This window comes from Schistocerca cancellata, chromosome 8, assembly GCF_023864275.1.
Source record: "Schistocerca cancellata isolate TAMUIC-IGC-003103 chromosome 8, iqSchCanc2.1, whole genome shotgun sequence".
NCBI lineage: Eukaryota > Metazoa > Arthropoda > Insecta > Orthoptera > Acrididae > Schistocerca > Schistocerca cancellata.
The window spans coordinates 337,924,213-339,077,645 of NC_064633.1; the positions used below are offsets into that span (position 1 = coordinate 337,924,213).

The 1,153,433-nt window shown below is 44.0% G+C and overlaps 4 protein-coding genes, 2 non-coding genes and 3 pseudogenes across 6 annotated transcripts; 3 read left to right on the forward strand and 6 right to left on the reverse strand.

Annotated features, from left to right (window-relative positions):
* Nucleotides 1–61,206: 61,206 nt before the first annotated feature.
* On the forward strand, nt 61,207–61,281 carry Trnat-ugu (transfer RNA threonine (anticodon UGU)). The gene has a single exon. It is a non-coding gene; the product is annotated as a tRNA-Thr (tRNA).
* Nucleotides 61,282–124,622: 63,341 nt separating this feature from the next.
* Trnat-ugu (transfer RNA threonine (anticodon UGU)) lies at nt 124,623–124,696 on the reverse strand. The gene has a single exon. It is a non-coding gene; the product is annotated as a tRNA-Thr (tRNA).
* Nucleotides 124,697–125,397: 701 nt separating this feature from the next.
* On the reverse strand, nt 125,398–578,027 carry LOC126095556 (ankyrin repeat and SAM domain-containing protein 1A-like). Its single transcript, XM_049910334.1, has 10 exons — nt 577,895–578,027; nt 434,909–434,989; nt 373,143–373,299; nt 301,952–302,097; nt 298,631–298,747; nt 207,306–207,532; nt 196,257–196,515; nt 153,580–153,739; nt 125,767–126,126; nt 125,398–125,643 (listed from the first exon to the last, which is right to left on the reverse strand). Exons 1-10 carry the CDS (start codon nt 577,996–577,998, stop codon nt 125,398–125,400), a joined length of 1,857 nt encoding a protein of 618 aa, XP_049766291.1. The 5' UTR covers nt 577,999–578,027.
* A 152-nt stretch (nt 578,028–578,179) lies between these two features.
* On the forward strand, nt 578,180–583,127 carry LOC126095295 (transmembrane 7 superfamily member 3-like). The gene is made up of 8 exons (XM_049910078.1): nt 578,180–578,489; nt 578,686–579,030; nt 579,389–579,651; nt 579,796–579,967; nt 580,058–580,225; nt 580,303–580,455; nt 580,534–580,803; nt 582,152–583,127. Exons 1-8 carry the CDS (start codon nt 578,360–578,362, stop codon nt 582,421–582,423), a joined length of 1,773 nt encoding a protein of 590 aa, XP_049766035.1. The 5' UTR covers nt 578,180–578,359; the 3' UTR covers nt 582,424–583,127.
* A 3,660-nt stretch (nt 583,128–586,787) lies between these two features.
* On the reverse strand, nt 586,788–831,430 carry LOC126094751 (paired box protein Pax-6). The gene is made up of 8 exons (XM_049909301.1): nt 831,243–831,430; nt 826,648–826,828; nt 744,308–744,527; nt 664,327–664,482; nt 648,334–648,416; nt 628,535–628,716; nt 622,022–622,311; nt 586,788–586,892 (listed from the first exon to the last, which is right to left on the reverse strand). The coding sequence occupies exons 1-8, from the start codon at nt 831,428–831,430 to the stop codon at nt 586,804–586,806; spliced, it is 1,389 nt and encodes a 462-aa protein (XP_049765258.1). The 3' UTR covers nt 586,788–586,803.
* Nucleotides 632,078–632,195, forward strand: LOC126096171 (5S ribosomal RNA; annotated as a pseudogene).
* A 118,147-nt stretch (nt 831,431–949,577) lies between the features above and the next one.
* Nucleotides 949,578–949,695, reverse strand: LOC126095856 (5S ribosomal RNA; annotated as a pseudogene).
* An 86,562-nt stretch (nt 949,696–1,036,257) lies between these two features.
* On the reverse strand, nt 1,036,258–1,096,887 carry LOC126095557 (atherin-like). Its single transcript, XM_049910335.1, has 2 exons — nt 1,096,713–1,096,887; nt 1,036,258–1,036,673 (listed from the first exon to the last, which is right to left on the reverse strand). Exons 1-2 carry the CDS (start codon nt 1,096,885–1,096,887, stop codon nt 1,036,258–1,036,260), a joined length of 591 nt encoding a protein of 196 aa, XP_049766292.1.
* Nucleotides 1,037,875–1,037,992, reverse strand: LOC126096041 (5S ribosomal RNA; annotated as a pseudogene).
* Nucleotides 1,096,888–1,153,433: the final 56,546 nt, after the last annotated feature.

The window sequence follows — 1,153,433 nt, forward strand, 5'->3', positions numbered from 1 at the left end:
TTTGATCGTATCTTTTGGTTTTATATGCCGCATAGGACAAGATTCCTGGAAGGCCGCATCGAACCAGTCAGAAGACTGATGACTTAAAAAAACGATAACGGTGATGAATCCCAGCCAGCTGCCAAGTAAGCTGTTGTTGTTGTGGTCTTCAGTCCAAAGATTGGTTTGATGCAGCTCTCCATGCTACTCTATCCTGTGCAAGCTTCTTCATCTCCCAGTACCTACTGCAACCTACATCCTTCTGAATCTGCTTAGTGTATTCACCTCTTGGTCTCCCTCTACGATTTTTACCCTCCACGCTGCCCTCCAATACTAAATTGGTGATCCCTTGATGCCTCAGAACATGTCCTACCAACCGGTCCCATCTTCTTGTCAAGTTGTGCCACAAATTTCTCTTCTCTCCAATTCTATTCAGTACCTCCTCATTAGTTATGTGATCTACCCATCTAATCTTCAGCATTCTTCTGTAGCACCACATTTCGAAAGCTTCTATTCTATTCTTGTCTAAACTATTTATCGTCCACGTTTCACTTCCACACATGGCTACACTCCATACAAACACTTTCAGAAACGACTTCCTGACACTTAAGTCTATACTCAATGTTAACAAATTTCTCTTCTTCAGAAAAGTTATAGATCCGATAAATCAGTTTAGATACTTTTTTTTCACTGCACAAAGCAACATCCTGAATTCGATTAAGCCTGTAGAGACCAATTTGGTAATTACTTTTGTAACTATGTCTTCTACCAGCTACATGACTATGGAGCATCGACTCTCGTCTAACTATTCGTACGTATACTTTCCAGAATTATTGTCTTTTCCGCAACTTTTGTTGTGGGATTTCTGCCTAGTGTTCTATTTCTCACCACGAAAGTTGTGCTTTTTACAACAGTGAAATCATTGGCATCGCACCACATTACTAACGGCTCTTGGCTGTAGTTTAGGTGATGAGCCCCATCAGATTTTCCGCGTATGTAACGATTCCCCTCAAAGAGAGGTTCTATGGCCAGATCTCTAATGGTTGATTCACAGATCGACATCCGTTAGAGATTTCAATTGTCAGTTTATAGTTTTCCCCTTGTCACTCTACACCACAGATCACCCTTTACGTGGATAATGGCGCTAAGTCGTTTAGTTTTACAGCTAGGAAGCTCTAAAATGTAAATGCAACTACCAACTGCTGGAATGCCTGAAAAAATTTAACATTAATAAATGTGTCGCTATATTCTTCACATCCAAAATGATCTCTTCAAACCGTTAAACCTTCACTCACGCAACTAGATTTATAATGGCTGCGGGCAGTGTTTCTGAGGTACAGTCATTTGAGGTAGATGACTACCTCGTGAGGCCTCTGCCCCTAAGAAGCATAATAGTAAGAGTTATTGACACCACCTGCATTTACAAGGAGGGAACACACTAGTCATGCAGACCATCAGTTTACAAACTCGTACTGGAAAGTAGTAATCGTATGTGAGAAGGGTCTATCTTCAACCCATGAGCTCTTCGCTGAATAGCTTCGTGATACACCGATCCATCTATTAGAAGACCTGTTTCTGTGTGACAAATGCTCTTCATAAAGGTACGCAGTCATTCGGTCACCGTTACATCAGCTTCACATCCACTACGGCAGCGACTGAAGTCTGCCGAGCACAATCCAGCTGTCTATCCGTGCCACAAAGATTACTACATTCTACAAATCTATAATACTCGTAACAAAACTATACACTTACCCTGCGGTTGTATTGTCTTACCTGCGTTCCCTTTCGATCCTGGAGCTGTTCTGTTGATCACATAAAATTTTGCTCTGCAAGTCTCCTTAGAAGGCCGATTGTCTCTCATTTTGCTGCCATGATCAAAACTCTAATTGTATTTGGAAGAATGTCAAATACAGTTTGTTTCATCCTTAAACATACATTTTCGGAATATTAAGAGTAAGCTTAGGCGCAATACGCACTGCCTTGTACTTTCTCCTACTGTAGTTGATTGAGCAAATGTATGACGTTTTCGCACTGACTAAACAAATCAGTGACGAATATCCCCCACTCCCTACCCCCTCTCTCTCTCTGTCCTCTTACCTATTTGGTAACGGTCCCATATTGGCAAATAATGCAAATCAGGTGAGATGTTGTTAACATACTTTCGTAAATGGTGGTTAATTTCTAACGATTTTACATTTAATGCGTCAGAGAAAACTTCATGCTTCTGGGAGGCGTGGGATTTTTATATCAAATGAAACTATATGGTTCCAGAGACCTTTCCAAGTCTCATACATATATGATGTATACATGCTGATTCAAGCGACGAATGAAAATTTGTACGCACGCTGGGATTCAAACCCACGTCTCCTGCTCTCTAGGTAGATGTGCTAACCAGTATGCCATTCCGGCACAGCGGCTTAGCCCAACTGTACAGACTATCCTTGCACGCCCCGTCCCCAATCCAAATTCCCATTCATGTCTCAGCCCGATTCCCCCTAAACACGAACATGATTGTAGAGGCTGAAACTGAGGCATAGGTGCTTCAATCAGGCGCTGTTCCGATATAGCTGGAAAGCCTGTGCAATGGTGTTCGGGTTTATGGGAAAATACCAAGTCGAATGAGGTGTGAATAGGAATTTGTATTGAGAAGGGGAGCGTGCTAGCGTATTCCGTGCAATTTTGCAATGTCACTGAGGTAGGGTGGTGTAGTCGCTATCACATCTGCCTACTGAGCACGAAATCTGGGCACGAATCCCGAAAATGGTTCAAATGGCTCTAAGCACTATGGGACTTAACATCTGAGGTCATCAGTCCCCTAGACTTAGAACTACTTAAACCTAACTAAACTAAGGACATCACACACATCCATGCCCGAGGCAGGATTCGAACCAGCGACCGTAGCAGCAGCGCGGTTCCGGACTGAAGCGCCTAGAACCGCTCGGCCACAGCGGCCGGCGCGAATCTCGACCTTGATACAAATTTTCATTCGTCGCTTCAGTAAGCATGTACGTATCACAGATTTTTATGTGTTATTTGCCTGTAATTCACTAGTGGGCGTCTCTCAGTTAACATAAGCAAGCTTCGCCATTTACCTGTTTATAACTACAGCTGTTGTGCTGAAAAAATGGTTGATCTAGCTGTACTATAAAGAAATAGCTAATGAAGTGTTTGTGGTATTGCTGAACACCACAGAGAAAGCTGGAAATTCCTCTTCATTAATAATCACAGTATATTCTAAAAATATTCGGCATAAAATAAAAACAACCTCTTCACAAAAATTTTCTAATCAGTACTAAACTATTTATCACCTAGTATCTTTTAAGAACCCAAAAGCTATGAATGTTTCTTAAGCACAGCAAGATCAAGCAAATTCATTATATGTAAAGATCAGCGATGTGCTTGCCATAAAGTGGAAAATGTCAGTCTGTCCGTCCTAATTACGCTCGTTTCGATCAGTTCATGAAGTTCCATTTACAACGCGGCAGTACGCAGACGGTACGCAAGTATACGCATGAGGATGCAAGTTAATTTAAGTTAATTTAAGTGGCAGTTCCACAACGGGTCCACTCGAGAAATATATTCTACGACGTCCATCACAACTCGATCATATCCGAACGGAAAATGAAATACACTGTTTCCATTATTAGTATCCAATATACTTCCGACCTCGTCTGAACAGGTAAGTCGACTCAAAACCGTTAAGTGTACGGACTGGTGCAACGGACTGAGGAGCGAACAGTACTAGACCGCTACTCTGGTCACAGCCAATACTCGTGAAAATTACTCTAAATTCACATATAATTTAACTTAGCCCTCCCGCCTGGCTCTCTGTTACGATATAGTAAACAGTTTAAACCTAGAGGATTGCTTCCCAGCGAAGCCAGAGAAAGTGTATCACTCTGCTCCAAAACTCTGCTCTAAATAAAATAAAAACGGCGTGACTCAATAAATTTAACTTCCTAAAAGCATGCAGTAAAATTTCGCTGTAGCAAAAAAATTACTTTACATTGTTGTAAACGGATTCAGTTCCCTTAAAAACACAACACGGCAGGTGCTGGAAAGGCAGGTCGCATTTAACGGGTTGTTAATCGACCACATTTTTTTCATTTTTGGGGAAAGAACACAAATTTCAAAAATACAAGAGATATAAGAAAGCTGAAATCCGAACGTCTTTTTTATTCTAAGTCATGTGTTTTGTAGGTTTCAGATCTGTAACTAAGGTTTGTAGTAGTCTTTTACATTTCGAAATACAATAAATATCGAAAATTTCTTGGTATAAACTACTAGGACCACAAATTCTCTGCATTTAGATTAACCTGAATCAAGCATCATTGAAATACATACAGGACGCGTGTCGAACATTTTCTAGACAGGTGACTGCACAGTAACAACCGAATATGAGCGCAGCTCAAGAAAGCGCGAGATGGTACACAGGAGCGGGAAACAACGATCTCGGTATATGAATATATCAGCTTATTTCGTTGACACGTTGGAAGCACTGCTTGCTTTCTTGGAATGTGTGTGTGTAGCCACTCTAGCTGAAATTGGCGATCAACTACTGCGAACAGTCAGGATTTTTTAATATTTGAATCTGGAGCGATTTAAAGTATAACGATGCTAAACTGAGATTCATTAGGTAAATCTTAACGGAAAGAAATTCATCAAGGAAAGAAGTAGCTTAAAAAGCAGACTTTTGACTATTTCTTGAGAACTATTTTGTAGACTAGGATCCTAACCATGTAAGATTAATAAAGGAGTCAGAGCAGTGGGTTTAGTATTTGTTTAATTTAGTAAGTGCGAAAGCGTCACGGACTCATCCAACTCCAGTGTCAGAGGCTGCAACAGAGACCGTGTGTATCAAGGAGACGTTTATTGTCAAAATTACGAAAGCGTATCTAAATATCCATGGCGGCAAAATGAGAAACTTTTGCTTATAAGGAGTCTCCTGCATCCATTTGTGAAAGATATACGAAATAAAGATTTGTGTGTGTGTGTGTGTGTGTGTGTGTGTGTGTGTGTGTGTGTGTGTGTATTCTGATCTCAGTCTTTCCATACCATGTTTCCTCTCCACGACTCCCTCTAATACCATGGAAAGTACTCCTTTATACCTTGGCTCATGTCCAATTCTCCTGTTCCCTCTTCAGTTTGTGCTGATTCTGAAGAGAAGCTTCTGATTTTTTTTATCTTACCAGTGTATTTAATTAGTTTAATAGTGATACCGAAGGTACCCTCCCCCAGGCACTGTAAATTTAGATTTAGCTACAGCCGCAGGTGCAGAGAAGAAACGCTGTGCGACCATTGATGGAGAATCATAATAGATTGTAGACAATAATACAATCTGGGGAACGTTTTCATGACTTGTCTGGTACAGTTAGTCTATTTGGAAAACAGCTTTCACCCATTTCTTTGCAAATCTACCATTGGCGGTCATGTTCATCCTAAGCTGATGGTTGTAATTCCCTAAGAAGTATGAGATACTTGGGCATGTGCCCTACAAACATAGAGCATGATCTTTTCTTATCACCACATCCCTGGCAGCGGAAATCACTTCAGTGGATAAGTTGTACGTAGGCTGTTTAGGTTTTCTTAGCGCTCTGTATGAAAATCACTGGCTGTGCTGTGTGCAGTCTGTGGCTGGTTGGCATTGTTGTAATACTCGCCATTGTAGCGTTGGGCAGCTGGATGTTAAAAGCGCGTAGCGTTGCGCAGTTGGAGGTGAGCCGCCAGCAGTGGTGGATGTGGGGAGAGAAATGGCGGAGTTTTGAAATTTGTAAGACTGGATGTCATGAACTGCTATGTATATTATGATTTTTCAACACTATTAAGGTAAATACATTGTTTGTTCTCTATTAAAATCTTTCATTTGCTAACTATGCCTATCAGTAGTTAGTGCCTTCCGTAGTTTGAATCTTTTATTTAGCTGGCAGTAGTGGCGCTCGCTGTATTGCAGTAGTTCGATTAACCAAGATTTTTGTGAGGTAAGTGATTTGTGAAACGTATAGGTTAATGTTAGTCAGGGCCATTCTTTTGTAGGGATTTTTGAAAGTCAGATAGCGTTGCGCTAAAAATATTGTGTGTCAGTTTAAATACAGTCATGTGTAATTGTTCAAGGGGACGTTTCAAAGTCTGCTGTGCCCACCTCTACACTGCTGTGGGAAAAGGTGATAAGAGAATGGCTTTTGAATTCCCTAGGAGGAAAATCGGCTCGCAACTGTCGTGAGCCACTCCCAGCTCGTCTGGATGCAGCGTATGCTGTATACTACCAGATGGGTAAGACAGTACGTCCAGAACGTAGTATTGGTTCAGTCGTTGTGTAGATCACTCTTACACTTCATGAGAACAAAGAGAAAAGTTCCGACCCAGCTCAAATATGTAATGACTGATATTTTCATTTTCTACTTCTGATACTTGCCTTGCAATAGCGCCAGTCAAATGGCAATTTGATCGGCAAAACAATTCTGTATTAACGACTTTTTAAAGTAATGGATATGTATTTCGTTGAAATGGAGAAGATCTCATGCGAGTAAAGCATGAGAATACTGAAACATCACAGGTTCATCGTGAGACTCTGACGACATCTGGAAGGTTAATCCACCGAAGAAATCATACTCCCTGACGACAACGCACTGCGAATCGAACGAAGGGAAAATTCAAACTTTTTGGCTAGGATATTTTTCAAGATCCTCCGTGTAATCAGCCTGGATGGCTGATCAGCACTTCGCGACCGACAATGATCTCAGGTATACTGGTAACAATTGGCTGAAGCAAGATGTGGCCCCATTCTTTCACGAAAGGATAAAGGAGCTGGTATTACGGTATTATAGATATTTGAATTTGGATGGGCAATACGAGGAGAAATAATGTCAATATGTAAGTACAAACTGCATATTAAAAAAGAATTTTTTTTTCTAATACCCATTGGCAAGTTAACTTAGGAATAGCTCTCGTTATGTACGTAGATGTAGATATATATGATGACGATTGAAGATGAAAACTAATTGAAACTAGTAAAAATCATCAATATGTACATTTACAGTCATATTCCGAAATCCACTTGGAAGTGCATGCCAGAGTGTGCTTCTTATTGCACCAGTTGCTCGCGCTTCTTCCGCTCATTGCTGTATGGGCAGAACGACTGTTTAAATCCTCTGTGCAAATTTTAATTAATCTAATCTTGTCCTCAAGATCCCTACAGGAGCGAAACATAGTGAATTGCCGTATATTCCTAGATTATCAATTACAGCTAGGTTTTGAAATTTTGTAAGCAGATTTCTCGGGGTAGTTTGCGTCTTTCTTCCACTATTTGCCAGTTCGGTATCTTCAGCATATCTGTGACACTCCCCCACGGATAAAAAAAAAACCTGTGGTCATTCGTGCTGTCCTCCGCTGTATACATTCAGTATCCCACGCTAGTTCTATTTGGTACAGGTCCCACACATCTGAGCAATATTGTAGGATGAGTAGCACAAATGATTTGTTAGCAATCTTTTTTGCAGACATACTGCATTTCCCGAGTATCCTAATCGAAGTCTGCCACCCGCTTTACCTACAATTAAGTCTATGTTACAGTTCGATTTATTATCCGTACGAAGAGTTACAGCCATATACTTGTATGAGTTGACTAATTCCAATTGTAACTCGTTTCATCTGTACTCTTTGTAAAATGCGCTTTTACGTTTTATGAAGTGTACAACTCCACGTTTTTGAACATTTAAAGAACGTTAGCAATGCTTGCACAATTTCAAAATCTTATCGAGATGCGAGTGAATGTCTATGTAGCTTCATTACAAATAACTGCATCATCTGCGTAAAGTCTGAGGCCACTATTCATACTGCCTGCGACGTCGTTGATATACAACGTGAACAGGAAGGGTCGCAACACTTTTCCCTGGAGCATACCTAAACTTAGCAGGTGATCAAAAAGTCAGTATAAATTTGAAAACTTAATAAACCACGGAATAATGTAGATAGAGAGGTAAAAATTGACACACATGCTTGGAATGACATGGGGTCTTATTAGAACCAAAAAATAAAAAAAAAAAAAAACAAATTTCGCAAAATGTCCGACAGATGGCGCTGGAGAGCAAAACGTCAGTGACAGCGCATGACAATCGTGTATAAAAGGATCTGTAATGAGAGAGAGAATCATATGCCCAAGCCACCCCCACCAGTCCACCTTCTCCAGTATGCTGATGACACCACCTTCCTGGCTTCTATCCTACCCTTCAACAGTCTCAACGTACCCTCCAAATCCTTGAACGCCATGCGCTCCGCCTTGCCTTAAGTATCTGCCTTCCTTCCCCCATACGGCTCCTGTATGAACTGATCCCCTTCCCCCACCTCCTCCTGTTCATCCATCATCTCCGCATCCTTTACATTGTCCGCAGGCTTGATCCCCCCCACCCTCTGGTTTCCTCCTTCCTCTCCACCCCCAGCCCGTTGCCACGCCTCTATTGCTGTATCCATCCCTCTCTCCACCTCCACACCCTCCATCACCTTCATCAGGGCAATTTCCAACGCCTCCCCCTCCCGGATGACGAACTTCGCCGTGACATCTACCCTTCTTTCCAACTATAACCTGGCCTTGTCCCCCCCCCCCTCCATAGGGCCCCCTTTCTCCTCTTCCCTCCTTCTCCCAGAGCGGATTTTCCTCCTTCCTCCCCCCTCCCCTGAGACCCTGCACCCCATACTTGCCTCTTTCCTTCCCACATCCCTCCCTACCTGGCCCTCTTCAGCGCGCCCCCCGCTCATCTCCCCCATCTCTTCCCCTCCCTCCCTTCTTCCGGTCTCCCTCATCTCCTTGTGCCTGGGAGATCCTCTGTTTTGATCATCATCAGTGTGCCACATCAGTGTTGTGTTTAGTGCTGTTTCTCCTGTGCATCAAGAGGTGTGATTTTAATTGTGTACTGCCTTGAGGTTCGCCGTCAGTGTTTGTGGCATGGGCTACGCCATCCGTCGATACCTTTTATGCTCCAGTCATACTGTGCCTTGTGTTCTTTTAATTGTCGCAGTGTGTGGCTTTTTGTGTGTGCTACTTTTAAACAGTTTTAACAGTTTTTTATCTCCATTTTACAGTCACCCCGTTTTTTGTCTATTGCCTTCCATGATGTTCCCCCTTTTTTATCTATGTTCACCATATTCTCTCCTTTGTTATTTTTAAATGTCTTCTATTGTTTGTTCTATGTCTTTCGGCTGAAGAGCAGCGCATATGCTGCTGCCAGCCCGCCCCGATGGGGAATTGAAATACAATAAAGAAAAAAAAAAAGAGAGAGAGAATCAGATGAGCCAGCAGTCGCAGCATGTTGACGTTACCTGAAAAGGCGCTTTTAGTAAAGCTGTGTTATCAGAATGGGGAATGTGCTAGTTCAGCGTTCCGATCCTATCGCCATAGGAAGGGGATTCGAACGGATAAAGGTCCGTCGACAAATGCAGCTGTGGCGAGAATGATTTCGAAGTTCGAAGCCACGGATTGTTTAGACGATAGACCCCGTAGTGGCCGACCGAGCACAAGGCGTAATGCTGCTGAGACAGTTCAGGAAGAAATGGAGACTGAAGCGGGTTCGCCTATGCACGGGGAAGTCAGCGCTCGTGCAGTCGCACGTCGCACCGGCATTCCATACACTATTGTTTGGTTGGCACTTAGGCGTACACTCCGATGCTATCCGTACGAAATCCATCGGCATCATGAACTGCTACCTGGCGATTTAGTGAAACGGAGGGCATTTGCGGTATGGGCGTTTCAAAAGATGGTGGAAGATGACTGTTGGTTGAGTAACGTGTTGTGGACCGACGAAGCTCATTTCACGCTCCGAGGGTCTGTCAACGCCCACAACTGCGGAGTTTGGGCTACCGAAAATCCTAGAACTGTCGTGGAAACTCCATTGCACGACGAGAAAGTCACGGTATGGGTTGGATTTACCACATCTACCGTTATCGGGCCTTTTTTCTTCGAGGAAATGCGTGCTTCTGGTTTTGCAACTGCTACCGTGACGGGTGAGAGGTACGCCGGTATGTTACAGAAGCGCATCATCCCCAGCCTGGCTGATACACACCTGCTGCAACGTACGATGTTTATGCAGGATGGCGCTCCACCCCATATTGCTAGACGCGTGAAAGACGCCTGGTGATGATCGTGTGCTCAGCCGCCACTTTCGTCATGCTTGGCCTCCCAGGTCCCCAGACCTCAGTCCGTGCGATTATAGGCTTTGGGGTTACCTGAAGTCGCAAGTGTATCGTGATCGACCGACTTCTCTAGGGATGCTGAATGACAACATCCGACGCCTACGCCTCAGCATAACTCCGGACATGCTTTGCAGTGCTGTTCGACTACAGCTATTGTTGAGGAATGATGGTGGACATATTGAGCATTTCCTGTAAAGAACATCATCTTTGCTTTGTCTTACTTTGTTATGCTAAGTATTGCTATTCTGGTCAGATGAAGCGCCATCTGTCGGACATTTTTTGAACTTTTGTATTTTTTTTTTGTTCTAATAAAACCCCATGTCATTCTAAGCATGAGTGTCAATTTGTACCTCTCTATCTACATTATTCCGTGATTTATTCAGTTTTTAAATTTATACCGACTTTTTGATCACCTGGTACTTTTACATCTGTTGACGACTTTCCATCTAAGATAACACGCTGTGTCCTCCCTACAAAGAAATCCTCAATCGACCCTCAAATTTCACTTTATAGTCTATACGATCGTAGTTTCGATAATAATCGTAGGTGCGGTACTGGCAAGGAGAAGGCCTCAGACAAGGCCGACCAAATCAGCTCATATTTGGCAGATCGTTTGTGCGCAACCTAAAATGAAAAACTCTAAGATATTTTGGGTCAGGACCCGTCCGCTTTTGAGAAAACCACCACTTAAATTCACGACGGTTAATCGACTCAGGATTGGCTGGATGGATAGATAATTGAAAATTCGGCACTTTCACGATCACGTAAGCGGTCCGCAAACGCATATTCTCCTAGAAATCGAGGAAAAAACTCTTAAGACTGCCGCTTACTTATCCATAGGGTAAAAGCCGTTCAACGAAAGCTCCGGTCGTTTAGCGACCAAGGCATCTGGGGAGCAAAGAACATGTGATGGATTCTCAGATGCTTTCTGCAGTTTTTTATATTGTGTTCCGTGTCGAAATTAGTAGGAGTAGGAGGGTTAATAAAGTAATAACACGGTAGACAGAGAAATTTCTCAATTTTTTGGAAGTCGGACACATGTTCTTTGCTCCCCAGCCAAATGTCTTGTTCGCTACACCAGCAGCGCTATCGTTGGCCAGCGTTTACCTCATGCATACATAAGACAGTTTCTTGCTTCGATTTCTTGGAAAATATGCATTTGTGGCCGTTGTATATAATGATGAAAAACGCTCAGTTTTTGATTACCTATCGATGTCCTCATTTTTGAGACGATTGTGCTTATTGAACTTTAGGAATGGTTTTCTAAAAAATGGATGTGTGCTACCCTAAAATATCTTAGTCCTTGATTTTAGGTCATATCCAAGCGATCTGCAAAATATGAGCCGAATCGGATGGCCATGTCTGAAGCTTTCCCCTTGTGAGTCATATGTTTTTTTTTCAGAAATGGAGAAACAGCGCATGTACCTGACAGCCTTGATCCATGGTTTTGAGGAAATTATGTGAGAAAAATGCGAATTGGGTTTCATATGATCCCTATTTTCGTAATCGATGCTGGTCGCCATTCTGAGATATCTCTTTAAATTTGAGCTCAGAGTATATTCTCAAATACCACAACAAATGGACACCTCTTAATTTTGTCTGTTGCTTGCAATGTTTCTTCCGTGACTGTATTACTTCCGTAATAATAAAGAACAATCACCTTCAGCCACGAAAAGTGATTTTATTAAATTGCACGATGCATTTCGAGCTCATCTTCAGGTGCTTTGACAGTCTACATCAACTTTACATTTCGTTTAATTCTGGGCTGATTCTAGTAGTAGGTATATGGTTCTGGAGAAAGTTTATGTGCAAATACACATCTTGTATGAAACAGCACATTTGCAGAAACATTTTGACACAGCACATTTTCGAACACAATTCAAAACAGTTGTGTGTGCTGTGCCAAGGTTTTTGAAAATGTGCTGTTTAACGGAAAATGTGCATAAACATTCGCCAGAACCATACACCCACTACTATGAGGGTAGCCCAGAAAGTAATGCACCGCATTTTTTTCTTCAACAATTCTTTATTGAACATAATGAGAACTACACTCACGAAAGAATTGTGTTTTATCTACACACCCTATCTGTCCAAGTAATCTGCATCCCGTTCTATGGTCTTCCTCCAGAGCGAAACAAGGGCGCGTATGCGCTGTCGGTACCACTCCATGTCCTGGTGGCGGAGCCAGTAAATTTTGGAAATTTGTGGTCAGGTCTTGTGGGACCAAACTGCTGAGGTCATCGGTCCCTAAGCCTACACACTACTTAATCTAACTTAAGCTATGGACATCACATACACACCCATGCCCGTGAGAGGACTCGAACCTCTGACAGGGGAAGCCGCACGGACCGTGACAAAGCGCCTCAGACCAGGCGGTTAACCCGGAGCGGCGCGGACCCAGTACTCCGTTGTGTGAGTCACTTCTTCATCGTCCTCAAAATGTCATCCACGAATGGCATCCTTTAATGGCCCATACAAGTGGAAGTCCGAAGAGGCTATGTTCGGTGTGTCAAGTGTGATAGCCGTTGATGGTCTCCCCGACCGCTGCAAATCGTGGAGCTCCGTCGGACCGCCTTCTGATGACTTCACCCTCCGCGCGTACTTCTTTCGACAGCAGATGCTCCATAGACTCTGCACAAGCTTTTGTAAATATTCCCCATAGTTTCTTTCTCCGCAGTGAGAAATTCAATGAGGGCACGTTGCTTGTGATGTACATCACCTACAGACGCCATATTTAAACTGTCCTGCTGCTACGCTATCTAACGGAAGTGACGGAAACTTGGCGCGCTCACGGAGGAGATTTCAAATAATAGATACGTAACGCTTCGCATTGGTAGCATTGTTTTCGGCTGAGAAAAGAAATGCGATGCATTACTTTCTGGGCAACCCTCGTAGAAATAGTTCAGGATTAAATGAAATGTAAAGTTGATGTACACTCATGTTCATAAATTAAGGATAATGCTGATACATGGTGAAACAACGCTCTGGTGGGCGGTTCGCGGGTTTAAATCACCTCGGCGGATAATCGTGCGGTGCATTAGACCTGCGATCGTAGCACGGTGGTGCTGGCAGCAGGCTACATACGCAGAGGTGTCTTGATGCATGTCAGAGTACGGTGCAGCGAGTAAGTGTGCAGGCATTTCCAGACGTGCTAATGGTGACTGTGTGTTGAAAATGGCTCAAAGAACACATATTGATGACGTTATGAGGCGTAGAATACTAGGGTGACTGGAGGCTGGTCAAACACAGCAGGTTGTAGCACGGGCCCTCCGTGTGCCACAAAGGGTGATCTCAAGGTTATGGCAACGATTCCAGCAGACAGGAAACGTGTCCAGACGCTACAGTACGGGACGTCCACAGTGTACAACACCACAAGAAGACCAATATCTCACCATCAGTGCCCGCAGACGGCCACGGAGTAGTACAGGTAGCCTTGCTTGGACCGTACCGCAGCCACTGGAACAGTTGTCTCCAGACACACAGTCTACAGGCGACTGATCAGACATGGTTTATTCACCTGGAGACCTGAAAGGTGAATTCCACTGACCTCTGGTCACACGAGAGCCCGTAAAGCCTGGTGTCAAGAACACAGTACATGGTCATTGGAACAGTGGACCCATGCTATGTTCACGGACGAGTCCAGGTATAGTCTGAACAATGATTCTCGCCGGGCGAGAACCAGGGACCAGATACCAACCCCTTAATGTCCTTGAAAGGGACATGTATGGAGGTCGTGGTTTGATGGTGTGGGGTGGGATTATGATTGGTGCACGCACACCCCTGCATGTCTTTGACAGAGGAACTGTAACAGGTCAGGTGTATCGGGACGTCATTTTGCACCAGTATGTCCGCCTTTTCAGGGGTGCAGTGGGTCCTACCTTCCTCCTGAAGGATGATCACGCACGGCCCCACCGAGCTGCTATCGCGGAGGAGTAACTTGAAACAGAAGATATGAGGCGAATAGAGTGGCCTGCCTGTTCTCCAGACCTAAAACCCATCGAGCACGTCTGGGATGCTCTCTGTCGACGTATCGCTGCACGTCTTCAAACCCCTACGACACTTCAGGAGCTCCGACAGGCACTGGTGCAAGAATGGATGGCTACACCCCAGCAGCTGCTCGACCACCTGATCCAGAGTATGCCAACCCGTTGTGCGGCCTGTGTACGTGTGCATGGTGATCATATCCCAGCTGGCCGGTGTGGCCAAGCGGTTCTAGGCGCTTCAGTCTGGAACCGCGCGACCACTACGGTCGCAGTTTCGAATCCTGTCTCAGGCAAGGATGTGTGTGATGTCCTTAGGTTAGTTAGGTTTAAGTAGTTCTAAGTTCTAGGGGACTGATGACCTCAGATGTTAAGTCCCATAGTGCTCAGATCCATTTGAACGATTTGATCATATCCCATATTGATGTCGGGGTATATATGCAGGAAACAGTGGTGTTTTGTAGCACATGTGTTTCGAGGCGGTTTTCCCAGTTTACAACCAATACTGTGGACTTACAGATCTGTGTCGTGTGTGTTCCCTATGTGCCCATGCTATTAGCGGCAGTTTCGTGTAGTGACACGTTGTGTGGCAGGGTGAAAGGGTCCTGTAGCCACCTTTCATTAGTCCGGTAGCCCATTTTCACTAGCATTTCTCTTTCTTTTCCTTGTTTATCTTTTCTCATAACTCATAGAGGTGTGATTGAATGAATGTGGTTGTGTGTCAGGCTGCTAGACGGTGGCGTAGTCTGCTGCAGAAAGTTTGCGATAGTGATACAGATTCAGCAACAGTTTTACAGAATAGCCAACTCTCGTAGTGGTCAAGTAGGCAAAGAGGTTTGCGCTACTGGTGAGAAATCCACCTGCGTTAGATTGGTGGCGGAAATGGCATCCTTGGGTTTTCCGGGCCACGCGGAAGGTGGAGGAGGCTGGAGATGAAAAAGGGAGGCAGTCTGCCGCCAGCACGGGAAGCGTCCACAGCTGTGCTCCAGTCGAAGAAGGGTGAGTTAGACTGACCGGGTGGCGCGTTGTTACTTGGCGAGAGGAGAGCTGTTATCCTTATGGTCTCGCCTTTCAGTTCTGGAAGATTGCTTTGCCTTGTCGCAGCCAGAAATGCAAAACTTTGGCAGATTTTTCTTTTAGTAAATTTCTATAGCAGACTTGGATCCACCGGAAGAGCGTCATACAAAGGTGTCGATAAGAAGTGAGCACTCGCTTCTGGGTGAATGTCTGTTTGCATTCAGCTGTGCCTGTACAAGCTTTCATTTTTATAAATTTTAATAGCTTTGCCTTCTCGGAAATTTTCCTTGCGTTATGTATCTTTCGTCTGTGGGCCAACCACGTGGTTGAACATTAGAGTTTGTTGGTCTACCGTCATCACTAACTGTCCGTGCTCATGTTTGTTTTAAAGAATGTTAACTGTTCATGATTTTGTGATGTGATATTGTCGCATCTTGGCCACAATACCTAGAAATTGCGTCCCCTCAAACCACGTGTGCACGCGGGTGTACTGCGAAACGTGTACCGTTTCACGAGTTATTGTGATCAGTTATCAGGCAACAGCAGTTGTATGAATGGTTCACACCAATGATTTTAGGTGTAGATTATAACTGTGAATGTATCGACGATTTTCTTTAATGTTTTAGGAATTAATGTTATCAGGAATTGTGTACATACCTCACATCCTTATCTTAGGAATAAATGATTTTATCTACAATTTTCTCTTGTGTTCCGAGGTTACGTTTTTGCACCTAAGCCACTCACCTCGTAGCTTTCCCGTTAGCACATCCAACGCGTTTCCTTAAGCACAGATCCAGTGATTAGTTTCCCCTTGTATTTTATAACAAATGCTTTAGATTAAGTCTTATTTTCAGGTGTGTTGCTGGGAGCTGTTCTTATGCAGTGTTCATGCAATTTCTATTTTATTTTAAATGTTTCATTGTCGTGAACAGTGCACGGGCAATACTATTAATTACATCGTATCCCCTAAGAGCGACATTAGAACGTATGCAATTCTGTGAGTTTTTGGTCTGTGATCAAATTAATTTATTTTCCGACTCGACCAAACCTTTGTTTAGTTGTATGGTTAGAGTCGGTGGCGACCCTAATCTTCTCACGTTAATTTCACAATCAATAAGCATTTCCATTCCCACTCTTAACGTAATAACCCGTAGAAACAGGTTAGTTATAGGACCACATTCTGCAATTATCCTTAATTTATGAGCACGAGTGTATATTGTCGAAGCACCTGAAGATGAGACCCTAGGGGTCGAAACGCATCGTGCATTTTAATTAGAATGGACATCCTCTGTAAAAATACGTGTTTGTAGAGAGAAGTGTTTTTCGGTGAGTGGGAGAGAAATTTTGCTCTGGCTCTCGTAAAGGTAAGATGTACTTACCTCGGTGCGATGAATCAGGGAGCGAGGAGGGTCGTTCCGAGAGTAGCGAGCCGGAGCGCTGCCGGTACTTACCGGCGAAGGGCGCGTCGGCGAGGAACTCCTCGACGTTGTTGTCGGTGGAGACGCTCTTGTCGGAGAGCGAGACGCTGCTGGAGAGGCTGCCCGAGGAGGCGGCCAGAGACGGGCACAGCAGCAGCTCCTCCTCCGTCTCCGTCTCCATGTCGCGCGACCGCCGCTTGTACTCCTGCGGACAGCGCCGACACGACGCGGTGAGCGCGAGCCACGCCGGCGTCGACAGCGGCCAAGACGCCGCCGCCAGCAGCCGCATGGTTGGCCGGGGGGAGGGGGCGCTGCTCAGGGGAGGGGGTGCTCTGCTCTGGCTAGGCGCGGGACACCTCGAAACGAACTGGCCGCAGCGGGAGGAGGGTCAGACAACTGATTTGCTCTTGCACGAGACGGAGTATCCTGCAAATCTGGCAGTCCAACACACATAAGAAAGCCTAAGAAAACGCCAAATACTGTAACTTGTTTTTCAGTTGATTCCTCGTCCAATTGGGACGTTAATGGGCGGAGATATCAAATATACACCGAGAGTGCAACGGTTCTTAAAAACATTGTGAGGCGACTTACAAGGCGGCACAAGAACTGCAGCACTCGAGGAGGAGGAAGATACTGCAGCTTACAGTTCCGCTGCACTTCCAGAAGAGCATCCAGCAACTGGTTTTCCGTCCAGGACACCCAAAAACTAATGTAACAGTTCAACACCTATACGAAGCCGGAGAAACTACTAAAAGCTTTAGCGTATTTGTTCAGCAACTGGTTACATGAATCCACGTGCAATTAAGATGTTATTGGGTGAAAATATTGAATATAGGATGTGGGGGCACTGTCTGAGGCCTTAAAGCCAGTGTGAGGGAACTTACGCGGTGGCACAAAAGGGCAACACGCCAGGAGGAAAAGGAATCTGCAGCATGCAGTGGCACTCAGAGAAAAGCACGGAGCAACTGATGTCGTTTGCAGGACACATACAACTCTACCTATCTTACAATGCAACACATATACAACTGCCACAAAAATACCAACTGCAGCGTGCTTGTTCAGCAACTGGCCTCACGATTCTTCTGTCAATTCTGACGTTAACGAGCAGAATAAATGAAGCATACCGGTGTAAACTGAAACACTTTCCTCCAAAAGCCTCCACAGCCTCATTTACGCAGCCAGGAGATAAGTGGAGGGCGACTTTTTCATCGTACCTGCAGCGAAGAACGGTGTGCGAAGGTCGCTGGCGACAAGAGCACTGAATGTCTCAGACAGGGTTCCGCACTGGGTTCACGCGTTCCGGCGACACGCAAACAGGAAATCCTCTCGCAGTGCGGTTGACAGCTTCCTCAAAGACGTCGGTTATGCGAGGTCGGTAACATACTACCCACACCCGCAGAATACGCGGAAGTGTTACGCAACGGTGAGACCTAGCGTCGCAATACACCACAGTTTACTGAGACGGAAGCAGAGTCAGAGTCTGAAGAAACGAATAGAACCGCTTCCTTCCTGGGTTAATAAGACTTTTGTGTATCACATTACAATGTACAATAGCTCTGTGACAGCTGCTGCTATTGAGATCAGCATACGATGCAAGAAAGGTCAGCGTGTCTTGCTGGGCGGCCTTCTTCACGTTCGGACACCTGCAGCGGGGACAGGCGATTCCGCACCTAGCGGCTTCGTCCCAAGTGTAATAGGAGCTTCGGAAATTGAGATTTTGAACAAACTGGACTGACAAGAAAGTTTCTCCCCGTTGGAGTACGGACTACTGTTGTAAGATCTGCGGCTACTTATCTTGAAAGTCTTGTAACGCTGAGGACAGAGCACAGTCGTGAACCATCGCTAGCCATGGCTTCTGTCTGCCGCCTCCTAGATGCTCCTTCACGGCAGACGGGGACAATACTGACGTGCACGGGAGGCAGCAGGAGTTGGGACGACGGCTGGCATTTTTAAAATACCGCACGTGTCCCTTGGAAAGGCCATGCGCTGCCCGCCTGGCATTTAAGACCTCTGCCGACGTTGCGGCGGCCTTTCTGCAGGGGGCAAGTATCGGCACCGCTGCGGCCTTCGTGGCCTCGGGATAAAAGTAAAGCCGGCCGTGGTGGCCGAGAGGTTCTAGGCGCTTCAGTCCGGAACCGCGCGACTGCTACGGTCGCAGGTTAGAATCCTGCCTCGGGCATGGATGTGTGTGCTGTCCTTAGGTTAGTTAGCTTTAGTTCTAGGGGACTGATGACCTCCGATGTTGAGTCCCATAGTGCTCAGAGCCATTTGAACCATTTTTTGAACTGTGTGTGTACAATACAGATCAATAGAACCGTTCAATAAGGTTTTTGTTACAAAACGGGTGCTGAATTTTAAAATGAAGCCAGTTTTTGGCCATCTGTTTCATTTTTATTTGATATGCTACCCTCTACCTATCGAAATTCTTGAAAACGCCGCATATTTGGCTAATCTTCCGTGGTTTAAAATAAATTTGCCGCAGATGTCTTTGTTGAAAAATCATCGAAATATGTACGAATAATTACCATCAGTTCAGAAATCTAGCCCCAGGAAATAAAAGTGTTTTGGAAGCACTGCCAATGAGTCATGCTTCTCATGTTCTGTTTGTTTTCACTTGCATCTCAAATGGTTCTAATGGCTCTGAGCACTATGGGACTTAACTTCTAAGGTCATCAGTCACCTAGAACTTAGAACTACTCAAACCTAACTAACCTAAGGGCATCACACACACCCATGCCCGCGGCAGACGGTAGCGCCTAGAACCGCTCGGCCACACGGGCCGGCCACTTGCGTCTCAGGAACGAGAGTTTTGATAACTGTTAAAAGTCACTGCTTGCTGTTTTTAATTGCGTGAAGGTTTGTAGTACGTGCTTTGTGTCAATTTAGTAGAGGAAATGCCTCCTATAAGTGAAAATAGTGCAGCTTCTTTTTGTTATATCTGTGGAAGGTTAACTGTGGAATCGCAAAATTGAGGATTTAATCCTCTTGTAAACAAATGCTACGAACTTTATTTCCGATGGAGGGTGACGATCAGTACAAGAATTCCTCCTCCTCCCCCCCCCCCCCCCCCGATTTATCCTGTTAGCTGTTAGCACTGTACAACGCGCATGACAAGATGGTTAAAAGGATTATGTTTCATTTCCTTTGCTGTTCCCATGATTCGGCGGAACCCAACGCACAAGGCAATGGATTTTTTATTTTGTCTGAGAAAGATAGATGGAATCGTATCTACAACAAGGAAAACTTTGGAATCAAGTTACCTTCCTTTCGGAAAGTGATTGCACTCAGCGACTGTTACTTGGCTTATAAATTGTAGAGTGCAGCAATCAGTCGTCATTTTTATAGAGTTTATCATGCAAATCCAGATTTCGGCTAGTAGCTAGCCCTTCTCAACGCACTATTTTCTATTGTGAATGCACTTACATGCATTTGCGTGATAAAATCTAAAAAATGACGACTGAGTGCTACACTCTATAATCTATAAATAAAACTTTGGAATATCGTAATTAACCATCTGCTGTAATGCCTGTACATCACAGTGAAGAATTGCCGATATCAGTGTCTCCTGAGAGGTTACAGTGAGAGAAGACGAATACAGTGACGAACGCGCCAAAGACAGCGAAGAATCTGTGCATAACGAACCAAAATTTCAAAACCACACTCAATCAAAGAGCTACACTTCTCGTCCCAAGGGGATGTAAGCGATCTTGTCCGTGATTTAAAATACGTCTCAGTATTAGGCTGTGCTTTTAAATTCACGTGCATAAGGATAGAGTCTCTTTCTTCTTCGCGATATGGAAGTGTTTAACGTGAGCACCATGCTACATTTTCTTAATATTTCTCCAAGAAAGCTGACTGCTTTTTCATAATGATATTTGGTCTACCATGGAGACACTTGTCCATGACTTCAGAGTAAAAACTGGTGGTTGTTCTGTGACTCCAACAAATTTAGTCCGAAAGCAGTACTTCTCCACAATTGGGACAAATTCCTACCCATTCTGATTGTTCATGTAGTTCATCTAAAGAAGACATATGAGATTTTAAGCTGATACTCACACTTAACCAGTACGCGAAAACACTCTAAGACAAAAAAAAGGCGCCCCACGAAGGAGTTGTGCAAATTGGCCACAAATTGATATTCACATCGACGAAAAATGCAAAACTTTGGTGGCCAATGGATGAATGTGTGACGCTGCAGCGCAATTTCACCACCAAGTTGGCAAGGATAGTAAGCAGGGAACACGCCGACTCCACGGCATAAAGTCTTCGCATATTTCATTCCGTGTATTCAGCTGGACAGTTACTATGCCTCGCAGACAGACGCTTGAACAACATAAGCAGATGTCAGCATTTCAGACAGTACCATGTAGTTGTGCTACAAGTAAAAAGTTGGAGTAATCGCAAATCGCTCGAATTTTGAATAGAAGCGATGCCACTAACCGACGATGTTGGCGGGCATGGGTGAGCACCGGCCGACCGCAGCATCAAGAAGGAAAAAGTTGATGTAGACTCGACACAGGGAGACGACGGAACGTGAGGTCCGAGCAACCGTCAGAGACATCCTCAGAGCTCCGGATTCATCATTATCAATCGGAACCTTCAGCTGCCGACAGCTGTTGTCGATATACCTCAATGGGGACAGCTGAAAATGTGTGCCCCGACCACGACTCGAACCCGGGATCTCCTGCTTACATGGCAGACGCTCTTTCCATCTGAGCCACCGAGGACACAGATAAATAGCGCGACTGCAGGGACTTATCCCTTGCACGCTTCCCGTGAGACCCACATTTCCAACAGTCCACAAGATATTTGCCCATCTATTAGGAAATTTACGAATGTAGATTGTGGACAGTTGGGAAGGTGGGTCGCACGGGAAGCGTGCAAGGGATAAGTCCCTGCAGTTGCGCTATTCATCTGTGTCCTCGGTGGCTCAGATGGTTAGAGCGTCTGCCATGTAAGCAGGAGATCCCGGGTTCAAGTCCCCGGTCTGGGCACACATTTTCAGCTGTCCCCATTGAGGTATATCAACTACACCTGTCGGCAGCTGAGGGCTCCGATTAATTATCATTTATTCTAGAGAAGCTGCACGGTCATCAGTGGTATCTGTTCTTTCGATCCTACGTGCAACTGGTGCTTCAGTGACCACAAGGACCATGAAAAGGCGGCTCACAGAAAGGTTGCTGAGCTCACGATGCCCCTTGCGCCGAGTACGAACACCGACAAGCCCGTTGCAGTAATGTCGGGCAAATTCCACCTGGAACTCATCGACTGGTATAGAATTGTCTTCAGCGATGAGCCCCGTTTCGAACTGAGCCGCGATGACCAGGGAAGACGTGTCCGTAGACGCCAGGACAGCAGTGGGATACCAACCTGACTGTCGGCCGCCATACGGCCCAACAGCCAGGGGTGATGGTCTGGGGTGACTCTTCATTTCACAGCCGGACCCCTTTGGCTGCCATCCACGGCACTCTCATATCACAGCAGTACGTCGCCGATATTCCACGCCCCGTTTTGTTGCCCTTCATGGCATGGCATCCTGGGCTCACATTTTAGCAAGATAATGTCCGCCCGCACACGACGAGAGCTTCTACTGTTTGTCTTCGTGCTTGCCAACCCCTACCTTGGCCAGCAACGTCGCCGGATTTCTCCCCAATTTGGAACGTTGGAGCATTATGGGCAGGGCCCTCCAACCAGCTCAGGATTTTGACGATCTAACGCACCAGTTAGACAGAATATTGCACGATATCCGTCAGGATGACATCCAACAACTCTTATCAATCAATGCCAAGCCGAATACCCGCTCGCATAAGGGACAGATGCGGACCAACGCGTGTTGACCTCCTCAATTTGTAAAGCTCTTTCTCTTGAATAAATTAACCAATTTTCTTAAACTGTATTCATTTATTTGCCTGTGTATGTACGAGGCTGAGTCAAATGAAAACCTTAAATTTGTAAGAACAAATCGAAATTTCGCGCCGTTATCCTGTAAGTTGGTAAGCGTGCTACAAACAGCGTGCAGAATGGCCTGTAGGTGGCAGCATAGTGCAGATACACACGTACCGTCGCAACATCAGTTTAAAGATGGCCGCCCCACTTGCGACCTGCGCCAGGGAAGAACAGCATTCTGTTAGTCGGTTTCTGCGTAGTGAAGGTGTGAAACCTATTGAAATTCATCGACGAATGTAGGTTCAGTATGGTGATGCATGTTTGTCACAGCAACAAGTCTACGAATGGAGTAGGAAGTTCGCAAATGGTGTGACTTCAGTGGAAGATGCTCCTCGTCCAGGTCAGACACAACAAGCTTTGACTTCACAGAACCGCCGAGTGACACTGAATGACATTGCAGCATGTTTACAGATTAATCATGGGTCAGCACACCATATTGTGCATGATGTGCTCCAGTTTCACAAAGTGTCTGCAACATGGGTGCCACGGCAGATGACTCCTGAAATGAGAGAACGACGTGTTGATGCTTGGGAAGAATTTCTTCGGCGCTTTGAACGAGAAAGTGATGGCTTCCTTGCAAGAATCGTTACTGGGGACAAAACCTGGGTTCACTTCCACCAACCGGAAACGAAGAGAGCGTGCAAGGAATTGCGCCATTCCTCATCACCAAAACCAAAGAAGTTTCGAACAGAACCAGCAGCAGGGAAGGTTATGCTGACTCTCTTTTGGGACGAAAAAGGCGTCGTTTTGGAGCATTACATGCCTAGAGGGACCACTGTCACCAGTGCATCATACACAGATCTCCTAAAAAATCATCTGCTGCCTGCAATCAAATCAAAGCGACGTGAATTGTTGTCAGCAGGTGTCCTTTTTCAACTTGACAATGCGAGGCCCCACACTGCCCGTATAACAGTTGCAACAATCAAAGACCTGCATTTTGAGTGCCTTCCTCATCCACCATACTCACCAGACCGTGCCCCAAGTGATTTCCATGTGTTTAGACCACTCAAAGACGCAATGGGAGGAAAGAAGTTCCGCTCTGATGAAGAGGTACGCCACACGGTGCATGAGTGATTGCGCGGACTACCAAAAGAATTCTTTTCTAAAGGAATTTATGCACTTTGTAAGCGCTGGAGGACTTGCATTGAGCGTGGGGGAGATAATGTTGAAAAGTGATGCAGCTTTGTACCACTTATGCACAATAAATAATATTTTAAAAAATATTTAGGTTTTCATGTGACTCACCCTTGTACATCACTGCATCACATCAACCGATTTGGGTCCCATTCGGATAATTCTTTCGTGGCGCGGCGCTTTTTTTTTTTTTTCGGGAAATCCAAATGTCCCGAAGTAATAAATGTAGTGCGTCTGTGTAGCTGGCTCAAAGTTAGTCGAGTCGAAGCTTATGGATATACTGTGGTACTGATGTGGGCAACGTGTGAGACTATAGCTCGATTTCACGATTAGGTGAGTTCCTAAGAGACACTAAATACACGTGGGCGGAATGCTATGTGGTAAACAGACGTCGGTGTTTAATTCTGCGACTCAGGTTTCCAGGTTTAATTTTGTCCTCACTGGAACTGAACAAGTAATCACAGAAACACGTGACTGAGCAAATGCAGCCGGACCATCCAGTTCAAATAGAAAGCTAAGAGCGGCGTAAATTAACGTATTTAGCTTGCACGATGTATTCGTCCACCGCCTGAAGCGACTGTGTAGTCTAACCTGTTAAACGTTTAAGTGGCGATGGCACTTAGAGATTATTTTTATTTGTTTTATTAATATTCACTCCGATAACCAGGGAGAAGCCAGCCCTCGTAACACACCGAAGTACGAGTGTTTTGTGAAAAATAAATAAAATATTGTTGTTTCAAGCAAAACGCAGCACATCCCGACTTATTAATAAATTGAAACCCACCTAATGTTCGTTGATGCAAGGAAAGGAAAATAAGTGATTAAAGAAAGTAATAATTTTAATAAAAAGTATTACGAAAATAAATTAAAGAGGTTTGCCAAAACAGTCAGAAGCTTTAAAGCTTGTGGAATAAACAAAGATATTAAGAAGTGATTGTCATTTACGAACAGACTTAATTTACAAGTAAGAGTCTGAAAAGTAATATGAAATAGTTCTGAAGGAAAGATAAGGAATAATTTGAGTACTATGAAAAGCGAATAAGTTTTTGAACAGTTAATGTTATTAAGCATTTTGTAGTGTAAAGAAAGAGATTATCAACAATCAGTCTGACAAGGATTATATCGATCAGAGAAAAGATCTGTAGTCTTTAAACGAGAATATTTAACCTTGAACTGCAGTGTGACATTGAAATAAAAATATCGGGCTTGCTTATTTGAAGAGCATTACTTTAACGGTACAGGATTTTGTGAGTTTTTAATCCACGTATCGATAATTTTTATGAAGTGAGTCGACAGCGAGGTTTAAAAGTACGCGTCTGACCGCCACTTCAGCCTGACTTATATTGAATTACTAAAGGAAAGAATTATATCTAGCCCCAAGATGGGCTTTATATGTGATATTAATGTTATTAAGTCAACACAGTATCATGATCCTGACGACGGGAAATTACATTAAGAGATTACGTTATTGTCAAATTGTTATTTGATTTAGTTGGAAGATATAATTTTACGAGCAGTATTTCGCATAGTTTTTTGGTTATTGGTAACAAGACTAGCTAGGGCAGATTAATTTTTCACTTGTATCTACTGTTGTTGAATACTTCCGAAATCAGTAGATGAATTCTGTATCTTGAAAATGAAGCATAGAAAAGGCTAAAGTCAAAGTAGCCACGATCACTGAAATTGCTGGACTGCAGAAATGATCGCATGACAAGATCCTGTGATCTTGTAATAGTAAATCAGTACGAACCGAGTTAGCTTTTCGCTTTTACGAAAGTAGTATGAGCACGACCTACAACTGAAGTTTGCGCTGCTGATACTCAAGTGCACCATTGTGAGATTAACTCAGTTAACACAGTCTTGGAACGAATAACTTTATATCGACACGACGGCTTTTCTAGCTTATTCACTGTGATTAACATTGGTTTGCTTGCTTGGATGAAACGGAGTGATGTGAGTAATCCGAGGACTCCAAATTACGGAATTAATGTCTAATGAACGTATCTTGGGCTTATTGAGTGATACTGAAAGAATGGGATGGCTGTTTTACACAGTCGTGTGCAATAAAATTTTAGGCCACCACAGGACAGCGAGCATTGACGAAATTGAGAGCAAAAAAATGGTTCAAATGGCTCTGAGCACTATGGGACTAAACATCTGTGGTCATCAGTCCCCTAGAACTTAGAACTACTTAAACCTAACTAACCTAAGGACATCACACACATCCATGCCCGAGGCAGGATTCGAACCTGCGACCGTAGCAGACGCGCGGTTCCGGACTGAGCGCCTAGAACCGCTAGACCACCGCGGCCGGCTGCAGAGAGCATACAGACTGTTTAATGTAGCATACAGCCTGTGACTTAAGTTATGTTTCTTGATCGGTCATTTACATTTCTTCCCGAATAAGCTTGGCGCCGTTAGTAACGGACATGTACATTTCTCAAATGGTAAAGCGTTATCAGGGCAAATGGAACACAGCAGTGTTGTCCGACCGTTGCTAATCCTTACGACGAGACGACGTGCCCGAGGCAAAGTACTGCGGAAAATCGCGTAGGAAACAATTTCAGGTTCGATTCATTCATTTTCTTTACTTTTATGTTGCTCATTTCTTTGATTCGTTTTGTACTTTTTATTTATTTTTTGCATTTAGAAGTCTTATTGCGAGCCGGCCTGAGTGGCCGAGCTGTTCTAGGCGCTACAGTCTGGCACCGCGCGACCGCTCCGGTGGCAGGTTCGAATCCTGCCTCGGGCGTGGATGTGTGTGATGTCCTTAGGTTAGTTAGGTTTAAGTAGTTCTAAGTTCTAGGGGACTGATGATCTCAGAAGTTAAGTCCCATAGTGCTCAGAGCCATTTGAACCATTTTTTTCTTATTGCGAGAGCATATGATGATGTCTGATGTGTAGAGCACAAAGGCTGCTGTGAGTATTCGCAGAAATTATTATTACATGAAAACTGAGGCCGACAGAGAAATTCCCTTATTAGATCTGGATTCGGATGTAAATCATCTTCCAGACGCCGTGTACATTTTTCTTGCAACTGAAGAAAAAAGACAAGTGGCAACTGGACGACAGAAATGAACTCACCAAACAAATTATTTGTCGCCCCTCAAAAGAGCACATTGCTTACCTTGGAGTGGTGTAGGTCAGGTCAAGTGGCTCTCTACCACTGACTAAGCATGGCAACGAAGTGGTGTACATTGATCAGCCATAACATTGTGATCACCGACCTACTATCGATATAAACCTGTCCTGGCGAAGAATGACTGCTAGTCAAACACACGCACGGTGTATGTAGCAACAGTGAGCGTGCTGTCCATGTGTAGAATGGGGATGGGGCGCGATCTGAGTTTCACCGAGGGCATATTGTGATGGCCTGGAGGCTCGGCACGAGCAGTTCGGAAAGTGCACGATTTATCGTGTGTTCGAGGAGTGCTGTGGTGAGTATCTTCAACACGTGGGAAAGCCAAGGTGGAAGCACGTCCAAATGTCGTGGGTTGAAGTCGGACGCAGTAGGCTGGGCAGACTTGTAAAATAAGACAGGCGGCGAACTGTGAAGACACTAACATCAGACTATAATGCTGGGCAGAGTGCAAGTGTATCTGAACACACAGTGCACCGAACACTCCTAATGACGGGACTCCGCAGCCTATGTTCTATGCATGAGCCGATGTTAACACCACAACATCGGAAACTACGACTGAGATTGGCAGGTGACCATCGGCACTGGACGTTAGCGCAGTGGCGGAGCGTTGCATGGGCTAATAAATCCCAGTACCTTATTCATCATGACGATGAGATGGTGTGAATCCGTCGTCTTCCAGGGGAACAACTCCTTGACACCTGGGCTGAGACAAGCTGGCGGCTGCTCCGTTATGTTCTGGGAAAGATTCACGTGGGCATCCATGGGTCCAGTGGAGCTCGTGCAAGGCGCATTGAAGGGCAAGGAGTGTCGTACAGTGGTTGCACACCAATGACGATCGTGCTTCCCGACGGCAGTGGCATTTTTCAACAAGATAATGCACCGTGCCACAAGGCCACGAGTGAGATGGAGTGTTTCGAGGAACACAGTGGCGAGTTCCAGTTGATGTCCTGGTTTCCCAATTCACTAGATCTAAACCTGATTGAAAACGTCCGAGATGTGACTGAACTTAGTGTGAGAGGTCAACGCACCTCTTCCCGAAATTTACGGAAATCAGGTGACTTGTGTGTGCGGATGTGTTGCCAACTCCCTCCAGCGACTTACCAAGGCCTCGTTGCTTCCATGCCACGACGCGTCGCCGCTGTTGTTCGTGCCAATGGTAGACGTACCGCCTATTAGTAGATGGTCATAATGTTCTGTCTCGTCAATGTATATGTGCTAGTTGGTTACATGCTGGTGACGCCACGTAGCGCTCTGTATGAAAATCGCTGACTGCGCTGTGTGCAGTCTGTGGCAGGTTGGACTCATTGTTGGATTATTCGCTAGTGTAGTGTTGGGCAGTTGGATGTGAACAGCGCGCAGCGTTGGGCAGTTGGAGGTGAGCCGCCAGCAGTGGTGGATGTAGGGACAGAGATGCCAGAGTTTTGAGATGTTAATATCGGCGGACGATCTGGACGTGTGTCGGTCAGAAAAAGGAAATTTGTCAAAATAGATGTAAAGAATATCTATTAAGGTAAATACATTGTTTGTTCTCTATCAAAATCTTTCATTTGCTAACTATGCCAATCAGTAGTTAGAATCCTTTATTTAGCTGGCAGTATTGGTGCTTGCTGTATCGCAAGTAGTTCTAGTAACGAAGATTTTTGCGAGCAAAATGATTCATGAAGGATAGGTTATTCTTACAAGGGAACATCCCCATCGCACCCCCCTCAGATTTAGTTATAAGTTGGCACAGTGGATAGGCCTTGAAAAACTGAACACAGATCCATCGAGAAAACAGGAAGAAGTTGTGTGGAACTATGAAAAAACAAGCAAAATATACAAACTGGGTCGTCCATGCGTAAGATAGGCAATATTAAGGGCAGTTTGAGGCGAGGAGCTCCGTGGTCCCATGGTTAGAGTGAACAGCTGCGGAACGAGAGGTCCTTGGTTCAAATCTTCCCTCGACCGAAAATTTTAACTTTTTATTTTCAGTTTATGTGAAAAACTCTTATGTTTTCATCACTTTCTTGGGAGTGATTATCACATCTACAAGAAAACCTAAATCAGGCAAGGTAGAAGAATCTTTTTATCCATTCGCCAAGTGTACAGGTTAGGTGGGGCGACAACATATTCCTGTCATGTGACGCATATACCGTCACCAGTGTCGTATACAAAATATCAGACGTGTTTTCCTGTGGAGGAATCGGTTGACCTATGACCTTGCGATCAAATGTTTTCGGTTCCCATTGGAGAGGCACGTCCTTTCGTCAACTAATCACACGGTTTTGCGGTGTGGTCGCAAAACACAGACACTAAACTTATTACAGTGAACAGAGACGTCAATGAACGAACGGACAGATCATAACTTTGCGAAAATAAAGAAAGCAAAATTTTCAGTGGAGGGCAGATTTGAACCAAGGACCTCTCGTTCCGCAGCTGTTCACGCTAACCACGTACCCCACAAGGTTTGAACTCGTAACCCTTCACATAGCAGCCCAACACTTTAACCGTTACGCTAATGCACCTCGGACCACGGCGCTCCTCGCCTCACGTTCCCCTTAATATTGCCTATCTTACTCATGGACGACCCAGTTTGTATATTTTGCTTATTTTTTCATAGTTCCACACAACTTCTTCCTGTTTTCTCGATTGATCTGTGTTTAGTTTTTCAAGGCCTATCCATTGTGCCAACTTATAACTAAATCTGAGGGGGGTGCGATGGGGATGTTCCCTTGTTAGTCAGGGCTATTCTTTTGCAGGGATTATTAAAAGTCAGATTGCGTTGCGCTAAAGTATAGTGTGTCAGTTTAGAAATGATCAGAATAAGTAAAGAGAAGATTGTCTGAGTACGTTCAGTTTTACTCAGCTGTGTCTGTATCAAATAACGTAGAAGTTTACCAGCACAGTCTTTCTTTACATTCAAAGGGGAAGTTACATATTTCTTTACATTCAAAGGGGAAGTTTCACACGGAATCAGCGCCGTAGGTTGGCTCAGTGTGGATACGTGACAGAATGGCAGAAAAATAACCATCGCGTTTGCACCCCGCGCTCATGTCCACACCGTCCCAAGTTGTTGTTGTATTAACGCGGACTTCCCAATGTTTCTACGAGGAATGGCGTACCACTCGATGCAATACGAAGGCGGGGGGTGGTCCGATGCGTAGTAGAAGGAGCAGTCTGTCATGCAACACTCCAGCCAATAGCTTCATTCTGCCTCAGCCGTCGATAGCATGCGTATCGGAGTGCGTGCAGCACATTTAGCATTGACTTTAATGTTCAGGTACGGTATGCTTAACAAACCACTGTAACGTTCATTATCGATGACGTAATGCAAATTATGTAAACTAAAGGTGGATTGGATTGGATTGTTTGGGGGAAGAGACCAAACAGCGAGGTCCTCGGTCTCATCGGATTAGGGAAGGAAGTCGGCCATGCCCTTTCAAAGGAACTATCCCGGCATTTGCCTGGAGCGATTTAGAGAAATCACGGAAGACCTAAACCAGGATGGCCGGACGCGGGATTGAACCGTCGTTCTCCCGAATGCGAGTCCAGTGTACTAACCACTGCGTCATCTCGCTCGGTAAACTAAAGGTGGAGGGGACAGAAATGGAACAGATTTCTGATGTAAGCTGCATCGAGACTTCATGCGGAACCAGCGGCGACGAGCGAAAATATGTACTGCACCAGGATTCGAACCCGAGATCTCCCGAATACGAGGCAAATGCGTTAACCGTTGCGCCATCCGGACACGGCGTTAATCCCACCTACGCAGACTCCTTGGTACGCCCCTCGACTGATTCGCATTCCCACCTAGCGCCACATATCTGCAGTCGCTATTCATGTCCTCCGTGCTCGCTACACTGAGATTCCCACAGGAAGTCGGACGTAATTGTGCACTGGAGGTGGTGGAGTCACTGCTCATCGAAGCGAATCAATTATATGAATGCACTGTGTTTGTTCTATCGGGCATGCATGTATATAAATTTTCTCTTTCCCTCAGCAGACGCATGTGCATTGCACACGTGAACTGAAACCGTCGTAGAACGGAAACGGTACGTTTCCGGATATGGGTTCCTATTCAAAATATTACGAGTATGTAGTCACTCCCATCTACAAGTCCTAAAAATTGGTAACGGGAATTTCCGAATACCCTGTATGCTAGCTGGTTATTTGGAATCAGCACCATAAGAGAGGTCGACGCGGAAACGTGACAGAATGGCAGCAAGGAAACATCCCTACAGTCTGGTACCTTGCAAAACGGCACTGATCACAGCAGCACATGACGCTTTACGTCTTCAGTGGATCAAACAACACAGGAACTACACTACAGCTGACTGGAGAGGTGTGATGTAGTCCGACGAGTCGCGATTTCTCATCTCTTCAAATGGTGGAAGGCGTCGAGTCCAGTAACGCTGATGGAATGTCGTCTACTACCGAGGCCTCGTTCCGACTTAAGTCTTTCAGTGTGCTGTCAAATTCTTCTCGCAGTATGAAATCTCTCATTTCCTCTCCACCTACGTTCTCTTCCATTTCTATAATGTTGCCTGCAAGTCCATCTCCCTTGTATAGACCCTCGATATACTCCCTCCACCTTTCACCTTCCCCTTCTTTGCTAAAGACTAGTTTTCCATCTGATTCTTGGTATTCGTACAGCTGCTTCTCTTTTTTCTAAAGGTCTCTTTAATTTTCCTGTAGGCAGTATCTATGTTTCCCCTAGTGATACATGCTTCTAAATCCTTACTTTTGTCCGCCAGCCATTCCTGTTTAGCCATTTTGCACTTCCTGTCAATCTCATTTTTTGACGTTTGTACTCCCTTTCGTCTGCTTCATTTGCCGCAGTTTTATATTTTCACCTTTCCCCAATTAAATTCAATATCTCCTGTGTTATCCAAGGATTTCTACTAGATATTGTTACGTATTTGATCCTCGGCTGCCTTCGCTGTTTCATCTCTCGAAGCTAACCATTCATCTTCTACTGCAATCCTTTCCCTTGTACGAGTCAGTCGTTGCCCAACGCTCTGTATCTTTCAACTTATCCAGGTCCCATCTCCTTAATTTCCAACCATTTTGCAGTTCCTTAACTTTTAATCTGCATTTCATAAACAATAAATTGCGGGCAGAGTCCACATCTGTCCCGGGAAACAACTTAAAATCGGGTTCCGAAATCTCTATTTCACAATTATATAATCAGTCTGAAACCTTACGGAGTCTCGATGTCTCTTCCAAGTATACAATCTTCTCTCAAATTCTTAAACCAAGTGTCAGAGAAGATTAAATTGTGCTCTGCACAAAATTTTACTGGGCAGCTTCCTCTTTCATTCCTTTCTACCAGCCCACATTGACCTACAGTTTTTCCTTCTCTTCCTTTTCCGTGTCTACGTCGGCTAGGCAGATATGTAATAATTGACGCACGTTAACGAAATGACAGGGGTCTTTATTGAAACTAAAAAAGTACACAAAATCAGCAAAGGATTTCGCTTCGTATGATACAAAAGCAGTAACTAGCCTAACAATTGATATTTAACAAACAGGGTGTTTTTACAACAAATGCTCAACATATCGGCAGTTATTCTTCAACAATACCTATAATCGAGGGGCAATAATGTGAACATCTATTAGTACGTACGGTGAGCAGTTGCCGTCCGATTTAGTCTTTTAGCATTCCTAATGCGGACGGACGCACGCGGTAGACTTACTACTTTAGATAACCCCACAACAAATAATCGCACGGACTGACGTTTTGGGACCTGGGTGGCCAAGCATAACGTAGTGCATTTTCAAATGTTAACAGACTTTCAGCTGACCCTGTATATACTCGTATACGTCCGAGGAATCACGAATATGTGGTGAATGTGTGACATGTCCGAAAGAAAAAAATGGTTCAATGGACCTCTTCCCGAAATTTACGGATATTAGGTGACTTGTGTGTGCAAAGAATGGTTCAAATATCTCTAAGCACTATGGGACTTAACATCTTAGGTCATCAGTCCCCTAGAACTTAGAACTACTTAAACCTAACTAACCTAAGGACATCACACACATCCATGCCCAAGGCAGGATTCGAACCTGCGGCCGCAGCAGCAGCGCGGTTCCGGACTGAAGCGCCTAGAACCGCTCGGCCACAGCGGCCGGCCCGAAAGAACAGACACCATACATGTAACAGTGAAATCACATACTTTGTGTGTGTGTGTATGTGTGTGTGTGTGTGTGTGTGTGTGTGTGTGTGCGTGGACTGATAATACAGGCATGCAGAATAGGCTATCGCAGCCCGGCACGTCAATCCGGCAACGCGAAGCATAGCACAACAGCCGGTCGCGCTGGCCGAGCGGTTCTAGGCGCTACAGTCCGGAACCGCGCGATCGCTACGGTCGCAGGTTCGAATCCTGCCTCGGCATGGATGAATGTGATGTCCTTAGGTTAGTTAGGTTTAAGTAGTTCGAAGTTCTTGGGGACTGATGACCTCAGATGTTAAGTCCCATAGTGCTCAGAGCCATTTGAACCACTTTTTTTTAACCATAGCACAACAATTAAAAATTCACCGGTGTATTTGTTTCCTATTACGCCTAAGACACCACCACTATTCCAGCATTTATTTACAGTGCGATAAATACGAATCCAGGCTTCCCCTGAGGAAACGGCTTATCGCTTTAATTCTGATGCTTAATTTTTAAGTCAATCAGTAATGTAGTACGCCTGTTTTGAAACAATTTCATATCGTTCTCAACTGACTCGTTTTATTCTGGCACCTGTTTAAAGCAAATCCCACAGGCAGAAAAAATTTTCTCAGAGTCTCTTTTCTAACTTTGAAGTCCAGATCTCTCCAACAAAAGCTGTACAGGTATAGTCAAATTGATATTTCCTTGTATTGTTCATTATTCCATAAAAATCGTCGATTATTTACACATTTAGCATTACCATTTAGGGATACTATTGCGTGCACTTTGCTTCTTCTTTTTTTGAGTTAATAATTAAACGTCACTATACTCAGCATTGCACCCCCGAAGTTTTCATTTGCACACATCGACTTAGATAACTTCAACATGCTGCACGTTCCATTACTTTTTTTTGCCGGCCGCGGTGGTCTAGCGGTTCTAGGCGCTCAGTCCGGAACCGCGCGACTGCTACGGTCGCAGGTTCGAATCCTGCCTCGGGCATGGATGTGTGTGATGTCCTTAGGTTAGTTCGGTTTAAGTAGTTCTAAGTTCTAGGGAACTGATGACCACAGATGTTAAGTCCCATAGTGCTCAGAACCATTTGAACCATTACTTTTTTCGTCGACAAAATCACTCCTTACTCCTTTTCATTGTCCATAAATAAAAAGGAGTTAACAGCAAGTACCAGGAGCTGCGCGCAGAGGAATTTTCCCCGATCAATGTCCGCTTATACACTGCAAGGTAGCAACACGCATGACTTTGTACAGGCTCTGTTTAGTCATGCAACCCAAGTTAGCTCCCGCTACGTGCGGGGCTAAGGCCCGCTAGGCCGCGTAAATGAGTGCTGCGTTCACGGACCGAACAGGCCCTGATGAAGACTTCATCTACCTCGCAAGTACAAGGGTATGCACAAAGTTTTAATCACCACATCATAAATTAAAATTACGTAGTTAATTTTGTGTTTGTTTCCAACTACATGTTTAGGTACACCCACTGCCGAGGACACTGGAACAGCTCAGAGAACACATCAATACTGTGATGTCTATGTGATGTCTATGTGACAGGGTGTTGCAACGTAAGATATGGAACAAACTGAACTGCCGCTTGGACCTTTGAGGTGTATAAACAGAGCGGCACTCATAGGACATTTGTAGAGTGCAAATGGCAGACTTGGTGAGTTCTCGGTTCTCTTCATATAACAATCATATTTGTACATGTGATACTTCGAAAAACATACAACTCTGAAAACTAATGAATCATTTATAGCAGCACTGTATTGAAAATAGTGTCATGTACTTGAGACACTTTCAAGGTTAGTGCGACATTCAATAAAGGTGACTTGACCTGCCATAATAATATTTAACATCCTTTTGAAGTCCCCTCGGAGTAGCAATAACGTTGTACCAGTATCTGGCCGATCCAGATGACTTCGTTAGCCGCCTGATCACCGTGGGCTGGTGCTGGGTCTGTCATTATGGTTCAAATGGCTCTGAGCACTACGGGACTTAACATCTGAGGCCATCAGTCCCCTAGAACTTAGAACTACTTAAACCTAACTAACCTAAGGACATCACACACATCCATGCCCGAGGCAGGATTCGAACCTGCGACCGTAGCAGTCACGCGGTTCCGGACTGAAGCGCCTAGAACCGCTCGGCCACCGAGGTCGGCGAGTCTGTCATTATGACGCAGAGAAAAACGAGCGAGGTAAGCAGTGGGAACATGTGGATTCACCCTCGCCGAAAAATATGAAGACACAGTTACCATCGGGCAAGATGACTCTCAGCGTTTTTTCGGGACTGCTATGATGTGCTGCTCTAATATTAGTCTCCTAAGGAGATAATTGTCGCAGGAGCATACTACCGAACTCTCCCTTAACAAGGTTACGATGTTGTGCAAGATGAAGTTCATTCTGCATTCTGCACAGGACAGTCAAGCATGATGCTTCTTTGTGCTCCCTAATTTTATCTCACTACCTCCCTCTGCCCCATTCCAATTTCTTCTGAGATACCACCCCCTGACTTCCTCGTCTTTCTTCGCATTAAGAATGGCATACATTTCCAGAATGACGAAGAGGTGATTTTTCCAATCTGAACGTTTACCGACCAGCGAAAATAGACTTCTATTGGGATGGTGCATAAGTTCGTAGCGCCTTTCCATAAGTCTAATAAACACAACAGATTCACATAACAGAGACTTTAGTCGTCAATAATATACTCTCTTTCTCTGTTTTGCAAGTCTCTGCCAACGCTGAAGTAACTTTTTGATCCATAGTTCGTCGGGTAGCATCAATTCACGCAGTCTTCCTGGTCGTTGTTCTGGGACTGCGTCTGCAAGACATTTCATTTGTTGATAATAAATGTCAGCAATGATGGTTACACCTCGGGGAAGCGATTGATAGTACACCACACCTTCGCTGTTACCCCGGATGCATAACATTATCTTTTGTGGATGAGCACAGGTCTTTGTATGTAGAGTTATTGTTTTTTTGGGCTCAGCCATTCCTTTCTTTTCCTTATGGTAACATAAAGACGCCACTTCTCTGCACCACTAACGATACAGGACAGGAGTGATCGGTATTGTTCACGAGCCAATTGATGACGAACAAGCAGCGATGTACATACGGCCACCCGTTGATTTTTGTGTTTTCGGATTAGAGCATGCGGTACACATACACCCGATTTTTTAATCTTCCTCAGTTGCATACAAATGGCGCACGATGGTGGAATGATCTAAATTCACCACATTTGTTAGTTCTCGTGTACACTGGCGTTAATCATTGTGGATTAATGCTCTTAAACGACCTTCATCAAACTCTGAAGGTCTTACTGAGCGAGGAGAGTCATTAATGCCAAAACGAGGCTCCTTAAAAAGAAAAAAAAACATTTTCTTGTCGTGCTCTCGCCAATGCTACTGTCCCCATACACGGCTCAAATGTTTCTGATTGCCTCCGCTACTGTCACCATTCTACTGAACCCATACATAGGAATATGTCAGAAATGTTCCGACTTCTCTACTACGCAGCCCATTATCTAGCGTCTGCAAATGAAAAAATATGGCAGTTTTTAAGCAAAAGTGAACTACAAATAAAAAAGACAATTGATAAATACCCCCGCAGGAACCGGAATACCAACCTACAAAACAAAAATGCTACGAACTTATGGACCAGTCTAATACAACCAATGTCTCCATCAAGTCATCCCTCGTTGGTTAAAATGTGTCACACTCAGTGCTGTTTTTCTGGGGGAACACTGGGGGATGCGTACCGCTAAACTTTTTCGTCGTCAAAGCAATTTTTTTTCTTTTGTTGTTGGGAACTTGGAAGAGTGCGAAAGATTTATTTTACAGATTTAAATTTTTTTATTTCATTTTTTCGTTTTGGTAACTGTAATACGAACGATACCAGTGCAGCTTTTGGTGGGAAAAGCGATGTCACTGACTATTTCAAGCATTTAGAAGCTGCGGCGAGCGTTCTCGACAACTGAATCGCTGGCAGCCAGTTCGACAAGCATGTAGTGCCCTCGCCCGCTAATAGTGGGCGATGGTAATGCTAAACGGATGTGCGTACGCTCAAACGCCGAGCTACCGATAGATGTCCCTACAGTCCCGCTACCATGATCCTTCGCGATCCATTGCCATCTTAGTTTTGTTGTTCTTTATTCGTTTGCGTTTCCTGTTCCGTTCTTGTTGGTTGTGCAATGTTTTACACTGTGTCCTGTCTTTCATTGCAACTTGTAAGTTAGTTGGAGGTGAGAGATGAGCAGAAAACTAACAAACTATTTTACTTGTTCTCCTGCATCTAATAAAAAAACTGTCAATAATTCGTGTCCGTGTGAAAAGCCAGGAAGTTCAACATCAGTGGATGACGAAAGTGAAAGTGTAAACCTGAGAACTGAACCTATGTGTGTTGTGTGTACTGTAAGACCTTCTGTACACACACCATCAGATTATTTGACTTATCGCTCTAATGAAATAGGCGAGTGTCAGAAATATGTCTCGTGGTCTTATCGTGGCGTGTTTATCTTCTGCCATTAGGTCAGACGATAGAAATGCCACTTGCACGCTTAAAGTAGCAGATTGACGGTAGCCTACTTTAAACAGAACTTGATTAATTTTCACACACATTTATTAAAATAATAACAAGCATAAACATTACGTAACTTGATTCTGGATGCTATTTACAGCTGACAATCTGAAGTTCCTTTGGCCTTCGTATGTTAATCTTATTCTCACATATCTCTGATACTTGACAAAATGTCTATTCATTTATCTTCATGGCTATGTACAGGAATATGGTAATCTTATTAGGCGCAGACTGAAACTTGACTATAGACTGGTACAGACTAATGCAGACTGGTACAGACTGGTGCAGACAAATGCAGACTGACTAATCGGAGGTCTGTACACTCGTTATAATACCTCGCGCGTTCAGGTATCACTGTACGAGTGTGATCCGTGAGGAGAAAAGGTTCTACGTTAGCAGCAATCTCTTTGGCTGCGTTACATATTAATACGCGGATCGGCGGAAGCAGAATTTGGTCCGTGTCTAAGACAGCGCCATCTCTTAGTGCGGAGATGGACGAGCGTTGCGCCTGCGCTGTTGTGCTTAGCGCGGCGCGCTCTAGTGGGAAAGTTGTGTACACGCTGACTACGCAGAACTATGTACACAACACTATGTGTGAAAATGCAATGAACGAACGTGTGCATAATAGAAAAATAATTGATCGTCCAGACTGCAGGACTTTGGAACAAGAAACCGCATTTTGTGAGAAAAATGACTGGTTGATCGTTTCAAACAAAAGACACGGCAGTAGTAAAGTCAACTGAAGAGTCCGACACCAATTTTTTTTTTGTTGTTGTTAATGTTGATGACGTCTTGGCTAAAAGCAGATGGGTGGTATCCCATGCTTCAGTTATAAGTAACTTTCGTTGCATTATATCCAATGTCAGAGTACCCTCAAACTTTTGTTTAGAAAAAAAGCACTGGTCACACTGAAGGGTCAATACAAAGACAAGGACTTACATCATCATCAAATTTCATGATCACAACTTGATTTTGTTCGGGTTATAATTAAACGTTTGTGGCTACCCATCGTAGCAAGGAAGCTGTAGTAGCGGATCTGGTATCCAAAAAACTCCAGAACTGAGGCGGAAAAATAATTAGTTTCTCGCAGAGTGGACAGGAACAGAGACGCCGGAGCGGAAAACAGCAGCACCAGCGGTCGGCAGCGCCGTGAAGCGGAGCACGTTGTCGCCTGATTAGGGAAGACCGAAAGTCTTGCGCCGACAGGAAAACGCCGTTATCCGGAATTTGGGTGGAGTAAAGGGTTGAGGCGTCGGCGTCGGAGAGGCGCACGTTAAGCAGAGTAATTGAGGCGGCGACAGCGGCGATATCGGATTTGACGCAGCGGCGGCGCGCCGCCGGAGACGGCGCGTGCCAGGCTATCGGACTCCTTCCTTCCTTCCTGCGGCAGCGGCAGCGGGCAAATTACGCGTAATCGAATGGACGGCGGGAGCCGATATTCTGGATAATTAGGGAGGGGAAGCGGAATTCCTTTCTGACTAGTCCGGCGCGCCAGAGTGGGGGGCAATTAAACCCGCACAAAAAACAATTCGATTTGAGTGATCAAAAGCTGCGGTAATTGAGTCGATGATGAGCGCGCGGGGCTCTGCGTGTAAACGGATTGCGGGGGCGGCGGCGGCGGCGGCGGCGGCAGCGGCGGTGGGTGATTACCCAGACCGCGGTGAGTCAGCGCAAGTGTCGCCCCTCGCTGCCCCCCCCCCCCTCCCCCTCTCCCCGTTCTTGTCGCCGGCATCCTACACATCTGGGTCGCCGTCGCAGCTTCCTTGATAGCTATCTAAATCCCGCTTCCTCCTAATGCGAGGGCTATCAAGAAATTTTCATTTAGCAATGTGCGTAGTGTGTGTGTGAATTCCTAACGGACTAAACTCCCTAGACTTATACAATGCGTAAGCTAAATTATGCTAAAACAACACACACACACATGCCCGAGGGAGGCAGGAGAAGGGCGAGCGATCCGTGACATGGCGCCTCTAACCGCGCGGCCACTCCGCTCGGCTGTGCGTAGTGGGCAGGGCAGACCAAGTTCTACATCTAGGCGCGGAGTCAAGGTTCGATTCCGGTGAAAGTTACCGTTTGTTACTTTCCTCACCCTCTATCCCTCCCCTCGCTCACATACACACGACCTACCACGAAGGAAGTATGCAAATTGGTCACAAATTGATTTTCATGAAGGGACCAACGAAAAATGTATGAATGCAGCGCAATTTCAAGGCGTAGCGGGCAAGTATAGTAAACAGGGGACATGTCGATTCCACGGCACAAATTCTTTGCGAATTTCATTCCGTGTACTCAGCTGGACAGTAACTATGTCTTGCAGGCAGGCACATGAGTAGTATAGCAGATGTCAGCATTTCAGGGAGGGCGTGTAGTTGGGTTCAAAGAAGCCGGTTCGACAAATCGGAAAATCACTCGATATTTGAATAAGAACGATGCCATTACTCGACGATGATGGCAGGAATTGGTGAATCGTGACCGAACACAGCGGCAAGAACGAAGGGGTCGACCTAGACAGGCGACAGAACGTGTGGACCGAGCAATCCTCAGAATCCCTGAATCATCGTTACCATCATTCTTACGTGCAACTGATGCTTCAGCGTCCACGAGGACTATTAATAGGCGGTTTACAGAAAAGGGGCTGAGTTCAGGGCGCTTCTTGCGACGACTACCATTCACCTCTGTACACCAGCGAACCCATTTGTATTGGTGTTGGGCACATTCAGCCCTGGATCACATAGACTAGAATGGAGCCGTCTTCAGTGATGAATCCTGCTTGGAACAGACCGCAATGACCAGCGAAGAAGGTTTGGAGGCACCCCGGGCAGCGGTGGGATACCAATCTGTCTGTCGCATGCATTGCGGTCTGACAACCAGGACCAGTGGTCTGGGATGCTATTTCTTTTCTTGTCGCCGCGGCGCTGTAAGGCCTTATCGCAATTTGAGACGAGAATAGCACGTGCGAAGTGACGACCATCCCCAGATCAACGATGTTTCCGAAGCGGGGGAAAAATTTTAAACTGCCATTTGAATAGAACGCCAAAAATTTAAAAAAAAGGCTATTGAAAAATATGTTCATCGTGTAGCGCATATATTTCTGAAAAGTTTGATAGAGGAAATGTCAGAGGTGTTATTCGATCTTAAGGGGAGGTTTACTATCTTTTGGTTCAAAAATTGTTTTTTTTAATTGCATTTTTGGATCCATAAAAGTGTTTAGAATTCACCCCTAAAACAGTTTCTCCGAATGCGGAACGGAAATGTTTGTTATTCGCGGTTGAACAAAAGTATGCACCTGCCTGAAATCGGCCTTTTTCACGCACCAGTTTTTTTCTTTCGCAGGACGGGTTATTGTATCGGTGCTTGGGAGGAAACACACAAAACTCAAGTTTGAACGCGTGTGTTTGGAAGTTAGCCCCCAAGCATTTGCATTCTTGTGCGAAGACTGTGGAGATTGCGACTTTCCTGGCAGTGAGCAGCTTCAACGAAGGGTATTCAGCAATACTGAAGACCATGATAACGATGGACGTCACCCTGGGACTCTATTCGAAGCAATTCGCCAAGCATTCGGACGACCACCGGATTCCAGCAGCCGAAAACCGTTTGTCACCGGCCGTACGAGCGGCTCTGGAGCAGCGCAGGATGGCCCAAATCGAGCAGAACGCCCTCTATGAGGAAGAGGAAGGACTAGTTTATGGACCTGAAAAAGCAGATTGAACGTACGTTGCATAATATTGAATTTATATGTAGTCAAAACTTCAAACACGTTTTCCTCGAAATGACGTTTTTTTATCCCGCGGTATGGTATCTTCAAATCTACTGAACCGATTGGCATGATTCTTTGTTTCCCACGAAGCTAACTAAATTGTCTAGGAGTTGTACCACTTTTTTTCCTATCCATCAACTATAGACATTTTTACTTTGTCGACGAAGTCGAGAAATCGATGAAAAAAACCCTATTTTTTTCAAATGGCCACCATTTTGTTTCCTATGGTCCAAATAACTTAAGCGAGGTACAACTCCTATATAATCTTATATACTTCGCTAACGTCAACTCAATTTTGATTTCAGACGAGCAGGCTGACCTGTGACATACTGCGCGTGGAGGTCTACATCGAAATTTTGTTTCGTTCCAGCGGCACTTCCGCCTTTGCTCGACATTTCCGATCGAAAAAATTCCAGTTTGTAGAGGAAACATCAATAAATATTGTGACCAAATTTCACATTGATAACTATAACACATCCCGAGAAAAAAATTCTCAAAGAACATGCTATTTTCGAGCCAAAGATAGTAAACCTCCCCGTAAGTGTATCAAAGTGCAGGGCTAAGCGTCTTCACACAGAATTCTTCTGCCGGACATCACTGTATTTCGCTGTGTGGAATTCAAACATGTATATGGTTCAAATGGTTCAAATGGCTCTGAGCACTATGCGACTTAAAATCTGAGGTCATCAGTCCCCTAGAACTTAGAACTACTTAAACCTAACTAATCTAAGGACATCACACACATCCATGCCCGAGGCAGGATTCGAACCTGCGACCGTAGCAGTCGCGCGGTTCCAGACTGTAGCGCCTAGAATCGCTCGGCCACGTCGGCCGGCTCGTGTATACTTTGTAATGGAAGCCATTTCCTAGTATGTCCTGCGGTGCCTCTCCTGCTCCCAGTCGGCCGGTTTGACATCTTAAGCCGCTAAGGAAAGGACTCATAATTAATACTTCTTGGGATTATTTGTGACCGGGAGAATAATAACTCTTCAGAAATATTTCACTCTTAATTGTGTGTTAGCTAATAACTTTCTCTCTTGCGTGACATAAAATTAAATACAGGAAACATAAAGCCAGTAAAGGTAAGAGACAAGTAAGACGGTACACATTTCTTCAATCCTTAGCTTAGACCCTAGCATTTTTTTCTCTCTAATCTAGCTACAGCTTTGTACGGTGTGCTCTCCTTTCTGCGAAACAATCTATTACCTCAAGTTCGTCAAACACTATGTTACACGAAAAATCAAAATGTCGTTGTCTAATACCGAAAAAGCTATTAATACGAATAGTACCCAAACTGGTGTGGTATCTCGATTTGAATAAGTCTATTTTGTCACTGTCTGCTAGATAAAAAGAAATAGGCCTTTCTAATATTGGAGCAGTTGTAACACACGCCAAATAAGCGAGACTGTTTTGGCACAGATGGTCATTTTTATGTACCTAATTTACATAAAAAACACGACACAACATAATTCACAAAATACAAATATCAGACGCCTATTAGGCCTATTACGAGCAAAAAGTTTATGTTGGGAAATAGTTTCACATTTCATTCATACGCTCCATCTTTTCAGGCATGAGCTCGAAAAGTAGTAGTACGAAATTTTTATATAAATTTAGAATCGTCATATTCTTCCATATAATTTTTGTGTGATGTCCTCGTTTCTTCTGCTTTCTCGTTCTAACAAACAATCTTGTCATCACTAAATCTGTAACTATTCCTGCCATTGTCAAAACTTATTCTCCGGTTAACTTCACTAACCCTGGTAGAATCACAAGTTCAGTTATCCCGCGTTTATTCCCCGGTTAGGCGTTGTTATGTGTTCGTACGACGCGTTTTCCGCGCTGTTCCTAGAATAGCACTTACAGCGGCTGCTAATCGGGGATAACAGGTACTGTATCAATATGGCAAAATTTTTCTATCAAAATTTCATTTTCTTGGATACACCAAGAAGATAATATGTAATCTTTCTTGCATCTTTTTCCTATTAGTCGTTTATTTCCACTCTGGAAATCTGAATCTATGGATTCCGCTAATAATTGTAACAACGCTGGTCAACCACATAAACAAACATCAATTGGCATTCACCCTTTCGGTTTATTCGGCTCAGCTTGTATAGCCCCGTCCCCTTTTGTCTGCGGGGATGTTTTTTTATTTCTAGATGCGACGGGAATTCCCCTAGCAGAGATATCACGTACACTATGCACGCATCCAAAAATCAACTTAATGATTCGTTCAGAAATCAACTTAGAATGTTTCCAAAAATGTTAAAAAACCAACTGAGATGTGTGTCAAAATCACATAATCACATGAATAATCGCTAGAGCAATGTGCGCTGGACACTAGGTGCCTTGGATATAAGGTTTTCTTTTCCTTCAAGAATACGAATTTGGCGTCCCATGAAAATGCTGCCCGGAGCAGGTACCCCGGTTCGTGCCGCCACCCCCTCCCCCCCCAAATAGACCCGAGCCAATTGACATATTACAGCGCGACGCGCACGTTCCCCACGCGCTACGCAGGACCTGCGCATATTGAGACGCGTAAATATTCTTTGCTCGTACCGGTTGGCGACGCGGTGCTCTGACAGAATCGAGTCACTCATCCTATAAGCATTCTCAAGAGCTTTTACAAAAACCGTTCGGTAAAAATATTTGATTTTTACGTTACTTGTAGCTTTATATATCAGTTCCGTGGTGAAAAGCCCATCATCTCGCTAATGGTCATACTTGCTGTGTTATACGCATTTAAATAAAACACTACGCAAAACTCAAAAAGTTTGCAAAGAACATTAGGAGTCGCCATGATTTTGCTTTTGGTGCATATATGTTGCTGCGTATGAAATTTAGCTCAGATCTTCATTTTTTCTGTAGATCTGGAAGGAGGTCTCTGTCTCCCATCTCGACAAAATGGATCGTATGTAGCGCGTCCAATCCCAATCAAACGAGCGCGAGAGTGAAATATTCACAACATCCCCCACATCTCCTAAGCCGGTCGAGATATCCAAACAAGATTTTAGCAAAGATAACACGCAAAGAGGAGAGTATTTTGGCAAATCGTTAACACACGGGACTTTCTTAGCGACGGAAATATAGCAAAAGTCTTAGCCTTTATTTTATTTTGTTAATCCGGCACTGTAATTTTTTTGAGTCATCGACAGCTAGCGAAAAGAGAATTTCCTAGTATGAAATTATTTTCATGAAATTTCTTTTCTTATGTTACTGCACTCTGACGCAATGAGGTTTTCTGTAAGCCTCTCTCGTCGCCAGTTGCTTGTTTAATGAGAAACTCTGTTTCAGAATTTGTCGCAATAGCAAGGCAGGTTGTGCAAATTATACGGTGTTTTGGCAAAAGAAGAACAATTAAACCTTTCAAAAAGAGAAATGTAGCCGTTACTCATAAATGATACTGATTCTTTGAATGAGGAAAGGTTAACTCATACAAAAATAAATCACCGATTCTGTTGCAATTTTAGCAGAACCCCCTAACCCTTGTACTTTTATTAGTCAACGACTAAAATGGAAACTTACCAAAGGATATTCTTCCCGTTCTTCATCTGAGCAATATGTAAATGACCATCGTTCTCTTCAGGAGGAGTGACGCATATGCCAGACTCTTGTTACTTATCTACGGCTTGCCAAACTGACAATGTTATTCGCGAATAAAAAAGTTATTATTGACAATATAAACAAGTGATTCATCGCACAACACGAGAGTCAGTGTACTGTCGTCAGCTGAGAATAACGGGCACTACAGGAATGCGAAGGCTAGCAAGATGTGCCTTGTGGGAGGGGGGGACAGTTCACGTCATTCGAAAAACATTGTCAGAAATAAATTTCAGGAAATTAAATATATCAAATCATCATACTCTTTTAGGCTACTCATACTTTTGGAATAATGCCGACTACATTCTTCATTTGTGTAGCCTGTTGCCTAATCAGTTCATTGATGCTGATACGTTGCATGCAACCGCTGAAACGGTTTTTCTCGAAACAAGGCATTATCTTTTATGGGAATTTCTCGACTGTTTCCAGCTTACAGTGAAAATGTGATGTTCACACGCATCTAGTACAATGTCTCTTCTTACATCAATATCCGTGAAAAATCCCACTTTTTGAATTTTTGTAACAGATCGTAGAGATACGCCAACACAATAGGAAGCACACAGACAACTTTGTTTCAGTGTGTAATATTTAAAATTCCCTACCACTCTTCTCGATCACATCATTTTATCATTTTACTTCCTATTTCGCTACCCTCACGTCTCTTCTTGCAATCTGAAGACATTGTGGAGGCAGGATATATAATCGCAATTGCTAATGACTCACCAGTCACTGAATTGTGTTTTGTTCTTGAGAAAAGAAAAACAATAACGAAATAAAACAGCAAAACTATGTAGATTTTAGTTTCAGACAAGGCACAATTTAAAAATAATTTAACAGAATTTTTGCTGGCCAACTCCTTCTATTCCATCCATGCGTTTCTCAACAAGTGCAGTAGACCATTTTAATGAAAATTTATTATACTTTAATTTTTGACAATACTTGTTTGTAACAGTCTACTAACTACCTACTGTGTGAATGATGGATGTATGGAAAGCGATGTAAGTCTTAAGTATGTAAATAGTGGAAGTTTAATTTTAAATCTTGTACACAATCTGACTGTTCTTAACTGAGGATCACTGAAATGAATAATTTACTTTAATTTTTGACAATATTTGATTGTAATAGCCAACTTGTAAGTAGGCTGTTTATGTTTTCTTATTGGCAACGTTACGTAGCGCTCTGTATGAAAATCACTGGCTGTGCTGTGTGCAGTCTGTGGCTAGTTTGCATTGTTGTCTGCCAATGTAGTGTTGGGCAGCTGGATGTTAACAGCGCGTAGCGCTGCGCAGTTGGAGGTGAGCCGCCAGCAGTGGTGGATGTGGGGAGAGAAATGGCGTAGTTTTGAAATTTGTAAGACTGGATGTCATGAACTGCTATATATATTATGACTATTAAGGTAAATACATTGTTTGTTCTCTATTAAAATCTTTCAATTGCTAACTATGCCTATCAGTAGTTAGTGCCTTCTGTAGTTTGAATCTTTTATTTAGCTGGCAGTAGTGGCGCTCGCTGTATTGCAGTAGTTCGAGTAATGAAGATTTTTGTGAGGTAAGTGATTTGTGAAAGGTATAAGTTAATGTTAGTCAGGGCCATTCTTTTGTAGGGATTTTTGAAAGTCAGATTGCGTTGCGCTAAAAATATTGTGTGTCAGTTTAAGCACAGTCGTATATAATTTTTCAAAGGGGACGTTTCATATGTCGACCCTTAGCCGAGGATACCTCACTGGAATCTTCTGATTTTTTTTCTTGTAGTTTGTGCAATTAGTGGAGCCTTTGTTTATTGCTAGCGCTTAATTGTAGAGAGAATTTCCTTTGTAGTTGTAGTTTTCATTCTTGTACAGTAAAACAGTTGTGGGATGCATGTAGATTTGCAGCAAGTATTTCGCAGCTGCGCTTGCAATTAACTAGATATTATTTTCAGTGCTATGTTAATGTGTTCCCTTATTTTTGCTCTTCAAATTGTGTTTTTCTGTGTTGTCGTGTGAAATATTGTGACAATAATGGCGTGTGAAAAACGTAATACTAGGCTCCAAAGTAAACTGAGAAATGACAGTGAAGACGAAAGCAGTGTGTTAGTGCCACCGTGTAATGAATTAACTAATGTTCAACATAGTAATTTGGTAATTGTGCATAGGGAAATGGAGCGGGCGGCAAACAATGGCGTAGGCAGTGAAACAATTAGTGAACAGGGAAGCATTATCGATCGATCGCTCGGCAACAGCTCGCCTCAGGAATCCGAAATGACAGGACACAATTTTGCAAATACTTTAGATTCAGGTTTTGCGTCCTCACCGTTTTCTCAAATAAGTCAAGACACATTTTCCACTTGTCAAAATGTGAATGTTGCCGGTGCAAATGCACTGTCGAAAAGCGTAGAGGAACAGATTCCAGACACTAATGCATTGTTATTACAGCTAATGCAACAAATGGAACAAAATCAGAGACAAACACAGCAAAAGCTTCAAAAGTTACACACAATGGAACAACACCAGAGACAAACACAGCAACAGTTAGACACAATGGAACAAAATCTTCGGAAGTTAGACACCACACTTGAACAAACACGTGAAGATTTAACTACTGAGTTACATAACATTGAATCAAAATGTCAAAAAGTCTGTAATGACGTAAAAACACAAATTTGTGAGCATTTTCAACCTATTTTTTCGCGTCATGAAAATGCATTACAGAATCACGAAGCAGCCATAAAAGAACTGCAAACTACTGTTCACGAAAATCATGAGACCTTGCAAGCTAAAATTGGCTCAGTTGCATCTACCGATTCGGTTATGCAACTTGCAAAAACTCAGGAAAACTTAAAGGACACAGTAGATACGATTTCAACACAAATGGACACTCTGAAACTTGGTTCAGAAAAACACACAGAGGAAATAATTTCACTAACGGATAAAGTAGCCGAACTTTCAGATCAGTTCACTAACTTATCTACAAAGGTAGATGATGATCTGAATGACACAAGACCTGTAGCCATCACTGACACAGAAGAGTATGAACAAATTAAGAAATTCAAACAAAATCAGAATCAAATTAATACGCAACCCAAAAGAGAAATCCGGGGAGTACAAGATCAGTTGGCACAAGTAATACAAAAATTACATAGTTCAGAGGACACTCGCGCTCCAACATGGGAAGAGGGACTTAGAAATACGGAACAACCACAAAATAATAACACAAGACACTTCGGAAATTATGAAAGAAATTGGTAAGGCACACTGAATTTTGAGATGGAACCGCCGAAACGACGTAACAATGACCGACATGTGACTAGCCAACATGATGATTTTGACTATAAGCTGTTCATTACTACACGTAAAATCAAAACATTTAAGAATTCTGACAACGACATTCATACACAAGCATGGCTTCATCAATTCTCTCATTGTTTTCCTCCCAACTGGTCACTGGAACACAGGTTAGAATTTATGTGTGGCTACTTGGAGAATGAACCAGCTGTAAGCATGCGATCGGTCATTCACGATTGTCACAGTGAAGGAGAATTTTATCATGCCTTCCTCTCAGCGTATTGGTCTCAAGCTACACAAGACCGAGTAAAACATAGCATCATGATGATGAAACGTTTCGAACAATCTGAATTTTGCAGTCTTATGAAATATTTTGAAGACATGTTGCATAAGAATCAGTACCTGTCATATCCATACAGCCCCTGAGAACTCATCCGCATTTGCTTAATCAAATTACCTGAACATTTACGACATATTATTTTGGCAGGACGTTGCAAAGACGACATTGAATCTTTTCAGGGACTCTTACAAGAATTAGAAATTGACACAGACAGTTGCGGGATGCAAAAATAGGAAAACAGTCACTACAGGCCACATCCGTGACAATTCCGTGACGACAGAAATAATAACTGGACACGACAAGGCTGTTCTTACAACGCAAATCGTGAACAAAACAGACACCACCCCTATGACAACCACTGGCAGAGTAATAGTTACAGAGAAAGATCGCATTTCCGTAGTAATGAATATGACAGAGATTACCATAGAAACAGACAATATGGGAACAAAATCAATTATTATCACGGGAGACAGAATAACTTCAGACGCAGCGGTCCACCGTGCAGTGATAATTCAGGGAGAAATTCTCCACCACTTAACCGACAAGAAAGAAACTACAGGAACTACCGACATGACGACAGACGATATAATCATAACGACAGACCTGAATTTCATCAGAACTGGCGGGATTTAAACAGGGCTGGGCCCTCTGGGCAAGGTGAATTTGTAGAAGTTAGACCTACAAATCCCAATAACGACGCGCGCCAACAAAGAAACAGACAATGACTCGCACCGCAGGCAGCCACGTGCGCCGGCTGGCTCAGGGAAAAATTACATAGACGCTAACCTTGAGAAAAATTTTAGCATTCTTTACCGATGTACCATATACCACATGATAATTCCACTGAAGCGGAAACTCTGCGTACTAGGAAGAGTAAAGGTTTACACCACATTTCACATGTAAAACCGTTTATTGAAAGATAATCTACTTTTTAACTTTGTCTTTGCCATATAACTTTTCACTTTACATTACCAGTATGCTTTGTCAGACTTAGAATCTGTTAACATGCAACAATGTTTGAAGTTAAATATCCAGTCAAGAACCAAGAGAACTTATTTAAACATAAATTACGAATGCATTGTTATTGTGAACAGATGACACAGTGTTATTGTGTGTGTACATTCTTGCTTGTTAGTTGCACGATTACGTAACGACTATAAGGCTCACATACTTAGAACATTTACCAGTACTGCTAATGAGATTTTAATGCAACATTTTGGTTTACTTGAAAATACATTCTGGATTTAAAGTGTTTTCTGTGAGATACCAGATGACACAGTGGTTAGTTTATGTGACAGCTACACGATTTTATGATGACGCTACTAATGAGTGACAATTTACAATGTTGCTTTTGCGGTGTTTCTGTTTTATATCTGCACAGTTTTTCTGAATTTTTCTGGAAAGTAAAACATGTTTTAGTAGTAACTTTTGTGGTATAGCTACAATGAGACAGCCTCTTTCGTAGCACAACAATACGTTACATTATAGCACTTTCTTGATCACAGTAAGGTACGTAATAACTACGATATCTATACGCAAAGCATTTCACTTTCGTTTATGATGAGGTAAGTACATTGGCTTCTGCAGAACTTAGCTTTCGGAGGAAAATAACTACGACACTTCCACAGAGATTATCTTCCAACAAGACGCACAGTTTAGCGCTACAGTACACGTATTTGAGTGATTAATTTTGTACTTAAATCATTTATTTTTAAAGATATTTGAAGTACAATGATACAAAGGTTTTCCGTGATACATTTCATTCCATTGCTTTAATCTGTAGCACCTGAGGGTATAATTACATTAATCCTCAGGGGGGTACACGCTTACTTTGTGTACCATGTGTGTGGCAAGCACAAGGAGCCCTAGCTAATATGGTATTTGCTTATATAACTTTACACATCGGTACCATATTTCTCTAACACATAATTACACAGCTATCTGATCATTTAACTGAGAGAGACAAACATTTATTTTACTACACCAGTGACAGATGTTTACGTAATTGCACTGTTGGATAACTTCACACTTCCAAAATTGTATTTTGTCTGTACTTTGTGAACTGTTCATATTTTTTTGGAACCATTGTGATACTATGAGAGCTTTGAATGATGTATTTGGTAAGGGAGCATGATTTTAAAGTACGTTTGAGGTAGATGACATGCTTGAAATGAGCAGAGAATTTTTTTTAGGTTTTGACATTATTGCAGAAAGCTACGACGTTTTTGAGATTTGACTGAGGTGTTATGATGTTATTTTTACGACGACGATGTGTATTATGCTGTTGAGGTATGTTTATGATCAATAAGCTGATGTTATATGAGGAATCTGATTATGCTATGTAGTTATTATGATGAAATATTGAAGACGTGTTGATGAATATGAATATGTATATGTGTAATAAGGTAAGGAATAATGTATAGTGTCTAGGGACTCTGGTTTGTGAAAAAGGTTGTTGGAAACCAAGAATCATACTTTAAGAGTTATGAAATGTATGTAAATGCGTGAATGTATCACAATGCCGACAAAAATTTTTTGGACACTGTTATATCAATAGGATTTTGTTTCTACAGATTTGTAACGCAAATTCTTGACCTGTGAAATATTTTTATATGAGACTGTCACTGTAGCGGAAACTGCTGTCGTAAATATTTCCATAAGAAAGTTAAGTGACCACCTGCATGTAATGCGTCGTGGGCACCCAGCTGTGAGAGACGCCTGGAGAAAAAGCCATTAGTGTGTGCATTTTCAAAGGCACAGGTAGAAAAAAAAAGGGGAGGCCATTATCCTCGCTATTGACATTCCTTTGTAGAAAGCATCGCAATTACGACACGCTCAAACTTGAAAACATATGATTATACTGTAGAGCTCTTAATTTATGATATTTACTAAAATGCCTAATGAAACGATGAGAAACATTTCACGGCTATTGTCTTGCTAGTTGAGAACAATGCCATATGGCTTGCTTTATGTATTTATTTACTCGTTTTGTTTAATATCAAGTTTCTAGCTGCAGCAGCATTGGTTAAAATAAAATTTAATAGATGTACTAATATAAATATTTTATGCCTACAGATCCAGTAAATAATTTTATGATCTATTCAAAAAAATGAAGGAGCATAAAAAGACGTTTCCCTTCACAGGAATTGCATACGGAATTTTCTTTTCAACTACTTGGTAATTTTTTTGGTAGAATAACTTCTTGTGGTGCACCACTTTAATTACACAGACATTAAGATGTGAATATACATTTCCCTTGTCTGCATTGTTGTCTTTACTGTAATATTTTTTCTGCTTGAGCTTTGTCATGTTTGGGTATAAGTTATAGCATTTGCTGCTGCCGTTTGCCAGGCATAATGTTACTGAATTTGACTTTGTATTACGCTGTTAAGCCAGTTTTACTACGGATTTATTTTTCTTGTTTGCTGCACAGTGCCTTATATTAGTTGTAATATTGCAATTGCTTTGCCAATTTCCATTTTTTTTGTCATTGCTGTTTGTGTTAATTGTTTTGTGCTGCTGCATTGCCTTGTCCCTTAGTTTAGCATCTGAGCTCAGTAGATTTAAGTTAGCTTAAGAGGGGGTAGCCTATAAGAGAATGAGTTGCGATGAATTTGAAGAAATGCACTGAGAGGCTATACGAGAAAAGTACAGAAAGCAGGTATAGATAGGACTTTTGGAAGTAATGAAGAACGAAGGGAGATCTCCGAGAAGTAAAGAAAGTTTTGTTTGCAAAATACTGCAGTAAAACAAACCCTGTCCTTTCCTTGTATTATTCCGCTATATGAGTTTGTGTACCCTTGTGTATTTATGTTCTTCCTGTCTTTATGTGTTTATCTGATACGATTTGTGTTGTAGAATTTTTCTAATACTCAGCTACATTCACTGTGATGAGGAATACTGTTACCCTCAAATATAATTTGCATTAATAATATGTTATTTACTTTGTTAAGATGTTAGACATTATTAATTCTGTTCTGTTTTAATGCTCATGTGTGAAGTTGATGTTTCAATAATTATTCTGATCTTTTATGTATTTACTTATGTCATAATTCCAGTAACACTGATGTATATGTTTATTTCTATTCTTTTGTAAAGTCCATGTTACTACAAATGTTATCTGTACTGTTATGTTTTTAATGATGTATTTTGTACCTTTGTCATTGTATTCTCATGTTATAATATTGTAATTGACACCAGTTCAGCAAATTAAATAACTTGTAAGCATTCATTTCACTGCACACATTTCTGTTGGTCATAGTATATGGACAATATGTGAGAAGTAGGGACTGATAGTGTTTGCATGTGTGTTGATAATTCAGCAAGGGACTGGTTAACAGCATTGCTGATTCTAAGGATATTCCAAAAAGTTTTGTGAGTACACAAGTGGTGGTTTATGGACTTGCTATATTCTCTGCAAGACTCTTCGATGGTGGTTGTGCACATGCACAGTCGCAACATGTGGCTGCTTGCCGTCTCTACAAGGACTACAGTGGGTCTGCACCTTTGATGACCCACCAGTACCGTTATTTCTACAAGGACTGCAGTGGGTCTGCACCTCTGGTGGCCCACCAATACCATTATTTCGACAAGGACTGCACTGGGTCTGCACCTATGGTGGCCCGCCAATACCGTAATCTCTACCAGGACTACAGTGGGTCTACTCTGTGATGACCTACCTACCAATATTCTTCAAAACTTCGACTGACTCTGCAGTGGGTTTGCTCTGTTGTGGCCCATTACCTGTCTGCATGTCAAGAGTCAGCACTGTCTTTCCATTGGAAGGACAACACTACTTCTTCAAGACTGCATGGAAATCCACTACTTCTGTGTGCATTTTCTTTTACTGCTCAGACTTCGAGAAAAAAAAAACACTGCAATTTTACTGTGATGAATGATCAGGACTGTCTTTATGGACTGTGAGAAAATTTTAGCTTTTGACCAACATTGTACCAATAAGTGTGTGCATTTGATTTTTTTGTTAGTGTAATTATGAAAAATTTTTCAAATCTGTATTGGCCAGTGCCCAAAAGAATTCGTAAAATTTTTTGTGGGGAGCATGGGGGCTATGTAAGTAAGCTGTTTATGTTTTCTTATTGGCAACGTTACATAGCGCTCTGTATGAAAATCATTGGCTGTGCTGTGTGCAGTCTGTGGCTAGTTTGCATTGTTGTCTGCCATTGTAGTGCTGGGCAGCTGGATGTTAACAGCGCGTAGCGCTGCGCAGTTGGTGGTGAGCCGCCAGCAGTGGTGGATGTGGGGAGAGAAATGGCGCAGTTTTGAAATTTGTAAGACTGGATGTCATGAACTGCTATATATATTATGACTATTAAGGTAAATACATTGTTTGTTCTCTATTAAAATCTTTCAATTGCTAACTATGCCTATCAGTAGTTAGTGCCTTCCATAGTTTGAATCTTTTATTTAGCTGGCAGTAGTGGCGCTCGCTGTATTGCAGTAGTTCGAGTAATGAAGATTTTTGTGAGGTAAGTGATTTGTGAAAGGTATAGGTTAATGTTAGTCAGGGCCATTCTTTTGTAGGGATTTTTGAGTCAAATTGCGTTGCGCTAAAAATACTGTGTGTCAGTTTAAGCACAGTCGTATATAATTTTTCAAAGGGGACGTTTCAAACTGTGTGAATGATGGATTTAATGAAAGCAGATATAAATATTAAACCTGTAAATATTAGAAGTTTAATTTTTATTCATGTACACAATTTTACTGTTTATTGACTGAGGATCATTAAAATTAATGAAACTCAAGTTTTTCTAATTACATTTTTGTAATGTGTTTATCTGACATGTTCCACACCCATGAGAATTCCCTGTTTTATGGGTCTATGGGATGAATAATTAATCTAATGTAATATAAATAAATGAAAAATATAATGTAGTAACAGATAAAGACTTAGGAATAAACAGCGAAAATGACAACAAAGTTCAGTAGCAAGGCAATATTTTTCAGGCGGCCAGTGCTACCACTACCCACTGGCGTGATGCTGAAGGAAGTATGCGAGACGACTGCTTTCCCGCTCCCCGCCTCACCACTCCCGCTGTAGCATGGCGCGAGGAACTGTGCCCCAACCACAAGGCGACACAACCTGCCGCAGGCGCGTGTGCTTCGCCACTGCGTTGCGTCCCAGTTTGCGCGGTCGCACTTGAACCCAGTAAGTTACAAAATCGCGTTCTGCCCTGCGCCGCGCCACACGCGCTATGCGCTTCTCAATTTGCGCCTAACACAACAGTATGGCGTTACTTCAACGATATTCTACGCCTCGTTTTGTTGACCTTCATGACAAGCCATCCTCGGTTTACGTTTCAGCAAGACAATGCCCGCCCATACAAGGCGACAGTTTCTTGTGCTTATATACCGGGTGATCAAAAAGTCAGTATAAATTTGAAAACTGAATAAATCACGGAATAATGCAGATAGAGAGGTACAAATTGGCACACATGCTTGGTATGACATGGGGTTTTATCAGAACCAAAAAATGCAAAAGTTCACAAAACGTCCGACAGATGGCGCTTCATCTGATCAGAATAGCAATAATTAGCATAACAAAGTAAGACAAAACAAAGATGATGTTCTTTACAGGAAATGCTCAATATGTCCACCATCATTCCTCAACAATAGCTGTAGTCGAGGAATAATGTTGTGAACAGCACTGTAAAGCATGTCCGGAGTTATGGTGAGGCATTGGCGTCAGATGTTGTCTTTCAGCATCCCTAGACATGTCGGTCGATCATGATACACTTGCGGCTTCAGGTAACCCCAATGCTAACAATCGCATGGACTGAGGTCTGGGGACCTGGGAGGCCAAGCATGACGAAAGTGGCGGCTGAGCACACGATCATCACCAAACGACGCGCGCAAGAGATCTTTCACGCGTCTGGCAATATGGGGTGGTTCTAATAAAACGCCATGTCATTCCAAGCATATGTGTCAATTTTTACCTCTATCTACATTATTAAGTTTTCAAATTTATACTGAATTTTTGATCACCCGGTATTTATATGGATATGGTGTCTGTTTTTTCGGACATGTCCGAAATAACAGACACCATATCCATATATGTATATAGTTCCGGCGACACCGGCCATGACTACCCTCTTCTGTGCGGATGCACAGATATTACCCGAACTCTTACGGGTTTGGTAGGTATGTCTTCCACGAGCAATGAGTGTGTTGCGTAGGGACACTAAGAATGTAGTGTGTGGACATATAAGGTGAGAATGTGGGTCTCGCGGGAGGCGTGCGCGAGGTAGTTCCTGCAGTCGCACTATCCTCTCTGCCCTCGGTGGCTCAGATGCATAGAGCGTCTGCCATGTAAGCTGCAGGTCCCGGTCGGGGCACACATTTTCACCTGTCCCCGTTGATATATATCAACACCCGTCAGCAGCTGAAGGTATTAATACACTCCTGGAAATTGAAATAAGAACACCGTGAATTCATTGTCCCAGGAAGGGGAAACTTTATTGACACATTCCTGGGGTCAGATACATCACATGATCACACTGACAGAACCACAGGCACATAGACACAGGCAACAGAGCATGCACAATGTCGGCAATAGTACAGTGTACATCCACCTTTCGCAGCAATGCAGGCTGCTATTCCCCCATGGAGACGATCGTAGAGATGCTGGATGTAGTCCTGTGCAACGGCTTGCCATGCCATTTCCACCTGGCGCCTCAGTTGGACCAGCGTTCGTGCTGGACGTGCAGACCGCGTGAGACGACGCTTCATCCAGTCCCAAACATGCTCAATGGGGGACAGATCCGGAGATCTTGCTGGCCAGGGTAGTTGACTTAAACCTTCTAGAGCACGTTGGGTGGCACGGGATACATGCGGACGTGCATTTTCCTGTTGGAACAGCAAGTTCCCTTGCCGGTCTAGGAATGGTAGAACGATGGGTTCGATGACGGTTTGGATGTACCGTGCACTATTCAGTGTCCCCTCGACGATCACCAGTGGTGTACGGCCAGTGTAGGAGATCGCTCCCCACACCATGATGCCGGGTGTTGGCCCTGTGTGCCTCGGTCGTATGCAGTCCTGATTGTGGCGCTCACCTGCACGGCGCCAAACACGCATACGACCATCATTGGCACCAAGGCAGAAGCGACTCTCATCGCTGAAGACGACACGTCTCCATTCGTCCCTCCATTCACGCCTGTCGCGACACCACTGGAGGCGGGCTGCACGATGTTGGGGCGTGAGCGGAAGACGGCCTAACGGTGTGCGGGACCGTAGCCCAGCTTCATGGAGACGGTTGCGAATGGTCCTCGCCGATACCCCAGGAGCAACAGTGTCCCTAATTTGCTGGGAAGTGGCGGTGCGGTCCCCTACGGAACTGCGTAGGATCCTACGGTCTTGGCGTGCATCCGTGTGTCGCTGCGGTCCGGTTCCAGGTCGACGGGCACGTGCACCTTCCGCCGACCACTGGCGAGAACATCGATGTACTGTGGAGACCTCACGCCCCACGTGTTGAGCAATTCGGCGGTACGTCCACCCGGCCTCCCGCATGCCCACTATACGCCCTCGCTCAAAGTCCGTCAACTGCACATACGGTTCACGTCCACGCTGTCGCGGCATGCCACCAGTGTTAAAGACAGCGATGGAGCTCCGTATGCCACGGCAAGCTGGCTGATACTGACGGCGGCGGTGCACAAATGATGCGCAGCTAGCGCCATTCGACGGCCAACACCGCGGTTCCTGGTGTGTCCGCTGTGCCGTGCGTGTGATCATTGCTTGTACAGCCCTCTCGCAGTGTCCGGAGCAAGTATGGTGGGTCTGACACACCGGTGTCAATGTGTTCTTATTTCCATTTCCAGGAGTGTATATAATTCTAATTTTGTTTCTACTACTTGTCCTCGTGTTTGCCAAGCAAGGTCGCCGGATCTCTCCCCAACTGAGAATGTTTGGAGATTTATGGGCAGTACCGTCCAACCACCTCGTGATTTTGACGATCTATCGCACCAATTGGACAGTATTTGGCACGGTATTCCTCAGGAAGACATCCGACAACTCTATCGATCAGTGCCAAGCCGAATAACTGCTTGCATAACGACTAGATGTGGACCAACGCGTTATTGACTTGCTCTTTCTCTTGAATAAAACATCGAATTTTTCTGAAACTGTTATCATTTGTTTGTCTGTAAATGTACATCACGTCTACCAAATTTTGTCCCATTTGAATAATTCGTTCGTTGTACTTCGTTTCTTTTGTGTGTGTGTGTGTGTGTGTGTGTGTGTGTGTGTGTGTGCGTGTGCATGCGTGCGTGCTTGTGTATTGCAGTCTACCTTGCCATCGAACCCACTTTCAACGTATCACAGAAATCTAAGGTTTTACTAATAATAATAACAATAACAATGAAATGCATATGATGCTTCAATATCATAATATAACATTTAACTTCAGTAATGTGTATCAATTGTTGTAATGTAATAACGATATTTTGTTTGCAGCAGTGCTTAGTACATGGCATTCATCCTGAAATTTAGGAAGTCCATGTGCCATGCAATTAATTCAAGAACTATCAGAGCAACAACTTCTCACAACTTTGACAACGTTATAATTTACACTACGTAAAATCGAAGTGTGCAGTCACCGCTATCAGTATTTCACTATTGTGATGCCACTACGGGTCTGCAAACTATGTGTAAGCAAGCGTGTAAATGATGGGACTGCAGTTCCTTTCAACCATTTTCGCCTACGGTTGGGGGGTCAGTGTTTCTGGTACTTTTTTTATTTTTTAGAGGAAGGTACTTCCCTTTCAGTTTTTTTCTTAGTTGACTTCAGTTGTTTCTCCCCTTGGTACCCGCAATGGTCTTTAGCTGCAGCATGGGAGTTCGCAGTTTCAGGCACTTCAGTCTGGAAACGCGCTGCTGCTGCGGTCGCAGGTTCGAATCCTGCCTCGGGCATGGATGTGTGTGATGACCTTAGGTTAGTTAGGTTTAAGTAGTTCTAAGCTCTAGGGGACTGATGACCTCAGATATTAAGTCCCATAGTGCTTAGAGCCATTTGAACCATTTGAACCTCCCCAGTCAATTTGAAAAACAGGTTCAAGGTGCCATCTGTAGCTCTCATTGTCCCTCAGCCACATGCAATCATTTTATTAATACCCTAAGCATTGTGGTAAAACATCAATTTTAACTCCCCTGAAACTTACAAGGATAGGTCCCCTGCGATGAGATCGACTTTTTGTAATCATGTACATGGTGATGTTGGTTAAGGACCCAGATATCACACCCTGCAGCCATTCAACCTAGGGAGGGGCCTCCTTTTGCAAGCAACTGACGAAAGAAAGTTTCGGAATTTCGCCTGTTACTGTATAGCTTTAAAAAAGGAATAATGCGTAGACAGATTATGCACTGTAATAATTGACGTGCAAGACATTTTTGGGTTCGAATCTTGTCAGGTCCTTTGAAAATATTTAATCTTTATCGTAATGACTTTGGTCGTTATTTGTAATTGATTTAAATTATTTTTTACTTTCCACTTCTTTGTTACGTCATTTTAATCACCATATTAACTTTTCCAATTGCGCCCACTTTTTCTTTCTATCAATCATTTTCCACTTGTAAACTTTCTACATTTGAATTTAATTCTTTCTGTTAATCTATCACAATATTTAAAAATTCTAAAATGCCGATGTATTGGTTAAAATAAAAGCGAAATAATATATTTATACTGAACGTGTAATTGTGTCGAAAATCTATTTTTCGTTGCATGACGTACATTTTTTGCATAGCAAACATCATACAGACATTTAAAACATAAATTCTTGTTCTACCATGCACAAAATAACGCAGATGTACCTTTAAATGAAAAAAGGAATTATAAACAAAACGAAGTTCAAGCAATTGAGGAACAGAGGTAATGAATGCAATAACATGGTCAAAACTATAGCACGATAAAGCGCAAGAAATTAAATCTGTATTGTAACTTAAAAATAATTAAAATCACATGAACAGAGATTCGAAATGGGAATGAATGATAAGAACAAAAATTATAGCAATGAAAAAATTTAATACGATGATTAAAATGACACGACAAAGCAACAGAAATTTAGAAAACTCAATTTAAACCAGTTAATTGAATAAGAACAATGACCAAAGTCAATTCGATAAAAATTTAAAAACAACACTTTTGAAAGCAGCGAACAAAATTCAAACGTCACAGCCCTCTGCGTGTAAGAGTTATACGTTAACCACTACGCTACACATCCAGTCTGCACACTATCCTCTTTTACAGCTGTAGATCACTACGCGGAATTCCGAACTTTTTCATTTCGCAAATGAAGGCCCACCGGGATGAATGGCCTCAAGGTATGACAGTTGGGACCTTAACCTAAATCACAGTACAGATGGTTTCAGAAAGTCGATCACACCGTTGGGGACTTCTTGTTAGTACGTCTAATCATGTCGCATTGTGTTTCCTGTTGTACAGCAGTGGTTCCCAACCTTTTTGAGACCATTACGGATGAATGAAATTAGATACTTGGCAAAACCCCCATCCCTCCACCATTATCAACGTTAGTGCCTAACCTCCATTCCTCCACCATTATCAATAATAGCGCCTAACTAAACTTTAGAATGAAGAACAGAAGGAAGTTAAGAGTTTGATGTTCCGTCGACAGCGAGGTGATTAAAGACAGAGCACGAGCTCGAATTTTGAAAGGATAAGGAAGAAGCTCAGCCATGCCCTTTCGAAAGGAACCGTCCCGGTATTTGCCTAAGTTGTCGACGGAAATTACGGAAAATTTAAATCTGCATGGTCGGATGGTGATTTGAAACCTCGTCCAGTGTACTGACCACAGCGCCACCTCTCTCGGTTTTAGAACGAAAAAGAATTTTCTGTAAACAAATGTATTTTTAAAACAAGGAAAGATAAATTATATTTAGCTTTCGTAGGTTTTCATTAAACTACTAACAAAAGAGTCATTGAGATAGTTGGTACTGCTTATGAAATGATAATTAAATGGACACTCTAGCTGCAAGCAGGCCTTGATATACTTCATTGGCGACATGTTTAAAATGTGTGCCTCGACCGGGACTCGTACCCGGGATCTCCTGCTTACATGGCAGACGCTCTATCGATCTGAGCCAACGCGGGCACAGAGGATAGTGCGTCTGCAGGGACTTATCCCTTGCACGCTCCCCGTGAGATCCACATTCCCAACATGTCCACTCCACTACATTCGTAGTGCGCCTAATAGATGTTTGCCCATCATACGCATTACTCGTGGCAGATTAATCTACCAAGTCCCGTACGAGTTCGGGCATAGCGTGTGCGTTCGCACAAGAAGGTCAATGGCCGGGAAGCCATGTAAGCAGGAGATCACGGGTTCGAGTCCCGATCGAGGCACACATTTTCAACATGTCGCCAATGAAGTATATCAACGCCCGCTTGCAGCTAGGGTGTCCATTTAATTATCATTTCATTTCTAGCAAAGCTGCATGGTCATCCACGGTAACTGTTCTTTCGGGAACAGATACTACCGTCATATATAGTTAAAAATATGGCTTCCCGGCCATTGACCTTCTTGTGCGAACGCACACGCTATGCCCGAACTCGTACGGGACTTGGTAGATTAATCTGTCACGAGTAATGAGTATGATGGGCAAACATCTATTAGGCGCACTACGAATGTAGTGGTGTGGACATGTTGGGAATGTGGATCTCACGGGGAGCGTGCAAGGGATAAGTCCCTGCAGACGCACTATCCTCTGTGCCCGCGGTGGCTCAGATGGATAGAGCGTCTGCCATGTAAGCAGGAGATCCCGGGTTCGAGTCCCGGTCGAGGCACACATTTTCAACATGTCGCCAATGAAGTATATCAACGCCTGCTTGCAGCTAGGGTGTCCATTTAATTATCATTTCATTTCTAGCAAAGCTGCATGGTCATCCACAGTAACTGTTCTTTCGGGAACAGATACTACCGTCATATATAGGTATTGCTTATTTCTAACAACATGTTTTTTATAGAATGATGAAGCAATTCTTGGTGCTTCTCCAGTTCTACTTATAATGCCCTCTCAGAAAAGAAAGCTACTTTGAGGGAAGGAACTTGTTACAAAACATGTTTCTCCTACACGAATCTTCTCCCTGGCAATACTTGCCTCACCCGCACCCTGTACTTCAATTTAAAATCAATCAACTTAAAATGTATGCCCCAGACTTAATGTTTGTAAATCACTTGATTGCAGAACTCCTTACTTCTTAACTGTCATAAATTGGAAGGCTTCAGCCTACGAATGCTTTGTGTATGAACACTGCCCGTAATAATAATAATAATAATAATAATAATAATAATAATAACAAATATAAATGCAAAACTGAATTTCTAGATGAAACCTTTAAAGCTATGGAGGCAAAAACTGGTGTAAGGCAAGGAGGTTGATTGTCTCCATTGGTGTTCAATTGTGTACTAAGAAAGGTAATCGGGGAATGGAGGAAAAGACTATAAGAAGGAATTTAAAAATCACAATTGGGAGAAAAGAGGATAATCTGACTATTGACTGTTTGGCTTCTGTAGACTATCTTGTCATTTTAGCTGAATCGGTAGAAGACGCAACAATGCAGCTAAATCTCCCACAAGAGACAGCTTCGAAAGGAGGTATATTTACATCTTTTGGAAAAAGGACAGAGTATATGACAGATACAAAGGAGGCATCGAAATACGCGGAAACTGATTATGGAAGAATATTAAAGGCTACAAAATTTTAATATCTAGGTAAAACCATACAACCAAATGCTTTGGACAAAGAAGCTAATTTAGCAAGGCCAAGGAAAATGGAGGAGCTTTTCAGTTAACAAAAACTTGCGTAACAAAAAATTTTTTCCGTAAGTGCAAATCTTTGACTCTACAGCACCGTCATTAGACCAGAATGACTTTCTGCTTCAGAATGCTTTTCGTTAAATACAGGCAATTAGGTGAACTACGAAAGAAGGAAAGGAAAAATAACGAGGAGAATCTTAGAATAAAAATATGACAATGGGAAATGAAAACTAAAAAGTAATAAAGCAATTAATGAAATAATAAAATGAATATTAGGCACAATAAGGAAGAGAAGAGTAGTATTCTATGTACGCCTGCAAAGGCTAGAAGAAAAAAAATTAAAAAAAAATTTTTTTAATTTTTTTGAGAGATATCGAAAAAAACATTAATGACATCGATCAAAGAACTTAATGCGTGTTTGAGAGAAATGGAAATGACGGTAGAAGAAACAGGAGAAAGAGATAGGTTGAGAGCAAAAGTAAAAATTTTCAAGGCCTTCCAGGAGAAAACAAAGAAAAAGATAAGTGCATTATGCACAAAAGAAAGAAGAGAAAAACACAGGGAAAGAATGAAAAACTACTGGAAAGAAAGAAAGAGGAAAAGAAAGAAGACATAAATTGCGTCATCTCTGCTTTAGTAGGCCAAACCAATAAAAAGGGTAACGTATGAGACTTACAGTACTACAGTAGGCAGTACATAGTTACTGCTGTGGTTTGCTGCCATTTAGTTCTTTTATCTGTTGCGAAGTAAATAATAAAGCAACTTCTGGTCCGTTGTGGCAAATACCTACAGCTTGGAGAAGGAATTTTTATGAAATTTTAATTTTTGAATCTCTGCATGTTCATTAAATACACTAGGCACACTTCTTATGATTTCGTTAGTGTCTACATTAGAGTTTCGTAGTGCGTATCGATAGTCGTTTGTTTGCCTGTGTAGTGCAGTTTTCCAAAGTCTTTAGTACGGATGGGGACTGTGACTGCTTTGTGCGGATGTGAGCCGAGTTGGTGACATTACGCACTCAGCTCCAGGCTGTGGTGGCTTCGGTTATACAGCTTAATACTGCAGTAGATGGGCATCACTATTGTGGACTGGCAGTTGAGGATCCAACGAACGTCTAGCACGACCCACGGGTCTGCCGATCTGTCCACAATGGTGACTAGCCCAGTTATTGTTCGCATTGAGGTTGACACTTCACCTGTGGTAAAGTGGCATGTCGCCTCAGGGAGTGGCAAGCTCCAAAAGACTCCCCAGGGGTCCGAATGTACGACCTCCCCAGTCAATATGACAAACAGGTTCCAGGTGCCATCTGTAGTTCTCAATGTCCCTCAGCCAGATGCAATCGCTTGAGCTGTTTCAGAGGAATCTTCTCAGCCTGCAAGATCTGGGCAAACACAGAGGGTGGGATTTTTGGTAACTGGGGCCCCATAGGGACATGGCTACCGAGGAGGAGAATGAAGCCAATGTGGAGCCTGTGTGCATACCGGATGGAGTCTCTCCAGACGTGGAACGGGTCCTTCCGCATGCAATAAAGAGCACAGGGCACAGCCAGCTGGAGGTGGTGGCTGACGTTGGTACTAATGATGTATGTCGCTTTGGATCAGAAGAGATGCTCTCTGGTTTCGAGCAGCTATCAAAAGTGGGGGCAGCTGACAGTCTTGCTTGTAGAGCTCTTTATTTTCATCATAGTTGACAGGACCGATTGCGGACCTCTGGTACAGAGCCAAGTGGAGCATCTGAAGTAGAGGCTGAGACGGTTCGGCGACCTTGTACGCTGCAGATTCCTCGACTTGTGCTGTAGGCTGCTGGGGTTTCGGGTTGCGCTAAATAGGTCAAGAGTCCATTACATGCAGAAGGCGGCTACACGGGTAGGGTTGTGGGGGCTGTGTTACGTGGACTGGGCGGTTTTTTTCGGTTAGAGTGTTTCGGGGAAATAAAGTAAGGGCTGTCAAAGGGTGCAGGTCGAACAGAGGAACGACGTAGATCTAGGAACGATTGGTATAATGATTGTAAATTGTCGTAGCTGTGTTAGGAAAGTAGCAGAGCTCCAAGCGCTAAATAGAAAGCACTGACGCTCAAATCGTTGTAGACACTGAAAGCTAGCTAAAGGCGGAGATAAGCTTAGCCAAAATTTTTTGCGAAGAAACTAACGGTATTCAGAAAGGATAGGCTAAATACGGCTGGCAGTGGCGTGTTTGTTGCTGTTGGAAGTAGTTTATTTGCTGTATGAAGACGTTCATCTTGTAGAGAAATTGAGGCAGATAGTTCTTGTGAGTTAGTATGGGTAGAGACCATACTTCTAAACCGAAATAAAATAATAATTGGACCCTTTTACCGACCTTCCAACTCAGATGATACAGTTGCTGAAAGGTTCAAAGGAAACGTGAGTCTAATTTTGAGCACATACCCGACTCATAGAACTATAGTTGGTGGTGACTCCAATTTACCCTCGATATGTCGGCAAAAATACATGTTTACAGCGCAGTTAGCCAATCATCCGAAATTATACTAAACTCTTTCTCTGAACATTATTTCGAGCAGTTAGTTCATGAGCCCACTCGAATAGTAAACAGTTTTGAAAACACATTAGACCTCTTAGCAACAAATAATTCTGTGCTATTAACAAGCATCAAAACGGATACAAGGATTAGTAAACACAGGATTACCGTACCGAGACTGAATACTGTAACTGCCAAATCCACCAAAAATATACAAAAATATATCTTCTCATAGAGGCAGATAAAAATTCGCTTGACTTCTTCCTGAGAGACAATCTCCATTTCTTCCAAATTAACACTGCAAGTGTAGACCAGATGTGGCTTGAATTCAAAGAAATAATATCGACAGCAATTAAGAGACTTATACCAAATAAAGTAACAAATGACGGGGCTGAACCGCCATGGTACACAAAACAGGTCACAATACTGTTGCAGAAACAAGAAAAAAGCATACCAGATTTAAACAAACTCAAAACCGCCAAGACTTACGATTTTTATGGAAGCTCGAAATTTAGCGAGATTGTATACCAACTAGGCTCCTTTTAGAATAAACTGATGCAATATGGTGCGAAAATTGGCAATTGACCCTAAATAACGAAAAGTGAGGCATCCACATGAGTGCTAAAAGGAATCCGTTAAGCCGGCCTGGGTGGCCGAGCTGTTCTAGGCGCTACAGTCCGGAACCACGCGACCGCTACGGTCGCGGGTTCGAATCCTGCCTCGGGCATGGATGTGTGTGATGTCCATGGGTTAGTTAGATGTCCAAATGTGTGTGAAATCTTATGGGACTTAACTGCTAAGGTCATCAGTCCCTAAGCTTACACACTACTTAACCTAAATTATTCTAAGGACAAACACACACACCCATGCCCGAGGGAGGATTCGAACCTCCGCCGGGACCAGTCGCACAGTCCATAGGTTAGTTAGGTTTAAATAGTTCTAAGTTCTAGGGGACTGATAACCACTGCAGTTAAGTTCCATAGTGCTCAGAGCCATTTGAACCAAGAAATCCGTTTAACTTCAGTAACACGACAAATCAATCAAATCTAAAGGCCTTAGATTGAACTAAATACGTAGGAATTACAATTACGAACAACGTAGCCGGCCGCGGTGGTCTAGCAGTTCTGGCGCTGCAGTCCGGAACCGCGGGACTGCTACGGTCGCAGGTTCGAATCCTGCCTCGGGCATGGGTGTGTGTGATGTCCTTAGGTTTAAGTAGTTCTAAGTTCTAGGGGACTTATGACCTAAGATGTTGAGTCCCATAGTGCTCAGACCCATTTGAACCATTTGAACCAACAACTTAAGTCCCAAAGAACACTTAGAAAATGTTGTGGGGAAGGTGAACCAAAGACTTCGTTTTATTGGCAGAACACTTAGAAGATGCAAGAGATCTACTAAAGAGACTGCCTACACTACGCTTGTCTGTCCTCTTTTGGAGTACTGTTGCGCAGTGTGGGATCCCTACCACGTATGATTAACGGACTACTTTGAGAAAGTTCAAAGAAGGGCACTACGATTTTCGTCATCAGAAATAGGGGAGAGAGTGTCACGGACATGATACAGGATTTGGGGCGGACATCATTAAAACAAAGACTTTTCTCGTTAGGGTGGCATCTTATCACGAAATTTCAATCACCAACTTCCTGCTGCAAATGCGAAATTACTTTGTTGACCCCGACCTACATAGAGAGTAACGACCATCGTAATAAAATAAGGGAAATCAAAGATCGCACTGAAAGATATAGGTGTTGGTTTCCTCCGCACTGTTCGAGAGTGGAATAACAGAGAATTATTGTGAAGGTTGTTGGATGAACGCTCTGCCAGAAACTTAAATGTGATTTGCAGAGTAGCCACGTAGCTGTGTATGTAGAGGTAGCTTAATAGAGCTAACGTAGGAATCTTACGCGCTTCAATTTCTCTGAACAAACTTATTGTTCGTGTGCCAGAGAAAGCAGACAACTCCGCTGTAGAGCGCTGACAGCGCAAAATCACGTTAACCAGCTCGTCCTGTGTGCCGACGGCGCTGTGTCCCGTGCGCGTCGATGTTAGCTGCCTCTTCCCATGTGCCGACGGCTTAAGGATGAACAACCAAAATAAATTGGTTTTGCTTCCATTAATATTTGCTTATTAACAATTACTTTTCAGCTTTTAGATATCACCCTAGCATCCGTAAAAATTTTGAAACTAAACTGTACAGATTTTGGTCATGACATTAGGTATTCTTATACTCTTGCCCTCATTTACAATTCGAAGTCCATCTTCAGCCCACTAATATCACTGCACAAAAACTGTGCAAGACACACGATGGAAAAAAATAAATGTATTACGGCTGTGGGAGTGGGTATTGCCTCATCCACCATCCTCGCCCTGTGTTGCGCCCTCGGATTTCCATTTGTTCCGATCGCTAAAATATTCTCTAAGCGGCCAAAAATGTGAAAATGTGGATGATATCCAAAACGCCATCTCCAGATATTTTGCTCAGAAACAAATCTATTTCGATTGATTCGGCAATGAAAATGTGCACACTAGATGGCAAAACGTGTGCATACGTGTCGAAAGAAACAGACACTGCGGCGGCTCTTGGAATGTGTTCGTATTTGCGTATACGAACAACCATCAACTGTATAACGACAATGAAAATGTGTGCCGGGCCGCGACCCGAACCTGGATTTTCCGCTTTACCCGGGCGGCCGCTTTCACCGCTTTGGCTATCCGTGCATGACGCAGGCCCTGGCCCTAACTTCCATATGTCGTCGTTCCTACGTCACTACCTGTATTCGTATACACATTACGTATTTCTCATACAGGGGGGCGACATTTTAATGAAAGTCGTTGCCCGGACCGAAGGAACAATGCATCGTTCTTCTTAACAACACAGGCACTAAAATATCGTATTTACCGTCGATACCGGGCAAGCGCCTTTGAATTAAAAATCTCCCTTGTACGAGAATATACAGGGTGAGTCACCGAACATTACCGCTGGATACATTTCGTAAACCACATCAAATACTGACGAATCGATTGCACAGACTGAACGTGAGGAGAGGGGCTAGTGTAACTGGTTAATACAAACCATAAAAAAATGCAAGGAAGTCTGTTTTTTAACACAAACCTACGTTTTTTTAAATGGAACCCCGTTAGTTTTGTTAGCACATCTGAACATATAAACAAATACGTAATCAGTGCCGTTTGTTGCATTGTAAAATGTTAATTACATCTGGAGATATTGTAGCTTAAAGTTGACGCTTGAGTACCACTCCTCCGCTGTTCGATCGTGTGTATCGGAGAGCACCAAAATACGTAGGGATCCAAAAGGAACGGTGATGGACCTTAGGTACAGAAGAGACTGGAACAGCACATTACATCCACATGCTAACACCTTTTTATTGGTCTTTTTCACTGACGCACATGTACATTACCATGAGGGGTGAGGTACACGTACACACGTGGTTTCCGTTTTCAATTACGGAGTAGAATAGAGTGTGTCCCGACATGTCAGGCCAATAGATGTTCAATGTGGTGGCCATCATTTGCTGCACACAATTGCAATCTCTGGCGTAATGAATGTCGTACACGCCGCAGTACATCTGGCGTAATGTCGCCGCAGGCTGCCACAATACGTTGATTCATATCCTCTGGGGTTGTAGGCACATCACGGTACACATTCTCCTTTAACGTACCCCACAGAAAGAAGTCCAGAGGTGTAAGATCAGGAGAAAGGGCTGGCCAATTTATGCGTCCTCCACGTCCTATGAAACGCCCGTCGAACAACCTGTCAAGGGTCAGCCTAGTGTTAATTGCGGAATGTGCAGGTGCACCACCATGCTGATACCACATACGTCGACGCGTTTCCAGTGGGACATTTTCCAGCAACGTTGGTAGATCATTCTGTAGAAACGCGATGTATGTTGCAGCAGTTTGGGCCCCTGCAATGAAGTGAGGACCAATGAGGTGGTCGCCAATGATTCCGCACCATACATTTACAGTCCACCGTCGCTGTCGCTCTACCTGTCTGAGCCAGCGAGGATTGTCCACGGTCCAGTAATGCATGTTCCGTAGATTCACTGCCCCGTGGTTTGTGAAACCCGCTTCATCCGTAAACAGGTAGAATTGCAACGCATTCTCTGTTAATGCCAATTGACAGAATTGCACTCGATGATTAAAGTCATCACCATGTAATTGCTGATGTAGCGACACATGAAACGGGTGAAAGCGGTGATGATGCAGTATGCGCATGACACTACTTTGACCCAGTCCACCGGCTCTCGCAATGTCCTGTGTACTCATGTGTGGGTTCATAGCAATAGCAGCTAACACACCAACTGCACCCGCTTCACCGGGCCTGTTACGGACCCGTTTGCGTGCTACGACCATACCTGTTGCATACAGTTGGCGGTAGATGTTTTGCAATGTGCGGCACGTTGGAAGCTCTCTGTCCGGGTACCGTTCTGCATACACCCTGCAGGCTTCAGCTGCATTTCGTCGACACTCGCCATAGATGAGTATCATCTCCACCTTTTCAGAGTTCGAATACACCATGGTCACAGTTCCTACAGCACTACACTATCACAGACGTCTGGTAACACGGTGTACTACAGTTGGTCTGCGTGTGGAGACGAATGCAGAATGACAATAGCAGCAAGCGCTGCATGCGGACACTGCGACAGCTAGACCAAACCACAACAGTGCACAACAGCCACACTCGTAAACACGGTCGTCATCGTAAACATGTCCCTGCAGATACTTCTCAACGACCGTGGCCCGTGTTTGTTACAACACGCAACTGAACGTCGGAGGTTTCAAGCGTCAACTTTAGGTTACAATATCTCCGGATGTAATTAACATTTTACAATGCCACAAACGGCACTGATTACGTATTTGCTTATATGTTCAGATGTGCTAACAAAACTAACGTGGTTCCATTTAAAAAAAACGTAGGTTTGTGTTAAAAAACATACTTCCGTGCATTTTTGTATGGTTTGTATTAAACAATTACACTAGCCCCTCTCCTCACGTTCGGTCTGTGGAATCGGTTCGTCAGTATTTGATGTGGTATACGAAATATATCCAGCGGTAACGTTAGGTGACTCACCCTGTATATATAATGGATGTACGAGTAGAGGTTGTGACGTAGGAACGAAGACGAATGGAAGTTTGGGTCTGGCCTGAGTCGTGCACGGATAGCCAAAGCGATTAAGGAAACCGCTCGTGTAAAGCTCAAATCCTGGTTTGGGTCCCAGTCCAGCACAGATTTTCATTGCCGTCATTCCCTTATACAGCTGATGGTTAAAAGCTCAAATCCTGGTTTGGGTCCCAGTCCAGCACAGATTTTCATTGCCGTCATTCCCTTATACAGCTGATGGTTATCCTGCTGAGTGAAACCATTTACATGAAATTATGAGTATATTAAAACAGCACTTTAAATTTTTAAGTTAGATTAATAATGATACGAAATCCTGAAAATCGCATTTTGTTGTTCCTGTAAGCAATAATTTACAATGAACTTTACGGGGAAATACATATACTGTGCAACAGTAGCCAAAATGCCTCACCTCTTTAAACAGATGTCTAGGAGATGATAGTGAGTAAACAGATTTGTTACTCTTACGGTAAGTTTTTGAGCAAATAAAAGTTTCTTTCTTCACGATGAGTTTCCCCAGGGCACGTGACATTACTGAGTGAAAATACGCAAAACATGTTGAGTTACTGATTTGTCTCTATCCAAGATTTGCAATAAGTCAAAGTGCAGATATGGCTGAACTGACAAGGAGACCACTCAGCAAGCGTACATTTATTATAGGTGAAGTACAGAGCTCAAATATAAATCCTCCACAGCAGTTCGACGCAACTGTCAAAAATCCCCTGAAAAGCGACTGATAAGTTTTCCGAGTGTCTTTAATTCACTAAAGTTGGAACAATTTTTTGATGGGCCACGTGGCCCTGTTCTTGAATACTTACCTACCAGGTGGACTGCGAGGGTTCGATTTCTGGCAGACACAAGTTCTTAAACGAAGGTGCATGTTCTACGAGCATTTCCATGAAGCGTAAGGTACGTAAACATGAAAGAAAAGTCGGGAACCCTTGAGAGTCATAATCGCCGGCGAGTCTCGTTTCTGTCATAGTTTTTTTCATTCATGTAGAATACGTACGTAATTTAAATATAAAATTTATCAAATATATGCTAATTAACAAATATTTAATTATAGTTTTTTATGAAAATTGCGTGTGATTTGGGGGGAAATGTGACAGTAATACAGCATTTGTTTCATGTGCTCAGTGCCATGAAAACTGTTATCCGTGTTTGTCGGTTATCACTGGCTCGTGTGAAACCACATGTGTAGTAAAAAACATTACGAATGAAGAGCATTTGATTTTTCACTTTTGCTCCAAAAATTTAATTTCTCGTCTTACTTTTTTTAGTTTAGACAACCTGTGTGTGTGTGTTAATTAGCTCATGTTTGATTAACCGTATTTCTAAATGGAGCAGATATTAGGTCGAACGGAAAAACACGAGAAAAACTAAGGACCGAAACGAGACTCGAACCAGTGATCCAGCGATTACCGATAAAGAGTGCTACCGATTTTTTTCCTCATCCTTATGTATTTTGTGGTTCGGGCAAATGCTCGTACAACATACAGCTTTGTTTAAAATCTGGGAAGTGAACCCGTGCCAACAACGTCCTGCCACAGATCCACGCCACTAATCCAAAAATTGTCTTAATTTTAAGAGAATTATTGACACTCGGAAACTTCGAAATCGGTTTTGTCGAGAATTTGAGAGCTGTATCGAATTGCTTTGGGCATTTGACGTTTGAGTACTGTAGCTCATTAACATAAATACGAGGGGCGGTCAATAAGTAATGCAACACGTTTTGTCTCAGCCAATTTCGATTGAAAAAAATGCTAAATTTGCTGTGGAACATTGTGGAATATTGTCGCTTTAGCCCCTATAGTTCCATGAAGCTTCGATGGTTGGCGGCGCTATCTGTAGTCTTCAAAATGGCCTCTGTAAACGGAACTGTGTTCCAAGCAAAGAACTGTCATTAAGTTTCTTTTGGCAGAGCATGGAAAAGATACACAGGCGCTTGCAGAATGTCTGCGGAGACGTGGCAGTGAACAAAATCACGGTAAGTCGTTGGGCGAGGAGTCTGTCAACATTGTAGGAAGGTCGCCTAAACCTGTCCGATCCCCTGCGTGTCGTCCAGCCGCACACACCTGTGACTCCTCCAACATTGGAATGTGCGGACACTCTCATTCGAGGTGATCGACGAATCACAATCAAACGCCTCGCTGCCCCACTGGACGTCTTTTGTTGGTAATGCTGACACACTCGTCCACCAGTTAGGAGCTAAAAATATATTTTTTCCAGTGCACACAGGTGTATGATCGCGTGAAACATGAGCCATATCTGTGACCTGTTGGATGTACGCTTCCCTTGTCAGACGTAAGCACGACTCGCTAGCACAGTAGCCGCGTGAACAGAACTGGCCTGCACGGGTAGTACTAGCGTTTCGTGCGACGGCGACGCGGCGCGAAGAGCCACACGTATCGCGCATCGGGCAGCGTGCAGTGGCGGCCGGTGGCCCGTGGCGCCGGCAGGTGCTGACTGTACCGCACGGTACACAGGCCGTGCCACCTGATTGTTTGCGCAGGCCGCGCGCTGTTGACCGTGGCGGCCCGGAGCCGTCTTACGCGCGGCCGGCGCACCTGTTGCAGATCGACGTCGGCCGCGGCCGCGTGTTGCTCTTCCGGCCGGCGACTCGCGCGGTAAACACGGCCGCTCTGTTTGTCGCTGTCGCCCGGTTTCCGCGCTCCTGGCCGAAAGTCTGCGCTAATTGTCTTTGGGAACGCACCGGCGCGCACGTAATGCCGTGTTTTGGCGACGCGAGCTTCCGCATAATTTTCCTCTGAGGGCGCCCCCGCTCGACCTCGTGGCTGCGAACGGATTAAAAATTGAATAAACACCTCCTGTACGCTCCGCCAGTGTCCCGTTTGTCCGCAGAGCCAATGGTCTTGCCGCCACCTGCCTGGCAAACAACGGGCCCACTCTGTGTGCTTTACGCTCGCGTCACCGAGAACTGTCGCAAACACCGGCTGAACACCAGCTGTACACCGGCGCGTTCATTTCCACGCTGCTGCTTGCAAGAAGAGAATGAAGACTTGGCATAACATAATATAAAAGTGCTTCGAGTAGATTAGCGTTCCACCAGCCACTTGTTCGCATAACTTAACAAGAGTTTTCTGAGACGGACTGATAGTACAAATACGACAGTTACTCGGGCAGATAATTCTAACAGTAACGTCAGACCTCTGGCAGATAATGGAGTTACCTAAAGGGTGCTTCAAAACGGTACCGATAAATTTAGAGGGGAACAAATTCGGGATAGGAACCCGTGTGCAGAAACGTGCGGGCTTTCCAATAACTACGCACCCTCCGACTCGGCGTTGCAATATTAAAAGTTTTGGCTGGTTTCGTTGTCTAGGGGCTGAGATACGTAGTTGCCAGATTACAGGCCAAATACTGCTGACAAGGGAACCTCCCCATCGCACCCCCCTCAGATTTAGTTATAAGGTGGCACAGTGGATAGGCCTTGAAAAACTGAACACAGATCAATCGAGAAAACAGGAAGTTGTGTGGAACTATGAAAAAAATAAGCAAAATATACAGACTGAGTAGTCCATGCGCACGGTAGGCAACATTAAGGATAGTGTGATCTCAGGAGTGCCGTGCTCCCGTGGTTAGCGTGAGCAGCTGCGGAACGAGAGGTCCTTGGTTCAAGTCTTCCCTCGAGTGAAAAGTTTAATTTTTTATTTTCAGACAATTATCAAAGTTCAGGCACTCACACATAATCAACTTCGCTCTCCAAAATTCCAGGACATGTTCAGATTTGCTTGGACATATGCAGGATTTGACGGTCTACACACGGAAAAATTTGAAAACGTTAAAATTATATGTTTTGACAGAGTACAGGGAAAACCGTGCGACTGTGAAACTGTTGCATTCGTTTGTTGCAGTTTATGTGACTAACTCTTTTGTTTCCATCAATTTCTTGGGACTGATTATCACATCCACAAGAAAACCTAAATCGGGCAAGGTAGAAGAATCTTTTTACCCATTCGCCAAGTGTACAAGTTAGATGGGTCGACAACATACTCCTGTCAGGTGACGCACATGCCGTCACCAGTGTCGTATACAACAACATCAGACGTGTTTTCCTGTGGAGGAGTCGGTTGATCTATGACCTTGCGATCAAATGTTTTCGGTTCCCTCTGGAGAGGCACGTCCTTTCGTCTACTAATCGCACGGTTTTGCGGTGCGGTCGCAAAACACTGACACTAAACTTATTACAGTGAACAGAGGCGTCAATGAACGAATGGACAGATCATAATTTTGCGAAAATAAATAAAGTAAACTTTCAGCCGAGCTAAGACTTGAACCAAGGACATCTCGTTCCGCAGCTACTCACGCTAACCACCTGACCACGGCGCTCCTGAGCTCACACTATCCTTGATGTTGCCTATCGTGCGCATGGACTACTCAGTTTGTATATTTTGCTTATTTTTTTCATAGTTCCACACAAATTCCTCCTGTTTTCTCGATTGATCTGTGTTCAGTTTTTCAAGGCATATCCACTGTGCCAACTTGTAACTAAATCTGAGAGGGGTGCGATGGGGAGGTTCCCTTGTGAGTCTACAGTATACGATACGAATACACACATGAATCGAATGTTCGAAGCTTTCTATCACTCGGCAATTGCGAATTATGAAAGTAACATATAAATCTATAAATGAAAGATTGCGATTAAATAAAATCTGCAGGTACTATCATAACGACTTTAAATGATGAGTACGATAGTAGGAGTACTGTTGAGAATCCGGTATATGTCTGCAAAACACTTATTGGTGTCGATGGTCCAACAATTAAATAACATATAAGTTGAATAACAGGGAAACAATAGATTCCTACTTCACGTAATTAGTTATGAACAATAACATAGCTCACGAGACATTCACTACTGAACGCATACGACTTCACTGCAGAAGCCACGAAAATCACACATGTGCACAAGTGGGCACTACGAAGTATTTCTATCTGCCGCGACCACGCGCGAAACTCGCTCCACACTCCAAGACCCTCCGCCGACTGTGCGTCCCTCGCGCCATCGCGTCCAGCACTACCGCACTGCCAGAACTACCTGTGTAGTCTCCGGAAACTCGCTTCCATCCAGTCTCCCCATTCACGAGCGCTGTGATTGGCTAGAGCCCTCGCGCCATGTCTTCATGCCAATGCACAGTCACAAACATATTTAAACACATTCGAAATACCGGATTTACATTTAAATGACTTGAAATTAAATGAATATTCGTATGGCTGTACCATAAAAACGGTCTAACATACATTATTAAATACACAAACAATTAAATAAACATACACTCCTGGAAATTGAAATAAGAACACCGTGAATTCATTGTCCCAGGAAGCGGAAACTTTATTGACACATTCCTGGGGTCAGATAAATCACATGATCACACTGACAGAACCACAGGCACGTAGACACAGGCAACAGAGCATGCACAATGTCGGTACTAGTGCAGTGTATATCCACCTTTCGCAGCAATGCAGGCTGCTATTCTGCCATGGAGACGATCGTAGAGATGCTGGATGTAGTCCTGTGGAACGGCTTGCCATGCCATTTCAACCTGGCGCCTCAGTTGGACCAGCGTTCGTGCTGGACGTGCAGACCGCGTGAGACGACGCTTCATCCAGTCCCAAACATGCTCAATGGGGGACAGATCTGGAGATCTTGCTGGCCAGGGTAGTTGACTTACACCTTCTAGAGCACGTTGGGTGGCACGGGATACATGCGGACGTGCATTGTCCTGTTGGAACAGCAAGTTCCCTTGCCGGTCTAGGAATGGTAGAACGATGGGTTCGATGACGGTTTGGATGTACCGTGCACTATTCAGTGTCCCCTCGACGATCACCAGTGGTGTACGGCCAGTGTAGGAGATCGCTCCCCACACCATGATGCCGGGTGTTGGCCCTGTGTGCCTCGGTCGTATGCAGTCCTGATTGTGGCGCTCACCTGCACGGCGCCAAACACGCATACGACCATCACTGGCACCAAGGCAGAAGCGACTCTCATCGCTGAAGACGACACGTCTCCATTCGTCCCTCCATTCACGCCTGTCGCGACACCACTGGAGGCGGGCTGCACGATGTTGGGGCGTGAGCGGAAGACGGCCTAACGGTGTGCGGGACCGTAGCCCAGCTTCATGGAGACGGTTGCGAATGGTCCTCGCCGATACCCCAGGAGCAACAGTGTCCCTAATTTGCTGGGAAGTGGCGGTGCGGTCCCCTACGGCACTGCGTAGGATCCTACGGTCTTGGCGTGCATCCGTGCGTCGCTGCGGTCCGGTCCCAGGTCGACGGGCACGTGCACCTTCCGCCGACCACTGGCGACAACATCGATGTACTGTGGAGACCTCACGCCCCACGTGTTGAGCAATTCGGCGGTACGTCCACCCGGCCTCCCGCATGCCCACTATACGCCCTCGCTCAAAGTCCGTCAACTGCACATACGGTTCACGTCCACGCTGTCGCGGCATGCTACCAGTGTTAAAGACTGCGATGGAGCTCCGTATGCCACGGCAAACTGGCTGACACTGACGGCGGCGGTGCACAAATGCTGCGCAGCTAGCGCCATTCGACGGCCAACATCGCAGTTCCTGGTGTGTCCGCTGTGCCGTGCGTGTGATCATTGCTTGTACAGCCCTCTCGTAGTGTCCGGAGCAAGTGTGGTGGGTCTGACACACCGGTGTCAATGTGTTCTTTTTTCCATTTCCAGGAGTGTATATCAAAAGAAAAGTAGCAAAAGGTAGACCAGGAGCCGAATGTCTCTGTGCTTTCTAAAACACAGTAAATGTTTAACCAATTTCTTCATGAATAGTATATATCGGATATAAACAAAGGCATAGATGAATAAATATATTTATAAGCATGCTGCTACCGTTTTTACGTGTAACTGTGGAGCACTTATGGCCTGACGCGATCGATAGTAATCGGCCACTTTGACCTCCAATAACTCATGTACTATTCCAGTTACATGCCTGTAATTCATGCCAATTTAGGTTTACATTAATAGCTTTCTAAATACACGGCGATCGACAAAATCAGATGAAGCGTTTATATTTTGGGAATTCGTTGCTGGGTGTTACTTGTATAATTTACTGTCAGATACTAAACTTTAAACCAATAAAGATATTGAAAATCTTATTACACCATCAGAATCGTCGTGCAAATAATAGTAATGTCCATGTTTCTTTTTGAGGTTTTATGATTCATCTGGCGACTATTATTTTCTATACGAACTGTGAAATGTCTGCCATTAAGGTTTCACAAAGTCCACCATCTTTGGCACTCCCGGCATAGACATCTGGCACTCCCGGCATAGACATCTCCTTCATCGACACAAAGCACCGTCCTCGTCACAGCGGAATTGCCAGCCATACGGCTGGACCAAGCGCTGGGGCTACCCCTCTCGTGCGGCTAACGTTTGCCACCACGAGTTTGCTGCCAGTCCCCGGCTTTGACGAGCGTCCTGTGCGGTCGCCCCAGTTCCGAACATATAATATTCCCAGGGCGCCACAACTCGCCCGTTACCTCACAACCGTCATTCAACGACGCTACAAAGTGTCGACGTTATAGTCACTGGCGCCTGTCGCTAGGGCACCCGTTCGGCAGCAAACACGACTTTGTGCACGGGCACATCATAGGCGGAACGTCTCGCAATGTTGTTTGTAGTTCAGTGACTACGACTGATTGCCACGATCGCCAGTGGAAATGAGGAGATGGCAGCTGTGTAGACTGGCGTTCTCTCCTACACTGAGGTGACAGTTCAAAATGGTTCAAATGGCTCTGAGCACTATGGGACTTAACATCTGTGGTCATCAGTTCCCTAGAACTTAGAACTACTTAAACCTAACTATCCTAAGGACATCAAACACACCCATGCCGGAGGCAGGATTCGAACCTGCGACCGTAGCTGTCACGCGGTTCCAGACTGAAGCGCCTAGAACCGCACGGCCACACCGGCCGGCGATTGACAGGGACACCTCCTAATATAGTGTCAGACGTCTTTGCCTGGCGTAGCGCAGCAAAACAGCGTGGCATTGACTCAACAAGTCGCTGGAAGTCCCTTGCAGAAAAACTGAGCCATGCTGCCGCTATAACCGGCCATAAGCGCGAAAATATTGTCGGTGCAGGATTTTGCGCACGAATTGACGTCTCGATTATGTCCTCCAAATCGCCGACAGGATTTATGTCGGGCGATTTGGGAGGCCAAATCATCCTCTCGAATTGTCCAGAATGTCCCCCAAACGAAACACCAACAATTGTGGCCCGGTGACACGCCGCATTGTCATCCATAAATCTTCCATCGTTGTCCATGAATGTCTGCAGATGGTATCCAAGTAGACGAACGCAACCATTTCCGGTTAATAATCAGTTCAGGCGGTCCAGAGGTCCCAGTCCATTCCATGTAAACGAAGACCACACCATCATGGAGCCACCATCAGCTTGCACGTTGCCTTATTGACAACTTGGGTCCGTGGCTTCGTGGGGCTGTGCCACATCGAACCCTACCATCAGCTCTTACCATCAGAAATCGGGACTCATCTGACCCAGTCACGGTTTTGCAGTCACCTACAGTCCAACCGAATCCAGGAAAGGCGCTACAGGCGATGTCGTGCTGTTAGCAAACGCAACTCGCAGCCGTCGTCTGCTGCCATAGCCCATAAACACCAAATTTTGCCGCACTCTCCCAACGGATACGTTCGTCGTGTATCCCATTTAATTCACGCGGTTATTTCATGCATTGTTACTCGTCTGTTAGCTCTGAAAACTCTGCACAAATGCCGCTGCTCTCGGTCCTCAAGTGAAGGCCATCGGCCACTGCGTTGTCCGTGGTGAGAGGTAATGGCTGAAATTTGGTACCTCGGCACTCTCTCGACACTATGGATCGCGGAATACCGAATTTTCTAATGATTTCCGAAATAAAATGTACCACGTGTCTAGCTCCAACTACTATTCCACATTCAAAATATGTTAATTTCTGTCGTGCGGCAATAATCACGTCGGACACCTTTCCACATCAGTCGCCTGGGTACAAACGCAGCTCCGCCAATGCACTGCCTTTTACACCTTGCGTGCGCGTTATTACCGCCATCTGTATATGTGAATACCGCTATCCCCTGACTTTTGTCATTCAGTGTATGAATGAAATGCTCTGTAGCCTCTGTGAATGACTGTTCCCACACAGATTTCCATCCACAGTTTTTTTTTCTCCTGGAACCCTCCAAAATCTTCATTGTTTCTCGGTGTACAGGAGAATAATAAACTGCCGATGGAAACCCGAGTCCGAAACTGTCATGCACTGAGGCAACAAAGCATCACATTCGTAGGGGACTAGGCCCGTCTATGCAGCAGCTATCTCCATCTTCTCCATTGACGGTCGTCGCGATAAGTGAATAACAAACAACATTGCGAGACGTTTCGCCTACGGTCACGTTTGTTGCTGAAGGGGTGGCCTAGTACAGGCGCCGGTGCCTATAAAATCACTGCTCTCCACTGTAGTTAGATAACGTTTCCAGACGTGGGTTCCTGTCCTCAATTATTCCTCACGTCACACTCTACAACCCCTAGAAATCTGTTTCGGTATCATTTTGTTGCACCCTGTATATTAACTACTAAGCTACTACCTAGAATCCAGCACCATTTTCAGGTTGCCTATCTAACAGCTTCCAGGGGCACCAAAATATGATTTTCAACATTTCGAGTGATTATTGACTGAATGTTAAATTTCAGATTCCAGAAAAATCCACTCATTAATATAGGAAGACAAGTACATATTAGAGTTAGCAATAGTGTTTTTGCCCTGAGGCAGCATAACTGACTGTGTGCAAATACTCAGTTTTATTCATTCAGTATCTGAGAACGAGGGAGACTTAGAACAAACGATACACATAAGTCTAAACCTCTGCGAAACTTCTTGTCGCTGACACGCTCATCAAAATGAGGAAAGGAAGAAAGCTTATTCGCTTTGTAAGTTTTCGCTGTTCACGCAGTAAAGCTTCATCATCAGATATTGGTACGGACCGTTCGCCGGTTAGTTACGTTATTTAAGGAAACAGGAAGTGTTCAGCCACATGTGAAACGTCAACCAAGACCTGCAACAAATGATGATGACCAAGAAGGTGTTTTAGCTGCTGTCGCGGCTGATCCGCACATCAGTAGGAGACAAATATATATACAGTATGGTCCATTGATCGTGACCGGGCCAAATATCTCACGAAATAAGCATCAAACGAAAAAACTACAAAGAACGAAACTCGTCTAGCTTGAAGGGGGAAACCAGATGGCGCTATGGTTGGCCCGCTAGATGGCGCTGCCATGGGTCAAACGGATATCAACTGCGTTTTTTAAAAATAGGAACCCCCATTTTTTCTTACATATTCGTGTAGTACGTAAAAAAATATGAATGTTTTAGTGGGACCACTATTTTCGCTTTGTGATAGATGGCACTGTAATAGTCACAAACATATGGATCACAATTTTAGACGAACGCTTGGTAACAGGTAGGTTTTTTAAATTAAAATACAGAACGTAGATATGTTTGAACATTTTATTTCGGTTGTTCCAATGCGATACATGAACCTTTGTGAACTTATCATTTCTGAGAACGCATGCTGTTACAGCGTGATTACCTGTAAATACCACATTAATACAACAAATGCTCAAAATGATGTCCGTCAACCTCAATGCATTTGCAATACGTGTAACGACAGTCCTCTCAACGGTGAGTAGTTCGCCTTCCGTAATGTTCGCACATGCATTGACAATGCGCTGACGCATGTTGTCAGGCGTTGCCGGTGGATCACAATAGCAAATATCCTTCAACTTTCCCCACAGAAAGAAATCAGGGGATTTCAGATCCGGTGAACGTGCGGGCCATGGTATGGTGCTTCGACACGAATATGTAATAAAAAATGGGTGTTCCTAATTAAAAAAACGCAGTTGATATCCGTTTGACCTATCATAGGTTTGTCTGACTCACGGAGATGCTGAAAAACTCGACCTGCCAGACGCTTGAAGATAGAAGGAAATTATCCCGCGTTTTTCGATACAGTATTAAGTGAGGAATTAAGGAATGCCGCATAGCCTCCCAAGAATCTCTCACTTAGGGACTGAGTGGACAAGATTAGATTGGTTACAGCGTGCACAGAGGCATTTCGGCAGTCGTTCCTCCTGTGCTCCATATGCAAAATAGAATAGAAGGTACAAAAGGAACTACCATCTGCCAATCGCTTCAAGGATTTACCAAGTCTGGATTTAGACGTAGATATATCGGCCAGATTGCATAGCTTATTAATTTTATCGGGTTTTTAGTTTTTGTTGTTCCTCATACCCCTACTTCCACCTCAGAAACACGACATTTAAAATACAGACCATAAAACACGACCCGTACGTACGTAAAGTAACGAAATTCCGCTTCATCTTACGTAAATGAAAATGCGACGGCAGGAATCTCATTTGATTTGCTGTTGAATACAAGACAGGGAAACCAAAAAGCTTGTAACACCAGGAAACAGAGTGCAGCACCAGACCAGAATCACTATAGTATCTTGTATGCATCAAAGTGAACACCATGATACCAAAAGTTGTGTGTGGCTTATTAGAACGCTACTTACCAGCGACATGTCTAGGGTAACTTCGACTATGCACCTTACCCCCATCCCACCGTTCCACGCCCCGCCGCCACTCTCCCTCCCCCCCCCTTCTCTCCCTCTCCCCCCCCCTCTCTCTCTCTCTCTCTCTCTCTCTCTCTCTCTCACACACACACACACACACACACACACACACACACACACACACACACACACCAGCCCTCTAGCGATTTCTCTCCACTTTTTTGGTCCAATCCTAACCCTACCCCTTCTCCCATCCGCCCTTGTTAGTTTGACATATTTGACTAGGCCAATAAAACAAAATCGTAATGTATATACTTTTAATTACTTATTGAATCGAAACTTGCAACATGTTACAAACATGCCTGGCCGATGAGTAAATAATTATCATTAATTACAGGTTGTTACGGCCTGGTTCCAATAAATAGTTGATTTGTTATTGTGTTCTTTCACAATTAGAAACCTTAAAGTTAGTTCCTACAGAAAGAAAGGGCGGTAAGTTTCATTTTCAAAATCAATCAGTTTGATTTTGAGACAAATAATATACAGTAAGAGATTTAACGATTCCACGTGAAAGCCAAATCTGGATGACCAGACGGAAATCTGTACTCTGCCCCTCCTGAAAATAGTTACAGTGTCTTAAAATTGCAGCACATTGCTTGGGGAAGCAATTAGTGGAGAGCAGGCTACATGCTGAGGAAAGGTTTCGTTATTTGTCTTCTCTCTGTCACCGTCATCATCATCACGACACTTCATTGTGCCAGTCTTAATAACAGCCACCAACATGAAACAGGTACGCCACGAAAAAGACTCATATTCGCAAATAACCTGGTGAATAATAATGCAAATACTAATAATAATAGTAATAGTAGTAGTAGTATGAGTAAAAATGTGAATATTTTAATTGAGGTATATAGTGGAAGAGAAAGAAAACTGGCGTTCTACGGATCGGAGCGTGGAATGTCAGATCCCTTAATCGGGCAGGTAGGTTAGAAAATTTAAAAAGGCAAATGGATAGGTTAAAGTTAGATATAGTGGGAATTAGTGAAGTTCGGTGGAAGGAGGAACAAGACTTCTGGTCAGGTGAATACAGGGTTATAAACACAAAATCAAATAGGGATAATGCAGGAGTAGGTTTAATAATGAATAGGAAAATAGGAATGCGGGTAAGCTACTACAAACACCATAGTGAACGCATTATTGTGGCCAAGGTAGATACGAAGCCCACGCCTACTACAGTAGTACAAGTTTATATGCCAACTAGCTCTGCAGATGACGAAGAAATTGAAGAAATGTATGATGAAATAAAAGAAATTATTCAGATTGTGAAGGGAGACGAAAATTTAGTAGTCATGGGTGACTGGAATTCGGCAGTCGGAAAAGGGAGAGAAGGAAACGTAGTAGGTGAATATGGATTGGGGGTAAGAAATGAAAGAGGAAGCCGCCTGGTAGAATTTTGCACAGAGCACAACTTAATCATAGCTAACACTTGGTTCAAGAATCATAAAAGAAGGTTGTATACATGGAAGAAGCCTGGAGACACTGACAGGTTTCAGATAGATTATATAATGGTAAGACAGAGATTTAGGAACCAGGTTTTAAATTGTAAGACATTTCCAGGGGCAGATGTGGATTCTGACCACAATCTATTAGTTATGAACTGTAGATTAAAACTGAAGAAACTGCAAAAAGGTGGGAATTTAAGGAGATGGGACCTGGATAAACTGACTAAACCAGAAATTGTACAGAGTTTCAGGGAGAGCATAAGGGAACAATTGACAGGAATGGGGGAAAGAAATACAGTAGAAGAAGAATGGGTAGCTTTGAGGGATGAAGTAGTGAAGGCAGCAGAGGATCAAGTAGGTAAAAAGACGAGGGCTAGTAGAAATCCTTGGGTGACAGAAGAAATACTTAATTTAATTGATGAAAGGAGAAAATACAAAAATGCAGTAAGCGAAGCTGGCCAAAAGGAATACAAAGGTCACAAAATTGAGATCGACAGGAAGTGCAAAATGGCTAAGCAGGCATGGCTAGAGGACAAATGTAAGGATGTAGAGGCTTATCTCACTAGGGGTAAGATAGATACAGCCTACAGGAAAATTAAAGAGACGTTCAGAGAAAAGAGAACCACTTGTATGAATATCAAAAGCTCAGATGAAAACCCAGTTCTAAGCAAAGAAGGGAAAGCAGAAAGGTGGAAGGAGTATATAGAGGGTCTATACAAGGGCGATGTACTTGAGGACAATATTATGGAAATGGAAGAGGATGTAGATGAAGATGAAATGGGAGATATAATACTGCGCGAAGAGTTTGACAGAGCACTGAAAGACCTCAGTCGAAACAAGGTCCCGGGAGCAGACAACATTCCATTAGAACTACTGACAGCCTTGGGAGAGCCAGTACTGAGAAAACTCTACCATCTGGTGAGCAAGATGTATGAAACAGGCGAAATACCCTCATACTTCAAGAAGAATATAATAATTCCAATCCCAAAGAAAGCAGGTGTTGACAAATGTGAAAATTACCGAACTATCAGTTTAATAAGTCACACCTGCAAAATACTAACGCGGATTCTTTACAGACGAATGGAAAAACTAGTAGAAGCCGACCTCGGGGAAGATCAGTTTGGATTCCGTAGAAATATGGGGACATGTGAGGCAATACTGACCCTACGACTTATCTTAGAAGGTAGATTAAGGAAAGGCAAACCTATGTTTCCAGCATTTGTAGACCTAGAGAAAGCTTTTCACAATGTTGACTGGAATACGCTCTTTCAAATTCTGAAGGTGGCAGGGGTAAAATACAGGGAGCGAAAGGCTATTTTCAATTTGTACAGAAACCAGATGGCAGTTATAAGAGTCGAGGGACATGAAAGGGAAGCAGTGGTTGGGAAGGGAGTGAGACAGGGTTGTAGTCTCTCCCCGATGTTATTCAATTTGTATATTGAGTAAGCAGTATAGGAAACAAAAGAAAAATTCGGGAGTAGGTATTACAATCCATGGAGAAGAAATAAAAACTTTGAGGTTTGCCGATGACATCGTAATTCTGTCAGAGACAGCAAAGGACTTGGAAGAGCAGTTGATTGGAATGGACAGTGTCTTGAAAGGAGGGTATAAGATGAACATCAACAAAAGCAAAATGAGGATAATGGAATGTAGTTGAATTAAGTCGGGTGGTGCTGAGGGAATTAGATGAGGAAATGAGACACTTAAAGTAGTAAAGGAGTTCTGCTATTTGGGGAGCAAAATAACTGATGATGGCCGAAGTAGAGAGGATATAAAATGTAGACTGGCAATGGCAAGGAAAGCGTTTCTGAAGAAGAGGAATTTGTTAACATCGGGTATAGATTTAAGTGTCAGGAAGTCGATTCTGAGAGTATATGTATGGAGTGTAGCCGTGTATGGAAGTGAAACATGGACGATAACTAGTTTGGACAAGAAGAGAATAGTAGCTTTTGAAATGTGGTGCTACAGAAGAATGCTGAAGATTAGATGGGTAGATCACATAACTAATGAGGAGGTATTGAATAGAATTGGGGAGAAGAGGAGCTTGTGGCACAACTTAACTAGAAGAAGGGATCGGTTGGTAGGACATGTTCTGAGGCATCAAGGGATCACCAATTTAGTAATGGAGGGCAGCGTGGAGGGTAAAAATCGTAGAGGGAGACCAAGAGATGAATACACTAAGCAGATTCAGAAGGATGTAGGTTGCAGTAAGTACTGGGAGATGAAGAAGCTTGCACAGGATAGAGTAGCATGGAGAGCTGCATCAAACCAGAGACAGGACTGAAGACCACAACAACAACACATAGTGGAATTGTCCATATAAAATAGTCTTAACGTCAAGAGACAGGAAAATTCAAATGGAATTCCAGACCAGCAGGGACATATACGAAAAGGAAACTCTTTTCTATAAATTCAGAAATTCACTAATGTTGTACATCATCGGTCTAGTTCCTGCATATGATCTGAATGATTTGCCTTCTACAAAAAAAGACTAGAAATACATTTGAATGAAAAGAGATTGCGATGACACACTACTGTCTTGGTGGACACTCCAAAAATGAGATCTACATAACGCAGTCTAAACAGAACATACGAGTATACTTCAGAACAAAGGAGATGACAGACGCAATGCACAAACGCAGAGTCCGCTTACGTGGTCAAAAAGACGAATGGACAGAGCCCAGTGGACTAAAAGAATCTTCAATGTCTTTGATTTGAGAGATAAAAAAGCTTCCCTGATGCGAGAGTATCAAATAATGTCATGACGAAATTGGCAGAGACCAGAAGATGCACATGCCAGAGTCTTCGTCAGAGCCGTTGTCGTGACTTTTGGACTTCGCCAGATACAACTGGTGCGATGCAGACAGAAGAACACCGTGCTGCCCACAAATGAGTTCTCGAAAGTATACTGAGTTCAGAGAAATACGGACACGTGTTAAAATGGTAAATGACGAACTAGCTGGCCCAAATAATACAAATATTTTGTTTCAGTATAGACTATTACACTCCAAGAGTATTTCCTAGCCAACAATGCAACACACTTTTCTCTACAGGAGCCCACAAACCCACATATTTTAAGGGAAATCTTTACTTTCTTTTTCAAATAAATGAATCAGTTTCGGCTGGTATACCTGTGGCACAGTCCAAAAGTCCAATTTTTTCTTTTATGATCAAATTTGCGATGAAGGTTTCCCCACACAAGTAGAACAAATTTACTATATCAGGTTCAAAATGTAGAAAAAAGATTCTGGAAAAAATAATACGCAAAGAAGTGAGTAAGTTTCAGTGTTGAGAACACTTCTACTACTTTTATCCGTAGCGTTGCAGACGCAAGTCGTTGACTTCCCTTCGTATGGGACCTGGCGCTTTTTTAATTACCTTCATACGGTATGGAATATACAACTTACAACATGACGGTTGATAATATTTTCAGTGAATAAACGAAACCATATTAAATGTGCTAAATAGTGTGTTGGGAAAGTGCAAGATATAGATCGTCATACAGCAAATAATTCGACTAATTTGTGCTTGACCACAACTATTGAGATTAGTGCATGTGACACATTATTAATTTCACGGATACGATTTTTCCTAGCCAGTGGCAGTTTGGATGCATATGCGGAAGATTTGTGAGATCTGAAGGTACAACATGACCAACGAAGCATGTGGAGTGTAGCACAATGGTGCATTGTGGAATTAATTGAGGTTGTACGAAACCTGTAAATTTGTATCTATGTATAGTGAAGGCAGAATTATTCATTGAGTTTGCTACTCGTTATCTCTTTTATTGAAGTACATCGAATAGCAGACATAATAATATCTGATGCGCCACTGTTTGAGCTACTACCACGTCCGATATATCTTTGCTGCTGAACAGTGAGCGTTCTAGTAGTCTACTTGTTAACATAGAAATTTTGTTAACACAGTCTGAACTATCATTAGTCAAACTCTATGCTTGAAATCTACTAGTAATAATATATTTCTTACTACTAATACGGAAAGGGAAGAAGAAGTAGTGGAATATGAGATGAGAGATGTGATATGACAAATCACTGAAGACCTAAGCCAAAACGTGGCACCTGGAGTATAAACATTTCCTCAGCAACACTAGATCTCAGGGAGAACCAGCCATGACAATAGCATTCATCTCAAACTTAAACAGGATTGTAACAATCCCAAATCCAAAACAGGCACGAGTAAATGTTATTAAAACCATCAATTTAGTAACACATGGTTGCAAAATACTGACACGAAATATTTACAGAAGAATGGTAGAAACTGGCGCAGACAGCACAAACTTACATTTGCTGCATTTGTAGATTTAGAGAAAACTTTCAACTGCAATAGAGTCTTCCCAATTATGACATTATCAGCGTTAAAATATAATGAGTGTACGGTTCATTATAGGTTGTACAGTAACCAAACAGCATTTCTGAGAGTCATAAAGAGAGACAATAACTAAGAGAGGAGAGAGTTGTAATATATCACCCTAATTATTAAGCTTGTATTTAAATCAAGAAGTAAGGAAATCAAGGAAAAATTTTGAAAGGGAATCAAAGTTGAGAAAGGAGAAATAAATACTTCGTAGTTTACTAATGACATTGTATTACTGTGAGAAACAGCAAGGAATTTGGGAATCAATTGAACGGAACTGATAGCAGCTTTAAAAGAGTGACTTGTAGTGGGCAGTGACTAATAAGATGATCGTCAATAAAAATAAAACACAGCTAATGGAATACAGTCGTATTAAATCAGGTGCCGCTGGTGGTTTCGACTGGGAATCGAGACAGTTTGCTATTTGTTGTAGTCGTGAATTGCATTCAGCACTGGCAAACTTTCGCGTATGAATTGTGCTCAATAGCGTCTCGGTTTAACGAGCAATAATAGCTTCACAGTTGGCGACTTTGTCTGGACAAGATCCACGACAGAATAATATTGGAGTTGGTGTGGCTGCGAGGACAGGACGTTCTGTCTTATTTGGTTTTGTTCGTTCGCTGTGTTGAGGATACTGGGCTATGGCATGTTAGAAGCTATGCTTAAGACTCATCCGTACTGAATGTCAAGCATTGCTTCCCTTGGGTAGGATACAGATCACACTATTCTTCATCGGTAATAGGATGGAGAATCTCCAAAATAGTAAGTAGGTCTTTTTAGCATATCACCACTCAGTGAAGATGAAAAGACACACTATCTTCCACATCCGGGAACTGCTTTTTCCTGCAGCATTTTTTTTCAAGCTTCATGTATTATCAGTGTTCTTATAACAGAAACCATGAAGGATTTTCATGTATTACCCGCCAAAGTGAATGAAGATCAGCCTGGGGTGGCTCCACAATCGAGTTTAAGCCCGAGAAATCGGCCGAGGAGGTACATCGTCACTTCCATATTCAGCTACGCCGTACATACCTACACATCAGTGCCCTACATAGCACGATTCAACACCGACAGGCAATTTTGTACTACAATACTCCCCACACACTATCACTGCCATCATCATCATACACTAAACGCAACACATTGTTGGTGTAACATCCTTCTCTGTCCCTTGTCACCTTTACCAGCAATGAATTACTGTGATATCACTTCGTAATATGGAGGTTCTTCTGATTTCGTCTTGATTTTCTTTCGTTTAAGATGTTTTTCTGTGAAGCGGTTATGTCAAATTAAGTGCCCAATTAATTTAGTTTTCCTTCTCTGTATTACAGTAATCAATTTACTTTCTCCCTTCAGTCTCTTTTACTATGATTCATTAGATGTTCTTTCAGTTCAAGATGTTTTTGTGGCTTTTCTAAATATTGCCATTTCTATTGCTTCTACTTTTTTTCCCTTCTTTTCCCCCCGGGAGCATCCTTCACAACCATAGCTTAAAATGCTCCGAATACACTTTTTTATGAATTTCTTCCTTGTTTCTATATCCAAGTGGTTGTTTGTTAATCAGTTTCCCTTATTTCGAAAGCTTTTACAGTCACTGCAATACTTATTTTAGCACATATTATACCTCCTATCAGTTACTTCACTTTCCAGGTAGCAAAATTTATTTCCTTGCATCAGTATTTTAATTCCTGTCACTGTAAAAACGTATATTCACGAAGTAATATATATCAATCCATATTTAGTCTCAGTACACCACTGATCGCTTTATTTTTGATGTTTTGTTATCTTTGGAAGATGACGCTTTCATGCTGGAACCTTTTAAAACCAAATACCATAAACACCACGGTTTTCTCCAAATTTCCTTATTAATTGTGGAATTTCCTTAAAGTTGGTATTTCTCCGCATTGTTCCTGGCCTCACAAAAACTGCTGCGTAATAGCACATTTACTTATAACTAGCTTAGCACCCGCTGCTTCCCTCTCATGTACTGTATGCTCTGCACAGTTTTTTTGTTGCTTTTCTATGATTAGCTTCTTATGTTGTTCCCAAATTGCAACAATATCTAAACTTTTTCACGCTTTGAGGCCATAGAAGCATGGTATTTTCCGAATGTACTTCTGATTAAAAAATAAACTAGTAGCTGGAGTAGGTCTTTCTTAATCCCGCCTTTTGAGTTCTTGTGGCCATGCTTCCATAAAAAGTTTAATCCTCTAACACATATTTCTTTAGGAGTCAAATACCAATTTTCATAGATTTAGCTTCAAATATATTTTAAGATAACTAAAAATTTGCATAAAAGTTTTCATTCCCTATTTCACTCCTTTAAGGGTCGAATTTCCGCAAAACACTGAAACACGTATTTTTTCTATTAAATGAGAAGCCAAATTCAAATTTTTTTAGATTTGGTTTTAAAAATGCTTTAGTAGTTCCTTAATGATTTATATTAAAAAGTTTTCACGCACTATTTCAGCAACATAGGGATAAAATTTCCAAAAATTCTGACACACTGATTTCTTTATTTCTGACCGAGAAACCAAACACCAATTTTCGTAGTTGTTGGTTCAATATTGCCTTAATAGAGGTATATTTTCAAAACAAAAACTTTTCATCCACTATTTCACTCCCTTAGGGATGGTATTTCGAAAAATCCCTTCTTAAACGACGCCTACAGTGTAAGATCAACATATCCTCCAAAGTTTCTGCCATATAGTGGGTCAGTCAGTCAATACAAATAAACGATATCGAAGGAACATATATTGGATCCAGCTCTGTTCTGCATAGTGTCCCTTCTTCAATAGTTTCTACACCATCGACTTATATCAGCTTTAACGTTTTGCTTACACATTCCATCACAATTTCCGTCCGCACTATCACTCCTTTCGTCTTCCCATCGCCAATGAATTTAATGGCGCTGAAAGGCGGTCTGTTTGTCGTGAGCTGCTGTCATACGTCATGCACCCGCGTTATTCTTAAACCGCTTGTCGACTTACAGTAGAAAGGCAGTTATCGCTGAAACAACCGGCTTCCATTGATATAGTTTCTTTTCCACGCCTTAAAACTGATTTTTAAAACCTCTCGAAATAACCGGATTCTGAAATACCCAATTACCGATTTCTTATTCCTATTATTTGTTGTAATAAACGTAGAAATCGAACAAAGATTGAAAAATTTTGACTTACTCAGATTCAAGACACATAGAATCAAAATATTAAATTAAATAGGCAAATAAAAGAAATCGTAGTCGCACCACAGTTCACTGCTTTTCTGGAAAAGTGGTAAGTAAGTGGCTGAGAACAACAAAAAAATCACCAGTATTCTCCTATGGATTCTAATTATTTGAAACATTGCTTGAAAATCGTGTTGTAATCAGGGTTCATATCGCTAATTGGGCATTACGAGTAGACAGTGCTACATGGTGAATACTGATTGAACTACTCCATCTTTCGTGTTAATTTGTGCGTTTTCAAGAGCTACAACCAAATAATATGATATTATGTAGACACACACAGCAGATCTGCTACTTTCTATTTTTATTGTATACTACGAATGAATCGTGTTAAGTTTTTAATTTATTACTGTTACCATAAGTTCCTTCTTCTTTATTATTTTACATAAGTGGCAGACAAATCTCTAATCTTTTAAAGCAAATGAAGCATTGTACTCCACTGTTACGTTACTTCGTAAAAACATGTCCAGACTAAGGTTGGTGCCGTTCTGCAATACAACGGATGTCCGACGACGACTGTGAGAAACTACCGTATAGACCAGGTGGCCGGCCGGCCGAAGTGGCCGAGCGGTTCTAGGCGCTTCAGAACGGAACAGCGCTGCAGCTACGGTCGCAGGTTCGAATCCTGCCTCGGGCATGGCTCTGAGTACTATGGGACTTAACATCTATGGTCATCAGTCCCCTAGAACTTAGAACTACTTAAACCTAACTAACCTGAGGACATCACACAACACCCAGTCATCACGAGGCAGAGAAAATCCTTGACCCCGCCGGGAATCGAACCCGGGAACCCGGGCGCGGGAAGCGAGAACGCTACCGCACGACCACGAGCTGCGGAGTGCCTCGTGGATGGATGTGTGTGATGTTAGTTAGGTTTAAGTAGTTATAAGTCTAGGGAACTGACGACCTCAGATGTTAAGTCCCATAGTGCTCAGAGCCATGTTGAACCAGGTGGCAGAAAATATTGCACACTGCATGTACACGAATACATTACGCCACGACACTCGGCAACAGGGACGTTATTTTCTCACCGGTGCAGCACCAGTTCCTATGCAATGTGTTTGTTGCAAGTTTCTGTCGACATTGTTATTAAAATTGCACTGATTCGCTTTTCTTATTTTCTATAATAACGCAATATTTCAAACTAATAAATATTTTACGAATAACAATTAGTCCTTTTTAAAGAAAGATTCACGTAAAAGCGAAAAATTTTACCACTGCTGCTATGGCTAACTGATATTTCGGTTTGCTTACTTGGTCACTGGTAAAAAATGAGAAGCACCTGTTGTAACCGACGTCATACAAAAACTGAAAAGTACCTGTTATTCATAACTGATATAGCGGTAACGGTTTTAACCGGTCGGTTTTTTCCCGCACCTCCCTCACAGACCATCAATCATCGATCGTCCCTGTCCATAGGAGCAGTACGTCTTCGCCAAACAGGGAGGAGCAGGTGTCTCTTGCTGCAATGCCAGAGTTTTGATCGGTGCCGGCCAATCAGTGCGCTCGTCTCGAGCGGTCTGAAATGCAAAGCCTTTTCGCCTTGCCCCTCGACATGGGCGGCATGACTGGAGCAGAAGTATCTGATACCCTTATCTTGTGTCTTTGTTATAGGCGCATTCGACTAGAAATTTTAAACGAAGCACCAAGCAGCCAGCATTCGGGTTTCATTCTCATGACTGGAAAACGCGCGAGTGTTGAAATTCGGTAAAACCGTTTCCTTTCTGCGCTGCATTTCACATGTGGACTTGCTGTGATTAATGATCTACTTTGGTTGTCGTTTCCGATTGCAGCAGTAAACGTTGTGATAGGTATTCGTCTCTAAGTTAACCATCTGTAGATTCAAGTGACTTATCAACAGGTTCTCCCACTTGCAAGACTCTTTCTACACAATCTGTAAAATTATTTGTACATAAATTTTTGCAGTAACGTTCGGTAGAGATACTGAATGTACTGATTCGATTTTTGTCCCTATTCATAATGGCTAACTTCGAGTATCAGACATGTTCGTATACTTTACTGGATTTTTCATATGCACTGACAGAAAAAAATCGCTACACTAAAAAAAATCATTGATGTAGAGTAATGAAATTTCGCGATACATTTGTCTAGATGACATATTTAAGTGAAAGCATTGAAAGATCACAACTTAATAAGCAGGTGATAAAAAACTCCTCCCGAACAGGCCATGAAGGCCCAAAGGTACCGACCGGCCACCGTGTCATCCTCAGCCCACAGGCGTCACTGGATGCGGATATGGAGGAGCATGTAGTCAGCACATCGCTCCCCCGGCCCTATGTCAGTTTACGAGACCGGAGCCGCTACTTCTCAGTCAAGTAGCTCCTCAGTTTGCCTCACAAGGGCTGAATGCACCGCACTTGCCAACAGCGCTCAGCAGACCGGATGGTCACCCATCCAAGTGCTAGCCCAGCCCGACAGCGCTTAACTTCGGTGATCTGACGGGAAACGGTGTTACCACGGCGGCAACGCCGTTGGCAAGCTGGAGATAAGCTACTGCAAAAATGAAATGCTGGTACAGTAACAACCAGTGTAGCCGCCAGAATGTTGAGTGCAAGCATGGAAACGTGCATGTGTTGTGTTTTGCAGGTGCTGGACGTCAGTTCGTGGGATAGAGTTGCCTATTGCACTTCGTTGGTCAACACAGCGACGGCTAATGATGTTTGTGGATGCCGCTTGAATTGTCATCCGATGGTGTCCCATAGGTGGTCGATTGGAGACAGATCTGGTGATCGAGAAGGTCAAGGCAACATGTTGACACACTGTACTGCAAGCTTGGTTACAACAGCGGTATGTCGGCAAGCGTTATCCTGTTGGAAAGCACCCTCTGGAATTCTGTTCATGACTGGCAGCACAACAGGTCGTATCACCAGACTGACGTATAATTTTGCAGCCAGGGTGCGTGGGTAACAGTGACAGTGCTCCTGCTGTCATACGAGGTCGCGCTCCAGACCGTAACTCCAGGTGTGGACCCAGTGTGTCTAGCATACAGACAGGTTGGTTGCAAGCCCTCAACTGGCCTTCTCCTAACCAACTCACGGCCATCACTGGCACCGGGACTGAACCAACGTCCATCAGGAAACACAACAGACCCCACCCTGCTCTACCATGATCTGTCGCTTGACATCACTGAAGTCGCAAATGGAGGTGGTTTGGGATCACTGGAATCCTCTGTATAGGCCCTCTGCCTCGGAGCTATTCTTGAAGTAGCCGATTTGTTACAGTTCGTTATGCCACTGTGGCCCAACTGCTGCCCAAATTGCTGCTGCAGATGCACTACGATGCACCAGAGCCATACGCCGAATACGATGGTCTTCCCTCTCGGTACCGCCAAGTGGCCGTCCGGAGCCTGGATGCCTTGTAACCGTTCCTTTCGGTGACCTTCGCTGCAAGCAATCATGTACAGTGGCTACACTCCTGCCAAGTCTTTCTGTAATGTCGCCGAAAGAACGTCCAGTTTCTCGAGCCCATCTGCACGACTCCAGTCAAAGTCAGTGAGGTGTTGTGTGGTAATAGCGTCTTGTCGCCTTAAAGAGTTTTGATTAACATCAAGTCACAAAGTCCAGTCTCAAAGATAACTAACTATCACGACCGTTACAGCGTGCATTTAAAGCAAACCTGATTTGCATCCTCATAATTTCGCTACTAGTGTCACTCTTATGCGAGTGGTTCGAAATTTGAAGAGAGATCATCTCTCAGGTGTAGAAACACATCTAACAACCTTCTTTTAAGTCGGACAGATCCTTCTTGGTTCAATACAAACATAGTAAGAGTATCATATTGATAAACATTACTCACGAATGGGTGGAACAAGGGTCCTGTAAGCCACTCCCCCCGTGGATGCGTTACATTTCCGTTAGATTCTTCCTATGAATCTAAGTCTGGTATCCCATTTTCCCACTAATTGTATTGTATTATATTGTATTGTATTAAACTGGGGACCTAGAAACGACAGAGAGGCTTCGTCCCACCGCAACCTTTGGGGTTCAGAACCCCAAAACAGGCCGCAGCAGTCCACCTCTCCCACAGTTGCCTCACACTGAACCCAGGGTTATTGTGCGGTTCGGCCCCCAGTGAACGCCCCCACCTCCGGGAACGTCTCACACCAGACGAGTGTAGCCCCAAATGTTTGCGTGGTAGGGAAATTATGGTGTACGCGTACGTGGGAACAGTGTTTGCGCAGCAATCGCCTACGTAGTGTAACTGAGGCGGAATAAGGGGAACCAGCCCGCATTCGCCGAGGTAGATGGAAAACCACCTTAAAAACCATCCACAGACTGGCTGACACACCGGACCTCGATACCAATCTGCCGGGCGGATTCGTGCCGGGGACTTACACGCCTTCCCGCTCGGGAAGCGGCGCGTTAGACCGCATGGATAGCCGGGCGGGCTTCCCACTAATTGTTTTATGTGGTCATTCCACTTAAGGTCTCTTCTGGATATTTACTGCTAAGTGTTTTACGATAGATAGTTTTCTAGGACATTTTGAGACTGTGTAATATGAGGATACATTCAATTTTCAAATTCAATAATTGTGTTACTTCCTGTGGTATAACGTACCAGTACCACCACACAGGCGTCGCGAGGTTGACAACGGAATTGCAAGTTTCCGCCAGACGACGATAGTGATCGTGCGGGATCCGGCAGACCCAATGGTGCACGCCTTCTGGGCCACGCATCCAGTGGCTCTGGACTACGCGCCCCCTGCCGCCGCAATATAAGACGACCGCCGGCAGCCAGACGCCCGACTTCCACTTGGAGCCTCTTCGCTAAGAGACCATCGTTCGCGTTTAGTACAGCGATCCTCTTTCTTGTTGACACTGGGATACCGGGACTTTACTTCTTGCTGCAGTATCTCTAATGAGTCTTCTTTCGCTTGGAGAAATATAAGCAAATTAAATCTTATGTTTACTATGTTATCTTGTTCGCCAATCGTTTCTGCTCCTGTCCAACTTTCCTACGACGTCAGTTGTCGCACAACTCTGTAGTCCAATTCTTCTTACCGTTGTGTATGCAGTCGTACACAACACCTCCAAGAAACCCACCTTTCGCTTGCTTGACCATTGCCCTCTCTGAACTTAAACTTTGAAGACAGATCATGTCATTAATTGGTCATGTTTATTTCAAATGGCTCTGAGCACTTCTGAGCACTTCTGAGGTCATAAGTCCCCTAGAACTTAGAACTAATTAAACCTAACTAACCTAAGGACATCACACACATCCATGCCCGAGGCAGAATTCGAACCTGCGATCGTAGCGGTCGCGCGGTTCCAGAGTGTAGCGCCTAGAACCGCTCGGCCACACCGGCCGGTGGTCATGTTTAGTATCTGGGGGTATATTTCAATCTCGTTTCATAATCTTTTATGAACACTCGGGCAAGTTTCAAAAGGAATGGCAAGCTTACAACGTTAGTAAGAAGCCATCGTGCAAAGGCACTTTTCGTGGTCGCTTTGCAGGACAACACGCACTACGAACGGGAACGTAGCGCCACTTCGACACTTGAAGTTACTTCTTGCCATGGCGGGGGCCACGTTTGGCTTTGTCGAGTAAGATTAAAGTAATCAGGGAATTTGCAAAAGTAGCCATGACGAAATGATTGTCTGGTCATGCTCGCTGTTGTTCCAGCCGCGCGGTAAGATGTGTTGTAGCTCAATGGGCAACGGCGCGGCCACGTAGCTAAGAGACGCTGTCACCAGTCGCAGCTTGTTTACTCTGGCAGAGACGTAAACAGAGGTTGGTACACCTGCCACGGGATGAAATTGAATGCGCGATGCGCGCCGGCAAACAGCCTCGGGTCACAGTCGGCTATAACCTGCCGCGCGCCGCCTGTTGACAAGGCTCGTCTTGCTAGCGGTGCGCCGGTACCAAGGCGCAATCCGGTCCGCGAGAAACTCTCTCTGCGACCACCATCCGCCTTTGCAATTAAGTTTACATTACCACGCTTTGATGAGGAAGTATACAGTTTATTCACTCGTGCAGCTCGAAAGCGAACTGTGTCTGGCCTTTCTCATCCTGAGAAGCCGTGTTAAGCAAACTAGGTACTGCGTATCTGAGTGTGTATTGGGCGGTGGTGGGAGGGGGGAGAGGATGTGGAAGGCGTAAGACCTCTAAACACACGAGAGTAAATCGAAAAGCATCTCCAGAATATTTTTCTTATTTATTACAACAATACAGATGACACACACACACACACACACACACACACACACATTGGTCATTAAAATTGCTACACCACGAAGATGACGTGCTACAGACGCGAAATTTAACAGACAGGAAGAAGATGCTGTAATATGCAAATGATTAGCTTTTCAGAGCATTCACACAAGGTTGGCGCCAGTGGCGACACCTACAAAATTTTCAACCGATTTCTCATACACAAACAGCAGCTGACCGCCGTTATCTGGTGAAACGTTGTTGTGATGCCTCGTGTAAGGAGGAGAAACGCGTAACATCAAGTTTCCGACTTTGATAAAGGTCGGATTGTAGCCTATTGCGATTGCGGTTTATCGTATCGCGCCATTGCTGCTCGCGTTGGTCGAGATCCAATGACAGTTAGCAAAATATGGAATCGGTGGGTTCAGGAGGGTAATACGGAACGCCGTGCTGGATCCCAACGGCCTCGTATCACTAGCAGTCGAGATGACAGGCGCCTTATCCGCATGGTTATAACGGATCGTGCAGCCACGTCTCGATCCCTGAGTCAACAGATGGGGACGTTTCCAAGACAACAACCATCTGCACGAACAGTTCGACGACGTTTGCAGCAGCATGGACTACCAACTCGGAGACCATGGCTGCGGTTACCCTTAACGCTGCATCACGGATAGGAGCGCCTGCGATGGTGTACTCGACGACGAACCTGTGAGCACGAATGGCAAAACGTCATTTTTTCGATGAATCCAGGTTCTGTTTGCAGCATCATGATGGTCGCATCCGTGTTTGGCGACATCGCGATGAATGCACATTGGAAGCGTGTATTCGTCATCGCCATACTGGTGTATCACCCGGCGTGATGGTATGGGGTGCCATTGGTTACACGTCTCGGTCACCTCTTGTTCGCATTGACGGCACTTTGAACAGTGGACGTTACATTTCAGATGTGTTACGACCCGTGGCTCTACCCTTCATTCGATCCCTGCGAAACCTTACATTTCAGCAGGATAATGCACGATCGCATGTTGCAGGTCCTGTACGGGCCTTTCTGGATACAGAAAATGTTCTACTGCTGCCCTGGCCAGCACATTCTCCAGATCTCTCACCATTTGAAAACGTCTGGTCAATGGTGGCCGAGCAACTGGCTCGTCACAATACGCCAGTCACTATTCTTGATGAACTGTGGTATCGTTTTGAAGCTGCATGGGCAGCTGTGCCTGTACACGCCATCCAAGCTCTGTTTGACTCAATGCACAGGCGTATCATGGCCGTTATTACGGCCAGAGGTAGTTGTTCTGGGTACTGATTTCTCAGGATGTATGCACCCAAATTGCGTCAGTTTGGAACCGCGTGACCGCTACGGTCGCAGGTTCGAATCCTGCCTCGGGCATGGCTGTGTGTGATGTCCTTAGGTTAGTTAGGTTTAAGTAGTTCTAAGTTCTAGGGGACTGATGACCTAAGATGTTAAGTCCTATAGTGCTCAGAGCCATTTTGAACCCAAATTGCGTGAAAATGTAATCACATGTCAGTTCTAGTATAGTATATTTGTCCAATTAATACCCGTTTAACATCTGCATTCCTTCTTGGTGTAGCAGTTTTAATGGCCTACAGATCTCTGCTGTGAATGAGCATTATTTGAAAGCAATGGGGAAAGTTGAAAATTTATGCCAGACTGGGATTCGAATCTGGGTCTCCTGTTTACCATTGCTTTCAATCAATGCCCACTCCCAACCAAGGTCTGTAAGGTCTTTCTGTCTTAATTCATACTGGCTGCTGGGTCAAAGTTGTCCGAAAGAACAGACATCTTACCTATTAAAGCGATGTGACTAATGATCTCTTCAGGGGAGATGCACACCAGGCTCGAACTTTTACTGGAATCGGCGAAATGCCGCGACTAATGAGCATAATGGGTAAGGGGCACTATATTTGTAGTGTGCGGGTAATTTGAGAATTTGGGTTGGTTGGTTGGTTGTTTTGGGGAAGACCAGACAGCGAGGTCATCGGTCTCATCGGATTAGGGAAGGACAGGTAGGGAAGTCGGCCGTGCCCTTTGAAAGGAACCATCCCGGCATTTGCCTGGAGCGATTTAGGCAAATCACGGAAAACCTAAATCAGGATGGCCGGACGCGGGATTGAACCGTCGTCCTCCCGAATGCGAGTCCAGTGTCGAACCACTGCGCCATCTCGCTCGGTGAGAATTTGGGTACGACGGGCGGCGTGCTAGAGTGGTCCTTGCAGTCGTAATGACTGCTGTGTCCAGATGCCTCAATGCAGCCGGCACGGTAGCTCAGCGAGTTCGTCAAGAGGGTTAGCAGCCCTCTGTAATAAAAAACCTGAGTTAACCGATCAAAGATGAACTTAAACGGATGTCTTACGACGTCCGCCCCGAGCACAGACAACGAACGAAAACGAACAAAACGGAAATTAAAAAAAAATGCTCAGAGCAGCTGCATAGTAAGCAAAAAAACTGAGTTCGAATCTCGGTCGGGCAAAAATTTTTAACTTTCACCGTTGATTTCAATCAATGCCCATTCGCAGCCAAGGGCTGTTATGCCTTTGACTATAAACGACATTTTTTATCAATCATTCTGCTTTTCAAAGAACTTGCTGCATCGTCACGTATGCTTTCCACTACCCTCGTTAAATGTTGTACAGATGAGCAGCAAACTTCGCATACACCGCTCCCTTCTCCTCTCCATCGGAGGTGACTCGATGTCCTCTTAAACCATTTGTAAGTGGACCAATAAATGGAAATCAGACAGATCAGGAACGTGTGCAGGATGTTCCTACACATCGAAATTCTATTTCTGGAGAGTTTGAACAGGGTGACTGGCGATATAAGGACGCTTGTAGCCAAGTAAATAAAGTACATATTTTGACAACACAAAAAAAGGCTCTGAGCACTATGGGACTTAACTTCTGAGGTCATCAGTCCCCTAGAACTTAGAACTACTTAAACCTAACTAACCTAAGAACACCACACACATCCATGCCCGAGGCAGGATTCGAACCTGCGACCGTAGCGGTCTCGCGGTTCCAGATTGTAGCGCCTACAACCGCTCGTCCACTCCGGCCGGCTTGACAACACACCTCGGTGTTGATTTGCAATTGCAGCTATCAAGTCATTGCAGAGCATATCCCTGTAACAATAACTACCTTTCCAGGTAATGCACAAGAACTGGCCCTTGTACAATACGTATAAAGAGCAGTGAGCATCATCCTTCCTGAGGAGGAGTGACTCTTTAATTCCTTTTTGGTTTGAAATCAGGGGTGTTTCCAGTCCTTGATGTGCCATTTGCCGGCTGGTTCAGAGTGAAGAACCTATGTTTCATCTCCAGTGATGAACCGGTTTCCAAACAATTTCTGTTTAAACAATATGACAGACCATGGGCCTGTAGCTGCCGGCAGATTACCACACCACTGCGTTTGTGGTCTTCATTGAGCTTTTTTGGGACACATCTCGCACAGACTTTACGAAAAGTGAGCAATTTACTGAATATGTCAGATGTAAAACCGTCGTGCAGCAACAGCCGGCCGAGACGCAAGCAGCGACAGGGAAGTAACCGATTCTGTGACATTTTACGACTTCCAAACCAGGAGCGAATTATGTAGTTTCATGTGCGTGCTTTGGTGGTTTAGTTTTTGAATTTCATTTTAATAGACACAGTGCTCGCGTTTTCATTTGTATCGAAAAGTAACCGATTTTTTGATATTTTACAAGTTCGTAACCAGGCGTGAATTATTTAATGTCACCTGTATGCTTCGACAGTTTTCTAATTTATTAGAGACAGTTCCTACGTTTTCGTCAGTGTCTACATTAGAGTTTCGTACCGCATGTCGATAGTCGTTTGCTTTTCTGTATAGTGTAGTTTTCAACCGTCTTTGTATGGATAGGGGCTGTGTGCGGATGCGAAATGAGTTGGTAACACTTCACTGTAGCTGTTGCTGTCTCTTTCTGCATACTTGTTCCGCCTCCACAAATCGTATTTTATTTGTAGGGCGCAGAGCGCGCTTAATCTGCCATTCCGAATAATCGTTTTTTTGGACCGCTGTTCTGAGTTGGTCCAGTTCCTGGGGAAGACACACTGCATCTGAGATGTGTACTAACGTTCTGAGAGCCCCATTCCTCTGCGCAGGTTGGTGGCAGCTGTCCCCGTGCAAGCACAGGTCAGTGTGCATTTCTTGAGGTATGCACTGTGGCCCAAGGTACCATCCGCACTTCTCGTCTAACGTCCCGTAGACATCGAGGTCATTAGAACGCACTTCTCGTTACTATGGTGTCCAGGAATAGGTCTTCCCTCTGCCTCGGCCTCTATAATGAATCTCATATCTTGATATACAAAGTTTGTCTCTTCCATTGGGTCAGATGATGAACATGGCGTCCATGTAACTAGGTAATTAAGTTTCCATCTGGGGGTCGTCCATTGCGACTCCCTCCGTGTGTTGATAGCGTTCTCCATTAAACAGAAAATACGTTGTCACGACATGCCTATGAAGGTCTGTATTCTCCGGGTCAAATTTCTGACAAATTAGTTCTATTGATTCTTGTGGGGGCACCCTGGTGAATAGCGAAACGTCACCATATCTAACCACGATGTCTGAATGCTTCAGCCTGAATTTGTTGAGTCGCTTCACAAAATCCACAGAATAGCGGACATTACGACAGCATTTATCCACATAAAGGCCTGACATGTCTTTCAGGTATTTTTCCAGCAATTATGTACGAGCCCTGGTGTAGCTGACAGTAATACGTAACAGCACATCCTCTTTGCTGGATAGATATTTGTGGTAAAAGTTTCTGGATAACTCTTTCGGGTAAATCCGTGTCCTTGAGAACTTCGTTGGTCTTGTTCTCCAAATTCTTGGTACATCTACATCTACATTTATAGTTCACAAGCCACCCAACGGTGTGTGGCGGAGGGCACTTTACGTGACACTGTCATTACCTCCCTTTCCTGTTCCAGTCGCGTATGGTTCGCGTGAAGAACGGCTGCCGGAAAGCCTCCGTGCGCGCTCGAATCTCTCTAATTTTACATTCGTGATCTCCTCGGGAGGTATAAGTAGGGGGAAGCAATATATTCGATACCTCATCCAGAAACGAACCCTCTCGAAACCTGGACAGCAAGCTACACCGCGATGCAGAGCGGCGCCTCTCTTGCAGAGTCTGCCACTTCAGTTTGCTAAACACCTCCGTAACGCTATCACGCTTACCAAATAACCCTGTGACGAAACGCGCCGCTCTTCTTTGGACCTTCTCTATCTCCTCCGTCAACCCGACCTGGTACGGATCCCACACGGATCAGCAATACTCAAGTTGGTACGGACAGCATCAATTTTTCTGAAGGAGCCATCATCACCTGGCAGACCCTGCCTCTTCTCAGTGTAGTAATTAGGACAATCGTTGCTTTGCCTGCCTTTATCAGCAGCTAAGACAACAATGTCAGGGCACTCTCTCAAGTCCCGAATGGCCAACCTCTCTGCTGCTGATATTTTCGTTGTATGTTTCGGTCTTGTCAAATCACGACAAGTTTGGCGACCAACTACTTCAGCTGCTTCGCGCCCCGGGAGGCGACTTAAGTCGGCCGTACACCCCGCGTTGGTCAGCTCGTCAGCGCATCTGACAATGGGGACATGTCTGACTGCAGAGATATTGTGCCCGCTGGACACATTGAACCCACAGTACACGCGTGGACTGTTCGATGAACTAATACGCGAGGAGAGACTGAAGAATTACTATCACAAACAGTCTCATCACGCTCGTCTAAGGTTCGGATGGGAATTTTTCAGATCCACAGTGTTCTTGCGCAAAAAAGGAGATGAGACAAAGGTCTTGGCATAGCGGTTACGATGTATGTTAACAAGTGTAACCGCTGCCACCGATACTGCCGCTATACTGAAATAGTATATGGAATATATGTTATGAAAATCAATAAAAACGCATTTTTAAAAAATCATTAACTTCGAAAGAGGTGGGTGATACAGCGTTAACGCTATCATATTAGGATTTAGCAAACTAAAAGAACACAATAATAAACCACCTCCGTTAAATAAGTTTTATATTGATTAACCATATAATAGAATGGTTCTACTGACCGCCAGTATCGACTAGGAAAATTGTGTCATGTATCGGTAGCAATGGCAGTCAGACTTGCAAAGTGATGTTGAATACATAGTCCGGCAACTAAATTGAAAAAGTCGTCTCTCTCTCTCTCTCTCTCTCTCTCTCTCTCTCTCTCACACACACACACACACACACACACACACACACACACACACAAAATGAATTAGACCTCCTGGCTGCAAATAGATCCGATGTTTCCAGGAGTGTCACAAAGTAAGGTAAGGATTAATGACTCTGATACTACACTCCTGGAAATGGAAAAAAGAACACATTGACACTGGTGTGTCAGACCCACCATACTTGCTCCGGACACTGCGAGAGGGCTGTACAAGCAATGATCACACGCACGGCACAGCGGACACACCAGGAACCGCGGTGTTGGCCGTCGAATGGCGCTAGCTGCGCAGCATTTGTGCACCGCCGCCGTCAGTGTCAGCCAGTTTGCCGTGGCATACGGAGCTCCATCGCAGTCTTTAACACTGGTAGCATGCCGCGACAGCGTGGACGTGAACCGTATGTGCAGTTGACGGACTTTGAGCGAGGGCGTATAGTGGGCATGCGGGAGGCCGGGTGGACGTACCGCCGAATTGCTCAACACGTGGGGCGTGAGGTCTCCACAGTACATCGATGTTGTCGCCAGTGGTCGGCGGAAGGTGCACGTACCCGTCGACCTGGGACCGGACCGCAGCGACGCACGGATGCACGCCAAGACCGTAGGATCCTACGCAGTGCCGTAGGGGACCGCACCGCCACTTCCCAGCAAATTAGGGACACTGTTGCTCCTGGGGTATCGGCGAGGACCATTCGCAACCGTCTCCATGTAGCTGGGCTACGGCCCCGCACACCGTTAGGCCGTCTTCCGCTCACGACCCAACATCGTGCAGCCCGCCTCCAGTGGTGTCGCGACAGGCGTGAATGGAGGGACGAATGGAGACGTGTCGTCTTCAGCAATGAGAGTCGCTTCTGCCTTGGTGCCAATGATGGTCGTATGCGTGTTTGGCGCCGTGCAGGTGAGCGCCACAATCAGGACTGCATACGACCGAGGCACACAGGGCCAACACCCGGCATCATGGTGTGGGGAGCGATCTCCTACACTGGCCGTACACCACTGGTGATCGTCGAGGGGACACTGAATAGTGCACGGTACATCCAAACCGTCATCGAACCCATCGTTCTACCATTCCTAGACCGGCAAGGGAACTTGCTGTTCCAACAGGACAATGCACGTCCGCATGTATCCCGTGCCACCCAACGTGCTCTAGAAGGTGTAAGTCAACTACCCTAGCCAGCAAGATCTCCGGATCTGTCCCCCATTGAGCATGTTTGGGACTGGATGAAGCGTCGTCTCACGCGGTCTGCACGTCCAGCACGAACGCTGGTCCAACTGAGGCGCCAGGTGGAAATGGCATGGCAAGCCGTTCCACAGGACTACATCCAGCATCTCTACGATCGTCTCCATGGGAGAATAGCAGCCTGCATTGCTGCGAAAGGTGGATATACACTGTACTAGTGCCGACATTGTGCATGCTCTGTTGCCTGTGTCTATGTGCCTGTGGTTCTGTCAGTGTGATCATGTGATGTATCTGACGCCAGGAATGTGTCAATAAAGTTTCCCCTTCCTGAGACAATGAATTCACGGTGTTCTTATTTCAATTTCCAGGAGTGTATTACAGGAGTGATGATCACCAGGGCAAAGAACGTCATCAAGAAAGCTATGAAATTATTTATGTTTGGTCGGACTATCAATTTACTTAAAGATGAGTTGAGAACGTTTAGTTTATATTCTGGGAACGAACAACGATTGTCGTTAAAGCTGATTCAAATGGTTCAAATGGCTCTGAGCACTATGCGACTCAACTGCTGTGGTCATAAGTCCCCTAGAACTTAGAACTACTTAAACCTAACTAACCTAAGGACATCACACACATCCATGCCCGAGGCAGGATTCGAACCTGCGTCCGTAGCGGTCGTGCGGTTCCAGACTGTAGCGCCTTTAACCGCACGGCCTCTCCGGCCGGCTCGTTAAAGCTGAAAGACGTTATATATCGTCCAGATAACTACATCCCAAGTAAAGTAAAGAAGTGCGGCAATGACCCCTCTAAATTTACAAGTACCTTTCGAAATACACTGATAAGCCAAAACATTATGACCACTGCCCACCGCGATATTGGATGCAGACTGGTTGCGTAAAGTGTGTAAGCAGAGTTGACGAGCTGACACGGACGGGAAGGGAAACGGGGGGGGGGGGGGGGGGAGAGATCATCTTATGGAAGGTATAGGCTGCAAACGGGGAAATCCATTGAGATAACTGAGTCTGACAAAGGGTAGATTATTGTTACGCAGATCAGATCCTGTGAACGAGTATCTCGAAAACGGCGAACTGATCGAATGTTCACGAACTACTGTCGTGAGCATCTACAGAAAGAGGTAGGACAGTGAAACTACCACTAGGCCCTAAATGGTTGGACGTCCACGGCTCTTCACATAACGTAGGGTTCGGAGGCATGTCTGTTCTGCAAAGTAGGACAGATGGTGATCTGTAGCATCTTTTCCGAAAGAGCACAATGCTGATGCACGCATAAGGGTTTCGGACCACACCGTTCATCGTACACTGTTGAACATGGAGCTCCGCAGCAGTCCACCTTAATTTGTTCACACGATGACCTAACGACATCGTAAATTATTATTGCAGTGGGCACGGACCATCGGCATTTGACCGTCGATCAATGGAAAGGTGTAGGCTCTTCACGTCAATCATATTTTTACTACACTAGGTCGATGGTCCTGTCCACAAACGCCGTCATCAAGGTGAAGAGCGACTCGAAAAGTGCAACGCGCCACGGACGCAGGCTGCTGGGAGCAGTGTTATGCTATGGGAGACATTCCCCTGCGCTTGCATGGGACCTGTGGAACGATGTCATCTCTCACCAGTATAATTGTCCGTATCTCTTAGCCAGAACCGTGCTACAGAGGTTTGGGAAGCATTATAGTGAACTGAAGTTGATGTCCCGGCGACCAGATTCGCCTGATGTAAATCCTATGTAAGCCATCTGCGTCCCCATCGGGCGTCATCACCGCGTACACAAATCAGTGGCTCGTTATTTACGCGAATTACATGACCTGTGCGTAGACATCTAATACCACATACCTCCACAAACCTGCCAACAAACTGTCTGATCCCTGTTACGCTGAATCAGTGACGTATTTCTTTCCAAACAAGCTATTAAGTAGGTGGTCATAATGCTTTGGCTCATTAATGTACGTTGCGAAAACAGACGGCTACATTGCCGCGACAAATGAGACGGCAGGAAAACTGATAGAGAAAACTTAAGTAGCCTAGAATAATTTTCAGTTAGATCTTGGCAAAAGCTGTATCAGGAGAGTTACTGATATATGTAAAAGTCAATGAACGAGTCGAAACCTTTTCTCGTGGCTCCAAATAGTGTTGAAGTTGAAGAGTACAGACAGAATGCTGAAATACAAAAACCCACAGTTAAAAACGTACTTACTCTGAGGATACTGCTATATCAATGTTTGACCTCTGTAGAGCCTCACAAACATGACATTTTGATATAAAAATCCCCAATGTTGAATAACAAAACCAATTAAGATTACTTACAGCGAACCAGCCACAAGAAACTGATGGAATTCCAATAAGACTTTACATTGAATACCTACAGAATTAGCCATTTTCGTAGATCACATTTATTAATAATCTCTTGGCCAGCGTGTAGTCCGGTATTTGTGGGAAAGAGCGGAGATCATTACTGTTGATAAAAATTGTAAAAGATGGTATGCAAAGAGTTACATACCAATAGCGATGACGTACGACTATTGCAGGATCCTAGAATATATTCTAAGCTCAAACTTTATTATATTTCTGGAGGAAAAGATGTCCCTCTCACCAATTACGCACAGATTTGGGGAAAACCACTCATGTGAAACACAGTTTGCTTTACTCACACACGACATACTGCAAAACGTACATGCAGCTGAAGATATATGTTCTATTTCCTAGACTCCCGAATGGCGTTCGACACTGTACCACATCTTCGACTGTTAATCTGGATACAATCACAAGCGATTCATTTCGGATATATATACGTCTGGTTCATTGAATATTTCACTAACAGAGCCTTGTATGTTATAATGGATAGTGAAGATACCATCCGCAATATCACTTACATAAACGATTTATCTGAGAGGAGCTGCCACATTATAAGATTGATCGCTGACAATGCAGTTGTCTACGGTAAAGTTTACCGTTAGGCGATCTTAAGGAATTGCTAAAGAATTTTGCCTAAATTTTCACTTGCTGTAATAAATGACAGCTCTCTTATAGTACGGATAAATGCAAAATAATACCTGTAATATAGCGAAAGAACTGCACAGCATTCGATTGTACGGGAAGTGGTGAACATCTCGAGCGCGTCATAACGCATAAGTTCAAAGCCATACCTCAGAAGTCTCCTTTCAAGTTATTAATTTTTACGTTAGTTGTTCATTGCTAGAGTAGTTCCAGGGCATTCTATACCCAGGTTCTCGATCACCATGCATCCTACAACCTTTGGCTGATGAAGTGAAGGTATATCTGTAGTCCATGCCTGTGGAAGTCTGCGCAGCAGCTTTCCGTGGAAGCGTGCTCCTATAAATGCTAGACAGAGGGCATACCGTTTCTTGTTTGTGGTCGCGCTGGACCTGTACACGTTTCAGGGTTGGCTTGAGGTCGCTATGTGCACTACGCTCATTTTACATCGCAATGGTCATTCCAGTGCTGTAACCTACAATTACTGTGAGATTGTTGCTTTGCTAGCGTAGCTTGGCGAAATATTTTGTTTGCAACGTTTTTAGGGCTACAGATCTACCTTTGGTCGTGTACAGACTTAATAACCGTTGTTTGAGGAAAGAGCTCCTGTTGCATGTTCACGAAACCATATCGGTATTTCGAGCGCCCATCCGTAATATCTGAGTATTGCATTCATTACTTTTCTGCCATTTTGATATTGTTCCGATATTCTAGCGTATGGGGTCTCCTTTTTTTCTCTTGCTCATGTTATGTGGAATTTTACCGCAGTTAGTCTACAACGAGACAAATGAAATCTTGTTGTTAATAATAAATAGTGGATTAAGTACTTTCGATTTATTCACATCCCGTCATGCAGATACTCACTCAAGTTCTATGCTGTTTCCATGTGTTGTTATATTCTTACGTGAGGCAGTATTTGATCTGAGGACAAGTTATCACATATATTCCGCCTTCAGCGGAATAATAATAATAATTATTATTTAAAAAAAGGAGACACCGAGCTCCCGTCAGAAGAAATATGCTGAATTCTTTGCATGCAGATTACAACCAATAAGGTAAGTCAGTGCTGGCGAGATTTCGAGACTTCATGTTTTCTGAGATTATTTTCGTTGTGACTATTTCATGTTCCTTTTGTGAATAGGTGTTAGGCTTTCAAGGTGAGCTTTTGCATCCCCACTGCACATGATCTGGCTACAAGAGAGGTCACAAACATAGTTATAGTGTTAATGATTATTCTTGGGTGGAAATCCTGAACAAAAAAATAGTAAAAAGATATATATATATATATATCTGTTGGGTACTTTGCCTAAAGTTATGTCTCTTATGTGCTCAATTTAAATTTGAAACAGAATTAGGAGGCTTTCAAAGTGATTAAGGATAATACTACAAAGCGCTATGATATAGTACCAATGCGTATAATCAGTATTAGGAAACTGCACACATCTGGAGTCTTTATCATGTATGCATGAAAACAGTCATCAATCAAATTTAGAAACATGTTGCTAGGATCATAAGAGGTCAGAACAGCCCATATAAATGTGACACAAAGATGCCTGAGAATTTAAGTGGTGGTCGTCAAAATAAAGGCAATGAGGTACATGCTGAACCTTAATTGGAAAATTCCAGAGCCATTATACTGAGGGGCCTTTCTGTTGCCATCATCAGTACAATTCTCATACGGATTGTCCGCCTGCTTAGCTGGATGGCAACATGGTTGCCACCCATGCACTGGGCCCAGGTTCGATTCCTGGCGGGTCGGAGATTTTCTCTGCTAGTGGCCTTGGTGTTGTGTTGTCCTCATCATTATTTCATCCTCATCATTGGCCACAAGTTGTTAAATGTGGCGCCAAATGAAATAAGACTTGCACTTGGCAGCTGAACCTGAATGGGACATCCTGGCCAACAATGCCATATGATCATTTCATTTCATACGGATCTTGAGAAGAACATGAGAGGGATTAGGCCATTTAAAGAGCCATGTGGTCCATCACTTTTTTCTCATTTAATAAGTGAATGGGATCAGGCATAAAAGAATGATTAAGGTTTAACATCCTGTTCATGGTGATGTTATTACATACGGAGCACAAGCTCAGATTGGGGAAAGGTGTTTGTTGTGATTTTCCGAAGGAACCATTCTGGCATTTGCCTTTATCAATCATGGAAAATCACAGATAATCTAAATCTTCATGGATATGAACAATCATCCTTTCGAAATCTAGCCCAGTGCCTTACCACTGTTCCACCTATTCGCTTCTGCCATGGACTGCACAGTGGCTTTTGGAGCACATAATTATTTTAATTCTTTAAATGTGGAAGTTCAGAATCCTCTACGGTTTCCCTCTATTATTTTGTATTAACTTGGATTTATTTTTTACCTACTAATAACATCACTTTTTCACTTTATTATGGGATGATGATCTTGATTTTGACAGTGGGGAATGTCTGGACAATGTTGTACTTACCTGCAATAATATTCACTTGGTACTCTAGGATTGGCATTTCTTACCCATGACATTTTACTCACTTTTGGGATTAATTTCATTATTTTCCATCTGTAAGCTGGTTTTATAATTAAACATAACTTTGAAACAAATAATCCAGTAAACAGGAAGTTATTGCTAATCTAATATCACACTTCCGTTTATAATTAATGATGATGTGCAAGGCGTAGGTATTAGATTAGAACTGACTTGATCAGGAATCTTATCGAGACTGAGCCACTAACATTGCTCTTTATTTAGTGGTACCATTTATTTGCTGTAAATATGGTTAGATATTTGCCTTCCTTTAATCATGGGTAAAGTACTGCCGTTTCATTTATTGGCACATACATAGAGCAATTCGGAGTGACTTGACATAAATCATAGTTACTTCATATCCTAGTACCCTTATAAAATATTTGTATTGCCATATATCTTCTGCTGTGTGTCTAACAATGAATTTGAAATTTTCTTACCAGAAACTTACAACGTATTCTTGCAGATTAGATAAAGTATTACTTAAAGTTCTGGTTGCCCTTACTGCCTACAAGTGATAAGCTCCTGCCGAAAGGGAACAGATCACCATGGCCTGCATTCCTGCGCCGGTTGGCAGAGAGGAAACATTACAACAGTTTTGTCACAAGAGTTTGTGTATCTTAAATTGATCCTGAAGATCCAAACTACAAGTTACAGTTATAAAGCAAAAAAGTGCCAAACAAATCATAGTAGCAGGAGGAGGAGAGAACAACAGTGTATTGTTTCAAATAAAATGTTAAAATAAAATACATGCCATACATATCTGTGCACACATGGCTTATAGACTTTCATAGGTTAGCTTTGCTTGAAACTGTGGTCCAGACCAAGAACCCTTAATTGAATGGTGAAATCACAGTAGTCTTTGGTAAACCTGTCTGATAAGTGAGAATTACATGATCAGTTTCATGTTTGTAAATGCTAAGACTGTATATGACTGACTTAACTTGAACTGTGTAATGTCTTGAATGTAAAAATATTATGCCTTTTGCCAGGATTAGGCCAAACTGAAACCATCGTTAACACATAATGTCTACATAACTACATAATCCACAGTGTAAATCAATTGGCTTCAGGCATTAATAGAGGGCTCTTTACGGAGGAGATGGTCAAATTTGCTTTTAACTTCTGTCTGCATCCTGTTTTTAAATTTTTATTTAGCTACAAAAAGTAGCTGCAAACAGTGCACTAATATTCCCCACACTGAAGTTCATGGTACTTGCCCATAAGGTCGCCATTTTATATGAGTAACAAATTGTGTTCTAAAAGGTGACTTACATCATTAGACCATGTTTGTATAAGGAACTCGTGTCTGCTAATTTATGGTTTGGACGTAAAATTAAACTTGAAGTAAAGTTCACTTTCAAATTTCCTACTTCTTGGCACACACACAATGGGGACAATGAGTCGTGGCCTCTGGGTTCTACAAGATTTCATGATATGGGCACTGTTTCGAGTTCTTGTCATAGGGTTCTCCTCTACATGTCAAATGATGTCCTCTTCAAAGTTGACAATATTGTGTGTCCATGACAACCCTCCTAGTTGTGAATGTACGTGTTTCTTGCAGTCATCATAATAGTCAAATGAAAAGTCTATGTGGTGTCATAATTACAACTAGCACTGAAGATGGTACCCTCTCCTCAATACATCTGCAAGTGATTCAATCTTCTAATTATTTTATATTCAAATCGTACATTTCTTAATATAGATTCCTTATCTAAGCTTCACTTACTAACAAGGAGAGATCCCCAGAGGTGGAATCAACTTTTTGAAACCAAATACACAGTGATGTAGGTTAAGATACTAGGTATTACACCCTGCAGCCATTCACCCTGGTAGGCACTCATTTGTAACTAACAAAAAAAATTTTGGAACTTTGGGTGATACTGAATACCATTAAAACAGTCATATTTCACTGTCCGACTGCATGGTGTAATGGGTAGGTTATCAGCTTCACATGCAGGAAGCTGTGGGTTTGAATCTTGTCAGGTACTTTCACTATTTTTTATTTTTAAATCTTTATCAAAATGACTTTGATCATTATTTTTATTCAGTTAATAGGTTTCAATGAAATGTTCTATTTCTATTCCTGTCCCACATCACACACCATTTTAATCACCATATGAACGTTTTCATTTTTCTTTGTATCATATTTTTTCCAGTCAGATTTTTGTGAATGTGAATTTAATTATATTTACTTATTATAATATTCAATTATTTGAAAATTCTGATCTACCATTAAAGAAAACAAAAGATAAAATAACAACAATCTAGGGAAAGATAAATTGCTACTTACTGTAAGGAAGACACATTGAGTTGCAGACAGGCACAATTAAAAGCTTACATAAAGCTTTCGGCAACAGCCTTCACCATCAAAAGAGAAACACACCAATCGCTCATTCACTCACTCACTCACTCACTCACACAAGCAAGCCCATGCATTCTGGACCTGAGCTGCCCAAGTTGGCAGTTTTATGTGTGTGAGGTGTGCTTGCTTTATGAGTCAGTGGTGTCTGTTCCACTTTTGCTGGTGAAGACTGTGCCAAAAAGCTTTGTGTAAATGTCTTTTAATTATGCCTGTCTGCAACTTAATGTGTCTTCTTTATGGTAAGTGGCAATCTATCCTTTCCCAGATTGTTCAGTTCCTACCTGGAGTTTCCATTGTTTGATAAAGACGAAATAATCTATTTACATTGACTGTGCAATGGTGTGAAAATGTATTTTTCTTTACCAGATGTGCAATTTGTTTTGCATGGTAACTGTCATACAAATATTTAAAACACAGTCTAAGTTTCTATTGCAATATGGACAAAATAACGCAGGTGAAGATTTCAGTGAAAGAAGGGTTTGTAATTAAAATGAAATTCAAGCAAAATGAGAAATAGAAGTAATGACCACAATAACATAGACGAAAAAACAGAATGATAAAATGGAAGAGATGGAATCGAAACTAATACACAAAATTAATTAAAAACTTATGAACGAAGATTTCAAGTGGAAAAAGAATGATAGGAGGAAAAATGAGAGCAAATGAAGGAGTTGTTATTATGATTAAAATGATGTGACAAAGGAATGGAAATACAAAAATTACATTTAAATCAATTAAAGGAATAAATATGATGATCAAAGTCATTTCATTAAAGATTAAAAATAAAAAATAATATTGTGCCTAAAAGGACTCGAACCCATGACCTTGTATACATGAAGCTATAATCCTACCTATTACACCACATACTAGGCAACATAATGCAACTTTTTTAACAGTACTGAGGTTCACACAAAAGACCAAACATTTTGTTCCACTTATTACTTGCAAATGAGGGTCCACCAGGGTGAATGGCTGCAGGTCGATAAACCTGTAATAAGAATTGTGAAATGTCCTTTATACACAAGGTATTTCTATTTTAATGTTTTGTTGCTGTTTTACTGTTATTATCACCATCCACACGAAACATAACGGATCACATGAAACATAACGGATTTGTCCAGCTCCTGCCTCTGTCTTGAAAATCAGAAACATTAACCTATTGCAGTATTGAATTCAGTATATAGCAATTCATTCATTTGCATTTTGCAAGAAATTTACTTAAGTTTCGATTTCTGAGGTGCTGAATGTAACGATGACTAATTTTTATGCAGTGAAGAAAAAATCTTGAAGGCATCTTTGAAATTTTGTATGAAATACAAATTACTTATCACTGAAGATACTGTTAAATGTGTGAAACACTATACCAAAAACAATCTTTCACTGTAGAATACATGAGTCTGTTTGTCCCGTAAGCAAAAATAAAGTAATAATCAATTATGCCAAACAGGAAAGTTGCAGTCGTCATCTATGTTACTACATCAGCAAATGTAAACAAACTAAAGCTATTCTGAAAAACTGAAACATGATGCACCCACTCTTTCCTATTTTTGATTATCTAGCTCACAAATGTACAAAAAAACATTCTTATCTTCAGTAATGGTTATGTTCGGGGATAGGACTGAATCATAAAATATGAAAAAATATAATACTGTTTATTAATTATAACTGTTAACATTTTAACAAACAGTCAACAAAAAATGCAAAACAGTACATGCAGACAAGCAATTCTCATGCTATAAACCATCATTTGAGCATTCTGAAAACATTTTAGATTATAAAAATTTTAAAAACAGGAACTCAAGAAAAGTAATCTTAAAATTAGATAACAATTACACAGTGCAAAACAAAACACAAGGTTTAAAGCTATAAAACTAATAATTTGAACTAAATACAATATCTCAAGTGTACTGACTAAGAAACTGGTACTTCTGACTGCAATACATTGATCAAAGTTACACAAAACGTGCAAAAAAAAAAAAAAATGAAAGATACAAACACACATACTTCATTTATACATAGAACATCAGCAACAAAGCAAGTGACTCAAGATTTCTACTACAAATCACACAATTAATAGCTGTAGTTCACAATCGTTAAAAAAATGTTGGAAATGTTTCTTAATTTTAGCATAAAGAAGGTAAGGTGACAGGATAAGAACACTGGCAGACTGTATCAATCCTGTTACTGATAAGCAGATAAAAATCCTCATGTAACTGTCATTAATTATAAAAAAAATTGTATCACAAGTTCTGCAAGTTCCGTTTTAGTCTGCAGATGCAATGCTTAGATGAATGTAAATAAAATTAGTAATGTCACTTGGAAGCACAAAAAAGGCACTTCAAATCAACTTTTCATCTGACAACATACAGGCATAAAGAACGTGTAACGACATAATGAAATGACTTGGACTCCATAAATAAAATCTGAATTTTGTGATGGGAGCTGTCTCGAATTGTCGTCTGAATCGGAATGCGGAAATATGTAACCCCAAATGCACATTAGGCTACGAGACTTGAAATATCTCACGTGCGTATGAAACTCGGCCATGAATGATGCCTTATGGAAAGCGACGCTTCAAATAAATATGCATGTGAAGTGCCTGACTGATACCATTTATTGCCTTTGTTACTCTGTATTGTAAACAGTTGTGGAACTTATCCGCCTAATACGCCACACGGGCTTAAATATTCTCATGCACTGTTTTCGTTCACGATGAGTGCCAATTTGTGAAACGAATCGCCAAATGAAATATACGAGTATCACCGTTTCTTGCCTCTTCTACGGTTAACGAAGATTAAGTAGAACATGTGTGAACAACAGAGCAGACCCCCAGTTACACGACAGAGGGGTGTGCATGAACTTAGGAATCTCGTCACTGACCGATTCATCGACGTTTAGCTGTATTAGTTTAGACGATTTGCCGCCAACTAAAACGTCAATCGTTCGAATTCTGAAGCTAATCTGGGTGCGTCCATGTCGTAGCCTACTCTGTTTTTGCCTTCGGTGGAAAATTAAGGTACTGACTAAGTTAGTGATTCAGCGGTTAGCGTTCACAGCTACTGAAGTGGTGAGGTTTGATTCTGTGAGACCACCACAGAGGGCTTTTGTGGGAAGGTGTAGAAAGAGTCCTCTCCAGCTCCACATTCCAAACGAAAGTCTGCCAAATGAAATAAACACTAAAGGTCACCGCAAGGTGAGGAAGTGGCATCAAATCGAAAGGCTTGCACCAATCTGAGAGCCACACGACTAAAGGGAAGGTTAGGGTCTAACGTCCTGTCGACGACTAGGTTATCAGAGCTGAAGTTCTGAGTGGGGAAGGAAATAGAAAGTGTCCTTTTCAAAGAAGCCATTTCGGGTCCTATCCTGATCAATTTAGGGAAGTCACGAAAGAGGTGAATATGGATGGATGGATGGATGGATGGATGGATGGATGGATGGAAACTGAAGCTGCTGCCCTCCTGAACGCAAGTCCAGGCATCCTTGTCGCTTAGAACGTTGTAGTTGGAGTCACGGACGATGGCGGTCGAGTTTAGGCTCGATCTGTGCACCTACGTCACGCCTTCCCGACAGCCAATGAGCGTTCAGAAGTGTTCTGAGCACTCTGCTCTGAATACCGTCGCTAATGCGAGCATTAAACGTGATCGTAGCGAGTTGTTTAGTGAATTACATATTTTGCGAGTTGTCATCGCTGATGGTGGCTATAGGTAATATATTCCGCATTAGCAAGCGAGAGACATAATTTGCAGGATATACACTTTCTTCAAGCGGAAAGAACGTGCATGCGCGTATCACAACTTTCGCTTGGAATCGTCAACAGTACAATACTAGTCTGTGCCTCGACATGTGCGAACCGCCATCGTTCATGGAACGATGTATCTTGCGAGAGGTAGCGCGAAATTGTAAAACATCCCGCACAAATCAACGGTAACACGTAATATGCGGTTTATGGTGTTCAAGCTTAACATCGAGTCGATCGAAAGTGCCTTCATTGAGTAAAACAAAGCATTTCATGCAGATTAGGACCATTCGTGTACCGATACAAATTACAGCAAATAAACAGAATAGAATAGCGTGCCAAATTATTAGTAAAATTTCATAACCCCACTGTACAAGCGAAAAGAAATGAAAGCATGCGAAGTAAGAAATCTGTACACTAATGATGTGCGCAGGTGCTGAAATCCGAGACGTGGAAACCTCTTCACGAAGGAAAAGGAAATATTACCTAAAGTAGTTGCATTAACGGTACAAGATTTTATCTTCTTCGGGTTAATTGGGAAATGATTATTTGCTCCTTCTACTACTTCGTTTAGTTAGCTACCGCTTATTGTAGTCTTAAGTAATGGCGACGAATATACACTAATGAAGCGAATTTGGGGGAAGGAAAAATTTATGCGTTAGTGTGGACAACGGTGTAAGGCTTTCCTTACAGTGGACGGGGAACCAGGTTAACGTTACCTTCATTGTTTGGGTTTGTAATTACATCGAAACAGTAGAAAACAGTTTGTGTCGAAATTCCACAATCTCGACACTACATCGATTTCTCGAAAGGTAGAAAGAAAGAAGAAATATGTCATCGACGTTTTCTCTTTTCAGTGAAATACAGTCATCAGTTATGAAATATGAGAAAACAGTGTTTTGTAATAAATTGATGCCGCGATATTTGAATCTACGCGACAAGTCTAACAATAACCACAACTTCTGAGCATACTACCGTACAAGAAACGGCAAATAAAATTCATGCCAGCGTATATTTTAAGTTATGCCCTGATTAGTATTGCTGTCTCGAATAAACCCTAAAATATCATACAAGTGAAATTAATATGTCGCAGGTACATTAATTTGATAAACTGCTATTTTTCCAGTACCTCTTCCCGAGAGTCACGAAGTGATTACCAACAATTTTTCTTCTTGCTTCAGGTACTCCTACATTTACTTGCCCTCCTATTCCTTCTAGAATGGATTTTACATTTTGTCCAGGATAATCGTCCTGTGTTCAGCTGTCTATATACTAAAAACATATTTTTCTTCCATAAAGCACATTAAGTGTCGCATACTCATGTTAAACTCTCTGAAATGGACATTAATCAACATAGATTTAAGTTGGCTTTCCTAAAGAAACATTATCGTTCACGATGATTTAACGGAGCAAAGAAAGAAGTAGTCTTCTGCACAACACGGTATTTCGTTTTATTCCAAAAGCACCTTTTCAGGTTTGGGTCACCTTCCGCTGCATTTTCTAAGTTACACCGATTATTTTGTTACACTTTATAAGAGTTAATAAGGAGCCCGAAGGCTGTTTGTTATATGCAAAAATACGCCTTTATTTTTGGTGTTTTTAGTGGTTGGCTACTGAGATGATGGTAGTTATCGAAACTGGTTAGCAAGCACCTTTTTAGCAAAACAGCGATTCAATAAATATTGTAGCTTGGGTTGTCTTTTGGTGTTTCTAACAATCTACTTTGTTATTCAAAAGTAACCTGATACTTAAAAGAGACAAAGAGAATAGATTCCTCAACTGCGTATTGGTCTGCTAGTGACAGTAATCAGTAAGCAAAGTATCTTACAGGATGTAGTGACTTAAGTAAGTAAATCTCTTTTAGCCTTGGTAGCTACTAAATTACAGACAGACAGACGACGGTTTGTCGCATGTCTGTGGCAACTGCCTGACGAACAGTTAAGAATAGCAGCTTGCTGCACAAACCAGTTCGCTTGTATCTCAGCTGCCGATGACATTCTACCATGCTAACGAAACTGCCTAAAATTTAAAACTACATCCGAAACATATTTCTCGTCTGCTTGACAACGGCTGAGGAGCGGTGTCGGACGCGGTGATCAGATCGACAGCCTTCGAAAATCATGCTGTCTTTTGGGATCCAAATTATGAACTTCTTCATCACTGTTATATGTTTTCTGAAAAAATCGCAAGACCGGAGTTAGTTTTTCTATGCTCCTACATTCTAGAAACATGATAGTTCCACAAGAAAATTACTTGTCACAGAAGTTAAATTAAACAGAAGAAACGTTACAAATTTCTTAGAGTAATTACAGAAGACCACTTGTCAACTTTAGCAGGTTTTCGTTAGTAATCACGCTCTGTAGTTAAGGCAGAAAAGATCTGTTAGTCGGTAGAGGAGCGAAGGTAGGAAAAGATAAAGGCTACGGTTTATCGTCTCGTCCACATTGAGTTCGACGGTGACGTCCGGATAGGACAAATAATGGGGGAAGGAAGGGAGGGGAGAAACAGTAGGGCAAGGATGCGGGAAGGATGGGAGGAAGGTGAAGGAGAATGGGGCGAGTGAGGCGAGGAGGATGGGGGACGGCGTGCAACTGTGGCCTGGCCTCGTCAAAAAAAGTGACCGGGAGAAACCACGGAAGGACTGAATCTGTGGCTGCACTGTGGATTGAATCCCAATTATTGTGAAGAAGACTGCAGGAATTAGATATTAACGAGCTTCCAGACGACTGTTCCTTGGCAGTTGTCAAGTGGTGACTTGAGGGTGGAGCCACAGCATTCAATCATCCGAAAGCTCGTTTAAATTTAACCAAATGACGTGGCTCTAAGCTGGAGAAATTTTCATTAATTTATATCGTTATGAGACAATGCATTCATAAACCACTATTATCATAACCATTTCACAGCCACACTCGCTGACACAGAAAAGAGTTACAAATTTAGTATTTTTTCAGTTTGGCGTTAAATTTGATGGTTAATTAAATGGCTTGTCGAAGTATGTGGGTACAATTTCAATTTTTACCATTGCTGCTGCTGAATCACGCTCAAGAACATCCACAAAATGTCAAACGAAAATCTGCCTTGAGACAATGTAATTTTAGTTTGCGGCACATTTAGAAGTCATAAAGCTACTTTCGGACACCTTATTGTGCCACAAAGAAGACAATTATGAAACGTGTGTGTTCAATGTCAGCATACCAACAACGCAGATCCGTCGAACGTAGAATGTAAACATCATGGAGACAAGAGCCGCTACGTTATCATAGAATTTAATACTGAGTGTTAACAACTGTAGTGAAAAATCATGTTTCATTCACATGCACTGCTATTCACTGAACAACGTAGTTGAAACTTACGACTGATTTTCAATTTAAATTTTAATAATACCCAATAAGCATGGCAGGCAATAGTGATAGCGCTAGGCTCCATATGAAAGATCGTATCGGTACTGACGGCGTTTTTGACGGATTACTTCTGCTGGGATTTGAAAGACTGTTTCCAGAGTAAGTTCAGACTCCAACAACGCAATTCGCCGTTGACTGTCTCGTCTTTGTCAGCCTTGGCGTTCTATCGCTGTGCAATGTTCGTGTATACTTTTTACGTCCAAGCAGCCTAAGATTTTTGCTGAAGTTGGGTTGCTATTTCATTTACTTTACATCTAGCTTCCTGACGAGTATTCCTCATCAATATCCCTTTCTCTAATATTACAGAGCCTAATGACTAACATAATTTCTGCACACGAGCTTAGTGGATAGATGCTAGGCCAAGATGGCTTCTTAAAACAAGACTGTTACAGAGAAACAAAGATTAGCATTAGGACTAATAAGATCTTCGTTAAATTATGAGCCATAACTTCAAGATAACTAGAGGAAGGTCAAGAAACAATACCTCGTAATTTGCTATATTCCATCAGTATGTTTATTAAGGGCGATAAATAAGTGCATAACTGAGAATGAATGACACTGCGGCACCTGTCACACACCTGTGGACACTTGCTGATTGCTTACGGTAACAAAATAATGAATGCACGCACTTGATGTTAGTTTGAAGAAATGACGGAGAATTGGTGCATTCAGTGCAGAGCCGTTATTTCACGAAGAGAAAGGCGTCTCTCAACTCTTCAGCGCAAATCAGCTACGAATTGTTTATGAAGCTTAAGACCAATGCCAGTGCATTGCTGTGCAAAGGGAGTGTCACAAAAGAGAAATGTGGTGCTGACTTTATGAACACTATTTGCAGGATTCATTTTTTAAACAGATAAACAGTGCGTTAAACGGTTAAAAATTATGTTCTGAATAATGTTTGGTACTCGTGTTCTTGCATCGGTCTCAGGTTATCTTGGCAGACACCAAGAGGTATGGGCTGACTTCTATCCACCAGTGACGTGAGTAACATAGTCGATGCTGAAATACCAAAAGAATGTAGCTCAGAGGGAGAAAATAAAAAAAAATCGACGCGAAAAGGTCGAGTCATGATGTCGCCTGATATTGCTGGTTTCACTATCTCCGTATAAGATTCTTTTGCAGAATATTTCAGCGAGTAGACTACTTGTCCTCGACAAGTGCAGAAGCTAAGATCTCTAACGTGCTGAAAGCCCATCTGGCCAGCGTACATGAAACGAGAACTTTCAACGCCCTAGTACGCAGCCTCTGACAAAGACGAGTCTACTCTTTGAAACATTGTCCACGAATATGGAACTATTAGCTTGTTGCACACAAAAAATGGGAAAACGTAGGTTTCTCACCCGTTATAGATGATGTTAAATGTTTTTGGGTCCTGCTACCGCACAATTCTTGCTGACTCTTCCGGTCCTGCCTTCTTGTTGAGGTCTTATTTCAAGAACCGGTCGCACAATTGGCGTGCTGTAAAACTTACGCCAACTGATGGTCAATATTTCACGCCCTCCAGCCACTTGGATACCGCTGATTGCTTCCACCAATCACGTGGAAGTAATTCAATAGGTGATGATCGACATCTATGCCGATAAACGCGGAAAATACTGTCCTCAAATTAGCGAAATTTTGACTGTGTGGCAAAGTGTGCAGCCATTGCTGGAAGAAGGCCTCAGGAAGACGGCCGGATCAGAAGATTTTACAAGAATGAAGCGGTACTACTAAAGCAATTTCAGCATCGTCAAATAAATAGACTTCGTATCTAAAACGCCGGGAAAAAGTCCAGAAGTCATACGGAGATCACAATCAATATCAGGCGAAATGTTGTCTTCTATTGTCAGCGACGATGAATCTAGTCTTCTTTGATGGTGGGGGAATGTGTTTTCCATTGTGCATTTCTTTCTTTCGTTTCTGAGCCGTAATAGTGAACCAAACATTTGTCCACTGTGATCAGACAGGTGAAAAACTCTTTCTTCTTCGTCCTTCACATTTTCAACATTCCGCCGCAAATTTTTGGCATTAACAAACGAGCGACACCAGAAATGAAACCTTGGTGGGGATTCAGCCCGAAACGATAGAAATCAATGATCTGCATCCCCTACATGAGCGAATTATAGCGTTAGATGAGTCAGGAGGTACCTGAGAAGCAACATGAAAGTTTTTTATTTAATATTTTGGTCTCAGGTGACGGTATCATTATAGGTTTCGACTTATTAGCAAATCATTATAAGGCGATCCGTGTATCAAGATATAAAAGATGAACTGTAAAAAGAACTACAAAGCAGACAAGCGTATGTAAATTCCTCAACCTAAGAGTGGCCCATAACATAATGGAGTATCGTAGTAGTTTACAATCCCTCCTTTTCTTTCTTTTTTAACAGACAATCTGATGGTAACATGGTAGTAAGTCGAAACCGATTATGATATTTTTGTGACCTAAGGACGAAATATATGTAAAAAAAAAAACTTCTAACACCAATATTTGTTTCTTTGGAACCTGTTTCTGGCTTATTGGACCATTGACAGGAAACAACTGACCAGCGTTCACAAGGGACACTAGAGCGTAGAAAATCAAACATTAGAAACAAAGATATTGTCAAGACACAGAGTATTTGGTCAAGAAATTACGTGAGAAATGTCAAATCGATAGCTCGTCGCTCCTCTTATGCACCATGCATTTTAAATTACTATTTGCATGATGGGTAATGTGAAACACAGAGCATAATGTACACAAAAAATTAAAAGACACATTGTATGAATGTAAGACTAAGGTTGTAAGTGCCCGCCCGGCTAGCCGCGCGGTTTAACGCGCTGCCTCCCGAGCAGGTAGGCGTGCCGGTCCACAGCACGAACCCGTGCGGCGGATTAGTGTCGAGGTCCGGTGTGCCGGCCAGCCTGTGGATGGTTCTTAAGGCGGTTTTCCATCTGCCTCGGGGAATGCGAGCTGGTTCCCCTTATTCCGCCTCAGATACACTATATCGGCGATTGCTGCGCAAACACTGTCTTCATGTTCGCGTACACCATAATTACTCTACCATGCAAACATTTGGGGTTACACTCATCTGGTATGAGACGTTCCCAGGGGTGGAGGCGTCCACTGGGGGCCGATCCGCACAATAATCCTGGGTTCGTTGTGGGGCAGCGTTGAGGTGGGTAGACTACTGTGGCCTGTTGTAGGATTGTCAACCACTGAGGGCTACGGTGGGAAGAAGCCTCTCCGTCGTTTCTAGGTCCCCGGTCCAATACACACAGTACAGAAGGCTGTAAGTTCAAGGATCACATTCATCTCCACATACGTGAACCACAATAGAATTGTCATTATACCTTACTTTGTTTTCTTTACAATCCCTTGAATGGTGTGTCTGTAAGAGGAAGAGCGAGCAGCCCTTGTGGAAGAAAAATGGTCGTTCCCAGAAGAGCCTACAACTGACGTGCAGGATCTCTAAGAATCAGTTTGCCTTCTAATATTGCAGTGCAGCGTTTGGTGACTTATGGAAAATAAATACTCTCCAGCCATGTCTGTGCACTGGGTCGCCACTGGTTTGGAAGGGGCGCTCCGGAAGGTCAGTATAGCCTTTGGAAATAGAGTGTAGTTCGCTCCTTGTGATATAGTGTGGTAGGGGAAGTGTGGGGAGTCGACTGTTCACACTTCAGTTAGCAGACAGACTATATAACATCGATACAAGTCGTGTGTTTTAATTTTGCATGGTTTCTTTAGTTACGATATTTGTTTTTACTCGTATTATAAACTGCAATTAAACTTCCTGGCAGATTAAAACTATGTGCAACGGGGTCTCGAACCTGGGGCCTTTGCCTCTCGCGGGAAAATGCTCTGCTGACTCCGCCATTCAAGGCACAACTAATGACTATCGGGGTATTGGAGGAATTAAAGCTGTGGGGTAGGTCGTGAGTTGTGCTTAGTTAGCTCAGAGCTCAGTGGATTCAGCACTTGTACGTGAAAGGCAAAGCTCCCAAGTGAAGCGTCCCTGTCCTGGACACAGTTTTAATCTGTCAACGTTCAAATCAGAGCACACTCCGCTGCTGAGTGAATATTCACTCTGTAATTTAACAGTTAGGTGCATGATGCAAGTGAGCTATCGATTTGAGATTCCACACGTAATGGCATGACCACAGATTCTGTGAGTTGACAGCATCTTTAATATTTGGTGTCCTTCACACTTGTGTCTCTAGTTGATGCTAGTCAGTTGCTTCCTGACGACGGTCCAGTCGGCCGAAATGCGAAGTGAAACCAAAACGCGGTTACTTCGTTTTGCAACCTGAAATATGAAATTGTTCTACGAGGGGACTCCAAAAAGAAGGTTACACACGTCGTTGCACAATAAGACCACTGGGCAACGAGAGTGACACATTATCGGAAGAGTGTCGTGTTCTGCGTTTCCTGCACACGCAGTTCTGCTGTGGTACTGATAACAGGTGCATCAGAGTGTGCGGCAACTAGAAATGTATACATGAGCGGTGTGTGTTCTGTAGGACAAGTCCGACATGACAGACACCACTCAAATCTATAATACTATGGGCGCGACGGCTGCTTGATGAGCAAGTTTCAGTGTGAATGCACAACCAACGCCTGAACTCCTACGGGAATCAGAAATCTGGAAGTAGGGGCTAATGGAAAGAGGTCGTTGCAATGTGGCGAGCAGTAAGTTGGGAATTTTGGTGTGACGGAAAGCGTGTTCGGATGGCCGATGCGGTTAAGACAACTGTTTTGGGGACAAATTTTTCAGTCTTGCCGTTGCATTGGCACAATTCACTGTGCGGTTGGAGGTCATTATTTCCTTCCTTTCTCTTCCCCATTCCGTTTTCTTTCCATTCGTTTCACCCCCCCCCCCCCCCCTTATTCATGCAGCCGGAAACGTACTCCAAAGTTGAAGTACGCGGAACAATACGATTGCTGAGGGCTAAACGTCGGAATACCACGTGAAATCACCACGAAATTATGGCGGGACCAATTGGAACATCTAGTCTAGTCGTAGTGGCAAGGTGCCAACAATTTGACCAAGCCCAATACAAAAGTGAACTGGCAGACTCTTGAAGATGGACTGAAACTATCCCGAGAAATTCTACTAACAATGTTTCAAGAGCAGGATTTAAATGATGGCTCTAGGAATATATTACAATCCTCACATATAGCCCCCACAGAGATCGTGAGGATAAGATTAGATTTATTACAGCAGGCACAGTAGCATTTAAACAATCATTTTTCTCGCGTTCAATACCCTATGCCACATACTTCACAGTGGTTGGTAGAGAATAGATGTAGATATAGATGTAGAAATGGCCGATGATGATCGGGAAGGAAGGCCATCGGCTTCGAACACAAATGATATTACAATGAAATGAACACCCTTAGCTGCTTACAAGCGTTGACATACGACAACGGGGAGAGATGAAAATGTGTGCCCCGACCGGGACTCGAACCCGGGATCTCCTGCTTACATGGCAGAAGCTCTATCCATCTGAGCCACCGAGACCACAGAGGATAGCGCGACTGCAGGGATTTATCTCTGGCACGCCTCCCGCGAAACCCACATTCTCAACGTATTGTCCCGCACTACATTCGTAGTGCCCCGCCCATTATACTCATTACTCGCGGCGCGTTGCCGATTCCCGTAAGAGTTCGGGCACTGTTTGTGCATTCGCACAGAAGAAGATGGCCAAGTGGCCGGTGAGCCTTAACTATATATATATATATATATATATATATATATATATATATATATATATATATATATATATATATATATAACAAATGATATAGTCAAGGCATCGCGGAGCTTATTCGCAGCAGTTACAGATTTTTCGACCAGGAGGACGTCCAAATAGCTCGAATGACAGAGACCGACCGACTTTCACAGAGACTTTGTGACTATGCTGAAAAATAGTATTACGTATCCGTGTCACTTTGAAGTGCAGTGCAGCATTCAATGAAGATTACTTGGCTTGCCATAATAATGTGTAACTTAATATTTGTAGTTCCCTCGTAGCAATACGCGAGGAAAGAATCCATAAACACATTAAAGTAACTTTACAAGACGGTCACTGTGTTTCCTTAAGGTAGTGTGAAGTACTCGGTTTCGCCAGCACGTTACTTTACAGCAGTATGGTAAGGAACAGTTGGGTGGCTATGGCGCCTAGGAGAATGTGGATAGTGCGGGGCGGACAGAAGGGGTCGTCAGACGTCGCAGAGGAACTCGAGCGATACCTGGGAGAGCGGCCGGATGCGTTCGTGTATGCTGCGTTCGGCCTGCAGCGCCGATGGCGGCGGGTGGTCGGGCGTGGGCGGCTGCTGGTAGTGCGTGGGGCTGAGCGGCGTCTGCAGGGGCCGCGCGCCAGCCGCCTCCGCCCCCGCGTCCGCCAGGCTCTCCTGCGACGGCCGCAGCGTGATGTACGCGTTGGACACGAACGTGGAGCCGGCCGGCTCGTGGGCACCCGCGGCCGCGTCCTCGGCGTCGGCCAGGCTGCCGTCCTCCGCCTCGCGGTCCCGCGCCGCCGCCGCCGCCGCGGCCAGCCGCCCCCGGCCGCCGCCCGCGTACACGGTGACGGGCGCGGCGGCGGCCGCGGCCGCGGGCGGCTCGTAGTTCTCGTAGTGGTGGCTGCGGCGCAGCTTGCGGCGCGGGTTCTGGGCGCGCAGCAGCGGCAGCCCGCCGGCGCCCGCCTCGTGCGCCGAGGTGGCGAGCAGCGCCACCGGCGGCCGCATGTCGACGTACTGGTCGGCCGAGCGGCCGCGCCGCAGGTCGCCGTGGCTGCGGCCGCTGCGCGCCAGGTACAGGTACTCGTAGTTGTGGCCCTGCGGCGCGCGGCACCCGCCGCTGTCCGCAGACAGGCTCATCAGCGCCGGCGGTGTCGCGTGCGTCGGCGACACCGACAGGTTGCGCCGCGGCGGCTTCTTCGGGGGCGTCGGCTGCGGATCACGAAACACGTGACAGCCGTATTGTAGCAAACAGTACACTGCTCAGTGTTCCCGACGGAGATCGATTTTCAGACGTAAAAGTACCGTCGGGTTCACGGGTAAAGGCTAAGACTGCTCATAATACAGAGTGTCCTCTTCAACCCTCCCACATTTCAAAGACCCAGACAAAAATGCAGAGGATATGATGATGAAATTACATGATATGCTAGAGCATGCCAAAGTCTGTTACATACAAGGTGGTCCAGTAATAGTCACCGGGCCAAATATCTCACGAAATAAGCATCAAAAGAAAAACCTGCAAAGAACGAAACTCGTCTAGCTTGAAGGAGGAAACCAGATGGCGCTATGGTTGGCCCGCTAGATGGCGCTGCCATAGGTCAAACGGATATCAACTGCGTTTTTTTAAATAGGAACCCCCATTTTTTATTACATATTCGTGTAGTACGTAAAGAAATATCAATGTTTTAGTTGGACCACTTTTTTTGCTATGTGATAGATGGTTCTGTAATAGTCACAAACGTGTAAGTACGTGGTATCACGTAACATTCCGCCAGTGCGGACAGTATTTGCTTCGTGATACATTACCCGTGTTAAAATGGACCGGTAACCATTTGAGGAAAAGGTCGATATCGTGTTGATGTATGGCTATTGTTATCAAGATGTCCAACGAGCGTGTGCTATGTATGCTATTCGGTATCCTGGACGACACCATCCAAGTGTCCGGACCGTTCGCCGGATAGTTACGTTATTTAAGGAAACAGGACGTGTTCAGCCATATGTGAAACGTCAACCACGACCTTCAACAAATGATTATGCCCAAGTAGGTGTTTTAGCTGCTGTCGCGGCTAATCCGCACATCAGTAGCAGACAAATCACGCGAGAATCACGAATCTCAAAAATGTCGGTGTCGAGAACGCTGCATCAACATCGATTGCATCCGTATCATATTTCTATGCACCAGGAATTGCATGGCGACGACTTTGAACGTCGTGCGCAGTTCTACCACTGGGCACAAGAGAAATGACGGGACGATGACAGATTTTTGCACGCGTTCTATTTAACGACGAAGCTTCATTCACCAACAGCGGTAACGTAAACGGGCATAATATGCACTACTGGGCAACGGGAAATCCACGATGGCTGCGACGAGTGGAACATCAGCGACCTTGGCGGGTTAATGTATGGTGCGGCATTATGGGAGGAAGGATAATTGGCTCCTATTTTATCGATGGCAATCTAAATAGTGCATCCTGCGTAACGTTCTACCGATGTTTCTACAAGATGTTTCACTGCATGACAGAATGGCGATGTACTTCCAACATGATGGATGTCCGGCACATTCCTCGCGTGCGGTTGAAGCGGTATTGAACAGCATATTTCATGACAGGGGGATTGGTCGTCGAACCACCATACCATGGCCTGCACGTTCACCGGATCTGACGTCCCCGGATTTCTTTCTGTGGGGAAAGTTGAAGGATATTTGCTATCGTGATCCACCGACAACGCCTGACAACATGCGTCAGCGCATTGTCAATGCATGTGCGAACAGTACGGAAGGCGAACTACTCGCTGTTGAGAGGAATGTCGTTACACGTATTGCCAAATGCACTGAGGTTGACGGACATCATTTTGACTATTTATTGCATTAATGAGGTATTTACAAGTAATCACGCTGTAACAGCATGCGGTTCTCGGAAATGGTAAGTTCATAAAGGTACATGTATCACACTGGAACAACCGAAATAAAATGTTCAAACGTACCTACGTTCTGTATTTTAATTTAAAAAACCTACCTGTTACCAACTGTTCGTCTAAAATTGTGAGCCATATGTTTGTGACTATTACAGCGCCATCTGTCACAAAGAAAAAAAGTGGTCCAACTAAAAAATTCATATTGCTTTACGTACTACACGAATATGTAATAAAATGTGGGTTCCTATTGAAAAAAACGCAGATGATATCCGTTTGACCTATGGCAGCGCCATCTAGCGGGCCAACCATAGCGCTATCTGGTTTCCCCCTTCAATCTAGACAAGTTTTGTTCTTTGTAGTTTTTCGTTTGACGCTTATTTCGTGAGTTATTTGGCCCGGTCACTATCAATGGACCACCCTGCACACAGAGTGGTTCTCATTAACGTTTAAAAACCTCCAAAGAGGCATAGATGACGCTTAGCCAAGTAATTTAATATCAGACACGTGGGGTCGAAAAGGTCGGGAAATGCCCTAAAAGTGGATTTCAAATGTTGAAAATGTTACGCCACCATATGTCGTACCTCGTCGTATGTAACAGCAGTTGGGCTTGTCGATCCTATTTTCGCTAGTAGGGGGCAGTGCTACACATCGCTCCACTGGGCTACTCTCTTTTCGTAAATGTAAACCATTTCATCATAGAATTGTATTACCACTACTGCGAGCACTACTGCATCACTTTGGATAATGCAAGAATGAAAACAGAGTACTCTACTGCAACAATGTCTAGCACTGCCCCCTATAGGCGAGAACAGGGACGACAGTGAGATACGGGATCTGGTCTTGTCACACACTCAACATTTGTCATCCACTTTAGGGGTATTTCCTGACATTTGCAACCCCTGTGTCTTGAATTACTTGTCCCAGCGTCATCTTACATCGTTTTGGAGGTTTTTAAATGACAATAAGTATAAAGCAGAGTGTATGCGTGTACACTGAGGATCTCCCCCCAAACCTCTGTATCGATTTCAGCCACATCTGGTACAGAAACAGCAGGCCTCACGAGTATCAGCACTGCAAGGTTTATAACCTCCTATTTCCAATAGGAGCAGCGACATGGGCAAAATCGTGTATTTCCAGCCCCTGGCATAGAGGCAGGCATGTTATGTGGGAACAATATTACCCTGCCAAACCAAACTGCTCTGCAGGGCAGCCTATATGTCATGGGCATGAAACGGTTTTTGAGGCCCGAAATGTAGGCTGCCCTGTTGGTATAGTATTTGCCTGCTTTAGTGATCTGCTTCCAGTGGCAGCCCGTACATCATGCGCAAATAAATTATTTTCGTGTCACTGATGTCTAGCCTGCCCTGCATAACAGGTGTGTTGTGGGAGTAGTATTGGCCTGATTTACTGCACTGTTTTGTAGGGGCTACATGTGCCAATGAGCATGGCTGGGGCCAGGTTGAGATCGATAGAGCAGGGAATGGAGAGAGAGAGAGAGAGAGAGAGAGAGAGAGAGAGAGAGAGAGAGACAAGGGGTTTACGCATGAGGCACGCATATACACAGGTAAGGCTATGAGGAAAATGCTAGTTTATTTACTAATAATCAGTACACCTCTGCCTGTGAACCATTTGTAATATGAAGTATATCGAGTCTGTATTTAATTTCATGCCATGTTCTTCATAACATGTCATCTGTCACTGTTGCAATGGCATCAGTGGCGTAATGTTTTAACACAAGAATATTATCCACTTTGGTGGTATTCACACAGTCCTTCATGACTCCCCACAAGAAGCAATCCAGTGGATTAATGTCAGGGTATTATGGAGGCCAGGCACTGGGTCCTCTGCATCTGAAGTGGCAATTGGGGAATTTCATATCCAGGATCTCATGAACAGTTGTCCAACCCAGTGGACCTCCAACTTGTTAACAGATGATGTCAAGTGCAAGTCTTGCATCTGAGGATAAAAAAAAAACTTCTCCAACATGTCGAGACACAACGAACCATTTACTGTGTTTTCTGGAAAGAACAGTTAGTCCACACCAGACATTCAGTTTAGGGCTATCATGAACATGTTCAATGATAGCATGCAGATGTTGTGAGCCCAAAATCCGAACATTATGCGGATTAACCTTTCCTGAAACATGACAGGTTGCCGCATCTGATAATAAACATCATTCCAGGAAGCTGACAGCTATGTCAAATGCTGCACCATATCCACAGCAAATTGTTGTTCGCATGGGTTGACATTCAGGATTAGGTGTTGCAGAATTTGCACTTTGTAAGTATACACACGAAGACACTGGTATACTATACAATGCAACGTTGCTGGGGTACATTAAGTTGCCTAATTGTCTGCAGAATTGGCTTACGTGGGCTACTGAGAAACGCTTGTCTGATGTCCTCCACTGTCTCTTCCGAAACACTATGACGTGCACCCCAGAATGTTTCAGAAAACCTACGATAATTTCTTTGCTCAGTAATCGGCGATTTTGTTTCTGCAAACCATACTACTACTCGCGCTCACTGTTGTGAAGTTGCCATCTTCACTTCATATCATCATCCTGCTTTCTGGCGACAATAGGACGCACGTTTGACGTGGGAATATAAATTTTTTGGGACACTAACATTATTTATATCTCAGAGCGTCATTTACAGGAGATGAAGTACCTAAGCTTCCCGTGGAGGGGTACAACTTACCTGGTTTTTAGCACGAAGTTCGTTGCAGAAGGGAGGAGTGGCCATTTCTGCCAACTGTGATGTCTCATCTGAGAGAGTTGAAAGATCAAAACACTGTAATGATCAAATATCTGTAGATTGTGCAGAAGATTTTTGATTTCCGGGGAAAAAACGTTTTATTGGGGGGCCTCTACAGATCCCCCAGTACAGGGGGCAGGCCCTTCCTCTCCAGACTTAACAATATGCTACGCTCGGTTCTTAAGATAGACAAGAGGTTGATTTTGTGTAGGAACTTCAATATAAACTGCATGACTAATTCCCCAGACAAAAGGATGTTAATGGATTTACTTGAATCTTACAGCCTGGTACAGAAAGTATTCTTTCCAACTAATTCATGGAAACAGCAGCATGATCATAAACTATATCAGCATAGATTCTTCTCTATTGCTATTTATTCTTTTATGTATGAGGTACTAGCACGCCTGAACGATAGGCTGATGAATGTAAGTATTTTCTTCGATTTAATAGAGTCATTTGACTGGGTGGACCATAGAATACTTCTCGGTAAATTGGAACATTATGGGACTAAGGAAGAGCTCCACAATGGTTCACTTCACATATGGAAATTGGGAAGCAAAAGATTGCTCTCCAGTCTCAACAAACAGGGAAGAGGTCGCAATCTTACTAGGGTCATGCGAGGAAAGGGGGATTGGGGAGGGGAAATACCATAAGGCCCTGTGCTGGATCATTGCTTTTCCTGAATATTTCAATGAGCTACCACTAAACATGGCAGATGACACACAGAATTTTCGCTTTGCAGACGACAAGTGTTATCGCGAAACACGAACAATGTAATAGCACTGATGTAGCTAATAGGATAGTCAATAGTAACAGTACACGGCTTTCAAAGAGCAGAATAACAATTAACTGTAACTAAACGCAATGCACACAGTTCCTGACGGTCAACAGTTGTAAAAGCGAAATTTTACTGCCCCTAGGTTGGGCTACATATCTTGCGAAACGCCAATGAAGATAAAATCACAGAGATTTGAGCCGGCACGGAGGCTTACCAGCAATCATTCTTCCCGCGACCCATACGCTAGCGGAACAGGAAAGGATGAGAGTGGCGGTGGTACACGATGTACCCTCCGCCACACATCGCAAGGTGTCTTGCTGAGTAGTATACATGCAGATATAGATTTAGAAATCAGCGGTATCTTGTCCAACAGCTGATGTATCACGAAACGCCGATTTATCGTGAAAAACGAATTAAAAATACACAAATAATTATTTTAGAGCAAACAGAATCCAGCAAGTGGTTTTTGACGCAGAGAAGTCTTTAGGCAAGGTAGCGATGGGCTTACACTAAGGAACTGTTGTTGAGCAGATATTGCTAACAAATTACAGGATGGAGGAAAACAAATTGATATTACGGTCAGAGCAGGTTAGAGGGCGTCGAATCCAGAAAAATAGCCGCAAGTCTCAGATGCACCGTTGTGGATATACGGCCATAAAACAGCCAACGGTGATGTGTGCAATTGAACGAACTTCCCTCAACTAAGACGTGTTATGCTGAAGAGCACAGTTACTAAATAAATGCCAGCCTCGGTGGCCGAGCGGTTCTAGGCGCTTCAGTCCGGAACCGCGCAGCTGCTACGGTCGCAGGTTCGACTCCTGCCTCGGGCATGGATGTGTGTGATGTCCTTGGGTTAGTTAGGTTTAAGTAGTGCTAAGTTCTAGGGGACTGATGACCTCAGATGTTAAGTCCCATAGTGCTCAGAGCCATATGAACCATATGTTAAGTCCCATAGTGCTCAGAGCCATTTGAACCATTTTTTACTAAATATATCAGCAGAAGATACTGTGAACAGTCAAAGCTAAGTAAATTTCAAATTGCACTACTGCAGAACATTGCCTTAACGCATGCCATCCTAACCTTACAAGTAGAGCTCGTAGTTTTTGTTTATCTCTCTCTCTCTCTCTCTCTCTCTCTCTCTCTCTCTCTCTCTCTCTGTGTGTGTGTGTGTGTGTGTGTGTGTGTGTGTGTGTGTGTGTGTTCCTGATCCTTGTGGAGTTTCTCTGAAAACCGAGGTTTGAAATTATCTTGCACAGCGCTTACGTGCTGTGGTTTTGCGTGAAAATGTCACGGTGTGCTCATGGAGGAGGAGGAGATTGGTCTTTAACGTCCCAGCCGGCCGGGGTGGCCGAGCGGTTCTAGGCGCTGCAGTCTGGAACCGCGCGACCGCTACGGTCGCAGGTTCGAATCCTGACTCGGGAACGGATGTGTGTGATGTCCTTACGTTACTTAGGTTTAAGTAGTTCTAAGTTCTAGGGGACTGATGACCTCAGAAGTCCCATAGTGCTCACAGCCATTTGAACCATTTAACGTCTCGTCGATAATGAGGTCATAGAGGCGAAGCACAAGCTCCGATCAGGGAAGGATGGAGAAGGAAATTGTCCATGCCCTTTCAAAGGATCCATCGCGTCGTTTGCCTTAAGCGATTTAAGAAAATCACGGAAAATTTAAATCTGGACGCCGGACGCGGGTTTAAACCGTCGTCCTCGAGAACAGGAGTCAGTGTGCTAACCACTGTGCTACCTCGCTCGGTAAGGGTGTGCTTCTGTCAAAGTATTGGCGGTGGTCGACTACGTCACTCGGCTGCATTCCCGTAAGTTATTTTGAACATTTAATTCCAATCCATCACTGGCCAAGTTTTTGTGTTTTGTCTGCTGGTACAGCTTGACTATTAAATCGAATGGTCTAGAAACACCTTAATGCCATTAATTTGTCAAGATAATACGCTGTACTGCAGGAACAGCGTTACAGTAAGATAGTCGGCATACTGTATTCTTAGGTAGAATATTGTAAATGTAAAGGCCACAGTATCAGTTTTTGTTAATGTACAGAAAACATGAATAAACTTTTTCGAATAAAAGTACAGGAGATCAGTAAGTGTGCATTAAGACAACGTTGAAGAAGAAGAAGAAGAAGAAAAGAGCAATTAAGATTTTAAACCACCTTTCCTCTCAAGTAACATTTTCTTACAGAAAATCCTCAAAATTCCTGCCTTCAACATCAATTTTGACGTTGAGGAAGAAGTGAATGGCACACTCTCTTGAAAATTCCTGACGTCTTGTGAATGATTGACGATGTCTCAAAACACTTTCGCTTACCAGATAAATTTCTACGCGCTACATCCACATCTACATGACCACTCTGCAATTCACATTTAAGTGCCTGGCAATGGGTTCATCGAACCACCTTCAGACTGTTCCTGTACTGTTCCACTCTAGAACAGCGCGTGGGAAAAACGAACAATTAAATCTTACCGCCCGAACTCTGCTTTATACTATTTTATTACGATGATAATTTCTCCCTATAGAGGTTGGCGTCAACGAAGTGTTTTTGCATTCGGAGGAGAGCATTGGTGATCGAAAATTCGTGAAAAGATTTCGCCTTTGTTTTAATGATTGCCACACCAATTCGCCTATCACTTCGGTGACACTCTCTTCTATATTTCGCGATAATAAAAAACGAGTTGCACTTCTTCGAACTTTTTCGATGCCCTCCGTCAGTCCTATCTAATGCAGATCCCAAGTCGCACAGCAATACACCAGCAGAGGACAAACAAGCGTAGTATTGTAGTCTCTTTAGTACACCAGTTGCATCTTTTAATTGTTCTTCCAACAAAACACAGTCTTCGGTTTGTCTTCCCCCATAACATTATCTATGTGATGGTTCCAATTTTAGTTGTTCGTCATTGTAAGTCCAAGGTATTTAGCTGAACTGACAGCCTTTAGATTTGTGTGATTATGATGTAACTTAAATTAACGGATTTCTTGCCGCGCGGATTAGCCACGCGGTTTGAGGCGCCATGTCACGGATTGCGCGGCCCCTCCTGGCGGCGGTTCGAGTCCTCCCTGGGACATGGGTGTGTGTGTGTTGTTCTTAGCATAAGTTAGTTTAAGTAGTGTGCAAGTCTGCGGACCGATGACCTCAGCAGTTTTGTCCCTTGGGAATTCACATTTGAACACTTAACGGATTTCTTTTTGGTACCTCACTTTCTTTATTTAGCGTCAATTGCCACTTTTCGCATCTTACAGATAACTTGTCTAAATCATTTTGAAGTTGGTTTGGTTTTGATTTGCTGATGATTTTACTGGGCGGTAAATGAAAGCATCACCCGCACACAATCTAAGATGGCTGCTCAGATTATCTCCTAAATCATTCATATAGATTAGAAACAGCACTGGTCACATAACACTACCTTGGGGAAAGCGAAATATCACTTATGTTTTACTGGATGACTTTTAGTCAGTTACCGCGGACTGTACGTCTGATAAAAAACCACAAATCCAGTCCCACAACTGACGCAGTATCCCATAGGCACGCTGTCTGATTAGAAGTTTGCCGCTTCAGAGGAAAGGTATCGAAAGCCTTCCGGAAATCTAGAAATATGGAATCAATTTGAGATCTCCAGTCGATAGCACCAACTACTTCGCAAGAATAAATAGCAACTTGTGTTTCACACGAACGACATTTTGTGAATCCTTGCTGTCTATGTGTCAGCAGATCGTTGTCTTAGAGGTAATTTATATGTTAAAACACAGCATATGTACCGAAATACTACTGCAAACCGACGTCAGTAAACAGGGTCTATTGTTCGTCGGACTGTTCTTGTTTCCTATCTTGATTATTTCTGTGACCTGTGCAACTTTCCAGTCTTTAGAGGTACGCACCTTTCGTCAAACGAGCTGTTGTATACGATTGTTAAGTACGGAGCTATTATATCAGCATGCTCTAAAAGCGATCTAACAGGTAGGCCTATATGATCTATACGCAATGCCTAGTCTTTATTTAGTAATATAAGCTGCTTTGCTACACCGATGATATCTCCTCTTAAGTAAATGATGTTGGCAGTATCTTGGTTCGAATTATGTAATATTTACTTCGTCTTCTTTGATGGTGGAAGATGACTGGCTGTGTTTTTTTGGCTGTAGCTCCATAACGCTGCATTTCAGACCTATGGTTATTTTTACCCTACCCTACTCTGATCTTATCACGCTTTTTTTCTCCAGCCTGTATACTATCGAAATAGTGGAGAACGTCGTAATTCCGATGAATCTGTTCGCGGATGTTGCTATTGGTAATATAAAAGCGACAACGGTAGCACATTGTAGAGAAATGCAGCAGACGGAGCTTTATGCAGATGTTGTCAGTAGACCCTCAATATTAACAAATACGATGTACTGCGCTAAGCAGACGGAAAGACCCGTTATTGTATGATTACATGATTCCAGAATAATTACTGGAAGCAGTTGCATCCATTAAATATTTGGACGTATGCATACAGTTCCACTGAAAGTAGAATGGACACACAAAACTAACCGCAGAGGAGGATGACGCCGGATTGAGATTGCCTTTCTAGAATACTGGTGTGACCTATGCAACTTTACAGTCTTTGGGTACGGATCTTTCGTTGGGCGAGCACTTTTATATGATTGTTAAGTAGAGCTCTTGCATCAGCATACTCTGAAAGGAACCTAACTGGTATGTGCAGGAGAGGATCGTGCGAGAGAGATTCACTGAAGGAATTCACTCTTTTTAAAATTTATAGAGACGACACCATCAGAAATTTAAAAGAAAGAAGGCCGTAAATGATCCATATAGGCCATAATAAATATATAATATACTATTATTGACTGATTACATTTTAATGGCAAATTCTGACGACGATCTACGAAAATCAATCCATCTTTTACTCTTATTTGGAAAGGATTATAAGATAGCAATAAATGTAACGAGAACGCCACACGGTAATTGGATTTCGTGTTTTTTATACGTATTTGTGGTATGTGAAGTTCAGAACTCAAATATAAATATCCCCAAGCAGTTCGCTGCAGCTCTCAAAAAGTCTCGAGAAAATCGACATTGAAGATTTATGAGCGTCTTCAGAACCCTAAAACAAACTCTTTTCTTCACCGTGCTCCGTGGCTCTACGGTGAAATGTCTGTCTACAACGTGGGAGACCTGGGTTGAATTACCGGTTGCAGTAGTAGTCTTTGAAACAAAGGTGCATGTTCCATGATCATTTCCTTGACGCATAAAACACCTAAGACTGAAAAAATTAATTGGTACTAATTTTTATGTTAAACAACCTTCACTAACAGTCTCTGATAAAATATCGGTAATTAAGAATTTATATCTGCATATGAAATTGGAATTTTGTGTGAAACGCGTAATTAGAAAAACGAAGCGAGCTTTTTTCTTAAAAAGACAATTAGATATATGGCAATTAGCTTCTATTTGATGAATTTTATTATACTTTAGGTATTCGAACTAAACGGAAAAAAGGAATGATGGAAACGAGACTTAAACCCAGCGATCCAGCAATTAACAGTCTCAGTCAGTACTGACTTCTTTCCATCTTCGTGTATTTTCCGCTTGACGGAAATGATGGTAAAAAAATCCTTTGTTTAAAAATTAGAATCGGCTAGGAATCGAAACCAGGATCCGTATGTGGTGGATAAGCACTCTACCATGGGGTCGCATGCCTGTCGAAGTAATTGGTCTTTCCTTGGAATATACAGGACTGTTGGAAAACTCCAACTTCGATATTCTCAACGATTTATCAGCTTCATGATTTGCTTCGGGTGGGTGATATTTGTTTTCTGAACTTCACGTACCATGAATACAAAAAATTACAAAAATCTGATTGCCGTATGAATTATTCGGCGTTGCATAAGAAATGCCCAGTAAGAAACAAAACTGTAATTGACTATCAGATTTGGAAACAGGTCAATTACCTAGGGAGCTACATTACTTTTAACGAAGATAAGAATGCAGATTTTAAATTACTGAGAAATAGGCACCAGAGTATACGTGGCACTACAACAGAAAATTAAAAAGTACACGAAGAGAGACAAAAATTAAATTCCATCAGGTGATCGTTGCGCCTGTTCTACTGCATGGAAGTGAATTCTGGGTTGCGAAGAGGCGAGATTTTTGCCCCGTTCAGGCAGCTGAAATGAAATTTTTACGGGCAGTCAAATGTTACACCAAGTTGTACAGGAAAATATTAGATAAGAACTGAATATTTTTGCCGTAAATGACAATTTCCGGCAAATTCAACCATATCACTGCTGCATACGAACAACACTAAGTGTCGACAAGAGTAGACACTAATATACCCTGTGTGTGCTTTATCGACTTCTCGATCATTGCACCTCCGTATTGTTTACCTTCAACCATTTTTACTATCTCAACAGCAGAAATACTTGCTCTCAAAAAAGTAAAATCCTCTCTCTACCGCTACACAAAACTGCTACGTTCTCTAAACAACTTTCTGTAACAGGTACCCGACCTTGGTACAATCTTCTTCAAAAGAATGGAGAAATTATATTCCTTTAAAACTTCAAAATACAGTTAATGGCCCAACTTTCGTCACAGTACGAGTAGTTATATCTTTACGATTCTTGTCTGCAGTTCACTCTCATCAATACTCGCTCCCTTCACACTCCCCCCCCCCCCCTTTGCCTACACGAGTCCTTTATGGAAATTCTGTTATTTCCAAACACCCACTGTCACCTTCATTTCAATACTCTCCTGTTTCTTACAATACCAAACAAGGCTTCACATGGGCCAAACTAATCAATATCCTTCTTAATGCCTCTACTATATTACTTTTATCAGCGTTACTATTATTACTAACATATATTACTTTTTAATAATGCAAATTATTGTTAATGTGATTGTTATATAATTTTTTTGGTATGTGTTAAATGTTCAAATATGTGTGAAAATTTATGGGACTTAACTGCCAAGGTCATCAGTCCCTAAGCTTATACACTACTTAACCTAAATTGTCCTAAGGACAAACACACACACACCCATGTCCGAGGGAGGACTCGAACCTCCGCCGGGACCAGCCGCACAGTCCATGACTGCAGCGCCTCAGACCGCTCGGCTAATCCCGCGCGGCGGTATGTGTTACTTCTGGTCACATGCGACAAAAGTCTTTACAGCCCTAACCTGGTGATGCTAAATACGCAGTAAGTAAATAAAAACATAACATGATCTACACAATCAAACGTGTTGGAAAGATCACAAAAAATTATAAACTGGCAATCTTTTATGATTTAAAGCTTGTAATATTTGGTGGGTGAATGTGTAAATAGCATTCTCTGTTGAGTAATCCTAACTGTGATATCCTGAGTAAACAGTTTCTACTTACATGTTAGTCTACTGTTGAGCACGTTACTTTTTCGAATGTTTTTGAAAAAAGATGTCAGTAAACAAATTGGAAAATAATTTAACACTTTCTTGCCAGCTTCCTTACAAGAAGCTTTAACAACTGCATATTTTAAACTGTCTGAAAAAATTCCCGTGCCAGTGATGCATTACGTATGTCACTACGGACAATATTTGTTGCTTTAATTTCACCACCCTCTAATTAAAAATATGTACATCTTTTTGCATTTTTGCAACAGCTCTGTGGAAAACATCCAGTTACGAGGTTAATGTCACCATTCATAACAAATTACCATCAACATAACAATGTCACACTCTTTCGTCCCTAGAGTCTCTGTGGAGTGCTTTCGAATTTTACCCCGGCGCTGTTGCATAATATGGTGATCAGCAACAACGCAGCATACCAATGGCGTTTGAGCACCTACGAAGACACTGAGCGTCTGTTATCGACCTTGACTACACATACCCGCTGAAACATGTGGTACCACCGTTTGTGAAAACTACAAACAAACAACATCGAATTGTCAGATCTGTATCTAACTGAAAGGAAATATACCGTAAACTGATTAAAACGAGTGTATCCCCAGTGGTGCATCGAACCTCTCATGTACTTATCATTTGCGCTACTTAAGAATGTACGTTCTATTTCCATTCGCAAACATGTAATAGCTTCGCAAATGTGGAAGGGTTCAGTGCGAAGAAATTGAGTCTGACATTTTCTTAAAAACATGCAATGGAAACTGAAATACGGAAAATGATGAACAGTTGTTCACAAAACCATTCCCTAAGGTAGTAAAGGTAACGACAGTATTAACGAGCTACGGCCTGCAGCAGAAGGCGCATAATTTCCTAATATGTTCGGAATTTGGAATGCACTAATGAACACTATTACTCCTTTTAAATTTTGAAACAAACTGAAACTGGAATTCGCATATTCAGATACCGCCGGCCGCTGTGACCGAGCGGTACTAGGCGCTTCAGTCCGGAACCGCGCAGCTGCTACGGTCGCAGGTTCGAATCCTGCATCGGGCATGGATGTGTGTGATGTCCTTAGGTTAGTTAGGTTTAAGTAGTTCTAAGTCTTGGGGACTAATGACCTCAGATGTTAAGCCCCATAGTGCTCAGAGTCATTTGAACCATTTTTGTTCAGTTACCCAAAAGGTGTCCAGCTCGCGTGACCATGGTCGATAAGTTGCCTTTTAGATACAGGTGACAAAAATAAATATTACTATTCCTGAAAGAAACGGAGAAAGAGGAAGGTACCGAAGCTATAAGGTAACACGCTTTCGTGTCATTAGTTATTTTCGCGATACTGATGTGGTTCATTATTTTATTAGACGGACAATACAATTTTAGGGAGTACAATAAAAGGCAACGTCATTCCTTCTAAACTCGAATACAACTACGTCATACAGTTCACGGGCAGTTTCACAAAATTCCGTTTGGATGTCAATCAGTATACGTATAGTCGAACAGCAACACACAGAAGTAGGCTTCAAATGAAGTGAGTATCTGAACGTGTGTATTAGCACTGGCAGTGCAGTTTCCGTTTCTGTTATTGGTGCTATTATTTTGGAGTAGCTGTAGCGGAAAGAAGCAAGATGGCTGCAGTGGTGAGTAACGTGGTGGCACGTGCAGTGATTCGTCACTTGAATTTGCAAGGAAAAGCGGAGAAGGAAATTCGCGATGAAATTGTGACTGTGTATCGGTATAATGCGTCAGCATACGAAATTCTGAATGCAGGAAAGGTTGTCTGGAAGTCTCACTAAGGAGTGGCAGACCACTTCTGACGGACGAACCAACGACGATAGCTAGTCTTCATACTGTCATTTATTAATTAAGGAAACAAATTTTCTGCATGAGTGTGCGATCACTGTAAATAAAAGCATCTAGATCGCTTAATATATGTGTTTATTTATAAAACCGTTTCGGTTACTTCTCTCATCAGATGAAACTTTGGAACTTGTAAAACACGGTTCGGCATCAGTATCAGTAATACCTATCAGTTTTATTGGTACTGACACCTAATCTTCTTTCACAAGCTCTAAGGTTTCGTCTGATTATGTTAGGAGCCGAAACGGCATTATAAATACATACATTAAGATATTTACATAGTTTTATTCACAAAAGGAACAGAAACGAAAGTTACAAGCAACGAATGAAAACCTACAAAATCACCTCTGGTAACGGAGGCAAGGACGCAGTCCTCTTCTGAGAAGGTATGCTATCTATCTTTTCGGACTGTCACGGAATCGGTTGACTATACAAAAAATTGCCTCACAATTATGGCGCAGTACTACGGAATGTTCTACTTAATTAGCGGCTTGATAAAAAGCAGAAGAGGCGAAGAGTGACTGCGGAAGTTCTAACTCCAGGAGGGAAATGCGCACTTTTCCACCGCTCATGGAATTATGGCTTATTGTCAGGCGAAGCTATGAAATCTTCCCATGACCACCTTATTCATAACATTTGGCACTAGAGGATTTCTTCCTCTTCCGAAAACTGAAGGCAGCCCTGCGAGAACAACAATTCCTCAGTGATGGCGAAGTGATTGCTGCAGTGGAAAGCTATAACGCGAGCCTCACAAACCTGGATACTTAATTAAGTCTCAACATTTGAACCAATAATGGGACACATTCGCAATTCTGGGAAGTGACAATACACAATCGGAAGATTACGCGCGCGCGCGCACACACGCACACGCACACACACACACACACACACACACACACACACACACACACACACGAGTCCGCACAGGAAATTTGGAAGTCGCCTCTACCAACAACAACGCACAGCTGTACTGTTTCACGATATTCCTGAAGTGTATCCTCGCTAATGTTGCTAATTTCGTGTGTAATGACCTCCTGGAGCTTTACACTTGTCCTTGGTCTATTCTTGTACACTCAGCTTTTAAGATACCCTCACAAGAAAATAACCCGAGGGTGTTATGTCAGATGATCGCGGGGATAGGGGCACAAATTTTTTGAGATTATTCGGAAACTTGTTACAAGTTGCATGGAAGCGTTAGAGGTGCGACAAGTTGCTGCTTGTTGGATATAACCTTGTAGTTATTTGGCATCAGCCAGCTGCTCCAGAAATGTTTGAAGGCCCCCGTATACATTGTAGTGTCTACGGATGTACGACAGAAACTGGGGCCAACAATCCCGGAAGCTGACACCGCGCACCACACTCCAAACTTTTCATCATGCAGTGGTGTTACGTGGTGGTTTACATCTTAGTATCTGCTGTTTTGTGTGTTGATGTAACCTGACAAATGGAACAATGCCTCACTTGGAAATCAAGTTATAGGGAGAATGTCTGGGCGTTGAATAAAAAACCTCTGATACCATCGACAGTAACGAGTTCTTTTCTCATTAACTGTTTCTTGCAACATGTGCGCTCTGTATGGTTGTAATATCGATTTCTTCGCAGCTCTCTGACATGTGCCATATGAAGTGCCGTCTCATGGCTCAACCGACGCAACGATTTCCCTGGAGAGATCGCCCAGCGTCTTCGAACATTATTAACAACCAGTGCGCTCACTCATGGTCTATGCTTACCACTGTCACAGTTGTCCCCAGCTTCCTTACAATCGATAAAATTGTTGCCTGTTGGAACATTGCGCACACTGAATTCTTTCCGGAACGCCTACTGTGTTGTAACCAATGAGTCTGTCTTCCAATATGTTTTCACGATGAAAACCGACTCTCGCAGTGTGTACTATTTGTTTCTGTCAGCTAAAGACTGTGAACCAATCACTAATTTGTTCGCTATTGTCACGCGGCCCCAACTACACACTAAGACTTTACAGACCGCGACAGACGAGACAACGAACGAATTAACACGAGCCGAGCAAGCGCGGCATTATATCGAACAAAGTAAGTACCTCATTCTGATTTCTCCAGAGCTAGTGAGGCCATTAAAACTACTTTCCCGTTTCTACGAGCTTTCGGAGGGGAATTATGCCCCACTGAAGTAGTTCAGGCTTATATGAATCGCCCTGTACTTCTAAAAATTCAGCACTTCTCTCATCGTGGAACATAACACGTTCTACATCATTGGAAATACGATATGTTATTTGCAGGGTTTTACAAACGTTCCGACTAATAGCTTTTTGTTCACACGAAAGCTACCCTGAAGCATGATGTCGTTCCTGGAGGAAAGGAACTTTCTCTCAAAAAAATGTGCACGGATTTAGGAAAGAAGTCTATGTGAAAACAGCTCGCTTCAGTGATAAAACGACGTCTTGCAACGATAAATTAAGGTAAATTCTATTTTCCCAGATTTCCAAAAGGCGTCCGACACCGTCAACTAATAATCGAAATACGATCATATGAAGTATTTCCGCGAATATTTAATTGGCACGACACATACAGGGTGGTCATCCATTTCAAAAAACTAATGGATCATTTACATAACACATCATCATAATCAATTTCTGTGATACAGTGGGCCTATTATTTTTCGGAATAATCAATAAGAATACTTACGATATCAGGAAGTGCGGCTTTTGTTTGTGAGCGATTGCATGATTATTTTGTTATATGGAGGTGCAGCAGGAGTCAACTGGGAAATTTCAAACGCTAGCACCAACAAGAGAAAACATCTTGTTACTTGTCAATAAGATCCAAAGAATTGGAAACGTTGCCGACCAATCACGCGCAGGAGAACCACCTATTCCACAAGAGGCTGTTCAACTAATCAGAAAAGCGATCGAAATGGTCTTGACTGCATCAATTCGTCGTTTTACCAAGTCTGACGACCCGAAATCAACGATTATTAAGTCTTACACTGTACACAAAAGAAAAGTGTACCACACTCAAGTGCTTCACAAATTAGACCACGCAGATTTCATACCTCGGCAAGCTGCATGTTATGATCTGATAGGAGCTGCACACAACGAACACCTCATGCATCACATTTTGTATACTGATGAAGCCACGGAAAAGTTAAGAAACATAACTTCTCCATATGCAGTAATCAGACACCTCATGATGATCCTGAGTGTCAAAGAGCAATTCTTGGAACCACAGCTTCAGCAAGAAGGTGTTGACACTTCTGTGTTCCATCAAGATGAATGTCCCTTCATTTTGACCCTCATAGTAAAAGAATACCTCAATCGAAAATTCGCCAAGAGATTGGCAGCAGACGTTCAGCAAAAGGTGACTATTGCATTCACCTAATTCAACACCCTTGGATTTTTTTGCGTGCGGGGACACAAAGTCAACGGCGTAGAAACCAAAAGTATACGAATTTCATGTTCTAAGTGCTCCAATCGAGGATGCAGCGTCGGCTATTTCACAAATTATGCTTGAGAACGTATTCAGGTCTGCTCTTCAACGATGCGAGTAATGCTTCGAAATGGTCGGAGACAATGCTGAAGTGCGATGAAAATATATACATCGACAATAAAATATACGTGTGCATCATACAAATGCTTCCATTATTCTTTGAAAATGGCTTGGGACTTGATGACTACGCTGCATCTGACTAATAGAAGACGCTGCATTATACCAGATGGCGAATGTTCAACATAAATGAAATTACTATCGCGTTTTCTCCAAGCAAGCGTAAGAGGACCTCTAATTTTCCCAATATACAGAAATTACTTAGTAGATTGGATCTCAAGCACTACTAAATTGTTTCCTGAAGTCGTTGTTTCTTGCAAGAAAGCGGCGTCATGGGCGATCGTATGGGAGTGAAAGAAGATTTGGAAAACATTCCATTTGTTGTACTGAATGACAGCTCTCTTTCAATGTGGATAAAAGCAAGATAATGCCTATAATAAAGAGACTGTAACAGACCGTGTCTGATTACAAAATTTGTGTTTAACGTCTTGAGCATGTCACAACATACACGTATATTGGGCAATACTAAGGAACAATATGATATAAGATTTTTTTTTAATCTCATTTTGTTCGCTTTTGTTCGTTGGATCTGCTCGGGGCGGACGTCGTAAGACATCCGTTTAAGTTCGTTGTTGATCGATTAGCTCAGTTTTTTTTATTACAGAGGGCTGCTAACCCTCTGACCGAACACGCTGAGCTACCGTGCCGGCTGTGTTAGGTAAAAGCAGTCATTTGGGAAGGAGGGTACAATACACAGGTTTTTTTGGAAATGTTCTACCAAAAAGCAATGCATCTGTTCAGAAATCGATAACAAAATGCTGGTGCGATCTATTCTAGAGCTCTGATCCAGTGTTGAAGTTCTTATCTAGTAGGAATGACAACAGACATGGAACGAATTCAAGGCGCGCTATTAGGATCGTAATAGGTCGGTATAGCAGATACGAACGTGTAACAGATATGCTCGGTTAGTTTCTAATTCCTAACCACCATATTTTAGACATTCCAGTAATAGAAATTCTTCTATGGAATAGAAGGAGTTGTCAAGGAGAAACTTCTTCAGTTTATTTTCAAATTTCACATTGCTGTTTATCAGACATTTTACATCGCCGGTTAATTGCAGCACTGTGCGCCCCTTTTTGTCTTTAGCACAATCTTAATGCGGAATAATGAATGTCATTTTTCCTTCTGGTATTGTAATTACGTACATCTATGTTTCTTTTGAACTGCGGTGGATTATTTACAACAAACTTCATGAAGGAGTAAATATACTATGAGGCAGTGGTCAGAACTACCAATGCCTTAAACAAATATCTAAAAATGATCGTGGGTGAGCAACACATGTTATTCTTAAAGCACGTTTTTGCACAATGCAGACTATCTTTGTTAAATATAAGTTACCTCAGAACATCATTCCATATGACATTAGTGAATGAAAATATGCAAAACGTATCAATATCCTGATATGTCTCTCTCCAAGATTTTCAAAGATTGTAAGCGCAAATGTGGTCGAACTAAGTTGTTTTAGGAATTACAATATGTCCTGTTTCCAATTCAAACTCTTATAAATATGAATATATAAGTTTGAAGTCGTTTATTTCCTCACCATGTCTTACACTGATTACTGGTGTAGTATCTCCACAAATGCAGTACTGAATTTGTTGTGTCTTTTTAAAACTGAGGGTGAGACCATTCGCAGAAAACAGTCAATGATACTTTTAAGAATACAGTTTACCATGCTTGGATTGATTACAATATAGTGTACTGGAAGAAGACTATGACCATTCCGCTGCCACCACTGCATAAGTATATACTACGTAGGTATCATGAAAATTAATTAACAAAGATTACGGCGCGGACAGAGGCACATGGACAGTAATTTTTCCGTATGTCAACACGCGAATGGAATGGAAAAGGGAATCGACAATACTGGCAGGATGTACCCTCCGCCTTTGATCGTACAGTGGCTTGTGGAGTATGTAAGTAGATATAGAAGCAGATCTTCAAGAACGCCCCTCGCAGTGTGCAAGTAGTTTTGGAATTTTTAGAACACCGTAGACGACGCCGTGTGACGATCGGTTTTGAGGCATTGTTTACTCGTAATGTGACTCCACAGTTATGCAAGCAGTTAAAGAGATAAAAGGATTTTTTGTCTTTTTATAGTTTAATGAAAGACGAATTTGTACTCAATGCAGCAACTGCATTCGTGGATTGCCTCTTGTGCGTAAATGGCTGCTAACGACTGAGCTGCCGAGAGCGGTGGAGTTTCGCTACTACGTAATCCATAGGGGGATGAGATCTAGGAACCGTGCCGAGAATCCGTGAACATAATGTTCCATATCAAGCAGCAGAAAAGATAGACGAAAAAAAAAATCATCAATCTTGAGAGTCGCGATTAGTGTTCATGCACAAATATATTGTAACGATATTAATCGCCATTCATTTGTCTTAAGTTGTGATACATTTTCGTTCTTCAGCGCTATGTTCAGATAGATGGAGGTGCTAATTAGCTATTCTTGGGAGACTTGGATTTTGGAACATAGCTTAACAAAGAAGAACGGTAATAATCTACCATTACTCCTGTGGATGTAATTCTTGCGAACTCACTGAAAGGTAATGTAACATCTTTCCTGAAATACTGCAGTTTTACACCACTGTTGACAAATACCTGGAAACAGTAATTACCGCAAAATACACTACGGCAAAATAAACGACGCACCACGATGGAATTATCTGGATGTGACGGAAATCGTTAATGTGACGTATACGTACTGACAAACAAATGATTACAGTTTCAGAGAAACAGGATGATTTAGTCAAGAGAAAGGCCTTCATAAATTGAGCAAGTCAATAACGCGTTGGCCCACCTTAGGCCCTTACGCAAACACTGAGTGACAGAGTTTTTGTCCTACTGAGGGATATGTCAAATTCTGTCCAACTGGCGCGGTAGATCATCAAAATCCCGAGCTAGTTGGAGGGCAGGTGCCGATAATGGTTCAAGCGTTCTAGATTGGGGAGAGACCTGGCGACCTTGCTGGCCAACGTAGAGCAACCACGAATACAAGCAGTAGAAACTAATGTAAGCCCTGCATAGCTTGCCTCTAAGGGAACAAAAACGGGGCGCAGGACACCGTCGACTTATCGCTGTACTGTAAGGGTGCTGCGGATGACAACCGAAGAGGTCCTGCTATGAACTGAAATGGGCCCTAGAGCGTCAATCCTCGTTATCGCGCCGTATGGCGGCCGACAGGTCTGTTTCCCACCGGTATGGGCAGTGTCTTTAGACACGTTTTCCCTGTTCGTCGGGGCTCATTTCGAAGAGGGCCTCATCACTGAACACAATTCTACTCCAGTCAATGAGATTCTAGGTCCTAATGACCAGCGAAGACATGTCTGGGGATGCCTCGGACAGTGGTGGGATATTTACCCGACTTTCACCATACTTACAATCCAACAACCAGGAGCGAAGGTCTGGGATGCCATTTCATTGCATACGAGGACCGCTTTGGTTGTCATCCGCTGCACCCTTACAGCACAGTGGGACGAAGACGATATTCTACGCCCCGTTTTGTTGCCTTCACGGCAAGCTATTCCAGGCTTACATTCCAGCAAGCTAACACCCGCCACCATACAACGAGAATTTCTACTGCTTGTCTTCGTGTTTGCCAAACCTATCTTGGCCAGCAAGGTCGGCAGGTCTCTCCCCAACTGAGAACGTTTGAGGCACAAAGGGCAAGCCTTCCAACGAGCTGGGGATTCTGACGATCTAATGCGCCAAACGGATGGGATTTGGCACGATATCCCTCAGGAGAATATCCAACAACTCTATCAATCAATGACAAGCCGAATAACTGCTTCCATAAGGGCCAGTAGTGGACCAACGTGTTACCGATTCGATTAATTTATGAAGCTCGTTCTCATGAATAAATTTTCTGAAACTGTAATCCTTTGTTTGACTTTACACGTAAGTCACATCTGTCGATTTCCGTCCCATTCGGATAGTTCCACCGTGGTGTGTCTTTTCATTTTGTCTTAGAGTGTCTCAACGAACAACCATCATGAGCGACTTAAAGTGGAATGACGACATAAACTAGAACGACGAAAAGCAGATGAGAGGCTGAGTTTCGTAGGAAGAATATTAAGGAAATGTACCGTAATTCATACAAGAAAGATGCGACTTACAAAATACTTGTTCGACCGTTTCTTGGGTCTTCCTCATTAGATTTGGATCCTTAACACACTGGATTAATAGAAGAGAAAGACTATATCCGAAGATCAGCGGCGTGTTTCGTCACAGGGTTGTGTAGCCGGCGCGAGTGCATTATGGAGATGTTCAACGAACTCCACGGGCGGACGCTACAAGATAGTCGTTGTACAACACGGAGAGGTTTGCTATTGGAATCACGAGTGATTAACTTCTGGGAAGAGTTGGGGGTATATGTTACTTTCGTCCACATACATTTCGCAAAATAACAGTAGCGCGAAAATGCGAAGCCGGCCACAGTGGCCTTGCGGTTCTAGGCGCATCAGTCTGGAACCGCGCAACCGCTACGGTCGCAGGTTCGAATCCTGCCTCGGGCATGGATGTGTGTGATGTCCTTAGGTTAGTTAGGTTTAATTAGTTCTAAGTTCTAGGGGACTGATGACCTCAGATGTTAAGTCCCATAGTGCTCAGAGCCATTTGAACCATCTGAAAATGCGAACGGGTACCGACGATCACTCCTCCCACGCACCATTCTTGAACGGAACGGGAAAGCAGAAGTACCTTCCGCCATACGTCGTAAGGTACAGATGTAGACGACTGATCTCGTCTACGGGTAAGCCTAGTCACGGGTGTTAATGTTGCTGGTAACAGTAGCAAACGACTGCAGAGGGTACAAAATTTATTATTTTATACGGTAGGACAAAAGTGGTGACCGCAGTTAGGACGTTATGTGAATTTTTAATGAGCTAGGATAGATTGTTGGTTCAAAATACAGGAATAATAAATTGAATCAAATATTGATTGTACTATGACAGATAGGCACTGTGTGTTTTTCTCTAAAATAAATCTCAGCCTTGGCCTTACTTAGTTCAGAAATCCAGATTTAATTATAAGTATTTGAAAATTGAAATTTGTGGTGAGGACTATGGGACCAAACTGCTGAGGTCATCCATCCGTAGGCTTACACACTACTTAATCTAACGTACACTAAGGACAACACAAACTCCCAAGCCCGAGGGAGGACTCGAACTTCCGACGGGGGGAGCTGCGCGAACCTTGACAAGACGTCTTAGACCGCACGGCTACCCAGCGCAACGGCTATAAATATTTATATGTGATGACGAACCATTGTTCCAAATAGTGAAACTTATTCCTGACATTTAGATTACCGGTAATAGGTAAGGACCTACTACTGTAATGGTACATGTTGCTATAAAGCATAGCAACGTGTCTCACTTTCCTTTTATTAGACCTATGAAAGATATGCGTGTGAAAAACGTAACTTTAATTGGTAGTACAGTAAAGAGCAGCTACTGTGCATTGATTTGTTGGAATTTATGTGCAGAAACGAGAAAGAAAAATTCGGGCACAGCGCAGAATGCGACAGCGGATGCGTAAATTGGACTGGCCATTGAGGGGTGGCCTGTGCTTTGGAGTACTGCTTTGGGACTTCTGTGGACTCCAAAGAAGAAAGTGTAATGATGGCAATGGTCAAGCACTAAAGAATAATGAATGGTGTTATACAGATCCTACATCTGGCTAACTTACGGCTTTGGTGAAGTACTGAAGCACCATGTATGAACATGTCTGAAAAGTTTTGTTAATTATCAGTTGTTGAGAAGGGATAATTTATTTAAAAATAAGAGAATTATGGAAACAATGCTTTGTGATTTCGTAGTGAATTATTTGAAGATAGAAGCTCTCTTATAGCCACGCCCCTCTGCAATCAGAAACGAAATCGGCGGTTAAATACGCGGTACTGCATAGCAGGACCACATCATCATGAGAAAACAAGAGGGCGACCGGGAAATCCGGAAAAACAGGTACTGTTATTACGTGGGAACGAGTATGGACCTGGCATCTCGCAAGATATCGATCAGTTAAAAGTCAGCCCACAACAAGAGAAACACCACACTACCTAAAGCGACATACGAAAATTTGTGCCTAAATGGTAAGACGACCGCTCGCGATAAGCGGAAAATCCGGGTTCGAGTCCTAGCCAGGCACATGTTTTCATAAATCGCCTGTAGCTATTATAGTTAAGTTGAATTTCAAGAATAAATTTTAATTACAAATATTTACTGGTCGAACGTCTGTGGTATATGAAAAGGGGTAAGCACACCACTGCACCAATAGACGTGTCTTCATGTTGGCCATTTGCCTCCCCGATCCAAATCAACTTTGGGGATCGGCAACGTAATAGTATACTCTTGTTTGACTGGAACTGAGTTAATATTGCTGGTACGACAAAGGAATTGTACATCCATACTCTGCAGATCACTGAAGTGCAAGACAGATGATACTTCCCATTTTATCACTTATCAGGGCTTCTTCCCGTTCCCGTTCCACGAACGACTGTTTAAACGCCTCTGTGTGGTCTGTATGAGACAAGTCCAGAAAGTAAATTACTCTGGCTACAACGAGCCCGTCGTCTGCAGTGGATGAAATTTCTGCGACATTTCCACAACTCTCCAGAACTCTCTTACACAAGACTATCACAGAAACGCTGGGATACCGGAAACTGTGCACAAGATAGGATTGAAAACAGCCGATAGAGCAACACGCGAAAAATCTGGTCAGTAGCATCCAGGAGTTTCTTGAGCGACTTGAATTGGAAGATGAGGGTTTTCTGGGGTCTACGTACGGTGACAGGTGATGAAACGTGGGCGCCTCATTATACACCTGATGCAAAACGACAGACGTCACAGTGGCGTCACACAATTCCCTATCTGCCGAAATATTCAAAACCACAATTTCGGGCAAAAAATCTGGACCTTAGTGTTTTGGATCGGCAAAGACATCATTTTGGTCGAATTTCTGCCTCAGGGGGAGATCATCAGTGCACATCCATATTGTAAGACCCTAAAAAAATCAAAAGAAGCATTCAAAACAAAATGAGGGGAATGCTGACCACAGGAGCGTGCTTTTTGCACAGCCTTAGCCAAGGAGGAGTTTATGGACTCATTTGGTTGTGATGTTTTGAATCCCCTTCCCGTACTCACCCAACTTGGCGCCTTAACATTATCATCTTTGCGCCTCCCTGAAGGCACACAATGGTGGAATTAAATTTACAACCGACGAGCAGAAGCAGACAATGGTTCAGAAGTGGGGGAAGGAGCTGGCGGTAGAGTTCTTCGAGGAGGACATAAAGAAGTTTGTGCCACAGCTCACTACTTGCAGTGAACGGGATGGAGATATGTGGAAAAACCGTAAACAACTGTATCAACAATACCCTGTAATTTTTTTTTCTAGTACACTTTCTCTAGACAAATATGGAAATCTAGTAATCATAATTCCTGAACATGCGTCGTATTTAATCTAACCATATCATAGCGATCCCTACCGGAGCGATACGTAGGGAATTGTAGTATACTGTTAGATTCAATACTTAAGTTGGTTCCTGAAACTTACTAAGCAGGTTTTTAAGGGATAGTTTGTGTATATCATACAGCTTTTATTAGTTCCGTCCTTCCGGCAACTCCGTGACGCTCTACCACGGATCAAACAAACATGTGACCATTCGGAATGTTTTGTAAGCAATCTCCTTTGTACACTGATTCAATTTCCCTAGTTTTCTGCCAATGAACCGAGGCTGCCATCTGCTTTATCTCCTACTGAGCCTATGTGATCGCTCCATTTCATATCACGATAAATTGTTATAACCTGATGTTTGTAAGAACTGAGCGACTGTAACTGTCATTTGCCCATACTGGAATCGGAGGGTACCACGTTTATTCTATTTTTGCGAAGTAGAAAATTTTGCATTTTTGAAAGAAATGTAAGTTGAAATCTTTGCACCACTTTGAAATCTTACGAAGAGCTGTCTGAATGTTTGTACTTCATTATAGGAAACTCAACTGCTGCTATTTATACTAGGGATTTCAATAAGTAATACAGAACTTTTTTCTGAAAACAGGTTGGTTAAATTCACGATTCCAGTACACCATATTATCCCCCACTCTTTTGTTTACGAAATCCTATTTAGCAACATAATCTCCGTTCAATGCGACGCCCTTACACCACCTTACTCGGAGGGCCTGTATACCCACATGGTACCACTCTACTGGTCGATGTCGGAGCCAACGTCTTGCTGCATCAATAACCTCCCCATCATCCACGTGTTGCTTCCCATGGATTGGTACCCTTCGTTAGGCAAACGGAAGTAGGCGAGATGCGAGATACGGAAGTAGGCGAGGTGCGAGATACGGGCTGTAGGGTGGATGAGGAAGAACCGTCCAATGAAGTTTTGTGAGCTCTTCCCGGGTGTGCAGACTTGTGTGAGGCCTTGCATCGTCATGGAAAAGGAGAAGTTCGTTTGCAATTTTGCGGCGACGAACACGCTGAAGCCCTTTCTTCAATTTCCTGAGGTAGCACAATACGCATCAGAGTTGATCGTTGCACCATGAGGGAGAACATCAAACAGAATAACCCATTCAGAGTCGCAGAAGACTGTCCCCATGATTTTACCGGTTGAGGGTGCATCTTTGAACTTTCTCTTCGGGTGTGATGTGGAGGTACTCCATGTACAGCCGTTTTGTTACCGGTTGGAAGCGATCACACCATTTTTCATAATCTGTGACGATGTTCGACAAAAATTAGTCGCGATCAGTCACGTAATGCGCAAGCAATTCCGTACAGATGGTCCTTCGTTGCTCTTCATAGTCTTCTGTTAGGTGCCGAGTAACCCAGTGGGCACAAACCTTTGATAACCGCAAGTAGTGGAGGAATGAGTCAACACTACTATGTCCTGTTGTGCAGCGAGATGTTTGTGACCCTTTAATCACCTCGAATGAGACTGTCCGCACGTTCCAACACTGTAAAAGTCACAGCTGCGTGCGGCCGGTCGGCACGCGCGAGATCGGACAGGTTTTCGCGACCCTGTTGCGATGATGACAGACGCCTCGCCTAACAACTCACCGTGTTTTCTTTCACTGCCATATCTCCGTAGACATTGCAAACGCCTACGAATATCTGCGATGCTCTCTGCTTGGAAAGCAGCACCATTAAAGGTGGTATTTTTAAGGTTACATATAGCGCCATCACATATCGAAACTTCATGGAACTATAGGGGCTAAAGCGCGAATATTCCACGGTGTCCCACAAAAGATTTTTTCAACCCAAACTGCACGGAAAAAAGTTTTGCATCAGTTATTGAACTTCCCCTCGTAAAATAAACACCATCTGTGTCTTAACACACTTCGTCCATGACTCCTAAAATTCATGGCATCAGTTTGACGTAACGCGAAATGTGCCGCTGCAGCCGGTACTCACCGAGACCTTGGCGTGTCCGCCGCCGGAGCCGCACATGGGCATGTAGAGGCTGCTGGACGAAGACACGCTGATCCGGTCGCCCTCCTCAGCAGACAGGAAGCTGTCCGGCAGCGACTTGGGCGGCGGTGGCGGCGTCTGGTACATCCCCCCGTCGCTGGCCCTACAACACGAGTGATACCTCTAACTTCATAACTATTCATTTAATGTCACAGTTCTCAAATGACGATGTACTTTGGTGTAAGCACTGTCGCCTGTTCCCTCGTTATTGTGCATAATTGTGTGGTTAACTTTCGTTCGGTTCTACTTTTGAATTGCTTGCAGTAGTTGTACACTCTTTCACATTAGTTCTGTACTTAAAGTTTTGTCGTTACTTGTAACGATGATGATCCCACAGTTGACTATCATACTTGAAAACGGCCAAATACTACGTTTACATGTTTACTCTCGTCGTGGAGTGGCTCTGCCTAGGCAGCTTTTTTTTTTTTTTTTTACGCAGCAAGCCGTGTCTCCTCGTCATAATTACACCAAGCGGTCGGCAGAATTTTTACGATCAGTGTTCTTTGATTTGGTCTTTAACATTACATGCGGCAACCAGACCATTTATATGTTGACTTAAGCAGGGCTCAATGAGGTAAGGATGTAATCAGTGTAAGTGTTTAAGACGCCGTAGCTTTAGCACACTTTCCTGTTCTGTTTAACTCAGGTAACCTGAAGATGTTCAAAGAAACGAAACCGGTCGTGTCACAATGAATGTATAATAATTCAGCTGGTTTTCACTAATAATTAATACCTCTTACTGTTAACGGCGTGACAAAAACTATACCACGCTCTATACATGGACGGAAATACGAGGGTGAGTCAAATGAAAACCTTAATTTTTTAAAATATTATTTATTGTGCACAAGTGGTACAAAGCTGTATCACTTTTCAGTGTCCCCCACGCTCAATGCAAGTCCTCCAGTGCTTACAAAGTGCATAAATTCCTTTAGAAAAAAAATTCTTTTGGTAGTCCGCGCAACCACTCACGCACCACGTGGCGTACGGAAGATCTTTCCTCCCATTGCGTCTTTCAGTGGTCCAAACATATGGTAATCACTTGGGGCAAGGTCTGGTGAGTATGGTGGATGAGGCAGACACTCAAAATGCAGGTCTGTTTGCAAAAGGACACCTGCTGACAGCAATCCATGTCGCTTTAATTTGATTGCAGGCCGCAGATGATTTTTTAGGAGATCTCTGTATGATGCACTGGTGACAATGGTCCCTCTAAGCAGGTAATGATCCAAAACGACGCCTTTTCCTTCCCAAAAGAGAGTCAGCATAGCCTTCCCTGCTGATAGTTCTGTTCGAAACTTCTTTGGTTTTGGTGATGAGAAACGGCGCCATTCCTTGCTCGCTCTCTTTCTTTCCGGTTGGTGGAAGTGAACCCAGGTTTGTCCCCCGGTAACGATTCTTGCAAGAATGCCATCACCTTCTCGTTCAAAGCGCCGAAGAAGCATCAACACGTCGTTCTCTCATTTCAGGAGTCAGCTATCGTGGCACCCATCTTGCAGACACTTTGTGAAACTGGAGCACACCATGCACAATGTGGTGTGCTGATCCGTGACTAATCTGTAAACATGCTGCAATGTCATTCAGTGTCACTCGGCGGTTTTCCTTCACTTTGGCTTCATCTGCTGCAATGTTCTGTGGAGTCACAACTCGTTGTGCCTGACATGGACGAGGAGCATCTTCCACTGAAGTCACACATTTCCGAACTTCCTACTCCATTCGTAGACTCGCTGCAGTGACAAACATGCATCATCGTACTGAATCTTCATTCGTCGATGAATTTCAATAGGTTTCACACCTTCACTACGCAAAAACCGAATAACAGAACGCTGTTCTTCCCTGGTGCAAGTCGCAAGTGTGGCGGTGATCTTTATATTGATACTGCGACGGTATGTGTGCATCTGCACTATGCTGCCACCTACAGGCCATTCTGCACGCTGTTTGTAGCACGCTTACCAACTTACAGGATAACGGCGCGAAATTTCGATTTGTTATTACAAATTTAAGGTTTTCATTTGACTCACTCTCGTAACATACTGTCAGTTTCCGGAAGACGTTTGATAGAAGCTCGCGAAACATCTGGCCAAATTCGTCATTATATTTAGGAGTACTTGGCAAATGGAACGCAGCATATTATTCTTAGTGAAGACGAAGCTTTGTACCTAAGCTCCCTTCGGACATAGCCCCAAGAGTATTTTATGACCGTTACGGTTCTGAATATGTATACGAATGACATAGTGGACAATATTTGAAGCTCTATAAGCTTGTTCGAAGATGATGCTGTTGTGTGCGGAGAAGTTGTAACGCTCAGTAATAGTGCACTATGGCGTCACGCAGGAAGACCTGCAGAGAATCGACATCTGGTGCAGGGATTGGCACCTGACCGTCAACCAAGACAAATATAACATTTGTGCATTAACAGTTGCAAAGCTTGTTATTCCTTTGATTACTGAAAAACAGCTGGAAACAGTCGCTCATTAAATATCCGAGCGTGTATGCGCGGAGAAAAATAAAATGGAACGACTACATTCATTCCAAGGATCCTCAGGAAGTGTAGTCCACCCAAGAAAAAGCTGTCTCTTTAAAAAAAAAAAAAAAAAACACTTCATTCGGCCGATACTTGTTTGTCGCACCTCAGCCTTGTCCCGGAACCACGTAGGACTGATCAAGGCAATAGAGAGAGAAAAAAAAAAGCAGAGCGTTTTGTCACGTTCTCACGTTCTCTTTTAGTAAACGCGTAAGCGTCGCTATGGTAATCACTCGCCCAACTCAAGAGGCAGACGCTACAGGAGAGGCATACTTAAGAAGTGGTTTACTGCTGCAGTTCCGAGAGCGTACGTTCCTGGGCGAGACCACTAACGTATTGCTTCCTCCTGCATATATCTCGCGGAAAGACCGTGAAAGTAACATTACAGATTCGAGTTCACACGGAGGCTTGTTCCCGTGCACCATTCGCGACTGGAACAGGAAAGGAGGGGAAGTACATCCACGAAGTAACCAACCACCGTACAAATATTTATTGCCGAACACTCACAAAGCGTTCTAGAACAATGCCTATATTCAGGGGCCTCGGGCCTGGTGGTCTAGTTGTTGCCAAGTTGGTAAACGGCGTGCCTGGGATCCGAGAGGTCGCGGGATCGAATTTCGGTAGGGCCACGCAGATTTTCAGTCTGCCTTTAACGTAGCCTACATCTCTCAACGATGGGAAGAGTCGCTAAGAACGACAGATGGTTCGAACTCCACATTAAACAGTAGATCCCCTTTCTCCGGTTGGATAGCTCAGGAAGGTTAGGGACACACAAGTCGCCGAAGCTGCGTCCAGTTGAAAAGACTCGCACCAGGCCACCAAGTCACATGAAATTATTATTGTCGTTAACAGCAACAGAATTTAAAAAAAAACTGTGGACGATCACGACGATTAAACTGTATCAGATTTGTGTGTACCATATACACATATAAGAATGAACATTATCAGTTTTTAACAAACGAACGTTTAGTTTTTTCCAACCACACGAGTTTCACCTATTCGTACTGGGTAACATCAGTGAAGTATGAAACAAGATAATTGGTTAACGGTATATATTTTGTTATGGGACATGCACTGTTTCTGGGTATAATATTTAGATTTTCCTTCTATGGACAATGATACTGTATCAAACTGACGAGGAGAACATAGCAAGTGCCATAACCTGATTTCCCAGAAACTTCGCCCAGTGGAAGATGAGCCAGAATAAGCAAAGAAGTATCTCAGCTTATCCGTAATTACTCCAACGTTTCTGAGAAGACGATGGTCAAAGATATCGACGTACTTTCACGCCTTTTAGCTTGCGATATTCCCAATCGAAACGAAGGCATATTGGCTAGCGTCGCAACTTCTCACTTTAGCACCCCGCGATCGAAGCCCGATTATTATTTTTATTTTTCACATATCTACCCACGTCTGTAGAATATTACTGCACGAATGTTTTCCAATGTATACTGAAATAACGTTTTCCTTATTGGTCTAAAAATTTGTATCTGCTGAATTAATTTTTAAAAAAAGATAGTAAATGAATAAGAAAATATCAGAAATTGTTTTCGGTGAAATTCTTGTAGTTATCTTGATTAATAATCAATTGCAAGCGCCTGTTTTTGGTAAAATGATACTTTATGCATGGTTTTCCGCGAAATTACTGTCAACTCATGAAATCTTCAGCAATATTGACGACGTTTCTTTCTAAGAGTGAGATTCATACGAAGAGATATCACTGTGGCAAACCTGGCTTCGCGTGATTCCGGTGGTCTTACGAATTCCTATGTTTCGATTGTTTCTACGATCGGTACCATCCAAGGAATGCACTGAAACGTCCTGGAGAATAAGTAAAGGATTAATATAGGACCTGGGATATGAATGAACTATAAGTATATGGGAATTTAAAAAGATTTTAATCTATGGAAATACCATACAGACATATATTACATAATAAATGTATGACACTTACAGTGAAACCCGGCTGTAATTTTAGAATTAATATATCACCCTAGTAACCCGTAACTTGATAAGAAACATTCGTGTAGCAACCTCCAACGGACGTGGGTAGAAAAAGAAATAAAAATAAAGTAAAATAAAATAATAAAACATTACCGGGTTATGAACACAGGCTCAAAAGTGAGAGGCCGTGATGCTATCCACTGTGCCACAATTTCGACTGAGAATATCACGCGCTGAAAGGCATATAAAGTAAGTCGAAAACTTCGACCGTCGTTTTCTCAGAAAGGATCAAGTATCTACGGATCAGCCGAGACACGAGTTCGCTTATTTTGGCTCCTCTTCCATTGAGCGAAATTTCTGGGAAATCGGGTTATGGCACTTGCCGTGTTCTACTCGTAAGTGATAAATCATAATCCTATAGCTGTTGCCCGCATCTCGTGGTCGTGCGGTAGCGTTCTCGCTTCCCACGCCCGGGTTCCCGGGTTCGATTCCCGGCGGGGTCGGGGATTTTCTCTGCCTCGTGATGGCTGGGTGTTGTGTGCTGTCCTTAGGTTAGTTAGGTTTAAATAGTTCTAAGTTCTAGGGGACTGATGACCATAGATGTTAAGTCCCATAGTGCTCAGAGCCATTTGAACCATTTTCCTATAGCTGTTAACAGTGAGCTAACCTACACGTGTTGCCAGGAAACTGTATATGTCTAATAACTAATAATGTATAGTTAAACAATGCCTGTTTGTTTTACGGATCTTTAATTATCTCTAATACAATCACAGATGAAATGTTTAGATGACTGCAAGATATACATTCAGCTGCTTAAATAGAAAATATTTATTCTTATCTACATGATTAACATGGTGTAGAAACTGAGACAGAATGGCTGCAAATGTTGTTCTCATCATCTCATATTTGTTCCGTCTCCAAATATTTTGCTCTGTACTTCGTTTCTTTGGGAGACCCCCCCCCCTCCGATTTTGTTGATACTGTGACAGCGACTTCCTTGTTCTGGGTTCTTGCATTCTTGTTACAAGCTCTTCCCCTTTGTTGCAGAACTTCACTAACTCTCAGGCCAGATTACATACGTTTACTTCTTCCCTGATATCTTCACTTCTCTTCCTATAAAGTAATGTGTAGGCAGTGACACTTCTCAGGGATATCAGCACTGTACTTTCTACCCTTTCGATAACTCGTGTCCGTCATTCAGATTCATACAACAAGTTTGGTACTACCATTAGTTTACACAGTTTAAGCAATGTATCTCTTCCGCTATTTTCCACATGACGTTTGATTGTGCCACACAGATGCTAAAGTTTCTGTAGTTTGTACTTACACCATTATTCCATGAGAGAGTAATATCATAGCTCCAACACCAAGGAATTTGATAATTCGCTCCATTGCCTCATTTTTAATGATTATTTTGGCTCTAACTGATTTACATCCTGCAAATGCCACCACTTTCACTTTTATGTGGACATATTTATGAGTAAAATGCTACCGCCTATGTTCGACGTCGACATGCGATAACCACTCGCACACAGCAGGTGGCAGTACTAGCAGTGGTGGGTATATAAAGCTTGCCGGGAGACGGGAAAATACATTTTCTACTTGCACAAGCAAGTAAAGCCTAGGTTGTAGATCATCATTTGTTCCAGCTAGAACGACTGTGTCTTCCCTTATATCTTCACTTCTCTTCCTATCAAGTGATGTGTAGGCAGTTACACATCTCAGCGATTTGAGCTCTGTACTTTCTAGGTCGTGTCCATCATTCCGATTCATACAACAGGTTTGGTACTACCATTACTTTATACAATAGTAGCGTTATTTATTGAAAAATGTTTTGTCATTAGTTTCGCCACTTATGACATGAATGACCATGGTTACTAACATAATAACCACGCAAGAAAATGGGCCTTGACTTTTGGAATTCGATAGATCTAAAGACTCATGAAAGTATTTTCTATGAATTCTATCTCCCTCCTTAGTGATACATACTGTTGGCACAGGGAACTGCGTCACTATCTCTAGCGTGTAACGGTAGCGTGTATCGTGCGAAGGGGCGTATCACGCTCCTTTGATAACAGAAACCCACTCGTCAGAACCGTACAAAGATACTGCATGAGCCTCTCCCTCAAGGGATCCCACATCAACTTTACAGCTGCGAAACGTAACCGTATGGGCACGTTTTACAAAACCAACCATTTATTCATTTGGAAATTAATTTAGTAATTTTAGTACCTATTAAGTGTATGGTTCATGCCGCAACTGTATGCTATTTGTTTTTCCTCGGCACGATGACATATACCAGCACTACAACGAAACGTGCCACACAGCTCAGAGTGCACGTGTGCGGTTCGAAGAGCACCAGCAAGAGTTTAAAGTATTCCCATGACCACCAACCTCCCCGGATTTAAACCTAACCAAAACTATGGGACCACCTCGATCGGGCTGTTGGCGCCATGGGTCCTCAACCGAGAAACCTAGCGCAGCTGACCACGGCACTGAAGTCGGCATGGCTCCAGATCCCTTTCGGAACCTCCAGAGTTTCACTGACCCTCTTCCTTCACGTTTCACAGCTGTTCGCGCCGCAAAAAGTGGTTATCCAGGCTTTTGATAGGGGGTCACAGCAATTTGACTGGACAGTGTACAATCGGCCACTGAATTTTATAGCATTCGCTATTGTATAATATGCATACCAAAAGCAAGTGAGAGTTTTTCTTGTAAATATCGCGTCGATTACCAACCAGTGTTCCCTCAAATAGTCCTGGAAAAAAAATTCTCTAAGAAAATCAGAGCTTTTGACAGTAAACACCATTGCCTATCTCAGGAAATCGAGTCAGCTGCAAGCAAATCAAGATGCTTGCCTCACGTAAAAAATACTGTCCAAAGCTCGGATTTTCATAGAGAATTTGTGCGACACGTGCACCGACAATAATTTGTACAACGGATCTGCCGTGAAAAACTTTGTTGGTACGTGATAGTGAACTTTCCACGTTCAAAGAGCATAGGGGTATCATGTAGAAGCAAGTTATTCCTAAAGCGATAAGCGACATGGTCCAATAACCATGCTAATATCACCATGTGAAAAATCGTATATGTACTGGCAGTAACTCATTGTGGGAACAAATACACAGAAGTGACAAAAGTGACTGGATAGCGATATGCACTTATAGAGATGTCATTTGTACTCATGTGATTCATGTGAAAAGGTTTTTGACGTGATTACTACCGCACGACGGCAGTTAATACATTATGAACGCGGAGTGGTAGTTGGATCTAGAAGCATGGGACACTCCACTTCCGAAATAATTGTGAATTCAATATTCCGAGGTCCACAGTATCAAGAGTGTGCCGAGAATACCACATACCAGGAATTATCTTTCACCAGGGACAACGCAGTGGCCGACGATCTTCACTTAACGGCCGAGAGCGGCGGCGTTTGCATAGAATTGTCAGTGCTAACTGAAAGGAGGATATAAGATGAACATCAACAAAAGCAAAACGAGGATTAAGTCGGGTGATGATGAGGGTATTAGATTAGGAAATGAGACACAAAGTAGTAAAGGAGTTTTGCTATTTGGGGAGCAAAATAACTGATGATGGTCGAAGTAGAGAGGATATAAAATGTAGACTGGCAATGGCAAGGAAAGCGTTTCTGAAGAAGAGAAATTTGTTAACATCGAGTATAGATTTAAGTGTCAGGAAGTCATTTCTGAAAGTATTTGTATGGAGTGTAGCCATGTATGGAAGTGAAACATGGACGGTAAATAGTTTGGACAAGAAGAGAATAGAAGCTTTCGAAATGTGGTGCTACAGAAGAATGCTGAAGATAAGATGGGTAGTTCACGTAACTAATGAGGAAGTATTGAATAGGATTGGGGAGAAGTTTATGGCACAACTTGACCAGAAGAAGGGATCGGTTGGTAGGACATGTTCTGAGGCATCAAGGGATCACCAATTTAGTATTGGAGGGCAGCGTGGAGGGTAAAAATGGTAGAGGGAGACCAAGAGATGAATACACTAAGCAGATTCAGAAGGATGTACGAGGGCAGTTCAATAAGTAATGCAACACATTTTTTTTCTCGGCCAATTTTGGTTGAAAAAACCGGAAATTTCTTGTGGAATATTTTCAAACATTCCCGCTTCGTCTCGTATAGTTTCATTTACTTCCGACAGGTGGCAGCGCTGTACGGAGCTGTTAAAATGGCGTCTGTAACGGATGTGCGTTGTAAACAACGGGCAGTGATCGAGTTTCTTTTGGCGGAAAACCAGGGCATCTCAGATATTCATAGGCGCTTGCAGACTGTCTACGGTGATCTGGCAGTGGACAAAAGCACGGTGAGTCATTGGGCAAAGCGTGTGTCATCATCGCCGCAAGGTGAAGCAAGACTGTCTGATCTCCCGCGTGCGGGCCGGCCGTGCACAGCTGTGACTCCTGCAATGGCGGAGCGTGCGAACACACTCGTTCGAGATGATCGACGGATCACGATCAAACAACTCAGTGCTCAACTTGACATCTCTGTTGGTAGTGCTGTCACAATTGTTCACCAGTTGGGATATTCAAAGGTTTGTTCCCGCTGGGTCCCTCGTTGTCTAACCGAACACCATAAAGAGCAAAGGAGAACCATCTGTGCGGAATTGCTTGCTCGTCATGTGGCTGAGGGTGACAATTTCTTGTCAAAGATTGTTACGGGCGATGAAACATGGGTTCATCACTTCGAACCTGAAACAAAACGGCAATCAATGGAGTTGGCTCCGACATCGACCAGTGGAATGGTACCGTGCAGGCATACAGGCCCTCATTTCAAGGTGGCGTGAGGCCGTAGCATTGAATGGAGATTACGTTGAAAAATAGTGTTGTGTTGCTAAAAGATTGGGGAATAACCTGGTGTATTTCAATGCTGAATAAAACAACCCCTGTTTCAGAAAAAAAATGTGTTGCATTACTTATTGAACTGCCCTCGTAGGTTGCAGTAGGTACTGGGAGATGAAGCTTGCACAGGATAGAGCAGCATGGAGAGCTGCATCAAACCAGTCTCAGGACTGAAGACCACAACAACAACTGAGAAGCACCATTCCTCGAAATAACTGCAGAAATCAGTGTCAGATGCACGACAAATCTATCCACTAGAGCAGTGCGACGAAATCTGGCCCGTTAATGGGCTATGGCAGCAGATGATCGAGGCGAGTGGCTTTGCTAACTATTTGTGTTAAGTTCCTATGGGACCAAACTGCTAAGGTCTTCGGTCCCTAACCTCACACATTACTTCATCTAACTTAAACTAACTTAGGCTAAGGACAACACACACACACTCATGCCCGAGGGAGGACTCGAACCTCCGACGGGGGTAGCCACGCTAGCCATGTCAAGGCGCCTGAGACCGCACGGCTACCCCGCGCGGCCCTTTGCTAACAGCACGACATCGCCTGCAGCGCCTCTCCTGGGCTCGTGAGCACATCGGTTGGCACCTAGATGACTGGAAAGCCGTGGTCTCGTCAGATGAGTCCCGACTTCAATCGGTAGCAGCTGTGATGGTAGAGTTCAAGAGTGACAAAGTCCCTGCAAAGCCCTACATCCAAGTTGGAAGCAAGCACTATGCAAGCTGGTGGTGGCTCCATAATGGCGCGGGCTGTGTTTACATTGAATGGACTGATGGACTGGGTCCTCTGGTCCAACAGAACTGATCATTGCCTAGAAATGGTTACATTCGGCTACTTGGGGAGACCATTTGCAGCTATTCAGGGACTTCATGTTCCCATACAACGATGGAAGTTTTATAGATGACAATGCGCCTTGTCACAACTGTTCACGATTGGTTTGAAGAACATTTTGGACAATTCGAGCGAATGATATGGCTATACATCGTCCGGCATTAATGTCATCGAACATTTATGGGGCATAATCTTGGGGCGAGTTCGTGCACTAAATACTGCGCCGACAACACTTTCGCGATTATAAGCGACTACAAAGGTAACATGGCTCACTACTTCTGCAGGGGACACCTCCAACGACAATTCCACGTCTAGTTGCCGCACTACGCTGGGCAAAAGGAGGTCGGACACAATACTGGAAGGTATCCCATGACCTTTGTCAGTTCGGTGTACCTCGTAACATGTTTCAGTTACACCTGGCCTGCTGTACACAAGGTTGTCGAGACGTTGTTGTTAAAGCACGTCCCACACTTCCACGGCGGTCCTCTTGACGTCATCCTGTCTAGGACGAGGGTTCCTGCGACGACACACTGCAAGTTGCAGCTGGTTTTAAGGTTGCTCAGTCGGGTTTATATCAAAGGTTAGCGCAGAGATGTCCATTCGGATGATTCCTGCCAGCTGGAGTAAGCCGTTTGCGAGGTGGGTATGTTGTGCTGGTGCACTAGCATGCTGACAGACGAAACAGTCGCCCAAATGTTTATTGTAGAACTGAAGAAAAGGTAGCAGTAGTGATGAGAGGCTTCAGAGAAGAGGACCAAAACCTGACGGACCTACTACCTCCCTGCTGAACCGACGGATCTGCTGCTTGAGATGTGCATTGGTACCTGGACAATAAAGATCATCGGAAGTTAGACAAACGGTGCTCTCGACGGTGAAGAGAACGCGACACCATTGATCAGAGTTTCTTTCCAAGTATTCCTTGGCCCAACTTTCTCACGCTCAACGATGCTGAGAGGTTTGTGTTGTTGTACGGGCGCCGAAAGGAAAAACTGATGACGCAGGAGCGGTTGCACACTGCTTGAGTTAACACATACATCCCAGATGCCTCCAAAAAGGCAGTGCGCAGTTCTGTTGCATTCTCTTCGGGATACGTACGAGCCATTACTCGTAGATCGCGGTCGTCAACTGGTGCTGTTGAGTGCGGGCGACTCCTTAAGAGGAAGCTCTTCAGTGTTGTGTGTCTCATAATAGAGGTTAAACGTTGGAATAACGTCACTTCGGTGTACACAAATTCGCTGGACCACTTCCCGATCTGACAACCCTACGTGGCATCTTCACAGACCGAACAGTGTTAACAAGTCGCTTTGTTCCGCTCACGATCGAAAATACTGCGCGATCTACTCACAAAAGCAAATTTTTCAAACCGAGAGGGTGATACAAATTTTTTTATGGATTATGTACTGCAATTGACAGCTCTTTGCAATATTTCTATAGGGTATAGACTCTTTGCCAAACACTCAAAAGTACTTGTTCTACTATTGATCCCGTTATGTTTTAAATGTAATTTTTCCACATTAAAGCAAACCTTCATATTTGCGGATATGCCACTATTATTAGAACAAAACTTCAGTTAACGCAACGTATAGGTAGGCTTGCTGTTCTTCTCTCTACACTTTACTGGGCTGATCGCCGCATGTAAGTGATATGGACATGAAATACCTGAAGAAACTTGCAACACTCACAGCATGCATCCCACAGTAGCAAATTCCTATTTGTAAATACTTTTTTCAGTCTGCCTTAAAGATCACTCCTCGCGAAGTAAGGAAATAAGATTTGAGGCACAGTTTGGACACCGCATAAAGAGAATGCAAAATGGACGATTTCGAAGGGGGAGAGGATACAGCCAAAACGTTGAATGAATTTCGATGACACTTCTGGGCCACGGACGACGTTTTTGAAATACATAAAAGCATTTGCAATAGTGTGAATTTTAAAAAACAAAGTCAGCAATGATATGGATGTCAGGAATGCTTATCGTCTACATGGGAGATAAACGTAAATATTGCAACAAAATTTCGTTATGGGTTGTTTCGTTGTCAAGTATAGAAAAATGTCCGCCTGTCACTAAGAGGGAAGTCGTCCTCCATCAGAAAAGTCCAACACTAAAAAATTGAAACGATAAGCAGGAACACCTGCGGAGGATCGACGCATGCTGCAGGGGTTGGTAACCAGTCCTCAACATGAACTAATGTAACATACTGATCATTAATTATCGAAGACGCCTCCTATTTTCTGAGGTCACAATTGCCGAACAATCGTTCGAAACAGTCGTATCCATGAGTTACAAGAGCAATTCGGAGAGTAAGGTCCGATAGATCGCGAGATGGCAACCGCAGTGAAAATCCGATGAAGCTTCGCACAGATGTGTTGACAGTGTCTCTAGTATGCTCCTCGATCGCATCACTCTTTTCAGTTCTGAGTGCACTATCATCATGTAAAGATACCTGGCTACCAGTGGCGAAGCGTGGCATATACTGTAGGGTAGGCTGGGAATTACGAATTTCGAAAAAAGAAAAAAACTTTAAAACAAAAACACGTAAACTTACCGTTACATCTATTTACACATTAGTTTTATCCTTCCTTCCTTTTTCTTGATGTAAACACTGACAACATGAAATATGAACTCCTGCCGTTTCGATGAAGATTTCACAGTTCCCTTCTCTATAACCAAAATCAAATTTGATAGTCATCTGTCACTGTGTTGCGAAGGTAGGTTTTAACGTTTTTTAATGTATTCAATCTTCTTTCGCAAAACGCGGTGGTTGCTAGAATGGCAAGAACCAACGACAAAATAATTTCACTCACTAAGAGAAGACGTCTTTTACATCGTTGTTTGTAATGGATTTAAGGAGGGACAGAGCTTTGTCTTTTATGATCACTGCTGTAAATAAACACAAGTTCTCCTTCCAGTTTTCCACTGTCAAAGAAAGGATATATCTTATGTGGTTTTTCTTTACATATCGGGAAAGTGTTGGCCTACTGTAGCCTGAGAACTTTTCTCGTTTACGAGCTCTGTAAAATCTGTTTCGTGAAAGTCCTGGAATCTAGTTTTCATTTACTACCAATGTGTCAGCTATTTCGAATGCCAGTCCTCTCAATTTTCGAGTACTTCCTTCTGTTTCTGATGGCTGGGTGTTGTGTGCTGTCCTTAGGTTAGTTAGGTTTAATTAGTTCTAAGTTCTAGGCGACTGATGACCTCAGCAGTTGAGTCGCATTGTGCTCAGAGCCATTTGAACCATTTGAACCTTCTGTTTCGTTAAAATCAATTTCAGATACTCCGCTGAATTTATAAGGCTCTCGGCTTCCACTATGTATTTCAGAATGATTTCCTCTCGTCTTAGTCTTTCAACAGCCTTATGTACACCATTTAGCCCAATTACTTGATGTACGGAATTATCATCCCGCCCTTCGATGTTTGTCACATCATTAACTGCCGCTCTCAGTTCTGTAGAGTGAAGAATAATGGTTTGTCCAACGAGTGAATGAAAATTCTACTTTGCTTCACAAGAACTTGTTAGATTAAATCCTCTTTCCCTCAGAAGTTCACTTCTTTTACCGAAACGGCTAAAAATGCATGAAATCCTGATAGATTTGCCACAAAAAAAATTACATACGGTACGTAAGTTTTTTTACAAGCATAGAGGAGAACTAGGTTCAACTGATGTGCGTAGCAATGTATAAAGAGAGCACGAGGATATGCTTGTTTCCCAATGCACACCATAATATTTCCCTGCCACTGCACTGCAGCCGTCGTATGTTTGCTGTACTAGTTTCTTTTCATCAATATTCCTACTGCTTAGGACATGCAACAAAATAGCGGCTATGCCTTGTGCACTTCGGTCTTTGGGTGCGTCATAAATGGACTGTGCGGCTGGTCCCGGCGGAGGTTCGAGTCCTCCCTCGGGCATGGGTGTGTGTGTTTGTCCTTAGGATAATTTAGGTTAAGTAGTGTGTAAGCTTAGGGACTGATAACCTTAGCAGTTAAGTCCCATAAGATTTCACACCCAACTGAACATTTTTTGCATCATAAAACCCTACGAATCTCTCTTATATTTCTCCTGATTCGTTATTTGCAGAACGAAAAAGTTGCAACTCATTTGACTTCTAGTTGATACATATGTTTCGTCGGCTTTTGCTGACATAAAAGGACTATTTTTAACTTCACATGAAATTTGCTCCTTAACAACATCCGTAATACGAGTTATTAATTAACTGTGTGTGTCAGAGGAAGTGCCTTTAAGTACTCAATAGTATGATAAATGATCTTTCACGTATGGTTCTTCTCTGGCCACCAAATCTATGGTTCTTCTCTGGCCACCAAATCCGAACGTTCTAAATAATTTCCTTTATTTGCTGACCCTTCAAATTCGTCATGACCCAGAAGAGCTGATTCTTGCCGTGCTAAAAAGCAGACAGTCTAAGTCTCTTCATTTCTCTACTTTGTCGAACAACCTTCTCGTTAGGTTTCAAAGCTTACAGGCGTGTTGCTTCTGAAAAAATATGATCAATACTTACTGTACCTAGCTGATTGCATTTAACAGCTGATTTGATATGTGAAATGGAACATTTATGCTTTTTAGCTTTCGAAAGGAAATTTTGAAGACACTCTGCGCCTACTCCCCACTTACGCCATTCAAAACCGTCATTACCCATTCCAAATAGCACACAGAAAAAACAAAAAAGTTTGTTCTTACGCTGCCGCTTAACCACGGTTTTGAACGGTACCATTCTGTTTGGAAATGTCTAACAAATTTTCCATATGATATTTTTTAATAGACAATACACAGATTGGGCGTCGACTTCCGTTCTTTCACCAGGAGTTTATTTTAAAAAGATCGAGGGAAGAACGCAGAGTTTTCAGTTAAAAATTTCAGTGGACCTTGTAATGAAATAAACGCGTCCATGGCAGTTTGAGGTAGTCAGCAATACCTCGTGTTGCAAGACAATGATTTGAATATTAGACAACTCACAGTTTACCTTTCTAAAACACAATGACTTGACAAATTGACAATGAGACTTCACATGTGACAGAGCACACCGAAATATACTTCACTTATCAGTTAATCACTACCACAACTTATTACATTTCAACTACAAAATTCATATTCCAGGTTTCACCATAAGCACATCTAGTACTGTTCATATGAAAACCTACAGACACGCTACGGAACTACCAACGTTTGAAATACGTAAGTAAGGCTACGAAATTTTAATCTGAGAAACAATGAAAATACATAGGTCCCGGCGGAGGTTCGAGTCCTTCCTCGGGCAATGGTGTGTGTGTGTTTGTCCTTAGGATAATTTAGGTTAAGTAGTGTGTAAGCTTAGGGACTGATGACCTTAGCAGTTAAGTCCCATAAGTTTTCACACACATTTGAACATTTTTTGAAAATACATATGCTATTTTTCCCTATCATCTTGTAACAACATCCAGTGACGCATTCACATTTATTTTCTATGAATTATGAATGTCTTCTAGTTCTTTGTGTTTTAAACAAACACTTAAATTGAGAGTTAACGATTTATCATTCTGCCCAGCTTGCTGCTAACCTATTAGACGACGCGGAGTAGCGTCATGTGTTAGGGAACTGCTGAATGATTTATTAATCCACTTAGATGTGTATCCACCTGTTGGCAAGAAGCAGAAACAAATCAAACGCCAACTTTTAAAAGCCGTATCCACTCTGCAGAAAACAGTCAGGCAAGTGAAAGAAATAGGCTTACTGTGCATGCTCGTAACAAACACGGAATTCCGAGTAGCTACTGGTTGCAAACCGAGAGGAGTGATGCATTATACTGGTGCGTGCATATACTAAGTTCAAACGTAAAATATTTGAAAACATTTAGGAGATTACGTGATCAGATCGGATTGAATTATTTTGGGAATTTTTGGGTAGGCTCAGCCTTAGATCCTTAATGTACGCTTCCCCACTGCTGGCTACGAAGACAACATTTTGGAACAGACTATAAGTTGCAGATCAAGGTAGAGAATTGGCGGTAAGCACAGACGGCTGCCTTTTATGACGATCATGTTGGCAAGTTGGTACAATGCTACGACAAATGTCTCAGTTGGAGCGGTGACTATGCAGAGAAGTAGCTGGAAGTTGTATTCCAAATAATTTTTTTTTTTTTTTTCACTGTAGTTTCCATTTCGCGACCTATCGGACGTTACTTTTCAAATAGCCCTCGTATCTTGCGTACCCAGCGAATTATAATAGAACGACAACATAAAACTAGCGACAGGAAAGGGACATTCCAGGCATATTCATGGAAAGAATGCTCAGGAATTGTGGTCCCTCCCACGGAGCAGGTAGCTCGCAAAACCATCGTTGAACGGATACTCGTATTTCATTGAAGGACACGGTAATGGTCCCACCTCTGCAGCTGCTTACTTAACAAGTATATACTTTGTTACATTTCATACGACCGGCCTATTTGGAGTTAACAGGCCATTCCCAAGGGCCACCAAGGTGATTACATGAAGTGCCAACGGATTCGCTGATGACCGTTACTGCATTCAGCAAATATTCTATTTTAATCTTGACGCTTGCTCGCGTATTTTCTCGCTTTCTGAAATGCCATGTCCGCAGCTAGCAGTCGAACATATACGTCATGTTGTTGGCACCCTAGAATGGCCGGTAAGGTCGTAGTTGCCCAATGGTGCGAAACATAATAAAGCAAATACTTGTTAATTAAGCAACAGCCAAGGCGAAATCATTACAATGGTGTTCAACAAATTTACGGCTGCGGTACCCTACATGAAGCAAATGAGAGATATATTTGATTGCTGCTCTTCGTTCTAAGAGCTTCACTAAGTAGGAGTGATACATCAAACCGATAACACTGAAAGAGCAGCGCGTTTCGTCAAGGGTTTGCTTAATACGCACGAAAACCTACTGAAAGTGTTGGAAATGGAAATATGCCGTGTAGCTAGGGCCTCCCGTCGGGTAGACCGTTCGCGTGGTGCGAGTCTTTCGAATTGACGCCACTTCGGCGACTTTTATTTTCAACATTTGACCCATCAACTAACATCTTCAATTTATCATTAAATTGAACTAGAACATTTGCGTTCGACTGGAATGACATGATGATGATGATTAGGACAACAAAACACCCAGTCCCTGAGCGGATAAAATCTCCGACCCAGCCGGGAATCGAACCCGGGCCGTTAGGTATGACACTCAATCGCGCTGACTACTCAGCTGCCAGGGACGGACACCGAAGGTGTTTATCCCACTCCAGTGGGAAACGCTATAGAAGAGAAGTTGTGTACCACGGTGTGAATTACTGTCAAAACTTGGAGAGTATACGATCTTAATCCTTTACTTGGCACACGCAGAAATACTGTGAAGGAAAAATATTAAGTTACTTAAATCATATGCATACGATCAAGTGAACAATTTCACACACATTTTTTGAAAATATAGTGTTTTGGCTGTAAGTATCATCGACCATAAAAGACGCACTGACACTATAACGTAAATGCTTCAATGTTGTCTACAGCTGCAAAAATCGTTGCATTTTGCAGCATTTCATGTGAAATGTCTTAAAACAATTCGTTTTTGGTACAAAGCACAGATTGATTCCACGTTTTCCACATTTCACAATCCAATGCCCCTGAGGGCGAAGCCTACACCACCCCTTTTAGCCGTTACTCTGGCCAGTTACCGAAACTGTCACCGTACATTTTCTCTGGATCAGGAGGTGTTGTTTCCTTCTGATTCAGGTCCTGCTGTCTCATCCGGTACTCAAGCCCGGTTCCCTATTTCCAACAAAGATCAGTCCATTTGTAATGTCCCAGGTAAGAAATCGCTAACATTAGTATAATATAACTCACCTTCAAGACTTTCGTTTACAAGCAGTTTTCGTTGCATTAGAAAAGAATGAGAGCCACAAAATAGGAAGACACTAATACACCGGTAACTGACGCTTACATAGTCTTGCACGGCGTCTGCTAAAGTTGCACAATATCAGCAACTTTTCATCAAATACTACAAAATACCGCTCTACATGCGTGCTTAACTGTTGCCTGCGAGCACCACTGCCAATCCAAAGACGGCACTTAAGACATTTTGCAGAAAACAAACTGAGGCTCTGATGTAGTTTGAGGGCAACATAGCCAAATAAGGGGTTGATATCGCTTTCTTTTTATGTACAGGGAGACAATTATTGAACTATATGAAAAAAAACGTAAATTAATTGTAAACTACGGTGTGCACACACTTTATTCAACATATAAACGTTACTAGAGATATTCGGATTTAGCTTCTGTCATGTTCGATATCCGTGCCACCACTGACGATGATATGGCGCAGACGAGCAGCGAAATTCTGCATGACCCGCTGAAGTGTCGGAAGATCGATGCTGTCGATGACCTCCTGAGTTGCTGTTTTCAACTCAGCAATGATTTTGGGGTTATTGTTGTACACCTTGTCTTTAATACAGCCCTACAAAACGCAGTCGCATGCATTCAGATCGGGAGAATATGGCGGCCAATTGAAGCCCACAACAGTGGCCTCTGGGTACCCCATAACCAGAATGTGGTCTCCAAAGTGCTTCTCCAGGACATCACTCTCCTGCTTCCCATTTTGCATGAACCACACATTTTTTCGAAATCAGGGTCACGCTGTATAATGGGCATAAAATCATCTTCCAAACCCTTCACGTACCGATCGGTAGTCAACGTGCCATCAAGGAATATCGCACCGATTATCCGTGAGTGGACACTGCACATCACAAAGTGACTGGTTGAAGATGAAGAGACTTCTCGGTCGCGAAACGCCGATTCTCACAAGGGAACCTCCCCATCGCACCCCCCTCAGATTTAGTTATAAGTTGGCACAGTGGATAGGCCTTGAAAAACTGAACACAGATCAATCGAGAAAACAGGAGGAATTTGTGTGGAACTATGAAAAAAATAAGCGAAATATACAAACTGAGTAGTCCATGCGCACGATAGGCAACATCAAGGATAGTGTGAGCTCAGGAGCGCCGTGGTCACGTGGTTAGCGTGAGCAGCTGCGGAACGAGAGGTCCTTGGTTCAAGTCTTAGCTCGGGTGAAAGTTTACTTTCTTTATTTTCGCAAAATTATGATCTGTCCATTCGTTCATTGACGTCTCTGTTCACTGTAATAAGTTTAGTGTCAGTGTTTTGCGACCGCACCGCAAAACCGTGCGATTAGTAGACGAAAGGACGTGCCTCTCCAATGGGAACCGAAAACATTTGATCGCAAGATCATAGGTCAACCGATTCCTCAACAAGAAAACACGTCTGATACATTCTATACGACACTGGCGACGCCATGTGCGTCACATGACAGTAATACGTTGTCGACCCACTTAACTTGTACACTTGGCGAATGGGTAAAAAGATTCTTCTACCTTGCCCGATACTACGGCGCAGTTTACCTCGCATCGTACGGACGGACGGACAGATAATAATTGTCTGAAAATAAAAAATTAAAATCTTCCCTCGAAGGAAGACTAGAACCAAGGACCTCTCATTCCGCAGCTGCTCACGCTAACCACGGGACCACGGCGCTCCTGAGCTCGTACTATCCTTGATGTTGCCTATGATGCGCATGGACTACTCAGTTTGTATATTTTGCTTATTTTTTTCATAGTTCCACACAACTTCTTCCTATTTTCTCGATTGATCTGTGTTCAGTTTTTCAAAGCCTATCCACTGTGCCAACTTATAACTAAATCTGAGGGGGGTGCGATGGGGAGGTTCCCTTGTCAGTCCCTCAAATGCGCCAATTTTGTTTATTGACGAACCCATTCAAATGAATGTGGACTTTGTCCCTAAACCAAACAACAAGGCGCGTACTAATTCCCATCGTGATCCACGGCCAACCGTGCAGTTTGAACGTCCTAATGCAAAGCGTTCATAAGTTATGACGATTTTATTTCATATAGGTCAATAACTGTCACCCTGTATGATTCACGCAAGGAACATGAAAGTAGAGTAAGATTTGAGTTTCTACGGAGGTTTTCCAACAGTCGTTATTCTGGTTCACCACTCGTGTGATTGGAACACGAAAGAAAGTGAAGTGGTCTGCGCAGTTTAAGCAACAAAGTTTGTGCGCAGATCTCGTGTTGACCGCGTAGTACTCGGAAGTAAATCAGTTTCCTAGCAGACTGACGCAACAGAGCTAGCAGGCAGATGGCGCTAAGGCAGCGCGGCACAGCGGGCGCAGTTGTCAGTCGCGGAGCCACTGTCTCTGCACGGCCACACGTCGTCACTCTTAAAAAGGTCGACGCATGCGCTCGGAAAACCAAACACTTTGGGCTGCTCGCTGGCTGGCTGGCTGGCTAGCTGCCGAGGAAGGTCACTCCACTTAATTTACTGTTGTTTGCACCCGTCAACGCGCTCGCTGAACTTCGCAAAACATTTGAATAACTTACCAGTTTGCAGTCTCCTGTAACGGGAGGACAGGCGTATTAACGGCTGCCTCCGGGTACTCCACGTTAACAAGCTACGCCGACGAGGCAAGAATATATTAGTTCTGCCGGACGGCTACAGTTTGTAGTTCGTTCACGGAGCTTTCGGCTCGAAAGGTGAAAGACAATATTTGCCAGGTGTTCCGGAATCGCTAGGGTGTATTGTTTGAATTGTGAACGGCAGGTCACCAACTTGAAGATTAAGTCACCATGCAGAGAGGGGGAGAAACTTTGTAGCTCGCTGCGATTATAAAAAAAAGTGTGGGGGGGGGGGGGGACAGAAGAAAAAATGGTATAAATCGAGAGGAGGTTTACTAACGAACCCCCGACATCAACAAAAGCAGACACTTGTACTCTTTTGTTCGTAAGAACCTAGCCTCCTTGCTTTGCTCCAGACGCCTCAAATTAATAAGGGGGGCGTCGGCGGCGGTTGAAAACGACATCCGTGAGAGGGCGTCCCTTAGCGGGCCGGCCCCGAATGAGAAATCTTACTTTGCATTTTTAATTACATACTAATCTGGCGGCGCGCCGGCATTCACGGGACGGCTACATTCACTGGGGGTGCCCTTTCAGCGCCGGCCGCTAAAGAAACCTTATTCACGGACGGCCCACCTCCCGCTACCTCTTCTGTAATCTAAAGTCAATGTTTGCCCATCTTAAACTGGAGGCGCACTCATTAAAAAATTGCTCAGGAAGCAAACTTTTTCCACCTTGGTTAGTTAAGAATCGCGAGATCCGCCGGGTATATTTTTTAAATATCCTTGCGGCGCGCCTGAGTAGCTCGTATTTACTCCTTAATGCCGCGTGGCCCGCGGACGTCAGAAAGGCCGCCGCTGCCGGCTCCTAGGCGGGCGGGCGGGCGGGCGGCAGCGCCCAGAACGTAAATATTCTGCCGCGTTAACCTGCGCGCGCGCGCATTTGTACAACTTATTTCTCGTCTGGGTAACCTTTCGAGCGGAGGCGTGTTGGCTCGAGGGCGCGCCGGGTTATGTCAGCGGTTTGTGAATAATTAGTTAAATATTGCCGCAGGCGGCGGCGGCAGCGGCGGCGGCGGCGCCGAACGGAACGGCTCGGAGCGAGCAGTTTTCTTTCTGTGTGAGTTGTCCGCCCGCCGGCGCAAGGCGCTCGTTATAACAGCTTTCCGCCGAGTGGCGCCTGTCCTGTCCCCGAGGCGCAGTTCAATTACCGAGCCGCGACTATCGGGCCGGAACGCGGTTAGTCGCACTGCTCTGCTAGCTCATCTTAATTTTAATCAAACTACACCCAACACCAGTCCGTTCGCTGCACCGATGACAGCGATTCCCTCCCAGGCGCTGTAACGTGTCATTTGTTGCTGGCCGCATCTGTGTCCTCGCCCTGTTCGCAATTTTGGACACCAGAGCCACTTTCGGTATTTTGAGAATAGGGCTCATTCATCAGCCTATAAGTGATGGCCTGTCTTTCTCTGCTACTTCTAAATGGTTTGTGATCCGACATACTAAACTGGCTTAGTGACTTGTGGCTTTCTACTACGGCTGGTGTCATGCAGCACCTGATGAAAGCGGGAGGTGGTCAATTAAGATGTCTACATTACGTTCCTGAGTGTGAAAGGTTAAATGTCGAACAATTTAATGACGCGGTTTCGAATTAGGGATATCCGGGAATCGGCCAGAAGCTCTCGAGCGGGGTCGAAATCTTATTTGCTCTGGGCCAGTGATGGTGGTGTTCTCGTTGTATAATTCTGAAGTCGGGAGTAAGTGGACCTCCGTTGTTTCTTGTAGTACAGAAAACTGAAGAGATCTGAAAATGCGCTCCCGGGCGTGGGAATGAATTTATGGTTGTTTTCCAGATTTCTATGTGAGTGTTCCCGTCCTCTGTAAGCAGAGCCGAAACAGTTCGCCGAGTTAGTAGCTTGTAGCTAATTGGGCGGACCGGGGGAGGATGGGGGGGGGCGGGAGGGGGGGGGGGGAACGAGGCTGATGAAGTGAGGGACCTGGCACGTTTGACTGTAAAGAGAGAGGAAAACAAACATTTGTTTCAGTATAAAATTTAAGCGTAGTGTATTTGTGTGACTTTTCCCATTTTACTTTGGATTATATTTCTGGGACCGGACGGAGTGGCCGTGCAGTTCTAGGCGCGACCGCCTGGAACCGCGCGACCGCTACGGTCGCAGGTTCGAATCCTGCCTCGGGCATGGATGTGTGTGATGTTCTTAGGTTAGTTAGATTTAAGTAGTTGTAAGTCTAGGGAACTGATGACCTCAGAAGTTAAGTCCCATAGAGCCATTTCAACCATTTTATATTTCTTTTTTTTTCGTTTAATTGCCATGATTATCGATTGAAGTAGTATGAGTCAGCTGAAGGCGATGTATGAACTATTAGCAATGCGCACTTCGCTGTCCAGCTGTCGGATCCCAGAATCTTTACAGAAGTACATGTGTTGACACAAATATGGAACCACCAAAAATAACACACATTACCAATTCTCATACAATGTAGCAATAACGTCGTATTCCAGTCGTCTCGAAATGGATAAAAACAATTCATATATGGTTTTCAAGTGAATTTTTTACCATTCTTCCTTTAAATTAGTGGTAAATACGGGTAACGATGATGGAAGTGGACAGCGATCACGCACCCTTCTCTCCGAAGTAGATCAGAAAGGCTCAAAAATTGAGATCTAGTGACTGAGGTGGTCAGAGGAGGTGCGATAATTCACCCTCGAAGTCACAAAACCTGTCGTGGAACACGCGAGCTGTGTGAACAGTGGCTCTCTCGTCTTGGAACACAGCATCACCACTGGAGAACAAACGCTGTATCATGGCATTGACTTGATCAGCCAGAATTACATAATTCCTGGTGGTAATGCGACCTTGCAGAGTAACGTGGGGCCATGGAATACCACAATATGGCTGCCCAAATCATCATCGAATCCCCGATATGTTTTACTCTTGGGACGTAAATTCGGCCAGCAGTTGGAAACAATACGAAACAAGACTCATCCCACCAAACGACTTTCTTCTATTGCCTCGTAGTCCAGGCTTTACGACTTCGGCACAATGTTTTCCTCTTATGAGCATTTGCATCACCGATGAGTCGTTTTGGAAACTCAGCTCGCCCTGCAGTTCCCTGATTATGAAGCTCCCTTCGTGTTGTATTGGTGCTGACAGTTTCGCAAATGCGACGTTCAGTTCTGCAGTGACTTTTGCAGCTGTCGTCCTCTTACTTTTCGTCACAATACTCCTCAATAACCGACTGTCACAGCCACTCAATACCCACTTCCGTCCGCTTTGTAACTTAGCGGATGACGTTTTTCCGTTTTCTCTGTAAAACTGCGGAGCTGTACTTTGCTTGACGTCACAGAAGCTCCGAGGACGCACGAAAGGGTAGTTTACACGCTACGAAATGTGCCTGAAACTTGTCAGATTTGACAAATGGGACGTGGGGTAGTTTTACCGCCTTCGTGTGTGTGTGTGTGTGTGTGTGTGTGTGTGTGTGTGTGTGTGTGTGTGATTACAGACGGATCATGATATCGGACTGGGGGGAGGATGGGGAAGGAACTCGGCAATGTCCTTTACGAAGGAGCCACTCAGGAATTCCCCTTGACTGATTTAGGCAGTGGTCTCACAGGGATCTGAAATGCCGTCATCCTGTATTTTATCTTAATCATTGTGCCACCTCCCACGTTGTTGACAATCGAGCCCACCCCTGTAGAACAACGATACAGTGAAAAGGGAGGAGGGGGTGGGGGGTTGGTGGTGATGTGGAAGAATCCTTGGCAGCGAAGGACTGAATTCTGCGTATGCAGTGTATTCCAGAGAAGTTAAGCTCTATAGTGTTTAGATCCAGAGAACTAAATGATTTCACCAGCGACAAATCCATCCATCACAGCAGTTCCGTTTGGGAGGGCATTATCGTCCACGAAGAAGTAGTCTGGACAAATTACAAACCCGAGAGGACTGATCTGTCGAGGCAGTACTTCTGGGCGATAACATTATCTGTTCGTTCACCAACGCATATTAGACGCTTTGAGGGTGCATCCAACCCGATGCCTTCAGCACCACGATCCCCCCTTCCCATCGCCAATGTCTATTTGATAACCGTTTCTACAAAAGTTACTGATGGAAGGAAAATGGAACTTTTTGGGCACTTATTTAGACACAACAAATTTTTAATTAACATACTGAGAGAAAAACTGAGTACAAAAGCCAGGGGGAAGCCAAAAAATAAAAGAGAAGAAGATATGCTGGAGGGAACAATATGCCAAAATCATCAAGAAATTACGAGGACAGCCCAAAACATAGAACGATTAAAGGCACAACGCATTCCTTTTAGAAGCTGATCACTGATGATAATTGACGTACATGCGTTTTTATGTATGTATGTATGTATGTATATAAGTACGTATCCACTGACCAGTTTCTGCCAAGGCACACGCGTAACGACAAAGAGCATAAAAATTAACTACGCGATTCACACAATGAAATATTCAGTTATGTAATACTTAATCAGCAACACCAAAAAACCAGCAACAATGCAACTAAAACGTACTCGTCGGCTATAGAACAAGACAAAAATCCCCGCTATTAACAGATCACACATTAAGAAAGTGAATCATGTGTACAAATTATAACTGTGTTTAAATTACTGCACTGACATTTTAATGTTGTTGATTTTTAAACGTATCTGGCAGGGACCTGTGGTTTAGGACTGGAGTAGTTTAAGTACTAAACCAGCATTTCCCAACCTAGGGGTAATTGACACCCGAAGGATAAAATTTAATTTTCTGGGGGTAAAAACAAAACTGTTGAATTGTGATTCGGTCACGAAACTAAATTATTTTTAAAATATCATTACCATTATTAAAATGTCGTAGCGCTGCAATACTGACAGTACTGACGAGTAATTACGCTTTTTTCATAAGCTAGCACAATCGCACGACAATGCTGTAGCGGGTTACAAGCTTGTGAAACGAATTTATGAACATACTTTTTCTCCCACTGTCCACTGCACACATACTTTGTACTTTATACCCCACATTTATGACAGTAAAGTTGAAACATAGCTCATGGAAATGCCTCCTTCGAGTTGTTGACACTTGACCGGGAAATGTTTCAGTATTCATTTCGCAACAATAAACGAACTATAACTGACATCACAACAATAACTATGTAATGGCTACTACACTGCTTAGGGCCTACTCATTAATAATAATAGTAATAATAATAATAATAATAATAATAATAATAATAATTACTATTATTATTATTATTATTATTATCTGCGCCGAGACCCTGTAGGGTCACGTATTGCATCCTGCTTCATTTGAACACTATTTATGATCTTCCATGATTTTCTCATTTTTGTTCTTCGCGGAGTCTCTATCTTCAGCCCACTTTGTCCCGTGGTTTCTTCTGGACTTCGTTCTCTGGCCTCACATTTCTCCTTTGCATCTTGTCTCTGCATACGTCTCTGTCTTCAGTTTCTATTAGATCAATTTGTGCTTTTCTAGGTAAAGTTTCAGTTATGTGATCATGGTGATGTTACTTGGCCCCTTGAAGTTATGTCAAAATTATGTCGGTGCTTCTTTTTCGTGGTAGCCTCTCCATGTGCTACTAGGACCTTGACTTTTTTCTGACATTGCTGCTAGATCTGACATCTTCTCTATGGGTTCCTAGAGTGTAATCTGCATCATTCTGTCTTCAGCTTTGGGTCGAGAATTTCTCTCACAATTTTGCGTTCTTCCTTCAATACGCTTCCCATGGCGCTTTTCGTATGGAGTGTTAATGTCTCATTTTCGTACAGCATTTCAGGTTTGATTACTTGTTGCAGTGTCTTGAAGTTTGTGAGAATGTGCAGGTATTTGTTATAATATTATTCCTGTGTTTTGCCGTACGTTCTCCTCATTTTTTGTACTCGAATCATCGTGTTTATAGTGCCGTATTTTGAGTGTAACTTTTGTCTGTTTAATTTTGAATAGAAAAATTCAGAGTTTTCGAAAGAGAGATAAAGTCATTCTGAGCATTATTTTAGTCTTTCTATTCGTTTGGATGTTGTTGCTGAGAGTATCACCAGGTCGTCTGAAAGATCTAGGTTTGGGATTTCTACTTTGTGCCGGGATCGTCCTAGTCGTGTTGGTTTCCAGTGTCCTTGGACTTTCAGTTCCTTTTCCCAGGACCTCAATATCTTGTCAGGACTAGGTAGAACAATGGTGTGGATAATCTGTCGCTTTACTGTAATTCAGTTTTGATCATGAAGGGATCAGAGATTTCACCCCTGAATTTAGCTCTTCGATCTTGTCAGCCAGTTCAGATGGTTCAAATGGCTCTGAGCACTATGGGACGTAACTTCTGAGGTCATCATTTCCCTAGAACTTAGAACTACTTAAACCTAACTATCCTAAGGACATCACACACATCCATGCCCGAGGCAGCAGGATTCGAACCTGTGACCGTAGCGGTCACACGGTTCCAGACTGAAGAGCCTAGAACCGCTCGGCCACTCCGGCCGGCAGTAATAATATTCATACAGTCCAGAACTGTCGTGGTGCCTTCTACTACTATCATAAGTCCCATAGATGCAATGTCCCTCAAAGCTTAACACTGTCCCGTTTGCATTGATTCATGATCCAACCTTGATAACCCCGCGCTCACTGCATTCATAACTGACGATGTCGTCGGGTCAACACATAGGTGTCGCCTGCTGCGGAGCTGAACGGTGTGCTACGGAACACTTGTGCCTGCATCAGCACTGTACTCTATCGTCAAATCTGCCACAGACAGTCGCCTGTTCTATTATACTGAGAGGGTACGTTACTAATTGTTCAAATTAATTTTCGGAGAAAGCATTTAGTACAGTTTCTGACGATGCTTTATACCTTAGCACCGTATAATTCTTATTGCAACTAACGTTTCTGAGTAGAAGAGTGAATGTGCTCACTTCGCAAGTTCACTGGTTCCGCCGCGAGATGTCAGCTGCTTCGCTTGTGACTCGAGGAATCATACGTAACATGCCTACAACGACACACGAACGCATTCATTCATTCAATGAACATATATGAAGGAACAAAGTATGTGAGTTTAACAAACTTACCTCATCGTGCAACAGTTGTCAGTTACTTTAGACAGTTTCAGGTAGATTCCGATGTTTCTAAGGACTTCAGCTTCTTCCGAATTTGTTTAATGCACGCGAAAAACCGACATTTCATGTAATGAAGAATCCGCTTAAGAACGATGTCCATTATAACAGCTTCGCAGCATCCTATTCTGGAAATTTCAACACTAATTTGATCCCAACTGTATATACATTCATTTGTGTGTCATGCCATCTAAATGGCATGACACACAAATTCCAACGCCAAAGGCACAAACATTTAGCACATTCTGGAACTATTCTTACTTTATGTTCCACAACATTCCATACATCATATGAACGATTCTCTTATCCAAATGATGTGAAATGAGCCAGCTCACAAGACTGTAAACCAAACATTTCCTTGGTGAGTCGTTTTCAAGAAATTCCCACATATATTGTAAATCGGACTGTGCTTCTATGGAGACAATGTGCAACACAGCGCGTTCTTCGTTATATTTTCCTGAACTCTGTTCTTTTGTACCAAATGTTGTGTCCGCATTTGGCTATTATGTCCACGAAAATTACCATCGGAAGTTAATTACAGTTTTGCAGTAATGCAAGTCTACTGTTCCAAGTCCAAGCCGAGGAAGTCTATTACTAATGAACGATTTACGATGTCGAAATGATCTGATCCTGATTAAATTTTGCTGAATCCTTTTTTCCACAAATATTCACATATTCGTAAGGTACTTGCAATAATTACTTTTACGGAGTGGTCAGTTCTATCAGAAGCAAAGGTGTTACTTGCATCAGCAAGAATGTTTCACCATTTCATTAACGTTTTTAAACAAAATACCATCATGAAAAAACGATTTAACGCATCTACGAAGTTGTTCATAATCTTTGTGAATAATTTCGCTGAATCACTAAAATTTTCTTGAACTTCGTCAAAAATCAGAACACCTAAAATTATGTAGTGGTCTTATAGTTGCCTCATGTGCACTACAGACCTTGCTAACGATGTTTTTGCGAGGAAAGTGGCAACAGTCCATGGTTCAAACCGTGTCTGTATCCTTTGGTCGATGTAATTTTTAGGAGGAGCAACTCGTTGTCATACCACATTCCCTAGTTATTTTTCAACTGGCATCTGTTTAACATTGTTTTCAGTTATTTTGTTCCTTATTGGGCTTAGAATGGTTTAGGACATCTAAATGCGTCATCTTACTCATTTCATCTGCAAGCTGCTTTTTCATTAGATTTATTTCGCCACTGGCTATTCTCGGTTTATTTCGTAATCGTACAACATCTAGTTTCTCGCATTTCAATGGTCTTTCTAATGAAATTATTACTGTTTCTGGTGCAGATTTGTTACGTACTTTTCCTTGAACAGATGAAACACTGGCTGAGATAGCAGCTTCATTTGGTTGTCCCTTTTCTCTGCCACAAATTCTCTTTTTGTAACGGTTTACTGACAATTTTTTCAATAATATTAATATTACGAATAGAAATATCAGTAAACAAAAAAAAACAGGAACAGCTTTTGTTCTTAGTTATCAGCTTTATCTTGTAATATCAATTCGTTTACCATCGACGATAAACAAATCTACTTTTGTTGTAAGTTGTCCTACGGAACGTCAGTCACATACAAGAACAGTTATAAGTTAGAGAGCTGTCTTTTCAGTGAATTCCTCCTATCCCTTTTAGAAATTCTACTTCGGTTTTGGGATGGTTAAGAAATGTTTAGCCTTACTTTCTGCTTAGCAGGACGCTGGAACGAAACACTTCAGTATTTCTTCTTCTTTTTCTGTTTTTGGCTGCGCGAAACGAGAAGTCCTAGCACTCTTTCTCACCGAAGTCTTCACCTCTTCAAACATTAAGGATAACATTCCAAGCAAAAGCACGAAATAAGCACAGAACACTGCAACCCATCATCTAGACTCTAGAGTCTCGAGCATTAACAGCGCTACTAACATTACGTAAGGACGCCCCTGTCCCACGCTATCTGTATTACAAAACACGATGAGACAGTGCACCACCTACCTCAGAACTGGCTATGATTGTGGTTTAGACATTTCAATACCAATAAATTAATTCACAGGGTCAGAAATTTTACAGCGTATAAAGTGAAGATATTTGTGACTCAGCGCTACATTTCTTGTGCTCTTTCTACTGATGAAATATTAGCACGGAGTCCTTTGCTATTTCGAATACTGATATATTAAAACTACAATCTGTACTTTTACAGTATCAAACCACTTAACAAAGCATTGGCATTATTTCAAATTATATTAGCTGTCGAACATAAAAGAAAATAAAATTACTCCATTATTTAATAAAGGTATAGAAACCCATATATTAAAAGGAGGGACTTCAAAAAGAAATACAAGAGAGGAAACAATTAGGTGTTACATGACGTGCGTATTCATTCAAGAAAAAGTATCGTTCAGTATCTAAGGGGCGTTCAAAAAGAAACGAGCCGGAGGCATAATTACAGAAACCAGTACCTGTTTGGTAGAAGTACTGACCCTGGCTGCTGAGACACTTGTCCCACTGTGACACAAGGCGGTGAATGGCTGTCTCATAAAATTCCCGCGGCTGCGATGTTAACCAGTTCGGCACGTGCAGCTGGACGTCGACGTCAGAGGTGAATCGTTTGCCCCTCAGAGCCTTTTAAGGGGACCAAAACCGGCTTAATCACAGGGAGAGAGGTCCGGACTGTATGGATGGTGGCCGAGTACCTCCCATTTGAATTTCTGCAGGAGTGCCGCCACTGTGTTGGCCGTATGAGGCTTTGCATTGTGTTGGAGAGAATGACCCCACGGGTGAGACTGCCTGGTCGTTTTGATTTGATAACTTGGCGAAAGGTGGTCAAGGTTTGCGAGTAGCGCTGGGCATTCACTGTGTCCCGTGCTTCAGGAAGTGTATCAGAAGAGGGCCCCTTAAAAAGGCTCTGAGGGGCAAACTCTTCACCTCGGACGGCGACGACGACGTCCAGGTGTACGTGCGCAACTGATTAACATCGCAGACCCGGGAATTTTATGAGACAGCCATTCATCGCCTTGTGTCACAGTGAAACAAGTGTCTCAACAGCCAGGGTCAATAATACTAACATACATCTACTGGTTTCCGTAATTATGCCTCCGGCTCGTTTGTATTTGAACGCCCCTTATATGCCTTATTCGTACGTCTTATATAAAAAAAAAAACGTTCTCTCGCAGCAGTAAAACAGACACAAATTTTTGCGCATTGTCAGCAACAACTAGTGAATATGCTAATTGTTAAATATCATTTCAAATTGCATTAAATCAGTAGCGGATTTGCGGCAACAAGGTGTTGGCGATGGGCCGCTATTGGGAAACGACGAGTCAGAAGCATACCTGTGCCTCGTGACTATACAACTTCTCATTCTGCACTGTGCACTGCAGCTGACGAAACCTTGGCGCCTTGCGCGTCAGACACTAATTCGCACCTGTGCTGTTGCGTTATGTGGTTGCATAACGAGCCCAGTGTTCAAACAGTTTCGCTCGCTCATCTACTCCAGGTGTTAAGCAGGTCGCTCTAATCCGATTAGTAAGGAGCCATGCAGCGCGGCCATTCATTTTTTCATAATGGTACAAAGCTTCTGAACTCAAAAGGAGAACCATACCGTCGGGCACACTTAACACATTCTCTCCCCGTTAACAGAGGCATACGTCTGCGCGTGGTCCTCAATTGTAGGCTACGCTGACAACAACATTTTTGGTTGGTGTATAAGTTCGTAGCGTTTTCCCGTACATTTGATAAACATAACACATACACGTAACAGAGACTTTAGTCATAAATAACATATTCTCCTTCACTATTTACAACAGTCTGCCAACGCTGGAGCACAAAGACACAATTTCTCGTCTCCAGTAACGATACAGGGTAGAAATGGTCGATGTTGATAACGAACCTATCGAGGACGAGCAAGCAGAACTGCACATATGGCCACCTGCTGATTTTTATGACGTTGACTTAAAGAACGCGGCAGCCACACATCCGATTTCTGAGCCTTCCCTATTGCAAGCAAATGTTGCACGACGATGGAATGATTGCAGTCCATCATGTTTGCCAGTTCTTCAGTTCAAACACCGAAGGAACATGGAAGGTCACTAATGTCAAAACAATCCTTAAAACGAGAGAACCATTTCCTTTCCCTATTCTGTCCAATGACATTATACCCATACAGGGCGTAAATGTGTCAGGCTTTTCGGCTGCTTTCACACATCTATTGAATTCAAACAGAAGGATAGGTCGCAAATGTTCCGATTTCTCCACTTGGCACTGTATTTTCTAGCGGCCACAGCTGCACTCACTATCTCCAAATGAGAATACGCAAACTGACGTATCAGCAGTGAACTACAAATAAAAAACGACAATTATTAAACCCATAGGAACCGACATACCAACAGGCAATGAAAAATGTTAGAAACTTGTACACCAGTCTAATACCTATACACGGATGAGCCAAAATATCATGAGCATCTCCTTAACAGCGATTCTTCGTGGCATGGATTCGACATGTCCTTCGTAGGTTTCTAGAGGTATGTGGCACCAGTCTTGCGTACACGTCACACCATTTCATAAATAACGAGCCGATAATTTGCAGTCTCCGAACTGGTGCCCGATATCGTTCCTGATGTGTTCCATTGGCTCATATCAGGCGCATATGGTGATAAAGACATCAAAGAAGTTGACTATCATGCTCCTGAAGCACTATAGCACGATTCTTGCCTTGTGACACTGTTATCCTGCTGGAAGGTGCCGTCACCTTCCGGTACGACATCAAGCATGAAAGGATGCAGTTGGTGAGTAATAATGTTCAAAAAATGGCTCAAATGGCTCTGAGCACTATGGGACTTAACATCTGAGGTCATCAGTCCCCTAGAACTTAGAACTACTTAAACCTAACTAACCTAAGGACATCAAACACATCCATGCCCGAGGCAGGATTCGAACCTCCGACCGTAGCGGTCGCGCGGTTCCAGACTGAAGCGCCTAGAACCGCTCGGCCACTCCGGCCGGCAGTAAAAGAAGTTGACATACAGTCCACAACTGTCGTGGTGCCTTCTACTACTATCGTAAGTCCCACAGATGCAATGTCCCTCAAAGCTTAACACTGTCCCGTTTGCATTGATTCATGATCCAACCTTGATAACCCCGCGCTCACTGCATTCATAACTGACGATGTCGTCGGGTCAACACATAGGTTCTGCCTGCGGCGGAGCTGAACGGTGTGCTACGGAACACTTGTGCCTGCATCAGCACTGTACTCTATCGTCAAATCTGCCACAGACAGTCGCCTGTTCTATTATACTGAGAGGGTACGTCTACGACTTCAGCGTTCTCTAATGTAGCGTGGACGTCCAGTACCTTGTCGTCTATACGCTTCTGTACCGTCCTTCAACGTCACGACAGTAGCACCAACAAAAACAGCCAACTGCTGACGAGATGCTCGTTTGTTGGCGCCTGACCGCAACACACTAGCCCAGCCAACGAAGACCAAAAATGTCGACTGAGAGGAAAAATACGTGTAGTCGCAAATTTCTGTCCACTGGTAGTGTGGAGTGTCATGAACAACGTACTGAAAATCATAACTGGTGGGGTGTGAGCGTGGAGAGGGTCACCTTTTTCGGCTTTTCTTGAGTGTCTCAAAAACTACGGCATGTAACGAAAATGTTTCTCAGAATAAAATTAATCTACATTAAATGTTCTACAAAAGTGATCCTACTTATATTTCCTCTAGCACTAATAGCTTCGCGTTGCTGGGGCTGGAAAAATAGCAGGTTATTAAAGATATATTTCCATGGTATGTAACACATGTCTATTATTAATTGAAGTGTTTCAAGAACACACATTAAATATGTGTACCACATCTTAGTGCAGCAGGACCACATTAAGAGACAAGTTGTGTTCTGGTGGTGTAACAGGGAGGAAAGGCGGGGGTGGAGGTTAGGAGCGTGAGGAATAAACTAATAAACTTAATAAACTAAAAACTTAATAAACTAAAAACTTAATAAACTAAAAACTTAATAAACTAAAAACTTAATAAACTAAAAACTTAATAAACTAAAAACTTAATAAACTAAAAACTTAATAAACTAAAAACTTAATAAACTAAAAATAACTCCCACTACACCAACACGACCTCAGTGACGTTATTTTGCCTTCTTAAATAAGAGAACTCGACAGAAGATGCTGGGGAGGAATAACCTGTTTGCAAAATGAAAAGTGAGCAGCACTCAAAGTGGGGGAAGTAGCCTTTTCCGAAAGAAAGCCATACAGGATAACTAAGAATGAATTTCCCCTCAATCAGTGTGGAACAGTGAGCATATATTTACGTTCATTCTGTCCATATGTGTTTGGTGTGTCACTATTATTAGTAGCTCCTATCTGTATGTCATGCAGTGTTAACAAACTTCGTGGAAAAGAAACACCCCCTGCGCACTGTGCCGCCTGTGATTCACAAGGCGCGCTGCGGAAGGTTGGAACAACTTTGTGGAACACCCTGAAGTTGCTTCTCGTGGCTCAAATGGCTCTGAGCACTATGGGACTTAACATCTATGGTCATCAGTCCCCTAGAACTTAGAACTACTTAAACCTAACTAACCTAAGGACAGCACACAACACCCAGCCATCACGAGGCAGAGAAAATCCCTGACCCCGCCGGGAATCGAACCCGGGAACCCGGGCGTGGGAAGCGAGAACGCTACCGCACGACCACGAGATGCGGGCATTCTCGTGGCATGACGAGGTACACAGAGAGGAGCATCACCTGATCGGTGTTCAGTTTACAGAACCGCATAACCAAAATCCGGCCACGTACCTTCTCTCGCGATTCTTCACACCGTCCCCACCCCCTTTACCCTGTTATACCACCATAACGCAATATAATCTTTATTTTTTACGGCTCTACCGCACTTAGACGTGTACATCCATTTAATACTTATTATTAACCCAATTCATTTAACATTAAACATTAATGTTATACCATTAAAACACTATTTTTAACAATCTGCGATTTTTCCATGCCCTACAATGCAGAAACTATTAATTCTAGAAAAAAAATTAATTGGGCCATTTCCGTAGGAAATTTAACATTGTTTAATTTTGTTCCAATGATCATTTCCACATTCAAGAGAAACATAAGAATGGCCTTTAAACGCTCATAACACCCCTCCCAGCACCCCCCACACCCTCATCCCATTGGAGAAGATTTTTATTACATTATTCAGGTCCCTCTCTCTTACCACTCTACAAATTTTTTTACTCCTATTCAACCTTTTTGAGTCTTCGTCGACTGCGCACTGGGAGTGTGCGTACTGCCTCAGCAGGATTCATAAGGCGAGCTACAGAGGGATCGTATGCCTCTGTAAAATACTTGTAGTTGCTCTTTGTGACGTAATGTAGTAGAGAGAATGAGAAACTGCTTGCTCGGCAGGACTATGAAGGACGGAAATGCAAGACCACAATCCGAAGACCCATCTTCCCTCACGCTTTTAACCTCCATCTCTGCCTTTCCAACCTGTTACGCCACCAGAACAAAATTTATCCGTTAGTACGGTTGTACTGCACTTTGATGTGGTAAACACATTTAATATTTGAAACTTCCTGGTAGATTAAATCTGTGTGCCGGACCGAGACTCGAACTCGGGACCTTTGCCTTTCGCGGGCAAGTGCTTGGTAGAGCGCTTGCCCGCGAAAGGCAGAGGTCCCGAGTTCGAGTCTCGGTCCGGCACATAGTTTTAATCTGCCAGGAAGTTTCATATCACCGCACACTCCGCTGCAGAGTGAAAATCTCATTCTGGAAACATTTAATATTAGTTCTTAACCCGCCTCATGTAACGACAAACATCAATTTTATTCCATTAAAACACTATTTTGAAATTCTGTTATTTTTCCAGCCACTGCAAACAGAAACTGTTAGTCCTTAAGGAGAAATGAGTCAGAATTATTCGTAGGAAATTTAATGTAGATTAAATTTATAATGAGAAACATTTTCGCGAGATATCACGGTTTTCGAGATATTCAAGAGAAACCTAAAAAATTGAACTGCACCCCCTAACCCTGCGTCAGGATTTTTATTGCTGTTCATGACACGCCCCATTACCACTGTACAAAAAATTTCCGACTATACGAATTTTCTCTTCAACTTCTCCTTCGTTGGCTGTATCACTCTGTCCACTGTCAAAGTCCCTTATGTCCACATTTACATACATACCCCGCAAGCCACCGTACGGTGCATGGCATGTACCCCTACCAGTTATTTCCCTTCCTGTTCCACTTGAAAATATACCGAGGTAAAAACGACTATCTGTATGCCTCCATATGAGCCCTAATTTCACGTATCTTATCTTCGCGGCCCTTATGCGAAATGTCTGTTGCACTGTTCCCCGAAAAGAATGTCGCCTTCTCTCCAGGGAGAGAGTTCCCGAATCATGTCCGTAATATTTGCGTGCTCTTCGACCTACCGGCAACAAATCCGGCAGCCTGCTTCTGGACTGCTTCGATTTCTTACTGTGATGCGACATGATCCGGATCCCAAACACACCAGTAGTACTCAAGAATAGGTCGCACTATCGTCCTATAAGCGATGTCCTTTGCATATAAACCACACTTTCCTAAAATTCTCCCAATAAACCGAAGTCGACCATTCGCCTTCCCTAGAACTATCCGCACATTCTCGTTCCGTTTCATACTCCTTTGCAGCGTTACAACCAGATATTTAAATGACTTGACTGCGTCAAGAAGAACACTTCTGCTGTGTTCGAACATTAACAGGTGTATTTTTCCTACTCATCCGCATTATCTTACATTTAGAGCTACCTGCCATTCAGCACACAAACTAGAAATTTTGTGTCCTCCCGTATTCCACTTCGAACCCCTCCCGTATCAACAACAGTAATCAGCAAACAACCGCAGATTGCTCCAGTCAATGAGATTCCGTAAAGGCACCAGAGAGGCAGTTCTGACTCTGCGACTTATAATTGAAGCCAGAGTGAAGAAAAAAGGAGACACGTTCATAGGATTTGTCGATCTGGAAAAGCGTATGACAATGTCAAAAGGTGTTCGAAATCCTGAGAAAAACAGTGGTAAGATATAGGAAAAAAATGGAACGTTAAGAATGTAAGACCAAGAATGAAGTGCCCGGATTAAGGGTCTAAGACAGGTATGTAATCTTTCGCTACTGCTGCTCAATCTATGCGTAGAAGAAGCAATGACAAAAATAAAAGAATGGATCAAGAATAGAATAAAAATGCAGGGCGAAAGGATTACAAAGTTAAGATTCGCTTATGACATTGCTATCCTCAGAGAAAGCGAAGAACAATTACAGGATCTGCTGAACAGAATGAACAGTCTACTGCTTACAGAGTATGGACTAAGAATAAATGGAAGAATGACGAAAGTAGTGAGATGTAGGAGAATGAGAAAAGCGAGAAACTTAACATCATCATAACTGGCGATCACGAAGTGGAAGAAGTGAAGGAATTCTGTTACAGGGGCAGCAAAATAAGAAGTGATGGACAGAGCAAAGGGGGCATAAAAAGCAGATTAGCATTGGCATAAAGAGCATTCCTGGCCAAGAAAAGTTTACTAATATCAAAAATAGGCTTTAATTTGAGGAAGAAATGTCTGAGAATGTACATTTGGAGCACAGCAATGAGACATGGAGTGTGGGAAAACTGGAACAGAAGAGAATAGAAACATTTGAGATGTGGTGCTACATAAGAGTGCTGAAAATTAGATGGACTGATACGATAAGTAATGAGGAGATTCTTCGCAGAATCGTCGAGGAAACGAATATGTGGAAAACACTGACAAGAAGAACAGGCAGGATGATAGAACACCTTTTAGGATATCAGGTAATACCTTTCATGGCACTAAATGGAGCGGAGGAGGGTAAAAAGTATAGAGTAAAACAGAAACTGCTATATATCCAGCAAATAATTGAGGATGTAGGTTGCAAGCGCTACTCTGAGACGAAAAGGCTGGCACAGGGAGAACAAAAAAGAAAAGAAAAGAAGAGTTCGTGGCGGGCTGTATCAAACCAATCAGAAAACTGATGATTCAAACAAGAAAAGAAAAGAAATCCTCCAGCACGTACATCTGAATTAGCATTCCATGGGGAGGGAGGGGGGGAGGGAGAGGGATGTAGGGGAGAGAGAGAGAGAGAGAGAGAGAGAGAGAGAGAGAGAGAGAGAGAGCGTGCTTTGTGCGGAAGGAACAGGCAGTGTTCAGATTCTAGTTCAGCACAAGGCTTTATTATTTCCGCAGGATACACACCACTGCAAAGTGGAAACCTTCCTTTCTGTACCCTAAGTTTTGCAACCAGCTAGCAAGTTGTTCTGTTTACGGAAGGCTGGTGACATGTGTGTGAACAAGCAAAGATTGTGCCTGGAACACCGACAGTGGGCTATCTTTTCCTCAAGATAAGAGTGTTGACTCAACAGAAAAACAAATATCTATAGTTGTCTTCTGAAACGCTCGCACGTGCTCTCTGGCAAATACTTTTGTTTATCTGGAGCTGTCAGAGGTAAAGGGCAGCAACTGCGCTCGCTCGCATGTTTTAGAACCTCTGTACAGTAAAGGTAGAAGATCACCATGTGCAGATGCGCCAGAAGAGAACTTAAATAAAACAAGCATTCCGAATTAATGCCGGCTGGAGGCACAGTTCTCGCTCCTATCAGGATGCGAAGAGATTCTGGAGGAGTCGCGCCGTAGTCCAATCAGTTTAAATCTGCAGGGGGGGGGGGGGGGGGAAGAATCACAAGAAACTAAATGAATATGCGAATGACAAATTGTACTGGTGAAATTAACAGCAAGTTTTATCAGCAGCAAGACACAGGACAAGAACAAACACTCTAAAAGATACGCCACCACGCCTGAGAAAAGGCGTGAGTAAAGAGAATACATGTTCCAGTACTGGTTCTACGATGAACCGCACATACCTTATAAACACACCAAGTGGTTGTAATCAGAGAGTAGCTACTCACGAAGGTCCACCGTGGGCTGTCATTATCATAAGGCAGCGAAACTTTGTAGATACCCTAATACGTTATTGGGGAATCGACGTACGCTGAAAAAAAATTAGTTCCAATTTTGGCCACCAGGTGCAAATCTGGGGATGTACACTGTTTGTATAAAGGTATGACATCCCCACTGTCTTTTTACACGCAATAACGGTTAATAATAAAATCAACATTATGCCTTTTTCACTTTTTTTTTACTTCTCTGTCTGCGTACCGATCCTTACACATTACATATGGCAACGTTTCCACATGTCTTTCTTGCATTCACAGCGCCGAAAGTGTGTCTGGTGGCCAAATCTGCAACTAATGTTTATCCAGGGTAAACTGGTTCCGCATTAAAGGATTAGCATATCTATCAAGTTTCGCCGCCATGCGATAATTACGGCCCACACTGGACCTCTGTGAGTTGCTGCACTTTAATTATAACCACCCAGTACATATGGGTGCATCTGTACAACAATATATGGCCGCACATCAGCTAGCACATAGGACTGCGTAGTGTGGTTAAGTATGGTGGTCGAATTTTAAAAGATAAAGGAGATCGATAATGAGTAGTTAGGAGGGAGACTTACGACCATTTGAAGCGAGAAGCAGCCAACATTTATATAGTCTCTTTTCTCTGGGCAAGTACCACTAATCTAAAAAAAAAAAAAAAAAAAAAACCTCCTTCCGAACAAGCCACGAAGGCCCAACGGCACCGACAGGCCGCAGTGTCATCCTCAGCCCATAGACCTCACTGGATGCGGATATGGAGGAGCATGTGGTCAGCACACCGCTCTCCCGGCCGTATGTCAGTTTCCGAGACCGAAGCCGCTACTTTTAAATCAAGTAGTTCCAGTTTGCCTCACAAGGACTGAGTACACCCCGCTTGCCAACACCGCTCGGCAGACCGGACGGTCATCCATCCAAGTGCTAGTCCAGTCCACTAGCGGTTAACTTCGGTGATCTGACGGGAAGCGGTGTTATCACTGCGGCAAGGCCGTTGGCCTTGGGCAAGTACCACAGCCCAAATTGCCCAATAGTAGAAAACATATAATAATTATAGTCGAAAGTGAAAACAATGATGTCTTTTCAGAAATATGTATCGTTAGCTGGCAACTGGAGATGAACCGCGTCACGTGTGTCGTATATGACACTCTGCTCAGTCGCAAAGCAGATGCCCTGCACACGAGAAGTTTTATACGATAAATAAACGTCTACTCTGCAACAGAAGAGCGAGAACTCGACCGGGTTCTCCAGACAACTAAGGTAGTTCAATCACTTTCTGCTGTTGTAGTCAAGTTCTTTTGTTGCCTGATCGAAACGATATCAGGTAGAGCGGAGGTACCTCTATACTCCACGATGCGGACAAGAAGTGTGAATTAACATACCAGCGCTGATTCCCTTGAAGGAGCTGGTCCAGCGAAACTTCTATCGGGATGGCATTCACAAATAGACCTCCTGGTGTTACGAGACCCTTGTCCTCGAGGGCAGCAAAGTCTAGGGGAGCAAAGGCAGCATTTAGGTTTCCACTCCCGTGTTGGTTTGGCGCACGGAAAGACCCGTTGCTTACGAGACTTCTCGCTGATTGATGTTTAACTAATAGACAACGGCAGCCTCCGGATAACTGTTGCTGCTGTACTGATAACACTATTACACAAAAGCAGGGCATTATAATCATGTGGAAAATTACAGCAATATTCTCTAGTTCCTATCGACGTACGTGTTATTTTTTTACCCTCTCCTGCAAGGGAACTACGTTAAATCACACCTGATACAAAGACTGATTCGTACTGTAACTACGTGAAGTTCAAGTTTTCAACTAACTAATTCCCTATCTATAAAACGATATAACATTTATGAAATTAAGCAATGTCGCACTGTGTTGCTGAACTTCTTTAGCGCCCAACCACAGTAAACGGTAAGACACTCTAGAAAAGTGCCTTACAATTCTATATTTTACTCAGATCTTCACTTTGTAATGTCAGGGACGGAGACATACCACAGAGCAGTTGACGCTTCATTTCTTTTATTTTATTTTCTTTGCAGTGCTCAACAGGCAATATACTTGCAACTTTATATGGACTTTTACTTATTTCTGTTACGCATTGCCCTCCTGGGATTTGGTATGAAGACTACTACTAAAACGCACATTTCGCATTGTAGGGCGCGACTCAAAATGCTGTGGCTTTAACAATCACTAAACAACTTAGGTTTGACATCTTGGGTTGTCGGGTGTTCTGCCGGATATCAGCGTCGTACTTGCACGATATTTCGGTCACGTAGCTCGAGACCTTCATCAGGTGCGACCTGAGACTGCTCCTCGAGTGGACCTGGTCCAGTATTTATGCCTATGGCCTTCCCCCTCCACCAACGGCTGCAGGCGCTTCCTCTGTGGTCCGCGCCCATTCCCTGCGACCTGTTGGAGCGTTGCTGCTCCGTTTTCCGTCCGCTGCGGTTCTAGGTGTTCCCTCTGCGGTCCGCGCCCACTAAACACGCTCCTGGGGCTTTCATCTGCGGTCTGGAGTACCAAGCGTTCCCCCTGCGGTCCGCGCCCGCTCACCACGACCTGTTGGAGCGTTGCCGCTCCGTTTTTCGTCCGCTGCGGCTCTGGATGTTCCCTCTGCGGTCCGCGCCCACCAGTCCCACTTCCGGGTGTTCCATCTTCGGTCGCCTGGCATTCCGTCAGGGGCTTGTTTACCATCTCCATCTCTCTGGTTCTTCTGTAGAAGGTAGGCTTGAGCTATGCCATACACATTCTGTACATAAGGAAACATCACAAGTGGGTTTCTGCTACAGAAATTGCATTTCAATGTTCGTTGTATGCGGGAAGATCGTGTTATGCCTCACGTAAGAAAGGGAAGCATGTACCAGCGTATGTAGTAATTCGACAGCGACAGGATTATCTCTGTAGAAACTGTGGTTTATTTTTCCGCGATATTGCTGCTCTCGTTGGCTGCGACCCCACGACTGTGATGCGACAATCGAATCGACAGCTATAGGATGGGTATACTCAACGCTATACATGGTCTGAATGGCATCACGTGACTAGCGCCCGAGAGGTGGGACACCTTGTACGCTTAACTGTGCAGGATATTACAACCATGTCACGCAATGTAAACCAGATACGAGGCTTGTTTCAGCAGGTCAAGTTTGCACATGGACAGGGTATGCAGTCAGGAGAACCACAGACTGGCAGAATACGAGATCTGTTGTGGCCTTCCTCGACGCGACATTTGGTACAGGATTGCACCACGTCGTCTTTTCAGACAAGACTCAGTTCTGTGCACAGTATCATAATGGTCGTACTTGTGTGAGGCTGTGAGGAGAACGAAAGTTGCCAGAATGCATTCGTCATTTCATATGTAGCTACCACATGACGTGATGATATGGGTTGGCAATGAATAGACAACACCATCACGTCCGGTTCGCGAAGCCGGTAACTTAGACAGTAGCCGTTACGCTTCTGATGTGTTCAGACCGATGTATTTTCAGTGACATTATATTTCAACAAGATAACGCAACACCCGCTTGTTGCCCCTGCTGTCCTGACCTACGTCGATACAGAGGGTGTTTGATTGTTGCCATGGTCAGCACGTTCTCCAGAACTCTCACTACTGAAACTATCTAATCGTGTGTTGGCGAGAGATTGACAAGGCACCAACTGTAAGCCAAAACGACTGATAAACTCTGGCGCTGGATGACGTACCTGTATGTACCACGTGTGGTATCTCTTTGTACTAAACCTGTAATCCTCATCATCATCTACAAATTTTAACGTGTATTCACCCTGTTACTCTGTATACACACAATAAATATTTCGTCACCTTCTTGGAATTGCAATTACATTGGCCAGCACTGTAAGTAAGTGTGTCAGGGAGCAGAACGGCTCCCGTACGCAAGCTCGGGCTGATCAGCTATACTCACGCGGAGGCGCTGGACAGGCCGGAGACGCGGCGCTCGCGCTCCGGGGGCGCGCCGTCGGCGTCGCGGTAGTAGTGCCAGTGCGTGGGCGACGTGCCGGGAGAGGAGGCGGGCGACTGCCCCCGCAGGCCGCCCCCACCGCCGCCTCCTCCGCGGCCCGGCGTGCGCACGTTCTCGTAGGGACTCCCCAGCGACGTGTCCGGCACAGGGATGGGCGGCAGGTCGTCGCTGCCCGATCTACCGCCCCCGGTCTCGCGGTGTCCTGTCGCACAACAACAGCACACAAGCGGAGTAACGTCGTGTTAGGGAAAAACAAGACGCTGCTCAGCATTAAAAAGTAGATTCTGAAATGAGGAATGAAGGTTTCTGCCAAGGCTGGGTTTCGAAGCCGGGTCTCCTGGTCACTAGGCAGATGCGCTAACCACTACGCCGCCCTGGCACAGTGGTTTTTCCCACCTGCACGGACTACCCACGCACACCTCCTTTCTCATTAGAAATTCTCATTCATGACTCGGCCCACACGGTAGTCCCCCTAACCTCTAACACCATTGCAGAGGCTCTCCAACTGTACTGGAACAGCATTTCAGCATCGAACGAAACGTGGGATCCTGCATGAAACCCAGGCATAGATGCTTTAATCAAACGAAACTCCACTCATGTTCGGAATATACAGAATACTGTGAACGACTAAAGATAGGATGTTCGTATTCACAGGACATGTACCTTAGTATGTTCTGTAGGAATAGTTACTATTAAAATCAGTCTTGATCACAAATTTATTTATTTTGGTAACCGATTTCGACCACGCCTGTGGTCATCCTCAGACCAAAATGCTGTAGGAGCAGGAGCCTCCTTCTGGTGGTAAATCACTGCTGTGATCAAGACTGATTTTAATAGTAACTGTTAGTAATAACATTGATCACTGTCTGCTCCCACGATGTATTCAAAAGTAATTCTGCAAAAATGATTAGCATTTGAACTATGTCGACCCGCAGGTTCGAGGTTAAGATCGATACCGCGGCACAACACCGCCTATCGGTAAAATGTGGCTGCGGTTCTCGTTGTCGCTACAAACCGAAGGTAATGAATCTATTTGCTTGAGCAGACGTGCAGGATGCCTCGCAGACGTATTCGCGAAGCTTGCCATCAAATTAGTGACTTTGAAAAAGGGTGCATTATTGGCATGAGAGAGTGTGATACATCCATCCTGGAAATTACTGCTCGTGTGGAACGAAGTGTTCGGCAGCGCAACGGGTGTGTGCCAAATGGTTCACGGAGGGCAGTACAAACACGACGAGATGGGTCAGGTCGCAACCCCCCCCCCCCCCCTCCCGAGAAGATCGACACTTCATCCGAAAAACATTGAAGGACAGATATGCGCCCTCCTCGGATCTGGAGCAAGAGTGGAAAATTGTAACGCACTATACAGTATCATAGGTGACAAAGGGTCACCGTTTATTACGGCATGAGGTACATGAGTGTCATCTACTTCTCTGCCTACCTTTGACGAATATGCAGAAACATGCCAGACGGCAACGGCGTATGGAACTAACTCACTGCGGACAGGAATGACAACAGATAGTATTTTCGGACGAATCCAGGCTCTGTTTGTTTGAAAATGTGGCAACAGTTTGGTTCGCTGGAGACAGGAGGAGCTGCATCACAGTGACTGCATTCGCAAAAGACTTACAGTGCCAACTCAAGGCCTTATGGTGTAGGGTGCTATTGTGTACAACCATTAATCACTGCCGATGCGTGCCCAGGACAATCTGTGAACAGTGTGGCCTACGTGAATGACATCCTGCGACCTGTAGCCATACCGTTTCTGCACAACACTCCAGAATCATTTTTCAGCAAGCCAAATGCACGACCGCATGTTGCTGCAAGAACATGTGCCTTCTTGGTGTCACAGGTTGTCAGCCTTTTGCCCTGGCCCGTCAGATCACCAGACATGCCGCCAATCGAAAATTAATTGGATATGGTGAAACAAACGACGTGTGCAGCGCAGTAAACAACACCAACCACCACAGACGAACTTTGGAACCAGCTGAATGCAACAGGGATGGCTATACCACAGCCCGCCATTCGCGCCTTATATGCGTAGATGCCATCACGCATGGAACAATTTATCAGGGCCCACGGAGGACCGTGTGTCTACTTGACAACAGGACACATGCTGAACCGAGCTGAAATGCTAATCATTTCTGCAGGACATAGTAATGTACATTTCCCGTGAATATGAACGTCCTTTCTCTAGTAGTTCAAGGTGGTACGTTTTTTCTGAGCAAGAGTGTATGTGGTTCAATAGACTTTTTCAAGTCACAAACATCTATGATTTATGTATGCAAACTGAAGCGACGAATAAAAGACCCGCGTTCAAATGCCGGCCTTGGTACAAAATTTCATTCGTCGCTACAGTTTGCATAGTTATACGAGCATAAGGTCATAGATGTTTGACACTCTAAAGGTCTCTTGAACCATATAGTTTCACTTGAAGTGCAGCATTTTTAAAATGGAGTCAGATAATTAACCGTTTCAGTTGCAAATAGTTTTGTTGGTTCAAAATCAAGACCGATTTCCAGTAGTTATCTGTGAGGCGCGTGGCCGCCGCACACACTGCACATGAAGCCGAGCTGTGGTATTATTTACGAATGAAGCGGTTACTTATCTGACTCTACTATGAAGATCAGCTGCTAATGTCCTTCAAACAAAATCTTTTTAAACTATCAAAGAAGCGACAAAATACAGACGCACGGCTTCCACATTAGAGAACGAAGGAATTTTCGATACTACACTGCCGTCCCACGCACGGGACCGATATGAGCATCCATTTCGCAAGTTACTTACAAATCTGTAACTGCAAATTACCGCTCAAAACGGGGGAGGGATCTGACGGGTTTCGACAGCACTGTGAGTGATGACAGGCTTCAGAATCCAGAGGCAGGGGTTAGATATTTGTCTCATTGAACTTTGTCCAATTATAATTAGTGTTGACAAAAACTGAAACAAAAAATGTAGGTCATCCATATTGATCGAGGAAATGGAGGTAGTCGACCATCTGCTCCAACAGTTCTTGAGCAGCTACTGACTGTAGTATAAAGAGAACTACAGGGATACGTCGGCTCTTTTAAGGAGTACGAGTCTGAATGAAATTGCCTTCATTACAAATCATATGCTTTCTGCTGACATCTATATCGTATTAAAATATTTGACATTTCCATTGCGTAAATTGTAAGATTTGTTCTCATGTTTAGGGGAAAATTTAAGAGTCTACTAACGGATATTACGGTTGTAGATCACAGTGTCGTGTAGCCGAAGTCTCTACTGTTCGACTCTATGATCTGTCGACGGTAGGCGACGCAACGCTGAACACTGACAGAGAGCCATCTTAATTCGAGATAAATACTCATTTTACTTGCGCTTATACCCTCTGGGCAACTGGATACAACAAATTTTTACTACAGTAGTTAAGGGGTCTCCTGGAAATTGTGTAAAAAATGTACGTATACAATATTCTAGCGTCTTTAGAGGAGACAGAAATGTCAGATGTGCACCGTTTCTCCCCTAGCAGACCTTGACGAGTTTATCGCCTGACTTCCCTTAGGGCAAAATTCACTGTTCTTTCCATTGCTTCGCATGCAACCCGCTGACATTGAAATATGATGTGCAACATAATTACATCTTATTTCTACAAAGGGTAAGCTTTCATTACTGATAACAGTGTGGCCGTTCCTGGATGGGCAGTATCTTTTGCGTACCACGCTCGGTGGAGGAAATTATCGAATTTTTCTCCGTGAAGTACTGCCAGACATGTTGAAACAAGTCTTGATAGCAATCAGGCAACGATAATGATTGCAACGTGACAGGGCCGCGCCAAACCGTGCCGTTGATGTCAGAAAACATTTGGACAGCGTTTTCGTCAATTGTCGGAATGGTAGGGTTGGTCCAGTACCATAGTGAAATGGCTCTGAGCACTATTGGACTTAACTTATGAGGCCATCAGTCCCCTAGAACATAGAACTAATTAAACCTAACTAACCTAAGGACATCACACACATCAATGCCCGAGGCAGGATTCGAACCTGCGACCGTAACGGTCGCGCGGTTCCAGACTATAGCGCCGGCAGTACCATAGTCACTACGTTCACCTCACTGCTGAGGATTTCATTCTGTGGTGGGAAATTGAAGCTTTTTGTACACGAGAAACCGACAGACGCTCCAGAAGAGCAGGTTGGCCGTTTAGCTGAAGCTGCAGCCATTATTCGTGAGACACCTGGTTGTTATGAGCGTATTGGACAGTCATCAGCACGCAATGGCCAGTTGTGTATTAATATAAACGGACGACATTCACAGCAACGTCTATAAAACAATATTCGTCACGCAACAGCTTTAACAACGTGTCTGAAAATAAGCAGCGTCAAAACTTTCACGAATCCCTAGCGCGGAAACGGTGCTTCTGTGAAATTTGTGTCACATGAAAGAAGTGATTTTATTTATATTCCCCATCGACGCGCAGGTCGCCGAAGTGGCGTCAAATCAAAAGACCTGCACCAGGCGAACGGTCTACCCGCGGGAGGCCCTAGCCACACGACATTTCCATTTATATTCCCTCTAAACACCCTATAATTTTGGGTACGTAGTTTTTTTTACACGCTCTACACAGAGGTAACATTAATAAGGCCGACAAACCGGAGGAACGGTTTCCTGACTGGAAATGGAGGTAAAAAGGTCATACGAACATGTGACCGGAAATGCGTCGTTGCCACAGTAGATGGCGCTGACGAATGACAGTTGTTCTGACCACGTGCCGTGTCTTCCTTGTGTGTTTCAGGCTGTGTGATTGACGCAGCTTACTGTAAGCAGCAGAATGGTCCGGTATTCACGTCGGAAACAAGCCAAGATGGTGTTTGTGAACGGCCAAACAGATGGAAACGCTCGAGAGGTAGCACGTAAGTACCAAAACAAGTGGCCTTACAGACACCAATCATATCACAGAATATTTCAAGTCCTTTCTGGGCGCTTGTATAATCAAGGGTCCTTTCAGGCAGAACAACATGCAGAGAGGCTGCGGATTGTGCGTACATCAGATTTGGAGGACCAGGTTCGACAGCATATAGGGACGATCCCTAGTAGAAGCTCCAGGAAGGTGGCCCGCAAACATGGTGGAAGCCAAAGTACGATTATGTGGGCCCTAATGACATTGCGTCCCATGGAGGCCACTCTGAACCCTGTCGTGACGCAGATGCGCTCCAGCACTGTGCTGTGTTCGGGGACAATTTGTTGTCGTTGAACGCACACCGTCCATTTCCAGATAATGTTCGTAGGACTTTTTCTCCTCCAGGTCCAGTCAGGAATCCGCCCCTGGAGTTTTTCGGTTTTATTAATGTTCACCCTGTATTCAACCCATGTTCCTCTCTCAAGCCCATACAATGACTTACTCGTATTTTGTCGTAACAGTTATGGAATGGAATTCTTTTTATCAGAACGATTATGAAGTGTTCCATCATACATCTGGAGTTTCCAACTTCGCATTACCAGCCGCCTGTTCTTCACAACGCAGCGATAATCTTCTAGGGTCAACTTGGTTCTGAACCTGCCCAGTAATCTTATGAATTCAATTTGGTGTTGCTGACGATGATGTTCGTAAGGGGAGGGTGGGGGAAAATCTTCTTCTGAAATGTGTCTTGGTGGCTATAAAGAGCTCAGAAGTATCTGCTATACACAAGAGTTGAGGTTAACACCGAATTCTCCAAGATGAAATAATATAAGTGTAGACTCCAAGCGAAGCTGGAGACTCTTATTTAGGTTGTTTTGATAATGTGGGGGGTTGGTCAATAAATGTTCCAAATTAAATCCGAGGAGAGCCGCCCTTGAGTGTGATATCGCGCGACCTACGGAAGCTTCGAGGCACGGACGAAACGTTTCAATATTCAGAGCCCTTTCCTATGGACACGTAACTGCTTCCAATTAGGCAGTAGAACCTACCCCTCAGAGTTTCCCTGTAAACCAATTTTCCTTACTTTATTTTATTTGGCGACAAAAGAGAAAAAGATAACGGATTAACACTGTATCGACGACTGGGGCATTCGATCGCAAACTCGGACTGGTGAAGAATGGCGAAGGAAATCTGCCTTATCCGTTTCAAGGAAACCAAGTCAGCATTTACTATTTACTGCGACAGATTTAGGGGAATCACAAAGAATGTAAATCTGGGTGGTCTGACAGGGGATACGAGACGCCGTCCTTCCAAATCGACTCCACTATCTCAATCACGGCGCCTCTTTGCGGCGTAAGAAATACAGTGGTCTAGAGAGGGGAGTGAAGGACGAAATCAACAGGAGTGTGGAGTGTGAGGGGACAGTTAAGATGTTTGAGGCACTATTACAGCCATGGACCCATATTTCGGTTCTGTTATTGTCTCTCTCCCCCACACAACAAACAAATTACCGTCACGTCCACTTTTAAACTACACTTACATAAGTTCTTAGTACATTGCTTTATCATTACGTCCAAGAAATATGACGTTTTAAAGGCATTCTTCCGAGAATCTGAGAAGGATATATATGACGTAATTTATTTAAGAAATATATTGGTGAGCAAAACTTAAGGATGAAAGTAATTTTGGGTGAACTGTCACTGCCAACTAATATAACTCGATGAAATTTGGGCCATACATAGAAAGAACAGCTAGAGTATAATACAGAAGATAAATGAAAGAAATACGCAATGAGACGAACAAAAATGACACTTTTACCCGAAGACATTTTTTGTTTTCTGGGGTAGCAGTGCAAAATATGTCTTGTAGCGACATGATAATGATCATTATCGTAATTAAAGACAATAATTACACTGAAATCACAGCGATTCATGACAGTCCCTTAAACATTACAAAAAAGGGTACATGGTCCTTAATATAGTGTGTGATCCAACACGGACGCAGTACATCCTCTGCAACGGACTTGCATGCTAGCCACGAAGTTGGTAAGCGGCTCTTGTAGTATCGCGTTCCAGTCCACGAGGATCATGTTCGACCATGTTCCCCGGTGCATTAAGTGTTCCTTATTCTCGCCATATGGCGGTACGTCGTGAACGTGGTCGTTTTGGTAGTCCAGGTGTTACGGTGTACGGAACCAAAATGTTGCATGGACGTACTGAACAGAATTTTTGTACACGGTATACTCAGCAGTGAAAGTTACTGTGAGGGTGTAATCCTTCCATATGAGAGTCTTTTCAGGGGGTGCATTCGGCCCAGCCTTCATTTTTTATGGTTGACAATTCGCGACCGCATCGACATGTGTAGGTGTAGGAGCTCTTGGAACGAGGGGGTATTCGGCGAATGGACTGGGCTGCCTTTCCCTCGACTTCAGATCCACCGAGAACGTGTGGGATGCGTTAGAGAGACGTATTGCAGAAGATAAACAGGCAGCAACGACCGACAAGCAGTTGCCAACCGCGCTCGTGGAGAAATGCAACGCCTACCACGAGAGCTCCATTCCAACCTTGTAGCGAGCGTGGGACCACGTTGCAGAGAATGCATTGTCGTCCGTGGCGATCACACGCTCTATTAAGAACCACGCCCTGCCTTTTCTAACGTCCAGGCGACGATCATGAATACCACTTTAATCATGTCCTTCAATAAAACTATCATGATTATTTCTATGTATAGTCGAAGTTTCATCGAACTATGTTAATTGGCAGTGAACATCATGCGAATGTTACTTTCGTTCTTACGTTCGGCATATTACTGTAGCACAAAGACTTACAGCTGTGACAACGTCATAATTCACACAATATAAAATCGAAGCTGGACTTATCATTTTCAGCATTTCACTAAGCACTACGATTATCATCACTGGTCTGCAAACTGTTCTTATGCAAAGGTTTACGTGAGCGAAATGCTGTTTCTTTCCGTCGTTTCGTCTATTTTTTAGAAGTCTGTGTTTGTGTTTGTTTTTCTTCTTTTTGGTGGAGTGTCTCACCCCCATATTCCCTCATTCAACTTCCTGTGGTTTGCCGGTTCTACGTGCGGGCTATTGCATCGTGTCGGATTTATGTAGACAGCAGGTACCTTCAGTCTGTGAAAGTGCGTCCTCCCTGGCTGAATGTATTATTGGTCAGGGCTGGCCCTCAGTCAAGTAACTGCGAAGTATGCTGCGTCAAATGTACGAGGGTCACTCCAAAAGAAATGCAATTTTTTTTTAATCCATCTTTTATTCTACATGTTTGAAAGTTTTACAGTGTGTAAATACATCCTTTAGGAACAATATTTTCATTTCTCCACATAATTTCCATCCCTCTCAACTGCCTTACGCCATCTTGGAACCAGCGCCTGTATACTCGCACGGTAAAATTCTGGACCGACCTGTTGAAGCCACTGTTTGGCAGCGTGCACAAGGGAGTAATCATCTTCAAACCTTGTTCCACGAAGAGAGTCTTTCAGTTTCCCAGAGAGATGATAGTCACATGGAACCAGGGCAGGACTATAAGGCGGGGTTTCAGTGTTGTTCATCCGAGTTTTGTGATCGCTTCCATGGTTTTTTGACTGATATGTGGCCGCGCATTGTCGTGCAACAGCAAAACATCCTGCTTTTGCCGATGTGGTCAAACACGGCTCAGTCGAGCTTCCAGTTTCTGCAGTGTCGTCACATATGCATCAAAATTTATGGTGGTTCCACTTGGCATGATGTCCACAAGCAAGAGTCCTTCGGAATCGAAAAACACCGTAGCCATAACTTTTCCAGCAGAAGGTGTGGTTTTGAATTTTTTTTCCTTCGGTGAATTTGCATGATGCCACTCCAATGATTGCCTCTTCGTCTTTGGTGAAATATGATGGAGCCATGTTTCATCACCTGTCACAATTCTTCCAAGAAATTCATCTCTACCATTCTCGTACTGTTCCAAAAGTTCGCTGCATACCGTTTTTCTTGTTTCTTTGTGAGCCACTGTCAACATCCTGGGAACCCACCTGGCACAAACCTTTTTTAACGCCAACACTTTCAGTATTCTGCAAACACTTCCTTCCCCTATCCCAACGCAGCGTGACAATTCGTTCACTGTGATGCGCCTGCATGCGGTCACCAATTCGTTAATTCTCTACACATTGTCTGCAATCCTCAATACTGCCGTGCCCGCTTTCATCACGTAATCTACTTGCCGACTGACTAACTGTACTGCGATCGACAGCAGCATCTCCATGCACATTTTTCAACCTCTTTTGGATGTTTCCCACTGTCTCTTTTTCAGAGCACAGGAATTCTATGACAGCACGTTGCTTCTGACGAACGTCAAGTGTAGCAGCCATCATGAAGACATGCTGTAAAGGGGCCACTCACGGGAACACGTTGAACTAAGTTTGAAAACAAGCGGGAAGGATGTATCTACACACTGTAAAACTTTCACACATGGAGAATGAAAACAGTATTTTTACAAAAATAGTGTGCATTTCTTTTGGAGTGACCCTCGTAGCTTTTAATTTCTAGAATTCTTTTCTATTTTCAAGCTAACTTCCTGTGAAATCTGGAAATTTACATAAATTACTTGATCAAAAGTATCCGGACGCCCCTATGTTATCCGGAATCAATCACAACATGTGACGAGAGTCGGGCACACCAGTATTAAAAAAGAGACCCAGCAACACGGGAATAGGTGGGGACCATGAAAGCTCGTTGATTTATAACGTTTCACGTGAGTCTATCAGGGTACACAAGCCCTTCTAAAGCTGCCCATATCGGCTGTTCATGATATGACTGTGAACAGAAAACGCATAGAAGCATCTACATCTGAACCAAGATCAGATGGCCTCAAGTACTGACGGGCAGGGGTCGTGGAGATTGCGATCGATGGTTGCAAAACATCGCATGAAGTGGCGGAAGAAATCACTTGCGAGCTGCGATTTTCTACCAACAATCCAACTAGCATAATGACTGTGCGTAAGGAATCAAGAAGGATAAAGCACAAAGATTGAGCAGATTCTCACGAGCCTCCCATTTCTGTTCTCACTGCTAAGCGACGCTGGAGTTGGTGTAAAGAGCGGCGCTGATGGGCAGTGTATGACTGAAATGAGTGATTTGGAGGCAGGAATCACGCTATACCCGACTGATGGGTTTGCTTTTGGCACATGCTTGAAGAACGCTACCTTTCACCATGTGCAGTGGCAATAGCGAAATACTAAGGAGATGGTGTCACGGTATAGGGGTGTTTTCGGTGTGGTAGGTATGAACATATTTAGCAGCATTTTCTACCGCATACATTAGGGGAACTGTGCGGCTAGGATGAACGATTGTATCATCACGACAATTTACCCAACCATAAAGGAGCGTCTGTGAGGTAATGATTTGCGGAAAACATTCCTGAAATAGACTGCCCTCTTAAGAGTCCCGACTTGATTCCAATGGAAAACCTTTGAGATGAGTTTGAATGTCGTCTTCGCTCCACACTCCAGCGTTCAACATCACTACCTTCTCTGTTTTCGGCTGCCGGTTCTTCAGGAAGAATGAGATTGCTATTCCACCACAGACATTCAGACACGTCACTGAAAGCGTCCCCTGCAGGGCTCAAGCCTTCATCAAGGTGAAAGGTGGACACATTCCACTAACAGGTGTCCGAATACTTTTTCACATTTGGCGTATATAAACATATAAATGTAAAATGTAAACATATACATGTAAAATGTAAGCTTCCATGCCGGGAATTGTCACAATTAATAAAATATTCCGGGCTATTATACCGTGGCCGAAGGGAATCACTTTAAAACACGACGTTCCGTCCCCATCTGCGGAGGACGTTTTCAAGGGGGATCGTAGCTTTGATGAATGTCCGTTTCACACCATGGGTCGCTAGCGAAATGTCCTCCGCACGTGGGAACGAAACGTCGGGTTTTAAAGTGAATCCCCTCGGCCATGACATAATAGCTCGGAATATTTTAGTAATTGAAACATACAAATGCTTCTACTAAAATGATGTTTGGTGGAGGGGTCATGAACCGCCTCCCCCCCCCCCCACCTCCCTTGGATCCGCACCCGGGAAATAAAAAACACACACAGAGAGACTCACGGCTGATGATGGCGGCGATGTCGTGCGTGACGTGCGCGGGGAACTGTCCCAGCAGCTCCATGACGGTGTGGCGGCGCTGGTCGCGGGCGCAGACGTCGACTCCGGCGGCGAGCAGCGCGCGCACCACCTCCAGCTTGCCGTACATGGCGGCCTCGTGCAGCGCCGTGCCCGCCGCGGTGCGCGCGTTCACCGCCATGCCCGCCGCCAGCAGCACGCCCACCACCGCCCTGCACACCACACCGGCACCCGTCGCCTCGCTACAGCACACCACACCGTACCATTCCACCAGCAGCAGCAGCTCGCATCTACAAGCGGCTAACACCGCGCCTCCGACGAAAAGCGGCAGCAATTGCACTTTTGTCGCCTCCCTAAGACTACAAAAATACTTACTCAAAAACAGGGGTTTTAAAAGTTCCTGGCTTTGACGCCTTCGAATTAAAACTGAAAAAAGGAGTACGAGTACCTAATATCTTGCTATGTATCCAGGACAAATATATACCGGCTGTAGAAGTATGAAACAGGAATTTAGTTGCAACAATTACACGTCTGTTGTTTCAAACTGATAAACAATATTTCATTCAAAATGATCTCCATTGCTGTTTCTACATTTCTCCCGCCTCGCCGGCAGTCTATGAATGAAAAAAAAATCAGTTCTTCTTTTAAAGCGAACCAGTCAGCGAGCCATTTTCGTACATTTTCATACCAATTGAACCGTTGTTCAGCGACAACGTGCAAATATATGATAATCGGACGGGCCATGTCTGGACAATAAGTCGCATTCCCTAGTATTTCTCAACAGAACGCCTCGATCATTTACCTGACCGTTTTGCTGTGTGTGATGGGGCGTTGCCACGGAGCAATATGATTGTGTTTCCTTTTTCCATATTCTGGTAAAATTTCAGGTAATGCTCGATTTAAATCGATCATTTGATGTTGGTAGCGATCAGTGTTGAAGGTTTCACCAGGTTTTAGCAGCTCATAATAGATGACACCCTTCTGATCCCACCAGACACAGAACACTGTCTTCTTTCTAAAGCGATTTCGTCTTGCAGTGGATGTCAATGGTTTGCCTGCATTCACCCATGATTTCGGACGCTTAGTATTCTCAAAATATATTCATTTTTCATCGCCTGTCACTATTCGATGGAGAAACGACTTTCTTTTGTATCTGAAGAGCAGCATTTCACAAGTTGTCTTTCGATTTGCTTGCCGCCTTTCACTCAGTTCAGGCGGAACCCATTTTCCCTCTTTCTGAATCTTTCCCATAGCTTTCAACCGAAGAGAAATGGCTTTCTGCGTCACATTCAAATGTTCCACTAGTTCCTGTTAAATTCGAGTGTCATCTTCATCCAATAGCGCCTGCATTTCGTTGTCTTAGAATTTTTAGGATATTCCCACGCTCATCGTTACTCACGTAAAAATCACCTCTTTTAAATTTTTTGAACCAGTCGAAACACTGTGATTCCAAAAGAGCATGTTCGCCGAAAGCTTCGATACTCATTTGATGCGATTCTGCAGCAGTTTCCTTCAAATGATAACAGTAAACCAACGCAAATCGTAGTACGTAGGCAAAAAACTCTAAATGTTTACGGGTTTAAAAAGTCGTTACAGAAGCAGATGGCGCTGCTGACGCGGTCTCATGAGCCCTACACTGACGGCTAGCACCATCTATAGGGAAATTTCGGTTTCATACTTCTACACATAAATTATCTCCGATTGCCTATTACAAATGAACAAATGCTGTTAACCTTCATGTTCGTTCTTGCCCAGCTGAAAAAAAAGACACTTTGAACGTGACATTGCCTCAATCAGGCGATAAGAAAAATGTCAGTAACTACCGACCAGCATCACTGCTGACGTCGTTTTCCAAACTTTTTGAGAAGCTTATGTATTCTACAACAGTATCTCGCCTTAGCAACAATCATATCCTTAGCAAATCACAGTCTGGGTTTTAGAAGGTTGAGAAGGTTGCTCTACGGACAATGCCATTGACATGCTCACTCAACAGACTTTACATTCATTAAATAAGAAAACAGTGCCATATTGACGAGAATTTAAACTGGAAAAAACACATTTTCGAACTCCTAAAACAACACAGCTCAGCCACATTTGCACTTAAAACCACTGCAAATCTTGAGGGGATACAAATCAGTTGGTCGACGTATTTTGCATACTTTCGTTCAGTAATGTGTTATGGAAAAATGCTCTGGGGTAACAATCATTAAGAAAGCAAGTTTTCATGGCGCAAAAACGTGCTGTAAGAATAATATGTGGTGCACCTTCGATCATCTTGTACACATATGTTTACGGAGTTGGCCATTGTGACTATTGCTTCATAGTATATTTACTCTCTCACAAAGTTTGTTGTAAATATTCCATTATAGTTCAAAAAGAACACTGATGCACATAATCACAATACCAGAAGGAAAAATGACATTGATTACTCCACAGTAAGATTGTCTTTAATACAGAAAGGATGCACTATGGCGCAACAAAAATTTTTGATTACTTACCCAGTGACATAAAATCAGGAAGACAGCAAAGTAAAGTAAAATTTGAAAACAAACTGACGAAATTTCTTCTTAACAACTTCTTATATATATATATATATATATATTAGAAAAAAAAGAAACTTTAGAAATGTTCAGAATGTAACCATATCTCCACAAATTAATTTGCAATGTGAGTCTAAAATCTTTCTTTTCACATCATTATGATCTAGCGTGCAAAATGATACATGGAATATGAATCTAACTAACTATCTGACTTGAGTGCTCATCTCTGTGTAAGCAGCAAGCGAATGAAATGGACGAATTAATTGTTTCTCTTGCCAGTTACAAGATACATTGTGTAAATCGCCTCCTGCAAGCAGGAGTCAACTCCGCCGACATTCAAAGTCGATTATATCGTGTGTTTGCGGATGAGGTTATGAGCGATGGTGCTGCGAGGGAATAATGCACAAAATTCAAGGCTAGTCGCACAAATGTGCGTAATGAAAGTGGCATAGGAAGACATTCAAATGTGACTGTTAAATATGTACGACATGCTGACAAAATTGTGCGTGCGAGAGTTATGTTCACAATTTCCGAACTTCATGAAAATGTTCCTAAGATTTAAGGAGAAACCTTTTTAACACTGACACAAAGAGATTAGGTTGCCATAAATTTTATACATAGTGGATATCTAAATGTCTAATCAATGTTCACAAAACAGAAAGATTGAGCTCGGCCTTCACATTCCTTCAGCACTACATGAAGAAAAAGAGGAATTTCTGAACATAACGGTGCCTGAGTGTGAGTTGTGGGTGCAGTACGTGAATACCGCATCTAATGAACAACTCAAACAGTGGATGTATAATCATTCTCCCAATAAGGCCAAAACATTCAAGCGGATGCCGTCAAACATCAGAATGATGGTTACCATTTGTTGGGGTCGCAAAATTTAGACAACAGAAATGATGAGAGTAACCCGGGAAATAATCATCTTGCAGGCTCCTGCTGACGTTTGTTTCCCGTGTTTGAGAATTAGTTTTTTTTTTTTTTAAACTCCGCCTTCTGAAAAACACTATGTATTTCTTTTTGTATGTATTCGAACACGTTTCGGCACCTAAAGCAGAAAACAACATGAACATTGTATGCCATTATACGGAAATAAACCGTTTTCCAAGGACATGCACACTGAGAGACCACGAACACTGCCTCCAGATCTAGAGCTATAGTCCTCGAGTCACCTAACGGTGAGTAGCGATGTTACTTCTGGTACCGCTATTGTTTTCCTCCTCCTCCTCCTCCTCCTCCTCCTCCTCCTCTGTACCATTCTAGAATGATGCATGGAAAGAATGAGTGCCGAAAAAATTCTGTATGAGCTCTAATTTTTCTGATTTTGCCCTCGTCGTCATGTCATAATATGCATACTGGAGGAAGTAATCTGTTGCCCGACTCTTCTTGGAACGCACGCTTTCGGAATTTCATCACTGAACCATGCCGAAATTAACTACACCTCTCTGCCACCGGATTTTGTTGGACGTTTCCGAAACGCTCTCGCACTTACTGAACGAACGCCAGACGACACGCGCCGCTCTTCGTTTTCACTTACTGGCTTTCGGGACGTGCCTATTCATCCAACTCAATAATAGAATGTCAATTATGACGATATGAACGTAAGGAAAGCACATCACCAAGTCGCCGATCAGAGAAAATCTCCGACACGGCCGGGAATCGTACTCAGGCCCCTCCGCTTGGCAATCCGCCGCGCTGACAGCGAAGCTACCAGGCGAACCCTAGTTTGTCTGAAATGGTCATTCCGCTTCACATCACTCTGGATTGTTAGTCGCCTGTTTATGTACAATACTTTACATTTATTTAAGTGTAGAGTTAACAGCTACAGTCATCCGGCACTGGAGCCTCCTTCTAGAGAACAGCATCGTTTAGAACAACCTCATGCATCATTTACATACAGTGAGAGCAGTAATGTTGTTGTAGCACTCCACATGGATACTCTGGAAACTAAACACACATCTTTCGATTTCGTCCTATTACGAATACCAGGGGAAAACCTGTCAAAACCTGGGTGTCCAGTTTAAAGAGTGTGTGCTTCACTGTTGGAGATGAACCCAGAAACAGGCGGCCAGCAACGTAAGCAGTCCCGTCACGAAGCGATGATGTCGGTAAGCTGACTTTTGGCCGGCGAATATCTTTCAAAAAGATAGCCGAGATAATGGACACAATCCACGGGCGTGTTGATTTCATTGTTAAACGAAATGAGTGTCGAAAAACTGAACAGTGAAGAGATGAACGCAACAGATGAAACATGCAGAACTGTTTTGACTTCTTTTGATGTTACAAGGAACTTCCTGCTTCTAAGGCTGTGAATGAAACCCGACTCATCATTAATGATCTTGAGTCCACGGAGCAGTACCAGGAATGGCGCCACAAAGTGTTTCCGTCCCTGAAGAAATTCCGCGTCCAGAAATCAGCCCAACAATTAAAGGCAACTGTTTTTTGTGACAAAGACCTTACGCTATTGGTGGACTATGTTGGGGCTGTAGCATAATAGGTGACGATTATCCCATGCTCCTCGACCACCTCAACAAAGTAATTAACATGAAACGCAGTGGAAAGTTGATCCAAGCGTATGCTTTGAGATAAGAAACTGATTGTCGTAAATAAATAGCTTTTTATTTAGAGATTTTAGCTCCTATAGCAGAAATAGAAGCTCACATCAACTGTCCAAAGTGACCATATATCTTCACACAAATCGCAAGAAGAGTCTGGAAAATTGAAAACCATGTCTTCAGTTACACAACGATCTTTCCTGTTCCCTTGATATGGGCGCTTTAGTTTAGCAGCTCTATCACAACGTGAAGGGTCATCATTTTGACGATATTAAAGAAGTGAAACATATTGCGAGAGCTGGTTTGATTCTAAGAAACACATGATCATCTCTTTGAATAAAAAAGATAAGTTGCAACAACGATGTAATATGTGCATCAATCTGGCAGCCTCAGACTATTCTTTCTGTCAAAAACTGGGAGTTAGTCATCTCTCTGTAAAGTTAGAGCCGACATTCGCTCTAACTTTTACTGTTCTCTTCAGGACACTGAATCATCTGATTCTGAGCGAGGGGGCTTCTCTACCAGATGTCCCAAACCTTTAGGATTATAATTACACAGATGGCAGATGATTCTAGACTGTGTGCTTTGAAATAAGGAACTGATGGTCGTAAATAAATAACTTTTTATTTACAGAGATTTTAGCTCCTATAGCAGGAACAGAAGCTCACAGCAACTGTCCAAAGTGACAACAGCCAGACGCAAAATATTCATTACAACATAATCCATTGACAGAACTCAAATTTAGTTCAAAGCATCTGGCCACATCGTTTGCACACATGATGATACGCGTTTGATTGCTCATCCACTGTCCTTTCCACACTGTATTCTTTAAAAGACGAATTTCGCAGGCAAGTTTATGGATGATCATTGGTGAATCTTCTGCGACAGCACACACCATTATCTCCTAAAATTCTGTTTTACATACAGTTCTGTGTTGAGTACACTGGCAACATTTTTTGTCTTGAATGACACTGTTTCTCGTAACTTACTATCCCTAAAACTTTTCTCTGTAATCAGTACAGTTTTCGCACACTGCATGATGATGCTCCATACGTTAGAGGCAAGACTGCAATGCTCTCTAACAAGTAATGCTCCTTCTTCGACAACGAGTCATGAATTGTATACAATGGTAAACTCAACATTTGACACAAGAAAAACGACTACGTATGTTTCTCAAAGTAGTGCCACCAACGGTGATACAGAGGATGTTGATTGTTGTAAAACAAACAGTTTACAAACACATACCTCACACGCCGAGCTCATTCAAGTCCTTTTCCTGCCTGAAATATTTATATACGAGTAGGACTTCTGGTTCCTTATCTCAAAACGGATCGTCTATCGTCTGCATAATTTTTATCGAACAGGTTTGATACATCCTGTACATAAACTCTTGAGTAAGATAATTATGACCACCTCCGAGGTGTGACAGGTGTGACAGTGCTTACCTCATGGCCTACGTAAATATCACGTGATGTGAACCGTTGAGGTAAGGTCCTAAGTGGGACCAACACGCTAATTAAATTTCGCACGCTGCCGTCATCGGTGTAGCAAACAATTTAGTTGAACTGCAAATAAAGGATAATATACCGAGAAAAGTTCGCAATAAGTTTAGCTCCCTTAACTCTCTGAACTAAAAAAATCGCTTGTGGATTACTGGGTCCACCGTTAAAACAGTTGTAAGTTCTGGGCCCCATGGTAGCTCTCTTTTGTGCCATCAGGACATGCAGGTCCCGCTTGTGATCGACTTGGTTGCAAGTTCATACTCGGAGGGCACGTTCACTCGAATGCGACGATTGTCTTCCATGGGGATGATTATGTCGTCCAGCGATTTATGAAAAGACTATGACATGATAATACGCTGTCTCCCCATTCCCATTTTAACCTAACTGAACACATGCGAGAATCGTCGTGTTCGTCGGTTAATCCTGCGCTACGCGGTCATCAACATCTAATGCCACTTGTGCAGATAGCTTAATGCTATAAATCCAGAAAGGCATATCAGCACCTGACTGACAGACTTACGGCTCCTCAAGCAACAAAGGTTGTTTACAGTGAATACTAGGTGGTGACAGTAAAAATGTGAATCAGCTATATGTGGTGGGCCTTTTCAGTTTCACGTAACAACTGAAATCAAAGTTCTAAGACAGCATAGGCATGACTAACAGGCACAACGAACCGGCACCCGCTACCACGAGCAAAGCTTTCCTACTAGTCTATTTTCCTTCAGTATGTATCGGTGATCCACAAAACAGAATTATATTCAAGTTGAGAGGGGTAACGTAAGTCTGCGTTCTTTCAGCCACTACGGATTCAGTCAGTGGTTTTCAGCGTGCAATACAACTGAAGTCTGCTTCAAACGGAACAGCGTAGGACGTTGTCACTTGAAGAACATTACATACAGGACTTACGCGAAAATCGTTCAGGCAGGAAACTCTTACAACAAAACTTATATTTACTACATATAAGGAAAGTACTGATCGGTTTAAAACTGTAAGTCGTTTACATAGAAGAAGTGAACCACTTCAGAAACATCATTTGCAGCATATGTAGTAGATTGTATAGATGACAAAGCAATTATGCGGAATATTTGTAGCACGTGTGGGAACGCAGTCTGTGATTAAAAAAACATGAGGACGACAGGTTAAAATCTTGTGGTGAACAGAGACTGAAGCACGCCTTATGAACCTACGTACTGTTTCGACCTGCAAGACCAGTGAGCAAGATTAGGAAAGGAAGGAAAATCAGATTTGTCAAGCAGCGATCATTACTACGCCAACTCCCCGTTTCATGTTAGTCTAAACTTTACAATGGGCCGTCCTCGCATCACGCTTCTTCGGAGTACAGCGTAAATGTTGGCAAAGCACCTCCGTGATGAGCTCGAGGTAGCCAATTGGTTCTGAAAAATCCGTGTGCCCACAAAGCAGAGGCCTTCATTAAGTGTGATTGTTGCTCTGCAAATTTGTGTTTCGCTTGCTTCTACGACAAATACGATCCGGAATTCTATTCTAGCGCAGGAAGCGGTGCATGCGATAGCGAGCAGCCGATTCCGGCTCTGAGCACTATGGGACTTAACATCTATGGTCATCAGTCCCCTAGAACTTAGAACTACTTAAACCTAACTAACCTAAGGACAGCACACAACACCCAGCCATCACGAGGCAGAGAAAATCCCTGACCCCGCCGGGAATCGAACCCGAAAACCCGGGCGTGGGAAGCGAGAACGCTACCGCACGACCACGAGATCAGCCGATTCCGTAATCTATTTTGTAACAAAAGGATTACATATTCGAAGAAATTTTGCTGTAATGATTGGTTTATTACCGAAATCACTGTGGGGAAAATGACTATTTTTGAATAATTTTTCATGACAATTTAATGATATTCTGTCAAAAAAGGAAAGAAAGAAAGAACGTACACGGACAGTCCTTCAGATGATTAAAGAGGGGTCAAATTTAATTCATTTGTTTTCTGAGAGGTTTTATTTTGTAATATCGTGAAGCTGGTTTTGGAAATACGACAGAGGGAAAATACCGGGTTATGTGAATCAAAATACGAAGCTGTTGGCTACTGTGTTATTCGGCCGCCGACCGGAGTGGCCGTGCGGTTCTAGGCGCTGCAGTCTGGAACCGAGCGACCGCTACGGTCGTAGGTTCGAATCCTGCCTTGGGCATGGATGTGTGTGATGTCCTTAGGTTAGTTAGGTTTAATTAGTTCTAAGTTCTAGGCGACTGATGACCTCAGAAGTTAAGTTGCATAGTGCTCAGAGCCATTTTTTGTTATTCGGCCAATGAGTGAAGAGGTATTTCGCACGCTTGGGACTGGGAGAGGAATTTCGTAAGTCGAAAGGAGACAGCGGTCAGCTTTTGTGACGAGAAGTCACGTATCCTGGAGCTTTACGTCAAGACTGAGTAATATTTGTTTTTGAATAATTTGGTTATTTGGTAGAAGTTCATGACCAATCATGGACGACATCTACGGAAATTTTGTACGTTTTAGTGAAAATTGAAATTTTCTTCCAGTGCAGACGTAGCAGTGAACATTCAAAGTCCAAATGTGCATGGTGGTTGAGCGAGCGTTCTAAACTATAAGTTTGTTTATACAAACTGCTTATTGGCTGATGGAAAGTGCGGTTGTATCAGTAACAGGTCTCAATTAAACCTTAAGGTGGCTACTAGAACGACAGATTCGCTGTAATGTGAAAGGATTAACACAAACTGTTTGTTTTCGTACTTCCTTTTCTGGGATTGTGTGCTCAACGGACTTGGTAGAAAAGCACGAAATGGTAATGCACAAAATATATTTTAAGAAGCAGCTTTCTTCATGGCGAAGTTACAGCCCGCCCCGATAACGTAAACTCACTTTACCGCTATAATACAGATTCATATCACGTCAGGTAGGGTAGTATTTTCGAGGAACTTAATAAAGTGAGTACCTTCTGTATCAGCAACAAAGTAGAATATATTTTGCGCTGCCAAAAGAGGTCTGTTATGTCGTTCATGTACGAAAACGACTACAAACCACGTAGAGAGCAGTTTCAATTTATAAAACTCATTTCTCTCTCACATATTACCGAAAGACAATTAACAGACATAATATCGTATTCACAGTAAGACGGAAGTAAGGCATACAGACTGGAAGTGTAGCAACAACAGGTACCACGTCCTGTTCGCTAGGCAACTGATGCCACAGAACATCCCTGTCCGTGTGTCCTCTGCGTCGCTTCTGTGAATCTTATCAGGAGAGTCAAAGTTTTAACAGTAAAATTTAAACAATAAAGTTATGTAACTAACATTTTGTTCATCTGAAAAATATGGCGCAGCTCATCTTCATCTTTTCTACGTGATAATCCAATAATCCCAAGTGTACCACCACCCAAACAATACAACACTGTAATGTAAAACTCACATAGACGTAACTGTGCTCAATATATAACCGTTTTGACCTTAGTAACAGCTTTCGTACTCTTGCACTAATTTCACATATATGATGAACGTAATTTTCCCTTTTGGCTGCAGTTTTAAAACTGTGTCAAAATGACAGTTGAAAATCCCTGTCTTGTTACATTATCAACTATATTTTGTTAATATAAATGTATATGGGTAGCGTAGCTCAACACACGTTTTACTGATTGCTCACGAAATTGTGCATAATACATGTAATTAATTTTAGCATATGATGAACAGCGGGCACTTCATGCCAACACATGTTCTATGAGATGAAACTTCTACTAGTGATATGGAGCACAATGAATGATTAATTTATGGTATCAATTAAAATTTTGAGCGAAACATTAGAACCTACTCAAAACTGGTCTTTGGACATCTGCCTAGGCACTCCGTTGCTGGGTAACTCGATAATCGATTTCGTTGGAGGGAGCATCGTCTCTTGGCAAACTGACATACGTAACACTTAATCAGACAAAGCTAATCTTTCTTGGCTATCTCAAGTCATAATGCTACAAGGAAAGACGCTGCGAAGGCAGAAATGAAGGCACAAGAGTCAGACCCAAGGTACCTTCTCTGCGATCACCAGCCCGCTAGCCAAGACACAGCATACATCATGCAATTTCTTACGAAGAACACCACCTCTGAAATCAAGTCTCCAGGAAACAGTGTTGACAATTGGAGTACCATCACCCTCATAAGAAGAGAGTAACTGCAATGGTGACCGTCTTCTATTTCCAATGTCAACATCTTAAGGTGTCCAAATGAACGACCAACTCAGAGACATGAAGAAGGGAACATTTTATTAAGAGAAACAGATACGTACTACCCGCCCCACAATACCTGCTGACGGGTATAAAAAGAGGCGATACTTAAAATCTGGCTGGATTCCGCGCAAGCCATAATAGGAAGCATGTTATTTTCAGCTGCAACATATATTACAAAACTTCCTGGCAGATTAAAACTGTGAGTCGGACCAGAAATCGGCCTCTGAACCTTTGACTACCGCGAGCAAATGAGCTACCTACGGAGCTATCCGGATACGACTAAGAAACCACCCTTACGGCTTTACTTTCGCCAGTGTCTCTCTCTCTCACTTTTCAAATATCAAAGAAGTTCTCTTGCATGCCTCATGGAATTAATGATGTTGTTGAGAAATGACTTAGCCATAGACTGGGCATTGTTTCCAGAATGAATTATCATTTAAGTCTGGAAAGCAGAAGAGACGTACTAGCGGCAGTAAAACTGAGAAGTCCCGTACATTTCAGTTGGTAGAAAATTTGCCCTCTGAGAACAAAATTTGCAGGCCTGCCAGGAAATCTCAACTTGGTACCCACTCCGTTGCAGAGAGGAAACTCATTCTGGATAGCAATTAGTAAGGTTGAGGAGCTTCTCGAGAACGATTTTATTTCGGGTTACGTATCCACTGAGGAACACACTTGGGAGACCCCGTAGTAAGTCTGTCATACACTTTAGAAAACCGAAACGAAATGGTCAATTGTGATTTGGGCAGGGCCACTATCGTACTTGCGACTTCAGAAATAAAAAAAATAAAATATTTTGTTAGGCGTGCGCATAATTCGATACACACAGATTGAAGCCCGACCACAGGTATCAGCTGACGTGTATGTTTTGTTAGGAGGAAGCAGTTACATTCCTGGCATGAGTTTTTAAAATTTTGTTTATGTGGGCGTCCACAGCCTCAACAAATTTTGATAAAGAAAACGTGGTCCAAGTACACTATTCTTTTTATTATCTGTGCAACTGGCCAATTTCCATCGTGTGTCATTTTCAAGCATGTATTTTTAGCCATCACGCTTCCTTTCACACTCTAATACATTGCTGGTACATGTGGGCAGGTATAAATTGTATTTCTGTGCGAATTTGGCACAAAAATAAAACAACACTTCACATGATTACGTCCATTAGACGACGTATTGGTACTATGATATGGCAGATTGCTGTTACTGTCGGCTAATCGCCATAATCATATTCACTATTGTTTATTTTTATGCCACGTAAGCACAGAAATACGATGTCCACATGCACCAACGATGTATTAGCATGTGAAATGAAACGTGAAGTTTAAAATATGTGCCTGAAAATGACTCGCGGTTGAAACTGGTCATTGCACAGATAATAAAAAGTACCCAGTCCACCTGAACCGTGTTCTGATTCCCAGAATACGGCAAGAGTAGCTAACGCGCGCCCGCAAGTCGAGTGACTGCCCGTGTTCGTTTACCCTCCTGCTGGTGACGGTGTGTGGGAAGCCAATTTCCATCAGCCATCCCGTTAATCATTTCCTCAATGTGTACCTTGGGCTGACACGGTCAACTGCTGCCGTTAAACAGCTCACGAGATTGCTTTTTCCCCGAATGGCAGTACCTGCGGCAATTGGCTGGCTGATGCTACAAGTAAAGCTTAATACCCGTGCATAACACGTCATGCTGAACTTCAAAGGCTTCGCTGCGAAAATGTCATTCGTGTAAGCTTCTAGACAAATCCGGACACCAAACAAATAACAAGCGTTTTTCGTATTACTATTCGTGAATGTCTACATAATTTCCTATGATCTTGTGCGAAAGCAGAACGTTATCAATGCGTGACACAAAAATAAAAATTCCGACGAGGCTCAAAAAACACAAAATCTTCTTCTCTTCAGCTATTAGACTGGAATTGCCTGTTACGGTTCCCGTCTCTGTCAGGGTCTTCCTCTGTCTGTTCTCCCGTGGCACTTATAATTTCTTGCCTTTAAGGTAAGTCTCTCACTCTCCATCCTTTGTAGATGTTCGTTCCATTTTCTTCTGTAATCTCAAATTTTATCATTGAGGCTAAAGATTTGCAGTTCTCCTCTAGTATCTTGATTTCTTACCCTGTCTTCTCTCGCGCAACCTTTAACACCTCTAAGGAATTGCATTTATTGTGCCTGAATTCGGCTTTCTTGCTTCTGGGTAATCACCCAGGTCTCACTTTCATAGAGCACTGTGGGAACAGCAACAGATTTGTAAAATTTAATTTGTCTTTCCTGGTTTTGTTTTTTAGGATTCTGTTAATTTTTCCGCATACCTGGCTGAATTTACTAAGCTTAATTTTAATATCTCTGCTGTAGTCATATGTCATTTCACATTCGAGGTTAATGAAATGGTTTACTTGCTCTAAAATCTTCTGATCTATCAATATTTTGGTTCTGATTGGTTGTTTCCCCATGAAGGCCATCGTCTTTGTTTTTTATTTTGAAATTTAAATGTTAAATTTTGCACTTATTTGTTTTAGTACGTAGATTCCCTTCTGAAGGTCATCTTCCTTATCTGCTAGGATCACTGAACCATCAGAATATAGTAAATTATTTAAAAGAATGTTCTGTCTAGGTAGATGCCTTTCTGAAATTCTGATATCCATACATGTATTATTTCATTAATGTAGATGTTGAACAAAGTTGGAGAGATGCACCAGCCTTGTCGTACACCTTTGTTAGTTGGTATCTCATTAGCTGTTTTACCATTGAGATCTAGAGTGATATTTGTGTCTTGATATAAACTTTTTATCGCATTTACTAAACGCTTTGGATATCTGCATTTCCTCATTATTTCCCAAAGTTTGTCTATTGACAATGTCAAAAGCTTTTTTAAGTCAATAAAAGCAATGTGTGTTTCTTTATTATACTCTCTCCGATTTTCTGTTATTTGCTGTAGAATAAAAACTGCATCTATTGTGGAGCATCCTTTCCTAAAACCCATTTGTTCCTCATGCAGTACCACTTCTGCTACGTTTTTAAGTCTTGTATTTATAATCTTAGCACACACTTTGCACGCTAAGTCCAGTAAACTTATTCCTTAGTAATTAGTGCACAGGCTTTTACCTCCTTTTTTTAAAAAACTGATATCACTCTAGCTGTTTTCCCGTATTTGGGAATACTCTTCTTCTTCCAACATTCGTTGAAGAGATGTAGCAGTCGCTGGTTTAGCATCATTTCTCCAAATTTTAATAATTAAGCATTAATGCCGTCTTTTCCTGCTGCTTTCCTGTTCTTAAGTGATGTTAGTGCAGACGTTAATTCGTCAGACTGTATTTCATCAGATCCTTTCTCGTCTAGTTGTTCAATTTCAGTTTTTTGTGCTGTATGATCATACCACAATTCGCTGTAATGATTTATCCACTGTTCTTCTTCAGTACTATTTATTTGTATCTCCTCTCTTTATGTGGTGTTTAAAGTTTTTAAAACCTTATATGCCATTTGTTGTCTTCCGTGGATATCATGATCGATATTATAAATAAACCTATCTCAGTGTTCCTGATGTGCTTTCCTTACTACGCATTTAGCGTTGTATCTATCTCCTTGTAGTGTTGTTTGTTCTCAATAGTGGGGTTGCTTAAGTATTTTATATATGCATCCTGTTTCTCTTTGAGAGTTTTCATTATATCCTCAATCAACATTTTTAGGCCATTTCTTTTCCGTTTTTTTTCCGAGAGCTTCTCCTGCTACTCTGCATTCAGTATTCTTCAGAGTTTGCCATTCATCTTCTGTATTGTCTCTAGTTTGTAAGTTTGCTAGTTCTTCATTAAACCTCCTTTGGTACAGGTGTCTGATACTGTCCTCTTCAAGCAAGCATACCTTATAAGCGCTTTGATCTTATTGGTTTGTAACTTGTTTAGTTATTTTCTTCCGTTTTGTAAAAAGGTCTATTCTAGAGATTTGTATGAAATGATCTGATCCTATATCTTGTCCTCTATAAACTCTTGTATCCCTTACTCGGCCCGCTAGCTTATCATTTACTAAGATGTAGTCAATTACTGATCTAAGACCTCTGCCGGCCCAAGTATACTTGTGGATATCCTTTTTCTTAAAAAGTGAATTTGCGATTTTTAAATTGTTGTAAGTGGCAAAATCCCTAAGTAATTTTCCATTTTCATTACATATTGGTTCTCCAAACGGATCAATAGCGTTTGTTACTGGGATATTTCCTATTCTGGCATTGAAATCTCCCATCATAATAATCTGGTCAGTAACACTGCATTTACCCAGAGTCTTCTGTAGTTCTTCATAGAAGCTTTCAGACTCACCTTTTTTCCCTTCTTCAGGTGCATATACACTTACAAAGGTGGCATACCCCCTTATCAGTTTCAGCCTAAGTACTCTTTCACTTACGTATGTACAACCTTGAATGTTTTTTTCCTATTTTTTATGCAGGAGTAGTGCTACACCTTTGCTTGCTCTTTTATGTTGTTCAACACCACTATAGAACATAACGTAATCCCCTACAATTTATTTCCTCTTAATTTCTGTTCAGTTTCTGTGAACGCTACCTACACAAACACAAAAAAATGTGAATAAAAAATTGAAGGACAGAAACTGGCTTACAGTACTACAAAGACCAAATTAAAGACTTCGGAGTTCTAAATCTGTATTTACACAACGCAAGTCATCTTAAGCGGTGTAGGTGAGCGTCGTAGTGAACCACTGTCACTCCTTTTTTTTGTTCCAATCGCAAAAGATGTGCGGGAAAAACGACAGTTGCTGCGATCTCGTATCTTGTATTCATATCTATTCAAGAATATACATACGCGGAATCAAGATACTGACTGACTCATCTATGAATATATGTTCTCGGAACTTTAACAGTAAACCACATCTGATGCGCAGTGTCTTTCTTTTAACGTCTGTCACTGAAACTGAGTGAGAATCTCCGCGACACATTCACGCTTGATCAATATTTTGTGGTACGGATTCCAGACTCATGAGCAATGTTCAAGTACTGGTAGAGCGAGATTTTTGTAGCTATCTCCTTCGTGGGTGGGCTACACGTCACGCGTATTCTTCACATGAATCTGTCTGGCATCTGCCTTTTCTGCGATTGGTTTCATGCGAGAGTTCTACACGCATACTCTTAAATATCTACTTGATGTGACTGTCTCCTATGATTGTTCGGCAACCTTACTGCCAGCCCCTGCACCAAGCGTCGATTCTCTGCTGGTTTTCCTGCATTTCGTTACAACTTGATAGCGTTGCAACTTCTCTATATGCAACGACCAACTTATGGGACTTCCGACGTTATCTACTGTGTCTCATTTGTAATTATGAAGCTGTTCTGCCAAGCAGAAACGGAAAACTCACGCAAATGCCGGAAGTTACTTTTATGCTTCGCAAACACTGTTTCCACGTACGCGTACACCATAATTACTGTACCACGCAAACATTTGAGGTTATGCTCGTCTGGTGTGAGACTTTCCCGGGGGTGCGGGCGTCTACTGGTGGCCGAACCGCACAGTATCCCTGGGTTCGGCGTGGGGCGGCGGTGAGGTGGGTGGACTACTGTGGGATTGTCAACCACTGAGAGCTACGGCGGGACGAAGCCTCTCCGTCGTTTTTAGGATACCAGTTCAATACAAGGTATATATATATATATATATATATATATATATATATATATATATATATATATATATATATATATATATATATTGAGAGGCCAATGTCAAAATACATAGATTCGTGAACAGGGGTCGACAAGACGGTGAACTTACACCACTTATTGCCCGAACCGCCCGTTTGTGAGCCAAAAATATCCTTTTAGAATGGGTTACCCAAATTGTATTATTGTATTCTGTGTTCTGTTTGCAAGAAATTCCTTAGTCCAATAACAAAGAAGATCTTATTAAATACCTAGAGAAAACATGTACAGTAAATTAACATGCAAAAAGAGATGTAGTAAAACGAAGTACGGTACGGAAAGTCCAGGTGAGCGAAACAGAGTTCTGAAAAGTTATTCTTCTCCTAGTGGTGGTGGCGGCGAGTACATCTGCACTTTTACCACGTAAGCCAACGTATTGTGTGTGTGGCGGAGGATTCACAGTACCATTCGCGGACACTACTTGTTAAGTTATACCGCCAGTACCTTTATTAGTTCAGCGAGATATAGACTACACGATCAAAAGTATCCGGGCAGTTATTAGTGGACAGTATACTTAATCTGATAAAACGTTTTTGGCAAGTTTCCTGCTTACATATTCGCTAAAAGAGTAAGAAACGTTGTATCACATCGATGCTGTTACCCAGTCGATAACATATAAACATTTAATCAGTGAATTTCGCCGAAGAAAGAAAAAAAAAGGCACGTAGTTAAAACTTTTACGCTAATCTTTCAAACGTATTTTCATGCTTAATTCTCTTCTTGTTCTAAGTGTTGCACTAGTATGTCGTAAGAAGTTAGCTGATCCACGACTTTCAATACATTTTCCACATCTATTAGCCCTGCAACTCAGTATCTAATGTTCATGTATAGAAAAGAAGGAATAAAGTAGGCCCTTTCTAATGACTTCCGCTACTCCGAAATGATTAATGTTTCATAGTCATTATCATGGCTTTTCAAATGGTTCAAATGGCTCTGAGCACTAAGAGACTTAACTGCTGTGGTCATGAGTCCCCTAGAACTTAGAACTACTTAAACCTAACTATCCTAAGGACATCACACACATCCATGCCCGAGGCAGGATTCGAACCTGCGACCTTAGCGGTCGCGCGGTTCCAGACTGACGCACCTAGAACCGCTCTGCCCCTCGGCCGGCGTCATGGCTTTTCTTCGTAAGTTTTAGTTTATGCTCAACAGTAGATTGCATAATTGTGAGACAGTAATTCTAACAACATGAAAATACAATGCCCGAAATAATGTCGCAAAACTGCTGTCTCAGAAACATAATCAATAAATTTATCGGGAGCAAGTGATTGAGACTAAAATGGCACAATATTCCAGAAGGAATCTGTTGCAGGACTGCACGCTGTTTTGACACTTCCTGACGATTTGTAACTGTTTGCCAGACAGGGACTAGAACCCGAAACGTAGCCTGTTCACGTGAAATTTTCATACAGACTGAGCTTATTATGCACGACTCACGATCTGCCATCACAAATTCAGTTCTGCCACTACCTCCGATCTACTTCTCAAAATACGCAGAAATATCACGCACAGAAGAAACATATCATCATAGTAACCATCACCAACAACACCGACAACGTCATCATAGCCAAAGTTATAATCTTGAGGGAGAGCAAGGCGTGAGCAGCAGGTTCAAATGGATGCAGTTTGCAGTGATTATGCAGAGATGAACAGGCCTGCAAGAAATAGAGGCCCGTGGACAGTTACGTCAAACCAGTCTCCGTGTTGAAGATCACCACCACCACCACCACCACCACCACAGCCACTGCTGCCGCCACCACAACGTAGACGACAACGACAACAACAACAACAACAAAAACTGGAACACAAGCCTCTCCATCTTCTTTGAACCCACCATCTCTCTGCTGCTACTCTAGCCCAGTTCTGTTCTCAATTACAAGGAGAAGTCTCCAGCGGTGGAATAGACTTTTTGAAATAATCTATACGGTGATGTAAGATAAGATCCCTGGTACCATAACCTGTAGTCACTCACATTGATAGGGCCTCGTTTGGAGGGGGAAAAAAACGGGATTTTGCGTGATACTCAATAGCGTTAAAAAAAGTAGTATTGTATAGGATGGCTGCGTCGTGTAATAGGTAGGGTAAGGTCTTCACATGTGGAATCTTGAGAGTTCGAGACTTGGATGCTTTAGATTTAGTTTTAAATCTTTGTCGAAATGACTTTGATCATTATTTTTATTCAATTAACTGGTTTAATTATTTTTTTATTTCTACTCCTTTGTCCTATCATTTTAATCACTGAATGAACTTTTTCGTTTGTTCTCATTTTTTTCTTTATACTATTATTTTCCCATTCGGAATTTTTATGAATGTGAATTAAATGATACTTTTTCTATTATTATATTAAATTGGTTGATAATACCAATCGATCAGCTGAAAAACAGAAAGACGAAATAATCTATTTCTATTAAATGCGCAATGGTGTCAAAAATGTATTTTTCGTTACAAAATGTGCATTTTTTATGGCAATCGTCATACAAACATTTAATTCATAGTCTAAAATCCTAATGCACTATGGACAAAATAACGCAGAATGAAATAAGGGATTACAAGTAAATCGAAATTCAAGCAAAATGAGGAATAAAAATAATGAATGCAATAACATGGACGAAAAAATAACACGATTAAAGGAAAGATATTAAATGGAAATTAATGCATGAAATTAATTAAAATCACGCGAGAAAAATTTAAACCTAAAAAGTCTGAAGGAGGAAAATGGGAGGAAACGAAGTTGGCATGATTATTGAAGTGATTTATCGAGGGAACAAAAATAAAAAATTACATATAACCTAATTTATTGACTGAAATTAATGATAAAAGTCATTTCGATAAAGATTTAAAAATTAAAAAATGTAACGCAACTGACAAGAGTCGAACCCACAACCTTCCACATGCAAGGTCTTTATCTTATCCATTATGCCACACGGCCTGCACAAACAATACTACCTTTGTAACGCTATTGAGCGTCACGCATCCATTACCGGCGAACCACGGCCCACCAGAGAAAATCGCTGGGATCCAAACCTACATGGTTTTAAAAAGTCGATCACACCGCTGCGGATCTCTCCTTGTTTGAATGGTTTCTTTCACTCCTTTTAGCTACTTTTCTATTGGCCTTCCCTTGGTTTCTTGGTGTCTATCTTCATCTCGTACATCTTCCTACACACTCACTTCTCACCCGTTCTCTTCACATACCCCTTTTATTTTAATGTTTTTTCCTTAATCTTTTGTTGTAAGGGTTTCTCGTGTGTTATCTCCCTAACACTTCCATTTCTCGTTCTTTCCCTTTTTTTTTTTTGTTACATCATTCGACCTCTTGAAAACATCGTTTCACATAGAATGAGATTTTCACTCCGCAGCAGAGTGTGCGCTGGTATGAAACTTCCTGGCAGATTAAAACTGTGTCCCGGACCGATACTCGAACTCGGGACCTTTGCCTTTCGCGGGCAAGTGCTCTACCATATGAACTACCCAAGCACAACTCCTCACACCTTTACTTCTGCCAGTACCTCGTCTCCTACCTTCCAAACTTCACAGAAGCTCTTCTGCGAACCTTGCAGAACTAGCACTCCCGGAAGAAAGGATATAGTGGAAACATAAGTTAGCCACAACCTGGGGGTTTAATCTGCCAGGAAGTTTCATTTGTTCGCGCCTTATTTGTTTTCTTTAATTCATGAACGACGTTTCGTCAGCGAACAACACAACTTATATAGAGTATTTATGGTATATCACGTTCTCAGTTTTCTGGTGGTGTTATTTGTTCCATATCACCACTCTCACTTACCTCCCAGTCATTTCTTCCACTTTCCTGTCTTACAAAGCTCAGATAGTTGAAACTTTCCGCAGTTTCACGTTGCTTCTCAGCCAGTGTCATGTTTACTACAAATTGGTGTAACAATCAATTCAACTAGAACAACTTGAAAGCTGGTAGAATAGAATCTGTGAGGCAGTATCGAAAATCGTGGCTGGACAGCTCATTCGGTTACCGTTTCACCCGTGAAAGCCGAGGTTCCGTGTTCAGTCTTGGTCCAGAATGCAGTTCTAAGTTGTCAGAAGTTTTGTGAACATGGCGTTTGTTCCCATTGGCGGAGGATTAAAAAAGGCGCCCCAGTATCAGATTCTTTTCCTACTGCAGGCTTATTTCGCCTTGGTCTCTCGCCTGATCATAGCAACATTGACCAAGCACTAAAATTAAAGAGGGAATAGCACAATATAAATAATACGAGTTTCAGTTAAACATTTACATTCTTTAATACATACATAAAGACAATCATACGAAGGGTCACCCATTTCATTATTTAGAAATCACTGAAATTAGTGGCAAAAGTGCTGTTACTGTGGAGAATCAATGGTTCATGGGCTAGAAGACAGTGCTCTGTCAGTAGAGAAACATCGCACACGGAAACTCAAGGAACACTTAAGAACACATTAATTAAACATGAAAATGAGGGGTCCGCAGCTCGTGGTCGTGCGGTAGCGTTCTCGCTTCCCGCGCCCGGGTTCGATTCCCGGCGGGGTCAGGGATTTTCTCTGCCTCGTGATGACTGGGTGTTGTGTGATGTCCTTAGGTTAGTTACGTTTAAGTAGTTCTAAGTTCTAGGGTACTGATGACCATAGATGTTAAGTCCCATAGTGCTCAGAGCCATTTGAACCTTTTTTTTTTTTTTTTTAATGAGGGAGGGCGAGCGAGAGAGAGAGAGAGAGAGAGAGAGAGAGAGAGAGAGAGAGAGAGAGAGAGAGAGAGACGGTGTAACATTGGTACGGTACACTGCAGTAGACGGTGAAGATCACCTTCACGGTGGCACAGAGGCGCCTGTGCTCCGGATATGGCCGTTGTCTTGTGACAGCGAGAGCGAGAGCACCAGCAGCAGCACAGTACTGTTTGTATAAAGCGTTTATTTTGCATTTTGTTTACGACCTTCCACTAAGGAAGGGATTCTATTTGTGTTTATCTGCTCTGCATAGTAACTAACAGTTCTTGATAAAACTTTACGTAGTTTTCGTGTTAGATTTCTTAGTGTTTTCTTGATCGTTTAGAACAGAAAGCGCCCTAAAACCGTCATTTGTTTATTTCGCGGCCGTTAGCCACTAGTCACTTGAATCAGCAGTTGTCTTGTGACAGCGAGAGCGAGAGCACCAGCAGCAGCACAGTACTGTTTGTATAAAGCGTTTATTTTGCATTTTGTTTACGACCTTCCACTAAGGAAGGGATTCTATTTGTGTTTATCTGCTCTGCATAGTAACTAACAGTTCTTGATAAAACTTTACGTAGTTTTCGTGTTAGATTTCTTAGTGTTTTCTTGATCGTTTAGAACAGAAAGCGCCCTAAAACCGTCATTTGTTTGTTTCGCGGCCGTTAGCCACTAGTCACTTGAATCAGCAGTTGTCTTGTGACAGCGAGAGCGAGAGCACCAGCAGCAGCACAGTACTGTTTGTATAAAGCGTTTATTTTGCATTTTGTTTACGACCTTCCACTAAGGAAGGGATTCTATTTGTGTTTATCTGCTCTGCATAGTAACTAACAGTTCTTGATAAAACTTTACGTAGTTTTCGTGTTAGATTTCTTAGTGTTTTCTTGATCGTTTAGAACAGAAAGCGCCCTAAAACCGTCATTTGTTTGTTTCGCGGCCGTTAGCCACTAGTCACTTGAATCAGCAGTTGTCTTGTGACAGCGAGAGCGAGAGCACCAGCAGCAGCACAGTACTGTTTGTATAAAGCGTTTTTGTACTTATTTGCTGCGCTTAGCTTTTAAATAGTTTTTCTGGGAAAACCTAGCGTAGTTTTCGCGTCTCGTATTTCAGTGAGTGTTTCTTGATTATCAGAGTAGCTCATCAGAAGATTATCTTGGGAATTTGTCACCGTATAGGGTAGGGTAAACATAGTCATGTGTAGGGACTGTGGTTGTTGTGAGCGGACGCAAGGAGAATTGGCCACTCTTCGGGGGCAGGTGGAGGCTTTGTCTGTTAGGCTCATCGAGCTCGAGGCGCAGGCGTCGGCTCGTAGTGGCGTTGGGGCAACTGTGGTGAGACCTATGCCTACTTCGGTGGCCTTGGAATCACATGGAACCCCTGATGTCGCTGCGTCTTCCGGCAGTGAGCATCTTACCGGTCAGCCATCACTCCAGGGTGAATGGCGGACAGTGGTGGGCTCTCGCGTGCCTGGCCGAAAGGCGAAGGTGGGATCTGGCCGCGTGGCAGCTGCCTTACCCCTTTCCAACAGGTACGGGGTGCTTCCTAGTGGTGATGACATCGTTTCCGAGCCACCACAGGATGCCTCGCCTGTTGGGCCAGTGGCCGATTCTCCGGCAAGGTCCCGACAGTCACAGAGGGCGGGCCTATTAGTTATAGGGAGCTCCAACGTTAGGCGGGTTATGGAGCCCCTCAGGAAAATAGCGGGTAGGTCGGGGAAGAATGCCAGTGTGCACTCGGTGTGCTTGCCGGGGGGTCTCGTCCGTAATGTGGAGGAGGCCCTTCCGGCAGCTATTGAACGCACTGGGTGTGACCGGCTGCAGATAGTAGCACATGTCGGAACGAATGACGCCTGCCGCTTGGGTTCTGAGGCCATCCTTGGTTCCTTCCGGCGGCTGGCTGATTTGGTGAAGACAACCAGCATCGCACGCGGAGTGCAAGCTGAGCTTAATATCTGCAGCATAGTGCCCAGAGTCGATCGCGGTCCTCTGGTTTGGAGCCGTGTGGAGGGTCTAAACCAGAGGCTCAGACGACTCTGCGACTATAATGGTTGCAAATTCATCGACCTCCGTTATTGGGTGGAGAACTGTAGGGCCCCCCTAGACAGGTCAGGCGTGCACTACACACCGGAAGCAGCTACTAGGGTAGCAGAGTACGTGTGGCGTGCACACGGGGGTTTTTTAGGTTAGAGGGACCCCCCCTTGGGCGAAACGATAAAATACCTGACGGCTTACCAGAGAGGACATTATCATCGTTGATAAAGAACGTCCGTCCTCAGAGACCAAAAACAGGAAAAGTTAACGTAATATTGGTAAACTGCAGGAGTATCCAGGGCAAGGTTCCTGAATTAGTATCTCTTATTGAAGGAAATAGTGCGCATATAGTATTAGGAACGGAAAGTTGGTTAAAACCGGAAGTGAACAGTAACGAAATCCTAGACACAGAATGGAATATATACCGCAAGGATAGGATAAACGCAAATGGTGGAGGAGTATTTATAGCAGTAAAGAATTCAATAATATCCAGTGAAGTTATTACCGAATGCGAATGTGAAATAATCTGGGTTAAGCTAAGTATCAAAGGTGGGTCAGATATGATAGTCGGATGCTTCTATAGACCACCTGCATCAGCAACCGTAGTAGTTGAGCGCCTCAGAGAGAACCTGCAGAACGTCGTGAAGAAGTTTCGTGATCATACTATTGTAATAGGGGGAGACTTCAATCTACCAGGTATAGAATGGGATAGTCACACAATCAGAACTGGAGCCAGGGACAGAGACTCTTGTGACATTATCCTGACTGCCTCGTCCGAGAATTACTTCGAGCAGATAGTTAGAGAACCAACTCGTGAAGCTAACGTTTTAGACCTCATAGCAACAAATAGACCGGAACTTTTCGACTCCGTGAATGTAGAAGAGGGTATCAGTGATCATAAGTCAGTGGTTGCATCAATGACTACAAGTGTAATAAGAAATGCCAAGAAAGGAAGGAAAATATATTTGCTTAACAAGAGTGATAGGGCACAAATCGCAGAATATCTGAGTGACCACCATCAAACGTTCATTTCTGAGGAAGAGGATGTGGAACAAAAATGGAAAAAATTCAGAAACATCGTCCAGTACGCCTTAGATAAGTTCGTACCGACTAAGGTCCAAAGCGAGGGGAAAGATCCACCGTGGTATAACAATCATGTACGAAAGGTACTACGGAAACAAAGAAAGCTTCATCATAGGTTTAAGAGTAGTCGAATCATAGCTGATAAGGAAAAGCTGAACGAAGCGAAAAAGAGCGTAAAGAGAGCAATGAGAGAAGCATTCAACGAATTCGAACATAAAACATTGGCAAACAATCTAAACAAGAACCCTAAAAAGTTTTGGTCATATGTAAAATCGGTAAGCGGATCTAAATCCCCTATTCAGTCACTCGTTGACCACGATGGCACCGAAACAGAGGACGACCGAAGAAAGGCAGAAATACTGAATTCAGTGTTCCGAAACTGTTTCACTGCGGAAAATCGTAACACGGTCCCTGACTTCAGCCGTCGCACGGACGCCGAAATGGAAAATATTGAAATAAACGATATCGGAATTGAAAAACAACTGCTATCACTTAGTAGCGGAAAAGCATCCGGACCAGACGAGATACCCTTAAGATTCTACAGTGATTATGCTAAAGAACTTGCCCCCTTTCTATCAGCAATTTATCGTAGATCGCTGGAAGAACGTAAAGTACCTAGCGACTGGAAGAAAGCGCAGGTCGTTCCCATTTTCAAGAAGGGTCATAAATCAGATGCGAATAATTATAGGCCTATTTCGCTTACGTCAATCTGTTGTAGAATAATGGAACATGTTTTGTGTTCTCGTATTATGACGTTCTTAGATAATACAAATCTCCTTCATCATAACCAACATGGATTCCGCAAACAGAGATCATGTGAAACTCAGCTCGCCCTATTTGCCCAAGAAATTCACAGTGCCGTAGACACTGGCGAGCAGATTGATGCCGTATTCCTGGACTTCAGGAAGGCATTTGATACGGTTCCGCACTTACGTTTAATGAAAAAAATACGAGCTTACGGAATATCGGACCAGGTTTGTGATTGGATTCAGGATTTCCTAGAAGAAAGAACACAACATGTCATTCTTAACGGTTCAAAATCTGCAGATGTAGAGGTAATTTCGGGAGTACCGCAAGGAAGCGTGATAGGACCTTTATTGTTTACAATATACATAAATGACTTAGTTGACAACATCGGTAGCTCCGTGAGGCTATTTGCAGATGACACGGTTGTCTACAAGAAAGTAGCAACATCAGAAGACTCGTACGTACTCCAGGAAGACCTGCAGAGGATTAATGCATGGTGCGACAGCTGGCAGCTTTCCCTAAACGTAGATAAATGTAATATAATGCGCATACATAGGGGCAGAAATCCATTCCAGTACGATTATGCCATAGGTGGTAAATCATTGGAAGCGGTAACGACCGTAAAATACTTAGGAGTTACTATCCGGAGCGATCTGAAGTGGAATGATCACATAAAACAAATAGTGGGAAAAGCAGGCGCCAGGTTGAGATTCATAGGAAGAATTCTAAGAAAATGTGACTCATCGACGAAAGAAGTAGCTTACAAAATGCTTGTTCGTCCGATTCTTGAGTATTGCTCATCAGTATGGGACCCTTACCAGGTTGGATTAATAGAAGAGATAGACATGATCCAGCGAAAAGCAGCGCGATTCGTCATGGGGACATTTAGTCAGCGCGAGAGCGTTACGGAGATGCTGAACAAGCTCCAGTGGCGGACACTTCAAGAAAGGCGTTACGCAATACGGAGAGGTTTATTATCGAAATTACGAGAGAGCACATTCCGGGAAGAGATGGGCAACATATTACTACCGCTCACATATATCTCGCGTAATGATCACAACGAAAAGATCCGAGAAATTAGAGCAAATACGGAGACTTACAAGCAGTCGTTCTTCCCACGCACAATTCGTGAATGGAACAGGGAAGGGGGGATCAGATAGTGGTACAATAAGTACCCTCCGCCACACACCGTAAGGTGGCTCGCGGAGTATAGATGTAGATGTAGATGTAATTGCGGGTTACCATCATAATTCCGATGTAAGTAATCGCCGCGGCTAGCGGAGAACAAGACAGTGAACTGCTTTGTTCGACAAAACGGGCGGCCTTTTCCGAAATTCTGAGACCTTAAGCTTAGGCACTCACGTACAGAACTGAAGGCTAGCGTCCAAGCTATAAGTCTATGTGACCTCGAGTCTGCCTGTACTAGCCGCGGAGAAATTAAGCCTATATTGCCTGCAAGTGAAACCGGCAGATGAGGTCTCCGCACTCAATGAAAACTGTCAACCGTCTATAGAAATGTTACTTTTACAGCCAGCCCAACTGTGTCGATTTTCACAGCTTTGCAAAAGGCTGCTCGGATCCGTTACGTTGCCATACACTGACGTCTCTGGAAATACAGGTAGCTTGAAATAGTCTCAGGTGTATCCCTGGGCGAGGCATCGTCCAAGTCCCCACAAGGGTTTGTTTTTAACGGAAATAGCCATCTGCTGAAAATTACAAACTTCTTAACAGAAAGGAATAATCGATCCGCAAAAATTATGGAAAAATAACTCTATACTTACGTATCACCACCAGCTATTTAGTATTTATCATCTGCCCTTTGACATGCAGCCAGCTCCCATAAAGACTGAATTGAGAACAGGTAGATGAGGACGTTTTCGAGCTTTTATTTTGCGCTTTGAATTAATTTGGAGAGGAGTACATTCAAATAACAATTGCAGATAACCACAGCGGTGTTGTCTCGAGGATGATTTCTTCTGTTAACCATGCTCCGGATTTTTATCAGCTGCTTGAATAATGCGTAATCTTCCGTTTTAGCTATTTATTCAGTACAAAAAATATCACTTCGCATACTTCGACACAGACGATATATTCCGTTTTCATCATAAGAACAATGGAATCAAACTTTCTTCTGTATAATACAAATAACCAACAACTATCCACAGCCGATAATCAGCTATTCCAGAGTTACAAGCACTGTAACACAGCTTCCTGCTCACACTCCATTATATACATACCGGATTGGCCATGCTTCCCAAAACCAAAGACACACAATTGCCACAGATATGCTTCCCTAACGTTATATTGTTACGAAAATATACTGACTGTGACAATTTTTGTACATCAAAAAGTAGAAATTTATGCGTTATTTCTAAATATGATTTGTGTTAATATATTAAATTATGGTTCTTATTTAAATCCGCTTTAAATCAAATGTAACGTTCCTGGATGTCTATTCTTCTCGCAGCGACAGCATTTACGTATTATGGATATATATAAAAGAAATACTTACATAAGTTTTAAATAAGAAAAGAATCTCCGAGTAACAGAGTCGAGCAGAAATAATGGGCTCCCATGCCAAAGTTAAACGACGCGTAAGTTCACAAAAAGCGGTACCGGAGTCTTCGCTTTAGAAATCAGGCATCGATAGGTTCAATAATGACCACAGGACATCTGCCTAGGATCGTTATACCTCGCATCACAAACAAAATCAGTGACAAGAATTAACCTCCAATTAACAAATAGAAAATTCTATGATATTTATGGCCCCAAAAGCTTTCCATGCTTTAGTTACACTAACGATTATATGATTATTTTACTGATTAAATGCCGTCACAGTTCCTGTTACGTTAAGGTAACAAAAATGCATTGAGGGATTTTTAGTACGGCTTAAACGTGTCACTGACAAGGAGAGATCCCCAGCCGTGGGGTCGACTTTCTGAAATGATCTGTACAATAATACAGGTTAATGTCCCAGGTATCAAACCCTGCTACCATTCACCACAGAGGGCCCTAACTTGCGAGTAATCGACGAAAAAAAATTTCAGAATTTCGCAACATGCTGTTCAGTTTTAAAACAGAGGTGTTCAACAAAAGGTTGTGAAGTGTAATGGTTGAGGCATAGGCTTCATGTTCGAGAGCTTGTGGGTTCAAACCTCGGGAGTTGCTTTATTTTTAAATCTTTTTCGAAATGATTTTGATCCATATTCACATTCGAGTAAATGAATTAAATGCATTTTTTATTTATACAGGGTGTTTAAAAAGGGCTTTACAACTTTAAAAAACATATAAATTTATTGAAAGGAGATATAGATCTGGGTTTAGGGTTATTTTGTAGGGAAACACATCAAGTTTTGTAAAAATCTTAAACTAAAGATGTTGTATGAGTCTTCCGTTGGTTATCCTGCACACATCCCATCAGAAAATGTTCGTCCCAAACTCGCTGTAGCATTGTAGGTGTAACTTGCTCTGTGGCGGCGTAAATTCTTGCTTCAATTCAGATACAGAAGCCGGCACAAGAGGTACCAAAAAAAACTGGAGTGGTGTCACATCTGGGGAACGTGGGGGCGACGCAATTGGCTCATCACGGCCAATCCACTGACCTGGAAAGCGGTTACTGAGAAAATTTCGGACGTCAACCAGGTAGTGGGGTGGTGCACATCTTGCATGAAGTAAACAATTCGTCCTTGGTCATCCTCATCAATCTTTGGCATCAAAAATTATCGTAACATATGCAGGTATCCCGTCGATGGTTCTCTCAGAGAAAAAACGGGGCGGTACACTTTGCTCTTGCTCAATGCACAAAAAATGGTCAGTTTAGGGCTATCACGAACATGTTGCAATGTTTGATGTGGATTTTCACTGCCCCAAATCCTACAGTTGTGTGTGCTAACCTTGACACTTAAGGGAAATGTCGACAAGTTAGAAAAGATGATTTTGTTCAAGAAATTTTCATCCTCATTTAATGGATTTAACATATTCGCACAGAAATTCTTGTGAGCAATTTCATCAGTGTCTTATCGCTTGTACGATCGTCAATCAGAGCAGTTTCAAACGCAAATGGTTTCTCAACGCACACCAAGCAGTCGTATGTGGGATTTGCAGTTCACGGGTCAGTTTCGTAAAGCTGTTGACAAAACGTTGTCTCACTCGCTCAACGACAGACGTCGTCAGATGGGCTTGGACGACCTGATGATATTTCCCATGTCTTACCGAGCACCCTGTTTCTACAGAACATTTATGCCACTCAAATTCTAGGCCTACCAGTAGGTTCTTTATGTTCTTGTCAAGGACATTACGCTGAACTGTCGTCGCCAACTTCGATTCATCAATCCAAAACACACGGCTAGCACGCTCCGGTCCAGTGAAGGCAGCCATCTTTAATGCAACTGCTGCTAGCGCTCCTTACGGTGCGAATCGGCACTATGGAACTACGTAACTTGATATATGTTCCTACAAATTGAAACTATAACCACCTCTGTAGGTACTATGGATTAATTTATATGAATATTCAAATTTGTAGTCATTTTTGAAACACCCTGTATTGCTTTGTAACGTCATGGTAATGAACGTATTAACTTACATAATTGCTCTCTTTTTTTCTATCATTCATTTTCCACTTGGGGTCTTTGTTCATGTAGATTTAATTATTTTTATTTATCTATCATAATATTTAAACATTTGAAACTGCTGTTGTATCAGTTGAAAACCAAACCAGGCAATAATCTATTTACGTTGACTGAGCAGTTGTGTCAAAAATGTATTTCTCGTTACAAGATGTACATTTTTTCGATGGTTAACGTCAATAAAACATTTAAAACATTAATTCTTATTCTAGTATGGACAAAGTAACGCACGAGAGATTTAAATGAAGGAAAGGATTATAAATAAAACGAAATTCCAAAAAATTAGGAACGAAAGTAATGAATGAAATAACACGGGCAAAAATATGAAATGGTAAATCGGAAGGAATTAAACTGAAGTTAGAACATAAAAATAATTTAAATCACAGGCACAAAGATCTCATGTGAAAAAATAAGGATAGGAAGAAACAATGACAGCATTATGAAAATGGTAATACGTTGGTTAAAATAATGTGACAAAGCAATAAAAATAAAAAAACTACATTTAACCCAAATAAGAGAATAAAAATAATGACTAAAGTCATTTCGATAAAGATTTAAAAACAAAAAAAAATTGAAAGAACCTAACGAAATTCGAACCCACAACCTCTTGTACGTAAGCATCGTACCTTAATCGTTAGAATGTGCAACCAATCTATTTAACGTTCCTTTTTTTTTAAGCAGAAGAGCATCACGCGAGATTCAAAAAAATTTTTCGTAGATTACTCGCAAATGAGGGCCCACCAGGATGGGTGGCCGCAGTGTGTGTGAAACTTGGGACCTTAAGCTGCATCACCGTATAGACGATTTCAAAAAGTAGATCCCAGTGCTGGGAACCTCTCCTTGTGAAATGCTAAATGCAGCTTCAGTGTGTTTAAATCACAGACTTTTGGAACTGTGCCGCTGTTCTAGCTGATGATCGAGTTTGAACCGCTCATGCTAGCTGGGGAGCTCAGGCACCTGTACTGCGGCTCGCGTGAGAGGTCCGCACAATGCGACTGCACATCGCCAGTTCAGAAAGACATTGAGCCAACAATGAGGTTTCCCTTTCCCAGTGGCCAAACCAGCGTGCTTTGAAGAGAGCGCCGTGGCGTGCCGCAGCGGAAGAGTACACGCGCGGCTAAATACGAAAACAGGCGCGGCCGCGCTACCTCGGGGGGTCGCCAACGGTCCCGCGCGGGCACATGCCGTGTTGACAAGCTATAGCCCTCCAGTTCCGAACACAGAAAGCGCTACTGTTACGTGCGATTTAATTGTACGCTCCAATGTCTTGCCAACTAACAGCCAGAAATCGCATGGCTAGACTGCCGAATGCCGCTGCTTACTGACGACTAAATGACGGAAAACTGTACTCGCGGACGACACGGACAGATGTCATGCTAGCCCGTCAGCAATGGCAGCCTCGGCTGCTGAATATACCATAATGTAACACAACGAAAACTAAATGAAACAAGAGCTAAACCGAGGAAAAATAAAACGTGTTAGCTTTAGATTGGGGGTATTCTTTCCCTCAGTTGGGTTAAAAGCACCTATCCAAAATCTCTATTTCACATGTAAGTAACACCCTTCATAAAAATTTAACAATGAAAGCCCAAATGGTCGTTTGCTTGTCCATACATAGAGTCAGGGTCGGACCTAGGAGGCGGCGGAAGAGTGCAACCGTATGAAAGCCGACAGCGGCAGGTTTTTAAATTTTAGCATTGTTCCAAAAGGATGAATTACATAAGACAATAAAAGTTTTGCGTAAATGAAAAAGTGTGAGAGTAGCTTGGAAATACAAATCATACTTTAAATCTTATGTCTTACTAGAAATTATCTACGATACTATTAAACAGCTGACACAGCGCTGGAGTTGCCCAGTGCGCCTTTCAAAAGAGCATCCCTTGCTAATTGCAATGTTGGCAACTCTATTTCTGCCACGTGCCTACACAATACTTCAAATGTATCTACGTCAGCTTGAAAGCCCTTACAGGAGTCAAAATCTTTGTAGTTAAGAAATAAAGCTACAGAATGAAATTTTCACTCTACAGCGGAATGTGCGCTGATATGAAACTTCCTAGCAGATTAAAACTGTGTGCCGGACCGAGACTCGAACTCGGGGCCTTTGCCTTTCACGGGCAAGTGCTCCACCAACTGAGCTACCCAAGCACGACTCACGTCCCGTCCTCACAGCTTTAATTCCGCCAGTACCTCGCCTCCTACCTTCCGAACTTTACAGAAGCTCTCCTGCGAACCTTACAGAACTAGTACTCCTGGAAGAAAGGATATTGCGGAGACATGGCTTAGCCACAGCCTGGGGGATGTTTCTAGAATGAATTTTTCACTCTACAGCGGAGTGTGCGCTGATATAAAACTTCCTAGCAGATTAAAACTGTGTGCCGGACCGAGACTCGAACTCGGGGCCTTGGCCTTTCGCGGGCAAGTGAAAATTGCATTCTAGAAACATGCACCAGGCTTCATACCGTTTTTGTTTTGCGTGTTGGTATTCTGACTGCTAAGTGTTTATTTATCGATTGTCATTTTTACTTGTAGATTACTGTTGCTATTTGAGTTTACATACTGTCGTTTTGTCATTTGCAGATACTGAGAGGAGCTGTGGACGCCAGAAAATGGCGTATCAAGTGGATAAATCGAACATATCCGACATAATATTCTGTCTGAGTTGAAAATAAAATGATCGTATGGCATAACTGGCCGGGATGTACCATTCGGGTTCGGCCGCCAAGTGCAAGTCTAATTTCATTCGGCGCCACACTGGCCGACATACGGCCGATGATGAGGATGAAAGATGATGAGAACAACGCAACACCCAGTCCACGAGCGGAGAAAATCTCCGACCCGGCCGGGAATCGAACCCGGGCCCAGTGCATGGAAGGAAAGCAATTTACCACCCAATTAAGCAGGCAGAACTGGTTGAGTTCAACAGACGTGCGACAGCAGCGGAGGCAGCCAGAAACATTTGCGCCATTGGACAGAACACGTCAAGAAAATGGTTTTCTCGTTTTGACGAGGATTGTTTTGACTTTACCGACCCCCCACGATCAGGAAGACCTTAAGGGTTTAATGAAGATCATTTAAACACATTAATCCACCACGACCCACGTACGTGTTCTCGATAACTGCTAAATGTAATCAAATGTGATCATTCCACCATCGTGCAAAACTTGCAAGCAATGAGGAAAGTTCAAAAGTCGAGTGTGGCATGCTCTATGCCAAAATCACAAAAATCAGTGAGGCCATATGAGCACCTCCGCTAGCAAATTATCAACTGATTCGTGAAAGACACCGACCGTTCCTATTATGTATCGTTAACTAGTTACAAGAAATTGTGTCTTCATACTGACGTAAGGAAAAGAAAGGAATGGTTCAGCCTAAACAAAGCAGAACCTCCCGTACAAAGACCTGCGCATATCCATAAAAGATAACGTTATTTATGCATCTGGAGCAACAGCGGCGGTATAGTGTACTACGAATTGCTTCCTCGAGGTATAACCATCACTGTTTCATCAGTTGTGACGTCTTGCACACGCAATCCAAGAACAAGATCCAGGAAGACTGCGTGAATTGCTGCTGCTCCACGATAACGCACGCCCGACTGACAAAAAAACACTATACAGGAGTTGGTTTGGGATATCATTCCACGTCCACCTTTTCACCTGATCTTTCGCCCTCAGATTTCCATCTTTTCCACTGTCTATCGTCTGTCGATCAACTCTCAAGGAACTTCCTTTCCGGATGAAAATGTGCTCCAAACATGGCCCGTCGAGTTCTTCGCCTCAAAACCACATGAATGACAGTCGCGGAATCGAAAATTACCCCAGCGTTGACAAGCCTGTTGTAAATAGTGAAGGAGAAAATATTATTGATGACTAGTCTCTGTTTTGTGTCTCTCTTGTTTTGATTAAACTTATGGAAAAACGCTACGGCCGGCCAGAGTGGCCGTGCGGTTCTGGGTGCTACAGTCTGGAACCGAGCGACCGCTACGGTCGCAGGTTCGAATCCTGCCTCGGGCACGGATGTGTGTGATGTCCTTAGGTTAGTTAGGTTTAATTAGTTCTAAGTTCTAGGCGACTGATAACCTCAGAAGTTAAGTCGCATAGTGCTCAGAGCCATTTGAGCCATCCAAAAACGCTACGAACTTTGAACCAACACAATATTATCGGCATACACCAAAAACCGAAGAGTCGAGTGAAATACAACCAGAATCAGTAAGAGAAACTATCAGTTCCGAACAAACCCCTGATACGGTAAAAGACTGGTTGTTGTTGTTGTCTTCAGTCCTGAGACTGGTTTTATGCAGCTCTCCATGCTACTCTATCCTGTGCAAGCTTCTTCATCTCCCAGTACCTACTGCAACCTACATCCTTCTGAATCTGCTTAGTGTATTCATCTCTTGGTCTCCCCCTACGATTTTTACCCTCCACGCTGCCCTCCAATACTAAATTGGTGATCCCTTGATGCCTCAGAACATGTCCTACCAACCGATCCCTTCTTCTGGTCAAGTTGTGCCACAAACTTCTCTTCTCCCCAATCCTATTCAATACTTCCTCAGTAGTTATGTGATCTACCCATCTAATCTTCAGCATTCTTCTGTAGCACCACATTTCAAAAGCTTCTATTCTCTTCTTGTCCAAACTATTTATCGTCCATGTTTCACTTCCATACATGGCTACACTCCATACAAATACTTTCATAAATGACTTCCTGACACTTAAATCTATACTCGATGTTAACAAATTTCTCTTCTTCAGAAACGCATTCCTTGCCATTGCCAGTCTACATTTTATATCCTCTCTACTTCGACCATCATCAGTTATTTTGCTCCCCAAATAGCAAAACTCCTTTACTACTTTAAGTGTCTCATTTCCTAATCTAATACCCTCAGCATCACCCGACTTAATTCGACTACATTCCATTATCCTCGTTTTGCTTTTGTTGATGTTCATCTTATATCCTCCCTTCAAGACACCATCCATTCCGTTCAACTGCTCTTCCAAGTCCTTTGCTGTCTCTGACAGAATTACAATGTCATCGGCGAACCTCAAAGTTTTTATTTCTTCTCCATGGATTTTAATACCTACTCCAAATTTTTCTTTTGTTTCCTTTACTGCTTGCTCAATATACAGATTGAATAACATCGGGGAGAGGCTACAACCCTGTCTTACTCCCTTCCCAACCACTGCTTCCCTTTCATGCCCCTCGACTCTTATAACTGCCATCTGGTTTCTGTACAAATTATAGACTTTCGCTCCCTGTATTTTACCCCTGCCACCTTTAGAATTTGAAAGAGAGTATTCCAGTCAACATTGTCAAAAGCTTCCTCTAAGTCTACAAATGCTAGAAACGTAGGTTTGCCTTTCCTTAATCTTTCTTCTAAGATAAGTAATAAGGTCATTATTGCCTCACGTGTTCCAGTATTTCTACGGAATCCAAACTGATCTTCCCCGAGGTCGGCTTCTACTAGTTTTTCCATTCGTCTGTAAAGAATTCGTGTTAGTATTTTGCAGCTGTGGCTTATTAAACTGATTGTTCGGTAATTTTCACATCTGTCAACACCTGCTTTCTTTGGGATTGGAATGATTATATTCTTCTTGAAGTCTGAGGGTATTTCACCTGTTTCATACATCTTGCTCACCAGATGGTAGAGTTTTGTCAGGACTGGCTCTCCCAAGGCCGTCAGTAGTTCTAATGGAATGTTGTCTACTCCGGGGGCCTTGTTTCGACTCAGGTCTTTCAGTGCTCTGTCAAACTCTTCACGCAGTATCGTATCTCCCATTTCATCTTCATCTACATCTTCTTCCATTTCCATAATATTATCCTCAAGCACATCGCCCTTGTATAGACCCTCTATATACTCCTTCCACCTTTCTGCTTTCCCTTCTTTGCTTAGAACTGGGTTTCCATCTGAGCTCTTGATGTTCATACAAGTGGTTCTCTTATCTCCAAAGGTCTCTCTAATTTTCCTGTAGGCAGTATCTATCTTACCCCTAGTGAGATAAGCCTCTACATCCTTACATTTGTCCTCTAGCCATGCCTGCTTAGCCATTCTGCACTTCCTGTCAATCTCATTTTTGAGACGTTTGTATTCCTTTTTGCCTGCTTCATTTACTGCATTTTTATATTTTCTCCTTTCATCAATTAAATTCAATATTTTTTCTGTTACCCAAGGATTTCTACTAGCCCTCGTCTTTTTACCTACTTGATTCTCTGCTGCCTTCACTACTTCATCCCTCAAAGCTACCCATTCTTCTTCTACTGTATTTCTTTCTCCCATTCCTGTCAATTGTTCCCTTATGCTCTCCCTGAAACTCTGTACAACCTCTGGTTCTTTCAGTTTATCCAGGTCCCATCTCCTTAAATTCCCACCTTTTTGCAGTTTCTTCAGTTTTAATCTACAGGTCATAACCAATAGATTGTGGTCAGAGTCCACATCTGCCCCTGGAAATGTCTTACAATTTAAAACCTGGTTCCTAAATCTCTGTCTTACCATTATATAATCTATCTGATACCTTTTAGTATCTCCAGGGTTCTTCCATGTATACAACCTTCTATCATGATTTTTAAACCAAGTGTTAGCTATGATTAAGTTGTGCTCTGTGCAAAATTCTACCAGGCGGCTTCCTCTTTCATTTCTTAGCCCCAATCCATATTCACCTATTACGTTTCCTTCTCTCCCTTTTCCTACACTCGAATTCCAGTCACCCATGACTATTAAATTTTCGTCTCCCTTCACTATCTGAATAATTTCTTTTATTTCATCATACATTTCTTCAATTTCTTCGTCATCTGCAGAGCTAGTTGGCATATAAACTTGTACTACTGTAGTGGGTGAGGGCTTCGTATCTATCTTGGCCACAATAATGCGTTCACTATGCTGTTTGTAGTAGCTTACCCGCATTCCTATTTTCCTATTCATTATTAAACCTACTCCTGCATTACCCCTATTCGACTTTGTGTTTATAGCCCTGTAGTCACCTGACCAGAAGTCTTGTTCCTCCTGCCACCGAACTTCACTAATTCCCACTATATCTAACTTTAACCTATCCATTTCCCTTTTTAAATTTTCTAACCTACCTGCCCGATTAAGGGATCTGACATTCCACGCTCCGATCCGTAGAATGCCAGTTTTCTTTCTCCTGATAGCGACATCCTCTTGAGTAGTCCCCGCCCGGAGATCCGAATGGGGGACTATTTTACCTCTGGAATATTTTACCCAAGAAGACGCTATCATCATTTAATCATACAGTAAAGCTGCATGCCCTCGGGAAAAATTACGGCCGTAGTTTCCCCTTGGAAGACTGGTAAAAGCGTGAAATCACTTGCCAAAGAGCCTCCTAAGCAAGGTTCTAATAGCAAGTTAGATACAGTTTCCAGTTCGTTGGGAGCACAAAATACTTAATTATTTAAGTGCATTTTAATAAAGAATGCAGAGAAATGTTATATTTGGAAAGTATTAATCAGAACAAAATGTATACAGTTTTTATGTTGATTTCTGGTGCTGTTGTCTCATGGCTGTGAATCGTTTTCATTTCTACTTCGCTTGTTCCTTGGTGCTGAACGTGTTTTCAACCACTCCATACTTTAAGTGATGTATATTATGTCGATAATCTTTCCGAAGATTTCCCAGATGTTTTTGTTGCAACTGGGTCAGTTTCTTTGAGATGTGGCAAATTTAGGAAAATTCTAGTAAGAAAATGGGAGAGTGTTAGCCTATCCAAAGGTCTTGGGACCGATCGCCAATCAAACCTAGGATTTTTAACTGTCATTTATAGCTTCTTTCACCTATGGCTCTATATCTTAAAGCGAAAAAGGCTGAGATGCAACGTGGTTTGGATTGCAAGTTAAATGTAGGTCCCCATATAATGGGCCGAGTAATGTTAGTTGAAAGGTTAGATGAAGGCAACGGTATACCAGCTCCAATAGAACTCAGTTCCTAGCAACGCACTGTGGTGTTCAAAACAACACTGCAGTTGTTGACAATTTTATCTTTTTTTTGCCAGCATTCAGACCTGTGCAGTAGGGACTCTAGTAATAAGAAATGAGAGCTCAGATTTTCATTACTAGTATAGTGTATTTGCGTGTCGTAGTTTCTTTTGCCATCAACGGCGCATTTTCACATCACTAACCAACAGACGGGTAAAGTTTTTTAAAAGAACTCATCTTGCCATATTTATCTCTTCAGCTGCGTTACACATTCTTTAAGATACAAGACATATTCATTCACACAGATCTTCTGATTCTTTTTCTTCGACTTGACGTTTTTTGCAAAGTAAAGTGTTAGGAAACCAGACATACTGATGACTGAAACGATGTGTATGCAATTCCATCTCAGTGTGAACGAAACGCTGCATGCACATACATCAACAAACAGTTGCACGATTGTGCGTTGGCACCTCTTCTCTGATACAGCCATTCCAATCCTGGTGCCCGTAGAAATTTTCACTACCTCTGCTTGGCCGGCAAGAGGGGAAGACGCGGTGGCTTAAAGTTCCTGATCACCAGAATTAAGCCGGCCGGTGTGGCCAAGCGGTTCTAGGCGCTTCAGTCTGGACCCGCGCGACCGCTACGGTCGCAGGTTCGAATCCTGCCTCGGGCATGGATGTGTGTAATGTCCTTAGGTTAGTTAGGTTTAAGTAGTTATAAGTTCTAGGGGACTGATAACCTCAGAAGTTAAGTCCCATAGCGCTCAGAGCCATTTGAACCAACCAGAATTAAATTCCAAATGTGTTAACGGTGTCTCTTTGAATATATTATGTATCTGGATGTGAGCCTCTCCCTTCCTAAGAGGCGAGATGGAAATATGCACCGCGACTGCCTGCACCTGTCTCCACAAAAATACCGCAAATGCCTAGATAATTGTGCGAACACGTAATTTTCAATAAATAAAATACAACGCACACCGAAGTCTTTGTGCGTCGAGCGGCCCTTTTGTCTTACGCAACCAGAGAATCACTCTATACTCTGTTCGTCATACGAATAACCCTGATGCAAACAATCACAAACGCGATGATTGGTCAGAAGCAATAACAGACCTACAGTAGTGTTGTTACGCTCTTGGAAGTAGGTCCTATTTCTGTGTTAGATATCTTATTACCGCCCGCATCTCGCGGTCGCGCGGTAGCGTTTTCGCTTCCCACGCCCGGGTTCCCGGGTTCGATTCCCGGCGGGGTCAGGGATTTTCTCTGCCTCGTGATGGCTTGGTGTTGTGTGCTGTCCTTAGGTTAGTTAGGTTTAAGTAGTTCTAAGTTCTAGGGGACTGATGACCATAGATGTTAAGTCCCTTAGTGCTCAGAGCCATATCTTATTACTAAGTTACATTAAACGAAACTTCAAGATATTATAATGTATTAACTGCCATCAACATTTTTATTAATCACGATTTAGTTACGTAGTTTTTATTTCAAAAATCGTGTACAGTCACAGTCTCTGTACTGTTGCACTGTTAATACGCAGTATGAAAATATCTGAGGCTGCTTCTTGCTGCGTAGTTAAGCACGCACGTACAACACGGTTAAAAAGTGCCGAGAAATAGATTGTTCTTAATGTTTTCCATAAATGGACAGAAAAAATCGGCTTTGAAGTTTTACGATGGCCTGTATTTGGTACAGTTGAGATTCAAATAAACAGTGCATGTATAGCGGAATCGGTGGCGTAGTAGACAGATAAGCTGGTGCATTCATGGATCTCTGGCTTACTCCAAATACTCTTTATTTGGATACCACAGATGTAGTCTCACACGAACAAGAGTGATAAGTGTCGTAGAAACATCAAAAACAATCGTTTCCATAGCGTCGAGCATGCCGTACAAATGCTGAATTTTGACATTTGCCACTGTACCATTAAAATATGAACCCAACAGAACTGATCTGTCGCGAGAAATATCAAGACTGTTAAGCTTCCAGTCGTACTGGAACTGACGCACGCAGCTTTTTCACGTCACTGTCGAGCGCTGGCGGGGTATAGAACGGCACGTCATAAAAGAAAAGGAGAAAATGCGGCGCCTGAGTGGCTTCCTGCATTCTGTTGTTAATCGGCTCCTCTTCAACGTATCAGATGACAGTTCCAGAACTGAAATTTATTTCTTGGATTTGGGTAAGGAAGGACTTAAGAGATTACCAGGCGACTAATTAATACCTTCAGTGGCTTCAGTATTCAATTAGATGGTGAAATCCTTGCAGTATGCTTTTGTATTACTCATAGCTCGCTCCGGAAAATTATCCTGTGTTTAAGTTAGGAATTTTCATCACTCTTGTTTGTAATTAGATTGCTATGTTAGGTGAGAACGAGCGCTTTTTATGCTTTGCGTCTGGTCACCTAAGAAGTGTGTGATAGTGCAGGAGTTTTGCCGTATATTATTTCATTTTCCTTCAAAAATTAAAGTCTTTCGAAGCTAAATTACTCCCCTGCTCGTCTCTTTTTACGTCTGAACCGCAACTGCTCACTTCATTGCAGGTTAGTTTGACCAGCTGGCTGGCCAGTGCTGTCCACGATAAATGCGCCGGTAAAGCTGTTGTCCCGCATTATCGCTCGGCCTATGTGTGTGTAACATAGCATGAAACGTATCCTTATAATCGTACTTTAATGTACTGGATACAGCTCGGCTTCGCTCCACGTGAAACGAAACCTTATGGGATTCAAGCAAACGCGGAAGAATACATGGTGTAATGTTTACATCAGGTTTATTCTTATGATGAAGACAGTGTAGGAGGTGGACAGCAAGCGCCTGTTACGGCTGTGGCCGTGGGCGACAACATCGTTTGGCGGCCAGCGCTGTCGCTGCGTTGGAAGCGGCGGACGCGCGTGCAGCTCATCTCCGGAGGAGGGTGAGGGGGTACTGTCGCAGCGGCCAATGAATCCGCAACAACGAGCGGGGCCTGAAGGCTTGGAGCGACGGTTAGTTGCTGCACGGTGTTAATCTGTTTACGTATGTGAGACTTACTGTGCAGAGTTTTTAACGTTGAATTTTCATCAATAGTATGAGGGACAGACGATGCATTGGTTCAAATGGCTCAAATAGCTCTGAGCACTATGCGACTTAACTTCTGAGGTAATCAGTCCCCTAGAACTTAGAGCTACTTAAACCTAATTAACCTAAGGACATCACATACATCCATGCCCGAGGCAGGATTCGAACCTGCGACCGTAGCGGTCACGCGGTTCCAGGCTGAAGCGCCTAGAACCGCACGGTCACACCGGACGGCTAGACGATGCATTCTTGGGCAATATATATTATTTACGAAAGGCATGTCTCCATGTATTTCTTAAGTAACTGGAATCCTTGTGTAACCTACCTCGGTATTTGAGAAAATCGCAAGGGTCGGCGATTGAATGGACGGTAGTCAGAACATGCAACCAAACTGTATTCGGTTGAAGAAGTACATAGATTTTCTACGAAATTTACCTCCTTACAACACCTATGATCCGCTTCTCAAAGGACTGTGTAAAAATACCTTACTCTTTCTTGCTATCTTCCTACGTAATGAAAGCTGTGAGTCCGATTCACGACTGAAAATCATGGCTACAATTATATATGACAGCTATGAGGGCCACGAAGAGGTTCACAGAAGATCTATGTAAGTTATCTGCATGAAGGTAGCATTCTATTCTATTAACATCCATCAAGTTAACACACTATATAATTACAACTAAAATCATAGACTGAACAGCTATTTAAACATCAATAAGCATCGAGCAGCACGATTTTTCCCGAAGTAAATTGTTCTTATAATAATTGCAGAAACCATTATGATAATTTTAGTTTCTAGAGGGAGACCACTTGCCACACGCACACACCCATACGAAATTAGGATGGCTATCTAAATATCAGCATTCAACTTTCTTTGAAGGCGAAAATACATACCCTTAACATTTGTGTGTCACGCTAAAATAAAACGGCTAATACTGGCGTACAAGCTTGAAGAAGGCTTCTCTATGAGCCATCTATGGGGCGTGGTCACTGTATTGACACAAACAACCAAATGAAGCGGTTGGTGTCTCTTCCCGTGCCAGAGGCCGGCGATTCCAGCGGACGCAGAGAAAAGGGGCTTCCGCATTTCAAACGGACCGCTACTGAAGTGTTTTAGTAGATGACGACTGCATCTTGGCGGTTGAGTAATCCAACGCAATGTACAGTGCAGACTACAACCGGGGCACTGAGTGTACTCATTAACAAGTAGTATTACGCACGGTAAGTCCGTTGTTACAGTGCGATGTGTTACGGCAAGCGCGGCGTGCAAATATGTTCCCCAACGGTGAGAGACATTTGGATCTTGTTAATTACAAGCAGCGAGCATGGCTGACCTGCATGTTTTGTTGAAAGGAGGTGATAGCGTTTTTATTAATTCGTGAGCGTAGGTGATTTGGTTTATGCCATTTGTACAAAGAAAGTTAAGCGTTGTTTGTGTCAATTCCTCAGGGACCAAACTGCTTAGGTCATCGGTCCCTAGACTGACACACTACTTTAACTAACTTATGCTAAGAACAAAACACACACCCATGCCCGAGGGAGGAGTCGAACCTCCGACGGGAGGGACCGCGCAGTCCGTGATATAACGCCTCAAACCGCGCGGCCACTCCGGAAAGTCAGCGTATTATTTGTCCTGTGAAAGTGATTCATTCACATTGCACAGAAGCTTCTACCGAGATATACGCGTAGGTAGCCCGGTACATTGTTGACAGTAGCTTTTCGTAGATGGGCGTAGCCGTAGACTAATGTTTACTGCACTGGCAATAGAGAAGGCGGTGACTACTTTTGTTGACTGGCGCGTATATATGGCCGCTGCAACGCCACTTATTTATGTCATTCGTCAGTTTTCATCATTTCTTACTTTCCAGCGATGTCTGAAGTAAGTAATTCGTCTTATTATTAATTTAATAATCTTTTTTAGTACAAATACAGTGTGGAATATACTTCTCAGCGACTATACTATCTTATAATCGAAATAACACATGTATCCCAGCAGACATTATTTGTAAAGTTATTTAACGGTTTGAAATATAATGCAATGCTGTTTTATTCCTTTTGACACTGAAAATAATACAGTTAAAGCTTGCTATTAATGAATTATCATTACTATTTTGCAGATACTAAAAGACAATGAGATTCTCCATTATCTTTTCTCGCTGCCAGATGATCCTGAGGATTCGGAAGCTGAAGCTGAATATCTTGAAGAGGACAATACTTCCGATGCAGAGTCATCTAGAATTGGTATGCCACATGAGGTATCAGAAAATCGAACAGCAGGTGGCAGTTCAGACATTTCACAAATAACAGTGACAGTAGAATTGCAAATGTCTTTCCTGATATTTTCGCTGATGAGAACTCTTATGAAACGGCTGAACATAATGCATGTGTTATAAACACTGAAGAGATAAGAGATCAAGATATAAGTGATTCTGACAGTGACAGGGGTGATGATACTACATGTTTTGAAAACACTGTGATTCTGTGTAAGGAGCCAAAATCGAAAGTAGATTTCAGTGTAACAGGCAGTGAATGTGTTTATTCTGAGAAACTTTTTTTGCAAAATTTGAAACAAATTTCTATGCTGCTCAGAAGAACAGTATCAAATGGAAAGAAATAACTGTTCCTGAACTGAAGGCATTCATAGGCATGCTCATAATAATGGGTTTTTCCAAGTTTCATGGCATGTATAAAGTTTTATAAGTATTGATCATGCATCAAGAAAACTGAAATGTAATGAATATTTTTTACACTGGCTCTACACAAATAAAAAGATTACATGCATGTATAATCTGTAGTTATTTTATTCTCTGCAAAATCCTGTTAATGGCTAAAAAATTAAAATTACAAAATCAGTCAGTCAGCAGAAAAGGTATCTCGCGTTGGTTCATGGGACATATGTGTCCCACTTCCTGTTGTGAAAAAATGGAGAACTTAAAAAATATTTTGGTGGTGAAAATATAATAATGGAACTGAAAAGAAACCGTTATCACCTTAAGTTTTAAAAACCTGTAAAAATGAAATTTGTCCATGAAAGGGTTAATTAAGTCTTAGAATTGTCTTAGTAGCCTGTAGTTAGTTGCAGAAGCTATAAAGCTCTATTTATTGTCTTTTCCCGTGTGTGGCCAAGGGCCAACTATTGTAATTCTGTGTGCTGAATGATTTTAATTCTCACTAAATTCTGTTTCATTATAATGGAGACATTTTAATTGTTATTCTCTTGGTTCAGCCCTGCTTTGTAGAATTACTTTGGGCTGGAAGTTTATTTCTCTTTAGCTGTTACTTTTCTGCTGTCAAGAAAATTTTATGTTTAATAATTTCGTTCTTAAATAGAGACAACGCCTGCACAACCCCAGGACGAACTCAACCCACACCCTATGCTACAATCATACGATATTTTCACATATTATGAAATTATGGCTACTGTTTGTACTATATGTAGTGTGTCATAATTAAGAGCGAAAACCAACACAAATAAATGTACACGACGACATAAACCTGAGTACTCATTGGTATATAGTGGACCAGAAGAAAGAACAGGCCAACTTGGAACAGGGTTTATAATAACTAGGGAAATTAGGAAAAGCCTTCTAGAATTTGAACCTATAAATGAAAGGATGTGCAGACTCAGACTAAAAGGTAAATTTAGGAATATATCAATAGTTAATGCACATGCACCAACAGAGGAAAAAGAGGATATAATTAAAGAACAATTCTACGAAGACTTGGAAAAAGTATGCTGTGCAGTACCTAAATATGACCTGATGCTAGTAATAGGAGATTTTAATGCAAAAATAGGGAGGAATGAACATCCGTATGGAGTTTCTGGAAAATATTCACTACATGAAGAAAACAATGAGAATGGAGACTTACTATGCCAATTCGCAGCAAGGAATAATATGATTATTAAAAGTACCTGCTTTCCACATAAAAGGATCCATCTGGGTACTTGGAAGTCTGCAGCCAATGGAGTAGTCAATCAGATTGACCATATTTTAGTGATTGCACGCCACTCCACGTCAGTTACGGATGTACGGAGCTGCAGAGGACCAAACTGTGATTCAGACCACTTTTTGATAAAATCAGTCTTGAGAGAGAAACTGTCACTAACAAAGGGCAACAGAATGGGAAAGATGATGAAATGGAATACAGACAAACTGAACATCCCTGATGAAGTAAAAAAATACCAAGTAACACTAAGCAGAAAGCTGAGCAATGAAGAGACCACAGTAGGAGTAGATGAAAGGTGAAACAGGTTTGAAAAAGCCATTAAGGATGCTGCAGAGGAAATAATAGGCCTAAGAAGGAACAGAAGAACCCAGGAGTGGTTTGATGAAGATTGCAGGTCAGCAATAGAGGAAAAGAACAGGGCAAGAACAAAAGTGCTACAGAGAGAAACCAGAAATAATGTGGAACAATATAGAGAATTAAGGAGAAGAGCTAACAGACTGTGCAAGAGAAAGAAAAGAGAGTGGAATAAGAAGAAATTTCAAGAACTAGAAGAACTACAGGAACAGAGTGAAATAAGAAAGTTCTATCATGCCATAGGCAAAATGAAGAATAGATTCCAACCAAAAATAACGGCCTGTTCCAGTAAAGATGGGAAAATGATAAGGGAGGAAGAACAGATAGTGGGAAGATGGGCAGAGTATTTCAAAGATACACTAAGCACCAGCCTAGAAGATGAAGAGACAGCTGCACAGGAGGGAAGAGTGGAGCTGGAAGTAGACAATGAAACCAATGAGGCAAGAAAGCCAACACTACAAGAGGTCTCCCAGGCTGTGCACAAGTCAAAAAACAATCGAGCCCCTGGGGAAGACAGCATAATTGCTGAATTAATAAAAACTGGTGGTGAGGCTGTAATAAAGGAACTGCACACATTAATATCAGATATATGGGAAACAGAAACTATTCCAGATAATTGGAAAATTGGAATAATAGTCCCCATTTATAAGAAAGGGGACAGAACAGCATGTGAAAACTATAGAGGTGTAAAACTCCTAAGTACAGCTTATAAGATCTTCACAAGTATATTAAACGAAAGGATACAGAAGTGTGCAGAAGGCATACTAGGGGAATATCAGTGTGGCTTTCGACCAGGCAGAGGAACAACTGATCAAATATTTGTGATAAGGCAAATGATGGAAAAGTTCTATGAATACGATATAGATCTGCATTTCTTAATCATCGATTTCAAACAAGCCTTTGACAGCATAAATCGGCAAGAACTATATAGAGTACTGAAAGAAGTTGGTATATGTGCTAAATTAATAAGACTAATCAGAATGACAATGACAGAGACAAGAGCAAAAGTAAAGGCCCTTAGCAGAACAAGTGATAGCTTTGACTTTAATAAAGGTGTGAAGCAAGGGGATAGTCTCTCCACTGTCCTATTCAACATAGCCCTGCATAGTGCAGTAAATAAAATCAACAAAAGAAAGAGGCACCATATTTATGAAAACTAGCCAGATATGTGCATACGCTGATGACATTGCTATAGTAGGAAGAAATACCAATACACTCCTAGAAACATACCGGGCAATGGAAACAGAAGCCTTAAAAATTGGCCTCATAGTAAATGAAAACAAAACAAAATATATGGTAATGTCACAATCTGAGGCCAGAAGAACCCCTAAAAACCTAAACATCAATGGGAAATGCTTCAATGGAGTGTCCTCTTTTAACTACTTGGGAGCCCTAATAACAAATGATAACAGTATTGGAAAGGCTATAAGGGAAAGAATACAAGCAGGAAACAGAGCTTACTTTGCAAATATGCAGCTCTTCAAAAATAGCCTTGTTACAAGAAAAACTAAACTGCTAATATATAATTCCCTAGTCCGCCCAGTTATCACATACGGCTCAGAGGTATGGACGTTGACAGAACACGATAAAAATGCTCTAAGAAGCATTGAGCGGAAAATACTACGCAAAATCTATGGGCCAATAAGGGAGGAAGAAGGCTGGAGAATACGCTACAATGCCGAATTACAAGAGTTAATACAAGGCAGGAACATAGTAAAATTTGTGAAATCACAGCGAATACGATGGCTAGGACACTTGGAGAGAATGGCAGAGGATAGAATTCCAAAGAAAATGATGAAAGGTATGATCCATTCAGTTAGGCGAAAAGGGAGACCTAGAAGAAGATGGATCGATGAGGTAATAATGGATATCAGCAATATGGGAGTCCGGGGGTGGAAAAGAGCAGCAAATAACCGAGAAGTGTGGAGGAAGATTGTTGAAGAAGCCAAGGCTCACCAAGGGCTGTAGAGCTACTGAAGAAGAAGAAGAATTTCATTCTTACATAGAGACAACGCCTGCACAACCCCAGGACGAACTCAACCCACACCCTATGCTACAATCATACGATATTTTCACATATTATGAAATTATGGCTACTGTTTGTACTATATGTAGTGTGTCATAATTAAGAGCGAAAACCAACACAAATAAATGTACACGACGACATAACATTAACGTTCCAGTAAACATGCCCCACAAACGGACCGTTTGCGAGTTAATTACTGATGTGTGGTTACCAGGCAGTACTGACTCCAGTATGAAACATCATCCCAGACAGAACAAATGAACTTCAAAAATAAACTGATCGAATAAATCATCACGTAACTGACTAGACTTTCACTCACAGTCCACAGTCGTGCAACAAAGTATTTGTATGATGGGACCCAAAGGCACATTCGGATGAAGATGAAAGACGACATCTAAAGGTCTAAGATTAGGTTGAGCAGGAATTGTACCTTGGCTTCCCTACTGCTTGTCTTCGTGCTTGCCAAACACTACCCTGGCCAGCAACGTCCCCGGTCACTCACTACCCGATTTGAACGTTTGGAGCATTATGGGCAGGGGACCAAACCAGCTACAGATTTAGACAATCTAACATGGCAAATGATCAGAATTTGGCACCATATCTCTCACAGGACATGTTACAACTCTATCAATCATCAACGTCAAGCCGAATGACTGCTTGCATAAAGGCCAGAGGAGAACCATCGTGTTATTGACTTGCCCACTTTGTGAAGCTTTTTCATTTGAATAAGTACCTAATTTTTTCTGAAATTGCAATCGTTTGTTTGTCTGTACATGTACATCACATTTGCCGATTTCCGTACCATTCAGTTAATTCGTCCGTGGTGAGCCTTTTTTTTCTTTTGTCTTATCGTGTATATCAGAGCTTTTATATGTTAACTGTTAATCTCTACAAACTCAGCAGTGAAGAAATTCGCAGTTTTAAGAACCCGACGTTAGCGTTACACAGAAGCGTTATGAGGCTATGGGGCCCTGTATCCCAAAAGGGCCGAAGACTAAGTGATGGTTTAAGGACGTAAGTGGACGCCGTTCCAGATTTCTTATTCACGACTGTCGAATTAGAACAAGATACGGCACTGCCGTGATACTGACTTCGCGGACTGCAGCGTATTAATAGCCACTTTCAGTTACTGGGTCGGCCACCGAATTATGACGTATGATCAAAAGCATACTATAGCAAGCCAAGGGACCTATATATAGTACAAATTATAAAACTCGTTGGCTGTGGTATCTGCCAATTCATTTCCCGTTATTCAAAAGTAGCCTGCAACCAAGGAAAATGATGCAAAGCTTATCCTTCCGTAGTGACCAGAGGAGCACACGCAGAAAATAAAATTTTATTTAACAGTCAATATACGGTGAAGGAAGTGGTAAAAGGAAACACATTTAATTTCCTTCAAACTGCTGGTGTTTCTCTGTTAACTCGTACATATGCCTTTTTCTTTTTATCGTCGTGTCTTGCATTGCGCGCGTGAGCAGAAGGAAGGCGATGTGTTTTATTATTCATATGCGAGTGATACGAAGTAACAATGTTTGCATTTTCCTTTTTCATTGTGCGTCACGCGACTGGCAGAGAGAAAGCTGGCGGAAATATTTGCTCTTCCGTCGTTGCGGCCTTGCGCCGCTCTCCGAACGTGGAGAATGAGAACACGTGTTTGCGTTAGCACACGATGAATCACATTAATATAAATGCTGTTGGTGAAACGTAAGGGGGAGGCCAGTGAGAGCCAGAGATGTAGGGGGTAACGAGCCTGCGGCAAGTCGGAGATTGGCTGCAATAACAGCGTGCGCCACGACTAGCGGTGAAGTGTGGTACCAACAGCAGATGATCCGCGCGTAAGTGAAATTTTCTCCTTCATGCTTACGAGCAGTGTGTTTCACTTATTTACATGTAAAACCAACTGCCATTCCATACACAATTATTTTGCATGTCTTCATTGATTTCTTCAGAGTTCTACTGCAATGATACTGTCCTAAGTGTCAACATGGCTGCACATAATCAGCGTGTTGCACAATACGAGGGGTGATCAAAAAGTGTCTACAATTTTTGTTATTCTAATAGAATCTTGATTTATTCATCAACATCAACTTCGTCCACTTTAAAATCATCCCCCTACCCCTCCAGATACAACACATTAGTGTCAACGCTTTTGCTAATCTTGGAAGCAATTCTGGAACTCACTTTTCGTTATGGTGTTCCGCCCCTTCAGCGATTCTGTCTTTATCCCATCAATGCTGGCAAAAGGACGTCCTTTTACGTTTTTCTTCAGCCTTGGGCATAGAAAGAAGTCGCAGGGACCATGCCTGGCGGATACGGTGATTGACTGTTTTGTTTTGTTTTAGGTCGCATAAACAACTAAGATCATACGCGCCCATGTCAGGACCTTAGAACACCAATACGAAAAAGGTGTTAAAATGACTACACGGCTACGGTAGCTCAGACAACATACCGGTCTTGTTTTTCTTTTCTTTTTTTTCCTGAAAAATCACGAACAAGCATTGAGGTGTGAGCGGGAGCATTATCGCGATGCAATTTCCAGGAGTGGTTTTGCCACAATTCTGGCAGTTTTCTTTGAACTACTTCACAGTAAGGCGCGTAACTTCCAGCTAATATTCCTTACTGATCGTAGGTCTGTAAGACAGGAGCTCATGAAGCACTATCTCGTTTCAGACGAAGAAAACAATGAGAAGAACCTTGACACTGATTGAACTTGTCGAATTTTTATCTGTCTTCGCTTTTCAGGCAGTTTCCATTGGGACGATTTGGCGTTGGTTTTTACGTCACACCAATATAACCATGTTTCGTCTCCAGTTTTAACCTTCTTCAGGAGTTCTGGATCATTGGCAGCTTCATTCAGCAATTCCTGGGCGATGTCTACGCGACGTCCTTTATCGCCGAAATTAACAATTTCGGGACAAATTTGGCTGCTACATGTTTCACGCCAAAAACGTCCGGAAAAAAAAAAATTGCTTGACATGAGCCAAAGCATATGCCGACATCATTAGCAACCTCTCTGATGATGATTCGGCGATTCTCTGGACCCACTTTCTTTACTTCTTCCACATTGTCGTCAGTAATTGATGTGCAAGGGCGTCCAAAGGCAGCCGTCGTCTTCTCGACCCTTTTTGAAGCGTGTATACTACTTTTCAACTCTTCTCTTATACATAGTACATTCTCCAAAACGCACAGTCAATATTTCGAATGCATTGCTGCACATCATCCCATTTTTCAAGCAGAATTTAATTCACTTTGTTTGATCCATGTTTTTCGAAAGTAAAAATTCGTCGAGCACTCGAAAACACTTATAACCTATTCGAGTGTCAACAATAAATATTTCAAACAAATGAAAATGCAAACATACATCAGGAACTCGTAGTCCTCAGTAGTCATTTACCGAGTAATTGTATTTTCCGAGACACGGATGAGAGACGTCTACTGAAAGTTCCTCGCACACCTTCCCGGAAGTTGGTCAGCCGATGATTCGTATGTGTAAGTTGCTCCCTCACGAAGTGGCAACCTATATTCTAACCATGTGATGTGACGAGACACTTGCAGTACTGCTAGGCTGGTCACTACAGAATACTAAGCCGACAGATCTTGTTTGAATCCACGTACGGAATGCAGTGCGAATCTCTAGATGCCACTCGCGTGGAGGTGGCTGAAAACTTGTCGCCGAGCGCATACAACGCGAGCAGTTAAAAAAAAAAAAATGGTTCAAATGGCTCTGAGCACTATGGGACTCAACTGCTGTGGTCATAAGTCCCCTAGAACTTAGAACTACTTAAACCTAACTAACCTAAGGATATCACACACATCCATGCCCGAGGCAGGATTCGAACCTGCGACCGTAGCGGTCGTGCGGTTCCAGACTGTAGCGCCTTTAACCGCTCAGCCACTCCGGCCGGCGCGAGCAGTCCACCTATAGTTCAATTCTTTTATCTTGGCGGTTCGCGCTTGCCCGCCCAGACGCGGGAGATTGCTGCGATGCCAGTTGTACGCGCCAAGAGAAGCAGCGCCATAGTATAGTCACAGTCTAATATAAGACTGTGGTATAGTTCGCAAACTTACGTTTAGGGGGGAGCGCGCAGTTTATGAAGTAAGGCCACCATGGCCACATTAAGCCTTTCGCTGCTACAGACACGTGCTCCCCGCATTCCGCGCAGTGCGTGATTTTTGTCATCACTGCACTGCTCACCTGTGCAGACACATGGTGTTTCGACTGCTCTGACGCACTTTATCATTCGATTTCACAAAAACTATTTGTCCTAAAAATTTGATTTTTACACATCTTCTTGACTGATACCTTCTCCCCCCCCCCCCCCCCCCATAAATGACTTAATTTTGTTTTGATGTTCAAAGCAGTTATTGTGCAGCATTAGATGTAGTAAACCATTGCACGAAATTTTGAAGAGTTTGCAGAAGTAAAAGTCCATAGCGTATACTATGGTCGATTTTAGTTGCCACTAGAAATTTCAAAAAATTTCATTCAAATGAATAAACTTCATGAAGTAAGACACTCCGATATTGTTTTTAAATAAAGAAAACATTAAGCACCGAACAAGGTTTGAACTCAGAACCGTTCGCTTAGCAGCCATATACTTTAACCATTACGCTAACGCAACTTTTTTTTTTTTAATATTGCCCTCGCTTTCGTTCGTTGTATCTGCTCAGGGCGGATTCGTTGTTGATCGATTAGCTCAGTTTTTTTGCTACAGAGGGCAGCTAACCCTCCGACCGAACACGCTGGGTTATCGTGCCGGCAACGCAACTCGTCACTCAATAGATCTCCCGGCGGAGGACTTTTAAATATCACGCAAAATACCGTCAATGTTGGTATGACTATGAATTACGTTTCGTCGAAGTACAATAGGAAATAAACAATTACCGCTGTTCTTTATTGCGAAAAAGCAGTTAATGAGAATGATAAAAAAAACATCTTTCCTTGCTATCGCCTGACTTAGGAGGCTTATTGCTTATTTGGTTTAATTGGTTCAAATGGCTCTGAGCACTATGGGACTTAACTTCTAAGGTCATCAGTCCCCTAGAACTTAGAACTAATTAAACCTAACTAATCTAAAAAACATCACACACATCCATGCCCGAGGCAGGATTCGAACCTGCGACCGTAGTGGTCGCGCGGTTCCAGACTGTTGCGTCTAGAATCGCTCGCCACCCTGGCCGGCCCGGTTTAAATAATTAATAGAATATGAAGCAATTGGTATAAAGAATGCTTTTTCCAAACTTTCTATAAAAGAAAGTCTGCTATCAAGACATTGCTTTTGTTCAATTACTTTATTTATGACTGAACGTTTCTAAAACTGAAGACATTCATCCGTGCTCTGCACTGCAGTCGAGCTCTGGCAACGTCGTTCTCTGTTCATTGGCTGACTGTGTTTTGTGACGTCAGATGCGCAGAACGAACCTAAACTCGGCCGCACTTTAGTAACGTAGCAATAGTGTTCAACAACAGAAACGCTACTGGGAAACACTGTAAAAAGAGTATTTTTTTATTGGTTATTTGAATCACATGGTTAGTTTCTTGGAAGTTTTAGTTCCCTCTTCCTGCGTATATCCACAGATACATACACATTCTGTATTTCGCTGTACAATGCACTGCACAGGGCACGTCGTACCATAATTAACGAGTTATTGTCCTATTCCATTTGTGTATCGAGCGAAGAAAAAAGTACTATTAGTAAGCTTCTCTACACGGCCTAAGATTTTAACTCTGGATAGCTGATGCCAGTAGGAATCAAAATTACTAATGTTGTGGGGTCGACAACGCACCATTGTTGAACTACGCAAACTTGGCGCCATGCGCTCCGACTGACTCTGGAATTGCCCTGTTGCCGTTCGTCGGTTGACGGGCAGCGCCATGGTTGTCAGTTCACACATAAAAACGTCCCTCACCCCGTCCCTGACCCAACGAGATACCCATACGTGTCGTGTAAGTCTTGCTGTTTGTCTCCACCTCACGTCAGACGCATTCACACGTAAGCTTCGCTTCGGTGCACACACACGTCACCTGCGATTTAGTCTTAGAGTATGCATGGCAGCAAAGTATTCGTTTGAAGAACAACGAGATATGGTTTTTGTTTATGGACCAGCCAACGGTAATACACATGAAGCTCGAGGATTGTATGAGGAACAGTATCCAGCAAGACGCCATCCACACCAGCAAACGTTTACAGCAATTCACTGGCGACTTGACGAACATGCTAGTTAGCGGGATATCACGGTGATGTTGGTTGCTAGTTAGCGGGATATCACGGTGATGTTGGAAGATATCTAACACGACGGGATGCTGCATTTGAAGAGACTGTTCTCGAGCGCTTCGAGAAAGCACCTACTACAAGTACTTCAGCGGTTGCACACGACATGGGCGTCACTCATCGGTTAGTCGGGGAGGTTTTGAGGGATGACGGTCAGCATCCATTTAGTTTCCACCCTGTCCAAGACCTAAATACTGTAGCGGACTATGAGCACAGGCTATGGTTTTGCTGGTGGTTTCTGCGACGTGTTGCACGAGATCCCGACTTCCCCGGCATCGTGTTGTTTACCGACGTGTGCACCTTCCATCAGGATGGCCTCTACAACACTCGAATGGGTCTAAGGAAATCCTCACGTCACGTACGTACACGGACACCAGGAGCGATTTTCGCTCAACATTTAAGAAGGCATAGTGGGAGCCATCTGATGGGGCCGGTCCGCCTACCTCCTCGACTTACCAGGACAAATTGCCTTCACTTTTTGCAAGAAACTGTTCCCGGCCGGATGGAAGATGTTCCCCTATACGCTAACAGCTATTGACGGGTTTGCTCCTGGCACTTCTTATCATGAAACTACAATGGATGTGTCGGGAGCTCGGCGGATTCGGCCCCAGTGTGAAGGACTGGCGCGCCACCACCAAGCGGCGGGCCGCCCTGGATACATCGCGATCTCCGGTATGCAAAGCATTCGCAACCATGCGCTGTCCAGAGCATCCGGAACATGGCAATCCAGCGACCAATCGGAGCGTGTGGCGCCAAGTTTCCATAGTTTAAAAATGGTGCGTTGTCGACCCCACAACATTAGTAATTTTGGTTCATACTGGCATCAGTTACGTAGGGTTAAAATTTCGTTGCACAACGTCTTGCCCTGATTATAACAATTTATTACAGAATAACCGTTTGACATAATAAGTTACATTTTATGCCGTTACATAGGTTAGAGTTACTTTTTTTTTTTTTACGTTAGCAAACCTCAACGTGTGCTCCCTTCGTAGCTCGGACAATGTCGAGGAGGTATTCCAGTTCCCGCCAGGTGTTTCGTAACATGTGTTCTGTCACGGTACCCACAGCAGCTTGTATCCTAGCCTTCAGTTCGTCGACGTCAGCAACTGGTGTGACGAAGACTCTGTCCTTGACATAGTCCCAGAAAAGAAAGTCAAGGGGCGTAATGTCTGGAGAGCGGGGTAGCCAGGGTGTTGGACCGTTCCTTCCAATCCACCGATCCGGACATTACTCCCCTCTCCAGACATTACGCCCCTTGACCTTTTCTTCTGGGGCTATATCAAGGACAGAGTCTTCATCACATTAGTTGCTGACGACGACGAACTGGCGAAAACAGCGGTCCAACTAAAACATTCATATTTCTTTACGTACTACACGAATATGTAATACAAAATGGGGGTTCCTATTTAAAAAAAACGCAGTTGATATCCGTTTGACCTATGGCAGCGCCATCTAGCGGGCCAACCATAGCGCCATATGGTTTCCCCCTTCAAGCTAGACGAGTTTCGTTCTTTGTAGTTTTTTCGTTTGACGCTTATTTCGTGAGATATTTGGCCCGGTCACGATCAATGGACCACCCTGTATAGTAGACAGAACAATACCCAGTTAGTCACTGAATTGGTGAATAATAATCATTAGGGTTAACCGCTGTGGATGTGGCAGCAATTTAACGAGTCCTCGGTTAAGCTTGCGAACTCTCAAACTCGCTCTCCTTTCTACAAAGTGGGTGTAATTAAACTTCCGTTATTTGAGCCAATGTAGACGGAGAACTATTTACCGCATCGATACCCATCTTTATAGGAATGATGTTCACACTGTGCGCTACAGGATTTGCGTTTTGGTAATGTTAATGCTATGACTTGCTGTTAGGCGCTGGTATTGGTATAGCTAGGTAGGGTTGACACATAAGCATGAGTATGCATTACAGTTTCAGACAATCAATATGAGTGTGGACAAAATGAGCACGGCTTTAAACGTTAAGCTGCTTTATCAAAACAACTGCAACAGCATTGCTGCTCTTCGCGGGTACGACGTATTAAAGGAATAGGAAGAGGTCCTCTTTCCGCACAGGGGTTGAAGAGCGCGACTCGAAAGTGCGTGTGATGTGTCGTACTATCACTCGTTTTTCATGGGGGCCGTCTTTTGATTGGTGCCCTCTCAAGTACTGAACGTAACCATCACGTGCACTGTTGCAGACGGCCTATACAGACAGTAGAGTCAAGTGACAAGTTTTCAGTTGAATGTGTAGTGGCGAAGACTGGTGAATCAAATGTCCGTGGCGTACGGAGACCGCGAGTTCGGGAATGACGTCACAGGACCTGCTTTCGTTTATTCAGACTTCATTTCTGGTCTCTTAATTCTGAATGTCATGCTTACTTGCTCACGACTGCAAATGCTGCAACAATAGCCTACAGTAGAACAGGTCGTACCAGCGTCGTGTATGCAGTTTGCTTTACACATGAAGTGCACTTCCCCAGGGCCCTTTCAATAAGTCCAAGTCTTCTATTCTCCATTCCTACTACTGAAAACACGTTCGCCCAATTTAGTATTACTAAATACTTACACGATGTAACGTGCTGCAGGTGTTCGCCACTAACCTTGCGATCAGAGACATTATCTTTTATTTCTCCACATTTAAAGAGAGTCCTCTTTATTGCGTCAACAGAAAATTTTGTTCAAGTCTTTCTGCATTTCTTTACGATTGTCCAATGATCATACACTACTGGCCATTAAAATTGCTAACCACGAAGATGATGTGCTACAGACGCGAAATTTAACCGACAGGAAGAAGAGGCTGTGATATGCAAATGACTAGCTTTTCAGAGCATTCACACAAGGTTTGCGCCGGTGACTACACCTACAACGTGATGACATGACGAAAGTTCCCAACCGATTTCTCATACACAAACAGCAGTTGACCGGCGTTGCCTGGTGAAACGTTTTTGTGATGCCTCGTGTAAGGAGGAGAAATGCGTAGAATCACGTTTCCGACTTTGATAAAGGTCGGATTGTAGCCTATCGCGATTGCGGTTTATCGTAACGTGACATTGCTGCTCGCGTTGGTCGAGATCCGATGAGTGTTAGCAGAACATGGAATCGGTGGGTGCAGGAGGGTAATACGGAACGCCGTGCTCGATTCCAACGACCTCGTATCACTAGCAGTCGAGATGACAGGCATCTTAGCCGCATGGCTGTAACGGATCGTAAAGCCACGGTCGATCCCTGAGTCAACAGATGAAGACGTTTGCAAGACAACAACCATCTGCACGAACAGTTCGACGACGTTTGCAGCAGCATGGACTATCAGCTCGGAGACCATGGCTGCGGTTACCCTTGACGCTGCATCACAGACAGGAGCGCCTGCGATAGTGTACTCAACGACGAACCTGGGTGCACGAATGACAAAACGTCATTTTTTCGGATGAATCCAGGTTCTGTTTACAGCATCATGATGGTCGCATTCGTGTTTGGAGACATCGCGGTGAACGCACATTGGAAGCGTGTATTCGTCACCCGGCGTCATGGTATTGGGTACAATTGGTTACACCTCTTGTTCGCATTGACGGCACTTTGAACAGTGGACGTTACATTTCAGATGTGTTACGACCCGTGGCTCTAACCTTCATTCGATCCCTGCAAAACCCTACATTTCAGCAGGATAATGCACGACAGCATGTTGCAAGTCCTGTACGGGCCTTTCTGGATACAGAAAATGTTCGACTGCTGCCCTGGCCAGCACATTCTCCAGATCTCTCACCAACTGAAAACGTCTGGTCAATAGTGGCCGAGCAACTGGCTCGTCAGAATACGCCAATCACTACTCTCGATGAACTGTTGAAGCTGCATGGGCAGGTATAAATGTACACGCCATCCAAGCTCTGTTTGCCGGCCAGAGTGGCCGAGCGGTTCTAGGTGCTACAGTCCGGAACCGCGCGACCGTTACGGTCGCAGGATCGAATCCTGTCTCGGGCATGGATGTGTGTGATGTCCTTATGTTAGTTAGGTTTAAGTAGTTCTAAGTTCTACGGGACTAATGACCTCAGAAGTTAAGTCCCATAGAGATTAGAGCCATTTGAACCAAGCTCTGTTTGACTCAATGTCCAGGCGTATCAAGGCATTACAACGGCCAGAGGTGGTTGTGCTGGGTACTGATTTCTCAGGATCTATGCACCAAAATTGCGTGGAAATGTTCTCACATGTCAGTTCTAGTATAATATATTTGTCCAATGAATTCCCGTTTATCATCTGCATTTCTTCTTGGCGTGGCAATTTTAATGGCCAGTAGCGTACTTTGACGATATTACATAGAGCAGAACGTGATGAATACGACGTCGAGAGTTTGCAAAGCCACTGCTGGTATTACTGAGGCATTATCTGTCGTGACTTATTAATCCGCGACCGTGTTTCTGCCGTGTCTGCCGGTGTCAGCAGGCGAAAGAAGGCGGGGCTCCTGCGCTAACTCGAAGCAGTGTTCATTGGGAAACACTCCGAGCACTGGAAGGAACGAAAGCAGACGTGGACACCACCGGGTGCTATTTCGAAAGCTATACACAGACTTGGTAAATACACAGATTTGCAGCGTTAGTCTCCTTTCAGTGGTGTCGAGCCCAGCACGCAACATTTCTGACACATCACAAGAACGTGTAGGTAGCTAACTACCCATCCACTGCAACAGAGGTGAAGGATTTTGAAGAATGTGCTACAGCGTAAGGGCACACTTCAGTGACCAAAAACAAACAGAAACATGTTGCCCAATAGGTCCATAGTAAGGCGAGCAATCGTTTCTTTTTTATCGTGCAGTTTTGTCACGTTTAAACGTTTAAGGCAACAACATCAAATTAGGCAGTGAGATACAGTTGGGGGGCGTCGGTTCTGCTTAACAAAGAATGGAACGAACATGCCTGCAACACATCTGAAAAGTTTATCGACAGAGTTCATATCCACGGCGTACGTTGAGGGCACTAAGGTCTATCACACTGCCTGGAACCACGCCGTTTGTATTGATGAGTAGGCGCGTCGAGCACAAATAATGTACTCCATACACCCAGAATTCGTCGAGAGAACAACATATTTGGCGATATAGGCTATGGTCGTGTCTTCTCTATCCGGCAAAGGTATCTGATAATGTTACCAACTTCTGAGAACGTAGGATATATAAGCTGCCAAAATACCCTTGTAGTAACAATGCGAAACTTTGAGCTACGCTAACAGTCGTTTCATATTCATATGTATTTTATAAGGACACTAATTTCACGGTAGGCATCGAACATTTGTACTGTAATTGTTTCTATACGCTATAGTTTCATTTCTTAACTCTGACGTTCTATCTTTGTCAAAAGACCCTGTAAAATTTTACACAACGTGTCAAATACCTTCATTAAACGTGTATTTGTATATTTATGTCAGGGTCACAAAACTATAGTTAATCAGTAAAATTGTTATATTGTTCATGTACCTTTTCCCTTAAATCAACGAAATCTGTTGTTCAATATTTCACCTACATGACATGAATAGCAGGTTTGCCAGGCCTCTGATACATTTGGATTTGAATATTCTCATATTATGTCACCAATTGGCATTTTTGTACTGTATGTCTATTACCTTCTCGTCGGTTAAACGGCCGTTAGATGCCAAAGGTAAAATTAAAAAAAAAAAGAAGGTAAGAAAGATACAGTAGGAGTATGCACTCTTCCAAATGGGTTGGTCGACGATTTGCAAAACATCGTGTACGACTGGAGATAAAATGCATGTGGCATGAGTGAAGCTTTGAAAATCAATTCTAACTTACGGATACTTATTTCATTTTTCAGAAAATGTAGCTATCTAATTCATTTTGGTGTCGTTTTTACGATTTTAGACCACTGAGACACTCACGGATAACGAGGCTTGGACAGGACATAATTGCGTGGAAAACTGCATGAACCAGTCTTCGAACTGAAAAGAACAACAACAAAAACAACAACTGTTCTCAAAAAGTACGTCATGGGTTGCATACGGGCGCCCCATTCAATAATAAATGAACGCAGTTTTTATGCAAGGAAAAACCGAACTATAAATGTGGCATTGTAGAAGTAATGCAGAAACACACTGTTTTTTTGTAATTAGGCCAACCAGCAGGCGAGATACCAGATAAAACAAAGTACAGAGAAAGTTTGTAGAGAAATGGCAGAGGAAGTAAAAATTCCGCTGGGTAATGGTAGGTGTCACCTCCACCAGTTTTTCATTAGAGCCTATTGAGCATTCCACAGAAACTGACGAAAAATGTATCTGCATCTTTCATATTTCCATGTTCTACAAAAAACCAAGTCAAAAAAACATTTTGCATAATATTCGGTAACTGACTTATCCAGGCTGTCAAAATTTGTTGGCTCTGAGCACTATGGGACTTAACTGCTGTGGTCATCAGTCCCGTAGAACTTAGAACTAGTTAAACCTAACTAACCTAAGGACATCACACACATCCATGCCCGAGGCAGGATTCGAACCTGCGACCGTAGCGGTCGCGCGGTTCCAGACTGTAGCGCCTAGAACCGCTCAAAATTTGTGCCAATCACTTTACACACTGAGGTGACAGAAGTCACGGGATAGCGATATTCACATATACAGATGGCAATAGGAGCGCGTAGACAAGATACACTCCTGGAAATGGAAAAAAGAACACATTGACACCGGTGTGTCAGACCCACCATACTTGCTCCGGACACTGCGAGAGGGCTGTACAAGCAATGATCACACACACGGCACAGCGGACACACCAGGAACCGCGGTGTTGGCCGTCGAATGGCGCTAGCTGCGCAGCATTTGTGCACCGCCGCCGTCAGTGTCAGCCAGTTTGCCGTGGCATACGGAGCTCCATCGCAGTCTTTAACACTGGTAGCATGCCGCGACAGCGTGGACGTGAACCGTATGTGCAGTTGACGGACTTTGAGCGAGGGCGTATAGTGGGCATGCGGGAGGCCGGGTGGACGTACCGCCGAATTGCTCAACACGTGGGGCGTGAGGTCTCCACAGTACATCGATGTTGTCGCCAGTGGTCGGCGGAAGGTGCACGTGCCCGTCGACCTGGGACCGGACCGCAGCGACGCACGGATGCACGCCAAGACCGTAGGATCCTACGCAGTGCCGTAGGGGACCGCACCGCCACTTCCCAGCAAATTAGGGACACTGTTGCTCCTGGGGTATCGGCGAGGACCATTCGCAACCGTCTCCATGAAGCTGGGCTACGGTCCCGCACACCGTTAGGCCGTCTTCCGCTCACGCCCCAACATCGTGCAGCCCGCCTCCAGTGGTGTCGCGACAGGCGTGAATGGAGGCACGAATGGAGACGTGTCGTCTTCAGCGATGAGCGTCGCTTCTGCCTTGGTGCCAATGATGGTCGTATGCGTGTTTGGCGCCGTGCAGGTGAGCGCCACAATCAGGACTGCATACGACCGAGGCACACAGGGCCAACACCCGGCATCATGGTGTGGGGAGCGATCTCCTACACTGGCCGTACACCACTGGTGATCGTCGAGGGGACACTGAATAGTGCACGGTACATTCAAACCGTCATCGAACCCATCGTTCTACCATTCCTAGACCGGCAAGGGAACTTGCTGTTCCAACAGGACAATTCACGTCCGCATGTATCCCGTGCCACCCAACGTGCTCTAGAAGGTGTAAGTCAACTACCCTGGCCAGCAAGATCTCCGGATCTGTCCCCCATTGAGCATGTTTGGGACTGTATGAAGCGTCGTCTCACGCGGTCTGCACGTCCAGCACGAACGCTGGTCCAACTGAGGCGCCAGGTGGAAATGGCATGGCAAGCCGTTCCACAGGACTACATCCAGCATCTCTACGATCGTCTCCATGGGAGAATAGCAGCCTGCATTGCTGCGAAAGGTGGATATACACTGTACTAGTGCCGACATTGTGCATGCTCTGTTGCCTGTGTCTATGTGCCTGTGGTTCTGTCAGTGTGATCATGTGATGTATCTGACCCCAGGAATGTGTCAATAAAGTTTCCCCTTCCTGGGACAATGAATTCACGGTGTTCTTATTTCAATTTCCAGGAGTGTATAAACGGGCACTGCATCGGCGGAACTGTCATTTGACACTCTGGTTATTGATGTGAAAAGGTTTTCGACGTGATTATGGTCGCACGACGGGGATTAACTGACTTTGAACGGGGAATGGTAGTTGGAGCTAGACGCATGGGACATTTTATTTCGGAAATTGTCAGGGAATTCATATTCCGAGACCCACAGTGTTAAGAACGCGCCGAGAATACCAAATTTCAGGCATTACTCCTCACCGGACAATGCACTGGCTGACGGCCTTCACTTAATGACCGAAAGCAGCGGCGTTTGCGTATAAATGTCAGTGTAACCTCCAACAACAATGCGTGATATAATCGCAGAAATCAATGTGGGACATACGACGAACGAATCCGTTAGGGCAGTGCGGGGAAGTTTGGCGTTAATTGGCTACGGCAGCAGACGACCGACGCGAGTGCATTTGCTAACAGCACGACATCGCGTCCAGTGCCTGTCCTGGACTCGTGTGGACCCTGGACGACTGGAAACCCTTGGCCTGCTCAGATGGGTCCAGATTTCAGTTGGTAAGAGCTGATGGTAGGATTCGGATGTGGCGCGGACCCCACGAAGCCATGGATCGAAGCCATCAACAAAGCACTGTGCAAGCTGGCGGTGGCTCCATAATGATGTGGGTCGTCTGGTCCAAGTGAACCGATCACTGACTGGAAATGGTTATGTTAGGCTACTTGGAGACCATTTGCAGCCATTCATGGCCTTCATGCTCCCAAGCAAGGATGTCATGTCACCAAACCACAACTGTTCGCGGTAGATCTGAGGAATATACTGGACAATCCGACCGAATGATTTGACTACCCCGATGGCACGACAAGAATCACATCGAACATTCATGGGACATAATCGAGAGGTCAGTATGTACACAACATCCTGCACCTCCAACACTTTCGCCATTGTGGACGGCTATAGCGGCAGCATGGACCAGCATTTCTGAAGGAGACTTCGCACGACTTCTTGAGTCCCTGCAACGTCCAATTTCTGCGCTACGCCAGGCAAAAGGAGGTCCGATAAGGTATTACCAGGTACCCCATGACTTATGTCACCTGAGTATACACTGCAACAGTCACTGAATTCAGTATTGTGAACGTTAAACGTGTTGCGTACCCCTACAGAAACGTTTTGACAGTAGGTATGTTGATAGACCGCTGATTATGGATGATCTGAGTGAGGTAGCCGCTGAAAGGGAACCTTCCGTAGGAAGAGCCTAGTTACAATCCTCGTGCACACTATGAAATGCGCCGCTGTCCGGTGTACGACGACAGACAAAGCGAGATCCGAAGGAAGCGAGCAACAGTGCTGTTTCGCGAGTCAGCGGGCACGCCTTGAGGACGGCAGGCGGGCGCGCCCGGCTCGTTACGCGCGGCAGGTGAGTCGAGCGGTCCCGCAGGGTGGCACTTTGTCGGCGTCGGGATGCGAGTCGCGACCCGTGCGCTGCGGGATTAAAGCGCGAGCAAGTCGGCACGGCGGCGGCGGCCGCGGCGTATGTGCCCGCCGATTTAGTGCCGGTCGAATGAATCGTGATGAGCTCATGCGAATTACAGGGCCTCTATGTATATAAGCAGCAGCCGGGCCCGGCCGGGAGGGACGCCGGGCCGCCGTCACCGCCCCGAGTATATGGATATTGCTGCAAGGTTTCTGTGTTATGTCTGGTATACAAGCACATCCATCCGTGATTGCATGCATGCACGGTCACATGTATTAACAGACACACACACACGCGCTCGGACACAGAGAGAGAGAGGGAGACAGGGATAGGCGGTCGCGACGCGCGCAGGAGCCGGCGCCCTCCGGGGCTGCGTGCGTGCGCGCGCGCGTGCGTGCGTGCGTGTGCGCGCGCTCGTGTGCGTGCGTGGGAGGGCCTGGGGATGGCCCGAATCGCGGCCCCTATTGGACAGAGGGTGGCCGGCGATAGGAGGCAGGGGTGGGGGCGAGGGTAGGGGGAGAACGCAGGGTTGGGGGCGGGGGGGGGGGGGGGGGCACGCAGCGCAGCGCCGCGCCAGCCGCCGATATATCGACTCGTGATCGGTCGCGGAGGAGCCCGGCTGCCTGTCAGCGGTGGCGCCGGTAGTGTGTCTGCGTGTAGTGGCGCTGTTGAAATCTCCACTCTGTGGGATGCCTCCCCTAAAGATATTTCACACACTCGCGCTAACTTCTAACCCCGCACCAAACAAATTTAGTGGATGAAAATTTGTCAAACAAGATACGCAAAATCCCGAATTATGGACTTATATATTTCCTTAATAAGGTCGTACTACGTTTCCGTTTCCCCGCTGCGCACATCCACGTACATGCTATGTTGTTGTCTTCAATCCGATGTCTGGTGTAAAGCAACACTCCAAGCTGGTCTATCCTCTACAATTACTTGAAAAAATGCTGTAACCAACCACTTTCTATACAATTTTATTTACGCAAAGACGCATTTTGTGCTTTCAGCTTGCCATTAACACGTTACATTTTCATCACTGCTACCCTTTCCTGTCAACTGCATTTTGAACGTTGCTCTGTGCAAAATAGCAATTCTACCATCTTTCCCGAATTCTGAGTTTACCTCTAACTACTACGTTGCTGCATAAAAAAAAAGGCTCTGTGTACTTTGGGACTTAACTTATGAGGTCATCAGTCCCCTAGAACGTAGAACTACTTAAACCTAACTAACCTAAGGACATCACACACAGCCATCCCCGACGCAGGATTCGAACCTGCGACCGTAGCGCTCTCGCGGTTCCAGACTGTAGCGCCTAGAAACCCTCGGCCACTCCGGCCGGCCGTTGCTGGATCAGTTCGTAGCGCTTTTGTTCATCATGTTGGAATTTCGGTTGCTATCGATTGTCATTTTTTATTTGTAATTCACCGTTCCTACTTGAGTTTATGTATTGTCCTTTGGTCATGTGGAGATACTGGGTGGAATTATCGACGCTACAAAATGGAGTGCCAAGTAGAAAAATGGGAACATTTCCGAAATAGTCTTAGGTTTGAGTTGAATAGGGAGGTGTCAGCAGCGGAGACAGACAGAAACAGTAGCACTGTGTATGGGGATAACGCCGTTGGACCGAGCACGGTAAGAAAATAGTTTTCTTGTTTTAAGGAGAATCGATTTGAAATCAGCGACTCTCCACGTTCAGGGAGACCTCCAGGGGTTTATGAAGATCATTTAACCGCATTAATCTACAATGATCCAAGTCAATGCACTCGAGAACAGGCAAAGGCGAAGAACTGTGATCTGGCGTATGGGTACCGCATGCACTACGCCAAAATCACAAAAACCAGCAGGCAGCTGTATGTGCATCTCTGCTTGCGCGTCGTCAGTTGGTTCGTGAACAACAACGACCATTCCTATCCTGAGTCGTTACTGGTGACGAGAAATGGTGTCTTTGTGCTAACATAAAGAAAAGAAAGGAAAGGAACTGTCCAGCCCAAACGAAACTGCAACTCCCAGTACAAAGACCTGCATTTATCCAAAGTAGATTATGTTATGCATCCGGTCGAACAGCGACCGTGGTGTATTACGAATTGCTTCCTCGGGGTTTAACCATCACAGCTGACATTTATTGGCGACAACTGAGTCGTCTTGCAGACGCAAACCACGAGCGACGACTAGACTGCGTGAAGTGATGCTACTCAATGAAAACGCCCGCCTGCATTCTGCTAGACTGACAAAAAGCACTTTACAGGAGTTGCGTTGGGATGTCATTCCGCATCCACCTTATTCACCTGATCTTACCCCCTCAGATTTTCACGTTCTCTCTTTCGAACAACCTCCTTTCCGGACGAAAATCCGCTCCGAACATGGCTTGACGAGTCCTTCCTTTCAGCAACACGTGATTTCTACAGTCGTCGAATCGAAAGTTGCCCAAGCATTGGCAGGCCCTTGTACACAGTGAAGAATATATTAAAGATGACTACAGACTGTTTCGTGTACCTGTTACGGGAAAACGCGGCGAACATATGCACCAATCCAATAATCGGTGCACTTACTTTTATTCTACAACTTCTAGCACCTTTCCGCATTTACGTGCATAGCACATACACTTTTACATTCACTGACGTACTGACGTAACGCAGCACTCCGCTCGTGGCTGACTGACGCGCTTTTGTCAGTAATTACATTTACAGTGAAGAAACAAACGCTGAAGTCGTGCACATGGCGAATGTGGTGCTTCATCAGGACCTCAGCGAAACCAAGGGAGCTACAAGTCACAGAACAAAAGTAACCACCCCTAAACCATTATTTAGACGTAAATACATAATTCGGAAAAGATTATATTGTTATTCATTTATTCTTCATAAATTACAGCCAATTCTCTGAGAAACGATACAGGCCATACAACTTATATTTTTTGTGGATAATAATAAACGTATATATTAATTATTTATTCCTGATAGTTACTAGCATTTCCATTTTTTTTATAAAACTACAAAAATGCTAATATTACATATAGTTTCTACCAGTACAGAATTAGCAGAAAATCCCTTAAATGATTACCCAACTACTAATTCTGTTCTAGAATGAAATTTTCACTCTACAGCGGAGTGTGCGCTGATATGAAACTTGCTGGCAGATTAAAACGATGTGCCGGACCGAAACTCGAACTCGGGACCTTTGCCTTTCGCGGGCAAGTGCTCTACCAACTGAACTACCCAAGCACGACTCACGCCCCGTCCTCACAGCTTTACTTCTGCCTGTACCTCGTCTCCTACCTTACAAACTTTACAGAAGGAAGGAGACGAGGTACTGGCAGAAGTAAAGCTGTGAGGACGGGGTGTGAGTCGTGCTTGGGTACCTCAGCCGGTAGAGCAGTTGCCCGCCAAAGGCAAAGGTCCCGAGTTCGAGTCTCGGTCCGGCACACAGTTTTAATCTGCCAGCAAGTTTCATATTCTGTTCTGTTTTTGTTCATTTGTTAGGGTGCATGTAAACTGTAGAAGGGTGTTTCCGGTACTCGATTCGCCCTCATAATACGCCGTCAACAGTCATTATCTGTTAGATTCCTTGAGGACGGGGTAGCACGCTCAGAACAGTTTTTACTGTAACAAGCGATTTCACAATTCACTGTAACGTCATCAAATCCACACATCCTTTAGCACTCGCATCAGCGCAATGTAAATTCTTGAAAAACCATTTAATTCACTGGTCGCCGACCTCAGTTGCCTTCTCTCGAGATATTGTCTATTGTCTAACAGGAATGGCAGCATGCTGAGCCGTGGTTGAAAGACTACTGATGTCTTACTCGGCGTTCCAGGATACTGTGGCTGCACTATCGTCAGAGATGCAGCAGGTTGACTTGTTCCTCACAGCGTCTTTGGAGTCCAGTATCCCTAATGCCTGATGGTGATTACTCGCTGCGTCTTCGTAGAGTCTGCAGTCCCACAATGTGTGCTCTGGTGTGCGCATGCCGTCGTAGGCGCAACTATCATTCATCTGTCTTGATTTTGTACACAGAGGTAGCATACGATCCATGACCTGTCAGGTAACGTATCAGTCCATTCGACGGGTTCAGAAATCTCGTTTTTAGTCTCTCCCTAGTGTTAAGGAGAAATATGTACGCTCTCGTTTATGTACCTGAAGTGCCCCATTCACTCTGCCACACTTGTAATAAACGATCTTACCAATTTTTCATGTTGAGCTCAAAGCAAAATTCGTACTTACATTTGTTTTTCTTTAACCAATGAAGGGACCGCCTTCTCGTGGTTTCCAAGTCCAATGGGCATATTCATATAACTACTAACAATTCAATTCATAATTCAGGTAGTGAGTAAGCGATCGTTAATCTTAGTGGTACTCCTCACAGACCTCTTTGAGTAATGAAGCTGTCTTCACAAGCTGCCGTCTATGAACTCACACTCTCGCACCTTATTACAGCTTATGCTAATATAGATTGGTGGCACTATGATTGTTTTCAAGGGAATTCGAAATTGCATATCTGTGACGGTTATAATTTTGTTTATTACGTTGTTATCTTTTTGCACGCCTGTTCAATATGATATACAAAATTACGATGTTCGCCCAGGAATACTCCTAGGTATCTCCCGACTACGCTGCTTCTGATCGTTACATCATTTAATTTTACTCTAGTGTTCCTTGCAAGGATCACTTTTAACAGGAGCTACGTAGTTTTGTGCGGTGCTGGAGACAATGTGACACTTTGATACCATCCTTCAAGTTCATGGAGCCCTGCATTAATTTGTCTTTGATAATTCTTCTGGTGTCACCACTTACGGCGAATAACACATCTGCAAATGCTAACAGTCCTCTTTCGTCATCGCTGCCAAGTAATTTCTGTAGTATAGGCTCCACTGCCACGTCTCAAAACAATGGACCACACACTGATCCTTGCAGACCGCTTTTTGATATGCTCTTCGTCATTTCCTTTCCTGCGTGCATTAAACACGCACTTCTCCCGCGGCGAAAGTGTCTCAGGCAGTTTAATAGCACATCTGGACACTACAACTCCCTGCGGCAACAAAAGAGAGACGGCCACCATGGGTTATCGAAAGCGACAGTAATATCGCTATCATCGCTGGAGTGTACGTAGAATGCGTGTCTGTCGCTAATGAGATTCCCTTACTAATTACGTCCTGAGCTGACCTGCCTCTACTAAACCCTCGTCCCTTGTAGCAGTCTATGACTTTGTAATCTGCTGCATAACAGTTCAGTTATCTTACCAAGAACGTTCGGTGTGTAGGATTTGGGTATCATTGGACTCTTGTCTTCAACTTTGTTAATAATCAGCACCTCCGCTCTCTTCACGCTGCAGAGGCCCTTCCTTACAAAACACGCCCGTACAGTCCACACAAGCAGATATCTCATTAGTCACATGCGGCCTGTATTATTTCAGTCTTTTTTTTTCAGTCTTACAATTATTTGCCTCATTTCTTCTTGTGCGAAGGGATACACAAGTTTATTATTTCTATAGTCTTTCCAAACCACAGTTTGTAATCTATGGCGACCTTTCGTCTCGGCTTCTTTGCCATCAGGGAGCAGTGTTCCCATTAGCACGACAGCTGACTGTTTCCAACCTTCTGTTACCGTCAAATAATTTCTTTTCAACGTGGACAAGGTGGTTGGTGATTGTATTTTCTCGCACTCTATATATGGTGTTCCCCACGGATCCGTTTCTAAGCTAGTCTCCAAAAATTACTTCCATCGATCCACTTTTATTGTCCATAGCTCTTCCTTAAAATGCTTTGTACCTATGCAGCCTTCGGTTTCTTTCTTCCTAGGTTATGCTGCTGTGATACTGCTTCCCGGTTCCTCTTAATTTCTGCAGCGTCTCGGTCCGGCTGCAAGGTACTCCTCTAGAACGATCTCTACTGACAGATATCGACGCCTCCAGTGCTCTATGTACAGCAATTTCGTACGGTCACCCAGCGACGAACTTCCCGTACAATGAAACACCTCAGTTCGTCCCTGTTGGCCTCCTTAGTGCTGTATTTAGGTATTTTGCGTACGTTTTCTGTAATGTCTTGGTTTTCCCTTCCAGTGTTGATATAGTGTATGATACTGCGGTCACCTGATCTCATTCCAGTCTCAAACTTCCGGCGAACCGCTGCAATTTTTGCTAAAGGCACGTCTATATTTGACGTTGCTCCGACCCTCCCTTCGTGGGTTGGCGGATTACAAGCTGTGTTCAATAACTGTAAGCTGAGTTCCTTGGAGGCTTCTTCTAGATGCCTTCCACGATCATCAGTTCGGTGGCTGTGCCACAATACTGACTTCGCGTTTGCATCAATGGAGCATACAAGATGCTTAATTCGTCCTATGTGACCAATATCCTGTAGCGTTAGCACATACTGGTCGATGCTATCACTAAACTGAAAATACATGGAACCGAGTGTCCAAGAGTCCTTTTTGGTTGAGATTTCTACATAGATTACGTGTTCTGAACAATAGAGTAATATTTTTCTCACAGTTACAGTCTTATCAAATACGGTAAGTGCTTCCATAGGATGTTGCCCTTTGGTGACTATCTGGGCAGATACTTTCTGCTTTAGAATATGGTTCTTTGACCGCATTACATGTAACTTCAACTGTTCTGCCACACTTCTAGCCCAGTATTTCTCGTGGCTTGAAGCTGACCGATCCATCAATTAGGGATTATGGGTACATGAGACAGTGTGGGCATTCTCGTCTGTAGTCCCATATAAGACTCTGCGCTATCACAAAGTGCTTGTAGAACGTATCTAAGAAAAATAATTCATTTTTTCTGGCAGGAACGTGCTTCAATAAATTCTCTAGTTTTTCTACTTATGTTGTCAAATTGCTCATTCTGAACTGGTATCTACCTACGAAATCAGGAATAGGAAACGTAATATGCTCACCTTTTGGGTGCCTATTCCTTACCAAATTTCTAAATGCTGTAGCAAGCGTAATGAACTATTCTAGCTATATGATTTTATAAACCTGTCGCGGATCTATTCTAGGCTGCGCTCTACTCTTTACTTCTCTGTAAAACGTCTTTGTTTCCTATACGAACTGTCTCAGAGTCTCATACCGTTTTTGTTGTAGATTCATACTCTGCACTGACGAATCTTCTTTTGCTTCTGAAGGCTGTGCAGTAAAATCCTCGATTGTCGTCTGTAGCATTCTGCATAAAGCATTTTCTGTCACCAAAACCTGCTTCACTACTACGTAATGTTTCACTAAAACCGAACGAAATTCGCAATATACGTTTTGTCGCTTCACCAGAGCGGTTGCAACCACACTGCTCACTTCAACAACTTGAAGGGCCACCTTCCTTCCCATTGGTATTCTCCTAAATCGCGCTATGAAGTCGCTTTCGTAGTTTTCCTCAGTTACTTGATCGGTTAGTCTGAAAATTCCATGAGGTGACAGCAGCAGAGGTGGAAGGAGAATATAGAGGGTCTACACAAGGGCGATCTACTTGAGGACAATATTATGGAAATGGAAGAGGATGTAGATGAAATAGGAGATACGATACTGCGTGAAGAGTTTGACAGAGCACTGAAAGACCTGAGTCGAAACAAGGCCCCGGGAGGAGATAACATTCCATTAGAACTACTGACGGCCTTGGGAGAGCCAGTCCTGACAAAACTCTACCATCTGGTGAGCAAGATGTATGAGACAAGAGAAATATCCTCAGACTTCAAGAAGAACATAATAATTCCAATCCCAAAGAAAGCAGATGTTGACAGATGTGAAAATTACCGAACTATCAGTTTAATAAGTCACACTTGCAAAATACTAACGCGAATTCTTTACAGACGAATGGAGAAACTGGTAGAAGCCGACCTCGGGGAAGATCAGTTTGGATTCCGTACAAATGTCGGAACACGTGAGGCAATACTGACCCTACGACTTATCTTAGAAAATAGATTAAGGAAAGGCAAACCTACGTTTCTAGCATTTGTAGACTTAGAGAAAGCTTTTGACAATGTTGACTGGAATACTCTCTTTCAAATTCAAAAAGGTGACAGGGGTAAAATACAGGGAGCGAAAGGCTATTTACAATTTGTACAGAAACCAGATGGCAGTTATAAGAGTCGAGGGCCATGAAAGGGAAGCAGTGGTTGGGAAGGGAGTGAGACAGGGTTGCAGTCTCTCCCCGATGTTATTCAATCTGTATATTGAGCAAGCAGTAAAGGAAATAAAAGAAAAATTCGGAGTAGGTATTAAAATCCATGGAGAAGAAATAAAAACTTTGTGGTTCGCCGATGACATTATAATTCTGTCAGAGGCAGCAAAGGACTTGGAAGAGCAGTTGAACGGAATGGACAGTGTCTTCAAAGGATATAAGATAAACATCAACAAAAGCAAAACGAGGATAATGGAATGTAGTCTAAGTCGGGTGATGCTGAGGGAATTATATTAGGAAATGAGACGCTTAAAATAGTAAAGGAGTTTTGCTATTTGGGGAGCAAAATAACTGATGATGGTCGAAGTAGAGAGGATATTAAATGTATATTGGCGATGGCAAGGAAAGCGTTTCTGAAGAAGGGAAGTTGGTTAATATCGAGTACAGATTTAAGTGTCAGGAAGTAGTTTCTGAAAGTATTTGCATGGAGTGAAACGTGGACGATAACTAGTTTGGACAAGAAGAGATTTGAAGCTTTCGAAATGTGGTGCTACAGAAGAATGCTGAAGATTACATGGGTAGGTCACATAACTAATGAGAAGGTATTGAACAGAATTGGGGAGAAGAGGAGTTTGTGGCACAACTTGACAAGAAGAAGGGACCGGTTGGTACGACATGTTTTGAGGCATCAAGGGATCACTAATTTAGTATTGGAGGGCAGCGTGGAGGGTAAAAATCGTAGAGGGAGACCAAGAGATGAATACACTAAGCAAACTCATAAGGATGTAGGTTGCAGTAAGTACTGAGAGATGTAGAAGCTTGCACAGGATAGAGTAGCATGGAGAGCTGTATCAAACCAGTCTTAGGACTGAAGAGCACTACGAACGACATCAGCGCGATCATTCCAAATGGTTGTTTCTCTAATTTAATATGTAAGACATAATACATCTCGGCTCGAGAAGGTAAGTGATGTTACAACGTAGACTACAAAATCGGGTCAAATTTGCAAAGAACTTGGCAGTACGAAATTGCCTGCTTTTGGCCAGGATGCATGCACTGATTCGGATGGGAACAGTGTCATAAAGTTGTTGTATCCTCTCCCAATGCAAGATGGTCCGTAATTGTTGTGACTGGTCCTTGACATCCTGGATACTGGCACTGGGGTGGAGTTGACGTCAGAGCTGTTCCCATACATGTTCTATCGGGGATAAATCTTGGCTACCTTGCTGGCCGGGAGTACCTCAACATTACGCAGACAGTTCATATACACACATGTCATGAATGGATGAGCAGTGTCCTACTGAAAGATGGATGAGCATTGTTCGATTGAAAGATAGCGCCACGACACTGTCGCATGACAGATAACACATGAAAAACAGAACGGAGTCCTGACGTACCATTGTGCCGCCTGGATTCCCTCAACCACCACCTGCCATAACCTCAAGTCATATGCGATGAGCTCCCCACACCATGGAGCCAGAAATAAAGCTGCTGTGACCCTCCAAAACATTGGAAGAACGATGGTCATCCAGGGTAGTGCAGCAGCGCGATTCAACGCTGAACGCAATACGACACCCTCTATCAGCAGCCCATCTTCCCGGTCACGGTACCATTGCGAACGCAGCTATTTGTGTTGTGAAGTTAAGGAGAACATACGCCTATGACGATAATTCTCTAGTCTGGTTGCTGCTAGTCTCGATTGAATGGTGCAAGATGACGCAAATGTTGCAGGCAGTCCTCGACGCGATCTCGGATGGCAGCTGCGGATGTGAACGGGTTACGATGCGATTGGTGCACTATATGGCAATCCTCTTTTTGAATGCTGGTATTTAGCTCGATTGGCTCGGGTTTGGTCTGGGAAACAACATGCATCGCTTATGATGAACAATTTGGTTGTGTGTGCGACGGAGTTAATCGATATTTGAAACAGACAATATGGACTTTTTAAGTATGTCATATCACGAATAATTTTGTGTAATATAGGTAGGAGTAATAGTGGGTAAAGTCGTGAAAACTTTGTATGTGCTGTTCACTTCAACAGGAAACTCGGATACCTTGAACAGGTATCAATCAATGGCAGCCCATCATTATTAACAGCCGACGCCATTGCCGCAATGGTAATACCGGTTCCCTTGGAATCACCGAAGTTAAACACTGCCGGGCTTGGGTAGCTCTGGGATGTGTGGCCGTCCGGGTCTGGCGAGTGCCGTTGACAAGCGGGATGCATTCAGCCTCTTTGACGCAATTGAGGAACTAATTGACTCAGAAGTAGCGACGCCGGCCACGAAAATTAACAAAGGCAGGGAAAGCGGTGTGCTGACCACATGTCCCTCCATATCCGCATCTACTGACGTCTAACGGCTGTGGACGACACAGGAGTCGTTCGGTACCATTGGGCCTTCCGAGGCCAGTTCGGACCGAGTTTTATTCTTCAAGACGACTGCGCCACAATGCACTATACTCTGTACTCTGAAAGAAGAGACCTGACAAAATGGTTCAAATGGCTCTGAGCAATGTGGGACTTAACATCTTAGGTCATCAGTCCCCTAGAACTTAGAAATACTTAAACCTACCTAACCTAAGGACATCACACACATCCATGTCCGAGGCGGTCGCGCGGTTCCAGACTGTAACGCCTAGAATCGCTCGGCCACTCCGGCCGGCAAGAGACCTGAAGGTGGCAGCGGTGTTGCCAGATTTCATCTGTGATGTGCAAACAATTGCCGATGAAAACATAGTCTTTTGTAAAGCCGAGACACCTATGAGACGTTGTCTTCGAGACGTAAACAAGATCACGTGGCACACGCGTGAAACAGCCGTGCCAAGTCCACTTTGACTATCGGGGCTTTTCTTTCACCGTTCGGTCTATAGTCATATTGTCCAAAACATCCACGTAAAGTTATTTCCAGCCAGTAAGCGTAACATCTGCAACGAACAAGAAGTTGAATACGAAGGGGTAAGTATTTCAACGATACCAGTCGGCACTGGCTCATTGAACAGTACACGGAAGATGCACGTTGCAACACCAACTTCCTCTGTGACATATCTGAAAGAGATGTTCTGGAGTGGGGCCGATACAGGCTATGGATAACGCGGTACAGGGCAGTTTGGAGGTGCCGTGAAGTAAAAAATAAGTAACCGCGCAATGCCGGGTGAAAAGTAAGCAAGCTACTTCATCATCAGTATCTCTCGCGAAAGTTGTTACAGATGTACCTTTGTCCAGGATTTGCCAGCAAATAACGATGGAAAATATCGCGCGTGCACGACATTAAATATTCCGAATCAAGACCTCGCGTGGCGGCTGCAAACAAATGCGATATAGAGATTACGGTAGAGCACGAGGGCACCAGCTGGAACATTTTTTCGGCCACTCAGACAGGTCGTAAACATGGCCGAGCAGCGAATGTCTGGCGGCCGAGCGAGCGTTAAACTGCGTTTCACGGGGCGCCGGCTGCTCGCCGCGCGTCCGTATTAGCATTAACTGTTTTCCGCATGTTTCCCGGTCGCTCGCTCCCTCGTCCTCCACCCGATTGCCGCATAAAAGCCCGCGCCCGCTAAGCCGCGCGCGTTTTTAAATATGGCCAGCGCGCTCTGCTTAAAAATTAGCCAGATTACCGGCCGTGGCTGCACACCGAGCATCTGATTAGCGGCGCAGATTTCCCGGGGATTCTCTGCCGCTGGAAGCGCGCCATTCCAGTTGGACTCTCTTCGTTCTCTGTTATCAGGATTATCTCTCAGGAGCGATCCTGAAATCTACATTTTCTTAAACCCAAGCGAGATAAGTGTACTAAATACCGTACAACGTAACTTAATAATAATAAAACACGTAAATCAAGCTGGAATCTTGGAGTAAGCTAAAATAAACTAGTGGACATAACTTAAATGCTGACTGAGGTAATACTGATCCCTAGCTTAACATGCTTCAAATGGCTCTGAGCGCTATGGGACTTAACATCTGAGGTCATCAGTCCCCTAGAACTTAGAACTACTTAAACCTAGCACACCTAAGGACGTCACACACATCCATGCCCTAGGCAGGATGCTAACCTGCCTAATAGATCTAACAGAGGCCGCACGTGATCAGGTCTTGAGGACAAAGAACTGAAAATGTTTTAATGAAAATAACTCAATGACAACAGACGTCCCCTTCGTGTAGTCCACTCTGAAAGGACGATACACAGACTCGTAATGTCACGCTGTTCTATCTTGGCGGATAATGGATAGCTCAAGAGGCAGAATAACGTATGATAATACCTTCATTAACAAAGATGAAGAGCTCTAGGACTGACTACCAGACCTCTCCTAACAAACGGTACGACCACACACCTAAGGCGCTCTCGACAGCTGGATGTAACACTATCTTGTACAACAAAAAATACATAGCGGCCGAACGGTTGCAGCTGTGAAGTCTGACATTGTCGTACAACAGCCAGAGAAAATATTGCGCTTCTTAATCTTCTTTCCTTTTCTTTTTGTATATTTGGCAGCTGAACAGGACTCATTCAGCCACCCTCATATACATAAGGCTAAAGACACTGTATCGAAAACGTATCTAATTGATGTATCAGTCCCGTGTGATGCAAACTTTAATGATAAGGCGGCTCAAAAGAAATTTAAATATATGCACCCGAGCATCCAGGTCAGTCCAATGTGGAATGTAAATCCCATACATCAATGGTGCACTGTGACCAGTATCACATAACTTGGCGAGCCCGCTGTCTAGAATCACAGGGCGTAGTAAAACAGTGAAATAAAAGATATAGTACCATTCGGAAACGCCCGTATCTTTCGTAAAGTATTAGCACTTCACTAAATCCTGATGAAGCTGGAAGTGCGGTATCCAGCAATGTAATTTCTGCTAATAATAATAATAATAATAATAATAATAATAATAATTTTATACGACGCTACATGCTCAAATACCCACACAATGTATTTATAAAATAATGTTTACATTTGAAAGGCAGCGTGCAGCACACGCTGGCACTATAGTCACGACTTTCAGGTAGCAAAAATGCTTCGAATGAGTTGGTCTCCACAACAAGTTATCTGTTCCTTCGCAACAGAGCAACATAAGCCTCTTTCAAATGAATCCTACTTCTTCAAACTGTTGCCGTATCTCCTTTATCCCGTTCGGATCCCGTTAAGCCTCGACAATTCACCACGAGGAAAATCAATCCTTGTGATCTTCTTCGTTGTATTTTTAATTAGGTAAGTGTTCTGAGATAGAAGCTCATTCCTGCTTTCTTTCCACACCTTGATGACATCGAAAATGTCTGTTACACTTGAGAACTACCCAAGGTTTTTGTGAGAATGCCAGAGCAGCTGGTAGATTCTGGAAAGCGCTCTTCAGAACTGGGTTTTAACGATCACTGCATACTGAGGAAACATGTAAAAGCATGTAAACATGCATTAAACCACATTCACTAAAATGAAACTGTCACTACCTTTTGTAAACAAGCAGGTGCCAAAAGATTTCAATTCTTTATGGTGTGGAGGGCAAGAAAGAAAATCCTCAGAGTTTAAAGTACCGTCGTCGACGAGGGCATAAAGAGCGGGGGTAGCAAAACTAGATGCCACGGAGAAATAAGAAAATCGACCGTGGATTTAGTTACGGAACCAAACCAGTATGACTGTTACTCAGGCGAATTCAAAGAATCCTAAGCCAGGATCGTCGAACAACGATTTGAGCACCGATCCACCGGGATGCCTGTTCGCTAATTGAATCAGTGCCTCGCTTTCTGTATCTGTATCTATATTCTCTGATTCTTAAAAGCGTATCGTATAGGGCAATTTTCAGTACTTCTTGATGTTCCACTCACGGGCAGAGCATGGCAAGAACGACTGCTTTTAAATCGCTATGCTAGTTGTTATTAGTATAATTTCGTCTTAAGTAGCTCTACGGGATCGATAGGCGCCGGTCTGGAAAATATTCTTAGTATCTACACTGCTAAACTGGTTTTCCGCGATATATATGCCTTTATTAGAGTGATTTTCAATTACATATCCGCAGCTCGAGATCTTGCGGTAGCGTTGTTGCTTCCCGCACACGGGGTCCCGGGTTCGATTCCCGGCGGGGTCAGGGATTTTCTCTGACTCGTGATGACTGGGTGTTGTGTGTTCTTCATCATCATTTCATCATCACTGACGCACGCAAGTCGCCGAAGTGGCGTCAACTAAAAAGAATCTGCAATACGGCGGCCGAACTTCCCCGCATGGGGCCTCCCGGCCAACAATGCCATACGATCATTTCATTTTTCATTTCAATTAACATGTTTTGGGGATATTTACTTTGCTAAATTTTTGTTGTGGTCTATAGTCGCACTTTTTCTTTATTCAAGCCTGCTGCGTAACTGTTTCGGTACACGGTTCCATCTTCTTGTTATCCTGCTTACTTCCCAAGCCAGCAAGTCGACTATGTGCCAGTGAAAGGAACGAGGATCAGTGGACAAAAATAAAATGTGAGACTACGGGCAATAACAAATATTTTTTTCTGATATACTTGTAGCTATTCCAACCGGCAGTACGTCGATAATATGTAATTTACTGCACTCTTCAGTCAGCCCAATAAACCTGCGATAATTCGCGCCGTATTTATTTGGGCATGTGCGGCGTCCCTTGTTAGTACAATACGCTTCGACGATATAAAGGTCTATGCCAAACAATTTTTAATAGGCAATTTCTCTCACGACAAACAGCACTTTTGCAGCTGCTGCGAATAAACCGATGCTTTTGGAGTTCCATGCTGTTTGTCAGGTGGTCCACACAGAGCGAAATTTGCCGCAGCGGCAGTGGAGCTTGAAGACTCTGGCATGCCACACCGAAATACCCTCTGCAGTCGGTCGTTACCATACATCGTCTCACAAAGAACGGAGTCTCCTGTTACAATGTTCTACAGCATTTTTGTCACAAAGAATGTGGATAACATTTGTTAGCGGAGTTCAGTTCGGAAATGCGTCTCCAGAAATTGATGGAGTTTGAGAAACATTGATAATCAGACATGTTCAAATGCTACGTACATAGCACATTTTTTAATTTTTTTTTACAACTGTGGAGAGCCGAATCTCCAAGGAAAAACATCCTCCTCTCCTCCTCCCCCCCCCCCCTCCTATATATACGGTGTTGGCCACGTTACACGATGACTGGCTGTTTAAAAGGATCACGTCACACATTCTTTGCTTATTCCACGATTTGGAGAAAACCATTGGATCTCACTATAAATTATCTCCGCCTCACAAAAAGATTTTCGTCCACGTCAAAAACAAATAAACAAAAAATCATTGTAATATCCTGATTTTACAATGAAATGAATACCCCTAACTGCATACAGGCGTTGATATAAGTCATCCGGGATCTCCTGCTTACATGGCAGACGCTCTATCCGTCTGAGCCAACGAGGACACAGGGGATAGTGCGACTGCAGGGACTTATCTCTGGCACGCCTCCCGTGAGACCCACATTCCCAACTTATTGTCCCGCACTATATTCATAGTGCCCCTGCCCATTATACTCATTGCTCGCGGCTTTTCTGCCGATTCCAGTAAGAGTACGGGCACTGTCTGTGCATCCTTAGTGCAGCCTTAAGGCTCACCGGCCATCTGACCATTTTCTTCTGTGCGGATGCACAAATAGTGCTCGAACTCTTACGGGAATCGGCAAAAAAGCCGCGAGTAATGAGCATAATGGGCAGGGACACTATGAATATAGTGCGGGACAATAAGTTGGGAATTTGGATCTCAGGGAGGTGTGCCAGAGATAAGTCTCTGCAGTCGCATTACCCTCTCTGTCCTCGGTGGCTCAGATGGATAGAGCGTCTGCCATGTAAGCAGGAGATCCCGGATGACTTATATCAACGCCTGTATGTAGTTAGGCGTATTCATTTCATTGTAATTTCATTCTAAAGAGCTGCATGGTCACCGATGGTATGTGTTCTTTCGGACATGTCTGAAAGAACAGATACCATCTTCATATATATGTCCTGATTTCCCATTCGCTGTCAGGTTAGTCTCAGTGAAGCACATGTGGCACCCGTGAATCCTGAAACATGACAGTGAGTGAAGCTGAACTCAGTGAGGAAAACGCAGACGGCAGATACGGATATATGCGTGCTCACCTTACATTTGAAGATCCCAGCTATCAGTAGAGACAAAGAAGACCACGACTGTAGTGGAAAACTGCTGCGCGGACGTAAGAATTAAGATTATTAACTGGAGAAGAAGTCGGAGGAAGGAAGAGAGATGGATTCGTAGGTGTGAAAGATGCTTAGGCTTCAGATCAAACTGTAAATTTGTGGTAAGTTCTATGGGATCAAACTGCTGAGGTCGTCGGTCCCTAGGCTTACGCACAACTTAATCTAAGTTAACGTAACTTACGCTAAGGACAACACACACCCAGGCCCGAGGGAGGACTCGAACCTCTGACGGCGGGAGCCGCGCGGACTGTACAAAGGTGGCTCAGATCAGAAACAGTAGCAGCAAACTTAAGTGTTATCAATTAATATTGAATATGTGAATATTTTTGCAGGGATAGAAGCTGCCGGGTGAACGACATAAATTATTAAAGACACCTCTACTAAAAATACACGTTCATGCCACAGGTTCATCTAGATTAAGACAGTTTTGAGTTTACTTCAGAATGGCTTGGAATTATTTTACTTCGATTCAGAATCACGTTAATCACATTGTAAACGGAATACGAACTACCGTGAATCGTTAGTGCCTGCCCCACTCAGTGGTGTACACACCACTTTTAACCAGCTCATGCCTCCTTCCGCGTTGTCAACAGAAAAAGGCCGGCTGCTATTCTACCATCCAAGCCAAGCTAAGCCCAATCAAAGCACGCTAAAGGAGTCTTGTTTGCCGGCCCGTCTTCCCGCTGAGCAACGATGCGTAGCAGTTTATTCTGTATGCTTTCATTGAAGTGTTATGAGGGGGGCTCAGAAGTTGATAAAAAGACTTGCCGCCCTCCCCCCCCCCCCCCCCCCACCACTCCCCTGAGTATCACAGCACGAATATTACTGAAATATACATTCATTTTGGGTCACAGTAGGTCAGAAAATTGTGAATTTTATTTGCTCTTTTCCCGTTAGGCGTATTTCGGGCTTACATATTTACTTCGATATGAGCGGGTTTCTTCGGAACTTCATGCATTTTCGACCAGCACTGACTATTCTCAATTTGAACCATCATCACTTTACTTCTAATATGTGTTGTCTGTGGTGAGCAGAGCCGTCTCTGAAAGTTGAGATCCTTTTCACCTAAGAATCTGAAGATGTCTATTACACCGGAATGCCAATTAGAACAAAGTTTTGGAACTCTAGTTCCTGTACTCTTAATGTGTGCTAGCCAAATATGACTTCATTACGCCAATTATCATTACTTTTTCTAGGGTGTGTATAGTGGTTTCACGGGGTTCATTCTAAGCAGCCAAAATAGTTCATTCTAAATTCCCCAAACGCATTTTAGCAAACACAAAGTTCGTTACTCATACTATGTTAATATGAAAAGGTCATATCCGAAAGAAGCAGCTGTCCTTTCATACTAAAATTTCTTCGCATTACGTTGCGAGCTATCAGAGTCTTGCTTTTAGCCATTTTTTTTTCCTACGTCAGTCAATGTTTGCTCTAAACTGAGAAAGCCCACATACTTCTCAATGCCCTGATGTCCTTAGTAAACATTTCCACACTTGTCAGCCACTAAGTCTTCTTCAAAATATTTAGGGAGTGAGGAAACTGCTGGTCAAATTTACCAACATGTCTTAACATAGCCGAGATTCCTGAATGAGGGTTTATTAACTTTTTTCACAATTTCCATTGCGAGACACCTACCGGTTTATCTGAACCCTACTGGACATGGGCTCTGTTTTGTGACTGGTATCTATCCCACAATTCTTAAATTCTCCTGTATCGTGTTTATGTCAGGGTTTTTCATTTCGCTGCTCCTATAGTTATGATGAATGAGATGCAGGAAATCTACACTATTTGATCAGAAGTATCCGGACACCTGGCTGGAAATGGCTTACAAGTTCGTGGCGCCCTCCATCGGTAATGCTGGTTGGTTGGTTGGTTGTTTCGGGGAAGGAGACCAGACAGCGAGGTCATCGGTCTCATCGGATTAGGGAAGGACGGGGAAGGAAGTCGGCCGTGCCCTTTGAAAGGAACCATCCCGGCATTTGCCTGGAGCGATTTAGGGAAATCACGGAAAACCTAAATCAGGATGGCCGGACGCGGGATTGAACCGTCGTCCTCCCGAATGCGAGTCCAGTGTCTAACCACTGCGCCACCTCGCTCGGTGGTAATGCTGGAATTCAATATGGTGTTGGCACACTCTTAGACTTGAATACAGCTTCCACTCTCGCAGGTATACGTTAAAACATGTTCTGGAAGGTTTCTTGGGAAATGGCAGCACATCCTTCTCGGAGTGCTGCGCTGAGGAGAGGTATCGATGTCAGTCGGTGACGCCTGGCACGAAGTCTACGTTCCGAAACATCCCAAACGTGTTCTATAAGATTCAGGTAAGTGTGCAGGCCAGTCCATCACAGCGGTGTTATTGCCGTGTAAGCACTCCGCCACAGGCCGTGCAATAGGAACAGGTGCTCGATCGTGTTGAAAGATGCAATCGCCATGCCCGAATCGCTCTTCAACACTGGGAAGCAAGAAGGTGCTTAAAACATCAATGGAGGCCTGTGCTGAGATAGTGCCACGCAAAACAACAAGGGGTGCTAGCCACCACCATGAAAAACACGACCACACCATAACACCACCGTCTCCGAATTTTACTGCTGGCGCTACACACACTGGCAGATGACGTTCATCGAGCATCCGCCATACCCACACCCTGACATCGGATCGCCACATTGTGTACCGTGATTCGTCACTCCACAAAACGTTTTCCAGTGTTCAATCTTCCAATGTTTACGCTCCGTACACCGAGCGAGGCGTCGTTTGGCATTTGCCGACGTGATGTGTGGCTTATGAGCAGCCGCTCGACCATGAAATCCACGTTTTCTCACCTCACGTCTGTCATAGTACTTGCAGAGGATCCTGATACAGTCTGGAATTCCTGTGTGATGGTCTGGATAGACGTCTGCCTATTACACATTAAGACCGTCTTCAACTGTCGGCGGCCTCTATCAGTCAACAGAAGAGATCGACCTGTACGCTTTTGTGCTGTACGTGTTCCTTCACGTTTCCACTTCATTATCACATCGGAAACAGTGGACCTAGTGATGTTTAGGAGTGTGGAAATCTCGCTTACAGACGTATGACACAAGTGACACCCAGTCACCTGACCATGTTCGAAGTCCATGAGTTTCGCAGAGCGCCCCTTTCCTCTCTCTCACGATGTGTAATGACTACTGAGATCGCTGATATGGAGCACCTGGGAGTAGGTGACAGCACAATGCGCCTAATATGTGAAACGTATGTTTCTGTGGTGTCCGGATACTTTTGATGACATGGTGTACGTACGCACACATACACTCAGCTAGTCACGCTGGATTGACAGCACAACCTGCTGCCACGCGCAGCAGGCTGAAAGTGTCCCGTGAATCTTGTCAGACTTGCAGAAATTCAAAGTGGCCTGCTTTAACCACTGAGCTTCAGTACAAATATACTTTTTTGGCGCTGCGGCAGAATGAGCTGCTTACATAGTGGAGGCGGAGATTGGGGGCAGGCAAATTGGAAACAGAATTTGTACACCTCTGCCCCCACTTCCTCCCTCTCCACCCTAAACAATCCCACAAAAACAGCTCCTTTATCGTAATACTTAACTTCTATTCCATCACTTAGTCGCAAACTGACAGATGCTACATAAACGACGTAAATTACTTACTTTTAAAATTACTTTCACCTTTCAGATTAGATTGCATGTATTGAACATTTTTAAACTCGTCAGTGCAGACAACAAAATGAAATAAGTATGTGATAGACAAATGTAGAACGGGATATACACGGTGATCACCACCTATGTTCGACGGTTCGACGTCAATGTGCAATCACTACTCATAGATGGCGACCGGCAGCACAAGCAATGGGGATATATAAAGATTGTCGGGGGGAAGCGGAAAACAGTGGAGTTGTCGTATTGCGGAAGCTGAGTGATTTATCTGACGTTAACGGGCATGATCATTGGCTCTCAGGCCGAGGGTGGAAACACTTCCGAAACGGCAAGTTTGTACACTGTTCGCATAGCGCCTTGGTTAAATATACTGTGCATGGCACAATGGCGCTATCCACTACTGGCGCCGAGGCAACTGTGGAGCACCACGGACTATAGGTGACAGGTGAACGACGGCTGCAGAGAGGTGTACAGGCGAATAGATGTGCAACTGACGTTTGCGTCCACCGGGCACAATATTTCGGCGGGCGGGGAGGTTCTTTTTTTTTTTTTTTTTTTTAAGGCGCTCAACTGCTAAGGTCATTAGCGCCCAGTCACAAACGTTAGTGAACTAATAGCGTAGAAAAACGCAAGGGGGCAACATCACAAAGTACTTACAAAGACGCAGAGAAACAAAATAAAAGAGTTAGATCTTTTTGGACAAGTCCGTCAGTGTAATAAAACGAAGGACACGAGCAGCTGCTCGAGCGTTATCAGCTAAAAGTTCCTGTAAAGTAGACGGTAGACATAGGACAACACGAGAGTGAATAAAACGGGGACAGGACAATAAAACATGGCGCACCGTCAATGGATGACCACAGGGGCACTGCGGGGCGGGGTCACCGGACAACAGGTAACGGTGGCTAAATCGGCAATGCCCAATCCGCAACCTGGACAAATTGACCTCTTCTCACCGGGAAGGGCGTGAGGAGGACGTCCAAGCCGTCAGGATCGGTTTGATGGCCCTAAGCTTATTTTCATGGAGAGAGGACCAAGCCTCATGCCACAATGATGAAACGCGCCGGCAAAGAACCCTACAAACATCTGTTGATGGGACACAAAAGGAAGCTGTCCGAGGCAGGAGGATAGCAGCCTTGGCCGCAGCATCAGCAGCTTCGTTCCCAGGCACACCAACATGGCCAGGAATCCACAATAAAAGGACACGAGCGCCGGTGTCAGGTAGCGACTGAAGGGACCGTTGAATACGTTGCAAGAGATGGTGGTCCGAATATGAGTCACGGAGACTGAATGGCGCTCAAAGAATCAGAGCGGATGGCATAGGGAGAATGACGATGGCGGCGGATATACTGAACAGCCTGATAGAGAGCAAAAAGCTCAGCTGCAAAGCTTGAACACTGGTCAAGGAGCCGGTATTGAAAGGTATCATCTCCAACGACAAAGGCACATCCGACGCCAGCAGTAGCCTTGGAACCATCTGTGTAAATAAAGACGTTATGAGCGAGCCTCGAACGAAGTTCGACAAACCTCGAGCGGTATATCGAATCCGCGGTCCTCTCCTTTGGGAGCGAGTTGAGTTCAAGGTGAACGCGAACCTGAGCCTGGAGCCAAGGTGGCGTCGGGCTCTCACCCACTCTAAAAGTCGTAGGGAGGGTAAAATCAAGTTGCTGAAGCAGGTGACGAAAGCGAACTCCAGGAGGTAACAGGGCAGAGACATACAGCCCGTACTGGCGGTCGAGAGAGTCGTCAAAGAAGGAGAAATACGACGAGTGGTCGGGCATTGACATCAGTCGGCAGGCGTACCGACAAAGCAACATAACGCGCCGGTAGTTTAGCGGTAATTTGGCAGCTTCGGCATACAGACTCTCAACAGGGCTGGTGTAGAATGCTCCAGTCGCTAGACGTAACCCCCGATGGTGGATAGAGTTTAGACGGCGTAAGATGGACGGCCGGGCAGAAGAGTAGACAAAGCTCCCATAATCCAGCTTTGATCGGACAATGGACCGATATAAGCGAAGCAGGACCATTCGATCGGCTCCCCATGACGTACCGCTGAGAACACTGAGGACATTTAGGGAACGGGTACAACGAGCAGCCAAGTAAGACATGTGGAGACCAACGAAGTTTCCTGTCAAATGTAAGACCTAAAAATTTTGTTGTCTCCACGAATGGAAGAGCAACGGGACCGAGGTGTACGGATGGTGGAAGAAACTGTTTGTAACGCCAGAAGTTCATACAGACCGTTTTCTCACGAGAAAAACGGAAATCTTTAGCGACACTCCAGGAATATAGACGGTCTAGACAACGCTGAAGACAGCGCTCCAGGAAACATGTTCTCTGAGCGCTGCATTAGATCGTGAAGTCGTCCACGAAAAAGGAGACTGTAACGTCAGCTGGAAGACAATCCATTATTGGATTGATAGCTATGGCAAAAAGCGCCACGCTCAAAACGGAGCCCTGGGGCACCCCATTCTCCTGGCGAAAGGCATCTGACAAAACAGAACCCACACGTACCCTGAACATTCGATCCATTAAAAATGCATTAATAAAAAGAGGGAGGCGTCCACGAAAGCCCCAAGTGTGCATGGTGCGGAGAATGCCCGCCCTCCAACAGGTGTCGTAAGCCTTCTCCAAATCGAAGAACACAGCCACCGTCTGACGCTTACGCAAAAAAGTTGTTCATAATGAAGGTCGACAAGGTAACTAGGTGGTCAACAGCAGAGCGGCGCCTACGAAAGCCACTTGGACATTGGTAAGGAGGCGCCGAGATTCAAGGAGCCAAACCAATCGAGAATTTACCATGCGCTCCATCACCTTGCAGACGCAGCTGGTAAGGGAGATGGGGCGATAACTGGAAGGAAGGTGTTTGTCCTTTTCTGGTTTGGATATGGGAACAACAATTGCTTCGCGCCAGCGTGTGGGAACATGACCTTCAGTCCAGATGCGATTATATTCACGAAGAAGAAAGCCTTTACCTGCGGGAGAAAGGTTCATTAGCATCTGAATATGGATACCATCGGGACCTGGAGCAGAGGATCGGGACCGGGCGAGTGCACTTTCGAGTTCTCGCATGGTGAAGGTGGCATTGTAACTTTCACGATTCAAAGACTGGAAAAAAAGGTGGCGTGCCTCCTCTGCTTGTTTTCGGGGGAGGAAGGCAGGGTGGTAATGGGCAGAGCTCGAGACCTCCGCGAAAAAGCAGCCGAAGGCATTTGAGACATCCTCAGGGTCCACAAGGACTTCATTCGCTACAGTCAGGCCAGAAATCGGGGAGTGGACCTTGGTGCCAGATAGCCGGCGCACGCCACCCCAGACAACCGAAGAAGGAGTAAAACTGTTGAATGAGTTGGTGAAAGCCACCCAGCAAGCCTTTTTGCTTTCTTTGATAACACGACGACACTGTGCACGGAGTCGTTTGTAACTGATACAGTTCGCCATCGTAGGGTGGCGTTGGAAGGTGCGTAAAGCACGTCGCCGAGCACGAATAGCGTCGCTACATGCCGTAGTCCACCAGGGGACTGGGACTCGATGGGGAGAAAAGGAAGTACGAGGGATGGAATATTCAGCAGCAGTGAGAATAACGTCCGTGAGGTAGGCCACCTGACTGTCGCAGCTGGAGAAGTCTTGATCATGAAAGGTCGCCAGGGAGGTGAAAAGCCCCCCGTCGGCTTTGGAGATGTTGCAGTTAGTGGAACGTGGAGAAGGGGTGTGATGCAGGAGATGGAATATGCAGGGGAAATGGTCGCTCGAGTATGTGTCAGACAGAGCATAACACTCGAACCGAACGTGCAAGTTGGAGGGAGGGAAGGAGAGAGAGGAATTGGTCGCGAACTTATTGAAGTGACAATCCTGCCTTTCGTCTGAAGTGATTTCGACGAAACAGCAGCGTCTGCTGAGAAGCTCCCAATCACTCGTACCGCCACCTACAATTTGGGTGAACAAAGGTTACTCAAAGATTTCAAGTCCCGGGACAGATTGCTGCGTGAAGGATCAACTTAGTTTTTGCAGCAGTCTCATTTCTACATTTGTAGTGAACTAACTGACTTGGTAACAACGGTCAACGATAACAGCTGTTATATAGGGTGGGAAAATTAAAACTGGATCGGAAAATAGTTTCGGCTTTTATTCGTTGCAGAGCCCGTTTCGCGCCATTTTGGCACTGACTTCGTTGAGGTTGTGTCAGAACACTTGCAGGGTTAAACTCTTGCGCAGCACGTCCGCAAGTTTTCCACAAATTCTGCTTCACGTAACTCTCGACAACGAACACGCGTTGTTTTATAGCGAGCAGCACTTTGAGTTGCCTTCAACTGGTCACTAAACAAGTTAGCTCCTCTCACTCAATCAAACGAAATGACGCAGTGAAGTACTCGGGACAGAGCATGCTGGAGATTCACAGATATGTGACGACAATCGATTAGTGTATCGAAACCACGATTTCCACCATTTTCAGTGATGGACACTTATCCTGTTCTTTACGAAGAGTCTGTTGACTGCAAGGCCTTTCAGGGAAGGCCGATCGGTTGCGCGGAGCCGTCCAAGGTAAACGGAGTGGCGAAAAAGAGCAACGGAATAGCACCAGGCCACCTCGCCAGCCGTTCCGGTTGTCAGTGTGTTCCAACATAAAGCAAGTTGCTCTAGCAACTGGCTGGTTTGAAAATTACGACTACGAGTTGCAGGAAACACGACTCGCGTGAAATCAAGCGAACCACTTCATACCATTAACGGTGTACTTACAACTACTCCACTCTCACTCTTTCGTTCTCTTTCGCTAGTTAAATCACATTACAGGTTAGCAACATTAATAACGCGCTCAAGCATATTCATAGATGGGAGGGTTTCTTTCTTTTACGTTCATTACTACTGAGCAACCGCTTGATTTCATTCTGATTCCTGAACCATGAAGCAACGTAAAGGAAGATTAGAGTTTAACGACACGTGGGTGATGAGGGCTATATCCTCGTATTGAGGGAGGGTAGAGAAACCCGCATGCGCATCCACCGTTTTATAGCCCTCGGTTCATGCAGCAATTTTGAGAAAGTTACTCGTCATCATATCATCTTACCTGAATACTGAAGCCACGCCACGGACCATGTCTTTTGTCCATCAAACTGACAAAATTCTACTCGTACCAGACGTCAGCTTCTTAAGACGCGATGTATAGAAGATTGAATGGACGAAGAAGTTCCAGTTTCCCGGAACGGAAAGGTGTGATGCCGTACTCATCGACATTGCAGCTCTAATGATAATGCCTCGTTCTTACAGCAGACTTCTACATTTATTTAATGTACGGTTGGAAAGAATTTCAGTCTTTTACGTGAAATTTTGTTATGTAGTTTCCATTTAGCATGAAGTCTCACTCAATGTATTTTTTTCCAAAAAGTCATTTATTTGGCACTACAAGGGATAAACATGTCTCATACACAATACGTGTTACAAAAAGAAAAAATGAAAATAATTTGAAAGTTCTATATCAGGTTTTCTTTAGTCAACCGATACATAAGAACAAACTGTGCAAGTCCCTTACACCACTAGAAGGTTATTGTAGGTATATTGCATTTGAATAGTTGCTGCTTAGATCGGACGCCACTACTATGATATACTAGATCCATATGTAACCTAGTCTGGCACTCACTCAGTGACACACTCAGGTTGTTTCTAGAGAGCACAGACTTCTGTGTCACTCGTTTAATCACAAATCTAGATGTGTTCCGGAATTTCAGTTCTTAATTCTGGTATATTAGACTGAAATATCAGGTATGCAAAGATCGCTTGTGGATTTACAAACGATCTTCACAAACCTGATATTTCAGAATAATATAACAATTCAGATTGCATGTCAAACATATATCTTACCAGAATGAGATTTTCACTCTGCAGCGGAGCGTGCGCTGATATGAAACTTCCTGGCAGATTAAAACTGTGTGCCCGACCGAGACTCGAACTCGGGACCTTTGCCTTTCGCGGGCAAGTGCTCTACCAACTGAGCTACCGAAGCACGACTCACGCCTGGTACTCACAGCTTTACTTCTGCCAGTATCTCGTCTCCTACCTTCCAAGCTTTACAGAAGCTCTCCTGCGAACCTTGCAGAACTAGCACTCCTGAAAGAAAGGATACTGCGGAGACATGGCTTAGCCACAGCCTGTATTGGCATGAGTTCGACCCAACAGTCGATTGATGTCCTACACGCACCTATCACGAGTACTGTGGTATCGTACAGAGATTGTGCTGTCGAACCAAAGTTGGCAACGCGAATCGATACCAAAGACATTAACGAGGGCTCGCTGCAATCCGCAACGACATATGGGAGGCGCTCCTGAAGACCCGCCTCCCCTCTCAGCAGCAGCAGCAGCAGCAGCAGCGTCGTCGTCACACTGAGGTCAATGTAGTGTCGAGAGCATGCAAGCGTTCTGGCCAGTTTGACAGCTCACCTACAGCAGTCGGTATCAAGTAGGACAGTGACAGTTAAAAGTTTCTGATGACATGTACTTCGTAAATATATGTTGTACTGCAAGAGAAAGGTTTGTTAAAGTGATTCTTTGCTAGTCCATTAATAGTGTAGCAAAGAAGTGTGATAAAGTTAAGTAAATCTTTTATTCATTTATGTGATAAAGTGAACTAATATTTCATGTGTTCTAGTTTGTTGAGCCTTCTCCCAGAGCAATCCAAGAACCCACGGGAGCAATTCAAGAACCCACGGTTGTGGCCACATGGAAGTACGAGGGTCACTCCAAAAGAAATGCACACTATTTTTTTTAAAAAATCCATCTTTTATTCTACATGTTTGAAAGTTTTACAGTGTGTAGATACATCCTTTAGGAACAATATTTTCATTTCTCCACATAATTCCCATCCCTCTCAACTGCCTTACGCCATCTTGGAAACAGCGCCTGTATACCAGCATGGTAAAATTCTGGACCAACCTGTTGGCGCCACTATTTGGCAGCGTTCACAAGGGAGTCATCATCTGCAAACCTTGTTCCACGAAGAGAGTCTTTCAGTTTCCCAAAGAGATGATAGTCACAAGGAGCCAGGTCAGGACTGTAAGGCGGGTGTTTCAGTGTTGTCCATCCGAGTTTTGTGATCGCTTCCATGATTTTTTGACTGACATGTGGTCGTGCATTGTCGTGCAACAGCAAAAAATCCTGCTTTTGCCGATGTGGTCGAGACTCAGTCGAGCTTGAAGTTCCTTCAGTGTCAGAATTTATGGTGGTTCCACTTGGCATGATGTCCACAAGCAAGAGTCCTTCGGAATCGAAAAACACTGTAGCCATAACTTTTCCAGCAGAAGGTGTGGTTTTGAATTTTTTTCTTGGGTGAATTTGCATGATGCCACTCCATTGATTGCCTCTTCGTCTTTGGTGAAAAATGGTGGAGCCATGTTTCATCACCTGTCACAATTCTTCCAAGAAATTCATCTCCCATTCTCGTACTGTTCCAAAAGTTCGCTGCATACCGTTTTTCTTGTTTCTTTGTGAGCCACTGTCAACATCCTGGGAACCCACCTGGCACAAACCTTTTTTAACACCAACACTTTCTGTGGTGTCACCGCCAGACACCACACTTGCTAGGTGGTAGCCTTTAAATCGGCCGCGGTCCGTTAATATACGTCGGACCCGTGTGTCGCCACTATCAGTGATTGCAGACCGAGCGCCGCCACACGGCAGGTCTAGTCTAGAGAGACTCCCTATACGCTCTCATTTGCAGAGACGACAGTTTAGCATAGCCTTCAGCTACGTCATTTGCTACGACCTAACAAGGCGCCATATTCAGTTACTATGAATGTATTCTGAACGGATCATATTGTGAATCATGTACCGTCAAGAGCGACGTTCATCATTAATGGATTAAAGTTAAGTATCAAACTAATTACGTCCGCTTCCTGAATTCTAATTCCTTATCATGTTCCAGGCCTCACGTCAGTACAGTTCTTCCCTCCTCACGCCAGCCTGCGTGAGCTAAAACGCGCGCATTTCGGCCTCCACTAGTAACACGGTGTTGGCTCTTCGGCCAACATAACACTTTCAGTATTCTGCTAACATTTCCTTCCCCTATCCCAACGTAGTGTGACAGTTCGTTCACTGTGTTGCGTCTGTCAGCAGTCACCAATTCGTTAACACTCTGCACATTGTCTGGAGTGTGTGCACTACGAGGCCTGCCGCTGCGAGGACAGTCCTCAATATTGCCGTGCCCGCTTTCATCACGTAACCTGCTTGTTCACTGACTACCTGTACTGCTATCGACAGCAGCATCTCCATACTTCTTTTTCAACCTCTTGTGAATGTCTCCCTCTGTCTCGTTTTCACAGCACAGGAATTCTGTGATAGCTTCTGACGAACGTCAAGTGTAGCAGCCATCTTGAAGACATGCTGCGACGGCGCCACTCACGGGAACAGGTTGAACTAAGTTTGAAAACAAGCGGGAACGATGTATCTACACACTGTAAAACTTTCACATATGCAGAATGAAAACTGTATTTTTACAGAAATAGTGTGCATTTCTTTTGATAAGTACCAAGTAGTTTAGCGAAGTGGTAAGCAACACTTTAGGGGAGAAAAGCCATAAGCATGGGCATGAAAACTACGAATAAGCGTAACCAAGCCTTGGCAAGTAAACGCCGGCTCACCTGTGGCCGTTCCTGCTGGCGAGGTGGAGCGGCGTGTGTGGGAACACGGCGCCTGGACACGTGTACGGCTGGATCAGCTCCGGGTGCGTCCTCACCAGCAGCTCCACAGTCTCCAGTCTGCAAACACGTATGTCACGTGTGTATACTGGATAAATGGATGACTGGGTAAGCTCCTAGTGCGACCGCCGCAACATCTCACAGCCTGTAACCACAAATATTAACTGTTTTGGAGAAGTGTAAAGCTGTACTCTTATGTCACACCATCGTCTCCAACCTGCGAACACATGTCATGCAATGTCTGAACATTTACACGGCTGAATCAGACGTGGATAGGTTGGCAGCAGTAGCTCCTTTATCCAGTTTGCAAACACATATGTCATATGAGGGACAGGAACCCAGTCCAGCAGACAGTTTTAATATGCAAGGACGTTTCACAACAGCGCACGCCTAGTAGCAAAGTGAGACTCATTCTGGAAACATACGCCGTTGCTTCAGAATGAGATTTTCACTCTGCAGCGGAGGTGCGCTGATATGAAACTTCCTGGCAGATTAAAACTGTGTGCTGGACCAAGACTCGAACTCGGGACCTTTGCCTTTCGCGGGCAAGTGCTCTTCCAGATCAGCGCATCCTCCGCTGCAGTGTGAAAATTCTCATTCTGGAAACATCCCCTAGGCTGTGGCTGAGCCATGTCTCCGCAATATCCTTTCTTCCAGGAGTGCTAGTTCTGCAAGGTTCGCAGGAGAGCATCTGTAAAGTTTGGAAAGTAGGAGACGAGGTACTGACAGAAGTAAAGCTGTGAGGACGGGGCGTGAGTCGTGCTTGGGTATCTCAGATGGAAGAGCACTTGCCCGCCAAAGGTAAAGGTCCCGAGTTCGAGTCTCGGTCCGGCACACAGTTTTAATCTGCCAGGAAGTTTCATACGCCGTCACTATTTTGTCCACCTACATGGCTACATCTACTCTGGGTGGGTCCCCCCCAGTAACCCCACTTTCTTCTACAACCTGCAAAGACATACGCCATGTACTCTACTGAAGGTGTATATGGTTAGATCAATTACCGGTGGGTCGTCACCAGCTTCTAAACAAGTACGCCTTGTTCTGTACTGGTTCAGTGTAAATCTTTATCACCTGAGTACAGAGGTATGCTGAATTCCATTGATCGCCGTACTGAGAGTCCAGGTAGAATGAACTGCATTGTCTGCCTTGTTAATGGGACTGACACGTCGACGTGAACTGCTTGTCGCGCTGAGTGTCCAGATAATTTGAATTCAGTTGCCTGCCATAATTACAAGGGAAACTCCCTATCGCACCCCCCCCCCCCCCAATATTTAATGGTAATATGGCCCAGTGGATAGCCCGTCGAAAACTGAACACAGATCAAGCGTGAAAACAGGAAGAAGGTGTACCGAACAGTGAAAAAAAGCAAAATAGAAACAGTGAAACGGTCCAAGGACAGGAAGTTCAATATATAGCAGCCTGAAAGACAAAGGGTATGGTGGTTAAGTGGCTGGCACGGTAGCTTAGCGTGTTCGGTTAGACGGTTAGCTGCCCTCTGTAATAAAAAACTGAGTTAACCGATCAACGACGAACATAACCGCGTGTCTGACGACGTCCGGCCCGAGAAGGTGCAACGAACGAAAGCGAACAAAATGAGGTTAAAAAAGAAGTGGTCATGCTGTTGGACGGTGAAGCGTGCGAGCCGAGTTCAAAACTACCTCGTGTCTTTTTTTTCCCACAACATTAGGAGCCGTCCTTCCGGTAATTGGAATGTTTGTTCTCTGTTTGTAGTCTTGGCAGCTGTCATACTATAGATTGGTTACAGAATGTGAGTCAATTGGTAAGAATACGGTACCGTAGCGAGCAAACGTGATGAATGGTGAGAATAGGCTAGGTACCACACAGACTTTTCACAGAAATGAAAACAATAAATAAACGGATGTGAACTATGTTACAACAAAGGAATGAAAAACTCAAAACTTCCAAAAGGGAAAACAACTTCAAAAATTTTAAAAACAAATGTTCTGACACAGCACAGAGAAACTGTGTGATTGTGAAACTGTTGTGTTCGTTTGTTGCAGCTTATGTGACAAACTAACATGTTTTCATCATTTCCTTGGGAGTGTTCACATTTACATGTACACCTCAATCGGGCAAGTCGGCATATCTCATTCACTTACCAGGCGTACAAATTAGGTGAGTCAGTAAGAGATTAGTATCATATGACACACGTACTGTCGCTAATGCTGACACACCAGACGTGTTTCCCGGTGGAGGATTCGGTTGACTTGTTATCAAAATTTTGCGGTTGCCATTCGAATGCAACTTCCTTTCAGCTGCTAATAGTGTGTCACAGGTCCCTTCCTTACACGTTGTTGCAAACGGACGTTACACAACACCACAGAGACAAATTTAAATACAGTGAACAACGGAGGAGAAAAAAAAAATGGCACGAAGGAAGTCTGAACACGACTCGCCCGCTTGGCAGTCCAAAACCGTGACCAGTGGACCATGACGCCATTGGTCTTTACGGCTGCTATTTGTTACACAACCTGTCCTTGAACCGTTACCTGTTTCTATTGTTTTTTCTTTTTTACGATTCAGTACACATTTTTCCTGTTTTCATGCTTGATTTGTGTTCAGTTTTTTACCTGCTGTCCACGGGGGCCTCTTACCAATAAATCTGATGGGGATGCTGTGGGTAGTTTCCCTTGTTAGTGTACAAATAAACCTGCAGTCTTGACTATCCAGGTACCGTTGATGTATTGCCTGCGGTGCTGAGAGCACAGGTACGTTGAAACGTTTTGCCAGCAGCGATGAGGGTACAGGATTGTATTGTATGCTAACCGGGGACCTAGAACGACGGAGAGGCTCCGTCCCCACCGCAGCCGCAGTGGTCCACAACCCCACGACGACTACCGCAGTCCACTTCACCCCTCCGCCGCCCCACACCGAACCCAGGGAACGTCTCACACCAGACGAGTGTAGCCCCTATGTTTGCGTGGTAGAGTAATGGTGGTGTACGCGTAAGTGGAGAACTTGTTTGCGCAGCAATCGCTGACATCGTGTAACTGAGGCGGAATAAGGGGAACCAACCCGCATTCGCCGACGCAGATGGAAAACCGCCTAAAAACCATCCACAGACTGGCCGGTTCACCGGACCTCGACACAAATCCGCCGGGCGGATTCGTGCCGGGGACCAGGCGCTCCTTCCCGCCTTGAAAGCCGCGCGTTAGACCGCACGGCCAACCGGGCGGGCGAGGGTACAGGATAGTCGAAAGGCGCTGCCTGCGGCGGCGAGCACACAGGTAGGTGGTATATTACCTGCCGTACTGCGCGGCCAAGTCGAGTGCGGTCTCCTCGCGGCTGTTCCGGATGGCGGGGTCACAGCCGTGCTCCAGTAGCTGCCCAACGACCGCCGTGTGCCCGTACTGCGCCGCGCAGTGCAACGCCGTCTCGTTGTCCTTCGTCTGCAACAAAAGGGCAATTCTCGTTCATCTCTCCCATAAACAAAACCATATGCTGAAAAACAGTAAACTATAAACCATCTGATCAAAAGAATCCAGTCACATTAATACAGAGTTGTCCACCCTCCGCCTTTATAAACGCATGAAATCTGCAGAAGACACTTTCAGTGAGAGTCTGAATGTGGAGGAATGGCAGCTCATTCTCCCTCAAGAGCCGAAACCAGAGAAGGGATGTTGGATGCTGGGGTCTGGAGAGAAACAGACATTCTAACTTATTCCAAGGTGTTCCACTGGGTTCAGGTCGGGACGTTGGGCAGATCAGTCCAGTTCAGGAATGTTGTTGGCCACAAAACACTGCCTCCCGGATGCTGCTTTATGACAAGATGCAGTGTCATGCTGATACAAATAATATTCGTGATAGAACCGACCCTCTATTGCATGCAACACACAATCCTGTAAAATGAGTTCATATTTTTCTGCATTTAACGTTTTCTTAAGTGCATTAAGGTTACCACACAGTAACCACAAAAAACCTCCACGGCGTAACACTACCCACTCCATATTTCACTGTTGGCACTACACTAGATGACAGGCAATGCTCTGCAGGCATTTGCCAAACCCAAACACTTCCATCGGATTGCCACTCACGACGGACACTTGTGTTTCCGTTACATGCTGATGACGTGGACGACAACTACATCAGCCAGGTGTTAACCAGAGCTGAGGAAGCTCGGCAGTTAGCTCGACTCCGCACGCTGCAGGCTCAAGAAAACGATCGCCTAAGGTATGACGCGAGCCACCGCCCTGTTGTCTACCAGCCTGGTGACCTCGTCTGGATCTTCACTCCTGTTCGGAAGGCTGGTCTCTCTGAGAAGCTCCTGTAAGACAGTTGTCTGATGTTACTTATGAAGTTGAAGATTTCGACACCGATACCGACAGAACACGACGAAAGATCACAGATACGGTCCACGTCCATTGAATGAAGCCCTATAGGGATCCTGCAACCCAGGGTAAATTCGAAGCTCCAGCGACTGCCAACAAGCGGAAAGGTGACGAAGAGCAAAGCGGAAAACGAATTTCTAAGAAGTTCACCGCCAGGGCGAGAATCACTCATCGGGAGTCGGAGTATGCAGGACCGATGAATCGTTCACGGACTAGGAGGACGTAACATCGAGACGCTGTTCTCTTAAGGAGGGAGCGTGGCGCAGAACAAGCTGAGTAGCACTATGGTGTAGTGGTGATGATAATAAACTGTTGCATGGAGGGTCGTGAGTTCAAAACTCACCTGGACTGTACAATTTTGATTTCTATATTCGGTTCGAGTACATTCTAGAAGTATCCACAAATGTGAAGAATCATTGTACTGGAATGTTCTGTAGCTGTATATATACTGTATGTGTTCTGGCCGGGAGCAGTTCGCTCCTCGCTCTTGTATGTGCACGTACCGAATAAACTTTCGTTAAGTGAAGTTAGTGTATGTCATTCATCGAATTACACCTTCTACGTGACAATATCTTCATCACTTCCGACCCTGTACAAGCAAAAGAACCTTAGAAAATGTTGTTTTACGTTCACGTAATTTGTTAAGGTCGCAGGTAAAAATAGACATTAATCCACAAGGTTATCTTTCACAAAACACCAAAAATTTTCTTTCCATCCTGAGGATGACGTAGCATAAGCACACTCGTTAGGGTGGGATTGTGGTTGTAGAGAGAGGGAGGGGAGGGGGGATGGAAGATGGAGGACTGAGAAAGGGAGGGAGGACGAGGAGCATGAAGATGAAGGAGCAAAAAATGGGGGGGGGGGTGGTCATGTGGGTAACACGGCAAGTATATATTGTCAGTAGTAATAAACGAAAATTACTGAAATTGGACCGAAAAAACTATGTCTTTTTTTAATATAATCAAACAAATAAGAACTACTATATTCAACAGAGAAACCATATGTTACTCAGGAATAATCGTACAGATAATAATGCAATCAAAAAGGAATCGAAACAAATTTTAGTATGTGATCATGTGCAACTTTCTTTTATCCTTTTTGAAAATGCGAGTTACCTCCGCACTTTCCTGGTGACACATTACCTGTATTTCGGCAAACCTAGAACACGACACTAGTAACAGCGTCGAAAAACGCAGGCAAATCAGAAAAACGAGCCTTTATAGCTGATCATGTAGGACCACCACATTTGTAACAGTTACTGACAGAGGGCCGAGTCAATGCAATGATTCACATCACAGTGCTGTCGTCGAAATACATACGGCGTACTACGCCAAGAAAATACAAAACTCAACGACTTATATTTGGTTTGATGGAAGTCTGGCCATTTCGTTCGTGCACTGCAGTGCGTAGTTTGTAGACAAGTGCTGAATAGATTGCAGACTTTCAAAAACATCATTCAGAAGCAGCTACCGGACTTTTAGCGAGGTCATATTGAGCCTCTATGGGAGGATGGCTGTTTTACCGAAGAATTTCCCTACATGTAGGGCTTTATGGACCAGAAGTATATCAATGCTGGTCCCGGTGGTTAGCGAGAGCTGCATATACTCCTTAACGTGTTGAAAGATTAGGGTTTAACGTCCCACTTACGACGAAGTTTTTGGAGACAAGACTACAAGCTGGGAAGATGGGCGCGGAGATCTGCCGTATCCGTTTCAAAGGAACTATTGGCGAGAAACCTAAATTCGCACAGCCAGAAGGAAATGTCAATTTCCGTCCTGCCGAAAGCGAGGACTGTGTTTCGTGACCTCTGATACAAGTAACTTATGCGACGCTATCCGCTTCATCTGCTTGACAGACACGGAGCAGTCTTCTATACTTTATGCGCTTCTGGGAGGCATGAAAATGAAGGAAAATTGGAGATAATTACGCTCCCCACCGCTTATTGGCTAAGTTTAGTTAAAGCTACGACATAATGTGCAACCAAAACTATCATAAAAGCAGCATTCAGACTGCACACGGGGACTGGATGTGATGGACTACCCCGCGCTTTTTAGCCAGCTCATGCCGCCACGCCGTCGAGGTGTTCACACCACGCGCCGGTCCGACGGGTGTAACGAGTACTGTTATCTTTGATATCATAACATATCGGTATTGTACTCCTTATCAAATCGCTGGCTTCTGCAAGTTTGGGATCCGAGCGCGCCTTTTCTCTGTGAAAGCATAGTATTGCCATGCAATGACAATAATGCCTTTGTGCTAGTGGTCACGCGCCATCTTTGCTAGGAAGAAGGGCATAGCTGCCAAGCGTAGGGACGTGTCCCTACGCATAGGGACTTCTGGCTCTGTTTTGCAAAATGTAGGGACGTAGGGAAGGATTTCAGATCCCTCTGAAAAACATAGGGATTATTTGTCCAACAAAGAAAAATAACAAAATAAGAAAATTTAAAAAAATAGCCAAACTGTACAAATTTTAGACACTTTGTTCCGGTACGCCACGTAACGTGAAAAAATAACATTGAAGAACTTCGCAAATATAACAAAACTGACGTCGTAACGAAATAAATATTATCGCAGAAAAATCGAAAAGACTGTAATCAACTAATATGATCTGTGATTGTTATTGTAATCTCTGTTCCTTTTGGAAAAGGATGGACACACTTCGCTTTTGTTTCTTGGTTGTGTAAGAAGCCATTTTGCGACGTGGCACGAAAACCTGTAAATTTCATGTAATATTTAGTGTAAGTATAACCAAATATTACATAAAAGTGTCGCTAATGTTTTACTGTAACAACTCCTATATTCATTACGTGAATTACTTGATTAATTTTTGCATATTTTAAAGAAGAACATTGGCGCAGAGGTCAACGTCATTCTGCTAAATGACAACAGCCCAGAGTCGTAATAAATGTGTTAATATTTGCTAATTTTGACAAATAATAAAATAAATGTTAATGTAGGAGATTACTCTTGATTATTGGTTCTTATTTTGAGACAGTGATAGTAGTCAGTTTTTCAAATATTGAAGCATATTCATATCTCTTGATTTCAGTAATTTTTTTTTTATCCCCGCTTAACTGTTGCATACCAATGGGGGAGGGTGGGGGGGGGGGGTTCAGTAACTGACCTCAACGAAGTTTTGGTTTTAGGCTAAACCTCCTGTCGTGTTTAGTAGTTTATTTAATAAATACATGACATTTATCGTAATTATAATTGAAACTTCCTGGCAGATCAAAACCGTGTGCCCGACCGAGACTCGAACTCGGGACCTTTGCCTTTCGCGGGCAAGTGCTCTACCATCTGAGCTACCGAAGCACGACTCACGCCCGGTACTCACAGCTTTACTTCTGCCAGTACCTCGTCTCATTCTGGAAACATCCCCCAGGCTGTGGCTAAGCCATGTCTCCGCAATATCCTTTCTTTCAGGAGTGCTAGTTCTGCATGGTTCGCAGGAGAGCTTCTGTAAAGTTTGGAAGGTAGGAGACGAGGTACTGGCAGAAGTAAAGCTGTGAGTACCGGGCGTGAGACGTGCTTCGGTAGCTCAGATGGTAGAGCACTTGCCCGCGAAAGGCAAAGGTCCCGAGTTCGAGTCTCGGTCGGGCACACGGTTTTGATCTGCCAGGAAGTTTCATATCAGCGCACACTCCGCTGCAGAGTGAAAATCTCATTCTGTAATTATAATTGCTACAATCGACAATAAGAACAGCTATTGGTTTACACTCATTGTTGAGTTTTAGCCATTGTTATAACTGAAGGTGTAGCAGGTCAACAATCACCACTCGCAGTCAATCGGTAAACAGTGTGTTGAGTGGAAGGTAACATCTTTGTGGCATTTGACAGAATGTACAAAAAGATGAAATTGACAGATGACGAAATTAGAAATCTGCTTGAGAGTTCAGACAATGAATTTAGTGGTGAATTAGCCGTAAGCTCAAGCAGTGAAACTGAAGATGTAGTCATGGAATTCCAGTTTAAGTAGTTTCTGACAGCAGCGAGTTGAATGAAACTGAACAGGGTAAGTATTGATTTTTATTACTTTTTGCAGATACTTTGGAGTATATTAGGATGTGTGTCTCGGTAGAGTGCTTAGTTTGTTGGTGTTCGGTTCTGTTTTCGTATTTTTACAGATATTCAACCAACAAGAAGACGACCCACGCCGAAAGCACAAACTGATCAACTAGAAAAAGTCATGGTGACCCTGTCAAGTAAGATAGGGAGGAGAAGCCCTTACGTAAACCAAAGGAGGTCTGATGCTTACCCCGACAGGAACTAAGCCACGGATAAAATCTGATACATCAGGTAAAGCTTTTCTCATGTACTTCGATGATAACATCCTGGATAACATTTTGATGTGTACCAATAAAAAGCTTGGAAATATTAAGGAATCATCTGAAGATATTTTCATAAAAAATTCGAAAGCATTTGAAAGGGAAGAAATTGTGTAAGCAATTGGAATTCTATTGAACTGTGGAGTCCATAGACAGAACAACAGGGTGTCTACGACCCGGGACAACCGGGAGATCCGGGAAAACCCCGGGATTTTTTTCATCCGGGAGAAAACCGGGAAAAACCCGGGATATTTTTAGAATTCCGGGAATTTTTCATTGTTTTACTTTTCAGTTAAATTTTTGTAATTTTGACTAGTAAGAACCGACACACTAACGAAGGATATTACTGTATCCCGCTACTGCAGAATAATACTTCAACAACAAAACATAAACGAGAGAAAAAAACGAAAATAACTTAAACTGCAAAGGAAATGCGCCATATACAACGACGACACAAGTGCTCATGCAAGCGTCTGCCGATTGAAAATATGTCAAAGGCTTTAGGAAGACTATGCAGTGCTTCATAACAACAAATTGCCTCCAATGAGCGTGAAGTCGCAACTGTTTACATTCGATTTGTTTTAGCAGTTAACGCGCGGGCTCCTCCGCATGCGCAGTAGAGTCACGTTTGAGTAGTAGATTCTCCCGCTTCTGTCAACAGGAATGTGGCTGTTGGCTGTGCAAGCAGTCGCAGCAAGCAGCTAGATACTTCCGGGAGATGGGGGCGCCTAATTCATATTCTTGAGGGAAAAAAACTTGGTTCACAAAGCACCTAGCATCCAGCGCACGTTTGCCTATCAATTAGTCATATGATTTTGAAACGCTTCTCTGTTGGTTTTTGAACACACATTTTAAGTTGATTTCTGAATGAATCATAAGCTGACTTTTGAATGCATGCATAGTGTACGTGATGTCTCTGTCAGGAGAATCCTCGTCGCATCTACAAATAAACTTTCCACAGACAAAAGGGGACGGGGCTATACGAGCTGAGTGGAGTAAAGCCGAATGGATGAATGGCAATCGCTGTCTGATTATGTGGCTGATTGGGTGTGCGAATGATCAGCGTTATTATAATTACTAGCGAAATACATAGATTCATACTATCAGAATGGAAATAAACGACTGACAGGAATAACAGGTGAGAAAGATTATGTATTATCTTCTCGGCGTGTCCAAGAAAATGAAGTTTTGACAGAAAATGTTTGGCCAGATCGCTACACTAGTAAGGACCAGTAGTACAGTCCCCGGCTACCAGCCGCTTTAAGTTCTATTATGGAAGTAACACGGAAAACGTGTTGTACGAACACGTAACAACGCCTAACCGGAGAATAATTGCGGGAGAACTAAACCAGTGATTCTGGCAGGGTTAGTGAAGTTATTCGGCGAACAAATTTTAACAGTGGCAGCAATAGCTACAGAATTGGTGACGACAGGATTGTTTGTTAGAACGAGGACGGAGAAGAAACGCGGACATCACACAAATTATGGAAGAATAAGCCGATTTCAAATTTATATAAAAATTTCGTAATACTAGTTTTCGATCTCATGCTAGAGAAGCTGGTGCATATGAATGAAACGTGAAACTATTTCCTAACATAAAGGTTTTTGCTTGTAGTAGGCCTAATAGGCATTTGATATTGATACTTATTGGATTATATTCTGTCGTGTTATAAAAATGACCATTTGTGCCAAAACAGTCTCGTTTATTTGGTGTGTTGTAAAATTGCTGCAGTATTAGAAAGGCCTATTTTGTTTTATCTAGCAGACAGTGACAAAGTAGACGTAATCAGATCGAGAAACCACATCAGTCTTGGGTATTATTTGTATTAACAGCTTTTTCAGTATTAGATAACTACATTTCGATTTTCCATGTAGCAAAACGTTTGACAAACTTTGATGAGGTAGAAGATTCTTTCACAGAAAGGAAAACACGCCATGTAAAGCTGTAGCAAGATTAGAGAGAAAAAAATGCTAGGAGCTAAGGTTTGAAGAAAAGTGTAATTTCTTGCTTATCTCTTGTCAGTACTGGTTTTATATATCCTATATTTAATTTTATGACACACAAAACAGCAAGTTATTAACTAATGGGCAATGAAGAGTTCAGATTTTCCGAAGAGTTCTTGTTCTCTCGATTACAAATAATCCCATCCGCTATTAATTGCAAGATTTTTTTTAGAGAGAGGCAGGCTGCCAAACCGGCCGACTGGGAGCAGGAGAGGCACCACAGGACATTTCAATTTCCACTCTCCTGAATATAGTTTGGACGTGCAGTAGAGAAATGCTTTATGAAGAGGCATGGAACTGCACTTGGGCATACTTAAGACCAAATAATATGTCTTACATTTCCTCGAATACATACGTTTTATGTTTCAGACTTTTCAGAAAGATGTGCGCTACAAGATGAACATATTTTGAAGATTCGATTTTTTTTTAGTATTGACCCGGTTCGCAAATGTCGAAGATCCGGGGCTGATGTTCAGAGCAATCTGAGCTATAGTGGGTAGTCTCCACGTGACCCGTGTTTACATTCAGTGATTTTGCTGTTCCCCCTTCGTTTACTCTCACGTCAAATGAAAACAAAACGGATATCCGTGGCCGGGAGCTATCAAGTGAATTAAAACACATTCACATAATTACTAAAGACTGAAGTATGTCATTAGTTTCAGATTTTATTTTATTTCCACCTTTCTGACAGTCAAGCATTAATCGCCTTGCGGAACAATGAAGTTATTTTTGTCTGTTTGCTAAAGAAATTTGACTTTTGCTAATCTTTTCCGCAGAGGCAGTCAATGTGTTTGAAACGAAATGTTTAATTCCACAGTACTGGGTAGTTTCAACTGTTCGCTGCATTTCAAGTGCACGTTTTCATTTTCTAGCACGTGTGGCATTATGCCATAATAAAGAACCAAACATGATATAATACAGTACTGGTGCTCCAAGAAAATTTACATCCTGAAAACCACACTTAAAAGCTTAATATCAGGTCGGGGTCTACGGTACTTCATTGGAAATCTGGACATACGAGTGTGCCTTTAAGTATGCATTTTAAATGTGCACATTTTAATATGGTTCACGAAATTCCGATGCTCTTGCAGTATCATCTTTCATTGATGATCTTTTACACATACGTACATACGGGCTTCCTACGTCATGATATCTACCCAAGCGCGGTGTCGCCTGTTACCTGAGCTCTCTGGCAACTGCTGAAACGAACCTATTTCTAACAGGTCGCGGGAAAATATTACGAATGGTGGTTTGAAAAGCGTTACTTTCAAAGTAAATATCCTTTTACTTAAGTTGAACTACGTACAAGAATGGACCGTGAATTTATTAAATCACAAAGCGTTTAACTCTCATTTAAAAATCAGGTGTCTGGTGACGAGCCATTTAGAAGCATTTCGAACCCTCGAACCTTGAAGATCAGACATTTATGTCATTATTAAAAATTTTACAGGCACATTTGTATGATATCTCTTAAAGTGTAACACGCGCAAAAAAGATCAACAGTATATGCGAAAGCTTAGCTTCTCTTGCAGCTTGAGACCAATATTTTATGTGAAAGCTTTGCTTTTCTTGTAACAACACTATGTATATTAATTTAAACTATTAACTTTCCCTGTTTGGCGCGCTACTTAACACTGATGTTGCTATTGGCTGACTACATCACGTGTCCTATGCTCTGAATATCCTCTCTCATCGGCTGGCGAGATCACGTGACACGAGTTACGAATGGCTTACAAAAGCGCATCGAAATCTCGGTTTCAATGGTTCGGAAAGTAACATGCGGTGTTTGGTGGATTTCCAATGTATGTTTTCGTAATACGAAAATACGCAGCGTACATGTTGCTGTACATCAAAGATATTTCCAAAACGTGTCTTTTTCTCTGAGTTTCGTTTTCTAAAGTGCCGGGAAATTGTACGCTCGTGTACAAAACCATAACCATTCAAAGGAGTGAAAGGGGAAAATATATTGTCATCCGGGAGAATGTGGGTTTTTAACCGGGAAATCCGGGAAAAATCCGGGAATTTTTTTTCCCTTGTCCACGTAGACACCCTGAACAAGGACAGTTTACGTGATATAGTTAGTAAAGAAAACTTTCCGATGTACCTAGATTCAATTTCGGAGCATAGACTGAGGCTCTTACTGAAGTGCTTGCGTTTTGATGCTGCTCTAACTCGAGCAGCTAGAAAGCAGACCGACAAATTTTCTCCTATCGGGGATATATGGAACATGATAGTTAGTAAATTTCCTGAGTTTTATAATCCTAGTGAGTCAGTCACAGTAGATGAACTTGTGACCTTCCATGGGCGATGCCCATTCAGGCTATATATTCCAACAAAACCAGGAAAATATGGAATAGAGGTGAGCCTGTTATGTGATTCAGATACGAAATATTGCTTCGCTGCGGATCCCTACGCTGGAAAGCACGCTAATGAGAAGAACCATAACAGTGGTCCTGACATAGAAGATTGATTGAAATGTGTAACTTGAAACAATCTGGAAGAAATGCTACCATGGACAGAAAGTTCACTACCGTTCGACTCGCATCTGATCTTTTGAAAGAGAAAATAACTACAGTTGGTACTATTCGAAGTGACAAACGCGATGTTCCTACAGAACTCCGTCCTGTTTCTCTAAAAAAAGCTACACGGGGAACAATCCAATTTGCCTTTAGTGATGATGCCACTTTAGTCAGTACGTGCCTAAGAAAGGAAAGGTTGTTACAGTATTTTCAACCCAACATCATGAATGTGGCGGAAGAGACATCATCCTATTCTACAATTGTACAAAGTCAGGAGTGGATACATTCGATAAGTGTGTAAGAACGTACAGCTGCCGTCAAGCAACGCGTCGATGGCCAATGGGGGTGTTTTTCAACTTTATTGACATTGCAGCATACAATTCATATGTTGTATTTCAAGATACACACAAGGAATGGACAAAGAATTACCCGACAAAGAGTTCTGGAAGAACGAAGTACCTGAAAGATCTTGTTCGTGAACTTTGTCACCTCAACATGAAAAGACGCGCTCAAAATACTGTAGGCCTAGACTCAAAATAAACTACAGCGTTATCAACTTTTGGGTATGAGTGTCATCAAAATCAAGGTGCCTTGAGCAGAGGAAACAGCGTTACGGAACCGCGACGGAAAGTAACACGTGCAGCTGTGCACAATCTGCCAAAGAAAGGACGCTGTTACTTAAGCGCCAGAAGCAAAGACCGTAAGTACATGAAGGCTACCACTTCTTGCAGGAAGTATGTCTGCCTTGCACACACCAAGACAGAAGTAGTAGTTCGTATTGTAAAGTGTTCTGAATGTGAATCTGAGTAATCCTTGTCATTGTGAAATTAATAAAAATAAATGTAAAAAAACTATTTATTTGTTTACTAAAATGTCCCAGAAACCCTTTCCCAGTAATAATAATCAACATTTTAATCATCTAATCTGCCAAAATGATGGAAATACATGAGTAACGTGATTTATCCTAGATAGAGAATGTGTAATGGTTGTGTGGTCAGTCGCTGACCCCTCCCATTGGCGTTGGCCAGTGCAACATACAGCATTGGTATGCAACTATTAACGGACATTGCGAGGATCTCGTCAGCACTGCAACTTAACGAAAGTAATTATGCAGCTGTATATCTGGAATATTGTGTGTTGATGGTGTCTTTTGATATAAACAGAGCTTGTCGGGCAAACTAACTGTACCATAACACAGTCAACAACGTAAATAATTTTTCAGTTGTGAAGCAGGCAGAATAATACTAACTGCAACTTTACATAAGAAACAAATACCAACAATACATACGTAAAAAGAACCACCACAACTTTATACTTCTGTAACCATTCCGTACAGTAAGCTTGCCTATAAAGGCCTACGATGAGCTGCTGCCTGAAACGTACAAATATCGCACGGATGTAACACAGGTTGGAGAATGCGCATTACGAGACAATCATTTTCAAATACGGTACTTATTTATAGCAAATAACGTAAATTAAACTAACGTTGCTGTAATACTGCGCAAAGATTAGAAGAAAAACGGTCACGCTTGAGGAACCCCTGACGCTAGCAACAATCACGAAGTGCTCCGAATATGACCGCCATGCGACGACCGATACGAGGAGCCCATCGGGCAACTTTTAGCTCATCTACTGTAATCTCTGTACCATCGTTACTTCTACAGTTACATTCACAACTTCCGCGGCGACTGTGTTTCTGACTTTGTCGTGTGTTCACTTGCTGGAAATAAAGGAAAAATAGCTCGCGTAGATGAGTTTCTTTAGCCTTAACATAAGCTTCTGAAGTTTGTTTTCTTGGGATGTGTAAGGAAAGAGTTACAAACGACTGATAGTCAAAGACGAAAAACAGAAATTTAGGGAAGTGTGGTAAGAGGAGGAACAGTTAGGAGGGTTTGTTAACCGCAGACAACAATTATCGTGCTCATGCAGGGCGTGTGCTAGAAGAAGCGAACTTTTGAAACACGCAACTCGCGATTCGCACAAAAGTCTAGTGTCACAGTTAAATAAAGAAGTAGATGCTTTCATAGTGGGTGCCACAAAACCGATGAAATAAGATTAGCATTTGCTGAGCAGTCGCTGTCCTTGTGAACAGTTGATCACAGAGATGAGCTCATAAAAGCCATTTTCGTCGGTTCCAAAATTCCCCAAAACAATAACAGCAGCAGCAAGAAAAATTTGGAAATTTGTGGTAAGGACTATGGGACCAAACTGCTGAGGGCATCGGTCCCTAAGCTTACGGACTACTTAATCTAACTTACGACAAGGACAACACACACACCTATGCCCGAGGGAGGACTCGAACCTCTGACGGGAAGAGCCGCGAGAACCGTGACAAGACGCCCTAGACCGCACGGCTACTCCCCGCGGCACAGCAGCAAGATTCCCAAATAACATTGTGAATATTTTGTTTGAAAACAGTGACCGTTCATTGTACAAAATTGTTAATAAAGGGAAAATGTTAATACCCAACACGTGATCTCTTTTTTCTGTCGTCGGTCTGCGATTTTTTTGCGTCCATAGAGACTTCGTAGGTGAAGATAGACTTTTCACACGTCGTGTACAGACATGGTCGAAAATGAGTTGGCAACACTGGTCAAGGTTCGGTGTTGAGCTTCCATACAGAGCGGTTGCGCACTGCTTAGCAGAAAGTGGAATAATCAAAAGTATTACGTCGGTTAATAGAAGAAAAATATTACAGTTATTTCACGGGAAGACGCGTGGGATTAATTAAGAGATTTATGGTTGATGCAGTGTCGTGTTTGAGAATAATTACTTATCGCGGAGCAGCACTGACAGTAAAATGTTAATACATAATGCTTCCGTGATCAGAGGATACCTGTTTAATTAATGTGGAAACGCAATGTAGCAATGGTTACTATAGTGTGAATGTAAAACAATCGTATGTGTTAAACGAGACTGGATGAGCGCAGACATTGGCAGAGCAATGTGTTCCGTGCAAAAGGAACAATAAGCCAAATTAATTTGACTTGTTCTGTTATTATTTAAAACTGACGTTTTTTCATTCTTCAATTAAAGAACTCCAGTATTCGCAACGTATAAGAGAAACGTATTCGTATTAGGCGCATGGTCTGGTCGTTTTCGTAACGAAGCGTGATCTTTATGTTAAGCTACCATACTTTAGTCCGATAGCCGCAAAAAGATAAACTTCAAAAGACATTAATAAAGAGGACTGAGGAGCCTTACACGGGAAAATATGCTTTTCCTATTTTCACGCTTAAAAATCACTTGAAGATATGTAAGACACAGGCAAATTATTTAATGTACTCAATTTTTCTTCAAAATATTTACTTTCCTTGTAAAAAAAAAGTTGATTTCATTTAGCGCAAGTTTTTAGTTTCGTAATGTTTCTCAATAAATATTGAAGAAATTACCCTCTATCGAGCATCATGGCGCCAAGACCACTATCGCAAGCCGACGGAGTTCGCGCGAGCTTGGCGTGTCAAACACTGCAGAATAGAAAATCGAATTACTAGCGGGCAGACGAAGTCTAGTATCGGATCCTCGTGTGCTTTTAATCATCCATGTTCAGAAAACAGATACAAAAAGAATTTTTTCGGCCGATTACACTGGGCAGTCATCTGCTATTGTGTTGTAGTAGTCCACACGTTACATCATAAATGGCAAGCAATCAATTCTTGTCTGTATCTTATTATTATGTAGTACGTACATTTCGTATCTGAATCTAGAAAACGAGATTTAAGTAATATAAGAAGACATTTTGCTGTGCATCGTCTATAATAAAATCTTGCGATATTCTGTTTAACTGCTTTCTAGTTAAACGGCGAACGCTAGAAAACATAGGTACGTCCATGGATTTTTCTACGTCTAACATGGTTGGAACACAAAATGTTCCTGTTTGAAATTTTATCTGTAGTATTTCTGGAAATGTTTAGTACCAGAAGCTGTAAACAATTACCGTACCACCTCTTTCAAAAAATTGTGCACAGCTCTTAGGAATAAGATTTATTTTAGGAAATATCAGTAATGAAACCAAAGTCAAGTGGAACTCCTTTTCAATGGATTTTTCCTTGGGTCACCTGACCTAAGTATGACAATTTTTAAATTCTTCTCTCTGGCTCTAAGATGTTTCAATTTCTATTCTTCTGAAAAGTAACGGCTAGTTTCAGCATAGACTCAAAGACTGCAGGGTAGGTAAACGAATTACTTTCATCCGAAGCAGACATATGTTGTATCCTTGTGCAGTTCAAACCAGTTTCAACCACGAGGAGATCGTGGTTCTTTTCTTCTTTTCTGGCTGCTCGGCACCGGCAAAAGAATTCCAACTCTTCGACAGTTGACATACAAGGTCTTAGTTACACAGGTGCAAGAACCAGTTGCTCACCTCCAGCCAGAATGAAACATCTTGTAAAACAATAGCTTCACTGTTTTATTCGTATTGTTTTCACAGTACAATGACACGTGAGAGTTTGAAGCACAGAGGAAATAGGTTATGGACTAGTCCCATGAACATCGACCGGAAATTAAGAATTTTTTTCTCACTTTACCTTTTTGAGAAAGGTTATTCATATTAAAGAATGAAACTTAGCAGACTTTAGTATCCGCTGCAGAACATTCAAAAACAATTTCTAAACAAACGATCAATTAAATTAGTGCACAATCACAGAATGAAAACTTTGCACAGAATTTACTATATCCAATTCATTATATAAACGCATCTGTATTTTAACTTTTCTGAACATTTGCCTGTGAAGAAGATATTTATTGCACTCCTGAGACTACTCAGGAAGTAGTAAGAGTTGTCATCTTGGATGGCTTCTAAGTGTGTCTTCATCAAAGCCTATTTGTCTTTTTCGACCTGCAAAACTGATGCGATGCTTAGCAGTGCCGATGGCTCATCGCCTGGAGCTAATGACGACCTCTCATAACGACCTTCATCTTGTGACAGAGACAAATTGAAAAGTGATAATTCTTGAGCTAATTCCATTTAGCTCGCTGATTCTGTTTCTACTGACAAGGAACTGTGAGTAGAGCTTGAAATCAGAATATCTCCTCATGATTTTGTGTGTTGAAACCAAGACCAAATGGAACTGCGTTTCGATGGACTTTCCCCTTGATCACCTAACCTCACTTTGCCAAGTTTTTTAAGTTCTTCTCTGTAACTGTCTCTTAAGGTTTTTCCATTTCGATTTCACCGTGTCAACGGACAGAATAATAAAATGATGTAGAAAACATAGTACCCTACTGCTACCGAAATATGAAAATAGAGGGACTAAATAAATGTCTGTTGTACTAACAAAACTGAAAAAAAACTTGCACGTCTCCCTGTTGAAATAGCATCTCCAACAATTCTTTATTCGGGTATCTGTCTACTGTCATAGCCTATTATTACGCAGTAGCAACATCATTTAAAATAGAAGGTCGACTATATCATTGGTGATAAATGAATTTGTTTGGCTATTTGGAATTCAGTTGCTCCAATCCATTTATCAACGTCGTCTGCTTCTCAAATTGAGGAAATTACCAATGAAATGCGTGCAAGAGGCGGTTTCCCCAACTGTAAAGGATGTATAGACAGACGGAAAGCATCCACACATCCAGTGTCCTGAAACCCCGGGAGCACGTTCTAAAATTACCAGCAGTAGTATCCTGTTGTACTCCAAGCAGCTGCCAACAACATATTTGCTCTCATTGATGTTGGTGTCTATAGATAAAAATCTGATGGGCTGCTCAAACGAAGTGCGTTTTACAAGAAACTGGTAACTACCAATACAATTACAAGGAATGTATCAGTTTGGGGGATGAAGTTCATGCCTTGTTAGAGAATCTGATGAGACCTTTTTTTCAGGTTTTTGGACAACGTGAAGAGTCTCTACAATGCTAAGCATTCCAGAGCAAGAACATTTGTTGAATAGGCATTTTGTGTAATGACGAATAAATGAAAACTACTGAGGAAGGAAAGGGAAACAGTCACTGACATGCCTGGTCAAATAGTTAAGTCCATTTGCCTTCTTCTTAATACTCTCAACGACAAGTGTGGCGGTTCTCGACACACAGTCGTTGAAGCGAGCGGTTGGGATCTTTGACTCCGTGTGGAAGCGCTCCCTGGAGAGAGGCCGAAGCGGGCCTAAGGCAGTCAGGTGTGAACCTACGAAAAGGAAGGTAGCCTGGAGTGGTAATAAACTGACTGCTGGAGTTAGCACAGTGAGCTCCGTGTGCTATTGCAATGTATGAGAACGGCGGTGTGCGTAGTGCCGTCACTGTTTGCGGTGGCATCTGTAGCATATCGTCGATTTTCATCTGTCCTGGAATTCGGTGAGCGCCTGGCGCTGTGGATGTACGGAACCAAGCTTCTCAACGAAGCCTTGGCGCATCTGTTTGAGAATAGTTGGATTTCCAGGAGGGAATATGTTTTGAATATGTGCACTCCATTCAACGAAATATAAAACGCAAGTAGTACGTTCTGACTTATCTACAAAGGGGTGTTTAACTGTAGATTGTGTTACAGGTGTATCCTCTCTCCCTATTGCTTATGGACTTGGAACTGCCAGTGCGGTTCAGAAGCTTATTTTCCAGACTCGTGGTGTTTTACAATGTACACGTGGCTTAGAACAGAGCTCGCATGCGGCGCCACTCTGGATTGGTTACAGTCAATACGGATGCAGCTCGTTAGGCACTGGGGCAGCGCTGAAGGAGCTTGTTGCCACGGTTGGTGTTGTGCATGAATGCTATATGGCTCATTTTAAAGAGGTGTTATACAGACCAAAGATTCATGCTGTGCTTGCTGTATTAAACTTACTTAAAATTCTGAACCACGGGGTAGGTCATGAAGTATTAACGTAACTCGTAAGTATTTAATTCAAACAAACACTACGAAGCTGAACAGTTTTGTAACAATGCTGATACGCAAACAGCTTGTACGACATTCAACAGCAATTCCAAATTACAGCGGAAAACTGTCAGAAATCCTTCTCTTGAATGTATAATTACACACTCAAATTATAAAATATTCAATAAACTTTCAAAATAGTTATAAAATTCAAGATACGTAACCATTTATCACACTATACTGTAAATAATAATAATAATAATAATAATACTAATATTCACGCTTACATCTGCACCATACTACTTTGCCGCTTTATTTCACACTCTGGAAACTGCATCACGGTTTTTAAGCGAACCTCTGATCCCAAATAGGTGGACACAGCTGAATTGGATTTATGAACCGTCGCATATCCTTGCGGACAAAAACAGTGTGAAGGTATCTCACAAACAACAGCTGACATTTACTTGTCTGGCTCTCTAACGCATTGACATCTGGAGGGTGATGCTTACCCCTACACCACTCCCTGACACACGCTTGGGCGAAGGCCTAACCACCACACACACACACACACACACACACACAGGCGCGCGCCCGCGCGCGCACACTAACGACTTAAGGCCTGGCCAGACAGAACGCGGCCTGGCCGTCCGGCCTGTGGCCTTGAACCGCAGCCGGCAGGCCGCACTGTTGAATCTCTCGTTATTGTATGGCGGCGGTCACACAGAGTGCGGCTCTGACGCACCGGCATGCGGCCTGGCGCACCGGCCGCCGCCGGGTTGTCACAGATTACAGATTCGCCGCAAGCCGGAGCGGCTGTTTGCATCCGTTGGCGCATTCAACTGCTCTGCGGTCACGCTGGAAGCAGCGGCGCGAGGCGGTTTTCGTCTTGCAGCTCGTGTGCACGCATCATGGACACAGAAAGACTTATAGAGGAGGTGAGGGAATACAACTTTTTGTATGATACACGCGATCCTGATTTGGAGGTAGAATACTTTTGCCCTCGATATACTGTTGATAGAAAGCTGAATTCTCAGAAATAGTGTTGTCACTGTGACGTCCATTAACTTCCAACATCAACTACTGTAAACTCGGTAGTATGGATCAACGATCGCCAGGAGAACCAGCTAAAAGAATTGCTTGTAACAGAAGAGCTGGGATCCACTATTCTTCGGGCATTTTAACCTGATAGGCTTTCCGTGTATGCTTCCAAGGCAGTCCGCAAACCCCCAAAGTTCTACAAATCCTTCTTCAGAATTCTTCAACATCTCTGTTGTAGGAGTAGGTAAATACTTGAGCTGTAGAACAGTCCATATTGCCTGGCAGGTGACTGTCGCCTGTAGTCAAGTATCTCGAAAAGATTAAAATTAATTATGCCGATAGAACGAATAGATAAGTTAACGACCAAAGACATGTTTGTTTAAATTCAATGACAATGTTATGAATACAATGAAACAAAACAATCTATTAAGTACAAAGTTCTCTCTAGCGGGACATACGGAACTAGATCTTACTATCGTTTGCTGTATTCGTAAACACTGCAGATAAATTTATCACTGCACTCTTAACTACGTTGTGGGATAGCACTTTCTTCCGCCGAACCTTTCATATGATACAGCAAAACTAAAATGGAATAATTTATATGACTTCTATTTGAACACAAAGAGGCTACAAACGGTAAAACTTATCTCAAACAAACGGCTAGTCTGTGCCTTGTATCAATTGGCTTTCTCCAGTTCCTTCTGCACTTCTCGGTGCTACCTTTTTATCAGGCGATGCATTTCAAATGGTTCAAATGGCTCTGAGCACTATGGGACTTAACATCTATGGTCATCAGTCCCCTAGAACTTAGAACTACTTAAACCTAACTAACCTAAGGACATCACACAACACCCAGTCATCACGAGGCAGAGAAAATCCCCGACCCCGCCGGGATGATGCATTTCCTCGAAACATTCTCGCGACATACGAAAATATTTGAAGAACCTATCTTCGTCAGACTCTAGATCAATACACAGACGATGGTATTCTCCTAAGCTTTCTCTCTTGCTATTAATGTCGTGCACCCAACATCTTCTCTTCTTGGTGCCATTTCGTATCGCTAGAGCGAACTACTCATTTCTCAATTTAAAAAAAAAAAAAAAAGATCTCCCACAAAGATAACGTGTCCCGCGTGAAGATTCCAAATCTTCTAACGCCAAGACAATCGCGCTACGCATGCAAGCTTAATAATGGGGTTCGGCCCTTTCCACAGTGTAACAGCTGACGCATCAAGAGTCGCTGTGGCCGGACGGCTGGCCGTTGCCTGTGTGGCGTCCCTGGCCGCTGACTGGCCCGGCCTGCCGCTGCTCCGTCCGTCGCAGCGGCAGGCCGGATTCTGTCTGGCCAGGCCTTTTAGGAAGGCCCAAGTATGACAGCAGTTTGTTATCGCATTTGATAAAAAGTAAGGACTCCGGCAGAATTACGAGTCTGCAACAGGGAGAACTGGAATAATAAAAATTGAAACTTTCACAATTCCACCTAGCTGTAAGTCTTCATAGTGACTGGTTGTTTGTTGCTGCGACCGACAATGGAAACGAGTAAGCAAAGTTCACCACCGCCAGTTAAATAACGTGCATCCAGTGAATTTTTGACATCACAACATGTTGCTCCACTTGATAATCAAAAATGTAAGCTATTCTTGTAACAAGTATATTGACTTTATGAGGCTCAATTGCGATACAAAAACATCCACACCGGACCACATTAGTCACTCCAGCACACCAAGCTAATGCCGCCTCTGGTTGAAAGGGCTCAACTCGCCGAGGAAAATTATCCACGAGTTTCTTTAGGTATGACACATCCTGATAAAGCCACTGATTTTTATTATGCCTCGTAGAGATACCGAACTGAGGGGGATGTGGACTATTATGATTCACCTGCTGTCCAAAATAGTTCCAGACATTATCTATGGGGCTGAGATCAGGTAATTTAGCGGGACGGTCGAGGTGCGATAGCGTGGCTGAATGTTCCTCAAACCAGGTTCCCATAGATACAGCCTTATGAACACTGGCTGTTTTCATCGTGGTTCAAAAAATGGTTCAAATGGCTCTGAGCACTATGGGACTTAACTTCTGAGGTCATCAATCCCCTAGACATAGAACTACTTAAACCTAACTAACCTAAGGACATCACACACATCCATGCCCGAGGTAGGATTCGAACCTGCAACCGTAGCGGTCGCGGGGTTCCAGACTGTAGCCACTCCGGCAGGCCTGTCACCGTGGAAGCGGGGGAGGATGTGTACACGGCATACTTATCATGAAGATGTAGACGAGGTGGCACCATCTGGCCACCAACAATATTCAAATTAATGGTGTGCATAACACCTTCAAAACATCACGGAACAAACTTCAGCCGGAAACACACTGCGGATTGAAGGGCGCGTTAGGTTTTCGATTGTATCGTTTTAAAAGAGTCAAAATCACGTCTCGTCGGAGCACACTACGCGCCTCCAGCCAGCTAATGTCCAGTTCCTGTGTTGTTTGGCCCGCTGAAGATTTGCGGGTTGGTGTCTTTTGCAAAATACTCGCCTGCAAATAACGACTGCGTGTAATTCCATTCCCAGTGTTTGGTCGGAAGCTGCTAGTGATAGAAGGGAATAAAATGAGAGCAGCTATTCCTCTCCAGTTTCAACCAACTGTCAATGACAAGATGTGACACTCATCTCTACTCGCTGTTGGTTAGGATCTTATCTACATGGTTACGAGTGGTACACGTTGGACCGTCCGTGTTGATACACCACAAATCGGACAAGTTCGTTCATCGTGTGGTCCAAACACGGTGGGTCCTTTGCCATTCTGTCATGTGTTAACGTTGATCCATCTTACAACTAGGGATGGGAAAAACCTGTCGGATAAAATCGATATCGGTATTTTAGTTTTCATAACCGGTATTTTTCGGTACGTCTTTGGTTTCGGTTATAACAGTCTTTTTTCACCTTTAGTGTTCAGTGCATCAGTCGGTAAAAATGGAATCCATATAGCACCGTTTTGTTGTTCGTGTGTCTGTCCCACTGTTGGCCGATCGTTGTAGCCGAGCCGTTCTAGGCGTTTCAGTCTGGAACCGAGAGACCGCTACGGTCGCAGGTTTGAATCCTGCTTCGGGCATGGATGTGTGTGATGTCCTTAGGTTAGTTAGGTTTAAGTAGTTCTACGTTCTATGGGAGTGATGACCTCAGATGTTAAGTCCCACAGTGCTCAGAGCCATTTGAACCATTTCCTCTGTCCCACTGTTAAAAAATCCTTTTTCTAAGGAACAGGGAGACGAATCAGCTTGATGTTTATGGCAGATACTGAGGTCTATGGTTCCTTGGCGGTGTAAAAAATTGAAGCGTCTCAGTCAATCAGAAGATACCGCCATTTATGTTACATATTTTAATAATCGCAAACTCACTCATCAAAACCTCTGCCGTACTTCCTGTTAGCTTAGAATCATGAAATTTGGAAAACGGAAGATTACACAGTACAACAAAGGAAAAATCAGAAAACGGTTAATTATATCACATAAGAAAAAGTTTTTTGTCACTTCTTATCTGTCTACTCGTCCGTCTGTTAAGACGACTTTTTTCTCCGGAATGGGTTGACGTATCAAGTTGCAACGTATGTCACATACGTAGGCCTTTGGCGGTGTAATAAAAAAAAAGCTTCTCAGTCAATGCAACGAAAAGCTACGGCATTTAGGTCACATATACACTACGTGATCAAAAATATTCGGACACTCCCTGAAACATACGTTTTTCATATTAGGTGCATTGTGCTGCCACCTACTGCCAGGTACTCCATATTAGCGACCTCAGTACTCATTAGACATCGTGAGAGAGCAGAATGGGGCGCTCCTTGAAACGCACGGACTTCGAACGTGGTCATGTGATTGCCTGTCACTTGTGTTGTACGTGTGTACGCGAGGTTTCCACTCAGAAACATCCCTAGGTCCACTGTTCCCGATGTGATAGGCAAGTGGTAACGTGAAGGGACACGTACAGCACAAAAGCGTACAGGCCGACCTCGTCTGTTGACTGACATAGACCGCCGACAGTTGAATGTGTAATAGGCAGACATCTATCCAGACTATCACACAGGAATTCGAAACTGTATCACTATCCACTGCAAGTACTACGACAGTTAGGCGGGAGGTAAGAAACCTTTTATTTCATGGTCGAGCGGCTGCTCATAAGCCACACATCACGCCGGTAAATGTCAAATGATGCCTCGCTGGTGTAAGGCGCGTAAACATTGGACGATTGAACAGTGGAAAAAAAGTTGTGTGGACTGACGCATCACAGTGCACAATGTGGCAATTCAATGGCAGGTTGTGGGTATGGCGAATGCCCGGTGAACGTCATCTGCCAGCGTGTGTAGTGCCAACAGTAAAATTCGGAGTCGGTGGTGTTATGGTTTGGTCGTGTTTTTCATGGAGGGGGCTTGCACCCCTTGTTACACTAGTACAGCACAGGTCTACATTGATGTTTTAAGCACCTTCTTGCTTCCCATTGTTGAAGGGCAATTAGTTGATGGCGATTGCATTTTTGAAGACGATCGAGCACCTGTTCATAATGCACGGCCTGTAGCGGAATGGCTACACGACAATAACATCCCTGTGACGGACTGGTCTGTACTGAGTCCTGACCTGAGTCCTACAGAACACCTTTGGGATGTTTTGGAACGCCGACTTCGTGCCAGACCTCACCGACCGGCATCGATTCCTCTCCTCAGTGCAGCACTCCGCGAAGAATGGGCTGCCATTCCCCAAGAAACCTTCCAGCGCCTGATTGAACGTATGCCTGCGAGAGTGGAAGCTGTCATCAAGGCTAAGGGTGGGCCAACACCATATTGAATTCCAGCATTACCGATGGAAGGCGCAACGAACTTTTAAGTCATTTTCAGCCAAGTGTCCGGATACTTTTGATCACACTCATCAAAACCTGTGGGGTACTTCCCATTGGCCCAGAATCGTAAAATTTGGCAAGAAGCGAAGTTTCACATTACAAGTAAAAGAAAAAGGTCCGATAACTTTTAATTTATAATTGTATCACACGAAGAATAATTCATTGGTCACTTGCTATCCCACATCGAACTTGAAATTAAAACAACCAGTAGTTCCCAATTCAGGCTGACTAGCTCGCAACGGTAAAAGTCAAACATCAGGGAAGGAATGACTTTACTACTCACACGATGCGTTACGGAATGTATCGATCATCATTCTAGGCTGCGAATGTTTATTTCACATACAACCTGAAATGCCATATCTACGTGCAGTAACACTCCTGGATATCTGATGATGGCTAAATTCCGAAACACGTCTTATGAGCTATCACGTCGCTCCTTGCCTAATGTTTGATTCTTATCATAGCGACCCAGTCAGCCTAAATGCAGAGCTGCTTATTGTAGTTATAAAGGTCCCCTGCCTCCTGCATTATTTTATGTCTCATTTATATTATTGAAATTAAAACTACCTCTTGGGACTGATATCTTGCCAGTATCAATGTCGATAATAGGCAACAATGATCGACATTTTCGATTCCCTGAATGGATGAACTATCTTACATACATAATTAAGTTTGTACGGGAAAGCTTTTGACATTGTCGACTAGAATACTCTCTTTGAAATTCTTAAGGTAGCGGGGGTAAAATACAGGGAGTGAAAGGCTATTTACAAGTTTCACAGAAACCAGACGCCAGTTACAAGAGTCGAGGGGCATGAAAGAGAAACTATGGTTGAGAAGGGAGTAAACAGGATTGTGGCCTATCCCCTGTGTTATTCAATCTGTACACTGAACAAGCAGTGAAGGATACAGAAGAAAAATTTGAAGTTGCAGTTAAAGTTCAGGGAGAAGAAATAAAATCTTTGAGGTTTGCCGACACACTGTAGTTGCGTCAGAGACAGCAGAGGACTTGGAACAGCAGTTGAACGGAATGGATAGTGTCTTGACAGGATGATATAAGATGAACATCAACAAAAACAAAACAAGAATAATGAGATGTAGTTGAATTAAATCAGGAGATGCTAAGGGAATTAGATTAGGAAACAAGACATTTAACGTAGCGCATGAATTTTGCTATTTGAGCAGCAAAATAACTGATGGTGCCCCATGTAGAGAAGATACAAAATGTAGACTGGCAAACGGCGAGAAAAGTATTTCTGGATAAGAGAAATATGTTAACATCAAAAACAGATTTAACTGTTAGGATGTCTTTTCTGAAGGTATCTGGATGTAGCCATGTATGGAAGTGAAACATGGACGGTAAGCAGTTTACACAAGAAGAGAATAGAAGCTTTCGGAATGTGGTCTAGAACAGAACATTGAATATTAGACTGGTACATCAAGTAAAGAAGGGATCGGCTGATAGGTCACATTCTGAAACATAAAGGGATCACCCATTTAGTTTTGGAGAAAAATGTGGTGGGTAAAAATCGTAGAGGGAGACCAAGAGATGAATACAGTACGCAGATTCGGAAGGATGTAGGTTCCAGTAGTTATTCGGAGATGAAGAGGCTTGCACAGGGCAGAGTAGCACGTATAGGTGCATCAAGTAAGTCTTCTGACTGAAAACCCCAAGAACACGGAACCCGTACTGAGCGAGTCTTACATGCACGTGACCAAATTTTTTACTTACTAGTAACCGGGTACAAATTCGCCCTATCAATTTTCCGTACCAGCAGTTCTAAAATTTTTGTTTTTAGATCAATTTTTTTAAAAATGAGTAATGTTCATTCGTAAAGTTTCCCTTGCTTTGAAACGTTGGGTTGCCATATAAAATGGGGAAAGCAATCAGTGCTGTTTTAATAACAAAGACAAAAGGAGAAACGAACATACAACATACGAATACGTACAGCACTATTGAGGCAATAATGTACATTTCGCCGTGTGGCGTGGCCTTTAGACGGTCTACATGCACATGCAATGTGCAACAGTTGCCCACTTCTGGTCTGTGAAGTAGTTTTTTACTGTAGTCCTCTGACATCGGTTGTATTCCAGAATGGCGTCATCCCTAGTTTGGAAGTACTTTACTAAGTGTGGTAGGAATCAAGTATAATGTTCCATTTTCTTTAAAAGATTAAAAACGGTGGGAGGCACAACAAACTTGCGACATCATACAAGGAGCAAACATCCACAATGTTCCTTGGAAGAGAGGGTACATTTCGCTGGTATAACTACTATAATTTTACCAACGTACTATAAACCTGCGATAATAACTGAACCCTATCTTTGTGGTTGCTTCAGGGCGAAAAATTTATTCCATCCAAAAGTGACGATGGAGGAAAGTCGTCAGCTTGTGACCTTTCACTCTCGCTGTCGCGGCGTCCGTATCCCTGACCTTCGCCATCTTTTCTGGAGACGCTGCGACCTATTTCTGCCCCCGCCCCATATCGATCGAGATCTCCTACTCTTCAACTTTCATTAGAATATTTTAATTCTTTTTTCAAATTACGTTCATTGCTGTAAATAAAGCAATCAGAAAACAACAACCGGTTGCGTCAAAAATCGGATATTTTGAGCGGTTTTATAAGTCAGGTTAAACTGGAGACGAAAAAAAAAACGGTACAACAGTAAACCGGTTATTTCAGCAACAATTGCCATCGCTACAAACAACACTGACTACATAGAAACGGCCTGCATATACAGATCACTTCACTGTCGTGCCTTACGTCAGCCGTGTAAGGTCACATGTCCGCTTAGTACCGGTTCTACAACACATACAGTGGTCCTAAGAGACCAGACTGCTCTTCGAAGAGGGGTGACCAATATTTTGTCCGGTGAGCTTATAGTCGACAATATTTGTTATCTACGACTTCCGCAACAGTCGTGATGATGATGTGATCCGTGCGAACCACGTCAACATTCTATAGCGAATTGTTCTCAACTTACAAACATCACAAGACTAGATGGGTCACGGTAGTATTTTTCATAACTATTAAAGGATTTCATATCGCTGGATTGCTCGTGTGTTCCCGCCTGAAATATCACAAGTCGAAACGTCGTAAGCTTCTGTTTTGTTACGAAACGTTTTCACTGAAAAAAAAAAATTACTATATGGAACATCGAGACAGATACAGTAACAAACAGTTAAATACGATGCCAATGGCTAGAATCTTATTTTGTGTCAGGTGCGCAGGCTGCAGATGATGACAGTTTACAACGCACCACACTGGTGTCGAGGAAGTCGGGACGAACATTTCGATGTAGGACACTTGTGGGCAAACTACATCAAATAGGCCTACAAAAAATCACTTACGCTACAGTGTATACGAGTCACGTGAGATTTTCAATATTCTCTCGTTCTCTTTGCGCAAACTGTTAGTTCTATATAAAAATTAATTGGACATTTTTCGTAAGAAATTTAATGTAGTTTAATTTTGCACTGGGATACGTTTCCGCTAGAGACCGAAGTTTTCGAATTATTCACGGAAAATGTACGAAAGTAGCTTTCAAACACTACTCCAACCCCCCCCCCCCTCCCGCGGGTCAGGATTCTTATTATGTTGTCCATGGCACTCCCCCATGAAGTTGTACAAATAACCTTATGCCGTTCATGTTGGACTAAGAGTAGGGAACTGTGACTATGACAATAAAAAATAAATTGAGACATCTACAATTTTCTCCCACGACGCGTTTCGAGTGCTTAAAACCTCATCCTCAGGTGGATCAGGGCGTTAGCATGTCAGAAGGAACTTTGCATCGTTAATTCGAAATCATACAGGTACTGCAATATCGCAAAATAAAAAAATGATTCACACAGGTAACTTTTTTAATTTGTCTTTTGCTGTACAAGTATTTGCGAGTACACAGATTATGTCCCACATTCGACCTCTTGTGGTCTTCACTGAGCGGGTTAAAGTCAACAACAATTAGTTTTGTTTGTCTAAATGGTTCAAATGGCTCTTAGCACTATGGGACTTAACATCTGTGGTCATCAGTCCCCTAGAACTTAGAACTACTTACACCTAACTAACCTAAGGACATCACACACATCCATGCCCAATGCAGGATTCGAACCTGCGACCGTAGCAGTCGCGCGGTTCCAGACTTTAGCGCCTAGAACCGCTCGGCCACCCCGGCCGGCGAATATATTCTCAGTCCGAAAATAATAAATATTATTGAGACCCAGAAACTTATGTCCATGAATCAGCTCGATTTTAGAAAGCATCGCTCGTGCGAAACTGAACTTGCCCTTTTCCCACATCATATACAACAAACTATGGATGAAGGGCAACAGGCAGACTTCACTTTTCTAGACTTTCGGGAAGCGCTTGAAACAGTGCCACAACGCAGGCTGTTAACGAAAGTACGAGCATATGAAATAGGTTCACAGCTATGAGAGTGGCTCGAAGACTGTTGAAGTTATAGAACACAGCATGTTGTCTTCAACGGCGAGTGTTCCTCAGAGACAAGGGTACCGTCAGGAGTGCTCCAGGGATGTATGATAAGACAGCTGCTGATCTCTATACACATAAATGATCTGGCGGACAGGGTGGGCACCAATCTGCGGTCGTTTGCTGATGATACAGTGGTGTACTGAAAGTGTCGAAGTTGAGTGACTGTATGAAGACAGAAGACAACTTAGGCAAAAATTTCGAGTTGGTGTGATGAATGGCAGCTAGCGCTAAATGTAGAAAAGTGTAAGTTAATGCGAATGAGTAGGAAAAAAAAACCCGTAATGTTCGGATACAGCATGGTAGTGTCCTGCTTACATTGTCACGTCCTTTAAATTTCTGAGTGTAACGTTGCAGAACGAAATGAAATGGATTGGGGACGTGAGGAATATGGTAGAGAGGGTGAATGGTCGATTTCGGTTTATTGGGAGAATTTAAGAAAGTGTGTTTCATGTGTATAGGAGACAGCATGAAGGACGCTGGGGCGACCTATTCTTGAGTTCTGCTGGAGCGTTTGGGATCAGTACCATGTAGGATTAAAGGAAGATATAGGAGTAATTGAGAGGCGGGCTGCTAGATTTGTTGGCGGTAGACTCGAACAACACGTAAGTGTTATGGAGAGGCTTGGGAACTCAACTGGGAATCCCTGGAAATAAGGTGACGTTCTTTTCGAGGAGCACGATTGAAAAAATTTAGAGAACCGGTATTTGAAGTGACTGCCGAACGATTCTACTGCCGCCAACATGTACTGCGCGAAGGAACACGAAGGTAAGATATGAGAAATTACGGCTCATACGGAAGCATATAGACAGTCATTTTTCCCTCGCTCTATTTGCATGTGAAGCTGGAAAGGATGCGACTAGTATTGGTACAGGGTACCCTCCGCTACGCACCATACGGTGGCTTGTGGAGTATCGATGGAGATGAACGTATGTCAGTGCGTGAGAAACAGCTTGGTATAATCGAATTCCAAATTCGAAGAGTTCGTCCACCTATGAAGCACCCTATCCTTCACCATGACAATACCATACCAAACACGAGCACCTCAACGTCTGTAAGAATTCGACGCCTTGGGTTCACTGTCATCGATCATCGTCGATGCGGTCCCAACAAGGCCCCGTCCGATTTTCATCTGTTTCCAGAACTTAAAGAATACCTTCGTCGGCTTTGCTTAGAAGTCTGTTCAAAAAATTACGAAACATTCGTAATTTCGCGCCAATGGAGTGTTGGAGCGTAATACGGTTCGGATCCCTGCTCACGCCTGTGTTTAATGTGTAAATGCTGGGAATTTTGTTGTTACATGCCTGTTAGTTACTGTTTAGTGCTGTATTAAGTACAACGTTGTGTCGCACAGTTTGCGAATTTCCAAATGGTAAAATTAGAGGAGCGACGCGTCTGCATTAAAGCTTATGTGAACCTCAACAAAACCTTTCGACACACACCGAATGATGCAAGAAGCCTACGGTGATGATTTCTTAAGTTGTACCGGTGTTACGAATGGTTCATACGGTTTAAAAATGCCCGTGCGGAAGTTAAAGATAACCTTCGTTCATGACGCCCTTCGACTCTATCGACGCACTCATGTCAGGAAGTCAACGAAACTGTGCATACCAATCGAAGACTTGACTGTCCGAGAGATTGCAGAAGAATATAACATTACAGTTGAACCATGTCATGAAATCCTGAGACGGCATCTTGGAATAGATCATGTTGCCGCCAAATTCGTCCCACGGCTCATGAGTCATGACCAGAAAGACATTCGCCTCGTCATCTATAAAAAGCTTTTGGATCGCGCAAATGAGAACGAGGTGTTCCTTAAGAGAATCATAATTGGCGATGAGACGTGTGTCTAAGGTTATGAATGTTGAGATCAAAGTTCAATCTTCATAATGGATCGGGAAAAAGCTCATCTTGTCAGTTCAAATCTCAAAACCATGCTGATAGTTTTCTTTGACTTTGAAGAATTAGGTCACCATGAATATGTGCCACAGGGACAACTGTTAAGCGATGGTCCTATACGGACGTGTTGCGGCGCCCGCGAGAAAATGTGAGAAGAGAACGGCCTGAAATGTGGCGAGACAATTCATGGCTCTTGCGTCATTCATCCCAGTTGGTGCGTGACTATTGCACAAAAAACGAAATCACTGTGCTGTCTCATCCCCCGTACTCTCCAGATTTGGCCACTGCGGACTTCTTTTTTCTTATTTCCACAGTGGAGAACACCGTTGTAAGGACGAAGATTTGTAATGGTAGACGAGATAAAAGAAAATTCGCAGACGGGGCTTCGAGCGATCCAGCAACAGGCGTACGAAGACTGCTTCCGGAAGTGGCAATGGCGTTGGGAGCGGTGTATCAGTTGTGGAGGAGAGATTACGAAGGAGGTCATGCACAATAAGTAATAGATAAGAGTAGAAAAATTTTGTGGACACAGTTCCGGAATATTTTGAACAGACCTCGTAGGTAGTGCTGAAGCGGTGCAAGTAGAGGTGTGTACGATTGTGGCTCCGTAAACAAAAGTCACTGTGCAGTTGCGGGATCAACAAATACGTCTCTAAATGTGTCCGTCGCCAGGGTGACTACTCTGAGAAATAAATGTGTGAACATGGAGAATAAATATGCAGAATATTAATACAGTTTGTTTCATTTAAAAAGCTTTAAGAATTTTCACATAAAAAGTTCGGAGACATTACTTTTCAGTACGCCTTCGTACATTTAATTTCCTAAAAAGAAGGTCCTCTTCATGTTTTCTCTTGGACCAATAGTTAGCGCGAAGAGAGTGCGAGAATATTTAAAATTCACGCGACGTGTATGCGCTGTAGTTTGAAGGTCAGTGCGAGGTAGTCTGCCCCGCAAGTGTCCTATATCAAAGTGTTGGCCGCCAATTCCTCCACACCACTGTAGCACATGATAATTAGCGTCTTCATCCTCAAAAAGGTCTTTTCTGTTCCAGAATATGAAATAAACTCAGTTTGCTACACAGAATTATTCTGCCTCTGAGTGCGCAGCTAAGGATAATTCTAAGCTCAGACAGACCGTCTTGCCATTTGACGCATTGCCACTGTCGGCCTTACAGAGAAATTGAAGCAGTACAGAAACGTATCTAGCTTGAAGTTCTAACACGGCGGCCGACTATTTCTGGTTTTTCCTTGAACTGAAGCATTACTGCCGCGAGCTACTCCATGATACCAATTACGAAAATCAAACAGTCGGCAGAATGTTGTTGCGAAACTGGACTGGAGATACCTCTTTGTCAGTTTAGTTAACGTAGCTCTGAAGCGAATTTACTTACCTGGTCACTGCTGAAAACCTAAGGTATTTTATTAGAGAGGAAATTTACTGCAAAATTTGTGCGTTTCAGTTACCAAATTATTTATATCCAGTCACACGTTACGTACAGAAGCAATACTTAGTTAACTCCTATAAAATGAGTAAATTTTACTATTTTAGACTTCTCTTCTTTCGGCACTAGGTTCCTCTATGAGTACCATCTGACGATCTGAGTAGTCAGTCCATTCTCCTCAAGCAGCGGTGTCTTTCTACCATTTTTAAAAGAACATCCTCTTTTTTTTCGTGACTGTGGTACCTTTAGGTTTTTCCTCTACGACCACATGCCGAAAATCTCGAACAACTTATTTCTGAATTGTTCTAATTAAGCCACATAATGGAATGTCACCAAATTCGTGCGGTAATATCTCACATTCACGCTAACATGCTGCCTTTAAAATGCTTTCTATGTTCACGTTATTTTACTTTGTATATGTTGTACATTTGACATTCGATTTCACAGAAGTAGGTAAAACCAGTCATCTGCAATCTTCTTCCTCCGTCACACGATACTGCAGAAATATGTGCCGCATTGCGAATGAGTTATATATACATTTTTTCCGATGATATATTCTTCACCTAGCTTTGCATTCAGTGTACCAACTGCCATATATTCGAAGTCGTTTGCAACGGAATCTTCATAACTGACGTCTTTAACATGCGATTTACGCCTGTCTATTTTGTAAATCCATACATGTATATGTGTATGTGTGTGTGTGTGTGTGTGTGTGTGTGTGTGTATTCCACATTTACTCCTGAACCATTGGACCGATTTCAACCAAACTTGGCATACGCATCCCTTACAGTCAGGCAACAATCGGTGGTGGGGGTGGGGGTAAGAACCACACACCTATCATAGTTCAGGAGATATGACGGCATAAACAATGGGATGCGTGAAAAACTGTTGCAGCACATATGACGTTTAAACGTACACCGAAGAGCCAAAGAAACGGTACACCTGCCTCATATCGTGTAGGGCCACTCGAGCACGCAGAAGTGCCGCAACACGACATGGCATGAACTCGACTAATGTCTGAGGTTGTGGAGGAGAGAACTGACGCCACGAATCCTGCACGGCTGTCCATAAAACCGTATGAGTACGAGGGGATGGAGATCTCTTCTGAGTAGCACGTTGCAAGGCATCCCAGATATGCTCAATAATGCTCATGTCTGAGGAGTTTGGTGGCCAGCAGAAGTGTTTAAGCTCAGAAGAATGTTCCTGGAGCCACACTGTACCAGTTCTGGACGTACGGGGTGGCGCACTGTCCTGCTGGAATTGCTGAAGTCCGTCGGAATGCACAATGGACATGGATGGATGCAGTTGATCACACAGGACGCTTACGTACGTGTCAACTGTCAGAGTCGTATCTAGACATACCAGGGGTTCCATATCACTCCAACTACACACGTCCCAAACCATTACATAGCCTCCACCAGCATGAACAGTTCCCTGCTGACATGCAGGGTCCATGGATTCAAGATGTCTCCATATCCGTACATGTCCATCCGCACGTTACAATTTGAAACGAGACTCGTCCGACCAGGCAACATGTTTCCAGTCATCAAGTGCCCAATGTCGATGTTGACGGGCCCAGGCGTGGAGCAAAGCTTTGTGTCGTGCAGTCATCAAGGGCTCCGAAAGCCCATATCGATGATGTTTCGTTGAATGGTTCGCACGCTGACACTTGTTGATGGCCCAGCACTGATATCTGCAGCAATCAGCGGGAGGGTTGAACTCCCGTCATGTTGAACGATTCTCTTCAGTTGTCGTTGGTCCCGTTCTTGCAGGGCCGTAGTGATATCGGAGATTTGATGTTTTAGCGGATTCCTGATATTCACGGTACATGGTCGTATAGGGAAAATCCCCACTTCATTGGTACCTCGAAGATGCTGTGTTCCATCGCTCGTGCGCGCCCGACTATAGCACCGTGTTAAAACTCACTCAAATCTCGATAACCTGCCATTGTAGCAGCAGTAACCGATCTAACAACTGCGCCACACACTTGTTTTATATACGCGTTGCTGGCCGCAGCGCCCCATTCTGCCCATTTACATATCTCTCTATTTGGACACGTGTGCCTACACCAGTTTCTTTAGCGGTTCACTGTATTAGTTCTGTGCTAATAACTGTATTCACAATAAATTTCGCAGGCAGTATCCACAAATGCCGCAAAAGTCATCTACAGAAGTATATCATTGTACCACACACATTTTAGGAGACGTGACATTTTTAACACTGAGATGGGGGAACAAATGGAGCGTTATGCATGACGTTTAAATTTATTCCTTCTTTGCTACTAACTCTGTTCACAACATTTTTCGCTGACAGTATCAACATATGTACCTACAGAAATGTATCATTGTACGATGCAAAGGTCAAGAGATACGACGTCATAAACACTGACATACGATGCATAAACTTTTAATACATTTATTGTTTACTACTAGCGTAAGACGCTCCTGGTGTCGTACCAACTTAAGGAAATCTTTCCTACCCGCAGCGCTTTTGACAACTTTGACCTGCGAAGCGCAAGCGGCTGTAGTCGAAAACGATAGTTGTCCACAGAGGTACGTTTACGAAATCGCGCTGTAGACATGCAAAGCAGCTGCTCCCAGCGTACAGAAACTGTAGGATGATGTTTCTTAATATGGGTTCTGTACTTATTATACATTTGTGCAATATGCATATTTCTTTGTACGACTGTTTCATAATTTCAAATGTGCTCTCATGAATATATGGAAATGAAATTTTTTCGATACTTCACTATAAAAACAGTTCATTTTCTGTTTTCCTTTCTTATAGAAAATTGGCGAAATGAAAATCCGGTAAACACCGGGTCTGTCAGCTGGTACGGAATATTAGAGGGCCTAAGTTATATCTGTATCTTACATCTTTCAAAATCTTGATGTGTACCCTTCCCTGAACTACGAGATCTTCGTGGAGCTACAGTATTATTTCTATAGTCCTTAAGCTAATAACCAATTTTCACAATTTTGTTGCTAGTTCACGCTGTCAAAATCCTTTCCGATGCTTTTTAAGTTTTCTGAAATCTTTCATCGTATGTCAAAGATCGCTATATGATTGCTTATGGAAACTGTAAACACACTCACTTTTCTCGATTTGAGAATGAGAATTGTTTCATCAGTTTCAATCCGTTGGTAAGTTTCAATGCTGCTTACACTCCAATGCAGGAAGAGACTTTCACCCTGGAAACAACCCATATTCTAAGACTTCTCCGGCAAGTCAGTTCCACTGCAAGTGCTAGTCTACCGAGGTATGTAAACGAGATTGGAGTGGAACATTGTCATATCTTGAACTAAGTCGTGTTGCGAGAAGTATTCGAATTAATCGACTGGTTAGAGCGCTGCTCGCAAAAAACGAAGGCCTGAGTTCGGGTCTGGGATCCGTCCACAACTCTAATCTTAATTCTTCTAGCGTTTCTTTGGAGCTTACGCCTGTAGTTCATCACGATGTTTTATCTGAAAGGCATACAAACTAAATACAAGCGCGCGAAGTAATCTGTCTTCACTACATTTACATGTTCTTGTTTTATTTACTCAAAGCTCACGCATCGCAGATAAAAATGCAAGGAGGTGCAAAGCACAGCAGACGTTTAGAAAGACAGCTACTGACGCCGCCTTCAGAATGGAGTAATAACAACAAGAGCTTTTAATGCTGTTGAAATAAAACACGCGAGGGAAGGTGATATAACACGCCACACACACGAACCAGCTGCGCCCAGTACGTCAGTAGACACATCGCATCCAGGAAAACAATTTGCCGTCACGCCGATGAAGTGCTTTCGAACAACTGTCATTCGATAATGGAAGTGATAGGATAGGCTCGGAGTGTACAGAAATTAACACTGAAAAAATATTGACTTTACGTTCCAGCACTTTAACGGTTTTTTATCGCAGTACGCGAAAGTGAAACAACTGATCACATTTACTGAGGAAAAAAAGTCTGTGCATGTTAAATGTTATTGTTTGTCGGTCAGTACACAGGTGCAACGCGGGAAAACATGCCGAAAGTTATACACGAATTAGTAGCGTGGCGCAGGTTAAAAGCCCCGTTTGCCGCGGACAAACAAGTCTGCGTCGGTTAGCACATTTCTCGCTCCGGATCATAAAACAAGCGGTGTATGCACGCAAATCGCGGGCTCTAATATTTATTCAGGAGAGGCGGCAACCGATCGCCTGGAACAGTCGAAGCGGGCTGCCGCTAACCTCAGAGCAGCCGAGGTACAGAGGGGTGACACCGCTTAACGTGGAGAGCCACCGAGCCCACTTAAGAGGCTGGTCTGAAAAGTTCTCTGCGTGGTAGTGAAAGTAACAATTATGCTTTCAAATATGTTTCATTTTTTTAACGCAATCTCCTTTAATATCAATAAAGTTCGTCCAGCGGAGTTCCAATGTCATTACCCTCTCCCTGTGGTCTCCCTCCGTAAGTGCTGCAAAGCTGCACTTGGCTTCTTGACTGGAAGAACAGTGCTGACCAGCGACTAATTTATTCACTTCTGAGAATAAATTGAACTCCAAGGGAGCCAAATTTGGGAACAGGGTAAATGTTCCAGCACTTCATATTGCAAATCCCTCAATTTCCACAATATTTTTGTTGCCAGGTTCATTGTCCTGATTAAAGATGATTTTTTTTCTTCTTTAAGCTGCGGTCTGTTTCCATGAAAGCTTGCGTCCAGTTACATGTTGAGAGAAGTATTATTCAATATGGTTTCACCTTTTTCATGACAGTCAATACACAAAATTCATTTCGCATCCCAAAACAACAACCCATCGTTCCCGCCAATGGCAGTGTCCCTGCCTGCTTTGGATTCAGGTATGCAGTGATAACGTAAGTTTCATCCACTGACACGTATCGACGCAAAATTCACTTTTTTTTTAATGCACCAAACAGTTTTTGGAAAGTATCGTGCGAATGTGTTGGTGATCCGCAGTGAACTCACTGACACCCATCTTGCACAAGGCTTTCTCATGTTCAGTTCCTCGGGCAAGATGTGACCACCACGTTCCTTTAATATTCCTGGAGCATTAGAAATTTCACTTACCTTTACACGACGATCTTCCAAAATCATATCGCGCAGTCAGTGCTTGCACTCTTTGGACGTCCTTCGCGTGCACCACTTTTGAACTCGGTTGCCCATTTCTACACGGTGGAAAATGAAGATCACGAGCCGCTGTACACATTTACAAGCCGAAAATTAATCTCGGTCGGTGTTAAACATTCTTTTACGAAGAATTTAATCACTGGTCGATGTTTTTCCGATTTACACAACACGGCCATCACAACTGCTTCAATCGACTATCTATAGTCAACTGCTGCCTGCTACGGTCGCAGGTCTAAATCCTGCCTCGGGCATGGATGTGTGTGATTTCCTTAGGTTAGTTGGGTTTAAGTAGTTCTAAGTTCTAGGGCCTCCCATGAACCATGGACCTTGCCGTTGATGGGGAGACTTGCGTGCCTCAGCAATACAGATGGCCGTACCGAAGGTGCAACCACAGCGGAGGGGTATCTGTCACGAGGCGAGACAAACATGTGGTTCCTGAAGAGGGGCAGCAGCCTTTTCAGTAGTTGAAGGGGCAACAGTCTAGATGATTGATTGATCTGGCCTTGTAGCACTAACACTGTTCTGGTACTGCGAACGGCTGAAAGCAAGGGGAAACTACAGCCGTAATTTTTCCCGAGGGCATGCAGCTTTACTGTATGGTTAAATGATGATGGCGTCCTCTTGGGTAAAATATTCCGGAGGTAAAATAGTCCCCCATTCGGATCTCCGGGCGGGGAGTACTCAGGAGGACATCGTTATCAGGAGAAAGAAAACTGGCGTTCTACGGATCGGAGCGTGGAATGTCAGATCCCTTAATAGGGCAGGAAGGTTAGAAAATTTAAAAAGAGAAATGGATAGGTTAAAGTTAGATATAGTGGGAATTAGTGAAGTTCAGTGGCACGAGGAACAAGACTTTTGGTCAGGTGAATACAGGGCTATAAATACAAAATCAAATACGGTTAATGCAGGGGTAGGTTTAATAATGAATAAAAAAATAGGAGTGCGGGTAAGCTACTACAAACACCATAGTGAACGCATTATTGTGGCCAAGATAGATACGAAGCCCACGCCTACTACAGTAGTACAAGTTTATATGCCAACTAGCTCTGCAGATGATGAAGAAACTGGTGAAATGTATGATGAGATAAAAGAAATTATTCAGGTAGTGAAGGGAGACGAAAATTTAATTGTCATGGGTGACTGGAATTCGAGAGTAGGAAAACGGAGAGAAGGAAACATAGCAGGAGAATATGGATTGGGGGTAAGAAATGAAAGAGGAAGCCGTCTGGTAGAATTTTGCACAGATCATAACTTAATCATAGCTAACACTTGGTTCAAGAATCATAAAAGAAGGTTGTATACATGGAAGAAGCCTGGAGATACTGACAGATTTCAGATAGATTATATAATGGAAAGACAGAGATTTAGGAACCAGGTTTTAAATTGTAAGACATTTCCAGGGGCAGATGTGGACTCTGACCACAATCTATTGGTTATGAAGTGTAGATTAAAACTGAAGAAACTGCAAAAAGGTGGGAATTTAAGGAGATGGGACCTGGATAAACTGACTAAACCAGAGGTTTTACAGAGTTTCAGGGAGAGCATACGGGAAGAATTGACAGGAATGGGGGAAAGAAATACAGTAGAAGAAGAATGGGTAGCTTTTAGGGACGAAGTAGTGAAGGCAGCAGGGGATCAAGTAGGTAAAAAGACGAGGGCTACTAGAAATCCTTCGGTAACGAAGAAATATTGAATTTAATTGATGAAAGGAGAAAATATAAAAATGCAGTAAATGAAGCAGGAAAAAAAGAATACAAACGTCTCAAAAATGAGATCGACAGGAAGTGCAAAATGGCTAAGCAGGGATGGCTAGAGGACAAATGTAAGGATGTAGAGGCTTATCTCACTAGGGGTAAGATAGATACTGCCTACAGGAAAATTAAAGAGACCTTCAGAGAAAAGAGAACCACTTGTATGAATATCAAAAGCTCAGATGAAAACCCAGTTCTAAGCAAAGAAGAGAAAGCAGAAAAGTGGAAGGAGTATATAGAGGGTCTATACAAGGGCGATGTACTTGAGGACAATATTATGGAAATGGAAGAGGAGGTAGATGAAGATGAAATGGGAGATATGATACTGCGCGAAGAGTTTGACAGAGCACTGAAAGGCCTAAGTCGAAACAAGGCCCCGGGAGTAGACAACATTCCATTAGAACTACTGACGGCCTTGGGAGAGCCAGTCCTGACAAAACTCTACCATCTGGTGAGCAAGATGTATGAGACAGGCGAAATTCCCTCAGACTTCAAGAAAAACATAATAATTCCAATCCCAAAGAAAGCAGGTGTTGACAGATGTGAAAATTACCGAACTATCAGTTTAATAAGTCACAGCTGCAAAATACTAAAGAGAATTCTTTACAGACGAATGGAAAAACTGGTAGAAGCCGACCTCGGGAAAGATCAGTTTGGATTCCGAAGAAATGCTGGAACACGTGAGGCAATACTGACCTTACGACTTGTTTTAGAAGAAAGATTAATGAAAGGCAAACCTACGTTTCTAGCATTTGTAGACTTAGAGAAAGCTTTTGACAATGTTGAATGGAATACACTCTTTCAAATTCTAAAGGTGGCAGGGGTAAAATACAGGGAGCGAAAGGCTATTTACAATTTTACAGAAACCAGATGACAGTTATAAGAGTCGAGGGGCACGAAAAGGAAGCAGTGGTTGGGAAGGGTGTGAGATACGGTTGTAGACTCTCCCCGATGTTATTCAATCTGTATATTGAGGAAGCAGTAAAGGAAACAAAAGAAAAATTCGGGGTAGGTATTAAAATCCATGGAGAAGAAATAAAAACTTTGAGGTTTGCCGATGACATTGTAATTCTGTCAGAGACAGCAAAGGACTTGGAAGAGCAGTTGAACGGATTGGACAGTGTCTTGAAAGTTGGATATAAGATGAGCATCAACAAAAGCAAAACGAGGATAATGAAATGTAGTCGAATTAAGTTGGGTGATGCTGAGGGAATTAGATTAGGAAATGAGACACGTAAAGTAGTAGAGTAGTTTTGCTATTTGGGGAGCAAAATAACAAATGATGGTCGAAGACTGAAGACCACAACAACAACAACAACAACAACAACAACAACACGTTCTAGGGGACTGATAACCTCAGATGTTAGGTCCCATAGTGCTCAGAGCCATTTGAACCATTAGTACCTTCTAACTCTTCAACTGCTTGCGAAAGTAAATCACGGGTAAGACCGAGCAAGCAATTTAAAGAAAAAAAGAAATTTAGAGCTGTAGAAAGACGAATTAGGGAAAGGACATATCACATGTGAGGAAAGGGGGCACCTACCCGATGAAAAGTGGTGCATAAGAATACTTTACAAGATACGGAAATGATATCAGCAGAGATGTGTAGATAATATCCTGTCTGCAGACGGGAACGAATATGTTAACCAGAAGGGGGCAGAAGATCATTTCCACAGGTTACAATGGTGCACTACCATCTGATATAAAAACAGCACAGCTGTTACAACGATGTACGTTTATCTATCATACGAATGTACTGCTACTACTTTGTCAGAAGTAAGAAGTAATATTCGAAACCACAGTAAAAAAAAATCATTCTATAACATAAGAGCTAGGTAGACAATATCCCCTACGAATTTTATAAAACTTTCTGATCAGGCATCACGAAAGGATTCATTGCTGTAGTGAGGAAGAAACAACACTGCGACTGCAGGCATTCTGGAAGAGGAATCTGGAATGATCGTACTCGTTTCCCCAAGTAAAAAAATAACGAATTTCTGATCTATAACACTGTTATAAGCACACTAGAAAATCGTGGCGGCCATATTAAATCAAACCCTTCCAGACACCCAATAACTAAAACAGACGTGTACTGTACCCAACAAAAGCATTATACATTTGTGATTTATTCAGGGGTTTCTTCCCATAACAGCGTCAGGCACAAACGATAGGACTACTGAACATCGATTTAGAGAAAGTCCTCAGTACTTAACAAGTCTGTTGCTCGAATCATAAATAATAGTCTGTATTATTCTTACAAAACTAAAGAATTTATTTGAGTTATTGCTAACGAATGTAATGCTGGTCCGAAACACTCTTCCACTTTACGCTTATACGTATGCCACGTGAACATGACATCACTTCCGGTTATGACACCAGAATTTTAGAACAACTACGGAAATTCTGGAAATTTGTGGTAAGTTCCAATGGGCCAAACTGCTGAGGTCATCGGCACCTTGGCTTACACACTACTTAACCTAACTTATGCTAAGGTTAACACACACACTCATGCCCGAGAGAGGACTCGAACGAACGACTACGTCTTCAGCTACATGTCTGCCGGTGTGGCCGAGCGGTTCTAGGCGCTTCAGTCTGAAACCGCGCGAGCGCTACGGTCGCAGGTTCGAATCCTGCCTCGGGCATGGATGTGTGTGATGTCCTTAGGTTAGCTAGGTTTAAGTAGTTCTAAGTTCTAGGGGACTGATGACCTCAGATGTTAAGTCCCATAGTGCTCAGAGCCATTTGAACCATTTCAGCTACATACATACTCCGCAACCTGTCGTATTGTGCATGGCAGGGGATACCTATGACCACTCCCACACTCGAGCGAAGCAACGGAAAACCGACTGTCTACATGAGTCCGTGCTAACCATATTTTCTGTTTAGTCTTCGCAGTCCTTATACGAAATGTACGTTGGCGGCATTGGAATCATTCTGCAGTCAGCTGCCAGATTTACAAGTGCGTTTTTCCTGGTGTGTTACGCGTCAAATACAGCAGCTTAGGAGTAAGTAGGCGCACTGAAAATGATGGTGCATTAAACCATGCAATTGCATGGTAGGGGGAGGGTTCTGCATTTATCAGGTATGCGTACGAAGCTTCTGGCAGTTACAGGCAGCCAGTGCGAATGAATGAAGGTCTGCCAGACACTCCGGCAGTGCTTCCCCGGGATTCCAAGTACGACAAGGCTGTGCCTCCTGTATGAACGGACCAGGCCGTCGGCTCTCCGAACTGAGTCGGCAGTGGTGGCCAAGCACCTGTCGCCTCGATGTTGATGATGATTGTATTGTAGGGCGCTCAACTGCGCGGTCATCAGCCCCCGCTGTCGCCTCGAAATACGCCTGCAGTGCTTCCCCTGGCTTCCACCTGTGGAGAGGCTGTGCCTCTTGTATGGAGGGACGCGACCATGATGGTGACAGCAGGGGAGCACCACCCTAAGCTGGGTTGCAGCTCTCCGAACTGAGACGACGGCGGCAGCCATGCACTGATCACCTCCAAATACAGTGGCAGCACTTCCCCTGGCTTCCAACTGTGGGTAGGCTGTGCCTCCTGTATGGAGGGACGGGACCATCGCGGTAGCAGCAAGGGGAGCAGCAAGCTGAGCTGGTGTTACAAGCTCACCGCACTGAGTTGAGGGCAGCGGCTAAGCACTGGTCACCTCCTGATATACAGTGGTTCTCCTGGCTTCCAACTGTGGGGAGGCTTTGCATACTGTATGGGAGGACGGAACCATCACGGTGGCATCAGGGGAGCGGCGCACTCAGCTGGCATCGTAGGCTCTCCGAAATGAGTCAACAGTGGCGGCTGAACACTGTTGCAGACCCTCTATCGACACACGGTAGCCGGTAGCATGTTATAGACTGGGGCAGGTAGCTGCATGCCCAGAACCTAACTCTCAACCTATGGTTACAGAGCAGTGCCTGGCAGTTGGCGAATACCACGGATGATGAACAGCGCCTCAGAGCTGGCGGCAGAATTTTGGGAGCAAAGTTCGGGCCGTCAGGCAGCGGTCCTTGGGTCGCGGTTTGGATGCGACACTGGGGGCAGTGACCGTGGCTGCCTTTGGCAGTACTACACACTGTGCTGATTATGTGCAGAGTGGAGCGTGAGCACTGGGATGGTTACACTTCGTTCTCCTCAACGAATTTTTTGTTTGATTTCAGATAAAATGCATTTCCTATACCATTCCTATCCTATGGTGAGGAAAATTGTTTAACTTGGTACATTAGTGTACTCGTTAAAATATAATGATGTGCTAATTGTTTATTTTGGTTCATCGGTATATTTTGTTTAAATAGAGCACTGCACTGGTTGTTAAACATTTAAAATCACGCATTTAGATATACGTCTCGTAACAGAAGAGTGGTTATTTGGGAAAAATTGGTAAAACTGTCGAACAAAAGCAATCGAAGGTGGGAGTGCTTGCAGTAAATGTCGTGACGTCATTAACTTACAGGAATTCACTCACATACTGTGCTGTCAAAGCAAATTATCTAATAAATTACATAACCGAAATTTTCTAAGTAGGATAACTGTTGTTGCTGATGATCCTTCCTCTCACTACAGAGTACAAATGACACTCTAGAGAGAGAGAGAGAGAGAGAGAGAGAGAGAGAGAATTATTGTGGCCCAGGGAGAAAAAGTGGGGAGTGGAGGGGTTTCCCACCATCCTATGACCTCGACATGCGTCACTTTCATTTTGCCGCCAATTTTAGTCGCGGGCGTTAAGGGGGTTGGGGACGGCTTGTGAACAACTCATCTTTCCACCAATTTTAGGAGTCACCTCGCCACATGCCGGGGAGGGGTGCGAGGGTGCCGGCTGCCGGAACTCTTGTCAGTGACCTTACGATAAGATTGGTAGGTGTCCTCGTATGCCCACTGATATCCAACTTGTAAGGTGTTCCCTTCCATCGTATCCTTCCATCCTACCCTTAAGTTCCGTAGTACATTCATTTGAGTTGCAGCGACATATGTCTTATGTCTCCCTTGTGCAGTTCGGTCATCAAGCCCTTTCTTCAAATTGTGACTGCAATCTGTCTTCTATAGCTTATCATTATAAGCTTATAAAGCTTATAAAGACAAAGCGTATTCACAACAATCGTGTCAATAGCTCTCGTACGCAAGCACTAGTACCATTTCTTTCCCCTTATTACAACAATATTTTTTCTGGGAGCCAGTCCTCAAGGTCGACCACTGATACGTACTTATTGCATTTATGAAAGCTTGCTGGTTACTCAATTTAAACCACTTCTTTTTCTTGCGAAATCCTTTAACTTTTACTGTAGGTTGAATATCGTCAGAATTTGTGTCCAATGGAAGATACCCGTCGTCATTAACTTGACAATGGCAATTTCATTCTCCTTGTTAAATTTATTTTCCTGTCAGCCACTTTCCCGCTATAATTACTCTTTCTTTGGCTTCACAGGATACTTTCCGGTCTATTTCTCCGTTACTGTTCCTTTAGCTCTGAAACCACTCTTTTTCAACACCTTCAGCAAGAACCCGCTTGTAAAAAAGTTGTCGAAGAGTGCGATACGATTTGATGGAGACTGTAACTAAACTACCAAGCACAACTTGTTGAACTACAGGAATATCTTCTAAAACGTAAGACATATTTTGTTTCCCGCATTAAAGGGAGACGCTGCACTAATAACAGTCAGTTCCACAGTAACGCCAAAGTTTAAATTCAAAACGTATGAGCTATCCTTTTACGAACTGCTTTTGGCTGCGAGACCAATAATACCTTACTACCGTTTCGTCTATAGTTAAGGTACCATGCAATTTATCCCACAGTTTGAAATTTTCGTTTACCTTATCAAATAACGGACTGATTCTGAAATACTTGTCATGAGTGTTGTCTTTTACTTTCTTGTCATTTTAAAAACAGATTACCGGCTTCAGTTCAAAACAACAGTTTATGCTTACAGCAGTTTTAAGCAATTATATTTCCAGGTCATCTTCTTCCATTGATCTTCCCGGCGTGGTGAAGTGTAATATCCACTTGAAATTAGAAAACCGATGGGAACTTTTATTTCATCAGGCGTTAAAGTAAAGGCGTATTTTGTTCCAGATTCTTTTGCTTAAGGCACTTTTTCCTCGTTTTACGATTATTAACGTTATCTGTGAACAAATTTTCCAACAATCCTTAGAATAAAATATTCTGATTTCGTTTCTCTTTCTTTGGTTCCTTGTTAAAGGACGTTCTATCAGTGGGCCAATCTGGAACATCCATCTGTTTTCTTTTGAAGCTGTTCACTGGATTGAATTTCTAAACACTCATGTTTTTTATAATTTTTATCCACGTGTCTTTGTATTTCAAAAGCACCTGCAATATCCCGAAAGAGATGTATTTCAGTCTATTTACCACCAAACCCTTCTCATCGGCTGGGTGGTCTACATCGGGTTGTAGTGCTAGTTTGTAACCATCAGTTTACCCCCGGACACGAGATATTCTGATGCTTCTTCTAAACTGATCATTTCTCTACTTCCTTTCCCTATCCACCGATGTTGTTGTTGTTGTGGTCTTCAGTCCTGAGACTGGTTTGATGCAGCTCTCCATGCTACTCTATCCTGTGCAAGCTTCTTCATCTCCCAGTACCTACTGCAACCTACATCCTTCTGAATCTGCTTAGTGTATTCATCTCTCGGTCTCCCCCTACGATTTTTACCCTCCACGCTGCCCTCCATTACTAAATTGGTGATCCCTTGATGCCTCAGAACATGTCCTACCAACCGATCCCTTCTTCTGGTCAAGTTGTGCCACAAACTTCTCTTCTCCCCAATCCTATTCAAAACTTCCTCATTAGTTACGTGATCTACCCATCTAATCTTCAGCATTCTTCTGTAGCACCACATTTCAAAAGCTTCTATTCTCTTCTTGTCCAAACTATTTACCGTCCATGTTTCACTTCCATACATGGCTACACTCCATACAAATACTTTCAGAAATGACTTCCTGACACTTAAATCTATACTCGATGTTAACAAATTTCTCTTCTTCAGAAACGCTTTCCTTGCCATTGCCAGTCTACATTTAATATCCTCTCTACTTCGACCATCATCAGTTATTTTGCTCCCCAAATAGCAAAACTCCTTTACTACTTTAAGTGTCTCATTTTCTAATCTAATTCCCTCAGCATCACCCGACTTAATTCGACTACATTCCATTATCCTCGTTTTGCTTTTGTTGATGTTCATCTTATATCCTCCCTTCAAGACACCATCCATTCCGTTCAACTGCTCTTCCAAGTCCTTTGCTGTCTCTGACAGAATTACAATGTCATCGGCGAACCTCAAAGTTTTTATTTCTTCTCCATGGATTTTAATACCTACTCCAAATTTTTCTTTTGTTTCCTTTACTGCTTGCTCAATATACTGATTGAATAACATCGGGGAGAGGCTACAACCCTGTCTTACTCCCTTCTTAACCACTGCTTCACTTTCATGTCCCTCGACTCTTATAACTGCCATCTGGTTTCTGTACAAATTGTATATAGCCTTTCGCTCCCTGTATTTTACCCCTGTCACCTTTAGAATTTGAAAGAGAGTATTCCAGTCAACATTGTCAAAAGCTTTCTCTAAGTCTACAAATGCTAGAAACGTAGGTTTGCCTTTCCTTAATCTTTCTTCTAAGATTAGTCGTAAGGTCAGTATTGCCTCACGTGTTCCAGTATTTCTACGGAATCCAAACTGATCTTCCCCGAGGTTGGCTTCTACTAGTTTTTCCATTCGTCTGTAAAGAATCCGTGTTAGTACTTTGCAGCTGTGGCTTATTAAGCTGATTGTCCGGTAATTTTCACATCTGTCAACACCTGCTTTCTTTGGGATTGGAATTATTATATTCTTCTTGAAGTCTGAGGGTATTTCGCCTGTTTCATACATCTTGCTCACCAGATGGTAGAGTTTTGTCAGGACTGGCTCTCCCAAGGCCGTCAGTAGTTCCAATGGAATGTTGTCTACTCCGGGGGCCTTGTTTCGACTCAGGTCTTTCAGTGCTCTGTCAAACTCTTCACGCAGTATCTTATCTCCCATTTCGTCTTCATCTACATCCTCTTCGATTTCCATAATATTGTCCTCAAGTACATCGCCCTTGTATAAACCCTCTATATACTCCTTCCACCTTTCTGCCTTCCCTTCTTTGCTTAGAACTGGGTTTCCATCTGAGCTCTTGATGTTCATACAAGTGGTTCTCTTATCTCCAAAGGTCTCTTTAATTTTCCTGTAGGCAGTATCTATCTTACCCCTAGTGAGATAAGCCTCTACATCCTTACATTTGTCCTCTAGCCATCCCTGCTTAGCCATTTTACACTTCCTGTCGATCTCATTTTTGAGACGTTTGTATTCTTTTTTTCCTGCTTCATTTACTGCATTTTTATATTTTCTCCTTTCATCAATTAAATTCAATATTTCTTCTGTTACCCAAGGATTTCTACTAGCCCTCGTCTTTTTACCTACTTGATCCTCTGCTGCCTTCACTACTTCATCCCTCAAAGCTACCCATTCTTCTTCTACTGTATTTCTTTCCCCCATTCCTGTCAATTGTTCCCTTATGCTCTCCCTGAAACTCTGTACAACCTCTGGTTCTTTCAGTTTATCCAGGTCCCATCTCCTTGTATCCACCGATACAACTAAACTATTCGCGCACCTTCAAATTTTAAAAAATATATCCAAGTATAGACTTATTTTCAAGGGCGCAAACTGTTAAACCATGTCCCAGAAAGCTTATTCGAGGGCACTGTTTAGAAATTGCTGCTGTGAGTAGAAAAAAAATCCAACTTAAAAAAATCAAACAATGGAGAATCCAGGATCGAATGTAACAATATTATGAAAAGCAAAGTTGCTACTCACCACGTAGCGGAGATGCTGAGTCGCAGATAGGCACAACGAAAAGACTGTCACAAATAAATGAAGCTTTCGGCCCTTACGGCCTTCGTAAACACACACACACACACACACACACACACACACACACACACACACACACACACAAACCTGTGAGTTGCGTTTGCGTGTGTGTGTTGTTGATTAAGGTCTTATTGGCCTAAAGCTTGATCTATTGATGACAGTATTTTTGTTGAGCCTATCTGCGACTTAACAACTAAAAAATTACATCTGTTTAAGTTTATATTATAATTTTACATAGAATTACGATATTTACCAATACGTATAAAAGACCAATAAAATTAAATGATACCGAAACTATTTTTCAGACCATATTCGATTTGAATGTTATTGGCATAACTTTTCATTGCTGTTGACTCATTCATGGAGGAATGTAAGAGTCCGAAACTGATTGTCGTAACACTAAAAATCTGCTGTCCTCAAATGAGGACGGTTGGAATTAATTATCGTAATCAGCAACCTTTGACATTGCTGTTCTTGTGTATGAGGGTCAACTGTAGATTAGTAATGTTCTCAAACTGCACACTATTAAGCCATGTAACTCCTGCCTAAATGTTCACATAAGGAACGCACAGCTCATCGCGAGCAGCTTTTTTCTCAAAGCACGCACAAGAAGCAGAGCCTCGGTACTTTCTGTTATGCCCACTGCGCTCTATCTTGGCGCCTTTGAGATGAGCCAGCTGAGAGGGGCCTACATCGTGAAACCGCTGGGGAACAATTGGGCGGCGCAGCGCAGCTTGCCGCACGCCCACGCTCCGGTGCGACATCCTGCGCAGAGCCCTCCAGTAAGCGCTCGGATGCCGCCGCCGTCGCTGCTGCCGGGCTTTTCTCATTGCTAGCACGACCAAGCGTCAGCGGAAAAAAAGCTGAAGGCATCCGCCGCTACACGCCGGCCGCGTCCGAGTGGGCGGGTTTTTAAAATGCATAACAGTATTTTTCCTGCGGCATTTTTCAGTCGCCTGTATTAGATTAGCCGCAAATAAGAGATCAGTGCTAAACGAACCGCGCTTTTCGGTTAGCTAACGACAGGGAATCCTGTTAGCGGCGCCACAGTCCTCTACAACTTAACAGGCGGCGCGCTCCTTTTGAGCGCGCTCCGCGGGGACGGTCACGGCTTTTTGTTCTCCTCCCCCCACCCCGACCCCTCCCCTCCTTTCAGCAACCAACCCTCAACGCCATCGCTTTCCACGGCTGCCGCGCACCTCCGCTGGTGATATTTCCGACGAGCGAAAAAGAGCCGGAGATCCTCTTGCGACGACGACAATGTACACGTATAGGCATTTAAAACCCCATCCTCGTGCGGCGCGGGCTTCCTTTTAAATATACTTTTGTTTCTTTTTCCGGCGGCAAATCTCGTTAGCAGCTCGCGGGAGGGCGCCCACCTTGACGCTGCAGCTCGCTCGCTCCATCCCTCCCGCCCCCGCAGGCTTTTTCCTGCCGCCTACACCCCCACCCACCCCGCCCCCTTTTTCCTGACAGCCTCTCTGCCGCCCCCCGTGTGTGTCGCCGCATAATGGGTAATCCGTTAATGCCGTTGCCGCGCCGCGCTGCGCTGCGAGGAAGAGCTGAGCATCAGCATGTGGAATGGTTGTCTAAAGTTAATCACATAAGCGCGCGCGCTGGCTGGTCATGCGTTACGCGTCGCCATGGGGACCGCCAATGCCATCATAACGCACCGCTAGTTCGCAATCCGCGGCGCGGCCGAGCGCCCGCGAACGCGGCCGAACGTTGCCGAACGCCGCGCGCCGCCTTGACCTGCAGCGGCTGGCCGTTGCAGCGGAAAGCCCTCCATCCATGCGTATAGTTATCCTTCTCTGTAGCATTCGGCGCATCAAACAGCGGCGGTATCTACATACGTATACACTTCCTATTTACTTTGGATAAAACTTTTCGCAATCTTAACCAGAACACGTTCTTCAAAATCCTGAATGAACAAAAATGTAGGGCGTCAAAGGTTACATACAACTAGTACAGAAACCATACTACAGTTGTAACTAGTCTCAAAGGACATGAAACGAAAGCAGTGGCTGGAACGGCGACAGTGTTATAGCCTATGCCCAATGTTGGTATATTCAACATACTGTGAAGAACATCTATTCTCTATTCATCATAACAATAAACCTGATGTAAACGAACACAAACGCGATGATTGGTCAGCAGCCGTAGAACACGTTAACACTGGTGTTGCTACGCTCTTGGAGATAGATTCTGCTTATGTATTAGATATCTTATTACTACGTAACGCTAAATGAAGCTTTAGAATATTCTAATGTATTAACAGCCATCAACGTTTTTCTTATTATGTATTAGATATCTTATTACTACGTAACGCTAAATGAAGCTTTAGAATATTCTAATGTATTAACAGCCATCAACGTTTTTCTTATTATGTATTAGATATCTTATTACTACGTAACGCTAAATGAAGCTTTAGAATATTCTAATGTATTAACAGCCATCAACGTTTTTCTTAATCACACCTTAGCTATGTAGTTTTTATTTCAAAAAATGTTTACAGTCTCTGTCACTGCACTGTTGCGCTCTGATTGTCGCGCTGTTAATACGTAATGTGAAAATGACTGACACCACTTCCTGCTCAGTAGTGAAACACGTGCATGGAACACCGTTAAAAAGTGGCGAGGGTCAGGTTGTTCTTAATGTTTTTCACGAGTTTACAAAGAAAAATCAGCTTTGATGTTTTCCGACTAACTGTATTTGCTAAAGTTATGGCTCCGTGGCAACGGGATGCATAGCTGAATCGGTAAATGGTAAAGCGGTACAAACCATGGATCGATGGTTCAACTCTACAGCTGAATCTGTAGGTAGTAGAATGATACAAATCATGGCGCGATGGTTCAAATCTCTCTTGGTATTTCTTTTTTTTCGTTCATTTCGGAATTCCAACATCTTTTAAATGTAAAACGGATTAAATATATGTTAATGAACTCGTACCAAATACTTTTTATTTGTACTGTCTCCATTTTTTTTACACCACAGATGTTGTCACGCACAAGCCACAGTGATATACGTGGTGGAAACATGAAAACAATTTTCACGGCATTAAGCACGCCATACAAACGATGTATTTTTACAGTTGCCAACGAACCATCGCAATATGAACGCGACACTGATCTGGAGCCAAGTTAAGGTATTTGTCGCGATAAATAACAAGCCATTTACGCTGGCGTAATACAGAAGGATACGCCAGAAAAGAGAAAATGTGGCGCGTGGATGGCTTCGAGGATTCTGTTGTTTATCCATTCGTTATCAATGTAGCTGACAACAGTTCCAGTACTGAAATTTTTTACTCGAATTCTGATACGAAAAGAGTTCGGAGATTACCAGACGGCTGCGTGTAAGTAATATCTTCGTTGGCTTCAGTATTTAACTATACGGTGAAATCCCTGTAATACTCTTTGGGTCACATGTATCTCGCGCAGAAAAATTACCCTGTGTTTAAGTTAGGAAGTTTCGCACTCTTGTTTTTAATTACAATTCTATGTTAACTAAGGACGAGAGCATGTCATGCTTTCCGTCTGGTCCCCTAAGAAGCATGCTTTATAGCTGCAGTTTCGCCGAATATTATTTCATTCTGTTTACAAGTTACATCATTGCAGATTTGTTGGACCAGCTGTCTGGCCATGCATCGGTGGAGCTATTTACCCGTTTTACTGCTCAGTCGATACGTGCGAAACGCACAGCATAGAACGTATCCTCATTATCGTACTTGTCTGTACACCAGACAGCTTGGCTTCCGCTCCACGTGAAACGAAATCCAATGAGATACCAGCCGACGCGGAAGAACACATGGTTTAATGTTTAGATCAGGTTCATTCTTATGATGAACACAGCATAGGAGCAGGTTTGACAAGTTTTTCTTAACCGAAACCGAAGTTGGGATTTATTTATTTATTTATTTATTTATTTTTGCCGAATGTGAGACTCTTAAAACACAATCGGGATTTTTAAAGCACACCTTTCACGTCAGTTCCGCAGTTTCGGCTCAGTGAGACATGCTAAACTAGGAGAGGCATACTAATACGGTGAGCGCTATAGCTAATCATCTACACCTTTGTGAAGCCATAAGTAAACTTACATCATTCGTCACTGAAATTTGTTTTCAGTTTCACTTTTTGCTTCTTTTTCAATACTGGTACTTCATCAGTTTCGCTGACGGCCAGTCCAATGTAGTAAAAATGCTTCCACTAGTAGTAACAGTAACCAGCTGTTTCGATCGATTTGTGACTCACTAAGTTCGATGTAACTTAGCCTACTGCGAGCCCCGACCCCCCCGCCCCCTCCCCGACAACATTCACAGCCACCGTGCGGGGTGAACAAGACACATCTGCTTCTGCAAGCAAAAGTCAGAGGAAAAAATCGATTAAATGATGTTCGCAACCGAAACTGATTTCGTCATATGTATTGAAATTTTTAATAAGCGTCGGAACTACAACTTTTACGTACACTTATCACAAGGAAAGGAAACACTAGAAGTAGAATGAAGGACAACGCACAGTAACAAAACAGACAATGGCTATCTCACACAGTACTGTTAAGTATATAGGTAACGTTGGCTGCTGCCAAAAACAAATGACTGTCGGCCGAAGCCTATCGACTTCTACCGATTGAGGGCCTTTTTTCCCCGAAATTGGCTTGTGACAATCGTCACAAGCGATACAGTGCTAGGGAGCTGATTGTCCAACTTAAAGTTGAGACTCTGTACGGCGGCAGAGCGCAAGTCCTTTAGGACTAAGAGCTGCAATTTGATGTTCAGTTACTTTTACAACATTATTAACTCGTATAATGAACATTATCCATTCTGGTGCTACCGCGATTTTTGTGTGCCCCGACAAGGTTTAACCTGTAGTCGGGTTTTCAGCAGAAACTTCGGGACAATCCAGCCTATAACGGGGTATTCTGGCAAGCCTGCATAGAACAAATTTGAAAAGTTCAGAGAGAAGTAAAAGTCTAAGGTTTGCCAAAGACAGTGTAATTCTATCAGTTGGAAAATAGCTTGGAAGATGTGCTGAACAGCATAGGCAGTGTCTTCAAAAGAGGAGGTAAGATGAACATCAACGAAAGTAAAACAAGGCTAACTTAATGTGTTCGAATTCAATCAGGTGACGCTGAATTAGATTAGGATACGAGATAGGGGAAATTGGGCAATAATCGAGTTTGGATTGAAACTGTGAACCCTCATATTTCTCTTTACGAATTGATAACTTCTTTTTTTTTTCTTTTTGCCGGCAACTTCTGTACCGCCATCAGGCTTAGTAGAGTCTGGCGCGTTGTTTCTGAGAAAAATAATTTATTAGTCTTTTGTGGTTGTGTGCCTTATTTTGTGATATCTCGTGTTCAATAAGGAACTTACACCGTCGTATTACAAGCGGAAACTACTGATACAATGAATAATACTTTTAAAAGGCTTTATGAACACGTGCCATATTAAACGCTTCTACAGATTCGGTACACTATGGGTGAAGCCGGAACTACCTGATATTACCTCATGAGTTCGTTACATATAACTTATACGCTCTTAACGGTACACTACTTGTGTATACACCTTCTAATAACTACAATTTAATAATTACATATGAGATTTACAATTATTTAACGCCAATTTTCTCACTATTTTTGTTACTAATAATTTTATTAATTATCCCCTATTGAAGGGGTGTATTTTCATTTGAAATGGAAACGTTAAGTATTTTATACAGTCAGTAAATTAAGACATGGCTTAACGGTCATCAGAAAAGAGTGACAACCCAGTACCAAGTAGCTCAGTTGTTCGGACTTGCATATACTAGAACTGCAAGAAAGCACGGGTATTTTTCCGCTTAATGCAAATGCATATGGGGAAAAATAATTTTCACCTTTAGATAGAAAGAATAATGCCAGATTCCCGGAATAAAACACAGTCAGTTGCTGCTTCTTCACATCTTGGTCTGTCGACTGCTGTGTAAACACTATCTTCATTCAGTGTATCACCAGAAAAAGGAAACCCAATTTCTCATTACAAGAGACAGTCGTCGAGCAGATGAAGAGAAAATGCGCCGTGATCAGGGAGTCTCCCTGCAAAAATGAACTCCATGCAAGGAAAGCATTTTCCCAGCAGATTAAATAAATTACTGAAGGACTCCAGGTCCAGACCATACAAACATAGTCGAAAGAGTCTGAAGATCTGTGAGTCAAGCAGCCCTTTTGAAAATGAGAACTTAACACCTTGTCTTCTTTGTAAAAAGAGACCTTCTCGTCAACAAGAAAATTAGGTGACTGGGTAAAATACTTAAAGTGTGAGAAGTGAGACTACGAGGACAGTGCAGGGTGGAATGAGGATAACTTGTATGAGTGTTGGTGTGTCCCACGCCTCAGATGGAAAATATATCAATGCCCTTTGTGCCTCACAGGTATGGGGTATAATGAATATTTCACAGTGCTGAGTCATACAAAATATAATTTAAACTATCAAAATCAAGTCTTCATAGTTCATATCTGCTGTTCATGCATCATTTATCTTCCACTGAAATAAATTTGAAGTCCCAAAAATGAAAATTGTCAGTGTTTAGTAGCTTTCTCCATAGCTGCCCCGATTAAACCACTACTTCCCGTACTAATAGTAGTACGTGTGTTTTGCTATGTAGGCAGCAAAATTACTGACAATGGCCAAAGTAGGGACTATATATTATGCAGACTGGCAGTGGCAAAACAAGCATTTTTGAAGAAAAGATATACTTTTTGGAAGCATTTGCCAGAAGTGTAGTCTTGTACGGAATGAAACGTGGGCGATTTACATTGGACATAAGAAGACATTAGCTTCTGAAATGTAGCAATACAAAAGAATACTGAGGATTAGATGATAAAACGTTAAATAAGGAGAGAGAAGAGCCTTGTGGCACAAACTGACTAAAAGAACGGTCAGAATGATATTACACAGTCCGAGCCAATAAAGAATGGAGAGAAATACACGCATTAAAAAAAATTGCATCACCCCAGTTTCCAGAACTCCTGAAGATAGACGTAGACTGTGGATATTGTATCACAGACAGAGTCCCTTTGACTGTTCAGAGATGTCACTAAACCCGCCCAAAGATGTAAACAACCATGCATGAGCAGCGCCTATTAGACGGAGGTGGTCCGACAGCCGATCAGTTCCAGTCAAATGGTTCAAATGGCTCTGAGCACTATGGGACTTTACTTCTGAGGTCATCAGTCCCTATAACTTAGAACTACTTAAACCTAACTAACCTAAAGACATCACACACATCCATGCCCGAGGCAGGATTCGAACCTGCGACTGTAGCGGTCGCACGGTTCCAGACTGTAGCGCCTAGAACCGCTCGGCCACTCCGGCCGGCTCAGTTCCAGTCATTCCACCAGAAAGGAGGTACACGGCTCGTGTTGTCTGTCGTTCAACCGTGCCTAGATGGTCAATACCGTCGTTCGATGGCGTCCGCATTGTTACTTTGTAGCAGGAAGGGCTGTCAACGAGGGAAGTGTCCAAGCGTCTCGGGGTGAAGCAAAGCGATGTTTTTTCCGACATGGAGGAGATACAGAGAGACAGGAACTGTCGATGACATGCCTCGCTCAGGCCGCCCAAGGGCTAGTGCTGCAGTGGATGACGTCTACTTACGGATTATGTCTCGAAGGAAACCTGACAGCAACGCCACCACAATGAATAATGCTTTTCGTGCAGCCACAGGACGTCGTGTTACGACTGAAACTGTGCACAGTAGGCTGCATGATGCGCAACTTCACTCCCGACGTGCATGGTGAGGTCAATCTTTGCAACCACGAAACCATCCTACCATGACCATATCTAATAAAATTTACTAGCGCATTATAATATTAACTTGTTGCAGGTTCTGAAGAAGACGTTATTACTAACGTTGAAACCTAGGTAAAAGAAAAGTTAACCTGCAACTGTAGGCTGTATATTCTTATATAAACAATATCAGTTGCTGTCGCTGCATAAAAATGTTAAAAACTGGAGAAAGATCTGGTGATCGAGCAGGCCAAGGCAACATGTCGACACTCTGCAGTGGAAAACACTCCGTGGAATGCTGTCCATGAATGGCAGCACAACAGGCCGAATAACCAGACTGACGCACAGATTTGCTGTCAAGGTGCGTGAGATAACCAGTAGAGTGCTCTAGCTGTCATAGGAAAACTCACACCAGATCATACCTCCAGGTGTAGGTCCAGCGTGTCCAGCACGCGGACAGGTTGGTTGCAGGCTCTCACCGGCCTCCTCCTAATCAACACACGGCCATCAGTGGCACCGGGGCGGAAACAGCTTTCATCAGAAAACACAATACACCTCCACCTTGTCCTCCACTGAGCTCTCGCTTGACACCACTGAAGTTGCAAGTAGCGGTGGTTTCGGGTCGTTTGGTTTGGGGTCGTTGGAATGCACGCTAAAGGGCGTCTGAGTCGGAGGTGTCCAAGTAACCTATTTCGCTGTAGTGCCAACTGCTGCTGCAAATGCAGTCGATGCGTCAGAGCCGTACGCCGAACACGATGGTTTCCCCCCTTCCACATGGCCGTCCGGAGCCCGATCTACTTGCGACCGTACAATCTCGTAATCGGCGCTACCAGCAATCATGTATAGTGGCTAAAATCCTCCCAACTCTTTGTGCAATGTCGCAGAAGGAACATTCAGCTTCTCGTAGGCCTATTACACAACCTCGCTCAAACTCTGGGGGCTGTTGATAACGGCTTCCTTGTCGTCTTAAAGGCATTCACGCCGAACATCAACTCACGTCGAATCTAGAAGGTAACTAATTAACGTTCACGACCATTACAGCGTATATTTAAAACAAACCTGATTTGCATCTCACTGTTGCGCTACTAGCTCCACTCTTAGCCGACTGGCGCGAAAAATGAATACACATCATCTTTCAGGTGTAGAAACAAGCCTACCAACTTTCGTTTGTATCCCACAACTACTCCTTGCCGTTGCGATTTTTTCCGTCGGTGTATTTCAACTATATCGTAAAGGCACTAAAACAGTGCCCTTGTGTTTCACGGAAAACGTTCTTTTCCACTGCACTATCGACGTAAGCCTTACGTTGTGGCTCAAAGATTCTATCTGCCATTATCTCTCTTTTGCATTGGCCGCAAAATGCAAGGGTTGGGGTTCAAGAGAACGTTCCGGCACACTGGCAGGAAGATGCAACAAGTGGTCTTTCGATGATAAGATTGCTCCTACTGTAACCAAGGAAGGCAAAAGTAGTGGCTGATATTTTACAATAAGGCGGCTACTGTAAACAGAAAAATGGTTAAAATGGCTCTAAGCACTATGGGACTTAACATCTGAGGTCATCAGTACCCTAGACTGAAAATTACACAAACCTAACTAACCTAAGGACATAACACACATCCATGCCCGAGGCAGGATTCGAACCTGCAACCGTAGCACCAGCGCGGTTCCGGACTGAAGCGCCTAGAACCGGTTGGCCACAGCGGACGGCTGTAAACTGAAGTATTCCACTGTAAAGGAAATACTGCCCGGAAGACGTGCATTCATAATTTGCAAAAAATCGGGTTCCGACGGTTAGTTCTCGTATCATAATAGCCTTCCAGCACACAGCGAAAAATTCACGCTGACTTATTAATCGCAGAGTGCATCAAAGGCCCTTAACACCTTCTCCATTAACTTGGCATGGTTTAGCATGCCTTTACCCAGCATCTGCAAGTTAGGACTCGACTAAAATACGTCAGTTTGCCTCCGATAAAAAAAAAAAAAAAAACAACTTGTAGATGTGAACCTATTACAATGACCTTAGTACGATAATGGTTATGTATAATGAAGGTGCATGAAGTGTGACGGAAATATGTGAAACAATACTAAAATATTACAAACGTATTGCATACATTTCGTAGTGCGTTTTGTGCAATGGAAAACAAAGGATCGAATGGCTTAGTACAGGTGTACTGACACAGAATGAAGCTGCGTGCAATATCGGACGTCGCTGTAACCCTTTTACAAATTCAAAGATGACATGCTGACAACACCTTCTCTGTCTTCGGATCGTTACATCTCACTTGTTCTGTTTCGTCCACCTCGAAAACTGACCATCATTCACCACATCATACTTTACAAAAATGTTCAATCCTCGCTGTTGAATACAGTACCATACACACACATTAGTACCTAGACAGTGTTCTACACAGCAACATTAGAATTTTTCAAGTTATTGGATGGAATTTAAACCTGGATGAAAAACTCGCAAAAAAGAAAAATGCGAAAAGCACTCTTCTGGTGCTGCAGGTCATGTCCCGTGTTTTTTCGGGCGATGTACATTCAACAGACTCTGTTGTGGCTCACAACGACCGTTAAAAGTTTACGTTGATAGTAGAATGTGAAAAACTCTTTAAGAATACAATGATCGTAAGTCACCGGAACAGCCACTTCGTAGTTAGACGAACTGTCAAACAACTACCGATAAAAAAGCCAGATACAATGAAGAATTATTCGGATTAAACAGAAAAAAACCGTGTACTTAAAAATACGGAGCAGAGAAGACACTTTCAGGTACGAACCTTCTTGTAGGTCTGCCGGGTGGGTTTTAGTTCCTGGACCAGCCATATTTGGAAAAGTATGACAGAGAGTAACTGTAGTTGTACAGCGATGTTTTTCGTTTTTTCGTGAGACATTCTCGGATGACTCTGTTGGTGGAACATCACTCGCGAAAGTCAAAGACAGGAGTTCGAAATCAGGTATAGTAGAGAGTGTTACCCAATCTGAAAGGCAGATCAGACTTGTAAGATTCATCGTAAAGATTTTCGCGGTCGGTTGTCTAATTGCCCTATGGCCAACCAGATATAATTTAGATGTTAGGAAGAAATCCTCTTACGGCTAGTATAATTATTGTTTATTAAAACGCAACCCGTTTCGTGGCTTAAAGCCGTATCATCAGGTGCAACAACGTTAAAAAAATCATAGGCATACCCATCGCTCCGGTAAATTTTGACTAGGAGCGATGGGTATGCCTTTGATTTTTTAACGTTGTTACACCGAAACCAGTTGTGTTTTAATAAACAGTAATTATACCAGTTCTAAGTGGAGTTCTTGCTAACATCATGCCTTTCATCAGCTGCGCTTGATCGGAGTGTTTCTAACACTAATTCCTAAATGAGATAGGCTGCGTCACTGTCTCCCTTCCACGGTTCGATTGCACTGCCCACAGAAATATTTCAGGCGAGGACTAACATCAGCTATTGACGTCTGTTTCATTGTGACGTGCTCAGTCCATTCACACTTTGGAATACAAGCTTGGTTTTGTGTTTCACGCCACCGATACTCAACGGGTCTTCAAACTGCTCATTATACGACCTCTGTCACAGTAATTACTATACATTTGGCATACATTAACTAGACATTTCGAACAGCATGGAATATCACTGAGCTGCTTTCTGGCACAGTGGTGGTCTATGCAGGCAGCAAGGTTACATTGATGGCAGAAACAAAGCTGACATCGAAATTCGCAAGAAACCTGTCCTCAAGATGTCATATGTGATATTACTTAACGTCAAAAATAGCCCTTTCAATGAATCTCGTCGGGCTTTCGGAAATATGGCACTACGACGAGTGCTCTTATAAAAGGGACTGACGATCTGCAACAAGCTATGGAAAAAAAAGGGGCGACTATTACGTGCTTTTGTGATTTCAGCAAAGCTGTCGACTTTGAAATTCTACTTATTGAACTCACAAGTCAAGATTTCTCTCCATTGGCTATACTATGGTTCCACTCGTACCTTACATTCCGCCAAGTGTGTAATAATCGGAACAAATACGTTGCAATGGAAGACTGCAGTACCAGGCGTCCCACAAGGATTAGCAGGATCCTTCACGTTTCTCTTACACTCGATTATTCTTTCCAAATGCAAATATCACTTATACGGTGATAACTTTCAGTTATACCTGAATGCATGGTCAATAAGCCCGTTCACTGTCATCTACAATGTAAATTCTGACTGACTTGTTTTATCAGAATGGACACAGATCATAGGATTGAAATTTACGCCACCTAAAACGCAAGCAAACCTCGTCGCTGACAAAAGACTTATTAGCCTTCGGGTGACAGTATCTCTTCCACTCTTTAATTACAAACAGCACAGAAATAACCTTTGCTCCGTCTGCAAAGTAACTGGGGATAATTCTGAACCATCACTTAGACTGGATTGAACCCATAACTTCAATCTTCAATAAGGTGTCAGCGTCACTTCATTTACAACAGAAATATGAAAAATACTTCCTCTCAGGCTTAAAAGGAAGCTCGTAGAATCACCAATACTCCCAAAGATCTCCTAGAACTTTCGTACGATGGCTCACGCCAGCTGGAACTAGCGATGAATGCTTGTGAACAAAATATTTGTGACGTACACTATTCCGATTATACCACTGCTGCATACGAACAATTATCACGGGTACTTGTCCATGTGGGTAGAAATTATCGTGCTTTGCGTCTGTTCTAACGTCTTCTCAATCACTACACTCCCTCTTATTTGTCTTCACCTCTTATACTACTATCTGAAGAACACAGCAGGAGTTTTCGTTCCCAACAAAGTAAAATCCTCTCCGCATCACTACATAACACTGTCATGTTCTCTAAATCCGACTTCCGAATAATCTTCCTCAAAATATCAAGAGAAATTAACTCCTTTCAAATTTGAAAAGACTGCTAATGGTCCACCTTCTGACACAATAGCTACCTCTCCCATATTCTCGATAGGAGCTCACTCTCGTCAACCCTCCTTGCCCGCCATTCTTCCTTCTTTCGTAATAGCTTTTGTCACGTTCATTTCAATATTCTCTTTCATTATTCCTTCCAAATCTGATAATATTAAAGACAGCGTCGGCCGTTCTACACTAATCCATATCATAATGACTAATTATTACTATTGTGAATGTTTTGTACCAGTTCTGGTATGCGTTGTTTCCGGCTAGATGTAAGAGAGGCGCTTAAGACTCTAATACGTTCAGGCTAAATAAGCAATCGTATGTATCATTTCTCAATGGTTTTTTTTGTCGGTACGCCATATCTCCCTTATTACTTAATCAAAAACAGTGATTGATACGTCATTTTTAAGATTTCGTTCAGCACTAACGACGAAAAATACATACATACATACACAGTCCGCCAGAAAAATGTAACACTCTTTGACAGGCTCTATCGAGATATCGAAATTGTCATTGGATTTGAGTTATGAGTGTGTTGTAGTATCGTCTTTGGTCAACAGATGTTAGTACTTTCACCCCGGTAGTGAGAAAACAAGATGGCTGGAGCACGCTTTACATTCGAGCAACGAAAATACATTGTGGTTTTTCAAGTTTGATAACGCTGTTGAAGTGCAACGTCTGTGGATTCGTGCGTTTGAAACAGAACCGCCAACCAGCCTAACAATTAAACGCTTCATTGACAAGTCTGAATTGCATTGAACTATTTGTGATATTCACAATGGAATATCAGAAAGACAGCGTACAGCTACTAGACCTGTTTCGTCGGCTATCGTGTTGGAAACGTTTCTTAATTCTCCAGAGAAGTCTGATACGTAATGTGCACCTGAAGTGGGGGTTAGCAGTACAAGTGTACGAAGAATTCTGAAAGCTGTTAAGTGGAAAGTTCACATTCTACGATTACTGCACGCGATTAATACTGACGATCCTGATCGCCGAATGCAATTTTGAGAATGTTGTCAGCAAATGGTAACTGATGACGAACAATTTGTGACGAAGGTTGCGTGGAGTAACAAGGTACAGTCTAAAATTAATGGAACCGTGAATCGGCGTAACCGTATGTACTGGGCACCAGAAAATCGGCATGTTTATGTGGATAAAGCGGTCAATATACCCGGTGTGGACTATCATCTAGGGGCTTAAAAATAGGACCGTTTTTCTTTGATGCTACTGTCACTGGAGAAGTGTACCTGGAAATGTTATCCACATCGGTTTTGCCAGGTATATGTGCGGTTTATGGAGCTGATGATGAGGTCTTATACCAACAGGACACGGCGCCACCACACTACCACCTAGCCATACGAGCTTTCCTGTACGACAATTTCCCGGGCCACTGGATTGGACGAAGAGGGCCCAATGAGTTCCTCCACGGTCGCCAGATCTAACACCTATGAACGTTTACTTCTGGGGAACCGTGAAAGATAACGTCTACCGACATAAACAAAGCACGCTGGAGAAACTTCGCCATGAGATTACAGCGACATGTACGGCGACCTCCACTGTAACATTGACTGATGTAGTTGCGGCGACCGCTCGTCGTTCCGTTATGCGTATAGCCGCCAACGATGAACATTTTGAACATTTAAAGAAACCATGTGCTAAACTGAAGCTTGTACAACATGTGTGATCAATTATTAAATGTAAAATAGACACATAAGTAATACTTTTCGTTCTTTAAAGTGTGTATACATTTTTCTGGCGGACTCTGTAGTTTAAAATTATTGTCTTTGTTGAAAAATCTTATTTTGAAAGTATTATAGCTTTTCACTATCTGGAAGTTCCATTCTTCTGCCAATATACCTGAGTTGTCCACAACATTTCAGGTCACACTTTCACAAGATTTTCAGAGACAGCACGCGCCAACCTAAGCCTACAATCTCACACCGCTAGAATGAGAGAAAGTTTCTAATGTCATTCCAAATTTTGCCAAAAAGTCAACCTGTCGCCCCCCTGTTCGTGGCACACCGCATAACAGAAGCCTACAAAGTAGAAGAAGAACGTAAGAACAGCAAGACAGCTTGCTAGAAGCTAAATAAAGAACAGAAAGCAATAACTGAGGAAGTCTTACATTCAGTGAGAAATCAGATTTCCAATTTTTACTTCACTGGCGGGCCCAGAGGCTCCGGTAAACCATTTGTCTACAAGTGTTACAGTTTACGAGGTGAAAACAAGTTTGTTTGAACAGCTGCATGGATAGGCATTGCTGCGAAGCTCCTACCAGGGTGAGTTATGTCACATTTGACTTTCAAACTACCTGTACCCATCTTGAATACAAACGTCTCTTCTATTCGCACTCACATGAAGGATGCACCGCTTTCCTGAGATTCTGATCTCATCATTTGGGACGAGATTTCAGTTGTTCCCAAAGACGCGCTAGTAACTGTCGATCGATTTTTAAGGGACATCATGAATAATAATCTCCCTTATTGAGGCTAAATTATTCTGTTGGCGCAGCTTTCCATTAAGTATTACTTACGGTTGGACATGCAAATAGTAGTGCCACTGTCTAAGCTACAGTCAAACAATCATCCTTATGGTCCCATGTTATAATTTGTCAAGTGAACTCAAAATATGAGGGCAAATGGAGATCCCATTTCCCCCGTACAGTTACTTAAACAGGATAATGTCGACGCACAAATTGAAACAGATTATTTCAATGAGGAGATCAAAATTCCTAAACATTGCTATCGTAGTTACGATAGTTTTGTTATCACCACATTCAGTGCCACAGAAATCTATGAACAAAATGTTTCGCAAATCTGTCCAGCGGAGATCCTATGCCCAAAAAATTATGGTTGTACGTACAAAAATTAACGAATATGTCATTTCCATTTGTTACCTGCAGAGGCAAAACTTTACCTCATTTCTGATTCTGTCCAACTTGAAAAAGTGAACAACTTTCAATTGTACCCCATAGAATTTTTGAACTCCGTTAAAACTGTGCTCTTACCCGGCAATACCTTCTGATTCAACCACGCCATTCCAAATGACAACGAAACAGTACCCAATAAAAGTAGTCTTCGCTCTGACCATTAATAAAGCACAAGGTCAGACGGTTCAAAGGGCAGGACTGTATTTACCAGAACCCATTTTTCGCATGGACATTTATGTGCGACTTTTTCACGAGTTGGCAAAAGCAGTGATATTTCTGTTTGTTCTAAAGACACACACAGCCAAAGAGCAAACGACGACCACATTACAACTGTTAACGATGTTTTCGAAGAAGTTTTATAAGGTACAGAATTTTTAAAAAATAAATTAATCCGACAAAAACAATATCTGCTTCTATATGTTTTTCAGTTAAACATACTGTACATAATGACATCGATTTTTTTACAATGAGACTAATATATGTTACCATATTCAAAATATAATACCTTTTATTAACAAATACTTGCATTTCCTTATTTCCTCATTACCATGTTACCTATTGGTGACATAAGCACAGAGTGCGAATTGTCCGCACGGGTCAGCTAGTAAATAAATAAATGTCGATATGGAGCAGAGTAAAAGTTTCTGAAAAAATACGTTTGGAGTTTAAGATAGTGGTAGCGAACCTGAACTGCACATCAGTAGAAAAGAGGAAATTTCAAGGATTTTAATATGCGATGGTTCAGAAGTTTGTTATCAATAAGGAGGTGACTAAAATACGAAATGAAGAGGTAAAAAGAACATATTTCTAATAAAATCACTCATCAGAAAAATGAGTACACGGTAATGGTATATATTCTTAGACAGGGACAGTTAACTTAGCTTTTGAAGAAACAGTGGAGAGAAAAGTTACGCATGATAAATGAAAAGACTGGCACAACGTAAGAAGAAATAACACAGTACGAAGAAACATAACTACGAAAGCATATAACCAACGGCATAGAAGTTGTCAGACATTTCAATTGGTCCACTGGCTACAGTGCCGAAACTGAAGTTTGGTGCGTAGCAATTAACATGACTAAAAGGAACGCCCAACATTTTAGCTCCCATGAGCCACACTGGAAGAAGACGAGCATTTCTGGGCCGTACATAATATAGCTAACATTAACAATACGACATGAGCAAATTTAAAAATAAAAAATAAATGGACGAGTGAGAGAATAGCATCGTATTGCCGGAGTTTGAAACAGAAAATATTCAATTTATCGTAACTTTACAAAAACGGAATTTTATGGAGCGTTTTATTTACCGATCGCTTGATGGTTGCTCACTTCTTGGGTCGCATTGGTGCTTGCTTTGAGCAGCATGCGCGCCGCAGGTTGGACACACCTGCTCTAGAACACGTACACGTTCACAGTATATTATGACTTCCACACCGTCAACGCATGTTAGATGGAACAGAGGTCCAGACTAACCATCGTGGCAGAGTTCAGCTAGTCTATCTCCATTTAAATTCTAATTTCTTCGTTTAGCAAGCAATAGGTCACTAAAAACTACTCTCCGCATTCTGCTGTGATGCATTTAACGGCGGGGTATGTACATTGCGCTCAAATTCCAAACTACCCTAGATTCACGTTGCTAAACATTTCACACAATCAGGTAAACAGCGGCTGTATGAAATGAAAGCTGTTGTACGCGTGCCCCTGCCGAACCGCAAACAACAGATCAGAGTAACAACATCAAACAAAAAGAAGTCCTTTCAGGAAACAGAAAAATGAAAAAGAATCATTACCAGAAAGAATGAACCCGAAGTGTATTGCTTGCTAGCTAGTTAACTGTACCGTTTCCAAACAAATGAAATTTAGGTTGACTGTTTTTTTCCTTTTTATCGTTGTAGAAATTGCACAGTAGGCATCACAAAGCTAATTGTTAACCACACTATGAAATTCGCAAAGAAAGCCTGAGCAGAAAAGGACCATTACGTTACACTGTCCAGTTTTTAATGCCCCACAAACAAACGAATATAATATAGCTTACAACGACCAATGACAAAATGAATACAGAACAATGTTATGGCATAAAATGCAGTAGGAAAGTTGTTAACGCGGTGCATGCTACAACGTAAACAAAAACCGTACCAAGGCGATTAAACGAAACTTCTGCCCAACTACGGAAGCAAAATGATTCATTAACTACGCAAAAAATTCGGTAGTCTCTATTTCAATCACGAAAGATCGAGAGAGCAACTTCCTACGGACTCAAAAGCGAGTACAATTGATAGATAAGATCTTTACATGAACCGTCATTATACCCCTAGCTATAAGGCAATCACTCTCTTTCATTAAGCCTAGCTCTCTCTCTCTCTCTCTCTCTCTCTCTCTCTCTCAGTATTACTTTTCATTCATGTTGCTGTAGCGTTTTGTCACGGAGGGTGGGAGGGCGGGAGGGGAGCATAATCGCCCAACAAATAAACCGTCATTAATATATTCGGAAATATTTTCGCTGCTAATATGTGATAATTAAAATATACAACACTTTTTACAAATTATCGGCGCTTACCTCGACGGCACTTCAATTAAACACCGCAGTTTAAAAATACAGCAGTAATACACAACCTGTTTGGATATGTACTGACACTGGGATACCATATAAGAAGGAAGCTGGAGCTATGTTACAAACCTTTTGAGTCAAATTGGAACAGGTCACAATGGGGCCACAACCGATTATATTGAGATAGGGGACCAATGGTAAGAAATGCACATTTGTTGTATTATGAACAAACACGGAATATACCGCATAAAAACGTAATCACAGCAACTGTTCAAACTGACGACTGCCAGTCTCAGTGCATTCATGGCAATGATGCATGGCGTCTGTTGTACTAGGAGACAGGCAGCATGGATCCTGGCAAGCAGGTCTCCATCCGTTACTACGGATATTTTATACGCCAACGTCTTGACGTAACCCCAGAGGAAGAAAGGCCAGAGCGATCCCGCTGGCCATAGGACAGGATCTACTCTTTGAATTCAACGATGAGGATACGTGTTGTTTATGTGCTCACGGACATTAACGATGTAGGGGGCTGGTGCACTGTTGCCTTGAAACCGCATCATTTCGCAGACAACAAGGAGTAAAGTCTCCAAGAACTATGGCAGCACATCTCACACGAACACCACGTAAATTGGTCCGGGCAAAGGGGGGAGGGAGTGGGGGGCAAATAGGTCCTATTAGGTGACCTTGGACAATGCCCGCCCATACGCTGAGAGAGAACCATTGCTGGCGGCCACCGATGTGGATGTCGTGGGGATTGTCCTCACTCCAGAAATGCCTGTTGCGGCTCTTTATTACTCGTTGTTTGTTCCTTTGTACAAAAGACACCCGAGACTTGTGCGGCAGAACTGCATGCGCCGTTGCGACACATTCACTGATACTGGCGGACTTCGCTTTGAACAATTATGATGAGCTACGTTGCACACTGCGTATGCGGTGTACACTGTGTGTGTCCATAACACAATACATTTGCACTTCTGACAACTGTTTCCTTATCTCAATATAAACGGTTGTGAATCCACTGTCACCTGCTTCGATTTCACCCGAAAGGTTTGAGACGACCCATATAAAAGACATCAGCAGCTCGCCTGCAGAATCTCACTATACCAATTATGCATTTTAGATGCTTAAGAAAGGCGACAGTCAGACCAAACCAATTATTTTTTTTACGAGATTAAGTACCTCCTAAAACAAAATTACAAGTCGTCTAACGTCTATGAAAACTACTCTATACTAAAAGAATAGCCCGAAATAATACACGGATATTTAGAACAGTCTACCAGCTGTACTTGTGGACTTTAATTCTACATGCTAGTCAATCCAGTGCAAGTGCCTTCCTTTCTGCATAGCTACTACGTTCTATGTATCTTCCACCTTGTTAACGTAGTCAAGCCTTGGTCACCATCAACAGTTTTTACCACTCACACTTTACTCCATTACCAAATTAATTATTCGGTTATGCCTCATAAGTGTCCTGTCAAGACGACTCTGTGGGCCATTTCAAGCTTACAAAGGGACCGCACCTAACCACCAACATCAATTTCGCACAAACTTGTGGTGTATGCAGGGCTTGGTCAGAAATGAAAGTCGTAGACGTGGGAGCTCCAGATGCCTGATCGTTTAGAAGCAACAGCATTCTCGGCGCGGGTCGGCCGAGGCCAGACGCATTTATGTTGCCGTAGATTCAAAGCAGTTCTTGGCGCAGTGGAAAGTGTACAGAACAGTAATACGAGAGTAATACTCCCTACGCGAAACATCTTTTATTTTCAATTTTTACGTTATTTAAACTCCAAATAAACCGAAATAATAGTGAATATACTGTACTTCTTAATATTTTCGTAAGAGTCATGAAATGAATCGCAAAAGAAAATTTGGGATTGCAATTAATTTCCAAGAAAGGATTGTGCTGAAGTGTCCATGAGACACTCTGCAAATAACTTTCCGAGAACAGCCTGTAATTAAAGCGTACAGGAATTCGTATCGCCTTAGTTTTACATTGACCTTCGAGCAGTCCTCGGCAGCTGCGCGCGAACAATAGGTTCCCCTGTTTTTATGATGAGTATCAATCCAGTATGTGTAAATCATCAACTGTAAAATAATTAATTTTATACACGAAATTCTCGTGTATGCCTTACAACCTCTTTTGCGAAATTTATTTCTAGTTCGAATCTTCCCTTTTCACACCCTTTACGAAAATATTAATTAATACAGTACAATATACTGAGCATTATTTAAGTGTATTTGGAGTATAAGTAACATAAAAACTAAAACAGTTTCCTCATAGGGACTCGACCCTATAACCCTCAGATAATCGTTCTGTATTTAGTCCGCTAAGCCAACAACTGCCTGGAGACTGCGCCAATTTAAATGACTCGTGTCTCACCCGATCCACTTAAGAATGCTACTTTTTCTACACGCTTGGCCGTCTGGTGTTGCCACTTTTATCACTTTCATTTCTGACAAAAGCCCCCACAAACCAAAAATTTGGAAGAAATGACGGATAGTAACAGTCCCTTTGTTCGGCTGTGCGACTTCTGTGGTTAGAAGGGCTGTCAATACGGCAAATTTCCTGCTGAATTTAGTACACTACAGCCACGACCTTCGAACATTCAACCACTTCCGTGATACACAAAAAACGGAAGGTCTGCCTTCTTGTGGTCGCTGTGGTCAAAAAACAAGATGATGCTCACTAACTCCTAGCTACCTTCAATACAATGCAACAGAATTGCACGCTGCCGCTTTGGAGACAACTTGGGCGGCTATGTGGACTCACAGAGTGTTTCTTAGTAACAATTTCGTCTCCAGACTTCCACTACGATAAAAAGTACACGCCCTCCAACAGGATGATTCACGGAGAAGGTTGGCAAGGTAACACGTGGAGTGGAACAAGTTTCAGTGACGTCGGATATTCTTCGCCAGTCAGTGCAAGATATGTCTATCATCTAATATCATACAAAAATGTGGAGAACGAGATACCAATGCATATGTTGTGCGTGCGTACCACGGAGACTTTTCGGAGGCACAGAACGCCAGCGGCGAAGCCGCAACCGCTGTCCAGTGTAATCCCCACCACAAAGAGAAAGAGGTGATTGAAAATAATTTTGCAATATCAATTATAAATTCGAGTGCTTGCAAAAGTCCGAGTTCACTGATTGCAATCATGTACCAGACTGTCATTTAATTAAAAAAGTCAACCATTTTATATAATAAGTTTAATTTCCTCTGACGAACAGATACCACCAATGGCTCGCCTGTATAGAGACCCATCGATTGGCGGAAGAGAAGTAATTTTCACATTCACTATTTAAGTAATTTATAAAGCACAAACGATGACAAAAATCTACAAAATTCAGGGCCATTATGTCGGAGCCACGCTGACGTGCAGAGGCACTAATTCCTCCCGCGCCAGGCGCCAAGACTTGTCTCCCAACCTGTGCACCACGAAGCCGAGCCGCCCCACCAGTCTGAGGCATCAGCAACATTTCATCCTCCGCTCCCTCATGTTGTCCAAGGGAAACTATTCGTGTCCATGAATGCACACTATGATGTGGTGTCCGAGTTTACAAAAGTACAGAAACAACACTGCCCCACCCTATTCCGTTGCAGATCCTGGATGTCTTCACACTGTAAATAGTAGTAATGCAGAAGTTACCTACATTTTGATACAAAAGCGTTGTCTGTTCCGTAATTTTGTGACTTCCTTTCCCGTTTAATTTTCAGACTGTATCTAAGCATGTCCAAGAATTCTGGAAATCAGTAAAGTTCATCTCACTTGCAACTCAGAAGGTCTCTAGTCTTGCATGTGTTTCTCGCTAACGGTGCAGCTGTAAATCTTGAACAGTTTTTTTTTTTTTTTTTTTTTTTTTTTTTTTTACAGTTAATGAGTTTCATTTCGGCGCGTATTTAGTACTGCGTGTAAATCTTTCTTATATTTATACAATTCCTGTTCAGATTTTACGAAACGAAACCGGCTTTGCAGGCAATGTAACTTTAAGTGTATTCTCCTCCTTTGTTTAACTAAAAAATTTACAGGCCTTCCTTTTTCACTGAAAGCTATTACTCTGCATGTGTTCTGTGAGCTAGAAAGCTATTATATTTTTGCTCTGTACTCTGATTAGTACAACAATCGTTGATCGAGCCACAATTCACGGAATCGTCCGAGTTGCTTCCTCTTCATATAATGTTTCTGTAATTTCTAACAAAATGTCGACATCATTCAAATGAATATCGAAGAAATTAATAAGAAATAACACACATGTACGTGTTCAGGAGATGTAGGTGACTTCAATTGCATAGCATGTTCTAGATATTTTATCTTTGCGAGGTTGAAAACATTCATTGGATCCCACATTACTGTGAAACTCTGGAACATGCTCAGAGACGGATGCTGTTCGCAAGGATAACCGATAAAAAAAAAATCAGTTTCACATTCACTGCTAAAATTTGAGCGATACCGCAGAAGCAATAGCTAATTACTATGACATTAGACGAGATACAAATTCGAGTGAATAGTAACTGCGAACAACAGTGAAAATATCAATGGAAACGGAAATTCGCTTGACAAATTACAACCGTGTTGTGCCGAATTACCTGTTTACCGATGTGTCGTCAGTGAAGGATATGCGTTTTCCGTGTTGCGCGTGTCCTGCATGCTACAGCTACGGTAGCGGTACACATTGCTCCAGCCGCCTAGCGAGCTATGAATTTGGCAATTTTCAACATTTTTTTAAATACTTGCAGTGTGTCTTAGCAACGAAAATTTTTACTTTTTTTTCTCTCTGTGTGTTCTTCCTGTACAAAACATTTTAGGGCGGGTTCCGACATGTCGGATTGGAGCAATCTTTTTTAAGCATACTTGAGATCGGTTGAGGCTTGCAATGTATCTTCGCAGGAAGCCTCCTCATACACTGTATAGGACCGGGGCAGCTGTTAAAGAGTGGACAGGCTTGAGGATCCGTCTCAGCCAGTGGACAGCATGCTATGAACGATCCAAGTTTATAATACACGGTGTGGAGCAACACCAACATAATTATATTTTAGTGTAAAGTTACGATTTTTCTGATTTTCCCGCGTTAATGGTGGTTAAGCTCTGTTGGTATAAATCCAATTCCTGGGCTGCTGTGCTGCCTCAAGTAATTACTGTCTTTTTTTTAAATATAGCTTGTTATTTCATTTGCTGTTACCCTTGAATCGAAACCCTCGCACCTTCGCAGATATGGATGTGCAAAACTGTTCTTGAGAAGTTCATGATTGGAGATGTCAGCTTCACCAAAAAGAGCGAATCCTTATCCGAAACTCAACTCCGTAAAATACTAAGTACCAGTCAGCTCCCCAAGTTTCTGTTTTTCCACTGCCCAAACACAGTGTTCCCGTATCAACTGGCATCTTAACCCTAGGACGCCTAAGGGGGGGGGGGGGGGGGGTTCGTTGAACCCACAATTTTTTTTATGTCCCCTGCTTTTGCCCAAGTAACTTTCATACTACATATTCCCTTTGAGTTATTGTTTGTTGGCTATTTTATGAAACGTTAGTGTCAATATATTTTATAGAAAATTCCTGCTTTGAAAGAAAAAAATAAATAAACTTATTATGGGTCCAACAACCCCCCCCCCCCCCTTAGGCTTCCATGCTATAGAAAATTTCCCTTAGTAGGATTTCGTATTTCTCATCTCTACAACAATGCAAGTTTGTTTATTGTTGGTTGGTGTTCTTGATATTCACAACAATCGGTTTACTTTCAGAGGAGGTGATTGTTGATGTCAGTCAGCTGTTATTTATCTTGTAAACTTGCAGTGAGTTAGTGCAGTTCCCAACACGTAGGCCTCCAGTAACTTTGGTGTCCTACACAGCAAAAACGAAACCAAGTAAAAACTTACTGATGTTGTCAACAATGCACCAAGATAAAGGCACTGTTGGAGGAGAGCAGATTAAAATCGAGATAAATGCATATTATAATTCCACTAAAGGTGGAATTGATACCATTGATCAAATGGCGCGTATGTTCACCTGCAAGAGGGGAACAAAGAGATGGCCTCTATCAGTATTTTACTCTCTCATCGACATTTGTGCTATCAATGCAACCACCATATTCATCCAGCAACATCCAAGATGGAATGAGAAGAAACAAAAGAAACGGAAACTTTATCTTCTGTAAGCTGGGATGGAACTAGTGAAATTGCAGGTAGAAGAAAGAAGTGCCAATGCAAGAGGGTTATCTAACCAAATTGTTCAATCAATGGAGACTATTCTACAAAAGAAAATCAAAGAAGTGACAACAGAAGCACGTCAGCCTCCTGCAGGGAAAGGTCGGTGCCATATTTGTGTAAGAAAAGCTAAAACAAAGAAGCAGAAGTACAACAATCTAAGTAAACCAAAACAGTATTGTGGACAGTGTCATAAACATGTGTGTAACACATATTCAGAAAAAATTGTGAAGTGTGTCTCTTGCCTTGAAGTTGAGGACTCAGAGTAGTCTATTGTATATGAACACATCTGAATTTTGTATTGTAATATGTCAATTTTTTATTCACCCAATCCAATATTCATAACAATTAACAACATTTATAAGCCGATGTCTTAGTTAAAATACATAAACCATTTTGAAAGTTGTAATTTTTCGTCAGTAAACTTATTTAATACCTGTGGGCTCGCCGACAGCCCCCCCCCCTTAGGCATCCAAGTTAGAAAAAAAGGCTTGAGCGTCCTAGGATTAAGTGAAGAGGCGTGGGTGGCCAGTTGTACAAGTGCAGTTCGCCTGGCCTGGCGACAGCGGGTGGTACTCACGGTGAGGTTAACGTTGGGCACGGACGGCCCGTGGCAGAGCAGCAGCCGCACGATGTCCACGTTGCCCGCCCACGCGGCCAGGTGCAGCGGCGACGAGCCCTTGCCGTCCACGATGTTGGTCGACGCCTCGTGCGCCAGAAGCAGCTGCACCACCTCTCTGCAACAGGTGAACACGTCTCCACCTGTAGACACACACTTCAGGCATCTTCCTGTTCGAAAGAAACACTTTGATTACCGTAATCACTGTGGGGGTATTTAGCTCTACATCCCGACTCCGTGCTTGCTGTTTAAAAACCACAAAGTTCTTTTTTTTTAAGATCGTGACTCTGCAAATCGTAAAATGAAGAAAGGACTGTTGGCGATGACGTTTGCAAATCCCGAAAATGCAAAGAAATGGAAGGAAATACAGGATTATGCATACGCATCTCCACTGTCTCAAGAACTACCGCACGATAAGTGCAAGGTTTACAGAAAATAGACATATCAGTGGATAGTGCATCTCTCAAAGTTCTTAATCCATATTTCAGGTGTTCAATATTGACACCGTTTTTGTGGCGCGGCTCACTTACGGAAAACTGATTACTGGATTGCAACCTGCAGGTGCGAAATATTTCGATGCCACAGTGCGATAAATGGTTCAAATGGCTCTGAGCACTATGGGACTTAACATCTATGGTCGTCAGTCCCTTAGAACTTAGAACTACTTAAACCTAACTAACCTAAGGACATCACACACATCCATGCCCGAGGCAGGATTCGAACCTGCGACCGTAGCAGTCACGCGACTCCGGACTGAGCGCCTAGAACCGCTAGACCACCGCGGCCGGCTACCACAGTGCGACAAGTATTCACGCCATGTGTTAGTACTGCAGTTGCTATGGGTTCATTTCTCAAGTGCCATTTTCATTCTGAAGTTAAGTTTGTACAGTTCTTCAGTTTACAAAACTGAACTCTTTAACAGTTACTGGGATTTTTCTGCCGATTGTCCTTCACTGCTTTAGGGGAGAAGTTCATAAAAAATACACACTATTTAAAAGATGCAGCTGATCCACAATTTTGAAGGTACGACAATGAAATTTTGCGCCATGTTTTACATGGAATTAACACATTTACTGCTATGTTTCTTGGACTATACCTCTTTTTTATGGAATTCAAAAATTTTATTTTCAAAAAAATAACATATGTCCCTTTTTCTCAGAAACTATCCAAGAAATTTCTACAACTTTTTCACTGTTTAATCTCTATGCATATAGTAAGCTTCTCTCATGAGGTTTTCTTGATACAGTGAATAGGAGAATTTACTATTTTCAACTATAATTCTGTAAATACAATATAAAATTCATGCAAAATTCCAAGGACTTTGCTCCATATCTCAGCTTACACAAATTTCAAAATCTACTCTTGAGACAAAATTTAATGGTTTTATAGAAACATGTGTACGAAATTTCATAATTCCAGCCTTCATAGTCTCTGAGAAAAAGGTACATATAATTTAAAAAAATATAATTTTTCAGGAAATGCAATTTAAAGTTCAATTTAAAGTTCAGCCTAACGTTTTTTCTTATGTCAGCTCTTCAGAACACCCTATGTTTGTACTCAGGATTGTCTGTCCTTTCAAGGCTTCTCTTCTGCTTTCTTATTTTCTACAGTCTTTCCTTTGTCAGGTCTTCAGCGGACTTTTGAACTGCAGAGAGGAACTGCAGGCTACATCTATTTTTCTCAAGCTGTCTTCCGAGAAATTTCCTATCTTAATGCCCGTCCTCTCCAATACCTTCATCCTCCCTACGTTCCAATCATTAAATTCAAGACGACCTGCAGCATAAGCTGCAATTCTGACCATTGTAGCAGATGAAAGTGTGTTTTTTTTTTAGTATGATTTGTATATGAGTAAATTCAGAGACTCATTTGGATTCCAGTTTTTGCTATGAACACACTTCCTTAGAAGTTCAGTATTGGCCGAAAACCTGTAAGTGGGCTTGACAACATGAGGAGCAAATAACCATCATCCTATCAACTTAAAATAAGACACGAAAATCATGGGTACATATAATCATAACAAATGCCTTATGGCAATGCAGGAAAACTAAACACCCAGAAACCCAGAGCATACTAAACCACACATACTAAAAAAATACAAATGCACGTACCCACAGATCACTGGGATCACAAACATAAATTCGATAGCTGGCAATGACATGCAACAGCTGGCAACAACATTCAAAACATAAGGTGAAGTAAGATGGGCTGTTCATTGTTAGTACTGTGCAAATGAAATTTCGAATGGCAGTAAGCCGATGAACAGCCCCAACACCGGAACAACAATACACGTAAAGGGGCGTCAACGAATTACGTAAGTAGAAATTTAAACTATCATTACGCCAAGAAAATCTGTACTTGCCAAAAGTACTTATAACCTCAATTTACAGTGTCAAACACGTAAAATAAAATCGTATGGACACGTACGTATATGTTTAACGCCGCTGTGGCGCCTTTCAAATAATTAGGGAACGTGTTCCCATGTAAACCCTTTCCTTTTTGATTACAGATAAAAACTGTAATTAAGAAAGAAATTCCCACATCAGCACTTTTCAATTGTATACAAAATTCTGTTTCACATAAAAACATGTTTTTTCAATATTTTATGTAAATAAATATTTTAAATTATTTTGCTAAAAACGCATAATTTGTCATTTTCTTTGTTGTAATTTTCAAGTTTAACAAAAAATTTCGTGCACTGTCATATTACGAGACCGCGATTTGAATGAACATTATTCGTAGACGTATTGCTATTTGAAAGGGGAATCCCTTATCTACGACGTTGACGGCTGATGCAATGTACACAAGTCTTTAATCATTGCCCTCGTATTTTCTTTTTGCATGTAAAGAAGTATCAGCATCGAATAATAGTACAATCGATCGTGTATTCAACGAATCTCTGGAGTTTTTATGGCTGAATGGGGTGAAATTTGATACTGTTTTACTTCTAGTAACGTGTGGTGTTTCATATATGTAGAAGGCGACCGCACGCCTTTCTGTAAGCATCCCGCACATGACACACGTAACATGTATAGTACATGTTTTACAAAGAGCACATGAGCACAGGCGTATATTGTATAGTAAAAGTGGACATATTAATTTCAAATGGGGAAAGATGATGTGGAGACGCCAAGAAGAAATGATTTGTACATAGCGAAAAATTTAGATCTTCCACTTCCATCTAGACCCACTGTTACTCGTTGCGGGACACAGTTGAAAGCAATAGTATATTACGTACACAATGTCGCAAATTTTAAATTGGTGACTGATGAACATAATAAAGATGACGCTTCTTCAATTTAAATTCTTCAGGGCTTAACGACACTATACTAAAAAATGAATTGTCTTACATATCTGCACTTTTGAGTTTTTTCTTTTACACTATCAAAGAATTAGAAACATCAACCAGCTTGTAAACTGAGAAAGTTAATGAAGGGCATAACATTAATAAAAAATTAATTCACTCAAAGGTAAACAAAAATTCAGAAGTGTGTTCGAAAAAAAATAGTGGATTTCATATCAGGTGTAAAATTGCCTAGGTTTTGGAAGTGGAAGTTCGCAAAACTGAAAATGTGTGTGCCAGTGACATTCTTTTGATGAAATGCGCAAGACTATCACCACGTGAGATTGGAAGGTCCTTCTCCCGCTCTCGTGTCTTGTTTCGAGACAAGTCATATCGTTTTGTGTTGGAAAGATTGGAGAAAGTTTTTTTGTTCACTGCAACAGCGAATTGTTTCAATCCATCAATGCTTCAGCATTATTGGTTGGCGATTTTTTAACATAGGTGTTTACAGTTTTGTAATACTGAAACAAAATATTTTCGCATTTTTCATGCGTATTTTTTATATTTTTCCTACATAAAAATAAAATATTTTAAAGTTCTTTAGCACATAAAAATCCATTGCCTACAAAAAATAAGAGGGAAACGCGAATAGTACGTAAAATTCGTTTTAAACAGTTGATAATTATCTATTATGTTCCGCCTGTTTACAACATCGTAGCATGTTTTTGTTAATCTTCTGCGCTTCTTGGTGAGAGATATTACCGGAGGATAAATAATATATTATTCGCCATAATGCCACCAGTAATTCAGTAACAATTTCAAACATTGTTCGTCAACAGAGCGTTGAAGTAAGTTTCTTTCCTTGTACAACACCCTGCTTGTTGTACCGAAGTGTGAGCAAGTATATGCACTTAATGCAATACAGAGAAACGGAGATCGCAAGTACATTATTCCGTTTAAACCATTAAAAATCCTCAGCAGGAAATACGCTATCAGTGAAATAACACATGCCAAAACCAGCCCAATAAAAGTGTATTAATGCACAGAAACTGACTGCAGAATATATTTATATGGCGCATTTCACCAAACAGTCATCGACAATAGTCACAAAAATATTCAAAACAAACATACTGATTTAGTGTTGGCGCCTACAATTGCGAGTAAAAAAACACTACTTCGGGCCTACTTCTTGTTGGAGAAGGAAGGAACGGGTATTAAAGATTAATGTTCGGCCGACAGTGACATCATTAGATTCAGAGCAAAAGCTCATCTTGGAAGAACCAACCTGCCGTGACCTTTTAAAACGAATTCTTGGGGATCTGGCAGGTCGAACAGGCGTTTCGGCCCCGTTCCTTTTGAACCTGAGTGCAATGTAACCGCTGATACCACTGGAAAATTAATTCTGTCACCGTTTTAAGATTACAAAAAATTCGCCAGCGCAGGGAGAACTCGCGCTCTGAGGGTTCCCTACAAACTTCATTGTGTGTATAGCCTGCTCAGCCTTCCCGGGAACATAGAACCTCGGCGATTTTTGCCTGTTATCAACATTGATTAAAAAAAAATGGTTCAAATGGCTCTGAGCACTATGGGACTCAACTTCTGAGGTCATTAGTCCCCTAGAACTTAGAACTAGTTAAACCTAACTAACCTAAGGACATCACAAACATCCATGCCCGAGGCAGGATTCGAACCTGCGACCGTAGCGGTCTTGCGGTTCCAGATTGCAGCGCCTTTAACCGCACGGCCACTTCGGCCGGCAACATTGATTCAAATGGTTCAAATGGCTCTGAGCACTATGGGACTCAACATCTGTGGTCATAAGTCCCCTAGAACTTAGAACTACTTAAACCTAACTAACCTAAGGACATCACACACATCCATGCCCGAGGCAGGATTCGAACCTGCGACCGTAGCGGTCACGCGGTTCCAGACTGAAGCGCCTTTAACCGCACGGCCACACCGGCCGGCCATCAACATTGACAATGGCAGGATATGGTCCCGATAATTCCAAGACTTCGGAGAATATTTTAAGTCTGAAGTCGGATAACAAACGACAATAGAAATATTTTTTTCGAGTGGCTTTTTTTGTGTCACCAGTCTCCTGACTGGTTTGATGCGGCCCGCCACGGGTTCCTCCCCTGTGCCATCCTTGTCACCTCACAGTATCGACTGCAACCTACTTCCTCAATTAGTTGCCGCATGTAGTCCAACCTCTCTCTTCCTCTACAGTTCTTACCATCTACTGCTCCCTCTAGTACCATGGAAGTTATTTCGTTATGTCTTAACGGTTGTCCAACCATGCTCTCCCTTCTTCTTGTCTGTGTTTTCCACGTATTCCTTTTCTCGCCAATTCTCAGGAGAGCCTCATCATATGTTACCTTATCAGTCCATCTAATTTTCAACATTCTTCTGTTGCACCACATCTCAAATTCTTCGATTCTCCTCTGTTCCGATTTTCCCACAGTTGATGTCTCACTGTGCATCACACGTACATTCTCAGAAATTTTTCCTCAAATTAAGGCTTTTTTTTATACTAGTATAACTGTCTGTCAGGAATGCCCTTTCTGCCAGTGCTAGTCCACTCTTTATGTCCTTCTTGTTCCGTCCAACATGGGTTATTTTGCTGCCTAGGTAGCAGAATTCCTTAACTTCGTCTACTTCGTGATGCCCAGTACTGACAATTTTCTCGATGGTCCCATTTCTGCGACTTCTCATTACTTTCGTCTTTCTTCGATGTACTCCCAATCTATATTCTGTACTCAACAGAATGTTCATTCCATTCCGCAGATCCTGTAATTCTTCTTCACTTTCAACGAGGAGAGCAATGTCATCAGCGAATCTTATCGCTGATATCCTTTCACAGTGAATTTCAACCCCACTATTCTATCTGTCTTCTTTCCTTCACTGCTTCTTGATGTATAGATTGAAGACTACATCCCTGTCTTATACTGTTTTTAATCCGAGTACTTCGTTCTTGGTCTTGCAGTCTTATTATTTCCTCTTGGTTCTTGTACATATTGTATAGTACTCGTCTTTCCCTACAGCTTAGCCCTATCTTTCTCAGAATTTCGAACATCTTGCAGCATTTTACACTGTCGAACGCTTGTTCCAGGTCGACAAATTCAACTGGCGTTTCTCGATTTTTCTTCAGTCTTGCTTCCATTATCAACCGCAACGTTAGAACTGCCTCCCTGGTGCCTTTACCTTTCCTAACGCCAAAATAATCGTCTTCTAAGGGATCCTCAATTTTCTTTTCCATTCTTCTCTATATTGTTCTTGTCAGAAACATGGATGCACGAGCTGTTAAGCTGACTGAGCGACAATTGTCACACTTGTCGGCTCTTGCTATCTTCCGAATTGTGTGGATGATGTTCTTCCGAAATTCTAATGGTATATCTCCAGTCTCATTTACGTTCTACACACCAACGTGAGTAGTCGTTTTGTTGCCACTTCCCCGAATGATTTTAGAAATTTCATGCAACTATCTACCCCTTACGCCTTAGTTGATCTAAAGTCCTCCAAAGCTCTCTTAAATTCTGGTTCTAATACTGGATCCCGCATCTCTTCCCTGTTTCTTCTTCTATCACATCATCACACAAGTCTTTTCCCCTCACAGAGGATATCAATGTACTTTTTCCAACTATCCGCTCTCTCCTCTGCATTTAGCAGTTGGATGCCAATTGCATACTTAATGTTACCGTACTTGCGTGAGCCATTTTTTTCCCTATTTCAATCAATGTTTCCCTAAATTTAGAAAGCATATATACTGCTGATTAGTCTCAAGTCGTTAGCACACATTTCCACACACTTGTCAGACACTTTGTCCTCTTTCAAAAAATTTATTAGTGAGGGAAATTGCTGGTCAAATTTAGAAACATGTAACATCTCGAAGTTACCTAATCACTGTGTAGTAACTTTTTACACAGTTCGCATTGCGAGATACCTACCGAGTTATTTCAAACTGCCCGATAAACACATGAACACTTTTACCCTGCTGGACTTTGGCTCTGTTTCGAGAATGGTATATATTACGCAATTCTTAATTTATCCTTCCCCCCCATGAACCATGGACCTTGCCGTTGGTGGGGAGGCTTGCGTGCCTCAGCGATACAGATGGCCGTACCGTAGGTACAACCACAACGGAGGGGTTTCTGTTTAGAGGCCAGACAAACGTGTGGTTCCTGAAGAGGGGCAGCAGCCTTTTCAGTAGTTGCAAGGGCAACAGTCTGGATGATTGACTGATCTGGCCTTGTAACAATAACCAAAACGGCCTTGCTGTGCTGGTACTGCGAACGGCTGAAAGCAAGGGGAAACTACGGCCGTAATTTTTCCCGAGGGCATGCAGCTTTACTGTATGATTAAATGATGATGGCGTCCTCTTGGGTAAAATATTCTGGAAGTAAAATAGTCCCCCATTCGGATCTCCGGGCGGGGACTACTCAAGAGGATGTCGTTATCAGAAGAAAGAAGAAGCTTGCACAGGATAGAGTAGCATGGAGAGCTGCATCAAACCAGTCTCAGGACTGAAGACCACAACAACAACAATTTATCCTTGATCTCGCCATGTGGCCGCGCGGATAGAGGCGCCATGTCACGGATTCCGCGGCTCCTCCCGCCGGAAGTTCGAGTCCTCCCTCGGGCATGAGTTGTGTGTTGTTCTTAGAATAAGTTAGTTTCAGCAGCGTGTAGGTCTAGGGACCGATGACCTCAGCAGTTTGGTCCCTTAGTAGGAATTCACACACATTTGACTTTTTTTTTTTTCATCGATCTCGTTTAACTTTGGTTTGTTCATTTTGCTGCTCCCACCTTTATGATAAATGAGCTGCATTGAAACTACCTACGCAAACATATACCTGACTAGTGATGTTGCAGTAACACCGAAACCTGTTGTCTGGTGCAGCAAGCTCAACGTGTCCCGTGAAGCTCGCCAGGTTTGCAGAAGTCCATGCTGGCCTGCTTTAACCACTGTGCTTCAGTATACATATACTCCTGTGTCCCAGTTGCAGCAAGTTGATCTGCTTTAATCATTGCGGCGGAGATAGGGCTAGGCAGGTTAGAATGAAAATTTGTACACCTCTGGGTAAAACACATTCATAAATGAATAAACGATGGAAACATGTGTATATGCGCTGACCATTAGTAGTTGTATTGCGCTGGACAAGTGTACGTGCATATGTGCGTGTGTGTGTGTGTGTGTGTGTGTGTGTGTGTGTGTGGAGTGCCAGGCCAGCTCTACAGAAGGGACCGCGCCTTACGTAAGCAACACGAGCCGCCCGGCGGCCGACTTCCCCTGGAATGCTGCTCCGAGTTCTGCTCCGCTGTTTTCGCCACGCCTGACCACCTGCCCGTTCAAGCGTTATGCGCGTGCTGTCTACTCTCTCTTGCGCCGTTGATAAGCAACACGGGTTTCCGCTGGTTTCTACCAATCGGGGCACTAGTGGCAGGGTAGAAAGATCTTTACAACGGCAGGAAAAATGTAAGAACATATTTACAAAACGGGGACAAAATTCTGCCGAATAATTAGCGCCAAAAAAGACAATTTCCTTTTTCTGTAGCTGGAAAGGCGTACATACTAGACTCTCAGCTGCTGCCCCCTCTAGCTAAGTAATCTGTCGTCGCCTCTCCCTCCCCCATGGTCTCTCTCTCTCTCTCTCTCTCTCTCTCTCTCTCTCTCTCTCTCTCTCTCCCTCCCTCATGCGCGCGCGCTCGTGTGTGTGTGTGTGTGTGTGTGTGTGTGTGTGTGTGTGTGTGTGTGTGTGTGTGTCACTCAATCACTTTCCTCTAAAGCTCTCGTTTCCGTTCTGAGACACGATTAAAATTACCGTTATCTGTGTTTTTATAAGCGACATCCACATCATGTATTGATCATTAAATTCGGTAAACCAGATATATTTGTGAAGTACTATCGAGTAAATAGGCTTGGCGAGATCAGTTCATAGATCGACGTTACGTAAACACTGCTAAGGCTGAAAACACGGCTTTCCTCAAGGTGAGCATCATCCAGGATATACGTAATGCGCTTGACCTCCAACGTCTGGTCTGAAAGCGGCACTTTCTTACAAAGTATAGCGTCTGTTACGTAAACTGCCAAATTACAACGCAAACCACACACGATCTCTACGGTTTCTACCTATTTAAATCTCAAGCAAACGGGAGCACCGATGACTGTATTATTTCCCTGCACTGCTGACAGAAAGCCACATCGATCATAGACCGTTCCTGGAACGTAGCCCAGGTAACTCTAGAACTTAATGGTGACAAAGACCAACGCCACCTTTTAATTTGAAAGTAAGACAGTATACCAGCTGAACTGTAGAGCACGCGAGGCAGTACTGACTCTACGACTTACCTTAGAAGATAGGCTGTAGAAAGGCAAATCTGCGTTTATAGTATTTGTAGGTTTGGAGAAATGTTTTTGAAAGTGTTGACTGGACTACACTCTCTGAAATTTTGCCGTTAGTAGGAATAAAGTTCATAGAGCGAAAGGTTTTTACAACTTGTAGAGACATCAGACTGCAGTTATGACCCGAAAGACATGAAAGGGAAGCAGCGGTTGAGAAAGGAGTTAGACACAGTTGTATCATATCCCCGATGTCATTGAAACTCTACATCGAGCAAACTGTGAAGGAAACAAGGAGACATTTGGATAGGGAATGAAAGTTCAGCGAGAAGAAATAAAGATTTCGAAATTTGCTGATGACCTTGTAAAAAATGTTTCAAATGGCTCGGAGCGCTATGCGACTTAACTTCTGAGGTCATCAGTCACCTAGAACTTAGAACTACTGAAACATAACTACCCTAAGGGCATCACACACATCCACGCCCGAGGCAGGATTCGAACCTGCGACCGTAGCGGTCGCGCGGTTCCAGACTGTAGCGCCTAGAACCGCTCTGCCATCAAAGCCGGATGATGACATTGTAATTCTGTAGAGACGGATAAGGAGTTGGAGGAGCAACTGAGTGGAATACATAGTTTCTCGAAAATAGGTTATAAAATGATAAAAGTAAAACAAGGGTAATGGGATGTAATCGAATTAAATCGGGCGATGCTTAGGGAATGAGGTTCGGAAATGGGATGCTAATAGTAGTAGACGATCTTTGCTATTTGGGCAGCGAAATAACTAACGATGACCGAAGTAGGAAACATTTGAAATGCATACTTCCAATAGCAAGAAAAGCTTTTGTGAAAATGAGGAATTTGCTAAGATTTGATGTGAATTCAAGTATTAAAGTCTTTTCTGAAGGCCTGGAGTACTGCCTTATATTGAAGCGAAACGTGGACAACAGGGATTTTAGACAAGAAGATTACACAAGGATCTAAAATGTGATGTCACAGAAGAATGCTGAAGATCAGATGCACACATCGAACAACAGATGAGGTGGTACTGAATCAAACTGAGGAAAAAGGAAATTTTTGGTAGAACTTGACTAAAAGAAGGGATTGGTTCAATAGGACACAGCCTCAGGCATAAAGGAATTGTCAATTTGATGACATAAGGAAGTGTGGGAGGGAGGGGGCGAGGGTTAAAATCGTGGAGGGAGATCAAGACTTGAATACAGTAAGCAGGATGAAGACCACATCAAGAACCAGCCGTACCTTTAGCTAGAAAGCTTGGGTAAGTAATGCTGTGGACGCTACTCGATATTAAGAATTGCATGACAGTCCGTGTAGTAGGAATAGTTATTGAGTGGCCATTCAGATGCGCGGAACTGAACTTTTGTCGTCAACATACATAGACTCCATTGCAAGGCGTACCGTCTGCCAGCATCCACCCTGCGTTTTTTTAAATTGTCATTACATTCTTAATGCAGACTGATACAGTCCTAATGCAGGCGAGAGGGGCTAAGGAACGCGTCTCCAGCGCAATAAACGTGGGCTCTATTGATGATGTGATGGAAAAGGTCCTATAGAAAGTATGCTCCTCAGGGTGGCGAATTATATAAGGAGGTTACATATCTCAGCCAGGCGAAACTCATCCAGCTCATAAATTCCATAGTAGTCTCAGTATTTGTGGTTCCTAGATGACAAGCTACTCATGGAAAATGGAAAGAGAGTTCGTCTAGCCTCTTTAACTATTTGCCGTCAACATAAACAGTTTTGTACAGCCTTCCTCATAGGTTCTCAATCAGGTCAAGATTGCAGACAACTGTTTGCCTATTACATGCAATTTCTGAAGAACCCACTCCTTAATGAACCTGATGGCGCGGATGACTGCAGTGCTTACTTCACTATTCACGGATCGGTTGCAATATTCTCAGCAGATGGCACACGCTAGTGGGGAAATATTTTTCGTAGTCGGTTGAATTCATGCATCCTATGAATGACACCCTGGTAGGTACAACTTGAATCTTCACAGCCGTATTTCCTGTTATTCCTTTCAATAGGCCATCTTTTCTTTTAGAAAGTTGCGTCTTCAAGAAAGACAAACCATTACCACAATTAGGTCACGCTGTTGTTCCTCATTAATGACAATGACACGATTCCAGGTACTATATCGGCAGACACCCGCTTCCTTAGTCGCAGAAACAATTTTTGTTTGTGCTATTGCAGCAAACAGGCGAGCCTCTTTAGTATCTCCTTCTCGGTTGTAATGGTGTAGACCAGAGGTCCCCAAACTTTGTCTCTTAGACCACACACCAATTTTTTTCTATTATGGGTATGCGGTATCGGCCGTGATCAAGTCGGCCGCACTTTCAAATACGCGCGCCGCAAGTTACACCGCCACGTTACCTGCAGCCGCCAACACGGCACGAAAGCGCTGCCACAGAAGATTACGCAGCTGCCAATGAGATGCAAGCAATCCCTCTCCGAAGCTCCAACGTTCAAACGTTCAAACTTTCATGCACTGGCCCGATTTTGCTAGTCTGTCAGATGAATAACATTTACAGGCTTTCGCAGTGGTCATGGCTCGACGTCTTGTGAATAGAATTGAATTGAGGAGTGACAAATTTATTTATCTCTTGTATCTGTATATATTTCTACATTCAAATCTACTGTTAGAAACTGAAGCTGCTGTTATTTTTACTATTTGATCTTAGATGAAGGATAAATTAATATCAGAATTTTCTGTTCATGAACAGCATCTGTCTCTCGATGCTGTATCCACCGAAGGACCGCACAGCGTGCAAACGAAGACATAAAAAGCAAGACCCCTTGTCTTCCATATACTAGATTTTTACAAATTCGTTACTTCAGACGTGTTTCTGATAGCTAATACAGAATTGTTCACCATGGTAAGCTGAGCTGTAGAAATGAACAGTTAAAAACTTTTAAAAAATCATGTAGAATACTATATATTTATTAATTTAAACAACACAAAATGCCGTCACGTAAAATTATATAAATACTTTTAATGGGAGGTATGGGCCAGACGACTTACTAGCAGATTTTCCAATCTTCTCTTTCTTTTTTTCCCCTTTTTTTCTTCTAAGAAGTTTGGGAACCGCACTGAAACTCCTTTTGCACGGTATATGAAGACGCAAAAGCTATCAAAAACTTTCTCACGATAGTCCATAAAACAGGAATAGTAAAAGGTATGCCTTTTTGAAGCCAGAAATCCTTCTAATATGTACCTTAAATTAGGATCAGTTCTTCTTGTAATAAGACATCCGTTTCTTCAGTTTCACAGTATGGACTGATAATCCAAAGTGGTATTTCCATAGCTAAAACATCATCAAATCTAGTTTCAAACTCTTTCTGAAGGACAGTTAAATGTTGAACGTAGGCTGAAACGTCATAATCCAGACCTTTGTCTGTGACTGAATGGGACACCGGGAAAATTCGTGCCGTCCGATGTTTTGCTTCATTAGTTTAATTCTGGCAAGAAAAGCTTCGTTTTTACCAAATATAGACTGTTATCTTGTAAGTCAAAGTTAAACTCATTAAATTTTGAAAAAAAACTGTTAAATAAGCAACGTTCGATTTCCAACTGATAAAATTATCTTTCAGATTTGGATGCTTGGCATCCACAATCTCTAAAACAGTCTCAAAGAGTAACAAAAATCTTGTCAAACATACGCCTTTTGATAGCCAGCGTACTTCAATATGTAGGAGTAACCGATCGAAGTTCTCGTCATTTTTTTCGTATTGCTGCGTAAATATGCTAGAACTGGACGCTTTGCTTCGAATTTTTTTTCTGTGTTAACGACAAATTGAAGAGATTCATGCAATCTACCCTTCAGACTTTTAGCAGCTCAATGTTTGTCGATGGATGACGCAGTGTAGTGCAAATATACCCGATATACTCTGAGAACGGAAACGACGAACCAACAAACAAATGATTACAGTTTGAGAAAAATTGGATGATATATCAAGACAAAGAGCTTCACAAATTGAGCAAGACAATAATGCGTTGGTTCACCTTTGGCCCTTAAACAAGTAGTTATTCGGCTTAGCGTTGATCGGTAGAGTTATTGGATGTCCTTCAGGGGGATATCATACCAAATTTTGCCCAATTTGCGCATTATATCGTTAAAATCCCATGACGGTTGGAGGGCCCTGCCTATAATTCTCCAAACGTTCTCAAGTGGGGAGAGATCCGACGAGGCAAGCACGACATGCAGTAGAAATTTCCTGTGTGCAGGCCGGCATTGTCTTGCCGAAATATACGCCCAAGATGGCTTGCCATGAAGGACAACAAATCGGGGCCTAGAATATGGTCAACGTACCGCTGTGCTATACGTGTGCCGCGGATGACAACTACATGGGTCCTACTGTGAAAAGAAAGCCACCCTAGACCATCACTTCCGGTTGTCGAGCCGTATGACGGGTGACAGTCGGGTTGGTATACCATCGCTGTCCTGGTTGTCTCCAGACGGGTCTTCGCTTGTCATCGAGGCTCAGTTCGAAGCGAGACTCATCAATGAAGACAGCTCTACATCAGTCAATGAGATTCCAGGCCAAAGACGTGTCTAGAGACGACCCGGACAGCGGTGGGATACCAGCCTGACTGTTGCCCGCCATACAGACCGACGATCAGGAATGAAGGTCTAGGATGTCATTTCTTTTCATAGCAGGACCGCTTCGGTTGTCATCCGCGGAACACTTAATAGCACAGCGGTACGTCGACAATTTTTTACGCCCCGTTTTGTTGTCCTTGATGGAAAGCCATCCTGAGCTTACGTTTCAGCAAGATAATGCCCGCCGGCACATGACGAGAGTTTCTACTACTTGTCTTCGTGTTTATCAAAGACTACTTAAGTCAGCAATGTCGCCGGATCTCTCCCCAAGTTTGGAAAATTATGGACACGGTCCTCTTACCAGATTGGGATTTAATTATCTAACGCGTCAGTAGGGCAGAATTTAGCACAATATCCCTCCGAAGGACATCCCACAACTCTGTCAATCAATGACAGCCGAATAACTGCTTTCGTACGGGAAAGAGGTGGACCACCGCGTTGTTGACTTGCTCAAATTTGTGAAGCTCTATCTCTTGAATAAATCATACATTTTTTCTGAAATTGTAATCATTTGTTTGTCTGTGCATGCACATCACATCTACTGATTTTTTTTTTTTTTTTATAATTCGGATAATTTCTTCGTAGTGCGTCTTTTTTTCCCTTATAGTGTATAAATCCACGGTAGCGTCCGTACATAGCAGGTACTGCCGCTGATGATATATTTGATAATGGGTTCACTTTTCTCATGAAATAATCTTCCAGAACATTAAGTATTGATTCACCTTTAGTATCTGTTATCACAGTTCTTGCAAACAGCCGTTCTTCATGGATTTCTTGGTAGACAACAAAACGTACGTAGGCCAATAACAACGCTTCATTACCAGTGTAACGCAGCAAGTTATTACGAATGACATTCGTTGCAGTAAGGCGCGGAGCCGTCTACTAAGGTGGCTGCAGGATGGCCATGGGTTTTTTTTCCGCTTTGTACACAGCACAGCTGACGCTGGCTGCCGTAAGAACTGCATAGCCTAACATTCAGTCGATACGAAGATTCATACGCTCTACGAATCTAAATAATCCATATTTGTTATTATCCGATTTCTTTCAAATTTGGTAAACAGCCTTTTGTTGTTAATGGAATGTTGCTGTCAAAATTTCAGATTTTTATTTATTATAGTTCTGGAGATAAAGAGAATTACCCGAAAGTCCTAAAACCTACGCTTGATTTTTAAAAGCAAGTTAGGAATAATAACAGATTGACTATCATTATCATTTGAAGCCGTTCCGAAGTTATCAGTGCATAAAATCAATTACTTAGAAATTTCTTTTTAAAACTTTAGTCACTGTGCCTTACGTAATACAAAATCGGTCAAAACTATTATTTGATTATATTTGGCCGTATGAGTGCGTGAGAACGATTGAAGAATATGTGGGACATACGTTAAAATTTAATATTTCATTTTACGTAAAACCTTGTACAAACGAACCGTGGGAAAGTTATGTTGCAACCACGATTCAGGTTACGTATGTCGGTATGTGCTAGCTTTTGAATAAAAGTAGCCAGAATGGAAGTTACAGGCGGAATAAGTTTATTTATCAAATTGAAGAATATTTCGCGCTTAGTTTATTTTGATTAAACAAAATACAAAAAAAATTAAGTTTTGTTGACATTAATTAATTTAAAATTGGTGACTGCATAAAACAAGATTTGCCGCGAGAATGAACTGGAATGAACGTTCTGATTGGTCGTTTAGATCAACAGCCAATCACAATTAAGCTGTTCCCACGCGAAAAGAGGAGTGGGCATAGAGGAGAGTACCTCGAGAGGACTCGCTTGCTAGCCGGTCTACGAATAACACGATGTTAGATCGCTCCTTGAAAATACTCTCTAAGATGGGGAAATTGTGAGCTAATTTCAATTCGAACATATCGTGACTGAAAAGACTGGAGTTAACAAAAATTTTATTGAATTTAAATTAAATAGTTTGAGATATGAGTGTGTGAACCTTCTGGTCGTAGTAACAACTCCGCGTGGCGTGTTTCGTGCTCTGTACGGAATATTTGGGTGAGCACCTTTCACGAAGAAGACCAATGAAACGACCGAATGTTTAACTCTGAATAGTTGTGGGTCTGTGACTGGCAGAACGTGAAAATTAGTCGGGTCGGACTTACTAAAATTCTGGCTGCTTTTCGAGTGAATATTTGTTACACAGACAGTGAACTTGGAATGATAATGTTTTACCATACTAAATACGGACTTGATAGCCATTTCATATGTTTCAATATGAATAAAATGCAGAGTTCATCTGATTTCAAACGCTCTCCTGCAAGTAGACTGAAGATCCCGAACCCCCGATTTTTTAATCATGAACTTTCAGGAACTGACTTTCAGCTAGCCTCTGTGTGGTAGGTATTAGATGGCGGTTTCATCAACGCTGCTTCACACTGTCTAGCACGTATCTGCTACCACAGAGTGAAAGGACATCGGTAAGAATCCTATCGAGGCAGGTGAACTGAACGAAACCGTTAACAAAAATGCAGCACTAGGTTAAGCAGACTTATCGCGTTGCACGAGGAAATGTGTCATTTGCAGATAATTACACAACATGCTTTCAATACCATAGCTTATTTCATCATTATTTCTTTGAAGTATGTTGTTGGTCAAAGAAATTCTTTTGAGTATATCATAAGCAGGTTTGTGTAGAATTGTTTTAAAAACCAGTTCGACCGCGCGGTTTGAGCCGTCATCTCGGGCTGCACAGCCCCTCCCGCCGGTTGTTCAAGTCCTCCCTCGGGCATGGGTGTGTGTGTGTTGTTCTTAGCATAAGTTAGTTTAAGTAGTGTGTGAGTCTAGGGACTGGTGACCTACGCAGTTTGGTCCCTTAGGAAATCACACACATTTGAACATTTAAAACCTGTTCAATGGATGGCAAAATTAAATGTTCCCCGATAAAATGCGGTTTTGGCAAGATATTTTAAAGCCGCCTGCAAACCATCATCATCCTTTCCTCACGTCGAAGCAAAAATACTGTCCACCGTGGGCCTCTTTTGAAGTTTTCCTTTATGTACTGGAAGTATTTCAACTGTCTACCTTTCTCCAGGGCGACACCTTCTCAAATGATGCTCCATCTTGGACGATTTCATAGCGTCACTGGCTAATACTTTGTTTCGGCCTAGGACCCAATTTGATGGACCCTCATTTACATTTAATGCGTCCCCAATTCTGTTTTTTCGCTCACATGGAACAGTTGCAGGTTGGAGTTGACCCTTGGGAGTCGACATAGACCACTTTGGGAATCAATTGTGTAGACTAACTGTATGGTCAAACACTAGATCTCGTCTTTCTGTTTATTTTTCTCAGCAGTTGTTCTGCACGCGACTTACTGACACGACAGGCCTACTTACTTCCCTGCCTCTGGCACTTGTACAGGACACATGATGGTCCACTGAGACGTCAAGCTGCTCCCCTACAAATAAACCACATTACAAAACACATGAAAGTTCGAGAAGGTTTCGTTCAGTCATAGTGCCGCGATACTTTCTTTATTTGTCGGGCCGCTATCTTTTCTTTCTCGACTACATTCAGATACAGCTTTCTGTCAATCGCCGATCACCTTATCACTTGTTAGACAAGAGATGCGAAGTTCATCCATTGTCTCTTCATCTGTCAAAAACGTTTTTATTTGTTGTATGGGGTACTGTCAGACCGTGTGACCAAAATCTACTAGGTCATTGAGTCAATAATAGTGTACAGAACGCTGATTAGAAAATTTATAAACAATAGAACTAAAAAATTAATAAAGCAAAAATAAAATTTACTTTTATATTACGTTCCACATCTCTCACAATAATACATACGTCACATGTAAAGAGAACTTTTTTTACTTATGTCATATTTAGAGACAGATCATTGCTATACATCAAGAACAGCAACAGACCCAAAATAGAACTCTGCAGCTCCAGTTTACATTGTTCCAGTCAGATTCTGATCTATTTCGTGTTCGCTTCCTATTTTTCAGAACAATAGTGTGCCATTGATGAGCTTGTTCTCATAATCTCATAATGTTCCCAGTTACGCAAGAATATTACATAGCCCACGCAATCAAATCAAGGAAATATGTTTGGTCCTATTAGTGCCTCACGCACACAAGAAATAAGCTGCATTTTTGTGGATAATCATTTCTTGAAGCCAAACGACGAACCTGGCAGAACACTGTGTGTACTGAGTTGTGTCATTACTCTGTTATACATTGCTTTCTCAAAAACTTTCGAAGACACCGGCAGAAAAGAACTGGCCTGTATCTGTCGCAAGTATCTCTTTCTTTCGTGTAACAAAACATTCTGCGGTACCTTCCACGTTTCTAATCTCCACGAGCAATGGATCTTATCACTATAGAGTGGCTTACTGGATAACCGTACCGTAGGCGCAACCATACCTGTAGAGTATCTATGGAGACGCCAGACTAAGATATGGTTCCTGATGAGGAGTAGCAGCCTTTTCAGTAGTTGCAAGGGAAATAGTTTGGACGGTTGACTGATGTGGCCTCGTAAGATTAGCCAACATGGCCTTACTATGTTGGTGCTGCGAAAGGCTAAAAGCAAGGGGAGCACAGTGGACTCGCATTCGGGAGGGCGACGGTTTAAATCCGCGCCCAACCATGCAGATTTAAGTTTTCCGTAAGTTCCCTGCATTGGTACAGGAAAGCCAGGATGGTTCCTTTGAAAAGGACACGACTGATTTCCTTCTCCAGCCTTCAAGTAATCCGAGTTTGTGCGATGTGTCTAATGATCTCGCATTCGACGGGACTTTAACGCCTTGTCTTCCTTCCTGTTTCCTGAGAGCAGAGAGTTCTACCATACAACATAATAATTATGATGATGGTATCATTTTGGAAGTAAAATAGTCTGCCATTCGGGTCTCCGAGAGGCAGTTATTTACAAGGGAAATCCCCATCGCACCACCCTCTTATTTAGTGTTAAGATAGCCCAATGGCTAGTCTGTCAAAAATTGAACACGGATCTAGCATGAATACAGGGTGGAAGTGTACTGTTGTGTGAAAAAAGAAGCAAAATAGAAACAGCGAACGGTCAAGCTTGAGAGACGCTACATCGAGAGAATCTGAGTAGCCACGGCGTCGTCGTTACGTGTTCACGCTGTAGGACTGCGAAGGGGGAGTTGTTCTTTCATCACAATTCAGTGCACGTTCTTCCTGTTTTCATGCTTGACCTGTGTTTAGTTTCTGACGGGCTATCCACTGGGTCAGTTTACCATTAAATCTGAGGCGGGCGCGATGCGTAGTTTCCCCTGTCAGGACGATGTTGTCATCAGCAAAAACAAATTCGACACGAACAAAACCACATTTTCCCAGCTTAAGTAACCTGTCATGACTACTTATGTTCCTATTATGTACGGGACACAAGGTATTAATTCTATCGATGAACAAAAGTTAATGGTCAACAATTTCCATTATTATGTTCACAATAATTTTTGAATACAATTTTTTAGAGCCTAAAGAACATCCTTGGCACAAAAATCCAATTGAAAACTTTAGGTTCAAGAACACAATGCTTATTAAACGTAAACATGTGACTTTTGTAAAATCATTTATTAGGAGCTACGAATAAGAACTTGGCTGGGGCGATCTAAATTGCTGCTGTGGCGGCCTTATGTAGCCCATAAACGGCTTGTGATTGGTCGGCTAAGAGGATATAAGCTTATCGGTGCTTAGAAGTGAGCTCTTGATGCACAGAAGGAGCAGAGATTTTCATCGCATGTTCACGCGACTAAGGGAGCGATGCCGCCACTAGCGCAGACGTTGAAAACATCAGCGACAGCATTACGTAATTACTGACCAATCATGAGCCGTCTGTGAACTGTATAAGGCCGCCACACCAGCAGGTCACACAATCAGTTCCTCCTGGCGAAGGCGACAGAGGTGATGGTCGGAGCACGAGGTTTTACCCTGAATAGACGCGGCAAGCAGTCCGAGAACGTTTGATACAACAGTGCTGTCGCGACAGACTTTGTTCATAATAAATTTTAATTACTTTTTCAGTCTGTCTCGTTTTCATTTGACTGCCCCTTATACACAGGGGACGGAAGCGAACTCAGTCAAAATTCAGTGGTAATTATTCAGGGAATATTCTGTTCATCAAACATGCGGAATCCGGCTTACTGCTGCTGAGTACTTACATTCATTCAGCAAAATCTATTACTGAGAGATAAAGCTGTAGCATATCATACGTGTACATACAACTGAGTATCGAGTATTCTACGTGACACTAAGTATGGTATCGTTACTCCCAGAAACAATTCGTTTTTCCCAGATGTTACCGTCGGCGTGCTAAACACCACCGAGGCAATAGTGGACTCAGCCTCCTACTGGTGGAAGAACAAGGCTCTGTCGTTGCATATGTCTTGAAAGTGACAGAAGTCAGCTGCCTGCATTCTTCTTAAGTTGCTTGAACAGTAACAGAGTAAGCTATTTTAACATTTTATACGCCAGGAGAAACTCTGGCGTTCCTTGACAGTCGTTACCCCAGCAAGTGTTGTTACCTATGGCAAAGAAATAAAGGTATTGTGTTGTAGGTGCTTGAGACTGAAGATAATAAAACTCCAACTGACTTCCGTGAATGCTTTGCGTTTAAAAATTCGGATACAGGCGCCGAGCCTTCTTAATGTCGTACTTTTATGACACAGTGGCGGTGTTTTAACGACGTCGTTTCAGGTCGTGCTCGCTCTTTCTGTTCCTACCGCAACTTGCAAAAAACGCAGTAACTAAGGTAGAGCCTTCCTCCGCACACGATATAGGATCTACGCTATTCCTCCCTTTGTGATTTGCTAATAGATCAAACTCATTTGTGAGTGTTCATTCTCCGTCATTTATCAGAAAAATGCAAGGACTAAGTACAGCTACAACGCTCGGTGAAGAGACAGCATCAACAACACAATTTGAGCTTTTTGTGTCTACGTGCATTTGAAACGGTTATCATTTTGTGTGACACCACATCGCTTAAATTCTGAAGTGGATGCGCAGATCTAAAATTTATGAAACTAAAATGTTTTATTGTTAAAGGGCGCAGGACCGTTGTAAAGTACGAGAGACATGCTAAAATTCTAGAGAGTTACGTTTATTTTGAACTTTTGAAAGTAGTGCGTCTAATCGAAGTAGACTCCCCGTCGTTCCGTGCTTGCATCACCCGTTCGAACAGCAGGGTTCAGGCTAGGTTTCACGGTACATTTCGTACGCAGTGTCGACCGTTTCTGGAGAATGACATTTCTTTCACTTTGGGGAACACGAAGAAAATTGACGGAGCTTCATTGGTGCAATTAAGTGGATAAGAATGTCTCTGGAACTGCTGGATGCAAATGATGAAGCGAATGGAGTTGGGGCTTACGCTGATGGTATCTTAGTGGTGGTCTCTGGAGATTCCAGATGGAAGCCTGAAGAAATTGCAGATCACGTGCTCTCAAAGATGCAGCGGTGGTGCAGGAGCAACAAATTAACAATAGCTGAAAATAAAACTAATAACATATTTATTAAGGGCAAATTACCCTTAAACCTTTGGTTTACATAACAGCTCAATTACGAGAAGGTGGTGATGGTTAGTGTTTAACGTCCCGTCGACAACGAGGTCATTAGAGACGGAGCGCAAGCTCGGGTTAGGGAAGGACTGGGAAGGAAATCGGCCGTGCCCTTTGAAAGGAACCATCCCGGCATTTGCCTGAAACGATTTAGGGAAATCACGGAAAACCTAAATCGAGATGGCTGGAGGCGGGATTGAACCGTCGTCCTCCCGAATGGGAGTCCAGTGTGCTAACCACTGCGCCACCTCGCTCGGTCAATTACGAGAAGTACTGCATTGCATGTATTTAAGAATTTTCTTTAACGACAAACGAAACTTCTCAGCTCAAGTAGATAGGGTCTTCCTAAAAGCTGCCAAAGTATACAAAAAATTGCAAGCGCCAGCACTGCCAACTTGCACTTCGTGAACACTGTAATACCACAAACGTCACGGAAATTTTAGGCTCTTCTGTTTATGTAAAAGGATTTACTTACTTATTTTCCAAATACACCAACTGTTGTTATATTCCAGTGCATGTGTCACTCGTTTGAGTTACAACAGTACTGCCGAGACGTATACCCGTTAAAAAAGTATTATCGTTACTTTTGATTATGGCTGTCATTACTGATGGAGTCATCAAACATATATGATTTTCCGAACCTAACAAGTTTTAGGTATTACCGTGCTACAGAATGGCACATTTACCTAGGTCGTGCGTCTATGTAGTGTCTGTTCTTTAAGACACCATTTTGATCCCACGGGCACTATGAATGAAGACAAAAGGTAATTAAAGACATTAGCTACCAGTGAACAGTGTTTTACATAAAGGGGCCAAATGAAAATTTATGCCGGTCAGGAATTCGAACCTAGGTCTCCTGCTTACTACACAAATGCGCTGACCACAACACTGTCCGGAAACAGTGGTCACCACAATCGCACGCACTACCTCAGCAAGCCCCCCACCAGACACGAATTCTCATCTTACACCACACAGTTCTGATGCAGTGCTCCTACTCATTAGCCTCATTACTCGTGGCATCTCGCCGATTTCCGTCAGAGTTCCAGTTTGATGTGCATCTACACCGAGAGATCATTGGCTGTCATCGTCATAGTTATACTGGTGTCCAATATTAAAGCAACAAACCGCTATTTCCCCGTTCTGTGTCTAATTCACGATATAATCATACAAACTATCAACAGAAGTCTGTACGATCGTGTTCTGCACGGAAGATGGCAATCCGGTCAACGGACGACCATGCTAACTATGACGTCAGGGCATGTATCAAACAGGATAGTGTTTGCCTGGTAGTCCCACACCCGCTATCGTTGTATATTCTGTCACTGACGGTGCAGTATGGGACAGGGAAGCCACGTACGAGGCGCTCTGTAATGGATGGCCAGAGGAAGAATGGAAATAGGACAGTCGCAAACTGATGTGGTCCGAAGGCTTGATGCGGATCGTTCTGTTGTTTCTCGGATGTTGCCACATTTTACAGAAACCGAAGCTGTGTCCCGAAAAGGCCAGGGCAGGGCCAACCACGTCTGACATCAGAAAAAGAGGACCGTTCTTGGCCGCCAGGGCACGACGGTACCGCCGTAGTACTTCAAGGCAACTGGCATCTGACCGCAGCATCCACTGAACATGCTCTATCGATGCAAATGGTGTACAAAACTTCGGCAGAGTGGTCTTCGTTGTCGGAGACCTGCTGTTTGTGTATGTCTAACGCGTCTTCACAGAAGGGAACGTCTAGAGTGGAGTTGACACTATGCCACTCCCGTTTCGTCTGCAGAGTGATTCTCGACGGTTTCACAGCTCAAGGAACTCGATTTCGTGACCCAAATATTGTGGAAAGAGAACGACATCGAGGAGGATCCCTAAAGGTGTGGGCAGGGATTCTGTTGACAGCTCGTAACACCTCTTCGTAAAATTGTACGGGTAAGGTTTAACTGCAGTCGGCTAAGGTTGTCACATGGTGCTGCGGGCCCAGACTTTGTACTGATGGACGATAATGTTCGGCCTCATAGAGCACAGGTGGTTGATGTTTTCTTGGAAACGGAAGATGCTGCACGCGTGGCGTGGCCTGCTCGCTCTCCCAATTTGGATACCATAGAGCATGTCTGGGACGCATTAAGGAGACGCGTTCCATCACGTAATCATTCACCAACCATTATCTCCAACCATTATCTATGACTACCGAGCAGCTCTGCAGGAAGGATGGGCGTTATTGCCTCAACATGAGACTAATGACATCATTCACAGTATGCCACGTCGTCGTCAAGCCTGTGCTGCTGCCAGAGGTGGTCACAACCCATACTGAGCACATTCACCAGTTGTCACAATCTGTATAGAAATCCGTGAAGTTGGAGAAAAATGAAGAACGTTTTTGTCTAGCGTTTTGCATGTTGAGCGTTGCTTACATTCTGTATTCCTTACACTGTTTATACTGTACTATCACATGTCTGTACTGTTCTGTTCAAAATGGTTCAATTGGCTCTGAGCACTATGGGACTTAACGTCTGTGGTCATCAGTCCCCTAGAACTTAGAACTACTTAAACCTAACTAACCTAAGGACATGACACACATCCATGCCCGAGGCAGGATTCGAACCTTCGACCGTATCAGTCGCGCGTTTACGGACTGAGCGCCTAAAACCGCTAGACCACAGCGGCCGGATACTGTTCTGTGGCAGAATAAACGCGACCTTGCAAAATTTCCGATTGTTGCTTTAATTTTGGCCACCAATGTATGTATGTATGTATGTATGTATGTATGTATGTATGTGGTACCTGTTGTCTCTCCTGCACAGGTTTTCCTCTTCTACATACTGATGAACAGTCACCACGATCGTAGTGGCATTAATGGTAGCAGCTTAAGGGGAGATGTAATGGGGTTTGGTGCAAAAAATCGATTTTTCAAAAATATTTTCTTGATCTACACAGTTTAATTTGTGTTGTGTTTGGATTTTATCGTGATAGCAGATTTAGAAATGCCTTTAAATTGTTAAACTGATTAACTCTGCACTGGCGGCCACTCCCACCTTTTCCGACATTTGCGATGCTGCTTGCTTCAGCGGCATTTTTATCAGTGTGAAGGCTATTTTCTTTCGATATCTTTGGCTGACACCTATATCTTTGCCTGAAAACTGTCTTTCATGTGGTTTATTTACGTTTTCAAGTGTACTTTGGTGCAACTTCATCTGTCCATTCATGAAAACTACGTCGAGTATTTCAAAACTTATGCTCACTGAATAATTACGTACATCTTCACAACATTTGTTAACTTTTGTTAAGGAAGGTAACTGATTTTTCAGTTCAGTAAAATCGGATACTCGGATTCATCGTAGCACTTGTGATACGACCCCGCCTAGGTAAACGACTAAGGATAAAATACGATGGCTCAACACAAACCTTACAGAACATAAAATTACTATCGAAAACGAAATCACGTAACTGGTTAATGCAGTTATACAGTAGTCAACTAATAATTTGAGATGAAGATGGTGGCAGCGTCGATCTCCTGTGCAATTAAAATAAAAATAAAAAAGGCAGGAGAAAGCAGCCGTGTCTCTTCCTGTGTAACTAGCCCTGAAAATTCTCTTCTTAGCGTCAGATTTTCATAGTGCAAAGCTAACCAAAGTATGCCACGAATAATAAGCCGAATTACTTCCGCATCCGAGACTATATTGCTGTTCTCGCCTCTCTCAGTTCACAAGATGCGCGTCTTTTACCTGTTACCCACCGACTGACTCATGAAACAAAGGAGTTTTCACTACGCGTGAACCAGTACTGCAATCAAATGTTTAGCTTTTACATTCTTTTGCAGCACTTTACTTTCATATCCATAAATTAATTACAACAACATAAATTATCATAAATACTGAATAAAATATTTACATCCATGTTTCATCAAAGAGCATGGTTATACAAATGTCACATTAAGTAAAAACAGACAAAGAAGTTAGAGAAGACCATTATAGGTAACATCGATAATAGTGTCACAGCTTGAACGGTGACATGATGTATTCGGTATTCCATATCACTCACGAACTAGTCAGCTGAGACCAATAAACTGGAGGAACACGAAATCTACGTAGTTGGTGCGAACGTGCGAGAAAGAAGACAGGTGAGTAATGAAACGTTTCCGTTACTTGGGGTGCCGCTGGGGGTAACGAACTGAAGGAAAACGGATACTACCCATACGATCCGACTCGGGCATTAGCTACGTGCTGGGGGGAAAACATGCGAAGGTTTCAGGAAGTAACGAAACCGTACTTAAGAGTCTCGTAGAAATTCGGTACTCAGTAATGAACAAGTGCGATTTGCAACAGCTTTATCTCTCAGTAATAGGTTTTACTGATTGAATTTAAGTAGCTGAAACAATGATAAGCCGGAGTCCATAAGTCTGATGAAGTGAATATTCCCTGAATAACTACCAGTGAATTTCGATAGTGTTTGCTTCCATCCACTGCGTACAAGGGGCAGTCAAATGAAAACGAGACAGCTGGCAAAAACTAAGTCACCTTTCTTCAGAACGAATTCTTTCCCGAGGGCACTGTCTCGGACCCCTTGCCACGTCAGTTCAGAGTACGATTACCTTCGTCGTCTTCAACAGGAGCAACTGACTGTCTAAACTGCTTTTTTTTCTTCGTTGTTATTTAAATTCCTCACAACTGGGGCGGGCTGGTAGCGGATAAAAAACACTCTTCAGCCAAATGTCTAAACTGCTGCTGTGGCGACCTTATACAGCCCACAGACGGCCCATGATTGGTGGGTAATTGCGTAACGATCCTGCAGATGGTGTCAACGTCTGCGCTGGTCGTGCAACCGCTCCCGTAGTCGCGTAAACATTGTGTGCCTCTCTTATCTGCATAGAGGGCTCGTTTCTATGCAACGATAAGATTATATCCGCTTAGCCGATCAGTCATAAACTATCTATGGGCTATATAAGGTCGCGACAGCAACAGTTTGGAGCGCCCCACCCAAGTTCTGTTAAGTTCCTCCAGATCCTAGAACGCTGTATACTCCCCCTTGCTTTCCGCATCCATGTATCTTCCTCCACAAGGATCCTTTACCGACTTATCTAATTCCCACCTCTCCTCACTCAAATTGAAAACCTCTGAACAATCAACACCGTCTGCAGACTGGATTCCAATAATCCTATAGTTTCCCCTCTAGTTGCCAATCATCATCCGCTACCGCGCCTTTACCAACACATCCCATCAACCCTACGCCTAAAGATCCCACCCTCCACACACACTCGCAGAGGAACTTCAACCATCTCTCCCTCCCACGTCATGAATTCAGACACAACATTCACATATCCTACCAGCTATAAGTTAACTCTACCCATTCCACCTCATCATGGCTACCTTTCCCTCCCCTCCCCACATTTACTTACCCACTCCTTTCTTCGCCGTCTGCCGTTCTTTCTCCACCCCTTTTTCCCCAACGACTATTAGCCTCACCAATACCCCCCGACACCCCTCTATTCCACCCCTCTTCTGTCCCATCAGCCACTTCTAGCCCAACGATAACATGCTCCAGTCGTCCATCCTCATTACCACCACATTCCAACCGTCCTCACTGATCAACATTTTCCCATTCAGCAATACACTCCCTATGTCATGGAAGGGCCCTTAAGTTTTAGTGCCAGGAAACTGCTTCTTTTAAATATCAATGTTCGGCACCATGTTTCAAATTTCTAAAATATGCTCTTATTTTGTTTCGTTATACCTTTTACTATTACTGTTTTTTTACTATAAGTGCAAGAAGTCATACCTCTCGTATACATCAAAACTTCCATTTTATTTCACTTTTTAAAAGTCTTAAATTCATTGTAAATATCCCCCTTTATTTTTTTTGTTTCATTTAGTTTTTCTTGTCAGTTGGCTGAAGACTGGAACGACTGTACCGCTGAAAGCCCCCCACCCATATGGGGAGCGGGGGAATGACATAACAATAAAGAAAAAAATAGCAGTTTAGACAGAGTCGACGGAAGTAATCATCGATAGGTCGAGGTTTTACCGTGAACTGATGCGGCAAGAAGTCGAGAATGTATTATACAACAGTGCCGTCGCGAAGGGCTTCGTTCTCAATAAAGTTTACTTACTTTTCCTCCATCTCTTTCTTTCCATTTGACTGTTCCTTATATCTGTGGGAAAGAGAATGCCAAAAATAATAAGAGTATTAAAGGGGATTTCCCAATAAACCGTAAATATTAACGCTATTCATTACTTCCGTCAAAAAAGTTCAAATGTGTGTGAGTTCCTAAGGAACCAAACTGCTTAGGTCATCAATCCCTAGGCTCACACACTACTTAAGCTAACTTACGCTATGGGCAACACACACACCCATGCCCGATGGAGGACTCGAACCTCCGGCGGGAGGAGCCGCGCAGTCCGTGACATGACGCCTCAAATCACACGGCCACTCCGCGCGGCTTCCTTCCGTCTCTCCGATAGCTTCTCTGTTAACTGGACGCTGAATCCTGTCCGCGAAGAAAGAGGAGGATTTATCTTCCACTTTGCTCTGAATAGCGGCAATTTTTTATCGTTCAGAAGGCGACGTGCAGCAAAACCGATTGCTCCAGTGCGTCGAGCCAGGGCGCCTCGTTTCACAATAGATGTCCATCACGGCGAGCGCCCTGATGCTGCAACTCGCCGACAGGCCGTGCAACAATGCCAACAATGAATACAAAGTGGCGTGAATATCGGCAGCGCGCGGACGCAAATTAATGGCATTATTTGTTAAACAAATCATCTATTAAACGGATTATAAACTAGGATAACTTTCACTAGGAAACAATGACATGATAATTTGATTATACAAGCGGCATTAATATTCATGACGGCGCCCTCTGCCACTGACGATCGCACTATGAAAGCGTCATTTAGATGCAAACGCTAGCATTCCGGCTCGGTTCGCTGCTCGCCGAGCGCGGCAGAAAATTATTCTGCTACACGTCAGGGCGTAACAGGTACCTTGAAGTGGCTACTTTTTCTTCTAGTAGACGTGAATATGTTTTGAAGTGGCGCTTCTACAAGTATCGGTGGAACGCCTCTATTCTAATCCTGTCGTTGCCTACTGGATACACGGCTAATTCCATTTACTTTACTTCATTTTTCTTTTCGTGGGGTCATACGTTTGGATCCCTAGGTTCAGGCTGGATGTCTCTTCGGCGGTTCACGCTTGATGTCTCTTTGGTGGCTCCAGAGTCCGACCTATTGAATTTAACCTAAAGCTAGAAGAAAGACCATCAATGTTGTATAGAACTGCAGTGACGAAATTCCGAGAAACCATGTTTCAACAAGAGTCTGTTGAAACTGCTCTACATTAAAAGACTGAGCTGCGCGGGTTTCTAGACTCTTGTTGAAACATGGGTTTTTCTTCTCCGCTTCAACAGAATGTGATCTCCACCCACATCACTACTCTGCAATTTACGCGTGTTTGCCATAGGATTCGTGGAACACATTCAGACTCTTTCCTAGTGTCCCACTCTCGAATAGCACGTGGAAAAAATCTTATCGTCGATCTCTGATTTCTTTCACGTTACCACGATGGTCATTTCTCTCTCCAAAGGCGGGAGTTGCCGGTATCACGTTAACTTCGGTTCTTCAACACAACCTTCTTTAGTTTGCTGTCGTATTGGTTTGGCATCAGACTCTTGAGACGGGGGTGTCCTGTATCTTTACTCCCAAGTCACACTTATCACGGTAAAAAAAGTTTCTAACGGCATGCCTCAGTGACTCATGCCCTATCAAACTGCTGCTCTCACTGCGTAACTTATTCGATATACAACTAATTCAGTAACGCGAAAAATGAGTAGAAAAGTCTCTTGAAACCAAAACAGTTTGTACTAGATACTGCATTTATTACACTTTAACCCAGAACTAGTATGACAAAGCTTTCGTTGCACTGCTGGTTTGTTGAGGTCATCAGGACCCCAGTTTTTTTCATTTCAAAACTAGGAGAATCAAAATAAAACAAACTGTTATCACATTACTCTTAGTAGTTATTAATACTTTAAGGTGAATATACTTAAAACGTTAATGAAATGAATAGGAAGCATTTTATTGTTAGATAAATATTTTAAAGTAACAAAAATTCAGTATACAAATAATGGATGTATTTTACCATCACAAAGCTGTTGACATTCAGAAATTATTAATGGATTCTAACAACAGAAACCTTAGCAATGAAATCACACAAGTTGACGCAGGAAAGAAAACCACGACGTAGAGTTTTGTACACACTAATTACAAATACGTTTTCCATTGTCCCTGCATATTGGTGTGCTGCATGTATTACAACGAACTTTTGTTTTCCTGTCTTTTCATCGAGCTGCTTCTAAAACCTCTTCATCTTCAACCTCATTTTCGTTTTCCTCTTCCTCACCTGTCATGTTAACTTCTACGGCCTGGATCAAGATCTGAGTCATCGCTGCAGCTGAACTCACTCTACACCTCATCAAGGATTGACTGTACCCGCCCGTGGGATTTATGCTCACTTACTTTCATTAAATTACGAGAAGATAACGCCATTCAGTCTAAAATACCAGAAAATACTTGGTTAGAAAAATCTCGTCCTCGGTATGGTGCGGATAGCCTGATCCCAATTGAAAAAAAAAGAAAAAATCTGCGGTTACAAATTTACCTGCTGTAAACACAACCACTCTGTTCAATAGCCAAGAGAACACTGAACAGTACTGAGACCTGCAGCGCTGCACTGTTACAAACATTCAAACCACATAAAAACAACGGTTGCTGGAGTAAGTATGGCCCCACTATATCACGGACAGAAGCTTCTATTAAACACCCCTAAGATGTCTGAAGTCCAGTCACAGTACATTACCGTTCATGCAAATTCACAACTACGCTCGAATTGTTACTTATTTTCTGATTCGGTCCGATCGCCGTAAAATACTAAAGTATATGCCGATAAAATTCTCTCGGGCTTCCAGCCGCGTCAAGTGGTTTAAAATCCACGAGCTTTAGGCCAAGTGCTCCTCGGCCATTGTCAAGTGGTGACCGTCGAATGCTGGGTGCTGCCGTCCTTATGTAGCCGTGGTGCCTTCAGTGACGACACGGGTGTTCGGTCCAGCGTCACATACGGTAATGGTTTCGTTGCACACTTGCCGCGCCCCTTCAACCTTCCGATGATGATGGTGATGATGTTTGGTTTATGGAGCGATCAACTGCGCGGTCATCAGCGCCCGTACAAAGTCCCAAAGTTTACACAGTCCATTTTTTACGCAATCCAATCTCGCCATCGTCACGAATAATCATGATGATGATGATGATGATGATGACACGAACACCCAATCCCCGGGCAGAGAAAAATCGTCACCCGGTCGGGAATCGAACGCGGAACCCCGTGATCCGGAGGCAGCAACGCTAGCCACTAGACCACGAGCTGCAGACAAACAACCTTCCGATGACCGGGCTCCAGGCTGCACTTAGCTGCAGGCAGCCGTATTTATTGAGAAAGTTGCCACAAATTTTTATCTCGACTGCTTCTTTTGTGACGCTGTTCCACCAAATATTAGTCCGCGCTATAACAAATGTCTCGGCAAATTCAATACGGTGTCCGTTGTCTATAGCACGTTCCGCTACCGCTTGGGTCTTCAGGGCACCATCTAAAATCCGACAACTAATGAAGCCTTTGAAAGACGATATAGGTCCCAGAATGCAAAGAGTATATAAAACACCGTATGGGTGCGGACAATTTTATGTGGGACAGACTGGACGTATTACCGAACAGCGCCGTGTAGAGCACGAGAGATGCTTTCAAGTACGGTTATCTCAGAAATAAGCGGCAGTTGAACATGCTCTAGAAAATGGGCACAACATTGCATTTGCCGAGACATCTGTTATTACACGGAATATGGGACAGCGACACAAAAGAAGCAATCGAGATAAAAATTTGTGAGAGCGTCAACGCATCGTCCGTCCAGACGCGATTAATGTACGAAGGAGACAGCGCTTGCCATCAAGAGATAGGCGCTCCAACAACTTGTGAACATAGTCCGGATCAGGAGCGGAGGATCGTGACGACGTGAGAGCATGTTCGAGCTCCCTCCTCATAGTAAAAACAGTATTGTGGCAGTCAGTCATGCTTCTGAGGAGAGATGGGGGGGGGGGGGGGGGGGCGGATATTTCCCGAGCCGCCTACGTTCGTTTCCGAGGTAGGTAGGCGGGATGGTAATGGACGGGTCTCGAGACTCTGCAAAGTATCCACCTAAGATGGATACAAGCATCCACCTATAGGGGACACAATCACAACTTCCACTACTGTCAGACCAGGAATCGGGATATGTACCTTGTTTCCAGAAATCCGACTTAGGTTACTCCAAACAACACAAGAGGGAATAAAACGGTTAAAAGAATTAGTAAGAGAGATCCAACTAGCTTCTTTTACCGTCTCTGATAATGCGACAACACTTGGCACAACTGTTTATAACTAACACAGTGGGATGGCATCCAAAGATATGGAGAGCAAATCCTCGCACGCGAATCACCTCACGACAGTCCACTAGGGGTCTGGGAGACATCGCAGTATGGAAGAGGTTCCAGAGATGGAACATTCTGTGGCAGTAAGGAGAACATTCCTAAAGGACTCTACCTGATCATGACTGCTGTGGAAATGTTGTTCGTCGAAGGTTGCCAGTGAACAGCAGAGACTCCAGACAGCTTTAGAAAGCTGCCAGTTGGTCTTGCACACAGATGGGACATGAGTTAGCAGAAGAATTACGCAAGGGAAATGGTCGCTCAAATACGTGTCCGCGAGAGCGGACCAACCGAGACAAGCTGTGCACTACAAAACGAGAGATCAACATGCGAGTAAGTGTGTGTGGAATCTGAAAGAAATGTGGGTTCACCAATGCTGAGAGAAATGAGACCAAGCAGGCTGACAATATCTGCCTGAACAGAGCCTCTCGGGCAGGTTCTCAAGAGAGCCCCAAAAGGTATGGTGGGCGTTGACGTCGCTGAGTAACAACAGGGGTTGAGGGAGCTGAACGGTAAGCTGCAGTATGTCTGATGTCTGCCCTGGTTAGATCAGATGATAGGGGTATGTAGATACATTACAAAGAAAAAAACCTATAATCGCTGGTGGGGGGGGGGGGGGGGGGGGGGAAGATGGACAAGCATCAGCGTGTAGCTGGGTGTTCAATGCAATGGTCTGGCTAGATGTCGTCCCAAATGAGCGTCAAGATTGTACCATGAGCTGGAGTTCCTTCCTGGGAAGGACAGTCGAGACATACTGGAGTGAAGTGTAAGAGGTCAAAGTGGTCTTGTGGTCGTAATATAGTTTCTTAGAGGCATAAAACAACCGCTAACTGGGATCGCAACAGCAGCTGTACGTCTGTACTGTGTGATTAGATCCCACGAATGTTCCACTGAAGTACAGCCACATTAGCTTATAGGAGATATTTCTCTTATTAGGGGCAATTACTTCGGTGGCTGCTACGTGCCAGATTTTGGCTGCATACTACTAAAGGGTTCTGAGGCTAGAGGATCCTGTTCTATTGTATCTTCAGATGTATCAATAATCACCCTGCGTCAGTCAGCTACCTCCAGGGTGGAGAAACGGTTGGTGATTCGCATTGGTGAAATGGAGGTCGGCCGGACAGAGATGACGCACGTTGTCATTGTTGCAGGATCTCCGAGTTGGAGGAGGGAAAGCTTGTTTGTCATGTTAACTGAACCGTTGGTTCTTGGTATAGCAACATTATTATACACTCCTGGAAATGGAAAAAAGAACACATTGACACCGGTGTGTCAGACCCACCATACTTGCTCCGGACACTGCGAGAGGGCTGTACAAGCAATGATCACACGCACGGCACAGCGGACACACCAGGAACCGCGGTGTTGGCCGTCGAATGGCGCTAGCTGCGCAGCATTTGTGCACCGCCGCCGTCAGTGTCAGCCAGTTTGCCGTGGCATATGGAGCTCCATCGCAGTCTTTAACACTGGTAGCATGCCGCGACAGCGTGGACGTGAACCGTATGTGCAGTTGACGGACTTTGAGCGAGGGCGTATAGTGGGCATGCGGGAGGCCGGGTGGACGTACCGCCGAATTGCTCAACACGTGGGGCGTGAGGTCTCCACAGTACATCGATGTTGTCGCCAGTGGTCGGCGGAAGGTGCACGTGCCCGTCGACCTGGGACCGGACCGCAGCGACGCACGGATGCACACCAAGACCGTAGGATCCTACGCAGTGCCGTAGGGGACTGCACCGCCACTTCCCAGCAAATTAGGGACACTGTTGCTCCTGGGGTATCGGCGAGGACCATTCGCAACCGTCTCCATGAAGCTGGGCTACGGTCCCGCACACCGTTAGGCCGTCTTCCGCTCACGCCCCAACATCGTGCAGCCCGCCTCCAGTGGTGTTGCGACAGGCGTGAATGGAGGGACGAATGGAGACGTGTCGTCTTCAGCGATGAGAGTCGCTTCTGCCTTGGTGACAATGATAGTCGTATGCGTGTTTGGCGCCGTGCAGGTGAGCGCCACAATCAGGACTGCATACGACCGAGGCACACAGGGCCAACACCCGGCATCATGGTGTGGGGAGCGATCTCCTACACTGGCCGTACACCACTGGTGATCGTCGAGGGGACACTGAATAGTGCACGGTACATCCAAACCGTCGTCGAACCCATCGTTCTACCATTCCTAGACCGGCAAGGGAACTTGCTGTTCCAACAGGACAATGCACGTCCGCATGTATCCCGTGCCACCCAACGTGCTCTAGAAGGTGTAAGTCAACTACCCTGGCCAGCAAGATCTCCGGATCAGTCCCCCATTGAGCATGTTTGGGACTGGATGAAGCGTCGTCTCACGCGGTCTGCACGTCCAGCACGAACGCTGGTCCAACTGAGGCGCCAGGTGGAAATGGCATGGCAAGCCGTTCCACAGGACTACATCCAGCATCTCTACGATCGTCTCCATGGGAGAATAGCAGCCTGCATTGCTGCGAAAGGTGGATATACACTGTACTAGTGCCGACATTGTGCATGCTCTGTTGCCTGTGTCTATGTGCCTGTGGTTCTGTCAGTGTGATCATGTGATGTATCTGACCCCAGGAATGTGTCAATAAAGTTTCCCCTTCCTGGGACAATGAATTCACGGTGTTCTTATTTCAATTTCCAGGAGTGTATATGAAAAGCGCTAGTTTGCTTTTGTTCTACAGTATTACTTTTATTGTGTTAACAGGCTTTCGGCTTACAAGGCCATCTTCAGGCATTTATTGACTATTGTCGCCAAAGAAGTTACAACGTTTGTAAACAATCTTTTCACCTCCTGAAGTAGCCTTGGCTGTTCACTCCACTTACGTTTATTTTCTGTTCATCTTCTTAGTTTTTACACTGCATTACCACCACACTGTCAACGATGTCATTTACTGCACGTTTCTGCTTCAACCTATATGTGTAATTTCTTTTCCAGTGTCGTTTACAAACATTGTAACTTCTTTGGCGACAATACTCAGTAAATGTCTGAAGATGGCCTTCTAAGCCGAAAGCCTGTTAACACAATAAAAGTAATACAGTAGAACAAAAGCAAACTAGCGCTTTTCATTCACTGATGTTAGTCTTTGGTCGACTTCTTAGTACCTTTACGTTTACAAACTTGGAACCAGACGTTTGCTGACTTCAGGTGCACAATAAGTCAGCTCGGAAGTATTCCTTTTTAAAATTTCCGTTTTTCTGGTTGTGTCGCAAGTGACTTACAGTGTGGGCAAAGGTTTTTTGGTGTGTAGAGCAACTGTAGTGGGCGCAGGTGAGAACATCACCTTAGCACTACATAATTTCACAACGGTAGCAACTGCAGATAGCAGGTCTGCGTGGTCCTATATTTTGTGGGTCGTGACATAGAAACAACGGTTCTGGAACTGCCGGATAGTGGTACATGCAAGACTTTCGGCTAGCTAATATTTGTGAGCAACACTGAGGGGGTTCCCTTTCCTGCACCCAGATTTCCTGAAGAGTTCGCTCACTGAAGTACACAGGGCATTCGCGGGATGAAGCAGCATGGCTTCCAGAGCAGTTGATGCAGCAGCGAGAAGAAGGTGGTCAATCTCCCTCATGAACACCCTTGCCACAAGTTACACATTTGGCTGCATTTTTACAGGACGTGCGAGTGTGGTTATAACCCTGACATTGGCAGCAACGCATTGGGTTCAATATGTAGGGTCTAATGTTGATCTTCAACAGGAGCTCCACTCGATAAAACGTTTAAAAAAGGGTACGGGTAGGCACTAAATCTGCATCAATCCTCTTCATAAACTGATAGACTGTGGTTACACCCTGATCGGAGAGATAATGTTGTAGATCTCCGTCAGTCTACCATCAAGCAGCAGAGTTTATACGACACCACGCGAAGAATTCAGTGTTTAATGATCCTCTAAACGAATACGGTGTACGTGGAGGAGTGTAGTGTTAAGCACTTTTTGGGCTTGAAAGACACTGTCTGCCTCTAGAAGCAAAAATCCATTGGTAAGCGAGTGCTGGACTTTAGTGGGCCTGCAATTGTATGCACATCTCTCTGAATGATAAACGGGTTCACTGTAGAAAAGTTCTGACCTCCTCGCACGAGGTAGTGGGATGCAACTGGAAGATTTGTCGCCTCTTTGGTCTCATTACATTTCCGTTTATTTGGCGGAGGTTACATCGATGAAGCTTTATATACTTATCACAGGGGAATCCCCCATGACTGCCAGCGTCTCCGATGGCTCGCTCCTGCCTTCTGGGGGCTCCCAAAGGAGTTGGGGAGGCGGGGAGAGCATAACTGCCTCAGGTGATTGTTTACACCTCAAGTCAAACCTCCTGAACTCCAGACAGTCGGACCAACCGGCACTTCGGAAGGTAGAAGCTCAGGCAATCATCCCTCCCTGGGTCTGGCGTTTACGACGGGATACACGCGAGCCCTACCTTTCGACTCGGGTGCTGGGAGTTACGCATTACCCAGTAGCCCTTTACACATCAAACATAAGAGCTCCTCTTCCGGCGCACACAAGTAGGAAGAAAGACAAAAAGGGAGACCTCAAACGTCAAAGCAGAGGAAGGACACGAGAAGTCAGAACAAGAAAGGAGAGAAAAACAAAAATGAAATCCACCTAAGCCAGCCGACACTTGCACCAGTTTTGGTTTCCCCATTATACCCAAGTCATGGTCCCCAAAGGAGGTGTGAAAGACTAGTCGGGGTATAGATATTCAGCAGGAAAGGAAGGAGTACGGCAGAGGCAGGGGGCCCATATGTGCGAAGCAAGTACTCACAAGAGAGTTCGGAGTCCTCTGGTGGGCCAGGGAAGTATGACAAAACAGAAGTAAGATTACAGTTTAAAGTCCCGTCGACAGCGCCGTCTTCAGAGAGGGAGAGCAAGCTCAGATCAATAAAGGATGGGGAAGGAAATCGGCCACGGACTTTTCTAAGGAACCACCCCAGCATTTGCCCGGAACAATTTAGGGAAATCACGGACAACCTACATCTGGATAGTTTTGTATCCCGCCTGGGAGTCGGCGCGAGGGTAAGGAACAGGAACAGGAAAAGGTACTACTCTCTCGGTACTGCAGATACAGTTAAGCACCTTTACTAGTGGATAAACATATGCAAACATATTACATAACTTGCAAGGTGGTGCGAAGTTGAAGCGAAGTGTCCTGGCTGTCTGCACCTGATAAAAAATGGAAATGTCGTGTGGCTAGGGCCTCCCGTCGGGTAGACCGTTCGCCTGGTGCAGGTCTTTCGATTTGACGCCACTTCGGCGACCTGCGCGTCGATGGGGATGAAATGATGATGATTAGGACTGATGAAAAGGGCTCAAGCAGCCTCGGAGCTCGTAGACCTCGACAGCACCGGCTAGAGGGCGCTGGCGTCAGTCTCTCTCGTAGTGCCAACCTAGCAGAGCGGAACTACGTTGTGGCATCGTAGCTATCGATACCACAGATAGCCTGAAGAGGAACTGAACCGTTGTCCTCCTGAATGAGAGTCCAGCATGCAAACCACTGTGCCAACTCGCTCGGCTGGAGATTTGACAGGATCGCTCTTAACTATTTGACGGATAGGGAGAGCAGCAACCAGCGACTGTCTGCTGCTGACGTTGCAGTGTACGGGAAAGTGTCGTCTTTGAGGGAATGTAGCACGATAAAGGATTTTTCTTTAATCATTTAGCTTTGTCTAAATGTGGAAAAATGTAAGTTGATGTAGATCAGTAGGAAAAGCAATGCTGTAATGTTCGAATACAGTATTAGTGGTGTACTGTTGACGTAGCACGTCGATTACATAGCTCGGTGTAGCTTTGCAAAGCGATACGAAATGGAACGAGCACTTAAGGACGATAGTAGGGAAATCGAATGGTCAACTTCGGTTTTCTGGGAAAGTTTTACGAAAGCTTAGTTCATTTATAAAGCAGACAGCGTATAGAACACTAGAGCGACCCATTCCTGAGAACTGCCCGAGTATTTAAGATCACCACCAAGTCAGACTAAGGGAAGAAATGGAAGCAATTCAAAGGTATGTTGTTGGTTTCGTTACTGAAAGATTTGATCAACGCACGAGTATTAAGGAATTACTCAGTAAACTCATATGAGCGTACCTGAGCAAAGACGACGTTCTTTCTGTGATGAATTATTTAAAAAATTTAGATAAGCGACATTTGCGGCTGACTGCAGAACGATTCTACAGCCGCCAACGTACAATTCGCTGAAGAACTGTGAAGGCAAGAGTAATAAGAATGTAGATTTGGAGCAAGTCGATTTGACGGGCAGCCAGTTGTTGCAGACGAGTTGTGGCTTATTCTTCCAGTTAATCTTACACTCACATCCTGTAACCTGCATGTGTCCCAACACTACAAGACTGTAGATGCAGCACACACTTCAAGGCAAAGTCGGCGGGATTATTCCGAACGACTGTCACGCACCAGGCGCCGTTCCCCTTCTTCCAGCATAGTGTGTAATACCTGCTGCATTCAGTAACAAGTGGTTTGAAAATCGCGGTAACAAATTTGTTTCTCGGCATTTAAAATTTATACTGTTCATCAGATCCTATTTCCCCATCTCCTGTAACGAGTTCCTATGCCACGCCTAACGTTTTCGCTCGTCGCCCGTCTCATTATGTTACACTGACGGAAATAAAAAGTCTTACACCATGAACACCTTAACTATTACGAAGATATTTCAGCATTTTCATAACTGTGGGATATGTTTATTAAAATTTCATCCTTATGCGAGTTTATTATCAATAGAGAAAAACGCCATTCCTACAGATGAACAATGATGAGTGTACACGATGGCTCTTGGGCGCGTGTTGAACGGTATTTCAACTTTTCACAGGCGACCGTAACAAAGCATGCCCGAAGGACGTTCGCGTACAGTTTATCGCCATTACTGACATGACGGTCATGGGAATATCACATCGGCATGTCGCATACAGTCTGCTGTCGTCCACCCATTTCAGAAAAAGCGGCGGCGAGATGGACTTACGAAAAAGTGTGATGATAAAGCACGGATTCTTGCAGAAGGATTTCGCCACGAGAACGTCGTAGGTCCGTTCGACTGGCTCTCATGTATAGACGAATGACAACAGCCCGTCGGGAACAGGTAACAGGAATTTAGGTTGAGATTTCAAGTTTATTGTTGAGACCACACAGCAGAAGGAAGAGACTTGCATGGTGAGTCAGTCAACTAACACAGAATGACCCTCAGTGATATTCAGTACTGAGTCTCGCTTCTGTTTATGGCGACTGGGATCAATGACACCGTGTTCGTAGACGACCTGGTGAAACGTCACAGACCTATACCTATTAAGTTCCTGAAATCATGGTACGGGCAGCTACTCGATATGACCACAAGACTGATTTTTAATTGTTGAAGGGGGGCTGAACATTCGCCAGTATGTAGCAAGAACGGCAAACCCTCATGTCAGATCCTTCATGACCATGGTATCAAAGGCATATTCCAGCAGAACAATATACGGCCCCAAAAGCAGTTCACATCACAAGCGCCACGGAGAATGTGTGGATTCTTGACTGATCTGCCTAATCCCCACAAAAAATGTATTGTATGCGATGACAAGACTTTACTATCACACAAGCCTCCAGGGAGTAATCTTCGAGTACTGACACAGCATATGTTTCAGGCATGGCAACAAACTCCACCACTCATCGTAAAGCGGCTTGCGGAGTACAGATGTGGGTGTGGAGCACGGTATGTGCCTCTTAGAGCGCCTCTGGTGCGAGGTATGGAGAACCCGTGCATCACCCAATTACACGGGACACGACCCGGATGCAATACAGCTAGAAGAGGAATTAACGGCGGTGGAAGGCAGCGGCAACAGGGGCGCAGCAAGCGCCGTAATTTCATTCACAAACCGGAATCCGGGCCACAATCGACTTCCCGTTTTCACGGTATCGCAATACGCCGATCGCCATGAGCTGAACGCGCCAATGCATCCGCCCAATAGCACGCGTCCGTAAAACCAATGTAATTTTGTACAGCGGAACCCAATACAGCGCTTCCGGCGTACGAAAAGAAGGCAAAAACAGTGGACCGTGTCGGCGGGACCAACATATCGCCATCGTGAAACGAGATCTGTTGACCTCCGGCCGCAATGAACGCGCCACACCAGGCCGCGTCACTTCACGTCACGTCACCTGCAGCGGAACTGCAGCAACTGCTGTGTTTGCCACACGCCCAACAGCGCCGCATGACATTCGCTCCGGCCGAAGCGATAATAGTAGCAAAGATGAAAAACAAAAAAAGAATGTAAGCTACTGCTTTCTCTTAAACGTACTCGACGTACACTGACGAAAAAAAATTGCAACACCAAGAACGAGCTTTGCGAGATCAATGAAAGGTGAAAGGTGGTACTCGTGTTTCTGCATCCGAAAAGTGACGTCTATTCAAATTTCACGCCAGTAGCTTAAGAGTGGCGCTAGTAGCGCATCTATGGGGAGGCAAGTCAGGTTAGCTTTAAATACACGCTGTAATAGCCGTGAACGTTAGTTACCTTCCACACTGGACGTAGTGAGTCGATGTTAGTCAAGAATGCCTTTAAGACAACGAAGACGCCATTACCAACAGCTCACTGAGTTTGAACGAGGTCGTTTAATGGAGCTGCGAGAAGCTGCACATTACTTCCGTAATACTGCAGAAAGACTTCACAGGAATGTAGCCACTGTAGATGACTGCTAGCTGCGGTGGTCACGGAAAGGTACGGTCTCACGAAGACCGGCTCCGGACGGTCGTGTGGCGCTACAAGAAAGAAGACCGTAGTTTTTGGCGTACGGCTGTGGTGAATCGTGTTGCTCGTATTGCGTCTGCAGTAGCAATTCGAGCACGAACTGGCACAAGAGCGACACAACGACGAACCGTTAAACATTGGTTACTTCAAGGACAGCTCTGAGCTCGACTCCCTATAGCGTCCTTTCCACTGACCCCAATACACCGCCTTTTGCTACTTCACTGGTGTCAACCGACAGCTCATTGGAGCATGGATTGGAAGTCTGCTACGTTTTTTAATGAAAGCCCATTCTGCCTCGGTAACAGTGACGGCCGTGTGTTTGTTAGGGCGAAGCCAGGTAAGCGTCTGAAACCAACCTGTCTGTGCCACAGACACACTCGACCTACACCTGGAGTTATGATCTGGGGTGGAATTTCGTATGACAGCAGGAGCACTTTCGTGGTTATCCCACGCACGCTGACTGCAAATCTGGACGTCATTCTGGTGATTCGCTCTGTTGTGCTGTCATTCACGTCCCAGAGGGTGTTCCCAACAGGATAACTTTCGCACACATATAGCTGTTGTAATTCAACATACACTAAAGAGTGTCGACATGTTGCCTTGGCCTGTTCCATCACCAGATCTGTCTCCAATCGAGCATGTATGGGACATCATCGGACGACAACTCTGTACTGACCGACTAAGTGCAACAAGCGTGGAACTCCAACCCACAAACTGGCATCTAACACCTGTAGCACTCAATGCTTGAATGTTTGCATGCTTGCATTCAACTCTCTGGCTGTTATACCGATTATTAATGTATAAGCATGTAACATCTGCAATTATCTTTCTCGCGCTTACATTAACCTGTCATCATGCAACGTTTATCACTTCAATATGTTACTCAAGACAAATGTAGTCCCGAAATTTCATTACTCTCCATCGATTAATACCTGGTGTTTTGATTTTTTTCCGTCAGTATGCAGGGTGTAAATTTTAAGTTGATAAACCAGAATAACTCGAAAAATAAGCTTCACGCGAAAAAATGTGTAGATTCCAAAGTTGATCATTTTCAAGGGGGACATCTGCTGGTACTAAAATTAGCCCGCCACCCTAGCCCCCTGGGGGTGGGGCGGGATTCAACTTTAAAATTTCAAATGGGCCCCCCCCCATTTTTTATTGCAGAACTAGATTCTACATAAAATCTTCGTACATTTTGTCTTAAACATTTGTTTTGATGCTTGGTAGTTGGCGCTGCAATTCAAGAAAACCCATGTTCTCATTTTTGCGTGGAAAATGGTTACGGATAAATAAAAAATACTTACTTACTTCGTAAACTTTGATTCACTAAAACTAAAGCATCAAAAGAAATGTTTAAGACAAAATGTACGTAGACTTTTATGCAATAAAAATGGGGGTTGCCATTTGAAATTTTAAAGTTGCCTCCCGCCCTACCCCCAGGGGGATGGGGTGACGGGCTAATTGTAGCATCAGCAGATGCCTCCCTCGAAAATAATCAACTTTGGATTCTACACATTTTTTCGGGTGAAGCTTATTTTTCGAGTTATTCTGGTTTGTCGACTTAAAATTTACACCATGTATATTCCCAACAGTGAAAATACCGGTTCAGAGGTTACAATAATCCCTATCCTTCCCTCCATAGACACGGCAAGGCGGTCGCAGCTTGCTGGGTACCTGCGCATTTGGGAATCCATGCGATTTAGCAAGCTGACAGAAGAGCCAACGTTGCGCGCATGTAAGACACCGTGGCGCAGTTCACTGTTCCCATTAATTTACAACTACACATGACAATGTTTAGTCTTGTTACTATAGGGCGGGTTTGTGCCTATGTGGATGCATGTCACGTATAAGTTTTTATTGCATATTTATTATTCACTCGATTTGGGGATCGTAGTATACGCCAGAACATTGTGATCACCAACCTACTAAGGATATAAACCCGTCCAGGCGATAGCAGCATGACCTAGCGAGGAATGACTGACAGTCAAACACACGCACAATGCATGTGGTATCAGCGAGCTTGCTGTCCGTATGTAGAATAGGGAAGGCGCGCGACATATCTGAGTCTGACCGAGGGCAGGTTGTGATGGCCTGGAGGCTCGTCACGAGCATTTCGGAAACTGGATGACTCGTCAGGCGTTCGAAGAGTGCTGTGGTAAGTTTCCTCAACAAGTGGCGAAACCAAGATGAAACCACGTCCAGATGTTGGGTTGGGCAGCCACCTCTCATTACAGATGTCTGACGTCGTAGGCTGGGCAGACTGGTAAAAGAAGACAGGCGGGGAACTGTAGCGGAACTAACATCGGACTTTAATGCTGCGCAGAGCACAAGTGTGTCTGAACACACAGTGCACCGGACATTCCTAATAATCGGCCTACCCAGTCTACGACCCGTGCTTACGCCAATGTTAATACCGCGATATCGGCAACTACGACATAAATGGTCTAATGAATCTCGATACATTCATCATGCCGATTGACGTCTGTACTGCGGGATGGAAACAAGCTGGCGGCGTCGGCGGCTCCATTATTCTCTAGGGAACATTAACGAGAGCACCATGGGTCCAGTGGACCTCGTGCAAAGAACTGTGACGGCAAAAAGTATCGTACGCCGATTGTACACCACGTACATCTATTCATGACGATTATGTTTCCCGAAGGTACTGGCATTTTTCAACAAGTTAACGCGCCATGTCACAAGGCCAGGAGTGTGATGGAGTGGTTTGAGGAACACAGTGGCGAGTTCCAATTGATGTGTTGGCCCCCCAACTCGCCACATCTGTCGAACACATATGGAACGTGATTGAACGTGGGGTCAGAGCTCACCCCCCGCTCTCCCCCCGCTTCAATAGAAATTTACTGGAGGCTGGTTTTTTCCGACAAATTTCAATTTAGTCACAGTCTTGCTGTTTCCGAACTTTTCACCATGTCCCTCCAGTTCTCTCGCTTAGTTTTCTCTGGAGATACGGTCTAAAACTTCCTTTAAAAACGTATCTCTTCAGAATTTCATCTACTGATCTTTAGCACCAATCTGCGGCAACAGTAGGACTCACCATGAAGAGCGGATTCGGCCAATTCGGGTTTACGCCACAATCGTCAAACTACAACCGAGTATCGGTCTCATCGACGTCAGCATCGACGGCCAATCTGTGCGGCCGCTAGTCGACTCAGCCGCTTCTTTTCCTGTTATGTAGTACGCTTATATTTGCTAGTTAAATAAAACTATTTTTCGTTATATGAAAGCGCTTATACTAAAGGTCTCAAATGGGAAATACGACCAGGCGACAGGGACATGTATCAATGACAAAATTTCGCCGTTCAATCTTCATCAGTTTCAGATAACTTTTGATATCTTGTAGTTAGTTGCATCAGTCAGACTCTTTTCGATTCACCTGTTTAAATATTCTTTAGCACATCCTTTTTTCACTCATTGCATAAGATCGTGACTACTTAGGGTACTACAATTTCTGTGCTCGTTATGTTACGAGATATGAGTTTCGTGCGCTAACGCAGAGACGAAACAGCGATCATTTATGTGGATTCGTATTTCATAGTCCAACAAACCAAGAAAAGCGTGTCAAATTCTGACAGTCAAGAACACTACGGCAACGTTTTTTGGAACATTAAGCGAATCTCGTTATAGATTTTATGGAAAACGTAAAGATAATAAATTCTGAAACCTAATGTGAGACCTTAAGAAGACTCGTTTAAAACAAGCACGCAATCTTTTGACTACGACAGTCATATTTTTGTACAAATCTGGGCCACTCTGCCAGATAACCAAATGCGCGTTGTGACAGTTCAGTTCAAACTGGACAATTTTTAAGCTCGACCTCACACTTCAGACTTGGTTCCAACTGATTTCCAGCTCTTCATGTACATTAAAAAATGGTCTGGAACTCAATACTGACTTCATCAATGAACTTAAACTCCTAGTGCCAACTTCAATGCAAGATGCTTTTAATAGTTGCCACAACGAGACTGTCTCAAAATTTGGTAGAAAATCCAAACACATTCCGGTCGTATGTAAACTACACCAGCGGCAAGACGCAATCAACACCTTCGCTGCGCGATGTCAGTACAGCAGAGTTACTAAACACGGATTTCCGAAATTCCAGCACCAAATAAGACGAAGTAGATATTCCAGAATTCAAATCAAGAACAACTGTCAACATGAGTAACTGACACGTAGATGTCCTGTGTCACTAAGTAGCTTAAATCACTTAAAGGCAATCACCCCGCTCCTAATTTTACACCCGTTAGGTTCCTTTTACTGTATGCTGGTACAACAGCTCCATACTTACAAATAATATAGAACCGTTCACGCGGCGAAAGATCCGTATCTGAAGACTCGAAAGTTGTACGATCGAGGAATGAAAATAGAAATAATCCAATGACTTACTGAAACACATCATCACTGACGTCGACCTGTACTACAATTTGAGAACACATACTGTGTCCGAACATTATGTATTACCTCGAAGAAAACGGTCAATTAACACAGAGCACGGATTCAGATAATATCGTTCTTGTGAAACAGAATTAGCTCCTTATTCTGATGAAGTAATGAGTGCTATCGACAGGGGATGTCAAACTCATTCCATATTTTTAGGTTACCAGAAGCCTGTGACAACGTTCCTCACAAGCAACTTTTAATCAAATTGCTTCCCTTCCGAGTTTCGTCTCAGTTGTAAGACTGGATTCTTTATTTCTAATAATGAATGTCACAGTTAGTAGTAACTGACGGAAGTCATCGAGTAAAACAAAGGTAATATCTGGCGTTGCCCAAGCACATGTTGTAGGCCCTCTGCTGTTCCTGGTAAACACAAGAGATTTAGCAGCCATCTTAGATTGTTTGCAGATGAAGGTGTGATCTACCGTCTTGTAAAGTCATCAAATGACAAAAATGAATTGCAAAATGGTTCTAGGCAAGATATCTGTGTGTTGCGAAGAGTGGCATTTGACTGAAAACAACGAGAAATATGAAGTCATTCACATCACTATTAACACAAATCCGTTAAATTTCGGTTACACGATACGTCACACAAATCTAAAGGCTGCCAATTCAGCTAAAGACTTAGGGATCACTAAAACTTGGAACGATCGCACAGATAATGTTGAGGGGAAAACGACCCAAAGACTGCAATTTACTAGCAGAACACTTAAATAATCAACATGTCTACTAAAGAGACTTTCTATGCTACGCTTGTCCGCCCTCTTTTGGAGTACTGCTACGGGGTGTGGCATTCTCATCAGAGAGAGCTGACGGAGGACATCGGGAAAGTTCATGGAAGAGCAGCTCGTTTTGTATTATCGCAAAATAGTGTGCGACGGATATGATGCACGAATTAGGGTGGCAATCATTAAAACAAAGCCGTTTTCGTTGCGGCAGGATCTTCTCGTGAAGTATCAGTCGTTAACTTTCTCCTCCGAATGCGAACATATTTTGTTGGCGCCCACTTATACAGGGTCAAATGACGATCATAATAAAATAGAGAAATCAGAGCTCGCACGAAAACATTTAAGCGTTCGTTTTTACCGCGCTTTGTTCATGAGTGAGATGGTAGAGAAAGAGCTCGGTTCGGTGAACCATCTGCCAGGCACTTAAATGTGAACTATAGAGTAATCACATAATTTTGGATGAAGATGCTGTCACAGTGGGGTTGTAGGTGGCACAGTGTTATACGGAGGGAATTCATCAACTCGTTAAGAGAGATGATGAACACTTAAATCTGAATGGCGATTACACGGAGAAGTATTTAAAAGATGTGCATTAAGATTAATCTAATCTATAACCTTAACTAATCCAGCGTTTATAGTCTTACAGACGGTACCGTTCGAAAGGCCCTCCTGTTTTAATAATCTGAAGTTTGTAACACCGACATTTAACCTGTTTTGCAACTGTATCGATATTTCTATGTCAATTTGTAGTACTGATTATGTATAATGTTGTATCTGTAATGAAAATTCTTTGACTATGTATACATGTTTCAGTTACGTGAAACAAACTATATTGTTTAAATTATGCTTGTGGATTTAAATAACTACTGAAATGACTTGGTCCATAGTTAGAGAACGTAGTGTTGAACGTAAAAGATGTGGGGGAGCCCCGCAGCTACGGAAGTAGCCTGGCGGAGTGGAAAAGGTGTGGTTAGAGCGCAAGTGGCAACTCGTCCTTTGTGACGGGTAAGGGGTCTGGACTGAGCAGTGCTGTGGTGTGGTTAACCCCTCGCTAGCAGTAGCATATCATTCTGGCTCATATTCCTGGAGTTTTGAGGCCAGAAGAGCTTAAGGGCAATATTTATGGGCCTCGGATGCTGCACCTGTTGATACCATTATCATGGCATGATTTTTGGCCCTACAAAAGGATAATTCCAACGCCAAGAAGATATGTAACAGGGCGAGGCCAACAGTACTGCTATGACTGCATCGGCGCCAGGTTAATAGCCGCTGCAAACGGCGCCACCAGTGCCACCAGCCTTCGACTAAATTGTTTATATTTGGCACTCTGTAAATGGACCAGGAATTTGTGGAATTTGGTTGATTTTAAAATAATAATTGTGGTGTTGCTAAAAACTCTATCTTACACCCGTGATTACCCCAAGTCGCAAACCTGGACAGGAATCCTATCCTAGTGAATTTAATTCCGAGTGTCCTAATTTATCATGAGAAAGTGGTTTAGCTTGAATTTAATGTTGTGTTGTGATTTACTTTTGAGTAGGTCAAAAAACTTCTTATGAAAGCACATTTGCTATTTAAAGAATTATAGTTTGTTGTGCTACACTTCATTAATAATTAATGTAGAAATACTTACAATTTCTCATACATACTGGTGTAATTTTGTTAATGAGCATGGATCTTCAAACCATGTCAGTTTAAGGGTCCTCATGTACTAGGCTAGTTAGTTAATGAAGCAATGCAAAGGCTCCTTCAGTGCCAGTGTAGTTAGATTTGCATTCTGTTTAGTTGCTTCAAACCGAGTTTAAGAAACAACTGTTTACTGTGTTATCTCTTCTACTGAAAGTTGGTTAGTGCACAGGCATAGAGACCCTGTACTAAACAATGTAGTTATGTATTATAATCATTATCAGACCCCCCTGATTTAAATTCAAAATCATTTCAAGCTTTTTCCTGATCAGTATTGCTACTAGTTTCATGTGTGTCGGTAATTGGTTTTATAAACTGTTACACTTAGTTCATTTAAGGTACGTGTTGTTGAGAGGCATATGTTACTGTTTACGACCTCATTGACCATTTGTTTGTTAGTAGTACATTTATCTGCAAGCTAAGGTTACTGTGTTGTAGTATGAACAGATATAAGGAAATAGTTTGGTGTTGGTGTGTGTGTGTGTGTGTGTGTGTGTGTGTGTGTGTGTGTGTGTGTGTCATAGAAGGTTAGGCCAGTCTAGCACTGCCTTCTGCTTTATCATTTTGCTTGACGCAAGAATGCCTAATTAGGCTGGCGATTGGTTTTAATATGTAATGTTACAACTTGCTTTTGTGCTGGGAGAACGTCTGTTCCTGATCCACCTGTTTACTGTTGTTTATACTCTGCTAGAGTGTTTCGGAAACGAATCCTAGTTTGATTCTTCTGTTTCCATGAGGTTATCTCACGGTCACAACTACTAAAAATTTCCTCGCAGAAGGATAACGTTAGACTCGATTGCCGTTTAAAGGTGGTCGTTGGTACCGCTACAAGTTCAACCCTAGTGTAAACAAAGGCTAGCTAAGCACCCAGCGTTTAACGCAGGGCGTAGTGCAAGTGCACCGACAGCAGATGATGCAATGCCATCGGAAATAGGCTCTACTGATGTACCAGTTATTTAGTTGTTATTCTAGCCTGAATGCCAAAATGCAGCACGCATAAACATTGAAAGTCTTCATTTTTTTTTTCAACAGTTACCGAGGTTACATGTCTGTAACGTTTAGTTCTTGTTTCAAATCTCAGCTGACAGACGCTTTCTCTGCCCGTCAGCTGAGAACACGTCGCCTTGTTCGTATGCTCTGGTAAAATGTGAGAAGTTTCGTGTTCTGTGGCGAAACCGAGGAGAGAGACCGTTAAAAAGCAGAGATAAACGAGCAGTCATTAATGTCTTCGAGAAGTTTTTGTTTCCTGAAATCGTTACTAGTACAGCAGATTTCAGAAAAACGAAATTTTACCATATATTATTTCAGTGTTCTTAAAATAAAATTGAAAAATAAGGCTATGTAAGATCATATAAGGGCAGATGGGTTGCAAAATCCTTTTATACATTTGATCCATGTTTTACAGTTGCGGAGGTGACTGTACTATATAGCACAATGAAATATAAATATTAATATGATACGATACGAGATTGCAGTTCATGTGTTGCTCAGGAGTAGGATGCTATGGTCCTTCGACTTCGCAGTTGCTAGTATTGTGAATCACCAGCTGTATAATGGATGACGACAGTGAAAATTTGTGCAGGATCAGAACTCGAATCCAGACTTCCACTTATCGCGAGCTGTCGCCTTAGCATTAGGCTATAGAGCAAGCTTCACGGCAGACGAACTCTTCCATGTGTCGTCAACAATGTGTCAACAACATGCAATCCGACACCGGACAATCGACTTTCAATTAAAATGTCTTCAAGTGTACTGGAATATACATATTGGATGAACAAGTGCAGGTTGTAGACACATGGGTGACGACATATGGAAGTTTCGGTCTGGTCGTGATGCTTGCTCGATAGCCTAATGGTAAGGCGACGACTCGCGATAAGCGGGAAATCCGGGTTCAAGTCGCAGTCCGGCACACATTTTCATTATAAAGCTAAATGTTCTCCACATACGCAACTGCGAATATATTATATTTCTTTATTTATGGCGTAGAAGTTGTTTAGTATACATTCAGTGTAAAAATCCTTTTGCTCTTAGTAGGAACGGAGCCACCGATTGTCATTGGCAGTTTGCTCAGATCTCGGAAAAAAAGAGAGAGAGAGAGAGACAGACCGTAGTCTTCAGCATCGGACGAAAATGAGGAAAAAAGGAGCGACATCATAGTTTTTCGAAACGCATATGTCAAACTCAAACGAAACAAAAACAATTTGGAACTATTCAAGAGCCTGTAAGTAAAATTCCCACCTCGCAGCGAGCCCCTGTCGGAATACCGAAACAGGCACCAGCAGCAGATAATGCGGAAATGGACGCATTAACTGGCGCGGCGGTAGGAGTTGGAATTGCCCACCTATCTAGATTAGGCGAAATTTAATTCACTACATGTACACAGTTCATGTGAGTCGGAATATGTAATCGGCAAAACCAACACCATTACATGTTTACGGCTAAAATTCCACTCCCAGACTAAAACTAAATAGCTTCACGCATCACTACGATCCAAATGTCATTTCTCTCACAGTAATCCAAATGGACCGCCATTACAAGGGCAGGCCGCACGCGGCGCCCTAACAGCGGTTTCCAATTGTGAAATGTTGACACAAAAATTTGATTCGCCGCGCGCTGGCGCGGCCGCGGGCCCAGCCGCTCCGCGCCGAGCGTACGCGAACAGCCCGCGGGCTGTGACTTGCTCTGCAAACCCCACCCACACAGTCCGGTTAAATGGCTGACGGCCGGGGGAAGGAGACAGAAAAGATGAAAAACTAAGAAAAGCGAGGTTGATGTTCCATGGAGGTAACTCTTCTCGGGTGGAATACCTAAAATTACGTAAAAATCAGGTCAAAGATTATGTTTACAGTAATAAATACAGTGTGGTTATAATTAACCTTTCTCTAGTTGAGAGGATAGTATTATTATTATTATTATTATTATTATTATTATTATTTTATACACTTGACCGCCAAAGAAACTGGTACAGGCATGCGTATTCAAACACAGAGATACGTAAACAGGCAGAAGACGGCGCTGCCGTTCGCACCGCCTATATACGAGGGTTGTTTTTTTAAGTAAGGGCCGTTTTTATTTTTAAAAAAAGATACAGATACTTTTGTAAAAAAACTTATTTTCTGATTCTACACACTTTTACCTATTTTTCTACATAGTTGCCTTGTTTATTTAAGCACTTATCATACCGTAAAACTAAGTTTTTAATTCCCTCTTCAAAGAATTGGGCCGCCTGCTCCGACAGCCAAGATTTCACGGCCGCTTTCAGTTCATCGTCGTCATTGAAGCGCTGCCCGCCAAGATGGTGTTTCAGGTACCCGAAAAGGTGAAAATCGCTAGCAGCAAGTTCGGGGCTGTATGGTGCATGGTCCAAAACTTCCCAGCCAAAAGAATCAATCAAATCCTGAGTCTTTTGAGAGGTGTGAGGCCTAGCGTTATCGTGCAGGAGCAAAACTCCTTTTGTCAGCATGCCGCGCCTTTTGTTTTGAATTGCTCTGCGGAGCTTCTTTAGAGTTGCACAGTAGGCATCTGAGTTGATTGTCGTTCCTCGTGGCATAAAGGCCACTAGCAAAACACCGCGCCGGTCCCAGAACACAGTTGCCATAATCTTGCGCTTTGACAGCGTCTGTTTGGCTTTGACCTTGACGGGTGAGGTTGTGTGTCGCCATTCCATCGATTGTCGCTTGCTTTCGGAAGTGATATGGGATACCCATGTTTCATCTCCAGTGACAATTTGACTCAACATGCCATCCCCTTCTTCCTCGTAACGAATCAAAAAGTCCAATGAAGTGGCAAATCTCTTCCCTTTGTGGTCCTCTGTGAGTAGTCTGGGTACCCACCGAGAACACAGTTTCTTAAAGTTTAGGTTTTCAGACACAATTTTGTACAAAACCGATCTTGAAACTTGCGGAAATTCCAAAGAAAGAGTGGAAATTGTGAATCTTCTGTCCTCACGAATCTTTGTTTCGACTGCAGCCACCAAATCATCAGTGATCACAGAGGGCCGGCCTGAGCGTTCTTCGTCATGGACGTTTTGACGGCCATTTTTAAACTCTCTAACCCATTGACGCACTTTACCTTCACTCATTGCATTCAAGCCATAAACTTCTGTTAACTGACGATGAATTTCTGCAGCTGATAGGCTTCTCGCGGTCAAAAAACGTATCACTGACCGTATCTCACACGCGGCGGGCGATTCGATAATCGTAAACATTATAAAGTAGCACAGCGATGCGTACACGTCAGCTACAGAGCTGTAACTTGCATCAGTGTGAACGGGAAGGATGCCGGCAAGTGGCGCGGTGGCTTGTTGCGGCGTCCGCGCGAACTACGGGACTATACGCGCGAACGGCCCATACTTCAAAAACAACCCTCGTAAAACAACAGGTGTCTGGCGCAGTTGTGACATCGGTTACCACTGCTAAAACGGCAGGTTATCAATATTTAAGTGAGTTTGAACGATATGTTACAGTTGGCGCACGAGCGATGGGACACAGCATCTCCGAGGTAGCTAAGAAGTGGGGATTTTCCTTTACGACCATTTCACGAGTGTACCGCGAATATGAGGAATCCGGTAAAACATCAAATCTCCGATATCGCTGCGGCCGGAAAAAGATCCTGTAAGAACAGGACCAACGACGATTGAATAGAACCGTTCGACGTGACAGAAGTGCAAACCTTCCGCAAACTTTTGCAAATTTCAATGCTGGGTCATTAACAAGTGTCAGCATGAAAAACCATTCAACGAAACATCATGGATATAGGCTTTCGGAACCGAAGGCCCACTCGTGTACTCTTGATGACTGCACAACACAAAGCTTTACGTCTCACCTGGGTCCATCAACACCAACATTGGACTGCTGATCACTGGAAACATGTTGCCACATCGGACGATTCTCATTTTAAATTGTATCAAGCGGATGGGAGGGTATGGGTATGGGTATGGAGACAACTACATGAATCCATGGAGCCTGCATGTCAGCAGGGGAATGTTCAAGCTGGTGGAGACACTGTAACTGTGTGGGGCGTGTGCAGTTGGAGTGATGTGGGGCCCCTAATACGCCTAGAAATGACTCTGACACGTACGTAAGAATTCTGTCTTATCACTAGCATCAATTCATTGTGCATTCCGACGGACTTAGGCATTTCCAGCAGGACAATGCGACACCCCACAGACCAGATTTGCTAGAGTGGCTCCAGGAACACTCTACTGAGCTTGAACACTTCCGCTGGCCACCAAACTGCCCGAAGATGAGCATTACTGAGCATATCTGAGATGTCTTGCAACGTGCTGTTAAGAAGAGATCTCCCACCACCTCGTGCTCTCACGAATTTATGGACAGCCCAACAGGATTCATGATGTCATTTCTCTCCAGTACTACTTCAGACGTTAGTCGAGTCCATGCCAAGTCGTGTTGCAGAATTTCTGCGTGCTTGTGGAGGCCTACACGACAGTAGGCAGGTGTACCAGTTTCTTCGGTTCTTCCGTGTATATAAAGTGTACCTAAAATTTATTGTCAATGGTGGCTTAGCAGCCAAAGAAGGTTACACTTCAAAGTAATTCGGCAGTTTGAATTCACGTCAAATGCCTCATTTTTACAACTTTAAGCACTTTCACTGATCTGCAGTTTAAAAAGAAACAGTGTTTTAATTTGGCCAACGGCCTTGCCGCAGTAGTGACACCGGTTCCCGTCAGATCACCGCAGTAAAGCACTGTCGGGCTTGGCTATCCATGGACGGGTAACCGTCCGGATCTGCCGAGCGCTCTAGTCAAGTGGGGTGCACTCAGCCCTTGCGAGGCCAACTGATCAGCTACTTGACTGAGAAGTAGCGGCGCCGGTTACAAAAGCTGACAACGGTGTGTCTGACTACATTCCCCCCCATATCCGCATCCAGTGATGCCTATCGGCTGAGGATAACATGGCGGTCTGTTTTGGTACCGTTGGGCTTTCCGAGGCTTGTTCGGACGGAGTTCATTTTTAGTTTAGTAATTTTATGTAAGTCGAATCCTAGAACTGCTTTCTAATGTAGAGGCAGATAGTAAATCGAACAGAGTGGTACGAAAGACGTTAATCATCAGCTACTTAACAAATTCGCCAAACTCATTACATTTTACACGTTATAAAAGAACAGTCTAGTCTAAAAGATGTGCAGGGTGTTTCAGAAGCAACAATAAATATTTCAGGCGATGGTAGTGTAGGTTAATTCGAACGGAACATTAAATATGTTTCCCATTTTAATTTCTTACAGAGATGTAGGTGGTTACAGAAACAACCTTTTCTTTGAAGATCAAGTTGTGAAGTTACGCTTGAGAGAATATAATTGAAATTTTGAACTGTCATTATGGTTTGTTGGCCAGTTCGACTGCTCTCTTTCAAGAATGCTGCACGCATTCGAAAATGTTGTGTATGCCCATATGGTATATGTGTACGAGTTTTGTAATGGAAATTCTGCTGCTGCTGCTACTTGTAGAAAGGGGAGTGAACGATTGTCCAACCGAAGATTATCACATTCAAGAGTGCTTTCACTAAACCGCGTGAGACTGCTGTAATGTCCAGCAATACTGTTTCACTTGAACGTGAAAATAAAGAGTTTGTAGATGAATAAGGGGACATAATTCAGTTGGTATAACGACAAAACTGTCCAACGAGCACATGCAAATTTCTAGTCTCATCCGTGTTCCATATACACCCTTTAAAAGAGAGAGAGAGAGAGAGAGAGAGATAGAGATAGAGATATATATATATATATATATATATATATAGAGAGAGAGAGAGAGAGAGACCACGAAGGAATTATCCGAATGGGACGGAAATCGGTAGATATGATGCACATGTCCAGACAAACAAATGATTACAATTTCAGAAAAAAATTGATGATTTATTCAAGAGAAAGAGCATCACATGAGGATAACGCGTTGGTCCACCTCTGGCCCTTATCCAAGCAGTTATTCGGCTTTGCATTGATTGACAGTTTTTGGATGTCCTCCTGCGGAATACCGTGCCAAATTTTGTCCATTTGGTGCAGTAGATCATCAAAATCTAGGGCTGGTTGGTGGGCGCTGCCAATCCTGCTGGTCAAGGTACAGTTTCGCAAACGCGAAGACAAGCAGTAGAAATTCTCGCCGAGTGCGGGGGGCATTATCTTGCCAAAATGTGAAACCAGGACGGCTTACCATGAATATCAATAACAGGGGGTGTAGAGGGGAATCGTCGACGTACCGCGGTGTTTTAAGGGCGAGGCAGATGATAACCAAAGTTGTTCTGCTATGGAAAAAAAAAATTGCACTCCAGACCTTCATACCTGGTTATAGGGTCGTATGGCGGGCGACAGCCAAGTTGGTATCCCACCGCTGTCTGGGGCGTCTCGAGACACGTCATCGGCCTAGAGTCTCATCGACTGGAATAGATTTGTCTTCAGTGATTAGTTTCGCTTCGAACTGAGCCCCAGTGACCAGCGAAGACTTAACATGAGATGCCCCAGACTGCAGTGGGATGCCAAACTGATTGTCGCCCCGCACCCCCCTAGGGCCCGATAACTAGGAGTGATGACCTGTGCTGCCATTTTATATAATAGCAGGAACCCTAGGGTTGTCATCCGCGGCACCGTTACAGCACAGCGGTACGTCGGCGATTTTGTTGCCCTTCATGGCAAGCCATCCATGGCTTACAATTAAGCAAGATAAAAGCCGCTCGCTCACGGCGAGAGTTTCTACTGTTTGTCGTTGTGGTTGACGAGCCCTACCCTGGCCAGCAAGATCGCCGGATATCTTCCCAGTTGCGAACGCTTGACTTGCACTTCTGTCACGCTGAACGTCGTCGTTGGTCCCTTTCGTGCAGGATCTTTTTCCGGCCGCAGCCATGTCGGAGATTTGATGTTTTAACGGATTCCTTGTATTATCGGTACACTCGTGAATGGTCTAACGGGAAGATCCCAATTCATCGCAACCTCAGAGATGCTGTGTCTCATCGCCCGTGCGCCGACTATAACACAACGTTCAAACGCACTTAAATATTGATAACCTGCCACTGTAGCAGCAGTAACCGATCTAACAACTGCGCCACACACTTGCTGTCTTATATAGACGTTACCGACCGCAGCGCCGTATTCTGCCTGTTTACATACCTCTCTGTTTGAATACGCATGCCTATACCAGTTTCTTTGGCGCTTCAGTGTACTACTACATTCTTAAAAGGATATTGTGCAACTGACAAATGCTTGTAAGACAGTGCATTTCGCTTGGCAGCTATTGCCAATAAATCTAAAGGTAGCGCCGGCCGTTGTGACCGAGCGGTTCTAGGCGCTTCAGTCTGGAATCGCGCGACCGCTACGGTCGCAGGTTCGAATCCTGCCTCGGGCATGGATGTGTCTGATGTACTTAGGTTAGTTAGGTTTAAGCAGTTCTAAGTTCTAGGGCACTGATGATCTGAGATGTTAAGTCCCATAGTGCTCAGAGCCATTTGAACCATCTAAAGGTAACGTTTTTCCTCCTCCTTTGAAATGGGTAACTGGTGTCTTTGAACTATAGTCGAACGCTCAAAAATCTAGTAGATGTAATTAGTCTTTTATATACATCCATTCGCTCATTCCGGAATGGTTGTTACCGCAACTCGTAGACGAAAGTAATACGTTCTCTGAGGAAACAGCTGACTATTGCAGCCGTTGTGGAGGACACAGAAAAGAAAGGTTATCACAGTGGCAATACAATAGAGTACAATGTGAAATGGAGAACTAAAATTTTCCAAACTGTTGTAACAACACGAGTCTAAGAAGATGGGATGGATACCGTAAAGCTGGCCACTTACGGCAATACCAACAACCAGCCTTGCGCCACCGCGCTCACCGGGCGTCGTGAACCGCCTGCCGGCCAGTTACTGTCACCAGGGACACTTCGGCGTACGTGACTCCCGCAATCGCAAAAGCACAACAAACCCGTTTTAGTGTGTATGCGATAAGTCTGGTAAATTTCCAAGAAACAACGAAGAATTTTTGTTGGGCCCTCACGGTTTGTTTGGACGACATTCACGTGGGCTCTCCACCAGCATTGAGGACCATTTAATTTTGGATTAATGAATTTAAACGTGGTCGGACAAACACCGAAGACGAAGTGCGCTCCAACCGTCCAGTTCAGGTTACCACGATGGAAACCACTGACAAATTCCAAGATGTCAGATTGCTGAGACTGAAGGCGTCGCAACTGAGGGGGTGCATAACATTCTGCATGGAGAATTGGCTGTGAAGAAGCTGTGTGCGAGATGGGTGGCGCGATTGCTCAGTCGTCCAGACGTGCATCTGGCACATCATTTCAACACAATGTCTGGCGATGTTTAGTCGAATACGCAATATCTTCTGAACCGATTTGTGACTTTTGATGTAATCTGGATTGATCATTCCACACGAGTCAAAACAGTAGTCAAAACAACTGACAAAGGCTGCTGAAAGTGCAGCTGAGACGCAAAAGACCATTTTGTCGACTGGTAAGGTGATGACATTTTTAGGAGGATTCCCAAGGAAACATTCTCATAAATTACTCGGAAAAACGCAAAACCATAACTGGACCCTCTCGTGCTTGATAGTGGGATCGTCTGGAAGTTGCACACAAAAAAAGTGCTCTTTCACCAGGATAATGCATCATGCCGGCCATTAAGCCGTAACAACTACGAAACTTTATGAACTGGGCTCTGAAGTGGTTTCTCATTCACTCTGTTCACCAGACCTAGCCCCAAGTGAGTTCTCCCTGTTGCCTAACTTGAGAATTTGGCTCACTGGAAAGAAATCTCCGTCAAATGAGGAAGTGACAGTTGCAGTCAATGCGTATTTTGCAACGTTAGTCAGAATCTATTCTTCTGATGGCATGAAAAGCCTGGAGGATGACTGGACCAAGTGTTTATCCCTCAAAGAATCCTATTTCGAGTATTAAGGGGAGTTGTTTACCAAAGAAAGAGTTTTTCTTGCTTTTTTAACAGATTTATCAAATCACCCTCGTGAATACAGGTTGTCCGGTCAGGCTGCGCACGCATCGAAGCACCGAATCGTCGGTTCTTCAGCCGTTCTGCCGTCTACCGTCACCCAGACAGGACCACCTGCCTAGGGTATGCAGTCGCCGCCTGATGGACCGAAGGTCTGACTGAGGCCCTCCCAGCAACCGAGCCACAGGGGGCGCTCGTCAGCACCAGTCACTACGAACCAGCCGCCCGCCCGGGGTTCGCTTCCTGAACATCTGCGCTCGTCAGTTACCACAGCCGGCGGGAACCAGCGTTCCACACTCAGTGGGCCGTGTCAGCCATGACGTTGCTCGGTCACGGCCGGGACCGTTCACTATACAAGGTCGCGCAACGCCTTGGCCGCGCCAAGTGTGTTTGTACCTGTGCGACTTTCCTTGCGCACTAGGCGCAAGCAGCTGTTGCGCGAACAGGCGCATCCACCGACACAAAGTCGCGCATGCCTCTGTATTGTGCGCACGGCGGCGCTGTAGTCTCCCCACACAGGAGGAGAGAGACGTGCCTCTACGTGGGTGTGGAGCAAGCACAACCGCACCACGACTAGCCGCAAGGTGAACAGGTGTAAACTCACGCTAAGCACAACAGCACTAGGACCCTTCAACAACACTTCGTTGCCGGTATCCGGGGGTTAAGGTCCTCCGCCTAATGAGTGCTCGAGTTGTACTGCGAACTACTGGTTGTAATAAAATAAATATACAGCTTCCGAAGAGCTTCTGAGTCACCCCGACCGACCATTCTCCACCATAACATACGAACACCTTCTGTATTTTGGTTTGGGATTTATGAATAACTGAAAACAGTAAGAGAGATGACGTTTACAACCTAGAGATAGTTCGGATCTAGTATTACGTAATCGTCATTGGAAGATACCGAATTATGAGAATAAATGTGTGCGGTACATACAAAATGACATCGCGTCTCGTACATTAGGTGACGTGGGTTCTGTCAGTCAAGTCAGAGATGATATTCTGACCAGTCAACCATTTGTGCACAACAGATTTCCTTCCATTACTTCAGCCAAGTACGACGATAACGAAACTTTAATGCCATTGCGTGAAACATGTTACGAAGTGTCAGATGAAGATACATAAAACACAGTCGTCTATTCTAATAACACCGAAGAATTTGGCGTAACACGACCATCTGGAGAGCGATGGTCATGTACATAGTTATTATTTGTCCGGCAGTACCGATTTTTGAACAGAATTATTGATTTCGGCTATGCAATAGCCATCTTCGTACTCTAGAACATTACTAAAAGAATACAATGCTAGGTAATACATTGCGAAATTAGAAACACATGATAGAAGCTACAACAAAAACATGATATACCTTTCATTCCGCTGCACGCCAACACGTCATAAAACGTAAAATAACACGTACCAAAATTGCATGTATGCTTCAACCAGTCATATACAGGATGCAACGCCATCCTAGAGGTCGTTGAAGTATACATAATGTACAAATAAATACAAAAACTAACAAAAAGAGAGTTTATTTAAAATATTTTCAGTTGTAATAAGAAAGCAAATTTTTTTAAAAATGTATTCGTCTTCGGATAGTTTAAACTGGTTAGAATTTAACAAAATAGTAAAAAAAATAAAACGTGGTTACAGAATTCATTCCAAAATTGAGTGAGGGCTCGAAGATCAGTCTTATAAAGGAAGAAGACAGAATGAACTTCGAGAACATGCATAATGTCCGGTTTCTTACACTCTAGTTTATATTTTGATTACGACAGTATGTAACAAAAATGAACATGAAATGGGAAAGGATGTAGAGTAACGGAAAAAAGTAAATTACAAAACTGTTTCAACAAGATAAATAACAGATGGCATACTTTACAGTGGCAGAGTGTAGTGAAGTGCAGCGGTCGCCGCTATGACGGTACAGGTTACTCGTAGTTGCATGTTACTTTCTCTTGGGTACAGTTCCTGTTGTAAGACTGGAGGTGTCAGACGTTTCTGCAACGAACTTTTAAATAAATTACCTTTTAATCGCTTTGTTTATTTATTTGTACGATAGGCACGCATCAACGTCTTTTATGATCACTTTGCATCCTATGAATGACTGGTTGAAGACTGCAGGACAGTTTTGATGCGTGTTGTTGTACATGTTATGACTTGTTCCAGTGCCGCAGAATGAGAGGTTCAAATGGGTCAAATGGCTCTGAGCACTATGGGACTTAACTACTGAGGTCATCAGTCCCCTAGAACTTAGAACTACTTAAACCTAACTAACCTAAGGACATCACACACATCCATGCCCGAGGCGGGATTCGAACCTGCGACCGTAGCGGTCACGCGGTTCCAAACTGACGCGCTGAGAACCGCACGGCCACACCGGCCGGCTAGAATGAGAGGTATATTGCGTTTTTGTTATACCTTTGTCATTTATTTCAAATCTCTTAATGTAGTACTTAGTAATGCACTTTCTTTTACTTCTATTCTAGAGTCTAGAAATGGTTAATGCACAGCCGAAACTGGTCTTCTATTCAAAAAGCAGTGCGGTTAAGACATTAAAATAAAAACTAGCAATACCAGTGTGGGCATCAAAACGCCGATCGACTTCCAGCAAACAAGAGCGTATCAACAGAACGTCGATGTTTCCTTGAATATCATAAAAGATTGCACTGTTATAAACTGGATTCTGAGCTCAAATAAACCAACTGAAACGAATAACGTAAACGGAAAAGATGAAAGACAAATAATGCGAATTCTTAATTTTGTGAGATGTGTGACGTTTTTCGGCGCGATTAATTAATAATGTGATTCCGGGTGTTCTGCCGAATTCTTGTTTCCATTTTATGAACATTATTTCGGAGACCAACACATCCGTCGTCTTCAGGAGCTGCGAGTTTTGCCGTAACGTGTACTCTCTGGCTGGACTGGTTGGAGTGGAGTGGAGCGCACTTCTGCGCTTTCGTGAGGAGCATTTATGCTGGGAGAAGTTTTTCGGCGGTAGCTTTGGAGTTTTTCAGAGTTCAGACATGATGCGGTTGTCTCTTGGCCAGTTTCAGTGTTGTCTAAGTGTTACAGACCTTGTTCGCTGGCTGCCGTACTTAGAACTATTCATAGAATACGAATCGCGATTAATAATAATGAATCGGAGCAGTCCATTCAGTGATTTTTACCATTGGCTTGCAGTGCTGCTATAACTGGGATGTGTCTCAAACAAGAATAAATGCAAGTTTAAGCTTTAATATTTAAGTGTAGACCATCTCACAGGTGGTTTCTCAAGCCATCTCATACGCAGACTAGTTGTCGGTGTAGTATATGGACACAGCAGCTGACGACAGTCCAGTATGTTTCAAGTGAAGAAGTGTCTACACTCCCCCTAAACAGCGAAATACAATCGAAGAATCACGAGGGACTGTAGGCCTACGTATTTGGAATCTATCTTGGGTAAGCACAAGCATCGCGTGTAATGTGTCGTTTGGAGCTTGGGAGCAGTTTTAGCAGCAAGAAGGGGGAGAAACGCCGTACGTTCGGGAATGTGGAATAATGCAAGGCTTAATCTGTCGTAAAAGATGGATAATACACGATATGTACAAGAACCAAAAGGGAACAATAAGAACGGAAGACGAAGAACGAAGTATTATGATTAGAAATGGTACAAGACAGGAATGTAGTCTTCGCTCTTGTAATTTTTGATTACATCTTGTCATTTCATGTAACATAAACGTGTAAACCATCGTAATTTTTTCTCGAACAAGTGATAAACAACAGTCTTGTGTTGAAGACGCCAATAATTGGCAACTGTCTGGAACTCGTAATGAGTTTCATGGGGGTTCATCATTAGAACGCTGTTATTTAACACCGGGAAGCTGTGACGATAACGCAGCCGCGCGAGAGAAGAGAGCAGTACAGCACGTGACGTACCTGTGTCCGTTGAGGGCGGCGTGGTGCAACGCCGAGTAACCGCTGGCATCCTGTACGTTGGCGCCTGGCCCCCTCCGCAGGCTGTAACACAACGGATAACAAGCTGTCAGAACCGTCAATTCGTCTACGAACCGAGAAATATACTGACGGAAAAAAATCGCAACACCAAAATGTAATTAACGTCGAAAATGAAATACAACTGTCTAGGTAACATATTTAATTGATTAACACTGCAGGATCCAGGTTAATGTAAACGCGACATAAGCCATTGCAAATGTGAAATGTTGGTACATCACCATTCTTGCGGTTAAACCGTTTATTGAATGCAAGCATGCAAACGTGTATGCATTACGTTGTACAAGTGCTGGATGTCAGTTTGTGGGATGGAGTTCCATGCCTCTTGCACTTGATCGGTCAATACAACGACGGTTAATGCTGGTCGTGGATGACGTTGGAGTTGTCGTCCGATGATGTGTCATATGTGCTCGATTAAGGACGATCTGGTGATGAAGCACGCCAAAGCAACACGTCGACACTCTGAAGAGGATGTTGGGTTACAATAGCGGTTTGTGGGCGAAGCTTATCCTCTTGAAAAATGCCCAATGGAATTATGTTCACAAATGGCAGCACAACTCAAATCACCGAACTGACGTACAATTTTGCAGTCCTGGTGCTTGTCATACCCACGAGAGTGCTCCTGCTGTCCTCCCAAATCATACTCCAGACCATAACTCCAAGTGGAGGTCCAGCGTGTCTAGTACCCACACAGGTTGGTTGCAGGTCCTCAACTGGCCTCCTCCTAACCAACACACGACCATCACTGGCACCGAGAGAGAACCAGATTTCATCAGAAAACACAAAAGACCTCCACCCTGCCCGTCAATGAGCTCTCACTTGGCACCACTTAAGTTGCAAATGGTGGTGGTCTGGGGTCAGTGGAATGCACGCTACAGGGCGTCTGGCTCGGAGCTATATGAAGTAACCCATTTGTAACAGTTCGTTGTGTCACTATGGTGCCAACTGCTGCTTAAATTGCTGCTGCAGATGCAGTATGATGCGCCAGAGGCATAAGCCGAACATGATGGTCTTTCCTCTCGGTAGTGCCACAAGGCCGTCAGGAGCCTGGTTGTCTTGTGACCATCGCTGCAAGCAATTATGTACAGTGGCTACATTCCTGCCAAGTCTTTCTGCAATATCGGAGAAGGAACATTTAGCTTGTCGTAACCCTACTAAACGTCCCCACTCAAACTCGATGAGATGTTGATACTGGCGACTTTATCGCCTTAAAAGCGTTACTCACTAATATCAGCTCACCACAACCAATCTCAAAGGTACCTAACGCTCACGACCGTTACAGCGTGTATTTAAAGCAAACCCTATCTGCATTTTCATAGCGGCGCTATTAGCGATATTCTTATGAGACTGGCGCGAAATTCGAATAATCATAATTATTCAAATGTAGAAAAACGCATACCGATAGTCGTTTATGTCGCAGGAGTTCTTCTTGGTCCTGCTATTTCTTGCATCCGTATATTTACATTGGTAACTGCGGAATCAGTATGGGGCTACACAATAAAATTGTAACTACTCACTTTCTCTGTGTTACCTCCTGCGCGTCAAATCTGATGGCAAGTTTTCAAGATCTAGCGGAAGGCGGAGAATTCTCTATACTACAAAGAGCGTTCAAAAGGTTTTGCACAGTTGTATCTAATTTTTTTTTTTTTTTTTTTTTTTTGGCAGGAGAATGAAATTTTTTGTGAACATACTTAGAACATTTAGCTATAAGTTGATGTATAAAAGTATTTTCTTTTATTTACAGGTGAGCCATAAATGATCGTGAAGTAGAAGACAGGTTGCGACAACGGTCGGTGATGGAGATGACTCTGCCAATCGATTCACAGGAAGTTGTTCCCTGTTTAGTGGAGGACGCAGTGGTTCGCAGCAGCATCCAGCAGTGGTTGCAGAGGTTTAAAGAAGGTGATTTCTCCCTACTGGACAATCCACGATGCGGCAGACCATCATCGGCAGTGAGTGACGTGGATAAGGGGACCATAGATCAAATCATCCAAAATGACAGATGTGTGACGACACGACAGCTTGCTGCGACGTGCCATCAACAGACCACAGCTTCAGAGTAGGCTCATCAGACTACACCACGACAATGCCAGACCTCATACAGCCCTTATGACGCAGGAGAAAATCAGGAAAATAGGTTGGAAATTTGTTCCTCATCCTCCCTACAGTCCGGACTTGGCTCCGTCTGATTTTTACATCTTTGGTCGTCTGAAGGCCCACCTGCACGGTAAAACATTTGATATTGAGAAAGACCTCATTTCCTGTATCAAGCGATAGTGTAAAAGTCAATCCTTAGAATTTTACGAAAGTGCATTTACATCATGGAAAGAACGTTGGGCCAGATGCGTCACAGCTGATGGAGACTACATTGTGTAGAGTCAATGTATAGCTAAATGTCCCAAGTATGTTCACAAAAAATTTCATTCTTGTCCTGCAAAAAATAAAAAAAATTACAGGCGACTGTGCAAAACTTTCTGAATGCCCTTCGTACATTTCGTAGCACATACGATTTTCTTTTGATATTGGCCACCTGAATACACTTAAGATGCTCCTGCACAATTAATTCATTTTATTAATACAGTAAATGAATTTCCTGTATGAGGTTGCGATCACTACGAGTATTCTGTGAATAAAACTTTCTAGGTCGCATATTAAAATTTATTTATTTATTACGACGTGTCGACTACTACCATTATCAGTTATCAGAAAGCTTACAACTCATAAGGTTCAGTATCAGAGGCACTGTTTTCACTACTGTCACAGAACCTTCGTTTATAAGTTCTAACCTTTGGATACTTGAGGACAATAGTCGAAAAGACGTAATAAATAAAGAAATTCTGATAAACGATGTAGACAGTTTTATTCCAGAAAAATTTAAATTAGGAGATATAAAAATAATCGAAGGAGGACAACTCTGAAGCAAAGCAGCTCGACGACTTGACGCCGAGATGAAAATCCGTCCACAGCTACTACGCAGTGAACTGTCGCAAAGGATGGTCTACTAGTCTGAAGCTAACTATTCTAACAGTAATAGCAAGAAGCTACCTAAAAAGTTGACTGGTAGCAAAAGAACACTAATTTCACCAAGAAACAAGAGAATTACGGTACAACAATCATATAAAAATGAAATTAAAAGAAGGAAGCTTTTAGCAATGAAAATGTAATTACGTACACACATGCAATCGTCCGAACGGCATGAAGTATACATCTCTTTTCACGCTTTTAGCGTAAAATCCACTCGTTGACAAGGGAAAAAAATGTGCTGCAATGTTTCATTTATCAACGTTAATTAACTTTTATTTTTTCGACAGGAAATTAACCCTTTTAATCTGAATGGTCTGCGTATACGTCCTTCCAAGAGGTACGTAAAAATGTGAGTCTTGTTTCTTCAACACTTTTCGCTGCAACCAGCGGCGCCAGTGATTCCGTTCGTGAGAACTGTGGTATATGTGCAGCTTGCGCTCACATACACAAACTTTTACTTTGATTAAATTCAAAAACAAAACGGATCTATGCCAGACCATAACGATCGTTACCGCAAGCTGCCTTTTCAAAGTGACTTTAACGATGTATTTACCAGCGCTAAAGTCTTTGTTAGAATTTTAATTTCTTGAACATAGGTACCATCAGGTACATTTCCAATAAATCAGTGCTTAAGTGTGGATTATTAAAGTTTGTGGTACTTTGCAACATTATTATTATTATTATTATTATTATTACTCCAGCAGAGTAAAACATCACATGTGTGGCTAATCCAATTACTAAGATGGGGCCGTCTCACTACGCTGTACAACTGTACACCTCCTTGATGTTCCCTTTGCAGTCGTGTAAGTGCTGTGTCATTTAGTCGTTTAGCTTGTGGAATGCCTGGTTTGTAACAGCCGATTCGCAGGGCTTTATTTGCTCTTGTTGGTGAAGAACACACAGATGCTCCCACAACCACTTCAATGACAGCAACTCCGAAACTAAAAATCATTATTTCTTCTACATTAATTTCGCTGATTATGCTGGCATTGTCAACAGACAAATAAAGAAAACGCCGCACTACGCAGTATCACCATTTTACATTCACCGACACTGTCGGAGTTTTCTGACATCTGGTCACTCGGCAATTCTGTAGCTGATGTAGTAGGTCAATGGTCTGGTTAGAAGCAAACGAAGTCCATTGTTAGACTGCTGAGAAGAAGAGATAATTCGACCCATACTTGTCAATGGTTACAGACTGAAACCACACTATCTTGTGTAGTATGAAAGTTGACCCTTACTAATGACTTGCTGCACACAAAGCTTTGTTTTGGTTCAAATGGCTCTGAGCACTATGGGACTTAACAGCTATGGTCATCAGTCCCCTAGAACTTAGAACTACTTAAACCTAACTAACCTAAGGACATCACACAACACCCAGTAATCACGTGGCAGAGAAAATCCCTGACCCCGCCGGGAATCGAACCCGGGAACCCGGGCGCGGGAAGCGAGAACGCTACCGCACGACCACGAGCTGCGAACAAAATGTTTCTATGCATTCGTAAATTAGAGACCAGATTCGAGTTTCTTCGATCGCAGCCAGCTGATTGAATCTTCGTACTTCGAAACAGCCTAGGACACTAAATAGGGAAGTAATGTTATATATTTTTTTACTAATGTTGTATAAACATTTTTTTCAGATCCTTAAAATGCGAAAACGAAGAAGGAATCTGAACCATCTTCGATTAGCACATCACATTACACTGTTAGGTTCTGGTGCAAACAAGCAATATTGCACGGAAGAATACAGTAAAGAAGGTTTGAAAATAGACCTGTAAATTACCTACGACAAAACCAAAGTAATGTATAATTAATATACCGACAATAAAACGGTATAATTTAACAATGAAGCCATCGACTAAGTTCTTTAGTTGTGTTTTTGGGTCAAATGGTTCAAATGGCTCTGAGCACTATGGGACTTACCATCTATGGTCATCAGTCCCCTAGAACTTAGAACTACTTAAACCTAACTAACCTAAGGACAGCACACAACACCCAGCCATCACGAGGCAGAGAAAATCCCTGACCTCGCCGGGAATCGAACCCGGGAACCCGGGGTTTTTGGGTCACTTTAAGACTAAATGGGCTGCAAAAGACATAAAACGACGAATAAAACTTACCTCGAAAGCTTATGGTATACTAAATAGTTTTTTTTTCAAAACTTCCTATATCTCTGAAAAGTAAAGTTAAAAATCAATGTGTGTTATCAAAAAAGACTTAAGCGAAAGAAATACACCTTCGGAATTGCTGGCAGAGACAGGAAAAACAACAATGCATCAGGGAACAGACTGGAGCAGAGGACGTAATTCAGACCATAGCGAAAACGAAATGGTAGTGGGTGGGACATGAAGAAAACAAACATATGGCAAATGTATCAAGAAATTTCATTGCTGAGTTTGAAGAGAGAGGGAAAGACCGCGGCGCTAACCAAATGAAAGGTTGGTAGTCAACACTGGAAAACATGCATGGCACAGTGGAAGCATATGGCTAAATACTAAATCCATTATCTAGACTACACGAAGCCTTCATCCAACGTCAAAAGGTTAAAGATGCAGGTTCTCGGCTCCTCGATCTTACGATCTGACTCCACTGTGCTTCAGTGCATTGAGGTTTATCAAGGACATTGTTTACATAACAACGGTTCGAGATTTGGTAGATTTAAGTTCAAAAATCTTTAATGTTCCAAACATACGCAGTGTATCCGGGCTATAGGTACACACAACTCGACATTTTATGCTGTTACGTAAATACGCAGTCATAGAGACTCTCCAAGGTGTTATCTTCATATTTTCATGAACAGCACCGACTTGCATGGAGCATGCGAGACAGTGACAGAGCAGACCTGTCTCGACATGCTCACGAACTATGCAGTTCCACACATGCCCCGCGACGTCGTTTTCCAGCAGGATTGTGCCCGTTTCTCACCCGGACCCCCCTCTCGGGAGGTTACCACATTTCTCCATAAGACGCTTCCTGACCGTTTGACCGGAAGGGAGGCTCCACTGCCTGGCCTCCCCGGTCTCTCGATATGACTGCGCTGGATTTCAGTGCATCTGGGTCTATTAGGGACATAGGGACATTGTTCACAGAAAAAAGGTTCGAGATCTGTTAGATTTGATACAAAGGACTACGGCTGCAGCAGAGGCTTATGAACATGCGGCGAGAAGTTGAGTACTGTTTCGAAACCCGTCGAGCTATCCAATTTGAACTGTACCAATATACATAAAAATGTCTGAGCTTTGTTGAACTAACTTTTAAGGTTTATAAGGTCTGAAATACAGAGAAATAGAACTGTACGCCTCTAGCCAGCATACACTGTACTGTGAATTCCAACTGAATCTGAAGTTCCTCAAGAAACAGGCACAATCTTGAGATCCGGTGCTGTATTCAATGTACGCAACGGAATTACTGACACTTCAATTTCTTGGCTGTAACAATGAATCTGAAGGTGAGGAACTGACATAATATTTATCATTTATAACGGAACCTGTTGTGATAATTAACTCAAGATTTAAGTAGCACTACGATTTTTTATAAAAGAAACGTGAATTATAATGCAACATGACATAGTTAAGTGGACAAGAACTTTACAAAGATGTACCTCACCATGAGAACTGAAAACTAAAGCTCTGAGTTGGCAAAGATACTAAAGGAGGTGGAGTTGCATAAAATCTCAGATCTAATTCTGTGATATACGTTAAGTATCCCGACTAAGACGATCACAGCGACTTTTTGTGTGGCACCAACACTCAAGGATCTTAAAGATCTGAGGAAACGCTGACTTTTCCGCAAAGGGTCACTTGGAACGTCAGAGGGAATTCCACTGCTTTATGCATTTCGAACGCGCAAGCATATGCGTCCCCAAAAGACGCTCGAGTATAGTGGCGCCAGTAGTAGTTACTGTGTTTCGTTGTCTGGGGCATTGGCGTCGTGAGTTCCCTCGCTAACCCCCCCCCCCCCCCCCACACACACACACACTCACGCTTCCGAACAGTAATAAGTCACTTACGAACAATGATGCCTTCCCTGGCACACACGTCGTCAACACCAAGAGCGACAGCCACTCGACGGAATAACACTGGTTAATTACAATCTACTGTTGCCTGTAGCGCAGCATATAATGACATTACTACGTAAGATTACATCTTTCACATGCACTTTTACTAAATGAACTAACTTCGTGTGCAGCGTTGGCAAGTGCTCTCGCCTTTGGATGAATTTTCTCAATCAGGAATGGATTCCATTTTGCTATGGACTCTTTTTTCTAAACTATCTGCCACCAGCTCGAGTCTCTAATTAAACATCACACTACAAGCCATTTGTCACTCTTGACAGCCGTTTCGCAGATGAAGCTTTTCCGCGCCAAAAAATTATCCAGGTGAGGAATAACGTACATGTCGTTTAGCGAGAACCTGAAACGTTTCGTAACTACCTTCACGTGTGTTTACACAGAATAGCGGCCAGTACTTGTCTCTCCAGTTCTTACGACGGCTTGAACTTGTCTGTAACAAAAATCAAGGCCAGACATGCAACTTGGCAGCCATTTAATTTCGCCAGTTACGGTATTACTCAGTAGCTCAATGGTGGGTAAGACGACGCTAAAGGCTCAAGCACGTACGAAAGATAAGACTGAAAATTTCTGTTCGATGCTGTTTCTGTAGGAATCTTTCGCAGAAACACCAAAGGTGAAAACATCAAAATCTACAAAATGATTACTTCTGGCTTGGATACTCATGAAGAGTAACCTAACGCAGATACAGAAGTGCCACACCTGAAGAGTGACAATGAAGATGTCAGTCAAATGAAAGAAGTTGAATTAACTCCATTTCCACGATTAATAGAGAAATTAGAATTATATTTTAATACCTTCAGCTGCTGCCGGGCGTTGATGTATATTAACGGGGACAGGTGAAAATGTGTGCCCCGAGCGGGACTCGAACTTACATGGCAGACGTTCTATCCATCTGAGCCTCCGTTACTCGTGGAAGACATTCTTACTAAGTCCCGTAAGAGTTCGGGGAATATGTGTGCATCCGCACAGAAGAAGGAGGTCATGGCCGGTGTTGCCTGAACTATGTACTTATACGGACATGGTGTCTGTTTTACGGGACTTGGTAAGATTGTCTTCCACGAGTAATGAGTGTGTTGGGGTGGGGCACTACGAATGTAGTGTGTGGACATACAAGGTGAGAATGTAGGTCTCGCGGGAGGCGTGCGCGAGATAGTCCCTGCAGTGCCCTCGGTGGCTCAGATAGATAGAGCGTCTGCCATGTAAGCAGGAGATCCCGGGTTCGAGTTCCGATCGGGGCATACATTTTCACCTGTCCCCGTTGATATACATCAACGCCCGGTAGCAGCTGAAGGTATTAAAGTATAATTCTAATTTCTTTCTAGACGGCTGCAGGTTATCAATGGTGTCTGTTCCTTCGAACATGTCCCAAAGAACAGACACCATATCCGTATAAGTAAATAATAGACAAGGTGGTTTACAAGTCTTTATTCCATCAAAGATAAAACTCCCTACTGTAATTACAAATCTAATTACATATGTCTTCTCGCTATAATTGAATTACCTAGGAAACAAGTTTATTACTCTTTAATTTAATACTGATTGAGCAGTTACTGAATAGTGCATTTGTAAAAGTAAGTAATTTGAATAAAAAGACGGCAAGCTTCAAATGGTAAAGACTCAGCGTTCTACCCTTAACTGATCCTAGGCATTTTTTTCTGCCCCCAGTTATTTTACGTCTGGCAATGATTTGCGTATGTAACGAATGCTGAGATGCGCCGTGGATCGGAGCCCACGCTACATTTTACGTCCCCCTACAACTGACAGCTAAGACAGTTCGAAGGTTGGGTATAGGCAATGGATAACACCTCAAACAGGAATATGTGTTGTAAAATATCGCAGTATTCATGCCAACTTTCGGCTTGAGAGCAGCTGGACACCGATTACCACAAATTAAAAAAAGGGTCTACAGCTAATTTCATACTGCAGTAAAAAAAAAAAAAACTTAGCTTAAATTAGATAGTTTAGTTGTTCTCATGTTTCGTAAACCATAAATTTGACATCTCACTACCTTGTGAAAGGAGTCAGTACTACAATTATGTAATGATGTCCAAAATTAAAGCAACAAACGGAAATCTTGTAAGGTTGCGTTGATTTTGCCATAAAACAGTGTCAACAGAATACAGAACCAAAACATATGGAACATACATGAACAAAAATGTTGTTCTTTTTTTCCAACTTAACGGATTTGCACATACATTCCGACAACAGGTTAATGTACTCAGCACAGGATATTACCACCTCTGGCAGCAATACAGGACTGACAACGACGGGGCGTGCTGTGATTGATATCAGTTTCATGTTGACATAATAAAGCCCATTCTTCCTGCAAAGCTGCTCGCAGGTCTTGGAAAGTTTGGTGGATGCAGACGTGATGCAACTTAACTACCTAGCGTATTCCATACATGCTCCATTGGATTCAAATCGGGAGAGCGAACACCCATGCCATGAATGCAGTATCTTCCGTTTCCAAGAAAACATCAACCACCCGTGCTCTATGAGGTTGAGCATTATCGTTCCTCAATATGAAGTGTGGGCCCACCTCGCAACAACCGCACATGAGGCCCCAAGATCTCGTCTCGATACCTGAGAGCAGTTACAACTTGCCGATTCACCTGTACACTTTCATGAAGAGGTGTTCGAATGGTCAATACAATCCCTGCCCACACCATTAACGATCCTCCTCGATATCCGTCTCTCCCCACAACGTTTGGATTTCGAAATTGTGTTTCACAGTCCTTCCAGAAGCGAATCCATCGAGAATCACTCTCCAGACCAAATCGGTACTCATCTGAGAAAAGAACATTGGCCCACTGTTCGACCGTCCACATGGCATGTTGACGACTCCACTAGACGTTCCCTTCAGTGAAGACGCATCAGAGGTACACATGCAGAATGTCTCCGCCAATAAACGCAACTCTGCCGAAGCCTTATGTACACCGTCTCTATACAACACGCCCAGTTCATGCTGCGAGGTCAAATGCCAGTTGCCGTGCAGTAATAAGTTGTACCGTCTTGTCTTTACGGCCAAATAAGGGTCCTCTCTTTCTGATATCACACACAGTCGGCCCTGCTCTAGTCTCGGGATACGGTTTCGGTCTCTATAAATTGTCGCTACATCCGAGAAACCAAAGAACGATTCACTTTAAGCCATCGGGCAACATCAGCTTGCGACTGTCCTGTTTCCATTTTTCCAATGGCCTTTCACCACAGAGAGTCTGGTAGGCAGCTTATCTGTGGCGTACTGCACCGTGTGTGACTGTATACAAAGCGACTGTGGATATGGCACCAACCGGCGAACACTACTCCGTTTAATAGGTGCCCTGACGTCATCGTTGACGTGGTTGTCCATTCACCGGAATGCCATCTTCTGTGCAAGACACGATTGTACTAACATCTGTTCACACACACACACACACACACACACACACACACACACACACACACACAAACACACACACGTGCACGCGTTAGCGCGCCCAAGCCAAATTCTTCTATGGAGTAGTACAAGGAACGATCAACCAGATACGATTTATGTTTGTGTTTGAAATTAATTTCATTGTCTATTAAATTACTTACATCAGTGTTTAGGTAGTCAAAGATCTTTATGGGTGAACACTTCACTTCTCCCTCTCGTACACTAAAGCTGTGTAAAGGACAGTGTAGGCCATTCCTGTTTCTAGTGTAACATTTATGAATGCTCCTATTATTTACACTGTTTTAACAAAAAACGTACGTAAGAGTTTTCGAACTTGAAATGATCATCATTAGGCGCAGTAAAAGTGTTTTATACGGCGTCTTCAAAATTTCCTTTTTGACAGTTGCACATGGATTCATGTCAGCAGTTTAGTGGAACAGTGTTCAAAGTTTGGTGCAGTAACAACACCCTTAGAAAAAACTGTGACGTTGCTCAGAATATTTAATCTGGCATTCCTATGCTCCCTACTGCACAGTGTGAAAAACGAAAACAAAAACCAGATATTTCATTGTTCCAGTGCAGACGTGCGAGGGCTGATCAACAAAGCCCTAGACTCACCATTTCCTGTAGCTTCGTTGATTGTTTCCTATATGTAATATTTTAAAAGAGCGCGTTTTTATGTATAATGCCTGTAGGCGACAACACTCTATTATCGGTAGGATGGTAGTAATTTTTCATTTTGTAGACGCGAGAGGAGTAATATGGCGCAATAAAATTCTGTGTTCGTTTAAACCATACAGCTACAGAAATTTACGAAAAGCTGCAGCAAGCTACGGTGAGGATCGGCGGATAACTACGTAACCTCAGTGGAGTGTTGAAGAGTTCCATATGGCAATGTCTTTATGATTATGCATGTTCATCTCAATACGTCCCGTGTTTGTGCCCGCTGCATGCAAGCCTGTTGATTCCCGAACAAAAAAGGCTGTGCGAATATAGACAAAATTTCTTTGCTGACGGAGGGAATGCGTTTCTTGAATCGATTATCACCGGTGATAAGTAATGGCTGCATTCTTATGATCCTCAAGGAAAACGAGCCAACACAGCGTGGAAATCTCCAGGTCCTCCAACAACAAAGAAAGGTGAAAGTTGTTGCAGGGGAAGTGCTGGTGATTACATTTTTGGACTGACATAGAAAGATTTACCAGCACGCAGTTCTCCCTCACACTACTGTTACAGCAGCATACTACACGTCAGTACGTGGTAAAGTGAGGAACACGTTGCGAGGAAACGACCTTTCTCGGAATGGATGGCGACTTCATCAAGACAAAGCGCAGCAACAACTTTCAAATCAAGTCATGCAATTTCTGGTTTAGTTCAACACATTACCGCATCTGCCTTACAGCGCCGATCTTGCACCCTGTGATTTGTTTTTATTCCCATCACTAAAGGCAACGCTTCCGAGCATTCGATTTGAAAACTCTGAAGCAGTGCTGAAGATAAGTGAGACGATTGGGTGGGGTTATTTGGGAGAGGAGACCACACTGAGAGGTCATCTGTCTCATCGGATTACGGAAGAGTGGGGAAGGAAGTCGGCCGTGTCCTTTCGAAGGAACCATCCTGGCATTTGCCTGGAGCGATTTAGGGAAATCACGGAAAGCCTAAATCAGGATGGCCGCACGCAGGATTGAACCGTCGTCCTCCCGAGGGCGAGTCCAGTGTGTTAACCACTGTGCCACCTCGTTCGGTCGAGACGATTGTCAAGGACCTAACAAAGAATGGAGGACTGCCAGAGACGCTATGAACAGTGCATTCAAGTAGGACGGCAGTACTTTGAAAAAGATCATGCAAAGGAGTAATAAACATAAGAAAAGAAGAAAAAAATACAATCTTTGATGATCAGCCCTCGTACGTCACGGCAGCAGATCATGACGATAATTATAATAATTAAATGACATGCATAAAATCCTCATATTATTGATGAGCACACCAGACAAAGAAGTAGTCATCCTCTTCGAGACATTACGCTAATACCGTGTAATGCCGCCACTATCATCAATTTGGCGAGGGGGAGAGGGTACATTTTTTTTCCGATGTGCCCTAGCTGCCAGCCGAAGCCACTCGACGATGACTAAATCCCATAAAGCTACAAAACTGCAGAGCCATTGATTGTCACATTTTACCCGCTATTACAATACCAATACCAGAGTGGCCCATTGAAGGCATGCAGGTTTGTGTGCCACTGTGGGCAATGTTGTCAAAAAATAGCATGCTACGCAGGCAGTTGCCATTCTTTAACTGTCACACATTTAACTGCACGCTTCCAGTAGCCGACAAGAATTAAAACTGCATCTCTCTTTTTGATCTTGGATGCTTACATAGTATTTTATCCAATATGTATTTTATGCAGCTACAGGCTTGGTCATGCGTGTTTTGTACATAGTCTCATTCAAGCCTAAAAATTAAATGGCAACTACTTGCTTAGTATTTCACTTTTTAGCCACACGTGATTTGTAGCAATGTAGATATGCAAATAGGATGGGAGTTCTTCATTTAAGGATCCACAGTCATGTTTTAGGCATGAATTTTGACAGGTGTGTGTGTGTGTGTGTGTGTGTGTGTGTGTGTGTGTTTGCGTGTGCGTGTGCGTGTGCGTGTGTGTGCGCGTGTGCGTGTGCGTGTGCGTGCGTGTGTGTGTGTGTGTGTGTTTTTTTTTTTTTTTTTTTTTTCTGACGACAAAGGTTATGTATTTTAAACGTAAAAATGATGGACGTTACATGCTTTATATAATTATTTTTATAAATAATTTTGATCGTTCTGATACTTTTGAACACAGAATTTTTGCCAACGAGACAGAGTTGTTGTCGGCGAGGCAGAGTTTTTGCCAGCGATGCAGAATTTCTGCTGAAGCTGTGTATGATTTTACAGCTGACTCAGTATATTGCCCTGTATAATCTTCAGCTGACGGTTCGAGATCAAAGTACTCTGTAGACCATAGCTATACTACTCCCACAACACAAATACACATTGTCCTTATCTACATGAACTCTGATATCCGTAACACTTTATGAGATACGGAAGATGGTGTGCTACTACTTTCCACCAATCAAATGAAACTACAGAGTACTGTAAGAAGTCACATTTATAATACTTTCCATAGAAGTTTCAGATGATTTTTACCTCCGTCGTCTAGTGCATTTATGTTAATCAATAATCTATAAATGTATGATTAGTGGGTTATCTGTGTCAATGTCTGGCAGCAGCACGCAACAATTTCAGTACAAAACTCAAAGTTGTGTGGATGTTTTGATTGCATGTATGAACAGCAGTATATATATATATATATATATATATATATATATATATATATATATATCGCAACACCAAGGTGTTCTGCGACATGAACGAATGGTTAGCTTTAAATACACGCGGCAACGTTCGTGATTTAGTCAGGATGCTTTTAAGGCCACAAAGACGCTATTATCAACAGTTCACTGACTTTGAACGAGGTTGTACCGTAGGGCTACGAGAAGTTGGATGTTTCTTCTGCGATATTGCAGATAGACTTGGCGGGAATGTAGCCACTGTACTGATTACTCGTAGCGGTGGACACGAAAATGTACGGTCTCAAGAATACCGAGCGCCGGACGGCCGCCACGTGGCACTACCGAGAGGGAAAACCATCGTTTTTTGTGTATGGCCCTGGCGCGTTGTACTGCATCTGCAACAGGAATTTGAGAAGCAGCTCGCAGCACAGTGACACAACGAACTGTCACAGCTCCGAGTCAGACGCCCTGTAGAGTGCGTCCCACTGACTCCCAACCACAGCCATTTGAATCTTCATTAGTGTCAGACGAGAGCTCACTGAAAGACAGGGTGGACGTCTGTTGCCTGTTCTGCTGAAAACCGGCCGTGCCTCGATGGCAGCGATGGCCGTGTGTTTGCTGATGGCCTACAACCAAAGTGACTGCGTGCTAGAGGCACTGGACCTACATCTGGACTTAGGTTAGAGCAAAGTCTACAAAGAAGCCATGGATTACTCGAGGAATAGAGGTATCTTGTAAAACAAAAAGAAAACTGTATCTGTCAATCCGAAACATTTCCAATGTTGATGCTATAGCACATTATAAGAAATACTGCAAAATATTAAAGACTGTAATACGGATGTCAAAGCAAATATATTACAAGGAAAAGATAGTCATATCAGATAACAAAATAAAGACAATATGGGATATAGTGAAGGAGGAGACCGGTAGAACCAGACATGAAGAGGAACAAATAGAGTAAATGATACATTGGCGACATGTGTATAGTGTTGCAGAGCTTTTTAACAAAAATTTTATAACTGTTACTGAAAAGATGGGGTTGTCAGGTTCGGTAGATGCTGCTATGGATTACCTTAGACCATACATTTCAAGTAACTTCCATAATATGAATTTGACCCTCACTACCCCAACAGAAATAATGTCCATCATAAAATCTTTAAAATCAAAAACATCTAGTGGATATGATGAAATATCAACAAGGTTAATTAAAGAATGTGATTCTGAGCTAAGTAACATCTGTGTAACCAGTCGTTTATCAGTGGAATATTTCCTGAATGGCTGAAATATGCTGAAGTTAAGCCACTGTTTAAGGGGCTCCGGAAAGGCTCAAAATCATGAAAAGTTCAATTTTTACTTTTTTGCGTTTTCTAAATCTGCAGACTATTACCTTTTAATAGATATATAATTTATTCAATTCCGAAGACTACAACTATTTTTAAATTTTTTTTTGAAATGTGTTCTACATGGGCGTGACCCACTGTGGCGCTGTTAAACTGCTGTCAAATGGTGTTATTATTAACGTCCGTGTTCATCAGGTACATTTTAGTGATGTGAGATAAAGTATGTGTTGTGGCTAACCTGTGATGGTTCAATATATATCGCTGGTGTGATTGTCGATTGTTTCATGTTTATTTACTCTGTCGTTATCTCGAAAATATTCGTAATTAATTCTGTTTCTTGAGTCTCTGTTTTGTTGAAGTATAATAATGAGTAAAAGTACAGTTATTAGAAATCCTCTGAAGGCTTTTAAGAAAAGGAGAAATGCTGGAAAGCCAAAGGTATGTGTTATTACTGTAAACAATAAAGACGATAACCAAGTGAGTGAACCTAACCTCTCAAGTACACCTGCCCATAGCAGTCAAAGTGGGAAAGAAAATACTTCACAGAAGAAGCTTGGTTCAATGATGAAAACTATGAATGTTTTATGGGCGAATCGGATGTGAATGAAATATTTGATATGTCGGTTCTCAAAGTAATTTTTTCAAACTGTGTAAGATGTATTCATTGTAGTGAAGTTGGTCTGGAACTCTCCATAATAAAGCACGTAGGACTTGCTAGTGAAATACAACTGAAATGTGATAAGTGTTCATACATGACCACCTTTTGGAACAGTGTTGCAGTTACTGCAACTGAAGAAAATGGTAGCAAAATCTACGAACACAACATTAGATTTGTTTATTCCTTGCGTTCAGTTGTTAAGGGTGCTACTGCAGGTGCAATTTTCTGTGGCATCATGAATCTTCCAAAGCCCCCAACCAAGTTTACGACCTATAATAAATTAATAGGGTCTAAAGTAGAAGATGTCTGTATAGAATCTATGAAGAACGCTGTGGAAGAGGCAGTAATGGAAGATAATGGTAACAGATATTTGACTGCAGCGTTCGATGGTACCTGGCATAAACGGGGACACACATCTCTTCATGGTGTAGTATCTGCCACCAGTATGTATACAGGGAAAGTTTTACATGTAGCAGTAATATCAAAGTATTGTAGATGTCCACAAAAATATAAAGGTACACATGAAAATAATTGCAAAGCTAACTATAGTGGCAGTAGTGGAGGAATGGAAGTGGCTGGTGTTGCCAGTATATTCCAGCGTTCTGAGGCGTGTGATAAAGTGCGATATGTTAATTACCTTGGTGACGGTGATTCTAAAAGTTTCAAACATGTTCAAGGACTGAAGCCCTATGGTGATGATGTTGTAGTGCAGAAATCTGAGTGTATTCGACACGTACAGAAGCGAATGGGAACAAGACTTCGGCGACTGAAAGCTTCGTACAAAAAACAAAAACTCAGTGATGGTAAAGGGTTGGATGGGAAGGGAAGGTTAACTGACAGTGTAATTGACAAAATACAGAACTATTATGGAATGGCTATTAGGCAAAATACACAAAGTGTCGACGAAATGAAGAAGGCTGTTTGGGCTCTTTTTTTTCATACTTCTTCAACCGATGAAAATCCCCAACATAGCTTGTGTCCCAAACAAGAAGACAGTTGGTGTAAATATAACAAAGGATTGCTAACTGGTGAGGTGTACACTCATAAGCATAGTCTGCCTCATGCAATAATGGAGGTGATAAAACCTATTTTCAGAGACTTAGCAGCACCTGAACTGTTGAAAAAGTGTATTCACGGAAAAACTCAAAAAACCCCAATGAAAGTGTAAATAGTGTTATATGGTCGAGAATCCCCAAGACTGTATTTGTTGGAATAGAAACACTTCACTTTGGTGTGTATGATGCTGTTGCGACTTTCAATGATGGCAACATTGTAAGGTGCAAGGTATTTAGAAATATGGGAATGAAGATAGGTTCTAACATGGTACGAGCGATGCTTGCTTTAGACAAGGAACGCCTTCGGGCTGCAGACAGGGCTGTAAACAGTCTAGAAATACAAGTAAGAGTAAACAGGAGGAGGAACAAGAGGAAGCTGGAGGAGGAGTTTGCAGAGGATGAAAATAATCCATCCTATGGACCTGGAATGCACTAGAAAGTTAATCCAATCTTTGTCGCTCGATTCCCAAAACTTTTATTTTCTCATACTAATTACATGTTTTCTAAGGATCTTCCAAACATATTTGTTTCAAACTTTCAGTAAATGTTACACGGTACCTTCTGCATAATTTAACACAGCCTTTTTCCAAAAAACTGTATATTTTTGAATATATAAATAAAAAATTGCAAAAAAAATGTTGTGAATTTTCATTACAATTGAAAAAAAATCATCTTTAATAACTGAACTAAAATTTTGTAAAATCCCTGTGTTAAGTTGTAGCCCATATTCCAATAAATAATCTGTAAAACGTTCAACTTCCTACCTCAAATACTTTGTGAAGAAAGATGTAATTTATAAGCGTTATTTTAACATTGCAAGTATACGGCGTTCCGGAGCCTTTTAAGAAGGGAGATAAAGAAATAGCATCAAATTTCCGTCCAATTTCACTGTTGCCAGCATTCTCAAAAATTTTCGAAAACGTAATGTACAGTCGTCTTTATAACCATCTTATCTCAAATAACATACTGTCAAAGTCACAGTTTGGATTTCTAAAAGGTTCTGATATTGAGAAGGCTATCTACACTTACAGTGAAAATGTGCTTAATTCATTAGACAAAAAATTGCAGGCAACTGGTATATTTTGTGATCTGTCAAAGGCATTTGACTGTGTAAATCACAATATCCTTTTAAGTAAATTAGAATATTATAGTGTAACAGGAAATGCTGCAAAATGGTTCAAATCTTATATCTCTGTCAGGAAACAAAGGGTGTTATTAGGAAAGAGACATGTATCAAGCTATCAGGCATCATCCAACTGGGAACTAATTACATGTGGGGTCCCACAAGGTTCCATTTTGGGGCCCTTACTTTTTCTTGTGTATATCAATGACCTTTCATCAGTAACATTACCAGATGCCAAGTTTGTTTTGTTTGCTGATGATACAAACATTGCAATAAATAGCAAATCAAAAGTCGTCTTAGAAAGATCAACAATAAAATATTTGTGGACATTAATCACTGGTTCCTAGCCAATTCTTTGTCACTAAACTTTGAAAAAACACACTACATGCAGTTCAGAACTTTTAAGGGGTGTCCCAAGAGCATATGTTGTAAGTAGGCTGTTTATGTTTTCTTTATGTAAGTAGGCTGTTTAGATTTTTATATTGGTAATGCCACGTAGCGCTCTGTATGAAAATCACTGGCTGTGCTGTGTGCAGTCTGTGGCTAGTTTGCATTGTTCAGCGGCAGCTGGATGTGAACAGCGCGTAGCGTTGCGCAGTTAGAGGTGAGCCGCCAGCAGTGGTGGATGTGAGGAGAGAGATGGCGGAGTTTTGAAATTACATATATTATGACTTTTGATGATATTAAGGTAAATACAGTGTTTGTTCTCTATTAATATCTTTCATTTGCTAACTATCCTTATCAGTAGTTAGTGCCTTCAGTAGTTTGAATCTTTTATTTAGCTGGCAGTAGTGGCGCTCGCTGTATTGCAGTAGTTCGAGTAACGAAGATTTTTGTGAGGCAAGTGATTTGTGAAAGATATAGGTTAATGTTAGTCAGGGCCATTCTTTTGTAGGGATTTTTGAAAGTCAGATTGCGTTGCGCTAAATAATATTGTATGTCAGTTTAAGCACAGTCGTGTATAATTGTTCTAAGGGGACGTTTCATAATGTCTAACATACGATGACAAGAAGATAGAAGAAGTGGACAGTGTTAAATCCTTGGGATTACAGCTTGATAATAAATTCAACTGGGAGAAGCACACCACAGAACTGCTGAAGCGTCTTAACAAATCTCTGTTTGCAATACGAATTTTGTCAGACATAGGGGATATAAAAATGAAAAAGCTGGCATACTATGCTTACTTTCATTCCATAATGCCATATGGGATTATTTTTTGGGGTAATTCATCAAGCCAAGCTAAAGTTTTCCGAGCACAAAAACGTGCAGTAAGAGTTATATGTGGTGTGAACTCAAGAACATCCTGCAGAAGCCTGTTTAGGGAACTAGGGATATTAACTACTACTTCCCAATATATTTATTCCTTAATGAAATTTGTCATTAAAAATATATCACTTTTTCAAACCAACAGCTCAATTCATGGAATCAATACTAGAAATAAGAATAACCTTCACAAGGATTTAAAGTCACTTAGTCTTGTACAAAAAGGTGTGCATTACTCAGGAACACACATTTTCAATAACTTGCCAGCAGCCATAAAAAGCTTAACAACCAATGAAATTCAGTTTAAGAGAAGCCTAAAGGATTTATTGGTGGCCAACTCCTTCTACTCCATTGCTGAATTTCTTAGTAAAACCAACTGATTTGTATATAAGTACAACATAACTTCTGCACCATTTCAGTGCAGTAATGTGTTCATTGTAAATAAGTATTACAGTAGTTGTATTACATGTTTATTACCTTATAAATAAATAAAAAACTTTTTTATTTTAAATTCAGTGCATTAGTATTTCTAAAATGACTTAGTGTTCATTAAAAAATGACGATCATTCCACTTGGGACCTGTGGAATGGTACATTAGCTTATTTGTTTTAGTTGTAAATATTTGTCATGTATTGTTGTTTTTCTGACATGTTCCACATCCTGGAGGACCTCCTCACTACGGATCAATTGGAATGAAAGTAAATCTAATCTAATCTAATCTGTTGTGGGATGCGATTTCGTAAGACAGAAGAATCACACTTGTGGTTACCCCACTAACTCTGACTGGAAATTTGTGTGTCAGTCTGGTGATTCGACTTATTGTTCTGCCACTAATGAACAGTATTCCAAGGGATGTTTTCCAACAGGATAATACTCGGCCACACACCACTCTCCAGAGTGTCGACATGTTGCCTTGGCCTGGTCGATCATCGCATTGGTTTCCAATCCAGCTCATATGGGACATCATAGGACGACATCATCATCCTCCTCCACAACCAGCATTGTATTGACCGACCAAGTGCGACAGGCATGGAACTCCCACAAACTGACATCCGACACCTATAAAACACAGTGTATGCACATTTACATGCCTGCATTCAACATTCTGGCGGTAGGTTAACCTGTGATCTTGCAATGTCACCAAGGCAAATGTATTCCCAAAATTCCATTACTCTACATTAATTCTTTTGGTGTTGCGATTTTTTTTATTTTGTCAGTGTATAGCTATATCGCTGTTCATCTAAGGAATCAAAACATTTTTCTTCATCCAGAAATTGAATAGCTTACCTATAGGTTGTACAGGCAATACATCCATCTTATGATGGTGGTGTAATCCTCCAAAGTCCGCAGTAGAAAGTATAATAAATGGGACTGGATATATTTGTAGTTTCAAGTCATATTTACAACGCTCATGGTCAAGCTTAGCCTAAAATGAGCGCATTTAAAACTGCTTCAACCAGTTAATCAAACTCCCTTACTAGTTGTAGATGGGCCTACGCTTTGACGTCTAAAATAATCGTGGTATTCCCATGTTGTGGATTTTCTGTTGTCGATCTGTTACAAAATTATTTTTTATTTGCACACAAAATTAATTTTCCTCAAATAATACTGATTGTTACAAACTGGTTTTCAGTTTCTTACAGTATTTCAAGTGATGACTTACTGCAGTTGAATTGTTAACATTCAATGTTTAAGAGCTTTACTCAGTTTTTAAGCTTTAGAGCAAACACTAACCGCATTTCTCAAAATGCGCAGCAGTGATGACATAATGCATGAAATGAGACACATCTCAATATTGGTATAGCTGTTAGAAACTGTTTATGGTCTAAACAAGGAAGAAGTTTTACAAAAAAAAAAAAAATAATTAGTCTGTCAACAAACTGAAGCGTGAGCATTTAAGTCCTCATTCTGTCCACCCACCTGAGTCACAAAGAGCGCCCATAGGCTGTTCCACAAATTTATACCAGCCAGCAATTATTTTCCGCTAAATGCTTGCACGCTATACAAAATACATACTGAGACCGCCTTCTTTGAAAGCACAATCATAATCCTTACTTAATATAATTTTATGCATGCCCTACATACGTATGTAGAACACAATGGCTGTCCTTCAGACCATTATCTCCTCCTAAACGGATGGGTGTATTTCGTTATAATTTTGAAGCCTCTTTCCTGGAGTTTACCCTGATGAATGGGTTCCACTGCTTCTCTTTACTTGGCAGAATCACAATTTTAACTACCGTATTTTACAGACTATAAGATGCACCTTACTTTTCAAGCAATTGTTTTAAAAAATAACATTTTTACCATTTTCATTATTAGGCTGCAAAGACAGACCAAGAAACTTCGTTGTTTATAAAACCGAACCGACCTTTAAAATCCTTGAAAATCGTCATCTGAACTACTACTTCCGATTCGTCGTCATCGTTGTCCTCTTCATATATATGAGATGGTCTTCACTGCCATCGAGGACGTTACCCCGCACTTCTTAAAAGATTTCACAATAATGTCTTCTCTCACTCCAGACGACTGTTTTATCCACTGACACGCTTGACTGTAGGTCGTTTTAAATGTTCCTTCGGTGTGGATTTCCGTCGGGTTTCATCCGTTTGTTCCATATCTCTCTCATATACACTTCGAATGGTTTAAGGCGTTTATCGAGACATCAAGAGGTTGCAATTGTGAAGTAAGCTCTCCCGGATAACAGCCAGCCTCAGTTTCTCTTTCACACAATTTTCCAAATGACTACTAAACTGATCTAGCACAAGAAGAGAACTCTTCTTCAATAAAGCGTCTTTGCTTTTCTCCCACATTCTGTTAATCCATTATTTCATACCAGCCTCGTCCATCCAACTCTTGTCACGTACGTGAACACCACTTGGCGGTATTTCAGAAGCTTTTGCCATTGTTTTGCGCTTAAAAATGTTCACTGGATTAAGTTTAGTACCGTCATAACAACATGAAAGGACAACAATCTCGTGTATTTTTTCCATGTCCACTTGTTTTTATAGTTACAGTTTATCAGCTTATTCTTGAGAATTAGTACCTTTCACTCAGTTAATACTCGGCAGAAATCCAATCTGCATTTGGATCGGACTTCCTTCACTCTTCTGCAGAAACGTGTGCAGTATAGTGCTGCATCCATTATCATTAAGCTACCACAAAAATTCAAAAATCTTAGCAGTAATCCACGCGCTTTCAAATCGAAACTGGAGAGTTTTCATCATGGGTCACTCCTTGTATACTGTTGAGGAGTTCCTTGAAAAAACTTTCGAGATTCGCTCCTCAATTTGGTCATAAGGAGCTAGACCTGCAACTAAAAAATAAATAAGCACTTTTCATGGCAACAGTTATGTTACTCGGCACATCAGATGCCAGAGGAGTTGCTTCCATGTTCGCTATTTGGTTTTATTATACACTGGTTTTCTTCCATGCTGAATAATAAAGAGACGGAAAGATATTTTCTCTTCATACTCTTGTGGCATTTTCTGAGATATTCCGCTTTTGGTTCGCATGGTAAGTCCATGACGCTTCATAAACCTGTAGCAACAACCAACACCCTTGAAGTCTGATAAGTTTCCTGTAGGGATAGCTTACGAGGACGTATTTGAATCATTTTGGTATTAATTCCAATGGCATTTTGACGGTTTCATTTCACCTCTAGTTTGGGCAATTTTGCATTCAGTCCTCTTATTTGCACATACAGTCTAGCCTCATTTTTTTCAGTTCTTCTTTACTAACTCGCCAACCACGAATGTTTTCTGTTTGTGGAAGGCCGAAATGCTGCTCAGTTGCTCTGATTCCATGTTCTTCTGCGTGTAGTATTACTCTCAACTTGCAGCCCTCATCATATGAATAACTTTTATTTTTCTTCCATTACGAAACTAGCTACCAACAAAATTATTGTACTGTTACCGATTCAGATTCACTAGCACCTTAGACTGCAATGATGCATCATAGGCTACACAGTGTTCTGGGTTTGTGATGACATGGTTGCGGAGTATCGATGTGGATGTAGATGTAAACAGTGATAGCAAGCTTATGAATCGCCGCTACTGATATTCGTCGCATATCGGTGCACTGCTGCTGCCAGTTGAATCCAGTATTGCCCGACAGTGAGAGGTCTCCAGCGGCATCGAATGTATGGCGGGAATTTTAAATCATATACTGGACATTTTTACATTAATTTCGAGTATAAGACGCAACTGAATTTTGGAGGCAATTTTTCAAAGAAAAAAGTGCATCTCATAGTTCGTAAAATACGGTATGTGGCTGGATGCTTTCTCATCGCCACAATAGCCAGCTAAACGAAAGATATTCGTGTCCGCTATCTTCAGTGAATTGCATAAACCTCGTTCTGTGTGTTCTCGTCTTTTAACTATTTACATATTGTTTTCTACTGAGGAAATCAGGGTCAAGATTTTTAACACCTGATACTGATTTAACTCCGAAATACGGTGTTCCTTATTTTTCTTAAAAAAAAATCAGTTGTCAAAGAGATGTGACTGGACGCACTGCATAAGATGCAAAGTAACTATTCTCCCAGCGTCTCTTACTTACCGCAGTTCAAAATAACGCCTTATACACTGAAGAGTCTTGAAACTGGTACATCTGTCTAATATCGTGTAAGACCCCCGCGAGCATGCATAACTGCCGCAACACAACGTGACATGGACTCAACTAATGTCTGAAGTAGTGCTGGAGGGAACTGACACCATAAATCCCGCAGGGCTGTCCATAAATCCGTTAGAGTACGAAGCGATGCAGATCTCTTTTGAATAGCACGTTGCAAGGCATCCCAGATACGCTCAATAATGTCCATGTATGGGAAGTTTGGTGGCCAACGAAGGTGATTAAACTCAGAAAAGTGTTCACGGAGCCATTATTTAGCAATTCTGAACATGTGGGGTGTCGCACTGTCCTGCTGGAATTATCAAAGTCCGTATGAATGCACAATGGACTCGAATGGATGCACGTGATCAGACAGGATGCTTACGTACGTGTCACCTGTCAGAGTCGTATCTAGACGTATCAGGAGGCCCATATCACTCGAACTGCACGCGCCCCACACCATTACAGAGCCTCCATCACCTCAAACAGTCCCCTGCTGACATTCAGGGTCCGTGAATTCATGGGGTTGTCTTCATACCCGTGCACGTCCATCCACTACATAAAATTTGAAACGTTACTCGTCGGACCAGGCAACATGTTTCCAGTAACGAACAGTCCAATGTCGGTGTTGACGGGCACAGGCGAGGCGTAAAGCTTTGTGTCGAGCAGTCACCAATGGTAGACCAGTGGGCCTTTGGCTCCGAAAGCCCATATCGATGACGTTTCGTTGAATGGTTCGCACACTGACTCTTATTGATGGCCGAACACTGAAATCTGCAGCAATTTGCGCAAGGGTTGCACTTCCGTCACGTTGACCGATTCTCTTCAGTCGTTGTTGGTCCCATTCTTGCAGGAACTTTTTCCGGCCGAAGCGATGTCGCAGATTTGATTTTTTACCGGATTCCTGATATTCACGGTACACTCGTGATATGGTCGTACGGAAAAATTCCCGCTTCATCGCTACCTCGGAGATGCTGTGTCCCATCGATCGTGCGCCGACTATAGCACCACGTTCAAACTCACTTAAATCTTACCAACCTAATATTGTAGCTGCGGTAACCGATGAAACAACTGTGCCATACACTAGCTGTCTTATATAGATGTTGCCGACCGTAACCCCATATTTTGCCTGTTCACATATCTCTGTATTTGAGAAGGCATATCTATACCAGTTTCTTTGGAGCTTCAGTGTATTCCATAAGCAGCAAAGATTTTACATGGGAAAAGCATAGTCTTCAAGGTGAACTGTAACTGCACCAACAAGATTTCTGAAGTTGTGCAGGGATATTTTCCGATTGTTCTCCTGTACGGGAGCTCGTTACGAAGTAATAAAGCAATTATGATTTGTTCGGTTTGTTGGCTCAAATTATTACAGCTGGCAAAACTGACCGGTAGAGGGGGATCCCCTGATTGGATCGAGCATCGCAGGAATGTGGTAGTATGTAAGCTCACGCTGCAGTGTCGAGTTGCATGAAGATGTCGGTAAGAAATACCACCAAGTGCAAGACGGCTGTTGTGGTCCGCTTCCTATTTGGGGAATTTTTTCGTGAATCAAAACGGCTCACGCCAAAGGTGTTACGAACAGAACGAGTGTGGGTAACTGGTGTAGGGATTTTAGTTGGTTGGTTGGTTGGTTGTTTCGGGAAAGGAGACCAGATAGCGAGGTCATCGGTCTCATCGGATTAGGGAAGGACGGGGAAGGAAGTCGGCCGTGCCCTTTGAAAGGGACCATCCTGCCTGGAGCGATTTAGGGAAATCACGGAAAACCTAAATCAGGATGGCCGGACGCGGGATTGAACCGTCGTCCTCCCGAATGCGAGTCCAGTGTCTAACCACTGCGCCACCTCGCTCGGTGGGGATTTTAGTGGAGGCAGAACAACAGAGGAGTGGAAGACCTCCTATTTGGCTTACGACTTGGTGCAAAGCAGCGAAGAAACTGTTCGTGAAGATCGCCGATTGACAATGAATGAAATTTCCGCGATGTTTCCACAACTCTCCAAAATTATCTACTACGAGAGACTCAAAGAGCCGCTACGATACCGAAAACTGTGCGCAAGATGGGTCGCAAAATAGCTGGAGCAGCACAAGAAAAATCGGGGTCAATAGGGCCCGCGAGTTTCTTGGGCCATTTCAATTGGAAGGTGCGGATTTTCTGAGCTCTAAGGTACTTGGAGATGAAACGTGAGTAGGTCTTTACACGTCTGAGACAAAAAGACAGTCGTCACAATAGCGTCACGCCAATTCCCCGTCCGTCAAAATAATTCTAAACCAACATTTCGGGCAAAACAAAAAGACAAAAAACATGGCTCCAGTGTTTTGGGACAGAAAAGGCATCATTTTGGTCGAATTTCTGCCTCAGGAGGACACCATCAATGGACAACAATATTGTGAGACCCTAAAAAAAACTTAAAATGACCATTGACAGCAAAAGGAGGGGAATGCTGACGAAAGGAGTGTGCCTGTTGCACATAGTCTTAGCCAACAAGGCGCTCGTGTAGTCATTTGGTTGTGATATTTTGAACCACCTGATTTAGCGCCTTCAGATTATCATCTTTTCACGTCGCTGAAGGCACAAATGAGTGGACTTAAATTGTCAACCGACGAGCGGGTGCAGAAAGACGTTCTGAAGTGGGGGAAGGAGCTGGAGGAAGAGTTCTTCGAGGAGGCTATAAAGAAGCCTGTGAAACGGGTCACTACTTGCACTGAACGGGATGGCGATTGTGTGGAATGATAGTAAACGATTATATCAACAATATCCCGTAACTTTTTTCCAAGTACACTTTTTCTAAAAAAATATAAAATCTAACATTTTCTCAAAATGAATCGTAAATGTTCGCCTGAACATAATGCTGTTGCCGAAACGCTTAGTGAGAAGTAAATATTGCTATTAAAAATGACTGGAGCACCAGAGTGTTGTTTATAAAATAAAATACAATGGTGTCCCCGACCATCTCCGAGGTTTCATTAAGCAGTGTTTGGTACTCGTTGAAAGGGCAAGCTGTAAAGGATGCCCTACATGCAGAGGTGGAGCAGGTAAGGAGCGGGCGGAGACATAGAGGCTGGGAAGGCGAGCCTGGCAGGTGGGTGGGCGGGGGCGTCAGAGTAGGCCCGCCGGCGCCATTAGCAGCACAAGGGCCGGCCAGACAATTAGGAGCAGCGCCCGCTTAGCTGCTGCTGCTGCCGCGCCGCCTCAGCGCACGTCAATGTCTCGCGAGCCAGCCAGCCTCTGAGGCCCAAACGCACCTCACCTTGCCTTACAACAGCAACTCTTCTTCGTGGAACAGCGGCAGAAATACTCCGCAGCGCATGAACACTGGAAACCTACACAGCTCACACTCTGAGTACCTGCTGGCTACCGGCAAGACAAGCATTCTAGGGCACCTATTATTACATTCGAAGACAAAGAAAAAGACACACCACGAAGGAATTATCCGAATGGAACGAAAATCGGTAGATGTGATGTACATGTACAGCCAAACAAATGATTATTTCGAAAAAAATAATTGGAATATGTATTCAAGAGAAAAATCCTCACAAATTGGGCAAGTCAGTAACGCGTTGGTCCACCTCTGGCCCTTATACAAACAGTTACTCGGTTTGGCATTGATGTTGTTGAGTTGTTGGATTTCCTTGTAAGTGATATCGTGCCAAATTCTGTCCAACTTGTGCATTATATCGTCAAAAAACAGAGATAGTTGGAGAGTCCTACACGTAACGCTCAAAACATTCTCAACTGGAGAGAGATCCGGCGACCTTGCAGGCCAAGGAAGGATTTGACAAGCACGAAAACAAGCAGAAGGAACTTTTGCTGCATGCGGGCGAGCATTATCTTGCTGAAACGTACACTGAGGTACCAAAACTCATGGGATAGCGATATGCACGAATACATATGGCAGCACTATCGCGTAAAATAGCCTAAAAGAGCAGCGCACTGGTGAATCTGTCATTTCTACTCAGGTGACTTGAGTTTCCGACGTGATTGTGGCCATACGACGGCAATCAACAGGCTCTGAACGCGGAATGGTAGTTGAAGCTACACGCATGGGACATTCCATTTCGGAAATCGTTAGGGAATTCAATATTCCGAGATCCACAGCAGCAAATGTGCCGAGAATAGCAGATTTCAACCATTACCCCTCATCACTGGCCAACGGTCTTCACACGAATGATAGCAGCGAAGTTTGCGTAAAACTGCCAGTGGTAAGCGGCCGGAGTGGTGACCGGTTCTAGGCGCTACAGTCTCGAACCGCGCGACCGCTACGGTCGCAGGTTCGAATCCTGCCTCGGGAATGGATGTGTGTGATGTCCTTAGGTTAGTTAGGTTTAAGTAGTTCTAAGTTCTAGGGGGCTGATGACCTCAGAAGTTAAGTCCCATAGTGCTCAGAGCCATTTTCACCTTTTTCTTTGTTTTTGCCAGTGGTAACAGACAAGCAATGCTGCTGAAATAACCACACAAATCAATGTGGGACGTACTACGAACGTATCCGTTAGGACACTGCGGCAAACTTGGGCGTTAATGGGCTATGGCAGCAGACGACTGACACGATTGCCGTTGCTAACAGCGCGACATCAGCGCCTCTCCTGGGCTCGGGAACATATTGGTTGGACCCTAGACGACTGGAAAACCGCTTCCTGGTTTGATCAGTTCAGATTTCAGTTGGCAAGAGCTGATAGTAGAGTTTGAGTATGGCGCAGATCCTACGAAGCCATGGATCCAAGTTGTCAACACGGCACTATGCAAGCTAATGATGGTTCCATAATGGTGTGGGCTGCGTTCACATGGAATGGAATGTCCTCTGGTCCAACTGTACCGATCATTAAATGTAAATAATTATATTCGACTAATTGGATACCATTTGCAGCCATTGCCATTCATTCATGGACTTCATAATCACAAACAACGATGGAATTTTTATGAATGACAACGCGCCATGTCACCAGGTCATAAGACTGTTCGCAATTGGTTTGAAAAACATTCTGGACAGTTCCAGCAAACGATTTGGCCACCAGATCGCCCGACATGAATCCCACCTCACGTTTATGGGACATAATTGAGATGTCAGTTGTGCACAAAATCCTGCAACGGCAACACATTCGCAAATGTGGAGAGCTATAGAGGCAGCAACGGCAACACATTCGCAAATATGGAGAGCTATAGAGGCAGCACAGTGGCTCAATATTTCCACAGGAGACTTCCAACGACTTGTTCAGTCCATGCCACGTCGAGATGCTGCACTGCGCTGGGCTAATGCAGGTCCAGCACCATATTAGGAGAGATCCCACGAGTTTTGTCACCTCAGTGCAAGTCCAATATGGCATGGCACGAAGGGCAACAATTCGTCTTCGGCCTGGACTCTCACTCACTGGAGTAGAATTGTCTTGAGCCACGACGACCAGCGAAGATGTCTCTAGAGGTGCCGAGAACATCAGTGGGATATCAACCAGACTGTTGTCCACTATACGGCATGACAATCAGGATTGATGGTCTGGAGTGCCATTTCATTTCATAGCAGGACTCCTTTGGTTCTCATACGTGGGACCCTTACAGCACAACGATAAGTCGACACCCTGTTTTGTTGCTCTTCATGGCAAGCCATCCTGGGCTTACATTTCAGCAAAAGAACGTTTGGAGCAGTACGGATAGGGCCCTCCAACCAGCTCGGTATTTTGACGATCTAACGCGCCAGTCCGATGGAATCTGACACTATATCCCTCAGGACATCCAACAACTCTTTCAATAAGAGAGAAGCCGAATAACTGCTCGCACAAGAACCAGAGATAGACCATCACGTTACTGACTTGCTCAATTTGTGAAGCTTTTTCTCTTCAATAGATCCTCCAATTTTTAGGGTTCCGTGGCCCAGACTGTAAAAACGATCGCTTTGTTATATGTCTGTCCAACGATTAAGAACCCTTTTTCTTAGAAATGGATAGTCTATCAAGCTCAATTTTTGGCATACTTATATGTCTATGGTCCCTTGGCGTTGTAAAAAATAAATTTATAAGACAATGTAATCAAAAGATCCGGTCATTTATGTCACATATTTTGATAATTGAAAATTAACTCATCAAAATCTTGTTTTGCTTTACGGCACACAAACAACCAGGGTCACATGTGACCATGTCAGAAGCGTAGAACACGAAGACAAAAAGAGTTAAAAATGAGTAATGTTAAGCCTAATCGACGGGAGGAAATAGATCTAAGACCAGAGACTTGGGGAAAGGTCCACAAAATACGCCATAGAGACAACGGAGGTGCTGAACTAAAGATTAAATATCCTTCGTCATATTGCTAAGACTGATAAAAAGTAAAACGCTGTCGACAGTCCGCGCGCCGTTTGCTAAAAACAGCCGATACCTCAGACTGCAAACATAAATGCGAACGTAAGTGGTTAAAGAAAAGTGCATTCCGTCAGGAAATGGCGAACCGTCAAAGCTTGAGGGCAATGATTACAAAGTGGTGGGGGAGCACCACGTGACAAATGGCGATGGCTAAAAAGACACTGCCCAAGGCGCAACCTGGCTAAAATGATCTACTCATGGCGAGAGAGCCGAGAGGAGTTCAGCCAATCCGGTGGGAGAGGCATAATTCGCCGGAGCTTGAATCCCTGAAGGGCGGACCAGTGGTGACGCCAAAGTGACACTATCTGCTGACAGACGGCAACACAGAGATCGTATGAGGGAATGGAAGAACTAGCCGGCCGAGTCTTGGTAGCAACGACGGCGTCCTCGTTTCCCGTCAGATGGACGGTGTACAGCACACACAGGCTCTGAAGGGCGCTGAGAGAATCGGAGCAGATGACGTAATTGTAAAGCCTGAGTCTCCGGATGTACTTCATGACCTGATACAGGACGAAGAGCTCTGCTGCAAATACTGAACAGTGTTCCGGAAACCGATACCGAAAATCGCCGGTGGGAATGACAAAGGCAAACTCGATACTACAGTCAGTCCGAGAGCCATCAGTGTACATAGGTACTTTCACTAAGTTTCGTGCGAAGGTCGTGAAACTTACGGCGACAGAGCGAGGCTGGAGTAGGGTTTTTAGGAAGCGCATGGGCTGCCGCACGAAACCAAGGTGGTGAAGGTTTCACATTCATTGAGAAAGTGGCAGTCAGTTTTAAATTCAGCTGCCGGAGCAAGAGCCGAAAGCGATATCCAGGAGGTAACAGAGGCAGAGAAGAGGGACGCGCCCCATGCTGGCAATCAAAGGAGTCATTGAAGAAGGAAGCATAGGATGGATGGCCAGGCATGGCAGACAAACGGCATGCGTACCCGCTGAGGAGAAAGTCATGGCGGTATGACAGTGGTACCTCGGCAGCTTCTGCATACAGACGCTCAACCGGGCTAGTGTAAAAGGCGTCAGTGGTCAAACGGATACCACGATGGTGGATAGCACTGAGATGGCGTAAGAGGGACGCACATGCATATGCATAAACGAAACACCCATAGTCTAGTTTTTAACGGACAAAGGACTGACACAAACAGAGGAGGGTGGTCCCATTCGCTCCTCAGGAAGTACTGCTGAGGACACGTAGGATAATGAGGGAGCGCATACAGCGGATGGCCAGGTAAGACATGTGGGAGGACATAAAAAAAAAGCGAAATCCATTGTCTATGCTCGATGCGTGAAGACGATCAAGACATCGTTCACGACGCCGCTCATTCCACGACGTTAATTCCGTACTCCGGTAGCTGCTAGTCTTCGACCAATGGCGCGGGACGACACAGAATCTTGCAAGCAGTCTCTTACCCGTTACCGGATGGCACAAATGGCTGAAGGCAAAAATTAGTGAACTTAAATTTTCAACCAACGAGCAGGTGCAGAAAGACGTTCTGAAGTGGGGGAAGGAATTGGAGGGAGAGTTCTTCGAGGAGGCTATAAAGAAGTTTGTGAATCGGCTCACTACTTGCTCTGAACGGGATGGCGATTATGGCAGGCGCAGATGTGAAGGGGCTAAAATGTGCTTGGTGCACAATATCTCGACCGTCCCTTGTTGCAGTCGGAAGTGGTCCACTGGAACCTTGCCGACGACTTTGCCTGCCTTCAAGTTCCCATGCACTGCAACATGGTGTCATTGTCACAACCGAATGCCCCATAAATCTAGATATTGCACGATCTGACCAGCTGGCCAAACCTACACGCAAAATGAAACCCCTTTCAAACTGTTTCAAATGCTGATACGCAGCATGACACGAGTACGCGGCATCTCCGTATACTTTACAGTGATCATTCAACATCTGATACTGTTCCCGACCCTCATATACCCTACCAGACCTGTAACTAAATTAAACACGAAATATACTAATATCCCCTGGTGGTCGTTCTACACGTCACAAGAGAATTGTAACTCGAATCATTTAAATACCGGTGAAGGTGCATACATATACGAATTACATTAATATCCAACCTTGTCTTCTGTGTGCTTCAAATTTTTTGCCAGGCAGTTTATATGCTCACATAGTCTTAGTCTGCAGACACGTGTTGAAAATCTTAGAGCTAACTGAGAAACTGATAATGGTGTGTCACACTAGGGTTTTATACTATATGAATTAAGTTATGAACGTTTATTTCTATTACAGTTATTAAACAATTGCAAGATGAAGGAACTTCTCAAATTTTTGGACAGAAGATTTTCACATGAAGTCTTATTTATCTGAATTACAGTTTCTTGAAAGTTATGTACTAAGCACTGATTTAGACAACGTATACATAACGTGAACAAAAGTATCCGGACAACTGGCTAAAAATGACTTACAAGTTGGTGGTGCCCTCCGTCGGTAATGCTCGAATTCAATTTGGTGTTGGCCCACCCTTAGCCTTCATGATAGCTTCCACTCTCGCAGGCATACGTTCAATCACATGCTAAAAGCCCATTGCAGCCCATTCTTCACGGAGTGCTGCACTGAAGAGAGGTATCGATGTCGGTCGTGAAGTCAGCATTCTAAAACATCCCAAAGGTATTCTGTAGGACTCAGGTCAGGACTTTGTGCAGGTCGGTCCATTTCAGGGATGTTATTGTCGTGTAATCACTCCGCCACAGGCCGTGCATTATGAACAGGTGCTCGATCATGTTGGAAGATGCAATCGCTATCCCCGAATTGTTCTTCAACAGTGGGAAGCAAGAAGGTGTTTAAAACATCAATGTAGGCTTGTGCTGTCATAGTGCCACGCAAATTAACAAGGGGTTCGAGCCCCATCCACACAATACCACCACCGCCTCCGAATTTTACTGTTGGCTCTACACACGCTGGCAGATGACGTTCACCGGGAATTCGCCATATCCACACTCTGCCATCGGATCGCCACATGGTGTACCGTGATTCGTCACTCCACTCAACGTTCAATCGTCCAGTGTTTACGCTCATTACACCAAGCGAAGCGTTATTTGGCATTTAGCGGCCTGATGTGTGACCTATGAGCAGCCGCTCGACCATGAAACCCAAGTTTTCTCACCTCCCACCTAACTGTCATAGCACCTGCAGTGGATCCTGATGCAGTTTGGAATTCCTGTGTGATGGTCTGGATAGATGTCTACCTATTACACATTACGACCCTCTCGGCAGTCTCTGTCAGTAAACAGAAGAGGTCAGCCTGTAAGCTTTTGTGCTGCACGCTAGAGTGCTGCAACGCTCCATGTTTGACCGGTCACGGCTCGCCTGTTGACGGGGGGACCGAGCAGCTCGTGTCTCCCTCTTTTAATACAAAAGTAACGTTTCCAAGAACGGGTACGTTACACAGCTAAATTCATAGAGCACTTTCTTTTATAATATTTACTCCCGTCTTCCTAACGTCCAGTAATTTTGTTGTAAATAAAACATTGATCACAAGAGACCAATCTGTGTTAATGTAATGAAATGTAAGCGTCAAATAGTGCACCTGATTATGCGAATCAGTCCACATATCAACTGTCGCAGCACATGTTTTATTAATAACTTCCGCAATAACAGAAGGCATTATACTGTTTCGTATTGCATCAGCTTGTTCTTTGACATGTCTGCTTATAGTAGAGGAATGTGGCATGGCATCTGCCACGTTCACTTTTCCATAATGCGCACCAGATGTATTAATTCTTGGCCTAGTTCTCTGAAACCTTCACCGCAAACAGCATTAAAAGATCTCATATCTTTAGCACACATTGCAACACACTTTGCTGTAATACTATTTTTTATTACTGCCGGTATTCCTGAAGGAGCTGTATCTTTGTGAGATTTCTTGCAACTGTGTTTCTTTAAAAGAGTGGTTCGCGATTGGAAACACAATAATGTGGAGCAGTTTATGCACGATACGTACCCAGTAGACGCACTGTTTTCGTCTACAACCACCAAAAATATGCTCCGTACTTGGCTTTTTAGACCTTCCCGTCTCTTCAACGTGTAAACATTGATTTCAATCTTACGTCTTACTGCACTGGTTTCCTCGCACTGCATGATTGGAGAGAGAGAGAGAGAGAGACCACAAGTGAGAAGCCCGTACTGGCTGCCGTCTCACACGGATAATGACACGTGTAATGTGTTTGAAGTTGCGTGCTACGTGTTCGGTCACGGCTTCTATGCTCGGTCACTAGAACTAGTGCGGGCAGCCTATCCAGTTAGGGTGTGCTCGCCCCATCTCGTATTTTGTGCTCGCTTACTCGGTCATGCAGGACTCTACTGCACGCTTCCACTTTGGCGCATGGAAATCACGCGTACAAACGTATGACGCAAGTGACACCCAATCACCTGAGCACGTTCGAAGTCCCACAGTTCCGCGGAGCGCCCCATTCTGGTCTCTTACGATGTCTAATGACTAGGGCCCGGATTTTAATTACCTAAAAAACAGTGCAATATGCAAGCATTTATGACCTAAAACTTACATAAATATGACGTTAAGAAATAAAATATGGCTGAATAGAAGTTAATTTAAAGCATTCTTGTTTGTTTATTAATTTTTTATTCGCCATGAAGTCATACAAAATTCACTTCTCAAAATATTGTAAGTGTAGTTCTTTCTTTCTGTAGGGTTTGTGGCTAATTTGCACCTATTTTTTGAATGTCTGAATGTTTTATTTGCTAAACACAAATTACAATGAAAAGATTATCTATCGAAACAGTAAAACAATGTTTTTATTTCTACATAGTATTTAAAGCGTTTAGCATTATTTAATACCGTATGTCAATCTTCAGTATCTGTAAAGCTGCACTGGAGCACAAGGTGCAGTTTCAGGTTTTCCATTGTCAAAGTTCTACGGTTGTCGCTGAGGATAGTTTTGTACCTAGAAATGCTCCTCTCCACTTCACAAGACGTCACTGGAGCGTATTTCAAGGCAGCCAGGTCACTGGAGTTCAGCTTTGTTTCAGTATCTTCAAATGTTGCGGCATTTCCTGGAAGACTGTTACTAATTTTGCACAGTGTTGAATATCCAGAATTGCGTTGGAGAACACTTTGCAATTTGGTTTTCACATTGTCAGCCACATGACCACGATCTCGACCCAACTCACTCTGCACATGTTGCACAATACTCAGGGCCTCACATTGCTGAGGTCCAACATCTTCCAGTCGTTTGATGGCTTTTGATATCACTGAAAAATTGGCGTTGATGTATGCCAAGTTTCGAGACAATGTATCTGTAAAAACTTCTTTCACAATTTTGATAGCACTTTATTCATCGCTATCCAGCTCACAGAAGATTGTCTTTATTTGGGTGTAGTTGGTGCAGTAATACTCAACAGCATTAAGCCAAGAACCCCATCGTGTAAGAACAGGTTTAGGTGGGAGGGGCGTTGAAGGTGTTCGTTCCTTTAATTTCTGCCCCCGTAGCGGAGCCTTCACATAGATTTTCTTGCCATAGGAAATTAATTTGTCCACGTCAGGGTAATCTGATCGCACCTCTTCGGCAACTCTGTGCAACGCATATGCAAGGCAAGTGGCGTACACCATACTGAGGTAGAGAATCTGAAGCCTTTTGGCTGCTTTAGCCATATATGAAGCACCATCTGTTACAAGCAGCAAAACGTTGTCTCTTTTCACACCATCTGGCCACAGTAGCTTCAGAGAGTTGTCAAACAAAATAGCAATCGTCGAACTGTTTACTCTATCGAGAGCTTCACACGTTAGTAGGAACATATCTCCAGGGCCATCAACTTTTAGAACACCAACAACAACATTTGCAATATATCGCCCACTAATATCCGTAGCTTCATCTATCGACAGCCAGATCTTTTGCTCAGCAATAGTAATTCGCATTTTGTTGAGCACATCATTGTAGCATATGGATACAAAATTCATTCTCAGTGTAGATTCATCTGGAACTGGATGTGTTGTGTACTTCTCCGAGAACCGTCTGAAGCATGGATTCCTCAGCTTTTCCAATGGGATGTTGCAGCACACCATCATCTCACAGAAATCCCTGCAGAATGATTACACGGTTGACGATTGACCTGTCTGTTCAAATAACAGCGTGTTCCTGTTATTTTCAGCACTTCGTTTCACACAGCTGCTGTGTTGAGCGGTATTACAGTGTTATTGCACATTAAAGCGCTTTTCTGCAATAACTTTAACTTCACACAGTTTACAAAATAATATTTTCCCATCAGCACTAAAGAACTTCTCTCCAAATTCTCGAACATATCCTCGCAACTTCGCGCTGTCGGAGCACTCTGATTTAGGCATGTTGAACAAGGAAAAGGCTGTACTCAAACTGGTTACTGAGAACACCTGTGCGACTGCAATGATTATTACAGCAGAGGCCGCCTTTGTTGGCTCTGAGAGCGTATTGTCGGTTCTGCGCAACAACGTTTTATGTTCGTGAAACGACTGTTGTGGTACACCGATTTTCTGCTACAGTCCTGAGAAATAAAGCTGCGCACTAATTTATCTGTTTATCTTTCATAATAGCACGTTAAATATTGTCTCGTGAGCAACATATTCATTTTCTTATTCGTGTGTACCCGTAAGATACGAGAAAAACGGTATATGCATTTTTGGCAAAAGTTGAAGGAAATATGACCTTTTATATTAAAAGTTAGCCGCAATATGACCTATTACGAAAATTCGTTGAAATATGACTTTATATGCACAATCAAAACACATTTTTCGACACTAAAATGCCTAGATTTGTGTATACATTGTTATAAAATTCACCCTATAGTTCAGAAAAAATATGACTTGTCATTAAAATCCGGGCCCTACTAATGACTACAGGGGTCGCTGATGTGGAGTACCTGGCACTAGGTGGCAGCACAGTGCACCTAATATGAAAAACTTATGTTTTTGGGTGTGTCCGGATAGATTTAATGACATAGTGTATAACATCTTTTAATACAAAAACAACAACATTGCTATTTTTTAAAATCTTAGGCATATGTGGCTCGTCAAGAGCGAGGCTGACGGCAATTTCTATTTGTAGCATGTGAACAAACTGTGAGCCAGATACCATGGACAGAACAAGCACCTCAGCTGATGCAATCAACATCACTGAACAGGCCTAAAGAGTTACTCAAGTCTCAGGCGGAAATATACTTCTGTACATGTTGAACACTGTACTCCAAGAGAATAGCTTGTTAAGTAGCTCATCAAGTAATGATTTAACAGTCAGTGTCAGTTTTAAATTATCAAGCACTCCTATGGCAAAGGGTGTTATCGAGATAAGTAAATCATTTTTATTCTTTTATGTAACTAAGGGAACTAATATTTCCAAAGTTGTAGTTCTGGTAGCCGTCTCCCAGAGCAATAAAAGAGCCCACAATTATAGCCGGACGACTATAGTTTCGCCTGGTCATGTCAGAACCCAGCTTGAAAGAAAGGTAAACAGAGTAAGCCTTCTGTTACGCTACTCAAGCCAATTTATCAGCCTGACTGAGTGAACCACGGCAAGGTAAAACAAAGCGGATAACCATGAACGCAGTGGATCAAATATAGTAGACGGTATTAGAACCCGACGGGACTGGCGTCTGAGAAGAAGAAACTATGAGTCCATCTGTCAACATCCAAAGTATGGAGGAGAACGAGTACCAATGTAAGACGAAAGAGAAGTTCATGCTTAATAGTTCACTTATTAATTAAAACGTGTGAGATCTGAAAATGACACTGGACTTGCATTCGGGAGGACGACGGTTCAACCCCGCGTCCGGCCATTCTGATTTGGGTTTTACGTGATGTCCCTAAATCGCTACAGGAAAATGCCGAGATGGTTCCTTTGCAAGGGCACGGCTGACTTCCTTCCCTGTCCTTCCCTAATCCGATGAGACCGATGACCTCGCTGTCTGGTCTCCTCCTTCAAACAACCCAATCTAAAAATGATAGCCAACTTATTATACGTCCCTTGACACGTTAATTGGTCATTAATTAGCTGGCCACGAGATCGTGAATACAGGAAATTAAAATCAAGCCAACGGAAAAATAAAGTTCAAGGAAAGAATCGTAACTTTTTTCTTCCTGGAAGAAATATCACATCTTTTAGTATTTCTGGCTTTGCAGCCGTCAAATTCAGGTACAAGAAACTCTTGTTAAAAAAGTTGAGAAGGCAGCAGTGGCAAGGTGATGTAATGTGGTGTGAGGTACCGATGACAGATGGTTCTTCTCTTCGATTAGCTGCTGCATTCGGAAGTTGCGAGCAAAATGATAATCTTCTGTTATTAATGAAACTTCCTGGCAGATTAAAACTGTGTGCCCGACCGAGACTCGAACTCGGGACCTTTGCCTTTCGTGGGCAAGTGCTCCACCAACTGAGCTACCGAAGCACGACTCACGCCCGGCACTCACAGCTTTACTTCTGCCAGTACCTCGTCTCCTACCTTCCAAACTTTACAGAAGCTCTCCTGCGAACCCTGCAGAACTAGCACTCCTGAAAGAAAGGGTATTGCGGAGACATGGCTTAGCCACAGCCTGGGGGATGTTTCCAGAATGAGATTTTCACTCTGCAGCGGAGTGTGCGCTGATATGAAACTTCCTGGCAGATTAAAACTGTGTGCCCGACCGAGACTCGAACTCGGGACCTTTGCCTTTCGCGGGCAAGTGCTCCACCAACTGAGCTACCGAAGCACGACTCACGCCCGGCACTCACAGCTTTACTTCTGCCAGTACCTCGTCTCCTACCTTCCAAACTTTACAGAAGCTCTCCTGCGAACCCTGCAGAACTAGCACTCCTGAAAGAAAGGATATTGCGGAGACATGGCTTAGCCACAGCCACAGTGCCGGGCGTGAGTCGTGCTTCGGTAGCTCAGTTGGTGGAGCACTTGCCCGCGAAAGGCAAAGGTCCCGAGTTCGAGTCTCGGTCGGGCACACAGTTTTAATCTGCCAGGAAGTTTCAGATCAGCGCACACTCCGCTGCAGAGTGAAAATCTCATTCTGGAAACATCCCCCAGGCTGTGGCTAAGCCATGTCTCCGCAATATCCTTTCTTTCAGGAGTGCTAGTTCTGCAGGGTTCGCAGGAGAGCTTCTGTAAAGTTTGGAAGGTAGGAGACGAGGTACTGGCAGAAGTAAAGCTGTGAGTGCCGGGCGTGAGTCGTGCTTCGGTAGCTCAGTTGGTGGAGCACTTGCCCGCGAAAGGCAAAGGTCCCGAGTTCGAGTCTCGGTCGGGCACACAGTTTTAATCTGCCAGGAAGTTTCATATCAGCGCACACTCCGCTGCAGAGTGAAAATCTCATTCTGTTATTAATATTAGAAAAACTAAACAGTGTATTTACTTGGATTTCATATTAAAGCATCTCACAACAGCGTGCTATCGTTCCATTATTTCACAACTATCAATAGCCAGAAGAATAATAAACTAACCGCTAAACGAAAAGGCAGACGAAGCACTTCGGTGATCTTCGGATCGTGCCTAACTTGGATGCGGGCGACGTGGTTCGGCTATAACATCATAGCTGGTTCGGCAGTCTCTGAGGACAGGCACGTTGTCTGCCGCGGTCGGTGTCAGTTAAGACTATATTAACAGTTTCTGGTTATTTGGGCATGTAGCTGAGAACGGTGTGGTAGTAATTACGGAAATACACAGTTCATTATTTTGCTCAAGAATAGAAATTATCTGCGACTCTAAATTGGAATGTAGTTGTGCAGTGTCTTGTTTTCTGTTAATAAAAGGCGAGTGGCATCCCATATAAACGAAGTAATTGGAAATTTAATTATTCACATAATATCAATTCCTCGCTCAGAGTTTCTTACAGCCTCAGGATAACGAATTCACGACCTATGAGCTGTTTTCTTCACAAGGGGCAACAACTATAGAAGACTGCGGTTTGGTGAACATTTATTAGAACTTAGGCAGTCCACTCAGGGGATGTTCAAGTGTCGTGACACACCACGCGCACTGCCTGATGATCGGGAATTGCGCGCAGTGTTGTCCGCCATAGCAACCGCGATTTCATCAACCACCTGCGGAGGAAACGGTCGTCGGCCTCTTCCCGGAGCGACGCCCAGCTCTCCAGTTGATTCAAACTTTTTAATCATGCTCCGCACAGCAGGTCGAGAAAGAGGACGCTTCCGTAAACGTTCAGCCGGCGATATTCTCGAAGTGCAACTGCTGCATTACTGTTGTTTTGATATTACAGCTTCACCAATAATGCCCTGCTCCTTTTGTCCAAGCCCAAGTTGACACGTCTACACGAGCACAGCGACTGGTCAGTTGTGAGAGACTATGAATCACGATGACATATCACGGCACCTGGTGGGGCTGTGACGCATGGAAACCATGCATCTTATATTCTGGACATTAATGCCACCAAGTTTGGTACTCGGACGGTAATTAGTTTCCGCGTTATAAAGAGTTAAATATGGGAAGTTTGATTATAAGCACCCAGTAGTGAAACGTATTCAGTGATACAGCAGTGAATTTGTATTTGCGAGGACAGTGATTCAAATCCCCGATTCGGTATCCAGATTTACGTTTCCTGTAATCTCCCTAAACCCCACAGCCAAACGCTGACATGGTCATTTTCAAAAGAAGACTCCCAATTTCCTTCACATACATCCGAAAACCTAGCATACACTTCGTCTCTAATGTCCTTGCTCCCGACGAGATTTTAAAAACTGATCTTCTTTCTTTTTTCAGTTAAGCGTTGTCGCTTTCGGAACTCAATCCGGGGGATAGTGCTGGAAACGTGAAGAGGCTAATCGTGGACGATTGTATAGCATATAGGGAAGTCAAAACGCAGAAAAACTAAACGTAAACTCCATCCGAACAGACCTTGGAAGGCCCCACTGACCGCGGTGTCATTCTATTCTCAGCTGACACGTATCACTGGATGCTGATATGGAGGGGTATGTGGTCAACACACGCTCTCCCGGCCATTGTCATTTTTCGTCACAGGAGCCGCCACTCCTCAAACAAATAGTTCCCCACCTGACCTCACAAGGGCTGAGTGCACCCCGACAACGTAGGAATCAGCAGTGAAATGCAGGAAGCCCTGCAGTGGATCGACACTTGATGCTGGGATTGATCCTATGGTGCTGGGACTGGTCCTCAGCATCAATAAATGCAAGGTATTTCACATAAATGTAGCGACCGTAGCAGCAGCGCGGTTCCCGACTGAAGCGCCTAGAACCGCTCGGTCACAGCAGCCGGCTTACGCGGTTGTCGATCAATATAAAAATATAAGTGTTTGCGTCCAGTGCAAGCTAATGTGGAACAACAGCCACATTAAAGTAATTGGAGAAAGCAGATGTCAAACTGAAATTCATCGGAAGAATCAAAGAAGAGGCAATATTGGAAGAAAGGCTCGACAGAAATACCCAGTCACGTTGCTTTCGTAGTGCACCTTTACTTGTACACTCGTTTCAGAAAAGGTTAGAAGGACCGTAAATAGTGTCGAGATTGGACAACCTGACAAAATGTTCGTGCAATGTTCGTGCACAACAACAAGCAAGAAATACCTGAATGCATGAACAGGTGTAGGAAGTCTATTTGACAAAATGTCCCTTCTGCGTGAGTGGGAAAATATTCAAGCAGAGAAACAGTAAATCTGTGATAAGCGTCGAGCACAGACTTTAATACACATGTCTCTTGCTATTAACTGACCAAAGCGCCTTAGTAAAGACAATTCGGAGTGCGATTTGCATGTGTAGGAACTGAGTAACGATCTATCAAAGTTGCTTGCCTTTCTAATCACGATTTGTTCTACTTTTGAATTTTTATTGCGTAAACATAGACCGAAACTATGTAATAATGCAAAACTAACATCGGGAACCAGTCGCTGACTTAAGAAAATGAAATTTTCGCTCTGCCGCAGAGTGTGCGCTGATATGAATCTTCCTCGTATATTGAAACTGTGTGTCACACAGAGACTCGAACTCGGGACCTTTGTCTTTCGCGGGCAAGTGCTCTACAACCGTTTACCTTACCAGAGGCAACAAGGCGGTCTCGCCCCAAGGCCGCGTATCTTCTGTGTGATCACCAGTCGGCCGGCAGGGACGAATTTATTTTCCCTCAGTAAAAGGAGACCTGTTTCACGGTGCGACTCACACGCTGTCTTTATGGAGCCACGTGTAACGCTCGTAGGATAGCCTCAGTGCATACATAACACTACGCCAGGGCTTTACAACATACGTGCTCGCGGAGCAAGCTGTGAGCAGCAAGGTGCGAGCACGGAGCAGCGCGAGCACGCTACCCCCACTATCGGACCAGAGCGAGAGTGGGGAAAGTCACATGGGGCACACAACAGCTGCCGCCAGTCAATGTAAATCCGCGGCCACCTGCAGGGATATCACTCACGAATTATTACTGCGACAAATGAAACAAATAAAGGAGAATGTACACATGCCACATAATTTTATTAGCTTAGTGTATGCCTCTACATTCGCATTAATTTGTGAACTGTTACACAATAAAAGGTGTCACTGAAGTGTGGGATTCTCGGTTATCTTGTACTTTTTGCCCTTTACAATTGCGACTATGTTCGGAGTAATTGTTCTTGTGCATTTAAGGCGCAGCGTGCAGTTTAAATTTCGATCAGACAATGCGTTTCTCAGGCGCGTCTTGTTACATTTCATTGCAGAGAACAGTTGTTCACAAACATACGTGGAACCGAACACTGATATTATTGTAGCCGCCAGTTTGTGCAAACGAGAAAATCTATCCTGAGGGAAGTGTCTGTAGAATTCCAAAATGTTTTTCTTGTTCTGAAATTTGTCTCTGTATTCTCTGTCACACTGCAGGTCAATAATTTCTTGCTGCAGCTCAGGACGAATCTCTTAAATATTCGCTGAATATGGAGAGAACAGATCAAAATCACTGTCTAGTGCTCTCAGATCTTGAAAGCGCTGATCAACTAAACTATGTGAATAACGTTCACAGTCTTTGTGAACATCTTGCATGGATGATAATTTAGGAAAATCAGCTAGGTTTCCTATTTCCAGCTGACTCACCCAAAGTGTCAATTTCATTTTAAAAGCTCGTATTCGATCTACGAAATGAGTAATTAGCAGATCTTTACCTTGTAGTGGAATGTTCAAAGCATTCAGATGGCTAGTTAAATCTGCTAAGAACGCGAGATCACATTCAAACATGCGCGCGCATTTCCCCTCCCTCCCCTCCCGCCCTACTCCACGACCTTGCACCTGCTCGCGAGCACGTGCCTGAGCAGACGCGAGTACTCGCGCTCAAAACCGGCCAGTTGTTAAGCCCTGCACTACGCAAAGAGTGCTGAAGGGCCATGGGAGACCTGTAAATCCACCTCGTCACTGTAAAAAAGGGAAGAGAGCAAGAAATTTGGAGTTTGTTTATGCTTATGGTATTGTCTTCTGGTATATTGACCGAAGTACATTAGTGAGTTAACAGTGCTTTTTTTTGACACCGATGGTATTATCTTCTGGTATACTCACCGAGGTAAAATAGAGTGTTAAACATCGCAAACCAAATTAGGAAGACAGTGAAATTTCTGTCTGTACATTTACCTAACTTAGTAACGTTCTCTCTCTCTCTCTCTCTCTCTCTCTCTCTCTCTCTCTCTCTCTCTCTCTCTCTCGTGTGTGTGTGTGTGTGTGTGTGTGTGTGTGTGTGTGTGTGTGTGTGTGCGTGTGCGCGTGTGTGTGTGCGTGCGTGCGTGCGTGTGTGCGTGCGTGTGTGCGTGCGTGTGTGTGTGCGTGCGTGTGTGTGCGTGCGTGCGTGCGTGTCACAATAACTGAGAATGTCACCTGTTTCTGCTATGTTTGCAGGAGGCCTTAACACGCGTTAATGTACGGCTCAAACAGCTGCAGCAGTAGAGGTCAGTCAGTGAGGGAACTCTGTTTCGCTCGCTTCGTTGAGTGCGCGTCCGCCGTAAACACGGCTGGAGCTAGGGTCGTCCTCTTATTTTCTTCCTCTTTTGTCACATCATCCGTAGTCATGCCTCAGTGAAATTTACACAGCGAAGTCCACCGCCAGGACCGTTTCAATAATCACACAGACTATAGAGTCCGGAAATATGATTCCACAGAAGAATCTGCAAAACCAGCAACATGCTGGGACGCCAGAATAACGTGCCGCCGTTTTAATACTGCGTAATTGTGAGAACGAAAAGGAGCTTGGCATATCATTGCAGTATTCTTAAGTCACTTTATTTATATTAAAATAACTTAGAGAATGCAGCCGGGTGACGTCATTGACAACCGCCGATATTTCGACAGGAGCACACCCTGCCATTTTCAAGTCATAACTGCTGCAAGTAAACGATTACGGTTGATTGTGGTTAGGTTTGGTGATGAATTAACGAACTTATTTCGACTCATGTTGACTTCCACTTACTAGTTATTCTGTGACCAGTACTATAAGCAGACGGATGGAGTTGCGATGGGAAGCATCTGGATGCCTATTCACACTGACTTGTCTCTGCAGACTGACAGTTGTCACCATCCGGCTCAACGTGAAGGGGTACTTCGTATCTTGGTTCACAGGATCCATGTTATCTCAGACCCTCAGAGTTTGTCAGCTGAGTTACCCCGTTTCGAAGCCACCTTTCGGCAGAATTGTTATATTGAAAGACAAATTAGACGTGCGTTGCGCTATTGACCAGCTGTGTACCGGGTGAGTGGTGATAATATCGAGGTGACCTTTTTGCCTTACGCAGGGAACATTTCGAACAGGATTGGTCGTATTTTGCGGCAATATGATCTGAAGTGTGCTTTTCGACCCCCATCTAAGGTCAGGGTACTTTTAGATTCAGTAAAGGATCATTCTGGTTTGCGTAGAGCGGTTTTCTACCGTATTCTTTCCAGTTGTGGCATGTCATAGAGATGATGAGGTCCCACTCTCCGCGGAGCGTAGGGGACGATGCGGGAGACCCGCACCGCCTACTAGTCAAGATCCTACCGGAGGTGGTTTGCCATTGCCTTCCTCCGACCGTAATGGGGATGAATGATGATGATGAAGACTACACAACAACACCCAGTCATCTCGAGACGGGGAAAATCCCTGACCCGCCGGAAATCTACATCTACATCCATACTCCGCAAGCCACCTGACGGTGTGTGGCGGAGGGTACCTTGAGTACCTCTACCGGTTCTCCCTTCTATTCCAGTCTCGTATTGTATTGTTCGTGGAAAGAAGGATTGTCGGTATGTGTGTGTGTGGGCTCTAATCTCTCTGACTTTATCCTCATGGTCTCTTCGCGAGATATAAGTAGGAGGGAGCAATATACTGCTTGACTCTTCGGTGAAGGTATGTTCTCGAAATTTTAACAAAAGCCCGTACCGAGCTACTGAGCGTCTCTCCTGCAGAGTTTATCTATCATCTCCGAAACGCTTTCGCGATTACTAAATGATCCTGTAACGAAGCGCGCTGCTTTCCGTTGGATCTTCTTTATCTCTTCTATCAACCCTATCTGGTACGGATCCCACACTGATGAGCAGTATTCAAGCAGTGGGCGAACAAGCGTACTGTAACCAACTTCCTTTGTTCTCTGATTGCATTTCTTAGGATTCTTCCAATGAATCTCAGTCTGGCATCTGCTTTACCAACGATCAACTTTATATGATCATTCCATTTTAAATCACTCCTAATGCGTATTCCCAGATAATTTATGGAATTTACTGCTTCCAGTTGCTGACCTGCTATTTTGTACCTAAATGATAAGGGATCTATCTTTCTATGTATTCGCAGCACATTACACTTGTCTACATTGAGATTCAATTGCCATTCCCTGCACCATGTGTCAATTCTCTGCAGATCCTCCTGCATTTCAGTACAATTTTCCATTGTTACAACCTCTCGATACACCACAGCATCACTGCAAAAAGCCTCAGTGAACTTCCGATGTCATCCACAAGGTCATTTATGTATACTGTGAATAGCAACGGTCCTATGACACTCCCCTGCGGCACACCTGAAATCACTCTTACTTCGGAAGACTTCTCTCCATTGAGAATGACATGCTGCGTTCTGTTATCTAGGAACTCTTCAATCCAATCACACAATTTGTCTGATAGTCCATATGCTCTTACTTTGTTCATTAAACGACTGTGGGGAACTGTATCGAACGGCTTGCGGAAGTCAAGAAACACGGTATCTACCTGTGAACCCGTGTCTATGGCCCTCTGAGTCTCGTGGACGAATAGCGCGAGCTGGGTTTCACACGACCGTCTTCTGTCGAAACATCGGTGGCTGTCGACCACATAACCGGGCTGCATTCCCGTAAGTTGTCTGAACCCTGTAGACACCGGGACAAACTAAGGTCTCACTCTTTATTTACACAGTAGCTAATCAGTATAGACAACTAGTAATTGCTTTGTTAAATGCTTCGCATTTAGGGATTAATACAGTACATGTCTGCGTTGCAATATGTTTTTCCTAATGTAGAGCTAACGCTGCTTGTAAGCAGCCCGGCTGACAAATATGCTATTTGAACCCGAAATCCACCGACAAAAAGTCAAAGGTTGTTGACGAATATTTGCTGAGTATTTTGAGACAACAGTCCTGTGGTCGCCCTGGTAACCAGCTTCAAAACCGAATGCATACTTTCCAGTTTCCGATTTTCTGCTCCCTCTAGAGCACGTGGCGCTGCTTTCTGCCACGCCTTTGAAAGTTTCATTCAAAATGGATGGTGGAAGACAGCTGCCACCATGGGAAAGTCTCAAACCCTTAATCCAACCTAGCAGCACTTTCCACAACCCATTTAGAGGGTTTAAGGAAAGATTGGCTCCCCATTCCGCAGAGGCTAGTAACAGCACATAGCGTCCACAAATGTCGGAGGATAAGCTGGCATAGGTGGCCTGGAAAGATACGTTACAACGTGACCCGCCGAAATATTCCATTCACCCTGGCAACAGGAACATTTCACCTCAGCACAGTAACCGTCTTTAATTCAACTGCTCATTCGTCCATCAAAGTCAAAATACTCCTATGCTCAGGGAATGAGCGCAGTAGCACAGGTGCAGAAATCTTGCACCGTCGTTCTAGGTAAAGTGTTTCGCCGCTTCCTTCCAGCGACACGAAGTAGCAAAAGTCATGGGATGCCTCTTAATATCATGTGGGACTTTCCGTTTGCCCGGCGTAATTCAGCAACTCGACGCGACAAGGACTCAACAAGTCACTGGAAGTCCCCTGCAGGAATACTGAGCCTTGCTGCCTCCATAGCCGACCGTAATTGCGGAAGTGTTGCGGAGCAGGATTTTGTGCACCGCCTGACCTCCCCATTATGTTTCATGGAATTCATGTCGGGCTAACTGCGTGGCCAAATCGTTCCCTCGAATTATCCAGAATTTTCTTCAAATCAATCGCGAACAATTGTTGCCCGGTGACACGTCCCACTGTCATGAAGTCCATGAATGGCTGCAGATGGGCTCCAAGTAGCCGAACATAACCATTTCCAGTCAATGATCGATTCAGTTGGATCAGAGTGCCCAATCCATGTCATATGGACACAGCCCAAACCATTACGAAGCCACCACCAACTTGCTGAGTGCCGTCCGCCCCTGGTAGCTGAATAGTCAGCGCGACAAACTGTCAATCCTAAGGACCCGGGTTCGATTCCCGGCTGGGTCGGAGATTTTCTCCACTGAGGGACTGGGTGTTGTGTTGTCCTAATAATCATCATCATCATTTCATACCCATTGACGCGCAAGTCGCCGAAGTGGCGTCGAATCGTAAGACTTGCAACAGGCGAGCGGTCTACCCGACGGAAGGCCCTCATCACATGCCATTATTATGCTAAGTGCCGTGTTTGACAATTTGCGTCCGTGGCTTCGTGGGATCTACGCCACACTCGAACCGTACCATCAGCTCTTACCAATTAAAATCCGGAGGCATTTGACCAGGCCGTGGTTCTCCACTGGTTTACGTTCCAACCGATATCGTCACGGGCCCACGAGAGGCGCAGCAGGCGATGTCGTGCTGTTAACAGAAGCACTCGCGACGGTCGTCTGCTGCCACAGCCCATTAACGCGAAATTTCGCCGCACTGTCGCCAATGATGCGTCCCGCGTTGATATGTGCACTTATTTCACGTTGGACTGCTTGTCTGTCAGCACTGACATCTCTACGCAAACGTCACTGCTCTCCGTTGTTGAGTCCGTCAGCCACTGCGTTCTCCGTGGTGAGATGTAATGCCTGAGATTTGGTATTCTCGGCACACTCTTAACACTGTGGGTCTCGGAATAGCTCCTAGTAGCATTCCCCGTTCAAAGTTTGTTGATCCCCGTCGTACGGCTATAATCACGTCGGAAACCTTTTCACACGAATCAGCTGAGTACAAATGGCTACCCCGCCAATACAGTGCTCTTTTATACCTTGTGTACGCGATACTACTGTCATCGACGTGTGCATTTCGCTATCCGATGAATGTTGCCTCGTCAGTGTAAAGTGTTAGATGTGTATGTGTGTCGTTTTGGATGACTGATATCAGTGCTTGGATTTGTGTTGTTATGAATAGAGGGGAGAGGGTGAAATCCGATGCCGGCACGTAGCCTACTCGTCTGGAATCAAGGGGGCCGTCGAGCTTAACGTCACCATTCGATCGACCGACCGATCACCAAACAACAGCGTCACATGTCCTCACCTCACAATAAACTGCGGAGAGGCTTAGAATTTAATCCAGGACATTGTCGTAAAGACTAGTGATCAGCAACTTCACGCCTCCACCTCTCCTCCCCTTGCTGGCCAAGTACTAGCAGTGAAAATTTTCCACCACAAGGATTCGAACCGGCTTGCCTCCTCAGAGTCGAACGCCACCGCGTAGGAGTGCGTTATCGACCTCGATCATCAAAAACAATCTGTGTCTGTTCATTAAAAATGTGATGAGACAGTTCTTTAATGAATTCTGCGCATGTGTTCGTGTAACTTTATATTATAATCAAAGTGGCTTTCGTTTGTAAGGCTCGTGCCGCCAAATTCCTAGCAATATTGGCAGTAGCAGTTGGTCGAAGAGAGTGGTTATTCCTCCTGTAGTCAGTCATTTCCACTGACAGTGCATCATTGTTTTCCAAAATAGCGATTTCACAGCGCGTAACATACAAAAATTATGCGAGGTGATTGTAAACGAGCTGCCAGTCATGAAACCGATGTAAAGTTTAAATCACTTCATTGTTCAGTCACAACTGGTTTCAGACTTAAGCTGTTCGTGTCCAGACCGCCTTTAAAAGAACGGAAAGAAATCACGGTTACTAAGTAGTTTGATTTTAATTCTATAGTGCTATGAGGTCAAAGAGAATTTTAAATAATGAAAATCGGAGTTGATAATGTAGCATGCTGCCATTCGCAAGGTAAATGCTGGAAGAAATGCGTGTCTGACATATTTACTCAGGAATTGTACCAGTTTCCTCGTGCCTCCTTGTCAACGTATAGTACGGTAGCACTAAAATCTGGTGTAAAATCACTGTCGTGTCAATTACGATTTCAGCAGCACAACAACATTTTTCGTGTAAAACATGAAATAGATACCTACAAAAAAGGGACAGTGAGGCATACAGATGGAAGGTGACACGAAGGGATAGTATCGAGTAAATAGATAACAAGTGCATTGCAGGCGCCACACACAAGAGGTCGGAGACAATAATGTATTGTTGACAAAGTTACTCTTTCATTACTGATGAAGAGTATTGGAAAGGGTTGGTGAGAGAAGATGTCTACTGAAGGTTATAAGAGAAAGGAAAAAGAATGGTTGAGACAGTCATTGAGAAGGTAGTGTTTGTTAGCAGATGCTTTGGAAGGACTGGTTTGTGGGAAAAAGACTGAGAGGAAGAAGGAGATACAAGATGATAGACGACATGAAGGGAAGAGGAAATTATGCGGACCTGAAGAGGACGGCAGAAGACCGGACAGCCTATATAACTACCACGTGAAAAACTGCTTTTTTGCAGAACACTAATAATAATGATGATGATGATGATGATGATGATGACACTGTTGTGTGGACGTATTCTACCAGGTGATTATGACTAAAACGTAGCAACTCACAGAGGTCCAGTGTAGGGCTATAATTATCGTGGGGCAGCAAAAGCTGGTAGATATTCTAATGCGTTAATGCGGAACCAGTTCATGCTAAAAAAAATTAGTTCCAATTTTGGCCGCCTGGCGCAAATCTAGCGATGTGAATGCAAGACAGAGGTACAGAAATGTTTCTATACGTAATGGATTAGGAACAGGACGTGGGCACAGAAGGTCTAATAAGCAAGAAAGCATACTGTAGTTTTTATTATTAACCGCATCTTGCACAGTTTGCTCAATATGAGTACCAGAAATGTCTACGAGATGTCGTACAGCACGAAATTTGCACCTGGTGGCCGGAATTGAAACTAATTTGTTTTCCATCGTAAATCGGTTTCTCATTAACGCTTAGCATACGATAATTTCAGCCCACACTGAATCTTCCTCAGCAGCTGCACTTTAATCACCCGGTAGAACTCCTATGCACAACTAAAGAACCATTTCACGCTCTGAGCTGATAAAATCATCACAAAGAAATAAGATGTATTGCAGTAATGAGATGATAATGCATCATATTTGGGCAAGTATACCAGATAACATCACCAAGCAGGTTGTGAACACTGCCGCGCCCGCTAGCTTAATTTAATGCACAAGCGAGTCGCTAAACCAGCTATTGAGTTCCGGTTTCCTCCTACCAGGCAATGTTGATTCACTGCTTCCGTCTCATTCTCTTCTCAGCGGATGCCAGTCCTGAGAGTATCATTGTTACTTACGCTTTTACTCCCAGCAAAAACTGTTGCGCTGATTAGAGGTTGATTAGTTAAAGTGCTTTGTTATTGCCTACGTATGTAGTACTGAGCACTACGTAGTTCCAGCCGCGATTACTGATGGCTATTTGGTTCAAAGCTGTGCAGTGAGTCTATTAGGATTTCGGTTGCCCATTAATTACTGTCAACTCTGCTGAAATGCGACCACGATAGCACTAAAGCCTAGATGTAACAAAGGGATGCTTGAGTAAGCTATGTAATGGAAATTTCTGCCGTAAAGCTCTTTCAGCCTTTTTTTCCCCCCTTCGTTCTCATATGTAGTCACCTGAGAACCTGTCTGCGTTCAGCTGGATCCATTACCTCCTCAAATACCGTGAGAGACAAAATACTAGGAATTCGACTGTTCCACTGTAGACATTAATCAAACTTGTCGCTGCGCTTTCAGATTACGGCAAGTTGAAAAAGAGAGCGGGAGAGAGATGGTGATATTTATATACATGCATATGATGAACCTCTTCCCTCAAAAATAATTATCTCCTTTATACCTCGTCTGTGTCACCAAAGATTACGTGTCACTGATCTCATTTGTACTACTGTAAGATTGCTGTACACACGAGGTGCCTAGTTCCTTCCAGAAACATTTGCGCCGTGTATGGGGTTAATGCCATTGCACAGAGTAAGGCAAGAAAAAGGTTTTCTCGTTTCAAGGACACTCGTTTTGACGTTAGTGATACTCCACGTTCAGGACGACCTTCGGGGTTTAATGAACATCGTCCAATTGCATTAATCCACAATAACCCACGTCAGTGTACTCGAGAACTGACAAATGTGATGAACTGTGATTCTTCCACCATCGTGCGATATTTGCAAGCAATTGGGAAGGTTCAAAAATCGGGTGTATGGGTGGCGCATGCTCTCAGCCAAAATCACAAAAATCAGCCGGTGGTCATATGTGCTTAACCGCTTGCTCTTTAACAACTGGATCGTGAACAACACCGACCGGTCCTATCCTGTATCGTTACTGGTGACAATAAATGGTAGCCCAAACAAGGCAACAGCTCCCCGTACAAGGACCTGCACGGATCCACAAAAGATAATGTTAGGTATCTGGTGGAACAGAGACGGTGTGGTGTGCTACGAACTGGTTCCCCGAGCTGTAACCATTACTGCTGACATTTACTGTCAGCAACTGAGACGTCTCGCAGACGCAGTCCAACAACAACGACCAGGAAGACTGCGTGAAATGCTACTCCACGATAACGCCTACCCGCATTCTGCTACACTGACAAAAATCAATATATAAGACTTGGGTTGGGAAGCCATTCCGCACACTCTTTATTCATTTGATCTTGCGCCCTCGAATTTTCACTTTTCCCGCTTTCTATCTAACATCCATTAAGGAACATCTTTGCTGCATGAAAATGCGCACCTAACATGGCTCGGAGAGTTCTTTACCTCAAAACGAGGTGATTTCTACAGTCGCGAAATTGAAAAGTTACACCAGCGTTGCAGCCCTTAGCAAATAGTGAACGAGAATATATCATTGATGATTAAAGTCTCTGTTAAGCGTATCTGCTGCTTTTATTAAACTTACGGAAAAACCCTACGAACTTAGGCACCAACCCAATACAACGTTCTTTGAGGGAGTTCCTCAGCCACAAAAAACCTGGCCAATGTGAGAAGCAGTGTGGTGGAAAGACTAACCCGAGTCCCCATAGGTGACGATTCTGCCGCCGTCGAGTTCTGACATGTGGTGGTACACGTTTCTCATTCTTAAACAAGACATAACACATTCTTCTCACAAGCAATCTATGATAAAATACGATTTCTGAATACGAAACTGTAGAGTCTTGTACCGCAAGGAAGAAGATGATGTTATAGGTGCCCGGCATCCTCTTTCTACAACAATACACGTGGATTAATACGCTTTTTTATTTACATGAACTGGAAGTTTTCTTAACTTGAACAGAGTCCACGTTTTGTGGTACAAGGTCATCAGTAATAGTACTCTTGCAGACTGACGTAAAGCACTAGTCCCGCTACAGTCACTAATCTGGTTGCTACGTACTGTCATAGCCTGTGACGAACTAAACCAGCTCGGCGGAGTAAACTGACAGATGCCAACTGGGTGATTCAACTGAGTGAGTGAGGCCCTCCGGTCAGCGGCGGCGGCCTAAATACACGCTGTCGAGAAGGCGTCGGCGGCAGCGCTTTTCACACTACTGATCATTAAAATTGGTACACCAAGAAGAAATGCAGGTGATAAACATGTATGCATTGGACAAATATATTATACTAGAACTGACATGTGATTACATTTTCACGCAATTTGGATGCATAGATCCTGAGAAATCAGTAACCTGAACAACCACCTCTGGCCGTAATAACGGCCTTGATACGCCTGGGCATTGAGTCAAACAGAGCTTGGATGGCGTGTACAGGTACAGCTGCCCATGCAGCTTCAACACGATACCACAATTCATCAAGAGTACTGACTGGCGTATTGTGACGAGCCAGTTGCTCAGCCACCATTGACCAGACGTTTTCAGTTGGTGAGAGATCTGGAGAATGTGCTGGCCAGGGCAGCAGTCCAACATTTTCTGTATCCAGAAAGGCCCGTACAGGACCTGCAACATGCGGTCGTGCATTATCCTGCTGAAATGTAGGGTTTCGCAGGGATCGAATGAAGGGTAGAGCCACGGGTCGTAACACATCTGAAATGTAACGTCCACTGTTCAAAGTGCCGTCAATGCGAACAAGAGGTGACCGAGACGTGTAACCCATGGCACCCCATACCATGAGGCCGGGTGATACGGCAGTAGCGATGACGAAAACACGCTTCCAATGTGCATTCACCGTGATATCGCCAAACACGGATGCGACCATCATGATGCTGTAAACAGAACATGGGTTCATCCGAAAAGATGACGTTTTGCCATTCGTGCACCCAGGTTCGTCGTTGAGTACACCATCGCAGGGGCTCCTGTCTGTGATCCAGCGTTAAGTGTAACCACAGCCATGGTCTCCGAGCTGATAGTCCATGCTGCTGCAAACATCGTCGAACTGTTCGTGCAGATGGTTGTTGTCTTGCAAACGTCCCCATATGTTGACTCAGGGATCGAGACGTGGCTGCACGATCCGTTACAGCCATGCGGATAAGTTGCCTGTCATCTCGACTGCTAGTGATACGAGGCCGTTGGAAACCAGCACGGCGTTGCGTATTTCCCTCCTAAACCCACCGATTGCATATTCTGCTAACAGTCATTGGATCTCGACCAATGCGAGCAGCAATGTCGCGATACGATAAACTGCAATGGCGTTAGGCTACAATCCGACCTTTATCAAAGTGGGAAACGTGATGGTACGCATTTCTCCTCCTTACACGAGGCATCAAAACAACGTTTCACCAGGCTACACCCGTCATCTGCTGTTTGTGTATGAGAAATCGGTTGGAAACTTTCCTCATGTCAGGGATTAGCCGAGTGGTCTAAGGCGCTGCAGTCATGGACTGTGTGGCTGGTCCCGACGGAGGTTCGAGTCCTCGCTCGGGCATGGGTGTGTGTGTTCGTCTTTAGGATAATTTAGGTTAAGTAGCGTGTAAGCTTAGGGACTGATGACCTTAGCACTTAAGTCCCATAAGATTTGACACACATTTTTTTTCCTCATGTCAAGCACGTTGTAGGTGTCGCCACCGGCGCCAACCTTGTGTGAATGCTCTGAAAAGCTCATCATTTGCATATCACAGCATCTTCTTCCTGTCGGTTAAATTTCTCGTCTGTAGCACGTCATTTTAATGGCCAGTAGTGTACATTTCACCTTCCAGTTTTAATGGCTGACTCATATAGGAACAAACGCTTTCGTAATGTTAAGCATAAACCATTCCGTGAAGCATAATGCTTCTCCAGCAACAATTAGCGCGTCGGTTTGGCTGGGAGTAGTAGACGACTACCAGCAGTCTGCGACAGTCGCTACGACGGGCAGTACCAGCGAAATATACTGTGAGACGAAGACGTCTTCGCTACTCGTCAGGGCTCATTTCGAAGTGGGGCTCATAACTGAAAACGATTCTACTCTAGCCAATCAGGTTCCAGGCCAAGGGTGTGTCTGGAGACTCCGCTGTGAGACACCAATATGACTGTCGCCCGCCATATGAAACAACAATCAGGAGCGATGGTCTGGGGTATCATTTCCTTTGATAGCACGACCACCTTTGTTGTCGTCCGTGGTATCATTACAGCACAGCGGTACGTCCGCGATATTCTACGCCCTGTTTTGTTGCCCTTCATGAAAAGGTATCCTGGCCTTATATTTCAGCAAGATAATATTCGTCTGTACACGGGGAGAGTTGCAGTGCCCGTCTTTGTGCCAGCCTAACCCTACCTTGGCCAGTAAGGTCGATGAATCTCTCCCCAGTTTGTAGCCTTATGGGCAGGGCACTCCAACCATCTCCGGATTTTAATGATCTAACGGGCCAATTGGACAGAACTGGCACGATATCCCTCAGAAGGACATCCAACATTAATCAATACCAAGCCGAATAACTGCTTGCGTAAGGGCCACTGGTGGACTAACACCTTATTGACTTGCTCAATTTGTGAAAATATTTCTCTTGAAAAAATCATCAATTTTTTTTCTGAAACTGTAATCATTTGCTTGTCTGTACATTTATAACACAGCTACTGACTTCCATCCCATTCGAATAATTCCCTTGTGGTGTGTTGTATTTTTTTTATTTTGTTTTATTTTATTTTAGTGTGTGTAAGCAAACCAAGTCGGATCTCGCCAAGTTGGCAACTGGGCTTTGTTCTGAATGGACTCCCGAGGTAACAGCAGGAGCCTAGTCGGCTGCAGAGCTCGCTATTGCTGTAGTAAGCAGCGTATCGCGTGGTGGCGGTGCCAATTTCTGTTCAGTTAGGCCGGAAGCCGGGCGCCGACTGGCCCTTCATTTCGGAACGGCGCGACGCCACGTGTCCAGGAGCTGTCGTCCGCTCGTGCGCCCGCCCGAGGCCATCTCGGGCCGCGACCATTTAAAAGTAATATCGAATGGGTCGCGCCCGTAAAGAGCGCGCTTTATGCTGATTGAAACAGATGCGCATAACGGCGGGCGCCGCCGTATCGGCGCAATAAATACGGCTGGGGGGCGGGAGGCGGGGGCGGACCCGGCGTCCAATCTCGGCGATAGCGGCGGCGCCAGAGCCACGGCTGACCTGGATCTGCCGCCGGGGGCGGCGTCAACTGGCGGCCTGCCTGCCTCCGCTGACAAAACTCCATTTACAATAAATAACTGCCGAGCGTTTGTAGCGGGGGCCGCACTGCCAAGGGACCAATCGAGAAATGCACATCCCAGCGAGTTGGAAGACTGATAAACATCCCCACTGTACGGCACACACTGCCGCTGTGTTCCTCTGGACATCATCTGGAAATGTCGGCGCTCATCTGCTCCAAACGGCCGTCAACTGTTGCCTCAGAATGGTTCTCTGGCGCCTGTAGCAACCTCACTGTTATATTGACATCTGATTTCAATCCGTGACAATTTGCTACGCCTCCTGCATAAATATGTCGACACAGCCTTAGACCATGTTTGCAGTCCCCCTAAACTGGAGGAAAAACACAACAATATACCCAAATAAAACACATGTTACAGTGTCACTAATGTGATATTTACTTCTGTCGACTGTCTCTAATTGCAACCAAGACAGAGTGTTAGATTGATCAGTTTGAGAAGCGCACAGATGTCACATCGTACGTTTTATTTCTGCTGTGGAGGCCGTGTTTTATCAGCCTTCACTTCTCGGACAGGAGCAACTCTCAACAATACACGACTAATACTTTTACAAAAATAATCGCGAAGAGTGCCGTTACATATAGATTTCTTTTCCGACTAACTTTTACCAACTTCTGCTCTTTAAAGTAGGCGCCGGCCGCGGTGGCCGTGCGGTTCTGGCGCTGCAGTCCGGAACTGCGGTACTGCTACGGTCGCAGGTTCGAATCCTGCCTCGGGCATGGATGTGTGTAATGTCCTTAGGTTAGTTAGGTTTAAGTATTTCTAAGTTCTAGGGGACTGATGACCACAGATGTTAAGTCCCATAGTGCTCAGAGCCATTTGAAGCCAATGTCGCACTAGCCGCCGCGGCCTGAATCCATACGCTTCTGGCATTGTGCGGCGCGCGAGGCACATTAGAGGACGCGCACTTTGTCACAGGGTTACACTTCACCCAAGACCAAAGTCAACAATTTATGGCCTTGTATTTACCTCACTACTATCAAGAAAGATTCCGACGTAAGACCATTCGACCAGATTAAGTCCACCGCTAAAAATTCAGTACACCGCCTGCAACTGGCTACTAGAACCTTCCGCAGATAGTTTCCACACAACAAAACAGAAATGCAGTTCAGTGTCAATAAAATAAAAAGGCCTTGAAACAACATTCCTCTCAAATTTCCAAGGAAACAAAGTCAATGTATCATCTTCAATCAAATCTCGCTAAATCCACCTCATTCACTAGAACACTGTCGTCCAGCTAGCTACTGGGTACGTGATCTGACGTAAGTCTGTATAGGTTATGACAGCTCTTATCTTCTGAAGCCAACCAGACTTATACATTGTCCTGGGTGCTTAAGCGACAGTCGAACGACGTAAATTTGACAGTATTGTATAACGTATCATTTACGGACCGCGAATGTAAGTCGCTTTTGTGGGCGACCGAATGTGTTCCCCGGTCTTCAGGGGACGGGAATTGTTTTCACGCACTGAACGAAGTGGGCAGTCTTTGCTTAAACTTACCTGACTGGGATGTTTCGAAAGGCGTGTGTGTTTCCCACAGAATGGCTGGCATTTCCTAGTACTCTCTGGAAACAAACTACTGAAAGTCTCGGCAGGCAGCAGTTTACAGTAGTACTATAAGCGTGAGCAGCAAATATCGAACCGTAGTGCCTACTTTCTGTCCCGAGGCCGCTTGGTCGAAACGTCAACATGTGAAAAGAGTGCCGTGAAGCGATGGACACCTCACGAAATCGAAGAGTCGGTCTGTGACCCTGGTATGGTGCAGCAGGAGAGTTGGAGCCCTCTGGGGCGGGGGAGTTGTGGGAGGAATATTTCAAAAGTTCGTAGTCAGGAAGCAGCAAGGTTGTTCTCTAAATGTGGAAGGTTCGCAAGTGTTCGGAAGTGCGTTCCCTTTCAAGCGCGTGGGAAACGTCTTACACTATTGCTGGCTTTTGAGGTAGGTGGAGTTGCCAGCGAGCGTACACAGACGTAAGTATGAGGGCGGCTAACAGAATGTGGAGGAACTGGTAGCTGGACGCGTTGTATAACGAAAAAAGCGGACTTGGCGAGGTTATCAGAAGAAGAATAAACTGAGTTTTTGCTCCAACATACGTGTGGAGTTCTCGTGTATTTACTTACCTTCTCGGACTTTAGAATGTTTTTCTATGTTCTTTACAGAAGAGATGGGACAGACCGGTTGGTGACGGTGTACTGATTGATTACGGTGTTTGTTATCCAATACAGTGGTCAGACCTGGGAGCTTCAAGATAGTCAGATGACTTCAGGGCACAGGGATTACAGCTTGATAATAAATTCAACTGGGAGGAGCACACCACAGAACTGCTGAAGCGTCTTAACAAATCTCTGTTTGCAATGCGAATTTTGTCAGACACAGGGGATATAAAAATGAAAAAGCTGGCATACTATGCTTACTTTCATTCCATAATGTCATATGGGATTATTTTTTGGGGTAATTCATCAAGCCAAGCTAAAGTTTTCCGGGCACAAAAACGGGCAGTGAGAGTTATATGTGGTGTGAACTCAAGAACATCCTGCAGAAGCCTGTTTAGGGAACTAGGGATACTAACTACTGCTTCCCAATATATTTATTCCTTAATGAAATTTGTCATTAAAAATATATCACTTTTTCAAACCAACAGCTCAATTCATGGAATCAATACTAGAAATAAGAATAATCTTCACAAGGATTTAAAGTCACAGTCTTGTACAAAAAGGTGGGCATTATTCAGGAACACACATTTTCAATAACTTGCCAGCAGCCATAAAAAGCTTAACAACCAATGAAGTTCAGTTTAAGAGAAGCCTAAAGCATTTATTGGTAACCAACTCCTTCTACTCCATTGATGAATTTCTTAGTAAAACCAACTGATTTGTATATACGTACAACATAACTTCTGCACAATTTCAGTGCAGTAATGTGTTCATTGAAAATGTGTGTGTGTGTGTGTGTGTGTGTGTGTGTGTGTGTGTGTGTGTAAGTATAATCTAACTTCTGCACCATTTCAGTTCAGTAATGTGTTCATTGTAAATAAGTATTACAGTAGTTGTATTACATGTTTATTACCTTATAAATAAATAAAAAACTTTATTTTAAATTCAGTGCATTAGTATTTGTAAAATGACTCTTAGTGTTCATTAAAAAATGACGATCATTCCAGTTGGGACCTGTGGAATGGTACATTAGCTTACTTGTTTTAGTTGTAAATATTTGTCGTGTATTGTAGTTTTTCTGGCATGTTCCACATCCTGGAGGACCTCCTCACTACGGATCAATTGGAATGAAAGTAAATCTAATCTAATCTAATCAGTGGTATAACGGAAGGGACTAAGACGAAATTGTCTTGCAGATCTAAGTGAGGCTGGTGATCTTATTTGGCTTTATATCGTATGTGTAGTAGGGCTTAGAGATAATCCAGTTCCGCCAACAAACGTTTAGGATGTAGTCTATGGAGCAATACGTCACGTAATTTGTCGGTGCTAAGAGTGAAATCGGCCGCGACCGTACCGGACTATCAGAACTCAGAGACGACGACGAGGAAGGGGAACGAAATGGTTCAAATGGCTCTGACCACTATGGGACTTAAATTCTGAGGTCATCAGTCCCCTAGAACTTAGAACTACATAAACCTAACCAACCTAAGGACAGCACACACATCCATGCCCGAGTCAGGATTCGAACCTGCTGCCGTAGCGGTCGCGCGGTTCCAGACTGAAGCGCCTGCAACCAGTCGGCCAGAACGGGAACGTTTCAAGTGTTAGTTAAGAACTGTGTCACTATGTCACAATATCTTTCGAGGCAACTATTACCAACAGTGGCGGGCACACTCATACAGCCTTCTGTTCACTAACACGTAGCGTGTATGTCAGAACGTATTACGATCAGTTATTTTAACGGATATAGGTGAGCAATCTCAGCATAGTAACGCCAAAATATGCTGAAATTTGTGGTGTTGACGTTATGGACTTGTCGATCTTCATTCTGGTTTGCCGGAAACAGTTCAGTAATAACGTTTTACAAGCAACTGCCGCCAAAATAAAAATGCTACGATGTCGCTGAGCACAGCAGCTACATTTTACGTCATCAGACTTTTGGCTAGTTAGAGATCACTCTCCATCTCTTTCCATGTTGTGCAGCTCGCAATTAGTAAGGCAGATAACGAAGTCCATAGCGTATCGTAAATGCTGTCTTGAAGATTAATCAGTGAGGTTATCTAAAACATTAACATACTTTTTTTCAATCCAAAATATCTTCTTTGGTGCATTTCTTGTTAATTACCATGCATTTTCCTTCGTAAGCTTGTTTTGTTTTCACTTGTTAGGGAACGTAATTGGTTTCGAAAGTTAAAACACCGAAACGTGCGTGGTAACAATTAAACATCGTGATATATTTATTTATTCACATAAGTGGTATAACGCACCGATCGCAAATAAAAAAGTGTAATATTAGCTTTCGTCCTCAATGTGTGTTTTGGTGAGTACGACTGCGTGCACTGAATCGTGAAGAGAAGCTGGTGGCAACAATCAAAACAGTTTACTCGCGTACGATTCAATTTGCAAATCGATGTAATCTATTACGCAGATGTGTTGAACAATGTGGCTGGTTCTTTTATTACCGGCAGTGTGATTCGAAACGAAAATTGAAATAGAAAAAACGAGGAAATTAGTTATCAATGGTCACGGTTTTATAGGAAATCACTTTTACATCAGTACGGAACTAAGTACTTGTAATTTTTTTCCTTCCTCTAAGCAAAATATTAAAAATGAGAATTCTTGTAAGGTAATTATGTATCAGTATAAAAATAAACAAACAATTGCATCAGTTGACTAAGTGTGTACGATTAAGCTTAACATCCTGTCACGCATTTGTATTATAATTCTCGTGATCTCGTTCATATTTAATGTTCCGTGATTCGAAAACGTAGCACAATCTTCACCGACATGAACAATCCAAATTACGGGTATCAGTACACCAAAATTAGCTACTCGTGTGACACTTATTCTCGACTGGAATTAGTTATACATTACCTTATGCGATGAAGGACAAAGATAATAACTGTTCCAGTTTACGGGTGACGGCTGTGTGTTTATATACACTACTGGTCATTAAAGTTGCTACACCAAGAAGAAATGCAGATGATAAACGGGTATTCATTGGACCAATATATTATACTAGAACTGACATGTGATTACATTTTCACGCAATTTGGGTGCATATATCTTGAGAAATCAGTACCCAGAACAACCACCTCTGGCCATAATAACTGCCTGATACGCCTGGGCATTGAGTCAAACAGAGCTTGGATGGCGTGGACAGGTACAGCTGCCCATGCAGCTTCAACACGATACCACAGTTCATCAAGAGTACTGACTGGCGTATTGTGACGAGCCAGTTGCTCGGCCACCATTGACCAGAAATTTTCAGTTGGTGAGGGATCTGGAGAATGTGCTGGCCAGGGCAGCAGCCGAACCTTTCCTGTATCCAGAAAGGCCCATACAGGACTTGCAACATGCGGTCGTGCATTATCCCGCTGAAATGTAGGGTTTCGCAGGGATCGAATGAAGGGTAGAGCCACGGGTCGTAACACATCTGAAATGTAACGTCCACTATTCAAAGTGCCGTCCATGCGAACAAGAGGTGACCGAGACGTGTAACCCATGGCACCCCATATCATCACACGCTGGGTGATACGCCAGTATGGCGATGACGAATACACGCTTCCAATGTGCGTTCACCGCGATGTCGCCAAACACGGATGCGACCATCATGATGCTGTAAACAGAACCTGGATTCATCCGAAAAAATGACGTTTTGCCATTCATGCACCTAGGTTCGTCGTTGAGTACACCATCGCAGGCGCTCCTGTCTGTGATGCAGCGTCACGGGTAATCGCAGCCATGGTCTCCGAGCTGATAGTCCATGCTGCTGCAAACGTCGACGAACTGTTCGTGCAAATGGTTGTTGTCTTGCAAACGTCCCCATCTGTTGATTCAGGGATCGAGACGTGGCTCCACGATACGTTACAGCCATGCGGATAAGATGCCTGTCATCTCGACTGCTAGTGATACGAGGCCGTTGAGATCCAGTACGGCGTTCCGTATTACCCTCCTGAACCCACCGATTCCATATTCTGCTAACAATCATTGGATCTCGACTAAAGCGAGCAGCAATGTCGCGATACGATAAAACACAATCGCAATAGGCTACAATCCGACCTTTACCAAAATCGGAAACGTGAAGGTACGCATTCCTCCTCCTTACACGAGGCATCACAACAACGTTTCACCAGGCAGCGCCGGACAACTGCTGTTTGTGTATGAGAAATCGGTTGGAAACTTTCCTGATGTCAGCACGTTGCAAGTGCCGCCACCGGCGCCAACCTTGTGTGAATGCTCTGAAAAGCTAACCATTTGCATATCACAGCATCTTCTTCCTGTCGGTTAAATTTCGCGTCTGTAGCACGTCATCTTCGTGGTGTAGCAGTTTTAATGGCCAGTAGTGTACCTTACCCAACCAGTTCATTGATGACCTATCTCTATTCCTCCACGGAAAATGATTAAATATGCATGTTATTTTCCGTCTTGAGATTGCTCGCTACAAGATTAACATGAATTTGCAATACAAAATTCCTAATGCTCAAGCACTCTTACGAGTCTGCTTGGTTAGGCATGTTTTTAATGCAATCCTGAATTTTTAAGAATACCTCATTTTCTGTCCTTATTTGCAGACTTTTAAAATATTTTGTCGCTGGAATGAAGAACGCTGCAATGAATCCTAGACAAGGACGAGACATTAAGAAGAAAAATGTTTTTATGTATCTTATTGCGACAGTGCATATCGTAGCTCACTTGAGATTATTTACAAATTCCGTTGAGCACCAAGTATAGTACTATACCTTCAGCTATGAAACATGTCTAAAATCAAAGTGAATACGTGAAAGTCAATGCACCGTACTGTCGTTGCAATCCTGCAGCTGTATTTTTTGTTTTTGTTGCAGCACAATTTTCAACATAATTCACTATAGTCACTAAGACTGGTTTCACAGTTTCTACAGCAAGCTGTAATTTGTCACTGGTCCATATATTTTTCATATGAGAAAATACTATTTGAATAGCTGCATCAGAGCCAGGAAGGCTGAAAAGAATCACGACTAACTGGAGTACATTGACAATTGCACATAATTCTCCTGAAATGATGAATCAAGTAGGACTCCAAGTTCTGGAAACTTCCTTGAGTACACTTTTTTAAGTAGGTTATGGAAGTTTCATCGAAAAATAGTAGAACACTATGAAACCATTTTACCTCTGCTGGAAGCAAACATTGCTCTGTTGCAGGTTCATTAAGAATTGTTTCAACACTTGAGGGAAGGAAGTGTCTTCGATTTTGGATTCCAAAGTAGTTTTCAACTTACTAAGACAATCAATCACAACAAACAGAGAGACTGTCGGATCTCCAACGTTTTTTCACTGTTTCATGAAATGGTGAAGCCTGGATGTGAACGAAGTGTGGTCATACTTCAGAAAAGGGGCTCTCAAAAAAGTTCTTAAGGAACAATGGGCCCTTCTTTTCACATTGGAATTATGATTTTAGTGGAGTAAACATTCTCATTACTATTTCAATAGCAAGAACCCAATCACCTTGGGTGAACAAAACCAAAAATCTTCGCATAATCTGTTTCCACAAAATTCAAAATTGCAAAAGTCCGTCGCAGTTTCAGCTCTCACAGTGTATGATTTGAAGTACAGAAATATTTTGGAAACTACCATTTCTGCATCTACAGGGAAAAATCAGAAGCTGTTCAAGTGCATTATGCAATATAAGGACAGCATAGTCAACCCTCATCAGTCAATGGCATTTGTAGTTTGATAAAAACAATTTTCCGATATTTTCTTTCAGTTCCTCCAAAACTGCAGTTAGTAATATCAGCACACAGTCCAACAGCAGACCATTTTCTCTGAAACAGTCTGTTAAATAGTGACACACAATAGTAGATGCTTCTCAAGACATGATTTGAATTGTAATATTATTTCCTGTGCACCATTTTTGTAATCAAATTATCTCTCGTGGTTAGACGCATCCACATAGAAGTGAAATAAACTACACTTTTCCAAATCACATCGCAACGTATCTAAAGCATGAAGAAATAACACATTCATGTATATGGTCTCTGCTTTTGTACGTGCACATGCAAGTTTACTCTCTAATGTTGCCTGAAGAAGCTTCGATGTACACTCCACAGATCTGAAGCTACACTATGTGATCAAAAGTATCCGGACATCCTCCAAAAACATACTTTTTTCGTATTAGATGCATCGTGCTGCCACCTACTGCCAGGTACTCCATATCAGCGACCTCAATAGCTGTTAGACATCGTGACAGAGTTGAATAGGGCGCTCCGCGGAACTCACGGACTTCGAACGAGGTCAAGTGATTGGGTGTCACTTGTGTCACACGTCTGTACGCGAGATTTCCACACTCTTGAACATCCCTAGGCCCACTGTTTCTGATGTGATAATGAATTGGAAACGTGAAGGGACACGTACAGTACAAAAGCGTACACGCTCACCTCGTCTGTTGACCGACAGAGACCGCCGACAGTTGAAGAGGGTCGTAATGTGGAATAGGCAGACATCTATCCAGACCATCACACAGGAATTCCAAACTGCATCAGGATCCACTGCAAGTACTATGACAGTTAGGCAGGAGGTGAGAAAACTTGAGTTTCATGGTCGAGCGGCTGCTCATACGCCACACATCACGCCGGTAAATGCCAAACGACGCCTCGCTTGGTGTAAGGAGCGTAAACATTGGACGATTGAACAGTGGAAGAACGTTGTGTGGAGTGACGAACCACAATACACAATGTGGCGATCCGATGTCAGGGTGTGGGTATGGCGAATGCCCGGTGAACGTCATCTGCCAGCGTGTGTAGTGCCAACAGTAAAATTCGGAGGCGGTGGTGTTATAGTTTGGAGGGGGGCTTCAACCCCTTGTTTTGCGTGGCACCATCAGAGCACAGGCTTACATTTAAAGGACCTTCTTGATTTCCACTGTTAAAGAGCATTTCGGGTATGCTGATTGCATCTTTCAGCACGATCGAGCACCTGTTCATTATGTACGGCCTGTGGCAGAGTGGTCACACGACAGTAACACCCCTGTAATGGACTGGCCTGCACAGAGTCCTTACCTGAATCCTATAGAATACCTTTGGGATGTTTGGAACGCCAACTTTGTGCCATTCCTCACCGGCCGACATCGATACCTCTCCTCAGTGCAGCATTCCGTGAAGAATGGGCTGCCATTCCCCAAGAAACCTTCCAGCACATGATTGAACGTATGTCTGCTAGAGCGGAATCTATCATCAAGGCTAAGGGTGGGCCAACACTATATTGAATTCCAGCATTACTGATAGAGGACGCCATGAACTTTTAAGTCATTTTCAGCCAGGTGTCCGGAGACCATTCATCACATAGTGTATGATTGTGCTGGACTGTATGATACGCGAAGACACCTTCACTTGCAACTAATTCTATCAGATTTGAAGAATGACTTTAATGTTGCATGAGATGACTAGACTTGTTGCGGGGACTGCACTTATATGTTTAAGTGGATTTGTGTATCTCTACGTCCATTGTGACTTATTGAGAAATTAGAGGCACACTTGTTGCACGTCACTTTTCCCCACAGAATTAGAAGAATTAAGGTCACTGACGAATGGAAATTCTTTTGGCAGTTTTTCATTGAAGGAGCACTTGCGCTTCTTTGAACTCATTCTTGTCGGAAGTACAGTTACTGATGATGGAAAACAACAAAACTTATGTAATACAGCGTAATGCATTCTACAGCACACAATACAGTCTGGCATACGTTCGTACGTACAGATGACACTGTGGCTTGCGCGCAACAATATAAGTCGGCACTCTTTGGTAAGAATAGAATCTCTTCGTCACAGTTTCGCCAATTTAACTGAAATCAATAATAAAATACTTCGACACAGGTGACATAAATATCTAATTCGGAATAAATAGTGTCGTAATCGTTTAATACGGGATAAACATGTGTCCGGAATTACTTATGAAAAAATTCGGATGAGAGCAAAAAATAAATAAAAATAAAAAAATAATAAAAAAACCGTGACTGTCGCGAAAATAAACAAATAAATAATTAAAAACGGGACTCATGGTGACCTTAGACCTACTCATCTTATGTTCAATCTCGTGTAAAACCTCATTTCAAAAGTTTCTATTCTCTTCTTCTGTGGACTGCTTCGAAGTATGTGGGCTCTGTTTTATGTCAATATGATAACAAAATTAAATTTATTTTTCCAAGTTTGTTTTTGAAACTGTCACCGAACATGAAGTTAACATAACACATTGAAAAAGAAATGGGCAGGGCATGCAGCGAGGGGAACGGGTAGTACAAGGATCAAGAAAGGCATTAGCTGGGTTTCTAAACACACGAAAATCCCTAGACTACCTAATAAAAGGCGGGTGGATGTAATTATAAAGTATGGAGGAGTACCGTGCCAGCCTACAGCTGATGACCATAACGCCGTCTTCAGACGGGACCTGTTTCTCATCGCGAAGCACGCCAGACATGGTGTCTGTTCGTCGTGGTTGCTACGTGGTCTGACAAAATAAGCTGCATCTCACGGAACGTGCTCCTCGTCGTCATTTGCGACCGCAGCACTCTACAGCGGCAGATCTCGGCAGCACGTAGCGCTCAAATCTCAGTTTCCTTACGAAAATAGAAGAGCGAAAAAAACTGCTTTAACTTTTTTAGCGGAGAAAATCGTGAAGAGAACTCTGGACTCGTCGATCGCTTGAACAGCTAGACATAATGCTGTACAACGATCTGAGATGATGTAGAAGTTATCAGCTAAAAGGTATTAGTTAACTGAATTTAATCTCCTCCTCATTTTCGGTTTAAAAGTAAATATAGTTAAACTACAGTGCCTAATGTCAGTTTGCGCATACATAACATCGGTTTTCTGGACGTTATATTGACTACCATCAATATGAAGTAACATACTTCGCAAAGGTTTCAAAATCGGTATTCGTTTCGTTATTTCATTGGAATTTGAGAGATTTTTTCGAAGCTGCACATCATCATTGAAAATGACATTTAGTAACTACGCAGGTAGCGTAGTACCTCAATCAATAGAGACCAAAAAACATCGAATATCGCGAGTAGTTAGTGTAATTGGAAATTTTTGCACAATGGTAGGACAAAGTACCACGAACAACATAACAGAAATCCTCATTGCTGAGGGATGGTGTGGGTATGGTGGTGTGTTTGAAGGTTACTTTTGTACGCTTTTCTTGAATGTCTCGAAATCCTTGGCCTTCAGTGACAATGTATACCAGTAAAAATTTAGCTACATCTTATTTCCTACAAAAAGGACCAGTCCATTTTTTACTCTCGCGTAGCGAGCGAGAGAATATGAAAATCCCGCGCGTGGTTTTTGAAGGCATGATATAGAATTGCGGGTTGCATAAAACGTAGGGGCAGCTGCATCACCCTGCATATATTTTACACAAAGTTTCGTAATAGCACAGAATCTACCAGTACGTGACTATTGTTTACTTTATGATATTGACTTCAGTCACTTTAATATTTGTGGCCACTGGGGGAACATTCCAGTTCTTGGACTATCCAACAAGAATTGCACCCACCAGATTACTTATAGCAAATAACATCATCAAGTATTGCAGATAATACTTCTATTTAAGCAACAGCAAAGAGCAAGAATCTTCTAGAAAACAAAAAGTTAAAAAAATTTGGAGATAGCTACACGCAAACCTGCACTTTTTATAGATTATTGTGCCGTAACATTGAAACAGTACATTTTTATGGCAAAACGTAATACTAAAAGCTTCAAATACAGGATGCCTGTAACTGCCGATATGTAGTTTCCTGTATTTTTATTGTAAAATATCGTGTTTTTGAGAGCTTTGAAACAACTTATATTCATACAAGTATTCTTAAGTAAAAAAAAAAGCACCAAACATGAAGTTGAACTCCACACAAAACAGCCTCTCCTAAGTTCTCCTTGTGACGCAAAACCAATCACCCATCTCACTGCCCACGTTCCTCTCCGCGAGGCAAAAATTTGACATGTCAGATTCTTCATTTTAGTGGAACGTGGAATTCCACACTGTGACGTCAGCACCTGCTCGTCCACGTACATTTTCAAGTGGCGTGAGAGGACGACTTAAGGCATGGAAAAGTGTATTGGAGGTATCTAGCCAGCAGTGGAGGTATCTAGCCAGCAGTGGTGGCCAAGTGGCAGATGACGGTGACAACACCTGTTATGGGCGCGGTCTCCAGTGTCTCCTGCCTGGAGGACACCTGGACACCGCGTCTGCCAGGCCTGTCCGCGCCCTGCCATCTGTGGACGGAGTCAAGCGAGCGGCGCGGGGCCGACATGCGATACGGCCGCCAAACCCCACAAGCGCACACGCGGTTTCGCCTTTCTCCAGTCTCGGTTACGTGACGCCCAGCACCGCAACACACGTCAGATGGGGCTCAGCGAAGCCTGCAGTGTTTGCTTGCCGGTACCATTCGATTAGTACAGAAATGTTTTGCTCGACGGTGTTTACAATTTTGCACGGGCTACTTTCTTCCCCCAAAACAACAATTGGCTGAGCACCCACGCCGTTAAAAGTAGGTACAGATGTCGTGGACGCAAGAAGTGTCTTGCTTCAGTGTGCCATTCCCTCTGACACATTAGAAAGCTGTGTACCAGAAGAGAGCTCATAGCCGATTTCTTTCCCGTTCCGTAAGCCAACTGCCTTTATGGTGTGTTTCCAATGAACACACAGTCGATGACACGTTAAATCGTAAGAACAAAGAAGAAGCAGATAACAAGGCCACACTTCTAAATACTCTAACGCGTTCACGTCTTCATATCACGTATACTGGTGGTGTCTGTCCAGTCTGCGTCCAGTGTCGACACAGGACTCCGCCCCACACACTGGAAAAACTCGGGAGTGCCGAAAGTGACTTCGGATGACAAGCTGTCTAACACATTGTAGACTGCATGTCAAGGAGGATCCAAGCATGTGACAATGTTTGAGGCGGGGCAAAATGTTTACCAGCAGCAGATTTTGAACTTACAGGTATGAAAATATGTGCATTTTCGTACAGAACGCCATTAGTTTGGTTAGGCCTAGTATTTTGTTTTATTTCACAGAGCAGATACTTTTTACGTTTCCGTAACTCAATCGTTAAAAACGAAACTCTTATAGATCATTTTGTTGCACTCTCATATTTCTGTCTGTCTTTTCTTTCTTTCAGTAACGGGTAGAAGTATTGAGTTGAAATTTGCGGTCTCTTGGCGTTGTGAATCGTTATTTAAGCTTCTAAGTCAAAGCAATCAAACGATGTGGCAATATGTGTCACATATTCTGATACTCGCAAAACTAAGTCATCAAAACCTATAAATAAACTGTGTATACAAGTGTCGGGTCTGGAGGTCTCGCAGTAAAGCGCATGCTTTGAAACCGAGAGGTCGCGGGATTATCAGTTTCGTTTTAACCTAACCTTCACCTCTCAACACTGTGAGAACTCGACAGAAACCACACGTGGTTCGGATTCTACGTTAAATTGTAAGTCCTCTTTCCTCCGTAGGATAAATGGAATAGGTTAGGAATACGCAAGGCGAAAAAGTGGCCTGTACCTGGCGATTGAGCCACACAAAATAACAGTAATAATAATAAATTATCATTTATATTATCTATAGAGCTACATTCGTAACTAAGTTTGTACGGAACCTGCAGAGCGCGAGTCCTGCCAGCACCTACCCGGTTTTTTAGTTCCATTTTCATTCCCAGCGTCCCTTGAAACAAAGACACCTGTCGTACACATTCTGGCGGTCCAAAACGTTTTTCCATCAGCTGAAAACGAACTCTGCCAGAAAATTACGTCATGATCACTGAAACGAAGGGTGGACGTAAAACGTGGCTGAATCATAAAGAAAATGACACCTGAACAGTATCTTATCAATTGAAAAACAGTCCATCATGGACGAAGTATTTTATAATCATTAACGCGGCAGCGGAACAAACTGGTCTCTGCATCGTCCTGACATTGTCTTCTACACAGTGTAGTCTCGTTGTCCGCTGCGAACTTGCCTCCCGTGCCGTTCGCCATTGCTAACTTTGGGTGGCAGACCGGACTGGAAAGTAGCTCGGGGAAGTGACACCGGCCACTGCCGTCACGCACCCAGGACCAAACACGTCTCATGGGAACGCACTCTCTCCCACACAACACGACCGCACGCACCACCGACACAGTAGGTGCGGTGTTCTGCATTCCATTAGCAGCGTTTCTCACACTGCTACCGACAAATACATTTACGTCTGTACATTCTCACTCAGGTGGTATCTAATACCAAATAAATATAAAAAACTGAGGTCTGTCATTAAAACAGTTTAAAAAAAGAAATTTCCACTTCATTCACTTCCAATGCTTTGTCATTTAACCTGTGTGATCAGATGATGAACGTCGACTCCAACTGAAGAAAGGTGTCCGAACCACTGCCTGTCAACACTTTAGCCGTTCCAGTCCGCAGGTCGTGGTCTAGTGGCTAGCGTTGCTGCCTCTGGATCACGGGGTCCCGATTTCGATTCCCTGCCGCGTTTGTGTTATCGTTATCGTTATCGTTATCATCATCATCATCATCATTGGCTAGATTGAACTGTGTAAAACTTGGATTGTGTAAACATTGGGACTTTGTAGGGGCGCTGATGACCGCGCAGTTGAGCGCCCCACAAACTGGTCATCATCATTAGCCGTTCCAGCGAGCTACGCACTTCATCATTATCTCGACACCGCCACTGAAACTCAGATTTCTGTTGCGGACATAAAAGTGGTTCAAATGGCTCTGAGCACTACGGGACATAACGTCTGAGGTCATCAGTCCCCTAGAACTTAGAACTACTTAAACCTAACTAACCTAAGGACAGCACACACATCCATGCCCGAGGCAGGATTCGAACCTGCGACCGTAGCGGTGGCGTGGTTCCAGACTGTAGCGCCTAGAGCCGCTCGGCCACTCCGACCGGCGACAGAAAAATCCTCTCACATACAGGCAGAACATGAGTTGACTAATAAACAAAAAGTCTAAAGTCAGTTATTCGTATTTGACATCCGGACATCCTATTAATAATGCATCCCCATTCAGGCCCGTTCTTACCGGGAGAAAATCGACGACATAAACGCAATCACGGGAGTGTTCAATGAAATGTTATACGACAATGTTCACAACATATTTCACTGATCTAGTGGATGACGTCAGAAGCTCCATGAGACTGTTCGCGGATTGTACTGTTGTGTACAGAGCAGTCGCAACGCTAGAAAATTGTCCGGAAATACTTGAAGCACTGAGTAGGATCGATGATTAATGGCAGAACTGCCAGTTGCCCTGAACGTAAATAAATGTAACTTATTGTGCATAGTACACGTAAACGACATTAAAGTATCTCCGAGTAATCATCCAGACTGCCTCAAGTGAATGACCATACGAAACTGTAGGAAAAACAGATACTAGTCTGAGATTCACTGGAAGCACCTTAAGGAAATGTAATTCATCACCGAAAGGAATGGCTTACAAAAGACTTTATCGATCTATTCTTCTTGGCTATTATTCATCACTCTGGGACACTTGCGGAGTTGGAGTAGTAGGGGAGAGAGAGAGAGAGAGAGAGAGAGAGAGAGAGAGAGAGAGAGAGAAATACCAACGAAGGGCAGCAGGTTTCACTAGGGGATCGTTTAATAATTCTGAGAGCGTCACGGAGATGCTCAACTCCAGAGACTTTGTATCACCATGAGGTTTGCTGAAATCCCGAGAGCGTACATTCCATAAACAGTTGGGCAATATATTACTTCCTGCCACACGTCTCGCAAAATGAACAAGAAAATCAGAGAAATTAGAGCTCATTGTACGGAACCTGCACAGCGCGAGTCCTGCCAGCACCTACCCGGTTTTTAGTTCCATTTTCATTCCCAGCGTCCCTTGAAACAAAGACACCTGTCGTAGACATTCTGGCGGTCCAAAACGTTTCTCCATCAGCTGAAAACGAACTCTGCCAGAAAATTACGTCATGATCACTGAAACGAAGGGTGGACGTAAAAAGTGGCTGAATCATAAAGAAAATGACACCTGAACAGTATCTTACAGTTTGTTTGGAGAAACCAGAGCACACCAGTTCGTGTTCCAAGCCTCTAACCATTGACAGGAAAGTTCTGGTAGCCCCATCTCTGAAGGCAGCATCCTAGTAGCAAACTAGGCCAACGAGTTAGCATGTTCATTCTCTGGGATCCCAGAGTGACCTGGGGTCCAGACATAGACAACCAACCATCCATTTTCATGGAAGTTGGAAAGGATATCCAGGACAGTCACGTCCAGTGGGTGTCAAGGACAACACTAGTTGATAGCCAGAAGACTACTCAGTGAGTCACTGCTGACGAAGAATGCCTCGCCTGTGCAAGAACGAATGATGGCTACCATTTCTACAGTGAATACATTGCATCCATTTAGCAGGAAACACTGTTCACTGTACTTTGCATATGTGTAGGCAAAACCAGTTCATCCATCGACCGCAGAGCTGTCAATGTACACCATTTACAAACCTGAAAATACATCAAGGACAGCCAGAAACATGGGGTCAACACTTTCAGTTCAAATGATAGGTCGAGGCAGGTTGAGGATGGGGTACACACCATGGGGGCATACATGATTGCTCCCTGACAATAGGCAGCATTGGGGGAAGTTGGAGCTCACAGCAGAGACACTGTAAGTGAACTGTAACCATGATTCCATTCCTGAAATCCGCTATGAGATGTGGAACTCCCTAGTAGGAAAAAGGACTCTGTAGTTGGCAAAGATGGGGAAGCCACATAAATCAGGCATAGACGACCAGTCCCAGAAAATGAAAAAAATCCATCACATTGAGCATTTGGTTGTTGAGGTTGAGTTCAGATTTTGGATGCACAGTACGACAATGACAGAAATGTATGACGCATGTCTGGAGCAGCAAAGGTGTATCACATAGCTGAGTAGCAGTTGTTGGCGCCTAACCTGCAGTAGATGGACCCAGCCTCCATGAGCAGACTGTTAACAAGACTGCCAGAAAGGCACTTGTAGCAAGTTGGAACCCACAATGGTGTATTGGGTACAGCATCCATAATACTGAAGGTGGTGCCGAGCCATATGCCAGACTCTCATAAGCAAGAGGGTACAGGATCAGAGCCTTGTAAAGCCTGAAAGCATAGCACGATCTATGCCCCAGCTGGTGTTACTGAGGCAGCAAAGAGCATTAAGGTGCGATCAGCACATACACGTAAGTTGGCAAAGATGGGGAAGCCACATAAATCAGGCATAGACGACCAGTCCCAGAAAATGAAAAAATTCCATCACATTGAGCATTTGGTTGTTGAGGTTGAGTTCAGGTTTTGGATGCACAGTACGACAATGACAGAAATGCATGACGCATGTCTTAGTGTCTGGAAACTGGAAGCTAAGGATGAGAGTCCAGGACTGTGCCTGCCTATCATGTGGCACCCTACAGTCAGCATTCAGCAACACCCACAGTGGACAAGCAACAGAAAATGCAAAATTCGTCAGCATACAGGGAGGGTGACACTTTAGACCACACAGCTGCAGCTAAAACAATGACGGCCTCTAGAAAAAGCGGGATACCCAATACAGAGCCATGCAGGAACCAATCCACTTCTATATCTGGGATGACAGAGGGTTGGGGGAGAGGGGGGGGTAGAGAGGGAGTCCTGTAGAGAGTACCAACTTGAATATAATATACAATGTGACACGAAGTTCTGGAAAAAATGGAAGTGAGCCCTGGAGACCTCTCTCATGTAGGGCACGAGGATGTGACGACACTATGTGGTTTGAAGAGGACAGTGATAAGGTGTTGAGCCCGAGCAAAAGCTGACTAGATCGCAGACTCCAGACAGACCAAATTATCAGCAGTAGATTGCCCTGGGATGGAGCCAAAAGACCCCAAGACTCAAGTTATCAACACAGATGCCAACTCCAAACATGTTCAAGAAACTTGCAGAGAACATTAGTAACAATAATTGGGCGATAGCTGTCCATCTCAAGAGGGATGTTTGCCCAGTTTCTGTTCTGAGGTAGTCACATTTTCTCGCCAATGAGATGGGAACTCACCCTCGCTCCAGATATCGTCGAAAATTATGAAGATATAACATTGGGTATCCACTGATAGGTGTTTGAGCATCTGGCTGTGCTGGTGTTTGAGCATCTGGCTGTGGGTGCAGTATGGTCCCAGAGCTATGTCAAGGCAAAGCTCTAGGAGACTGAATGGAGCATCACACGGCGATGACAGGTTGTCAATTACAAAGGGTAAGTGTGAATAAAACCGACTTCAGTCACAACTTTTTCTTGTTTTTATAAATTACATTATGCATTTCGGACACCACACTTCCTGTCTTGTAAATACAACACGATGGAAACATTAGTGCCTCAAAGACGTTGTCAAAAAATGCAGTTTCCACCTCTTTAGCGAAATACACTACGGGACAAAAAAAAACGACGCACCATGAACGATTTATCCGAATGGGACGGAAATTGGTAGATGTGATGTACCTGTACGGTAAAACTTCAGAAAAAGTGAATTATTTATTGAAGAGCAAAAGCTTCACAAATTGAGCAACTCAACAACGTATTGGTTCACTTGTAATCCTAATGCAAGCAGTTATTCCGCTTGGTTTTGACTGACAAGACTTATTGGATGGCCTCCTGAGGAATATTGTGCCATATTCTGTCCAACTGACGCGTTAGAAATCCAAACTGGGCGATTTAACGCGCTGTTGGACAAAATCCGGCGCAAAATTCCTCATGAAGATATCAAACACTTCTCTCAATCGCCCAGCCGAATAACTGCTTGCGTAAGGGCATGGAGTGGACCTATGCGCCATCAACTTGCTCAATTTTTGAAGCTCTTTTTCTTGAAAAAATCATCCATTTTTCCTAAATTCCAATGTACATCACACCTACAGATTTTCGCCCCAACCGGATAATTCCCTTGTCGTGCATCTTTTTTTTCCTTTTCCTCTTACGATGTATTTCCTACGAACGATGCCTACAATATGTATGATAATCTTTGTATTAACTAGTGAGGTTAGGATAAAATCTGCACGACGTTTACGAACAAAGTTTACTTTATGTTATAGTTACCTGACTTGCGAGACAGCTAAAGAAACTGAAAGTATGGCTGGTTAACATGCAGTCAAGATTAAAAGCCACACCTGAAGAGCATCAATACCGATGAGCCAAAACTTTATGACCAGCTGCTTAATAGCATGTCGGTTCAACTTTTTACACCCAATATATTGGGGACCTACATGCCATGGATGGAAGCCTTCAGTGACGCCTCTCGGCCTCCATGTGACAGCGCATGGTGCCGAAGTGCCTGTACCAGTGCAACAGGATGAGCAGCTGTATCACCCCAGTTTTCATCTGTTGCCCTACAGAGCAGAAGCTGGCTGCTAACAGCGTGAGTTTGGAGGCAACCCATCAATGGAGCGGCACCAAGTCCTAAGACTTGGTGCTACAAGGCGGTGCAGTGGTGGAGGCTGGAACTTGTGGCAACTGCTTGCTCATCCATATTGCTACAGTGCCTAGCGTGGACCTCTCGTCGCAGTAGGCACAGCCAGACTGCTGATACCTCTGCTATAACTGACAGTTATTTATAGAGGATAGCAGCTCATTTGTACCAAAACACTGCTTCCAGCCACTTTCAGAGGAACAAACCTGTGTCCTGGCGATGTAGAAACTGCTTAGCGCATCATGGAAAAGTCCCGTCTTGCCGCTATATTGGCAGAATTGTGGAGCTTGGCTTGGCCCACGTCACAATGCATAAACAACGCTGTTGCTGCAAGCCGCAAACCGCATCCTGACACTTGATTCGCCACTGGATGCCTATGGCTCCTTCAACAGCTGTGGTTGAGCTGCCAGTTTCCGCACTATGGCTCTCCACAAAATAGTGATGGCGCTACAATGCGAAGTGGAGCACTCCACCTGACATGCAAACTACACAAACTATATGCTCAGATTCGCTCAGCTCTCTCCTCAGTCTCCAAGCTCTCTACCCTGTCCACCCTCTGGCCCACCGGATTCAGGACTGCCTCCACTTGCCCCACTTGGGGGGGGGGGGGGCATCTCTGTGGCGTTGCTCTTTTATGGCAAGCACATTGGTCTACACTTCCCAATAATAAATTGCGGGAAATGAAAGCTCTTCCCTGTGATTGGACCTCTTCCTCCCGACCTCGTCGTCGGGAGGAGGTAATTTTTACTCGACTCCGGATAGGGCACTGTCTTTTTAGCCATCGACATCTTTTAAGTGGCGATACTCCCCCGCTTTGTCCCCTCTGCTCTCTATTGTGGACGGTGAGACACCTTTTACTTGAGTGCCCCTATTTTACTCCGTTACGCGCCCGTCTACAGCTGTCGCCTGATATATCTTCCATTTTAACAGACGACACGCGCTCATCCGATCGCGTTCTCGAGTTTATTAGTATCAGTGAGATGACGTCAGTCATTTGAAGCTCTTTTTGGGGACAAACAACCCCCCCCCCCTTCTATAGTGGTTTTCTAAGCTTTCCTTCTGTTTTTTGGTTTACCCACTTTTTTGAGTTTCGCTCCCATTGCTGCTGATTTCCAGTTTTGTTTTTTTTTTTTTACTTTTTCCTAAGTCACAGACCGGGCGCTAATGGCCGTAGCAGTTTTGCGCCCTAAAACCATAACACAAAAAAAATAAAAAATTACGCAAATTAAAGTAACAGAAGTCTCAGCGCAGAAACAAAACGGATGTTTCTAGAGATCGTAAGTACAGCTTCAATGTTGAAATGTAATACACGGTCCAGCCAAATTAACGTGACCACCACCTGTGTTCAATGTCTACATATAATAAGCACTTATTTGCAGTGACGTAGAAAACAGTGCAATCTTTGTCATAAACAGAGCGATTTATATAACTTTCAAAGGGTCATGATCACTGGCTTTTGCGCCAAGGGTGGAAGCATTTCCGAAGCAGCTAAGTTCGTGAACTGCGCGTGTACCACCATGGTTAAAGTATACTGTTCATGGCACAATGGCGCTATCCAAAGCGATCACCCAGGCAACTATGGTGCATGACAGACCAAACACAAAAGAGGTGAACGACGGTTTCTGAGGTATGTACGGGTGAACAGATGTGCAACTGTTAGACAACTGACTACCTAGATGAACCAAGGGGCTACCAACAGTGTCTTCTCACGACTGTTCAGCGAACGTTGCTGCATGTGGGCATCCACAGCAGGTGCGTGGTTCATGCACCCATGGTGACTGCTGCTGTCCATTAAAGACAAAGGCTGGAATTAACACGCCAGCACCGCAAATGTACGTCCACAGAGTGGCTTTTTCAGATCAATCATGTTTTACACTCCACCAGAATTGAAGCCTCTGAAGGGAAACACCCTGCAACACTCGTCGTAAGGGTTAAAGCAGGATGACAGGGCATCTGGGTAATGTTTCCGTGGCATTCCGTGGATGCTCTCGCCATTCTGGAAGGCACAATGGATCAAAACAAATATATGATCCATCCTTGGGGACCACGTCCATCCCTACATGCAGATTATTTTTTCTCACCGGGATGCCATCCTCCAGCAGGACAATGGATGTGTCACATAGCTGGCAGTGTGTGTAAGCATGGTTTAACAAACATCACGATGAGTTTACTGTAATCTCCTGGCCACCAACTCTCATGATTCAAATCCAATCAGCAATCTGTGGGACCACCTCAATTGGGCTGTTCACTCCTTGGATCCTCAAATGAGAAATCTAGCATAGCTGGCGATGGCATTGGAGTCGGCACAGCTCCACATCCCTGTCAGTACCTTCCGAAACCTCATTCAATCTCTTCCTATACGTCTAGCAGCAGTCCATCATGCAAAGGGTGATTACTCAGGTTTTTGACAGGTGCCACATTGTGACTGTACAGTATGATAAAAAGAGGGGCAACATTACCTTGTGAGTGTAAAAGTAACACCAGTTAAGCTTTTCTCTTGTAAAAGTTGTTCGATATCATTTAAAATAGTTGGGGTGCATGTTATTGTTGTGTTAAAAAAATTATCGACATCTGATTGGGATAGAGTGCAGAGCTATTTGTATGATACTGGAGGCTTTGTTTACCACTAACTGACATCACAGGTCATGTGATGGCTTATAGCAATCGGTAACAGTGCTAGAATTGCAGCGTTTTCCGGGTGTATCTACAGCTGTCTCCTTCCCAAGGTCAGCAAATGTGTGTACAGTGTGAGGATGTTTACTATTACTGACAAATTATGCAGAATAATGCTCAAAAGTTCTTCCCTCTCTTACTCAGAGCTTCATGGCGCCACGCTCAGTTACACTTGGGTCCGCAGCTAGGATCCACCAGCTACATGCCGACTGATTAATCAAGGAGGATTTGTCGTCAAATCCGGATGAATTTTCAGCACGGCTACACTTCATAAAACTCGTATTAAGGGTTGGCAGTCTCACTTTGTCTCGCGAGTCAGTACTGAAAATTGTCGCTACTCAAATACTGCTCTTTAGCAATCTATTTTTCCGCAACAGCCCCACGTACTGTGAATGGACTGGAAAATAAAAACCACCGTCAGTTTATTGCCTGAAAAATGTTTAAACACCCTGGCCTTAACGATCCTCAGGAGCAGAATGCTAGCAGTCTCATTGGTTACTTCCTTCTCCTTTCAATACCACTGCTCTGAAAAGTGCTGCTTCCTGCCGGGATTTTTCCCAAGTTTATTTCCAGCAGGAGATGGAAAATACATGCCACTATGGAAAAGTCGCTATCCTGTTAAGTCCACCTAGCAAGCCCTATCCAGTCCATTTAAGGCAGATTATGAAAATATCAAATCATAATTCTCAAGCTAGGCAATGGCTCTGAGCACTATGGGATTTAACATCTTAGGTCATCAGTCCCCTAGAACTTAGAACTACTTAAACCTAACTAACCTAAGGACATCACACACATCCATGCCCGAGGCAGGATTCGAACCTGCGACCGTAGCAGTCCCGCGGTTCCGGACTGTAGCGCCTAGAACCGCACAGCCACCGAGGCCGGCTTCAAGCTGGGCAAATCCCAAATCCAATAGAGACTTGAAGTCGGCTACTGTGTCCCTAACAGCCAAGAGGATGAGCCCACAGCATGGCCGGAAATGAAATGTTACGATGCTTTGTATAATTGTACCTCGCGTGAATAAGTATTAAAAAAATGCTGTTATTTCTTTACGCTGTGTATCCAAAAAGTTCCTGTACCCCAGGTCGAAACATAGTATCATATATTGGAGCACTTACAGAAACTATGGCCTTTTGAGATCAATATGTGTATCGTTGTGCCTTACAATGAGAGTTGTGTGTCTCCATGTCGTCCTTGACAGCTTGTGGAGCATCTCAGGGGCTATACTTCGAACGACTTTAACACTTTTATGCCATTCTTCGCAAGTCTTGTTCTGACGTTCAGCTGTATGGAACTTGATTATTCCCCATAATGACCTGACTGATGTGGTGAGGTCCATGCTTCGTGGTGCCGTGTCAGGGGCTTGGGAAGATTGTGAACAACGACCAACTCAGTGACCTATAACTGTTCGTCAAGTAATTTACGCACCTGAATATTAAAGGAGGCTGGAGAAAGGTTCTGCTGTAAGGACACGTGGTCCACGATTTCCCCATCTCTGATCTGAGGTATTAACCGTATTTACAAAATGTCCTAAATGTCAGTTAATGTACTCTTCAAAAATATATGAACAGATACCATGTCAAAATCCCAGTCTATAAAATAACATAGCTGTGCTTCTTTCAAACTCTTGCTCATAATGAGGATTTTTCCTTAGACCTGAAAACCGCATCCCTCCAGGTGAACTGCGATATATCCGCACATTCATTAGCAAACAACACGCTTGACCGTGTCAAGCGTACGGCTATTGTGCCAACAGAACACAACAAGCTGCATCATGCCGTTGCCAGATAATTCATTCCCAAAAATAGGTCTAAATCCTTTCGTTTTCAAAAATTTTTAATGTGGTAATGTACAGCAGACAACGGCACTAGAACGTCAGATACTTTTTTACGAATGGCTTTTAAGACAATAGTGGCTCGAGGATTTCTCAGACATACAGTAAACTAGGCACTTTCGTTCACAGCGTTTCTCCCAAGATTGATAGCTGATTTTGGTAGTGGTAAAATCTTGGAAGGATAAAACTGGTACAGAGGAATTAAGACAGAGGAGAAATCTCGAGGGACGTGTGGAGCTTGTTTGGGGAAAATGTTACGAAATGGAAAGGTGGTGCAGCGTAAGTTGCGCACATTTAAATTCGTTCATGTGTTTTCAACGAATAGTTTGTTAATGGCGATGAAGTTGCTCAGCAGTTTCTTCAGAGGGTAGGGGGAACTGTCGAGATAAAAAGAGAGATAAGAATAGCTAGAGATAAGTGTTTTTCGGTACCTTTAATTACAGGGAAGGGTGCAGATACTTCGATCAGAAGCCCTCAATTTCAGTTAGAGCTAAAAGCCCTCAATTTCAGTTAGAGCTAAGGCTGTCCCAGGAGGGTTCTGTCATTAATGTCGAGTATCTGGAATTATCAGTTCGTGGACTTGCTACTGGATTAACAGGATAGTAAAAAATTCTAAAAACTTAATTGTAGAGTTCTCCAGTATCACTGCCTAAAGAACTTTATTATTTTGTTTTGTAGTCTCCATAAAAGAAATTTGTATAATCACAGACGAAAGTGGAATCTGTACGGATGCAATGTATTCAACTCTCCAGTACGAATTTTGAATTCCCTACGCCGAACTGTGTGCCCGCAGTGCTAAGGAGAGTTTTATAAAATCTGCTGTCCTGCCAGGCGAATAGTGAAGCCAGCGACAGTGATTTGACTACTGACAAAGATCAAAGATAATGGGAAAGTGGGAGGGGGGGAAGAGGGGGAGACGAAAAGTTTCATTAACTTCTGACCAGCTTCGCTTCATTCAGGAGCCTGTATATCGTGAGACAACTTGAGAGGCGAGGGAAGTTGACGTTAACAGTGGAGCGCCCAAGTCTGGCACCGAAATAGACTTAATGGCAAGACTCTTTATGACTCCTTCTCCAAGTGAGCAGTTTATCTTCCTGTAGACCTCTCCTTGAGACAATGAGAAACACACCGCAAAAGAGCGTTCTGCAAGGAAACGGATGTACACATCACAAGGCCAACAGGATGGACTTCGGTAGTCTAAACGAATTGTTTATCCTTTCAAGCAGCGTAACATTCGTTAAGCCGTCGGCACACGTACCGTGCTGTCAAACGTTAACGTGGAGCGTGCCCAGTTCAACGTGCTGCTGAACGCTCAGGAACGATGCGACTTGTGCATACGGTACGTGGGCCCCAACGTGGTACACGCGATCGCAACGCACTTCAGCGGCAGTTGAAGGATGATTCTAGTTCGTAATCACACAGTTTACTCAACGGGCGCGCGTAAACTTCCCACGCTAGCTCTATTAAAACGCACATTTCCTCCATCGTCCACGAATAGGAAAGTACCATGTCCAGTTAATGACACAGGCTTATAAAAGTTCCATTACAAACAGTGCATTACAAATTTGGAATACTTCTCCGCAAAAGATAAACATTATTTCATCTTTCCCACATTTTAGTAAAACCCCAAGGTCAGTCTTACTTGATCACTGTTCCTACCCAGTAGCAGAATCTTTGCAACATGTGAACTACGAGGCGTAAAAGAAAAAGGACCAAAATATCTTCATACAAGTAGCGCAAGCTCTCCTGTAGATTAAGCCAATCCAACAAAGTCACCCCTCAAAAAAAATAGAACTTATATTTACATAACATCAAATATTATAGTATATGCTTATAGTAAACTAATAATAAAATATCAGAACCTAATAAAAACACTAGCGGGCCGAAGTGGCCGTGCGGTTAAAGGCGCTGCAGTCTGGAACCGCAAGACCGCTACGGTCGCAGGTTCGAATCCTGCCTCGGGCATGGATGTTTGTGATGTCCTTAGGTTAGTTAGGTTTAACTAGTTCTAAGTTCTAGGGGACTAATGACCTCAGCAGTTGAGTCCCATAGTGCTCAGAGCCATTTGAACCATTTTAATAAAAACACGAATGTTATGAAAAAAAATTCGGTAGGGTCAGGACGCGAACCACTGCCTCGCTATAAAACTCTGCACTGGTCAGAGACTCTACTCATTACGCTAAATCAACATCACACCCTTTACAATTAATCAGGTTTTGTTACCCCTTGCTGAACTCCTTAATCGTAATATGTTACTAATTGAAATTTAATTATAACAAATTGTACCAAGAACAATACGTCTTGGGTGGATCTTCACTGTGTCGCTGCCTTCAAATAGCCTACTCTCATAATATGCAAGTTACAATAATTCTTTTGCCACGAATATGTTGTTTCTCATTTTATTGTAACGAATCACACAGTTAACAACAGGTTTTCCTGTGATTCTCAGTTTGCTGGTGCTCAGAAACGGCATATATACATATAGGTTTGAAATGAGTGTCAATATGGCGCCTCACAACTCTGTACTGAAGGTAGACGGAGGGCTTGTGACGTAGGTGGCGTTGTGCCACCTCATTGGTCAACGCTCAGACGCACGCTCAGAATATCTGACATGCTAGATTTTGCTCTGCACTTTTGGAAAGACTCCCGAGCGTGCTATTCCACGCTTTGACGTCAGAAACTCGGCACGCTCAACGCTCAACGTTCGGATGCACGGTTCGTGTGCCGACGGCTTTACACTGCCCCAGCTACACAGTATTTCTTACCACCGATTAAACAACAAGATGGCACTTTGCAATGATTCCCTATTATTTGAATTCTTCATAGTCTTCTCCGTAATTAAATTGTTATTTATAGCGTAAATCTGGGATAGATAGCCATAATTTTTTCAAAAGCCACTTTCACAACCTAATACACAACTTTGCCATCTTACCCGAGTATCAGGGTTAGATGACCAGGGAAATGTAAGGCATCCAGCGAGGTGGCGCAGTGGTTAACACACTGGACTCGCATTCGGGAGGATGACTGTTCAAACCCGCGTCCCGTCATCCTTATTTAGGTTTTCCGTGATTTCCTTAAATCACTTCAGGCAAATGCCGGTATGGTTCCTTTGAAAGGGTACCGCCGACTTCCTTCGCCATCCATCCCTAATCCGACGGGACCGATGACCTTGATGTTTGGTCCCTTCCCCCAAAATCAACCAACGAACATCTAAGGGATGGGTGGCCATCGGACAAAACACTTTGGTTCAAAATAACTTTTGACACTTTAAACATGTTTTACTCATCTTCTTGACGTAAAACATATTTTATAATGATATTAACTGCAGGTAAACTATAGCTTAAACAGAGTCTCATTTGTAAAAAGCATTAACAATTCCCGAATTTTTAACGTTTTTATTAACTCGTTGGAACATATTAGTCTTATATACAAAACAACGAGAAATCGTCTCATTGATGATGTTAGCTGAATCTAGAACCAAGCCCAATTTATGAAAAGGAATGTTTACTTCATAGACTTAGATTTTTTTTAACTGCATTATCACATCGACAGCGCACATCAACATATGATGTGCAGGATTCACGTAACCAGCTTACACCTGACACACAGAAGCCAGTCACAGGTTTTATCTGTTTTAGTGGTCTTCCGCGGATCCAAGGCACTCTTCCTCTTCTTCAAGAAGTTCGTCACTTAATTCTTCCTTGTAGCGGACGTCATCTGACGAGTGTGAGCTGTCTGAAGTACCTTTAATCTTCCTGATCTGCGCCTTTTTCCACTAGTTTTTTCGAATAGGCCTACTTTTTTTCTTTTTGCATCAAGTTTCGATTTTAACTTTTCAATATTTTATTTTGATGTTAAGTTTGCAGCTGTAATTTTCCTAGGCCTAGTGTGTTCGTTTGAGGTTCGCGTCTAGCTGGCAAAAGAGAACTATTATTTAGAATTTGTGTAGGGGTGACTTCGTTCCTTTCATTTGATATCACAGGCCAAATACGCCTGTCGTCTGGTTTTGTACAAGGTCCTGGTAGAGGTGACTTTGCTCTTCTTTCAGGAGATTTTTGGCCACATTTGTCTCCTGTAGTAGAGTCGGTGGATATTGTAATGGATTGCGGCTTGGGTAACACAGCTTTCAGTGGATGTCTGGCTACATGACTCGCTGATATCTGCCCTAGTACGGGAACATGGCAAGGGTGACAAGGTTCTTCCGTGGAGTGTTTTGACAGATACGCTGATGTTTTTATTTCGTGCGAGTCTAGCTGGATCACTTCTAAAAGTGTAATCTGGAACTGTACCGGGATTAAACGGGTAGATTCCCGTCGTTTTAAATCCAGAGACGGCGTTCCCTGATGTTGCAGCTTTTCGCCAACAACCGTGTTGAAGCTCGCCAAAATGCAATCGTCCTAGCTTCCGATACGGGTGACTCCTATGCCATTTGTCAATGGCACTGTAAAAATGAAACCTTAAATGAAGATAGATCGGTCCAGCGGTTGCAGATTATAGATAGTATGGTTGGTGAGGCACATCAAAATGATAACATTCCCCTCGGCAAATTCCAACACTGTACCGCAGTAGAGTGTATAAAGTATGGCCATCAAAAATCAGCATAACTGTTCTAAGGGGTTTGCGGGCCATAAAATTATCCCTTAGCCATTCAAAAAAGATCTCAACATTTGCGTAGGCAGATTTTTTTGACATGACAACTTTGCTTCCCGGTGGCATGTTGTCCTGCCACACCTTTTTTTGTTAACTCCAGTCATAAGGAGGGAGAAACATCCCTTCAGCATTGCAGAATGCAAGTACCATAATACTGTCTCCTTTTTCTGACGAAGTAATCGCAGGAACTGTTTTTGACCTCTCTTCAGCTACAAAGGATCTAATACTACTATAACATCCGCAGATATATAGGAAACTAAGTAAAGATCCCATTAACAAAATTCTTAGGACTGTTATGCGGTTGATAAAGAAGTCCTCCGTCGAACAGAGCATTCAGAAAAGTCTGTTCAGTTCAGTTGTGCTACCACCAAGACTTTATGGATTGCCGAAGGTGCACAAAGAACACGTTCCTCTATGGCCTATAGTGAGTGCTATTGGTTCGCCCACCTATTCGATTGCCAAGTTCTTGACAATATTATTACCATTATATGTAAGCCGATCTGACCCGTGCATCAAGAATTCGGCACATTTTATCAGTAAACTGGATGGCTTAGTGGTACAGCCGAAGGACATACTAGTTAGTTTTCATGTGGCGTCGCTATTCATTATGGCTCCATTCAATGAAGTGTTGCAACAGCTGAATCAGACTTTTCCTCCCGATGTTGCAGAACTATTTAAATATTGCCTCACAACCACGTATTTCAAATGGAGCGAAGTGTTCTATGAACAAACGGACGGTGTCGCTATGGGGAACCCCGTAAGCACGGTCAAAGCACAAGAAACCGAACATTTCGTTCTGTTACGTGGATGAGACGTTTGCTTTGTGGCGGCATGGCAGGGATGAACTGGATCGTTTTCACAAACATCTGAAAGGAATCAGTCCGAAGATTCAGTTTACCGAGGAGGAGGTGGAGAGGAGGCGGGCGGAAGATTAAATTTTCTTGATGTACTAGTTCTCAAGCAAGAAGATGGTAGCTTGGGCCACACAGTTTACCGAAAACCCACGCACACAGGCTGTTACCTACGCCGAGATTCAAACCACCGCCCACAACAAAAGCGAGCGGATAGAGCCAGGAAAATCTATAAACCAGAGCTGCCTGACGCAGAATTAAAACATCTCACTATTGCATTGCTCAAGAATGGCTATTCAGTCGCTCAAGTGAAAAAAGCGTTATGACCACTGCATAGAAATCATAGTGATGCTCAAGCGACGGTGATATCGAAAGTTTTCCTGCCGTTCATTAAGCACGTGACTGACCGCATAGGAAAAATCTTGAGAAAGCGGAACATCGCGGTAATTTACACACCCAGACGGAAGATACAAGATCACCTAAAACTGGCCAAAGATGCTCGCCAACCGCTGGAAAAAGCTGTAATTTGTAGGATTCCGTATAGTTGTGGGGATATGTACGGCGGCCACTACAAAAAGACCTGTCAAAAGAAAAAAAAACGACTCTAAGAGCACGAGGGTAATTGCAGAAGAAAGGAGACTGACAGATCAGCTGTTGCGGAACATGCTTTACGGGCAGGAGACAACCACATTCGTTTTGACCAGACTGAAGTGCTGGCAGCCACAAACAAATACCACGAAAGGCCATACAGAGAGGCCATTCAGATTGCCAAATTCCCCACGAATTTTAATAGGAAGGAGGAGGACGTGAAATTGAATGAAACTTGGATTACGGTGCTGAAGAAGATGAGTACCACTGAAGAAGATGAACGAACCATGGGACGACTGTCGACAACGGTCAGTTGCGCTCGCGTATTCAAAACATGTGACGTCACGCCGATGCTGGAGGAAGGGGAATTTTGCTGCAATCAGTGAATCGGACTTTCGACAAAGCTACGATCAGCTTTGCAAAGGTCCTCCGCAGATGGGGACGAAACGTCGGGTTTTAAAGTGAAATCCCTTCGATCACGACATAACAGACCGGAGTATTTTATTAATTGTGACAATTCCGGTCGCGAAAGGTTATATTTTACAACTACTGACTTTGCCGGCAAAACAATGATGGTTCAAAACTGACAGAAAAACATCTTCAAGCGTTCTTTCGTTATCTTCACGATCACACTTCCATATACGACGACATTTGGAGGGCACCATTTTTCTATTTCCCTTGACACACGGGCTAAAAAGTTTCGATTTTGCTCTTAGAAGTATATACAGGAGTTGTCTGTCAATCGTTCGTCGATTGATGCAGCATCGATCAGCAACGTCGAGTCAGTTCTGCTGTCCATTTTCATAAATAGCGTTCTTTCGGAAGAAAACTCACAGCTGAATTGACTCTGATCACAGTTCCATACAGAACATATCTGGATGTTTACTGTCGTGATATGCTTACAGACTTCAGCAACATATGTTTGAGCTCTTTGAATCAACCCTTCATAGTCTTTGTCTTTTGGCGCTTGGAGCATAGTAAAACGGCGTGATGATACCCTACACTCTTTTTTCACATTAGTAATACATTCCAGTGACGCCGCAAAGTTAGTATTCCCACGATTTCTGGAACGCATTCTAGCGCTTCATCACACTTCGTCATTGCACGCTGCTTGATGAATTGAAAAGCACCGTACGATTTCCTCTGAAAACTTTATTGCTTTCTATTTTCCTTGCCACACAGCACAGCAAGTTTTTAGTATTGATTTTCGCCTTTAGTTTAGGGTATCTTTTCAGGAGCTTGTCATATGTGTTGAAACATCTGACGTGATAATCATCGTGTATGTTCCCTGGTGAGTTGTCATCAAACTCCGTGATAACACTTTAGACTCTAAACTTATCAAGAGAAGGTTGGAATTCACTTTCACTGCTTACAAGCCTGTTCTCGAACTTGCCGTATCACTACTGCTTGCAATGAAGAGTTCGCTATTATCATCACTAGCATCATAATTATATGTTAATGTTACAGTATTATCTGCTTCTTATCGTATTTTGATCGAAAATTGGTACAAAAAGAAAAACATACGGATGATTCATCTTCTACAGCAATACCTTCTTCACGAAGAAGAGTTCGTCGTAACTTCATTTCAACTAAGCATAATACTAAAATTAGAGTGCTTTTGGGTTCCGTTAAGGATGATCTTGGTTTGCGTAAGGCGGGTGTGTATCGATTCCTTGTAGCTGTGGCACGGCATATATTGGTCAAATTATCAGGACCGTGGAGGACCGATGTACTGAGCATAAACAGCACACACGATTACAGCAGCCAAGTAGATCTGCTATTGCCGAACATTGCTTTGATACTGGTCACTATGTTATACAACAACACCGAGATATTGGCATGCACGTCCAGCTATGGGGACAGTGTTACTAAGGAGGCAGTTGAGATTAAATTAGCAGGCAACCTTGTAAACAGGGATAGAGGTTTTTGTTTAAACTCTGTTTGGAATCCTGCTCTCTCCCTCGTCAAAAAAACAGAGGTACAGAGTCAATGTTACCTCATCTGCTAGTTCGTAGCTCACTATCGATATCTCTGAATGTGGTCATCTTTGGTGGCACTAGTGTTGAGTGTGTGTGTGTGTGTGTGTGTGTGTGTGTGTGTGTGTGTGTGTTTGTGTGTTATCTTCCTGCATTAGTCCAAGAACTTAGGTTTTAAATTTGCCTGTAACATCGCCGTCCGTTGCAGTTTGCCTTGAAAATGGCGGGGTGTGCTCCGCCGCAATATCGGCGGTCGCTGTTAATACTACCTGGCTCAATTCCCGTAAGTTGTTTGAAAATTGTATACGCCAGGAGAAACCCGGGTCTCTGGGTTAATGGAGTACATCGAGAAAGTCCAAACAAGTGCAGCACGTTTTGTATTACCGAGAAATAGGGAAGGAGTGTCACAGAAATGATACGGGATTTGGGGTGGAGATAATTAAAACAAAAGGCATTTATCGTTGCGGCGGGATCTTCTTACCAAGTTTTAATCAACAACTTTCTCGTCCGAATGCGCAAATATTTTGTTGACGCCGACCTACATAGGGAGAAACGATCATCATAATAAAATATGGAAAATCACAGCTCGCACGGAAAGATGTAAGTGTTTGTCTTTTTCCGGGCGCTGTTCATTAATTGAATAACAGAGAATTATGGTGTAGGTGGTTCGATGAACCCTCTGTCAGGCACTTGCGTGTGATTTTCAGAACAGACATGTCGAGTAGCTGTGGATGTAGGGGAACGATTCCGGATCCCTGTTTAGCAGACAGGTGACCTCTCCAACTACGCATGAATGATCAGAAACTTGAGAATAGATCTACGAATAGTTTTGCCATAGCTTATTAGGTCCCAAAATGAAAAGACTATAACATACCGGACGGATTCCTGAAGAGGTGCTCTTAAAAACACAGACTGTCCCGAACTTCCAAGGATGAAGTTAAACAGATTGTAGAGGATCCTAAAATGAGTACTTTGAGGCAACGAACTAATCGTAACAAACGAAATTTTTATTGACTAATGCCTTAGGCTCCTAGAAATTGTTGGAAAAATTCTTAAAGGTGCTGAAGAAGATAAAATGAGGCAGCTAGATCCCACTTTTCACTCAGAATCTTTCAATAAACAGGAGCATATTCACGTTTTTTTGTGCTCCCGTAGGAGTATTTTTCCGCTGATTGTGATATACTGCATAATCCCGTAGCTCACTCGCAAGCCAGCTGGTCAACAGGTCTCGGAGAAATAAAGCTATGGTAGGAATCGAATCAGATCACAGGGTGTACACTACATGGAGTGAAGAACAAGAACTTGAAAATGTACATATCTCGTAAGGCATAATAAAAATGTCTGCACTACTGAAACAAGAGACGGGAGCACATCTGGAGAGGCCAGTTTTCCTTTGGCTGGATGCAGGCAGGCCTCCTCCGCCCTATTGATCCGCTTGGATGCGTCAGACCAGCCACCTGCAGCTCCATCGCCCCCGACCGTCACAAAGGCAGCCTACCGGCTGTTCCCGCCCACAGAGGGGCCGCGGCTGTTCCACTCGAAAGGACACGTATCTTTCTAAAGTCACCGGCACACGAGTCCGGTGTTTCACAGACGTATTCTCTCTGCGTCGATTGCAACGAGCCCGGGGCCACACAGCACGCTCTTTATTATTCACGACCGGGATGGGGCCAAAAAAGTTCAAGTTAACCTACATTTTAAGGTTGGTCCACACGCAACTGTCTGTCTGCGCACATCACATCTGCGCACACAAATCGTAGCTTGTGGACTGGAAATGACCCCAACCCCAAAAATCTGGCGTCTCAACCGCGTTTTAGTCAGCTGATATGTTCAGTCTCGTTCGTGTTTCTCGTCTTTGCACGCACACTGACTTCTAAAGTGGCAGACGTCCATTAATGATGTATAGTGTTCATGCTGAATTTATTGAAATGTATAGGAGTCCACCAAATTTGGGAGCAAAGAATAAAGCGATCGGGATAACAACGCAGCTTATTTATAATGTATTATTTAAGAAATAGGAGGAGACGACACTTTGGCAAGCAGGAAACAGTAATCTATATCTGTAGTACTGTATACGGACAAGCTACCGAAAATCTTGGAAAGTTCTTGAACGTTTTACTTCAGTTTTTTACTCGATACTCTAATAAACATTCGGATGGATATAGGCTACACATTTTTAATACTGTATATTTAACAACGACTCGAGAACTTTTCGAGATTTTTAATAACAATACTTAAGAACGACTTGGCTTTATATTCAAAATGATCAGCCAAAATATTATGCCACTGCCCACCGCAACGTTAGATGCCGTCTGGTGGCGTTACGGACTAGAGATGGGTAGTTCGCGAACGAACGGGTGCAAAGAAACGGTTCACCAAGATGAACGAAAGGACCGAGGAACGAATTCCAAGGAACGATCGGTTCATAGTTCACTTCGGCCGCGGCGGTCTACTTAGGCCGGGGCCACACGAGCGGATTGTTTCCGCAACGGTCGACGGCCTGCGGCTAGACGCAGAGTCCTGTAGCCATGCGGCTAGCTGCGGAATGTTCGTGCGGAGAGCCAAATATCTAGTCATCTATTTTGTCTCGAAAAAAATTGTTTCATGTAAACGAAGGAAAGCTGCATCCGTCCATGTAGTTAGTTTCTCATTACAACTTATACTTCTCGTGTAAAAAATTAAAAACCACTGTTTTGGAATTCGTCTGTGTTCTGCGCTACGCAATCTCTCTCATTCGATTGTGAGGAAACTATTCGACGGAAAAAATTTATTTTTACGCATGTTATAGCCTGATATCACAGCTTGATAATGAACTGGTTTTCTTTTCGCTGCTGCCCCTGGTTATCGTGATACTTCATAATTAAGTAAAATTCAGCGCATATTTTGAAAAGTTTGCAGTAAAAAATGTCGTCGCTGGCTACTTTGCGTTTGGTGCATTTGAGGTCGTATAATGCTGCGTACGAATTGTAGCTAAGATATCGAAATTGTTTTTAACACTGGAAGGAGAGCCATATCTCTTTCCAGTCTCGAGTAATCGAGTGATATATATTGGCGCATGGCCGCAGCTGCCTACGGCGCGCCGCGCTCGACGCTATTCTCGCTCACAATACAGAGTTGTGCCGTGTTTATTTTACGCATGTCGTCCATGAAGGCATTTACAGTCACACTTTGTGTTAACGTTGCATCTTTAAGAGGTTCATCATTTTAAAAGTAGAAAAAGACTTGCAGATTCAGGTGCAGAGTTAGCCATTTGCTGCATGTGTCATTTTTTCTTGTCTACACTGTTTCATTCACGAAACATTAAATAACTATTATCAACACAATTTTTAAGAAAGTAAGTAAAGTCGAGCTGGTAACTGTTTACCTTGCGATTAAATGACAATAGAGACGAGAAAAAAATACACTTTTCATTCTAGTACAGTGCGAAATGTTCTTAGAGTGAAGATAGTTCGCTTCGTAGCCGCGAGGAGGCCAAGCAAATAGACTGAATTGTTCTCTCCTTTTTTTTAAGCTGGTAGTCGCGCTGGATCCTCGACACTGTGCAGTAGTGGCATACGTAGGGTTAAAAATACTGAAAAAGAGAAAAATACACAGAAAGTACTGGGTGCATCTAGTAGTGAGTAGTCGGTTGTTGCAAGGAGCGTTTTACGTTATATTTAACGAGCTACGAGAGGTTGAAATGAAATTTTTTAACTATTTCCGAATGTCTTTCTCAAGCTTCGATGAATTACATCACACGCTTAGAAACGCTTTACAGAAGCAAGACACGAACATGAGACTCGCTATACCTTCAATGGAAATGCTGGCTATAGCTTTAAGGTAAGTGAATTCTAATGTGTAAGTATCCTGTCTCAGCCAAAAATTCTTTCAGCTAAAATTAAAGAAACCCAGTAATGTCTATCACTAGTTTTAACAACTCTTTCATTCCAATAAAAAAAAGATAACGATTAGGTCAATAAACGAACAAGTTTAATTCTCTTTTCTTTATTGATATTGAATGAAATGTTACATGTAAATCTGTCTTTTGAGGATAAGAAACATCAATTAACAGTAAATGAAATTAACAGAATGGGCATGCAAAAAGGGAAAGTAACTCCTTTTAATTCACTTTTCTGCGAAAACCCTCTACTCAAGAGTCAGAATCAATAGAAACTCTGGTGAAATAGAAGGCGGTTGTTCTCTAGACATCAGAATTCTTTCGGCTCGATACTGTTGAGACTGCATCTGCACTAATTGAGGAGCTGCACGCTGGTTGTACATATTTCCTTGTGTATGTAATGTTTGGAAATGTTCTGGGCTTACTGTATGCGTTGGTGCATGTTGCATAGGTTGCTGACACGCTGCATAACAGCCATGAAATGGTTGCGATTTTGCGTTTCGGATGCTCTGAAGTAGGCGTAAAACTTCCATACGGAATTCTAGTTTTTTATCTAAATCAAACTTACGCAGCGTGGGCAACAAGGGATCAAAAAAGATTTGTCTTCGTCCTCAGCGGACGGAGAACGAATTGGAGGACTATCCAGAAATTTGGATAATTTAGCTTCAAGATCTGTTTTCACGCTTCTCACTTTCGTTTTCTTTTGTGGAACTGATGAGCCTACTGAAATCTGCTGAGGTGTTGAGGCGTCAACTGATGTTACTGGATTGCCGGTGTCGTCTTCTGCCAGGGAAAATTCCAAAGGATGTTCCAAATGCTGAATTTCGTCTTCCTGTAGACTTGAAACTGAATCTCTTGTTTCTGAAACAGGTGCCAAGAACCCCAGATGGTCAGCGTACACGTATTTTAATATTCTTACTGCTTCTGAGCCAGATTTCTTCACTTTTCTTACATATTTCCGATAATAGTCCCTAATGTTACGCCACTTTTGTTGTGCCTTCTGGCCTACAAAGAAGAAAAAAGAAACGGAAATTTAACGTAACTTTAAAATCTTTAACATCATTAAATAATGACTAAATATTGAACGTAATTTTTATACATTTATATCTTTGGTTTTAGGTATTTGGCTACTGGTTGTCACTAAGTTGATCAGCACTATACATACAGAATAGGCAAGTCAACAGCCAGTGACATAGTGAGGAAAGTGTGCTGTGCGATTTGGGGCTGCCTGCGTGATAAGTGTCTGCCTCAGCCGACAGAGGAGGAGTGGAAGAATATTGCCAATGGATTCCAAATTTCCCAAATTGCATAGGGGCAAAAGATGGTAAACACATTCGGTTGGTCAAACCAAAGACGAGTGGTTCACAGTTTTATAATTATTAGGACTTCTTTTCCATTGTTCTTTTAGCAGTGGCAGGCTCAGATTATAGATTAGTTTTTCTTGACATTGGCTCGTTTGGAAAAGATTCAGACAGCACAATTTTTGAAAAATCTACCCTGTGGAAACGTCTGAACCGAAATACATTGTGTATACCAGAGCCCTCTGGCTTACCAAATGCCACTGGGATAGTTACACCGTATGTGTTTGTTGGTGACGAAGCATTTGGACTCTCAGAACACGTACTACGACCATATGGTGGTAAAATGTTGACGCGCGAGAAGAGAATTTTCAACTACCGTTTGTCACGGGCTCGTAGATACGTTGAATGTTCCTTCGGTATATTGTCGAACAAATGGTGCGTGTTCCAGCGAGCCATGAATGTGAAATTGGATTTGGCTGTTGGCATAACAAAAGCATGTTGTGTTCTGCATAATTATGTGCGCGAGAGAGATGGGCACTAAATTGAAGACACATTTATTCTGAATGGATTTGAGACTGCAACAAACTTGGATGAAAGAAGAAGAAGAAGTGTGTCAGCAATAAGAAACAGAGATGTAATGGCAAATTATTTTGTAAGTGAGGCTGGTAAAGGGCCTTGGCAGGACAGCAAAATCTGAGGTGTTACATAGAGCAGAAAATGAACTTTTTTATGCATTTTCCTTAATATTTAGTTTTATTAATTTTATTGTTCTAGCTTGTTATTATCGGTAATTACACCTCAGACTTAATAACACTAATTAGCTATTGTTGACTTAATTCATGCGATGCAAAAGAATCGATACCATTATTGCCAATTCTTACATATTATTGTCCAAATATGCTGTTCTTTTCAATTGTTATATTTGTGCATTGTTGTTACATGATCAATGTGTAACATGTCAACAATAATGGAAATGCAGGACTTTCTCAACACCTATCATTGTTCAGCAATCTCTAAACAAAAATACTTACCGAGTTCCAGAAAACTAATTCGCTAACTATGTCGCAATTCAGAGTGATCTTTTAAACAATTGTATTATTCAAATAGTGGACGAAAAACTTACCAGCGGATTTTTTCTCTGTGCTCGAATGATCTGCGAAATCATCGAATAATGCACAGCAGATTTCATGCCATGCTGCATCCTTCTTATTTCTGTCCTTGTCTTCCTCGGTCCTTACATCCTAAATACAAGGCCTTTTTTTCCACTTACATTATCAGAATCTCCATATCTACTTTCTCGGTGTCTAGTGGACACATCGTGGAAGTCACTTTGTAGTCACAAGGAATGGAGCACGCAACTGCCTGCTGCAAATGGCCCTCTACTCCGCTCCCAGCACTGACTGCTGTCAGTTGGCCCTTCTCCGCACACCTGTCGCACCGCCCGTGTGAAATGCCCAATTGATTCTCGTGACCCATAGAGCTGCGTGTGCCGCAGCGGGTTTTCCGCCTCGCTATGGGCGATGCGGCTGGCAAGCGGCAAAATTCCGCAGCCGCAGACGTTCCGCCCCGTGTGGACTGCTGCATCTACCCCATGCGCCATAGCGGTGCGGTCATTTACCCCGCGTCTGACGTTCCGCAGCTATTCCGCTCGTGTGGCCCCGGCCTTATAGTTCCCGAGAACGAGGAACGATCGGTTCATAGTTCACTTCGGTCGCAGCGGTCTACTTATAGTTCCCGAGAACGAGGAACGATCGGTTCATAGTTCAATAGTTCCCTTCGGTCGCGGTGGTCACTTCGGCAGTTCTCGTTCCAGCCTCGGTCGCGTGCTCGTCTCAGTCTCGGTCTCCCTCGGCCGCACTCGTCGTTCTTCGCATGACCACCTGTCTCAGTTCCACTGCCTACTGCTCCTAGTTGGTTCAGTATCCAGTTGTTCGTTTCGTTCACTGCGCTCGCCTATTTTACATGTGTTCCAAACTGTTCTTGCACTTGGCTCTGGCTATTCAGCGTCCACGACCGGTAATCAAAAAGTATTTTACAGTTACGTAAATTACATAAAAATTACGTTGTATGTAATAGGTACGTCTTTTCGGGTAACAAAAGGGCATATCAGCTCACTTCATTATATCGATGAACAGCAGAAGACATACTTACAACAAGACAAGTTTTTTTGTTATTCATATATTTTTTGGTTTCATCGATTTGATTTAGCAACTAACTTTCAATAATTTGCTTAATTTTTAGTGTAAGAAAATTCATATAAAACGATTTTCGTGTATCTTTCATATACAAAACATTACATTTTGGAAGGCTCTTGTTATTTTTATGTTCGGTTGTTTCCAATTTGCATTACCTGCTAGTTTGGTTTCTTTGGGGAAACAAAGGTGGGTTGTGGGTCATTTTGGCTCAGTAGGAAAAGCGGTGCCTCTCCATTTGAAAAGACAAAGATTGCCATAAAAACGTATTTACTTATTATCTCAAAAACATTTGTTCAGAAGGAGCTTTCAAACCAAAAACTTTATTACTGCGAACTTTATTATTATTGCATTAACTTTAATAATGCAACATAAAAACCTAAATTTTACCAAGCATGTGACGCAAGTGTGATGAGAAAAACATATTTTATTTTATGCTTCCATAAAGTCTCTACTTCGCCTACGAACTCATAGACAACATGAAGTATATATAGGGTGTAAACGATTATTGTTTACAACGTAGCGTAGCTATGTAGTGGAAGTCGAAACGAAGAATTTTATAGGAGACACTTTTAGTCTATTAAGTTGGGAAACAGCCACCAACAGGTTTACAAGACTACATGAGCTATAGCCCATGCGCGTCGCGTGAGATTTTCATGTTCTCTTCTCCAGCTCTCTACACCCCGTCATCGATTGTTTCGCAATTGTTGCTTGCATTAGCTTGTTATTTCTTCACTGCCTAATTATTACATGTTTGTCTGTTTGTTGTATCTGCTCGTAACGAGCAACACATCGTCCGTAATTGGCGGGCAGTCTATGCTTGCGGCCGGTTTTCCGTGCGCTACCCTATATTATTTCCCTGCGATCAGCCAGAGAACGCTGCAGTTGGCTAAACGAGAGGTTCTGCAGAATCACAGAAATTACTTCTAAAAGTGTGTAAGAATACTGTAATGAATAAAAACTCTATATTACAGGGGGGAGGCAAGTAGCCCCTCTTGGTGCCCTCCATCCTTCAGTCACCCACACTACTAGTTTTCAGTTTTTCATAAGAACGATACCAAGCACAAATGAACGGTGAACGAGTAAAAATGAACGATTCCCAAAAAAGAACGATCAGCAGTGAACTAGTTCCCAAGAATGAACGAGTTTGCCCATCTCTATTACGGACAAGTGCCGCGGTAACATAAGTATGTACGCGGAAAAGACATGGACGGCGCATCACCCTTGCGAAGATATGGGCTGCAAATGGGAAATACACTGAGATAAGATACACTGACAAAAGGCAGATTATTACTGCACAGAGCCTGGGAACGAACATCTCGAAAACGGCGAAGATGGTCGAATGTTCACGTGCTGCTTTCGTGAGCGTCTATGCAAAGACGAAAAGTGAAACTACCTCTAGGGCAGAGGTTGCCAAACTTTTGTTTGTCACGCCCCCCTTCTGCCGAAAAGAAAACTTCCGTGCCCCTCCCCCCCCCCCCCAAAAAAATATAGAGATTTTTTATTAATGATCAAGAAACTATTGAAAAATTTGTAATGGTGACGTCATGTAACATGGTGGGCTGTTAATGTATCGAGTCGCTTATATTACGTCATCAGTCTAGTCTAGTGATTATACGCCACTCCTAAAGCAAAGAAAGTCCTTGGTAAACAAGGAAAAATAGTTGCGACCTTTGCAGATTAGTGGGTGTGGGCCATTATTTTAAGCTGAGTGTAGCTTATTACTTTCACTCATTATCGAAAATAGTCACTCAGTCACGGTGTTAGCGAACATCACTGATTTGTACGCCTATAGCGCTCCCCATTGTCATTGCGCATAGGTTGGCATTTATGTCAACGACGCCAGTTACCGAACAGCGACAAAGGCCCAGTTCCCAGAACCAGACAAAAAATACGTTTTACGAAATAATTTTGCAGACTACACAGAACTTCAAAAAATATGAATAAAACAACTTCCTTACCTTGATTACATTCCCTTGCTGCACACCATTTCTTCACCAGTATACGATTTTAGGACTACTCTTCGCTTGCCATATCTAGGATAAACTTTTGCTGTGTCTTCATCCAGAAGAAATACTATTATTAGTTGAAATAACATACCACACATAATATCAGAATCTATAAGGATCACACGCAGTATTTATATTTAAATCAAATTCACTATGTTTATTTTATATTGTTTCTTCGAAATAGTTTTTTTCTAATTTTACTGGATTACCTACATGTAAGGATAGTTAGGAGGAAAATAACAAGTTCTCTTATAATGTGACGTATTTATTATAAAAATATTATTTCCACACACATATGGCAAGAAACAAACAAATAAATCAATGTGAAAGATGAGCTTGCATATTTTTTACAAGATTTTGAATTCTTCGCTGAATAGTAGAAACTGCGCAACGTAAATCATTGGCAATACTGAGTTTGCTTATAAGCTTATTTTTTATCGCCACTACCGCTGAAAATGCTCTTTCGCGCAAATAAGTGCTTGAAAATGGTAAATACAGTTTCAGTGCTTGTTCTGCTGTGCTGGGATACACCGTGAGATATTTCACCAAAAATAATGGCTTACCCATCTTCTCAAAGTCATACTTCGCTGCAGAATCATTTTCAATTTCTAAGACTTCCTCTTTTAGTCTGTCTGGCAACACATCCACGTCAACGTGAAGGGGATCCATCGCTAACCTATAATCAATTTTATCATCACAACTGTTACGGAAGTATCGTTCGATTTCATCAATGAGGTGCTGCAAATGGTTCGATATTTTACTCTTAGTATCAGTATCCTTAAAATTGTTTTGAAATAGGGCTGCTTCCAGGATTCCAAACAATCTGGAAAAGCAGGAATAATTGCAGGCTAAAATTTTACGTTTCCGTAGTTGCAACGTATCAGTAAATGCTTTGATGGCATCCCAATGAAAAATGACTCTCGACCTTGTAATTTCAAATTCAATATGTTTAAAGATTCGAAAATATCTGACAGATAAGCCAATGCAACATGAACACCGGGCTTTCTAAATTCCATATACAATTCAGTTTGTTTGTTATTTTCCAAAAACTGCATCACTTGTCTCGAAGTTCAAATAATCTTCCTAGCATATTTCCTTATTAGAGCCAGCGTACTTCCTTATGAAATAAGTGTTTTATACTCTGCTCTCAAGTCTTCACAAAGAGCCGTAAATAACCTGGAATTTAACGCACTCTTTTTAATATGATACACGATTTTGATGCACAGTTTCAAGACACCATTGAGTTCCTTTGGAAGTGTCTTAGCTGCAAATGCTTGACGGTGTATTACACAGTGGATAGCAGTAACACTAGGGTTTTTTTCTCTGAGCATCTGCACGAATCCTGAGTGACATCCAAGCATTGATGGGGCGCCGTCTGTGCATACGCCTATCAGTTTCTGCCATGATAACTCATTTTTACAAAAGAATTCAGAGACGGCTGCCATTATATGAATTGCTTTTGAAGTTGACTTTAACTCTGTAGAAAACAGCAACTCTTCTTTAATTGCTTCATTTTCTATATAGCGAACGAAAGCTAGCAGTTGGCAACAATTCGCAACATCGGTACTCTCGTGTAACTGTTTTGCGAGAAACTGCGATTGTTTGACGGCCGTAACTAATTGATTTTGTATGTCTTCGGCCATATCATCAATCCGACGTTTCACAGTATTGTCAGAATGCAGTATTTGTGAAAGTTTTTGTTTACTTTCTGACCCAAGAACAATATCAGCAGCTTTCATCAAACAGGGTTTGACTACTGTCTCTCCGATAATACGACTTTTCTTGGTCCTTGAAATAAGTAGCAATAACTCATACGAGGCTTCCAGTACCTTTTCTGATGTCTGAGCGAAGGATCCAGCAGTGTCCAACTTCATTCGTTTCAAATTATCACATTTTGCAGCAAAAAATTCCTTCAGCTTCTCTTTCAATGCACCATGCTTTGTCCACAAATGGCGTTCCAGACGAGGTGGTCTCATGGAATCGTTGCTCAATACCTCATAGCAAATAACGCATTGCGGCTGGTCAACACCATTTTTTTTGTATAGAAGCAAAACCGTATTTGATATAATCATTATATTTACGTTTTTTCACGACACTCATGGTGAAGTAAAAAGAAAACACGAAGTTAACAGTATAAATTCGCACTAACACTGATTTTACTGGGGCACAACTGTGAAAGATTCAATGCGATTTCAGCAAAATCCAGTACACCAGATGTGTCAACAGCTGCAAGCAACCAACTGAAATAAAGGAAAGCTACTGTCGTCTGTCGGCACCTTAGATGACTGCCTGTGAGGAGTGGGGCGAAGAACGGGGAAGCCCAGCGACCTGTTGGCCGAGCAGGGCTCTTGCTGGTCAGAAACGGGCTTTTCCCGGATTAGGGCGGAAACAACCCACAGGCACCCTAAGAATTTGCTACCTGTTCTGCGGTGCTGTTCCGAGCAGTGCAGCCTGGGGTTTTATGCGAAAATCGTTTTCGTGCCCCCCCATCTTTCGTTACTTATAAATGAAACGTTATAAGTTTTGAGATAACATCAATGAATTGGTTGTCAAATTTCACAGTAATGAAGTAAGGTCATGGATACACCTCATACATCGCCGGAAACTGTGTACAGTTATCTCTGTACTCGTGCCAAAAGAAGCCATTGTCGCAGCAAAGAATGTACACTAATTGCAAACAAAATTATGCCGTATTTCAAAAAGGCAGAAGAAAAATAACTGTTTTGTCAGATAAGTAATCCGAATAAAAGAGCTGTAGTAAAAAAAAAAAAGCGTCACTAATGGACTTTATTGTCTACCTTGCTGGGTTATGTTTCATTGTTAGCAGTCACGCAATGTTTCCAGAACGGCGTGAAGTACTCTGCTCAGAACGAACACTTGTACTAGTTTCGCATTTACGTCGTGCACATTTTTCTGGTGACAAAGGGCATAACCATCGCGTCCAAATTACGAACCAGCCAGTTCATTTGAAGCGTATACAGTCTATTAAAGTCACTGTAATCTCATCACATGGGGATCCGCGGGTTGACAGGGTAATAAAACGGCATTTTTGCTGTTACGCAGTATGAGTGATTATTACACTGATGAACATAGCCTACTACGGCTAAAAGTTATAACATGATTACGTTCAGTTTATGTGTACAAATGTACGGAATTGTTAATACCTGACTTTTCTGTTTTCCAATTTCAGAAGTAGGTTATTTACAAATCTGATATATTAAAATTAACGCATATCGCCTTGGTAATTTTGCGAGTTTCTGTGTGTGACATTATAAACGAGGCATTCTAAACGTGATCTTCAAAAGCTGTATGTTCTAGGATAGGTTATTGGGGTGGGAAGTGGGACGCCAAACGATTGCATTTAGCACCATAATCTATCATTAATACCTGCACATTCATTTTTATTAAAATATCGATATTAAAAACAAATATTAGGTTTGTACCGCTAACTCCACCCGCACCCCCCTTGCGTCATCATCACGCCCCCTCCCCCCCCCGCCAGGGGGGGGGGGCGCCCCCCAGTTTGGGAACCCATGCTCTAGGGGCTAAATGCATGGACGTCCACGACTCTTCACATAACGTTGGGTTTGGAGGCTTGTCTGCTCTGAAAAGTAGGATAGATGTATTTATGGCTTACGTTTAGAACACTTCTAAGGAACCTGAATCGTTCGCAGCTTCGTAACCCCACCCGTTCGCAGATTAAAACTATGCGAAATAATGTCACTGACGTTATTATCCTCACAGATGCAGTACCAAGAAACTTCTGTTATACCCCGTATAAGATTTACTCATTCATTTTAAACGACTCCAAGTCACATTCATGGATTCGTTGGTAATAACAATAAACAAAGCTCAAAGTCAGAGAAAGCGGAGAAGGGAATGTGGATGGGGAGAGGGGGGGGGGGGAGTAAGGGCGGAGATTAACAGAAGGGGGAGGGAGAAGGAGATTATGATGTATATCCCAATTTCCATACACATTAAGAACTGCGAAGCATTGCCAGGTTCGCTAGAGAGTTAAATAAGTGGTTTGGGGACTGCTTAATGCAAAGAGTTAAGCAAGGTAACGAAATCTATTCCAATCGCGCCGGAAAGCCAAAATACATAAGCCAAGTGAGTGCTATTTTGAACTCTTTTGGTTGGTTGGTTGATCAGAAAGTACTGAGGCCCAACACGGACGCAACTGAGGGCGAAATTAGAGAAGCAATTTCAGAGCAAATGGAATGTGAGAAGTTACAGGTGTCAATGGATAACTGTACGTCTCAAAGTCCATTCGCAAATAATTTCGCCAGTCGTCAGGCTCGGCTTGTGATTTGCGAAGTAAATTAATATGTGTAAACTTAAGCCGCTTAATGAATTTCCTCCCTCAGACATTTGTCTCTCTCTCTCTCTCTCTCTCTCTCTCTCTCTCTCTCCCTCGGGTGGACCGCCCAAATTCCAAACACAGAGCACAGAAGACAAACTGTATCGCGTGGACGCACAAGATTTGTGGCGATCTGCTGCAAGAGCAGCATATCCTTGCGTCTTGACCGGTCTTTACACTTTGGCGTATAGGTTTCTGTCTCATCGACCTCTCTTTCCTACACATATATGAAACTTTTTTTCATAACACAATACAGAATTGGAGAACTTACTTTTCTGTTAAAGTTTTCCTCTATTTTCAGTTTTTAGTTTGTATGACCTCTTCTTTCAAGCACAATAGAAATATTTTTCCAGGAAAAGAAGACGACTCAATTTCGACGTGTTGTACAAATTAAAAATTAAAAAACGTAAATCTCTCCTCACGCCGTACGTTAGCAACAGTGCTTTACTCGGCATGATCACACCGGAGGAGGGGATTGGAGTTTAACGTCCCTTCGACAGCGAGGTCATTAGAGACGGAGCACAAGCCCTGGTCAGGAAAGGACGGAGAACGAAAGCACCCGTGCCCTATCGAAAGAACCATCGCGGCATTTGCCTTGAGCGATTTAGGCAAATTACGGAAAGGGTTTGAACAGTCGTCCTCCCGAATGCGAGACCAATGTGCTAACCAGTGCGCTACCCCGCTGAATGGGTCGTACTTGAGAGGGTTTGTATTTCCCTTTCTGCGATTTTAGTAAAGACATTGCCATCCAGTTGTTGGGGGTGCTACATTTTAATATGAATTCTGAATAATGGTGCAAATTTATATTTTTCATACACAAATCATTGCCACAGGGGAAAAAAGACATACAAGCGACAGGAAAAATCCTACGATCAACTCTGGACCTAACCTGCTGTTAACTTCAATCAGATGGTATAGCTGTTGTACTTCAGTGTATTACATTCGTTCGTAAGCAATCGTTACCTTCGATACAATAAATGTCTGATGTGCACTAATCACCACCACCACCACCACCACCACCACCACCACCACCAACAACAACAACAACAACAACTACTACTACTACACAATTTGATGACCCAGAAACATCGATTTTCTTGTTTTTATTGACGGAGTGCCTCAGCAGCCTTCAACAGCTCTTCTTCGGAATCACCTGACATAAGTGTTTAGCTGAAAACGACGGTTTAGGGGTAAATTATCTTTTCTTCGAATTAAATTTGGCAAATTTGGATAAATCACCACCATCTTTCTGTATTCCTGCTACAATGTCTTCCTTTGCGCCACCTGTTTAGTGATTGCGCTCTCATGGTAGATACAGAGGGTTGCCTGGTTTGCAATAATTCTGAAGTCAACCCGTCAGACGATCTCAAGTTTCTCTGCTACTTTAATCGCCTCGTTGGTCTAAATTTTAAGCCGCACAACCTACTGTCTAATTTGTTTACTTTGGCCTTCTAGCACCGATGCTGTGTGAGGAAAAGCGAACGTCACCATGCAGGCCTAAATCCTCCAGATAAATTTCCTGGGTCCACTTTGTACTACTGCGCTTATTTTCCCCGAGTTCCTCATATCTCTGTGTAGCAGAAATAAGAGTGAGAGCAGACTCCTCAGGTTACTTTTATGGGATCCGTAAACATTACATCGCTCGAGAGCTGTTGGAGATAACGTTTCCTTATATGTATATTTTTTAGTTTCCCCTACATTCACAGTATTCCATAGTGGTTAGAGGACACGAGTTCGTTACTTGGTGTGTGTGTGTGTGTGTGTGTGTGTGTGTGTGTGTGTACTGCGGGAAGTGTCATCTTTGGTGTCAGAAGCTGGACATTCAGCCCGCCAGAAATTCTGCCCGCAGCTGCTCTCTGAAAAAATGAATTATGTAGATGTGGGTAATTACATGTGCCTCACCTTTGGACTCCCGACCCGCGGACACAGAGACAACTGCTGTCGCACAGCCTGGATACCAGTCGAATACTGTGTGTTACTGCCTAGCTATTCCTCTGCCTCTACCCCTTCCCCCATGATATGGAAATAATTATTTATTATCGTGCCAGCTCCTACGACACCATTACTTTGGTCTGCCGTCAAGAACTTTACTAATGACGGTAACGACAAAAACGCTGAATCTGTGAGCAAAAACAGACTACTTGTTACAGGCTTCTGGTGTTCATAACAACGGACACACAGGTCTCTAAATGTTACTCTCCCAACTGGTCTCATCACTTGCAATCCTTTAAAACGTGCCCTGGCCTTAGTATTCTATACGCCACACAATTGACATGTTCCTTTTCGTACGTCACCCCATCCTTCGACGTACCCAATCTTTCTCAGTGATAAGCCTGATCTTGACTTCCGCGACAGCAGAGCCATTTTGATGTTCCGAGGATGATGTTTCTTTAATTCAGTCTACGTTTGGACCACTGTCCAGGCGATTGGCAGAATGGTGTACCATCGGCGTCTTATTTTTATTTTCGTCTATTTTTTAAGACGGTGTAAGTAGTCCAGAGGTGGCATTAGGCAAAGAAACGAATGCATACTGTCCGCCAAAAGGCCCCTATATCGTTCGCCACTGTTAGACACTGGCACACGGACGAACAGTCCCATTTCCTTGCAAGTTAACATTTCGCATACTACGATGCCACCAGGAGACGGAACAGTAGCTTACGGGCAAGAGTGTTTTGGAAATTTGTGTTAAGGTCTTATGAGACCAAACTGCGTAGGTTATCGGTCCCTAAGCTTACGCAACACTTGAACTAACGCTAGGAACAACACACACACACACACACACACACACACACACACACACACACATGTCCGAGGGAGGACTCTAACCTCAGACGGGGGGAAGCCACGCGCGCCGTGACAATGCTCTTCTGACCAGAGCTCAAAACAGATCAAACATCTAAGTTTACCAAATGATAAAAAGTGTTTTCTATTGACCAACATCTTGCTTGAATCATTATTTGAGAATATAAAAAGTCTCAAATAAAAGACACAAAAATAATTTTTCTCTTTCTATGCTGTAGCTCGTGAAATATATGTTAAGTCATCTACAAAATATTCACTGCAGTCAAATAAAAATGTTCTTATTGTAAAAGTAAAGAGGCTGTAGGGTTTTCATTATGTATGAGGAACAATGATAAATCAAATAAAATGCCACAAGCAGAGGGGCAGCAAACGTTTCAGGGCAGCGATCTTTCTCAAACGATTTTACAGAAACAATTTGGTAAAAAATTGTCATAGCTTCATTCATCTGTTGTACGGGAACTGTCATGCCATTATTACTTGCACTTATTGTTATATTTCGAAATTAACTACCCTACTGCAAGAAATTCGAATACTTTGCGATGACAGATAGGGATTTCTATGAATTTGCGTCAAGTGTATGTTAGGTCAATACACTGCTGTATACAAACTGCAGTTAACATATTAAATTACTCTGTAAACTTGGCAGGAGTACTCTATTTACAATCAAGAGCAAATTGGTTGTATGTGAGGCACTCAGTTCCGATCGCACGAGCCAGTGATGAAGTCAGAATGAAATATTCATATCTCAAAAGCAGATTGATAAATCGAAACGGCATTTTAGGGAATGATAGCAAGCAAAGCGGAGATTACTTTTCCATATGGCTGACATGAAAACTTCCTTATCTACCGTATTATTCAAGCAACTACATATTTTTTCAATGAAAAAGTGTAGTTTTTAAGGGATACCAATAGCTGGTGAAACGAGAATTGTTGTAGTTTTTGCAACTACATAAGTGAATAAATTACATGTTTATTTTTATACCTAGACTGGGCTTCTTCATAAACTACTGACCTATCTTGTCATCCATTACTAGTATAATAATACACTGTTTCAGAATTGTCTTGAAGTTTCAACCACATTAGAATATCATTGAGATGAATCTTTGTACACACTGCAGTGTTTTATCAATACAAGAAAATCTTAATGTTGCAAGGAGAGAAGTTAGGTATTAGCCAGAACTTGCCACTGGTCATTTTTCTCTGGGAAAAAATATAAAGTGTAAAAAGTCAGGGGAAAATATTTAGCTGCTTCTGTTCAATATTCAGCAGAATCTTACACCCAAGTATATTTTGAATAATTAATGACTGGGACAAACTGGCCACAGGATTTTATTCCTATATCTCGATTATCTGCAAAATATGAACACATTTCAGTTTTCAGGAGCCCTTTAATTACTCCCCAAAGTGTAAGCAGATGATCAAAATATCTGATGAACTAGAGGATAACTGGTGTGAATAAGTTTTCATGTTTCTCATATAAGTGACATACAGAAATAAAATCCTCTGGGCAGTTTCAGTCACAATAATTCATTATTAAAAGTACACTGGGATATAGGATTCTGCTGTATATTCAACAAAAGTAGCTATTTATTTTCCGTAGACTTCTTTTTTCCTGCTTCTTCAGAGAAACATTATCAATGAGGAATTTTAAGTAATGTTAAAATTTGCCTCTTTTGCCAAACTGCAGCATAATTTACAAAGACCCATCCCATTGACCTTCAAATATAGCTGAAATTGTGACAGAATCCTAAAAAAGTGTACTATTAAGCTAGCAATCGATGGCAAGGAAAGTCAATAGTCTATGAAAATGCTCTTTCTCCGTATGAAAATGAATGTGTAGTTTCTTCACTTATGTTGGTTCAAAACTCAGAATAGATCACATTTCACAAGCTGTTGATGGTCCTCAAAAATTATATTACTTAACTGAAAACATCTGTAGTTACTTGAATAACATGGCAGATAAAGTTGCATATATTAACCACATGGCAAAATACTTCTTCTTTGAGCACTATCTTTTGCCAAAAACCTCATTTTCATATCTCAAAGCATTTTTCAGATAAGAAAGATGTTACCAAAATTTCGCTCTGGCTTTATCTCTGGTGGAACTGAGTGCACTACATACAACTCCTTTTCTGAAGATTGGAAAAAAGAGTATCTCCTAATTAATTTAAAAAATAATTCAGCTACACTTTGTACACAACCACACCATTTGAGAGGTTCGACAGGTGAGCTAGCCATCTCCCCTGCCTGCAAGCTACCAGTCAATCTAACTCTGAGTGAGACAGGCTTTGTAATGTAAGGCTATGAAACATGACGAAGAGAAGCGGCCATGAAGGCCAATACTTTAGCGACAGGCATCTATCGCACACAAGTCTCATCACAGGCAAGCATCTTGCTGCAGCTATTGGCAGAAACAATAGATAAAATAACATGACTAGCAGAAGAGGAGCAGGTGAAGTGATGTGGTCTCGTTACTGGGTAAAACGCAGCCGGTTGACACCATGAATGCCACCATGGTGGGAACAGAGTGGCTGTAAACTTCAGAACATCTAAACCAATACAGCTAAAAATTAGATGAGTACACCAAATTAAATAGAAAATTGAGGGAAGAGTGCGAATTTACACATCCTCATACACACCCAACAAAACTTAAGTTATCCAAGATATAAGAATTGCAATAACTATAAATGGAAAATTAACAACTCCTAAACACCTTAAACAATTTTAATCAAGTGTTCACAGTGCTCAAAAAACATTATTGACATGCAGTTTCAGAGTTTTATAAATGTAGCATATTTTAATTATATGCCTGAATTCTCATTTCGATGTATTAAAACACATTTTAACATAAAATAAATTGTAATTTGTAAAATTAGTTGCAATATACGAAAGAAGACCACAATAGCGACCTATAATTGTGCAAATTTGATTGTCTTTCAATGTACTTAATATGAAACTGATGTACAAAAACTACTCCATTGATTAAATTGTAATTTTTTGCAAGCAGCACAAATATTAAGACACCACGTGAAAACTGGTCAAATTATGGTCCACACTGATATGTAACATGTATGGTAGCTACGAGTTAAATGTGTATTGGAGGACTGTCTGCAATGACAGATCATGTCTACAAATAGGTGATGCCATCTTGGCTGGGAGCAGTTCACTTTATGACTTGAAGGAGGTTGGATATATTGTCCAATAAGCAGGGAGTCAGTCCTAACTTTTTAAAGTGATGGAAATGTTTTGGAAGACAGTTTTCATGGACTTAGAAAAGTTTCAGTAGTCAGTGTATGACTAACTTTTGAACAGAAGTGCTGAACTTTTAACATTTTCTTCAGCTGGCCACAAGTATTTAGTATTTAACAGTAACATAGTATGCCATATGTGGAGATTTTTCATAAGAAATGCACTACACTGCTGTGTTAGTACATAACCATGAAGATTCAATAAACATTGTTTACTTTTAATGCAAACCAGCAAGTGTTTAGGACATTATTAATTTTCACCACTACCCATAATCCTGTCTGAAATCATTGATTTACAGGGCAGTTATAATTAAACTTTCAGTATTTGAGACGGCCTCCAGGACAGACTAGTGATTGTTGGACAATGAAACTTTGTGGAAACATTTTTAAGGACACACACAAAAGAAATAACAAATAAACTACACTTCATCACTTCACAAAATGTTCCAAGGTCACATGCCATCCACTTCAACCTCTGCAAGAAACTAAGAGTAAAGTCTACTTGAATGTCTGTGTAACTTGGCAAAAGTAGGTAAGTAATGTGAAGCTTGTACAGATACCATTTCACAATTGTTCGCAGCACTTTCTGAATGGTGGAACATGGAATGTTTAGTTGTGATGACATACTGCACCCAGCATTCTCAGCCATGGCAACAGTAACTTCTTCAATAATTTGTGGCACAACTGGTTGTCGGCCTCTCCCAGGAACAATTTCCAAATCATCAGTTAATTTAAAGTTCCAAATCATGTTCTGCAAACTGTGTATGGAAAGAGTACCTCTCTGTATTCCTTTAATGCATCAATACTTGTGAAGAACAGCAGCACTACAGCTGTTGTTTTGATAAAACAGCTTTACAAGTAGAGCCCTACCTACCTTGCTCAGACCCATGTAGACTGACTGCAACTGTAATGCACAATGAAGCTTGTTTTTCTACTCTACATCGCCGTACCAGTAACAGCACCAAACAGAAAGTGATGACACTAACACTACCAGCTACACAAAACCTGTAGTGTACAGTTTAAACCTCATTCCTATACAGTTGGCTACCTATACAGTAAATAATTTTCCATCTACACTGGCTCGTATAGTGAAATTTTAATTATAGCCACCCTATATAAGGAAGGCAGTAAACCTGCAGTGTTTAAAAGGACTATGGAAACATGTTTACCAACATCCAGTATGTTACATCTATTTTAATACAGGCAATACCTGTGGTCTTACCGCATGACTTAATAGCTTCGCTTTCAGGGTAGGCAACAATTAAAATAATTCTCGATTCACTGGCTGTGCTATGCACTACAATGTCAGATGACCCCTCAGAAGGAACTAAGAACTGGTGTCCCAGTGTTTTCTAATGAGGTGCACTGATGGCAGTTGTCAGTTGTGGACATTTTATTCAAGGAAACATACACAATGTGACATCTTAATGCATTAAAGTTGGAAAGGCAGTTTGATCTGATCTAAAACGGATGGGCTTTCGCTCATGTTGCTGCAGATGCCAATGCCTCTCCATGCGTCATCTACAGGTTGTGGATATGCTACTGGGAGAAAACACAGTACACAAAATGAGTTGGACAACGTCACTTATGCATTACAACCCCATCCGAAGACTGATGTCTGGGCATCTCTGCATTGTGGCAGCATATGGCTCCCACCAGAGCACTGCAAGATGATCTCAGAAGGGCGATTGGGGCTGCTGTGTCCAATTAGACTAATGAACTGGTCATGATAAAGGACTTTACAATCCAGAGTCCTGTTTAAGTACCCTGCTTGATGTGACAATATGTTGCAGCTTGCCTTCAGTTCTACCATTCCCATGTCAAATAGCAACTTCATCACTGGCAAAATGTGTTATTCACGGATCTCTTTAAATATCATCTGACACAGGATGATGGCCATATTAAGTGTGTGGAGACCCACAGTGAGCAGTACCTCCTAAATGATGTCCAGGAAATTGATTGATTTCCAAGGTTCTGTGGTGTTGTGGAGAGGCTTCAGTTTTCAAAGCCAAGTGGATCCTGTCATTACCCATATAGCAAAGCAAACAGATCCTGTTGGAAGATGCAGTAGCTGCTGCATATGGGGGTGGCCCATAATTCCTTGTAATCCCAGGTCTATATGACGGTCATCAGTAGGGATGTCTTGCAAAGCGTGGACACTGAAGTAACGGAATGGTCAGTGATGAGTCCCAACCTAAAGCCTATAATGTATATGTGGGAAATGCTTGACAGATGTGTTTATGGCTGTCCTGTTCCACAACAGACTCCCCAAAAACTAACACAGGCTCTCATTCAAGAATGGGAACAGATGCCACACTGTGACCTCTGTAGACTTCTATGAAGCATGTCACATAGTCGTCACGCAATGATGAATTGTCACAGAGCATACACTTTATGCAGCTCTCAAAGTCCTTTGAAAGGCACCCATGATGATGGGATGAATGACTGTTTCCACTTTGTTTCTGACAGCTGTATGACTTTTCACTTCTTTTGATGTGAATGATCAAGGATATAATTGTGTTTTGTTGTACTTAATTTTGGATGGATAAAGGTATAATTTGGTAATATACCCATCTCTCCATTATTGCTTAATGGAGTATAGCAGACACCCAAAGTCATGTTCTCCTAATTCTTCTGAATAGTGTATTCATTGAGTGATGGGACAGATGTGTGATCATCTCCTAGCTAACCACACAGCCAACGAACATTAAGACCATTCACCTGACAAGCCCGGGACTTGCAAGGACTTTGATAGTAGCAGCTGGACACTAGTAAGTCATGCATGGTGGCTTGTCCAAGATTTGTTTGTTCTGCATTCTTCTGAATAGTGTATTCATTGAGTGATGGGACAGATGTATGATCATCTCCTAGCTAACCACACAGCCAACGAACATTAAGACCATTCACCTGACAAGCCCGGGACTTGCAAGGACTTTGATAGTAGCAGCTGGACACTAGTAAGTCATGCATGGTGGCTTGTCCAAGATTTGTTTGTTCTGCAAACTGACTTGCCAGGCAGAGTAGGATTACATGAAACCAACAGGCAACAGCATATTAGTCATCAATAAGCAACAGTTCTGAAGCAGCCAGTAAATGATGGCAGCATTCAGTAGTTTCTGAGCAACCAGCAGACTACAGAGCATTCAGTGGTTTGTGGGGATCCAGCAGATGGTAGCATTCAACCTTTCCTGGGGGCACCCAGCTGAACAACAACATCATGCAATGGCAAGCATCCTGTGTGGTAGTACTTAACCAGGTATTACACATACAGCAGCACACCTCATCTTGAAGCCAAGGGGCAGTTTGCAACAAACGCACAGAGTTGTGGGTACAAAAATGCCAGTAAGCAATAACAACAATTTTTAGGCAGCTAATACCCATTTACCAAAACCCAAAAAAGCTCCACGACAGTAACTTTTAAGCATAAGATACACCACTCTTCTCACATGAACATATATTATTTTTTGAGCTTATAATTTAGACCCAGCATCTGCAATAAAGATTTTGCCCAATTGTGGTTTCCAATAAAGCTGCTATTTCAATCCACAGATTCTGAGCTGTATTCCGATGATATTTTTCATTCTTAGGATGCTAAAAGCTAATTATTTCTGGAACCAAACCTATCACTTTCTTACACTCCACATTTCATGGGTGAGAATGTCGGCCGATACAATCAAAGAAAACAAACTAAATACTACCAACTGTCATCAAAAGTCAGAACATTAGATACTGGGATCAGCTGCATTGTGACTGTGCATGTAATGGCATACTGATTTGAAAGGACCAGCCACCTACACTCAAAGTTGGTTGTCAGTGGAATCCACTGATGATGGTGGAATGTGGCTGCAGTCTTAATACACTGCCCACTGAATAGTAATTGTAAAGAGCAAACAGGAGAAAGGATATGTAAGGTGAATGCAATCTTGGGAAGCAGTAGTTTAATGAGTGGGGGTGTAATTTAAACATAATGAGAGAAAATTAAATAAAAAGGTATATTCAGCAGAGAACTGAAGAATAAGGAAGATGAATAATTTAACATTGGATGTTTATTTAACGTGGACAGTAGTTTGGCTGCTGGCACTGACGATAGTAGTGTGGGATTAGTGGTTCTGATGCATGAAAATTCAGTTTGAATCAGCTGTGGTACCAGAGCAAATAAATACGTGCTGTAGTGAGTTGAATGAATGTGTGTAAACCAGCAGTAATGATATTGGATTAGGTGAAGTGAGATCATCCTCACTTATAACTGATGTCTTATGTTTGCAGGATGATCAGGTAATTTTGTCAGGGGAAATGCACTGGAAGGTTTATGTTCCAGTAATGAGGTTATTGGTGTGCTTGCAGTGGAACATGTAACAGTTGTTTTAATGGATGAGCATGTACAGAAAGTGTGTGGCAAGTGTGTGTGTGTGATGCCCGGAGTGTGGCTGTAGTTGATAATGCTGTGGATACAGTAATGGTGCATTGGAATCTAATGATGATAATTGTATAAGTTCTCTTCATGAAGATGAGGTATAAGCACATTTATTAGTTGATGGTGATGAGCATATGGTTAAGGATAAAGAATTGATCAGTGACTGGATGAGGGAAGGTGAAAGTTAGTATGAGGTCTGTGACTGTGTAACATGCAAAATTCTATCAGTTGTTCAGTTCTAAAGCCTAAGATGGAAAAAGTTTGCCTCTACAAGAAAGCTACTGGGGTTATGTGCAGAGAATTGTGAATTTTGAGGTGCATTTAATGCAATATTTTCTGAGGATAAATATCATCATCAGTTATCTGCTATATTAGTAGGTCCTTTGCCTCTCCATTTTCTGCGATCCATTGCTTCCTTCTTAAGGCTGCTGTATGTTGTACCGTCCATCATGTCATCCAGTATCTGGAATCTCTTCCTTCCTCGCTTCCTTTTACCTTCTATATGACCTTCTAAAACTGTTTTTATCAGTCCGTCATTGTTTCTTAATATATGCCCAATCCAATTTCTTTTTCTTCTCTTTATTACATCTAGTAACTGTCTTTTCTCTCCCACTCTTCTCAGGACCTCTTTATTTTTTTACTCTGTCCATCCAACTTATTTTTTCCATCCTCCACCATGTCCAGATAAATATACTGAATTATTTAGAGAGAAACGGTTTTTTACTATGGTTAAAGATCGCATCCATGATGTAGATGACAATCTTTTAGCTGTGACAGTATTGAACCAGATATTGCAGAAAGGAACTGGGCTGTGATTACTATTACACTTGGTAATTTAAGTGAAGGTGCTTTGATCAACACTGATAGTACAATATTTGGTGGTACACCAGAAAACTTTCATGAATAATAAGAACAGGGATACAGTAGACATTCCTGCCAAAGGAGTAAAGACAAACAAAGCTACTGAGATTTATACTTAAAGTGACAGAACAGGTGGTATTGAATGTAAATACAGATGAGGAATTATTTAATCACGGCAAACCTAAATACACTAGGGCTGAATACTAGAGGTGGCAGAAAGAAGAAGAAATTTAAGAGTATACTGGCTGGAAAGAACTTGGTAGCCAATTTGTGCATGGCCAAATGCATACTAGATGATTTGGAAAAAGTTGAAGAAATGAATGCAGATGTGACAATGTAAGAAGGGATAGGTTAAGCTGATCAATAATGTATACCTGTATATAGCAGCTTAGATATTAACTTTTAGTTACATATTAAGGTTTTTTTGTTATATTTCAGTGAAGAACTAAATTAGGTGGCATTTTCAACTTGTTGGTTTACTTGTGAGGAAGGTCTACCAAGGAGAAGTCTTTAGTGCAATGACAATGAAATGGAATTTGTTCATTAGTAAGATGCAACAGGATGAATTTGTTTACAATATTTGTGTTCATTGTTTTTCTGATATGGAATGACGCAATCCTAGACCAAAGAAGGTAAAAAGAATGGGGAGCTTTAACTCTGTTTAGATGGGGCTGGAAATCCATACTAGTATCTTTAAATAATTTTTTACAAATGGTGATTTGTTGGTCAGACACCAAAAATTCTGATGCAGGTAGGTCATGCATGCAACAGATGTTATGTCAGGTGACTTAATGTTTGACTGTGAGTAAAATTATTAGACATTTGTCAGCAATGGATGTCAGGTGTTAAATTTGTTTCTTCTGATACACTTGTTTTATGTGGTATTATTAATTTGTTGTTGTTCAAATTTCAGTACTAAAATGTTTAATGTTTTCATTTTGTGCCACACTTGGGATCAAGAAGGGTTTTGGAATGGTCTACTTAAAATGAGATAACAATGACTTTTTGGATGAATACTTCTTCATGGTAATAATCATGGAAGATCTACAAATTTTCACCTCTGTTTACACAATATTTTCATCACATTGTGGTACAAGAGATTTTGAGTGATGTACAGTTTCAATGGCTCGGGCTCTTTTATATTTGAAAGGTACAAGTTGTTGGAACATAAATTCACAGTTTGTATTTGCAAGTATCTCATGTGAACACTATCAATCTGTTTGTTCATGTCAGTTTTTATCTATAACTTAGTTTTGATTGTAGCAAGTCTGGATGGCAAAGGGGGATGGTTTCCACCCAAATAGTCCTTGAATTTTCAGACCTGTGTATTTGATAGGTGACTCACTAGAATATTTCTTTGCTTCTTGTTAGCATCCAAATTGCCTGCTTGGCAGCAGAAATGGCATACATTGCACCCATGTAACGTGCATGGGAGTTGTCAGATAAGGCTATGAAAGTGTAGAGAAATGGTTTTTGGTCTATGATGGTTTTTGGTCTATGAAAATTCATTAAATGCATGTCGTAATAAAATAAAATGTGTAAAGCAAAACAAAACAAAAAACCACACACACACACACACACACACACACACACACACACACACACACACAGGGAAAAACAGGAGTTTATAAGTAATAATTTACTCTGTGTGTTTGTTTATTAAAGTTTATTTACAGCTGTGATATGAATATTTTTTTTATAGCTGTTAGGTTGGGCAACATACTGCTGCAGGACTACAGTATGACAATTAAAAAAAATTGTTTACATGTAAGAATGCTTTTTGTTGTATGTGAAAGGCCTTAATTGAAAATAATTTTGGTGCTACTTGCAACTCACTTATTGCATTCATAGAGCAGCAAGTGATGGACATGTTACAAACAGAGGCAGCTCAATGCTGAGACTTGACAGGTGTAGCTGATCCCATGTTATGTTTGACAGTAAAGAAAGGTGCATACCACACTAGAGTCTTATCATGGGCGAGCAAATTTTGATCACTTGCTGCTAGCAGAAACAAGAGGTGAAATAACACAGCTAGTGGAAGAGGAGCAAGCAACTAGGTGGATTCCTGCCACATGAAGAGAAAAAAAAAAATAACGGTTGGTTGACAGCTGAGGGACCCAGGTACAGTGATTGCCACCAGGTGGGAACTTGAGCATCTTTAGAATCATTCCATGGTCGAAAAATCAATAACATCTAATCCAATGTACCAAAAAAGTAGGCTAGTATGCCAAATTAGAGAGAAAGTTGAGGCAAGGGTGCACATCTGTACAATCTCACGATACACCCAAAAGAACTTAAATTATTCAAGCTGCAAGATTAGTTAATATCTACGGGCACAAAATTAACAACACCTAAATGCCTTAAATGATTTTAACAAACTAAGTGTTCATAGTGTTTGAGGAGCTCTATAGAAATGTAGTCTCAGATTTTTACATACGTTACATATTTTGAATTATAAGTCAGAACATTCATTCCGAGACGCAGAACTGAATTTTAATGTAAAATAAAATGTTACAGTGGCAGCAGTTTGAGAAAGTAGATTACAGCAGTTATCTACTACAATGCAAATTTTATTATTTTTCATAATAATTAATAGCAAATTAGTGTACATAAACAACTCCACTGAGTTAATTGTAGATAATTACAAAAGTAAGGACCCCACACAAATTTAGACACTGTGTGAAAGCTGGTGAAATTCTGGTCCATAATGACATGTATTCAGTGGTGAAGCAGCCATTAAGGCTCTAAGGCATAGCCTACCCAAAAAGTTCCAAATTAATTCATCAAAACTGATTTTAATATGATCTGAGTTCGTACACTCGTAACTGTTTTCAAATATTTTACGTCTGGACTTCGAATATGGGCCTGTAAGTAGATTGCGTCACTCCTCTAGCTCTGCAACCAATAGCTTCTCGGAATTCTGTGCTTGTTAGAAGCATGCGCAGTAAATCCGTTTCTTTCGTGTGGCAGACTGGATTTCCAAAGAATTGACACTATTTTTAAAAGCTGCTATCTCATTTGTGTCTACCTCTAGCCAACAAGTAGGCATATGCCTGAGTGGAATGATTAGTCACTGAGCATTTTCCTAAGAGATAGCGTCATTTCGCATCACCATCCGGGAAATATGAGAATCAATGAATTTTAAATCTACATGTTTATTTGAAACACACAAAAAAACAAGAAAATATTCATAATTCATAAAAAATAAATATGAATGCATCACTGGACGTTGTTGCAAGATGACAGAAAATGGCCTATGTATTACGCTGTTCCGTAGAAGATTGCCAGTTAGTCGGAAAAATGGTTAATGATCTTGTTGATGGTTTCAATAATCAGATCACCCGAAATTAAAACGGCCACTAGTAATTACGATCCATGAAGCCCACCAATTCTTCCATGTCACCACTATGACAGTATGACGCATTTTACTGTCATGGGCCATCATTTAGACAGTATGTCTCTATGTCTCTCGCTCGTCCTCTATTAAGTGTTTTCTAAATTTGTGTCTTCTGATTACTTATGTGCGTTGTTTTTCTTGTTGACCCGGCGTCGATTCCTGGTCCAGTAACAACTTTCCTGTATCCAGACGCTTCTGCCATGTATTGCAGGGCTTTTTACCTCATTCACCCAAGTGAGCTTCAAAAATATCAACATTTTACATATTTAAGTGAGTCTGTAGTCGACATTTTACATAGATTTGTGCTATCTCCTTCCGTTCTTAATCTGTGCATTGCGATTATGAATACATGGTCGATTCACGGCTGATAGAAAAAGAATTGGATGCTTTAGGTAGGGTCAAGGCACACAGCGATAAGGACGACTCAAGCATATTACGACACACGAGGTGAAGCAACAAAGTATTGACCATTACCGAGCAACAGATTTTGTTTGTACAGATGTTTAAAAATGTGAACTACTGACAAGGGAACCTCCCCATCGCACCCCCCTCAGATTTAGTTATAAGTTGGCACAGTTGATAGGCCTTGAAAAACTGAACATAGATCAATCGAGGAAACAAGAAGAAGTTGTGTAGAACTATGAAAAAAAATATGCAAAATATACAAAGTGAGCAGTCCATGCACAAGATAGGCAACAATCTAGGAAGCTCCGTGCCGAGGAGCGCCATGGTCCCGTGGTTAGCGTGAGCAACTGCGGATCGAGAGGTCCTTGATTCAAGTCTTCCCGCGAGACAAAATTTTCCTTTCTTTATTTTTGCAAAGTTGCAATCTGTCCGTTCGTTCATTGACGTCTCTGTTCACTGTAATCAGTTTAATGTCTGTGTTTTGCGACCGCACCGCAAAACCGTGCGATTAGTAGCCGAAAGGACGTGCCTCTCCGATGGGAACCGAAAACATTTGATCGCAAGGTCATAGGTCAATCGATTCCTCCACAGGAAAACACGTCTGATATATTCTATACGACACTGGTGACGGCATATGCGTCACCTGACAGGAATATGTTGTCGACCCACCTAACTTGTACCCTTGGCGAATGGGTAAAAAGATTCTTCTACCTTGCCCGATTTAGGTTTTCTTGTGGATGTGATAATCACTCCCAAAAAGTGATGAAAACATAAGAATTTGTCACATAAACTGCAACAAATGAATGCAACAGTTTCACAGTCGCACAGTGCTCTGTCAAAACATAAGTTTTTAACTTTTTCAAATGTTTCCGTGTGTAGACTGTCAAATCCTGCATATGTCCAAGCAAATCTGAACATGTCCTGGAATTTTGGAGAGCGAAGTTGATTATGTGCGAGTGCCTGAATTTTGATAATTGTCTGAAAATCAAAAATCAAACTTTTTACCCGAGGGAAGAGTCGAACCAAGGACCTCTCGATCCACAGCTGCAAACGCTAACCACGGGACCACGGCGCTCTTAGGTTCATAATCACCTTGATGTTGCTTATGTTCCACATGGACTACTCGGTTTGTATGTTTTGCTTATTTTTTCATAGTTCCACACAACTTCTACCTGTTTTCTCGATTGATCTGTGTTCAGCTTTTCAAATCTGAGGGGGGTGCGATGGGGAGGTTCCCTTGCGAACAGACTGCGTTTATTTTAGTTAAGACACAAAGGAAGTACAGACCCCGGCTGAAGGCGCGCACTGGTTGAAATCAATGGAGAAAGTCGAAAATTTGTGCCAGACTGAGATTCGGACCCGTGTCACCTGCTTACTTGGAAGATGCTCCGACAACTAAGCCCTCTGGACACAGTGGTCATCGCAACTGTACGGACTGCCCTGCCACGCCTCCAGTCAAACCCAAATTCGCAACTTATCCACACACTACTAACGTAGTGCCCTTTGCCCACTATCCTCATTACTCACAGCATTTCGCCGATTCTAGTAAGAGTTCGAGCTCGGTGTGCATATTCACCCAAGAAATCATTGGCTGTCTGGCAGTGTGTGGATGAACTGTGTGGAAGTCCGTGCAGGTTTGGTGACGACTGTGTCCAAATGGCTCGGTGGTCGGAGCATCTCCATAGTACGCAAGAGACCTGTGTTCGAATCCCAGCCTGGCAAAAATTTTCAATTTACCCCATTGATTTCAATCACTGCCCACTCGAAGCCAAGGTCTGTAATTCCTTTCTGTCTTAATTAAAATAAACACAGTCTGCTCAGAAGTTCATATTTTTATACGTCTGTAAAATTAAAATCTGTTACTGGGTAACGGTGAATACTTTATTTACTTTGTTACTTAACGTCGTGCGTTGTAATATGCTTGGGTTGTCCTTGCCACTGTGAAGAAGTGAAACCACTCTCCCAGTTCTGTGTGTCAGAAAAGAGGACCCACTACGGTTCTTCCCGACCTGACCCGAATTAATTTTCTACTATAGGCGTGAATCGACCTTGTGTTCATAATGATTTATTTTAGTTGTTTTGTTTTCCTTCCACAGCAAAGTTATTTTTAGCTTCATAGAATTATTAATTCGCTGCTCCCCTTGAATCCAAGTCCATAGGGATTCGCCGATACGCAGATGGTGCAAAACGTTTTCAAGTAAATAATTGGATAAATTATATTGGATGATTCTGCCCGTCAACTTTGACAGATGACGTCATATCAGAACCAAACGAGGCCCACGAGTCAGACAGTGGTGCGTACGTCACAGCACGTGATACTGCAGGTCTTACGAGTGCCAGCAGCCGTCTCTGGCGGGAAGCTAGTAACTGTTTCAGACGAATTTAATAATTCTTGACAGCATATTTAAATGCATTCAAGTTCTCGGTAGCACACGACAAAGTTAAGACATTTAATGGTTACCTTTTCAATTTAATACCGACTTCCGTGGACTCTGCACACATTCACGAAACGTTGATGATAAGCCGACTAGTGTGACGTCACGAGTTCGTTGCAGGGCCTGTATATCTCGTTGGCCCCGGGACCCAAAGATGTTACGCAGAGACAAGATTTCAAAACAGATTATTCTTAAACAAACGAATATAACACTGAAACAAAAGATAATACAAGTACATAGCATAAATTAAAATCAAAGATCCCCGAGTACCTATTTAACCACAAATTATGACGCAAACAAAATACAATAAAAAAATACCACAGAACGAAAAGAAAATATAAATACGTCGAATGAACTAGAAACATAATTACGCCAGTAACCAAAACAAACACAGATAACCTGCAACGACTATTACAATACTTCGCATCGTAAACTTATGACGGAGAATCACGTTAATTCTTAATATTTAATATTGAATCTAAAAGGATTACCGCGAGAAACTGGGGGTTTTGGGCGGTGACAAACTAAAATCTAACGCAACAACCGCAAAATAAAAAACAGTAACACATACAAAACGCAAAAACGACAACAGGAAACAGTGGGAAATAAACACAGAAATTCTTTAAAAAATTGCACTACATACATAACGAAAACTCATGATAAATAACGAAATGTAGGATCCAAACTAGAATTCAACTACACAGTTTATATCAATTATAGTTTAAAATTCCAAGGTTTGTTATTTTTCGCGTTACTGCAGATGTTACAGAACTTTCTTTTGGGATATTTCTTTTTGGTATCACTCTATGTCCTCTTAGGTTCATGCCTAACCTCACCTTCAGATGCCGTGCCACATTCGGAAAATCCAGCAATATACCCTGAAGTGACAAAAACCATGGCATAGCTGCTAACATTCTGTCGGACCTCCTTTTGCCCGACGTTATGCACAATTCGACGTGGCGTGGATTCAACAAGTCGTTGGAAGTCTCCCTTCAGAAATACTGAGCCACGCTCCCTCTATAGCCGTCCATAAATGCGAGAGTTTCCCGGTGCAAGATTTTGTGCACGAACTAACATCTCGATTATGTCCCATAAATGTTCGATGGCATTCATGTCGCGAGACCTGGGTGGCCAAATCATTCGCCCGAACTGTCCAGAATGTTCCGACATAGTGCACTGTCACCATAAAAATTCCCTGCTTGTTTGAGAACCTGAAGTTCGTGAATGGCTGCAAATAGTCTCCAAGCAGCCGAACATATCCATTTCCAGTCAACGATCGCTTCAGTTGGACCACAGGAGCCCGTCCATTCCGTGTAAACACAGCCCACTCCGTTATGGAGCCACCACCAGCTTACACAGTGCCACATGGACAACTTGTCTCCATTGCTTCGTGGGGTCAGTGCCACAACGTAACCCAACCGTCAGTTCTTACCAACTGAAATCTGGACCCATCTGACCAGTCACGGTGTTCCAGTCGTCTAGGGTCCAACTGATACTGTCACACGAGTCCAGGAGAGCCGCTGCAGGCGATGTCGTGCTGTTAGCAAACGCACTCGCGTCAGTCACCTGCTGCTATAGTCCATTAACGCCACAGTTCGCCGCGCTACCCTGATTGTTCGCCGTAAGCCACAGTTGATTTCTGCGGTTACTTCATGTGGTGTCACAGCCAGACACCACACTTGCTAGGTATCAACAAGAGCGATGTTCACCAATTATGGAATAAAGTTAAGTATTCCAGAAGCTATGTACTATTTTTGGCTACTATAATTCCTTGTCATTTTCCAGACCTCACGCCAGCCTGCGTGAGCTTTAACGCGTGCATTTCGACCTCCTCTAGCTATACGGTGTTCGCTCTTCTGCCAACACATCACTTCACGGAATGTACCAATGACAACTCCACGCAAACGCCGCTGCTCTCGGTCGTTAAGTGAAGGCGGTCAGCCACTGCGTTGTCCGTGGTGAAGTGTAATGCGTGAAATTTGGTATTCTCGACCTACTCTTGATAATGTGGCTCTTGGAATGTTGAATTCCCGAACGATTTCCGAAATGGATTGTCCCACACGTCTAGTTTCAATTACAATTCCCCGTTCAAAGTCTTAATTCCCGTCGTGCGGCCATAATCACGTCGAAGACCTTTTCAGATCAATCATCTGAATCCAAAAGACAGCTCCACCAATGCACTGCTCTTTTATGCCTATACAACGCCATCTCGCAGTAATTTAATCCGTGATCTGGGTTCCTGCATAACCACACCCTCGGTAATCGTGAAAAATTCGGAATGAACAGCGTAGTTTGCGGCAATTACTACGTCAACCGTAGATAAAATTTAATAACATTCCGATTACACCCTTCGCATCGTAAACTCTTGAAGTAACGCATGACGTCGTGGGACAAAGCTTAGAATTTTAATCGCACACTGGAACTGACCCCAGATAATTTCTCGTCGGCGTCACGTCAGATACTACACAAATAAAACATTCGTCGGTTCCTGACGTGAAATCGCGTCGTGTCGCTCTCTGGGCAGGCGAACCAGCGCTGGCTTCCTGGGGCACCGCTGGAACGGTGCAGCACCGGAGATGCGGTGCCGGGCGCCCCGTCCCGGAAGACGAGCCCATCTGCGAGATCCGCGGCGGAAGCGCACACTACACTGCCCGCGCGTCGCAGCCTGGGAGCGTGTTCGGCCATCTGTCAGACGCACGCAACAGGGCCCACCTTTTAGGAGCGCACGGCTCGATGCGAGACACGTGCTGGCTCTGGCTCATCCCCCTCCGAGTCTGCTAGCACTGCGCACCCACACTGCCACACATGCAGCATGTACCAAAACTTGCACAGATGCAGGGACGCATTTACGTGCACAGTATTTAGGCAACTTGAATAGGCCCCTAACGCAAAAATTTAAAGTACACACATCAACAAAAGTTTCTGTATCGCCGCCCGCCCCCCCCCCCCCCCATTTATGTTGAAATTTACAGTACAGAAATTAAAAATTGGGTGTGATTAGTAATGGCAAATGCCCAGTGAACAGGAAATTTTTAAATGGGCATTTGCCCAGGAATTTGCCCGGAGCAATTTTAAATGCCCAAAATCTCGATATTTATATAAAAAATACCCGTTAAAGCTTTTACTGCTAGAATGTATATATAATCTACCAATTACAATAAGGGATGGGTGTGTCCCGAAATTGGAAGTTACGATATTTACACTTAAACCTACATATGCCTTTATTACTAAGAACGAAAGGAAAAAACAGAGAAGCCTTTTTTTTTGTACTAGCATTCCAACTTGCAGTACCAAGGAAGGACGCGTGTTGCTGAGAGCTGCTTCCTTTTGACACACACACACACACATATATATATATATATATATATATATATATATATATATATATATATATATATATATAACAGCTGTGTAGTGATAGCCAGTAAAAACAGGTCCTTAGTCATCGCTTTATAATGTAGAACGCTTCACACTTCAAATTCCGTTGACAAATTTCTGTTGATAACAAATTACTGAATGTATTAAACAGCTGGTATGCGTTTCTTCATAATAAATTCTTAAATGTTAAACTTATTCAGTTAGCAAAAAAAAAAAAAAAAAAAAAAAAAAAAAAAAAAAAAAAAAAAAAAAAAAAAAAGTGCTTATTGCCAGGTGTAGCAACTCTTGAGTCAGACTATAGTTTTCTATTCCGCTCATTTCTGTATCTACTTCCGTATGATTCCACTGCTGTAAAGATAAAATTGACCTCATTGCAGATGCAGAAAATTATGTTTACAGTCCAATTTATTTCCTCTAATAACTCTCCCCTCTCTCTTAAGCAGCTTTTTCAAATTTATTAGCCAACCACAAAAGAAGTAGTACTGTAAAACACCTTTTCCAATACCAAATATCAGATTCAATTTTATTATAAACACCGCATATCAATTAATCTTCAAAACGCAGAAATGCCTGGGCGTTTATGAATAATTTTGGGCATTTCCCCGGGCATTTATACTGGGCACTTGCCCCAAATTATAAATGCCCGGCATTTTACACCACTATCTCTGATGCTTGAGTACACATTCATTTGCAATGTGACCAAATAAAAAAAAATAAAAAAACATTTCTGTACCTACACAATCGCCTGTTTCTCATGCGAGATTTTTCACAGCACTCCTGACCAACGTCAATACCTATTGGACAGTACCCTTGCTCGAATGGAGGTTTGAATCCACCGTGGCATAACATCGATAAGATCATCAAGCTAGTCCTGGTTCAAATTGTCTCATTCTTCAATGACGATTTTACCGTAGTCGCGTAGGGCACGCGGTCGTTATAAATGGCCACAAAAAGCTTGTTTCAATGAATCCTACACATGTTCGAGTGGATTCATGTCTGAGAAACAGACAGACCACTGCATTCTAGTGATCTTAGAATACTGATAGAACGTATTCTCGGGAACAGAATGCTGAACACGAGAGTTCTCATCCATCATGGTAGAATTGTCACCGAAATGTTGGTGTTACTGTCCCACAATCGGGTCCAGAATCTCGTCGCTGTACCGTAGAGCAGTGCGATTGCCCTCGACAACCAGAAGAGGTGCATGGTTTCACCATATAATGCCTCCCTAGAACTCCACTCATCCAACACCTTGTTGATCATGTGGGGGGCATTGTTGGAGGCTTTCTATGTTAGGTTGTCCCGCAACATGTTGTCTGCGATTATCAGGGTACAAACAGATCGCCGGCCAGTGTGGCCGAGCGGTTCTAGGCGCTTCAGTCCGGAACCGCGCGACAGCTACGGTCGCAGGTTCGAATTCTGCCTCGGGCATGGATGTGTGTGATGTCCTTAGGTTAGTTAGGTTTAAGTAGTTCTAAGTTCAAGGGGACTGATGACCTCAGATGTTGAGTCCCATAGTGCTCAGAGCCATTTGAACAAACAGATCCGAGTTTCGTCCGTAAACACCATCCAGTGCCAATTCTGTGGCGTCCATTCCGCATGATTTCTTGTTCATCTGCAACGGACCCATGGTGTTGCTGTGTACGACATGGTGCTCGCCATGGACCACGGGAATGGAGATTCGCATTATGTAATCATGTCCTAACAGTCTGATGCGATATATGACGTCCAGTTGCCACCTCGACCGTCTAATTCTGGCACACCCTGTCCACAGCACCTTTGACAAGTCGTTGATACCGATCATTCTGTGCGCTTGTCATACGTGGACGGCCCGCGCGGTATTCCTCAATTCTGCCCCAATTGGAACCGATTCCATGACCGCACTACATCAGTTTGACTCCGGTGCACATGAGCAGCTTCCCTGGTTGACAAACCTTGTGTGAGTAGCGTGATGAAGCGGACCCAATCATTGGTCGCGACTGTCCTTTGCTGCATGACGGATATTCACTCTACTGTTCCTCAGAAATCTCTAATGCGTCCGCTCTGGTGCTTGACGTAATTATATTTTGAATGTGCTTGTTCGGCTGAATTTTTCAGGGGACAGCTGGCATAAATTGAGTCAGCAGACGTCTGAAACCTCGACCTCCCTCACGTCAATTTCCCACTGGCGCCCGGTCAAATGCGAAGGCATGGTACCAGAGTTGGCAACATTACCAAGACTTTCGAAACAATGCTTAACGAAATTTTGGCAGTTTGCAACCACATCACGCGAAATGCCGATTTTTTCCTTACCTCATTTCATCCAAAGCCGTACCCATAGTACTTTATTTACATTCTGACGGTATGCACGGGTTGTTGAGCTGGTCAATCTGGAGAAAACCGTTTTCGAAGAACTTCATTCATGACAGAGGTATTGCGGGAAACTTGTCCGTTGTCTTAAAATCCATAACGCCTGATAGATAGCTTACTGACTCCTGAAGTCATAGCAAGTTCAAGAGAACACTGTTTCGTTGTGTACAAGAATCTTCTTCACTATGACATGTAGGCGCAAACCAATTAGGCAATAAGATTATTTGAATTTTCATTTTAAAACTGACTATTTGGAAAAGTATTGCCTTTGGACTAAATGAAAGTAAAATTTGGTGGTTGTTACATTCCTTTGTTATCTTGCATGCGCGCAAAAGCATGTTTGCTGACAGTTATAACACATTATTTTTAAAACTGAAAAACTGATTTTTCCATGGACATGAATCAAGACTTTTTCATTCCTTTCTCCTTTTTAAAATTATAGTTTTTTAAAGATACTTACAAATTATATTGAATATCTCAATTTTTTCATTTTCATTAATTCATTAAATCACATTAAATGCTCCGTTGGAGGCTTTCAGTCCCGATGTAGCTTTAAAATGACATACATTATTTGATCAAAAGTACCTGGACAACCCTATAAAATGCGGAATTGACCATTAGGTGTCACAGGAGGCGGACCTTGCAGTATAAAAGGAGTTTGGGAGTAATGTGCTGTCAGCAGAGTGAGTCGCTCAGTACGGCACAGTAACTTCGAAGATGGAGTACTCATTGGACGCCACCTAAATAACAAATGGATAAAGTACATTTCAATCCTTCGAAAGCTGCAAAAGACGACTGTTGGTGATGTGATTGTGAACACGCGCAGGAACAACCATAGCTAAATCAAGACGAGGTAGACCTCACGTGCTGACAGAGGATTGCGGAGGGAGATTTTAAGATTTCATGAATTCAGCGGAAACGATCACTCTTGTGTTCCAAAGTGCTAACAATAGGTAGGATAGCACAATGACTGAACATAGGGAGTTAAAGGTAATGGGATACAAGGGTCGAACAGTTCCTGACAAGCCACACTTTCCTGTTGTCAGTGATAAGCAACACTCGAGATGGTGTAAAGAGCGACGCATCTGGACAGTGGACGATTCCAAATGAATGATCTTCAAAGATGAATCCCCCTACATCTTGTGGCAATATGAAGGAAGGGGTACGCATCACGTGTAGCGCCAACAGTGGTGATTGGTGTGTGTGTTTTTCGTGGTTTGGTTGTAGTCCCTTTATTGTTCTTAAGAAAACACATTGTTCGGTAGTGTGTACCACTTACAGAAGAAGAATAGTTGAGAGACGATGACTGTATCAGCGTGACAATGCTCCCTGCCATCTTTGAGACAATGTGTTGAGGACAATAGCGTTCCTGAAATGTAATGTCTTGCACAGAGTCCCGACCTGAACCAAATAGAACACCTCTGGAATGAGAATGTCGCCTTAGCTCCAGGCACAAGTGTCCAAAGTAGCATTCCCCGGTTGCGGCTCTTGAGAAATAATGGGCTACCATTCGTTCCCAGACATTCAGAAACCTCATTAAAAGTGCCTCCACCAGAGTTCAGACCGTCATAAAGACGGAAGGTGGCACAACCTACATTAATGTCCAATAATGGAATATTTGATCAGATCATGCATTCACACTGTTGTTGTTATTTAGCACAAAAAATTACCTCTGGTAGGCCTCGCACAACGGAATCAGCCTGCGGAGAGCCTTCTGCATCCTGTCCACTATACCTAGATGACTAATATCGAGAGGGGTGCCGCAGTGGACTTGTATTCGGGAAGACGAAGGATAAAATACTCGTCCGGCTATGCAGATTAGGTTTCGCCTGGCTTCTCTAAATCGCTTAAGGTAAATCCAGGGTTGGTCCCCCTTTCCCTTTCCGAGGATAATAGTAAGAAGCGTCATGCAATGAAACGACTACTTTAAATTAATATTATGGATGGGGAATGAAGACTTAGATTTGTTGGAAGGAACCTGGGAAAATTCTTTAAATTTTTAAAGGAATTTGCATGTGTGATACTAATACCTCCAATTGTGGAGACTGTCCCAGTGTCCTCCTCAGAAGGCAAAACAACAGTTCAGTTATACGCTCCCAGTATTGTGACCTGTCGGTACAGTCTAGACGATAGACTGACAGAACCACTCGAGGAACGTTAATGAGAATTGCTGCAAGAAAGACGTCTTGAGTCTCGCGGAGCCCTCTTGGGCACATTTAGATAACATGTATTCGTGAAATACCTTACGACCATTACGATACCACCAGCCTATAATCAGAATAAAATAGATTAGAGCGCGTACGTGGGAACAGAGGCGGCCTTTGTTCTCATCTTAACATGAGAATGGAACAGGAAACACAATCGACACTAATCGTACACTGTACCCTCCGCCATGCTCTGTACAATGGCTTGCGGAGTGTACATGGAAATGTAGAATCCGAGCTTGTGCTCCGCCTTTAATGACCTTATCATCAACGGAACGTTAAACCCTTATCTTCATTCCTTCTATCCATCCATCACCAACAATCCACGTCAAGGATGCACAGATATGCGCCCTGCCATTGATCTGATGGTGGCCCAGCCCTCACCATTCGCTCTCGATTTTTTTTTCCGCTTCTTCATTCCGTCACGCAAAAGTGAGGTAGGGCCCCGGCAGAACTTAGTTCTTTTGAGAGTATGTACTTGTAATTATGTTTGTTAAATAAAGTGAATATTTTAAAAAATGTGATTTTTCCCACCTTGACTTTCATGTAGTCACAGTGAGGCAGTTAGCGCCCGTGGCACTAGAGAGAGTGTACACCCTTGCTTTAAGTGGTTACACCTATGGAACTATTATACACTGGTGTGCAAAACTTGAGGACGAAAGTAACGTTCGCATAATATGTCACTGCCACTTAACACAGCTAGATGATTGGTTGGTTGGGTGGAGAAGGGACCAAATTACGCGGTCATCAGTCCCTCCGATCTTAGATTAACTAAAACCGATAAAGTCCCACATTAAAAGAAGGAACTACAATATCCATAAAATGATAAACTATTGACAGGGAAGAAAGGAAAAGGACGGAAGAAGAGGTGGGAGAAGGAAAGTGACTAATGACAGGGGCGTGAAGGAAGAAGCACAGGAGACATGAGAGGTGCTCAAGACATAACAGACCCCATAAGGAAAGGAGTGGGAAGGCAGAGGGCCGGGGTTAACCACCAAGCCCAGTTGAAGGCAATCCAGTCAGGGCGAAGGGGCGAGCAAGAGGGTCTGCCATCCCCTACACTCACCGATAAGGTGGAAGGTCCCTCCCTTAAATAAAGCGATAAAAACCCCCATCACGAATAAAACGTAAAACGAGATCCGCCGTTGAGGCATTGTCAGCCAACACCATGGGTAGCGAGTCTGCAAAGCTAAAAGTCCGTTGCAGGGTGGCAAGTTGGAGCAGTCCAATAACGGTGTGAGCCACAGTCAACATCGATCCACGACAGAGAGGGGGGTCCTCACGCCGGAGGAAATAACCGTGAGTCAAAAACGTATGGCCCATGCGGAGCCGGCATAGGACGACAGAGGCCTTACGAGAGGCCCGTAAGGAGGACCGCCACGGGGTTGTAGAATCCTTAATTGCCATGAGCTTGTTCGGTGAAGAAAGAGTGTGCCATTCCGCATTCCACAGGCCCAAAACCTGACGACGTAATGCCGAGCGAAGGTCTATTTCCGGAATGCCAATAGCAACAGATGGCCTGGTAGCAGCTAACTTAGCCAGTCGATCGGTAAGTTCATTGCCAGGAATCCCAACACGGCCTGAGGTCCAAATGAAAACCATAGAGCATCCACGTTGAGCAAGGAGAGAAAGGGGAGTCCTGGATAGCGATGACCAACGGATGGCGAGGGAAGCACTGGCCGATAGCGTGCAAACCGCTCAATGAGTCACTACAGATAGTGAAGGATAGTCCTGAGCACGAGAGGATATGATCCAGTGCGCGCAAGATGGCTACCAATTCTGCAGTAAAAACACTACAGCCATTGGGCAACGAACGAAGTTCTGTGCGTCGTGCACAGGTGAAAGCAAAACCAGTGCGGCCAGAAACCATGGAGCCATTACTATAAATCACATCTGAACCCTGGAATGAACTGAGCACAGCTCGATGAAACTTTGACCGTACATAGAAAGAACTACAGCAGCACAGTACAGTACAGTACACTACAGTACAGAAGGTAACAGAGAGAAATACGCAATGAGGCGAGCAGAAACGACACTTTCATACACGCACAATAATTACAGTGAAGTCACTGCGATTTATGTTGATCCCCTGAATATTACAAAACGCGCGACATAGTTTGTAAGAGGTTGTGAGATCACCGCAGATTGCAGTGCATGTTCTGCAACGTGCCCCCATGCTCGCCGTAAGTTCCGTACGAAGCTCTTGTGGTAGGACGTTCCATTCCTCGATAGGCGCGTTTGACAGCTACTGAATAGTTGTTGGTGCACGTGCACGTGTACGTGTACGTGCTGCAATACGTTTCCTCAACGCGTGCCACACGTGCTCGACGGAAATGAAGTCTGGTGAACGGGCAGACCAGTCCATTAGCCGAATATCCTCTCGTTCCAAGAGCTGCGCCGGCCGCAGTGGCCGAGCGGTTCTAGGCGCTTCAGCCTGGAACCGCGCGACCGCTACGGTCGCAGGTTAGAATCCTGCCTCGGTCATGTTCAAAAATGTTCAAATGTGTGTGAAATCTTATGGGACTTAACTGCTAAGGTCATCAGTCCCTAAGCTTACACACTACTTAACCTAAATTATCCTAAGGACAAACACACACACCCATGCCCGAGGGAGGACTCGAACCTCTGCCGGGACCAGCCGCACAGTCCATGATTGCAGCGCCTTACATCGCTCGGCTAATCCCGCGCGGCTGTCTCGGGCATGGATGTGCGTGATGTCCTTAGGTGAGATACGTTTAATTAGTTCTAAGTTCTAGGGGACTGATGACCTCAGATGGTAAGTCCCGTAGTGCTCAGAGCCATTTGAACCAAGAGCTGCTCCCCGTTAGGTCGGGCATTGTCGACCATAAAAATGAAGTCTGGGCCGAATGCACCCCTGAAATGATACACATGGGAAAGGAATACAGTGTCACAGTAACGCTGACCTCTGAGTGTACCCTGTTCAATGATGTGGAGGTCAGTACGCCCATGCAACATTATGGTTCCCCTCACCATAGCACCTGGACCACCAAAACGATTACGCTCGAAAATGTTTGTGGGTGCATTACGTGTTCTCATCTCTCACCACACGACGGTACGTCTAGAATCGTCACTGAGATTGAATCTGCTCTCTTCAGGGAAGAGCTCGCGGACCTCACCCTTCGTTGGTCCAGTTCCTATGCTCTTCGCACTATCGCAGACGGTGCCGACGACATGCAGGTGTCACCGAAACACAACGTACTGGTCGTCGAGCGAAGAGGCCACCTACATGCAGTCGCCGTGCAACTATAGGGCATGAGACTGCGAAACTTGCAGTCTTGTTAAGCGTGGTTGCAATTGTATCCGCTGTTGACGGGGATCCCTTCTTGCCTGTTGCACAATCTAGTCAGTCATCGGTTGCTGTAGCTGATGGTCGTCGACCATCTCCTCTCCTTCGCGCAACAGTGCCTGTGGTTCGGAACGCTCCCCATGCAAGTAGATAATGCCGTGAGCAATACAAAACTTTTGGGTACATTCGTCACACACTGTCCTCCTTTCAGTTTGCAAATGTCTCTTCCAAGTGTGAAGTCACCCAAATGTTGTCTGCGGACCATGTTATAATGACCAAAACCACCACAGTGCACGGCAACTTCTTGCTGACTGACAAACTCATTCTCCGTTTCTTTAACTGCCTCGTGTTGCCGGCCCAGCCTCAGTTGGCGCTTTAGTCAGGCTAACCACACGCCATGTGACGTGCAACTTTCTCAGCCCGACTGGAAGACCTCTGGCAACATGCTCCAGCATTTTCATTTATTTTCACCGAGTAGTTAAAATGTTACGTTACTTTGTCTATCTTGTCCTTAAGAACTGCAGAGCATTGTATTCACAAAAGTCATAGTACGAGGGTGAGTCAAATGAAAACCTTTAATTTGTAATAACAAATCGAAATTTCGCGCTGTTATCCTGTAAGTTGGTAAGCGTGCTACAAACAGTTGGTAAGCGTGCTACAAACAGCGTGCAGAATGGACTGTAGGTGGCAGCATAGTGCAGATGCACACATACCGTCGCAGTATCAGTATAAAGATGGCCGCCCCACTTGCGACTTGCACCAGGGAAGCACAGCGTTCTGTTATTCGGTTTTTGCGTAGTGATGGTGTGAAACCTATTGAAATTCATCGACGACTGAAAGTTCAGTACGGTGATGCATGTTTGTCACAGCAGCAAGTCTACGAATGGAGTAGGAAGTTCGCAAATTGTGTGACTTCAGTGGAAGATGCTCCTCGTCCAGGTCAGGCACAACGAGTTGTGACTCCACAGAACATTGCAGCAGCTGAAGCCATAGTGAAGGAAAACCGCCGAGTAACACTGAATGACATTGCAGTATGGTTACAGATTAGTCATGGGTCAGCACACCACATTGTGCATGATCTGCTCCAGTTTCACAGAGTATCTGCAAGATGGGTGCCACAGTAGCTGACTCCTGAAATGAGAGAACGATGTGTTGATGCTTGTGAAGAACATCTTCGGCGCTTTGAACGAGAATGTGATGGCTTCCTTGCAAGAATCGTTACTGGGGACGAAACCTGGGTTCACTTCCACCAACCGGAAACGAAGAGAGCGAGCAAAGAATGGCACCATTCCTCTTCACCAAAACCGAAGAAGTTTCGAACAGAACCATCAGCAGGGAAGGTTATGCTGACTCTCTTTTGGAACGAAAAAGGCGTAATTTTGGAGCATTACATGCCTAGAGGGACCACTGTCACCAGTGCATCATACACAGATCTCCTAAAAAATCATCTGCGGTCTGCAATCAAATCAAAGTGACGTGGACTGCTGTCAGCATGTGTCCTTTTTCAACATGACAATGCATGGCCCCACACTGCCCCTACAACAGTTCCAACAACCACAGACCTGCATTTTGAGTGTCTTTCTCATCCACCATACTCACCAGACCTTGCCACAAGTGATTTCCATATGTTTGGACCACTCAAAGACGCAATGGGAGGAAAGAAGTTCCGTTCTGATGTAGAGGTACGCCACGCGGAGCATGAGTGGTTGCGCGGACTAACAAAACAATTTTTTTCTAAAGGAATTTATGCACTTTGTAAGCGCTGGAGGACTTGCATTGAGCGCGGGGGAGTTTATGTTGAAAAGCGATACAGGTTTGTACCACTTCTGCACAATACATAATATTTAAAAAAATATTTAAGGTTTTCATTTGACTCACCCTCGTATGTATGTACTATGTTTGTTTGTATGTATGTATGTTCTACATCTCCTCCTAAAGCAATAGATCGATTTCATCTGACCTTCATACACTTATGACTTACTACCTGGGAAGAAGCACAGTGATGATTACACTTATCTTCAACAGGGGTGGGGATGGGGGTAAGAACGTGGTGACCGAAATGTCTGAAGTAATTTCAAATAAATTTTGTACATACATGACCCAGTATTTGTAATATTTCTATAAAAATGCTCTGTGATAGTATCTACACCATCCTTAGTATTGGGCTGGGCGGAGTGGTAGAACTGGGAGAGGGAGGGGTGGGGGGGGGGGCATAGAAATCCTGGCATGTAAAAATACTCGATAACGTCCGATCTCAATATCGAACCCAGTATTATTGGGTTTTCTAGGCTCATAAGTGACAGTCTCGATGGCTTTCACCCCTAGAAGTGAAGGGTCACAAAGACAGAGGGATCGGCATCTCTCTGCAACGCCTAAACCAAGGTTATTTAACGACGGCCATGTAAAGTTTAACAACTACAAATTAAATCTCAGTATATTGAAAACAAGATTTTTGTGGTTTTGTATAAACAGGCAAAATCCAACTGCCATAATGGCGGGGTCATATTGTCTGCTCTAGCGCCCAGTCGCCGCTGAGTACCGCTCTAATCCGACCAATGGTTCCAACCATGCGTAACTGTCATAGGAGGATACACTGTACAACCTGAAACATTGCAATATAACAAACCTACTTCCCATAGCTTGATTATTGTGCACCAGATACAACGCACATGCTACTATCACACCGTTTAGCGAGGACAGGGCACAGATAGTTGCTTTCAGATTCCTATTTCGTTTCACGGTACTTGACGTAACGGCCATGGCATGCAACTGACTCGTCCGATCATACAACACCTTGCATTACTGAACCTATGTGTACGCTCTCTGTAGTCTTTCCAATCTTAAATCATGTACATTTAGCATCCTGTTCTACGCATTCTCTGCGTTTAGTTTTATTCTAAATCTACACATCTTACTGCTGTTTGTAAGCCTCCGTATAAGCTAGAATCTCTCTAAGTTTACCTTCGCGACCATCTCGAGAAGAGGATGTACCACGAAGCAGTAAATTGGACGACACTTCTAGGAACGTGCGCTTCCAGAATTTTAACCGTAAACACGCCGTAATGTATAGTGTGCTTCTTGTCGCGTCTGCCAATGGAGTTGGATGAGCACCTCTGTGACGCTTTCGCGGTTACTAAACGAACTCGTGACGAAATGCGCTACTCTTCTTTGGATATTCTGTATTTCCTTTGCGAAACCTACCCTGTAAGCATTCCACAATAAAGAGCAATACTCAAGCACGAGACGACCGAGGGTTTTGTAAGCTACCTCCATCTTTGCTCGGCTACGCTTTCTAACGATTCTTCCAATGAATCTCAGTCTAGCATTTGCGTTTCCTACTATCTGTTTTGTGTGTTCGTTCTATGTTAAATCGTTTAGGTATTTAGTGGATGTGACAGCCTGCAGTGATTATTCGGCATTTGTGTAATTAAGAAACAATGGGCATTTCCGTGCAATAATACTTAACTACCGATCTTTGCACTATGCTTCGATGCTTTGCAGGGCTTAACAGCATCATCTGTGATCAGCATCAAGGATCGCAACGTCATCTTATGAGTTATTCACACACTCTCTTGTGGTCTCCACGAAGCTACTTTTACGTCTGCAAATTTCTTATCGTCAGGAACGACATGCAGTGCTTTATGACCTAGGACCTGCTCAATGAAACACGAAGTTTGATATTCCGTAAGCCCATATGTTGTTCATAAGGCGACAGTGCGACGCAATACGGAACGGCGTCCGGAACTCATGAAAAACAATATTAACTTGGGCAATTCTCTGAGGCCCTTGGAGTTCTCGTAGAAGTTTCTTTATGAGTACTGTATGCGTTGCAGTACTTTAAACACTAGGCTCACATACAAAATCCGATAGTGAATTTTCATTCACATTCCATGACGTTTCCTTCAGCAAGTCTCGCCTTTCCAGTTGATACGACGTCACTTGACCTTACCTCTTAGTATACAGGGTTATTTTTTTTATTATTTCTAAAAGCGGTATGTTCAACAAAGTGGCTATTTCATTTTCTTACCTCTTTGCGTTGACTTTGCAATGAAATTTGGTGGTTGCGTAGCTAACTGTAAGAGTCTATAATAATCGTCCAAGGCTATATCTTTAAGTTGTTCCACTTTCTTCCGCCAGTTATATGATTTCACTTTCGGATGGTCTACGTAGCTGAAAAAATGCTAAGTTGAGCAACAGTTCGTATTCCACGTAGAAATGCACACGTCGACGCGGTAGTTCCAAAATCGGGGAAAGATCCCCTTAAGTACCTCGTAAAAAAGCACAATGGGTTGTCAATCCAATATCTAACTCGACGAGTACTTCTTCGTTGTCTTATAGGTTACTGCGTTACGACAGACAAGGATGAGGGGGAACATGCGGTACGCATCTCTTCAAGGAAGTAGGTCGTCCATTATCTGGACCGACAGAGAACTCCGGAGAACTCCAATGAGGACATCCAACAGGGGACCAAGATCACGACCCGTGTTTCCTCGTATACGTACGGTTTACGACTTGAACAGCTGAGTTTCGTAAGCAATACACGCGCTTTCAGTGTTCCGAAACGATCAGTCGGGTAGGAATTCCAGCTAAGACGCAAGTCAGCGTTTATGTCTGCAGTGTGCTATACAACACTGCCTGCGTCTGGTTACGTCACTGCGCTGCTCGCAGCGAAGGACGGTGCTTCTCAGAACCTGTTCTGCGGCACACTTTCCTGCCCGCCTCGCTCCAACGTCCGACCTTGCTAGGACGTTACCAGTAGCTGCACCACGTTGCGGGGTACTGAGCACTGTATGTCTATTCTTTGGTCTCCGTAATCAACCAGAAAAAAAGGCTCTAAACACTATGGGACTTAACATCTGAGGTCAACAGTCCCCTAGACTTAGAACTACCTAACTAACCTAAGGACATCACACACATCCATGCCCGAGGCAGGATTCGAACCTGCGACCGTAGCAGCAGCGCGGTTCCAGATTGAAGCGCCTAGAAACGCTCGGCCACAGCGGCCGGCCAGGAAAAACTGTGCTACATTTTACTCTAGATATTTGTGTTCTATTTACTTGCTGTCCGAACTGTGCTTCTCTAGATAAAAAATGATTTTGTTTGTAACACTGTTTACACGCAGAACTCTTCAGTTCCTCACCAACGAAAACAAATCAACACCCTCAGTTGTAATTAACTGTAATTTTTTTACGTCAGTTTTCTAACTGGTTTGATGCGGCCCATCACTAGTTCCTCTCCTGCGCCAACCTCTTCATCTCAGAGTAACATTTGCATCCAAAGTTTTCTATTATTTGCTTGACATATTCTCATCACTGCTATCCTCTACAGATGTTACCCTCTACAGCTCCTCTACTACAATGACAGTTATTCCCTGATGTTTTAACACATGTCCTATCATCCTGTCCTCCAATATTCTTATGTTTCTCTCCTCGCCGATTCAGAGGAGAACCTTCTAATTTCACATCAGTCCACCTAATTCTCAACATCCTTCTACTACATCACATGTCAAACGCTTCTCTTCTTTTGCAATTTTACCACAGTCCATGATTCACTTCCATACTATATTGTGTTCATAACCTACATTCTCAAACATTTCTCCGTCAAATTATGGCCGATGTTTGACACCAGTAGAATTCATTTGGTAAGGAATTCCATCTCTGACAGTGCTGGTCTGCGTTTTATTTCCTTGCTTCGTCCGTCATGGGTTTTTTTGCTTCCCAGGTTGCAAAATTCATTCACTTCATAGCTTGCTAGTTCTCTCTTTGGTCTAACCCTACGCAAGAGTGTAGTGGCATCTCGTGATCAGCCTCTTTACGACCCGCCTCCACGGAGCCCTGTCTCTGGTATCATGATATGTTTGCCCATCCTGGCCTGGCTCGTAATCTGGTCGAACCATCGCAATGGGGCGCGTCTTCTAGGTCTTCGTCTGTCGACTTTTCCCTCTATGGCACAGAATACAATTTTAGAAACGTCTTGGTCGCAATTTAGTTTACTCATCGTTACGCGTTTCGATACATCACAAAATATCTGTGACGAAAACAAGAAACGCATTATAAGAAATACTACATCAAAATATTTTTTCCATTCATAATACAGCAATTTTTACTAACAAACACACCTCAAAGCTCAAGGAAGAGAGCACACGAGTCACTGAAATAAGACTGTCAGACCAACGGAGCCAAGTGCCAAACTGCTCATACACCGATAACGTATCGATGAAGAAAATGTTACAGGTGAAAGATGGAGTTAACAGTCATATAAATAATGATTGTTGTTTCCTTAGCCTTTAAGCTTCTGACAATGTCACCAAAATATTTCAACTGATCTTCGTTGACAAGAGTCGAAAGTCTTGTTCTGATGCCGAGCTGCCTCAGGATCGATTCATTTGTTCGAGGTCCTGTTTGTTTATTATATTTGCAATATGATTCATTACAACTTTTTGGAGGGAGGGAGAGCAATTCTTGTGATGTCAGGTATTTTGTCATTAGGGCGATGTACAATCACCACTTTGGTCTTTGTGTTGCTTATTTCCTTGATACTTATACTTATTTTCTTGATACAAAATCGCCTTCTATCAAACACCTTTCTAAGCTCATTAAAGGGAGACGCATCAAGGCAGCCTTTGATTCACTTTCGACGACCAACTGAAGAAATGTGCGGAAACATACTTAACAGAAGAACTGAAGAGCGATGATCGTTGCACTTAGAACTGCAAAACCATTGAATTTGTCCGCCGTCTCGTTGGGGGCTGGTAGCAAATTGGATGGTCCTTGCAAAGACTCGTGACCACACGGTCAGTTGATGGTGTGTTAACACTATACGGAACGCTTATATAACCACGTGTCGCCCACCCCTGAACTGAACTGTCAAAGTGACATTATGAAGTCTCTGTCTTAGAAAAAGCCAGAATGAATCATCAGCATTAAGGAACTACAAGTGGTGGTACAGTTTATTAATGGCCAAAGAAAAATGCTTAACTGATAGTAAGACTTCGCCAAACATTTATTTGATCCCGAAAATAAATACTTACAAACACATCGAAACACATTTACAAAGCGGTACACAGCGCTTTTTACTTTATTCTTTGCGCCTTATTTTCTTCCTAAATGTCAAATAACATTGAAGAAAACTATTGTTTTTCTTCTCGCATCAGAGTTGAGATGTCGAAACAATTTTCATTAAAAAACCTGTTTTTCTCTTTATGTTTTTAGTTAAGCACAGTCTAAGCTTTCTCTTGGTCCAGGTTTTACAACTTAATTAAATCATTTTTTTCCTTTAACAGGTCTCTGGTACAAAAGTAGCAAGTCCTTATCCAAACTTTGTAATGTGTTACGAAAACAAAGCCACCAATAAAATTAAGGAGATCCAAACGCACAAAATCCACAACTTTAACAGCAGTGACCGTGGCGAGAATATGTTAACCTTCCTTGTTAGCAGAAGTCAAAGCCAGAAGTTTCCTCCCAGGAAAACGGCAGTAACGTGACGTGACGTTCCGCTGACGCTCAGTGTGATTACCGCTAGCTGAAACGCAGTGTAGAATGTTTTGAGGTTCCTTCTCGTGGCGTCCAGTCGATCTTTGTCCATCAGGTGCAACCTTCCGCATGAAATACAGGCGCCCGCGGTTCACATATGGTGTACCTGGTCGTCTTCTGCTCTGGACGTAGCGCCATACAGATTCACGCCTGTATCGGGCGTCACAGACGAGAAGACACTGATGACCAGACGTCGACAGTGGCACGAAATGGAAAAATTGTTGCAACCAGAACGCCAGGCAGGACCATCAGGAAACGTTCGCTGGACCCTGAGCAGTGAGCAAGTGAGCTACTCGAGAGGACTTCATCTTCCGCATCGTAACTGCGCAGTCCAACCCAGATCGTGCAGTGACAGATGCAACTGACGCGTTGAAAGTGTTAATCTATACGATACTGCTTGTTCCTGAAAGAACGGTGAATATTCAGGCATTTGACAGGAACGACCATTTGAAAGAAAAAAGGTCTAGTAAACAGTCTCTAAAGTGAATACCTGAAGAGGTATGAGCACATATTCAGTGAACGAGATGTGTTTCACATTAGCCAAGATGAACAAGTGCTCAAGCTTTTAAGGTATGCATTTTGATGCCTAAGTTTACTGGACTTTTTTTGCTTCGAATGATATTTCCTGTCATATCTTTCCATTCCTCCTGGGACACCATGTAAGTTGTTAAAGACAGGTCCCGTCTTGGGTAGACCAGTAGAGAGCCAGTTACAGAAGCGTCTTACATTGCAGTATATGAGACCAAAACCGGGCATCGTAGTGGGGGCAGCCATAGATTACATTTATGATCTTCAGCGATCAGTGCAAGATACATTCGAAACATAGACCAGCACAAGAGAGAAGATTTTGCAACAGGTGGGTGTAGAATGGTACAGAATGTGCTCATATGACGTTTGGCAAGCCTGTCATCATTTATTGAATCCAAACTCCACCAATGAAATTTCGGAGGCTGTTCAAGGATATTTTCTGTGTAATTTAGTATAAGAGACCTGAGGATTCAGAGTAAAACTGCAATTCTGATTTGTTTTCTTAGTTACCCCATTTACATTTGTAAAGCATGTATATGCAATTATCAGAGCATACAACACAAAACACAGTAATGGAGATGCAAAATCACTGATGTTGTTACCGTCGCTAGCGGTTGAGTGAGTGAGTGAGTGAGTGAGTGAGGAGGAGGAGGAGGAGGAGGAGGGGGGGGGGAAGAGTGCGCTCTCCTAGGCATATTACCCTTTATCATTGTTGAAGTACGACTAACACTGACAGAAAAACAAACGCAATACAGAACTAACCAGAACTTGATGCAAGTTTGAGGGCGATGGGTAAAGTGGGCATTGTCGTTGTCAACAGCTGGTACCTTGATTGAATTGAACAAGTTTGTTTTCAAACAAGGGATACATCTCACTCCGATACTTACACTGCCGCGCACACATTTTCAGTACAAACCAGATACAAAGATAAATTATGGGGTAGGGGCGGGTAGGATGGGGTGAACGTAAGTAAACAAACAAAATGCGACATCTCTTTAACGAGCCACTGGTAACTATGGGTTCCTTGTAGTAAAATGCTCGGGGAAAAACAGCCCTGAACAACCTCACAAATTTTGTCGGTGGAGTTTTGGATTGCAATGTAGATGGATGAGCTCATACAGTGTAGCGCCTGAAAAATAGGTGACAAAAAAACTTAATACACGTAGACTAAAGTTTAAGAATTCCATTCATAAAGTTTCAATGGAATATGTCAACAGTTCAACCTTTTTGCAGACTTCTGAGCAAGGATAGTGCAAATGAAACGGAATTCAAATATAAAATTTCCTTCAACCAATTTTCTTGAAGTAAAAGTACCAAATCTGAGATGTACCGTTAGAATTTTAACCGACTAGTTTCTGGTTGTTATTCATTTTAAGGGTGACTGATGCGTATTAATTCTTTCTACATAAACATAAGTGTTATACTTCACAACAAACTTGGTTTTGCTCACTGATAAGCTCCTTGGGTTCCGTGCTTATGCTATCCCGCTAAAAGAACTATGATTAATATTTTTGATGCCGTTCAAATACTCGTATTTGAAGTTTTTGTGAGGGTCCAGTGGGGAGAACAAGTGACATTCCTGCATCCTTGACTACAAATATTAATGCTATTAGGGAAAATCAAAGCGAGATTGGTACTAGGGCAAATCTTTCTGGATTGAATTCCCAAACAAAGGTCATATTTTTCATCAATTAATTAATATTTTGACAGGGCTGTTGCAGGTAATCTAACAATTAATGGAAAAATAAATCTAATTGTAATTGTTACACATAAAAATCAATTTATTTTCCTTGATCAGAAATAGAGCTTTCCAATTGGAAGTCAAATACGTAGATGATTATGAAATATTGGAGTAAAAACAACTCCCTTCATCTGTGGTGTATATTTAGGGAGCACCATATCAATCAAACTTTAACAGTTTCATTAGCAATTAATTAGAACGTATCGGAATAAATTTATATAATATTTCTCGAGCTCACGGTATACTGCTAAATAACGTATCGATTGCTCTAGCAGATTCACTGGTGATAGCTGACTTGTAAACAGATTTTCATAGAGCCCTGTAGCAATCTAATGACACAATATTTGAGTTTATTTATTAATCCTTCGTAACATGCCCTGATCGACTTTATCTGCTACTAGAGCAATTAAAGAGAATGAAGACCCCTTTGATCACAACAATAAGAAGGATCTTTCGAAATTATTATGTAATATGTTTACTGCAATGGCACGCTTAGTATCTATTCAACCACAAAAAAATCTTCAATGTATTAAGAAATGAGTAATGTGGTCGATACGATCGCCACATGTGCCGAGATGCTTAATTTCGATCTCCGTCGCTGACATGCCAAAATAACAAATGTAGCACAGGCGTCAAGTGTGTTTCCCTATGTTCAAGTCATAGTGATAATTGTAGGTGTAAATTAGCTTCACTGGCCAATCCCCGGCCCAATTTTATAAGAACTAGAAGAGATTTTATTTTCACATATATGTGAAGGGCGTCGACCTCGCTTCTCAGCATCTATCGATCAGTATAAGCCACCCTGGCGCCACACCCTTCAACGCGGCATCCCCTAGTACTAATCTAAGGAAAAGTTTAAAAATTAATTCATTGCTACATTGCCAATATTTAGGTCAAAGTAGTACCAAAGAGTACTATACAGTCCTGCACAAGCATTATTCTCATCTTCTTCCAGTATAGCAAAAACATGAAACAGTTTACTTGGCAAAAACAGTGTACTAAACATTAAGATCCGTGGCCAGAAAACATAATGAAACTAGAGATAACTTAGATAGGAATGCAAGAGAAATTTCCTGTGTACGATTGATTTGTACCTCATCTAACCTAAAATTAATTGTGTGTGTGTTTATGACAACAGCCCTGCTATGTCGTCAAAAACGCCTACATTTGTCACTTTACGGAGAGATTACCGACACTTCACTGTCGTGGTAGTATAGTACGCTAACTGTGATGAAATAAATTCCCTTGTATGTTGCTGACTAGACGCAAATCAATGGAAATTTAGGATAATGTTAATTGAAAACGGTAATGTCAACTTCACGCATATTTCTGATACTTTAAGACTTAAGAATTGGTTACCTCTCCCCAATAAGACGCATTAGAAAAAAAATATTGTACTATGATAATCTAATCTAGGTATCACAGTAGCATGTGGAAACAAAATAATGAAAGGGAGCACGAGTGTACCAGCGAATAACCAATAATAATACTGGAAAATAAAACTTTTACACCTTATACCTAAACGTGGCAATTTTACTCTTAGAATGTCTCCTTTCATATTTACTGTATTCGCTAATACTCTATGTGACATGACGATAGATGATAGGCAAAAGCAGGTGGTTTATTGGGAACATTTTACTCAGACTTCTGCTATCCTAGAACCTACCACTAAAATGTAACTTTTTTTTTACTGCAGCACAAAATTAATAATTGCCTCTACTACATAATTACCACATATATAGACAGTAAATATGTACCGACGCCGACAATCAGCAATTTCGAAGCAGACTGTCAACACATTATCACAAAATCGCTATCGAACCGTAAAAAGTTCAAGAGATGTCTGAATAACTGAGATGGCTCTCCAAAAACACACACACTTATTAACAGACAGGTTACGCTAAATGAAAAGATCTACGTGCCCTCACTCCAGACTTAATGCTTCCTAATGCTTAACAAGGGTTTCCGAACTTTGTTTACTAAACTTACAACAGGTTTATGTCGTGTTTCCTGACGTTACGGTAAGAAGTGGTTAGTTATAGCAATAATAGTTCTAAACACCGAACTTACCATGGCATTAAGGAATTGTCGGTTTCTAGGATCATTAATTAATGCAGTGTGGTAACAATAACTAACGAAATAAATGAATTAATATTAAAATACCCACCTTGCCAATGGGCCGCTCCTTTTCGCTCTCTGACTGAGTATTTTCTCCACCACAGAGATGTTCCCATTGCGTGCTGCTTCCAACAGCTCTTGATCCTTGCCCATGTCCCATTTATTTTTCCACCACGCACATGACACAGAATTAACTTCGAAAATATACAACTGACACTACATTTACAAGATTACAAAACTTCATTGATCGAGCGCTGCCATGTTGAAGCGCTACGAGCGCCTCTAGCGGCGTCGCGTGAGTGAGTAAGAAAACAGACGACGCGAGGCGTGGAGAAAGTTTCGTAACGTGTGTTAGCAAGTGTACACAGGGAATGAGAAGTACAGTGGTGTATAAATATCTGTACGTGTGTCGATAATGTGACAGTTTATCCGGCAAATACGCAACGACAAAGTGTCACCGTACTTTGATTACGATTGCATTTCGTGACGTAGAATGTAATTCCAACTAGTGAGAATGTCGTATTTAATGTTGATTCAGTGTATGAAGTCCAAGCGCAATTCCTTGCTTATTCTTTCGGTACTGTTTTGTTCAGTGTTTTTGCCGGTTAGCGTTCAAACAACAGATATTAATACATTTGTAGAAGGTTAGTAAACGTTAACCTTAAGCATGCAACCTGTCTGTAGAATTTTACGTACATGAGTTGACCGCTTTTAGATGTGACGCTCGAGAAGAGTTAAAGTTTCACAGCATATTGTAATCCGGAGTTTTGAAGAGTGTCATGCGTAAAACATTAGCCCAAAATTGCAGTTGTAGCAATGCTTTCTGTTTTTCATTTACAGATGGTGACACGATCAACCTCTCTCTTCTTAACTACAACATTCTTGCTTCACCTGGAGCGATAGTAGATCAGTTTATAGACATTGCACCGTCCAGTATCATAGCAGTAAATGTCACAAATATTCCTTCTGATGGTGGATTTTTATTATTGCAAACACACGCATATCAGTATGAGATTGTTCTGTCGTACAATAAGGTTCTTACACCCCATACGTATGTGAACGGAAGCAATATTGGCTTGATACGAGAAATAAAAGGACAACTGCCTGCACAGTTCTTTGTTCATAACACAAATCCTGTGAGAAACATTACTATTATGGTAGCAGCACAGGCGTACGCCGATGAAGGTTGGTATAGTTTTTATTTTTTTCTCTGTTGTCATATTTTTATCTTATCAGACGTTTGTAGACAGCAGGCTAATTTGTTGTGCTAATGAAACAAACCGGGCCATTATTTCTGATTCATTCATTTGTATTATATGTATTCAGACTTGGATGGAAGTAATGACACACTTACAATTATTACTGTGGAATAAATTATCGCATGCTGTGTGGAGCTAGTTTCCTCTACACACTGTGTAACGTGGCATACAGTGACAACAAATAATGTAAAATATGCTAAGTCAGTCATTTGTCTCTGAAATAAATCTGTTGAAATTCTTACTCTGATATGTAAAGTACAGCATTTAAAATTTTGTATTCACAGCACCAATACCTGGGGGATGTAACATGGAGTTCAGTGTGGAGATTGCACCATATCTGAGAATAACAGAGACAGAGGCAGTTATTATTGTGGATGGCCAGCCACCAGGAGTGTCAACCCTGCCTAGCAGTTGTGAATTTTCACCTCCATCTGAAGTATTGATGTACCATATGTATCTACCAGAAATGGATTTTTCAAGAGAGACATACTTCAGAGCACTGAGAGCCATGATGACAGTGCAAGGTATAAAGGATCATGGCCTGGTGGTTAGTGTACTTTCTACAGTCAAAACCAACATTTTGCTTGATAGAAACAGTAACTTTTGTTAATGCCAATTCAAGAAAGATGTTATATCCATTACTAAAATAAAACTAAGTCTGTATTTAAAGATTAATGAAACAATGTTACAGATTGAGCCAAGTTTAATTGGCTCCTCGTTGAGACGGACTTACAATGCATATCGTGGAACTGGAACAGTATATGGGGCAATTGCTACATCAGGTTTCTCAGGTTCTGCTTATGTTCCTGCTATTACATATGGATGTAGTGGTGAAATAGCAATTGACTCTTGTGAAGTATTACGTAAGTGATTTTTTACTTATATGCCAACAGAAATAGTGATGTCATTCTTATATGAATTATTATTAAATTTCTCTTAAATTTTCTTTTCAGATACGGTGTTCTCAAAAGTTCTGTGTGCTACAGCTTTCTTTCTGGGTATCTTCCAATGCTTTTTTGGGCACAGGTTTTTTAGAACAGGATTGTTTCTGGCAGGATTTTTATCTGGTGGAATTGTGACCTACATAATTTTAACACTCCAGAATTCACTCAGTACACCAGGTAAATATTAGATTACTGTGACAGCAGGTCAGTATGTTTTAAATGCATTTCAATTCACTTGCAACTTTTATTTTCAGTTTTAGAGACAGTTTCTGTGATATTGGGTATGCTATTTGGAATAGTGTGGCTGTTGTTGTGGCGTTGCTGTGGAGTACCTTTGATATCAATACTTTTACCTTCCATGACTTTTGGATTTTTAATTGCATCTACCTCAATGTATGCAACACTGGGTAAGATCACAACCTCAGTGTTTGTGAATTACTATGTTGTGGAGAGCATCAGATGATCTTATGAATTGTTATTTGCAGCTGACATCCCTGTGTTGAGGAGTGATACAAATTTCTGGGCTGCATTTGTGTGTATAATGTTGCTAGTAGTACTTGTGGTACTTCTCTGCCCGCCACTAATGAGCAAGAGTAACATTATCAGTTGTGCAGTACTAGGTGCATATGCCACTATAATTCCCATTGATTATTACATAGGCTCAAATCTAAAATATGTATTGGTGAACACGATAAGGAGAGCAACAGTTAGTGGCTATAATGCTGCTGTTATTAATCCTCCATTCCAGTTTAGAGGTAAGTACCTACATTTGCCCATTGTGTATGGGAGATCATTAAATATAAACAATTTCTACTGTTTTCTGTTTTATATACTTCAACAGTATATAATGCATACTGCCAGAGAGAATCCATTATCAAGGTGATCCCTTATTATTTCTGATTATTCATGTGCATCAATTGTTCGGGACTTGTGCAAATTCATATTATCCACTTTTGTGCCATAGTTTTTTTTTTTTTTTAGATTTGTTTAGCAATAAATAAAAATGACTCTGCTGATCATTCCTACATTTTTATGTTTGCATTAAAGCAGTTTCAGAAATATTACTGACGTGTAGGCTTTTAGATTTAGATGTACTTTTAAACCAGAAAGAAGGAGATAGATTATGATATAACATAATAGTGACATAAGAACTGCTTTAATTATAAATGGGGGTCAGGGACAAAACAGACAAGAGACAGCAAATTAATAACTGCCATTTTTTGTCATCTTTTCTGAAATATTTGCCTGATGTGTAGTCCTGTATGGAAGTGAAACATCAGCAATAAACAGTTCAAAGATGAGAGGGGAATAGGAGCTTTTGAAATGTGGTGCTACAGAAGAATGCTGGATATTATAAGGGTGGATACTGAGTAACTTATGAAGAGATATTGAATCGAATTGGAGGAAAAATAAATTTATGGCACTACATGACTAAAAGAAGTTATCGCTTGAGAGGACTTATCTTAAGACATCAAGGAATCATCAATATGGTAATGGAGGGAAGTGTTGATCAGTGGCGATGGGAGGGGGGGGGGGGGGGATAATAATTGTGTAGTGAGACCAAAGGATGAACACAGTAAGCAGGTTCAAAGGGATGTAGGTTGCAGAAGTTATGCAAAGATGAAAAGGCTTGCACAGGCAGATTAACACGAGAGCTGCACCGGACCAGTCTTCAGGCGGAAAATCACGATGACAGCGACAATTGAACTAATTATTTATGCTGTTGTTTACTTATTCCTATTTGTGCAGTGGTTCTGTCTGAAAGCTCAACTTAGTTTTCTTTTATGCTTTCCTCACCTGTTCAGCCTCCTCTACCCCTAAATTGAGGGACCCCAGGTTCAAGAATTCTGTATGTTTTTGCATTTTGCTGCTGTTCAGCTTGCTTTTAAACTTCTAGTGCATCTTATATTATAGTTTCCTGTCTAGGTTTGTGGCATTAATTTTTTATATTTCGAATAAATGTAACCATACCTCTCATTGAATTCTTCATGAATTAACTGTAATTCATGAAATACTTTAAGGGAATGCTATTAGCTTTAATGCGTTATCATACAGAAATTGTCATTAAATTTGCTGCTCTGGTATTTGAATTCTATGTTTCAGATATCATTCTTGTTGCGGTGTGGATTTCATTGACAGTGCTTGGCAGTTGTGCACAGATATGGCAACAGAAAGGAAAACCACCATTCCCACCACCACCATACAGATCTCGTTATGGAAGACTAATAGATAGAACACTTTCTAGCCAGACTCCGCTTATGATAGATGCTCGTATCCCATATGGTACTGTACCAGAAACCCCAGCATCTGCAGAGCAACGCTTCACATTTTTGCCAAAAATGCCTCGCATCTCTCTGCCTATTGGGAAACTGTGATATGGAGAAGACTGATGCTCCACATTTCTAATTATCATCTTTGTTTCTGTGTGTTGACAGCATTAATACTTATTCAAAGTATGACACAAATCGTTGAAAGGAGCTTGAGTGAAAAATGGCTTCAGTAGTCAAAGTATAGTTTGGGGCCAGTGGTGTTTCTAAGTGTTTCATGGAGCACCATTGCCAATCTGTGAAAAATAGAGAAACAGTGCCATGACTGGCACAGGCCCTGATCTAGACTTTGGCTGGCTTCTGTTGGTTGCTCTGCACGCGAATGGTAGTGATGATTAGAGCTATATCACTGTGGTGATGACTGAACCTCAGTGTTTTATTTCATGGTAGGATTTGCTATGCTTTTAAAGGGTGGTGGGTGATGCTTTCTTCTGTTTGTAACTTATGTTGTGTGTGTTGACAGCTTATGAGAATGTAGCAATACCATTCCATTGGTCTACTGTTTCAGGTGTGTGTGTGTGTGTGTGTGTGTGTGTGTGTGTGTGTGTGTGTGTGTGTGTCAGTGCGCGCGTGCGCAAATTTTTTTTAACAGATATGCTACCAGCTGTCAGACAAGTGGGTGCTATTCTCGTGTACAAATTTTTAGCTGTTTTAACACATTTTATTTAAATTATACCAATCACTGTGTTCAATGTATTATACATTTTATTGATGTTTTTAAATTCAGTTGAATAAAACTTTTTAGACTTTCATGTCTCATACAAATATATTTTTCACCGTGACACCAATTAGTCCACCCATCCTTACATATTTGTTTGCTACCTATCATAAATTATATGGAGTATGATGCAGTGAAAAGAAAAGAAAAGAAAAATACACATTGCTATGTAACCTTAAAGTGTTGATTCATTTTTATGCAATGTTTTATTTGTTATTTTGAAACAGGTCAGGTAATGAATTTGCAAATTTGTCAGTACTTAACCATTCAGACATGGAAAGGGCTTGAAATGCCAGTTGTAAAATCTATGTTCCTCCCTCTCCCCACACACATTTGTCTGTGTGCTGTTTAAGAGGAATGTGTGTTTGACAATTGAGCTGTAGTGGTCCACATCATTCTATATTGTAGTGGATCTCTTTTCTCATGAAATTTTTTAAGCTCCAAAACATGGCCACAATGTGTCTGAAATGTTAATATAGAATAATGTTAACAGTTCAAAAAGAGGTACAAAAATTATGGGGCTACAAGTACACTGGGAAAAGTGCAATGGAAATTGTATTACTTTTTGCTTGATGGGTAGTGTACTGTATTGGGAACTGGGAAAACAGTGTGGTGACTTTGTGTCTATAATGCTTCTTTGTTTGATTCTGGAGCTGTGGATTAACTTTTCATCTTCTTTCCATACCTTTTCACCTCTATAGCCCATATGAAGAAACTGTGGTGAGAAAACAAGTGTGACTCAATGAAAGTTGTTTTTATTTAGGCTACGTGCAGTGTATTAATACAGTCTGCTTTTTCTTATAAATATTCGTGAGTAAGAGGCTGATGAGTGTACGTAACACACTGTTATGTGACAATAGGAATTATTTACTGCATGTGAATTAAAAACCTTTACTTCAAGATGAATTACAACCAGCTATATTAATAATGCAAATTTCTGAGGAAATGGGTAAAGCATTTCACATTCTGGTACAATATGTTTTACTTATTAAAAGTCGTTTGAGATTTGTATTCTTTTTTTATTACTTTATCCACATAAGATCTACACACTGACAGATATGCAATGTTTTGCTTACTCCATTTAAATATTATATAATCACAGCAACAAAGTCAATATACATGACATTCATTATTGTTACATTGTTGTCACTGAACATATTTCTTAAAATCTGTTCCTAAATAAAACAGTTTAAAACCTTTCTGGACTTTGACCAAAACTGCATTAGGAACTAGAAAAATGTTTTCTTACATTTAAACATTTACATCTATTGTATGAATTAAATAATTTGAGAACCAGAAAATAAATGCAGCAAGGAGGGTTGAGAATTGAATGTTGTTAATCTAAAAACTACCAAGTGATGAAAATTTATACTTCCAGTTCTCTGACTTTTCATAAGGCACACCTTTCAGATTCATGGTGCAGAACCCAAACTGAAATTCATTACAGGTGTACTACTTTATGATTGGTTCTTAAATACAGTAGTCTTGCTTGTATTGTTTTCATCTTAGCCTCCCTGCTACATTAAAACACCGTACAGATAGGTAAGATCTCTGTGTTCACCATATGTTCAGGATATGGTGGGTCAGTGTATTACAAGAAACTACCAGTAAATATTTTTGGTACAGTTTTCCCAACACAGTTGCCATTGAACATGAAGTTTGAAATTTGTGGAAGCTATTACTGCATACAAAACCTTGTTAAGCTAACATTAATCCTCAACAATATTTCAGAATGTAAAATAAACAAAAAGTCCTTTCAGAAACTTTATGTACAAGTGAACTATCTATATTTGTGGTTTGGACCCAAAAGTTTCACAGAGTTTCTGTAGTTCTTCAGAATTGTAATATAATTCATAATGGGTTTAAATTCCGTAGTGAGTTAAATGGTCAATATTGTCCTACATTTCACATAGTAAAAAGAGGTGATATTGTGATGTGTGTAGGCTAACTGTACCATGTCTGTTGAAACGTGTCAAGATTCTACAGAAATTATTTAGTTAAACATTGAAATAATACTTATCTTTACAATTTATTCAAATTGCCAAGACTGAACATGAGTTTAATGTATGCATTTACCTATTTCACTTTAATCAGATTGTTTTATTATCGTCAAGTTTTCTCGATTTATGCTCACTTAAAATTAAGCCTACTTTAATCACACACTGCATCCTAATATATTTGCCGAGCACACAGTTAACACACACTTTCGTGTAAGCATTTGTACAATTACGAAATTAATGACTATACAGTACATCACTGCACAGAAATGAAATTAATACTGTTAAGGATACTCAAACCACTGTTTCAAAATTTTAAAATTTCTGTGTGCAAAACTTTTTGGCACAATTTATTTCTTGCTGGTATTAACCCAACAAATGCTGAAAGAACAGTTGTATGTGGGTTACATTGTATTTACTGTGAGTGCTATCATTCACAAGTACCCTGTGATCCGGTTCAAATTGTTCTTCTGTTGAATATTCTTCACTGCTGAAGACACCAGTTTTGCAATTTATAACAGTTAAGTGTTGCACAGTGGGAAATAATAATGAATACTATTTGTGTAGAAATTGTTTAATTATGTTTAATCTGTCACAGAAGACTGTATGCCTTTTTAATTTTGTGACAGATGTCGCACAGATAGAAGTACAAAAGTAAATTCCCCCCCACCTGCACCCACTGACCATGTCTGCAGACTACAAGGGCACTATTTTGCTCTGTATTACTGTTAAGGAAGTGTAATGGGAAGTTATTCGGTACTGTTTCTTTCGCGGTAATTGTTCTTTTCTCTATACTTTATGGAAAGTAAAAGACTTCTTAACAGTGAGTTAGCTTCTCAAAATAGTGACATTCACTTCTTTGGCATTAGTTAGTGGTTCTTTAACAATATAACAAAGCAAAATGTTACTGAAAGAAAAGGACAAGAATGTGTCCTTCATGTGTCATATTTAATATGCTGAAATGGGGAAAAAAAGTTACTGGGAAAGTTGAAAAATGTGCTAGCTTTGCAAGTTCAAGTTATCAGCAATCACATTTTCCTTCCAGTCCGTATGTAGAAGCCCAGTTACAAATCTTTCTGCTGACTGCAAATTTATCGAAGCACTTCAGTGAAAATTACACGCACCAGATGGTGAGGAGGATGTGGAAATACAACAATCTTTATTGCCCACATTCGTTCTGTAGTAATAGCTTTTTGTAAGCCTAGTTGACTGGTGGTGAGAGCGCCCACCTCTGCAGTTTCTTTCATAGACTTTTGTCGAAAAGAGAGGAAGAGTCTCACTTTCAGACGACGAGGCAGCGAGGAATCACGACGCCCACGGATTGCTTTGGCCGTGCTGGTGACCCGCCGCGTCTAGCGACCAACGTTTTTTATCATTTTCTTTTTTTTTTGGAGACGCGTTGCGGAGGAAAGCTGTGGTTCGTGGTGCCCGATGTCGTGTGCGTGTGGTGCGATCCTGGCGCGCTCAGCGCTGCTGGTGGTGGTGTGCGGAAGCGGCGGCGGCTGCGAGGCTGAGCGCGTCCAGCGAGGAGGCGTCGCGCAGCGCCTGCGACAGCGGGGACTGCGGCGAGCAGCTCTGCGGCGTGTCCTCGCCCGTGCCCGTCGAGGTGGAGGCGGCGGGGGCGGCGGCGGTGGCGGGCCCCGGGGGCGGCGGCAGCGGGTCCTCCGGTGGCTGCAGCAGCAGGCGCGCCGGCGGGAACCCGAACAGCTGCGATCACTGGATCCGCGGCCAGTAGTTGGACGTCAGGTCCGGCCCCTGGCTGGGGATCTGCACCGGCACCGACACGCCCGCCGAGATCACACCTGCCGGGAGAAGAATAACTCACTGTCTCACCTGCTACCACAGCATCTGCTTGCGCATAAGCTGCTCAAAACTAGAAAGAACGAACATAATGCCTTCATATTAAAGCCAGCATCAGGGGCTTCTGGATTACTGTCCAATGTGCCTTCATTGCAGAGTTGTAAAACGCCAGTAGACTACCAAAGTAAGAGTAGAGTACGGTAATTTTCCAAGTAGCTTTGGTCAGTTAAGGTCGTGCCCGTCTTACGTGTACATTAGGTGTGTTGCATACCATTCGGGCTTTACTTTATAACGATCTTTTTTTTGTGTTTCCGAGCAGTGTTTTACTAGGTTCCACTATAAACCGGAAGCGATGAACCGTTTAGAAACTGAGTGAAGCATAAACAGGATGTTTCACAATTCATATTATACGTCTAGAGATTGTAGAGGGGACTTAGTAGATCAAGTTTTACACAGGATCACATGTCTAGGAACCTTAGAGATTACAGAGCATCAAAGTTACAGGCGCCGGCACCTTTATATATATGCAGGGTGATTCCTTGACGATGTTACAAGCTTTCAAGGATGATGGAGAATAATAAATCTATCTCGTTCAATAGACCCATTTTAGAGCCCATGTTATTAGACCTTACTTCTTGTCTTAGTCCATACTACCACCTTTGAAAGTTGCCTACCCTAAATTCTTAGCAACTACAGTAACAGTACATGTATTCCACTGTCAGAGGTATCAGTATTTTTCGCTTGTGACTTTCGACTGGGTCGTTCCACAACCAGGGACCCTGACCTCAATTTAATATACTCGTATTTATCCGTTTCCATCTTCCTTCAAAGTTTGAAACATCTTCATGGAATCACCCTGTATATACATATAGTTAGAGGTGCCTATAACTTTGACGCTATGTAGCGTCGTTGGACGAGTTTTCCGGACATGGGTTCTTATGTAAAACTTGAACTACTATGCTCCCTCTTCAACCTCTGTAAGTGTGTTACTTGAATCGTGAAACACGCTGTATAAAGGGCTGGGCAACCTACGAAACACTTGTGCATAGTTATCATTCTGTATGCTACTTAAAAGTATTTATAGCGAAACTGAAATTATCAATATTTAATTCAGGCTTTATTCCAAAATCGTTGGTTTGCAACGTGGAACAGAGGGATGTTTTAGTACAAATAAAACAATACAGATTTATCATATAGCAGTAAGAAACGCAATTTCCTGAACAAAAAGGTAAGTAAAGAAAACCCGCAAAACAAAAATATATCAAACATCGCTTCACTTCATCGAACTTAAATAGAACACGTTTCTGTAATTCGTAAACAACTTTCGCATTTATTAGTAGCAACAGGAATCTCTTGCCTTTCATCATGATAATCAATGTTCTGATAACAAAATAACAACAATAACTACATATATTTGTTTGCGCATGAAAACTATATTTGCATCAAAAGTAACTGCTTTGGTTACATAGAAGTGTAGAAGTTACACAATCAAATAATTCTTATACTTACAAAATGCTATTTATATTCTGTAAGAAAATAAAATACACAATTGGACTAACACTGAATAATGTGCGGTTCTAATTATGTTCAAAAAAAAAAAAGAAAAGGAAAGTCGTCGGCTGCCAATTTCGCTGTTACACATTCATTTATGTTTTTTTCCTTACCAGTACTATCGGTAATCCTACCATTTAGTACGTCGTTTATGTAATGTATCAAAACTTCCGAACTGTAGTTTTGGTAGCGATTGCAGTATTTCCAGTCAACGTTCTTTGTATTACATTGGTGAAACCTTATGCAACATTTGGCTGCACCGAAATATATGTGAAAGGAAGTAATATTTCGTTCCATAGGAAAATTTACTTTAAAAACATAAACTTGCGAACATATTTGTCCAGACAAAGTCGGTAAATTTACAGCTGTGGAGTGATATCGTTTCCCAGCAGACGCCAATAGTCTACTATTTGAGAGTTTTGATTTGTGTCTACATATTACCAATTGAATCATATCTCGTAAAAAATACGTTGGTCCTCAGATCTGAAACTCAATGAATGACGAAGTCTGAGACGACAAAGTGGTAAATTCTATTTCACTATAAAAATCTTCTCTGTAATTAACATTTTTAACATATTATTATTAGCTTGACAATGTTTCGGTATCTGTACTCGATTAAGCAAAAGACATAAAACATAAAGGCCAGTTTCGTCTAAGATACTCGTGTGGGAGCAGTGAAGTAAATGTCTCGCAATGCAACAAATGCAGGCACTGAAAAGCTGAAATTCTGTCGCTCGTGAAAAGAAAGTGCGTCACAATACAAAGTTTGTTACCGTTTCATCCGGCAAACTGGAAAAACGATAACCATCCCATTAACATCGGGAATTTCGTAGAAATCAGGTTAGCCGTAGCAATACAAGAATTCGTTCGACTGTTAAAATCAGTGCTTGATTTCAGATGTGTGCGAAAAAAAAAAAACAGTTGGCTCCATTTCACATAGTGCATAATGAAAAACACTTGGCTTTTAGCCCTCCGTGACGTGATTTAAATGTTGGTTTCAAACCTGATCACGGCAGAAATAGAGGGGTCTATGACGTAAGACAGTGGATTTCAACCTTCCTATAATTATTATTCTCCAGTGTCATCAGGTATTGATTGGCTGGTACTCTCTCCCCCCTTTATTAACCTGTACATCAGCACCTTACTGAACTTTGGAATGAAAAATAATTGTCTTTGAACACTTTCACTTTTAAAATGATGAAAAGTAAATGATCATTTAACTTTTGTAGGTGTTTTATTAAACCACGAACTAATGAGCCAGCTGTTACTGCATTTTTTAAAAGCAACCTTTGCTCTTGGAATGATTAAGCAGTTCTCATGGCATCGTGAGTGCTACCAAAAACTCCTTCACAGAAAATAATGCTTACTGCTACTACTACTACTACTACTACTACTACTACTACTAATTATTATTATTATTATTATTGTTATTATTATTATGCAGCCTAGGCCATACAGTAGCATAATAGTCACTACGTTGTTACTGCTGTGTTGCGTTGCCAATTAGCTCGTTTGTCTGTTGTGAAGCGAATACTAAAGCAATTCTGCTCCATCGTGGGAACTATCTACAACTCGAAGAAGCCATTTTTAAGAAGTATTCAACCATGTGTTACGTATATGTTTGGTGGGTTTGAGATGTGAGGAACATTTTGTTCATATATTCGTTACACAAACTATAATCTCCACCAGACTGTGTTACATGTCAATGCCAATACTTGAAAGAGAATTAGTTGTTGGTAACACGGGAAATAAGTATTACAGTCTTATGAAATAGTGATAAAAGCAATAGCTTCAAAAATAATTTAGTTTCGCGACAGAAACACAATGGAACCGCTTTGTTTTCACCCCCCAGAAAATTTTGTTTTGTCTCTCATGCGGTAACTACCTTCATGATGGTAACCACTGATCGAAAGCATATTCCCTGGATAAAGAGGAAATTGCGATACTGAAAAATAAACATAAAAAACTGTTTTTGTTACAATGTGCTACATGAGCAAAATATAGTTTGCATTACGATAATGACCAGTCATTTATAAATAAGAGTAACATTTCTTGGGAAAAAAACGAATCGAGCATTGGAAAAACAAGTTCTACAGCTGTAAAGAGCATTTCGATGCTCTGAACGAATTAAAAAGAAATATTTATCACAAATAAATTTTGGCTAGTATCGAAATATGCACTTTATCTATATAGCTCAAGCGTAGATTGCGATACGCAGTGGCGAATATATGTACTTGTCAGTAGCTAATCATAAAAGGGTTAGACAAGAAGAATATTTATCAGAAACAAATTTTGACTGTTAACGGAAAATACAGTAGTAACACAGTTCTAGTGGAGACCGAGATACGTAGTTCGGAACTTTTCACTAGTATATCTTAAAAGAAGAACTTATCAATCAGTCTTAAAGAAACCGAATTGAATAATGTAAAAATAGCTCTAGAGCTTAGTGGAGACCACGATACGCAGTACCACATAAAAATAAAAAATGTATTATGAAGAAATCGAAGCTAATATTGGAAAATATACTTTAGCTGTATAGCTCAAGTGGAGGCTATAATACAAGGTTACAAATCTATCTATGAATAGTAAATCGAAACACTTCTCACACAAGAACTACTGCCGTATCGAATACGGTGAGTAAAATCGTGTGCAGAAATCTAAGTTATGAAGGCGATGTAAAACATTTTTGAAGTAGTTTACATACCAACGGAGAGGATGTCGCGTTGTATCAAACATAAGGTGCGTCTCGAAAGGTACACGTAATTGATTAGAAAACGCACAGATAACTCAAACGTTGTGAAGCCTATACGAAAAATTATTCCGTTCTTTCTTCTATACAGTGACCCATTTCACATCCAGGTGAGTAATATTGAGTTAACGCTTTTTCAGAAAATTATTTATGTAGTCAATAAGCTCTTCTGCTTGAACATCAGCTCTGACAAACCTGACTTCGCACAGCCACGTAACTGCTTTGCCATTTCTTCACTCATGGTTGGCTGTGAAGCAGTCTCCATATACCTAAAGTGGCCAGTCATGAGCCTCTAAAATTTGTTACGATTCAAGCTGAATATTGCATTCTCTGTTCCCCTTCTGCGGAACTTTTATTTAGTCCAGCGTTCACTGCTGCGGAGAATTTTCACTTGGTTTCATCCTTTCTCAGTTTTTCAATTCTGGTATGTAGATTGCCTAGCCAGACTGTCATTTCGAATTATTCATTTTAATATTTTCCTGTAATGTTCAAGTACACTCCTGGAAATGGAAAAAAGAACACATTGACACCGGTGTGTCAGACCCACCATACTTGCTCCGGACACTGCGAGAGGGCTGTACAAGCAATGATCACACGCACGGCACAGCGGACACACCAGGAACCGCGGTGTTGGCCGTCGAATGGCGCTAGCTGCGCAGCATTTGTGCACCGCCGCCGTCAGTGTCAGCCAGTTTGCCGTGGCATACGGAGCTCCATCGCAGTCTTTAACACTGGTAGCATGCCGCGACAGCGTGGACGTGAACCGTATGTGCAGTTGACGGACTTTGAGCGAGGGCGTATAGTGGACATGCGGGAGGCCGGGTGGACGTACCGCCGAATTGCTCAACACGTGGGGCGTGAGGTCTCCACAGTACATCGATGTTGTCGCCAGTGGTCGGCGGAAGGTGCACGTGCCCGTCGACCTGGGACCGGACCGCAGCGACTTACGGATGCACGCCAAGACTGTAGGATCCTACGCAGTGCCGTAGGGGACCGCACCGCCACTTCCCAGCAAATTAGGGACACTGTTGCTCCTGGGGTATCGGCGAGGACCATTCGCAACCGTCTCCATGAAGCTGGGCTACGGTCCCGCACACCGTTAGGCCGTCTTCCGCTCACGCCCCAACATCGTGCAGCCCGCCTCCAGTGGCGTCGCGACAGACGTGAATGGAGGGACGAATGGAGACGTGTCGTCTTCAGCGACGAGAGTCGCTTCTGCCTTGGTGCCAATGATGGTCGTATGCGTGTTTGGCGCCGTGCAGGTGAGCGCCACAATCAGCACTGCATACGACCGAGGCACACAGGGCCAACACCCGGCATCATGGTGTGGGGAGCGATCTCCTACACTGGCCGTACACCACTGGTGATCGTCGAGGGGACACTGAATAGTGCACGGTACATCCAAACCGTCATCGAACCCATCGTTCTACCATTCCTAGACCGGCAAGGGAACTTGCTGTTCCAACAGGACAATGCACGTCCGCATGTATCCCGTGCCACCCAACGTGCTCTAGAAGGTGTAAGTCAACTACCCTGGCCAGCAAGATCTCCGGATCTGTCCCCCATTGAGCATGTTTGGGACTGGATGAAGCGTCGTCTCACGCGGTCTGCACGTCCAGCACGAACGCTGGTCCAACTGAGGCGCCAGGTGGAAATGGCATGGCAAGCCGTTCCACAGGATTACATCCAGCATCTCTACGATCGTCTCCATGGGAGAATAGCAGCCTGCATTGCTGCGAAAGGTGGATATAGACTGTACTAGTGCCGACATTGTGCATTCTCTGTTGCCTGTGTCTATATGCCTGTGGTTCTGTCAGTGTGATCATGTGATGTATCTGACCCCAGGAATGTGTCAATAAAGTTTCCCCTTCCTGGGACAATGAATTCACGGTGTTCTTATTTCAATTTCCAGGAGTGTATTTGGGCTGTGCTTTGTATAGGACTGTTACTTCAATAGACGTTGTTTGTTCCTGTGGAACCTGATTTACCGACAACCTGCCCATTTTGCACCCATTGTGGTTAGTCACTAGGAAGGGCGGGAGAAAATCGAGAGATAACGGCTGACCACTACCGAAGATCGTCGGCTCCAAGCCACAAGCTCACTCTCTCTGGCCCCGGCTTCCGGCTAACAAAGACATTTCCTACATACTTTTCTCGAACTTTGTTCCAAAATAAAAATTAACTTCATTTCACGGCCCACCACAACTGGCTACTGGCCTCACAGACGAACTGACTGCGTCCATCTGTATTCCCTACGTTGCACCTCCTTTGTGTGTTACTTCATAATAAACTTTTTCATTTAGACTGCCTAACTTGACTAGAAGAAGGGATCGGTTGGTAGGACATGTTCTGAGACATCACCAATTTAGTATTGGAGGGCAGCGTGGACGGTAAAAATCGTAGAGGGAGACCAAGAGATGAATACACTAAGCAGATTCAGAAGGATGTATGCTGCAGTAGGTACTGGGAGATGAAGAAGTTGCACAGGATAGAGTAGCACGGAGAGCTGCATGTACCAGTCTCAGGACTGAAGACCACAACACAACAACAACCCAAAAATGTGAAGTACCCAGAAGACATGGTCAGATATCAGTGTAACTCCATACACGTACACATCATAGGCAGGTATGTAAATGATGAGAGTTGCAATTCTCTGTGACAGGTGGAACGGCCACCAGAGTGTATTAGAGTTGGTCGTGTTTAGCGTTGTTACCAGGTCTAGTAGTGTGCATAAGGGGATAGGAGAGCATCAGATGCTGAATGATCACTTTGAAGGACACAGAGATGCCACGTAATAGTGTAAGGTAGCGTTATCAGCACATGGCATAGTCTGTTAGGGGCCTCATTGTGGGAATCCATTTGGCTAGCTGGTCGAATGGTGTAATTTTCAGATTTGTGTGGCGTTCAGATGTGACACTGTCCCGATGTTGGCTCTGAGCATATGGGACTCAACATCTGAGGTCATCAGTCCCCTAGAACTTAGAACTACTTAAACCTAACCAACCTAAGGACACCACACACATCCATTCCCGAGGCAGAATTCGAACCTGCGACCGTAGCAGTGACGCGGTTCCGGCCTGAAGCGCCTAGAACCGCACGGCCACCACAGCTAGCCCCGATGTTGGACTGCATGGGAACTTGTTATCAAGGTTCTGGTTGACCATGTCTTAACGCCACATGGGAGGATAGCCGTATTGTGCACCAAGCATATTGTAACTTCTTCATATCTGCGCCTGCCATCCGAAAACAAATGGACTCCTTGTAGTATTCTCTGTGATCCCGGACCATTGGAACTGCCTCCCTATAAGCAGGCTGTCATTAACACCGCAACATAAACGGTGCCATGATCGGAAAGCATGGACTGCTGATAGCTGGAATACACTTTACTCTGCGATAAACCACAGTTCTGCACTACCACTGATAACCATCATCCACGAGTACCGGGAAGAGGAGGACGGGGGTGTGGGGGTGGAGGGGGGTGGACGTGAGGACAGGTTCTAGTGTTCCAACGTATAGAGGGGCACAGCAGCGTTACTCCTGGCATCAAGTGTGGTGAGCCATCGGATATATTGATCCAGGTCACGGCTGGTAGTGATTGGGGTAAATCTGACGTAACAACAGTATGTCATGGGCATACCACACACTCCGTGTTATCTCTCATGCGATAGTATTGCAGTGGCATTTTTCAACAGAACAACACTCGTCCAGACGTGGCACACGTCTCTGTGAACTGGCAGCGTAATGCTGAGATACTCCAGAGGTTAAAAACACCCCCCCCCCATATTTGTTCCCAATAGGATTTGTGTGGGACCAGTTTGGACCTCAATCCTGTCACAGTGCCATTATCCAGGACATCTAGGACCAGTTACAACAGTTATGACCAGCTTGTTACAGTAGATAGGAGTTTATGACACCTTTCTCAGTCGAATGAGAGCGTGCATTCAGGTGGTACGACGTCGTACAGAGAAGTGGAATCTATATCTACATCTACATCCATACTCCGCAAGCCACCTGACGGTGTATGGCGGAGGGTACCCTGAGTACCTCTATCGGTTCTCCCTTCTATTCCAGTCTCGTATTGTTCGTGGAAAGAAGGATTGTCGGTATGCTTCTGTGTGGGCTCTAATCTCTCTGATTTTATCCTCATGGTCTCTTCGCGAGATATACGTAGGAGGTAGCAATATTCTGCTTGACTCCTCGGTGAAGGTATGTTCTCGAAACTTCAACAAAAGCCCGTACCGAGATACTGAGCGTCTCTCTTGCAGAGCCTTCCACTGGAGTTTGTCTATCATCTCCGTAACGCTTTCGCGATTACTAAATGATCCTGTAACGAAGCGCGCTGCTCTCCGTTGGATCTTCTCTATCTCAGTCTGGCATCTGCTTTACCGACGACCAACTATCAACTTTAAATGATCATTCCATTTTAAATCACTCCTACTCCGAGATAGTTTATGGAATTAACTGCTTCCCGTTGCTGACCTGCTATATTGTAGCTAAATGATAAAGGATCTTTCTTTCTATGTATTCGCAGCACATTACACTTGTCTACATTGAGATTCAATAGCCATTCCCTTCACCATGCGTCAATTCGTTGCAGATCCTCCTGCATTTCAGTACAATTTTCCATTGTTACAACCTCTCGATATACCACAGCATCATCCGAAAAAAGCCTCAGTGAACTACCGATGTCATCCACAAGGTCATTTATGTATATTTTGAATAGCAACGGTCCTACGACACTCCCCTGCGGCACACCTGAAATCACTCTTACATTGGAAGACTTCTCTCCATTGAGAATGACATGCTGCGTTTTGTTATCTAGGAACTCTTCAATCCAATCACACAATTGGTCTGATAGTCCACATGCTCTTACTGTATTCATTAAACGACTGTGGGGAACTGTATCGAACGCCTTGCGGAAGTCAAGAAACATGGCATCTACCTGGGAACCCGTGTCTATGGCCCTCTGAGTCTCGTGGACGAATAGCGCGAGCTGGGTTTTACACGATCGTCTTTTTCGAAACCCATGCTGATTCCTACAGAGTAGATTTCTAGTCTCCAGAAAAGTCATCATACTCGAACATAATCTGCTCCCAAGCTCTTTTTGAAGCTGACTAGATTCTGTTATCATCGAAAAAACATCATACATCCTCTCAACTCGTAAAATTTCATTCTGTTTCCTTCTCCTCTTTTGGGCGCTTTACTTTTTTGTCGGGTAGTGTACAAATCTCTTCAGATGCGCACATCCTCATCAACCTACCCAGGTCGCCTCTGGCCTTATACATCGGCCATCCTCGCGTGCTTGTGAAATCTCACCGTTAGCCCCCTGAACTGTTGACACGGGAGTGCAGAGAGGGGGAGTGACCCCCACGGACGGACAGGTGCGGCGCTTGCTCAGCTTTGTGGCGGCTGGCTCGCCACCTGCCGGAGACAGCGCGGACGCACCACAAAGGCGGCGCCGTGCTCCTCCTAAGCTTTTCAATTACCGGCGAGCGGGCGGATGTTTTCCCTCGAGTGGCCGCGCCGCGGGCCAAACGAGCTACCGGGGAGCCCATGCGTCTCATTTTAACGACATCGCCGCGATCGTTAGCCGGCGGGCCGAGGCGCGCCGCCTTCGCCGTTAATGACGACGCCGCGATTACGCGAGGAAGAGGTCGCGGGGGCGGGACCTATCAGGAGGCGACGGCGGCGACAATGCGGCCCAGGAGGCGGGCCATTAGGCCCAGCCGGGCGGCCCCTCCGCACTCCAATCGATGTGCCATTACCTCGCCGAGGGCCAGCCACCGATCGCCAAATCCCACCACCCCGATTATTATTATTATTATTATTATTACTACTTGTGTAGGTGGCATCTATGTGGCGGGCACTGCCTGTAGCTATGGATACTCTTACTTCACCAAGTACTCACGTAACGTAAGCACCCCGATTGCTGAACCTGTGCCTCGAGGTTGGTGCCACCAACGACAAAATATATCTGAACCAGATGAGATACGAAGGCTGCCCCAGAGGTGTCCCGCATGACACGTACATTGTTTGAGAAAAAATCGTAACATCAAAATATAATTAACGTAGAGTAACTCAATTTCGCCGGCTGGGGTAGTCGAGCGGTACTAGGCGCTACAGTCTGGTGCCGCGCGACCGCTACGGACGCAGGTTCGAATCCTTCCTCGGTCATGGATGTGTCTGATGTCCTTAGGTTAGTTACGTTTAAGTAGTTCTAAGTTCTAGGGGACTCATGACCTCAGAAGTTGAGTCCCATAGTGGTTGAAATGGCTCTGAGCACTATGGGACTTAACATCTGAGGTCGTCAGTCCCCTAGAACTTAGAACTACTTTAATCTAACTAACATAAGGACATCACACACATCCATGCTCGAGGCAGGATTCGAACCTGCGACCGTAGCGGTCGCGCGGTTCCAGACTGAAGCGCCAGAACCGCTCGGCCACTCAGGCCGGCTGAGTCCCATAGTGCTCAGAGCCATTTGAACCATAACACAATTTCGAAAATACATTTGTCTAGGTAACATGTTTAAGTAGCAAACATTGTAAGGTCATAGACACTGTAAATGTGATGTGGTGCTAAATTAATAATCGATGCAACCGTCAGAATGTCGAGTGCAAGCATGCTGTCGTGCATGCACTGTGTTGTACAGGGACCTGATGTCAGTTTGCGGAACTGAGTTCCACGCCTGTTGCTCTCGGTCGGTCAATACAGGGACAGTTAATGCTGTTTGTGGATGACACAGGTGCTGTCGTCCGATGATGTCGCATATGAGCTCGACTGGAGACAGATCTGGTGATGGAGCAGGCCAAGGCAACGTGTCGACAGCATGTAGAGCATGTCGGGTTACAACACTAGTATATGGTCGAACGTTATCCTGTTGGAAAACACCCCCTGGAAAGCTGTTCATAAATGGAAGCGCAACAGGTTGAATATCCAGACTGACGTGAGTGCTCTTGCTCTCACACGAAATCACACCCCAGACCATAACTTGAGATGTAGGTCCAGTATAATAATGGCGTGTGACGAGGGCCTCCCGTCGGGCAGACCGCGGGGATGAAATGATGATTATTAGGACAACACAACACCGAGTTCAAATATGTGTGAAATCTTATGGGACTTAACTGCTGAGGCCATCAGTCCCTAAGCTTACACACTACTTAATCGAAATTATCCTAAACAAACACACACACCCATGCCCGAGGGAGGACTCGAACCTCCGCCGGGACCAGCTGCACAGTCCATGACTGCAGCGCCTAAGACAGCTCGGCTAATCCCGCGCGGCCAACACCCAGTCCCTGAGCGGAGAAAATCTCCGACCCAGGCGGGAATCGAACCCAGGCCCTTAGGATTGACAGTCTGTCGCGCTGACCACTCAGCTACCGGGGGCGGACTGTAGGTCCAGTATGTCTAACAAACAAACAGTTTGTGTGCTGCTTCTCAGCTGGCCTCCGTCTAAGCAACACACAGCCATCACTGGTACCGAGGCAGAACCAGCTTTCATCAGTAAACACAACAGACCTCCATCCTGCCCTCCAATGAACTCCCGCTTGACACCACTGAAATCGCAAATGGCGGTGGTTTGGTGTCAGTTGAATGCACGCTACAGGGCGTCTGGCTCGGAGTTGTCCTTGAAGTAATCAGTTTCTAACATTTATTGTGTCACTGTGGTGCCAACTGTTGCTCAAATTGCTGCTGCATATGCAATACGATGCGCAAGAGCGACATGCCGAAAACGACGATCTTTCCTCTCGGTAATGCAACGCGTCCGTCCAGAACCTAGTCTTTTTGCGATCGTACATTCTCATGACCTCTGCTGCCAGCACTTATGTACGAGGATTGAATGAAAAGTAATGCCTCCACCTTCGTTAATTGTTTTTGGATGGGAAAATTTTAATAAATCAAACGCAGAAACAATCCTTAAAACGTGTTCTTTAATTACCAATATTCAGTTTTCCACATAATCACCAGCCAATTGGATACGTTTCTGCCAACGGTTAACAAGTTTTTTGAAGCCGTCACGGAAGAAGTCGACACTGTTTCTGCAACCACAGTCTCACGGTTCTCTCAACGTCTTCATCAGAAGCATAATGATGTTCCCGCAGATCGTCTTTTATTATCGGGAACAGATGGAAGTCAGACGGTGCTAAATCTGGACTGTATGGAGTATGACGTACGGTGGTGAGATGCGGTCTTTGAAGTTCTGCTGTGATGGCGCAGACCTTCCGATAGCCAAGCAAAGCAATAATGTGATCCATACATTCTTGTGAAATGCGGATTGAGCTTGCAATTTCTCTCTGAGTGATACGACGATCGTCCTGAATCAAACTGTCAACATGTTGCTTCTGAAACTCGGTAGTTGCTGTCACAGGACGCCCAACTCTTTTGTTTGTCACGCAGGTCAGATGTTCCCGTCTCAACATCCTTAAACTTACTCGCTCAACGACTATAAATTAATATCTAATTTGCCGATCCAGTCAAGGGCTGCCTCTGTCACTTCAAAGAAATCTTCCAAGTTCCCATGGCAGGCTCTTCTCCTACAGCTTGTTATAATGTGATGGATCGTTTGGTGTTCATTTCGACAGTCACACTGAGAGGATGAAGCCCTTCCCCATCGGTAGAGGTTTTCAGCACAGATGCCGTGGCCTGTGCGGATCCGATTACTTGTTTTCTAGGCACGTCGCGTTAGTTCCATACCGGCTAGTCTTGTGTCAGGTCTTTGGAGGGTCTGATTTTCCTCATGGGCAATAGTCCACTTTTTGTTGATACTGAAAGTAGCTGCCTGTAGTGGTTCTGCCAGTAGGACAGATGGCTGCCTAGATTTTAACCGGTTCATTCGGAGTGCAAGAACGTCAGAGTGCATTGGAAGCTCGGGCATTTTAAGTAATTTTTTGTATTCCTTGAGGGTGGCGTTCTGTCTTCGGAGGCCTGTTAGCGCAATGTTGCTTAGAGGTGGTAACCAGTATAGAGGAATAGATTTTATGCAGCCTGTTATTGTCCTCATTGCTGCATTTAGCTCCACGTCAATTTTTCTCACATGTGTGCTATTGAGCCACACTGGGGCACAGTATTCAGCATCTACAGATCTCCTGGCTTAAACATGAACGCGAAATTACTTCACAACGGTTCTTCTCAGAACCAACCAACCAGACACCCATGGTACAATAATTGTTACCGAATGGCGATGCTGCATACCAAGATGACAAGGCCACTGTTCACATTGTTTGCATCGTTCAGGAAAAGTTTTGTGAGCATGAGGATGAATTTTCGCTTCTCCCCTGGTCACTACGGTGAACTGCTCGCAATATTATTGAGCCTTTCTGGTACACTTTGGAGAAAAGTGTACATGATCGCTGTCCACTTCCATCATTGTGACCTACATCTGGCGCTACTTTGGAGGAAATATGGTACAAGAGTCCGCTGAAAACTATATAGCACCTGTATTTTTCTATTCCGCGGCGACCAAAAGCTGTTTTGAGTGCCAACGGTTTTCCCACGCCGTATTAGACAAGGTAATATGCCTCGTTTTTGGTATTTACATTTTTTCCCGCCCGCTGTAAAAATGTACATTCCTCTCACTCTTTTCGCTATTCCATATTAGTGGTATCGAAGTATAAATATGTTCGTACCACTACAACATGTAATGTCCTTTGAAGTCGCAGCGACATTTTTGTACGTGGTGTGTTCAAACAGTACTTCTCTGGTGTATGTTGAGCATGTTTTGCCCATTTACATTAACGGATAGTTCGCTATCGCACAGGGAGGGGACAACCAGGCATCGAATCTGCGCACATCGACCACGGAGCTGTCAGAGAACTGCTTTGTGAGAACACGGAATTTTAAGCTATGCATCGTTGTCAGTATAAACTCCGTTCTCTAAAACTACACCCTCACTTAGAAAATAATAATTTTAATGTTTTTCCTTCACTGGTCAAATTCAGGGCGGACTATTTGAGGTACACCCCCGTGAAGTGTTTAGTTCTGTTGAATAAGACATGGTAGTGCAGCACAGGAAGCACAAACTGGGAATATAAAGGGCGTCGCTCTTAAGAATCGTCAAGGGCATTTTCTGTGGTTTTTCGGAGCATATTTTCAATTTTGTTTGTGAATTGTATATCTGTAACCAACTCAAACCCGTCTGTTCATCACGTCTTTCACGCGATTCTCATTGTTGCTGGAAAGCGTCGATTTGTTCCCCGTTATTAAAACAGTAATCTTTAAAGTGGAATTTTACACGCCCAGTCAGTAGAGCGTCCCAAATTAGTCTAATGCGATGTTCGTTTTATCGATATGTACACTCCTGGAAATGGAAAAAAAGAACACATTGACACCGGTGTGTCAGACCCACCATACTTGCTCCGGACACTGCGAGAGGGCTGTACAAGCAATGATCACACGCACGGCACAGTTGACACACCAGGAACCGCGGTGTTGGCCGTCGAATGGCGCTAGCTGCGCAGCATTTGTGCACCGCCGCCGTCAGTGTCAGCCAGTTTGCCGTGGCATACGGAGTTCCATCACAGTCTTTAACACTGGTAGCATGCCGCGACAGCGTGGACGTGAACCGTATGGGCAGTTGACGGACTTTGAGCGAGGGCGTATAGTGGGCATGCGGGGGGCCGGGTGGACGTACCGCCGAATTGCTCAACACGTGGGGCGTGAGGTCTCCACAGTACATCGATGTTGTCGCCAGTGGTCGGCGGAAGATGCACGTGCCCGTCGACCTGGGACCGGACCGCAGCGACGCACGGATGCACGCCAAGACCGTAGGATCCTACGCAGTGCCGTAGGGGACCGCACCGCCACTTCCCAGCAAATTAGGGACACTGTTGCTCCTGGGGTATCGGCGAGGACCATTCGCAACCGTCTCCATGAAGCTGGGCTACGGTCCCGCACACCGTTAGGCCGTCTTCCGCTCACGCCCCAACATCGTGCAGCCCGCCTCCAGTGGTGTCGCGACAGGCGTGAATGGAGGGACGAATGGAGACGTGTTGTCTTCAGCGATGAGAGTCGCTTCTGCCTTGGTGCCAATGATGGTCGTATGCGTGTTTGGCGCCGTGCAGGTGAGCGCCACAATCAGGACTGCATACGACCGAGGCACACAGGGCCAACACCCGGCATCATGGTGTGGGGGGCGATCTCCTACAACGGCCGTACACCACTGGTGATCGTCGAGGGGACACTGAATAGTGCACGGTACATCCAAACCGTCATCGAACCCATCGTTCTACCATTCCTAGACCGGCAAGGGAACTTGCTGTTCCAACAGGACAATGCACGTCCGCATGTATCCCGTGCCACCCAACGTGCTCTAGAAGGTGTAAGTCAACTACCCGGCCAGCAAGATCTCCGGATCTGTCCCCCATTGAGCATGTTTGGGACTGGATGAAGCGTCGTCTCACGCGGTCTGCACGTCCAGCACGAACGCTGGTCCAACTGAGGCGCCAGGTGGAAATGGCATGGCAAGCCGTTCCACAGGACTACATCCAGCATCTCTACGATCGTCTCCATGGGAGAATAGCAGCCTGCATTGCTGCGAAAGGTGGATATACACTGTACTAGTGTCGACATTGTGCATGCTCTGTTGCCTGTGTCTATGTGCCTGTGGTTCTGTCAGTGTGATCATGTGATGTATCTGACCTCAGGAATGTGTCAATAAAGTTTCCCCTTCCTGGGACAATGAATTCACGGTGTTCTTATTTCAATTTCCAGGAGTGTATGAACAGGGCCATTAAACCCCGAAGAATAATCTGTATTCCAGCAGCGAATGAGCAGCGCTGCTGCATGGCGTTAGCTAATGGTTATTCTTCGGGTTTTATTGTCCCTGTTCATACATATTGACGAAGCTAACATCGTGCTAGACTAATTTTGAGCCACCCTAAGGAATGGGCGCGTGAAGTTCCGCTTTAAAAATAATTTTGTTTGTAATGGGAAACAAATTGACGTTTTCCGTCGACGATGGACGCTGCATGAAAAGCGTGATGAGCAGTATTTGTTTGGGCTGACTCCAGCTACTCGATGTATAAACGAAAATATGTGCCGAAACAGCACAGAAAATGCGCCTGACGACTTTTACGGGAGATACACTGTACATATCCCCATGCTACGGGAGGCAAAATGGCGCACCCCATCAACACAGCTAAAGAAGACACTTGGATTGGCGTCATACAGCTGAAACATTCCTGCTGTTACCGGAAATGAAGTACCGCACGACTTCTGGCAATATTTGCTAATGTCAAATGTGCCGAGAAACACCGTTCCTCAGAGTTTACGTTAAATTGTGTCCCTCTGTCCCTCCTGTAATTTACCCAAATTTTGTCAAAGGGTTGTGCGATTTTGTTTCAGCTTCTGTACTAGCGTATTGTGGCGCGGAGATTTCAATATTTACCAAGACTGCAGAGTTGGGTTGGCGGTTATAGCTGAGACAAGGTGGAGCAGTGGCTGGCACACTGGAGTCGCATTCGGGAGGACGACGGTTCAAACCCGCGTCCGGCCATCCTGATTAAGGTTTTCCGTGATTTCTCTAAATAGCTTCAGGCAAATGCCGGAATGGTTCCTTTGGAAGGGGATGGCCGAATTCCTTCTCCATCCTTCCCTAATCCGATGGGACCGATGACCTCGTTGTCTGGTTCCCCCCCCCCCCCCCCCCCCCCAACATCAACCAACCAACCAATCAATCAGTTTCCGGTTATACCAGTTTTTTCACCTCCAGTTTCACCTGACTATCAAAACCGCTCAAAATAACCGATTTTTGAAATAATCGAGCTTCGGTTTCTTATTTCTGTAGTTCGCAGCGGTAACCGGGGACATCGAACAAAGATTGTCAGTTCTAAGACTCGATCCGACTTTTGCATTATACGTTTCAAGATACATTGAATCAAATTATGAAATAAAATAGGTAAATAAAAGAAAACTTAGATAGTCCACAGTCCGCAGCTTTTTTCGAAAAGCAGTGAGAGCTTGAATACTACAGAAAATTCACCAGCACTCTCCTACTGATTCTAATTTTTTAAATATCTGTTCAAAAATCGTATTGTAATCGAGGATCATACCACTATTTAGGAATTACAAATAGCCATTAGCAAAAGATGAGAACTGAGTTTGGAGACCCATATTTTTCGTGTTACAATGTCCGTTTGCAAGGGTACAAGGAGATAAGAGTATGACGCAGCCAGCAGATCAGCTATTTTTTATTTTTATTACAAATATGAGTGAATTGTTTTTAGTTTAGTACGACACCACAACTTCCTTTCTCTTTCTTTAATTAGTAGAAATGTCAGGCAAATAATAACTTTTTGTGTAACATTTGTATCATTCTTTTTCTTTAATCATGACGAATGGAAAATCCTTTTTTTTTTTGTCAGATATGTATCTTTAGTTTTAGACGAGAATTTGGATAGAACTGATTTTGCTGACAAAAGCAAAAATACTCTTTGGAAAAATTCAAATGAACAGTTTAGATAGTAGGCAAAGTAACACATTTACCGGGAAGAATTATATGCCAATACTTAAAGTTCACCGAGCGAGGTGGCGCAGTGGTTAGACACTGGACTCCGGCCATCCTGATTTGGGTATTCCGTGATTTCCCTAAATCGCTCCAGGCAAATGCCGGGATGTTCCTTTGAAAGGGGACGGCCGACTTCCTTCCCTAATCCGATAAGACCGATGACCTCGCTATCTGGTCTCCTTCCCCAAAACAACCCAACCCTAGTTAAAGCTCCAGTAATGACTTGATCAACTGGCCAATATTCATTGTCCAATCGTTCATAAATGCTCGTTCTGTATTGTTTTGATCTCTAAATTGACTCCTTTCATCGGATACAATATCACTTTAAGACTATACCAACCTGTCAGAAGCCACAGTACGTGCTACCAACATCCCCCCTTCTTTTTTTTATTTTTATTTTTTTTTTAAAGAAGAAGTGTTATATTTTAAAACCCAACATTTTACCAGTACATTTATGGCCAACTGATATCGGTTTATACACGGTTATCAACAAAAAATAAAAATTCCTGTAATTACCGAGCTCAAACAAATACCGAAGAATACTGGTTATGCAGAACAAACAGACAGGTATCGGTTTTAGCCGGTCGGTATTTCCCATCCCTACTGCAGACGTGTACCTGCACTTAACGTTGCTTTTTCGTGTGCGAAAACCAATCACACTCTTTCAGCTCAGTAGAGGGCCAAGTCTGGGGCTTCTTTCTTGTCCAGTCACAAATCGTCGAGGTTACCTTCAAAAATGGTTCAAATGGCTCTGAGCACTATGGGACTTAACATCTGAGGTCATCAGTTCCCTAGACTTAGAACTACTTAAAACTAGCTAACCTAAGGACATCCCACATATCCATGCCCGATGCAAGATTCGAACCTGCGACCGTCGCAGCAGGGCGACTCCCGACTGCAGCGCCTAGAACCACTAGGTCACAACGGCCGGCCCGTATTCTTACGTAGTTCGGGTTCCTCAATGTTTTCCAGATTGTTGTGGCGTCGCCAGGAACTACCTGTGCTGGTGGCTAGTAAGGTGGCAGTTCTTCAACTACCACCACATAATTTTCTTTTCTTTTTTTTTTCGTATTCGATTTGAAGTGAAACCTCTTGGGTCCCCCCACCCCGTCCCCCTTCCTGTTTTTATCCGAGAGCCCCGAGTGCAAGGCCGGCTCCGTGGTGAACTCTGCCACCGTTGGAGCGTGGAGAACAAAGCAGCGCGGGTGGTCCACACTCTGCTGACGGCGTACGGCGGGGAACACGCGCGGCCGTCACCTGCCGGCGGAGGGCGAAGCCCCACTGGCGCAGAGCGGGGGCAGATATATCGCGTTGCCTGTTTTGTCAATACGGGCGGCCGGAGCACTTGATGAAGGAAACCCCTGGTCTAATCCGGACGAGGCGCGTTAAGAGTCGGACGCGCGCGTCCCGCCGGCCGGGCCGCATTATCGAGCGCTGGCCGCGCCAGAGACATCTGTGAGGCGCGCCGTGGCACCTCCGCCAGAGGCCGCGGGCGACACCTGCTCCCCGCCAACGGGCGCGCGCAACCCGCTCTGAACGGACACCACGCCACACCGTCTGTGCAACGTACCTTCAGCCACCCACGAGCAAATCAAAGAGGGCGGGGAAGAGGGGAGGGGAGAAATGTATTGGAGATTAAGCCCCCCCCCCAAAATACTCAATTTTACTATGAATATCCCTATTTTTACGTTCAAGAGCTCAGATGGGAACCCAGTTCTAAGCAAAGAAGGGAAAGCAGAAAGGTGGAAGAAGTATATAGAGGGTCTATACAAGGGCGATGTACTTGAGGACAATATTATGGAAATGGAAGAGAATGCAGATGAAGATGAAATGGGAGATATGATACTGCGTGAACAATTTGACAGAGCACTGAAAGACCTGAGTCGAAACAAGGCCCCGGGAGTGGACAACATTCCATTAGAGCTACTGACGGCCTTGGGAGAGCCAGTCCTGACAAAATTCTACCATCTGGTGAGCAAGATGTATGAGTCAGGTGAAATACCCTCAGACTTCAAGAAGAATATAATAATTCCAATCCCAAAGAAAACAGGTGTTGACAGATGTGAAAATTACCGAACTGTCGGTTTAATAAGTCACAGCTGCAAAATACTAACGCGAATTCTTTACAGACGAAGGGAGAAACTGGTAGAAGCCGATCTCGGGGAAGATCAGTTTGGATTCCGTAAAAATGTTGGAACACGTGAGGCAATACTGACCTTACAACTTATTATAGAAGAAAGATTAAGGAAAGGCAAACCTACGTTTCTAGCATTTGTAGACTTAGAGAAAGCTTTTGACAATGTAGACTGGAATACTCTCTTTCAAATTCTAAAGGTGGCAGGGGTAAAATACAGGGAGCGAAAGGCTATTTACAATTTGTACAGAAACCAGATGGCAGTTATAAGAGTCGAGGGGCAGAGACAGCAAAGGACCTGGAAGAGCAGTTGAACGGTATGGACAGTGTCTCGAAAGGAGGATATAAGATGAATATCAACAAAAGCGAAACGAGGATAATGGAATGTAGTCGAATTAAGTCGGGTGATGCTGAGGGAATTAGATTAGGAAATGAGACGCTTAAAGTAGTAAAGGAGTTTTGCTATTTGGGGAGCAAACTAACTGATGAATGTTGAAGTAGAGAGGATATAAAATGTAGACTGGCAATGGGAAGGAAAGCGTTTCTGAAGAAGAGAAATTTGTTAACATCGAGTATAGATTTAAGTGTCAGGAAGTCGTTTCTGAAAGTATTTGTATGGGGTGTAGCCATGTATGGAAATGAAACATGGACGATAAACAGTTTGGAGAAGAAGAAATAGAAGCTTTCGAAATGTGGTGCTATAGAAGAATGCTGAAGATTAGATTGGTAGATCACATAACTAATGAGGAGGTATTGAATAGAATTGGGGAGGAGTTTGTGGCACAACTTGACAAGAAGAAGGGACCGGTTGGTAGGACATGTTCTGAGGCATCAAGGGATCACAAATTTAGCATTGGAGGGCAGCGTGGAGAGTAAAAATCGTAGAGGGAGACCAAGAGATGAATAAGACCAAGAGATGAATACACAAAGCAGATTCAGAAGGATGTAGGTTGCAGTAGGTACTGGGAGATGAAGAAGCTTGCACAGGATAGAGTAGCATGGAGAGCTGCATAAAACCAGTCTCAGGACTGAAGACCACAACAACAACAACGTTCACTGATCATCTAGAACATTATTGGTGGTTGGTTTGGGGAAGGAGACCAGACAGCGTGGTCATCGGTCTCATCGGATTAGGGAAGGATTGGGAAGGAAGTCGGCCGTGCCCTTTCAGAGGAACCATCCCGGCATTTGCCTGGAGTGATTTAGGGAAATCACGGAAAACCTAAATCAGGATGGCCGGACGCGGGATTGAACTGTCGTCCTCCCTCTAGAACATTATGACCATCGACCTAATATCGACATAAATACGTCCAGGCGATACCAGCGTAACCTGGCGGGAATGACTGCTAGTCAGATAAACGTACGGTGCATGTAGTGCCAGAAAGCATGCTCTCCGTGTGTAGAACGGGGAAGGGACGCGATCTACCTGAGTTTGGACCAGGGCAGATTGTGATGGAAACTGCACGACTTGTCGGGTGTTCGAGGAGTGCTCTGGATAGTGTCTTCAACTCGTTGCCAAACCAAGGCGAAACCACGTCAAGACATCGTGGGGTTGTGCGGCCAGTCAGATGGCGGACGCCGTAGGCTGAGCAGACTAGTAAAACAAGACAGGCAGCGAACTGTGGTGGAACTAACATCAGACTGTAATGCTGGGCAGAATACAAGTGTGTCTGAACACACAGTGCACTGAACAGTCCTAATGACGGGCCTACAGCCGACGACTCATGCTTGCGCTAATGTTAATACCACGATATCGGCAACTACGAATGAAACGTCACGTGACCGTCGGCACTGGACGTTAGCGCTGTGGCGGAGCGTTCCATGATTTCATCAGTTTCGACAGCTTCTTCATCATGCCGATGGGGAGACGCGGATCCGTCGTCTTCCAGCAGAACAGTTCCTCGACACCTGTACTGCGGTTCGGAAACAAGCTGACAGCAGCTCCATTATGCTCTGGGGAACTTTCACGTGGGCATCCATGGGTCCAGTAGAGCTCGAGCAAGGCACCATTACGGCAAGGGGTATAGTACACTGGTTACAGACCATGACGATCATGAGTCCCGATAGCAGTGGCATTTTTCAACCCAAGGCCAGGAGTGTGATGGAGTAGTTTGAGGAACAGTGCCGAACTGCAGTTGATGTGCTGGCTCCCCAACTCGCCAGATCCGAACCCGATCGAACACATCTGGAATGTGATCGAACGTGGCGTTAGACCTCATCGCCCCCCTCCCCAGAATTTATGGGAATTAGATGGCACAGTGTGGCCAGCGTTATTGCTGTAAGCTTCGCCATCATGTCATACCCTCCCTACAGGAGAGAGACGGATCTAGCGCAACAGTTTTCATGCAAGATGGGGCCCCATAGCACATCGCTCATGAAGTTCACCCGCTTCTCCGGAACAGATTTGGAAACGATCGAATTATCAGCCGACCGTTTCCAAATGCTTGGCTGGCACGAGCACCTGATCTCGCTCCCTGTGATTTCTGGTTGTGGGGCTACCTGAAGGACACGGGTTACCAGGGAAACATTCACATATGTGCTGATCTGAAGCGCAGCATATCAAGAGAGTTAGCCAACATACCTACCGACATGCTTCGTTCTGCTGTGCAGAATACACTCCTGCGGTTCCAGACTCTTCTGGACACTGATGGGCGCCATATTGAGCCCCTTTTGTAGCAGTTGCAGTATGTAATGGTATGATTTACCGTAAAAAAAGGTAACTCGGCCCGAACGGGCCACGAAAGCCCAACGGTACCGATCGGCCGCCGTGTCAGCCTCAGCCAACAGGTGTCACTGGATGCGGATATGGAGGGGCATGTGGTCAGCACCCCTCTCTCCCGGCCGTGTGTCAGTTTACGAGACCGAAGCCGCTACTGCTCAATCAAGTAGCTCCTCAGCTTGCCTCACATGGGCTGAGTGCACCCCGCTTGCCAACAGCGCTCGGCAGACCGAATGGTGACCTATCCAAGTGCTAGCCCAGCCCGACAGCGCTTAACTTCGGTGATTTGACGGGAACCTGTGTTACCACTGCGGCAAGGTCGTTGGCATATGATGTAACGTAGCAGCACGTTAAAAGTGTTCCAATTTCATTGATTCTGCATTATTTCTTTTCCCAGTGTCCTTGACATTAATGCTATCAAGCCTGGTACTCGTGCGGTTTCCGCGCTGTAACGTGTTAAATAGCGAAAGTTTAATTATAACCACCTGGTATGTCGTCCAGCTACACGTGCAGTCAGAAGAGACACTAGGTAATCGTGATATCAGACGGTTGTAACTGCACGATGTGAAAGAGAAAGCCTGTTTAATTTTTTGTTATCGTTAGTTATAAGGTTCCGAAGGACCAAGCAAGCCAAAGCTACATCGTGGAACGAGTTAGTATATACACTCCTGGAAATGGAAAAAAGAACACATTGATACCGGTGTGTCAGACCCACCATACTTGCTCCGGACACTGCGAGAGGGCTGTACAAGCAATGATCACACGCACGGCACAGCGGACACACCAGGAACCGCGGTGTTGGCCGTCGAATGGCGCTAGCTGCGCAGCATTTGTGCACCGCCGCCGTCAGTGTCAGCCAGTTTGCCGTGGCATACGGAGCTCCATCGCAGTCTTTAACACTGGTAGCATGCCGCGACAGCGTGGACGTGAACCGTATGTGCAGTTGACGGACTTTGAGCGAGGGCGTATAGTGGGCATGCGGGGGGCCGGGTGGACGTACCGCCGAATTGCTCAACACGTGGGGCGTGAGGTCTCCACAGTACATCGATGTTGTCGCCAGTGGTCGGCGGAAGGTGCACGTGCCCGTCGACCTGGGACCGGACCGCAGCGACGCACGGATGCACGCCAAGACCGTAGGATCCTACGCAGTGCCGTAGGGGACCGCACCGCCACTTCCCAGCAAATTAGGGACACTGTTGCTCCTGGGGTATCGGCGAGGACCATTCGCAACCGTCTCCATGAAGCTGGGCTACGGTCCCGCACACCGTTAGGCCGTTTTCCGCTCACGCCCCAACATCGTGCAGCCCGCCTCCAGTGGTGTCGCGACAGGTGTGAATGGAGGGACGAATGGAGACGTGTCGTCTTCAGCGATGAGAGTCGCTTCTGCCTTGGTGCCAATGATGGTCGTATGCGTGTTTGGCGCCGTGCAGCTGAGCGCCACAATCAGGACTGCATACGACCGAGGCACACAGGGCCAACACCCGGCATCATGGTGTGGGGAGCGATCTCCTACACTGGCCGTACACCACTGGTGATCGTCGAGGGGACACTGAATAGTGCACGGTACATCCAAACCGTCATCGAAACCATCGTTCTACCATTCCTAGACCGGCAAGGGAACTTGCTGTTCCAACAGGACAATGCACGTCCGCATTTATCCCGTGCCACCCAACGTGCTCTAGAAGGTGTAAGTCAACTACCCTGGCCAGCAAGATCTCCGGATCTGTCCCCCATTGAGCATGTTTGGGACTGGATGAAGCGTCGTCTCACGCGGTCTGCACGTCCAGCACGAACGCTGGTCCAACTGAGGCGCCAGGTGGAAATGGCATGGCAAGCCGTTCCACAGGACTACATCCAGCATCTCTACGATCGTCTCCATGGGAGAATAGCAGCCTGCATTGCTGCGAAAGGTGGATATACACTGTACTAGTGCCGACATTGTGCATGCTCTGTTGCCTGTGTCTATGTGCCTGTGGTTCTGTCAGTGTGATCATGTGATGTATCTGACCCCAGGAATGTGTCAATAAAGTTTCCCCTTCCTGAGACAATGAATTCACGGTGTTCTTATTTCAATTTCCAGGAGTGTAGTATACAAAACGGCGTTTAGAAAATTTGCGAACGGAAGTAATTAAAGAACAAAGAAAACACAAAAAATTGTGAGAGGGCATACGAATAAGTAACGCCTTACGGAGCAAAGTTCTCAGTTGCTGGGGGAACTCCTTCACAGAACAGAAGGAATTTGTCACAAGGAAATCTTTCAATTTAGATTTGAAGATTTAGAGTTTATCTTTCTTTGCAATTCTGTTGGGAGTCTACTGAAAACGAAACCTGCTAATAGCACATATCTCTCTATACAGTGGTTAATGAAGCGTTGTCCAAGTGCGAGTCGTGTTTCTGTTTAGTGTTCACTGTATCAATGTTGCAGTTTCTTCTCAATGAGTCAATGTTATCAGTAACAAATTCCGTAATGGTGTATATGTTCGGTGATGGCAGGATTACAATTCCGAGATGCCTGAAGAACACGAAGTTTGCCAACTGATACTCGGTTCTGCCTGACCACCTTTTTTTGGGCTAAAGTATTTTTGTGAGCGTACAGATTTGTTTTAAAATACGAATAAAGTTTCCTTCGACCAAGACCTGAAACTAGCAAGCGTTTTTGGTGTACGTTGTATCTCACGTTCGTGCGTTAGTACCGCTAGGGTGTGAGTCTGTTTTTTAACCTCAGACAGTTACATTACGATGTCGTTGGGTGCGCAATGGCATTTATGTCGGTCTTTGAAGGTAAGAAAATACCGAAGGACTATAACCACACTTTCATCTCAAGAGAGGCCCCAGTTAAAATCTTTTGATTATCGAGTATCGAAAAATCTTTACCAGTTCGTATGTTCTTTTTCCCTACCTTTAGTTCAACTCTATGCTGTGTAAATAATAGTTTTAAAATAAAGAATTGAATTTTGATGGTTTTAAGTGTCGATAAATTCATGTTTGACGTTTATAAAAAAAATGTCAAGACGAACATTTAAGAACGCTTTCTAACGGTTGCTCTTCGCTATTGGTTATTTATAAATTGCATCGATTACCTCATTATTTACATTTTGTTTCGTTTGCAGTGGGTATCAAAACGCCGGTAAATCAAGTTTTGACAACGGTTTGTATCTCACGCTCCACGTGAGCTGGAACTTTTTTAATGTAACTCGTACGGACTGACACCTGTGTAAACAAACCTAATGCTGAAATTGCGGCACAAACCGCCCGCCTGTCTGTTATGAGTGTGATGATACAGGAAATTATTATGAAAATAGAAATATCTGCATTACTGGACTGACGCAATTAAAATACTACTCGGCGCACTGAAAATCCGTTTTGTTGCATTTCTAGTCGCTTTCAGTTCACGGCAATTTGTTTTAATAAAATCGTCGCATTATGGCAAAACGTTTAATGAAAACATAATTCGCCGCAATTAGCGATTCTGCATGTTGTTTCGCTATTGAACTGTTAACTGGCTGGCAGATAGAACGGAATAACACTGAAAATCTGTATTTGCTGCGCACTTTTTCGCAACAGTTCCGTTTTATTTCCCCACAGATATAAACGCATTTCGCTCAGTAATACACCTTTTTCCTATTGTTGTTCTGCTGCGGCTGAATAAAAAAGAACTCAGGACAAATATGCATCTCTGAAATTTTCTCTTCCTACCTATGTCACAACTCTTAAGAAGACTCTTTGCCGCAGCAGTAGACATACATTGCTGTTTTAGACGCAAGCTTTGTTTTCGTCTCGACAATTTGCTCCGCTTAAAACTTCTGGGCTGCGAGGAAGTGGTCGTGATCAGAACCAGTCTGAATAGCTTGTAAAAGTCTTAAGAGTGTTTTAGGACAGGTTGTGCTGAGATATAATTGTTGAGAAAAAAACTCGATACGTTGCGCCGTTGCCGATTTAATTAGTATTGATGTTAGCCAATCAGGTCGTTGAGCGCGCAAATTCAAGCACTTGCCCCCGCTAAAATACGATAACGGACAGACATCTGTGGGTCCGTGAGTTTTCACTTGTTCAGATGCTCATTAATAATTAAGATGTCCCTTTTTTGGAAGTGATAAATTTAAGCTAAGTGAGCAAAAGCTACATTTGTTCGGTTTGAGGGAACCAAACGAAGAACACTTTCTGGGACACTGTCTCCGGGAGGCTGCTTGAATTTCCGCTTGAAGCGACCTGATTGGCTAACTTCAATGCTAATTACGTCGGAAACGGTCCAACATACGGAATTTTTTCCTTAACAGTTATTTCTCAGCATAGTCTACCCTACTACATCCTTACAAGCTTTTCAGACTGATTCTGACCACCCGGTATAATAATATTCACTAACGTTTCGTCTCCGACTGTAGAGTCATCTTTGGAGGTAAAGCGGCAACTCCATCAAGGGCTCGACGGTCTCCCTTTTCACAGAGCATTATAAAGGGCACCATCTTCGTCTCGTAATGCCAGTTTCGTGATTATCTCCGGATAGGGCCACCGTTCTCGATTAAAAATAATAGGCTGCCATTCTGTTCGTTAGAAGTAGAGATTCATATTTTATCTCACTTAACATCTTCTTCTTTTCTGTTAAAATGATTATAAATCTTGTGCTCTTTCTATATGTGCGGGGACGATAATGCACTGTTTACGACACAACGCTAGTCTCATTTAATTTTCTTTCGTAGTTTCCGTCTCGGAAAACGCCAAGAGATGTGCCACGGAGACACACTCGTGCTTCCTAAAGCCAACTGAGAGAGCTTTTCCGTGATTTCCCTAAGTCGGTTCAGACAAACGCCGGGACGGTTCATTTGAAAGGACACAGCCGATTTCCTTCCCCATCTTTCTATAATGTGAGCTTGTGCTCCGTCTCTAATGACCTCGTTGTCGACGGGCCGTTAAACACTAATCTCCTCCTTCAACATCTCGTAGGTATCGTGGTGACTGGAGACAAATCATCAGTTCTATTGGAGAAATGCTGGGAGTTTAACAGGCTGCGGTTTTGTTGAAAGAACCGTCCAAGCACCTGTCTGGCGTGATCAAGAAAAACCGCGAGCTATCTAAATCAGGACACCATATGAGGATATCGACCGCATTCTTCTCGAATACCAGTTCAGTTTCTCAGAAACTGCAAAACCTCGTTCGGTCCATTACCAGAAATTTATATACAATAAACAACGTAGAACACCGTCTCTGAGGACTAATCAACGTATATTGCAGGTCAATTATGCTTCTGACGAGTATAGTAGCGAGTAGTTGACGTGGTCAATAGTTGCACAAGTAGGTGTGTTATTGAGATACTGTAGGTACCATTATTGCTAGATGGAGTAAGTTCTATGCTTCTTATCAAATAAGTGGTAGGCTATCGGCGATACTGGACAGTGTACGAACTTTAAATGTAATTTAATGACACTGAGAATTGTGGAGTTTTAGTGCGCCAGAGTTTTCAGTGAAGTCAATCAAGAGTTTTTCATTTCTGATGGGTGAAGCCAGTGAGGGAAACACAGCGTTCCATATTTAACTCTGACATGAGTGACAATGAAGCACTGAAAGAAGGAAGTCCAGAGTCTGGTGCTCTGTTCACATACGGATCATCAGAGATGGTGATCCAAGTCAACTGAAGGAGAACAGATGCAGAAATAGCACATAGTCCATTTGTAGATACCATACAAGTATCCGCGTCAAAGAAACGCTTGAGGTCTGATGGCGAATTGAACCCAGTCCTTCCGAAATACGAGTGTAGTGCCTTCACCATTGCATCATCCCTGTCACAGGTAATCAAGAGAGCAAGGTAGGTAACGTACTATACAGTTGCATGGCGCTGTTGGTTGAGAGGATACTCTATAAATTGGATCGTTAGCACTGCTCCTTGCAGACATGTTGGACGGCCAGCGTTGATACATAAACAAATCGTCCAATATCATTCACGGTGTAGTCATGGGCACGTTGAAACACGATAGCTCCTTTCTGCCATTCTGTTATGCCTCCAAGCAGACACATCTTACTGTGCTGGTCCCATACAGTCGTCTGGTAGATACAAACCTCTTCAGCGCCGTAACTTACGTCAGCTGCGCAGGGTCACGTGACCACTTGTATCAGTTCTACATCCTCTAAAAAGCTCCACATTAAATTCTTTAAGTACAGAGAAAGTCGAAAACGGCCACTCCATTAGGTCCGTTTGTAAGATAAGCTGTGTGCTGTGGTACGATGAGACGTTAACAAACGTGAAGCATCCCACAAAACTTACATTTCGGAAAAGCGGATGTGAATGATAACTCTTTATAAGGTACCGAGCCGAGACGAATAAGTTGATGTAGCACACTAATGGTCTATGAAGCAGGGAAACAAGCTCAAGCTGACCTACGAAAGTCATTTAAGCTACAACGCATGTTCGCCGCGAGAGATTATGAATATCCTCTCGCCCTGTTAAACCATCGTCTTAGTCAGTCAGATGTTTTATTTTCCTTATTTCGTTAACATTACTAATTTGAACTTTCGCATGAGGATAACGAGTGTAAACGTTATGCAAAAACTAACTGCATTCAGAATTCTGTCTAAACTGAGCCCTTACAAGCGCAGCAGTCTTGTAGTAAGGTCAGTGAAACAAAACGATTTTATCGTTAATTTCCCGCTGTTAAAATTCACAAAAGTTTGAGGTAAAATTTACACGAAAAGTTAATTTTACAATCTGTAAATGCAAGAACTGCATACTGCAGTATGGCGGGGGTGGTGAAGCCGCTGTCGTGGAAACGAAATTATTCACCCGCAACTAAGATGATTAAATAATTTATCCCTCGCTCAGGCAATGTGGAGGTTTTTTTTCCGTTGGGAGAAGATGTCGTGTCCTGTACTTTTAGTGATAGTGACTGCACCCACAGCCATGAATAAAATAACAAATAAGGTAACTCTCCCTACCGCTGTTAGACAACACAATAATAAGATATATTTGTCATTGAAATACATATACTCGCAGTTTATCACGGAGTTCAGCAAAGAATACATGGCTAGAGAATCACAAGCAGGTTCAGTATTTTAAGTTATCACCTAGCTGTGGCTGAAGAGAGCTCTGAAGTCGAATGAAACAATACAAAGGAGTGCACACACAAACACACACACACACACACACACACACACACACGAACACAAACGAACACATACACACATTATACAGGAAACCAATTTACAATACATTGCTAACCGCGCTGGGTAGCCGCGCGGTCTAGGGCGCCTTATCACGGTCCGCGCGACTTCCCCCAGTCGGAGGTTCGAGTCCTCCCTCGGGTATGGGTGTATGTGTGTTGTCCTTAGCGTAAGTTAGTTTAAGTTAGATTAAGTAGTGTGTAAGCTCAGGGACCGATGACCTAAGCAGTTTGGTCCCATAAGACCTTACCACAAATTTCCAAACACATTGCTCTACTGCAGCGATTTTAAAAAGGGCCTAAGCTGAGAGGAAACTGTAGTGTGTGTCGCAGGGGGGAGTAATGACGGGACGGCTTAGTATACGGAAGTTGTCAACGCACCTGCATTAGTGGAGATTGCGGACGGCCACGTTACGTAACTAAAGTTTGCGAAAAACTGAGAACTAACAGTTCGAAGCTGGCGGTTTTATAGAATCGCCTTCCACCCACTTCCTGGCTCCGACTACCACTTTCTTCGGAGTAACCCGAAAGAGCCGCCCTCGACTCTTACCTGGCCTAAGCCAACGCCGAGCGCCTCCCAGCTTTGGCAGAAGGTGGCTGTGCAGTGCCGAAGGCAACAGAGGTGTATGTCTTCGGGTCCCTTAGGTCATACTGTGGGGACTATACAGTATTCCTCCACTAAAAGGCCGAAACTGGCGACCTTTTTACAGGCGTAATGCTTTCGTCGTAGTTTTCTGGCACTACGTACATTTCGGATTAGTCAGTTACTATCGATGTCGACTTCATACGACTATAGCAGAAACGGGAGACAGTTTACAGAGGTGACTAGCTGCTTTCGCAGTTAACAAGTAATGTACACTGGTGTGTAAACTTAAGGACGAAAATAATTTTCGTTTGATGTGTCATTGACAACTAACATAGCTCAATGAAACTTGGATCGGACACTGAAAGAACTGTTACATTATAGTATAGTAGACAGCTGAAGAATAAACGCAATGAAACGAACAAATTGTTCTGAGCAGTATGGAACTCAACTCCTGAGGTCGTAAGTCCCCTAGAACGTAGAACTACTTAAACCTAACTGACATCACAAACATCCATGCCCGAGGCAGGATTCGAACCTGCGACCGTAGCGGTGGCGCGGTTCCAGACTGTAGCGCCTAGAACCGCTCGGCGTCCCCGGCCGGCTGAAACGAATAGAAATGACACTTTTATTCAATTACGGTACATATGCTAATGTCACCGTGACTCATGATGGACTCCTGAACATTACAAAAGGAGGGATTTGCTTCTTAATGGAGTGTGCGATCGCCACTGACGACAATGACCGACGTGCTCCAACGTTGGCCTCGTGGCTGGTACGGATATCATGTGCCAGGACGTTCCAGTCTTCCATCAGCGCGGTTTACAATTGCTGTATGGTCGTTGTATGTGGACATGATGCACTACGTGTGCCCAACGCACACCACTAGTGCTCGATGGGGTTTAAATCGGGGCAACGGGCAGGCCAATCCATTTGCCGAATATCTTCTCGTTTCAACAGCTCCTCCACCTGGGCAGTTCGATGAGGTCGCACATTTAAAAAAAAAAAAAAAAACACGTTCAAATGTGTGTGAATTCCTAAGGGACCAAACTGCTGGGGTCATTGGTCCCTAGACTTACACACTACTTAAACTAACTTATGCTACGAACAACACACACACCCATACCCGAGGGCTGACTCGAACGTCCGTCGGACGGGGCCGCGCAATCCGTGACATGGGCCTCATACCGCGCTGCCACTCCGCGCGGCTCACACATTTTCACTCATAAAAATGTAGTCACGGCACCCCTGAAAGGACGCACATGAGGAAGGAGTACAGTCTCACAATAAGGTTGACCGGTGAGTGACCGTGTTCAAAGATTTGGATGTCAATACGCCCGTGCAATGTTATGCTTCCATACACCACAACACCTGGACCACCAAAACGGTCATATTCGACAAAGTTCGTCGGATATTGCGAGTTCCCCTCTATCGTCATATGAGGGTGTGTCCAGCATTGTCGAATACAGTCACGGAGGAATGTAACACCTTAGCACAAGAACTCCACGTTGTGGGCAGCATAGGAACACGTTGCAGAGCATGGATTACTGTGCCTTGTCATCAGGTACCATATTAAGAACGATGCCCCGACTTTTCTATTGTCCAGGTGACCATTATGAATAGCGGGGACATCGTTGTGATTGTTGTCTTATAATAGAAGTATCGTTTTCTTTTTCGTCTCGTTGGGTATTTCTTTCAGTTACTTTCTGTACTGTACTGTAGTAGTTCTTTCGGCGAGGGTGCGCTGGAAAGTAATGCCTTCGAATTTTCTATGTGAAAACTCAAAGTTTTCTTTAAACAATACAAACGTTACTATCATTCTACATCTTTGCTCTTCACGTCTACATATTTACGAGGGTTGGAACTTTAATAGTGCCAACTATTTATTTACAGCTCGTACAAAATAGATACGTGTTTCGAAGTTTTACTGACCTTCAAAGAAGTCACCAGCATTGTGTATAACTCATTGCCAGCGATGTGGAAGTCGTAGGATACTCTTAGCAGTGCCCGTTGTGTTGACAGTTAGAGCGACGCTTTCTACTGCCCGACGAATTTGTAGCAGTTCTGCAGCGAATGCCGTGAAGTGTTTTCTTCAGTTTAGAAATCGAGTTGAACTCACGAGGGCTTAAGTCAGGGGAGTGCAGTAGGCGGTACAGCACTTAGCAGCCCCATCACTCAAACAAATCAGTAACAGTTTGCACTGTATGTGGTTGAGAATTGTCCTACAAAATTACGGTCACTTCCTGCAGAAAGTGTCATCACTTCTGTCTCTTAGCTGGTCGCAGGTTGTGTTCCAAAAATGAGCAGCATAGAGACACTTTCTGCAGGATTTGACCATCATTTTGCAGGACAATTTTCAAGCACTTACAGTACAAGCTGTTAGTGATTTGTTTGACCGAGGGGGCTGCTAAGTGCTATACCACCTACTGTACTCCCCTGCCTTAAACCCTCGTGAGTTCAACTTGATTTCTGAAGGAAACACTTCACGGCATTCGCTTCAGAACAGCTACAAACTCGTCTGGCAACAGACCGCGCCGCTCGAACTGTCAACACAACTGGCACTGCTAAGAGTATCCTACGACTTCCACATCGCTGGCAAGGGTTATACACAATGCTGGTGACTACTTTGAAGGTCAGTAAAACTTTGAAACACGTATCTATTTTGTACGAGCTGTAAATAAATAGTTGCCACTATTAAAGTTACAACCCTCTTATTTCTCAACATAGTCACCTTGGCCTCAATCAGATTTCTCCCGAGAGACTAGCTTCTATATTCCGACATAACTGTCGTAATGAGTGTGACCAAAACGTAACTTAAATGTTTATTTGACACTACAATAGTGGACCCATATTTTTAAGAAAAAAATTTATGTACTGTGACTATGGCTCCGCTATTGTAACGTAAAATATAAGTAGCGATACCAACAAACTGGTCACTTAAATGCTTATTTGACACTACAATAGTGAAGCCATAGTCACTGTAGGATGTCTAACTTTGTTGACGGAGCCACAATCTCACCTCCGCTTGCACCGCTTCATCACTATTAAAGTGAAGTTCTTGAAGATGTTCTTTCAGTTTTGGAAACAGATGACACTCGGATGCGACCAAGTCAGGTCCGAATGGAGGATGAACGACAGCAGTGAGCACAGGACGTCGGATTGTAGAGGTTGCAGCGCTCGTTTGTGGTCTGACGTTGTCCTGTCGAAGGAGAGCGTGCTCCATTTGTGGAGCAACTCAGAATTCGTGCTTTCAGTTTTTTGAAGGTTTTCTGACCCACCGAAATACCGGGTGATCAAAAAGCCAGTATAAATTTAAAAACTGAATAAATCACGGAATAATGTACATAGAGAGGTACAAATTGACACACATGCTTGGAATGACATGGGGTTTTATTGGAATCAAAAAAATTCAAACGTTCAAAAAATGTCCGACAGATGGCGCTTCATCTGATCAGAATAGCAATAATTAGCATAACAAAGTAAGACAAAGCAAAGATGATGTACTTTACAGGAAATGCTCAATATGTCCACCATCGTTCCTCAACAATAGCTGTAGTCGAGGAATAATGTTGTGAACAGCACTGTAAAGCATGTGCGGAGTTATGGTGAGGCATTGGCGTCGGATGTTGTCTTTCAGCATCCCTAGAGATGTCGGTCGATCGCGATACACTTGCGACTTCAGGTAACGCCAAAGCCAATAATCGCACGGACTGAGGTCTGGGGCCTGGGAGGCCAAGCATGACGAAAGTGGCGGCTGAGCACACGATCGTCACCAAACGACGCGCGCAAGAGATCTTCACGCGTCTAGCAATACTTTGTGTTTTATTTTTGGTTCTAATAAAACCCCATGTCATTCCAAGCAGGTGTGTCAATTTTTACCTCTCTATCTACATTATTCCGTGGTTTAAAGTTTTCAAATTTATACTGACTTTTTGATCACCCGGTAGTTACGTTACATACTGTCACGTTACGCGCTACAATATGGAGCCCTCTAGCGCGGAGGGTTGCTACTTGCGTCTGCGAAGCGGGAAAATTGATCAAGTAATACGCATGACATGCAATACTTCAACCGATATTGAGAACAGAATAAGAAGAATAAGAATATAGGTGGCATTACTTGTCAGCACGCTCTCATACGTATGGTCCAACTTTCATCGAGTTTTGCTACGTGGCAGTGACACTTCGTGAGTAAGTCATTTAGTCCTTAAGTTTTGCACACCAGTGTACGTATATTTAATTCGTCAGTTAGTTCTTACATTTAAGCAATAGCCTTTAAAAAAATAAATAAATAAAAAAAGAGGACGGAAACTGCTCTTGCACACCCGTTTTGGAAATGAAGAGCTGCAAGTTGTGTCTAATATTCGAGGGCGATTTTAGAGTGAAGACCGATTAAGCCTGTGGCTTAAGATGCGAGAGCAAATTTAAAATCTCACACAGCGTGCATGCGCTGTATGTTAAGTGGGTTTAGCAAACCAGTTTCAGGTTGTTTCCCGGCTCAATAGACTACAAGTGTCCTCATATTGTTCGTCTCGGCTTCCCCTGAATCTGTGTGCTATGTTTTATACAGTTATCGTTTAGACGTCGTATAGACGTAGGCAAGACAATTGAATATTCTAACAGAATGACGCCCACGCTCCAGGCAGGCGCTGCTGCACATTAGTCGAACAGAAGGTGGCTTTCAGGAGGAGTAGTGGAAGCCGCTGTGAAGAGGGAGGGAGTGGTGGCGCCGGCGTTACTGACCTGTGCCCGCGGTGGCCGGCGTGGAGGCGGAGGAGACGGCGGCGGCGGCAGCGGCGGCGGCGGCGGCGTACGGCGTCGCGTGTCCGGGGGCGGCGGCGGCTGCGCTCTGCGCGTGCGCGGCGGCCGGGTTGCAGGCGGCCGAGACGGCGGCGGCGGCGCGCGAGTGGCTGGCGTACGACGAGCTGAGCGAGTGCAGCGGGTCGTGGTGGTGGAACATGTACGGGTAGCCGTGGTCGCGCTGCTGCAGGCAGCTGCCCGCGCCCATGCTGCTCAGGCTCGTCGACATGGAGCTGCGGCACCGGGACACACCACACTGTACGGCGCCTCGCAGGTGCTCGGTTAGCCACAATACATGGGCAGTAACGAAACCCGCAGATACACAGCACTATAATAACGTCTGGTTTGCAAGACAGCAAGATTTTTGACACCAAGCATGAACGCCGTTTCGTATTTCAAGTTAAAGACAGAACGGTCAGGGGTTAAATTGGAACACTGTGACACCCTAAAATACCTAGGGATAAAACTTGACAGATCTCTAACGTTCAAAAAGCACTGCATGAATTTCTAATCAAAAGTCCCCACCAGGAACAACGTAATGAGAAAACTGGCCGAATCCAATGGTAAAGTCAAGCTGAAACCATCCGAACTTCTGCAGTGGCATTATGCCACTCCGCTGAAGAGTAAGCCTGTCCTGTTTGGTATGAGTCAGCAAATGCCAAAAAGGTGGCCATAAACGACACGTGCAGAATTATAACAGGCTGCGTGAAGTCAACTCCAAATGGTTCTACCACCTTGCAGAAATTGCACCACCTCGTGTTCGAAGATGGTTCAAATGGCTCTGAGCACTATGGGACTTAACTTCTGAGGTCATCAGTCCCCTAGAACTTAGAACTACTTAAACCTAACTAACCTAAGAACATCACACACATCCATGCCCGAGGCACGACTCGAAACTGCGACCGTAGTGGTCGTGCGATTCCAGGCTGTAGCGTCTAGAACCGCTCGTCCTCCCCGGCCGGAGGAGGAGGAGATTAGTGTTTAACGTCCCGTCGACAACGAGGTCATTAGAGACGGAGCGCAAGCTCGGGTGAGGAAAGGATGGGGAAGGAAATCGGCCGTGCCCTTTCACAGGAACCATCCCGGCATTTGCCTGAAGCGATTTAGGGAAATCACGGAAAACCTAAATCAGGATGGCCGGAGACGGGATTGAACCGTCGTCCCCCCCCCCCCCCCCCGGCCGGCCCCTGTTCGAAGAGAAACAGAAGCAAACAGGGAGAGAACAAAACTGGAGCAGGAAAAAACGCGTCCCATGCATGGGCAACAACCCTACCCAAAAGGACTAAGACCAGGGAAAAGTTTCCTCAGAACATCGAAGAAATTAACAACCACTGATGAAGAAGCCAGGCTGTACCTGTGGAGGGCTGAGGCGTCCCACCCTTCTGATTGGTAAATATTTTCAGAATCTTTAACCCTGGTCATGATGAGAATTGGCCAATCTGGAAGTCCTTGAATAGACTGAGGTCAGGAGAGGCGGATCAAGGGTTAACCTGGCAAAATGGGGATGCATTGAAGAAAACAAAACCCAGTGTGACTGCGAGGAGGAACAGACTGTTCAGCATATGCTCCGGTGTCGACTGTGCACAGATGCTCTGAGCACTATGGGACTTAACTGCTGAGGTCATCAGTCCCCTAGAATATAGAACTACTTAAACCTAGCTAACCTAAGGGCATCATACACATCCATGCCCGAGGCAGGATTCGAACCTGCGACCGTAGCGGTCACGGGGTTCAGACTGTAGCGCCTAAAACCGCTCGGCCATTCCGGCCGTCACTGCGTACAGAAGATGACCTTCGCCAGCCAACGGAAAATGCAGTCGAAGTGGCCAAATTTTGGTAAAAGATTATATAAACTGTGTCGATATGTCAACAATTGCATAAATTGTGATTTACGTATGTTTCTAACACGAGAATAATAATATTTCATGTTTGTATGAGATCGCATTTTTAGGTGGGGTTATCGAATTTTTAATAATTTATTGGTTGATGCTGAGTAGTCTCATATTAACATTTTGTACAGTTGCACGCTTTGAGGATAACTTCGCACTGGCTCTGACAGGGGGAGAAGGAGGGCCTCCGTGATCTGCCGAGGGTTGGAGCAAAGCAGTTTTTATAGCTCTGAAAAGAATGGGACGATGGGGGCGTTAACTGCCAAGAACTGCCGCCCCTTCGAGAAGCCGGTAGAACGGGCTCCTCTACGCAGCCGTGCCACTGCTATGAAAAGAGTTGGGGCTGAGGCGATGCTGAAACCTTAAGATCGTAGAGACAGCAGCTTACATGCACCACGAACAGCCTTTTTAGCACGGATGTATGTGCGAGAAACGCCTGCTGAACATGTGAGCTAATGGTTGGAGTAGTTCTCACGCAAGACGCCAAGGCGAATTCCTGCCACAAGGCAGTGCAACGAATCTGGTCGGCTGAATTTGTAGTAGGACTAGAAACTACAATTCGTTCTAGAATTTTCTACCAAATTGAGCAGATGGAGGTTGGCTGCCACCTTCAAGATTCGTAGAGTGTCGGGTATTCCGTTCGTAATGGTTGCAATGGTTGGTTGCATAGACCGTGCATGCTAACGAGGCAGGTTTGCTCTAAACTAGGCACGGCACGGCGATGGCACACTCTGGGGGTATCGAGAGGACAGACATCGCTGGACAGCGTTGCGAGGCAAACAAACGAATCTGTGCGTCTTTGTGGAGACTAATGCATTACAAGGTGCTTCTTTACGACCGCACATTTGAGTCAAGTTTCTGCTCCTTGCTTATGAGCCAGCAGAACCCTTCATTCGCGTCCATCACTGTCCTGGAGTGTTTTTGACCCTAGGAGTTGGCGGATGCCATTTGACGTCCTCTGCGTAGACAGAGTTTACAGCAACGGGACGCGCTTCATCTGGACGACGGCTGGCTGCACTGCGCAGATCGGCACTGCAGAACCTCCCTTCTCAGCACTGAATTCGGTGATATGCGCACCACGGCTCGGCAGATCTTTAACAGTAAATGTGTTAAGTTCCATTGATTTGATCGCAGGGCTCTTTGCTGTCAGTGCCATTCAGGGTGGAGGCTTTCATAATTTCAATGCTACGAGGTGCATTCAAGTTCTAAGGCCTCCGATTTTTTTTCTCCGGACTGGAAAGAGATAGAAACATGAGCAACAATTTAAAATGACGCCGCGTTCATTGTCAATACGTCCAAGAGATGGCAGCACCGTACGGCAGATGGTATATTACCACCAGCGGCGAGAATGAGAACTGTTTTAAATACTTAAAATGGCGACATTTTCCTTACTTGAACAGCGTGCAGTCATTCGTTTTCTGAATTTGCGTGGTGTGAAACCAATTGAAATTCATCGACAGTTGAAGGAGACATGTGGTGATGGAGTTATGGATGTGTCGAAAGTTCGTTCGTGGGTGCGACAGTTTAATGAAGGCAGAACATCGTGTGACAACAAACCTAAACAACCTCGGGCTCGCACAAGCCGTTCTGACGACATGATCGAGAAAGTGGAGAGAATTGTTTTGGGGGATCGCCGAATGACTGTTGAACAGATCGCCTCCAGAGTTGGCATTTCCGTGGGTTCTGTGCACACAATCCTGCATGACGACCTGAAAATGCGAAAAGTGTCATCCAGGTGAGTGCCACGAATGCTGACGGACGATCACATGGCTGCCTGTGTGGCATGTTGCCGAGCAATGTTGACGCGCAACGGCAGCATGAATGGGACTTTCTTTTCGTCGGTTGTGACAATGGATGAGACGTGGATGCCATTTTTCAATCCAGAAACAAAGCGCCAGTCAGCTCAATGGAAGCACACAGATTCACCGCCACCAAAAAAATTTCGGGTAACCGCCAGTGCTGAAAAAAAGATGGTGTCCATGTTCTGGGACAGCGAGGGCGTAATCCTTACCCATTGCGTTCCAAAGGGCACTACGGTAACAGGTGCATCCTACGAAAATGTTTTGAAGAACAAATTCCTTCCTACACTGCAACAAAAACGTCCGGGAAGGGCTGCGCGTGTGCTGTTTCACCAAGACAACGCACCCGCACATCGAGCTAACGTTACGCAACAGTTTCTTCGTGAAGTGATTCCTCATGCTCCCTACTCACCTGACCTGGCTCCTAGTGACTTTTGGCTTTTTCCAACAATGAAAGACACTCTCAGTGGCCGCACATTCACCAGCCGTGCTGCTATTGCCTCAGCGATTTTCCAGTGGTCAAAACAGACTCCTAAAGAAGCCTTCGCCGCTGCCATGGAATCATGGCGTCAGCGTTGTGAAAAATGTGTACGTCTGCAGGGCGATTACGTCGAGAAGTAACGCCAGTTTCATCGATTTCGGGTGAGTAGTTAATTAGAAAAAAATCGGAGGCCTTAGAACTTGAATGCACCTTGTAATAAGTGTCAACCATTTAGTGTTACCATTGAATAAATAGGGGCGCGATTTCGATTCAAGTTACAGACGTTTTGTCGATCTCAAATTTAGATCAATGAATAGGAATTAACATTCTAAGTCAATACTTGTTCAGTTTGCATAGTTCGCTCTGAGTTCTGCTTTTACAATAAATATCTTGTCAGTACCTAGCTGTTCTAATTTTCCTAAGATTAGATACCAGTTACCCATCCCGATTCAATTAGAGTAGAGTATCATCACAACTTGAGGAACTAATTCACATTTTATCATCAGTTCTAGGCTGTCAGTGACAGGGCTAGTTTAATTTATTTTTAGGTGCGAACTCCATTGTGAACAGATCACTGACAGCCATCACATATATGCACACTGTATGCTACCAATACATCACATTGCACTGTGGGGTAGCATTGGAGGTTCATGTATTACTTTGAAACTTTGAAACAATAGGGCGTTGTGTAAAAACAAAAAGGTAAGGTTTTCAATGTTCTGAATCTATAGAGTGGTGTATTTATTACAAATATATTATGGGAAACACGGGAACAGAGTAATACACGGGGTCCATTAAAAGCAAATACAAACTTAAAAATCAACAATGGTGACGACAAGCTCTGGGAGGGAGATAGTAGTAGTAGTAGTAGTAGCTTTATTCATCCGTAGATCTCTTTTTACAAGGATATAGGACATGTCAAAGTATTTACAAATTTAGATCAATTTAAAATAAGCTAATTCGTATACACTTACATTTACTACTTCTAGTTAGAGACAATCATTATATTTACTCCTGGTATACAATACTTTTTTTTACAAAGTTTTAGGGCTTTAGGGCTGAGAGTTATCAGGAGTAATGTGAAGCTAAAATACCTGTAGCATTCAGCCACAGCAGTACCGTAAAGCAGACTCAAGAAACAAATGGTTTGGACCATAGACTGTGAATCGACAGTAATTAGTAACTGTGGTAACAGATTGACAGTTGGAGGTGTGTATGTGCTGTGGGATGGAGACAAAAAGTACCACACTCATCTGTAGGAGCCAACTCTGGTGATCATGGGCAGTGTGGTGGTATAGTAAGTACATGGAGTCTCTCATGGTTATATATGGGTTGTTGGACACATATGTATAGGAGTCTCTCATAAGTCCAAATGGCTATGGAGAGGATTCCGTGCAGTTGAAGTATGGCTCACGTATATCTAGCAGTGAATGACAGTGCCAGTGGGTAGAGGAATCGGTGCTTATGGAATGTGGCGTGGAGGAATTGGAGAAAAGCAAGTAGACTTGTAGATGTTAACATGGTAGCGATGCATTGTGGAACAAAGGATTAAATGCAACCGAAGTGCAGTCAGCATACCTGTAGCAGTCACTAACTATGGCTCTGAGTATGGTATGGAGGAGTTTATAGGGTTGAAGCACACTGGACACACCTAGATTAGTCAGACGGTATGGTAATGAGCTATAGGGTGTAACACATGGCGTTGAAGCACAGTGAGAATGCCTGTAGCAGTCAGCCATTGTGGTGGCGGGTTACAGAATAGAATATTATGTGATGATGAGGTTCAGTGGACATATAGAGACATGTAGCGATGGGTTAGAAGATGGAGGATTATGTGGAGATGAAGTGTAGTGAAAATACCTCGACAAGTCAGGTTATGAGATGGAGGAGTATGTGGAGTTGAAGCTCAGTGAGCAAACCCATTGGAGTGAGCCTTGGTGGCAATGGACTACAGGATGTATCAGGACATGGAGTTAAGAACAGTGAGCATGTATGTAATACTCAGCGATTGTGGTGATGGGCTGCAGGATAGAAGAATATGTAGAGCTGAAGGAGGAAAGCGTATCAAACGGACTCAGCCACAGTGACAATATGCTGTGATGTGGTGGGGTACATGGAGTTAGTGCTCTGCGAGCATACCCTAGCAGTCAGCAATAGTGATGGTGGACTGCAATATGGAAATATACGTGGAGTTACAGCAGAGTGAGCATACCTACAGGAGTGAACGATGGAGGCGATGAGTTGTGATATAAAAGGAGTACGTGGAGTTGAAGCACAGTGCGCCTACCTGTAGGAGTCAGCCATGGTGGCTATGGGCTGCGGGATGGAGGAGTACATGGAGTTGAAGCCGGAGTTGAGCGGTAGGCGGCCCGCGGGCGCGGTGGGCGCCCCCGCCTGTTCGACGGCGCGTCGCTGGTTGCGCAGCTTCTCCTCGCGCCTCCACTTGGCGCGCCGGTTCGAGAACCACACCTGTAATAGACACACAAAGCCTCTTACAGCTACCAGTTCACGCTCGTTCAATTAAGAACTATCTGAAACTACGAGCAGACAATCGGTACTCATGCGACAGCATGCGCTACCTAATATGTCCCAACACACCGTGCACAAAAACGGGATTTTTTGGGGCTTATGCCTCTGGTGTCATTGTTGTGTCAAGTGTTTAGGATAGAAATTGAGCTAGGGACCATTTGTACATCCAACAGAAGAATCTTCATGTAGTGGGGTACATGGAGTGGAGTTACAGCAATTTGAATATTATAGACTTCCTCCAGCTTAGGCAAATGGAGCAAATCGGTTGGTTCTTTTTGCATTTGATGAGGTCTACGATGCGTCTTAAGGGTCTTATGGAGGCACTATTTACTTCATGGCCAGTCTCTGCGGAAATCCGGAAAACATGTTTTTTCGGTAAAAAAACCGAGCCGCGGATTCCAAGACCGCTACGCACAACAAATGGCTGAAATTTTTATGATATATCCCTACGATTCCGATCTCGAATAACACTGAAATTTTTTTGATATCTTTATCCATTTCCGAGATACAGAGGTTCAACGTTAGCCTACTTGTACACGTAAAACCGAGCGAGGTGGCGCAGTGGTTAACACACTGGACTCGCATTCCGGAGGAGGACGGTTCGAACCCGCGTCCGGTCATCTGATTCCGTGATTTCCCTAAATCGCTTCAGGCAAATGCCGGGATGGTTCCTTTGAAAGGGCACAGCCGATTTCCCTCCCCATCCTTCCCTTATCCGAGCTTCCCCCTACCTCCCCCCCCCCCCTGTACATGTAAAAATATTCACGTGAAGTTTCAAAAATCATTATCCGTTATCGAGAAACACCCCAAAAGCCTGGTTTTCTGGTGCCAAAACCGTGCATGCGAGCGCGAGAGGTGAAGTGCATGTTAAAAACAGGCGAATATGATAGCATGTTAAAATTTTTGGAAAATTGCTTCAATGTGCTGAGAAAGGTAGAATGAGGTAGCTGGTGCCCCACGTTTCAGTCCGTCATTTAATAAATAGGGGTATATTCGCCCTTTTTGTGCGCCGATGGGGGCATTTTCCCGCTGTGTAAACACTGAACGTCTTTAATGAGCGCGTGGTATCATGTTCCACGATGAGAACCAGCTGGAACTATTAGATCATGAAACATTTTTAGATTGCCACTTGCTCTGCGGACTCATGAAAGATGGGCAAAAAATTAAGTGGTGCTAGGAGCGCCAGAAGCTTTGCAAACATACAGGCGTTCGTTATCAGTCACATGCGACAAATTGCAATGTTCTCAATGTTTCCTTTCATCTGCCCCTTTACTGATACCGAGGGACAACTGAGTCTATCATCACAATAGTGACTGACCCACATGTTTGGAGAAATAACAATATCTGCCTAAAAACTCCGTTATAGCTGTTCCTAGCTGCTACAGTGCACACCGTCGTCTGTCGATAACATTCTCGAAGTGATACTACAAACAGATATCTGAGCTCTTAACAGTTTATTGTCTTACAGGAGGCAAAACTGGATGAATCAGCGTAGATCACTATCGAAGTGTGTATGCTTGGAGCTCTGATCCTTATGGGACTTAACTTCTGAGGTCATCAGTCCCCTAGAACTTAGAACTACTTAAACCTAACTAACCTAAGAACATCACATACATCCATGCCCGAGGCAGGATTCGAACCTGCGACCGTAGCGGTCGCTTAGCGGTAAAGAAACCGGGTCAAGATTCCTACATTAAACTTATGCTAATCGGTGGGCTGTATCCTTTATATATTGAAAATTTATTTACAGTCGCTGCTGTCAGCCATGTTCGAAATTGTGATAATCGCCATTATCATGACAGAGTAGATGGTGTAGCCCACGGTGGCAGACAGGGAAGCTTCACGAAACGCACAGCGTATTAGGCGGTACTGCGTCTCCTGCAGACTGGTATCTGCAACCAGAGAGCTTTGCGAGTGTATTCCTTTGTGTTCTTTGTCTCCAAAAACGTAAATGGTTTCTGGCCGATTGCTCAGCCTTCTGGTGGCCGGATCGCTGCGCGCTGTAATCAATACCGGCAAAGTTTGGCAAACAACGTCGACGCAGCTCCCTCTCCCCTTTCTGTACAGCTGCGCGAAAAACAAACAGAAATCACGGCGGCCGAAAAACCGCGAAGCAAATGCAGCGAGAGCGCTCCGGCATTGTTCGGACGCGTCGAGAAAGGACTCGCGTGCACGCATTAGTCTCGTTGGCGGCTTCCTTTTGTGTGTGAGTCCCGCCCCTCACTTGCTGTGGGTGTCAGTTCCCTCCCCCACCCCCTCCCCCTCTTTCCCACCCAACCAACGTGTCGGCGCGCGTGCGTGCACAACAGAGCCCTGCTCCTGGCGGAGGTCGCAAAATTGCCGCTGAGGTTTGCGAAGCGCCAGAACAAAAGATATGTGCGAGGAAATTGAGTCCCGCCATGCAAACCAAACAGCGACACGTGTTGATAGGCATCGCCGTGATTCTGGCGCCTCGCGCACATCTCCCATTCACAGTGGCTCGCGCCCGCCGCTGGAAAACACAATTGATTTATAGACAGCTCTGTGACGGAAACGAACAGAAAAGGCCGTCGCGGTGCCGGACTGAGAGCGGAGAGGGGAAAAAGCGGGGGGAGGTTACGAGCAACTCTGGCGGTTTGTGTGCGGCTACGGACGAGGCTCCGCGTAATGCTATGCATGAGCTGCCGCTTTATCCATTAGCCGCCCGTACAGGTGGCCCGGCATATGCGTGTTCGACGACCGGAGCCAATCTCGCAGCGCCGATAACCTTATCGCTGTGTCCTACGTTCGCCCCCGCGCTGTTTTCGGAGCCGCCGTATCACCACCGCACCATCTTATTCGGCGAAATTCATTTGTATACGTGATTCCATCATCGCGTAAATGAAATCCGCTTTTCAGCTGTTGCTGCGTGCAGGTTTGATCAGAGTGCCTATTACATTTATTTTTGTTATAAAACACGGTGTTCCAGAAAGGTTCGCCGGACATCACAAGATTGTAAAACCTAGATGAGTGAAGATATAAACTTTGGTAGGTTTTTACTTAAGCTTCTTTTGCTTTACAAAGACTAAGCCTCTGTAGCCACTACATCCCTCTTCAGCAGTCTTGTTCATCTCCATGCATGAGTTTTATCCCATCTCACTGTTCATATTTTTTAAATAGGATGTTTTCGACCGTTCCTTTGTTTACTTCCCTACAATCCTGGCTTCGATTTTTTATTTTATTTTAAGAAAAGCATCATGTCTAATCAAGTGCCCAAATAGTTTTGCTTTGCGTTGATCTATAACTGTCAGTAATTATTTTTTTCACTCCTATTTGTAGTAGAGCCAACGGCCTTGCCGCAGTGGTAGCACCGGTTCCCGTCAGATCACCAAAGTTAGGCGCTGTCGGGCTGGGCTAGTACTTGGATGGGTGACCATACGGTCTACCGAGCGCTGTTGGCCAGCGGGGTGCACTCAGCCCTTGTGAGGCAAACTGAGTAGCTACTTGATTGAGAAGTAGCGGCTCCGGTCTCGGAAATTGGCATACGGCCGGGAGAGCGGCGTCCTGACCACATGACCCTCCATATCCGCATCCGGTGACGCCTATGGGCTGAGGATGACACGGCGGCCGGTCGGTACCCTTGGGCCTTCATGACCAGTTCGCGGGGAGTTTAGTTTTAGTTTTATTTGCTGTAGAACGAACTCATTCGTTTTCCTGTCTGTCCAATTAGTCCTTGTAATTCATATCCAGAATGAATTTTTACGCGGCTTAGAGGCGAGCTTTCTTTTGCTTTGCTGTCGTCCAGATTTCACACCCGTGTGTCAGAAGACTCTACACAAAGGTCTTTAAAAATCTGTTCTTAGTGTGGGAGTTGTTGTGCTTGTTAAGCGGTAAGTTCTCCTTATTTTGGCGCACACGCTCGGCCAGTGCCATTGTTCTGTTGACTTCCTTGAGACGTTTAATGTTTACCTCTACAATGCTACCGACGTAGTGAAATTAGGGTACTTCAAAAAAATGGTTCAGATGACTCTGAGCACTATGGGACTGAACTTCTGAGGTCATCAGTCCCCTAGAACTTAGAGCTACGTAAACCTAACTAACCTAAGGACATCACACACATCAATGCCCGAGGCAGGATTCGAACCTGCGACCGTAGAAGTCGCTCGGTTCCAGACTGTAGCGCCTAGAACCGCTCGGCCACCTCGGCCGGCTAGGGTACTTCCTCCAGTCATTCATTGCTTATTTTTATGTCAGTCCCACCTCCATCTCTTCCTTGTCTATAACCATTTAGTGATACTTGGTGACCAGACTTCCTTCCTGACGCAACCCTCACCCCAGGACGGCATTGGTTTACCCCAACTGTCTGTATCTTCTAGAGTAAAGCACATGTTCAAGAGTGAGATCATTTTCTTAATGTTCGCACTTCCTGTATCTGAGGTGGGACACGGGAAACAGCCCTGTATTTACCTAAGTGGAAAACCACCTAAAACCACATCCAGACTGTCCGACACACTGAACCTCGTCATTAATCCACCGGGTCTATTCGATGCGGGGCGGCCGCGCATTGTTGTAGAACAAAATAATAGCCACATAAATTACCTGTCCTATATATACGAAAAAAATTGCTTCTTCACGGACAATTTTGAGACTTTCGCGACCTTTGGGAGTCCAGATTTCATGCAGCCTACTAATTGTTACACACGGAATGAAGGCGGAAAATGCTGACCGGTAGTAAGGTGCATATTACTCACTAGTAGCGCAAATGGTACCAGCATTGTACTCAGTCCTCATTATCCCCGTTAATATTGACAGGTTATGCGTTAACTGTCAGTAAAAAACAGGTGATGCCACGTGCCTCATCCTGTGGCCATTCTACAAGCCATTCTGCGACTGCAGTTGTACCAAGTGTCTGTGTAAATTCCGTGGGACAACACACAGGCAGGTGTATGAATTGGAACTGGTCCTTTTTTCCTCAGAGTGTGGTATGTAATGACCTGGCTTCTATAGCACATCAGGATACGGATATTAGGATTTACAGAAAGAAGTCTACTGCTGGGAGGAGGACAAGTTTGGTTAAAATATCCGAAATTCTCAAAGGATCGGAAGCTACGGTTTGGCCGAAAGTGAATAACGGACATCGGCCATTCAGTTGGCCGACATGGGCACTCAGTAATCACCCCCGTCTGAAGCTCCTCTGTAACTCGCAATTTGGAAAATTGCCCTCTGCTGGCAACTGCCGCCATGAAAGAGCGACTGCATCAGAGGTGTTTCCACGCTTCTGCTTAAACAAACCGGCAGCAAGAGCTTTCAGTCCTGATGAGGGCTCCACGGCCCTCTCCCAAACGATTCGGAGGTGCCACTTGCAGCTCAGCCTTACTGAACGGCCTGCTGGATGCCGTCGTTTTTACTCGCGCAGCTGTTCACCGTAAAACTCTTGCCCTTTAATCTGCTTTCTACAACTGTACTTCGCAATCCACCGTACGGCATGTGTGCTTTCCATTTACTCTCTTTCGACTCCTACTGCAACAGCGAGTCATATCTACGAGCATACCGCTAGTGTGCCCATAATGATTTTCGTGGAATACTGATATTTTGATAACGTTGAGGAGCGTGTACAGGATACACTGTTCTTCGACACAACGTAACTTGGCCCTATCGGTCTTGTAAAGAATGCAAATATTATTGTTTTGTCATCCGTTTATAAGCATTTCACCAGCGATTAGGGCTTTGGAGCACAGTGTATCAATGCTTGGTTGTTGATCATCACCTATACTGAAGGACCATTGCCCGGTACCTAGTTGGGTGCACCGACGGAGGAATGAGCCATTAAACCAGCAATGTGTGGAGGCGATTCTGTCATGTTTCGTGGGTATTTTTCGTACTAAAGTTAACCAGAATGAGTGGGCCCATCACTCATTCAGGTTTCCAAGAAAAAGAACCAGGACGTTTATTTCAACAGTTTCGGTGGCCCAGAGTTATCCTTTCCTCTGCATCTCAATGATGAGTACACTGTGAACATCCCGTCTCCCAAGTTTCCAGATGATGATGCTTCGGGCTAATACCTTATGTCTGAAATTAAGGTAGTGCCGCCGGCAAGTGAGTAGACTGTCTAAGGTACATCTACATCTACATGGGTACTCTGCAGAGCACCTAACAGAGAGTTCATCGAACAACCTTCAAACTAATTCTCTACTATTTTGCTCTCGAACAGCGCGTGGAAAGAACATACTCCTGTATCTTTAAGGGTGAACTGTGATTTCACTTATTTTATTATGATGATCACTTCTACTTATGCAGGTCAGCAAGATATTTTCGCGTTCAGAGGAGTAATTTGGTGACTGAAATTTCGTGAGAAGATTCCGCCGCAACGCGTTTGTTTTATTTCCTCCCCAAATTCTGCATCATGTCCTGACTCTCTCCCCCCTATTTCTCGATTATACAAAACATGCTACCCTCATTTGAACTTTCTCGATGTACCTCCGTCAATTCTGTTTGGTAAGGATCCTACACCGCACAGCAGTACTCCAAAAGAGGGGGGACAACGTAGTGTAGGCAGTCTCTTTAGTACATCTCTTGCAACTTCTAAGTGTACTGCCCATAAAACGCAGTCTTTGGTTCGCCTTCCCCACTGCGTTTTCTGTCTGTTCTTCCGAGTTTAAGTTGTTAGTAAATATAAATCCTAGGTATCTAGTTGAAATTACGGCCTTTAGATTTGATGGATTTATCGTGTAACCGACGTTTATCAAATTCAGATGGTTCAAATGGCTCTAAGCACTATGGGATTTCACATCCGAGGTCATCAGTCCCCTAGACTTAGAACTACTTAAACCTAACTAAACTAAGGACACCACACACATCCATGCCCGAGGCAGGATTCGAACCTGCGACCGCAGCAACAGCACGGTTCCGGACCGGAGTGTCTAGAACCGCTCTGCCACAGCGGCCGGCGACGTTTATCGACTCCCTTTTAGCACTCATGTGGATTTCCTCGCACTTTTCATTATTTAGGGTCAATTGCAAATTTTCGCATCATACATATATCGTATCTAAATAGTTTTGCAATTGGTTTTAATCTTCTGATGACTTTACTAAACGATAAACGATAGTATCATCTGCAAACAACCTAAGACACCTGCCCAGATTGTCTCGTAAATCGTTTAGATAGTTAAGGAATAGCAGAGAACACTACCTTGGGGAACGCCAGAAATCACTTCTGTTTTACTCGATGACTTTCCGACTATTACCACGAAGGTAGCAGGAAATCACGAATGCATAACTGTGACTACATCCCATAAGCACGCAATTTGATTACAAGCCGCTTGTCAGGGACGGTGTCAAAAGCCTTCTGGAAATCTGAAAATGCGGAATCAATTTGAATTCCCTTGCGATAGTACTGAACCCATCGTGTGAGCAGAGAGTTAGTTGTGTTTCACTAGAATGTTGTTTTCTAAGTCCGTGTTGACTATGTGAAGATAGACGTTCTCTTCGAGGTAATTGATAACGTTTGCCGCAGTGGTTAACACTTGGTCACAGGCGTCTTGCCACGGTTCGCGCGGCTTCCCCCGTCGGAGGTTTGGCCGGCCGAAGTGGCCGAGCGGTTAAAGGCGCTACAGTCTGGAACCGCACGACCGCGACGGTCGCAGGTTCGAATCCTGCCTCGGGCATGGATGTGTGTGATGTCCTTAGGTTAGTTAGGTTTAAGTAGTTCTAAGTTCTAGGGAACTTATGACCACAGCAGTTGAGTCCCATAGTGCTCAGGGCCATTTGAACCATTTGAACCGTCGGAGGTTTGAGTCCTCCCTCGGGCATGGGTGTGTGTCGTCCTTAGTGTAAGTTACATTAAGTAGGGTGTAAGCCCAGGGACCGATGACCTCACCAGTTTGGTCCCCCAAGTTTCCATAACGTTCGAACACAATTGTGTTCCAAAACCCTGGTGCATATCGACGTTAACGATATGGGCCTATAATTTAGTGCATTCTCCTATTGTCTTTCCTGAATATTGGTGTGACCTGTGCAACTTTCTAGTTTTTGGGAACGGATCTTTTGTGAGCAAGTGATTGTATATGTTTGTTAAGTATGCATCTATCGTATCAGCAGGTAACTCCAAAGTATTCCTGTGTAAAGAAATCTTCCAGCTCGATGCCTTCTCAGGTCACTTTCATTTTTCTTCCTGCGTGTCTGTTTCATAGGTGTAAAGCGCAGACCTTTGCTGTCTCACTTCTTTGACAAAGTGGCTCTTGAACCCGTCACATCGCAACTTGTAGCAGATCCATATTAGGGATAGCAGAAACCGACCAGTAAAACCGATATCGGTATTTTAGTTCTGAGTTACCACTATTTTTCGGTGTTTGTTTCGGTTAGAACTGATGATTTTAGTTTTTAGTAATAAATGGGTAAAAAAAATCAGTTAGGCATAGCAACAGCGCTAAATTTGAGCTTTTAAAACAAACCCTTTTTAAAAACCGAGTAATTTTTATTTCTATAATTCCCATTGCTTTGGAATATTGTGTTATTATGGTACGTAAATTCTCTCTGTCGTCTTCGGACATCAGGTGTGTTACAGAATTGCACCCTAGCCTGGAAGTATTTTATGAAGCGCGTTATCAATGAAGAACAATGTCCCATAAATAAGGGGAGGAGCAACATCAAATTTAACAACATCATATGACGATAAAACTTAACAAATCATTCATAGTTGACAATAAAAACAGAAAGTAGCTGATCTACTGCCTGTATCTTCATAACAAGGAGATAAAGGCTTGTAGCCCTTCAAAACGGACAAATTAACACGAGAAATAGAGTTCTTCAAGCTCAGTTTTCACCCTTTAGCGGCGACTATTCGTAATAACCAAACAGTAGTTTCATCCTCGATTACAACGTGATTATTCAGCACTAGTTTCCGAAAATTGGAGTAAATAGGAGAATACTACTGATTTTTTGTAGTATTCAACAGCTTACCAATTTTCGAGGAAGGCAGCAAGCGGTGGAAGAACTAAGATTTATTTTATTTACCTATTTAATTTAAGTCATGGACGGACTAAGTTTTCATTCATTTCCATATTTAATTTAATATTTTGATTCTATGTGTCTTGATACTGAGAGAGGCAAAATTTTTCAATCTATGATTTCTACGTTTATCACAGGAATAACAGGAATAAAAACCGAAAATCGGTTACTACAGCGACCAGTTATTTAGAACGGTTTTAACAATCAGGGATAAACTAGCGCTAAAAAAAACAACAAAAAAAAACAAAAAAACGATATAACCGAAAACCGGTTCTGTCAGCGATAGCCGCCATACCTACTCCTTATTACCATTTACCGAGAACTTTGTTTCGGTATTGCGTAATGTTTATGGCACATGAGGGATGTGAATTTGACTGTGTATGTGAATACCAGAGTTCCTGTTGCACAGCAATGTAAAGCCTAACCGGTAGCAATACAGGGTAGTCAAAAAGAACTTTACAATTTTGGAATGATACAGAATTTTACTGAGACAACTTACGGAGTCGATAGATATGTCATTTTGTAGCACATAGCCTCAAGTTTGATTCACACAGTGTATCAGTACTCCATTCCGCCACCAGGAGCGCCAGGGTAGTGCACAGTTAAAATGGCTATTTTCACTGGTGCGGAGCGTGCTCGCTTTGTGTTTTAGGTAGGTTTGAAAACTTTTTAATTCCACAGGTCGACGAAGATGACCGAGATGGGATGGTTTACTACCAGCAAGGGCGAGCGGTTCTAGGCGCTACAGTCTGGAACCGCACGACCGCTATGGTCGCAGGTTCGAATCCTGCCTCGGGCATGGACGTGTTTAATGTCCTTAGGTTAGTTAGGTTTAAGTAGTTCTAAGTTCTAGGGGACTGATGACCACTGCAGTTAAGTTCCATAGTGCTCAGAGCCATTTGAATCATTTTTTACTACCAGCAAGACGGTGCACCACCTCATTTCCTCACGGAAGTTCGAGATTTTGTCGATAATCGCTTCCAAAGTAGGTGTATTGGTTGTGGAGGGCCAGTCACATGGCCACCTCGTTCCCCATTCTTGACACCATTGGAGTTCCTTCTCTGGGGTCTCATTAAGAACCGTGTGTATATTCCTCCATTCCAAACAATTTAACCGACCTGAAAAATCCAATCTACGCTGCCACTGTAAATGTTATGCCCGATTTGTTGCAACAAGTGTGGGAAGATTGGTTCAGATGGCTCTGAGCACTATGGGACTTAACTTCTGAGGTCATGAGTCCCCTAGAACTTAGAACTACTTAAACCTAACTAACCTAAGGACATCACACACATCCATGCCCGAGGCAGAATACGTACCTGCGACCGTAGCGGTCGCTCGGTTCCAGACTGTAGCGCGTACTTCAGTGATGGACTGTGCGGCTGCTCCCGGCGGAGATTCGAGTCCTCCCTCGGGCATGTGTGTGTGTGTGTTTGTCCTTCGGATAATTTAGGTGAAGTAGTGTGTAAGCTTAGGACTGATGACCTTAGCAGTTAAGTCCCATAAGATTTCACACACAATTTTTTGTAGCGCCTAGAAACGTTCGGCCACCCCGGCCGGCGTGTGAAGATTGATTGATTGGGAAGGGTTATGGGACTAAACGGTGTGTGAAGAGATTGAATACCTGTAGGATGTTTGCCGCATCAGAAATGGTGGTCACATCGAACCAAAATGCCAATTGACACTGTCATGTGAAACTTGAGGCTGTTTGCTACAAAATGAAAAATCTACCGATTTTGTGAGTTATCTCAATAAATATCTGTATCATTCCAAAGCTGTAAAGTCTTTTTTGACTCACACGGTATTTTGGCTTTAGATAATGGTTTCCCTCTTCTTTTTTTCTAATCTTTTTGTGTGATCGTTAAACGGCCCAGAGCAGAGAAAATACTGTCAACACGCAGTTCGCAGTGTTCTGTTGCACGTCGGCTGCTGTACAAAGACCTATGGCAGTCGGCGGGACACTAATGAATGACTGCAACAGAAGTCGCAGCCGGAGGTGGTTCGCGACTGCGCGCGCGCTCTGAAAGCGGCCCCTTGGGCTGACGGCGCACTTCAAAGACGCGCGCGCGCGGCCGGGCCGGGAGTTTATTTCGGTACACAGCCGCGCAGTAAGCCCCGGGCCTGATGGGAGGCGCGCCGCTGAATAACGCTTTGTGTAAACTAGGAAGACAGTGGCGGCAGGCAGGTGAATAGCCGCGTTCTGCCGGGGCTGAGCGAGGCTGCGCGGCCGCTTTGCCGCAGCCATCGCAGTCATTATCGATGGCGGCGTCGGCTCTTCCTTTTCAGGAGGCCCTCGGCCCGGCCATTAGTTTAATTTCTGCGCTTTTGCCAGCCGGCGCGGGGCCGCCTGCCTTGCGCGTCCCTGCACGTATCTCTCTCTCTCTCTCTCTCTCTCTCTCTCTCTCTCTGTGTGTGTGTGTGTGTGGGGGGGGGGAGGGGGCGGGGTGGTGCGTGGGTGGGTGTGCGTTAGCCGGGCCACGGCAGAGGAAGGGCCGGTTAGCCACCGCAGAACACGAGTGCCCGCAGGGAGTGCCGCGCTGTATTCACATTTAGATACTGCCGCCCACCCGCCAAAGTAGTTGCGCACGATGCTCTTTTCAAAAGTTGGTGAGCGGCGGCGGCGGCGGCCTTTCAGCGCCCTCCCCCGCAGTTTTCCTAGCTGCCCGGCCGCTACGCCATCTCATTTGATATTTCAGACACCGCGCAAGTAGCGGCGTCGCCTTTGCTCTGGCCTGCGCTTTTGTACCTCCGGCTCTCCCTCCTCTTCCCCCCCCCCCCCCCACCCGCTCCTCACCCACAGTACATCTCGTCACTTTCAAAGCGAAGCGCACCGCTCGAGATCACTCGTCTCACGTAGCGGAACATTTTTACCGCTGAGAAACGTTGTGATATACACACACACGCAGCACCCAGTGGCCCACAACCTATACAAAGTTCGTTTCTAATATATATGTTTTGAAAACGAGAAGACCTAAAACAGTAAATATATTGTAAATTTTAGAATCGTACCACCTCTCCCATCTCTTTTGTGTGCTGTTTCATTCACCCAGTTTCATATCCCTCCGCTTCTGGTCCCACTCCGCATTCTAAATCTCCTATCATAAATTTCCTTAAATCTGAGAGTAAAATAGATTGCAACGTATACCATTTTTAAGCGCGGGGATTTTTTTTAGTTAATGCAAACATTTAGCACGGCTTGCAGAAAAAACTGAAGAGGAAACGAGCGCGAGACAAACGGACTAGCTGTCTCTCATCATTGTTGTTGTTGTTGTGGTCTTCAGTCCTGAGACTGGTTTGATGCAGCTCTCCATGCTACTCTATCCTGTGCAAGATTCTTCATCTCCCAGTACCTACTGCAAGCTACATCCTTCTGAATCTGCTTAGTGTATTCATCTCTTGGTCTCCCTCTTACGATTTTTACCCTCCACGCTGCCCTCCAGTACTAAATTGGTGATCCCTCGATATCTTAGAACATGTCCTACCAACCGATCCCTTCTTCTACTCAAGTTGTGCCACAAGCTCCTCTTCTCCCGAATTCTATTCAATACCTCCTCATTAGTTATGTGATCTACCCATCTAATCTTCAGCATTCTTCTGTAGCACCACATTTCGAAAGCTTCTATTCTCTTCTTGTCCAAACTATTTATCGTCCACGTTTCACTTCCATACATGGCTACACTCCAAACGAATACTTTCAGAAACGACTTCCTGACATTTAAATCTATACTCGATGTTAATTTCTCATTTTTAGGCCTACCTTTTTGCTTGGAATGTATGTGGCATGTTACATGAAGCACTTCTTTGTCAGACATGGAAATATACACTGCCTAATCAAAAGAATCCTGATACCTCTTAGTGGACATTTACAGCGAGGTGACAATTGTCATGCGAAAGAGACATATACGCATACAGATAGCACGTACAGTCGTGGACAAAACGAGCGAGACCCCTCGCCTTTTCGTTATGCTGATCCGCACAGCTTTAAAGTCTGCTACACAGCATAACAGTCAAGGCGACGAAGTGCTACCAACATACTATGCACAGGCGTGAAACTGAAAAACTATCCTAACTTTGTCAGACTGTTTTCAATCGTGTATAAGACTATATTAATGCTGATTAGTGTGTTCCATTTTTACCGATTTAGGTGACGAAATCCTAACAACGAAAATAGCTACGACAATTACGGAAGATGAGGGCCGCTAAATAATTCCACCAACTCTTTATTCGAAATGTTCTAATTCCAGTAGATACATCAGCATATTAATCGTAGCTACGCTTTCGATCTAAATCACGTTTACAGGAATGCAAATAAAATCCATTTACCTATACACATGGTAATTCAGATCCCAGTATCAACGTCACCGCGTTTTAGAAGTGCGAGCATTCCAATTGGTAGCTAGCTTAAGAAACACATCGGCTAATGAACGTTTTCTGGCTGTGGCGAGTCTAACGGAGGATTTGAAACATTGTAGATTATGTTTGGCAGCTATGTCGTCGTTTATTTCCTGGGGTGGTGCACAATTATACTACTGAATTTACTCGCTAATAACAGTATTTTGTTATTTCTATAAACATCCCAAATGAGAGTCACATAAGCGGTGACATAAAGGTACAAAATTCATGTTTTTGAGTCCAGAAAGCTCTATGCAACAGAAACTGAAGATCATTTTGCCATTTTCATTGCGAAATTGCCGGCTTAACTCATGTCTGGGGAAGTAAGAGAGGGCTGTTTTCCTGGGTTGTCTGCTAGCGTAGTGAAAGGTGTTTGCTACTGCAAGGGAGGTCTGGTTTATTTTCGGGTCTAATCTCGATGGAGTCTCGATGGAGGCAGATAGACTATCAGTGAAGCAATTTTCAGAAATTCTCGAGCCCCCAGTACGTTTTATTGCTGGCGCCCTGGGGATGTCAATATGAAACTCTTGTAGAATTTCATACTTGTTACTGCCTACTTTTTCCGCTTCTGTCAGTGATTGAATTGACTTACGTGTGGCGCTGGATGATTTTCCACTGAATTTCGTTATGAATCTTCACACATTGCTAAATATGCACACTTTCATGGTATGTCAGCAACGGTAATCGAGTATGACTGGTCTGAATGTTGACACAGAACGTTTCACGGCCGAATGCGCATAATATTATTCTAATTCGTAATGATCTAGGGTACTTTGTCTTACTAAAACAGTTATGGTTCAAATGGCTCTGAGCACTATGGGACTTAACATCTGAGGTCATCAGTCCCCTAGAACTTAGAACTATTTAAACCTAACTAACCTAAGGACAACACACACATCCATGCCCGAGGCAGGATGCGAACCTGCGACCGTAGTGGTGGCTCGGTTCCAGACTGAAGCGTCTAGAACCGCTTGGCCACACCGGCCGGCTAAAACAGTTATGTTATCTCGATAAGCTGAAATTCATTTTTATAAGTACAGTTCATACTAATTATCGTTTCTTCTTTCATTTATATCTTATATTTACGTGTTTTGTTTAACACACTAATCAACATTAATGTAGTCTTACACACGATTGAAAACAGTCTGACAAAGTTCGGATAGTTTTTCAGTTCGTCGCCTTGACTGTTACGTTGTGTGTCACAGCCTCTGGTCTAGCTGAACCGATCACTGACTGGAAATGATGGTTCTCATGTTTCCAAACAACGGTGGAAAATTTAAGAGCGACAATGCGTCATGTCAGCGGACCACAACTGATCGTGATTTGGTTTAAGAACATATTGGACAAACAGAGGGAACGATTTGGCCACCCAGACCGCGCGACGTGAATCCATCGAACATTTATGGGACGTAATCGACAAGTCACTTCGTGCACAATATCCTGCACCGGTAACTCTTTCGCAGTTATGGGCGGCTGTAGAGGCAGCGTGGCTCAATAGTCCTGCAGGGGTCTTCCAACACGTTGCAGAGTCCATGCGACGCGGAGATGGTGCACTACGCCGAGCGAAAGGATGCCCGATACCATATTAGGAGGTGGCGCATGCTGGACCTGCATTCGGGAGGACGACGGTTCAAACCCGCGTCTGGCCATAATGATTTAGGTTTTCCGTGATTACCCTAAATCGCTTCAGGCAAATACTGGCATGGTTTCTTTGAAAGGTCACGGCCGACTTCCTTCCCCCGTCTTCCCTAATCCGAAGGGACCGATGATCTCGCTGTCTGGTCCCCTCCTCCCAACGACCAACCAACGATAGTAGTAGGTATCCCATGAATTTTGTTACCTCACTGTATGACGGCTTGAACTTTGCTGTGGACACTATCAGTGAGCTCTGTGAATGTTTGTGGAGGAATGGCACCCGATTATGCCTCGAGGTTTGAAACCAGAGAACGGACAGATGTCGGACTGAGGGGTCACCAGCGAAGTCCAAGCTATAACTCATCCACAAAGTGTTCCATTGAGCTCAGGTTGGGACACTGGGCGGGCCAGTCCATTTCAAGAATGTTATTCACGAACTTTTGCCTCACAGATGTTGTGAATGGCCAACCTGATACAAAGAAGCGTCGCCTCAGAACTGTTCCTCTACTGTACGCAGCGCACAATCCTGTAAAATTTGTTCATATCCTTCAGCATTTTAGAATTTTCTTAAGCACAATCACGGGACAACACCGTAATCGCGACAGACAACCCTCATACAGCAATCCCAGCTCATCCCTGCTTCTCTGTTGCCACTACAAATGACAGTAGTCAACGTTCTCCAGGCATTCGCCAAACCAATACCCTTCCATTAGACTCAATTCCAGTCAGCCACTGTCCAGTGACATCGCTGTTTACAGGATTTCAAGTTTCGCTTACCACTGACTACAGAAGTGTGTGGGTTATGAGGAGCTGCTCGACCGTTGAAGCCCATTCCTTTTGACTCCTTAAGGATATTCATTGTGCTAGTTGGATTACAGATAGCGCTTTGCAACTCACAAGTGAATCTTACCCCTAATTTCATTCAAGTTTGTACAACCACCCGCCCCAATGCTTTACAGACCCTACCCGTCAGTATGTGAGGCCTGCTTGGTCTTGGTTTAGCTAAAGTTTTCCATCGTGTTTCCATTTCACAGTCACGTCGCCAACAGCCGACTAGGGCAGCTGTAGAAGGGTTAACATATCTGTAAGGGATTTCTTACTCAGGTGACGTCCAATGACTAATCCACGTTCGAAGTCACTGAGCTCTCTTGACGCACTGTGCTGTTACAGCTTCTCCGCGGACAACACAACACTTCCCACCTGTTTTTATACTGGCGGGTCCACCTCTTGTGCGTTCTACTCGTCAATTTCGCATAATACACTTAAGCACCGAAGAAACTGGTGTAGGCATGTGTATTCAAATACAAAGATATGTAAGCAAACAGGCAGAATACGGCGCTGCGGTCGGCAACGCCTATATAACAGAAGTGTCTGGCGCAGTTGTTAGATCGGTTACTGCTGCTACAATGGCAGGTTATCAAGATTTAAGCGAGTTTCAACGCGGTGTTGTAGTCGGCGTACGAACGATGGGACACAGCATCTGCGAAGTAGCGATGAAGTGGGGATTTCTCCGTACGACCATTTCACGAGTGTACCGTGAATATCAGTAATCCGGTAAAATATCAAATCTACGACATCGCTGCGGCCAGAGAAAGATCCTGCAAGAACGGAACCAACGACGGCTGAAGAGAATCGTTCAACGTGACGGAAGTGCAGCCCTTCCGCAAATTGCTGCAGACGTCAGCGCTGAGCATCATCGATATAGGCTTTTGGAGCCGAAGGCTCACTCTTGTATCCTTCATGACTGCACGACACAAAGCTTTACACCTCACCTGGACCCACCAACACCGACACAGGACTGTTGATGACTGGAAACATGTTGCCTAGTCGGACGAGTCTCGTTTCAAATTATAAGGAGCTGCTAGACGTGCACGGGTATGGAGACAACCTCGTGAATCCATGGAGCCTGTATGCCAGCAGGGGAATGTTCAAGCTGGTGGAGGCTCTGTAATGGTGTGGGGCGTGTGCAGTTGGAGTGACATGGGACCCCTGATACGTCTAGATATGACTCTGATGGGTGACACATACATAAGCATCCTGTCAGATCACCTGTATTCATTCATGTCCAGCCGGCCGCGGTGGTCTAGCGGTTCTGGCGCTGCAGTCCGGAGCCGCGGGACTGCTACGGTCGCAGGTTCGAATCCTGCCTCGGGCATGGGTGTGTGTGATGTCCTTAGGTTAGTTAGGTTTAAGTAGTTCTAAGTTCTAGGGGACTTATGACCTAAGATGTTGAGTCCCATAGTGCTCAGAGCCCCCCCTCCCCCCCCCCCCCAATTCATGTCCATTGTGCATTCCGACGGACTTGGGCAATTCCAGCAGGACAATGCGAAACCTCACATGTCCAGAATTGCCAAAGAGTGTCTCCAGGAACACTTTTCTAAGTTTAAACACTTCCGCAGGCCACCAGACACCCCAGACATGAACATTATTGAGCATATATGGGTGTCTTGCAACGTGCTGTTCAGAAGAGATCTTCATCCCCTCGTTCTCTTCCAGACTCATGAACAGCCCTGCAATATTAACGGTGTCAATTCCCTCCAGCACTACTTCAGACATTAGTCGAGCGCATACCACTTAGTGTTGCGGCATTTCTGCGTGTTCGCGGGGGCTCTACGCGATATTAGGCAGGTGCAACAGTTTGTTTGACGATTCAGTGTACATTATATTCTGATCAGGTAGTATAACTTGACTAGATGATGAAGTCATACGTCAGTGCACGGCAGCAATCAACATAATTTCTCATACATGACCGCTCGAAGCTATGACACGCACACATAAAATTTACATGTATCCAAGCGGAAACGTTGTTTTATTTCTATGAGGGTGCGGTAAGAGTGAACTAACTTGTTGAAATGGACACTCGGCTTACAGCTTCCTATCCTGACTGTGATCCAGCCATTCATTACCTTTCATATTCGTTGGCTCTCTATGCGAGAGGTGAAGGTTTGTTCAGAATGTTCTCCAACCCAATCACGAACAATCGTGGCTCACTGAGAAGGGCTATTGTCATCCATAAGCATTCCACCGCCAGCCCATTCCACGTAAACGCAGCACACACCATTTTGGAGCCACCACCAGCTTGCACAGTGTCTTGTTCACAGCTTGGGTCCATGACTTCGTGGGGTGTGCGCCACACTCGAACTCTGCCATCAGCCCTTACCAACTGATGTCGGGACTCATCTGACCGAGCCACAATTTTCCAGTCGTTTGGGGTCCAACTGATATTTTCACGAGCCCAGGAGAGGCGCTGCAGTTGCTGTCGTGCTGTTAGCAAAGGCACTCGCGTAGCTCGTTTGCTGTCACAGCACATTGACGCCAGTTTCGGCCGCACTGTCCAAACGGATTTGTTCGTCGTACGTCCCCCATCGATTTCTGCGGTTATTTCATGCAGTTTTGCTTATCTGTTGGCACTGACAGCTCTACGAAACATCGCTACTCCCGTCGTTAAGTGAAGGCTGTCGGCTACTGCATCGTCCGTGGTGAGAGGTAATGCCTGAAATTTGGTATTCTCGGCAGACTGTTGACTTTGTGTATCTCGGAATACTGAATTCCCGAACGATTTCCGAAATCTAATGTTTCGTGCTTAATAAGTCTCAATATGGTCAGAATGTTAACAGAAATTAAGATCAGGCGAGGGAGATTACTAAACTACGTAAACACGAGTCGTAGACAGACTTTAATAAACAGAGATTTTGAATAAGCCCTCAATACAAATACAAGAACGTCATTTAATCGTTTAATGTGACACCTCGAAATTAGTGACGAAAATTATTTTAACGTTTTCAGAGTTTACACATTACTGTAGCGGCAGTCACTATACGGTCAGCGGGAGAAAATCACACACAAGAAATAATGAAATACGCAAGAAAAAGAAAGCGAGCGAGAAAGTGTCTGCGAAGTTTTAAATTCGTATCCTGGGCTTGTTATGTTAGAAGCGAATGTTCTGCGATGTGTACTGGATAAAATTTGGCAGTTAAATCAACTACACCAAAAGTATCGAGGTGCCATTAATATGTTAAGAAAATAAGCTGGACTGCGGAAACAGCACGACAGTAACATAGTCAACATGCGTACTGCAACGTACAATGTTCGTTCTTGTTTTCTGATATTACATTTTTTACAGGCAAATACTCGAAATTCCTGTCTCCAACATCATTACAAGGTGACAACAACCATAGCAGAACACAGAGAACGTTAATCGGACATTTCCGAGCGCTCGCTCTGATTGTAACTGTCGCCTTAAGGGCGTAAATGTTCAACGTTTCGTTTTCGATCTGTGGTTTTTTGGGAAAGCTTCACTCGATCATACGTGCCCCATCCTGCTCTGGCCGCCTCGCCAGCAGAGCGTCTGCCTTCTCTCTACTTAACTTTATGTATAAAATTATCATTAAATTCACGATCAAATTGAAACCAGAATTCAAAAAAACAAATAAGTTTAATGAAGTAGACTACATATACAGGAAAGAATCAAGGAGCTTTTAGGTGAGAGACTGTTTTCTGACCTCGAACTGTATCTTTAGGCTGTTGCAAGGTTCTGCGAAACTCAAGTGCGTGATGTGGAAGACTCACCTGTATGCGGGCTTCGGGCAGGCCGATCTTCTCCGCTAGGCGTTCTCGCGCGAACACGTCCGGGTAGTGCGTGCGCTCGAACTCTGCAACACAAGAAAGGGGCGGATCAGCCTAGAGCCGGGCCTCGCCAGTGACCTTCCAACAGCGCCATAGCCGCTCCACACTCGCTTGTCTTTGGAATCGACGTGGCGGATGGCATGGGGGGGGGGGGGGTATTACAATAGTCCTTGAGCAAAGGGGCAAGTGCGAACTCCAGTAATTATCCCCTCTTTACTACTACTCGATTTGTGTAACGACTTTTGGCAAAGGCCGCATTGGTTCTTAATGTGCATTATTTGTAACGAATTTGATGGTCAGAAATACACTCCTGGAAATGGAAAAAAGAACACATTGACACCGGTGTGTCAGACCCACCATACTTGCTCCGGACACTGCGAGAGGGCTGTACAAGCAATGATCACACGCACGGCACAGCGGACACACCAGGAACCGCGGTGTTGGCCGTCGAATGGCGCTAGCTGCGCAGCATTTGTGCACCGCCGCCGTCAGTGTCAGCCAGTTTGCCGTGGCATACGGAGCTCCATCGCAGTCTTTAACACTGGTAGCATGCCGCGACAGCGTGGACGTGAACCGTATGTGCAGTTGACGGACTTTGAGCGAGGGCGTATAGTGGGCATGCGGGAGGCCGGGTGGACGTACCACCGAATTGCACAACACGTGGGGCGTGAGGTCTCCACAGTACATCGATGTTGTCGCCAGTGGTCGGCGGAAGGTGCACGTGCCCGTCGACCTGGGACCGGACCGCAGCGACGCACGGATGCACGCCAAGACCGTAGGATCCTACGCAGTGCCGTAGGGGACCGCACCGCCACTTCCCAGCAAATTAGGGACACTGTTGCTCCTGGGGTATCGGCGAGGACCATTCGCAACCGTCTCCATGAAGCTGGGCTACGGTCCCGCACACCGTTAGGCCGTCTTCCGCTCACGCCCCAACATCGTGCAGCCCGCCTCCAGTGGTGTCGCGACAGGCGTGAATGGAGGGACGAATGGAGACGTGTCGTCTTCAGCGATGAGAGTCGCTTCTGCCTTGGTGCCAATGATGGTCGTATGCGTGTTTGGCGCCGTGCAGGTGAGCGCCACAATCAGGACTGCATACGACCGAGGCACACAGGGCCAACACCCGGCATCATGGTGTGGGGAGCGATCTCCTACACTGGCCGTACACCACTGGTGATCGTCAAGGGGACACTGAATAGTGCACGGTACATCCAAACCGTCATCGAACCCATCGTTCTACCATTCCTAGACCGGCAATGGAACTTGCTGTTCCAACAGGACAATGCACGTCCGCATGTATCTCGTGCCACCCAACGTGCTCTAGAAGGTGTAAGTCAACTACCCTGGCCAGCAAGATCTCCGGATCTGTCCCCCATTGAGCATGTTTGGGACTGGATGAAGCGTCGTCTCACGCGGTCTGCACGTCCAGCACGAACGCTGGTCCAACTGAGGCGCCAGGTGGAAATGGCATGGCAAGCCGTTCCGCAGGACTACATCCAGCATCTCTACGATCGTCTCCATGGGAGAATAGCAGCCTGCATTGCTGCGAAAGGTGGATATACACTGTACTAGTGCCGACATTGTGCATGCTCTGTTGCCTGTGTCTATGTGCCTGTGGTTCTGTCAGTGTGATCATGCGATGTATCTGACCCCAGGAATGTGTCAATAAAGTTTCCCCTTCCTGGGACAATGAATTCTCGGTGTTCTTATTTCAATTTCCAGGAGTGTAGCTTTATAACATGGGCAGCCACAGCCCTTGAAATTCATGGTAAACAGGACTTGAACAAAACGTAAACAGCTGTTAATTATACATACTCGTACTAAGATGGTATCTTTTCTTGTCCGAAAGAACAGATACTATCGGTGACGATGCAGCTCGTTAGAATGAAATTACAATGAAATGAAAACCCTTAGCTGCTTACAGGCGTTGACATACGTCAACGGGGACAGATAGAAATGTGTGCCCCGACCGGGACTCGAACCCGGGATTTCCTGCTTATATGGCGGACGCTCTATCCATCTAAGCCACCGAGGACACAGAGGATAGCGCGACTGCGGGGATTTATGTCTGACACGCCTCCCGCGAAACCCACATTCTCAACGTATTGTCCCGCACTACATTCGTAGTGCCCCCGCCCATTATACTCATTACTCGCGGCGCGTTGCCGATTCCCGTAAGAGTTCGGGCACTGTTTGTACATCCGCACAGAAGAAGAAGCTGAAGCCGTTGCAATGCAAGTATTAATATTGAGTTCTTCACTCTGCACCGTTGCTATAAGATTAAGTTGCTGGTACAGGGCGTAAACTGTTTATGTTACTGAAAGTACTATCTACGGGCATATGTTTCCAACGGTACGTTCATCTTAAAGTACTCAGTTTGGGATACTCTACAGTGTATATAATTTTGAACCTGAACGTTTGGAACATCATGTGTACGGAAGCAAACAATGCGGTTTTCAACGATCACTGCTTCACTTCATTACTAACAATTATTTTGGTAATTTATTACAGTCTGACTGGATCAATGACTTCTCTGTCGTAAAACGAGAAAAGTAAACTGCGTGCTCAAACTCCTGACACCTACAGTCTCAAGAAGCTATTGTTTATCTTTGAGCCAAGGTCCGTGCTCTTTAACTGGGTGTCGCCCCTGTGTAAAGCTTGGGCGTCGTCAGTCGGGTCATTTCATTCTGAGTATTTTCCACCTAAGCAAACAACCTGATATTCAGCAAAGAAAGTTTCCAGAAATTTTCATGTTAAAATTAGGGAATAAGAGCTGCTTCTAATAACTTTGTTGGAGCAGTGTTAATGAGGCAGTTGCATTTGCACAGAGCCTTGCATGACGCGTGGTATCCATTGCCGTAATTGTCGTAACTCTTGCTGTTTTGCAACAGACGAATATGTTTTAGCAACATACGTAGTTCCACATTTTCGCCTGTTAATGACAGTCACTCCTGACGAGCAAGAAAAAAAAGAAAAATAATGAAAAAACTGCCTCCTGCATTTTTGCAAGAAAATAAGATTGGTCCAAAAATAATTTAGTATAGTACCTTTGTTTTACTATCAGCAGTGACGTACTTTACCTCAACAGTGCTAGCCCAAGAATATTTCTTTGAAGAGGCAGGCGTAGCTTTTCACTGTTACCGAAATGCTTCGCAGAGCGCTATGGGTTTGGATTTAGAGATCTTCCAGATGGAATGGTGAAGATGGCAGAAAAAGTTCGTAACAGAGTTATTACAGCATAAATAGGATCTAAGAGCATTGTAATTAACCTAAAAGAGTATATTACAACGGACAAATGTTTAATTATTCGAAAGACGCCCAGGAAAGTCGTAATAATGGCTATTAAGAAAAGCATGTAGGAGATTCTGCCATGGACCACGCTTACCATGCCGTGATGTGCAGTAATCGTCACACTGAGAAATTCTCTTTCAGCGAGAATTACGCGAACATTTTACGTGACCGTGTCCATCCTTGTCCCGTCACCTTCATCTGACACCTTTTAGCAGGAAGATGTTAGTACAATACCATATATGAGACTGCGTTGTCCATCTTTGTTTCGCTGCTCATAAAAATTCAGTTGTACCGCACTTGCAACAGTCATTGCACGTTAGTATTATAGAACTTCTGTTTAATGTTTTGAATAAAAAGATTTGCTCCCGTTGTCTGCCTCGCATTTGTATTTGTTCCAATGTGTGTGAAATCTTATGGGACTAAACTGCTAAGGTCATCACTCCCTAAGCTTACACACTACTTAACCTAAATTATGCTAAGGACAAACACACACACACCCCTGCCCGAGGGAGGACTCGAACCTCCGCCGGGATCAGCCGCACAGTCCATGACTGCAGCGCCTTAGACCGCTTTGTTTTTTTATCTCATTTTGTTCGTTAACGTTCGTTGCGTTTGTTCGCAGCGGACGTCCCATGACACCCTTTGAAGTTCGTTGTTGATCCATTCACTCAGTTTTTTTTATTACAGAGGGCAGCTAACCCTCCGTCCGCACACGCTGAGCTACCGCGCCGGCATCGCTCGGCTAATCATACGCGGCGCATTTGTATTTACTAAATGGCATGATATTTGCACGAAAAGCAAAAGGAATTTATATTTCTTTCGATTTTCAGGCGAACACTGGAATTTCTTATCCCGATACGAACCTGAACCGTAGGAGAAGAGAGACAATAGCTGATCAAAAGCATACGGACGCTGCTGTATAGTATGGAACTGAACGCTAGATGTCACGAGAGGCCGCCCCGCCAGTATAATAGGAGTCAGGGAGTACTGTGTTGTCAGCAGGAAGCAAGAACAGCACAACTGGTCTGTCTGGAGAGCTGTCACTGCGGACGTAGACTAGTCGCTTGGATGTTGTAAGGTAACCCTTATTTGCAGATAAGAGCGCATCTTTACTTTATTTCCACTTTTGCTATTTCACATAGGTGAAGTGAATGTATCAGCGCTGCAGCACGTACAGAGTAAGGAGCGCGCAGTAGGTTCCCACACTGGCTAGCAGAGTCAGAGGGATGAGGCGCCGATGCAGAAATCGCTCGTGACGTCAGCAAAGAGATACCTAGGGGAAGTACATTCATTCTGATGCGAATCATGTAGTTGTTATTAATAATTGGAAATAATTGGAAATGTGAGATTATGGCCTCCCGTCCGCTAGACCGCTCGCCTGGTGCAAGTCTTTCGATTTGACGCCACTTCGGCGCCGGCCTCGGTGGCCGTGCGGTTCTAGGCGCTCCAGTTCGGAACCGCGCTGCTCCTACGGTCGCAGGTTCGAGTCCTGCCTCGGGCATGGATGTGTGTGACGTCTTTAGGTTTAAGTAGTTCTAAGTCTAGGGGACTGATGACCTCAGATGTTGAGTCCCGTAGTGCTCAGAGCCATTTGAGCCACTTCGGTGACTTGCGCGTCGATGGGGATGAAATGATAATCATTAGGACATCACAACACCCAGTCCCTGAGCGGAGAAAATCTCCGACCCAGCCGGGAATCGAACCCGGGCCCTTAGAATTCACATTCTGTCGCTCCATCCAGCTACCGGGGCTGACATAAATATAAATGAAATGAGCGTATGGCACTCTTGGCCGGGAGTCCTCATCCGGAGAAGTTCGGCCACCAAGTGCAAGTCTTATTGAAGTCGACGCCACATTGGGCGACTTGCGTGCCGGTGATGAGGATAACACAACACCCCGTCCACGAACGGAGAAAATCTCCAGTCCGGTTGGGAATCGAACCTGGGTACGCTGCATGGGAGGTAAGCACGTTACCTCCCAGCTAAACAGGCGGACTGTTATTAGTAAATACTTGCTAGCAGAAGTTGCCTTTTGCCACTCAGACATTAGGAGGAGTTCACGGGTCATAAACACTATTTTTCAGTAATTTTACAATGCCAGGAAACGTTGATATCAATAAATAATTGAATAACTATGACAAAACCGAAGATATGCGACCTTATACAAACTATACCGATTGTACGCTCAACTTACAGACTGTGCGCCATAGTAGGCAGTCGTCGACAGGATGCCCTTCGATCTAGTCATGCAGTAGACCATGCTCTCGTACCGTTAGCTGATAATCAGTATGAACAAGTTCAGTTTACGACGTTTCTTAAATAAACGCACCATAATGGCATCCTGTGTAAAAGTTATTTGCACCAAAAAACTTCTCCCCGCTACATTACGTAAAACAGTAGTATTGCACTTTCAGAATGCGAGGGCGCTGCTGCGGCTCCGGAAGGGGACATAAAGCTACGAGAGCATCTCCACGTAACAAGTAGGACGAATTCCTACGCGGTGGCTCACTGAGCCAGTTAAAGGACGGACCGGCTCAATTATCACAAAACTCAGGTGGGAAAGCGTCGCTAGATTATACTGTACGCCCCTAATGCCACCATTTACCGACTCACCGGCTAAACTGAGAGGTTTAGTACGAGTGGGGGGGGTTCTTGCAATGTCGCCTGAGTAAGAAATCCAAGGACATTCCAACCCTTTGAAGGTGGCCAAGTAGACTCTTGGCGACGTGGTTGTGAAATGGAAAACGGAAGGAACAACCCAAGTAAACCAAAACCAGACATGTACTGACGTACAAGGACCGTTGAATATTGCGAAGGATGATTGTAAAAAAAATCGCGTGAAATCAGCGAAGGGAACCACCCATGAGTTCCAAAATGCTATCAGCAGACCAGCTAGCCGTAGAGAGTTAAAAAAATGGTACAGCGGTCGAACAGCAGCTCATAAACACACATTTCTACAGTCAATGTTAAGCAGCGCTTGACACTGTACCGTGGATGACTAGAAACGAGTGATTTGGACTGTTGAATCTATCTATACCTTGTCAAAATGCGAAGGAAGAGTTTGGGTATGGTAAGTGCCTGGAGAATTTTACCTGCGATCGTGCCTAGTGCCATCAGTGAAATATGGAGGAGGTGATGTTACGGTATCGGCATGTTTTTCGTGGTTAGAATGTGCTCCCGCCGGCCTCTGTGGCCGAGCGGCTCTAGGCGCTTCAGTCTGGAACCGTGCGACCGCTACGGTCGCAGGATCGAATCCTTCCTCGGGCATGGATGTGTGTGATGTCCTTAGGTTAGTTAGGTTTAAGTAGTTCTAAGTTCTAGGGGACTGATGACCTCGGACGTTAAGTCCCATAGTGCTGTGAGCCATTTGAACCATTAGCCATTTGGTACCTTGTCTTACTTTAAAATCGGCACCACCTGATGCTCTGTACTACCGCCCACTCCCTAAAGTGCTCTTTTCCTACAGTGATAAGACCGTCCACATCTGGTACACCAGCTGTCCTCCCCTACACCGGCTTGTTCTGTAAACAAAGCCTGTCTCGAAATTGTTTGGCTGACGGGGTACATGCTTTCGTATTTCAGCCAGTAAAAAAGTTACTGGTATTATGAAACAGTGGAATACTTGCTCAGTCGTTTACTCTTACTTGTGGGAAACTTTATTCTGACAGCTGAACAGTTATTAAAGAGTTAGATTTGTTCACGTCTGGTTGCGACACGCTGTACGTTAGAGGTCTGCGTGTAGACTGGCTACACTTCATGTGCCGCCAGCCTGTGTTGTGTGGAGAATTCCCAGCGCTAGCGGACGATACTCGCGCGCCGTCAGCAGTAGTTGCAGACTTTGCCGCTCCAGTGCGCGGCGCTGTCTTCCGGCAGGTGCGATTCGCGAGCCGCCATGTTTGCCGACGCGTGGCGTCTTGGGCGCCAGCCGCTGCCGCCGCCACGGCGCCCACCGACGCCGATCGATGGCGGCTGCCGGCGCGCGGCGCTCCCCGTTGTGTTCTTCGGCGGGCCGCCGTGCCATCCGGCGCAGCAGTTCTCTTTAAGGGCGCCCCGGGCCAAAGAAATTAAACGAGATCTGCCCCGGCTGCCGGCTGCGGGCGACCGTGATAGGGGGAGGCGGCCCGTGTCTCTCAATTTGATTTTCATTCCTCCGGCCCTAATCGCCTCGGTGCTCGCTCTTCTACCGAGACAACCGCAGGGCGCCTTAGTCCCAGACACGCAGACTTACACCCGCACTGTCTCTTCTCACGACAACATTATCTTCCTAATCCAGATTTTCCCTCCCATGCTTTACGTCAAACTAACGAAGTTTAATGAAAGTATCTTCGCGCAAGATATGTGAATGATTCTGCTGTGCCGCGCGGGTTAGCCGAGCGGTCTTAGGCGCTGCAGTCATGTACTGTGCGGCTGATCCCGGCGGAGGTTCGAGTCCTCCCTCGGGCATGGGTATGTGTGTTTGTCCTTAGGATAATTTAGGTTAAGTAGTGTGTAAGCTTACGGAACTGATGACCTTAGCAGTTAAGTCCCATAAGATTTCACACGCATTTTTGATTCTGCTCTATCTGCAAGTTGGCTCTTCTGTAGAAAACAGTTCTCGCTTCCCGCGCCCGGGTTCCCGGGTTCGATTCCTGGCGGGGTCAGGGATTTTCTCTGCCTCGTGATGACTGGGTGTTGTGTGATGTCCTTAGGTTAGTTAGTTTTAAGTAGTTCTAAGTTCTAGGGGATTGATGACCATAGATGTTAAGTCCCATAGTGCTCAGAGCCATTTTTGTAGAAAACAGGAGCGGGTACGTGCAGTTGTTCCTCATTCAGTAAGTAAGAATACACAGGAGAAAATATAACGGAAACGCTGTATCTCCATATTAACGTCAGGTATCTTAAACGTAACTCCCGTTACTCTTCCATACCCTACGGATGACGATACTTTGTTGAGCAGCCGCTCGGAGTGGCCACGCGGTTCGAGGAGCCATGTCACGGACTGCGCAGTCCCTCCCGCCGGAGGTTCGAGTTCTCCCTCGGGCATGGGTGTGTGTGTGTTGTTCTTAGCATAACTTAGTTTAAGTAGTGTGTAAGTCTAGGGACCGATGACCTCAGCAGTTTGGTCCCTTAGGAATTCACACACATCTGAACATTTTTTTTTTTTTTTTTTTTAGTGAGTAAAATGTTCAAATATATGTGAAATCTAACGCGACTTAACAGCTAAGGTCATCAGTCCCTAAGCTTACACACTACTTAACCTAAATTATCCTAAGGACAAACACACACACCCTTGCCCGAGGGAGGACTCGAACCTCCGCCGGGACCAGCCGCACAGTCCATGACTACACCGCCCTAGACCGCTCGGCTAATCCCGCGCGGCATTTGGTGAACAGAGGCGCAAGTTTCTTTCCTTTTAAAACTCTGGCTAGCGAATTTCGCAATTCCCTGCAAAAGCCTTTCCTCTGGAGTAGAAATGTGGAAAGTACGGCACCACAACTTACGCCTAAGAAATGTAGCCACATGGCCTATGACCTATGACCTAAGAGTATACAGTGTGTCTGAGATCCGTACTCCCAGGTCGTAACATTGTAGCTTACATGAACACTGTCTCACGAAAAGTATCCGGAAAGTCGTATGTAAATTGGAACTGATCACTAGATGTCACGAGAAACGGACTAGGAGCCACAGAGTACTGTGTTATCAAATGAGAAACAGTATCAGCAGAGTGGGTCAGTCAGGAGGGCTCACTTCCAAAATGGTTCAAATGGATCTCAGCACTATGGGACTTAACATCTGAGGTCATCAGTCCCCTAGAACTTAGAACTACTTAAACCTAACTAGCCTAAGAACATCACACACATCTATGCCCGAGGCAGGATTCGAACCTGCGACCGTAGCGGTCGCTCGGCTCCAGACTGTAGCGCCTAGAACCGCACGGCCACTCCGGCCGGCTGTGGGCTCAGTGACCTCGAAAGTGGACTAGTCATTGGATGTCATCTGAGCAACAAATCCATCGGGGACATTTCAACCATTGTAAAGCTGCCGAATTCGACTTTTGGTAAAATGATCGGGAAGTGTAAACGCGAAGGAGTAACAACAGATGAACCAAGACAAGTCAAACCTAAGGCACTGACAGACAGGGCCTGTCGAGAATTGTGTAGGATGGTGGTAAAAGTCACATGAAATCAGCGGTAGGAGTCACTCCTGAGTTCCAAAATTCTGCCAGTTGGCCAGTTGGCACTATGGCTATGCGTAGGAAATCAAAAACTATGGTCTACATTTTCGAACAGCTCCTCAAATGACATACCTTACCGTAGCCAGTGGAAAGATAACCTTCAGTTACTGTAAAGAGCGACGCCATTGCACAGTGAATGATTTGAAACGAGTAATTTGGAGTGATGAATGACGCTGTATCCTGCCGGAATCCGATGGAAGGGTTAGGGTTTGGCGAATGCCTCCACATCGTTACCTGCCCGCCATCATGTGTAGTGCTAACAATGAAGTACAGCGGAGTTAGTATTACCGTACGGTGGTGTTTTTCGTTGTTAGAAAGTGGTTCCCTTACTGTGATTAAGTAAGCTCTAAATGCGTAAGTATATGAATACATGTTACATCATTGTGTACTGTGTACACCAGAGGAATAATTCGGACACTTCAGAGACGACGACTGTTTCTATCAGCATGCTTTGCAGCCTGTCATAAAGCAGTATCAGTGAGGCAATGGCTTGTGGATAATAACAGTTTTGAAATGGACTGACTTGCCGTAAGTCCTGACCTGGGTCCTACGGAAAACCTTTAGAATGAGAACGTCGATTTCGCTCCCTTGAGGAAGAATGGGCTCCCATTCCTCCGCAGACATCCAGACATCTCTTTGGAAGTGTCCCCAGCAGAACTGTAGCCCTTATAAAGACGGGGGCACACCCTTATTACTGCCACTGATAGTTGTTCACATACTTTTGGTCAGGTAGTGTACATACAGCTATATGCGTCTCCATGTCACCTTTGACATCTTCCGGAGCATCTCTGTGGTGACCATGATTAAAATTCTTTTGGGTACTGCACCGCTTCATTGTATAAAATACTACAATCAAAACCAATATTCCGATCGCAATGCAACGGCCTCCCTCAGGGAAAGACCGTTGTAATACGGTCGAAACGTTGGTTTTAATTATAGTATTTTGTACAATGAAGTCTTCGTAGCTTTGTCTGTAGCTATCCTTCGAAAGTTTTTCTCGTAACGTTTGCGCAATTCTTCACTAACCTCGTACCGATGTCGAGGCACACGAGACTTAATTATTCCCCATAGGAAGTTGTTTGTCTTGATAATGACCCATATTTGGGATGGCCGTTTCAATGAGGCTGGAGATGTTGATGAACCACACCCAGTACAGAAGCTTCGAAATTGTTCATCAAATCACGCACCTGAATAGCAAAGTGGACTAGGTTTCCGACCTGCTGTAAGCACACATAATCCATAGTCCCCTCGTTATTGAGCTGAGGGCTTGAGCATATTTGCAACATGTCCAGAAAAGAAATTCCATTCACGTACCCTTCAGACAAATATTGCCCAAACAGCCACAGTGATAACAACCAAGTCCATATTATAACATGAGACAGGGTCCTTTCGGCTCTTGGATATAATGGTGAACTTCCTTGGATCAGAAAATCACATTCCTTCTCATAAGAAAATAACAATCATGAGCGAGACATTGGATTTGGAAATTGTGTCAACAAAGGAGAGCAGACTGCAGCTTGGTGTTTCAGTTCATTGTCTCGTGCGTTATTGATCGCGGTACTTGAATGTTCATCTGCTATTTTGCAAATAGATGTCAGTGGAGACTGCTCATTTCTGAGGTATGGAGCTTTCTCGTCATTACCTTATAACAATTGGTGGTATTTTTTAACGATTTCACACTATATACTAGTGTTATTCAATCACATGCCTCGAAATGAATGCACAAAGAAAGAAATCTTCTTTCCATAGACAAAAATAAGCTCTAAGAAATCTTGTTTTCATAGACAAAAATAACCTTCCAGTGGTATGCAATAAACATATCGCAAGGCAGGGTTGACTCAGAATGAATAGTTAAACAAAATATAAACTCAGAAAGTGCATAAAATATATTCTGAAACACTATATTCATATGTCCCGCTATTTCCTAGTTTAATGAAGTTACATTTGAAAACGAAAGTCTCTTATTTTTACTGCTCCTATTCTTCTGTTTTTGGTTTCCCGACCGGTGGACTGGAATCAGTTTCAGTGACAGTTTTTTTTAACGTCAAAAGCATGATTTATGCCAGTGTCTAGCTCCTATTAACATTTTTTCGTGCAAAAAAATTTATTTTACGGATACAATACGAGGAAATACTAACGCGTAACGTTTCTGTTATACCATTCACCAGACGTATACAGAATATTTATTACCACTAAGACATAATTTTGAACACGGGGGTTCAGAAAATACCGGCGTATAGTTTCGATTGCAGCAAAGCTCTGCACAATGAATTCATTTCAAAATTTTAAAATCAATTTCCCGTTTGGTCCCATTTCATTACAATTCGTTAGAGTGCGGGCGAGAATCGAAACCGGCGAGGAGCGAACGTGCTAATTTATTATGGGTTATCGCGTTGCGGTATTGTATCTGCTTTCAAACGCGATATCATAATTATGACAATAAAACACGCATGACACCGATGTGAAAAAGGTACATGTTTTATTTTCAAAAATAAAAAGGCTGTAAAGGACTGAATGAATTTAATTGTGTCTCGGTTAATTTGAATATCTACGTACATAAAATGAAGAGTTTCCTGCATTGGACAATGTTACTGCTGGGTCTGGCTTCGTGGTTTATTTTTTATTGTTTCGTGTATTCCAAGTGTCAGTGTTAATTGAAAAATAAGTCACGGAGCGGAAAAGCGTTTTCGGAAAATCCGTACACTGTCCAGTATTATGAAGAATGTGTTATTACAGTTACGACTTAAGTGAAAAGCTAAAATTTTCTCTTCGTCTTAGCTAAGTACACAGGTGAAAGGCCATATTTGTTAAAATATTTATAGTCAAACATTATGTACGGGTCATACCTGTAGACCGCAAAAACTGCTGCAAAAAATATGTCGTGAATAATTAAGGAACAGACTGATGATACTAATTACTGTTATGTAAATAAACAAGAAATTAAAACGACGTCCTTGATCGGTCATTGCCTCCACATAACAGACTATAATATTCTCATTCGTCGTACAAGAATCGACAGGACCTCAATTCCTCCCGCTGTTAAGGCACAGAAAACAATTTTGAAGTGGAGATAGTACGTCAGACCATTATTCATTGCTGAACAACTATGCCAATTTTTCTGAAATCGTCCTTTCCGGCCATCGATTTTCTTACAGTCCCCAGATGCCATCTTTTAACTAACATCTGGTGATACCAAGCATAAATGCAGAGATTAAAATTGGTTGAAGCCAAAATTCGAGCACCTACACTCCGTTATCATCACACAAGTGCTGTCATCTGCACAATTCTCGTTAATGAACAAAGTTTGTGCTGTGGCACATCATGGATACAATAATCTGGACTATTTTGTGATGGGATATGAATGTTTAGTAGCTCGCTTCAGACGTGCTAATAGCTCATCACAGAGAAACTATAAAGCGTCCAAAATTGAATTTTTCAGTTAAAACGATCGCAGTTCGTCGATTTTATTTCTCGAGAACGTATGACCACTGCTGATGCCTACTTTGAAAGGCCTGAAAACTGTCATGCGCTAGATATTGTTGGTACTGCATGGTGAGGCCCGTACATCTCTGTAACAGTACACGGGCTTCGAAGTTAAAGCTCATCTATAGCTAAATCCACGTCTTATACTACTACTGCAATTCTGAGATGTCTCCAGTCTAGTATATTGTACACAGCAGGCCAAGTTGCATGCACTCAATGCTCGACATGCTTCTACGTTCCATTATTTAGCTCTAAAGTTACCAGTTAGTAAAGTAGTGAGACTTCTTTAGTCATGATATTGGGCAATGATGTGCGATGATTTATTATGAAGACTGTTCTGTTGGTGGTGTAACCTGATGTTCTTTTCAATAAAACCGGTTACACTTTATAAATGAGTGTCTGTACAACTGTGACGGTTTCTTATTAACATAAAAAGTTACGATCGTTGCCCACGGCGAGACTGACTGCCACCTGATGGCGTTGCGGTAACATGACGCGGTGAGGAAAGTATACGGGGTGATTTAGTTGCCCCTACCGATGTCGTTTTATGCAACCCGCAGTGTTATAATTACCTGCCGTTCGTGAACCACATGCGACATTTTCATGTTCTCTCGCTCACTACGTGCAAACTATTCGTCCTACAGAAAAAATGATCAAGATTCTATTGTAGGAAAGTTAATGTAGTTAAATTTCATACTGGGATACGTTTTCGATGAAGGCCATTGTTTAGAATTATTCAAGAAAAACTTACAAAAGTGACCTCCAAACGCACCTCCACTCTGCCAATCTGCCCTCACCGGTCTGGATTTCTAATATGTTCTTCAAGGCACTCGCTTCCACCACCGCAGAAAACTTAGCGACTGCGCGAATTATTTCACACATTTGATCTTCTTTGCTCTAACGCCCCTGGCTTAGTAGAGCAATTACATATTGTAAAATTGACTTTTGTGTAAGTTTTATCTGACTATTTTGTGAATTTTAACTGCATAAAATGAACTATCGTTGTATTCGTTAGGCCTTCTGACTACGAAACTGCTGTGCTTTTATGGTTTAAGTTTGGATCAAGTTTTCAATGTAATTAGTTTTAGCGTAGCATTTGCAAAAGTCGTTTTTCTTTCATTGCCATCAACGGGGCATTTAAATTAATAGTGTTATTGAAGTAGCGGACTATGCTAGTAGCGTAATTGAGCAATCAATAGAGACTAAAAAAAAAAAGGTCGAATATCTGGGATAGTTCGTGTTTGCAGGAATTATTATACAATGGTAGGAGGTGTAATGTTGTGTGTACCTCACTGCCTTTTTTTTAAAACTGATTTGTGCCTGATTTTACTCTGAGAAGCTCAGTAATCTATGTAAATACCATAAATGTAAATGTGATTCAAAAAGTACTTGAAGTGAAGTGAAGTCCAGCTGGACAGCAAGAAACTCTTTAGCGCGCAATCCCCGCAACGATAGTAGTTGTGAATCTTTGAGCAGTTTCCTTCATGAACTGTCAGGTTTCAGAGGGAGTGCCACGAACAAAATATCACAAATCTTGGTGAGGGATGAGTGCGGCGCTGGAGGTGCTTTTGAAGGTCACTTTTGTACACTTTTCTTGAATAAATTGAGAACCGTGGACTCCAGCCAAAATATATCCCAAGATAAAAATTAACCACATTAAATTTCCTACAAAAGGTCCCGGTTCATTTTTTCTGTAATACTAATAGTTTGTGCCTTGCGAAAGAGAGCATTTGCAGATTTTGCATGTGGCTTCTGAAGATCAGAGATAACATTGCGGGTTGCATAAAAAAGCCATCGGTAGGGGCAGCTGAATCACCCTGTATAAGTAGAGCTGAGACGAATAGGACTGATTCTAACGACGATAAGGACCTCAAATGGAGAAATTCACTGACATAAGCGATTTTGAGAAAGGGCTGATTGTTACGGCCTAGCACTTGGAAGAAGCTTTTCGGTAACAGTGAAGCTGGCGTACTATTCGCTTGCTACTGTCTTGGGTGCCAATGGAAAATGGATGAAGGACATTGAGACCTTCAGCAGTTGACAAGGCTCTTGATATTGAAGTGAGAAGCTTCCCCGCTCTGTGAAGCAGGACAGAGGGCGATCTGTGGCAGAACTGATGACGGATTGCAATGCTGGTGCACCCATAAGTATTCGGAGCTCACAGGTTAACGCACATTGTTGAGCATGGGGCTTCGCAGCGGATGATGCCCATGTATTTCCATGTTTACCCAACGGCACCGCCAATTACGTTCGCAGTGGGCACGGGAACATCGACATTGGACTATGGAGCAATTGAAGTGTGTAGCCTGGTCGGATCAATGACGTTTATAGTTACACCTGGTCGATGGTAGTGTCGGACCGTCATACAAGCGAACTGCTGCTCGAAATATTCAACATGCCACGAACGCAGCCTGGTGGGGACAGTGCCATTTATGGGGGATATTCACCTGGGCTTCTGTGGAGGTAAACGAAGGCTCTACAATAGCTGTGGACTAGGTCAACATTATTAGGGCCACACGCATCCTTTCATTCTTGATGTCGTCATCGACGACGAAGACAGCTTCCAGCACGATAACTGCCCGTGTCACAGGGCCAAAACGGTGCCACAGTGGTTTGAGGAGGATCAGAGTGAATTCACGTTGATGCTTGATCTGATCCCGACGGAAGATGTCTGGTACGCTATCGAGTGCCATCACCTCCGTGCCCACAAATCACAGGTCCGTAATTGCGTGATCTGTGCGTAGGCATTTGGTACCGCATAGCTCCGGAAACCTACTAAGCGCTTGTAGAATCCATGACATGCAGAATCGATGCTGTACTGCATTTCAAAGGTGGACCATCACGCTGTTAACTAGGTGGTCGTAATGTTTTGGTTCATCAGTGTGTTTAGAGGTCGTGAAAGATGGCACAGAAGCTGCAATTATAGCGCAAGGCGGCGCGTAGACATACCTTTCTCGAGGGAGTCGATCTGCTCGTTGGTAAAGGAGGTGCGGTTGCGCTGCAACTTCCGCTTGAGGCGCAGGCGCAACTGAGAGTCCTCGTCGCCCGACGAGTTGTGCTCCGAGTTGCCGTCAGACGTCGTCTCGTGTGACAGCTCCCCCGTCACTGCGGCACAAACCACACAACGTGCTCAGCGCAGGAGCGAGGTTGTTCAGTTGGCAGTACACTAGCAGAGAACCAGAGGCCAGGCCTCGCCACTGCATACTGTGTCACACGAACCTGAGTATGGAACATCTCGTGTGATGAATATGGTCTGACCACTGGTTCACTCCTCCATTAATCGTGGATCTCGAGCTTAATCTGAGATAGGAGCATTGCCTCTACTATATATAGCACAGATAATATTACGAAAAATGGTCATAAAGTTTTAATTACCTCATCGAAAAAACTGAATTATGCAATTAATTTTTTTATTTTCAGGCAGGAGATAGTTTGTCTTTGCACGTCTTAAAAAATAACCTCTTGCATCTCACTGTATACTTTTTATTGTAATGAAATCACATTTAATTTGTCAGTTCCAAAATCTAATGCAAAAATGTCATCTTTCTCAGTATTGGGGCAAGATGAATTTGACTACGGAGTAAGAATACAGTACTCACAAAATATATTTTTATTCATGGACAGTGTAGGGCTGTGTATTAATTAATTAAATATTAATATAAGTTGTATAGAATAATCATCGTGTTTTTCAACAGTAATGAAAGTCTTGTTACGACCAAATAAGTTTCGCTTTATTCCAAAGTATCTTCAGTGCAAGATTTTCTATTGTTTACTTCATTCTTACTGTTCTCCAAGTGTATGCGTTAGATTGTAGCACACAGCACTTTCACTGGATTAGATGGATTCACGTTTCTGAGTTTTGAAGAACCACTGTCATCTCGTCATTTCGTTGCACACATATATGGAAAAGAACTCAACCTCCTTTTTGTGGTATGGTATGGACAAGTTAATGTTCTGAGCATTGTTATTATAGATTTGGTACCACAACCTGATAGACACTATATGGTAGTGTCTTTTTGACCGTTTGAAATGATGTACAATTTTATCTATTTACGTATTAAGTCTACACAAAGGTATTTAAAAACCAACGAAGAGAAATATTTTAAATTTAAATTTTTAAATTAGATTTTTCGGTTATTCGTGATTAGATCTCCTGCCCCCTCGCGTGAAAGTATGCTGCGATGGTCAGTCAGCTATGGAAACGAACCCCAGCACGTTAAAACTATACGCCAGATCGGAACTCGGCCGTGTTGAGTGACCGCGTGGTTCGAGGCGTCATGTCACGGAATGCGCGGCCCTTCCCGCCGGAGGTTCGAGTCCTCCGTCGGACGTGTATGTGTGTGTGTGTGTGTGTGTGTGTGTGTGTGTGTGTGTTGTTCTTAGCATAAGTTAGTTTAAGTAGTGTGTAAGTCTAGGGACCTATGACCTCAGCAGTTTGGTCCCTTAGCAATTCACACACATTTGAACATTTTTTCGTAACTCGAATCCGGAACCTTCCTTTCGCTGGCATTGCTCTTAGCTACTGCGCTGTTATCAGGTGTTAGGTGGGGTAAGTTGGTTAAAATGCACAAATAACCACGCGCTCATAGCTAGTTGGGAGCGGAGCTCCGTAATGGAGAACTTCCGACCTATACTTATCCGGAAATTTTTATTCGATTCCTCATTCCCTACTCTTCTCTGACTCCGTGACTAAGTGACTCTCCGACTAAGTGAGTGTATTAGGCTGGACAATGGCGGAAGATGTGTGCTACGAAGGCCCACGTAGAGCGAATGAGCAGCGAGCTTACGATGAGGGAGGACCTGCCGCCCCATCCCCCGCCCCAACCCCCACCACTCTCCCCACGACTGGCAGCGAGCCTCATGTTTACTCGTGGCCTGCGCTGCCTTCTCTACTCTACCCCACTCTTCCACCGCGCGCCACTCGCGTGGCTGCGCCTGCAGCAGCGCGATACACACACACGCGCCTGTACGCTCGGCTGCCTGCCTTCAGGCGCTGCTCCGATCCAGCCGCCCCGCGTAATTAAAACTTGCAGACTCGCTTCGTCACGCTCGCGGCCGCGTGCGCGTCCGCTCCAGTCGCTCATAATATTGGCCACGGCTTTTTATTTTGCTACCGCAATTATTAATGGACTCTTTTCCGTGCTCGCTATATTGGAACAAATAGAGGACGGTGGTTTATTTTTCGTTCAGGATATGGCGTGATTAAAACGATTGTCGTGGAACAGAAACTGCTTCCGTTTCTGCGAATGCAAGGGGCAACCTTTTTCTCGGAGTTTCTCGGTTATCACTTTTGTAATTTAGAATGTGTAACGATATCTACAAACAGAAGACAATGTTATTTTACTTCGACACACAGAAAACCGCACAAGGGTACAACAGCTTTCGATGTTCCATGTGATATTGATATCAAGATCCTATGTACATAAGTGGTACCGAGTTTACAGGACAGATTTACAATTTTCACTGATCACGCACTGTGCCTTCAAAAGACAAAATAGTTTTAAAGTCATTATTGGTTCAAACGGCTCTGAGTACTATGGGACTTAACATCTGAGGTCATCAGTCCCCTAGAACTTAGAACTACTTAAACTTAACTAACCCAAGGACATCACACACATCCATGCCCGAGGCAGGATTCGAACCTGCGACCGTAGCGGTCACGCGGATCCGGACTGAAGCGCCTAGAACCGCACGGCCACTTCGGCCGGATAAAGTCATTATTGTTTGCAAAGGAAAGATAAACGAATTCAATTAAGTGAATAATAGGCTTTCACAACCAGCGTCGATTTGAATAAAATTTGGCCGCATCATTGAAGAACTTCAGCTTAATAGCTGATTTACTGTTTCATAATAAAGCGGTCTAACACTAAAAACGATTTTATTCGGACTGAGTATGTGGTAGATTCAACCGTACCTGGGAGCTGTATGTATCGAATTTTAAACTATGTTTAAATGATACTCTAAATGAAAGTAAAAAGCACCTGGTGCATGAATAATATCTTAGACGGCTTCCCCAACAACCTAGTATGGAAACGGGTAGGAAAGATGACAGTCTTGGAGAATCACAAAATCAGTGGACCCGTATGAAAGGAACTGGTCTACTACCTCTCACTTATTTAGATTTACCCCAATAGTTAGAGATAACGGAGGTCCGATACAAAGTCAGAGAGTGTCAGAATGTGAACTAAAGTCTCTCTGTCAGAACAAAACTTTACCTTTCCTGTGCGACTCGTAAGAATTATGCAGTTATGCACTGCAGCCGAAACATTCTAAAGCGAAACTATGTGCAATGTTCCCCAATAAGGAAATTAACACAATCGTTCACCTTATCGTTTACAGTCCGAATAATTTTCGGCAAATGGAAAATGAAGATGTAAGAGCGCACGTTTAATGCAGGTCTGTTCTAATTTTCAGGCTGCCAGTCACTGTATACTTAATTCAAGAACTATTCAAAAGTGGTTAAAATGGCTCTGAGCACTATGGGACTTAACATCTTAGGTCATCAGTCCTCTAGACTCAGAATTACTCAAACCTAAGTAACCTAAGGACATCACACACATCCACGTCCCAGGCAGGATTCGAAGCTGCGGCCGTAGCAGCCGCGTGGTCCGGACTGAAGCGCCTAGAACTGCTTGGCCACCGCGGCCGGCAAGAACTATTTTTACGGTAACGTCAGTACAGAGCGTTTGCATTTGGAAACATTCCATACGAATCAGAAATGGCGCTCCTTAACATTCATAGGTACAGAGAGATGTCGTTATACAGAAAGATTGTAAGAGCACGTGTTAGCGACAACATGTGGACGATCGGACACGTATCCTGTTGAATATATTTAGTCTGATGTGCCATGCGTAACTTCTTTTGAAGTGAAACCCGCCGCGCGGGATTAGCCGAGTGGTCTAGGGCGCTGCAGTCATGGACTGTGCGGCTGGTCCCGGCGGAGGTTCGAGTCCTCCCTCGGACATGGGTGTGTGTGTTTGTCCTTAGGATAATTTAGGTTAAGTAGTGTGTAAACTTAGTGACTGATGACGTTAGCAGTTAAGTCCCATAAGATTTCACACACATTTGAACATTTTGAAGTGAAGCCTTAGCATATCTTCTCAACTATAGGGGAAAGACAACTGACAACGAGTGAGATCGAAAAAAGTAAGTAAACTGTTTATTATTTCAAAGTATTCGTCATAAGTGTTGATATACGAGGGTTGTCCAGAAAGTAAGTCCCGACCGGTCATGAAATGGAAACCACAGTGAAAACCGGAAACGTTTTACTCGTATTTGCAACGGTTAGGTACACATTCCACCTTCTTCTCTACATAGTTGCCGCTCCAACTTCGAGTGTTGTTGAAGTGTTGTATCAACTTTCCAATATCCTCGCCATAGAAACCAGCCGCCTGCTGTGCTTTCGGCCAGTTATCTGCACTGGTCTGCGGCTCGTTGTCTGTGGAAAAATTTCGTTTTCATAGCCGACGGTTCTTGTGAGCAGAGATGAGACTCAGGGAGAGCCAATTACGGACTGTATTGTGGGTGATCAAACACTTCTCGTCGGAGACGCTGCAGGAGCGTCTTCACAGCCCCTGCAATGTGCGGTCGAGAATTAGCATAAAGAAGGAACTGCTCGACAGTTGTGTATTGTGGGCTGCATGACACAGGCGAAATCTCTAACCAGGCCCTCAAACATGGCGGGAGACGCTATACCCTACGAATCTTTACGTGCTCACTGCTCACTCAAAACTGCAAAGAGCGACACGACACGATCGATGGGCATACTAGAGACACTGCCCAACACATCTATGCAAAGTTTTATTGGATTTTCCATTTCGTGAACCATCGGAACTTACTTTCTAGCCGGCCGGTGTGGCCGAGCGGTTCTAGACGCTTCAGTCTGGAACCACGCGACCGTTACGGTCGCAGGTTCGAATCCTGCCTCGGGAATGGATGTGTGATGTCATTAGGTTAGTTAGGTTTAAGTAATTCTAAGTTCTAGGGGACTGATGACCTCAGATGTTAAGTCCCATAGTGCTGAGAGCCATTTGAACAATTTTTTTTTTTTTTTACTTTCTGGACAACCCTCGGCGGGCCGAGCGGTTTTAGGCGCTACAGTCTGGAACAGCGCGACCGCTATGGTCGCAGGTTCGAATCCTGCCTCGGACATGGATGTGTGTGATGTCCTTAGTTTAGTTAGGTTTACGTAGTTCTAAGTCTAGGAGACTGATGACCTTATAAGTTAACTCCTATAGAGCTCAGAGCCATGACAACCCTCGTATTTACCCACTGTGAGACAGTTAGGTCAATGTCTTTATGAAAAAACCTTTGCGGTTGCATGCGGAATCATGAATGCACCCAGGCTCGCATCTCTTCGTCCGAAGCAAATCGACGGCCACGAATGCTCCAGAAATTTGAAAATCGCATGGGTAGAAGTCTCGAGTGTGTGGAGGACGTGTAAGGGCTTCCCAGCGAAACTTCTGCAGCGTATTCGAAACAGCCTTTGCAACACATAGGCAGACCCACATGTTCCGATCCCTCCCAATGCGACTGTCATACTTTTGGATACCTGAGGAAAGACATTATTGGCTGTCGACTTCCTTTGTACGAAGAGGTGCACGCTTCGATACGATCATGCTTCCGTAGGCAGACGAAAACACTATTCCATGAAGTTATTGACCGTATTGTCTCGCAAGGGGATAAGTGTATTAACAATTACGGTGATTACACTAATGGCCATTAAAATTGCTACACCAAGAAGAAATGCAGAAGATAAACGGATATTCATTGGACAAAGATATTATACTAGAACTGACATGTGATTACATTTTCACGCAGTTTGGGTGCATAGACCCTGAGAAATCAGTACCCAGAACAAACACCTCTGGCCGTAATAACGGCCTTGATACGCCTCGGCATTGAGTCAAACAGAGCTTGGAAGACGTGTACAAGTACAGCTGCCCATGCAGCTTCAACACGGTACCACAGTTCATCAAGAGTAGTGACTGGCGTATTGTGACGAGCCAGTTGCTCGGCCACCATTGACCAGACGTTTCAATTGGAGAGAGATCTGGAGGATGAGCTGGTCAGGGCAGCAGTCGAACATTTTCTGTATCCACAAAGGCCCGTACAGGACCTGCAACATGCAGTCTGCATTATCCTGCTGAAATGTAGGGTTTCGCAGGGACCGAATGAAGGGTAGAGCCACCGGTCGTAACACATCTGAAATGTAACGTCCACTATTCAAAGTGCTGTCAATGCGAACAAGAGGTGACCGAGACGTGTAACCAATGGCACCCCATACCATCACGCCGGGTGATGTGCCAGTATGGCAATGACGAATACACGCTTCCAATGTTCACCGCGATATCGCCAAACACGGATGCGACCCTCAATATGCTGTAAACAGAACCTGGATTCATCCGAAAAATGACGTTTTGCCATTCGTGCATCCAGATTCGTCGTTGAGTACACCATCGCGGGCGCTCCTGTCTGTGATGCAGCGTCAAGGGTAACCGCAGCCATTGTCTCCGAGCTGATAGTCCATGCTGCTGCAAACGTCGACGAACTGTTCGTGCAGATGGTTGTTGTCTTGCAAACGTCCCCATCTGTACACTCAGGGTTCGAGACGTGGCTGCACGATCCGTTACAGCCATGCGCATAAGATGCCTGTCATCTCGACTGCTAGTGAAACGAGGCCGTTGGAATCGAGCACGGCGTTCCACATTACCCTCCTGAATCCACTGATTCCATAGTCTGCTAACAGTCATTCGATTTCGACCAACGCGAGCAGCAATATCTCGATACGATAAACCGCAATCGCGAGAGGCTACAATCCGACCTTTATCAAAGTCGGAAACGTGATGGTACGAATTTCTCCTCCTTACACGAGGCATCACAACAACGTTTCACCAGGCAACGCCGGTCACCTGCTGTTTGTGTATAAGAAATCGGTTGGAAACTTCCCTCATGTCAGCACGTTGTAGGTGTCGCCACCGACGCCAACCTTGTGTGAATGCTCTGAATAGCTAATCATTTGCATATCACAGCATCTTCTTCCTGTCGGTTAAATTTCGCGTCTGTAGCACGTCATCTTCGTGGTTTATCAATTTTAATGGCCAGTAGTGTAATATATAAACACACACCTTCATAAATGTATGACTAAATACAACAATATTCACTGCTAACCAAACAGTCATTATACTAGTATATACACTCCTGGAAATGGAAAAAAGAACACATTGACACCGGTGTGTCAGACCCACCATACTTGCTCCGGACACTGCGAGAGGGCTGTACAAGCAATGATCACACGCACGGCACAGCGGACACACCAGGAACCGCGGTGTTGGCCGTCGAATGGCGCTAGCTGCGCAGCATTTGTGCACCGCCGCCGTCAGTGTCAGCCAGTTTGCCGTGGCATACGGAGCTCCATCGCAGTCTTTAACACTGGTAGCATGCCGGGACAGCATGGACGTGAACCGTATGTGCAGTTGACGGACTTTGAGCGAGGGCGTATAGTGGGCATGCGGGAGGCCGGGTGGACGTACCGCCGAATTGCTCAACACGTGGGGCGTGAGGTCTCCACAGTACATCGATGTTGTCGCCAGTGGTCGGCGGAAGGTGCACGTGCCCGTCGACCTGGGACCGGACCGCAGCGACGCACGGATGCACGCCAAGACCGTAGGATCCTACGCAGTGCCGTAGGGGACCGCACCGCCACTTCCCAGCAAATTAGGGACACTGTTGCTCCTGGGGTATCGGCGAGGACCATTCGCAACCGTCTCCATGAAGCTGGGCTACGGTCCCGCACACCGTTAGGCCGTCTTCCGCTCACGCCCCAACATCGTGCAGCCCGCCTCCAGTGGTGTCGTGACAGGCGTGAATGGAGGGACGAATGGAGACGTGTCGTCTTCAGCGATGAGAGTCGCTTCTGCCTTGGTGCCAATGATGGTCGTATGCGTGTTTGGCGCCGTGCAGGTGAGCGCCACAATCAGGACTGCATACGACCGAGGCACACAGGGCCAACACCCGGCATCATGGTGTGGGGAGCGATCTCCTACACTGGCCGTACACCACTGGTGATCGTCGAGGGGACACTGAATAGTGCACGGTACATCCAAACCGTCATCGAACCCATCGTTCTACCATTCCTAGACCGGCAAGGGAACTTGCTGTTCCAACAGGACAATGCACGTCCGCATGTATCCCGTGCCACCCAACGTGCTCTAGAAGGTGTAAGTCAACTACCCTGGCCAGCAAGATCTCCGGATCTGTCCCCCATTGAGCATGTTTGGGACTGGATGAAGCGTCGTCTCACGCGGTCTGCACGTCCAGCACGAACGCTGGTCCAACTGAGGCGCCAGGTGGAAATGGCATGGCAAGCCGTTCCACAGGACTACATCCAGCATCTCTACGATCGTCTCCATGAGAGAATAGCAGCCTGCATTGCTGCGAAAGGTGGATATACACTGTACTAGTGCCGACATTGTGCATGCTCTGTTGCCTGTGTCTATGTGCCTGTGGTTCTGTCAGTGTGATCATGTGATGTATCTGACCCCAGGAATGTGTCAATAAAATTTCCCCTTCCTGGGACAATGAATTCACGGTGTTCTTATTTCAATTTCCAGGAGTGTAATAACGGCTATGCGCAATGGTTGCTAATGTCATTTAGTCAGGACGGACATATTGTGACATTTCGACTTGAGAATGGTTACGAGGACGAACTCACAAAAGTGAAATAAATGAACACTAATTTACAGTAAAATTGCGGAAATTTTTCTCAAAAAGGTTGCGTATGTAGCGGGAATGAAGCGAGTACGCGGTTGTACTCGGGAACTCGTGTACTCGCTCTCCTTTCTATGTGGGAGGAGTCCACTTGTACTCGACGACACACTCGAGTGAAGAGGGGGCAGCGGCAGAGACTCAAGAGTTGAATCACGGAGACGGCCCCAGTTCGGTGATTACGTCACAGGACTCACCGGCAAGCTTAAAGCGAGTACACGCCGCTAATTTTTGATCTCTACTGGGCTCGGTATCACAACAGCACGGGAAGGCCGCACCGAAGTGTGCAGATGGCGGCAGGGGTGGCAGCAATTCGCCGAACGCCGCTGGCACGGCGTGGCGCGTGCGCTGTGCTGGACCACCCTGATGCCTTCAGCAGCCGCCGTGAGGGGGCGGGGCTGGGCGGCGCGGGGTAGTGGTGGGGGGCGTTGACCGCGCCGCCGACACACGTCTTCAGGCAGCGGGCTTTCGTGAGCACGGATCACCGCGATGACTTAAGCTGGATCCCCACGCGCAACTAAAGTCACGCCACTCGACAGATGCCAGCGAAGCTGCACAGGGGGAAACCTCCCGATTCAGATGGCGCCACTCAAATGACGCCACGTTATGCCGTGCCACTACATAGATAGTTGCTCAGAAAACTTCGGGTAACACCTTTCAGGGCGGACACTAGAAGAAATTCTTGAAGCCTCTACGTATCTGCGTTCGATCATCCTAATTTAGATTTTCTATGATTTCCCTAAATCAAATGGCTCCAACCACTATGGGACTTAACAGCTGAGGTCATCAGTCCCCTGGACTTAGAACTACTTAAGCCTAACTAACATAAGGACATCACACACATCCAAGCCCGAGGCAGGATTCGAACCTACGACCGTAGCAGCAGCGCGGTTCCGGACTGAAGCCCCTAGAACTGCTCGGCCACAGCGGCCGGCTTTCCCTAAATCACTCCATGCTAATGCCTTTGAAAGGGGACGACCGATTTCGTCCCCTATCCTTGACACAGTCCGACCTAGTGCTCCGTCTCTAAGGATCTCGTTGTCGACCGGACTTTAAACGCTAATCTTCCTTCCTTTCTTTTATGTATCTGTTCGCCTCCTTAGCTGAGTGTTAGTGTTGATGACTGCCGTGCGGAGAGCCGGGTCCAAATCCAGGTACTGCTGGGGATATTTCATTGGTGGCGGATCAACTAAAACAAAATAAATATGCGTAACTAATTCTTTGTTTGTACAAGAGCGTGCTGGAAAGTAATGCCTCCGATTGTTTGTGTGAAAACTCAAAGCCGTGCGAACCTTGACAAGACGCCTCAGACCGCACGGCTACCCTGCGCGGCCTCATAGATTCGAACCTTAACGCGAGTGTTAAGGGATGCTTCGTGAGCTCAAATGGGGGTCCCTGGAGGGAAGATGACTACTGAGTAAATTTATAGAGATGGCGTCTGAAGGTGACTGCAGACCCATTCGACTGTTGCTAACGTAAATTTCTTGTAAGGATCACGAAGATAATAAAAATTAGTGCCCGTACGGAGGGATATAGACAGTGATTTTCCCCGCGCTCTATTTATGAGTGGAATAGGAAAGGAAATGACTTGTAGTTGTATAAGGTACCCACCGCCATGCACCTAACGGCGGCTTGCGGAGTTTGTACTCAGATGTAGGCGTAGAATGAGAAAGGGGAAGCCCTCTTCCCGTCAGATGATGATGATGTTTGGTTTGTGGGGCGCTCAACTGCGCGGTTATCAGCGCCCGTACAAGTTTCCAACCTTTGCTCCGTCGAATTTCGCCACTTCCCTGGATGATGATGAAAAAACACCCAGTCATCTCGAGGCAGGCGAAAATCCCTAACCCCGCCGGGAATCGAACCCGGGACCCCGTGCTCGGGAAGCGAGAACACAACCGTGAGACCACGAACTGCGGACGGTTCCCGTCAGATCACCAAAGACTATCAGCCATAGATAGCACAAGGATGGGTGACGATCCGGGTCTGTCGAGCGCGATTGGGGAGAAGGGTGTATTACACGCGCAAAGTTGCTCCCATCAGCCACCGCGCCGGGTGTCAACTTCTTTGCGCGAGTAATGATTCAAATGGCTCTGAGCACTATGGGACTTAACATCTGAGGACATCAGACCCCTAGAACTTAGAACTACTTAAACCTAACTAACCTAAGGACATCACACACACCCATGCCCGAGGCAGGATTCGAACCTGCGACCGTAGCGGTCGTGCAGTTCCAGACTGAAGCGCCTAGAACCGCTCGGCCACACCGACCGGCGCGCGAGTAATACTCAGCCCTTATGAGACCAATCGAGGAGCTGCTTGTTTGAGAAGCAGTGTCTTCGGTGATGAAAGCTGACAATGGCCGGTAGAGCGGTGTGCTGACCGCATGCCCCTCCACATCCGCATTCTGTGACGCGGGTGAGGATGACATGGCTCTCGGTCGGTACCATAAGGTCTTCCTAGGCCTATTCGGACCGTTAGTTTTTTTCTATCATATGTGGTAGTTCCCACTTCACTAGCTTCCAGTTAAACCACTCTGTAAACGGCAAAAGAAAACTGTCCGGACAGCGCGTCTCGCGAGAAGAGAAGAGCGACGAATTTAGAAACACGGCGCATCCGGAAGCGTACAGTAGTATTTTCTACATGTCATTCGTGAACGCGATCGGAAGTACTGCGCACATACAAGATAGCGCGGCTCGTGAAGTAAAAATTTGGTGGTTGTAGCTGACCCCATTTGTGCGACACTCGGAGCTGTCACTTGTAGCCTAGGAGTAATTTCCTGAGAGGGTTCTGGTAGCGGGGCTGACCTCGCCGGTACCTGGGGAGGCCATCCGTCTTCCCGGCGACAGCTGCTTTAATTAATGCCCGGCCCGGGGCTACGACTGAGGCGGCCGAGCCGTTTTTGTGGGCCGCTGCCGCCGCAATTAAACGCCACGCCGCCCAACAATTAGATTGTTCTGCGGCCGCCGCGATAAGAATCGCCGAGTGGATAGTGTCTGGCCGTGAGCCGCATTACTGCCTATACCGGCTAATGGACGGCGGGTGCCGTTCCGATACGCGTGGCGGAAGACGGTGACACGTACCGCTACACTAGAAGAGCGCTTTCTTCCAAAAAACGTTTGAGTGCTCCGGGCTGAACACTGGATCGGGGACAATTCCGAGTCACGTCAGTGCCAGCAGCGCACAATACGCTCCGTAGCTGTGGACCCGGTTCCAAATGTCTATCGCCTGCATTGTCCTTTGCAATGTTCGTTCGGAAACAACACTCATGCTCATAAATTAATGATAATGCTGATACCTGATGAAACAACGCTCTGGTTGGCGGTTGGCGGGTTTAAATCACCTCAGGGTATGACCATGCAGTGCATTTGACCTGCGGTCGTCGCACGGTGGCGCTGGCAGCAGTCCACTTACGCAGAGGTGTGTTGGTGCATGTCGGAGTACGGTGCAGTACTCAAGTGTGCAGACGTTTTCAGATGTGCTAATGGTGACTGTGTGTTGAAAATGGCTCAAAGAACACATATTGATGACGCTTTGAGGGGTAGGATACTAGGGTGACTGGAGGCTGGTCAAACGCAGCATCGTCGCATGGGCCCACCGTGTGCCACAAAGTGTGATCTCATGATTATGGCAATGATTCCAACAGACAGGAAACGTGTCCAGAGGACGTCCACAGTGTACAACACCACAAGAAGACCGATATCTCACCATCAGTGCCCGCAGACGGCAACGGAGTACTGCAGGTGGCCTTGCTCGGGACCCTACCTCAGCCACTGGAACAGTTGCCTCCAGACACACAGTCTACTGAACAGACATGGTTTATTCGCCCGGAGACCTGCAAGGTGCATTCCACTGACCCCTGGTCAAAGGAGAGCCCGTAAGGCCTGGTGTCAATAACACAGTACATGGTCATTGGACCAGTGGTCCCAGGTTATGTTCATGGACGAGTCCAGGTATAGTCTGAACAGTGATTCTCGCCGGGTTTTTGTCTGGCGTGAACCAGGAACCAGATACCAACCCCTTAATGTCCTTGAAAGGGACCTGTATGGAGGTCGTGGTTTGATGGTGTGGGGTGGGATTATAAATGGTGCACGTACACCCCTGCATGTCTTTGACAGAGGAACTGTAACAGGTCAGGTGTATCGGGACGTCATTTTGCACCAGTATGTCCGCCTTTTCAGGGGTGCATTTGGTCACTGCACGCCTTCGAACCCATACCACACTTCAGGAGCTCTGACAGACACTGGTGCAAGAATGGGAGGGAATACCACAGCAGCTGCTCAGCCACCTGATCCAGAGTAGGCCAAGCCATTGTGTACATGTGCATGGTGATCATATCCCATATTGATGTCGGGGTACATGCCCAGGGAACAGTGGCGTATTGTAGTACATGTGTTTCGGGACGGTTTTTTCAACTTATCACCAATACCGTGGACTTACAGATCTGTGTCGTGTGTGTTCCCTACGTGCCTATGCCATTAGCGCCAGTTTTGTGTAGTGCCACGATGTGTGGCACCACATTCTGCAATTATCCTTAATTTATGAGCCTGAGTGTAGTTAGGATAGATCGGCATTCACTGACCTGTCGAGTTTCAAACCGATTGTCAGGCGCAAGATTCGTATCCAGTCATTGTCAAATAGTATCTTTTTACGATCGTTTATTATGCACCATATTACAAGGCTGTGAGCGGAACACCGTTCCTTGGGAACACTTTGGACAGACTCCGTTGGTACGCCAGTAAATCGGGCGATTTGATTCACTGCATGGTCATGGGTCCACCTGTAATGTCTCTTGCAGCGGTCTCTCCGCGATATTTTCAGAAATTTTATAAATTATATAACTATTACATATCTCGAAATATCTCTTCTTATCTTACCGATTATCAATGCAAAGTAGTTTCAAGCCCAATTATTCCTTGGAGCGTCCAATCGCGATATCTCATTTCTATCACGTTCCCACATCGACCTATCTCACTGTGCTGATTCCATACAACCGTCTATACAGACACATTACTTCACTACCATGACTTACGTCGCGGTAGGGTCACGTGATGGCCGAGTGCGGGGTGGTTATAACTAAAGTGCAGCTAATCAATGAAGTCCAGTGCGGCCTTAACTATCGTAAGGCAGCGAATCAAAATAAAATGGTTCAAGTGGCTCTGAGCAGTATGGGACTTAACATCTGATGTCATCAGCTCCCTAGACTTAGAACTACTTAAACCTGACTAACGTAAGGACATCCCACACATCCATGCCCGAGGCAGGATTCGAACCTGCGATCGTAGCAGCAGCGCGGTTCCGGACTGAAGCGCCTAGAACCGCTCGGCCACAACGGCCGACTACAGCGAATCATGATAGATATGCTAATGCGTTAATGTGGAACCGATTTTCCGTGAACAGAGACACAAACACGTGTTAACTTATTACAGCACAACTCACGACTGTGCAGTTGCATCGATGTGCCGCTTGGACTAGAAGCAGCTTATAGACCAAGGTCAAAGATATTGTGTCTACGCAAGCCTGCAGGGTTGCCACATGTTGCAAGGAAAATCAGTCTCATTACTTTATTGTCGCACCTCGTATGCTATGTATGAAATTATGCCAATCTGGCGGGGCTCCGTGGCTGGGCTCCGTCCCGTCAGCTGAGTCAACAACCAGAAAGAAAGCATATAGAGATGGGTTACACCTGTAAGATTCTGTGACGAAGAAACGACCAAAGACTGTGCGGTTGATTATGACGCAGATAAAATCAGGTTTCGGAGAATCAGGATCGTGTTCCAGAGGAGCATGCGGGTTTTGTCTACCACATACTTTCAAATTATGCGTATTCACTGTGCCACTGAAGTAAAATGTCGCTTCGTCAGAGAACACAAGTCTCTCTGCGAAACCTTCCACCTCCATCCGTGCTTGAAAATCAACGCATCATCATCTCCGTTTTGGATTATCGGCTGGTTTTAGAGCCGGCAACACTTGAATCCTGTAACCCTTGAACCGCAGACCCTTGCACAATATACGACACAACTTACATTGCGCCACATTCACTTCTCTGATGGTACAATGCGTTCATTTCTTGCATGTTCCGTCGCAGATCGTACGATAGTTCTAGAAACCTTCACCACTTCAATATCGACGGACAGCCATCCTATGGTTCTCTTCTTGCATATGCACCCTGCCCCTCCGAATTCCTTTGCCAACCAGCAGTGTTGTGACTGTGAGATGCACTTCACCGAATTTGGTCCAACAACAACTTTGAACAACGATTATTGATGATGTTTTTGCGTATTCTATGACACAATACGGCTTTTCTATCGCACGTGCCACCATTTCGCCTAATAACGCCAGCGAATAACAACAGCATCGACTTTCCAGTGTTACATTATTACCAGCTAAACTGTGAAAGTTAACGTTTCAGTCTATAAGTGTATTTCTGAAACAGAGTCGTTACTGTATTCCCTTTTTGTCTCATTCATTTTGAATTATCGTGTATTTTGACAGACACTTCTACCCTCTTCCTCTGCCTGTTTCGCTACCTATCCAATAAGGATGGCCCACCAGGAGTACCAGGAAGAATTTCACCCAATAACCCCACTTCTTCAGAAAAAGAGCGAGAAAACTCCCGTTTATAAGTAGACGTGACGCAGGTCTTTGTAGAGCTAACCGGGAACACTAGAATATCCTGAAAATGATCCTTATAAAGTTCGAAACGTCCCTTTAGAACGAAGAATTTAAAGAGGAGCATGAGAAGGTCTAAGAAACGAAACTGAGGTGACAATAGTCAAGGGATAACTCCTAACATCGTGTCAGATCTCCTTTTTCCCGGCATAGTACAGCAAGTCGATTTGACATGGACTCAACAAGTCGTTGGAAGTCCCCTGCAGAAATACTGAGCCATGCTGCTTCTAAAGCGGTCCCTAATATCGAAAGTGTCGCCGGTACAGAATTTTTTGCACGAACTGACATCTCGATTATTTCCCATAAATGCTCGGTAGGATTCATGTCGGGCAATCTGGGCGCCGAAATCATTTGCGCCGCGCGGTTTGAGGCTCCATTTTACAGATTGCGCGACCGCTGCCGCCGGAGGTTCCAGTCCTCGCTCGGGCATGGGTGTGTTTGTTGTTCCTGGCATAAGTTAGTTTAAGTGGCGTGTAAGTCTAGGGAGCGATGACCTCAGCAGTTTGGTCCCTCAGGAATTCACACACATTTGAACATTTGAAATCATTTGCTCGAATTGTGCAGAATGTTCTTCAAACCAATATCGAACAATTGTGCCTCGTTGACATGGCGCAATGTCATTCACAAAAATTCCATCGCTGTTTGGGAACATGAAATCCATGAATGACTGAAAATGGTCTGCAGGAAGCCGAACATAACCATTTTCTGTCAGCTGGACCAGAGGACCCAACCCATTCCATGTAAACACGGCCCACATCATTATGGGGCCACCACTAGCTTGCACAGTGGCTTGCTGACAACATTGATCCATGGCTTCATGGGGTCTGCAACATACTCGAACCGTACCATCAGCTCTTACTAACTGAAATCGGGAGTCACATGACGAGGCCGCGTTTTTCCAGTCGTCTAGGGTCCAACCGATATGGTCACGAGCCCAGGAGAGACTGTGCAAACGATGTCGTAGTGTTAGCAAAGGTACTGGCGTCAGTTGTCTGCTGCCTTTGCCCACTAACTAACGCCACATTTCGCCACACTGTCCTGATGAATGCGTTCGTTGTACGTCCCACATTGATTTCTACGGTCGTTTCATGCAGTGTAGCTTGACTGTTAGCACTGACAGGTCTACGGAAACGGAGCTGCTCTCGGTCGTTAAGTGAAGGCCATCGCCTACTGTGTTGCCCGTGGTGAGAAGTAATGCCTGAAATTTCGTGTTCTGGGCACATCTTTGACACTGCGGATCTCGGAAACATTGAATTCCCTAGCGATTTCCGAAATGGAATGTTTGATGCGTCTAGCTCCGACTACCATTCCGCGTTCAAAAACTGTTAATTCCAGTCGTGTGGCCATAATCACGTCGCAAACCTTTTCACATGAATCATCTGAGTACAAATGACAGCTCCGCTAATGCACTGCCCTTTTATACCTTGTGTACGCGATGATACCGCCATCTGTATGTGTGCATATCGCTGTCCCACGACTTCTGTCACCTCAGTGTTGAGGATTTTAGCTTAACTGAAAACGGCCAAGGGAACCTTACTGTCCTTGTCAGTTTTGTTGAAACTGACTCGGTTGTTCATCTACAGGTGATTATCGTTACATCGATGTTTTGGACGTCGGGGGCGCGCCACGGCAGAGTGGGACAGAGGGCGTTCCGCCCACGCTGCGCGTGTTTACGGCGGCGTGGCGCACGTGGCGCCAGATTCAAGGGCCCGCGCTGTTAACGATCGTTGCGCAGTGCTTACTGCCGCCCCGCCTCCGCCCCCGCTCGTTTTTAAGGCCACTTTATTCCCTCCATTAATTCGGCACTTTTCAAAACATTACTCCCGCTCGTTAGTATGGAAATACGCATCTACGGCTTGCACGGGAGAGAGACAGAGTTCGCCGCTGTCGCTCTCGCATTTACCGCAGCGAGCGAGACATGCGCGTCCGGCCGGTATCGAATAACACGGCAGCCGTAGCGATCGAGTTAATCACTGCTGGAGCGAGCGCTCCTGCCTGAAATGGTTATGTCCTTTAGTTACTGCTCAGCGCCCGGCCACTGCTGCGTCAGTTGACACCGGACGCCGACTCTAAAGGGCAGTTGTGGTCGAGGAATCAACCACGGATTTCTTTGAGGAGAAACTGCCTGGATGAGCATAAGACACAACGAAACAATTACGATTTTCACTGTGGTTTCCATTTCGCGACCAATCGTTTCTTACTTTCCGAATAGCCCTCATTTATACATGACATGTTGAGTGGTAGCACTTTAAAAATCCCAAATGCCCAATCGAAGACGCGACCTCTGCTCCGCGAGTACGTAGGCAAGCCAGGCTGTCCTGAACACTATCTGAAAGGCCGACCGTAGTAAAGATTTTTAACAGTAAATCAAGATGTTTAGAAAGTCTGTTACTAACAAAATTACTGAAATTTCTTCGGTGAACGTTGATGAAGGTACCGCTGCATCTATGAGGGGCGTTCAATAAATAAAGCAACACATTTTTTTTCTCGGCCAGTTTCGGTTGAAAAACGCAGTATTCGACGTGGGACATAGAGGAATGTTCCCGCTTCAGACACTTTAGTTTCATGACGTTCCGACAGATGGCGGCATTATACGTAGCTTTCAAAGGGACGTCTGAGTTGTGTTCCAGGTAGAGAGCTGCCATTGAGTTCCTCTTGTCGGAAAACCAGAAAAACGCAGACATTCATAGATGCCTGTAGAATGTCTGCGGAGACCTGGCAGTGAACAAAAGCATGGTATTGTAAGAAAATGAAACACCTACAGTCGTACTTAAGTTGTCATTTATTGCGTAGCTACCAGTTTCAGCGCTTCAATGTACCATCTTCAGGCCTTAGTTGATGCTGATGGGATTATCACGATCCACATATACGATGCATCAGCGGCCAACATAACTGGTTTACGCAAACTACCTGTTACTGTGATGTCCCCCTCCACTCACCAACTATTGCCAGTTGATGGTTGGAGAGACGACATCACAGTTACAGATAGTCTACGTAAACCAGTTATGTTGGCCTCTGATGCATCGTATTCATGGATCGTGACAACCACTTCAGCATCAACTAACGACTGAAGATGGTGAACTGAAGCGCCGAAACTGGTAGCTACACAATAAATGAGACCGTATGGACGGCTGTAGGCGTTTCATTTTTTTACAGTAGTGAATGGCCGTAGTCCTCCACACCTCCAGTCAAAAGGATAGACACACACAAGGAAAAGGAAGGTAAGTTATTGGGAGAAGCGTCCGTCATCATCACGATAAGGTTGCACAAACCCTTCCGATCTCGCATGTGCCTGACGGTTGCACACAGCTGTGACTCCTGCGATCACTGAACGTGCGGATACTCTCAATCGAAGTGATCGATGGATCGCAATTAAACACTCCTTCTCCACGACAGTGCAAAGCCTCACACAAACCTGCGCACCCGAGTGGAGTCCACAAAACTTCACTGAACTGTTCTTCCTCAACTACCGTGCAGCCCAGATCTCGCACATTTCGACTTCCATCTGTTTGGTCCAATGAAGGATTCATTCTGCGGGAAGCAGTATGAGGATGAGGTGGAGGTTATTGATGCAGCAAGACGATGGCTCTGAAGTCGACCAGTAGGGAAGTACCATGCGGACATGCAGGCCCTCCCCGTAAGGTGGCGTAAGGCACTGAACGGAAACTATGTTGCAAAATAGGGTTTTGTAGCCAAAAGAGTAGGTAACGATATAATTTATTGGAATCTTGAAAAAAACCAATCTGCTTTCAGATATAAGATACGCTATTGGACATTAAAGTTGCTACACCAAGAAGAAATGCAGATGATAAAAGGGTATTCATTGAACAAATATATTATACTAGAACTGACATGTGATTACATTTTCACGTAATTTGGGTACATAGATCCTGAGAAATCAGTACCCAGAACAACCACCTCTGGCCGTAATAACGGCCTTGATACGCCTGGGAATTGAGTCAAACAGAGCCTGGATGGCGTTTACAGGTACAGCTGCCCATGCAGCTTCAACACGATACCACAGTTCAAGAGTAGTGACTGGCGTATTGTGACGAGCTAGCTGCTCGGCCACAATTGACCAGGTGTTTTCAATTGGTGAGAGATCTGGAGAATGTGCTGGCCTGGGCAGCAGTCGAACATTTTCTGTATCGACAAAGGCACCCCATACCATGACGTCGGGTGATACGCCAGTATGGCGATGACGAATACACGCTTCCAATGTGCGTTCACCGCGATGTCGCCACACACGGGTGCGACCATCATGATGCTGTAAATAGAACATGGATTCATCCGAAAAAAATGACGTTTTGCCATTCGTGCATCCAGGTTCGTCGTTGAGTACACCATCTCAGGCGCTCCTGTCTGTGACGCAGCGTCAAAGGTGACGGCAGCCATGGTCTCCGAGCTGATAGTCCATGCTGCTGCAAACGTCGTCGAACTGTTCGTGCAGATGGTTGTTGTCTTGCAAACGTCCCCATCTGTTGACTCAGGGATCGAGACGTGGCTGCACGATCCGTTACAGCCACGCGGATAAGATGCCTGTCATCTCGACTGCTAGTGATCTAGTGATACGAGGGCGTCGGGATCCAGCACGGCGTTCCGTATTACCCTCCTGAACCCACCGATTCCATATTCTGCTAACAGTCATTGGATCTCGACCAACGCGAGCAGCAATGTCGGGATACGATAAACCGGAATCGCGATAGGCTACAATCAGACCTTTATCAAAGTCGGAAACGTGATAGTATGCATTTCTCCTCTTTACACGAGGAGTCACAACAACGTTTCACCAGGCAACGCCGGTCAACTGCTGTTTGTGTATGGGAAATCGTTTGGAGGCTTTCCTCATGTCAGCACGTTGTAGGTGTCGCCACCTGCGCCAGTCTTGTGTGAATGCTCTGAAAAGCTAATCATTTGCATATCACAGCATCTTCTTCCTGTCGGTTAAATTTCGCGTCTGTAGCACGTCATCGTCGTGGTGTAGCAATTTTTTACGGCCAGTAGTGTATATTGCATTACTTATTAAACGGCCCTCGTAGAAACCAAATACCTCTGCTTCTCACAGCCATCTATCGTAAATCAAGTATCTTAAACCAAACAGTAAACTACAATGTGCTATGTTCTCGGTACCTACAATATATGGAATATATATGATCTATGTAAGTCTTTACGTCATTTTTTATGGGGCGGGTCTTGTAGGAAATGTTTGTCATTTGTTTATTTGCGCTTTTGTTCTTTAAAAAAAGCGCAGCATGGAGAGCCAGAAGTAGAGCGCCACAGTGGAGTATAACCGTTCTGCTGACAGCTATTTCTCCGCTGCAAGAATGCGCCAGCCGCATTTCCGAGGCGCGCACTGCGAGAAACGCTCGCACACACACAGACGTAACTATGTATATAACGGCGGACAGCTTTCTGCCGTGGCTCTTCCGAGACCAGCGCACCATTCGCGAAGAAAACGTGCCGCTTCCCACTTTCCGCTGGATATAATTTCAAGAGGAGGGCTCAGCTGTACAGGAGCGGGAAAGCTGGTAGCGCTATAAAGCACTTTGGAAAAATTTTGGCTTTGCACTCTCCAAGTTTTACACTTCGGCTCAACTGTGGCGTCGATGTCAATGAAAAATTGTTTTCGTTATGTTGGTAAGTCTTGTGCATTAAGGTTTCAATCTGATAGTTGAGATAGTTTTACTTAAACTGCTTACGTGATGTTGTCTGAATTTATTCCAAATGGATAAACTGAAATGCTGTGCGTCATAAAGCGATTTTTCTTCGCTAAATTTCAACAAAAGATCACACAAAATGGTGAACATTCATAATGAGCTTCCTTAATCATTTACAACTTCGTAGTATCAGATTAAAAAAGTAGTGGAAAACTTACTGACCGCGTTACATCATTTAAATATGGAGAGGTAATATTAATAGGCGATATGAACTGGGACAAATACGTAAAATTAGTATTAGGAAAGGGGAATGGAAGATTTAGGTCCCAGCTGGGTAAGGCTTTTTCAGAAGGAAAAGTGACGAATAATATAAATAAAGAATGAACTACGAGAAAGCTTTCGTTCATATTAGTGGCACATTTATCGAACGCTGAGCTCAAACAAATGCACAAAAGAAAATCTCAACAACATTTCTGCCGTTTTGAAAAGAATCCAACTGATTTGCTTGTTTCGACGAGACAGGGATACTGTTTCATGCCAGGAAAAACGGCAATCAGAGTGGAGGGTGGAAACTCAGAAAAGGGCGAAGACGATTTTATCTTCCGGAATGGACGGCCGGTGTATTTTGGGATGCAAAAGAGATTCTTCTCATTGATTACATGAAAGGTGAAAACAATAACTGGTGTATGTGTTCTGGGTCATGTGACCGGCAAAAATACTTGAGACGACTCCGAGATTACAAAAGATGAAAGCAAACTTTTCACAGGAGAAATAAAGGAAAGTTGCTTTGACATTGGGATAAACGGAAACATTTGAGGAACAAAGAAATTCTTGTCTCGAAAACCTATTGGCTCCAATGAATAGCCATTCCAGAATCGTATTTTCGCGATGAAATCTAGTCACCGGGAAAAAGGACTGCATTGACCTCAAAGCTGACTCGATAACGAAAGAGATAACCTTTGACGGCCACACAAAGAAGCATTTCGTCTCGTTCTCGTATCACGAAATCGCAAGACTAGATTACGCAGTTTGTTGTACACACTTGAACAATGCTAACACTTAACAGATCTGCCTTATCTTTTCGGTCTGTTAGTAAGTGCTGGATTTTTACGCAGATGGGTGCGGCCGCAGGTAACACAGTTCTGCTAGATTGCAATTTCGAAGTATTCACGTCCGCTATCTCACACAGCAATTTGAGCTTTTTAGTTCCTAGAAATGGGTTTTGTAGCTTGAAATAAGAAAAAATTTGAGAAAGAAACGAGCGTGAATAAAGGAAACATATTAAACAAGAACGGTACATACTGCTTGGTGTTCGCAACGGCTATCTTGCTGTGACGTCCACATGCCTTTCAACTTGAAGCAGGACCGCTGTTGTCACAAGCAACACATTTCGATTTCATATTAGGCTGCTTGTAATATTGAGTTTGGTGTTACAAGTACAGATGACATAAAAATACCACTGTATTATTCTTTTTCGTTTACTTGTGATGGCTATAAAATCATAGGAAACATCTCAACGGACGCAAATAACGCAGCGGTGCGCCAGCTTTAGAGCATCATGCATTAACTAGACGATACTGTACACTGCAGCATGCTGTAAAAAAAAACAGCAACTGTAATTGATGTAGTAGAAGAACGTATGATAGCAACAAGTAAATGCATATAATACTGCAGGCTGTGAAGTTACTTTTATATACACTACCAAAAATATACTGCGTGTCTGACTATTATAGATACAAACGAAAAAGGCAATGAAAAAAGCACCAATGAACACTGATCCGGAAACAAATGGATTCCCCGTTAGGACGTACAGTATGCACAAGTGAAGGCATGCCAATGTTGCAGCACTGATGTTTGAAATATATTCCTTATGGTGAAAGCGTGTTATGTGATACTTATATGACGATGCGCCGGCACACTTTCATGTAGCTGTTCGAGAATACATAGCACGAATCTTAGACAAGTCGTTCGCCAATACCATGGCCTCCTAGATCCCCCGATTTGAACCCTTTGGATTCTTTTTTTAGTGTGAGGGTACTTAAAGCGTTTGATGTATTCCAATCCTGTTGATAGCGTCGATGATCTCCGGGAACACATTGCGAATGACTGTAAATGCATTCGGAACATCCCTGGGATTTTTGAATGTATACAAGCATCGATGGGTTCAAATGGCTCTGAGCACTATGGGACTTAGCATCTGAGGTCATCAGTTCCTTAGAACTACTTAAATCTAACTAACCTAAGGACATCACACACATCCGTGCCCAAGGCAGTATTCCAACCTGCGACCGTAGCGATCGCGCTGTTCCAGACTGAAGCGCCTTGATCCGCTTGGCCACTCCGGCCAGCAAGTATCGATGAGGAGACTTGCTCAAGAATGGCTTTACACGAACTTTGGCCATGTGGAACACTTGTTGTAGTGTGTTTGGCCCAAATGCATATCTGCAGTTTAGATCCTCGGGAACTCTGTTTGAAAATGTTAATATACGAGTCGGGAAAAGAACTGGTTTCAGGACCTATATTTATTAGGATTATTTTCTTATTTCATTCTCTTCTTCATGGTTCTTGCACTTGTAACTTTAATGGTGAAATACCTTATCTTTAGTTAATACTGTCTTGATAACATATTTTGTAATAATAGACTTGTGGAATATACTGTCTTAAACTCTAGTTTGCCAGACAGTAATAAAAAGGAGTTGCTGCTAAATAAACTCTTATAGCAGTTTTTAGGGGTATATATCTTTTGTGAAAACTTTGGGGTACAACTCGTTCGCAACCATTCCCTACGCTTAAGTTCTGCAACTCACGTGCAACTGTTTCGCACAGATGGTGACTGTATGGGTGCGCCCTGAACGCTGTGGGACGACTGTGTTGCTGATGACGAAAAGTGTGTGTGTGTGTGTATCTTTGTGTGTGTGAGAGAGAGAGAGAGAGAGAGAGAGAGAGAGAAAGAAGGGGAAAGGGGAGAGAGAGGTGGAGAGAGAAGGGGAGAGAGAAAGAGAGGGATGAGAAAGGGAGAGAGGGCGGGAGAGAAAAAGGGAGGGGGGAGGGGGAGAGAGAGAAGGAGGGTGAGAGACAGAGACAGACAGAAAGAGAGAGGAAGAGATAGAAAGAGAGAGGGAAAGAGAGGGAGAGAGAGAGGGGGGGATACAGAGGTAGAGAGAGGGAGAGAGAAGGGAAGGGTTTCCATAGGTCAGACATATCAGCTTCTACTACTGATTAAGAAAATTTATCCCCTCTCCAGAATTCGAATATGCTGCACGTATTTGATACAGGGAACGTGGAAACACATAACGCAGTCAGGAACTTAGTCGAACAGGTGCTATGGCGTGGAGAGACTTAGTGTTGCATGGGCGTACTGAGCTTCACGTCTCTGGACATAGTAACTCACCGTGACACTGTACTCCTTCCCCATGCGCGTCTTTCTGGGGATGCATTCGGCTCTGACTTCATTTTTATGGATGACAATGCACGACCGCACAGAAAGATGCAGTCTCTTGGAACTACAGGATATTAGGCGAATGGACTGGCCCGCGCGTTTCCCCGACATATATCCCAACGGGTACATTTGGGGTGAGTTTGGGACATGCATTGTAGTGCCGTACGTGCAGAAGCACCAAGGACCGACCACCCAGCAGCCGTCAACATTGCCGGTGCAGGAACGGAATGCCCTACCATATTAATTGTCTAGCAACTTTGTAGTCAGCAAGTTAGCACGTTACGCAGCATGCGCTGCCGTTCGTAGTGATCACGTCTCCTATTAAGAACCATGTCCGCCCTTTCGTATTACCTCGGGCTCTGTCATCAACCGCGATGTCCTCAGTGTAAGCATTGTGTTTGAATAAAAGTATCGTTTCTACTCGTGCATTGTGCGTTTTTTCCAGTTACTTTTTGTACTACACTGCAGCAGTGAGTTTTATGCGTGGTACAAGTTTCATCGGTGGCAACGGCCTTGCCGCAGTGGATACACCGGTTCCCTTGAGATCACCGAAGTTAAACGCTGCCGGGTGTGGTCGGCACATGTATGGGTGACCACCCAGGCCGCCATGCGCTGTTGCCATTTTTCGGGGTGCACTCAGCCTCGTGATGCCAATTGAGGGGCTACTCGACCGAATACTAGCGGCTTCGGTCAAGAATACCATCGTAACGGCCAGGAGAGCGGTGTGCTAACCCCACTCCCCTCCTATCCGCATCCTCCACTGAGGATGACACGGCGGTCGGATGGTCCCGGTAGGCCACTCGTGGCCTGAAGACGGAATACAAGTTTCCTCGAGCTATGTTACATGACAGTGACGTATCATAGGAAAGCTGCTTTCGTCATTAAGTTATTCCTACCAATGCACTGCGAACAGTATTGGTCTTGTAACACAGTCTTGGGGTGCGCCTTAAGTTACATTTCATCTGAAGACTCCTTTCATTTACCAGGACATCTACGATGCAGTCACTGCTGCTTTAATATTCCTTACGCTCGCTTTTTAACATAATCGATGTCCAGTCGAGAAAGTTACGAGTTTTGATGGGCGGCCAGTCCGTGGCGGTCGAGCTGAGCGCGGAAAGCAGCACGTGCTAGTGGGGAAGTGCGTGCGGAGAAAGTTGTAGAGGCGACGCGCTGTTTGCGTCTGGCGCTGCATTATTTGTGGCGCTCGGCGGCGGCGGCGGCGGCGGCGGCGGCTGTGGGGGCGGCGTCGGCGGCGTGTGCGCGCAAGCGCGAACCCACATTGATTGGGCGGTGTCAGCCACCTGCCGGCAGCGGCGGCGGCAGCGGAGCCCGAGGATGCTCGCGCGACAACTGCCACTTGGGCGCCCCCGCGCCCCCAGTGCTTTGTTCTCGCCTCGCCTCCTCCCCCTGCACCTACCGCACCTGTGCGTACGTGCAGGCGGCGGCGCCACAAATGACACTTCCCAAAAACGAGTCGCTACGTTTTTCTTTCCTTAGCCTTGTCAACAATCATTTAAACTGACAAAACGCAGGCTAAAGGTGAAGTACTACCTTCTTCTGTCCTGCATCTCAATTCAATAGAGCACAAAGAAGAGCAGAAAGAAACTCGGCATTTAAAGATCTGTCTACATACGACGCACTAGGATTACTAATTTTACATCGTGTTTACATATGAGCGTGTAATAATTTATAGCACATTGAGGATGCGCCATTGAAAAATTAAAGGTAGGCAACCTGGGATCGGAGAAGCCAGCTTAAGCAGATAATAACATACAATTACATTACCGTGTACTCTTTTATCAACACTACTGGCAATTAAAATTGCTACACCACGAAGAAATGCAGATGATAAACGGGTATTCATTGGACAAATATATTATACTAGAACTGACATGTGTTTACATTTTCACGCAATTTAGGTGCATAGATCCTGAGAAATCAGTACCCAGAACAATCACCTCTGGTCGTAATAAAGGCCTTGATACGCCTCAGCATTGAGTAAAACAGAGCTTGGATCGCGTGTACAGGTACAGCTGCCCATGCAGCTTCAACACGATAGCACAGTTCATCAAGAGTAGTGACTGGCGTAATGTGACGAGCCAGTTGCTCGGCCACCATTGAACAGACGTTTTCAATTGGTGAGCGATCTGCAGAATGTGCTGGCCAGGGCAGCAGTCGAATCTTTTCTGTAACCAGTAACGTCCTTACAGGACCTGCGATAGGCGGTCGTGCATTATCCTGCTGAAATGTAGGGCTTCGCAGGGATCGAATGAAAGGTAGAGCCACGGGTCGTGACACATCTGAAATGTAACGTCCACTGTTCAAAGTGCCGTCAATGCGAACAAGAGGTGACCGAAATGTGTAACCAATGGCACCCCATACCATCACGCCGGGTGATACGCCAGTATGGCGATGACGAATACACGCTTCCAATGTGCATTCACCGCGATGTCTCCAAACACGGATGCGACCATCATGATCCTGTAAACAGAAGCTGGATTCATCCGAAAAAAATATGACGTTTTGCCATTCGTACACCCAGGTTCGTCGTTCAGTACATCATCGCAGGCGCTCCTGTGCGATGCAGCTTCAAGTGTAACCGCAGCCATCGTATCCGAGCTGATAGTCCATGCTGCTGCAAACGTCGTCGAACTGTTCGTGCAGATGGTTGTTGTCTTGAAAACGTCCCCATCTGTTGACTAAGGGATCGAAACATGGCTGCACGATCCGTTACAGCCATGCGTATAAGTTGCCTGTCATCTCGACTGCTAGTGATACGAGGCCTTGGGATCCAGCACGGCGTTCCGTATTACCGTCCTGAACCCACCGATTCCATATTCTGCTAACAGTCGTTGGATCTCGACCAACGCGAGCAGCAATGTCGCGATACGATAAACCGCAATCGCGATACTCTACAATCCGACCTTTATCAAAGTCGGAAACGCATTTCTCCTCCTTACACGAGACATCACAACAACGTTTCACCAGACAACGCCGGTCAACTGCTGTTTGTATTTGAGAAATCGGTTGGAAACTTTTACTCATGTCAGCACGCTGTAGGTGTCGCCACCGGCGCCTGCCTTGTGTGAATGCTCTGAAAAGCTAATCATTAGCATATCACAGCATCCTCTTCCTGTCGGTTAAATTTCGCGTCGGTAGCTCGTCATCTTCGTGGTGTAGCAATTTTAATGGCCAGTAGTGTACATTAGTTACGATTCAACAAATACCATCACTGGCGCAGTAACGTAATGTATCTTAACAATATGTGACTGCAATCAATCTCAATGCAAACATGACATCGGCGAACAAGATTCTCACACATCATGAAAACTATCCCTGATATGTTTTGAATCACATCACGGGCAGCTACAATTCTGGCATCTAATTCCATCTCCGGATCCACTGGGGCTTCATACAAAAGTGACTTTAGATATCTCCATAGGAGATTCAGGTCAGGCGACCTCGCAGGCCATGGAATAAGACCTCTTCTTTCAATCCAGAACCATGAAATGCAACACTGAGATGGCTGCGAACATCCTCACTGCAGTGAGGCAGTGCACCGTCATATTGTATCCACATTCTCTCAAAGACATGCACAATGTAAGTACGCTTCAACAGATCCACCTTATGGACAAGTAAAGTTAACAAAATCTGAATCACGATTTCCTACTAATCAGGCTCATCCTCCTTGTTTCTTTGGAGGAAATAAAGATTGTACATATAAATAAACAACACAATACGTGTAAATTTGTAGGCGTGTTAGTTGTCAATAAAATGGAAAACAGTAATGCTGGAAAAAGCGGTAGACAAGTTTACTTCCATATCTCCTTATGTTGGCTGCTCCGACGCCAGATTCCCTCCATCAAATTGTTCAGCGAAGTATTCTCTGTTTTCTGTTACATTTTTGCACGCTCTCATGGAAACACCCTGTACATATACAGGGGGTGGTCAAAAATATGAGCCGCGCGGGATTAGCCGAGTTGCCTCAGGCGCTGCAGTCATGGACTGTGCGGCTGGTCCCGGCGGAGGTTCGAGTCCTTCCTCGGGCGTGGGTGTGTGTGTTTGTCCCTAGGATAATTTAGGTTAAGCAGTGTGTAAGCTTAGGGACTGATGACCTTAACAGTTAAATCCCATAAGATTTCACACACATTAGAACATTTGAACAAAAGTATGACCGACCGAGGTGGCGCAGTGGTTATCACACTAGACTCGCATCCGAGAGGACGACGGTTCAAACCCGTGTCCGGCCATCCTGATTTAGCGTTTCCGTGATTTCCCTAAATCACTTCAGGCAAATGGGATTGACATTCTGTCGCGTAACCGATAATCAGCTAGTCTCAATCTTGTTTTATTGCTATCAAGACTATTAAAATTTAAAAAAATATCTAATATCGTTGTTCGCAGTATCTGACGAAGAAAGCTTGATAATTAGTATAAATGTTAAGATAAAAATGGAATCGTAGACACTGTGGGATACTAGTAAATATATCTACAGCCGTCTCGTTCCGAACTTACTGCAGAGAATCTCGTCGTGCTTTGGAATTGTCTATGTCGATGTCTACAAACAAGTCGCGTGGGAGCGTAGCTGTGTTCTTAGGCGGCGCGCGCTGCCGATCCCTCGCGAAGAAAGGTACAGTTGCCGGCAGCTCGGTGGCGAGGGAAGAAGCAGCGGCAGGGTGGGGGCGGAGGGAGGGAGTACCTCGTTTACAACAGACGGCGCGGTGCGGCCGCCGCCGAGCGAGGCAGAACGGGTGGAAGCAGGGGGGGGGGGGAGGCAACGACGGCGAGGGAACCAGAGCCTGCGGAGGGGCGAAGAAGTAAAAAAGATGGAGGAAATTAGTTTCTGCAAGGAGAACTCCGGCCAAGCGTGCCGCGGAAAGGGGTTCCTCGGCTGCAGCTTCCCGAGCCGATCGATGTCTGCAAGGCTCCTCCTCCGCCGCCGCCGCCTCCGCCGCCGACGCCGCCTCCTGTCGATACAGCCGAGTCCTCCCCCGACGCTACGACACTACACTGTCACCGCAGCCATCCACATACCGCAACTCCGACCGGCACTTTCCGTCGATCGCAAATTTCGTTGAAAGTTCATTTTGGGACACATCGCTCCGCAGGGGAGTCATTAAGGGCGGAGCACCCGCGCGGCGTTGGCCATGGGCGAGCAGGAAGGGCTCCGCCATAACCTAGCCCAAGGAACTACGCCTACAGGGTGTCCGGAAAGTCTCGCGTCGTTTGCAAAGTCGCAGCGTCGCTTCAACGTGCTCTCCGTTGAGTTCTATTTCCGTCTGCACATGGAACTGGAAACCATTGAGGAAGCGGGGCACGTAATATGAAGCAACCGTTTCGCCTACGACCTTGACTGATATGAGGGGAAGAACCATACTGCTAATCTACACACTGTACACAGTGTATTTAATACGCCTCCAGAAAACCCAATCCATCAAATTCAAGTCCAGCTTGCGTGGGACCCTTCCGTGCACTGCACTTAGAACAATTCACTTGCAATTAATTGGTATTCGTAAGTTCAAATACTGGGTGATCAAAAAGTCAGTAGAAATTTGAAAACTTAATAAACCACGGAATAATGTAGTTAGAGGGGTAAAAATTGACACACATGCTTGGAATGACATGGGGTTTTATTAGAACAAAAAACAAAAAAACAAAGTTCACAAAATGTCCGACAGATGGCGCTCGATAGCAAAAGTCAGTGACTGCGCATGACAATCGTATATAAAAGAAGCTGTAACGAGAGAGAGAATCAGATGCGCCAGCAGTCGCAGCATGTTGACGTTACCTGAAAAGGCGCTTATGAGAATGGGGGATGTGTTAGTTCAGCGTTACGATCCTATCACCATAGGAAAGGGATTCGAACTGGTAAAGGTCCGTTGACAAGTGCAGCTGTGGCGAGAATGATTTCGAAGTTCGAAGCCACAGGATGTATAGACGATAGACCCCGTAGTGGCCGACCGAGCACAAGGCGTAATGCTGCTGAGACAGTTCAGGAAGAAACGGAGACTGTAGCGGGTTCGTCTATGCACGGGGAAGTCAGCGCTCGTGCAGTCGCACGTCGCACCGCCATTCCATACACTACTGTTTGGTTGGCACTGAGGCGTACGCTCCGATGCTATCCGTACAAAATCCATCGGCATCATAAACTGTTCCTGGCGATTTAGTGAAGCGGAGGGCATTTGCGGGGTGGGCGTTTCAAAAGATGGCGGAAGATGACGATTGGTTGAGTAACGTGTTGTGGACCGAGGAAGCTCATTTCACGCTCCGAGGGTCTGTCAACGCCCACAACAACAGAATTTGGGCTACAGAAAATCCTAGAACTGTCGTCTAAACTCCATTGCACGACGAGAAAGTCACGGCATGGGTTGGATTTACCACATCTACCGTTATCGGGCCTTTTTTCTTCGAAGAAATGTGTGATTCTGGTTTTGTAACTGCTACCGTGACGGGTGAGAAGTACGCCGATATGTTACAGAATCGCATCATCCCCAGCCAGGCTGATAAACACCTGCTGGAAAGTACGATGTTTATGCAGGATGGCGCTCCACACCATATTGCTAGACGCGTGAAAGATCTCTTGCGCGCGTCGTTTGGTGATGATCGCGTGCTCAGCCGCCACTTTCGTCATGCTTGGCCTCCCAACTCCCCAGACCTCAATCCATGCGATTATTGGCTTTGCGGTTACCTGAAGTCGCTAGTGTATCGTGATCGACCGACATCTCTAGGGATGCTGAAAGACAACATCCGACGCCATTGCCTCACCATAACTCCGGACATGCTTTACAGTGCTGTTCACAACATTATTCCTCGACTACAGCTATTGTTGAGGAATGATGGTGGACATATTGAGCATTTCCTGTAAAGAACATCATGTTTGCTTTGTCTCACTTTGTTATGCTAATTATTGCTATTCTGATCAGATGAAGCGGCATCTGTCGGACAGTTTTTGAACTTTTGTATTTTTTTGGTTCTAATAAAACCCCATGTCATTCGAGGCATGTGTGTCAATTTGTATCTCTCTATCTACATTATTCCATGATTTATTCAGTTTTCAAATTTATACTGACTTCTTGATCACCCGGTATGTACAGCCTATGATGCAGCACTCTTGGAACATCCTGTAAGACAATTTAGGATGAGAAGAAAGCCTGCATCCTAATACCCTTCTTATATGATCACAATGTTATACATATTGATTCGGTGATGATGTTACAAATTTTCACAGGTTATAGAGAAGAGTAAATGTATCAAGTTGAGATAAGAAACAACATGATCCGAAAACAACAGAGTCAGAAGTCTTAAGCGAAAACTGTTCTGACATCTCTGACAGTAGAGTACGTAAACCGGTACTGTTATTGTTAAGACTGAAGTGTAGGCAATTTTCAAAGGTGGTAGTATGCTTTTAAAGGCGTAATATGGATCAAAACAAGAAAGAAATGTCTAGTTCAAATGGTTCAAATGGCTCTGAGCACTATGGGGCTTAACATTTGAGGTCATCAGTCCCCTAGAACTTAGAACTACTTAAACCTAACTAACCTAAGGACATCACACACATCCATGCCCGAGGCAGGATTCTAACCTGCGACCGTAGCGGTCGCGCGGTTCCAGACTGTAGCGTCTAGAACCGCTCGTCCACCACCGACCGGCTTTCAATTTCTACATTTAAATTATTTGACTTAGTCATTTACTAATCTGAAGACAATTATGATGCTATCTGGCGTTGGTAGCTACAAAATAAAATAAAAATTGTCACAATTCATATTGACTGGAAGATGATATAGTGTTCGGTATTTCACCACTCGGCAGTGTCGGTTACTGCGTTGGCTCACGACCTAAAAGGTCAGGCAGCTGCCTGTGTAAATATGAGACTGATTCCGTCCAAACCCTTGCGCTTATTCCAAAGCACCAATACTGATAATATTTTCCCTCCAAATTACAATATATATTCAATTTTCACATATCCTGGAAGTCTTTCATTAATCAAAATATTCATAAATGCTAAATTTGGTTCCTGTTGATAAAAATAAATCTTTCTATTTTACTCTTAGCGGAAAGTTCGAAACGTGTGACGCGTTTATGCACGATCCAGACACATTAATGTGACCGCCGGCTATGTTCGACTCAACGCGCAATAACCACTAACAGACGACATGTGGCAGCACTAGCAGTGGTGCATATATAAAGTGTGTCAGGGGGAGCACGGAAAACAGTGCAGTCGTTGTCGTAATGTGGATGTGGAGCGATTTATCCGACGCCAAAGCGGTATATTCATTGGCTTTCCGGCCAAACGTGGAAGCGTTTCCGAAATGGCTAAGTTTGTAAACTGTTCGCGTCCCACCACGGTTCAAGTATGACAAAATAACAATACCATAAACCGGCGCCGAGGCTTTAGGGCGAGTAGACGTGCAACTATTGGGCAACTGACCACCCAGATGAACCAACGGATTACCAGCAGTTTTCCCTCGACGAACGTTCAGCGAATTTTGCTGCGTATAGGCCTTCACAGTAGGCGCCTGGTACCTGCACCTAAACTGACTGCTGTTCGTTGACGACAAAGGCTGCACGTAAAATAATTCTTCGAATTAATAATAACGATATGTTGATCCTAGAAAACAAATTTATTGGCCTGATTCCACAATAACTGTTGAAATAAGAAACAATAATTGGCGTGAAATGTAATGGGGATAGTAAGGACTCTGAGAGAAAAGTCTTATCATCACAGCTGAGATTTGTAGGTCGATATGAAATAAGAAATTGTAGTGCTGGAATGGTACGTAGTCAATGCGCCATAGAAGAAAACTGCAGGGTCACAGGAGTACCATTGGAATAACTGCTTCGCAAACGCACAATTTCTTTAGAAACAGGAATAATTGCTTCGCAAACGCACAGTTACTTTAGTAACATAATCGGTGAAATTTGTCCGAGGTACACTCGCAGAAAAGCTGGAGGTATTTTACGACGCGACGTACCATAATACGCGGAGAGAACATTTCAGCTCCAGTAGTCCCTACATCAGAGACCGGTATTGACCGCTGCGACAAACAACCAGTGTGATTTAGTGCTGAAGTTGCGCAACGCCCCCTACACGTGGCTCACGGGAACCCTTTGCGTTCGACGAGGGCTTTTTTGTAAGAGCAGTGTAGGACGCTGTAAATGCAGTTGTAAGATATTGATTCTCTGAGTATCGGCGTCGCCAAAATAACATACGAGACTTCGTTACCAGCACACGCGATTACAATTGTCTACCTTCGCATTAACTCGGAGTAACTGAGAAGTTAGTTATCAAAACAAATGAAAAAGTTACCTTTAGAAGTACAGCATCTTTCTACAATACTGATCATTCGTCTATACCGTTTCTCCTTTGTCATTACATTGAAAGAAATTGTCCGGTGCACGATAGGCGAAGTATTATAAGTCATTTTGTTCAACAACCCTTTTAACTCCGGCATAAGACATCCACAGCTTTCGTTATCAGTTTTATTACATTGCAGCTCCATTTGGATGAAAAATCTAGATACTTGCGTTACAAGTTACGAACCTATTACATGCTCAATCCCGAAAATAAAAACAAACAACTGGTGTCTTAAGATAACACAACAGCAGCTGCATTGTATGTAATTGTTTATGAGCAGTCCTTTTCGTCATTCTCATCTTCACCCCATCCTCTTCCTCATAATGATTATCGTTCAAGTGTTATAGGCACTGAACCATGCGCTACTTTTAGGGTACCATCGATCTAGTGTCTTACTTTTTTCACATCTATATGGAGTAAAATATGTGGCTTTACCGACTTTCAGCGAAGTACTGTTGTATATCTATGGCACCAAGGGTGTTGATGGCGCGTACTAACCTAACAAATGATTCAAATGGCTCTGAGCACTATGGGACTTAACATCTGAGGTCATCAGTCCTCTATAACTTATAACTACTTAAGCCTAACTAACCTAAGGATTTCACACACATCCATGCCCGAGGCAGGCTTCGAACCTGCGACCGTAGCGGTCGCGCGGTTCCAAACTGAAGCTCCTAGAAACGCTCGGTCACACCGGCCGGCGAACTAACCTAACAAGAGGGATTCATCAAAGAATAACAGCCGTCGTAATTAAGAAAAAAAGTTATAAAGCTGGGACAAGAGACGTAATCAGAGATCAGCATCTCCAAAAACGGTGTACTGTAAATGTGCACTGAGTATTAGATAGCAGAGGGTGATTCCCAAGCCCTTGTCCTCACCTTGAACGGTATGTATTATGCCGGTATAAAGCTGCATGAACAAACCGCGACTGGGAGAGACTAATACGAATGGACTTGGTAAAGTAAGTTACCTACACGGTGATTTCGTGAGGATGTTACAAACAACACTGGACTACATATACCGGTTACTTTTGTTGCTAAGATTGTAGGTTAGGCAAATCCGAAGTAAGTATAGAGGCTGGGATAATAACTCAACTAATCTAATGCAGGTGGCCTACTGTGATGAGCTGTCCTGGTGTACAATGTCTATTCTGTAGTAGACGACCGTCTGTGTTTACAAGTTAAACTACAAATGCCGGTCAGTCCTGACTAAATAGAGTTAGTTGAACCTGGTGACAAACTTGCAGACATGATTTTCGAGCATGGGTAAGCAAATAAGCAACAGCAATAAGAAGACATCAAACTCCCACCATGTTCCCAAGACTCTTTCAACGATTAAGTGAAACAGGGCAATTGGTACCACGGTACAACGACCGACGAAGACGACGCACTATACGGACTCCCGGCTCTGAAGATGCAGAGCTTGCTCGAGCGGATGAGGCACCTGCCACCAACACTCGATCAGTTGCACTTGAAATGAATGTTTCGCAGAGTACAGCGTGGCGAGTATTGCGGGAAATGCAGCTACGTCCGTACCATCCACAGAAAGTGCATGCCTTGACTGCTGCTCTTACCGGACCTCGGGCCGTGACTCTCGCAGCACCTTAAAGTCGATCCTCACACTCCCGCGAATATGCTTTTCATGAATAGGCCGGCCGGTGTGGCCGTGCGGTTCTAGGCGCTTCATTCTGGAACCGCGTGACCGCTACGGTCGCAGGTTCGAATCCTGCCTCGGACATGGATGTGTGTGATATCCTTAGGTTAGTTAGGTTTAATTTGTTCTAAGTTCTAGGCGACTGATGACCTCAGAAGTTAAGTCGCATAGTGCTCAGAGCCATTTGAGCCATTTTTTTCATGAATGAAACCTTTGTCATCGGAGACGGAATGGTAAACAGTCCCAATAGTCATGTTTGGACCGATAAGAATCCCCACGAGCAGTTGTGAATAGCTGTCAACACAGGTTATCAGTCAACGAAGGCATACTCAATGGACGGCCATTGTGGCCGAGCGGTTCTAGGCGCTTCAGTCCGGAACCGCGCGACCACTGCGGTCGCAGATTCGAATCCTGCTTCCGGCATGGATGTGTGTGATGTCCTTAGATTAGTTAGGTTTAAGTACTTCTAAGTTTTAGCGGACTGATGACCTCAGTCCCATAGTGCTCAGAGCCATTTGAACCATAATCAATGATTAAATACTAGGCCCGTTTCTTCTTCCTTCCCGCTTAAATGCATCAGTGTAGGCAGTGTTTATCAGAGACATGCTACCAAGGTTCCTGTAACACATCCCACTTATACGTCAACGGATGTCGTACCTACGTGATGGATCCCCACCTCTCTTTGGACTGAGAGTTCGTAAACACCCGATCAGGCATTCCCTCAAAAGTGGGTAAGCAGAGGAGGTCCTGTTTCGCAACTAGCACAGTCGCCTGTTCTCCCGTTCTCACCCCACTTGATTTCTTCTTGGGGAGAAGGGGGAGGGGGGTGGCATTTGAAAAGTCTTGTGTATTAGACGCCTATCGAGAATGAACAGAATCTCGTGATAAGAATTCTCGCTGCCTATGACACTGTTCAAGCATTGACGCTGGGGTAGGCCATTTTTAACACATGTTAAAAATGTAGCAGCTTGTGAAACTTATGCAGTTACATGGAACTCATTTTTCCATGAGACGTTCACTTCCCAAGAGCCGTCAATACGCAGCGAGTGAATGATAGGGAAAATTGCGTCTCTCACAGTTGGCCGCCTGACACAGGTGCCCGACACTAATCACCTCGACGTACACAGGACGTTTAACGCATATGTCCCTGCTCTCCCTCCTCGCTCTCCACGAACCGATGGCCGCATTTCATTTTCGCTTTATTTTATTCCGACGCTTCGCATCTTTTGTCCGAAAACTCTTTTTACGATCAATGCCTCTCGATATAAATATCCGAGTGGCTTTTGTTTTCAGCAGAAAGCGAACAGGTGTTTCGGTTTTACTGCTGCACGTTTCGCTCATTCAGAGGAGGAAATGCACCATACCAAGTTAAGGATATCATAACAATACCCCTGCTTTACAAACTTGTGCACCGGGAAAAGAGGAAGTTAGTGAGTTCATCATCTGTCCGGTGCATAGAGGTGATGATCCTTATGGACGCAATGTAAGGGAGCTGGACAATGGACAGTAGATTATACCATATTCGCTGCTTCGATTCTAATAATCTAGATATAATCTAGATATGGACGGAATGTTACACTCTGCCCAGCATCATCCTCCCATGGTGAGTCAATTAGAAGCATTTCATTATGCTTTATTTCTTTCTGAATTTTTTTCTCTTCTCTGAAGACATGATAGAGAGACGAACTTCATAACGCATTCAAACACTTGCGAGTTGCTCGCAAAGCAAAGGTCAGGCGGGAGTTGGGAACAAATAGGCGAGACAGTAGACAAGAAAACAAATAAATCATTTATGAAACAGACTGGAGTGGAAGACGTAATTATGACTAATACAAAGGAAATAGAGACGGTTGTTTGTTCGAAGAGGTAAGATCAAATCGAGACGAAGAACTAGTGGACAGTGGGAAGATAGCTCTAGAAAACAACCGAGAGCAATGTAGATGAACAACGTTCATTCACTTAGTGAACACAAAGTTAAATGAGTCGTAGTAACAGTTTGTGAGATCAGCGCTGAAGGAAGAAAATGATATTAGAACTGAATGCTTCGTCGACGTGTTGGTCGACATCGAGATCATTGGAGATGGACCAGTCACTGAGCACCTGTGGATAGGAAAGAAAGAGGTGAGGGCCTAATTGAAGAAATCCCCTTTCACCAGTGAAGTCATACGAGTGAGTTGATCGATGAATGTAAAACAATCTTAATTAACTAAAGTTGTATTAACTTTACCATTAACGTGTATGTAGATTGTGGCAAGTAAGGAACACATGAGTTAAAAACTGCTCCTACTAATATGAATCCTGAGATAGGTCAGAGGACGAAAGCTGAAAGGATAAATGCTAAAGAATATCTGGAATCTCTTTCAAAGAAAAATAAACGTCAAAGATAAAGTAAGAAGGCATAAGATAACCAAGATTGGACAATTGCTGAACTGAGAGGAGACGTGGAAAATTACTAAAACCCAGTGCATGGGACTAGATATAGCTCAGACGGAGGTGATTAGATGGATGTCCGAACTTACGAGAATGGACAGGAAGTCGGTGTGGCTCTGCGGGAAACACAAGCGTTGGAGTTTGACACAGAAGTCCACGGCGAATGAAACACAGTTGTTAAAAATGGCGGCCCTCCATAAAACAAGAGACTCAGTAGAATTTAATGATACTGGACGTCGGCTTTGACCTGCGAAGTAATGATGTTGTTATGTGTGACTTTGTAAGTGCGCAAATAGATATAGAGCAGAACACTGACAATACCCGGTGTTCCTAAAACAACTTAACTGGCATGCAGGGCTCATGAATTCGTGCTGTTGTCTCCATATCCGACGCGCCCATCGACTCGATACAATTTGAAACGAGATTCATCCGACCAGGCAACATGTTTCCAGTGTTTCCAGTCATCAACAGTCCATTGTCGGTGTTGGTGGACCCAGGCGTGGCGTAAAGCTTTGTGTCGTGCTGTCATCAAGGGTACACGAGTAGGCCTTGAGCTGAGAAAGCCCATATCGATTATGTTTCGTTGAATGGTTCGCACGCTAACACTTGTTGTTGATGGCCCAGCATTGAAATCTGCAGCAATTTGCGGAAGGGTTGCACTTCTGTCACATTGAACGATTCTCTTCAGTCGATGGTCCCGTTCTTGCAGGATCTTTCTCCGGCCGCAGCGATGTCGGTGATTTGATGTTTTACCGGATTTCTGATATACACGGCACACTCGTGAAATGCTCGTACGGGAAAATCCCCATTTCATCGCTACCTCGGAGATGCTGTGTCCCATCGCTTGTGCGTCGACTGTAACAACATGTTCAAACTCACTTAAATCTTGATAACCTGCCATTGTAGCAGCAGTAACCGATCTAACAACTGCGCCAGACACTTGATGTCTTATATTTGCGGACTGTTGCGTCGTATACGGCCTGTTTACATATCTTTGTATTTGAATACGCATGCCTACACCAGTTTGTTTGGCGCTTCATTGTATCTAACAAGGGGAGGCTACGACGTTTGGAACGCGGATTTACTGCAAACTTCGTACACTCGTAGAACTCCATTAGGACAACAAAATGTGTAAGCAGTAGCACGTAATTCTCAGGCGTTATTGAGAAAATCGCAAGATAATTTTCGTCGTCAAATATCTACCTGTGCGTGGCCATTTTTACCATAAAGCGCTGGCCGCTCAGTGGTTGCCGGCACGGTAGCTCAGCGTGTTCGGTCAGTGGATTAGCTGCCCTCTATAATAAAAACATTGAGTTAATTGATCAACAACGAACTTAAATGGAAGTCTTACGACGTCCGTCCAGAGCAGATTCAACGAACAAAAGCGAACAAAATGAGACTAAAGAAAAAAAGGTGGTTAGCGTTGAAGCCTAGTAATCGCTGGGTCGCTGGATCGAGTCCCGCTCGACTTTTTTTTTATTTCTAACACAGTCACTTTCTTTACTATTTATATTACAACTGATGTAATGGGAAAATACGTGTAATCGGATGAACTTTTATTAAATTTACAATGTCATTTGGCGGTCTACAAATTGTTATTACCACAAATAATATAATATTCATAACTACCGACTAGTAAACGACCAAACGCATAAAGTGTTACTGAAAATATATGCTTGTCCGTGTCTTCAAAATTGTTCGTATTTAATCGAAAGAGAACGAGAAATTGCTTCTCGTGAAGACGCTATTAAAATACACACGATACTGCATGACCAATGATCAGCGCCGATATTTGAGGAAATGCTGTGTTATGCATGCTTTGCTTTCAAATTATCGGCTGAAAGAGAGGTCTTTGAAAATGTTAACGAGGTTTGTTTTTCCACGGAAAACCTCAAAAGACCTTGCGTGTGCTGAAACATAGCATTTATTCAATGCAGCTGGTGCCGTTTAACTTGGTTTTTCATGTTTTTACGAAAAATACCATCCTGCAACTTGTACTCGTAACGTCGAAAGCGACAGTTGATTGTACATTTTTCGAAAGCCGTCTGTGCCGGTCAAAACTTGGTGGTATAAGCCATTTCTCAGATCACGGACAAGCATACATTTTCAGTATCACTTTATGCGTTTGGTCGTTTAATAGTCGGTACTTATATTATTTGTGATAATAAAAATTTGTAGACTGCCAAATAACATTGTAAATTTAATAAAAGTTCATCCGATTACACGCATTTTTCCCATTACATCAATTGTAATATAAATAGCAAAGAAAGTGACTGTGTTAGAAATAAAAAAAGAAAGACGAGCGGGACTCGATCCAGCGACCCAGCGATTACGAGGCTTGAACGCTAACCACCCTTTTTTTTTTTTAGTCTCATTTTGTTCGTTTAATCTGCTCTGGGCGGACGTCGTAAGACTTCCGTTTATGTTCGTTGTTGATCGATTAACTCAGTTTTTTTATTGCAGAGGGCAGCTAACCCACTGACCGAACACGCTAAGCTACCGTGCCGGCAACCACTGGGCTGCCGGCGCTTCCTGGTAAAAATGGCCACGCACAGGTATATATTTGACGACGAAAATTATCTTGCGATTTTCTCAATAACGCTTGAGAAGTACGCGCTACTGCTTACACATTTTGTTGTCCTCATGGAGTACTACGAGTGTACGAAGTTTGCAGTAAATCCGCATTCCAAACGTCGTGGCTCCCCCCCCCCCCCCCCCCCCCCCTTGTAAGAGATTATCTGATTCGTAAAATAAGCAGACATTTAAAGCTGTTTTATACACGGGAGTTCGATTCTTTAAATAATCAGCGCTTGGTGTTTACTGGTGTCGCCTATTCCGTGTGGGGCGCGGGTTCGAGTTTCGCAACTCTCAGTAATGAATGCAAGTTATCAACCAGCTCTCTTTGCTTACCGAGAAGCAGCAGTATTTAGATCTCGTTAGCGACTAAACAACAAGGGATAGTGATTTTCTTTCTGAAGAAACGCGAGTTGCATTTGAGATCTGGCGCAGTCGGCGTCGGCGCGTACTCTGGTTGTAGGCCGCGGCGACAGGAGGCGCGATTATTTATACGGCGCTGCGGTGGGCGGCGGTGCGTGAGGCCCGCCGAGCAGAACGGATGGAGCGTGCAGATATCGACCAACGGAGCGAGACGGCCGCAGGGAGAGGAGAGGAGAGGAGAGAGAGGCAGGAGAGGAGAGAGGAGAGGAGAGACGGGAGAGGAGAGGCCGGCTGTTTACCCTGCTGCGCCGTCGCCCGGCTGGCGACAGGCGTGGCCGTAGCCCCGGCTCCTCTCGCCGTTTCTTATTCCTCCACAGAGCGACCGCTCGGCACAGGTCCCGTGTCGCCCACAGCGTGCGCTCTATAATCGATCTGCCCCCTGTCTTCTGTCACTGTCACACTCCCTCGCTGTCGTGGCACGTAAAAGGCTTAGTCGTAATGATCGCGGCTTCGAGAAAGACCGTAGAACCGACTCGGACTACTACTCTGCTTGGCAATTGCTAAGGAACAGAGACATTGCTGGACAGAAACAATCACGGGCAATGAAGGACGACATGAAACACATTACGTACGGAAAAAAGGTGGAGTGGTATATTTATAACGAAAAATGGCACAGATTTCAGAATAGGGGAAAGCAGGGTAACAGACGTAACTACCGTTCATGTACGAGGGTCACTCCAAAAGAAATGCACACTATTTTTGTAAAAATACTGTTTTCATTCTGCATGTGTGAAAGTTTCACAGTGTGTAGATACATCCTTGCCGCTTGTTTTCAACCTGTTCCCGTGAGTGGCGCCGACACAGCATGTCTTCAAGATGGCTGCTACATTTGACGTTCGTCAGAAGCAACGTGCTGTCACAGAAATCCTGTGCTGTGAAAACAAGACAGTGGGAAACATCCACAAGATGTTGAAAAAGAAGTATGGAGATGCTGCTGTGCCGGCCGCTGTGGCCGAGCGGTTCTAGGCGCTTTAGTCCGGAACCGCGCTGCTGCTGCGGTCGCAGGTTCGAATCCTGCCTCGGGCATGGATGTGTGTGATGTCCTTACGTTAGTTACGTTTAGGAAGTTCTAAGTCTAGGGGACTGATGACCTCAGATGTTAAGCCCCATATTGCTTAGAGCCATTTGAACCGGCCGGTGTGGCCGTGCGGTTCTAGACGCTTCAGTCTGGAACCGCGTGACCGCTACGGTCGCAGGTTCGAATCCTGCCTCGGGCATGGATGTGTGTGATGTCATTAGGTTAGTTAGGTTTAAGTAGTTCTACGTTCTAGGCGACTGATGACCTCAGAAGTTAAGTCACATAGTGCTCAGAGCCATTTGAACCATTTGATGCTGCTGTCGATCAACAGTACAATTAGTCGGTGGGCAAGCAGGTTACGTGATGAAAGCGGGCACGGCAATATTGAGGATTGTCCTCGCAGCGGCAGGCCTCGTACTGCACACACTCCGGACAATGTGCAGAAAGTTAACGAATTGGTGATTGTTGACAGATGCATCACGGTGAACGAATTGTCACGCTACGTTGGGATAGGGGAAGGAAGTGTTAGCAGAATACTGAAAGTATTGGCGTTAAAAAAGGTTTGTGGCAGGTGGGTTCCCATGATGTTGGCAGTGGCTCACAAAGAAACAAGAAAAACGGTATGCAGCGAAATTTTGAAACAGTACGAGAATGGTGGATGTGACTATCAACTCTTTGGGAAACTGGAAGACTCTCTTCGTGGAACAAGGTTTGAAGATGATGACTCCCTTGTGCATGCTGCCAAACAGTGGCTCCAACAGGTTGGTCCAGAATTTTACCGTGCGGGTGTACAGGCGCTGGCTCCAAGATGGCGTAAGGCAGTTGAGAGGGATGGAAATTATGTGGAGAAATGAAAATATTGTTCCTAAAGCATGTATCTACTCACTGTAAAACTTTCAAACATGTAGAAAAAATATGGACCTAGCAGCAGCGCGGTTCCAGACTGAAGCGCCTAGAACTGCTCAGCCACAGCGGCCAGCGTTTCAAATTGTATCGAACGTATGGACGTCAGATGTAGAGGTAATTTCGGGAGTACCGCAAGGAAGCGTGATAGGACCTTTATTGTTTACAATATACATAAATGACTTAGTTGACAACATCGGTAACTCCGTGAGGCTATTTGCAGATGACACGGTTGTCTACAAGAAAGTAGCAACATCAGAAGACTCGTACGTACTCCAGGAAGACCTGCAGAGGATTAATGCATGGTGCGACAGCTGGCAGCTTTCCCTAAACGTAGATAAATGTAATATAATGCGCATACATAGGGGCAGAAATCCATTCCAGTACGATTATGCCATAGGTGGTAAATCATTGGAAGCGGTAACGACCGTAAAATACTTAGGAGTTACTATCCGGAGCGATCTGAAGTGGAATGATCACATAAAACAAATAGTGGGAAAAGCAGGCGCCAGGTTGAGATTCATAGGAAGAATTCTAAGAAAATGTGACTCATCAACGAAAGAAGCAGCTTACAAAACGCTTGTTCGTCCGATTCTTGAGTATTGCTCATCAGTATGGGACCCTTACCAGGTTGGATTAATGGAAGAGATAGACATGATCCAGCGAAAACCAGCGCGATTCGTCATGGGGACATTTAGTCAGCGCGAGAGCGTTACGGAGATGTTGAACAAGCTCCAGTGGCGGACACTTCAAGAAAGGCGTTACGCAATACGGAGAGGTTTATTATCGAAATTACGAGAGAGCACATTCCGGGAAGAGATGGGCAACATATTACTACCGCCCACATATATCTCGCGTAATGATCACAACGAAAAGATCCGAGAAATTAGAGCAAATACGGAGACTTACAAGCAGTCGTTCTTCCCACGCACAATTCGTGAATGGAACAGGGAAGGGGGGATCAGATAGTGGTACAATAAGTACCCTCCGCCACACACCGTAAGGTGGCTCGCGGAGTATAGATGTAGATGTAGATGTAGATGTATGGAAAGAACCTCATCAACCCATGGACGCTGCGTGTTAGCAGGGGACTGTTCAAGTTGGTGGAGCCTCTGTAATGGTGTGGGGCGTGTGCAGTTGGAGTGATATGCGACCCCTGATACGTCTAGTAACGACTCTGACAGGTGACACGTACGTAAGCACCTGTCTAATTACCTGCATCCATTCATGTCCATTGTGCATTCCGACGGCCTTGCGCAATTCCAGCAGGACAATACGACACCCCACATGTGCACAATTGCTACAGAGTGGTTCCAGGAAGATTGTTCTGAGTTTAAACATTTCCGCTGGCCACCAAACTCTCAAGACATGAACATTATTGAGCATATCTGGAATGATTTGAAACGTGCTATCCAGAAGAGATCTCGACACACTCATTTCTTTTACGGATTTATGAACAGATCTGCAGGATTCATGGTGCCAATTCCCTCCAGCATTACTTTAGACATTAGTCGAGTGCTTCTGCGTGCTCGCGTGGTCCTGCACGATATCAGGCAGGTGTTCCAGTTTCTTTGGCTTTTCAGTGTAAATGACCTAAGGGATAACATCTGAAGCCCCACGAGGCTCTTATCTGATGATGCTATTGCACACAGAAAAGCCATAACGCTATAAAATTCTACTGAAAGGCGGAAGAAGCTGCAAAAGATTGACGGTTTGTGCAGGGATTAGCAGTTGTCCTTCAACACAAGCAAATGTAAGGTTTTGCGTTTACATAGTCTGAGAGACAGATTGCTGTATGATTACACATTGCCGTACATGCACTGGAAGTAATACAGTCCTTAAAATATCTGAGAGTATTCGTACAGAGCGATTTAAAGTGGAACTATCACAAAAAAAAGTAATCGTAGAAAAGGCAGATAGGAGACTGAGATTCATTGTATCAATCATCAGGAAGTGTCGTCTACCTACGAAGGAGTTAGCCAATGAAACCTTCGTTAGACCGATTGTTGGATATTGTTCGTGAGTGTGGGGCCTGTATAAGAAAGAAATAGAGAAGATCCAAAGAGAGATTAAACTTTCACTGCCTCTAGATTACTTACTGAATTCCGTTATACAGACGTGTCACATGCTAAAGAGAAAGCCTGCAATCTATTTCCTTTTTGGTAGAACTTATAAATTCTTCCGCTGCCGACTACTGTTTCTGTCAGTACGCCTACTTTCTGATGAACACGGTAACCCGGACGTCATACCAAGAAATATCCCACTGTCGTCGCTACGAGAAGTCGTGAAATGTTGGAATGGCTCGCTTAACTCGCACACCCGGGGGAGCTTTCAAATGTCGTCAGAATTCTCTTTCAGGCTGGATATTACGCGCGTACGGCGGGCGGTAATTGCAGAGCGGTTCATACAGCCCGGCAGCCGTCACGAGCTGAGAGCGTCCCCCATCTGCGTCTCTCGGCGAAGCGGCAAGTACGGCTGGATGGCATTTGGGATTGCTCACAAATATTTATAGTTGCGCGGGCCGCTTAATTAACCTGCACGCGCCACACACCACGCGGTCCATCAGCGCACATTAGTTTGCGCCGCGGCCGATGATGCACGCTGCACAAATTATGGAGCCGACGCCGCGTCGCCCGGCTGTTCAACGATTCATCGTCCGCAGCTGTTAACCTGTACGTATGATGTTTACACCAGACGCAAGGAATCGATTACCGCCCTCGCTCAAACAATCCAACTTCTGGCGCCTTAAGACTGTGTGGCCCACTAGCTGCACAGATACAGTGCTCATCTATATTCCGCAAGCCACCTCACAGTGTGTGGCGGAGGGTACTTCGTGTACCACTGTTATTTCCCCCGTTTTTGTTTCATCCTCGAATGGTGCGCGGAAAGAAGAAATGTTTTTAAGACTGAATTTTCTTATTTTGAGCCGGACGATGTGGCCGAGCGGTTCTAAGCGCTTCATTCTGGAACTGCGCTGCTGCTACGGTCGCATGTTCGAATCATGCCTCGGGCATGGATGTGTCTGATGTCCTTAGGTTAGTTAGGTTTAAGTAGTTCTATGTCAAGGAGATTGATGACCTCATATGTCAAGTCCCATAGTGATTATAGCCATTTTTTCCTTATTTTGAGAAGACCGAAGGAGCGATCTCTTTTAGTTTCTAAAAACATTCAACGGCCAAGACCGCATAAATTTTCGGTTTCGCCAGATTTTGCTGTCATCTTCAGGTCTATAACAAAGTGCATATACATGAAATATGTCTCACAACACGAATTAAGACGTAATATTTCAGATAAAAGTTTTATTTTGCATTACAAAACACAAGAACTCGAAGTATACATTTATATACCTTAAAAAATCTTTTTGTTACGCAACGTGTTCATTTTACGTTGGACCTCACACCAAGTCGTCAAGCGGATAAAAATTAGCACATTATAAAAGTTTTGCCATAACTAAAATATTTAAAAACATAAAGCACCTTGGGCAGATGGTGTGAGGTCCAACGTAAAATGAACATATTTCATAACAAAAAGATGTTCTAAGGAATGTAAAGGTACCATTCCACCTTCGTATTTTGTAACGGTAAACTAAAAATTTTATCTGAAATATTACATCTTAGCTCGTGTTATAAGACATATTTCATGCGCTTTGTTACAGACCTGTCGAAATCGGTTGTTTTAAATAAAGAAATATTTTTGCAATCTTGGCTGTTGAATCTTTTTAGCAAATTTTTGTAGGTCTCTGAGTGAACTCGAATCCTCTTATTTTACGTTCATGGTCTTTCGCGAGATATGCTTTGGGGGAAACAATACAAATTGTTAGGGGTATAAGTGCAAATAAATCTATTGATGACCAAGGACAGTAAACTGAACAATAATACATCAGTATTTACTTCATTTGCAAGGTAATAATTATAGCTATTAAGAGTAGTATGTTTTTAGGTTGGTTGATACCACCACGAACACATGGCACAAGCAAGCCATTAATGTTTATTTCCCCTGGGCAGAGGTCAGTGCAGATGCTTGGACGCAAACGGAATGTCTATACTGACAGGCACAGTCCTCTTCATGGTGCAGTTACGATCACGTAGAAATCGCCAGGTAGTAAATTATATGATGTGTTTGTGGGAAGACTGTTAGATGCAGAGAAAAATCAACTAACACACTGAAGTGGGTACATATTATCACAATGCCGGCCGCGGTGGTCTAGCGGTTCTAGGCGCTCAGTCCGGAACCGCGCGATTGCTACGGTCGCAGGTTCGAGTCCTGCCTCGGGCATGGATGTGTGTGATGTCCTTAGGTTAGTTAGGTTTAAGTAGTTCTAAGTTCTAGGGGACTGATGATCACAGATGTTAAGTCCCATAGTGCTCAGAGCCATATTATCACAATAACTGTACCTGTACCCCTAATACAATGTATCTTGGTCGACTCTTCTACGATCGTACATGCTCGGAATGTAAACAGTAAACCACACCACGATGCAGAACGCCTCTTTTGTAGTGCCTGGCACTGGCGTTGGCTGCACATCTTCGTGACGCTTTTACATTTACTAAATGAAACTGTAACGTAAAGCGATGCTCTTCTTTGGATCTTCGCCACTTCCTCTATCAATCTATCTGGTACAGGTCCCAGACTGACAAGAAATACTCAAACATTGATCGAATGAGGGCTTTATAAGCTAGCACCTTTATGGGTGGTCTAAGCTTCCTGAAGATTCTTCCAGTGAAAATGCCTGGCATCTGCCTTACTTTTTATGGTGGTTTTATGTGGTCGTTGCACATTGAATCGTTCCATAAGCGTTAATGGCTTGCTCGTGCCACATGTGTTAGGAGGTACTAAACAACCTAAAACCGTACTACTCCAAATAGCTATAATTATTAGTCTGCAAATGAAGTAAATAATGGTGTAATGTTATTCAGTAGATAGAAATATCTGCACTTATACCCGTTACATATCGTAAAAAGTAATGGTCCTTTAACACTGCGTTAAGGTACACCCGCAGTTCTTTTTACATCCGAAGATTTCATGCATCCATAGATTCTCGGTGCTAGATATATTTTTCTGCTGGCGCTTTACTTTCATCTGCGATAAAGGCTTGTATGTCTAATAATCACGTTAAATTGTTGCCCTGCCTCCATCCACCATCCACCCCCTCCCCCCTCCGTCTAACAGGTTATGTTCTGACAAGCTGGAGGAAACTAGAAGCAAACTATTTTTACCAAAATATCTTAGGAAGCATTTTATTTATTGTAAGCATTTATATGAACTGGTAATATTAGGCCCTCTGGCCCTCTCTTATATCTAGCCATGTGTTTTTATTGAGTCAACATTACAATTTGTAAAGTACTTGAGAATTTCATATGATAATTACAATTTAATAAATAGGATGCCCTATTTATCTTGACCACCTCAAATAGCTTTCGTCCAAACCCAAAATAAAAAATATTTCAAGAAAATATTATTTAGCTGCTAGTGGGGCATTAAGAAGCATGGACGCCTCTTTTAACTTTGTCCGTCACGAATTAAGAGCGGCAAAATGTCTTTTTTATGTACCACCCTAAATCTTTTATACGATGATCCAATTCCTGTCCACAAGATCTGTTCCAAAAAAGTATCACAGTGTATCATTTACGTAAACATGAAGTGTACCGTTCACGTAAACAGGAAGTTATTACAAAAAACATAACGGAATACTGACTTTGACTTTTGTGTACTGGCAGACAGTGAAGGTGTACGAAGTAATGTAACTCGTCCATTTGCTGGAGTTGACAGTAAAAAAAAAAATGGAAACACAATGAAAACATACACCGACCCTTCAGTCAACCAACTTAAGTTGAAGATCTGCGTGATTTCGATGTAGACCAACGAAGAGAAGATAGAAGTACAACTCATCTATAGTGAATGTAAGTTAAGATTTAGGTGTTATAGCAGGAATTGTTTGATTTACCGAGTACTGCGGCGGAAGTGTACGATAGGTTTTCGTAGTATTAAATAAAACTAGCACTTCGTTCAATATAATATCGTATGTCGAACTCAAAATGAGTCTAGCTTTGTGCTGACAGTGACAAAGTCGTAATCTATCATCAAAATTCTGTAGGTGTATGGACCGTTGTAAGGTGATCTGGTGACATAATTCTACCTTTATCGTATTTTTTATTCAGTAAATCACACAGCTCTGCACTACTATTATTGGTTCTTTCGAGTCCCGCTAAGAAAATATTGTTTTTAATTTGCACTGTCACAAAGGAACAAAATGTAAACACAAAAATAAGTGAAAGGACTGCGCGAAACTGAATCTGTTGACATTGCTGCTAGGTACCCTTGCCTTTTATCACACGTCACGACGATTTTAAAGTAAGCGATATATTTTTTTTTAATTATTTATCGTGCACCAGCTACGGCATTAAAACTCCGTATCCCACGTAGCTCGATTTGTTGCAAGTGCCCTTTGTTTCTGATTACTCTGAACCCTAAAAAAAGGGCCGTATTTTGCCACCGTTAAGACCACACAAGCAGTCGTTGGTGTATCGCGCCATGGATATGAACAGTTAAGCTTCATGATAACGGTACAGAGCTAAGAAAAAAAAAAAAAAAAACATCGCCCCGTTCGATTCTGTTGTGTCCTGTTCCCGAGAAAATCGACCGAATTATTAGGATGACCGATAGCTACGAATTTAATAAATACCTCCCTCCTGAGGTCTCGTAATCTTCTTGCAGAATCAACAACAGCTGCATTGCAGTGAATACGGGCCGTTGTTTGCTTTGGAGCGCCGTAGCGCGCGAAGCTCTGCACGTTTTGTTTTCGCTGCCTTTTTAAACTTCCACGTCTGTTAAAGAGGGATAAAGTGTTTTAATAGACACACCTTCTATGTCTGCTTCTGCCGTTATATTTATGTTAAAGGCGGTAAGAATAAACTAACCACACATTTGTTGTTTTCATTTTCATTCTAACGTGTTATTTTTTCAGAAAATTCAAGAATTGTAAAGTACGAATCTGCTATTATATTTGAAAACGAGATAAATAACAAAAGAGATGTAGTAAATATATAAAAACACAGTAAAGAGCATGGTCTCACAATGACTTTGTTAACAGAAAATAAATTTCAAGGTTTATAGTTGGAACGGCAGTTAATACGCTTTTTCTAGCGCTTAACCTCACTTGCTCCTTTAACGATTCTTTATGTATAACCTACGATGGTTATGAAACAATGGGGAGATATCTGGAGCGGCTTCCTGACCTCCATATTTCCCATTTCTCCTTTTTTGTCTCAATATGCAATTCTTAGGAACTTCAGTAATTTCTTAAACTATTCAAAATTGACTCCTGAGCCAGCTGGCTATCTGACGATTTCGCTGTCAATGGATAGTGCAAAGCAGCAAAGTAGTAGCTTTAGTTTTTCTGAAGGTATCTGATCAGCAGATGCTCTGATTTGTTCTACAAATGCAAAGATTGCGGTCTCTACTCCCGGCGGATAGCAAAATTTCTTCAGTTACGTAATCTAATACACATGGTATGTGGGAAACGTGGGAAAGTAACAACGTAGTTGAGTTTACGCATTAAATCATACCTGCCCTATAACTAGCTTATCGAGGCAATTGTTACGTCGTGAGAAAAATCCAGTCTGTATCCTGTGTTATAGTTTCATCCTGTTTCAGTGTACTGTGGGTGAAAAATTTATTTTATGTAGGAATCTGTCCTTTGTTAAGCCTATGTAACTTCGTACCAGGGTATGACTTAAACTAATGTATAGCCTGAATTTTCAAAACAAACTGCAGTATATTTCCAATGCTGAGATGGCTGTATAGACACGTTTCAAAAGTTTGTAAATAATAATAATAATAATAATAATAATAAAACAATTGCGGACTCCAATGCAACTATACCTGATTACACCTTTTTTAATTTCACTTTGAGTACTTAGTTTTCCAAAGAGTGCAACTCAAGTTTTAGAAGACGCTAGGCTTAGTCCGATGTACTAGCCATGTGATCGTCCATTACTGTCGCCAAGTCAAGCTTTAGGTAGATGGTGAACAAACAGACGGTCTTCTGGCTCCGATCGGAGAATAGATGTTTTGTGTTCCTTTCGCTTTTATCTTCTTCAGTTGTCTCGCTAACTGCCAGGTTAAAGCCAGGAATCTTAGTTCGGTTGGATCGTGCTGATGGTTGATGCTTTACAAGCCTTGCCGCTGGAGGGCAATGCAGGGTGTTCCAGGAGTAGTTGTCAATATTCAGGGATATGGCAGGGACCACTATTCAAAGAACAAAAAGTCTAGCAAACATGGGCTCTAAAATGCATATGTTAAGAACTATTAGCGTTTCTTCAACTTGAATACTCTGAAACAAATCTCCCCTGATGCAAGCTCTTTGCTTTCCACGTTTTGAGAGGTAACACTATGGATCAAAACAAGAAAAAAGTCAAGTAAAGATGGGTGGTGGTGGTGGTTAGTGTTTAACGTCCCGTCGACAACGAGGTCATTAGAAACGGAGCGCAAGCTCGGGTTAGGGAAGGATTGGGAAGGAAATCGGCCGTGCCCTTTCAAAGGAACCATCCCGGCATTTGCCTGAAACGATTTAGGGAAATCACGGAAAACCTAATTCAGGATGGCCGGAGACAGGATTGAACCGTCGTCCTCCCGAATGCGAGTCCACTGTGCTAACCACTGCGCCACTTCGCTCGGTCAAGTAAAGATGGGCTTTGAAGTCCATGCCTTAACAGTTACGAGCACTTATTCGTCTTCGTTACTCGGAAACACATCTCTTCTACTGCACAAGTGCTTGCCCATGTTTACTCGACATTTTCTTCTTGTTTTGGTACATACTTCCTCCTCCCAAAATATGATAAGCAAGGAGCTTCCAGTAGAAGAGATGTGTTTCACAGTATCGGAAGACGAACAATTGCTAATAGTTCTCAAGATAAACATTTTAGACCCTTTGCTTTCTACAGTCCGATTAAAATTACTCGATAGTTGACACTTCACGCCTTGTGGCTGGTTTTCTCCAAACAGAGCGCTCAATGTCACGCACGAAACGTCCGCCGCTGACAGACGGCCACAAAAATTAGTTCATTTCCAATTCTGTGTCCGGTTTTCTTTCTTGATATGTTTGGATCCCGAATTCTGGGTCTGGCTCTTATATTTCGTGTTTCATTACACATGATAACCAAAGCACACCACACCGCACCATAAACATACACAAACAACGATATTAACGAAATACTCATGTTTCACACATAACATTAACCATATACTGTTACATCCTTCGGACAAGATGCGATACAGCGTCAGATATGCAGTTACTATAATCACAGAAATCGGTTTATATTAGATAAGCTTCACACGACACTGCGCGAAGCCGAGACTGGGTAACGGTAATCTTCAGTACAACAACGTTCTGAACTGTACAGTCATGGACTTGACCTAGGATGTTGAGTCCCATAGTGCTCAGAGCCATTTGAGCCATTTTTGTAAAGTCATGTAATGTCAGAGCGCCGGCACGGTAGCTCAGCGTGTTTTGGAATCTGCTGATGTCGATGTCGGCACGGTAGCTAAGCGTGTTCGGTCAGAGACCTGGTTGGCCTCTGGAATAAAAAAAACTGTGTGGAAGGATCAACAAAACGAACTTATCTCATGTGACGTCCGCAACGACCAAACACAACGATAAAAAAAAGTGCTCGGTCAGAGGGTTAGCTACTCTCTGTAATAAAAAACTGAGTGAATGGATCAACAAAGAACCTGGACAGAGGTCATCGGACGTCCTCTCCGAACAAATTCAACGAACAATATGGAACAAAATGAGAGAAAAAAGGAGCGTAATGGTTGGCGTATAAACCTAACGTGTGGGAGTTCATAGCTTCGAGTCTGGTCAAATTCAGCAAAATTTAAAATTTCTAAATCTGATCAAAAGACTTAGAGTATCATTTTTATTTAATTAATTTGTTTAAATGTAGTTTTTTTAATTTCTAATACTTTGCCTCGTCATTTTCATCATCGTATTGACTTTTTTATTTTTGATTATCTTTCTTCCTATCATTCATTTTTCGTTTGGAATCTGCTGACATCGCCTGTAATCTGCACTGAGATGCCAACTAGGATTCCTCATACGTTGGTAACATGTCATCCCGTGCAGCCAGTATGAGGGGAGTTTCAGGTACGCTATGACAGAGAGAAAGAAGAGTTTGCTTTTACGGCTGAAACTGAAAGTTTGCTGTGGAAGATGGCTATGCAAACAGACATATTATGAAACTTTTCTGTCTTGAGTTTGTTCGTAGAACATAGCCTTAAATGACGAAAACAAAGCGATCGTTGTTTCAGTTCTGTCGCAGATTGTTGATCACCGTTTTGAAGGTTATATTGCACATCACAATGTTGTGGTTGGGTTAGAACACGAGCTCAAATTCAGGGCTACAAAACGCGTCGTCCACCGCAGTCCAGTCTTAGTCACTTAAAATCAGTTTTGTAGTCGAGTGACTAGGGCCTCCCGTCGGGTAGACCGTTATCCTGGTGCAAGTCTTTCGATTTGATGTCACTTCGGCGACTTGCGCGTCGATGGGGATGAAATGATGACGATTAGGACAACACAACACCCAGTCCCTGAGAGGAGAAAATCTCCGTCACAGCCGGGAATCCAACCCGGGCCCTTAGGATTGACGTTCTGTCGCGCTGACCACTCAGCTACCAGGGCGGACAGTTTTGTTGTGACCCGATGTGTTTGTGTGTCGCCTATATGCGAGAGGTAGCCGGCAGCGGATGTAGCAACACTGTAGCGGCAAGTCAACTGTCAAGTAATTTTAACTGGACTATTGACATTTAATTTTTCTTCTTTTGGGCTGTACTACCACATCTGAAAGTTTGTTGGGGGAATTCTGACTCACCCTATAAAAAGATTTGAACTGTAGAAAGCTATTAATAAAGTTGAATGTAGATTCAAAGAGAATGCCCTGCTTCACGGAACGGCGTTGGAGCAGGAAGTTCTCGTGTGGAGGTTGTCGGACACCGGCCCGGAGACGGGGGAGCACCTGGCCGCGTCAGATACGGCGCCTGCAGACCGTCTCGCGAGCGGCGACCGTCGGCGTCCATTGCTCGGCTTTAATCCGGAGGGGCCGGCGAGCGCGGAGCCATTTTGCTCGCTGGAGCGGACACGGTTGGTGTCTGCCGGCGCATGCGCGTCCGCTCGTTAAAGCAGACCCGTCCCGCCGGCGCTCGCAGACGCACGCCTCGCCACCGAACGCGCCGGCCGCTCACCTACCTACTGACGCCGACTTCGCTACCGACGCGACGTCTCCCAGGAGAATGTCAGTAAAATGATTTTGTTACTGAAAACGATATAGTACTGCAGCCGTTACCGTCCGCCATGAAGGACATGCCACCCAGTTCATTATGAATGGTCATTTACAGAGCGTACAGTAGCAAGAAACTTTTTGAAACTTCCTGGCAGATTAAAACTGTGTGCCGGACCGAGACTCGAACTCGGGACCTTTGCCTTTCGCGGGCAAGCAGGAGAGCTTCTGTAAAGTTTGCAAGGTAGGAGACGAGGTACTGGCAGAAGTAAAGCTGTGAGCACGGCGCGTGAGTCGTGCTTTAGTAGAGCACTTGCCCGCGACGGCAAAGGTCCCGAGTTCGAGTCTCGATGCGGCACACAGTTTTAATCTGCCAGGAAGTTTCATATCAGCGCACACTCCGCTGCAGAGTGAAAATCTCATTCAAGAAACTTTTTGTTTGATAGACTTTGGATCCACTAGAAACTACAGTCCACTTAAAATTACTTGATAGCTGATGTCTGTCACTTCCTGCTACAGTGTCTCCGCATCGGCTACCATTCGATTACAAACGACACACAAACAAGGCGGGTCACTTCACAGGTGCCGTTAATGTGTAACGCGGAGCAATATTAGAAGCGGCCGCCGAGGGGTATGTTGGAAGTGCGAGATGCTCTGTCGACAGCTGATTTTAACTGACCAATGACTAAACTGCGGCAGACCACGCGTTTTGTAGCCCTGAATTTAAACTCACGTCCTACGCTAGTCACAACCTCGTGCTGCGCAATATATGCGAGAAAACAGCAGAACTAAAATCGCGTTCGCTTTGTTCACGGCAATAAAAGCTAACTTCTACGAGCAAACTCAAGAAAGAGCAAATGCAGTTTCAGCGCTAAAAGCAAACCGCAACTTCTCGCTTTCATTTGTCACCCGAAACCATCCTCACACTGGCTACACGAGCTCCAGCCGATGAGCATTCCTCGTTGGCGCTTGGTTGTAGATTACAAGCGACACAGGCAGATTCCAAACGAAGAACGGACATAGGGAGAAAAATAAAAGCAAATAAAAATGTCAATATAATGACGAAAATGACGCAGCAAAGTACTGGAAATGAAAAGATTACATTTAAATAAATTAACTGAATAAAAATAATAATGAAACTCTTTTGATTAGAACTAGGAATAAAATAAAGTTGCTACATTTGACGAGATTCGAACCTACGACCTTGGATACGGATGGTTTACATGCTAAGCATTGCGCCAAGCTACAACGCCGGATTAAATGGATGTATTTATATCTGCGTTGACCCGTTCGCAACGATGAATTGCACCCTTCACAAATTCGAGTTCACGTAACGTCGTGCGAGGCATATCTAACGTAAGCTGACTTCTGTGATTATGTTAACTGTAGGCCTATATGTGACGCTGAATGGCGTCTTGTGCGGACTTATCCAGTAGTGTTTGGTTAGTGCTGCGTGTGAAGAGTGTGTATTTCATTAGCATCGCTGTGTGTGCGTGTGTGTGTGTGTGTGTGTGTGTGTGTGTGTGTGTGTGTGTGTGTTTGTGTGTGTGTGCTAGCCGTGGCTTATCAAGCCTCGACTCCAGTATCAACACCTCAAGTAAATACGACAACTGCGAGATGTCGTCGATACTAGTGTCCAACATTCCGTTTTAATTTTAATATTCTCACGCCATTGCCCTATATTGTGACAATAGAGTCACCATTTGTTCCATCATTCCCATTTTACATAATGTAGCCTGTATATAATTTTAAGAAATATTTCTGCTCGTCTCTACAGCAGTGTGTCATATATTTAAGTGGTTCCTATTGTATGGTATGCCTAATACTAAAACTTTTTGACGCTGTATTCGAAAGCGTCTCTACACTAACGCTGCCTAACGACCACAGCTTGTTTTACTTAAGGCAGCGTACTCTTCTACATTGGAAGTTTTACGTCAATGCAGTGCCCGTGTTGTTCAGAATTACGATGCAATGTTCCTTCGGACATACATGCATCCATTACACAGCTGCTGGTTGTCCATATTCGCAACTGCTAATACATTTCATGTGTCTCATAACGGCTGTAGTCGCCTAAGCGACTGTCCCTTCGGATATGCATGCATCCCACCGACCCACGAGGTTGAAGATGTCTGTTTGGTAAAACACCTGTCATGCTGCGCGAAGAAATCCATAACTGCCTGCTCCATACCTTCGTCCAACAGGAATCGTCGACCCTTCAAAGTCGTTTTTAAGCGACCGAAAGCGTGATAATGACTTGGCGAGAGATCAGGAAGAAGAGGCAGGTCTCGAATGTCTCCCACTTACGTTCGCGTAATTTCCGCGTTTACGACATTTGTGATATGGTGAAGTGCGTTATAATGAAGCAACAGCATCCCTTATCGCAGTTTTCTCGGACGTTTCGACATAATTTCACGCCGTAATATCTACATCGTTGCGCAGTACCTTTCATCAGTATAGAGACACCAGGTTCTTTGCAATCAGTGGATTCTACACAGAGTACGCGAAAGAACTTGCCCCCCTTCTAACAGCCGTGTACCGCAAGTCTCTAGAGGAACGGAAGGTTCCAAATGATTGGAAAAGAGCACAGGTAGTCCCAGTCTTCAAGAAGGGTCGTCGAGCAGATGCGCAAAACTATAGACCTATATCTCTGACGTCGATCTGTTGTAGAATTTTAGAACATGTTTTTTGCTCGAGTATCATGTCGTTTTTGGAAACTCAGAATCTACTATGTAGCAATCAACATGGATTCCGGAAACAGCGATCGTGTGAGACCCAACTCGCTCTATTTGTTCATGAGACCCAGAAAATATTAGATACAGGCTCCCAGGTAGATGCTATTTTTCTTGACTTCCGGAAGGCGTTCGATACAGTTCCGCACTGTCGCCTGATAAACAAAGTAAGAGCCTACGGAATATCAGACCAGCTGTGTGGCTGGATTGAAGAGTTTTTAGCAAACAGAACACAGCATGTTGTTCTCAACGGAGAGACGTCTACAGACGTTAAAGTAACCTCTGGCGTGCTACAGGGGAGTGTTATGGGACCATTGCTTTTCACAATATATATAAATGACCTAGTAGATAGTGTCGGAAGTTCCATGCGGCTTTTCGCGGATGATGCCATAGTATACAGAGAAGTTGCAGCATTAGAAAATTGTAGCGAAATGCAGGAAGATCTGCAGCGGATAGGCACTTGGTGCAGGGAGTGGCAACTGACCCTTAACATAGACAAATGTAATGTATTGAGAATACATAGAAAGAAGGATCCTTTATTGTATGATTATATGATAGCGGAACAAACACTGGTAGCAGTTACTTCTGTAAAATATCTGGGAGTATGCGTGCGGAACGATTTGAAGTGGAATGATCATATAAAATTAATTGTTGGTAAGGCGGGTACCAGGTTGAGATTCATTGGGAGAGTCCTTAGAAAATGTAGTCCATCAACAAAGGAGGTGGCTTACAAAACACTCGTTCGACCTATACTTGAGTATTGCTCATCAGTGTGGGATCCGTACCAGATCGGGTTGACGGAAGAGATAGAGAAGATCCAAAGAAGAGCGGCGCGTTTCGTCACAGGGTTATTTGGTAACCGTGATAGCGTTACGGAGATGTTTAACAAACTCCAGTGGCAGACTCTGCAAGAGAGGCGCTCTGCATCGCGGTGTAGCTTGCTCGCCAGGTTTCGAGAGGGTGCGTTTCTGGATGAGGTATCGAATATATTGCTTCCCCCTACTTATACCTCCCGAGGAGATCACGAATGTAAAATTAGAGAGATTAGAGCGCGCACAGAGGCTTTCAGACAGTCGTTCTTCCCGCGAACCATACGCGACTGGAACAGGAAAGGGAGGTAATGACAGTGGCACGTAAAGTGCCCTCCGCCACACACCCTTGGGTGGCTTGCGGAGTATAAATGTAGATGTAGATGTAGATGTCTCCCAGACGAACGGCGTTTTGTGTCGAAGCGCGACTAGAGCAGAGCTTGGCTCACCATTCCCCAACGGTGGTTTTCGGCAGACTTGCTGCCCCATACAAATTCTTCGTTCTCCAATCGATGTCTACCGGTGTTTGTCATCCGGCGACAAAGAAAAACATAACAGCATGTTGGTCCTTGGACACATTTGGTAATAACGTCGCTACGGTTCACGTTTCCTGATTTACCACACGCACATCGGAGAGACACGAATACCACATTAATCCTTTGCCCACATGTCGGTGCTTATATACCCGCAGCGGAGTCTCACTACAGTGCATAAGTGCTGCAGCAGGGCTGTCAAAAGAAACTTTTCGATCGCTCCTTACACTAAGGCGACAAAAATCATGGAATACCTATGTGCACATATACAGATGGCTGTAGTGTAGCGTGCCGGCCGTAGTGGCCGAGCGGTTCTAGGCGCCACAGTCTGGAGCCACGTAACCGCTACGGTCGCAGGTTCGAATCCTGGCTCGGGTATGGATGTGTGTAATGTCCTTAGGTTAGTTAGGTTTAAGTAGTTCTAAGTTCTAGGGGACTGATGACCGCAGCAGTTAAATCCCATAGTGCTCAGAGCCATTTGAACCATTTGTAGTGTAGTGTACACAAGCATATAAAAGGGCAGTGCATTGGCGGAGCTGTCATTGGAATCAGGTGATTCATGTGAAAAGGTGTCTGAGGTTATTATGGCCACAAGAAGGGAAATAACAGACTTTGAACACGTAATGGTAGTTGAAGCTAGACGAAAGGGGGACTACTTTCCAGAAATCGGTAGGGAATTCAATATTCCGAGATCCACAGTGTCAAGAGTATGCCGAGAATACCAAATTTCAGGCGGACAACGCAGTGGCCGACGGCCTTCACTTACCGACCGAGAGCAGCGGCCCTTTGCGTCGAGTAGTCAATGCTAACAGACAAGCAACACTGCATGAAATAACCGCAGAAATCAATGTGGGAGGTACGACGAACGTATCCATTAGGACAGTGCAGCGAAATGTGGCGTTAATGGGCTACAGCATCTGACAACCGATGCGAGCACCTTTGCTAAGAGCACGACAACACCTACAGCACCTGTCTCGGTGGGGCCCTAAACGACCTGGAAACCGTGGCGTGCTCGGGTGAGACCCGATTTCAGTTGCAAGCAGGTGGTGGGTCAGTAACTGTGTGGTCTGTGTTTACATGGGATGGACTGGTTCATCTGGTACCAAGGAACCGATTATTAACTGGAAATGATTATATTCCACTACTTGAAGACCATTTGCAGCCTTTCATGGACTTCATTTTCCTAAACAACGATGCAATTTTTATACATCTACATCTACACTCCGCAAGTCACCTGACGGTGTGTGGCGGAAGGGTACCTTGAGTACCTCTATCGGTTGTCCCTCCTGGCATCACAACGCGCCACGTCGTCGGCCCGCAATTGTGTACGACTGGTTTGAATAACATACTGGACAGTTCGAACGAATGATATGGCCACGCAGACGACCCTACATGATTAGATTAGAATAGTTTTTCGTTTCATAGATCCGAGCTGAGGAGATCCTCGTGGACGTGAAACATGTCAAACTTTTTTTTTTTTTTGGCTGAAATAACAATACTAATAGTATGAATATATACGATACAGCATTTGTTTCTATCAAAAAATTCGTCAATGGAGTAGAAGGATTTGGCCACTAGTAAGTCTTTCAGGCTCCTTTTAAACTGATCTTTATTTGTAACTAAATTTTTTATGTTTGCTGGCAAATTATTGAAGATGAGTGTTCCTGAGTAGTGGACCCGTTTTTGAACTAAAGTAAGTGCTTTTAAATCCTTGTGCAGATCATTTTTGTTCCTGGTATTGTATGTATGAACTGAGCTGTTTGTTGGAAAAAGAGATATATTATTTAGGACCAATTTCATTAAGGAGTAAACATACTGAGAGGCAGTAGTTAGTATACCCAGTTCTTTGAAGAGGTTTCTACAGGACGTCCGTGAATTTACTCCACAAATAATACGTATTACACGCTTTTGGACTCTGAAAACTTTTGTTTCACTTGAAGAGTTATCCCAAAATATTATACCATATGACATTATGGAATGGAAGTAGGCAAAGTGTGCAAGCTTTCTCATTTTTATGTCGCCTATGTCTGCCAACACTCGAAATGCAAATACAGATTTGTTAAAGCGTTTCTGCAGTTCTGTGGTGTGCTACTCCCAACTGAATTTTTATTATCAAGTTGTAATCCCAGGAATTTAAGACTGTCAACCTCTTCTATCTGCTCTTCTTCATACTTTATGCATATGCTGGGTGGAAGCCTCTTACAGGTTCTGAATTGCATATAGTGAGTCTTTTCGATGTTTAATGTCAGTGAGTTGCCTTTAAACCATTTATTAATATCCATGAAAATATCATTAGCAGATCTTTCTAGAACTACACTCGACATACTATTTATTGCAATACTTGGTCATCTGCAAACAAAATCCCATGGAACTTTTATGGGACATATTCGAGATGTCAGTTCGTGCACACATACCTGCATGGGCAACACTTTCGCAATTATAGAGGCAGAATCAAAATGGGTCTGAACACTATAGGACTTAACTGCTAAGGTCATCAGTCGCCTAGAACGTAGAACTACTTAAACCTAACTAACGTAAGGACATCACACACATCCATGCCCGAGGCAGGATTCGAACCTGCGACCGTAGCAGTCGCGCGGTTCCGGCCACCGCGGCCGGTGAGGCAGAATCACTCAATATTTCTGCAGGAGACTTCCAACGACGCCACGTCGAGCTGCTGCACTAATCGGGACAAAAGAGTATCTGAGACGATAGTAGGCGGTATCCTATGACTTTTTTCACTTCAGTGTATATGAATGGAGGTCGGAGCAGAAAGGAGCAAGGTGGGTAAGTGAACTCGAAGGGCTGCAAGTAACCCTTCAGCCTGTAATGAACTGTCCGCCGACCAGTGAACAGTTAGCGAGAGGAGAGGTGTACAGAGTCATCCGCGGCAACGCGTGTGCATGCCGCAGCTAGTTCCCGCGAGCGCGCGGGCGAACGAACGCAAAAACAGCGGGCTCGGCGACGGAACTCGGCGTTTTAATCATCTCTGCGAGCACAAAAAAGGCTTCCGGAGTGAGCAATAAGTATCTGGGCGCTCTCTTCCGGAGATATTAAACTCCCACCTCCGGCCTGCAGGCCCGCGTGCGCAGCCGTGCCTTCGCTGGCGCTTTGTCCTCGTTTCGCGGAAGATGAAAGACACGCCTGACAAAGGACGCTGCGAGGACACGTTTGTACGCTTAATCTTAGAGTATACACGCGGCTATTCGCGGGGATTCTCATGAAAGGCGCAGATATTCTCATCACTTTTGCGCGATACAAATGCTAGGCTTCCGTGCTGAAGGAATCGCGCCGTAATTTGTCCGCTGAAATGAAAAGAAGTGGCAGCAACTCATAACAAAGGGGTATTTCATTTGTGTTAAAATTATAATAATCTTACAAACTTGAGAGGTACTATTTCTTTCGGAGCAAAATTAGACGTTCCGGTCACCGGAAAGGGACGTACATTATTCACTAGCGTTTGTGAAATCCGTAGTACTCAATATGGTAGAAGACAGAAATGTACTTCATACCACGATTTACGTGCAATACAATACACATAAGACTAGAACGAAAACTTTCAGTGTAGTATAAAGCTTAACTCTCTCTCTCTCTCTCTCTCTCCTTCCATCTATCTTTCTTCACGGATCGAATCTGCCCGCCGGATTAGCGACGAGTGCCCACCTACGCTACACAATTCTAAACATTTAGACAACCTTCGCTCTGTTTCACATGCTTAAAACCGCATCCATACAGTAGGAGAACATGTATTCCTTCCTGTGGTAACGGGGCGTCGACAGGAAGGGCCTCCCGCCACCCCTTAAAGCAGGGCTTCACAACATACGTGCTCGCGGAGCAAGCTGTGAGCAGCAAGGCGCGAGCACGGAGCAGCGCGAGCACGCTACCCCCACTACCGGACCAGAGCGGAGAGTGGGGAAAGTCACGTGGGGCACACAACAGCTGCCGCCAGTCAATGTAAATCCGCGGCCAGCTGCAGGGATATCACTCACGAATTATTACTGCGACAAATGAAACAAATAAAGGAGAATGTACACATGCCACATAATTTTATTAGCTTAGTGTATGCCTCTACATTCGTATTAATTTGTGAACTGTTACACAATAAAAGGTGTCACTGAAGTGTGGGATTCTCGGTTATCTTGTACTTTTTGCCCTTTACAATTGCGTCTACGTTCGGAGTAATTGTTCTTGTGCATTTTAGGCGCAGCGTGCAGTTTAAATTTCGATCAGACAATGCGTTTCTCAGGCGCGACTTGTTACATTTCATTGCAGAGAACAGTTGTTCACAAACATACGTGGAACTGAACATTGATATTATTGTAGCCGCCAGTTTGTGCAAACGAGGAAATCTATCCTGAGGGAAGTGTCTGTAGAATTCCAAAATGTTTTTCTTGTTCTGAAATTTGTCTCTGTTTTCTCTGTCACACTGCAGGTCAATAATTTCTTGCTGTAGCTCAGGACGAATCTCTTAAATATTCGCTGAATATGGAGAGAACAGATCAAAATCACTGTCTAGTGCTGTCAGATCTTGAAAACGCTGATCAACTAAACTATGTGAATAACGTTCACAGTCTTTGTGAACATCTTGCATGGATGATAATTTAGGAAAATGAGCTAGGTTTCCAGTTTCCATCTGACTCACCCGAAGTGTCAATTTCATTTTAAAAGCTCGTATTCGATCTATGAAATGAGTAATTAGCAGATCTTTACCTTGTAGTGGAATGTTCAAAGCATTCAGATGGCTAGTTAAATCTGCTAAGAACGCGAGATCACATTCAAACGTGCGCGCGCTTTCCCCTCCCTCCCCTCCCTCCCACCTCCGCGACCTTGCACCTGCTCGCGAGCACGTGCCTGAGCAGACGCGAGTACTCGCGCTCAAAACAGGTCAGTTGTTAAGCCCTGCCTTAAAGCACCCATGTCAAATCTCTTAATAACCAACCCGACCCTGCACCGATCCGCGACAAATGAACAAGAACAAGAAAAAGAAGCACTATGAGGATACAGCAGAGTGTTAAGATCAAAAGACAAGTGCTCATATCAGAAAGGAACTAAGGGGGTGATACAGTCTTTGTCCCCTTCTTTTCAAGCTGTACTTTGAAGAACTGTTGTTGTTGTGGTATTCAGTCCAGAGACTGGTTTTAATGCACCTTTCCATGCTACTCTATCCTGTGCAAGCTTCTTCATCTCCCAGTACCTACTGCAACCTACATTCTTCTGAATCTCCTTAGTGTATTCATCTCTTGCTCTCCCTCTACGATTTTTACCCTCCACGCTGCCCCCCAACACTAAATTGGTGATCCCTTGACGCCTCAGGATATGACCTACCAACCGATACCTTCTTGTAGTCAAGTTGTGCCACAAACTTCTCTTCTCTCCAATTCTATTCAATACATCCTCGTTAGTTATGTGATCTACCCATCTAACCTTCAGCATTCTTCTGTAGCACCACATTTCGAAAGCGTCTATTCTCTTCTTGTCTAAACTATTTATCGCCCACGTTTCACTTCCATACATGGCTATACTCCATACAAATACTTTCAGAAACGACTTCCTGACACTTACATCTATACTCGATGTTAACAAATTTTTCTTCTTCAGAAACGCTTTCCTAGCCGTTGCCAGTCTACATCTTATATCCTCTCTACTTCAACCATCATCAGTTATTTTGCTCCCCAAATAGAAAAATTCCTTTACTACTTTATGCGTCTTATTTCCTAATCTAATTCCCTCAGCATCACCCGACTTCATTCGACTACATTCCATTATCCTCGTTTTACTTTTGTTGATGTTCATCTTATATCCTCCTTTCAAGACACTGTCCATTCAGTTCAGCTGCTCTTCCAGGTCCCTTCCTGTCTCTGACAGAATTACAATGTCATCAGCGAACCTCAAAGTTTTAATTCCTTCTCCATGGATTCTCTATGGATTTTAATTCCTAATTTTGAATAACTAATGACAGAAATAAAAGAACGCTTCATATGTAGCACTAAAATTCAGGATAGAAAGATTTTATTGTTAAGATTCGAAACTATGTCAATGATGAGATTTGCTAATGACACTGCTATTCTCAAAGGAAGCGAGTAAAAATTACAGTAGCTGTTGACTGGGGAATGAACATTCTATTGGGTATCGAAATGACACCAAAGAAGAACGATAGCCACGAGGAGAAGCAGAAATGAGTTTAATGATGAACTTACTAAAATTTGACACCACATAGTGGATGAGTTAAAAGATTTATGGAACCTTATAAGTAAAATAATGCTTGATGGACAAGGCAAAGACGATGTAAGAAACAGACCAGCACAGATAAAGACGGTTTTGCTCACCAGATGAAGTTAACTAGCAGCAAAAAGAGACCATAATTTGACGAAGAAATTTCTGAGAATGTACGTCCAAACTGCAGCATTGTGTGGGTGAGTCATGGACTGCGAGAAAACTATAGAAGAAGAAAATCGATGTGATGAAATGTGCTGCTACAGCAGGACGCCGAAAATGAACTGGAGTGATGAGTTAAGAACCGAAAAAAGTGGAAAAAAGCTTAATATAAGAAGGGACAGGATGGTAGGACCTGTGTTAAGACATCAGAGTAGTTTCTGCGGTACTTAAGCGTGCTGTAGAGGATAAAAACTGTAGGGCAATACTGAAATGGAAGCACTAGCAACAAATAACTGAAGACTTTGGGTATACGCGTTGCTGAAGAGGATGACATCAAGTGCCGACCAACTGCCTCAAAGGAATTTTCGATAGATTTCATGTAAAGCGAACTTTCTATCCAGTGAATCAGTGGTATACATAGTTGTTCGAACAATGTTTGTACATTACGTACATTAGAGTTTTACAAATGTTGACCCAAATATTAATTTTTTCCGCAGATTCGGATAAGTTTTGTTTGTTTCATGGTCATGAGGCCACAAACCTTTTAATTATCAAACAAGTCATCTGACTAACTAACTAACTAACCAAACATCCTACTTACTAACGAGTAAACTCATTAACTAAAAAACTGACTCACGAACCCAAATATTTGGGTCAATATTTGTAAAACTCTAATTTCTCTCTGTCAAACCCCACCCTATGGGGAGAGAAAGAGAGTTTTAGTTTTAGCGAATCAAAATTTACGAAATAAATAAGTATTTTTTATTTATACGTAACCATTTTCCACGCAAAAATGAGAACATGGATTTTCTTGAATGACAGCGCCAACTACCAAGAATCGAAACAAATTTTAAGACAAAATGTAAGTGGTTTTTTTATGTAGAATCTGATTCTGCAATAAAAATGGGTGTTATTTGAAATTTTAAAGTTGCCTCCCGCCCCACCCGCAGGGGGCTGGGTTGGCGGGCTAATTTTAGCACCAGCAGATGTCCCCCTCGAAAATAATCAACTTTGGATTCTACACATTTTTTCGCGTGAAGCTAATTTTTCGAGTTATTTTGGTTTGTCAGCTTAAAATTTACACCCTGAATACTTCCGCTCAACTTCAGCATCTTTATGCAAATACCCTGGTATTTTATTTCAGTATCCCATGCTATACTACGCAAAGTCTTTAAAATTTTCTTTCTGTGGTTATCCACAACCTCTAAATGGTTAATAAACAAAATTTTAAGGACTTTGTCTACTACGGCAAGGGATACTGTAATTAAATATCGTCGTATTTGAATAAATATGCTGAAGTTGCACGAATGTATACGGTTCAATAAGAATTGTCTGCAAAAGGTGATACCAAGGTGCTTGAAAATGACAAGTTGTTGAAATTAGCTAGTAGTACGATTTAAATAAAGACCTTTTACACTGCAGCCTACTATGTACAATGTTTTCTTTTATTAAGCATTTAGAAGCTGTGGATCCCCACAGAAACAAAAAATTGTATTAATTCAGATTTGTGGCTGATTTCTGTTGGAAGCCACAGAACACAAATAATGTTAAAAAAAGAAGTAAAAGTACGCTACATACGTAATTCAAACAACAAATAAATCTGATGCCAACATCTAAATATCCTTCATAAAATCTGAATGTATACATTTCAGAAAGAGTGAAACAGAGAACGTATTGAAGATGCCACAGCTGTGGTGTGACATCTTTGGGGATCAAACAAAACAAAACAAAAATAGCGTTGTTGCAAGGAAGCGAAATCTCTCCCACTCATTATTAGTTTGTGCAAGCAGGGGAGCAGAGCTTAAAATAGCGTTACGATAACTGATAATGCATGTGGATAGGCCGGGTGCTCCACCTGTGGGGAGCCCTGCCTCCTGCTGCAAGTCTTTTTTTTTTCTTCTTGACTTCGGCGACTTCTAGATCTAGATCTATATCTTACGTGTCTATGAGTATGAAATGGTGATGAAGACAACAAAACACCCAGCCAACGAGCGGAGAAAATATCCGACCCAGCAGGGAATCGAACCCGAGCCCCTCGCGTGGCATTCAAGCGCGCTGACGACTTCGTTTTCTATTTGACTGGCGCGTTAAGGGTACCTAGGAAAATGAAACAAAAAGCAGGACGAACCCTACGGGGCACCACCACTTGTGACCCAATCAAACAAAAATAAAACTGATCTCTATTCAGGCGTTGCATACTAACTACATTTAAACCTCCCCCCACCCGCACACACACACACACACACACACACACACACACACACACACACACGCGCGCGCGCGCGCGCGCGCCACACACACACACACACACACACACACACACACCACCACCACCACCACCACCACCACCTAAAGAAACTTTGATAACTAAAACGGACCATCGGTCGAGTGCCGGTTCTTAAGGGTAATGGGAGGGAGGGGCGGGAGATCTCAATAACCATGAAACAAGGATCTTTTTTTAAATTTTATGCGTTCGTTGCCATGTACATGTAGGTGCACCGTACCGTGGAAGGTGATCACGAATGCGTCATGAGATGTGTAGACAGGACGCACCTCACCTGGGGTTGGTGGGGGGGGGGGGGGGGGGGTCAAAAACACGCTTTGGAGATACGTTGTGACCGTCCGTCGGTGATGGGGCGACCATAAGAGCGTATGTGCGCGATTACGACCTGAAACCAAGAGTCGAGAACTGTATGTGGACTGTTGTGAAACAGATATTACAAAGCCTGTCCTCGAAACCAGATGATAGGGTGCTGTTTTGCAAGACGATAGTGTGAAGTCTGTGGCAACAGCAGGAACTCCGGGCAGAGTGCGGAGGTAGCAGCTCACAATGTGTTGGATGAGAAGCTAAACGTCCCGTTTCAGTGGGCATGTAGGACGATGCTTGTCTGTGTCGTCGAGTTGGCAGTCAAGGGAAAGTGGCGAAGTAGTCACTCCTATATGATGAAGCTGAAGATTGGTCAGGAATTTACCGCCGACAACGACATACCAGAAGCAGAGGTGTTCGATGGTAAAAAGGGTGCCTGGACACGTCCCCAAACTGTTCGGCAGTTTAAATCTGTGTGCTGTTCGTACATGAAGGGGGTGAACGATGTAAACAAAGGATAAAACTTCTTCGCGCGGGGAAGGCGGCCAACCGGCAGATTAATTTACGATATAGTACTACACTAATGGCCATTTAAATTGCTACACCAATAAGAAATGCAGATGATAATCGGGTATTCATTGGATACATATATTATACTAGAACTGACTTGTGATTACATTTTCACGCAATTTGGGTGCATACATCCTGAGAAATCAGTATGTGCTGGCCAGGGCAGCAGTCGAACATTTTCTGTATCCAGAAAGGCCCGTACAGGACCTGCAACATGCGGTCGTGCATTATCCTGCTGAAATATAGGGTTTCGCATGGATCGAATGGAGGGTAGAGCCACGGGTAGTAACACATCTGAAATGTAACGTCCACTGTTCAAAGTGCCGTCAATGCGAACAAGAGGTGACCGAGACGTGTAACCAATTGCACCCCATACCATCACGCAGGGTGATACGCCAGTATGGCGGTGACGAATACACGCTTCCAATGTGCGTTCGCCGCGGTGACGCCAAACACGGATGCCACCATCATGATGCTGTAAACGGAACCTGAATTCATCCGAAAAAATGACGTTTTGCCATTCGTGCTCCCAGGTTCGTCATTGAGTACACCATCGCAGGCGCTCCTGTCTGTGAGGGAGCGTCAGGGGGTAACCGCAGCCATGGTCTCCGAGCTGATAGTCCATGCTGCTGCAAACGTCGTCGAACTGTTCGTGCAGATGGTTGTCGTCTTGCAAACGTCCCCATCTGTTGGCTCAGGGATTGAGACGTGCCTGCTTCATCCGTTACAGCCATGCGGATAAGATGCCTGTCATCTCGACTGCTAGTGATACGAGGCCGTCGGGATCCAGTACGGCGTTCCGTATTACCCTCCTGAACCCACCGATTCCATATTCCGCTAACAGTCATTGGACCTCGATCAACGCGAGCAGCAATGTCGCGATACGGTAAACCGCAATCGCGATAGGCTACAATCCGACCTTTATCAGAGTCGGAAACGTGATGGTACGCATTTCTCCTCCGTACACGAGGCATCACAACATCGTTTCACCAGGCAACGCCGGTCAACTGCTGTTTGTGTATGAGAAATCGGTTGGAAACTTTCCTCATGTCAGCACGTTGTAGGTGTCGCCACCGGCGCCAACCGTGTGTGATTGCTCTGAAAAGCTAATCATTTGCATATCACAGCATCTTCTTCCTGTCGGTTAAATTTCGCGTCTGTAGCACGTCATCTTCGTGGTGTAGCAATTTTAATGGCCAGCAGTGTATAAAGGGGAGGTATGTGCTGTTACCATAAGTGGTTGGAGAGAAAATGTTCGGAGGGTATCCAAGAGACTGTGCATTAAGACAGGCAGGACCTCCTCACCAATCGGTTAGCGGAGGCGAACTTTATAATAATTCAAACGTTATGACTAACTCTCATAATTGGCACTTTTCGTTCTCTTCAGATGTTAGTGGTATAGGAAAGGAAAGGAAGATCAGAGGAAGAAGCAGTTCCCACGATTTTTCTGTGAGATATGATGAACGGGTCGAAAAGTTTCCGGCGGAATCGGATCCTAGGTTTTCTAGCTCGGTGAAAGCCGTAAAATTTCAGTGGTCGTTACTGCCGCTGGCTCCGATCCGATCAGCAGCGGATTGAGAGCGACCGCGGCGCAGGATGTAAGAGAGTGTGACAGGGCACGAAAGCTCGAGTGGGTAATAAATGGAGAGACCTAACGATCGCGAGTGCGCCACGCTCGATTTCTGGCGGAGCGCGCCGAAAGAGGCACGACAAACGCGGGCCACTGTGCGCTGGATCAGAGAGCCGTTAGCCGGCGTACGCCAGCGGAGCACTGTTACCGGAACCCAATCAGCGGCCGCGTCGCGTCCACACGTCCGCAGGCCAATGGCGCCGGCGGAATGCGGCCACCCTCGGCCCATTCTAATCTACGCCACCCGCGCCCGCACGCAACGCCGCCATCCCCCCTCCCCTTTCCCATCCCCCCACCCACCGACCACCGCCCCCGCCCGGCCATCTCCCTAACGCAGCCGCGTCCCCCACGTCCCGCCTCACCCCCGCGAAATAATTACGCGTTCCCGTCTGTAGCCATCAATCACGATGGTCCGAACACAATTATCGAAACAAGGCCGCCGCGGGCGGCAAGCAGCCATTGGCCTGCGCAAACAAACATTCCGCCGGCTGCGCCAATGGCCGTCATCGCAACGTAACAGGTACTTAGCAGGGCGGCGGGGGCGGCGGCGGCGGCGTGCTCGCTCGCGCGGAAAATGGGCGCGTCGGATGCGCGTTCGTGCCCGTACCGGACCTGCTGCACAAGAAACGGCGTGCTCCTAGACCGCGGGGGGCCGCCAGCTATGAACCGTGTTAAGTACACTCTAGACGATGACGAAATCCGCTAATACAGTTCTAATACGCATTATGACGATCACAGCTCAACCACCAGACCAACTACCTTCTACATTCAGTTTCGAACTAAACCAGTGTGCATGCGAAGCACTCCCGGCAAACGGCGACGAGCGGGAAGTTATAACAACGTCTTTGCACGGTTAATAGAGGTAGAAGGAGCGTTTCAAAGAGGTTCCTCCGATTTCACATCAGTTCAGAAAGTTTCGGAACTGGACTAATAAAAGTCATAGTAACATTAGGATTGTGGTTTTAATGCTTCGTTGTTCTTCATAGCCTCCTCCCTCTTGAGTACAGAGCACAGAACGTTCATACAACTATCAGTATTAAAGTAGACCACTCACCGAAAAGCAGAAGCGTTGAGTTGAAGATAAGAAGGAAAAATTGCTAGCTTTCAGAGCAATCCTTTGACATGCTGACACCGTGTAGGGACATGGGCGTGTGCATACGTGTGTGTCTGTGTGTGTGTGTGTGTGTGTGAGTGTGTGTGTGTGTGTGTATGTCTATGTGTGCTCTAGCTCGTCAAAGAATAACTCCGAAAGGTAGCAAGTGTTCCCTCTTCTGTCTGTACCCATCGATAACTCAACGTTTCTGCTTTCAGTGAGTGGTCTCCTCTAATTCTAAAGTGTGTGTGTGTGTGTGTGTGTGTGTGTGTGTGTGTGTGTGTGTGTGTGTGTGTATGTGTGCTCGTCAAAGAAAAACTCCGAAAGCTAGCAAGTGTTCCTTCTTCTACGTGTACCTATCGATAACTCAACGTTTCTGCTTTCAGTGAATGGTCTCCTCTAATTCTAAAGTGTGTGTGTGTGTGTGTGTGTGTGTGTGTGTGTGTATGTGTGTGTGTGTGCTCGTCAAAGAAAAACTCCGAAAGCTAGCAAGTGTTCCTTCTTCTACGTGTACCTATCGATAACTCAACGTTTCTGCTTTCAGTGAGTGGTCTCCTCTAATTCTAAAGTGTGTGTGTGTGTGTGTGTGTGTGTGTGTGTGTGTGTGTGTGTGTGTGTGTATGTGTGTGTATGTGTGTGTGTGTGCTCGTCAAAGAAAAACTCCGAAAGCTAGCAAGTGTTCCTTCTTCTACGTGTAGCTATCGATAACTCAACGTTTCTGCTTTCAGAGAGTGGTCACCTCTAATTCTAATAGTTTTACATTTTACAACAACTTTTCTACAGCATTTGTACAACTAGGTTAAACTGCCGTAAAAGTAATTTTTTGGGAAGTTGCTCAAATCGTGCGTCACATTGGCTTGAAAATCTGCTATGTCGCCAAAAGATTGACCCTTGATGTTAATTTCTGCGTTTGTCGTTTTAGGATAGGTTAGTATTGGTAACAGCAGAATTACTCGGAAAGGTTTTTTTTTCCATCTCTAAAAGAACTGCCTACGTTTTGAATTTCAGTCAAGCCGCCGCAGACGTCTGGGAATCAATATGTGCGGGACAAACTTTGGACATACTTTTCTCTTATTCAGAATATTCTGGAGAATGTCTCGAATACTCGATTCAGAGATGCTGCTCCAATGCAATTTGCGACGCAACAACGTCGACACACTCCACTCTGCTTGCTCACAACCGATAGGTCGAATATATGTGTGTTGTTTAGAGCAGTTAGTTACAGCCGCCTCCATAGTTACTGCGCTCACCAAACTCATATGCCAGGAATACAACGAGTTTCGGAACTTTCTGGGCGGACAGCGTATATCTTCTACATAAACGAAGACTCGAGCTTGTGGTACATTTTAGCTTGGGCACGGAACTACAAATATTTTTATTTTTTTTTTTTAAAGTCGAATGTCACGAGGCAATATCTTCTACACTCGTGTACAGTACTTTTCACAGTTGTGCTCAGAAAGTATTCATTTACTTTTCACAAATGTTCAATGTGTCCTCCACGGGACACATGACAAACGTCCAGACGACAGTCAAACTCGTCCCACACTTTTGCGAGCAAGTGTGGAATTCACTGCTCTTGCTAAGCGGCGTCGTATTTCACCTAAGCAGCAAATCCATTAGGGACATTTGAACCCTTGTAAAGCTCCCTAGTCGGCTGTTGGTGATGCGACTGTGAAGCTAAAGCAAGGAGCAATCAAAGCTTAACCAACACCAGGCACACCTCATGTGCTGACGAGCAGGGACCGTTGAGCAGTGCAGAAGCTGCTTGTAAAAAATCGCATGGTGTCATCGAATCATGGGATCAATCGTGTGAATTCCAAATTGCTACCAACAGTCCTGCTACCACAATCACTGTGCGTAGGAAGTTACAAAACAACAATGTTCGAGCAGCTAGTCACAAGCCACAGATTTCTGAAGTCAATGCTAAGAGACGCTTCATGTGACGCCATTGGACAGTGGATGACTAAAAACGACTGTTATGGAGTGATGGATCACGCGTACGCTGTGGCAGTCCAATGGAAGGGAGAACGTCACCTGTCTTCGTGTGTAGAGTCAACGACGAAGTACGGGGGAGGTGGCGCCACCGTTTGCTGATGCTTTCCGTAGTCAAGGAGTCGTCCCTTACTTCGTTTAAGAAAATACTAAAAGCGGAAGGATATGTACACAGTTTACAACATTGTGTACTGACCGCAGTAGAAGAACGGTTCTGAGACGCCGACTGGTTTCATCGACGTGATAATGCACCCTGTCATAAAGTAGCGTCTGTGAGGGAATGTTTTATGGACATCAATATTTCTGAAATTGACTGGCCGGCCCAAAGTCGAGACGTGAACGCGATGGACCACACATAGGATGTGTTATAACGTCGATTTCGCTCCAGACTCCACCATCCAGTATATTAATATTCACTAACAGGTGTTCGGATACTTTTGATCGGATAGTGCAGTTCGCCTGATGGTTAAACTGTCTTCATCGTAGAGCACCTTAGTGGCGGGCGAAGAAAACCTAGAATTAAACCTGCACCTGTGGCGTCGGGTTCTCTTCACCGACAAGGGATGAATTTGTCTGACACGTGGTGATCGTATAGAGGCAACTAGGCAGCAATATGTCTTACGGTTACAGTACCAAGGACTCAGGAGGAAGCCGGCACGAGTGGCCGAGCTGTTCTAGGCGCTACAGTCTGGAACCGCGCGACCGCTACGGTCACAGGTTCGAATCCTGCCTCGGGCATGGATGTGTGTGATGTCCTTAGGTTAGTTAGGTTTAAGTAGTTCTAAGTTCTAGAGGACTGATGACCTTCGAAGTTAGGTCCCATAGTTCTCAGAGCCATTTGAACCATTTTTGAACTCAGGAGGAAGGTGGGTCAGTATAGCTTTCGAGTACTACGTACAGGTATCGAACGCTACCCAGGGGAATTTGAGAGCTATGCAATATCGGGAATGGACCATCCAACCTATTGTCCAGCTGTACTCATATAGTAACTTTTTTGGCGATGCATTAGCTTCTGGAAACATTGTATTCGACCACATCGCGCCCACCTACGTTTAGGAAGCAGGAATCAGACGAAAGAAATGGCCTGTGGTATCTGGTGACTTGATCCGGATGAGACTCATAGGCAGCATTTGAAGCTTACAGCGCTTCTTCTCAGAAACCCTCCTCACACAATGGACGCCCCCAGGAGGGCCGCCGTTGAAGAGCGGGTCAGGCTTGAGCAGCTTCGTCTCTACTGTTTTGTGGACAGCGTGCCAAGGAGAATCCAAGCATGTTACAGGGCATGGGGTCGAGAAGCGCAGGACCGAATATTACCTAACAGCACATTTTGGGTTCATAGATATTCTAAGATGTCCGACTTGGAACAGATCAGCTTTTTTTATACTGTCTGACAAAAAAAGTGAAGCCCTCGGAAAGGGAGGCGGAAACGACAAGAAATTGTATGGGTTGAGAAAGAATCTGCTGTTCTTGCTGTGATTAAAAAATCGTGTCAAATTTAAAAATAACTTGGCAGTATGAGCCCATTTATCGGCATAACGTTGCACCCCCTCCAGTCTGTGTGCGTCCACTGTTTTGGTTGGGAGGGGTGTCTTCTCCTGAGATAAGCTGGCCCTCAACTACTGTAACTTCTCCTCCATATCCTAAATATTGGGACAGGTACCATCGGAGGCCGATCTGCGGATCTTGCTGGCCGTGGGAGTACCTCAATATTACGCAGACAGTTCATAGAATCACGTGCCGTGAGTGGACGGGCACTGTCCTGTTGAAAAATGTCAGCACAATACAGTCGATTACAGGTATCACATGAGGGTGCAGGATGTCTATGAGCCGGCCGTAGTGGCCGCGCGGTTAAAGGCGCTACAGTCTGGAACCGCAGGACCGCTACGGTCGCAGGTTCGAATCCTGCCTCGGGCATGGATGTGTGTGATGTCCTTAGGTTGGTTAGGTTTAAGTAGTTCTAAGTTCTAGGGGACTTATGACCACAGCAGTTGAGTCCCATAGTGGTCAGAGCCATTTGAACCATTTGATGTCTATGAGATACCATTGTGGTATTAGAGTCCCCTCAATACTACCAATCCAATGGATCTTCACACAACTGGAGTAAAATTGTTATGTCTCTCCAGAACATTAGAAGAATGGGATCTCTCCCCAGGTCATCGCCTTATTCATTAATGATGGTCATCCGGGGTAGTGCAACACCATGAATCAACGCTGGACACAATGCGACACATTTCATCAGCGGTCCAAACTTCCTGGTTATAGAACCATTCCCAGCTGTTTGTTCTGCGGTGTTAACGACAGCCTACGGATGGGACGGTAATTCCGAGGACGATTTGTGCTAGTCTCTGGCCGATGGTGAAGGATGTCACAAAATATTCCAGGGAGTCCATTACTTGTTCTCGGATGGTATTCGCAGACGTGAACGGGTCACTATACGGCTGGTGCACAATGGGGCGGTCCTCTCTTGTGGTGATCAGATGTGATCTACCTTGACGAAGAGTACGCCTGCCCTCTCGTTCACATGCAGTCCAACATCGGGCCAGTGGTGCAATCTAAAGCTCCACAAATCTAGATATTGCATGATTTGACCAGCTGCCCAAATGGAGATCCAAAATGAGGCCTATTTTAAATTCTATTATTGCTGCCAATGCTGTGTCACACAAGTATGTAGGATCTCCATGTTCCTCATAGTAGTCTGACAGCATCTGACGCTGCTACGCTCCTTATATACTCTACCACACCTGGTAACAACACTGAAAACGATCAACGGTAATGCACTCTGGTGGCCAGTCTATCATGGAGAAACGCAACTTCGGTAATTTACATATCTGTTGATGGCGTGCAGGTGTATGAAGTTACACTGACATCTGGCTATGTCTTCTGGATAAGTGACTTTCTTCGTCAGGCTGTGTGGTTTGGTAATATTCGGTTTTCTTTCCCCGCCCCCACAGAATCTAAGCCTACGCACCTTCGCCGATGTGTAGATGGTACAAACCTTTTGTTTGTGCAGTAGTCCCCAGACGTGATATGAGAGAAGTACGCTTGTTGCTAAACGTGGGGCTGTCGCCCGTGCCGTTGACTGCCGTCAGTGGAGCGAGTCCCCGGCCGATGCAGTGGGGAGACCGGACAGGCGATGCCGGGGCGGCTGGGTTGTTAATTGCCGTTGTCGCTGGCCAGATTGCGGACGCGCCTGATGAATAGCCGCCACCGCGGATGGCGTTAATGAACTGCATTTTTACGATAATTTATGGGCTTTTCACGGCCGTTTTGGCGGCGCAGCGCCATGTACCGGCGACAGCGTCACGTCGGCGGGGATGACTCTTCTCATACTGTGCGCTGCGCTGGACGCACACCTCGCGCGCAGGAAACGAACCGGAAGGACCATTCAACCATCTGGCTGGTCGTCTGGAAGTCTTGACGACGGCGGCGGCCTGCAGTCGAAATCAACATGCGGGGGTTGGAACTTAAATAGTGGCAAATGTTTATTCACAACCGATACAAAAGAGTTGCATCTTTGCTCCTGTTACTGTCCTTCAAAGTAGTCACCAGCGTTGTGTAGAACCCGTTGCCAGCGAAATGGAAGGCGTAGTATACCGTTAGCAGAGCCTGTCCTATTGGTGGTGCGAATGGAGCGGTCTACCGCCTGTCGAATCTCTGGAGCAGTTCGGTGCCTCATTCGCATCATCCTCAGGCCCCTATGCACGAAACGATATAAGCTTATCAGTCGTCTGTTCTTACTAAAGGCCGGTCGGTTTGGCCGTGCGGTTCTAGGCTCTTCAGTCTGGAACCGCGTGACCGCTGCGGTCGTAGGTTCGAATCCTGCCTCGAGCATGGATGTGTGTGATGTCCTTAGGTTAGTTAGGTTTAAGTAGTTCTAACTTCTAGGGGACTGATGACCACAGATGTTAAGTCCCATAGTGCTCAGAGCCATTTGAACCATTTTTGAACCATCTTTCTAAGGAAACTACGCATCGGTGGTTGTTCGGCAATTGTGTAAACAATCAATAACGGGTCTTTGTTGATGCTGACGGTCAGTTGCCTGTCCCAGAACCAAGCGTTGTCCTCTGCGGGTCTTCCTCCTCTATGCTACAATTTTCTAGAGTTATATAGTAAAAAATCAACCCCAGGAATGTAGTGAGTGTGTAGATTGTCGAGATCGGCCAAGTGCACTGCGTGACACAATTAAAGGATCACTTTTCGAAACCACGTAATTGTCTCCCATTGCGAAGGAGAAGTTTGTAATTTGGCTCAAAGATGCCTACTACCTTTCCTCCGTAGTAATAAAAAACACTAAGTATCACAACTAAATAGTTAATAGACAAATTTATTACTCTCCAAGAAAATATCTTTCTCGTGGTCCATTTTAGATTTTCAGATAACAGGCTGTAATTGTGAAGAATAAATAAATAAAATGACCTATCCCTTTAATTGTGCAAAAGCGTGGCGTCCTACGACGTTATCTTCGGGCTCGGCGGCGCTTCAGATAGCAAGACTAGGGTTCAGAAGTTCATGTTTGGTGTAACGTGGGTTAATGACGTCATATTGACACCAAACGTCACTACAATTCTGCCCAACGCCACCGTGGAAGTGTCACGCGATTGGAATGTCTTCACACCCCCTCTTACTCGCATTTCAGGCCTTATTTTGACGCCTCTGTCATGGAGGTCACAACCGTGAATTTCAGTGTTGAAAGCACGCGGTTGTCTTATCCGTGGCGGAAGGAATTATTTTAGACACGTCGTCACTCAAAACTGACACGAAAAGGTCTCAGGAGGTGGCGCAGAGGGCGCCAATGAAACCACCTCTTCACTTGGGAGTTGATTCTCACGCATCTCGCGGTCGAGAACGGACAGTTCGCAGTTCTACGAGTAACAGGACGACGTTCTTGACAACGTCCGACACTGCTGGCACCCCCATGGACGTTTCACTCCTTCTCTAAGGACATCATGGGACTACAACATGATCTGACCCCTCTAGAGTGCAGCGTGACCGCAATCTTTGCTCTGGGTCACGGGGTAGAACCACTAGGGACCGTTCGATACCATTCACTGAAATCTGAACGTGATCCTAAGCAGCAAACTGTATTTATGCTTTCTTCAACTCTTCTATTTCACGCCCTCCTGTGGTGTGATCACATGGGCGCAACATTGACACGTGTGTGAATAAAACAGCAAAGGGTCTGTCTGAGGCCCCTCAGTTTAGCAATACCCTCAGTGCCAATAGCACTCCTCTGCTGACCACTTTAAAAATGCACCTGTAAAGAGACTTCGACAGCCATTCAGGTTAGTGACGTTCTGGTGTGTTCTACCGCTTGCATGCAGGCATGCGAAATCTAAGGAGTGTGTAACAGGTTGCCTGTCCTCAGGCGCTAGAGCAGCAGCACAGCACGACTCACGAGAACACGGCAAGTGCCAGAACTCGATTTCGCAGAAACTTCACTCACTGGAAAAGGGAGCATAATAAGCGAACACGTTTCTCGGCTTATATGTACATACTCGACCATTTGTGAAAGAGCGACGGTCAAATTTTTGGACGTATTTCCGAGGTACTGTACGTCCCTTTTATCGCGCAATATCCTCAGACGAAACTTTGGCACAGTAGTTAGCGTCGTGGTTATTTAATATTGCGCTCCATGTTAGAAACTCGATATGACTTTTATTTTTGTTTTTCATTTACATACCCATATCTGTAGAAGATTACTAAACGAATGTTTTCCAGTGTGTATTGATATAACGTTGTCCTTATTCATATATCAGATGAATGAATTTAAGAAAAATGAAATATTATTTGTGTTCAAATGGTTTAAATGGCTCTGAGCACTATGGGACTTAACATCTGAGGTCATCAGTCCCCTAGAACTTAGAACTACTTAAACCTAACTAACCTAAGGACATCAGCACATCCATGCCCGAGGCAGGATTCGAACCTGCGACCGTAGCAGTTGCGCGGTTCCGGACTGCAGCGCCTAGAACCGCGTGGCCACCGCGGTCGGCTATTATTTGTGTAAGTGGACCCATAATCAATTGCAAGCGCATTGTTTGTCCCGAAATTATTTCCAACGCACGAAATCTTCGCCAATGTTAACTACGTTTCTTTCCCAAGTGAGATTCATATAAAGCAATGGCACTGTGATGAACCTGCCTTTGCGCGATACTCGCGGTATTCGCAAAGTCTGTGTTGCGCATTTTTCTACGATCAGAACCATCCAAGGAAATGCACCAAATCTTCCTGAAGAATAAACATATTAATAAAGTATAAGAATTAATGATATGAGATGAAATATTAGAATATGAGAATTTAAAAAGATTGTAAACCTTCAACATGTCATACACACATATATTGCATAATAAATGTGTGACACTTAACGTGAAAACTAGCAGCAAAATCTTAGCACAATATTTCAGATCCCTCCTCAACTGCGAACCACCCCAAGAAAAACTTGTCTTCTCTTCTTCAATATTCACACACCCAGACTCTCATGCCCGGCTGTCGAGGAAATTATGGAGATAGTCAAACAGTTGAAAAATTACAAAGCACTAGGAGAAGATGGGATCATTGCTGAATTCTGGAAACTAAACGATCCTATACTTGCGCAGAAACTACATTATATAATATCAGACATATGGATGACGGAGCAAATACCAGAAGACGTGCATTTCGACAGACACAAAATTAAGGCATTATAGAACAGTGGTTCTTCCAGAAACAAACTACGCAGCTGAAACAATGGTGATTGATGGCCACTCAAAAATTAGGGAAATAGAAAAGCAAGAAAGAAATATTCTCAGGAAGATTTACGGGGCAATCAACAAAAACGGCATTTGGATGAAGAGACCACAAAACGAGCTCTATATAAAGACCAACACAGTAACAGATGAAATCAGAAAACGCCTAGCTACAGGATGGAAGACTCCAGAACAGCAAGAAAAATTTTCAATATTATAACAAAGAGTAAATGGCTGAAAGAAATCCAGAGGGATCTGCAGGAGGTCAACATAAAAAAATCTCGAAGACCACACTGAGTGCCGGAATAAAATCACAAGTGTGAAGTTTGAGGAAAGAACATCGCGCCAGTCTGGTAAAAAATGGACAGAAGAACGGAAGAAGGAGCATTCTGAGAGGATGAAGAGTTTTTGGGAAGCAAAGAAGAAAAACGTCCGGAGATAAAATTATGACGGATAAACCGGGACACGAGTTGCTTATTCTTCTTCCATTGTGCGAAGTTCCTTGGAAATAGGGTGATAGCATTTGCCGTGTTCTCCTCGTCAGCTGAATGGGTGTTGAAGTCTCCATAGAGGTAGAGGGTACCATGTACTTGGTACTGGGTACAGCATACCATGTACAAGATACTAGGTAGTAGGTACTGGGTACTAGGCAGCAGGTATTGGGCACTAGGTAATGCATATTGGATACCAAGTACTGGGTACTAGGTACTGAGAGCTGGGTACTCACCCCTCTTGTGGAGGTCATCGCGCGCCGCCTGCCCAGGCAGCATGCCCGCCGCGGGCGCCAAGCCTAGGTGCGGCGTAGGCGGCGCCCCCGGGTACCAGGCCCAACCGGCCGCCTGGCCGTTGAACATGCGCAGCTTGTCGTACACGGACTCGCTCTGCGCCGTCACCTGCTGCTCCTTCTGCGCCGCCAGGTTGCGCAGCACGCGGTTGATGGACGACACCTGCACCCACACACACACTCCGTTGCACTAGGCGAGCAAGACTTGGCTGGCTTACAGAGTATTGCAGCACAAAAAGAAAAGCGAAGACGCCGAATCTTAAGGCCCGTCCACACGCGACGATCTGTCTGCGCAAATGTCTGCGCACATCACATCTGCGCAGACAGATCGTTGCGTGTGGACAGAAGATTTGCACCGACCTGAGGTGTGTGCAAACCTGGAAGTTGGAGTTGGAGGTTTGAGCGAAACCTCTCAAATCTGTGGGTTCAAACCACATCTGCGCAGACAAGCTGGAGCGTGTGGACAGGAGATCGCCGCAAATCTGGCACGAAACAGCTGTTTGCTCAGTCTAGTGTTTGTATTTGTGCGCATAGGGCATTAAAATGGCTGATACTCGTCAGTGTTCTCGAGAGTTTGTAAGTGAATTCATTGAAATATACAGAAACCACCCATGTTTGTGGAAGATTAAAAGTAAAGAATATAGTGACCGAGACAAAAAGACAGCAGCATACAATGCTCTAATTGAAAAATTGCGGGCAGTTGACGCCTCGGCAAACAGAGAAACGGTAATAAAAATAAATAAAAATTCGTTGCGAACTGGCGAAATTATTTGCGGATGGATGTCTAAACTTATAATTCTCTCTTAAAGCTTGTACCCCTCATATTATGAGAAAAAATACTAGTATGAGAAGGGCAATGTCTCCTCATGAACGGCTGGCGGTAACATTAAGATTCCTAGCAACAGGAATTTTCAACTGCAATATCGAAACAAGCGTTGAGTAAAATAATACCCAACACATGTGAAGCTATTTACGCTGTCCTGAAGGATGAGTTCATGAAAACAAGCTAAGTAAATTAAGTCTGTCAGCGAACTGCTTACCGAAAAGAGTTATCCAAAGTTCAGAAATCTACAAGATCTGGTGTAAGAGTAGATCAAGTATACCAGCCAACGTTATGGTATTTTGATCTGCTTGGCTTTCTTAGTGATCAAGAAACGCCAAGACCAAGCAGGAGCACAATTGAAGATGAAATTGGAGTGTCAATGTGCCAGGAAATGGAACACGAGGTAATGTAAAACAAAACAGGTTCGCCCTGCAACTCTCGCAGTAAATGTACGTGAGAAAACTCCTTTCGCTTTAGCAACCACTATCTACACCATTTTGACCGCCTTCTCTGTTTCCTGCGGTTGGTCTGAATGTTTTTTGCAACACAAGTTGCGAACACAGACCACAACAGAACTTCCTCCATTTCTGTATTTCAAAATAACTGAATTAAATTTTTGACGTTTACGAGGAGCGTAGTCGCTTGCCACGGGTTTTTCTTTTCTACACCGACAGATGGCGGGCAAGTAGTAGATTGGGGTTTGTGTCGTGTGAACACACCACATTTGCAGCGATCTTTTGCATGTACAGACATCTGCGCCAATGTCTGCGCAGACAGATCGTTGCGTGTGGACCGGCCTTTAGAGTCAGCAGACGATGCATCATTGTCGTCTTGAAATAAGTCTGAAATAAGTAGTGTGACTGCGCAGGCCGTAACACAGACAACCATTATCCATCTACAGGGTGTTCCATTTATCTGATGAGCGCACACGTGGGGTTGTGTCACCAGAGCCGCGCAGATTGGTCAAATGGGTCCCGCGTCTCCCTGTTAATTCCGAACAAGGCTCCTTTTCGTCCAGTGTCATTCGAACAGTGAAACAAACATCAAATTTGTAACAGTGAAGTTTGCGAACGTAACAATGGCAAGACCGGTTTATTCCATTCCAAAATGAGTGTTTATTTAGGAATGGTATGTGCGTAAAGAGTCCGCACGTACTGTCCGGAGCTGTTTGAACAGTACTTTCCAGATGTTCGAATTCCGAGTTGTGATGCAATTCACAAATTAGTAAACAAATATAAAGCTCATCTCAAAGACGTTGCTTACCGCCCTGAAAATTCCCCTAAAAGGTCTCTTAAAGTCTTTCACGGCAAACACTAATTTCTTCCGCCTCTGTGCTAAATGGCTCTAAGCACTATGGAACTTAACATCTGAAGTCATCAGTCACCTAGACTTAGAAGTACATAAACCTAACTAACAGAGCACTGCAGCTACGGTCGCAGGTTCGAATCCTGCTTCGGGCATGGATATGTGTGATGTCCTTAGGTTAGTTAGGTTTAAGTAGTTCTAAGTCTAGGGGATGATGACCTCAGATATTAAGTCCCATAGTGCTTAGAGCCATTTGAACCATTTTCAAGTCTAGGTCTGCCGTGAGTCGTGATGCGATAGCCGAAGCGTAACGCGAGAAATCCGGAAACTACCATAACTAAAGTCCTTTCGCACAAATTTTACGGCGAAGTGACATTTGCCGGCAGGAGTGGCCGAGAGGTTCTAGGCGCTTCAGTCGGGAACCGCGCGACCGCTATGGTCGCAGGTTCGAATCCTGCCTCGGGCATGGTTGTGTGTGATGTCCGTAGGTTAGTTACGTTTAAGTAGTTCTAAGTTCTAGGGGACTGATGACGTCGGAAGTTGAGTCTCATAGTGCTCAGAGCCATTTGAACCTTAAAGGCAGTCTTAACTAACATCAATTCACCACGTCCAGTCTGAAAGGTAACTAGCGATCACTACCGTTATAGCGTGTATTTAAAGCAAACCTGATTTGCATCCTCATAGTGGCAGTGTTGGCGCCACTCTTAAGCGACTAGTGCGTAATTTCAATAGATATCATCTTCCAGATGTAGAAACACACGTATCAACTTACTCCTTCATGGTGTCGCGATCTTTTTTTTTTTCCCTCAGTGTATACTCCGAATTTTTTTGTCATAGTATCTCATAACCTTATTTTACCGTTCGGTATCGTATACTTGAGGTGACCGCTGTGTTGGTCTTCCGTGTAGTGTGAACAGGCCTCCATTTGAGAATGACCTTGTGAGCAGATGTAGGAAGCAGAACCACGGCAATATATCTGTGTTCAGCCTCCGGGATTCTAAGTATGTCAAGTTTTGACCGGCGCGGCGTTAAAGCGGGTGTCCATGCCGACGGCTTCGGGGACTCCGGATCCTCTACTGTTGTCCGCGAGGACTAGCGCCAACCGTGGGCAGCGTGAAAGGTTCTGCGACGGCCCTACAGTCGGTATCCTCTGCCCCTCGGTTGATGGCGATGCTTATCTGTGTGGGGGCAGGCCGCGGTAAACAGCGCCGGCCTGCTAGCCGCGCCGGATCCCTGTTGGCCCTCGGCTCGACCGCCGCCCGCCCAGAGGTAATTGCAGCCCCGCATTGTAGCGGCTCCCATATGGCGGATCCTCTGCCGCTACTCGAGGCTGCTGCCGCTATTCAGGCAGCCACAGCTGCCAGTAGCCGTCTGTAGCGAAACTGCCAGCTGGGATGCGCAGGTATCCGTCTCTATCCATGTCCTCGAATGCTTAACAGAGCAGTATGCCCTCGCGTGCCTTGTCTACCGATTTTTCAGCCGCTCCGTGAGCCTGGGAAATGTCCTCAAGACCGAACGGAGAGCAGCTAGTGACAGACTGACACGTTCCGTGAGAGGCGCGGCGGGTGGTTGAACTGAAAGACAGCCGCCCTCGAAAACCAGGCACCCAAGTTCGATGCCAGCCAAAAACACTGCGGCATTTCTGGAAGTCTGCAGGTAACCTCTTTTCATTTGAATGGTTCAAGTAGGGCCAAACAAATACCAGTACGGGAAGTTCCGTCCATATACGGTAAGGTTCCTAATTGGGCACTAATGTGGTTGTAAATAGTTTCTAAGAAGTTGAATCTTTTGCCGGACCGGTAGTGGGTGTATCTCTCCTTTAAAGAACTCTCGACTAGAAAAATGTGTTGTTCAAATGTGTGTGAAATCGTACGGGACTTAACTGCTAAGGTCGTCAGTCCCTAAGCTTACACACTACTTTACCTACATTATCCTAAGGACAAACACACACACTCATGCCCGAGGGAGGACTCGAACCTCTGCCGGGACCAGCCGCACAGTCTATGACTGCAGTGAATGAGACCGCTCGGCTAATCCCGCGCGGCTAGAAAAATGTACAGTAGTCCATTTCAGAAACAACTGGTGCGCGGTATGTACATGACACACCTCGGTTCGTGCTCACACCTCGTGACCTAAGCCTATCACGCGTGGAAATTTCACCTAAGTGCAAAGTAGTATAGCTAAACTTAGCTAATGGGACATTTTGTTCACTTCGTCACAGCCCACACATTACCCACCCTACAGAACTTTATATTCTGTACTACTGGAAAGCATCGAAAGCTGCAGAACTATCCCATTAAAATTGCTACACCAAGAAGAAATGCAGATGATAAACGGGTATTCATTGGACAAATATATTATACTAGAACTGACATGTGATTACATTTTCACGCAATTTGGGTGCATAGATCCTGAGAAATCAGTACCCAGAACAACCACCTCTGGCCGTAATAACGGTCTTGATACGCCTGGGCATTGAGTCAAACAGAGCTTGGATGGCGTGTACAGGTACAGCTGCCCATACAGCTTCAACACGATACCACAGTTCATCAAGAATAGTCACAGCCGTATTGTGACGAGCCAGTTATCTGGAGAATGTGCTGGCCAGGACAGCAGTCGAACATTTTCTGTATCCAGAAAGGCCGGCACGGGACCTGCAACATGCGGTCGTGCATTATGCTGCTGAAATGTATGGTTTCGCAGGAATCGAATGAAGGGTAGAGCCACGGTCGTAACACATCTGAAATGTAACGTCAATACGAACAAGAGGTGACCGAGATGTGTGTAACCAATGGCACCCCATACCATCACGCCGGGTTATACGCCAGTATGGCGATGACGAATACACGCTTCCAGTGTGCGTTCACCGCGATGTCGCCAAACAAGGATGCGACCATTATGATGCTGTAAACAGAACCTGGATTCATCCGAAAAATAACGTTTTGTCATTCGTGCACCCAGGTTCGTCGTTGAGTACACCATCGCATGCGCTCCTGTCTGTGATGCAGCGTCAAGGGTAACTGCAGCCATGGTCTCCGAGCTGATAGTCCATGCTGCTGCAAACGTCGTCGAACTGTTCGTGCAGATGGTTGTTGTCTTGCAAACGTCCCCATCTGTTGACTCAGGGACCGAGACGTGGCTGCACGATCCGTTGCAGCCATGCGGATAAGATGCCTGTCGTCTCGACTGCTAGTGATACGAGGCCGTTGGGATCCAGTACGGCGTTCCGTATTACCCTCCTGAACACACCGATTTCATATTCTGCTAACAATCATTGTATCTCGACCAACGCGAGCAGCAATGACGCGATACGATAAACCGCCATCGCTATAGGCTACAATCGGACATTTATCAAAATCGGAAATGTGATGGTACGCATTTGTCCTTCTTACACGAGGCATCACAACAACGTTTCACCAGGCAAAGCCGGTCAACTGCTGTTTGTGCATGAGAAATCGTTTGGAAACTTTACTCATGTCAGCACGTTGTAGGTGTCGGCACCGGCGCCACCTTGTGTTCATATGGCTCTGAGCCCTATGGGAGTTAACTTCTAAGGTCATCAGTTCCGTAGAACTTAGAACTACTTAAAACTAACTAACCTAAGGACAGCACACACATCCATGCCCGAGGCAGGATTCGAACCTGCGACCGTAGCAGTCGTGCGGTTCCAGACTGTAGCGCCTAGAACCGCTCGGCCACCTCAGCCGGTTGCCAACCTTGTGTCAATGCTCAGAAAAGCTAATCGTTTATATATCACAGCATCTTCTTCTTGTCGGTTAAATTTCGCGTCTGTAGCACGTCATCTTCGTGGTGTAGCACTTTTAATGGCCAGTAGTGAATATGAAGATGGTATCTGTTCTTCCGTACATGTCCGAAAGAGCTGATACCATCGCAATATAAACATTGTTTCATTTAAATTCTAGAATTTCATCTTTTAGTTTACGCTTCCAGCAAAATATTGGCTAACACAAGTAAGGACTGAAGGGCAGGCAGGAGGGGAGAAAAAAGAAAAAGAGGTTAGCGTCGCTACCTCTAAATTGTAGGGCCCCGGGTTCGATTCCCCTCCGAGTCTAAGATTTTACTTTGTTCTAATTATTTCACATATTCATCGACGTGCAAGTCGCTGAAGTGGAGTCAAATAGAAGGACATGGACCACCTCCGGCCAGTAATGCCGTACGATCATTGCGTTTACCTCCTTTGTTACGAATCTGGCTTCGCATGATAAACGTTGAGATCGGTACTACGTAAGTGTGGAACCTATCGGATGAGATTAGGCGCGGACGCCAGCGGCGAGCTGTCAGAGAAGAGTCGCCGGGCAGCCAATCAGCTAATTCGTGACTGTCGAGGGCGTAGGCCCGGGACGACATACGGCGAGCGGCGGCAGGCAGAGGGCGCATTGTGGCTGCGGCCGCCGACTTTCAGCCTAATTGGAGGCGGGGACGGCGGCGCGCCCGCTGAATATGCATCGCCGGCGCAGCCAGCGCCGGCACGGATTTGCTTGTCCGCTCGCCACGCCACACCGCGCCACGCAACGCAACGCAACTCAACGCCGCCGTCAGCACGGCGCGCCAGCCTCCGCGCGGGGATTCCCTTTACAGTGCTGCCAAGACCACTCCGCGCCGACAGCTGACGCATTCTCATCGCTCGCGCCTTCCGCGATCCCTTCCGATGTGCTGTAGCCGTACTGATTGGTGTGCTAGCGAGATGTGGCAACACCATGAATTCCGTGGTAATGGAAGCCTAAACAGCTATCACATCCTCCACCACCATCAGCCATTCGGTACCCACAGCTCAGTACTCTACGGCATTCAACGGTGTGCTGTCGAACTACATACTAAACATGGTCGTTTCCTCATGGAAATGTTCTTTTTATTAGTGTGCTCGGTTGTCCGAAGACTGATTTGATGCAGCTCTCCACGCTAGACGATCCTGTGCAAGTCTCTTCGTCTCTGCATACTAACTGCAGCCTACAAACACTTAAGTTATAGAGGGAGATCAAGGCTTGACAACTTAAAACCCTTCCCCATTATCAAATTAACTGTTCCTTAACTGTTGCTATAGTGGCTGTTTTGTACACTACTGGCAATTAAAATTGCTACACTACAAAGATGACGTGCTACAGACGAGAAATTTAACCGACAGGAAGAAGATGCTGTGATATGCAAATCATTAGCTTTTCAGAGCATTCACACAAGGATGACGCCGGTGGCGACACCTACAACGTGCTGACATGAGTAAAGTTTCCAACCGATTTCTCATACACAAACAGCAGTTGACAGGCATTGCCTGGTAAAACGTTGTTGTGATGCCTCGTATAAGGAGGAGAAATGCGTACCATCACGTTTCCGACTTTGATAAAGGTCGGATTGAAGCCTATCGCGATTGCGGTTTATCTTATCGTGACATTGCTGCTCGCGTTGGTCGAGATCCAATGTCTGTCAGCAGAATATGGAATCGGTGGGTTCAGGAGGGTAATACGGAACGCCGTGCTGGATCCCAACGGCCTCGTATCACTAGCAGTGGAGATGCCAGGCATCTTATCCGCATGGCTGTAACGGATCGTGTAGCCACGTCTCCATCCCTGAGTCAACAGATGAGGACGTTTGCAAGACAACCACCATCTACACGAACAGTTCGACGACTTTTGCAGCAGCATGGACTATCAGCTCGGAGACCATGGCTGCAGTTACCCCTGACGCTGCATCACACACAGGAGCGCCTGCGATGGTGTACTCAACTGCGACCCTGGGTGCACGAATGGCAAAACGTCATTTTATCGGATGCATCCAGGTTCTGTTTAAAGCATCATGATGGTCGCGACATGTTTGGCGACATTGCGGTAAACGCACATTGGAAGCGCATATTCGTCATCACCATACTGGCGTATCACCCGGCGTGATGGTATGGGGTGTCATTGGTTACACGTCCAGGTCACCTCTTGTTCGCATTGACGGCACTTTGAACAGTGCACGTTACATTTCAGATTTGCTACGACTCGTGGCTCTACCCTTCATTCGATTCCTGCAAAACCCTGTATTTCAGCAGGATAATGCACGACCGCATGTTGCAGGTCATGTACGGCCTTTCTGGATACAGAAAATGTTCGACTGCTGCCCTGGCCAGCACATTCTCCAGATCTCTCACCAATTGAAAAAGTCTGGTCAATGGTGGCCGAGCAACTGGCTCGTCAGAATTCGCCAGTCACTACTCTTGATGAACTGTTGTATCGTGTTGAAGCTGCATGGTCAGCTGTACCTGTAGACGCCATCCAAGCTCTGTTTGACTCAATGCCCAGGCGTATCAAGAGCGTTATTACGGCCAGAGGTGGTTGTTCTCGGTACTGATTTCTCAGGATCTATGCACCCACATTGTGTAAAAATTTAATCACATGTCAGTTCTAGTATAATATATTTGTCCAATGAATACGTTTATCATCTGCATTTCTTGCTGGTGTAGCAGTTTTAATGGCCAATAGTGTATCTTGGCTTTTATGACTAGATTACGTGTTCTATTTCGCTACCTGTCACATAATTTATTTATAAATTGAATAGATTGCAACGAGTTTCAGGCAAGTTTTACTCACCACTGGGTGTCTTTGTGGCATACATAGATTCTTCTAGTAAATTTGGTTTCCTACTCATTCAACAAAAACGCTTGTGATGTGCGGAACATGCTCGAAAGGCATAGCACTGTATTAAAAACAAAACATGTAATATAATTATTCCTTGAGGTCGCAAGATTCCTCCTATCAACATATCCCTTACTTTAGTCAAGTTCTGCCACAACTTTCTTTACCTTAGCTGCGACATTAAGTCTTCTTGCGATCGTTACTGGTACAACATCTATGTCCGAAACGCGTAATAATGGAATACATAATAAAGTCAGATTGCCTCCAGACAATGACTTTTACCTTAGCGACCTATCCAGCATTTTACAGACAGCATATATAACTTTCTTTTCTCCACGATTACATCTAAGTCTTCTTCATTACGTATTCGATGTATTCACGTAAACCTAGGAATTGTTCCGTAACACCACATTTTAAGTCCTTTTATTCTCTCCCTATTGTCCACGATTATCTTCTGTATAAAGCTTCACTCCTGACAAATTGTTTCAGGTACGACCAGTAACTCTTAAAAGATGCTAGAGATTATCATATTTCTCGTTTTCAGTAAAATTTTTCATGCTGTTTCCACTCTGAATTCTGTATCCTCTTCTGCCACCGCAGTTATTTTTCTGCGGAAACAACAAAACTGGTCTACTGCTTTTAATGTCTCGTTTCCTAATCTAATTACCTCGGCATCACCTGGTTAAAATTGACTACACACATTATCGTTGTTTTCATTTCAATTCTGTTCGTTTTATAACCTATTTTAACTATGCTATACATTTCGTTGCAGGTCTAATGCTTTACTGTACTGTGTGCGTTGAGAAAACTATATTGTTTCATTTCGTAAAAACGTTAAGTTCATTAAAGCAAGCCGATCGCTTCAACAGTTTACGAACGTGTTAGTGTCCTCATGAAGCAGAGAATATCGGTAGACAGCTACACCAACACATGAAATGTGTCTTGATTAATGTTAACCTTCCTAAGGCCTGCTACAACATCTTTATTTTACCTAGTATTTAATTTACTATGTCAAGTTATCTGCTGTCTGTCTCTCTCTCTCTCTCTCTCTCTCTCTCTCTCTCTCTCTCTCTCTCTCTCACACACACACACACACTTACTTTTCATTGCAATGTAAGGAATTAAGTGTAGTGAGAAGTGTTAAAATCTTGCTCATTTCAGTGGTTCAAGAAACCGAAATAAAAAGTACAATTCGTCCCAGCTTCATTTAATTGGACACGGATTTGCATTTAAAATACACATTCTTTGAATAAGCACACCTTTTACCGAGAGACTGTATTTCCTTCCTTCAACGTGAGAAGGCGCTCATCTATCCAGCTGTAACTGGCTGTCTACGCAGTTACCTTATGTCACGTGCGTAACTCTAACAACATGAAAGAGAAGCAGTAACTGTGGCCTATCCTCAATTTTATTCAGTCTAGACATTGAACAAACTGTAATGCAAACCAAGGAGTAATATGGAAAATGTATTTAAGTTCAGGGAGATTAAATTAAAACTCTAAAGTTTGCTGATGACATTGTAATTCTGTCAGAGACGGTAGAGAATTTGGGAGAGCAGTTGAACGGAATAGATAAAGTTTTAAAAACTGGTTATAAAATGAACGTCATCAATAGACGTAAAACTCAGGAAATGGAACGTAGTCGAACTAAATCACACTATTCTATGAGTGTAAGACTAGGAAATAAAAAACTGAAAGTAGTGTATGGGTTGTGTTATTTGGACAGGAAAGTAACTGACGTAATAGAGAGGATGTAAAATCCGCTGGCAATAGCCAGAAGAGTATTTCTGAAATAGAGAAAACTGATAACATCGAATATAAATTTCATTGTTAGAAAGCCTTTTGTGAGGGTGTTTGTACGGAGTGTAGCCTTGTACGGAAGTGAAACTTCGTCGATAATCAGTTCAGCCAAAACGAGTGTACAAGTTTTCGAAATGTGATGCTACAGGAGAAAGATGAGGATTCTAAAAACTAGTGGGGAGGTGGTGAATCGGAATGAAGAAGAAAGAAATATAAGGGGCGGTAAAAACGTTTGCCTACATGTCGGTGCTTATACACAAGAAGATAAAAAGCTCTTCCCTCTTTATCTGAAAAAGAAACTTTGTACAGATACTTCGATTTCCATTTATTGTTTAGAGCGATGTTATTCTGCAATGACTTTTTTCAAAAGCGTGCGGCGCTGGAATTGTTTATGAATACCAGTGTTGGTTATATCTGTAATGTTCGACGTTCTGAGCATATTTCACCATCCGATGCACAGATATCCATGCTGAGATTTCGGTAGCCTCTGTCTTCTGTCCTGTCTTATCAACGTGCACTGTCCGCCATATCTCTCCTCGACCTTAAGGCTATTGTCTGGACAACACTGCAGAAACACCGTTTCCCATCAGTGCCAAATTTTCTGTCCCTCTCCAACGTTCAGCTACTCTCTCGAAGTCTTTCTCAGCAGCAGGAAACCAACTCTGGAATAACCTCGTGCATTATGTTAAAGAACTAAATAGCATCTCCATCTTCAGAAGACAGTTAGGGACAAATCAACTAAAGTAACAATAATGTTTACTATTGTCCCTGTAGCATTCGTTACCCTTGTACACCCCTCTTCCCAGCTAGATCTTTCTTATTTCCCAGTATTCTTAACTGGTGCAGTTTCCTTAAATTTGCTTTCCCCCGAACTCGTTAGATCAGAAAATATCTATTTTCTACACCTACGAACTTTTTTTTATATTTTCCACTGTAATTATTTTCATTATTGTCGTTATGATTGTCATTATTATTATTATTATTATTATTATTATTATTTGTAAGTAGGCTATGTAAGTAGGCTGTTTATGTTTTCTTTATGTAAGTAGGCTGTTTATGTTTTCTTATTAGCAACGTTATGTAGCGCTCTATATGAAAATCACTGGCTGTGCTGTGTGCAGTCTGTGGCTAGTTTGCATTGTTGTCTGCCATTGTAGTGTTGCGCAGCGGCATCTGGATGTTAACAGCGCATAGCGTTGCGCAGTTGGAGGTGAGCCACCAGCAGTGGTGGATGTGGGGAGAGAAATGGCGGAGGTTTGATATTTGTAAAAATGGATCTCATGAACTGCTGTATACATTATGACTATTAAGGTAAATACATTGTTTGTTCTCTATTAAAATCTTTCATTTGCTAACTATGCCTACTAGTAGTTAGTGCCTTCCGTAGTTTGAATCTTTTATTTAGCTGGCAGTAGTGGCGCTCGCTGTATTGTAGTAGTTCGAGTAACCAAGATTTTTGTGAGGTAAGTGATTTGTGAAACGTATAGGTTAATGTTAGTCAGGGCCATACTTTTGTAGGGATTTTTGAAAGTCAGATTGCGTTGCGCCAAAAATATTGTGTGTCAGTTTAAGCACAGTCTCGTATACAATTCTTCTAAGGGGACGTTACATATGGCGACCCTGCCAGGATTATGTACTCTCGGATAACGAAGCAACAGCACCCAAAAAACAGAAAAAAGTTAGCCTACAAATCTCTTTCCGGAAGTCTGAATTCGTCTGCTCAAAATTAAAGATACAAAAATTTGACGTAAAATATGGCAAGATAATAAGAGACGTACACATTTCAAATGTCTACGTGAAATCCTCGAACCTACAGGAGGAGAGAAGACTGCATAGAAGACTCGACTTCAAAAAATGAGGACAGCTTACGGCAAAACAGAAGACATACATAATAAAAAATGCATGTCCAGTCAAACAAAGATCAAACACTACAACACACTAACCAAGCCTGAAATACTGTATGCTGGTGAGACACTAATACTCCACACGAAAAGCAACAAGGAAAGCATACTGAAGGAAGAACGAAAAAGCATGAGAAAAATTCTCGGTACAAAGCTGCCAGAAGAGAGATATAGATTAAACTCAAGAAAAACCATAGAGAAGATGTCAAACGTAGCAACAGATGTCAAAAAAAGAAGGTTAAAGTTCTTACTAGTACATCAGCAGCATATCACCAACAAGACAATTCTCACCTACAAGGGATCAAGTCAACAGTACCGTAGACCTCACAAATCGAACTTGACCTAGAGAAGCACAAATAGAATTTGGACGCAGAAACGTATATTGAGACAAGATATACAAGTGTAATGTTAGGTCAGAGGATGAAGTCCCAAAACGACCATGGACAAAGTAGACTGAAGTTGACTGGCGTTAGACTCCATCGAGAAGAAAAAGTGAGATAATCGTGGAAGATAAGCAATAATGCTGAAATGAGGCAGAATGCTTTGCGTGATCCTACAGGATTTCGACGCAAGTAATAATAAGAAGAAGAAGAAATAAGAAGAAGGGAAGCAATCGACGGATGCAAGGACGAAGGTCGTAAGGGTGTCTTATGCGACCGCACAGCTCTATCAGTGCAGATTGGGTGAAGGGATTGAATTACGCGCGCAGCCGCAAATTTATAATGCCGATCGGCGACTTCTGCTGTACAATAGAGCCGTCCCCTGGGAAGACGGGCGCGGTAAACAGGCCGCTGATTCGCCGACAAAAGATGTCCCGCAGCGCGTCTCGCGCGCTCAGTCCCTCTTTTTTAATCAGTGAAATGGATTACAGTTATCCTCCCGATTCCCGGAAAAAGGTTTAATCAGGCGGAAGGTATTCGTTAAAGCCGTATTGTAACAAGAATGGCCGGCAATAAGCAAAACAAAGTATTGCGTGAAATCGTATCACGTAATGAAATGAGCCGCATTACCATAACACATGGGACGGCCGTGGGGATTAGCCATCACGCCCCCGGCTGCAGTGCGCATGCGTGACCAAACGCAAACAGGGTCGGTCGCACGCGGCCGCGCAAATACTGAATCGGTAAAGGGGAAGGGGGTGGAAGGCGGGGGCGGGGGGAGGGAGGGGGGACTGAGCGACGCATCGCCCGAAGCGTGGCAGCTGACGGCGGGCGGCCGACGGTTGACGTTGACGGCTGACGAGCGTACACGCGACGCGTCGCTCTTCTCAGCGGAACGCTGCAGCCCCGATCTCGCTGCTGCTCCGCACCTAACCGTGTACTGTTCACACATATCATTTCCAAACACCTGCAGCTTAGAAGGCACGTACATTTTATGATCGTGCTGCAACGGTATTGTTCTCCGGTTTCGTGCAGTCTAGAAATCTCTGTATACCTAGAAGGTGAGTCACACTGAGGTGACAAAAAGTCGAGGGGTTGATATGCACACATACAGATGGCGGCAGCATCGCATACACAAGGTGTAAAACGGCAGTGCATTAGCGGAGCTATCATTTGTACTCAGGTGATACACGTGAAAATGTTTGCGACGTGATTATGGCTACACGACCGGAATTAACAGACTTGGAGCTGGCCTCATGGGACATTCAGTTTCGGAAATCGTTAGGGAATTCAATGTTTCCGAGATCTGCAGTGTCAAAGATGTGCCCAGAATACGAAATTTCAGGCATTTCTTCTCACCACGGGCAACACAGTGGCTGATGGCCTTCACTTAACGACGGAGAGCAGCGCTGTTTGCGTAGACTTGTCAGTGTTAGCAGACAAGCTACACTGCGTGAAACAACCATAGAAATCAATGTGGGACGTACAACGAACGCATTCATTAGGACAGTGCGGCGAAATTTGGCTTTAGTGGGCAAAGGCAGCAGACGACCGACGCGAGTGCCTTTGCTGACAGTACGATATCGCCTCCAACAGCGCCTCTCCCGGGCACGTGACCATATCGCTTGGACCCTAGACGACTGGAAAACCGTGGTATGGTCAGATGACCCCCAATTTCACTTGGTAAGAGCTGATGGTAGGGTTTGAGTGTGGCACAGACCCCATGAATCCATGGACCCAAGTTGTCAGCAACTGTGCGAGCTGGTGTTGGCTCCGTAATGATGTGGGCTGTAATAGGCTGGTTCCTCTAGTCCAACTGGATCGTTCATTCACTGGAAATGGTTACGTCCGATTACTTGGAGACCATTTGTAGCCATCCATGGATTTCACTTTCCCAATTTTGGAAATTTGTGGTAAGGTCTTATGGGACCAAACTGCTGAGGTCATCTGTCCCTAAGCTTACGCACAACTTTTTTTTTTTAAATTCTTTATTCAATTCATTGCATTATACATATTTAACCCACTACCTAACTAAATTAGTGGGTCCTAATAATGATACAAGGAAATGCAGTCTCTATTCTACACTACAGGTGGTTTATTATTATTACTATAATCTTACCGCTATGTGGTTCTAAGCTACTTAATCTACAAGGAAACCTAATGCTACCTGCAGCGTTACAGGTGTGCCAGTGCTACTATAAACCTGATGGATGCTGGCCAGGCCCACTGAGCTAATCCCAGTGGGCATGCCCCTGGCACTGGGCTGGCCCTCAACTTGGTATCGCTGCAGTCTATCCTAAGGTCTTATCCTATCGCCGGCCGGAGTGGCCGAGCGGTTAAAGGCGCTACAGTCTGGAACCGCACAACCGCTACGGTCGCAGGTTCGAATCCTGCCTCGGGCATGGATGTGTGATGTCCTTAGGTTAGTTAGGTTTAAGTAGTTCTAAGTTCTAGGGGACTTATGACCACAGCAATTGAGTCCCATAGTGCTCAGAGCCATTTGAACCATTTGAACCATCTTATCCTATCTTCTTACGCACTACTTAATCTGAACTAAACTAACTTACCCTAAGGACAACACACACAGCCATACCCAAGGGAGGACTCGAACCTTCGACGAGGGAAGCCGCGCGGACCGTGACAAAACGCCTCACACCGCGCGGCTAGCCCGCGCGGCTTCACGTTCCCAAACTACGATGTGGTATGTCACCGAACCACAATGGCTAGAATGTGGTCAATTCGAGTGAGTGATTTGTCCACCCATATCGCCCGACATGAATCCCACCAACATAATCTAGAGGTCAATTCGTACAAAAAAATCCTTCACCGGCAACACTTTCGCAGTTATCGATGGCTACAGAGGCAGCACGGCTCAATCTTTCTGAGGCGGACTTCCGACGACTTGTCCCCATGCCACCTCGAATAATGCTTCAAAAAATGGTTCAAATGGCTCTGAGCACTATGGGACTCAACTGCTGTGGTCATAAGTCCCCTAGAACTTAGAACTACTTAAACCTAACTAATCTAAGGACAGCACACAACACCCAGCCATCACGAGGCAGAGAAAATCCCTGACCCCGCCGGGAATCGAACCCGGGAACCCGGGCGTGGGAAGCGAGAACGCTACCGCACGACCACGAGATGCGGGGGAATAATGCTTAAAATGTATCAAATTCGGATGTTCAGTTTGCGTTTCTGACGGAATGCAGAGTGTTGCTCAACGTTACAAATGCTGTGATTGAAAAAATTCCTTTGCTTGATGATGATCTATGATAAACGAATCTGGTAGCAATAATTCAGGCCTTTCATAGCAGTTTATGATTGTACATTATAGTTTTTCCTAAGTACGAGTATCTACAAACTAAGTGGTCGAGCGCGTAGAGCACTACACTGCGGCTGTGGAGGTCCAGGGTTCAATCCCGGACGGGAATTTTCCTCGCTCTTTCAGTGCAAGACAGTACCAGGTCCACTCAACCTACTATCGAATGAGTGCCGGGGATTTTTTTCTGATGGTAAAAGAAGAACGGGGCGATGTGTCTGCCACCTTCCCCCTCCTTGTAAGGGTATAGTGTACTTAACAGTTACGCCGATAGCCCGGTCACGAGCTTGCGCCACAGACTTTGCTTCTAAAAACTGGTGCACGACCTATTGAAAGTATGTGAAAAATGGCGAGTTTGATCGTTATTGGGAAAAAAACTGCAAGACAATGTGTAAACGCCTGTGTCAGCCGGGACACGTGCTCTGGGCGCTGTTTCCGCAGGGGTGACTTTTTTTTTTTTTTGAGATACGAAAAAAATGAAAAAGCGCGAAGAAAAGGGAAAGGTCAAGGTGAAGTAAGAGAGGCATAATAAGAATAAGAAGTATATGGGCTTGGATTAAAAGACACTAAAATAGAAACGTGTCGGAATTACATGAAAGGAATCTTGAGGAGAGTCGGACTGATGATGCTGAGCTGTAATTCCACAAGACGTGCAAGTTTCTTGCTTTCGGATATTACAAGGAGCCACTCACGTTATGCCAAGTGAATGAATATTTGAAACTTCCTGGCAGATTAAAACTGTATGTCGAACCGAGATTGGACTCAGGACTTTGCATTTCACGGGCAAGTGCTCTACCAACTGAGCTACCCAAGCACGACTGACGACCCGTCCTCACAGCTTTCTTCCGCCTGTACTTCGTCTCCTATGTTAAAAACTTCACAGAAGCTCTCCTGCGAAACTCGCAGAACTAGCACTCCTGGGAGAAAGGACATAGCGGAGACATGGCTTTGCCACAGCCTGGGGGATGCTTCCAGAGTGAAATTTTCACTTTACCGCGCAATGTGCGCTGATATGAAACTTCCTGGTACATTAAAATTGTGTGTCGGACCGAGCCTCGAACTCAGGACCTTACTCAAACTCAGGACCTTACTGGCGGGCCCGCATCTCGTGGTCGTGCGGTAGCGTTCTCGCTTCCCACGCCCGGGTTCCCGGGTTCGATTCCCGGCGGGGTCAGGGATTTTCTCTGCCTCGTGATGGCTGGGTGTTGTGTTATGTCCTTAGGTTAGTTAGGTTTAAGTAGTTCTAAGTTCTAGGGGACTGATGACCATAGATGTTAAGTCCCATAGTGCTCAGAGCCATTTGAACCATTTGAAGCTTACTGGCGGAAGAAAGCTGTGAGGACGGGTCGTGAGTGCTGCTTGGGTAGCTCAGATGGTAGAGCATATGCTCGAGAAAGGCAAAGGTCCTGATTTCCAGTCTCGGTCCGGTACACAGTTTTAATCTGCCAGGAAGTTTCGTATCAGCGCACACTCCGCTGCAGAGTGAAAATTGCATTCTGGAATCAACATTTGTATGTACTATTTTTACGGCTCTGCATTGATCGGCGACGCAGGAATCGAATTATTGTTGCAAGCAATGCGATTTTGTATACTCGGATTTGCCGGCCGGAGTGGCCGTGCGGTTCTAGGCGCTGCAGTCTGGAACCGAGCGACCGCTACAGTCGCAGGTTCGAATCCTGCCTCGGGCATGGATGTGTGTGATGTCCTTAGGTTAGTCAGGTTTAATTAGTTCTAAGTTCTAGGCGACTAATGACCTCAGAAGTTAAGTCGCATAGTGCTCAGAGCCATTTGAACCATTTATACTCAGTTTTTCCAATATTTAGAACTTCATCTAAAAAATAATTACTGCAGTTTTTACCGTTTACTTTAGTGGAAAGGCGTTTTGACCTCAATAAAGACTGAACTGTCTAAATGGCGATGTGGATTGAGCAAAAGGCGAGAAGATGTCGTTTGGAAAAGGAATGGAATGAGGAAGGGGTGTAAAGGCGAAATTCGAGCTGAGCTCCAATTACACTGCTTAATTAATAATAAAATCCTCACACTGTCTTTTCAATAGCGTTTTCACTGTGCCAGTGTGGCGGCTTCGTCAACAGGGCTTCAGACGTTACGTAAAGACCTACATTGCAATGCCAATACGCCAGAAAAGCGTATGTGTGACTGTCGTTGATTTATTTTGTAAATAAAATTACACTTAAGTAACTACCACACGTTGTATATACTGTTACTTCAACATACAAAGTTAAGCTGTGATCTCATATGCAAAAGAAAACAACGGCATCCATATATATGCGATTCTGGCATACTGACATCGAAATGAAGATCCTTATATAACGTCCGAAGCCTGATATCAAGCTGTGAGTTCAGAATGCACATTGGCATAGCATTGCTGCAGGAGGTCAGTAGACAGATTTTATTATCTAGTTCTCCTTTTATATCACTGTAACCGATTAGGCAAGAATAGATAGTACAGCTACTGTGAAATACCCTAGTTATGCCACTGTGTGTTTGGTACATTTCGCGTTCGAGCTGTGGACGGCATTGCCACAGCAGTATTTGTGCTGGGGCATAGCTCTGAGGCATGCTTAGTAGCTAAGCAGCGATAAGTTCGTTGATAATCCTTATTAACGTTTTTTTCGCTAGTGTCGACAGTGGTTGTCGGACATTCTTAACGGTGATACGCTGACCAGACCGACATTGTCGGTTCAGGAAGACACAAACTACCATAACTAAGCCCCTTTCGGACAAATTTTACAATGAAGTGACAGTTAATTGAAAACAGCATATATGTAAATAAGTTTATTTCCTCGGAAATAAGTGTAATAAATAACATTCCGACAAAGATACGTTTCAAAAATATCGCGAACAGCTACGGTCTTTTGATTTGGTCTTCCGTTGAAAGCTCGGTTAGGTGACACATTTATTAGATGTAAGTTGCTTTCACTCTAAGATAATTTTCAACACCTTTCTGTTAATTATTACATTATGCAGTTAGCAAACGTATTTAACGATATCGTCGGCCACAAGCATAAAATTTTGTACACTTTTGGGTAATATTCTCCATTTACAATGCGTTACACTAAAGGCAGATTTTGTGTTCGTGATAACCTAATGTTGAAATATTCTTTGTCAGCATCTAACTAATGCCTTCCAACCCGTAAATCAATACTTACGAACTTAAAATTAGCATTAATCAGTCTTGTAACAGAATAGACCTAGAATAGATAGGGTAAATAATTCGAAAACGTTTCCCATCTAAATTTCCTAAGCACTTAGAAAAATCCAAATATTGTAGTAGTCATCCAATATTTTTCTAAACTCATAGACGTCTGCGAATTTCATTTTCGTCAATCTTGCTGTATCACTTTAGTTACCTCTCTCTGAGTTTCTCAACGGTTACAGTTCCAAATCGAAAATAAAAAGCTAACCTGATAAGACTGGAAAGGAAGTGTCTAAGATAAGAGCCTGAATTTAGCAAAACACACATAGTTTTTTCAATTTCTTATATATTTATGGTTATACAATGTGACTTTCAAGAGCAGTTGTATTGTGATTAGTACGCCGTTCTGTGTTCCAGCAAATTCAAAAAAATGGCTCTGAGCACTATGAGACTTAACATCTGAGGTCATCAGTCTCCTAGAAATTAGAACTACTGAAACCTAACTAACCTAAGGACAACACACACATCCATGCCCGAGGCAGGAGTCGAACCTGCGACCGTAGCGGTCGCACGGTTCCAGACTGTAGCGCCTAGAAACGCTCGGCCACTCCGGCCGGCAGCAAATTCAATACGTAAGATGTAAGACAAGAGAATCGAATGAAACAACAAGTTTACTGTTACCAGTCACTGTTTATTTATCTCCACAATGCGTTTCGAAGGTTTAAATTAGTTGGATTTACATTTGTTAATATGACATATGTGTGTCTTTCACGCCGCAACCCATTACACGTAAACTGTGAGTTTACATGTGATGTGGTTTACATGTGGTGTGGTTTGATGCAGCCCTCCATGCTATTCTATCCTGTGCAGGCCTCATCATCTCTGAATAACTACTTCAACCTACACCCATTTGAACCTACTTCATGTATTCACTTCCTGGTCTCCCTCGACAATTGTTACGGCCTACACTTCACTCCATTACCAACCGACAATTTCTTGACGCCTCAGGATGTTTCGTATGAACCGAACATTTTTTCTCGTCAACTTGCGCCTTAAATTTGTTTTTTCCCCAGTTAGATTCAGTAACGCCTCATAGCATTCTCTTGTAATACATTTCAGAAGCTTCTATTCTTTTTCTTGTTTGAACAGCATATTATCCACGTTTAATAACCATCAAAGTTACGCTCCAGACAAATTCCTCCTTAAAAGGCTTCGTAACACTTAAATTTATATTCAGTGTTAGCAAATACTTTTCTTGCTATTGCCAGTGACATTTTATATGCTCTCTATTACGCTCGTCGGCAGTTATTTTGCTTCCGAAATACCAAACTTCATCTACTACTTTTAGTGGCTCTGTTCCTTGTAACCCCAGTACCTCCTCATTTAATTCGACCACTTTCCATTATATTACTTTCGTTGACGTTCGTCTTATCAACGCTTCTCAGGGCACATTTCATTTGACTGCTCTTCCATGTGCTTCTCTGTCTCTTGTCAGAACAACATTGTCATCGGCAAATCTCAGAGCTTTTTTATCTCTCCTCCCTGAATTTTAATAGCTTTACAATTTTTTCTTGGTTTTATTTACTGGTTACTGATTGGTCAATGCACAGATTGAATAACGTTGGAGTGGCCGAGGTGTTCTAGGCGCTCCAGTTTGGAACCGCGCGACCGCGACGGTCGCAGGTTCGAATCCTGCCTCGGGCATGGATGTGTATGAAGTCCTTAGGTTAGTTAAGTTTAAGTAGTTCGAAGTTCTAGGGGACCGATGACCTCGGAAGTTAAGTCCCATAGTGCTCAGAGCCATTTGAACCATTTTTTTTAATAACGTTGGTGATAGGTTACAACCCTATCTCATTCCCTTCTCAAATACTGTTTCAGGTTCTTCAAAATTTATAACTATAGTCTTCTTTCTGTACAACTTGTAGATAGCTTTCGCTCCTTGTATTTTATCACTGTTACCTTCAGAATTTCAAAAGTGTATCCAAGTCAACAATGTCGAAAGTTATTTCCAAATCTACAACTGCTAAGGACGTGATATTGGCTTTGGTCACTCCATATTCTGAGATTAATCATAGGGTCAGTATTGCCTCGCGTGTTCCAACATTTCCCCGGAATCCAAACTGATCTTCCCGGAGGTCAACTTCTACCAGGGCATACAACCTCCACTAGGATCACAGAACGAGATGGCCCAGAGGCTATCACACTGGACTTGCATTCTGGAGGACGATGGTTCAAAACCGCATCATAACCGTCTAGATTCAGGGCTATTTTGACTTTTCTAGATCGCTCCACGCAAATGACGGGATCATTTCTAGGATAGAAGACGTCCGATTTTCTTTCCCGTTCTTAAAAAGTAAAACTGAAAAAAGTAAACCTGGTTTGCGCTCAGTCTATAATGACTTCGTTATCGGCGGGACGTCTAACCATAAACTTTCTTCTTCCACCAGGACCCTGTCTAATATACAGGGTGGACCATTGATAGTGACCGGGCCAAATCTCTCACGAAATAAGCGTCAAACGAAAAAATTACAAAGAACGAAACTCGTCTAGCTTGAAGGGTGAAACCAGATGGCGCTATGGTTGGCCCGCTAGATGGCGCTGCCATAGGTCAAACGGATCCCAACTGCGTTTTTTTACTATAGGAACCCCCATTTTTTATTACATATTCGTGTAGTACGTAAAGAAATATGAATGCTTTAGTTGGACCACTTTTTTCGCTTGTGTGATAGTTGGCGCTGTAATAGTCACAAACGTATCCGTACGTGGTATCACGTAACATTCCGCCGTGCGGACGGTATTTGCTTCGTGATACATTACCCGTGTTAAAGTGGACCGTTTACCAATTGCGGAAAAGGTCGATATCGTGCTGATGTACGGCTATTGTGATCAAAATGCCCAACGGGCTTGTGCTATGTATGCTGCTCGGTATCCCGGACGACATCATCCAAGTGTCCGGACCGTTCGCCGGATAGTTACGTTATGTAAGGAAACAGGAAGTGTTCAGCCACATGTGAAACGTCAACCACGAGCTGCAACAAATGATGATGCCCAAGTAGGTGTTTTAGCTGCAGTCGCGGCTAATCCGCACATCAGTAGCAGACAAATTGCGCGAGAGTCGGGAATCTCAAAAACGTCGGTGTTGAGAATGCTAATCAACATCGATTGCACCCGTACCATATTTCTATGCACCAGGAATTGCGTGGCGACGACTTTGAACGTCGTGTACAGTTCTGACACTAGGAACAAGAGAAATTACGGGACGATGACAGATTTTTTTGCACGCGTTCTATTTAACGACGAAGCGTCATTCACCAACACGATGGATGCGACAAGTGGAACATCAGTTACCTTGGCGGGTTAATGTATGGTGCGGCATTATGGGAGGAAGGATAATTGGCCCCCTTTTTATCGATGGCAATCTAAATGGTGCAATGTATGCTGATTTCCTACGTAATGTTCTACCGGTGTTACTACAAGATGTTTCACTGCATGACAGAATGGCGATGTACTTCCAACATGATGGATGTATGGCACATAGCTCGCGTGGGTTGAAGCGGTATTGAATAGCATATTTCATGACAGGTGGATTGGTCGTCGAAGCACCATACCATTGCCCGCACGTTCACCGGATCTGAGGTTCCCGGATTTCTTTCTGTGGGGAAAGTAGAAGGATATTTGCTATCGTGATCCACCGACAACGCCTGACAACATGCGTCAGCGCATTGTCGATGCATGTGCGAACATTACGGAAGGCGAACTACTCGCTGTTGAGAGGAATGTCGTTACACGTATTGCCAGATGCATTGAGGTTGACGGCCATCATTTTGAGCGTTTATTGCATTAATGTCGCATTCACAGGTAATCACGTCGTAACAGCATGCGGTTCTCAGAAATGATAAGTTCACAAAGGTACATGTATCACATTGGAACAACCGAAATAAAACGTTCAAACGTACGTACGTTCTGTATTTTAATTTTAAAAAAATCTACCTGTTACCAACTGTTCGTCTAAAATTGTGAAGCATATGTTTGTGACTATTACAACGCCATCTGTCACAAAGTGAAGAAAGTGGTCCAACTAAAACATTCATATTTCTTTACGTACTACACGAATATGTAATAAAAATGGGGGTTGCTATTTAAAAAAAAAATGCAGTTGATTTCCTTTTGACCTAAGGCAACGCCGTCTAGCGGGCCAACCATAGCGCCATTTGGTTTCCCCCTTCAAGATAGAGATAGACAAGTTTCGTTCTTCTTAGTTTTTTCGATTGACGCTTATTTCGTGAGATATTTGGCCCGGTCACGATCAGTGGACCACCCTGTAGACTCTGGTGTTCGTACAAGGTTCAGGTCGATGACAAAAAGATTAGTCTATTAATGTCGGGTTGCCAGTAGGGATGTGGCTTTTGCAGCACGGAGTCACCATTGCAACTGCGAGCAGTGGACGGGTGGCGAGATCTTTTTGGCGCGGTAGCTGGCGGAATGCACGGAAGCCCCTGTTCGTAATCTGACCCCGGCGCCAGGCAGCCCCGCGCCTCGCCGCGGCGCGCCGGCCCAGACGGGGCTCTCATCAGCAATAGGATTACCGGCTCAGCCGGCGACACCCCAGCGGCTCAGGGCGCGGGCTCAGGGCGCACGCGCCGAGCCGCGGCCACTGCTTCCTCACAGCGCTCTCCGCCACAGGAGATTGGCGTCCCGAGCGACAGCAGTCCGTCTCATTTCACTCTTCCTCTGACGTGCCTCTTTCATCGTCTGAGTTTAAATTTAATACGGTGCTTCCCATTTCCAAAGAAGCCAGTTTGCTAACAGGCGTGTACAGTACCACACCATCAGTTACATATGACGAGATTGAAAAGTAATACACTACTGGCCATTAAAATTGCTACACCAAGAAGAAATGCAGATGATAAACAGGTATTCATTGGACAAATATAATATACTAGAACTGACATGTGATTACATTTTCACGCAATTTGGGTGCATAGATCCTGAGAAATCAGTACCCAGAACAACCACCTCTGGCTGTAATAACGGCCTTGATACGCCTGGGCATTGAGTCAAACAGAGCTTGGATGGCGTGTACAGGTACAGGTACAGCTGCCCATGCAGCTTCAACACGGTACCACAGTTCATCAAGAGTAGTGACTGTAGTATTGTGACGAGCCAGTTGCTCGACCACCATTGACCAGACGTTTTCAGTTGGTGAGAGATCTGAAGAATGTGCTGGCCAGGGCAGCAGCCGAACATTTTCTGTATCTAGAAAGTCCCGTACAGGACCTGCAACATGCGGTCGTGCATTATCCTGCAGAAATGTAGGGTTTCGCAGGGATCGAATGAAGGGCAGAGCCACGGGTCGTAACACATCTGAAATGTAACGTCCACTGTTCAAAGTGCCGTCAATGCGAACAAGAGGTGACCGACACTTGTAACCAATGACACCGCATACCATCACGCCGGATAATACGCCAGTACGGCGATGACGAATACACGATTCCAATGTGCGTTCACCGCGATGTCGCCAAACACGGATGCGACCATCATGATGCTGTAAACAGAACCTGGATTCATCCGAAAAAATGACGTTTTGCCAATCGTGCACCCAGGTTCGTCGTTGAGTACATCATCGTAGGCTCTCCTGTCCTTGATGCAGCGTGAAGGGTAACCGCAGCCATGGTCTCCGAGCTGATAGTCCATGTTGCTGCAAACGTCGTCGAACTGTTCGTGCAGATGGTTGTTGTCTTGCAGACGTCCCCATCTGTTGACTCAGGGATCGAGACGTGGCTGCACGATCCGTTTCAGCCATGCGGATTAGATGCCTGTCATCTCGACTGCTAGTGATACGAGTCCGTTGGGATCCAGCATGGCGTTTCGTATTACCCTCCTGAACCCACCGATTCCATATTCTGCTAACAGTCACTGCATCTCGACCAACGCTAGCAGCAATGTCGCGAAACGATAAACCGCAATCGTGATAATCTACAATCCGACCTTTATCAAAGTCGGAAACGTGATGGTACGCATTTGTCCTCCTTACACGAGGCATCACAACAACGTCTCATCAGGCAACGCCGGTCAACTTCAGTTTGTGTACGAGAAATCCGTTGGAAACTTTCCTCATGTCAGCACGTTGTCGCCACCGGCGCCAACCTTGTGTAAATGCTCTGAAAAGCTAATCATTTGCATATCACAGGGCCTTCTTCCTGCCAGTTAAATTTCTCGTCTGTAGCACGCCATCTTCGTGGTGTAGCAATTTTAATGGCCGGTAGTGTAATACTAGTTGTTTATAAAAGAATGGGAGGCCTAGTAGAAGGCCATCTTGGAGAAGATCCGTTTCGGTTGTGTAAAAATTTATTAGGTTGGTGCATAAGCGCCATGTTTTATTTGTAGTTCACTGTTGTTACTTGAGTTCGCATACTGTCATTTCGTCATTTTGAGATAGCGCCCGCATCTCGTGGTCGTGCGGTAGCGTTCTCGTTTCCCACGCCCGGGTTCCCGGGTTCGATTCTCGGCGGGGTCAGGGATTTTCTCTGCCTCGTGATGGCTGGGTGTTGTGTGCTGTCCTTAGGTTAGTTAGGTTTAAGTAGTTCTAAGTTCTAGGGGACTGATGACCATAGATGTTAAGTCCCATAGTGCTCAGAGCCGTTTGAACCATTTTTTATTTTTTTTGAGATAGCGAGTGGAGCTGTGGACGCTAGAAAATCGAGTTCCTATTGGAGAAATCGGAACATTTCCGACATATTCTTCTGATTGAGCTTCCTTGAGGGGGTCACAGCAAAATGGTTCAAATGGCTCTGAGCACTATGGGACTTAACTTCTGTGGTCATCAGTCCCCTAGAACTTAGAACTACTTAAACCTAACTAACCTAAGGACATCACACACATCCATGCCCGAGGCAGGATTCGAACCGGCGACCGCAACGGTCGCTCGGTTGCAGACTGTAGCGTCTAGAACCGCTCGGCCACCCCGGCCAGCTAAGTAGTTCCAAATTTAATTTGTAAACACGGGAAAACGTCAAAAGGACGTGGCCGGAGATGTAACGCTCACAAGCGTTCGTGGCCAGTTGTAATCGTCTGGAGTTTTCGGCATTATGCGTACGGAGAAGTAATACTTGAGGAAAAGGGCGGAAAGCGCTAGTGAGTGAGTGGGCAGCGCCGGCAGCCCAGCAGCTGTGGCTGAGCCTGGCCGCGCTGGGAGCGCGCGGCTGGCGCGCCGACCGCACTGTTGAACTTCCGCTCGGCTACTCGCGAAGAATACCGCCGTAATGGCTGCCACGGGCCGGGCTAGGGGGCGCGACTTGCATCTGGCAGCTTTTGTATCTTGCGGCCCTCATTTCCCAGCCGGCGGCGTGCATGCGCGCACACTTTAAATTATTTCGCACAAAGAAGCGGCGTCGGCGTCGCCGTCTCGCCGCTGCCTCGCAGCTGGCGCCGCAACATTTAATTTGCGGTGCTGGCTGCGGCGCTAATCTGCGAGCGCCTATCCTCTCCTCTCCTACCTATCCCGGACCGCCGTGTTCCGCGCGGCTGCCCGTCTGGACGGCGAGTCACTCACCGTGCGCGCTCCTTCCGTCTGCAGGCGGCCTCATCTTTACGAGCCCGCGTCGCAAATCTCCTCAGACGCGGTGCGCTCGGCAGACCTGCCGTTTCACGGCTCATGAAGCACGCTCTGGTTCCGCCTCGAGTACGCACGCTAGGCGCAGTGGCTCATGCGCCAACACGGGCAGAGATAATTTCGGGTTTGCCCCAAGCATGTCGTCGTCTAGTCCACAGGAGCAACGTCCTCCGCGACGTAACAGGAGGTTGCAAAGCCAAAAATGCAGGATGACCGGCCGAGGATCGACGAATATAGCAGGGACTGACAGTTTACCCTGAACGTAAGTGTAACGAATAAGTTTCTTTTACTTCCCTCTATATTCAGAAAAAAATGGTACTTTGGCTGAAGGTTTCGGTTAGCGATGACATCCTCAGATCTGCAGCAAAACATGGGAAAAACCAAATACAGCTACCAGAGAGTCTACACCTTAAAATAACAAAACATCTCATGATGAAAACTTTTACTTTCACATATGAGGAAAACATACTCTTGAAATACACTGAAGGAAAAAAATCGCAACACCAAGAGGCATTTGTGCGACATAAACGAAAGTTGGTAGGCGTGCTTCGAAATCTGAAAGATGATCTGTATTCTAATTTCGCGCCGGTCGCATAAAAGCGATGCTTGTAGCGCCACTGAAATGAAATGATCGTACGGCATAGTTGGCCGGGAAACCCCATGCGGGGTGTTCGGCCGCCGGAATTGCACTTCGGCGACTTGCGAGTCAGTGATGAGAGATACACAACACCCAGACATCACGAGGCAGAGAAAATCCCTGACCCCGCCGGGAATCGAACCCGGCATCCCGTGCGCGGGAAGCTAGAACGCTACCGCAACACCACGAGCGCTACTGTGAGGGTGCTAATCAGGTTTGCTTTATATGCATGCTGTAACCGTCGTGAGCTTTAGTTACCTTTGACATTGGGAGTACTGAGGTGATGTTAGTCAACAGTGCCTTTAGGGCGACAAAGACGCCATTATCACCAAATGGCTCTAAGCAGTATTGGGCTTAACATCTTAGGTCATCAGTCCCCTAGACTTAGAACTACTGAAACCTAACTAACCTAGGGACATCACACACATCCATGCCCGAGGCAGGATTCCAACCTGCGACCGTAGTAGCAGCGCGGTTCCGGACTGAATCGCCTAGAACCGCTCGGCCACAGCGGCCGCCTACATACTGATGAACCAAAACATTATGACCACTGCCCACCGCAAGGTTGAATGCCTAAAGATGGTGTTGCGGGCACCTGACCCAGTAAGGAAAGAATGTAAACGGAAGAGAGATGAGTCTTCAGTCATTATAGCGAAGATACGGGCCGCAAATGTGGAAATCCAATGATGTAAGTGGTTTTGACAAAGGACACATTGTTGTGGCTCTGCAGATGGAAACGAGAATCTCTGAAACGGCGAAGCTGGTCGAGTGTGTTCGTACTACTGTTGTGAGCATTTATAAAAAGTGGTTGAAGGATGGTGGAATAACGCATAAACCGTATGATACTGAACGTCGACGATTCATTACAATCGTAGAGGTCGGGACCCGATGACGCACTCAGTATTGCTGCACGCATAAGAGTTACGGAGCACACCGTTCAAAGGCCATTGTTGAACATGAAGCTCCAATCACACGACCTGTGTTGACCCAACGACATCGGTTGCGGACCATCTGCATCCGTTCATGGCTGAAGCCTTCTCACATCGCAATGATATCTTCCAGCGGGATAACTCCTCCCGACACAAGGCCAGAATCGTGCTGCAGTGGTCTGATGAGCATGACAGTGAACTCACATTGGTGTCTTAGTCAGCAAATGCCTCTGATCTGTACCCATTGGAAAACATATCGGACGCCGGCTGCGTGCCTACAAACCATTGTCGCATAGTTTGCAGGAATTTAGTGACCTGTGAATAGACATCTGCTGCCACATACTTCTGGAAACCTATGAAGGACCTGTAGAACCCATGCCAAGGAGAATCGCTGCTGTACTGTGCTCGAAAATTGGACCAACATGTCCTTAAACAGGTGATCATAATGTTTTGGCTCACCAGTGTATTTAAAAACTAAACTCTGTCCGAACAGTCCGCGAAGGCCCAACGGTACCGACCGACCGCTGTGTCATCCTCAGCTCAGAGGTGATGCTGGATGCGGATATGGAGGGGCATGTGGTCAGCACCCCTCTCTCCCGGCCGTTGTCAGTTTTCGCTACCGGAACCGCTACTTCCCAATCAAGCAGGTCCTCAATTGGCCTCACAAGGGCTGAGTGCACCCCGCTTGCCAACAGCGCTCGGCAGACCGGACGGTCACCCATCCAAGTGTTAGCCAAGCCCGACAGCGCTTAACTTCGGTGGTCTGACGGGAATCGATGTTACCATTGCGGCAAGGCCGTTGGCTTCGGTGTATTTAAGAGTTGCATAATATATCTGTTTGGAACATATTGTTATTCTTAAGTTGCAGGGTTTTGTAGTTAGTAAAATGCCATATGTATATTTTTAAACGAGTTACATATTGTTTGGACTTTCAAGCCATACTTTGTCAGGTGTGCGCACTTGAAGTAGAAGGCCTTTTTACCAATGGTTCAATGGCTCTGAGCACTATGGGACTCAACATCTTAGGTCATAAGTCCCCTAGAACTTAGAACTACTTAAACCTAACTAACCTAAGGACATCACACACACCCATGCCCGAGGCAGGATTCGAACCTGCGACCGTAGCAGTCCTGCGGTTCCGGACTGCAGCGCCAGAACCGCTAGACCACCGCGGCCGGCCCTTTTTACCATTCAGAACGTGTTATTTATTAGTGAACCGAGTTTCTTTAATTTCTACACAATTTTCCCTGTATCAAAAATAGAAATTTGTGTTAGTTTTCAACATGTCCATTTTCAAAATGATTTAAACTAGTAACTGCTTTTTTCATAATACCTAACCTTAATTTGATTGATTTACAAATAATGTAACAGACAGACAATTAAATACAATATTGATAAGATTTTGTCGATCGCAAAACTTTTAAATTTCAGTAGAGTATATGGTCCTAAATACATGATGGTGTTGTAGGTTGTAACATTTTTTCACATCTGCATAAACATCACTTTTGCGGAGTAATTTTCATAATTTCAGGAAAAGACTGGAGTGTAAAAAAGTGAATGATCCCATGTAACGACGAAATAAAAAAAGTACTGAACTTGTATTACAGGGTGGCTACAGATGGCAGTCTGTTCCAAAGTACAGTAATCTGTCCCGATACAGCAGTAACCATCCGGAGCGACATAAAGTGGGATTTACGCACAAAATATGTAATGGAAAACGTGTACGCCAAACTAAGATTCATTAGGAGAGTCTTGCGGAAATATAATTCAGCCTCGAAAGAAGAGGCTTACAAAACACTTATCCGACCGATTGTTGAGTACTCTTCAGGAATCTGGCACCCTTACCAAGTAGGAGCAATAGAAGAGATAGAGAAGATGCAGTGAAGAATGGCGCGTTTCGTCACGGAATCGTTTACTTGGCAAGAGAGTGTTACGGAGATGCTCAAGAAACTTCAGTGGTAGAAGCTGCAAGAGAGATGTTGTGCTTCTCGGAGAGTTCACTGTTTCAATTTCGACAGCGTACGTTCCAAGAAGAATTGGGCAAGATATCCTCTCACATATCTCTTGCGCAAGACCACAACGAGAAAATGAGTCAAATTAAATGTCAAACGGAGCCTTACTGCCAGTCTTTCCTCCCACTTGGCATTCGCTAGGGGAGCAGGAAAAGGCGCAAAAGTTAGTAATGCCGTTAGTACCCTCCACCGCAAACGGTAAAGTAGTTTGTTGAGTATAGATGTGCATGTAGACAGCGACTCGTCTTTTGAATGGGTCATTACAGTAACATGAGAGATGGATGAGAAACTCTGAAGTGGAAGGGAAGATAACTCGCGAGGGGACGTTATGGATTGGCTTTTTCGATTTTCTACATACCTACAGAATTTGAAGATTAGTGCCAGGACATCAGTTCCCTTTGAAGATATGACGGTTTTTGGCTAGAGAAACGTAAAACATTTCTATTATTTTAACACGCCTGCTGGGAGCTAAAAAAAACAGGGCGCAGCATGTAAGCCGTGTATTTGCAAAGTAGATGGCTGAATTCTTGTGACTAATAATTTTTTAAACTTTTATTTGAATTCTACAGGGTGTGCAAAATAAACCTAGCCCGGGAAATATTCCGTGTATCTTAAGACAATCAACCCAACTTAGACGTCATCTGCAATGGGGCGGAGTATATACGCTGGTTTGCCTATTTTAATGTTTATGAAATATTTTCTGGGACATTTATTTTGCGCACACCGTATATATATATTATCAAACGGAAATATTAATTATTAATTCAAATGATTATTTAATAAGGAAAACATAAATTTTTACTTACTTATCACAAGAAAGTAAAATTTGATACAGAATTCCGAAATGACTTATTGAAAACTGAAAAAATTGTGTATATCAATAACACTGTTCAATCTCTTGACGTAAAAAGTACTTTATTTTCTATTTCTCGTATGTTATTTTTTCAGCAAGTTTTAATTTCCAGCAAATAGTTCTAATTTGCAGTAAATATTCGCGCAGTTATTAAAAATAAAAAGACTTCATTGTTACAAAATTATGACTTAGTATTTTTTAAGTAACATTTTCATTTGATAATGAACATAGAATTCAAATAATAATAAAAACTGTAAATGAAAAGTACAACATTGTGTTCATTCTACACGATTATTTTTTTTAATTAAATGGTTTTCGGCTTACAAGACCATCATCAGACGTTAAGGGACAAAGAGTCGTCAAAGAACTTGTAATATTTGAAAACAGCATTGGAAAAATATTACTCATATAATATGATGCACGAACGCAGGGTGTCACCATTGTTAGTGCAGTGGTAGCGCAACTAAAATGTTAAAAGTCTCTTTGGTATAATAACCTGTTATGAACTTCATGTCACTAGAGATGACACACTAGTTCAGACAGACAAGAATGTTACGATATCTTCGTGTAAATTAGAGGATGACACGCTGTTGGGATGTAGGAGTGAAGATGAGAGTTATTTATTCTACTTTTCATCCACCCAAACATCCTTAAATATGCTCTTTTAACCCTTAAATTGAAAATGTGGCTGTTAAGGAACACTGATATCCAACAGGCATTGTCGAGCACTAAGAACCTTTACAATGCATTTTACTTATAAGGATTAACTGAGCTGATGGTGACAGTTATCGTATTACACAAGCTGGAGCCCTTACCAACTTTAACAAGCATCACATCTCGTTTGCTAACCATTTCGGTGAAAACTAGAGATGTGCTTGCGTATAGTGAAGCATACTGTCGTTACAGAAGTAGATGTTGTAGGACAGTAATCCTTCGCTACACGAACGAGGCTGTGATTGTGCAGACTGTTTTGGGAGACAGTTCCCCTCCCCCCTCTCCCCCCCGCCCCCTGGAGCCTCAGCGCCATAGCTGCAAACTGCCCTCCATGTTCTTCCACGCACCACTCACATACTAACAAGTCCCCATTGAGAATAATCCGGGACCGCGACTCGCTATACCAGTTCGTACCGCTCTCTGTAGGAAGGCGGTATTTCTCGGCAGGCGGTATTAACCAATCAGGGACCGCAGCCGCCGACAGCTGCTGAGTTACTTCAGGTAGCGGCTTATGTGCTGCCTCCACCTCTAGAACGTGTTTGTGTGCCATCGCTGTGTATTCCAGATCGACCGTCTATTACATATCTCCATACCGTTAAGAAGCTTTCCCATTCATACATGAGTATAAACTTGTACGATTGTACTTTGATTAGAAACATATTTCGCAGCTTCAAACGTGACTGTATTCAATACACTGGAGGTATGAATTAAAAAACTTCAGTCACAAATTTCCGTGTTTTATTAAGTACACGATGCATTTCGGACCCTGTGGGTCCATCATCTTGGATTATGCGGTAAGTTCTACTGCTCATATTTCCACTATTTTCTTTTGAACCGTTACTAATCAGCCGAGCACCATCTCAGTTGGCATCAGGGGCTGCGTGCATCCCAGTACCAGTCCACACACCAAGGCAAACTCCTTGACGGTACCGAGAATCAAACATGGGTCCTCCGCATAGCAGTCAGGACCGCTCAGCGGACGTAAAGTGGAATACCGTGCGGTAATTCGTTTTCTGCGTTTGATGAGGAACAACGCTGCAAGAATCCATGTTGACCTGGCAACACTACACCCTCATAATGACACTGTGGTTAGGTAGCGCGGACGATTCCGCTGTGGTCAAACGAGTCTGATTGTCGAAGAACGAAGTGACAGATCATCTCTCTATGAAGATCCGAGAATCGCATGAGGAGGCGCTGGTGCTCAAAGACTAGTGTATCCATTCGAGGCGACAGTGGAAGATGTGGAAAGCTGCCATGAATTAGTTTTCAATATCTTTTCCGCCATTTTGAATATGACAAATGTGGCCGCCTGCTGGAATCAGCGACCAGACCCATTCAAAATGCTCTCCGAAACGACGCTGCAACAAAAATGTTGCAACTGTATTGGGCCAGTCCAGATGGCTTCTATAGCCACCTAATCATTATAGACAAGTGATAGGTGCATCACTACGACCCGATACAAAGGATGTTTTAATTACTGAAACTGATTGCCAGCTTCGGATTTGTGGCCATCATGAGAACTAACGAATACAGCAGTATAGTTAATGACTATGAGCCTACACGATGCTGATGTAGCCATTAGGTCTGACGATGCCTCCAAAGCCGAAACAGGTAATCAGTTTTGATAAAGTAGCGGATTCGAACCTGCGACCTAATAGCTTTGTACCTGTGGCTTCAGCAGTGTACGTGTGTGTCATACACATTGCACCCCACCCCCCTCCTCGCCCTCGCCCCCTCCTTTCTACTCATTTACTCGTTTCCCTCTCTCTGCCGGCCACGGTGGCCGAGCGGTTGTAGACGCTTGAGTCCGGAACCACGCGACTGCTACGGTCGCAGGTTGGAATCCTGCCTCAGGCATGGATGTCTGTGATGTCCTTAGGTTAGTTAGGTTTACGTAGTTCTATGTTCTAGGGGACTGATGACCTCAGATGTTAAGTCCCATAGTGCTCACAGCCATTTGAACCCTCTCTCTGTTCATCTACTCCTGCCCACTCTTTTTCTTCATCTTTTCGTCCCCCCTCGCTCCATCCATTCCCTCGTCCTCTCTCTCTCTCACTCTCCATCTGCTCCTTTCCCGCTCTCACTGTTATTCTTCTCTTCTCCTCGCCCTTCTCTCTGCTCATCTCTGTTCCAAATGACTCTGAGCACTATGGGACTTAACATCTGAGGTCATCAGTCCCCTAGAATATAGAACTACTTAAACTTAACCAAACGAAGGACATCACACACATCCATCCCCGAGGCAGGATTCGAACCTGTTACCGTAGCGGTCGCTCGGTTCCAGACTGAAGCGCCTAGAACCGCTCAGCCACACCGGCCGGCATCTGTACTCCGCCCACACGTATACCATCTGGAACGCATCCCAATACTAGCCTCACCTCCACCACTCCCCTATCGCAGCTAGATGGTTCTTACACCCTCAGTACTCCTTTCCAGACAATAAGTAGTTTGTGTACCAAGTTTGGTTGAAATCTATCCAGTAGCTTAGGAGGAAAAAAAAATGGTTCAAATGGCTCTGAGCACTATGGGACTTAACATCTGTGGTCATCAGTCCCCTAGAACTTAGAACTACTTAAACCTAACTAACCTAACGACATCACACACATCCATGCCCGAGGCAGGATTCGAACTTGCGACCGTAGCGGTCACGCGGTTCCAGACTGAAGCGCCTAGAACCGCACGGCCACACCGGCAGGCCGCTTAGGAGGAGATACGGAATCTGTATATAATGCTTATAGTATGCTAGGTTTCAGTAAAAAGTAAAAGGTTTCTTCCTTAGGTCGGAACAGCTTCACTTCACAAACACGTCGAATCACAACCGCCGGAAAAAGACAAGTCCCAACCATCATCAGGCAGTTTTATTTATTTATCGTATGATGTGTACATTGATTTACATTTATATACAATATTTTCAGGACTAAAATGTACAATCACAAGTTCGTACAATTTTACAGCTCTATGTCTAGTTCTTCAATCCACTTGACTGCTTCATCCGATGTACGGTGAATGTCCATTAAAGTTCCTCTGAAAGTACGATGAGGGCAGTCAGCAACAATGTGATGAATCGTCTGTGAGGGGGCACCACAGTCACAATTTGCAGAGCCAACCCATCCCCATTTGTGCAGTAGATAGCCACATCTGCCTTGTCCAGTTCGAATGCGGTTAATGATCCTCCACTGACGCCTTGGAAGATCAAATCCTTGCGTCTGCTTGGAAGGGTCCTCGACTAGATGTTTATTGGCTACTGAAGACTGTTCCCACTGGAGTTTCCATGAACTGTTAATGTTGAAAGCAGATCCTTCAAGGTCGAGTGCTGTGCGCCATGGTGGTTTCCTCGATTTCAAGCGTTGGTGTGTTCCTTGTACAATATCTTGATGGATGGGGAGCTGGGGGTTCTGCTGAATGTTTTTCCACGTCTTTAGGAGAGCTTCTGATCTTCTTAGGGCTGGAGGTGGGATATTGCTTAGAGCAGGCAGCCACAGCGTGTTTGTGCTCCGAATACATCATGTGATTAATCGCATTGCCTGATTGAGTTGCACGTCTATCTTCTTAGTGTGAACACTGTTGATCCAGGTTGGGCAGCAATATTCAGCAACAGAATATGACAGAGCTAATGCTGTAGATCTCAGGACGTTAGTATTGGCTCCCCATGATGTACCAACAAGCTTCTGAAGAATATTATTTCTAGTTTTAACTTTAGCAGCCACATTTGATAAATGCTGCTTGAAAGACAGAGTTCTATCTAGTGTTAATCCCAGGTACTTTGGTGTACTACAGTATGGCAACACTTGGTCTCTGAATACAACTTCTGGTTTGTAATTTGACTGTCTGTTACGTAGGTGGAATGCAGATATAACTGTTTTCTGAGGATTTAGGTGGAGGCACCATTTCTTGAAATGGCAGTGGTGTTGTGCTAACAGATTATGCACAGGACAAATAGTCACAGGACCATACTATCGAATTATGAATCTACGCTTGTGTTCTCTTGACATGGCAGCTATTTCCAGAATGACGACGGGTTATTTTCGGGATGGAATGTTTCCTGAACTGCTACAATGTAAACATATAAAACCAAAGTCTCCACCGAGCGAGGTGGGGCAGTGGCTAGCACACTGGACTCGCATTCGGGAGGTCGACGGTTCAATCCCGCGTCCGGCCATCCTGATTTAAGGTTTTCCGTGATTTCCCTAAATCGCTCCAGGCAAATGCCGGGATGGTTCCTCTGAAAGGGCACGGCCGGCTTCCTTCCCCGTCCTTCCCGAATCCGATGAGACCGATGACCTCGCAGTTTGGTCTCTTCCCCGAAACAACCCAAAATTCTCCCCCCAAGCCATCCATTGTTGGAAAAAATGTGTCGCATTGAAGGATGAATATACAGAAGAGGACTAACAGCATCATCAAGTTTCAGGGTTGCAGATTTTTTCGCAGTTATAATTACGCCTTTATGACTGTTCCTCGTAGATATGGAATGGTTGCCGCTACATTTCAGCACCGTATCATAATCGTAAGACCAACGATACGATAGTTAACACAAATCGATCTCCGCTGTCGAGCAGTGTTCCAGCAGTTAGTGTCAATAAAACTCTCCACCACTCGCCTAGCGATGTACGTCCCAAACGAATTATCGGAGCTCACTGTTCCTCCCGACTGCCACACAACCCCGGAAACGGCTCGGCGCGCTGTGATGTTTCCAGAGACGCTGGGAGGACTGCAGACGACGGTGTACTGCCGAGTAGCAGAGGCGGCGCGTCCAGGTCGCAGCCAGCTGCCCCCCCCCCCCCCCCTACCCGTTTCTCCTATCCGGCAGGGCGTCGCAATTTGCCCGCCGCGGCCGGAGCACTCGAGTAATCCTGTTAAGGCGGCTCGCCGCGCCGGCTCGCTTTCATTGTTGGCGCGCAGGCAGGACCTCAATAGCCACTTTCAAGTTGTCCCTTTCTGCTTTCGGGGGAAACTACCCCGAGCATCTGTCCCGGATTATTGGCCGCGGCCGCGGACGCTGCCGGCTCCTCGAGTTGCCGCGCACGCTTTTCATCTCCGGCAATTGTAATGTCAGCCGGGCGCGCCTCTCGCTGCAAACAAGCCGTCCGCAGGTCTGAGAGCGGGCCAAGAGGCGGGCCTCTGCTCCTGACCTCTCGTCCGGCCCACGCAAAGAGGAGCCGCTGAGCCGCCGCTTCACAGCTCGGCCCTCGGATTACCGTCGCATTTTCCCGCGACCCACTGGCAGCCACCGTCTTCTCATTACGCACTTCCTTCCTGCCGCTCCTTCCTCGCAGACTTCCTCGACATGATCGAACGATCACGGGATACGTAATCAAAGCACTTCGTAGCTTTAGATTTAAGGTATTATCGGTCTGAGAAATGGCGAAGTAGCAACGATAGTGTTGGGAGAAATGGTCTGTCTTGGAAGAACGCCGCAACAGCCATACAGAAACAAGAACAAATAATTCCCCTCTAGCAGTGTGGTGTCCCGAGGGATGATTGACACAGTGCGGACTTGACCAAGAGATGTCACCAGAGTCGGAGCCGCCAGTGTCAAAGGAGAGGAGTAGTGTTGTGGTGCCACTAGAGAAACATTAAGTCAAGTGAGCTCAGTGACTTCGATCGTGGACTATTCATAGGATGTTACTAGAGTAAGAAATCCATCGGTGACTTTTAAACTTTCTGAAGCTGCCCAAATCGACAGTTGGTGATGCGACTATGAAGCTGAACTGCAAACAAACAAACACCTCAAACCCAGTCCAGGCGGACCTCACGTACAGGCGGACGGGGACCGTCCAGTATAGTGAACGGTAGTTGTAATAAATCTTATGAAATCAGAGGAACGGGTGCTGTAGCAGTCTACCTAACACGTTGTCCGTAGGCTGTTAAAAAGAATAGGGCACAACGGTCGTGCAGCTCCACATAAGCCACGCATTTATATAAAAGACACTTCTGGCAGTGCGAAGAGTGACGAGCCAATAGAGGAGTACGGCCTATTCGTGTTACCGTATGGAGATGTTTTTTTGTGGTTACGCTATGATCCTATAATTGGGCTTCAGAAAACGCTAAATACCGAAGAATATGTATTCATTTTGCAGCTTTGTATACTGAGCACAGTAGAGGAACCGTTTGGAGACGATAAATCTATCAGTATGACAATGCACCCTTTCATAAAGCGGCATCTGTAAATCAATGGTTCGTGGACAGTAACATTACTGAAGTGAAATGGCCTGCCCATAGTACCGACCTGAACCCAACCAAACCCTCCGGCTTGATTCAGAACGTCAACTTTGCCCCAGACCCCAGCGTCCATCATGAGTACCTTCTCTGGCTTCGGCTGCTGGATAAGAACGTCCATAAAGACTGATGAGCCAAAACATTATGACCGACATTAATAACTTGTTCGTCCATCTTTCGATTGCAATACGTCACCGATTCTGCGTATCGTGGATTCGACAGTTTGTTGGTAGGATTGTGAATGTATGTTGCGCCAGATGTCCACACACAAGTCACGCAATTTCCTTAAACAGCGGGCCGCTGATTCGTGTACGAGGTGATGGCGCCTGATAGCGACACAAATGGATTCCATTGGAATCACGTCAAGCGAATTTTGTGGCCAAGACATTAACATGAGTACATTGTCACGCTCCACGAACTGTTGTAGCACGGTTCTAGTCCAGAGACACGGATAAATATCCTGCTGGAAGATGATATTGCCGGCGGGAAGACATCAAGCACGAAGCGGTGCAGGTAGTTCTCATGCGAGCTGAGCAGAATGTCTCCCATAGCATAATACTGTTCCCTCCAGCATAAGTCCTTCGAGAGGTGCGCGTTTCGAACCGCCGTTCGCGTGAGTGACGGCTTCTGTGGAGACGGACCACCGACAAGGTGTAGCAAAATCGTGATTCACCCGACGGGGCGACACATATCCATTGATCCACGGTCCAATCTCGACGATCCCGCGGGCACTGCAATCGTAATTGGCGATGTCGTGGGCCAACATGTGAACACGTGGAGGTCGCCTACTGTGGAGCCCCAGGTTCGACACGAGCGGTGAGCTCCGAAACACTTACGCCTGCACCAGCACTGTGCTCTTTCGGCAGAGCTGCTACAGATCGCCACCTATCTGCGTTTACAGAGCAAGCAAGCTTCCAAATTCCACGTTCTGTGAACAGTCGTGTACGTCCAACGACTTGAAACCCAGTGGTAGTTTCACTGTCATTCTACCATTTTCCATGGATAGTCGCTACAGTAGAATGTGAACGTTCGACCACCTTCGGCGTTTTTGAAATATACGTTCACAGGGTCTGGGTGATAATAATAATCACCTTTGTCAAAATCCCTTATGTTAGTAGATTTGCCCATTCGCCGACCGTGTCGTCGCTATAGTGATTCCCCAACCGTCTCTGACCCGCTTATATACTTCCCTTGCCGTGTCACGTTTCCACAACGCCACCGGGCGACATCCATCCTCACGGTGGGCAGCGGTCATAATGTTTTGGCTGATTAGTGTAGACAACCCATACTGATATGTATCCGGATACTTTTGGTGAGATAGCATAATTGAATTAGGGTGGCATGATGCAGCTGCCGCACTCCGTACGTTTTTGGATTATACAATAGCAAAATATAAAAGAATAATTACGTGTTTTGCCTCGTCAACCTGAACTAATTTCGCATTCCTATAGCACTAGGTTAGCCACGAGGTTAGAGATAACGGCATTCCGTAAAACGAATAATAAGGGCGTTTAGGAAAGGTGAAAGATATGTACAAGCAACCGCCTGATACCCGAACGCGAAATACTGCACAGCGGAGTGAAAACCAGGGCCCTCCTATTCACGGGATGTTGAAGGCGAGGGAAGAGGAGGAGGAGGTGACTACATCTGCCCAACGAGTGTAGAAATCTTGTTCTGGAGCACAACTTAACCTACGCGAACAGTAGTAAGTAATGTGGTTAATATGATTAGGTACTATGTCAATGACACGCACATATACGTTCAACATTATTTTAGCAACATTCTCGTGCTGATATTCTGCAGATACAAACACGCCTCAAAATCAAAAGGGAAAACCTAAACAACTGAAGAATTACTGTGAAACGAAGCTGATGATTTTCAATTTACATCTCAGTCATGCCAATCACGTTGAAGAATGTGATCCTGCAAATGTATTTCACTTTAACAGTGCCAGCTATAAAATCGAAAGCAAATAACGTACAACTGTGATGTTAATAATTAAATATCGATATGCTGGTTCTTAATGACACACGTATTCGTTTCATTCCTTTACATTGCATTTGTGTATCGCAACATAACAATGTCCAAAGCAAAGAGTTCTCCGGCAGCTGCAGATTACAAACAGCGCACTTTGGCACGTGTTACCAATGACAAAATATTGTTTCACAAACGTCTCACTCCACTGTACGGTACTTCGAGCTCGGGCACTAAGCAGCTACAGTGGGTAGAAGAGAGTGACAAATCGGTGCGCGCGTGTGTTTAAAAGCTGTGCCTTCAGGAGGTCACAACTGTGTTCTGTCAGAATTACGCCCCAAATTTTCGCGCAGGATCGATTGCTGGGGTTGATGTCTTTCAAATGCTCTTTTTTCTCCCTAAAATGTAAGGTCAAGTTGGTGATGTTTCATCGTCACTTACAGAGAAAGCCGACAGCCTTGCCACGTCGGAAACACCGGTTCCCGCCTGATCACCAGAGTTAAGCAACATTGGGCCCGGCAAGTACTTGGACGGCTGACCGTCCGGTGAAAATTGACTTACAGATGAAAAAAATATAAAAAATACTTCAGACCCAAAGGACCCCGCTATGACAACCGGCTGCCGTGTCACCCACCCTCTGCTATGGAGTCACTGGCATGCAATATTGAGGGGCATTGGTTCAGGAAAGCAGTCTTCCGCCCGCTATAGGTTTCCAGCCCTTAGAGTCGATTCTCTTCTTTCAGGTAGCTCCTTAAATGACATTCCGCAGTTGTGTGGACTCCGTTCCTGTCCTTATACTTGGAAGTTCCGTGAATCGAACCCGCGTGCTCCACATGGTAGTGAAAGTCTCTGAACACAGCTACGGAGGTGGACTTTGTTAGAAGTAATCGAAAAAACACCTAACTTTTGTGTACAGAAATGTTGTGGAGTTAGAGAGCGGCGCCTCAAAAATATCGTTCTCTCAAAAAAAAAAAAAAAAAAAAAATCCAATTAGTAACTTCACCCTAAGACAATCGGAAAGTAACCCGTTTCGCCACGCGAGATAGCATTCTTCTCTTAGCCTTTTACTCCCTTGTTTTCCGGCTGAATTGGGTTCGTCTTCACACTGGTTCGTCGCTAACGCCTCTCTCTTTGGTATATCGTTTGCCGAGAACGCGGAAAGGTGAAAGGCCTTCACGACGTCTTCTTCGGCGGCAGACTCCCTCCTGAATGTACGCCATTCAGGCCAGAGCAAAGACCGCGCCGGGTTTGCTGTGCAGCGAAGAACGGTTCGCCTGCGGAATGCTTTGCTCATTCGGCGTCGCATCTCGAGCTCAGCAAACCGCGCCCGCCTTCCTTAGACATCCGTTTGATCAAGTTGGACCCGCCGACGCGGAAGACTCGCGCTGAGATGCCTTGAGAACATCCGTTTCCGTTAGAAACTCTCGTATAGGTATGTCGGGAGACTCAAATAATTAGATGGAGAGCGGATCAAATAAACACTGCTACCTACAAACCGCTCGCGCCGTCCGAGCGTTCCATTAATTATTAGCTACAACAGAGAGTGCCGTCTCGCTTCTTCGGTAAGTTTCTGGGTACTGCGTATTTTCTTACTGAACATTGTGTGGAACTCAAAATGTGGAACGCAGATCAGTGATGCACCATTATCCTGAGCTATAAACATGTCTACACTTCAGATACCATCAAATTGAGATTGAGAAAATTTATTGAGACTTTTGACTTCCTTATTCCTTCGTGCAGATACTACATTACTGGCCAATAAAATTGCTACACCACGAAGATGACGTGCTACAGACGCGAAATTTAACCGACAGGAAGAAGATGCTGTGATATGCAAATGATTAGCTTTTCAGAGCATTCACACAAGGTTGGCGACACCTACAACGTGCTGACATGAGGAAAGATTCCAACCGATTTCTCATACACAAACAGCAGTTGACCGGTGTTGCCTGGTGAGTCGTTGTTGCACGTTTCCGACTTTGATAAAGGTAGGATTGTAGCCTATGGAGATTGCGGTTTATCGTCTCGCGACATTGCTGCTCGCGTTGGTCGAGACCCAATGACTGTTAGCAGAATATGGCATCGGTGGGTTCAGGATCCCAACGGCCTCGTATCACTACCAGTCGAGATAGATGACAGGCATCTTATCCGCATGGCTGTAGCGGATCGTGCAACCACGTCTCGATCCCTGAGTCAACAGAGGGGGACGTTTGCAAGACAACAACCATCTGCACGAACAGTTCGACGACGTTTGCAGCAGCACGGACTATCAGCTCGGAGACCGTGGCTGCGGTTACCCTTGACGCTGCAACACAGACAGGAGCCCCTGCGATGGTGTACTCAACGACGAACCTGGGTGCACGAATGGCAAAACGTCATTTTTTCGGATGAATCCAGGTTCTGTTTACAGCATCATGATGGTCGCATCCGTGTTTGGCGACATCGCCATACTGGCGTATCACCCGGCGTGATGGTATGGGATGCCACTGGTTACACGTCTCGGTCACCTCTTGTTCGCATTGACGCCACTTTGAACAGTGGACGTTACATTCATATGTGTTACGACCCGAGGCTCTACCCTTCATTCGAACCCTGCGAAACCCTACATTTCAGCAGGATAATGCACCACCGCGTGTTCCAGGTCCTGTACAGGCCTTTCTGGATACAGAAAATGTTGGACTGCTGCCCTGGCCAGCACATTCTCCAAATCTCTCACCAACTGAAAACGTCTGGTCAATGGTGGCCGCGCAACTGGCGTCACAATACGCCAGTCACTACTCTTGATCAACTGTGGTAACGTGTTGAAACTGCATGGGCAGCTGTACCTGTACACGCCATCCAAGCTCTGTTTGACTCAATGTCCAGGCGTATAAAGGCCATTATTACGGCAGGATGTGGTTGTTCTGGGTACTGATTTCTCAGGATCTATGCACCGAAATCGCGTGAAAATGTAATCACATGTCAGTTCTAGTATAATATATTTGTCCAGCGGATACCCGTTTATCATCTGCATTTCTTCTTGGTGTAGCAATTTTAATGGCCAGTATTGTGCCGTCGTATAGATTTCTGACAATGGCAGAAAAGTCGTCTTATTTACGGTTATGACCAGAGAAAACAGGAGGAGACGGGAATAGAAGACCTTTAATGTCTTAATTGAGAAATAGAGCGCAGTGTAGATGGGAATGGAAAAGAAAAGCTACCAGAGACTTATTTTCAGAGTCGAAATGAAGGAACAATTTCTCTTGAGCGCTGTTTCATTTCCAAAGAAAACTCCACAACACTCAATGTCTGACCGAGTTCATTCTACATTATACCGGTAAACTGGAAATGAGTCACTCCTCACAAAAGTACATCATGACTGTTGGTGATGTTATTGTGAAGTGAAGAAAAGGTAGTTTTTCACATATCTCATGAAGTACAGTATATCTCGTGAAGTATATGTCATACAGTGATGTAATTTTGCAGGTACATTCAGTGGTATATGTGGTAAGTTAGATAACCTGCTATTGGAACTGAAGACCGTTTTAGCCTATTAGTAATATACACTGTCAAAAAAAGAATTAGTGCATCTTCCAGATGTTTCCAGTTCACTCAAAATGTATTGTTACAAAAGTGCATGTGGAGCACATGAAGTGATTACATTTACAGATCAATAGCAAAAGCGGTTCTGAGGTACAAGATATCGACGTACGCTGTATGTAGTTTAACCTGCACTGGGGGTTGCAGATGCTGACTCTGGCACCTAGTTGATGGCACAGATGGCGAGTACTGTCCTGAGATACGTTATTCCACGCCTGATCGACGTTCCCTCGTAACTCTGTAAGAAGTGTTGATTAACGACTAGCAAGACTCAGTTCGTGTACCGTCATATCCCACACGTTCAAAAATGGTTCAAATGGCTCTGAGCAGTATGGGACTTAACTTCTGAGGTCATCAGTCCCCTAGAACTTAGAACTACTTAAACCTGACTAATCTAAGGACATCACACACATCCATGTCCGAGGCAGGATTCGAACCTGCGACCGTAGCGGTCGCGCGGTTCCAAACTGTAGCGCTTAGAACCGCTCGACCACCGCGGCCGGCTTATCCGAAACGTGCTCGACTGGAGACATATCCGGAGATCGTGCTGGCCAGGGAAGTTGCAGAGCAAGTTGGGTTTCACAGGCAGTGTGCGGGCGAGCATTATCCTGTTGGAACGACAGATCACCTTCCTGTCGCATGTACGGGAAAAGAAAGAATCTAACAACATTTTGCACGTATCCAACGCTGATTAGCGTCGCTTCCAGAACGAGAATTGTAGATTATCGCACGCCAGACCATAATGCCGGGGATGGGGTCATTGTGTCTTGGACGAACGCACTGTACGAGACAACGTTCACCAAGTCTACGTTTTAGGTGCAATCGACCACTAGTGTCGTGCAGACAGAATCCACTTTCATCGCTGAAGACCACGGCATGCCATTCCATCTTCCAAGTAAGCTCTGACGACACCAGTGGAGCCGTACTCGTCGATGCTGTGTTGTGAGCGGACGAGGAGCCAGAGATGTGCGTTACTGTAGTCCCGCTGCTAAGAATCGTTACCAACAGCTCGTGTTTACACGTCTGGGCTCGTAAGGTCTCCTACCTCTTTTGTGGTAGCTGTAGGATCTCCCACTGCTGCCAATGCTATACGACGATCCTGGCTGGCGTCTGTGCTGTGTGGTCGTCCAGAACCTCGTCTACGGGTGTGAAAATGTCCTATGACCGCGGAAACCACTCGTTGCACAACTGACGCAGCATGTCCACCGTGTGTGACAGTTCTCCGAAAGGACACTCTCGCAACTCTGAAGGCTACAATTTTACCCCTTTGAAACTCGCTCACTTGGCTCTAGTACGCAATAGTGCATTTCCATGGCCTGGTTTCCTGCTTGCTTAAGGGGAGCCGGAGGTGCCTATGCTGCCCATGTTAAAATCACTAAGTTTGAGGAACATTTATGAATAAACTACCAAATAGCAAAATTTGAATTTTTTTACATATAGAGTGGTTTAGTATTGCAGTTATGACAGAGGGATTTTGGAGTATCTTTTCTAGTTTCCTTCCATTTTTTTTTCATTAATGACCCAAATTTTTTTACAAATAATTGCTTTATAATTAAACTGAAATGAAACTACTGAACATATTGCCAAATGGCTGTGTTACAATGTAAGTTTGACCACTAGGAGTGCTGTATAAAAATTTCATCTCTCTAGCTTGAGTGGATTTTGAGAAAATGTTCCTTATATTCGAAAAATTCTAATTTACGGGAAATGGCTATCGAAGTTTCTCAATACATTCCTGCACTATAGGATCCATTATCAGGGTCGTCTTCTTCATCCCCCAAAAGCTTCCTCTTCTGTATTCTTTTCTGGCCTGTTGTTCCATCATACTTCATATGCCTTTCTCTTCTTTCTGCTCCTCTTATCCATTCTCTGTCACTATTTCTTATTGCTCGTACAGTGTTCACCCCAGCTGTAAATCCTAATGCCTTCAGAACTTCACACTGTTCCCTTGTTTGTAGGTTGCTATTGCATCATAAATGCCAAAGTGCAGTGTTTTTATTCTTACAAACACCCTTTTAGGAATCACTTTCCAAATCAAATTGTTTACGCTCTCGTTAGGATTCTGCGTCTTTCCGTGTAGACATTTGTGTAACAATTCTGGCTGTGCTAAGTCATGAAAAATTGGTTTTATTGCATTTATCACAGCTGCTGGCAAACCATGTTTGTGATCATAGTCCTTTTTTGCATTATATTTGCACCAGGAATCTTTTGGGCACAGGCTGTGTTGAGGGTATTCATTGGAAGAGGCAGTATGAAGGAAGAATGCCCACACTGCTTTTCGCATGTCACTAACATTACTAGTATTTTGCCTTATAGCATACCCATAGTATCTCTGTAGACGTTCAATCACCTCATCAGTAAGCCTGCCTCTCCCTCCTATTGTCTTTCCATCACTGAGCTTACTTGAACCCAAAGTTTGTTTGAGCCTTCGAAGCCGTGCACCCATACGCTTTTGCACATGCCCAATGCATTCCAACTTTTCAACTACAAATTCATTTCCATATGGTTTCAGTTCCTCTATAGTCTTGAAACCTTTGGAGTCACCATCCCCAAGGCAGTATTTGCTAGAAGATGTCACAGGGCTATGGCCGGCCATGTGTTGCTTAGCAGAAGAACGCACTGTTTCAGTAATTGTAGTATCGCAACTTGGTATTAGTGTTAATTTTCTTTTCCCTACGTTCTTCCTCTTCTTATATACACGGTTACTAAAACGTGGCATCGTAACCAGATCAACGCTTTACACAAAAAGTACAATACTACCAACAACAGGCGCAACACTGAACTAATTCGAAACGGTAAACAGCAAAGAGACGATGTTCCGCGCTCTTAGCGCTTCATTTGTCACAGAAAACAATGTAGCCAACCCTTGCACACTCGCTGTATGCGTAACATAAGGCGCTGTATGCGTAACAGGCCGAGAAAATCCCAAGCAGTTCGCCAGGAAGTCACGAGAGGGTGTTAGATGCATTCAGCGCCTGCCCATTTCCTCTGCAGGCGTGGGGGAAAATGGTAAAACTCCACTTCTAGGGCGAGTAGAACAATAATTCAAAGTTTACATTAAAGAGGAATGTTCCAATTAATTTTCGGTAACAAAAAAAAAATAGTAATTTTTTGGATTTGACCATCTCCGGCTCCCCTTAACACGTTTGCCTTCTGGCTGTAAGAATTCCCTATTAAAGGGTAGACACAGATGGCGCTCTGATAAGCTATGCCGCTACGCTATCCGTTGGCGGACGACGTTGAAACCATTATCAGTACTCTACTATTTCCCAGATGGAACACGCTGTCATTGGGTAAAAATCGACGTCGTCTTTCAAGATGTATTAATTTTTTCCCGGCAGTGTAGCTTCCTGTAGGCAGTGACTTATTGGGGAAGACAGTCCGTATTATTGTATCTTGACTAGTAAACGACGCTGTGGTACAGTGTGGAAATCGTTGCTGCGAGACGCGAGTGCGGCGTCTTGTGGCGCGTCACAGCCGGCTACGTAACGGCGCTCCGCATGCAGTGAGACGCCGTGCCCTGCACTCCGTCTACCCCGCAACCCTCGCCAGCAAATTAACTCGTCGCGCGCTCAGTGCGGCAGCCGTCTCAACGGCCCGGAACACCGCACGGCAAACTAACCAATCAGCAGTGCGCCCCCCGCTTAAATTCCTTTAATTTCCACAACAATATTTCCGGCGCCCAATTTTCCCCGGGGACTATCTTGCGCGGGGTCGGTGATCGACCGCGGCGCGTTGCGCGTCTATCGTCGTCATCGCTGCCAAAGCCACCCCGGCCCGCGCCTGCTGCCGCCGCTGCTGTCCATACGAGATGCGGCCGTCCCCTCGCCAGCGCGCACACACACGCGCACACGCAGAGAGGGACCCTCTGTCCATGAACCCTACGTTATTTCACATATGACCGGACATGAATTGTACAACACGCTTAACTGATCCCATTGAAAATTTCGCTCCAGCCGTGCGTGCCAAACTCCCATCTCCATCCCCGACAGGCGGGGGGCGGCCCGAGCCCCCCCACCCCCACCCCGGACCCTCTTCAAAAACCGGCCGCCGCCGCCACCGCCGCCCAGCCGGCTCCGTGTCCGGCGCACACCCCCTGCTACTAATTGAGCCCGTCGCCCACTGCCACACTAACTGAAACCACTTTCGGCGCCACTGCGCTCTGAGGTTCACCAGCCCACTGTCACCACACATCTGCGCTGCATATCGTACCTTCTCCTTAATTTTTCTGCAGTAGGATAAGAAAATTACACTACTGGCCATTAAAATTGTTACACCAAGAAGAAATGCAGATGATAAATGGGTATTCATTGGACAAATATACTAGAACTGACATGTGACCACATTTTCACGCAATTTAGCTGCATAGATCCTGAGAAATCAGTACCCAGAACAATTACCTCTGGCAGGAATAACGGCCTTGACACGCCTGTCCCTTGAGTCGAACAGAGCTTGGATGGCGTGTACAGGTACAGCTGCCCATGCAGTTTCAACACGATACCACAGTTCATCAAGAGTAGTGACTGGCGAATTCTGACGAGCCGTTGCTCGGCCACCATTGACCAGACGTTTTCAGTTGGTGGGAGATCTGGAGAATGTGCTGGCCAGGGCAGTAGTCGAACATTCTCTGTATCCAGAAAAGCCCGTACAGGACATGCAACATGCGGTCGTGCATTATCCTGCTGAAATGTAGGGTTTCGCAGGGATCGAATGAAGGGTAGAGCCACGGGTCGTAACACATCTGAAATGTAACGTCCACTATTCAAAGTGCCGTCCATGCGAACAAGAGGTGACCGAGACGTGTAACCAATGGCACCCCATATCATCACGCTGTGTGATACGCCAGTATGGCGATGACGAATACACGCGTCCAATGTGTGTTCGCCGCGATGTCACCAAACACGGATGCGACCATAATGATGCTGTCAATAGAACCTGGATTCATTCGAGAAAATGACCTTTGCCATTCGTGCACCCAGGTTCGTCGTCGAGTACACCATCACAAGCGCTCCTGTCTGTGGTGCAGCGTCAAGGGTAACGGCAGCCATGGTCTCCGAGCTGGTAGTCCATGCTGCTGCAAACATCGTCGAACTGTTCGCGCAGATGCTTGTCTTGCAAACGTCCCCATCTGTTGACTCGGAGTTCGAGACGTGGCTGCACGATCCCTTACAGCCATGCGGATAAGATGCCTGTCATCTCGACTGCTAGTGATGCGAGGCCGTTGGGATCCAGCACGGCGTTCCGTATTACCCTCCTGAACCCACCGATTCCATATTCTGCTAACAGTCATTGGATCTCGACCAACGCGAGCAGCAATGTCGCGATACGATAAACCGCAATCGCGATAGGCTACAATCCGATCTTTATCAAAGTCGAAAACGTGATGGTACGCATTTGTCCGCCTTACACGAGGCACCACACTAACCTTTCACCAGGCAACCGGTCAACTGCTGTTTGTGTATGAGAAATTGATTGGAAACGTTCCTCATGTCAGCACGTCGTAGGTGTCACCACCGGTGCCAACCTTGTGTGAATGCTCTGAAAAGCTAATTGTTTGGATATCACAGCATCTTCTTCCTGTCAGTTGAATTTTGCGTCTATAGCACGTCATCTTCATGGTGTAGCAATTTTAATGGCCAGTAGTGTAGTGCACCTGAAAAGACGATGTCGATATCGATCCGTTGACAGCATATGCCACCTGTGGGATAGTAGACGTACTGGCAATTGTTTCAATGTCGTCCGCCAACAGACAGCTTAGAGGCATAGCTATCGGAGCGTCATCTGTGTCTATCCTTTGATAGGGAAAGCTTACAGCCAGAAGGTATAGTGTAGTGCAAATGTGTGAATCAAGCAAACATGCCACAGAGAAGCACTCGTGCTTTCTATAGATGACTGAACGAGTTTGAAAGAGGTCAAATTGTGGCCTTCCGAGTAGCGGGATAGTTCTTTCGCGAAATTGCAGCACAAGTCGGACGTGCTATGTCAGTTGTGCAACAGTGCTCGTATCAGTGGTCACGTGAACACTCTCACTTCCGTAGACGAGGTTCTGGATGACCACACTGCACAGACGCCTGCCAGGATCGTTGTATTGTAAGGGAAGCAATGACAGATTGTACGGCTAACACACCACAGGTAAGAGGCTTGTGAACCGACACGTAACAACACGGTTGCGAACCGGCTATTAGCAGCAAACCTCTAGCCCGTCTTCCATTCACGCCACAGCATCGAGGCGCACGGCTCGAGTGATACCGCCAGGGGACTACTTGGAAGACGAAATGGCGTGCCGTGGTCTCCAGCGATGAAAGCAGATTCTGCCTCCACACAAGTGACTGTCGTGTGCGCGTTAGATGTAGACCCGGTAAGCGCCGTCCCGTGGAGCGCATTCATCCAAGACACACTGACTCCACCCCAGGCGTCATGGTCTGGGGTGCGAGAAGCTACAGCTCTCCTTCATCTTTATTGTTTCTTAGAGGGCAGAGGGGGGGGGGGGGGGAGGACACTAACCGGTGCTTGGTACTTGCAAAAAGTTGCTAGATCCTTTCTTTTCGCAGGCCGCTGTGGCCGAGAGGTTGTAGGCGCTTCAGTCCGGAACCGCGCTGCTGCTACGGTCGCAGGTTCGAATCCTGCCTCGGGCATGGATGTGTGTGATGTACTTCGGTTAGTAAGGTTTAAGTAGTTCTAAGTCTAGGGGACTGATGACCTCAGATGTTAAGTCCCATAGTGCTTAGAGCCATTCGAACCGACCTTTCATTTCCCTTCTTGCATTGCGAAGGTAGTGTGTTGTTCCAACAGCATAATGCCTGTCCACACACCGGTGTCAAACTCAACGTGCCCCGTAAGACGTGCAGCAACTTCCCTGGGCAGCACAATCTCCGGACATATCTCCAGTCGAGCACCTGTGGATATGATACGACGACAACTGATTCGTGCGATTCCTCAACCTATTACACTTACGGAACAACGTGAACAGGTCGAGAAGACGTTGTATAATGTATCCCAGGTAGTATTCGCCGTCTGAACGACCGACTGGATGCGAGTCAGCGCCTGGACTGCCGCGCATGGGGGCTACACCACGTACTAATATACGTGTTTCAGCACGGGGCGATACCTTGTCCCTTCAAACCACTTGTGCTATTGATCTGTAAATGTAATCATTTCTTTTACTCCATGTGGGCTGTTCCAACAACAAATCTTGAGTAAATTGGAAACCTCTAAAAGAGTGGACCAATTCTTTGTGGAATGTATTTTTAAGCAAGGAAGTACTTGGTCGTATGTGCACTAAATTTCCTTCTCGATGAATAATAGTCACTCTGAGACGATTCTTCATAACTGATCTGTAAAATAACAATTTGTTTGGTACCTCGGATATAGGACTATAAATTCACACGTCTGGAGTTCAGTTCCCAGTCATCCTACGTATTGGTTTATTTTACTTATTCGTTTCTCCAGTACTATGGCCTCCAGTCATCATTATGCTACCAGAATGAATTTTCACTCGGCAGCGGGGTGTGCGCTGATTTGAAACTTCGTGGCAGATTAAAACTCTGTGCCAGAGCGAGACTCGAACTTGGTACCCTTGCCTTTCTGGGCCAGGTGCTCAACTGACTGAAGAATTCGAACGTGACTCAGGAGCCACTCCCAGAGCTTACTTTTGTAAAACGTCACCCCCTATATGCGAAACTTCGCAAAAGCTGTCCTGCATACCTTGCGCGACTAGCACACCTGGAAGAAAGGATATTGCGAACAGTCCTGGGAGAACGATTATTTCAGAGACATGGCTTAGCCACAGTCCGGGCGGTTGTTTCCAGAATGGATTTTCACTCTCCACACTGTGAAGATGTGATACGTCCTGGCTGCCGGACCGGAACTCGAACCCAGGATTTTACGTTTCGCGGACAAATACTCTACCGACTGAGCTATACAAGCACGACCCACGACCTGTACTCGTAACTTAACTTTCGCCAGTACCTCATCTCCTACCTTCCTAACTTCACAAAAGATCTCTTGTATACACTGCAGGAGTAGCATTCCTAGGACAAAGGTTATTCCGGAGACATGGTTTAGCCGCAGACTGAGGGTTTGTTTCAAGAATGAATTTTCACTCTGCAGCGGAGTGTGCTCTGATGTGAAACTTCCTGGCAAATTAAAACTGGTTATCAGACCGGAACTGGTACCTCGTACCCTCGCCCTTCGCAGACAAGTGCTTCACCGAAAGAGCTTGGATGGCAGAAGATGAGGTACTGGCGGAAATAAAGCTCTGAGGGTGGTTAGGGAGTCTTACTTGGATGAGTCAGTCGTTGGAGTATCTGCCGACGAAATGCAAGCGCACCAGGTTCGAGCTGTTTTAATTTGCCAGGGAGTTTCATTATTAAAACGAGGACGAAAAGAGGGGCCACAGAAATAAAAAAGCAATAAAAAGCTGCAACAGAAACAAAATTAGACTAGTTGTTGGCCTTAGTGCTAAGTAAAGCAAAAAGCGACAACTGTTTCCCACTACGAGCTCCGTAAAACACGTCAGCAAGTCTCCGCGATCTTAGACAGTAGCACGACGACGTCAAGAACAGAACGTCGCGCGGATACGTGTAAACAGTTCCACTTGCTGAATTTGACTGAGATTATAATTGCTTTCTGAATCATTACGGCATCTGATAAATGTCTCCATCACCGGAAAAGGAAACGTTAGGCACAGAAATACACCTTGGAACGTGACCTGATGACCATAGAACAAAAATAATCAAAATTGCTATTGTGTTTCTATTCACATTTGTGTGTGTACTTTTTCAGCACATTTTGTTGATCTTCATGGAAGGCGTACTAGCTTAATCAACTGACGGAGTCACATGACTGCGTACTGGAATAGCAGCCACTCTCCCCCCCCCCCCTTTCGCTGTCCTCGAGCTCCATCGTCCAGATCTCCCACTCAACGGGTTCCCCTTCTCTCTTTCTGCGTGCGCGCTCGCGAGTGTGTTTGCGCGCGCGTCCGTGTGTGTGTGTGTGTGTGTGTGTGTGTGTGTGTGTGTGTGCACGCGCGCACAATACAGACTCACTCATCAAGAGAGAAATAAGGAAGAGACTTTTTAATCCCACTGTCGTTTGTGTTTATTTCCATATGACTTTTAATATAATTAAGATCATCGCGACATTGGATCGAACACGAAATGCTATACAAACCGTGCCCTCTGCTTTCCTTCAACAAGTTACGGGACCTCCACTTTAACGTGTGCTCCAAAACACAGTATACCATTGTATTTTAGGATTTGTCCGTATGTACTTATAGAAGACGAACCGAGTGCAGCTGCATTTAATCGATGTATATAGTCCGGAAGCCTTTGTACATTGCTTGGAGGCGAGTTCTTAGCACCAATTCCAGTGCTGCTCTATCCGATTACATTCATACGTTGACTGACTGAAAAATAACATTTTACTTACCTCTCTACACGCACCAAACCCTCATATCTTACTATTATCACCCCTACGAAAAATAGACGAAGCTGGAAGCAGATTTTCGCTCAGTCATTCTGATATAATACTGCAGGACCAAACTGGAATCGAATGCCAGAGGTTAAAGTCACGCACAAAGCAGGTGATATTTTGCGAGCAGCAAGTAATTGACGCCCTGTCGTTTTGATTTACAATCAAAGATTCGTCTATTGAGTAGCAGAATATCTTTCTATAGACCCGTTTCAAATCTCATCAAAGAATTTACCAGCCACGATGAGACAATTATACTATAAACATATATTTTTTATGGATTCTTCCACCGCTTCCTGCTAGAACAGTTCCATTTTTAAGGTTGAGAAACAAGTAAACTGTTTTTGTTCTATTGATTTTTGTTTACTTCTTATTAGTTTACTGCTTATTGGGTCATCCTCAAGAAACAATTAACTGTCGTCCGCAAGTTACACTAGTTCTTAGGTAACCAAAAAATATAAACAAAGGTACAATCCGTTTGCACAGAATGTAGTGCATAAAAGATGTTTTCAAACGTTGTAATCACACTTTATGCAATGGACAATATTAGACGGAATAAATAATTAAACTGCACCATATCATCGCATGACAGGTTATATGGTTATAATGTTAAAATTTGTGAGGCCGTGACACTGGTTGAGAAACTGTCAAAATGAGCACTCTTCATTTATATTGTGCGCCAAACATGTTTTTTAACATTGTAAATCACGCTTTACGCAGTGGACAATATTATCTAATAATAAATAACCACATTCTTGGAAAAAGTGAAATCATGAATACTTGATTCCGACATTTGCTTTGCAATGTTGCTAAATTACTTCTGTTTTTGGGAAATATTCTTAGGTATCTACAACAGTTGTACACAATGTATATGTCAATGGCGACAGAAGTTGCTCTACAACTCTTTCCATTAAAGTCTTGCCCTAATCGTGACTCCTACCTACCCGACGTTATATACCATCTGCAACGTCTGTTAACAGGACCGGAAGATATTCGGGCATTTTTCCGAACGGAAAGTACGATAACTGTTGTTTGGGCGTAGCAGACTGGACAAATCTTTTCACCGGGGACAGCTTGCCTCGGGCTGCGGTATTGTTACGAAATGCTATTCAAAGTTGCCTGCAGGCCATTACTCACGGAAGTGAAATAGAGAGCTCTCGAAAGAATGCACTCGTAATAATCGGGCTGAGGGCCGGTGCTTGAGAACACTGACGCTTCTCGAGTGGAAGGTGACCTACTCTGGGCCACGTGGACCGCACGTGCCCTCTCTTACTGCGGGTTTCGACGGAGAGACGCCTGATGCGAGGAAATCCATCCCAGCTTGACCAACAGCAACCAAACGGCACGAAGCGCTCTCTCACCATCAACGGCTTTATCACTCATCAGTGACTGCTACATTTCTATTTTAGTTTTCGTATATCTCACACCTGTTTCAGTCCTTTACAGATGCGAGCTTCTGTCTTTTACAGATGTGGGCGTGGTATGCCTTTATTTCATCAACTAATGTTTCGTCTTTGGTTAATGCTGATAAGAAGAAAGGGATGAAAGCTGAGGATTTAAGATCCCGCCAACGACGAGGTCATTGCAAATGGAACACAAAGTCACACAGGGGAAAGGAAATCATCCGTGCGCTGCGAAAGGAACCATCTCGAAATATGGCATAATAAGTTTACATAACCCACGGAAAACCTGAAGCTGGATGGCCAGAAGGGAATCATAAATGCCATCCTCTCGAATACAAATGTTATTGAGTTTTTTAGTGCTTAACGCTGATTGAAGGATTGTTATCCATGATACTCCTGACTGCTCTCCTGAGTATGCTTTCTGGCTGTAAGGCTGTCAGTAAACACGAAGAGCTAACAAGATCGGCTTCTGACACAAGATAGTGCTGAGACTGCTGCCTCTAACTGAAGGGGTGAGCAGAAGAAAATTGCTAACCCACAAACATATATTTTACGTTGTTGCATGTCATATGTTCGGCTAAATTCGAAGACAAAAAGATCGGTACGATAAGACAATTCAATTTGTATGGTAGGAGCATATTCTAGCGATAACTGTGGAATTACTTCCTATTAGCGTGTGGTATGCTCGAAAACGCATCAGATAACATGATCAATTTAACCCTTACTAAACTGAGATTTAGGACCTTATTCCTCCGACCACTGCAATTGATAGATTAAGATCTAGAGAAGGACTGACTAAGAAAGTAATAAGTAAATTAAGAATGGTACTATCGTTTGAAACTTACTTATGTAATCATTTTAATGGTTGCTGTACTGTGAACCGCAACTTCTTTTTTTCTTACAGAATTGCATATGTGAAATAGTGTCTCCTATTTTGATGGGTTGAAAGTCACGAAGTAGCTATTTAACCTATTCAGAACCCGTTGTAATCGATCTAGCTCTGGAATCGACTAAAGAAATACGCAGGAGACTTATGAAGAAATACAGTATGAGATAAGTACAGCACACCGCCTGTACAAAAAGTTACGGGACTGGTTTTATTCATGACGTATAAGCGATATCTGTGCATTAGCTATGGCGGCAGCCTGAACCAACAGCTGTAGACAACAGATGTGCATTCGACCGCAGCAGCCAGTGCAAAGTAGTGGGCGTGCTGCCTTAGTGTGTTAACGTTTTTGTGTCATAAACCATAACGGAGAAATATCTCTAAATCAGATGTGCAAGACTTTCTCCAGAGGGTTTTGAAAAAAGAGAAAAGTGTGTGCAAACTTTATCCGGCACACTCTGACTCCCGACCAAAAGCAAAGACTTTGGACTTGACGGAAATGCAAAACGTAGAAAATTCTTTTCTGGAAAAAATCTTGATGGGTGACGAGACTTGGTGTTATCAACAAGAAAATTCCAGAAAACGGCAGAGTGCATAGTTTCACCCGAAGGGTCAACGCTTTGACGATGTCACCGAGATTCAAGTCAATGTGACGAGCCAGTTGAACAAGATCCCAGAGAAGAACTTTTCTGACAGTTTCACATGATAATATGAAAATCCGGTGCGTTGTCTTCAAGTAGTGGAAGGCTGTGTAGATCATATGAAGCCTTAAAACCACCATCTTAACTTTTTTCTATGTTTTCGTTAGCTCAGTCTCGAAATTATTTGACCTGAATGGGTGCATTCCAACTGTTTCACACTATTTCCACATTCTATAACGCGAACAGAACTCTTCACAAGTTTTCATTACTTCTGGAGTGTGTTCATGCTGGGGGAACATCATGATCCATTCAAAGTTTGGAAAGTCTCCACCATTCTCATCAGTGCAGTGTAAGAGGGAGCATTATCCTGATGTAATATCAGGTAAATTCACTAAAGCACCTACAATTAATTGTACTAAGTAAAACCATTAGTAACCCACACTTGCGCCAGGATAAAACAGTTCTCATGTGTTGCATAACGAGGTATTTTTCTGTTCTAGAACATCTCATTCTGTTTTTCTTCTCTTCTCTTCGGTGTTTCTTCTCCTCGTTCTTCTGCTTGAGAATCTTCCTCACTGGTGATGAAAAGAAGACTTCCGATTTTGGGATCCCTCCGTTTCATTCCTTCAACTAGAGACAATTTTGGCAGAGAGCTTGTCAGAAGCTGCACTGTCCGTTTGTTCACTTGATAGCACTCCTATATAAGCTACAACCTGGGTTTCTTTCGCTGGGTTACTGTCTCGAGTCGTGTTATTATCCCCGAAGAGCTGAACTGCAGTTTCGTCTCCTGCCGTTACAAGAGAAGGAGCATAATCATCCACCGAATAAACATTAGGATTGTATGAGATTATACTTCAAATGTTTTTTCTGCCCTCTATGCTGTTACTGTCCGAACGTAGGCAATTTTGAATAAACCACTGCAGTGCCGAGTAGCCTACTTTTGCCCGGAATTTCACTAGTCGGCAAGTGTATCGTTAGATCCCACCTCATTAAACACAGACAGTTGCGAGCACAGGACAAGGGAGCCAAACCGTGTAATAGGTAACGGCGTAAATCAGACTGCGGTGAGCGATTAAAATCGCTTAAATTTGGAGGTGCTTGTTTAAGTCCCATGCCAACAAAAAAGCTTTCTTGCAGAATACCAAGAAAGGATAGAACAGCAGCAGCGTACGTCTGTCTTAATGTCACTACGCTCTGCTACAATGGTTAGTCAGTGCCAGTTTCTCGCAAAGTGCAGAGAACACAGTAAAACGTGAAGTGCGCACTCCGAAACTTTTCACGCGTGTCTAAAGTGACGCCACAGCAAGTGGCATGACGACTGATACGGTGTTGGCGCCGTGATTTTCTGTTTCCAGCCGCTCCCGTGAAATTATAGTGACATTGTTTTCAGTATGACTTCGACTGAGATTATTCTGTTGGACTTCGACGTCTTGACTCAAGGAGGAGGAGGAGATTAGTGTTTAACGTTCCATTGACAAAGAGGTCATTAGCACAAGCTCGGAGTAGGGAAGGAAATCGGCCTTGCCCTTTCAAAGGAACCGTCCCTGGATTTGCATGAAGCGGTTTAGGGAAATCACGGGAAACCTAAATCAGGATAGCTGGACGTGGGTATGAACCATCGTCCTCCCGAATAGGAGTCCATTGTGATGGTGACTCAAATTATGGCGGTGGAATTGAACCAATAACGCTAGAAGAAGAAGAAAAAGCAGAAAATTTGGATTTTGAAGTAGATTTTCCGCGGAAAGAATATGGCGGCATCAAACACACTTATAAAGAAAGTAACACTTGTAAACGAAGATCCATTTGTAAACCACTTTCGAATGACAAAAGATAATTTCGTATAATTGTTGACATGCGCGTCGGGAACTATTTAAAAAATCCGATACTCGGCTCGAGTATCTGGCGATTATCTGTTATCTTCCACGTGCCAAAAGTACACCTTAAAAGTTCATGTCTACTGTGTTGGATACTATTTACAATGCCTTAAAGACTCATTTGAAAAACTAATATGATCACTCTTGCAACCCACGTCAGCTAATCAAATAAGACATCACGAGTATTGTAAATATTGAAGCTATTCTGTAGATTACTTTGGAGTAACTCTTCATACAAGTGCACTAAAAGACACTGTAACACAGCTGCTGATTGAATATTCAGTTTCTTTATTAAACCGTAGACGCAAACTGAGATTAACTGCCACCAGAAACCTTGTTACTTACTCCCTCAAATTCACTGGACAACTGTTTAAATAACACGGAAACCAGAATATATCTTCGAAATTCAACTAAGAGATTGGCAGTCGTATGAGGCTACACTGTGGTAGGGGATGCAAAGTGGCGACTTTAACTTTTAGTGGCGTGGCTAAAAGTGTTATTGCTCGAGTGATTCCACAAGAGTCCTGGAGTTTCCATACAAAGCTTCGATGACGCCTTTGCATTTGTGTCACTTTAGTTGCATGTGGAAATCCGTACTATTGACTAAACGTCGCTGATGCAGGGTGGGCAAAATAAAAGTGGATAGATGAAATATTTCATGATCCTTTAAGGTAGCCAACATAACTTACATCATCCATCCTGAGTGTAGATGGATGTACGTTGGGTTGCCTGTCTGAAAACTAAAACTAAACTGCGACAGAACAGGCCACGAAAGGCCCATCGGTACCGACCCATCGTCGTGTCATTCTCAGGCAATAAGAGTCGTTGGATGCGGATATGGAGAGGCATGTGGTCTGCACGCCGCTCTCCCGCCGTTGTCATGTTTCGTGAGCGGAGCCGCTACGTCTCAGTCAATTAGCTCTTCAACTGCCCTCACAAGGGCTTCAATACACCCACCTATCCGAGTGCTAGGCAAGCCCTTGCCTGAAGGTGCATGACGTACACTTATGTTTGTAAAAAGTGGAACACTCATAAGCAACGGTCTGCAACATCCCGTAAGAGACGCATAGAATAGCGGAACCATAATAAGTGATTTAACTGGGAGAGAGGTGGCGTGCACGTAGGTCCACAAGCGCCCTCTTTTGTGTGAGCGGAGAGGACAGTGTTACGGAGTGCTCAGTCGATGTGGAGGCGTCATAGGAAGTGGAAACGTGTAACCAGATGCCACTATACCTCGCCGACATCGCAGGGTGGATGCGCTCGAACGAGGCAGCATGTTTAATCTCCAGGAGGCGGGTATGGTGTTCCATGGCTTTGCGACTCGTACAGGGCACGCTGCTTAAATAGTGAGGCTGATGTGGAACCAGTGGAGAGAAGAGGGCCATTCACATTGTTTTGTAAGTGACCAGAGAGCGACGTGATCGCCATTTTGTCCGCCTGACCGTAACGGACAGAACAGCTTTGCCCACAGTGTTGGCGCGACGTTGGAGCACTGCAACGAGTGTGGACATACCAGCGTCGACGCTACGACGTCGTCTTCTGTGGGCTGTATCGGTGGTACGCATGCCACGTCGGCTTCCATTGACCAGAACCCATGAACGCCGCAGACTGCAATAGGGGCGTGAGCTCCGACAATGGCCTGCTGAATTGTAAAATGTGATGTTTTCGGATGAATCTCGCTTCAACTTGCCCCACAGTGACGGCCGCATACGCGTTCGTCGCCACAATTATTGCCTTGTGGACGCGGCTACTAACCGCGTGGCAGAGTATGCTCCAGCAGCATATTCAGGACCTCTGTGATTCCACGCTGCGACGCCCAGCGACCCTGAATGCAGCATATAGTGCTTCTACTCCCTACTGAATTTCCAGTCACAGTGCATACATGTCAGACCGCCAGGTTAGCCGAGAGCGCTAATGCGCTTCTAGGCGCTTCAGTCCGGAACCGCGCTGCTGCTACGATCGCAAATTCGAATCCTGCCTCAGGCATGTATGTATGTGATGTCCTTAGGTTAGTCAGGGGACTGATGACCTCAGATGTAGAGTCCCATAGTGCTTAGAGCCATTTGAGCCATTTTCGCTAATGCGCTGCTTCCTGGAGTCGGGTAGGCGCACCGACACCGGATCGAAACGGCCCGGAGGATTACCGACGTCAGCCGGTGTGCCGGCCAGCCTGGATGTGGTTTTTAGGCGGTCTTCCACATACCGCTAGGTTAATACCAGGCTGGTCCCCACGTTCCGCCTCAGTTACACGGCTCGCAGACATCTGAACTGTTCCATGGGGCCGGCCGGGGTGACCGAGCGGTTCTAGGCGCTACAGTCTGGAACCGCGCGACCGCTACGGTCGCAGGTTCGAATCCTGCCTCGGGCATGGATGTGTGTGATATCCTTAGGTTAGTTAGGTTTAAGTAGTTCTAAGTTCTAGGGGACTGATGACCTCAGCAGTTAAGTCCCATTGTGCTCAGAGCCATTTGACCCATTTTTTGTTCCATGGGTTATACTAGAGATAGACAGCTGGGGTACACTATTTCCGTCCCGGGGTGGGGGTACGGGATGGCGGCAGGAGGGGCATCCACCCACCCCTTAAAGACTAACCTTTCCAAATCCGATATAACCACGCCGACCCAGTGCAACTACTGGCCAAGGCGCCAGCAAAAGAAGACAGTGATGCATATGTCATTAATGTTAATCATTTGCGTGGTGTCATGTCCTAAATCGGTGGAATAAATTTCACTGTAATCACATCTCTCTGTCTTGGTGATTCACTTTTCCACACGATAGTGCAGTTTAAAGGCCAGTTTCATTTCGAGCAAACTGCATATGTAGTTGTAGAAACACTCTGTACTCATATGTCCCATTTCATTCCTCCAAGAGCCGCTTTGAAAATGACCTAACCGAAAATGGTCACCAAGAATAAACAAAAGGGCTTCTTGGACTGTTAAGTTGACGGGTACGACGACCTACTTCACACGCTTTTTCGTATAGCCCTGTTACTCGAACAGAAAGCAGGGAACAGACCCGAGGCACAAACCTTACGTGCTACAGGCGCACTACACGGAACCCCAGCTAGCTCCGGCACAATGGCGGCGGGCGCAGGCACAACTGCGGCAGCGTCGCAACAACGGCGGATCCGTTAAGGTGGGGACGCAGATATATGCGATTTTAACGCGTGTTTGTTTCCAGAGGGGTGCATAGTGAGCAGGGCGCGAGGCGGGCTCCCCCCGGCGTTCTTTTCGGAGGGGCGGCGCTGCGGCCGCGGCAGCCATGCTGCGCGCCGATCGGCACCTCGCCTCGCCGCTATCTCGTATCCGGCCAACCCTCATTCAATCCGCGAGGTTATTTCCCTCCCGCTCGCGTTCTCACGCAGCCACCCGCCTCCCTCCCCCCCCCCCCCCCGACAATATTCGCCGGCCGCCCTCAGCCCTCAGCCCTCGGCCCTCAGGATGAGGAATCCTCGCCCGCTTCCTTCCGCGCCCTCGGCCGTCGCCGTGTCCCTGATGCGTCTCCCTCTTCTCTCCTTCGAGTCGAGGGCCACCCTCTTCCTGCCTGCTCGAGTTCTGGCGCGCGGGGAGAGGAATTTCTGGCCATATTACACGCGCAAAACAGAATTCCCGCAGTGGCGAGGCTGGGGGAAAGCGCCGAGTACAGCCGCTTCCCGCTGCCGCTGCGCTCTGACCCGCCCTGCTGCTTGCGCGCCGAGCAGCGGCACAAACTTCACTGCCACCTCGCCACTCACCGTCTCATCTTACTCTTACCTTACTTAAGCGAAACTTCCAAATTAGAGACCTTAAAATGTTTTAATTGACCATATATTACGAAGCAGAATGACACTTGACACTGACACATAACAGCAACTGAAAACGCATATAATTGGGGCACTGATTTGAGATGTACCTCAAGGTTCAATACTTGCACCAGTTCTTTTCCAACAAATTATAAATTAAATTCAAATTAAGACTCTCGCTTGACACAGTAACATATCAAGAACTGGATTCGCACATAAATGGCGCTCTGTAACTGAAATTTACTGTAGATTCATTTCCAAATGAGTATCAATTAACTTTAAATGTAAAAATATTGCTTGCCACTGTAATACAGTAACTGAATTCGCATATAATAGGAGCGCTGTGATTCGTCGTTTACCTCAGGGTCCACTACTTACGCCAATTCTTTTCTAAACAGATGCAGGATGTCGCTTGACACTATAACATAACAGCAACTGCACTCACATGTAACTGAGGTTCTGTAACTTCAAGTTTACTGCAGAGTTCGATACTTGCAATAATTCTTCTCCAAAATAATGCAAATTAACAATAAATGCAGAATGTCGCTTCACACTGTCACGTAACAGGAACAGAAGTTTCATATAATTGGGACACAGTAACTTGGAGTTCACAAAAAGTTCAGTACTTGCACAAAATTTTTCCGAATAAATGCCGATAAGCTACCAATGTGAACATTTTAGGTTAGTGGTAACTGTAAACGCTACGAATATCACTTGAAATAAGAATAACTGTATCCAGTTTTGATGTCTCTCCTAATTACTGTACTCAGCACCGATCACAAACAGTTCCTTCCCACTCAACTGTATGTGCCAGCTCAGCTGCTCTTGGCAGCCTGGTTATTCACGAAAAACAACCGAATAGGTAGCTTTCGATCGCTTTTGTGACACAAAAGCTGTAAGCTGATTACTGAAGTCTGTATTTAATCGGCATCGTGATGGCACGCATTTCTCCGCCTTACACGAGGCATCACAACAACGTTTCACCAGGCAACGCCGGTCAACTACTGTTTGTGTATGAGAAATCGTTTGGAGGTTTCCTCATGTCAGCACTTTGTAGGTGTCGCCAGCGGCGCCAACCTTGTCTGAATGCTCAGAATAGCTAATCATTTGTATATCACAGCATCTTCTTCCTGTCGGTTAAATTTCGCGTCTGTAGCACGTCATCTTCGTGGTGTAGCAATTTTAATGGCCAGTAGTGTACATGTTCACGCCACGTACTGTTAGGAGTGAGACATCCCGTTTCTTGTATGGAGAGAGCGTTTCAGAGTACGGACTGTATCGCAGAAGTACGACCTTTATTTGCTCGTTGAGACAGGCTGTAGACTACCAGTTTGAGACTTTTCGGCCCTGGCGGCGTGGCGTCGCGGTGTGGACGCTCTGCTGTTGGGAGCAGGTGGGTGGCGTCAGCTGCCGACAACTTTAGATTAAAAGGAGGAGGAGGAGGGAGGAGGAGTGAAGGCGGAGGGTGAAAGGAGGGGGGGGGGGGGGTAAGCCGCAGCCGTGGCCACAGCGACCACCCCACACGCTCGCTGCGGCGCCTCGCTCCCAGGGGCGAGGACAAAGAAAAGGCGATCTCGTACAAGGAAAAGTGCATTCCGCAGAGCACTTGCAGTACTCCCTGATTCGCCTGCAGCACATTGTTTGCGTATCCTCAATCAATTAATTATGAATTATCTGGATATCATAACGATAATTTGTTATCAACTTCTACCTCGATAGTTTGACCGAGTAAAGCAGGTAAGACATTGAGACAATGGAGCTATTCTTGGGAGTGACGAGTGGATTTCTTGCTGTCTTCTTGGGCCTCTGCAACTTCCCTAAATTACGTGAAGGAAGTCAGAAGATGAACTGAGGATTCCGGAACACATACTTTCAGAATTTGTCACTAAGCATGATCTGAAGGCCTCCACAAGCAAAGCCAAGGAAATAGCATTCGGGGAAAAACATTTTTTAAGAACTAACATTGTCATTGATGGAAAAATAATAGAGCTGTAATATTGCAGTTAAGGAAATCCTCAAATGGTTCAAATGGCTCTCAGCACTATGGGACTTAACATCGGAGGTCATCAGTCTTCTAGAACTTAGAACTACTTAAACCTAACTAACCTAAGGACATCGCATACATCCATGCCCGAGGCAGGATTCGAACCTGCCTGCGACCATAGCAGTCACGCGGTTCCGGACTGAAGCGCCTAGAACTGCTCGGCCACCGCGGCCGGCGGAAATGCTCAAAACGTACCGACTAATTCGAGAAACAATAAGAACGACATAAAAGAATAAATTTCGTAAAGAGACTTCAATGAAGTTTTATAGAGCAGTGGCAGTCCCTAGTTTAATATATGGTAGTGAAGCATGGGTAACGAGCGAAAAAGAACATCAAGAAATACACGCAGCAGAAATGAGATTTTAGAGATCGGGAAAGGGATGTGCAAGACAGGACAGAATAAGGAATGAATGCATTCGTCAGGAGCTAAACATCTTTGCCCTGAATGACAAGATAACGGACTACAATGAAAAATGAGGAAAATCATATGGATAGGATGGAGGAAAATCCGACTAACCACACTGGCAAGAAGAGATGCCGATCGATGGAGGAAAAGACGGAAGGAGGTCGCAACGGATCACAGACCCAATTCTTGAAGGGGAGATGTAGTCATTTTCCTGTTGTTTTATTTTGAAGTGAACACTGTGATTCATAATTTAGCAACTAGCTAACTTCATACACTTGGGTGTTGTAATGCCAAATCACAACAAAAATTGTTATTTACATAACATCATGTATTTCACACATCTATGTGGAGAAAAACTAATACGTGATGTCCCATATAAGATTTTCACATAACCGTAGTAGAGACTGGCACAATTACCTCAGACTTGAAATCCGTATGTAAAAAATGCAGCCCTTCAGCAGACTGTGTCACTGCTACAGCATATAGCGCATTAAAAAATGTTAGTGTGCTGTCTTTTGTTGTCTTCAGTCCTGAGACTGGTTTGATGCAGCTCTCCATGCTACTCTATCCTGTGCAAGCTTCTTCATCTCCCAGTTTTTACTGCTTAGTGTATTCATCTCTTGGTCTCCCTCTACGATTTTTACCCTCCACGCTGCTCTCCAATGCTAAATTCGTAATCCCTTGATTCCTCAGAACATGTCCTACCAACCGGTCCCTTCTTCTTGTCAAGTTGTGCCACAAACTCCACTTCTCCCCAATTCTATTCAATACCTCCTCATTAGTTATGTGATCTACCCATCTAATCTTCAGCATTCTTCTGTAACACCACATTTCGAAAGCTTCTATTCTCTTCTTGTCCAAACTATTTATCGTCCATGTTTCACTTCCATGCATGGCTACACTCCATACAAATACTCTCAGAAACGACTTCCTGACACTTAAATCTATACTCGATGTTAACAAATTATTCTTCTTCAGAAATGCTTTCCTTGCCATTGCCAGTCTACATTTTATATTCTCTCTACTTCGACCATCATCAGTTATTTTGCTCCCCAAATAGCAAAACTCCTTTACTACTTTAAGTGTCTCATTTCCTAATCTAACACCCTCAGCATCACCCGACTTAATTCGACTACATTCCATTATCCTCGTTTTGCTCTTGTTGATGTTCGTCTTATATCCTCCTTTCAAGACCCTGTCCATTCCGTTTAACTGCTCTTCCAAGTCCTTTGCTGTCTCTGACAGAATTACAATGTCATCGGCGAACCTCAACGTTTTTATTTCTTCTCCATGGACTTTAATACCTACTCCGAATTTTTCTTTTGTTTCCTTTACTGCTTGCTCAATATACAGATTGAATAACATCGGGGACAGGCTACAATCCTGTCTCACTCCCTTCCCAGCCACTGCTTCCCTTTCATGCCCCTCCACTCTTATAACTGCCATCTGGTTTCTGTACAAATTGTAAATAGCCTTTCGCTCCCTGTATTGTACCCCTGCCACCTTTAGAATTTGAAAGAGAGTATTCCAGTCAACATTGTCAAAAGCTTTCTCTAAGTCTACAAATGCTAGAAACGTAGGTTTGCCTTTCCTTAATCTATTTTCTAAGATAAGTCGTAGGGTCAGTATTGCCTCACGTGTTCCAACATTTCTGCGGAATCCAAACTGATCTTCGCCGAGGTCGTCTTCTACCAGTTTTTCCATTCGTCTGAAAAGAATTCGCATTAGTATTTAGCAGCTGTGACTTATTAAACTGATAGTTCGGTAATTTTCACATCTGTCAACACCTGCTTTCTTTGGGATTGGAATTATTATATTCTTCTTGAAGTCTGAGAGTATTTCGCCTGTTTCATACATCTTGCGCACCATATGGTAGAGTTTTGTCAGGACTGGCTCTCCCAAGGCCGTCAGTAGTTCCAATGGAATGTTGTCTACTCCCGGGGCCTTGTGTCGACTCAGGTCTTTCAGTGCTCTGTCAAACTCTTCACGCAGTAGCTACTAACATAAAAAAGAGATGCCGTGGTCAGCATCTTAAAATAAAATTCGATGCGTGTCAACGAATTTCACGAACTTTACCTTTGACGATCACATGTTGCTTTCTTTACCACAGTGTTGTGGGGGATATATCATGATGTATACACTGCAGGGCATAAAAGGTGAAGCACCCAGAAGACGTAGTCAGATGTCAGTGTAACTTCCTACACGTACACACTATCGGCGAGTGTGTACATGATTATAGAGTTCCAATGCTCTGTGACAAGAACACCAGCCACCAGACTGCCTTAATGCTGTTCCACTTAAGTCGTATTACCATCACTGGTAGCGTGTATAGCGGGCGTGAACAGCGGCGAACATTGAGTGTTCACTGTGAAGGACATGGAGTGCCACGTAGTCGTATGAGACAGCGTTATCAGCAGTTGCCATGGACATCTCCATTTGGCCGCTAGTCGAATCGTGCAGTGTTCAGATTTGTGCGGCGCTGAGATGTGACAGTGTTCTGAAGTTGGACTGCATGGGAAAGTAACGGCAGGTATGTACATCTACATTTTTATTCTTCTACTTCTGCGTCTACGTGAGTACTGTAGAATTCACAATTAAGTGCCTGCCAGAGGGTTCATAGAACCACTTTCGAGCTATTTTCAAGCTCTGCTGATCCTCAGATTCTGGTCGACCGCACCTGACCATCACAAGGGAAGATCGCCGTTTTGTACACCAAGCACATCGGAACTCCTTCACATCTGCGCCTGCCGTCCGAGAGCAAGTAACGGTATCCCTTGTGAGTTAACGAGCATTTCGCTCTCATTTAAGTATATGGCGGAAAGAGTCAGCCTTCAGGAATTGTGAAATGAACCCTGTCGTCCAGCACCGGATGCCACAAAGTGCGCAGATTCACCACGAGATAGGGAAACTCACAGACGTCTATTGTCTATTGCGGCCTAAGCGCTGTAGTGTGCGAGTGAGACAGACCAGAACCTACGTCATGGGGAAACCCAGTAAAAGCCGTTGGTAGCCCAGGAGACGCAGCAGTGTTAAATATGGCGGACCTAAGATCGGCCGTAAAGAAGAAACATTTATAAAAACTATTTAATTCTGTAGCAATGCAGGGAATCAAGCCACAGTACTTTTAATCTGCGATCCTCCATAAATGTTCATGGTGATCCCAATAAAACTTGAATATTGATCATGTGTACAATGGTTTAGGATTTACTGTTAAAGTGAAATTAACAAGTTTTGTAACAAAGACCTGAATCCAAACGCTTCGGTCGATATTAACGATCGACATTTCATATAGAAGCGCACCATTAAAATGACAAAAATGGTTCAAATGGCTCTGAGCACTATAGGACTTAACTGCTTAGGTCGTCAGTCCCCTAGAACTTAGAACTACTTAAACCTAACTAACCTAAGTACATCACACACATCCATGCCCGAGGCAGGATTCGAACCTGCGACCGTAGCGGTCGCGCGGTTCCAGACTGTAGCGGCTAGAACCGCTCGGCCACTCCGGCCGGCTAAAATGACATACGTTATCAATATCAACTCTGCAGCTTTATGTATTTAAAAGGTATAGTCAATTTAAATTATCAGTATTAAAAGTATGTTGTCTCCGATGAACAATAGCGGTTGAAGACCACGTACCAAGTTCTAGGACTTATAAAGCCTTTGAGCCATTCACATATCTGGGAACGTAATCTGTACGCTTGGACTTTAGTCAACAGTGAGCACTGGGGCATCGCGTCAAACGCTTTCTGTAAATCTAGGGATATGGAATCTGCCTGTTGCCATCCATCCAAGGTTTGTAGGATGTCATGTGAGATAAGGCCAAGCTGAGTTTCGCACGAGCGATGCTTTCTGAACCCAAGCAAAAGTTTTTCTATCTCAAGAAAATTTGTTATATTCGAACTTGGAATGCGTTCAAGAATTCTGCAGCAAACTGATGTTGAGGGTAATGGTCTCCAATCATACGAGTCCGTTCTGTTACCTTCCTTATATGCAGGAGTCACATGTGCTTTTTTTTTCCAGTTGTTTGGAGTTCTGCCCTAGGCAAGAGATTCGCGATAAATTCAAGCTAAGTAACGTTACATCGGAAGAATGACGAAACGGTGCTTTGAAATAAGACAAGGACGTTTCCCATCTGCCGCAGCTGTTCTGATAGCTACTTTGAAACTCGGTGTGGTGCCTTAGTTGTCGTATTTCAAGGAACAGTGGTGACGGCGCTGTCTCTGTAGGGTGACGTCGCGTCGGCCTTTTCCAGCCGCTGCTACACGGCTCTTCCGAGGGGGAGGGGGCTGTCAAGGCAGGGAGAACCGAGGACATGCCGCGATAAGGACAGCGAATAAAGATGGCGGCGATACACTGATTGATGCGGCCGCGCTCCCCCGGCTCGGCTATAATTGGGTCCTGGGCGAGTGGCGAGTGGCGGCTGGGACAGGTGTTGCCCGCGTCGGATAAGGCGGCGTGTGTGGGCGCTGCGAGCACGCCAGCCCCACGCGCTCCGGGTCTCGTGTCCCACCTGGGCAGGCGATGCGCTCTTGTTTCAGCGTTTTAATCATCGGCAGTTCAGATAGTAAGGCTGTTGTCCCTCTCTACCTCTGAGCCGTTCTGGGTCTCGATGGTCGTCACACAAGGATATTCGACTGACCGAAGGCCACTGTATGTGAAAGTCGTCTTTGGGAGATTACAGGGCATATATAAAACTGCTATGGCCAAGAACAAATAATAATACACTCCTAAAAACGGGAACATGACTTTGGGTTTCTGCCGTACTCCACTGAGCAATAATTAAGAACTGGATATGTTACCAAATTAATCTTTATATTTCACCAGGATAGTATGTAACAAAACACCATTAAATTGTTAGTCATTTACTTATCACATTGAAAAGTCTGGTAAGTACTGAAAATAAAGTAGAAAGAATCATTTCCTCAGTCATCCTGGGAACTTTTCGTTGGACTTTGAGAGCTTCAGTAATGTGTATGCCCTCCTTTAGCGTTTATCACTACGTGACGCCTAAGTGGCATGCTCTGTACAAGTCTGTAGAGGACACACTGTAGTACCCATTCCCATTCTTCAATGAAAGGCCTTGAGAGTTCTTAAAGAGTCTGTGATGGAACAGGACAACCATGTCACGTGTGACAAGCATGACCATACATGCTTGACAGGGTTCAGATTGGGACTCACCACTGGCCGTTCCATTTCTTCAATGGTCAGGCTTTGCAAGACTTCACTGGTGACGCCCGCCATATGGGCCCTGGCGTTATCGTGCATGAGAATGCAGCCAGTGCCACCACTATATGGAGCAGCCACTACAATGTATTGTATGTTAACCGGGGACCTAGAAACGACGGAGAGGCTCCATCCCCGCCGCAGCCGCAGTGGTCCACAACCCAAAGACGACTACCGCAGTCCACTTCACCCTTCCGCCGCCCCACACCGAAACCAGGGTTACTGTGCGGTTCGGCCCCGGTGGACTCCCCAGGGAACGTCTCACACCAAACGAGTGTAACCCCTATGTTTGCGTCGTAGAGTAATTGTGGTGTACGCGTACGTGGAGAACTTGTTTGCGCAGCAATCGCCGACATAGTTAACGAAAGCGGAATAGGGGGAACCAGCCCGCATTCGCCGAGGCAGATGGAAAACCGCCTAAAAACCATCCACAGGCTGGCCGGTTCACCAGACCTCGACACTAATCCGCCGGGCGGATTTGTGCCGGGGACCAGGAGCTCCTTCCCGCCCGGAAAGCCGTGCGTTAGAGCGCACGGCCAACCGGGCGGGCAGCCACTACATGGTCATGAGGACCTGTTCGATTTACTGCCTGGCAGTAAGGCGACCATGGACAAGAACGCAATCTGAACGGCAGTCAACACTGATTCCTCCCCACATCATCACAGAACCTTGGCCGAATCTGTCGATTTCCTGGACAACATTTGGTAGGTACCACTCGCCACAGCGTCCGCACGCATGAACACGACCTTCTGAGGAAATCTGGACTCGTCTGTGAAACAACACATTTTGCCACTGACGAAGTTGTTAGTTGATGTCGGAACTGCAGAACTGAAGGTGAGCTGCGAAGTGTTGTCTTGTCAAGGTACGGGGGAAGGAGGGGGGGGGGGAGGGGTTCTAGGTCGTAAGGTCGTTTCTCGCAACCTGTTCCTTACAGCCTGATCGGACACAGCGGCTCCAGTGGTTCTTCCGATATCGTCTTGAAATACTCTGGCGACAGCTGTACGACGCCACAGAGCAGAGATGGCCTGTTATCGTTCTTAATGCGGGGTTGTAATGCATCAGCGACCTGTCTCCTTGTTGCGTGTCCACAACCCTGGATGACACATGGAGATTCATTAGCATCTGCAACAACACAACCCAAAGTACAGGGCTATTACAAATGATTGAAGCGATTTCATAAATTCACTGTAGCTCCATTCATTGACGTATGGTCACGACACACTACAGATACGTAGAAAAACTCATAAAGTTTTGTTCGGCTGAAGCCGCACTTCAGGTTTCTGCCGCCAGAGCGCTCGAGAGCGCAGTGAGACAAAATGGCGACAGGAGCCGAGAAAGCGTATGTCGTGCTTGAAATGCACTCACATCAGTCAGTCATAACAGTGCAACGACACTTCAGGACGAAGTTCAACAAAAATCCACCAACTTCTAACTCCATTCGGCGATGGTATGCGCAGTTTAAAGCGTCTGGATGCCTCTGTAAGGGGAAATCAACGGGTCGGCCTGCAGTGAGCGAAGAAACGGTTGAACGCGTGCGGGCAAGTTTCACGCGTAGCCCGCGGAAGTCGACGAATAAAGCAAGCAGGGAGCTAAACGTACCACAGGATGGTGCTCCACCGCACTTCCATCATGATGTTCGGCATTTCTTAAACAGGAGATTGGAAAACCGATGGATCGGTCGTGGTGGAGATCATGATCAGCAATTCATGTCATGGCCTCCACGCTCTCCCGACTTAACCCCATGCGATTTCTTTCTGTGGGGTTATGTGAAAGATTCAGTGTTTAAACCTCCTCTACCAAGAAACGTGCCAGAACTGCGAGCTCGCATCAACGATGCTTTCGAACTCATTGATGGGGACATGCTGCGCCGAGTGTGGGAGGAACTTGTTTATCGGCTTGATGTCTGCCGAATCACTAAAGGGGCACATATCGAACATTTGTGAATGCCTAAAAAAACTTTTTGAGTTTTTGTATGTGTGTGCAAAGCATTGTGAATATATCTCAAATAATAAAGTTATTGTAGAGCTGTGAAATCGCTTCAATCATTTGTAATAACCCTGTATATCCTTCTTGGAACAAACAGACCGCCATTGCAACTTGCTCTGCGTTGAGATGTCGCATTTCAAGTGCTCGGTTGAATATAACGTCCACAAATGATAACTACCGCCAGTGTACCTCACCAGAGAATACTGGGACACCGGTACTCACTTCTTTCTGAGTGGATCACCTGAAATGTAACGGGTAACAGAGTCGACAAATGGCGAACGACTTCATTTACAGTATATATCGCAAGCGAAGATCTCAAGCTATGCAATAAGGCCACAGGCACCGCCTGAATGAAAATAGATTTAACGTACCGCACGTTCACACACGTGATGCCCTAATTGTATTGAACAGTGTGTATTCCTTCTGGCTGAAATTAAGTAAGAAGGCCAAGAATCGTTCAATAAGACTGACTGCCTACGTGGCACAAGATTTCGTGTAAGAGTAAACAGACACCGACAAAAGAGGTTCACTTGTGCGGCGCTTCGATATATATCGAAAGCGTGATTTTTACCTCTTTGCATCTGTAGCCAAGCAACGGTCTCCTTCGCGTCCCACTAAGAGGAATGAACCGTCTCTCCTGAGCAGACTTAACGGGGATGCGCTTGAGCTCGGCCTCATTCATTTACTACCGATACCGAAAGGATGGCCATCCAAGTGCGAGTGCTGGCACTTATCAAGGTCATGGACATTACGAGCGTTTGCCTAGATTATGTAACATATGGAGCAGTTGTAGTCTGCGATACTGCCTCAGATGCCTGAGAAGCAGGTCACTCGGATTTGGTGGAAACGACCCTGGAATGTGACTGGCTATTTGTTGTTAGAGAATTCACGAGCAAAATGGAATTACTGAGGCCTGGTTGGACTTGTTGGATGAGCACATAGTGTGGAGACCGAGTGAACTGCTATTTGAACTACCCGCTATGCCGTAGGGGTCCTTGTATTGCGTGTTTCAGATCTGAGCTAAACCTGAGTGTATTCCACGACTTTACCAGTGCATTGGTAAAGGTTTATGTCTGTTCATTTCATTGTAATTCGCCTCTGTCGCTTTTCAGCCAGGTTTCTAACTTATGACTATTATTAGTGTTCGCCTTGTGTACATTTACCACTTAGGATAAAATTTATTCCTTGCTGTTTTAGTTGAAGGCTGGTTGGTGTTCCCGTTTAAATTACATTTGTACATTCTTTTACATAAATAGCCTGAGTAGTTGCAATTAGACTCAAGCAGTGTTAACTATTTCTGTCTCTCTGTTTTTAAATTTTAATTATAGCCTGTATTCTTTTACAGAACTAGGCTGAGAATTTATGATTTAGGTAAAGCCGATTTTGCTCATTATTTAATAATTTCTCACTGGTTGTTTTGAATTGCTGGACTTGCAAGTTTCAATTTATGTTTTGAATAAGTATTTAATGATGTTACTTCTTTGGAACAAGGGTAACTTAAAGCGTTCCATTTTGTCCTTTTCTAGTACCGCCTGAATTTCATTTTGTTTTTTATTTTAATAACTGAAATTTCTTCTGGTAGCCTTACTGAGGGCTGAGTTCCACACTGTGCTTTATTGAGATAATTTTCGTAAAGGCTCTACGCAAGTTCACATTATCGAACATCAACTGAAAGTTGCTCAGTTTGCAGTTATTAAACTTGGTGTGTGCTTCTTGCGTTCTTTGGGGATTGTAAATTTTTCCGTGTTTAAAAGAGAAAGAAAACTTACTTCCTTACTAACTTGTTAAATAAAATTAATTTAAATTATTGGATTATATGCTGTATTGTTGCGTCGTAGCACCTTACCACTTCTAGCTCCCAGCTTGCTACAATATTTGAGAGATGAAGCCAAAATATTTGATACAAGCGAGACATTAGAATGAACACTGTGCAGGCAAAGAAAGCTTTCTTCTGTTCCGATTCACGGTATTCTTGTAAAAATGAGGGGTAGATTTTGAAACCGTACGTCAACAGCACAATCTTTATATTTGGAGAAACAACGGAAAAGGAGAGCCTAGGATTAGTATGAATTGTTGAGAAAAACCAACGGTATTAAGAAAAAATGGAAAACCACTCCACGAAGAAGGAATATGTTCTCATAAAAAGACGAGCGTTTCAGATAAGCAGCAGATTCGAATCGAGGCCAGGCAGAAATCTTTTTTCACTTCGTAGACCTTACATGCCGGCCGCTTTGGCAGAGCGGTTCTAGGCGCTTCAGTCGGGAATCGCGCGACCGCTGCGGTCGCAGGTTCGAATCCTGCCTCGGGCATGGATGTGTGTGATGTCCTTAGGTTAGTTAGGTTCAATTAGTTCTAAGTCTAGGGGACTGATGACCTCAGATGTTAAGTCCCATAGCGCTCAGAGCCATTTGAACCATTTGAAGACCTTACATAATACATTTATAAATAGCCAAAACGGAATTGGAAAGGAGAAGGAGGTGAGAATAACTGTAGGGGCTTGAACACATCATTTTACGTAACACTGAATGTCAAAAATGTTCACAAATTGAAGAAGAAAAAGGGGGAGTATTAGTAGTATTAGTTGGAGACTCTACCACGGACACCCGTTAAGCCGCTTGTGAATTATAGGCGTAGATGCTATTGCGAGAGTTATACGAAGTTGTAATGATTAGATGGTTAGAATAGATGGAGGACGGCATCAAACCAGTCGAAATTAGAACAACTTCGAGATTCGCACATATTTTCCCACTTACAGGTATTCACTTTGAGTATCATTCAAACCCTTATCGATGTAGGAGATGTCACATGTCGCTAACGATACTTTAATCTGCTCTATCAGATATTGATTTCCATATGAGAAGGTGTTAATGCTCCGACTGATCTATCTGTATGCTGAAGCTATTAGTTCGCGGGATCACCATCAGATGGCATCCTGTCTCTCGCAAAAACAGCAGCAGCTCTGGTGTAAGTATCAGTAGACCTAAGCGACAAGATCGTCCGGCGTGTATCACGTGGGCATCCCGTGTGATCAGCAACAGCGAGATAGCCTATAAGAAGTTTCTGGAGATGTGGCAACATCCTCTACACAGCTAACATGCTGCAGGGATCTGCCTCCATTCATCTTACTATGCCTACGACACCGCTTCCTTCTGTCGGCCCCTCCAGATACACCTTAATAACTTTTCCTCCTAGTGTAGTCTCTGGTACATGAAAACTGATCCCGTCTAAACCCAGGCGATAATCACTGTACATACTTCCTGACAAGTCTGTCACCCTGACCTCCACTTCATCATTCATGACCATGCTATTCATCTCACTAACGCACCGAAATATCTTGGACTATCTCTCAATGATGCAAACTATGCAAACTAACATGCCAACCCCTTTTACTAACCATCCAAAAAATGGTCTTAATAGACTGAAATTATAAAACTACTAACAGGCTGTACAACTGGCTTACATCCTTTAACAGTCCTGTACACCTAAAAACACTTACTTGTCACATGCCAACGCAGTCTTGATCTACGCACTTCCAAAATTTTTCAACTTACTATAAGTCCAAGAACACCATAGCACTCAGCATCCCCTTCCGTATCCACATCTCTTCTCTAACACTTAGCCTCAACTACTTGATTAAATTCCCCCTTACTTAAATTGCTCTTACATCGTAAATTCTACACATCCCAAAAACTCAAAGATCACAATCCCGTTGTCTCCAATCCTCTTCAATCATAGGATGCTGCCGCGGGTAGCCAAAATGTTCAATCGCAGCTTCACGTCCTATCGCAGCTTAAAGGGGCTCTCTCTTCCTCTTCATGGAAATTGGCCTGATGTCTACCCATGCTACCAGAAATAGTCCTAGTCCGCACATCCTCTCCTTAGATCATGGCTCCAGCCCGCTCCCAGGCTCCTGATCCATGTTCTCTTCTCCCTGCTCCAGCCTCCACTTATCTGTACCATTTCCCAATCCAACATCATCCCCCCCCCCCCCCCGTCCCAGACATGGCAACCGACTTATCTGTGTTGTCCTCTCATACCTCCATCAGGCCCTCTCCTCCTGCCTACACAGAATGTTCTGGTAGCTGATCTTGAGGGACTTGATGAACATGTATCCGGGTTTCTTATTTACTTATTTTTGAGAAAATCGCCTTTGTTGTATTTCAAACACGTCATTTCAATATTTTGACGCTGAAGAGAACACAATCGGTGTTGTTTTAACTGCCAGCCACACTCCGCCTAGCCGGCCGCGGTGGTCTAGCGGTTCTAGGCGCTCAGTCCGGAGCCGCGCGACTGCTACGGTCGCAGGTTCGAATCCTGCCTCGGGCATGGCTGTGTGTGATGTCCTTATGTTAGTTAGGTTTAAGTAGTTCTAAGTTCTAGGGGACTGATGACCATAGATGTTAAGTCCCATAGTGCTCAGAGCCATTTGAACTCTTCGCCTATATCGTGCGGAGGGTGGGAGAGGGGGAAGAATGAAATAAGCACTAAGGGAAAAAAATTGAAGAACGAAACAACGGCTAAACAAGTGCACTGCAGTAGGCACGTCGCAGTCTTCAGAGAGCCTGCTACATGATCGGAAATAGATTGCCACATGGCGCCAGAAATTCAACGTCACGAAGATTCTTACAAGAAGAGAAGTCGCATCAAATCCGGTCTGGGATTGTGGGAGGGTGGCGAAATGTCTGAGATCCGGCACAGCTCCTCAAACCAACACTTGTTATCTGTACAAGAAGCCTTCGATCACGCACCGTTATCATTGCAGCACAACGACTCAGCATTCTTATTGTGGAGTACGCTCAAAAAGTGACTTTCTTTCGGTACTTGGCCCACGAGGGATTTGGCTTGTTTCTGGTTTTGGTTATCCTACCAATCTACATCAGCACTCCACTTGCTGGTTGGACTGCCCGCAGATTCGAAATTTTGTGCTACTGCGGTTTTTTACGACTTCGGCTTGTGACTTGTGGCTCGGCAGTTTCTCTACTCTACGGAAGCCACCAGACACTAGTGTTTCTATCGTGACGATGGAAAACGCTATACTAGTTGTGAAGCGATTTTTCTTTTTCCACTTTTATTAAGCCAAGCACTGTCATTTCCAGCCAGTAAATCATCATTATTGATAATTTACAAGTTTACTCAGTTTTTATGTATATACGTGTAACGTGAACACCGAGAAAGTGTTGTACGACTATGGATGCCGCGGGTGAGTTCGGCCAGGGTCCACCCCCGTCGCTTGGGCCGGCTGACGTATGGCGGCGATCTGGCTCTCATTACAAGCGTCCATCGGCCGGGCGCAGCCCCTCTGTTGACATTATGCGACGATAAAGAGCGAGGGTCCCCGGGGACGCATTAGGAGGGCGAGACGGATGCGTCTTTGATTGCCTCCGCTTCGCGAGTTTCCGGTCGCCAGCCACTTGCTGCTGCCCGCCCCGCCCCTTCCGCCCACGCCTACATACTTTGCCGTCCCCCGCTCCCGAGCAGCTCCGTGTTCATCGCCGTTAAGTGACCAGCGCGGGGGCGAGCCGGAATGTCGCCGCCACGCACTGCCGTGAGCTGCCCCCAGGAATGCGCCTAACATTAAGTCGGCGCAGTGTCCTCGCGTAGCTGCTGCAAGCAAATGTATGCGGTGCATATCGGTATTTGAAATGTAACAACATTTGTACACGTGACAGTAGAAACGTAACGTTACTTATGTAGTTTCGTCCAAAAATCGCGGCGTCACACCAAAAGTCGGCAACGCACATCGATTTCACACACATGAACGATGACCCACTCCAATCCGCAAGGACGTATGGTAGACGCTGAAGAAGACACGCCCACTCAGCATATCAGTGCCCTCAAACGAGCATGGAAGCCCTGTGTCCCACTTCGTGAGCACAGCTAAAACAGTCAAAATCATTGATTAGGATTAAAGAATTATTCAACTCTCAGACGGAAACGTACTTTTGTAAATGTTGAACATTTTGCTACTAGCGAAAAGTTTGTTAATTAGTACATCAAGTGATGCTTTAATTGTCAGTGATAGATGTAAATTACACTACTGGCCATTAAAATTGCTACACCGAGAAGAAATGCAGATGATAAAAGGTATTCATTGGACAAATATATTATACTAGAACTGACATGTGATTACATTTTCAAGCAATTTGGGTGCATAGATCCTGAGAAATCAGTACCCAGAACAACCACCTCTGGCCGTAATAACAGCCTTGATACGCCTGGGCATTGAGTCGAACAGAGCTTGGATGACGTGTACAGGTACAGCTGCCCATGCAGCTTCAACACGATGCCACAGTTCATCAAGAGTAGTGACTGGCGTGTTGTGACAAGCCAGTTGCTCGGCCACCATTGACCAGACGTTTTCAATTGGTGAGAGATCTGTAGAATGTGCTGGTCAGGGCAGCAGTCGAACATTTTCTGTATCCAGAAAGGCCCGTACAGGACCTGGAACATGCGGTCGTGCATTATCCTGCTGAAATGTAGGGTTTCGCAGAGGTCGAATGAAGGGTAGAGCCACGGATCGTAACACATCTGAAATGTAACGTCCACTGTTCAAAGTGCCGTCAATGCGAACAAGAGATGTCCGAGACGTGTGATCAATGGCATCCCATACCATCACGCCAGGTGATACGCCAGTATGGCGATGACGAATATACGCTTCCAATGTGCGTTCACCGCGATGTCGCCAAACACGGATGCAACCTTCATGATGCTGTAAACAGAACTTGGATTCATCGGAAAAAATGACGTTTTGCCATTCTTGCACCCAGGTTCGTCGTTGAGTACACCATCGCATGCGCTCCTGTCTGTGATGCAGCGCCAAGAGTAACCGCAGCTATGGTCTCCGAGCTGATAGACCATGCTGCTGCAAACGTCGTCGAACTGTTCGTGCAGATGGTTGTTGTCTTGAAAACCCCCCCACCTGTTGACTCAGGGATCGAGACGTGGCTGCACGATCCCTTACAGTCATGCGGATAAGATGCCTGTCATCTCGACTGTTAGTGATACGAGGCCGTTGGAATCCAGCAGGGCGTTCCGTATTACCCTCCTGAACCCACCGATTCCATATTCTGCTAACAGTCATTGGATCTCGAGCAACGCGAGCAGCAATGTCGCGATACGATGAACTGCAATCGCGATAGGCTACAATCCTACCTTTATCAAAGTCGGAAACATGCAACAACGTTTCACCAGGCAACGCCGGTCAACTGCTGTTTGTGTATGAGAAGTCGGTTGGAATCTTTCCTCATGTCAGCACGATGTAGGTGTCGCCAACCTTGTGTGAATGCTCTGAAAAGCTAGTCTTTTGCATATCACAGCATCTTCTTCCTGTCGGTTAAATTTCGCGTCTGTAACACGTCATCTTCGGGGTGAAGCAATTTTAATGGCCAGTAGTGTATCAGGTACTCGTATGACGAATGATTGTATCAAGCTAAGTAAATGTTTTTATCGTTCATGTAATAAAGTGAACAAATATTTATCCGTTGTGGTTGAGATGCGCTATCTTCCAGAGCAATCAAAGAAACCACAGTTATGACCGGACAATGTTTTTTTTCGGGTCATAAAAACTTACATATTATTCACGGCCATATCAAATGATGTGCGTGTCAGTTATAAATTCTCTATGATGTGAAAAGCGATGTGGATCTAGAAGGCACAGAACTTCATGAATATTTCAACTCTGATTAAAATGTCCGTGTGATCTCCATAGGATCCAATATCTATGCCACCTCGCAGAACACAGGTCGTCATACGTACGTGTTACAGATACCAGACGCTAAACGACCACAATTCCTGGCTTCAGCGATCTGTCACGAAATAGAAACTTGGAGCTGGTCGACTGTCCAAAGAGCCTACAGTACCTCTGAGCTCATACCTAGATGTATCTGTTACATACATGTGAGTGATGCATATCCCTTGGACGATAAGCATATGAGGGCACAATATATACACTCCTGGAAATTGAAATAAGAACACCGTGAATTCATTGTCCCAGGAAGGGGAAACTTTATTGACACATTCCTGGGGTCAGATACATCACATGATCACACTGACAGAACCACAGGCACATAGACACAGGCAACAGAGCATGCACAATGTCGGCACTAGTACAGTGTATATCCACCTTTCGCAGCAATGCAGGCTGCTATTCTCCCATGGAGACGATCGTAGAGATGCTGGATGTAGTCCTGTGGAACGGCTTGCCATGCCATTTCCACCTGGCGCCTCAGTTGGACCAGCGTTCGTGCTGGACGTGCAGACCGCGTGAGACGACGCTTCATCCAGTCCCAAACATGCTCAATGGGGGACAGATCCGGAGATCTTGCTGGCCAGGGTAGTTGACTTACACCTTCTAGAGCACGTTGGGTGGCACGGGATACATGCGGACGTGCATTGTCCTGTCGGAACAGCAAGTTCCCTTGCCGGTCTAGGAATGGTAGAACGATGGGTTAGATGACGGTTTGGATGTACCGTGCACTATTCAGTGTCCCCTCGACGATCACCAGTGGTGTACGGCCAGTGTAGGAGATCGCTCCCCACACCATGATGCCGGGTGTTGGCCCTGTGTGCCTCGGTCGTATGCAGTCCTGATTGTGGCGCTCACCTGCACGGCGCCAAACACGCATACGACCATCATTGGCACCAAGGCAGAAGCGACTCTCATCGCTGAAGACGACACGTCTCCATTCGTCCCTCCATTCACGCCTGTCGCGACACCACTGGAGGCGGGCTGCACGATGTTGGGGCGTGAGCGGAAGACGGCCTAACGGTGTGCGGGACCGTAGCCCAGCTTCATGGAGACGGTTGCGAATGGTCCTCGCCGATACCCCAGGAGCAACAGTGTCCCTAATTTGCTGGGAAGTGGCGGTGCGGTCCCCTACGGCACTGCGTAGGATCCTACGGTCTTGGCGTGCATCCGTGCGTCGCTGCGGTCCGGTCCCAGGTCGACGGGCACGTGCACCTTCCGTCGACCATTGGCGACAACATCGATGTACTGTGGAGACCTCACGCCCCACGTGTTGAGCAATTCGGCGGTACGTCCACCCGGCCTCCCGCATGCCCACTATACGCTCTCGCTCAAAGTCCGTCAACTGCACATACGGTTCACGTCCACGCTGTCGCGGCATGCTACCAGTGTTAAAGACTGCGATGGAGCTCCGTATGCCACGGGAAACTGGCTGACACTGACGGCGGCGGTGCACAAATGCTGCGCAGCTAGCGCCATTCGACGGCCAACACCGCGGTTCCTGGTGTGTCCGCTGTGCCGTGCGTGTGATCATTGCTTATACAGCCCTCTCGCAGTGTCCGGAGCAAGTATGGTGGGTCTGACACACCGGTGTCAATGTGTTCTTTTTACCATTTCCAGGAGTGTACATAAAGAGACAGCATTCTCGAAACGAGACGATTTCCGCATGACTCCAGATGGACGCAAATATAACTTCTCTAGAAGGTACTGCCTCCTACTAGGCCCTTTAGAAATTTATTCGTATCAGATGCTGAAAAACACGGTCGCCATGATAAAAATACTCGCCCTTGAAGTCAATAAATTAAGAGCGAGTATGTGAGTCCCTACTCTCTGTACTCCACTACATCGCAAGAAGCACGTCGAGGCTGTTTACCAGTGTTATACCAGACCATGCTGCGCTCTCTTTTAAATGACGTGATGAAGAGTTCAGACCCAATGGAATGTTTATTTTCCAGAATGCAAGGAATACAGAAGTTAGTTACAAATATAGCTATCGCAAGAAACGTACACCGACAGAATGTACGAAAGTCACCACACGCTGTAGTACCCTGCTAGACGGGGAACCGAGTCTGTGGTTGGGACGCTCTTGCGGAGTGTAACTTTTCCAGAGCCTGGGGCTCTTGCTGAGATAAGATGCTTTTCGCACAAGCATACAGACACACTAAAGATGTTCTTCCTATCCAACAGTGCAGCGCAGCGCGCTGTAGTGTGTGACACGTGATACTAGGGATTAGGTTTAATATATGATGAAAGGCTGAAAAAACTGCGACCATTCACATTTTTTTTATAATAATTTCGTTTGCCTTTACCAGGCTATTTTGCCCGTCTTCAGACGAGGGCTGGGTTAGGTTGGAATGTGACGGTCTGGTTGAGAGGTGGCGAAGCCAACGAATGTGAGAGCAAAAAAACGTGATTGTGGTCACAGACTGATCTGTAGCTTAGCCTGAGGTCAAGATTAGGTTGGAAGGTGACAGTCTGTGGGCTGGTGAAGCTAATGAATGTGAAAGCAAATATCCTGGTTGTGATGATAGACTAATCTGTGGCTTAGCCCAAGGTGTAGGTTAGGTTGAAGTGTGACAGGTGCAAACAAAAACAATACCTGGCATGATTTGTTTATCCGCACAAGGCACTCTACGACAGCTGTCACGAACTCTAGGTTCTTAGTCATTCTATGTGGCAGGTGAGGCATTCTTATGGGAACTTACAGACTATATGCCCAGACCACTACCCCTTTAGGAGGATCAGAGGAAGACTAGCCCGTCATCAGCAGGCTGAACAATCTTTCCTTTTCCTGCCTACCGGAAACTGGCTCTGGTGTTCACAATAGCAAGCAGGAGGAGCAAACACTAGCGGCCAGCAAATGATATGTTACATACATTAGAGTGCGGTGAGCATGCTCTGCTGTTGGACGGTGACATTTCGTAGTCAGTCGTAGAAGACACTAAAAGAGTAGGGAAATGCGGGCCAAAGTCGAGTACTCACGCTCGGGATGTTGTCGTTGGTGCAGACGCCCTCGGAGAGGAGCCGGTCGCGGATCTCCCAGGCGAAAATGGACGGGCACTCACGCTTGTACTCGGCGATCTTGTTGACCACGTTGGAGGTGGCGACTCGTGGCTTGGAGCCGCCGATCGCTCGCGGCTTGATGGAGCCCGTCTCGTAGTACCTGCCGTGCAAACCAGAGGCGCTGCAGCCGGGCGCTACACACAGCTGTACTGACCAATTACAAAGGCGGAACTATGAGTTCCACGTCCCGCTGACGTCGAGGTCATTAGAGACAGGCAAGAAAGTGTTGTCGAAATAATCGGCCGTCGCCTGCTATTCGCAAGGTGTGATTTAGGGATGGCATGTGCATCGGTTTTTCTTGTTTCCTCATGCCCAAAAAGCAACATCTGCTCTCTGATCAGTCTTCATCTGAACTAAATTCCCTTATCTAATGACCTCAACGTCGACGGCGTTAAACTGAAACATCTCTACCATCCCATTTCCCACTTCACTAAGTTCAAAAACAGACTTATTTTATTATCTAGGTCGAAGACTGCAAGGATGGGAACATGACTCAGTTTGAACGTTGAGATTGAGAGCGTACCGCACAGAACCGGTGGATAAATGTTTCCACGTTTCATTGTGGTGAATTTTGGAATTAAGACGACAGAGATATGACGGTCAGCCGAAGAATCGCATTTTGTAAGAAAATCGGAAACATCTGAACTTAATGGTACGTCATACTATGAAGTGTTATTTAGGTACTCACTTATTCACTGTGTCACATAATGCAAGTTCCCAAAACTACTTTAAAATACTGCCTATCTGTAGAATGAAGTTCAGCCGATGGAAAGAGCCTTAGTACAAAACTTCTATCGCTTGTATATATGGTACATGTACTACCACTAGTTGAAATTGGCAAATTTGTAGTGGTTATAGTCTTCTCGTATTAGTACTAACAGTAGTGGTAGTAGTAGCAGTAGTAGTAGTAGCAGTAGTAGTTGTAGAAGAAGAAGATGAAGTACTGTATAGATGGCACGAGGTAGTAAACTCCTATAAGAATTATACTGATTGTCTACTACTACTGTCAATGTACTACTAGTAAAGATTTTCCACCTTACACATTCTACATACTATTACTGCTATTATTACAAGCATTAGTGGTGGAGCAGATGATAGTGGTGACTGTTTTAGTAATAGTAGCATTAGTAGATGTACGAGGACTATACAGAAAGTGAGGAACGACTGGTCTCGAAATGGAAACCTCTGTGAAAATCCGACGAGGCTTTTCACAGACGTTTTTGGCAGTGTCTCTAATATGCCCGTCGATCGCATCAAGACGCTCTTTTCAGTTGTGAGTGCACTGTGAGCGAGTAAAGGTGCCTAGAACTACGATGTCTCCCGCCACGTAGGAGGCCCGGTGAGAGGCTTCGCCTTAATGAATGCAACCCACCTAACACAGCTGCCACGCACTTCCTTCTTCATGGCAATTCTCAGCCGCACTCTGCAGGGGCAGTGAAGACGCTCCTGTATCCTTTTCGATGGGAAGTGTTCGATCACCCACAACACAGCCCTAATTGGCTCGTCCTGAGTATCATCTCTGTTCACATAAAACGCTGGATATGCACTTGGGCGCAGGCTACGTGCTGTACACCAGCGTAGAGAATTATCGGAAAGCACAGGCGGCTGACTTCTATGACGATGGTGTTGGAAATTTGGTATAACGCTCAGACAAATGTCTAAGTCGGAGCGGCGACTAAGTAGAGAAGTGCCTGGAAGGTGTACCTAAATGTGCAAAGAAAACAGTTTTGATTTTCCTGTGGTTTCCATTTCGCGACCGACCGTTCCTTACTCTTTCCTTCGTGTAAGTACTTTCGTTACTACAGTCACTTGCAGCTGTAGTAGCAATAGTACTAGTGGTAACAGTAGTAGTAGTAGTAGTAATAGTAGTAGTGCTGATGGTGGTGGTGGCAGCTGAATGAGTAGAGATACAGATACTTTCATTACCATTATTTGCAATAATAGTAGTAGCAGTTAAGCTGGCCGCACATTAGTACTGCTACTAGTAATACTACTGGTACTAGTGCAAGCAACAGTGGCGGTGATGATGCTGCTGCTGTTGCTGCTGCTGGTGGTGGTGGTGGTAGTAGTAGTAGTTGCTGTTGTTGTTGTTGTTGTCATCGTCGTCGTCGTTGAAATAGTAGTACTAGTAGCAGTGGTAGTATGAGTTCATTACTTTTGTCACTTGCGCAAGTAATGGTAGTAGCAATAGTAATAGTAGTAGTAATGGTAGTGGTGGCAGCAGCTGTATGACCTGCTATCATTACTATTACTTGTAATAATAGTACTAGTACTTAAAGCAGTCCGCACCCCCATTACTGGACAGACACAAAGTTGGCTGATACTGTTTAGCAGTGAGAAACAGGAGACTTCCACCCTGAGTGGCACTTTCAGAAAACGCTCTGTGGACAAGCGAATCGAACTCAACACATTTACTGTGTTTCCCTATCCCCTGAACCACGACGAATCGGAGTACGGACAGCAGTTGTATTGCGCTTGACCGCTGTGCAATTCCCTGCCTCGACAGCAGACGCAATATGCCGTCCGCAAACTCTTGGAGTTAAAGATACGTCAGTGCAAGACAGAACATGAGTTAAGATTTCTGTTTGCTCTCTAGCCACAAACAGAAATTCGACACACGTTTTCTCCTATGAAAAAGCACCTCATTGTGTGTCAGAATCCACAAAGAGCTTAAGAACCGTCACACGAATAAACAGAATAACAACTCTGTTACAGGAAAATAGACTTCACGTGCTCCTTGTGTCAAAAGCAACATTTCTCAATATCTAACCGGCAGATTCTCCACTGTGGCCCTCGCCACTGAAGTCTGTAACTCGATCCCAAGAGGGAACTGGCTTCGATCACTCCCGGCAGGGCCGGCTTCGGTGGCCGTGCGCTTCTAGGCGCTTCAGTCCGGAACCGCGCGACTGTTACGGTCGCAGGTTCGAATCCTGCCTTGGGCATGGATGTGTGTGATGTCCTTAGGTTGGTTAGCTTTAAGTAGTTCTAAGTTGTAGGGACTGATGACCTCAGATGTTAAGTCTCATAGTGCTCAGAGCCATTTGAACCATTTTTGAACTCCCGGCAGGGCCGCGCGGGGTAGCTGCGCGGTCAAGGGCGTCTTGTCACGGACCGCGTGGCTCCCCGCGGCGAAGATTCAAGCCCTCCCTCGGGCATGAGTGTGTGTGTTGTCCTTAGCGTAAGTTAGTTTAAGTTAGATTAAGTAGTGCGTAAGCTTAGAGACCGATGGCCTTAGCAGATTGGTCCCATAAGAGCTTACCACAAATTTCCAAAATTTACTCCTGGCAGGGAGTGGTCTCGATCGATCCGTGGAGAGCAGTCCTTGCTCGTGTCATACTCCACTCCCTCCCGGACTTGTGGCGTCTACGAATCCCAGTCGCCATTACAAAAACATCACCTCCCTCTGCATGGGATATGAATCTGGTAGCCAATCACCTGAAGCTCATACTCCTTTCACAAGATTTTCTGGAAGGTTTCGCTTCCCTTCCTTCATCCATAGCACTCCGCCAGAGTCGCCCGCATCTCGTGGTCGTGCGGTAGCGTTTTCGCTTCCCACGCCCGGGTTCCCGGGTTCGATTCCCGGCGGGGTCAGGGATTTTCTCTGCCTCGTGATGGCTGGGTGTTGTGTGCTGTCCTTAGGTTAGTTAGGTTTAAGTAGTTCTAAGTTCTAGGGGACTGATGACCGTAGCAGTTAAGTCCCATAGTGCTCAGAGCCATTTGAACCAACTCCGTCAGAGTCAAAAATGCGTCTTTGCTTTTCGGTGCGAATGGTTCCCTGGGGCTTCCTCAGGGGTCAGCTCGTGAACATCGTTTGTCACCCCACGCATACCTTCACACTAAAAGGATGCCCTTTCGCCTTCTTCACCCTCTGACGCTCTTCTTCCGCGGATACTATTCTGAATTTTTTTTCCGTTTCAACAGAGAGCGTCCTGCGTGCTCTGTCTCCATCGCCATCACAAACCAACTCCGACACGCTCTGCTCTCTCTCTCTCAGGGCAGCAAATGTCCACCCCCGTGGAACACAACAAGTCTCTTCCCAGCCAATCTTTAGCTGATAGCGGCATCGGAGGAACAAGCGTCTCACTTCGTCTTTTGTGTTAGTGTCTGCCCTAATAAACTCCCAGACATGCAGTATTACAGTAATCGTTAGTACAGGGTGCTAACCATCATCATCCAATGAAATGGTTAATAATCCGACTGTGCAGTGCAAACAGTGATCTAATATAAATATACATTTACAGGAATATTAAATGCATGGTGGTAAAGTCGTGATGCCATACAATGTAATAGACTTTGCGAAGTACGCTAATTAGGGATTTAACTTGAAACCCATCTAAACTAGAATGTGACCAGAGTAAGAGAACCCACTGCCAGGTCTTGTGATTCGTCCGTTAGCATATTTCTAGTTATAGTCACTTGAAATCCGGTGGGTATTTTATTGGCTCTCAAAGAAGGACAGTGGATCGTGAAGGAGAGATGTCCTGGGCTGGAAGGAGAGCGGAGGGGGCACTGACCTGCCCAGGATCTTGGAGACGCATCCGTTGGAGACCTGCAGGATCCTGGAGATGTCGCAGGGGCGCGCGCCCGAGTGCGCCAGCTCGACGATCTTCTGGCGCGTCGAGTCCGGCAGGGGGCGGCCGTTGACGTAGACGCCGCCCAGCTGGTTGATGCCACTGTGCCCTGCAGCAGAGCAGCCAAACATGGCAGTATGGTGGTGGTGCGGGTGCTGGTGGTGCGACGCGGCGGCGGCGGCGGCGGCTGCGGCGGCGGCGGCGGCGGCGGCTGCCGACACGGCGGCCGCGCTCACGCCCGGCGCCGCCCCCGCGCCGGGGCCGCCGCCCACGCCCTGCAGCGCCGCCGGCTCCTCCTCTGCGGCAGACAAAAAGGCGAGAGCGCGCGTTAGCCCCGCCGGCCGGCGCAGCCGCCACCGCCGCCGCCGCGCCGCGACGCCTCTTCGTTGGTGACGCCTCTCACCTCTCACCTGCCCCGACTGCTTGCACAAACAGCTCGTATTCCCTTTGCGTTAAAAGCTTTCTGCAAACATGGACATCATTGCTCCCACTCTAAAATACAAATTGCCTTAAACGGTCGCATAAATGTGACTAGTTAAATCAGTTTCTATTTTTAAGTGATAAAGGGTCCGGGTTTAGCCTGAGCTACAACGTTCGCGTCTAAAATTACTACCTCTTATTCACTAGTATGCTAACCGCTCTGTGATTTCATATAATAATAATATCCCTCTATGGCACCGATCGAGGTGGCGCAGTGGTAGCACACTGGACTCACATTCGGGAGGACGGTGATTCGAATCCACAACTGACCATCGCGACTGATGGTTCAAATGGCTCTGAGCTCTATGGGACTTAACATCTGAGGTCATCAGTCCCCTAGAACTTAGAACTACTTAAACCTAACTAACCTGCGGACATCACACACATCCATTCCAGAGGCAGTATTCAAACCTGCGACCGTAGCGGTTGCGCGATTCCAGACTGAAGCGCCTAGAACTGCTTGGCCACAGCGGCCGGCATCGAGATTGAGGTTCGCTTAAATCGCTTGAGGCAAATTCTCGGATGGTTGCCTGGAAAAGAACACGACCTATTTTATTCCTCATCATTCACCAGTCCGAACCTTGGCTTCGTCACTACCGACGACGACGGAAAGTTAAACCCTCATCTTCTTTCCTTTCTTCATATCTCATAGTACAACGCCGATCAGTCAACAAATGCCCAATCATATTCATTCACGAAAGAAGTGGCTCATGTGAAGGATTCGTGCCTACTGCTCGTCATTTTGTGAGGCTTATAGGAAAAACAGTCATGCTTTCGAGTGTGTGAGGGGATGAGAGCATAAGGAAGATGTTCCGGTGGCGGACGCTACAAGAGTGGCTTTGTGTATCACGGAGACGTTTTTTGTTAACATTTCGAGATAGGTTCCTGCATGTTTCCCTATAAACCATATTATCAGATATATCCGGAAAACCATAGCTGGCGAGGAATTCACCACCAGATGTCATGAGAGACTGACAAACCAGTATAGACTGTTGTCAGCCGAGGAAAAGCAACATCAGAATAGGTCGGCTAGGAGTGCTCACTGACTTGGAATGTGGACTAGTCACTGGATGTTACATGAGTAACATATCCAAGTGCTACATTTCAAGCTTTGAAAAGCTGCAGAATCGACTGTTGGTGATGAGACTGTGAAGTGGAAAGTGCTAACCTTATATCAGACAGACCTCCTGTACTGACGGATAGTCACCAACGAGTACTGCGGAGAATGGTTGTAAAAAATCGCATGAAATCAGCGGAAAGAATCACTCCTGATTCCAAAGTGCTACCAGCACTCCAGCTGGCAAGGAGTTAAAAATAACGTGTACATTGGTCCAGCAGATCCTCATAAGCCACACATTTCCGCAGTCAATACTCAGCTACGCTTGGGATGGCGTAAAGAGAGACGCCACTGGACAGCTGAAGACTGGAAACCAGTGGAGTGATGAATCACCCCACAGCCTGTGGCAATGCGATGGAAATGTTTGGATATGGCGAATGCCTGAAGAACATTATCTGTCATCATGTGAAATGTCAACTATCTGTTACGGAGGAGGTGGTGTTACGATATAGGGGTATTTTTCGTCGTTGAGGCATGGTATCCTTGGAGGAGGTGGTATTACGATTTAGGGTTATTTTGCGTTGTTGAGATATGGTATGCTTACTGCACATAACAAAATGCTAAATGCGGACTGATATGAACACATTTTGCTGCATTGTGTACTATGTACAGTAGAGTAGCAGTTCGGAGACGGTAAGCGTTTATATCAGCACGACATTGCACTCTGTCATGAAACAACATTTGTGAGGCAATGATTTGGAACAAAAACATTCTTGAAATTTGCTGTCCTGCCCAGAGTCCTGACCTAAACCAAATGGACAGTTTTTGGAACGGGTTGGAACGTCGTTTTCGCTACAGACCCCAGTGTCCAACGTCAATACTTCTCAGATTTTGACCCTTGAGGAAGAATGGACTGTGGACTACCAGTTCTCCAGAGACATTCAGACGCCTCGTTGAAAGTGTCCCCAGCAGAGTCCAAGCTGCCATAAAGGCGAAGCGTGGGCAAGTCCCCCCTCCCCCCCCCCCCCCAGGTAAAGTCCAGAAATAGGCGTCTGGATACTTTTGATCAGATAGTGTACATTTCACGAAGTGACCACGAGATGAGAACAGGACAAATGAGATCTCACATGGAGGCTTATGCACATTTGTTCTTCGAAAGTAGAATGGTGTGGAGTAAGAAGGGATGTGAGAGGGGTGGTAGAGATTGCCGGAGTGGCCTCTCTCACACTCTGTAAGGTGGCTAGATTCAGAAATACATCCAGACACCTCATCAGTGAACTAAGGATTTCTCTCCGATGACAGAAGAAGGAAAAACTTTTGCTGTATCAGGAGTGGGCTATGGTTGTTTTGGAAGGAGAGACGGAAAGAATACGGGCTTACGCCTTTAATAGACCCTTCCAGCACAGCCCTTGGCAAAATTAACGGAGCTATTGGTAAATTAAACAATGCGTGGCCTCCTTTGGTACGTGATTTGTGAAAATGAGGGAAATCCCAAAGCGATGTCCCAAAGCGACGCCTGAAAGCGGCTTCTGGGCAGTGCCGTAACCTATCGCCCCTTCAATCAAGGCATTTTGGCGTGCTAGTTGGATACCTACACGCAATATATCACAGAATGGGGTGACGCAGTAGTTTTAGGACCACTGAAAGGAAGCTCAGTGAAGACTGCCGAAGGAGATGGGTGACGTATTTATCATTTGTTTTTGCGATTTTAGGACACTGTAGGAAACATAATTTTCAACGACCGGCCTGGAATCTGAATCACCGGTCTCCCGAATAGGAGTCCAATAATTTATCTTTGCGCCCCTTCGTTCGACGTCCTATTTTGGGCGATATGTGGTTCAACTCTCAGTCGGACCGACACGCTTTAAGATTTTCAGGATACCTCTAAAACAGTGTAGCTGTGGTGTTCGTTGCGGCAGAGAAACCACGGTTGGGCCATATCCGATCACCATTAAATATAACCATGGGGCTTTAATAAATAAATGCCGTTTCTGCTCATTTCCGTAAAAGTGCTAGAGTTCGCAAAGTTTCTCGCTGGCAAGTGCTGGCAAGTGATGCCACTGGATTTGGTATTAAACTGTCTATCTATTTCTCTACAAATTAACCTGGAAAGTCAGACAAAGCGAATAATTAAACACACGGAATCGTGCAACAATCAGACACACATCGACGCATAACTTTGCATGTGGACACAGTTTAGTAAAATCAAAAAATACATCTCGTTTCAATGATATAAGTATGAGATATGCTCTTTATTTCGCAAGCAGTTGTTCCGTCTGTCAATGGCGCATGTTGTCAAGTACAACAGTCACACAAGTAATTTCTGATGCCTGATCGACGACAGTTTATGTTCTCGTATTTTTATTGTTGTCATCCCACCTTTTTAGAATTAGTTTTGGTTGCATTAGATCGTACTCTTGTTATTTGCTGGTTTGCAGGAATGTGTAAAACAGCTTCAATCGGATGTGATAGGCGCCACCAACGAAGCGACAGCGTAAGGACGGGCGTTGCGCTAGCTTGCAGATAGAGCAGTGAGGCCAAGCTGCGATGCACACAACAATGTAAATTTGAACAGATTTCGCTTTAGGTAGAAAGATAAAGAAACAGTTTTGAGAAAATTTGCAAGTCTTCTGTTTCTACCTCAACATCAGATAATATTTTCTTTCTGCACTTATGAGCGGCAGTTCTTAATATTTAAGAGATTTTTCTGTAAGTTTTATACCAAATTTTTCCATACTTACCCATTCAGCGGAGCATGGCAGTCATTACTGCTGTTGTGTTACCATGTCTGTCACAGAATTATATGATAATATTTGGTGGTAATTGCATAAAATAATAAGACTTAAATCAAGTAGCACACAGCAGAAATGACAGACTACTGAGCATTCTTAAACATTACTGTATTATTATTAATTATGCTTAGGTTGGCAACCCCATTAGCAATGGACAAAAATAAAGTATTCCAATGACAGTTAATGATACTGAAGCTCATACAATCATTGATAAAGAACAAACAAATAAAATTTTCGTTCTACAGTGGCAAGTATCCTCTACAACTTAACTGTAGCAAAAAAAACGCTCCGTACCAGAACTTTTACCTACAACAACCACAGATTCACTGTGCTAGTATCTCTCTGTTAACTTTTTACTATAGAATTTTCCCCACATATAAAGTCTTAAGATGTTACGTAGCACATACTCCTTTTAAGATAGTGGAATTCTATATCAGTGCATACATATGGTATCCGGCAGACTGAAGCATTCAGACGGATCGGCACGGGAAAGCAGAGTTGCACAATTAGTTATCTCCCGAGAAGTACTAAGGAGTTACATAAAGAAGTAGCGGTTTCGGTTCTGGTTGCATTACGGAGAGTGCACCAAAGATGATCGTGGAGAAGGGAGAATATACAAGGAGGGAGTTAGAAAGCTTTCAAAAATTTTGTAACAAGGATTATTTTTGATAGTGTGCACCTCTACTCACTAAATACTGATTGCACGAAACTGTCCTTATTAACATGTTGGAGACACAGTATTACAATTACGAGCCCAAAACATAGACAGTACTCCACTAAAGTCAATCATGTGAAAGCATTACACACACCACACATAGTTTCAGTACCACACATCTAAGGATGCTGGATGTAACAATAGTTTAAAAAGTGATAATGCTTGTACGAGTACGTCCATGTTTTAATTCTAAATATTCTACATTTCCAATGTATAAGCAGACAAAGCATGTGTAAGTAGGCTGTTTATGTTTTCTTATTGGCAACGTTACGTAGCGCTCTGTATGAAAATCACTCGCTGTGCTTTGTGCAATCTGTGGCTAGTTTGCATTGTTGTCTGCCATTGTAGTGTTGGGCAGCTGGATGTGAACAGCGCGTAGCGTAGCGCAGTTGGAGATGAGCCGCCAGCAGTGGTGGATGTGGGGAGAGAGATGGCGGAGTTTTGATATTTGTAAGACTGGATGTCATGAACTGCTATATACATTATGACCTTTGGACACTATTGAGGTAAATACATTGTTTGTTCTCTATCAAAATCTTTCATTTGCTAACTATGCCTATCAGTAGTTAGTGCCTTCCGTAGTTTGAATCTTTCATTTAGCTGGCAGTAGTGGCGCTCGCTGTATTGCAGTAGTTCGAGTAACGAAGATTTTTGTGAGGTAAGTGATTTGTGAAAGGTATAGGTTAATGTTAGTCAGGGCCTTTCTTTTGTAGGGATTATTGAAAGTCAGATTGCGTTGCGCAAAAAAATATTGTGTATCAGTTTAAGCACAGTCATGTATAATTTTTCAAAGGGGACGTTTCACATGTAGTCCTAACAAAGACACATTGGCTAAAGTAAACCGAAAATTCTGCATTTTGCATTAAACACTTTTGAAAACTTTTATAGACATCAAAACAAGTTTTGCATCACCTCGGTTCCGAGAGTCCCGGAACCTGTACAGAAATTTGGAATAGAGATTAATACAAACATTATTTCCACCCTTGCTACCGCTCATGAAATCCACAATGCCATGTTGTACCACCATACAGCGAGACATTCAGAGGTGGTGGTCCAGATTGCTGTACACACCGGTACCTCTAATATCCAGTAGCATGTCCTCTTGCACTGATGCATGCTTGCCTTCGTCGTGGAATACTATCCACAAGTTCATCAAGCCACTGTTGGTCCAGATTGTCCCACTCCTCACGGCGATTCGGCATTGATCCCTCAGAGTGGGTTCTGAAGGCAGAGAGCTCAGAATGGAAGACACAGCAACAATTACCTAAAAATCGTTTACTTAATTTCAGTGGGTTGCGGAACACAGATGCTGTCAGATTGGTGGGTCATGTCGTCCATAAATAGCCCTTTTCAATCTATCCCAGGCATGTTCAATAGGGTTCATGTCTGGATAACATGCTGGCCACTCTAGTCGAGCGAAGCCGTTATCCTGAAGGAAGTCATTCACAAGATGTGCACGATGGGGGCGAGAATTGTCGTCCATGAAGACGAATGCCTCGCCAATATGCTGCCGATATGGTTGCACTATCGGTCAGAGGATGGCATTCACGTATCTTACAGCCGTTCCGCGCCTTCCATGAACACCAGCAGCGTACGTCGGACCCACATAATGCCACCCCAAAACAGCAGGGAACTTCTACCTTGCTGCACTCGCTGGACAGTGTGTCTAAGGCGTTTAGTGTGACCGGGTTGCCTCCAAAACGTCTCCGACGATGGTCTAGTAGAAGGCGTATGCTACACTCATCAGTGAGGAGAACGTGGTGGCAATCCTGAGCGGTCCATTCGGCATGTTTTTGGGCCCATCTGTACCGCGCTGTATCTTGTAGTTGCAAAGATGGACCTCGCCATGAACGTCGGGAGTGAAGTTTTGCATTATGCAGCCTATTTCGCACAATTTGAGTCGTAACACGACGGCCTGTGGCTGCATAGAAAGCATTGTTCAACATGGTGGCGTTGCTGTCAGGATTCCTCCGAGCCATAATCCGTAGGTAACGGTCATCCACTGCAGTAGTAGCCCTTGGGCATCCTGAGCGAGGCATGTCATCGACAGTTCCTATCTCTCTGTATCTCCTCCATGTCCAAACAACATCGCTTTGGTTCACTCCGAGACGCCTGAACACTTCCCCTGTTGAGAGCTCTTCCTGGCACAAAGTACCAATGCAGACGCTATCGAACCGCGATATTGACCGTCTAGGCATGGTTGAACTACAGACAACACGAGCCGTGTACCTCCTCCCTGGTGGAATGACTGGAACTGATAAGCTGTCGGATCCCCTCCGTCTAAAAGGCGCTGCTCATGCATGGTTTCTTACATCTCTGGGCGGGTTTAGTGACATCTCTGAACAGTCAAAGGGACGATTCGTCGTGGCAACCAAACAGTTGAAACCTGCATATGTCGCTTTGTGATAACGTAACATTCAAAGCTTTTTCCTCAGCAGGCAAGGTGATGCTCCCCATCATTTTCGACATCCGAGACCGATACTCATCAAATTCCTCAAGCACGGGAAAACCATTGACAGTGATGTGAACTGTGAAACCCTCCGAGGCCTACACAAGTCTCTCAAGGGCAAACGGCCTGGGCTGCTCGCGGATGGAGTGATTCTGCTCCCCGATAACGCGCGTCCACACGTCTCCAAGGCTACGCAGAATGTAATGGCCAGATTCAAATGGGAGCACTTTGAGCATCCGTCCTACAGGCTTCATGTCACCCTGGACTTCCAGGTATTTGGTCTGTTAAGAAAACATCACAAAGGGAAGCGCTTCGACTTGGACGACGAGGACTGACTCCTGTCACAGCCACAGGAATTCAGGGAGCAGGAAGTCCTTCGACTCGTGAAACAATGGGCTAGTTGTGCTCAAGTGTATGGTGAATACTTTTGAATAAATATTGCAGTTATACCCACCGTGTTGTTTCGTACCTTTTCTTTTGAATATCCCTCATAATTCCAGTTAACGTAAATACTGGAAATCCGACGTCTTCCAAGGCATTCACCAACACGTAAAAAAGCGATTGTAATTCAGCTACAACCACCAAATTTGGAAAAAATGGTTCAAATGGCTCTGAGCACTATGGGACTTAACAGCTATGGTCATCAGTCCCCTAGAACTTAGAACTACTTAAACCTAACTAACCTAAGGACAGCACACAACACCCAGTCATCACGAGGCAGAGAAAATCCCTGACCCCGCCGGGAATCGAACCCGGGATCCTGGGCGTGGGAAGCGAGAACGCTACCGCACGACCACGAGCTGCGGACACCAAATTCGATAAGATACTCCACGAACCAAGGCAGGAAAAATTATTTCTGGAGCTTTTCATGGCTTTGCGGTTGTCTGAACGGTTCCGGAAATACAAATTTGCATCGTGCCTCGTAGGTACGCCCTTATGTCTCCACTTTCTCCCTCTTGTAACAACTACCAAAATCTAGGAATCTAAAAGAAAGTGCTCAGGAATAAATTAATTAAAATTTCACTGAAGAAATCTTGTTTCACGTCAATGCTGATAACTCGTGATTTTGTTAGTTTATGGAATATACTTACATTCAGCTGTCATAGTTTTGTTGTCGCCGTTGTTTGGATGCTAGACAGTAACATTCATTTTTTTTTCTAAAATCCGGGTCTTCAAATCAGGATCTCTATCATGAAGCTGAATAAAGCAGACTGATTTTCTTAAACAACAGTGCGCTAATGCGTCAACGTTCTCCCCGCGTCAGGGGCGAAAACTGTTCGGTAACTTGATATTGCAGGTGTATTAGCTTTGGCGACGTTCGTATAAAATTACACATGGTATTTTGAAAGTGTCGTTTGTTTGTCTGCTGACACTGTATGAACATTCGCTTGTCGCTGCTCTCTACACGCCTGTTTTTGCTCGTGCTTTGTAGGCCGTGGGGTATTATTTGGCGTAGGGGATCATTCCGTGTGTGTATTAAAACTGATGCTGACCTTTTTATTCCTGGAAAGATGTCGGCCTTTATACGTATCACCATACACGCAGCGATTTTTATAGCCAATCTTTTTTCTTTTAACTGATATAGCTTTTGATACGGTCAATTCTGAACATTTTGTATTTGTTATTCAGCTACGTACCTTTCGCTTTCAAGTTATTGTTTGCCGTGAGCATTCTATGGACTCCGTCCGCCGTAGACGGTATCACCGCGTCAATTTGTTCCACGAGATTGTTAAACACGAACCTATTGGCGGAGCTTGGAATGTGTACCAAGTGTAATAAAAAGTGAAAAAAGCTTTTTAAATCGAAACAAATATACGAAATCTGGTTGCGCGTTACGCCAAATCCGATTGAAATAAATATCTATTCCATTTTAACAGTGATGTAAGAGTTCACGCTGACAGATATACGTGAGGTTCGACAAGTGGGACCTGTGTGTAATTATTTGTTGATTTAACGCTACACGAGCCACGTCAGGACAACAAATTACAGCTGATCACGACTATCGAAGAAAATGAAAACGTTTCAGTACATCCGGGTTTACGTTCCCAGTTCTGTAATAAGAAATAACCCGTAGCTCCATCGTTGCCTAGAAAGTTAATATTCATCCACAGTGCTGAAGAGCACTAGGCTTGATTGCTGACAATCGTTTCCTCACTAATTTTGGTAAGCGTTTGAGCACAATACCTGATTCCAGCTCACCATTTGCTCCATTATCACGCAACAACTGCGGGTCTTTGCCTAGACTCTTATAGCGAAGATTATTTTTTCTGGAGACTATAAACCTTTCGGTCTGTTTTGAGAAAGGATTCACTTTCGTTATCATCTTCCATTCGTTATCCCATAATTTTTCACTAAAAGTGGTGCAAATTTTATGTCGCCTGAGCAGGGTTTGTTTTTGTCGATTTTGGTAACTAAGTTTACCGGTAGACCCAACTGCAACTGCTACTTTGGTGTAGCAATAAGTAGGAAATTCATATCGTAAGCTGGTGTTTCTATATATCTGTCAAATTCCACTATACAGTCAGTACTTCATTAATATAGCAAAATCAAGATCTACACACCAGTCATTTCGTTGTCGTCATCCAGCTGGCAATAAACTCGGCATGCGCCCTTCTATTACTGTTATATTGTTAGGCTCGTCTGAAGCATTTATTCATAGTCATTACGACATTGTTTTCGATGGTTGTTCGTGGACGATCTTTGTGAGACCTGTCTGATGGATTTAAAATCGAGGAGAACTAGTCAAATGAGACAACACTGCGAATATGTCTATTACTGGCGGTTTAATATCAGCTATCGCCGAATAGTTGTATTTTGTGCTGGTAGCTATACCATAATCAGCAAGTCTTTCAGTCCGATGATAGTAGAGCAGATCATTATCCATTACAAAGGAGAGACGGTCTTTTCGTTATAAAAAGAATTCCTCACTTGTGAGACTGACTTCGTCCTTGATAAACAACTTACGTCCATTTCTCTCTTCGGTGCTAGCCTCCTCTGTTCTTTCGCTACTGTCCGAACGTTTGGCGACTCTTCACTGAACACAGGCCTTGGTTCGTTAAGTAACTTGTGGCGCCTCCAGTTCTTTTCCATTGACATTCTTCTCTAATCCCGCGTAAGATCCGAGCCACCGTTTAGATTTTGAATAAAAGTCATTACCTACTGTGGCTACTGATTTCCAGTGTAAAGAGTGACCTTTATTCTGTTAACGGCCAAAGACATCCGTAGGAACAGACAGAGTTTCAATGCACTTTTTCCCGCCCTTCTGGTGGAACTGCCCCTAAAGCCCCAACAATGGGCAACGATCGACGGCGTGAGAATATAAAAGGCAATTAAAGCCACTGCCTTAGTGACACATAGTATGTGTCCACAGAGCATGTGGCCTGTGACTGAGGAATGTGATGTCAACTCCCACCACCCCTTCCCCCCCTTCCACCTGCCTGATCTCTGCCTAAAAGAGAACGTTGGAGCATTATGGATAGGCCCCTGCAAAGAGCTCGAGATTTTGACGACCTAATGCGCCATTTGGGCAGCATTTGGCACGATATCCCTCAGGGGGCCATCCAACAGCCGTATCTGCCATTGCCGGGCCGAATAACTGCTTGCATAAGGACCAGATGTAGACCAACGAGTTATTGGCTTGCTCAATTTGTGAAGCTTTTTCTCTTGCACAAATCGTCGCATTTTTCTGAATTTGTAATCATGTGTTTTTCTACACATGTACATCACATCTGCCGATTTCGTTCCCATTCGGATAATTCCTTCATGGTGTACGTTTCTACTGTATATTTGTTGGTGATTTCGAGGTATACAGGGTGCGAAATTTAGTACACATAGCTGTCTCCTCTGGAAGCAACATTGGGACTAACTCGACAAGGCATCGAGCCGAATTGAGCTCAGACGACGGATTCGGCTTGACCAACAATCGACACACTCGGTATCGAGGTCGGTCAGGGCCAGACAGGGAACTTGTGGTCCTGTGTTACCTTGCTGAAACGTAACGTCACTGAGACCTCAAAGATAGGGCCCAGCCACCAGTCTTAAGACATCAGAAACCAATAGCTCTTGCCCAGATTTCCAGCTACGAGAACAGAGGTGATCGTGCTGTGTACGCAATGCCACCACATACCTTCACGCCCATAACACAATGACGAATGGACTCTGGCAGCGTTTGTTATACTCGTTGCCTCAACACGTGGATGCCTCCGTGGTGATTGTGTCCACAGAACTAGGAAGTAAGGCGACATGGTGGCATTACTGTGTCCATCGTTGTCGTTTGGCGTTCCACTGTCGGACTGCCTCTTTCTGTTGCTGCATCAAGGGAACTCGCAACAATGGTCGCCCTGCTGACAGACCATAGTGGTTCAGACGCCGCACTACGCTTGTGGATCTTGCTGCTATAAAATGATTTCCTGATATAATGTATGTGTCAGAGCTGTATGATCCTGCACAGCTGAACAGTACTTCTCCTCTCGGGCGCTAGTCTTGGGGGCTGTTGAGATCCTACGTGGCGTCGAGTACGGCGCTCCTAAACCCATCGATTTCATATTCGCATGACAATCGTGCAATGCGACCATCGTGAGCAGCAGTATCGCAGAGCGATTGAACACAGTCATGATAGGCAACTATCCTGCAGCTGTCGAGCTTTGACAAGTGTTTTTAGATGTTTCTTCTTCTTCAGTGGGGCGTAACACGATCTGTTCACAAACAAGCAACGTTCATATGTGATTTCTGATTGAGAAACCGTCGCGTGATCATTCCTTTCTATAGACTCTGTCCAGAAAGTTCGATGAATGCCATCATGCTGCTCTCGGACGTAAGTGTGGTGTCTTTCACCACAGACACGACGCCGTGTGTGTTACTACCGAATTCATACGTTGGTACCAGATATTTTAAGTACTGTCGCCAGAGTGAGCCAATCGTCAACAACAGCCACCAACCGACAGCCGCCTTATGGATACGACCTACTCGACCGACGCAAGCTGCGCTGCTATCAAAGTGTACGAGAAGCCACTGCAAGCTATCATGTGCCCCCTCAGTGCTTTCTTATACATCTGCGGAAAATCAGCGCCCCTCCGCCCCCTCTCTCTCCCTCTTCTGTGTATGTGTGTGTGTGTGTGTGTGTGTGTGTGTGTGTGTGTGATTACACTGTGTTACAGACATGACGATGGGCTTGAATGATATTTTTTATTTATTTATTTATTTATTTAACCTGGCAAGATTAGGGCCATCAGGCCCTCTCTTACATCTAACCAGGCATTCTACTTATTTTACATTCATACGTTTTAGTAGGCATGTTAAACTACATCTAGTACAAATAGTGAAATAAACAATTAGAAATACATACATATAGAGTTTATATTCGTAGATCATAAGTACTGTTATAATTAGACATTATTGAACAGACGAATTTTAGATAGGAGTGCTGGCAGCAGGGAGTATGAGGGAGACTCATGGTGAAGGGAGGAGAAGAATAGAGAGACATGATGAAACATAATTAAGGAAATATAAAGGAAAAGAAGATTGCGTGACTAATAGAGATAGATGAAGAGGAAGGCATCTCAGGAGCGAGATAGGAGACGCTAGCTTTGCTATTTGACAGATCAGAGGATTGGCCTGGTACATTAATTATGTGGAGAACTTTATGAAGATGATAGTAGGAAATGCTTCAACTTCTTCTTAAAAGCAGCAGGAGATTGAATTTTGCGCAAGGTAAGGGGCAGTTTGTTCCAGAGGCGGACAGCGGCAACTGAGAAGGAGTTTGCAAAAGTTTTTGTTTTGTGAGTGGGCACAGTTAGGATACCAAATAAGAGTGACCTCGTGTTTCGATTATGATGTCATGACAGGTTTTTAATCTCTGAAGCAAGGTATTGGGGTGCTTGCGCGACGAGGAGTCTGTGAAGTAGACATAGAGTGTGGTAGTCACGCAATTTGTCCGGTCGCAGCCACCCTAGATCGGAGTATGAAGCACTAACATGATCATATCGGCGAATGTTGCAGGTGTAACGCACACAGGCATTCATGGTTAGCTCTAGCCGTCTTTTGTTTTCACTACTCGTGCCTTGCTGAATCACATCACAATAGTGGAGGTTCGGTAGAACGAGTGCTTGCACGAGCTGGCGTTTCAAGTCCTGTGGAAATATGTTCCGAAACTTTTTGAGAGCATAGAGACAAGCAGACGTCTTTCGGCAGACTGCGACTGTATTCTCCGCCCAGTTGAGATGCTCATCCAAAGTTACACCCAAGTTCTTCACTGTTTTCTGATATGGTATTGGAGTACCGTCGAGCAGAATAGGAGGTAGCCGTTCGCGGAAATCTGAACTTATTAGTTTCTGATGGGCTATTAAGATTACTTGCGTCTTCTTTGCATTTAGTTTAAGTCCCAGGTTTTTCGCCCATGTCACTACTGAAGACAGATCATCATTCATGTGAGCGATTGCAGTGTTTACGTCTTCAGGTCTGACGCTTAGGTAGAGTTGGAGGTCGTCGGCATAGAAATGATACTTACAGGAGGACAGAACCGACGAAATATCGTTGACATATAAAGAAAACAAAAGTGGTCCTAAGACTGATCCTTGTGGCACTCCCGAGGAAACATGTTTCCAGGAAGATTTTTCATTTAGGCAGACAACACATTGCTGTCTGTCTTTTAAGTAGCTTTCAAACCATCTCATTGCACTATCAGAGAAATTAAGCTGTTGCATTTTTCTGAGCAATATGTCAAAGTTAACAGTGTCAAAAGCTTTGCTGAAGTCCAGTAGCGTCAATACTGTTGCCTTTCGATTGTCGATGGCACGTTTCAGGTCATCAGTTACTTTAATTAGAGCAGTGTTTGTGCTGTGATGTTTACGGAAACCGGATTGAAATTTGTCATATAGGCTGAATTCATGCAAGTGTTCAGTGATTTGGTCATGAACAATATATTCAAGTGCTTTGGAAACAGCAGGCAGTATGCTAATTGGTCGGTAATCACTAGGCAGTTGCGGGTTTTCGATCTTAGGGATGGGTCGAATTATGCTTCTTTTCCATGCAGTGGGGTATATTCCGTTCACGAGGGAAAAATTAAATATGTCAGTTAAGACAGGTACTAAGATATCGGCAACATTCTTAATCATGGTTATACCGATACTGTCGTTGCCTATTGCATCAGAAGAGATTCTCATTATTGCTTTTCTTACCGTATTTGTTGTTACATGTTTTAAATGGAAGGTATCGTTTTTAGTTATCCTGTTTGGGGATTCTTGTGGACGGTAATTATCAGCCGTGCTGGTATTCAGAGGTGCAGAGAAGAATTCATTTAATTCGTTAGCTGACACATGAAAAGTAGTTTCCGATTTTGCCTTTCCGACCCCCAAGCTACGGAGATTCTTCCATAGTGTCGTGGGCGTCAGATCGCTGCATACAAGGGAGCGAGCGTGCCTGATTTTAGCATTGCGAATGCATTGTTTCACTCTGTTCCGTAGCTTTCTGTATTCTTCGAAACGCTCGGGTTTCGGATCTGCCTTGAAACGCCTGTGGGCAGCATCCCTATTAGTCATCATTTGACGTAATTCAGCTGTCAGCCATGGAGCAGGAGATTTCCTTACACGGATTGTCCGCACAGGTGCATGTTTGTCATAGAGGGCAGTGAGTTTATCACCAAGTTCATTAATTTTGCCGTCGATTGTAGGTTCTCTGATTATTTGATGCCATGGGATTTCTGAGCAATCGGCTGTTAGAGCGTCAGGGTCAATACGTTTCATATTCCTACAAGTTATGTAACGCGATTTGATCCTTGGGGGTTGCACAGAGTAGGCCAGGAATATTACATCATGTGCTGAGAGGCCAGGGGCCGATGTTTGACCAACATCTCTTACTTTGTCAGTCTGTTTCGTTGCGATTACGTCTATAAGAGTATGACTGTGCGCCGTATGGTGTGTAGGTTGTAATGGAAGAATATTCATGCTATTGCAACTAAACAGTCTTCTTAGGTTTGTTGCCGAGGGAGTGTCTCTTAGCAGGTCTATGTTCAAGTCACCCATTACGACGACATGTTCGTATTGACACTGAAGTGAATGTAATTCCGACTGGAAGGAACTCATTGAGTTTATTTTTGGCGGCTTGTACACGACGCCAGTCAAGAATTTCCGACTTTGTATATTTATTTCAACGAACATGAATTCAGCCTCTTTTTCTTCAGCAGGATTTGACGTACATAAGACTTTCGCTTTGAGATATGGATTGTACATGGAATCTGACAGCATCTGTGTTCCGCAACCCACAGAAATTAAGTAAACGATTTTTATGTAATTGTTGTTGTTTGTTTCATTCTGTGCTTTCTGCCTTCAGAACCCACGCATCACTGCAGTATACAACAGTAAGAGTGTACTACCGCCGAATTCCGCGCTAGACAGTTCGTGGCACGTCTGAACAAGCTCCTGAGCGGTGGCACTGCGATTGCGGTTCTCGTTTGAAGACAGTACATTGAGAGTGAATGTGTAGTATACGCGGTCGAACCCGAAAATTGATTAGTGAATGAATATGCTGTTCAAACTACGTAAAATTAGGGAAATAGACGCTGACTACATTGCTGACACCTTGAAGTGAGTTTATGAATGGTTTAAACGCCTCCAAGAAATGCGGAACAACTTGGCAACCCTGTTCCATCACCACCCCCACACCCCTCCGTCAAACAGCAACTGCATGCACTTTGGACCGAAAATGATGGAACTTTTGCCCCAGGATCATCGTGTGACAGCGTAAGTGATAACTGAGGAAGTGGGAATTGGTGTTGAGACGGATCAAGTGGGTACGCCCCCAGTACGCCGAACAAGACGCCTGGATCTTGTTCCACGACAACGCGCTGCCACACACTGCCTTTGCGTTGCAGCGGTTCGTAGGGAAGTTTTGTCATCCACCATACTCCCCAGACTCATGTAAAATTCAAATGGCTCTGAGCACTATGGGACATAATATCTGAGATCACCAGTCCCCTAGACTTAGAACTACTTAAACCTAACTAACCTAAGGGAATCACATAAATCCATGCCCGAGGCAGGATTCGAACCTGCGATCGCAGCAGCAGCTCGGTTCCGGACTGAAGCGCCTAGAACCGCTCGGCCACAAAGGCCGGCCAGACTCATCTTCCTCGAACATTTTCTTCTTCCCCAAATTGAAATCAGCCCTGAAGGGCCAGAGGTCTTCAGACATTTAGGACACGCAACTTAATGTTAAGACCTCAAATGAAGGGTATCTATAAAGGCTTCACCAAGAGTTTCCAGCAACTTGTGAAGCTATTTCCAGAAGTGCTTTACCATCGAAGGGGATTACTTCGAAGGACAGTAACTGCTACTTCAGTTTAGCCTACAATCCATTGGAAATATAGACTCACTCACTAAACTTCATTGACAGAGGTTGTGCTCTAACTGTATGAAGTTTTTTTTTAATCTGTTGGCTTTTGGGCCGGGCCCATACAGCCATCTCAACAACAGAATATCCATTTTGACGATACGAGCGTGAGGACAACACAAGATCTAGTCCCGAGTGGAGAAAATCTCCGACCCGGCCGGGAATCGAACCCTGGTCCCTTCTACCTACATCTACATTTATACTCCGCAAGCCACCCAACGGTGTGTAGCGGAGGGCACTTTACGTGCCACTGCATTACCTCCCTTTCCTGTTCCAGTCGCGTATGGTTCGGGCGAAGAACGACTGTCGGAAAGCCTCCGTGCACGCTCGAATCTCTCTAATTTTACATTCGTGATCTCCTCGGGAGGTATAAGTAGGGGGAAGCAATATATTCGATGCCTCATCCAGAAACGCACCCTCTCGAAACCTGGACAGCAAGCTACACCGCGATGCAGAGCGCCTCTCTTGCAGAGTCTGCCACTTGAGTTTGCTAAACATCTCCGTAACGCTATCACGCCTACCAAATAACCCTGTGACGAAACGCGCCGCTCTTCCTTGGATCTTCTCTATCTCCTCTGTCAACCCGACCTGGTACGGATCCCACACTGATGAGCTGATGAGCAATACTCAAGTATAGCTTGAACGAGTGTTTTGTAAGCCACCTCCTTTGTTGATGGACTACATTTTCTAAGGACTCTCGCAATGAATCTCAACGTGGCACCCGCCTTACCAACAATTAATTTTATACGATCATTCCACTTCAAATCGTTCCGTACGCGTACTGCCAGATATTTTACGGAAGTAGCTGCTACCAGTGTTTGTTCCGCTATCATATAATCATACAATAAAGGAACCTTCTTTCTATGTATTCGCAATACATTACATTTGTCTATGTTAAGGGTCAGTTGCCACTCCCTGTACGAAGTGCCTATCCGCTGCAGATCTTGCTGCATTTCGCTGCAATTTTCTAATGCTGCAACTTCTCTGTATACTACAGCATCATCCGCGAAAAGCCGCACGGAACTTCCGACACTATCTACTAGGTCATTTATATAATTGTGAAAAGCAATGGTCCCATAACACTCCCCAGTGGCACGCCAGAGGTTACTTTAACGTCCGTAGACGTCTCTCCATTGAGAAGAACATGCTGTGTTCTGTTTGCTAAAAACTCTTAAATCCAGCCACACAGCTGGTCTGATATTCCGTAGACTCTTACTTTGTCTATCAGGCGACAGTGCGGAACTGTATCAAACGCCATCCGGAAGTCAATCGGTTAGTAGTCCGCCGCGCTGACCGCGCAACTACCGAGTCGAACGACTGTATGCAGTTGCATCAAGAACTGGTTAACAGGAAGCACTCGTTCGTGATGCCAAAGCGTATATTCTCAGAATAATCGGCCTGCGACTCGCTGTGGCAGATGTGCCGGTGAGCCACTCGAGTTCGACAAAAGGGCAGACACACTCAGCCCTGTGTACAGTGCCTCAGTCGAGTGATGGACGCGCCACAACGCCACGTCGCGCAGCTCCCCGCACATATGGCTTATACGCAGGCAGCGGCGCTACGGAGAAGCCACACAACACGCGCTCCCCTCGCCGGGCGCGGAGAAGTGCTCCAGACGCGCCAAGTGGCGCCCCGAGGTCTAACTTGCTGCTGCTTAGCGCTTCCTCCTACAGTTGGGGGCGTCGTGGGATTACGGGCAATCCCCGCCCTAAACTAGCGCTCACAAAGCCCCGTATACAAACTGCCCCCGCCCGTGTGGGGCACGTGCGCGCACGCAGCCGCTTTTGTACGCTCCCGGCCTCCCACGTCCGGTCTCTGAGGGCGCAGCACCGCCTAGCCTAAGACTACGAAAATTAAATCTCATTTCGAAGTTTGTTAACTGACGTGTCGAGCTCCGCACCCGCTCCCTCCGCCACAGGCGATACTCGTCCGGCTTTAGTATCGTGGTGCCCTCAGGACACGTGTTGCCGTTTCTTCCCTTTTATTTCGTAACTGTTTCGAGTAGGGCGTAACGCCGCACCCATCCATTCATGCTCTGATTACTGCATCCTATATACTTCGCTACCGATATAGGCGTGGATTCTGAGGGGGGTGGAGAAGTGGGGGGAAAAGGCTTATGGGTATCATGACCTCGCCTCTCTCCCAATCCACCACTCACACAACACTTTACTAAAAGCATTTATACACTATTTGACCAGAAGTATCCTAACACCTACTAAGAAACTCCGCCCGGACAGATCATAATGGCCCAAACAGGCCATGAAGGCGCAACGGTACCGACCGGCCGCCGTGTCATCCTTAGCACACAGACGTCACTGGAGGCGAATATGGAGGAGCATGCCGTCAGCACGCCACTCTCCCGGCCTTATGTCAGTTTATGAGACCGGAGCCGCTGCTTCTACATCTACATCTACATCCATACTCCGCAAGCCACCTGACGGTGTGTGGCGGAGGGTACCTTGAGTACCTCTATCGGTTCTCCTTTCTGTTCCAGTCTCGTATTGTTCGTGGAAAGGAGGTATGCCTCTGTGTGAGCTCTAATCTCTCCAATTTTATCCTCATGGTCTCTTCGCGAGATATACGTAGGAGGGAGCAATGTACTGCTTGACTCCTCGGTGAAGGTATGTTCTCGAAACTTCAACAAAAGCCCGTACCGAGCTACTGAGCGTCTCTCCTGCAGAGTCTTCCACTGGAGTTTGTCTATCATCTCCGTAACGCTTTCGCGATTACTAAATGATCCTGTAACGAAGCGCGCTGCTCTCCGTTGGATCTTCTCTATCTCTTCTATCAACCCTATCTGGTACGGATCCCAAACTGCTGAGCAGTATTCAAGCAGTGGGCGAACAAGCGTACTGTAACCTACTTCCTTTGTTTTCGGATTGCATTTCCTTAGGATTCTTCCAATGAATGTCAGTCTGGCATCTGCTTTACCGACGATCAACTTTGTATGATCATTCCATTTTAGATCACTCCTAATGCGTACTCCCAGATAATTTATGGAATTAACTGCTTCCAGTTGCTGACCTGCTATATTGTAGCTAAATGATAAGGGATGTTTCTTTCTGTGTATTCGCAGCACGTTACACTTGTCTACATTGAGATTCAATTGCCAAGTACCTTCCCACTTTGCGTTACAAGGGCTCAGTGCATTCCGCTTGCCAACAGCGCTCGGCAGACAGGAAGGTCAACCATTCAAGTGCTGGCCCACCCTTACAGCGCTTAACTTCGGTGGTCTGCGCAAGGTCGTTGGCGCTCCTAACACCTATTACTGGACATGAATACTGGGTTTGTCAATGAGGTGATTGCATATCTGTGGACGAATGGTAGCCCACTTGTATTCAAGAGCTGAAACTAGTCATGTTGGACTCTGGGGTCGATGTTCTGACGCCTCCAAAAGGTGTTTCACTGCCTTCCGGTCGGGCCTCTCGGCAGGCCGGTCCATTTCAGGAATGTTCTTGGCCACAAACCAGCGCCTCACACATGCTGCTTTATGTCAAGGTGCATTGTCATGCATTGTCTCTGAAGTGTTCCTGTATTGTACACTTGAGAGTTGCGGTTTTCTTAGTCAGAACAAGAGTACTACACCATAAACAAGCAAAACACACCCGTACTACACCACCACCTCCTCCATACTCCACGGTTGGCATTGGACATGATGGCAGGTAACGTTGTCTAGGCATTCGCCAAATCCAAACCCTCCCATGGGATTGTGTGAGACGCATCGTGATTCATCACTCCAGAGCACTCGTTTCCACTCTTTCGTTGCCCAGTGACGTCGCTGCTCACACGACCTTAATCGTCGCTTAGCATATACTGTATTACAGAAATGTTTCGCTTATGAGGTGCTGCTCGACCGTTGTAGCCCATTCTTTTTAACTCCCTACCCACAGTCACTGTATTAGCTAAACTGGATTCCTCCGCCAGTTTGGCTCTGAGCACTATGGGACTTAACATCTGTGGTCATCAGTCCCCTAGAACTTAGAACTACCCAAACCTAACTAACCTAAGGACATCACACACATCCATGCCCGAGGCTGGATTCGAACCTGCGACCGCAGCAGTCGCGCGATTCCGGACTGAGCGCCTAGAATCTCGAGACCACCGCGGCCGGCCCTCCGCCAGTTTCATGCGATTTTTTACAACGACCCTCCACAACGCTGGACGGTCAATGTCCGTCAGTACACGAAGTATGTCTAGCCTTGCTTTAGCTGTGGTTATACCTTCCCGTTTCTACTTCATTCTCACACCTCACAGTTGACTTGGGCGAGTTTAGATTGGTAGAAATGTCCCTGATGTATTTGTAACATGCAGTGACTAATCTAGGTTAGACGGCATATGCGCTCCTACTTGACCCACTCCGCTATTATTGCTTCTCTTCTGATCACACGGTACTCCCGCTATACCGGTGAGCATGCCTCTCTTGCCATGCAATGGTCATTTCCGCATGGCATAGCAGTGTCTGGGTACTTTTGATAATGTACTGTATGTATGGAAATTAACTGAAAGAAGACAGAAATATTTGCGTATCATGACCTCGCCTCTCTCCCAATCCACCACTCATACAACACTTCACTAAAAGCATTTATATACTATTTGACCAGAAGTATCCTAACACCTATTAAAAAACACCACCGAACAGACCATAAAGACCCAAACAGGCCATGAAGGCCCAACGGTACTGACCGGCCGCCATGTCATCCTCAGTGCACAGGCGTCACTGGATGCGGATATGGAGGGGCATGTGGTCAGCGCACCACTCTTCCGGCCGTGTGTCAGTTTATGAGACCGGAGCTGTTGCTTCTCAAACAACAACAACAAAAACAAACAAAAGAAACACATATTTAGGAAGTAAGAGAACATAAGACGGAAGAAGAAAAGACGAAACAAATAATTGGAGAAGCAAAACAATGTTCACCAATAAAAGAAATATTCTTTGTTCAAAGGAATTACGAGAACATAAGACGGAAAAAGAGACGAAACAAACAACTGGACAAGCAAAGCAATGTTCATGATAAAAGAGAATGCTTTGTTTAAATAACATTAATACTGAAGTGAGGTAAAAAGTGGGAGCCACATTTGCAGCGTAGCACTTTATGGCTGTAAAACACGGCGAACAACTTTATGGCTGTAAAATACGGCGAACAGGCAAAAATGAAACGAAATATCTTCAAGTATCTAGCGTATAGTGATTGAGATGCATTTTAAATTGGGCATTTAGAACTGTAAACCAGGACATGCTGCAAAGAACTGGTGAAGAAAGGCCATTTAGGAAAGCAATATGGCGAAGAAGACACGAGTGAATTCATCAGATAATAGGAACAACTAGTTCCTTCTAGATGTTCTACAATAAAAACCAAACACCGTCTGGACAGACCTTGAAAGCCCAACGGTACCGATCGGCCGCCGCGTCATCCTCAGCCCTTAGGCGTCACCAGATGTAAACACGGAGGGGCACGCGGTCGTCACACCGCTCTCCAGGCCGTTGTCAGTTTTCGTGACCGGCGCAGCCAAGTAGCTCCTCAATTGACCTCACAAGGGCTGAGTGCACCCCGCTTGCCAAGTGCACTCGGTATATTCGGACGGTGACCGATCCAAGTGCTAGGCAAGCCCGACAGCGCCTAACTTCGGTGATACGAAGGGAACCGATGCTATCACTGCGGAAAGGCCGTTCGCTGTCCATAATACAGAAGTGTCTAATTATGCATAAATCATCCTAATAGATCCTAACTGACAGCTGCCAACCAACCGAAAGATACGCAATCGATACAAAGAGGAGATTTATGTTTTTAAATATATCAGACGCCAAATTTTTTCAGCTAAATTTCGATAACCCAGGGGCTTCGCCAATGATAATGAATTCTAGAAAACTGACGCAGTTGTTGTCTCGTAGTCGTATATTATATTTGAAAAAAATTAATAATTTAACCTCCAAGATTGCCGATTTATAATTCTGTATTCACTACCATTGCGATCTTCAGATCATTTCAAGTTTTCTTAAAGTTATTGACAACAGCCTCCATGGAAACATTATTACTGTATCATCAAATAATGCAAACTGCCGTCAGTAGTACAATACCTTTATATTTTATGTATGCCAAATTTTTCAGCTAAATTTCGGAGACAAATAGCACGAAAACCAAAAGGCCTAGCCAAAAATAAAGAATTCTAGAAAACTGGCGCCGCTGGTATCTCACGGCCGCTATGTATTTGGATAAAAGTCATATTTCAATCCCCAAGATCCGCTGATGTATAATTCTTTATTTACTACCATTTCGATCTTCAGATCATTCTAAGGTTTCAAAAAATGGTTCAAATTGCTCTACGCACTATGGGACTTCACTTTTGAGGTCATCAGTCCCCTAGACTTAGAACTACTTAAACCTAACTAACCTAAGAACATCACACACATCCATGCCCGAGGCAGGATTCGAACCTGCGACCGTAGCAACAGCGCGGTTCCGGACTGAATCGCCTCGAACCGCTCGGCCACAGCGGCCGACATTCTATGATTTATTAAAGTTATTGACAGCCTACACGGCAACATTATTAAAGAAGCATCAAATACTGTAAACTGCCGTCAGCAGTAAAGTCAACCAAAACTATGGTTCGGTAGTTTTGGCACAATACACAAATGACGTAGTAAATAGTAGGATTACCGGTACTATTGGTAGCATTGTCAGGGAAATAAATAAATGCGTGAGAGAGTAACTGGCAGCGACAACTTCTCTTTATTTTTTGTTTGTTTGTTTGTTTTGCACATAATTAGAACCGCACATTGTTCAGCGTTAGTCGATTGTGAATTTTATATCCTTACAAAATACAAATTGCATTTTATAAGTAATTAAGTAATAAAAACACGTAACTTCGGCGCTATTACGTAATTAAGCAATTACTTTGGATGCAACTAAATTTTGCACGTGCACTATATAATTATTGTTGTTATTTCTCACTCAACAGAAGTTCTTCATCATGATCATGTTTTTATTGATAAGTGCGAAAGTTGATTCTGAATAACAGAAACATGTTTTACGTAACTTGCCCAATTATTGCAGTGATGTTTGATATGTTTTTGTTTTGCTTTTTAAGTTTACCTTTTTTTTCAGAAAATAGTGTTTCCTAGCGCTACTGACAATTCTGTTTTTATTTTTTTTATTTTTACTACAATGTCCCTCTGTTCCACATTACAAATCAACTGTCGAATAAACCTGTTAATTGTCTTATTAATGCTGTTTAGTTTTAAGTAATACACACAAAAATAACTATGTTGAACAAAAATGTTCCATGGGTTATGCGACACTTTATATATCATGCACTACACATTTTAAGTAGTAACTAACGCAATATGGTGGCTTAAGCCATTTTAACCCTCATCTGTGAGGATGGTCCAAGACCGAAACACGTAGATATTTGGGTTAACAATAAAAACAGCTGATGGTTCAAATATGCTTTTTTTACATATGATATATTGACAATAAATTTTTCTTGTCCCTGGAAGCCGTTAGATAGACAGCCTACAATTGGGACTGGATGACCATTTTAACCATTTGGTAGTACAGACTGTATTTCGTTTAGCGCGTAACGCATTTAGTAAAAAACATTGCTGACACATATATGCACGGTGCATAGCCAATGTATTATCATGCGGACAATATGTCGTGGCAATTTTAGGTGTGGAGTGTTTTGAGCTAAGATTGCGTAAGATACCGGCAGAGGTCGGGCCGAAACTACCACTGCCAGCCGCTGCAAACAACTGTGCTGTAACCGCTACCGAAGCCTCGTGTGCTCCACTTTACTTTGCTTCGTGGATTATTTGTTTTGTCTTCATATTTTGAAAGGAGTGGAGAGAGTAATCCTGGTGCGTGAAGGAATTCGAATGAGACTCTCACAAGAAAAGGAGTAAGCGATCTCTATTATCGTTATGACAGTTCTGCTTTCGTGGAAGCACAGAACGTGGTTGTAGGATGGGAGCCCTTCGAGAAGGAGGCGAGACTTGTACCACCGCTTAATTCCAATTATCGTTTGTTTACAGTCGCGGCCGACTGCCGCGATATACTATCCGCATAATAAAAGGATTGATATAAAATTATGAAACAGCTATAGTTGCTCCTTTCGACGTAACTGGTAGAGAAAGTGGGGACTTGCTTGTTCCGTCTTCAGTTTTCGCTCTGCAGTTTCATAGGACTGAAAGGGACTACTTGTACAGAAAGGGTGTTTTAATAAATGTAAGCTTTTACATATGCGCCGTGTCATCATTAGCAATGAAACGCCGTTATGCAAGTGCCTGCAATTGTCGATAGTCTTGTCTGCCCAGTAAACAAGTCTAATCTTGTGACATCAGAAATGTAGTCAAAATTGGTAAGTGACTGACAACATGTCATTGTACGGTTTGTAAAACTGACTCGGTATTCGCTAGGGTTTTACTGCAGTTTTCGAGAAATGAAAACCATTAAGTTCGTTGAGACACGATACTTTATCCTTCGTACGCCGCGCTGGTGACTTGTGCTGCCATCTGTTATTGTATTGGGAAACTACGTCACGATAGCGTTTAAATGTACGTTGGGATTACATGAATCACTGAAAACGGGGCTTTAAGAATAATCAGTGGTAAACCGAATGAACATGACCTAAAGTGCATTTATGAAATATTTTCTATTTTGTAATACTATTGTAATTATTACTTCATCTATTTCGGATGGTGGGGGCCTATAAAAGGTAAGGAGACACTCGGACGATGCAGAAGGCAGTTGAAGCAGCAATGAAAGGTACATCAATATTAGAAGCCTGTAAAACATTTGGAGTGCCATTTACGTTTTTGTACCGACGTTAGTATAAGGTAAAACATAACATTACGGGAACTAATACTCTTTTACCAAAAAGTATGCATGTGGTAACCCTTCTGGACATCCAAATACATTTTCTAAGGATTTGGAAACCTCTCTTGCCAATACAATAAAATATCCGGGAAAAAGAGGATCTGGACACACATAGAAAGATGTGGGTCTTGCAGACTTCAAACAGGCTGTCAAGAATAATATTAAACATGCCGGAAAAGACATAGCTGGAAAAGAATGCTGTGCTTCATTGTGCAAAAGGAACCATCTTAATGTGGATGCTGCAGGTCGTTTATATGAGAACAGGGATATTTCACGAAAGTTAATTTCTATTAATGTGGAATTATTATTGAATCATTACGCCTATACAGTATTACATAGACATTAGCATTGCTTTCAGCATAACATCCACGTAATTTATCTGATATCTCCCATAATCAACCTTGTTGAAATCCTCTGACCACTAACCGAATCGCAGCACTCAAATACATTTTTGCGCAATCGAGAGGTAAACGGAACAACAGCTACATGCCTAAAAAGATAATTTAGTTAATAATTTTCTAGAAAAGAAAATTATGCAAGTTGAAATTATTCTTAAAGTCCCACTGTACCCTACATAACATAGTTATATTTTTTCTAATGACGACAGTGATATAGGATAGCTTTTACTTGACTCCACAACACAGTAATACTGTTGTCATGTGAGACGTCGTGAATCACTTTGTAACACGATACCTGAAAATGATCTGAAGATAGGACCTTCAATAAATAAAGAATTATTTAACAGCAGCTGTCAGTAGTTGAGATATTTGGTTGCAGTTGCTGCAGTTCATTTCAGTGATAATGGCTCTGTAATATGATTTTTCTAGCTTGCGTCGTGATTTATTTTTACTGAGACTGTCTTCGAAGTTGTTCTTTATGAAGGTGTTACACCGATTAGGTGTCCAAACAACTTAGTTTTTCTTCCCTGTTCCATGTTAATCGACGTCTTTTCTCTTTAATTTCTTTTAGGATTTGCTTGTTAGATTTCCTTTCAGTCCAGGGTGGTTTTTTGGCTCTTCTCCACGTCCATATCTCTGTTTCTTCTATTTTTTTTCAAGTTTTGTTTTCCCAGAACACTCAACAGAAGCAGAACTTAAAATGCTGCAAATAAATGTCTTTGTGAATTTCTTTCCGTGGTTGTGTGTTAGTAAATTACTGTTATTTCTGAAGGCTTGTTTAGTTATTTCAGCTCTCATTTTAATATCAATTACATTCCTTTTCTCCTCCGTTATTCTACTTTCTTCTTCTCCTTCTCCTCCTCCTCCTCCTCCTCCTCCTCCTCCTCCTCCTCCTCCTTCTTCTTCTTGTTCTGCCATGCATTAGCCCTTGTTCGGTCTGTTGGAGCTGCAGTTGATCCTTCCATTTTTTTTGCTGGCATTCCAATGCATATTTTACCTTACGAAATATATTACCAAAAATGTAGTACTAATCTTGACACTTCAATCAGCACCAGATGGGATATCCAATTTTCACTATTTTCTTTAACTTTTTCGTTTACATCAAATATTTTCAATTCCTCCCTAATGTCTCTCTCTCTCAATACCCTTTTTTTCCTACTTGCTTTACGGTCCTGTTTTCTATTCCTAGTTTTGTACTTACTACCTTTACCTCACAGAAAGCCATGACTTTCGTTTTTGTATGGATATTGAATGTCATATCCTTTGTATTATATATTTACTTGCACTGGCTGTTTATTTGTTATTTTAATATTTGCCGTTACTTATATGGTCGACAACATGAGCAAACAAAGCCTCCTCCCCTACCCAACACCCACCCACCCACCCGCCCACCCACCCGCCCACCCACACATACACACACACACACACGCACACACACACACACACACACACACACGCACACGCACACGCATAAAGCAACTGACAAATAAGTTCCTTACAAGCTCTTCGGTAATCCAGCGTTAATGACAGCAAACTGAGGCAGAAGTTCGAAGCTGTATATCGGAAAAGTCCCTTTTGTAGCTGATATGACCATCGCATTAATGACGCCAGACGTACACTCACATACCACACACAACACGCACGCACACGCGTACAGGATTCTCACGAGCTCTTCCGTAACTCGGCGTTGAAGATCGCAGAGTGAGGCAGAATTTCGAAGCTTTATAACGGAAAAAGTCTCTTTTGTAGCTGAAATAACAACCGCATTAATCACGCCGACGGTAGGACTGGAGAGAAAGAAAAATCAGATACGGCACTGCGCTGGATATAGTCTCAGGAAGGAGGAGGAGGAAGGGGGGGGAGGGAGGACAGTGTCATAGGCACCATCTCTAAGCCACGCAAAGTAACGCTGAAGGACGTCGCATTCAGCGCCAGGAAATGTGTGCGGGTGCGCGAGGCGAGAAACCGCTGAAGTAATTTGCGCAGCGTCATTAAAACTGCCGCGAAGACAGCGAGAGGGCCCCACACGTACACAAAGAGCACCCACAAGTAGCGCTGGCGTAATAAACGTATCTCTCGCCGGGAAGTGGGTTAACGAGTTGTCGCCGCTCCGCGCGACGCCGGGCCCGGGACCCGCAACCCGAGGCGACGCGTCTTACGGCGCTCCCCGCACGCGCTTCGCCGCCTTGTCGCCCGCTCCCTCCCCCTTACCCCCTTCCGCGCCTCCTACTCCTCCTACTCCTTCTCCGCCTCCACCTCGTCGTCCTCCTCCTCACTCTCTGTCTCTCCGGCGTTCCTCGCTCCCGCTTTTCCAAACGCTCTTCACGACTGGCTACGCCTTCAATTCTCCATGTAATGTTAAAGCTAATGCAATTTGAGGTGCGAGGCGGTGGAAACTGAAGGGGTTACCGTGTCAACAAAGAGCCGCTCGGCGCACGCAAGGAGGTAGACAACCAATCAGACTCGGCCGCCGCCGCGGTGGAGGCGCGGAGGTGGTTGTGGCAGGGAGGGGGGCAGAGGGGGGTAAGCGCCGGCAGGGGGAGGGGTACGTGCCGCGGCGGAGCGAAAGGGTTGCGTGGGCGGCGCAGCCTGCAGGCTGGCGCTAGTCGCTCGGAGAGGGGGGAGCGGGAGCGGGCGCGGGCGCAGGCTCGCCCGCTTGCCGTAAATAAAGACGGTTCGTCGCCGGCTGGCTGGCGGGTGTGAGCCGATCCTAATTGCGGGGGCAGGCGCAGGCGTGCTCGCCCGCCTAGGAGACCCCGGCCAGCGGCGGGAATAAAAGCGGAAGAGGGCGCGTGCCACTTCCGGCAGGTGAAAGCCGCTCTGCCCCGCACGGGCCCCTTAAAAAAAAAAAAAGAGCCACCAGAATGAAGTCTCGCAGCGCGCCGCTCGCCTTAGAGTTGCGAATTTAATTAAAGCCGTAAACGTCTGCTCCGCTCGCGGCTGACGCCTACTTGGCGCGCCGTCATTCGAAAACGGATTCCGCAGAGTGAGCCTTGATGATTCACGCCGCCTCCGAGATCACAATACTGTGCGGCCCTCTCGTTCTTCCTTTACGCGGTGTTGAAAAGCTTCAGTAAATCTCGTGTCGAGAAAAAAGCGCGACTTTACACTGGAGCTGCCCCGCCCGAAATACCATTTTGTGCCCGCTTTTGCCGCTTATAAGTGCTAGAATCATCTCTGATAAATACAAGCGAGTCGCCTCCAACCAGGATCACTCACGATCGGATCCATTAGACACTTTCACACATTTACCTAAAGGCCGGCCGAGGTGGCCGAGCGGTTCTAGGCGCTTGAGTCTGGAATCGCGCGACCGCTACGGTCGCAGGTTCGAATCCTGCCTCGGGCATGGATGTGTGTGATGTTCTTAGGTTAGTTAGGTTGAAGCAGTTCTACGTTCTAGGGGACTGATGACCTCAGATGTTAAGTCACATAGTGCTCAGAGCCATTTGAACCATTTTGAACCATTTACCTAAAACGAAATACATACCGCAAACAATCGTAAACAGCACTCACGGATAAGATCTTAGGCATGCTCCGACTTACCGATTGCAGCCTGCAAGTGTATACGAGGAGCGATCTCTGCTCGTGGGACATGTGATCAGCATGTCGCCAGTCACCCCAGCCGTTATTGCCGGTAGATGAATCCTGGTGATGGCGCTGTTCTTTATTCATGCAGATCCTCATTTACCCTCACGAGGCTGAGTGAATTCCATTCCAGACTTCCACACCTCATAAAAAAAATCTGTGGACGTGCCGGGAATCGAACCGGGGTCCTTCCGCATAGGGATAGGAAAAACCGACCACTTAAAAACGGTACCTCTATTTTAGTTCTGAAGAACCGGTATTTTTCGGTATTTGTTTGGCCTCGATTATAACAAGTGTCATTATTTTTTAATAATAACCGGGAAAAAACCTAAACATCAATTAACTATAGGAAAAGTGCTAAAATTTTAACTTTTTAAGTAAACCTTTTTTAAAAACGAGCAATTTTTACTCATAAAATTTTCGTTGCTTTCAAATACTACATTATTATAGAAAATAGGAAAAGCAATCAGACCTATTTTAATAACAACGCCGATAGACAGAATCAACAAACACAGTGCACAAGAATTGGTACTGCATTGCCTGGATGGTTCAAATGGCTCTGAGCCCTATGGGACTTAACTTCTGAGGGCATCAGTCCCCTAGAACTTAGAACTACTTAAACCTAACTAATCTAAGGACATCACACACATCCATGCCCGAGGCAGGATTCGAACCTGCGACCGTAGCGGTCGCACGGTTCCAGACTGTAGCGCCTAGAACCGCTCGGCCACCACGGCCGGCACTGCCTGGATAATAGCGTTCCTGTTACCATCTGGAGTGGCCAATTAGTTGGTACGCGTGCAAAAACGGTGTGTAGGACTTGCTCCTTCTGGACTATATGATAGTTTCTCACTGTCGTTATTGGACATAATTTGTATGACAGAATGGCACCATTTCTAGTCCTGAGAACTGTACAAAGTGCGTTATCAATGAAATACCGTTCCCCAGTTGCTATAAAAGATTCCAAACGGGAGAAACCACAACAAACTTGCTATATAACATGAAGTGAAAACTTAACATTTCATTCATAGTCTACAACAAAAGTAAAAAGCGTCCGATCTGCTGGCCTGTGTCTACATAACACGCCATTACTTGCATGCACCCCTTCAAAACGGACATATTAATACGAAAAATAGTGTTCTTCAAACTCAGTTTTCACCCTTTAGCACTGACTGTTCGTAATGTCCAAATAGTGGTATGAGCCACAATTGGAACATGATTTATGAGCAGAGTTTGGAAAAACAGGAATCAATTGGAGAATGTTGGTGATTTTTTTGTGGTAGCAACCACTTATCTCTTCCTGAGAAAAGCAGCAAACGGTGGACAGATTAAGTTTTCTTTTATTTGCCTGTTTAATTTAATATTTTGATTCTACGTATCTTGAAACGGAGGGAGTCAAAATTTTTCAGTATTCGTTCGATTTCTACATCTATGACAGGAAATGACAAGAATAAAAAACCGAAAATCGGTTACTTCGGAAACCGACTGTTTTGAACGTTTTTAACAATCTAGTTAAACTGACGCTGAAAAAAAATGATATAACCAAAAACTGATTGTTTCAGCGATAAGTGCCATTTCTACTTCTGCACAGATGACAGTCGCGCTAACAATTCTTTTTTTGTCTACGTTTTTTCGATCCGTTTCTTCGTCGTCGCATGGTATATGTCAGATTCAATCGATGAGAAAACATAACTTAGTTTTTTTTATATTATTATTGTAACAGAGGATGGCCAGTCTCTGACCGAAAACGCTGAGCTGTCGTGCCGGCATCAATTCGACTACGGAGGCAGTCATCCCATAAATACTGAAAGTCTAAATTAAAGTAAAGCAATGACGAAACTGGAAAATGGCTCTGAGCACTATGGGACTCAACTGCTGAGGTCATTAGTCCCCTAGAACTTAGAACTAGTTAAACCTAACTAACCTAAGGACATCACACACATCCATGCCCGAGGCAGGATTCGAACCTGCGACCGTAGCGGTCTCGCGGTTCCAGACTGCAGCACCTATAACCGCGCGGCCACTTCGGCCGGCACGAAACTGGATGCTGGCGTGAAGACGACTGTGCCTCGCTACACATTATCAAATAGGATGTTTAACAAGGTACTCGAATCATGGTAAAACTTGATTTTTCTCACACTGCCAAAGCTAAAGTCCAGTGAAAAAAAAAAAAAAAATCTAAGGCATGAATACAAAATTCCTAAACGTATGTCCTTAGTAAAATGCTAACTAGTAGATTACGATATGTTGTCAAAATCGTTAGGATGAAACAAATTCTGCAGAAAGAACCTTTCACTCTCAGGAGTGTACACTGTCTTCAAACTTCCTAACAGATTTTAACTGCACGCCGCACTGGGAATCGAACCCGAAAACTTGGTTAGAGCTACACAGTTTTAAATTCCGAAGAGTTTGAAAAAAGTAGCTGGTATATAGACGCTGTAACAAACATCTACAAAAATCGAAATTAAGTCAAAGCCACGAACCCATGTCCCTCAGAAGGAAGAGTCACGTTAGATATCTCAAGAGTTCATCGTTCGTCAATCGCGATAGTGTTAATCGTCTCGTTGGTGAAGAAGCCTATGTTGTTGATGTATAACTTGTTAAAATTATATTTGATGCGTTATGAGCCCCAGTACTTTCTTTCAGGAAAGAAGCACGTCCCAATCACGACCCTGCCTTACCGGCCGACTCGTAGTTTCAGTTTATGTGTTTGTGGCTGTGTATGTATATATGTTTGTGAGTCGGTGGGGGGGGGGCGTTGTTCATGATCCCCCCCCCCCCCCCAAAGAAAGGGTGTCTCAGCAGAAATGGTCAGTATTCAGGGACATGACTGGAACGATGATTCCCAAAAAAGTTTAGTAAACAGGGGCTCAAAAATGCGTGCCTTAATAGCTATGAGCACTTCTTCATCTTCGATACTGTGAAACAATTATCAATGCAAGCTCTTCGCTCTCCATATTTTGAGAGATAAGAAAAAAAATATGCAGTAAACAGTGACGCTAAATGGTTCAAATGGCTCTGAGCACTATGGGACTTAACATCTATGGTTATCAGTCCCCTAGAACTTAGAACTACTTAAACCTAACTAACCTAAGGACAGCACACAACACCCAGCCATCACGAGGCAGAGAAAATCCCTGACCCCGCCGGGAATCGAACCCGGGAACCCGGGCGTGGGAAGCGAAAACGCTACCGCACGACCACGAGATGCGGGCTCAGTGACGCTACAGTGCATACCTTAGCTATAAGCACTTGGTCATCTTTGCTACTGCGAAACACGTCTCTTCTACAGAACTTACTTGCTTCGAATGATCGTTCTACTCAAATCCCTAAATATTGACCATGCCTCCTGGGACCCTGCGTATTTACATACGCTAGTTCCCAAATTTCAGAACTAAATAGTGAGGAATGAAGTAACATGAAAAGCAGGAGTCTCGAAAATGACAAGGAATTTGAGAACACACAAGCTACGCTTGGCGAAGGATAATATTCAGCTGCTTGCATCAGAGTCTGCCCACTTGAATGGATTAAAATAGTGACCGGAAGCGTTCCAGGAAAGGAAATGCCTACACGCAGAGGCTCACCACAGTCGCTGCCAGCAACAAATCCGACACGGCTCGTGAGTCCACGGGTACAACAGGGAAAGACCAGGAAGCTGAGTAAGGCAAGGCAGAAAGGGAAACACCTTCCACCAAGAAAAAAAAGAAAACAAAAGCAAAACTGATTTCCCGAGCACTGGCGGAAAGGACTACAAAAAAAAAAAAAGGCATTCTCTCATTTACACTTTCCTACGCCATCATTTGCGGACTGGTCTTCACTGTCGTGTTCACTAAAATACTTATAATTGTGAGAGTATACTTCGATTTTGTATTTTGCGAATTATGACGTTACCATAGTCGTGAGAGTTTGTTGTTATTAAATGTCTTCAATTAATTGCATGACACATGTAGGTCAAATTTTCGAAAGTATGCTTTTCAGAGAGTATAGTTTTCTAAAATACAGCCGGCCGTGGTGGCCAAGCGGTTAAAGGCGCTACAGTCTGGAACCGCGCGGCCGATACGGTCGCAGGTTCGAATCCTGCCTCGGGCATGGATGTGTGTGATGTCCTTAGGTTAGTTAGGTTTAAGTAGTTCTAAGTTCTAGGGGACTGATGACCTTAGCAGTTAAGTCCCATAGTGCTCAGAGCCATTTTTTTCTAAAATACAGTTTACTAGATGTTATGCTAAAGCAGTATACTGTTCACTGATGTAAACAAACAGTTACTAATACATATACTATTCACTCATGTAAACAAATAATTCTGTTACATGAAAAGATTTTACATATTCCATTGTAATTAAGCAATTCATTGTTATTATACAGGGTGTTTCAAAATGAATATCCGGGTTTTAAGGCTTTGTAGCGTTGATTACAGTCAGCTTACAATTATAAATAAAACATCAAATGAAATAGCAACATCGAGTCTACAGGCGAGTTCTTCCCAAACCTTGATCAATGTGTTTGGAGTAATTATTGCAACAGCTTGAATCCTGTTTCTTATGTCGGATAGATCAGCTGGTAGCGGAGGTACATACACATGATCTTTTATGAACTCCCAAAGGTAAAATCGCATGGCATCAGACAGGATGAACATGGAGGCCATGGAAAATGAGCTCTGTCATCTGACACCCTGCCGACAGTCCAGTGGTCGGGTACTACGACATTTAACCAATCACGAACTGGGTTATGCTAGTGGGGCGGCGCGCCATCTTGCTTGCAAATAAAGATCTGTGGATCAGCTTCTTCTAGTTGAGAAAAGAGCCATAGTTGTAGCTCATCAAGATAAGAAACACCAACTTTACGCCGAGATATTGCACAAAAAACATCCGATTTAGTAGAGTCTCGTTGCAACTGTAACGCATCGTGGGGATTTGCCGATTCCCAGAAGAGCACGTTAGGTGTGTTCATATTTCCACTTAAGTGGAGTGTCGATTCATCACTGAAGACGACACATTTCGGAAAATCTTCATCCTTATGCAGTATCGTTTCGCTTGCAAAGTTGGCATGTATTGGCTCGATGTGTGATGTGTGGTGAATGGTGGTCACATTGGAAACATGTAAGAAAACCTGTCTGAGTTGCACTTCCATTTGATGTATTATTTACAATTGTAAGTTGAATGTAATAAATGCTACAAAGCCTTCAAACCTGGATATTCATTTTGAAATACCCTGTATTTATATACTTTATATATTTTACGGTTGGTGCCTATTTTGAAGTGCATGAAAAATTTTCCGAGCCAGATTCTTTTGCCCTCTTTCTATTTTTAGAGGGCAGGGAGTTTGGGGGGGGGGAGGGAGGGAGGAGACAGAGAGGCAGAGACAGTAACAAATTGTGACCCTCCCCAGGACCGAACCCTAGATCTACATCTGATCACATATTGTACAAATTCTTCCATGATACTGTGGGGCTATTGTCTCCGGCAAAGAGTGGTGAGAAGTTGAAGCCAGGGTAATGTCTATGGGGTAATCGCTCTCTCACTTCGCAGAGCTCTGCCTGAACTTGTTACACACAATAGGATGGGCGTTTAAATATAACTGTATGCCCAAAATTCAAGAATACTTAATTAAACTGGGGCGTGATATTTCTTCAGCGTATAAGTTATTAATTGATAAGCACTAAAACTTGCCTAACGAATCTCCATGTCTTCCCAAGAAGAGACAGAGAATTGAAAATTAGAGAATGTGGGTTATTACATAAGGAAACAATTGTCGACGGCTTTAATTATCGTGCATCATCTTTCAATTCACAATTATTAATTTCCACCACGTCCGCCCCCGGTAGATGAGTGGTCAGCACGACAGAATGCCAATCCTAAGGGCCCGGGTTCGATTCCCGACTGGGTCGGGGATTTTCTCCGCTCAGGGACTGGTTATTGTGTTGCCCTAATCATCAGAATTTCATCCCGACCGAAGCGCAGGTAGCCGAAGTGGCGTCAACTCGAAAGACCTGCACCTGCCGAACGATCTAGCCACACGACATTTCGATTTTCGATTTCCACCAAGATGGCGATGAAGGTTAGATTACCTTGTATGAAGAGCACGCCATGAGGCGAGGATTCCTATGCTTGGAAGTAGTTGTTAGTTGAGCTAGGTAACAGCAACCTAACAGATCTGTAGAGTTCCCTCAGCACTCGCTTGTAAAAGTTATCTACTCTTCGTTTTTTTTTTTTTAAGATTATACAGTTGGCAAAGAAAAAGCTACCAAGCACGACAGTATGTTGCTCCCTAGCTGGAGCTAGTACGTCACTCTCGTATGCTTCCTGGAGCAGCCGTCACTTAAAGTCCATCTCGCACAATCAGTGTTAGCACGCTGCACCTCATTCTAGGCGCCGAGTTGGGGAGAGTCTAGTGTCGACAGTTCACCTAAGTTTACGTTCTCAGGGGACCTGTAAGAGCGTCTCAATTGAGTGTGGTGTTTACCACCCTAGAGTCCTAAACTATCCTCAACATTTACATGGAAGATAAACCGCCAGCGTTCAGTCTACAAATAAATGTGGAGAAGCTACCGCTTACATGCTGAGTAAAATGCCATCGTGTTTAACTGTCACTTCTCGTTGCTGGCAGTTTCTCTCTCTCGCTCATCTTAATCCCTCAAGCGCATTTATAAGTGTCAGAAACAAATAATTTTGTAACCTTCTTTAAAATGACTTGTGAACCCCTGTGCTCTCGTTTCCATTCAGAAATTTTTTTTGGTTAAGTAAATGTAAATAATTGATTCAATATACTTAAATTACAGAGTTAAATTTATGCTGTTTCGTGCGTTGTGACTGGGATATGACCCTTCCTGTTCACCCATACCCCTATGATTGATTCTGATTATTCAGTGAAAAGCTTTATTTAACTGACGCATCTAAGTAGGATCAAGTATAATGGCTTTCGAAGCTACATCAAACGAACTATCTTTCGTAGACTTTATCTTTATTGAGGAACTGTAACAGAGCGATAATGAACTCTACATGAAGCGAAGGAGAAACAAATAGAGAGGCTAAAAAATGCTTCACCAAAAAGATCATATCGATGCGTACTGGAATTAGCTCGACTGCAATGGAAAATTGCCTGTGACACATCATGTTGCCCCTGCCTAGAAAATTTCTAGTTCGTTAAGGACGCAGCCGGCCGTCTGAACTATTTTTACGTGCTACGTTACGTAACTCCTTTGTTCCACGTTTCCAGCTGAGACACCGTCCAGCGCGTTCCTTTCAGTCACCTAACTGGAAACAGTATAAATCATCATTTATTTCATGTCGGAGCGTTAACATTCAGAACTCCGTCATCATTGCTACACTGCGTTACCTATTAACTCCATCTCTTGCGGAACTTCCTAAAGACGACTACATCATTGCGAAGTATTAGCAAGCAATTGTTCCTCAGAGATAAGAACAGTACAACAGAGGACCTGAAAGTCATAACTGTCAGTTTCGGACTTAACAGAAATCTTTGGACAGTTGCTTATGAGGAGTATATTTATAAAATTTAAGAACAATTAGAGCCAATATCTATTACAGGTATCCACAACATATATATGTTGACAAAACCTCTGTCTTTACCCTGATGGACGGTAGTTTCTGAGATTAGAGCTATCGTTTTTCTGCTATCAAAGAAATCAGTATGTTTATCCTTTCACAGCTGTACAACTGAAAACAGTGAGGTATCAGATCAAGGAAAGGACATGTCTGAACTCTTCAGAAGTTGTTTTAAAAAAACTGGATGAATATATCTATAACAGGCATATCATTTGTCGGCAACATGTGTCAGTCAACGTAGAAACCTTTACTTTCAATATTAGTGTCCTAAAGTATAAAGTGATGGACAGTTCAACAACAAATCAGTTCGCATAAAACTGTGACTGAGACCAGGACTCGTAGCTGGGGAAATATGAAAGCAGCGCTCACGAAAGACAACAATTCTGTTTAGAGTCCCTATCTGGTACACAATTTTAACCCATCTTGGATGTTTACTGCAGCAAATATTTCGCCAGCAGGAAGAGAATTCAATCGGACTAAAATGTTCATTCCCATAACCAGAGATACATGAAACCATACTCAGCAGTCGCTCTGGATAAACTACCGCAAATCGCTCACACGGTATATCGAACATATTACTGCACGACTAATAGATAGATATACATAGAGTATATGTTTTGCCCCGAATTATGACAAAAATAATTTTAGTCTCACCATTATTTTAATGTGCAATGTTTGTCATTGCATCTGCATGACTCATTGTTTGAAAATGGCTTTATGCAAGTTGGTACTCCAATTTTCCGAAGATACTTTTGTATTTTCGTGCATTTGGCGAGTAAAGTATCGGTGTGCTATTTCCACAAAAGTTTACATTAAAAAGATAAAAGTTTATAAAAACAAATTCTTGTGAACAAATTACATAGCTGTATTTCGGTGCATTATAGTAAACAATGTTTGTGATTATGCCTAACATTCCGGGGCGTGATATGTAACATACGATAAGGTGGAGTTAGATTTGTTTTGAATCACAAAAAGAATTTCATTGAATACCAATGAAGGTCTCTTTGAAATACTGTTTGTGAAATGTCGGATAATCATTTCAGCGAAGTAATGAATAACAAGAACTTACGTGAACCACGTACAAATGGCTATACACTGAGTTTCAATGCAGTAGATCTAGTGGATTTTCCCCCTCATATTTTTGTTACTGTCATGTAGAATGACAGCTAACACACATTTATTTAGTTTTCCTGCTTAAAACTGTGTACCACCTCTACTTCAAATTACTGAGGTATATGACCTACAGTGTCAGTGATCAACGCGGAAATGTGAACGGGTCCACTGAATCCTGTCCGAAAAATGACACATTTCCACTTGTTTTCGATTGTCACTCGGCAAGGATTAGTCACTAAGAGGCTTAATGTGGAACACATTGCGCGCAGTGCACTTAAAATCGTTAATTCGATTAGAGCGTCGCAGCGGCAAGGATACATTTCCCAGCATAAATTTAATGTCACATTGCGAACAAAAGCAAAGAGACTTACAGAGGTACATCCGTTGCAAGGTTTTTCCATTCCTTGCGCGGATGGGTGAATTGATCCCCCCACAAACATTATGAGACAAGAACAGTAACATGAAGGTATCCTTTCAGTTAGATTCGTAGGAAAAGTGAGGGCTCAAAGTTTTAACAACAGCGACACCGTGAAAGTATCGCTGACGCTATCTTTACAACAGACTGTGTATCCATATTTGTGTTTTATTATTATTAATACTGTTTCTGTGAGTTGTATACAGATTGCTATGATTTTCGTCCGGATGGAAAATATGTTTATAAAGTTCCAGGAAGTACTTTTAAGTTCGGAAATGCATGTAATGTAGAGGGAATGAGATGGAAATAATTGTAAGTTGGACGGATGCTTCTAAGAACCGATTTTTCCACGTTTGACGTCTTAGAGGAGTAGGTAGAAAAGCTAGTATGACGTCTAATGAAAAGTACTCTTTTTCACTACCCGTACAGCGACTTACACAGCGGGCAACAGATTCAGTTGCAAGGTATTCACCTCCATCAGTTTAACGTCTAAGTGTGTCACCTCAATAATAAGAACGTATACTCAATCACATTCTTAGTTTTCGCAAGGGGAGTCCCACAGGGTTCCACTATGGGTCCTCTCGTATTCCTTATACGTATATGAATGACCTCCCATTTAACATTCAACAAGAAAAATTGGTACTTTTTGCAAGCGATACTAGTGTTATAATAAAACACATTGGAGAGAAAGTAACGGATGAGTTAGTAAATCATACGTTCCAAAAAATTGTGAAGTGGTTCTTTGAAAACTAAAACTAACTAAATTTTGAAAAAAAATAAAACAAGCTACATTCTGTTCTGTGCAACAGATAGTCATACCAGTAATTGATGTAACCCTGGGCGGAAGTCAATGAATAGAGTAGAATGCTGCAAATTTTTGGCTGTACATATTGATGGAAACCTGAACTGAAAGAAGCATATTTATGAACTTCTCAGACAATAAAGTTCAGCTACTTTTCCTCTTCGGATAATTACTAACCTTGGAAACGAACTATCAGCCTCCTCCCATATTTTGCGTATTTCCACTCAGTAATATCGTACGGAATAATTTTCTGGGGTAACTCATTAGCTATAAAGAAAGTACTGATTGCACAAAAGCGAGGAGTAAGAATAATATGTGGTGTTCACTCACGGACGTTGTGTGGGTACCTCTCCAAGGAGCTAGGCATTTTAAATGTGCTCTCACAATACGTATTTTCGCTAATGAAATTCGTCATAAATAAGCCATCACCATTTTTGGAGAACGGTGATGTACATACTTACAACAGTAGAGAGAAAATGACCTTTATTAGTCATTGTTAAAGCTATCAGTGACTCACAGAGAAGTTCAATAAGCAGCAATAAAAATTTTTGATCATTTGCTCATTAACATAAGATGTCTGACAGGCAGCGAAGCAAGCTTCAAATATAATTTACAATCAGATCTCCTGACAACTCCTTCTACTCCACTGAAGAATTTCTATTTAAAAGCTGGTAGCCAGTAAAAAATAAAAAATTAAACTATTTTAAGCATTAGGAATGAAATTATATCGTGTATACATATCCTGTAAACTAACTAGTTTCACATCATTTCGATAAAAGAATCGTTCAATTGATCCATGGAACACGTAACTAACTAATTCAAAGAAGTTTCAGGCGCTGAATAAAGAAAAGTGTGAAGTTATTCACATGAGTACTAAAGTAAATCCACTAAATTTCGATTACGCAATATGTCACACAAATCTGAAGGCTGTAAATTCAACTAAATAATTAGGGATTACAATTTCAAATAACCTAAATTGGAACGATCATGTAGATAATGTTGTGGGTAGAGTAAACCAGTGACTGAGATTCATTGGCAGAGCACCTAGAAGGTGCAACTGGTCTACTAAAGAGAGTGCTCACACCATGCCTGTCCGCCCTATGCTGGAGTACTGCTGTGCGGTGTGGAATTCGCATCAGGTGGGACTGACGGATGACATCGAAAAAGTTCAAAGAAAGGCAGCGCGCTTTGTATTATCGCGAAAAAGGGGAGATAGTGCCACAGACATGATACGTGGAATGGCAATTATTAAAACAAAAGCGTTTTTCGTTGCGACGGGATCTTCTCATGAAATTTCAATCACCAGTTTTCTCCTCCGATCGAGAAAACATTCTGTTGACACCCATCTACATAGAAGTAAATGATCATCACGATAAAATAAGAGAAATCTGGGCTCGCACAGAAAAATTTAAGTGCTCGTTTCTCCCGCGCGGTGTTCGAGAGTGCAACGGTAGAGAGACAGCTTGAAGGTGATTCACTGAACCCTCTGCCAGGCACTTTACTGTGAATAGTAGAGTAATCACGTAGATGTAGATAAATGTAGATTTCGTTTATGTGAATATGTATAAACAGCTTACCGCTGGTTCGCCTGCAACTGTCACATCGCGTAAATGTTCTTAAGGAGATATGTCAAATGCACTCCGATAAAAGTCGTCAACTGAGTGGTGATGTCATGCGAGTGAATGATATACAGTGTACGTAGCATTAGTCGTTCTTGAAAAATCATATTCTAGATGGAACTGTGCCGTCCAATTTAAACTGTAATGGAACTGTTGACAATCTTTAGATAAGAATTCATCGGGTGTTGCTTTTGATACGTGGTCGTGAAGAGTATTTAATTCATTTGTCAAAGTGTGATTTACGCAAAACGTTTAATTCTCACTGTTACGTCCATCCGTTTATAACGTGACGTGTGAAAGCTATTCGTAGAATTTTGACATAAACTCTGTCTATTCGTACACGTTTCAACGATATCCAGTCTCTTATGACGATCAGTTTATCGATGCAGTTAAATTCGCTCGTTTTTAATTTTAATCTTGAAATCTCCTCCGTCAGTCAAATCTTTTGAAATGACTGACTTCATGAAAAACGAAGCAAGAAACGATCAGAATCATTGTATACAATTTAACGAGCACTTATCTCGTGCAATCTTTAAATTAGCCATGTCATGTGCGGTATATATAACGAATAACGAATAACAGAATCCATATGAATTGTTTCCTCGTAAAATGTATTACAGTCATTCGATGAAATTTAAAGCACGTTTAAATTTTCTGTATATTTCACTTATCAAATCTTGCCATTGCGGATATCCGAGAGACATTTAATAAACGTGATAAAATGTTTGTACTAGAATACTACTGTCACGCTAGATCTCAACGGAAAATTGACTTATGAGATACCCACGAACAAAGGAGTAGAATAATGCCGCGGTGTCTCCCCAACTTTGTTCAACATTAAGATTCATGAAGCAATGCTTATGTGGAAAAATAGACTTTCGAAAAGGTTCATACGTAGACAGGACAACTCCTTTAATTGACTTACTATATGCTGGCGGTGCAGTGATCCTAGCAGATAAAGAAATGGACCTTCAGAAAGGGATTTATTTACTGAAGCAAGTCAGTGCTAATTTTGACATGGAGATCTCAAAAGAAAAGTAAGAGAATGTGGAAATAGCACATTAGAACCAAAACAGTGACAGATTACAAGGTTTTAGAACAACTAAAGCACTTCAGTTACCTACGATGTGTTGTGACATATGGCTACAGCTAAGATATAGAAGCTTAATAAATTCAGTCGTGTATGTGTAACAATTAACAGGAACCTTAAAAACAAAACTAGAAAAGATATTCGAATTAAATTCTACAAAACTGTTGCAGTCGCCACACTGCTGTACGGAAGGGACACCAGGGTGATTACCAAAATGTAAGAAAGCCGTAATCAGGCTCAAAAAATTAAATTCGTAGGACGAGTTAAAAGATGCACCATAGAAGACAGATGAGGAGTCAAGATATTAGAAAACAACGGAAAAATTCTAATCTAAATGATAAAATTCTAGGCTGTAGAAGGAAATGGAATGAACGCCGAAAAAGACTGCGAAGTAAGTGACTCCACCTAAAGGTTAAACATTGTAAGTGCCACGCAAGAAGAGATAGAGGAAGACTCTGGCACATATGGATACCATAGAGGAAGACTTCCACATTTTTTGGCTATTACATGAAAAAGATAAACCATACACTGCACAAAAAAAATTAAAAAATGTAAGATGAGTGCTGGACTTTTGGAGTGATAAAAAAAGAGACAGCCAACAATATTTTTTTGATTGTCTAATCTGATCTAATTAACTACGTTAAAGTGGCTGTGTATGGGAAACTGTCTTATGCAGAAACGCTTAGATACACAAAAGGGTTTGAGACCCTGTTTCAATTGGAGGAAGTTAATCAGACTGTCATGTATAAATGTTGTTTGCGTGTGATCATAGCACCAGTATGTGTACACTAACTCGCAGTTTGCTCAAACACACTTGCAAATTTATCTAACACTTGTGTCGTAAACACATGGCCATAAAATCGCAGAAATTATTTCTCCAACACAAAACTTTATAATACCGTGTTTCGATATTTTTCAACAGATAAAGTGCCTCATAGCAATACGACGTGTATAACTGTGCATTTGTCTTAAAAACCAATAATAAATAACTGCTCCTATGTTCACATATTTCTTTTAATCCGTATCTATGTCAACACAATAGTTCTGCACCATAGCTGTTACTAAAACTCAAATGTGCAGAAACTCATATAAAACAAGGCGAATAAGGATAATATTCAAGTTTCGCTACTACTGTAAATTGTAGCGTTTCTCAAAATCGGGTGACTAGCTAGCCTGGTGTCGATAACACGCGCAATAGACTATGCTCACTCCATAGATATACATACTTTATGATTATGCCTTCGACCATAAATATAATAGACTGGCCCTGACGTCATTTTCGTGGCTCCAACATCTCTGGGCTGAAGTCACGTGAATGTTGGCAAAACATGGTTGTTTCGTGTTGCGCTTATGGCTGTACTCAGCATTTTGTCGGGGAAATGGCATTACATTTGACGTGTAAGTGTGTCAAAGATAGTGCAGATGCGTTTATTGAAATCTGCTGAAGTGACTTTTATATGTTTTTTACACTTGAAATAGAGTATCACGTAAATTAAAGTGTTGAATATGATGCCTGTAAAGTCAGACTGATATTACATTTTGGAAAGTATCTGTGATAATTCGGTTGCAGAAGTAAGTATAACCGTTTCTCGTTGCTACTCATAGGTTCCGTAAGGATGAAAACCGAAGGCAGCTTTGGATACAGGCCCTGAAACGAAAAACTTTAAGCCGTTTGCACATACGCGCCTTTGCTCGAAGCACTTCGCGGAGAAGTGTTTTGATAGGTTAGTTATTATTTACAATGTATATCTATAATTTGTATTTACAGTGTCTGTCATTTTTAAATCTAGGCTCCAAAATTATTTTCTGAAACTGCAAAGTCTCACCTTTCATCTAAAATATCTTTTTTTTTAAACTGATAGTTTAAACTTTTGTGAAAATAGTGGGAACTGAACCTCTGAAGTGCACCTAAAATTGATACTATAAAATGGACCTGCTCCTAAAGTAAACAATTTTGACACCTATAGTTGACATAATTCCCATAGCCCATTTTCTTTTATAAGTGACTAAAGCTCGAAACGTGGCGAATACAATGTTTAAAGTTTTGACACGAGCCCACTCTTACTGTTTAAAAGAATTTTAACGACTTTTTACTATAATTGATAGTTTATAGTAATTTCGTCCCGCTGCCCACCAGAGTGGCGTTCGATGTATTTGTTAGATTTTATAAATGGTACTTTGAACAAATCCAGGTCAAATGTAGTTCTGGCATAATTTTTCACAAATAAAAAAGTAGTTTTTGTTGGAAGCGTTTGGCAGTCAATTGAGAAATGTGGGGAAAATCCGATACAAACATAGGATGGCAGACCGCTGATTTGAAATCCCGCCACGTTTTGCCAACAGTCGCGTGGTTTATGTTGGAGCCACACTAGCCCCATAGCTTCTGCACAGCAAGGCCAGTCTACTAGTATCTATGGTCGAAGGATTATGCCCAGAGATAACATTGACACTAAGGATAAAACTTCACTCGCAGCATTTATGTCTCCATCATATCGTTGGCGGCAATGTTACCTCTGATCGTAATCATAGAGTAAAAATCATAGAGTAAAACTTTGGTATAGTGCTGTTTGTTTACATTTTACATCTTGTTTTAATGTTACACGGTTTTTACACATTTACTGATTTATAACAACAATGGTGTCCAACTGTCGCTGCTCAGCACATAAACCGCCATACACCAAAGGAAGATAAGTTACTTTTCGTAGGTAAGTATCACAAAGTTCTATGTATTATTATCATACTAGTAAGAGGCTCTTTATTTGCGGAAAAATATTAAGACACACTGTAATGAAAAGTTAATACCGTGGGGCTATGTTATATGACTGTATGGCCACATATGTGGAAGACAAGATATCGATAAATTCGATATTCTGGAAGTGTGCTGCCAGTCGTTGAATGTATACACATTACGAGCAATGTTCACCTACAGATATGCTTTATATATGACAGTGTGAATCATTTTCATCGCACTATACGTATCTCCAAGATATTATGTTACTCGTTTTCGCCTGTAGCGGTTTGCACTTCGCAGTTGAAAGCTGGCAACAGCACTAAAGCGATAGTCCTATCTATGACGCGGGGAACGATTATGTGCGATTAATATTTTAACTTCCATAAGGCTGAACTAAGATTAGAGTAAAAACAGAAGAGTTTCGTCCCTAAAAGTATTTCAGATTTTCAGGAGTGACAATCCCTCGCCGTTTATTATGGCATGGGTTACACTCGCGTCGTCCATTTCTCCGCTTACTTTTAACAAATGGGAGAAACATGCTAGATGGCAATGGTGTATGGAAGGACGTCACTGGGTTCAGGAATTGTATCAGACAGTGTTTGTGGACAAGCCAGGTTCTATTTGTTTGAAAATGATGGCCGCATTTTGGTTCGTGGAGTGGCATCACAGTGACTGCATTCACACAAGACATACAGCGCCAACTCAAAAGACATACAGCGCCAACTCAAGGCTTTACGGTGTAGGGTGCTATTGGGTACAACCACAAATCACAGTTGGTGCGTGTCCACCAGTGTGACCTGCGTGAATGACATCCTGCGACCCGCAGTCGTGCCCTTTTTGCACAACACCTCAGACGCCATTTTTCAGCAAGATAACGCACGACCACATGACGCTGCACGAACACGTGCCTTCTTGGTGTCACAGGTTGTCAGCCTTTTGCCCTGGCCCGCCAAATCACCAGACTTGTCGCCAATCAAAAATGTGTTGGTTATGGTGAAACACTGCAGCACTGTGACCCAATGCCAACTACCACAGGTGAACTTTGGAACCAGGCGAATGCAGCATGGATGGCTATAACACAGGACACCCCACCATTCGCGTCTGATACGTGTCAATGCTATCATGCATGGAAAAAGTTGTCAAGGTCCATGACGGACCGTGTGTCTACTAGGCAACAAGACACAAGCTGAACGGAGGTGAGTGAAGTGCTAATCATTTCTACGGAACATATAAATGTACATGCCCTGTGAATATGAACGTCCTATCTCTAGTCGTTCAAGGTGTTCTGTTTTTTCCAAACATGGGTGTAGATAGAGAAATATGACTACGTACACCATTTTCTGCTTGAGAAATATGATAACGATGTAAGTTTTTTTTTTAAAAAAGTTCCTACTGTGCGTATGCCATGGTATCAGCTACAGCTGTCGAACTTTTTTTGCAAAATTCTATTCGTTTTTTACTATAAATGTTTTTCTCGTTAATCTGTGACCGAGAATCGTAGTTGTAACTCGAAACGTTTCTTTTCCCTATGCAACATATTTTCGCAACCAAATGCAACTGTTTTATTTGGGTTTCAAAATGCAGCCGAGGATATGACGTTATGATCAAAATGTTGTTACGTCATTTAACGCATACTGACTGCTCAAAGTTGACCGCTAGCATAACATTTTCCATATAGACATATAGGCATATGTTTGTGTACATAAACTGTCCACTGGACTCGCATTCGGGAGGACGACGGTTCAATCCCGTCTCCGGCCATCCTGATTTAGGTTTTCCGTGATTTCCCTAAATCGTTTCAGGCAAATGCCGGGATGGTTCCTTTGAAAGGGAACGGCCGATTTCCTTCCCAATCCTTCCCTAACCCGAGCTTGCGCTCCGTCTCTAATGACCTCGTTGTCGACGGGACGTTAAAACACTAACCACCACCACCATAAACTGTCCAGTATAAGAGGATTCTGCTCGCTCGTCAGTGATAATACAATTCTTTGAAATATTATGAAATTTACATTTTTATGGGTTACTCGTCTGTTAAAAATGTCAATGGGTTGGCTTCTGTGTGTTTATATATGGTCTTCAGGAACTGATGACCTATGATACAATACATACGTTAAGTCTGACACTCCAACGATTAATTGATTTTTCATATTTCAGTATTTTATGAAATTTATACTTGTTTCGTGTACTATTTTTGATGTACTGTATAAAATATTTTTTTACTTCTGCTTGTATGCCATAAGCGATCTTTGGTTGCTGATTATCTGCTATACAACGTATCAGCTAAGTCTGACACTCCAGCAATATGTGTAATGTGCCTCTTGCCTTTTTTGTCGATAGTTCTGCAGTATTCGGATTTACGTGTGTCTTTGACATCATAATATCAGCTGCTGTTACTTGTCATGCTGTACCAATACGACATGTGAGGCTGTGACGTTGATGAGGTTCCATTCCCAATGTAATGTTGGAATATGACATCTAACTTGTATGTGTAACGAAAAATAATTTGGTAATCACAGTGTGTAATACGTAGTTTCGAACATGTAAGTAGTAAGGTGGTATGTTAATGCGAGTCGTGTAATGTGGTTAATCGCACCATATAAAGGAAGAAAGTTTACATTACAACCCATTGTGGACCTCTTTTCTCCTTTATTTTTAGTTGTGTAAACATGTTTCAGTTTTATCCGTCGATTAAAGCGGCAAGAGAATCGACAACAGTTCACACAACATTTAGAATGTGATTTGACGCAACAGTGTCTTTTGCCCTTCATCCTCGTATGGTGTGCATTCGTTGCTACACTGAGTCTACAGAAGGTGACTGGGGAAGTCAGTGAAAGGGAAACGAAGGGAGGGGAAGCGCCCGCTCGGTGTCGCGCATGCGCAGTGGTGCGCAAACCACAGCCAGCAACGTGCGGCGACACGCTCCGAGCGAAGAGTTCCGCCAGGAGGCTGTGGCGCGATTTGAAACAGGAGAGTGTCGACGCGACGGGCTGAAAGCGGCAACGTGGCGGATTGTTTCAAACGCGGCTTTAATACTTGACGAGCGAACGCGACGCCTTTCATCAGGTTACAGCCACAAAGGCGCCACACGCGACCCGGGCACAGCAAACAATTAGCCAGCGCCGGCACGACGCGGCAAAAAGCGTTTTAAGAGCATCAGTGGAGGCGCAATTTCGTATTCAAACCGAATCCGCAATGAACAAAAAATAGAGGCCAGGCCGCGCTAAATGCAAACGTGGTGGGCCGGCGTGTCCCGGCAAGTTGATTTGTAAGGAGGCGGCGTCGGCGGCGGCGGCGTCGGAGGCGGCGTTGTTGGCGGCAGCGCGTGGCGTCGACAGCGGCGGCCCGGCGGGCAGCGGGGGCGCCCCTGGCGTAGTGTGGGGGCGGGATGTGGGGGCGGTGGAGGAGGAGGCAGGAGGAGGAGGAGGAGGCGGCGCGGAGGCAGGGACGGGGGCGGGGGCGGCGGCGGGCGCGGGTGGGGGCAGCGGCTGTGTGTGCTTGTCGGCTTTTTGTAATTCTGCGTTAATCTGCATCAGCAGCAAAAGCTTCCACTCGGCCGAGCGTGAAACGGGACACAGATTAAATCCAATTCCCGCCGTTTGAAAATGGAAAATAATTTTACATCAGCAGCGGCAGCAGCGGTGGCGGCAGAAGCGCCAGCAGTAAGCAGAAAACACGGCGAGCGGCACCTGACAGTCGCCTGCTGGCTGCTCCTTCGACTCTTCGCCTCTCCTCACTTTTCTCCACAATTCCTACTGATGTCACGCAGAGAGGGAAATTTGTACGGGAGATCTCGAGGGTCGGTTCAGCCACCTAACAGCAAACTTCCCTACGTCGACCTTTCCTTCGCCGGATGTGGATGTTTGACTGAGTGTGGCCATTTTTGTATATCTGATCGTTGTAGATCGTTGTGGTCAAACCGTACGAAGTATGACAACTGTTGACAACCGCGCGGAGTGGCTGCGTGGTTCTAGGCGTCATGTCACGAACTGCGAAGCCCCTTCCGCCGGAGGTTCGAGTCCTCCATCGAGCATGGGTGTGTGTGTTGTTCTTAGCATACGTTAGTTTAAGTTAGTTTAAATAGTATGTAAGTCTAGGGACTAATGACATAAGCAATTTGGTCCCCTAGGAATTCGCACACATTTGAACATTTGAAGTGCTGATATGATATAATTTTATGTTGTAACGAAGTACAAAAAAATGGTTCAAATGGCTCTGAGCACTATGGGACTCAACTGCTGTGGTCATCAGTCCCCTAGAACTTAGATCTACTTTAACCTAACTAACCTAAGGACATCACACACATCGATGCCCGAGGCAGGATTCGAACCTGCGACCGTAGCGGTCACGTGGCTCCAGACTGTAGCGCCTAGAACCGCACGGGCACTCCGGCCGGCAACGAAGAACAAGCTGCATGCCACACCCGGTCTCGAACCAAGTTACTTGACTTATGTTCGCTAACACTTATGCTATCCGCACACTCCTGACGTAGTTACTCGAAGTTGAGCTTCCCATGTGTTCTAAAAATCTGAGAAACACTGGTATAACGCTGAAAGGGTAGAACATTGCAGTAGCGGAGCACTCAAACATTCTCATGGATATTACTCATAGATGGAAACCACGTCCCATATTGTTCATTATGAGTGGAATCTAATTGGTGCAAAATTTAGTGCATTTATTGTTGGACAAAAGAGGAACACTGTCAACATAAACAGTATGTCATTATGAAAGAGCCGATGAAACAGCTACGGCAAAAATCAAGGTATACAAAAGCAAAAGCTCAAAATTTTAACATAATCCATAACTCCGAGCGCTCTTTTATGGTTTCTGCCCATAGTATGTTGCATATTTCACTAACTCCAGTTCTACGCTGTCCGTTAAACTGAATATGCTAGAGCATCTGATAGATCGATTGTACGCATCACCGTTCCAGGTGGACAAGGCAACAAGTACGATTATAATATAATACCTAAGGACAAACATAATGATAAATGATCATTTTGGATGAAAGATCAAAGACTTCCAACCGCGAGGACTTCTCATTGCTTCTGAAGACATACGGCAAAACCGTTCATTTGTGATTTACGCTATGAATTATTAGTAGCTCGACTCCGGTAAAGAACTGTACTTAAGGTATTAGTATCTTCGAAAGAAGTTTCACGATTCAATCTCTGTATATACGAGGACAACCGCAGATTCCTTCCACTCTGTTCGGTAACGTGGAGGTGAGCGGATGGCGGTAGCTGGGGAGTGGCTGTGTGTGACAGTGTGGGGGGGGGGGGGGGTAGGGAGTGGAATTTTCTTCTGAGAATTGACGCTATACCTGTTTTTGCATAACGAGTACTTCCATGGGTGGGGGTGGGGGTGGAGGGGTACTTTAGGCCCACCACAGAAAAATATTTCGTTACCTTTTGTTAACATTTATTAACAACATACTTTTTAAATAGGTACTAATGTATAAGTAACGCCCAGGACCTGAAAGTATCTTTTAGCATAGTCTTAACAACACTAATGCAGCATTTTCTATAATGTATACGTCGAGGGGGGGGGGGGGAGTTCTTTATGACCACCACAAAAATTGTTACCAAATACAAATTTCGTTAACTGTCGTCTTTTTTCACAGCATAATTTTTAAAGTATCTTTTCAAAGATATACAGATATGTAAGACCGCTTCTGAACCTGACTATATGAAGATGACATTTTTTGTGAAAAGTCACTTTCACTACTAATCTTTAAATTTTTGCATTAAGTTTCACAGAATAATTTAAATCAGTTACAGAATCTGGTATAAGGAATAATTAAAAACAATAAATATGTTATTCAGAATTTTAAAATAGAAAGTTCATGATGACTAGATTACGCTTTTTTCAAAATTAGGCATAAAGTACCCCCCCCCCCCTTTCTTGGTATTGCGATGATTTATGCAAACGCAAAGAGTATAGTCATATCATTTATCCTTTGCTCAAACAATTCGGACTTCTTTGCTTGTTTGTAGGATATATGGTGTCCTATAAAATGGTTCAAATGGCTCTGAGCAGTATGGGACTTAACTTCTGAGGTCATCCGTCCCCTAGAACTTAGTACTACTTAAATCTAATTAACCTAAGGACATCACACACATCCATGCCCGAGGCAGGATTCGAACCTGCGACCGTAGTGGTCGCGCGGTTCCAGACTGTAGCGCCTAGAACCGCTCGGCCACCAGGCCGGCGGTGTCCTATAATTTTGATGTTTTTAGACATCGAAAAGCAATCATATGAAGAAAAGCAGTATTTATTCGATGTTATACAGGGTGTCCGGAGGAAAGGTACATACCTTGAGAGGTGATAGTATTCGTGGTACTGAATAGAAAACTTCAAATGAACATATGACCTTTTCTTAACCGTATCCGACGGGCGTCAGTTGCGCTGAAAGTACATACGACGTCATGTTGTACCAAAAGAATGTCATCCAAGTATTCTGGTAACACCTTTTAAAAGAAATCAACATACTGTACTCCATTAAGACGCTTGTCTAAAACAACCGGACCGATGAGTTGATCATCAATAATACTGCCCCATACTTCACTGAGAATAGTCGTTGAAAATTTGTTTTCACGATAGCGTGCAGATTTTCATCTGCCCACACGTGAGAGTTGATCGTGTTACTTATGCCGTTGTGAATAAATATTGATTCATCAATGAACGGAATATGTGGATTACAGTGTTTCGTACGAATGATCTCAGATCAGAAAAACAGCAGCTGCCTATAAGAGCTGCAAAATGCAGTGTAGTTGACGGTGGACGTTTTGAACATTTGCGAGCAAATCTACACAGCTAACCCAAACATTAGATCAAAATATTTCATGTACTATCACCTGCATTTGTCCTGTTCCCCATTGTTTCATTAGTTTCCTCGGAAACCGGTAGAACAGGATATAAGTTCATATAAGTATTTTGTTCAGAATCGCTAATGCTATCACCCCTAAAAGCGTGTACCTTTCTTCCTGACCCATCCTCTATTTAATAGTGACTGCCTGGTAGAGCTGTCTTAATTATAAGTTTGTCTTGACCCGAAACTATTTCAGCACAATTTTGATGTCATAAATTGCTGTTTCTTTACTTCTTCTGAAAATGCAATGATAGAAACTCTGTGAATCTGAAATCTATCTACTCTGTATTACCCTTTTAGCATACTTTCTAATAGAAATACTGTGTGAGCATCACTGTATTGCAAATGAGAAGCTACATTTGCTATATACCTTTGGCTGAAACGGTTAGGCAGTCAAAGGAGATTAGAAGGAGATTAGTGTTTTAACGTCCCGTCGACAACGAGGTCATTAGAGACGGAGCGCAAGCTCGGGTGTGGGAAGGATGGGGAAGGAAATCGGCCGTGCCCTTTCAAAGGAACCACCCTGGCATTTGCCTGAAGCGATTTAGGGAAATCACGGAAAACCTAAATCAGGATGGCCGGAGACGGGATTGAACCGTCGTCCTTCCGAATGCGAGTCCAGTGTGCTAACCACTGCGCCACCTCGCTCGGTGGCAGTCAAAGTAGCCAATGTTACATGAAGGAAGATACGATAGATACAATAATAATGAAAACAGCAGCGATAACCTAGTGCTCACAGATTCAAAATTGACAGAATTTCTGCCGCTATATTTTCAGGGGAAATAAGTAAACGCCCACTGATGATAGCACAACTTCGATGAACAGTGTTCGGGCAAAATGAAAAATATAACTATGTCAAAAATCAATAAAAACAAATGGGAGCCAGACATTAAATTTTAAGTTTTTTTCGTAGACTTTGATCCATCATCATTTGAAAGTTCCGGTGCATTGTTCCTTGGAAATTAGCAACGTCAAAATATCAGCAGTCCTTTGCACAGGACTGCATTTGAGCTTAATACATTCGCTGTTTACAATTTTTACCAAAGCAACGAAGACGCAAACGACTGCAGATATTATGACATCGTAGATTTCCCAGGAGAAATGCCCTTGAGGTAAACACTGGAACTACGAGCTGACAATAGAGCAATGCTTTCGTAATGCAGTATAACACAAAAAAAGCATTACAATATAGTGACTGATTGAGTCGGGTTTTTAATTTATTTTAAGCAGATAGTTATAAATACAACATGTGAGTGTTTAAAATACAGTTATATTATTATAAGAAAGTGGGCCCGGTTAATCATATTTTCTCTAAATACTTAAAGGGAATGCCGGAAAAGGCGTCACTAAATTGTTCAAAGAAATTTAAAAATCGTTTGTGCAACTTCGAAAAAGTGCCTATCTATGTCGCCATATGCGTTACGTTTTGTTGATATAAAACATTATCATGGTTGTATTTCATGTATGATTTTCGAGTACATTACGAAGTGTCGACTGTCTGTACATTTGTGCGGTATTCCTTCGTTTGGCTCTGCTGTTTTATGCATAACGTCGCACTGATACATTATACACTCCTGGAAATTGAAATAAGAACACCGTGAATTCATTGTCCCAGGAAGGGGAAACTTTATTGACACATTCCTGGGGTCAGGTACATCACATGATCACACTGACAGAACCACAGGCACATAGACACAGGCAACAGAGCATGCACAATGTCGGCACTAGTACAGTGTATATCAGCCTTTCGCAGCAATGCAGGCTGCTATTCTCCCATGGAGACGATCGTAGAGATGCTGGAAGTAGTCCTGTGGAACGGCTTGCCATGCCATTTCCACCTGGCGCCTCAGTTGGACCAGCGTTCGTGCTGGAAGTGCAGACCGCGTGAGACGACGCTTCATCCAGTCCTAAACATGCTCAATGGGGGACAGATCCGGAGATCTTGCTGGCCAGGGTAGTTGACTTACGCCTTCTAGAGCACGTTGGGTGGCACGGGATACATGCGGACGTGCATTGTCCTGTTGGAACAGCAAGTTCCCTTGCCAGTCTAGGAATGGTAGAGCGATGGGTTCGATGACGGTTTGGATGTACCGTGCACTATTCAGTGTCTCCTCGACGATCACCAGCGGTGTACGGCCAGTGTAGGAGATCGCTCCCCACACCATGATGCCGGGTGTTGGCCCTGTGTGCCTCGGTCGTATGCAGTCCTGATTGTGGCGCTCACCTGCATGGCGCCAAACACGCATACGACCATCATTGGCACCAAGGCAGAAGCGACTCTCATCGCTGAAGACGACACGTCTCCATTCGTCCCTCCATTCACGCCTGTCGCGACACCACTGGAGGCGGGCTGCACGATGTTGGGGCGTGAGCGGAAGACGGCCTAACGGTGTGCGGGACCGTAGCCCAGCTTCATGGAGACGGTTGCGAATGGTCCTCGCCGATACCCCAGGAGCAACAGTGTCCCTAATTTGCTGGGAAGTGGCGGTGCGGTCCCCTACGGCACTGCGTAGGATCCTACGGTCTTGGCGTGCATCCGTGCGTCGCTGCGGTCCGGTCGCAGGTCGACGGGCACGTGCACCTTCCGCCGACCACTGGCGACAACATCGATGTACTGTGGAGACCTCACGCCCCACGTGTTGAGCAATTCGGCGGTACGTCCACCCGGCCTCCCGCATGCCCACTATACGCCCTCGCTCAAAGTCCGTCAACTGCACATACGGTTCACGTCCACGCTGTCGCGGCATGCTACCAGTGTTAAAGACTGCGATGGAGCTCCGTATGCCACGGCAAACTGGCTGACACTGACGGCGGCGGTGCACAAATGCTGCGCAGCTAGCGCCATTCGACGGCCAACACCGCGGTTCCTAGTGTGTCCGCTGTGCCGTGCGTGTGATCATTGCTTGTACAGCCCTCTCGCAGTGTCCGGAGCAAGTATGGTGGGTTTGACACACCGGTGTCAATGTGTTCTTTTTTCCATTTCCAGGAGTGTATTTTTTGACATGGAATACGACACAGTGTAGCACCACTACTGTTTGTTTGCATAATTCTGGCTAAACGTATCTCTCTGTCAGAAGTAGGCAAACAAACAGTAGAGATGTTATATACTGTGCTGTATTTCATATCAGGAAGTATGTAGTGATGTAAGAAAGTGGGGCATTAAGCAAAAAAAAACAGCAGTACCGAACGAAGGGATACCTCAAAAATGTGCAAGCAGACGACACACTCTGTGTAAGGAAAAATCGGACATAAAATGTCACCACTGATGATGTTTATACCAAGAAAACGAAGGACGTATGGTATTACAATACACTCTGTCTTCTAGTTGCACAGGTGGATTCTAAATACCTTTACTAATTCAATGGGAGCTTAAAATCCAAGATGATTGTCTGAAATTAAGCGGCAGGGGAAGAAATGGTCCATAAAGAGTTAAGAAAAACGAAATTTTCGAGTGACATGCCGATACTCGTCCTCTGAAGCAATATACTTACTATTTATACTGGCTAATGTGCCAAAGATTTAGAGGAAAGTTTTGACAGAAATTTGTGCCGGTGGTTCGTGTTCGATACTTTGTTAAATTTTCTCTCTTCATTCGAGTGGGTACACTCGATAGCAAACGTAAGCTCTGCGTTTGCAAAGTCATATCTGCGAACACACGATTTGCGTCCATCAAACCCGTATCGCTCAAGACTGCCACTCAATAAATGATTCCGAGAGCTTCATGTCAACTGAACGCTTCTGCTCCATTGTCTGGATGCAGATCATTGATCGCAATTGTGTAGGCCCTGCGCAGGCACTACATCGCCCCTTTCTAGTTCGCTATGATTCGTTTCTGGCAAAGTTTCGAATGTCGCACACAATTCCCAAACAGCTTTCCTCTTTGTAGCCGCGCCAGTCTCTTTCCATATTTATCTCTTTCTGATGAAATACAGTTGCTTTATATGCGTCCACCCATATATATCATTCATTTATTCAGAGTCTCATAAGCTGCTGCTTTGTCAACGTTGGATCAGTAGAAAACGTGATATTTTTAATTTTTTTATTTTATCATTTTCCGATTCGTGGTTATGCTAAATACAAACCCAGTTTCTGAGGGTGGTATTTAACGTTTTGTATGTAAAGAGACACGGTGTAAAAACTAAGTCAGTGATTCATAAACGAATACTTCGAGCCGTATATAGTGTAATATCTTCTTTTTAAAAGCACATTCGCAAAACGTTTTATGGTTGTGTAATCAAAGATCGAATGCGCTTACCGGAATCTACAAGCATTAAATTTGATGTGCAAGTAATTTGTATATCGTCTATGGGGGGCAATGAGATTTCGTGCCGAGCGCTTAGGCGTCTTGTCACGGTCGACATGGGTGTGTGTGTCGTCCTTAGCGTAAGTTAGTTTAAGATAGATTAAGTAGTGTATAAGCTTACGGATCGATGATCTCAGCAGTTTGGTCCCATAAGACCTTACCACAAATTTCCATTTGAGATTTCATACTGCATCTGTCCGTGTCCGATTATATGTTTCCGTCGTGAAGCGATAAACTCCAAAAAGTGGTGACGAGCATATAAAACAAATGAAGGCTCAACGGAACCGATCGGCCGCCGCGTCATCCTCAGACCTTAGGCATCACCAGATGCAGATACGGAGGGGCATGTGGTCAGCACACCGCTCCGCTGGCCATTGTCAGTTTTCATGACCGCTGCGGCTACTTCTCAATTAAGTAGCTTTTCAGTTGGTCTTACATGGGCAGCATGCACCCTCTTAACAGCACTCGGCAGACCTGGACGGTGGCCCATCCAAGTGATAGCCAAGCCCGACAACGTTTAACTTCGGTGATCTGATGGGAACCGGTATTACCACAGCGACAAGGCCGTTGGCATTGAAGAACCATGGAAATCGCTAAAGAAGGAAGAAATTGTTCAAAAGTTGTAGCCAAAACTTGTAAGTAAAAATAGCTGGCGGCGGCAAATCCGAAACAGAAAGATTTTATAAGGGCAAATAAGTTGTCTTCGAGAGATACGGAAACTTTTAACAACAGGCTACTTACTTCACTCACAGTTCAGTATACACGACTGGTTTCAGGTCGTTAAAGGCAATCTTCAGAACTCGATTGGCAGTTACAGTGTAATAAATCACATTCGTCGCTGTCAGTGACAGTCTCGACGTAAATAAATGTGCCCAACAGATACGTAGCCACATGGACATCAAATTGTAGACATATCCCTTAGATATTTGTGCGTATACTTCCACGACCAGTGACTTCTACGACCATGTCAATTTTAATAAAATACACTATCTGATCAAACGTATCCAGACACTGCTGTGAATTCGGAATTGACCACTATATGTCTCGAGAGGTAGACCCGTCATTATAAAAGGGAGCTGGGGTATTGTGTTGTCATTGGAGAAGCAGTCACGGCAGAATTGCTCGGCAAGGAGAGTTCAGTGACTTCGAACGTGGACTAGTCACTGGACGTCACCTGAGTAACAAATACAGCAGGGACATTTCAACCCTGCTAAAGCTGCCAAAGTCGACTGTTGGTGACGTGACTGTGAAATGGAAACGCGAAGGAATGACTGCAACTAAACCAAGACTAGGCAAACCTGATGTACTATCGGACAGGAACCATCGAGATCCCGGATGGTGCATGTAAAAAGTCTCATGAAAACAGCTGAAGGAATCACTCGTGAGCTACAAAGTGCCACCAGCTAGCACAGTGCCTGTGGGTAAGGAGTTAACTAGAGTGGTATGTAATGGTCGAGCAACTCCTCATAAGCCACACATTTCTACAGTCAAGCGCCGCATGAGATGGTTATGAGCGACGCAACTGGACGGTGTATGACTGGACACGAATGATTTGCGGTGATGACTGACGCTACGCCCTGTGACAATCTTATAGAAGCATTTGGTTTTGGCGAATACCTCGAGAATGTTATCTGCCATCATGTGTACCGCTAATAGTGAAGTGTGGAAGTGATGGTATTACAGTTTGGGGGTATTTCTCGAGGTAAGGGTGCGTTCTCCTTATCGCACACAAGAAAACGCTAAATGCAGAAGGATAAGAATAAATTTTGCTGCATTGTGTACCGCACACCGAAGAGGAATAGTTGGGAGACGATGATTGTCTTATCAGCATGACAATGCGCTCTGTCGTAAGGCAGTATTTGTGAGGCAATGGTTTGTGGAGTAATTTCCTTAAATCGGCTGGCCTGCCCAGAGTCGCGATCTGAACCCCTGGAACGCATCTGGGATGAATTATAACGGGTTCTTCGCTCCAGACCTGTGTCCAAAAGAAGTACCCTCTCTGGCTTAGGCTCTTGACGAAGAATGGGCAGGATTCCTCCACAGACATTCAGACACCACACTGAATGTGTCTCTAGAATTCCAGCTGTTACGAAGGCGAAGGGTGGACATGCCCCATGTTAATGTCCAGTAACTGCTTGTCCAGATACTTTTGATCTGACAATTTACCCTTGGATATCAAGCCACGGCCGGCCGGAGTGGCCGAGCGGTTCTGGGCGCTACAGTCTGGAACCGCGCGTCCGCTACGGTCGCAGGTTCGAATCCTGCCTCGGGCATTGATGTGAGTGATGTCCTTAGGTTAGTTAGATTTAAGTAGGGGACTGATGACCTTAGAAGTTAAGTCCCATAGTGCTCAGAGCCATTTGAACCATTTGAATCAGGTCACGCCACTGTGAAACAATGAAACAACTCTACGCCAAAGTCGCAGTTTCTTTCCAGCAGTCCTCTTCAGCGTGAATAATATACTGCATTTCAGTCACCCTGAAGAGGACTGTTGCGAAGGCGGTCGAAACGTCGGTTTTATACTCATTTCGTAATGACGCAACCTAATGCTCTTAGCGGTTCCTTCTGTAAATTACCTCACTGATGAGCTAACAGCTTATAGGATATTTAGCAAGTAAAGACCAAAACTCTATCCATCTCTTCAGTTACAACAAGTCCTATTGAGTGGTGTGGGATAAAGTTCCGTCAAATGGTCTGAGGCACTCGTTCGTATTTTCTAAACGTATATTTAGTTCTACACCTCTTTTGCCTATTATAACAACATCCACGATAGCCTGTTACAATCTTCTGTATTTCGTAGCTGGTCCTACCCTTATTCTCCTCTCCTATTTCCATTGCTCAATTTATTTTTTCCCGAACGTTTTCCACATGTTACATTACACTCTCTCTTTTTCTGGTGCATATTTTCATAGACTTATTCCCTGTGATACATTTTGTAGTGTACCTTTTTTTCACGTCTTACCTGTTTATTTAAGTTTACAGTCGTTCTGTAGCTCTGCTTATATAGGTCATTCGACTCTTCTTCTCTCGTTATTCCACTGAGTACGTTCAACATTCAAAGACCAGGAGCAGCATTATATACAGGTGCACGTCAATGTTTGGCATCAATGGAGCTTCTTTATTGAACAAAAATTTCTTCACCCGCACCATTCTGTTTCTTGTAACTCATGCTTCGTTGCTTCTCAAACTTTGAAGATTTATTTTATTTATTTATTATGCCTGAGTTTTCTGTAGATAGACTACACTTTTGGTTTCTTTGATACGGTGGTTTCTGTTGCCTTTACTGTCACATGCTGTTACCAAATGCTTATTTTCCACATTTAGGGACGGTTTCCACGCGAATTGCAAAAGGGAACTATGAACCTCTGCATGTTCCTCTACGGTTCAAGATTTACGTTGAAGAGTAGCTAGATACTAGTGACTGTGGCACTATTACAATTTAAATTTCAAGTATCAGGATTTATGGGGCACAACAACAACTTAAATTTCAAGTATCAGGATTTATGGACCGGTATGGGGCACAGCAACAACAAACTTAGAAGTTGTGGCATTACAAATAGTAATAGCAAATATCTCGTAATAGTTTATAAGCAATACGGTGGTATGAATACCATGTACGAGGAACTGAGTTGAGAAATATAGGTAGGAAGAAGCAGGTTCAGTGCTAACTTGTCTGTCACACTTTGGAAAATAATGGTTTATGCAGGTTTAACTATCACCGATGCTTGAAAACAATTATACCAACTCTAGGAAAGCTCCCTCGTGTCAGCAAGAACATAATGTGATACTGTGCGTATTTACTTATACAGTACGAAGATTCAACGATGCGACGGTTTAATGCCCTGATGGCCGCGCGGGATTAGCCGAGCGGTCTGAGGCGCTGCAGTAACGGACTGTGCGGCTGGTCTCGGCGGAGGTTCGAGTCCTCCCTCGGGAATGGGTGTGTGTGTTTGTCCTTAGGATAATTTAGGTTAAGTAGTGTGTAAGCTTAGGGACTGATGACCTTAGCAGTTAAGTCCCATAGGATTTCACACACATTTTGAACACAATGCTCTGATATTATTCCTTACGTCCAGATAGACTTAATGATACAGCGCCTTGTATCGCTTAAGCTCTGGATATAATCCAGATGAGTGATCCTCCGTATGTTTTCATATGTTCATTTATTTAGGTTACTATGAGAGGTTCCTTCTGTTTTCAGATGGGATCGGCTTTGAACAAACACTCTGTTGTCGTTCTTTTACCCACGACGTGTTTAGCTCAAATTACAGCATCATCAGGGCTGCCTATTTTCAATTTTCTTTCTATTAAAGGACGAGAAAAATGCCCTTTAGTCTATGTACATGTATAAATTCGAGTTTTTAAGAACGGATTCACAAATTTGAAAAGAGGCGAGATTTTGCACATATTTTTTGAGTTTTTAAGAATTTGTAAACAGACACGAGGTAGCTCAGATGGTAGAGCACTTGCCCGCCTAAGGCAAAGTTCCGAGTTCGAGTCTCGGTCCGGCACACAGTTTTAATCTGCCAGGAAGTTTCAAGATTACTTATATTTTTCTTGTTGTTCAACAGAAAGAAAATAAAGCAAGCCGATGATGCTGTAACTTCAAAGAAGCATGTCCTGGGCAAAAGAAGAAAAAAATATTTTGCTCGAAGCTGATCCAGTCCAAAAACAAACTTATTTGTAAGCAAACACAGACACAAGACCGCAAGATGAAGAGGGGGTCTTATCGCTGCATGTGTCCATCTCCACGCAAGTTACCAGTGCCTAATCGAGTAGAGGAATTCCAAATTGAGCCTAATGGAAAAAAACGGGAACAAAAAGATTAAGGAGAAATTACTTGCCGCTTTTGACCGGTTATTCCAGAATAAGGCTACTTTCGCTACGGGCTCCTTCCAACACGTGCCGACAACTGCATCACTTGATGCATACTTCTTCCTTTCATCAAAAGCAGCTAAACTTTGGTGTTGCATACATACACTATCATAAATCGGCCTTGCAGAGATGGGTTCTTCATACAGCTGATTATCTTTCATACGTGTGAACTAACGCTTCTGAAAGTAGATGTGTTTCAGTGGTAATAGTTACGTATCAGCATAAAATATGTATTTTATGTTAAAAAAATCGAGCTAGCTCTAAAATGTTTCAGTACTTCTTTTGAAATATCATCAGTGGTGTAAATTAGCTATCTATTCTGAATAGCATCTGCTTTAGAATCTTGATATCACAGACACAAAAGTAAGTTTTGGGGTGCATGTTACATTCAAGATCGAATTTGCTGTTATTTTTCAACCAACTTCGTAAAAATGTCTCTTACATTTTATCATTTTGATTTTTGCGTCTATATTAAAAACACTCTCGTTTCACCCGCTGCTACCTAAGAGCTAAGCTGCACACTTTTGCCAAATGAAAATCCCACAGTAAATACACAGGGGATGAAAATTGAATTTAGCTTCATAGATGAGTGACCCAACAGTTCACAGCCAAAAATAAAAACGTTTAATTTGTGTTGCAAATGCAGCGTGTTCTGTAAACACGGCGTATTGAAAGTACACGGTATCTGATTAAAGTATAAACATTGCAGGAACGTGCAGCTAAACAATGGTGGCGGTTACGTGACACGCATCAAATACATTATAAACAATTGGAATTGCAAAACGTTTATCAAGAATATATAAGAAGAAAGTAAAATATTTACAAGCGCTGCGCTGTAATAGTGGTGAATTAAAGCGATGCGAAAACCAGTTACTGAATGTATGATTTTGTATGTGTGACTTTCAAAGAGTATTAACAGAAAAAAATGTGCAAACAGACTAAAACATAATGCATCTGTAGGCTGTCGGTGCAGTTTTGTATATTTCTCGAAGCGAATTTAGTTAAGTACCACTAAGGTAGGCACAAATACCGAAATTCCGTAAGAATGATTGCATCTCACCGACTGAGATGGTGCAGTTGTTTATCTGGACTTGTTCCTGGGAAGAGTGAGGTTCAAATATCCGCCCGAAAAGCTTTATTTCAGTGTTCGTTTTTTCCCCAAAATTACAATGGGCAAATGTCGGAATAGTACTCCGGCGATAGTCCTTATTCAGCTGAGTTCTAGCCCCGGCGCTTATAACCTTTTCTCTGACAAGACACAGAGCAGAAACTTTTCCGTGCTTCATACGAAGACTCAACATTCAGCATTGTACGTCTTATGGCACCGCTTATTTTTTAGTTTCAATTCTTGCTAGTGATTATAGATGAGAAAGGAAAGTAATCCTTGCGTTTTTAGACTTTCAAACAGTTTTGATGAAAATGTTATGTGAAAACAAGCTATATGCACGCAACTTGCAGAAGATACAGTTAAGTGAAAAAGCATTATGTCTCAAAAAATACGACCGATTTTTATTATCGTGTATGGGTAAATCACATAACTGATGAGGGGGTATTGAATAGAATTGGAGAGAAGAGAAATTTGTGGCACAACTTGACTAGAAGAAGGGATCGGTTGGTAGGGCATATTCTGAGGCATTAAGGGATCACCAATTCAGTATTGAAGGGCAGCGTGGAGGGTAAAAATCGTAGAGGGAGACCAAGGGATGAGTACACTAAGCATATTCAGAAGGATGTAGGTTACAGTAGGTACTGGGAGATGAAGAAGCTTGCACAGGATACAGTAGCATGAAGAGCTGCATCAAATCAGTCTCTGGACTGAAGACCACAATAACAACAAGCAAAAATATGTCCTCGAATATTTTTACTCAGGTTATGAAAAACAGAGACATCATCAATCTATGGTTGAGTCTACAGGATTAAAGTTGAAAGGGAAACATCGTGACATAGCGACGAACTGCTGCGTATATAACGTTCATTTCGAATAAGGTAACTGTGGCTCCAATTGCATTTTTGCACAGCAGTACAAGTACTTACAAAAAACATATTAGTTTAATATGTCACGGAAAGAAATATTAAAAATATAGTCAATTGTCTGTATTTCATTTTTTTACTTACATTTTTTTCCATTTTTGCCCACAGTTTTCCAAAGAATTTCTACCAGTTTCACAATTTAGATGGGAGGACGCTAGTTTTAATAGTCCGCGCTTGCTATAATCACCATCTTTTAATGCCTGTAACGCACGCTTTACAGAAATCCACTGCTCTTGTTCTAATATCAAATGACTGATTTCAAGTATTAGAACACTGGTGAATTCAGCACTTCACTCTTTCACAAATGGCGAATTGTTATTACTGAAAACGATGTAGCATGTGAACTTCACTACGGTGAATAAAATATTACTTTATAATCTGCGTGCGTGAAATACGGTCTGTGTCAGGATACTTGTTTCATTTGTTTGAATTTTGCAATGCTGACTGGTAGCCAGTAAAAGCTGTTTCTTACTACAGGTTGCATTCACCCTTAAGGTGTATAGACGTTATCTCAATCAATTATTTATGCAAGAGGTTTTCGCCCGAAAAATGAAATTACAGCTTTAAAAACGAAATAAAATACAATTTTCCTACAGAAGGGCCCGGTGTGGTGTTCTAAACAATGAATTCTCTTGCAGGTGCAAGGCTATTAATAGATTATACAATTACTTTTGTTTTCTGAGCGCTATATTTTCGATATGTACTTACTAAACAACCAATTACGGGCAAACCACGAAAACAGCTATAATTTATGATTAAGCAGTGGCTTAAGGTCACGACGAGAATGATAAATGTTTTAACTTGCCATCACTGGTGTTCACATTCGTATAGAACTTTTTAAAAGACATCATTTCCACTACTGAGTGCAAACAGTATTCATGTCGGAATAGTACTCCGGCGGTAGTCCTTATTCAGTTGCAATTTAATCCTTAAGACTGTTATTAAGTCATGGACAGTGCGGCTGGTCCCAGTGAAGGTTCGAGTCCTCCCTCGAGCATGGGTGTGTGTGTTCGTCTTTAGGATAATTTAGGTTAAGTAGTGTGTAAGCTTAGGGACTGATGACCTTAGCAGTTAAGTCCCATAAGATTTCACACACATTTGAACATTTTAAACCGTTATAAAGTGGTATTTCTTCGCGCCGAGTACCTCAGTTCACATATAAACACTGTACAAAGACAGTGATTTATTGGGATTTGTGTTAAGGATGTTAACATTGTTGAAAGTTCAGATACAACGATTACATGTGTACATGTCGGAGGGTTTTAATGTCTGACATGTTTGAAACACAGTCGTTTGCACTATATCACTTGATAATCGCCTTAATGCTGACTCTGGAGTTTTGAAAATAAATACGTCTACAGTCAACAGGGAAAAGGATCATTTAAAAAGGTAATGGTTTTGATGTTAACCGAAGCATCCTACGTCGTTCATACATTACAACACCTGAACGTTATTGGGACGTGTAACGAATTAGAAATAATTGCATAGACAGCCAAAAAATTGTTGTATCCGATTCGCACAATTATCTGCAAGACACAATGAAACTATGAAAGTCCTCAGCTTACGATAACAACATCGGGATGTACAAGAATGCTCCATTCTAGGGCTGTATTGCTTCTGTCTGAATCTCCCATGATATACTGTTAATGGAAAGCAATCGAGAGGCACAGTTCCAATTCCTGGACGTTTTGATTAGTGGCGTCAATATCTAGCTTCTACCGAAACAAGAACTGGCCATCCATGTTCTCGTGCTAAATGCAATTGATGTGTACGAGGGATCTCATATTCCACAAATGGCCGCGATCACAACACAAAGCTCCGCCTCTTCCATGTATATTTATTCCGTAATTTGTTATCACTCTTATAAGAGAGTTAAAACCCTGAATTTGTTTCATACATATCTGATCTTCTGGCGTAAAAAAAAGCCACAGTTCAGCATCACAACGGGAATGTTGTTCCATGCTGGGGGCCTCCAATGTGGATTCTATTTCCGAATTTGTTTCTGCCAACTGCTGCCACCCACCTTTTCCAGATTGCCGAGTCACAATAACTGTTTATATCTGCATCAGTTATTGCTTGCTGGCTCCCTTAATCAATGTTATTAAATTATTATTGATGTGGCCCAGCCTCGAAATGCCATAAAATTCTTCTCCAGAAGTCCGTCCCCAGCGTCTGTGCCCCCTCATTCTCTGCCTCTTATTCGTCTCCCATGTCTCTTCACGTATGTAACATTACTGTCAACAATGGATTTATAAATGTTTACTTCATACTTTTTGTTAATTGCTATTCCAGAGACTAGAGCTGATCTGTTTAAATGGTTCAAATGACACTGAGCACTATGGGACTTAACTGCTGAGTTCATCAGTCCCCTATAACTTAGAACTACTTAAACCTAACTAACCTAAGGACATCACACACATCCATGTCCGAGGCAGGATTCGAACCTGCGACCGTAGCAGTAGCGCGGTTCCGGACTGAAGCGCCTAGAACCGCTAGGTCACCGAGGCCGGCTAGAGCTGACCTGTCTTATTGCTCTTTTCCCTTGGCCTGTATAGTTACTACAGTTAATTGTGCTCCTGGTATTGGATCACAGCGATACTCTGACGTACCTGAAAGCGACACATCCTTTGATTTTTATCAGTTTAAATCTAGACTTCTAAATTTTTCCTCCTATAGCTAAGTATTCACTTTTCTGCAATTTCATTGCCAGTACTCTCTACTCGTTTTCTTCCTTCAGGTTTCGCAACCTGTAGCTTGCTTCGTCCTTATCCCTAGCTCCGATAACCTGATTGTCAGCGAAAAGAAGTGTTTATGAAATATTATCGTCCGTGACTATTAATTTTTATCCATTTCTTAAGGGCTTCTTCTAAGTAGATCTTAAATGGGATTGTCATCATTGAGTATTCTTGTCGCAATCCTTTGGAGACTGACAATGGCTAGTAAAATAAATTTCTTACTTTAATATTACTAGTACCGCCTGTATAAAATTACGATACTGCAGCACCTTTGTTGTTAAGACGAAGGATGCAGTGTTTCTTCGGCCGAAGGGACGTTACTTCGTTCTCCTTAACAATACAGACAGTGCAGTTTCGTATTTATCTGATAACAGGCAGTGACTTATAGGACGAGAAGGAGATTAGTGTTTGACGCCTCGTCGAAAACGGGGTCATTAGAGAAGAAGCACAAGCTGGGATTAGTGGAGTATGGAGAAGGAAATCGGCCACCCACTTTCGAATTAAGCATCCTGGCATTTGCCTTAAGCGATTTACGGAAATCACAAGAAACGTAAATCAGGATGGCCGGACGCGGGTTTAAACCGTCGTCCTCCCGAAAGCAAGTCCAATTGACTTTCAATTGAAATATCCTCCCCTGTACATGAATTACATAATCTATGTACGAGTACAGGTCGTGACGCAAGGACGACGATATATGGAAGTTTGGTTCTGGCCATGGGTTCAAGGAATCGAAACCAGGTTTCAAGGAAATGATAGCAGACATAGGCGAACATGAATGAGATTTTCACTTTGTAGCGGAGTGTGCGCTGATGTGAAACTTCCTGGCAGATTAAAACTGTGTGCCGGACCGAGACTCGAACTCGGGACCTTTGTCTTTCGCGGGCAAGTACCCAACCAACTGAGCTACCCAAGCACGACTCACGCCCCGTCCTCACAGCTTTACTTCTGCCATGTCTCCGAAATATTCTTTTTTTCAGGAGTGCTAGTTCTGCGAAGTCCGCAGGAGAGCTTCTGTAAAGTTTGGAAGGTAGGAGACGACGTACTGGCAGAAGTACAGTGAGGACTGGGCGTGAGTCGTGCTTGGGTGGCTCAGTTGGTAGAACACTTGCCCGCGAAAGACAAAGGTCCCGAGTTCGAGTTTTAAACGGAGCTTTGACGATCTAACGCGCCAATTGGGCAGAATTTGGTACAAAATCCCTCAGGACATCCAACAACTCTGACAACTCTGTCCATCAACGCCAAGCTTGCAAAAGGGCCAGGCCAGCATTATTGACTTGCTCACTTTGTGAAGCTATTTCTCCCGAATAAATTGCCTAATTTTTGTGACACCGTAATCATTTGTTTGTATGTACATATTAATAACATCTGCCGATTTCCGTCCCATTCCTTCAAGGTGCACAGTTCTTTTTTTTGCGTGTACTTGGAGCTTACAAAAAGAGAATATCGCCTGATAAAAGACTTAGGAGTATTAATCATGCAAAAAATTACGACACAGTTAATTTTGCAGAAACCTCGTTTTGGCTTTTTGAACCGGGTACGAAGTACAATGGATGTTACGTCTTAGGCGACCCGCCCTGCGTGCAGTGTGTGAGGAGAGCGAGCTGTATTTGTGGTGGCCGCAGAGTTTTGAGGGAGGAGGTTAGAGTGTGTCTGCGGCCGCTAAGGCGCTTTGGCCGGCGCTGGCGCCGCCGCATTGTGCGAGGCGCGGCCGGCGCCACCGCGTCCTGGCGCCAGCGCCGGCGTCGCCGCCACCCGCATTGTCGCGCGATCGCCGCCACCTGCGGCCGCTCCCACGGCGCCGCCCCCTATCCTCTCCTCCCCCCCTCTCTTTCCCCTGGCGCTTTTTGCGCCCGCAGACCGGGTCGCGCCTCTGCGGCCGACACGCCGCAATAATCCCGATCCTCCCACGGCGACGCCCAACCTATTCGGACGGCGCCACCCCCGGCGCTCAGCTGCTTTCTTCCTCTCGTGACTCCAGCCCACACGTCCGCCCCTTCTCCTTCAGGAAAACACCCCGGTATAAACCTCACATTGCCCAAGCTTGTTCCCTGACGTTTCTGCAACAAAAAGCGACGTTCACAAAAGACGACGTAGGTGTGTCGTACTGTGACACACTCAAGATTTACAAGCCGTCGGCAATTATAATCTTACAGAAACTAGGCGTATTACTTTAGGGAAACGCAGCGACCGTCTTGTAATATATATATATATATATATATATATATATATATATATATATACTCCTGGAAATGGAAAAAAGAACACATTGACACCGGTGTGTCAGACCCACCATACTTTCTCCGGACACTGCGAGAGGGCTGTACAAGCAATGATCACACGCACGGCACAGCGGACACACCAGGAACCGCGGTGTTGGCCGTCGAATGGCGCTAGCTGCGCAGCATTTGTGCACCGCCGCCGTCAGTGTCAGCCAGTTTGCCGTGGCATACGGAGCTCCATCGCAGTCTTTAACACTGGTAGCATGCCGCGACAGCGTGGACGTGAACCGTATGTGCAGCTGACGGACTTTGAGCGAGGGCGTATAGTGGGCATGCGGGAGGCCGGGTGGACGTACCGCCGAATTGCTCAACACGTGGGGCGTGAGGTCTCCACAGTACATCGATGTTGTCGCCAGTGGTCGGCGGAAGGTGCACGTGCCCGTCGACCTGGGACCGGACCGCAGCGACGCACGGATGCACGCCAAGACCGTAGGATCCTACGCAGTGCCGTAGGGGACCGCACCGCCACTTCCCAGAAAATTAGGGACACTGTTGCTCCTGGGGTATCGGCGAGGACCATTCGCAACCGTCTCCATGAAGCTGGGCTACGGTCCCGCACACCGTTAGGCCGTCTTCCGCTCACGCCCCAACATCGTGCAGCCCGCCTCCAGTGGTGTCGCGACAGGCGTGAATGGAGGGACGAATGGAGACGTGTCGTCTTCAGCGATGAGAGTCGCTTCTGCCTTGGTGCCAATGATGGTCGTATGCGTGTTTGGCGCCGTGCAGGTGAGCGCCACAATCAGGACTGCATACGACCGAGGCACACAGGGCCCACACCCGGCATCATGGTGTGGGGAGCGATCTCCTACACTGGCCGTACACCACTGGTGATCGTCGAGGGGACACTGAATAGTGCACGGTACATCCAAACCGTCATCGAACCCATCGTTCTACCATTCCTAGACCGGCAAGGGAACTTGCTGTTCCAACAGGACAATGCACGTCCGCATGTATCCCGTGCCACCCAACATGCTCTAGAAGGTGTAAGTCAACTACCCTGGCCAGCAAGATCTCCGGATCTGTCCCCCATTGAGCATGTTTGGGACTGGATGAAGCGTCGTCTCACGCGGTCTGCACGTCCAGCACGAACGCTGGTCCAACTGAGGCGCCAGGTGGAAATGGCATGGCAAGCCGTTCCACACGACTACATCCAGCATCTCTACGATCGTCTCCATGGGAGAATAGCAGACTGCATTGCTGCGAAAGGTGGATATACACTGTACTAGTGCCGACATTGTGCATGCTCTGTTGCCTGTGTCTATGTGCCTGTGGTTCTGTCAGTGTGATCATGTGATGTGTCTGACCCCAGGAATGTGTCAATAAAGTTTCCCCTTCCTGGGACAATGAATTCACGGTGTTCTTATTTCAATTTCCAGGAGTATATATATATATATATATATATATATATATATATATATATAGGGTGTTACGACACACTCAAGATTTACCAGCTGTCGGCAATTATAATCTTACAGAAACTAGGCGTATTACTTTAGGGAAACGCAGCGACCGTCCTGTAATATATATATATATATATATATATATATATGGTGTTACAAAAAGGTACGGCCAAACTTTCAGGAAACATTCCTCACACACAAAGAAAGAAAATATGTTTTGTGGACATGAGTCCGGAAACGCTTACTTTCCATGTTAGAGCTCATTTCATTACTTCTCTTCAAATCACATTAATCATGGAATGGAAACACACAGCAACAGAACGTACCAGCGTGACTTCAGACACTTTGTTACAGGAAATGTTCAAAATGTCCTCCGTTAGCGAGGATACATGCATCCACCCTCCGTCGCATGGAATCCCTGATGCGCTGATGCACCCCTGGAGAATGGGGTATTGTATCACAGCCGTCCAAAATACGAGCACGAAGAGTCTCTACATTTGGTACCAGGGTTGCGTAGACAAGAGCTTTCAAATGCCCCCATAAATGAAAGTCAAGAGGGTTGAGGTCAGGAGAGCGTGGAGGGCATGGAATTGGTCCGCCTCTACCAATCCATCGGTCACCGAATCTGTTGTTGAGAAGCGTACGAACACTTCGACTGAAATGTGCAGGAGCTCCATCGTGCAAGAACCACATGTTGTGTCATACTTGTAAAGGCACATGCTCTAGCAGCACAGATAGAGTATCCCGTATGAAATCATGATAACGTGCTCCATTGAGCGTAGGTGGAAGAACAAACTAAAATGAGCTCTAACATGGAAATTAAGCGTTTCCGGACACATGTCCACATAACATCATTTCTTCATTTGTGTGTGGGGAATGTTTTCTGAAAGTTTGGTCGAACCTTTTTGTAACACCCTGTATATATACCGGTTGATCAAAAAGTCAGTATAAATTTGAAAACTGAATAAATCACAGAATAATGTAGATAGAGAGGTACAAATTGACACATATGCTTGGAATGACATGGGGTTTTATTGAAACCAAAAAAATACAAAAGTTCAAAAAATGTCCCATAGATGGCGCTTCATCTGATCAGAATAGCAATAATGAGCATAACAAAGTAAGACAAAGCAAATGTGATGTTCTTTACAGGAAATGCTCAATATGTCCACCATTATTCCACAAAAATAGCTGTAGTCGAGGAATAATGTTGTGAACAGCACTGTAAAGCATGTCCGGGGTTATGGTGAGGCATTGGCGTCGGACGTTGTCTTTCAGCATCCCTAGAGATGTCGGTCGATCACGGTACACTTGCGACTTCAGGTAACCTCAAAGCCAATAATCGTACGGACTGAGATCTGGGGACCTGGGAGGCCAAGCATGACGAAAGTGGCGGCTGAGCACACGATCATCACCACGCGTCTTTCACGGGTCTAGCAATATGGGGTGGAGCGCCATCCTGCATAAACATCGTACATTCCAGCAGGTGTTTAACAGCCAGGCTGGGTTTGATGCGATTGTGTAACATACCGGCGTACCTCTCACCCGTTACGGTAGCAGTTACAAAACCAGAATCACGCATTTCCTCGAAGAAAAAAGGCCCGATAACGGTAGATGTGGTAAATACAACTAGTACCGTGACTTTCTTGTCCTGCAATGGAGTTTCCACGACAGTTCTAGGATTTTCGGTAGCCCAAATTCTGCAGTTGTGGGCGTTGACAGACCCTCGGAGTGTGAAATGAGCTCCGTCGGTCCACAACACGTTACTCAACCAATCGTCATCTTCCGCCATCTTTTGAATCGCCTACACCGCAAATGCCCTCCGCTTCACTAAATCGCCAGATAACAGTTCATGATACCGATGGATTTTGTACGGATAGCATCGGAGGGTACGCCTAAGTGCCAACCAAACAGTAGTGTATGAAATGGCGGTGCGACGTGCAGCTGCACGAGCGCTGACTTCCCCGTGCATAGAAGAACCCGCTATAGTCTCCATTTGGCCCTGAACTGTCTCAGCAGCATTACGCCTTGTGCTCGGTCGGCCACTATGGGGTCTATCGTCTAAACAACCCGTGGCTTCGAACTTCGAAATCATTCTCGCCACAGCCGCATTTGTCAACGAACCTTTACCCGTTCGAATTCCCTTCCTATGGCAATAGGATCGTAACGCTGAACTAGCACATTCCCCATTCTGATAATACAGCTTCACTAAAAGCTCCTTTTCAGGTAGCGTCAACATGCTGCTACTGCTGGCGCATCTGATTTTCTCTCTCATTACAGCTCCTTTTATACACGATTGTCAAGTGCAGTCACTGACGTTCTGCTGTCTAGTGCCATCTGTCGGATATTTTGTGAACTTTGTTTTTTGGTTCTAATAAAACCCCATGTCATTCCAAGCATGTGTGTCAATGTTTACCTCTCTATCTACATTATTCCGTGGTTTATTAAGTTTTCAAATTTATAAATTTATGGTGCATAGAGCACGGCAACTCGGCCCGCGAGTCGCTCGGGGCGTGTTTACAGTCTGGAGCCTCTTCCGACCGCCTCGACCTTCAATCGTACAATATTTCTCAGCGTCTTTTACGCGAAGTTTGAATCACATAGCGAAAACTGACACACTTGAAAATAAACGATCCAGTAACATTAATGAGACAGCCATCTACGCTCGACGTCAACCATGCAATAATAACCACTCACACATGGCAGATGTCAGGACAGTTAGTGGAAGGTATACAAAGCGTGCCCGAGGGTGGCGGTGGTTGGGGGGGGGGGGGCGGGAGAACACGCAGAACATGGTGCAGTTGTCGTAATGGGGAAACGGAGCGATTAATTGTTGTTGTTGTTATCGTCTTCAGTCCTGAGATTGGTTTGACGCAGCTCTCCATGTTACTCTATCCTGTACCATCTCCCAGTACCTACTGCAACCTACATCCTTTTGAATATGCTTAGTGTATTCATCTCTTGGACTCCCTCTACGATTTTTACCTTCCACGCTGCCCTCCAATACTAAATTGGTGATCCCTTGATGCCTCAGAACATGTCCTACCAACCGATCCCTTCTTCTAGTCAAGTTGTGCCACAAACTCCTCCCCAATCCTATTCAATACCTCCTCATTAGTTATGTGATCTACCCATCTAATCTTCAGCATTCTTCTGTAGCACCACATTTCGAAAGCTTCTATTCTCTTCTTGTCCAAACTATTTATCGTCCATGTTTCACTTCCATACATGGCCACACTCCATACAAATACTATCAGAAATGACTTCCTGACACTTAAATCTATATTCGATGTTAACAAATTTTTCTTCTTCAGAAACGCGCTTTCATTGCCATTGCCAGTCTACATTTTATATCCTCTTTACTTCGACCATCATCAGTTGTTTTGCTCCCCAAATAGCAAAACTCCTTTACTACTTTAAGTGTCTCATTTCCTAATCTAATTCCCTCAGCATCACCCGATTTAATTCGACTACATTCCATTATCCTCGTTTTGCTTCTGTTGATGTTCATCTTATATCCTCCTTTCAAAACACTATCCATTCCGTTCAACTTCTCTTCCATGTCCTTTGCTGTCTCTGACAGAATTACAATGTCATAGGCGAACCTCAAAGTTTTTATTTCTTCTCCAAGGATTTTAATACCTACTCCGAATTTTTCTTTTGTTTCCTTCACTGCTTGCTCAATATAAAGATTGAATAACATCGTAGATAGGCTATAACCCTGTCTCACTCCCTTCCCAACCACTGCTTCCCTTTCATGTCCCTCGATTCTTATAACTGCCATCTGGTTTCTGTACAAATTGTAAATAGCCTTTCGCTCCCAGTATTTTACCCCTGCCACTTTCAGAATTTGAAAGAGAGTATTCCAATCAACATTGTCAAAAGCTTTCTCTAAGTCTACAAATGCTAGAAACGTAGGTTTGCCTTTCCTTAATCTAGCTTCTAAGATAAGTCGTAGGGTCAGTACTGCCTCACGTGTTGCAATATTTCTATGGAAACCAAACTGATCTTCCCCGAGGTCGCCTTCTACGAGTTTTTCCATTCGTATGTAAAGAATTCGCGTTAGTATTTTGCAGCTGTGGCTTATTAAACTGATAGTTCGGTAATTTTCACATCTGTCAACACCTGCTTTCTTTGGAATTGGAATTATTATATTCTTCTTGAAGTCTGAGGGTATTTCGCCTGTCTCATGCATCTTGCTCATCAGATGGTAGAGTTTCGTCAGGACTGGCTCTCCCAAGGCCGTCAGTAGTTCTAATGGAATGTTGTCTACTCCCGGGGCCTTGTTTCGACTCAGATCTTTCAGTACTCTGTCAAACTCTTCACGCAGTATCATATCTCCCATTTCATCTTCATCTACATCCTCTTCCATTTCTATAATATTGTCCTCAAGTACATCGCCCTTGTATAGACCCTCTATATGCTCCTTCCACCTTTCTGCTTTCCCTTCTTTGCTTAGAACTGGGTTTCCATCTGAGCTCTTGATATTCATACAAGTGGTTCTCTTTTCTCCAAAGGTCTCTTTTAATTTTCCTGTAGGCAGTATCTATCTTGCCCCTAGTGAGATAAGCCTCTACATCCTTACATTTGTCCTCTAGCCATCCTTGCTTAGCCATTTTGCACTTCCTGTCAATCTCATTTTTGAGACGTTTGTATTCCTTTTTGCCTGCTTCAGTTATTGCATTTTTATATTTTCTGCTTTCATCAATTAAATTCAATATTTCTTCTGTTACCCAAGGAGTCTGACGTTCAAAAGGGCATGATTATTCGGTTTCGGGCCAATGGTGGAAGCATTTCCGAAATGACTAAGTTTGTAAACCTGTTGCGTGCCGGCGTGGTTAAAAGTATAACGTGCATGACAAAATAGCCATACCCAAAGCCGGCGTCGAGGAGATTTGGTTCAGCAAAGGCCATAGATGCAGGGCTCAGTGACAGCTGCGGAGATGTGGGCTAGCGAATAGATGTGGAACAGTTGAGCAACTGACCGTCCACATGAACCAAGGTCAGGTCAGTGTTGTTTAACGTCCCGTCGACAACGGGGTCATTAGAGACGGAGCGCTAGCTCGGGTTAGGGAAGGATGGGGAAGGAAATCGGCCGTGCCCTTTGAATGGAACCATCTCGGCATTTGCCTGAAGCGATTTAGGGAAATCACGGAAAACCTAAATCAGGATGGCTGGAGACGGGATTGAACCGTCGTCCTCCCGAATGCGAGTCCAGTGTAACACATGAACCAAGGGGTTATCAACAGTGTCTCCTCAACGACCGTTCAATAAACGTTGCTGCGTGAGGGCGCCTGGTTCATCCACTCATGCTGACTGCACTTCATCGACGACAAAGCCCGGAATTGCACGCCAGTACCGTAGCTGGACGTCCACTGAGTGGTGACAGGTGACCTTTTTGGAGGAGTCAAGTTTTATGCTCCATCGGGTAGACAGCCGTTGGCATCTTCGGCATGAAGGAAAACACCCTGCAACCAGGAGGGGACGTTATGGCCTGGGGAATGTTTTCGTGGCATTTCCTGAGTGATCTCGACATTCTGGAATTCACAATGGATCAACAAAAGCATGGATCTGTCCTTGGGACCATGTTCACCCGTGCAAGCATCTTGTTTTTCCTCGGCACGATGGCATCTACCAGCAGGACAATGAAACGTGCCGCACAGCTCACACTGAACGAGCGTGGTTCGAAGAGCACCAGGATGTGTTTACCGTACTCCCCTGGCTCCGAACTACCTGAATGTAAACCCAATCGAGAATCAAAGGAGCCATCTCGATCGGGCTACTGGCGCCATGCATCCTCAGCCGAGAACCCTAGCGCAGTCAGACACGGAACTGGGCTTGGTATGTGCTCCACATCCCTGTCGGTACCTTCCAGAACCTCACTGACTCCCTTCCGGCACCTCTCGCAGCTGTCTGCGCTGCAAAAGGTGGTTATTCAGGCTCTTGACAAGTAGTTACAGTCTGATTGGACAGTGCAGAAGCAAAGAGGTTGCAGTAAACATACGAGGTGCGACAATAAAGTAATGAAACTGATTTTCTTTGCAAGATGTGGCAACTCTGCATGCTTGCGTCGGCACAATATCTTTGACCTTGGTCTATAAGCTGCTTCTAGTACAAGCGGCACATCGATGCAACTGCTCAGTCTTGAGTTGTGCTGTAGTAAGTTAACACGTGTTTGTGTCTCTCGTCACGGAAATGGAACCGCATAATATTGCGCAACGGTATGCCATTTCTTTTTGCATTAAATTGGGTGAAAACGTGACGACAACTTACGGTAAGTTTCAGAAGGCTTTTGGGGAGGAGGTTATGTCAAGCGCTCAAGTTTTTCGTTGGCAAAAAATATTTAGTGAAGGCAGAACGGCCGGCCGCTGTGACCGAGCGGTTCTAGGCGCTTCAGTCTGGAACCGCGCGACCGCTACGGTCGCAGGTTCGAATCCTGCCTCGGGCATGGATGTGTGTGATGTCCTTAGGTTAGTTAGGTTTAAGTAGTTCTAAGTCTAGGGGACTGATAACCTCAAATGTTGAGTTCCATAGTGTTCAGAGCCATTTGAACCATTTGAAGGTAAAACGAATGTTGAAGATGAAGACCGCAGTGGACAACCATGCATTCTTGTGTGCTTCTTTGATTCCAAGGGAATTGTTCATAAAGAGTGGGTGCCTCCTGGACAAACAGTTAACCAATATTACTACAAAGAAATTTTAGAAAGACTTCGTAAAAGAGTTCTTCGTGTCCGTGCCAACATTGCTGATAATTGGATTCTGCATCACAATAATGCGCCATCCCATACTAGTCTGTCAGTACAGCATTTTTTAATCTCAAAACAAATTCCAGTACTATTACAGCCACCTTATTCACCAGATATCGCTCCGTGTGAGTTTTTTCTATTTCCAAGAGTCGAAACGGCAGTTAATGGACACCATTTTCAAACAAACACAAGATGTCCAAAAAGCTGTGACGATGTTCTTGGAGGATATTACAGAAGATGAGTTCCAGAAATGTTACCATCAATGGCAGAAGCGCTGGAAAAAGTGTGTGCAATGAGAAGGGAACTACTTTGAAGGAGACAACACTAAACTTGACTAAAACGATAGGCAACATTTTTTTTTCCACGTAACTCTCATTACTTTATTATCGCACCTCGTAGGTCTGCAAACGATACGTCTGCGAGAAATTTTCGATGTTTGATTACAAGCGGCCACATAAAAACGCAGTATGAAATTATGTCTGAATTAGTACAAATGTATTTGAAATGTAGGCTCTCTGATTAAGTCCTCATCTGATTGGACTCAAGTTTCACGTATGGCCTACCTTAACAGAAAGCTGTTTGCTACTTGAGCACGTTCATGTTACAGTTTACTGCACACAAGTACTCATTAACGGAGATGTTCCACATGTCGTCCTCGCATTGTATGCAGAACCGGCATTCGCCTATGAGGAGAGTACTAAATCTTCCTAACATCCGCAACCATATCATAAACCTTAACAGTAATATAAATGTCATGGCTCTAGCTCTTCAACCTTATGGACAAGAGTGCTGTATGCTTCACCTTTGAGATGACCACACACAGAAAAATCCAGAGTATTGCCAGGTGATCTTGGAGGCTAAGATAAAGACCCTGCTCGACCTATCCTTTGACGATCGTATTAGCGCGTGAGACGTCTACACCAGCGGCGAAATGTGCCCATCCTGCATGTGCATTATTTCTGAAAGCTGCGGAAGGGTGACATCCTCAGGGAGACTTGGATGATGATGATGATGATGATGATGTTTGGTTTGTGGGGCGCTCAACTGCGTGGTTATCAGCGCCCTTACAATTATCCAATCTTTGCTCAGTCCAATTTCGCCACTTTCCTGGATGATGATGAAATGATGAGGACAACACAAACACCCAGTCATCTCGAGGCAGGTGAAAATCCCTGACCCCGCCGGGAATCGAACCCGGGACCTCGTGCTCGGGAAGCGAGAACGCTACCGCGAGACCACGAGCGGCGGACGGGAGACTTGGAAAACCAAATTAAGTCTTCTTAGAAGAATGTGTGGCCCAATGAGATGATCACCTAGCGCGCACAACAACGGATTCGCAGTTGCCTCGCAAATACATCGTTTGTGGGTCCATGTTAGCTGGACTGTTTCTGCTTACATTATGGCATGCTTTGACTAATGTCAGTTTTCGCTACTGCGATAGCCCACAGGCCAAGTTATCGCATCCCCAAACAAATGTTTTACTCGGGGTTAACGACGGGCAAGCGCTGTATGGGAGGTCAGAGAAAACGATTTAAGGATGTTGTTAACTGGGACCCCTCAGACGTCCATGTTCATCTTGGAGATCACTAGTCCACCTCGGGACTTTTTTTTTTTTTTTTTTGAGAAAACCGCCGCCGGCAGAAGTGGCCGAGCGGCTCGTAGGTGCTTCAGTCTGGAACCGCGCGACCGCTACGGTCGCAGGTTCGAATCCTGTCTCGGGCATGGATATGTGTGATGTCCTTAGGTTAGTAAGGTTTCAGTAGTTATAAGTTCTAGGGGACTGATGACCTCAGCAGTTAGGTCTCATAGTGCTCAGAGCCATTTGAACCAGAAAACCGCCTAAAAGCAGAAAATGCCAAGAGGCAGCGTAGAAAAGAAAAGGAACCGGCAAGATGAAATTGATGGTAGAAGCTGTTCCCCCTGAGAGCATCTGCCAGCAGTCTCGCACTGGACTGTACACTCACCTCTGAACCCTGAAATAATTCGAAGACAAATCTACTCGACTACGAAATTCTGTAGTTCCATTTTAAAAAAGAGTAGCGTGTAAATACACGGTGTACCAAGAGGAATGGTCAATATATAGGGATATGAAAGGAGCGATCATTCGAAACAAAAAAGTTTGGTAGACATGGGCTCTAAAATGCACCTTATGAGCTATGACCACTTCTTCAACTTCACTTCTGTGAAACACATCTATTCCACTCAGTAAGTGTTCGTAGCTCTGAAGGTATGCATTTTAGAGTTCCGGTTTACTAGAGATATTTTTTTCTTTTTTTCGGTCCACACTACCTCCTTCCAACAAATGGAAAGCAAATAGTGTGCAGCAGATGACATTTGTTTCACAATATCGAAGATGAAGAAGCGCATTTTAGAGCCTTAGTAGGCGTTTTTGTTTCGAATGATCGTTTCTGCCATATGCCCCAAAACTGATCATGCCTCCTGGGACACCCTGTATGCCGAAATGAAATGACTTGACGAGTGTGAAATATCCAGTAAAGTGCTTTCATTTCTGGTTGCTATTACGTGTCGAAGTCCCTACTTGGAAATTTTGAGCAGTCTGCAAAATATTTTGGGTATCTGTGTGTGTGTTTCTTTTTTAGTGCGCGTGCGCCTGTGTGTGTGTGTGTGTGTGTGTGTGTGTGTGTGTGTGTGTGTGTGTGTTTCTGTGCACGTCTGAGTGTACGATCGTACATCTTTGTTGAATTTTGAAAAGAGTCACGTGCGGCCAGATCAAAGCGATTAATGTCGACTCGGCACGGCAGGCCTTTGCGGCGCGACTGTCTGTGGCGGCAACTTTAACTAGAAGCCGGCGTGTGTCTGGCCAAGTGGAGGCAGAGGCGTCGCAGGCGGCTGCCTTTGGCTTTGCCTTCGGCTCACCGCAGGGGCGTTTATTGCGACACGGACACTCGAGTCGCGAACCCCGGCCTTAACCTCTGCCGCCCCGCAGCAGGAAGAGGCTTCGTTAACGGGGAGCGGCGCGCGCGTGCGATTCAAACTGCGAGTCCCGCTCCGCCGCACATCTCAATTACGCGGAAAAGGTGAAAAAAGGAAAGGGGCGGGGAGAGGAGGGGGAGGCGAGTCAAGCAGGGGGCCGGCGCCGCCCACTCGCCGGCAGCGTCAGACGCGGGCGGCGGCCCCGCCTCAAAGCGCCGCCTATTTACCGGCGCGTGGCGGCGGTGGAGGCGCGTCGCCACTCGACTGTTAACGATATTCTTTAATTACAGTGCGGCGGCGGGGCAGGCGCACGGGAGGGAGGGAGGCCGCTCTTTGAGGCGCCGACACAAATTGGCCACAGATCGCACCCGCGGGTCCTCGTCCCCTGCCGCCTCCAGACGGGGGCGCTGCGTGTCGCAACCCTGTCGCCAATTGCCACGTCACAGCTTCGTCACGAACACGTCCGTGCGGCTACGGGTGCTACACAACCCGAAGATAGCTTGGGCAGACAGACACGACAACGAGCAACAGATGGCAAGACACCTCAAGCATTCAAGTTACTCTCCGTAATCATACATTGACGGTAAAAAAACCAGCACCACGATATAATTAATGTAGAACGATGAACTTCTGTGAATACATCTGTCTAGGTAACACACAGAGGAATAGCGATATGCGCATATATAGATGGTGGGCCGGCCGCTGAGGCCGAGCGGTTCTAGGCGCTTCACTCTGGAACCGCGCTGCTGCTACGGTCGCAGGTTCGAATCCTGCCTCGGGCATGGATGTCTGTGGTGTCCTTAGGTTAGTTAGATTTACGTAGTTCTAAGTCTAGGGGTCTAATGACCGCAGATGTTTAGTCTCATAGTGCTTAGAGCAATTTGAACCATTTGAACAGATAGTGGTAGTGCAATGGCGGAGCTGTCTTTTGTAGACAGGTAATTCGGGTGCAACGGTTTCCGAAGTGATTATGACAGCACGACGTTAATTAAGAAATTTTGAACGCGGATTGCTAATTGGAACTAGGCGCATGGGACATTCCGTTTCGGAAATCGTTAAAGAATTCAACACCCGGCGAGCCACAGAGTCAAGAGTGTGCCGAGAATTCCACATTTCAGGCATTACCTCTCACTACGGACGAGGCAGTGGCCGACGGCCTTCACTTAACGATCCAGAGCAGTAGGGTTTGCTTAGATTTGTCAGTGCTAACAGACAAGCAACACCGCGTGATGTAACAGCAGAAATTTGTGTGGGACGTACGACGAACGCATCCGTTAGGACAGTGTGTTGAAATTTGGTGTTACAAGGCTATGGCAACTGACAACTGACGCGAGTTCCTTTTCTGAGAGCACGACATTGCCTGCAGCGCCTCTCCTGGGTTCGTAACAATATCGGTTGGGCCCTAGACGAGCGGAGTACAGTGGTGTAGTCAGATGAGCCCCGATTTCAGTTGGTATGAGCTGATGGTAGGTTCGAGTGTGGCGCAGAAACCGTAGACCCAAGTTGTCAACAAGGCACTGTGCAAGCCGACGGTGGCTCCATAATGGTGTGGGCTGTGTGTACATGGAGTGGAGTGGATCCTCTGCTCCAACTGAGCCGATCATTGACTGGAAATGGTTATGTTCGGCTACTTGAAGACCATTTGTTGCCATTCATGGACTTCAAGTTCCCAAACAACTATGGGATTTTTGTGGATGACAATGCTCCATGTCATCGCACCAAAATTGTTTGCGATTGGTTTGAATAACGTTCTCAACAATCCGAGCGAATGATTTAGTCATCGAGATCATCCATCATGAATCCCATCGAACTTTTAGGGGACATAATCGAGAGGTCAGTTCATGCATAAAATCCTGCACCAGCAACGCTTTGACAATTATGGACGGCTGTAGAGGCAACGTGGTTCAATATACCTACAGGGGACTTCCAACGACTTGTTGAGTCCATGCTATCTTGAGATGCTACACATGATATTACGAGGTACCCCAAGACTTTTTCCACTTCAAAAAATAAGTAAATAAATAAAAAATTAAAAAAAGTAAAAAAAATGAAAAATAAATTTAAAAAATCTTAATTTGATTAGCTGCATCTAAAGGTTTTTGTAGTTGTGCTCACCGTTTTGCCCCGCTTAATGTATTTACTTGAGTAATAAAAGTTAGGGCTTCAGTATTAAAACAAAAAGTTGAAAGTGAACACATTTGATAAAACTCTGTTTATAAAAGTTATAGGTAGTTGCACTGTGTTGCAAACACATCTTCCTGAGTTTCCCCCATGTGCAGCCTTTGGCATATCTGCTCGGAACAGGTTTACCTAATCTAACTTAATTTCCAGCAGTACTTCCATTTCGGCGTAACCCTCTCTGCAGTTAACGTGGGTATTCCCTCTTGTATCTCGACTAATACGTTTTTGCATCTTTGTTCTGCGCTGAGCAGTTCTTCCGTCAGTTAAATAAAATATTGCATGCGTTATCCAAATAGTTGTCGTAGGTTAATGTAACCACCTGTCAAAAGCACGAATAACCAGCTTTCGCAGCGTCATACACTGCACGACTTGCAGGAGGGGAATCGATGAGGCCTTGGAAGGTACTAATAAGGATGTCGAGCCAAGTCAACTCTAGTGCCTTGGCTAGCTGCGCTAGGTTTCTCATTTGAGGATGCATGTCACGAGCCCAGTAGACGTGGTCCCACGGATCCTCGACTAAGTTTAAATCCATGGAGTCTGGTAATCAGAGGAGTACGGTAAACTCATCCTGGTGCTTGTCGGAAAGCGCGCATACTCTGCGAGCAGAATGATACGTTGCGTGTCCTGCTGGTAGATGCCATCTTGCCGAGAAGAAACAAACGGTATGTAGGGCTGGACGTAGACACCAAGTTTTGGTGCACACTTGTGTTAATCCACTGTGCCTTCCAGGATGACGAAAACACCCGGGGAAGTCCTTCGGTCTCGCCTTCCGACGATTGTTGAAGAGAGTTTCCCATCAGCCCAATGATTCTTTCGAAAAGACCACCTGTCGCCAATCAATGGTAGTCCAGTTGCGGTACTGACGTGCAAATTTCAGTCTTCGTAGCCGAAGAACAGCAGTCAGCTACCAGGCACCTGCTGAAAAGGCCCATTCGGAGCAACTATCGTTGAATAGTCGTTGAGGAGATACCGTGATAGCCCCTCGGTTCATATGGGCAATCAGTTGCTCAACAGTTGTACATCTGTTCGCCCGCACACACATATCCGCAGCAGTCGGTCGCCCTCGTCGTCTGCGGCCTGTGATCCACCATCGCTGCCTCGGCACCGGTTTTGGATAGCGCCGTTTTGCCATGGAGGGTATATATACTTCAACCACGGCGGCATGCGAACAGTTCAGAAACTTAGATGCTTCTGAAATGCTTCTACCCTTAGTTCGAAAGCCAATGATCATGCCCATTTGGACGTCAGATAAATCGCTCCGTTTCCACATTACGACAACGTTCGCACTTTTTTCCGCGTCCCCGCGACACCTTTTGTACGGCTCCGGCTACAAGAGCGCCCGTATTTGAAGAAGACGCTGTGTGAGTTCCCCCTTGCGACGATTTTATTTCTTTTGGTGAGAGCTGCTTCCGCTTGTCAGATATTGAATATAAACAAAATTTCCGTTTCTGAGCAGCAGAAAACCCTCAGAAACTTCACCAACGACTGCTTCACAGCCATCGCTTGCCAGATTGGTACGTTGTTATTAAATTTGGCGTGTGGGATCCAGATTTTTTTCTAAGAAGATGGCGTACCGGTAACGGATAATTGAAATGACTACTGTCATATGATAGAGATCTAGGTTAAACCAGCTTTTTGGGACCATGTAGAGGGATAAGTCTGGTTCCAAGAAGGCCGAGCCACAGCTCACACTTCTGGGCATTCCATAGAAATTTTGAGAGAGTTATTTCTCGATCATCGTCTCTCTACGCGAGGAGACATCACCTGGCCCCCAAGGTCACCTAATTATTCATCTTGTGTTTTTTTTTTTTCTTTTGGGAACATTTAAATGCCCAAGCGTACAAAGTGTGCCCCACAACACTGCAAGCACGTAAGGAGGCAGTTAGCCAGCTGTCATTCTACCGGAAATGACACTAAGTACTATGGACACTTTCGAGGAAAAGTTTCATCAATGTGTCAACAATGGAGGACGCCATTTAGCGGACATAATTTTTAAAACCAGCTAGTGTAAAATGATATAGTATTTTTTGTTCATAAATAAAAGTGTTTTCTCGGACTTTGTCTCTATTTGTTTGTAACTATCTTTGGAAGTAAGGGGGACCTTTTGCCTCAAACGAGCGTGGTGGCGCAGTGGTTAGCACCCTGACTCACATTCGGGAGGACGACGGTTCAAACCTACGTCCGGCCATCCAGGTTCAGATTTCCGTGATTTCCCTAAATCGCTCCAGGAATGCCGGGATGGTTCCTTTGAAAGGGCACGGCCTATTGTCTTCCCCACCCTTGGCACAGTCCGAGCTTGTGCTCCGTTTCTAATGACCTCGATGTCGACGGAACATTAAATCTAACCTTCTTTCTTTTGCCGGACCCTGTATCTCCTCCACTGCTAGTGCTGCCACTTGCCGTGCCACTTGCCGTCTGTGAGTGGTCGTAGCCCGCTGACATCGGACATAGGTAGTGACTCGACCGTGTAGACTTTTTTAATACCTTACCAGCTGTTCATCTCACTCCAGAGGCAACCGAGTCAGAATGAGCTGCCCGAGATTCGATTCCAGTACCTCCCCCCATCACCCCCCCCTCCCTCCCAGTACTCGGTGTTATCGCTACGTCGTCATCTGCGGGAGCGGCGCACGCGAGGCGCGTTGTCAGAGGAGCTGGTGAGACGCGCGTGTGACAGGCGTTGACGTCGGCAGACGGCGGCCTGGCGGGGGCGGAGGGGGCGGCGGTACCTGCGGCTAGGTCGTAGGTAGGGCTGCGGCTGGCAGGCGCCCCGCGCCGGCCGGCCGGTCCCCTGTCACCGCGGCAGCGATCAGCCGCCCGATTTTACACTCGGCTGACTTCCCGACTCGGCGAGCGATTTAACTCCCAATGAAAGCAAGGGTCGGGGCCTGGCAATTCCAGGCGCAGGGCGGACCTCTCGATCTCGACGCCGCCTTTTGTTCTGGTGCCCGCGGCTAAGAGCGGCCGCGCAGAACACAATAAAAAAGCTCGAGCGCGCTACACAACGCGCCTCACCTCAGCTCGCTCTCCCTTTTTTGTGTCCCTTTCGGCCGCGCCCGTTGTGTCGCTCCGCGTGTGTGAGTGCGTCTGTGTGTATCCTTTTGAAAGGTCGAGATAATAGTAAGTGGGGAGTGGCCGCCCCGAAGGACAGAGAGAGAACGTATCATATTTCAGAAGGGCCAGCGCCGTATAGAATTCCTTTGCTTACACACAAATAAGCCACATGTAACGCCTACTTTTATCGCCGCACCGCACAAAGCGGCCGTATCCTCCGCCTGTCTCTCTATTCACGGCCGGAGGAAAGGAGAGCTCGCCGGAATGAGGTTCCGCGACAAAAGGGAGAGCCGGCCTCATCCGCGATATCGTCTTCCGTGACAAAGAGCGCAATATGAGGTTTATGAGTTTTGCCCGCGGCCTAACTGCGGACCTCGGTCTGACTTCCGTCACTGCCGCTCAGCGCTCGGCGGACCCGGAGGTCGCGGCTTCTCCGTGTTTAGCAGAGAAGCGCGCCACAGTGCCTGCCTGACCCACTCCTATTCTTGGCGCAGCTCGCCGCTGGTGCGGGGATGTGGGATCGATTTCTGGAACCCCGACCTATTTTTTTCGGGGAATGTTTCATCTGACTGTATATCTGAAAACCGACCGTGTTGTAGGAGTGCCGGCAGGTGTGGCAGAGCGGTTCTAGGCGCTTCAGTCTGGAACCGCGTGACCGCAACGGTCGTAAGTTCGAATCCTGCATGGGGCATCGATGTGTAGTTAGGTTTAAGTAATTCTAAGTTCTAGGGGACTTATGACCTCCGATTTTAAGTCCCATAGTGCTCAGAGCCATTTGACCCATTTTTTGTTGTTGTGGGACTGAGAAAAGTATACGAGCCTACGGAGCTGCTATGTTATTGGATTTAAGAGTTTCCAGAAAACAGAACACAGTATGTTATTCTGGACACAGACAAATTTTCGGATGTAAAAGTAGCTAACGGCATATCCCCAAGCGACCATTACTTTTCACAGTACAAAAATGTGTGTGAAATCTTACGGGACTTAACTGCTAACGTCATCAGTCCCTAAACTTACACACTACTTAACCTAAATTATCCTAAGGACAAACACACACACCCATGCCCGAGGGAGGACTAGAACCTCCGCCGGGACCAGCCGCACAGTCCATGACTGCAGCGCCTAAGACCGCCCGGCTAGTCCCGCGCGGCTTTTACAGTACATGTAAATAGTCTTGTCGATAACGTAGAATGTTCCGTGAGCCTTATCGCGAATGACGCTGTTGTACAGAGAGAAGTCGCAACGCTAGAAAACTGTAGCGAAATGAAGGAGGATCAGTACACTGTCGATACTTGGTGCAAGCATTAGTAGTTGACTCTCAACAATAACAGATGTAACGGACTCCGCATATATAGATAGAAACATCCAACTATTGAATGATTACGGTATCGCAGAACAATCATTGGAAGCAATCATTTCCATAAAATATCAAGGAGAAGGCGTAAAGAGCGATTCAGACTGGAACGACCATATCAAACTAATCGCAAAAATGGTTCAAATGGCTCTGAGCACTATGTGACTTAACTTCTGAGGTCATCAGTCGCCTAGAACTTAGAACTAATTAAACCTAACTAACCTAAGGACATCACACACATCCATGCCCGAGGCAGGATTCGAACCTGCGACCGTAGCGGTCGCTCGGTTCCAGACTGCAGCGCCCAGAACCGCACGGCCACTTCGGCCGGCTAACTAATCGCAGGTAATGCAGATGCCGGACTGAGATTCATTGGAAGAGTGTTCACGAAATTTAGTCCACCCACATAGGAGGTAGCTGACAAAAATCGTTGAATATTAGTCGTTAGTATGGGATCCGTAACAGATGGGCTTGACAGGGAAATACAAAATATTGAAAGAAGAGCAGAGTTCATTTAGTAAGTGCGAAAGTCTCATGGAGATGCTCAATCATTTCCACTGTCAGATGCTGCAACAGAGTCATCCTGTATCAAGTTGTGCTTCAAGACTCAACCAATTTACTGCTTCCTCTTGCGTATGTCTCGAAAAAAGACCATAAAGGTAAAATTAGAGATATTCTAGCTTACACGGCGGCCTATCGGCAATCGTTGTTCCTACGAACCATTCTTGACTAGAATAGGAAAGGGAGGATGTGACACTGCTACACACACACACACACACACACACACACACACACACACACACACAATAAAAAAAGAAATGATCATAGGGCATTGATTGCCCACCTGGGGAAGTTTAGTTGCCAAGTTGCAAGTCTTATCAGGCGCCGTCTCATTGGGCAACTTGTGTGACGATAATGATGAAATGATGATGAGGGCAGCACAACACGCAGTTCCCGAGCTGAGAAAATCTCCACCCGGCCGGTAATCGAACCGGCGCCGCTGCCTCGCAGTCACACTCGCTGATCACTCAGCTGAGGGGGCAGACTAATACACAAAGTATCCTCCGCCACACACCATAAGGTGACTTGCGGTGTGAAGTAGTATATATAATATATGAAATAAAACTTCCTGGCACATTAAAACTGGCTACCGGACCGGGACTCTAACCGAATCTGTGCTTTACGTAGGCGACACTGTTACTGGATTTTTATCCTATGTCGGTCCAAAATTGCCTTCTGTGTCCACCTTGCCAAGATATAGCCTTTGACACTTTTTTAAGTGTAACATAACAACTGCGACTGGTCTTCAAAACATCAAACACTACTCATTTTGAAGACACAAACAAGATTCCACTTCTAAAACAAACAGGACTCGAATAAAATTTGGGTTAGGCACTGCATCATAGAGGATAAACCTGTACTTATTTTTATTTATATGATCAGTTTCGGCTACAAGCAGAGCATCCTCGTATCATGTGTACCGCCGCGCGGGATTAGCCGAGCGGTGTCAGGCGCTGCAGTCATGGACTGTGCGGCTGATCCCGGCCGAGGTTCAAGTCCTCCCTCGGGCATGGGTGTGTGTGTTCGTCCTTAGGATAATTTAGGTTAAGTGGTGCGTAAGCTTATGCACTGATGACCTTAGCAGTTAAGTCCCATAAGATTTCACACACATTTATCACGTGTACCAAAGCAGAACAACTGTATATGAAGTGTATGCATTAACCGTAGACAGTGGGTCATAAGGCCTCTTTATTAGAATATACAACTGATTATGTACAGTGTCAATTATACAAAGAAGATAGTTACAAAAAACGTATTTAATTTGCATTTCGCAGTTGCATAGTTAATCTACACTTTGAAATGTTCCAGTTTGGTGTAACTTGTGCCTGGAAAAATCCTAGTGCCATGTCTACTGCCACAATTGCCCGAAGACCTTACGTTGCTTCTTCTTGTTCTTGTCATTGATTCGTCCTTTTCGACTGGGGGGTCGGCATTGTTATACGGTTTGAAGGAACGTTGGCGACAGTGGATGGCAGGATGCCGTTCGTGAAGCCCCCCACCCCCCCTCCCCGGGAAAGGAGTTCGTGTATCTCATTTGCCTGCGTCTAGAGCAGAGCACGTGATCAAGTGTGAGACCATTTTCTAAATGTTTGCGCATCAAGTATCAGAAGCGAGAAATGGGAACCAGCCCGAAATTTACCTAGTTGGATGTGGGAAAACGTCTATAAACCACATCGAGGCTGGTTGGCACACCGACCCTCGTAGTTAATTCGCCGTTCGGATTTTGTCCGAGACCTGCGCTTCTCCAGTAACTCCGAAAGCGGGCGAGTTAACGCGCTAACCTATCCGGGCTCATGTCAAAGGCTCCACATATAACAAAAATTTTGAATCTCGATGTGTTACGTAATATATCCATGCTCTACGTAAAGACTGAATAACTTGCGGAATCGGCTGCAACCGACACTCACACCAATTTGAATTACTGTCATCTTTTTCGCATACCAGGTATTTTGTTTACTGAATTTTATTACTGCCGAGTTGCGGGAATGGCTGTGATGACTTGTGCAAAGTATTGTAAATGAGTGTGCGACTACAATTACGCTTTATTCAGAGCCATTTCTACACGCCGCGGAAACTTCCACGTTGGCTTTCTACGTTGCGTCGCGCCGGTATTTCTGCAACACCGGAAACGCTTTCACAGTGGAAAACTATGGCTACGTGGTAGGAGATGCGGGGGCCAGCAAGCAGGTGCTATCAGCGTGCGGGTGCTAGCCCCCGGCCCAGCGGGGCGAGGACTGTGGCCAGCCGACGCCCGGCGTGGGAACGGATCCTCTCCGGCTGCAGCCGCCCACAGTTCACACCGCGGGGACTGCTCCACCACCAGCTCGAGTACCCCCTCTCGGCTGGAGCCTCTTCTCTCTCCATTACCATCCTATCCGTCCGCGCTGGGAACAGCACAGAGGGTGTCGGATATGTGAGGCTCTGCTAACTGTTGCCACTATTGTCTGCAGCTCTCACACACCTCTGCGGGGAACGACGACAATGAAAAAAAAAAAAAATGAAGCTGTGACTGGAAAACAAAAATCAGTAACGCGTCAGAACCGCAAGTCTTCGGAACTTTAAGAACGGATGATTTTAAATAATTGACAGGACTATAATTCAAGCCATCTGAGTGGAATTAAATTTCTATCCCCAATCGAAACAGGTCATTTTAATTTCCGAGAAACCGAAAAAACCATAGCCATTTTTGACATCCTGACTGCAGTGTAAACGCAGACGGTGCTTTTAAAGAGGAACTTAGAACTCTTCAGAAATCCAGCAATTTTCACATTAAAAGTCTAATTCATTACTGCATGGATCCTGGTAGAAGGCTTTCGATTTGTCGCCACTTCGGCGGCTTGTCCGTTAGTTTTACTTCTCGTTTGGCCTCAAGAGGCTGAGTAGGTCCGATTCCATATACACTATTCGCCATTAAAATTGCTACACCAAGAAGAAATGCAGATTATAAACGAGTATTCATTGGACAAATAGATTATACTAGAACTGACATTTTATGTATCCAGAAAGGCCCGTACAGGACCTGCAACATGCGGGCGTGCATTATCCTGCTGAAATGTAGGGTTTCGCAGGGATCGAATGAGGGGAAGAGCCACGGGTCGTAACACATCTGAAATGTAACGTCCACTGTTCAAAGTGCCGTCAATGTCAACAACAGGTGACCGAGACGTGTAACCAATGGCACCCTATCCCATCACGCCGCGTGATACGCTAGTATGGCGATGACGAATACACGTTTCCAATGTGCGTTCACCGCGATGTCGCCAAACACGGATGCTACCATCATGATGCTGTAAAGAAAACCCGGATTCATCCGAAAAAATGACGTTTTCCCATTCGTGCACCCAGGTTCGTCGTTGAGTACACCATCGCAGGCGCTCCTGTCTGTGATGCAGCGTCAAGGGTAACCGCAGCCATGGTCTCCGAATTGCTTGTCCATGCTGCTGCAAACATCGCCGAACTGTTCGTGCAGATGGTTGTTGTCTTGCAAACGTCCTCATCTGTTGACTCAGGGATCGAGACGTGGCGACATGATCCGTTACAGCCATGCGGATAAGATGCCTGTCATCTGGACTGCTAGTGATTTGTTTGGTAAGTTTAAGTGTTCATTATGCGCCGCGATTACGCGACAACCGCGCCGGACACCTACGCTTTGGATTGCAGTGAGGATTGTGCATTCAGTTCTACGTGAAGAATATTGGTGTGTGACGACATTCATAGACACCCTGTGATGAATTAACTGTTATTACTTTGTCAGACGAAGGGTGTAACTTCCTCATTCGTGCTGCGTAGACAATAGATATAGAACATTAACAACAAAGTATGTACCGATTATTGCTACCTGACATCTTAATTAGCTTTGCTGGATATAGTGCGAAACAACTCTAGTGCAAATATGAACCGATCAGCCTTTATCAGTTGCACACGGTCAAACTATTCTAAATTGTTAGACGATAGTCCCTTAGTCAATGACGGATGGATATAGAGAGTGTTTCAACAAACAAGCTACCGAGCGAGGTGGCGCAGTGGTTAGACACTGGACTCGCATTCTGGAGGATGACGGTTCAATCCCGCGTCCGGCCATCCTGATTTCCCTAAATCACTCCAGGCAAATCCCGGGATGGTTCCTCTGAAAGGGCACGGCCGACTTCCTTCCCCATCCTTTCCTAATTCGATGAGACCGATGACCACGCTGTCTGGTCTCCTTCCCCAAACAACCATACCAACCACCCAACAAACAAGCTGTTAAGCAGGTGCTCATAATGTTTTGGTTCATCACTGTAATTGCGTAGTAGGCTTCCGAGGTCATAATTAGTTGACATAAAAGTTTTTCGAGCATCGAATCGCCTCATATATACACTACTGGCCATTAAAATTGCCACACCACGAAGATGACGTGCTACAGAGGCAAAATTTAACCGACAGGAAGAAGATGCTGTGATATGCAAATGATTAGCTTTTCAGAGCATTCGCACTAGGTTGGCGCCGGTGGCGACACCTACAACGTGCTGACATCAGGAAAGTTTCCAACCAATTTCTCATACACAAACAGCAGTTGACCGGCGTTGCCTGGTGAAACGTTGTTGTGATGCCTCGTGTAAGGAGGAGAAATGCGTACCATCACGTTTCCGACTTCGATAAAGGTCGGATTGTAGCCTACCGCGATTGCGGTTTATCGTATCGCGACATTGCTGCTCGCATTGGTCGAGATTGAATGACTGTTAGCAGAATTTGGAATCGTTGGGTTCAGGAGGGTAATACGGAACGCAGTGCTGGATCCCAACTGCCTCGTATCACTAGCAGTCGAGATGACAGGCACCTTATCCGCATGGCTGTAACGGATCGTGCAACCACGTCTGGATCCCCGAGTCAACAGATGGGGACGTTTGCAAAACAACAACCATCTGCACGAACAGTTCGGCGATGTTTGCAGCAGCATGGACAAGCAATTCGGAGACCATGGCTGCGGTTACCCTTGACGCTGCATCACAGACAGGAGCGCCTGCGATGGTGTACTCAACGACGAACCTGGGTGCACGAATGGAAAAACGTCATTTTTTCGGATGAATCCGGGTTCTCTTTACAGCATCATGGTGGTAGCATCCGTGTTTGGCGACATCGCGGTGAACGCACATTGGAAGCGTGTATTTGTCATCGCCATACTAGCGTATCACGCGGCGTGATGGGATAGGGTGCCATTGGTTACACGTCTCTGTCATCTCTTGTTGACATTAACGGCACTTTGAACAGTGGACGTTACATTTCAGATGTGTTACGACCCGTGGCTCTACCCCTCATTCAATCCCTGCGAAACCCTGCATTTCAGCAGGATAATGCACGACCGCATGTTGCAGGTCCTTTACGGGCCTTTCTGGATACACAAAATGTTCGACTGCTGCCCTGGCCAGCACATTCTCCAGATCTCTCACCAATGGAAAACGTCTGGTCAATGGTGGCCGAGCAACTGGCTCGTCACCATACGCCAGTCACTAACCTTCATGGACTGTGGTATCGCGTTGAAGCGGCATGAGCAGCTACACCCGTACACGCTATCCAAGCTGTGTTTGACTCAATGCCCAGGCGTATCAAGGCCGTTATTACGGCCAGAGGTGGTTGTTCTGGGTACTGATTTCTCAGGATCTATGCACCCAGACTGCGTGAAAATGTAATCACATGTCAGTTCTAGTATAATATATTTGTCCAATGAATACCCGTTTATCATCTGCATTTCTTCTTAGAGTAGCAATTGTAACGGCCAGTAGTGTATGTATATCTCAGAGAAATGAAGAAGACCCAGAAGAAGGGTGCTGTAATCGTGCTTAAACATTGATTACTCCAGTACAGAATTTTTACATTATGACGCAGTACTATGATCTGAATCCTTTTAAGTCTACAAAATTTTCAAACACACATCGTGTACAGGAGAATTTTCAGCAGAGGATACGTGGCGCATAGCGTTTTCCCAGTACCAGACGCGGTGTCTCCTCGGGGACGAGGCGGGAAATACCTGCAACGCCAGAGGGCGAGTCGTTTCGAATCTGCAAACGCCGTCCCTGAGGAGATACCTCGCACTCCCTGCGGCTGCAGCGCGCGACGTGCCCGGGGCAGGAAGCAGCATCGGCGCCCCTGGAGGCGCGCAGCGGGCGGACGCTGGGCAGAGCGGCTCACCTTTGTGCGGCATCTTCCAGAAGGCGTCGCTGGCGTCGCGGGACGCCCCCACGAGGCTGGCGCCGAGCAGCGTCTTGCCGGCGAGCGGCGACGCCTGCGGCGGGAAGTGGCTGTGGCCGGCCTGCGCCGACGCCGACGCCGACGCCGACGTCTCCAGCTGCGGCTGCAGCTCGCTGGCTCCTCCCAGCCTGACGGTCCCGGCTGCCGCGCCCTGTGCGCGACACAAGAAAGCGAGCTAGAAATCTCCACACCGACAGGGAGTGGACAAAAATACAACACACTGCCATGCCTAATACGATGTATGGAAACCGTTGGCACTCAAAGTAGCTTCCAGTATCCTTTATCGTTCGTAGAAGAATCTTATACCGGGTGATTATACGCTGAGGAGACGAGAGTCACGGTATAGCGACAAGCACAACGGGACATCTGTTTCAGAAATCTTTAGGGAATTCAGTATCCTCAGCTCTACAGTTTCAAGAGTGTGTGCAGAATACCAAATTTCAGACATTACACCTCACCACGGAGAACGCAGTGCCGCGCGGGATTAGCCGAGCGGCCTTTGCTGGCACGGTAGCTCTGCGTGTTCGGTCAGAGGGTTAGCTGCCCTCTGTAATAAAAAACTGAGTGCACCGATCAACAACGAACTGAAACGGATGTCTTACGGCGTCCGCCCCGAGCCAATGCAACAGACGAAAGCGAACAAAATGAGATTAAAAAAAAAAAAACGGTCTAAGGCGCTGCAGTCATGGACTGTGCGGCTGGTCCTGGCGGAGGTTCGAGCCCGCCCTCGGGCATGGGCGCTTTTTTTTTTTTTTTTTTTTTTTTTTTTTTTTACAGCGCAGTGGCCGACGGCCTTCACCTTCACTTGACAACCGAGAGCAGTGGCGTTTGTACAGAGTTGTCAGTGCTAACAGACAAGTAACGCTAAGTGAAATAACTGCAGCGCCTCTCCTGAACTCGTGACCATATCAGTTGGACCGTAGACTACTGTAAAACCGTGGCCTGGTCAGATGAGTCCCGATTTCAGTTGGTAAGAGCTGATGGTTGGGCTCGAATATGATGCAGATTCGACTAAGTCACGGATCCAAGTTGTCGACAAGGCACTGTGGAAGATGGTGGTGGCTCTACAATGTTGTGGGCTGTATTTACGTGGAATGAACAGTATCCACTGGTCATGTTCGGCTACTTGGAAACTATCTGCAGCCATTCACGGACTTCGTGTTCCCAAAAAACGAAGGAATTTCTATGGATGACAATGCGCCATGCCCACCGGGCCACAACTGTTCGCAATTGGTTTGTAGATCGTGCAGCATGAATCCCATCAAACATTTGTGTGACAAAATCCTGCACCGGCAACATTTTCGCAGTTATGAACGGCTGTAGAGGCAGCGTGGTTCCACATTTCTGCAGAGGACTTCCAACGACTTGTTGAGTCGATTCCACGACGAGTTGCTGCACAGCGCCGGGCCAAAGTATGTCCGACACGGATATTAGGAGAAATCCCATGACTTTTGTCATCTGAGTGTAAAGTTCACTTACTCACAGAGGTTAATAGTGGGCTACAATTATCGTATGACAACGGAACTTGGTAGTTAGGCTAATGCGTTAATGCAGAACCGATTTACACAGGAAAAAAATTAGTTCCAGTTTTGGCTACCAGGTGCAAATCTAGCGATTTATAGCATCTCGTCACCATCTTCGGTTTTCGTATTGAACAAATTGTGTAGGCGGTGGTTAATAATAAAACCAACATTATGCCTTTCTCACTTCTTTATCCTTTTCTGTCCGTGTCCCGATCGTAATCCATTACATATGGAAACATTTCTATACGTCTTTCTTGCATTCACAGCGCCAGATTTGCACCTAGTGGCCAAAATTGGGACTACTTTTTCCAACAAAAACTGTTCCACATTTACGCTTTCTAATACCTGCGAAGTTTCGCTGCCATACGATAACTACAGCCTGCACTGGACCTCTTTGAATAGCTGTACTTTAATTCTATCCACCTAGGTACTATTCTTCCCGCAAAATAGAGGCAAGTTCGCGTTGCGAAAATGGAGTTGTATAGCGGTCAAGCACCCTTCTTTTCAAAGTAGACCACAAGGATTCAATAATATTGAGATCGAGTGACTCTCGTGACCAGGGGAGAGGCGATAATGCATCACTGTGCTCACAACACCAGTACTGGATGATGCGGGCTCTGTGAGCAGGCCCACAGCTCGTAGTCTAGTGTTCGGTTCCCGGCCGCGTTGGGCATTTTATTTGTTCGGGGACTGGGTGTTTGGGTTGTCCTCATCATTTTATTATAATTCGTGACAATGGCTAGATTGGACTTTGTAAAGGTTGGGACTTCGTACGGACGCTGATGACCGCGCAGTTGAGCGCCCCACAAACCAAACATCATCATCATCATCATCATCTATGAGCAGGGCTGCTGTAGACCTGGAACACAGAATCACCATTGGAGAACAGATTTGTACTATGGAATGGACCTGATCTGCCAAAATGGTCATATTATCCATGGCAGTAATGCGATCCTGCAGAGGAGCCATCGGCCCCATGGAATACCACTGTATGGCTGACCAAATCATGAACGAACACCCACCGTGTTTGACTCTTGGAAGTAAACTCGGTCGGAAGTTAGCGTGAAACAAGACTCATCCGACCAAACTGCTTTCTGCCACAGTCTTGGTTTTATGGCTTCCGCATCACGTTTTCCTGTTAAGGGCATTTGCATCACTGATGAGTGCTTTTAGATTTCCAACTCACTCTGAAATTTCCAGCTTTTGTAGATCATTCCGGAATGTTTTGGTGTTGACAAGGTTCGCGAGTGCGACGTTCAGTTCTACAGTGCACGTTTTCGTATTAAGGGCATTTGCAATACTGGTGAGTGGCTTTGGATTTCCATCTCATCCTGAATTTCCCAGCTTTTGCAGCTCATTCCGCGATGTTTTGGTGTTGACAGGGTTCGAGAGTGCGACTTTCGGTTCTATAGTAACTTTTGTAGCTGTCGCCCTACTATTTTTTGTCACAATCCTCTTCAACGACAGTCTGTAACGATCATTCAGCACACGCTTTCGTTCGCGTTGTGAGTTAGCCGGTGCTGTTTTTCCGATATCCCTGTGTGCGGTGTAAGTCTTAGATACCGCGCCCCTCGAAACGCCAAACATTTCGGTTACCTTCATTACGAAAGCACCCGACATACGAGCACCAACAAGCTGCCCACGTTCGAATGCATAACCCCCGACGTAAAGCACTCACAGCTACAGATTAGTGTTCTGACGACCACTGACACTTGCAACATATTGAAGACATTGCACAGGTGGCATTTGTGGTCAAATACAAAAGTGCAACCTGCAAACTTGGCTAGCGTCTGAATTAATGTCCAAGCATACATTTCTCGCAGTGTTTCCATATTTTTGTCCACACGCTGCTCATCTACATACACACACCATACGTTCATTGCTAGGCATTCCATTCTGTTCCACATGCAAGGCAACTGTTTATACACTGTTTAGTCAATAGTATCTGGATACCCTTATGTAATGCGGAACTGACCACGAGACGCACCCGCGAATATAAAAGGAGCAGGGAGTATTGTGTTGTTCATCTATGGGTCAAATTTTATGCAGATGGGATTAGTTTCAGGGCACAAAAACCAGAGACATTAAATGCGATGTACTTGCAGGTTAAAGATAGAAGATAGTGACGGCTCTCGAATTAAATTCACTGAAATGAAAAGAACGGGTCGTCGGAGATGCAAACCGCGAAAATTTGGTGAGTTGTAAAGATGTTAGTGCAAATACTCAGATATGAAAACTCATGTAAGACTGGGACTTCCTGCTTTTCCCGGGCGGTCGTCTCAGCCATTAGGCTATGTGAGCACGCCACCGAACTTTCGAACACTAATACCAAAAGGCTGCCCCTCAGGGTATATGGGAATGGCATCATTGGGGGAACAGAGTCGGTGGGGACCTGCAGGAAGCCGGCCGCTGTGGCCGAGCGGTTCTAGGTGCTTCAGTCCGGAACCGCGGTGCTGCTACGGTCGCAGGTTCGAATCCTGCCTCGGGTATGGATGTGTGTGATGTCCTTAGGTTAGTTAGGTTTAAGTAGTTCTAAGTTCTAGGGGACTGATGACCTCAGAAGTTAAGTCGCATAGTGCTCAGAGCCATTTGAACCATTTGCCTCTAAATAATGAAAAGTGTGAACTCATCCATATGGTAGTAAATGGAATCCGCCAGATTTCGGTTACAGGATAAAACACATAAATCTAAAGGCTGTAAATCCAACTAAATACTTAGGTATTATAACCACGAAGAACTCTTAAATGGGAACGATCACCTAGATGTGGGGAAAGCAAACAAAAGACTGCGGTTTACTGGCAGAGCGCTTAAAAAAATGTAACAGATCTAGTAAGGGACTACACTACTCTTGTCTGCCTTCTTCTGGAATACCGTTGTGCGTTGTGGTACCCGCATCAGATAAGATTGACGGAGGACACCGAAAAAGTTCAAAGAAGGGCAGCTCGTTTTGTAGGGGAGCGTAATACGCGAATGGGGTGACAATCATTAAAGCAAAGGCCATTTTCGTTGCAGTAGGATTTTCTCACGATATTTCAATCACCAACTTTCTCTTAAGAGTGCGAAAATATTTTATTAGCGTCTATTGCATAGGGAGGAACGATCATAATAATAAAATAAGAGAAATTAGAGTTCGAACGGAAAGATTGGAGTGTTCGTTTACCTTGCGTTGTTCGAGAGTGGAACTGTAGAGAAATAACTCGAAGGTGGTTCGATGAACCTTCTGCCAGGCATTTAATTGTGAATTGCAGAGTATCCATGTAGATGTAGATATTGAAGAATGTTTGCACGAAAAAACATCGGTGGTATAATAGAACTTGAGGCGTATGATTTCCAAGATGATGAGCTTACTGCAGTAGGCTAGCTTGACACGAATACGTAGTCGACGTGTGGGACCACACCAGGCGAAGCTTTTCCGCAGCGGGGCGGGACTTCTGGGAGGGAGGCCGGCATTCGGAGGTACGGAATGAATGGTGCGCCCGCTGCGCGGTGGCCTTTGATCTGTCGAGAGCGTACCGAGCTCGCTGTGCTGCCGGCATTTGCGACCTCCGCTGGGCCCCAGCGTGCCCCGTCTGCTGCGCCAACCACCTGCCGAGACGGCGCAGCACGCTGAATGCGAACGTGGGCCGAGCACCCACCGCTCTTTAAATGTTTCGCTCATGACCCAGCTGCGGACATTACTCTGACAGCTAAAAAGCACAGCACAACTGAAAATGTGATACGAAGATTGTTGTGGATTGGCAAGACAGCCAATCCACTATGACAGGAAGCCGAAAGGCACGCGTTTAAGCTCACGCAGGCTGGCGTGAGGTCTGGAACAGGACAAGGTAATGAGACTAGCAACAATAGTACGTAGCTGCTGGAATACTTAACTTTAATCCATAATTGGTGAACATCGCTCTTGACGGTACATGTTTTACAGCATCAATAGTAACTGGTAATGGCGCCTTGCTAGGTCGTAGCAAATGACGTAGCTGAAGGCTTTGCTAACTATCGTCTCGGCAAATGAGAGCGTAATTTGTCAGTGAACCATCGCTAGCAAAGTCGGCTGTACAACTGGGGCGAGTGCTAGGAAGTCTCTCTAGACCTGCCGTGTGGCGGCGCTCGGTCTGCAATCACTGATAGTGGCGACACGCGGGTCCGACGTATACTAACGGACCGCGGCCGATGTAAAGGCTACCACCGAGCAAGTGTGGTGTCTGGCGATGACACCACAAAGATATCACGACTAAAAGTTGTCCCAGGTCGGGTCTAGAATCCGGCTTTCCTGCCTTTCTCGAGCAGACGCCTGTACCATTACGCTGGCTGAACCTCGTTCAAATCTTCATTGTCACTGTTTCTTCTATTACTGCCCAATAAAGAAACACTAGCTGATCAAAAGTATCCCTGCACCTCTTTAGATAGAGTTACCGGGATACTTTTGATTAGCTAGTGTGAGGGAGGAGGGGGGGGGGGTTGCGGGGAGGTGAAGCATTACGTTGTCATTAGAGAAACAGTGACAGCAGAGTGGGTTGGACAGGAGCCTCACACTGACTTCGAACGTGTACTGGTCATTAGATATCACCCGAATAACAAATCCAACCCTTCTAAACCTGCCCAGGTCGACTGTTGATAATACGACTGTAAAGTGAAAATGCGAAGGAACAGCCACAACTAAACCAAGACCAGACAGCTAAACCGAGACCAGATATACCTTATGCACTGGCAAACAGGAGTCTGCAAACATTGCGGAAAGTGGTTGCAAAAAATCGCATGAAATCAGCGTAAGAAATCACTCGTGAGTTCCAAAGTGCTGTCAGCAGTCCAGCTCGCACAGTGACTGAGCGTATGGAGTTAAAAAGAATGGGGCACACTGGTCGAGCATTTTCTCCAATCCACACATTTCACTGCTAAGCGACGCTTTAGGCGCTGTAAAGAGTGACGCTACTGGATAATGGATAACTGGAACGAGTGATTTGGAGCGATTAATCACGCTGTATCCTGTAACGATCGGATGGAAGGGTTTAGACTGGCGAATGTCTGGAGAACGTCACCTGCCACCATGTGTAGTGTCAACAAAAGTATGGGGAAGGTGGTGTAGGTGGGGTCCCTGACCGAGCCTATGGCACCGTGTTCTGTGTGCTGTAGAGGAACCATCGGGAGAAGACGATTTTTTGGATCAGCATGACAATGCGCTGTGTCATAAGGCAGCAATGGTTTGGGGCAATAATATTCCTGAAATGGACTGGCCTACCCAGAGTCCCGACTGAACGCGATGGAACTCGTCTGGGATGAGTTATAACGTTGACTTCGCTCCATATCCCAGCATCTAACCTTCTCCTGTTTCGGCTCTCGAGGAAGACTGGGCTGCCATTGGTCCACAGGTATTCAGAAACCTCATTTAAAGTGTCCTAAACAAAAGTGTCCCCACAGTTGTAAACTTCAAGTATCCCAAGAGATGTCAGGCAGTCATAAAGCGGTGGGTAGACACACCCCATATTAACGTCCACTAGTAGGTTTCCGGGTACATTTGATCAGATAATGTAAATGGTTCTCTGTTCAGGAACAGGCCCATCAGAGGAACGGGTGTGATGGAGGCCCGTGGCGTATATATGGAGATGCAGCGAGGCAGTGCAGATGAATCCAATGAAAATGCAATCACATGAAGCGATAACTCATGCTCAGAAATACCCAACTGCATTATAGTGAGTTTTATGAATAACGAGAATTTGTGTCCAACCGGGACTCGAACGCGGATTCCCTGCTTTGTTTTTTTTTTTTAATACAGAAACAAATAGTGACAATGAATAGCCAGTCAGATCTGGAAGCTTGCTCAGATGTAAAGTTGTGCTAAAGAGATTTCTCTTGAACAGCAGCAAATCTTGTTTCGAGTCTCGGCTCGGCTTGGCACAAATGTTCATTACTCACGACACATTAAATTCACTAGAATTCAAAATTTCGGAGAGTTCCTCATTGATATCGTTTCATGCGGCTGTATCTTGAATTTTTTTATTTACTTCCATCAATTGCATATCAGAGATTATTTCATCGGAAAAATGCTGCACAAATGGTGCAATGATATATCTGTAGCGCACATATTAAATTTGAGAAAACATACTCCCTGCAATTAATTTTACTACAGAAACTGACATCTCGGATTATTGTCTTGTATATAAGAATTTTCGTTATCACTTAATCTGCAGCTTTCATCGTTTGTTTAATGTTTAAAACGTACTTCGATTTAGGATGAAACTATACACATCTAGAGTAACCGATATTTATTTACATTTGAAGGAGAACGTGTGACATGTCCTGTGGTCTCTCACAAACTGTTACGGCAGAAGGCGGCACTCGCGGTTGTTATAGACTGAAGCGAAAAATAGGGAAACGACCATAGAGCTTGATGACAGAGCAGCAACTTCCGTGCCTACAGTTTACCTGATGGAAAACTAAAATTCACGTGATGTTCCTGGCGTAAGGTCTTCTTACGGGGAATCAAAAACCACTCGTTTCGGATTCAGGTAGCAACAAAAGCGTAAGACGGTACTTAGTCCAACATAATTTGCTTTACGTATGTTAAACACACCAAGCGAATATCTTCGGTCTTAGATACCACCAGGTGCGCATATTTATACAACACTCGAGACAACGATCCAATTCACACTATGGTCAAGCGCACAAGCAAATAGGGAAGTAAACGTGTACACCCAACGTATACAAAAGTGGTCCCTCACACTCATTTCAGACATGCAGTATGGCGACAGTTGTACTACACGTAAGCAGTAGAAAGTTACTTACTCGGTGAATAGAAACGCGGCTTATATCTGTCTCAATACTTCGTCGATCAAGCTTATGATCTGTCCCTTATGAACTCATCGCCTATTCTTAGCTTTCCCATGTTTCTTTCTCATCCTGTCTTGGGACTGGAGGATCCACCTTAGTAACAGAAATCGCATCTCTAATGACCTCGATGTCGACGGATGTTAATTTCTAATTTCCTCCCGTTCTTTGAAATTAAGCAGCTTGTTAAAGTAAATGAATTTTTCACTACTAACCAGAATCGAAATGGTGGACAGTTTAATCTAGTATGGATGCGAGTCAAAGACAAAAGAGAAAGCCGGTCTATTCCTAGATTCTAGGAAAATCGATTGTTTTGAAAAATGTCTTTGAGGAAGGATCATAAGGGTTTCATGGACTGTATAACCAGAAACTGGGGTAGCCTTGGAGAAAATAGAACAAAAGCTGCCTATAGAGAGCCGAATACTGGAGACGAAATTTAATTATCTTTTGGCATGTCACGTGAGCATAAGGCCCAGTAGAGAAATCTGTATTGATTAAAATACAACAGGCCAAGTTAGACGTGGAAAACCCAGAAGCAGATAGACTGACTGATATCAGATGCTTGTCCTTGGAAGAAAAAGGAACAAGATGGCATCCAGGAATGTATACAGCGTTATCACGTTACTAGAATTCGGTAATTACTTGATAGATAATAACAAAGGGCGAGCATTGCATCTAAGAATAAAACGTCCCGTATTTCTGAAAGGTAATTAATCCCATATTGCTTGTAGGAGTTTTAACGTGAGAAAGAGCGATACAGAAACCTCTGATGGACCCGTTAATGGTTTCGAGTGATATACGCTACGTGCTCGTCACACATAAACACACACACACACACACACACACACACACACACACACACACATATGTGTATATATATATATATATATCACAATAGACAGAATATAGAACAGCATCAGTCTCGGCAATATTGCGAGAAGAGAGGAAAGAAATAAAGGAACACGTAAAGCAAGAAAGCAAAAGTGGGGCGATGACGTGCTTATTCTGAGAGAGGGCAAGTTGCCAGTGCGGGGGTCGACGTCTTTAACGACCAGCCAACCCGCTGCTTCCTCTGCGGCCCCCACAAGCAGTAGATCGCGGCCCTCCACCTCCAAGTTCGAAGTTTCGTCTCGTTCTTCGCTTACGGTTCCTCCTGCTCCTGACTTTCAAACATTCCTGACTTTCAAACATTCCTGACATCCAAGCGCGGGAAATTTTTAACTTCATCTTATTCTGCTGCTGCTTGTAAGGCCTTGTTGGACCAGTTCAGTCAACCATTTACTGGTCGTCATCTTCAGTAGGTTTTCTTTCCAAATTGCCCAGCATCTTTTCATTCGTCCTGATTTCTTTTTTCAAACCTTCCAGAGTTAATTCTATAACTGTAGCTCTTTCATATCATCCTTTATTCATCCTACCTTCTGCTTCATGTTCCAAAGTCTCTCTATTATTTTTGTTGGAAATCTGGTTTCTGGTGACCTCATAATGTGACCAAAAAGAGACCTTTTTTCGTATAATATCTATAATGTGCTCCAGTTCGCTATACACGACTTCATTTGCACGATCCACGATCGTCCATCTTTTTGATGCATGTTCTAGATGTTCCTCTCTCTACCTTTTTTCGATTCTGTTTTTCTGGATATCTCTGAAGAGAGTTTCACTTTCGTATGTCACTTCTCGTTGAACCACCGTCTTGTAATGTTTGCATTTAGTTTTGAATGACAGACATTTTTTATTGCATGTAAACCACGTTAATTTTTGAGTTTTTGCCATTTTGTAAGCGCTTTCTTGCCATGCGAGTTTCTCATCCAAATTTTATGGTATAATTTCTCCTAGATATTTAAATTGTTTCACTACTTTTCCCCTCCAGTTACTTATTGATATGAGGTTGATCGTTAGTGGATCTGCTACCATTATCTCAGTTCTTTCGAATGATATCTGTAGTCCTAAGTATTTTGTAGGCTTATTTGATTTCTAGCTTCTTGAATGTCATCAACTAGTAACGCCAAGTCACCTGCGAATTCCAAGCAATTTCAGTTTATTTGATCTTTCTTGGTTCCGGTTCTTATGTTTTTAGGATTTTCCTCTTACGATTCCCTCATCACGTACCACAGAGCACAGTTCAAAAGTAATGACGAGAAACCATCCCCGCTGTCTTAACCCTATGGTGAACGTAAATGGCTGAGACATTTCTCCTCTGAACTCTGCTTTAGATTTGGCGTTTGTTAGATTTAAGTTTATCATTTTTTTTGTTTTTGTTTTTGGAGAGTGTCCGCCTTGAGGAAAACACAACTTTTATCTTTCCGTGTGTTTTGCTCAGGGCAGACCCTCTCCAAAACAAAAGCAAACACGGGCAGAAAAGTTTCAACCTCAAGGCGATTTATCATGTTTTTCTTGTGTTTTGCTCAAGGCGGACCCTCTACGAAAACAAATCTGTAAGGGGCGTTCAAAAAGAAACGAGCCGGAGGCATAATTACAGAAACCAGTACCTGTATGTTAGAGGTATTGACCCTGGCTGTTGAGACGCTTGTCCCATTGTGACGCAAGGCGATGAATGGCTATCCCATAAAATTCCCGGGGCTGTGATGTTAACGAGTTTCGCACCTACAGCTGGACGTCGTCGTCTGAGGTGAATCGTTTGCCCCTCAGAGCCTTTTTAATAGGACCAAAAGATGGCCCCCTCCTGATTCACTTCCTGCAGCATGGGACAACAGTGAATGCCCAGCGTTACTCGCAAACCTTGACCACAGTTCGCCAAGCTATCAAATCAAAACGACCAGGCAATCTCACCCGTGGCGTCATTCTGCTCCACGACAGTGAAAAGCCTCATACGACCAACACAGTCGCGGCACTCCTGCAAAAATTCAAGTGGGAGGTTCTCGGCCACCCTCCATACAGTCCGGACCTCTCTCCCTGTGATTACGCCATTTTTGGTCCCCTAAAAAAGGCTCTGAGGGGCAAACGATTCACCGCTAACGGCGACGTCCAGCAGTACGTGCCGAACTGGGCCGTACTGGTTAACATCGCAGTCCCGGGAATTTTATGAGACAGCCATTCACCGCCTCGTGTCACAGTGGGACAAGTGCTTCAACGGCCAGGGTCAGTACTTCTAACAAACAGGTACTGGTTTCTGTAATTATACCTCCGGCCACTTACATTTGCAAGCAAACACGGACAGAAAAGCATCAACCTCAAGATGATTTTTCATTTTTATTAATTTAGAATGGAGCAGAAATTCCTTAGTATCTTCATCATAGAACGGTCAGTGGCGTAAGGCATTACATAACGGAAATTAGTACGAATTGCGTCTGGTAGACGAGCATTCATCCTGTGTTGCCTCTCTGTTCATGGCGGGTAAGTCATCGACTTTACAAAGTTTCGTAGAAACAGATACTAGAACATGCACTACGCCTTCACATTTTTGTTTAAATAGCTCCAATTCTCTAGATCTGACCGAGGTTTCAAGGACACTTCCCGTGGTTGTCAGCAATGCTGATCTGGAAATCCCCCCGTCAACTGGGATCCCCTCTGCTGAACAACCAGCTCGTCTGGTATTTAAGGAATAAGAACAAGTCTCTATAATTATACCATTAAGGATAGGGAATAAAAGAGATAAAAAAATCTGCCTCGAAAATAAGGTTGCGGGACTTCAGATTTCCATTCCTATCATTTCTGCAATCGAAGTGTATGATTCGTCTCTACTGAATTTGACGTGAATGGGACGATAACTCATATTCTTATGTTGTTGCTAAAATTACGTAGTTTCTGAGGCGTAAGACCTGCATCATACACTGTTCGGTGGTGACGCAATACAAGTATGGATGTATATAAACTAGAAGATTGGGCTGAAAAACTCTGTCTTATTAGATATGGTCCTACTGAAGATGACATCGAATGATCTCTTCCTACATTTGAGCTAACTTCCACAGACAATTATAGGAACATCTAAAGTTTAACGAGGGAACGTGAAATTTTTCACTGCTGGAGGTGAAATCCAAACTAACAAGCAGAGAGTTATTTTAAATCCTTCCAGGTTTTTAATTCGTCAGTCTGCTGACAGGATTGATGCAGGTTGCCACGACTTTCTCTTTTGTGCGAACTTTTCAGTTGCACCCTACGTCGTTAGTTATTTGCAGGATATATTCCAGTCTCTGTCTTCGTCTACAGTTTCCGCCATGTACAGCTCCGTCTAGAACCGTGGAAATTATTCCCTGATGCCTTAACATACGTGCTATCATTTTGTCCCTTATTGTTGCCAACATTTGCCACATGTTCTATTCATCACTGATTCTGTGGGGACGTCTTCATTCCTTTCCTTTTCAGTCCACTTAATTTCCAACATCCGTCTATAGTACCACATTTCAAACGGTTTCAGTTACTAAACGAAGAACTCTCGGATTGTTATGAGAAACGAGCCCTCGAAGAAACAAATCCTCAAGTTGTAGTTCGAATAAATGTGACAAAGGCTACTAGCTGAAGATTTATATACAGGACACTGCAAAAGATTCATCGGAGACTACATCTTACACCTCAATAGAGTTAGAAACTTAGGGTGAGTTTTAACTTACGTCTAAAAATTTACGGTCGTGTCGTGTTCCCACCTCTTGGCGTACGATGGTAAGTCAAGAATTGTAGACCGTTAGTATTTTGGTGTTCCAGGTGTTATGGTGTATGGGTGCATAATGTTTCATGGGCTTGCGAGGTCTCCAAACCCTTGAACATGGCGCTCATACCGGTCAACGTTATGTGACACTGTGTTCTTCTGCACGAGTGTCTTTCCAGGGGTGCATTCGGCTCTCACTACATTTTTGTAGATGACGGTGAGCAACAGAATCGGACAGCACAGGTGGAGGAGCTCTTAGATGGAGAGAATGTTCGGCGAATGGACTGCCTTTCCAATTCCACGTCTGAAATCCCATCGAACACGTGTGAGATGCGGTGGGGAGATGAATTGTAGTAAGCACACTTGCACCAACGACCGTACAGCAGGCGTCAACCGCGTTGATGGAGGAATGGAATGCCCTACCTCAGGATCTCCTTACCAAAATTGTGACCAGCATGGGAGCACGTTGCAGATCACGCTTTGCCGTTCGTGGCGATCACACACCCTGTTAAGAACCGTGTCCCGCCTTCTGTAGTATCCATCATAAATAGCGACGACAGCAGTTTAATTACTGTCTTAGAATAAAAAGTGTCGTTTCTGTTCGTCTCATTGCGCATTTCTTTCAGTTACCTTCCGGACTGTATTGTGGCAGTTCTTTCTATGTATGGACCAAGTTTCATCGAGTTGTGTTACTTGCCAGTTAAACATCATGCGAAAGTTACTTTCGTCCTTAAGTTTTCCCCGTTAGTGTATTTGGCCAGATGAGTCGTACGAGCTTTGGAGAATGACAGATGTGTGTGTTAGTTTTCACTCCCGTTTTATCTCCCTGTTGGGATGGGTTAAACTAAAACACCCTTTTTTTGAGTACCTTGAGAAAATTACAACACTCTTAACCAGCTACATGGTGCTGGCTCTGGTTCATTACCAAAACCTGACAAAAAAAACCGAAGAAAGACAAATATTGATCTAGAATAAAAAATATAAAGGTGAAATTGACAGACTGGACTTATTCAAATGTGTCTCTTACAAAGTTGAAATGTTGTCGTTAGCTCAAACATACCTTACGAATAAAAGCACTTGCAATTGAAGCTCTTTATATACTTTGTGTTGTATAAACATTTTTCGTTGTCGCCGGCCTTGATGGCCGAGCGGTTCTATGCACTACAGTCTGGAACCACGTGACCGCTACGGTCGCAGGTTCGAATCCTGCCTCGGGCATGGATGTGTGTAATGTCCTTAGGTTAGTTAGGTTTAAGTAGTTCTAAGTCTAGGGGACTGATGACCTCAGAAGTTAAGTCCCATAGTGCTCAGAGTCATTTGAACCATTTGAATTTTTTCGTCGTATTTCTGTTGGCCGGCGTATTTAAGATAATAATTAACTTTTTCAAAAATTTCATAATGAAAGTGGAATAGCTGATAAAGTACTACAGATGCTTACTGACGTGCTTCGAGCAGTAATAAATGAGCAATTCTGCGATCAGGCACAGAGAATCACGCGATGGGCTATGGCATCAGACGACTGACGCGAGTGCCTTTGCTAATAGCACGGCATCGCCTGCAGTGCCTCTCCTGGCCTAGTGGCCATATCGTTTGGACCCTAGACGACTGGAGAATTGTGGCCTGGTCAGATGACTCCCGACTTCAGTCGGTGAGAGCTGATCGGAAGATTCGTGTGTGACGCAGTCCACACGAAGCTACGGACCCAAGTTCTTAAAAAGCCATTCTGCATGCTGGCTGTGGCTCCATAATGGCCTGGATTCTCTCGTCGAACTGAACCGATCATTGACTGGAAATGGTTATGTTCGGCTACTGGGTGATCATCTGAGCCCTTCAACGATAAAATTTTTATGCATAATAATGCGCCATACCACCGGGCCACTATTGTTCGCAATTTGTTTGAAGAACATCCTGGACAATTCGAGCGTATGATTTTGCCATCTCTATCGTCCGACATGATTCCCATCGCACATTTATGGAACGTAATCGAGAGGTAGTTTGTGCACCAAAACCTCCACCGGCAACACTTTCGCAATTATGGATGGCTGTAGAAGCAGTATGGCTCAACATTTCTGCGGGGGACTTCCAGCGACTTGTTGAGTTCATGCCACATAGAGTTGCTGCACTGGCTCGGGCGTAAGGAGTTCCGACACGATGTTAGGAAGTTTCTCATGACTTTTGTCACCTCAGTGTATTAACGACAGCGGAAAATATTGTCCGTCTCGTCCTCTGCGCTGTGCGCATCAAGCATACCAATTCTTGCGTGCAAATGACAGAAGACGTGAAGAACATAGCGGCTGCGCGTTGCTGGTTTGACAGAGAGAAGACCGCGGACGGGTATCGAATGGACGCTGCGGCGGCGCGCCGGTGCGGATGCGGCCGCGCTGCGCGGAGATAAGCGGCTAATTACCTCTGGCGTGCGGCGCTCGCTCTATCATTCATCTGCACTCCCTATTCCATATATTAAACCCCGAATTAATTTAATCGGATGAAATTAAACGAATCATTACGTGCGCTCTATTGCCTGCGCTACACCTGATAAAACGCGTTTTATCCCTCGGCCAGCGCCGGCCTCGGCCCGGCCCGAAATGCGATTATTTTCATGCGCTTCTGCCACGTGGCTCGTCAAAGATGTTACGAATTTTCGGTTTTCACGCAGCTTACGCTGGGCTTTCAGCGGACTGCAGCTGTAAATAACTCATCGCTGGATGCTTTTCTGTTCCCTCTCTAATAATTCAATTAGCTCAGCCATCCGGCGCCTGGATGTTTTTCTTATTTGTGCCAACATCGACATGACGCAACACGAAGACTGTACCCCTCCTTCCCCCCCCCCCCCCCCCTCCATGGAAGTTTTATTACGTTTCCTTTTCCTCGTTTCTCAGTTTCATGACGGGCACATAATTTTTCATTTTCTATCAACTATTTTTTCCATAATTTTAATCGCGAGAAAGCTTAAAGCCACAACTGTTATGGCCAGTATTTCTTATTTTTAATGTAATTATAACTCCTATATAGGCTATACCAAAACTAAGCTACGACAATAGTGTGTCAGGCCAATGTCAATCGTAATGAACAACTCTTCCAGCCACCCATCACAGCAACCTGCCCTGAAGCGATCATCCTTGCGATGTCTAATAACGTGAATGTGTACTGACTAAGCAAGTTTCTTGAAAGTTAGAACGTGTTCCTACATTATCGTAACATGTCGCACTAGGGTTAGTATTATAGCATCGTCATCAGACTGGTTTGCTGCGGCCCTCCACGAATTCCTCTCCTGCGTCAACCTCTTCATCTCACAGTAGTACCGCCAGCCGGGTTGGCCGAGCGGTTCTAGGCGCTACAGTCTGGAACCGCGCGACCGCTACAGTCACAGGTTCGAATCCTGCCTCGGGCATGTAAATGTGTGGTGTCCTTAGGTTAGTTAGGTTTAAGTAGTTTTAAGTTCTAGGGGACTGATGACCTCAGAAGTTAAGTCCCATAGTGCTCAGAGCCATTTGAAACATTTTTTTTTTCACAGAAGTACCTACACCCTACCTCCCTCAGTTATTCTTTTGATGTATTCAATTATCTATTTCCCTCAGCAGTTTTTACCTTCTGGAGCTCCCTCTAGTACCATGGAAGTTATTACCTGATTTCTTAACACATGTCCTATAATCCTGTCCCTACAATTTATCAGTGTTTTCTGTGTGTTCCTTTCTTAGACGATTCTGCGGAGAATCTCCTCGTTCCTTTCCTTATCAACCCACCTAATTTACAACATTCTTCTGTAGCACCACATCTCAAACACTTCAGTTTTCTCTTGTCCCGGTTTTCCTACGGTGCAGGATTCACTAAAATACACTGTTGTGCTCCAGACGTAAGTTTTCAGAAAGTTCGTCCTCAAATTAAGCCCTGTGTTTGATACTAGTAGATTTCTCTTGGTCAACAGCGTCCTCTTTGCCTGTGCTGTCCTCCTTGCTTTGTTCGTCATGGGTTACTTTGCTTCCAAAGTAGCAGAACTCCTTTTCTTCGTCTACTTCGTTTATTTTCAATCCATATTCAGTACTCGTTAGATTCTTCATTTCTTTCAACAGATCCCGTAATTCTTCTTCACCCTCAGTAAGGATAGCAATGTCATCAGTGAATGTTATCATTGATGTGCTGTCACCCTCATTTTTAATCCCTCTCTTCAGTCTTGCTTTTATTTCCACCATTGCTTCTTAGATGTTTAGATTCAATAGTAGAAGCGAATGACTGCATCCCTGTCTTACCCCCTTACCCACTTCGTTCTTGTTCTTCCAGTCCCAGTGGTTCTTGTACATACTGTATAATAGTCGTCTTTATCTGAAACTTGCCCTAATTTTTCTCACAGTTTCGAATATATTGCACCACTTTTCACTGTGGAACGCTTTTTCGAGGTGGATAAATCCTATGAATATGTGTTGATTTTCCTTCAGACTTACTTCCATTATCAAGCGCAAGGTCAGGATTGCCTCTCTGGTATCTTTATCTTTCCTAAAGGCAATTACTCCTTATTTAAATATTATGGCTTTTGAACTACACATAAGGGACAATAACTCCTGTACTAAGGTGATGGCTCTGTCTGAAGTGTTTTCTCTATGAAAACTTACTTTTATCAGATTTATTTATTACTTTATGTTTAGGGTATCTTTATTGCTATCTTTGTCGTCTGGTGATTTATTTTTGGCTATTGCTTCGTCATCTGACCTCTTCTAATACTCAAACGATTAATTTGTTTCCATTCTCGCTCAAAAATCTTGTTTGTTTGTGGTGACTGAAGTAACTAGACACGGTATGCCAAGCTTCTCCTGGATGCAGTGGGAGTAATGTCGATAATCAGCAATTTGGAGCTGTATCTAATATAGTACTCAGGACCATACAATTTTTCAAAATGCAGTTTTTACTCATGAGTGACCATTGTTGCAAACAAGAAGAGAAAATCACAGAGCTCTTTAGAATTTTGGAATACAGACCATATGCCACAGTAAAATGAAAATAAAACGCTGCAATAACATAGTTAGGAACTAATAATACACCATCTGAACGAAAGTAACAGGAAAACCCTTACGTAATGTGGAAATTAATACTAATGTCATGAGAGGAGGACCCGCTAGTATAAGGGATGCGTGGAGTATTGTGTTGTCTATACAGAAGCAGCAACACTAGAATATGTCGGTTAGGAGATGGTTCAAATGGAGACGGTGAGTGTTCGTATCAGCATGACCATGCTCCTTGTTTCAGAGCAGCATCTATGAGGCAATGGTTTGTCGACAGTAAATGAAGTGGCTTGCTCAGAGTTTCCACCTGAACAAGCTGGAGCGCCTTTGTGATGAGTTAGAATGTCGACTTCGCTCTACACCCCAGGGGTCCAACGTCATTGCCTCTTCTAGCTTTGGCTCTTGAGGACAGATATATTCAGATATGTCATAGTAAGAGCCCCCATCAGAGTTCAAGTCGTCATAAAAGCGAAGAGTGGGAGCCATCACAACTTTGGCCGTTAGACGTCATACGCCAACGAATTTAAATCAGATTTATAGTGCACGTACCGTGACAGTCATTTTTCTCTCGTTCAGTGCACGAGTGGAACAGGAATAAAATCCACAATGTTAGTATGATTTACCCTGCGCCATGCACCGTAGAGAAGCTAAATGCAATAGGACAGAAAATAGATAAAAATGAAATGATCGTATGGCGTTGTTGGCCGGGAAACCCCATGCGGGGAAGTTCGGCCGCCGTATTGCAAGTCCCTTTTTTTTTTCTTTTTTTTTTTTAGTTGACCATACTTCGGTGACTTGCGGGTCAATGATGATGAAGGACACACAACACCCAGTTCCCTGCCGGGAATCGAACCCGAGCCCCTTGCGTGGTAGGCGGAGGCGGACAGAACAAAGGTAATATCGGTACAATGTACCCACCACCACGAACTGTGCAATAGATCAGTAGTGTTGTGCTACATAACTGAACCAGTAGGCTATCGCAGAAGACCTGGCCAAGTACGCGATGAATGGTAACGTCCAGAATTAATAGGCTGAGTTTATTATTTTACTATATTTTGTTGTTATTTAAAACTACGAAGAGTTTGATGCTTAAAATTCTTCTGGGTGTCGTATCGCGTTATAGTGTAAAATACTTTGATGACAAATTCAAAACCAACGTTTCAACCGTATTACAGGGCAAGAATGGTCTTGATGGCGGATGGGTGGCTACCTTTCCTACACCAAAACCAGTTTTTTCCTGAGGAAGGTAGTTGTAAAACGGTCGAAACGTTGGTTTTAAGTTAATAATCAACACTCAGAAGAATTTTAGTCACCATTACGCCGGCCACGGAAGCCTATGTAGTTATATGACTACGAAAAGTGTGTTCGTTTTGTTGCGTGTACGCCGCGGGGCTCTGGAGATTGACGACACCTACTATGCACGGTGCTCGGTGATTTGTGGGCGGATACGGTGCCCTGTTTTGTTGACAGGCGACCAGCGCAGAAGAATGCCCACCCTAAACTTTGCCTCATCTCTTGTGGTGGTTTCTAGGCTAAAGAAATATACTGGAAAATGTATCAAAGAAAAAGCTCTATTGCCTGTTTCTGGGGGTCAAACCAACAGACAAACTTGCTTATATGAAGAAAAATTCTGTTCCTATTTTCATGAAGATTATTTACTGTATGCCAAAAGAAAAGTAAATATGTGAATATTCTCTTTCATAGTACGAAATTACGATAATCTGCGTATGTGAGAGGGGAGATGATTGCTGATGAAGCCGGCCGCGGTGGCCAAGCGGTTCTAGGCGCTTCAGTCTGGAACCGCGCTACTGCTACGGTCGCAGATTCTAATCCTGCCTCGGGCATGGATGTGTGTGATGTCCTTAGGTTAGTTAGGTTTAAGTAGTTCTTAGTTCTAGGGGACTGATGACCTCAGATGTTAAGTCCCCATAGTGGTCAGAGCCATTTGAACCACTTTTTTGCTGATGAAAATAGGTGAATGAATAATTTGTTCTGGATCAAAAAAATAAGTAGTCTTTGTGGCTAGTGCATTCTTCCTTGCAAGTGTTGAAATCTCGACAGTAGTTATGCAACTGTTTTCACGCGTTATTAACAGCTACTGGTTCAATGGAAATTTCGATTACCTCCATTAAAAACGAGAGTACGAGAAACGGATGGTTGCAAAAATAACGTACAATTTGAGCTGAAACAGTGGATTAAAGTTGGACAGATCATACACAGATTCGTAAGCAGTAACAAATAGATATGAGTCCACTGAATACCATGTGACGAAACCAGTTTCTATTTCAAATAAAGAAAAAACAAATATGGCATCATTTACTCTACCCAGTATTACGGATGAGACAAAAATTAAGCAGAATACGAACAACATATTTACTTTGTAGTTCGAAGAGTGGCATACGCACAAGAAGGTCGCCGGCCGGTGTGGCCGAGCGGTTCTAGGCGCTTCAGTCTGGAACCGCGCGACCGCTACGGTCGCAGGTTCGAATCCTGCCTCGCTCATGGATGTGTGTGATGTCCTTAGGTTAGTTAGGTTTAAGTAGTTCTAAGTTCTAGGGGCTGATGACCTCAGATGTTAAGTCCCATAGTGCTCAGAGACATTTGAACCATAATTTCAATATGTTAAAAACCACACGGTCAAAATTGCAATATTGGATTTTACAAATACAGACGCTTTACTGCCTGACTGCCAGACCCACCCATAAACTATATGGAAAATATTATCATATAGTACTCGTATTTCGAAAAGCAACACTACGGATTTCCGCGCCATATTTGTTGTATGCAAAGTTCTCTGCCACGACACTTGCAGCGCTGCTTCCGTTCTGTGTTTCCTTGTCGCGACATGAGCCTTGCACCTCTGATATTTTGGTGTTGTGAATGGCACAGGACAGAAAATGGACAATATCGGTACGATGTACTCTCCGCAGCGTGCAGCACAGTGGCTTGCAGTGTAATGCAGATTAGAAGAGCTGGACGTGTGACGGACAGAGCGACGTCGCTTTCTTGCTGCGGTAGCAGATTTGCGATTTGCTTCTCGCCGGCCGCGCAACGCTGACGCGTTACGCCGCGAATGGCACGCTCCGCGAGCGAGCGCGCGGCGCCGACGTGGGTACGCGTGCATCTGCGCCGCGAGTAATCTGCCGGCCGCGCCGCGGCGCCGCGCTTTTTGCCGCCCCCACGCCGCGCACTTTATTTGGCAGAATCACCTCTGGCCCGTCCCTCTTGCGCGCCGGGCGTCATCAATCTCTGCGCGACAGGACAAAGCACTAGGAAGAACTCAGCCGCCCGAGATGGCGAGATTAATTACAACGGCCGGGGGGTGGGGAGAGAACGGAGGAGGGGGGAGGGTTGCAGCGAGCTCCGTATAAATCATACGCAGTACAAACAGGGGCGCAAGTGACGAAAGTATATTTTTACCGCTCAAATTGACGTCGCAGAGGGAGATGAATGCCGCCAGAGGGCGTATCTAACTGCTGAAGGAGCCGACACGACCCTTGCCGCCGTATCGCTTTTTGCGCCACCCCTCGTCGCGTCATACACACACGAACACACACACACACACACACACACAAACACACACACACACACATATGCCCTTCCCCGGTCTCTCTCGCGCGTTACCCTTACCTCACTATTCGCGTCCGATGATGAAGAGGCGGTCCGTAACACGAGTGTTAACATCTTTATGTACACCGTCATAATTGTTGCCTTTGAAGTACGAGGGCCCACCCCTTGGCGGGCCCACCCCGGTGAGCCTAATGGTATATTTAGGGAAATGTTCGGCTGGGCAGGGGGGCAGCAACGGGAACGGGCTGAGTGCCGTTGGCTACGGCTGTGTCACGCCTCAAGATTCGCTCTTCAGCTGTTGCGCTGCGAGAGGATGTTCCTCCCCTATGCGTTTTTTGAAGCTGTGGTCAAATGTGGACGCTTGACATCGCGAAAAAAAATCATCACTGCATGACTATAAGAATGCGAATATTATGGAGCATTGTAGACACGGGAAAGGTTTTCGTTGTGCCCTAGTTCCTAGCAGGTCGAAATGGTAAGATTTAAAAGTAACTTTGGCATTACCTCTAGGGTGTATTCTACGGCCATTACCGTCCGCTACACACTTTGAGTCGTAACATGAATGTTCTTTCGTGACCTACTGAAGATGTTTCCGGTAAACGACAGTGGACAGAGAGCCACGTAATCTTGTTATATATTTAATCCTCTTAAATCTTGCCTCAACCGATATATAGTACCTGATATAAAGTACCTGGACGCCAATTAGTGGACATTAATATCGGGTACGTCCACCTTCGCCTCTTTGACGGCTTGAAGTCTGTTGGAGAAATTTCCAATGAAGTGTCTGAATGTCTTTGGAGGAACAGCAGACCATTCATCCTCAAGAGCCGAAACCAGAGAAGCTAGTGATGTTGGACGCTGGCGCCTGTAGCCAGTTCGATGTTCTAATCCGTCCCAAAGGTCTTCCATTTAGTTCAGGACGGGCCTCTGTATGGACGAGTAATTTCAGGAATGTTGTCCACAAACCGTTGCCTCGCAGATGCTGCTTTATGACAGGATGCAGAGTCATCTGATACAGTCATACTATCTGAACCGTTCCTCTACTAACAAATTGCCTGTTAGCTCCTGTCACTGGTTCTTCGGCGGACGTTTATTTGATAATTTTTGTGCCGTTTCGCCGGCACGAGTGGCTGACATTGTCAAAGCTTCATCCTCCATTGCTGGTGGTGGACTGTAGTCAGGCTTGCGCCCGCAGACTCTATGTACATGGCACGCCTTGGAGCTCGACTCCAATCCACCACCAGCAATGGAGGGTGAAGCTTTGACAATTCCCTTCACTCGCGCTGGCGAAAAGTCAGAAAAATTATCAACTATATGTCGACCGAAGAACGCGAGCCAGAGTCCAATAGGCAGTTTATCAACCAGAGCCCACGAAAGCCTGAAGAAGTCTGTGTTCCTCTTCAGAACGCCGTACACAATGCTTTCATCTTCTTCCGAATTTAAAATTTTCACCACTGTTAGCACGTAACGTGCTCCGGGCACTCGCCAGGGCCAAACCTTTCATCGGATTGCTGCAGGCTACAGCGTCATTCATCACTCTAAATAATTCGATTCCGTTCTTCCACTGTCCACTGTTGTCGCTCTTTACACCACTCAAGCGTCGCGTAGCACTGACTACAGAAAAGTATGGTATACGACCAGCTGCTCGACCACTGCACCCCATACTTCGTACCTCCCTACACACAGTCAGTGTGGTAGCTGGACCGCTGATAGCACTTTGGAACTCACGAGTGATTCCTTCCATTGCTTTCATGCGATTTCTTACAACCACTCTGCGCAATGCTGAACGGTCCTTGTCCGTTAGCAGACCTTTGGATTAGCTGCGGTTGTTCCTTCACGTTTCCATTTTACAATCAGATCACTAATAGTTGACTTGGGAAACTTTAGAATGGTTGAAGTGCCTCAGATATGTTTGTTACTCAGGTCACGTCGAATGCCTAGTCCACGTCCCAAGTGACTGATCTCTCCTGATCCACAGATTCTGCTGATACTGATTCTCTACTGATAACGCAAGATTCCCCGCCTGGTGTCATATTGGCGAACGCGAGTCTCATGATATCCAATGGTAAATTCCACATTATACGGGAGTATCCGGATGCTTTTCATTACACAGTGTATAAATGATATGTTGGATGACGTAGGAAGTTTCTTGAGCGTGTTCCAGGTTGATTATGTTGGATATAGGAAACCTGCGGAGATACAAAACTCTAATGAAACGCAAGAATACTTGCGGACACATCGTGCAGCGTGAATGCTGCGTATTGTTCGTAAATTGGCGAAACGTTACACAACTATGAATCACTGGAGGCAGTAACGACTGTTTAGGTCTTCACAAACGTTACTCTCTTTCGCACACTTTTGAGACTTCCCGATACGACTCACTAGATATTACGAACTAGCAACAACAAGCCATAGCTCTACTTCAAATATGACATTTTCGTGAAATATAGGAGGAAACAACATTAAATTCTACCACCGTACAAAGAAGTTTTCTATTTGAACTAACTTACAAGGTGTACAAATTTGCTTCCGCCGTTTTTTCCCCAACATTTGAGGCTTTAATGAACAAAATTGGTTACACATGTATCATTCAAAGTATTTTCCATCGCTGGACACTGCATCTTTCGGGCAGTGTACGAATCGTGCGTCGAAAAAGTTGTTCATCTTTTGAAGCGATCCACGAATCGATCCAATTTGTGACTTCTTCATGAGATCGGAAGTGTTGCTCAGCCAGGCCATGAGCCATTGATCTAAACAGGCGATAGTCAGAGGGACCAATGTCTGGAGAATACGGAGGGTGGGATAGGGCATCCCATTTTAACGTTTCCAAGCACGTTTTGACCTCTTCTGCAACGTGGCGTCTAGCGTTGTCGTGTATCGCGGGCCGTTGTCTTTTAATGCTCTCCTCAAACGCATTAATTGCGTTCGATAACGAACTCCTGTGATTGTTTCACTTGGTTTTAACACCTCGTAGTACACCACGCCGAGCTGGTCCCAACAAATGCAGAGCACGATCTTGGAGCCGTTAATATTCGGTTTGACCGTCGACGTAGAAGAATGGCCGGGATATCCCCATAATTTTTTGCGTTTAGGTTTATCGTAATGAACCCATTTTTCGTCCCCGGTCACAATGCATGCAGAAATCCCTTCCGTTTTTGCCTCTGAAGCAACTGTTCACAAACACACAAACGCCGTTCAACATTTATTGGTGTCAACTCACACGGGATCCAAGTTCCTTCTTTCTGAATCATGCCCATAGCCTTGAGACGTTTTGAAATGGCTTGCTGTGTCACTCCCACTAATCACGCCAATTCTTCTTGAGTTGGACGCCAGTCTTCACTCAGCAATATCTCCAATTCTGCACCTTCGAAAACATTCTCTCTTCCACCACTATGCCGGTCTACGACGTTAAGATCACCGTTCTTGAGGCGTTGAAACCACTCACGACACGTTCTTTGACTAACAGCGTCCTTGCCATACGTACTTGAGAGCATTCGATGAGACTCAGCCGCTGTTTTCTTCATATTGAAACAAAACAGTAACACCTCCCGCAGATGACGAGAATTAGGCTTGTAAACTGATATTTTCAACCAAGAACAACTTTATGATGCAGACACAAATCGACTAATGTTTGAATAAGGTTATGTTGACCGAGGTCCAAGCTAACTGTCTGACGTCTGCGATCTGTTTCTTTCGACCGCTACTTATCGTTGTTGTCACCTATCGTCAAACGGCGGAAGCAAAGTTGTGCACCTTGTATAATAAGAGGTGTTATGCAATATATATGAATTATAACCATTTATGATGTCTTTAAGTACAGTCAAAGTCATAAATGTCGTCCTTCAAAAAATATTGCTTGACACAGAATACATTACCTTATTTTGGTGTCAGAAAATATAATTGTTTAGCAAGTCGGTTGCGAATGAGCATTTCCATTCCTGTTCACATATTAGAAAAAACTCCACTCGAACAAGCCATGAGGGCTCAACGATGCCGACCGGCCGCCATGTCATCCTCAGACCGAAGGCGTCAGTGGATGCGAATATGGAGGGGCATGTGGTCAGCACACCGCTCTCCCGGCGGAATGCTAGTTTACGAGACCGGAGCCGCTACTTCTCAATCAATCAGCTCCTCAGTTTGCCTCCCAAGGGCTGTGTGCACCCCGCTTGCCAACAGCGCTCGGCAGACCGGATGGTCACCCATCCAAGTGCTAGTCCAGCCCGACAGCGCTTAACTTCGGCGATCTGACGGGAACCTGTGTTACCACTGCGGCAAGGCCGTTGGCTCACATATTAGAATAACAGTTAAAAAACTTACCACTATTTAATCAGCTTGAAAACAAGACTGTAACATTCAGGTGAAGTAAGTAATTTAGATAGTTAGAAAAAAATTACCCGTCGTGAAGATAGACGTCACTAGATCGAGGGCTGAGCAAGAGTTCTAGAACTGGATGAATTCGTGATTACTAACTTTTATTTTATTTGTTAGTTCTTTACATATGACCTACAGTCTTAAAAGATACAAAGAGTTGACAAAAGTCATGGGATAACCTAATGTACATACACAGATGGTGATAGTATCGCGTACACGAGGTGTAAAAGGGCAGTGCATTGCGGAGCTGTCATTTGTACCCAGGCGATTCATGTGAAAAGGTTTCAGACCGGATTATAGCCCCACGGTGGGAATTAACAGACTCTGAACGCGGAGTAGTAGTTGGAGCTAGACGCATGGGACATTCCATTTAGGAAATCGTTAGGGAATTCAGTATCCCGAGATCCATAGTGTCAGCAGTGTACAGCGAATACCAAATTTCAAGCATTAGTTTCACCACGAACAACGCAATGGTCGACGACCTTCACTTACCGACCGAGAGCAGTGGCTAGAGTCGTCAGTGCTAAAAGACAAGCAACACTGAATGAAATAACCGCAGGAATCAGTGTGGGACGTACAACGAACATATCCTAATGGTGAAAATTGACGTTAATGGGCTATGGCATCAGCTGACCGACGTGAGTGCTTTTACTAATAGCACGACATAGCTTGCAGCGCCTCTTCTGGGCTCTTGACCATATCGGTTCGACCCTAAACTACTGGAGAACTGTGGTCCTGTGAGATGTCTCCCGATTTCAGTTCGTAAGAGCTGATGGCAGGGTTCGAGTGTTGACCCAAGTTGATAACAGGACACTGTGCAGGCTGGTGGTGGCTACATAATGGAGTGAGCTGTGTTTACGTGGAATGGATTGGGTCCTCTGGTGAAGAGACCAGATCATTGTCTGGAAATGTTATGTTCGGCTATTTGGTAATCATTTGCAGCCATTCGAGGACAGATTTTTTGTGGATGACAGTGCGCCATGTCACCGGGCCATAATTATTCGCATTTGGTTTGAAGAACATTCTGGGCATCTCGAACTAATGCTTTGCCCATCCAGATCGCCCGACATGAACCCCATCACACGTTTATGGGACGTAATAGAGAGGTCAATTCGTGCACAAAATCCTGCACCGGCAATACTTTTGCAATTATTGACGGCTTTAGATGCAGCATGGCTCAATATTTCTGCACGAGACTTCGAACGACTTGTTGAGTCCATGCCATTTCGGGTTGCCGCACTAGGCCGGGCAAAAGGAAGTCCGACACGATATTAGGAGATATGCCTCAATAGTTAATGGGAATGGCAACTCCTTGCATAAGGAATTTTCAGTGGTAACATGGATATCGTTTCTTTGGATGGCGTAGACAGGGGCCATGGAAATGTGTGCCAGCGACGCTGGAAATGCCGGCTCTGAGTAGCGGGCCTCAGATAAGCGGCCGGCAGCACTCAGTGGATGGGCGAATGGACGCCGCCAGATACCGTTGGCCGCCGCTCCCCCATCTCTGGCTGTCTGCGAGCGACGATAGGCTCGGCTCCAGCTCCCCTGATGCCCTGCTCTGCGTTGGACCGCGACTCGAACGCCTTGCCGGCAGGGATAAGCTAGATGTTGATCCGAATTTGCCTTCGGAAACTCTCTTTAGGCTATATGTGAGAATTCTGCTCTTATTGCTTATACGGTATCCCCCTCTGTTACAGTATACAAAATTTTTGCTCACAGACTTCGAACCACGAGATAGGCAGACGGAATCAGTAGCCCTGGTAACAGTATCTGTAAACTAAACCAGTCCTCTAGCTTAACGCTGATTTGAACAGAGCAGTTGCTTTATTAAATATCGTTTTTGTGTATTTGTCCGTAAGATAAGTAGATGATGCTAATGAAGAAACCCTCACGATTAAAACATCTTTTAATTAAAATTCTTAGTAATTGGAGACACTATCCAGCTGATTTCGTCTAATCTTCGAATTATCTGTCAGCCATTTACAAGGGGACCTACAGTTTAATGTGAACTGATTATCGTGAAATTATTTGTCACATTTTGACATACATAACTCATTGCGAGAGGCAACAGAAGTAGGAACAGACAGAAAAAACACTTTGGATAATCGATAATTTAACGGTGGACCAGGGTGCTTGTTGTCTGACGCTAACTATTTCATCTTCAATTCAAGATATCAAAATAGATTCTTGGTGTTTCAATAGTGAAAGGTGCGAATTTTTTCTCAATGGTTCACGCTCCATTTTTTTAATCTATCCACAAAATTTTCAAAAATAAAAATACATCTAAATCTACATGCATACTCCGCAAGCCACCTTACACTGTGTGGCGGAAAGTATTTCTGCTACTACTGCCGTGTGAACCCACAATTAGTGTGTGGGAACAATAATTGTCGATAAATTTCTGTATGAGCTCTCACTTGTTTCGTCGCGATGACTTCACGGGACATGTACCGAAAAAGTAATATGTTGTCCGACTCTTCCCATAAAGCCCTCGGAATTTCAGCAGTAAACCTCTTAATAATGCTCAACGCCTCTCTTGTAGTGTCTGCGACCGGTGTTTATTAAGCTTCACCGTAACGCCCTAGGGCATATCTGTCACGAAACGTGCCGTTCTTTGCAGGATCTTCTCTAGCTCTAATATTAATCCAGCTTGGTAAGAGTACCAAACAAGTGAACAATACTCAAGAATCGGTCGAACAGGTGTTTTGTAGACCTCTTCTTTCGTGGATAGATTACATTTCCTTAAGACTATTGCAACGAATCGCGAAGAAACGTGAAGAAATGAGTACGATGACATACATTATGATAATGTTCGCGGGGGAAAAAATTGGAAAAATAGTACACGTGTGTGTGTGTGTGTGTGTGTGTGTGAGAGAGAGAGAGAGAGAGAGAGAGAGAGAGAGAGAGAGAGAGAGAATACTTTGTGCTGTACTGAATGTACGCTGGCACATCGCAGGTTTTGGACTGACCGGCTGTGCGTACAAGAAAATCGTGCTGAAAAAAGGCTGTTTTTACAGACATGCAGTGACATTAAGCATAGTTTCCGGATTTTTTTGTACTTGCGAAACTTATTACTACGAGCATTAAATTCTATTATGGTTCACCTCTTTTCAAGAAGTATCGAATGCTGTAAAAACACATATCTCAATAAAAAAGGCCTGTAGCTCCTTTTATGTCGTCAAGAAAAAACTTTTTGGGTCATTCATATAGAAAAATAAAAATCGTGTACTATAATTTGTGATAAACCTCAAGGTGTATCTAAGAGAGATTGTGAAATATTAGGATTTACGACTGTGGTTATTCAGGTTGTATGCTACACACCGAATCAATCTTGGCGATAGCTGTATCATATGATTAAGTCCCATAGTGCTCAGAGCCATTTTGTATCACATGGCCATTTACTCTGACGTAAAACTAACCGGCAGGTGCAAATTGGACAGTTAATAATATGAACACTTGCTATCCAAGATTGTCGGTTTTCTGTTAGAGAGGGCTTCGACACACTGTACGAAGCTTCATTCTGCCGGTACCGTCCTCCTCAGACTATTTAAACAAACTGCTTCGGCATCTCTGTGGAGCTAAGATGGGATATTTATTTCCCAAGCCAAAAGATCATGATCACCTGTTTAAATGCGTGTTGGCCCACATTTGGAACGCCATACAGCAGCGATTCTGTGGGACATGGATTTGACAACTCCTTGGTAGATCTCCGGTGCTGTGTCGCACCAGAAGCCTAAGCACTGATTACGCACGTTTCTTAGACAACGGATCGGTGGTTAGTCGGCGTGGGGCTGGCGCTCACTAACGTCGGTGATATATTCTATCGGGTTCAGATGGGGTGATTTTGGTGGCCGTATCATCAAAATTATTTCATTCTCATGCTCCTCGAAGCACTGAAGAAGCACCATTCTAGACTTGTGACATGGATACTTATCCTACTGGAAGACACCGTCGCCGTCGGAGAAGGGGATGCGGGTGGTCCGCAAAAACGATCACTTAGTCAACACTGTGATCTTGTCTTCGATTACTGTTAGTCCCATCGAAGACCCGGTGAGTGCCTTGTTGACAACTTGGATCCACGGCTTCGTGAGGTCTGTGCCACAGTCTAACCCTACCATCAGCTCTTACCGACTGAAATCGGGAGTCATCTGACAAGGCCACGGTTATCCAGCCTAGGGTCTAACTGATGTGGTTACGAGCCCAGGAGAGTCGCTGCAGATGATGTCGTGCTGTGAGCAAAGGCAGTCGCCTGGATCATCTGCTGCCTTAGTCCATTGAGGCTAAATTTCGCCGCGCTGTCCTAACGGATATGTTCGTCGTACATCCCACGCTGATTTCGGTGGTTATTACACGCAGCCTTGCTTGTCTGTTAGCACTCTCCACGCAAACGCCGCTGAGCTTGGTAGTTAAGTGAAGGCCGTCGGTTACTGCGCTTCCGTGATGAGAAGTAATGCCTGAAATTTGATATTCTCTTCACACTCTTGGGACGGTGGATCTCAGCGTATTGAATTTCGTAACGATTTCCGAATAGAATGTCCCATGCATCTAACTCCAGCAACCATTCCGCGTTCAGAGTCTGTTAATTCCCGTCGTGGAGCCATAATGACGTCGGAAACATTTTCACATTAATCACCACAGTATGAATGACATCTCCGCTAATGCACTGCCCTTTTATACTTTGTGTGCGCGATATTACCGCCATCTCTGTATGCGCATATCGCTGTCCCATGACTTTTGTCACCTCAGTACCTGTATTTTTCCTACTATTTAAGTTCCACGTAACCACAATGTCGCATTCAGTCTCGCGATGAACAGCGATCAAAATGCTTTACATCATCAGTGTATACTTCCAACGAAGCTACAAAGCGAGTTCCTCAGTTAGCTGGGTGTACACTGAGCAGCCGAATGCAGAATGCCGCACTGTGTGGCTCGATATAGTTTGCAGAAAAAAACTTTTGACGCATTATCTTATTAAACTGCTACTTGTACGTTTACTGTAGAGCCTCCCCGTTGTACGTTTCCATGCAGGTCGTATTTCTGTCAGAGCACGTGTTACTTAGTCCAGTAGCCCCGACGTAACAGAGCGAGGCACGCAAAAATATACCCAAGAGTAAGCCTCCGACGAAAAACCGAAACGAATGCTAATGTCGTGCCGATTTTCTTTCAACAGGGACAGAACTCGGCAATTTTCGCGCCACTTTTTCTCCCCCGTCCTTGTTTGGTGATGTTAAGCATCACGTTTAAACATTTAGCTTTCAGGCGCAACAACACGAGCGCGATTCAGCGCAATTCAAACAGAACTAAATTATACCTGTTGTTTACACCTGAAAACAAAATTATTTGCGACTGCCACGTTCATTCTCTTTTGTTTGCTCTCGCTAATTGAAAAGAACTGCAAACATCAAACAGGCTGTTTTGAGGTATATTTATTACAAACAGTTGTTTAAATTCAGTTATGCAGAGCGACATGCGGGCATCGGAGGCCGCGGCCACGGGCTGTGTCCATCGCAGCCGGCCGGAGTGGCCGAGCGGTTCTAGGCGCTACAGTCTGGAACTGCGCGACCGCTACGGTCGCAGGTTCGAATCCTGCCTGGGGCATGGGTGTGTGTGATGTCCTTAGGTTAGTCGGGTTTAAGTATTTCTAAGTTCAGGGGACTGATGACCTTAGAAGTTAAGTCCCATAGTGCTCAGAGCCATTTGAACCATTTTTTTGTCCATCGCAGGGCTTCAACGCGCCGCTCAGTACTGCCGTGGCTGCTCCGCGCCACGCATACGCTGCCGCCTGGGCCGCGGAAGGCGCGGGAAACCGACGGGTATCGAACCCAGCTCCTTCTGAATACGAACAGAATGCCTTAAGTTTTTCTTCTTCTTCCGTTACGATCTCTGTAGGACCACGGATAGCCCCTTAAAGTGTTGCATTCACCTCTTCTCCTCATAGAACCTTATCGTCCTTTCTCTTCTGTCTCACTCTTCTTGTGAGATCTCCAGTATCTCTTCTCTTACTTGTCCCAATGGTGACTCTCTAACGTGTACCATTGTCTGCCGTTGATCTCTTGCTGCTCCAATTTTCCGTCCGTTCCCCCATAATCCCCAATTCCAATCAGTCCTTTCTAAGTTCAACAATCCATTTGGTTCCTGTTTTTACGCTTTTCTCTCCCCTCCCTCGCCCCCCTCCCGCCCTCCTTGTTTCCCATCTTCTATTTGTCGTTCTACCTATGCAATCTTTTTCTTTTCTCCTGTTATTGTCCTCACGCTCGGGTGCAGTTACTTCCTAGTTTCTTGTATTTCTCACTCGTTCTTTTGGGGACCAATTCTCTTCTTCTCCCAGATTTTAGGATTCCATACCTCAATCCGTAAAAACGGAAGTCTTATAGTATAACTCTGTTGTCCGTCTGTCTGTCTGTCTGTCTGTCGAACTGTTAAAAACCATTTTTCTCAGGAAGGAGTAGATATATCAAGTTGAAACTTATGTCACATACTAAGGTCAACGATCGTTTGACAGTGTAAAAAGTTGAAGCTCTAAGTTAATGAAAACAAAATATACGGCCATTTATGTTACGTGTTTTGATGCTCGCAACTCACTCATCGAAATCTGTAGGGCAACTTCCTTCGGCCTAGAATCATGAAATTTGGCTCAAAGGAAGATTTCGTAGTACAACTAAAGGAAAAAATTCGAAAACTGTAAATTATATCAAACGAAAAATAATTTTTTGTCTGACTCCCTGTCTGTTCGTCCGTTAAGACCCATTTTTCTTAGGATCTGGTGGACATACCCACGTTCGAACTTACCATACACACTAATGCTAACGCCCTCTTGGAGGTGTCAGAAACTGAAACTTCTAAGTCAATGCAGTCTAAAGAATGGCCATTTATGTCACATATTTTATTACACGCAAACAGAACTAGTCTGTGAATGTTTGTTTCACATACAAGTTGAGAAGCCATTTCTCAGTGCAGCAATCGCTCCTGTATTCCTGATGATGCCCTCCACACTCCACAACACTAAGCTTAGATAGTTCGTACAGCAGTGTTGACCCTCGTACAGCGCTGGTATAATGGTTAGCATTTCTGCCTAGCAAGCAAGAAGACCCGGGTTCGAGTGCCGGCTGCAGCACAAATTTTAATTCATTTCGTCTGCGTCGATCCGCAGCAGGCGTCACAGCGTTCGGTGCGCGCTGTGCCAAGCATCCTATTAAGGGAAAATCCACGATAGTACTGAGTATCGAACCCGGGTTCCCCGAATGGCAGTGCGCCGCACTGACAACTCATCTGCGGAGGCGGACACGTGTGTAGATGCAGACGTAAAAAACGCTGCCATGCAGCATCGTATCCAGAGTACGTATTACTTGCAAGAAAAAAGTAGTTAACAGATGCATAGTTCTCAGAATGAGATTTTCACTCTGCAGCGGAGTGTGCGCTGATAGGAAACTTCCTGGAAGATTAAACCTGTGTGCCGGATCGAGACTCGAACTCCGGACGTTTGCCTTTCGCAGGCAACTGCTCTTCCAACTGAGCTACCCAAGCACGACTGACGCCCGGTCCTCATAGCTTTATTTCTGCGATGTCTCCGCAATATCCTTTCTCTCAGGAGTGCTAGTTCTGCGAAGTCCGCAGGAGAGCTTCTGTAAAGCTTGGAAGGTAGGAGACGAGGTACTGGCAGAAGTAAAGCTGTGAGGACGGGGCGTGAGTCGTGCTTGGGTAGCTCAGTTGGTAGAGCACTTGCCCGCGAAAGGCAAAGGTCCCGAGTTCGAGTCTCGGTCCGGCACACAGTTTTAATCTGCCAGGAAGTTTCAGATGCATAGTTAGCAGATGCACCAATCGCTGAAGATCACAGCCCTTAAGCTTTATTTACTACTGCATCTTGAGTATAAATGCCTGCAGAAATATGTGTGTTTCATAGACACGCAATGGCCCGCGGTGACTGGTAGCTGGCAGCCTTATTAAAATGTTTGCCCACCCTCGGCGGGGCTGCATCTCGCTTTGGTCGGCTGCAGCTGCACGCGGCGTCTGTTCACGCTTGCTGTCGCGTCGCCGCTACCTGTCGACTCTCCTACGCCCACGCAACAGGTCGCACAGTTCCGCTGCGTTAATGATTTTAATAAATACGTCTGAGGAGCAATTCCTCTTTCGTGCCTCGACTTAACGCGGTAAAACAGCACTGCGGAGGCAAAACTGCAGGAGTATTACCAAGCATGAGTGATAACGGGCGGCCTGCAGACTCTTAACGTAACGGCTACATCTGGGCGGATGGGCGTGTAGCATTCCTGCAAACCGGTCCACGTGACAGCGTCATCGAGAGCACGCGTATTTGGTAATCCCCATTCGTCTATTCAGGTAGTTGTTTCCACGATCAAAATTATTCAGACTTTTGCAATCTTCCACTGAAAAATACAAGATCCTAAACTGTGTATTTTTAAGTAAAGAAATATTTTGGGTGTTACGAGCTCTTCAATGAGCAATGTTTGTAATACACGTGTTGCCAAACCACTTACATTTCAAAACAAACAGCTGTTTAAAATGGCTCTGAGCACTATGGGACTTAACATCTATGGTCATCAGTCCCCTAGAACTTAGAACTACTTAAACCTAACTAACCTAAGGACAGCACACAACACCCAGCCATCACGAGGCAGAGAAAATCCCTGACCCCGCCGGGAATCGAACCCGGGAACCCGGGCGTGGGAAGCGAGAACGCTACCGCACGACCACGAGATGCGGGCACAAACAGCTGTCTACCGTACAGACGTTAGGTGTGTTATATTGGAAAACAAAACACAATCGACTGTGATACGTTCAGGGTGGAGCTTATCACTGTTTGCAGTTCACTTAGTTGGTTACATATTACGCAGATCATTAGAACGATTCGAAATGATGCGGAACGAGCCAGTTTACAGGACATATACACGTAATTAGTGTTAATATTTATCAACATATCATTTTTAGTCCTACTCACGCTACTATACAAAAAAACTAGCATTTTTTTTTACAGAATTCGATCATGCAATAGAAGAAGTTGTCCAGGACGAATGGTTTTAGGTTAGTTTTGACACTTGGTTTTCTACCTGTCACAGATTTTACGTTATTGTAGAAGTGCTGAAACCTTTTTATTGGTGCATATTGACCTCCTTCTGGGCCTCTTACTGTGCACAGGCAGGGTGACGAGTCCAGCGAGCGACCAAATGGTGTAAATTGCTCTGAAGATGACCACATCGCGGGTTGAAACCGGTTGGCGGCAAAATAAATAATGCGACTGTGACTGTCATTTTGAGTAATTGATTATAAGTAATTTAATCGCTGTTATCTCCACACAATTATGTTGTCTAAAAATTTAAGACGAACTTCACTATCGAATGCATGAATTGTGAGAAGAGCTGCCTACGTGACAACCGCTATTGCGCAATCAATGCTTTCTTTCCAGGTGACTGGTTGTTGAAGTTGGAGCATTACTCGTTACTAGAAGTTGCAGATATTTCTTTAATGTATGCTCAACAGGGTGTAGTGACCGTAAAGCATAATGAACGTACAGAAAAAAGTTTTCTAATAGACGACATCCTAGCTGGAAAATCTTACCGCCTTGGATAGAAAACTACTGCCAGGCACAAGCCACAGAGGACTTTCCAAGTTCTTGCACAAGGAAAAACAGTAAAATTTGAGAACGTGGTCTTGGATCATGCAAGTGAAGATTCAACAATACACACACCTCAACTCGTACAGAACAGTTAGGAATTTAGTTAGGGAATATGTTATTTATTTCGCTGAGAATCAACTAAATATCATTCAGTTAGATTTTTACACACTAAAAACCCGAAAAATAAAGTGGAAACTTCTATGTGTGATATCTGTTTACTGACTCAATTTACTAACAAGACGAAAAGAAAAAAACTATCGTGCTGGCCACGCACAGAGACAGAGATTTAATTACTGCAGTATTTCAATGGAGAAGAGAAAATTAGTGCCAGAGAAAAGGTTCTAACGAACAAGTGCAAGTTTTAAGCTTTGGAAGAATTTATTTTCCGTACACCATTTCCATTAACTGTGTGCTAAGTGAAACTATTAATGACCTAGAGTCATTAATACTGAAACAGAGGATGACCCTTAAAACTTTTGAGCAACTGAAGTTATTCCAGTAGTAGTGGCTGACCAAGCACACGGGGGAGGGGGGGTTGGGGAATCTCCAGAGAACATTAAGCTAATACCATATAAGACAGCTTCTAGGTTTGATGATGAGTAGCATACCCATTTTACTATGCCCGAAATATGCGCTACATTTTATAAACATTTAGCACTTAGCCACTTGAAGAGTTACCAGGTACTTGAATATTCAAGCTGCAAAGAACTGAAGAACGCTACATATGTTACTGGTTTTTCCATTAGCTCGTTAGACTGAGAAAAATAAATTAATAAGATGAAAAATACTGTTCTCAACACCATTAGCTCCGCATAATTTCCTTATAATGACTTTATCGGCGTACACGACAAAGCTTTTCTTCACTTTCTCCTCTAAGAGAAAAGCAAGGGGATTACAAGAAAGCCGGAAGTTGTGCGAGTCGTACAAGGCAAGGCAGGGACAGCTGTCCAGAGCAGCTGGAAGTTTTCCTCCCGCATAAACATTGTCTGCGTGCTGACTGCTTCGTCGCTACTCCCCGTTCAGTCAGATACACTCGCTATTTTTCGTGAAGATATATCTAATGCGTTTAATTAAGAAACTGCTGTTACATGGATCATAATGACTATCGCAGAGGAAAGAAAAACGGTACACAAGTATAAAATCTTAGAACGTACTGTGAGCTCAAACATAATAAAATATCTTGAACGCAATGACCTCCTACATGCCAACCAGCATGGATTTCGAAAACATCGATCACGTGAAATTCAACTCGTACTGTCCTCACGTGACACACTAAATGTTGTGGAGCAAGGCAGTCAAGTAGATGCAGTATTTCTTGATGTCTGAAAAGCATTGGACCCAGTACCAAACCTACGCTTGTTGTCAGATATCGGCTATCATGTGAAATTTGTGACTGGATTGAATATTTTCGCGGGGGGGGGGGGGGGGGAGAACGCAGCATGTTATCTTAGATGGAGAGTCATCATCAGATGTAGAAGTAGCTTCGGGTGTGCCCCAGGGAACTGTGTTGGGACCCTTACTGCTCATGATGTATATTAATGACCTTGCGGACAATATTAATAGTAACCGCAGACTGTTTTCAGTGATACAGTTACGTATAATGAAGTACTGTCTGAAGGTGGCTGCATAAATATTCAGTCAGATGTTGATAAGATTTCAAAGTGCTGCAAAGTTTGGCAACTTGCTTTACATGTCCGGAAATGTAAAATTGTGCACGTCACAAAACGAAAAAACGTAGTATTTTATAACTATAATATCAGTCAGTGAGAGCTGGAATCGGCCAACTCATACAAATACAAAGGGCGCTCAAAAAGTTTTGCACAGGCGTCTCTAATTTTTTTATTTTTTTCAAGAGGAGAATGAAATTTTTTGTGAACATACTTGGAACATTTAGCTATAGGTTGGTATATAAAAGTGTTTACTTTTATTTACAAGTGAGCCAATATGGACCGTGAAGTAGATGTCAGGTTGCGACTACGGTCGGTGATGGAGTTCCTCTTCTAGGGGACTGATGACCTCAGATGTTAAGTCCCATAGTGCTTAGAGCCATTTTTGAGTTCCTCTTCAAGACTGGCGATGACTCTGCCACGCAGATTCACAGGAAGTTGCTCCCTGTTGACGGGAAGGTTCAAATGGTTCAAATGGCTCTGAGCACTATGGGACTTAACATCTGAGGTCATCAGTCGCCTAGAACTTAGAACTACTTAAACCTAACTAACCTAAGGACATCACACACATCCATGCCCGAGGCAGGATTCGAACCTGAAACCGTAGCGGTCGCGCGGTTCCGGACTGTAGCGCCTAGAACCGCTCGGCCACTCCGGCCGGCTGACCGGAAGGACACAGTGGATCGCAGCAGTATCCAGCGGTGGTTACAGAGGTTTAAAGAAGGTGATTTTTCTCTACTGCACAATCCACGATGCGGTAGAGCATCGATGGCAGTGAGTGATGTGAATAAGGAGACCATTGACCAAATCATCCAAAATGACAGATGTGTGACGACACGACAGTTACTATTTGTCATTGGACAAGCTGCGACGTGCCATTTAAGACCCACAGACCACAGCTTCAGGGTCATCTCATCGGACGACACCATGACAATGCTAGAACCCATGCTGCCCTTATGACGCAGGAGAAAATCTGGAGAATGGGTTGGAAAATTGTTCCTCATCCTCCATACAGCCCGGATTGGCTCCGTCTGATTTTTACCTCTTTGGTCGTCTGAAGGCCCACCTGCACGGTAAAACATTTGATAGTGAGAAAGACCTTATACCTGTGTCAAGCGATGGTGTAAAAGTCACTCCCCAGAATTTTACCAAAGTGCATTTACATCATGGAATGAACGTTGGGTCAGATGCGTCGCAGTTGATGGAGGCTACATTCAGTAGGCTCAATGTATAGATAAATGTTCCAAGTATGTTCACAAAAATTTCATTCTCCTCGTGCAAAAAATTAGAAAAAAATTAGAGACGACTGTGCAAAACTTTTAGAACGCCCTTTGTACCTGGTTGTACGACTTTGCAGGGATATTAAATGGAATGATCACATAGGTTCAGTTGTGGGTAAAGCAGTTGGTTGACTTCAGGTTACTGGTAGAAAACAGAGAAAGTGCTATCAGTCTACAAATGAGATTGCTTACAAGGCGACCTGTTCTAGAGTATTGTTCAAGTGTGGCACCTGTAGCATATAGGACTAACAGGGGATATTGAATGTATACAGAGAATGGAAGCAGGAACGGTCACAGGTTTGTCGGACCTGTGGGAAAGTGTTATAGAGATGCAAAAGAAACTGAAGTTTCAAGAACCGGCTTTAAATTATGATCCTACGAATATGCTACAGCGCCCTTTGTATCGCTCACATAGGGATCATGGGGACAAGATTAGAATAATTACCACACTCACAGAGGCATTCAAACAATCATTCTTCCCACGCTCCATATGTGAATGGAACGGATAGGAACTCTAATAAGTGGCACAATGGGACATACCCACTGCCACACACTTCTCGGTGATTTTCACAATGTGGGTGCAGATGCATATATAGATGTAGATTCAAAGTAGTGAAGTTCGCTGCCATCGGGAGGAACTTGTAACTAAATGACAGCAAGCAGTAACTATACAGTTGGCAAAATGTATTTGTGGCTAGTACTGGTTGCTTGCGTAGGCAAATGTGAACGGTTACTGTCTGAAGCTTCCCTACGGCTGAAATTAGCAAAGAAAAAGTCTTTATAGCAGCAAACCAGACATTTTTTTTAACATGGAAGCAGTCCTTTCCAAATAAAAAAGGACATCATCGTATAAGTAAGTTGAAAATAAATGGAAAACTTATTACCATACGCTCTGAATTAAGCATTCTCGTCAGCTGGGCCCAGTGACACGATAATACGAGATAAACTTAAATGTGGAAACAGAAAGATTTCAGCGTTGATTAGCCAAAAGCCGATCAGTTTAAGCCTTTAATTACGCGATATAAGCGCCGTAATTAGAAATAAGCACTGTACAACCATTACAATTCATTGTTTACTCAGTATCGAACCGAATCAATGTCAATATACTTGCAATTAATTTTAACTTCGTTTATTTGGTACGCTTGGTTAAGCTGAAGTTTGCGAACCAAAATGGTTTCCACTAATAAGTGGCAGCAAATTCGAGTAAATTAACGGCTGGCCGCAGTCGTCACCAGGAACAGGAAGCAGAACACTGTGGGCCCCTTTCAAATGAACAACTGCAACGGGCCACTTTTCCAAGTTTATTTGTATTCTTCCGATAGTTTTGAGTGGATTTCCGTCGTCCGCTTCGTCTTAGCGCCTTCTTTCGTGAAACGACATTTTCTTTGGTACTTAACAAGACGCGCAATAGATGTAGCTCGGTCAGACACAGACTTTTTTATTTTAGACCTCTTTTTGTATCTTTCATGTGGTTTGATGTGATCCTCCATTCCCGCATAGGACTGGACACTTTTCCGCTTCACCGTACTCAGCAGACCCTTCGACATCATCAGATTGTGGTCTCTTTCTGAATAATCCTACGTTTGATTTTGTGTCGCTTCTATTATCTTCGCAAAAGAGTCGTAGATGTGAAAAATGAAGGCGGTTATCTTAATTTTTTCCAGAAAAATTGCATTTTTTTCTTCCTCTATTCCGTCTGTAGTACTCTGTTACTCTACTTAAATATATTTTTAAATCTCATACACATTCCGTACCCTTTCGCTAGCCTTTTTCTGTTTTTTTCGCATAATCTGTGCTTCACGTCCACATTCAGCCACATAGCAGACATACATTGTTTGAAATTCCCTTCGTACTTACAGATAGGATTTCATGATCATGTAATGGTTTAATGCTCTTTGACTTCGCTTTCAAAATCGCATGATTCTTCAAACATTCTCGTGAGTCTTTACCGGTTGTCAAGGTTATCATGTATCAGTTTTGTTTGAAAGTTTCCTCGTACGCTTTCTCCAGTGGCTTAGCCACAAAGACACGGAATTTCGGTGTCTTTCTCTGGATACAATCACACCAAGGCACCCAACGAAATGGCTATATGTCCTCGCCAAGGACGCAGCTCGCGATGGGCAACAGTATCCCCAGTCTCATTACATCTGCTACACATCCGTGGACTTAAAACGAGGGCATTTAACGCTTGGAAAGACGAGTGGAAAGAAGCACGCCTTGGAGTGACCGCCAGTACTACAGAATGTTTCAAAGAGATTCATCCAATTTTAAAATACCATATCTTCCAGATTACTGATGAGAACTTGGGGTAAATTTTAGCTTACGCACCGATAATACCGTAAAAGTTACCGTAGGTGCCAGTTGTAAGCTCCCAGTTCATGTGGTAGCTGGTAGGGTTCCCCTTTGATAAGCTAGCCCCCTCTTTCGTTACCCATTGTGCGTCGGGTGGAGATGACAACAGCGTTCTATGTTTCGACATGTGGAATTCAGCTACAACAAAGCGGTTTGATTTCAGTCGAGAGTAGGACACTGGCCCTCCTATAGTGTACGAAGTGTACAGATCTCACATTGTACCGTTGCTCTCCATGCTTGCCTGATCTCACGATATGAGACTTATTTTGTGCGGATTTGTGAAGACTCCGTCCACATGCCACTCCTTCCAACAACGTTGGGAAAACAGCGAGACTCATAGCCGCTGCAGTGAACGCAATAACTCGAGACATGGTTACGAAAGCATCGAACGAATTTTATTATCTTCTCGACATTTGACATGAGTATGATAGGGAAAATTTTTGGAAGGTGAATGGAAATTTTCATTCTAAACATCTGATGGGTAGTCAAATGAAAACAAGACAGATGGAAAGAAACCACACAGGCGCTAGTTGTACCCGCGCTCTGAGGGTTCCGTAAAAGCTTAATTATGTATGTAGATGGTAATAAAAATAGTGGTCGTTTCGTATGACTCAGTGGCCTGATGCAACTCTCCTTATTGGGCACTACATCGGCGACTCTGTGTATCCCTTACCTATCCCACTTATCCAGCCGGGGAAAGGAGCCTACAGTTTAACGTGGAAGCTACGATGTGCTTCCTCACATCGTAGGGAGGTGAAGGACAGGACAAATCGAAGACTGAAAGATCCATGGTCCAGCCGAGATTCGATCTCGTGACTTTCCGATTTCCAAGCACATGCTTCACCGCTAGTCCACCAGGCTCGAGCTGTATGAACGTAGTTTATCTGTAGGCTTCGACGAGTGAGTTTCCGGGTATCAAAATATATGACATATACGGCTGTAGGTTTGAGTGTATCGGCTTAGAAGCTTAAATTATTTAAACTACTAATGGGCCGTAGACCTTAATATCTGACATGAATTTTAACTCATGTGTCTACCCGTTCCTGAGGAAAAGGGGTCCTGACGTACGGAGAGACATAAAGACGGACAACAAATGAAAAAAAAAGTGATGTAATTATAAGTTAAGAATTTTCGATTTTTTCCCGTACTTGTACTCTGAAACCTTGCTTCTTGTCAAATTTCATGGTTATAGGTCAACGAGAAGTACCCTATAGTAGTGATTAGTGAGTCTGCGAGTACCGAAATGTGTGGCATAAATGGCCGTATCTTTTGACAGCGTTGACTTAGAAGCTTTAATGAGACGTCATAGCTGTTACTAGATTCATCCCACTGTGAGACAAAACTGTCATTGCGTTCACGAAAAAATGTTTGCGGTTACTTGCGTAACCGTGATTGTATCCAGGCGTGAACCTCTTCATCCGAAGCAAATTAATGCCGCGAATGTCTTTTTTTCAGGGCTCCAAAAATACGGAAATCGCATGGGGAGGGATCGGGACTGATGTGCAAGAGCTTCCCGGTGAATCTTCTAGAGTGTAGTCGTAGTTTCATGTTTCATGTGTCCTGAAGAGATTCGTGGACGTCGATTTGCTTCGGACGAAGAGATGCACGCATGGGTACCGTCATGGTTCCAAAGGCCAGTTTTACTTAACCGTCGTGTCGCGGCAGATTGGTTTGTCGCGGATACATGTCAGGTGTGTCGCGAGATTTTTGAAGTTACAGATTAAATATCTGGAACATAAAAATTTGTTCCTATTGAAGACTTTTGCCTAATAAATTTTAAAAACTTAATCTCGTAGTAGTTCCATAATAAAAGAATGTATTGTGCGTATTTTATGCGATTGTTTTTTTGTATGTAGGGAAAAAAATCACATGTAGAGGTGCCACGAAAGTTTCAAAATTATTTTGATGTACCCAGAAGGAGAAAAAGGTTGAGAAACGTGGCCTTAGGCAACCGCAAAGTTTCTTCCATGACGGCAGTGGTCGTCTTGTCTTATAGTGAGATAATTATATTAACAGCTATGGCGATTGCTCCTGAAGTAACAACAGTTTACTTACTTTTTTCCACCCGTCTCGTTTTCATTAGACTGCCCTTATAACTGTAAAAAGTACCTCAAGAATGCATCTGCAGGAATGTAAGCGGATCGTTCTTTAAAAACTAAAAACTTTGCAGTCTCATGCGTAGGTCTGAATTTATCTCAACTTTCTATCCTCCTGCTGCAACCGGAAGAGAGTCATCACAGACCGGACACGCGGTAGACGGCACCTAATGTTAACCATCAGAATGGGGTTCAATTACGAAAACTCCTCAGGACAGAATGAAAGACTCTCCAACTTGTTGCGAGTAAATAATCTAAATATTCCCCGCGTGAGGGGTAAGAAAACAGAAAACAATACCAACAGCAGACTCTCTCTCCCCATACACCTACTGTTTTAGTCGCTAACTACACAGACACATTAGTTAATATCTACAGCTGTTTAGTATCAGTGGAATTTACCATTTCCAATTTCTGGTACGTCTCGAAGTAATAATGTTCTGGTCTGGAGAAATGTTGCGTGCAGTACACATTTGTCCAAAAGTCACTGAGTGCCTGGAAAGGTCTGACAGTGGTAATGCAGAGGGACCAATCGATTAGCGAAACCCCACGATAGATTTAAATAATTCAAACAATATTGTGGCGAAAATACTGATGAATGCTTAACGGTAACCGAGGCGGCAATTAATGGGTGACGATAAGTTTGTGGTGCACTCATATAGACGTGTGATATCCATGAATGTTTTCAACAGTTTTCCTGTTACCTTAGAATAGACACTAGACCAGTGTGGCAGTAGATTGTATTGCCCGTATGCACAGCCTCGTTGTTACACTGCCTGCTGTTTAAGGCACGTGTTCTTCAGCCTTCTAGAATTTCCACGCTTTGCCCTTCTACGGGTCGTCAAGCGCTGTTTCCCCGAACTCTTTCGTAACATCTGCCTGTCAGAAGCGACGTCGTACCTAGCTGCAGATAAACAGTAACGTTAGAGTTTAATAAATAACGTCAAGCCGAAGGAAAAACTGCGGTGGTTTCTTTTAAAAAGATTAAAAACCCAGCTGTTACATTTCCCGTTTTTAAGGAAATATTCTTACGCAGTACAGCTTGGTCTCTCGAATTTTCTTTCGTCGTCTGTTCGTTGTATTAGCAGGTGTGAGATACACATGTAGCATCTTTCATTCAAATGTGTGCCAATACATTGGATGTATTGTGAAACTAAATTTTTTTGGGCAATGTTAACAACAATGGGATGACAACATGAATCAAGAACATACACTGACTGCAATCGAAATACAACAAATGAAAATAATTTTCAAAACATGTCCATGAACAATGGAAGCCCTTGTAATTGGAGTTTCTGGAATTTGGTGTTTTACATATTCAACCACTTTTATATCAAGATATGTTTCAAGCAGGCTACCGCTTGTTAACCATGAACACAGAGGATTTAGCCTAACTACTGACAAAAATATGGGACCCATGGGTTAGCATTAACAGAAATCCGGTGTTCGTTTTCGGAAATTATCATAGCAACAGAAAGGTATAAAGCAAGATTCTCTTGTAGATATGTGTGACAGCTGTATTAAGTGCTAGCACGCCTACGTACGCATGCTAATACTGTAGTATTGCAGTGCAAATCACGACAAGTATGGCGACGAAAACTGCAAGTCGTTAACTGAGCTTGGAGGAGCGGAAACACTGATTTCGTTACATATACAGCAACTGAAAGTTTATGGACAACTCTGGGTGAAGCAGCGGATAGCTGTGAATATACCGTGCGTCCTTTCTTGAAAGTAAGGGGGGAATGATGAGGGAGTATTTATATCGAGAAACGTCGAAGCATGTAAAATGTTCATTAAACACGCCGATCTATAGGCGCTTGTTAGTTATCTGCTAACGGACAGCTTGAGCAATCATGTTTTACTATATCATGCTAATAAAGAAAATAATACATATCGCAGTACGAACAGATTCTGCCATTTGAAATTTAAGTTCGCAGCAATGTTGGCGAATGATATGAGTGAGAGTGCTCATTTCATTAAAAAAAACTTGTTTCTAAATTTATGAGGGAATGGAAGCGTAACATGAATAATGCATTAGGTGGGTGCATAAGTTCGTAGCGTTTTTGTTTTGCGTGTTGATAATCCGGTTGTCATGGAGCGGAGGCACCCAGAAATATTTGCGTTATGTGTGCGGATAATGCCATCGGACAGAGCACGACAAGAAAATGGTTTTCTCGATCAGTTCACCATCGTGCGACATTTTCATGCAATGGGGAATGTTAAAAAATCGGGTGTGTGGGTACCGCCTGCTCTGAACTAAAATTACAAAAATCAGAGCGTGGCCACATGTGCATTGCCATCAATTGGTTCGTTAACGATCCCGACCATTCCTATCATGTATCGTTACTGGTGACGAGAAATGGTGTGTTTGTGTTAACACAGGGAAAAGAAATGAATGGTTGAACCAAACCAAAGCAGTAACTCCCCGTACGAAGACCTGTGCGCATCCAGGAAAGACGATGTTATGCATCTGATTGAACAGCGATGGTATGGTGTACTTCGAATTGCTTCCCCGAGGTGTGACCCATTACTGCTGATATTCACTGTCAACAACTTAAACGTCTTACAGACGCAATCCAAGAACGACCACTGGAAGACTGCATGGAGCGATGCTACTCTAGAATAACGCCAGCCCGCTATCTGCTAGACACAAAAAACACTCTACAGGAATTTTGTTGGTAAGTCATTCTGTACCCACTTTATTCACCTAATCTTGCGTCCTCAGATTTTCACTTTTTCCTCTCCCTATCGAACAACCTTCAAGGATCTTCCTTTCCGGATGAAAATGCCCTCCGAACGCTGCTCGTCGAGTACTTCGCCTCAAAACGACGAGATTTCTACAGTCGCGGAATCGAAAAGTTTCCACAGCGTTGGCAGCGATGTCAATAGTGATGGAGAATATATTGTTGATGAGTGAAGTCTCTGTTATGTGTACCTGTTGTGTTTATTGTACTTTTGGGAGAACGCTATGAATTTATGCGCCAGTCTAACAAACTGTGATATTTTACAGATGTTGTCCGTGAGCGTTATGGACGTTCCACACGACAAAACGTCGCTAGTGATAGTGTTTGCGACGAGTCGTAAACCCTTCCCAATGCCTTTCACCACTAATCAACGGCGTGCAAGTTAAGGGGGGTAGGACGTCAAATGGGCCGACTTGGAGCAGGAGAGTCACCACAGGACATTTTAGTTCTACTGTCTATACTTTTACAAATAAATTCATGAAACTTTGTCACCTGAACGGGAAGGATTGAGGACTCACACTTATCGCAGTGACGTAGCAAAATACTTTTTTTTTACATGTGAAATTTCGTCGTTTTTTCACCTATTACTGGCTGCATTTGTTGCTATAGGAACACTTTTCTTCCTAAGTAAGAGAGATTATTCGATGAATTTTTCATAGAATACAAACGGTATTTACAGGTGTATGAAACTCTAGAAATAATTAACTATAAAACTTGAGTTTTTTTCTAAACATAAAGTTTAAAATGTAACAGTTCGTTCATTTTTTCATAAATTAAATAACTTCTAGAGTTTCATACACCTGTAACTATGGTTTGCATGCTGTGCAAAAGTCATCGAAGAATCTCTCTTACTTAGGAAGAAATGTGTACCTATAGCAACAAATGCAGCCAGTAGTAAGTGAAAAAATGATGAAATTTCAAATGTAAAAAAAGGTGTTTTGTTACATTTTTGAGCTTCCACTGCTATGAGTATGAATCCTGAATCCTTCCTGGTCATGCTGTTAAAGTTTTATGAATTTATTTGTAAAAGTATAGACAGTGGAAATTAAAATGTCCTGTGGTGCCTCTCCTGCTCCAAGTCGGCCCGTTTGACATCCTACCCCCCTTAAGGACGTCAGTTGCGGAGAGTTTTTCCAGCAACTAACGGTCTTTCATAGGCTACTGTAGGTTTCTACTGCCGTGTTTTCCACTAGATTTTCCCACAGCATCCTTAACGCGAGTAGCGAAACTATCTGCTGTCTAAGAGAGCAGAGCTTGTGGAACGTTTGTGTCGGCGACTGCAGCAGCGACTTGTCAGTTGGCGCGTGCCGTATGCAGCTGTGCTGGGATTAGCCGAGCACTTTGACGCCGCTCCGGGCGCTGCTCGATTGCGGGGTTTCCGAACATTTCTCGCGCTGGAGCGGCAGCGCTCGGATGTCTGCAAGCCGCAGACGCGCCGCCAATTACCGCCGCCGAAAGTTCACGCGCCTGCTGCAGGCTGCTGCGTGGATGTGGAGCGCACAGGACGGCAGAGAACCCTCAAAGCGATACGCAAGCGTTTTACCGCCGCCTGCAACCTGGCGCCAGAGAGATCTGTTACGGGCGCGCCAACTTTCTGCAAAGTTCAGCACAAGCTTTTCGTTAACTTTAATCGGCGCAGACTGCCTACGACACTTCCTCGCGCACTCATAGGAGTACTCCTGGAGGCGTAGCTATTTAATGACCTACGTTCGGGCGGTCAGCCGGGTAGTGATACCATTTTTTCTGTACAATATGTGGACGAGCGACCTATTCCTTCAGGTGCTGCGAGCTGAGTTATTACGAACACTCCCTGCCTGGACTCTAACCACACTACGAAGTATTGTTGTGTCACGTCGCTTTATTGTAGCCGAGTTCGACTCCCAGCGCCAGCTACAACCTTTGGCGCTTATTCCTTATTCGGAGCCTGCACTGTTACTCCACGAAACGCACATTCTCACAGCGTTTACCAGCTCTGGTGGATGAGGTGACCGGCGAGATCTTAAGAAACTGAGTGCCGGATCCCAAGCCTTGATTCAAGTGAAACTTTTTTTTCAGTTTTCCGGAATCTTTGCTTCAATACACTTCTTAGTAATGCTCTCCCAGAAACTCGATGTTTGTACCACGATGCTGGTCTCGCCTTATTTCATTTCACTATTAGAGATGAGGTAGTGCTCACAATGACTGATTTGCTTCTTTTTTTCAGTTTGGTGTGTCGCTGATGTCCCTCGTACCTCTTCTCCGTTGTTCTAATAAACGTACATACTCCGTCAGTCGAAACGCTAGCGAGACTCGATTAATAAGACAAAGAGAAAATTTAAAATGGCGGTTTAAAGATTAGGATGTCCGACATCAACTCTCCCCCTCTGTCTCACCACCGTCTATACAATTATGTGAAACTGTCAGGAAAGTTCTCCTGTGTGATGGTGTCCAACTTGCGCACCAAATTCGCACCTTCTTCGGTCTTGGCGAACCATAAGAGGTCAATTCTACGGGTTGTCCTTTTCTGGTAGTTTCTTATTGGCAACGCCAAATCTCGTCAGCAGTGGCAATTTTTTCCACAAAAGAAGCGTCCATGTTTCTCATTTTAATCTAATCGTGGCAGGGGTCCACGAGTCTTTGTTTTTGTTCGGAAGTCAACTTTAGCGGGACAAACATTGCACACAGTTTTCTCTCCTTAAGTACGTTCTGGAGAATGTCTTGAACAATTGATTTACAGATGTTGAGTTCGTAGCTCCATTGCGATTGGTGACAGCAACGTTGGCATAGCAGTGTCGTAGGTCCACTGCTTGACCCTGCCTGTTGAGAACTGACTGGTTGAAACCACATCAGTCTCTGAACTTTACGGCGGGCGGCGTACATCAGCACGAACTGTTGTTTCTTCACTTGGTACGATGTATACCCGGCTACCTCGGCTTGGCTTTCCTCATTATCATGCATCGGCATCTATAGTTTATTGTCTTACGAGGCTTGGCACAAAACCACAAGCAACTTAAGCTGTTTTCGTATATACCAAAGCGCTCGGCAAGCTCCTAAACTGTAGTAAGTATTGTAATGTACCGATTTCTTAAACGTTCTTATCTTGTAACGATAGCTACTTTTACTGGCCCCGTCTCTGTTATGATGCTGATCACCTGAAGGTGTTCAATGAAAGTAGCTGGTAGTGGAAATCAAAATATTTCTTAACCGCAGTTGAGGTTATATTTTACACGTACCTTACATTATTAAGAGAGCTGTGGCAGCACAGTTCAGAACATGTACAAAATTACGAGTTCTATTCGGAAAGTAAGGTCCGATTGGTCCGCCAAATGGAAACCACAGTGAAATGAAAAATTTTACTTGTGGCAGTTTGCTACACCCTCCAGCTACTTCGCTACATTGTAGCCGCTCTGACTAAGAAATATATCGTAGCACTGTACCAAATTTCCAATACGCTCTTCATAGAAGGCAGCCGCCTGCTCTTTCCGCCACTCCTCTACGCTGGTCTGCAGTTCACTGTCTGTGCCAAAATGTCTTCATAGCCAGCGGTTCATGTGAGCGGAGGTGATACTCAGAGGGAGCGAATTATTGGCTGTAACGTGGGCGATCAAACATTTCCCATCGAAAGCGCTGTAGGAGGTCTTCATTGCCCCTGGAGCGTGCGGCCGATAATGGCCATGAAGAAAGAGATACATAAGAGTTATGTTGTGTGGAGTTGCATAATATCAGGCAAAATCTCTCACAGACACTCACACTTTTTTCTAGGCATCTTTACGTGCTAACTGTGCGCTCAGAACTGAAAAGAGCGACGTGATGCGATAGGCGCGCGTACTGTCCAACACATGTATTCAGAGCTTCATCGGATTTTCACTGTCGTTTCCATTTCGCGACCTATCAGACCTCATTTTTCGAACAGCTCCCTTATTTACTGTCCCACATAAGACAAGCCACATTCGCTTGGTATACAGTACACATCCCGCTTTCAAAGACCTAGGTTGCCATCAACGTTATACATGACAACACTGCTCGCATCACTCAGAGAAGAAGACTGGGTCGATCAGTGACAATAAGTCGGCTTAATTCTCGAAAGTACACCAGTAATAAATCACTCCGAGATAACATGAGCGGCGTAACTACCGTTTTTTTTGCTGAGAGGAGCTTTAGACGGCGCTGGTGCCCGCCAATGAAAGGCGATAGCGTATCGTAATCTGGTAGCAGACATTACGGGTCGGTTTCGAGCCATTAGGCGAAACAGCGGCTGGGACCGAATGCGAGAGTCGTATAAGAGGTCCGGGAGGCTACGGGCTTGCGGCTGCGGTCTGAGCGGAAAAATAGAGCAGCGGCCGGGCGACCGGATAGAGTTTCCGAATACCTTGCGCTCCGTGGCGCGTACACACGGCGCAAACCGGGCGAAGCGCCCACTGATCAAGGCGCGGGACCTGCATAGGGAAGGGACAGGCTTCAAATCCCCATCTGGACACATTAATTATTTATTTACTGACGCTTAATATTGACATACGTCTGCTGCGGTGGCTGCGGGTTGCCGAAAGGGCCCGGGTTCGATTCCCGGGCGGGTCGGAGACTTTTCTCCGCTCGCGGACTGGCTGTTGTGTTGTCCTTACATTCGTATCGTCATTACGACAATAAAGTCGCCTCAAACACACTGTCGTATCGTCTTATCATCGTTGAGATGGCTGCGTGAGCACGGACCGAAAGCCAACAAATGGAAATAATAATAATGAAATCGGCCTTGCCGCAGTGGTAACACCGGTTCCCGTCAGACCAGCGAAGTTAAGCGCTGTCAGGCTGAGCTAGCACTTGCGTGACCATCCGGTCTGCCGAGCGCTGCTGGCAAGAGGGGTGCACTTCGCCCTTGTGAGACAAACTGAGGCGCTACTTGATTGAGAAGTAGCGGCTCCGGTCTCGGAAACTGAAATACGGCCGGGAGAGCGGTGTACTGACCACACACCCCTCCATATCCGCATCTAGTGACGCCTATGGTCTGAGGATGTCACGGCGGCCGGTCGGTGCCGTTGGACCTTCATGGCCTATTCGGGAGGACTTAAGTTTTTTTTTCATAATGAAATACTGACATGGCGCCTAGATAGTAAAGCAGTTCTTGTTACAGCTATACTTATAAGTTTTTAACTGATTTCACACGTACTCCGTCCAGCAAAATAAGTATACTATCCGGCTATGTTACGTTAATGTGTTAGTGAACTACAACTACGTTTCTAATGGTAATATGTTACGCTTTAGTCTGTTACCAGAAAACCATCCCACTCCTCCCGCTTCTATAAACAATCGAGACTCCCATGTATAAAACAGCTTCAATCGTGTGACTGCTTTACAAATGAGTTAATGTGTTTAATATTTGACTTTAAGCATGTAAGCGAGAGAAAGTTTAGACAACGTTTGAAGTTACGTTTAAACGTTGTTGGAAGTCGCTAAGTGCTCTAATCACCTAATACAGGATCAGTTAAGCCTGGGTAATCAGCTCTCCATTTTAAACAGAAGGTAGTTTTTACCGGCTCTCAGTGTCTCTTGAAGTATGTGTCGTACAGTGATATAATGTGGCAGGTACATTAACTAGTATATGTGAATACTGTCTGCAAAATGTGTTGCGAATAGGGTTACTAGTAAAGAAATAATAAATCAAGACGTTATGCTAGATGTTGTAGTGTTGCTGCATGAAGAGCGAAAGTGTAGTTAGCGGTAAACTTTTAGTCTTCCGTGATTTTGTGGGGGCTGTCAGCTTGTTCGTAAAGGTTTTAGATTATGTGTAAAATTTAGTGGAAATCGCTCCCATTTTCAAATACTGCACGAATGTAATCTGGGTAATTTGCGCGCCGTGAGTTATGACGTTGCCTCGAGACACGCAAAGAGTTTCTAACTATATTAGACTGCTTGCCTTACTGTGTTAAAACTTTCATAATATTATCCCTCTTAATGAGGTGATTATGTCAGCATTTAACATTTTTGTATTCAGTCAGTAATTATACGAAATACTGAAAACCTATTTTTTGTTGCCTTGGATGAAGTTAGGCAACCTTGAACTGCGACCGTGCACCGCGCACCGGCTTAGCCATTTAGTAATAAAAATAGTTAACGTAGAAATACACTTTAAACTAGACTTATGTTAATATAATTTAATTATATATTTCCTGTTATATATGTTTACGACATTAGAAATTTTCCTTTACCATATATTTCCTAGCATTATTGTAAGACATTTCTAAGTTAATGCTATCATCCCTCCCACATGCGAGGAGCGTAAAAAACTGTACAGATGCTACTGCACCTCCCGGTATCAGACTAACTGGGCAACAATCTCTAACCATTGTAGCCATTGCTGTTGCACTGAATTGTGAGGCGATCAAATGAGGATGTCCACATCTGACCTATCCGGCCATACGGATTTGGTGTAGTTTCTATAAATGACTGCCGGCAAATTTTGCCAAGGCACTTTTTCTTACCTCCACCTTTTCAAAATCAGCTATCCTACAGTCACTAAAGATTCCGGCGTTGATATAATCTATAACCACTCTTGTTTGTACGACTTAAGATTACTGTAAATAATCTGCGTCAGACTGCTTATATCGGTGGCCAATGACGTAGTTTTTAAATAAATTAACAAACTTGTGTACACGTTACAACTGGAAACAATGAGCGGACGCACATTAAAGCGGAAATGGGGCAATAAAAATGTTTGGCAGTCCATGAATGGCTTCATAGAATCTGAATTTCAAATGTGTCTGAAACAGAATTCGTATACCAATGTGTACTACAGGCAGTGCAAAGAGGCATATTGTGAATAGCAGAAGAGACTGGAAGACAAATAAAAACGTAAGTAAAGGTATAGAAGTTGAGAATGCAGAGTGAATGTGATGAAATCTAAATGGAGTTACGCTGGGCATACGGCCAAACAAACTGCCGGAAAATGGTCTATGGACTACTGCCCATGTAATAAGAAACCAGCATCAATAACACTCTAATGCAAGACGGTCAGAAAGCGTTAGAATACAAGGGGACGTAACAACAGTGATAACAATATTTGAATGTGGAAATATTTTAAAGAAAACACAGACAAAAAACGAGTTTCAATCACAAAATGAAGGTTATAATAATCTACGCATGAAGTACGAATAATATCTATATCAGAAGTCTGAATCGAAATGGATGATGCAAGTGCTAATTTTATTTAATTTTTTCTTATTCTGTTTTATACCAGAGTGCGAATTACAATTAGTAACCTTATCTGCTGAAAAACTGTGTTCAAGACATTCGCCTATCAGAACTCTCACCAGGAGTTCTTTTTCGAGGCTGCCGGTGCATGGTTCACGCACTGCTCCTGTCTTAACACAGCTTGCTTTTAAATAAAAGAAAAATGATTGCAGGATTAAGTGTAATCAGTTTTTGCTTTCTATCATATGTCCCAATCTTCAAATGTTGCACAGATTTCTCAGGGAAATCTACTCGTTTAATGTAATTAACAGGTGACCTTGCCGAGAATAAGGGGCTTCTGTACCTGCCATATATTTACCAATATAATGCAGGCACAACTTTTACAATATACAAGTAGGTGGTTGAATCAGGGAATCAATTTTGTAAGCGCAAATCAGACGTCAGGAAACTAGTTTATAAACTTTGTGTTCCCACTTTTGTTTTCTAATAACGATTTAGGGAAAGTAAGGTCAGTAGAGCTTTTTCATATCCGCGATTCGTGTCGCGTTTTGTAAAGCTCTTCCAATATTCTACTGCTATTTATACGACCTCCATTCAAACAAGAAGGAATTTGCTCACATAAACAATACTATTGAACCAATTGTCACTTAAACGCAGCGTCTTACACGAGTACCACCTTTCACACATGTTTCAGTCAAGGGCTCACTAATGACATTATCAAGAAGAAATTATTTCCTCTGCAAAACCATCTCTGCATTTGCTATTCACCTCGGTTAGTCTGTGTGCGGACCACATCCAAGATCTAAGGCGACCACGACAAGAATTGTTGCGAAGCAGTGCACTTCGTAGACCGGAGAGCCAACATTAACTAACATTCTTCGAGTTAACTAAACGGCGCAGCCGCAAGCGGGACTGAAATGACCATTACCTGCAGCCAAGCTGCTAGCTAAGCAAATACCTATTTTCCTCTATTATTCATTTCTATGTTACATTCGTTAATAGCGATCGATGTGGCGCGGTGATAGACACTGGTCTCGCATTTTCGAGGGCAGTCGTTCAAATCTTCGTCCATGCATCCAAATTTTTCCATGGTTTTCCTGAATGATTTAAGACAAATTCCGGAATGGTTCCTTTGAAAATAACGTGGCCGATTTTCTTACCTATACTTCTTCCAAACCGAGCCTGAGGCTCTGTTTTCGATGAACTCATCAAGAGGGCGTTAGACAAATATCTCCCTTCTCCCATCCTCACATCCACTAATTTTCTACGAAAGTCATTCTACTCATAAGATTTTCTTGCTGGTTGGTACATTTTGGATTGGAATCCATTCATGTGAAGTTCCTCTTATTCATCGCTTTCTCTTTACATATGTTCTTTTCGGTATTAAATACCGTTTTCTGTATTATTCTCATTTCATAGGTTTCTCAGTCTTTCTTAGTTCATATATTGGCTTCATCGACTTTTAGTAGCTCTTGTCATTAGCTGGAAGTTTTATACGAAAAGTTACATTCTGACGGAATCTCCAAAGTAGCACCAGACACAGCGCAAATTCTAATAATTGTAAATGGTGATTGTTGAATGAGCTACGACAAGTAGGATGGAGTCGTGCTGTTAAATAGATTAATCTTAGAAGAAGGAAATTGAAGGTCCATTACGATATTTCCCAAAATAGCTATATTATAAGATCCTAACGAGGAAAGTACAGAAAAATTTCGTAGCGTTATGCGTTACAGCATAAAGGCCCCGTAATAACTTCAGGAAAAAATAGAGTAGCCAGATCGCTATCCGACAAGTAATCACTACCGTTTTGGTAAAACAATACTGGTGAATGACGCTCATTGTACAACAGGTTTGAAACTTGCTTACCGAATTGATGATTTTCCACTTTAACTAAGGCCACACTAAAAATAGTTCTCAATGAAGACAGACAGCTGAGATGAATTTCTACGCGCAAATAAATCAGTACAACGCTTTGAATTGTTTGTTTGCTGGAAAAGGGTGTGTGTGTGTGAGTGTGTGTGTGTGTGTGTGTGTGTGCGCCTGTGTGTGTGCGTGTGATGCGTGTGGACGTACAAATTGCTTAATGATTTGACTCTCAAGCTAATAGAAATTAACACAAAACAACTTTGTTGTACACGCAAGTCTTATATCTCCACGGTTTAGGAAAGTTATCAAGTAGAACCCTGACGTTTCCTCTGTTTGTTATCTGTTTCTGAATGCACTTTCGTGAGACTATACCTCACCTCTGGTTCAAAAATTGTTCAAATGGCTCTAAGCACTGAGGTCATCAGTCCCCTAGACTTAGAACTACTTAAAGCTAACTAACCTAAGGACAGCACATACATCCATGCCCGAGGCAGGATTCGAACCTGCGACCGTAACAGCAGCGTGGTTCCGGACTGAAGTGCCTAGAACCGCTCGGTCACAACTGCCGGCCCTCACCTCTGGGATTAATGGTATTTTATTTATTCATTTATTGTCTCAGCCTTCTGACTGGTTTGATGCTGCTCGCCACTAATTCCTCTCGTTTGCTGATCTCTTTATCTCGCAGTAGCATTTGCACCCTACGTCCTTAATTATTTGTTGGATGTATTCCAATATCTGCCGTTACCTACAGTTTTTATCCTCTACTGTTCTCCTAAGTACGACGCACATTATTCCCTGGTTTCATAACATACGTCCTATCATCCTGTCCCCCTTTTTCCATTTTCCCTCTATTCCATTCTTCGCCAATTCTGCCGAGAACCTCCTCATCTTTTATCCTATTAGTCCACCTGATTTTCAAGACAACGTCAAAAACGTTTAAACTCTTTTCCCTTCCCGGCCTTCCACTGTCCATGATTCACTACCATACAGTGCTGTGCTCAAAACGTAAATTCTCAAAAATTATTTCTTGGCTCGTCCGAGCGGTTCTGGGCGCTACATTCTGGAACCGCACGACCGCTACAGTAGCAGGTTCGAATCCTGCCTCGGGCATGGATGTGTGTGTCGTCCTTAGAATAGTTAGGTTTAAGTAGTTCTAAGTTCTAGGTGACTGATGACCTTCGAAGTTAAGTCCCATAGTGCTCAGCCATTTGAACCATTTTTTGGCTCGTCCGAATCTGCTCCTGTCAACATACCCGTTACTTTTCTAGCTGCATTAATCGTCTACTGAAATTATTGTCACTGCGGGAGTAGGAGGGCCATTCTCAGCATTAACTGTATAGTTGATGACGTCGGAAATTTTATTACTTGGTACTCAAAATATTTGCTGAGACGAATAGAAATCGTTAAAAGAAATGATGTTCATAATATGCATTTTATGAACAATGTGTGCAAAGGTTTCCGGTAAGGTAGAACAACATTTAACATACAAGTTCCGCCAATATTAAAAAAATACTTGGTTTATCAGGTATGATTAACGCCGTTCGTAGAAAGACCACAAAGAACACGTTGGTGGAAACAGGAACAGAATACCACATAATTATGCGAGGGCTGGTTATAACGATTTACTTATCACCTGGTAAACATCAAACTTCGGCCAAGAAAAGTCGTGAATGTGTACGACCTCCTCCACAATTTTGACTCTCACCTCCGTATTCTCATCCCATAACATTCTGTCCTCCGATTAAGAAACCATTACGTGGCAAGCATTTACAGAATGACGGCGAAGTAATCTTCGAGGTCTAACATTTCCTGAACAGAAAACCTCTGACTTCTACAAAGAAGGTTTCTACCAAGTCCCCCGTCGTTGCGAAAAATGTGTCACATTGCAGGGTGAATGTATAGAGATCGACTCATACTATGTCTCAGTTTGATTTCTTTTCGAGGCGATAATTATAACTTTATGACTGTCCCGCTGATGAAGAGAAATAAGAAGTTAGATATCAGCGGAAGTCTGCGCCTTGATAAATTCCTCCATTATTATTTGCTGTCTAGCTCGGAGCGTTAATATGCTCTACACTTCCTGTATACCTACATGCCACGTTTTTGTAATTATGGCCGACGAAGCGAGATTCATCAGCAGCTTACTAGAAAAGACAGCTTCTATGTCAGTGCGATAACCATTGTCCAATTCCCTTCTCTGGACGTTTTCACGCGTGCGTAGGACACTCATAATCTATTGTCACAGCCGTTGCCGTCCTCCGTCTAGGTTACCGACAACTCTCGCCTGTGAATACACGGACTCTTTGCGCGAGGAAGGGTGGGCAGTGAACATGTATACCAGGCTCTCACACTGCGCAAATTACCATGAAGTGTTCTGGCCCGTCACCGTGCATTTGTTTGCGAAGAGGCTCCAGCAAACAGAAGCGTGTTGTTAGCGGCACGTGCAAGCAGCATGCGCGGGAAATGCTGCGTGGGTGGAGAGCCGCGCAAGTTTGCCTATGACGATAGCGTTTAACTTGTCTTGAGGAAAAATATTACCACCAGTGACTGCTAATATTATGTCGTTTTACTATACTTCTTCTCTTTCACGCACCCCTTTGCTTGGTCCTTAATATTGCTAACATACTGAGGCCTATTTGCCTATTTGCGTTCCTAGCGTATGACTTTGCAGAAATTTCTAGTTAGACGTAAAGTAATTAAACTGGTAAATTTCTTTATCTCGGCTAGAAACTAGAGCAGACTAGCGACAAACTCTCAGTATCAGAGGAACAAAGTAGCTTTTCATGTTCAACGAGGCGCTTTAACTCTGATGCACGTAATGGATAAAATTCTTTATAGCGGTACCTGGTAATGCTCTCACATTCCATAAAATACTGATAGGTATGAAACTTGTGAGATTATATTCAGGAATAAAATTACGATCTGGTTCTTTAAACAGAAAAAGCGGGAGCCGTACTGAAAAGATTGCAACCTTACCTTTGTTCAGTAAGGACAGCATTATCATGTTGACTTTTGAAACGGATTCTTAGAAATGCAACTTTTCGCTATATCATTTGTGATTGATAACACTAGTGAAAACTGACGAACTTTATACTTAGTAATTTATTTAAGTAATAATTAATAACGTTTAAGAAATCAGGAGCAAACTGCGAGATGTATGGGTCACTGTAAAAAAAAAAAAAAAAAAGTATTAACAGCACTAACCGTATTCGGTATGTGTACGTGACTGAGGTAAAATTAAATAGTGTTCTGATTGCACATCGATGGGTCGGAAGTCACTAGTGTCACAGTAAATTCGAAGCCTGAATAAGAAGGAATTGCCAATTTTCTCAAGCGTGCTGGCGACAATGCCATCTGCCCATATACTATCATGTAGTATTGTAAAGGTATTCAAAAATACGTTGCACACTATAGCAAATCACTACGAACGAGGAATACGTCTCAGAATGATAAAAAAAAGTACTTCCCTCAAATGTAACTGACAATCGTTGTTAAACTAGAAGCGGATAAACATTTTTTTCTCCGTTTCTATTTGATGTTTGATCAGGAACTAAGTTAATATCTTGTTAAAACATTTCCTTTCAAATTTTAATGGTGGTAAACCATAGTCTCGGTAGCTACCAGTGGTTTTCCGTATGACATATATAACGACTTTTTTTTAGTATTCGAGCCATTTTTAATGTCAACATAATAATTCAAACAAAATGGAACAGTAGATATAAAAACAAGGAAGGATGAGTGGACAGTAAAAAATACGTTAACATCCGCTTTTTACTCTGAGACCGAGTAATTCATTGCCGTTACTTTGTACGCGAACCTGTCTATCCTTATAATTTGTAATTACAAGATCTGTTTCTGACAAATTTCTTCTCGTTGGTTTGAAAACATATTTGTATATATTTTTCTGCTACGACTAAACGCAAATACAAAGCATTTCCTGCTTGCATGACATTGTCAATAAGAATTATCAAATACGTAACGGATAAATTTAAGTGTAATTGACTAAAATGTTTAGTGTAATTTAAAACCAGTCAAGGAATGTAGGGAGATTCAATCAGATCATGTTCAGATAGATACATAAAAAGAAAAACGTAACACTTGACGTGGAAAAATTGCGTTAATTTACAAAAGTAACTGAGTGTATTTGAATAAAACTTTTGTTCTTGCAGTTGTGTAGCGTCTAGGAGAAAATTTCGATTTCTGTCGCTTCTTCTTGCTCTTCTTTCTTTCTGTTTCGACTAGTCACTCTAATTCACTGGTGTAATTTCGATTAAGAAAGTTTTTTCAACTGGTCTCTTTCACTTCGTTCAAAATCGTTTTGATTTTCATGCATACCATACAGTAGTCACCAACACTGCATTTAAAATATCACTCTGCAGTTCTACAGGTAAGTTACAGCTATACTTTGCAAACTACTGTGAAATGTATACCAGAGAATATTTCCTGCTACATCACACAATATTATGGTTCCTTCCTACTCCATTCTTATATGGACGATGGGAAAAATTAAAACTGAAATACATCTGAACGCTCTGTAAACATTTGTTTGCTTCGTTCTTTGCACGCAGACATCCGCAGTGTGATAAAGCAAAGTCACCTCGAAATTAATTATATCTGGAGGAGACGAGATCTCGCTAAGACATTTGAGACTTTGCAAGGAATACGAAACACATCGATTGAACAAAAAACGTTAGTTTCTAAAATCAAAATAGGAAGTGTTTGTAGGCCGAAAACAGCAAGAAAACGATAGCTTAATACGAAAAAACAAAGTACAAGAAAGTGTTTGTGAGTCGATAATTGCAAGAAGACGACAATTCATCACCTACGTAATAATAAAACACTGAGAAGACAATACAAATAAAATAAATATTTTCTCTGTAATAGTTGGATAACACAGTTGATAGTGAAGTTGATGCTACCGGGATTTAAACAGTAAGCGGTGTACACAAGTAAATTAACACAACGAGCGTAAACAGACAGAACCATCAGATATTGATTTTGGATATTGCCACTGGAGTCGATCACTGTGGTTAAATATTTAGAGTAGTCCACTCGAGGCGAAATGAGATGGAGCCCCTACGTCAATCTAATAGTGGAGAAAGTAAATGACGAACAGCAAATGCGAGAGGGCGGAGCTAGGTACGGAAGTTTTCGCTTGCATCTCTGTGCTGTCGCCCATCGTTGGGGTCTTGCTCATTTAGTCATAACAAGAACTTGAAGTAGTCACCAACAAACTTCGCTCTGAAAGCGCACAACCGGGCACTGTACCTCGCGATGAGTAGGTCCCGAAAGTTACATTAGTACATCTTGCAAAGACAACGAATAATTCCCACATTGGAAGAGTTAAGGAAGGTGGAGGGCATTTGCCAGCATATAGGTAGCGGTTCTTGTTTGTACCTTCCGTGAATAGAGAAGAAAAGAGGACGAATGAGCTGATACCTTCCACCATACAGCAGTGGAGCGTGAGTCTAAATCTCAGCAGCTACTCAACGATATGTTTGCCAGGCATAACAATTATTTTTATTTCGCATATACGTACCGTAGTAAAATAATATGCGACCCTTCGAGCAGCGAGCATTTGCTGTGTATAACGATAGATACACACATCTGTAGCAATTAGGGGAGAATAGATGAGCGACAACATAGAGTATCGAGTTCGAGGAGCAACATAATTAATCGTAGCAAATACGGAATAAGGAAGTTAAAGCTGAGAATTAATATTCGCTCGGATTCCGCTCTCCGACCGAACGCAAAGTAGGCGTAAATACGTCAACTGACCACAATCCTCGTTGGCGTGTGGTGGTGTTGCGTACAACAGTAGCTGCATAACACAATCCGTTTAGAAGGAAAACGGACAAAACATAGCGGCCAGACACGCGTCACAATAACAGTTCAATATAATGCATCTGCGCTCTCAAACTCTTATCCTCACGCACTCTTGGCATCCATATTCCGCTTAACGCCATGTCTGTCTGCCGTTATTTCGACATTTTGGTGACGAGCGGTGAAAACCTACGTCCCGTACAAACGTCGATACCACTATGAGCGTTCCAACTATAATTTTCAACATGCCATATTAATGTCATACAAAGAAGCAAGACAGTTACCCTATTACTATGGTACGATAGTGATATAATAATTGTAAATAAACGCTCGGCGTATTTCCTCGCTACGGTCGCAGGTTCGAATCCTGCCTCGGGCATGGATGTTTGTGATGTCCTTAGGTGAGTTAGGTTTAAGTAGTTCTAAGTTCTAGGGGTCTGATGACCTCAGATGTTAAGTCCCATAGTGCCCAGAGGCAGCGTATTTCCTGTGATTAAAACCGCTTAGGAGAACATTTCCTAGATAAGCAGTTGGAATATATAAATCTGTCTTCACAGCCACCCATCTATAATATCTCGATGTTTTCCATTAAAACCTTGCTTATGGAATGTTCGTAGCATGTTATGAACCCGTTAAATCGAGCACTGCACATCTTCAACTTCAGCTCACGGATTGCGCGCTAGCAAAGCACTAGGTCACCACCTAACATCACGTGACTGACAGTCCAGCATTTTTTTAATTCGTTAAACGTTAAAATATTGGTGAATAATTTTAATAAACTGTGACAGTCTGGATATTTGGTTGGTACTGTTATGATTTTTAGTACGTTTACGACGAGTAAATTCGGCTTCTTGTAATGGCAGACGACTATCGCCAAATTTAGTGTAGAACGCGATTTGTATTTAGTTAAAGTTGAAGACTAGCGAAAATTTGTTATTCTGAATAAAACAATGGAACTGGAATATGGCCGAGTCATATCGAGAAACTGTAAAGCAACACGAATAAACAAACCACTTTTTACGGAAACATTAGGCAAAACTCGATCATTGTTCAAATGGTTCAAATTACTTAACATCTGAGGTTATCAGTCCCCTAGACTTAGAACTACTTAAACCTAACTAACCTAAGGACATCACACACATCCATGCCCGAGGCAGGATTCGAACCTGCGACCGTAGCAGCAGCGCGGTTCCGGACTGAAGCGCCTAGAACCGCTCGGTCACAATGGCCAGCGACCATTGTTGTAACTGTTAAGCCGCCTGGTGAAGAGATTTGAAAGAATTGTGGATAGAGCAATACAAATTTTACTACCATAAATTCATCATCTTTTTTGATTTCCATTTCAGAGTATCCACATTCCGTCCCGAATTGTACCTAGAAAATAAGCACTCCGCAGTTGAAAGGAGCGTCTTATCACTGTCACCAGCTGGCCGAAGAGTGCCATTCACTCAGGGAAAGTGAACCTCAGTAATTATTGCCAGTTCCAGATATTCGGTGATGCAACGTTGGTTAAGAGTACATCTTTGAGTGTGTTCTAGAGTTTAGCACTTTTGGAGACGATATGATACATGGAGCGTAAACGCGTGTTTTTGAGAACAGATAGAACCCCTGAGACATCTGAAAGCCTAGTTAGCACAGATTGATTGCGCAGTCGGTCCAGCACACCTAATTACATTTTGTTTTGTTTTAAGTCCATGTGATGTAGCTGAAAATTCCGTAACTGTGTTGCACTAGGCCACCAAGCAGTATACTTAGTGCAGCTGCAACTTTGCGTAACAGATCACTGAAGACGTGTGTTGCTGAGAGTACGTTTCTTTCTATCAAATATTGAGTATCTTTAGCAGTTACTACAAATATGGAGCGTAGGATTGCCAGTGAGTCTTTGTGCGAACTGTCATTAATCTATTTATATCCACACACGATTCTGGTTTCTCGTTTCTTATAAGACTTGCCCTAGGTATAAAGTCTCAGTCTTCGGATGTTGGTAAAATAAGATTCTCGAGCATTTCAGAGACAACTTTTCTGGCAGTTAAATGTGCTATAGAACATTCGGGATCTCTCTCCGTACGTTCCACGCTTTTCCTTTAGTTCAACCCGACATGGATTCTACTTACTGTAATAATGTTCTTAAGTAGACCGTACAAGGGTTTTAAATCAATATTGCTTATTAGACAAATTTAAATTCTAAGTCTACTATTCGTTTCACCAACGACTGACTTACGCAATCGTTCCACTGCATATCCTCACTCACTTTTACGCTCACATTTCTTTGATGAAATTACTGACTCATCAGTCCCATAGTCAAAAGCACAGGCTTTAATGTTTCTCATGATTAAGAGATATGAACCAATATTTATACTAGGCTGATAGCTTTTTCTTATGGTGACTGCAGTAGTCTGTTTCTTTTGAGAACTAAACATGGGAATGACACATTCCCTAACTGAAGTTGTCATTGTCGGCGCACAGATTCGTTATGTAAAGCAGAAGTAGACAGCATTTGTCTCGATGATGCCAAAAGCTTTCTGGCCTGAAACTGCGTTCGTTGACGGCGCATTGCTGCAGCGGCTGCGTGAAGATCATAGCTACGGCTTTACAAAACATGTGGACGTGATCAAGACGCGGAAGGCTGTGCTCCGAGAACACTTGTGTTACGGGCGTTGACGGTTCCCTGCCGGGGGCACGTGCAACGCCACAGCTGCGTTTGCACACACGTACACGCACTTTCGAATTCACCGCCCTAGCTTCGCTATTTTTATCTTCATTTATTACTTTCAGTGACAGATTATGGAAGAAACGAGCGACACCTTGCCTTCATAAGTCTGCACATTTTTTTCTTTGACGAGTAACTTCCTATAATTTCATCACGTAACGGCATTTTATCGTCGTTATCTGCAGTTTTACATTATTCAGTTTATTTAGAGAGCATTGGATCATACTCACGAACTCCAGCCACGAACGTATTCGACAAGAAATCGTCAGTCACTACTTGTCATACGGCTTTGACCAACAACTGAATGTCTTTTATTCGTCTTGGTGTCGGTGAAACGGTAACAACCTTACGAAAACTAAAATAAAAACCAACAAGTAATAACAAGCGAGCCAAATGAATTATTGTTGGATGCTCGACTGTCAAGTTACAACAAACCTCACTCGTTTTCTTGTCACAGGCTCTTTTCGAGAAAAGGGAATGACTGCCAAGTTTTGCGTTGTTGAGGGAGTATTTAGCAGCGCGGCACACACTGTTCTCAAGTAATGTAAGATTTCTAGTATGGAGTTCAATACAGGCAACAACAGGCCTACGAAATCGCCTCGATTTCATTATGTTAAAACAGATTCATCCACGGATGGTAGTGGTTGGAAAATATTGCGGCTGTTAAAATTACTGCCAGTGTCTTTAATCAAGATTTTATATTATTGCGAAAATTTTCTGAATAGTTTCCCTAGAACTTGAAATTATACAGCAAATCTGCTCCGCAGCTATTTGTCAATAAAGCGCCGTGGAATGTCTACTGACCTTCTGCAAAGAGGTTCGTTGGAAGATACAGTGTCGGCACTCTAGCCCGGCAACGTAACATTTGCTGGTCAGAACACGTCCGCAACATTTGTCGACACGTCGGTATGTTGAATATTTATACAATTTCTGCCACGAGCAAAATGATACATTATGCTCTCTGAACTGCTGAGTACGATCAGCAAGGAGACACATTAGCATTTCATGCAGCCAACGAGTGTTACGTCAAGTATCGTGACTGCCCAACACTTGTCGAGACGATCTCAAATATTTTACGGTCTTCTGCAAGGATATGCCAGGTGATGTGCCAGATGATACACTGCGCAATATAAACTGCTGGGGACGGCTGGGGAAATCAGGCACGAGCATTTCAAGCGACCCACGTGTTTTCTGTCGAGTACCACGCATGCGGAGCATTTGTCGAGACGGTCAGTATTATTTTATCATTTTCACATACACTAAATGATATATTACGCGTTCTGAACTGCTAGGCATTTCAGGCAGCAAAATACTTTTCTGTCAAATAACGATCTTCGGGAACACTTGTCACGGGGTCGGTATTTGTACTATTTTATCATTTCTAACAGAAGCTAGATGATTTACTACGCGCTATGATTTCCTAGGTATTTTGAGCACCCAACGAATTTTCTGTCAGACACCGAGCTTCCAGAACATTTGACGAGGTATTGGTATCTGGATTGTTTTACTATTTCGAGCAGACCCTAGGTAATGTCAACTGACAGGCACAGGCAATGCAATCGGGTACAAGCATTCCAAGCAACTAACATTGCTTTTGTCAAACACCGAGCTCTTTGAAACACTTGTCGAGACTATCTAGAACATTGTGCCATTTCTAACGCATGATGTTACGGGCTATTATTACCTGCAAAACATTTTGACCATGAAATTTCCGTCAAATAGTGAGCTCGGGAAATACTTGAACTATTAATGGCTTCTGTGTCACACGCTAGATGATATATCACGCCCTCTGAAGTAGGGACATTTACTAGTCAGCCACCGGCGTTTCAGATAGTTAAGTTTTTTTTGCCAAACAGCGAGCTTCCGAAACATTTGTTGGAACATGGATATCTGGACTATTTATAGACCGTACAATTTCTAATACATGCTAGTTGATATATTACGCGTTATGGTCTGATAGGCATTTTGGGCATCCTAAAGATTTTCTGTCAACGACCTTCCAGCATAGTGGAAGATACATCGGTATCCGGACTATTTATAAATTTTCTGTCACACGCTACATGATATACTCTTCCCTCTGCACTGCAAGGCACGCCTAGTGCAGTCAGGCACGAGTATTTCAGGTAATCGACGAGTTTTCTACCAAGTACTGGGTCTCGGAACACTTGTCGAGGCGGCAGTAGCCGGGCTGCTTTGGGCACTACACAGTCGGCTCGCAGCACTCGCTGGGTGACGGCGTCGCGTACTTACCGCGTGCGAGCCGAGGCAGCGCTGCTGTGGCGACGTTGGCCGCGCCGAGTCGCCCAGGGGGCTGGCGGAGGCGGCGTGGCTCGCTAGCGGCGGGCCGAGAAGCGCAGCCGGCCGCCACAGCAGGTCGAAGCCACAGGCCGGGTCGCGCGCGCCCGCCACGCTCCCGCCCACGCTACTCCGGCGCAGATCCTATTCTTTCCGTGCCGTCGCTTCCCGTCCGGACACGTGCAAATATTTATGCCCGTCGTGCTTTCCAGCTGATGACTGAATGACGGCGGCAGTGAGCCGTGTAGTTTTAGGCCGGGGTTAGCGCTGGGCGGGGCTTATCCGCGAGGCCCGCCGCTCGCCCCTCCCCTCCGGCGGCCGCTCCGCGTGACGGCCGCGCGCCACGCCGGCGGGGGGCGGGGCGGGTTGCAGGGGCGGAAGCGGAGTCGGCGCCGGCAGGCCTTCCGTGTCGCCGCGCTGCGCCGTGGCGCATCTGGGGCAGAAGGAAGGGGATGATCGTAAGAGCAGCTGCCGGCAGGTCGCCGGCTCATCCCGTAACCCGCCGCCGACAACTTTCCTTCTACTCCGACACACAGCGGGGCCGTGAAATCGTTTGCGAAGCTGAGCGGGACCTGCCAGCCTTGACCGTGGCCAAGCACGCCCAATTGCCTTGTCCGGAATAACTCGAGGGCCGCTCTTGAAAGCGCGTAGCTAGCCAGATCCCGACTGCTGACTAAATCCTGACGCATCGCCTCCCCTCGTGTCAATGCCCGCGTGTTCTCGCATTCCTGAAACAAAGAGGGCAGTGAAGCTGCAAATTATAGGAAAGCATCACGATAAACTATTTGACATTCACTGGTATAATAGTCAAGGTGAATCAGGTCTGCCTATTACGCAAACAACCAGTCTCTTTATTGTCCAAGTATCCTTCGACAAATATGCGTCAACAATGGAAACTTTTATTAGGATCCTTACGGTACACAAAAAAGTGCAGCAAGTTCCCGATTATCCTAGTGAGAATTATCTGGCTTACGGCTCGTCCGTGCGTAAGTCGGCGATTAAAACTAATGAAGCCGTAAGTATTCTGCTGTAATTAGGACGGATACTTTGTTGGGGATACAAATTTGGATGTGAAGACATAGTTTGCGAAAATAGTGATAATGGTTAAATAGCAGGGCCTATGAACCGGCATTTAGGCAGCCAAGCGACACGAGTGTAGTGAAACAAGCGTGTTCGGTAGAAAAAGAGAACGAAGACAAGGATATCGAGGAACGTGTTAACACGCACTCCGAGGCAATGAAATGCGTTGATATGCTATTCAAGTATGTAGAAGAGAAGTCGCGTGACTACCATTGTTTTTATTTCCTGGAAACGAGAACCATCTTCAGCAAATAAATGAATGCAAAACAGAGGCAGGAAAAGTGGAAGACATTCTTGAAAGTGAACTGAAAGCAAGTGACAAGAAATACAGGGAGTTTTAAATGTAATTTTGTAAATAAGTTGTCAGATTCGCCGAGTAACACGTGAGTAAGGTAGTGGGTTTAAATTTTTTTTTTATTATCCCTATTTTCCGGTCATCCACGTAGTCTCGCATCCGCAATAATCCGGGCAGGTCCTAATTGGGAATCTACTACGTGTATTAAACAATAATTATTGCAAGGAAGCCACATTTTCCGTAGAAAAAGTTCATGAGATCATTGTCAAAACTGGCGGCCACATCACTTACTGGAAGACTCAGTATATCGACTCCAAACCCGCTGATTAGGTGTCCACCACGAAATAGGCAACATCACTCAGGTTCAACACTTAAAGTAGTTAGCTGAAATTACTGGACACGTAAGCAGTTAAAAAGGGTGCAATAAAATCAAATAATGCTGATACTGGAGCGAAAAATAACTGCTATTTAATACACTGTTTGTATTATATTGACTTGAGTATAGTATCCGTTGCTTATGGCCTAATTGTGCCGAAATATGTTTGGGCAGTAGAAAGATAAATCGTTTCCGTAAGAGACGGACCTGGTTTCCGATAATTTGGTCCGCAAACTAGTCTGCGGTTAGAGATTTAAAACCAAACAACGATAACATAGAAATAGATACAGAAATAATTTTTATCCACTGAAAAAAGGAACGTTCAACGTGAACCATGAGAGCATACTCCAACAGCTGTGGTAGGGTGCAGAATTAAGCTATTACTGGACAGAATTCCCGATTCATGAAAGATTATTCATTTTTATACAACTGTATTTGTTGTGCTATCATAGCCTCGTATATTTTTTTAAATGCCTACATATCCACCGTCGACCGTAGTATTTATTGCAATATCCACTAGGTACTGCTATTTGGAGCTTAGGGCATTTTCAAATGGTTACAATTGCTGAAAACTCGGCAGTAGCCGGCATTAATAAAATGCATAAAAATTACTTGAGCCTCTACGGCTCGCGACAGCTTTTGTCAAATATACCGTCAGTACTGACAGACAGGATAAAAATTTATAAAACTAGATTTGTGCTTACTGCACACGGCAATAACAAACACTAGATTGCTTTTAATCAACAAGCACGAATCTAGTTCCACGAGCTTTTGTCCCATCTGTCAATACCGATGGTATATTTCACAAAGGCTGCCAGGAGCCGTAGAGGCTGACATAGTTTTCACGCATTTTGTTAATGTTGGCTGCTGCTGTGTTTTCAGCGCCTGTAACGATCTAAAAATGGCATATGGTCGAACCTAAGGTCGAAACTGGAATAGTGAATGTTGTAAGTAATAGAACAGTCGGTGATGAATATGAAGTCATTTTAAAAAATATTTGTTTTCATTTTATCCATGCATCTTTCAGCTCTGCATGTGCTAGCTGTCTTGAGTGGACTGTTACTTATAGTATTATTCTTTCTCACATAAAGATATCAATTATTCTGTGTTGCTATTGTTGTATGTACCACACCTAATATATCAAATGTTTCTTTCTTTAATATCTTTAGCAAAGCCTTTTTTGTACTGAAGTTTCCTCTACTTTCCTGTTATTAACGATTTTTCATTTATAACACATGTTGCAGAGGAAGCCCATATAATGAGCCACTGAACACCTCTACGTGGGCACCATGCAGAGGTGCGGGCGGTCCAGACTAATGGTGTAGGCCGATCAGGCGGTAAAAGTGCGGAATAATACATAGAAAATAGTGAACAAAATAAATGGTCTAACTCCACTAATAAACGGCAAACGAAGTAAAAGTGCCAGAAACCGTGGCAAGCTGTGTAAAATATGGCACATACAGCATTAGCAACAGAAAACAACTGATAGCGTTTTGTGAAGCCGAGTAAGGCACAAAAATCCACTGGCGACAGCGCAGAAAATGCTGAATATGTTTGGGTAACACAAAAATAAATAAACTATATCTATGTGAAGTTTGGAAATTAGGAGAAGAGGTACTGGTAGAAATGAAGCTGTGAGGACGGGTAGCTCAGATGGTAGAGCACTTGCCCGCGAAAGGTAAAGGTCCCGAGTTCGAGTATCGGTCCGGCACGCAGTTTTAATCTGCCAGGAAGTTTCAAACTGTGTCTTCCTTAAGACGAGAATTCTCTCCAGTTTTCTATGAGAGCACGGAAAGTAAGAAAATCTACAACACCCTAAAGATGATTAACTATTTCCATAAACACAGGACCAGGGTAGGTCACCAGCGACAACTTCTGGACTGCTGACTTAACCAGGTTGTGCAGCATTTTAATTATTCACTCTACCCCATATCACCCAGCCTCTGAAAGTGTGCTGAATAAATTATTCTGCAGTGGCACGGGTTGAACATTTATTTTATCACTGTCTCATTCTTAGGCACACATTGTCGTCACCCTTTCATTTTTCAAAGATGGACAAGCTTATGAAATGTTGGGTCAAATGTCCATCTTAGGGTGTTTATACTGATAGTTCTTTCCCATCAGCAGCAGTTTAATTATTGCAGTTGTCCCGCGAGAAACAATAATTTTGTAGATATTCCGATGTTGAGAATATGTATTAAAGTCGACAGCACATGTAAGCTGTACTTGCTTTACAGCTGCATTCAGTGATTTTCTCATCCACATACCATAATGGCACATAATATAAAGGGCTGTATTAAGCTGGAAAGAAGCATCTGCATGTGCTCGAGGGGAACTTCACACTTGACCAAAATAAATGAAGGTACGGGAGATTTTTGATAAGTAGCGTTCCACAACCGTGACACTCGTATATTGCAGCTGTTCCGACAATGGCAGCAGACACAAATTGTACGACTAATACATTAAGATATTTCAGCCCTTGTTGTACCTGTTTTATACAGTAAAGAATTTTTTCGACGTATTATTTCAGACGTGTGCGTTCCTTCAAATGTGGACAGTCGAATGTACTGTAATTTGTGGATTAAGCGGACGTAAACAATCAGTTATATTCAAATTAGTTCAAGTACATGATGGCTGAACTAACGCTATGTAGCTGTCTGCAGTGGAATCAGAAACTAGGAATCTTACAAACGGATTGTAAGGCAACCTTTGACCACGGTATACCGCTGACACAAATATATGAATTTCAACTTTTGTACCTGAAGATGGTCATGCAGACTGAAACTTGTGCTGAATAAAGTTGTATAATTCAGCAGCTGAAGGTGTCAATAGCAAATTCACTCCTGCAAAGGTACCTCTATTAGCTCCCTTTAAGCCGGTGAACAACAAGAACGAGATAAAACGTAAACATGAATTGAGTACTATCCAGCCGGCCGCGGTGGTCTAGCGGTTCTGGCGCTGCAGTCCGGAACCGCGGGACTGCTACGGTCGCAGGTTCGAATCCTGCCTCGGGCATGGGTGTGTGTGATGTCCTTAGGTTAGTTAGGTTTAAGTAGTTCTAAGTTCTAGGGGACTTATGACCTAAGATGTTGAGTCCCATAGTGCTCAGAGCCATTTGAACCATTTTTTTTGAAGTACTATCCAATTAAGTAGCTACGACAAAATAAATTACACAAATGGGGTAAGGCCTGTGTTACGACGTACATGTATCTGCAACGAAATGTATTTCGAAAATGGCATAACAACTATATTACTATTATCAAATAACTACGACGAAATAAAATGTAGAAAGCGGTTGACAGTTGTATTTTTGTAATATTGACCTAGGATTTTTAATCCATACATTTTATGTAGTACTACAATTAAACAACGAATTTTTTGATATCGCGGAAAGAACGCATCGTGACCAAAATGTTCTTACCTCTTTTTAATGGATCATGAAGTATTTCGAAAACTGCAACCCTCGGTCAGAAAGTGGTCATGTGGGTTTATTATGTGGTTTCGTTGTTGCTCCTTCTCTTGTTGTCGGAACTTCACTCGTTTTTTAGATGCAACATCTTCAGAAGTACTAAGAGAACCTGCACAGACATCCATCAATTGAGGGCGCGTGAGAACGAAATGTTTCTGGAATAGTTTCGTAAACTAATTATGGAGGGAAGTTAATTCAATATTTGAAACCGTGGCATGAAATTTCCACTTATTTCTTAGCAACTACCTTCTCCGTGCATTAATCTTGACACGTTGCGAATCTGTATCCGTTTCTTCTTTTCGTTGATTTATGGGAATTGACGAGTATGAATTCTTTAGCCGCTGCTGCTTTTGCTACAGAGTAAACAAGCCTCAATGTTGATACCGTAACGTATTTTGGAATTAATTAAAATAGATAATTTATATTTTTTGTGTTGTATAACAGTAGAATGAAATGTTTTGACTTGCGACGGAGTATGTAACGAAATGAGGCCTCCTGTAGATTAAAGGCTGCCCCTCGCTAGCGAGTTGTAACCTGCAGTCGTGCGTACGAATGATGTGTTCAGACAGAAAACAACATCGTAGTTTACGTAAAGCTGGTATAATTTTTTTTCCCATAAATAAACTCGGTTTTGTCCAACACAGCTACAAGATATGTGCATTTGTTGTAAATCGGACCGGAAGTCCTTGTAAAGGAAGTGAATTTAAAAATTCTGGTAAATTGCATAAGTTATACAGATCGAGATGACGAATCTTTTACTGTGTTCATGACGTTATCGGGCATAGCCCATCTTCAGAAGATGTAGTGACAAGTAATAATAGTGATATCACACAATACAGCTTCACCAAAACAAATGAGGTTACATAAATCTCAAATGAAATTAATTATACACAATCTTGAAGAACATAAGTACCATCTTATATGTATTGACAAGAACGTTGAATAATGTCCGTACAAATGTCAAGAAAAACTTGCGCTGTGGTTCTTTTATTTTTTCAGTGATTTATTTGTGGACAGGAAAAAACAATAAGAGTCCCCTTTCGGCTCCTCTTTTTATGGAATCCTTAATGACCACATGTAATTTTATTAGCGAACTGTTTTTATTTAAGTCATACAGCAAGCGTCGAAATGATATGTAACTATGTTTTATGAAACCCGCATTATTACGTTGTATTTTATTGTTGGTTGTATTGCACAACCGTGCTAGTAAAAACGAAATAATTATTTTAATTAATTTTGTTTTATTTAAACATAGTTATTTTAATTATCTTTATATCGGATGTGACGCCCTCTACTGAAATTGTGAACAAATAGTACCGAATGTGGTTCTGTATGACGTTGCTGTGAATGGAATGTCTGCTACTATTATACTGTTTTCACAATTGACCTTCTTGCACGTCAGTGCTGACTGAACTTTTGTTATTTTTTCTTAACATTGCGATTTTACACGTCATCAAAAGTGCTGCCCTCTAGCGATACGAGCTCACGTTATAACTCTGTTAGCGGTTTCTTGACGCCGCAACTGTAATCAGCTAATGGTTAGGTCTACTTCTTGAATACAATACATCTTTTGCTTTATATTTGTACGGACATTATCCAGCGCCCTTGTCAATGCATATAACGATCTTGGATAGTATGTGCTTATGTTCTTCAAAATTGTGCACAATGAATTTCATTTGAGATTTATATAACCTCATTTCTCTGGTAAAGCTGTACTGAACGATATCATTACTCGCCCTTCTCTTTGGTATTTGTTACGAGTCATCTGATGATGGTATGTGCCCGAAACGAGTCACGAGCCCAATGAACGATTCAGTACCATCTAGATCATATTACTTTTGCACCTTACCAGCATTTCTAAATTCACTTCCACAGTAAGTGCATTAGTCTCACTACCGACTATATCGCATGACCATATTCAGGGGCAGGCATACGTTTTAATTTTATATCACGCTACAAGTCAAATTTTCATCGTGGCTCCTATAAAACATCAAACCCAATCCATATGCAGCATATATACGATGTTGAAGCCAAATAAGAGGGTATATTGCAATGCACGCCTGTCACCTGAAGATGATCACATGACCGTTAACTACGGTGGAATAAAACACTGATATATTAGCCATGATAGACAAGGACAAACTTATTACTCAGCACTTGAGAAGCACAATACGCTTCAACTGCATTTTTTTAGAGACTTGTTTATGAATAGAAGTCCGCCTCCGTAGCGTAGCGGTAGCGTTACCCGCCTGCTACGCAGGGGGCCTGGTTTCGATTCCCGGCAGGCGACTGGGTGTTGTGTGTCCTTCATCATCATTGACTCGCAAGTCGCCTATGTGGCGTCACCTAAAAAGGACTTGCAATTCGGCGGCTGAATTCCCCCGCATGGGGCCTCCCGGCCAACAATGCCATACGATTATGTTAATCCAAACTAATTGGGACCGGACCTTGTTCGGATTACCGATTTGTTCGGATTAGCCGGAATTACGGTGACTAGTTTCTAGAATGAAGTACACCGAGCAGATAAGGAGGTACAACATGGTAACAAATGGGAACAAGTGTGGGAACAATGGCTCACTCTCACTCCTTGCCCTTGTTGTTGTGCATTGTTGAGACCTTTGTAGTGTCTGAGGTCAGTGCACTGCCAGTTGGCTCGCAAAACGCTTGGTTATGTTAGTTATCATTCGATCGCTGGCACGCGTAATAGATGTATTATATTCGTTCAGGTGTAGTAGTGTACGTATTTTCGTAATGAGTAAACAGAAACATACAACGTTAACTCTCTAAGAAAAACTGAATGCTTTGAAGCGTATAGACAATGGTGAGAATGTATCTAAAGTGGCACGGGACTGGGTGTTGGTAAAGTAACCATTTGTGATTGGAAGAAGAACGGAGCGAAGCTTGAACAGTTCTGTGCAACGTCTTCGGGAAAAACACTCGAAATTCGGCAGACTTTGAAACAGTCCCAGTACGATAAATTGGATGAAGCTCTTTTCCTTTGGTTTGCGTAGGAAAGAGAAAGGGGAACTCCTTTGAGAGGAGGACTGGTTCAGGAGAAGGCTGTTTACCTGAACAAGTTAATGAATGGTGATGAGTCTTTTAGTGCGGGTACGGGTTGGTTGGACAGATTCAAGAAACGTCATGGAATCCGTCAGCTAACAATTACTGGAGAGAAGGTTTCTTCTGATCGTGATGCAGCGAATGAATACTTGGGTGAGTTTGAAAAAATGATAAGAGAGGGAAAGTATTCTCCCCAACAAAATTATAACGCTGACGAGACTGGCCTTAATTTTAGGGCATTGCCAACAAAAAGCCTGGCATCAAAAGCAGAGGATCATGCTCCTGGCTTAAAAATGTGCAAAGATCGTGTGACTATTAGCGTATTTTAGTAAGTTTGACAGCTTTTCTTTCATTGCTATGCATTGTTTAAATCTAATGTTTTCTTGCCAATTTTTCTAATACTTTTTACTGTATTGTGTAAATTAAAAAAGTGTGTATGTACAGCAGTTTGCCGCAAAGTTTTCCATACTTAGACTAACATTTTTCATGTTCGGATTAACCGGACGTTCGGGTTACAGGGGTTCGGATTAGCGGGACTCTGCTGCATTTATATGATGATGATGATGATGTTTGGTTTGTGGGGCGCTCAACTGCGTGGTTATCAGCGCCCGTACAATTATCCAATCTTTGCTCAGTCCAATTTCGCCACTTTCCTGGATGATGATGAAATGATGAGGACAACACAAACACCCAGTCATCTCGAGGCAGGTGAAAATCCCTGACCCCGCCGGGAATCGAACCCGGGACCCCGTGCTCGGGAAGCGATAACGCTACCGCGAGACCACGAGCGGCGGACACATTTATAAGAATAGAATCCTGAGTCCTAATACAAGTATGATTCACAGATAACTAGCTAATTACGTAGTTGAAATTTCCAGGAAGGTTACAACTGTGCCGGACCGAGACTCGAACTAGTTACCGGATCCTGACCTGGTCCCGAGTTCGAGTCTCGGCCACGCACACAGTCCCAATCTGCCAGGAAGTTTCATATCAGCGCACACTCCGCTGCAGAGCGAATATCTCATTCTGATTACCTAGTTATTTACACTGACGGAAAAAAATAGCAACACCAAGAAGGAGTCGTGCGACAAACTAATGCTGTTACGCGTGTTTCTACATCTGAAAGATAATGTCTATTAAAATTTCACGCCAGCCGCATACGAGTGGCGCTAGCAGCGTCACTGTAAGAATGCGAATCAGGTTTGCTTTAAATACACGCTGTAACCGTCGTTAGTGTTAGTTACGTTTGAGATTTAGCGTCGTGAGTTGATGATAATCAAGAACGCTTTTAAGGCGACAAAGACGCCATTATCAACATCTGACTGAGTCTGAACGAGGTTGTGAAAGGCGGCTACGAGAAGCTGAACGTTCCTTCTGTGATGGTGAAGAAAGACTTGGCAGGAATGTACCCACTGTACATGAATGCTGGCGGCGGTGGTGACGAGACGGTACGGTCGCAAAAAGACTGGCCATTTGGTACCACTGAGAGAGAAAATCATTGTGTTCGGCGCATGGCTCTGGCGCATCGTACGTTATTTGCAGTAGCGATCTGAGCAGCAGTTGGCACCACAACGAACTGTAACAAATCGGTTACTTCAAGGACAGCTCCGAGCCAGATGCTTTGTACCGTGCATTCCACTGATCTCAAACCCTCGCCATTTGCGACTTAAGTGGTGTCAAGTGAGAGCTCACTGGAGGGCAGGGCGGTCTGTTATGTTTTGTGATGGAAGCTGGTTCTGCTTCGGTGCCACTGATGGCCTTGTGTTGTTTAGAAGGAAGCCAACTGACGGCCAACCTGTCTGCGTGCTGGACACAATGGAGCTACATTCGGAGTTGTGGTCTGGGGTGCGATTTCGTAAAACAGCAGGAGCAATCTCATAGTTCAGCTGCCGAGAATCTTCCAGGTTGTATGGCCGTGGTCCATGGAACTCTTCTATCCCTGACGTTTCGTTCAAAGCTACGTTGGACATCTTTGGAGCTTCTCCTGGTTGTGCTGGGTCTTGCTGACTGACGAGTCGGACGTTGGAGCTATGAAACTCAGCGATATATGGACAGTGGCGCTACAGAATCGATGAGAAGTTTTTATCTTTGACTTACTATGATCCATAGTTATATTTTATCCTTGACAAAGTTTATCTCTGCTATCACGTGAAATCCAGGCCACGCCCACTTTCCACGGTATATAGGCCGTTCTTCGACGTCCGACTCGTCAGTCGGCAAGACTCAGCACAACCAGGAGCACCTCCGAAGATGTCCAACGCAGCTTTGGACGAAACGTCAGGGAAAGAAGAGTTTCATGGACCACGGCCATACAACCCGGAAGAATTCTCGGCATCTGAAACGTCCGGTCCTAAAAGCCTTCATTGTATAATCTCATAGTTATCCCACGCGCCATAACTGCAAAATTACGTGAATCTGGTGAATCGACCTGTTGTGCTGTCATTTATGAACAGCGTTCCAGGCGGTGTGTATCAACAGGATAACATTCCCTACATACTGCTGTTATAGCCCAACATGCTCCACAGAGTGTCTTCATGTTGCCTTGGCCTGCTCGATCACCAGACCCGTATCCAATCGAAAACATATGGGGTGTCTTCGGACGATGACTTCAAGGCCATCCAGAAACAGCGCTATCCGTCCTGTATTGACCGACCAAGTACAACAGTCACAGAACTCCATCCCGCAACCCGACAACCGACACCGGTACAACACAATGCATACACATTTGCATGCTTGCATTCAACAATCTGGCGGCTACACTGGTTATTTGTGCACAAGCATTTCACATTTGCAATGGCTTATCTCGCGCTTGCATTAACCTGTGATCTTCCAATGTTAATTACGTAAATATGTTACCTAGACAAATATATTCCCGAAATTTCATCACTCTACATTAATTATTTTTTGATGCTGCAATTTTTTTCGTCATTGTATTTAGGTGTCTACTGCAAAACCTATAAAGAAATGAAATCAATCTATAGTTGTTGTTGTTGTGGTTTTCAGTCTAGAGACTGGTTTGCTGCAGCTCTCCATGTTACTCTATCCTGTGCAAGCTTCTTCATCTCCCAGTACATACTGCAACCTACATACTTCTGAATATGTTCAGTGTATTCATCTCTTGGTCTCCCTCTACGATTTTTACGCTCCACGCTGCCCTCCAATACTAAATTGGTGATCCCTTGATGCCTCAGAATATGCCCTACCAACCGATCCCTTCTTCTAGTATAAAATCAAAATGTTTACATATCTTTGAAAAATTATGAATTACAATGCCACGCATCATCTCCACATTTTAGTGGACTTTTATGAAATTTCAAAAAATTATTGTAAGTTGGTGTTAATTTATGTTACCCTTGTCATAGTTTGCCTAGCCCTATTTGGCCCAGTGAAGAGGCTGTATAGTGGCCGTGTGCAAGCAAACCTCCTCGTAACAACTACTTTCTACACCAGTAATATGAAACGGACTGTTATTAGAACAAGTGAGGAGAAATCCCTGAGGCGGTTTCGTCCCAGAGAAAAACGCAAGCAGGCTAGAAAAATACTCAGCCTAGGCACACCACCTTAGGGGAACACATTGCTTACCCTGCAAAATAATTTTTTATTATAGGCCTATTTTTCGGCTTCAGGAGAGGCACCACTCTTCGGTTGTACTTTTACAAGCTACTGGGTAATGCAGTCAAATCGTCAGACAATGACTTGCGAAAGTGTTGAAACTGGTCAAGGCAACATTCGTGAGACCTGAGGCACAGCGCAAGTCGTTTCACCAGAAATAATAATCACGGGACTGAAAGAAGCGGTAGAAACAACAAACTGTAGAATTAGTGAAAGATCGGATTACTAAGTAGACGATCGATAACGCTGAGTTTGCAGACATATGTGAATCACAAAGATTAGTCGTGCATTAACGGAGTCTATCACGGTCCTTCCAGCAATCAGCTTGGAGCAAAGGATGTCACTCAAATTTAAAAAAGAGAAATATAAAGAAACCCGAATCAGTGTCAATACAAATAGCTTGATGCAGCAACGCGTGATGGGAAGGAATGAAGCGATAGCACAGTTACAGGGATCCATAGAGGCAAGTAGTAGGCGTCAGTTTGTGGTAGGGTACTGAGAAACCACCGTTTTTCAGCACGCCTTATAATCGTGCAAACAAAACTGAATCCCCCACCACGTTATAGAGACGAACGGGATAACAAGGAAACGTTGACATCATCATTTTCATCCAGTAGACAACTGTACGTTCTGTGTCAATTCTTAAGATGTAATAGAGTTCATTACCTTCGTACATATATTTTTATTATTAAAAGATCTCATAAATACGAGTACCTGTATACAGTAATGTCATTAGTTGTAAGCCAAGTTGTGACACTTCTAGGAAGGGTCTTAAGTCAGCTTCACAACTTCCTGTAAAAAGTCCGCCGTGTCTAAAAAGGCATCGAAAGAAATGACGAATAAGACCTTCAGATATATTACCGTCGCAGTTACGGGTAGGGTAGTAATGGTGCTGGAGGAAATTCCCATAGCTAAAACGTAGCGGGGCACTATGAAACTTCGGCTGCGCTTCTGGCCATCGTGTAAAGTGGGGCTGGGAAGGGTGAATACCGGGTGGTTAAAATTACAGTGCAGCTACTCAAGCAGGTCTGTTGTGGGCTGTATTTATCGTACGGCATACTAGGTAGGTATTCTAATGCGTTAATGCGGAATATAATTGTAATTTCGGCCAACAGCTGCAAATCTGACCTGTGAATGCAATAAAGGCGTATAGAAATGTACTTATACGGATATGGTGTCTGTTCTTTCGGACATAGAAGTATATAGTTCTGTGTGGATGCACACATATTCCCCGAGCTCTTACAGGACTTGGTCTTCCACGAGTAATGAGTGTGTTGGGGTGGGACACTAGGTGGGACACTACGAATGTAGTGTGTGGACATACAAGGTGAGAATGTGGCTCTCGCGAGATAGTCCCTGCAGTCGCACTATCCTCTGTGCCCTCGGTGACTCAGATGGATAGAGCGTCTGTCATGTAAGCAGGATTGGTTGGTTGGTTTGGGGAAGGAGACCAGACAGCGTGGTCATCGGTCTCATTGGATTAGGAAAGGATTGGGAAGGAAGTCGGCCGTGCCCTTTCAGAGGAACCATCCCGGCATTTGCCTAGAGCGATTTAGGGAAATCACGGAAAGCCTAAATCAGGATGGCCGGATGCGGGATTGAACCGTCGTCCTCCCGAATGCGAGTCCAGTGTCTAACCACTGCGCCACCCCGCTCGGTATGTAAGCAGGAGATCCCGTGTTCGAGTCCTGGTCGGGGCACACATTTTCACATGTCCCCGTTGATACACCGGGTGATCAAAAAGTCAGTATAAATTTGAAAACTTAATAAACCACGGAATAATGTAGATAGAGAAGTAAAAATTGACACACATGCTTGGAATGACATGGGGTTTTATTAGCACAAAAAAAGTATTGCTACACGCGTGAAAGATCTCTTGCGCGCGTCGTTTGGTGATGATCGTGTGCTCAGCCGCCACTTTCGTCATGCTTGGCCTCCCAGGTCCCTAGACCTCAAAAAAATGGCTCTGAGCACTATGGGACTTAACTTCTAAGGTCATCAGTCCCCTAGAACTTAGAACTACTTAAACCTAACTAACCTAAGGACACCACACACATCCATGCCCGAGGCAGGATTCGAACCTGTGACCGTAGCGGTCTGGCGGTTCCAGACTGTAGCGCCTTTAACCGCTTGGCCACTCCGGCCGGCCCCTAGACCTCAGTCCGTGCGATTATTGGCTTTGGGGTTACCTGAAGTCGCAAGTGTATCGTGATCGATCGACATCTCTAGGGATGCTGAAAGACAACATCCGACGCCAATGCCTCGCCATAACTCCGGACATGCTTTACAGTGCTGTTCACAACATTATTCCTCGAATACAGCTATTGTTGAGGAATGATGGTGGACATATTGTGCATTTCCTGTAAAGAACATCATCTTTGCTTTGTCTTACTTTGTTATGCTAATTATTGCTATTCCGATCAGATGAGGCGCCATCTGTCGGACATTTTTGGAACGTTTGTATTTTTTTGGTTCTAATAAAATCCCATGTCATTCCAAGCATGTGTGTCAATTTGTACCTCTCTATCTACATTATTCCGTGATCACCCGGTATATCAACACTCGTCAGCAGCTGAAGCTATTAATATAATTCTAATTTCGTATAGAAATGTTTCCATATACGGGTATAATGGATTAGGAATGGGACGTTAGCAGAAAAGTCAAACAAGAGAGACGCGCATGACGTTCATTTTATTATTAACCATCCTCCATAAGAATATTGGTTTCTAAACAGGTGCGTTCTTTCAAATTGGAAATAATATGCTGCAAAAGGAAGTCCCTGTGACGTGCAGACGTCATGGTACCCCTGACAGGCCCTCTCAGTATTCTCTTCAAACAAGAACGGACCGAGAATAAGGATGCTTGTGAATGCACACCACACAATTACTTGCGGCACAATACGTGCTTTAACAGTGCCCCAAATTCGACTGTTTTGTGTATTCACTTCACCTTGTAGTGTAAAATGTGCTTCGTCACTCCATAGAACATTATCCCAACTTTAATCCGTGACAGAAACCGAAGAGCAAATTAAAGACGTTGCTGCGGATCATGAGGGTTCAGTTGCTGTACTGTATGGATCTAATAGGGTACCAGTGTAACTGAACGTTGCATGGGGGCTTAATTAAATTTTTATGATTATGCAAATAATTTTTTGTTTGTCTGTCCGGTTACGCTGTCTCGTAAACGGTTGGCCCTGACTTGTTTTAGTACGCAATCTGACTGATTAGAATGACAACAAAGAATGTAAGAAAATTTCCGTTAACACAATTAATTAATTAAGTACCCAGCAACTATAAAAACCTACGAAACAACAAACACAAGTGTAGCTGTTCTGTGTGTAGAAGTGTGACTCAACGTACACATCTGGCACGGTTCTTCTTCAATAAGACAAGAAATTTTAAGTACCATTTATATTGAAGTAATTAAAAAAATAGAAATACTATAATTACGCAAGAAAACCAGAATTACACTCTTACACAAGAACACCAGCCAGATGCTTTGTTGACTGAACCTGTAATGACGCATTATTTAAGACATTGAAATAATAAAAAGAAAAGGGAATTTTTTTTTACCTCATATATATTGACGAAAACCACTCTGATCGATACAATATCTCCTTTCGAACAACATCTGCTGTCTAGCCCATCAAAACTGCATAAAACATGGAACAAGCACTCTCCACCACATCTGAACAAGAACTGCCAGTGGAGGTGGCTGAATAATACTCTTTGGCGCAATCTCTGGTGCTGTGGCTCAGTGTAGCCACCTTTCAACGTGCTGCAACAGCAACCATGTCAATAATTTTCACCTTTCTTTTCCTGGTGCCACCCCAAGATCACCCGTGTTTTCGAATTTCATTATCATCTTCTTTAAACCATTTAATGATACCGCGTCTCTCATCTGACCTTTCGGTCGGTGATACTCCCTCGGTGCAGCAATTTAATTGCTGCCGTTTACATAAAACAGTATCACTAACAGCGCACGGTCGCTGTTCTAACTCCGTTGTGGTTTGTCAAATAGCGTGGCTGTGATACTGTCATACAAACAGTATACAGCGCCAGAGTTTCACCTGGTGGTCACAGTTGGAACAAATTTTTTTTCCAGCGTGAATCGGTTTCGCATTAACGCATTAGCATACCTACCAAGTTCGGCTACCGTACGATAATTACAGCTCACAGTACACCTCCGTGAGTAGACGCAAAAAAAAAGGTTCAAATGGCTCTGAGCACTATGGGACTTAACATCTGAGGTCTACAGTCCCCTAGAACTTAGAACTAATTAAACCTACCTAACCTAAGGACATCGCACACGTCCATGCCCGAGACAGGACTCGAACCTGCGACCGTAGCGGTCGCGCGGTTTCAGACTGAAGCGCCTAGAACCGCTCGGCCACTATGGCCGGCGAGTAGTTCCACTTTAATTGTTACCATCCAGTACGAAGATAACGTAGTGTATACCTTCAGTATAGTATCAAAGTTTTATTAGCTGGGTCGTCGTGGTTTGCATATTAAGTTCGTAAATGAAGTCGGTAATACAATTCTGTCATTTCCATACGGTGGTTCGTACAACATCATCCTACCAGTCTGAAAATAGTCACTGCTGATCGATATGCATCGTTTCTACCCATATGCTTTGAGCTAAGTCGTTACTGGTGAGTGCTTCCTGAACGCACTTGTTCCCGTTGCAGAGATTGGTTGCTGTGGACTTAGAACGTACAAGCGCCCCATTCGTAGCGAGGCGCTAGAGTTCTAGAACACCGGAAGTAGTGCCAAGTTCGTGCGGTGGACTGTCCACATATTCACTCACGCCCTCGTTCGGCCACGAGTGGCCATTCGGTAGCCTCCGGCCGCCTTGTCATCCTCAGCTGAGGATACGGATAGGAGGGTCGTGTCCTCAGCACACCGCTCTTCCGGTCGTTATGATGGTTTTCTTTGACCGGAGCCGCTACTATTCGGTCGAGTAGCTCCTCAATTGGGATCACGAGGCTGAGTGCAACCCGAAAAATAGCAACAGGGCATCGCGTCCCGGGAGGTCACCCATCCAACGGCCGGCCACGCCCGACAGCGCTTAGCTTCGGTAATCTGATAGGAACCAGTGTATCCACTGCGGCAAGGCCGTTTGCTCAACTGCCTACATAGTAAATAATAATTAGGTTGTTGTAACATGGTTCGAATTCTAAGGAGGGACGAGGGAGAACCTCTTTAGATACTGAAACTCAGATAAGGTATTTTGTAAAGTAAGTCGTATTGTGCCGATTTTCGGCACGATTGTGTTCCGGCCGCGAGCGTTAGGGTCGATATTGGCCTCGCCAGAGATACTGGGGCGCCGAGTTGGCGGCGAGTGGCCCTCTGGCGACGAGGATTGAACAGTACCGAGCGAGAAGGACAGAACGGCAGAGTGTTGGGGTCCGGATGGTACGAATTGTGCATTTAATAATTTTGGCACTCTGTGGTTGTGGACTGATGGTGAAACCGAGACGCTAGGGAATTCAACGCTGCTGTGGAACGCTCTGAAATTGTATGGACGCAATTACGGCGAGCTGTGGCCGATGTCGTTTGTGAGTGTTTTGCCACGGCAGATAAACAAGACAGCGTGGGCCCAACTGAACACGCTGTGCTGTAGCACGTTCGCCCACAATAAGGATGTCATGATATTGGAGAAGAAAGTAGTGGAATACGGTACGTGTATTAACCTTCAGTGACTTCTGCGGTGTTAGTTTGCTTAACTGTGTGGAGATTGAGCAGTAACTGTCACTTTTCAAAGGAACTGACGAGTGTGTAAAAGTGTGGCCAGTGCCGGATGGGCGTTGTCATAAAGTTATTATATTTCTTATTTGTGAACATAATTTTGTTTTCAGGATTACTCATTGGATAGATTTGAAATTCGGTGCTGCACTGTGGTTCAGCGGGTTATAAATACTGGAATTTACCGTATTTGCTAACTGTGAGTTTTGTATCTGTTTTTATATCTGCGTGTTAAATGAAAGTTAATTTTGAAGTTTGAAAGGTACCTTCTACCATTACGATTCTGTAAGTTTTTATCTGGAAATGATGTTGTTTGCTACTGTTATTGGTTGAGAATTTATTATCCAAAGGAACAGATTTTAATCAGTCTTTTATGAAGTGTTCTAAAACTTGTTGATTTGGTGAACTATTACTAATAAACATGGGGAGCTGCATCAAACAAGTCTCAGGACGGAAGACCACAACAACAACAACATTACTAATAAATTACATAAATTAGTAATGTTGTGTAAGCAGTTATTGAAGGCGCCCATCTCCATTAGCCAATCGATCATGGCCGGTTGGGAACGGACATAGATGTAACATTAGGGAACTAGAGGCTATTTGTTAAGTTGTGGCAACGCAAATCCTGTTGTTTGTTGTTATTGTCGAAGTGTCTAGTCGCCCCTAAATTGAATAATAATTCTGCACAGTATCCAGTTATAAAACCAGCAAAATACACTGATCAGAAGTATCCGGATATCCCTATGTAATGTACAGTTGACCACTAGATGTCACGAGAGGTGGATCTCTTATAGTAGCGCTTGCAACCTACGTCCTCAATTATTTGCTGGATGTATTCCAATCTCTACCTTCCTCTACAGTTTTTGCCCTCTACAGCTCCCTCTAGTACCATGGAAGTCATTTTCTGATATCTTAATATACACTCCTGGAAATTGAAATAAGAACACCGTGAATTCATTGTCCCAGGAAGGGGAAACTTTATTGACACATTCCTGGGGTCAGATACATCACATGATCACACTGACAGAACCACAGGCACATAGACACAGGCAACAGAGCATGCACAATGTCGGCACTAGTACAGTGTATATCCACCTTTCGCAGCAATGCAGGCTGCTATTCTCCCATGGAGACGATCGTAGAGATGCTGGATGTAGTCCTGTGGAACGGCTTGCCATGCCATTTCCACCTGGCGCCTCAGTTGGACCAGCGTTCGTGCTGGACGTGCAGACCGCGTGAGACGACGCTTCATCCAGTCCCAAACATGCTCAATGGGGGACAGATCCGGAGATCTTGCTGGCCAGGGTAGTTGACTTACACCTTCTAGAGCACGTTGGGTGGCACGGGATACATGCGGACGTGCATTGTCCTGTTGGAACAGCAAGTTCCCTTGCCGGTCTAGGAATGGTAGAACGATGGGTTCGATGACGGTTTGGATGTACCGTGCACTATTCAGTGTCCCCTCGACGATCACCAGTGGTGTACGGCCAGTGTAGGAGATCGCTCCCCACACCATGATGCCGAGTGTTGGCCCTGTGTGCCTCGGTCGTATGCAGTCCTGATTGTGGCGCTCACCTGCACGGCGCCAAACACGCATACGACCATCATTGGCACCAAGGCAGAAGCGACTCTCATCGCTGAAGACGACACGTCTCCATTCGTCTCTCCATTCACGCCTGTCGCGACACTACTGGAGGCGGGCTGCACGATGTTGGGGCGTGAGCGGAAGACGGCCTAACGGTGTGCGGGACCGTAGCCCAGCTTCATGGAGACGGTTGCGAATGGTCCTCGCCGATACCCCAGGAGCAACAGTGTCCCTAATTTGCTGGGAAGTGGCGGTGCGGTCCCCTACGGCACTGCGTAGGATCCTACGGTCTTGGCGTGCATCCGTGCGTCGCTGCGGTCCGGTCCCAGGTCGACGGGCACGTGCACCTTCCGCCGACCACTGGCGACAACATCGATGTACTGTGGAGACCTCACGCCCCACGTGTTGAGCAATTCGGCGGTACGTCCACCCGGCCTCCCGCATGCCCACTATACGCCCTCGCTCAAAGTCCGTCAACTGCACATACGGTTCACGTCCACGCTGTCGCGGCATGCTACCAGTGTTAAAGACTGCGATGGAGCTCCGTATGCCACGGCAAACTGGCTGACACTGACGGCGGCGGTGCACAAATGCTGCGCAGCTAGCGCCATTCGACGGCCAACACCGCGGTTCCTGGTGTGTCCGCTGTGCCGTGCGTGTGATCATTGCTTGTACAGCCCTCTCGCAGTGTCCGGAGCAAGTATGGTGGGTCTGACACACCGGTGTCAATGTGTTCTTTTTTCCATTTCCAGGAGTGTATGTCCTATCTTCCTGCCCCCTAGTCTTCTATTTTTCATACGTTCCATTCTTCGCCGATTCTGCGGAGAACCTCCTCATTTCTTACCTTACCAGTCCACCTAATTTTCAACATTCTTCTGTAGCACCACATTTCAGATGCTTCTATTCTCCTCGGTTCCGGTTTTGCTAAAGTTCATGTCTCGCTGCCATACAGTGCTGTGTTGCAACCTACATTTTGAGAAATTTATTCCTCAAATTAAGGCCTATGTTTAATGCTAGTAGACCTCTCTTGGTCAGAAATGCACTTTTTTTCAGAGCTAGTCTGCTTTTGATGTCCTCCTTGCTCCATCCGTCATGGGTTATCTTGCTGCCTAGGTAGCAGAATTCCTTAACTTCACCTACTTCGTGATAACCGGTCATGATGTTCCTTCCCGCTATTCTCATTTCTGCCACTCCTCATTACTTTCGTCTTTCTTCGATTCACTCCCATTTCATATTTTGGTCAAATGATTCAAAAGGCTCTGAGCACTATGGGACTTAATATTTGAGGTCATCAGTCCCCTAGAACTTAGAACTACTTAAACCTAACTAACCTCACACACATCCATGCCAGAGGCAGGATTCGAACGTGTGACCGTAGCGGTCGCGCGGTTCCAGACTGAAGCGCCTAGAACCGCTCGGCCACAACGGCCGACTCATATTTTGTACTCATTACACTGTTCAATCCATTCAACAGATCCTGAATTCTTATTCACTCTCACTAACGTTAGCAATGTCATCAACGAACCCTACATTGATATCATTTCACGTCGAATTTTAATCCCACTCTGCAACCTTTCTTTTATTTCCATCATTGCTTCAGATTGAACAGCAGGGGCCAAAGACCACATCCCTCTCTTACACCTCTTTAGTCGGTACACTTCATTCTTAGTCTAGTACTCTTAATGTTCTCTCTCGGCTCTTGGACATATTGTTTATTACCCCTCTTTCCTTATAGCGTACCCCTGTTTTTCTCGGAATTTCAAACATCTTTCACATTTGACGTTGTCGAACGCCTTTTCTAGGTCGACAAATCGTATGAACGTGTCTTTATTTTTCTTAAGTCTTACTTCCGTTATCAACCGCAACGTCAGAATTGTCTTTCTGGTGCCTTTACCTTTCCTAAAACCAAACGGATCATCATCTAACAGTCCTCACTTTTCTTTTCCCTTCTTCTGTATATTATCCTTGTAAGGAAGTTGGATGCATGAGCTCTTAAGCTGATTGTGCGATAATTCTCGCACTTTTCGGCTCTTACAATCGTGGGAATTGTTTGGATGATGTTTTCCAAAGTCTGATGGAATACTGCCAGTCTCATACGTTCTACACACCAACGTAAATAATAGTTCTTTTGCCACTTCAATTTCATTTCAGAAATTCCTTTAGAATGTTATCTATCCCTTCTGTCTTATTTGACTTTAAACCTTTCAGATCTCTTCTAAATTCTGGTTCTAATACTGGAATCCCTATCTCTTCCCTATTGTCTCCTGCTTCTTCTTCTTTCACGTCATCAGATACTTCCTCCCCCTCATAGAGACCCACGGTCTGCTCTGTTCGCCTTCCCGCTGTCTCCTCTGCATTTAAAGGCGTAATTCCCATTGCATTCTTATTTTTGCAGCCCTTGCTTTTAATTTCACCGAATGTTGCTTTGGCTTTTCTGTTTGCTGAGTCAGTCCTTCCAACAATCTTTTTATTTTTTTATTTTTTCACATTTTCATGTAGGCATTTCGCCTTGGCTTCCCTGCACTTCTTATTTATTTCATTCCTAAGTGACTTGTAAAACGTTTTTTTAACATGGGTGACTGGCACGCTTCTGTGATTCTTCGAATGTAGGAAGTCGGATTTGTTTTTAGACGAAGCCAATCCGGTGAGGAGAAATTGTAACAGGAACACCAGCCAGCGACGGAAATAGACTGCAGGGTAAACGAGTGCCACGAGGAAAGCAGTCACAGAACAATAGCGGGAAAGGAGGACAGAACTTGTCAACCGGTTCGATATCGAGTTCGTTACATAACAGCCATTAGCTAGTTTACAGTTCGGTACTAGGCGATGCACGGTGGGAACATACAATACTGAGATTTTAAAAATAATGCCCTTGAATCCTTATAACTCTTCTTATAACTTTTAGAACACCAGGTGACTTTTATTGCTTTACTAATTTTATGAAAGTTATGAATTCTGTGTGTAGAACAACTCTCTGTGTCAGCGTAACGTTCAGCTGTTCGTTTTTAGATGGATGTTTTACGAAGGGACCAACTTTCGTCCGAACTGTCTGCAGTATCCGTCGGGACGATCTTCATCTGCTGTATCATCACAACCCATCAATTAGACAAGCCGATAAATAAGAGAATCTAAAAAAAATATACCGATTTAAAGCCGAAAGCACAGTGCAACACTCAGAGACAAATGCGGCCTGACTTACAATCAGGAAATCAAAACCAGAGTCCACAAAGAAAGGAACGTAGAAATAGCATGAAAATAACAGACTGAAGCATATAGCAAGAAACGGCTTAACAAACAGAAATCATTTCCTAACGAGGGACTAAAGCAGATCACAGAACGTACCAAGTCCGGCTATTGCACTAAATAATGCATGTAAAACCTATACTGGGGTAAGAAAAATAGAAGTTGACCAGCCGCTGCGGAAGATTACTAATGGCCCCTTTCCAAGATGAATGAAGAACTACAATAGCACTGGCTCTCCAGAGATGATGCAAACATCGAAACAAGTTATAGTAAATTTGTTTTGCAGGGCAGTAAAGTGCCAGTCACATGTCTAAAGCTAAATATAGATTATGTCCAGAAATTATGCCATGTGGGCATGTAAAACCTGCACATAAAAACTTAGCAGAAAACGTCCACCGTAGTACAACATAGTGTACTTGTAGAACGTAGTAGAAAATATTCTTACTAATGTACAATGATCTGCTTGGGTGGCACATCACAGTATATCAAGACACACGTGTAACAATGGGCGCACTGCACATGCATCAATTCTTTCAGGGGCTTCCAGCCATGGAGCGGTAATGTTGGCGGAATTTGCTCCATTCCTCACCTACCCTGTCCTATACTACTAAATGCCCTGTACAACTAATTAAAATTTATAATTTACTCGACGTTATTTTTAATTTGTTAGTATTTCTGTATTTTTAATACTAATGTACTCGACGTTCTTTTTGGTTTGTTTGTATTTCTGTGTTTTTAATACTCCTCACTAAAAAGGATGTATGTTTTTATAAGACGCAGTTTGCGTTATTATAGGGCAAGACTGTAAAATGTAGGGTCTGTTTTAAGAATACTAGGTAACAAGTGTTAAATTCTAGAAAAAAGTTAAGTGAAACGATAAAAACCATGTGTTAAACTAGTACCGCAGAATATACGATAAATTTTAGAAGAAAATTAAACGTGTCAGTAGGCAGGGACAGACCTGTGGTTATCAGTAGTGGTAGTTTTTGAAGCAAGAATATTAACGTAAAAGGTACACAGTTGTAATTGTAGCAGATTCGCTAGTAGCTATAGTGGCAACAGAATCGTAACGAGAAAATACAGCCTATTGAAGATCACTGGGTGATTGGCCATTTTGTACAACAAATGAACAAAAACGCGTCATCACATCTGGTAACATGGCCAGGCTTAATCAGCCTAGGTACTTCCAGTGGTTTGCTGAGAGCTGGGTGCATAGCACAAACCTCGCAGCAAAAATTCTCCCAGATAAAGAAGTGACGACGCTCCCTAGGGGGAGTATTCGCCGTTTGATTAGTCTTCGCTTCTAAAGTTCGGATGGGCGGATTTTATGTTGTTGTAAGATTTATCTTCTAAAGAGCACAGCACTGAGCTAACGTGCATCAGCATATCTAAACCTACGCCTACGCTTCAGGTCTGGAGGAGGAGAACAGTGTTTACTGTCCCGTCGACAAATGTTCAAATGGCTCTGAGCACTGTGGGACTTAACAGCTGAGGTCATCAGTCCCCTAGAACTTAGAACTACTTAAACCTAACTAACCTAAGGATATCACACACATTCATGCCCGAGGCAGGATTCGAACCTGCGACTGTAGCAGCAGCACGGTTCCGGACTGAAGCGCCTAGAAGCGCTCGTCTACAGCGGCCGGCTCTCGTCGACAACGAGATCATTAGAGACGGAGGAAAGGGTTGTGTTAGGGAAGGACGGCGGATGGAATTCGGCCGGCTTTTGCCTGAAGCGATTTAGGGAAATCGCGGAAAACCTAAATCTGGATGGTCGGATGCGGTTTTGAACCGCGGTACTCCCGAATGCGAGTCCAGTGTGCAAACCACTGCGCCACCTCGCTCGGTACACAGTAGGTGCGTTGAACACCTGTAAATATTTAGAGATACAATTCTCTGTGACAGAATGGTCTGGATTCCATTGTAATTTCATTCTTCGACAGCTGCAAGATCACCAATGGTGCCTGTTCTTTTGAACATGTCCGAAAGAACAGATGCCATCTTCTTATAGATGAAGCTTACCGCCCAGTGATCATCTTCAGTGTGGATGCACTTACATTGCCAAACTCTTACGGATTCGGTAGATTGACTGCCGCGAGTAATGAGTATAGTGGGCAGGGGCACTACAAATGTAGTGTGTGGACAGCAAGTTGTAAATGTGTATCTCATGGGGAGCGCGTCAGAGATAAGTTCCTGCAGTTGGAGGTTGTGTACTCGATGGTTCAGTCGGACAGGGCGTCTGCCCTGTAAGCGGGAGATCCCGGTTGGGGCACACATTTTCGACTGTCCCTGTTGCTATTTATCAACACCTGTAAGCAGCTATAATGGTCTGGATTTCATTTAATGCAGTTTTAGCAGTGGCCTATGGCTGACCACGCTTCACGCTAGATGTGTCCCAATCTCCCACATCCAGGATGTCCAAATTTGCTACTAGCAGTTCCTTTGTCAGCCTTACTTCATCGATGCCAAAATTATCCAAATACAAGAATGCCACTTTCCTTCAATCTCTCTCCTGTATGTGTATAATGCTTCTCTTAAAAAAACAACGTGTTGTATCCAATACATCATTTTCGTCTAGTGGCAACATACTACAGGCACTCCAGTTCCACACGCACCCAAAGCAACTTAATGATGTCCTCCCGTACATGTGAATAAAGACTTAGTGTTTTTGTATGCAGTTTCTTTGAGTTGTCCCTTAACATGATGACGCTTCTGACAGTACTACAGTGGGAACAGCTTCCCATAGTTGGAAGGTTGTTCCACTAAGTTCCGTCACACATTGCTGAAGATCAGTATTAGCATAATGTTCACATAAAAAGTATAACCTCAGAATCACACAGTAACCTTCGCTTCCATGAGATACTACTTCCACATATTGTCCAAAATGAACCACTCAAAACTGAAAATTTAGCCTACTGACTCCAGTGACCTCAAAATACTTTCTTCCGCTCCAAGCAATCCATAGCACGGTCAGTTCAATCGCTTCTGACCCACGACGTCCCTGGTTGCCATTGACACATGCGCCGCTATTTCCAACAAAAAATATGTTTCCTGCCTCTCACAATCTCTAATATAGCACATTCCACCTACGCATGCATCACTGCATCAATATTTAATGGGAACACCGCTCGGCGGACGTAGGGTTTCCTCCTGCGTTTAACACTTGTCCATTTCACCTTAATCTAGGTTCTTCCACCATCCAGTTGCTGGTATCCACATGTTTTATCCCACTGAGATTGTTGACACTGCCTTTGGTCATACTCTATTCACCCACATCTATAGCGTTTCACGTTAGTGGAGGACACACTGCCTTTATCCCATATCCTTGTTGCCATATCAATGACCTCATCTTCTGTTGCCAAGGTGACAACAGAGAACAGATCTTTTAGGTACATGTCCAAGCCCTTCTCAAATTATCCTGTGATGGGTCTCTCGAATAAGCTTGAAGTGCCTATGCTCGGCTTCCTGAAGCATGATGTTATTTGTCACTTCATTTGACTGCTCACGAAAATCCTTTCATCGGTTTGTTCCTTATATCACTGTATTGAGGCCCTGCTCCAAATGCTCAAATGCCTGTGCGATTCTCAATTCCTCTGTGCACCAAACAGAAATTTTTGCCTTTGCTACCAACTGTAACTTCGTCACCTGTAACAACCAAAATACCGCCCTGCCAAAGATTTCAGGTCCTCCAAGAAAGACATCACATCCTCATTTGACCTACCAGAAAAGGCAGTTAATAAACAGCTGGTAGCTGGATGTGTCTGGGGCTCAGGCTGCTGGAATCTTGCTAACTGCTCACCTTTAATTACAATTTATCCTAGAAACTCTCTTTTAGGCTCTGTCAACTGCTTTACCTTATATAGTGACACCTGCTTTGTCTCTCACTAGGAAACACCATTTGTCCCAGGCTCTGCCACTGTGAAACAAGCAAATAAAACACAGTATTAATTAACAAAAACACACAATCAATATTACAATCAACTTATACTGTATGCCTTCGAAGATTCTACTCCAGGTGGATGTAAAATGAATGTGCGCAACGGAAGGTAATAAACGCTAAAATGAAGATTTGGCCCTGTCTGACTACCCCCTGAAGCAGATTTTAGGATCTCTTAATTCTGTAAATTACAATCTAAACATAAATGAATAATGAAAGCAACTAATCCCACTAAATGATAAACGTTGTTCCTGCTTATATATTTATTGTAGATTAAAAAAACCTTTATATTACAAAGTTTACATTTCCTAAGTAAAATTACTGATCAATTGTCCAACTCTGCCCCTTATTATGACTGCGCGGTCTAATATCAATAACGCGGAATTACTGACATCATCTATGTACCAGACACTGGAAGACACTACTTTCAAAGATGATCTACGATGGTGTGGAACCTCAGTGGAAATAAACTAACGTGATCACAGCTGCTTAGCTTTTACAGCCCTAATAATCCGAAGCAATTTGCGATATTACCTTATCTACTGCGTCCGGTGCATCGAAGTGATGGTTCTCGTACTTGTCTGCGACGATGGAACAACTCCAGCCACAAATACTCTTTCAAACACTAGGACGGCAGAAAGCGTTCCTCTGACTAATATACTGTAATGCTGTCTTCTCCTCTCTGTGTTCTACAGACGAGAAACGTGAACTCCCAGCCACAAGGACGGACTTCAGATAACGTCTCAACGTAAGTATAGGCAGAGGAAGTGCTCTCAATTACTGAACGCTGTGTACTCGACGACGACTTCCAACCCAGAGGTGAAGTCCAGAATCGTATAGGTTCGCAACAGTACAGTGCCTAACTGTTCTAACTATAAGCTCTTCTGAGAGCAAAGACAGCAAGTCCATCTGTACCAACAAAACTGATACTGAGCGACCGTCACACACGGGCGCTCACAACGGAAGACCGTCTCTCCAGCGCTGGTCTCCCAGCAAGGCTCGGCTCCCCACCTTCGTAATTCCGAAAACGAATCATTTCCCAATACCACGAAATATCCTCCCTCTCTACGGATTCTTCCGAACGCCGACCAACCATATTTTAGTCTTTTGTCGTCCAGCGCGGAAAGTTTGCGAGGAAAAACCTATACTCATACAATGGTACGCTTCTGAGTAAATATCCTTGGAAATAACATAGCCTGCGTGGTTTCCGAGGTGACGCTTCCTCGTTCCTTGTAATGTCCCCACAGAAAAATACCCTCTACCACGCAACAATTAATCATTGTCAATCAAACCATCCACATTTATTTACTTTGGAAAAGTATCTGATCTGATTTTCTAGTAATATATGCGCCGACAGCTCGTCGACGCCAAAGTATTTTCTAGTACGTTTATTCTTTGGAATAACAGAGATACATGTATGTATTCTCCATGGTTGTTAGACTGGTAACGAGGACAGCTTCGGAAGTATCTGTTGAAAGATTGACGGGTTTCTAAAAGAGACATATTTGCTTTTCTTCTCGCTAAAGCGAGCTATTAACATTTGTGCCACTAGCGGGTAGTTTGAAGAGAAAGAAATTGTAACGGAAAATAATTAAGACTTGGAACCAACAGAGATCCGGACATGTAATGGAGATGGATTGAATATACAATTTCCTTCATAAATAAGGTTTGTGACCCCTTTTATTCGGGAGTGAATGAACGAATGAGTTCTTTGTCTGAATCATTGATGATCGCGTTGGCCCTGTAATTAGTGGGGAAGTTTCAGCTGTGTCGAAGAGAGCCTGCAATCACCGAGTCTTTGTTAAATCGTCCAAAAAGGCTTCGTACACATCTGGAATTCGAAATCTTTCGTAAAAGGAACGAATTGTTCAAACGATTGATTTTCCGTACTGAATGCAGCGCTTAACAATAATAATAAATGTAAAGATCTCTTACAGCAAGCCAGCCGCTGAATACTAAGAAGAAGGGCTCCACCAGAGATTCTATTTGGCTGATTTCACGTAATGAAATATTATATTTAAACTTGTACATAGATAAAGGAGAGAGAGAGAGAGAGCGAATGAAAATTAGAGAAAATACTAATAATCCTCCATTAGTCTAATTTTTCGCCTGTCTTGTCACGGATCAGCCTAAAGACAAAACGGGAGGCCCTTACTTTACTGTATAGATTTATATGTGAAAGTGAAGGGATCTTAAAGGCAACAGATACACGTCTATACAGACAAGACATTACACAAAGTTAGCGGCAAGCTGCATGCATTCATCATTCAGCATCTATTCTCCTTACATTAATACATTATATCCTCTCAGCTGCATCCAAGGTTTTCGTAGTTTCCGAAGTATAATCCTTCCCTACCGGCTACAAAACCGGCCGGTCGCGACTCTATTGTGCCCCAGCGCTCAGGTGTCAAGATGTCCATCTAGCTACTTCCTGTGTTTAAGCAGGACCAACACCTGTGCAGGCCTTCCATCCAGGGCTTGAGTTCTGCCTGCCATTTCATTTCCACTGTCGTTCGAACCTCTACTAGTATGATAATAAAGACACTCCGTCACCTTTCATGTAATAAGCGTTAACTATTATTTACAAGGCATAAGTGACAATGTCAGTCTCCTTTATGTATTCATATATACGATGTACAGCCTATCACATGACACCTAATTGTGTTTGCAGGTCACCGCAAAGTATGTGGATGGGTGCTTGTAAGGTGCGAAATTATTGCCACCTTACAGCCTTTTTATCAACCACCTAGTCTTAGTACACTACCTAGGAGTATGGCTATAATGGTGACATGTAAAACATTCTACTGACACTGACTTCGCACCGAGCGAGGTGCCGCAGTGGTTAGCACACTGGACTCGCATTCGGGAGGACGACGGTTCAATCCCGTCTCCAGCCATCCTGATTTAGGTTTTCCGTGATTTCCCTAAATCGTTTCAGGCAAATGCCGGGATGGTTCCTTTGAAAGGGCACGGCCGATTTCCTTCCCAATCCTTCCCTAACTCGAGCTTGCGCTCCGTCTCTAATGACCTCGTTGTCGACGGGACGTTAAAAAACATCCTAACCTAACCTAACTGATTTTGCCCATGGTGCACTATGCCCCAACGGGCTGCATGAGCACGTCTTAATGTTTAAAAATAATGCTCCTTGTAGTTACCATGAAGATGCAGCAAGTCGGCCAGATAGTTTGACAAACACAACGTTCAGTTTCCCAGCTGTTGAGAAAGGATGAGCATTGTCAGTGGGATGCACAACCTTCGATGCATTTAAGGCAGGAATGCACCTGTCCTAGTTGTGCTGGATTTTGATGGAGAGATTGTCTTGCAGACAGATGCCTCCAGTTCAGATCATCCGCCACCAAGAGAAGGAGGGATAGAGGAAGCCTGTCAGTTATGCCTCCAGGTCATTATCAGTGGCAGAGAGCAAGTACTCAGTTTAAGACTAGAAGCACAACCAGTGTTATTTGATTGGAACAATTTAGGTTTCATCTGGAGCATAAGCTACTCCACTTAAAGACCAACAACCAGGTCGGCCAGATAGTTTGACAAACACAACGTTCGAGTTTCAGTGTATCTCCCACCTAGACTGCATCTCCTCCGTATATGAAAGTAAAATCAAAAACGTAGTCACTTACCTCTCAGTGTGATGACACTGCAAGCTGTGGTTGTGACACCGTGCTGTGTGGAAGTTGTCTCTTCTGTCACCAACTGAAGTGGATTCCCAGGGGAGGCAGTCGACCTCTGCACAGGACTGTCTGGCACTGCCGCTAGTCTTGACACGTCATATTGTAACGGGTACCGTCCAAATTACCGACTGTGCGAACCGGGGGTAGTCGAGTTGTGTACCCCTTGACACCCCATACAATCACACCAACTACTGGGCCCTTATGAAAATGACGAACGCAGCCTAGCTATGTCCATTATTTTCGGACCCTGCAGACGTGGATACATCCATCGCAACGCCGCCTGCAGAAGCTGAACTCGTCTGAAAAGACGACATGGTGTCACTTGCACGCACGGTGAGCTCATTGGACGCACTGCTGTCTGCGCGCTTCTTCCTGCTGCCGGGTTAAGGGAAGCCGCAACAGTGGTCGCAGTGCTGCTGGTCCTTGCTCCAGGCGTCCAAGTGTATACTTGTATCGCTGCAAAATAGCCCGTTCTAGGTACGTGACGTGGTTGTAAGAACCTGCACAACAAAGCGAACAATTTGTCCTCTCGGGCGCTAGTCATGCCGCTGAGCTCATCCATAGCGTTAAGTATGACTCTCTTGAACCATATTTGCATGACAGTCAGGGGATCCCGTTCAATGCGACCAGGAATGTCGCCGTCCGCCATGGCAGAGCGGTTCTAGGCGCTTCAGTCTGGAACCGCGAGACCGCTACAGTCGCGGGTTTGAATCCTGCCTCGGGTATGGATGTATGTGATGTCCTTAGGTTAGTTAGGTTTAAGTAGTTCTAAGTCTAGGGGACTGATGACCTCAGATGTTATGTCCCACAGTGCTCAGACCCATTTGAACCAGGAATGTCACGGTACGATAACTCGCATCGTTTATAAGCCTCGAGCCAACCGCTATTGAAGTTCTAGACCTGCTGATAGATCCTTCTCCTTATACGAAGCATAATAGGACCTGCTCGCAAACAACGTTTAAATGCGATTTCTTAATGAGAAACCCAATACGTAATGTTTCCTTATATACACAATAACACGGTGTCTCATAAATGTTGCGACAAACTCCGTGGGGTTGTCGAGGGTGTCAAGGAGCATATCCAGGGTGGGAACCCATATCCGGAAACTCCATCCAACGACTACAGAGCAGTTAGCCCTGTAGGGGCTGGGGTCTGCTACTAGGCCACCCTCTCGGCAGAAATCGTGACTTCGTGCGCGCTAACGGGCCGTAGGCGGAGCGTCTCATAATGCTGTTTGTTATTCACTGATCGCGACCGATTGCCGTGATGGCCACTGATGAAGCTAGCTGCTACGTAGTCAGACCTTGTCTCATATGAATACGACGCTCTGTTGCTTTGGTGGATGACTGTTTTGGACACAGCTTTCCATCCGCTGTTCATTTTACTCCTGTACACTTTTTTTTTTTTTTTTAAATTGGTGATATGTTACAATACAGCATCACCAGTCTAACTGTGTTGGCCAGACAGTAAATTTATCCACAGGGCAGTGACTGCGTCACTGCAATTCACTTTGGAGGTGTGGCGGTGGGACTTGTAGTCCCGTACCACCCTCTGACAGTGACACTGCTACATGAGTCAGGCAGAAAAATTTAGCCTAACGTGGGCAGGTATGGTTGGAAAGTATTGGACGTAGAATGGGGGCTAGTCCCGCCAAAGGATGCGTCCGTGGTGGGCGTGCCAGACCTATCGTTAGCCATGGTCGGAATCCGATTCCTCTAGGATGGTTAGGGGAACCGGATGTCGCTGCCAGCGGCGTGGAAGTGTGGTCCCAACGTGGCGTAACCCATGGACAGTGTTCCGCAAGGCATCCACTTTCTCATAGAGCCGCCGCGAGTTGTTGCGTATGGCCGTCTTTAGGGGGATGATATCCGCTTCCTCGTGGAGAGTGACAATTCTCGTGTGTGGCGGGGTGTGCAGTCTCCACCTGAGCACCTTGTTCTGCAGGCGCTGCAACTTCAACATGCAGCAAATCCAAGCGTGAGGGCAGGCAGGATAACTGTTCGGTAAACGCGGGGCTTGGTATGCAGTTTAAGTTCCCTATTGCGGAGGAGTGGGTACAAAGCCCTGGTTAGCTTTTGCCCCTTGTTGGTGACATACTCCGCATGACAGTGGAAGAGCAACTTGTGGTCCATCTGAACCCGAGATGGGTGGTTGTCGGGGACCAGGGCACAAAACCCTGGTCAGCTTTTGCCCCTTGTTGGTGACATACTCCGCATGACAGTGGAAGAGCAACTTGTGGTCCATCTGGACCCGAGATGTGTGGTTACAGTCATCCACTGAGGCAACAGAGCGTCTCATTCACGGGATACAAGATCGTTTTCCATTGGCGATCGTGGCAGTCATCCGCGATCACTGAATAACAAACAACAGTGTGAAACGTTCTACCTACGGTCTGTTAGAGTACAAAGCCAAGTTTGTGGCTCAATGGCAGGCGCCGGCGCCTATAATTTCGACGCCCTGTAGCGCCGTTCGATGACGTTTCCGGACGCGAATTCCTAACTTATTTTTTCTTCAAGACACCCTTATAACCCGTCGATGTTCATCGCATTATTTCTGGGAAACCCAGTAGATGACATAACTATTATCTACACTCACGTGCCGCGTGGGATTAGCCGAGCGGTGTAAGGCGCTGCAGTTATGGACTGTGCGGCTGGTCCCGGCGGAGTTTCGAGTCCTCCCTCGGGTACGGGTGTGTGTGTTTGTCCTTAGGATAATTTAGGTTAAGTAGTGTGTAAGCTTAGGGACTGATGACCTTAGCAGTTCAGTCCCATAAGATTTCACACACATTTGAACATTTTTACACTCATGTTCATAAATTAAGGATAATTGCAGACTGTGGTACCACACAACGTGTCACTACACAAAACTGGCGCTAATAGCATAGGCACATAGGGAACACACACGACACAGATCTGTAAGTCCACGGTATTGGTGATAAGTCGAGAAAACCGTCCCGTAAAACATGTGCTACAAAACGGCACTGGTTCCTGCGCATGTAGCCCGACATCAATATGGGATATGGTCACCATGCACTCCTACGCAGGCCGCACAACGGGTTGGCATACTCTGGATCAGGTGGTCGAGCAGCTGCTAGGGTATAGCCTGCCATTCGTGCACCAGTGCCTGTCGGAGCTCCTGAAGTGTCCTATGGGTTTGAAGACGTGCAGCGATACGTCGACCGAGACCATCCCAGACGTGCTCGATGGAGTTTAGGTCTGGAGAATAGTCAGGCCACTCCATTCGCCTGATATCTTCTGTTTCTAGGTATTCCTCCACGATGGCAGCTCGGTGGGGCCGCACGTTATCATCCATCAGGAGGAAGGTGGGACCCACTGCACCCCTGAAAAGGCGGACATACTGGTGCAAAATGACGCCCAGATACACCTGACCTGTTACAGTTCCTCTATCAAAGACATGGGCAGGTGTACGCGCACCAATCATAATCCCACCCCACACCATCATACCACGACCTCCATACAGGTCCCTTTCAAGGACATTAAGGGGTTGCTGTCTTGTTCCTAATTCACCCCAGATGGAAACCCGGCGAGAATCACTGTTCAGATTATGTCTGGACTCGTCCGTGAACATAACCTGGGACCACTGTTCGAATGACCATGTACTGTGTTCTTGACACCAGGCTTTACAGGCTCTCCTGTGACCAGGGGTCAGTGGAATGCACCTTGCAGGTCTCCGGGCGAATAAACCATGTCTGTTCAGTCGTCTGTAGACTGTGTGTCTGGAGACAACTGTTCCAGTGGCTGCGGAAAGGTCCCGAGCAAGGCTACCTGCAGTACGCCGTGGCCGTCTGCGGGCACAAATGGTGAGATATCTGTCTTCTTGTGGTGTTGTGTACTGTGGACGTCCCGTACTGTACCGCCTGGACACGTTTCCTGTCTGCTGTAATAGTTACCATAATCTTGAGATCACACTTTGTGGCACACGGAGGGTCCGTGCTACGACCTGCTGTGTTTGATCAGCCTCCAGTCGCCCTAGTATTCTACCCTTCATAACGTCATCAATATGAGTTCTTTGAGACATTTTCAACACACAGTCACCATTAGCACGTCTGAAAACGTCTGCACACTTACTCTCTGCACCGTACTCTGTCATGCACCAACACACCTCTGCATATGGGGACTGCTGCCAGCGCCACCGTGTGACGACCACAGGTCAGTTGCACAGCATGGTCATACCCCGAGGTGATTTAAACCCGCAAACCGCCCACTAGAGCGTTCATTCACCATATATCAGCATTATCCTTAATTTATGAGCTTGAGTGTACTTTGTGCATATCCACACATATAGAACCCCTCACGCCAGTCTGACGACTATTTCATTCCGCCTTCATGTTGTTGTAGTCTTAATGGCCACCAGTGAGTTTATTTTCCGTCCCGCGATCACTTACCTCGATCCTGTGGTATCACTCGTCCGCGAGAAGCTGTAAACTGTTGCAGTCGCAGTTGAGTCGGGACGAAGGGAGCGCTGCAGCGGCAAAGGGCAGGAGGCAGCACGTGGGTCCCACGTGTGCGGTGGAGGGGGTGGGGGTGGGGGCGGGGGCGGTGAAAGTTAACGAGCGCGCGCCACTGCGGCCCATTTGCCCGTCTGTATGAATCGCGGCCGCGGGCCTCATTCTGGAAATTAGATTTTAATTGGAATTGCTTAACTGGCTCACGGCCGGGATAATGACGTAATTCCCGGCGTAATGCGCCTTTGGTGGTTCGCCGTCCACGCGGACTGCGCCCGGGCCTCGAAGCCAGAGCGTGCACACTACGGACCCACCGGCAACACGTCGCGCATAGCGAAGCGTGTATTCAGGTGCATTAGGTCTGTTCCTTCGCCATCTGACAAACTCAGATATGCGTTTTCATGAATTTTGGCACTTACAATTTCTTTGTATGCAGGAAGAAGAAAGACTATGGATCAAAATCCAGTAGACGACGAAGTCATTAGAGGCAGAGTACACCCACATCTACATACGTACTTCGCAAGCCACCATATTGTGCATGACTGATGGTATCTTGTTCCACTACTTCCTGTTTCGCTCGCAAATGTACCGGGAGAAACGACTGTCTGTATGCTTTCGTACAATCCATAATTTCTCTTATCTTGCTTCAGGGTCATTACGCGATATGTACGTTGGTAAATAAATGTAAATATCGTGTGACTAGGGCCTCCCGTCGGGTAGACCGTTCGCCGGGTGCAAGTCTTTCGATTTGACGCAACTTCGGCGACTTGCGCGTCGATGGGGATGAAATGATGATGATTAGGACAACACAACACCCAGTTCTTGAGCCGAGAAAATCTTCGACCCAGCCGGGAATCGAATCCGGGCCCTTAGGATTGACATTCTGTCCCGCTGACATGTACGTTGGTGACGGTTGATTCGTTCTGCTGTCAGCTGATAGTGCCCGAATTGTGGGAGTGTGGGGTAGGAAATCGGCCGCGCACTTTTCACAGGAACCATTCCGGCATTTCTGACAAGAGATTTGTGGAAACAACCAAACAAGTAAAGTCGTATGGCACGATTAGCTAGAAAACTGCGAAGGGCAGGTTAGCCGCCTAATTGGGGAGGTTTTTCCTGTCGTCACGAGCACGCCCATACGATAGATCGTTTCTGCCAGTATGTCAGGCGTCACGTATATCTGTCTCACAGCGCTGACCCCCTTACAAACGCGTTACGCGGTTTCCTGACAGAGTAAAGTTTTATTTCGTGTCAGGACCCATAAGTGAAGATAAGAGCTACGTAGACGCCATCCTTGTGTTTTTGGTAGTTCATGTACGACAGATGTACATATCATGCACCTATACACTCGTCATATATTGACATATTATCTAATACAGCTTTTCTGGGTTTACCTTGGAGTTTTCGCTTTCATAACGAAAGATGTGTTGAATAAAGCGTGAACGTGGTTATCGGACTACACTGCACTGCAAACTGTTACCAGAACCTTTAATTCGAGGATCACTGAGTTGATAACGTTCGAAAGTTAAAAATTAAAATAAAAAATCTTTATCTCGCATACAAGTTCGTTGACTGTGACAACTGACTCCCAATTTGTCAATTTTCAACCTAATCTACACCTTGCTCTACGCTACGGAACTGTCTGTCGCCACAACGAAGATTTCAAGTGGGAGGAAGATGGCGCGTGGGGTGAGGTGGAGAGAGACAGTATCACACTACACTCTAGACTGAGACAGTAGATCGGGTAGAACCGGAAGAAACTACAGGCTGTTTCAGAAGGCTATAAACGGCCTTCGCAACGTGCCCAGCGGCGAAACTGATCAGACACATCATAGGAGTGTGTGTTTTTCAGTAAATGCATTAACACAGAACTAATACAATAATGTAAAACTGCAGCGTTCTTCTGGAACGACCATTTCCCAAACACTAGTACTGCTCGATCTTAAGTTTCCAGGCAGACCATAGCTTTACTGGCAGGAAGAAGTTTCTACACCAGACTGCAGCAGTTAGATTCATAAGACCCATGAAAGGCTAGATGCAGGGTTCAAGTGTCGGTCCAGTACATGCAGGGTGTTCAGCAACAGTCTGAAAATGTCGTTTGGGTGTTGTAGGGTACATTGTGCTTAAGAAAAAAATTCGACAAGTTGTGCCGTTTCTGCCTTAATTAGCGTTGAATTTAGCCAATTGGGCCATCGCGCGCGCTGTTTCTAGTGCCCTGTCAGCCACAATTAGTGACAGTTGTTCTCATAGCGTAGAGCCGTAGACGATAGCGCACGAAACTGCCCTGCCTTTCGCTCGGCTTCCATCCTTACTACCGTCCCACGCCTAATTTCTGTACTATATCTCTTGTTCGCTTTTAGGAAACCAAACGCAGAACACGTTTGGCGACGGCGTCTCTGGCGCGCTGCTTGAATTTGCGCGCGCAACGGCGTGGTTGGTTCAAATGGCTCTGAGCACTATGGGACTTAACTTTTGGGGTCATCAATCACCTAGATTTTAGAACTACTTAAACCTAACTAACCTAAAGATATCACGCACATCCATGCCCAAGGCAGGCTTCGAACCCGCGACCGCAGCGGTCGCGCGGTTCCAGACTGTAGCGCCCAGAACCGCTCGGCCACCCCGGCCGGCAGGCGTGATTGTCTAACTTCAATACTAATTAAGTCGGAAACGGCGCAACCTGTTGAATTTTTTTCTCAACAATTATTTCTCAGCTCAATGTACCCTGAAACATCCTCATGAGCTTTTCATACTTTTTCTGGGCACCCTACGTTTTTAACCTGACACTACATCTCAACAGCTTTCTGATTACAGTATGTCATTGTTTTGTATCTATAAGGAATCAAATCATAATTACGACATTACATCTCATAATTATCGTGCATATTATTTTACGGGTGAATTCAAACGAATAATTTTAACGAGTCTGCAGTAATCGTAGACACACACACACACACACACACACACACGAAACCACTCGTGTGAAACACAGCTTGCTTTATTCGTACACGATATCTTGCAAACAATAGATTTTCTGAAGGCATTGGACACTTCACCACATGTTGTCTTTTAACCAAGACACGATCACAAGGTGTGTTTTCGGAAGTGCGTGGTTGGCTCGAGATGTTTCAGTAACTTATCCAGAGCATTATATGGGCAGCAAAAGCTGCATAGAAACGAAAGTAACACGTGTGGTTTCCTCAAGGAAGCTGCGTAGGAGTTCTAATGTTCTCAGTATACATAAATGACTCCTCAGACAGGGTCATCAGCACTATAAGATTGTTCGCTGACGATCCTGTTGTGCATAAGAAACCACAGAAAGACTAGTACCGCATTTCCACTTGGCGTAATGCTTGGTAGCTCTCTTTAAATGTGGGAATTTATACTAACGTATAGAGCGTCCCATGAGGAATGGTCAGTTTTCAGGGATGTGACAGAAACGATCATTCGATGCAAAAAAGTCTAGTAAGCAAGAGCTATAAAAATGCTTACATTAAGAGCTCTGAGCCCTTGTTCAGAAGAGGATATGTGTTTCGCAGTAGCGAAGATAAACAAGTGCCTCTAGCTGTTGATGTATGCATTTTAGAGGCCGTGTGTACTAGACTTCTTTGTTTCGAATGATCGTTCCTGCCACATCCCTTAATATTGTCCATTCCTTCTGGGACACCCTGTATAAAGGGGAAATGTTCTTTCCAAAGATAGCGAAGAGATATTGGCCAATTTACTTTAAATTTTTACACGATATTCTAATAAACGTTCTGACGAGCATAGTCTATACAGGATGATTCCGTAAGAACGTGCAAAACTGCAACGGGACATAGAGGATGCTCCTCTGAATAATTTGAGGTAGGGAATCTGGGATTGGAGAAGCTATCGTAAGGAGATATGGAAGTGAACTTATCTACCGCTTTGCCTACTATTACTGTTTTCCAGTTTATTTACAACTAACATCGGTACAAGTTTACACGTGCTGTGCTGTTTATTTACATGTACATTCTTTATTTCCTGCAAGGAAACAAGGGAACCAGGCCTGATTACTAGGAACTCATGATGCAGGTTCTGTTTACTTAACTTGTGCATTAGGTTGCCCTGTTGTATCGTATTTATATTTACCGTGACAGAACGTGCTACGAATCGACAGACCCGTTCATTACTCGGTGCTATTCACAGATGTACAGTACAATATGACAGAGCAGTATCGGTACAGATTCCCAGAACTCACTGACATGCACATGTGTATGTGAAAGTACGTTGCAGTGCTCTCGCTACTGAAAGGCTGTGCAGGGAACGATTTCCTAACAAGCATCATTCGTCACGACGATTATTTATTTCTCTCGATCGACGAACACGGGAGACTGGTTCGTTGCAAAGAAGAAACGGATGAGTTGGCAAAAAGAGGACCGCCTACACACCCGATTTTGAAGGGGAGGATTTGGAGCGTGTTCCAACAGGCACCACTACAAGTACTCGTCGTATTGCACGTGAATGCGCGCTGCACATAAAAGTGTGTGGCGAGTGCTCCACGAGCAATTACGCCCATATCACCCACAACGAGTCCATGCAATGACTTTGCACCAAGGGTCGCATTATGTCAGTGGTTGCTCCAACAACGGCTTGATCGACCAGATTTCCTCCAGATCGTGCTGTTCACTGACGAGTCTTAATTTGATCGTGATGGTGTTTCGAACAGCAGGAACAGCCATGTGTGGGATTAGGAAAACCCTCACGCTGTAGTAGAGTCACAGCATCAAGTACGTTTTGCTGTCAAATCCGGGCCGTCCGCGCGGGGTAAGTTGGTTGAAGTTAGATTAAGTAGTGTGTAAGCCTAGGGAGCGATGACCTCAGCAGTTTGGTCCCATAGAACTTACCATAATTTCCAAATTTTTTTACCCGGGCCAGCATTGTAGGCGACAATCTCATTGGTCACTATCTTCTACCTGGCGTCTGAACGGCCACCTGAACTTCAGATTCGTGCAGAGCTCTACCTGAGTTATTGGAGAACGTGAGGATGTGGACACAACTGATGGAGCACCGCCTCACTTCAATGTGGATGTTCGCAGCCATCTCAATGTTGTATTTCCTGGTCGCTGGATTGGAAGGCGAGGTCTTATTCCATGACCTGCGAGGTCACCTGACCAGAATCTCCTTGATTATTTCCTCTGTTGATATCTAAACTCACTTGTGTATGAGACCCCAATGAATACGGAGAGCCGGCAATTGTGGCCGAGCGGTTCTAGGCGCTTCAGTCTGGAACCGCGCTGCTGCTACGGTCGCAGGTTCGAATCCTGTCTTGGGCGAGGATGTGTGTGCTGCCCTTAGGTTAGTTAGGTTTAAGTAGTTCTAAGTCTAGGGGACTGATGACCTCAGATGTTAAGTCCCATGGTGCTTAGAGCCATTTGAACCATTTTTTGAATACGGAGATGGAATTAGTTGCCAGAGTTGTAGCTGCCCCTGTTGTGACTCGAAACACACCAGAGGTATTTGTCAGAGTGCGTCAGAATCTTGTTCGCCGATGTCATGCTTGCATTGAGGTTGATGGCCGTCAGTTTCAGCACATTATTTAAGGTACAGTACAAATGGTACATTCATTGTGTCAGTGATGGTATCTGCATTAAACTGTTCAAATGGTTCAAATGGCTCTGAGAACTATGGGGCTTAACATCTGAGGTCATCAGTCCCCTAGAACTCAGAACTACTTAAACCTAACCAACCTAAGGACAACAACACATCCATGCCCGAGGGAGGATTCGAACTTGCGACGGTAGCGGTCGCGCGGTTCCAGACTGTAGCGCCTAGAACCGCTCGGCGACTTCGGCCGGCCATTAAACTGTAACTAATGTAAATAAAAAAAAGTACACAGTAATGTTATTTTATTCCTATTATCTCCTTAAGCTGGCTTCTAAGACCCCAGGTTCCCTACGTCAAATTGTTCAGTGGAGCATACAATGTGTACCGTTAAAATTTTGTACGCTTTTATGGAAACACCTTGTGTACTTTTTAACACAAAATGTCCTAGAAATGTTGCGACGGACTTCGAGGGGTTGTAGAGGGTGTCTTGAGGAACAAGACGTGGATAGGATTCCGTATCCGGCAACGTCATTCAGCGACACTACAGACGTTGAAATCACAGGCGCTGGCACATGCCACTAGGCCATCCCGTTGGCACCAAACGTGACTTCGTTCACTGACGGGCGGCGAGCGAAACGTCTGGCAATGATCGCTGTTAACTGCTACGATCGCCAGTGGTGAATATGAAGCTAGCTACTGCTCAGAAAGGCGTAATCTCCCCTAAATGCTATGCTCTGTTGCCTCGGTGGATGACGGTTTCGGGCACAAGTTTACGAGGGGCATTTGAAAAGTATGTGCAAAACTAGTCACGTGTTTGGTGTAAACCTTTTTTATTTTTCGACATAGTCTCCTTTTAGACTTATACACTTCGTCCAACGCTGTTCTAATTTGTTGATCCCTTCCGAATAATAGGAATTGTCCAAGTCTGCAAAATAGCTATTAGTTGCTGCAATCACCTCCTCGTTTGAATAAAATCTTTGTCCCGCCAGCAATTTGTTCAAATTGGGGAGCACATAGTAGTCCGAGGGAGCCAAGTCTGGAGAGTAGGGGGCATGTGAAACGAGTTGGAATCCTATTTCCAATAATTTTGAGACCGCAACTGCTGAGGTGTGTGCTGGTGCATTGTCATGATGAGAAAAGGACATTTTTGCGGTCCAATCGCCAGCGTTTTTCTTGCAGCTCGGTTTTCAAACGGTCCAATTACGATGAATAATATGCACCTGTAATAGTCTTACCCTTTTCCAGATAGTCGATGAGGATTATCCCTCGCGAATCCCAAAAGACGATCGCCACAACCTTTCCGGCCGAAGCAATGGTCTTCGCCTTTTTTGGTGCAGGCTCTCCCTTGGTAACCCATTGTTTAGATTGCTGTTTGGTATAGTAATGTATCCATGTGTCGTCCACAGTGACGAAACGACGCTTAAAGTCCTGCAGATTCTTCCTGAACAGCTGCAAACCATCCTTTCAACACTTCACACAATTCCGTTTTTGGTCAATCATAAGCAATCGCGCTACCCATCTTGCGGATAGCTTTCTCATGTCCAAATGTTTGTGCAAAATATTATGTACCCTTCATTCGAGATGCCCATAGCACTAGCAATCTCACGCACCTTAACTCTCTTGTGGTCCATCATCATATCATGGATTTTATCAATGATTTCTGAAGTCGTAACCTCCACAGGGGGTCCAGAACGTTCAGCATCACTTGTGCCTATAATGGTCACTCCGAAAATTTTGAAACGACTTATAAACTGTTCTAATCGAAGGCGGAGGGTCACCGTAATGTTTATCAAGCTTCTCTTTACTCTCCTGAGGCGTTTGCCTTTCATAAAGTAATGTTTAATCGCCACACGAAATTCTTTTTCGTCCATTTATTGACAATCAATCGACTTTCTTGATTGACACGAGTGCCAAACACAAATAAATAGACCAATATGGCTGAAACTTGGTGTGCATTCTTTCCAAAGATGCTACTAACTAAACATGACCTCGATACGTGCCGGTGGTGCCATCTCTCGGACTTCGCACGGACTTTTCAAACGCCCCTCTTACATCCGCAGTTTACTTTTCTCTTGGAAACCTCAATGTTTTCGGTGTGCAGGAGAAAAATAGATTGGGTTTGGAAATCTGTGTCCGAAATCGTCAACCACCGAGGCAACAGAGCATTGGAGCAATCGGCACAACAGCTAGCTCCGTCTTCTCCATTGGCGATTATAGAAATCAGTCGTGATTACTGAATAACAAACAACATTGCAAGATATTTCGCCTACGGTCTATCAACGTACAAAGCCATATTTTGCCGAAGAGGTGGCCTATAACTTGGGCGTTCTGTAGCATTGCTGGATGTCGTGTCCGGAAAGAAGTCTCTATCTCTATTTGTTCCTCATGACATCTACAGCCCCTCGAAGATTGTCACAACATTTCTGGAACACCCTGTTACATGATAATTAAATACAATATCGACAGCGGAAACGTTGTTAGCAAAAATTTCGAGAAGTTCTTGACCGATATATTTCAAATTTTATAGGCTATTCTATTAAACATTCGACTGACACGGGCGTAAAATATAAAAAAATAAAATTAATATACAACTCTTCTGTTAAAATGCTATGCAGTGTGGCGAAAAAGAGTGGTTTATTTTCCTTTCCCACAGTCGGTTTAAACTACAAAAGCACGACATTTAAACCATTAGACAATTTGTTTCTCCCATACATATAGTTTCTCGGCGTACATAATTTTAAACAAAAATTTATACATATTAACGTGCTTCTTTGTTTTCTTCCTCGCAGTCAGTTTTAGCTATGAAAGTAGGGCATTTTAAAAATTAGACAAATTTTTCTCATTGTCAGTTGTACACTGTCCTTTCCAGAATTGGTAGTTCACAAATGCAGTTCATACTCTTACCATAGAGTATCCAAAAAACGAAAAATGTTGGGTATTCTGAAGTTTTGTAATTGTGTTGTGAACAAAAATTTAAAAATCCCTAAAAACAATAAAAACCGAAAACCAAAACAATGGAGTTTTTTGTTCACATTCTTTATGATTTATTTTGATTTCGAGTTACATACCATCAAAGTCTACGAAGTCACAACAAGGGGCCGAAGTTCGCGTGCTGACACCATTCCCAGGAATACTACACATTACGACGTACATCAAATTCAGATACCTTTTTAGCTCTTGCGAAACACTGCCAGAGTCGCTTGTGTAAGATAATATCTTTAATCAAGAGGAAAGAGTAATGACTAACATTTTGAGGGAAGGACAAAGCAATCAAAAATAATTTCTTAAAATTAAAAAAAATTTTAAAAGTCTTTTAATTGCCTAGATCGCATACATACATAGAAATAAAATAATTTTATTTGTCAACACAACCATCCTCAGACCATGCCCGTATGGAAAGTTCAGTTGAACAAGGACTGGATGTGCCAGTGACAGTCACACAATGCAATAACTTGCACTTGTGTGAGAGGCAAGTCCAATGAAAAGTTTTGTTTGTAACTGCACAAAAAAGAGACTGGTTCTACACCAATAGCAATAAAATCGTAATCAAACGTAAAAAATGCGAATGTCATCGTTACAGCATGTAATATGTCGATAGCAAATAAAATGTTTCTTTGTCCATTAGAACTAATGTCACTATTAGCCATTTATAGCCCTAACACAGTTTTACTGAACAATAGTTTCGACAGACTCCTACAGAAACATGACATCCAGTGTGTTTCGATCCCTTCAACTAAAATAAAAAGTTTTATTTTCAGTGTTGAAGACGGTCTTGTGTATCGCACAACGAGACCTGTATTGTGGTGCAAACACCAAGCTTGTGGGATAGGATAATTAAGGAGTCTATCGAAAAAAGTTTGTCAGAAAACTTAATAAACGGGGACGCGGCTTTCAATTTAAATAACGCTTGGGGTCCGGCATTCAGTATACAGGGTGAGTCAAGAGGAAAGACACATGCTTTGAGGGATGATAGTATCATTGATTCGAAACAAACTTCGTATGGGCATATGCCCTACTGCGAATAGTTTCCGAGAGAGAAAACATTTAACGTACATTACTGTTTATTTTCTGCATTCTTCAAACACTACCATTGTTTACAATGTACCACAGTAGTAAATCGGACGGTGAGACGAACAATTTGGTGCAGAACACTTGTGATCCATCGAGTCGGAAAGTTACCTCAAATTAGTCTACAAACACCTTCCCAAGCTACAGCGCATGCGAGCCGCCCGAGATTTTCAGTATTCCCACGCTCTCTACGCGCAAGCTATCAGTCCTAGAGAAAAAATGAGCAGGACCTTTTTTGTAGGGAATTTAATTTAGTTTAATAATTGTAATTCGACACGTTTTCGGTGGAGTGTGCAGCTTTCGAGTTATTCGACGAAAACGTACAAAAATGATACTAAATTTGTTCTATCTCGTAAAACATTCAGATAAGGCATATGCATACGAAGTTTTCTGTTCAAAATCAGTATCAGCACTCAAAGTATGTACCTTTCCTTTTTAAATCTCGCCGGCCACCACGTCCACTAGAGCTGGAAGACGCTGAGAGAATCTGTGGTTCACGGAATATGAAACACAAAAGAGGATCAAAAGACGTAGAGGGAGTCTGCATTCGAACTCGGTTATCAAATAGCGGCGCGAGACCAACAATAGTCCTACATATAAAAGCAAACCCCATGGCACCTGAAAAAGACGCCTGTGTCGGTCTTCGAATTACTATGCGTAAAATCGAAACAACTATTTAGTAGCACACCCCGGACCACACTATTAGGGAAAAGAAAACTAATAATACAGGTACGATGTACCGTCTGACATGCACAGTACAGTGGCTTACAGGTGCCGATCCTAGAGGAGGGGCAGGGGGAGGGGGTGGGGGGAGTAACACCACGCTGTCAACAAATCGTTACGATTATACTGAAACATTTTATATATAAGATAAGTGCATAGCTCCGTAGCGTTTTTGTTTTGTTTGGTAGTAATCCGGTTGCTATTGGTTTACTTATCGATTGCCATTTTTTATTTGTAGTTCACTGTTGCTATTTCAGTTTGCATATTGTGCTTTTGTCATTTGGAGATAGTGAGTGGAGCTCTGGACGCTGGAAAATGGAGTCGGAAGAAAGTGGAGAAATCGGAACATTTCCGACATATTCTTCTTAGAGTTCAGTGGAGGAGTGACAACAGCCGAGGCAACCAGAAACGTTTGCGCCGGGCATGAGGATAATACCATTGTACAGAGCACGGCAAGAAAAAGTTTTTCTCGTTTTAAGGAGGATCGTTTTGACATTAGCGACTCTCCGTGTTCAGGAAGAACTTCGGGGCTTGACAGATATATGTTTAAAGGCACTAACCTCCGATGATGCATGTCACTGTACTGGAGAACTCGCAAATGTGATCATTCTACCATCGTGCGACATTTGCACGCAACGGGGAAGGTTCAAAAAGAGGATGTATAGGTATCGCTTGCTCTTAGCCAATATCACAAAAAATCAGTGGCTGGTCATAAGTGTGTCTCAGCTTGCTCGCCGTCAGTTGACTCATGAACAACACTGACCGTTCCTATCTGTATCGTTGGCGTGTCTTTACGCTAACATGTGGTGTCTTTATGCAAATATAAGGAAGAGAAGGGAATGGTAGAGCCCAAACAAAGCAGCGACTCCCCCTACAAAGACCTGTGCGATCCACGAAAGATAATGTTGTGCAACCTAGTGGAACAGCGGCTGTGTGGTGAACTACGAATTGCTTCCCCGAGGTGTAACCACCTCTGTTGACATTTATTGTCAATAACTGAGACATCTTGCAGACGCAGTCCAAGAACAACGACCAGTAAAACTGAGTAAAGTGATACTACTCCACAATAACTCCTGCCTGCGTTCTGCTAGTATGACAAAAAATACTATATCGGAGTTGGATTATTCACCTGGTCTGGCGAACACAGATTTTCACCTTGTCCACTCTCTATCGAACTACCTTCAAGGAACTTCCTTCCAGATTAAAATGAGACCCTAACATTGCTCGACGAGTTTTCGCCTTAAAACCACGTGATTTCTCCCCAGTCGCGGGATCGAAAAGTAGCACCAGCCCTGGCAAACTGCTGTAAATAGTGAAGAAGTGTATGTTATTGATGATAAGGTCTCTTTTTTGTTTATTAAACTTATAGAAAAACGCTACTAACCTATGCACCAGCCCAATACTTTATTTTTATTATATTCTAGAGACCTGTGGTATGTTAGTTGTGGGTGTAACCGTAAATTATATGTGGGTGGGTAGGATTGTGGCAGGGATACAGTAAAATACTGTCCCCCTGCCCCAGAACCGAACCCTGAATCCTCCCCTGGTGGCTTGTAGAATATGTAGATGTGGAATCCCCTCCCCCCGCACCCCCACCCCCATGCTCACCTCATCGCATCCCCTCTTTCACCCGTCATCCGCAAAGCTGGCTGGTGGTACACATATAACGACGTGATTGTTCACGGGACGTTAAATGCGAAAAAAAGAAGCACGGAGCGGCGTTTAGAATCGAAAGAAGAAACCAGTGCTTGCGGTAATCAAGAGACGGCGGGGTTGGGCGGGCTTTGTTGTGGCGTCAGGCACACTTGCACGCTACGGCCGCTGGGCATGCGCCGCGCCGCGCCACTTAATGAAGCGGAGAGGGGTGTCGTAGGGCAGTGAGGCGCGCTCCCCGCTCAGATGGTTAGCCGTCTGACCACCGCCGTGCGGCATCTGTTCGCGGCCAGCGTTCACGAGGCCGCGCCAGTATCAACGGTGTACTGCGCGCGGCCCGACTCCAGTTCCTCCCCGTGGCGCGCCGGTGGGCGTGGCGACGCCGCCGGCGGCGCTGGTGGTGGGGGGGAAGTGGAGGGGGCCGCCCGAGGACCGGGGGAGGGGATGGCAGGGCGGGAAGATGACAGCACCGGCCGCCAGCGCCGGCCCGGCGTCGCGTCGCCTTCTTTTGTTGGCGGCGGCCGCGCGTCGTAAAGCCGCAGCCGCGGCGTCGCCGGCCCAGGCGGCGGCGGCGTCCGGCCAGCGGCGTCGCGCGGCGCGGCGTGGTGAAGCGTCGCGACGCGGCGCTGGCGTCGCGCCTCAGCGCGGGCGCCGGCCGAGCGGGATTGGTTCCGGGCGGCGCGTCGGCCGGAATGGCGGGCGGCGCGGATTGCTATCGATTGGCGGCGCCGCGCGCATCGCTCCGGTCGACCACGGCCGCCGATATCCCCGATAAGCGGACAGCGCGTCGCCGCCGGCGCTGCGCCACCTCTCAGTGCTGACCGCTCGCCTCTTGCCGCACCCGTACATTCTGGAGTAAACAAACCTCTCCTCCCGGTACACAATCGCCGATGCCTAAGACGCGCAGAGCCTGGGCACAGTCAGAACGTGGGGTTCCCCTCCCTGTCCCCGGATCTCGCCCCTCACCCCTCCCCCTCTCACACTTTGCCCCTTCCACTTCCCAAGGAGTACCACCCCTACTTCATCCTCCCTTAAATGAGAACTGTGTCGAACGCGTCTTCTTTCCTGCTCAGTTACCATCGTCACGCCGATGAGAAAACCATTAGGGAAGAAACATCACAACATATTCTTATCTAATTTTAATTCATTTTAATCCTCGTATTTGATCGCAGCGGTACATCATTTTACTATCCATTTTGATATGGCAGTATATAGAAAAGTATGTGGAATAAATCCATTGTGGCGACATCAGTTAAAATCAAATGCGGAATTGGAGTAACTGTTTGTATTCCATGGACTGTTTTTATACGTCAATGTTCAGATCTGAAATTGATAATAAACTGATATATGTTTGCGATCATCCTCTGGGTGTAAAGAAAATTAAAGTTGACTTTTCTGGGATTTCAGTATCTCTTCTTTGATGGCTCAACTCGTATGACATTCCTTCCGAAGAAAATAGGCATATCTTGCTGTGGACAGCAATTTATATTGTCTTATATGTAATCTCTCTATCGTCGTGTGCTACGGCATCACGAAGATAGCCAGCCGTAATAAATATTATTATGTGGAAGATTGCAAATTTCTTAATGCTCTAATGTAGTCATGTTTGTCATTGATGTAACACACATTCCAGCATATTCATTCATAAGCATACTGGGGAAACGTGCCACACCTATCAGAGTATGGTGAAAAGTAATGCCTCCTAATTTTTTTATGTGAAAACTCTTAAAAAGTACTCCGTCTTCAGGCCACGAGTGGCCTACCGGGACCATCCGACCGCCGTGTCATCCTCGTGGAGGATGCGGATAGGTGGGGCGTGGGGTCAGCACCCTGCTCTCCCGGTCGTTATGATGGTATTCTTGACTACTAATCGGTCGAGTAGCTCTTCAATTGGCTGGGTGCACACCGAAAAATGGCAACAGCGCATGGCGACCTCGATGGTCACCCATCCAAGTGCCGACCACGCCCGACAGCGCTTAACTGCGGTGATCGCACGGGAACCGGTGTATCCACTGCGGCAAGCCCGTTGCCGGTCATGTTCTGGGCATAACGAAAATTGAAGTTGACTTTTCTTGGATTTCAGTATATCTTCTTCGATGACTCAACTCGTATGACATCCCTTCCTATGAAAATAAATATATCTTGCTATGGACAACAATTTATATTGTCTTGTATTTAATCTCGCTATCGTCGTCTGCTATGGCATTACGGAGACAGCCAGCCGTAATAAATTTTATTATATGGAAGATTGTAAATTTCCTAATGCTCTAATTTAGTCATGTTCGTCATTGATGTAACATACATTCCAGCATATACATTCATAAGCGTACTGGGGAAACGTGCCACATCTGTGAGAGTGTGCTGAAAAGTAATGCCTCCGAATTTTGTATGTGAAAACTCATTAAATAAAACTAATGTTACGAACATTCTTCACCTTTATTCTTCATATCTACATATTTGCAGCCGTCTGAGTCAGAGGCCTTCGAATTGCAGCGTGTAACATGGCGAGGTGTAACGTTAGTATGTTGGTCCGTCGGAAACAGTCTGCTGTAATAGAATTCAAATTTCGGAGAGTTCGTCCTGATATGGGGCACACTTTCCTTCAGCAAGACAAAGACAGATCACAGCCCAGCGCTGCGACATCCGACGCCTTCGGTTCACTGTCTTCGATCATCCCTTCTTTACAGTCCCAACCTCATCCCATCCGATTTTCATCTGTTTACAAAACTTAAACAACGCCTTCGAAGACTTCACTTTGACAGTCATGAAGCGGTGCAAACGGAGCTGAGTTTGTGGTTCCGTCAATGAAGTCAAACATTCAACAGTGGCGATATCTCAGAAGAATCCGACCCACCTTACATTTCAAGGCGGTGGCTTACTCTGTACTGTTAATGAATGAAATAAATAAAAAGTGACGGTATCATCAAACTGGTCTCTCGTTGGGAGAAATGTGATGATGCTGAGAAATAAGTATGTAGACGTGAAGAATAGAGTTGTAGAATGTCAGTAACGTTTTGTTTAAAAAGCCTTGAGAGATACACGGAAAATATTAGTAGGCACTGCTTTTCAGCATGCCCTCGTGTATCGATTCAACGAAGTACATCCGTGAATGGCTAGAAGATAACCACTGGTATCTTGCCATACCATTTTACCAAGTCCGTAAATCACGTAAAGTTATGCGAAAAGTTTTGTATGTGACACACTGGAGTTCCAAACTGACTGTGGAGCGTACCAGTCAAAACCGCTTTCCTCCACTTAGCTGTGTTTATTTTTTTAATATATTTGTAGTCGAACTCGAAGCAATTACGTCTTCATCTTGGAGCACTCTTCCATTGTTATCGACCTGGTATAACACTGCAAGTGTATCCTGTTATCGCAACCAAGTCTTATAGTTACCACATTAGAGAATGCTGGGGTGCATTACCAGAATACACTCGTCACTATATAAACTGCTCGAATAACAGGAAATGTACTCGCAGCTACAAATATGAACCACCACGGGGTGTATATTGGAATGACACAACAAAAATTTGTGCAAGACCGGGACTCGAACCCGGATTTCCGACTTTAAGCGAGCGGTCGCCTTATCCGCTTCGTCTATCCGTACACGAATGATAGCCGGACCCAAATTTCAGTTTGTCGTTGTCCATGTGTCGCAATCTGCACTCGTTGGTTACGTGTATTCCCGTCCAGAAAGGACATTTTTATTGAGAGCTGAGGGCCTGGTACTGCCGAATAAATGCAAAACAGCAGTGCCTGTGTTATTAGGAATCATGTAGCAATCCTGCTTCAGACAGCCACGCATATCGTACTTCTTAATAACATAGGCATTGCTGTTTCGCATTCGTGCTCAGGAACGTTTTGCCCCACTCTCACCAAATGGTTCAAATGGCTCTGAGCACTATGGGACTCAACATCTTAGGTCATAAGTCCCCTAGAACTTAGAACTACTTAAACCTAACTAACCTAAGGACATCACACACACCCATGCCCGAGGCAGGATTCGAACCTGCGACCGTAGCAGTCCCGCGGTTCCGGACTGCAGCGCCAGAACCGCTAGACCACCGCGGCCGGCCAGAGTGCATTGTCTCCAACTGTTAACCTGACAGGGTACCTTGTACATACTATTCAGTCTGTCAGCATACCTCGAAGAATATTTCAAAATTTGGAGGGAGACCACTCGGCAAATGGATTTTTGTACTTTTTTTAACATTTATGGTCTTCTTATCTCAACTATTTGTAGTCCAGGTTTCACATCAGTACAAGGATACAAACCAGACAAACGCCATCAGAAAACATTACCGAAGACTTACACTTATATTCCATGTTAGATACCTCTTTTCCGAACTTCCTTTCTTGCTATTGCCATTCTGCATTTTGTATGGTCTCTATTTTGTCGGTCGTCGTTTATTTTACTATCCGAATAGCCAAATTTGTTGACAACATGTAGTTTCTCATTTCCTAATCTAATTCCCTCACCATCGAATACGTTCCCTTACTCCTGTTTCACTTTTATTGATACTCATCTTATAATCTATTTTCTACAAATTATCCATTCTGTTTAGCTGCTCTACCGAGTCCTTTGCCGTCTGTAGCAGAATTCCTCTTTCATTGTCCGCCCCCGGTAGCTGAGTGGCGCGGGAGTGATTCAGGGATGGGAGGGGGGAGGCATCGCGGCCAGGCCTCGGGTACCGACCCCTGCCCGCCTTGTCTCCACCTGCTCGTAACTGACCACTCTACTAAAAAAAAGTGGTCAGCGTTTGAGCTTCATAAGACGAACCTGTATGAGGCTACAGTTTGACTTCCGTTCAAATGTTCATTTTTGTAGTACGAGTGTAAAATCTGTGATATTAAAAAAAAAAAAAAAGTGGTCAGCGCGTAGAATGTCAATCCTAGGGGCCCGGGTTAGATTCCCGGTTGGGCTGGAGATTTTCTCCGCTAAGGGACTTGGTGTTGTGTTGTCCTAATCATCGTCATTTCATACCCACCGACGCCCAAGACGCCGAAATCGAAAGACTTGCACCCGATGAACGGTCTACCCAACGCGAAGCCCTAGTCACACGTCACACAACATGTACATTTTTACTGTTTTATTAGCAAATCTGAAAGTTTTTAACTTCTGCTCCGTAAACCATTTCTCTTTCCAAATTTCCCCTTGTTTTATTTTGCTGCTTGCTCAATCTACAGATTGAATAACATAAGAGCTGCTATCCTGTCTCACTCCCTTCTCAATTACTGCTTCCCTTTCATATCTTTACATTCTTACATCTGCAGACTAGTTTCATCTTTCGCTCCCTGTCGTGTTTACTCCCGCTATGTTCAGAATTCCACAAACTCAGTGACGCACTTCCTGCACGTTTCGCAACAGTCCGCGCTACGAAAGGTGGTTTTTCAGGTTTCTGACAGATCGTCAATTAATGTGACTCAACAGTGTCTCATAACGCTGTCTACATGTCCAGTTACTGGTTTACATTAGCTGAGACGAGTTACTGATACACTATGTGATCAAAAGTATCCGGACACACCCAAAAACATACGTTTTTCATATTAGGTGCATTGTGCTGCCAGGTACTCCATATCAGGAATCTCAGTAGTCATTAGACATAGAATGGGCGCTCCGCGAAACTCACGTACTTCGAACGTGGTCAGGTGATTGGGTGTCACTTGTGTCATATGTCTGTACGCGAGATTTCCACACTCCTAAACATCCCTAGGTCCACTGCTTCCGATGTGATAGTGAAGTGGAAACGTGAAGGGACACGTACAGCACAAAAGCGTACAGACTGACCTCGTCTGGTGACTGACAGAGACCGCCAACAGTTGAAGAGGGTCGTAATGTGTAATAGTCAGACATCTATCCAGACTATCACACAGGAATTCCAAACTATCACTATCCACTGCAAGTACTATGACAGTTAGGCAGGAGGTGTGAAAAGTTGGAATTCATGGTCGAGCGGCTGCTCTTAAGCCACACATCACGCCGGTAAATGCCAAACGACGCCTCGCTTGGTGTAAGGAGCGTAAACATTGGACGACTGAACAGTTGAAAAATGTTGTGTGGAGTAACGAATCACTGTACACTATGTGGCGATCCGATGGCAGGGTGTGGGTAGGGCGAATGCCCGGTGAACGTCATCTGCCACATTGGAAACAGTGGACCTAGGGATGTTTAGGAGTGTGGAAATCTCTCGTACAGACATATGACACAAGTGACACCCAATCACCTAACCACGTTCGAAGTACGTGAGTTTCGCGGAGCGCCCATTCTATGTCTAATGACTACTGAGGTTCCTGATATGGAGTACCTGGCAGTAGGTGGCAACACAATGCACCTAATTTGAAAAACGTATGTTTTTGGGTGTGTCCGGATACTTTTGATCACATAGTGTATCAGTAACTCGTCTCAGCTAATGTAAACCAGTAACTGGACATGTAGACAGCGTTATGAGACACTGTTGAGTCACATTAATTGACGATCTGTCAGAAACCTGAAAAACCACCTTTCGTAGCGCGGACTGTTGCGAAACGTGCAGGAGGTGCGTCACTGAATTTGTGGAATTCTGAACATAGCGGGAGTAAACACGACAGGGAGCGAAAGATGAAACTAGTCTGCAGATGTAAGAATGTAAAGATATGAAAGGGAAGCAGTAATTGAGAAGGGAGTGAGACAGGATAGCAACTCTTATGTTATTCAATCTGTAGATTGAGCAAGCAGTAAAATAAAACAAGGGGAAATTTGGAAAGAGAAATGTAGTGCCAACAGTAAAATTCGGAGGCGGTGGTGTTACGGTGTGGTCGTGTTTTTCATGGAGGGGGCTTGCACCCCTGTTGTTTTGCGTAGCATTATCACAGAGCAGGCCTCCGTTGATGTTTTAAGCATCTTTTTGCTTCCCACCTTTGAAGAGCAATTCGGCGATGGCGATTGCATCTTTCAACACAATCGAACACCTGTTCGTAATGCACGACTTGTGGCGGAGTGGTTACTCGAGAAATAACATCCCTGTAATGGACTGGCCTGCACAGATTCCTGACCTGAATTCGATAGAACACCTTTGGGATGATTTGGAACACCGGCTTCGTGCCAGGCCTCACCGACCGACATCGATACCTCTCCTCAGTGCAGCACTCCGTGAAGAATGGGCTGCCACTCCCCAAGAAACCTTCGAGCACCTGATTGAACGTATGCCTACGAGAGTGGAAGGTGTCATCAAGGCTAAGGGTGTGTCAACATCATATTGAATTCCAGCATTACCGGTGGAGGGCGCCACAAACTTGTAAGTCATTTTCAGCCAGGTGTCCGAATACGTTCGATCACATAGTGTATATTTCCTGTTAACAACGCTCAGAAAGTAATAGTGCTTGTTTGCGAGAGTAATTGTTGTTATCGTGGAGATTTTTTTCTAGGTTTACTGCCTCCGTGCTCTGCTTAGAAAGGCATCGCACAGATTCGCCCCTATTAGATTGGCGGTGCTCGTCTCTAGTGTTGTATAATCACGTCGAGGCTGTACCCAGCAGTGAATGGACGTCTTAAATAATGAAAAACGAATCGACCGCAGCGGTGAGTGGCTGGCGAGAGCGGGTGCCGGCTCGCCGAGGGCAGCTCCCCCTGGCGGCGCATCCCCACACGCCGCCGCGCCGCGCCGCGCCGCTCCCCTCGACAGATAACTGCTCCGCGCACCCGCCTCCCTGCCGCTGCAGCCGCGCTCGTCCACAACCAGCTAAACACTGCGCAGCCCGGCATTTCTGCATTCGAACGGTGAATGATGGAGGGTACAACGTTCACGAATCTATAGGCATAATATGTATGAAGCCTGTTCAGAAAAATAGGGAATTTTTGCTTTTTGAGAAGAACCATACGAGGGGGGACCCAAAAATAAACGGAATTACTTTCTAAAAAGCATATACTTCATTGTTTTCAAATACAATCTTAATCTCCTTCGAAGTACTCTCCATTAGCTTAATAAACTTGTCGAAACCTTCATTCCATTTGAAGCACCTTTTAAATTCGTCCTCTTTGATACCTGCTAGCACTTTCATGACATTGCGTTTTACGTCTTCCACATCCGCAAAACGCTTCCCTCTCAAGTCACTTTTCATCCTCGGGAAATGGAAGAAGTCCGAGGGTGCTAAATCCGGCGAATAGGGCGCGTGGGCCAAGTAGTCGTCTTCGTTGAGGCCAAAAACTGGCGAACGCTGAGAGCCGTGTGTGCGGGAGCGTTGTCGTGATGCAGGTTCCACACGCCAGAATCCCACAAAGCCGGACATTTTCGCGACAATCTTCTGCGAAGCCGTTTGATAACCTCCAAATAGAAATGTTGGTTTACTGTCTGGTTTTCAGGGACAAATTCAGTGTGTACAATCCCTTTGATGTCAAAAAAACAAATCAACATCGTTTACACATTCGATTTCACTTGTCGAGCTTTTTTTGGTCGAGGTGAACCAGGTGACTTCCATTGTGATGACTGTTGTTTACTTTCTGGATCGTACCCGTAGCACCACGACTCATCGCCTGTAATGATTTTGTTGAAAAAATGTGGATCATCTTTGAACGCGGCCTTCATTTCCAGACAGGCCTGAACGCGACGATCCCTTTGGTCTCCGGTAAGAAGCTTCGGCACGAATTTTGCTGCCATTCTTCGCATCCCCAAATCGATGGTCAAGATGCGCTGAACTGAGCTCCAGGAGAACCCGGGCAAGTTCTCGAGTTGGTCGATTGTCCTGCGTCGATCTTCACTGATGAGATCACGGATTTTGTCGCTGTTGTCTTCGCTTCGAGCAGTTGGAGGTCGACCGGAATGGGGCTGATCTTCAACCACCATTTCTCCCTTTTTAAACCGAGAAAACCATTCGTACACTTGCGTTTTACTAAGAGCATGGTCTTTGTAGGCTGTCTGAATCATCGCAACAGTTTCTGCTGCGTTCTTGCCGAGCAAGAAACAAAACTTCACTGCCGCACGTTGTTCGTAAGAACTAGCCATTTCCTCGTGTCACGTCTGCACTGTATGCACACTCAAAGAACTGCCAAAGAAACCACACTTCTCACGGTTGGGTGGCGCCGCGTGGCAAAACGACTCAGCAGAGATCCTACTACAACCCTCTGGCGGCGCAACCTGCTACTACAAGTACACGATGTGCTTCATTACGATTCCGGTTACTTTTGGGTCCCCCCTCGTATTTTTAATTATTCGTCTAGAGCATGGATACTCAACATTTTTCACCTGCCACCCACTTTTGTGGCTCTGTTAGGTGTAAAATTTTCTAACCCTCTTCTCAGAGAGATCACAGTTCGTAGCGATAGACGGTAAATCATCGAGTAGAACAGAAGTGATATCTGGCGTCCCGCAAGGTAGTGTCATAGGCCCTCTGCTGTTCCTCATTTATATAAATGTTCTAGGTGATAATCGGAGCAGCCCCCTCAGATTGTTTGCAGAAGATGCTGTAATTTACCGTCTAGTAAAATCATCAGACGATCATTCCAATTACAAAATGATCTAGAGAGAATTTCTGTATGGAGCGAAAAGTGGCAATTCGCACTAAACAAAGAAAAGAGCGAGGTCATCCACATGGGTACTAAAAGAAATCCGATAAATTTTGGGCCGGCCGCTGTGGCCTAGCGGTTCTAGGCGCTTCAGTCCGGAACGGCGCTGCAGCTACGGTCGCAGGTTCGAATCCTGCCTCGGGCATGGATGTGTATGATGTCCTTAGGTTAGTTAGGTTTAAGTAGTTCTGAGTCTAGGGGACTGATGACCTTAGATGTTAAGTCCCATAGTGCTTAGAGCCATTTGAACCATTTTTTGATAAATTTTGGGTATACGATAAATCACACAAATCTAAGGGTTGCCAATCCGGCTTAATACCTAGGAATTACAATTACGAGCAGCTTAAATTGGAAAGACCACATAGATAATATTGTGGGAAAGTCGAAACAAAGACTGCGCTTTGTTGGCAGAACACTTTGAAGATGCGACAAACCCCTCTAAAGAGACAGCCTATATTACACTCGTCTGTCCTCTGCTGGAATATTGCTGCGCGGCATGGGATCCTTACGAGGTAGGATTGACGAGGACATCGAAAAAGTGCAAAGAAGGGCAGCTCGTTTCGTGTTATCGCGCAATAGGGGTGAGAGTGTCACTGATATGACACGCGAGTTGGGGTGGCAGTCACTGAAACAAAGGCGGTTTTCTTTGCGGCGAGATCTATTTACGAAATTTCAATCACCGACTTTCTCTTCAGAATGCGTAAATATTTTGTTGACACCCACCTACATAGGGAGAAATGATCATCATAAAATAAGAGAAATCAGAGCTCGAACGGAAAGATTTAATTGTTTCTTTTTCCTACGCGCCATTCGAGAGTGGAATGGTGGAGAAGTAGTATGAAAATGGTTCGATGAACCCTCTGCCAGGCACTTAAGTGTGAATTGCAGAGTAACCATGTAGATGTAGTTGTAGATGTAGAAGTTTTCTCAGTAAAGGTGATTTATAAACTAGGAAAGTAACTTTATCTTACAAAGTATACACTGTGATGACAAAAGCGAATGGACAGTGATAGGTACATATACAGATGGCGGTAGTATTGCCTACACAGGGTATCAAAGGGCAGTGCATTGGCGGAGGTGTCATAGGTACTCAGGTGATACATGTAAACCATTTTCCGAAGCTTGCATGATGATAATCAACAGAGTTTGAACGCGGAGTGATAGGTGGAACTGGACGCATGGGACATTCCATTTCCGAAATCGTTAGGGAATTCAGTATTCCGGTATCTACAGTGTCAAGGATGTGCCGAGAATACCACATTTGAGGCATTACCGCTCACCACGGAGAGGGCAGTAGCCGACAGTCTTCACTATACCACCGAGAACAGATGCGTTTGCGTGGAGTTGTCAGAGCTAGCAGACAAGCAACACTGCGTGAAACAGCCTCAGAAATCTATGTAGGACGCACGACAAACGTATCGGTTAGAACAGTGCGGTTAAGTTTTCCCTTAATGGGCTACGGCAGCAGGCCACAGACGCGAGCGCCTTTGCTAAGAGCACGACATCGCTTGCAGCGCCTCTCCTGGGCTCGTGACCATAGACGACTGGAAAACTGTGGTGCGATCAGATGAGTCCCGATTTCATTTTGTAAGAGCTGATGGTATCGTTCCAGTGTGGTGCAGCCATGAGCCCAAGTTGCAAACAAGACCTTGCGCAAGCTGGCGGTAGCTCCATAATGATGTGGGCTGTGTTTATATGTAGTGGACACGGTCCTCTGTTCTAACTGAACCGACCATCGACTGGAAATGGTTATGTTCTGCTGCTTGGAAACCATTTGCAGCTGTTCATGGACTTTGTGTTACCAAACAAGGATGAAAATGTCACCGGGCCACAGTTGTTCGTAATTGGTTTGAAGAACATTCTGGACAGTTTGAGCGAGTGATATGGCCATGCAGATCGAACATTTATGAGGTATAATCGAGAGGTCAGTCCGTTCACAAAATTCTGAATCGGCAACACTTTCAGTTACGGACCGCTATAGAGGCGGCATGGCTCAATATTTCTGCAGGGGACTTCTGTAAGTAGGCTGTTTATGTTTTCTTATCGGCAACGTTACGTAGCGCTCGGTGAAAATCACTGGCTGTGCTGTGTGCAGTCTGTGGCTAGTTTGCATTGTTGTCTGCCATTGTAGTGTTGGGCAGCTGGATGTGAACAGCGCGTAGCGTTGCGCAGTTGGAGGTGAACCGCCAGCAGTGGTGGATGTGGGGAGAGAGATGGCGGAGTTTTGAAATTTGTAAGACTGGATGTCAATTATGAATATTAAGGTAAATACATTGTTTGTTCTCTATTAAAATCTTTCATTTGCTAACTATGCCTACTAGTAGTTAGTGCCTTCCGTAGTTTGAATCTGTTATTTAGCTGGCAGTAGTGGCGCTCGCTGTATTGCTGTAGCTTGAGTAACGAAGATTTATGTGAGGTAAGTGATTTGTGAAAGGTATAGGTTAATGTTAGTCAGGGCCATTCTTTTGTAGGGATTATTGAAAGTCAAGATTGCGTTGCGCTAGAAATATTGTGTGTCAGTTTAAGCACAGTCATTTATAATTGTTCTAAGGGGACGTTTCAAAACAACAGCTGCCTGTGTTGCTTGCAAGAACAGGAAAAGAATATGTAACAAAGCTGCGGATTAGAATATCGTACCTACAAATAACTTAATAAAAGACAAATAGAAAAAAAGGAGTATGATGTTACCAATAATGTTAACTAGCACACTCCAAAATAAAAGCAGCAAGATAACAGTCTTTGGACATCTGGGTAGGGATATGAATTCAAATAAATACAAATATCAACAACAGAAATGTACAGATGTGTCAGTTTAAGCATGTTGCGCTAGAAATATTGTGTGTCAGTTTAAGCACAGTCATGTATAATATTTCTAAGGGGACGTTTCACTTCCAACAACTTGTTGAGTCCAAGCCACGTCGAGTTACTGCACTACGCCTGGCAAAAGGACGTCCGACACGATATTGGGAGGTATCTCATTGTTTTTGTTGACCCCCAGTATAACCGAGAGCGCTAACGCGCTGCTTCCTGGACTCGGGTAGGCGCGCCGGTCCCGGATCGAATCCGCCCGGCGGATTAACGACGACGGCCGGTATGCCGGCCAGCCTGGATGTGGTTTTCAGGCGGTTTTCCACATCCTCCTAGGTGAATACCGGGCTAGTCCCCACGTCCCGCCTCAGTTACACGGCTCGCAGACATTTGAAACACTATTTCACGATTTACACTAGACGCAGACAGCTGGGGTACACTGATTCCGTCCCGGGGTGGCGGCAGGAAGGGCATCCGGCCACCCCTTAAACATTCACCATGCCAAATCCGTACTTAACCCTGCTGACCCTGCGTACAATGCGGGATAAAGGCAGTAGCCATAGAAGAAAGAATCCCACGACTTTTGTTACCTCAGTGTCTGAAGCAGAGCTACAGCAAGTTGAAGCATAATGTAATGATTGGGTCCAAATAATTTATGTTAAAATTTTACGAAAATCCAGTGGAAATGTTTTTAAAATCCGCTACTGCCTACCGCCCCTCATGAACCATGGAACCTTTACTAATGAGTGGTAGAGACCAGGTTGACTATCACTCGTATACAGCAATCTTTTCCCTTGAAAATAGTCCTCACTAGATATTAAGTATTTAAAGCAGAGGTTTTTCCAATGCCCGAAACATTAATGGAAAAATGGTTCAAATGGCTCTAAGCACTATGGGTCTTAACATCTGAGGTCATCAGTCCCCTAGAATTAGAACTACTTAAACCTAACTAACCTAAGGACATCACACACATCCATGCCCGAGGCAGGATTCGAATCTGCAACCGTAACAGCAGCGCGGTTCCGGACTGAAGCGCCTAGAACCGCTCGGCCACAGCGGCCGGCAAACATTAATGGCACTCGATCATAGGGGCGGTTTTTAGTTCTCACGGAGATGAGTTTTCAATCGCATCTAGGCTTGTAAAACGATGGTATTATAAGGTTTGCTTTAATTTTGCGAATGGAAAAAAGTCACATGGTACCACGTCTGGCAAATATGGAGCCTAAGGCATAATTACAGAATTTTTTTTTTTTGATAAAAATTCACGGTCGTGCAACGAAGTGTGAGCAAGGGCATGTGCAGTGGGCTAAACAACAAAACGTTTCATCATTTTTCAGATTTCTTCGTGCTAAATGCGTTCAATTAGTATGTTATTTCTTTATTGATGTCAGCAGCTCGTGGTCTTGCGGTAGCGTTCTCGCTTCCCGGGTTCGATTCCCGGCGGGGTCAGGGATTTTCCCTGCTTCGAGACGACTGGGTGTTGTTGTGTCATCATCACCATTCATACCCATTACGGTCGGAGGAAGGCAATGGCAAACCACCTCAGCTAGGACCTCGCCTAGTCGGCGGTGCGGGTCTCTCGCATCGTTGCCTACGCTCCTCGGAGTATGGGACCTCATCATCATCTTTATTGACATATCTTGTGGCTACAAATCACAGTGAAATGCGGCGTTAATAACTTTGGCGATCAAGAATTTTTCCACTGGGACATTTGAGCCCTAGTTTCGACGTCATATCCGTAAGCCCATGTTTCATCACCTGTTATGACACATTTCACTCCGCATTGCTGCTGAATCACTCTAGCAACTCCTGTGAAATTTGCATTCGCCGCTGTATTTGGAACAAATTTTGCACTCATAAGTTTCATACCAAAAATATATGTGAAAAATGCGCTCATTGGTATGTCAGCATCATCAGCGACCTCTCTGAGTGCGATTCGGCCATCGGTCATAATCCGTTCTCTCCGTTTTTCCATGATTTCATCAGCTGATAATATTCCGAGGCACCCAGGACGCTTGTCATCTTCAGTCTTTCCCAGATGTGTGAGTGGTTCGAAGAATTTTTAAGTAATGGGGCCCAACACGTTGTCCTCGGCCTGCAAGTGTGATAAGGCTGCTCTTATTCTCTACAGGATGATTTCGTAATGCAAGGATTTACCTAAATGTATCAATATGAGATGAGGGACCCTGGCCTGGAAATGACGGATTTGAAATTTGTAAGGGAAAGTCGTTCTGACAGCTCTGAAGTGGAATATGTGTATCGGTACTGTTGTTGTTAAGACAGTGGGATGGGATATGTTTGTGAAACATATCCCACTTGTTCTTTTTCGACGCATGTGATTCCAATATGGCGGAGCCCCGCCTCACTTTCGACTAATAGTTTGTGAGCACCTGGCTCACACATTCCCTGAAAAGCGGTTAGGCAGAGGAGATCCTATGTCGTGGCCTGCACGTTCAGCTTATCTCACACCACTAGAATTCTTCTTGTGGACTCATGCTAAAAGTATTGTGTACGAGACGCCTTTCGAGACTGAAGGGTATATCTTACCAAGATTTCTCCCTTCTTCCGACACTGTTCAAACGACCCCGGAGAGTTTGAGCGGGTATGTCAGAATTTTGTGCGATGATGCAGTGCCCGCATTGCCGCTGGTGGACGGCATTTTTAACAACTATTGTGAATGTAGCCAACTGTAAAACCAGTGATGGTAAAGGGAATTCCTTATCACTGAACCGCAAACTTACAATTTTCGGTCTGTCTGGCAGCAAGTTACACGCGCCGTTACTAGTTCATCAACAAGGGAAATTATCTATACGCCATGATCAGAGTTCGGATCTTGAGGCCCTTAGTTTCAGCGTAGCACGAGGCTAATGCGGAACTTGGGTAGATCTTCGCTTATACCTTTCCATTAGGTCGCTTCCGGACTAGGGTTCCGTACCTCAAATTGATATATTTACCCTTTTCCATCGTCCCTGAAAGTTTGTAACATCATTACGTCATCAACCTGTATATACATAAACCATCTGACAGATAGGTTGCAGTAGTCTGTGACTGCTGATGAGATTGTAGTATACGAGTAATATCGTCGTTGAGTGACTTTAGAAGAATACAGGATGGTTTAGAGAGAAATTCTGCTTTCTGTTATGTAGAAAAATGTAAGTTAATGAAGACAAGTAGGAAAAACAATCTTGTAATTTTCGAATAGGGGATTAGTAGTGCGCTGCAGGGCATAGTCACGTCGATTATATATCTGGGCGAATCTGCAGCCAGACCAAATATTGGATTTCCTGGCTATTAACATGCAGACAAATCAAAATTCCTTAAAAATGAACCTTTTCAGATCTAACTGATCTAATGCTTTGGCCCTTCACTCCGAGTATGCCTTTTAAAAATAAAAGACATTAGCCGAACTAAAAGCAAGTACTTATCTAAGCTCCTTGTAGATAATGATATTGACGTAGTTCTAAGCCAGGAAACACGCTCCAACTATGGAAGGCCAGCGTAAAAGAGGTAGGATCCATGGCTAGATCTTAAGGGTGCTACGTATCACAGTGTGTACGGCGTTGCCACCTATGTAAGGAGCAATATCGAGCATGTTCGCCTCATTTCAACAAATACAGAAAATGAGATCCATTATGTCTCGATACAAATGAAGGAGACCATTATGAATAATATTTACAAGCCGCCAAATGTGCCGTGCCCAATGGATGATCTGCCGATTACTGCCCATCCATCAATTTATGCTGGAGATTTTAACAGTCACCATGGTCATTGGAATTGTCTCTACCTTGCGTCCCAGGACTGCAGAGGGCACCCAGTGCCTATATCCAGAGAGGTCACACCTAATTTCCCACACCGCCAACACAGGCCAGTAATCCTCGATATGGGCCCTGTGTCCCAATAGCGAGACGTGTGCTGCGACACAGATGGAATTTCTGCAGGGCTGACTGTCGGAGTTTTGCCGACCATTTATACATCTATTTTATTCCACCAGAACCTAAAAATTACCCTCAATTTGTCGGGACCGTTCTTACTGCTGCTAAGAAGTTTCCACCTCGTGGAAACCCAAAAAAAAAAAATACATACCTGGGTGGAATGAACACAGCGAACAACTTTATGAAGAATATAGTGAAAGTGGCGACAGCGATATTGCAGACGACCTCCTCCAAAGTCTTGAAGCTGCTAGAAGAGTACGATGGTGCTAGACGGTAGAAAATGTGAACTTCAAATATTCAAGTAGAAAGGAATGGAGGCTTCTTTGTAAATTTGGCGGGGCCTCCAATAAATCCAGTCAGCAAGCTGGTATTTCAGGTAACCATATCACTAATCGTGTAGTGGAATCACCTAGATTGTCCCGTGACAAACAACATACTACAAAATAAAGCGAGAACTTACCTCTCTATAAGCTCAGTGTACAAACGAATCCAATTTTCTTCGCCATGTACACGAACTAAATTGGACGAGGCTTTGAAACAAACTAAACATGGTAAACCACCTGATCTGGATAATATACACCCACAATTTCTGATAAACATTGGTAATGGCGGAAAAAAATGGCTGGTCCGCTTCTTCTCCAACATCCTGAATAATTGACCACTGAGCCACGAACTAAAGAGAACAAAAAATAGTGGCAGTTTTGAAACCAGGTAAACCAGCTGACCACCCTCAAAGTTTCAGACCAGTTTCCCTTTTAAACTCTTGGAGAGGATCATTTATAACAGAATTAACGGTTTCGTTCTGGAACGTATCCCAGCTGAGCAAGCAGATTTCAGACCGCAGAGAAGATGTTGTGACCAGGTACTGGTCCCAAGAACTTTATTTGAGGCTGGTTTCTAAGAAAACAAGAAGACATCTGTCGCGTTCGTAGACTTAACCGCGGCATATCACACAGTCTGGAGAGAAGGAATGATATAGAAGTTACTAAAACAATCCGATGACGAAAAACTGTAACTCTCATCAACACCATGACAAACAACTGATATTTCCGCGTGTACTAGGGAGCAAACGAGTGCAAGGAGAGAAAATTAGGTAATGGTTTACCACGAGACTCCGTCTTAGCTCCTCCATTATTCAGTCTATGTATCTCCGATCTTCCCAATACCAGGTCAACAGAATTCTGCTACGCGGCCGATATGGCTCTTAGTTGTAGAACCGAAGATCTCAGACAAGCGGAGACAATTCTCACAGATCATCTAGCAGTTATGAGCTTCTATTTTAGAAAGTGGAGACTTAAACCCAGGACAAGTAAAACTGACGTATGTACATTCCATCTGAACGACAAACAAGCTAACAGGGAGTTCCGACTGAAACTTGACGGAAACAATCTTTGCCATAACAAGTACCCTAGGTACCTTGGTGTTACCCTTGACCGCACCCATTCATGTAAAAAAATATATTGAAAATACCGCTGCCAAGATAAAAACTGGTACCAATATTATTCAAAAACTGTGTGGAATGAGAGGGAGTTTCAGTAGGTATCTTTCGCACATCATCCTTTGCGCAAGTCTTCTCAGTAGTCAAGTATAGTGCCCCGGTGTGGATAAACAGCTGTCACACCAACTTGATTAACGTACAATTGAACCACGCTATGCGGTTAATAATTGGGACAATTTGACAGACATCCATTTATTGGCTTCCTCCGCTGAACAATTCGTAGAAGCGATGCTTTGCTTGGGGAACAGCGCAAGCTACAGGAGAACATGGTATTACCCGTACAGAAAGACGTACCAAGCCAACGACGATATAGACTCCCTTCAGGAAACCCATCGTTACGGCAAGAAAAATGGTTCAGATGGCTCTGAGCACTATGGGACTTGACATCTGAGGTCATCAGTCCCCTAGAACTTAGAACTACTTAAACCTAACGAACCTAAGGACATTACATACATTCATGACCGAGGCAGAATAAGAACCTGCGACCGTAGCGGTCGCGCGGTTCCAGACTGAAGCGCCTAGAACCGCTCGGCCACTCCAGCCGGCTTACGGGAAGAAAAACAGCTAGATGCCAGTTATATCGAACCTGTCAACTTATTGAAAATCCTGAAGAGCGTGAGTGGTTCCGAAAATATAGCAGTGATGCTGCTGGCACAGAACTCGACAGGAAGCTATGGGTCAAACTGAACAGAGCTCTCACATGACAAGGTCGATTCCCAGGCTTACTTTACGAATGGTGTGCAACAGAGTCTCCGGTTTGTGACTGTGGGGCTCCGAACCAGACAATCATGCACATTAGAAATGAATGCCCCTTGCGTTCATTTCAGGGAAGTTGGAGCTCTTACATGGATTAGAATCTTAGATACTGACATTTAGTTAGTTTCATATGTAGTTTTGTCGTTCTGTATTCTTGTTATATTCATATACTAATGTCACCATCCCTGTGTTTTTACACTGCACGTGAGGCATACGAATAAAGAAATATATCTGGGCGTAAGGTAGTAATGCGATGTGAAATGGATCGAGCACGTAAAATTGGTAGAAGGGAAGGCGAATGCCAACTTCGGTCTACTGGGACTATTTCAGGAAAATGGAGCTTATTTATAAAGGAGACGTTTTGTAGAACATTAGTGTGACCCATTCTTGAGTACTACTCAAGTGGCTCGAGTGTTTTGGATCTTCACCAGGTCGGATTAATGGAAGACAGCTCAATATATATATAGTTTCACACACACACACACACACACACACACACACACACACACACACACACACAGAACTAATTAACTTCAGGCATAGAAATAATAATTTTCAAATCATAATTTTGCCTTAAACAATTTATCTACCTTATGGTGTAAGTGGTTGCAGATGACAAACTGTGTAACAAAACAGTCACTGTAAAAATACAATACTTCAGAAAAATCATACTGTGTGGTAAAAAGATATGTATTCGTAATTTTATGTGTTTTTTTCAAATATCTGTAATTACGATTTAAAAACTAGTAGTTACATGTATACAAACAGTAAAGAACATTCTTTATCTTTAACAGCCATAAAATAAAAGCCCACTGAAGATGCTGCAACTGCAGTGAAACATGTCTGGGTTAAAAAGCAAATTTGTGTTTTGCTAAAGGCGGACCCTATCCAAAAACGTATGTATTGTTAAAGCAAACACGGAAGAAAAGAGCGTCGACCCCAAGATGATTATTTCACAATAATTCTCTGTTGTTCCAGTGTCGAACAGCACGCGGAAAAAACGTACGCCTATATCTCTCCGTGCGAACTCTGATTTCCCTTATGTTATTATGATGATCGTTTCTCCCTATGTAGGCCGGATCAACAACATATTTTCACATTCGGAAGAGCAAGATGGTGGTAGAAATTTCGTGAGAAGATTCCGCCGCAACGAAAAACGCGTTTGTTTTAATGATGTCCACCCCAAATCCTGTATCATGTCCGTGACACTCTCTCCCCTACATAGAGAAAGTGTTGCTCTTCTTTGAACATTGTCGATGTACTTCGTTAATCCTATCTGATGTGGATCCCAGACCGCGCAGCAGTACTCCGAAAGAGAACGGACAACTGTAGTGTAGGCAGTCTCTTTAGTAAATCTGGTATATTTTACAAGTGTTCTGCCAATGAAAGCAGACTGTAGTTTGCCTTCCCTACAACATTTTCTAAGCGTTCTTTCCAATTCAAGTTGTTCGTAATTATAATTCCTAGGTATTTAGTTGAATTTACGGACTTTAGTTTTGACTGACTAATCGTGTAACCGGAGATTAACGGGTTTCTTATAGCTCTCATGTGGATGACCTCACACTAAGTAAATACTGAAACTATTGATAGAATCGTTAATAAACGTCCAGTAATTTGTAATCACATTGTATTTGGTTTAAGTAAAAGTTCAACAGAGTTTCTGAGTTCGACAAATGCTTTTTTCCGAGATGAATAGTATAATTGAATTGTTCGCTGATATATTATTCTCTATTACCTATGTGTACCTCGCTATGCCATGATAGTTTCTCCAATCAATGTGAGAAGGAACTAGATGGACGCAAGTTGAAAATGTTGTCAAGTCGTTACCTGAATATACAGGGTGTTTCAAAAATGACCGGTATATTTGAAACGGCAATAAAAACTAAACGAGCAGCGATAGAAATACACCGTTTGTTGCAATATGCTTGGGACAACAGTACATTTTCAGGTAGACAAACTTTCGAAATTACAGTAGTTACAATTTTCAACAACAGATGGCGCTGCAAGTGATGTGAAAGATATAGAAGACAACGCAGTCTGTGGGTGCGCCATTCTGTACGTCGTCTTTCTGCTGTAAGCGTGTGCTGTTCACAACGTGCAAGTGTGCTGTAGACAACATGGTTTATTCCTTAGAACAGAGGATTTTTCTGGTGTTGGAATTCCACCGCCTAGAACACAGTGTTGTTGCAACAAGACGAAGTTTTCAACGGAGGTTTAATGTAACCAAAGGACCGAAAAGCGATACAATAAAGGATCTGTTTGAAAAATTTCAACGGACTGGGAACGTGACGGATAAACGTGCTGGAAAGGTAGGGCGACCGCGTACGGCAACCACAGAGGGCAACGCGCAGCTAGTGCAGCAGGTGATCCAACAGTGGCCTCGGGTTTCCGTTCGCCGTGTTGCAGCTGCGGTCCAAATGACGCCAACGTCCACGTATCGTCTCATGCGCCAGAGTTTACACCTCTATCCATACAAAATTCAAATGCGGCAACCCCTCAGCGCCGCTACCATTGCTGCACGAGAGACATTCGCTAACGATATAGTGCACAGGATTGATGACGGCGATATGCATGTGGGCAGCATTTGGTTTACTGACGAAACTTATTTTTACCTGGAAGGCTTCATCAATAAACAGAACTGGCGCATATGGGGAACCGAAAAGCCCCATGTTGCAGTCCCATCGTCCCTGCATCCTCAAAAAGTACTGGTCTGGGCCGCCATTTCTTCCAAAGGAATCATTGGCCCATTTTTCAGATCCGAAACGATTACTGCATCACACTATCTGGACATTCTTCGTGAATTTGTGGCGGTACAAACTGCCTTAGACGACACTGCGAACACCTCGTGGTTTATGCAAGATGGTGCCCGGCCACATCGCACGGCCGACGTCTTTAATTTCCTGAATGAATATTTCGATGATCGTGTGATTGCTTTGGGCTATCCGAAACATACAGGAGGCGGCGTGGATTGGCCTCCCTATTCGCCAGACATGAACCCCTGTGACTTCTTTCTGTGGGGACACTTGAAAGACCAGGTGTACCGCCAGAATCCAGAAACAATTGAACAGCTGAAGTAGTACATCTCATCTGCATGTGAAGCCATTCCGCCAGACACGTTGTCAAAGGTTTCGGGTAATTTCATTCAGAGACTACGCCATATTATTGCTACGCATGGTGGATATGTGGAAAATATCGTACTATAGAGTTTCCCAGACCGCAGCGCCATCTATTGTTGAAAATTGTAACTACTGTAATTTCGAAAGTTTGTCTGCCTGGAAATGTACTTTTGTCCCAAGCATATTGCAACAAACGGTGTATTTCTATCGCTGCTCGTTTAGTTTTTATTGCCGTTTCAAATATACCGGTCATTTTTGAAACACCCTGTATCTCTGTTATCTAAAGAGTGTCCGGCTCCGTAGCTGCCTACCATGCAAGGGGTCAGAGGGGGAGGGGAGGGGGGGGGGGTGGCTGGGCGGAGTGGCCGCGACGAATTGCGCGGCCCCTCCGGTTGGAGGTTCTAGACCTCCCTCGGGCATGCGCGTATATGTTGTCCTTAGCGTAAGTTAGTTTAAGTTACTTTCAGTAGTGTGTAAGTCTAGGGACCGATGACCTCAGTACTTTGGTCCCTTAGGAATTAACACACATTTTGAACATGCGGGGGGCCCGCGTTCGATTACCAGCAGGGTCAGAGTTTTTATCCTCTCGGGGACAGGCTGTTGGGTTGTCTTCATCATTTCATCCCCATAGACCCTGACATAGGGTCGCCCAACCAATAATGGCATACGATCATTTCATTATCCAAAGAGTTTGTGACAGTTCCCATCTCACTATGATTGCTTTCCCAGGTGAACAGGCACCGACAGATGAAAAACAAAATCGCTGAAGCTACAATTCCACGTTCCGCGGTCAAGGGAGACTGCGGATGAAGAAAAATTGTAGCAAAGTTCTCACTACGAATGTAATAAAAATACCTTGTAGTACACATTAAATAACTTTTTTTTCTAATTTAGGAGAGTAAACGACTCAGATATCCATAAGTGGAAATGATCATTTCAGAACATGTAAAACGCTTTCTCCCTACATGTGTAAAATAGGACAAGCATGTAGAATAGGTTAGTATACAGTCAAATTCTGGGGATTAGAAGTTCATAATGAATACATTGGCAAGAAGATATCACAAAACAGCTAAAGCAGCTGAACAAATCTTTATTTGTAATGCGTGTGTTGTCACACGTTAGTGATATGAAAAAACTGATACACATCGCATAATTTTGTTCTATAATGTCATATGGGAGCATTATTTCTTTTTTTTTTTGCGTAACTTACCAAGTCGATATACGCTTTCCGGACCCAAAAGTATGTAATACGAATTATTTGTAGTGTCAACTCAAGAACTTGCTGCAAAGGGCTGTTCAAGTAACAGGGAATTTAAAGAAATTTATCGTAAATAATGTACCTCATTTTCAATCCAAAAGCTCAGTTCATGGAATTATTGCTAGGAGCAAGAATAATGAACATTAAGATGTTAATGTATTTAACGATAACTTCTTAAGTGTAGGAGAAAAATTGGTGAGAATAGTTCAAAAGAAAAAGCCAGGCAGTACATGGAAGAGTCAGTTTTGAAAAATTTTGCTCAGATTGAGTTTCATCTAACAACCTCTTGTGAAATAAGAAAAATTATTAAATCTTTGAAAAATAAATGTTCTGTTGGATTAGATGACATCTCTAACAAGTTATTAAAACAATGTGGAGCAATTACAGCTGATGTTTTGAGTCACATATGTAATGCATCACTGACTCAGGGAAGTTTCCAGACAGGTTAAAATATGCCACTGTCAGGCCTCTCTACAAAAAAGGGGAAACCACAGATGTCAATAATTACCGGCCAGTATCCTTGCTTACAGGATTTTCAAAAATCTTTGAGAAAGTAATGTACTCAAGAGTGGTTAGCCATCTCAACAGTAATGGGATACTTAGTAAATCACAGTTCGGATTTCAGAAATGCTGTTCCACTGAGACAGCAATATACAATTTCACTGTCCACATAACAGAGTCTTTAAATAGTAAAATGTCACCAGTAGGAATATTCTGTGACTTATACAAAGCATTTGATAGTGTGAACCATGACATTATGTTAGAGAAATTACAATTCTATGGTATAAATGGAACAGCATATGAATGGTTTAAGTCATATCTACAGAACAGGAAGGAAAAAGTCTCTTATATGTTTCAAGTGATTCAAAGGAGTTTGCCACTTCATCTAAATGGGGTGAAATTACATTAGGTGTTCCAGAAGGTTCGATCATGGGTCCGCTCCTGTTCTTAATATATATGTGAATGACCTCCCTTCTTATGTGAAACAAGACGCTGAATTGACACTGTTTGCTGATGATACAAGCATAATTATTAATACAGTAAAAGAAAGTCCGATAGAAAATGATACAAATAAGGTCTTTGGAAATGTTATTTATTGCTTTTCTGCGAATGGGCTTGCTCGGAACTTTGAAAAAACACAGAACATTCCATTTTTTGCTGCAAAAAGTATAATTTCTTCAATAAACATAACACATCAAAAGAAGTCAGTAGCCACGGTAGAGCATACTAAGTTTTTGGGTGTACATATAGATGAGAATCTTAATTGGAAAATTCATATTTTGGATATCCTATAGCGACTAGGTTCAGCAACTTTTGTAATCAGAATAATTGCCAAATTAGTGGATATAGAAATTAGTAAGCTAACATACTTTGCATACTTCCACTCTCTGATGTCATATGGAATAATATTCTGGGACAACTCAACACTTAGGCAAAGGGTATTCACTGCTCAAAAGAAAGTAGTTAGAATAATGTGTGGGGTTCATAGTCGCACATCTTGTAGGCATCTGTTTAAAAGGTTAGGAATTCTTATAACTGCTTCACAGTACATTTACTCAGTAATGAAATTTTTTCTCAACAGCATGGACCAGTTTAAAATCAACAGCGACATTCATGATTACAATACCAGAAAAAAGAAAGACCTACACTATCCTTTACTTAGCCTATCTTTGGCACAGAAAGGGGTAAAATACACTGCTATAAAACTTTTTGATAAATTACCAGATGTAATAAAATATCAGACAGACAGCAGTAATAGTTTCAAAAACAAATTGAAATCATACCTCCTTGACAACTCCTTCTATACCATAGATGAATTCTTGGATATGAGTAAATAAATCTGGAGATATAATATATGCATTTTGTGCCATTTAAGGGAATGGGATAGTAATAGAAATATTTATGTATAGCACTATAATGTAAACAAAAAGAAAAAAACTTGTTTACTGTGCGCATTTCTTGTGCATTTGACAGTTCCACGTCGTAACGGTAACTAACTAACTAACTAAAGTCACGTAGTTTGGTCCAGAGAGGTCTCAGTTTTTCGAGAGCACCATTTTTAATAACTTGACAACAGCCATAAAAACTTTAACGGCTAATATGGTTCAGTTTAAGAGGACACTAAAGGATTAGTTGATGGTCTACTCCAATGACTAATTTCGTACTAGAATCAATCGACACACTAAGCTCAGCGGATACTCCCTCAATACAGGTGTAGATGGTATAGAACTGGTACTAGGTGGTCATGTGACCCTCAACCGTTGACATTCAGTCCCGCCAGTGAAATAATACGTATTTGTCAGTCGTTTGTATCTAATCAGTGCAGCAAAATGGGTCGACTTGAAGACTTGATAGAATGGCAGAAAGGAACTATCATGTTTGCTCTGTTTAATATGTTACTGTACCAACGTGGATTTATGTCCGCACACTAACAACGTGTCCACAGTAAACCTTTGTACAATTATACAGGACTGTACTTAAACTGACACTCAATTTTTTTTATAGCGCAACGCAATCTGACTTTCAAAAATCTCTACAAAAGAATGGCCCTGACTAACATTAGCCTATACCTTTCACAAATCACTTACCTCACCAAAAATCTTGGTTACTCGAACTACTGCAATACAGCGAGCGCCACTACTGCCAGCTAAATAAAAGATTCAAATTACTGAAGGCACTAACTACTGATAGGCATAGTTAGCAAATGAAAGATTTTGATAAAGAACAAACAATGTATTTACCTTAATAGTCATAATATATATAGCAGTTCATGACAAATTACAAAACTCCGCCATCTCTCTCCCCACATCCACCACTGCTGGCGGCTCACCTCCAACTGCGCAACGCTACGCGCTGTTCACATCCAGCTGCCCAACACTACAATGGCAGACAACAATGCAAACTAGCCACAGACTGCACACAGCGCAGCCAGTGATTTTCATACAGAGCGCTACGTAACGTTGCCAATAAGAAAACATAAACAGCCCACTTACACCGTGTACAAGTAGACTCCACGGCGTAGGAACAATGATCGTCCACTGATGACCTCAGAGCCATTTGAGCCAACAATGATCGTACAAACGTCCTGACAAACAGGGACCGCAAACAAGCGACATGCCTTGTCAATGACAATCTGTTTCATATTCCACATGAGTTACTGCTGTCAATGAGTGTGAGCCGTGCGTGGCTCGTGTTCGCGCCATCTCTTATTTTACATCCTCTTTTTTTTTCTTTTTTTTTACCATACTGCCAACTCGATATGTTAGTTTCAATTTCTGTTGTCACTCAGTTGCTGCTTTGCCTCCCTGTGAGCGGCAGCATCGGCGCTTACCGATATAAGCCCTGGCGTATTATCTTGGCTGACTGCTATTACTTCCCGGTTCTCGAGTGTTCGGAGTTAGTTCGGATCTGCCAGTGAGTTGGGAGGCACTAGCAGTGCAGTTCGGACCTGGCAGCGTTTGACGTAGGACGCAGCAGAAGTTCAGTCGGGGCGCAGCTGCAGTAAGGACCGGACCGCCACGACTAGCCCAACGGTTGCCGATACATATCACTTGAGTGCGCACTACCTTGGTTGGTCGCCGGTCGGTCGTCTTGTCGGACGACGTGTTATGTTGGCCAGTGATCGCTTATGGGTTCCCTGCGTGTGCCGACTAGTGATTCGTCCTTGTTATTACACAGTTGCTGCCTTTAGAATTGCCTAGTCGTCGTGCAAGTGTTCATGAAACTGTGTGTAGCTTGTGATCTCGACTGCTCAGTTATTTTAGTGCTGTCTCCGTGCTGATGTGTGGTAGTCGGTCGGTTGGCGTGAAGCAGCGAGGAAATCTCCGCGGAACGTAGTTTTGTCAGGCCCACTGGCGGTCTCTACGCAGTGTCGGAGTGTGTAAGTCTGTTCCCATTGCTTCGAGGTCCGTGGCTCACCGACCCTGGAGACGAAAGTTGAGTTTGGATTTAATTTATCAGCAAGTCAAGACTGTTCATATTGTGCCGCCTGGTTCTCGTTGTTGGCGGCTTTTGGGACATTCCTGCGTGCAACAACGTGTGTGTTCGAGTTGGCGAAGGTTTAGTCACCATCTGGTGGAGTCTAACTGGATTTGGTTATTTGGAATTGAAGTTCACCAGCGGAATTTTCGGCCTTGTGGCCGTTGACGTTCCGTTTACCTGCCATCGTCGTTGACGTAAATTTAGGCAGTGTCCTTTCCTCACCGTGTTGTCGCTGTCCAGCATGGTGTGTAGTCTGACAGCTTAATGTATGCTTGGTTGTGGGCGTCCATGCCTTTTACGTTTTGCATTGAAATCCCAGTTGTGTGCTGGTCGAGTGGAGAGCAAGTTACCTTGTCGGTGGGTCCGTTGACTGTCTGTTGGTTGGGTTGTCGTGAGAACGAGAATGGTTGGGCCGACTGCCTGTCTAACTTAAGTGAACGTTAGTATTTCAAGTGCTGGCCGACCCCCGAAATTTCTGAGCGCCGTTGGCTGCGCCCCCTTTTCTTATTTTCTGTTGTGTGTATTTGTATGACTCATAGCCGATGGTTTTCAATTAAAGTTGAATTGTTTTTAGTGGTGTTTTAAGTCATTGGCCTTCAGCCGCTTTAAAATTAAAGTTCCTTGCTTTTCAAGTGTTAGATTGTTTGGGCCTTCAGCCTTAGTAAAATATTGTTTAAAGATAAAGCCTTGAGCCTTCCGCCTACTAAAAATTATTTTAGTTGTGTTTTATGTCATGGGCCTTCAGCCCTTTTAAAATTAAAAATCCTTGCTTGTCAAGTGTTAGATTGTTTGGGGTCCTCAGCCTAATTTAAGATAAGACTTTGTTGTTTAAATTTATTTTACCTTGAGTTTTAAGTCTTGAGGCCTTCAGCCTTTTTAACCCTTTCAGACCCGATTTTTTATTTCATTATGAAAAAAATATCTGACATCATTTTTACATTCAGGTGAGTCTCCTGACAACATTTTTCTAAGAAAAGAATTCCATATGATCTCTAGTTTTCTAGATATTTAATGTACATAATTGTGTTCATCAGGTCTCGAGCTTCATGTCATACATTACGGAAGTTAACACTATGGATCAAGTATGCCACTCTTTATTTCACTTTAAAACAGAAGAAACAATAAAAATAATTCCAAATTACAGTTCTTATTTAAACAACAATGGTCAAAACACTGATTTTAAAGTTTCGCATGAAACTGCAAAAAAAAAATTCTGTCCTTTTGGAGACATAAATATACTTTACATTTTCTGCACTGAATTCTAGAACGCCCTGTACATTTTGGAAATATGCAACGACTTGGAGCTCCTGCATCATGCAAAGGCAAATAGTCAATGGAATGAAACTTTATCTCTGTAGCTGGTCATAATTCTCCTCTTCTTTTTGGTATGACTCTCATGTCTTCTCACTATTTCAGGTCTTTCTACTTTCACATATTTACGGTGTCTTTTGTTCCAACACTCAACTTTATCCACTGAGCCTTTACCAACAAAGTTTGAACACAATACAACTGGCCTATAGTCTAACCACTTACACATGGTAATGTCATCAGCACTAGTGATTTCTTCCCAGTATCCTCAGGTTTGTTTCATTATTGTTTTATCATCTGAAAAAGGCAATTCTTTCCAGATATCTTTTGATGGGCGGTACCTGCTGCATTGATACCTTGAGATTTCAGAACTTGAAACAGAAGATACGGTAAAAAGAAGTTGTCAAAGTATAATTTATGACCTTTACCTTTTGAGAGTGGAACAGAAAATTCTAAACCAACAGCAGGACCTAATCCAAATTTTTTACAGTATGCTGTATTCAGTTCAGTTGTAGCAACTTGATACAAAAGGAAATCATGCACTATTACACTCTTTTCACATTAAGACTTTGATGCCCCATGGACTTGGTTTCCCCTTGACATACTGCTTTGCAGAAAATTTCCCAGTGAAAGGAATAATTCCTTCACTGACACAAACATTCTCTTCTATAGGAAGTTCAGTGCAGCATTTTCGAATGGCTGAGTAAATAGGCCTGATTTTGTAAAATTTATCTTTATGTTCAGGTGGCTTTTCCAGATTGTTCACCAAATGTAAATTTGTTCGTAATTCTAAAAATCTGTCTCGCGACGTGTTTTCCAAAACACATTTACCTTCAGGCTTGTATCCCAATACATTCATAATCTGGGAAATTTCAAGGTGCCAGTCAATATACGCAAACCAAATAGCATCTCTTGTGCTTGAGGAGTTGACTGCTTGAATGAGGATTTGCCTCGTTGTAATGCATAAATATGAGTATGTGCTGCCATGCTAGTGAACAAATCATCTGGTATATATCTTTTGAAGTATTGCATTGGAGAACACAAGAGATATTCTTCAAAATTTGGAGCTTTGTATGTTTCTGCAATGGTACTTAGAGGCTTGCGTTTCCATTTTATGGATTCTTTAGGTGACACCATCATGTTGTCACACAGGTTATTCAATTCTGGGTTGTTTTCATTGCATAAAAACTTCATTTCAGCATCCACCACCTCTCCAACATCTTCATCTTCAGATATGGTGTCTCTACACACATCATTCACGCCCACATTATTTGCTCCAGCACGTCAAGTCCCAATTTTTCCTCACAGAAAGATAATCCATATTTCTAAGTCAAAAGCCAGAAATATAAAATAAAATCATATGTACAGGTCAGTTATTCTCCTTTCTTGCTGCTCGTACTGAAAGTAATGGAAAAATTACCATACATAACATGACACACATTTTAGGTTATTTTTTTCCTATTTTACACCATTAAGGACCTGTTGTACACAAATGTGTACATTACTCTTACCTGATACATAATACAAATATGAACTGAATAAAATTGCTGAAAATTCCACTGAAAGAATGTCTAATGTTTCCAAAAGAAGGAAACCGCACAAAACATTCATAAACAAAACCCACAACATGACTATTATAGCAATAAAGTCAACGTGTAATGGCTTCCCACAGAGAGACGACACCAGAGAGTATATTTTGCTCTGTGGTTCACAGAATGCTCACAAGAGAGCAGCAGCAGCTGGAGCACGGCTAAAAGAAACATACACAAATGTGCAAAGTGAGTTTGGATGCACCTCACATTTTTTGTCAGCGAAATATTAGTGAACAAACTTTATGTACACAATTGTGACCACCAGGTCTGAAAGGGTTAAATTAAGGATTTTTCTCTTTCCAGCCTAATTGAAGATAAGGCCTTCTGCCTTTTTTTTGTTTAATTTTACCTTAAATCATCGGCCTTCAGCCGTCTTTAAATTAAGATTGTTGCTTTTCAAGTGTTAGATTTTTGGGCCGTCTAAATATTGAATTAATGGCTTTTAACCGCTTTTTTTAAAATTAAAGTGGTTGTGCTCTTAGGGCATAAGATAGTATTGCGTATTCAGCCGATAACTAAGTTCAAGAATTTGTACTGTAATGTTTGGTCAAATAAATAAAGTTATATGTGTTCGAGTCTAACCGACAGTCGCTCATTTGGCCCATTTCCACAATTCCCAGTACGTGTCCTGTCCTGCGGGTTTAGCAGGGCGTCTCACTACATAAAAACACCGCAAGCTTCCATATGGTGCACGGCGGTGGGTACCCTTTACCTCTACTAGTCATTTCCTGTTCTCAAAATATCCACGGGTGTACTGCCGGTCTACAGTGTCCAACGGGCACAATATTTCGGCGATCATACATGTCGCCATCATCAGGTGAACTGACGGACTGAGCTCCTGTGAACGTGCCGGCACGGAGATCCGTACGCTATGCCTGCTCGGAGGGAACTGGGTTCGGTCGCGGCGGCGGCCGATTTAAATACCCTCCGCCCGCGGCGCGCTCCCTCCGCTGTCCGCGCCCCGCGCCACGGTCGCGCGGTGGAACAGATTGCGACGGCGTCTGAGATGACGTCGCTGAGATGGCTCTGTCCGCCGTGGTCGGCACAACTATACGTTTGCTCGATTTACTCTTGATTAACCCAATCGCTGGTTCCCAAGCCTTGCTAAGATTATAGCCACAGTCACGGTTTATGAGGTCGTCATTGGTGCGAATTTCGATGGCCTCTCTAACAACGCAGTCCCAGTACCTCGACGTCTGTACCAGAATCCTCGTGCGTTCATACTCCATGGCGTGATTTTCCGACAAACAATGTTCAGCGACCGCCGTCTTGCTCGGATACATCAGTCGAGTGTGCCTCTGGTGTTCACGGCATCGATCCTCGACGGTACGCATCGTCTGACTAATATACGACTTGTCACATTGACACGGAATCTGGTACACGCCGGCCCTCCTCAAACCGAGGTCATCTTTGGCGCTCCCCACCAGTGCACGAGTTTTATTCGGAGGACAAAACACAGTTCCGAACCGGTGTTTCTTCAAAATGCGGGCGATTTTCCCCGAGAGTACGCCTGTATATGGAATAAACGCAGTGCCTACCTCCTCCCTCGTGATTTCATCCATCTCCACAGGTTATGCTGTAGTGGTTGGGCGGAGAGCACGTTGAATCTGCCACTCTGAGTACCCATTTATTCGAAATACAGGTCTCAGGTGTTCCAATTCCTGGGGTAGACTCTCTGCGTCAGAGATAGTGCGCGCCCTATGTACTAGAGTTTTAAGTACCCCATTCCTCTGTGAAGGGTGGTGGCAGCTGTCTACGTGCAAATACAGATCAGTGTGCGTTGTCTTCCGATACACCCCATGACCTAGGGTGCCGTCTGCCCTTCTGTTGACCAAGACGTCAAGGAAAGGTAATTTACCCTCTGTTTCAGTCTCTATAGTGAATTTGATGTTGGGGTGTATGGAGTTTAGATGTGTAAGGAAGTGAAGGAGTTTATCCATACCATGTGGCCAGATGACGAACGTGTCGTCCACGTAACGGAAAAAGCAAGTAGGTTTCCATTCAGATGACGACAGGGCTTCCTCCACGAAGCTCTCCATGTACAAATTCGCTACCACCGGCAGCAGGGACGAAAGACTACATCCCTGTCTTACACCATTTTTAATCTATGCACTTCGTTCTTGGTCTTCCAATCATACTGTTGCCTCTTGGGTTTTGTACATATTGTATATTACCCATCTTTTCCTATTGCTTATCGCTCTTTTTGTCAGGATTTCGAACATTATGCTCCATTTCACAGTTTCATAACAACAATAGAACCATTCAAATTAAAAAGTTCTCATTCAACAAAAACTCTATAATCAATTATTAAACAATAGATACCTAAAATAAAGATCATAGTTCTTGAAAAAAAAACAAAGAAACAACTCAAAGAACAAATAGAAAATCCTATGAAAGTGACCTTATTTTTATTTAGTCTTGTTTCCACTATCAATCCCAACGTCGGAACTGCTTTTCTGGTGCCTTTACCTTTCCTAAGACCAAACTGATCGTCATCCAACACATCCTTAATTTTCTTTCTCTACCTTCCGTATATCATTGTTGTCAGCAACTTAGATGCGTCAGCTGTTAAGCTGATTGAGTGATAATCCTCGCGCTTGTCGTGTCTTACAATCTTGGGAATTGTGTGGATGATGCTTTTCCGAAAGTCTGATGGTATATCCCCAGTCGAATATATACTACACACCAACGTGAATAATCGTTTTGTTGCCACTTCCCGCAATGATTTTAGAAATTCCAATGTTATCTATCTATTCTGCCTTATCTGAGTTTGGGTCTTCCAAAGTTCTTCCAAATTCCGATTTTAATACTGGATCCCCTATCTTTTTCCTATCGACTCTTATTTTTCTTGTATCACGTCACCAGATAAGTCCTCCTCATCATAGAGGTCCTCAATGTAGTCTATCCACCTATCCGCTCTCTCCACTGCATTTAACAGAGAAATTCCCCTTGTATTCTCCATGCTACAGCCCTTGCTATTAATTTTACCGAAGTTTTTTTTTCAAGTTTTCTGTTTGCTTAGTCAGTCCTGCCGATGATCATTTCTTTTTATATTTCTTCACATTTTTCATATAATCATTTCGACTTAACTTCCCTGCATTTCTTGTTTATTTTATAGCTAAGTGACTTGTATTTCTGTATTCGTGAATTTCCGTGACCTTTTTGTATTTCCTTCTTTCCTCGACCACCTGAAGTATTTCTTCTGTTATTCATAGTTTCTTCATAGTTACCTTCCTTGTACCTATGTCTTTCTCTCCAGCTTCAGTGATTGCCCTTTTTAGATACGTCCATTCCTCTTCAACTGACCTGCCTACTGAACTATTCATTATCGCAGCATCCTTAGTGTCAGAGAACTTCAAGCGTATCTCTCCATTCCTTAGCACTTTCACATCTCACTGCCTTGCGATTTATGCTTCTTGACTATTTTCTTAATCTTCAGCCTACTCTTCATCATTACCAAATTGAGTATGAGGCTATATCTGTCCCAGTGTTTGCTTTGCCTATGATGTAATGTAACAGATATTTTCCCGTATCTCCCAGCTGTTCCGAAGTATATCCTTCTTTATTCTGATTCTTGTGCAGAGTATTCGTTATTACCATATGAAATTTATTGAAAAACTCGATTAGTCTTTTTCCTCGCCGGCCGCGGTTCTAGGTGCTTCTGTCCGGAACCGCGCTGGTGCTACGGTCGCGGGTTAGAATCCTGCCTCGGGCATGGATGTGTGTGATGTCCTTAGATTAGTCGGGTTTAAGTAGTTGTAAGTCTAGGGGACTGATGACCTCAGATGTTAAGTCGTATAGTGCTTAGAGCCATTTGAACCATTTTTCTTTCTCCTCTCTCATTCCTACTATCATGATCATATTCTGCAGTTACCCTTTCTCTTATTTCTTTCAATACAAACGTATTAAAATCCCCCATGACTATTACGTTTTCATCTCCCTTTACGTACTGAATCACCCGTTAATTATCCTCGTACACTTTTTCCATATATCTTCATTTTCTGTTTGTGGTGTCGGCATTTACACCTGAGTTAATGTTGTCGTGTTGATTTGCTGTAGATTTTGATAAGAGAAACCCTACCACTGAAGTGATCACTGTAACGCACTCTCTGTCTTGCGTTCCTATTCGTAACTAATCCTACTCCTGTTATGCCATTTTGTGTTGCTGTTGATATTACCCTATACTCGTATGACCATAAATTCTTGTCTTCTTTGAATTTCACTTCACTGTCGCCCACTACATCTAGATTTTAGCCTTAGCACTTCCGTTTTTCAGCTATTCTAGCTTCCCCGCCATGTTCAAACTTCTGACATTGCTTGTCCCAATTTGCAAAACCTTGCACTGTCGCTGGTTATTCACTCTTTTCCTCACTGTCGCCTACCCCTTGGTAGACACCTCCCGGAGATCTGAACAAGGGACTTGTACGGAATCTTTTGCCAATGGAGACATCATCATCACACTGCTTCAATTAAAGGCTATACGTCCTGTGGATCCACGTCATGTGTCTTTAATCCAGTAGTTTCCATTGCCTCCTGCACCGTCATGTCGTTGATCGTTGCTGATTCTTCCGCCTTTTAGGGACAGTTTCCTACCCGAAGGGCAACAGAGTGCCCTGAATCTCTGACCGCTACTCCTTCCTTATTGGCAAGGCCGTTGGCAGAATGAAGGTAACTTCTTATGCCGGAAGTCTTTGTTCACCACTGTTGATGAAATTTATTTAAAAGTCTTAGTAGTTTCAGGGTTCGAACTCGGGACTGAAGACGTTTTAATTACTGATAAAAGACGCTATCCCTCGAACATTATGTATCTGTTTTTCTACTCATCTGCATTAACTTACATTTTTCTACATTTAGAGCTATCTGTCAATTGTCACATCAACTAGAAAATTTGTCTAACTCATCTAGTATCCCAGACTGCTGCTTACCGTATCCGCCAGATCATATGTCTAAAGTAAATAACAGCTGCTCTATCGCATCTCCCTGGGCCACTCCTGACGATGCCTTTGTGTCTGATGCACAGCCGCAGTCGAGGACAACGTACGGGGTTCTGTTACTTCATAAGTCTTCGAGCCACTCACATACCTGGGAACCTATTCGTTCACAGTTGGTAGTGTGGCACCGTGTCAAACGCTAGGAATGTGGAATTCGCCTGTTGCTTTTCATCCGTGGTTTGCAGGATCTCATGTGAGAAAAGAGCAAACTTAATTTCGCGCGACCGATACTTTCTAAAACCGCGCTGGTTTGTGACAGACGTTTTCGCCCCTAAGGAAATATGTTACATGCAGGTCCATCTCAACCAGTTTCCCAGCGAATATGAGGAAACTGCATGCGATAGATATTTGGAGTCAGATTCCTCACGAAAGGCCATTGTTCACACATGAAGCTGCTCCTCTTCTATGGATCAAACGATATTGAAAGACTCCAATTGTTCACGCTATCACGAACATGAACCAAGATGTTAATTTCAACATTATCAATGATCAGTTATTGCCTTTTCTTCTACATCTTCACGATTGGTACACTGTGGAAAATTTAGTCTTCCAAGATCACTACAGTCGCGATCACAGGGCAGTACTTGTATGTTCATGGTTTGATGAGTACTAAGATACCGCATCACACCACGACTTGCCCGCTAAATAACCTGATCTTTATCCCACAGAAAATGTGTGGGACTATTCGGAACAGCAAGTATCCTAGCCTTCTTCATACATACAGTTTGGTAGCTCTACAGGCTCTAATCATCAGTGAGTGGCCTCAGCTGGGTACAGTACACCTGAATAAACTTTCTTCCTTGCCAGACTGAGTCCATTATCAACACTAGCATCTAAAAAATGGGACTCACAGGAACTGCGAAATTGGTAAGCAGTAATGGCTACAGGACAAATGCAAGGTCGTGGAAGCTTACGTGACTAGGGGAAAGATAGACGCTTTCTAGAGGAAAATTTAGAGAGAGCTTCAGAGAAAAGGCAGGAAGGTGAGAAGTGTGGATAAACAAGTATGAGCACAGCCCGCATTTTTGCCAGTGTTCTGATGACATCATTGATGACGTCACTACGCACTCCCGCAGCCCTCTGGCATAGCAGGTCAATTGCCCACGTAAAAATTGGCACAAAATTCAAAATAGCCAGTTGTGCTACGGGCTTTTCCCCCACTTCTATGATGTCGTAGCTCAACCACAATTGTACTAAGAGTAAATTATCAGGAAAGTCAAAAATGGACTGCTGGCCTATTGTTCGGAATTAGAAACAGGTCACTTACGCTAAATGCAGAAGTGAAGATGGTTGATCTGATTATACAGGAGATATAAGCACACCCTGAATGGTTGCCAGGTCAGTTGGGGTAAGTTTAAAATGGTGGTAGCCCACTCCTCTGACGTCCCAGTTCACTAGTGATGCTTAAAAATTTATCCTGAAATGGGATACAAAACCAAAAAATGGGGGAGGGCCCCCACGTCACCATACCCAAGTGCTGCCACCAGGTCCCACTTTCGCACAACACGCCCACCAGCACCAACCATCTTGGCCATACAGACCGTTGACTGGGCAGGGTAGACTCGTGTGCAATGACTCACGCTGTTCGACTTTCTGATGAGAAGTTTGAATGATCACATTTCGACAAATCAACACTTTAAATGAAGTGTAAATGGATTTTTACCTATAGAAAAGATGTGTGCAATGTAAATGTGTCTACTTACTGTATTCAGTGAAACTGAACGCTTTTAATGAAGTGTAAATGTGACCATTTATATAGAAAAGACATGCAGGTGTAACTGCGCGTTATCAACAATTACTGGCGGGTTTGAGGCAGAAAGAAAGAAAACGAATGATTAGAGTTTAACAAAACAATCTCTAATATGTTTACTTTCTTCTAAATAGATTTTTAAATTTTGGATAACAATTGTGGTTTTTTTTAATGTATACATACCACAAGTTGGATAAATTCATGCACACCACACAGCAAAATATATGTCCCACGAGATGGATCAGTCCATATAAATTTTGCAGTTCTGATAATGTTTTTTTACAGAAAAATAAGGTATAAAAACTGTGTACACAATATTAATAACAAATAACTAGACAGAGTGTCAAGGTTGGAACAATTTCACACACTGATGCAATTACACTTCTTTATCATACTCTTGGAATACACTTTAAGTTGACATTGATACACTCAGAAATGTTTTCAGTAGTTTGGAATACACTCTAACTGCAGTATCGAAGTTTGCAGATTGACAGAATTATATGTTTTTCACAGTGACTGAAATACACTTTACAGTTGACATTGCAATACATGGACAGAACATTTACAATTCACCTGTGGGACATACCATTACTAAGCTAAATATAGTTATGCTTAACACCATCACCGGGAAAGGAACTACCTTAACTCACACAAATAGTGTACCAAAAATATATACAGTATGCAATCTAATTCACACACAGTGTGCAAAATACACTAACTCACACACATAGTGCGCTCTCTATCTCACATGCATAGCATTCACATATAGTGTGCATCCTATCCATTCTACAGGGTGGTCCATTGATAGTTACCGGGCCAAATATCTCACGAAATAAGCATCAAACGAAAAAACAAAAAGAACGAAACTCGTCTAGCTTGAAGGGGGAACCCAGATGGCGCTATGGTTGGCCCACTAGATGGCGCCTCCATAGGTCAAACGGATATCAACTGCGTTCAACCGTGGTGAACATCCATAAATTGCTGTGTGCGCTGTACGGCTATGCTGCAGTTGATAGGAGTACAGCTGGGCGATGGGTAAGGAAAGTTACAGCCCCAGGAAATGCAGAAACAGTGCTTCAAGATAAGCCACGCTCGGGACGACCTGTCACAGCCACTGCTTCAGACATGTTGAATCGTGCGGATGCCATTATTCGTGCCGATTGGCGCATCACAACTCGACAATTGGCTCTACAGTTGTCCGTCAGCAATGGAAGTGCGTCTGCAATGATCGAGACTCTCGGATATTCAAAGAGCTGCTCACGATGTGTTCCACGAATGCTCACTGCGGACCACAAGATTCAAAGAAAGGTCAAATGGTTCAAATGGCTCTGAGTACTATGGGACTTAACATCTATGGTCATCAGTCCCCTAGAACTTAGAACTACTTAAACCTAACTAACCTAAGGACATTACACAACACCTAGTCATCACGAGGCAGAGAAAATCCCTGACCCCGCCGGGAATCGAACCCGGGAACCCGGGCAAGAAAGGTCATTTCATCAGAATTGTTGGAGCTTTCTGAGACCGACGGAGAGGCCTTTCTGTCACCGATCGTTACGGGGGACGAAAGCTGGGTGCACCACTTTGCGCCGGAAACATGGCTATGCTTATAGGACAAAAGCTTTTACCAGCAGGGAATGCACACTCTTCCACAACGTTGGCGTACGGCCATGGAACGTGACGGAGACTACGTAGATAAATGGGACGTGGACAAGACATGTTGATCTACATTGTCACCAAATTTTGACTCTTAATAATAAATGTGTTCTGAGAAAAAAATGTGGGGCATTACTTATTGGTGTTGAGCAATTACATTTTTCATGCAACACGAAAAACTACCATTTCTCGGAGAGCACCTAATAATACTGGAGAGGATATTTAGATTAGTTATTGTCTGAAGTAATGACGGATGTTCAGCTCCAATGGACATATACTGCAAGTACAAGTGGCTACAGAGTACGTAACCCCCTGGCTCTGTTCTACCCCAGTGGCAGATCCTGTAACCCGGCTAGGAGAGGCGTATTGTCCACGGGCAATGGTGCACACGCGAGTACCAGCACCGCGTGCACACTGAGTGCCGATCATAACCGGGCGTCCCAACCACGGAAGCGCCCACAGCGTTGCACAGTTTTTCAATTACGTCTGGTGACATCCTCGAGCGTCTCGATATCCGACAGATAATCACTGCTAGTCGTCCATAGATCTGCGAGCTCTAGCTCAATGAAGTGGAGGCCATAAACGCTTAAATGATGTCGAACAAAGGACAAGTGATGCACTGGCGAGCCGCGGTGCACCGCAGAGGACGCATTAAGTGGGGAGCCCGCAGCTACGCAGCGCCGGTTGCTCGGAATACTAGCGCAAATTACCTGCGCCAGCAACAAGTGCCTCTCGTCTATGTTACCGAGAGCGCTCACCGCTCGCCGCTTGCAAGCAGCCACTAGCCGCTCTCCACATTCCTGTCTCGAGTATCTCCACGATATTCCATACAACCAGCGCTATGTCGATCGTGACTATTGCCGCGTGGCGGCACACAAGAAAGGGATAAGTACCGGGTGATCAAAAAGTCAGTATAAATTTGAAAACTCAGTAAATCACAGAATAATGTAGATACAGGTAAAAATTGACACACATGCTTGGGATGACATGGGGTTTTATTAGAACCAAAAAAATACAAAAGTTCAAAAAATTTCCGACAGATGGCGCTTCATCTGATCAGAATAGCAATAATTAGCATAACAAAGTAAGACAACGCAAAAATGATTTACAGGAAATGCTCAATATGTCCACCATCATTCCTCAGCAATAGTTATAGTCGAGGAATAATGTTGTGAAAAGCACTGTAAATCATGTCCAGAGTTATGGTGAGGCATTGGCGTTGGACGTTGTCTTTCAGCATCCCTAGAGATGTCGGTCGATCACGATACACTTGCGACTTCAGGTAACCCCAAAGCCAATAATCGCACGGACTGAGATCTGGGGACCTGGGGGGCCAAGCATGATGAAAGTGGTGGCTGAGCACACGATCATCACCAAACGACGCACGCAAGAGATCTTTCACGCGTCTAGCAATATGGGGTGGAGCGCCATCGTGCATAAACACCGTAAGTTCCAGCAGGTGTTTATCACCCAGGCTGAGGATGATGCGATTCTGTAACATATCGGCGTACCTCTCATCCGTCACGGTAGCAGTTACAAAACCAGAATCACGCATTTCCTCGAAGATAAAAGGCCCGATAACGGTAGATGTGGTAAATCCAACCCATACCGTGACTTTGTCGTCGTGAAATGGAGTTTCCACGACAGTTCTAGGATTTTCGGTAACCCAAATTCTGCAGTTGTGGGCGTTTACAGACCCTCGGAGCGTGAAATGAGCTTCGTCGGTCCACAACACGTTACTCAACCAATCGTCATATTCCGCTATCTTTTGAAACGCCCACACCGCAAATGCCCTCCGCTCCACTAAATTGCCAGGTAACAATTCATGATGCTGATGGATTTTGTACGGATAGCATCGTACGGTACGCCTCAGTGTCAACCAAACAGTAGTGTAGGGAATGCCGGTGCGACTGCACGAGCGCTGACTTCCCTGTGCATTGGCGAACCCGCTACAGTCTCCATTTCTTCCTGAACTGTCTCAGCAGCATTACGCCTTGTGCTCGGTCAGCCACTACGGGGTCTATCGTCTAAACAACCCGTGGTTTCGAACTTCGAAATCATTCTCGCCACAGCTACATTTGTCAACGGACCTTTACCCGTTCGAATCCCCTTCCTATGGCGATAGGATCGTAACGCTGAACTAGCACATTTCCCATTCTGATAATACAGCTTCACTAAAAGCGCCTTTTCAGGTAACGTCAACATGCTGCGACTGCTGGCGCATCAGATTCTCTCTCCTTTTTTTTCTCTTTATTGTTATTTTTAAAACTGTTTACAGGCAGGCCAGCAGCAGCATACTACGCCGCTCTTTGGCCTCAGAGAAACACAAAAGATACAAAGGAAAACAACGTGATATAAAAATACGGTGGACATATAAACGGAGACAAACACTTTTTAAAATACATGGAGCCGTTCACGGGTGTAGAGTCCAAGATAAAATTTGTTCTGACACCTGGACACATACATAGACGAAAATTGTCACACGCGAACGTAGGTGCACAGAACGAATAACACTGAACCACTTAAGCACAAAACGACGGCACACACAGAAACACGAGGCATTGATCTCCAGCGCGCGAATGTTCACTAACCGTGTACGAGTCCGGGGACCTGTCAAGAGAGGAGGAGGGCGGGGGGGTGGGAGAGGGAGAGGGGAGAGCAGATGTCATGGACAGGAGAGATAGGGGGAAGGGAGGAAGGGGGAGGGGAAGCCCGGGGGAAGAGGTGTGGAGGAAGGGGACAGGGGAAAAGGAAAGAGAAGGGAGGGAGGGTACCTAAAGGAAAGGATACAGGAAGTGGGGGGGGGGATGATCAAAGTTGATAGGAGGTGTAGATGGAGGAGAGGAGGACGTCATCAGGGAGGGGGAGCTGGCGGAAGCCACCTTGGGAGAGGGTAAGGAGGGTGGAGAGATGGAGACCGGGTGGGACGTGAGAATACAGGCACGGCAGCGGGCGGGGGTGGGAGAGAATGGGTGAGACAAGCAGGTGAGGAGGATCGAGTTTACGGGAGGTGTACAGGATCCGTATCCTTTCAAGGAAAAGGAGGAGGTGGGGGAAGGGGATGAGATTGTACAGGAACCGCATGGGGGAGGGGAGACGGATGCGATAGGTGAGGCGGAGAGCATGGCGTTCAAGGATTTGAAGGGATTTATAAAAGGATGGGGGGGGGGGGAGGCGGAGATCCATGCCGGATGGGCGTAACAAAGGATAGGGCGGATGAGGGATTTATAGGTGTGGAGGATGGTGGAGGAGTCCAGACCCCACGTACAGCCGGAAAGGAGCTTGAGGAGATGGAGTCTGGAGCGTGCCTTGGCTTGGATTGTCCGGAGATGGGGGGTCCAGGAGAGGCAACGGTCGAGGGTGACGCCAAGGTACTTGAGGGTGGGGGTGAGGGCAGTAGGACGGCCATAGGCGGTGAGATAGAACTCAAGGAGGCGGAAGGAAGGGATGGTTTTGCCTACAATGATCGCCTGGGTTTTGGAGGGATTGACCTTGAGCAACCACTGGTTGCACCAAGCGGTGAACCGGTCAAGATGGGATTGGAGAAGGTGTTGGGAGCGCTGCAGGGTGGGGGCAACGGCAAGGAAGGCGGTGTCATCGGCGATTCTCTCTCTCATTACAGCTCCTTTTATACACGATTGTCATGCGCATCTCTGGGACATTTAGTGAACTTTGTTTTTTTTGGTTCTAATAAAACCCCATGTCATTCCAAGCATGTGTGTCAATTTTTACCTCTCTATCTACATTATTCCGTGGTTTATTAAGTTTTCAAATTTATACTGACTTTTTGATCACCCGATACTTTAGAAACAATGAGCGCAAGGTGCTCTTAGTTAGGCACAAGGGCGATTATCTGCGATAGCACTGTTCAACAGTGTTTACTAAACGTAAGTAGTCTCAGTAAACTACAGATTGTAATAGACGAAGTGAAAGAATTCTGATACCTCAGAAGCAAAATAACTGATAGCGCACGTAGCGCGGAGGACACGCGAAGCAGATTATCAAATGCAAAGAGAGGTCAGTAAAAAAATTGTCCACTAGTATAAAAAAGCTACGACGGTAGTCATAAAGTTTCAGTTACTAGCTCGGCAAAATAAGGTTACGAAATCAATTTTTGTGTTCGTTTTCATGTACATATTTGCAGTACTGGTACACCTGAAATTCTCACTACAGTACACCACATTACTGTATAATAGCACACCGCTAGAGGATCGAAAACAAAATCGTGTAGCCTGTTGATAAAGCCGAGTAAATAGCAAGAGGCAGTCATAATGTACCCTGTGACTGTAATTAAAGTGCAGTCACTCACGGAGATGCAGGGTGGGCTGTAATTATCGTATGACAGCGAAACTTTGTAGATATGGTAATGAGGCAATGCGGAACGGATTTACACAGGAAAAAAAATTAGTTCCAGTTTTGAACACCAGGTGCAAATCTGGCACTGTAGACTGTTTGTGTGCGGCTAGTCCCGTCGGAGGTTCGAGCCCTCCCTCGGGCATGGGTGTGTGTGTTTGTCCTTAGGATAATTTAGGTTAAGTAGTGTGTAAGCTTAGGGACTGGTGATCTTAGCAGTTAAGTCCCATAAGATTTCACACACATTTTTAGACTGTTTGTATGACAGTATCACATCCACGCTGTCATTTGACAGGCCACAGTGTGAGTTAGAAGAGAGATCGTGGGCTGTTAGTGATACTGTTTTATTTCAACGGCAGCAATTACAGTTCCGCATTGAGAGAGTGTCGCCGACCGGAACGTCAGAGGAGAGGCCCGATGTCATTAAATGGTTTAAAGACGGTGATAATAAAATTCTAAAAGACGGTTAAGATCGGCGTGGCACCTGGAAGAGAGAGACGCCGTATCTCGGTGAAAATTATTGACGAGGTTGCTGTCGCTATAACTGAACATGCAGCGCGTGCCCCGGGTAGTTGTAGTGCTTCTGCAGCGTCACGAGAATTGTTCATGCAGTGGCCAACGGTACGGCAAGTTTTGGGGTCTGTATTACACAGGTACCCGTACAAGGCCCAGGCGGTACATGAATCCTCATGATCCGCAGCAACGAACAAAACTTGCTCTTCGGTTTCTGGCACGGATCGTAGTTGATGATATGTGTCCGGGCAATATTCTGTGGAGTGACGAGGCACTTTTTACATTACTGGGTGCATAGTCGATACATAGGACCTCCGAATTTGGGGTACTGTTAAACCGTTTGTTGCGCTCGAAAAGCCAGTGCACTCGTTGTATGTGACTGTATGGTGTGGATTCACAGGCGCCTTTATTTCTGGGTCGTTCTTCTTTCAAGTGAATACTCCCAGAGAGCTTGTCAAGGGTACCGTGACGTCTACACGTCATCGGGACCTCCTTGTGCAGCTTGTGATTCTCGCTTTGAAAGAGCGCAACTGTGCAGAAACCACTATTTTCATTCAGGACGGTTAATAATAAAATGAACGTTATGCCTTTCTCACTTGTTTGACCCATTCTGCCCACGTCCCGTTTCTAATCCATTACATATGGAAACATTTCTACACGTCTTTCTTTCTCGCATTCGTGAGGAGGACGGTCAAAACCTGCGTCCGACCATCCAGACTTAGGTTTTCGGTGATTTTCCTAAATCGCTCTATGACAATGCCGGAATGGTTCCTTTGAAAAGGCACGGTTGATTTCCTTCCCCATCCTTGACAGAGTCCGAGCTTGTGCTCCGTCTCTAAAACCTCGACGTCGACGGGACGCTAAACTCAGTCCTCCTTTCATACATCTTACTTGCATTCACAGCACCAGTGTATCCCACTCGCCAACAGCGCTCAGTAGACACGGACGGTGACTCATCCGAGAAATGACCAAGACTAACAACGCTTAACTTTGGGGATCTGACGGGAAGCGGTGTTAGCACTGCGGCAAGGCCTTTGGCACACCTCCGTGCGTGTCTGTATTTTAATTACAGCTGCTTGGTGTTAATCGTATCAGGTCTGCACGCACAGTGACGAGTCCTTCCGTTTTCTGTCGTCGTGATCAGATGTCAGTATTCTGTTAGTTAAGCTATGGTTCCACCACTCTATCCACTGACACTTAGTATGTTTTTCTTTTGACTCGTGTTAAAGCCTCGCTGACGTACCAACAGGGATCCTATCACCATCCCTGACCGACCTGGTTCTTCACTCCGAATTTTTCGGTACATTTAAACCTACTTTCGTTTTCCTACATTGCCGCATTCGTCGCCTTAATTGCGACTCTCAGCAGCAGCCTCGGGAAACGCCGCCTGCTCAGAGCCGTAAACCCCACAAAAAAAGGAACAACTATCACCCCCTCCCACCCTCCCCCCCCCAAGCAAGTGCACAGTCGTTTGGTTCACTTACTTATGGCGTGAAAACACTGTCACGCGACAAAACTAGTAGGGGAGCGTGAGAGTAAAAATGTTTCCAAGCTGTAACTGCCGATGTTACTCAGTCATGCGGAAGTGCATACAGCCGCCAGCCGGGAAGCGTAAACATTTCAACACCTTTACTGGGTCAGGCAAAATAGCCATTGTGATATTACTTAGTAGGTGATAAAAATTTTGTGGGCTCTTGACAATCTAAGAATTTGTAAGAAAAAGCACGTATTTATCAGAGAAACATAACTGCAGAGAAACATATTTAAAGTGAGCCTTGATCTGTCTATGCACAAAGTGATTATTTCTGGACCATGCCAATAATGTGCTCTATTTCGCCTGTACCATGGTGGTGAATTCCGGTTGAGAGCATTGCTCCCATCACAATGATGTCACTGTAAATATTCATCTTGATATTCGTGGTAAGATAATTCCAAATCGGTACTCTACTGCATTGGCTCCTTACTTAGCTTGCATTTATCGCGAATCTCTTGCCCAACATAAAGTCCCGAGCGACTGGAAAGAAGCGCAGGTGTTGCCTGTATATAAGAAGGGTAGAAGGACGGATCCTCAAAATTACAGACCAATATCCTTAACATCGGTTTGTTGCAGGATTCTCGAACACATTCTCAGTTCGAATATAACGAATTTCCTTGAGACAGAGAAGCTGCTGTCTATGCATCAGCACGGCTTTAGAAAGCATCGCTCCTGCGAAACGCAACTCGCCCTTTTTTCACATGATATCTTGCGAACCATGGATGAAGGGTGTCAGACTGATGCCATATTCCTTGACTTCCGGAAAGCGTTTGACTCGGTGCCCCACTGCAGACTCCTAACTAAGGTACGAGCATATGGGATTGGTTCCCAAATATGTGAGTGGCTCGAAGACTTCTTAAGTAATAGAACCCAGTACGTTGTCCTCGATGATGAGTGTTCATCGGAGGTGAGGGTATCATCTGGAGTGCCCCAGGTAAGTGTGGTAGGTCCGCTGTTGTTTTCTATCTACATAAATGATCTTTTGGATAGGGTGGATAGCAATGTGCAGCTATTTGCTGATGATACTGTGGTGTACGGTAAGGTGTCGTCGTTGAGTGACTGTAGGAGGACACAAGATGACTTGGACAGGATTTGTGATTGGTGTAAAGAATGGCAGCTAACTCTAAATATAGATAAATGTAAATTAATGCAGATGAATAGGAAAAAGAATTCCGTAATGTTTGAATACTCTATTAGTAGTGTAGCGCTTGACACAGTCACGTCGATTAAATATTTGGGCGTAACATTGCAGAGCGATATGAAGTGGGACAAGCATTTAATGGCAGTTGTGGGGAAGGCGGATAGTCGTCTTCGGTTCATTAGTAGAATTTTGGGAAGATATGGTTCATCTGTAAAGGAGACCGCTTATGAAACACTAATACGACCTATTCTTGAGTACTGCTCGAGCATTTGGGATCCCTATCAGGTCGGATTGAGGGAGGACATAGAAGAAATTCAGAGGCGGGCTGCTAGATTTGTGACTGGTAGGTTTGATCATCACGCGAGTGTTATGGAAATGCTTCAGGAAATCGGGTGGGAGTCTCTAGAGGAAAGGAGGCGTTCTTTTCGTGAATCGCTACTGAGGAAATTTAGAGAACCAGCGTTTGAGGCTGACTGCAGTACAATTTTACTGTCGCCAACTTGTATTTCGTGGAAAGACCACAAAGATAAGAGAGATTAGGGCTCGTACAGAGGCATATAGGCAGTCATTTTTCCCTCGTTCTATTTGGGAGTGGAACAGGGAGAGAAGATGCTAGTAGTGGTACGAGGTACCCTCCACCACGCACCGTATGGTGGATTGCGGAGTATGTATGTAGAAGTAGATGTAGATTTTAAATGAGAAGCCCACAGTTGTATTTGTTTTTGCGTTACAAATTATTATTAATCACTTAGATTCTTGGCAGTAACTGTTACTGTTCAAATCTAGAACCAGTTAACATGTTTGTCAACCACGTCAGACACTTTGGCGAACACTGACAAGAATGTAGTACTTCGCCTATTATTCACTCACGATACTTACGCCGTTTAACAGCCTTGACATGATATTTACAATCGTTAACATTCGTCAGTTTTGCACTCAAATCGCGACCGTGACCACACGCCATTCACTGACGCCACACCAGCCTACCTCTCTCGCCCATCCCTCTGCGACCAGCACCACATTGCGTCTGCGCCGCTAGTATCCCTTAGAGAGGTTTGTCCACCTGCCTTTCACACTCTGATCACGTGAACACCACGCAACGGGTTCCCAGTAGCAAAACATGCGTCTCTCATGTGGTATCTGACGAACATAGTGTTTTTCTGACTGATTCGTTTTTGCAGAATACTTTTGTGAACAAAATAGTAACCAAAGAGGCCCTGAGTCCTGGGGCAAATGTAGATAATAATGTACAAATTAAAAATTAAACACATATGAATTAATAAGGATGTCAGATGACATCTGAGATGTCCGAGGATATGGTCACCTTACAGTGTGATTAATATACTGGTCAGTAATTAATGTTTGAGGAATTATGAAGCCTTGCATGAAAAACGAATGTGGGGCACATGTTTGTAAAATGCTTATTTTCAGATCAAACAGATCCTTGCTCTATCAGTGTTGATGGCATTACTTTGACAAAAAACATACAGGCCGTGTGATGTGCCTACTATGGAGTTTGTAACTGATACCGTTTAGGGCTCTTTGCCGAAAACGGCACAATTCTCGTTGCATTAATTTACTGATATACAGGGCGGTCCATTGATAGTGACCGGGCCAAATATCTCACGAAATAAGCATCAAACGAAAAAACTACAAAGAACGAAACTTGTTTAGCTTGAAGGGTAAAACCAGATGGCGCTATGGTTGGCCCGCTAGATGGCGCTGCCGTAGGTCAAACGGATATCAGCTGCGTTTTTTAAAATAGGAACTCCCATTTTTATTACATATTCGTGTAGTACGTAAAGAAATATGAATGTTTTAGTTGGACCACTTTTTCGCTTTGTGATAGATGGCGCTGTAATAGTCACAAACATATGGCTCACAATTTTAGACGAACAGTTGGTAACAGGTAGGTTTTTTTAAATTAAAATACAGAACATAGGTACGTTTGAACATTTTATTTCGGTTGTTCCAATGTGATACATGTACCTTTGTGAACTTAAGTCTTCTAGTCATAATGTTGAAGGTTTGAATTTAGGTAATGCAGTTTTTTTTCTTACCTTTATTTAAATCCCATAAGTAGGAATTCAGTGACGATTTTGGACCCAAACTGGCCTTTGGATTACCTACGTGTAGGGACAGGATCAAACGCACGACATACAAAATCAAATAGGGATATTGCAGGAGTAAGTGTTAAAATGAATAAGAAAATAAGGATATGCATAAGCTACTATGAACAGCGCAGTGAATCCATTATTGCAGCCAAGACGGACTCGAAACCAGTACCCATCACAGTAGTAAAAGTTTGCATGCCAGCTGGCTTCACTGATAATGATGAGATTGAAAGAATGTTTGTTGAGATAAACGAAGTTATTCAGTTAGTTAAGGGAGGCGAAAATTTAATTTTGGTGGGTTGGCATTCGATAGCAGCAAAAGGAAGAGAAGGATAAAAGGTAAGAGAACATGACTAGGGGGATGGGAATCAAAGGGGTAGTAGCTGGGTAGAAATCACTGAAAAGTTTCGGATGGTAAGACACACACACACACACACACACACACACACACACACACACACACAGGCCGACAGACAGGGAGGGGGAGAGAGAGAGAGAGAGAGGGAGAGAGAGAGATTTCAGAACGAGATTGCAAACTGTAAGACATTTCCAGGGCAGACGTGTAATCTGACTAAAATTTATTGCTTTTTAACTGCAGATTATTAACTAAATAAACGACAAAAATGTAAGAAATTAAGGAGCTTGCATTTGGATAAAAAGAAAGAACCGGAGGTTGTTAAAAGTTACAAAGGGAATATCACGCTATAATTGACGGAAACAGGGAAAGACTTACAATAGAGGACAAATGGGTAATTTGAGAAATGATGTAGTGAAGGTAGCAGAGGGTCAAATGGCTAACAAGACCAGGCCTAGCAGAAATTCTTGGATAACACAGAAAATATTTAATCCAACTGAACAAAGAAGAAAATACAAAAATGCAGAAAATAGAGTAAGCAAAAGAGAATAACGATGCCTGATAAACGATATCGACGGAGAATGTAAAATGGCTAAGAAATAATGGCTAGAAGATAAATACAAGGCTGCAGGAGCTTGCATAAGTAGGGGGAGAGGAGTGTTAGCTATACGAACTTTTGAGAGGCTTCAGAGAAAAGAGAACCAGGTGTATAAACAGCAATAGCTCAGACGGCAAGGAAGTAGTAATCGTAGAAGAGAAATCTGAAATATTGAAGGAAAATATAGGAGGCCTATGTGATCCCCCTCATGAACCATGAACCTTGCCGGTGGTGGGGAGGCTTGCGTGCCTCGACGATATAGATAGCCGCACCGTAGCTGCAATCACGACGCAGGGGTATCTGTTGAGAGGCCAGACAAACGTATGGTTCCTGAAGAGGGACGGTTTGGATGATTGACTGATCTGGCGTCGTAACATTAACCAAAACGGCCTTGCTGTGCTGTTACTGCGAAAGGCTGAAAGCAAGGAGAAATTACAGCCGTAATTTTTTCCGAGGGCATTGCAGCTTTGCTGTATGGTTAAATGATGATGGGTAAAATATTCCTTTGGTAAAATAGTCCCCCATTCGGATCTCCGGGTGGGGACTTCTCAGGAGGACGTCGTTATCAGGAGAAAGAAAACTGGCGTTCTACTTATGAGAGCGTGGAATGTCAGATCTCTTAACCGGGCAGGTAGGTTAGAAAATTTAAAAAGGGAAATGGTTAGGTTAAAGTTAGATAGAGTGGGAATTAGTGAAATCCGTTGGCAGGAGGAATAAGACTTCTGGTCAGGTGAATACAGGGTTATAAATACAAAATCAAATAGGGATAATGCAGGAGTAGGTTTAATAATGAATAAAAAAAATAGGAGCGTGGGTAAGCTCCTACGAACAGCATAGTGAACGCATTATAGTAGCCAAGATAGACATAATGCCCAGGCCTACCATTGTAGTACATGTTTATATGCCAACTAGCTCCTCAGAGGATGAAGAGATTGAAGAAACGTATGATGCGATAAAAGAAATTATTCAGATAGTGAAGGCAGACGAAAATTTAATATATGAAGTCTTCACGGGTTGTCAGCCGAGTAGCACTGTCGTCTCGTAGCAACGTTTCGATGGAATGCGTCTCCATCATCTTCAGGCGAAGTGTGGGGATATCGCTGCTGCTCTCATCTGTTACTTTCCCCTCTTTGTGGAAGTGTGAGGGGGAGTTTGTAGCCTTTCGGCTTTTACTCCCCTGCGCGCGCGCGCGCGCGCGCGTGTGTGTGTGATTATATCTGTAGTTTTTGGTGTCTGTGAAATGTGATGACTGTTCTGTTTGTGTCTGGTATTTGCCTGAGGTTGGCGAGGTGTTTGGTGTTATATGGGAAGGAGCAGGATTAGGGATTGGATATTGGGATTTTCTCTTCGACTTAATCGTCGAAGATCGTCATGGGGCGCTTGTGCTTGTTGCAGGACATGTCATACCGACCTAGGGAGTGGATGAGGGCGTTTCCTGATTTGGAAGAACCCTCATAGAAGGCCCTTGTCAGATCTTGGAAACGCTCTCTCAGGAGTGGGATTTCGGCTGCGGCGTGCAGGTCATCTATGGGGAATCCAAGAGGTAAATGCAATGCCCTCCTGAGGGCGCGGTTCTGCAGCCTCTGGAGTTTGTCCAGGTGCTGCTTTGCCGCTTATCCCCAGACAGGGTACGCATATTCCATTACTGGCCGGATCAGGGCCTGGTACACATTTACTCCTACTGGGCAAGGGAGGGTGCTGGTTGAGTTCAGAATTGGGTATAGAATGAACATTCTGGCGCAGACCTTCCAGTGGATCTCGTCTATGTGGGGTTTCCACGTAAGACGAGAGTCCAAGGTTACGCCAAGATACTTGGCGGTTCTGCGCCAGGGGAGTTGGGTTCCGTTTAGGTGAAGGTGGAAGGGGGGGGGGGACGTTGAGGAGGTTCACGCCTTCCGAACCTGCGGGTAATCAGCATAGCCTGCGTCTTTTCAGAGTTGATGGTGATGCGCCAGCGACGGGCCCAGGTTTCTGTGTCGTCTAAAACCCTTTGTAGCCTACGAATGACCAGGTCCTTGTTCGCATTTCTCGTGTAGAAGGCTGTGTCGTCCGCGTACTGTGCAGTGTGCACCAGGGGGGCCGTTGGTGTGTCCCCAGTGTACAGGCTGTACAAGACGGGCCCAAGGACCGATCCCTGTAGCACCCCAGTACAAATACGCCTTTTGGTGGAGGTGGCAGTTTCTACTTTGATGGACAAAGTTCTGTTCGTGAGATAGCTTTTGATCAGATGAACTATACTCCTGGGAAACCCTTGTGTACAACTTGTAGAGTAGTCCTCTATGCCATACTGAGTCAAAGGCTTTGGCTAGGTCGAGTAGCACTATCCCGCAGTAGCCTCTGTGGTTGAAGCCCTCTGTGGCTGCTTCAACCATTCTCATGACCTGCTGTGGGGCAGAGTGGTTCTGCTGGAACCCGAATTGGAAATCCGGCAGAATTTGCTCTATGGTAATATGTTCTTGTATGGGTCTTAGCAGGAGGCGCTCATAGATCTTGCTGAGAGTTGGCAAGAGGCTAATCGGCCGGTAGTGATGCGGGAATAGAGGGTCTTCCCTGGTTTGTGTATCGCGACCACTTCTGCGTGTTTCCAGCAAGCTGGGAACTCGCGTGATCGAGTAATCTCGTTAAGGACGTTCGCGAGGTGTGTGATCGCTGTGGGTGGGAGATTTTTGACTAACTGATTGGTGACAGTCATGTCCTGGCGCCTTTTTTGTAGGGAGCGACCTAATTACTCTTGCCACGTCCTCGGGGGCAAAAAGTATGGTTCGTCCTCTGGGTCCTCCTCAGCATTGAGGAAGACAGCCAGTTGACGACTGACTACCTCTTCATGCTCTTCATCCTGGGGTTCTGCCGCTTGAAACTGCTTCTCGAAGGAGTCGGCGAGGGCGTTGCCCTTCCCAACATGGCTGTAGACCAGTCCCCGCTCGCCGTGCAGTGGCGGCATCCTAGCGCGTCTTTTTGTGAACTGTTTGGTTCCTTGCCATAGTGCATGATCGTCTACTTTGAGAGCTGTGAGGCGGTTTTGCCATTGCTGGTGTCTGTGCTCATTGAGCGCTACCTTCAGTTCTCTCTGTAGACGATTGAGCAGCCTCCTGGTGGCCTGATTTCTGGTGATCTTCCACTCTTTTTTCACTCTGTTCTTATGTTGAATTTGAGCTAGCGAGTGTTCCGGGAACTGTATTTGCGGCGGTGGGCCATCCCTTTGTGGAGGGGTGGCCTCTTCCGCTGCCTGCAAGATGATGCCTGTTAAGTCTTGTAGCGCTTGTTCTACTGTTTTGACAGTAAGTGGCGGAGCGCGAGCTATACCAGAGGCGAAAGTTTCTCGGTATCGCTCCCAGTCTGTACGTTTGTAAGACGTCTGGTACCGTGGGAGTGCTACTCATTCTCCCACATCGACTTCTAGGATCACTGGGTTGTGGTCGGAGGACTTTTTGTTGATTGTCCTTCCGGTCACAAATCCTGCGATCCTCCTATTGAGAGGAAAATGTGTGGGCTCGACCGGACCCCATGTTTCGAAGTGGTGGATGTGCCCTAGTTGTTGCAATTTGGCGCCTGCTCTGGAGGTTACTCTAGAATTCCAATCAGGGTGTTTGGCATTGAAGTGGCCCACTATTATGAGTTTGCCTTCAGTTTGCCGTAGAGCAGCTATGTCTCCCTCGTCTATCTGGTCTTGTGGCGGTCGGTAAATTGCAACAATTGTTAGGGGTCCGGTGGTAGTGGTTACTTTCAATGCCACTGCTTCGATTTTGTTGGTAGCTGGTAAGAATACTTGGTGGTGGGGGATCCCTCTTTTTATGTATATGGCCACTCCTCTGCCTTGGGTTGGCCTGTCTTTACGGTAGCTAACGTAGTTTGGAACTGTCGCTTTTATTCCCAGTTTTAGGCGGTTTCCCCCATCATGCATATGTCGATGGAGAACTCCTTCATGAGTTCTCTGAACTCGACCTCTTGATTAACAATGCCGTCTGCGTTAAAGGCGCACATTGTCAGGCCTTGGATGTTTGGTCGTCTATCCATGATGGGGTTTTGAAACTACTGAGGAAGTCGCAGAGGATAGCGACTGCTGGACTGCTGCCTGAAGGGCAACGAGGATCTGTGTGTTCTGCCTCTGGACCTCCCTGAATTCCTTCATCATATCCATGACGAGGTACATGGTCTGCTCCATAATGCCTAACACCTGATCCGAGGGTGTGGGCTGTGTGTGGGGTTCCCTAGAGCTTTCTCTGTCATGGTGGACCTTGTCGTTGTTGCTATGTGTTTCCCGGTGTTGTTCTTGTGATGGTGTCTGGTGTTGTGGTGATGGGGCTACGTTTCCATGTCTTCTCGAAGGAGAAACCACTTCCGCGTACGTTGCCCTTGGTGTGTCCAGTCTTGGTTTTACCCAGGCCTTGTCTGTGTGTGTTGTGTTTTGTTTCCTTGTGTGACTGGTTGGGTTAGTGGTGTTTTGTTCGCATGCATGGGGGGCGGCCTTGGCGCCCTTTGCCTGCTGTGAGTGTCTTTTGTGAACCTCACAACCTTGGTAACCCACTGTGTGGTTTTTACCACACAGCGCGCACCTTATTTGTGGGTCCGTGTGTTTTAGTGTGCATGTCCTTGTGTCATGGGCGTCGGCGCATTTTCTGCACCTCACTGCCATGGTGCAGTGTGCTGCAATATGATTAAGGCCCTGGCACCCGAAGCACTGCACCGTCTTGTTTTTTGCAGTGCAGTGGTTCAGTGGTAACAGGGACAGCCAGGATCGTCTTTATTTCCCTCTTGTTTTGCGTGATATCTGGCAGTGTGACCTGATATAGTGGCCATTTGCTCCCTATGTTGCCCATCTGCTGGACCGCCTTGACGACGTACCCCTGGGCAGTCAAGTCTGTTTTGATCGCCTGGGGGGACAGTCGCCTCGGGAGGTCTCGGATCACAATGTTTTTGTTTCGTGTCTTTGTTGTGCTGAATGTGTAGTGGTGTATGTTTTTGTTGTTAAGAAGTGTTTTGATTGTGGTGTAGGCCGGCCAGTGTGGCCACGCGGTTAAAGGCGCTACAGTCTGGAACCGAGTGACCGCTACGGTCATAGGTTCGAATCTTGCCTCGGGCATGGATGTGTGTGATGTCCTTAGGTTAGTTAGGTTTAATTAGTTCTAAGTTCTAGGCGACTGATGACCTTAGAAGTTAAGTCACATAGTGCTCAGAGCCATTTGAACAATTTTTTTGTGGTGTAGTGTTCAAAAGTTCAATAGTCGGGATATCGTCGGTCGCGGGTTTATATCTCTGCTGGACTGCTCTCCGCTTTCCGTGGACGGCCAATCACGCACCCGCGGAATTGCCCGATGCGCCTGGATCGGCCGGTTGGGGGGGGGGGGGGGGGGGGGACGCGCGCCCGGGGTTTGAGTCTCGGCGTCCGTCTCTGTCTGCTCCGTCCGCGGCCCTCGGTGGAACGGAACGTTTTTCTCTGATTTTCCTGATTGCAGGCTCCCAGGCTGTGCTGAGATGGTAGCCACTGTCGCGGTTGATTAGGTTGTCGTGTAACCGTATTTCTATGGTTGTAATCTTTCTTGAAAGTAAACGGATAGCTATAGAACATTAAATTGTAAAGCCTAGTTTACACGACGACACTAGGTTGCAGGCAACTATGTTACTGGCCACTGCGCATGCGCACTGCGCCTTTGCGCAACTCGTTGGTGAAACTAAACACTTTCGGCGTGTTCCAACTTTGGCGACACTAGTTGCATGAGTTTTGAGGTTATGTGTGTTCGAGGAGTGTAGACAAACTGAGATATGAATTGGGGAACGGAGAATAATGTTTGCTTCTTGGACATCTATGCTTTGCATATGTATTTGTGGGATTTCAGTGATGCCGATTACAAAAATAAGTAACATATTGCTGCTCCTGAGACCGTCATGTGCGATCAGAACATAGATGGTTTGACAGTATCTGAGCCGCAGGGAAAAACTTGTAGAGTTAGGAGCACATATACAACTGAATCAAGAAAAATTCAAGCGAGTATTTCTAGATGTGGCAATGCTCTCATCTACAAGACTAAAATCTCGTCGTTAGAGTTGGCCGACTCTTTGTTAAGGGGGGTATGACTCAAACGGGCCGTCTTGGAGCAGGAGAGACACCACAGGACTTCTTGATGTCCACTGTCTATACTTTTACGAATAAATTCATAAAACTTTGTCAGCATAACCAGGAAAGATTCAGGATTCACAATCATAGCAGTGGAAGTTCAAAAAAATAACAAAATAATTTTTTTTACGTGTGAAAGTTCATCATTTTTTCACTTCTATCGGATGCGTTTGTTGCTATAGGTACACGTTCCTCCATAAGTAAGAGAGATTCTTCGATGAATTTTGCACAGCATACAAACCATAATTACAGGTGTATGAAACTCTACAAATTATTTAATTTATGAAAAAATGAACGTGCTGTTACATTTTAAACTTCATGTTTAGAAAAACTCAAATTTTATCGTTAATTATCTCAATTTCTACCACAGTTTTCAATAGATTTGGAAAATTCTAGAGTTTCATACACCTGTAATTATGGTTTGTATGCTATACAAAATTCATCGAAGCATCTTCCTTACTTATGAAGAAAAGTGTACCTATAGCAACAAATGCAGCCAATGATAAGTGAAAAAAGGTCAAATTTCAAATGTAAAAAAGATTATTTTCTTATATTTTTGAACTTCCACTGCTATGAGTGTAAATCCTGAATCCTTTCTGGCCGCTTTGAGAAAGTTTTATGAATTTATTCGTAAAAGTATAGACAGTGGAAAATAAAATGTCCTCTGGTGCCTCTCCTGTTCCAAGTCGACCCGTTTGACCTCCTATCCCCCTTAAGGAATATTGTTGACAGGAGGGGAGGCTACACAAATCAAGAAGCTGCATTCTTTATTCAATACTCATCTATTTAAAACGTCCCGGCGGTGATCCCCATTCACATATGTTAAGAGTTTTGAAATATTGTCACAGTACAGATCTATCTGCAAGAGAATAGTTTGCAAACCATTCTCTTCTTAATGCACCCTGCTTCGAATAATTATTGCTGTTAATGTTAATAATTATTGGTGTTAATGAAAAAGTGTCATCACCAACCAAAAACCGCATCTTATAACGTGCCGAGTTTTCTCGATTGTAATGCACGCAATATGATACGTAATTTCAGTTCTGGCATCAGTGCTTCGTGCATTACAGTATCTTCATTCCTTATCGCATAATGAACTCTATTTAGAAGAAACATGAACAGTTCTGGTGACATTCTAAGATAACTGGAAGAACTTCTTGGGTGTTCCATTATAAATTATTTCAGCAAGGATGCTGTGCAGCCGAGCTGACATGTGTTCTTCATACATTCACAAATCGAAACACGTTTCTTATTTTTTTTCTTATGCAGCGATTCCACGCAACAAGCTTTAACTCCATCACAGCTCGTGCGGCGTGCAGCTGCCAAAACTTTCATTTCAGACGCGATTCAGAGACCCTCAAAACGACGAAACTGTAGTGTATATTGGTGAAAGCGAGGGTGCCGACAGTTAGTTTTACGTGTGTAGCAACGCAGAGAATCAATTCGGATCCGTCAGAAAACTATGCCGCTGATATTTGCAGAGCAGTACGTCGCTTAATTGGCGTCGCGCATCGCACATCGCCAAAATGTAAGGGTTCTGCCTGCGGCTGCGAGCGTGTTTTCGCGTGACGTCACGGACGCTTCGATGATTGACGAAAGGAACTTTTCAACGTTTATGGCATTTGTTGGTTTAGAGGAAGTTTTCGACACTGCAAACTGGAATACAATCTCTGAAATTCTGAATATGGCTGGGCGAAAGACAGGATGCAAAAGGTTTGTACAACATGTACAGAAACCACACTGGTATTAGAAGTCCAATTATATGAAAGGGGCGCTGCTGCTACGGTTGCAGGTTCGAATCCTGCCTCGGGCATGGATGTATGAGATGTAGATGCCCTTAGGTTAGTTAGGTTTAAGTTGTTCTAAGTCTAGGGGACTGATGACCTCAAATGTCCATCTTAAATTAAACTGTAGGTTCCCTTTCCCCGGTTGGATAACTGGGATAGATTAGGGACTTTCACGACCCCACTGAGGCTCACGAAATTATTGTTGTTATAGCAAAAAAATTGTAGTTACCGCAGAAGCTGTTTATGTATAAGTAGAATCGAAGACAACCTTGTAGTTCTACACAGAATCTGGGAAAGGCGAAAAATGAATATCAGGGAAGAAACGGAACTTTTCATTCATAATACAAAATATGTAGATAGTATTCTTACTGATATAGTCGAATTCAAAAACTGAAAATTCTTCTGTAGCCTAAAGTCGGTTCTAATGCAACAGACTTAAGCCATGCCGATGTAATCAAACGACAGCCAGACTGAAGTATCGTGAACATCGCTGTCAAATGCGATAATCGATACTCATCCACATGCTGCAGGGCCGTATATTGTATTAAGTATACAGTGTTTACATGTGAGTAGAAAAATTTGTGCAGTCAATTACGCCAAAAAACAGTGACGGAATAAATAGTGCAGTAGTGTAATGTTACACTGTAGCTCCACCAGTATAGCAAAGATCAAAAACGGAGCCTTGGGACGCCAAAATCGCAAGTCAACAACAGTCAAATAAAAAAGTGCATCACACTTTCGCAACGGAATAACCGATGCAATGTTCCCTCATCTCATACAGGCTGTGCTGTTAATCACAATGAAACACGAGACACATCTCCATACCAACACAAGACATCACTGGACATCATTTTCTGGTCAACCACTGCCCGCCCCACCCACCTCCAAATACCGCAACAGACACTCTTGCAGCAAACAGTAAACGAACAATTCTTTGTTAATTTAGTTTAAGACAGTTTATTTTTAAGTAACAGTTTTCTGTATGTATAGATGTCTAAAGATGAGCAGAACATGCTCGAAACGTGTTGCAGTACTTCAAATTAAACATAAAACAAATAAATGTGATTGGTAGCAGGAAAAACAAATAAATAACATTTCTTGGTGAATGAGATTTTCACTCTGCAGCGGAGTGTGCGCTGTTATGAAACTTTCCTGGCAAATTAAAATTGCGTGCAATACCGAGACTCGAACTCGGGACCCTTGCCTTTCACGGGCAAGTGCTCTACGAACTAAGCTACCCAAGCACGACTCACACAGTTTCAATCTGACAGGAAAGTTTCATAACATCGCACGCTCCACCGCAGAGTGAAAATCTCATTCTGGAAACATCCCCCAGGCTGTGGTTAAGCCATGTCTCTGCAATATCCTTTCTTCCAGGAGTGCTAGTTCCACAAGATTCGCATTGAGCTTCTGTGAAGTTTGGAAAGTAGGAAACGAGGTACTGGCGGAAGTAAAGCTGTGCGGACGGCGTCTGAGTCGTGCCTGGGTACCTTAGATGGTAGAGCACTTGCCTGAGAAAGGCAAAGGTCCCGAGTTCGAGTCTCCGTCCGGCACACAGTTTTAATCTGCCAGGAAAGTTTCAGCATTTCTTGCTTTTTACTCATGTCAAACTGAAGCGTTGTAATATGTTTTTCCTGTGGATGCATGATCTTGCTGTCAACAAATACCTTTGCAGATAACTGTCTTTTTACGGCTAGATGACTTCGGTCAGTTCACAACAAAATATAAAATTAATATTATTGTGGAACAGAAATAATATGTGTTTCTCTTTTTAATAGGCCTAAGTTCCTCCAAGTACCGGCTGCGTAATCTATAAACGTAAATTACGACAACCTACATAGCAATATTTTACCACAGTAAAGAAGCCACAGGAAAAACCTTGTCACGTGGCCTGTTATAAATAATTTTACGATAACAGAAGATGGTGTGAAAATATAAACCTATAATAAATAATTACACAGAGTTGTTGGACCTCCTTTTTCCCGGGCGTAGTGCAGCAGCTCACCGTGGAATGTAGTCAACAAGTCGATGGAAGTTCCCTGCAGAAATACTGAGCAATGCTGCACCTATAGACATCCCTTATTGCGAAAGAGTTGTCGGCGCAGGATTTTGTGCACGAACTGTCCTCTCAATTGTGTCCCACGAATGTTCGATAGCATTCATGTTGGGCGACCTGGGTAGCCAAATCATTCGCTCGAACTGTCCAGAATGTTCTTGAAACCAATCACGAACAATCGTGGCCCGGTGACATGACGCATTATCATCCATAAAAATACAAATGGGGTCAATTGTTTGAGTTGGACCGTAGGACCAAGTCCAGTCCATGCAAACACAGCTCGCACCATAATGCAACCAGCATTAGCTTGTACAGTGCTTTGTTAACAATCTTGGTTCCGTGGTTTCTTGTGGTATGCGCCAAACTCGGACGCTACAATCAACTTTTAGTAACTGCAATCGGGCCTCTTCTAACCAGCCCACCGTTTTCCAGTCATCTAGGGTTCAACTGATGTGGTCACGAGCCCAGGAAAGACCCTGCACGTAAGGTCAATCTTTTAGCAAAATGGCTCTGAGCACTCTGGGGCCGCGCGGGATTAGCCGAGCGGTCTCAGGACTGTGCAGCTGGTCCCGGCGGAGGTTCGAGTTGGTTGGTTGGTTGGTTCGGGGAAGGAGACCAGACAGCGAGGTCATCGGTCTCATCGGATTAGGGAAGGACGGGGAAGGAAGTCGGCCGTGCCCTTTGAAAGGAACCATCCCGGCATTTGCCTGGAGCGATTTAGGAAAATCACGGAAAACCTAAATCAGGATGGCCGGACGCGGGATTGAACCGTCGTCCTCCCGAATGCGAGTCCAGTGTCTAACCACTGCTCCACCTCGCTCGGTGGAGGTTCGAGTCCTCCCTCGGGTATGGGTGTGTGTGTTTGTCCTTAGGATAATTTAGGTTAAGTAGTGTGTAAGCTTAGGGACTGATGACCTTAGCAGTTAAGTGCCATAAGATTTCACACACATTTGAACATTTTTTGAGCACTATGGGACTTAACATCTGGGGTCATCAGTCCCCTAGAAGTTAGAACTACTTAAACCTAACTAACCTACGGACATCACACACATCCATGCCCGAGGCAGGATTCGAACCTGCGACCGTAGCAGTCGCGCGGTTCCGGACTGAGCGCCTAGAACCGCTCGGCCACCACGGCCGGCTTTGAGCAAAGGCACTCGCGTCGGTCGTCGACTGCCATAGCCCATTAACGCTAGATTTCGCCGCACTGTCCTAACGAATATCTTCGTCGTACGTCTTTCATTGATTTCTGCGCTTACTTCACGCAGCTTTGCTCGTCTGTTAGCACTGACAAATCCGCAAACGCTGCTGTTCTCGGTCGTTAAGTGAAGGCTGTCGGCCTCTGCGTTGTCCGTGATGAGAGATAATGCCCGAAATTTGGTATTTTTGTACACTGTTGACACTGTGGATGTCGAAATATTGAATTCCGTAACGATTTCCGAAATGGAATGGCTCTTGTACGTAGCTCGAATCATCACTCCGCGTCCAAAGTTGGTATCCGTCGTGAGGCCTAATGACGTCGGAAACCTTTTCAGACGAATCACCTGAGAGCAAATGACAGTTCCGCCGTTGCACTGCCCTTTTATATCTTGTGTACGCGTCACCACCGCCATCTGTATATCTGCATATCGCTATGTCATGACTTTTGTGACAGTGTATTTAAACAAGAAAATGGTTCAAATGGCTCTGAGCACTATGGGACCTAACTTCTGAGGGCATCAGTCCCCTAGAACTTAGAACTACTTACACCCAACTAACCTAAAGACATCACACAGATCCATGCCCGAGGCAGGATTCGAACCTGCGACCGTAGCGGTCGCGCGGTTCCAGACTGTAGCGCCTACAACCGCTCGGCCACCCTGGCCGGCTTTAAACAAGAGCTCTCAGCGATTTTTAAATATTAATTTTTGATGCCAGAACTTCCTATGCAACTTTCTTTTGGTTTGTGGTAGGAGCTGCACGTATCTCGAGATGCCTGCAGTCTGCTCGAACCAGGACGCTCACCCAAGTTCGTGTCGCTGCTGAGACGCCACACCCCTTCCGCGGCGCAGCGTCGCGAACCGGCCGGCTGTTTGTTTTGTGGCGACATTCCTGGGCGGCAGGCGGGGCTCTGGCGGCAGGTGACAGGACGGCCGCTGCCAGCGCTCACAAAACAAAGAAGCGGCGGCGTGGGCGGCATCTCGGCGTCTAGCGGCTGGAACCGGTCCGGCCCCTGTAACACAATACGGGATTCCGGGCAGGCGCGCCATCAAAGGCTGCCGACACCCATCTCGCTGCGCCCAGATCCCAGCCGCTGCACGGATCGCTCTGCCCCTCACTGCAGCGCTCGCAGCGAAATCACGAGTTACCGCCGCACGCGCACACGCGGTGGCAGGCGTTCTCTGGCCAGCTGCGGACACACGGAACTTTACTTAAGCGTTTTTATATTTACATATATCATCGTCGTTATCAACTAACACTCTAAAATACCTTGGACTAACGTCTGACAGACAACTAACGTGTAAACATCACCTACTACCCATCCAACAGAAAGCCCACCATCGACTAAAACTACTAACTGGCCGGACTTGGAGATTACAGCATTCTACTGTTCTCTTCACCAATAAATCTTTGATCTGATCCATCCTTTGCTGTGCGAATGTTGCGTGGGCCTCTATCCCACCCAAGTTCTATCAGTCCTTCCAGATCCTGGAAAGCCATGCACTCCGTCTCACTTTCTGCATCCGTTTACCTTCCCCCACAAGGATCCTTTACCAACTCTTCAAATTCCCACCTCTCCTGAATCACATTGAACACCTCTGTACAATCCACATCATACGGAAATTCGACTCCAATAATCCTATCGTTTTCTCTCTACTTCCCAATCCTCATATCCTATCGCGCCATTACCAACAGATTCCAGCAAACCTACACCTACACAACCTTCATATATTCCTCCACCACCTCAGCCTCTCATGTCATGAACTCCACCCCTACATCCCACCAGCTACCGCCTCATAAGGGCTTTCTGTCCCTCCCCTCCTCACATTTCTCTACCCCCTTAATCACCCCCTTCTTCCCTCATCTGCCTTTCTTCCCCCCCCCCCTTTTCCCAACAACTATTAGTGTCACCAATTCCCCCCACTGCTTCACCCCTTCTTCTGTCCCAACAGACATTCCTACTCATCGCTGCCACGCACCAGTCAGCCATTCTTATACCACCACATTGCTACCCTCCTCACCAGCCAAGCTTTCTTCTGTCAACGACAGACTCCCAATCCCAGGAGAGGTCCTTCTGGTTCTTAATGGCAGGAAAGTGCTTCTTTTAAATAGCAGTGCTTCGGCTTCAAGTTTTGAGTGTTTTTAAACGTGCGCTTATTGAGTTTCGTTTTACATTTAGTTATTACTGTTTTTAACTACCAGTGCAAGATGTCATATCTCGCGTATATCTAAAAATTACCTTTTTGTTTTTCGCCTCAAAAAGGTTTTAAATTCAATCAATTTCTTTTAATTTTTAGTGTCACTTGGCTTAAGAGCGGGTTGCCTTTACCACTGACAGACACTTCCCCCCCCCCCCCCCCCCCTTGCCCATGTGGAGTGCAGGGGAGTGAAATAATGATAAATAAAAAGATCATCATCATTATCTTGAACAGTTTCCAGCCCCAGGCTGGATTTGTTTGGAAAATAAGCCTCGCCACCTGGTCCTGTTTTCTCACTGTCTTTCTGCGATCATTGTTTTCCAGCGATCGCTCCTTTTTTCAACAGACTCCACCGCACCTTTCAATCGTCTTTCCGTGGTTTTCCCCTTTATAGTTTCTTTCTCATCTCCATTTATGTATCTGCCTGGGAATCCTATTGTTTTCCCTTCTCTTTAAGTGCCAACTCCATTTTAGCATTGGTGTTTTTGTGCTGCTCTGCAAGAGTTTCTCTTTCACTATTTCCCTCGCTCTGTCATTCCTCATCCTATATCTCCTTGTTACTCCTATCCCACTTCTGAGAAAATTTTCACATATCTGTAGTCTGCTTTCTTCATCAGCGGTGTTTCAGATGCAAAGGTTTGTATTAGGATGTAGTAACTTCTGTATATAACTTCTTTGCTTTTTTTGTGTGACGTCTTTATTCCAACCAGGCTCCTAACCCTTTACAGGAATGCTTCCGCCTGCTTGCCACTTTCACTGATCTCTTTCTCATTTCTTCCATTTTCGTCTATCACATTTCTCGAGTGCTGAAGACGTTCCACCTTCTTCAGTTGTAAATCTCCAAACCTTACTCCATTATACTGTCTACCTTTCTTTCTAGTTGCAACCAGGATCTCTCATTTGCTTACATTAAGTTTCATTCTGTATTGTCTCACTGTTTCTTCCCAAGCATCCAGCTGTTCCTGACTCTCCTCCTTCCTGTTCCCCAATCATCAAGACATTCACGAACATCATTGCTTCCATCTTGTCTTCTCCAGTTTTCACTGCTACCTTAGTCATTACCCTACATCACAACGAAGAGCAGATGTGACAACGCAATGCTTTCTTTTTTATTTCCCACTTTCACACAACTCAGACTTCCACAAAACATCTCCTCCACTCAGCTTGTTGTTTACGTATATCAATTTCCTAATCTCTCAGCAAACTTTCCTAGACTAAAGTAGCACGAAATCTAAGAATCTCGAAACTGGAAAGGGTACTTACATATTCTAAAGGCTAATGAGTTGTCGATTCAGTCACTCTTTTCCGTTTCAGTTCCACGTAATTGTCACATCCTACCCTTTCCTCGATGACTTCCACATACGTCTACCTATGTCGTCCTCTTATTTCTTTCCCAGTACTTGCCCTTCAAGAATCTTAATGATGAAGGTTTCTGCCTCATGACATGTCCACCAACACTTTTTTTCCTCTTTTCCATTTTATTTAATTTTTTTTTCTTTGTTGACATCTGTTAACCCTTTAAGATTCGTTTCTCATGCCGTCCATCCCGTTCTTATCATTTTCTACCGTATCCACCTTCCAGCAGCTTCAGCTCAGTTCCCTTCCAATCTATCCAGGAACCTATTTTGAGTTACACTCGATGCCAATGGTTCTGGATTTTCTGGCATGCATTTTCTGGCCCGTCGCAGGTAGCTTTGGCCCACTGGTCAGAAAAAGTTCGGAAGTTTTTCCCGCTAAAATTACCACATTAGCATGGAGTAAATAAGGCAGTATGCATCCACAACGTGCGAAGTACAGTCTAGAAGGGTGTTAGTTCTATGAATCAATATTGTGTCGGCACCACTGGAATCAATGTTGTTCGTAAATATTTTAACAGTTGCTACACCCAATAACCTCTGCCTGGAGAAATCACATAGGTTAAGCTAAAAATACAGTGAGTGTAATTTTGCTTCTGTAAGTACCAGGTAATAAGGCGAGGCACTGTCGTTTGTGTGAAATTCAGTTTAGGTACGAAGAAATTACAAGAATCGGCTTTGAGCTGGCATTGATTAAATCAATGAGGAAAGTAGAAAATTTGTACTGGACCGGGTTAGAAACCAGGTCTCCATCTTACTAGACAGATGCGCTGACCACCGCGCTAGCCGGACACAGTGGTCATTGCTGTTGTGGACTACCCCAGTACGAATCCTGTCAGACCCAAATTCTCAGCTTATCCACACACTACTAATATAGTATCCCTCGCCCGGCATCCTCATTATTCGCGAAATTTCGCCGATTCTCGTAAGGGTTCGAGCCTGGTGTGCATCTGCAATCACCAGTCGTATATATATATATATATATATATATATATATATATATATATATATATATATATATGCCTGAAGCAGTGCTGGACGGAACTGACATCATGAGTGCTACAGGGCTGTCCATAAATCCGTAAGAGCACGACGGATGCTTCTTATCTTGTCTCATGCAGTACTATCAGATATAGGTGAAAATAAGCACTGAACGGAGAATAGAGCAAAATATGCAACGAATCAGTTTCTAGAAATTCATTTCTCTCTCTCCTTCTCTATACCTTGCTTCAATACAGGAAACCTGTTTGAGATTTGAACAATGACCATCAACTTACCTCTTCTGTTAGAGGGGTAAATGGATACTGTTTGGTGGACGAGATGTGGAGAAATAAAGTGAGTCAGCCGTACATCCTATTGGCATCACCTGCCAAGAAAAATCTGGAGCAGCCTCAACCACCGCTTAGTCAGGCATGTAAGATGCAGAAATCACTTTCTAAATGGAGGATTACTGGGTCCACTTTCCTGTTGCAGGGGGAAGGGAGTTTTTGTCGTCCTGAAGATGACGAGTCGATCTTTCCTTAATTTTCCTGAATGTATGGTAGTTGGCACCGACGAACCCGGTGTTTTCCAATACCATTTGCTGAGAAACTTCTGAAAGTCCTGGCAGGAAACAGCGCCTCACAGAATCTCTATCAGTGGGAGCAGAAAATGCCCAAGGAAAGTGCCCGATTCTGACTGGCCGAAGGGCTAAATCCTCACTTAAATAATGATAAGCTCTCCGAACAAAATACGAGTCATCTCTTACAAAATCATACTGCTCGCTTGCAGTGCTGTGGATTATGTGGAACTGGAAGCAGACAGTCACGTGACCGTCCATCGCTTACGGAAGTCATGTAAGTGGAATGATTGGCATCTGCCAATCTGTTGTGTGGAAACAATGCAGTATGATTGGTCGACATGGAGACGTGACCGATTGTTAGAAAAGAGCCATTGTGTTTGGACGTGCCCGTGCCTACACGGTGAATGTAGTTGCGCATTGATATCGTGTCAAAGTGGCATGTCCAACATATCTCCAAGGAATGGTTGTACCATTCGCAATCACTTAACAAGGGATGTAGTCGTGAAAAGATCCTGCCCGACAAAGATCAAAGACGCGTGTCAACGACAGTCGGTTTGAAGTCCGACGACAATTGTTTGCTATGAGGGAAAGCAGGTTCAGTTCATCTATTTTCAGAGCGAACACTACTAAGAGAACAGCATACAATCGACATTTGCTGTCGGGTATTTACCACAAGCTCATTCCTCCCAACGTCACATGAAATAGCGAGTTTTTAGTGGGCCAAACGACACTGGAGGTGTTAGTGTGGTCCGAGGAGTCATGATTTTGCCTCTCTCAAAACGATCAATACTTCGTGTGCAATAGCGGCCCAATGAGCCGTTCAACCCATAGTGTGTGGGTGTAGTTTCAATTGGTGGTAGTACTGTAACGTTTCGGGCCTTCCTTTCGTACCCAGCCTAAGGTCCACTCATTCATGAACTGAGTTCTTTACTTCAACATTGTTTTCACAGTCGCACTCTTTCATCAATCATTTGTAACGGATAAATTTAAAATATACTATCTGATCAAAAGTATCCGGTCACCTATAAGTGGACATTAAAATTGAGTGTGTCCATCTTTCACCTTTTTAACGACTTGAACTCTGCCGGGTCTGAATGTCTGTGTATAAATGGCAGCCCTTTCTTCCTCGAGGTACGTAACAAGAGATGTGGATGGTGGATGCTGGGGTTTGGTGCGAAATCTTCATTCTAACTCTTCCCAAAGGAGTTCCATTGGGTTCAGGTCGGGACTCTGAGGGGGCACCCAGTTCAAGAATGTTATTGTCCACAAACGATTGCCCTACAGATGCTCCTTTATAAAAGGGTCAGTTATCATTCTGATACGAGTAACCATCGTCTCCAAACTGTTCCTCTCGCGCACCAGTACACACTGCTGTAGCGTGTGTGCGTATTCTTCCGCATTTAGCATATTTAAGGGAAATAACGGGGACCACAGGCTAACTGCAGATAACATCCCCATAGCGTAACACCACCTTCTACGTACTTCATTGTAACTAACCTGTTGCTACGGCTTATTACGTTATTATTGGGAATGGAAATGATTATTGATGGTGAAATTAACATGAGAAGGTTAGGGTCGCCACCGATTCTAAGCATACAACTAATAAAAGGTTTGGCCGAATCGGAAAATAAATTAATTTGATCACAGACCAAAACTCATAAAAATGCATACGTTGTGATGTCGCTCATAGGGGATGCGATGTAATTAATAGTATTGCCCGTGCACTGTTCACGAGAATCAAACATTTAAAATAAAACAGAACATATATGAACACTGTGCAGAAGATCAGCTCCCAGCAACACACCTGAAAATAAGACTTAATCTAAAGCATTTGTTTTAAAATAAAAGGGGAAACTAATTACTGAACCTGTGCATAAGGAAACGCGTTGGATGTGCTAGCGGGAAAGCTATGAGGTGAGTGGCTTAGGTGCAAAAACGTAACCTCGGAATACAAGAGATAATTGTGGATAAAATCATTTATTCCTAAGATATGGATGTGAGGCATGTACACAATTTCTGATGACATTAATTCCTAAAACTTTAAAGAAAAGCATCGATACATTCACCGTTATAATCTACACCTAAAATCATTGGTGTGAATCATTCATACAACTGCTGTTGCCTGACAACTGATCGCAATAACTCGTGAAACGGTACACGTTTTGCAGTACACCCTCGTGCCCACGTGGTTTGTGGAGACGCAATTTGCAACAATATCACATTACGCAATCATGAACAGTTAACATTCTTTAAAACAAACATGAGACCGGGCAGTTAGTGATGACGGTAGCCCAACAAACTCTAACGTTCAACCACGTGGTTGACTCCCACTGGTGAAAGATACATAAAGCAAGGAAAATTTACGAGAAGACAAAACTATTAACATTTAGCTAAATAAAAGCGTACACAGGCACAGCTGAAGGCAAACAGACATTCATACAGAAGCGAGTGCTCACTTCTTATCGACACCTTCGTGTGGCGCTCTTCTGGCGGATCCAAGTCTGCTACAGAAATTTACTAAAAGAAAAATCTGCCAAAGTTTTGCATTCCTTGCTGCGACAAGGCAAAGCAATCTTTCAGAGTTGAAAAGCGAGACCAAAAACTAACAGCTCTCCCCTCGCCAAGTAACAACGCGCCACGCGGTCAGTCTAACTCACCCTTCTTCGACTGGAGCACAGCTGTGGACGCTTCCCGTACCGGCGGCAGACTGTCTCCCTTTTTCTTCTCCAGCCACTTCCACGCTCCGCGTGGCTCGGAAAACCCAAAGATGCCATTTTCGCCACCAACCTAACGCAGGTGGATTTCTCACAAACCTCTTTGCCTGCTTGACCACTACGAGAGTTGGCTATTCTGTACAACTGCTGGTGAATCTGTATGACTACCACAGACTTTCTGCAGCAGACTAAGCCACCGTCTAGCAACGTGACACACAACCACATTCATCCAATCACACCACTATGAGAGTTATGAGAAAAGAGAAACAACGAAAAGAAAGAGAAATGCTAGTGAAAATGGGCTACCGAACTAATGAAAGGTGGCTACAGGACACTTTCGTCATTTTTGGCACTACATACGATAACAGGTAACGTTCCCCAGGCATTCGCTAAACCCGAACCCTTCCATTGGGTTGCCACGAGGTATAGCGAGTTTCATCACTCCATTTCACTCGTTGTCAGTCATCCACTGCCCAGTGGTGGGTCTCTACTCCACCTCGAGGGTCACTCGGTACTGACTACAGAATCTGTGGCCTATGAGTAGCTGTCGATCCTTGTCACCCATTCTTTCCAACTCCGCACGCAAAGACATTGTGCTAGCTGGACTGTTGGAACTCCACGAATGATTCCTTCTGCTGATTTCATGCGACGTTTTACAATCACACTCCATAATGCTCGGCTTTCTCTGCCTGTCAGTACATGAGGTCTACCTGATGTTGATTTAACTGTGGTTGTGCCTTCGCGTTTCCCATTCTCAGTTGCACCACCGAGAGTCGACCTGGGGAACTTGCTAATCCTCACGGAAGTCACTGAGCTCCCTGGACCGGCTCGTTCTGCTGAAAACACAATACTCCCCACCTGATTTTATACTAGTGCGTGCGCCTCTTGTGACATCTGTTCTAAATTCCGAATTACTTAGGGAGGCCTGAAACTTTTGACGAAATATTGTATTCCATCATTCCTGTGTAATATGTGCTGTCACTTCTTTCACAACTTCGTATCGAGGGAGGTGACGCAGTGGTTAGCATACTGGATTCTCGTGCGGGAGGACGACGGTTCAAATTCGCGTCCGGCCATCGTGATTTAGGTTTTCTGTGATTTCCTTAGATCGCTTCGGGAGAATGCCAGGATGGTTCCTTCGAAAGGGCACGACCAATTTCCTTCTCCATCCTCCCCCAATCCGAGCTTGTGCTCGGTCTCAAATAACTTCGTTGTCGATGGGACGTTAAACAGTAACCTTCTACTTCTCCTCCACATCTTCAAGATGAATGTCACGTAGTCACTCCCGTCTTCCAACACGACAACAGCCGTGTTCACAGGGCTTAACGCAGACGTTCCTCCTTTGATGAATACACGGACACAGTATCGCACCTCACCTGGCCCTCTAAATCATCCGATCTTCATCCCACAAATAATGTCTGGGATCTATCTAGAACAGCAGGTGACATGCAGCAATTAATGGCCTCACAATTTGAAACTTCCTGGCAGATTAAAACTGTGTGCCGGCCCGAGAGTCGAACTCGTGGCCTTTGCCTTTCGCTGGCAAATGCTCTACCATCTGAGATACCCAAGCACGGCTCACACCCCGTCCTCACAGCTTTACTTCTGCCAGTATCTCGTCTCCTACTTTCCAAACTTCACAGAAGCTCTCCTGCGAACCTAGCAGAAGTAGGCAAAGGTCTCGAGTTCGAGTCTCGGTCCGGCACACAGTTTTAATCTCCCAGGAAGTTTCATATCAGCGCACACTCCGCAGAAAAGTGAAAATCTCATTCTCTACTCGCAATTTGATAGGCCTTGGGGATCGAATCATCAATGAGCGGCTTCAGTTAGATATGGCAACCCGAAAACACTTATAACATTGTTCCTCCCCGAATGGATACAGTTAACAAGGCTTGAGGTGGTGTTCACGATTTTAGTGTGGTTTCTTGGTCAGTGACTGATTTTTGTACTTTTCTACATCTACACCATAATACACAAGCTGCCTAACGGTGTGTGGCTGAGGGTATTTTTTGTAGCGCTAACTGAGCCCTCCATTCATGTTCCATGGGAATAGCGCACGAGAAGAATGATTGTCGGTAAGCCTCTGTATTGGCTCTAATTTCTCTAATTTTCTCCTCGTTGTCATTACATGAGACGTGTGTGTTTGGTGGGAGGGGGGGGGGGGGGAGGAGTAATAGGTTGTCCGGATCTTCCCGGAAGATGCACAACGCCTCTCTTGTAACGTCTGCCAATGCAGTTTGTCGAGCAACTCCGTCACGCTTTCGCGCCGGCTAAACGATTCCGTGACGAAACGCCCCGATCTTCTTTGGATCTTCTCTACCTCTTGTATCCATCTTACCATAAAGGGGTCCCAAAAGACGAACAGTACTCGAGAATCGGTCGAACAACTGCCTCATAAGCCTTTTCCTTCGTGGATGAGTTACATTTCCTTAAGATTCTTCCTATAAATCTGAGTCTGACATCTGCTTTTCCCACTGTTGGTTTTACCTGGTCATTACATTTAAGGTCGCTCGGGATATATACTTGTAGATATTTTACAGTAGATACTGTTTCCAGCAGTTTATCGGCAATAGTGTAGCTGTACAGTAGTGGATTTCTTTTCCTATATATGCGCAATTTATTATATTTATCTACGTTCAAGGTCAACTGCCAGAGCCTGCACCATTCATCAATTCTCTGGAGTTCATTCTGTAAATTTTACTATCTTCTGGCGTTGCTACTTTGTTACAGACAAAGCCTTAGAGAGCATCCGACTTTTTGTGCTAGATCATTTAGATAAATATTGTAAACACTGACAGTCCTATCACACTTCCTTGGGGTACTCCAGAAATTACCTTTACACCGATTTCGTTCCGCTAAGAGCTATGTGTTGAGTTCTTTCTGCAAGGAAGTCTTGAATCCAGTCACAAATCTTCTCCGATACTCTATAAGCTCGTTTTTTTTCACTAAACGACAGTGCGGGACGGTGTCAGATGCCTTCCTGAAGTCACAGAAAATGGCATCAATCTGAGCGCCGTTGTCTATGGCACTGTGTATCTCATGGAGGAACAAAAAGAGGTGAGATCCATATTGATTTTTATAGGGGACATTTTCATTCTCCATAAACGTCATAATTCATGAGCATAGAACATATTCAAAAATTCTACAACAGATTGACGTCAACTATGTAGGTCTGTAATTGTGTTTATCTGTCCTACGACCATTCTTAAAATCAGGAATGACCTGCGCTTTCTTCCAGTTGCTAGGTACCCTTCGTTGGTCAAGCGATCTACGATGAATTGCTGCTAGAAGGGCAGCGAGTTGTTTCGCGTAATCTTCGTAGAACCTCTTGGATATCTCATACAGTCCTGAAGCTTTTCCAATACTAAGCGATTGCAGTTGTTTTTCTTCTGCGATCGGTTATCTCAATATCTGCTACTTCGACGTTCGTACGACGATTGAAAGTAGGTACCATGTTACGATCTTCCGCAGTGAAAGCATTTCGGTCTTTTTTTCCGGTTTCAAGGCTAACTCGTTTTTCAAATAAGAATCGATATATGTTTTGTAGCGTAGCCGTTGTGGTCTAACGCTCTAGAGTTTGGCTATGGAGTTCGCGGGTTCAATTCCGGCTAGCAGCGGGGATTTTTCTCCTTTCAGTTCCTTCAGGATGACCCCAGGTGAGCCGGCCGAAGTGGCCGTGCGGTTAAAGGCGCTGCAGTCTGGAACCGCAAGACCGCTACGATCGCAGGTTCGAATCCTGCCTCGGGCATGGATGTTTGTGATGTCCTTAGGTTAGTTAGGTTTAACTAGTTCTAAGTTCTAGGGGACTAATGACCTCAGCAGTTGAGTCCCATAGTGCTCAGAGCCATTTGAACCATTTTTTGACCCCAGGTCCTCTGAGCCTGTTATCAAGCTGGTTACCGGGGTTTATGTCGGGGCTTAAAGGCGGTCGGGTGCTCGTCATCCTCCCTTGCTAGTGCCGCGGAGAACGAAAGGCTGCACTCTGCCTGCGTTTAGGCCAGAAGCCCTTCCACGGGTTGAGCGCCACACACTTTACCGCTGTCTTTTACCATTGTTTTACACCGAAAATTCTATATCTACATCTACATCTACATATATAATCTGCTAGCTACCAAGCGGTGTGAGGCGGAGGGCACAATTTGCGCCAAAGTCATATTTCACCCCCTCTGTTCCACTCGCGGATCGCGCGAGGGAAAAAGGATTATCTGAACGACTCAGTACGAGCTCCAATTTCCCTTATCTTTGAATGGTGATCATTTGCGATTCGAAAGTTGGTGGTAATAATATATGCTCTACATCCTCGTCGAAGATCGGATTTTGGAATTTAGTGAGCAGCCCCTTCCGTTTAGCGCGCCGTCTATCTGCAAGTGTGTCCCACTTCAAACTTTCTATGAGATTTGTAAGGCTCTCGCGATGGCCAAATGTACCAGTCACGAATCTTGCTGCTCTTCTTTGGACCTTCTCAAACTCTTGAATCAGACCCAACTGGTAAGGGTCCCATACAGACGAACAATACTCTAATACTGGACGAACTAACGTATTGTAAGCAATTTCCTTTGTTGAAGGACTGCATCGCTTCAGGATTCTACCAATAAACCGCAATCTAGAATTCGCCTTACCCGTTACTTGTGTAATCTGATCATTCCATTTGGAGATCATTTCGTGGTCGTGCGGTAGCGTTCTCGCTTCCCGCGCCCGGGTTCGATTCCCGGCGGGGTCATGGATTTTCTCTGCCTCGTGATGACTGGGTGTTGTGTGATGTCCTTAGGTTAGTTAGGTTTAAGTAGTTCTAAGTTCTAGGGGACTGATGACGATAACTGTTAAGTCCCATAGTGCTCACAGCCATTTGAACCATTTTTGACGGATGTTACCGCTTGCAAAGACTGGACATTTATTTTGTACTCGTACATTAATGAGGATTTTCGTCTTGTTATACGCATTAGGTTACACTTACTAATTTTGAGAGATAACTGCCAATCATTACACCACGCATTTATTTTCTGCAATTATGGCAGAAACCTGGGAGCCGGTATCTAGAACCTGTTGTATATCATGCACAAAGAGGGCCAGCTGTCTCTCGAATGACCGCTGTTTCCTAAAACCGTGCTGGTTTCTGCAGATGAGCTTCTCAGAGTCGATGAAATATCGATAATTTACATTCAGTACATCGCAGCAGCGACGTCACTCAGACGGAAAGAGAACTCTACGTAAGTATAACTGGGCACGCAGCTAGCGGCTCAGTCCACGGCGAGGTGCCGGGCACCTACGGAGCGTGCGGTCTGTCGGCGGCACACTCCGCTGTGACAAATAGCGCAGCGCGGCAGAGGGCGCCGGCTCTGCGACCCCAGGCCGGCCTGTTTAACTCTGTGCTCTTAAGCTGGTCGCTGACAAAGGAAAGTTAATTAGTACACAGTTAAGATCGGGCCGGGGGGCCGACACGGCTGCCGTCTGCTGCGCGCTCGGTGCCGGCCGCTGGGCGCTCCCCCCACGCATCAAACGCACGTCCAGACGCGATCCTGTTTGTGCCGGGCGGTCCCCACCCCGGCGGTGACGCGTCGCATTGTCCGCCAGCGCCGCCACCCCAGTACACCCCCGCCCTCTCACGCAGTATTTGCGCAAACGCGCGACAGATCGACTCGTCGAGACCTGTGCCTGATTCCGAGTAATGCTGCTACCACTGCCCCAAGGCTACATGCAGACTCTTTTGAGCATTATTATAAGCGCAAATGAGACGTTACTAATTTATGTCTACATCTTACCTGGCAATGTAGGGTCTTGAGACTCTCCGTTACGTCTACGCAGCCGTCCTTAGTGAGCCAGCATCACAACTGTTCAAACAACAAAGAGCTCATCCACTCTTAGACAATGTCCACAGCTCGTGGCTAGCGTTGATCATGGTGTCCCGTGTTCGATTCCCGGCAGGGTCGGGGATTTTTTCCGCTCCAGCACTTGGTCTTTGTGTTCTCCTTAGCATTTCATCATCATTCGGGAAAGTGGTGACACTGGGCAGTGAAAAGATTGGAAATGTGTACGGGCGCTGATAATCACGCAGTTGAGCGCCCCGCAAACCAAATATCATCATCATCATCATCGTCATCATCACTTATAGGCAATGCACGGGGAAAACGGGTGTTCTATCTGGTAGATTAATTGGCTACTATTAGATTAAAGTTCGGAGTAGATATTAAAATCCAGGGAGAAGAAATAAAAACTTTGAGGTTCGCCGATGACATTGTAATTCTGTCAGAGACAGCAAAGGACTTGGAAGAGCAGTTGGACGGAATGGACAGTGTTTTGAAGGAGGGTATAACATGAATATCAACAAAAGCAAAAGAAGGATAATGGAATGTAGTCGAATTAAGTCGGGTGATGCTGAGGGAATTAGATTAGGAAATGAGATGCTTAAAGTAGTAAATGAGTTTTGCTATTTGGGGAGCAAAATAACTGATGATGGTCGAAGTAGAGAGGATATAAAATGTAGACTGGCTATGCCAAGGAAAGCGTTTCTGAAGAAGAGAAATTTGTTAATATCGAGTATAGATTTAAGTGTCAGGAAGTCTTTTCTGGAAGTATTTGTATAGAGTGTAGCTATGTATGGAAGTGAAACGTGGACGATAAATAGTTTAGACAAAAAGAGAATAGAAGCTTTCGAAATGTGGTGCTACATAAGGATGCTGATGATTAGAAGGGTAGATCACGTAACTAACGAGGAGGTACTGAATAGAATTGGGGAGAAGAGAAATTTGTGGCACAACTTGACTAGAAGAAGGGATCGGTTGGTACGACACGCTATTAACCATCAAGGGATCACCAATTTAGTACTGGAGGGCAGCGTGGAAGGCAAAAATCGTAGAGGGAGACCAAGAGATGAATACACTAAGCAGATTCAGAAGGATGTAGGTTGCAGTAGGTACTGGGAGATGGAGAAGAGTAACATGGAGAGCTGCATCAAACCAGTCTCTGGACTGAAGACCACAACAACAACAACATGAACATCTTATCTGGCAATTTAGGGCCTTCAGGCTCTCCGTTACATCTACGCAGACGTCCTTAGTGAGTCAGCATTACAACTGTTCAAACGACAAAGAGCTCACCCAGTCATAGGCTATGTCCACAGCTCGTGGTCTAGTGGCTAGCGTTGCTACCTCTGGATAATGGGGTCCCGGATTCGATTCCCGGCTGGGTCGGGGATTTTCTCCACTCCACCACTGGGTCTCTGTGTTCTCCTCATCAATTCATCATCATTCGGGCAGGTGGCGAGACTGGGCAGTGAAAAGATTGGAAATGTGTACGGGCGCTGATAACCACGCAGTTGAGCGCCCTGCAAACCAAATATCATCATCATCATCGTCATCATCACTTATAGGCAATGCACGGGGAAAACGGGTGTTTTATCCGGAATATTAATAGGGTACTACCAGCTTAAACCAAATACCAGGAAGCGAATAAAGAGGAGAACACGATTTCGTTTAACACAGCAAGAATTGAAACTTCCTGGCAGATTAAAACTGTGTGCCCGACCGAGACTCGAACTCGGGACCTTTGCCTTTCGCGGGCAAGTGCTCTACCAACTGAGCTACCGAAGCACGACTCACGCCCGGTACTCACAGCTTTACTTCTGCCAGTACCTCGTCTCCCACCTTCCAAACTTTACAGAAGCTCTCCTGCGAACCTTGCAGAACTAGCACTCCTGAAAGAAAGGATACTGCGGAGACATGGCTTAGCCACAGCCTGGGGGATGTTTCCAGAATGAGATTTTCACTCTCCAGCGGAGTGTGCGCTGATATGAAACTTCCTGGCAGATTAAAACTGTGTGCCCGACCGAGACTCGAACGGGTCCCGAGTTCGAGTCTCGGTCGGGCACACAGTTTTAATCTGCCAGGAAGTTTCATATCAGCGCACACTCCGCTGCACAGTGAAAATCTCATTCTGGACAGCAAGAATTCTCTGTAAATTTCATGTGAAACACGTGTTCCGCCTGCCATCTAAAACTGCAGACGTGCTAAAATCAGTCAAGGATAGTTTGTTATTGCGGCAGGCCCGAATTTACAAAATACCTTGCCAGTGCGGAATGGCTTACGTAGGTCAGACCACATGCAGCGTGCAAGAACGCTGCTCTGAACATCAACTTTGCACTCGCCTTTTGCAACCAAGCAACTTCGCCTGCCGAACGTTGTATTTCCACTGTAGATTCAATGGAGTATGACAGAACAATGATTCTAACCACAGAAATATCTTTTTGGGACACCATTATTAAAGAATCGGTGGAAATACGCCTAGCAGAAAATCCTATGAACCGTAGTACGGGCTGACAGCTGGACAATGCGTGGAATCCTACGATCTCAACGATTTGCTCAAATCCAAGACGACAGAGTGCACTACCGGTAACGGCAAGCGATAACGCAGAGGACAGCTCTGCTCCACCAGCTAGGGCGCTGCCAACGGCAGCTGTGGTCCGTCTGCAAAATTGTTTTGACTCTTGGGTTGAGTACTCACAATGCGCAACATATTGCGGAACGTAGAACGTCTGCGTCAGTCTTGGATGGCTCATCCGGGGATGACTGGCAGGTGCCTTGTTGAAATGTCGTGGAATGTATTGAACAATGACCAGCTGCAACCCCGAAATTTGTTTGAACATTCAGTGCGTAGGAAAAATTTTAAAATTCACAATATTACAATTGTTATTGTTCACGTTTCGCCTCTACTGGACCACGCAAAAGGGTATTTTCAGAGTTTTGTTTCAGTTTTCCTTTGTACCCATGCTACTTTCATTCTCTAAGCATTCGTTCTTTTACGCTCGTTAGACAACGTTTTTCAGGCCATTCGGGCTTTTTTGCCAAGCCAATTGTCCAGTGATTAAGTTCCTGCCTAATATTTTTCTGTCTTATGAATCAAATTGAATTATTTTTGGTTTCTTCAAGAGCTTTTTAGTGGACTGATGCAGTTTGTTTCAGTTTTAGCTCTAATGCAACTTCGTTAGAATTCCACAGCCTGTCTCCCTTCTTTTAATATGTCGTAGAAATGTAGCCTGCGTTTTTTCGCTTCCGAGTAAATTTTCGTGTATTTTCAATTTCTTTATTTGCCTTTAGTCTGTATGTATCTTCTTCAGTTTACTTTATACGTAGAATTTTCCTCAATACTATGCGTTCTTTCTTTTGGAGTTCTTCTTTCTATTTAAAGTGAGGGTCTCAGTCCCATAGAGACACTTTGGTTTGATGGGTGTACTGCTGTGTCTAATTTTGTACGTATTTTCAGAGGCATTTTTCGTTGTAGATGTTGTTGTTGTGCTCTTCAGTCCAGAGACTGGTTTGATGCAGCTCTCAATGCTTCTCTATCCTCTGCAAGCCTCTTCATCTCCGAATAACTACTGAAACTTTCATCCTTCTGAACCTGGCTAGTGTATTCATCTCTTGGTCCCCTTCTAAGATTTTTACCCTCCACGCTTCACTCAAATATTAAATTGGTGATCCCTTGATGCCTCAGAACGTATCGTACCAACTGATCCCTTGTTGTAGTCAAGTTGTGCCACAAATTACTCTTCTGCCCAGTTCTGTTCAGTACGTCCTCATTAGTTACGTGATCTACCCATCTAATCTTCAGCATTCTTCTATAGCACCACGTTTTGAAAGCTTTTATTCTCTTCTCGTCTGTACTGTTTATCGTCCGTGTTTCACTTCCATACATAGGTACACTCTATATAAATACTTTCAGATCGGTATAGATATCTTTTGTAATTCTCAAAACTGTTTTATCCTAAGGACAACGAATGTCGTAAGCAGTCTCCTGAATGGTTTCACTTAAGTATTTGAACTGACAAACTCTCTCGGTTTTGCCTTAGTTTTCAGAATTTCGAATGCCTGTTTATTGGTAGACATGTATTTTCCATTTTCCAATGGTAATTAGCCACCTACTCTTCCTGCTGTTTGTTTAAGAATTTCTAATTGTTTTGTGCTATTTGAATGTCCTGACATAGACTCACCAGGTCGCCTATTTAATATTAGTTCTTAATTTGGTTGCTTCGTTTATTTTAAGCGCTAATTTTAGTGTACTTTTTCTGTGACACATTTGAAATGTGATGGAGAGAGTCCAACACCTTATCTCATTTCTGTCCTTAGTCTTCTAGAATACGAAATAAAATTACACGGTCCACACTATAAAAAGTATAACGTGGTACATGAACAATATATAATGATAAAAATGCTGTTAATAATAATAATAATAATAATAATACTGGTTTATATAGGAGCACTCACTACACTAAATATACACACTAGGCAGAGATCAGAACCAACCAACACACAGAAGAAACCCACAAAACCAGCATGGCAACACAGGCTACAGATCAGAATAGAAAAACTGAGAAAAGACATCGGACAGATAACACAATTTATAAGAAATGAAATGTCCGAAAAAAAAACGAAAAAGGTTAGGTAAAATCTCACAACAAGAAGCGATATAGCAATTAGATGAAAAGAAGCAGAAATTACAAGCATTGGCCAAACGACTTAGAAGATACAAAAAAAAGTGAAAATAGAAGGAAACAAAACCAAACATTCAACACAAACCAAAAGAAATTTTACCAGAAAATAGATAACACACACATTAAAATCGACAATCCACCAAACATAACAGACATGGAACACTTCTGGAGCAACATATGGTCAAACCCGGTACAACATAACAGGCATGCACGGTGGATACAAGCAGAAACAGACACATACAAGATGATACCACAAATGCTTGAAGTGATATTTTTGCAACATGAAGTCACCCAAGCAATTAATTCTACTCACAATTGGGAAGCCCCTGGAAAAGATAAAATAGCAAATTTCTGGCTAAAGAAGTTCACCTCAACACATTCACATCTAACTAAATTATTTAACAGTTACATTGCAGACCCATACACATTCCCTGATACACTTACACATGGAATAACTTATCTGAAACCTAAAGATCAAGCAGACACAGCAAACCCAGCTAAATATCGCCCCATAACATGCCTACCAACAATATACAAAATATTAATTTCAGTCATTACAAAGAAATTAATGACACATACAACACAGAACAAAATTATAAATGAAGAACAAAAAGGCTGTTGCAAAGGAGCACGAGGATGTAAAGAGCAACTGATAATAGTTGCAGAGGTGACATATCAAGCTAAAACTAAACAAAGGTCGGTACACTACGCATACATTGATTACCAAACAGCATTTGATAGTGTACCCCACTCATGGTTACTACAAATATTGGAAATATACAAAGTAGATCCTAAATTGATACAGTTCCTAAACATAGTAATGAAAAATTGTAAAATCAGACTTAATATACAAACAAATTCAAATAATATCACATCACAGCCAATAGAGATTAAGCGTGGAATATACCAAGGAGACTCATTAAGTACTTTCTGGTTCTGCCTTGCTCTGAACCCACTATCCAACATGCTAAATAATATAAATTATGGATACAATATTACTGGAACATACCCACACAAAATCACACATTTGCTATACATGGATGATCTAAAACTACTGGCAGCAACGAATCAACAACTCAACCAATTACTAAAGATAACAGAAGTATTCAGCAATGATATAAATATGGCTTTTGGAACAGACAAATGTAAGAAAAATAGCATAGTCAAGGGAAAACACACTAAACAGGAAGATTACATATTGGATAACCACAGCGACTGCATAGAAGCGATGGAAAAAACAGATGCCTATAATACAGACAAAAAATAGGAATAGATAATACAAATATTAAAGAAGACCTAAAGAAAAATATAGACAAAGACTAACAAAAATACTGAAAACAGAATTGACAGCAAGAAACAAGACAAAAGCTATAAATACTTACGCTATACCAATATTGACCTACTCATTTGGAGCAGTGAAATGGAGTAACACAGACCTAGAAGCACTCGATACACTTACACGATCACAACGCCACAAATATAGAATACATCACATACATTCAGCAACTGAAAGATTCACATTAAGCAGAAAGGAAGGAGGAAGGGGATTTATCGACATAAAAAACCTACGTTATGGACAGGTAGACAATTTAAGAAAATTCTTTCTAGAACGAGCAGAAACTAGCAAAATACACAAAGCAATCACTCATATAAATACGTCGGCTACACCACTGCAATTTCATAACCACTTCTACAACCCTTTAGATCACATAACAGCAACAGATACGAAGAAAGTAAATTGGAAAAAGAAAACACTACATGGCAAGCACCCGTATCATCTAACACAGCCACACATCGATCAAGATGCATCCAACACATGGCTACGAAAAGGCAATATATACAGTGAGACGGAAGGATTCATGATTGCAATACAGGATCAAACAATAAACACCAGATATTACAGTAAGCATATTATTAAAGATCCCAATACCACAACAGATAAATGCAGACTTTGCAAACAACAAATAGACCACATCACAAGCGGGTGTACAGTACTACCAAATACAGAATACCCCAGAAGACATGACAATGTAGCAAAAATAATACATCAACAGCTTGCCTTACAACATAAACTTATGAAACAACACGTTCCCACATACAGGTATGCACCATAAAATGTACTGGAGAATGATGAATACAAATTATACTGGAACAGAAGCATTATAACAGATAAAACAACACCACATAACAAACCTGACATCATACTCACCAATAAAAAGAAGAAATTAACACAACTAATCGAAATATCCATACCCAATACAACAAATATACAAAAGAAAACAGGAGAAAAAATTGAAAAATACATCCAACTGGCTGAGGAAGTCAAGGACATGTGGCATCAGGATAAAGTTGAGATTATACCAATTATACTATCAACTACAGGAGTCATACCACACAATATCCACCAGTACATCAATGCAATACAGCTACATCCAAACTTATATATACAACTACAGAAATCCGTAATTATTGATACATGTTCATATACCGTACAGTTAAAAGGAAGTCACGCTTGATCAAGGTCTGCGTCACTTTCCATTTTTGACCAGACATAACGTCTGAGAAAAAAAATAGTAATAATAATAATGATATTTAGCAATAAACATGTGGAATTTAAGAAATGTCAGTCTTATTTACATCGTGAGAAGCAGTTTCCTCCTAGCACTCTTTTCGAATGTAAGTAATGACGTATAAAAGAAATTTGTGGCAGCGTTGCTTAACGAATTAATGTGGAGAAGTTGACTGATCAGAGGAGAAGCGAAAAATAGTGGTATAAGATAAGCAAATGAGACGGAAGAAAGGAATTAAAAATAGAAAGGGATGAAAAAAGTATAGAATGTGGCAGAGAGAGTGGTACCCTGTTCGATGGAAGGAAATAGCTAAGATATGATGAGACGGAATTTGCACCGATTATAACAGATAAAGCTTTAATTACCTCTTGAATGCAAAGTGGCTTTCGATAAGACGTAAGTTACAGGTAATTTGTTCTGTACTCGTATGGCTTAAATGATGGAGCAGATGGAAAAAGATGTAGTGTCGTCTAAAGGCACAGTCAAATTGCGGGAAGTGTCTGATCTGGCACTATGGTTTTGGAATGATGACAGGTATCCATATGCATTATAAAAATGGGCGTTTATGTGTTTTTATGTTCCACATCTCCTACTAAACTATTGGACCGAATTTAGCCACACTTGGTACACATATCACTTACTGTCTGGAAAGAATCGCTGTCAGGGTAAGAAGCACCTTCCTATCAAATGCGTGGGGGTGAAAAATAAGTGTAGCCCACGACGCACAAATAAAGAGACTTTATTCATCCAGTATTTGAGAATGAGAACACTTAGCGACTTGCAACAAACTTTACACATAATTTCAAACCTTTACGAAAGTCTTTCTCGCTGACAGCCCCACAAAATAATGAAAGGGTAGAAGTTTCTCGGTTACTACATTTCCGCTGTTCATCCAGTAAAACTGCCACATCAGGCATGACGTTTTAATTTATTACTTCTTTACTACTAACTGTACTCGCAACACATTCGGCAAAGAGTATTCACATTGTCGCGTCCCGGCACAGCCTCACTATACCAGAATGAAAAAATGGCTCGGAGCACTGTGGGACATCTGAGGTCATCAGTCCCCCAGAACTTAGAACCACTTAAACCTAACTAACCTAAGTACATCACACACATCCATGCCCGAGGCAGGATTCGAACGTGCGACCGTAGCGGTCGCGCGGTTCCAGACTGAAGCGCCTAGAACCGCTCGGCCACTTCGTCTGGCTAAGAATGAAGTAAGAGCGAACTGCATAGCGCAATCGGGACGTTAACGACAATGGGTTGGTTATAAATTGCTGTCAACCTTTATATCGGAGATGAGAGGGAGAGAATCTCCTTGGTTTGAAGCAAATAAGTTTCCTGAAAATAGGTTACAGAATTGCAATAGGCAGAAAAGATTGGTTAGTTTCTATCAAGTTTATTCTCAAATATACTTATGTGAGGTGTTGGATCATAAACCCCTTAGTAAGATTCAGTCTATTTATTCGGACTTGCTACTTCAAAGCTAATTGCCAGTACATGTAAGAAACAAGTACAAAGCAATCACTTGTTCTTGGTTACCACTGAAATATCTCTAAGTAATTGAGACAAAGACTGACAGCCTCTGGTCAACACTATTCCAACGAAACTCTAAAACTCCTACTTGACCTGCAGTTCCTGAGTGTCCACCAGAGTCTATCACCGTGTTCTCATAGGTTAAGTCTTTATCAGCTGAATCGGCTGCTATGTGTCTACTCTGCCCCGCTGGCGTCTCGCTGCGGAATCTCCAAACTGCCGGCACTGGCTCTGAATCTGCATATGAATCTCTGCCTCTAGCTGTTCCACTGCCTGGCCTTTTATTTCGTTTTCATGTACTTGGGTGCACACGAGTTAATTTGTTTCACACGACCCTTTCATTTCTAAGTGATCGGATTGCACAAGAATGCCTATGGTTCCACACGACACTCTCGTTTCTAATTGGTCGGCTTGCGCAAGAATGCCTTCGGTTCCACACGACACTTTCGTTTTTAGCTGCACACAACTTAATTTGGTTCCACACGAGTCTTTTCTGCACATGGCTGACTCTCTCTCTTGCTGTATTGTCGCCCTGGTGTTTGCGTCTTCCATTGCGCAAGTTTGATTTATGCTGCTTCCTCTGGCAGGAAGTCAAACACTAAGTTATTTGATCAACAAGCCATACTTGGCAGCCTCCACCGCTTATCTTGTCCCTACGTCCTGGTGGACTATTTCTTAATGTCGGCTGGCTCTTTGCCTTTGGTGCCTGGGCTCTTATTATGGTCACAAAAGCAAGAATAAAATTTAAATTTTTCTACGGTCACAACAACATATGCCGCTGAATGTACCTACAAAACTAACTCGTTGTACGACACATAGTTCAGTAGATATGATGTCTTAAACACTGCTCTGCGTGAAAACGATAGTGCACGATGAAATTCGCGAGAGATACAGGTGAATCATCTGTACAAAAATGTGTGAAATATGTTAAATATGTGTGACACGTGAATACTTGGGAATAGCTAAAGGTAAAAGCTTCTCCTAAATCCCTGGATGGATTTCAACCCATCTTGGTACACATACCACCTGGCAAGAACTATGTGGGGGTAAAAACCTTCAACCTCCTACGGGAGTAGCGGAGATAACGTGGAGAGAGAAGGCGGTAGTAGCAGATGGATAGACAGGCAGAGGAAGGAGGAGGTGGATAGAGGAAGGAAAGCGTATCAGATGGACAGATAGAGGGAGGAGGAGGAGGAGGGAGGGGGGGAAGGATGAGATCTACAGGGGAAGGGAGACGGAGATGGTCAGAGGCAGGGGGAGGAGGAAATGGAGAGAAAAGAAGGAGCAGGAGATGGACAAAGAGAGAGGGGAGGGGGGTAAGAGGAGATGGAGAGAGGGGAGGTGGGGAATAGATGGACTAATAGGAGATTGAAATAAATACACACGTGGGCATGGCCGGGTACTCAGCTAGTTTCAGATATATGAAGAGAGGTGCGGAGGACAACAGAGAGCGAGAGAAAATCACGTCGGCTATCCGTTCGTAGGCATCCATCCTCAGCATAGGAAGCACTAACGTAACAAGAAAACACGTATCTTACGCAAGCATTCAGTGCTGGCTCGACTCGTCTGTAGTTTTCTCTAGCTGTGCTCTTCGAACTACATAGCAGCACTAAAGATTTGGCAGGGTTAAAGGCTGGCGTAATTTTTGTTTGACTTGAGGTGAAACATTTTTCTAAATTTTTAGACTCTAGATTTAGACTACAGATTTTTAAATTTTTAAGGAGAGATTTCCTTCATGTTATGATTGTTCATGCCATTTCAGAGATATGTTACAATTTTTTTGGTAGGGTGAGTGCATAGTATCAAGAGGAATTGGAGGAAATGTTTCATGAGAATTTCCACTTATCAGCTTCCGGTTGTGACGTCAGGATGACCTTCGACTTCTTATTATTTAGTGTAAGACACAGGATTCGGGCTGATCGTGACACGGAACAAAATTCATTGTTCAGTAATGTTATTAGGGCTGGTGTACCTTGGGGTCGACGGGATGTTAAACTCCGACTTCCTCCCTATAGTTTCTTAGATAAATGTGATTTGAATAAACTATTCTTTTCACAAAACTGTCTGACAAATCCTTTTACAAAATTTCGGGCGCTTTTCTCCACAGCGAAACAACAAAAAAGTAAAATCGTCGATTTTATTTATTAATATAACAGTACAATATGTTACGAATTTCTCGCGTCAGAAACTCGTAACAAATGTTCAAAATGCTCTCCGCTTGCTTCTACAAACACTTGCATAAACTGCAACCAAACTGTCAGATATCACTGGAGAGTGTCAAATGGTTAGGCAGGATTCACTGACAAGGGCACGAAGCCTCTCTGCTCTAGAAATGTCTGCTACATAAAGCGACTATTTGACATAGCCATACCGACAACAACGCGAAGGGTTGATGACGGCAGACCGTGCAGGCCATGGAACTAATCCTCCCCTGTCTATCTGTCGGGCAGTTTGTGTATACAGGATCTATCGTAATTGACGGCTAAAACTAACAGGCGTGAATGTATATGGTAACGGAAGCAATAACGTTCCTGTAAACATGTGTTCGCAAATGAGCCAATTGCGAGGTAACTGCGAGGAGCCATGGACTTCAGTATGAAATGGTGTCCTAGTCGCTACAACTGTATTTGAAAAGTGAACTTTCCGATTAACCCCCCGTGTAACTGTGCTCAAATTTCACACACTGCCTACCTTGCCGAGAAATACTACTACAACATGTCAGAATACGAGTATAATATTTGCGAGCAGTCTCCCGATAGGTTTAAAGTGCACGCCACGACTTCTTCTCCCGTCCCATCCTCTTGATCTCAGAATTACAGGTATACTTAGCCTCCCCGATTATTTGTTGGACGTTGTAACGGCTCCATGTAAGCCGCTACATGTCTCGACCCCACAACTAGACACCTGAGTGCCCTTCCGACACTCAGGGAAGAGCCTGATGATAATTAGTAAGATAGGGTTATTTAAATATAGACGATCATTTTAATATTAGATATGGTAATTGTCTGCAAAGTGTGAATGCGAACGTATGATGAGGTATGCGTGAGACGTCGGCTGTGGGTGTGCTATAGGCATAGTGGAAGTGTAGCCAACCTCGAATCTAGTAGAGCGCGACTGCAGTGGACCAGAGAGGCATAAGCTCCACGCGCGTCATTAGCGCTCGTTAGGTTGGCAAATAACCGCGTGCGGTATCTCTGAGCCCTTGCGGCCACGATGTGTGGACCCGGACGAGGGAGACCGTATCGGGGTTGTTGCTGGGAAGACCTGGGTGAGTAAGCACGCTCTGCTCTATCGCTCCGATAGTTAGCGAAGATTTAGAACTCCATGTTCACTTTGAACTTGGAAGCAGCTTCCCTGCTGAAGAAAGCCACTATGGTATTTCCTAGAATCATCTCGGTTAGGAGAGATAGGGAGATGATTTCTTTTGCCAAGTAATTTCATGGGAATTTGTGTTCACTGCACTTGGGAGTGAACAGGCGCTCATTGCCGAGTAATACTCAGAATTGCTCAATTTGCATTCTAGTGTGAGTGTGAAGTATATATGCAAAGTGTATTTTATTTAAATGTGTTTATTGACTACTGATTGTGGAGAGATTGGTAACACGTGGTCCGCAGACCCCGTGCATTTCTTGGTGAGAAGCTTCAGCTCGACGTAATCACATTTCGTGATCGAGCTGGATCTTCTACGTAAATTTACGCGTGTGATTTAATTGTTCCTTCATAATATCCAGTAAAGCTCGCGGAGTTAGTTAAACGTGAAGACGGGACTTGCCCGAATTAAAGTTACAGTTGGAAACATGTGCTCTCTCCCAATGTTGTCCCACTTGGTGTATGGGAACCTTCCTCTTTTATCTGTTAGATAAAATGAATAGAGTGAATGTTAGTGTGTGTGTGTGTGGCTAAATGATGATATAAATGTGCAGGCGGTAGTCATTGTCGATTCTCGGCACATGTTACCCGGATGTTTAACTAAGTTTACTTAGATATTATACTATTTGTATCACGCCAGCATTCCGCGATAAGTGAGAGGGAATATTTGAGATGGTAATGTTTATTGAATAAATGTGATGGTGTTATTATATAAATATGTTACAGGGACTTCTCCCAGCCACACCATATTCCCTTATCATTTCACAGAATATTTGGTATGCGTATTTCAGTTAATCACCTGTCTATGTCCCACTCATGGGCATATTTCATTTAATAAACTCTGTAAGGTGGTATTAAAACTTCATTATAATAATATTCTAATTCTAACTTGATCAAAACCACCGAATAAAACTTTAGTTTGAGTATTGATGCTTGTTGCTGCAAATGGCCGCCGGCGTCTTCTATAGTACAGGTGCCATTTATAAAATTGAGGATGCCTGCCGAGGGTGCGGAAAGCAAGTTTCATGCAACGTATTTCAGTTTCTGTCTTCACCTACAGTTTTCCTCTCTATGGTTCGCACTAGCATCGTGGAAGTTACGTGTTAACACATGCCCTATCGTAGGTCCCTTCTTCTTATCAATGTTTTCATATGTTTCTGTCTTCACCGATTCTAGGGGAAATCTCCTCATATCTTATAATCCGACTTCAGCTTCAGTATCCTTCTCAAACATCTCAAATCCTTCTTTTGTCTTCTTTTCCTGTTTCCTCTCACTGCACAATTCAGTTCCAGACATACACTGTGATTCAGCTCCCCTACCGCTGTCTTTTTATGCAACTCGCCATGTTATACTCGGCCTAAATGAACCACGCGCGAGATTTTGATATCCTCTCGCTCGCTAAAAGCAAACTCTTGGTCCTAAAAAAAAAAAAAGAATTGCAGAATTTGTTTGTAGAAAATTTAATGTGGTTAAAATTTGTACTGGGATACGTTGTCTTTGGAGGCCACAGTTTTCGAGTTATTCAAGTGACCTTCAACCGCACTTCCACCCCACACTCATCCCTCACCAGTGAGGATTTCCAGTATGTTGTTCGTGGCACTCTCTGCTACCAATGTACAAGAAATTGCGACTACACAAACTATTTCCGATATTCGACATTTTTTGGTCTCTATTTGTATGGATTTGGCTTTTACGCCACTAGCGTAATCGGCTATTTCGTTAACATGAAACGTGACAATGAAGGTAGTGAAGGAAAAAGACTTTTGTAAACGTTACGCTAAAACTTATTACATTGACAATTCCATCCAAACTTAACCTTTTTCGTAGTCAGAAAGCCTGACGAATACAACGATGTAACCGTTTATTTTATGCTGTTAAAATTCACAGTATAGTTAGGTGAAATAACTGAATCTCTATGTTGTCCTACAGTTTGCCCTGTGCGTTCCCCACTAGTACCACAATTTGTATGTGTTCGACTAAGCCTGTGGCGTAATAAGTCCAATCAATGATGATCAAAGAAAGTAGAATGTGGGAAATAATTCGTGCAATCGTAATTTTTGTGCAGTGGTAGTAGAGAGTGCGATAAACAACATACTAGAAGTCCTGAGCTGTTCGGGAATGGGGGTGCGTTTGAAGGTAATTTTTGTACGTATTTCTTGAATAACTCGAAAACTACGGCCTCTAGCGAAAACTTATTCCAGGACAAAATTTAACTAGACTAAATTTCCTACAAAAAAATCTTGTTCATTTTTTTCTGTAGAGCTGTTAGTTTGAGCATAGCGTGTGGTTTATGGGGGCCAAATATAACATTGCGGGTTGCATAAAACGACAGCAGTAGGGGCTGCTGAATCACACTGTATACTCTCAGAAATTTCTTCCTCAAATTAAGTCCCACGTTTGACACTAGTAGACTTTCCTTGGTGAGTAGTGAGTGGTTAGCACTCCCGGAGGACGACACATTAAATCCGCGTCCTACCATCCAGATTTAGATTTTCCGTGGTTTCCCTAAATCGTTCCAGACAAATTCCGGAGTTGTTCCTTTTGTAAGTCGCACTACTGTGACGATAGTTCAAAGGCACGCAATTTGATTAGAAGTCGCTTTTGAGGTGTGGTGTCAAAAGCCTTCTGGTAATTTAACTATGTGGAATCATTTTGACGTCCCCTGTCAGTAGCACTCATTACTTCGTGGTAATTTGGCAGCCTCCTGGTGAACGTAATGTTTTGACAAAAACAAAACATTATTGCGGCCCGTTTTCCGGGATAAATAACCACAGACCAGTTACTGGTTCCAACCGCCCACTCTTAGTTGTGAGGCTATGTGGCGGGATACCCCTAGGACGGGACTCGTGCAGAAAGGAGCAGGCGGCGCCGGTGGCAGGTCGCAGGGCCAGATAAGCTGCAACCGATCTTTTCACTTAGGCCCGTGCCTGGCCTCCGCGCCGCCGTAATCCCGCCACAATGGCGGCCCGCTCGTTATCCGTCAAAGACGCCGCCGCGCCACCAGCTCCCACCAGCAGCTATCTGCCGGCATTGTCGGCCGCACCGCAGGTAGCATCCCGGACAGGGCACGGGACACAGGGAGGCTGCGATCCTGTCAGCGCTACCCTCTGGACCGCGAGGTGCCAGCCGGGGACATTCCGCGCCGACGACGACTTGCTTATGCAGCACACTCGCAGACCAGAAACGACTCACCTACACATAACTGCAATGTACAAGAAGGCATCATTATCTCTCCATGCCCTACAAAAATATAAACAGCTCTCCCTTCTTGACCTGAAAAACAAACATGTGCGGACACGTGTACGAGGGGCGTTTGAAACGTCCGTGCAAAGTCCAAGAGATGGAACCATCGGCGCGTATCGGGGTGATGTTTAGTTAGTAGCATCTTTGAAAAAAACGCACACCAAGTTTCAGCCATATTGGTCTATTTCTTTGTGTTTGGCATTCGTGTGAATGAAGGAAGTCCAGTGATTGTCAAAAAATGGACGAAAAAGAATTTCGTGTGATGATTAAACATTACTTTATGAAAGGCAAAACGACTCAGAAGACTAAAGAGAAGCTTGATAAACATTACGGTGACTCTGGACCTTCGATTAGAACAGTTTATAAGTGGTTTCAAAATTTTTTGAATGGCCATATGGGCACAAGTGATGCTGAACGTTCTGGGCGCCCTGTGGAGGTTACGACTCAAGAAATCATTGATAAAATCCATGATATGATGATGGATGACAGAGGAGTTAAGGTGCGTGAGATTGCTAATGCTGTGGGCATCTCGAATGAACGGGTACATAATATTTTGCATAAACGTTTGGACATGAGAAAGCTATCCGCAAGATGGGTTCCACGACTGCACGCGCTTGACCAAAAACGGAATCGTGTGAAGTGTTGCGAGGATTGTTTGCAGCTGTTCAGGAAGAATCCGCAAGACTTCAAGCGTCGTTTCGTCACTGTGGATGAAACATGGACACATTACTATATTCCCGAGACCAAACAACAATCTAAATAATGAGTTACCAAGGGAGAATCTGCACCAAAAAAGGCTAAGACCATTCCTTCGGCCGGAAAGGTTATGGCGACTGTCTTTTGGGTTCCGCAAGGGATAATCCTCATCGACTATCTGGAAAAGGGTACAACTATTACAGGTGCATATTATTCATCGTTATTGGACCGTTTGAAGAAAAACGCCGGTGATTGGACCGCAAAAAAGTCATTTCCATCACGACAATGCACCAGCACACACCTCAGCAGTTGTGGTCGCAAAATTAATGGAAATGGGAATCCAACTCGTTTCACATCCCCCCCTATTCTCCAGACTTGGCTCCCTCGGACTACTATTTGTTCCCCAATTTGAAGAAATGGCTGGTGGGACAAAGATTTTATTCAAACGAGAAGGTTATTGCAGCAACAAATAACTATTTTGAAGACTTGGACAATTCCTATTATTCGGAAGGGATCAACAAATTAGAACAGTGTTGGATGTGTATAATTCTAAGAGGAAGCTATGTCGAAAAATAAAATAAGGTTTACCCCAAACACGTAAGTAGTTTTTATTTTTGCACGGACTTTCCAAACGCCCCTCGTACTTCCAAATACTTATTACACTTCGTTACCCTGCAAGGACATTTTTGGAAAGCGTGCGGCGCCTGGAACTGGTTAAGAACTACTGTGTTCGAGATATCTATGACTTTCGACACTTCTATCATATTTCACCATCATATGCACAGCTATCCTGGCTGCGTGCGAACAACCGTAGTGATTTCCATACACTCTGTCTCCTCTATTGTGTTATCAAAACACTCTCCATCATCTCTTTCCTCGACCTTAACGCGCTTGTTTGAATAACATGGCAGAAACACCCGTTCCCATCAGAGCAAAATTCTGTCCCACTTCATCGCTCATCCACTTCCTTTAAGTTATTTTAAGTAGCAGAAACCTGACTCTGGAACATCCTCCCGCATTGTATAAGAGAACTGAACAACATCTCCGGTTTCTAAACACAGGTGATGACGTATCTACAGAAGCAACAATAATGACTACATTGTCCCAGTACATCCTTTACATCCTGTTACCAATCCGATGTTCCTTATTTCCAAACGTTCTTAGCTAGTGCAGACTTCCTAAATTTCCCGTCCCCAAAACTCGCTATATCAGAAAATATCTGTACAACTATAAATTCTCTTTATATCTGCCACTGTCATTATTATTATTATTACTATTACTGGAAGCAGCAGTAGTAGAACTACTGCCAGCATTAACTTCATTAGTTCGTAGTACTATTTATTTATATTGTCTCTGCAAATCTCAAATCATTTTATTACTATTTGTCTTATTAAAACTATTGTTACTTCTTAGGTTACTATGACTTAAAAAAGACTCTGTGTGAAACCCTGGCCAGGGCAAGAGTGGACCTGAATGTCCTAATCTGATTAGGTTAAATACAGAAATAAATACAACGTATTCCGCAATCAGTCATGAATGAGAAAGTCTTCCCTTCATAGGTGGAGCTTGAGAATCTTGATGATTACATCTGCATCCACATCTATACTCTGCAAATCACTGTCACGTGCGTGGCAGAGCGTTCTTCTCTTTGACGCTGTGATGTACGGGAGACTGCCATCGTTGAGTGACTATAGGAGACTACAGAATTTCTGTTTCGTGTAATGAGTGGCACCTCGCTCTAAATGTGAAAAAACCTAAGTTAAAGCAGATGACTAGTATAAGGAATCCTGTAATCTTCGAAAACAAATTAGTGGTGTGCTGGTTGATATAGTCCCTTCGAGTAAATATCTAGGCGTAACGTTGTAAAGCGATACGACATGGATCGATGATGTCAAATTTTAGCCCCCACCAATACCTCCACCCCCCCCCCCCTATAATCCACCCCCTGACCTATTCCAAAGGCCACTCCTCGTCCATAGATACTATGCACCAGTCCGCCCTCCTTACACCACCACGTTCCTGCCATCCTCCCTGGCCAACGTTTTCCCCTTCAACAACGGACTCTGTCACAAGGAGGGTCCTTCTAATTTTAGTACCAGGAAACTGCTTCTTTTGATTATCAGTGTTCAGCATCACGTTTTAAATGTTTTTAAATATGCTCTTACTGTGTTTCGTTTTACATTTTATTATTACTGTTTGTAACTAAAAGAGCAGGAAATCGCATCTCTTATATACGAGGGTTGCCCAGAAAGTAATGCACTGCATTTTTTTCTTCAGCAATTCTTTATTGTGCATAATGAGAATTACAGACACGAAACTATGGTGTTTTATCTACACACCCTATTTTTCCACGTAATCTCCATCCAGTTCTATGGCCTGTCTCAAGCACGAAACAAGGATGTCTATGTCCCGTCGGTACCAATACTTGTCCTGGTCGCGGAGCCAGTGTTACACTGTGTGAATCACATCATCGTCCTCAAAATGTCTTCCACGAGCGGATCCTTTAATGGCCCAAACAAGTGGAAGTCCGAGGGGGCTAGGCAGGTGTGACAGCCGTGGATGGTCTCCCCGATAGCTGCAACTCGTGGAGCTCCGCCGAAGCGCCCTCTGATGCCCTCACTCTCCGTGACCAGCGAATAACTGTACTTTTGTCGACAGCTGATGCTCCATAGATTTTACACAAGCGTTTGTGAATATTCCCCATAGTTTCTTTCTCTGCAGTGAGGAATTCAATGACGGCACGTTGCTTGTAACATACATCACCTAGAGACGCCATTTTGAACTGTCCTGCAGCTACGCTATCTGTCGGAAGTGAAGAAATTTGGCGCGCTCACTCAGGAGACTTCAAATAATAGATAAGTAACGTCTCGCACTCGTAGCAATGTCTCCGGGTGAGAAAAAAAAATGCGGTGCATTACTTTCTGGGCAACCCTCATATATACAAACGTACATTTCGTTTTCCCCTTTAAAACGTTTAAATTTGTTGTACGTATCTCACCTTTCGGTTTCTTGTTTTCACATTTATTTTTTGTCGATAGGTTGAAGAACAGGTTGGATGTACCACTGACATCCCAATCATTCCCATGTGGGGCGTTGGGGGATGAAATAACAATAAAGAAACAGAAAGAAAAGAAAGACCAAGGCCGAGGCGAACACTAAACACTCACGCCATTTTTATTCCTTTGACTTATGACTGCTGCTGTGCTTACAACACGTAAGTAATTTTGAGTATCTTTTAAAACAGATTTTCGCGTCTCCACAGTAAAACACGTAAGTATTATGTAAGTGGTGTGTTTGACCTTGTGTATGCAAAGTTTATAATTGTTACCCACTTGGAAGCGACCAAGATGTTGAAACGGCAACAGCGGACAGTAAACGTGCATTCTATGGCGAATACGAAGTCTTTCAACGATTCTGGTTCATGTCAACGTGAATGAGTGGGCCGAAGTATGGTACTGAAAACATCCCCAAAACATTACATAACCCGTTCCCTCCTCAACTACGCCCTTCCAGACAATGCGGGGTGAAGGACTTGTTGGGCTTTCGCTGCACTCGACACCTGGCATCATTTCAAAAGAAGCAAACTAGCAACTCTTTCGGACCATACTAAACGCCTCCAGTCATCTACTATCCGGTTTCCTGTGTTGTCTCGCTCATTCATGAAGTTCAGCCTTATCTGCCGCTTTTGCGAAATTCCCGACTACAAAGTACACAGCGTGCAGTTCCCCTTGCATTGTTGGCTCGGAAGCTGGATCAGATGAACATACATTCACTGACAGCAGGTGGTACGAATAAAGTCGTACGAATAAAACGGAGAACATACTTTATTCTCGGAATTTTGAAGAATATTCTCAGGTTCGCATGAATAAAGCGGGTCGGAGAATATACATCACTTGAAAATGTTCTCTGATGGGTAAAGGGTTGGGGGAAGTTGATAAACGCGAATAACGGTTCAAATGGTTCAAATGGCTCTGAGCACTATGGGACTTAACATCTGAAGTCATCAGTCTCCTAGAACTTAGAACTACTTAAACCTAACTAACCTAAGTACATCACACACATCCATGCCCGAGGCAGGATTCGAACCCGCGACCGTAGCGGTCGCGCGGTTCCAGACTGAAGCGCCTAGAACCGCTCGGCCACTCTGGCCGGCTGCGAAGAACACTCTCTGATTTCGTAGGAATAAGACTGGAGTTGGGAAGCAGCTATGTAGCATATTTAGAATTGAATTTATGTTTTAACAATGGTTTTTATTTACTAAAAATGGCAGAATTTGTTACTCCAAAGGCAACAAAAGATATGCATAGCCTGAAGAAATAGTGAAGGGAGAAATGGCGAACTTTCTTCCAGAAAATTATGAATGAAAAGGGGGAGACCTTTCAAACAAAGCGAAAATGAAAAAACAGTTTGGAATTTAATGGAACCAAGTTTTCAGACTGGTGTACAAGAAAGTAGTGGGGTAACAGGGGTATCAGTGCACATTCTGGGTTGCCTATATCAGAGGCAAGTATTCATTCTGCAGAAAACCTGTTCTTCTCTTTTGATTGACAGGTTCTTAATCTATTGTTCTGCTAAGAGGATTATGACCCCATGGGGATATTCCATCCTTTTGATTGACAGGTCTTTAACCTACTGTTTGGTTAAGTGGTTTTCCACATCACCCCTCTCCCTCCCTCTCCTCCTCCCCCATCCCTCTGGGAACTCCCCTTACTGATACAAGCACACTTTAAATATAAATTTGATTAACTAATTAATTAAATAAATTGAACTATTAATTAACGCCTCCCCCTCAGGCAAACGTTATGAAAATTGAGTAATGGAGTATCCACCACAAACAGATCATGTTGTTGTTGTTGTGGTCTTCAGTCCTGAGACTGGTTTGATGCAGCTCTCCATGCTACCCTATCTTGTGCAAGCTTCTTCATCTCCCAGTATCTACTGCAACCTACATCCTCCTGAATCTGCTTAGTGTATTCATCTCTTGGTCTCCCTCTACGATTTTTACCTCCACGCTGCCCTCCAATGCTAAATTGGTGATCCCTTGATGCCTCAGAACATGTGCTACCAACCGATCCCTTCTTCTAGTCAAGCTGTGCCACAAACTTCTCTTCTCCCCAATCCTATTCAATACCTCCTCATTAGTTATGTGATCTACCCATCTAATCTTCAGCATTCTTCTGTAGCACCACATTTCGAAAGCTTCTATTCTCTTCTTGTCCAAACTATTTATCGTCCATGTTTCACTTCCTTACATGGCTACACTCCATACAAATACACTCCTGGAAATTGAAATAAGAACACCGTGAATTCATTGTCCCAGGAAGGGGAAACTTTATTGACACATTCCTGGGGTCAGATACATCACATGATCACACTAACAGAACCACAGGCACATAGACACAGGCAACAGAGCATGTCGGCACTAGTACAGTGTATATCCACCTTTCGCAGCAATGCAGGCTGCTATTCTCCCATGGAGACGATCGTAGAGATGCTGGATGTAGTCCTGTGGAACGGCTTGCCATGCCATTTCCACCTGGCGCCTCAGTTGGACCAGCGTTCGTGCTGGACGTGCAGACCGCGTGAGACGAGGCTTCATCCAGTCCCAAACATGCTAAATGGGGAACAGGTCCGGAGATCTTGCTGGCCAGGGTAGTTGACTTACACCTTCTAGAGCACGTTGGGTGGCACGGGATACATGCGGACGTGCATTGTCCTGTTGGAACAGCAAGTTCTCTTGCCGGTCTAGGAATGGTAGAACGATGGGTTCGATGACGGTTTGGATGTACCGTGCACTATTCAGTGTCCCCTCGACGATCACCAGTGGTGTACGGCCAGTGTAGGAGATCGCTCCCCACACCATGATGCCGGGTGTTGGCCCTGTGTGCCTCGGTCGTATGCAGTCCTGATTGTGGCGCTCACCTGCACGGCGCCAAACACGCATACGACCATCATTGGCACCAAGGCAGAAACGACTCTCATCGCTGAAGACGACACGTCTCCATTCGTCCCTCCATTCACGCCTGTCGCGACACCACTAGAGGCGGGCTGCACGATGTTGGGGCGTGAGCGGAAGACGGCCTAACGGTGTGCGGGACCGTAGCCCAGCTTCATGGAGACGGTTGCGAATGGTCCTCGCCGATACCCTAGGAGCAACAGTGTCCCTAATTTGCTGGGAAGTGGCGGTGCGGTCCCCTACGGCACTGCGTAGGATCCTACGGTCTTGGCGTGCATCCGTGCGTCGCTGCGGTCCGGTCCCAGGTCGACGGGCACGTGCACCTTCCGCCGACCACTGGCGACAACATCGATGTACTGTGGAGACCTCACGCCCCACGTGTTGAGCAATTCGGCAGTACGTCCACTCGGCCTCCCGCATGCCCACTATACGCCCTCGCTCAAAGTCCGTCAACTGCACATACGGTTCACGTCCACGCTGTCGCGGCATGCTACCAGTGTTAAAGACTGCGATGGAGGTCCGTATGCCACGGCAAACTGGCTGACACTGACGGCGGCGGTGCACAAATGCTGCGCAGCTAGCGCCATTCGACGGCCAATACCGCGGTTCCTGGTGTGTCCGCTGTGCCGTGCGTGTGATCATTGCTTGTACAGCCCTCTCGCAGTGTCCGGAGCAAGTATGGTGGGTCTGACACACCGGTGTCAATGTGTTCTTTTTTCCATTTCCAGAAGTGTACTTTCAGAAATGACTTCCTGACACTTAAGTCTGTACTCGATGTTAACAAATTTCTCTTCTTCAGAAACGTTTTCCTTGAGCGCTAAATATTTGTGATGTCTTGTATGCACCGATGTTTGAGAGCACAAACACCTTCATAGTAGACAACATTCCACTATACATATCCAGTGAAAAAAATCCTACTGGTGACACAAACTAGCGATCATGAGGTGCATACCATCCACTGATTACAGAGAAGTCCTGTCCGCACTGGTCAGGAGAGAGACCCACATCTGTGCACACCACGCCTGCCCATACCGAATGCATGTCCGCATGCAATGCAACAATCAGAAACAGTAAATTGATCAGTTGGGCATTCGACATCGTGATTGGGTTTTTAAAAGTACTATAAATTCCTAAACTGGTTCTCTCTGTTACATCCAGAAGGAGGGAGGAAGGTTCTGCTGCGTGCTAGAATAGAAAAAACAGCAAATATCTCTGCAAGACAGAGTCCACTGCGATGTATTGAGAAGCACTAAGCATGACATGCAAACCACGATCCAGTCTGTAGCCCTGTCCGCACTGTCGCCTGATAAACAAAGTAAGAGCCTACGGAATATCAGCTGTGTGGCTGGATTGAAGAGTTTTTAGCAAACAGAACACAGCATGTTGTTCTCAATGGAGATACGTCTACAGACGTTAAAGTAACCTCTGGCGTGCCACAGGAGAGTGTTATGGGACCATTGCTTTTCACAATATATATATATATAAATGACCTAGTAGATTGTGTCGGAAGTTCCATGCGGCTTTTCGCGGATGATGCTGTAGTATACAGAGAAGTTGCAGCATTAGAAAATTGCACCGAAATGCAGGAAGATCTGCAGGGGATAGGCACTTGGTGGAGGGAGTGGCAACTGATCCTTAACACAGACAAACGTAATGTACTGTGAATACATAGAAAGAAGGATGCTTTATTGTATGATTATATGATAGCGGAACAAACACTGGTAGCAGTTACTTCTGTAAAATATCTGGGAGTATGCGTGCGGAACGATTTGAAGTGGAATGATCATATAAAGTTAATTGTTGGTAAGGCGGGTGCCAGGTTGAGATTCATTGGTAGAGTCCTTAGAAAATGTAGTCCATCAACAAAGGAGGTGGCTTGCAAAACATTCGTTCGACCTATACTTGAGTATAGCTCATCAGTGTGGGATCCGTACCAGGTCGGGTTGACAGAGGAGATAGAGAAGATCCAAAGAAGAGCGGCGCGTTTCGTCACAGGGTTATTTGGTAAGCGTGATAGCGTTACGGAGATGTTTAGCAAACTCAAGTGGCAGACTCTGCAAGAGAGGCGCTCTGCATCGCGGTGTAGCTTGTTGTCCAGGTTTCGAGAGGGTGCGTTTCTGGATGAGGTATCGAATATATTGCTTCCCCCTACTTATACCTCCCGAGGAGATCACGAATGTAAAATCAGAGAGATTCGAGCGCGCACGGAGGCTTTCCCGCAGTCGTTCTTCCCGCGAACCATACGAGACTGGAACAGGAAAGGGAGGTAATGACAGTAGCACTAAAGTGCCCTCCGCCACACGCCGTTGGGTGGCTTGCGGAATATAAACGTTGATGTAGATGTAGAGACCCACATCCGTGCACACCATACAGTCGCGGCAAGTGGTCCAGACACCAAGCCGAAAACCGGGACTGAAGGATTCAGCAGAAAACAGACAACTGTCATGTCTTTTAAATCAGAGAACAACCAGGAGGCTTAAGCCATGAGGGAAACCTTAAGTAAAGCAATACACCCCAGATTTGATGAAACAAAATTTAATACAGCAAACACAGTAATTCTTGAAACTGGGACACACGCAGACAGGAGGAAGACTATTACAAAAACATCAAACTTAAGTGACATTCGATGCGAAGAACCCAGATAACTAAAATCACCACTGGCAGTACACGGCATTCCAACAGCACTCACGGATAAGACTTTCTACAAGAACTTTTCGAAATACATCACCAAAGGGGAATTTCGAGAAGAGTCAAAATACGATTCAAAACACGTCCGAAAGGGAAAAGGACGGTAAATAATACCCGTAGAGTTGACACCAAGTGTCAGTCTACTGTTATTATAGAGAGATATGGTGTGCATACAATTTAAGTCTTTACGCATTAGGGACTATGTGACGGTAAGAAAGTGTCTTTACTGTTGGGAGTCTGGTCATTCCTCGAAAAGATGTGACAGGGAAGCTATCTGCGGGAAAAGTACGAACCCTGGTCGTAAAATATTCGAATGTCATGAAGAAACAACAGCTGCCTTTGTTCCTTGCAATAACAGGAAAAGAATATGTAACAAAGCTGCGGATTAGAATATCGTACCTACAAAGAACTTAATAAAAGACAAATAGAAAAAAGGAGTATGATGTTACCAATAATGTTAAGTAGCACACTCCAAAATAAAAGCAGCAAGACAACAGCCTTTGGACATCTGGGTAGGGATATGAATTCAAATAAATACAAATATCAACAACAGAAATGTACAGATGTCCTCTGAACAAAACACAGACATGAACACCTGCATCCCACCTCGCAGAAGCAAACACGAATTATCAGCAACCAAAACAAGAGCCTGGAGGCGACAACTAGGGGTGCTGCTGACCACAGATTTTCCAATTCATTGAACCCCTCAATAGTTGAAACCTTGAGCAAGAAAAATGTTTTAGCCTAACAGATTACATCGAATGCGCCATAGACTGCAGTGTGGTGAGGCACATCATACACGAAATTTTCCAGTGGGCAACACTCCAAATGGCGACCTTTCGTAGAGTAGAAGAACTGAAAGAGGAAGCCGTTAGTAAAGAAGACCTTAAAAACAACTACACACAACGAAGTACCTAAAAATGCCGATACACATCCGAGACTTGATTGTGCCCACCAAGGACAGGATCATAACACAGTCGTTACACACAACACACCCGTAATATACGGAAGTACATAAAAATGACGAGGAAGGGCCCATTCAGAACAGGATTATAGAACAGGCGAACCATCAGTACACCGGAACATACCGAGACCACATAAACGTAAATAAATACTTCCCACAGCAGAGGACAGGTTACCGTATTAAAAAAAAAAAACAACTTCAGAAAAATATGAATATGACACATCAAAATAAAAACCATTCATGTCAACTGTGCGTTTCGCCTACTGTGACGATACAAACGAAAATACAACTCAGGTGCAAGAAAGCGTTACCAGTGAGAAACAAACGGAAACAGAAAACTTGAAACAAACTGACCACATAGTATGTGAATACTAAAAGCAACATGAACACGTACGTGAAATATCACAACAATCTTCACCTGACGTGACACCACATCAGCAAAAACCGCGAAATACATCAAGAGATAAACACCACGACCCATTGTACCAAATAGAGTTACAAAGCCAAGAAGTAAGAAACAAAATAGACTGTGTTGACATCGAAGACAACTAGCCTAAGTCGACTTGAAAAGAAAGGAGTTTTTCAGACTGCACGAAGGACACTATATGCTACCCCACGACCGAACAAGCAGACAGAATGATTCTACGAACCGAAAACCTACCAATAACTAAACTCGAACTCCGTAACCTTTCACTGCAAATCATGGTAATGAAGGAATGAAGGCCTTAACCTTGATAATGTCTACAAGGATTTGCATGGTAAGTGCGCATGGACGCGTGTACCTCGATTACACCCAGAGCGGACCGAAATTCTTTCTTTTTACTAAATTTCTATAGTGAACGTCTTGCAACTAAACTGTATGGGTAGCACCACGGTGGACGCAGAGCTTGACGGCTTGTGAACGAGATACCCACGGACATATTGTGTCTACGAAAACCGTGCACACGAGGTGGAAGAATTACAGCCCTTCCGAGGCAGTACATGCAAATCACAAGCACAAACAATGCCAATGCTGCAATCGTTGTAGTAAACACTTACATTACAAACACAAATAACTCAGCTATGCACACAGCGTACCGTTACAGTCGAAATAACATGAGGAACGGAAATAGCAATCATCTCGTCGATCTACACCCAGTAGTCATTTAATACAGAACCTTTCGGTGAAGTAATAAAAGGAATTGCGTGATCTACAAATGACAGACCATTACTTATCTCAACAGACATAAATGATAGATCAACCTCTGTCACTCTGGCAGAACGGACGCCAAAGGACAAATAACAATCGACGTTATAAACGAATACCATCTTTTCGTTTTAAACAAAATAGGCCAGTCGCCGACTTACCACGGAAGTAGTGGAGCAGGCAGCAACACAGACATTTCTCTGTCTAACAGCTCATCATTAATACAGGTAGTGAACTGGCAAGTGATCGATTAGAGAATACTCAGTGATCATAACGCAAAAATTATGAACACTAAAACACATCACAACACAGACACGTCACAACACCCAAGGTTGCTGCTACGCAAAGCACACTGGCAGAAAATAAGGTACGCGCATGAAGAGTTTCCTCTGTGTGTCACTCAAGAAAGCATAGACTACAGAGCTCAAGTTCTTAGAGACGTCTTACAGAAGCACAAGCTACAGCAATACCTGCACCACGCGACGCACTCATGCAAAGTGCCATATGGTCAGCACTATTAACAAGATTAAGAAAAGACACTCGTGATAAATGACTATATTACCAAAAGTCAAGACAGCACGGGAAAGAGAAATTACAGCGATGCTAAAACACGATACGAAGGCGAACTACATAAGTCCAGGAAAGGCCACTGGGACACATACATTAGGACAAACTTACATAACGTCTGGTGGGAGCCGTTTAAACCGCAGACTAAACTTATCAAGACGCCAACAGTATTATCGACCTTAAAGAAACCAGATGGTAATACTACAAGAGGCTGGAGATTCACAGCACAGTATCTCCTCAACAAACTATTTCCTGACGATAACCACACTCAGAACAACCAACTTCACACCACTCTTCGCAGACTGCTTTATGATAACTACAGAACCGAAGGTATCATCACCCTCTATGTTAGCGAGGAAGTTGTATTGGCAGAACACAAAATAAAGAACAAATACTCTCCGGACCCTGTTGGCATCCACCCTGCAACAATCAAACAACCTACTCCACTTATCATACCATATCGATAGACTTATTGAATGATGCACTTCTGGAATATCGAATATATGGAAGACAGCAAATGCAGTTATAATAAAGAAAGGAGAGGACAAGATCCGATTGACGCCAAGACCTACAGACCAATATGCCTCTTTAACATTCTGGCAAAGGTATATGAAAGACTATTGTGCGACGGACTTCAATTGCAACGGTAGTTCTTCGGCCTTAGTATACTGTATATCAGTTTGGTTTTCGGCCACATAAATCCAAACGACGACGCAATGAAAGGGCCATAGAAATGACACAGAAAATACATAACAAATACATAGTAGCAATCCTAATTGACGTAGCTGGTGCTTCCGACGACCTTTGGTGGACGGGCTGGCGCTATTTATAAGACTTAGAGTGATGAATATTCCTCTGGCTCCATACAACAGCCTTAGAGATAATTGTAAAAACAGGTTAGTGGAATCGAAAACTCATCGCCAAAAGGTCGTAAAGAGGGTAACAAGGAGTTGTCTGCAAGGATCCATATGCGAACCGATTTTCTGGGACATAGCCAGAGAACCACTACTGAATTCACTAGAAGGCAGCGTCATGGCACGCTGATGACCTTATGGTCATGCTATCTGCAAACTCTAGGTCCCAGTTAGAGAGTAAAGCCACGTGGCTCCTAGCGTTCATTGGTGAATGGTGCACGAACGACAAACTCACAATAGCAACAAACAAAACCGTTTACCTACGTCTAAGAGGCACTCTGAACAAAAATTCCAATTATAAAGTTAAACAACATATCTATAAAAAGGAAAGCTATGACAAGATACCTTGGCATGTACGAGGGCTATCCACAAAGTACATTACGTTTTGGAATTAAAAATAAATAAAGTATTGGAATTTTTTTATATTATATACAGATGAAAGCCACACTTCAATAATACTTTTCTACATAGTTGCCATTTAAATTAAGGCACTTATCGTAGCGATAGCCGAGCTTGGAAATTCCTTCGTCGTAAAATTCGGCCGCCTGCGCCTTCAACCACGTGGTTACCTCTTCTTGAAGCTGTGCGTCGTCATCAAAACGCTGCATAGCCAACCACTTCTTCATTGCTGGGAAGTCGCTCGGTGCCAGGTCGGGACTGTACGGCGGATGAGGAAGCAACTCCCACTTAAAAGATTCGAGGACTTCACGAGTGGCATTTGCCGTGTGGGCCCGAGCGTTGTCGTGAATCAGCAAGATCTTTGAGCCCAACTTTCCCCTGCGCTTGTTTCGTATTGCTCTTCTGAGGTTGTGCAGAGTTTGGCAATAGCTTTGAGAGTTTATTGTAGTGCCTCTTTCCAGGAAATCCACAAAAATCGTATTTCTACCGGGTTACTGATTAACCACGTGGTTGAAGGCGCCGAATTTTACGACGAATGTATTTCCAAGCTCGTCCATCGCTACGATAAGTGCCTTAATTTAAATGGCAACTATGTAGAAAAGAAGTATTTAAGTGTGGCTTTCATCTGTATATAATAAATAAATTTTCCAATACTTTATTTATTTTTAATTCCAAAACGTAATGTACTTTGTGGATAGCCCTCGTATATTGAGGAACATTTACACTTCAACGAACATGCCAGACTAACAATTAACAAAGCGACGAAACTGATGTATAAACTTGCAAGACTGAACACTGCAAGACACAAACTACCCCTACAGACGATGGGGACGTATTACACAGTACTCTTTGAGTCAATAACTTGTTTTGCGGCCAGTGCTTGGGCACATCGATTATGCTTAGGTAGGCATAAGACCATTGTGGGGTACGGCCAGAGGAGTGTTCTACTCAGAATCTCGGGGGCTTTTGGCCCGCATCTCCATAGAACTGGCCTAAAACAGACTCACACATGTGCCTGTGGTGAGAATGGCACACCTGAACAAGTATTGTTCATCTTCGATGCTCTAGGACATATAAGATCGAGTTTACGGGTCTGGACATAGGACAGTTTATACGCTGTCAAGATGACTGGAACTCTATAAACAATATCTCAGACGAAGTACCGCGAGAACGACATGCAGCATACAAACAGGAGAGCCCATACACTAGAATAAGACAGGCTCCACCTCTGACAGATCAGCAGCACATAGTAAACGACACAGATACAAACGCAGACACTGAATCGGATGCTATATCACACACAGGAAGTGAAGACGAGATAAACATACAAACCTAGCAAAAGTAAGCTACGGTTCTCCAACACCAAATCGAAGCAGTCTGAAAATGTAACTCTCTATGTAGTTGGTTGTTATACCGTTTCATAGCATGTTACACTATTTGAAGATGTGACATTTCTTCTTCTTTCACTGTTTCAAGTGTGACTGGCTCGAAGTTTTACCGAGCCCTCTCGCCTGATGCAGCTGACTAGGACATTTTAAATCAACTCCCAATCTCCACTGTTACCTTAAGTTCAGAGACGCATTGTAACCGAATTCATCAATACATTATCAGTTAAGTATTACAGTCAAGACAACAGATGTAACAATACACATAGAAGGTATAAATGGAAGAACTGACACATCATATCTAAGTCAAATTGCCATCTCTTGTTTCTTCTACTGTATACATTTATAATTTCAATTTAAAATACATCCACAACCTACTATGCATCTTAATTACCATCATTACCTAAGTTAGTAACAAGATTAAACAAAATAGTATATAAACATTTGTACTTTTTTATTTTATCCTTTTGTGAAATTCTTAAAAAAACACACTAGTAATAAAACTGAATTTATTTGATGTAACATGCAAATTCACAAAATTTACGACTTGCTCTGTAACAGCAGATCTTTACTTGAGAAATAAATAAATAACACCTGGACTTCCATGAGACCTGCGGTAGTAATTGAACGCGCCCTGTGAGCTATCGACTACGTGAACATCGTAGAGTAATATTCGTCGGCAGAATCATTAGGAGCTATAGATCACTCTTGAAAGAGGTAGCTCATGCAGCCCTCGTTCGGGCAATTCTAAAGTAATATTGCTCAGACTGGGCCCGTTACTATGTAAAAGTAATAGAAAGCCCAAAGAAGAGCAGTGCGTTTAGTCACAGACCGTTTAGCGAGCGCGAAAACGTCGGAGCGATGCTCATCTATTCTAGTGGAAGACGCAGCTGTGTCACTAAGAAGTATCCTGTCAAAATTCCAGAGCAGAGGTTCCAGGAAGTCAAGCTTCCTCCTGCTTATATCTCCAGCCCCAAATGGTTCAAATGGCTCTGAGCACTATGGGCCTTAACATCTATGGTCATCAGTCCCCTAGAACTTAGAACTACGTAAACCTAACTAACCTAAGGATACCACACAACACCCAGTTCCAGCCCCACTGCCCGGCACAAGGAAGTAGTCGGGTCCTGTACGCTGTTTTTGTCTATGAGATACAATCAGGGGGCTGAAGGAATTCCAATTCTAATCTTCGATTATTACGAACAACCATACAGCCAGGTTCATGCCATTGGAAGTAAAGGTGATGTAAGCTTCGCATTAGGGCCGTTTTGTGCGAAGTACGCTCACTTTGTCAAAAATCAAGTGCTGTGTTTCCACAAATAGGTAACTAATTTTCTCCTGCATTTATTTCACGAATAGGACGAAAATTTCTCAACACAGGTGTTTCCGCCTCTGCCAGTAAGTGGTTATGCTGTTGTTCCCAGCCGAATGCCTGAACCATGTCTGTCAATAGTTTCCAGAAATGTAGGCGGAGTCGGAAGGGACGCACGGTATTGTTAACTGGCAGACCCTTTGCGGTCGCTCGGCTGCAGGACTGGAGAGGTTTTCTTTCACTCACGTCCGTGCTACGTTTTCCACATGTTGTGAATGGTCTGTGTTAAGTGTAACGTGATCGATGAGTCATATAGGAAGAGTATTTATTTCTTGTTATTGTTGTTACTGCTGCTGTTGTCGTTGTCAAACGAGATAAAAAGAAGAGGATGAAACTCAAGCACGCAGCGTACAACTATCGACAATCATGAATAGGGCACAGAAATGCATGTTCCATCCTACAGAGGAATCTACTGTATAGCATTCACATTTATCTATAGCTGTACATTATGATATAGTTTGGATTACAAGCCAGAAGATTCTACAAAGTCTATGATCATAAATTGTGTGATCGCCTTCTCTTGTCAATCAAATTCTCACAAAGCAAATTTCTTTTATCTCCAGTTTTCGGGGCCGTCTCAAGTTCAAGAGCGTCTGCAATTTACTACAGTCAGCCAAGTAAGTAGGACGGCCTTAGGCTTTGTGATGGGAAAGGATAAAGCCGTCCACTGTATCCCAGTGCGTTTCCGCTTCAAATGTAAACACCAATCCACACAATCCACACCGTTTGCAGCTTATCTTTCTCATTTCAGAGAGCAGAGGGCTAGGTGTGGAGGAGGGGCTGGGTAAAGATTGGTGAACGTAGTCTGTCAAAAAAGAGTGAGTGTACGGGATATCATAGCTATGGTTCCACCAATCATTTAAAGACTCTTATGAGACGAAAATGGGTATTCTTTTCTTCGCCTAAAAAGCTCCGCCAGGGTAAAGCTGAACAGTAAATGTTCCTTTGGGTCACGGGTGGATTTCCATTTGTTTGCCACTAGTAGAATGTTAATAACCAGTGACTTCCAGCATGCTGGACGGCAATAAGCAGCTATGATTCAACGAAATTATAAGACTGTCATACTTTCACACAAGTTTGTTTTGATTTAAATGGTGATTAGTGTCGGACCTTTTTAGTCAATTAATAAACCAACCGGTAGAATAGAGCGTATCGTGTTACACACAACATATGCAATACGTAAGGCCTACCAAAGCACAAGTACGTTTGCATACCACATTACTCCTACCATACCAACATAATGTGTGTACGCTGGCCACATTGCTTATGTGAGTGGCTGAGTGCAAGATACTATCTGTGTACGATGTCTAGTGCTACATGCACCAAAACAATATGACATGAATATTGAACATCGTTAGGTAAATTGAGATAAAGTAATACAATAAAAACGAACTTCTATGCAGCTTTGACGGTTTTGCAGTTTTATTGAATGTTAATAAATTAGCATGAGTAAAATATACAGTAAAGAAAGCTCTATCGTATGACAGAATAAGACATTTCTATAAGGGACCAATCACTTAAAGCAACAGAAGATAGTACATTTATTTATAGTTATTTGAAGCATTTCATATTGTGCATTACTGGCTCGTGGGGCTTAGTGCTCCACCTGGATTGTTCTATCCTTAAGCTACCCGGACGGCATAGGTGTATATATGTGAACAGTGGATAGTCACGAACTGTGTGAAGCTTATTATGTGGCTGCAGATCAGACTAGCAAATTTTGAACAAATACCGTTCTTATACTCAAGCTAAGCATGAGACCCAAGCGATCACAGAAGTCACCAAAATCTATAACGTAATATTAGAAATGTACCAGCATGAATAATAAATTTTGCAAAATAATAGATGATCTAAAATTAGCCCGAAACCTTGAGTCCAGGCCAGGTGCTCTTTTGGCCTGAAGAGCAAGTATCAACAAAAAAACTCTGCAAAATTAGCATAAAGCGCATAAAGCGCCTATATTGCTTCAATATGAAGCCCGGAAGCGTCGATCCACATTGCCTTCTCTCTCATCATTGCTCTCTATCGCCTTGATCATTCCCAAGTTAACCTACACTGTTGGGCCAAAGCGTTATGACCAAATCTCTAACAACGTTTTGGTCCACGTTTAGAAGGCAATATAACAGCGATATCGCTTGGAATGGATTCAGTTAGTCCTTGTTTTGATTCCTGTTGTATGTAACAACAAGTGTTTAGGCACAAGTCACGCAGTTCCCGTGAATTACGCGCGGTGAATTACACTATCTGACCGAAAGTATCCGGACACCCCCAAAAACAAACGTTTTTCATATTAGGTGCATTGTGCTGCCACCTACAGCCAGGTACTCCACATCAGCGACCTCAATAGTCATTAGATATTCTGAGAGATCATCACACAGGAATTCCAAACTGCATCAGGATCCACTGCAAGTACTATGAAAGTTGGTCGGGAATTGAGAAAACTTGGATTTAGTGGTCGAGCGGCTGCTCATAAGTCACACATCATGCCGGTAAATGCCAAACGACGCCTCGCTTGGTGTAAAGCGGGACGATTGAACAATGGAAAAACGTTGTGTGGAGCGACGAATCACGGTACACAATTTGGCGATCCGATGGCGGGGTGTGGGTGTGGGGAATGCCCGGTGAACGTCGTCTCCCAGCGTGTGTAGTACCAACAGTAAAATTCGGAGGTGGTGGTATTATGTTGTGGTCGTGTTTTTCATGGAGGGGGCTTGCACCCCTTGTTGTTTCTTTGGCACTAGCACAGCACAGACCTACATTGATGTTTTAAGCACCTTCTTGCTTCCCACTGCTGTAGACCAATTCCGGGATGGCGATTGCATCTTTGAACACGATCGAGCACCTGTTCATGATGCACGGCCTGTGGCGGAGTGGTTGCACGAGAATAACATCCCTGTAATGGACTGACCTGCACAGAGTCCTGACCTGAATCCTATAAAACACCTTTGGGATGTTTTGGGACGCCGACTTCGTGCCAGACTCACCGACCGACATCGACACCTCTCCTCAGTGCAGCACTCCGTGAAGAATGGGCTGCCATTCGCCAAGAAACCTTTCAGCACCTGATCGAACGTATGCCTGCGAGATTGGAAGCTGTCATCAAAGCTAAGGGTGGGTCAAAACCATATTGAATTCCAGCATTACCGATAGAGGGCGCCAGGAACTTGTAAGTCATTTTCAGCCAGGTGTCCGGATACTTTTGATCACATAGTGTATAGGCGCGGAGCTGGCACCCGGCAGTTCCTCAGTTTCTCAAAAGTGTTCCAGCGAGCTTAGATCAGGTTAATTTGGTGACCAAGACAGCAACGTAACTTCACTGTTATGTTACTCAAACCTCTCTATCACCATTCTGCCCTTGTGATAAGCACAGTTGTCCTGCCGGAAGATGCCATGATCGTTCGGGAAGTCTTCAAGCATGAGGGGATGCATAGAGTCAGTAACGTTCACCTCGTCCGCAGCTGTGCTGGTCCCGTCGATTACTACCACAGGCCTCATGGAATCCCAAATGCATGTCCCCCAGTGGCCTGCGTCCGGGATGCGAAGCATGTTTCAGGCAACCGTTCATCTGGATGACGGTCGATACGGACACGACAACCGAAAGGTGACTCATCCCCCCCCCCCCCCCCCCAGGCAATCTGTGTTCATAGGATCAAAGCCCTGTCACAGTGACCCTGTGCCCACTACAATCGGAACTGACGATGTTGGATCAACATGGGAAGACGTCGGGTTCGTGTGCTGTGGAGCCTCGTGTTTATCAATGACTATTGAGCGGTGTGCTCCGAAATGCTTGTGCGTGCACCACCACAGCATTCTGTCGTAGATGCGCCACAGGATGCCTCGTATGCCGCTTTCACAGGGAGCAAAACTCTCACCTCCACGTTCTGTGGTGAGGCGTGGACATCCATCATAGTGTCGCCTACTAGTGGTATCACTGTCCTTCAGTCACTTTTCATAGATGCTCACAACAGTAGCACACGAACAGCTGCCCAGTTTCGCCGTTTTCGAGATGCTCGTTCACAGGTGTCGCACAGTAATAACTTCCATTCGTCAAAGACGCTTATGGCAGTGGATTTCCCAAATGCGGCCTCTACCGTCGCTGCAATGATTCTTCACTCGTCTCTGCTCCGCTTATACATGGTGTCCAAAAAAACATCGACAGACTTTAGGAACAGGTGCCGTACGCCAAAAAAGGACAAGAATGTCTAGTAACAAGGGTTTTAAAGTGCATATATTAAGAGATATGGAACACATCCCTTCTTCTTCAAGCCCTTCGCGCTTCATATTTTGGGAGAAGGTAGTATGGACCATAAAAAGAAAAATTTCTTAGTAAACATAGGCTCTAAAATGCATACTTTAAGAGCTATGAGCACTTGTTCAGTAGTAGAAATGTTTCACACTAGCGAAGATGAACAGCTGCTCATCCTCTTAAAGAATGAATTTCTGACCCTTTGTTTGTTATACTTTTTTTCCTTGTTTTGGTCAACACTTTCTCCTCTCAAAATATGGAAAGCAAAGAGCATGCAATAGAAGTGACCTGTTTCATACTATCGAAGATGAACAAGTTCTCATATGTCTTAATGTTCTTGTCTTCTTTTGGCCTAAGGCATCGCGTCCCCGCAACGCCACGAGGTGTCATCCAGTCTCGCAGTGTACATTGGTCTTCAAGGTTTGGTTTATCAGTGTATATGTAGCATAACAAAATGAACCAACTGAATCACCTTTGCAAGTGATACCTGAGACAACATAACACTCTGTAGCTCTGCGTATGTGATGCGGTCTCAGCAATGTGCCACAAGACGAATCGAGTGAGTCCTCCACGACTTGCTTATACCGAGCGAGGTGGCGCAGGACTCACATTTGGCAATCCACGTTTGATCATCCAGATTTAGGTACTACATGTACATCTATGTACACATCTACATCCACATTCTGCAAACCACCACAAAGTGCATGGCACAGGGTACGTACCATTGTACCAGTTACAAGGGCTTCTTCCCGCTCCATTCACACATGGGACGCAGGAAGAATGATTATCTGAATGCCCTTCTGCGTGCTGTAATTGTAGTGGACTGACAAGACAGCCAGTCCACAGTGACGGGTAGCCGAAAGGCACGCGTTTACACACGCCGGCTGGCGTTAGGTCTGAAACAGGATACGTAATGAATGCTATAAGAAAAGTACGTAGCTGCTGGAATACTTAACTTTAATCCATCATTTGTATACAGCATTCTTGATGATACAAGTGAGACTCTCTCTAGATACATGCAATGTAATGCTAATGGCGCCTTGCTAGGTCGTGGCCATGGACTTAGCTAAAGGCTATTCTAACTGTCCCTCGGCAAATGAGAGAAAGGCTTCGTCAGTGTAGTCGCTAGCAAAGTCGTCCGTACAACTGGGACGAGTCCTAGTACGTCTCTCTAGACCTGACGTGTGGTGGCGCTCGGTCTGCAATTACTGACAGTGGCGACACGCGGGTCCGACATGTACTAATGGACCGCGGCCGATTTGAAGCTACCACCTAGCAAGTGTGGTGTCTGGCGGTGACACCACAGTAATTATTCTAATCTTGTCCTCACAGTCCCCATACGAGCGATACCTAGGGGTTGTAGGGTTGTAGTACACGTAGTACCAGTTATTAAGGTTTCTTCCCGTTCTTCCCGTTCCATTCAGATGTGGAGCGCTGGAAGAATGATAATCTGAATGCCCTATGCATGCTGTAACTATTTTAATCTTGCTTTCACGATCTCTATGTGAGCGGCGCTTAGGGGTTGCAGTATATTCCTAGAGCTATCACTTAAAGCCTGTTCTTGAAACTGTTACTAGGCTTTCTCGGGAGAGTTTACGTCTGTCTTCAAGAGTCTGCCAGTTCAGTTTCTCCACCATCACGCCGGCCAGTGTGGCCACGCGGTTAAAGGCGCTTCAGTCTGGAACCGCGCGACCGCTACGGTCGCAGGTTCGAATCCTGCCTCAGGCATGGATGTGTGATGTCCTTAGGTTAGTTAGGTTTAAGTAGTTCTAAGTTCTAGGGGACTGATGACCTCAGATGTTAAGTCCCATAGTGCTCAGAGCCATTTCAACCAACCATCCAGCATCACTGTAACGCTCAAACAAGCCTACGACCTTTCGTGCTCCCTTCTCTGTATAATTCAATATCCCCTGATAGTCCTGTTTGGTATGAGTCCCATACACTTGAGCAATATTCTAGAATGAATCGCACAAGTGATTTGTAAGCAGTTTCCTTTGTAGACTCATTGCACTTCCCCAGTATTCTATCAACAGACGGAAGTCTACCACCTGCTTTAGCCACGACTGAGAGTATGTGAGCATTCCATTTCATATCCCCACAAATTGTTACACCCAGATATTTGTATGAATTGGCCGATTCCAGCAGTGACTCACTGATATTATAGTCATAGGATACTACATTTCATCGTTTTGTAAAGGGCACAATTTTACATTTCTGAACATTTAAAGCAAGGTGCCAATGTTTGTGCCACTTTGAAGTCTTATCAACATCTGAATGAATATTTATCCAGCTTCTTTCAGCCAGTACTTCACTGTATGTAACTGCATCATTTGCGAAAAATCCAAGGTTACCATTAACTCTGTCAGCAAGGTGATTAATATGCAACATGAATCGGCTACGGTCTCAGCACACTTCCCTGAGGCGCACGCGAAGTTACTTCCACGTCTGACGATGACTCACCTTGTAAGGTAACATGCTGCGTCCACCCTACCAAAAAGTTGAGAACCAGTCACAAATTTCGTCTGATACCCCATATGATCGAACTTCTGACAATAAGCATAGGCGTGGTAGTCAGTCAAATGCTTTTCGGAAATCAAGAAATACTGCATCTACCTGAGTGCCTTGATCCAAAGCTTACAGTTTGTCATGTGAGAAAAGTGCGATTTGGATTCCCCTAAATCGCTTGAGGCAAATTTTGGGATGGTTCAGTTGAAAGGGCACGGTCAATTTCTTTGCCCTTTCTCATCAAATACGAGATTGTTCTCAATCTGCAATGACCTCGTTGTCGACGAGGCATTAAACAGTAATCTACCTTCCTTTATGCAACTGATTTTTGTAGGTTATAGCCGAAAAGAAAGGCAGAGGTAGCGTGACTTTCGGCTCAAAAAAGGTAGTGTGGTAGCATGTTCAACCATCAAGTAGCCACAAGCTCAGAGACGTATAAGCTCATCGCTTCTCAAATCGTGCTCATGCAGGTAAGCAGTGCCTAGATGTGAGCAATGCTGAAAGGAGACAAAGTAAAATAGGCACTTTTCAGTGCCACCGCAAATATTTCTGAAAGGGCACTTGCATCTGAGTGGGGGTTTTGCCGGCCGGGGTGGCCAAGAGGTTAAAGGCGCTACAGTCTGGAACCGCGCAACCGATACGGTCGCAGGTTCGAATCCTGCCTCGGGCATGGATGTGTGTGATGTCCTTAGGTTAGTTAGGTTCTAGGGAACTGATGACCTTAGAAGTTAAGTCGCATAGTGCTCAGAGCCATTTGAACCATTTTTTTGAGTGGGGGGGGGGGTTTGTGTGGTGGGTACCCACAGGGACTCTCAGTGTTACAGTACGCATCTGTAATGGTGTGGCTCAAATCATTATTCAACACGGCACGATAACAGAGGCGATCCTTACAATGATGTACACGTATTGTAATCATAGCTTCCAGCCTTTCTTTCCTATCATAAAATGAAGGCTAAGTGGACCTCAGCGCAGGGAAAATTCTTGACAAATCTGAGCACTGAACTCCTTCATCCTATTCAGTTACAAGCATCGCTATGAGCCTTTTAATATCCAGAACTGAATAAAGGCATCCTCTGGGATTTTCCATACACTACGATATTTAATCATGCACTTTCTGCGTGTTTTCTCTAGTCATATAGCCGCCTTCTATTAGATCGTTGTCTCTGTCATTTCCTATCTCTATGCACCAAGAAACATACTCTGAGCACCTACTATCCAACCTCCTCGTTACATGTCCCACCCTTATGATTCATAAGGTCTACCTCTCAACTGTTCACTGAGCATTCTTTACTTTTGAATTGATTTGACACTAAAAGACCGTGTCTCAATAATTCAAGTCAGAACTGGTAATAGACATTTATTGTAAACTTTCCTATTCGGGCACATTGACTACTTGGTTTAGAACAGGCTGTTTACTCTACCAAAAGCATCTGAGCCCATTTTTAATCTCATAATCTCCATCCAGTCGTTGTCTTCCATTTTCCTTAATGCCAAAATCCATCAACTGGTTCTACGAATTAATTATTAATTGTCATGGTTTTCAAAAATGGTTCAAATGGCTCTGAGCACTATGCGACTTAACTTCTGAGGTCATCAGTCGCCTAGAACTTAGAACTAATTAAACCTAACTAACCTAAGGACATCACACACATCCATTCCCGAGGCAGGATTCGAACCTGCGACGTAGCGGTCGCTCGGCTCCAGACTGTAGCGCCTAGAACCGCACGGCCACTCCGGCTGGCTCATGGTTTTCTTTGAGGTTTATACATTGAATTTTATTTTAGTTTTATCCCAATTCTCTTTAGGCTTACTTTCAAATTTGCTTTATAACGTTCTTCCACATGTTTCTGAAGTTTATCCGCACTAGAGACAATTAGGGCACGATCACGAGTGAAACGAAAATGCTTTAGATTATTCCATCGACACGTATTTAAGGCGCTGAAAACCGCTTCTGGGACTGCTGAAAATACTTTTGATGACATGGAATCTACTTGCCTGACTCCTCTTTCAACTTTGTTTTTCCCTCTTTCCTCGTGAATTCTAATTGAAGATTAAGTATTATGGTACATATTTTGAGAGGACGAATCAATGCACAACCTCTTTTAACAGCTTTATAAACGGGCCAATCAAGTGGTGGACTGACATATCTCGCATATCACCGCTTTTTAATAATTTTATCGAAATGCATCTCATGTTTTCATCGGCTGATGAACATCTGGTGCTGATAATATGGGTGAATTGGTGATTGCCAAGATCGAGTCGCTAACACACCTGTTAATGTCCCTCTTTCGTTAATTGCACACCCTGTGTTTCTTGTTCTGTGTGAATCTGACGGAGTGATGGATGGGGCTTCACGAAAGGAGGGAGCAGGCAGCGACGGTGGGCAACCCCCGGAGCTCCCAACGGAGAATAGCCGACTTTTAAGGACTACGTCGCTCGGAGCAGGAGCAGTGACCTGGACACTGGTCGTCAGGTGGGAATTTTCAGGATAACTGTATAGTCCGGCTTGGCACTGACGCCGCCCAAGAGGTCAAAAATGCACCTGCCGCGGCCACGCGCTGTGGTGTCCCGGAGCGTGTTTAATAAGGACCAGTGTAGTGAACTGTCTCTCACATCCGACCAGCGCAGAATAAATTATTTTTAGAAGTTGGTCTCTCTGCTCAAAGAACAAATTGGTGGGATACTTTTTCGCCATTAACGCTTTTCCTAGAAAACAGGAGTGTGCCATGTTGGCACAGCTTTCTGGTGGGAAGCTCAGCAGCTGTTTACTGGTAAAACATTGTTCTTCTTTCCTTTTAGGGGTGGAAGTGAGACACAGGTCAACGTGGAGTGAGAATTTCTCTTCGTCGTTAAGTGGGTAAACAACCCACTGCATAACGTAAAAACATATCTCAAAAATGGAGCTCAGTTTTCTCTGATGTGTATGCACCGGAAGGGAGCCCACTGGGTAGCTTATAAAACGTTTGCTAGCTGGACGGTGGGCTGCCAATACTTGGCAGAACCTTCTCATGGAGGAGAATTTATTGCTCAGGTTTTTTGCAGGGTAGAAACAAAAGATAGAATTTTTGTACACTGGATGGAGACACGGAAGTAGAAGCTTGGGGCTTAGCGACGTGGAAAGGCGGACGTTCTGAAACACGATGGAGGCATGACTTGTGTTTCTGAAAGTCCCCCGATCACAGCGCAGCTCGTCCGCAGCTCGTGGTTGTGCGGTAGCGTTCTCGCTTCCCGCGCCCGGGTTCGATTCCCGGCGGGGTCAGGGATTTTCTCTGCCTCGTGATGACTGGGTGTTGTGTGATGTCCTTAGGTTAGTTAGGTTTAAGTAGATGGGACTGATGACCATAGATGTTAAGTCCCATAGTGCTCAGAGCCATTTGAAACATTTGAACAGCGCAGCTGATGACTAACAGGTGGCAGGAGGCTCAGCCGTATGCAGGACTAGATGCTCCAACTCATCAGCTACGATGAGATTATCTTGCAGCAAGGGCTAACTCCAAAGGAAAGCACATAGGCCTTTTTCGGTCCTTTGCTTCTAAATTTGAATAGTTTCCGCAATTTAACACCTGGTTGGCAGTTCGAGGGCTTATATATCACCGAGCAGACTTGCCATTAGCATGCGGATTTAATATATTTTTCCGGGATGATGTGGTCAATCTTTGTACCGCCGTATGCGGTTACTTTCGAGAATGGCCTGTTGAACGATAATCACTCCCGTCTCACTTGTTCCTTGCAAACCTTGCAAAGCCAACAAATTTCTGTTTTAAAAGTGTTTCAATGTACGTAGTTGTTAGCTCCTCTGTCTTTGCAATGCATAATTATTGCTTTCTTGATTATTGACACGATTACGAAGAATAATTGAAATAAATTGAGGTTAAGCTTGCCCAAAAGTTTTAACTCGGTAGTAGATAAAGCACCTTCCAATTAATTAAACCTTTTACATCTACATCTACATCTACATTTATACTCCGTAAGCCACCCAACGGTGTGTGGCGGAGGGCACTTTACGTGCCACTCTCATTACCTCCCTTTCCTGTTCCAGTCGCGTATGGTTCGCGGGAAGAACGACTGTCTGAAAGCCTCTGTGCGTGCTCTAATCTCTCTAATTTTACATTCGTGATCTCCTCGGGAGGTATAAGTAGGGGGAAGCAATATATTCGATACCTCATCCAGAAACGCACCCTCTCGAAACCTGGCGAGCAAGCTACACCGCGATGCAGAGCGCCTCTCTTGCAGAGTCTGCCACTTGAGTTTGTTAAACATCTCCGTAACGCTATCACGGTTACCAAATAACCCTGTGACGAAACGCGCCGCTCTTCTTTGGATCTTCTCTATCTCCTCCGTCAACCCGATCTGGTACGGATCCCACACTGATGAGCAATACTCAAGTATAGGTCGAACGAGTGTTTTGTAAGCCACCTCCTTTGTTGATGGACTACATTTTCTAAGGACTCTCCCAATGAATCTCAACCTGGTACCCGCCTTACCAACAATTAACTTTACATGATCATTCCACTTCAAATCGTTCCGCACGCATACTCCCAGACATTTTACAGAAGCTACTGCTACCAGTGTTTGTTCCGCTATCATATAATCATACAATAAAGGATCCTTCTTTCGATGTATTCGCAATACATTACATTTGTCTATGTTAAGGGTCAGTTCCCACTCCCTGCACCAAGTGCCTATCCGCTGCAGATCTTCCTGCATTTCGCTACAATTTTCTAATGCTGCAACTTCTCTGTATACTACAGCATCATCCGCGAAAAGCCACATGGCACTTCCGACACTATCTACTAGGTCATTTATATATATTGTGAAAAGCAATGGTCCCATAACACTCCCCTGTGGCACGCCAGAGGTTACTTTAACGTCTGTAGACGTCTCTCCGTTGATAACAACATGCTGTGTTCTGTTTGCTAAAAACTCTTCAATCCAGCCACACAGCTGGTCTGATATTCCGTAGGCTCTTACTTTGTTTATCAGGGGACAGTGCGGAACTGTATCGAACGCCTTCCGGATGTCAAGAAAAATAGCATCTACCTGGGAGCCTGTATCTAATATTTTCTGGGTCTCATGAACAAATAAAGCGAGTTGGGTCTCACACGATCGATGTTTCCGGAATCCATGTTGATTCCTACATAGTAGATTCTGAGTTTCCAAAAACGACATGATACTCGGGCAAAAAACATGTTCTAAAATTCTACAACAGATCGACGTCAGAGATAGAGGTCTATAGTTTTGGGCATCTGCTCGACGACCCTTCTTGAAGACTGGGACTACCTGTGCTCTTTTCCAATCATTTGGAACCTTCCGTTCCTCTAGAGACTTGCGGTACACGGCTGTTAGAAGGGGGGCAAGTTCTTTCGCGTACTCTGTGTAGAATCGAATTGGTATCCCGTCAGGTCCAGTGGACTTTCCTCTGTTGAGTGATTCCAGTTGCTTTTCTATTCCTTGGACACTTATTTCGATGTCAGCCATTTTTTCGTTTGTGCGAGGATTTAGGGAAGGAACTGCAGTGCGGTCTTCCTCTGTGAAACAGCTTTGGAAAAAGGTGTTTAGTATTTCAGCTTTACGCTTGTCATCCTCTGTTTCAATGCCATCATCATCCCGGAGTGTCT

Coding starts and splice junctions, on each gene's coding strand:
- LOC126095556 (XM_049910334.1), bottom strand. CDS start 577,998: ATGGGCAAGGATCAAGAGCTGTTGGAAGCAGCACGCAATGGGAACATC. Junction 373,300..434,908: donor GCCGCCCTCAACGGACACAG/GTACGTCACGTG, acceptor CACCTGTTGCAG/AGAGGTGGTGCAGCTGCTTC. Junction 153,740..196,256: donor GGCCTGTCCAGCGCCTCCGC/GTGAGTATAGCT, acceptor CTCGTGTTGTAG/GGCCAGCGACGGGGGGATGT.
- LOC126095295 (XM_049910078.1), top strand. CDS start 578,360: ATGTCGTATTTAATGTTGATTCAGTGTATGAAGTCCAAGCGCAATTCC. Junction 579,652..579,795: donor TAAAGGATCATGGCCTGGTG/GTTAGTGTACTT, acceptor ACAATGTTACAG/ATTGAGCCAAGTTTAATTGG. Junction 580,456..580,533: donor CTCAATGTATGCAACACTGG/GTAAGATCACAA, acceptor TGTTATTTGCAG/CTGACATCCCTGTGTTGAGG.
- LOC126094751 (XM_049909301.1), bottom strand. CDS start 831,430: ATGTTTGGCTGCTCTGCTGCAGGGCACAGTGGCATCAACCAGCTGGGC. Junction 628,717..648,333: donor TGCCCGAAGCCCGCATACAG/GTGAGTCTTCCA, acceptor TGTCTATTACAG/GTGTGGTTCTCGAACCGGCG. Junction 622,312..628,534: donor ACCATGGCTGACTCCTACAG/GTAGGCGCACTG, acceptor CCGGTGCCGCAG/CTCCATGTCGACGAGCCTGA.
- LOC126095557 (XM_049910335.1), bottom strand. CDS start 1,096,887: ATGCCGCCCACGCCGCCGCTTCTTTGTTTTGTGAGCGCTGGCAGCGGC. Junction 1,036,674..1,096,712: donor CAGCAGCGACACGAACTTGG/GTGAGCGTCCTG, acceptor GCCAATCGATAG/CAATCCGCGCCGCCCGCCAT.